At 43.8% G+C, this 1,153,433-nt stretch overlaps 4 protein-coding genes, 2 long non-coding RNA genes and 1 pseudogene across 12 annotated transcripts; 4 read left to right on the forward strand and 3 right to left on the reverse strand.

The window, feature by feature from the left end:
• Positions 1-685: 685 nt before the first annotated feature.
• Positions 686-38,344, reverse strand: DTD2 (D-aminoacyl-tRNA deacylase 2). 5 transcript variants are annotated; one of them, XM_077464819.1, is made up of 6 exons: positions 38,209-38,344; positions 22,184-22,294; positions 16,463-16,532; positions 14,793-14,954; positions 5,668-5,792; positions 686-4,046 (listed from the first exon to the last, which is right to left on the reverse strand). In XM_077464819.1, exons 1-5 carry the CDS (start codon positions 38,314-38,316, stop codon positions 5,710-5,712), a joined length of 534 nt encoding a protein of 177 aa, XP_077320945.1. In that variant the 5' UTR covers positions 38,317-38,344; the 3' UTR covers positions 686-4,046; positions 5,668-5,709. The 5 variants fall into 5 exon arrangements, with proteins under 5 accessions (XP_077320945.1, XP_077320944.1, XP_077320943.1 ...); XM_077464818.1 differs by having other exon boundaries at positions 686-4,109; XM_077464817.1 differs by having other exon boundaries at positions 686-5,792.
• On the forward strand, positions 38,306-108,288 carry NUBPL (NUBP iron-sulfur cluster assembly factor, mitochondrial). Of its 3 annotated transcripts, none has more exons than XM_077464813.1 (11): positions 38,306-38,454; positions 55,323-55,470; positions 58,258-58,292; positions 63,171-63,261; positions 63,379-63,418; positions 78,853-78,943; positions 79,037-79,130; positions 86,045-86,130; positions 100,421-100,541; positions 102,251-102,333; positions 106,674-108,288. In XM_077464813.1, exons 1-11 carry the CDS (start codon positions 38,350-38,352, stop codon positions 106,722-106,724), a joined length of 945 nt encoding a protein of 314 aa, XP_077320939.1. In that variant the 5' UTR covers positions 38,306-38,349; the 3' UTR covers positions 106,725-108,288. The 3 variants fall into 3 exon arrangements, with proteins under 3 accessions (XP_077320939.1, XP_077320937.1, XP_077320940.1); XM_077464811.1 differs by lacking the exon at positions 106,674-108,288 and adding an exon at positions 102,536-103,426; XM_077464814.1 differs by lacking the exon at positions 106,674-108,288 and adding an exon at positions 101,691-101,764.
• On the reverse strand, positions 77,127-78,858 carry LOC143943207 (uncharacterized). Its single transcript, XR_013264892.1, has 3 exons — positions 78,739-78,858; positions 78,316-78,403; positions 77,127-78,197 (listed from the first exon to the last, which is right to left on the reverse strand). It is a non-coding gene; the product is annotated as an uncharacterized LOC143943207 (long non-coding RNA).
• Positions 108,289-114,475: 6,187 nt separating the features above from the next.
• Positions 114,476-114,583, forward strand: LOC143950430 (U2 spliceosomal RNA; annotated as a pseudogene).
• A 254,216-nt stretch (positions 114,584-368,799) lies between these two features.
• Positions 368,800-465,834, forward strand: ARHGAP5 (Rho GTPase activating protein 5). The gene is made up of 7 exons (XM_077464821.1): positions 368,800-369,034; positions 399,486-403,369; positions 415,067-415,211; positions 453,182-453,259; positions 456,059-456,190; positions 461,135-461,240; positions 464,896-465,834. Exons 2-7 carry the CDS (start codon positions 399,659-399,661, stop codon positions 465,227-465,229), a joined length of 4,506 nt encoding a protein of 1,501 aa, XP_077320947.1. The 5' UTR covers positions 368,800-369,034; positions 399,486-399,658; the 3' UTR covers positions 465,230-465,834.
• LOC143943210 (uncharacterized) lies at positions 463,622-642,013 on the reverse strand. The gene is made up of 3 exons (XR_013264893.1): positions 641,896-642,013; positions 636,722-636,762; positions 463,622-464,312 (listed from the first exon to the last, which is right to left on the reverse strand). It is a non-coding gene; the product is annotated as an uncharacterized LOC143943210 (long non-coding RNA).
• Positions 518,815-946,334, forward strand: AKAP6 (A-kinase anchoring protein 6). Its single transcript, XM_077464820.1, has 14 exons — positions 518,815-518,917; positions 547,408-547,708; positions 632,095-632,346; positions 635,103-636,242; positions 717,077-717,199; positions 723,337-723,433; positions 752,928-753,082; positions 803,204-803,346; positions 807,431-807,551; positions 884,960-885,106; positions 889,033-889,248; positions 923,436-923,648; positions 930,963-933,764; positions 937,583-946,334. The coding sequence occupies exons 2-14, from the start codon at positions 547,427-547,429 to the stop codon at positions 937,619-937,621; spliced, it is 5,730 nt and encodes a 1,909-aa protein (XP_077320946.1). The 5' UTR covers positions 518,815-518,917; positions 547,408-547,426; the 3' UTR covers positions 937,622-946,334.
• Positions 946,335-1,153,433: the final 207,099 nt, after the last annotated feature.

A 1,153,433-nucleotide genomic window follows, 5' to 3' on the forward strand; every position in this document is an offset into this window, starting at 1 on the left:
TGGAAAGCGTTGTCTTACCTTACAACGCTGACAAATTCCACACAGTTAAATCATATTATAAACTTCTACGGGCGATAGGAAGATAAGCAAAGAGTTGGGTTTCGTCCGTCACACTTTAGCAGACTTTTTTTTATAATTACAGTACTGTAAAAAAAAATTTCCTACGAACTTCTCAGAGTCCGTGAAAGCCCCCCCAGAGCTTTCTCGTTCACACGGGAACAAGTGTTGCTTCTTAAAGCAGTCTTATTAAATGAACTTCTCGGAGTCCATTAAAGCCCACCCAAGGCTTCTCTACCTGTTCACACGGGAACAGGTGCTGCTTCTTAAAGCAGTCTTATTAAATGAACTTCTCAGGGTCCATTAAAGCCCACCCAAGGCTTTATCACTGTTAACTCAGAGCAGTTAAACTTATCAACGAGGTCTAAAAACAACTTCTACATAAATTACAGGTTCAAAGAACGATTTCTGAATAGATGTCACAGTGAGAGATACATTTATGAATTCAACTCACCATATAGACATATATTATAATCGATCCCGGACGAGCCCCCAAACTGAAGGAAAATGTAGATTGTCTAAAGGTGATTTCTTAACCCCTTCATGTCTGTCAAAGTGTGATGTTCAATCCCCACACAGGCCTGGGAGATTCGCCCATTGAGACAATGACACAAAACAACAAAGTCTCTCCGAGCAAATCTAATCTTTATTCTTTGGTGTGAATATTTAAAGGGGGTTTTCAGAAAGTACCACCCTTTGAACGTGTCATACAGATTATCCAATCATATACAAGTACAGCCTACAATAAAAGTGAAACTAGCAATTCCTCAAAATCATGTGCTTTCCAAGAAACGCAACAACTAAATAAGATAACAGTAACATGGGAAACGAAACTAGAGTAGCAAAACTTGAGCATACATTTTGTGAGGTGGATGTTAGAGAGAGACACAAAATGGAAACCAAATTTCTTAAAGAATGAAAGCGGTTAAGCTAAATATCCCTTCACCTTTGTGTGTTTAGCTTCCTGTTACCTGCCGTGTGCTCTTCTGTTGTTCCGTTACCGACTTTGGCGTGTCTTTGACTATCCCTGTTTGCCTGTGATCCTGACCTTTTGGCTTTGTCCCTCACCATCCCTATTCTCCTGTTGCCTACTGTGGGTGTGAGCTGGGAGACCCTGGGGGTCACGACCTGGAGCCAGTTGCAGCCAAGTCCATCCTCACCACTCGAGGCTCTGGTGAACACCTGCTGGCTCTTAGACTCCGCGCCCCAGGGAATCTTACGCTCTAACCCCGATGGGACCTGTCTCCTGTCCGCAGCAGTCAGCCGTAGGGTCCACAACCTTGCAGTGCACTACGGATCCCTACGGTGTGCATCTGTCACCTCGCCTCAAGGTGACCCGACACATACGTAGACAACAATAAACATTTGAGACAGGCTTTAACCTTTCCATATTTTACTCCCCCAAAATTTTCTGAAATGTAATCTAGTCTGCATGCAGAAAATATAGCCTCCTTATAATCTAGAGAATGATGGGCCCACCAAGACTTTCCTAAATTACTATTATCATTAGCTTGGTAATGCTGATACTGCCCAGTTATTAATATACATTGCCTGAGCCTTTTACATCAATTGCCAAATCAGCCAAGATGTCCCTAGTTACAGGCAAGCAGAAGCAGTTCTTGTTAAAGCTAAATTACATGATTGCTGGCAGCACTGCTATACAGGTCAAAGTCTCAAATTCATAAAGGTGAAATGATATGTGTCTAAGTGACACAAGTAACATAGTGCCTTTCATTCATCAGCCAAGTATTGAATTACACCTTTATTTGACATTCTGACTCATTGTCACATCGCAACACCCACACATACATGCCAAGGAAGCTGAATCAGCAGAACCCATTAAAATGTTGTATAAAGCTGCGACTATGCCACTAGATTATTAAATTCTTTGTGCAGGCCTCTTATATTTGCATTTTGTAGTTCAAATTGCACAGCATCACAGAAAATAATAATAGTAAATATAATTGCTCTGGTGCATAGTGTATACAATTTTCAAGCTACTGTATTCTAAATGCTTTGCATGCATTTACTGTAGAGCCAATGCTCTTTGTCACAGATTGGGATTCTGCTCCTACTAGAGGGCGGATTGGTTAACCAAGAGTTGGTAGCAGCAGCTGAGACTAGCCAGTAGTGCTGGCCACAGAGGAGACACAGGTGGACATGAGGAGTCTTGAGTGGGCTAGATACCTGATGGCACTAGTGGGGAGAACCCAGCATGCCCCCCCCACAAGCAAGCCTGCACCAGCCCTTAGAAGGGCCACAACGCAAAGTCTAGGGTGCCACTTTGACTTCACCAGAGCTCCTAATGGTGGAGATGGGTTTAGCTGCAGGTGGCGTCCAGGTTGTGTCCCCTTGACTCACCTGAGCAAACACTACTGGGAACTGAGAGTAAGCGTGCAGGAGAGAGTATCTAGCTGCAAGGGGAACCAGGACCTACTGGCCAGTAGTTACCACAATCTAAGTGGGCAGATGTACACAAGCACACAGAGGTAATGGGAATGGATGGAGGTGCACAGAATTACAGGAGGTCACTGGAAGCAGGCTGCAGGCAAGGATGTGTAGGGTTGCTGAAGCAGGGATGTGGACAAGAAGTACACGGAAGTTAACAAGTGGCTAAAAAAGCAGGTAATGGCAGAACACAGAGAACACTGGAAGCACACAGGAAATTAACGAGTCCCTTGCAGCAACGGGGTGAAGGAACCACATGGAAGTAGATAACACAGTCCAAAGAGGTAGGATTGCACATAAACATACAATGGCACAGGAGGAAAACAGACTGAGTGAACAGGTGCTGGTGATGAGAAGTTGGCTGGAACACAAAGATGATGAATGGAAACTGGAAGACTGAAGTACACAATGATCATAGGGCTGAATGAAGGCTAGAATATCACTGGGAACACATGGCTGAATAAACACTGAGAACATAGGAGGTCACAGAGACAACACTGGGAGACACTAATGCCACGTACACACGGTCAAAATTTCAGGCAGCAAAAGACTGATGAGAGCTTTTCATCAGAAAATGTGACCGTGTGTATGCTCCATCGGGTCATGTGTACACGGCATTAGAAGTCACAGGGAGTCTGGTTGCAAAAAAGTGCGGTTTATCATTTTTTGTTTTGGATTCATAATCTTGACATTAGAGAGTTCAGTCAACTTGTCTATTAAAATGTATTTATATTGTTCTTTGTATTTAGCATCAGCATTTACATCAAGCTCTGGGGTACTGTAGAGGAATCTTCTTGGACCTTTTCTAAAATACCGATATAAAAGACCTAAGTGACTTCAAAATCAGCAAACACCTATTAATGTACAGAAGAGGCCAGGAGGCCTGAATAAGGAAAGATAGGCCTCATGCACACAGGGCGTAAAAAAAAGCCACTTTTACAGGCGTTTGACTTTTATTTCAGCCTGTAAACACACCTCTATGGTATCCTACATGGCCATGCAGACATAGATGTATTAGAATAGGAACGTGTACAGGCTGAAAACACCACCAATGCATTCAGGAAAATAATTTTTGGGCAGAAAAAACACCAACTGTGCCTAAACACGCCTAAACACTAGGCACTTTAACAATTGAGCATTCATTCATTTTAATGGCCAGAATAAATTATTATTCTAGTCAATGGAATCAATGAACACCTAAACGTGTGCAAAACACGGATTTAGGTCATTTTTTAAGCTGTTTTTTTTCCTGCCAGGAGCAAAGGCATCCAGGGGAAATAAAAAAAAAATCCTGTGTGCATGAGGCCCTAAAAGTAACTGAAGAAGACATCACTTATAATTGTCTATTTCAGGTGCCTGTAATGTATTTTTTCAAGCACATATGACACATTTTTCATAAGATGACTGTATCCTGGCAGCAGGTATGTTGCTGTGTGTGATCCTGTAAAAGTGTCTATACAATACACACTGTTGTATGGAATTACCAGTAGAGTGTGCTGCAGCAGCATTCATGACTTCACCGTGTTCTTTGTCTTCAGACACTACAATGTAAGGAAAATGTGTAAACTGTGTTCTGGCAGTTGACTGACTGTGTGCACATGTATCTGGAATTCCCAAATGAGAGCAAAAACATTAATTTAAAGTGCAAACATGCAACTAATATTGACGCCTGATTAACTGTACTTTTATTGTCTTACTCATAAAATGCTTTAAATTAATCCACTATCATGCTATGCAATACTATGGCAAAAGCCATCACAATTTACTGCATGTGATCACTTAAAGCCAAACATACTGGCATGGGGACATTTTACCAATACCAGATATTTCCTGAAAGGGGGAGTAGTCTCTAGCACTTTCTCGTACTACAGAAACCTTATCCCTGGAGATTTCTCTGTCCAAATAAGACATTTCTACATATCCTTAGATTGAAAGCTCCTTAAGGGCAGGGACTGATGTGAATGTACAATATATATGTAAAGCGCTGCGTAAATTAACGGCACCTCTAATAAATAAATACATTTTAAAGATACTTAAAGTGGAAGTCTAGGCTATAATTATCTAATCTTAAATTTGCTCCCACCCTGCTTCTAATGCCCCATACACACTATCAGTTTGTCTGCTGAGTTTTTCCTTCAGATTTACCAAAACCATATAATATGAGGTCAAACCTTAGGAGTTTCAATGCGTATGCAATCAGGCAGGCCCTTGTACTACATGGTTTTGGTAAACCTGAAGGAAAAACTCAGCAGACAAACTGATAATGTGTATGGGGCTTAACTGCCCTGTAGAAGAAAGGTGCTTATACTTACCTATTCTCAGGGCACTCATGTGACCAGTGGCGGCTTTAAGGGAAAGGAGGGACAGCCGTCTGCAGCCTGAACATAGATTTGAAGTTATCCGCAAGGCTTGTATCTTTGTTATCTGAAAGAGGAACATCGCCCCATCACTTCAAACAACGTGCTCATTTGCCCAGCGAATCCAGCGTTGTCCGACAGCGATCCGCTATTCTACTGTCACATGCAGCCATCTTTGCCAAGAGGCTGCGGGAGCAGGGCACGTTATTTTTATTAGGCAAAAATGGTAATTCCAAATTGAAAGAAAATATAATAGAGTCAAAAAATAGCATTGTTAGTGCTTAAACTCCAAACGTTTTGCTGTCACTTTACAAAGCTATATTACAGAAAAGTGTTACAGGTAAAGTGTTACCAGCAACAGAATTATCCAAATAGCATGTCCCTTAGGCTCGGTTCACACTGATGCGACATTAGATTCAACTTGTGAGACCCCAAGTTGGATGACATGTAAATTTAAAGTTTCCTATGAGAGCAATCTTAACTGATACTACAAGTCACATCCAAGTCGTATCAAAATCGGACACCAAAGTTGCACTGAAAGTCGTGTGACTTTTTGGACTTGGTCTAGTGTGAACCGAGCCTAAATGTCCCATAGCTGCTCCTCATATCAGGGAAACAGTAAATACCTAGCCCAATGCAGTGCAAGCTGTAGGGAATTTAATGTTTTTACTGAATCAGCTGCTCTTCTGAGTAACACAAATTACAGAACAACGCACACACCAATAATTATGAAGGGAAAATGGTACATAATAATTGTTCTAAAGTATGACATATCCTTTCATACAAGAAAAACTTGATTCCTTACAGACTTGCCCTTTGTGAATCATTTCCTTCAAGAATGACAGCATCAGTTCCTGGAATGTATGTCTTCCTCCATTTTCCCTGTGTATTGACCAATCCATGGAAAGTACTGAGAGAGAATTATGTCACCTATTTTGAAATAATTAAATAACACGATCAACAAGTGTGTCCTATAGACATTTAAAGGTGCAGTACTGTACTCATATTTACATAAAGGAAAGTAATAACAGATTCTAGGGTTTCTATGCATACTTGTTCAACTAAAATATACAGTACATCCTAGACAGTGCTAATTGCATTAGTGTGTAAATAGAAAACAGCGCATGTTACAAATCTAAATATTCCTTTTTAACCACTTAAGCTCTGGAAGGTTTTACCCCCTTCATGACCACCCAAAAGTTTAACTTTCCCTTATTGGATTCCTCCCCCGCTCTGGTGCCACATTTTCCACCTTTCGGGGGGGGGGGGGGGGATTGGGTACCTGTTTTTGGCAGTTACCCTGTTCCCACTTCCGTCAGACCTCACCATGGCGAAGGTATGTCAGAAGTTCGGCCCCCCTCCTCCTTCCCCCGCTGCTGGGCCAGTAAGAGAGCGCAGACCGTTTCGCGCATGAGCAGTAGGGAATCAGCTGTGAAGCTGCAAGGCTGCACTGCCGGGTTTCCTTACTGGCAATGGCGGCGGCAGCATCCAACAGCCGATGGAAACATCGGCTGGGGTGCTGACATCGCTGGATTCCAGGACAGGAAAGTGTCCTAATATTAAAAGTCTGCAGCTACAGTATGTGTAGCTGCTGTCTTTTGATTTTTGGAGGGGGGATTCTGTTTAAATATTTTATTTTTTTTCACACAAATAGACCTTTCTTGTAATGATATTTGATCTCCACTGTTTTTGTTTTAAATATTTAGTACTTCCTGTTATAGAACATATCCATTAATAAAATAAAAATCTAACTTCCTCATAAATTTAGGCGAAAATGTACTCTGCTGCATGTCTGGTTAAAGAAAACCCCAATAAGTGCATATTAATTGGTTTGTGTGAAAGTTATAGCATCTACAACTATGGTATATATATACACTGGAATTTTTTTTTTTTTTTGTTACACTAATAATGATTGTGATCAGTGCCTCTTATGCCCCGTAGAACAAAATATTATACAATATCTTCTTTGTCTATTGTATGGATTCTGACCAAATCCTTTTGAGTGCGGAGCACCCCATTCCCTCAGTAAGTACCTTTCATTAGTGTCCACCTGTGGAGACTTCTAGTTCTCCCATGGTTCAGAGAAGCAGGATCTCCCAGTCCATGGATAGTGTAGGACCCACTAATTATGTTAATTACTTTGTCGCAGTAAGTGGGCTTAAGCACCATATAGCAATATGGTGTGAACAAATCCCCATATTTTTTGATAATGTTTTTTGAAAATGTCTAGGTGTTTTAAATAAGCCTTGCTAGAGGTAAATGTCTTTTTTGCATGTGTGCGCTGTAAAATTTTGTTCTGTTGTATGGTCTTATGGCTGCACCATCTTTAATGCATCTTTTAGGGTGTGCCCCCCAAATATCTTCTTTGTCTTATGCCCCGTACACATGATCGGATTTTCCGACAACAAATGTTGGATGTGAGCTTGTTGGCTGAAAGTCCCACCGTGTATGCTCCATCGAACATTTGTTTTCGGACTTTCCGCTAACAAATGTTGACTAGCAGGTTCTCAAATTTTCCACCAATAAAACTTTGTTGTCGGAATTGCCGATTGTGTGTACACAAGTCCGATGCACAAAAGTTCACCCATGCTCAGAATCAAGCAGAAGGAGCTGCACTGGCTATTGAACTTCCGTTTTCTCAGCTCGTCATACGTCTTGTACATCACCACGTTCCCATGTTCGTAATTGCTGGGCAACATTTGTGTGATCGTGTGTATGCAAGACAAGTTGGAGCCAACGTAGGACTGTGACACTTGATGGGAATTGACTAACTGACATTGACATCACCAGTCACACTAATACAGTGATAACTGCTAGTATAACATTTAGGGGCAATAAAAGGGGGTAACTCTGTGCCTAACAAGTGTAATGTGAAATATGTGCTACTTTTACCTACAGATGTGGCTGTTTTTTCTCCCTGCACTGCTCTCTGTGAAGAGCCCTGTTTTGTTAGTAAACACAGGGCTCTGACCTGTGATTTGCTAAGCAGATCAGCAGGTCATGGCCATAAATCATTGGTCGGGACCTGCTGACTGACTTATGCTCTACCAAATGACAACACAGATCCAGCGTGGGGTGTGCACGAGTGCACCCTGTACCCGGAAATGGCAGGTCGTGTACATGTACCTGATCTGGCGCATAGGGCCACCCATACTGTGGGTGGGCCTTAAGCTGTTAAAAAAGCAATGGCACGCAATAGGATATTCAAAGGTCTTTAAAGTTGAGTTAACACTAGAGAGTGTCCTCTTGACCTTTTTGGTAAGATCCTAGGAACGCAGAGTATTCCAAATCTCAATAGAAGATGCCCTTGCTCTGTGAACAAGTATCTTCTTGTGAATTTGGGATCCTCACCAATCCCAAGATTTCACGGGACATATTGTGAGGCTATCGCTGTGTTTTTGAGATGCTTTTCTGAACCTAATTTCTCCTAGAACAGAGGTAAACTTTACCTTTAAGGGGGTTATTGGCTGGGAGGAAGGGGTTGAGAATCTGCCCCGAAACAAAGGAAAGATTTTACTTCTCTTAAGAATGTGTTACCTACTTTTTCACTGATATTTGAAATAAATTCCTTACTGGAAAATGAGTGCGCATCCCAGTTTATCCAATTGATTTTAGAAACGGTACCCTTTTTTTGTCCGACCGACTCTGAAGCCCCATACACACTATCAGATTTTCTGCAGATTTTTTCCTTCAGATTTACCAAAACCCTATAATATGAGGTCAAACCTTAGGAGTTTCAATTTGTATGCAATCAGGCAGGCCCTTGCACTACATGGTTTTGGTAAATCTGAAGGAAAAAAAATCAGCAGAAAATCTGATAGTGTGTATGGGGATTTAGTGTTGGAAATTCAACTCCTAAGGTGGATTCTGCCCCTACAGGGACTAGCCAGACACATAACACTACCCTTGGGCAATTTTGTAACATTCAAGGGTCTGATGAATAGGTACTTTGGCTCAGACTGCAAGAAAATATATTCTTCAGGAGGATCAACATGCAGGCCAGCTATAGCTCTTATCTCGATATCTAGAGTTCTGAAATCCTGCACTTCAAATGTTGAGTCTGCTTTAAATTCTGCAGTTCTTAGGGACTATAATAATAAAACTTTGGAAATAAATTAAAATAGCTTTCAATTTTATTGTTGTAGCGTCAGTAGACCTTGTTCATCTTGCCGCAGGCATTATATGCTCTTCCGTGATGGTAGATGGCCTCTCTGGCTAAATTATTGGCCAGTGATGCTTCCATTTGGGCTGTCCTTGAATCCAAAGACTTTCTCCAAGATACTGCTAACAGTATTGCCTCTTCCCCATCTGCCAGGGTTACAGAATTTTCACTACTTGGACAATGTCCTGTTACGTCCCAGTTTCTTGTCCCTTTTCCTGTCTCACAGAGACTTAGTTTTGAGGACCCTAAAAAAGCGCAGGTTGTTTTTCAGTCTCCCATCATCTGGAGTATCATGGCATGATATGCAAGCCAGGAACTTTTTTTTTGCTTCCTAGGAAGATATGGGGGATTGTTTTGAGATTAGGGAGAGTGATGGATCCTTCCTTACTGACCCTATGATTTTCGTAGTGACATAGGCATGCCGAGACCTTCATTCGTAGATGATTCTGGCTTCAGGCGGCACTGGAGGCATTGAAGGCAGATTGACAGTAGGGGGCTCAGCCTTAGGACTTTAAAGAGGAGAGATATGTCGGTTTTTAATTTTTATGGTGGTACATTATGCAACCCTCCTGCCAAAAGTCCGTTTTTAGAAACCCCAGAGAGCAGATTTTTGCCAAGACATTGCAGCATCAGGCCAAGCTTCATATGTGACCTCATAAATTGACTTCTAAATTTTTTCAAATCCATCACAGTAAAAGTGATGCAGTCACTAGTGTCACTACCTATTATAAAATCAATAGGAATAAGTACAAGTATTAATGAAAGCTTGTCTGAACATCTGAGGGGTTGGTCTTGGTTGGAACACCTTAAAGAGGAACTGCAGTCTGCTCACATAATTTGTAATAAAAACATCTTTGCCATTCTGAAGCTTCCCTCCAACCCTTTTGCATATTATTTTATATATACTGTGATTCTGTACTTGCTAGATATGCTGCAAAAATTTCCTTCCACTGAGTCTGGCTGCATCCATTTTAACTGTGGGCAACTGAAGATGATGCCTGTTCACGTCCTGGATTTACACAGACACACCTCCAGCTCTGCAGCTTTCTTTGGCCCTCTTATGACTCACCCCCTCCCTTCCTGGCAAACTCTCATGAGCGTGGGAGCTGTGTATGATGTCTTAAGCCTAGGCTTTTTACCAGACAAGAAACAGGAAGTGGGCTGTATAAGGTATTTACTGGCAGAAAAAAAAATGTTTTACTATCCAAACAACAAGGGCAGAAGATTTAATAGATGGAAAGATAGAAACATGACTGAAGTTCCGCTTTAAGGCTTAGTTCACACTGCCGCGACTTGGGATCTGACTTGTGAGACCCCAAGTTGCGTGACATGTGAAATCCAATATTTTTCAATGAGAGCTGTTTTTATTAGCACTACTGAAGTCGCTCCAACTTCAGAAATGGTTCCTGTACTACTACTTATAGGTGACTTCTATCCAACTTCTATTCTCTTCTATTCTATACTTCTATCTAAGTAGTAATCAAGTCGCATGGCAAAGTCGTACTGCAGGTCACGGCAGTGTGAACTAAACCTAAAAGGTACAGGTGTCTGCATTGCTAACTCTTTCAGGAACTTGCTGGGCAGGTCATCCTCTGGTGGTGAAATTCCCCAGAGCGGTGTTTAAAATGATGCCTCTTTTTAAACCGATCTTTCAGCAGTGGAACAGACCCTTGGTCATGAATGCATTGGCATCTTCTCCCTTCTTTCCTACTTCCTCGTGTTCACTTTCAATTTAAACCATGCTTACAGTTGCATCCGCCCACAGGGTTTTGGAAATCCAGACCTTTTCAAACAAGAAGCCTTACTGCCAACTGTTCTCAAATAAGGTAATCGAGCTTGGAGATGGTGCTACCCTTATTCTTACCACAGTTCTCTTCTTCGGAAGCTGGCATTCTGTAAAGGCTGGACTTGGTGCAGCTGATTATCAGAGTGTCAACAGACAATTTAGAAAGTCAGATAGACTCTTTGTCCTGCTGAAGTGTCCAAAAAGAGCAGCTTCAATTTCATCAAGTATAATCTTGAGATGGATTGTGAGAGTCATCCAGTTGGCATATGCAGTTTCTGGAGTTCAAGCTCTACCTCAGAATACCAGGGCTCGTTCAACTAGAAGTATGGCAAACTCATTGGCATCTCTGGCAGGTGTGGTGTGAAAAGCATCCAGGTGCAGTATTCTCAATACATTAAAATGTCATTACAAAGTGGATGTAGCCAGCTGTCCATTGCAGTCTGTTTTTTTTCTTTGGCCTTGTCTCACGATTAAACCTTTTATGCAGCTTTGGGCAGAGGACAGGTATCCAATTTAGACAGGTACCTGATCCCACTTCTGTTCCGGTCAGCTTAGACCAGGGGTAGGCAACCTCAGCCCTCCAGCAGTTTTGAAATTAGTCCTATAAGACATTGCAAGACCCTTACAATCACAGACATGACTCCTAAAGGCACAGGCATGATGGGATTTGTTTCACCACAGCTGGAGGGCCGAGGTTGCCTATACCTGCCTCAGGCGATTGGAAGCAGAAGCTCTCCCTCCCAAAGTCTTCTGGGACACATGACAGGTTCTAGAAGACTTCTGGACCAGTCACAGAGTCCAGTCACATGCACAGTGGGCACCTGGCTGTGAAGCCGCAAGTTGTCACAGCTGGGTGCCCATAATAGTGATGCCGGTGCCACAGAGGGAGGACACAGAGGAAAACACAGTGCGAGTGCATCGCTGGATTATGGGATCATGTGACAAGTGAATGGCTGTTTATTAAAAGTCAGCAGCTACACTTTTTGTAGCTGCTGACTTTTAATGAACAAAAATATGACTGGAACTTCACTTTAAATGCAGACAGGAATTACCTATTACCCATATTTTCATCCAGACATTGCTGTAATGCACCAGTTCAGACCAATGGCTTTTGTCTGGAACCTGCTGATCTGGGAACCTCTTTTGCTTACCCATTTATAGTGCAGGAAAGGGATATTTCAATTTGTTTAACTTTGTTACAGGAGACTGACTTCCCCTGACTTCATGGTCATACCCTCTGCCACCTCGTCATCCAATGAAACTGCATCAGTTGTCAGTAAGGACACTCTCAATGGACAGGGCTTTTATTTTTAACCCTTTCGCTGCATAGCATTGCCTCCAATTTTTACATTTAGATCACAGGTGTCAAACTCAATTTCATTGCGGAAAGCATTAGCGTAATGGTTGCCCTCACAGGGCTGGTTATACCTGTAAGACTATACAAATGTATCTACTCTTTATCATATAAAATATTTGCCGCTGCATTATATTAATACTGGTTTTAGTAATAACTTAAGAAGGGCAGGTACAGACCAGCATAGAGCTCCCTCATACTCCTGCAGCAGATGATGGAAGTCTGAAAAGGAGCATTGCACACAGCTGATATCATCTACAAGAAACTTTTTTGGAGACTACTCAGAAAGAATATGGTTCTGCCATGGTGTTAGGTCTGAGCAGTCTCCAATAAAATGTCTTATGGATGATACCAGCGGTGTGCAACTCTCCTTTTCAAATGGCATAGAACTGCATTATTCTCATAATAATTCTAAGCATATGCCCAGAGTACCCTAACCCCCTTATATCAGAAATCATAAGTGGCCACCCTCCCTTATATCACAGCACACCCCACTTACTTTGTGCTGCTACCATAAATAAGCTGGGGGCAGAGCTGGGATACAGAAAGTGCAGCTAAAGTTAGCTGCTGGAGTCCGCTGAATGCAGAGACCAGGGGAGAAGGAGACAAGGGGGTGCTGCAGCAGCACAAATAGGTGCTGGATCTGTAGGAGGAGTACTGTCCACTGCCGACTGTAGAAACAAGGTGGGAGACAAGGGATAAGAGGGGTGCCAAAGCTGCAGGAGAGGTGCAAGGGCCACCTGAAATGGCCGGGCAGGCCTTTTGTTTGACACACATGATTTAAATGGTTGAAACAATTCTATTTGTCACATGCACATTATAAACTTAAAAGTATGCAGAAGAACCCCAGAGATACAGTATATTCTCTGAAAGCACAGAACCTATTAAGTTGAATGACAACTCTGCTGATTTTGCATACTCAATGGCAGTTTTGCAAATGTAAATCGCAATACAAATATACAAGCTACCTGCACTTAAAACCTTTCCTACTTCATCATTTGGCATTATGTTTAAAAAAAAAAATCCTCCAAAGTTATTCGTAGTACTCTAGTGTGTACAGTATCTAATATGTGTAGTGTAAACGTTTTTGTGTTTTTGTAAATCCTTATTGTGCACTGATATACAGTAAAGGGATTGCAAACGATCACCTTGTAAAACAACCCATTCAGTTTAAAATAAAATAGAAAGGAAAGGGAAAACTTTTTTGTACAGATATAAAAAAAAAACCACTATAAAATACCTTTTTTTTTTAAATCTTATTTATAAATGATCACATTCCCTCTGTTCCCAACTGCATGGGGGGGGGGGGGGGGGGGGACAGCAGCAAACCAAGCTTGCCAGTGAATGACTGTGTAGCGGGAGCATGGCAGGAAAAGTCTGACCATTGGAGGAGAGTACACTGCGTTCCCAACATAGCTAGAGAACTGACCAAGATGTGCTCTCCTGCTTAATGGGGTCAGTTTTTAATAGGAAAGTAGGGGGACTGGCAGGAACCCCAGGGATTTCACATAAGGGAAGCAATACAAAGAGAACAGAATACTTTCTCATACAAGTACATGGTACAGCAACCACATATCAAGAATATGAAGTGTTGGGGTAACAAACGCTTTAAAGGCATATTGCTGTATTTTTTTTGTCCTTTAATATATTTATTTTCGTCTTTTTTTTTTTTTCTTGAGGACATTTTATTACAGAATGGTGCAAGGTCCACTTTATAAACATATCAAGTGTTTTAATAAATCTCAGATGTTTCTACTGTGTGCTACCGACAGAAATTAGAGCCACTTGGGGGTTGATACAAGAGCATCCAGACTGGGAGAGGGAGGATAAGCTCTAGATACCAACCATGAGCTGGAAAAAAAAAACATACAGGAAGAAGAGCAGAGAGAATGCCAGGAGCTCCTATAGTTCTGCTGGTGCTGTGCCTTCACCAGTCCAGTTAGAAGCTGGTGGAAAGAATCAGGCTATGGAAGCAAATCAATTGCACATGTACACAGCATTAAAAGAGTTTAGTAGCTGTAGGTAATTTCCTATGATGCATTCATATTAAATTATATAATACAATAGAGTGCCCGTTTGTACCGAGTCATGTGTCCCAGTCACATCAATGCCCACCATGCACCCTGTTTAACATTGGGTCATTTGTACTGTATTTACACATATGACCCTTAGCAAATCATATTAGAGTTGTCAAGATCTGGAAGTATGAAAAGTAAATTAGTGCTTTGTTATTAACCACTGTAAATCCAGGAATTGGAGCTTAGTAGGTATCACGGATAAAGTTGTATGTTTGCTTGTACCAGATAAACTCAGAGAAAGTAATTTTTTTTTAAATATATATATATATATATATATATATATATATATATATATATATTTACTTTTACACTTAACACAGGTGGTAAGCAGAAGGAGGACTGCAACCCTTTTCCCAATGTAAGAAGAGTTTTGCCAAAAGAAGAGTTCAGAATTCCAGCAAGTGCGTGTAAGGTCCATTAGTGTCGAGCTGCAAAACTTGTCTGTTTCCGTATGTTCCATGACACAGCACGGCACCAGCTTCCACCCACCTAGGGTGAGATTCTAATTCTTGCCGACACTGAAAAATAAACTGTGTGTATAATTCCATACCAAGCTCCTTGTCTGCATTTGAATGGTACTGCATGCAACGGCCCTTTGACTTTCCTCCAAGAGTTGCCTGTGGGACAATCAGAATGTCTCCTGGAAGTTCAATGACTGACACACGCTTCCCAGTATCCGTTTCACTCAATTTTACATTCAGTACCGAGTTCACTGAAAAACAGACAAGTCTTAAACTTTACTAAAAAAAATAAACATTTTTCATATACAAGACAATGTACATGGTTCCACTCCTCAAATACCTGATGTTTTACCTTTGGCATATGTGACATGAGAGGTAGCATTATTATTATTATTATTCAGGATTTATATAGCGCCAGCAATTTACGCAGCGCTTTACAACATAAAAAGGAGACAATACAGTTACAATACAATAAAATACAAGAGGATTAAGAGGGCCTCAGAAGAGCTTACAATCTAATAATCAATTTGTCTTAAAGAAACCTGATCAGTTTAAGGCTATGCTATTTCATTTGTATATAAAAGGGACACTGATGGAAGCAGAGATTGCCAAACTCATGTACCATATACTATGTATTGGCAAGTGTCTCTTCACAAAATTAACATGCGTCATCAGCCAGTAAATGGCCGCTTCCTTCTGAGCCTTATCACATAGGTGATTTGCTGTTGGACAGGATCTTTTTCATTAAAAGTAGCCACACAGAAGAAAGCTATCTGCAATTGAAAAGGGAAATATGTCATAATTAGTTCAACCAAATATCCTAGCAATGGAATAGCCTCACTCGGTATATGAGGCTGTATGGAAGCTGAGCTCCATTATTACCCAGCGACCTCAAAGGATCCTGCTCTAGCCTATACTGACTGCGCCATGGTTTGCCATAGATGTGCTGACCAGATCCGAATGCCTCTGGCATATACAATATGTTAGCCACCAGTCCCTAAATAAAAATGGTCCGATCGTACAACTGTTCGTTTTTAGGCAATGCAGAAAGGTGGATGGAAGGCTCTGCACATATTGCCAGCATTGGTCTACTGGGGGAGGGGAGGCCTATAGTATTCAGACATGGTTTTCCAACCTCAACACACTTTGGCTGGTAGAATCTGAAGATGCCTTATATACATTAAATTGTATGTATAGCGAATTTTTTTGTTTTAGATAAAATAGGAAGTGGTTAATACATATCCGTCTATTATTTGTTGCCCACATCCCATTGGGAAGATTTCCCCTTCACTTCCCGTCCAACAAGTGTCCCTGTTGGAAGCTTTCCTCTTTTTTTTTTTCTCGTACGGTGAAAACTCTAAATTTTTGATATCCTCTCACTTTTAGTCTTTGTGACAACAGTGACTCTAACTAACTCAAAGTGAGGATATCCACAGCAGGGAAAAAAACAGTAATAGAAACATGAAAAGTTCATTTAGAACTATATAGAAACTAAAATGTGTCAACAAAAAAAAAAAACGATTTTTTGTTGACACATTTTAGTTTCTATATAGTTCTAAATGAACTTTTCATGTTTCTATTACTGTTTTTTTCCCTGCTGTGGATATCCACACTTTGAGTTAGTTAGAGTCACTGTTGTCACAAAGACTAAAAGTGAGAGGATATCAAAAATTTAGAGTTTTCACCGTACGAGACAAAAAAAATCTTTTTTTTTTTGTTTTTATTTGCTCATAAACAAAACAACTCTGGGTTTACATACCTATTTTTGGAATGACATCTTTGCTTGATCCTTTAAAAAAGCATAGGTAGATTACCATACCCCTTTGAATCTGCAAAGATAAAAGAAGAGGCTTTCTAATAATTAGCTATGCAGTCTAGTCTCATTAAAGAGAACTACAAGCACGAATACTCACCTATGCTCCAATGGTTTGGCGCTTGCAAGGTCCCTCCGCAGCTTCTCCCTGGCATCTTCTGAGTGTCAGTCTTTGGCCGTCTTGATTGGCTGGTGCAGGATGATGTTATTCATCCCAGCAAACTGCCGCTGTGCCAGATACATAAACAGAACTGTGTATGCACAGCTCAGTGTACATATTGCAGAGAACTAAGAAAAAAATGTTATGTTTATTTTACTGCAGAAGAGACATTTCATGTCTTTTCTGCAATAAAGAGCATGCCTGCTAACAAATTTGTATTTTTTGCATTAGGTTCAGCTTTAGGCCGGGTTCACACCACAGCGATGCGGGAACGCCGCAAATCCGCGGCGTTTTCCCGCATCGCACACCTCCCGCCGCCAGTTCACACTGCCCTATGCGGACGGCTGGGAGTGTCAATGATATGTTAATGACACCCCCAGATCCGTCCACATATCGCAGTGCGATCTGCAGACTCGCGCAGGAATCGGATCGCATGGTGTGAACCCCCATGCGATCCGATTCTGTTGCGGACCAAAAAAAGGGTCCCGTGCAAGTTTGCTGCAGGAGCGATGCGAATTCAGCCATACTATCTGTATGGCTGAACTCGCATTGCTACGGAGATCGGATGTGATTTGCACTGCAGTGCGGGTGCGAATCACATCCGGATCTCCCCCCGCAGCAGTATGAACCCAGCCTTAAAGACAAAAGTACATTTTAATATTTTTCTAAATCTGCAGCTTTAAAAGAATATTGTGTGATCCTACCATCAAAGTCCTTGTTCAACTACTTCATGTCAACACTCAACAGTTTTTTGCAATTGCTCTCCTATGTTGTCACCCTGTCAAAGGCACTTTCAGTGGAGACTATAAGCAGCCATGTCAATGTTCAACATTCCACTATCGGGAACTCTGACCTGGGCAATTTCATGCAGCTAATACTGGAGTAGGCACATATACAAAGTAAGTAGCCGCAAAAAGGCCACAGGAGATCAGCAGCGCTGTGATCTAAAATTATGGTGAAAACAGTATATCTAAAAACAGTTCATGGCACACAGCACTTTAGCAAACAGCAAGGAATTATATATACTTTAGAGACAGAGACTCAGATCCCCTGCTGTTGTCAGTATCACTTCTTTTTCTTTCCTACAGTTTTGATAAACAAACAATCTCCATAGTGATAACTGTCTTTCTAGCTGTTTACTGTAAAATAATGTAACTATTAAACAATACACACACACACACACACACACACACACACTAGTATGCTCTATGATACAGGAAGTTCTGCATTAGATAACAGAAGTGGACTTTCTACTTTTCCTGTACAATTGGGAATTATGAAATTATTTTTTTAAAGTGTAACTCAAGTAAAAAAAATAAAAAATGATATACTGTAGCGGCTTCAAGTTTTTTTTTTTTTTCAAATATAAATTTTTATTTATTTGGATAGATACACCGGTGGAGAGTACCCCACAATACAAACCGTAGGAATACAAAAAACAAGTAGAGCCCCCAATACAGAAAATAATGCGGTATCAAGAGCGCTTTGGCACTTGAACAGTGAAGTGAACAAGATACAATAAGCCAACAGGATATAAAGGAGATCCTTGCTTCCGCAAAGAGTAGGGACAGTGAACCTGTAAGCTCTGTGCAACGCAACAGAAGTGTGGTACAATTTCCGATCCCCCCCGACCAACCACCGGGAGGGGACCGGAGCCACCGGAGATGGATAAGGGTAGGGTTAGGAGGGTAGGAATGGGGGGTGGAGAGGAAGAGTTGGGGGAGGGAGAAGAAAGAGAATGGACAGAGAAGAAAAAGGGAAAAAAAAAAAAGGGGGGGGGGGTAGACCGACAGACACGGCGGTGGATAGGGTCATCCGTTCCACAAACGGGGACAAAGGAGAATCAGGGCCTTAGCAAAGATTGGCCTTCCGCGGAGAATATAAACAGGCACCAGCTATCCCATGTTTTTTTATATGTTTCTTGTTTGTGCTGAGCAGTAAGGATGAGGTCCTCCAACTTCCGTACGTCCTCCACCTTCCGCAGCCAGTGCGCCACTGTTGGTGGGGCACTGCGCTTCCAGTATAGGGGAATACACGCCTTAGCTGCATTGAGAAGGTGACATATAAGGGACTTCCTATACTTTTTAATGGGGACCACTGATAGATGCAGTAAAAAGAAAGCGGCATCGTCCGGGATGGGGTAGGCCGCGAACTGCTGGGTTACACGACGGACCTCCACCCAGAACGACCGCAGCCTGGAACAGGACCAGAACATATGGAGCAGGGTCCCCTTCTCCTCATTACAGCGCCAGCACCGATCCGAGGACGAAGGATAGCACCTGCTCAGCCTGGTAGGTGTTAGGTACCAACGGGTAAGGATTTTAAAATTGGTTTCCTGCATCTTGGTACAAAGAGAAGATTTGAGGGCTAGTGTAACAATACGGTTTGTTTGGGTCGGTGAGAATTTACGGTCAAGGTCCCGCTCCCAGTTAAGCAAACAAGGTAGCACAGGGGGGTTTACAGGTGAGGACAGCAGGGCATAGGTCTGGGAAAGCACATGAGTCATTGGGTCAGTCGTTGAGCACATATTCTCAAAGGTCGTCAGGGTAGGTGCGAAGTCCTGTGGATGTGGCAGTGAGTGTAGGAAATGATGTAATTGTAAAGCCGGCCAAAACAGTAGGCGGTATGTCCCTGATGCCACAGTGAGTTCCGTCAAAGAGGGCCATCTCCCCTCCGCCAGGAAACTGGCCGCAGTGTCATGGCCGGCCTCAACTAGAGATGCGTAGGTAGTATAACGCAGACCTGGTTCAAAGCTCGGATGACCTAAGATGGGGAGCAGGGGGGAGAGTTCAGAAATAAGGGCCTTCTTGGCGGCGGCACCATGACCGTGTTTCAGCGCCGTGCCAATAAGGGGGTGTAGTTTTAGGGGTGCCGGGAGTTCCCTATAGCACCACAGCGCTCCTTTCAGGGGTATGTGGGTCTGGGCCTGCTCAAGCTGCACCCAGAGTTTGGTTGTTCCATTACGCCCCCAGTCAATGATCCTCCCCAAGTGGGACGCCAAATAGTAATTACGCACATCGGGGAGCGCAAGGCCCCCCCAACGCTTGGGGAGCGTCAGCTGCGCATAGCGCAGCCTGGGTTTCTGGTGTGCCCAGACAAATTTGGTGAAAAGGGACTGTACCTGTCTAAAAAAAAGAGGAGGTATATGTATGGGCAGGGCCTGAATAAGGTAAATAAACTTGGGTAGGATGTTCATCTTTAGGAGGTTACACCTCCCAAACCAAGAGTGGAGACCTCCCCGCCATTGTTCCAGAAGTAACCGAGATCTAGTCAGTAGGGGTGGGAAGTTAAGAGCAAATGTCTGGGCAAGGTTTGCCGGGATTTTCGTACCTAAGTATGTCAGAGCCGTGTCCGTCCATTTAAAGCTAAAATTGGCCCGTAAATCAGAGAGGGTCCGAGGTGGTATTGCTACGCCCATGGCTTCGGACTTAGTAAAGTTTATTTGCAGGTGGGATATCGCCCCATAGCGCTGGAATTCTCTAAGGAGGTTCGGTAACGAGATTTTGGGATTAGTTAGGGAAAATAATCTAAGGAGGTTCGGTAACGATCGGCTTCAAGTTTTGATTCTCATTAATTACATGCTGTTTCTTTAACATTCTGTGTATTCTTAAAAAGGAGAAGTATAGCTTTTTTGGCTATACTTCTCCTAAGGATTACAGATGTGCAGTTCATTCTGCACTCCTGTGACCCATCTTCAGCCAACAGTAGGCTAATGCACACTGTCAGCTGATCGGTCAGGATCCACCCAGATGCTGCTGGATCAGGATCCACCCTCTCAGAGAGCCGCTGAGAGCCTGAGCCAGCTGCTCCCACCCATCCACAGCCTAGAGCTCCAGTGAGAGCTGGAGGGGTAGAGCAGCGAGCCATTGACTTATAGTTACCAGTTCTCTGCAGCCTGGAGTCAGAGAGCTGAGGTAACGGTGGTTTTTGATCGCTCAGTTCTCAGTCTTAGAGCCGGCGGGGGACCGATGCTGCATCCAACTAGGTTAGTATAATTGTTTTTGTGAAACCCATACTTCTCTTTAAATCCCCCTTAAATACCTTAGAATCATTTCAGAGATCCCCATCTGCATTCATTTTCTTTATGCCAGTGTTTACATTTTATTTTGCTCACTTTGGCCTGGTTCACACCTATGTAGCTTGCAGTTTGCATACTCCAGGTTCATTTTGGGTTTTTCAATACACGTTTTTGATCCATTGAAGCCTATGGAACCAAAAAACAGAAAGCACGTTCCTGGCCCTTTCCATAATATGCACAGATGTGAACTACATCCATAAGAGACCATGTTAAATGGACTGTAGTTTGTTTCTGCAAAACTGAAAATTCGCAACAAAAATGCATAGGAGCGAACCAGGCCTTAAAGCAGAACCTAAATCCTTATAACATTTTTTATTTTTTTTGTCCTTCCCTACTCTCTTCCAAAAAAAAATAAAAAATAAAAAAATAAAATGTATTAAAATGTGTACTGTCGGGTGTTTTTTTTGTGCTGCACTTCCTGGGCCAGGCCCCACTGCCTCCTGGGATTGCCAAGTCACAGAATTTTCTGCGTATCTGTACAAGTGAGTCTGGTAAATAAATTGCCCATACAACAGAACTGATAGCGCAGTCAGTCTTTGTCAGGTATTTGGCCTGCCAGAGACCAGCAGCGTATCTACCCATGCAACTGAACTTTCAAGATGATGGCGCAGGGAATGGATGTCTGTGAAGTTCCGCTTTAATATCTATAAGCAAGCATGTTTCTGCCTGCTGCCCCTTGATGCTTCAAGATTTAGCTGCAGATCAGATGCTTGATTTCTATACCAGAAACAGGTCTAATAGAATGTAATCAAGCAATTGATGGGCAGACCTCATAGCTAAACATTCCACTATCCAATGGCCAGCTCCCTCGCTGGAACATACATGTCTAAAGGGTGTGCAGGGATCTGCTCTTTCACTTTTGCAATCATCAGGAAGCTAATGCATTGTTCCCCCTGCTGCCTGTTATGAAAAGCAGGACCTACTAAAAAACAGCTACTGCAGCTACAGGGATGGACTGAGGATGTGTACACATTTTCAAATTAAGAAAAAAAAAAAAAACATTTCAAATATACTAATACAGTGTTTTGAGTAAGTGATTAATGCTCTTTATTCCAATATGATGTAATTAATGTGAATTTAGTACTCTTATTGATTCAAGTGTTGCTGTCATTTTCTATTAGAGTTAACCTGGCATCATCCTAATTGTAAAATATATATTAAAAAAACGGGTTTGTAGGAAGGAGTGATTCTGCAGCTGGTGACGGCCTTCTAAGACATTTTTTTTTATAGTCTTGAGAAAACTTCAATGTCAGGATTTTATTTCATTCTGTGACCCTTTTGGAAAGATTTTCCCTCTCTTCTCACTTTTTATGGAAATCTCCCAAACACGGACACAGATGACAATAAAAACCCAACAGAGGCCCTTATTGCTCTTAAACTAAGACATTTTATTTTTAGCTGGGCTTTAATACATACACAGGCTTCTTACCTCTGTCCATTCTGCTTCAGAGTCTTTATCTGGAGGTTTAACCTGCAGCTTAGCATGTAAACACTGTTGGAGGATAACACGGGCAGTTACCTCCCTGTCGATCGTTGCCATCTGCAACAAAACACCACATTAAAATTAGATAAAATACATTGGGCTCAATTCACAAAGCTTTGAAGTATAGATGAAGCCATTACCAGTCAACTAGATCATTTCTATCCCATTCCTTAGAATAGGTCCAAACTTTTTTTTTTCTTTTTCATTTTGAAGTGTGCAAATATATTTTATATGAGATTAATGTAGAGCAATCATGTTATGTAACGGTTCCATAGTACCTATGCTAAAATGAGCAGGGGATGGGTCCGTTCTGCAGAATGTGGCCAAGTGCAAATGCCCTAATTGTCTTGATGCCTACCACGGGGTCCTATCACCCCTTACAAACTTTGCAAACAATCTCACATTGGAATAAACTTGTATTTGGACTTAAATATTACAGTATGGAGCTTCAATTGCAAATTGACTTGTACCTATTACAACCCAAGGTGATTGTGGAAGCCCTCCATTGTGCAGAATTCTTCAGCCCAATTGTCTACAATTACACTACTGCCATATTGTTTGATGAGTACGACAATATAAAAATAAAATCTAAAGAAATCCCAAGGTGCCAGCGCACCTCCATCCACCTTCCCAAATATCATCCCCTATCTTTGTCCTTCTGTTCATGTCTATCTTCTCTAAATTAGGCCTGAAGCTCAGAAGCGTGGCCAGTAAAGAAGAGGAAAGTGGTCAGAACTCTAGAGACTGGCAAGTTTGAGGTTGAGTTTTTTTGGCAGCCACATTAGATAAAAACACCCATACGGTATCTCACAAACGTGAGTATACCCCTCAGATTTTTTCAAATATCATATCTTTTCATGTGACAACACTGAAGAAATTACACTTTGCTACAATTTAAAGTAGTGAGTATACAGCTTGTATAACAGTGTCAAGTTGCTGTCCCTTCAAAATAACTCAACACACAACAATTAATATATACATCTGAGCTTCCTCAGGTGTTTAGGTACATTGTGTTGGTAGGCTGAAAGCAATATAAAGATGTGGATAAGAAGCCACGCTGCTGCGGGCACAGTTGCGGCAACGTGGCCACAGCCATAAATGTCAAAAGAAAGCCTATCTGAAAGCCAAGAACCAGAACAGATCGTCTCTTATACATTACCCCAAACCCAAAAAAACAGAATCTGGTGTTCGATTGATCAGCACATTCTCAGGGCAACATAAACAGGTTAGGGACATTTTGACTAAATATTGGTACCTTTTGATGGGTGATGAAAAGATTTAAAAGCACCTTGAATCATATCCCGAAATCACCTTTAGGCGATCCCGGTCTCTCAGGGACAAACTTGTACATAGCCATTACACTCCTCTTAGTGCAATTCCAAGTGAATCCGGAAAGGGCACAAGACCATGTCACAAATGTAATTTTTGTAAATTTATTCGAGTTGCTTGATCTATTGTGATGCCCAATGGCCGTTTATTTAAACCAAACTTTTCTGTAACTTGTCAATCAGTGGGCAATGAATATATTATGCAATGCAAATGTAATGTGTTCTATATTGGTAAAACCAAGAGACCATTTTTTTGCCGCATTCGGGACCATGTGTCCCTAATACAGAAGAAATGAATAGAAACTCCCATTAGCCTTCACATAGGCATGTATCATAATTTTAATAGCACCAAAATGCATTTTTTTGCCCTTGAACATATTTCACCTGAAATCTGGGGAGGTGACTATGACAAATTGCTTCTGCAACTAGAGGCCAGGTGGATACATGATTTATCAGCCTTAAGACCCCTTTCACACCACACCACCCATAGCGTGGGCGGTAAAATGCCAATATTTTTAGCTGCGTTTTACCGCCGGATTTGTGGCGCATTTCGGCCGCTAGCACCCCCTGCTAGCGGCCGAGAAAGGGTTAAAACTGCCAGCAATACGCCGCAATAGCAGCGTTTTGCCAGCGGTATGACAGCACTGCCCCATTGATTTCAATGGGGAGCATCGGTGAAGGAGCGGTAAACACACCGCTCCTTCACCACTCCAAAGAAGCTGCTGGCAGGACTTTTCCCTGCTGTCCTGTTTTCACACTACATACAATGGTGCAGCTTCTTTAGGGTTTGCAGGCGCTATTTCTAATGCTAGAGGTCTGAAGTATCCCGGCCTCAACGATGCATTCAGCTTTAAATGTTTTCTCTAAATTAATTTTTCATTTATTGATATTAATACATATATATATATATATATATATATATATATATCAATATTTTTTAAAATTTTTACAGTTTCATCCCTTCGCTCCTTGGTTCTTTTTACATTGGTCCACACGGACGCCCGGGGCACCCAGCAACGTTGCGGCTAATCAACTGCTCTGCTGCTGGGAGCCCTAGCGGATTTATTTTCCATTTAGATGCGGCTGCGATTGTTGTCCCTATTACCAAAAATCTCCATCCTGCTGGCCAATCTAGTGTGTATACCCTTTTGGTATCACACCTGATGGATTCCTGCAGTTAAGATGGAACAGCCGGCTTCAGGCGTGCTTGTTGGCACGTCCCAGCATATAGATTCACTGGGTGCATGCGCCGACCGGACTATGACACGATCAGCGTCATCCCTGGGGTTCCACCCCTTGCACTCGTCAGTCCGCACCAATGGGATTTCTCATTGTCTGTCTGCAACCCGGCTGTGACACCAGACAACGCCGGGTTGGGAAGACTATACTTGTGCGGTGTTTACCGCTACCTTCTGTCGCAGGCACCAGCATCAATAGAGAGACTGCTATGTCTCTCTCCAGGCATCTGCCAGCAATACATGTCTATGCCACCAGGTAACAGACTTCCACAGCGCATTCCTTATCTTTTGAGCAAATGCATGCTGCAACTTACTTAATGGTTAATTATTTTCTTTGATTTAAACTTGTAGATGCAGGTTTTTTCCAACCATTTAAAATCCATTCAGTTTCTTGCGAGTGGCGAGTCTGATAGTTTACAGCTATGCTCATTTTTTTGCGGTGAGGAATATTTCTCTCTGGCAAATGAACCTTATGATTCTACCATTTAACCACATGTAGGTAATTATATATATATTTTTAAAAATAATACCTGTTCAAGATGTGCATTATCTTGAGTTACAGCTCCTTTCATTTGGCCACTGCTTTAATTTGGCTTTTTTCAGTGTCAGGGTGGAAAACGTCATTGATGTCTTTTTATTCTCGATGATTTTAACAGTATTATCCCAATCAAAATCTATATCAGAAATTTTTTTGGCAACATGGGTAAAATTTTGCATGGACTTTCTAAAAATGATATGTGAACACGTCTATTCAGCTAACACAATATATATGTATATGAAACTATTCTCATTATTTCTTGTGAAGTCTTATCCACATCTTTCTATTGCTTTCAGCCTACCAACACAATGTACCTAAACTCCTGAGGAAGCTCAGATGAGCGAAACATGTTGAGTGGTATATTTTGAGTGGTATTTTCTGTGTCAATCAATTGCTTTGTTATGTACAAAAAGTTATGTGGATAATTTTATTTTATTGTATTGTATTGTATATTCTCTTGTAATAAAAACTTTTTTTTATGGATATTTATTAAATATCAAAAAAAAAATGTTGACACCTTAAAAGTCCTGGAGTTTGTCCACCCCACTGTCCTTTTCTTTGTCTTTATCCATTTGGGATGTGGTGTCTAGTTTGATGTCTCTGCCCTCATTTATACACAGCCATTAATGTCTAAACCGCTGACAACAAAAGTGAGTACACCCCTAAGGCAGGCCATTCATGGGTCGAATTTCGAAAGAATATTCTTTTGAAAAACGTATCTAAGAATTTTCGTTCGCATTTCGCACCATTAGTGGGCTGCAGCAACAGCAGATTTTTCGTGCAGCAATCAAATTTGAGTAATGATTTTCTAATCACTGATGGGAGAATCGTGCGAGAAATGTAATTGAAAAAAGAAATGCGCACGTGCAAGAAAAGAAAAGGAGTTTCCCAGCCACGAAAATTATTTTCTGTAGCAACATGAGGCGATATTGAAGGCTTGGTGGCACCCTAGAATCACAAAATTTCGGATTTTCAAAAGAAGATTCTTTTGAAATTCCACCATGTATGGCCAGCAGTGGCTCATGGTGCTTAACATTTTTGGGGAGCACAAACAAACTGAAAAATCCCTATCAATTGCAGCCTCACTGTACCATCAAACGCAGCCACTGTGCCTCATAAAATGCAGCCACTGTGTCCATCAATTGCCGCCACTGTGCCCATCAATTGCCGCCACTGTGCCCCATAAAATGCAGCCACTGTGCCCATCAATTGCTCCCACTGTGCCCCATCAAACGCAACCACTGCCACAAATTGCTCCCAGTGTGTCTCCTGCCGGCCCGTCGTCTGCACTTACCTGTCTCGGTGGTACAGCACCTCAATGTCTTCTCGCGTCCTCTCTTCCTGTCCTCTGCTATGATTGGACGCCTGGCGTTCAATCACAGCACCTGTCATTTCAGGTGACGGGTAACAGATCCGAGCACCTGATTGGCAGAGAGGCGGTTTAGTGTTAGGAGACCGAATATTAATTCGCTTTTCGAACACAGCTGAGTGACCTGCGAGCACCCAGCATGGCTCTAATCAGGTGCTGCAACCCCCCCCCCACCCCGCTGCTGTAATTCAGGCGCCCTGCGCCTGAATAGGGGGTGGCAGCGACGGCCATAGATAGATTCATGCACTGCATGAAACTATCTATTGGTGCTAGAGGGGGGGGCGGCAGGAGAGAGGGGGCGGCGCCAATGCGCCCTTAACACAGGGGCCACCACTGATGGCCAGCCTTAGTGAAAATGTCCAAATTGGCCATTAGCCCTCCCTGGTGTCAAGTGACTCGTTAGTGTTACCAAGTCTCAGGTGTGAATGGGGAGCAGGTGTGTTAAATTTGGTGTCATCTCTCACACTCTCTCATACTGGTCACTGGAAGTTCAACATGGCATCTCATGGAAAAGAACTCTCGAAGGATCTGAAAAAAAGAATTGTTGCTATACATAAAGATGGCCTAGGCTATAAGAAGATTGCTAAGACCCTGAAACTAAGCTGCAGCACGGTGGCCAAGACCATACAGTTCCACTCAGAACAGGCCTCGCCATGGTCGACCAAAGAAGTTGAGTGCACGTGCTCAGCATCATATCCAGAGGTTGTCTATAGGAAATAGACGTATGAGTGCTGCCAGCATTGCTGCAGAGGTTGAAGGGGTGGGAGTCAGCCTGTCAGTGCTCAGACCATATGCCGCACACTTCATCAAATTGGTCTGCATGGCTGTCGTCCCAGAAGTAAGCCTCTTCTAAAAATTATGCTCAAAAAAGCAGACTAAGGACATGGATTACTGGGACCGTGTCCTGTGGTCTGATAAAACCAATATAAACTTATTTGGTTCAGATGGTGTTAAGCGTGTGTGGTGGCAACCAAGTGAGGAGTACAGAGATAAGTGTGTCTTGCCTACAGTCAAGCATGGTGGTGGGAGTGTTATGGTCTGGGGCTGCACGAGTGCTGCCAGGACTGGAGAGCTACAGTTCATTGAGGGAACCATGAATGGCAACATATACTGCGACATACTGAAGCAGAGCATGATCCCCTCCCTTCGGAGACTGGGCTGCAGGGCAGTATTCCAACATGATAACGACCCCAGACACACCTCTAAGATGACCACTGCCTTGCTAAAGAAGCTGAGGGTAAAGGTGATGGAGTGGCCAAGCATGTCTCCAGACCTAAACCCTACTGAGCATCTGTGGGGCATCCTCAAGTGGAAGGTGGAGGAGCGCATGGTCTGTAATATCCACCAGCTCCATGATATCTTCACGGAGGAGTGGAAGAGGACTCCAGTGGCAACATGTGAAGCTCTGGTGAACTCTATGCCCAAAAGGGTTAATTAAGGCAGTGCTGGAAAATAATGGTGGCCACACAAAATATTGACTCTTGGGGGTTGATTTACTAAAACTGGAAAGTGCATATCTGGTGCAGCTCTGCAAAGAAACCAATCAGCTTCCAGGATTTATTGCCAAAGTTAATTGAACAAGCTGAAGTGAGAAGCTGATTGGCTACCATGCAAAGCTGCACCAGATTTTGGACTTTCCAGTTTTAGTAAATCAACCCCACTAGGCCCAATTTGGACATACTTTAGTTGTCAGTGGTTTAGACATTAATGGCTGTGTGTTGAGTTATTTTGAGGGGGCAGCAAATTTTACACTGTTATACAAGTTGTACACTCACTACTTTACATTGTAGCAAAGTGTAATTTCTTCTGTGTTGTCACATGAAAAGATATAATAAAATATTTACAAAAATGTGAGGGGTGTACTCACTGTTGTGAGATTTGTATAATTAACAATAAATAAGATGAAAAAGGAGTTAACAATTCATTCGTTAACAATTCATTCATTATTATTATTATTATTATTATTATACAGAATTTATTATATTGCCAATAGCTTGCACAGTGCTTAACAATGGGCCCTACTTGTGGAGCTTACAATCTAAAGGAAGGGGGAGGTGGTACAAGAGGTAATAGCTGCGGGGGATGATCTGATGGAGGTGGCTCGGGTACAGTTCTTAGGTGGATGTGGGATAGGCTTCCCTGAATAAATGTGTTTTCAGGGCTTGCCTAAATGCAGACAGGGTGGGCGTTGACCGGACATACTGGGGCAAGGAGTTCCAGAGGATGGGAGAGGCCCTGGAGAAGTCCTAGGAGGCAAGCATGGGAGAAGGTAACAAGGGAGCTAGAGAGCAGGAGGTCTTGGGGGGAGCGGAGAGGACGATTTGGGCGATATATGCAGATGAGGTTGGTGATATAGCTTGGGGCGATGTTGTGGGTGACCTTGCATGTTGTGGTTAGTATTTTGAAGTTTATATGGTGGCAGTGGTGGAATTATAGGGGTCGCCAAGATCGCCATGGCGACCGGGCCCCTTGCTGCAGGGGGCCCGAGGGCCCCCTGTACTCTTCAATAGGAGGGGAGGCTGAGAGGAGCTCACGATCATCAGCCGAACTGAAATCGGCACTGTGCGGGAGCTCCTTACATTAGGCTTAGTGAAAGCAATGTGTGCTCTTTGTCTCCCCCTAGAGTGCAGTACCCGGCAGGAAGAGCCAAGGTAAATGTCTGCTGTTTTTTTTAATAAGCCTATCTACTGTATTTGTGTTTGTATGTGTGTGTGTGTGTGTGTGTGTGAGCATGCTTGTATGAGTGAACATGCTTGTATGTGTGTGTGTGAGCATGCTTGTATGTGTGTGTGAGCATGCTTGTGTGTGCATGTGTGTGAGCATGCTTGTGTGTGCGTGTGTGTGAGCATGCTTGTATGTGCGTGTGTGTGAGCATGCTTGTATGTGCATGTGTGTGAGCATGCTTGTATGTGCATGTGTGTGAGCATGCTTGTATGTGCATGTGTGTGAGCATGCTTGTATGTGCATGTGTGTGTGTGTGTGTGTGTGTGTGTGTGTGTGTGTGTGTGTGTGTGTGAGCATGCTTGTGTGAGCATGCTTGTATGTGCGTGTGAGCATGCTTGTGTGTGTGTGCGTGTGAGCATGCTTGTGTGTGTGTGAGCATGCTTGTATGTATGTGTGTGTGTGCGCATGCTTGTATGTGCATGTGTGTGTGAGCATGCATGTATGTGTGTGCGTGAGCATGCATGTATGTGTGTGTATGAGCATGCTTGTATGTGTGTGTGTGTGTATGAGCATGCATGTGTGTGTGAGCATGCTTGTATGTATGTGAGCATTAATGTATGTGTGTGTGTGTGTGTGTGTGAGCGAGCATGCTTGTATGTGTGGGAGCATGCATGTATGTGTGTGTGTGTGTGTGTGCATTAATGTATGTGTGTGTGTGTGAGCATGCTTGTGTGTGTCTGTGAGCATGCTTGTATGTGTGTGAGAGCATGCATGTATGTATGTGTGTGTTCATATATGTATGTGTATGTATGCATGTGTTTATCAGTGGTGGTGCATCCAAAAGGGTGCACAGGTTCCACCCCCTCTATGACCAATGGATAGATTCATGCATAGCATAGCATGAATCTATCCATGGCCACCGCTGCCACCCCCATATTTAGGTGTCTGGTCCCTTTTGGGGTGCCGGGTGCCTGAATTACAGCGACGGGGGGTGTTTTTGCAGCACCTGATTAGAGCCATGGGCTACAATAGGCTTCAAAATAGGTGAACTGCGAGCGCCATGCTTGACGCTCACAGTCTACCCAGGTGTGTTAGAAAAGTGAATTAATATTCACTTTCCTAACACTGAACCGCCTCTCCACCAATCAGGTGTGTGGGTCTTTTACCCATCACTTGATTGGCTGAAACGATAGACACAGCTATTGGACGCCCATCAGGAGGAGAGGACGGGAGATGAGGATGGCAGTAGCTGCATGGAGGACCCCGCTCATGGCCGTTACCCGCTGCCCCACCAAGACAGGGTAAGTGGCGGGCAGACAGTGAGCGGGCTGTGGGGATTCACAGTGGCAGCATTTGATGGGCACAGTGGCGGCATTTGATGGGCACAGTGGCGGCATTTGATGGGCACAGTGGCGGCATTTGATGGGCACAGTGGCGGCATTTGATGGTACAGTGGTGGCTGTAATTGATGTTTTTTAAATCGGTTCCTTTATATGCAGCCACCCACTGGGCCCTGGTGTTCCACCATCGGGCTCGGAGAAAAGAGCCCTGTCCGGAGGTCGGGGGGGGGGGGGGGCCGCCATGGTTTCCTGCATCGGGGCCCTGAAGGTTCTAGTTACGCCACTGTATGGTGGGGTAGTGGAAGCCAGTGAAGGGATTGGCAGAGAGGGGCAGCAGTCACAGATCGGTTAGTAAAGTGTATGAGTCTAGCAGCAGCATTCATAATAGACTGAAGGACGGACAACCCGATGTAATGGTAGGCCGGTGAGGAGAGTTGCAATAGTCGAGGTGGGAAATAACCAAGGAGTGAATAAGTTCTTTTGTACGGACGATACTAAGCTATAACTTCTCCACAGGATGTGGAAGCCTTACAAAAAGATCTGAACAAATTAATGGGGTGGGAACCTACATGGCAAATGAGGTTTAATGTAGAAAATGTAAAATAATGCATTTGGGCAGCAAAAATATAAATGCAATCTACTCACTAGGGGGAGAACCTCTGGGGGAATCTAGGATGGAAAAGGACCTGAGGGTCCTAGTAGATGACAAGCTCAGCATTTCATGTAATGCCAAGCTGCTGCAAGCAAAGCAAACAGAATATTGGCAAGCAGGGCTGCAACTAACAATTATTTTCATAATCGATTAGTTGGCCGATTATTGTTTCAATTAATCAATTAATAACCTTAAAAAAAAGTGTGGTGTATAATTTAGTTAATATGTAAAGTTTGAAAAAAAAGGCAATTTATTCTTAACTATCTCTATATACAGTGGTAAATAAAAATAACCAACTGTATGGTTAGGGAGTAAAATCTTTAATCCATTCTGAGAATAACCGACAGAAGAGATATACTGTATATACTGTTAGAGTTTGAATCTGGTAAATATCATCAGACGCAGAGATCTAATTTTTTTATTTAAAGCGGAGGTCCACCCTAAAGTGGACCTTCCGCTCATTGGAATCCTCCCCCCCTCCGGGCCACAATTGGCACCTTTCAGGGGGGAGGGGGGTGCAGGTACCTGTACAGTACAGGTATCTGCACCCACTTCCGGGATAGCTCTCTGCGGAAAGGGGCGTAGATTACGCCCCTTTCCGAAAGTCCCCCGCTGCCTGCTGGGAAACACACAGATCCCAGAGGCAGCGGGTCCATCCTTATTGCGCAGCGCGACTCGCGCATGCGCAGTAGGGAACCGGGAAATGAAGCCGAAAGGCTCCACTTCCTGATTCCCATACCCAAGATGGCGGCAGCAGCACCCGAGAGACGATCGAGAGATCAGCTTCGGGTGCCGACATCGCGGGCGCGCTGGACAGGTAAGTGTCACTATTTTAAAAGTCAGCAGCTGCAGTATTTGTAGCTGCTGGCTTTTCAAAAAAAAAAAAAAAAAAACGCGGACTCCCGACGGACTCCCGCTTTAAAAGAAAAAAAGTTAAAAACTGCTTTGCAGATTTACAAACAGAACTGTAAAAAAAAATATTATATGCTGGCCATACAAAAACAATGTCTTCCTTCAAAAAAAAAAAAATATATATTTTAAGAACGTTCGTTTGATTTTGTAATCATTAGTGGAGTCAAATTGACATTTGTTTTCACCCACAGCGACGGGAAAATTTTGAAATAATAGAAAACTTCTTGGTCAAAGGAATTTTCAAAGGAATCCACGTGGCCAGCATAAGGCTCGGTACACACCTATACAGTTTGCTTTTTTTCTGTTTCTGCCATGCTTTTTGCTGTGCGTTTTGATTTTTTGTGCACGTGATTTTGCTGCGATTTGCGTTTCTTGCATTTTTTTTTTTTGGCCAATATGTTGTTGGGCAGATAAAAAAAAATAAAAAAAAAAACACAAATTGCTGCAAAAACACATTACAAGCTTTTCTGCAGCTTCTCCATCGAAGTATAATGAACCAAAAAAGCAGTCTTTGAGTTGAAAAAAGTTCCTGACCCTTTCCAAATACGCAGCAACAGAAAAAAAGCATGAGTGAACTGTGCATTTCTGCAAAAAGGACCAAAAAACACACAGGTGTGAACCAGGCCTAAGACATTTAGTAACATAATGGGGTTAAATAAAAATAGCCCTTTATAGTACAAAAATAATCGCTACTGCAAGGGGTTCATTATTTTACTGTGCAATAGTAAAAGTAATATTTACAGTAGCAATTATTTTCTCTTTTTGTACTCTAAAGGGCTCATTTTAGTTTTTTTAACCCCATTGTCGATTAATCGAGAATGAAAATAGCAATCAATTAATTTCATAATCGACTAGTTGTCGATTAATCGACTAGTTGTTTCGGCCCTATAGGCATGCATTAAAAAGGGGATTAACTCCAGAGATAAAACGATAATTCTCCCACTCTACAAGACTCTGGTCTGGCTACAGCTGGAGTATGCTGTCCAGTTCTGGGAACCGGTCCTTAGGAAGGCTGTACTGGAAATGGAGCAAGTACAGAGAAGGGCAACAAAGCTAATAAAGGGTCTGGATGTTATTAGTTATGAGAAAACGTTACGAGCACTGAACTTATTCTCTCTGGAGAAGAGATGCTTGAGAGGGGATATGATTTCAATATACAAATACCGGACTGGTGATCCCACAATAGCGATAAAACTTTTTTGTGAAACAGAGTTTAATAAGACACATGGCCATTCACTAAAATTAGAAGAAAAGCGGTTTAACCATAAACTACGTAGAGGGTTCTTTACTGTAAGAGCACTTAGGATGTGGAATTCCCTTCCACAGGTGGTGGTTTCAGCTGGGAGCATCAATAGTTTCAAGAAACTATTGGATAAGCACCTGAACGACCACAACATACAGGGATATAAAATGTAATACTGACATATAATCACATACATAGGTTGGACTTGATGGATTTGTGTCTTTTTTCAACGTCGCCTACTATGTAACTATGTAAGGGCGGCACTCTCACCTAGCAGTAAAAAGAGTCGCTGGTTTGAATCCCAACCACGACACTACCTGCCTGGAGTTTGCATGTTCTCCCTGTGCCTGTGTGGGTTTCCTCCGGGTACTCTGGTTTCCTCCCACACTCCAAAGACATGCAGGTAGGTTAATTGGCTTCTGTCCCAAATTGGCCCTAGTATTGTTGGATCCTTGAGGGTAGGGACCGATGTGAGTGAGCAATGTACAGGGATAGGGACAATTGTAGACACTCACTCAGGTTGAACTAGATAGTAAGGTTGAATAAAGACACCAGTCTAACTATGTAACTAGGTAACTATGTAAGATTAGCAGATTATGGAAAAGAAAAGCAGGAGAGGTCACAGGACAAATTCAGCTGTCAGGGAGACACAAAAGAGGTAAATTTAGCTACTACTACTGTTAAATTTTATCTCCCTGATATTCTCTCCTTTCCCCCTGGGCAGTGGCAGCTATGAGCCAGAGCACTATAAAGCTTCTGTCAGCCTTTTTTTCTCTAGCGGAGGGAAGACATAACATCAAGGCTGGAAATGCACACATTTCAATTGCAGAAAGTGACATTGTTTTTGAGATGAAGGAAGAGGAGAGTTCTCACTAAGAAAGTGACTGCTCTTCAACAAAATGGCGTCCTCCAGCCAGATCAAACAGGATTGATATTAGAGGCATTTTACAGCACACACTAATTTTAGTAGCATAAATATTAATGTGGAATGTATGTTTTTTGTTAACCGCTTGCCGACCACCTCACGTCTATATACGTCGGCAGAAGGGCTCGTACAGGCAAAATAACGTACCTGTACGTTGCCCTTTAAGATAAGGTGACCAGATTTTTTAAATGAAATCCGGGGACATTTTTTTTTTTTTTTTTTACTAGCAATGGCGGCAATTATCGACTCTCTGCACGTTGCCCCCGCCGCCTGCCTCACAGCCTATCAAGTCTAAGCCCTTGTACACACGGTCGGACATTCCGACAACAAAATCCGTCAGATTTTGTCCGAAACTTGTGTTGCGTACACACGGTCGGAGAAAGTTGTCGGAAAATCCGATCGCACGTAACGTGACGATGTTATTTAGTTACGTCGGGACTACGTTCAGGCTAGTAGCCAAAAGCTTTGGTCTAGGAATTTGATCTGAGCATACGTGGCACTTTGTCCGATCGGAATTCTCTACACACAATTGGGCAAAGTCCGATTTTATCATGTTGTCGGAAAGTTTTATAGCCCAGCTCTAAAACTTTGTCCGTCGGATATTCCGGCGGAAACAGTCCGATGGAGCCCAAACACAGTCGGATTATCCGACAACACGGTGCGATCTGACATTTTCCGTCGGGATGTCCGACCGTGTGTACAAGGGCTTACTCTCCAGGCCCCGGCTACTACTGGGTGGGGAGTGGAGGAAGATCACTCGGCCAGGGAAGGGGCAAGGAGATGGGCAGGTGGCTGGCCGGGAACATGCAAGCAGGAGCGAAACCGGCATGCACCCGAAACTGAAGAAATATTCTCTCCTCTCTGGCCAGCACATGATCATCAGAAAGGGGCACAGATAATTAAAAAAATACACCTCACCCCCTAAGCTAGCAGGAGCAGCAGAGCGGGGGGGTGTAATTCAGATTTTTTTTTTAATTCTGCACTGCCTGTCTTTGAAATTGCCCCAGCCCCTGTTCAAATGCAATCCGGGGTCAAAACCGGAGACAGACTTGGTTCGGGGACAGTGTCCAGTTTCCGGGGACTGTCCCCGGAAACCGGGGATGTCTGGTCACCCTACTTTAAGAGGCAGCCAGCGGGCGCGTGCGGCAAGCTCCGTGAGTCAGGTCGTGGGTCCCGTGGACTCGATTCCCTCACGGAGAGGCTAATGTAAACAAGCATCTCCCCATTCTGCTTAGTGACAGTGTCACTGATCTCTGCTCCCTGTGATTGGGAGCAGAGATCAGTGACGTGTCACACGTAGCAACGCCCCCTCCCCCCACAGTTAGAAACACTCCCCAGGGCACACTTAACCCATACACTGCCCCCTAATGGTTAACCCCTTCACTGCCAGTGTCATTTACACAGGAATCAGTGCATTTGTATAGCACTGATTGCTGTATAAATGACAATGGTCCCAAAAATATGATAAAAATGTCCAATGTGTCCTCTATAATGTCGCAGTCATGATAAAAATCGCTGATTGCTGCCATTACTAGTAAAAAAAATAAAAAAAATAAAAATGAATTAATCAATAAAAATGCCATAAAACTATCCCCTATAACTTTTGCACAAACCAATCAATAAACGCTTATTGCGATTTTTATTACCAAAAATATGTAGAAAAATACGTATCGGCCTAAACTGAGGGAAAAAAATAGTTTTTTTATATATTTTTAGGGGATATTTATTTTAGCAAAATGTAAAAAATAATGCATTTTTTTTCAAAATTGTTGCTGTTTAAAGCGCAAAAAACACCAAAAGAAAGTTCTATTTGTGGGAAAAACTTCAAGAGAGCTATCTGCCACATGTTGCGGATTGTCACTTGCCATGTCACCTGCCACACGTTGCAGATTGTCCACCTGCCACATGTTGCGGATTGTCACTTGCCACACGTTGCGGATTGTCCACCTCTCACGTCACCTGCCACACATTGCGGATTGTCCACCTGCCACATGTTGCAGATTGTCCACTTGCAACGTCACCTGCCACATGTTGCAGATTGTCCACTTGCAACGTCACCTGCCACATGTTGCGAATTGTCACTTGCCACGTCACCTGCCGCATGTTGCGGATTGTCCACTTGCCACGTCACCTGCAGCAACAACTGTTGCCCTATTTGAGGCTCCAGCTCCTGTCAAATCAGCTCTGAGACTTGAGTCTGACGTGACTGACTGACGTCACTCGTCTGAGACTCAAGTCTCAGTGCAACTGCGAGTGCGAGTGCAACTGTTCTCTCCCTGGCCTGTTACAGTGAGTCACGTCGGCTCTGAGAGTGAGACTGGAGTCCAACGTGACTCACTAATGTCACTCATTGCTAGACGCCAAGCGGCCCAGGCGTTAGCAACGAGTGCAGGGAAGAGGCTCCACCCACCTGTTCCTTCTGGTATTAGTCGAGTCTCTCTCTCTGCGCCGCTGATCAGCTGATGTGAGAGAGACTCGGCAGACGCAGCAGCAGAGAATAGGAGACATGTCATGTCAGTCAGTGGCAGATAGTGCTACTATTTCGGGGGGGGGAGGGCAATTGCCCTGTTGCCCCCCCGGATCCGCCCCTCATACTAGAGCATACACCCATGCGAGGGCTGTGTTTACCCCCATGGGAGTGCACAGGTGTTCAGTGCATCCCCGTGCAGGCAGTCCTGTTAAAGAGGTTGTAAAGGTTTGTGTTTTTTCACCTTAATGCATCCTATGCATTGAGGTGAAAAAAGACCTGTCAGTGACCAGCCTCCCAGCCCCCCCGTTTTACTTACCTGAACCCTCGAACTTGTCCCATGGTGAAACGCTGTCTCTCTTCCCAGGGCTCTCGGCTCTTAATTGGATAGATTGATAGCAGCGCACACCATTGGCTCCCGCTGCTGTCAATCAAATACGACGCGGGGCGGGGCCGAGTCCTGCATTCGGCCTCTATGGACATTGAATGCTAATCTCGGAAGCGCACCCACAAGGTAACCCCCCGGAAGAGCACTTCTCCCAGGGGGGTTATCTGATGTGGGGAGGAGCCAAGAGAGCCGCTGAGGGACCTCAAAAGACCAGGTTCTGGGGCCACCCTGTGCAAAACGAGTTGCACAGCGGAGGTAAGTATGTGCATGTTTGTTATTTAAAAAACAACAACAAATCTTTAGTGTCACTTTAATGTCAATGCGGGATGCAGCGGCTGCATGGACACAGAGGTTGCTACCATTCAGAGCCGTGCACCCACACAGATGTCAATATGGGAGCAGCATCTGGGTCCATGCAGCCGCTGCATGCCATACAACATAAATGGGACTGCCTGCAGGAGGGGGCACGGAACCTCACACGGATTTTCCCCCTCCATGTGCCGATCTTTGTTAATCCCCCTGTCTACCTTCTATGGGCAATCATTTCCTCTGACAATCTCAGTGAACAATTGACCATCTGTAATAGAATTCCTGCCCTGCTGCCCACTACCAGTACCCCATACAAGGCATGGAAAGGAGGGAGCGCTCAGTACATAAACATAGACATTTGCCTGAAACAAGCACTCATGTTTATAGCACAGAATGATTGCACAGCAGTCAGCTCTCTCCATATCAGTAAAACCTACAGGAGCCAAATTCTAGACAATAGAAGTAATAATTATTACACGTGTCATTTGAACTGCCCCTAGAATGCATGCTCCTGCAGCCAGTGGTGGTCCAGGCGTAGTACAAGCCCTGTCCATGTATAACACAGCTGTAGCATATTTAGGTGTCTTCTGCTACTCACCGTCCATGCAAAGCTTGCCAGCACTTCCACTCTCCGCCCCCCTGATTGGACAAGAAGGAAGGAGGTTTGGAACGCATACTTCCGCCATGTAAACTCAATGGAACGCATAGTAGATTAAGAACACGTTGCTAAGAGACGGAAATGGCTGCTGTCAAAGGTCTGATACAGGGATTTGGCGTTCTGAGGTCCCGGAAGTTTCTGCAGCTAGGACGGTATGTGGCCGCCGGTGTGGCCTCCCTGTCCTCGGTAGGTAACATTCCAGCAGGCTTGTAATGGCGCCCCAGAGCTGAGCACGTTGCCAGCCGATCCTGATTGTGAAGGACAGTCCCTGGTCGGAAGATCTGTCTCTGGAAATGTCCTCTTCTCTGTGCTGACCTGCATGACATTGCATGAGAAAGTTTGCTCTCTTTGTTTTGGATGGAGTGATGATGAGCGGTTAAAGTAAAACTAAAGGCAAAGCTTTTTTATTTATTTTTTCCATTTTGGATAGCGTAAGGGAGGGTTATAACCCCTGTCAGATTTTTTTTCACCATCTGTGTCTCATTTGCAGAGATTTCCTTTTACTTCCTGTCCCATAGCCAAACAGGAAGTGAGAGGAAATCCCTGCAAATTAAGGGAATTCCTTGCCCCATCCCCCCCCCCCCCCCCCCCATTAACCAGAACTAGTGTCCTCATTGGAAGATAATAATTTTCTGGGGACAACCCAAAATTTGGGATTTTCCTTTACTTTCAATGGTAAACAGGTCAAACATAGAAAGTTTATCTCCTTAAAGTGGAGTTCCACCCAAAAATTGAACTTCTGCTTATCTGTTCCCTCCCTCCCTCCCCCCCTCCGCTGCCACATTTGGCACCTTTCTGGGGGAGTGGGTACCTGTTTTTCACTGGTACCCTGTCCCCACTTCTCTCGGATCTCCCAACGGCGGGGTACGTCAGAAGTTTGCCCCCCCCCTCCCCTGCTACCGGGCCAGTAGGAGAGCGTGGCATGCTTGGTGCATGCGCAGTATGGACCCGGCTGTGAAGCCACAATGCTTCAGTACCAGATTCCCTTTCTGGCAATGGCAGCGGCAGCACCCAAGAGCTGATGGGAACATCGTCTGTGGTGCCGACATCGCTGGATTCAAGGACAGGTAAATGTCCTAACATTAAATGCTTCCGGACCCCACGTACGTTTACTGTGGCAGGGTGGCCTGGGTGCAAAAAAAATAAAAAAATCACGTACCTGTACGTGATTTCGTACAGGCCATTTAGGGGACACATGCACCGCTCCTGCTGTGCTTGGACACAGCGGAAGCCAATCAGCAGGTCTGGCGGCCACAATGTGTTTTCCGATGTAAGCAAAGCACACCACTGATCTGTCAGAGATTGTGTTTCAGTTAAGCTTATTCACGATCTCTCTTTTCCTTCAGTGAATCTTGGATTTATTTGGATCTACAGTATTTAACGGCGTATAACACGCACTTGCCATTAGTGCAGCCTGATCCATGCTCATCTACAGCCTCGGAGGGTACAGAGAGTGGAGCTGGATGACTTCTGACAGATTACATACAGGAGAATCTCCTGTTTACTCGGTGGCCTCTTTAATACAAAGTCAAGCCTCATATGATAGACAGAACAGTCGCCCAATGTCAGCCCAGGAGATGGGATTACATTGTCCCCGTGGCACTATGGGATTCGTTGGGGACCACAAAAGAGATATATATCTTCAAATTACCAGTGGGGTCATTTGAAACCAGAACGGCCCACAGCTCGGGCTTTGGACATACCTGAACTACAGTATGTGTATCTGCTGACATTTAATTTTTGGAGGGGGAGGCCGGAACACTGCCTTAACGGGGCACAGACCACATTAATTATGGACAGGGGTTCTAATCCCTTTCCAAAACTAATAAAAAGTTTTGCCTTTTAGTTATACTTTAACAACTTCCAGCCCAAGGACTTCATATGACAGCTTTGATTTTCAGTGGAGCTACAGGCATCATTCAGATATCCTCGTTTTCAGCAGGGGATTCTGTGCATCGTAAGAATCATCATAGCGGCAGTTCTGCCTCTTAATTGTTATTACAGACGACAGGAGGGGACACCCGCCACCATCCAGTGCTTCTCTGGGCTCTCCTTTGCCATTGGGGACCAGGAGAAAGAATCGGCCACTGCCAGATGATGACCGTAGAGATGACTGATGACCGTCGGAGGCCCAGACGTGACGTTATGACGTCATGTCCGGGTTGTGGCTGGTAAGCATGAGATTGTGGATTTTTATTTATTTTTTTGATCTCATGCTTTCCAGCCTGGAGGAGAGATGTGGGGTCTTATTGAGCCCGCATCTCTCCATGAAGAGGACCTGTCACGAACCATTCTTATTACAATGTAAAAAATAATGTAAAAACAAACAAAAATAAAAAATGTAAAACGCCCCTGTCCTCAGTAGCTCGCGCTCAGAAGCGAAGGCATGCGTAAGTCCCACCCACATATGTAAACGCTATTCAAGCCACACATGTGAAGTATTGCCACGTGCATTAGAGCACGAGCAACAATTGGCACTAGACCTCCTCTGTAACTCTAAACTGGTACCCTGTAAAAAAATGTAAAGCTTTGCCTATGGAGTTTTTTAAGTACCACAAGTGTGCAAAATTTTAAAGCATGACATGTTGGGTACCTATTTACTCGGCGTAACATTATCTTTCACATTATACAAAAAAATCGGGCTAACTTTACTGTTTTGTTTTTTTAATTCATGAAACAATTATTTTAAAAAAAAAGTGTTTGAAAAATTGTTGCACAAATATGGTGCAGGATAAAAAGTTGTAACGGCCGCCATTTTATTCCCTAGGGTGTCTGCTAAAAAAACATGTATAATATTTGGGGGTTGTGAATAATTTTCTAGCAAAAAAATTATGATTTTTATATGTAGGAGAGGAGTACCAGAATAGGCCCAATATGGAAGTGGTTAAATCCTCTGTCGGTTTTTATCACTGCTTGTGTCCTTGTTAGGAAGATTCGTCCTCTCTAAAACCATGTACACAGGGTCAGATTTTCCAATGGGAATTCATGATGGACTGAAGGGGGGGTAGAGTATGCAGAGGTAGGCCAATGAGGAGGGAGTTGCAGTAATCAAGGCCAGAGATAACCAGGGAGTGAATTAAGAGCTTTCTTGTGTCATTGGTTAGATGAATGAAGTGTGCCTCAAATGAGGAGAGTGACAGAGAGGGAGGTGGGTGAAGTACTTGAAAGGTGCTATGTGGGTCCAACACCCCCTCCTTTGTGTCCACTGGGTCTGGGGGAGTGAATCCAAAGAAGACCACCGTGGGATAGAGCAGCAGAAGACACAGTATCGGATTCGTGAAGCCAGGTTTTCGGTAATCATGAGTATTATTCTTTAGTTCTGCGTTAAAATATCTTCTGCTTCTTTGTGCTGATTGTACTACATATGATCACATCTCTGTTTTCAACATGTAATCTCATAATTTGATCGATCGAAATACCATCACATTCATGAACAAAATTTTCATTTTGATTGACATTACTTGGTGATGAAATAGTAGTATACCAAGATACATTTTATATTGTTTTTTTGAGACAGCTTTATTTTAGTGTTATTTAACCCCTTCATGATGACAAAGCTTAACAACTGAACACAGTTTTGCAACTGTTAGTAAAACTTTACATATCATCGCAATTATTTAGTGTAGTCAGGAGGAATATTACCCCCCCCCCCCCCCAAAGATGACAAATCAGGCCATCATTTTTGATAAATAGTAATAAATATCTCCAGATTCTTTTTTATTATCAAAGGGAAACTTACACAAAACAGTAGAACAAAAATGTTTTTAGCTGTAGTAGGGCCCTGAGATATTGCGTATTTTGCTTTTTATCCTACCTAAAACACACTGACACTGATACTAATTTTAAAAATGTGATCCTAACCTTGACACTAACCCTGACCCAAATCAAACCCAGGGGTGGGTTCTGTGACGGAACCGATCGCACACTCCAATTGAGTGCTTCCGTCAGTATACTGCTTCCTAAGTCTGAATATAGATATCAGATATTCCAACCGCTCACAAGCACAAAACAAGACGACACTTGCTTAGCTGCTCAACATGGACTCCTTTATTAGAACCAAAATGACAAGTATTTATAATACAGTAGAAGGGGAGGTCCCCCCTCCTGATCATTTATTCTAACAATACAACCGTAGCCAGAAACAGAATTAACCTGAGCTAATTATCTAAATCAACACTCAGACTAGTTGACTGAGGGATTAGACTTTTCGGCTCCTAGCTCACTAACAATTCAATAAACATTACCATAAACATCAACACAGGGTTAATTAGCCCAAACAACAATTCGTTGAATACTATTACGAGCCAGACTAGACTCATTTACATTATACAAGCCAACAGACTGGCTGGAGTTCATGACATTAGCATCTGACAGTGTGTCCCAACAGCATGATAACACACATTATATATACAGCATTGAATCTGACTAGCACAGATTATAGTGGGGTTCTCATTCACCCTGTGCCCCTTAAAATCCAGGGCCCATAATCAGTCGGCAAGAGGCTCGCGTTCAGTCCTCTCAAAAAGCCTGTGTCCCGGCTAGGTCTGTCACAGGTTCTACAGTGACTGATTGCTGTGATAGCCTCTGATTACAATAATCAGGTGATTAGGAACTGGGCCTCCCAGTTCCCAAACATTAGTATGGAACCCAGGGCCCTGGATGAGAGCCTAGTCTCCTAGCATTTATGTGTACATTCTGTGGGAATGGGGTTAATGAACACTGGGTTTGGTTTTTTTTTTTTTTTTTTTTTTTTTTTTTACTATATAGAAGAAAAAGACAAACGTTTTAGATGTTTACCTTTACTCTGTTATCTTACATAGCAAATAAAAATTCCAGAACAGTACAAACACCCCTGAAATGACCTTTATTAAAATGTAAACAATTCAAGGTGATCCTTTTTTGGAAATAAAGCAACATGCTGGAGTTGAGGTAGCTGAAAAACATGGACCTTGGTTATGTGCACTGGATGCAGCAGCATCATAGGTCATGCACAAAGGAGAAAGTGAAGGGGTTAATGTACAGGTCACATAACTGGGAGGAGGAAGATAAAGGTTAACATGCATCGTTTCAAGCTAATAGAGTAAGGGTTTGATGTACAAGTCCCATAGATGCGGAGCAGATGTACGGGGAAGGTGAAAGGGTCCCACAATCAAACGCCCTCCTTCCCTACATCTGCCTCTGCTGCTTGTGCCCCAGAACTAATGCATGATCGTCCATCCTTCCGTTGTAAGGGGAATGGGTGGGCTCTCCAATGTAAACAGTACATGGGTTGCTGTGATTGGTTATCACATCAGTCGTATAGTACAGAGCTGCTCAGATCAATTTTGTACCCTGTATCTGTGAACCGAGCTATCTGGTGATTATTACGGGGAGGGAGGGGGTGGGAAGGATACATGCACTTATCCGCTAAAACAGGGGTAGGCAACCCCTGGTACTGGTGCCGCAAGCAGCACACAAAGCCTCTTTTGCTGGCACTCAGCAGAGCAGTGAAGGGCAGTGTCAGTGAAACATTAATGCATTCCAATTTGAGAGTTCCCCATGCTGCACCTGCACTGAGTGGGGAGGCACTGTGCCCCACACATTGTAAAAGATGGGAAACATCTTTGGGAAACAATGTTTGTTTGGTTCTCTAATGCCGCGTACACACGATCGGACTATCCAGTGGACTTAGTCCAGCGAACAACCCGCCGGACTTTACAGCAGAGGTCAGCCGGACTTTCCGAATGAGTGGACTGGCCCACACACGCCCGGACAATCCGCCGGACTTTTGAAATGAACGAACTTGCCCACACACAGCGTAAAGTCCATTCATTTTGAATGCGGCTCCAGGTAGCCAGGACTAGCGAAGGAAGTGAATGTCGCCGACTCTATCCACGAGATTGACCCCTCGCTAGCCCCGTCAACTGGTATGGATTTGAAGGGGAACCCCTACGCTGGGTCCCCCCAAAGTCCATAGCAGACCCTTATCCGAGCACACAGCCCGGCCAGTCAGCAAAGGGGGTGGGGATGAGCCATACCAGGCCGCGTGCCCTCAACATGGGGGGGTGCTTTGGGGAAAGGGGGGGCCCTGTGGCCCCCCCATCCCAAATAACCTTGTCCCCATGTTGATGAGGATAAGGGCCTCTTCCGATAATCCTGGCCATTGGTTGTCGGGGTCTGTGGGCGGGGGGCTTATCAGAGTCCAGGAGCCCCCTTTAATAATACGATGTACCCCTACCCATTCACCTGGTGTTAATAAAAAAACATAACACAAGTTTTTAAATAATTTATTAGACAGCTCTGGTGGTCTTCTCTTCTTTCGTCTTGGGGGGTCTTCTGGCCGGACTCCTCCTCTATCTTCTGCTCTTTTACTAGCGGAGGAGCCCAGCTTTCTTCTTCGTTGCCACCATCCGGGGGTCTTCTTCCAACTTCGGAGTCTTGTCCCGCTCTTCGGTTCTTCTGCCGGGCCTCCGCTATTTTCTTATAGCTCTTTTACTAGCGTTGGCCTGGTCTGTCGCCGCCGCCTTCTTCTCTTCTCTTCTTTCTCCTTGTGATGTTGACACAACACTCTCTCTGGCTGCAATGGCAGGGACGCGTTGTGCGGCGACTTATATAGGGACAAGGTGCGGGGTCACCATGATGTCACATGATGACATCACCCGGTGACGTCGCCGCACAACGCAGAAGACCCCAGAAGAGCGGGACAAGACCTCGAAGTCGGAAGAAGACCCCCAGACTGTGGCGACGGTGAAGAAGAAAGCCAGGCTCCTTCGCTAGTAAAAGAGCTATCAAAAGAGCAGAAGATAGTGGAGGAGTCTGGCGAGAAGACCCCCCAAGACGGAAGAAGAGAAGACCACCGGAGCTGTCTAATAAATTATTTTAAAAACTTGTGTTGTGTTTTTTTTATTTACACTTTTTTTCACCAGGTGAATGGGTAGGGGTCACTTATTAAAGGGGGCTCCCGGATTCCGATAAGCCCCCCCACCCGCAGACCCCGACAACTAACGGCCAGGGTTGTCGGGAAGAGGCCCTTGTCCTCACCAACTTGGGGTGGGAGGTGCAGGGCCCCCCTCTCCCCGAAGCACCCCCCCTCCATGTTGAGGGCACGTGGCCTGGTTCAGCTCAGATTGGAGGTAGGCGGGTGTAAAAGGACACAAATCTGTTTACAATTTCCGCTTCATAGAGATGAATGGAGGGTCCGATTGAGTCGGACCGATTGTGTGAAAGGGGCCTTTCACACTAATGCAGCGCAGTGTACCTGTGTCTTTCTTGTGGGTTAGCTACACTTTGCCCTAGACTTCTATTATATCCTGCAGGTGTGGTGCACTTTCTGACAGCTCGCCAAACCCGCAGGTAATAACAGAAGTTTATGCCTCAGTGCAGGTAACCTGAAGGTGCACTGCATCTGCGGATCAGTTTGAAAACAGCCCAGTAACCACTGCGCAGATATGCCCATATATACACTGCAATTTTAGTAATAAACTGACCTTTAATAACAGTCTTCCATTCAGGTATCGCTGGCTGTTGCTGTCCCTGGCAGAGTGCATTTGGTATCACTTTGCCTGTGGCAAGAGATGGCGCGATACAGGAAGCATCAGCTTATACAGCTCTGCTCCACAGCTGCTTGCTTTGCCGGCTTCAGTAACAACACAGATGCTCTGGGGTGGCGTGTCTGCAACCCATGATCTGGGCTTGCCAATCTGCCATCCCACAGAAGGAGGTCGCGAGCCACATGTAGCCCCCAGGCCACTGGTTGAGCACCCCTGGCCTAGGTCATCTTTATGTAGAGCAACAATTTATTTTTCAGAGCCTCAGAGAGTTCTTTGCCATGAGGTGCCTTGTTGAACTTCCAGTGATCAGTATGAGTGAGTGAGAGTGATGACACCAAATTTAACACACCTGCTCCCGATTCACACCTGAGACCTTGAACACTAATGAGTCACATGACAGCGGGGAGGGAAAATGGCTAATTGGGCCCAATTTGGACATTTTCACTTAGTGGTGTACTCATTTTTGTTGCCAGTGGTTTAGACATTAATGGCTGTGTGTTGAGTTATTTTGAGGGGACAGTAAATTGACACTGTTATAGAAGCTGTACACTCACTAGTTTACATTGTAGCAAAGTGTAATTTCTTCAGTGTTGTCACATGAAAAGATATAATAAAATATTTAAAAAAATTATGAGGGGCGTACTCACTTTTGTGAGATACTGTATCTCCTCTAATACTATATACAGTATATATTTCCTCTAATAGTATATACAGTATATCTCTTCTGTCTGTTATTCTGAGAGTGGATTAGAAATTTTGCTCTCTAACCATTTAGTGGTTATTGATATTTACCACTGCATAGAGATATCATGCAAGGCATTTTGCCCTGTTTGTGATGGGACAGTCTCACCACATCTGGTGTGAACCAACCCTAAGGCTAGAGCAGGCATCTTATGTCTATTCTAAGTCAGACACAGATGTGCTCATGTTAAAGACGCACACACTGTGATAGTATAGCTACTTTGTCATACCTATCATTTCCCTGGTTATTATTAGGCAGGGTTTATACCAAATAGGCTTCTGGTAACACACTACACGTTTCCGTATTGTAGATTTGCATGAAGAATCATTCTGTTTTAATCTCTTGTGCAGAAATGAAGCCCCCTTGTACACCTGGGGCCAATCACATAGGCTCCAGAAGCATAATTCAGCACTATTTTTTCTCTTGGTAAAAACTTTGGCCAGGTCAGGTTCACTTTAATTCTCTAAATGTCTCTTGCAGTAAGATCCCCCCCTGGCCAAATTCCTGTCTCTCCCCTTTCCCACCTCATTCCACCTACTGCATTCCACATAAGGATGAAAGGGGAGAACAGGAGCCCCTTCTAATGGCTTCAACATGGGAGTAAAGCTGTAAACAGGAGAGCAGGCCTTTGTGTGAGAGTCCTTTAGAAGACATTCGTAGTATGAAGGCCCTGGCATTTGACAACAACTGAAATATCTTTTTGCTGGGTTGACACTTTAAAAGAACTGGCAGTTTTCGGTACATTTGTTCCAAAAGTTTTATTATATCTCCAGCATAGATGTAAAGATACACCAGAACAATGAAAAGAATGCCACTGAGAGAATAAATGTCAAGTGAGCGCAATGCATATTTAAAAAAAGATATAACATTTCTATAGGATACCTACATACTATTTAGCTTATTCTAGCATGGCTAGCTGTAGCACCACTTCTCTTTGTTGTTTGTTTATATTTAACTAATATCTGGAAGAATCTTTAAAGCAGCGGTCTCAAATTAGTGGCCCTCCAGCTGTTGCAGAACTACAAGTCCCATGAGGCATTGCAAGGCTGACAGTTACAAGCACGAGTCCCAGAGGCAGAGGCATGATGGGACTTGTAGTTTTGCAGCAGCTGGAGGGCCGTCAGTTTGAGACCCCTGCTTTAAAGAATATGTAAGCCCAACATATCATATTCCTGACATATGACTGCCGCACCATGTATTTGTATAGGAAAGTGTCCTGTTCTCTTTGTATTGCTTCCTATGTGTGAAATCCCTGGTGTTCCTGCCAGTCTCTCCTTTTTTTTTTTTTTTTTAATTAAAAAAAAGAAGAAAAATGACCACACTAAGTGATCAGTTCTGTAGCTGTCCTGGAAACTCAGCCTGCTCTCCTCCAATGATTAGACTTGGGCCCCCCACCTCCATAGCCATTCAATGGGTTGCTCAGTTTACTGCTATATCCTCTCCCCCAGCTCTTATGCAGCTGAGAACAAAGGGAGTGTGATCACTTATAAAAAGGGGGAAAAAAAATCTATCCACAAATGTTTTGCATTAAATTTCAATTTTAACCACTTAAGCCCCGGACCAATTGTCAGCCTAAGGACCAGAGGTCTTTTTACAATTTGGCACTGCACTGATTTAACTGGTAATTGCGCGGTCATGCAATGTTGTACCCAAACAAAATTTGCGTCCTTTTCTTCCCACAAATAGAGCTTTCTTTTGATGGTATTTTATTGCCTCTGCAATTTTTATTTTTTACGATGTAAATGGAAAAAGTCTGAAAATTTTGAGAAAAAAAAAGATATTTTCTACTTTTTGTTATAAGAAAAATCGAATAAACTCAACTCAATTTTAGGAATACATTTAGGCCAAAATGTATTCAGCCACATGTCATTAAAAAAAAAAAATGTCAATAAGCGTATATTTATTGGTTTGCGCAAAAGTTATAGCGTCTACAAACTAGAGTACATTTTCTGGAATTTACACAGCTTTTAATTTATGACTGCCTATCTCATTTCTTGAGGTGCTAAAATAGCAGGGCAGTACAAACCCCCCCAAATGACCCCATTTTGGAAAGTAGACACCCCAAGGAAATTGCTGAGAGGCATGTTGAGCCCATTGAATATATATATATATTTTTTTGGCCCAAGTAATTAAATAATGACAAAAAAAAAAGTTAACAAAAAGTTGTCACAAAATGATATATTGCTCACACATGCCATAGTTATAAGTGGAATTGCACCCCAAAATATATTTTGCTGCTTCTCCTGAGTACGGGGATACCACATATGTGGGACTTTTTGGGAGTCTAACCGCGTATGGCACCCCGAAAACCAATCACTGCCTTCAGGATTTCTAAGGGTGCAAATTTTTGATTTCACTCCTCACTACCTATCACAGTTTCGAAGGCCATAAAATGCCAAAATAACACAAACCCCCCCGAATGACCCCATTTTGGAAAGTAGACACCGCAAGCTATTTACTGAGAGGCATGTTGAGTCCAAGGAATATGTTATATTTTGCCACAAGTTGCAGGAATATTACAAACTTTTTTTTTTGCACAAAGTTGTCACTAAATGATATATTGCTCACACATGCTATGGGCATATGTGAAATTATACCCCAAAATACATTCTGCTGCTTCTCCTGAGTATGAGGATATCACATGTGGGGGACTTTTTGGGAGCCTAGCTGCGTACGGGACCCCGAAAACCAAGCACCGCCTTCAGGATTTAAATATAAAACGCTACCAAAAAAAACTGTTAGCGATCGCAGGGATCAGGCCTGACTCTGCGAACGCTGCAGTTATGTGTTTAGTGTTTTGTAAGTGACAGTGATCGATCGATACTGCACTTGGGTGGGCTGGGCGGAGGGGCAAAACGCAGGTGCTAGCAGGTATCTGGGCTGATCCCGCTAACCATGCATTTTTTTTTTGTAACCCTAAACTGCTGGGGACGCTAGTATAGATCTGATCAGATCAGATATTGATCTGTTCAGATACTATACCACTACGGGAGGTGTATGCTTTGCGCGTGGGTGTTAGCGGTACTGGCACTAACCTAGCACTGCCTGGGGCGACGCAGACCCTATCTGACCCTAAAACCTAATTGATATCACCAGCCGAGTGATCAGGAGGTTAAACCTTTATTGGGTAATAAATGGTGGGTGCCCCGATGCTATAAAAAGCAAACTAACTAACCAGCGTCACCCGTAACACTTATACGGTGATCACTGGTGAAAGGGTTAACTCTAGGGGCAATCAGGGGGTTAAAACCATTATTAGGTAGTATATGAGGGTACCTAACGCTATAAAAACCTGGCGGTGAACCTAAAAAATAACTAGCTACCTAGCGGCACCAGTGACACTAATGCAGCGATCAGAAAAACGATTGCTTAGTGACACTGGCAAAAGGGGGTGAACGGGTTAACTAGGGGCAATCGGGGTTAAACCTTAATTGGGGGGTAGGGGGCTACCCTGGACCTAACACTAACTGCTCTGACACTTTTTACAGTTACAACTGACCCTAAATGCAGTGATCAGTAAATAAATGATCACTGCAATCAGTGACACTGGGGGGGGGGGGGGTGATCGGGGGGTGACTGGGGGTTAAAGTGTGCCTATGTGTATCTACATGTCAGTGTAGTGTTGGTGCACTTACTAGGATGTCTTCTCTCCTCGCCGTCCGGTCAAAAAGACCGCCCCGAGGAGAGTGACATTACTTCCTCCTGCCTGTGTTTACACTACACAGGCAGGGGAAGCTTCTCATTCGTCAGGAGCGAAAGTGGTTAAAATAGGTTGCAATTAACCATTTGTACATTAACCACTTCAATACTGGGCACTTCCACCCACCTCCTTCCCAAACCAATTTTCAGCTTTCAGCGCTGTCACACTTTGAATGAGATCCCTCCCTCCTGATTGGCTAAGACACAGCAGTGGCACCATTGGTGGCCGCTGCTGTCAGTCAAAGTTAGCCAATCAGGAGATAGAGGGGCCCCTGGCCGAACCACGGCTCTGTGTATGAAAGGACGCACAGAGCAGCCCCGATCCTCCTCTTCTCAGGTCCCTCTTTGGTGCTCCTGGCCCCTCCCTCCAGTTAAGTGGCCCCACAGTAAGCAACTTGCTATGGGTGCAACCAAGCGGAACCACAGCTCCGTGTCCATTGGCCTGCCCCCTTTCTCTCCTCATTGGAATACTGACTTTGATAGTAGTGGCTTCTGACTTTACAATCTCTTTAAGGCTTGTTGTAAACCCACTGACATAAAAAAAAACAGCATAGCATACTAGCTCATTATGAATTACTTACCTTAGACCAAAGCCTCCCGCAGCGGTCCTCATACAGCGCTCAAGCCGATGACATCTCCAGAAGTTACTTCCGGGTATCACAGGCCCCAGCGCTGTGATTGGTCAGAGCCACAATGATGTTACATGCGTGCGGGAGCCGCCTAGTAACTAACTGAAGCAATGGCACGTACGTGCAATTACTTCAGTGTGCATGTGCTGATGATGTAGGCACATACAGATACAGGGGATATCTCTTAAATAATGTGGGTTTAGTAGATATCCGGGGTAGCTACAGGTAAGCCTTATTATAGACTTACCTGTAATAAAAAGTGGTTGTAAAGGGTTTACAACCACTTTAATGCAAAGTTTCATACTATAGTGGTGAAAGTTATGTTTTTTGCTTTTCTCAGGAATCTGTAGTTTCAGATTGGGGACTGGAGCTTGAAGGTTACAAAGTGTCTTGGTTGGGACGAAGGTTGGGAAAGTTACAAAGTGTCTTGGTTGGGACGAAACCTTTAATCCTGACCCGGATTTTATTGGATGCCTGCAGCCTGTGTGAGTACACAGGTGTGTAGGGTCATTATATACTCAAGTCTGAGGATAGCTCAGGGACCCCAATTTGGAGACAGCTTCCATATTGGAGACAGGAGGTTTTGTCCCAGAAGTCAGGTCAGTTCCTATCGGGGTTTCAGGTGAACTCCTATCCAGAGGCCAGGAGTGGACCGTGCAGCGGGGTGCTGCAATTAAAGGGGGAGTGAGCTTAGAGAACCAGGAAAGCTGAGCAACACAGTCAGAGGGATTGGTAGGATGCTGACAAGGGAGCCAGGTGGCTTGGCATTTTCAGTTAACTGTTGATGTGGAAAAAACCCTGTGTAGGCAACTGATTTCTATGTGAACTGTTCCATTATGTTTAATAAAAGTGGGCTACCATGCCCTAAAATGCAAGGTGGACTATCCTAACTCAATGTAAAACGCACCTACCACATGAGCATAATCGCCCCAACAGCGCAGCTGGTAAACCAGAATGCCCACTGCCTAATTCACACACTGAAGATGACCTTTACCCAAATGGATAGTTTTCTGGGGAGAGTGGAATTGCCACTCTCTCGGAGAGTGATGGGTATAAGCTTGATTCCCCAATAGTTTTAGAGGAGCTGCAGCAAGCGGTAGCCGGCATGTCCAATCGAAAATCCCCCGGTCCAGATGGGTTACCATTGGAGACCTATAAACACTATGGGGAGGTGTTACTCCCAGAGCTTTTAAGGACATTGAACTGGGCAGCTGAGAGGGGAAGTTTGCCCTCCTCAATGTCAGAAGCTACCATAGTAGTAATGCAAAAGGAGGGGAAAGATCAGCTCGAAGCATCCTCATATAGACCAATATCATTATTGTGCTCTGACATTAAAATAGTGGCAAGGGTGCTGTCATCCAGACTGAATAAATGTATTTCAAAACTTGTTCATCCAGATCAGCCAGGGTTCATACCTAACAGGTCTACAAGTATTAATATAAGAAGGCTATATATGAACCTCCAGGTCCCGACAGAGAATATGGGCTAGAGGGCTATTTTGTCCTTAGAAACAGCTAAGGCTTTTGATAGCCTTGAGTGGGGATATCTCTGGCGGGTATTGGAGAGGCTCGGATTCTGCCCGATATTTATAGAATTGCTGAAAACACTATATAACTGCCCAAACTCCAAACTAAAAATCAGCAACGAATACTCAGAAAAGATCCCGCTCAAGAGAGGGACGAGACAGGGGCGTCCTCTATCACCCTTGTTATTTGCACTGGCAAAGGAACCCCTAGCAAGCACGGTTAGATCATCAACTGAGCTGCAGGGATTCCAAAGGAATTGTGGGTATGAAAGGATAGCACTTTATGCAGATGATGTCTTGTTCTTTTTGGGGAATACGGAATCTTCATTAATTAAAGTAATGCATATAGTGGAGGAGTTTGGTAGATACTCGGGCCTAGTTATTAACTGGGAAAAGTCATCCCTTCTACCGGTTGATCCACTCATTAATTCCATCCCTAGGGGAATATCCCTGTTAAGAGTAAGGCCCCTTTCACACTGACGTCCCGTTCAGGCCCGCCTGTCAGATTTTCAGGCGGACCTGAACGGGTGCTCCATAGAGCTCTATGGAGCGTCGGATGTCAGCGGTGACAAGTCCGCTGACATCCGACCCGCTCCGATCCAAAAAAGTGTAACGGAGGAAAAAGCTATTTTTCCATCCGTCTGCGGATCGGATCGGGTGACGACGGGCACTGCGGTCCGTCGTCATCCGATCTCCCATAGGGGAGAGCGGCGCTGTGACAGGTCCGTCCCTGCGCAGTGTGCAGAGACAGACCTGTCATCTCCCTACTCCGTCGATCCCCGCTGAGCAAACGGATATCCACGGGGTGGATCAGAACTGATCCGCCCCGTGTGAAAGGACCCTAACAGAGAAAATGAAATACCTTGGTATAGTGGTGTCACATGATCCTAATCAGTACATTACTGATAATTTAGCTCCACTTCTGTTAAAATTTAAGTGGAAATGTGACATCTGGAGCAGACTTCCTTTGTCAGTGGCAGGGTGTGCCAACTTGATTAAAATGATCTGGATGCCACAGTTGCTGTATTTGCTTCATAATTCTCCAGTTTTGATTGGGGAAAAATGGTTTAAAAAAATAGACACTTTTTAGAGAGCTAATATGGAAGAAAGGCCAGGATTAAACCAACAAAGGATCCAACAAAGGAAGGGGGATTGGCTATTCCTCAACCATACAGCTACTACTTGGCAGCTCAATTGCAGCAATTGGGGATGTCCACCCCAGGTGGGGGGGGAACGCCAGTGGTAAAATGTTACAGGGCTCCCCACATAAATACGTAGTGGAAGCGCTAGAGTCAGATTCTCTCTATAGAGAGCACCCAACACTAATGTTGGTCACTAAAATCTGACAGTTAGTCAAGAGAACGATGGGGTACAGGGGAGTTACAGAATAGTCGCCCATTTGGAACAATAAAAACCTGCAAGAACTACTCCCCCTAGAGAAGAATAAGGAATGGGAAAGACACTGAATAAACCGGTTGACTCAACTGTACGAGGGTAACACCTTAAAATCGTTTGTTGAGTTGAGACAAGAGTATGGGATATCAAATCATTTTACAGTTACTTACAGATCAGACATGCTTTGGTTAATCAGTTTAATAACTATATACCAGAATGGAGTGAGATCCCCCTTCTCCAAAAAATAATTAAGGGGGATACCACCAAGGGTCTTTGTATCAGAGGTGTACTTGCAAATGATGGGCAAATTCAACAGCAAGATAGGGTCCCTTAAGAACAAAACAAGATGGGAAGAGTATGTAGGAGTAATTACAGCAGAGCAATGGACAAGGATCTTAGAATTTGGACCGTTGGTGTCGGTGTCTCCCTCGCAAAAAGTGTCACATTTTTTCTTATTGCATAGAGCCTATTATACCCCTAAGAAACTGTATATTTTCGGCCATCGACCAGACGATAAGGGCCCTAGATGCATGGAGACGGGGATCTCGTACACATGGTATGGAGATGCCCAAAGCTGTTTTGATACTGGACAGAGATTTTAAAAATTATTAATACAACATTCAGGGTCGTGCTAGAATCAGAACCTAGAGCATGTGTTCTGGGCTACATAGGAAAAGACATTGGGGCGATGGGTTACAGCAATTACAACAGTGATTGCGAGATGCCTGTATCAGGCAAGGAAATTAATTGCACAGAACTTGCAATCACGGAACCCCCCGACCCCGGAAGAGTGGGTTAGGTCCATAAATACATTAGTATGGAAGGAAAAAGCAGCTCTAACTAGGCAAGGCAACTATAATAAGTTTTTAAGATGTGGAAACACTGGTTGCAAAGGATGAATGCCCACTTGTGAGTGATGGATAACGTGTTGTATGCAAAGCTTATTTAAAATGAGCAGCAAAATTTAGAAAATAAGAATACGACAAGAGTTTGAAATTAAAGATCAGTGTGCACAATGTAAATTTGCATCTTACACGGGAAGGGTAGGGAGGGGGGATAGAAGAGGGATAGTAAAGCAGATAAAGTTGTAAGTAATAGTAACTGCCAAAAAAAATTAAAATGTTTTGTATGTTTTTTTTTTAACATGAAAATAAAAATTATTTGGAAATCAAAAAATAAATAAAGGAAAAAAGAAAAGAAGATTCCCTTTGCCCAATCCCATTTATATTGACAAGTTTGAGTGACGTAGTACTTGGGGGATAAAGGACCTCTTGTAATACTACAGTCACCATTGTTCGAAAGCTGTAAACACATTAACTGCTTTTGTCCAAATCCTAATTACTGACCAATGTCAATATAATCTCTTCTTGTTTGTTTTTTGCAATCTGAGGCTGTAGAATAGTTCTCATGTTTATGCTAGCCTTGGGGGAATCTGGCTTTTAGTTACTGATGGTGCTCTAATATAGCCAGTATTTGTCAGGCAATGAACCTTATTTGATTTCTAGTCTATGATTTGTTATATTCTCTGATTGTAGTCTGCAAAATCTCAAGAAGAGACACTCAAGGACAGACAGACACAGGTGATGGCTCGGGGTTTGCCAAAGCAGAAGCCAATTTCTGGAGTTAAGCATATTTTGGTTGTAGCTTCGGGCAAAGGAGGTGTTGGCAAATCCACAACTGCAGGTAAATAATATATCCATATCTCTATGGAGACCTGAAATGTTTATATTTTACAGAAAGAAGACATTATTATAAATATATACTTTTTGTATTTTAATCATATTCAGAGCTAAAGCACCTATAGATCTTGGACAAGTTCACAAAGTATTGAGGATCACGTTGTAAATGTCCTATGTGTGATGTTCATAAATCCTCAGTGCACAGGATTCAGAATGGAGAGTGGGAGAAGATCAGTAATTGTGATCTCTTCTAGACTTAAAGCGGAGTTCCACCCGTTTTTTAAGTTTATTAAAAGTCAGCAGCTACAAAAAGTGTAGCTGCTGACTTTTAATAAACAGACACTTACCTGTCCCACAGTCCAGCGATGCGGCTGCCCCAAAGCCTCACTCCTCTCCGCAGCCCCGGCATTGCAAGTGTGGGCACCCAGCTGTGGCCACTTGCGGCTTCACAGCCGGGTGCACACTGCGCATTTGCAAGTTGCTCTGCACTTTGTTAGTGGCCTGGCAATCTTCTGGGACCTGTGACCTGTCCCAGAAGATTGCAGAGAGGAGGGGTTGCCTAGGCGGCAGGGAGACCAGGAAGTAGGAACTGGGTGCCTGTCAAAACTAGGTACCTGCCCCCCCCCCCCTCCAAAAAAAAAAGTTTAGTGGTAAAAATAAGTGTGAAGTGCAAGATTGCGGTGGGTGTAAAAAGATATCCTCTTGGCGACTTCAGACTGTAGGCTTGCAGTGGCTGAGTGCGGGTGTATCAAGATGGCTGTGATGGAACGTTACTTCCGTTATGCGATTTTCACGGGTCGCCTAATCTGATGGAACACGGTAAGATCTCTCTGGAATCCATAGACTGGTAAGTACCTGATTTCCAAAAGTCAGCAGCTACATTATTTGTAGCTGATGACTTTTAATTAATTAATTTATTTTTAATAAGTTCCTTTTATTAAGTATACACAAGTCAGAGGTAGAAGAATAGACTTCGGGCCATCATTTAAGATGAACTTTCAGGCCCTGTTCACATATGGGCAATTTGGAATCCAAACTACGGCAAACTGCATGATGTGCGTTTGGGTGCCATTTTGTCTTAAATAGCACACCAAATGCCGCAAAATAAAATGTGAGCATCGGGGCAAACTGCAAAAGAGCAACAGTCGCACATATGCTGCACTATGCACAACATGTGTTTCCATGTGAGAATTGCGCGAACAAAATTACGAGCAGCAATGCTACGCTGTGGTGTGAACGGGGCCTCAGGCTGGATTCGTATTGCAGTATGTGTGAAAACACCCATGCATGGATGTGAAGGGACCAATATACAATAGTTCCCTTTACCCCTCACACTAAGCTGCATTGCATACATTTGAACCAGCCATATAGGAAAGAAAGGGGTTTCTATTAGATAAGAATTTGGAGACAGCAGTGTTTTTCTGCATGATAATGGACATAAAGTGTGAATAGGGCCTAAAATAGTTCCTACCTGAGTCCTTTATTTTTCTTTTTTTTTTTACAATTTTTGATATTAAAATCACAGCTTCTCAGCCAAATGCTAAACATGCATTGCATATATCAACTTGATTACATATGTATCCGTTTAGAAATGTATTTGCATTATGTGGGTGTGAAATATTTGTCCAAGTTCTCCATTTCTTTGTGATTTTTACATTACCCTACCTTATTTTTTTTAAAGTATATGAGGAGAACGCACGTTATTTTGCATTGTTTTCCCCATACATAAAAATGGTGCGGAGCAAAGCCACTTTGTGTGTCTAAACACTATTGACCTCAATAGAAACAAATCAAAATGCATCTCAACACATGCATATGTGGACATGTCATGACACACGTAAACGATTCATGACTGCCATCGTTGCACATTATGATACGCATTGACATCTAGAACAAAGTGCATTGCACTAGGCATTAAAAAACATGTAGCAACACTTGTTAATCTGCTGTGATGTGTTTTGATGTATTTCCCTTGATTTCATTCGAAAATGCATCAGAGGGAATGGACACAGGCCAGAATTCAGTCTAACACTCACACAAGCATTTATTGCCGCATGTTCTACATACAGGCTAATGCCCCGTACCCACATTCCGATTATCGTAAGACAGATCCTTCACATTTTGTTGCATACAACTAAGATTAAATACAACAGTCCAAAATGTGTCGTACGATTCTGGAAAACTTCCGTTGTGCGTAGCTATGTGTTTTAAATGATGTCTAATACGTGTGACCCGTGTGTCCTTCTGGTTTATTTTCATGTTTCCGATCATGCATGGTGTTTGTTTAACTACTTTTATCGGATGAATACTATACTGACTACACGATTGTCGTATGATGGGCTGTCATCCGACCAAAGTTTTCCTGTTTGCCCCTTTGGATTTGGTTGGACAGACTGTCGTGATCGGCTGTTGAAAGCTGCGTACAAACGATCTGTCCGAAAGCGACTTTTGTGGTCCGATAATCGGAACGTGTGTACGGGGCATTAGGCATGCATCACACAGGTGCAACTTCTGATTCGACTTGAGTCTCAGAATTGCATGACAAGGGAAATGTCATTGTTGGTGCCCGTTCTAATCAATGCTATTCAAAACTGATTTTGAAAAAGGTTCCTGCACTACTTTGGTGCGATTTACAGTGCAACAAAGATCGCATCACATAACTGTATTGTAAAGCGCATCAAAGTTGTGTGTGCATCAAAGCCTTACTCACAAGAGTGTACACGCACCAATTGTTTACTATAGTGGTGAAGAGTTGGATGCATTCATATATTTTATTTTTTGTTTTTATCAGTTAATCTGGCATTGGGAATTGCAGCTAGTGAACATGTAAGTCAAATATTTTTATTTTTAGTTTATTATAGTATATTTGTAAAGGATTTTAAAATGAAACCCCAGGCAATACAAATTCTATGTAGCCGTGTGTGCATTTAGTTTTTTTGGATGTATTGTTTAACCAGTTGCCGACCGCCGCACGCCGATGTACGTCGGTACAATGGCACGGGCAGGCATAAGGACATACATGTACGTCCCTTGCCTCCCGCGGGTCGGGGGCCCGATCGGGCCCCCGCCCGGTGCCTGCGGCGGTCGGTATTCGTACGGGAGCGATCCCGGACGAGGGGACGGCCATTCATTCATGGCCACCCCCTCGCGATCGCTCCCGACGAATAGAAATCCCCGGTGACATCACTTCCTCTCCTGTAATGTAAACACAGGAGAGGAAGTGATGTATTCTCTCCTCCGTGTCGGTATTTTTCGTTCCGACACGGAGGAGAGCGGATCAGTAAGTTGCACCAACACTCTACACACACAGTAGAACATGCCAGGCACACTCACACCCCCCCTTTACCCCCCGATCACCCCCCCAATTACCCCTGCCCCCCAGTCACAGTGACACCAATGTCATTTTTTTTTTTTTTTTTTTGCATTGGTGTCATTTGTGACTGTAATAACTGTTAGGGCAGTTAGAGTTAGCCCCCTTTAGTTCTAATGTACCCCCCTAACCCCCCCAATAAAGGTTTAACCCCGTGATCACCCCCCGTCGCCAGTGTCACTAAGGCTGGGTTCACATTGCAGCGGTTTATGAGAACGAATGTGATTCGCACCGCACTGCAGTGCAAATCACATCCGATCTCTGTGCGATTCGAGTTCAGCCATCCGCCGCACCCGCCACACCCGCCGCACCCGCCGCAAATTCGCACGGGACCCTTTTTTTGGCCCGCAGCAGAATCGGATCGCATGGGTGTTCACACCATGCGATCCGAGTTTGCAGATCGCACTGCGATATGCGAACTGATCTGGGGGTGTCAGTAACATTTCACTGACACTCCCAGCAGTTCGCATAGGGCAGTGTGAACTGCCGCCGGGAGGCATGCGATGCGGGAACCCGCCGCGCATTCGTGGCGTTCCCGCATCGCTCCAGTGTGAACCCAGCCTAATAAGCGATCGTTTTTCTGATCGCTGTATTAGTGTCACAGGTGACGCTAGTTAGGCAGGTAGGTATTTAGGTTCGCTGCAGCTTTTTATAGCGCCAGGGACCCCCATATACTACCGCATAAAGCCCCCTAATTGCCCCCTAGTTAACCCTTTCACCAGTGATCACCATATAACTGTTACAGGTGACGCTGGTTGGTTAGTTATTTTTTTATAGTTTCAGGGCACCCGCCATTTATTACCTAGTCTCACTAGTGTACCCCTAAATTTAGGGGTGTCTACTTTCCAAAATGGGGTCATTTGGGGGGGGTTTGTGCCATCTTGGCATTTTATGGCCTTCAAAACTGTAACGCCCTTAGAAAGCCTGAAGGCGGTGCTTGGTTTTCGGGGCCCCGTACGCGGCTAGGCTCCCAAAAAGTCCCACATATGTGGTATCCTCGTACTCAGGAGAAGCAGCAGAATTTATTTTGGGGTGTCATTTCACATATGCCCATGGCATGCATGAGCAATATATCATTTAGTGACAACTTTGTTAAAAAAAAAAAAAAAAAAAAAAAAAAGTTTGTAATTTTCCCGCAACTTGTGGCAAAATATAAAATATTCCATGAACTCAACATGCCTCTCAGCAAATAGCTTGGGGTGTCTACTTTCTAAAATGGGGTCATTTGTGGGGGTTTTGTGCCATCTTGGCATTTTATGGCCTTCAAAACTGTAATAGGTAGTGAGAAGTGAACTCAAAAATTTACGCCCTTAGAAAGCCTGAAGGCGGTGCTTGGTTTTCGGGGCCCCGTACGCGGCTAGGCTCCCAAAAAGTCCCACATATGTGGTATCCCCATACTCAGGAGAAGCAGCAGAATTTATTTTGGGGTGTCATTTCACATACGCCCATAGCATGTGTGAGCAATATATCATTTAGTGACAACTTTGTGTAAAAAAAAAAAAAAAATTTTTTTTTTGTCATTATTCAATCGCTTGAGGCAAAAAAATAAAATATTCAATGGGCTCAACATGCCTCTTATCAATTTCCTTAGGGGGTCTACTTTCCAAAATGGGGTCATTTGGGGGGGTTTTGTACTGCCCTGCCATTTTAGCACCTCAAGAAATGAGATAGGCAGTCGTAAACTAAAAGCTGCGTAAATTCCAGAAAACGTACCTTAGTTTGTAGATGTGACAACTTTTGCGCAAACCAATAAATATACAATTATTGACTTTTTTTTTACCAAAGACATGTGGCTGAATACATTTTGGCCTAAATGTATGACTAAAATTGAGTTTATTGGATTTTTCTAATAACAAAAAGTAGAAAATATCATTTTTTTTCAAAATTTGCGGTCTTTTTACGTTTATATCGCAAAAAATAAAAATCGCAGAGGCAATCAAATACCATCAAAAGAAAGCTCTATTTGTGGGAAGAAAAGGACGCAAATTTTGTTTGGGTACAACATTGCATGACCGCGCAATTACCAGTTAAAGCAGCGCAGTGCCAAAGTGTAAAAAGACCTCTGGTCATTTACCAGCGAAATGGTCCGGTCTGAAAGTGGTTAAAATAAATGTGTATAGGTTAAACTTCCTTCTTTTTTTTTTAGTTTTAGTTTTAGTTTTTTGCATAGGTATCTGAAAGCATGCTACTTCAACAGGAGCTACACAGAAACTGAATTAATACAAACTCTTTGAACCTTCTGACTTAAAGTGATTTATTTTTTTTTATTTATTTTTTGTTAAAAATAACGAACATGTTATACTTACCTGCTCTGTGTAATGGTTTTGCACAGAGCAGCCCAGATCCTCCTCTTCTCGGGTCACTCGTCGGTGCTCTTAGCCCCTCCCTTCATTTGAGTACTCCCACAGCAAGCAGCTTGCTTTGGGGGCACCTGAGCCAAGCCACAGCTCCCTGTGCCCATTCAGAAACTGCGCCATGACCCGTGCCCTGCCCCCTTTGTTTCTTCATTGGCTAACTGACTTTGACAGCAGGGGGAGACAATGGCGCTGTGCTGCTGTCTAAGCCAATGGGGAGGGGAGTCCTGGGCAGCTGAGACACTGCTGCAACATCGCAGGATGGACCTCAGGCAAGTATTAGGGGGGCTGCTGCACACAGAAGAATTTTTTATCTTAACGCATAGAATGCATTAAAGCGGAGGTTCACACAAAAATTTTACCTTCGCTTTTCGGAACCCCCCCCCCCCCCCCGGTATCACATTTGACACCTTTCAGGGGGGAGGGGGGTGCAGATACCCGCACGGATCCCAGCAGATATCGGAGACCAGTTAGGACATGGACCTCCTCTTTAAGATAAAAAAAAAAACCTTCTGCCTTCACAACCACTTTAAAGTTTACTTAAAAAGAAATGGCCCACCTCTAGCACCCTAGCTTAAACAAACCTAGAGCTCCCCCATACAAATGCTTATTTTCCTCTCCATGACAGTGGTGGCCTCCTCTAATGTTCTCTTTTGGCCTAAAATCTTCTCCAGTGCTACCCGCACCATCACAGTGACTTTCCATAGACTTTAATGAAGCTGTAATATTAGTATCTGTAGTTATGAGTAAGACCCTGTTCAAGTCTACAGGGAGTCAAGGCGCAGAAGGGGCTAGCACAAGGAGCAGACCACCAATGGAGAGCTAAGTAAGCATCTAGGTGATGATGGGGTTCAAGGCAAATTTGGGTTAGGGGCAGTGGCGGCTGATGTTCAAAATTTTTTTTTTGGGGGGGGGGGGCAAACAAACTGAAAAATTCTGAAACAAAAACGTCAATTGTAGCCACTGTGCCCATCATTTGCAGCCAACAGTTCCCATCATTTGCAGCCAACTGTGCTCCATCAATTGCAGCCTTTGTGCCATAATATGCAGCCACTGTGCCTGCCATCTGCCTGGCACTTGCCCCATCATAGTGACGTGTCAGGCAGCTGGTCAGGTGGCGAGCTGTGGGACGGTAGCACGGCGATAGATGTCCTCCATGCGTGTCTTCTTCCTATGTTCCCCTGTGCCAATGGGGATCGCCTCTGCGTTCAGCCAATCAGGTGCCCAGTATTAAATTTCTGCCATTCTGTGTTAGCAAAGACTATAAGAGCCTATGGCTCTAATCGGGTGCTTCAAAAACAATCTCCCCCCCCCCCCCCGCTGCTGTAGTTTGGGCACCAGAAAAAGGGCTGGATGCCTGAATAGAGGGTGTCTACAGTGGCCGTGGATAGATTCATGCAGTGCATGAATCTATCCATAGTGCACAGAGGGGGTGGCGCCCGAGCACCCCTAATGGACACACCGCCACTGGTTAGAGAGCTAAAAAGTAGGCTAGTGGATTCTTGTTTTAAAGGGGACCTTGCAACTAAAATGCAAGGGCCACCTATTTAATGCTGGACCCATAATAATAATGACACAGTGACTTCAACCTCTCCAATGCAGGGGCTGGGTGTAACATAAGTATATTTGTTTGCCCTTTTTCACATTTTTTTTTGTAAGTGGGAAATGTAAAGATTTGATAGGGGCAGTGGTCATCTAATCTACTGAATAAACAGATGTTGCATTTTAGTACAAAGTCCGGTTTAAAAATACAAGTATACTTTTACACAAAAACCCACTGACCCCCCCAGTTCTACTTGCAGTACAGTTGTGTTCACCGTATATTATTGGCTCCATAAATGCTTTCCTGTGTTTACTGGGGATGCTGTTTTATATACTCGAATGAGAACATTCTGAGTGCTGACAGTGGATAATTTGGTGACAATTGTATATTATAATAATTCACATTTAAAAAATAAGTTATAACGTTATTATGTCTAGGTGAAGTCAGTGGGCTTGTTGGATGCTGATGTATATGGACCGTCCATTCCCCGAATGATGAATCTGAAGGGAAACCCAGAGGTGAACAGCAGTAAGAACTTTTTCTATCTGTTTCAGTTCCATTAGATGCTATAGCTTCCAAATGATGAGCTACATTTCCAAATTGCATTGGAGTATTTCTGATTGCAGTGTATTTCCTTTTTTACAGAAAATTTAATGATCCCTCTTGTCAACTATGGGATTAGATGGTAAGAAATTTGAGATGATTCCACATATCAGTGTTAGAATTTTTGTTTAAACATAATTTGTTTAAAAGCAGAGAGGAAAGCATTTGTGGAATGGATTTACTATAAAAGATTGCAACCTGATTCCTTAATCATTTCCTCAACTGCTTAGAATCAGTACTGTCATGACTACTTCTAAGCTGATGACTAATAAATTGTACTAAATGAGGATGTTGATTTCCACTTTTATGTGCCTCATTCTGTTGTAAAGTTGCTAAATCTCCCTCTGACTTCACTTATCTTAAAGCGGAACTTCAGTTATTTTTTTCCAACTTTCCATCTTTTAAATCCTCTGCCCTTGCTGTTTTAACTTATCGGATCGTAAAACATTTTTTTTTCTGCTAGTAAATACTTTCGAGGAAAAAGAAATGGTCGCACACCAGAGCCAACGGGATACTTGCTGAGTTTTTATTGTCATAAGTCAGACAATCATGCAGGGTTACAGTTGACGCGTTTCAGACGAGTGTACCATGCTTGTTCAAATATAAGCCCACTTCCTGTTTCTTGTCTGGTAAAAAGCCTAGGCTTATGATATCATGCACAATATTCAATGCCACCCTGCCATCGGGAGCGCGCCGCGCTGGTCGGGACCCCCGTGAGTCCGATCGCGGGACCCGCAGACTCGATCGTCTCACGGAGCGGCCGAATGGAGGAAATGCCGTGTAAACAGCATTTCTCCATTCTGCCTAGCAACTAATGACGCTGATCTCTGCTCCATGTGATTTGGAGCAGAGATCAGTGTACACTAAATGAAAGCCCAACCCCCCCACAGTTAGTAACACACCCCTAGGAACACTTAACCCCTACACTGCCACCCACTGGTTAACCCCTTCACTGCCAGTGTCATTTACACAGGAATCACTGCATTTATATAGCAGTGATTACTGTATAAATGACAATGGTCCCAAAAATGTGTCAAAAATGTCCGATGGGTCCCCCACAATGTCGCAGTCACAATAAAAATCGCTGATCGCCGCCATTACTAGTAAAAAAAATAATACAAAAAAATTATTAATAAAAATGCTATAAAACTATCCCTATTTTGTAAACGCTATAACTTTTGCGCAAACCAATCAATAATCGCTTATTGCGATTTTTTTTTTTTTTTTATTTTTTTTATTTTTTTTTTTTTTTACCAAAAATATGTAGAAGAATACGTATCGGCCTAAACTGAGGGAAAAAAATGTTTTTTTATATTTATATTTTTGTTTATAGCGCAAAAAATAAAAACCGCAGGGGTGATCAAATACCACCAAAAGAAAGCTCTATTTGTGGGAAAAAAAGGACGTCAATTTTGTTTGGGAGCCACGTCGCACGACCGCGCAATTGTCAGTTAAAGCGACGCAGTGCCGAATCGCAAAAAGTGTTCTGGTCTTTGACCAGCAAAATGGTCCTGTCTGCAAGTGGTTAAGGTGTTCCAACCATGACCAATCCCTTAGATGTTCAGACAAGCTTTCAGCGATACCTGTACGTATTCCTATTGATATTCTAATAGGTAGTGACACTAGTGACTGCATCACTTTTACTGTGATGGATTTGCCACAAGAAAATTTAGAAGTCAATTTATCAGGTAACATATGAAGCTTGGCCTGATGCTGCAATGTCTTGGCAAAAATCTGCTCTCTGAGATTTCTAAAAACGGAATCTTGGCAGGAGGGTTGCATAATGTACCACCATAAAAAATTAAAAACCCACAAGTTTATATTTAAATCGGGGGTGTACTACCTACTAACTTCAATTGTTTGAAAAAATATTTTGGTACTCAATATACTTCACATCAAATGCACACATACAGACCTTGTCATCTGCATACAGTATACACTTAGTTTATATAGAATTTAAGTCTCCACCCAACCCCAGATATTTAATTCTAGTTCTTTTTAATAGGCAGCTGCATATTCGAGAACTCTAAGCCCTTGTACACGCGGTCGGAGAATCCGTCGGAATGTGTCCTATCGGACCGTGTTGTCGGATAATCCGACTGTGTGTGGTATGCATCGGACTGATTCCGTCGGAATATCCGTCGGACCCAATTTTCCAACTTGTTGGAAATATTTCCCGACCAACTGGTTCCATCGGACATACTCCGATCATGTGTAGAGAATTTTGATCGGACCAAGTGCCACACATGCTCAGATCAAATTCCTACATCAAAGCTATTGGCTACTAGCATGAATGTAGTCCCATCGTAACAAAATTACGTCATCACGTTCTGAATAATCGGATTTTTCGACAACTTAGTCTGACCGTGTGTATCCGACGGATTTGGTTGTCGAAATCTCTGACCGTGTGTACAGGGGCTAAGACAACAGACTTTTTTTAACTCTTTTTTTTTTTTATTTTATTGCAAATAATGCAAAGACAGCATTACAAAAATGAATAAATAAAGTAACAGCCAACTTGAGCAGAGTAGGATACACTTGACATGGCATAAAACAACTTAGTCTCATGGCTGTATAGAACAAATAAGACATCTTAAAAAAAAAAAAACTAACATAACAGGACCCAGAATCAATGGCTACTTACATCTACATACACAGATCTACAGCTATAGCAGTTTTAAAGGGGTTGTAAAGCTTTGTTTTTTATTTTCTAAATAGGTTCCTTTAAGCTAGTGCATTGTTGGTTCACTTTCCTTTTCCTTCGATTTCCCTTCAAAATGTTTTTTTTCTTTGCCTGAATTTCTCACTTTCTTTTTCTCCTCTGCAAACTTCACACCATCGTCTGAGCGGTGTTTAGTTAGCCAGAACAGCTTACTGAGGAGGAACAGGAAGAGAGAAATTCAGACAAAGAAAACAAAGAAAAAAACATTTAGAAGAGAAATCGAAGGAAAAGGAAAGTGAACCAACAATGCACTAGCTTAAAGGAACCTATTTAGAAAATTAAAAAACAAAGCTTTACAACCCCTTTAAGTATATTGTCCTGGAAGAGAGAAAATACGGAAAGCCTGACAAATTACTTGGGCGAGGAGGAGTAGAACAGACATCCCAGATTTTCTTGTATTGCGTGGAGCATCCTTTATGCTTAAATATTAGTTTCTCATAGGGTAAAAGTCCATTCACACCTCTTGTGACTTTGAACATCAAATTTGCATGACAAATCGCACATTATTCTTTTCAATGGTACCTGTTCAACTAACTGAGACAAAGATGCAGCGACTTTGAAAAGGTGCCTGCACTACTTTTTGGTCCGACTTTGATCCATACAATGTAAAGTCAAATCAAAATCACACCAAAAGTCGCACTGGAAATTTTGCAGCTTTGGGAAAGCACTTATGTGAAAGGAGCCTCCCTCCCTTCTAGACTGTAAGCCCTACCGAGCAGGGCCCTCTGATCCCTCCTGTATTATTATTTCAGGTACTTATATGTTTACAATCTAAGGTCCCTAACACATTCATACATACACATACTAGGGCCAATTTTTAGACAGGATCCAATTAACCTACCAGCATGCATTGAATTGTATTGTAACTGTACTGTTTGCCCCCATGTTGTAAGGCAAAGCGCTTACTGTTGGCGCTATGTAAACACTGTATAATAATAATAAAACTTGGTTAAATAGTTGTATCCATTGGTGCACCGAAGGAGGAGTAGGCTGGATCCACCTGAGCACTATAGATTTACGGGTTAGAAAAAGCGTTTCTCTCAACAAAATTCTTGTACATCGCAGCCAATGCTCCTCATGGAGGATACCTAGGGGACACACCAGTAGGGTCAGGGGCACTGGTACGGACAATATTGTACAGAGGGTATCGAAAATTTGTCGCCGAAATATAGCAAACACTAGCCATAGCAAGATTTCAGGAGCAAAATCTGCTCTAGGGCGATCACACCTAGTACAGTATAAAGTATGTATACGTTGCATAGCGTGAAGCAGGGCCAGGACAAGGGGTGGGCAGGAGGGGCGGCTGCCCCTGGCGCAATGGTTTATTGCAGGGGTAGGGGGCACCCTGACCCTAACCCTAAGGGAAAGGGGGGTGCAGTTTGGCATCTTTGCTCTGGGCGCTGGGTGACCTTGTCCCTGCACTGGCGTGAAGTCTAACTGGTGTCAAATAAGATTGGTGGAACATATACAGTTGGATCAGTTTTAATGTTAAGAGCTGGAGATACAAATAAATGGGAAGAACATGCTTCTTCCCAGTCCTCATCAGAGAGATTGGATATAAGTGTTTGCCATTTAGAACGAATAGCCAATGGAATGCTATTGAGAGAGGCATATAACAAATGGGAGTTAATCTCAGACCCCCGAGACCTAAAAAAAAATACCTCTCAGCGGGTACTTGGAAAATCGACTGGCATGTGCCAAATCATACATGTAATGCATGACTAAGTTGCCAGATACCTAAATGACATTTCCTATTTCCCCTGCAACTCTGTGAAGGAATGCAGAATAATATTGTCATATACACTAACCAAGGTGAACAAATCTTTAATTTCCCAAAAGGGGCAATCTATAAACTGAAGCAAATGTGGAAACCTAGGGTTGTGCCAAAGAGGAAGATCCAAATGAATATCACCAATTGAATCTATACACTTGGCCCTACAAGACAAGCTTACTGTACCTGCACACTTGGTATCTACAGCACCTCCAGAAATCTTGAATGTAGGGAAAGTGGGATTATTGCGGTGCCAATTTAAATATAGAGTTATGACCAGTATCCCAAGAGTTTGAATATTATGCATAAAAGGATTTTTATAAATACAACAAAGCTTTATTGACAAAAACATTTTTTTTAAAAATACAATATTCTGTGCAAAGCCAATTATTTTTACAGGAACTAAATAATTGGCTTTGCACAGAATATTGTATTTTAAAAAAAAATGTTTTTTTCAATAAAGCTTTGTTGTATTTATAAAAATCCTTTTATGCATAATATTCAAACTCTTGGGATACTGGTCATTTCATGACATAACTCTATATTTAAATTGGCACTGCAATAATCCCACTTTCCCCACATTCATACTTTCTATCTATAACTAGGGATGAGGTGCCCCACCCATTAAATTCTCTCACCAAAACATTCCTTTCCAAACACCTCCAGAAATCTATTTTAACAGCTTCCATGTGACAGCCATGTACTGAATGACTGCCAGATTAAACGATTCTGCTCCTTAGATGGGATGGATTTGATTTAAATCACTAGTAAACGGGCTTGATTGAAATCGTAACTTTAAAAGAACTGTCATCTCTGTTCTGCAGCGGCTCCTCCTCTGACCTGTTGTTGACTCGCCGACAGTCCCATTAACTTTAATGGAATGGCTGATCATATGGCAGTAACACAACAAGGTGAGGGATTTGGCGGTAGCAGGTGAGTGGATGTCCGCTAACAGGCGCTGCCATGATGGATCTGACATGCAGGTGCTCTTTAACTCCTTACTGACCGCCCAGCGTCGATTGAAGGAGGCAGAATGGCACTCCTGTGCAAATGTAAACAGACAGATCTTTGTTCTGTCGGGTGAGGAGATGGATCTGTTGTTCCCACTGCTTAGGAACAACGATCAGTCCCATCCCCCCACAGTTAGAAACATTCCCTAGGACACACATTTAACCCCTTGATCGCCCCTCTAGTGTTAACCCCTTCCCTGCCAGTGACATTTATACAGTAATCAATGGCTATTTATAGCTCTGATCGCTGTATAAATGTCATTGGTCCCAAAATAGTGTCAAAAGTGTCCAATCTGTCCGCCGCAATGTCGCAGTCCTAATAAAAATTGCTGATCGCCGCCATTTATAGTAAAAAAAAAAAAAATTATAATAAAAATGCCATAAATCTATCTCCTATTTTGTAGATGCTATAACTTTTGCGCAAACCAATCAATATATGCTTATTGCGATTTTTTGGATTTTGTTTATTTTTTGTTTACCAAAAATATGTAGAAGAATACATATTCAGAATATACAGCCTCATGTTACATAACTAAGCTCAATTTCATGCTGAATAAACTAAATTATTAACGTGTCCTAAATAGAAAACTATCTTTAGATATATTTTTACTCATAAAGCATTTTATTAAAATAAATTTGATAAAAATTTAAAAAATCACATTTAAATTAAATATAAAATTTTTTTTTTTGATCATCGCTTTTAATCCTTCCTGTCCCTAGAGACTACCATGTTATCAGAGTTTTCTGCCATATTACCAGGGACTTCCACATTACCAAAGACCTCCATGATACCGGAGACTGTCATGTTACAAGGATCCACCAAGAGCATGGCTGTCCTTTTCCCCATATATACCCTGCTACTCTACTCCTGCTTTGTAAATTAAGCTGACTGATCCATTTCACATGATTGGCATGTAGAATTTATTTTCTTACATCTCTGGGTGCCTTAGGGGTTCCAAGTGGAAACAGGAAGCTAGGCATACAGGAAGCATTCAGACATGTAAGCAAATGAGTCCTATGTGCAGGTCATGAGAAGAGGAGCACTTGGTTTGATCCAGAGGCTGAAACTTGTCTATGTTGTAACAGAATTCTAGAACCACTGTTGTATTAGCAGTTTAAAGCTTAAACAAATATGTGGATGTACTCTTCATTGACACATAGATCTGAGAGTCCCAGCTGGGACGGTTTGCAGTAATAACTTTGGCTTTGTGACTTTGGGGACTTACAGGTGGTACATGTTCCTAACCCACCTCTACTGCTTTGTCCTTCATGTGTTGGACCTTCTCTAGAACTATGGTTGCTAATAGCGCATTATTGATGTCCCACGAGCTGGTTCATATGTTTTTTTTATTGTACATGCTTCTTCTTTTCAATAAACATTGATTAAAAAAAAAAAAAAATCTTAATCAAATATGCATGGTATCTGATATTTAGGTAAAATATGGTGTGTGTGGTATGTTTTTTTTTTTTTTATTTATTTTTTGTGTGTGTGGTGTTTATTTTTTTATTTATTTATTTTTTTTGTGTTTTTTTTTTTGGGTCCAAATCTTATTGATATTTCTTCAGGAAGTGATTTGAGATGAATGAGTACTTTTTAATGAGCGGTTTGAATCATACCTAGAATCTGCTAATAACAGCAACATTTTATTGATCTGTAAACCAGAAAACCCTGAATAGAAGCAGGCGCCTAATACCTGTAATTACGGTGCATGTGTCTGTATTTTAGTCACTATAGTTAGTTGAGCATAAAGAAACTATAATCTCTGCAGCTGTACTATAATCTTTGTTTTTCTGACATATTTTATCATGCAGTACAGCCTGTCTGGTTTGTCCACAGTTTGAAAGCGGAACATGACACCAAGGTGTAAATAAAAAACTTGTTTAACAGCAAATGCTAGCTGGAAAATCTTTTTAGCCCAGGTTCACATTGATGCGATTGGACATGTCAAATCACATGCTGGATCGGTGTGACGCCAACTTTGCGGCGCGGCACCAATTCCCAAAAGTAGTTTCCTTCGGGTTCCTTGAGCTGTGGCTGATGAACCACCTTTTTGATGGTGCCTACAGAGTTTAAGGTTCAGCATCACTTAGCAAAGTCAGCAGCATGACTCCAAATATCTTTTTAGCTGTCTTTAAGGGGGCAATCTGAGCACCACTTTAAGGGGGACATTGTTCCTTTTGGCAACCAGTATCAGGGGCATTGTTCCTATTGACCCCTGATAAATTGGTTTTAGTAAGGGTTCCTTGAGACCTGAAAAAATAATTTTTGGATTTCCTCTAGGGTTGAAAGGTTGAGAAAGCCTGGCTTAGACATTTCTGGAGATAGATGGTGCTCAGGTAAGTAATTAGGGTAGGTGCTGGGGAGGGGAGACTGCTACACACAAGGTTCTTTATCTTAATGCATTGAATGCATTAAAGAGGGATTTCACTGGGAAAAAAAATATTAAAAGCCAGCAGCTATAAATATTACAGCTGCTGACTTTTAATAAATGGACACTCACCTGTCCCGGAGCCCAGCGTTGTCGGCAGCCGAGACCGAACGACCGCTCGGCTCTCGGCTGCTTCCGCCGCCATTCTCGGAGAGGGAATCAGGAAGTGAAGCGTTGCGCCTTTACTTCCCGATTCCCTACTGTGCATGCGCGAGTCGCGCAGCGCAATAGGAATGGTCCGCGCTGACAGGAAGAGGCATAGACTCCCGTGGGAGTCTATGCCTGGAAGTGGGTGCAAATATCTGTCTTAGACAGGTATCTGCCCCCCCCCCCATTCCCCCTCCCCCCCCCGAAAGGTGCCAACTGTGACACCGGAGGGGGGGAGGGTTCCAATGAGCGGAAGTTCCACTTTAGGGTGGAACCCCGCTTTAAGATAAAAAACCTTCTGCTTTACAACTCCTTTAAGCTTTGACAAAAAAGCCTGGAAGCTGCTTGGTTTCTATGCATAACTGCACCAGATATTGCATGCTCCCCCTTTTTAGTAAATCAACCCCAGACTGTCAGCTCTCTAGACTGCTCCAATACACCATGACAAATGGTTGCTGGGAACCCATGATTTTAGGCCTCATGCTCTCTGCATGTTATAAAAAAGCAGTAGCATTAGCTATAGAAATCTGTAGCTGAAGAATCAGTTTTTCAGTGTTTTTGCAGTAGTGTTTTTCAGCTATTTTTTAGCTGTAGTGTTTTTTTCCTTTTTTTTACCAAAACTATACGCCCATAAAAGCTTATGGCTCAAAAATGCTGATAAACACCAAATAGCCAGTGTTACTTTTTCCAGCCAATTTGGTTTTAGTCTTTTGACTAAAATGGCATTTTATTTTTATTCATCTTCAGTTGTTTTAGTCGTATTTAGTCGACTAAATCTCCAGTACATTTTAGTTGACTAAAATAATTTTAGTAGACTAAAACTAATTTTAGTCGTCTAAAATTGAATGGGTGTAGTTAAATTGTAATGCATTATTTAAAGAGAAAGTAAACCCTGATGGGTTTACTTCCTCTTTGATTCCCTGCAAAGGTAAAGCATAATGGACTACTATGCATCGCATAGTACTTACCTGACTTACCTGACACAGGAGCCAGCGAAGTCACCGCTGTCCCCTGTAATCCGGAGCATCCATCTTCTCGGTGGGTCTCGCTGCTCCGCCGCTGACATTCGGCGAAGACGCGATGATATCACTCCCACGCATGAACACGGGAGCCGCCACTCGCGGCATATCGCCGTTGACAGCGGTGCGCTCAGTGCGTCTGCGCTCCGCTGTCTACGGCTCATGCGCAGTGGACAGCGGTGCCTGTATTTTGGCAAATATCTCCTAAACCGTGTAGGTTTAGGAGATATTTCTTGGACCTACAGGTAAGCCTTAATCTAGGCTTACCTGTAGGTCAAAGTGGTTTGTAAGGGCTTACAACCACTTTAAGCAGTTCTCTAGAATTTCCAAACTCATGATATACTACTGGAGTGAAAAATCAAATATGTTATTGTTTATGGTTTTAAGGTTTATATGTGTTGATAAAAAGGTTAATAAATTGTCATATAACACGTAGTAAAGAGGTTAATCAGTTGCAAGCTCTTTCACCTTCTTTATTTTCGCTTATACTTAAATAAATTGTAAGCTCTTCCAACTTCTGTATCCTCCATTATATCATAATAAGCTGTAAGCTCTGCCACCTTCTAAATCCTCTGTAATAGAGTTGGGGTTTTCACAACTTCCAGGATTCCCCGCATGCTTGACCTTTTGTGGTCAATGGGGATTTAATAGCCAATAATGGGGGCTTCATTATGTGCTACCCCCCTCACTATATGGCCTCATGCACAATGGACGTTTTAACAGCTGCTGTTTTTGGCGTCTGGCGGTTTTTTTTTTTCTGCAGCCAATAAACTCTCCAGCATGTTATCCTATGTGTCCAAGCACACATAGGCAGTTATCAGTAGTTTTTGGCAGGGGTCTTTTCTGGCTGGAAAAACCCCACAGAACTAGTGGGTTTCGAGAGGAGTTTTCTGGCTATAAAAATGTTCTAACTCTGAAAAAAGCTAAAAAATTAAATAAAACTTAAATGCCAAAAGAAAAAAAACGCAGCTATTCAGCGTTTATGAGCCATAAGCTTTCATGGGAGTATAATTTTTTCTATAAAACGCTGAACAACTCGTTCCACTGCTAATGCTACTGCCGTTTTTATAACGTCCAGTGTGCATGAGGCCTTAGGAGATTTTAAAATTTGACGTCACAATTAAAATGGTCTGTAGTGCATGTTAAAGCGACATAGTGCCGAATCGCAAAAAGTGCTCTGGTCTTTGGCCAGAAAAATGGTCTGGGGCTTTAAGTGGTTAAAGGGACATCGGGATGGGCAGAAAGGGGTCAAAGTGTATCTCTGGTCAAAATGTTATGTCATGTTCATTTGCACATTGTATTTCAATTATTTCTATCCTACTCTTATTAATCTGAACAATCTTGAAGTTTGTAAACTTACATTGTGAAGATCTCCACACATTCTGTTTAACATATTTACTATGCCATGTGAGTAGGCACTGCTGTGTCACACAATTCACAGAGCCTATCTTCTGAACTACAGAGGTGCTGAGGAGGAGTTTCAGGAGGTGCTGTCAGTACAGGAATCACTGCTTGCAGGCACCAATGGGATATGCAGTCATTAGATACTGACCGTAAAGAAAGAGATGGCCTAAAGACACGCAGCATTCACAGCATTAAAAGAGAAGTATGTGTTTTTTTTTTTTTTCCAGATTCATACTTGCCTAGAAGGATGTAGCATCGGTCCAATGCTGCATCTGTCCCCTGCCGCCTCTTCACTGAGAACCGATCGATTGAACACCACCAAAAGCTCGGTTCTCTCAACTCCCAGAGCAGAGAGCTACTGACTGTCAATCAGCAGCTCTCCTGCTCTGCTCCTCCATGCTCACTGGAGTGCTAAGCTGTGGAGGGGCGGGAGCGGCTGAGACAGGCATCAGTACAGGCACCTGGCAGGTCCAGACTTCCTAATTGGGGATGACGCGCTGCCTGGACGGATTCCATTGACGTCCGTGGAAAGCGGACTTCAGACCATTCGCTGAAATCGGGTTACAGGAGTGCAAAACTAATTGAGCTCCTGTGACCCATAGGAGAAGCCCAGCCTAAAAAGCTCAGTCTGGCCTTCTTTTAAAGGAGATTTTTTTAAGTGGGCATTTAGTGGTTTGTGAAAAACATCTATAAAATGAAGGCGTATGCTAGGAGTTGTAAGAGGAGGATACAAAGAGCAGTAGAGTTTACAATATACAATGGTAAAAGGGAGGATACAGAAGGTGGAAGAGCTAAAAGTCCATTGCATTATGAGGTAGAAGAACATAGGATTTAGATCTATTGGGGGTATAAGGCAGGATGCGGATGCAGAAGGTGTAAGCCCTTGTACACGCGGCCGGACGTTCCGACAACCAAATCTGTCGGATTTTGTCCAAAACTGGTGTTGCATACACACGGTTGGACAAAGTTGTCGGACAATCCCATCGTTCAGAACGTGATGACGTTATTTCGTTACGACGGGACTACGTTCAGTCTAGTAGCCAATAGCTTTGGTCTAGGAATTTGATCAGAGTATGCGTGGCACTTTGATCGGAATTCTCTACAAACGATCGGACAAAGTCCGATCGGATCATGTTGTCGGAAAATTTTATAGCCCAGCTCTAAAACTTTGTCGGTCGGATATTCCGACGGAAACAGTCCGATGGAGCCCACACATGGTCGGATTATCCAACAACATGGTCCGATCGGACATTTTCCGTCAGAATGTCCGACCGTGTGTACAAGAGTTTACAGTTTATTTGGGTTTAAGGATGGGTACAGAACATAGTAGAACGTACAAGCTTTTAGAGCAGGAGGTCCTCTAATCTAGTAGAGTATAAGAGCCCTTTCACACCGAGGGTGTTTTGCAGGCGCTATAGCGTTAGGAATAACGCCTGCAATCTGCCCTCAAACTGCTGCACCATTCATTCCAGTGTGAAAGCCCCGAGGGCTTTTACACTGGAGTGGTGCGCTGGCAGGACGTCAGGAAAAGTCCTGCCAGCAGCTTCTTTTGGAGCGGTAAAGGAGCGGTGTATTTACCGCTGCTCCCCATTGAAATCAATGGGGCAGCGCTGCATTACCGCCGGCAAAACGCCGCTATTGCGGCATATTGCAGGCGGTTTTAACCCTTTCTCGGCCGCTAGTGGCCAAAATGCTATGCAAATCCGATGGTAAAACACTGCTAAAAATAGCGCTGTTTTACCGCCGACGCTATGGGCTCGGCTGTGTGAAAGGGCTCTACGGGAGGAACGAAAATGTGTCTTTCTTGCAATGTGGATTTACTAGATGCAAACAAAACAAAACGTAGAAGATCTTTCAGTCTATTAGACTATAAAGATAATAGACTCAAGGGGTTTAGTCTATAACTCCTATGGCAGTGTCCTAAACTTAAGATACTGGGCAGAATTTATTAAAACTCTGACTCGTATAATTGCTGCCCTACTGGTGGTAGACCCTGTTAACTGTATCCTGGAGAATATTTGAGATAAATATTTCTAGATAAATATGAATCTCTGACAGTTCTAGAGCACTCTTTGCTGCATGATTGTTGGCCATCAAATGGGTCTCTACATCTGCCCGACTATAGAAGAATGGTTAAAGAGAACCAAATCGGTGTATGGAATATGAAAAACACAATTACTATCTGTAAAATGCCATGAGAAAATGTGATCGTATATATGATCCCGGCTGGATTTCTCATTGTCTTTATTTAACTGATTTGTGATTCAACGACTGTTCCATGGTTCCAGCCTTACAGGCTATTTGTTCATCTGTTCTGATTGAACTAACTAATTTTATGGGCTGTATATCCAAGTAATATAGATGATGTGACGCTGACTGATTTTTAATTTTTTTTGAGCTGAATTGAATTGTATCTTTCTCTCTTGTCTTCTTTGGCATGTTGTTGTTTTACTTTAACTATAACCACTTAAGGACCACCTCACGCCGATATATATCGGAAGAATGGTACGGCTGGGCACAAGCACGTACAAGTGCGTTGCCCTTTAAGAGCCCAGCCGTGGCTCATGTGCGCGCCGCCGGCTGCACACTTGCGAGCCGGTCCTGAGCTCCGTCTCCGCGGGACCCAATCGCCGCCAGTTTCCCGCGATCGGGTCACAGAGCTGAAGAATGGGGAGAGGTAAGTGTAAACATACCTCTCCCCGTGCTTCCTAGTGAGCTTGTCACTGATCGTCTGTTTCCTGCCATAGGGAAAGACGATCAGTGACGTCACACGCCAAGCCACGCCCCCTACAGTTAAAAAAACACACATTAGATCACACTTAACCCCTACACTGCCCCCTAGTGTTAACCCCTTCACTGCCAATGACATTTTTACAGTAATCAATGCATTTTTAATCGCACTGATCGCTGTATTAATGCCAATGGTCCCAAAAATGTGTCAAAATTGTCCAACGTATCCGCCATAATGTCGCAGTCACAATAAAAATCGCTGATCGCCACCATTACTAGTAAAAAAAAATATGAATAGAAATGGCATAGAACTATCCCCTATTCAGTCTGCAAATCAATAACCGCTTATTGCGTGTTTTTTTTTTTTTTTTTTACCAAAAATATGTAGAAGAATATGTATCGGCCTAAACTGAGGGAAACATTTTTATATATATATATTTTTTGGGGATATTTATTATAGCAAAAAGTAAAAAATATTGAATTTTTTTTCAAAATTGTCGCTCTATTTTTGTTTATAGTGCAAAAAATAAAAACCGCAGAGGTGATCAAATACCACCAAAAGAAAACTATTTGTGGGGAAAAAAAAGACGCCAATTTTGTTTGGAAGTCACGTCGCACGACCGCAGAATTGTCAGTTAAAGCGACGCAGTGCTGAATCGCAAAAAGGAGCCTGGTCCTTTAGCTGCAAAATGGTCCGGGGTTTAAGTGGTTAAAAATACACATGAATTAAAATATGATATAAAGAATTAGAAAATTGCATTTATGCTCTTAAAATAAAAAAAATATGTAACAAAGTTCCACCCAGAAATTGAATTTCGGCGGAACGGATTCCCCCCCCCCAGGTGGGAGGGGGGAGTGAATACCCTACTTGCGGGGGAAAGATCTCTGCAATCTTGCGCATCGAACTACGCAATGTCCGGCCCTCCTCCCTATAATTACCTGATTTGTGCATTGGTTTTGCACAGAGCAGCCTCTTCTCTGGTCCCTCGCCAGCACTCCTGGCTCACCCCCGTCCCCTTCTCACTGGCTGTGATTGACAGCAGTAGGAGCCAATGACTTATGCTGCTGGGTCTGAACCAATGAGGAGAGACAGCCAAGAGAGCTTTGGCTCTAATGCACAGCGCTCGATCAAGATCCAGCTCAGGGAAAGTATAAGGGGGTTCTGGACAGGAATCTGCTTGCAGAGGGTTTTTAACCCTAATACATAGAATGCATTGAGGTAAAAAATGTCTGTGTTTAGAACTACTTTAAATAAGGTGGAAGCATTTACAATCTGTTTGTTTATTGGGGAGCATACAGAAGGTGATAGAGCATACTGTCTAATGGGTATGATGGAGGATACAGATAGCACAAGAGCTTTCAATCTATTATGATACAAGGAAGAATACAGTAAATGAAAGAGCTTACTATCTAATATGATACAACACAGGATGTAGAAAGCAAATAAGCTTACATTCCATTAGGTTATAAGGAAAGGATACACAAGGTGGAAGAGTTTATAGCCAGGGTTCTGCCAGTGTGTAGTGAAGGTATCTTGGGAGAAGGTTTTCAAAGCTGTTCATTTGCTTGGTGGTCTTGATCCAGCTCTGAGTAAGGTACCCTGATGTGCGCACTCCAACCATTTCCCTACTGGTAGATTTTTGAACAAACGTTTTATATGGATATTTTATACGAACATTCAAACAAGAATTCTTACAAAAATTCTTTGTACATTTGATGACTGGACGAATGTCGTTCAGGTACATACGTTGTTAGAAATTTGGACGTTCGAGGAAACTTTTTCCATCCTGTTCCTTCTAGCTTTTTTATCAAACAGGAACGTTGATTTGACCCCACTATTGGTTAAAAAAAAATGAGAAGAACACTTTTAAAGTAAAACATTTTTAATGTTTTTCTACATTAAATTGTTTTTCTACATTTCTATGACTTTCTACTCATGTATGGCCAGTTTATGAAGTCTATATATTTTTTTTGGACTCTTCCTTCTTTTGCTGAGAGTCACTTCTCACTGTTTGTCCAATAAACATATAAATAAACCTGTTCAGTCGTAGATTAAAAAAAAAAAAAAATTCATAATCAAGTACAAATTGAAATGTTCCCACATATTTGCTAAACAGATGTACTCAGTATGAACATAGCCAAATCAAATACTGTACATAATCTGACTCACCAATGTATTTAGATGTATTCACAAGAATGATTCATTAGTGCTGTATCTAAGTATGTGTCAATGGAAGCCCAAAGCTCCACAGTCTGATGATTCCTTTGTGTGTGTCCCTGCCAGCATGTCAATGGGATTCCTGGTAGAGGAGACGGCTCCGATCGTGTGGAGAGGCTTGATGGTTATGTCTGCAATAGAGCGGTTGCTAAGGCAGGTGAGAATCAATGATCATAAAGTTTAAAGACCACCAGTTAAAGGTATCACAGGCACAATATAGCATTTCATGTATCATTTTTTCATTTTACAGGTAGACTGGGGGGAATTGGATTACCTGGTTATAGACATGCCACCTGGAACTGGGGATGTACAGCTGTCTATATCTCAGAACATCCCAATCTCTGGTATGCATCAGACAAAAGACCTTCACTGTGGTACATCATATGTATCCCATTAAATTTAAATGTAAACCCTGCTAATTAACCTAGCACTATGTATCCTTAACAATTGGCAGGTTTCTTTTTTTTTTTTTTTTTTTTTATAACCTACTGTTTTTTTACTTTTTTTTTTTTTTCCCCACTTCAATGCCGTTGTTCTTCTTCAGCCTATTTTAAGCCACTGTCCTGTCTACAGGCACACCTTTCAGCTTTTGGCTGAAGATCATTGCTTTGCATTGGCTTCCTGATAGTGGCAACTGTCTGTTGGCACAGCCACTTGGAGTCTTCTCCAGAGTTGCATATGAGAACTGAGGTCGACCATACACTGTGCGAATTTCTTATGAAATTTGCTTGATTCCCCCATCAACACAGACAGTGTTGATGCAGGAATTCTTCCACTAAACCATACTATTCACCCGATGGGGGGGGATGCTGTCCCCGCCAGGAGAAGACTATGATTATTAGTAAAGGCTATAGCAGCCACTAGCAATAATCCCAAGTAAAATCCTGCAGGCTGGTTATACTCAAGTTGCTCAATCAACTTGGATACATTTAGCCTTCCCATACATTTTGAATCTCGACCAGTCCTGCTGAACTGGAAATTTCAGTGTCTCATAGACACATTAGGACGTGAGACACGTCAGGGAAACCCTCTCTCTGACAGTTTTTTACGATACCATAGTGTCCCCATTGGAGAGTTTCCCTCTTATTCCTGTTCCAAGGAAAAAAGTACATTTTTCCTCACTTTTGGTCTTTGGGACAATGGTTACAAAGACAAATAGAGAATATTCTCTTCTGTCAATATACCCAAAAAGTAGTACATCTGATTGGCTGCAGTCCCTGTTTAGCTGACTTTTTACCATCTGGCTCCTTGGATTTCTCTGCCGTAGTTTGTTGAGTCAGGCGGTGTTTCCTCAGGACCAACCATTGCTTGAATTTTGTCCAGTTCACAGGAACTGGCTTAAAATCGAGCTGTGTATAGCAAGGCTTATAGTGTCTTGAAAAAGTTTTCATACTTCCTTGACATTTTCCACATTTTGTCATGAAATGTATTTTATTGCGATAGACCAACACAAAGTGGCACATAATTGTGAAGTTGACGGAAAATGATAAATGTTTTTCAAAATGTTTTACAAATATGTGAAAAGCGTGGCGTGCATTTGTATTCAGCCCCCTCTTTGTAGAACTACCTTTTTGCTGCAATCTTTTGGGGTATGTCTCTACCAGCTTTGCACATCTGTAGAGTGAATATATTCAGCCCCCTTTACTCTGATACCCCTAAGTAAAAGTCCACCTGTGTGTAATTTTATCTCAGTATAAATACAGCTGTGCTTTGAAGCCTTCAGAGGTTTGTTAGAGAACCTTTAGTGAACAAACCACATCATGAAAGCCAAGGAGCACACCGGACAGGGAGAAGTTTAAAACAGGGTTAGGTGTTAAAAAAACATATCCCAAGCTTTGAACCACTCAGATACATTGTGGTGGCAGGGTCATGTTCTGGGGATGCTTTTCTTCAGCAGGTCAGAGTTGATGGGAAAATGGATGGAGCATGTTAGAGTCTGCAAAAGACTTGGGACTGGGACGGAGGTTCACCTACCAGCAGGACAACGACCCTAAACCTACAGCCAGAGCTACAATGAAGTGATTTCGATCAAAGCATATTCACATGTTAGAATGGCCCAGTCAAAGTACAGAACTAAATCCAATTGAGAATCTGTGACAAGACTGAAAATTGCTTTTTACAGACACTCTCCATCCAGTCTGACAGAGCTTGAGCTATTTTGCAAAAGAATTGGCAAAAATGTCACTCTCTAGATGTACAAAGCTGGTAGAGACATACCCTTGCAGCTGTAATTGCAGTGAAAGGTGGTTCTACAAAGTATTGACTCAGGGGGGCTGAATAAAAATGCACACCACACTTTTCAGATATTTTATTTGTAAAAATGTTTAAAAAACATTTGTTTTCCTTCCACCTTACAATTATGTGCCACTTTCACCTCTATCACAGGGATATGCAATTAGCGAACCTCCAGCTGTTGCAGAACTACAAGTCCCATGAGGCATAGCAAGACTGACAGTCACAAGCATGACACCCAGAGGCAGAGGCATGATGGGACTAATTTTGCAACAGCTGGAGGTCTGCTAATTGCATATCCCTGGTCTATCACATAAAATCCCAATAATATACATTTACATTTTTTGAATACTTTTTCAAGCCACTGTAACACCTAGTAAGTGATCACCAATAACCACCAAGAACCACAAGCAGATTACTAATGCTTGGTGTGGCAGCTGCATTTGTTTTCTTTTTTTAATATTTTTTTAATCTATTTTCACCTGTTAACCCTGCAAATAACATCCTTCCTGTCCCTGGGTGGCTATGTCACTCCTCCTCTGTATCCATTCCGGCAGCCATGGCTATCTCCCTAGGCTGTTATCCTGGCATAGACTCAAAACATGACCATATCTCCATCTCCATTACATGGAGGATAGGAAATTTGGTAATTTTAGCTGAATACCTAGGATATTCTTCTGTGCAACTCAAGGGAAGAGAGCAGAATACTGCACTACTTTTGTGTATTTGTTGTAAATGTTCTTAGCTTGAGAAAATAAGAACACAAATGCACCTACCACATCGAAAAATGGTAAGCTGCAATATATAGTTCTTTTTGTTCTTGAGTTTAGTTATCCTTTAAGAAAAAAAATCAGCAACCCTTTTTTGATAGCTTTAATGAGTACAAAAGGAAAGCAAGGAACAAGATGTGTTAACAGACGTCAACAGAGAAATAGGACATTGCTTCCAAACCACTAACACTATTGATAGCGACATGGGCACCATATGGGAAGCCCACGAAGAGATCAGAGGAATACTTATTAAACACGGGGCTAGGATCAAAAGGCAATATACCATTCAATTGACTTCCCTACTACATGAGCTACCTTTTTGTAGAGAGAACTTAACACTCTCCTGCATTTTAGAGCCAAGGCAGCGATCCAGTTCTGCCGTAAACGATCATATGAGTCAGGTAACAAATGTGGTAGACTATTGGCCCAGTCCCCTCTGCTCACAAAAATTTGCATCTTACATACTTCACATTATGCCTCCCTCTGGCCATAAAACCACCCTACCTCAACATGTCACACGGGAATTCCATCTTTTCTATGAATCTCTCTATAGTTTACGTACGACAACCGCATCCCACAAGCAATTATAAGAATACATATCCTCTTCCCAAATGCCTTTACCGGATGACGTGGGTAAACTGGAGGACCCCATTACATTTTTTTCAGCTCCAACTAGCCATAGGAAATGCTAAACCAAGGAAAGCACCGGGCCCACTGGCTTCATGCTCCAATATTATAAAACCCTGATCCCTTCCCTTGGTAACCACATGGTTAAACTCTTTTAATTAGGGATGCACCGAATGGGTTTTTGGTGCCGAAACCGATACCGAAAATAAATCTTCCTTGATCCCGAAAACCGATACCGAAACAACACCGATACAGAAAGTGACTGTTTTTAAAAATATTTTTATACAGGAGATGGTCAGCGACTGGGGACTTGGTACAGGAGATGGTCAGAGACTGCAGAGATGGTAGAGGAGATGGTCAAAGACTGGAGAGATGGTACAGGAGATGGTCAAAGACTGGAGAGATGGTACAGGAGATGGTCAAAGACTGCTGAGATGGTACATAAGATGGTCAGAGACTGAGGACATAGTCCCCAGTAGTGCAGCCAGTGTTCCAGCCTGTGTCCCCAGTAGTGCAGCCAGTGTCCCCATTGCAGCCAGTGAAGGGAGAGGAGAGCCGTCGCCGCTGCCTGTTTCATTATAGTGCTGGGAACATCACAGCTTTCATTTCAATAGCTGTGTGTTCTCGGTGCATCCCTACTTTTAATGCTCTGGGCATGGGGAAACCATTTCATGAGGCTACACTCCAGGCACGCATTTCGGTAATCCCAAAAGACGGCAAAGTCCCTGCTCTCTGCGGGAGTTACAGGCCCATATCCCTACTGAATACCGACCTTAAACTTTTCACCAAAATCATTGCAACTATAATACAACACCACCTTCCTGACCTGATTCACCTAGACCAGGTTGGATTTGTCCCACTCACAGAAGCCAGAGTCCGCACGATAAAAGTCCCCAATTTATTGCATATGGCCAGCACCACTAAAACTCCATGTGTTTTTCTTTGGACAGATGCGAAATAGGCCTTTCATGTTCTTGGTATTACAACATGTGGGTCTGGGAAGCAATATGCTTAACTGTAACACATCCATCTACTCTGGCCCATCAGCTAGGGTTAGGGCCAATGGTGATTGTGAAGGGGTCCGAGAAAACTACAACGGGACTAGATGAGGGTGTCCCTTGCCGCCCCTCCACTTTGCCTTGTCTTTAGAACCTTTTCTGTGTCACGTGCAGCTCAACCCTGATATCTCTGAAGTTAGTGTGGAAAACTCGCAACAAAAAGTATCAGCGTAGGTAGATGATGTTTCACTTAAGAAACCAGTCATCTCCCTCGAAAACCTGCTACATGAATTTAAACATTTACGCCGTGCTATCCAATCTAAAAATGTATCTCACCAAATCGGAAGCAATGGGGGTCAGAATACCACAGCCACATCTTACACCTCCAAGCTTTACATTGAAATGGACGGACACCGCTTTGAAATATCTGGGCACTTTCATTCCTTCAAAGTTTTCCGAACTCCTCGACCTCAACTTCCCCCCTCTTCTAAAAACAGTCCGGACTCTTCTCGATGCATGGAACACTGGCTTCCATTTGTGGTTCAGCCGCAGTAGCATACTGAAAATGAGCATCCTCCCTAAAATTTATATCTCCTCCAGGCCTTACCTATCCATATCCCTGCAAGTTACTTTAAACTGATGCACTCACTGTTCATAGCATTCATCTGGGCCCGTTAACGACCACAGCTAAGCAGCACATTACTTTCACTGCCCAAACAACGTGGTGGCTTGGCGATGCCGGACATACACACTTACTACCATGCAACACATCTCAGTAGACTTATAGACTAGAAAAAGTATAGACTGCGCTAGGAGAAACAATGTGAAATTAACAAACTAACAAAATAGGCAGCAGCAATAAATGCGATATAGCACCTAACAGCAACAAAATATATGTAAGGCTGCGCCAATCCCTCTAACATAAGATAAAATACTAAATAAAATTAAATATATAAACAACAATACAATTGGGCAATAAGACCTCAAATGCTGTGTGAAGTGACAAAAAGAAAGAGTCCAATCTAAGAAAAGTTCATAGGTGAATCCAAATAACGGACGTAGATGTCCTCAGATGACAACACCCCAGTGGTTCAACACTTTCCAAAGCGCGTGAAGTGCCCGTCACCAAATGTTGAATGCGCTTACCAGAAAATATATGAAATGAAGCATATATAAATGGTCAGTGGACAACATCCAGGTCAGCCTTCCTCAGCTGGGTCAGCACTCCATCCCTTAGCGATCTTTCAGGATAATGATCTGTTCAGTGGTCTCGATATAAGGCACTTGCATGTGGACACAGGGTTATAGACTGGTGCCGCCATTATGACGCCAAGCTGTGGCCTCATTGGAACAGGCGCAAAGTGTTGTACACCTCAATAGAGCACCTTGATGTTATGAATCGTTGCCCACCAATGTTAAACGACACCCCCTTATTGGCCCCATTACGTCCATTTGCGCCAATCTCTTTTTATCTGACCTCTTTCTCCTCCCGGAACTCGCCTCTAGTCCCTATTTTGGGAAACCCATTGTTCACTCCTGGACTTCCCCATGCGATTTTTCAGAATCTGATCAGATCAGGCTACTTCCAAGTCTTGCACTTCTGGACCACGGGAAGATGTGTGTCCATAGCAGAACTCAGACCCTGCGGGTCCTTTGCTCTTGGGTTTCCTAAGAGCACTCCAGCTACGACACCTCTTACAATCCATACCACACCCTAGCGAATCCAGCCAACCTCTCACAACCATAGAGGAATGCTGCGCAGACTCTGGTGCACTACCACATACGCTCTCACTCACCTACAACCTGTTTGTGCCCCCGAAAGACTTCCAACCCCCGGGATTGATCGGCTGGGAACGGTTATCGATTTGTCACTTTAGCCCAAACTTTAACCCTGCTATACCCCAGCCACTCTGTGGTTCCATGTTCATGGAGTCTCCCCCATCCCCCCCCCCCCCCTCTCTCTTTGACTTTCTTTCTCTCTCTATATTGTCTTGTCTACAGTCTACATCTACTTTTTTCCTTTTCTCTCCGTTTTTATTGTGGTAAAATGAGGAAAATGGTAAGCGACGAGTCTCATGGAATCGTGATATACTCTATCATCACGTAGTCAGGTATGCTCTCATGGGGAAGTGGAATGTATACTGTACTACGTTTAGTGGAATTATGATCCAAGTTTGATGTGATAAAGACTCTGGAAAAGCACTTAATATCTGTCATCAACCTCTCCTCTCATGTAGTAATACATACTGCTGTGATATGATAGGATATGATGTACCAAATGTATTCATACATAAGTTTTTGTGTTTTTCTTTCTTATGTGGGCCCTATGGGTCTTTGTCTTTTTTGCCTAAGTTAAAAAAAAAGGAAAGCAAAATGATCATGTTCAGTATGTGTTTACTTGTTTTATCTTCAAAAATGTTGAATGGGCTTATAATGAAGCATTATCAGTGCTGCAATTATAAGTTTTTATTGCAGCAGTAGTATTTGTTTCGTTTAATAGCTTGATGGGTCTTCCCCTCCCCTAACTCGGCATGTTGGTCAGTACATGTTCTCAGCAAGAGGCAGTGGGAGCGGGGATCTCATTCCAGGCAGTGAGTGGGAGCAAAGTAACTGAATGATTCATCTTCCCAGGGGCTGTGATAGTCTCCACTCCCCAGGACATTGCACTGCTGGATGCTCGCAGAGGGGCTGAAATGTTTAAGAAAGTCAATGTTCCTGTAAGTTCACTTTTACTTCCTCATCACTACTTTTGTACCAATCCTGTTGTTGTAACGTTGATTTATGTAGATGGAGGCATCAAACCTCACAACATCGTACTTTTTTTTTTTTTTTTTTTTTTTAGCTACTCATTAAAAAAAAAAAAAATTTGTTGGGGTAAAAGTATGTAACTGAGTCACAGCAGAAAGGAACCTCTAAAATTCTAATTATATTGATGCGCTTATCAATATACCAGTAATGATAATTTTTACATTCCTTCCTGCTGAGTGAAACACTTCTAATTTTTCTTGTTGAAGTTGTGTTGCTTGGTAATATTCAATGTTTTGTTAAACTATAAGGATACATTCATTTTAACCAGGCAAGAAAAGTAATTGACCATGTCCAAAAAAACAGAGCTGCAGTCAAACTGCTTTAACGCAAAGGTAAAATACACATCTGAACTGTCTTATCTGCCAAAGGAATTGTAATTCTGTCTAGCCACTTCTGTGATTTATAAATCTTTGCCAGACGGCATAGCCAGGATGGGGACACCACTAGTCATACATTCTTAGATTTTTTTTTTTTTTTCATTCAACCTTTGGGCTGACTGAAAAAAAAAAATGAACAGACTTCTAAATTCACACTAAAAACAAAAAAGGGAAGGTACCTCTAAGTGTAGCATCTTGGACAACATTTATTGGAAAGACAAATGGCTAATCACGATGCGAGGTAAACCCAAGTATGTCGGAATGGTGAACATCCACGGGGGGGGGGAGGAATGTGGTGTCTGTTGGGGTGATATTCTCTCTCTGTACATGCTGTGCAGAGGAGGAGGGGGGCTGGATAAGGAAGCCGGACCTGTGCCAGGTCGTGGGGCACAGCATGATTCTGGATGGCGCGCAGACAGAGCAGATATCCCCCCAACAGACGCCACCCCCTTGGATGTTCCGCCGCAATTCCAACATGCCTTTTGTTTACCTCGCATCATGTGCGTGGTTAGCAATTTGTCTTTCCAATAAATGTTGTGCAAGATGCTACACATTTAGAGGTACCTGTTCTTTCTTGTTGTTTTTTAGCCATTTAAAGAGCCTGCTTCTACCCTTGGACCGGCTTTGCAATGTGGACTATCTTTTTCCATGCACTTTCATAGCAGGGACGTGCGTTGAAGTCATCTCATCTTTGGGGGGGTCCTAAGTAATTTTATAGGTAATTTACTATATTTTCAAAAACTGTACTAAACCAGCTGGCTTGACGGACATATTACTGAAGTTTGAAGTTATAACTTCCAACCAGTAATTTCACAGTAAATAGATAAATGATTATGTTATAACATATAGCATAATAAAATGTTTATTTAGCTTGATTAACCACTTGACCACTGGGCACTTAAACACCCTTAATAACCAGACCAATTTTCAGCTTTCGGTGCTCTCACATTTTGAATGACAATTACTCAGTCATGCAACACTGGACCCATATGAAATTTTTGTCCTTTTTTTCACACAAATAGCGCTTTCTTTTGGTGGTATTTAATCACCGCTGTTTTTTTTTATTTTTTGTGCTATAAAAGAAAAAAGACCAAAAATTCTGTAAAAAAAAAAAAAAAAAAAAATGAATTTTTCTTCGTTTCTGTAAAATTTAGCAGATTAGTAATTTTTCTTCATCAATTTTGCCCAAAATTTATACTACTACATATCTTTGGTAAAAATAAGTACAAATTGGTGCATGTTATTTGTTTTTTGTGAAAGTTATAGAATCCACAAGCTATGGTGCCAATATCTGAAAATGTATCACACCCGAAGGACTGACGGCCTATCTCATTTCTTGAGACCCTAACATGCCAGAGAAGTACAAATACCCCCCCAAATGACCCCTTTTTGAAAAGAAGAGATTCCAAGGTATTTAGTAAGAGGCATGGTGAGGTTTTTGAAGTTGTCATTTTTTCCTACAATTCTTTGCAAAATCAAGATTTTTTTTTTCCTTTTTATTTTTTTCACAAAATTGTCATATTATCAGGTTATTTCTCACACACAGCATATGCATACCACAAATTACACCCCAAAACACATTCTGCTATTACTCCTGAGTATGGCAATACCACATGTGTGAGACTTTTACACAGCGTGGCCACATACAGAGGCCCAACATGCAGGAAGCACCATCAGGTGTTCTGGAGCACCCAGGAGAATTCTGACACTTCTCCCCTACATGTAAAAATCAACATTTATTTGCTAGAAAATGACATAGAACCCCAAAAAATTATATATGTTTTTTTAGCAAAGACCCTAGAGAATACAATGGTGGTCGTTGCAACTTTTTATCACGCACAGTATTTGCGCAGCAATTTTTCGAAAGCGTTTAAAAAAAAAACAGTTTTGTGCTAAAAAAAAAAAAAAACAGTAAAGTTAGCCCAATGTTTTTCTATAATGTGAAAGATGAAGTTACGCCAAGTAAATAGATACCTAACATGTCACCCTTCACCCTTGCACACGCTCGTGGAATGGCACCAAAACGTCACTACTTAAAAACCCCTATAGGCGACGCTTTAATTTTTTTTTACTGGTTACATGTTTTGAGTTAGAGGAGGTCTAGGGCCAAAATTATTGCTCTCGCACATTGAGGCGCTGCGCTGGCAGGGCGTCAAAAAAAGTCCTGCAAGCAGCTTCTTTGCAGTGATTTGGATCGGTGAATACAATGCTCCTAAAGCGCCCCTTCCCATTGAAATCAATGGGAAACGCCTGAAAAGCGCTATTGGCAGCAGCGTTTTGTGGGCGCTTTTAACCCTTTATTTGGCCACTAGCAGGGGTTAAAAGCGCCCAATAATTCTCGCAAAATGCTGGTAAAGCGATGCTAGTTTAAGCGGTGCTTTACAAGCATTTTTTGGGCGCTGACATTGTGAAAGGGCTCTTAAAGCACTTGGGCTTTCACATTGGGACTGCAGATGAGGCTTCTTTCAAGCACTTTACAGGCGTTTTTTTTTTAACGCTAAAGCGCCTGAAAAACGCCCGGTGTGTAAGGGGTCTTACAAGGAATGTAAACATCCCTTGTAATAGGAATATGGCATGACAGGTCCTCTTTATAGTGAGATATGGGGTCAGTAAGACCCCACATCTCACCTCTTGGCTGGGAAGCCTGAAATAAAAAAAATAAAAATAAAAAATGGCAGGGTATTGGCAGGGTACTGGGTATTGCAGAGTATTGGCAGGGTACTGGGTATTGCAGAGTATTGGCAGGGTACTGGGTATTGCAGAGTATTGGCAGGGTACTGGGTATTGCAGAGTATTGGCAGGGTACTGGGTATTGCAGAGTATTGGCAGGGTACTGGGTATTGCAGAGTATTGGCAGGGTACTGGGTATTGCAGAGTATTGGCAGGGTACTGGGTATTGCAGAGTATTGGCTGGGTATTGGCTGGGTATTGGCAGGGTATTGGGTATTGCAAAGTATTGGCAGGGTATTGGGTATTGGCAGGGTATTGGGTATTGGCAGGGTATTGGGTATTGGCAGAGTATTGGCAGGGTATTGCAGAGTATTGGCAGGGTATTGGGTATTGCAGAGTATTGGCAGGGTATTGGGTATTGGCAGGGTATTGGGTATTGCAGAGTATTGGCAGGGTATTGAGGGGTTAAATTTCGGTGAGCAGCGATGTGGGCACTCCAGATGCAGCCCACAGCGCTGCTGACACCGATCTCTTCCCCCTCCGCTGTACCGTGATAAAAGACCGTTTACCGTGATCCGCGATGCACCGGGTCCTGTGGAGCCAAGTTGACATGTATGTATCTATTACGTTTTTGGCATGTGTATGTGCAGATATATGAAAATACTTTTTTTATCTGTGTTATATTATTTGTACAAATAAATAATGTTTACCAACCACTTTACCTCCACAAGTCAATTGACTCATTTAAAGTGCCACATCCCCCCTTGTATGGGTAAACCTTATACCCATAAACCTATGTGTTTTTTTTTTTTTTTTTTTTTTTTTTTTTCCTTGTAGTTAAGAGGTCTGGGCTGGAAGGGAGCATGTGTCTTTTAGACACATGTCCCCTTCTATGACATTGCAGTGAGAGGAGAGCCTCCAGCATTTTTATTGGACAGCTTGGACAAACGGTGCTTTACTTTATGTTGGTCCAAGGCTCCACGTTGTCCATTGAGCTCAGTGCCTCTGACAAGAAGTCAGAGGCACTGTGAGCTAATCCTCTGTCTCCTGCAAACAGAATGTGCCATTCCTGAGCGGGTAGAGGGGTCTGACCCAGTGGCCTTTTTGGAAAGTTGGCTTGAGCAGGAGTTTGGCCGTGACACCCTGCCCCCCTGCTTTGTGATAGAACGGGCTCACAGAGTCCCAGGCAGACCTCTCCCCGCAGGCAATCCGCCACGTACTATGGTTATTAGGTTGCTGAACTACAGGGACAGAGATGCTATACTGCGGGCGGCCAGAGTGAAAGGCAGCTTGAAGATCAATAATGCTGCTGTGTCACTGTATCCAGATTATTCTGTGGCTGTTCGCAACCAACGGGCGCAATTCCAGTCTGTTAAACAAAAGCTGAGAGAACATGCAGTGAAGTACTCTGATATTCCCGGCTACCATGCGCATTGTCTATCAGGAGAAGGTTCTTTTCTTCCAGTCGCCCAAGAACGTCCTTGCATGGTGGGAATCCCTACCCCAACCTCCTCAAGATCCTGCCTGAAGGATATTGGCCTGGATGGTTTTCGTTTCTATTTTCTTCTATGCCCCCCCCCCCTTTTTTTGCAACTGCCTTTGGTCAGGGAGGCGGGTCTCTGCTGCTCTTATTGAAACATGTTGGGACTGACAAGATTATTTTTTTTTATGTTGCGGGACTTTTTTTCTCCTCCATTTTTTGGATGAGTACCTGGGAGCTGCTCCAGGCAGAACGATCTTGAGCCACATTGTGGTGAAGTTGACTAGTTGCGGTTAATTGCATGGCTATCAGGCCATGCGCCCCATGCATGGCCCTAGTTTTGGGTACAAGCCCGCTCCATTTCCGTGGGAGCAGGGCAGGGTTGTTGCTGCTACTTGGCAGCTCTTTATTTGTTGTCTGTTGTATGGGTGTGGAGTGTGTGGTGTGTGGATGGATGGGAGTATGTATGTGTCACCTTGTCCCGCTGGAGGTACTGTGGCTCTGGCTGTCTGGTGAGGGACTGTTTTGGGGTTCCTGGGCGGGCAACACCCGCTTGTTCCCGTTTGTGTGCTATTCCCAACCCTCCCATGGCTGAGGTAAACATATGCTCCTGGAATGTTCGGGGGCTGAATTCTAAATTTAAGCGTGCATTGGTGTTTGAGCAGATTAAACGACTACACCCGCATATTCTTTGTCTTCAGGAGACTCATCTGGTGGGCTAAAAAATTCTTGCGTTGAAAAAGTATTGGGTGGCTCACAACTTTCACTCCACTTACTCCAACTATGCTCGTGGGGTGGCCATCTTAATACGCAAAGGGCTACAGTTTGAGTGCCATCAGGTGATCTCGGACCCCAGGGGTCAATTTTTAGTGTTACATGCCACGGTGCTGAGAACTCCTGTCATTCTGGTCACAATCTATGTTCCTCCGCCAGCCACGGCCACGGTATTCTCCGATTTGAGTACTAAGTTATCACTGTTACCTGTTTGCCCTACGTTTATTGTGGGGGATTTCAACTCAGTGTTACAGCCTGATTTGGATCGGTTGAAACCCCATGGGAACGAATCTAGATTGTTTAGTAAATGGTGTGAGGCATATGGATATGTTGATATTTGGCGTTGGAAGTTCCCGGGGGTAAAGGTATTCTCCTGTCAATCCAAAACGTATGGCTCTCTGTCCAGACTAGACTATGCACTGGCCACCGGGAGTTTCCTGACGGTGGTCAGGGCAATTAAATATATCTCTCAAACAGTGTCGGATCACTCACTACTGTCCTTCATTTAGGGTGTGGAAACTTAGCCCCTTGTGGGTGTCCACGCCGGGGATACAAGAGGCCATTCCCTCAGATATGACAGACTACTGGTCCACAAACATTGGCACCACGGCAGCGGGTCCTACCTGGGATGCCTTTAAGGCGGTATTGCGCGGTTCGTACATATCCCGTATTAAGAATCATAGACGAGCGGGGAGGGCCCAACAACTGGATCTCGAACGTTCCCTTGAGGAGGCTAAACGTAGGCATATGCTCAACCCGACGGAGACTACTTGAGGTGAACTGACGAATGCCCATAAGCTGTTGCAATTGCATCTTGTAGACACGACAAAACTACAACAACTAAACCTGACAGCAAAACTACATGAACACGGGGGTAAGAATGGGAGGCTATTAGCCTTTCTTGCTCATACGGATTATCTGGATAGTTCCATCTCTGCCATACAACTGCCCAATGGTTCTACTACTGAAGACCCGGTGGCGATAAATCAGGAATTTACCTCATACTACAGCAGACTTTATGACGATCCAGTGCCCCCATCGGAGGCTACATTTCGGGGTTTTTTCTCGTCGTTGGTGTTTCCTGGACTGGAGGAGGCCCAGCGAGACCTCCTTGAGCAGGAAATTACTCTTGAGGAGGTGGAGGCAGCGATAGGTTCCCTACCGCCATCGAAGGCTCCCGGCCTTGATGGTGTCCCTTCGGCGTGGTACCAGACCTATACTGAACTGGTGGCCCCTAAACTACTCCTCACGTACAGAGCGTCTTTGAACGTGGGATCTCTTCCTGACTCCATGAATGAAGCCCTGATAGTGGTTTTGCCCAAGCCGGGCAAAAACAAATTGCTATGTGAGTCCTACCGTTCTATCTCCCTCCTAAATCATGACGCAAAAATTTTGGCCAAGATATTGGCTCTTCGTTTGCAAAAAGTTATACTTACATTAATCTCGCCAGATCAGGCTGGGTTTATGCCCGGACGTAGCACTTTTGACAACATACGCAGATTATATCTACATATCCATAGAGCATGTAGGGATAAACATAGTAGCCTGGTATTGTCCTTAGATGTGTTAAAGGCATTTGATACGGTGCGTTGGTCATTTTTGTGGGAGACAATGGCTAACATGGGATTTGGCCCACTATTTACAAAATGGGTCCGCTTGCTATACGCTAAGCCGAGTGCGAGGGTGAGAACTAATAGAGATGTTTCGTCACCATTTCGGTTGTTTAGGGGGACTAGACAAGGGTGTCCCCTGTCCCCGTTCCTGTTCGCCATCGCCATAGAGCCCTTGGCCCTGGCGGTGCGGCAGGCTTCGGGGATAGGGGGCATCCGAGTAGGATTGCTGGAGGAAAAGATATCTTTGTATGCAGATGATGCCTTGATTTATTTAGATGGTAAGGAAAGCTCCTTCCATGGGCTCATGTGGGTGGTTGAGGAGTTTGGGGATGTGTCTGGTCTGAGGTTAGGTTGGGATAAGTCGATAGCTTTTCCCATTGGCCCTCGCTGCTCCTACGATTACTTGAATACCTCTAAACTTCAGACGTCCCAGTCTTTCAAATATCTGGGCATTCAGATACATAACGAGCTCCCCAAATATGAAGCCTTGAATATTGCCCCAATCACAAAGCAGATGGTTGACAGACTTCAAGCATGGGCAACTCTCCCTCTCAACTTAATAGGTCGTATTAACATCTTTAAAATGATATTCCTCCCAAAATTTCTATATTGTTTTCGAGCCGCCCCGGTCTATCTCCCAAAAAAGGTATTTATGAAAATAGAATCCAGTGTGTCCTCTTTTATCTGGCAAAACTCCCATCCGCGGTTTGCCAAGTCATCTTTGCAATCCTCTAAATCGAAAGGAGGCCTGGCCCACCCGAACTTAGGCAAGTATTTCCTTGCCTCCCAACTGACATATATATATGATTGGCTGCATTCCAACCCTCAGCCCCCCTCCGCCACTCTCATGTCAATCCTCCATGCCCCGTTTGACTCGATTAATGACGTACTGCACAGGGCTCTAAATTCTAAATGCTCTAGATTTTCCCCTATGGAGGTGGGTCTACTGGCCTGGAGAGAGGGAGAGAAGCTCCTTTCTATTTCTACCCCGGGCAGGTCACCACAAACCCCGCTATGGGACAATCCCAGTATACCTGAACTACAGGGGCATCCAGACTCCCAATGGTGGTCTAGGCTGCATGTTCTGCGCTTGTCCCATATCATCAGGGTAAATAAGTTTGAATCCTTTGAAAACTTACGGGGTACCTTCTCGCTAGATCATACATTTTTCTATAAGTATCTACTTCTTAGACATGCCAGTCGGGCGCAGTTTGGTTCCTTGCACATAGAGCTTCAGGAGTCCCCTATGGAGGACCTGATGTCTTACCCGGATCTTACTAAACAGGTTACAACTTTTTATGATCACCTCTCCAGGGTAGGAGCAGACCCATTTCGCAATTCATATGTGAAGTGGAAGCGTTTGATACCTGCCCTGGTAGAGGAGGGGTGGGAGGAAACTACTGAAACCTGCTTCCAGGATATTATCAGCACTTCCGACCAATATGTTCAGTTTAAGTTTATTCATCAGCTGCATTATACTCCAGCTAGACAGGCTAGAATGGGTTTGAGAACTGAGGCCTTGTGTCCTAGATGTACTCACGATAATGCTGATCTATTTCATATGTTTTGGAGTTGTCCTGGACTGGATGCGTATTGGACGGACCTGTTTACATTCTTTGATGATCATCTTGCTCTCCCGTGCCTCAAACCCCTGAGGTGGGGCTGCTGGGCATATTGAATGACTTTGTCCACAGGGCGTCAGCTCGGACTCTTCTGCGCACCATTTTATTTTATGCACGTAAAGTAATTTTATTGCACTGGAAAGAAAATGTTCCTCCCAGAATTCAAACACTGTATGGTATTATTAATGGTGAACTCCCTAAATTTAAAATAGTGTATAAACACAGAGCTTGCTTGAAAAAGTTTCATAAGGTGTGGCAACCATGGTTGGATGTCTCTGGTTCATTCTGGGGGACGGTCCTATCCTCGCAGGACCCCCTGGGGGGGCTGCGGGGGTAGGGCCGGAGGCTCGGGCTCTGTAGATGGTGGTTCCGGGCATGGGGGGGGGGGGGGGGGGAACGAAACAGGGTGGTAATCAGCTATTGTAAGACTTTCTGTGGCAGCTATTTATGTTAAATTGATACTGCATAGTGGAACGGTGACAGGTGTGAGTGTGATGGGTGTGTGTGCGGGAATGTTGGTATGTCTGTTGTTGTGTCTTTGTTTTTTGTTGGGGTTTTTCTGTGTTTAACCACTTGACCACTGGGCACTTAAACACCCTTAATAACCAGACCAATTTTCACCTTTCGGTGCTCTCGCATTTTGAATGACAATTAATCAGTCATGCAACACTGGACCTATATGACATTTTTGTTCTTTTTTTTCACACAAATAGAGCTTTCTTTTGGTGGTATTTAATCACCGCTGGGTTTTTTATTTTTTGTGCTATAAAAGAAAAAATACCGAAAATTCTGTAAAAAAAATTAATTTTTCTTTGTTTCTGTTAGAAAATTTAGCAGATTAGTAATTTTTTCTTCATAAATTTTGGCCAAAATTTATACCACTACATATCTTTGGTAAAAATAAGTACAAATTGGTGGATATTATTTGGTCTTTGTGAAAGTTATAGAGTCCACAAGCTATGGCGCCAATATCTGAAAATTGATCACACCTGAAGTACTGACGGCCTATTTCAATTCTTGAGACCCTAACATGCCAGAAAAGTACAAATACCCCCCAAATGACCCCTTTTTGGAAAGAAAACATTCCAAGGTATTTAGTAAGAGGCATGATGAGTTTTTTGAAGTTGTCATTTTTTCCCACAATTCTTTGCAAAATCAAGATTTTTTTTACTTTTTTTTTTTTTTTTTTCACAAAATTGTCATATTATCAGGTTATTTCTCACACACAGCATATGCATACCACAAATTACACCCCAAAACACATTCTGCTATTACTCCCGAGTATGGCGATACCACATGTGTGAGACTTTTACACAGTGTGGCCACATACAGAGGCCCAACATGCATGGAGCGCCATCAGGCGTTCTGGAGCACCCAGGACAATTCTGACATTTCTCTCCTACATGTAAAAATCATCATTTATTTGCTAGAAAATTACATAGAACTCCAAAACATTATATATGTTTTTTTAGCAAACACCCTGGAGAATACAATGGTGGTCTTTGCAACTTTTTATCTCGCACGGTATTTGCGCAGTAATTTTTCGAATGCTTTTTTTGGGAAAAAAAACAGTTTTGTGCTTTAAAAAAAAAAAAACACAGTAAAGTTAGCCCAATTTTTGCATAATGTGAAAGATGAAGTTACGCTGAGTAAATAGATACCTAATATGTCACTCTTCAAAATTGCACACGCTCGTGGAATGGCGCCAAACGTCGCTACTTAAAAATCCCCCATAGGCGACGATTTAATTTTTTTTTACTGGTTATATGTTTTGAGTTACAGAGGAGGTCTAGGGCTAGAATTATTGCTCTCGCTCCAACGTTCGCAGCGATACCTCACATGTGTGGTTTGAACACCGTTTTCATATGTGGGCGGGACTTACGTATGCGTTCGCTTCTGCATGCGAGCACATGGGGACAGGGACGCTTTAAAAAACATTTTTTTTTATTGTTAATTTTACTTTATTTATTTTAGTTTGACATTTTTTTCCCCAAAAATAATTTTTTGGATCACTGTTATTCCTATTACAAGGAATGTAAACATCCCTTGTAATAGGAATATGGCATGACAGGTCCTCTTTACAGTGAGATGCGGGGTCAATAAGACCCCACATCTCACCTCTAAGCTGGGAAGCCTGAAAAAAAAAAGATTCTGGCTTTGATCGTATTAGCGATTCGGTAGAAGCATCGGAGGGCGGTGGGAGGGGGGGGGGGATGTCTATGGCTGGGTATTGCAGGGTATCACCGACTATGGCTGGGTATCTCAGGGTATGGCGTTGCAGAGCATTGCAGAGCATTGCAGAGTGTTGCAGGGTATTGGCGGGTGTTGCAGGGCGTTGCAGGGCGTTGCAGAGTGTTGCAGGGCGTTGCGGAGTGTTGCAGGGTATTGGCAGGAATTGAGGGGTTAATTTTCGGTGAGCAGCGATGTGGGCACTGCAGATGCAGCCCACATCGCTGCTGACACCGATCTCTTCCCCCTCCGCTGTACCGATCGGTACAGAGAGGGGGAGGGAGGAACCGGCGTCATAACATGACGCCGGCTTGTTTACAAGTGATCACTTGTCTTTTGACGGAGCGATCACGTGGTAAACGGCCGCGATGAGCGGCCGTTTACCGTGATTCGTGATGCGCCGGGTCCACTGGACCCAGCGGTCACGGATGCTCTCGTGTGCGCGCCCCAGGGGGGCGCGCGAGAGCAGAATTCTGGGAGGCCGTTAATTAACGGCCTCTCAGAGTTAAACAACCGCCCTGAAGCCGTTAATCGGCAATGGGCGGTTGTTAAGTGGTTAAGCATATAATGGTAACAGTTTGGTTTACTCCAGGGGGGTATCTTCATCGATGCCTCTGTATTCACCTCTTGAGGGAGACTCTTTGACATGTGTACTGTTTGCTTTATATGCTTTATGTATGTTCAATTTTTTTTTTAAATAAACACCTTTTAAAAAAAAAACAGAATGTGCCAGCTTGTATTTAAACAGGCCGCGCTGTATGTAGCTTTTGACAGATGCAAGGAACCCTGTATCTCCGGAACAATAGGTGGAACCCAATTTTTGACCAGTGGTGGGAGTAGGACTTCGGCTACCACCCCCCAAATTTGGAGTCTGTGATCCCAGGTCCATGAGCTGCGACGCCTTTTTTTTTTTTTTTTTGTTCTTGGCAGGTGACTGCATGTCCCTGTTTCATAGTTGGACTCACATTATAGACTGTTTTCAGAAACATTTACTGCCTCATATCACTAGGCACAGAACAATTTTCTTTTGCTAAATTCACACTATACTGTGCAGATAGACAAATTCCCCGCTGCCACTACTGGCAACGGCTGTCAGAGTACCTGAACAGTGGCTACCTCTGATTGGATTCAGCCACTACTTGGCCAAAAATGTTCTGTACGCTTCTTTAATCTTTTGATCTAAGGATGTTACACAGGAGGGGGGCTGACAGGGTCACCTATGGAGTGAATTTTAGCACGTTCCTCAGTAACCGGCCAAAGTGCATAGTGTACTACCAGCTTTAACAATAAAGTGGCACTAAAGGGATTATTACTCACTTTTCCAATGGTCCCTTGTCAGCGCCGGCGTCTTCTCCGGTGTACCAGTCTTTGGTTGCGCAGGGTGATGTCACTCCTGTGCATGCGCAGGAGAAAAAGATTCCAGCACACAGGGACTGGCCCGCCACTGACAACAAGCAGGCAGGTAGGGGCATTTTGTTGTAGAAGAGACAGTGTATGTGTCTTCTGCAATAAAAGCCTGCCTGTCCTATTTTTGTTACAGAACTCCAGTTTTGCTTTAAGGAATACAAGGGAGTCACCTCCCCGATTGCAGAAAGAAATGTCAATACATAAACTGCTTACTCTGCTCTCTCCTGCGTCTTGGCACAGCTGCTCAGTCCTTCAGTTTTTCACTTCAGAATCCCCAGTCCCCTGTGTCAGTAATTTGGTCATCAGAGAATCTTTGCTTGTGATACAGGAAAGCTACAGTTGTGATCATAAGTTTACATACCCTTGCAGAATTTATGATTTTTTTTTGGCCATTTTTCAGAGAATATGAATAACATAAAAACATTTCTTTCACTCATGGTTAGTGTTTGGCTGAAGCCATTTATTATCAGTCAACTGTGTTTACACTTTTTAAATCATTTCATGACAACAGAAACTGCCCAAATTACCCTGATCAAAAGTTTACATACCCCAGGTTTTAATACTGTGTATTAACCCCTTTAACATCAATGACCGCTTGAAGTCTTTTGTGGTATTTGTGGATGAGGCTCTTTATCTTCTTAGATGGTAAAGCCGCCCATTCCTCTTGGCAAAATGCCTCCATTTCCTGTAAATTCTTGGGCTGTCTTTCAGGAACTGCATGTTTGAGATCTCCCCAGAGTGGCTCAATGATATTGAGGTCAGGAAACTGAGATGGCCACTCCAGAACCTTCACTATATGCTGATGTAGCCAGTGACAGGTCGACTTGGCCTTGTGTTTTGGATCATTATCATGTTGAAATGTCCAAGTATGTCCCATGCGCAGCGTCCTGGCTGATGAATGCAAATGTTCCTCCAGTATTTTTTGATAACTGCATTCATCTTACCATCAGTTTTTCCTGTGCCTTTTTGTAGGTCACACATCCCCAAAACATCAGCGATCCACCTCCTTGTTGCACAGTAGGAATGGAGTGTACCTTTTTATCATAGGCCTTATTGACTCCTCTTCAAATGTGGTGTTTGTGACCAAAAAGCAAAATTTTGGTCTCATCACTCCAAATGGCTTTGTGCCAAAAGGTTTGAGGCTTGTCTCTGTGCTGTTACTTTGTGGCATTTGCGTAGTAAAGGCTTTTTTCCTGTGACTGGACCATGCAGACCATCTTTCTTCAAGTGCCTTCTTATTGTGCATCTTAAAACGGCCACACCACATGTTTTCAGAGAGTCCTGTATTTCACCTGAAGTTATTTGTGGGTTTTTCTTTGCATGCCAAACAATTTTCCTGGCAGTTGTGGCTGAAATCTTAGTTGGTCTACCTGACCGTGGTTTGGTTTCAACAGAAACCCTTATATTCCACTTCTTGATTACAGGTTGAACACTGCTGATTGGCATTCGCAATTCCTTGGATATTTTTTTTATATCCCTTTCCTGTTTTATACAGTTCAACTACCTTTTGCCACAGATACTTTGACAATTCTTTTGCTTTCCCCATGAATTACAAGCAAACTGATCACAAGTAAGGATGTTTACCTTTTAATAACCATTCAAACCTCTTTGTGTCAACTTGTGTGCATGTTATCAGCCCAAAATCACCAGGGTATGTAAACTTTTGATCAGGGTCATTTGGGTAGTTTCTGTTGTCATTATGATTTAAAAAACAAAGTAAGAACAGTTGAGGGGGTTATACTTTGGTTTAGTGGTGATCAGTCTCTAGTTGTAATGATGTGGACTTTTTGTCTGTATAGTTGATTTAGTTTCATTGTCTAGTGGTGGCCAATCCCTAGCTGTAGTGGTGAATTCTTCCTGGCAGTAGAGTCTGGGGTCTAGTGGTGGTCAGTTGCTAGCTATAATATTTTAACAAGAGTCCACTATTTATAAGGCTTTCTTTATGTTCTAAATTAACTCCTGCATATTTAGCAATTATAAAAATTAAATATATAAATTATGGTTTTGTTGGTTTTATCTTATGACAGGTGCTAGGTCTTGTGCAGAACATGAGTGTTTTTCGATGTCCTATGTGTAATCACGAAACCCATATCTTTGGAGAAGATGGGGCACGACAACTTGCAGCTTCCATGGGACTGGATATTCTAGGTAGGGGTACTGTTGATGTGATAATCTATCATCGCACATTGTTTATGCAGAAGATGGCTGGGTAATTCTTAAAATGTAAAATTTTTGCCTGTAGCTTTTCTGACTGCACCCTTTAAAGCATGCCTGGCTTTAAATATGCCTTAAAAGAAAAGTTCACCTTTAAGGAAAAAAATAAATACATGCAAATATTTTTGCAGGAAAAAATGTGCATTTAATATTTATTCCTACATGAGCTAGCAAAGCATTGCACTCACAATCAGTGGATCACAGGTGCATTGTTAGGGCTCTTGCACATTCTCCTTCTAGCTCTCTGTCTGTACCTGTATATGGGCTTTCCGAATTTTCAGAATGCTGGAAGAAGAGTGAATGGACTACAAGCACGCTAATCAGCATGCTCATAGTCCATTGAGAATTAAAAGTCCATCTCTAACGTTGGCAGACGGGACTTGTAGATTATTCAGTCACAGATCCCTGTGAATAAATGACATAGCTGAGCGGGCAGAGCCTCGCACAACTGTGACCATTTTAAATGTGACAGCGGCTCTGGGGGAGAGGATCTCCTGCCCACTGTCACAGGGGAAGGGGGTCAGAGGAAGAGGGGGGCAGGAGCTGAAACATGCTACATATTACACCCTAAATACAGGTGTAACATATTCTAAACATTACATAGTTAGTCTGGTTGAAAAAGGACACAAGGTCATCTAGTTCAACCAATAAGGTGTATAAACCCAGATACAAAATTAAAATATTGCAGTTTACCAATCTTTAAATGTGGTGACTTCATTCGTGCTTAGGTTTTTTTGTTTTTTTTTCACCTGGTGATCAATAACGCACTTCCCATCGTAGGATGTCTACACTGGATTTAGGAACCACAATGCCACCTCTGGACAGCATCATTGTCAGTCGAGGGGGAGGGAAGTTTTAGATGCACTAGCAGATTTAGATGGACTTGATTATCACAGTAAAGCAAAATTCCAACAGTTTTTGAACCATTATGACCATTTTTTTCCTTTTGGGGTAAAGGTATTAAATACAAGCATTGTAAGCACCCCTGTCAGTGTTGCATGTCTTGTCTCTACCCTCTAACTGATATTTTTGCTGAACAGCTTGCTCTCTGTTAAAGGAATTAAAAATATACTTACTTTCCAGATTACAAGGTGAAAAAGAAAGGAAACAAAAGCTTAAAAAAATTAAACGCTTGCAGCCACCACATCTAAAAATTGGTAAGCTGCAATACATTACACCTTAGTTTTTGAGCTTTACTCTCTGTCCCCTAACCAGAGGCAAATTTTGGTTTCTGTCAGCCCTAGTATCAAATTTTTTTTGGTTTAGGATACACATAAGAGGTTTATGAAGACAAATTCCTTAACTGGCCTGGACCTGCCCTATCACAGTAGGTGTTAAAAGTATGTCATGGACTCCCATAGGCACTTTGATGAAGCTAAATATTTTGTGTATTTTCTTGCAGCCTCTGCAGGCAGGATTAACATATCAAAAAATATGTTTTGATCTAAATAAAAAGAAAAACAACTGAACTGATCAGTTATTGGTAATTGGGAGTGGAAAGGTATATATCAACAAATTGATTAGAAAATTCCTTCAAGGAAATCTTTTTTGACTTAAAATGTATGTCACACAGGGAAATAAATAACAGAAAATTGCTGCTTTACAATGACTTGCATTGATGACCTATGTTTATTTTTGCTTAGGTGACATCCCTCTCCACATTAGCATTCGGGAAACCTGTGACATGGGAAAGCCCGTAGTGGTATCTGCTCCAGAGAGCAGAGAGGTAGGTACTTATACAAAACTGTAATTGTATATTGTTGTACTGGTAAAAGTATCTCAAGAATGTGTAAGGCGCTTCTTAACGCTGAACTCCAGGAAAATTTAAAAAGGTACCCTTGCAGTGCAGCAGGAGACCACTGCTTAAATGTGCATTCCTGCATGGGTACCATTAAAATGCACTTTTACTTTATTGCTTGCTCCCGCAGGCTTTCTCTTCTCCATGCGACCAGTCTCCAGAAGCTGCTTTCTCTTCTCCATGCGACCAGTCTCCAGAAGCTGCTTCTCTTTGTCACTCCACCAGCTGATAGCACTCTGATGTCATCACGTCCAATGAAGGACCAACAGTTCTGCATTGTAAGTGAGGATGTAGAGCGCCCACCCACAACCCAGGGAGGAGGAGAGTGCTGGCTCCTAGGGAGCAATGCTAAAGATGAGTAAAAGTGCTTTTTTATGGTACTCTAGGGGAAAGAAACAAGCATTTAGCCCTTGGCAGTGTACAGGGAGCCACACTGCAAGGATATATTTTTTTAATTTTCCTGGAATTCAGCTTTAACATGGATTTTCTAATGAAAAATGAACCCCTCCCCTTTGCTAGTGATTACATGAGAGTTGCCTCCCTTAATAACTCCTTGATTTTGTGGGCCACAATATACTGTAAGGCTGGTCTTAGACTTAAAGTACTGTTTTTTAGTTTTGGATAGAGTGCAGAGGGATGAGAATGCTTGTCGGTTTTTATTGCTGCCTTTGCCCCCTTTGATGAGATTCACCCTCTCTGTTTGTCCTGTTTACCATTATCATTGAAAGTGAACGTAAAAGAAAATCCCCAAATTTGGGTTGTCCCAAGAAAAGTAATAGAGGGGAAATTTTCCAATGGGGACACTAGTTCTTGTGACCTGTGAGTCCCAGAGGAATTCCGTTCATTTGTAGAGATTCCCTCTCCCTTCTTGTTTTGGCTATGGGACAGGAAGTGAAGGAAAATCTCTGAAACGGGACACAGATGGCAAAAAAAAAAGAATCTGACGGGGGTATAACCCTTCCTCTAAAATGAAAAAAAAAAAGTTTTGGCCATAGTTCTAACTTTAAGAGAGTGATCAGATGCATGATCTGATCATCTTTGGGCAGAGTGATCAGATGCATGATCTGATCATCTTTGGGCTAAAGACTCTGAAGAGATGGTGCAGAGTACTCAGCTGAGTATACAGGTTTATGTGACTCTGGGAGAAGGGAGGATGCTGGTTAATCAGACTTTTTAACATGTTCAATTAATTATTTCCTCCATTAACAGCTAGTTTGCTAGTCTACACTAATAGTATAAATTTCACATGAGGTTTAAGCCTCATGCACACTGTAAGCTTAAAGATGTTTTTTTCTCCTACAGGTGTTTGCAGCATCAAAAAGGCGTCAAAAAGCTGTGTGCTTGTATGCAAATTCACATGCCTGAATGTGCGTTTCAGTTGCTGGAGTCAATGCAATCTATTGGTCAGAATTCTGGCCATTAGAATGCATTAACACATGAACGTGCATTAAGGCACCTAGGCAGTTTTTTTTTTTTTTTAATGCTCAAAAGCTCCTCTCCTGAACGCACACGTTTTTTGTTTTTGTTTTTCTGCCTGTGATCTCCCATGCCGCTTAACTCCTATAGTGTGCATGGACGCATAGGCTAGCATGGAGGTAAGTTTACAGGGAGAGAAAAAATAAATAAAACCTCAAATGCCTACAAAAGCAGCATTTGTGAGCTGTAGTGTCCATGAGGCCTTAGTCTTGGGTTAGCTTGTGTTTTTGTACATAAAAGCCCTTTTCCCCAGCTGCAATTGTTCACAACACAAGCTGACAGTTTCTTCTCTCTATTCCACTAAATAACAGGCTGCAGCCTAGGACTCTGTGTAAAATAAACAGCAAAGATGAGAAGACAGCACAGCAGTGTTCTATCTGACAGCTGCTGAGGAGCAAGGTGGGGGCAGTGCGGTCTCACTGTACACTGCCTGTCATGTCCCCTTTCCACCTGAGCTGTCACTCAGAAATCTCAGTTTCTCAGTGTTGGATAGTTATGTGGGTAGGCGGGTCTAGCTATTTGACAATACAGCTCACAAGCTCCAGAACAGATTTACATGGGGACAAGTAGTGCTATGTGGCGGCAGGGGTTGGCAAACTGTGGCCCTCCAGCCATTGCAGAAATACAAGGCACATCATGCCTCTGCCTCTGGAAGTCATGCTTGTAACTGTTAGTCTTGCAATGCTACATGGAACATGTAGTTCCACAACAGCTGGAATGCCACATTTACCCACCTTTGCTCTGGTTGGGGATTTAACAAACTCTTTTTTTTGTGATAGATTTCCTTTAAAGACTTATGCTCCGTACACATGGGCCAAATATTGGGCAGTATCGGCTGGTTCAATAGAAACCTGCCGACATTCAGCCCGTGTGTATGGCAGCCTTTCCAACTGAAGTCGACAGAACGTCTGATTTCTGTTTGGAGGGGCATGACCAAAACAAGGTCTGCCAATCGACATTTGATCAGTGCTCTTTGCTGAGAGTGCTGACTGGTGTGCTCTGGTGGGAAGGGGGGGGGGGGGGCAGTCCCCCTGTCAGGACACAATAGCTCAGCAGGGAGATCACTATACTAACGTAGGATTTTTAGAACAGGATCTCCTCCTGATCCTTTTTTTTTTTTTTTCCTCAGCCTGTTGGTTTGAGCGCAAAAAAGGTAATAGTGTGTACTAGGTTTATCTTCCATCTATTATGAGCATGTTTCAGGTTAAACCCATGTTTGGGGTGTAACATGAAGGATGGTCATAGTCTGCAGGCCTCCCCACAAACTGCCGTTCCATCATACAGAAGCTGGGGGTGCATCTCTTTGTTGGCTTCTGTCAAATTCTAAATTGCCTCACAGGAATTCACAGGAATCTGTAAATGGAAAAAAAACTACAAAGCAGAGGGATGCATATTTCTTAATGGAACATAAGTGTGCGGGCAGCATAGCACTTGAAGTCTATTGATGCTTCCTCTATCACTTTAACCACTACAATACAGGGCACTTTCACCCCCTTCCTTCCCAGCCCAATTTTCAGCTTTCAGTGCTCTAGCTCTTTCAGTGACAATTGCGCGGTCATGCTACACTGTACCCAAATGAAATTGTTATCATTTTGTTCGCACAAATAGAGCTTTATTTTGGTGTTATTTATTCACGACTCCGTTTTTTTTTTTTTGCGATATAAGCGCAAAAAAGCGGAAATTTGGAAAAAAAACAATATTTTATTTTTTCTATTTGAAAAGAAATCCAATAAAATCTAATTTTGTCATAAATTTAAGCCAAAATGTATTCTGCTACATGTTTTTGGTAAAAAAAATTCCGTTAAGTGTATAATAATTGGTTTGTGTGATCACGGACATATGTACGCAAATGATCATGTACATATGTGTGCAGGTGATCACGTACATATGTGTGCAGATAATCATTGGGACATGTGATTTTAGTGGGACATATGTGGGGGGCATGTTTTTATTATTAGGGACATGTGTTTTTATTATTTGGGGACATGTATGTTTTGGGGACATGTGTGTTTTGGGGACATATGTGGGGACTGTGTTTGTACTGTGTGGTGTGTTGTGTGTTTACACTACACTGATGATCAGTGAGTAAAAAGCTGTAAAAAGCAGCCCATACTCACTGATCATCAGCCGGCTGCAGCGTTCTGCTCTCCTCTCCTCAGCGGTGACTTCCGTGTGAGGAGAGGAGAGCCGATTGCCTAGCAACCTGCTATTTGTTTACATCACATGACGGCCGTGATTGGACACAGCCGTCATGTGATCAGGAGGGCCAATCACAGAGCCCTCCTGCCGATCTGAGATGTGCCGTGTCCGGGTGACACGAGCACATCGGGATCGCGCCGCTGCGCGGGCTCGCGATCCCGCTACTCCTGAAGGACGTTCCTGAACGTCCTATCAGGAGTAGACGGCTCCCACCTGGCCGTATATATGCATTGGCCGGGTGGGAAGTGGTTAACTAAAGGTCTGTACAGACCTGCAGCTGCAGAAAGAGTTCGCATTGCACCCATGATCTACTGATTGCGGCTACAATTCTTTCCAGGCTATAATGTAGAAAAAAAAATTAAATGGACTTGTACCAGACACAGCAAATCTTATTCATGAGGAATGTTTATCTGCCTAAAAATGTCAGTGTCAAAGTAGCCAAGATACATTTCTGAAAAGTGAATATATCATGCAGTGCATGCATTTGAATATTTTGGTTGGGTACTACAGCTGAGGGTAGCACTGTTGCTTGGGGAATGTGGAATGTAGATACTCTCTTTAATTTCTTATCCCCTTACCCTTTATTTCTCTAGGCAAAAGCATATTTGAGTATTGCTAAAGAAACCATGAAGAGAATTTCCTAAGATGGTGAAGCCAAATGGAGAGTAAGATAAGAAAACTATAACCCCAGTTCTACAGAACAGAAAGGACTGTTGAACACTCACTGGCGATTAGCCTGTTTGGTGGAATGGACATCGTGCAGAAAACTTGAGATGAGGATACAGGGTTGTTTCAGATGTTCAGTTGCTGTGGTGGTAGCACCTTCCTAAGTTGACAAATGTTGTTTTGTACAGAAGCAAACTTTTGACATTTGCAACTGTAGTTTTAAAGTGGTTGTAAACCGCACACATGACATATGAACAAAACATATTTGTCTGTAGCGTGTACTTGTCTCAATTAAAGTGTTTGTTACCCAAAAGAAAAAAAATGTATCCTGTTCCCTCAAAGCATATTATACAGCACAGTGCCTGTGCTGTGTAATTTAGCCCCTTCTAGCACCTAAAATACCTGGCTGATTCTGCCCTCCCCCCTGTAAACTGATCATGGTATATCACGGCTGCTGAGCCCTGACTCCGTGGTCAGTTTATGTACCTCTGTCATCCACAGCTCTCCTCTGTCCTCTCCCCCTTCCCCTCCCTGCCTGTCAGCTCTGTCCACTCCACAATCCTCCCCTCTTGCTGCTCTCATAATAAAACAACCTTTCAACAATCCCCTCCGCTATTTTCAACAATGTCCCCAGTGTATTTGTTTTTTTTTAAATGGCGCCGTGTACCTGCTTTCAGAGCACCGATCAGCGCTCACGTGTCCGGCCGCCTCACTTCTCTTCTCCTCTTCCTGTCTGACATCAGTGGGGGTTTCCCAGCCCGACCACTGGAGCTGTCAGCCTCGAAAGAGGAGAAAGGTGGCCCATCATGTGACTATAAAATAAGGCACACAGGCAGTTTAAAAAAAAAATAAAAAAATAAACTGAGGACATTATTTAACATAGCAGAGGGGATTGTTGAAAGGTTGTTTACAGCCTCTTTAGGATCACTAATTGTAATTTCTGTCTGCTGCTTTGTTCCTCTGCTATCAGCATGAATCTCTGACTCCAAGAGAAAAATGGTGAGAGACATTAGAGCTCCAGCAAATTGACAGCCTTAGCTTTGTTCCTGTGAGCTGTGCAGAGAAGAAGGGGAGGAAAGGGGGGGGGGGGTCTCTCTTCCGTCCAATCAGTTCTCAGACCCCTCCTTACTGAGCGCTGCAGAGTGTAACTTCAGCTCTTTGCCCCCTTTGTTCTGATCTCTCAGACAAGCTTATAAATTCAGCACTTTGAACGGATGTAAAGAAGAGAGATGGCAAATAGATAGATGCATCTTTTGTAAGAAGATTTGTTTAATCTATGTGTATTACCTGAGGGTAGTCCCTTCTCTGGATATATGTAAGGGTTTACAATCACTTTAACATTAGGTAAAAATGTAACATATACAGTGCCTTGATAAAGTATTCATACCCCTTGAAATTTTACACAATTTATTTATGTTACAGCCAAAAAGGTAAATGTGTTTTATGTGATAGGCCAACACAAACTGGCACATAATTGTAAAGTGGAAGTTAAATGATAAATGTTTTTTTAAATTTTGTTTACAAATAAATATGTGAAAAGTGTGGCGTGCATTTGTATTCAGCCCCCCTGAGTCAATACCTTGTAGAAACACCTTTTGCTGCAATTACAGTTGCAAGTCTTTTGGGGTATGTCTCTACCAGCTTTGAACATCTAGAGTAACATTTTGCCCATTCTTCTATGCAAAATAGCTCAATCTCTGTCAGATTGGGTTGAGAATGTCTGTGAACTGCAATTTTTAAGCCTTGTCAGATTCTCAATTGGATTTAGGTCTGGACTTTGACTGGGCCATTCTAACACATGAATATTCTTTGATCTAAACCATTCCATTGTAGCTCTGGCAATATGGAGTCTGAGTGTGACTGCTTAGATCTGTAGCTCTGGCTCTACACAGACATCCTGCAGGCATCCTGTGTCTGATCCTTTCTCAAAAGGCACCGAATCCTTCCTAAAGACGGGGCGATCCTGAGTCAGGCATAATGATAAATACCGGCCTCCCGTGCCCCAGTCAACAGCGGAACAACAGGCAAATTATCGCAGGCAAGATGGTGCTGATTCCTCAGCCAAGCCTGAAGCCACACTGCAGCCCTCTCCCATCTCAGCACAGCTCTCCACATCAGAGGTGAGTGACTCTCTGCCTGCTGTGTTCCACACTCGGGCTAACCTCCTAACTTCATTAGACTCCCCTACATCCTCTGAAGACTAATTCTCCAGACCCTCCTTCAGGGGGGCCTACTCTGGCTGAAATCATGCTAGCTATAAAAGACTACAAGGCCTCCCTTACAGTTCAGATGGAAAGCATCCATATTGATTTTTCCCTTTTGAAGCAAGATGTGCAAAACTTGAGGGAGAGAACGGGGGCGTAAGAACGTATCAACTCCCTGGAGGACACAGCGCACCCCTTGGCTGCCACTGTGCGTACGGCTACTGATGAGCCAAAATGGAGGATTTCGAGAACTACTCTCTCAGGAACAATCTCCGCTTTGTGGGGTTCCATGAGCATTCAGAGGGGTCCTGCCCTGAAAGGTTCCTTCACTCCTGGCTGCAAGATGTTTTTGGGATGGAGATATTGTCACATAACTTTGTGATTGAGCGTGCACATCGCATCCCCCCACGTTGTCCTCCCTCGGGGGGGCCCCCTCAAGATCCCTTATTGCAAAAATCCTCAATTTTCAAGACAAAGTCATCATCAAAGTCATCAAGGCCTGTGCCTTGCTAGAAAAAAAGGCCCACTCAAGTTTTAATGGTAATAATATCTCCATATATCCGGATTGCTCAGCTGAAGTTAAACGCCAGCACATATGCTTTGCTGTGGTGAAAGACCGCCTCCATGCTGAGGGCCTACCATATGTGATGTTCTTCCCTGCTTAGCTGCGGATCACCCATATGGGTAAAGCTCACTTCTGCACTTGTCCAAAGGATGCTATGGCCTGGATAGACGTTTGTTTTGGCAAACAACTTAGACAGCGCCGCAACAGATGCTGTACTCAGTAGTTTTTCTTCCTCTCTGGATTTCCAGCTGAATGGTATACAGAATTTCGACACCTCTTTAGTCCCATCTTTCTCAATACATATAATGAGCCCCTGAAAGATGGAGTGCTCCCTCCTTCTATGGGAGAGGCTTTAATTATTTTGATACTCAAACCATGGAAAGATCCGCTCAAATATGACTCTTGTAGACCTATCTCTCTCATTAATGGGGATGTTAAAATTCTTACCCATGTGATTGATTGTGTATCTAGACATTTGTAAAGCCTTCGCTAGTGTAGAGTGGCCTTATCTATTTCAGGTATTGCAACTGTATGGGTTTGGCCCTCGATTCATAGCGTGGATATGGCTACGCTACACATCACCGTTTGCCCAACTGAGAATTCACTCTCGGGTCACTGAGCCCTTTCTGATGACTAGAGGCACCTGGCAGGGGTGTCTTATCGCCCCTCTTGTTTGCTTTGGCTATGGAGCCCCTTGCTTTAAGGGTCTTCCTATAAATTACATTGAAGTGCGTATATCTCTATGCTGACAATACTCAAGTCTATCTAGCAGACCCTAATACAGCTCTTGATAATCTCTTGTCTGACGTTAACACGTTTGGCCACTATTCCGGGTGAACTGGGATAAATCTATCCTATTTCCACTAGATCAAACTATATTCTCGCTGATTAATTTGAACGCTAAACTGCAAGTCGCTACCTCTTTTAGATTTCTAGGGGTTATAGTTCAGTCACCACTATCCTTGTATGTTGCCAATAATCTACGCCCCCTACTGTTACAACTACAGACCAAACGGTGGAAAGATCTGCCCCTGGATCTCATGGGGAGGGCCAATATCCTTAAAATGATTTTCTTCCTTAAACTACTGTGTTATGGCTAATTCACCTTGAAAAAAATTCCTCACATATGGCAGGTCTGGCATTCCCTAACTTCTACCTTTACTACCTAGCATCCCAGCTGGTTACCATTCATGATTGGCCCCACCCTAACTCTGATAATGCCTGCACTACTACTAAGGGAGCCATAGCTTCCTCGCTTGAGACACTCCACAACATTATTTATAGGGGATGCACACCACCTGGACCGGGCATGTCAATACGCCAAACCTCCCTCTCCCTATTCTAAATGGTAGTTTGTGAAAATGTCCACTGATTCATGGCAGACCTCCCCCAACAGTCTCTTGTGGTTCAAGAGACTCTTGAGGGAGTTATGTTCTATACCTGTGAAAAAGGTATGTGCAAATAGATACTGTGCAAAAAGCATATAAAGTGCAATAATCCTTCAAATGTGCAAATATCTACTTGTGCAAAAAACAAACAAAGTGCAAACAATTCTTAAAATATCCGTGTATCACAGCAATAAAGTGATCTTAGTAAGGAAATAAAGTTCTGAATGTAAAATGCCAAAAGTGATAGTAATACTTCTACTACCTGACCCCATTAGATGGACATCAAAGGGAGTGATAAAAACTTTTGAGAGACCCGGACCAGACGAAACTCTCATGACAGGCACTAACCCTAGGTTTCAGAGGGCTTAAGAGAGTTGGGCCTCCTTTGATATCTCTATTACAGAGAATTGGTCTGAGTTCTCTGATACGTTCAAAACCTCTGTTAGCTCCTCGAGGGACAGGGTGCTTCAACTAAAAATCATTCACACCTCACCCCTGCTAGACTATATAAGATGGGACTATTTCCCTCTTCTGACTGCTTCCGTGGTTGCGGAGAAACTGCTGATTTTCTGCACTGCTTTTGGACTTGTCCACTGGTACATGACTTCTGGGTTGACATAGGCTCCGTCATATCTTCTGCACTGGGTTTTCCAAATATAGTGCGCCCTAAAAACTGTCTGCTGGGCATATTTGGTGACCTTGCTGTCCAGCCTCAGGCTGAGAGACTGTTTTACATCCTCTGTTTCTATGAGAGGAAGTGCCTCCTGCCGTGGAAAGGTTTGGAGACCCCAACACCGAATAATGGGACAGATGGTTGGCTAGCCCACTGACCCTCTCCCCTGTTCTACCATGACAGGGGTTCACCTTGTGAGTGTTGTATTGAACAGGAACTTCTGTTATTCCCAGGATGTTTAAAAACCATATCGCTTACTCCTCTGTTGATGTTTCTATCAACTGGTAGATGTAATATCTCGTTTATTATTGCACACAGCCTGGATTTTCATGATCTGATGGTTTAGGAGCATTCTGTTATCGGTGTTGTAGTTTTTGTTTGTGCCTTTTTCGTTTTGTCTGTTTTGTCTGTTTTATGTCGTAAAAATGCAATAAAAATATAAAAGAAAATTAAAAAAAACTTCTCCGCAACTTTATCCCTGACCTGTCTGGTGTGTTCCTTGGCCTTCATTGTGCTGTTTGTTCACTAAAGTTAACTAACAAACCTCTGAGGGCTTCACAGAACAGCTATATTTATTCTGATATTAAACTACACACTGGTGGACTCTGTTTACTAATTAGTTGACTTCTGAAGGCTATTGGTTCCACTCGATTTTAGTTAGGGGTATCGGAGTAAAGAGGGCTGAATACAAATGCATGCCACACATTTCATTTTACATATTTATTTGTAAGAAATTTTGAAAACCATATATCATTTTCCTTTAACTTCACAATTATGTGCCACTTTGTGTTGGTCTATTGCATGAAATCCCAATAAAATACATTTTATGTTTTTGGTTGTAACATGACAAAATGTGAAATATTTTAAGGAGTATGAATACTTTTTCAAGGCACTGTGTGTGTGTGTGTGTGTGTGTGTGTGTGTGTGTGTGTGTGTGTGTGTGTGTATGTATGTACATGTGTAAATATATATGACATAATTGTGAAGTGGAAGATAAATGGTTTTCAATTTTTTTTTTACAAATATCTGAAGGTGTGGCATGCATTTGTATTCAGCCCCCTTTACTCTGATGCCCCTAACTAAAATCTAGTGGAACCAATTGCCTTCAGAGGTTTGTTAGAGAACCTTCGTGAACAAATGGCATCACAAAGGCCAAGAAACACACTAGCCAGGTCAGGGGTAACGTTTTGGAGAAATTTAAAGCAAGATTAGGTTATTAAAAATTATTCCAAGCTTTGAACATCTCATGGAGCACTGTTCAATCCATCATCCGAAAATGGAAGGAGTATGGCACAACTGCAAACCTACCAATACATGGCCACCCACCTAAACTGACTGGCCGGGCAAGGAGAGCATTAATCAGAGAAGCCGCCAAGAGGCCCATGGTAACTCCTGGAGGAGCTGCAGAGATCCACAGCTCAGGTGGGAGAATCTGGTTACAGGACAACTATTAGGCTGCTTTCACACTGGGGCGGTATTCAGGCGTTACAGCGCTAAAAATAGCGCCTGTGTAGTGCCTGAAAAAAAACGGCCCCTTTCCCTCCAGTGTGAAAGGCGGAGGGCTTTCACACTGGAGCGATGCGCTGGCAAGACGGTGAAAAAAGTCCTGCTAGCCGCATCTTTGGAGCGGTGAAGGAGCGGTGTATTCACCGCTCCTATACTGCTCCTACCCATTGAAATCAATGGGACACCGCGGCAATACCGCCGGCAAAGCGCCGCTGCAGCGGCGCTTTGCGGGCGGGTTTAACCCTTTTTCGGCCGCTAGAGGGGGTTAAAACCACCCCGCTAGCGCTCGCAGACCGCCGCTAAAACGACGCCGCTCCCGCCCCAGTGTGAAAGCAGCCTTAGTTGCGCACTCCACAAATCTAGCCTTTATGGAAGAGTGGCAAGAAGAAAGCGATTGTTGAAAGAAAGCCATATGTGGTGGACACAGCAAACATGTGGAAGAAGGTGCTCTGGTCAGATGAGATCAAATTTGAACTTTTTGGCCTAAAAGCAAAATGCTGTGTATGGCAGAAAACAAACATTGCACATCATCCTGAACACACCATCTCCATCGTGAAATATGGTGGTGGCAGCATCATGTTGTGGGAATGTTTTATTCTGCAGGGACAGGGTAACTGGTTTAGAGTTGATGGGAATATGAATGGAGCCAAATACAGGCTACATTAGTAAATGTAGTGATACTACATTTTGTATAAAATTCAAGAAAAATAAAAGAAATGGCATTTTTGCTTGCAAATGATTGGATGATGGAAGTCATCAGAGCTTTACTACATTTACTAAGCTCTGGGGAAAATTAGTTCAACTGCACTTGCAAAGTTAAGTCTATTTTCCTTTAGTAAATCAACCCCTCAGAGTCTTTCTTCTGAAGACTATCCCACGCCAATTCATTTCACCCAGTGTGTGGGTAGATCTGGTTCACATCTATGCATTTTTTTGTGCATTTTCAGTTTTGCAAAAACGCACTACAGTCCATTTAATATGGTTTCCTATGGGTCACGTTCACATCTGTGTATTTTATAGAAAGGGCTAGGGACTTTTTTTCTGGTTTTTAGTTCCATAGCCTTCAATGGATTAAACATGTATTGAAAAACGCAAAATGTACCTAGAATATGCAAACTGCAACCTGCATAGGTGTGAACCATGCCTAAGAGCCTTCAAAACAGATAATCCAATTGTTAATATAGCGTGACTCACTGTTTCTATGAGGTGCTGGGATTGCATAACACAGACATTATCCAAAACCAGGATTTCCCTGTTACCGTATAAAAGATCAAATGTGCCAATGTAATATTTTCACCCTAAGTTCCTGCAATATGACATGGTAAACACTGTGAACAAAGTCACCAAGGCAGTTTTAGTGAAGGTACGAATGCTCATGTTCATCCAATACCCAATCGCTTCTCGGCCTTTTGGCTAAGATCAAGTGTAATATCTGTTCTTATCAGTTGCCAAAGGAGGCGCTGTTCCATCACTAATAGAGAGGGTTTGGTCAGCACTCTCCGATGGCGTAATTAGCATCTGGAAGGATGGTTTCAGTAGGGGGCCACGTCGTGCTGCCCGACAGTAAACTGGGGGCCGATGCATGGTCGTGTCTGAGCCGTCTGGAAGGGTGCTCCTGGTGAGGATGGGTGCTGCTGTCGGTCTGACCCAGAGGGTCGAGTACCTGGCCCTCTGGCTTGGATTGGGGTAGTTCTAGCCCCGGACAGTCTTTCAGGAATGGAACACTAGCTCCTCTTTGATGGGTGGGGAGGAGCGGTTAGTACTTCCCGAATGTAATTAGGTAGGAGTAATGGGAGCGACGGTGGAGCCTGATGGCAAAGGGCTCTCACCAAGCTTCCTGATCTTCATGCCTTCCTGCCTGGGGTGGGGGCTGCTGTGGTCTGGACCATTGGTCAGGGCGGTCTTGAAAGCCTTTGGAGTATGTGCCCCTGGAGTGGCAGTCCAGGGGTCCCTTAAGATCACTGTGAGTGAGGGTCACATTGATTTTGGGCACCACAGTCACTGCACCAATAGCACGCTTTTTTAGCACCTGCCTCTTGGGCCAGGCCTTTTGCCTGGGACCAGAGGAATTTTTGATTCCTGGCCGGAGGGCTTGGTCATTGTGTTACACAATGGCCACCTTTTCACTCGCCTCTTCACTATCCCTTCCCCACTTTATTTATTTTCGTGTGTTTTGTCTCGTCTTTGTCACTTTCACTGTTTGCTGTGATGAGTAGGGTCAAAGGTCCCAGGGCCTGTCCTGAAAGTCTGGGGAGGGGGTGGACATGGCCTCCTGGCTTAGTTTGCCCTCTCTCTTAGGGTTGGGGTCTCCCTTCGGGGGAGCCTCACCTAGTATTTGGGTGGGTCTGTTTCGGCAGACCTTCCAAAGAACGGGGTCTGCCTGGTTTCGGCCAGAAAGACCAAGTTTTAAGTGTCCTTGTCCCTGTCAGGAGCCTAACGCCCCGGGGATTCAGGACAAGGCCCTCTGATTTTAGAGGGCTTGTGTACCCGTCTGCATTTTTTTGTGTCACCTTTATGTGTGTGCACATTTTTTATTCACCGGCTTTTTGAGTGTGTTTTGCACGCCACAGACTTTCGGGGGAAAAAAACCCCAATCAGTTTAAGAGGGGTTTAGAAAAAACTGAAATTTCCTGGCCCCATTAGTTATTTGAAGTAAACAGGCCAGCATGGAAATGTTTTCTTATCAGCCACTAAGTCTTTGCTGAAGGTGCTTAGATTGCCATGATCTAAGAAAATGACTGACAATGACTTCATTTATCTGCTGCTTATTGAGTTAGCACCAAATAGTTTGGCACAGCAATTTTAAAAATAAATAAAATGCTATTTAATATTGTAATAGATCCATTCCCAAGAGAGATGGCTTTTTTAAACACACAACTTTACACAAGCCTTACTGCAGCTTTGCACAGCATTTGGTGTTAATGCTCTAATCTATATTAAAAAGCTTAGTATAGTATATTGAAACTGACAGAAAACTGTTAAGCCAAAGTCCATTAAAGCATTAAAGTAGTTGGCATTAAGGTCCGAAAACAGACTGTCTAGAATTACATTAGGAGCTAGCAGGAAATGTGGATGGCTAGTCTGTTGTTTCTTTCAGTATAGTCTTGTGTGCCTTTGTTCTATGTATAAAATATCTTAATGAGGTAAGGCCATCCAAAAGTGATTGTTAAATTATAAACAAATTTAAGAGGGCTGGATTAGATTTCTGAAAATCTCCTTCAGCTCTTTGGCAAGATCTTCCCATCATACTTCTATCACAGAGCATGCTGGATTCGATCCAGTGACCTCTGTGCCTCCTGTCTTTTGGCCTGTTGTGGTATTTGGTCTACCTCTGTTCTTGTTTGTACTGTGTCTGGTGACTCAGAATGTGTCTCCACCCTTCCCTCACTTCTGTCCAGTCTTTGTGGATTTATAAGAAAGATTTTAGGGTGTAACATGTTCCCTGTGCTGCAGCTGCCGCCCACTCCCCCCCCCCCCCAACCTTCCCATGTGGCAGCAGTACAGTGAGAAGTTCCCAGTACTAGCTGTCACTGTTGAAAACAGCCCGCACGGCTGTGTCATTCAGACATACACAACTCTGTCTAAATTACAAGCCCTGACATCCTTAGCGGCTGTTGGTTTGTAGTTCTCAAAGAACTACCACAACGCTGTGGAACACTGTAGTAGTTCATTGAGTCTTCCTGTCGGGGAGTATTGGCTTACCCATATGGAATGTACAGCCGATACACTGACAGCGTGCAGGAGACCGGCATGCAAAAAAAAAAAAAATATATATATATATATATATACACATATTTTTTTTTTTTTACCTGCAACTAAATGTGCATTTATTTTTTATTTATTTTTTAAAGTGAACTTATCCTTTAAAAAAAAACTGCTCTTTGCAATGATATTTCACAGAAAGGTCAACTTCTCTTCTGGTTGTCCCCGATGAAGCTGTTGTCTCCTTCCTCCTTTGTGTGCCTCCTGTAGCAAGCTAGATGCTAAGAAGGCACCTGTGGGTGTACGTGATCCTATTGGGTCAGAGCCAGGTTGTGTGTTCATAGACACACACAACACCAGTAAGCCAAGCCCCTCGCTCCCTCTTTAGAGGAGTTTCCAGATGACAGTAGAAGCCTTTGACTCCACTGCTGTCTTTTTCTCTTGCGAAAGGATATGAGGAAAGTGGTGTTGGAGCCAGAGACAGGACTGCATGGATAGGTAGGACAGGTAGTGGGGTGTTTTTTTACTATAAAGGAGAAGTAAAAACACATACCTCTATGCTGGAGTATCAGCGTGATGCTGTAGGTGTCCCATGTCCCACTAAGACCAAGAACTGAGTGCTCACATGATCGCTGATGGCTCCTTTTCTGCTGGCTCGGTGTGGAGAGCAATGACTTTAGCCACCGCATTCTGCTCTGCTCCTCTATTTCTCACTGGTGTACTGGGCAGGGGAGGGGACAAGAGCAGCTGTCTTTCAGCTATGCACGCATGCTAACAATCAGACATGGTTTATTGTTAGGATCCTTCCAAAGCCTGGAGCAGCTCTGCCATTTCAGCTGATAGTGGGCAATAGTCTGCTGTTAGCTGAATATGGGTTATAAGAGAGAAAAAGTAAATGTACTCCTGTGAACCCACAAGAGAAATATGGCCAAAAAAACTGCCTATTTTAATGCATAGAATACATTAAAGTGTTAGGGAAACCTCTAACACTGATCGTTTTTTTTAGCCAAGGAAGCTGCCATCTTTGTCTCTGTTTAATCTACAACTGCCATGATGCTGCAATGTGATCAGTTATGACACCAGCCATTGGATGGTTTGACAGTTTGGTTGAGAGCACAACCAATGGAAGTGTTACATTTCCGGCACGTTTTATGGATGGGTTTACTTCCGCCTTAAAGTGGATGTAGACCTGATTAATGAAATTTGACCTTGGCACAAATACCTGCAGTGTTTACGTATCTCTCTCTGAAGCACTAAGTCCTGTATCTTTATGCTGCTCCATTCTGTTATTAGTATGATAACTTCTGATAAGTTCTCCTGATAATCGAGATAAAACCAGTCTGAAATTTGTGTCGGGGTGGGTGCTATAAATAGACTAGGAGAGAGTTTGTCTTGTCACAGCACAGCTCTGTACATTTCTTCCTTCCTCTGCCTATGTGGTGGTGGTGGTGGTGGTGGGGGGCCTGCGGGTGCCTTTCCTCCAATTAATCAGCTGTCACACAGTGTATGCCAAGACTACACTCCTACTGCTGAATGAAAAAGTAAAAATTCTAACACAATGTTAGAATTCTAAAGACTCTAGAAAGCTGAAGACAGCAGTGATGCATGTAGAACTTTTATAGGGAGATTTGTTTCATCTCTGTGTATCATCTGAGGCTGTTAACTTCACTGGGTATAGGAGAGGGTTTATATCCACTTTAAGGTAAAAAAACCTTTAGACTTTAGTACCACTTTGACTCTGTAGTGATTGCTGCTATATCATTTGTCTTTATGCATGGTTTAGGCACATTATAGACTTGTACACACGATCGGAAACTACGCCAGCAAAATGCAGATTAGAGATTTTAGTCCGAAAATGCGACCGTGTGTATGCTCCATCGGGCTTTTGCTGGTGGGAATTCCGCCAGCAAAAGTCCGATGGAGCATAAATTGAGAACAGGTTCTCTATTTTTCAGTCGGAAAAAGTTCAGACTGTCCATGGCTTGAATGCTCTCTGCAAATCCTGGTTCTTTGATAGCCCCACTGGAAATGCTCACAGGTGATTCTGTATCTCCAGAACCCACTGCAGCCTGTCTTATTTGCCTCAGTTGCCCCCCTTTTTATAGCACAGATGGGCTGGCCAGAACCAATATGAACTGGAAACATTTAATTCTTTCCCTGCCTAGGTCAGCTGCTGAGTAGCTAACTGTGTACTTTTTCAACCTGCCTACATCTATCTTGGTGTTCACCTTGGCCTGATTCATCTCCTTAAAATTATATTAAAGGCAATTTTTTAAACTGAAATTAAAAAAGGTTATACTTAAAATACTTACTCTGTGCAATGATATTGCACAGAGTGGCTCCTTATCCTTACCTCCTTTTTTGGTGGTCCCCTGATGACACTGTCCATTCCTTCTTTCTCTGGGTGACCCCTTAGCAAGCCATGTGCTATTGGGGCACCTGTGTTGATACACGCCTGATTCAGGCTGTGTGCATCCATAGACACACAGCACCAGTAAGCCTCACCCCCACCCCCTTCTCACAGGAGTTTAACTGCTGCCAGCTTCTGCTGTGAGAGCAGAAAGAGGGGAGAGTGATGCTGCAGTCAGAATAGAGCTGGATTGTCGAGAGGATTCAGCTAAGTGTTTAGGGATGGGGGATTAACAGATAGTGGCATATTTTTTACCTTAATGCAGGGAAGGAATTGAGGTAAAAACAGACTTTAGAACCATTTTGACACTGACTGGTATGTCGTTTCCTTGCTACGGCTTATAAGGGGACTAGGATTGTGCAGGTGTTGGTTCTAAACTGTGCAAGTCCCCATTTCACTTCTTTTTGGATAAGACAGCTGCCCACCTGTTGTATTAACTTAACTCTGCCATTGTGTGTCATGCCACTGGCCATAGGCCAATCCACAGTATCTCTGGCCTGAGGCCTGAATTTTTGAGACCTACAGAAGATGGTCAGAGGAATTAGGGAGACTACAGTTATTCCTCCCATGGTATGTGCCACCTCACCTGGGAATTCGGCCCTGCAAAGGGCCTTTTGGATCAATACTGCAGGAGACTACATCTTGACAGCTCTGGGGTGTTTGGCTCCCATGCCCTGTCTACCCTGGGCTCCACCCATGCACTAGGTGGAAACATTCAAAAATTCCACAGTGTGAAGATGACAGGTATCAGCTGGGTTAATGGCACCTGCTAAGAGTGTGGAATGTGTGGAGTGCTCCAAATGGGAATATGTCCAAAGGAGTTGCGACCTTACGCTTTCCCTCCTCATCAGGAATCTTTCCCTATCGCCAGTACAGCCCCTAACAGGCAGGGTACTTGTTCCCTACTCTACCAACTCGCCAAAAGCATGCCAAACCTGGGAGCCAAAGCCTTAAAGTGGAGGGCCACCCTGAAAAAAAAAATACATAAAAAATTAGAAAAAAATGAAAAAAAAAAAAAAAAAAAAATTTTTTTTTTTACTTACCTGAAATGCCTGTTGCTAGGCACATAATCCAAATCTGCCTCTTCCTCCTCCGCGGAGATCTTCTCTCTTCTCTCCTCGTCGTGTTGTCTTCTGGGTAATGGGTCGCGCTGTGTTCTGGGAACTGTGTGTCCCAGAATACAGCGCGTCCCATTCACAAAGCGCTGCGCGACTCGTGCATGCGCAGTAGGAAACGGGCAGTGAAGCCGCAAGGCTCCACTGGCTGTTTCCCTTAGAAAGAATGGCGGCGCCGGGACCCGAGAGCCGAGGGACGGGTCGGCCTTGGGCGGCCGACATCGTGGGCGCCCTGGACAGGTAAGTCGGCTTATTAAGTCAGCAGCTGCAGTGTTTGCAGCTGCTGATTTTGAATTTTTTTTTTTTTTAAACGCCCCTCCTCTTTAAGTAGGCTCTGCCTGGCCCAAGAAGACGGCTGGAGTCACATGGGGTGTCAACATCCAATTGTGTGCTTCCCAAGTGATTCAGAAAACCATAGAGGAACTGTGTTCCCCTTGACTTCCTCTCCAACTGAAGTGCCGCTGTGGAAGAACACCACCTGCAGTGGGGCAAGTGGACTGTACCTGTTTCTTTTTGAGCAACTAGCTTTGTGCATTGTGATTTTGCTGCAATTGAAGCACGCTAATCGCTGGGATTCCGCGCGCGATTTGATTTGCCTAGGGGTGAATGAATGGAGCCTTAGAAATGCTTTTGAAAGCCTGCCATAGCTGTACATAACAACCCTAATGTTCTCTATTGTTTTGAAATAGTCTGGCTAAATTTATTGTATTCTAGTCCTACACCACACTCTTACTACAATGCACCCGTGTGTTAAATAACCACTTCAGCTCTCACCTCACACCTCCTATGGAATCATTTTTACATTTCTGCTATGGGTCTGTTTTTTCTGCAATAACGTTGTTATTACATATGATAATAAAGTAGTACCCCAACTTTTCTAATGGTAGTCTTCCTGACTTCAGAAGCAAAAAATCAAGCTCCCATGTTATGGTGGAGCTAGGGCCAGGTAGACATGTGAAGCAAAAGAATCAGATAGCCGCACACCAACTTGGCCACCAAGGCATAAGCACACAGAGAACTTACTTTTCCTGTCTTTAAGGCATGTCCTGTAATTGATGAGAAAGAGGACTTGCTGAGTTAATTAAAAAAATTCTGTAGGGAACTTGAAAACTGGCCAAATTTGAGACAATGTTATTGAATTAAAAGTTAAAGAGGAGCTCCAGGCTACTTCAGGAATAATTAAAAGTCAGCAGCTCTAAATACTGTAGCCGCTGACTTTTAATATTGGGACACTAACCTGTCCAGGAATCCAGCAATGTCCTTAGCTAAGCAGATTTTCAGTCGGCTATCGGGTGCTGCCACCACCATCTCCTCTTAGGGAGCCAGCAGTGAAGCCCCCATGCCAAGTGTCCCCATCCACAATGTTTCATGGTCATGGCATGTCAAGTGAATGGGGCCATGCCGCTACCACCCTGCAACTGCATGCAGTGCACATGGTTACAATGTAGTGGTGGGGGCTTTTTAGGGTTAAATCAGCCACTGAAGAGGCAACAAATTGCCTTTCAGCTGTCTGTTTGCTGCCCTTTGAAAGCTATCCACCACAGATCACTTTTCAGAGGGGTGACGAGGGCTGCTACAACAGTAAATGAGCCCCAGGGCTCGAGTCCTGCGGGAACGCATGGGAACGGCGTTCCCATACTATTTCCACAACGTGAAACGCCGTTCCCATTAGCCGCCTGAGTAGCCCGCCGCCAGTGCGTAGCCCGCCGCTCCTCTGCCGCCCGAGTGACTGGTTGCTAGGCTAGGGCCGCTCCGCGTCTAGCAACCGGTCACATGACGTCGGCCGTACACGTGGGCACGCACTGGAGTCAGTGGGCAGTGCGCATACGGCCTCCAGCGCAGCCAGCGACAGACACACGCCGCTGGGATACGGACTGTCTCCTCCCTCCCCTCTACCCAGTGCTCTCCCGAGAAGTAAACCAGGTTAGTCACTAGCACTCTGCATTACTCCGCCAATACTCTGCATTACCCAATACTCTGCATTACCCAATACTCTGCAATACCCCACCAATTACCCCACCAATACTCTGCATTACTCAATACTCTGCAATACCCCGCCAATACTCTGCATTACTCCACCAATACTCTGCATTACTCAATACTCTGCAATACCCCGCCAATACTCTGCATTACTCCACCAATACTCTGCATTACTCCGCCAATACTCTGCATTACTCCGCCAATACTCTGCATTACTCCGCCAATACTCTGCATTACTCCACCAATACTCTGCATTACTCCACCAATACTCTGCATTACTCCACCAATACTCCGCCAATACTCTGCATTACTCCACCAATACTCCGCCAATACTCTGCATTACTCCACCAATACTCCGCCAATACTCTGCATTACTCCACCAATACTCTGCATTACTCCACCAATACTCCGCCAATACTCTGCATTACTCCACCAATACTCCGCCAATACTCTGCATTACTCCACCAATACTCCGCCAATACTCTGCATTACTCCACCAATACTCTGCATTACCCAATACTCTGCAATACCCAGCCAATACTCTGCATTACTCCACCAATACTCTGTATTACTCCACCAATACTCTGCTATACCCTGCCAATACTCTGCATTACCCAATACTCTGCAATACCCTGCCAATACTCTGCATTACCCAATACTCTGCAATACCCTGCCAATACTCTGCATTACCCAATACTCTGCATTACCCCACCAATACTCTGCAATACCCTGCCAATACTCTGCATTACCCAATACTCTGCATTACCCCGCCAATACTCTGCAATACCCTGCCAATACTCTGCAATGCCCTGCCAATACTCTGCAATACCCAATACTCTGCAATACCCCGCCAATACTCTGCAATACCCTGTCAATACTCTGCAATACCCAATACTCTGCAATACCCTGCCAATACTCTGCAATACCCCACCAATACTCTGCAATACCCCACCAATACTCTGCATTACTCAATACTCTGCAATACCCCGCCAATACTCTGCATTACTCCACCAATACTCTGCATTACTCAATACTCTGCAATACCCCGCCAATACTCTGCATTACTCCACCAATACTCTGCATTACTCCGCCAATACTCTGCATTACTCCGCCAATACTCTGCATTACTCCGCCAATACTCTGCATTACTCCACCAATACTCTGCATTACTCCACCAATACTCCGCCAATACTCTGCATTACTCCACCAATACTCCGCCAATACTCTGCATTACTCCACCAATACTCCGCCAATACTCTGCATTACTCCACCAATACTCTGCATTACTCCACCAATACTCCGCCAATACTCTGCATTACTCCACCAATACTCCGCCAATACTCTGCATTACTCCACCAATACTCCGCCAATACTCTGCATTACTCCACCAATACTCTGCATTACCCAATACTCTGCAATACCCAGCCAATACTCTGCATTACTCCACCAATACTCTGTATTACTCCACCAATACTCTGCTATACCCTGCCAATACTCTGCATTACCCAATACTCTGCAATACCCTGCCAATACTCTGCATTACCCAATACTCTGCAATACCCTGCCAATACTCTGCATTACCCAATACTCTGCATTACCCCGCCAATACTCTGCATTACCCCGCCAATACTCTGCAATACCCTGCCAATACTCTGCATTACCCAATACTCTGCATTACCCCGCCAATACTCTGCAATACCCTGCCAATACTCTGCAATGCCCTGCCAATACTCTGCAATACCCAATACTCTGCAATACCCCGCCAATACTCTGCAATACCCTGTCAATACTCTGCAATACCCAATACTCTGCAATACCCTGCCAATACTCTGCAATACCCTGCCAATACTCCGCATTATCCAATACTCTGCAATACCCTGCCAATACTCTGCATTACCCAATACTCTGCAATACCCAGCCAATACTCTGCAATACCCTGCTAATACTCTGCATTACCCAATACTCTGCATTACCCAATACTCTGCAACACCCTGCCAATACTCCGCAATACCCAATACTCTGCATTACCCAATACGCTGAAATACCCTGCCAATACTCTGCAATACCCTGCCAATACTCTGCAATACCCAATACTCTGCATTACCCCGCCAATACTCTGCAATACCCTGCCAATACTCTGCAATGCCCTGCCAATACTCTGCAATACCCAATACTCTGCAATACCCCGCCAATACTCTGCAATACCCTGTCAATACTCTGCAATACCCAATACTCTGCAATACCCTGCCAATACTCTGCAATACCCTGCCAATACTCCGCATTATCCAATACTCTGCAATACCCTGCCAATACTCTGCATTACCCAATACTCTGCAATACCCAGGCAATACTCTGCAATACCCAGCCAATACTCTGCAATACCCTGCTAATACTCTGCATTACCCAATACTCTGCATTACCCAATACTCTGCAACACCCTGCCAATACTCCGCAATACCCAATACTCTGCATTACCCAATACGCTGAAATACCCTGCCAATACTCTGCAATACCCTGCCAATACTCTGCAATACCCCGCCAATACTCTGCAATACATACCCTGCCAATACTCTGCAATACATACCCTGCCAATACTCTGCAATACATACCCTGCCGATACTTACTCTGCAATACTTACCCTGCCAATACTCTGCAATACCCTGCCAATACTCTGCATTACATACCCTGCCGATACTTACTCTGCAATACTTACTCTGCAATACCCTGCCAATACTCTGCAATACATACCCCGCCGATACTCTGCAATACCCTGCCAATACTCTGCAATACATACCCTGCCGATACTTACTCTGCAATACTTACCCTGCCAAGACTCTGCAATACTTACCCTGCAATACCCAGCAATGCCCTGCCAATAATCTGCAATACCCAGCAATAATCTGCCATACTCTGCAATACATACCCTGCCAATACTCTGCAATACATACCCTGCCGATACTTACTCTGCAATACTTACCCTGCCAATACTCTGCAATACCCTGCCAATACTCTGCATTACATACCCTGCCGATACTTACTCTGCAATACTTACTCTGCAATACCCTGCCAATACTCTGCAATACATACCCCGCCGATACTCTGCAATACCCTGCCAATACTCTGCAATACATACCCTGCCGATACTTACTCTGCAATACTTACCCTGCCAAGACTCTGCAATACTTACCCTGCAATACCCAGCAATGCCCTGCCAATAATCTGCAATACCCAGCAATAATCTGCCACACCCTGCCAATACTCTGCAATACCCTGCCAATACTTATCGTACCAATATTCTGCAATACCCTGCCAATACATATTCTGCTAATACCCAGCCATACCCATCCATGCTCAGCCAAAATATTATTGGGGGAGATGACATGGATATTACAGTAGGGGAGATGTATATTGCAGTGGGGACTATATGGTGGTGACATTTTTCACAGGTTTTTGAAAATTCAATTATTATTTGCTGATCCGAAAAAAGATCCGATCTGTGACTCAGATCCAAGGAATGATCCGATCCGTGAGTTTTTTGATCCGTTGCCGATAATCTTGCACGGCAAGGGCAACGTTATTCCAGGTTGTGTGATATTTTCTAATTTGCTGTATTTGAATTTGGAACAGGGTGTATTTGTGTTAGAAATTCCCTGCAAGGGAAAGATCATCACCCATTGTGTTGATTATTCTGTTTGACAAGTTAACTTATTTTGTATTTGTAAACTGGCACTTTACAATAAATGTACTGTATTTTCTGTGAAAAATATATGCATATGAGCGTACCTTTATTTATTTTTATTTTTTTTGGTGGGGGAGTGGATCTTGGGTGGGAGTTTCCACACTTTTTTCCCCAGGACTTGACCCCTGATGAGCCCCTAATGTTACCATGACATTTTGTAATTACAAAATGCAGAACATGTGTCCTTTGCTGTAAAACAAAGACAAGAAGACATGCCGAATGTCAAAATGTTATATCGCAAATTTATAGACCACCATAAGCTTTGAGTTTAAAAAGAAATAAATGTATCCTTTAAGTGCATACTTTTTTTTTATAAAATGATCAACATAATCCACATGTAACTGAAATGAATCAATTATGCTAGCATGAAAAATTGTGTGATCACCAACCTCTGCAATGCATTGTTGATTATATTTTTTTATTCTAGAATAATAAGCTGAAATATTTATTGATTGACTTTATGGAGACTCTTCTATTTTCCCTGTTCTCTATGACTTTGTAGTCTAAAAAATGAATAGTTCTGTTGCTTGTTTAGTGTGAAATCAATATCCATCTACAGTTGTGCACAGCAGAGGTACTACAATAATATGAGGAATATCTTAGTACATTAAATTAGAATGAGAACAGTTTATAAATAGATTTTCAGTTTGCATTTGCTTAGCCTTAAAGGAGCTATGTTTTTTGGCAGAACTCAGACTGATACGCAGGGAAAAGTATATTACCATTCCCCTTTTCCATAGAACACCATACTGATCTGCACTGGCACTAATTTGTTAAGAAAAATGTGGTCCCTCTTGCACAGTGGAAGGCAGAATAAAATATTATTGGTGGTCATGGAAATGTTTCTGAAAAAAATAATTTTTTTGCACCTCTGGTAACTCTTGTATTAATAAATATATGCTATACCAAAAGTAAGATGATCTATTTTAAAGTAGAACTAAACCCACCTAGATTCCATCTTGGCATTTGCTTGATCTGCATTTGCCATGGTGCACATGTGATCAGTAATGACATTGGGTCACGTTCCAATTTAAGCACAACAAAACATGTGTAGCCCTACTCCCATAGGAACCCAGAGGATACTGTTCAGGTTTTCCCACAATCTTTGCCCCACAGTCAGGCACACAGGCTCATTCACACGTTTCTTCAATGACTAGTCAGCCAATCGTAATCATCCAACGGTATAATTAGCAGAATCGTTCTTGCCAAACCAATCTATTAACCTTCTATGAGGAGGTGAGTTGCCATCTAGATAACGATCTAGATGCGCAGTACTCAGAATGGCCAGAGATGGGTAGTGGGGTCCCCCAGGGTTCTGTGCTGGGACCAATACTATTTATTTTGTTCATAAACAACCTGGAGGATGGGGTAAACAGTTCAATTTCTGTATTTGCGGACAATACTAAGCTAAGTATTGCAGGATGTAATTACTGCAGGATGTGGAAACCTTGCAAAAAGATCTGAACAAATTAATGGGGTGGGCAACTACATGGCAAATGAGGTTTAATGTAGAAAAATTTAAAATAATGCATTTGGGTGCCAAAAAATATGAATGCAATCTGTGCACTGGGGGGAGAAACTCTGGGGGAATCTAGGATGGAAAAGGACCTGGGGGTCCTAGTAGATGATAGGCTCAGCAATGGCATGCAATGCCAAAGCTGCTGCTGACAAAGCAAACAAAATGTTGGCATGCATTAAAAAAGGGATCAACTCCACAGATAAAACTATAATTCTTCTGCTCTGCAAGACTCTGGTCCAGTTTAGAGTATGCTGTCTAGTTCTGGGCACCAGTCCTCAGGAAGGATGTACTGGAAATGGAGCGAGTACAAAGAAGGGCAACTAAGCTAATATAGGGTCTGGAGGATATTAATTATGAGGAAAGGTTGCAAGCACTGAACTTATTCTCTCTGGAGAAGAGACGCTTGAGATAGGATATTATTTCAATTTATAAATACCCTACTGGTGACCCGACAATAGGGATAAAACTTTTTCGTGGAAGGGAGTTTAACAAGACACGTGGCCAGAGGTTTACCCTTAAACTACGTAGAGGGTTCTTGTCAGGAACCATGAAACGGACAGAGACAGAAGTACAATCTAATCACACTTGTTTATTAATAAAAATAAAAAGATAAATAGGAAAAAGCGTAGTCAAGCAAGCCAGAGTCCAGTAGCCAGATCGGGTAGTCAGCCAGTCCAAAATTCATAAGCCAGATCGGGTAATCAGCCAGTCCAGACGTCAGGGATCCACAGAGAGCAACTGCAAGCAGGATGGAAGCCAGGGGGGATGTTAGCAAGCCAGTCTTGAAACAACAGAAGGAGATGGTTCCTAGAGATGTGACCAAACGTGAAGGCAAAGGAGAAATGAACTGGAAGACTTATATATAGGCAGACCAGACGAGCATCATCAGAAACAGCTGGTAACTGAGGAGAGAGAAGAGAGCTGGCAATTAGTCGACAGCTGAGTGGCCAGCCCAGAGGAGGAAGGGCTAACCCAGTCCTGACAGTTCTTTACTGTAAGAGCGGCAAGGTTGTGTAATTCCCTTCCACAGGTGGTGGTCTCAGCGGGGGGGGGGCATCGGTAGTTTCAAAAAAACGATTAGATAAGCACCTGAACGACCGCAACATACAGGGATATACAAGGTAATACTGACATATAATCACACATAGGTTGGACTTGATGGTTTGTGTCTTTTTTCAACCTCACCTGCTATGTAACATACCTAAATAATAAAATAAACACACAAGCATTATGGAAAAGTTTGGGCCGCAGCCCCTTTATTGAGTTTAAAACTATTTTAATCATGAAATGAACTTTAACCTTTAATACCAAACCTAACCGCTGTTAACCATTAACAAACCAGCATGCTTAGTCACTAAGACTCAAGCAGCAATATCTTATACCAACCAAGTAATAGTTTACTAACCACTATTCACCCACAAAGTGGGCGACATTACCCAAAAAGATGGACCTTCTATATAAAAACAGAACTGTTGTTAACCAATAACAGACCAACATGCTTAGTCACTAAGACTCAAGTAGCAATATCTTATACCAACCAAGTAACAGCGTACCAACCACTGACCACTGTGGGCAACATTACCCACATACAGGTGGACCGCCACAAGGGCAAATGACAAAGAGGAGGGAGGGTGGGAGAGCAGGTCAAACGATCCAGAAGGAAGGCTGAGGAGAACCCAGAGGTGAGTCAAGCTGACAGACCTGGGGTAAATGCTGACTCCGCCCAGTGACAGGAGAGGATAGAAGTAAAAGGTTACACTCATTTGCTAGATGTTCCCCACCAAAGGATTTGTCACCAATCTAGTGCGCAGCAGCTGAGGTAAATCTTCCTAGCAAAAGCAGATAGCTTGTCCCTTGAAACACAAAGCAGAAAGAACCAGCAAAGCAGCCATAGAGAGACATGTGCTTAACAATCATCATAGCCCTCTAATAATAGTAAAAATTATTAATAAAACCATCCATTGGAAATCTCAATTCCCCCCCCACCATGCCCTTCTGGCTTACCACTGTTAATCATGCTATTCGGTTATACAAGTTGACGCCAGAGGATGCCATAAAAAATTCTTAAAGATATGGGACTCTTGAGTTAGCTCCGAGAGTACCATCCCACCTGCCCTGTGATAATCGAATAAAGCTCCTGATAACTAATAGAATTTAATTGAACAGTGCAGAGATATAATTGAAGTGTTGTTATGTATTCATCAAATGTATACCAGTTTGCTATATTTTATAATAGAATGAGCGATGTTCGCTCCATATACATGTATGTCTAATTGTTTGTTATGTACTGAAAATAAATACAAATGTACCCTTTAAAAAAAAAAAAAAAAAAAAAAAATATATATATATATATATATATATATATATAAATATATATTTTTTTTTAACCACTTGCCGACCGCCGCACGACGATATACGTCGGCAGAATGGCACGGGCAGGCATATGGGCGTATATATAAGTCCCTGCCTTCCCGCGGGTCGGGGGCCCGATCGGGCCCCCCCCCCCCCGGTGCCTGCGGCGGTCGGCATTCGTTCGGGAGCGATCCGGGATGAGGGGGCGGCCATTCATTCATGGCCACCCCCTCGCGATCGCTCCCGACGAATAGAAATGCTCCCTGACATCACTTCCTCTCCTCACAGGAGAGGAAGTGATGTAATCTCTCCTCCGTGTCGGTATTTTTCGTTCCGGCACCGAGGAGAGAGGATCGGTGAGTTGCACCAACACACCACACGTACAGTAGAACATGCCAGGCACACTCACACCCCCCCTTTACCCCCCGATCACCCCCCCAATTATCCCTGCCCCCCCCAGTCACAGTGACACCAATTGCATTTTTTTTTTTTTTTTTTTTGCATTGGTGTCATTTGTGACTGTAATAACTGTTAGGGCAGTTAGGGTTAGCCCTCTTTAGTTCTAATGTGCCCCCCTAACCCCCCCCAATAAAGGTTTAACCCCGTGATCACCCCCCGTCGCCAGTGTCACTAAGGCTGGGTTCACATTGCAGCGGTTTATGAGAACGAATGTGATTCGCACCGCACTGCAGTGCAAATCACATCCGATCTCTGTGCGATTCGAGTTCAGCCATACAGATAGTATGGCTCAATTCGCGCCGCACCCGCCGCAAATTCGCACGGGACCCTTTTTTTGGTCCGCTGCAGAATCGGATCGCATGGGTGTTCACACCATGCGATCCGAGTTTGCAGATCGCACTGCGATATGCGAACTGATCTGGGGGTGTCATTAGCATTTCACTGACACTCCCAGCAGTTCGCATAGGGCAGTGTGAACTGCCGCCGGGAGGCATGCGATGCGGGAACCCGCCGCGGATTCGTGGCGTTCCCGCTTCGCTCCAGTGTGAACCCAGCCTAATAAGCGATCGTTTTTCTGATCGCTGTATTAGTGTCACAGGTGACGCTAGTTAGGCAGGTAGGTATTTAGGTTCGCCGCAACTTTTTATAGCGCCAGGGACCCCCATATACTACCGCATAAAGCCCCCTGATTGCCCCCTAGTTAACCCTTTCACCAGTGATCACCATATAACTGTTACAGGTGACGCTGGTTGGTTAGTTATTTTTTTATAGTTTCAGGGCACCCGCCATTTATTACCTAATAAAGGTTTAACCCCCTGATCACCCGGCGGGTGTCATTTGTGACTGTAATAACTGTTAGGGCAGTTAGGGTTAGCCCCCTTTAGTTCTAAGGTACCCCCCTAACCCCCCCAATAAAGGTTTAACCCCGTGATCACCCCCCGTCGCCAGTGTCACTAAGGCTGGGTTCACATTGCAGCGGTTTGAGAACGGATGTGATTCGCACCGCACTGCAGTGCAAATCACATCCGATCTCTGTGCGATTCGAGTTCAGCCATACAGATAGTATGGCTGAATTCGTGTCGCACCCGCCGCAAACTCGCACGGGACCCTTTTTTTGGTCTGCAGCAGAATCGGATCGCATGGGTGTTCACACCATGCGATCCGAGTTTGCAGATCGCACTGCGATATGCGAACTGATCTGGGGGTGTCATTAACATTTCACTGACACTCCCAGCAGTTCGCATAGGGCAGTGTGAACTGCCGCCGGGAGGCATGCGATGCGGGAACCCGCCGCGGATTTGTGGCGTTCCTGCATCGCTCCAGTGTGAACCCAGCCTAATAAGCGATCGTTTTTCTGATCGCTGTATTAGTGTCACAGGTGACGCTAGTTAGGCAGGTAGGTATTTAGGTTCGCCGCAGCTTTTTGTAGCGCCAGGGACCCCCATATACTACCGCATAAAGCCCCCTGATTGCCCCCTAGTTAACCCTTTCACCAGTGATCACCATATAACGGTTACAGGTGATGCTGGTTGGTTAGTTATTTTTTTATAGTTTCAGGGCACCCGCCATTTATTACCTAGTTTCACTAGTGTACCCCTAAATTTAGGGGTGTCTACTTTCCAAAATGGGGTCATTTGGGGGGCGTTTGTGCCATCTTGGCATTTTATGGCCTTCAAAACTGTAACGCCCTTAGAAAGCCTGAAGGCGGTGCTTGGTTTTCGGGGCCCGTACGCGGCTAGGCTCCCAAAAAGTCCCACATATGTGGTATCCCCGTACTCAGGAGAAGCAGCATAATTTATTTTGGGGTGTCATTTCACATATGCCCATGGCATGTGTGAGCAATATATCATTTAGTGACAACTTTGTGAAAAAAAAATAAAAAAAAATTAAAGTTTGTAATTTTCCCGCAACTTGTGGCAAAATATAAAATATTCCATGGACTCAACATGCCTCTCAGCAAATAGCTTGGGGTGTCTACTTTCTAAAATGGGGTCATTTGTGGGGGTTTTGTGCCATCTTGGCATTTTATGGAGTGAAGTCAAATATTTACGCCCTTAGAAAACCTGAAGGCGGTTCTTGGTTTTCGGGGCCCCGTACGCGGCTAGGCTCCCAAAAAATCCCACACATGTGGTATCCCCGTACTCAGGAGAAGCAGCAGAATTTATTTTGGGGTGTCATTTCACATATGCCCATAGCATGTGTGAGCAATATATCATTTAGTGACAACTTTGTGTAAAAAAAAAAAAAATATTCAATGGGCTCAACATGCCTCTTATCAATTTCCTTAGGGGGTCTACTTTCTAAAATGGGGTCATTTGGGGGGGTTTTGTACTGCCCTGCCATTTTAGCACCTCAAGAAGTGAGATAGGCAGTCGTAAACTAAAAGCTGCGTAAATTCCAGAAAACGTACCTTAGTTTGTAGATGTGCCAACTTTTGCGCATACCAATAAATATACAGTTATTGACTTTTTTTTTACCAAAGACATGTGGCTGAATACATTTTGGCCTAAATGTATGACTAAAATTGAGTTTATTGGATTTTTCTAATAACAAAAAGTAGAAAATATCATTTTTTTTCAAAATTTGCGGTCTTTTTCCATTTATATTGCAAAAAATAAAAATCGCAGAGGCAATCAAATACCATCAAAAGAAAGCTCTATTTGTGGGAAGAAAAGGACACAAATTTTGTTTGGGTACAACATTGCATGACCGCGCAATTACCAGTTAAAGCAGCGCAGTGCCAAATTGTAAAAAGACCTCTGGTCATTTACCAGCAAAATGGTCCGGTCTGAAAGTGGTTAATAAAACAAATGGGTGTTAGGGATGACTTCTCTATTTTATTCTTTAGTGGCCCTGACATTATTAAGCTAAATGATAATACAGCCGAATCATGCTTGACTCTTGGTGGAGCTACGAATGGAGGTGACTAGAATCAACTTCCACAATATGTATTCCTAAAATATTTTATTGTGCTCTTTTTTCATCTTTGTATAGCAAAAATAAGTATGTATATCCCTGGCATAGTTGCTATGTGCAGGAAGGAAAGTGTGTATACCCAGTGCTTGGAGGGATACAAAGCAGGAGTATACACCACAGGCATTTCTAAAAGAAGGTCTTAATGTAGTTCTCCAGATGGATCCAAGCTACCTATTCATAGTAACCATTCCAGATTTGCCAATGTACAAACAATATGCACATTTCTGCACATACTCTGCCATACAAAAGGGAAAAGGAGCACAATATAATATTTTAAGATTATTATTATACAGGATTTATATAACGCCAACAGTTTTCACAGTGCTTTACAACTTAAGGGTAGGCAGCAGTGGCGGCTGGTGCTAAAATTTTTTGGGGGGGGCGCAAACAAACTGAAAAATTCAGAAAAAAACCATCAATTGCAGCCTCACTTTGCCCATCAAACGCAGCCACTGTGCCCCAAATGCTGCAATTGTGCCCATTGAACTCTGCCACTGTGCCCCAAGTGCTGCCACTGTGCCCATTAAGTGTTGCCACTGTGCCCATTAATGCTGCCACTGTGCCCATTAAGTGTTGCCACTGTGCCCATTAAGTGCTGCCACTGTGCCCCAAGTGCTGCCACTGTGCCCATTAAGTGTTGCCACTATGCCCATTAAGTGTTGCCACTCCACTGTGCCCATTAAGTGCTGCCACTGTGCCCCCCGCCCGCCATCTGCCCAGCACTTACCTGGTCTCTACTGTGCAGCGGATGACGGCAGCAGGCGGCAAGTGGCGTCCGGTGTCCTCCAAAACCGACCCTGATGTCTTCTCCCCCGCTCCTCCTCTCATCTTCTGCAATGATTGGACGTCTACCAGGGCCTATGATTTCAGCCAATCAGGACAGAGAATTGTATATTTTAGAAAGGTACTTAACATAGGGTGACGCTATGAAAGCATGGATAGCAAAGTGCCAACGTCCCAGAAATAGTTTAATTCAAAATTTTAATACTAAGCAGGATGGACTTTACAGGCACACGAGTAATAGATCTAAAAAACTTTAATAATTTTTATCTTGTTTTATTGATAAAGAGTATATAAAACTGGGATACAGTTATTTCAGACATATATATGTACAGAACAAGAATAAAATTAATTATTAGTATACCCTACAGATATAGAAAATGACACCACATAATAACTAGTATAACCACATCCATAACATTGTACCATATAGGTTCTCAGATTATTGGCTGATGTAAATATCGGATAAGTTGTGGGTCTGAATCTAAGTCTGGGTATAACAATTTTTTTCTCAGAAGCTCGACATGTTGCGCGTGGAATACGCTTCCTCAGGAGCAGCAATTTTCGTCACAATAAGAGACTACTAAGCACATCAAGTGCAAAGCAGCCTGAGTGAATACACAGGAATTTCAGCATGAGAATAGATAAAAGCATAACATCAGAATGGAAAGGCTGGACTTCAAAAGAACTTCAATAAGAGAGATGTCCGTCGAAACAGATGGTATATCCTGCCAGTCCATGCCCATCTGAGTAGGATTGGCAACTGCATTTGCCAATCCTACCTGGACGATTATGGCTTACCGCTCTGCTGTGACGCTGAGATCTATTTACAAGGCACTTCATCCTTGGATTGGTTCCCCCCCCCCCAACCTGTCTCTAACACACGGGCAGGATATACCATCTGTTTTGATGGACATCTCTCTTATTGAAGTCCTTTTGAAGTCCAGCCTTTCCGTTCTGATGTTATGCTTTTATCTATTCTCATGCTGAAATTCCTGTGTATTCACTCAGGCGGCTTTGCACTTGATGTGTGTAGCACTAACCCTCAAAGGAGCTGCTGGTTAGATTGGGATTATCGTTACATTCTTTCTCCTCACTTCAAGTCTAGGGGTGTCCCATGGTAGATGGCCCAGTGACTTGAGAGACTGACGACAGATCCACTTAAATGGATTTTCGGGTACTCTTAGTGTCAAAGTCAATGTTGAAGAACTTGCTTACTTTGACTGCATCCAGAGAATAGCAATTTGCAACTGGATGTTCCCTCAAATTGGACAGTCCCTCTCTCACAAAGCCTAGCAGCCAACAAGGTGCTTACTCAGGAACAAGTCTCTGCCACAGACGTTGTTGTAGAACACACAAGAATAAGTCTCTGCCATAGACGTTGTTGTAAAACACGTAGGAAAACTAAACTTGTAGAACACTCTTGTGATACCTGGATCTTTCAGCTAGCTTGGCGATATCCACGAGAGTGGATTCTCTTGGGTACTTCAGCTCCTCCAGGCTTTTGCTAAGAAACCAACCCGTATGTGGCCTTCTTCTGAAAAGTCCTCCCCTGGATAGCATGAAGTCACTGGGTCTCTCCCAAACCGGAGACGGCACCCAAACACCTCAGAATCCTCCTTTAGTTTCCTTGCCTCGGGCTAGCCAGCCAGAAGAGACAGTGCCCCCTGTGGCCAGGCTGAAAATCTCATAGTCCAGTCAGACTGATGCTGAAGTCCAAATTTAGACAATTGTACCCAAACTAAACTGTAATTCAGGTGTAACCTTACATTTTGAAAAACACATAGTGCGTGCTCTTCAGGAGCCGGCGCTACATATGCTTTAGTAGTCTCTTATTGTCACGAAAATTGCTGATCCTGAGGAAGCGTATTCCACGCGCAACATGTCTAGCTTCTGAGAAAATATTGTTATACCCAGACTTAGATTCGGACCCACAACTTATCTGATATTTACATCAGGCAATAATCTGAAAACCTATATGGTTCAATGTTATGGATGTGGTTATACTAGTTATTATGTGGTGTCATTTTCTATATCTGTAGGGTATACTAATAATTTATTTTATTCTTGTTCTGTACATATATATATCTGAAATAACTGTATCCCAGTTTTATATACTCTTTATTAATAAAACAAGATAAAAGTTATTAAAGTTTTTTAGATCTATTACCCGTGTGCCTGTAATGTTCATCCTGCTTAGCATTCACATTTTTAATTTCAGCCAATCAGCTGACAGGTAACACAGACCTGGCAACCTGATTGACTGAGAGGCGGGTCAGTGTTAGAGAAGCAATGTATTCGCTTTACTAACACAACACTGTGTAAACAGCGAACGCACAGCAGTGCGCCCGATGTTTACCCTTTTGGAAGCCTATTAGACCCCACGGCTCTAATCAGGACGCCTATCAGAGCCGACAGCTCTAATCAGGCACTTCCAAAGAAACCCCGCCACTGTAATTCAGATGCCCGGCCCCCGACAAGGGGCCGGGCACCTGAATGGGGGGCGGCAGTGGCGACAATAGATAGATTCATGCAATGCATGAATCTATTGGTAATAGAGCGGTGCAGGAGAGGGGGGGGGGGGGCGCTCCTGCGCCCTCTAGGGTACGCACCGGCACTGGTAGGCAGTACAAATATGATACACTTTAATACAGTAGGAATAAGAGGGAAGCTCAAGAGATACAAGAGGTTATAACTGTGGGTGATGTGCTGATTGAGAAGATACATGTACAATTGTTAGGTGGGGGCCAGATAGGCTTCTCTGAAGAGATGTGTTTTCAGGGATCATCTGAAAGTTTATAAAGTAGGAGAAAATCAGACAGATTGAGGTAGAGCATTCCAGAGGATGGGAGAGGCTCTGGAGAAGTATTGAAGGCGAGCATGGGATGAGATGACAAGGGAGTTTGAGAGCAAGAGGTCTTGGAAGGAGCGAAGAGAATGATTAGGTTGCTATTTTGAGACTAGGTTAGAGATGTAGCTGGGGATCAGGTTGTGGGTGGCTTTGTAAGTTATAGTTAGTATCTTGAATTTAATTCAGTGACTGCGTGGCAGCCAATGGAGGGATTGGCAGAGAGGTATAGCAGACGCTCAGCAGTTTGTGAGGTGGATGAGCCTGGCAGCAGCGTTCATAATGGACTGAAGTGGGGATAGCCTATTTAGAGGTAAGCCAATGAGGAGGGAGATGAGCAGGGAGTGGATTAGAAGCTTTGTGGCTACATTGGTTAGGAAGGGGCGTATCTTGGAGATGTTGTGGAGATTGAGGTGGAAAATAATGGATAGCGATAGGATGTGGGCCGAAAGGTTAGTTCAGAGTCCAGGATTACACCTAGGACCTTGGCGTGGGGGGACAAGTTGATAGTTGAGCCTTTGATATTGAGAGAAAAATCAGGGGAAGCAGCACCTAAGGGAGGAAATATGATGAGCTTGGTTTTGGATAGGTTGAGTTTGAGGAAGTGATGTGACATCCAGGCTGATATGTCTGCTAGTAATTTGGTAATGCGTGAGGAGACAGATGGAGAGAGCTGGGGGGTGGAGAGATATCTTTGGGTGTCATCAGTGTACAGATGATATTTAAAGCCGTGGGAGGCAATCAACTGACCCAGGGAGGTAGTGTAGATTCAGAAAAGGAGAGGTCCAAGAACAGAACCTTGGGGGACCCCAACAGAGAAAGGAAGTGGAAAGGAGAAAGTAGAGGTGTAAATGACACTGAAGGAGCGGTGGGATAGGTAGGATGAGAACCAGCAAAGAGTACAGTCACAGAGACCAAAGGAGTGCAGTTTATTGAGGAGGAGGAGGGGGTGGCCCACTGTGTCAAAGGCAGCAGAGACATCCAGGAGAAGTAGTACAGAATAGTGTCCACTGGTTTTAGCTGTTAGTAGGTCATTTGAGAGTTTAAGGAGAGCAGTTTCCATGGAGTGTTAAGGGCAAAATCCGGACTGAAGGGGATCAAGAAGTTTATTCATGGTCAGATGGTCGCTTAGTCGGTTGTAAGCAGATGGGATGTAGGTTTGTTAAGATTGGTGGGGTCCAGTGAGGGCTTTTTAAGTATGGGGGTGACAAGCGCAAGTTTTAGAGAGTTTGGGAAGATGCCACAAGAGAGGGAGAGGTTGAAATGTGAGTTAGAGAGTGTAGAATTGAGTCAGAGGGTGAGCGTAGCATTTGCGAGGGAGCAGGATCCAGGGGGCAGGTGGTTAGATGAGTGTTAGATAAAAGTTTAGCAACCTCATTAATAGTAGCAGGGTTGAACGAGGGAAGTAATGATTGTAACTGTGGACATGGGATGTTGCATGGGGGAGGTTTTTGTACATTGGAGATCTCCTCATGAATTGTATCAATCTTAGTTTTGAAGTGATTGGCGATCTCCTGGGCAGTGAGTGAGTTGGTGGATGGAGGCAGTGGAGAACAGAGTAGAGTGTTAAAGGTAGAGAAGAGTTGATGTGGACTGGATGAGAAGGTGTTAATGAGTCTGGTAAAGTAGGTCTGTTTGGCAGTGTGAAGGCAGGAATAGTATTTTAGGAGGGCAGATTTATATTGTGTGAAGTCTTCCTAGAACTTAGTCTTATGCCACAGACGCTCAAGAGCGCGGCTACGTTTTCTGAGGCTTCTGAGGTCATCTGTTTGCCAGGGTTGAAGCAGTCGGGGCCTAATTCTGCGTGTAGTGAGGGGGGCAAGCTTGTCTAGGGTGGAAGACAGTGAGCTGTTGTAGATGAAAGTGGCTAGGTTGGGGCAGGACAGGGGTGACATTTTGTCATAGAGGTGATCAGTAGCAGAGAAGAGAAGGGTTGAAGTGGTGAAGGTTTCTATATGTAACTGTTAGGCGGTTGGAGGGAGAAGAGGTGCAAGACAGGGAGAGAGCAAAACGAATAAGGTGGTGATCAGAGAGTGGGAGAGGATTGTTGAAAAGGTTGCATGGAGTGCACAGATAGGAGAAGAAAAGGTCAAGGGTGTTGCCGTTGGAGTGAGTAGGAGCCTGTGTCCATTGCTTCAGGTCAATCAATGAGGTTAGACTGAGAAGTTTAGAAGTAATGCCCCGTACACACGAGAGGGATTAAGTCTGACAGACCTCCAAAGGAGTTCCGCCGGAGTTCCGACGGAGTTCTGGCGGACTTTTCGACCGAACGGACTTGACCACACACCATCACACCAAACTCCGACGGAGTCGAACGTGATGACGTACGACTGGATTCGACGTAGGAAGTTCCTAGACAGTAGCCAATAGCTGCCCTAGCGTCGGTTTTAGTCCGTCGGAGTAGCACACACACGAGCGGATTTTTCAAAGGGGACCGGGTCCGGCGGAGTTCCGTCGGGAAAATTTAAAGCATGCTTCATTTCTAAAGTCCGTTGCAGCCCACACACGATCGGATAGTCCGCCGGACTCAGTCCGTCGGAGTTTGGATGTCGAAAAGTCCGCTCGTGTGTACGGGGCATAATAGTAGTGTTAAGCCCCGTACACACGAGAGGACTTATGTCCGACAGACTTCCGAAGAAGTTCTGCTGGAGTTCTGCCGGAGTTCCGACAGAGTTCTGACGTACTTTTCGAATGAGCGGACTTGGCCACACACAATCACACTAAACTCCGACGGATTCTAACGTGATGACGTACGACTGGACTCGAATAAGGAAGTTCATAGCCAGTAGCCAATAGCTGCCCTAGCGTCGGTTTTAGTCCGTCGGAATAGCATACACACGAGCAAATTTTTCGAAGGGACCGGGTCCGGCGGAGTTCCGTCGGAAAAATTTGAAGCATGTTCCATATTCTAAAGTCCGTCAGACTTTGGCGAATCAAAAGTCCGTTGCAGCCCACACATGATCGAATAGCCTGACGGAATCAGTCCGTCGGACTTTGGATGTTGAAAAGTCCGCTCGTGTGTACGCGGCATTAGTGTTAACAGGGATGTTGAAGCCACTGAGCATAATTGTGGGGATTTCAGAATAGAGAAAGTAGGTTAGCCAGGCACAGAAGTCATCAAGGAAGGCTGATACTGGTCCAGGGGGCCAGTAGATGACAGCAATTCTTAGAGAAATGGGAGAGAATAGATGAATGCAATGTGCCTCTAAAGAGGAGAGTGTCAGAGAGGGAGGTGGGTGAAGTACCTGATAGGTGCTGCATGGGGCTAGAAGGATTCCCACTCCATCTCCCTTCCATCCACTTGGTCTGGGGGAGTGAGTACAGAGAAGGCCACCATGGGAGAGGGAAGCAGAAGAAGTAGTATCTGATTCATGAAGCCAGGTTTCAGTAATGGCAAGTAGGTTAAAGAGATTTGTGATAAAGAGGTTGTGGAGGGCAGTAAGTTTGTTACAGACAGAGCGTGCATGCCAAAGGGCACAGGAAAAGGTGGGGCTGGTTTTGGAAAGAAGAGGAATAGAGACCAAGTTCTGTGGGTTGTGGCTCCTGTCAGAGGGTGTAGGGGGATGGGAGCATTGGGCAAAGACAGGTGATGGTGGCCCAGATTTTGGGGATATGTCCCCAGAGGTTAGGAGAAGCAGGAGGGTGAGGGAGGTAATGTGGGAATGTGATTTATAGGAAGGGGCATGACTCAGAGTACTGGAGGTTTTATCAGTATAGGAATGTATAATGAGCAAGAGTTGGTAGGAGCAGTAGTAGGGAGAGGACAGGAGCCAGGGTGATATGTAAAAGCAGGGGGGTGGAGAAGAGGAGTGAAGGTAAGAGAGTTTGAGGAGAGAGGACACAAGTGTCAGAAGGAGTGGTAGAGAGTGCATGTTACAGAGTGCAAGGAGAGCTTAATAGAGAGACAGGGTCACCTGCAGTCTGTTAGGTGCTTTCCAGTGCAGTTTACTATATTTAGTTGCTTTGTGCACTGAAGCGCAGAGATTGAAGTGCATATCACTTGTAGAAAGAATCCCTTAGAGACAGAAGCCTCAAGGATAGAAGCCCCTGCAATGTGCTCCCCCAGCAAGTCTCTGACCCCTTAAGGATGCTCAAATTTATACCGTTACAAGGGTGGGGTGGAAGTTCATTAACCAGTTCCCGACCAGCGCACGCCGATGTACGTTGGCAGAATGGCACGGGCAGGCATTTTGGCATACAGGTACGTCCAATCTTCAATGCCGCCCTGCCATCGTGAGCGAGCCACCGGCAGCGCACTCGCATGCTGGTCGGGACCCCGTTAGTCTGGTCGCTGGTCCCGCGGACTCGATCGCCGCGGGCATACCCGCGATCGTCTCACGGGGCAGCTGAATTGAGAAATGCCCCTGTAAACAGCATTTCTCAATTCTGCCTAGCAACTAGTGACGCTGATCTCTGCTCCATGTGATTGGAGCAGAGATCAGTGTTCACTAAATGAAAGCCCAGCCCCCCACAGTTAGTAACACACCCCTAGGAACACTTAACCCCTACACTGCCACCCACTGGTTATCCCCTTCACTGCCAGTGTCATTTACACAGGAATCACTGCATTTATAAAGCAGTGATTACTGTATAAATGACAATGGTCCCAAAAATGTGTCAAAAATGTCCGATGTGTTTGCCATAATGTCGCAGTCACAATAAAAATCGCTGATCACCGCCATTACTAGTAAAAAAAAAATTATTAATAAAAATGGCATAAAACTATCCCCTATTTTGTAAACGCATTAACTTTTGCTCAAACCAATCAATAATCGCTTATTGCGATTTTTTTACCAAAAATATGTAGAAGAATACGTATCGGCCTAAACTGAGGGAAAAAAATGTTTTTTTATATATTTTTGGGGGATATTTATTATAACAAAAAGTAAAAAATAATGCGTTTTTTTCAAAATTGTCGCTCTAATTTTGTTTATAGCACAAAAAATAAAAACTGCAGGGGTGATCAAATACCACCAAAAGAAAGCTCTATTTGTGGGGAAAAAAAAATTTTGTTTGGGAGCCACCTCGCACGACCGCGCAATTGTCAGTTAAAACGACGCAGTGCCGAATCGCAAAAAGCGGTCTGGTCTTTGACCAGCAAAATGGTCCGGTCTGTAAGTGGTTAATTAATCATGGGTGAGTATAAGAATGCTTAACAATCAAAGTGGACCTTTTGCTTCTAAAGTCAGATCTCATTTTAAATAAGAAGTTCAGTTTTGGGCACCATCTTACAAAAATCATGTTGTAGAACTAGAAAAAGTGCAGGGCAAGGCGAATAAATTAATAAGTAGCATGGAGGATCTCAGCTATGAGGAAAGATTAACTGAAAATATTTTATTCTCCCTTTAGAAGAAGCTACAAGATGCTTAATAGGCCCTTATAGTAAATTTGTTGCAACAACGTTCAATTTAAAGTGACACTAAACTCTAGTTTAACCACTTGACCACTGGGCACTTAAATCCCCTTCCTAACCAGACCAATTTTCAGCTTTCAGTGCACCTCACATTTTGAATGACAATTACTTAGTCATGCAACACTGTACCCATATGACATTTTTGTCCTTATTTTCACACAAATAGAGCTTTATTTTGGTGGTATTTATTCACCCCTGGGTTCTTTATTTTTTGCGCTATAAATGAAAAAAGAATTTTGAAAAAATAAATAAAAAATGTTTTCTTTGTTTCTGTTTGCAAATTAGTAATTTTTCTTCATAAATTTTGGCCACAATTTATACTGCTACATATCTTTGTTAAAAATAACCCACATACGTGGATATTATTTGGTCTTTGTGAAAGTTATAGAGTCTACAAGCTATGGTGTCAAACACTGAAAATTTATCTCATCTGATCACACCTGATGTATTGATGGCCTATCTCATTTCTTGAGACCCTAACAAGCCGGAAAAGTATAAATACCCCCCAAATTACCTCTTTTTGAAAAGTAGATATTCCAAGGTATTTAAGAAAAAAGAAAGGACAAGGCCGCAGTAACTGAACACTATAGTTGAATCTAATTACATTTTATTTAGAAAAAACACACCATGACAAAATACTAAAAATAGCGGTCCGAGTATAACCTTCCAAAATATTAAAAAAGACAACGTTGTCATTTAAAAAGAGGGATTTCAGCTGCACACACATCCACACAATCAGACATACACACAGCTCAAAGAATGGAAGTTGATTGAAGTATTGTTGATCAATATATTGCATATACTATCGTCCTCCTTCCTAATTAACCAGTGGTTTGTGGTCACCCAAAACAGGATATATAGCTATAGTTTGATTGAAATGTGGATGTGCATGAACAAACAAGTGGGTATATCATGGGGCGTCCTAGGTCATTAGTACACAAATTCAGCTGTGGCACCTAGGATTAGGGGCTCTCATTTGTCTGTTGGAGGCAGAGATGGCTTAATTCTAAAGGTTGCAGTATCTAGTAAGCAAGGCTTACTTGACACTTAAAATGCATTTGTTTTGTTTTTTTGCACAAAGCTGTCCATTTATACAATATTTCTAACACATGGCATGTACATAGCAAAAATGACACCCCAAAATATATTCTGCTACTCCTGAGTATAGCGATACCACATGCAGGGCTAGTGCTACCACTAGGCAAACTAGGCAGCCACCTAGGGCGCCCGGCCACTAGAGTTCCTACTCTCTTTTCACTGCAGCTCCCGAATGAATGGAAGCAAACATTCATTGATGTGCACTGGTAGGCTGCATTTGATGGGCGCTGCTGAAGCTTTATTTGATGGGCGCTGGTGAGGCTGCATTTGATGGGCGCTGGTGAGGCTGCATTTGATGGGCACTGGTGAGGCTGAATTGATGGGCACTGGTGAGGCTGCATTTGATGGTTGCTGGTGAGGCTGCATTTGATGGGTGCTGGTGGACTGCATTTGATGGGCGCTTCATTAAAAAGGTGGGGTTGGCATGGGCAGGGTGAAGGGGGTGGAGTCAGGATTGGAGCCAAGAGGGGGCAGCAAAATTAGGTTTCGCCTAGGGTGTCAAAAATCTTTGTACCAGCCCTGATCACATGTGTGGGACTTTTAACCAGCCAGGCCGCATACAGAGGCCTAGCAGGTGTTCTAGGTGCATACATTTCAAACTCTAATCCTGGCCATACACATAAAGATACACTTGTTCGATATAACAATCAATGAACAATCTTTTTCATCCATTTCATCCAAAAAAACAATGTAAAAGATCCAACTGGATTCACCAAATTCATAGTTTTTGGTGTATAGAACCATTGTTTTAGAAAACATCAAGGTTGGAAATTTTGGCAATAATAAGGCCACATATTTTATATGACAATTGAAGTTTAGTAGATTACGGTTACCCTCTGTTACTCATACCTGAACCTTGCAGAGACTTTGATTTACCCAAATCGTCTAAAAGCTGAAGGTTTTTTTTTAACATGGCATGCATCTGTCTGGAGGAAGTATGGAAAATGGCATTCCAAGCCTATTATGGATATTCTGAATAATGTGTCATACTTTTTGGACTTACACCAGCCATCTTTCAACAGTTTATCAACAATGTATTTCAGGACTTGATAAGTATGTTAATATTATGCCATCTAGGTTTTTTCACTATCTCTATTTAAATACCAGAAATAAAGTAAGATGGTACTACAATATCTCAGAGCTTGAAAAGTGTGCACTGGTGAAAGGTTCTACCCCATTTCAGGGTCTTATCTATTTCTACTAAGGGCATTTCCAAAATACCATGATAAATATTGTCTCCTCTATTTCCATGAAAAAGAAAGAATTTTCCTCTTTTTTAAAACAATTCATTATTATATTATTATTATAAATGATTTATATAGTGCCAACAGTTTACAGAGCAGTTTACAATGTAGAGGTGGACAACACAATTACAGTACAGTTCAGTACAGAAGGGACAGGAGGGCTCTGCTTGTAGAACTTAAGGCTCATACACACGATCTGACTTTTTGACAACAAACATGCAAATTAGCTGTTTTAAGGCAACATCCGTTCGTGTGTACGCTCTATCGGACAAACTTTTTCAGTTTTCATCGGATGTTTGTTGGCTGTGCGAACGGACAAACTTTCCGGCAACAAAAGTCTGATGGACCAAAGTCCGATCGTGTGTACAGAAAACTATAGGACTTTTGTTCAAAGTACAAAAATGCATGCTCAGAACCAATGCAAAAGATCAGACAGCAATACAGAGGTTGGCCAAAGGTGGCAGTAAAGAGCAGAAAAACCACGTGATTTGGTGAAAGTTGGCTGAAATAGTCCCATGAATAAGTCATTGTTATGACGAAACATGTCGGGGCGTGGCTACCTAGCAAACGCTTGATGCAAACATAGGACGCTGAACACTGTAGAGTGACAATCTGAGCACAGTGGAAGTGAAAAAGAGGAGGGGTGAGAATTAATCTGGCCACTTCGCAGATCCTGGATCCACCGTGACCATACATGCTCCAGTACACAGTTTTTAAAGAGTGATGGGAGGTGTATCTTTTTGGTGTGTCACTTTTGTTTTACATGTGAGTGCATTGAAGTGAGAATTCTATAAGTGTGATTAAAGAGTTTTTAACTTTATTATGCTCGACCAAAGAAGCTGAGTGCACATGCTCACTGTCATATCCAGAGGTTGTCTTATTGAAATAGATGTATGAGTGATGCCAGCATTGCTGCAGAGGTTAAAGGGAGGTCAGCCTGTCAGTGCTCAGACCATATGCTGCACACTGCATCAAATTCCTTCATCTCAGAAGGAAGCCTCCTCTAAAGATGTTGCACAGGGGAAAGCCCGCAAACAGTTTGCTGAAGACAAGCAGACTAAGGACATGGATTAATTGAACCATGTCCTGTGGTCTGATGAGACCAAGATAAGCTTAGTTCCAGTGGTGTCAAGCGTGTGTGGCAGCAACCAGGTGAGGAGTACAAAGACAAGTGTGTCTTGCCTACAGTCAAGCATGGTGGTGGGAGTGTCATGGTCTGGGGCTGCATGAGTGCTGCCGGCACTGGAGAGCTACAGTTCATTGAGGGAACCATGAATGCCAACATGTACTGTGACATACTGAAGCAGAGCATGATCCCCTCCCTATGGAGACTGGGACACAGGGCAGTATTTCAACATGATAACGACCCCAAACACACCTCCAAGACGACCACTGCCTTGCTAAAGAAGCAGAGGGTAAAGGAAATCGACTGGCCAAGCATGTCTCCAGACCTAAATCCTATTGAGCATCTGTGGGGCATCCTCAAACGGAAAGGTGGAAGAGGGCAAGGTCTCTAACATCCACCAGCTCCATGATGATGTCATGGAGGAGTGAAAGAGGATTCCAGCGGCAACCTGTGAAGCTCTGGTGAACTCCATGCCCAAGAAGGTTACAGTAGTGCTGGAAAATAATTATGGCCAAACAAAATATTGACACTTTGGGCACAATTTGGACATTTTCACTTAGGAGCGTACTCACTTTTGTTGCCAGCGGTTTAGACATTAATGGCTGTGTGTTGAGTTATTTTGAAGGGACAGCAAATCTACACTGTTATACAAGCTGCACACTCACTACTTTACAATGTAGCAGTGTCATTTCTTCAGTGTTGTCACATGAAAAGATATAATAAAATGTTTACAAAAATGTGAGGTGTGTACTCACTTCTGTGAGATACTGTATATGTGCCCAGCTCAAATGTCATGAATCAGATTTACATCCACTTTAACCCCCCTGACGGTCTTCCCGAGTCTGGCTCGGGGTGGAATTTTTGTACCATTAGCGGTAACCCCCGAGCCAGACTCGGGACTGCATCGCTGGATCCAGGAGGAGGTTTACTTACCTTCTCCCTCGGATCCAGCGTTGTCTCCCCGCTGTACGAGCGAGCCGTGCCTCGCTCGATCTATCACGGAGCCAATCTCCGTGCCCTGCAAGCGTTGCGACGCACGGGGACGGAGATCGGCGCCAAATTTAAAAAGTGAAACACACAGTATACATACAGTATAATGTAATCTTACAGATTACATTGCTGTATGTAAATATTTCAAATCCCCTTTGTCCCTAGTGGTCTGACCAGTGCTCTGCATGCAGTTTTATATCATAAAAACTGTTCTTTATGCCTGGAAACTGGAGATTGTCCATAGCAACCAAACTGTCATTTTACATCAAAAATGGTTTTAGACCAGCTAGAAAACAGCGATAATAAATTAGAATCACTCGCAGAATTGAGCGATATCGATTTGTGGGGAGATCTGTCATCAAATACTGAAAAGTAATGACAGTGACAATTCTGCAACTGAGCAAATTTCAGTGTTTTTGATTTGATTACATTATTGAATAATTTTTATTATTGTTATATTATTATTTGGTACAATTATTTATAGTTATTTATTATATTATAATTTATGATTTCATTTTTCAAACTTTATCATACCCGGGATGTCTGCTAGACTCTGGTTTGGACAGATTTAAGAGAGTTATTCCTAAGAATTACAGGACTACAATATAAAATGCCAAATTTCCATGCAAAATAATGGTACCGCTTTTAGCACCTAAAATCCGAAATAATCGTACCGCCAGGGAGGTTAATGTGATGCATAAGTTTGACAGAACATTGTTGATACTTTTAAGACTCTATGTACTACATGATTTGGTTCTTATGTATTGTTTTCTTTTTTTAGTAGGCCATTTCCTTGCTACTAAGCTAAAGAGGTCCTGAGGAAGCAGGTTGCGTAACTCGTTGACCCCTTGGATCACACAGCAAGGATAATTGGTGGTAATTCATTAATATGGCCTACATTGCAATAGAGAATTATTATCTATGTTTTTTAAAACATTTTGTAATAAAAATAAATACTTTTTAAAATACGCTAGTGACGGTCTCTCTCTGGTACCAGTAGAGTCCACAATACGGGACGTTTTTGTAGATGGGAATATATGGATGTTGTACATTCTAGTCGATTATTTTCTATGTTTGCATTTGTTTAAATTGACCGGACTAATCTGTGCACCACATGAGCACATAATGTAGCCAGTCTGTGGGAGCCAGAATTATTATTGGTTGGTAGGGGATCAAATACTTATTTTACTCACTGAACTGCAATTCAATTTATAATTTATTTGTATATTGTGTTTTTTCTGGATTTTTGGTTGATATTATGTCTATATCATTTAAAATACACCTATGATAACAATTATAGACCCTTCATTTCGTGGACAAACTTACAAAATTTGCCGGCTATCAAATAATTATTTTCGCCACTTTAAGTACCTGCTCTGCAATGGTATTGCACAGAGCAGCCCTGAACCTCCTCTTTTGGGGTCCCCTGCCGGCACTCTTGGCTCCTCCTCTTCTTAGTGTGCCACCAAAGGAAGCTGATTCCTATGGGGGGCAAACTTGCAGGCTTGATCCTAAGCCAGGCTGAGTGCATCTGTTGACACACACAGTGCGGCTCAGCCCCGGGCACAGCGCTAGATCAAGTCAGGTTAAGTATAAACGAGGTGAGGGGGCTATACAATTACTGGAACACTTTGTACCTTAATGCAGTGTCACGTACCTTCTAGTAGCAAGCCCGGATTGTGGAGAGAGGCCTCCCTTACGACTCCCACTACTGGTTTCCTGGCAATGTAACAGGGAACACAGGAGTAAGGAGGGGTACAGGTGCCTGGCAGGATCAACAGATGGGTAGGATGGGTAGGTGAAGTTCAGTGGAGCAGGTAATCACAGTGAATGGATCAGCAGGTAGTTTATAGCAGATAACACAGTTCAATGGAGCAGGTAACTTGGTGATAAGCAGTGCAGGGAAGCAGGCAACTTGTAGCAGGTGAACAGTGCAATATACACAAGTACTTTCAGCAGATAAACAGTTCAATATGAGCAGGCACTTGCAGCAGGTGAACAGTTCAATAAGACAGGTGACTTGAAGCAGATTAACAGTGCAATATGACAAGTGGCTTGAAGCAGACAAACAGCGCAATATAAGCAGGTACTTGCAGCAGATAAGCAGTTCAATATGAGCAGGCACTTACAGCAGGTGAACAGTTCAATACAAGCAGGTTACTTGCAGCAGATGACACAGTTCAGTATAAGCAGGTTACTTGCAGCAGATGACACAGTTCAGTATAAGCAGGTTACTTGCAGCAGATGACACAGTTCAGTATAAGCAGGTTACTTGCAGCAGATGACACAGTTCAGTATAAGCAGGTTACTTGCAGCAGATGACACAGTTCAGTATAAGCAGGTTCACCTTTAGCAGACGGATGGTCAAAGCAAGCCGGATCGGATATCAGACAGAAACGAAGTACAAGGGAACAGGCAGGAGAATCGTCACAACAAGCCGGGGTCGGGTGCAGGCGGATAGCAGATGGGTCACAGGCAGGCCGGGTCAAACAGGAACAAACAATACGGATCAGGTCTCACAGGTATAACGCTGTAGAGCAGACAGCAAAGACTATTGGCAAGAGGCTAGTTTAAATAGGCCGTTTGGCGCCAACACGGACGCACGCACGCGACCGCGCACGTGCCCACGCACGCGCACCTGTGTACGAACGTAAGGGCGTTCGTACGATTGTGCGTACCCGCGACGATCGTAAATCAGAAGACCTGGAGGACAATCTCTTCATGCGATTTTCATGACATGCAGAGAATGCATTTAGGTAGAAAATTGGGGCGGTTGCCATTTTTGTTTACGTTTTCATAATTGTCTGTGCCCCTATTAGGGATATTCACCCTCTGCATATGTGTAAAGGCAAAATACATTTCCACATTTTGGGATGTCCACAGAACAGTAATAGAGAGGAATTTTTCAAATGGGGACACTAGTTCCAGTGACCCAGGGATTTCCCCTCAGTTTCTGTTTTAGCTATAGGACAGGAAGTAAAGGGAAATCTCTCTAATGGGACACAGGTGGCAGTAAAACTGTCAGGATTTAAAAACCCTGCCTTACTCTGTCCAGTAAAAAAAAAAACCCAGCCTGTGACTGGACAGTAATGTCGAGTACACACGATCGGAAATTCCGCCAGCAAAAGTCCAATGAGAGTTTTTGGTCGGAAAATGTGATCGTGTGTAAGCTCCATTGGACTTTTGCTGGCGGAATTTCAGCCAGCAAAAGATTGAGAGCATGTTCTCAATTTTTCAATTCAATTTCAATTTCAATCGCCTGTTCAAATTCCGGCGCGCAAAATTCCTACGCATGCTTGGAAACAATTCGACACATGCTGGGAAGCATTGAACTTCATTTTCTTGGATTGTTGTAGTGTCGTGCATCACCACGTTCTTGACGGTTGAAAGTTCAGAGAACATTTGTGTGTCCATGTGTATGCAAGTCAAGCTTGAGCCGAATTCTGTCGGAAAAACCATCCAAGTTTTTTCCAATGGAAAATCCGCTCGTGTGTATGGGGCATAAAGGCCCAGCAGCATGGTTATGAGTTTTTCTTTCCTCTTTTTAGTGTCCTCCTCTATTTCTCCTTCATCTAATCTCTGTATAGCACTTTGATTCTGTTGGGATATATTATAATTTTTTTGTTTTTCCCTTTGGGGTTATTATAAATTGATCATATTGAATATTATGTGATGTTCTGTTTATTGCATTAATCGTCAACTATAATATCCTGCTATGAAGACAGGAAAGTGGATTCTGAGGAAGCGAAAAATGTCAATCCACCATGATAAAAAAAGCCTCTACATGACTTCCCTAACTGGCTGTAGCTGATGGATACGGCTTTTACTGTATATGTGTTTTAATGTCTGAATATTATTATTTTTTTTAATATATATTATTTGTTGTATTGCCACTTAAAAATCCCCCCTTCTTCTTTATGGTGTTTCCCTTCCTGTTCATGTATTAAGGGATGGTGCTGTGTTCTGACATTGAGATGGTCCACCTATTAAAAACTGTGCACTCTCCTCGTCTAAAAATTTTCCAACTCCCATGTACTACAGCACAGCTGATTAGCTTGTATTGTTCCCTCTCACAGTCTGAAATTAGCTTTTCAGGAGATTACAATAAGCTGACACCAAATCAAAATCTTATACCTATACTAGCTAAATTATAATATGTATTTTCTGCAATTTTTTCATGAGCTTTTAACTGCATTCATTAAAAAGTCTTTTTCACTTGAGGACCAAGCTACTTATCTATTATCTATTTCTGAGCTTTCATAGTTATTAAGGGGGAAGCCTCCACAGTTGCCCCATGAAAAGTTCTTCAGAGATTCCCAGTGTCAGGAATAGTGATGGGTGAATGGTTCGGCCCAAGCATGAGTTAGGGCTGAACATTTGCCTGTTCGGCCGTTTGCCAAATATAAGAATTTGCAGGATGTTTGCCCTGAGGAACACCCTGCAATGCACTAAGCGCTGCACAGTGCATTCTGCTTCCTGATTGGGTAAAGCTTTGCACAATCAGGGCAAAGTGTAAGCTGGTCGCGGCGTCCTTAACAACTGATGAGTCATTAGCTGTCAATGTGTTTCCCTGCTGGCAGCTGCAAATACTACTTACTATAAAAAATTGGATTATGATCCGACCTAGGATTTTACTAAGCAATTAAAAAGTCTCATTAAAACAATACCAACCCACCTACATTCAGAACTAGGCAGACCCATCATAACAGGTATGAATACCCTTACCTAACATATCTGAGGTCTTGTAGAAAATATTTTAAACCCATTAGTCATGAATACTGCGAGTTTCCTACAAGACACAACTGGTTTTCTGAACAAGCTCAACAATATACATACAACAAATACCACCAAATACAGTTCTAGTCAATATGGATGTAGAATCATTGTACAGTAACATCCTCCACAAGGATGGGTTGGCTGCATGTCACAGACTCTTATCATCCTCACCAAATCACAAATACACTGATGAGGAACATCACAGTTCATGGAATTCTTTCTATCACACAACTACTTCACTTTCAACAATGACCTCTATCTCCAGTATATGGGTACTGCTATGGGAAGTGAAATGGCACCCCAATATGCAAACTTATGGCTGACCTGGAGGACAAATTACTAAGCAAACAACAAAAGCTATACAGATATTATCGCTAAATCAATGATATCTTAATCATATGGACAGAAGTTGAAGAAAATCTAAAGCAGTTTTACTCTTTGATCAACACTTTTCACCCATCTATCAAACTAAAAATGGATTATTCTAACACATGTCTACTTCCTAGACACCACAGTATACATCAGGGATGACACACTTCATACAGTGGTGTGAAAAAGTGTTTGCCCCCTTCCTCATTTCCTGTTCCTTTGCATGTTTGTCACACTTAAGTGTTTCGGAACATCAAACCAATTTAAACAATAGTCAAGGACAACACAAGTAAACACAAAATGCAATTTGTAAATGAAGGTGTTTATTATTAAAGGTGAAAAAAAATCCAAACCATCATGGCCCTGTGTGAAAAAGTGATTGCCCCCTAAACCTAATAACTGGTTGGGCCACCCTTAGCAACAACAACTGCAACCAAGCGTTTGCGATAACGTGCAATGAGGCTTTTACAGCGTCCTGGAGGAATTTTGGCCCACTCATCTTTGCAGAATTGTCCTAATTCAGTTACATTAGAGGGTTTTCGAGCATGAACGGCCTTTTTAAGGTCATACCACAACATCTCAATAGGATTCAGGTCAGGACTTTGGCTAGGCCACTCCAAAGTCTTCATTTTGTTTTTCTTCAGCCATTCGGTGGTGGACTTGCTGGTGTGTTTAGGATCATTGTCCTGCTGCAGAACCCAAGTTCGTTTCAGCTTGAGTACACGAACAGATGGTCGGACATTCTCCTTCAGGATCTCTTGGTAGACAGCAGAATTCATAGTTCCTTTTATCACGGCAAGTCTTCCAGGTCCTGAAGCAGCAAAACAGCCCCAGACCATCACACTACCACCACCATATTTTACTGTTGGTATAATGTTCTTTTTATGAAATGCAGTGTTCCTTCTACGCCAGATATACTTGGACACACACCTTCCAAAGAGTTCCACTTTTGTCTCATCGGTCCACAGAATGTTGTCCCAAAAGTCTTGGGGATCATCAAGATGTGTTGTGGAGAAATTGAGACGAGCTTTGATGTTCTTTTTGCTCAGCAGTGGTTTTCTCCTTGGAACTCTGCCATGCAGGCCATTTTTGCCCAGTCTTTTCCTGATGGTGGAGGCATGAACGCTGACCTTAACTGAGGCAATTGAGGCCTGCAGTTCCTTGGACGTTGTTGTGGGGTCTTTTGTGACCTCTTGGATGAGTCGTCGCTGCGCTCTTGGGGTAATTTTGGGCGGCCTGTCACTCCTGGGAAGGTTCACCACTGTTCCATGTCTTCGCCATTTGTGGATAATGGCTCTCACTGTGGTTCGCTGGATTCCCAAAACTTTGGAAATGGCTTTATAACCCTTTCCAGGCTGATAGATCTCAATTACTTTCTTTCTCAATTGTTCCCGAATTTCTTTGGGTCCTGGCATGATGTGTAGCTTTTAAGGATCTTCTGGTGGACCTTACTGTGTCAAGCAGCTCCTATTTAAGTGATGCCTTGATTGTGAACAGGTGTGGCAATAATCAGGCCTGGGTGTGGCTAGAGAAATTGAACTCAGGTGTGGACAACCACAGTTATAGTATGTTTTAACAAGGAGGGCAATCACTTTTTCACACAGGGCCATGATGGTTTGGATTTTTTTCACCTTTAATAATAAATACCTTCATTTACAAATTGCATTTTGTGTTTACTTGTGTTGTCCTTGACTATTGTTTAAATTGGTTGGATGTTCCGAAACACTTAAGTGTGACAAACATGCAAAGGAACAGGAAATGAGGAAGGGGGCAAACACTTTTTCACACCACTGTACTTCGATATACAGAAAAGCGACTGATGCAGCTATCTCTATAATTCCAACTTTCACCCCAACACACTAAACGGGCCATTATACACAGCCAGGCCATCCGATACCCCCGAATATGTTCAGATGACAGAGATAAACATCTCGGAACACTAGCAGACTCCTTCCATAAGAAGGGTTACAAAGACAAAACAATCAACAATAGCATAAACACGGCCTTGAAAACCCAAAGAGAAAATCTCCAATACAATAAGAAAAAAAACAAATAACTGCGTACCTCTAGTCACTCACCACATTCAACCCAGCACTGTCACCCTCCCCGCCCCCAGTTTTTAGATCTCCTGTTCTGTAGAGAAAGGTCCCCCAGCGGATAATGACCCCCCTGTACTACGCAGGCGCACCGCTTGCAAAGTACGAACCACAACGGAGCCGCTGAAAATAGCTGAAACACCTGTCAGTCAGCTGTACACGGCGCCTGCGTTCCAACATTGTTGTAAGAGACCACTTTGTAACAGGGCCCCTCACGGGCTCACTTTGCTCGCCACGCTCGCCTCACTTTGCTCGGCATATTTATAATCGACTCTAACTATGTCCACTTGGATGGTGAGGCTTGAACCTGGACTCAGTGTGCAGGCGACGTGTAGAGCTGATGATCAGCTGTTCATCTTCAGAGACTTTTGGCGGCTCAGTAGTCATTCGTACCCCACCGGGGGACCTTTTTCGGTAAGACATCTCCCTCTCTCTTATCTCACTAAGCTAGTTTTATCACCATTGTCATTTGTTTGTGTGTGTGTGTTTGTTTTTCTTTATTTTCCCTTTTCCTCAGAGATTGTGTTTTTTTTAACATTCTGCTAAAGCTTTTGTGAATCAGTACTGCTGGGACCTTGAAGAAGGGGACATACCCTGAAAGCTTGTCCTGAAAAATTGTATGTTAGTGCAAATAAAAAAGTATCATGGACAGCACTCTGTCTCTTGCCTACTGGATCAATTACTACAGACAAATAGTCAGATGGGCTGCACTACCTGATGCTGGAACCATAGAAATATAGAAGTGATGACAGAAAATTCTGTCTGCTCAGTTTTTTTTAATATAATGTGACGTATTTTATGAAATCCAGGTAGGCTAGGTGCACTGTACCACCCTGGTCCAAAACATGTGTGATACAATCAAAAAATAAAATCAGATCAGTCTGCCATGAACGCCACTCAGTAAAGTCATGCTGCTTTTGATCCAGAAAGTTATGTGTTTTTAGGTGACTCATGCAACACTGTACCCAAACAGAATTTTTATCATATTTTTTATCATAATTTTTTTGTGATATAAGTAAAAAAAGAGCGGAAATTTAAAAAAAAAAACACTTTTTTTTTGTTTCTATTATAAAATATTGCAAATTAGTAATTTTTGCTCATAAAGTTGGGCTAAAATTTATACTGCTACATATCTTTGGTAAAAAATAACCCCAATTAGTGGATATTATTCAGTCTGCGTAAAAGTTACAGAGTTTACAAGCTTGGTGCAAATCATTAAAAATTGATCACACCTGATGTACTGACCGCCTCATTTCTTGAGCCCCTGAAATGCCAAGACAGTAGAAATACCCCCCAAATTACCCCTTTTTGGAAAGTAGACAGTCCAAGGTATTTAGTAAGAGGAATGACGAGTTTTTTGAAGTTGTAATTTTTTCCCACAATTCTTGGCAAAATAAAGAAATTCATTTTTTTATTTATTTTTTTGCACAAAATTGTAAAAATAAGTTATTTCTCACACACAGTATGTGCATACTTAAAATTAAACCCAAAAATACATTCTGCTACTCCTCCTGAGTATGGCAATACCACATGTGTGAGACTTTTTCACAGCCTGGCCACATGCAGGGGCCCAACATGCAGAGAGCACCGTCAGGCGTTCCAGGAGCATAAGTTACTCATCAAATTTCAGTCCTATATATCACACTTTTGAAGGCCCTGGAGCACCACCAGGACAGTGGAATTGCCCACAAAACGACCCCATTTTGGAAAGCAAACTTGGGTACTCATATAGGCTGTTGACAGGTACTCAAGTACGCAGATGGGCTGGTGACATGTATTTGTGTACTCAGGTGAGCTGGTGACAGGTACTTTGATGGGCTGGTGATAGGTACTCTGATGGACTCGTGACAGGTACTCTGATGAGTTGGTGACAGGCCCTCATTATTTGGAGGGGGGGCAATTGGGCACTGTACTGTGTTTTTTTTAGCCAGGTCTCCTCCTCACACACTGAGGAGAACCCAGAAATGGCAATACAGCCGTTTGTTGTCATTTGTGACCGGGTGTGATTGGACCCAGCTGGTCACATGGTAAAGAGCCAATTTCATTGATCCTGATCGGAGAGGGGCTGCATCCAAGTGACACGCCTCCTCCCCAATCGCCACACTGAGCACCCCTGGGGCACTTGTATGAGTGACGAGATCGAGCACAGACATTTTTATTGGTTCTTTACCCTGATCGGGGGTGGGCTGTGTCCGGAGGGACATGCCTCATCACCGATCACCGCGTTGCACACCCCCAGGGGCACACAGGAGCGGCGAGACCAGGAGGATGTCATATGATACCCACCCCGAGAGACGAAGTGCTCCTGCTGGCGTCATTTTACAATGGCCCGGTATGGAACTGGTTAAAGTAAAGGTAAATTGGTACTAAATAGAGACTCCTCAACAGGAGTATAGTCCTGTATGTACAAAGAATAAACTCTCTCAAATCAAGCTAAAGGAAGTCTCCAAAACCAAGAGGCTGGCCTGGTACTCACTGTAACAGAATACATATTGGCCTAAATTGATGAAGAAATACATTTTTTAACATTTTTTTAATGGATATGTTTACAGCAGAAAGAAAAAATATTGTTTTTTTTTCAAAAAATGTATTTTTGTTTATAGTGAAAAAAATTTTTTAATGCAGAGGGGATCAAATACCACAAAAATAAATCTCTATTTGTGGGGAAAAAAAGTTTTATTTGGGTACAGCGTCGCACGACCACGCAATTGTCAGTTAAATTAATGCAGCGCCGTATCGTATAAAATGGCCTGGTCATGAAGGGGGGTAAACCTTCTGGAGGTCAATTGATTGAACTGCTCAGTACAGGTAAACAAAGAAACAATAATTTATTAGAATATCCATATTCTCTAATTCAAGAAATGACCTGCCCAACATAATCCTAAACAAGTTTGAGAGAAGGACTTAGTTACTGGCGTGGGGGCTGAGGCTGGATATAAAACAAATCTCACATGCAAATGTAAGCAATGACTAAATTATGTTTCATACTTGTAATAACAGCACCAGGTATTGCAAAGGACACTCAGATCAGTCTGTCAGTAAAAGATTTGGGCATGTGCTTTGGGTGCCATGGTCTTGCAACTCTCCTGCCAGTGCTAACTAAAATGTATTTAATGTAGTTGCAAACTTTCTCTGGTCTCAGTACACTAAAGCCTCGTACACGCGGTACGATTGTTCACAGGGGATTGTCTGTTGACAGACTGTTGTCCTAAAATCTTACCATTAGTATGCTCCTTTTGACAATTGTCCAACTACGACGGCTCCACATCAGATTTTCGTATTGCCAGTACACTGGCCGTCACACAAAAGTTGAAAGTACAAACACACATGATCGGAAGCAAGGAACGAGCCTGGAAGTGGTTGGTCTTGTAAACTAGCGTACGTAATGTAGAAATAACATTCGTGGCAAATTATGAAATTTAGAAATGCAGCGCACATTCTGTTCTTCTTTAATGGAATAATAATGAAGCTGCTTTGCTGGTGATACTGAAGGAGAACATATTATGGCAAACATATTTTAAAAGGCATTTTTTTTCTAGTGATATCGATACTATTATTATAATGTTTTTTGTTTGCTTTTTTGGGCAAGTTACTACAACACCATTATCCCATAGTTTTTAAGATCAAAGATGCAACTATGTTGGTGTCCCTTGTTAATTGTACATTGTATTTTTTTAAATGTAACTGCCTACTCACAAACTGTCATTTGAAGTAAAAAACATAGCCAAGTATTATTCTACACATTTTTATTATTGTGCAGAAAAACAATAAAACAAATTAAGTTAGACATGCTATCTGCCATGAAAATACAAAGAACTTAACCAAAAAGTGCATTCTATGCATACAAAAATATAGAAAATATAACAAATAAAATTGATATAAAAAAATAAAAAATAAAAATAGAAATGAGTAAGTGGGCAAGGGGTTAAAATCCCCAGTCCAGCGGCCTTGTTGGGAGTCTTGTGGCTGGTATTAACACAGACTGCCATGCTGCTGTAGTGGGTGGGGTGGCTGTGGAGGTGGTGGAGGTGGGGCCACAAAATCCAAAATGTTGGTTCTTTCAGAAATTTGGCCCCTCACCCCCTTGTTGAGGAGCTCCAGGATGAGTTCCTAACGCCTGCTCCTTTGCTCACCAGCCATCTGCCTTAATTTGTTTGCACATTTTTGGTGGAACGATCAAAGGACCAAATCTGAAAACGATGGTCTGATCTCAAACGCCAGATGGAGTACATACATAAGATCATAAAAAAAGTAAGCAATATTTGGATCTAAACAATATGTATATGTGTAAATTAGCTGTCTGTATATGCTCTTTCTCCAAGTAGCTCTAGAGAATTCTATATAAGCTTTTCTAAAATCTTTGTATGACTTGGGATTCCAAATATGAAGGTAAATATAAAGTATATATGAACATTCTTATTTGGTCATGTTTTTGGACATTCCTTTTTTTTTGGGGAACTTATTGTTTTTTCTTCTTTCAACATTGAGGCATCAAAAAGGAAGGCTCCAGCCAAGCCACCACAAGAGACAAAGGGAGGCTACCCTCGCTCAGGCCCCAACAGGGGAGGCAACAAGGCCATCATCTTCCCCCCAAAAATGTAAGTGCCAACTTCAAACACACTCATTTAGACACAGGGGTGTTTCTAGGTGGGCCAAAGGCTCACCTAGAATGGGCTTAGGGCAGAACTTAAGGGGTAAAGAGCACTCTGGTTGCTGCCTGGCTCATTGGTGCCCATTAATGCAGCCTTGCAAGTGTAGACATGGGTAGAGGAGAGGCCCCAGGGCTCTCAGTCACACAGATTCACGCCTGCTAGGATAGTCATCATATATCCCATAACACATAAGAGAAGAGATGGAGGGCAACTGCAGGACTTTTTCAATGTTTTCACTTGTCAAGTGTTTGCCTTCTGGAAAATGCCATCACCTTCCCTTTTCTATGCATTTTTCACAGTGAAAGAGTGCAGCATGGTGGCGTTCACTAGTCAGGAGCAAACATTGACATCAGACCAAGTGCAAGGTTGGTCAACTAATGTAGCAAAATGGATGCTAGAAACAGATGTGACTTGGGTTGGCTCAATGAATGGTGTATTGTTTTTTTTTAGAGGAACGGGAGTGTGGTCAGCTCACCCAGGATGTTTCTTTGGAGCCATGGGATCTAACTCCTGGACCCAGCACAGTCATTACCATTATGGTCGTCAAATCCCCTGACGTGAGTCACAGTGAGGGCCAAAGCGAACCAGAACAGAAAGTATTCAGGACCCCTTGTTTGTGCAAGTATTTGTCATATTTATGCAGTAGTCTTTCTCTGTCAGCTTACCTCTCCTCATGTGTTCAGACTAAGAGGCCAGCCATTTTCACCTGCCTGTTTTTATAACCTCTCCTTTAAGCATGGCACCATCCCAGGCCCTATCAGGGAACCCTATATTAACCTGTGCACTGCAAGCCAGTGGTGCTGGTCAACCATTGTGTATTCATTGTGTGTTTGGCTTCCCGTTTCCTGCTTGCCGTGTGCTCTTCGTTTGTCTCTGTTATCGACCTTGGCGTGTTCTCGACTATTCCTGTCTGCTCGTGACCCTGACCCTTTGGCGTGTCCCCGACTATCCCTGGTTGCCTGTGACCCTGAACCTTTGGCGTGTACTCTGTTGTTCCTGTCTGCTAGTCCCCTGATCTCTGCCTAATCCCTTTACTATCCTTGTTGTTCCAGCCTGCTGCTTCCTTCTCCTGTAGTCTACTGTGAGCGTGAGCTGTGAGACCCTAGGGGCCGCAACCTGGAGCCAGACTGCAGCACAGTCCATTATCACCACAAGAGGCTCTGGTGAACACCTGCTGGCTCTTAGACTCCACGCCCTGGGGAATCTATGCTCTAGCTCGGACTGGCATCTGTTAGTGATCCAGTAGACCTGCTTCTGAACCTCCCTGGGTACTATCCGCAGCAGTCAGTCCTAGGGTCCACTATCTTATCTGTGCAATTCTGACGCCTATGGAGTGCATCTGTCACCTGGTCTCAGGTGACCTGACAGTATTCTTGGAATCTTGCTTCAAATGTGTATACATTTCAAGTGTTTAGATGTCCAAACCAAACACCCACTTCACACATTACCAAAGTATGTAGTGCCTTACTATTAGTATGGATGGACAAGGAAGAGGTGGAAGGAGCTGGCAGTGTTGCTAGGTACCCAAATGTGGGAGACTAAAACACCATGGCCAAGATTATAGAGTAGTTGCAGTGTGTAAATTCCTAGTAGTGTAAATGTCTGAAGGCCAAGCAGGTTGCAAGCAACAATAGACTGGGTAGGTACGTATTTCCTGAATTTGACTAGTAACTTCACCATAACTCACTATGTAGGGCCCTTACTTTTTACTCTTCTAACTAGGTCATGATCTTCCATGATGTACTATTGACAGAAATGAGTGCAGATATGTTGCATTGTTTAAAGGACCTGGAGCAAATCAAGGAGGCTGCCACTGCTTTACAGCATAAGAGATTTTGTGAACATGCTTGCCAAATATTAAATTCCTCTTGCCTGGTCTGAAGTTTATTGTTCCACTTGTTGGCTCCTGTTTGCCCTTTTAATAAATACCATGTTTTTATGACTTAAATCGTAGATATTGATAGATATCAAGCAAGGCGCCGTCCTCCCGCCCTCACATATTGCTTGATATCTATCAATATCTACAGAATATATGAAGCTTTGTTTTACTGCTGGGAGTTTGTTTCCATCCATCCACTAGCTCCATGCTTGCATCCAGCTGAGGACTCATCTGCCTGAGGGGATATCTGTATTTTTGGTGTTGATGCACTGGATTTGATTCACTCACCGGGTGTGTTTGTGCATTTCTTATTTTACATTGTAAGTGCAACTGTATATATTGTATACTTGTTTATTTTGACAATATTACGCTATGATATATATGTTTTTTCTTTCGGGCTGATACGTTCTGTGGAATAAACTCCAACCTGTCATAACAAGCTTAGAACACTAATATTGCATACTGTGTTCTCTTGCAGACTAAAGGCCTGGGCTGGGCTAAAGCCATCTGTATATTTAGCTTACGTTCTGGTAAGCATGTTTTCCACAAGGTAGTGGTGCACTTTTTTATGATCAAGTCACTGGATGCACTTAATTTCATCTGTTCAAGCACTGTTTTGATTATTCACAATATTTTGGACTTCAAATAGCACAATATGTTGTGTGCTATATTTTGCATCCATTGTCATATTTGGACTGGTTCACCCCTTTATTCTTTGGACTGTTTCACTTATTTTTGTGATTAGCCAAGCTTTTTTTTAAATTTCACTTTAGATGTTTGTTGAGACCTTACTGAATAGTTAATAATTTCAGGCCTTAAGCAACATTTTTATCAAAATAGCGCAGCTTCTCCATTTTATAGTGAGGCTAGGTAGTTGGTAGCATTCCTCCTAAACAATTATGTAGAATACAGCAGCACAGGACCACATGGTTTATCTTGTAGAGTGCCAGGTTGATTGGAGTTAAAAACAGCCTGAAACAACTCGATAGGATGCCAAAGACTTCTGGCACGAGAGAGCCTATAATTGAACATTCTCTGCTCTGGGGTGAGGTTCCTCATAGGAAAAGGCTTCATCAGATGTTCCCCCAGAGCAAAGGCTTCATCTGCCACGAAAATTAAATTGAGGCCCTCAACATTCTCCTCAGGTTGCAAGTTTAAGGTGCCATTATGTAGCCATTTGTAGAACTCTGTCTGCATAATCACTCCTCTGTCAGAGTTGTGTCCGTTCTTCCCAACATCCAAATACAAGAACTCGTAGTTGGCAAACACTACAGCTAGCATGACTATGCTGCAAAAGCCCTTATAATTAAAATAATAGGAGCCAGAGTTAAGTTGGTACAATCCGGACATGCTTGCCATCAATAGCACCACCACAGTTGGGAAAATCTCACTGATGATGGAACTGGGCTGCAGCATCCTGCTATTGCTCTGGATTGGAAGGAAACTGTGGATTAAAAAAAGAAAACAGAAATTACTACTTCTGCACATAACATTGCAAGCAGATTTGACACAAACATGCTTAGCCAACATAAGGATACACTTAAATGAGTATTTAAAGACAAAAGTGGAAGGTCAACTGATCTGATTTCTCCCCCCCCCCCCTTTTGGTAGCCCATTAGACAAATTTTAGCGGGAGGGGGGCAAGGGAGGTAGTGGGTAGATGTTTTGGACAGGTAACCTTCTCAACTTTGATTCCCCTCCTTACTTACATTATTGGCAGCCCAGTGGACAGATAAGAAGTGTCATAATCTAAAAAGCTGGATACACACTGTCCAAATTGCAGCACATTTTGACATTATAATTTAACCAATCAATATAATAGGAGGGAGACAAAAACTTAATAAGTTTCAATTTGTAGGTAATCGGGCAGGTCCCTGCACTACATGGTTTGGTGAATTTATACAGAAATTTAAACACAAAAGAGGGATAGTGTGTATGGGGTTTCAAAGTCAGCAGATAGAGTATTTGGGTCCATTGACTTAGCATTTTTGGGGGGGAGGGTTCAAAATGAGTTTGGGCCCAAAAAAATGGCCTCTTGCACTCTGCCTGAATTTGAGGACAACAATAACATTTGTACACATTTTAGGGGTTGTTTAGGGTAAGCCCCAAAATGTAGCTGATAAAAAACATTGTTAAGTTACTAGGCTAGGTGTGTATGGGCCCAGGATAGCATGCTGGGGAGGTTAGTAAAGGAAAATATGCATGTAGACCAAAAAAGGAGCAAGAAAAGCTTACAGCATGCATGAGGACAAATTGTACATTTACAGATTATTACAATATTGATAATTATGTAATCAACAAATGAATACAATACATTAGCAAAGATAAATACATAGAATGTGATCTTAAAGGTAAAAACTTACCCGAATATAGTCCTTCTGCAGGACTTGAATGATGGCTGAGCAGGTCTCTGGAATAATGACTCCCAAAGCCTTGGGGGAGATCCCAGTAGTAAACCTAGTAATCCTGGAGCCTTCTCCCCATCGTCAAGTACTGCAAGGTGGCTATGAGCCTTTGCCCTGGAGTGATGGAAAGCCTCGTACATGTGTCCTGTTTCTTAATATAGGGGGACACCAGTGCCAAAAGTTGGTGAAAGCAGGGGTCCATCATCTGGAGATAATTTGAAAATCTTCTGCATTATTCTCCTGGAGCTCCCACGGCAAGGGCATATGACATAATTGGTCACGATTAAGCAACCAATTTTTGGTCCAAGAACTCCTTTTCCTTTTGTTCCTGGACTGGACTTGGGTCAAAGCAATAACTCCTAGCCCAATAATCACACGTTCTCTCCTTCGATTATGCAACATGGCTGGTTGATAAACGGCTGTTCAGAAACTAACTGAAAAGCGTGAATCAACACTCACCAAACTTCTACTAACATGAAATTAGCAGAAGGAGCTCAAAGGGGGGTGCTTGAGAAATGAACTTTTTCTTTACCGTCTCGTAGTACATCTAGTATGGCACTACGGTCGTGTTTTTGACTGACAATTTGTGTACCGTTAGCATGCAAGACAAGGTCCTGGCACAATGGGAGAAGTGGTAATACTCATGACAGACATTTAAACACAACAACCAAATTCATTTCACTGATTTAAGCTCACTAAATTGGAATCTGATTGGTTTAATACTCTACACATTATATTTGCTTCTTGTACTGATTTAGCACATAAGCCCACAATGAATGTATCTTTGAACTTTGCCACCAAGGACAAGACAATGTGGGACTGATTTACTAAAGGCAAATAGACTGTGCACTTTGCAAACTCAGTTGCTCCAGAGCTTAGAAAATTAGATGAAGCTCTGCCGGCACACATCATCCAATCCTGTGCAAGCAAAAATGCACTTTTGTCTGTTTCTTTGCATGTGACTGGGTATTCTTTGTAAAGTGAAACTTTTTCTCACTAGTAAATCTACCCATTCTACATTCTAGTGCTCTAACAGGGACTGATAAAGGGATTGATTTAGTAAGACTGGAGAGTGCAAAATCTCGTGCAGCTCTGCATAGAGACCAGCTTCTATTTTTTTTTTTTGTCAAAGCTTAATTGAACATCCTGAATTTAGAAGCTGATTGGCTACCATGCACAGCTGCACTAGATTTTGAACTCTCCAGTAAATTATCCCCAAAGTATTTTACACCTAGCCTCTGCAAAAAGAGCAGTATGTTTTTTTATTTCCTAAAACACTAATTACATTTCTTGTGTTGTATTAGGGGGGACTCATTTCTAAATTCTTAGCTGTTTCATGTCATCAGTCACCATATTTATTTGTGCATCAATATAAAAGTTTAAAAGAAAAAAAAATCAATGATTTTAATTACATCTAGCAGATTCATGAGACCATCAACTATGTTGGCTGCAGTGGTCACTGCTTTTTGTGCTACTATTGGTGCTTTAGCTGCTTCGGACAATAGTGGTGGAAAGACCAGGATGCAATGGGGGATGGAAAGTTTGAATCAGAAGTGCTTTGTGTGGGTTGATAACATTTGAATGTATCTAGATGTCTCCAAAAAATTTGTAATTTTGCTTTTGTATTGAGGGTCCAAACGCATGGTTACTCGGTAGTCATCTTTAAAGGTGATGATTCACATGTCATTCTACAGGCAGGTAAATATATGTAGCATGTCTCAAGATAACTGACCCAGAAGCAACATTATCAAAATCCAAGAGCAAAGTATCATCCCCATTACCATCATCACCATCATCACCCCCAGCACTTTTGAGAAATGGGGAAGAAGCCCACCCTCCAAACAGCTGGATACACAATGGTGTTCTCCTCTTCTTTCTCCTAGCCTGTGGAATGATAGGATGATTTTGGAAGCTTATTTGTCCCCCCTACATTTCTTCTTGCAGGACTAAGCCATAGTAGTCCATGATAGAAATAAAATTATACTTTGAGTGCTTTCTCTACCAGTGGGTGAGGGGGAATACCATCATTAATACTGTGTCCATGCTTACACCACTAAACCACATGGAGGGTTTTGTTCAACTTGGTGATAGGGTCTCAAATCAGCTATATTGTGAAGGTGGACTGTTCTTTCTTTGGAAGGCTTCTAGCTGAGGTGTAGGTTCTGCAGAAGTGTAAAATTAAGCCCTATATCCATAACCAATACTTTCTGCAGAATTTTATTTTGCGGAATCTGTGCACAATTAAACTTTGAACATGGGCAAAGCAACAAATATCGGTTATGGCCACCAGGGAGGGGACATGAATGACACGTTCCATGTCACTGACCATTGTGCCCATGCATAGAATACCAGTCGACACTTTACTTTTGGAGAAAGGACAAGAGATCAACAGGTATGTGCTTTTCTAAATCTGAGTGAGTGAGAGGTGACAGTGATGGACAGGTGTTCAAGAAGAAATCCCAGGACTCAGACACTTTGATGGGGAACAAAAACATATTATATATATATATATATATATATATATATATATATATATATATATATACACAGTATACAGTATCTCACACAAGTGAGTACACCCCTCAAATTTTTTTAAATAGTTTATTATATCTTTTCATGTGACAGCACCATGTAAATGATACTTTGCTACAGCTTGTATAATAGTGTAAATTTTATGTCCCCTCAAAATAACACAACACACAGCCATTATTGTCTAAACTGCTGGCAACAAAAGTGAGTACACCCCTAAGTAAAAATGTTCACTTTGGGCCCAAAGTGTCAATATTTTGTGTGACTACCATAATTTTCCAGCACTGCCTTAACCCTATTGGGCATGGAGTTCACCAGAGCTTCACAGGTTGCCACTGGAATCCTCTTCCACTCCTCCATGGCGACATCACGGAGCTGGTGGATGTTAGAGACTTTGCGCTCTTCCACCTTCCATTTAAGGATGCTCCACAGATGCTCAATAGGGTTTAGGTCTGGCGATATGCTTGGCCAGTCCATTACCTTTACCCTCAGGTTCTTTAGCAAGGTAGTGGTTGTTTTGGAGTTGAGTTTGTGGTCGTTATCATGGTGGAATACTTTCTAACTGGCCCGGCAGCGGAGGAAGGAGGCGGGGGACGTTGTTTTGTGGAAATTTTTATTAATGTATGTTGTCAGATACCCCCCAGTGTCTCTTGTGCTGTATTACACTCATGCAAGGGTATTCACACATACAGACACTGGTGGAAAACCATTGGATGCGGAAACCTTCCCATGGACACAGTGGAGCTATTTGCTGTTTTAAGGATGTTTATTTATGCCTCACCAAGTGACTGGCCACTCCATAGTGATGGCATTTAAACTCCTAAGTAAGCAGGTCTGTGTACATGGGAACCATAGTATAACCACACAAAATTATGGCATACTGGGCCATAATGTAGTATGGCTCACATCATTGGTAGCAGTGGGAATGTGCGCACGGTTGTGTTTGGAACCATGTGCTTGCCGCAAGGTTTTGTACCCGACCATCTGCACACATCACTACTGCATTTCTATTTGAATATATGCATGGGTGTCATTGGTTCTTTTGAATGAATAAAGTATCTGATTGGCTGATTCTGAAGCCAGCACGCTCTTTTGTTATCCATGTGTTTAGTATTAATAAAAGCAGCTTAGCTATTTTGTGCAGGATGATACTGAGCTCGAGGTGATACCAGCATCTGTTTATGTTACTTGGGGGGATAAACGAGCACGCTTTCCCGGCATTATTTAAGAGGGCTTTATTTGTGCTTTTAAGTGCAAAGAAATAATATATGCTTAAAGGGAGAAGCTTAGAATTTCCCTGACAGTTGTCACAGCACAGTCTCCCGGAAGTGGGCATGGGTACCTGTCAAAAACAGGTACCCATTCCCCCCTCCCTCCTGAAACTCCGCTTTAAGCACATTGTGTTTGTCTATTGTTGTAAGTTAGATGATGATCAGATCACATTTTATGGCAAATTACTGCAGAAAACCAGCTAATTCCAGGGGGTTCACATACTTTTTCATGCCATTGTACGTAAAGCTCTGTGAAAATTGTTTGCACTATAAAAATACCTGTAATAAATAGATTTTTTAATAAAGTGACTGGCAAAGATTAATTTTCCCATCCTTTTCTGTGGGTAATGTTATCTAGATCATCTCAAGCCCTTTCCAATATGAAAGTTGTTCACCCTTGGCCGATGCTATGAAGAGTGGAACCCGGCAGCTCAATGTTCAGTATACTTTACTATTAACAAGTTTCCCACCCTTTAGCATCTGTATTTTGATTGATGCAGGCACCAACCATACGTGGCAAATAAAGAGAATAAATTAATTTATATAAAGTTCAGACACCAACTTATATGTTGTCATGAAAAGGAAATTTTGCAATGTTAATAATTGTATCAGAATATTTCTCCACTAGCATGTTCCTGGTTGTACTGTAATATACAGGACACATCCTAATCTTAAGCCTGTATAGGTTTTATATGGTTGCCATAGAAACATTGTCTTGAGTAGCTAAGTCTGTGCCAAATACAAAGATATGACCACATACTGAAATATGCATTGCATGTAAAATAGATCATTGAGGCTTGCAAGTGAGTAAATCCACTATCTAGTTGTTGTTCTTTTTCAAATGCATATGATAATGTTGAAAGATCACAGCTATAGCTTTTTTGTATATACTTCATATATTAATATATCAGCTGTCTCTAGGTATTTACTGTAAAAGAATGATTATTCATATTAAGTTTTAGACCGATTATCTTAGTGGATAATTTAGTTGCACGGCCATGGAACAGAAACCAAGTACTTTTTCAGGAATTTCAAGTAGTTTCTAGCTGAGATGAGAAATATGATGCTCATAGGATGTCTGCCTGTGGTCTCTCCCATTTCAATAAGGCTGGAACTGCTCCTCCAAGAGCCTCTAGGGGACAGCTGTATGAGAACACTAAACTACCCCAACTGTTTTCTATATAATGCAAAGGAATAGCAAATCTGCTCAAAATCCTGCATCACTGAGCTTCCCGCAATACCACAGGAGTAAGTTAATCACATCTCTAATACGATATCCTATATGTGCATTCTGGTTTCAAAGTGTATTGAATAAATACTGTTACCTGAAGGTAACAATAGAGATCAGTGACCTCTTTGATGGCATACCGGGCAAACGAAAGGCATGCTAGGGTGACCTAAACTGCTTTTTGATGAAGTCAAACACACCTAATAACTGAGAACCCCAGGCAAAGTAAAAAACACATTTGTAGTAATTTGCAGTGAAAAAGATATTTACTTGTATCTGCTTTTTTATTTTGGCCATTATTTCTAATAAAAAGGAAAGCCCTTTGGTATTGTAGTAGAGTATGACCCCTTCTTCATGTTCTTTATATGAAACTAATCTATACACACTGCAGTTTCATCCCGCAGTGCTTTCGCCTCCCCACCTGAAAAAAAACTCAGATATATCCTCACCATCAGCACATGTACTGCCATATATATACATGTATAGCTCCCATTATAACAGATGCACATAAGCTACTTTAAAGTCCAACTCCAGCCAGAAATTGTTTTGATTGTTTTTGAACTGCATATACATCGATTAGCCAAACTTGAGGACCACTGGCAAGTAAATAACATTTATTATCTTGTTCCAATGGCATTTGAAAGTCAGTGGGATATATTATAATGCAAGTAAACATGTTGTCCCTGAAGTTGATGTGAAAAAATGAGTATTGCAGTTTGTTGTATATGGGGCTGCGTAGCTGTAGATCAGTCAGGGTCAGCTGTAGATCAATCAGATCTCAATCCAATCGAGCATCTGTGGGATGTCCTGGAAAAACAAGTCTGATCCATGAAGGCCCGACCTCACAAGTTACAGGACTTAAAGGATCTGCTGCTGATGACTTGGTACCAGATACTACAGCAAACCTTCAGAGGCCTAGTTATGCTCATGTCTCGATGAGTAAAGGACTGTTTTGACAGTAAAAGGGGGACCTACTCAATATTAGGTAGGTGGTCATAAAGTTAGATGTAGTGTGAAGCAGGAGAAACAAATGAGTCTGTATCAGTGGCTACTCCTAAAGCCTCACACACATGATACGAAAATCAAAAGGGAAAATTCATAAGACGAGCTGTCTGCGGATTTTCGGATCGTTAGTACGGTGCTTTTGACAGCCGATTTCACTTTTTTGTCAGACAAAAGCTGGATGTGCCGCCTATAAAATTTTTGTCAGATGTGAACTCAACGTTTGATTTTCGGATGGTCAGTACAGAAATCGTCACACAAAAGTCGAAAGTACAAACACACATGATCAGAAACAAGGAATGATTGGGAAGAGTTTGGTTTTGTAAACTACTGTTTTTTAATCTAGAATTAATATTCGTGACGCGGAAATTGATGAAATGTCGGAATGCAGTGCACAGTCTCATCTTCTTTAATGGGATAATAATGAAGCTGCTTTGCTGGTGAAACTGATGTAGTTATGCCAAATGTATTTTAAAAGGCATTTGTTTTGTAGTGATATAAATAATATTAATAATTATTAGTTGTTTGATTTTTTGGGGAGGTTACCACAACACCACTATCCCTGAGTTTTTAAGATCAAAGATACAAGTATGTTGGTGTCGCTTGTTAATTTTCCATTTCCAAATTGTCATTTGAAGAAAAACACATAGCCAAGTATTATTCTCCAATGTTTTTTTTATTGTGCAGAAAAAAAACAACAGAAATTAAATTAGAGATGCTATCTGCCATCCAAATAAAAATAAATTAAAGTGGTTGTGAACCCTCTGGGGTCACTTTTACCTACAGGTAAGCCTAGATTAAGGCTTACCTGTAGGTGCAACAAATATCTCCTAAACCTACACGGTTTAGGAGATATTTGCAAAAAACTGGCACAGATGTCTACGGGGCATCTCCGGGATAGATGGCGGCTATGGAGGAGAAGAACGAGGGCCACTTCGAGGGCTTCCATCTCAGGTAAGTTATTCATAATGAGCTAGTATGCCATGCATGCTAGCTCATTATGCCCTACAGGGTGTGTTTTTTTTTATATTTCTCTGCCTTTACTTCCTCTTTGAAAAAATTGAACTTTTAAGGGAAGGTGAAATGCCACATTTGGCATGCCATCTGGGAGGCTCTGTCTCCTATTTATTCATCTTTAGGGCCGAGAAAGGGACTGGGGAATGTGTCCTTTGTCTGTCTCAAAGGGGAGATATCAGGGGTCTGTTTAGAGTCCTCAGTCCCTTTTTCTGTCTCAAAGGGGAGATGTTAGGCGTCTGTCATCTCACCAAAGCCCCCCCAAAAAATAGAAAAAAATATTGTAAAAAAATTCTAAAAAAATAAAAAAGTGTGAAAAAAATAAAATAAAAAACTACTGACACCACTCTCCCCTGCCCTACCAACACTGTCCACTGCCCAAACTCCCTCCCCCAAAAAGCATTGTGAAAAAAAAATTAAAAACAAATTAAATTGTAAAAAAATCAATTATTAAGGAATAAAAAAAAATACTGACACCGTCCACATACCCCCACCCCCTTCCCCAGAAGGACTGCGAAAAAAAATGATTCAACCACTTAAGCCTCGGACAATTTGGCTGGCCAAAGACCAGATTGATGGTCCTTTTTTCCCCACAAATAGAGCTTTCTTTTGGTGGTATTTGATTACTTCTGTGTTTTTTCTTTTTTGCGCTATAAACAAAAAAAGAGCGTCAATTTAAAAAAAAAAGCTACATTTTTTACTTTTTGCTATAATAAATATCCCCCAAAAATATATAAAAAAACGTTTTTTTCCTTAGTTTAGGCCGATACGTATTCTTCTACATATTTTTGGCAAAAAAATCACAATAAGTGTTTATTGATTGGTTTGCGCAAAAGTTACAGTGTCTACAAAATAGGTGATAGTTTTATGGCATTTTTATTAATAATTTCTTTTTACTAGTAATGGCAGCGATCAGCGATGGTCGCGTGCAAATTTAAAGGGTAGTACCTGTACGCCCATTTGCCTGTCCTTGCCATTCTGCCGACGTAAATGTTCGTGCGGTGGTCGGCAAGTGATTAAAAAATATTTTGCCACGGGGGGTGGGGATGTTTGTGCGCGCGAAGCACCACCTCCCTGAAATTAGTTTCTGCAGGTTGGGATGTCTGGGTAACAGCACCGAGACAAAAAAAAAAAAAGAGTGACATCTATACAAATAAGATATATAGTGACAGAGACAATGAACATGAACATGCTGTATGTGAGCAGCATTCATCACAACACAATACTAGAGACAGAAGAAGGGGAAAGGACAAAGTGAAACTGCTGTTGACCTTATAGTGAAAACCCACATAGAACCCAGGGAAAAATTCCTGGAATTCCAGCTAAAGCTTCTATTGCTCACCAGATCCCGCCCTGCTTCAAGTCTGGACAAGAAAAATTCTCTAACAGGTTTAACATTGAGTTGAAAGCCAGAGGGGAGAACATGAAGGCACTTCCCTTTATATCACATTGTTAACTTCGTAACAGTTTGATATGTGCTAATAATTAGAGAACTGACCTAAAAAATAATGATCATTAAAAAGCATACATACAATATAGGGTTGGCAGTTGCAGCACAATCCCGCAATGCAAAATTACCATTCAGTGATAAAAAAAAGCCCAAAAAAAAAAACGCATTAGGAGACAGAAATCTCCTGAACGCCTGCAAGCCTCCTTTCACAATCCTCTGAAAAGTAACCCACTGCCACCAGTGTGAAAGGAGCCTAAAGCCTCAGACACACGATTCGATTGTTTTACGACCGAAAGTCAGATTTTTGTCAAAAACGAGTGTGCAGGATTTTGTCTAGCATACTAACTGCAAATTGTCATTCGAACAACACAAACGTAGTGACGTACTATGAGAGTAGTGGAAAATTAAAAAGGGACACCAACATAGTTTCATCGTAAAAACTCAGGGATAATGGTGTTGCGGTAACTTCCCCAAAAAATCAAACAACAACCATAATATTAAAGCGGGGTTCCACCCTAAAGTGGAACTTCCGCTGATCGGAACCCTCCCCCCCTCCGGTGTCACAATTGGCACCTTACAGGGGGAAGGGGGGTGGAGACACCTGTCAAAGACAGGTATTTACACCCACTTCCGGGCATAGACTCCCGTGGGAGTCTATGTCATTTCCTGTCCTGCCGCGCTGTCTGCTGGGACACACACGGGTCCCAGTGACAGCGCGGACAATTCCTATTGCGCTGCGCGACTCGAGCATGCGCAGTAGGGAACCAGGAAGTGAAGCTGATTCGCTTCACTTCCTGATTCCCTCACCTAGAATGGTGACGGTGCAGCCGAGAGCCGAGCGATCGATCGGCCTCGGCTGCCGGCATCGCTGGAACCCGGGACAGGTGAGTGTCCATTTATTAAAAGTCAGCAGCTGTAGTATTTATAGCTGCTGGCTTTTAATATTTTTTGTTTTTTAGGTGGAATCCCTCTTTAACGGCTTCAGCCCCGGAAGATTATATTGCTCAATGACCAGGCCATTTTTTGCGTTTCGGCACTGCGTTGCTTTAACTGACAATTGCACGGTTGTGCAACACTGTACTCAATCAAAATTGACATCCTCTTTTTCCCACAAATAGAGCTTTCTTTTCGTGGTATTTGATCGCCTCTGCAGTTTTTATTTTTTGCACTATAAACAAAAGAAGAAAAAAACACAATGGGGGGTTATTTACGGCAAATCCACTTTGCACGACAAGTGCATTTGGAAGTGCAGTCGCTCTAAATCTAAGGGGTAGATCTGAAATGAAGGGAAGCTCTTCTGATTTTATCATCCAATCATGTGCAAGCTAAAATACTGTTTTTTATTTTCCTTGCATGTCCCCCTCAGATCTACAGCGACTTTACTGCAAAGTGGATTTTCCTTTAGCAAATAACTCCCATGTCTTTTACTTTTTGCTATAATAAATATCCCAAATTTTTTATCAATAAAACACATTTTTTCCTCAGTTTATGCCGATATGTATTCTTCTACATATTTTTGGTAAAAAAAATTAGCAATGAGCGTGTATTGATTGGTTTGCGCAAAAGTTATAGCATCTACAAAATAGGGGATAGATTTATGGCATTTAATTTTTTTTTTTTTTTTTACTAGTAATGGCGGCAATCTGCGATTTTTATTGGGACTGCGACATTATGGCAGACACATGGGACACTTTTGACACATTTTTGAAACCAAAATCAGTATCAGATCAGTGCTATAAAAATGTGCTGATTACTGTGTAAATGTCACTGGCAGGGAAAGGGTTAACACTAAGGGGCGATCAATGGGTTAAATGTGTTCCCTATGTGTGTTTTTAACTGTGGGGGGATGGGACTGTCTAGGAGGAGAGAGAGAGAGATCGGTGTTCATACATATGAACACACGATCTGTCTCCTCTGAAAGAACCAGGATCTGTGTGTTTACACACAGATCCCGATTCTCGCTCTGTCTCGAGCGATCGTGGGAGCCCAGCGATCATCGCACCCACTGGGCACTCACATCAGCTCCGGGTGCACACCCCTAGTGGCTAAAAAAAGAAGCAATGTAAGGTAATGTCGTTTCGCCCAGCCGTGCCATTCTGTCACAGTAAAACTGTGCCAGCTGGTCTGCAAGCCGTTAATATTATTTATATCACTACAAAACAAATGCCTTTTAAAAATATAAATATAAATACATCAGTATCAAAAGCAAAGCAACTTCATTATTATCTCATTAAAGAAGATAAGAATGTGTGCTGCATTTCGACATTTCATAAATTGCTGTGTCAAAAATGTTAATTCTAGATTACAAACAGTAGTTTACAAGACCAAACTTTACCCGGTCATTCCTTGTTTCCGATCATGCGTGTTTGTACTCCACTTTTGTGTGACGATTTCTGTACTGACTATCCAAAAATCTGACGATGAGTTCACCTCCGATAAAAATTTTAAAGTCTGCACATCCAGCTTTCGTCTGAAGAAAAAGTGAAATCGTCTGTCGAAAGCACCGTACTAACGATCCGAAAATCTGCAGACAGCTCGTCTTATGAATTTTCCCTTCTGATTTTCGTATCGTGTGTATGGGCCTTTAAGGTCCTTGTAGAGAGAGCAAGCAAAATAGTTGACATAGATAGGTAGCTGCTAGAAGCCCCCAAAGTAGTGAGTAGGGTGTATCATAGAAAGCAAAGAGGTTTCATTCCTGACCTTGCCAGTTTGGGGCATCTTGGGTAGAGAGCTTTGTGTAAGTGTTATGCCCCATATACACTGTTGGACATTCTGACCACAAAATCCGTCTGATTTTGGCCGAAACTTGTGTTGCATACACACGGTCGCACAAAGTTGACGGATTATCCGATCGTTCTGAACGAGGTGACGTCAAACACGTACGTCGGGACTATAAACGGGCCAGTAGCCAATAGCTTTCGTCTCTTAGTTTATTCTGAGCATGCGTGTGCACTTTGTCCGTTGGAATTGTCTACACACGATCGGAATTTATGTGTCATGGTTATGCAATAGTTTGTCTGCTTACCTGTTTCCATGTGTTCATCCAGAGACCAGCCGACCCTTACCTGTCTGCTTTTGTAATCCATCCTCTGGCATGGCTCCACCCTAGCTCCTATTAGGGAGCTCTATATTAACCTGTGCACTGCAGGCCAACCCTGCTGATCAACCTTTGTGTGTTAGCTTCCTGTTACCTGCCGTGTGCTCTTCTGTTGTTCCGTTACCGACTTTGGCGTGTCCTTGACTATCCCTGTTTGCCTGTGATCCTGACCTTTTGTCGTGTCCCTGACTATTCCTGTCTGCTTGTGGCCCTGACCTTGGCTTTGTCCCTCACTATCCCTATCCTCCTGTTGCCTACTGTGGGTGTGAGCTGGGGGACCCTGGGGGTCGCGACCTGGAGCCAGTTGCAGCCAAGTCCATCCTAACCACTAGAGGCGCTGGTGAACACCTGCTGGCTCTTAGACTCCGCACCCCAGGGAATCTTACGCTCTAACCCCAGTGGGATCTGTCTCCCATCCGCAGCAGTCAGCCGTAGGGTCCACAACCTTGCGGTGCACTCCTGATCCCGCCTCAAGGTGACCTGACAGTTTGATCAGCCATGGACCCGGCTGACGTGCCGCTTCCTACAGTCGATCTGTTGCAGGGCTTAGTTCGCAGACTTGAGACCCAAGAATCGCATCAGACCCAGGTGATGCGATTCCTTCAAGATTTGGCTTCCCTCTTCGAGCAGCTACAGGCTTCCTTGGGAACCCCGAACCTGCAGCCTCAAGTACAGTCAGCAGCTGCACCTATCGCACCAGTCGCATCCATGCATGCATTATTACTGCCAGCTCCGTCCCCTTTCTCTGGGGACTCCAAGGCTTGCAGGGGGTTCCTTAGCCAGTGCACAATTCATTTTGAACTTCAGCCCCAAAACTTCCTGTCCAATCGGGCAAAAGTAGCATATATCATATCCCTCCTGTCCGGCGAGGCGCTAGCTTGGGCTGTCCCTCTGTGGGAACTGAATGATCCAGTGGTTTTTAGCCTATCTGATTTCTTGAAACTTTTTCGGAATATCTTCGAGGAACCGGGTCATGTCTCCTCCGCGGCTAGCTCTCTTTTACGTCTCCGTCAAGAGTCCGCGTCTGTGGGACAGTATGCTCTTCAGTTCCGTATCCTCACAGCTGAATTGAGCTGGAATAATGAGGCCCTAGTTGCAACCTTTTTACATGGCCTCTCTGATAGAGTGAAGGATGAATTAGCAGGAAGATCCCTTCCTGCTGATCTGGACAGTGTCATCACCTTGTGTAACCAGATCGATATTCGCTTTCAAGAGAGGACCTGGAAAAAAGACGCCAGCACTCCCCGTTCTTTAGGCAGCCTGAGCCCCCAGTCCCTTCTCTTCGATCCGAGGAGCACCCCCTGCCTACTGAGGAACCTATACAGCTGGGCTGGACTAAGTTATCTCCCGAAGAACATGCTAGGCGCAGAACTCTGGGCATATGCCTCTATTGTGGGGCCAAAGGTCACTTCCGTGACACTTGCTCTCTTTGTCCAGAAAAACGCTCAGGGTAATACATCTGGAAGGTGAAGTATTAGTCCCTGAAATATCACCTTCACCTTCTCGTCTTCTCCTTTCTGTGTTGCTTCATGTCGGTGCTTCCTCTCGTTCGGTCTCAGCACATCTGGATTCCGGAGCCGCTGACAATTTCATGGATTGGGAAACTGCATCCTCCATGAGACTTACCCTTTTGCCCCTTACAACGCCATTGGTGGTCTTGGCGATTGATGGCACGGTTCTCCCAGGGGGCCCTATCCGCTTACAGACTCTTCCTGTTAAGATGTCAGTAGGGACACTCCACCAGGAGTGGATATCCTTCCTTGTCTTACCTAAGGCTTCATCTCCTATCATATTAGGTCTTCCTTGGTTACGGCTCCATTCTCCACACGTTGACTGGTCTGCTGGACAGATCCTGGCTTGGGGTTCCTCCTGTTCCTCTTCCTGCCTACTCAAGGGTACCCCAAAAGAGAAACTTCCTGTTACCACCATCCCAGTATCTTCTGCTCTTCCCGCTGTATATAGCGATCTCTGGGATGCGTCCTGCAATAGTCGGACTGATGCACTCTCTAGGTCATGTGGTACTCTGGATGAGGGGCCCACCTATGAACCTGATTCGATCATTCACTCCAGTTCGCATAACCATTTACCTTTGCCTGTCCCTAATCTCCCTTGGACGCACAGCCAGGCTAACTTGTCTGCAAGTTCCACAGTTGCTATGCCCTGTGATGCGATTGAGATGGTCGCTACACCTGACAATACTATTAAGTCGGCCTCTGCACCAGTTATGCCAGTCCAGCCCATGCCCAATGAGCTTCCTGCTTCTTGCTCAGGACCTTCTGTGACCTGGTCTCACCCTACTGCTACTATGTCCATTCAAACCCGTTTAAGAGGCTCAATCCATCCTTTGGATAGAATACCTCATTCGGCCAGGTGGGGTTTTCAATCTTTTTCTCAGGGTTCTCTGCATTCTGTTTGTGTTTCAGCTATCCAGTTTGACTCTTGTGACATGTCACCTTCTAACCAACCTGACCTCAGGGATCCACTGACCTCTGCCCAGTCTGGTGGTCCTGTTATGGATGCCCAGCTCATCTTTAAGGGTCTGGGGGACCCTGCTCAGGCTCCTGATCTTCTCATGCTCTTACCCATTCCTAATAAGCCTTTAGTCCTCAAGTCCTCTCGTCCTCTCCCTACCTCGGTTCCAGTCTCTGAGGATAATCTAAAATACGAGGTTAGTCAAGTTTTGGATTCCCGGCTCCGTAAAGGCATTCTTCAGTACCTCGTACATTGGAAAGGGTTTGGCCCTGAGGAGAGGTCTTGGATCACTGCATCTGAGGTCTTTGCTCCTAGTCTGTTGAGGAGGTTCCTTTAAGCCTGGACCCAGGCGGGGGAGGGGGAGGCCTCGTAAGAGGGAGGGTACTGTCATGGTTATGCAATAGTTTGTCTGCTTACCTGTTTCCATGTGTTCATCTAGAGACCAGCCGCCCCTCACCTGTCTGCTTTTGTAATCCATCCTCTGACATGGCTCCACCCTAGCTTCTATCAGGGAGCTCTATATTAACCTGTGCACTGCAGGCCAACCCTGCTGATCAACCTTTGTGTGTTAGCTTCCTGTTACCTGCCGTGTGCTCTTCTGTTGTTCCGTTACCGACTTTGGCGTGTCCTTGACTATCCCTGTTTGCCTGTGATCCTGACCTTTTGGCATGTCACTGACTATTCCTGTCTGCTTGTGGCCCCGACCTTGGCTTTGTCCCTCACTATCCCTATCCTCCTGTTGCCTACTGTGGGTGTGAGCTGGGGGACCCTGGGGGTCGCGACCTGGAGCTAGTTGCTGCCAAGTCCATCCTCACCATTAGAGGCGCTGGTGAACACCTGCTGGCTCTTAGACTCTGCGCCCCAGGGAATCTTACGCTCTAACCACAGTGGGATCTGTCTCCCGTCTGCAGCAGTCAGCCGTAGGGTCCACAACCTTGCGGTGCACTCCTGATCCCTACGGTGTGCATCTGTCACCTCGCCTCAAGGTGACCTGACATTATGCGATCGGATTTTGTTGTTGGAAAATTTTAGATCCTGCTCTCAAACTTTGTGCGGTGGAAAATCCGATGGAAAAAGTCTGATGGAGCCCACACATGACAGAATTTTCCGACAACATGATCCGATCGTACATTTTCTGTCTGAAAATCTGATCATGTATATGGGGCATAAGTAGTAGTAAATAGTCTGCCTGGTGATCAGCTGGTTAAGGGAAGCAATGCAAGAACCACAGGGGGGGGGGGGCAAGAAAGAAGAGGCGCAAGACTTATGAGACTACTTGCATTCCCTTCCATTTACTATTTGCAACTTACTATGTGCCAGCACTATTGGAAAGACTGAAAAGATGGAAATATGTAAATTAGACAGTTTAATAAGCAGTTAAAAGGCTTTCTGTTTCGACTCTTCCTTCTCCTACCCTCTAGAAATGAACAGGTGCTGGGTGAATCTGCTATTGGGGGTCTAATGTCGTAAGGACTGAGGGCAGTATGGGATGGACAATTGGTAGTGCTGGTTAGGCCAGGCAAGGGGGACTCCCGGGAGTGCTCCTGCATTGGTGCCCAGGGCTGGCTCCCATGTCCAAAGTGCTCCAGTGAGTCTAAGGGGACCAACCTCTGCTGTGCAAGAATGGGTTAAAGAGTACAAGTGGTCCCCCACTACATGGCTGTACACACGGTGGACATGCAGCCCAGCAGGCATCTAGGCAGCTATACAACAGATAGTAAGCTCTAACTGAATTATATTTGTTTGCTAAAGCCCTGTGTATTATAAACAGTTGTTATTTTTTTCAATCAAATATTCTTTCATCCTTTACTGCATCTCGGTGTTGCTGATCTGTAGCAGCCTGTGTCTATTACATGCACTCCAGTCAGAGTTGGATAATCCACTAGACAACAGTGGATGACCAGGGGTCCCCACTACAACCTTCATGCTCCTTCAGTCAACCAGGGGGATACCATACATGTTCAAAACTGTGCATCTTTCTTTCACTTCACAGGGGGGTTGAACTTGTTGGCAATTGGTGTCTGATGGGTTGTCTTTTTAATTCCTGTTGTAATTCTCAATGCTAATAGAAGAAATGTAGGAGATGCAAAACTGTCACCTTGCCTAAGACCCCATTCTGCTGCAGGAGCACAATTGGGAGACAGGGACCGAGTGTTATCTCCCAATAACAGGAAGTGCTGAACAAGGAACTTTGTGGCAAGATCACCAGATATAAAAGCGGACCTTAAGTCATTTTTTCTTCTTTGCATCTATTAAATCTTCTGCCCTTGTTGTTTTAACTTTGGATAGTAAAGCATCTTTTTTTAGTGGAGGGAGATTTCTGCAGCATATTTGGCAAGTACAGAATCACAGTATATATAAAATAATATGCAAAGTGGTTGGAGGGAAGCTTTAGAATGGCAAAGATGTTTTTATTACAAATAATGTGAGTAGTATGCAGTTCCTCTTTAATAAAAATGCAGATAAAGCAGTGAAATCAACTGTTAAAATTATATTAACACATTAAAGCTTATATGAGAATTTAGTGATTGTGTTTCACATCCCAGATAGTAAGCAATTGTGATGCAAGTTTGAAAATTACTTGATAAGCTATTGCTAGACTTGCCAGGCTTCACAAGTTTGTTGCAAAATTGCAGCAAGTCCGCATTGCTTGACTGCAGGTCAACTTTCTTTGCAATATTCTGCAAGTTCTGGTTCAGTTATGTTGTGCAATAGTCAGCCCACCACAGGGGTCACTGTGCCTGAATTTTCATGCTGTAAACTTGCAGAGCTATTGCTGTAGACTCACCACTGCAACTTTGCTCTTGTTAGAGACTTGCCACGCAAATTTGCTACAAATTGGAAAAGTGTCAACTAGAACTTCTGTGTAACAAACTTACAATTCAACACTGCCACCAATTGTGGCAAGATATCCTTGCTATCTGGCATATACTTTAAAATAAAAACGTTTAACTATACAACCAAACTGCATAATCTAGGTTCTATCCTCGGCCCCACTCCTTTACTCCCTATGTCATAAGAAGGGCATTAAATTGATAGTAAATCCCAAATTTGTATTTATACCTACAGGTAAGTCTATAAAAAGGCTTACCTGTAGGTACAGTAAATATCTCATAAACGTGCACCTTTTAGGAGATATTTACTTTAGCAGCAGCCGGTGACGTTACCAACATATCCACACTGCATGCTGTCCATTGAAAGAGCTGTGCTGGGACCATGACTCCCGCAGTGGAGCTCGAGTCCGCAAACACAGAAGGAAGACCGGGTGAAGACAGAAGCCCTGTCAACAATGACAGTGCGCCACAGGAGGGCTTCATTTTAAGGTAAGTCTGTCATAATGTGCTAGTATGCAATGCATACTAGCACAATATGACATTATCCACTTTAACAAATGTCAAATGTTGTTGACTGACTCTCTTAAGCCTAGTTTAAATCCCCCCCCCCATTAAAGTGGGGTACCCCCTAAAAAAAAAAAAATTAAAAGTCAGCAGCTACAAATACTGCAGCTGCTGGCTTTTAATAATCGGACACTTACCTGTCCCGGGTTCCAGCGATGCGGGGGAACGAAGCCCCCCCCTCGCTCCCCGCTCCGCTCGCGGCGCCGTCATGCATACTGTGGGCACCCGGCTGTGGCTTCACAGCCGGGCACCCACTGCGCATGCGCGAGCGGCGCAGGGCGCCGTGATACGCCGTACAGTCACCTGGGACACGTGACAGGTCCCAGGTGAATGTGCGGCGCGAGGGGAAGTGATGTCACCAGCCCGGGCAATGAAGAAGGCAGACTACGAGGGACCCCCTAGCAACCGGTATTTAGAGGTGAGTAAAACATTTTTTTTTTGCCAATTATTTTTTTTTGATTTTTTTTAAGAATTTTAAGTAGTTTTATTTTTTGGGGGGCAACTCCACTTTAAGCTGCAAAGGCAGTGGAGAAGGTGTAGAAATGCTTTGCATAGCACTGTAGAAAGAAATATTCTTGCTGTCATGTTTGGCGAGCCTATTCAACTAATTGGAGGTGCTCACAATCAAGTGTGATGCACGTGGTTGGGGCATACTGCTGCAGGGGTTTAAAAGGTTAAAACAAAGTCCAATGCAGATCGCTCCTCAGAAATGAGGCCTTACGTGCATAGTTGGTGACATGCAAGAATATAAATTGTTATTTGCTATCACACCGACATGTTCTTTGGGTTCTAGATGAGCCTCCATTCACATATTAACAGAGTGTAAGTAAGAGCATATTCCTGGGTGATTTTTAAGACTTGTGTCTTTTTTCAACCTCACCTACTATGTAACTATGTAAGTGTTTTTCAGGTGTTTTATATGCCTCTTATAGACTTGTATATAGATGTATCATGCTTCAGGAGATTGTTTATTGGGCTGAGAAAGGGGATGAGAGTAGTTCCATAGAAGGAGATGAGTTCTTCAGGTGTAGAAACATGCATTTAAAGGAGCTTCCATTGAAGTCTATAGGACCAAAAACTCCTGAACACGCTAAAAAAAAAACTTTTTTGAGCATAGGGCACAGAACTTAGGGCGACTGAGCATACAAATATGAACAGGGAAATAAGAAAGACTGAGATTCTGCATGTTGAGCTTAGTTAGGATTAAGGAAATGGCAGATAAAACGTTTGACTGTGTGAATGGAGGATAGTAAAGAAAAAGTCCAGTTTCATGTGTAAGGTTAATTTAATAATAACTAGGTAAGCAATTTATTTATTTTTTTCTGTTTGTGTCTGTACTCTGCATGTATGGAGGAATTGTGGTTAGTCTTTAGCACTTCTAAGAAATGGTTTTCTTTTGTAGCTACACCCAGGCTATAGCATCCTAAAATAATTCCCAGCAAAATCTATATGAATTCATAGTCAGCCACTGCAAAGGTGCACTAATCTTAAACAATGATTTTTACACCACAGCCTTTGGCTCCATGCTTAACGAGGTGAAGATATCTTCTTGAGTTGTTGGAGGGTTAATTGGCTGTAGTCCAGCTTAGGTCAGGCAGCTGGGACTTGCATGAAGTAAACATCTCAAAGGACTATGCACAGTGGAGAATAAACCCAATGTGGAAATCGTGAGTAGAGTCACAAACAGAGAGGAAGGTTTCAGTAGGCTGCATTGGTTGGGTGAACAGAAGCTAATTTGGAGACTGGTTCAGCCGATTCAGTTATTGAGCACCTTCCTGACTTTTAGCTAAGCTTTAATGATAGCGCTATGTAAAGGGTACACTAAGATATAAAGCCACAAGTTGGAAAGCTGCATAGTAACTGGACAATAACAGAACAATGTGAAGAAATAAGAAGTCTAGTTATGCTGTTTATTAAATCCCCCAGGTTAGGTCAATCAGGTGATTTGTGGAAGAATAGCAGCTCCAGAATGGAAAAGAAGGCTGTTCTATTGGAGTGTATAGCAAGCAGGTAAGCAGCTCTAGTTTGCGGTGTCACTGGAGTTTCCTGGATGACATGTCCTAGCAGCCCTTACCTCTCATTAAAATTTTAAGGCGTTATGGGCATTTCTTTGACTCCAAGTTTGGGTAGAAACATTTTGCAACAACAGTACTGCCTGTGTAACATGAAACTGCCTAGACCCCCTGTGTCCATTGGTATGATCTCTTAGTGGTTACAGGGTGTAGCAATGTAGGGGGGGCTGTTCCAACCTGCCAGAAATGCCAGCTAAAAGCACTTGCTTATCGGAAAGTTTTTGTTATGAGGTGAAAAGTATGCTAAGGTTACCCAATGTCCTATGTTTTCCCTTCACCAGGTCCTGCGGAAAAAGTAAATCCAGGGAAGAAGAAATTATGTAAAGTATGTGCGAGAATCTACTAGAGGAGATCTGGGCACTGTCCAGGAATTAGAGGATAAGTATGTGTGAAGGGGGGTACTTTTAGGATAGGAAATGTGGGGCAAAAGGGAATGGGGGGACCCCTAGTAGTGTGGAATGTGAAAAAATATGCATCAGGTGCATGGGAAGAGCCCCCTTGGAATTTAGAGGCAGAAAATTATAGTTGAGGGTAAATTTAGTTTGAAAGTCAGAAATGCCACTTTTATTGATAAATAACATGATCAAAAGGGCAGACATAGCCCTATACAATTTAAAATGATATGTACAAAATATTTGGAGAATAGTTGCAGACAGCAAGAATTTGAATAATATACCGTATATACTCGAGTATAGGCCGACCCGAATATAAGCCGAGGCCCCCAATTTACCCCCAAAAAAACTGGCAAACTTATTGACTCGTGTATAAGCCGAGGGTGAGACATGCCTGTCCATCCCTGTGTGTGTGTCCGTCCATCCCTGTGTGTCCGTCCATCCCTGTGTGTCCGTCCATCCCTGTGTGTCCGTCCATCCCTGTGTGTCCGTCCATCCATCCCTGTGTGTGTGTGTGTCCATCCATCCATCCATCCCTGTGTGTCCATCCATCCATCCATCCCTGTGTGTGTGTGTGTCCATCCATCCATCCATCCCTGTGTGTGTGTGTGTCCATCCATCCATCCATCCCTGTGTGTGTGTGTCTCCATCCATCCATCCCTGTGTGTGTGTGTCTCCATCCATCCATCCCTGTGTGTGTGTGTATCCATCCATCCCTGTGTGTGTGTGTCCGTGTGTGTGTGTGTGTGTGTGTGTGTGTGTGTGTGTGTGTGTGTGTGTGTGTGTGTGTGTGTCCAGCCTACCTGTGTCCCGAGCCTGTGTCCCGAGCCTCCGTCCCGTGCCTTGCCTCCTTGCCTCCGTCCCGTGCCGTGCCTTGCCTCCTTGCCTCCGTCCCGTGCCGTGCCTTGCCTCCTTGCCTCTGTCCCGTGTCGTGTCTTGCCTCCGTCCCGTCCCGTGCCGTGCCTTGCCTCCGTCCCGTGCCTTGCCAGGATCGCAGCTCTTCGTCGGTGCCTCGGCGGCCATTCTAAAATTCAAAAGCCGCGCCTCCGCCTTCGCCTGTGATAGGCGGAACACTGAATTTCCCAGCAGCCTGTGTTCCGCCTATCACGGACATCGTCTCATCCTCGTCCGTAGTACGAGGATGAGCGGATGTCCGTGATAGGCGGAACACTGACTGCTGGGAAATTGAGTGTTCCGCCTATCACAGGCGGAGGCGGAGGCGGAGGCGCGGCTTTCGAATTGTAGTATGTCCGCCGTCTGTCTGCTCGATACGCTGATCGAGCAGTCAGACGGCGATGACTCGAGTATAAGCCGAGGGGGGCACTTTCAGCCTCAAAAAAGAGGCTGAAAATCTCGGCTTATACTCGAGTATATACGGTAAGCAAACCCAGTGATATCATGTATACCCATGTACTGCCAGAGTCATGCTAAGGGCAGTCCATATACAGTAGGTTTCTTGAATATCCCAACATGTTTCGGAATTATTAACGTGTATTCCTTCTTCAGTGGACAAACATAGTTTCACAATGCAATACATGGTATATAACATGCGTATGGTAATATAGTAATATATAGTATACTCATAGCTGATTGATTTACTTACATTAAACAATAAAACATAATAATATGGATAAAGTTCCTCTTAACCCAAAACTTTACCTATTGGGACTTCTCCCCTCTAAATGAACAGATCTCAACTAGCGCCAGTCTTCCCCAGTCAGCTCTTTAGAGCAGGTTGGGGGAGAACTAGCACTGGGAGACACTATGACAATACATATTAAAATACATCTTCATAAAATTTCCACAACACCCCGCACGTAGGGGCAGGATGATGTCAGCCTCCACTGTGACAACTTGTGGCATTGTGGGGGCACAGAGAAGCTCCTCCCCATAGGCCGGCCATGGAGACAGACGTAAGTAACAGTACCAGCGTGTCTACCAACCCACATAGGTGGAATCTACCCACCGGGTGGTGTATATAAGGGCTCCACAGGGAGCACACACATAGCCATTTAGAGGACAACACAAGCACAGCAGCCACTGGAATACAATTGATGTTGTACCAAAAAATATGTTAACCATAAACATAAACATAATGAAGACATAATAGACAAAAAGAACCATTGAAAAACCCTGCACATATACATGGGTTAGTCATATAGAGGCAGTGGACCATATTAGGTGATAGAGGGGTGAAAAAGGAAAGAGGGGGAGGGACAAAGTAGAAATGGTAAGTGAGAAGAGTTAGAATAAGGAGTGGAAAAATAAAACTACAAATTTAGTTCCTCCAATACAATTCCAGGAAGGAAAGGTTTGAAATGAAATGCCTCATTTAGGCCAGGGGGTAAAGTGGCCTGGAGATCAAAAACCCACCTGTTCACATTGTAATAATTACTAAGAGAGGTGATACGATCCAATGACAAAAAAGATACTTTGGGGATAGAATCAGCATGAACAAGAGCCATGTGATGGCCAATAGGCAATTCTGGGTCTCGTTTGTGTATGCTCAGAAGATGTCTGTAAATGTGTTTCCAAAACTAATTTATTGTTTTCACAAAGTAGTAACACCCGCACTCAGTAGTGTGGAATGTGGGTTAGATGTGTGAGGAAAAAAAAGTTGTTGGGAAATAGAAATCAGAGGGAGAGATTGGCCTGAATGAAGAGACTCAGGGGGTAATAGGGAAGCAGGATATGGGTTAAAGATGGGAAGTGGCTGAGGTAGAGATGGGTGGGGTGGGGGTAGGTCTCTGAGGGAGGGAGAAGCTCTGACAATCGAGGTGTATTTAGACACTGGTCAGTTCTTTGTATGCAATCTACGGGCTTTCACTGGTTGAATGCCGCAGTAGATGAATGCTGCGTTCTATCAATCAAAACTGCAAGCGAGAGAGGTTGTTTAACCAGGCATTAGAAGATGGGGGAGTTGTGCATTATTTGGCAATATGTGGCAGAATATTTGCAGAGGTGCCATTTGGTCCAGGTATGAAGGAAGTGGGTCCTATTATCCTGGACAATGTGAATCGGTTTTTCCATGTTGGCAATCATGTTTATCCGAAAAAGCCAGTCCCCAATGGTCAGGAAATATTGTGTTTTCCAATGTCACAGTATCAAGGGAGCAGGGTTTTAATAGGTGGGACAGCCAGAGTCTTATTATAATATAACATGCATGGCCAAGCTGACTTCCTTTACATAAGTAGTCAGGAGAGATTTGTGTGCAGGGCCGGATCTAGCCTGCCTAATCTGGGGGTGCAATAAAAAGTATCAGTGAGGCGAGCGATGTAAGGTCAGCAGGGCAGTGTATAGGAGGCAATAGGACAGTGTACAGGGGAACAGCAGGGCAGAGAATAGGGTCAGCAGCTTGTATGACAGTGTATAGAAGCCATTAGTTTGTAGTGCAGTGTACAGTTGATTATCAGGGCAGTGTACAGGACAGAGTCAGTAAAGCAGTGTGCAGGGGGCCAGTAGTGCAGAGAATAGGGGTCAGCAGGGCAGGGTACAGAAGTCAACAGAGCTGATGAAAGGGGTGGAGAGCAAGAGTTATCAGGGCAGAAGACAGGAGTCAGTAGGGCAGTGTACAGGGGTCAGCAGAAAAAACACAAAATGCAGTGCTCGGAAATAATGATCAAATAACGGTCAAAGTTTAAAATAAATGGTAGTGAACGTTACCAGTGACCTCAGAGTGGGTAAGGGGGAAACAATCATACGAGAGGCTTGCCTGGAGATGGTTTGAACATCAATCACCATCCAAGGAGGTGGAGGGGAGGAAAATCAGTTCCCAGATGGGAAGATACTGGCTGCTGACAAAACATGCCAGCTCCAGGTGGATGCCACAGCTCGATGGTGATCAACAAGATGGATGGATAGGCAACCTGTGTGATGTAAACGGCCCCAGAGGGAACAACCAAACCAAGCAGGGTGCGTATTCTCGGTGCGCCTATGCGCCTTCTGTGATGTCAGATGAAGGGGAAAGGTGTCCTGAAGTCAGTTGTGTAAGCGTCCACTGTTCTGTTGCTGTGACTCAGGGGTCAGCAGGACAGAGCACATTGTTCAGCAGGGCAGAGGACAGGAGTCAGTTTGGCAAAGAAGAGGGGTCACAAGGGCAGTGCAAAGAACAGGGGTCAGCAGTGCAGTGAAAAAGGGTCAGCAGTGCAGAGGACAGGGGCCAGCAGTGCAGAGGACAGGGGCCAGCAGTGCAGAGGACAAGGGTCAGCAGGATGGAGAATGAGGTGAGCAGAATGGATGATGGGGATCAGCAGGATGGAGGACGGGGTCAGCAGGATGGAGGACAGGGGACAGCAGGATGGAGGACAGCAGTCAGCAGTGCACAGGACAGCAGTCAGCAGGGCAAAGGACAGAGGTCAGCAGGGCAGAGGGCAGGGGTCAGCAGGGCTGGATGCAGGGGGTCAGTAGGGCAGGATGCAGGGGGTCAGCAGGGCAGAAGACAGGCATCAACAGGGCAGAGGACAGGGGTCAGCAGAGCAGAGGGAAGGGGTCAGCAGTGCAGGATGCCCCCCCCATTTCCCCTCTTAGCCAAAGTTTTAAAATCTCCCCACCCCCTCCTAGCACAAATCCCTCCAATCCCCCCTCCTAGCACATACCCTCCCCATTCCACCTCCTAGAGCGAATCCCCCCTTCAAATTGCCCACCCTTTCTTTTACAAATAGCCCCCATCCTCTCTCCTCCACAAATCACTCATCCCAAGTATACATTTTGTTCAAAGTACAAATACAATTACCCTACATGTAAGTTACACCCCCCCCCCCCCCAACCCACAAGTGGGAAATCCCTACAGAGAGAGTAAGCTGTGATGTGTCCCCCCCCCCCCCCCATCATAACAGGGCTCCTCTATAGGGCAGATGTTACAAGATTGCTAGATTGAACTGTACACACACGGTTTGATTAACCCCCCTCCATGTCCTTCAAGAGCTGCCAGCATCTCCTGGCAGCAGGAAATGTGAGCAGTAAACAAAGTGTGTACAGTCCATTGTCAGAACGATCCTGTGACATCTGCCCTATAGAGGAGCGCTGTTATGACAGGAGGGGGGGAGAGCATAGCACAGCTTACCTTTCCCTTGGCTCTCTCCCCTGTGCCGCTGTCACATCTCTCCAGACATTTAATGCGCAAGGCTGGTCCATCCCCCCCCCCGAGTTTGGGGAAGGAGTGAGGACTTTAGTGGCAAGGAAAAATGCCCATAGGGGGTCACAACTGAAATCTGGGGGGCATAGCCCACCCCAGCCCCCCCTAGATCCGCCCATGCTTGTATGCCAGGCTGCAAATATATTAGAGTCATATCTGGTCTGCCTGGAAACATTTTTGGCTTCATTAAAGTAATCCTGTCTAATCCTGTGAATGTACAGTTGTGCTCATAAGTTTACACACCCTGGCAGAATTTATGATTTCTTGGCCATTTTTTGGAGAATATGAATGATAACACAAAAACTTTAATTTCACTCATGGTTCGTGTTTGGCTGAAGCCATTTATTATTAAGACAACAGAAACTATTTTGGGCTGAATTCGGACCTGAAACAGATAAAAAGACACGCATTGTTTTTCTGCAAAACGACCTGCTGCAGAGATATGTTAACCAGCTCCATAGAGAGCCAGTCAAAATCTCCTGCTATTGCAAATTGGATGCCTGGAAACCGCATCCAATTCACAATGATGTGAACTCAGCCTAAAGAGGAGTTCCACCTGTACAGGGAGCCCGTGATGTCGGCACCCAAAGGTTTGGTTTGGATTGACTCGCAAGTGCTGCAAGGAACCAGGAAGTGAAGACTTCTGGCTTTACTCCTGGTTCCCTATTGTGCATGCGCGAGTCGCACTGCTGCGTTCTGAATGGTCCCTGCTGTCTTCTGGGACCTGTGTGTCTTCCGGAAGACAGCAGGGGGAGGAAGGAGAACATGGCGTAGTTCGCTGCAGAAAGTGCAGCGATCTATACCCGGAAGTGGGAGCAAATACCTGGATTTGACAGGTATCTGCTCCCCCCTCCTCCTGAAAGGTGCCAAATGTGACACCGGAGGGGGGGTGGAACTCCACTTTAAAGCCCAAGGGACACATCATACTGTAGCCATGCCCCCCATAGGGGTTGCTCAATGTTGTAGTTAGCCTGTCACCACACCTAGCACGACATCCATTTCTCAGTCAGAGACACAGATCAGTCCATAGCTTTGTTTTGTTTGTTTTTTTATTAGGGGGAAATAACATGGATGGAGATTTGGGAATTATGGGGTGCCCGCACTCTAGTATATACACCTCAATCTTCTCTCCAGCACAAACACTTGCTGCTCTCCGTTACTCCACCAGCACTTCCCTTGCTGCAGACTGTTACTCCTCCAGGCTAGCTTCAGGCAGGCCTCAATGAACTGCCTTTTGCGGGCAGGGACCTCCAGTCCCTGTGATATAGAAAAAGTTCAGGTGCTAGCTATCCTCTATTCAGCTACCACTTTTAGATAGCTCTCTTCAGGCCCTGCCAGTCAGCCTGGCTGCAAAGACCCCTTTCCACTGCCCTTCTCCACAGTCCTCTCTCCACTGGTTCTGCGCCAATCTCTCAAACTGCAATCTCCCAGTTCTCTCAGGCGTACCTACCCAGTCATTCCGACTGTGCTCACTCACCAAGGCTCCTGGCTACGACCAGTAGTCCACCTGGAGACTCTTAGAGTGTTCTCTTCTGCTGTCCTCTTCTTGTTCTTTCATGTGCCTTACTTTCCAGGATCTTGTCACTCTTCCTGGATGCACCCCAGCCCCATCCCAGGGGAACCACCCCCCCTCCAGACTGGGGATCTCCCCGTGGGCCCCCCGACAGCCTCTACATGCTCTCACTCCACTCTTCCACCTGACAACTCCTCCCCAGCTAGGCTGACCCCAGGTATTTAAAGAGGAAGTAAACCCTGATGGGTTTACTTCCTATTTTTTTCCCTGCAAAGGTAAAGCATAATGGACTACTATGCATCGCATAGTAGCTCATTATGTGTCACTTACCTGACACAGGAGCCAGCGAAGTCGCCGCTGATCCCTGTAGTCCGCCGCGTCCATCTTGCTGGTGGCGTCTCGCAGCTCCGACCAATGACAGCGGCGAAGCCGCGATGACGTCACTCCCGCGCATGCGCACGGGAGTCGCGCCTCGCAGCTCCGCCGCTGTCATACGGCGAGGCCGCGATGACGTCACTCCCGCGCATGCGCACGGGAGTCGACAAATTTGGCAAATCCATTCTTGGACTTGCCGCATTTAGTGCGCATGCGCGCCGCTGTCTACGGCGCATGCGCCGTAGACAGCGGTGCCCATTTTCGGGCAAATATCTCCTAAACCATATAGGTTTAGGAGATATTTCTTGGACCTACAGGTAAGCCTTAATCTAGGCTTACCTATAGGTCCAAGTTGTTTGGAAGGGTTTACTTCCCTTTTAAGGAGGCGTGCCCCTGCCAATCCAAGTTGGGGATTGGTCAGGGCTCCTTAAGATACCCCAGGCACCTCCACCTCTCTTCCCCTCCTCTCCTTTCAACACTTTCTAGAAGGAAGAGGGAGGTGACAGAGAAGTGATGCTGCCTGTGAGTCATCAGCTGCTAGCACTTTACTCCTAGCACCTCACTCTAGCACCTTACTAACTAGAGGGTGCTTCAATACTAACTGTAAGTTATGGCCCTTGAGCTGACCACCTCTGGGAAGGTGCAGTAGGCACCACCATGTGTCTGTACATGGTTCGAGCCATCTTCTAGAGTGCCCTGGTAGCCCCAAATCCCAGATGTGAACATTGACATAAACACCAATGCAATGTAGGGATCCTGTCAAAAACGCGTCCCTGTTCCCCCCTCCCCCCTGAAAGGTGCCAACCGGAGGGAGGAGGAAGCGTGTAAGCGGAAATTCCACTTTTGGGTAGAACGCCGCTTTAAGGCCCGCTATACATTAGTTAAAGTCATGTGACTTTCAGTGCAACTTTGGAATCCGACTTTGATGTGACATTTTCCACTAGTCATATCAAAGTCGGACCAAAGTAGTGCAGGAACCTTTTTAAAATTCAGAGTGACTTGTATCAAATCAGTTAAGATGGCTCTCATAGGAAAACATTTAATGTGATATGTCGTGCTCTCACAGTTGGATCCCACGTCGCACCAGTGTGAACCCAGCCTAACTCAAATAATGCAAGTGATGTATTAATAATTAAATAAAAACAAATATAATAAAAATGTCCATATAATAGAAAATGTTATTCCAAATAAATTGAGTCCAATGTTAAGAATCCAGTGAATCAGCTATCTACAGCTATCAATGAAACATTCGTTGTGTGAAAACCACCACTGTGACATGCTTCCGCCTCTATAGAACAGAACAGCAAATAGCTGTCAGGGCTGGCTTAGCCCTTCCTTCTCTGGGCTGGCTGCTCAGCTGTCGGCTAATTGCCAGTTCTCATCTCTCTCCAAAGTTACCAGCTGTTCCTGATCATGCTCGTCTGACCTGCCTACTTAAAGCTTTCCAGCTCACTTCACTTCTGCCTTTGCCTTGGTCACATCACTAGAAACCATCTCCTGTGGTTCTGTTTAAAGACTGGATTGCTGACATCCCTTCTGGCTCCTTATCCTGCTTGCTGTTGCCCTACTTGGATACCTGACTTCTGGCCTGGCTGACTACCCAATCTGGTTATTGAACTCTGGCCTGGCTGACTACTCTATCCGGTTACTGGACTCTGGCTATGCTTTGACTACGCTTTTTCTATTTATCTTTTTATTTTTATTAATAAACAAGTGTGATTTAATTGTACTTCTGTCTCGGTCTGATTCATGGTTTCTGACACTGCTAAATCAACAGCCAGTACTCCATGCTCCTACTACTTGACCCCTCGGCAGCCTTTGATACTGTTGACCACCAGCTCCTTCTCAATTAAAAACATTCCCTTGGCCTCCGAGAGTCTGCTCTATCCTGGTTCTCTGCCTATCTATCACAGCGCTCCTTCAGTGTAACCTACAAGTCTGTCTCCTCCTCTCCCTTGCCCCTTTCTGTGGGCGTCCCCCAAGGCTCTGTTCTTGGACCCCTTCTCTTCTCTATCTACACTTCCTCTCTTGGTCACTTGATAATTGCCCATGGCTTCCAATACCACTTATACACCGATGACACCCAAATCTGTCTACTCTTCACCTCACTCCTTCAGTCTCCTCTCACATTACTAACTTACCAACTGACATATCAGCATGGATGTCGCACCAGTTCCTTAAACTAAATCTCTCTAAAGCAGAGCTATTATTTTTCCCCCCTGCCCGTGCCCCCCTCCATGACTTTACCATCAAAATCAACAAAGCAACTATCAGTCCCTTCCCTTACGCCAGGGTACTGGGTGTAAGCCTAGACTCTGACTTGTCATTTCAGCCTCAAGTCCAATTGTTGTCAAAAGTTTGTAGAATTCACCTCCATAACATATGTAACATTCGCCCCTTTTTAACAAATGAAACCACCAAGCTCCTCATTCACTCCCTCGTTATCTCTCACCTTGACTATTGCAACTCCCTTCTCATTGGCCTGCCTCTTATAGGCTATCCCCTCTTCAAACTATCATGAATACTGCTGCCAGACTTATACACCTTACCAACCTCTCAGTGTCTGCCAACCCTCTCCTCCAATCTCTACACTGGCTCCCAATTCAATCCCAACTGAATTCAATTCAAAATACTAACCACAACATAAAAAGCCATTCGCAACTCTGTCCCGAGCTACATCACCAAACTTGTCTTCAAATATCACCAAAATCGTTCTCTCAGCTCTTCTCAAGACCTCCTACTCTCAAGCTCTCTTGTCCCCTCCTTACATGCTCATCTCCAGGATTTCTCCAGAGCCTTTCCCAACCTCTGGAATTCGCTACCTCAACCCGTCCAGCTATCTCCTACTCTCGCTACCTTCAGGCAATCTCTGAAAACTCATCTCTTCAGGAAAGCCAATCACATCTCACTAATCTTTTACCACTTCCATCAGCTCATTTCCCACAGTTACAACCTTTTGTATCACCTGTCCCACCCTATTAGATTGTAAGCTCTTCTGAGCAGGGCCCTCTTAATCCTCTTGTATTTTATTGTATTATAATTGTATTGTTTCCTTTTTTATATTGTAAAGCACTAAGTAAACTGTTGGCGCTATATAAATCCTGTATTATAATAATAATAATAATAATAAAAAAAATCAAGTCAGTATTTTAAAAAAAGCACATACTAATTATGGAAATCGTGCAAATATAAAGAGGACGTATGCTAACATCCAATAAGGGGAAACTGAAAGGCCTGGTAGAAAATTTGAAAACCTATAAACACGTGCACAGTTATTCCTGGTGCATAAATATTCTGAAAAATCGCAGGACTCATTATGAGGAGGAGTTAATTGAGGTCATACAAAAAAAGGAACTAGAAACCTGGATGACTAAGACAAGGGGGCATATTCAATTGGAAAAAGCTAAATAATAATTTCCATATAGATGATGACCCTGCAGAACCAAACAATAGTCACAATATGAATAGATCTATGCATTCCATATCTCGTGATCCATCCGATCCAAACAGCCAGGATCACCGCCCCCATCAATATAAGGCACATAATATGGGCCTGGAAATAAAAGATCTGAAAATGGACAGAACAATGGGGGACATGTTCCCAGTAAATATTTGCATCAGATTAAGAACAATAATAGAAGTAAACATAATGACAAAGAAAAAATAATTTCCACCTAGGAATAATAGAGATAGAAATTCCAATAGTTTTAACACACCAATTGAGGCGGTTCCCCATGTTTCTGGTGGTGATGCAAGCATCAGAAACTTCTGCTCAGGGAGATTTGATTAACCTGACACTAATTTATGCAGCAAAACTGTCGGAGGTGCTAACCTATTAGCTAAATACAATGTTGCAGTTTCTAATTTATTTCAGATCTTGGAGACAGATATTCCCCATTCCCATCCACCTGTAGCAATAGTTGGTATTAGTAATTACGGTAGTTTTGCCCTCCGAGAAAAAAAGAAAAAAGGAAAGTATAGAAGATCCAGAGGAGGAAGAAAGCACAGGAAGCAAACCAGGTAGCCAAATTCTACTAGAAAGATTTCCAATCTGTCTTCACATCAACTTTCTGAGGGAGAGATTAGTCTTCTTCGGAAGGGATTTAATTTTTAACCAAGTTGTAAAGTTAATGTATTTCAGCTTTTTAACGATCACCACAAATTTGTTAGAGATATTACCATGAAGCGGTTCTATTCCTTTAAAGGAAACAATAAATCTACCCTAGTTAATACATAGGAATCTACTTATGTTGTAGAGGACACTCCATTTGAGGTCCGTGAAAATTTTGAGGATGCAGAAATGTTAGAGATCTTGGAGGATCTATATGAGGAAGGGCAAATACAAGATTTTAATGAGATGGTGTCTAATCCCTACAACAATCCCATAATGCACATACATTTTAGACCAAAATCAATTTTTTATCCTCACCATGTGAAGAGTGAGTACATAAAAGCCTTTTATTCTATGGCATACACTGATTTTGTGAGACTCAATGTATACACCGCTCCTAAACAGGGCCGGACTGGGAATGAAAACCAGCCCTGGAAATTATTACATACCAGCCCCATAGCATTATTATACCAGCCCAGAAGTATAACGTCATTATTTTCTTGTTCATAAAAGAGAAAACCACACTTTTTAAAGCATATTTGAAGAGTGCATTATATATGGATAGGACACATATAAAAGCACATAGGGCTATATGTATAACCAGCTTAGTTATGTAGCATGAGGCTGTATATTCTGCAATATTTTCATTTTTGGTAAACTCATTCAATGAATCCAAGCTCTGCAAGATAACATGCACTGCATTGGTGTCACAGTAACCATGAACAAAGTTCAGGAATATTACTTATCCCATTGTTTTGCAAATCTATGTACACTAAAAACTGTATTTGCTGTATTCACTGTTTTACTAACCTGACAAGCTTATTATTCTAAATAGGAAACCTTCATTTTGTTTGCAAATATTAAAGATTCTAACTACCAGCAAGAATGAGTCCTTACATTTAAAGAGCACCTGTCATTTCAGATCCACCATGGCAGCGCCTGTTAGCGGGCATCCACTCGCCTGCTGCCCCCACGTCACCCTAACCTTGTTGTGTCACTGCCACATCACCAGCCATCCCATTAAAGTGAATGGGACTCACGGTGAGTCAACCGCGGGTCAGAAGAGGAGCCGCTGCGGGATAGAGATGACAGTTGCTCTTTAACCACATCCCACCCGGCCACTGCACACATACGGGCGGGTGGGCGCTTCCTCCTTCTAAATGGACGTTCAAGAATGTTCCTCAGAAGGAGGGGGATCACGCGTGTGCATGCCCCTGCAGCGGCGCAATCCCGATGCGCTTGTGTCAATTCGACAATCACAGCCGGCATGTGATGTAAATAGAGTCATTTGCTAGGCGATCGGCTCTCCTCAAACGGAAGCTGTCAGTGAAGAGAGGAGAGCCGATCTCTGCAGCCGGCTGGTGATCAGTGAGTATGATCTGTTTTTTTACAACTTTTTACACACTGATCACCAACCTAGTGTCCCACACATGTCCCAACACAATGTAAACACACAAAGTCCCCAAAATAATGTCCCCACACAGTAAAAACACCTATCCCTCACATATATAACAGTCAAATCACATGTCCCAATGATCATCTGCACACATCTGTACATGATCACACAAACCTACTATTATACACTTAAGAGGATTTTTTTTTTACCAAAGACATGTAGCAGAATACATTTTGGCTTACATTTATGACAAAATTAGATTTTATTTTATTTCTTTTAAAATAGAAGGAAGAAAATATTGCTTTTTTTTTCAAAATTTCCACTTTTCTTTCACTTATATTGTAAAAAATTTAAAAATGAGTCATGAATAAATACCAACAAAAGAAAGCTCTATTAGTGTGAACAGCATTGCATGACCGCGCAATTTTCATTGAAAGTGCGAGAGCGCTGCAAGTTGAAAATTGGTCTGGGAAGGAAGGGGGTGAAAGTGCCCAGTAATGCACACAAATTGCCAGCACACCATTACCCTTTACACATGTATGGTGTTAGGGTGTATCAAAATTTAAGAAGTGTTTACTCTGTCCCTTAATGCCCACCTCCTTTTTATAGGGCACACAGTGTATAGGGACATATAATGTAAAACATGGTGGTATTTCCCCACCCAGGGGAAATACAACCGGGCAGTGGCGGTGCATCCATAGAGGGTGCAGGAGCGCAGCCCCCTCTCTCTTCATTAGATAGATTCATGCATTGCATGAATCTATCATCGCCGCTGCTGCCCCCTATTCAGTTGTCCGGCCCCTTGCCAGGCATCTGAATTACAGGGGGTGTTTTTGGAAGTGCCTGATTAGAGCCGTGGGCTCTAATAGGCTTCCAAATTGGTAAACAGCGGGCACACTGCTGTGCGTTTGCTGCTTACACAGTGCTGTGTTAGGGAATCAAATAAATTGCTTCCCTAACACTGACCCGCCTCTCATCCAATCAGGTGCATCGGGTCTGGTTACCTGTCACCTGATTGGCTGAAGCGAGAGGCGCTGTGATTGAATGCCTATCAGGCGTCCAATCATAGCAGGAGCAGGAGAGGATGGGAGAAGACATTGAGGACTTGGAGGGAGCGTGGAGGACAGCGCTGACCCGAGACAGGTAAGGGGGGACACTGGCAGCATTTGATGGGGCAAACTGGTGGCAGTTGATGGTTACAGTGGCTGCGTTTGGCAGTGGCACAGTGGCTGCGCTTGATGGCACAGTGGTGGCAATTTATGGGCACAGTGAGGCTGCAATTGATGTTTTATTTTCTTTTTCAGTACTTTGCGCCCCCCCAAAAAACTGCAAAAACATATTTAAAAAAGCACTCTTTTTTTAGCTGCAAAAAACGAGAGAGAGAGAGAGAGAGAGAGACAGGGAGAGAGACGGGGAGAGAGAGAGAGAGTGGCTGCGTTTGACGGGCACGGTGGCTGCGTTTGACGGGCACGGTGGCTGCGTTTGACGGGCATGGTGGCTGCGTTTGACGGGCACAGTGGCTGCGTTTGATGGGTACAGTAGTGGCAATTTATGGGCACAGTGAGGCTGCAATTGATGTTTTATTTTATTTTTTCAGTACTTTGCGCCCCCCCAAAAAACTGCAAAAACATATTTTAAAAAGCACTCTTTTTTAGCTGCAAAAAACGAGAGAGAGAGAGAGAGAGAGAGAGAGAGACAGGGAGAGAGATGGGGAGAGAGAGAGAGAGTGGCTGCGTTTGACGGGCATGGTGGCTGCGTTTGACGGGCACGGTGGCTGCGTTTGACGGGCAGGGTGGCTGCGTTTGACGGGCAGGGTGGCTGCGTTTGACGGGCAGGGTGGCTGCGTTTGACGGGCACGGTGGCTGCGTTTGATGGGCACAGGGGCTGCATTTGACGGGCACAGTGGTGGCAATTTATGGGCACAGTGAGGCTGCAATTGATGTTTTATTTTATTTTTTCAGTACTTTGCGCCCCCCCCCCCCCCCCCCCAAAAACTGCAAAAACATATTTTAAAAAGCACTCTTTTTTAGCTGCAAAAAATTAGAGAGAGAGAGACAGGGAGAGAGACGGGGAGAGAGAGAGAGAGTGGCTGCGTTTGACGGGCACTGTGGCTGGCTTTGACGGGCGCGGTGGCTGCCTTTGATGGGCACGGTGGCTGCCTTTGACGGGTACGGTGGCTGCGTTTGATGGGCACGGTGGCTGCGTTTTTGACGGGCACGGTGGCTGCGTTTGACGGGCAAGGTGGCTGCTTTTGACGGGCACTGTGGCTGCTTTTGACGGGCACGGTGGCTGCGTTTTTGACGGGCACGGTGGCTGCGTTTGACGGCCATGGTGGCTGCTTTTGACGGGCACGGTGGCTGCTTTTGATGGGCACGGTGGCTGCGTTTGACGGGCAGGGTGGCTGCGTTTGACGGGCACGGTGGCTGCGTTTTTGACGGGCACTGTGGCTGCGTTTTTGACGGGCACGGTGGCTGCGTTTTTGACGGGCACGGTAGCTGCTTTTGATGGGCACGGTGGATGCTTTTGACGGGCACGGTGGCTGCGTTTTTGACGGGCACGGTGGCTGCGTTTGACGGCCACAGTGGCTGCTTTTGGAGGGCACGGTGGCTGCTTTTGACAGGCACGGTGGCTGCTTTTGACGGGCACGGTGGCTGCGTTTGACGGGCACGGTGGCTGCGTTTGACGGGCAGGGTGGCTGCGTTTGACGGGCAGGGTGGCTGCGTTTTTGACGGGCACGGTGGCTGCGTTTTTGACTTGCACGGTGGCTGCGTTTTTGACGGGCACGGTGGCTGCGTTTGATGGCCACAGTGGCTGCTTTTGGAGGGCACAGTGGCTGCTTTTGACGGGCACGGTGACTGCTTTTGACGGGCACGGAGGCTGCTTTTGACGGGCACGGTGGCTGCGCTTGACGGGCACGGTGGCTGCGTTTGACGGGCACGGTGGCTGCTTTTGACGGGCACTGTGGCTGCGTTTAACGGGCAGGGTGGCTGCGTTTGACGGGCAGGGTGGCTGCGTTTGACGGGCAGGGTGGTTGCGTTTGACGGGCACGGTGGCTGGGTTTGGAGGGCACGGTGGCTGGGTTTGACGGGCAGGGTGGCTGCGTTTGACGGGCACAGTGGCTGCGTTTGACGGGCACAGTGGCTGTGTTTGACGGGCACAGTGGCTGCGTTTGGCACAGTGTCTGTGTTTGATGGGTACAGTGGTGGCAATTGATATTTGTTTTTTCAGTACTTTGCACCCCCCCCCCCAAAAAAAACTGCAAAAACAAATTAAAAACTGCACTGTTTTTTTACTTGCAAAACATTAGAGAAAGAAGAGAAACAGGGGGAGAGAGAGAGAGAGAGAGAGACAGGGAGAAGGAGAGACAGGGAGAGAGATAGGTAGAGAGAGAGTGACAGAGAGAAAGAGAGAGAGTCAGAGAGACAGAGTGAGAGCTCAGGGCAGCAGGGGTACCTTCTTCTGTTGTGATCTAGGGGCGGCCGTCCTCCTATTCTCCTCGTGCAGACGGTGCAGTCTAGTGGGCGGGCCGAGTCAAAGCAGAAGAAGAAATCAGCGGTGCTGGCGCCGCACGGGCTGAAATTCAGTCAGGAGTCAGCGTCCTCATGCTCCTCCCCTCACTCTCAGGCATTTCAATGGGCGGAGCCGGGGGCGGAGCCAGATCAGAAGAGGCGGCACAGGCACACACAGGCAGTGCCAGTGCATTGCAAAGTGCGGCGGCCACCGCTGCAGTTTATTGGGCTGACGCCAGCCAGCATAGGGACAAAAGCGGCCCCAGGGCACTGAATGCAGGCGGCCTACCGGGAAATTTCCCGGTATCCCGGTAGGCCAGTCCGGCCCTGCTCCTAAAGCACCCTTATGCCGCGTACACACAATCGGAATTCCGGACAGAAAAAGACCTTTTAATCGGAAAATGCGACCGTGTGTATGCTCCATCGGAATTTAGCTGTCCGAATTTCCGCCAGCCAAAAATTGATAGCATGTTCTCAATTTTCCAGACGGAAAAACTTTCTATCGGTAATTCCGATCGTGTGTATGCAATTCAGACACACCAAAAATCACGCATGCTCAGATTCAATTACGAGACAGAAGCTATTGGCTACTGGCTATTGAACTTCCTTTTTCTAGTTACGTTGTATGTGTTGTACGTCACCGCATTATAAATGATCGGAATTTGATGTGACCGTGTGTAGGCAAGACAGCTTGAGCCGAATTCCGTCTGAATTCCGTCGGGAAAACCATCAGAGCTTTTTCCGACGAGAATTCCATTCCGATCGTGTGTACGCGGCAGTTACCCGAAGGTGAGAGATTTTGTCAATTATATCATAGAGAAACTTTTTGGATATTTACTTTGAATTCCATGAGTCCCGGGGGGCTCAATGAGGAATTGGAAGTTGGTACCATCATTTGTTTTTTTTTTTAACAACTTTTCTCCCACCCCCCTCCCCCACCCCTCCTACTGCTGTACATCTATTCATTTTAGCTGATGTTGCATTCTGCTTCATTGCGCTGTATGCAGAAAGCGTCTGGTTTGACATCATGCATATTGGTGAATATGTTATGTATTGTGCTTATGCAAATTGATAAATTACGTGGTATGCCCCATTATATACACACACAATATGTATGCATTCAATTTTTGACTGTATATAGTTCGGGGCTGGTTTGTTGTTTCATGTCAGCTGAGCAGACTGTATTCTACCTCACATTCCGATATTGATATTTAATAATCTTCTAAATAGGATTATATATATATTTATACAAATATATATATATATATATATATATATATATATACAAATATATATATACTGTATATATATATATATATATATATATATAACACATCATAATTTTTCAGCAGTTTAGCAATTGAGTTCCTTAGTATATGATAATTGATTTCATTTTATTATCTAATCACCCAAATTAAAATAATTAATATATGTGTTTTTAAAATACTGACATTGATTTAAAAAAAAAATATGGAATTATTTATTTATTTATATATTTTTATATATTTTTATATAATTTCATTTTTTCATAATATAGGTCTTTTGAAGCCATGTTATTAGTATTGATTTGGTAATGAATAAATAGAATGGAATAGACAAGGATAGATTTATATGCATATTCATATCCCTCCAGAGGTTAAAATGTATGTCCTCCTTAAAAGAGATATTTGGCAAAAAGCATTGAAGCTAAATACAATCCAACAAGGAATTCACCAAAAATAAAATGGTCAAACAAATTGCATAATAAGGATATATGAATATGAAAAAAATGTATATAGGTATATGTCTTTTATCCAATTATTTTATCCATATATGTATATATAATACATTTTTCTATATATATTTTTTATTAACATTTTTAACATAGATACAAAGTATGTGTGTTTCCGATGTAAGCCCAATGGCCTGAGAAATAAAGTTTAATACCCTGGACATTTATCAATAGCCTCGGACAACACAGGGCAGACCCGAGGAAGGAGGCTACACCCTCTGAAACGCCTTGTCAGTCTGTTCCACAGAAGCTCCCCCTGGATTACGTGGTGGAGGCTTCCACAGCCTCGTGCTGACCGGCCGGTGTTCTGTCCAATAATGTCTGCTGATCGAATAGTGTCCGCTGTGTACTGCGCAGGTGCATCGCTTGCGCAGTACGGAGCACAAGGAGGTTCGGAAAATCTCAAAAGATGAATGGCGCCTGTGCTGTGAGTCCAGGTGCAAGCCCCACCATCCAAGTGGACGGTCCCTCGCGGGCTCGCTCCGCTCGACATGCTTCGGGCATGGCCTCGCTTCGCTCAGCTCTTTTTTATTCTAACTCTATGTCCACTTGGATGGGGTAGGGCTTGAACCTGGACTCACGGCGCAGGCGCCATTCATCTTCGGATATTTTCAGAATCTGCTTGTCATGTGTACTGCGCATGTGCAGTACACAGCGGACACTATCCGACGGGGGACAGCATTTGACATCACACCGGCACCTGGAGTCAGTGAGTGGCTTGCTTGCAGCCTGTCAGCAGCTGCGTGGTAAAATATTGCTTGTGGAGGTACTCACCCATCCATCATGTGGACGATCCATCTATCTTGGTGCTCGGATGTGACCCTGTTCAGGGCCCCATTAAGGAGGATTCTAGATATTTATGTTCTATCTACACTTGTAAGTGTATTGATTTTATTCCCTTCATCAAATAAACAAACGTTATTTGCACCATGAGCCTGTGCGCTCGTATCTCCCTTTATGTTTCTACAGCTGTCAGTTCCCCGCTGATCACAGAGCTGCAAGGAGAATGGTGTGAGATAGTCTATTGATATTAACCCTTTCGCTGAAGGATTTCCTTGGACATTTCTCTGTGGACTGTTTTTTTTGTTTATTTTTTTTTTTGTTTTTTTGCTTTTTGAACTCCTTACGTTCTTTAGCGCAATCCTGTATTTTTTGTTTATTTTTTGTAAAAAGATGTCCGCTTGTCGACTTCAGACCCGAGTGCAGGTGTACCAAGATGGCCACGACGGAACGTCACTAAGGCTGCAATTTCTGATGGGTAGTGGCTCTGATAGAACACCACATCATTGTTGTCAATGGTAGGAATAGTGCCCCATCACTTGTGTCAGTGGGAGGGATAGTGCCCCATCATTACTGTCAATAGTAGGAATAGTGCCCCAGCATTGGTGTCTGTGGGAGGGATAGTGCCACATCATTATTGTCAATGGTAGGATTAGTGCCCCATCATTGGTGGCAGTGGGAAGAATAGTGACCCATCATTACTGTCAATAGTAGGAATAGTGCCCCATCATTGGTGTCAGTGGGAAGAATAGTGACCCATCATTACTGTCAATAGTAGGAATAGTGCCCCATCATTGGTGTCAGTGGGAGGAATAGTGCCCCATCATCTGTGTCAGTGGGAGGAATAGTGCCCCATCATAAGATATGGTTACCAGAGATCAGTTGTGGCAAGAAGTTTTAAGATTGTTGCAAATATGCTAGTTTTTATATAAGCATGTAAGGGTAAAAAAATCTACATCCACTATTTCATACCATTGCTTATATTCACCCTTTGTTTCATATGTCATATACTGTATAAGAGATGAAAAGCTGCCAGAAAACTGAATTACATAGTATTTAAACATAAGCAGGGAAAATTGAAACTGTGTGGGCAGGTGATAGACGTGCTGTCCAAGCCATCAAAGTATAACATTAATATGAGTACACTAAGACTGGCCGTACATTATAAATCTTTTTTTTAAATAATTTAACCAGCATGTTAAACGAAATCAAAAAAATTTCAATTCCCTCATCAACACACTTGGTGATGAGGGAATCCTCCCACAATGCTATTGTGTTGCCAGCGGGGGGCCTTCCCAATCATTAGAATACAATGATCAGTGTTGCCGTCTATAGCTGGCGGCACTGATCATTCAGGAAAAAACCCAACAGGCTTGTTGTACACGATTTGATCGATAAATAAACTTGTATACAACCAGCTAGCCCATACATGCATTGAAATTTAGTTGGTTTCTACTGAAGCTGCCAAATTTCGATCCGTGCATAGCTGACTTCACGCACACTTACGTAACTCACGTAACTCAGTAACAATAAGGCTACTTTCACACTGAGGCACTTTTCAGATATTTTAGCTCTAAAAATAGCACCCGTAAAGCGACTGAAAAGCACCTCTCATGCCATCCCAGTGTGAAAGCCAGAGGGCATTCATGCTGGGGTGTTGCGCTTGCAGGAATGAAAAAAAAGTCCTGCAAGCAGAGTCTTAGGGGCGGTGCGGGAGTGGTGTATACACCGCTCCCTAAAACGCCCCTTCCATTGAAAATCAGTGGGCAGCGCTGCTGAAGTACCTGCAAAGCGATTTGGCAGCGGGTGGAAGTTCCAAAGCTGCATACATAATAATTCCATAAATTTGGTACTCCCAGACCTTCCTTATATGCAGAGGAATATAATACTGGAGAATCTGGGGGAGAATCTGCCCAAATCTAATTTTGTTTAACCACTTTCCGACCAGCACACGCGATGTACGTCGGCAGAATGGCACGGGCAGGCATATTGGCGTACAGGTACGTCCAATGTTTAATGCCGCCCTGCCATCGCAAGCGCGCCGAACTCTGGTCGGGACCCCCGTGAGTCCGGTCACGGGTCCCGCTGACTTGATCGCTGCGTGCATACCCCGTTGTAAACAGCATCTCCCCGTTCTGCCTAGCAACAAGTGACGCTGATCTCTGCTCCATGTGATTGGAGCAGAGATCAGTGTTCACTAAAAGAAAGCCCAGCCCCCAACAGTTAGTAACACACCCCTAGTAACACTTAACCCCATCCACTGCCATCCACTGGTTAACCCTTTCACTGCCAGTGTCATTTACACAGGAATCACTGCATTTGTATAGCAGTGATTGCTGTATAAATGACAATGGTTCCAAAAATGTGTCAAAAATGTCCGATGTGTCTGCCATAATGTCGCAGTCACAATAAAAATCGCTGATCGCCGCCATTACTAGTAAAAGAAATTATTAATAAAAATGCCATAAAACTATCCCCTATTTTGTAAACGCTATAACTTTTGCGCAAACCAATCAATAATCGCTTATTGCGATTTTTTTACCAAAAATATGTAGAAGAATATGTATCGGCCTAAACTGAGGGAAAAAATGTTTTTTTATATATTTTTGGGAGATATTTATTATAACAAAAAGTAAAAAATAATGCTTTTTTTCAAAATTGTCCCTCTATTTTTGTTTATAGCGCAAAAAATAAAAAACGCAGGGGTAATCAAATACCACCAAAAGAAAGCTCTATTTGTGGGAAAAAAAGGATGCCAATTTTGTTTGGGAGCTACGTCGCACGACCGCGCAATTATCAGTTAAAACGATAAAGTGCTGAATCGCAAAAAGTGGTCTGGTCTTTGGCCAGCAAAATGGTCCAGGGCTGAAGTGGTTAAATATTTTTGGAAAGAGGTAACGAGCACCTTAAACAGGTATAAGAACCCTTTCTCACTGAGCTGCCCTGCGTGTCAGTGGTAAAGCGGCGCTATTTTTAGCACCGCTTTACTGGCATTTTAGCAGTGCTATTCGGCCGATAGCGGGGCGGTTTTAACTTCCTGCTAGCAGCTAAAAAGGGCTTAAATCCACCCTCAAAATGCTGCTGCAGCAGCACTTTGCCAGCGGTATAGCAGTGCTGCCCTTATTGTTTTCAATGGGGAGAAGCAGTGGAGGAGCAGTGTATTCACCGCTGCTCCACCATTGCAAAGAAGCTGCTGGCAGGACTTTTTGTGATGCCCTGCCAGCCCTCATGCTTTCGCACTGGGTTTGCAGCTGAGGCTTTTTTCAGGCGCTATTTTTAACGCTGTAGCGCCTGAAAAACGCCTCAGTGTGAAAGGGGTCTAAGCCCTTGTAAACACGGTTGGAGATTCCGACAACCAAATCTGTCGGAGTAATTCCAACGGATTAATTCCGGAAGAGGTCTGGAAGTGATGTTGCATACACGCGGTCGGACTAAGTTGACGGAAAATCCGATTGTACATAACGTGATGACGTTATTTTGTTACGACGGGACTACGTTCAGGCTAGTAGCCAATAGTTTTGGTCTAGGAATTTGATCTGAGCATGCGTGGCACTTTGTTCGTTGGAGTAGGCTACACATGATCGGAGTATGTCCGATAGGAGCATTTTGTCCGAAAATTTTACCGGCAAGTTGGAAAACTTGGTCCGTCGGATATTCAGACGGAAACAGTCCGATGCAGACCACACACAGTTGGAATATCCAACAAAATGGTCCGATAGGAAACATTCCGTCGAAATCTCTGGCCGCGTGTACAAGGGCTAAGAGTTTGTGGAGGATAGTAACTTTCGCTGCTGTAACCATGCCTAAGAAAGAGATATGATATGACCTCCAGAGTTTAATTGATTGTCTGAGTTTAGGAATCAAAGGTGGATAACTTTTTAAAAATAAGGAGTGAAAATCAGGTGTAAGATAAATCCCTAGATATGAAATAGATTCTTTGAAATGTTAAAGCGGAGTTCCATCCAAAAATGGAACTTCTGCTTTAAGGGAAGGTGACCCCCTGACATGGGGGTGGGGCAAAAACTCTCTTTCTAGAGGGTTTCAGCTCCCACTTCCTCCTGGCACTCCGCCACGCTGGAAGGAATACCACCTCTCCCCCATCCCTCTCGGCAATAATCTGCGACACATCACAGGTCCCAGATGATTACTTGGCCAATCACAGTGTGCAGCCGGGCACCTACAGTGACAATGCTGGTGCCACAGGAGACGCTTCCTTCCCCCACATCGCTGGGACTCCACTTTAAGGAGTCTTGTAATAGTTGAAATTGTGGATCCGGAATATTAATGGGTATCCCTATCGATTTGGCAATGTTTATAGTGAGACCTGAAAGGATAATGCCCTGTACACATGGTGGGACATACCGATGACATAATCCGTCAGATTTTTTCCGGCAGATTTTGGCCCAAACTTGTCCTGCATACACACGGTCGCACAAAGTTGTCGGAAAATCCGACCGCTCAGAACGTGGTGACGTAAACCACGTACGACGGGACTATAAAGAGGGCAGTAGCCAATAGCTTTTGTCTCATGATTTATTCTGAGCATGTGTGGCACTTTGTCCATTGGAATTGTCTATACACGATCAGAATTTAAACAATTGGATTTTGTTGTTGGAAAATTTTAGATCCTAATCTCAAACTCGGAAATTCAGACGGAAAAAGTCTGATGGAGCCCACACACGATTGGATTTTCCGACAACAAGATCCGATCGCACATTTTCCATCGGAAAGTCTGACCGTGTGTACAGGGCATTAGAGAACAACGTCTGAGTGAGTAACAAAGTATGAATACATTTACTGTATATATAAGATTTTAGCATCTGTAGTTGCATATACAGTATATGTAATCATGAAAGCAGTTATTTTTGCAAATAAAGTATACCCCTAAGTCTGGATTCACACCTATGTATTTTTTGTGTTTTTTTGCATTTTGCAGATTTGCACTACAGAACGTGTTCCATAGGAAACCATGTTAAATGGACTGTAGTGCAAATCTGCAAAATACAAAAAGCTCTAAAACTGCATAGGAGTGAATGCAGCCTTACATCTATGCAGGTTACAGTTTGCATATTCCAGGTGCATTTTCATCCACTGAAGTCTATGGAACCAAAAACCAGAAAAAAAGTCCCTGGCCCTTTCCATAAAATGCACAGATGTGAACTACATCAATGGGAAACCATGTTAAATGGACTGTAGTTTGTTTCTGCAAAACTGAAAATACGCTAAAAAATGCATAGGTGTGAACCAGGCCTTAAATGGGGGTGTTAGCTTTTTTTGTAACATTAGGTCTGCATGAATAAACCTTTGGCATGTCACAACATACAGCAAGTTTTTTTTGTTTAAACTGTACCTTTATCTTTAAAAAGCTGTCATTGAATCGAGTTCAAGAATCATCCTACACATTTCTGTCTAAATGGTATAGGACCCCCTCCTGTTTGGCACAAGTGTTTCCTGGGTTAGATTCTTAGTGTTGGAGGGGCTGTAATCAGAAGGGCGCAGTTCTTCACATATGGTGGTTGAGCCCCAAAATTCAAGGTTTTTGAGATGCTATCACATCCTGGATACAGAAGACCATTCTTAAACTGATCCAATGTACACCATTACAGTTCCTTTTCCACAACATGTCTTCCTCCTTTGAATCATATAAAAATAGTGGTACCCCTCACTTAGTGAACGCAGTGAAAAGCTTATTCCCAGGTACGGCAAGCCAGCTGTTTGCCCCATAGTCTCTGAATGGAAGAGAGAGGTAAACAACATCATGAGTACTCATATAACCCCTGACCTCATTCACTTGATAGCCTATAGATACAACTATTGATCTCCAGATTATATGTTTTGTAATCCTGTTGCTTGATATATTTGCCTTCTAGCACCCTTATTGTAGTTCTCTTCTTTTGTAAATCCTCTTTTTCTTTCCGTTTTCTTCTGGCTTTATTTTTATCTGCATTGTTCTGATTGTGCACTGCCTAAATGCCTTCATATGTTATTTGGAGCATCTGATTTTGCACTTGGAAAGGCTGCTCTTAATAACTTGTATTTTCGGATCTGCTTATCTTCTTTGCATATACAGATTATTTGTTGGTTGAGGTCAGTGCATATTTCCTGTGTCTGTTTGCTGAAACCCAATAAATATTAATTATGAAAAAAAAAAACTGTCATTGAGCTGTAGTGAAAAATACTTTGCCTGAACTGAGATGATGACATTCATCTGCTGCTGGCAAGAGAAAGAACTTCCCTGATCTCTCATCTCGGGTAAATCAGACTGCAACACTGTAACATTGTAGTAAGTTACACGCAGAAAGGTTACAGCAGGGGTGATCGTGTGTATGCAATTCCGACATGCAAAAACTCACGCATGCTCAGATTCCACTACGAGATGGAAGCTATTGGCTACTAGATATTGAACTTCCTTTTTCTAGTCCCGTTGTACGTGTTGTACGTCACCACATTCTTTTTTTTTTTGCAAATCTGTTTATTGGAATTTAGACAGTGAACAAGCAACCAAAAGCAAAACAAAACAGACAAAAACAAAAACACATACATTGGTCACGATTAGTGTTACAGGCGTGACGTGTAAAGAGTTGCAATATAAGACAGTGCGTTACATACAAAACATGTCGGAGAATTCAAGGCATCTCACCGGCCACAGAGAGCCGTCTCCCTGTGCAAAAGGACGACTCGGGACTAAACCACGCTACTCAGATATATAACATTTCCACTGGTGCATATTCCTATTTATTAACAAACGAAAATGTGTTAAGTAGGCTGTGGGTCTGAGGCCGTGGAGGCATCCGCCAGCCAGCTGGACCAGACCTTGTTATATTTTTGCGGGCAACCTCTATTAACATAGCAGTCCTTGTAGAGAGGCAGGCTTTCGTTCACCAATTTTTTCCACAGGGAGAGAGGGGGAGGAGTGGGCTTACGCCAGCTGAGCGCAATGGCCTTGCGGGCATAGAAGAGAAGTAGCCCAGCTAGGGTGCGCCGCGCCACAGTGGGAATTAGATGCTCTAGCAGGCCCAGTATGCAAGTTTCTATAGAGAGTGGGAGCGATATGGAGGTGACCTGTGTAATGACCCCTAGTATCTCCTTCCAATAGTCAACAATGGCTGGGCAGGTCCAAAAAATATGAATGAAGTCCCCCGGTATTGTCCCACAACGCCAACATCCCGGGGGGGAGGCGGGGTTCATTTTGTGCAGTCTGTATGGGGTGAAATATGCTCGGTGGGCCATCTTAAACTGTATCAGCCGATCTCTCAGGGAGACCAGGGATCTGAAGGGGAAGTCCCACATGTCATCCCAATCATCGTTATCAAAGGTGGGAATGTCTTGCACCCACTTATCTCTAAGTTTCCCCAAAGTAGGGAGGGAGGTCATTATCAAATGGGAGTAAAGTGTTGAGGTGGGCTTAGTGTCACAGCTGGACTTGAGGAGGCCCTCCAGTGCGGATTGGACAACCTGGGGGGGAGAGCTGGAGAACTGGCACCTGAAGGCATGGGAGAGTTGTAGATACCTAAAAAAATAGCTCTGCGGGACGTTGAAATCAGAAATCAACTTGGGGAGTGGAGCCAGCGATTGGTCAGAAATCACCTGGTCCACTGTTCTAATATTGAATTTAGTCCAAGCATGGGGTTCAGGCAGTTTGTAAAACTGCTCCAGGGTGGGGTTTCGCCACAAGGGGGCAGCTGGAGAAAGTGCATTGGTAGGGTATTTTTCAATTTTAAGTCCTACCCCCCATGCACGTACGTCACCACATTCTTGGCGGTCAGAATTTGGTGTGACCGTGTGTAGGCAAGACAGTTTGAGCGGAATTCCATTGGATTTCTGAAGGGAAAACCATCAGAGCTTTTTCCGACAAGAATTCCGATTGTGTGTACGCGGCATCACTCTAGGAAGTACATGGTGACCCTGGATAATGCCTGCAGAATGATAATTCTATAGAGAGGCAAATGCATTATGAGGGGGAGTACTGTGATCTCTATGAAAGGTAATACCTACATCATGGGACCGCAATGATAACAAGCCTCTGAAGCAGCCAACAGAGATTGGCAAAACTGGTCAGGTTAACAGGGTCCCTCTCTGGATAACAACCTTTAACCTCATCACACTTTCATCATACTTTGCTTAGGTTGGAATTTCCAATGAGATGGGAGGAATGCACTGGGATATTGGATCCATGGATCTGATGAGAACTGATAAATATATTGATTGTTGATTAGTTGGAACAGACTAGTCCCTTTACCAACACCCCTATTTTATTCAGCATTGTCTGAGATTGGGAGCTTGAGCAAGTCTGTACACGGAGTTTCTGGTACAGTGAGAGGGAGGCTACGGAGGACTGTGTCAATATTTCATGTTTTAAGTGATAATTTCACCACCACATTCTGTCTACACATCATCCCCTGTTTATATACCTCCTCTGGACCACTGTTATCGGTCCTATCCATATTTTTTCATATTATCTACCATTCCAAAACAACTATCCTTTATTTTCATAGTTTTCCCGTATGGAACGGGAGACTAATTGAACTCATCCCTTTGACTCTACTCTATGGAGTGACGTTATCACCATTTTCCCTTCCTTCATTTATTAGTCCAATCCAGCTACTTTAACGTCATTCACACCTTCTCAATAGGCCATTGGAGCCTGGGGATACAACTAACGTACTACACACTGTACAGTATCCCCCCATTTCTGTAGTACCGGGTGGTTACATACCAAACCTTCCAGAGATGGACCATGTTTTTATAGCTCTTATGCTATGTATGTATGATGTTTTTATGATGTTTTTTCTACATTTTTAATATCATTAAAATAGTTTTTCTTGCAATCACAGTTGTCTGGTGAGTGGCGTCATAGACATCTTCTACCAAAAGGGTTAGTTGAGCTACAAAAGGTTTTTATTTTTGAGTTTCTAGGTGTTACACTTATGCCGCGTACACGACCGCTCTTTCCGGCAGACTAGGTCCGACGGAATCAGTCTGTCGGACAATCCGATCGCGTGTGGGCTAATCCGATAATTTTCCATAAAAAAAATCTGTCAGACCTAGAAATAGAACATGTTTCAAACCTGTCCGATGGACTCAATTCCTATCGGGAAAACCGTTCGTCTGTATGCTGGTCCGACTGACCAAATACGACGCAAGGGAAGCTATTGGCTACTGGCTATTGAACTTCCTTTTTTAGTGCCGTCATACGTCATCACATTCAAAACGAATGGACTTTCGAACGGACTTAGTCTATTCGTGTGTGGCCAAGTCCGTTCGTTCGGATGTCCGTCGGAACTCCGCCAAAAAGTCAGTCGGGAAGACCGTCGGACCTAGTCTGCCGGAAAGTCCGATCGTGTGTACGTGGCATTACACATTACTTAGCATGTGTGCACATAAGAAAAAAGGCATCTGCTAATCCTTTTTCACCTGAATTGACTGACTGTGCAGCATGAAATATTTTATAAAAAATGTGATTTTAAAGCTGTCTGGATGTATTTTCACTACAGGACATCTGTTACTTTGTCCATTCAAGTTTTCTTGTATGAAAAATCCCATCCACTAATACTTAACTTTCATGTGCTACCCTGCTAGGAAAGACACCAGAAGGTATAGAAGAGCATATAATGTGATACATGCTGCCTTGATTTTCCCTAAAGTTGATTTACAGTTTGTGTTTTAATGTAATTAATAATAATAATAATAATTTTGTATTATTACATTTATTATTATAATTATTATTATTAGTAGTAGTAATAGAAGAATTTTTATTATTATTTTGTTAGTGGATTGCTGGGCACATTTTTATATCAATTTTGGTTAGGTTTTAATCTTCCTGAGACTGGAAACAAAGGCTGCTATCTTTGGACCCTGATAGGTAATTTAATACTCTAAAGCAGAGTTTGTAGATTTTTACAGACACGTACGCAGAAAACCTTGACAATCTGCACGTTGCCTTTGCCTATTTGTGCATTTTTGGATGCTGTGACAAACTCAATCAGGAAAAGGGCTTTTGGAGGGAATTGCAGGGTAGCCTCCCTACTGACTATGTACCCTGGCATGTGAGGGAGCTACGAGCATTCAGGAAGATGTCCTGTTATATAATGCAAGATGATGACATTTAATTATCACATTTAACAGTCAAGGAAGCCATGGTGGTCTCTGCCAACTTGAAACTCAGTTAACCCCTTCCCGACCAGCCACCGCAGTTGTACTGCGGCAGGTTGGCTCCCCTGGGCAAACCGGCGTAACTGTACGTCGGTTCACCTTTTGACCATTAGGGGATGATGCGGGCACCCCCGATCGCTCTACACAGAGACAGAACGGAGATCTGTCAATGTAAACAGACAGATCTCCGTGCTGTCAGGAGCGAGGAGAGCGATCTTTTGTTCATAGTAAGTATGACACCGATCGCTCTCCTCACCCAGTCAGTCCCCTCCCCCCACAGTTAGAATCACTCCCTAGGGAACACAGTTATTCCCTTGATCGCCCCCTAGTGTTAATCCCTCCCTGTTGGTGACATTTACACAGTAATCAGTGCATTTTTATAGAACTGATCTCTGTATCAATGCCAATGGTCCCGAAAATGTGTAAAAAGTGTCCAATCTGTCTGCCATAAAGTCCTAATCCCAATAAAAATCACTGATCACTGCCATTACTAGTAAAAAAAGATAATAATAATAAAAATGCCATAAATCTTTCCCCTATTTTGTCGATGCTAAAACTTTTGTGCAAACCAATCAATAAAAATAAATATTGTGTTTTTTTCAAAGTTGTCTCTCTTTTTTTGTTTATAGAGCAAAAAATCAAAAATGCAGAGGTGATCAAATACCACCAAAAGAAAACTCTATGTGTGGGGGAAAGAAAAAATTATAAAAATGTTACAGCACTGAAAGCTGAAAATTGGCCTGGGAAGCTATTATCCCCCGTTGCGAACGGTGTCCACCCTTATGCAGGCCTGGCAATTCCCCACACTCTCATGGGTAGGCAGGATCTCTGCGGCGAAGATGACCATCCTTCCTAAAGTCTTTTATTATTTTCGTACTTTGCCTGTCCGGGTACCCCCTTTTTTTCTTCGACTCCTGCAGAATAGGATCCTCCAATTTATATGGGCGTGCAAACGTCCCAGGATACCTAGAGTGACCCTTTACACCCATAGGCTCCGGGGAGGCCTGGGGGTCCCTTATATCTCTAAATACTACACAGCGGCCCAGATCGCTCTGTTGACTATGCTCCATGCAACCACGGATGTTCCTCTGTGGGTGCTCCTGGAGGTGCCTGGCTGTGACCCTTGTGCACTTCAGGCACTCCTCTGGCTCCCCAGAAATCTGCGCCCTCCCTCCCTCAGCCCCATGCTCCTACATAGTCTGCAGGTGTGGGACTTCGCTTTTCCAGCAATCTGATGTCCCCCTTTCTACCCCTACTTCCCATCACCCATAACCATCTTTTCCCCCCGGGTCTGGAGGAGCCCCAGGCATTTTCCTGGTGGTCCTCACATGGCTACCCACGAGTCCAAAATTTCCTTTCCTCACGCCTATTCCCCTCCTGGGAGAGTATCCGGGAAACAAAAGGGGCGCCGGCTAGCGAACATTATCACTTTATCCAATTAAAGCACTGGATTGCAGCGTTGCGCCGCAGGTCCACCTACCCCTTCCAAAAAACTTTTTTTGAACACTCATGCCAACACGCCCCAAGGTCCCCAGGCCTTATTTCGGCCATTTATGCCTCCCTGAATAGCCGTTCGCCATCAGCACCCCTCTCTTATATGACTCAATGGGAAAAGGACCTTCAGACCCCAGTGGACCCAGTGGACTGGAGCAGGGCCTGGAAAACAATCACCAAATGCTCGTTCAACACAAATACCCTGGAGGCTGCATATAAAGTAATGCTCCGATGGTATTGGGTACCTGCCCGCACAGCTCGGGCTTTCCCTGGGAGTACGGACAGGTGCTTCCGCAACTGTGGACAGCGAGGTGATGTTATGCATACATTGTGGGCTTGCCCAAGGCTGGTGGGGTTCTGGTCTAGGATTTTTGGTTTGCTGCAGACACTTTTCCACCTAACCATCCGAAGGGACGCTAAGCTAGCTCTCCTACATTGACCAGTACCTGGTTTGCGGGGCCCTCAACAGAAGTTGGCTACTTATCTATTTATAGCGGCCAAGCGGACCATTGCCCAAGCCTGGAAGTCCCAACGGGTAGATTTTCAAGGTATTAAAACCCGCATGACTGCAATGTTACTTCAGGAACGTATGTCCAGTATTGTTCATGATTCTCATGCTAAATTTCAAAAAATCTGGGAGCCGTGGATCTCCTATGAGTTCCCCGCGCTCCAAGCTGCATGCCTGGGCTTGGTCTGACTCCTCTTGGCGAGGCACCCACACCCGAACGTTCCCCCCCCCCTTCCTTCCCCTTCTTGTCTCTCTATCTTTTCTTCTTTTGTTCCCTATTTTTCCTCACTTTTCTTTGTAATCTCTCCCATTGCTAACGAATTCTGCTGCCCCCCGTAGGAGGGGGTGGTGGAAGAAGGGCCTGCCCTCCGGAAACGACGAGGGAACGAGTTGCCTGATTCTGGAACCAGTCTCGATACCATCCCCTACTCATATTCCCTCTTTTTTCTTCTGTTTATTATAAGTATAATGTGATGGCTGGCCCTTTGGTTTTACATTCATGCTTTGTAGCCCCTGCGAGGGCGCACAAGGAGCAGATTGTAGTCTCTTGTTTATTCCTGTTTATTCAACTTTTCAATAAAAAAATATTGAAACAGAAAATTGGCCTGGGAAGGAAGGTGGTGACAATGCCCTGTATTGAAGTTGTTGAAGTTTGCATTCTTTAGGATAATGTGATCAAGCTCTTATCTGATTTTGTGTGGTATAAATTCTGAAATAACTTACAATAAAGAGTTCCAGTTTGCACCTAAGCTAGTGTCGTCTGGTTGTTTCGTACAATTCTCAGCTATAATACCTGGTTCCAGAGTGGAGGACGCTGTATCTTGGCGGAGGCATCCAGGCGGGGTGCCAGGCAATCCATCACAGATGCACTTTGATGTTGACAGAAATAACTGATTTATTTGTTATGTTCTAATGAGATTTGTCATGCAAACATTTGTACGAAAATCTAGCATTGTATGGCCTGCTCCGGAAGATTTTACCCCCTTCATGACCAGGCTATTTTTTGCTATTTAGCACTGCGCTATTTTAACTGGTAATTACATGCACAGTCATGCAATGCTGTACCCAAACAAAGTGTATATAATTTTTTTTTACACGAATAGGGCTTTCTTTTGGTGGTATTTGATCAACACTGGGTTTTTTATTTTTTTGAGATATAAATGAAAAAAGACCGACAGTTTTAAAAAAAAAAACAATAATTTTTACTTTCTACTACAAAACATATCCAATAGCATATCCAGTAATCTAATTTCAAATGTGTTCTGCTACATGTCTTTGATTAAAAAAAATCTCAATAAATATATTGGACTGGTTTGCATGAACGTTATAGCGCCCACAAACTATGGTATATATACTGGAATTTATTTATTTATTTTCCATACTACTATTTTAATTCTAATTTTATTGTAAGATATTACAAAATTTTGATAAGTTCAAACATATACAGGTACATACAAGCATAGAAGTCATATTTGTTTTATCTCACAAGGCATAGATACCTTTTCACATATTCATTCAAAAAGGGGGGGAGAAAAAAAAAGAGGGGGGGGGGGGAGTATATCATATACTGAAACTTTGTCTGGCACCTCCGTAGGCCATAATAAAAAAATGTTAATTTTTTCACTTTCCTTCCCTTCTCCCTTCTTTCCTTTCCCCTTTCCCTCCCCTCCCCTTCCTTCCTCCCTTCATTTCCTCTCTCTCCCTCATCTTCTTCCTCCCTCCCTCCCCGTCAAGTTCTTTCTTTCCTTACCCTTTCTCCCTTTTCTTCCTTCAACTTCTTGCCACTTTCCTATACTGCCTCCAGGGGGCCCACGTCAGAAAGCACCTCTCGTGCGTATCTAATTCCTGTGCTAAAAGTATCTCCATTCTCTCTATATTATCCATTTCTAAGGCCCATTTGTTAACCGATGGGGACTGTGTTGACCGCCAGTACCACGGTATTACCATTCTCGCTGTCCAAGAAGATTCTTTTTGATGGTTTTATATGGTCCTGGTAGCATAGAGAGAAGGGTAATTTGAGGTGTATTTGGGATTAACTCCTCAGTAATTAAGGTGTACAATTGCACAATCTTTTCCCAGAAGCTGAAAATTTGGGGGCATTCCCACCAGATATGGAGCAATGAGCCTTTGTCTGTGTGGCACCACCAACATATATCTGATTTATCTGAATATATACGCTGAAGTGACACTGGGCTCCAGTACCATCTTGAGAGGAGCTTATAGTTCGTCTCTTGTGCTTTAATTGTTGGTGACAAACATTGTGTTAGGTTAAATGCCTTCTCTCATTCCCCAGCCTCAATTTGGATGTTGATCTCATTAGCCCATTTGTTTATTTATTCCGGGGGCTCAGGGTGGTTTTTGATGATAAACATCTTATATAATGTTGATAGAACATGTTTTGGTTTATGATCTTGTATCAAGAGGGTTTCAAGTTGTGTTAAGTCTCTACCCAGAGATTTACTTGAGATGATAGAAGACCAAAATTATAGTAATTGCCAATATTCCAACATTTGCATAAATGAGGGTCGCTGTGTAGGGAATAGGTTTAATAAAGACGGAACTGTTCCCTAGCGTATAATCTGGCTCAATCTATAGTGAGATTCTTTGTTCCATATGAGGAAACTTGTCCGGTTTAATGCCGGTGGGAAGTGGGGGTTGCCAAATATGGGTATCATAGGTCCTTCATAGGAGGACAGTTCTAACTGTATAGCTGTTTTAGCCCATATATTCAGAAAATGAGATGTAAGACAGGGCATAATATCTTGTAACTCTCGATGAGTATTGCTGGTAGAAAAGTCTAGCCAGGGCAGCACCTTAAGATCAAGTCGATTCAACCCTTGTTCTATTAGTACTCATTGTTTAGTGTCCGGACAATGGAACCAGTCCACCAGTCTAGTTAAGACTGCCGAAACATAATAGTAGTATAGGTCTGGAGCGCCCGCACCTCCTTTCGTTTTTGGCAGTGCTAATAATTTCTTATGTAGTCTGGGTTTCTTGTGACCCCAGATACATTTAGTAAAAGCCGATTGTAGAGTGGAATACTACTAATGCTGGTGATCAGCAACTTATAATGGGACTGTGATAGTGCGGTGGAAAACTGACGCTGGGGGAACTGACTAATTACCACTGACATCAATACAGTGATCTGTGATAATTTTATACACTGTCACTGTACTAATGACACTGGGTGGGAAAGGGTTAAAATCTAGGGCGATCAAGGGGTTAAATGCGTGGCTAACTATATGTAAATGTGTATACAGTGTGCTGCTTTTACTAATAGCTCTCTAAGTTTCTCATTCCTGCAGAGATATCATTCTCTCTGTACAGAGCTCTGGGTTGTGATTGTACACAGCCAATCAGGAGGTTTCATAGTTTCATAGTTAGTAAGGTTGAATAAAGACACCAGTCCATCCAGTTCAACCTGAGTAAAGCCGCGTACACACGGGCGGACTGTCTGGCCAACTAAGTCCGTCAGACAATCCGACAGACAGTCCGTCCTACTTTTGAATGAACGGACTTGACCACACACGATGAACAGACAGTCCGTTGAAAGCTTGCGCAATGACGTGTACAGCACGTACGACGGGACTAGAAATACGACGTCCAATACACTGCAATGCAACCTTCGGCCGTGTAAATCCTTTCTGAGCATGCGCCATACTTAGTCCGTCCAACTTGCCTACTCACTAGCGGACTGTCCGCTGAAACCAAAGTTGGACGGACAATATTACGGAAATTCCGAAAGACTTAGTCCGCCAGACAGTCCGCTGAAAAAGTCCGCTGAAGCCCACACACGAGCGGACTGTCCGCTGAAATGTGTTTCAGCAGACTAAGTTGGACAGACAGTCCGCCCGTGTGTACGCGGCCTAAGTGTCTACAATTCTCCCTATCCCTGTACATTGCACACTCACATTGGTACCTACCCTCAAGGGGCCCACAATCTAAGGTCCCCTTTCATATACTAGGGCCAATTTGGGACAGAAGCCAATTAACCTACCTGCATGTCTTTGGAGTGTGGGAGGAAGCCCACGCAGGCACAGGGAGAACATAAAAACTCCAGGCAGGTAGTGTCGTGGTTGGGATTTGAACCAACAACCCTTCTTACTGCCAGGTGAGAGTGCTAACCACTACACCACTGTGCCGCCAAAGCTTGATTCCAGCCGGTTCAAGCCATGCATCATTGGCCAGGACTTGCTGATGGGTTCCTGCTGTGTACAATAACGGGGGGCACACATGCATGTTCCCTAAACCTGAAATTAGGCAGCGACAGATAAGTCCCTTCGTCTACACTGTCCGCCCGTCTGCAGTACATTGGAGAGATTCTTCTTAGAATAGTACTGATCAATTCTCGACCTGAATATAATCAAAAAAAGCTTGAGTAATCTTCAAAAAAGGTATTAATATTATCTTATTCTATGTGTAAAGTTTGAATCTATCCCCTGGAAAGAATGCAGTGCGGTCAGCTCACATTATATATACCTAGTGTATATCTTAGGACCCCATACACCTTCATAATGGGGGCTATCATTGCTGACCTTCTGTGGAAAATGCTAAATTGCCTGGCTGTTACTGGCTTAATTACTTTCTCATTTAATGGCTTGCAAGCATTCAGTAAATAAAGTTAGAGTTATAATGTATGTCCAGATATTACCCAATTTAATCCCCAAACCTTTCTCTCCCATTAGAGTGTGTCTCATCAATATTGTTTTCCTTTAAAATTGTTCCTGCAGTAATAAAATTGTAAAACTTCCTATGAAATCATCACAACTCTTGCAAAATTCTTTCTGAGGCAAGTGCAAGAAGGTCAGTTACTTTTGATCTTTTTATGTAGGCACACCCATCAGAACCACATACCCCTGGGACCTTTCCCAACACAATGTGTAAACAGACTTTTAGGAATGAAGACAATATTGTTGCTTTGCTAGGAAAGAAATGAATGTATGCATATGGAGTGGGACAGAGAGAGGTGGGTGAAAAGTGGAGCTTTTTATTCTGGTTGGCATGTCAGTGTGGAATAAGATGTTAGCACACTGGATTTTTGACAGATCAGTAGGTATGTTTATTTATACAGCACTTTATATAGGGCTAAAACATGGAGAAATGTGCAGGTATTGCAGATACACTTTAATTTTGTTGTGTTTGTCTTTGACTGAGTTGAAACCCCTGAAGATGTGCATGCTTTTTCTGAGTTGTAACCCAAAAAAAAAAAACATTGCAGTTATTGAATTAGTATGACAGCTAGACAACGTGCATTGTCAGAAGGAAGGTCAATGATGATGAACATGTTCCCTGGGTACAGGTTTCCTTTAAAGTGTAAACCCTTACATACAGTATAATCATTGGAGTGGCTAGCCCCAGGTGATACACAGAGATGAAACAAATCCTCCTTTATTAGTTGTGCCTGTTTATCTGCAGCCCAGTGCTTACATAGTTACATAGTAGGCGAAGTTGAAAAAAGGCACAAGTCCATCAAGTCCAACCTATATGAGTGTGATTGTATGTCAGTATTACATTGTATATTCCTGTATGATGTGGTTGTTCAGGTGCTTATCTAACAGTTTTTTTTAATTATCGATGCTCCCCACTGAAACCACTGCCTGTGGAAGGAAATTCCACATCCTAACTGCTCTTACAGTAAAGAATCCTCTACGCAATTTAAAGTTAAACCCGCTTTTCTTCTAATCTTAGTGAATGGCCGCGTGTCTTATTAAATTCGCTTACGCGGAAAAGTTTTATCCCTATCGTGGGGTCACCAGTATGGTATTTGTACATTGAAATCATAGCCCCTCTTAAGCGTTTCTTCTCCAGAAAGGATGGAAAAAGGGGGCACAATATGGGTTCACTTTCTTGAGATTGCGGACTCCCCATCTCAGTTAGGTGTGATTTTATTAATATTATATGGTGCATTTAATTAGGGTTACTGTCGCTTTAAGGGAATTGAGCAGAGTATTTAGAATTAGCCAATAAGGGCATAGGGAAAATTCTGGAAGTGATATGAAAGGCTATATAAGGGACAGCAGGTGAGGGGTTTTCCCTCTTTTCCGGTGGTCAGCAAAAGAAGATTGGAGCTCCCTCCCTCCCGCCCCAGTCGCGGACACCTTTTATGTGGTTGGGTCACCCTGGATTCTGGGGGGGGGGGGGCTGTTATTTATATTTAAAGTTGTGTAACTGTTTGAGTTCTAAAAACTGAGCAGGTAGAAATCTGTTAATTTAATATATATGAAGTTATGAGTTATAGTCAAGAGTTTTGGAAAATTATTTGTTTAAAACCATTAAAGGTGTCGCAGACAATTTTTTTTGCCAAATAAGATGTTTCGCGGATTTATTTATGTTTGTACCTGGGGAAGTCTGTTGCAGAGGGGTGTGGCCTGCAATCTCATGAGTTCAGTGCTCGTAACATTTCCTCATAACTAAGGTCCTTCAGACCCTTTATTCATTTTGTTGCCCTTCTCTGGACTTTCTCCATTTCCAGTACATCCTTCCTGAGGACTGGTGCCCAGAACTGGACAGCTTCTAGGTGCAGCCGCACCAGAGTCTTGTAGAGTGGCAGAATTATCGTTTTTGCCACCCAAATGCATTATTTTACATTTTTCCACATTAAAGCGGAGGTCCACCCTAAAGTGGACCTCCGCTTATCGGAACCCTCCCCCCCTCCGGCGCCACAATTGGCACCTTTCAGGGGGGAGGGGGGTGCAGTTACCTGGATAATCCAGGTAACTGCACCCACTTCCGGGATAGCTCTCTGCGGAAAGGGGCGTATGTTACGCCCCTTTCCGCAAGTGCCCCGCTGCCTGCTGGGAAAACACACAGATCCCAGAGGCAGCGGGGACCGTCCTTATTGCGCAGCGCGGCTCGCGCATGCGCAGTAGGGAACCGGGAAATGAACCCGAAAGGCTCCATTTCCTGATTCCCATACACAAGATGGCGGCGGCAGCACCCGAGAAACGATCTACAGATCGGCTTCGGGTGCCGACATCGCGGGCGCGCTGGACAGGTAAGTGTCACTATTTTAAAAGTCAGCAGCTGCAGTATTTGTAGCTGCTGGCTTTTAAAAAAAAAAAAAACGCCGAGTCCCGGCGGACTCCCGCTTTAAACCTCATTTGCCATGTAGTTGCCCACCCCATTAATTATAATTTGTTCAGATTTTATTGCAAGGTTTCCACATCCTGCAAATAAGTTATTGCCCTGCTTAGCTTTGTATCGTCCGGAAATACAGAGATTGAACTGTTTATCCCATCCTCCAGGTTGTTTTATGAATAAATTAAATAGGATTGGTCCCAGGACAAAACCCTGGTGGACCCCACTTTCCACCCCTGCCCTTTCTGAGTACTCCCCATTTATTACTACCCTCTGAACTCGCCCCTGTAGCCAGTTTTCAATCCATGGACTCTCCCTATGGTCCATGCCAAAGGACTTTACTTTGTACAATAAACGTTTATGGGGAACTGTATCAAATGCTTTTGTAAAATCCAGATACACCACATCTATGGCCCTTCCTTTATCCAGATGACAGCTCACCTCTTCATATTGGTTTGGCAAGAACGATTCTTCATGAATCAATGCTGATTACTGCTAATGATACAGTTGTCATTACTAAAATCTTGTATATAGTCCCTTATCATCCCCTCCAAGAGCATACAATTTATGTTATGCTAAACCTTTCACCCAATTTCTAAATTGCTGCATTTGTAAATTTCAAAAGCCATTATAAAGGAATAGTAGTGGTAAAAAAAAAATCACTTGTGGGGTTAACTAATCTTTTTTTGTTTTTGGTTGAATACTTCTTTAAGAGGGCAGGGCAGGGTGTGTGTCTTATGCCTACATACTTTTAGTATCCCTCATTCCCATCTCAGGGGCGGGGATCTGACATCACATTTTGCACAGCATAGAGCAGGGAGCAGAGCTTAATCTAAGACCTGAGTGGAGGGAACTGACACCCCCCCCCCCCCCCCACGCTTTTATTGACAGCTAAGGCTACTGTGTATCTGTGTATCTACTAAGGCTACTGTGAGTTTTTCTGCACTTACAGTTGTGCTCAAAAGTTTGCACACCCTGGCTGAAATTGTGAAATTTTGGCATTATTATTGAAAATATACTGATCATTCCAAAAAAATGTTTTTTTTATTTAAGGATAGCAATCACGTGAAGCCATTTATTACCACATACTTTTTTGGACCCCTTTTAAATCATAATGAAATCACCCAAATAGCCCTTATAAAAAATGTTACATACTCTGGAATGTTTGGCCTTGGTACAGACACAGAAGGTAGCACACATAGGGTAAAATTTTAATTCTCCACATTTGTGGCTTTTTAAATCACAATTAGTTTCTGTGACAAAGGGAAAGCAACAAGGGTATAGGACTTTACATGAAGCACATGGTAGCAATTCAATAAATTGGTGGATATATAAAGTGTTTATTAAATCATATACAAGGGTTACATACATGTTGCTAATATCAGTCTAGAAACAATTAAACATGATAATAACACTGGTACCACATGACATAACATGATGAAATTACACAGTCTGTCAACTGCTTATAAGTACATACATAGATTTCAAGGTAATGCCTGCATGACCTATGGCCTCACTGGTCCTATCATAATAGTTAAAAAGAGTAAAACATGAAAATATAAGTAAAACATGGCATCTGGTATGTCTACGCGTTTCGTAGCTATTGGGCCACTCATCAGGAGAAAGCACGTGGTGTATCTGTAATTAAAAAATATATATGATCTCTAAATGGTCTAACATATAAACATGGACACTGATGGGGTAAAGAAACCCCCCCAAAAATGCATGTCTTTCTCACTAAAAACCCTATGTTGATGGGGGCGTGGCGTGGACCATCATGTGAGAGGACACATCTCTCACAGCTCCTGTGACTGATCCGTTACCAATCCTCCCCCAGCCCAGATGCTGACTTTTCCCTGCTACATGCAGCTTGCCACCGCAGGCTCTATGCACTAGAGGAATGACCCGAAAAAGAATGTGTGAAACAGCAGGTCCCGAAATCCAAGATGACACTGCCACAATCACACTGAGGGGGATGCCACGAGGCACTGACAGAATGAACAACCTGGAACCCAAATCACAAAAGCTGCCAAAGACAAAGGGTAAAGAGGTTCCCAGAGATATGGTGTATTACACCCAGAAGATGAATGAGTTCACAGGGTCTGACAAGGTTGGACACTCACTGCACACAGAGCTTAGCCTCTCTGGGACACAAGCACAGGCGGCCATCTTAGCTGCACTCAGTGGGGATGAGGAGACGGATTAGCCTGATTCTATAGCCTCAGCCCAAAACGACCCAGACACAAATGACCCAGCTCAGCCCACTTTGGCAGACATCCTCAGAGCAGTAAACATATGTAATGTGTCTGTAAACACTAAGAAATGTCGTTGCTGCGACAGGACTTACAAAAAATGCAGGAGCACACCACGGCCATGGAAAACAGAGTCAGTGAAATTGAGAATCAATTACCCACCATAGCAAGGGATACCTCAGGGATCAGGGATAACTCAGCATACCAAATGGCAAAGGAAGCTAACGATAGAGCAGAAGATTTGGGAATCGTCTCCAACGAAATAACATTTGCATAGTAGGCCTCCCTGAAAGGCAGAGACCCTACAGCATTTGTGGAAAGTCGGTTGCTTGATATATTTGGTTAGAAGGTTTTCTCTCCCTTTTTCATGGTGGAACGCGCTCATAGAGTGCCCTCACCGACCCCAACCTGGGGGGCCACCTGGACCCATGCTGGCGAAATTGCTTCACTACCATGACAGAGAATCCGTGCTGCGACAGGCAAGGGAACGGGCTAACATACAGCATAATGGCACCAAGCTGTCCTTTTATCCTGATTTCTCGGCAGAGACACAGGGCCAAATTCTCTGATGTTAAACACCGACTCTGGCTCCTACAATTGTCCTATGCTATGTTATATCCTGCTAAACTCCAGGTTAACGTGAGAGGCCAGGCTCAATTTTTTGAGTCGGTCAAGGATGCCTCCAACTGGCTGGATTTCAATGAGCAGGCACAGAAACAGCGAGGGCAAGAAGGGGAAGAGGATTGACACCTGATCCTCGGCTCTGTTCTGGAACCCAAGTTATAACCCAGCGTCATTGATTAATATAATGGCGAGGGAACTCTTTACACTTGTTCCACGGATGCGCTCTGCCTGGGGAACATAATATTTCAGCAGATCAAGATAAGAGCTACGGAAATCGAATTGTGGATTTACAATCTTTGACATCGTCGCACTCTGTCCTGTTGGTGGAGCATGACGGACAATGGCTGGGGGGGGGGGGGGGGGGCTGCACTCACATCTTAAAAGAACCATGATATTTACGTGATTCAAAAAATGTAACCCAGGGGGGTTTTGCTTTCAGGAAACCCACTTGACTGAGGAGATGGTGAGATGTCTACTAAACAAATGAGTGGGAAGGGCATATCACTCCACTCACACCTCCTATTCAAGGGGGGTGAGTGTTCTAATTAATGGGTCCTTGGACTACCAGGAGCTTAACAGTAAAGTTGACCCAGAAGGGCATTTTGTGTTTATTCACTTTCATTTGGGTGCACTGACCTGTATATTAGCTTGTGTATACATCCCTTCTTCATTTACGACAATGGTGCTTCGGCTCTTTATTTACTACTTGGGTGGCAGGCCAGATGTACCACTACTTGTAATTGGGGATTTTAATTGTTGTCTAGATCTGCCCTAGCACCTCTACCATCTCCAGGGGTACCCCCTTGGCAAGGTTGTTGCAAGAGGTGGGCTGGGTGGATATCTGGCGCCATCGTAACCCTAATGTCAAGCAATGTACCTGTTTTTCCAAGTCTCATGATAGCCTGTCCAGAATTAACCTTGAGGTGTTTGTCTTGAATTTGGAGTATAGACCCCGCAGTGTGCCTGACAATTCTCCATTGGTAGCACATATAACTCTTTCCCAGCCCATTCCACTACCTAAAGCCCAGTGGAAATTGAATGCATTTTGGCTGAAGCTGTTCCAATCTCATCATAAAATAGCGGGGAGCATGCAAGAGTTCTTCACATTTCAGGATCCAGAGTGTCAAGGCTGGACTCAGCCCTTCCTTCTCTGAACCGGGCCGCTCAGCTGTTGGCTAATTGCTAGCTCCCATCTCTCTCCACAGTTACTCAGTTGTTGATTATATCCTGCTCGTCAATCTACTTAAGCCGTCCAGTCCAGAGGAGCTCTGCCTTCACCTTAGTCAACATCACAGAGACGCTCTCCTGCATTCCTGTTTTAAAGACTTCCTTGGCTGATATCCCTTCTGGCTTCTATCCTGCTTGCTGTTTTACTACGCTCATCTCCGGCTCCCTGACATTTGCCGTGTCTATTCCGGTTCCTGATCTCTGGCTATGTTTTGACTATGTTTGTTCTATTTACTTTTATTATTAAACAAGTGTGAATTAACTGTACTTCTGTCTCGGTCAGATTTCATGGTTTCTGACAGTAGGCGAAAGCCATGAATTCAGAAGATACAGTCAATCCATTTGTTGGTAATAATTTTTCCAGATTGGATGAGCAAGATCACCGCATTGATCAGTTTGCTATGGCGCTCCTGAGTCGCACGGCTCACCTGGAATCTCCCACTGTGGCTGCTCCACCTGAGTTCCAGGCCATCCCTGCTACTGCGCCAGTCTCTGTGCAGGCACCCACCTCGAGTATTACCTCTATAAGAGGTATGTCTGGTTTGGGGGTAATCCGGTTCAATGCAGAGGGTTTCTCAACCAGGTGAGATGCTTTGAGATGCTGCCCCAGGTGTTTCCCATAGACAAAAGCAAAGTAGGTTTTGTGATATCTTTGCTTTTTCAGAGAGCCTTGGCCTGGGCAAACCCTCTATGGGTGACACAAAAACTTGTTGTTTTGAGTTACCCTGAGTTTGTGGCTTTGTTAAAAAGGGTATTTGACATTCCTGCACACTCTTCTTCTGTTTCTTAGTGCCTCATGTCCATTGAGCAGAGTACTAGAACTGTTGCCAACTACGCCATTGAATTCCACACTCTGGCAGCAGAGATTGCGTGCTACAATGAGGCCCTCATGGCTGCTTTTTCTTATGGTCTCTCACATACCATCAAGGATGAGATAGCAGCCCGAGATATACCCACTGAGCTGGAGAAGTTGACCACGTTTGCCATCCTCATTGACTCCAGACTAAGAGAAAGATACTCATTTAAGGAGCGCTTGCGGAAACCTCCTGTACGTTTGTCTCTGAGCTTTGCAGTCCCACCCATGCCTCCTTCACCTCCCATGCCTCCTGGTCCCGAGTCAGGCAGTGAAGGTGAACCCATGCACTTGGGTTTCACGCATCTCTCTGCGGATGAGAGAACCTTTAGGAGGAGGGAGAGATTGTGCCTTTATTGTAGCCAGGTAGGTCACTTTTTGAAGTCTTGTCCTACCCGTCCAGTGGACACCCAAACCTCGAGGTCCTGTCGCAGACAGACCTTAGGTGGCGTTGTTTCATCCCCAGTTATCCAGAAGGATAAGAGCCTGGTTTCAGTCACCCTCGATTCCGCTGTAGCTGCGTGACACTCCACTTGCCATTGAGGCTCTTGATGGGGGACCTCTACAGCCTGCCCATACGACTCATGAGACGGTTCCATTGCCCATGGTCGTGGTGGCTCTTCACCATGAGATAATCCAATTCCAAGTTATTTCCTCACCTAAGTTTCTGCTGGTTATTGGTTATCCTTGGTTACAGAGGCCCTCTTTTGATTTGCTCCATGCTGAGGTACTCTCCTGGTCACCACAATGCAGTGAGAGATGCTTCCAGATGGTAGCCAAGGTCCTGTGCACCTCTTCACTCTCCTGCCTGCCGGAGGAGTACCGTAATTTTAGCGATGTGTTTGACAAAGGTCAAGCCAGTGGTTTGCCTCCACACTGGCCTTATGATTCCGCAATTGACCTTCAACCTGGTGCCATACCCCCTTGTGGCCAGGTTTACCCTTTGTTAGTCTTGGAGGATAAGGCCATGGAGGAGTATGTTGCATACGCACTTTCTCAAGGTTTAAAATCCTCATCTCCTGCTGGTGTTGGTTTCTTCTTTGTGAAGAAGAAGAGTGGTGAACTGAGACCTTGTATTGATTATAGAGGGCTCATTCATTTCACGATTAAGAATGTGTATCCGATTCTGTTGATTATTTGACCGCCTCAAGGGAGCAATGATTTTCACAAAGCTTGATTTGAGAGGGGCATACAATCTTGTGAGGATTAAGGAGGGCAACGAGTGGAAAACTGTGTTTAATACCAGAAGAGGCCATTATGAGTACCTCATAATGCCTTTTGGCCTGCAGTTTTCACTGGTTAAGCTGATTGACCGGAAATTACGTAGACGCGTTTCGCCCCTCCTCCAGGGCGTTATCAAAGACATCACTTCCAGTCGACGGAATGTCTAATTTATACTGAATTTAGAAAAACTCCTCCCAGATGGTGGAGCATATTAACCAATCATGGTCAATGGATAAAGACTCACTCTTAATCCTGCTTCATCTTTGGTAACACCCTGGAGGTGGGGCAAAACATGTCAATGTAATTTGCGGGCCAATAGCTTAATTTTGTAGCTGCCTGTTCCACGTATGCTCGGAGTAAGACTCCACAACTTTCCAGCGGGCCTCCTACAACCCATACCCAATGAAGAGAGGCCCTGGACCCACCTCTCTATGGATTTCATTGTGGAGTTACCCAACTTCTAGGGCAACACAGTTATCCTTATGATGGTTGACCGATTTGCAAAGATGTGTCATTGTATTCCACTTAAGAAGTTGCCCCCTTCTAAGGAACTGGCTTCCATTTTCGCTTACATGGGCTACCCAAGGTGATTGTCTCAGACAGGAGTAGTCAGTTTACGTCCTGGTTCTGACAAGCCTTTTGAGCACATTTGAGAATTCAGGTTGCTTTCTCCTCTGTATCGTCCGCAGTATAATGGGGCCACAGAACGAGGCAATCAGTCCTTGGAGCAATTCCTACATTGCTATATTTCTGACCATCATAACAACTGGTCAGACCTATTACTATGGGCAGAGTTTGCTCACAACAGTGCCTTGAATTCTGCTTCCTGATTGTCCCCATTTATGGCGAATTATGGTGTCCAACCTTCCATGTTGCCTGACTCGTTTATTCTGCAGAATATTCCTGCGTTAGAGGAGCATCTCCGTGGTCTTCATTCCACCTGGGCACAAGTCCAGTAGGCTTTGCGACATGCTAATGATAGGTACAGACTCCATGTTGACCGCAGACACCTGCCTGGACTTTCCTACCAAGTTGGGGACAGGGTCTGGCTCTCATCTTGCAACCTCCGACTTTGTATTCCCTCACTGAAGTTCGCTTCTTGGTTTATTGGGCCTTTCCGTATCCTTCGCAGGATTAACCCAGTGGCTTACGCATTAGACCTTCCTTCTAATGTGTATTTTGAATGTATTTCATGTCTCCTTATTAAAATCTATGGTCTGCAACCTCTTTACCACCTCGGTGCCATGTCCTCACCCTGTACAGGTTGAGAACCATGAGGAGTATGAAGTACAGTCCTTTGTTGACTCCCGTAGGTTCCATGGGTGCACACAGTGCCTGGTGCATTGGAAGGGGTATGGCCCGGAGGAATGCTCTTGGGTCTCATCCTCGGATGTACATGCCACTGTCCTCCTCTGTTATTTCCATAGACGTTTTCCCTTCAAGCCTGGTGGTCCTCCGAAGGGGAGGGGTCGTTGAGGAGGGGGTACTGTCAGGGCTGGGCTCAGCCCTTCCTTCTTTGATTTGGCCGCTCAGCTGTGGCTAATTGCCAGCTCCTTTTTCTCCACAGTTACCCAGCTGTTGATGATATCCCGCTCACCAGTCCTGCCTACTTAAGCCATCCATTCCAGAGGAGCTCTGCCTTTGCCTTGGTCAACATCACAGAAACTTTCTCCTGCGATCCTGTTCAAGACTGGCTTTGCTGACATCCTTTCTGGCTCCAGATCCTGCTTGCTGTTCCACTACATTGGTCCCTGACATCTGGCTTGGCTGACTATCCGTTACGGTTACTGAACTTTGGCTATGTTTTGACTACGTTTGTTCTTTTTACTTTTATTATTAAACAAGTGTGATTTAACTGTACTTCTGTCTCGGCCTGATTTCATGGATTCTGACAGCCTGTATTTCTCCTGCGGTTACCTGTGGGTTTTACTGTGTATCCTGAGCAATTCTTCCGCCAGTTGTAGCTGCAATCTTTCTTGGGCTATCTGACCTTGGCTTGGTATCAAAAGAGCCCCTAATTTTCAACTTCTTACTTAATGATTAAACAGAACTGACTGGCATATTCAAGGCTTTGGATATCTTTTATATCCTATTTCATCTTTGTAAAGTTTCATTTCCTTGTTACATAGGTCTTTTGACTGTTTATTTCTACCTCCTCATGGCTCAGGGTCTAGCATGTTCAGTGCATCCATGTAAAAGCTAACAAACTCATTGACTATTTATACATGTAGCACTGACCCCCGAAGGAGCTGCTGTTTTTTTTTTTTTAAATCAGAAAATAACTTTTATTTCTTTTGTTGCACAGTACATGGTATAAAATAGGCGGTGTACAGAAATACAAAAAATATAAAACAAAAAACAGGAGAAACATTGGGAGTGAGCCTTAAACAGAGTATTTCCTCAATACAGTCCCTTACATTTGCACATATAGCCTCTTTTGTTACACTTACTTATTTTTCCCTTTCTCATTGTTTTTTTTTTTTTTATTATTATTATTACTCTCTCCCCTTTCTTTTGCCTTCATACCTTTATTCATCTATCCATCTACTGTGCAGCAATTCCAGAATCGTGTAACGTATACAGATAAACCATAACAAATGTCATACTGAAAAAATTATGCATACACAAGTGACCCTTGTAGTTCACTTAATTTCTTGTGTTCATATTCCATATTAAGTCAACTATAGTAACTTATTATTGTGGTGTTCCTTCTTCCATCAGCATAAATGCCAGGTTTTCTTTGGTATTTTCCTTTTGACTGTTGGTAATAGCTGGGTAACCGTGCTCTGAGTATCTATCCCAGTATCAGTCTGTCTTTAATGAGTTGGTAGGGGGTTAACCCCGGGATATCTAGCCATGCCTGCCACATTAAATACAATTTTTGTGGGACTTTCCTATGTTGGTATGTTAATTTTTCTTTAATTAATAATTTGTTTACACTCTCCACCCATTGCCCCTTGGTAGGCACTCTTGGAGTAATCCACCATTGGGCAATCAGTTTACGCGCTTCGTATAGTAATATTAGGACTGCTGTGCGTGTGTGTGAGGTCAGTGTTTCATCCTCCAGTGCACCCAGCAGACAAACGGCTGGGTCCACTGGGATAGATGTTCCATACACTGTGGATATCATGTCTAGCACCTCCCTCCAGAATCTGAAGAGCTTGGGACACTTCCACAACATGTGGAGAAGGTCGCCATGGTCTGTCTCACATTTTGGGCATAGGGGAGAGTCTCTGATGCCCCACTTATGAAGTCTCTTGGGTGTCCTATAAGCCCTGTGCAATAGGTACAAGTGTGATATTTTGTGGGACACTGATAGTGAGACTAGAGGGGCTGCCGCTAGACACTCTTCCCATTTTTCCCCCTCAATGGGGCCAATGTCAGCTTCCCACTCCTGTCTGCAGGGCAGCTTGGTAGGGTCCTGTATTCGTACAAGAAGCGCACTATAGCAACCTGAGATCATTCCCTTTTTATCCTTCTTCATAAGGATGTTTTGAATTATAGCATGATCTGCTGGTTGCAGTATAGTGGCCCTTGCCTGTGTTTGCAGGGCGTGACGTAGCTGTAGGTATTTGAAGAAATTGTTATTTGGAATCCCGAATTCCAAATAATGGATTCCAAATAATGGATTTCAGAGAACAATTTAAGTGTAGGACCAGTATACAGTTGGGAGATGTATTTAATACCTGCCCCCTCCCAGCTCTTGAAACCTTTTAGTTTCTGTAGTTCTTTGAGTTGTTTGTTGCGCCATATGGGCGTACAGTGCAGGTATCCTTTCAACCCAAGCATCTTTTTGATGTATGGCCATAGTGTGTTCAACAGTTTCACGGTAGGAGCCGTTGAATCTAGGTGTGGATAACCTGCCTCCAGCCTTGTAAGTGCAGACTCACTGTCCCCCTCTGTATCTAGTAACCTACAAATAGGGTCGGTCAGGTCTATTAGTCCCCACCCCTTAACTGTTGCAGTTGGGATGCTAAAAAGTAAGTCCTGGGGTGCGGGACAGCCACCCCCCCTTCTTCCTTATTATACTGAAGGGTTGACAACTTAATCCTAGCTGATTTTTCCGCCATATCAATTCCCTAAATTGCGACTCAATTCTTTCAAACCATCTCCTGGGGATCCACATCGGGGAGTTATGGAATATGTATAATAATTGTGGTGCCCAGACCATTTTAATTAGGTTTATTCTCCCAGCAACTGATAGAGGCAATTTTCACCATGCTGTGCATTTATCTCTAAATTTGCTAAGAAGGGGGGATAGGTTACGCTCAAGGTAGTGGGATGGGTCCGGGGTCACCTGGACACCTAGGTATTTGAATGCAGTCACTATCTGGACCATTTCCACACACTTAGGTAGCGGAACGCCTAGGGGATCTAATGGCATCAGTACCGACTTATCCCAATTGATGGCAAAGTCTGACAGCTCCCCGAATGCTTTAATAAGGTCCATGACTGCTTGCAAAGTGCCCTGCGTGTCCCCCAGATACAACAGGGTATCGTCAGCATACATGGACACCACGTCTGTGCCCATGGAGCGTTGAAACCCAATTATGTCCATGTCACCGCGTATTCTAGCCGCCAGGGGCTCCAGTGCCAGGGCAAACAGCAGGGGTGATAAAGGACACCCCTGTCTGGTGCCCCTGTACAGTGAAAATGGTTTTGACAGTTCCCCATTCACTCTAAGTCTCGCGGTGAGTTCTGCGTAAAGTAACTGAAGATGTCACCCAAACCCACACACCTCAACACTTTCCACAGGTAAGGCCACTCGACGCTGTCGAAGGCCTTAGCTGTGTCAAGGGAGAAGATTGCCCTGTTGCCAGTATTGTCCGATGGGACCTGCAGGTTTAAGAAGAGCCTTCTAATATTTTGTGCTGTGGATCTTGAAGGGGTCTTTATGCACTTTATGCACTATTTTATGTATTACCGTAGCCAGTCTGTTTGCCAGTATCCTAGCCAACAATTTAACATCAGCTGTCAGCAAAGATATGGGCCTATATGAGCCTGGGGAACTGGCCTCCTTGCCTGGCTTCAGCAAGACCACAATAATTGCCTCGTTCATGGAGCCCAGTAAGGACCCCTTTTCAAGAGCCTCAGTATAAACTTTTAAGAGGGTGGGAAGTAGAATGCCGGAGTATCTTTTATAAACTTCGGATGGTAGACCGTCCATCCCTGGTGACTTGTTATTTTGGGAGTGTGACAGGGCTATACCTAATTCCTCTTCTGTCAGTGGTGTGTTAAGCATGTCGGCATCTCCCAATGGTAAAATCAGGAGCTTGCTTTTTTCTAAAAATTCCTCAATCTCCACCTCCGTGGGCCTCACTTTAGATGTATACAGGTCCTCATAGAAATCCTTAACAATCTGAACAATGTCTGGGGTAGAGGAGTATTCGACACCCTGGTCATCACAGATAGCCGAAATGATGGCTGAGGACTGTTGTGCTTGCGCCATAACCGCCAGCACGTGTTCAGTCGCTTCGCCTTCCTCAAAATGTGTCTGTTGCAAAAAAAGCGTTTATTTTCCGCTAACTGCAATGCCAGTTGCCTAGACATTGATTGTGCCCCCAACCACGCCCCTTTTTGTGTCATCTGTGGGATTGGTTCATGGTTCATAGAAAAAGAAGGAAGCCCATAGTGTAGTATGTCTTTAAAATATATTTATTTAAGAGAAGAAAACTACTCACATGTTTCACATATCAATGGTGTGTTCACAATGCAAAAAACCTTGCACCGCCGGCCGCTGCCGTTTACTCTAGAGAGGTCACGTCCTTATAGCCACGCCTAGAGGATGGTTTCGATCCATCGACCTCTGGGTTATGGGCCCAGCACGCTTCCGGCTGTGCAAGGTTTTTTGTCGCTTTAACTGACAATTGCGTGGTGGTGTGGATGTTGTACCCAGACAAAATGTATGTCCTTTTTCCTCACAATTAGAGTTTACTTTTGGTGGTATTTGATCATCTCTGCGGTTTTTATTTTTGCACTATAAACAAAAGAAGAGTGACAATTTTGAAAACTACGTTTGCTATAATAATTATCCAAAACGAAACAAAAAAACCCCCAAAAAACTAATTTCTTCATAAGTTTAGGCTGATTATTTTTGGTAAAAAAAAAAATTCCAATAAGTGTAGATTGATTGGCTTGCGCAAAAGTTATAGCGTCTACAAATTAGGGGATAGATTTATGGCATTTTTATTATTATTATTTTTTTTACTAGTATGTCGGTGATCTGCAATTTTTATTGGGACTGCGACATTGCGACGGACACATCGGACACTTTTGACACCAGTGACATTTATACAGCACTTAGAGCTAAAAATAGCCACTGATTACTGTATAAATGTCACTGGCAGGGAAGGGGCTAATACTAGGGGCGATTAAGGGGTTAAATGTGTTCCCTATATGTTTTCTAACTGTCGGGGAATGTGACTGACTAGAGGAGGAGAGAGATTGTTGTTCCTACTTAGTAGGAACACACAATCTGTCTTCTCTTCCGACGTACGGCTACGATGGATCATGCAGGGGAGGCATCCTGCTGCAGTATAAATGTGGCGGCTGTTGGGAAGGGGTTAATTGCCATTTTAACCTGTGTGTGCCACCTTCTGTGTCTTTACCAAGGCATAGAGGATAGATTTATGGCATTTTTAAATGTGTTCCCTAGATGTGTTATAACTGTGGGGGGAATGTGGCTGACAAGAGGAGGAGAGAGATCGTTGTTGCTATTTAGTAGGAACACACAATCTGTCTCCTCTTCCCTGACAGGACCAGGATTTGTGTGTTTACGCACACACAGACCCTGGTTCTCGCTCTGTCACGAGCGATCGCGGGTGCCCGGTGGTCATCGTGCCTGCCTGGCTCCAGGGACAGGCTGCGAGGTGCGTGCCTGCTACAGCGTTTTAAAGAGCCAACATACAGCTATGATGGCTCGTGCAGGGGAGTATAAATTCAGTATAACTTCGGCAGCTGGTCGGGAAGGGGTTAATTGCCATTTTAACCTGTGTGTGCCACCTTCAGTGTCTTTACCAAGGCCAAACATTTCAGGGTATGTAAACTTTTTATCAGGGCCATTTTGGTGATTCTGTTATCATTATGATTTAAAAAGGATCCAAAAAATGATGTGATAATAAATGGTTTCAGGTGATTGCTATCGTTAAAAGACAGTTTTTATCAGTAATATTTTCAATATTAATGCCAAAATTTCACAATTTCTGCCAGGGTATGCAAACTTTTGAGCACAGCTGTATCTGATCTGCTAAGTTTTATCCTGCTTTGGATTTTTATATTTTTTTGCACTATACACACCATCTGTTTCTTTGCCAATAAAGTTTACTTGATTTATATGAACTTTATCATCGTTGACTGCATACCATCCTTTGGAACGGCGCTCCCCTATAGTTGTTTTTATTTGCTCCCCCTCACTTGGTCTTCTGAGTTTGGGAGCAGCGGCCTCAGTTTGGTTATATCCCTGTTACAAGGTTTCTTTAATTATCAAATTTTGTGCTTAGCCTTTTGTTGATTGTTGGAAGGCAACATGGTTTTTGTGTTTTAATATCAGATGTTTCAGGGCAGAAGGAACAAACTAAAAGATTCACTTTAATACTTACAATATAAGGTTTTATTTTCCTTATGGACAATTTATTACTAATGTGCATTTCTGAAAGACTTTGCCCAGCAACAAGACTTGTGGAACATTTTTGCCTGTCATTTATGAATGCAAACGTAATATAAATACAAATGCAACGGGTTGGAGGCTAAGGAAGGAATATTACCTATCCAATCCTTCAGAACAAGGTATTGAAAGAAGGAAATTATGTTTTTAATGTGTGATATGTATTGGCATAACTGAATTAATATGGTGCAGGTACCCAGGAGGCTGGCACTTAGGCACAGTAAGGTGTCTGTTGGCCAGACAAGGGAACTCCAGCTGACACATCAATGGGGTGAACATTTCCTTGTGGGGGTGGTGTCTCAATCTTAGCAGTCCTATAGAGAAGTTCTTGGTTACTGGAGATGTGGGATACCAGAGCTGGACATGGGGGAGATACACCTGAATGATGTCTCTACTGAGAGGTTGGAACCTTGCACAGGTGATGCCAGTGACTGAACACAAAAGCATACTTTGTTAGAGAAAGGGGAACCACTACAAATAGATCTAAGCTCTTCCCAAACGCTGGATACAAGGTTACAGTTTGGCTTAACCACATGGCCCTTCAGCATCTCACAGTGGTTGATAAAAACCTATTACCCTATACAGTATGTGCTGAGTATACATTGAATCAAGTGTGGTCCATGCACCAGTGTTTACTCCCAGAGATGTGCATACACAGAATGAAGTTCATTCAGGACGCTTATTTCTGAGGAGTAACCGAAAGAGGAGGGATGTATTCAGCACTATATTAGGGGGAATATGAGCTGGGATGGGTGTTATTAATGAAGTGAACATCAGTATCCTGAGGAACTCTCAGCCCTAGCTTCAGACAGTAAGCAGGACTTTGTTACTTAATTACATCCTTTATAACATTCAACAAAGTCACATAAATACCCAGGTTAACCACATTCCGCCCGCCATATAGCAAAATGATGTCTGCAAAGTGATTGCGTTATCCTGACTGGACGTGGGGGTGCGCAACACAGTGATCGTTGTTGCGGTGTGTCTAGGTAGAGTCTCTGGCTCAGTCAGTGCCATCTAACAGTGTCAATCAATGCCACTCATCAGTGTCCATCAGTGCCACCTATCAGTGTCCATCCATGCCCATCAGTGCCCACCTTTCAGTGCCCATCAGTGCCACCCATAAGTACCCATCAGTGCCGCCTATGAGTGCCCATCTGTGCTGCCTATGATTGCCCATCAGTGCCACTTATCAGTGTCCAGTGTTGCCTATCAGTGCCCATCATCAGTGCCACCTCATTGGTGCCACCTAGTTGGTGCCACCTAGTTGGTGCCACCTAGTTGGTGCCACCTCATCTGTGCCACCTTATCAGTGCCCGGCAGTGCAGCCTCATCAGTGAAGGAGAAAACATACTTATTTTCAAAATTTTATAACAGAAATGAATAAAAACATTTTTTGGTCAAAATCTTTTTTCAAAAAATAAAAACCGCATAGTTGATTAAATACCGTACCACCAAAAGAAAGCTCTAATTGTGGGAAGAAAATTATAAAAATTTAGTTTGGGTACAGCGTAGCATGACCGTGCAATTGTCATTTAAACAGCGACAATGCTGAAAGCTGAAACTTGGCTTAGGCAGTAAGAGGGGAAAGTGCCCTGTATTGAAGTGGTTAAAGTGGCTCAAGATTTTACCCACCATGTTGAGAGGTTGGTAGAGAGTGTGGCGGTACAGGGCAAAAATATGTAATGGGCTCTGGCGTGCACGCAGGGGCAGGCGGAATTATCAACCAACATCAAGCTTATTGTACAGTCTTGGTAAGAAGGGCAGTAGCCTTATGCGTTAGCATCATAGCTCAGTAAGATTCTGCCCAAACACATCACTTACACTAATCCAAAGTGGTAGTCGAATGCCTGGATGGGCTGTGCTAGTTTAGTTTATGAAAGGTGTTATGCTTCCTCATTGATCCCATATACAAAAGTGCAGACTCGTTCTGTATATTTGGTGGTATCAATGGTCTTCCTGACTGGGGATTCTACCTTGTTGCATCTGAGGCTAAATTATCCACATGTGATCAGAGAGGATGGAAGCTGGAGTTGGTTGATATTTCCCTCTGTTGAAGGCAGGACCACGATGTACTTTGTACGTAGGTCAGTACAAGGTGGTGAATGAGAAATTTTGGGAAGATGTTTCACTCTGTGTTCTGGATGGAGAGATCATTGCTTGGGAAGTAAGCACCTGGGTATTATTTGGGACATAGACAAGTTTGTTTCTTTTTCCTAAACAATACAGATTTAACGTTAGTCATGGAACTAGAGTGTTCCTTGAACCTATAATAGAGGGCATGGTCTCTGAAATCTAGGCACAGGGATGGAATTTTGTGGTTTTGTCATTGTTTCAAGTTGTGGTGTGTTGTTGGACTTGAAATTTATATAGCAAGGTCTCACATTTATCGATGCAAGTTGAGGGACAAATTGACGGTAAGGTCTCTTTGTACAAGTTAGAGGCGTTGCTGCCAATTCAGTGTCCCGAAGTATCGCTGACGTGCCAAAAGTGTGGTAGAAAGGCCATATTGAGCAAGCCTGGCCTAATCCTGACCGTATATATAATGAAGGGTTATAGGAGGTTGGAGTTGGGATGCTTAATTTGGTGGGTCGAATGTATATGAATATATTATGATAGTGGGTTTATTTATGTGCAGGTATAGTTTGACATATATGTATTAGGTTAGTAATATGGGTGAGTAAGGCCCTCAAGTTTTTGTATCTAAAAGCTGGTTGATATGTGGCTCTGAGTGTGTGTTGGTGAATGGTGAGAGAATGGACACCCCTTGCCTATATTGCACCCCATTGAGAAGATACCAAAAATTAGAAGACACAGAATTGTGCCCTGGAAGCTGTCGCTGAGGAATGGTGGTGGTGATTTACTCAGGGGCAAAGCGGCACATGTTGGGAAGCACAACATGTTAAGACTGTTCCATAGGAGCTGTTTCTAAAGAAGGATAATGTGTTGGAAGGCAGCATGGTCTTTGTGTTTTAATATCAGATGTTTCTAGAAGGTTGAAACCTGATTACACCTGATCTGGAATGCCAGCAAAGCAAGTTCAATCAGCAGGGTTTTGATAACGAAGAGTCATGCCCTCTGGCGGGGGGGGGGGGGGGGGGGGCCTGGGGATATGGGAGTAGAGCTTGGCTCCAAATCACCTGGTGTAATAAAGATTGAAGCGCCTGATTATCATGCCTGCAAACAAAGGCTTCAAAAGCCACTGCTGCCAAGATGACTGATGGACGGAGTTTCAGAGAATCAAAGACCAGCTGTCACTGAAGATTTGACCCGGGTCAAATAGCGGTGATTCGTGGACAAATGCTGTCCCTAGTGCACACTACAGCATGCTTCCTGGGGATGGACAGATATTTAGAAGGACTGCCTCTAATCGATTTTGATTTGTGGTGTCTGAATGCAGTTTAAAAGTGCTCACCGCCTTGAGGAGCTTTCTATTTTTGCCTTATGGCTCTCATGCCATCAAGCCCAGCTGAAGATACTGACCAAAGAGGACAACCTTGCATAATGTATCATGGATGTTCTTTTGTTTCATATGCTCTGCAATATTTTTCTTTTAGTGTTTTATGTTAGCATTCCTATTTTCTTGGGAAATAAATAAGACCCTTGTTTATATGAGCAGTGTGTGTATTTTTTTTTTTTCAAATAACGTTTTATTCACCATCAGTGAAAACAGAGGCATAGAAACAGTACAGTAGTGCAATAAAAGACAATCACATATAGAGCTATGCAAAAGTAAATATAGATATGTGACAGGCAGCAGCGGAGCACAGGCATGTGCAATAGAGTCCAGTATTTCGGGCGGTGGAGTGTCACAGGGCGGGAGGCACCAAAAGTCAGCCATCCACCCCATAGCCCCCACGACCCAGTACGTGCTGCCAAGTGGCCTAAACCAGACATAAAATGCATAGCAAGTGAGAATCGCTATAAAAACTGGAGAGATGAGAAAGAAAAACAGAGAAAGGGGAAAGAAAAGAAAGAGAAGAAAGTGCCAGAAATCCAGGTCGTCATACCTCACCCATTTCGCCCCTAGTCTTCCCGCAGTCGCCATCTCTCCCATATTCGGTCAAATTCCTCCAGCCTGTCCCTCAATCTGGCCGTCATCTTCTCCATTAATTCTACATCCTTAATCCTGGAGTAGAGGGCCTCCATAGATGGGGCCAGTCGACTCTTCCAGTTAAGGGCTATTAGACAGCGAGCTGCAGTAAGGATATGCCGCAGGAGCTGCCGGGACGGCTTAGCCATCCGCGGTTGGGACAGGCCAAAGAGATAGAACTTGGGCGTAAACGGGATAGGCACCTCAAATACCCGGCCAAGGAGCTGTTGGGTTGATGTCCAGAATGGGGCTATCAAAGGGCAAGCCCAATATATATGAAATAGGGTACCTCTGTCCTGTAGACAGCGCCAGCATCGATCAGAGGCAGAGGGATAGATTTTGTGGAGCACGGCTGGGGTCTGGTACCAGTGGTAGAGAGTTTTATAAAAATTTTCCTTGTAAAGAGTGCACAAGGAGGATTTGGCCGCCTGCCTCCACACCCCCTGCCAAGCTTCGAGGGGGAGTTCCTCACCCAGCTCTCTTTCCCATCTCAGCATATACTTGTGCTTGCCCTTTGTGGGAAAGTGGTGCGCGTTAAGAATGCGGTATATATCTGATATCATGCCCCGACGGTTCCGTCCCTCGAGTATGATCAGTTCAAAGGGGGTGGGCGGGGAAAATTGGAGTCTCGGAGCTATTGTTTGCGCAAAATGTCTGATCTGTAGATAACTGTAGAACGTCCGTTGGGGGAGGTCGTGTTTAGTCTGTAGGTCCGAGAAAGACAGCAGTTTTCTCGATCTGGGGTCCACTAGATGTCCCAGATGAAATAGACCCCGGGACGCCCAGGGCCAAGACATCTGGTGAGTAAGGCCGTCCGGGAGTTTAGGGTTACAAAGAAACAAGGTTAGCAAGGACGCCTCCGAGTGGAGCCTGTGTTCCCGGGAGATTTTCCTCCAGAGCTGATTAAGCTGGACCATCGGCCCCAGTAGGCGATTCGTATCAACCTGTGTTTCCGTGCCCCAGAGCAGGCTATTCGGGTGCATCGGGGCTAACCATAGCTTCTCTATCTCCGACCACTTGTTGTATGACCACTGCGTGTACCATGAGACTATAGCCCGTAACTGCGTCGCTTGGTAGTACCTAACCAGGTCGGGGAACGCCAGACCCCCGTCCGAGCGCGAGGCAATCATGACAGAGGCGGGAACCCGATGTTTTTTATAGTTCCATAGGAACTTCAATAAGTCCCTCTGGAGCATACGGAGGTGCGCGTAAGGGATCGGGATTGGGAGCGTCTGGAATAAGTAAAGAAGTTTGGGGAGGATCACCATTTTAATAGATGCGAGCCGCCCTAAGAGCGATATTTGGTGAGCCTTCCATTTATGGAGAAGTGCCCTGATCTCCCTATAGAGGGGGGGGAAGTTGGCCTGGTAGAGGGTGTGGAAGGAGGGGGTAATGAGAACCCCCAGATATTTAAGGGAGGATTTCTCCCATCTGTAGGGAAACACCGCTCGTAAGTGAGCCTCTTCCGTCGCTGGCATATTAATCGGGAGGGCCACTGATTTGGAGGCATTGATTTTGTAACCCGAGATCTCCCCGTATCGCTGCAGCTCCGCACTCAAGATGGGCAGGGATGTCCTAGGCTGAGTCAGGGTGAGGATGACATCGTCAGCGAATAAAGATATTTTAAATTCCCTATCCCGAACTAAAATGCCCCTGATATCTGGATTGCTTCTAATGGCCTCCGCCAGGGGCTCTACACAGAGAGCAAACAGCAAAGGAGAAAGGGGGCAGCCCTGGCGGGTGCCATTGGCAATAGAGAAGGTTGGAGACGCAGCATACGGAGTTTTAACTTGCGAGGTGGGGGTGGTATAGAGGTGCCGTATTGCTTGCATGAAAGGACCCTGAAATCCCATGTGGCGTAAAGTCGCCATCATGAAAGGCCAGCTCAGGCGGTCAAATGCCTTTTCTGCGTCTAAACTCAGGGCCAGGGAGGGGAGAGCAGTCTTATTAGCTACGTCTATTAGGTCGATGACTTTCCTAGTGTTATCACCCGCCTGTCTGTAAGGTACGAAGCCCACCTGATCCTTATGGATCAGAGCCGGAAGAATCGCGTTAAGGCGATTCGCTAGAATTTTTGTAAAAATTTTCAAATCTGAATTCAATAGAGCAATAGGCCTGTAGCTGGCACAGAGAGTCGGGTCCTTGTCTGGCTTCGGAATGACAGAGATAAAGGAGGCCAGCATCTCAGTCGGGACCGGGGTGCGCGCTAGGAAGGAGTTGAACATCTTGGTCATGTAGGGACTCAGGATAGGTAGGAATGTCTTATAATACTCGTATGGGAATCCGTCAGGGCCCGGGGATTTGTGAGCCGGGAGCGCTTTTACAGTCTCCAGCAGTTCCTCATCTGTAATTTGGGCGTTAAGGTCGTGAAGGTCCGAGTCCTTCAGTCGGGGCAGTGTCATGTTTTCCAGGTAACTGTTAATGCGGGCAGTCAATGCGGGGGAGGGTGGATTATGGGGTATATCCTGCTTGTTATAGAGATCAGTGTAAAAGGCCGCAAACGTGTCCGCGATGGCCTGTGGATGAGACAGAAGGTCCCCTTTATTGGTTTTGATTTGGGAAGGCGTAGAGGCTTGTGTTTGATCAGCCAGTTTCCTAGCCAGCAGGGTCTGTGCTTTATTCCCCTTATCATAATAGAGCTGTCGCAGACGGACAAGCGCCTTCTCCACTGATCCCAGAGCAAGATCCCTTAGAGTCATTCTCGTCTGTACAATTTTCTTAATCAGTGTCAGGGAAGGGGCTCCTTGGAGCTTAGCCTCGAGGGTCTTCAATCGACCTTCAGCCAGCAGCCTGGCGGCCTGTGCGTCTCTCTTCAGTGCCGAGGAGAGGGCAAGGCAGCGACCCCGTATAACGGCTTTGTGGGCAGCCCACAAGGTGGGGGGGGTAACGTCTGGAGTGTCATTTTCAGCGAAGTACAGTTGGAGTGAAGACTCCAGCTCCGCTTTGGACGGGAGATGCTGCAATAGGTAATTATTCAGACGCCAGTTGCAAGGCTTGCGAAGCGGGACCCCAATGTCTAGCGTCATGGTTATCGGGGCGTGGTCAGACCAGGAAATAGGTAGGATGTGTGCGGAGCGGACAGCCCTCAACGTGTGATTGTTTACAAAAAAGTGGTCAATGCGTGAGTGAGTGCGGTGGGGGGCCGAGTAGAACGTATATTGGCGGGCCTGGGGGTGCAGGGTTCGCCAAACGTCAAACAAGGCTCGTCTTCTGGTGATCTGGCGGAACAACTTGGAGTCCCTCAGGACTCTGGGCTGAGGCGCCTGCGGATTTCCCACATGGCGATCCTGTGGGACTGACGGAGCAAGGTTGAAGTCCCCCCCTATCACCAGAAGCTCGGAGTGTGTTTTAAAAAGGCGAGACAAAACTCCGGACAGGAAACGGTGCTGGCATGCGTTAGGGGCATAAAGGGCACACAGGGTGAGGGCCTGCGTGTGCCAGGTACCTCGGAGTATGACATAGTGGCCCTTTGGGTCTAGGTATGTCGACGTGCACGTAAAGGGGGAACCCTTCCGGACAAGTATAGCCACCCCCGCCCGCTTGCGTGTACTGAAGGCCTGAAAAACCTGGGGGAAATGTCTAGAGGCAAACTTAAAGGAATCGCCCTGGTTAAAGTGAGTTTCCTGGACCATCACTATGTCCGCCCCGGATTGCCGAAATTCCCGAAGCGCAAGATGGCGTTTTTTGTTGGAGTTTAGCCCATGGACATTGAGCGACAGTATCTTAGCCATAGTCAGGGGGGTGGTCGGGGATAGTCATACTTAGCTGAGACCTATGAAGGGACGAGTGTCCCGGGGAGAGAGGCGACCGTCGGGGAAGGACTGGCGACCAAGACGACTTCTTAGCGATATCCACACAGAGGGCGGGGTAGAGAGAAGACCTAGAAAAGAAAGAAAAGAGAGAAACATAGACAAAGAACATAACTAGCATTAGCTGTAACATACGCTAGGTCCGGGTGCCCTACAGGGACACCGAGCCTAAACGGTTCCAATAGGTCTCTTGGCCCGGAAACACCAAAAAAAGGGGGGGGGGTCCGGGCAGGTAGACACCAACAGTTAATAGTCTCTGGAGGAACCAAGGGGTGGAATGAACCACGGGGGGGATCAGTAACCTGGGAGTCGAACTGCTCTCGGACTCTACCTAGTCCAGCCCTAGGTAAAAGACAGTTCCAAGTAGAAACCTTGTAAAGCTCAGGCCCCCGGGGGAGGGAATGGGGAGCAGACCCTATGTGGGGAGAAAAAAGTGAGAGAGAGCACTCCGGGGAGGGCAAAAAAGAAAAAAGGAGGAAAGCGGGTCAAAAATAAACTGCAGGGAGTTCCACCGGCGGGGGAATCCATGTCATTTGTGCGTAGGCGATCTGCGATCCGGGTCCGGTCCTCTGTGTCTCTTGGCCGAGGGTACCTTCTGCCAGAGCACCGGCGGAGGTGGCGGGGAGGCTATCAAGTCCCAGGCCGGGAGTTTAGGGACAGGTATGCCCAGGGTGTCACAAAAGGAGTCGAGGTCCTCCGGAAATCGAAGGGAGGCCGATTTCCCTTGATGTCTGGCCGTGAGGCAGAAGGGGAAACCCCATCTGTATGGCATGTTCCTGTCTTGCAAGGTGCGGAGGAGAGGCTGCAGCATCCAACGTTTTTGGAGAGTTATCCAGGAGAGGTCCGGGTACACCTGGATCGGGGCGTTATCAAACATGAGGTTGCGAATTGATCGGGATTTGGACATAATGTCTTCCTTGAGGGGGAAGGAGTGTATCCTGCAAACAACATCTCTTGGTTTGGAAGCAGGGCCTTTAGGACGTAGGGCCCGGTGTGCTCTGTCCATCTCAATATGTTTGGCCGGGTCCTCTCCCAGCATTTCGTTAAATAGCGTTTGCAGGGAAGTCTGTAGGTCCTCGGGTCCATCCGTCTCCGGGAGTCCCCGAACACGAATGTTGTTCCTGCGACCCCTATTATCTAGGTCCTCTACATGGCGCTGCATGTCCCGCAGGAGGAGGCGGTGATCCGAGTTCTCCAGTTGGGTGCGGTGTACAGCCATTTTAGTCTCCTGAATCTCTTCCTCCGCCATCTCGACCCTTTCAGCTAGGTGTTTAAGGCCAGCATGCAGAGTCTGGATTTCAGCTCGGCAGGTGGCTTTCACGTCCGCCACCAGTTGTTTAAAGTCATCCTTAGTTGGGATAGCGGTCAAATATGCGTGCCAGGGGGGGTGTCCATCCCCATGTCGCTCCGTGGGGGATCGGGGACTCGCAGGACGTTGGGGGGGACGGTGGGGGGAGCCTCCCTGCGGGGGTCCCGAGGCCGTGGAGGGGGGCCAGGGGGACAAGGGGTGTCCGTGGTCCGGCCAGGATGTAGCATGGGGAGAGAGAGTCATAGGGTCCGGAGAGGCCCCTTGGGACCGTGGGGAGCGGGGATGGGCTGCCTGGGCATAAGAAAGACGGCCGGTGTCCTGGCCTCTGACTGCGCTGGATTCCCGGGAGCGGGGCTGTCTCTGGGCCTTGGGGGGAGCGAGTAGCCTCAGGGCATCTTGGGGCCCCACATCAGAGAGGGGGAGAGCTGCTGCTACCGCTCGGCTGGGGAGGCCATGGGGGTCTCCTGTAGCTCCTGAAGAAACGGGGGTAGAGGACCCTCTCATCTCTGGGTCCGAGGCCGTCCGCAACAGACGGGGGAATGCTTCTGAGCATTGTGTGAAGGGCAGGTGGGGCTGCAGGATGGCAGTGTAAGTCCCTGGAGAGGTGGGGGAGGAGGCGTGGGGGGGAGGCTGTTGACTCACCCCTTGTGCTGATGCAGCAAGCAGAGGCTCCTGATGGACCCTCCGGCCATCCCAGGATCCCGTGTGGCCAGGAGGGTAAAGAGGCTCCGTGTGCCTGCGCTGGGCCTCCAGGCTTGGAGGCTCCACGCCGTCCGCGCGGCCTAGGCCGGATCGCGGCCCGCTCACACCCGCGGCCTGGCTACGGCCGGAATCACACGGGGGGTGTCCCAGATCTTCCATCTCCCAAGGGGGGTCCACGGCAGACGGGTGCAGGTGCACCGCTCGGCGTTCGCCCATCAGCGGCGGCGGCGGTGGGAGGTCCTGCGGCAACGCGGTCGAGTCGTCCGGCGCCATCTTGCGGCCTTCGCCCGGCGGGAGCACGGGCGGCTGGAAATATGATTTCAGGGAGGATGACGGACCCGGGGGTGGCTGGGATGATCCCCGGGCAGACGAGGACCTGGTGGCTCGCGATCTCCCCATCGTGCGGTGCTGTAAAACCCCCGAAATAGGCCGTTGTAGCGCTGGACTGGAGGAGAGCTCTCACTCACAGCGTCCTTCCAGCTCGGCTTCCGGTCACGCCCCCCTGTGTGTGTATTTTTAATAGCTAACCTTATTATTGTACCATCACCATTAACAATATCAGAGCTTTGCTAGATTAGCTAATTATAAGAATAGACAAGTTAATACACATTTATAATAAATAGGGGAAATCCATAACTACCCAATGTTTATTTTTAAAATTTCAGATGCCTTTCAGTTTCCACTTAGATACTTTTTTAGGTTCGGATTGCAAATAGAAACATTGTGGGACAATGAACTCTGCTTCGGTTTAGGCATGTCATTGGTACCACATCTATATATACTGCAGAAATGCGTGCTTGTAACTTCCAACCTCGCTGTCAGCTTCCAGTGTTTGGCAGTTGTATAGATACAAGCCATCAGTCTCTCTTTTGTTTCTAACATGCAGACACAATGGAACTAATAATATGCTAGTTGTTTCTGCCAAGAACCATTCATCAAAGCTAAATTTCACAAGGAGGAAGAGACAACTACAAGCTCATGGGCACCGGAGGCATATCTGTCTTGGAAGTCAAAATAATATAAAAGTGACCCGCATTTTATACAGTATCTACACCATACAAATACAACCAAATGTTATAAAAGATTTAACGGTAAAGAGGAACACATACATTTTTGCCTAGGACAATTGATACTTTCAAGGAGCTGTTACTAAAAAGCAGTGGTTCACATTTTACTGTTAAAAACAAATTGCCCTAGACAGTACAGTACACTTACACTGTATATTATCAGGTATGAGTACATTTCTTAGAATCCCCTCTGCCAATTATTGATGTAGTAGTGTAGTTGCCACTAGTAACAAACATCCACCAAATCACCCTGCTGCCGCCAGACCTTCATATATCACCTCAGAGACAATGAACAGTCATTTTCTTGTTTTGTTTTTGTTTATGGGGGGGGGGGGGGGGTAGTATAACTTGGTTGGGTAAAGGGATATATGGGAGGCCTATAGATCAAATGCTTTGCCATCATATTTATAGATTAGAACTTAATTTGAGTCTGAAGTATGTATAATAGCTACAGCCTCTTCCCTGCATCACCATGCAGATTATTGCTCCCCCTCTGCCTTACTCGTGCAGACTATTGCTCCCAGGACTTCCTCATCAATGACCGTGTAAAGACGAGGACTTCACCCATGACCGTGTAAGAATGAAGTTCCCAGAGTTCCTTCCCTCCTGCACAAAACTTATCCTGAAGCACATTAATTTCCTGTCAGATCTTCTTCTATTGCTGCGTACACACAGTCGGATTTTCCGATGGAAAATGTTCGATGAGAGCTTTTTGTCAGAAATTCTGATCGTTTTAGGCTCCGTCGGACATTTTTCATCGGAATTTCTGACACAAAATTTGAGATCTGGATCTCAAATTTTCCGACAACAAAATCTGTTGGTGGAAATTCTGACGCACAAAGTTCTACACATGCTCGGAATCAAGCAGAAGAGCCGCACTGGCTATTGAACTTAAATTTTCTCAGCTTGACGTACATCACCGCGTTCTTGATGTTCGGAATTTTGGACAACATTGTGTGACTGTGTGTATGCAAGACAAGTTTGAGCCAACATCTGTCTGAAAAAATCCCATGGACATCGTGTGTACCTGGCATAAGTGCAAAAGATCCCACCCTGAAGAGTCTCTTATGCTAACTCTGATTGGTTGCTGCTACTAGGCCAGAGGTCTGCAGTACCTCTCCCTGGGGGCCTAGTAGTTTTATAGCATGTGTTTAGCGGTGGACTACTGTTCCCAGCCAGCCCAGCTTGCAAATCCTGCACCCTAGGGCCACATCAATTTGACACTATTCTCCACACTATTCCCCACAGTCTCTCCTCTGATCCAGGACTCCTCATCAATGACTGTGTAAAGGTGAAGTTCCCTCACAGACTTCCTGGCATGCCTCCACATCCAGCCCTCCACTGTGGTACACTCATGACCTTTCTCTGCCCTGAGTCCATGATGGAGAACCTAACCAGACCGTACGTTCCGACAGCTTCACCTGCCCCTCTGCTCCAGGAATTCCTCATCAATGACCGTGTAATGATGAAGACTTCACCAAGACTTCACCAATGACCGTGAAAAGGTGAAGTTCCCTCACAGTTCTCCCCGAGCATCCTCCCGTGATTGGCGCACCCCCCCCCCCCCGGATGGGGGTGCCCTCCTGCTGCTGTCTAGTATTCTCCCAGCCGACAACTCTTCCCAGTGGCCTGTTACCTCATCTTGTATAGGAGGCCGGTCCCCTGCCAATTCCAGTTGGGGATTGGTCAAGGCTCCCACATGAGCTGCCTTACACTCCAGTTCTAGGCCCTGTCCCTCTTCCAGAACATTCTCCCTGGAAGCAGGAGAGGCGCCTCAGCATTGAAGCACAGGTGGTCACACCCACTGCTACACTAACCCCTCCCTGCCCCCAGATCAAACCAAACAGGCCCAGCTTGCAGCATAGGCCTGCTTAAATTTACCTGTACTGGCTGTTCTCCTAACAAAAATCCTATGCTAGCACCTACCTGTGGTAGAGGGTGCTACATCAACCACCAATTCATGTGTTCAGGAAAGCCTATTGTGCCTGTGCCTAAACTAAGTTTTCTTTCTTCATTAACTCATCACCATATACTGTAGTTATCTTCTGTGCCACTTGCCCCTCCCTATTAGATTGCAAGCTCTCACGAGCAGGGCCCACCAAACCATCTTGTATTGAATTGTATTGTAACTGCACTGTCTACCTTTAAATTATAAGGTGTTGCACATACTGTTGGCGGTATATAAATTATGTACAATAATAATAATAATAACATCTCTTTTGGAGTATCCACAAATTTCTCACCGTGGGTTATTTTTTAGTATTAACTTATTTTTGAAAAAAATGTTTTATTTTGATTTCTTACATATAACCTATGCTTTTAATGATTTGAACACAAATCTGGAAAGGCAGCCAGATTAAAATATTGTAGGAGAAATTTATTTTTGGCAAGGGTATTGGGGCAGTTACATTGCTTTCATGTAATTGTCAGTAGGGAAAGCACTGTTGAAAAAAAAAAAAAAAGAAATAACATTTATTTTTATCTGAGTGGTTGTTTGGCATAAAGATTACAGTGTCTACTGACAATTTTGAAGGTGACTTTTTTTTTTTTTTTAAAGGTTGGTTCACCTTTACCACAAAAACTGCCTATGCAGGTAAGGCACATCCTTCATTGCTGCTAGGATGTTAGGAAGACATTCCCAGCTGATTCAAGCTCCCTTACAGTACATGTGAGCGCTCTCTCCTGTCACAGCTCTGAGCTCAGAGCTCTGAGCTCAGCAATGCTGTGGCAGAGGAGATCATGGACCACACATGGTGGGGGCGGGGGGGGGGGGGGGGTTGAAAGCTCAATCCTGTGATGGTGGGATGGGAGTGTCTTAGCAATGTCCTAGCAACAAGGAGGAAGGTACTGTATATGAATGGCCTTCACCTATAGCAAAGGTGTTATTTAACGTTGGTCAAAGTTACACAGTTTGTTTTGTCCTACAAGCGCTTCTTACCCGCATAGGCAGTTTTTTGATAAAGGTGAACTAACCCGTTAACTGAATTATCACAAGCAGTAACTTGCAGCTGATATAAATAAAAAATATGGAACCCAAGCAAGTTTTGCAGCTAAAAGTACTCATTAGTATGGATATTTTCTTTGTAGTAGGTATAAGTGGGTAAAAAAATCATTGTATATCCAGGATTAAAAAGTACAAAAACACAACGTATTGCTGATCCAATCGCTCACAATGGAAAACAGATGTACGGTAAGTGCACTATAGCTGCTGTTATAAGAATAAATCAGTAAAAAAGATGCAAAGATAAAATATAAATAAAATATCCTGGCATTAACAGCGCTTAGAAAACATATAACCAAAGATGTTAAAGTGAAAAATGTACCATACATGAACCCAACATTCATATATAATAAAGTCCCAATGAAAAGTCCATAGGAAAAATGTAGTGTTCCGTGATCCCTCAGAAATATAGGACTGCTTCAAAGACTATACAAAGACTATACACCATCACCAAAAGAATAAACCTCGTGCTCAAAGTGGTCCCCTTTAGTAATGCACTTACCCCAAATGGGTTAAAAATTTGCCTTAAAATCTCCATAGAGTACTGCATATGCCACTAATCTGGACTGGAATCCTTCCAAGGACAGCAGTCCTATCGTGGGTAAACCTGGACTCTGCTTTATATTGCGATCTGAAATCCTGTTCTTGCATATACCACAGTGATTGCTTAGGATTGCTCACCACAACAGCCATGCAAAGAAGAAGGGATTCTCATAGCATAACACCATTTTTATTTGAGACCATCTCCACAAACAATAAAAATATGCTTACATGATAAAACAAATCAAACAGCATTAGAGATATTTGCGTCAATACCGCACAGCGCTTAGTCAATTCTCACCACTTCCTAAGATGTTGTTTGGACTTGATGAGATCCAGGAAGATACACACTGAGGCTGGTAGATAGGAGAGCTGCATGGACACACCCTAAACGCGTTTCGTAATCACGTCTTCCTCAGAGGGCGTGGCCACACAGCGCAGCTCGTCCCTTAAATGCATCCAGTGAGCAGTGGTTAAACACTTACCCTACCGGAGTGTCAGGAAAAAAACAGTCAGCGTGGAAATCCTCATGCCAAGCTGAAACAAGCATCAGTCTGCAGTGTCACTAAATACACAAACTGTGTATTCTAAAAACATGTTATTCTTTTCATACTTGAGAAGTATGTCAAAAGCTTTTTGGGCTATACTTCTCTTGTGGGTCACAGGAGTGCCCTTCCGTGGAATCCCCAGAGTCCCTGTCAATCCCTCTGCTTTCCGATTAACAACTAACTACTCTAAGCAGGAGAACACATGCAGGAGAACACATGTAGGAGAACACATTGTGGTCAGTTCTCTAGCTATGCTAGGAAATCAGCCTGCTCTCCTCCAATGACCAGACTTATCCTGACATCCCCCCACCCCCCTGCACAGCCATTCCCCCCCCCCCCCCCCCCCAGCTTTTATGCAGTTTAGAACAAAAGGAATGTAATCAATGTAAAAAAAAAAGGGTAGCACTAACCCCCCCGAAGGAGCTGCTGGTTTTATTCGGGCTTACCATTACCTCACCTGCTCGCTTCTTCATCTTAGGGGGGTCCTGTGGAAAGTAGCCCAAATTACGATAAATCCGACACTTGGTACTTTTTGAAGATTTATTTGGGGATAACACCAAAGAAAGAGAAAAGACGCAGTCCTTCAATAGAGGGTTAGAGGATAAAGGGGAGTTCAGGCACCTACTAATTGCGGGTTAGAGGTATTAGTCAGATCCAGAAGACTGGATCCAGCAGTCACCGGATAGGCCCCTCTCACTTGACCTAGCAGCCGATGAAATGCTAACAAAGTCTCTGCCACAGACTTGTCAATTGAACTTGGTGGTTTTGAGAGTTTTAGGAAGAACTACCATACAGTACCAGATTCTTTCAGCCCACCCGGCGATACTGTAAGGATATTGATCCCGTTTGCATCCTTCAACTGACTTTCCAGGCTCCTCCAGAGACACCAGCCTTGCGCTCAGTCCTCCACCTGACAAGACCTGACAATCCCCTGGATTCTTCAGTTCTCTTGGCTTCTCCCCACAGGCGAGACAGCACAGGACCACCCCTGGATCAGTAGGCCCCAAGACATTCCTGGGCCTACACTCTCAGTTGCGAGGCCTCGGGCCAGCCGGCCCCCGAGGTGCAGATCCATGCGACACAGGCCCCAGGCCAGGAGGGCCATGGGGTCAGGATAGTGGACAGACAGAACAGCCCAGAAAAAATGGTGTCAGTACCTTAAATACCCTCTCCCAGAATGCACAGCAGGGTGTCTACTTCCTAATGTGTCTTTTTAGCCTTATGGACCTTGTAATATAGGCATGTTTGGTGTCTAATGTCTACTATACTAGTGCTTCCACTTTTTAGGATGGTAAAACTCCATTAAAGGAGAAGTTATGGAATGAAAGTTAGGAATTTGAGATGTATCAGAGTTCAGCTATAGGTCAATATCCCAGTTGCATACATGTGTATTCCATAAACTGCACTCCAGACAATTTACAACTTGACCACTCACAACGGGATCTAATCAGAAATTTTTGGCCACAGAATACTTTAGCTAGGTGGGGTTTATTATATCTCTGCATTCCTTCTAGCTTGGATTGCGTTTTGTCAAATGTATCACATTCCATGACAGACCAGCATAGACATGAGATTTTAATTAGACTGTTTTTGTTACTGACCCGTGAATGTTTGGGGAAATTGGGGGTGGCACTATATTTAGTACCACTTTCTCATTCTTTCTGCACAGTTTGGGATTTTTCTGAACTCCTTATCTTCACATATAACCAAGGCATTTCAGGGCATTTTAAATATCTCCTTGTTTAGGGCTGTAAAAAAGAATCCATCCTAAACACAAAATTAAATGTGTGTGCTTATAAAAGCTACACTAAAAGATGTGCCAGGTTTTAAACTACTCTCATATCCAAATAACAGTAGTAGTTTTGGGAATTGTCTTGTCCATATCCAGATAAGGTGGCTATCTTCTTTGTCCATTAAAAGTGTAAGTTATTTGTAGCTGACTCAGCTGAGCACTAACTTTACCTGCTTTTAAACTAGTTTTTATCACCTGACGTATAGTTTAAACCATTATAAATTATTTCATACTTTTAAATGCCTGCTACCTACAACACTCTCTGCTACAACTGTCACTCTGGTGCTTGAGTACTCCTTGTTCTTATGTCATTTCGGGCTAAGCAGTGCACTAGAAGCTGCCTTCACCATCCAATGTCTCTAAACATTTGACCCAGGTGGAAGAGAATATAGAAATTGAATAGCAAAATGGGAAAATGTATGCCACTAATCCAATATATATACCCAGACTTACATTTGGTCACAGCTTTGGTTCTTTTTGCTGATTGCAATTCAGATATGATGTAATTACCTTTTCAAGATGCTATTTATCAGTTAGATGTAATTCCCTATTTTAGCCATGTCAAGTCAATCCATTTGTATTAGCTGGTGATGTTGCTGGTTTTTCAGATTTTGCAGGGGAGCAATGATGTAACACAGAAAAGAAAGGGGCCTCATTCTCAGAAGCAGGATTTGTAGCGACCTGCTTAACAATAGCTGTCACCTGGACTGGCCATACAGTATACAATTTTCCTTATACTGCCTACACACGGATTCTGTCCAACAAGCATCATGTTTGTCTCTTATGTTGGTACACATGCGAGGGGCCCTATGGCTAAAGAATTGGGCAGCTGAGCTGTCATGCAAGAAGCATTTGATTGGGTTCCCGTTTAAAGGGGAACGTTTGTTTGGACAAGAATTAGACAAATTCGTCCAAAAAATTTCAGGAGGTAAATCTACTCTCCTTCCAGTCAAAAGGAGCAAGCGTCCTTCATTTAGGCGTGCTCTCTCTCCCGGAGCATCAAGCTTCAAGCAGTGGCGACGGCCTTCTCAACCCTCCTCTACAGGAAAGGCTCAGGGCCGAGCCCAGGGGCAGAAAAAGACTTGAAAGCCTGCCAAGCAGAGCCCAAAAGCTTCCTTGTGAAGGGGCGCCCCCGCTCGGCCGAGTGGAGGGAAGGCTCCTGCAGTTTGCAGGAGCCTGGCGGGAAGAGATCCGGGACAAGTGAGTGATCTCTTCGGTATCTCTGGGCTACAGGCTAGAGTTTCAGGAGATTCCACCTTCTCGTTTCCTAAGGTCAAGGATCCCCAGGGATCCAGTAAAGCAAAAACCGCTATTTCTGGCCTTAGATCACTTACTATCCCAGGGGGTGATAGTAGAAGTGGACCCAAAAGAACAGGGTTCAGGGTTTTACTCGAATCTCTTCACCGTTCCGAAGCCAACTGGAAGTGTCAGACCTATCCTAGATCTGAAGGATCTGAACCGGTTTTTACGCATCCGGTCCTTCCGAATGCAGTCAATCCACACTGTGGTCTCCTCCCTGCAAGGGGGAGAGTTTATGGCATCAATAGACATCAAGGATGCATATCTCCATGTGCCAATTTTTCCCGCACACCAAAAATTTCTAAGGTTCGCGGTAGAGCGGCGCCATTTTCAATTTGTGGCCTTGCCGTTCGGGCTTGCTACGGCCCCTCGAGTCTTCACAAAGATTCTGGACCCTCTCTTGGCAAACCTAAGAGCTCAGGGTATAGCCGTCATGGCTTATCTAGACGATTTACTTCTCATGGAGAAAACAGTAGCGTTCCTGAACCACAGCGTTACCAGAACGCTAGAACACATGGAACGTCTAGGTTGGATTATAAACCTAGAAAAGTCGTCCCTACAGCCTGCCACCAGGTTGGAACACCTAATTCTGGGCAGGAGATCATCCCCCATTCGATTGTGCATGAGACTGTTAGGAAGAATGGTCGCCTCCTTCGAGGCCGTCCCATTTGCCCAGTTCCACTCAAGGCCTCTGCAAAGATGCATCCTTGCGGCTTGGAACAGGAAGCCCCAATCCTTGGATCTTCCTATGTGTCTATCCCCAGGGACACGCAAGAGTCTCGTCTGGTGGTTACAAACCAAGAATTTGCTGAAGGGCAAAACTTTTCTTCCTCTTCCATGGAAGATTATCATGACAGATGCCAGCCTGACAGGCTGGGGAGCAGTGTTGGAGGAGATGTGCTCGCAGGGGAAATGGTCTGCGATCAAGAGGCTATTGCCCATAAATGTCTTGGAGATCCGGGCAGTTTATATGGCTCTCATAAAGTGGTCTTACAGACTACGAGGTCTCCCTGTTCGGGTTCAGTCCGACAATGCCACAGCAGTGGCTTATATCAATCCCCAGGGCGATACCAAGAGTCTGGTTGCGCAAAATGAAGTGAATCGCATACTTGTCTGGGCAGAAAAGCATGTTCCGTGTCTTTCTGCAGTCTTCATTCCAGGAGTGGAAAATTGGCAGGCGGATTTTCTGAGCCGCCAGCAGTTGTGCCCAGGAGAATGGGCTCTGCACCCCGACGTGTTCCGGAACATTTGTCACAGGTGGGGTACTCCAGACGTAGATCTGTTTGCATCCAGGTTCAACAGGAAACTGGACAATTTTGTGTCAAGGACAAGAGATGCACTTGCTCAGGGGTCAGATGCTCTCTTGTACTGTACTGATCCCAGTTCCCTGGGATCAGTACAATCTGATCTATGCCTTCCCCCCGAGCCCGCTTCTGTCTCGGTTCCTGGGAAGAGTCAAGAGGGAGACAAAATCGGTCCTTTTAGTGGCCCTGGCTTGGCCCAGGCGACCATGGTACGCAGAGATCATGAAGTTGGCAGTAGGCAGGCCATGGATCCTCCCTCTCCGGCCAGATCTGCTCTCACAGGGTCCAATTTACCATCCTGCTTTACCCATGTCTAAATTTGACGGTTTGGCTGCTGAGACCCACATTCTGAGAGACCGTGGCCTTTTCGGGGCCAGTCCTTTCTACTCTGGTCAATGCCAGAAAGCCGGCCTCCAGGCTTATTTATTACAAAATCTGGAGGGCATATGTTTCCTGGTGTGAACTCAGGAAATGGCATCCTAGAAAGTATGTCATTAGCAGGATCTTGGCCTTTCTCCAGTCAGGCCTAGAAATGAATTTGGCCATAAGCACTATCAAGGTACAGATTTCAGCCCTGTCAGTGTTTTTTCAGAAGCCACTTGCATCGCATTCCCTGGTGCGGGCTTTCATCCAGGGGGACATGCGGATAAGACCGCCAGTCAAACCTCCGGTATGCCCATGGGATCTGAATTTGGTTCTCTCGGCTTTGCAGGGGCAACCATTTGAACCTTTGCATCTGGCTTCATTAGTTCTCCTGGCTAAAAAATTGGTTTTCTTGGTAGCCATATCCACGGCTAGAAGAGTATCAGAGCTAGCAGCTCTTTCCAGCAAGGAGCCGTATCTAATTATTCATAAGGACCGGGTGGTCATGCGTCCCAACAGGTCCTTTCTACCTAAGGTGGTTTCGGGATTCCATTTGAATCAAGATGTAATCCTACCATCCTTTTTTCCGGACCCACAGTCCGCAGAAGAAGAATCTTTGCACACTTTGGATGTGGTTAGGTCAATCAGTATATATCTTCAAGCAACTGCTCGGATAAGGAAACTGATTGCTTGTTTATTTTGCCGGAAGGCCCTAGGAAGGGCCAGGCGGCGTCAAAATCCAGGGTGGATTAGACAGATTATTTCTCAGGCCTATAGTGTTAAGGGAAAAATCCCTCCTTTTCCAGTGAAAGCGCACTCTACTAGGGCTGTAAGTGCTTCTTGGGCAGTGCATCACCAGGCCTCCCTGGCTCAGATGTGTAAGGCTGCAACTTGGTCATCAGTCCACACATTCACCAGATTCTATCAGGTGGATGTCAGAGGGCAAGAAGATATCACCTTTGGGCGCAGTGTATTGCAGGCTGCAGTTTAGGTCCTCCGGTCCCTGGCGGTCTATAATTATGATCTGTGTCTCCCTCCCCTCAATCTGAGCATTGCTTTGGGACATCCCACTATGTAATGAAGCTCCTGTGTCCCGTGATGTATGATCAAGAAAATGGGATTTTTATATACAGCTTACCTGTAAAATCCTTTTCTTGAGAGTACATCACGGGACACAGGGCTCCCGCCCCTCTTGGGTTTTACCTGGTTTCTTATTGCTTTGCTACAAAACTGAGGTGCCTCCCATATGGGAGGGGTTATATAGGGGAGGAATTCTCCTTAATTGGGGTTAACCAGTGTCCAATCACCAAAGGTGCCTATATAACCCACTATGTAATGAAGCTCCTGTGTCCTGTGATGTACTCTCAAGAAAAGGATTTTACAGGTAAGCTGTATATAAAAATCCAATTTTTTTCTTCTGTAGCAAAGGTTCAAAACCATGGTTCACGGGTTTATGGTTTAATACTTTTGATATATTTGTCACTCTGGATACAATGAAGTTTTCAGTTTCATATGCTTACCAGCCAGTAGACCCTTGAGCTGTCTTCTTGCCTTTCTGCATTAATATAAGCCAGTGCTTTAATGTAAAGAGGAGGGGGTTGATGTTATTGCCACAGTGGTCCATACTAAAAAATGTGTGTAGCACCCTCCTAGTGCAGGATTTTAGGTACATTTAGTTATTGGCTCCTTCTGCAATTAAGGGAGCAGTAATTGTTTGGCCTGGTCTTTTCAGGGTTTCACATGCTAGGAGTTTGATTGCGTCCCCCTGCCTCTAAAAGAAGGGTCTAGAGCTTAGATAAGGAGAATTAAAATAACTATATTGAATATTTATCAGGGCCGAGACAATCCCTGGGAGGTTTGCCCAGATGGTGGCTGGAGAAGCTGATAAATAGTCTAGAGCCCTGTAGAGATTGCTTTCCCCAGGATGAAGAGTTCCAAGCCTCAACGGAAGGTTTGCTGTCTTCCTGGTGTCAGGGTTCGACATGTGGTAGACCGGGTTGTATTACTGGGTGGGGCTGGGCATGACCCAGCTGTCTTGGTGCATGTTGGAACCAATGACAGAATATATGGAAAGTGGAGGCTTCTTAAGAAGCAATTTAAAGAACTAATGTGTACATACGGCTGATAACAGCTGCAAATAAACTCTGCGCCACTTGCTAAAATACTTTGTGATACAAAATTATGAATAATCTATTAATCAAAACTAACTATGTGATCTCTTAAAGCTGCCCCCTAAATCAAGAAATCTATAGTGAGAAAAACTTGTTGCGCTGAAATATGGTAATAGTAGGGGCGCTAAAATATTAACCTTACCAAAAAAAAGTGAAAAAATAAATAACATAATAATCATATGTGACTGGAGTGATAAACAACCTCTCACCATACAATAATGACCAAATAACAATTGCAAAAACTAATTAATTGTATAGTCCCAATTAGATAATAAAGAACAGCATATATCCAAAGTCCATGCCGTGATTCAACTCTTCAAAGAAAATTGTGATAAACTCCATCTACATTAATTTGCCAGAATATAATGAAATCTTCTGAAAATTAGTGAAACATCCCTTCACCAAGATTTGGACACGGACAACACCCAACCGTGAAGATACAGTTGTCTTCTTAGCAGATTGTGTTGACTACTTTAATTAAAAAGATAGTCAGCTGAGCTTGTGCAGGTATATACCTGCTCACATGGAATATGATGGGTCTCTATGGAAGAACACCTTCCTCCTCATAGGCTCAGACGGGGCATAAAAAAAGGAGACCAAACGATATCCATAGCATAAAACACTGTTTTAATCAAAACAAAAATTTAAAAACATAAAGCCAAATGGCTGCTTACATTTCTCAGTGCCCGACCTGGCACTGGGGCTGCTCGCTTATCAAATCGTTTTGTGGTATGTTCGTAGTTCCTCGTTGTGTATGGAGTGCGTTCCACTGAATGAGGCCGACAACCAAGGCAACCGGTACTGTGCGTATACGAACATGACCATGTACCGCCTTGACGTACGTTTCTTTTCACGTCTTCAGGAAGCATACCTAGTTGAAGGGAAGGACATTCAAGATGATATTCTCTGAAATATTGACTGTGCCATGTGCAACACAGGAAAGGCAGGGGGTGATTAAAGAACTGAATGTATGGCTAAAGACATGATGTAAGAAGGAGCGATTTGGGTTTTTAGAGCACTGGGCTGACTTTTCATTGGAGTACAACCTATATGCTAAAGATGGTTTGCACCTAAATGGAAGGGGGTCTACTGTGCTGGGGGAGAGGTTTATGGATTGATGAGTATTTAAACTAGGATTGTGGGGGAGAGTGATTTAGATTATAATGGGTCAGACAGGCCAGACAGGGGTCAGCCACTATTGGTGGGTGGAATGGGAAAAGATGAGGGGAGAGCTATGGCATATGATATGAAGGTTCCTATGTTACAATCAACCATTGGAAATGGCACCATTTGTACTAAAATAAACAATATGCAAAATATGTTTGAAAAATGTGACAATGAATTAAGGTGTTTGTTCACCAATGCCAGAAGTCGGCAATGGAGCAAAATAGGTCAGTTGGAAGCTCTGGTCCATAAGGAGAACTATGATCTAATTTGTATTGCTGTGTCTTGGCTTCATTCTTCTCATGACTGGGCTATTAATATTCTAGACTATGCTCTCTTTCAGAAAGACGGGGTAAAACCGAGGGGGGTGGTGGTGTTTGTCTCTATGTGAAAAGTGATCTCAAAGTGAATGTGAGAGAGGACCTAGTTGGAGAGTGTGATGAGTCTGAAGCATTATGGGTGGAACTATGCGGTGCCTTGAAAAACTATCATTCATACCCATTGAAATGTTTCTCATTTTGTCATATTACAACCAAAAACGTAAATGTATTTTATTGGGATTTTATGTGATAGACCAACACAAAGTGGCACATAATTGTGAAGTGGAAAGAAAATGATAAATGGTTTTCAAACTTTTTTTACAATTAAATATCTGAAAAGTGTGACGTGCATTTGTATTCATCCCCCTATACTCTGATACCCCTAACTAAAATCTAGTGGAACCAATTGTGTTCAGAAGTCACCTAATTAGTAAATAGAGTCCACCTGTGTGTAATTTAATTTCAGTATAAATATTTCTGTTCTGTGAAGACTTCAGAGGTTTGTTAGAGAACCTTAGTGAACAAACAGCATAAGGAAGGCCAAGGAACACACCAGGCAGGTCAGGGATAAAGTTGTGGAGACGTTTAAAGCAGGGTTTGGTTATAAAAAAAAAAATATCCCAAGCTTTGAACATCTCATATTTCCATGTTCAATCCATCATCTGAACATGGAAAAAGTATGGCACAACTGTAAACCTACCAAGACACGGCCGCCCACCTAAACTGATAGGCCGGGTAAGGAGAGCATTAATCAGAGAAGCAGCCAAGAGGCCTATGGTAACTCTGGAGGAGCTGCCGAGATCCACAACTCAGGTGGGAGAATCTGTCCACAGGACAACTATTAGTCATGCACTCCACTGGCCTTCCAGCAGGACAATGACCCCAAACATACAGCCAAAGCTACAATGGAATGGTTTAGATTAAAGCATATTCATGTGTTAAAATGGCCAAGTCAAAGTCCAGACTTAAATCCAATTGAGAGTCTGTGTCGAGACCTGTAAATTGCTGTTCACAAATGCGCTCCATCCAATCTGACAGAGCTTGAGCTATTTTGCAAACAAGAATGGGCAAAAATTCACTCTCTAGATGTGCATAGCTGGTAGAGACATCCCTAAAAAGACTTACAGCTGTAATTGCAGGGAAAGGTGGTTCTACACCTACACAAATATTGATTCAGGGGGGCTGAATACAAGTGCACCCCACACTTTTCACATATTTATTTGTAAAATATTTTGAAAACCATTTATCATTTTCCTTCCACTTCACAATTATGTGCCACTTTGTGTTGGTCTATCACTTAAAATACCAATAAAATGAATTTACGTTTTTGGTTGTAACATGGCAAAATGTGGAAAAGAGGCATAAATACTTTTTCAAGGCACTGTAAATAGATGTGTGTACTACAACGGTTGTCAGTGGAGTTTGTTATAGACCTCCCAGTGTTAGTGAGGAAGTGGCTACTCAGCTCCTTGCACAGAGAAAAGTTACAAAGAATAACAGAATATGTAAAAAGAAAATAAAGAACGCAAAAAAAATAGGACAAACCACAAAAAATTATTCAAATATATTAATACTAAAAAGGTCAGGTCTGAACATGTAGGACATTTACAAAATAAACTAGAGTGGGTGCCTGGGGACAAAGAGAAGGAAAATTTATTAAATGCTTTCTTCAGTTCTGTGTATACAAAAGAGCATGGGGGAGCTAATGTCTATAATGGGGGTGGTAGTGACACAGCCCCAAATGATCCACATTGGGTCAAAAGTGATATGGCCCAGAAATATTGAGACAGAATAAAGGTGGATAAAGCACCTGGACCCGATGGCATCCACCAACGAATCCTAAAAGAATTGAGCTGTCATTTCAAGGCCATTGTTTCTAATATTTATGGACTCGTTAGTGACTGGAATGGTGCCACTGGATTGGCGCATATGTGCTGCCCATATTTAAAAAGGGATCAAAGTCTTTACCAAGTAACTATAGACCTGTTAGTTTAACTTCTATAGTCGGGAAGATATTGGAGAGTTTAATAAAAGATGACATAGACGAGTTCTTGCTGGAAAAAAAAAATCTTTTAACCACTTGCTTACTGGGCACTTAAACCTCCCTCCTGCCCAGACCAATTTTCAGCTTTCAGTGCTCTCACACTTTGAATGACAATTACTCAGTCATGCAACACTGTAACCAAATGATTTTTTTGTCCTTTTCTTAATACCAATAGAGCTTTCTTTTGGTGGTATTTGATCACCTCTCGGTTTTTTATTTTTTGCGCTATAAATGAAAAAAGACCGAAAATGTTGAAAAATAATGAATTTTTCTTTGTTTCTGTGATAAAATTTTGCAAATTAACAATTTTTCTTCATAAATTTTGGCCACAATTTATACTACTACACATCTTTGGTAAAAATAACCCAAATTATTGCATATTATATGATCTGTGTGAAATTTATAGAGTCTACAAGCTATGGTGCAAATCATAAAGATTTGCAAAAAAATCTGATGTACTAAGGCCTATCTCCATTGTTGAGGACCCTAACAAGCCAGGAAAGTACAAATGCCCCCCAAATTACCCCTTTTTGGAAAGTAGACATTCCAATGTATTTAGTAAGAGACATGGTGAGTTATTTGAAGTTGTAATTTTTTCCCACAATTCTTTGCAAAATTAAGATTTTTTTTTTCACAAAATTGTGATTGTAATAGCTTATTTCTCCCACATGGAATGTGCATACCACAAATAACACCCCAAAATACATCCTCCTACTCCTCCTGTGTATATCGATACCACATGTGTGAGACTTTTACACAGCCTGACCACATACAGAGGCCTAACATTGAAGTTGCACCTTCAGGCATTCTAGGAGCATAAATTACACATTTCGTTTCTCAATCGCCTATTACAGTTTTGAAGGCCCTGGAACACCAGGACAATGGAAACGTCCAGAAAATTACCCCATTTTGGAAAGCTAACACCACAGCGCCCCATCTATGAGGCATAATGAGTCTTTTGAATGGTTCATTTTTTTCCAGAAGTTTTTGGAAAATGTGGAAAAAAAATGAAAACGCATTTTTTTTACACAAAGTTGTCCGTTTATAAGATATTTCCAACACATAGCATTTACATAGCAAAAATAACACCACAAAATACATTCTACTACTCCTCCTGAGTATGGCAATACCACATGTGTGAGACGTTTACACAGCCTGGCCACATACAGAGGCACAACATGCAAGGAACACCGTCGGGCGTTCCAGGGACACATAGCCTGCACATACCAAGAATTACACCCCCAAATACATTATGCTGAGCAAAGGGTAAAGAAAAAATTACCTGTGGTTTTAGAAGCGCAGTTGTCCACAGGAGGATATCACTGGTCCAGACAGCAGGCAGGGACATGGTCAGCAACAGCGAACACAATTTTTCAGGCAGCAGGCAGGGATACTGTCCATATACAGACCAGGGTCAGTGCAGAGATATTGTCAGCAGTGCCAAAAATATTGGTCCTGGTAGTAGGCAGGTTCATGTGGTGTGGTCAGTGCGGCATGACGGCAGTAAGTCCTACAGGCAGCAGACAGAAGTAGAGCCTCGTTCAGGACAGAATGGGGGTAGGGGTAGAGGCTTCTCCCACCCAAATCTCTTTGAAGCCTCCGAGTCTCCAGACCCTAATCTAGGAATAAGAAAACAAAGAAAATAGTTTTCTTCATCCAGAAAAACTATACTGGAGCCCCTCACATATGTGAGACCCCGTGTTGAATCCCACTAGTCCAGTTGCAGAATACAAGATCAGTCCAAGAGGCAGGCAAATATCGTGCTCAAACAGTCCAAGGTCAGTTCCAGATCAGGCAGAGGTATGTACAGAATCGTTAGGCAAAAGCATGGTCGAATAACAGTCCAGGGTCAGTTCCAGATCAGGCAGCGGTATGTACAGAATCAGCAGGCATAAGAGTGGTCGAATAACAAGCCAGGGTCAGTTACAGAGCAGGCAGTGGCATAAGGGGTGTGAAGGTGTATGAAGGCAGGAACTGAGGATTATGTTTACCATACTTCACTAAAGATTTATTGAAGTATGGTAACGGCGAAAACAGTCACCTATGCAGAGGCCTGGTTGGGAAGGACATTGTGCACAATAATAAGGTGTGTCTTTTCTGACTCCTGCTCTGGTACACACCTTACATCTTTTTTGACGTCTTTGGCCTGTTGGTTTGGGAGGGATTTTATCGGGAAAGTGGCGCTCGGAGAGTCCACTAACAACATCTGATCGGATATTTTCTGGTGGGCCGTTCAGGAAAATAAGTGCAGTGAAAACTTCCTCCTGGTAGCCAAAGAAGCGTTTGGGGTTTTGGGTGGAGTTGCGGTAAATGACATAGGAATTGTAAATGGCCAATTGAAAAAAATAAATTGCTACTTTTTTGTACCAATGGTATGTCCGTCTTGTGGCAAGGTATGGTTCCATCATTTGGTCGTTGAAGTCGACTCCCCCCATGAACAAATTATATTCATAAATGCATTTTGTTTTTTTTACGGGGCCATTCCTTCTGGGGATTTCCACGAACGTATCATTGTGGATAGAAGACAACATATATACATCAATTCTGTCCCTCCACTTCACTGCCAGAATCTCCTTGTTTCGCAGACTTGCGGTTTCTCCTTTCACAGCTTCTTATTCACAAGACTTTGAGGAAAGCCCTTCCGATTCCTTTTTACAGTGCCACATGCTGGCGTCTTCTTCTGGTGAAGGTTGTGGAACAGGGGCAGAGATGTGTAGAAGTTGTCTACATACAGGTGGTAGCCTTTATCCAGTAGGGGGTATATGAGGTCCCAAACAACTTTCTTGCTGGATCCCAAGTAGTCCGGACAATTAGGGGGCTGCAGCTGGGTGTCCTTCCCTTCGTACACTATGAATGAATATGTGTACCCTGTGGCTTGGTCGCATAATTTGTAGACCTTGACCCCATAGAGGGCCCTTTTGCTGGGCATAAATTGCTTCATTTTAAGCCTGCCGCTAAATTTAATAAGGGACTCATCCACACATATGTGTTGGTCCGGGGTAAACAATTTGGGGAATGTTTCTGAAAAATATGAAAAGTATTGGACGAATTTTGTAAAGCCTGTCGTAATTTGGGTCATTTCGTGGAAGGCACTGGGTATTGTCGCTGAAATGTAGGAACCTCATGATCATCAGATACCTGGTTCTGGGCATTACCGCGGAGAAGAGCGGTGTGGGGTGGAGGGGGTGGGTTGACCAATAGGTACGCAATTGATTTATTTTGTTGAGTCTCATGTTAAATGTGAGGCCTAAAAAAACCTTGAACTCCTCCACTGTTAGGTCTCTCCATTCGTAGGGACGGGCATAATAAGATGTCGGATTTTGCAAAATAAATTGTTGTGCATACAGGTTGCACTGGGCCACAATTGACGACAACATATCCTCCGTAAAAATTAAATAAAAAAAATGTATTGGGGTAAAATTCTCCGTGTCCACCTGGACTCCTGGCTGGGCAGTGAAAGGGGGAACATTGGCCTCTCCTGAATTAGGAGGAAGCCACAAGGGGTTCTGAAGGGCATAGGGAAGGCCGACATGGCTCCTAACCCTTTGGGGCTGAGATGACACCCCACTGGTACTTGGCCTTTCTTGCCGAGGCACTGCAGTGCTGGTGGACGGCACTTTGGTGCTGGTGGATGGCACTGCCTCACTAGAACGCCTTCGTTTGATGGGCCGGATATCTTCCTCCTCGGATTCAGTCAGTGTTTCACTACTGAGGACTGGCTCATAATTTATGTCGGCTTCAGAATCCGAATCTGAAAGAGAATCTGAAGAAGAGAGCTCCCCGTTGCTCTCGTCGGCCGTGGAAAGAATTTGGTACGCCTCCTCGGCGGAAAAGACTCTTTTAGACATGGTTGCTGGTGTTGATGAGACTGCACAGGTGTGTTCTAAGCCTGCACTGATGGGCACTGATGAGGTGGCATTGATGTGCACTGATTGATGGCACAGATGTGCACTGATGAGGCAGCACAGATGGGCACTGATCGCACAGATGTGCACGGATGAAGCGGCACAGATGTGTACTGATGAAGCAGCACAGAGGTGGCACAGATGGGCACTGATGAGGTGGCACAGATGGGCACTGATGAGGTGGCACAGATGTGCACTGATGAGTCGGTACAGATGTGCACTGATGAGTCGGCACAGATGTGCACTGATTGTACAGATGTGCACTGTTGATGTGGCACAGATGGGCGGTGTTGAGGTGGCACAGATGGGTGCTGTTGAGGCGGCACAAATGGGAACTGATGGGTTGGCACAGATGTGCACTGATTTATTGCACAGATGTGCAGATTTATTGCACAGATGTGTACTAATGAGGTGGCAGATGGGCACAGATGGGCACTGCTGAGGAGGCACAGATGGGCACTGCTGAGGCGGCACAGATGGGCACTGCTGAGGCAGCACAGATGGGCACTGCTGAGGCAGCACCGATTGGTACAGATGGGCACCGATTGGCACTGGCGGTGCACAGATGGGCACTGGCGGTGCACAGATGATGCACAGATGGTGCACAGATGGGCACTGGCGGGGCACAGAAAGGCACTGGCGGGGTACAGATGGGCACTGGCGGGCACAGATGGCACTAAAATCAGTATTGGGCACTGTTACATACAACTCACAGAATCTCTCTCCTCACACACTGTCTCTGTGTGAGGAGACAGATTCGGCAATGGGAGATGATCTAATTTGTTTACATTTGAGATCATCTCCCATTGGTGGCGGCGATCGCGCTGTAAACGTCCGCTATGATTGGCTTGTTTACAGCGATCTGTGATTGGCTGTGTCCAGGGGACACGGCCAACACAGATTTTCCCCGATGCGCGCTCCCGGGAGCGCGCGGGGGAGCCATTAAAGGGGACGACGTCAATAGGTGTAGTCCCAGCAATCTAGATCCGCGCTGTAGCCGTCATTTGACTATAGTGCGGATCTCAGGAGGTTAAGCAACAGACAGCATGGATTCATGAAAGACAGAAGTTGTCAAACAAACCTGATTTCTTTTTATGAGAAGGTAAGTAAAACCTTGAACAGAGGATGGCTGTGGACGTGGTATACCTGGATTTTGCAAAAGCGTTTGACCATAGGCGTGCACATGGGATGGAGTACAGGCACAGGGAGGAGTACACTGTCGGCAGCTGGATTTTTTACCAACGGAACCTCCAGCACTGGCCTCTAGCGTCTGCACATACAAATCCCTTCCCGCTTTCCCTATACAACAGAGGAAGGGGTGGGGCGAAGTATTCACTTGGCCACTGTAGCCTCACACCCGCAGCATCAGCCTGACCAGCCAAGTAAGTTTAAGATTCTGCGGGGGAGAGGAGAGCTGCTGTGGGTATAGGACAGGGAAGGTTGAAGAGCTGGAACGTCAGCTGCCCTGGAAGGACAGGAGAGCTTTCTCTTGGGGAGGGTCTGTAAAGTGGCGTAGCATCCCCTAAACTTTGTACAATAGCACACGTCAGAACTCTGCACCCTGTGCATAGGGAATTCCTGAACTCTGCACCCTGCCACAGCTCACTCCTGAGCTCTGTACATAGCACACACATGATTTCTGCACCCTGTACCTGGCTCACTCCTGAACTGTGTACCCTGTGTGTAGTGCATGCCTCAACTCTGTACTCTTTGCATAGCGCACACCTGAAATTTGCATGCTGTGCATAGCGCACTCCTGAATGTTGCACTCTACATAGCCCACTTCTGAACACCTGCACCTTGTGCGTAGCTCACATCTGAACTCTGTACATAGCACATGCATGATCTCTGCACCCTGTGCATAGCTCACTCCTCAACTGCGCACCCTGTGTGTAGCGCACACCTGAACTCTACACATGACGTAGCTCACGTCTGAACTCTGTACATAGCACAAGCTTAATCTCTGCTCACTCTTGAACTGTGCACCCTGTGTGCAGCACACACCTGAACTCTGCACTCTACATAGCGTACTTCTGACAGATGGAACTTTGTACATGCACACGTGTGAACTCTGCACCCTGTACCTAGCTTACTACCAGACCCTGTACATAGCGCACACTGCTGAACACTGCACCCTGTGCGTAGCACTCACCTGAAGTCTGCACTCTGTGCTGGCGCACTCCTGAACAGTACGCTCTGCATGTAGGATTCTTCTGAAATGTAAAACAAAACAATATAAAGTTGGCGCACAAATGAATGGTCTCTTTAAGAGCGCTTGACAATCGCGTGGGATGTTCGTTTATTTAAATAAATGTCCTGTAGATGGTCTCAATGTGCGGCTGTTAACCCATTATGGACTTGGCAAAAAATGGATGCAGCAGAAAAAACGATCAAAAACAGCGCACCAAAGGGACTAGTAGATTGATGTGAAAAAGACTTTAAAATGTCATTTATTAAATGTAAAAAATGAACACAGACATCTGATCCCTGCAGGATCTAAAACACATAAAAAATATAAAAAAAATATAAAAAAACACCAATCATAAAACGGACAGATGTTTGATAATGAAAAGCTCCTCAGATCTCTCAATTATAACTTTGGAAAGGTGAAAACCAAAGACCAATGTGCACAGCTATCGAATGCCTAATGAATGCAATCAATAATCTGAAAGAACCCAGAGCGTTGTATGAAAAGTCAGTGTAAACGAATGGAACAATGTTCCTAGGGACACTCACTTCATAGGTGTTCAATGGGCTGCAGAGCTGATGAGTCAAGTCTGATGACCGAGGGGGAGGTGTTTATTTCAGCGCCATCTGAAGCGTTCGGCTTGGAGGCAGAGGTGTAATGCTGCACGCTGGGTGGTGAGGATCAAGCTTAGTCACCAGATGTTAGAAAACAGATCATTAGACAGATCCCCGTGAATATAACTATGATGAATGCATCTAATAGGAAATGTGGATTGAAACATATGGTAGACACAGTGGTGTAGCGGTTAGCACTCTCACCCAGCAGCAAGTAGGGTCGCCGGTTCGTAATCTGTCTAATGATCTGTTTTCTAACAGTTCTTTCACTGACTCAGACCCCTGTCTAATAAGGTTTTAACTGCAGGAGGTTTAGTGACATATTAGGGGTTAACCTGAGAGACTCCGACAGTTCCCGCCCCTACACACTACCCGATGCCTTTATCTTTCTGGTTGCTGTATGCCGCTCCAGCTTTGACAAAGCGCAGGAGCGCGAAACATGTAAGCAGGAGAGTCGGCATAGCAACCTTCCCCTTCACAGCCTTCCACGTGACAAGCCTCTCATGTGATTCACAGCCGCTCGGACAAGCGGCGCTGCAAGCAGTGCAGCGTTCTCTAAGCTGCCTATGTGTACATCTGATATCATCTGGTGACTAAGCTTGATCCTCACCACCCAGCGTGCAGCATTACACCTCTGCCTCCAAGCCGACCGCTTCAGATGGCGCTGAAATAAACACCTCCCCCTCGGTCATCAGACTTGACTCATCAGCTCTGCAGCCCATTGAACACCTATGAAGTGAGTGTCCCTAGGAACATTGTTCCATTCGTTTACACTGACTTTTCATACAACGCTCTGGGTTCTTTCAGATGATTGATTGCATTCATTAGGCATTCGATAGCTGTGCACATTGGTCTTTGGTTTTCACCTTTCCAAAGTTATAATTGAGAGATCTGAGGAGCTTTTCATTATCAAACATCTGTCCGTTTTATGATTGGTGTTTTTTTATATTTTTTATATTTTTTATGTGTTTTAGATCCTGCAGGGATCAGATGTCTGTGTTAATTTTTTACATTTAATAAATGATATTTTAAAGTCTTTTTCACATCAATCTACTAGTCCCTTTGGTGCGCTGTTTTTGATCGTTTTTTCTGCAGGATTCTTCTGAACCCTGCACATTGTGCATAGTGCACTGCTGGGCCCTGCACTCTTTATGAAGTGAAAGTTAACCCTCCTCATCCTGCCATACACACTTTTTGTTGCCATCTCCTTGGTAGGGGCCCCAGTGCATCGTGCATCACTTTGCCCAGGGGCCCATGGTACTTTAAAGACCACCCTGGCTCTGTGTGTAGACGAGGAGATGGGGAAGGTCTCCCACTGATGGCTTGGCTTATAAGAGAAGTGTGGAAGCACGTGTGTGTATATGTGTGTACATATATATATATATATATATATATATATATATATATATATATATAGCTATATATATATAAAAGTATATAGTATATGTGTGACAGACTCACACAGGACAGAGGCTTTTGGAGTGGACTGAATTCTAGCCCCTACCTACTGACTATGGGCCCTCACATTTGAGGGAGCTACAAGCATTTAGGAAGATATTCTATTATGTAATGCAAAAGGACATTATTAAGGAGGCCATGATGGTCTCTGCATGCTTGGGACCCATAAAGCAGATGTATGTGAAAGGAATGCTGATTAATGAGATCTGGGAAGCCCTGGGTCTCCTGTTCTCTACTAGTGTGGCTTCTAAGAGTATTTCACCCATTGTTTGTGCTTATTAACCTTGCTATTGTATGAAGGAGTTCTGTGTTGATGTTTATGATAATGTGTATTGTATAGTCAGTGAGCTAGGAGATGTGAAGTCTACCCTAAAAGGTCATATATATGTGTGTGTGTCATCTCAAAGAAATCAGTCCATGTTCAGCAACTAAAGAAGTATCGTCTTGTTTTGTGCTTGTGAGCAGTTGGAATATGTGATATCTATATTCAGACTGGGAGGAAGTGTTATATGACAAAAGCATTCAAGCGGAGTGTGGGACATTTCCTGCAGTGGAGCACTTCCTGCAGTCTGGGACATCCAAACTTACACCTGGGTCCAAGGTCTGGATAGCAGGAGAAGATAGGAGAGGTACAGATACCAGCCGCCATGGAAGAAGAATTCAGAAGAAGTTTGCGAGAGATGCATCACAGAGGACCAGTATCAGAGCAGGTCCTACTGGGATGGTTTGATTCTATCCACTGCGAACTCTGGAAGGAAGCGCTAGTTCGTGAGCAGCGACACCAGGAAAAAGTTCTCCCCTCCATCCAGGAAAGGTACTGGTCACAGTATGGATTGTGGGTGCTGTTTTTGGGAGAAAAAATGCACAAGGAGCAGACAGCTGAATTAAGCAGGCTGGTCTTGGAAGAGATGCGGCTGGATGAGAGCTACAGAGCCCTCCGGTGGCATGTATACCAAGCATGCCCTTGGATAGCGGATGACAGTCCAAATGAAGACTTTGGCTACAGCGGCCTGGAACTGTTGTATGTAAAGCTGACAGGGGACCCTAACTTTAGGCGTGATTTGGAGTAGCGGTTGGATGAAATCATGGATTTCAGAGAAGGGCTACTGAAAGTCTCAGAAGTGCACTGGGCACTGGAAGATATAGATTTTCTGGCCATTCAGGAATGGGAACTGGAGATCGTCTATAGACGGCTGCTAGACTCTGCTCAGTGCCAGGGCTGGGCTCCCTTTGCCTGGGACTATCAGGAAATACCAGTTGACAACTGTGAAATCCTGGCTGAAGAGTCGGCAATGTGGCAGAGTAACAGTGTGCTTTGCCAACCTGCCCCCACAGCTATAGATGTGAAGGTCTTATGGCGGATGCAGCAAGTGCTGACGGACCTTGATGATCGTGTTTCTGCATGGGATAATCTTGGATGGAGCAATGTGCCTGTCCAGCAGCATGCCAGAGAATCGGCAGTGGAAAATCTGGAGATTGCCATCCCCAAAGCTGAAATGCTGACAACAGGGCAGAGCTCTGCTAACCTCTGCCCAGCACCGATAGCATCTTCTGGGTTCCCTGGACAGGATCCCCAGACACCAATTGCAGAGACAGGGGATTTGATAGACTTTTCTGCTGAGGAAGAACAACCTGATGTGCCTCCAGCAGAAGAGCTGGTATCAGGGCCAAACTACACTGTGCTCTGCCCAGCACCAACAGCAGTATCTGTGGAGTTGCAAGGAACTTCCCCAGCTGAAGCACTGGTCACCAGACAGAGGGTCCAAGACCTCTGCCCCACACTTGTGGCAGTTCCGGAGACTCAGGGTGAGAAGGTGGCGATCACTTCACAGCAGCAGATACAGGGGAAGAAGGGAGAGGAGGCATTTGTTATCCCTCCCCAACAGTCAGCAAGGGTGGAGAAAGTGGTCTTTCCTCCCCAGCAAAGATCAGTGAACCTGGGAGACAGTAGCATAGACATATCGTCCCAGCAGCCAGATGAGGTAACGGAAAAGGAAGCAGCCAGCTCACCTTCCCAATGGCACCTACACAGTTTGGAAGTGGAGTAATCCAGCCTCCTGCCTCAAGGGTTAGCCGAAGTGAATGATGTGGAGTCCCCAGCAGAAGCACTGGCAACAGGGCACAGTGCTACCAAACTTTGCCCAGCACCAGCAACAACTGTGGAGTTCCAGGGAGCTGGGGAAGTCGGCCCCTCTCTCCAGCGACACGCTGATAAAGCCTTTACTCTCAGCTGAATCACTGGCAACAGGGCAGAGTGCCGCTGGCCTCTGCCTAGCACCTACAGTTTCTTCTCAGCTTCAGGGAACTGGGTCAGTTGGCCCCTCTGCCCAGCAACAGGCCAAGCCATGGAATGGTAAAGACCACCCAGCTTAAGCGCTGACAGCCGGACAGAGTCAATGACCTCTGCCCCACACCTACTGAGGTCAACCATTCCTTGCAGCCAAGAATGAAGATCATGCGGAAAAAATATGTGAGTTCACTCTGCTCGACTAATACGTTCAGACCAGGTGGAGGTCTGGGACCTTGCTACTCAACTTTTGATGGGGGAGAAATGTGACAAATTCACCCAGGACAGCGGCTTTTGGAGGGGACTGAATGCTAGCCTATAACCGACTATGGGCCCTGGCATTTGAGGGAGCTACAAGCATATAGGAAGATATTCTGTTATGTAATGCAAAAGGACATTATTAATGGTCTCTGCGTGCTTGGGACCCATATAGCAGATGTATGTGAAAGGAATGCTGATTAAAGAGATCTGGAAAGCCCTGGTTCTCCTGTTGTCCACTAGTGTGGCTTCTAAGAGTATTTCACCCATGGTTGTTTGTGCTAATTAACCCTGCTATTGTATGAAGGAGTTCTGTGTTGATGTTTATGATAATTTGTATTGTATAGTCAGTGAGCTAGGAGACATGAAGTCTACCCTAAAAGGTCATATCTCTGAGTGACCTAGTCTGGGTAAATTATTAGATAACTAGATAATGTTAATTAGGTTTCTGGTTACAGTTTTTATTGTACGTCTGCTGTATATATTTGTGTGTCATCTCAAATAAATTAGTCCATGTTCAGCAACTAAACAATTATCGTCTTGTTTTGTGCTTGTGAGAGCGGTTGTAATATATCGATATCTATATTCAGACTGGGAGGAAGGGGTATATGACGAAAGCACTCAACCACTCATACGCATGTGTGTTTGAGCTTTATGTTTCAATAGTTTTTATTGAGGTTTGTAGAAATACAAGAAACAGAAGAACAAAGCAGAAAAAAAAAAACAATAATGGCACTAAAATCAGTAGCCATACAACCCGTAGCAGGTACATTTACTGACTGACAAAGTTTAGGACTGGATACGTTACAAAGGCACAACAGTAGAGAAAATAAACATCACTCTTTGGGGACTGTCCTACCTCTAGACACCCCAATCGGGAACTCACTGTGTTCTGGACAGAGGAACAGCCCCCTAGTCATCACAGAGTTATGAGGGTAGTAGTGAAAATTTTCTCTGAGGTTATAGTTTGACGCATCAATTCTTACAAAAATCACTTAAAGAACAGATACAAAGCTCCAACCGCAGAGGGTGGAGCAAAACGTAACATCAGACAACAGATGTCTTAACTGCACCCGGGTCTGGGCGAGCAATAAATACAGTGAGCTACGGTCGCGGTAGTGGATGACAGGGAAAAAATAAAGGAGGGGGGGTTGGAAGATGGGAGAGTGAGAGATGTAGGGGTGGGGAGGAGAGCCTGTGCTTAACCTTAACTATTAGATAAGTAAGGGTTTGGAATTATTGAACCACTCTATCCACGCTTCTCACAGTTTCGCAGTTTTGGGCAGGTGTCCTTCTGCTGTGGTGTACATGCGTTCAGTGTGTTTGAGATTTAAAGTTCACACCCTAATGCAATAGGCCGCACACACCTATGTGTTTGACACAGTTCCCCAGACACGGCTCATGTGAGGTAAAGTCTACAGTCTTGGAAAGATCAATCTGTAAATTGATAGAAAACTGGCTAAAAGACAGAATTCAGAGAGTAGTGACTCTTACTCTGAAAGGTTATCATTGGTGTACCCCAAGGACCCTTACTTTTTAATATCTTTATTAATGATATAGGGTCTGGGATTAAAAGTAACATTTCTGTCTTTGCAGATGACATTAAGCTATGCAGTGGAATAACATCCTTACAGGATGTCTCCAATTTACAAGCCAACCTCAATGCACTGTCTAATTGGGCAACTAAGTGGCAAATGAGGTTTAATGTTGATAAATGTCAAGTTTTCCACTTGGGGGCTAAGAATATGCATGCATCATACATACTATGGGTAGTACAACTGGGGAATCAATGGTGGAGTAAGCGAGTAAAGCGAGTAAAGTCCTTTCTTGTATTGAGAAAGGTAAGGAATCAAGAGAGAGAGAGATAGAATTTTGCCCCTGTACAAATCATTAGTAAGACCTCATCTGGAATATGCAGTTCAGTTTTGGGCACCAGTTCTCAATAAGGATATCGGGGAAGTGGAGAAAGTGCAGAGAAGGGCAACCAAACTGATAAGAGGCATGGAGGAGCTCAACTATGAGGAAAGATTAGAGGAACTGAATCTAATCCCTCTTGAGAAGAGGAGATTAAAGCCGCGTACACACGTGGCGGACTGTCTGGCCAACTTAGTCCATCAGACAATCATTTCGAGCGCATCTCCAGGTAGGCGGGGCCCGCGAAGGAGACATCGCTGGCCCCGCCGCCTGGTATGGACTTAAAGGGGAACCCCAACGCGGAAAAAAATCGGCGTGGGGGTCCCCCCCAAGTCCACAACAGACCCTTGTCCGAGCACGCTACCCGGCCGGCCAGGAAAGGGGGGGCGAGCGAGCGCCCCCCCTCCTGAGCCATACCAGGCCGCGTGCCCTCAACATGGGGGGTGCCTTGGGGAAGGGGGGCCGCGCGGCCCCCCCACCCCAAAGCACCTTGTCCCCATGTTGATGAGGACAAGGGCCTCTTCCCGACAACCCTGGCCGTTGGTTGTCGGGGTCTGCGGGCGGGGGGCTTATCGGAATCCGGGAGCCCCCTTTAATAAGGGGGCCCCCGGATACCGGCCCCCCACCCTATGTGAATGAGTATGGGGTACAATGTACCCCTACCCATTCACCTGTGAAAAAAAGTACAAAAAAAACACAACACAGGGTTAAAATATTTTATTGCACAGCTCCGGGGGTCTTCCGTCTTCGGGGGTCTTCTCGCCGGACTCCTCCGCTATCTTCTTGTAGCTCTTTTGCTAGCGGAGGAGTCCGGCTTTCTTCCTCGCCGCCGGCCTCTTCTCCCGACTTCGGGGGTCTTGTCCCCCTCTTCGGTTCTTCTGCCGGGCCACCGCGCCTTCTTATAGCTCTTTTACAGGTGGTGGCCCGGTCTTCTGTCGCCGCCGCCTTCCGTTCTTCTTCTTCTTCTTCTTCTTCTCCAGGAGATGTTGCCTCGACGATTTCTCCGGCCGGAATGCCAGGGACGCACTGCGCGGCCACTTATATAGGGACAATGGGGCGGTGTCACATGGCTTTATGTCACATGGGTTGGTCACATGGTGACCCCGCCCCCTTACGATGTCACAGTCCCCATGTGACATCAACCCATGTGACCAACCCATGTGACATAAAGCCATGTGACACCGCCCCATTGTCCCTATATAAGTGGCCGCGCAGTGCGTCCCTGGCATTCCGGCCGGAGAGATCGTCGAGGCAACATCTCCTGGAGAAGAAGAAGAAGAAGAAGAAGAACGGAAGGCGGCGGCGACGGCGGGGACGGCGGCGACAGAAGACCGGGTCACCGCCTGTAAAAGAGCTATAAGAAGGTGCGGTGGCCCAGCAGAAGAACCGAAGAGGGGGACAAGACCCCCGAAGTCGGGAGAAGAGGCCGGCGGCGAGGAAGAAAGCCGGACTCCTCCGCTAGCAAAAGAGCTACAAGAAGATAGCGGAGGAGTCCGGCAAGAAGACCCCGAAGACGGAAGACCCCCGGAGCTGTGCAATAAAATATTTTATCCCTGTGTTGTGTTTTTTTTGTACTTTTTTTCACAGGTGAATGGGTAGGGGTACATTGTACCCCATACTCATTCACATAGGGTGGGGGGCCGGTATCCGGGGGCCCCCTTATTAAAGGGGGCTCTCGGATTCCGATAAGCCCCCCGCCCGCAGACCCCGACAACCAACGGCCAGGGTTGTCGGAAAGAGGCCCTTGTCCTCATCAACATGGGGACAAGGTGCTTTGGGGTGGGGGGGCCGCGCGCCCCCCCTTCCCCAAGGCACCCCCCCCATGTTGAGGGCATGCGGCCTGGTACGGCTCAGGAGGGGGGGCGCTCGCTCGCCCCCCTTTCCTGGCCGGCCGGGTAGCGTGCTCGGACAAGGGTCTGTTGTGGACTTGGGGGGGACCCCCACGCCGATTTTTTTCAGCGTTGGGGTTCCCCTTTAAGTCCATACCAGGCGGCGGGGCCAGCGACGTCTCCGTCGCGGGCCCCGCCTACCTGGATACCCGCTCGAAATGAGCGGACTTTTCTCCGGGCGGGAAAAGTCCGCTCATTTCAAAAGTACGGCGGACTGGCACACACACGGGCGGATTGTCTGCTGAAATGCTAGTCCGACGGACTGTATTACGGAAACTCCGAAATACTTAGTCCGCCAGACTGCACGCTGAAAAAGTCCGCTGAAGCCCACACACGAGCGGACTGTCCGCTGAAATGTGTTTCGGCGGACTAAGTAGGCCAGACAGTCCGCCCGTGTGTACGCGGCTTAAGGGGGATATGATCAACATGTACAAATACATAAGTGGTCCATATAGGGAACTTGGTGTGAGTTATTCACTTTAAGGCCATCACAGAGGACAAGGGGGCACTCTTTACGTCTAGAGGAATGGCTTCTTCACAGTAAGAGCTGTGAAATTGTGGCCTAGACTCCCTCCAGAGGTGGTTCTGGTAAGCTCAGTAGATTGTTTTTTTTTTTGTTTTCAAAAAAGTTTATTAAAGCAATAAACAGAAGACAGTGTCCTCAACAGAATAAGATGACATCCACATGGCAAAGAATTGGAATGCAAGAGTACAAAAAACTGGTAGACAAATTACACAACTTCAAGTACTATACAGTGCACGGTGACAATGATACAACTCTTACCTCATTATAAAGTTGGTGAGAGAAAAAAAAGAAAAAGCGATGTCATGGTATGCATTAATGTAATGTTTGATAAAAAAAAAAAGAACCAGGTAAGAGAAGAAAGGGGAAAATAAAAGCAAATAACCAGAGACATGAGGTGTGGTCAAGTTTGTAATCTAAATAGAAACCTGGATTCCACTTCAAGTCATATATATGAGTCGTGTCCTGCAGTGTATGAAATATCTTTTCCGTAATCATCACCTGATCTGTTCGTGAGAGAACCTGAGATAACGGGACCGCCTGGGACTTCCAATGTAATGCTATCGTCCATAGCATAGATACACAAATAGAATGCACCAGCCTGACCAGAGGTTTAGGAACATCCGGAGGGGTTTGGAAGAGAAGGCAGTGTTGATAGGTTAGGGATAATGCGCGACCAGCTAGTCTATCTAAGATTTTTAACACCTCCTGCCAGGCTGGGCGGATTCGCTCACAGTCCCAGAAGGTGTGGATGAAGGTGCCCAGATGATTGCAGCCTCTAAGCAGTTAGGGGAAGTATGAGCAAACATTTTGTGTAAACGAACCGGGGTGTAATACCATCTGGTCATAACCTTAATGGCTGTTTCCCTAATGGTTAGGGATCTGGTACACTTACACATGTTATTCCACCCTTCCTCCCAGTCTATAACATCGGTTCCCAATTCCAGTTCACTTTCCCACTGTGACCTGTATTTCAGTGTGTGAGAATCCGTCACTCCTTCCAGGGCTTTGTAAATCAGGGAAATCAGCCCCTTTTGGCGTGGATAGTTGAAGCAAAGGTCTTCAAAAAGGGTAATCTGGTCTGAGTGCTGGACCCTGTAGTGGGAGAGGAAGAAGTGACGGATTTGCAGGTATCTGTAAAGTTCGATGTCAGGGATTTGGTGTTGGGTCTGTAATGTTAAGAAAGGGATAAAAGCAGAACCCTTCACAAAATCTCTTAGTTGGGTAAGCTTGCAGTGAACCCACAATTGGAATGACTCAGGATGAAGGTATGCTGGGGGGAATCTCGGGTCGCCCAAGTAAGAGGCGCCCATAGAGCTTTCAGCGGTAAGATTGTACGTGTTTTTGTAGCGGTGCCACAACTGCAGACCATCTGCTACTATGCCATTCATTGTATTTAGTATCGTGTACGGTTGGTAAGTAGACCACATAAGCCCAGGGAGGTAAAAGGGAGTTATTGAGTCATTTTCAAATCGTACCCAGGGGACTTTTGGGTTAAGGATCGACCATTGTGCTTGCTGCGTGAATCTACATGCTAGGTAATATAACCAAATTTCGGGGACACCTAGACCACCACGCCTCATAGAACGGTATAAGACAATCTTAGCAAATCTGGGAGACTTATCATTCCAGATAAATCTATTAAAATGGGATTGGAGGTTGTTTAGAAAGGATTTAGAAAGTTTGATTGGTAGGGAGCGAAACAAATATAACAGTCTGGGGAGAATAACCATTTTGAGGGCCGTGATCCTACCTATAAAGGGGATATGCAGGGGAAGCCAGTTTTTGAGTGTTTGTTTCAATTTCAAAATCATATTAATGATAATTAACCTTAAAGAGTTCATGAAAGTCTCCGGGTAGGTTTACCCCAAGATATGACAGATGTGAAGTGGCCCATGTAAAGGAGTGATTACTTTTAATGAAGGCCAGGTCAGTAGGAGAATAGCCCACAGGGAGGGCGACTGATTTGGAAACATTGATAGAAAGCCCGGAGACCTTCGCAAAACTCGACAGCGTCCCAAAAAGGTTGGGGAGCGAGATATGGGGATTAGTTAAGAACATCAAGACGTCATCCGCATACATACAGAATTTGTACGTCGCCGTACCTTTAGTGTATCCTGTGACGTCAGGATTTCTCAAAAGGGCAATAGCGAGGGGTTCAAGAGCTAAGGCAAAAATTAAGGGGGAAAGGGGGCACCCTTGTCTTGTGCCTCTACCTATAGGGAAGAACTCGGAGCAACAACCAGGGAGTTTAATACGGGTCTTAGGCCGCGTACACACGGGCGGACTGTTCGCCCAACTTTGTCCACTGAACAGTGTTTCAGCGGACAGTCCGCTCGTGTGTGGGCTTCAGCGGACAGTTTCAGCGGACAGTCTGACGAACAAAGTTTTTCGGAATTCCCGTAAGACAGTCCGCTGAAACTTGGTTTGAGCGGACAGTCCGCTCGTGTGTAGGCTTGTTCGTCAAACTAAGTTCCGCGCATGCTCAGAAAGGATTTACACGCCGAAGGTTGCATTGCAGTGTATAGGACGTCGTTTTTCTAGTCCCGTCGTACGTGCCGTTCACGTCATCGCGCACGCTTTCAGCGGACTGTTCGTTCATCGTTTGTGGTCAAGTCCGCTCATGCAAATTTTGAGCGGACTGTTTGTCGGATTGTTTGACAAACTAAGTTGGGCGAACAGTCCGCCCGTGTGTACGCGGCCTTAGGATTGCAATAAAGAGCCTGAAAGCCTACTAGGAACTCCCCTCGAAAGCCCATACGTGGTAGAAGAGAGCCAATATAGTCCCAAGAGACACTGTCAAACGCCTTGTGTATGTCTAGGCTTAGCAAAAGGAGTTTGCGGGAAAATAGGTTAGCATCCTGAATAATATCAGTCACTAAGCGTATATTATCAGTTATTAAACGATGTGGAATGAACCCTGACTGGAAGGGGGATATCAAGGAAGGGATAAATTTGGCAAGTCTATCCGCTAAGATTCTACTAAAGATTTTTACATCATTGTTCATGACCGAAATGGGCCTATAGTTTTGGGGCAAATTGTGATTTCTATTCGGTTTCGGGATTAGGGACATGTTGGCCAACAACATTTCTTCAGGGAAGTGGTTGCCTGATAGGACTGAATTAAAGAGGTGGGCCATTCTTGGGGCTTGGAGTGCAGAGTATTTTTTGTAATACAAGGCGGAGAAGCCATCAGGGCCTGGGGCGGAACCTGTTTTAAGGGATTTCTCAGTAGATTGTTTTAAAAAAGGCCTGGATTATTTCCTAAATGTACATAATATAACTGGGTACTAACATTTAAAGGTAAAGTTGATTCAGGGAAAATCCAATTGACTCTCAGGGGTTCAGGAAGGAATTTTTTCCCCTGCTTTAGCAAATAGGAGCATGCGCTGTTGGGGTTTTTCACCTTCCTCTGGATTTTTTTGGTTGAACTAGATGGACTTGTGTCTTTTTCAACCTGACTATGTAACTATGTGTCTGGAGGAGGCTGGAAAGTGGCAGCTGTCCTGGGGACTTGTAAGTAATGACCCTAAATTGATTACTGGTGACTGGGTGCTTTTTGGATATAAGCGCTAGAGGTTGCTTGGACTAAGACTGCTCTCAGAGAGTCTCAGATACTGGCCATTCCCCATCCTCAGCAGTGTCTTGGACTGTGAGCTTAAATAAGAGTGCTCTCCTGTACTGTGCAGAGTTCCTGAGATTGCACTGGATACCAATAGCTATGCAGTGGTGTAAGGTAACCAGATGCCAGAGAGACTTGCCTCATGGTCCATAGCTGTGAGGCCCTAGACTGTCCAATATTCATCGTTTCTAAGGATTGTCCTCTCACAACCAATTGCTAACTGTTTTTGGGCTTTACTATGTCCCCAACACCTTACCTTTTACAAGTTATACCAACAATAAATCACAAAAAGACAACCTCTAGGTTGTTCATTGGAGCCAGAGTGAATGGACTGTGGGCTACTGGTGGCTTCTGCACTGTTTGGGAAAGAGCTAGTTAAATTCAGCGGCCCTCCTGGGGTAGTACTATATTTGATTGCCACTTTAAAGGGATTGCGTACCTGACAGGCATCGATCTTTAGTCAGTTGCCACAGCTTAACTTAAAGAATTACATATTACACGCATAGATGCATAATGTAGTCATCGGTTACTTTGAATAAACCAAAACAGTTTGAATTTGTGCAGAATATTGTAAAGTAGGATCTAGAAGAGAAAATGTTTCTGTTTTTGGACAGATGCTCCCCTGGGCATGTCTGAGACTAATTACCAACAAAGGGTATCCACTTGTTTAAGTGTGAAGTGTAATGACTAACTCTGTTTGCTAGACAACAGCAAGCTTGCTTTGCAGATTCATTTGTTTATACCCAACAGGGGCAATATGGCATGACAGTGCTTAATTTTACACCTGTGATAATAAGGAGGAGAGAAACTAGCATCATTTGGCTGTGTTTCTTTTGGAGATGAAGAAACCCTGTAAGATAAATCAGTGGGAGAAGAGTCATTGCTTCAGTGTATCGTCACCATCACGACTTTCAAGACTGACCCACTAGGCCATGACACACAGACATTTATAGCTCTTAGCTGAGGGTGTTGACAGTGCACCTGGATACACAATGAGTTTTTTTTATCACAGACAGTTTTGTTGGAAAGTTCCATACACTGTACTGTCACAGATCAGCTGAAGAGCTGATCTGTGTCTTATCTTTACTGCTGTAGGTCGGGCTTGGCACCTGTTATTCAGCTAGCTAGTGCTCAGCTCTAGCTGCACTCTGCAGCTATGTGTTTTGCCGGCTTCACCTGTTGCTTAATATATCATTCCTTCCTGCTACTTCCTGTCCAGCCCACCATGTGCTTCTCTATTTAAATTCCTCTCTGACCAGTTTCTGGTTGCTTGAGCAACACTTGTCTCTGAGCTCCCTTCATGTAACCTGTTTGAACCTGACCCTTTGAACTGATCTCTTGTGTACCGACTCGGCTAGTCCTCTTGATTATGTTGTCTGCTGCCTGCCCTGACCTTGGCTCGCTATCCAGCTCTCCTTTGCTTCATCCATCCATCCTTGTCTGACAGTGTCTTCTGGTACTCCCCTAGCGAGCAGAGTGAACCCGGGAGTCATGACCTGGTGTCAGCACGCAGCTAAGCACAAATTCTCGCGAGGGGGTCCCTGGCAGAATTCCGGCTGGCCCTTAGACTCCACACCCTGGGGGATCCCATGACACCTGCTCACCTGTGGGCTTACTGTAGTAGTACCGTGACATGTAGTTATTATTCAACTCGCTACTACTCCGTCTTGAACTGGCGACTTGAACTGTCACCACTGATGTCACATTTGCTTAAGGCAGTATTAAACTCAAAACCAAAAATGTAATATATTGCAGCTTACCAATCAATTGATGTGTGGAGGCTGCATTCATTTTCTTTTTTAGGCTTTCTTCCCTCTGCTTTCCTTTGGTGATCTAGCCAGTAACACAGTTAGACAGACATCACTCTCAATTTAGGAACACAGGGGGAAGATTTGGACAATAGCATCTGGGGGAGGGGAGTATTGGAAGTACTAGCAGGTTTAAGTACAGTAACAAATTGAAGCTGAACTCCAGATAACATGTAGGCAGGTTGTTTATTGCCAGTTAGTGACTGGCTTAGGCTGAGGGGGGGAAGAGTTAAGTGTGTATGCTCAGTTCCCAGGATTTTTTTAATCCAGCCTACTTACCAGTAATATAAACATGGGAGAGGGTTCGGTTCATGAGCCTTTTGGCTCGTGCTTGACTGCATTTGTTGTAAAGTCCGTTGGTTAACCAGCACCTGGAGAATGCCAAAATGGACTACTACCTTGCGGTATGCCTGGGCAGCCATTCATTTGTAGTTAGAGATAGGAAATGGACTTTGTTCATATTGGACTGCATTGCTAAAGAACTTAAAGTAAAGTTGCATCAACTGTCCTGAACCTGGTCTGAAATTATTCAAGGGATGCATGCTGGTTCCGGCGTATCAAAAGAACCAGGGTCTGTAAAGCACAAAAGGGGTATAAAGTAACACCACCACAAAAAAGATTAACTCGGCAAGACAAGGAAGATGAATGTAGTTGTTTAACAGTAACCAAGCACAGTTCAAGACACAAAGCACCCTGTTGTTAGGCGTGGTAAAGGTAACAGGTTCTTCAGGTACTGTGGGGGTTGATGTCTGGCTCCCACCCTAGCGGTCAGTTTCCAGTAGCAACCCAGAACTGAACTCACATTATGGAGATTCATGGCCAGGTCATGAGGTATGGAAAGTGAAGGAGTTAACAAATTCTTGCATGAGGTCTGCACTAGGTGCATGGCGAGATCCCATTCTGTTACTGGGAGTGAGGTAACAGAGGTACCCAGGACTGGTGGAATGGGCGAGCGCTCAGCACGTTCTTCTGAATGCAACCTACATCAAGTTACAGTGTGTAGTGACTAGAAATTACATTTTCCAGAATGGAAACTTTGGAAAAATTGAAAAGAAAATCAGTTTGAAGTAGTGTTACATATTGAAAGTCATTTTGTTACACTGGGAAGGTGAAATGCAGTTCACCTGAGCCACGGGAGAGTCCGCCGTGCTGTCAGGGCGGGCTTAGCCCTTCCTCCTCTGGGATGGCCACTCAGCTGTTGGCTAATTGGCAGCTCTCTTCTCTCTCTTCAATTACCACCTGTTCCCGATGATGCTCGTCTGGCCTGCCTATATAAAGTCTTCCAGCTCATTTCTCCTTTGCCTTCACGTTTGGTCACATCACTAGGAACCATGAATGAATGAATGAATGAAATACTTGTATAGCGCACAATGCGAACTGAATCGCCTCTAGGCACTGTGGCGAGCTTTGATCATCTGCTAAAAGAGGAAGGTCTTGAGTTTTTTCCTAAAAGCCAGGTGATTTTCTTCCAGGCGGATGTTGATTGGTGGAGCATTCCATAGCCGAGGCCCTTGGACAGCGAATCTCCGATCACCCTTGGATTTATACCGGGCTTTGGGCATGAGGAGGAGGTTTTTGTTGGCTGATCGAAGACTGCGGTTTGGTGTGTAATGATTTATTTTCTCCATTAGGTATTGCGGAGCTTCTCTATGCACGCATTTGTGGGTGAGGCAAAGGGTCTTGAACGTGATCCGATTTTTTACGGTTAGCCAATGTAAGCTCCTCAGTGAAGGAGAAATGGATTCCCAGGGTTTTTTTCCTGTTATCAGCCTTGCCGCCGTGTTTTGGATCAGTTGTAATCGTGCAAGTTGATATTGTGGTAATCCTATGTAAAGCGAGTTTGCGTAGTCCAGTCGTGAATTAATGATTGTTCCAACTACCACTGCTTTGTCATTCTTTGGGATAAAAGGGATGAGTCTGCGAAGCATGCGCAGCAGATGGTGAGATCGACTGACTACAGATCCTATTTGCGCATCCATTGACATTTGTGCGTCTAAAATAACCCCGAGACTCTTCGCTTTGGTCTTTGGGGAGATAGTCTGCCCAAAGACGGTTGGTGGAGACCAGGAGGTTTTGGTTGTGGGCTTATGATTTGGGTGTAAGATAAGAAGCTCTGTCTTTGATTGGTTCAGCTGGAGGGAGTTGGTGGTCATCCAGTCCTCTATTGATTTGAGGCAGTTTTCAAGTTGTTGTTGGTGATCTTTTTTTCCATTGATCCGGAAATAAAGTTGCGTGTCGTCAGCGTAAGAGTGGAAGCAGAGATCTGAGCATCTGATGATTTGAAGGAGTGGGCGAATGTAAATGTTGAAGAGAACGGCTGACAACGGAGAGCCTTGAGGGACTCCGCAGGTGACTGTCCGAGTTTCGGAGAGGAATTTTCCTAGTTTCACTGTCTGTGACCGATTTCCTAGGAAGGACGCGAACCATTGGAGATCTATGTCTTGGACTCCGGCTACTTCTGTGAGGCGGACGAGTAGAGTATTGTGATCTACTGTATCAAACGCTGCACTTAGGTCTAGCAGTACGAGGAGACACGGCTCTCCGTCATCTGCTGCTTCGAGGGCGTCATCCCAAATCTTGAGGAGAGCTGTTTCTGTTCCATGACCCGGGCGGAAGCCTGATTGCAGCGGGTCCAGGACCATCTCCTGCTGTTGTTTCAAGACTGGCTTGCTAATATTTTTCCTGGCTTCCATCCTGCTTGCAGTTGCTCTCCGTGGATCCCTGACGTCTGGACTGGCTGATTACCCAATCTGGTTTATGAACTTTGGACTGGCTGACTATCCGATCTGGCTACTGGACTCTGGCTTGCTTGACTACGCTTTTTCCTATTTATCTTTTTATTTTTATTAATAAACAAGTGTGATTAGATTGTACTTCTGTCTCTGTCTGTTTCATGGTTCCTGACACGTGCCCGTAAAAACCAGTGCACAAACCGACGTACACAGCTGAGCCAACTTGCCTAAGTATAACTGCTTTTGGGTTTAACACAGTTTTTTTAAGCTGGTTATATAATAGTATAATTTCATTTGACATTTTTCGATGTAAAACATTGTAAAACTCCATTTGTATATATTTTGTATGGACTACATAGAATGGGCATATATTGAATAGATTGCTCATGTTATGTGAATAATTTTATATATATATATATATATATATATATATATATATATATATATATATATATATATATATATAAGTGCTGCCCAAGTCTATTGGACTTTTTTTGTTTTAATTGTATTCTGATTCTCTTTTTTTAAAAGCTGGTTTTTAGGCAGCAGCTGTTGCCATTTTTTTGGCTGATTGATACAATTTATTTACTACTTTAAAAGCGCGTGTTTGTTTTGGGAATAGGCCTGGTTTCTCATCTACTTTATATATATATATATATATATATATATATATATATATATACAGTACAGACCAAAAGTTTGGACACACCTTCTCATTCAAAGAGTTTTCTTTATTTTCATGACTATGAAAATTGTAGATTCACACTGAAGGCATCAAAACTATGAATTAACACATGTGGAATTATATACTGACCAAAAAAGTGTGAAACAACTGAAAATATGTCTTATATTCTAGGGTCTTCAAAGTAGCCACCTTTTGCTTTGATTACTGTTTCACACACTCTTGGCATTCTGTTGATGAGCTTCAAGAGGTAGTCACCTGAAATGGCTTTCCAACAGTCTTGAAGGAGTTCCCAGAGATGCTTGGCACTTGTTGGCCCTTTTGCCTTCACTCTGCGGTCCAGCTCACCTCAAACTATCTCGATTGGGTTCAGGTCCGGTGACTGTGGAGGCCAGGTGATCTGGCGCAGCACCCCATCACTCTCCTTCTTGGTCAAATAGCCCTTACACCGCCTGGAGGTGTGTTTGGGGTCATTGTCCTGTTGAAAAATAAATGATGGTCCAACTAAACGCAAACCGGATGGAATAGTATGCCACTGCAAGATGCTGTGGTAGCCATGCTGGTTCAGTATGCCTTCAATTTTGAATAAATCCCCAACAGTGTCACCAGCAAAGCACCCCCACACCATCACACCATATATATACACCTGGGTGGGCTCATGGCACAATGCTCTGCGCTCCTAGCCACCCCCCTTTTTTGAAGCCTATTAGAGCATCTGGCTCTAATCAGGTGCTTAAAAAAAACACCCCCGCTGCTGTAATTTAGGCGCCGGGCATCCTGAAAGAGGCCGGATGCATGAATAGGGGGTGGCCGCGGTGGCCGTGGATTAGATTCATGCTAGAAGAATTTTTTCCCCATTCTTCTTTGCAAAATAGCTCAAGCTCTGTCAGATTGGATGTAGAGCGTCTGAACAGCAATTGTCAAGTTTTTCCACAGATTCTCAATTGGATTTAGGTTTAGACTTTCACTGGGCCATCCTAACATATGTTTTGATCTAAACCATTCCATTGTAGCGCTGTCCGTATGTTTAGGGCCGTTGTCCTGCTGGAAGGTGAACCTCCACCCCACTCTCAAGTCTTTTGCAGACTCTAACAGGTTTTCTTCTAAGAATGCCCTTTATTTAGCTCAATCCATCTTCCAATCAACTTTGACCAGCTTTCCTGTCCCTGCTGAAGAAAAGCATCCCCAGAACATGATGCTGCCACCACCATATTTCACGGTGGGGATGGTGTGTTCAGGATGATATGCAGTGTTACTTTTCTGCCACACATAGCGTTTTGCTTTTAGGCCAAAAAGTTAAATTTTGGTCTCATCTGACCAGAGCACCTTCTTCCACATGTTTGCATTGTCTCCCACATGGCTTCTCCCAAACTGAAACCTGGACTTCTTATGGCTTTCTTTCAACAATGGCTTTCTTCTTGGCACTCTTCCATAAAGGCCAGATTTGTGGAGTGCATGACTGATAGTTGTCCTGTGGACAGATTCTGCCACCTGAGCCATGGATCTCTGCAGCTCCTCCAGAGCTACCACAGGCCTCTTGGCTGTTTCTCTGATGAAAGCTCTCCTTGCCTGGCCTGTCAGTTTAGGTGGACAGCCAGGGGCATCTTTAATATTGATTGGACCCTGGGCAAAACTTTTCTTGGGCCCCCCCCCCCATGCAGTTTTACTCTCCACCTGCTCTGAGACATACAATAAATAGCAGCTAGACTCAAAATCAGTTTACTGAATCAGATCAGGCAGCTATTGCGATTGGTTGCCAGAGGTTACAGTGTATCATTACCGCTTACTGACTGGTTGCTAGAGGTTACAGAACACATTACAGCTCACTGATTAGTTGCTAGAGGTTACAGCACATGATTTCTGCTTGTTGAGATTACTGTGCAGTAATACTGCTCACTGATTCGTTGCTAGAGGTTACAGCACATCATCATCTCACTCCAGGGGTCATGCTATACATATGGATGCTGCCTTTATTTACATATCCATGCAGCTATTTACACATGAATGCTGCTGCTATTTACATATGAATGCCGGTTATTTACATGTAAACACAGGGTCTGCAGGTGAGTCATCTGTACACAACAATAGGGCAGAGCTGGGCAGCATTCGGACCAGCAGTTCACACTGAGATATCAGGACACAGCAAGAGACTAGGAAATTTAAACTGGAATAGTTGGCAAGTATGAGGAAGCTGCTTTGGGCCCCACAACAATGACAGGGCCCAGGGCAGCTGCCCCTTTTGCCCTGCTTTAAAAATGGCCTTGTGGACAGCCATGTCTCGGTAAGTTTGCAGTTGTGCCATACTCTTTCAATTTTTGGATGATGGATTGAACGGTGCTCCGTGAGATGTTCAAAGCTTTGGATATTTTTTTATGACTTAACCCTGCTTTAAACTTCTCCACAACTTTATCCCTGACATGTCTGGTGTGTTCCTTGGCCTTCATGGTGCTGTTTGCTCTCTAAGGTTCTCTAACAAACCTCTGAGGGCTTCACAGAAAAGCTATATTTATACAAAGATTAAATTACACACAGGTGGACTCTAGTTACTAATTAGGTCATTTCTGAAGGCAATTGGCTCTAAAAGATTTTAATTAGGGTTATCAAAATGAAAGGGGCTGAATACAAATATACACCATACTTTTCAGATATTTATTTGTAAAACAAAATTAAAACCATTTATCATTTTCCTTCCACTTTGATTATGTGCCACTTTGTGTTGATTTATCACATAAAATCACAATAAAATACATTTACGGTTTTGGTTGTAACATAAAAAAAATTGGAAAATTTCAAGGGGTAAGAATACATTTTCAAGGCACTATATACAAAAATGTTTTGCCTTTCATTTCTATTTTAAACTGAATAGGTTGTTTTACAAGGTGATTGTTTACAATCACTTTAATTGCTGCTGATGCAGATTAAATTGGTACTACTGGCACTACTTTTGTTTTCATTCTCTTTTTATTACTTTAAAAAAAACATTTATACAAATACATACATGTAAATTCTACACAAGCATAAAATTGGATATCAATCTATATATATCCAATTTGAACTTATTCATGTCTTATTCAACTTACTTTTTGCTTTCCATATCTATTTCTATCTAAAGCTTAATTTTACCCATATTGACTCACATTCATACCTCAATCATCCACATACACATTTAAACACCACTTTCACAAAATCCTACAAAAAAAAAGGGGGGAGAGGAAGGACACGGTCCCATCTATAAATATCTTTGATAGCTAATTAGGCATGACATTTTTCCTACTGTTGCCATGTTTTTGAGTTACCGTAGTTAAAATAATTCAAAATCATACATTTGCTCCATTGATTGCATGTCATTCATCTTGCATACCCATTCTATGATTGTTGGACTTTTTGCTTTTCTCCAATTTCGAGCGATTATTGTTCTAGCAGCTGTGAGCATATAGCGAATGATATCTGCTCCAATGGCTTTCAATGATCCAGGAAAAAAATTATAATATTGAGATACCTATACGTGGTTGAACCTCTTTTCCTAATACCCGCTGGTATATATTAAATATTTTAAGCTAGAAGTCAATGGACACCCATACCATATATGTATCATTGTACCTTTTTCTTTAAGACATCTCCAACATGTTTATGAATTATCTCCATTTATTTTATGTAAATCACCTGGGCTCCAATTCCATCTCATCATAATCTTATAGTTTCTTTCCTTATGTTTAGTCGCTACCAATAGATTGTGTATTACCTGAAATGCTTTCTTCTACTCTTAGAGCCAAATTGGCCTTTCTATTTTTTTTTTTCACATTTGAATGGCCTTTCTATTTTGGTTTCCCATTTTTTCATATATATTATTTCCCCCAATTGCCCCAGAAGGAAGTAGAAGCTGATAAATTGTGAGTCAGTTAATGTTCCTGTATTAGAATTTGCTCAAAATCCATTAATGGTCTAACCATTAGGGTAATTTGTAGCTTGTTTCAATATATGTATACAATTGATAATATTGTATCCATTTTTGTCTTTGTTCATAATCCAGTTCAGCTAACCAAGGAATCTTGCCATCCACTAAGGTCTGCACTATCCTTGTATTCTCTGACCTCTTCCATTTAATAAAGTGTATAGCTTCGAGTGCTGGTGGGAATTCAGGATTATAACTTTTCGGATCTATGGCAAGTAATTTAAATCCTGTAATTTAGCCATATCATTTGGGATATAAATACCCAGATATTTAATTGCTATTTCCTGCCTCACCTGGATTGTTTATTATCATTATTTGTTCATATATATATATATATATATATATTTTTTAACACTCTGGTCTGTTGTCAAATATAATTGAGCGACCCCGGAAGTGTGCTTTCAAACATATTTCGAGTTGGGGACACAGCTGGCAGAGGTTACAAGTTCAAGTATTTATAACACTTAGGTTTAATATCCAGTGTCATTTCCTTTTTTATTTAGATTTTTGCCTATGTTATAATTAGACTGTTGATGGTATTAGATGATAGTTTGCTGCAGACATGGACATGAAATTCTAATTGAAATAAGCTTATAAATGGCCAGTCCTGTGTATGTGCTGAATATATTAGCATCTCATCTATGCCAATTTCCTGTTCCGCCCACTTTTAGGGTCGACCAGGTTCAGAGTAATGTATTTATAAGAGCTGCAATGTGGGGGGACACAGTATGCCCCTGTTGATGACCGCTTGTGTCAAAACGCGTCGGACAGCATTACTTGCACCTCACATTGCTTTTTTCTATCGATTTCACTTTTTGTGATCATTTTTTATATCTGTTAAATATATATAATTTTTATAAAACCAACTGGTTTGTTTTGACCTACACCATCCGGAGCCCCTTCCTTTTTTTTTTTTTTTTTTTCCATTTTTATATGCCATCTGTTTGAGCCCTTATTCAAAACTAGAGCTTGGATACATCTGGTCCTTGAAATATCATCGACCCTTGAGTGTGGAAAACATCGGCTGGCGACCATCGGGATCACTTACTTTTATCTGAGACCAAGGACGTCCATGGGAGGACTGTATACCGAGACCCATCTCATCAGAAGTTGGAGCATAACCCCTTTGGGATTACAAGCACTTTAGACCCACTGTCGTAGGGCATGTGGGTCCAACATTTCTGGTAAAGGTATCCATCTTATATTTATAAAGTTCTGTGTCTCCAGATATTACTACAGACAAACAGATTGCTGCCGTTGGTTCCCTTGCTGCCTTGATCCAAGGTTTCCAAGAGAAAATTGGCCAGTTTTGTCTAAACACTATATGAGGACTCCTTCATAGACTGGTATACTGATAATAGTTTATTTATCAGGATCCACATCACGTTATTTCACTGCTAATATACCACTCACGTATAAGTTGTATGTGTATTTTACTGGACATTATATATTGCACATAATGTCGTTTACACTTATCTCACAATAAGTGTAAGACTTCTTTGTGGTTCAACACGGGTTGTTTAAATTTGCTCAAAAATTGTTTTGAGATTTTTTATATCCACTTCTTTAGCGCTACACTTTTTGTTTCCACGTTTATTGTAACTTTGTTTGAGTGTTACTTTGTTATATCAGAGTGGCGCATTGTTTTCCCCTTCCTTTTTGCATCATTATCATTTAAACGCATTCCGTTTTCTGAGGTAGAGTCCTGTTTATGAGAATCTTCTAATGTTGATATTTCCGTTAATAGTTGAGATATTTTCGCTGATTTCTCTGTCTTCAATCTAGCTCTGTGTTTAATGAACAATCCACACGATACACATTTTAATGTTTCCCATTGTATAGGAATTGACGTAATATCTATTTCATAAAAAATTCCTTTATCGACTCTCGTGTATCCACTTCACATATCTTATCCCTAAGCAGATTATCGATTAACCTCCAAGATCCTTGTGGTTTCCTGTATTCAGTCACTGCCAATTCCATAGTTATTGTCGCATGATCCGACCACAGGAAACTCACAATTTCAGAGGAGGGAGTCATCAACAATCCCATTTGACTGATAAAAAAATAATTCAGTCTATGGTATGTATTATATATGGTTGAGTAATATGAGTAATTTTTCTCTGTTTGATGTTGTACCCTCCATAAATCCACTAATTTGTGCTTTTCTAGTGTCTTTTTAACCGCTTGCCGCCCGCAGGCTGTCATATGACAGCCAGGATGCGTGGCTCAGCGCTCGCATCCCTGTTTCTTCGGTGGCGGCATGTCACGGAGACACCGCTCGCCACCGAGGGGGTGTACAGCCATTGGGCATGGCTGTTTACCATGTGATTGGCCATGATGAAGTCACGGCCGATCCCAGGTGGTACCGCCCCACTTTGTACGGAGCATGCACGCGATCGGGAGCGTGCTACGTGTGCACGCCGGTGGCGGCATGTTCCCGGGAACACTGTTCATCACCGACGCTTGTAAACAGCCATTGGCTGGCGGCTGTTTAAAACGTGATCAGCTGTGATCCTTTCACAGCTGATCACTAAATGTCAACAAACCGCGGTAACGAGATGTTACCGGGTTCTCCTCCTCACACACCAATCATGTGTGAGGAGGAGATTGCAGTAACATCTCGTTACCACCTACAGTGTACACCAATCACACTGATTGCACCCCCCAATAAAGTGGACCTGTTTTCACCCATCAAAGTGAAAGGTCACAGTCCATCAGAGTACCCAAGTACCTGTCACAGTCCATCAGAGTACCCGAGTACCTGTCACAATCCATATGAGTACCTGTCACAGTTCATCTGAGTACCCGAGCACCTGAGTACCCGTCACAGTCCATCAGAGTACCCGAGTACCTGTCACAGCCCATCTGCTTACCCGAGTACCTGTCACAGTCCATATGAGTACCTGTCACAGTCCATATGAGTACCCGAGTACCTGAGTACCTGTCACAGTCCATATGATTACCTGAGTACCTGTCACCACCCTTCATAATACCCCAACACCAGTCACCAGCCCATCAGAGTACCCGAGTACCTATCTGTAGCCCATGTCACCAGGCCATCAGAGTACCTGAGTACCGGTCACCAGGCCATCAGTGTACTTGAGTACCTGTCACCAGCCCATCAGAGTACCCGAGTACCTGTCACCAGCCCATCAGAGTACCCGAGTACCTGTCACCAGCCCATCAGAGTAACCGAGTACCTGTCACCAGCCCATCAGAGTAACCGAGTACCTGTCACCAGCCCATCAGAGTAACCAAGTACCTGTCACCAGCCTATCAGAGTACCCGAGCACCTGTCTGCAGCTCATCAAGTTACCTGAGTACCTGTCTCCAGCCCATCAAAGTACCCGAGTACTTATTTGCAGCCCATGCCTCATAGAATATACGTTGGGGTGTTTGCTTTCCAAAAGGATTGTGGGAAAAAATGACAAGTTAAATAAACTCACCATGCTACTTACTTAATACCTTGGAATGTATACTTTCTAAAAAGTGGTAATTTGGGGGGTATTTGTACTTTCCTGACTTGTTATAGTCTCACGAAATGAGATACACCTGATGTACTGAAGACCTGATCAGATGTGATCAATTTTCAGTGATTGGCACCATAGTTTGTAGACTCTATAACTTTCACAAAAACCAAATAATATACACTAATTTTGATTATTTTTAGCACTATAAATTTTGGCCAAAATGTATGAAGAAAAATTACTAATTAGCAAAATTTGATGACAGAAACAAAGAAAAAAGCTTTTTTTTTCACAAAATTGATGGTCTTTTTTTATTTATAGCACAAAAAAATAAAAAAAACTCACTAGTGATTAATTACCACCAAAAGAAAGCTCTATTTGTGTGAAAAAAAAGACGCAAGTTTCAAATAGGTACAGTGTTGCATGACTGAGTAATTGTCATTCAAACTGTGAGAGCGCTGAAAGCAGAAAATTGGTCTGGGCAGGAAGTGCACTGTATTGAGGTAGTTAAACTCTTTTAGTTGACCCTTATTTTTATGTAGCCAAGCTAATGCTGTATCCAATTTTGAAACCATTACAAAGTTCAAGTCTCCTCTAATAATTACCATTCCTTCTGCTTTTTCCATTGCCTTTGTAAAAGCCTGTATTCCAATCTTGATCTGATCATAATTTGGCAAATAAAAATGAACAATTGTGAAGACCTTTCCATACATTAAAATGTTTAAGACTAAAGACCTTCCATCTCTACCCTTCCAAATTTGTAAAATTTGATGAGGTAAGGTTTTATGAATTGCAATGGAAACTCCTCAAGATTTAGAGTATGGAAATGAATCATGGATCCATGTTGGGTACTGTATATTACGTATATCGGGAATGTGATCTGACCTAAAATGTGTTTCCTGAAAGAGTATAATACTAATCTTCTGTTAATGAAAAGAGTTATTATTTGCATTATTTCAGATGGAGAATTAAGACCTCATTAAAAGAGCAGATCCTTACCGTATCCATAACTGTTCCAACAAAAAAAATGTATTCATGTATACTTATCCATACAACACTCTTCCTTCCTGACTTAACTTAGGTCTATCTTACTAAGTAACTTTTCTATACTTATCAAGTTTTCTTTTAAACATTAAAGTCTATCTCTGGAATACAGGGAAGCAGGAAGATGACATTGAGGGGGGAGAGGGATAGACGAAGAGAGAAAGGGGAGAAAAAAAAAGATGGGGGAGGAGTGGAATTCTGTTTCCCCCTCCACATTGTATTATATTAAGTGCATAAAATAAACTATATGTGTTTGTTCCTAGTTTCTTTTCCATTCCCCCATGTGAAACAAATAATTCCATATGCCGCGTACACACTGTCGGAATTCCGGCCAGAAAAAGACTGATGAGAGCTTTTCATCAGAAAATGCGACCATGTGTATGCTCCATCGGAACTTAGCTGTCCGAATTCCCGCCAACCAAAAAATGATAGCATGTTCTCAATTTTCCCGACTGAAAAACTTTCTATCGGTAATTCCGATCGTGTGTATGCAATTCTCACATGCCAAAAAATCACGCATGCTCAGAATCCAGTACGAGACGGAACCGATTGGTCTGGTAAAACTAGCGTTCGTAATGGAGATAGCAGATTCGTCACACTGCAAATTTTTAAATTGTTCAATGCCGCACATTCTCTTCTTTATATAATGCTAGAAGAATGAAGTTGTTTTGCTGCTCATATTCACACAGAGTTATCACAAACTTATTTTTTTACTATTTCTAGGCATCTCCTAAATAATCTTTATTTTAATTTAAGCCAGATCTACATAATATATGTTTTTTTGTAAAGTCCTTTTTTTTCATTAATATGCATTTTTGGATTATTGTATTATTTTCTCGTGCTCTCCTTTTTATTTTTATTTTTTGATGTCACATTTCCACAGCACCATTATTATGTTGTATTTGTAAACCTGTTTGTTGTTGGTGTCCCTTGTTAATTTTGACATTGTATTTTTAAAATGTACCTGCCTACTCACCCAAAAATTTTATATTTGCTATTTGAAGAAAAACACATAAGCAAGTATTTTCTTGAAAAAAATAAATCACAATTTATTTAACATCATAAAAACAAAATAAAGATGAAGGCAACACTGGAGAAAGTGCTTGAATTTGGGAAGCCTTTGGCCCCCAAGGCACACATGAACTTTGTGGCTCAAAAACTCGGTAGCTTGAGAAGTCCATATAGAAAGGAGGTAAGTCTGGTCCAGGAATCCCAGAGAACGGGAACCGCAGCAGATGACATATGTAGCCAGGCTGTGGTACTACAACAGGCTGTGTGTTGTTCAGACCAGACTGAAGGCAGGCAATCACTTTCTTGTCTTCCGTACAGCCTTCCCTGCAGTCTTCCCTGCAGCCTTCCCTAAAGCCTGCCCAGGAGGCTGTGGCTCTGGAGGTGGACCTGTGGCAGGAGGAAGAGGAGAAGGATGGGGGAGCGCACACAGGTGGTCGTCATCAGTTATTTTGCCACTCAGCCCCTTGTGGATAGTTGTAAAAATTATTTTTTCACATTTGCGCCATTGGCCCTCCTCCATTTACTGTAAATTGGAGGCTATGTAGATGCCATAGGCCTCTACAGCATCGAGTGGGGCTTTCAGGGCGTCATTAGCCTCCTTGATGAGGGCCAGTGCTGCCTTCTCTGTTTTAGTCCCCTTCCTGGGCCTTTTGTATGGAAGGACAAGGGGAGGCACCTGAGACTGGGTGTTACTGGGCCCTGCCACCTCCTGGCTGACACCATCCCCCGCCTCCTCCTGTGTGCCACTTGCCAGAGTCTCGTCGTGGCTGAGGTCTTCCTGTGTATGAAAAAGGGACAGAGTTTTAGTTTTTTGTTCATCAAACACACACAATTTTCAGCTCATGGCTGTTGCAAATTTAATGTTACTAAATAGAAAAGACTATGATTCTGAGCCCAGCATTTTTCATTCTTACCCCAATCATTTTTGGCCACTACTGTCTATTGATATGTGAAACACTTTTTGTTAAATCATTCATTTCTTATCATTAATAACATCTAATTAACAATCATCATTTTCACATTAAAAATATGTATAAAAATCCTATAGCTGGCTCCAACTGGGCTCTTCAATCTCCTCCTGGATGGAAGGCCCAGGTTGGTCCACAGAAGCCTCAGCTGGGGTTGAGGGAAGGCTGGATGGAAGGCTGGAGGGAAGGGGTGCCGGAAGAGTTGAAAGCGATTCCCTGCCCTCAATCTGGTCATCAAGAAAGCGCATCCTGTTATAGTACCACAGACTAGGTACATACAGACCTCATGTCTGCATTGGGGGCTCGGGTCTTTACAAATTCAAGCAGATTCTCCAGCGTTGCCTTCCTAGCTGCTTTGTTGTGATATAAGGGGTTTTTCACCTCCCATAGATTTCTCATATCTCTGTATTTATCCAGGAATTCCTGGTCTTTAAATGGATACATATTCTCTGCAAGACTAAACAAAAGACAAAAACACTCATCTCAGGATAATCTTAAAAGCCAATATAGGAATCAATCTAGATTCAGTATAGTCCGCTCATGTCACCAAAGTTAAAATCTTACCTTCATTCTAACGTTCGTCGCTTCCCTTCCTCCTTCCTCTGCACACAGAACGTAGTTACGACACACACGTGTTTAAGCTTTATATACACTGCACATGCGTGCTACTCCGCCCACGTCGCCCGCCCCTGACGTTCTTCGTTCTTTCTAGAATATTCCCTGTCCCATCTCTTTCATCACAGTGGGAGAGGAACATGGCGGAGACACACCAGGTGCATAATTCCAGTAACGAGGAGGAGGAAAGCCCGGAACCAGGAACGTCCCGATCCCGGAGGAGATTTAAGGCCACAAATATGTCCTTTGCTGAGATGTTGGAGATGGTCGACATCTTGAGGAAGAACGACTATGATGGGAATTATGGTCCATACCCAAACCCAAATCTGAGAAAGGCCAAGATCATGACTAAAGTTGTGAAGAGTCTGTACAGGAATTTTGGGGTATGACGATCCAAGGATCAATTGAGGAAACGCTGGTCGGACCTCAAATTAAGGGAGCACAATCAGTATAGAAAGATCAAAAAAGTTCTTCAAAAAAGTATTTGTCGTGTGTTCCTATTATTATTAATTGCATGCTGCGCCATGTGTTTTTCTTTATGGTGTTGTACATTTACAAATGGCTACTTTCATGTTCATACGCACAGTAAGCGGTTGTAGTAAACATTGTTCGTTTCCTAAAAAATAAATACGCTGTTTTCCCAGATACCTGATTAAATACACTTGTTCATGTTGTTTTGGAATTTAATAAAAGAGGTTTAGGACATTGTTGTCTAGATGTGTTTGAACCTAGAAGGAACAGCAAACTAGATTCAGTGTAATGTATGGAGATGAAAGTCAGCAGCTGTCTACACATCTGGACTCAGGTGTACTAGTGTGGGACACCAGAACAAACAGGTACTCCATTGGATAACTGGGTACTAACATTTATAGGTAAAGTTGATCCGGGGAATATCCCTCTTGGGGGATCAGGAAGGAATGTTTTCCCCTGCTTTAGCAAATTGGATCATGCTCTGCTGGGGTTTTTTGCCTTCCTCTGGATCAACTGTGGTTATAGAATTGGGTATATGGGATTGTATGATATTATTATTATTATTATTATAATAAAAAAAAATTTTTGTGGTTGAACTGGATGGACTTGTGTCTTTTTTTCAACCTGACTAACTATGTAACTATGTAACTATGTGCTATCTGCCATCAGGGGATAGCAATGTATGCGTTTTGTGCCTGCAACCCCTTCCTCAAAACTCAAGTAGGTGAGAGGAAGGTGTTGCACCCCCAAAACACGTCCATTTGTCCCCCATGATGGGAGATAGCACATGTTGACATTAGGCATGGGATCAGAATGCAAATCCCCAGTTTGACTCACAATTTGTGTGCATCTTCAAAATTAGGCTTTTACAGGGGTGACTTCACCTCATCTGTTGAAGGCAAGATCTACACATTTTGGACAATATAATGTGTGATCTTGCCTTTTAAGTTTTTCAAAGTTGAACTTTGTAAGTTCCAGAGTTGTGTATGTTCTGTTTTGAAACATGGCTGTTTATGTAACCTTAAAACAAAAAAAAAGAAGCTAACTCAAAATGTTATATTTTTTTGCAAAAAATGTTTTACAACGCACATGTGAATGTGTACGGAGTAAAATAATTTTTACTCAACAATGTGTGGCTACTTCTTTCAATGATCAATACAATTTTTTGTGTTTAAATTGGTGTTTACAGTGTCAATGGGTTTAGATAATAATGTACAAACCACTTGGTACTGCAAGTGCACTAGGAGACAGAAAAAAGAAACACAAGCAGGAATTCAAAAATCCAGATTTTTCCAGCTTTAAATGTAAAATTTATTCAAACATGTGCTGGCAAAGCAATGGCCCCCTCCCCGAAAAATATTGCACATAATTTTGGCACACTTCACGGGCAGGACGGGCCGCTTCCAGGGACGTCATTGATTGCTGAAGTCCGGCGTCAGGCCCAACTGTGACCACATAATTTGGGTTGTTTCTTTTCATAAAGTTATGCAAGATGCAACAAGATAAAATGATGGTGTTAAGTTTGTATTCCACCATATTAATGGCCGTTTGAGCAGAATCCCAAACGCGTTCTCCACAACTCTTCTGGCTCTGGCCAGCCAGTAAATTAAAAACCCTCTTCTCAGGGGTGAGGGTCCTCTGGGGGAATGGCCTCATGACATGGTTTCCCAGACCGAAAGCCTCATCTGCTACGAAGACAAATAGCAGTCCTTCGACGTTCTCCTTCGCAATCCCAAGCCACCACTCTCGAGACGTCGGTAAAACTTGGTCCGGGTAAATACTCCTCCATCCGACATCCGCCCATTCCTCCCCACGTCCACATATATAAACTCATATGTCGCCGACACCACCGCCATAAACACAATACTATGAAACCCCTTATAGTTAAAATAGTATGACCCCAAATGGGGTGGTGGGACGATGCGGACGCGCTTACCATCGATTGCCCCTCCGCAGTTAGGAAAATCCCACCTCTGGGCAAACTGGGAGGCCACAGCCTGCCATTCCTGTGGCATTGAAGGAAACTGTGGAGTCAAACAAAAAAAATCTAATTAGTAATTTTGACAAAAACATTACAAGCAGATTATACACAAACATTGTTGGCCAACATCAGTATAACATTTATTGTAAAGAATATTTAAAGGCTAAAATATAAGGTCCACTTATCAGATTCATCACCCCCTCTGATGGCTCCTTGAAAATATTTTGGGGAGGAGGTATGTTTTGGATAGGTAACCACCCTCTCCACTACGTAATGGAGTAATAACAAAGTAATGTGTGTTACTTTGGCCAGCCCCTCCTTAATTACACTATTGACAGCCCACTGGACAGGTAATAAGAAGTGGCATCAAAACAAATTAATAAATGGATGCACATTTGTAGATTCTGCAATTACCTATAAAGATAATAATATGAGAAGATAAATGTAAACAGTAACATTTGAAAGTATTCAGGCAGGCCCTTGCACTACATGCTTTGGAGAAATTCATCCATAAATCTGACCACAAAAGAGGTAGGTATAGTGTGTATTGGGTTTGGCAAAGTCAGGAGATAGAGGATTACTATCAGCTGACTTAGCGGTTGGGGGGAGAGGGGTTCCAAATGATTTTGGGCTCCCCAAAAAAGCCTCTGGCACTCTGCATGAATTTAAGGACAACAATAACATTTGTAAACATTTTAGGGGGTCTTTAGGGTAAAGCATTACAATGGAGCTGACAAAATACATTGCTAAGTGACTAGACTAGGAGTATATGGCCTCGGATAGCATGATGGGGGGGGGGGGGGGGGGTTAGTAAAGGCAAATATGCATGAAGGACAAAAAAGGAGCATACAAAATTCCAACATCCATGAGGACAAAGAGGAAATTCCCAGCTTATTACAATTATGTTAATTATAGAATGATGAAAGAAATACAATATATTAGCAAACATTAAATACAAAGAAAGTGATGTTAAAGGAGAAAACTTACCCTCATACTGTATATGCCTTCTGCAGGACCTGAATGATGGCAGAACAGGTCTCTAGAATAATGATTCCCAGAGCCTGGGGGGAGATGCCTGTAGAGAACTTGAGGTCCTGAAGGCTTCTCCCTGTCGCCAAGTACCGCAACGTGGCAACTAGCCTCTGCTCCGGAGTGATGGCTTGCCGCATGCAGGTATCCTGCCTGCTGATATAAGGGGACAGCAAAGCCAGCAGACCTTGAAAAACGGGGTCCGTCATCCGGAGATAATTCCTGAAATCATCAGGAGTATCCTTACGGATCTCACACAGCAAAGGCATATGAGAGAACTGGTCACGCTGGAGCAACCAATTCTTGGTCCACAAACTCCTCCTCGCCCTATTCATGGACCGGGCTTGTGTCAAAGTAAGAACCCCAACACCAAGCTCCCACACAACATGAACTCTACGACGAGTACGTACACATAACATGGCTTCAAAACGGTTGGCCGGTCAGAAAGGACAACAGGAAGCACTGATAAACAGCAAGGCCTGAAAGAACGAAACGCAAATCAGCAACTAGCGGACAATAAGCACTGAAAATTAAAGCGTACTATATACCAAGATATAGTCCGCAATGAGAAACAAATGCAAACTGACTACACACATTGATAGGCAGATACGCACCGACAAGCACAAACTGTACAGCAGGAACAATCTGAAGCACAAGTCTGAAAAGCGCAAATCGTCTCTAACCAAACTTCTACTAAACACGCGATAAACACGAGATCAGCAGAAGGAGCCCAAAGAGTGCCGTACGTGGTGCTGAACTTCCCTTTTCTAGTCCCATAGTACGTTGTGGACGTCACCGCATTCTTGGCGGTCGGAATTTGGTGTGACCGTGTGTAGGCAAGACAGCTTGAGCGGAATTCCATCGGAGCTTCTTCCGACGAGAATTCCGATCATGTGTACGCGGCATTAGAGTGTGTGTGGTGTAAACTACCCGTGTAAAAATAGAGAAATGGAGAAAAAAAAGGGGTGGGGAACTCCCTCCCTTTCCCTTCCACCACCACCTTTTACTATAAGTGAAACATAGCTCCTGTATTATCAGTGATCTATAAACTATATAGATAATATCCTTATACCTATAAATGTGTATATACTTATGATCTCCTCTATTATAACCTCCTTATTAATCAAGAGTGTAAAAATGTGCACGTTGAGTCATCTGTGAGATAATATATTACAAGATATATTACAAAAAAAAAAACCTTCACTTTTCCTTTACCCTCCCCATCCATCATGCCTATACCCCTATTCCCTTAATCCTCCCATCCCTCCCCCCATCCAGAGTCCTTCCCTTTTTCCAACTGTCTCTTTTTGCATCTTCCTTCCTAGTTTTATCTCTTCCAATTGTCAAGGTGATCTGGGTCCTGAGTTTTTCTTTTTGTTTTATGAACTGATATAAATCCTGACTGTAGATATTCCTGGCCACTGAGGTAGTTCTATATCGGGAAGTTGGAAACTTTTTAAAAAATCCAGGCAAATCTTCTATACCACGAAATACAACTGTTGTTCCTTTATATTGTACCTGCAACTGAAATGGAAATTTCCATCTATACTGAATATACATTGAATGTCTCTTTTCTGCAGGAGCTCCAAGATAGGCTTCATAGCCCTTCTTAACACCAACGTGTGTCTAGATCATGGAACAACATCAACTGAGCCCCTTTGAATTTTACCGCTGTACATTGCCGAGCCGATTTCATGATTTTTTATTTTATTTGAAAATAGTGTATTCTACAGATTACATCTCTTGGTCTTGTTAGATCTGTCCTTCTGGGGCTTTCAGATCCATGAGCATGATAAATTATTATGTCATTTTTAGGGGTCATTTGTCGATGCCAGTCCAACTTATGTCTTTACTGCGGAGGAGATGGACTCTTCCTTTGTAGCTGTCCCATTAGGCCCTGCAAGCTACCTAAGTACACTCCAGCATACTTCCAGGTTTCCGGAACTTCCTCCTCCCATCTTGTCCTTCCCGTTATGCTGAAGTTGACAGCACGGAGTGTCCCTCTGCAGGCCATAGTGGACTCTGGGGCCTGCAGCTGCTTTTTGGATATAAAACTGGCCAAAGAACTTGATGCACCCCTGATCCCGAAGAAACGCAGGTTGGAGGTTCTCCTGGCCAATGGTACCTTGCCTAGTTATGGCCCCGTTACCCTAGAGACTGTTCCTCTCTTTGTTACCACGCCATCAGGAGTTCATACGCTTCGATGTCCTGAGTTCTCCCTTTCTGAGACGGAATTAGGAGTTATACATCAATATATTGATGAAAACCTAGAGAAGGACTTCATTAGGCCCTCTTCCTCTCCTGCAGGAGCTGGAATCTTTTTTGTTGAAAAAAAGACAAGTCCCTCAGGCCATGTGTGGAATACAGGGAACTTAACAAGATTACCGTAAAGAACCGGTACCCTCTCCCTCCTGTTCCAGGGCTCTTCCAGAGATTTCGTACTGCCCGGATATTCACTAAACTTAACCTACGGGGGGCCTACAATCTCATTCGCATTCGAAAGGGTGACGAATGGAAGACCGCGTTCAGAACACGCTTTGGACACTTTGAATATCTGGTAATGCCCTTTGCAATGCCCCAGCCACGTTTCAACATTTTGTAAACGCTATTTTCAGTGAATACTTAGATTTCTTCGTTATCATCTATATGGATGATATCCTCATATTTTCAACTACCCTGAAGCTTCATCGGACTGATGTAAAGACAGTACTACTCACACTGAGAAAACACAGGCTGAGGTGTAGCCAAGGACCCGCAGAAAGTGCAGGCAATCCTAGATTGGCAAACTTCATCTGACAAAAAGGGGGTACGAAGATTTGTGGGCTTTGCAAACTTTTATAGAAGGTTTATTAAGAACTTCTCTTTGATTATTTCACCTATAACCCAAATCACCTGTTTACATGCTCCATTCCTGTGGTTTCCAGAAGCCCAGTCTGCCTTCGACAAGCTGAAGTCTCTATTTACCTCTGCCCCAATTCTGCGACACCTGGATCCTGCTCTGCCCTACATCCTGGAGGTTGGCGCCTCTGAGGTAGCCACTGGAGCAGTTCTCTCTCAACGGCAGGGGCCTAAACTGCTACTGCATCCCGTGGCCTTCTCTTCACGGAAAATGAGCCAATCCGAAAGGAACTATGATGTGGGTGATCGAGAACTCTTTGCCATTAAGACTGCACTCGGAGTGGAGATATCTACTCGAAGGGGCATCTCACCCCATAATGATTTTCACAGATCACCAGAACTTAGAGTACCTCCACACCAGAAAGTGCCTAAGACCTCGGCAGGCTCGATGGGCTCTATTCTTTGCCTGATTCAATTTTCATATTACCTTCCTCCCTGGATCCAAGAATGGGAAGGCCGATGCTCTGTCCTGTGTGTTCTCTGACACTCCCGAAGTGGTGACTCCCAGCACCATTCTGTCCTCACAGAACTTTCTGATGATCCAACCCAATCTGAGCTCTTTACTCAAACAAGCTTCTTCCCACTGGTCAGAACCAGAGGCAAATAGTCAGAAATAGTCAAACTGCATGGCTTACCCAATAGCATTGTATCCGATAGAGGGGTACAATTTACCTCCAGATTCTGGAAGCAGCTCTTCAAAATGCTGTCAATTAAGATACATCTATCCTCTGCTTATCATCCCCAAAGTAGCGGTCAAACCGAAAGAACTAACCAAACTCTAGAACAATACTTACGCTGCTTTTGCTCTTTTTCCCAGTATGACTGAAACTCCTTACTCCCATGTGTGTCCCCCTTTTGGGCTAATTACGGGTTCCATCTCTCATTCCTGCCCAACGTCATTCTGGAAGCTTCAGTCCCAGCAGTTCAGGACAGGGTGAACGCTATCCAGGCCAACTATCAGACCCTCCAGGCGACTATGCAAAAGGCCCAAGAGGATTACAAGAAACAGTATGATAAGAGAAGGAAGAACCCTGTGTTTAAAATTGGAGATGGGGCATGGCTCTCTTCTGCAAATTTGAAGCTTCTTTGTCCCTCCCAGAAACTGGGACCTAGGTTTATCGGGCCATTTACAATTAGACGGGAAATTAACCCCATGGCATTTGAGCCGAGGTTGCTAAGTTCCTATAAGATACACCCTGTATTTCATGTCTCTTTGCTTAAACCTGTTATCTCTAGTCCCTTTTCAGGAAGAGAAGAAATTCCACCACTCCCGGTCTCTGTGGGAGACGAAACAGAATACGAAGTGGAAGCCATCCTGGACTGTCGGCGGAGAGGTAGGACGATTCAATTCCTTGTTAAGTGGAAAGGTTATGACATAGAAGAAAAGTCTTGGGAACCTGGCAAAGAATATTCATGCTCCCAGACTGTTACAGAGGTTCCGTGCCCGCCATCCCAAGAAATGGGCCCGATTGGGCCTCCAGAGGCTGCCCCTTGGGGAGGGCACTGTCAGGGATGCAATTGCGGAACTGGCGATCCTGCCAGGAACCATTACGGCGTGCAAATTTTTTAAGGTGCATGCACGCACACAGGTGTGCGACAACGACAGGCGCACGCAGGTGCGCATGGAAGCGCGGCAACATGCACGCTAATGCATGTGTGCACACGGGCGCGTGCAATCGCGTGTGCACGCGTGGGAGTGCGCGCGGTGATGGTAGTTGGCGCCTGCTGGTCTATTTAAGCCTGCTGCAAACTATAGGCAGGTTGCTGGATTATTGTCAGCTCCCGTGTTCCCTGTACCAGCTGCCTGTATCTGATTACCTGATTCCCGTGTCTACCTGGCTTGCCTGACTCTCCCTGCTCTCCGCCTGCACTGACCCCTGCCTTGGACCTGACTACGCACACGCCTGAAACTCCTGTACCTCCGCTTGTCCGCACGGTGTTGACCCCTGGCATGGCTTACAACTCTGCTCCTGATTCATCCTGCTGTACCTTGTATCGGATTGGATCTGCTGTGTATGACCCCTGGCCTGGCTTTACCCTGTTCCTGTTCACGATTGCCCAACCTGCCTACCTGCGCTCCCCAGCAACCCAGCGACTCAGCAACCATACCCGGCAACCCGTGCACCTTTGGGCATCGTATTCCCTGTCTCCCTCCCAGGGGTACGCTGCACTCAGCCGCAAGGGGCGCCCTCTCAGCAACCCGGCCTCCCACCAGAGACTTGATACAGCTTTGTGTGTTTAGTAGTGGCCAGGTTGTCCGTGATGCCCAAGAGGAACACAAGTGGGTCAATAGCTAGGTGTAGTCCTGCCACCGTGTTTACATCGGCTACCACTGAACTCCAATAAGTTTGAAGAACTGGGCACGACCAGACCACGTGAAAAAAGGTTCCCACCGACTGCCTGCATTTGGGGCATGTGTCCTCCACAGGGTAAATGATGGACAATCTATGCGGGGTATAGTAGACTCTATGCAGAAACTTCAGCTGCACAAATCTATCTCAGGCTGAGATCATAAGTGGGATACATTGTTGCAATCCCTCCGACCAGTCCTCCTCAGTCAAGGCTGGTATGTCCGACTGCCTATTAGTAAATAGTGGGATCATTTTAGAGAAGTCCTTACATGTGAGTCTAAAGTTGACTGAGGATAATGTACGATCTATATTAGTGGACGTGAGTAGGGATTCAACCAAATGGATGACAAGTTTTATTCCATTAGGGAATTGTGCTCGAACGGCATGCCTAAGCTGCATGTACAGGAAGAACATCCAAGGGGGAAGCTTATATTTGCGTTTTAGTTCAACAAACAGGAGAAGACATCCCTCGTTGAATATGTGGCGCAATGTCCAGAGCTCATACCTGGCCCAAACCTGAGGATCAGGGACAGATTGGAAGTGTGGCATTGTGGGGTTACCCCAAAGTGGAGTGTATGAGGAGGCAGTATGTTGATTGTTGAAGTATAGGGACACTTGTTTCCATACCTTCACCGTCGCTTTCATAGGTGTGGTGACTTGGGGGCTGTATCTCGGACCTCTGTAGATCAAATTACTCAACTCAGAATATGAGCCTAGAAGTGCTGCTTCTAAATTAACCGCTGGGTTGTTTTTGTCTTGGGTGAACCACCAGCGCACAAAGACCAATAATAAATAAAAATAAATAAAAAAAGGTGATCAGCGTAAACTATATACCATATATTACTACAAAGATGGAATATCCTTGTTTGATATGTATTCTACCTCATAGATAGTAGTGCAATAGTGCAATAAATCAATTATACCAATACTAATGGTGAGTCCTAGTGCAAATTGCTGCTGTGCATGCAAGTATTTAGCTGCTGTGCAAACTGCTACTGTGCAAACTACGCAAATAAGTTATTTTCTGTGCATGCAATTATTTAGCTGCTGTGCAAACTGCTACTGTGCAAACTACACAAATAAATTATTTTCAAAAAATGTGCAACACATTACCATAAATTCATAAACAAATAATTAATATAGTGCAAAATTGTGAGAATCATCATCAGGTGCTAAATATTAAATAATAATTGAACGAACATTAAATAGTGCAAAATGGTGCAAGATTATCATAAAGTGGCGAGTATCAAATGATCCTTTGTGTACATCTATAAGTGTGTAGGTGTACAAATACAGTCCTATTTATATTGAGTAGTGATACCCATAAAAGTTCATCCATAAACAGTAAACATGCAAACTAGTGCAAAAAGTGCTGGTGTGAAGAAATGTGACAGGCAAACTCTTCAGGTGACATCCACTGTGTACTCTTCATGTGCTCCACTCAGTGCTCTCTATGCACTTACCTCTAAATGGGTAAGAAATGCCACTCAGATTCAGCCACTTCTAATGATGAGCCCTCACTCAGATATTTCTAATGATGTGGTAACCAGGAATGATGTCCTTAAAGCGGGGTTCCACCGCCGTTTTATTTATTTTTTCTTGGGGGAAATGCCAAAGAGTACGTTTTATTCTAAGGCCGCGTACACACGCGCGGACTGTTCGCCCAACTTTGTCCGTCCAACAGTTTCGGCAAACAGTCCGCTCAAAATTAGCATGGACGGACATGGCCACACACGACGAACGAACAGTTTGCTGAAACCGTGCGCGATGACGTGAACGGCACGTACGACGGGACGAAAAATACGACGTCCTATACACTGCATTATAACTTTCGGCGTGTAAATCCTTTCTGAGCATGCGCGGAACTTAGTTTGACGAACAAGCCTACACACGGGCGGACTGTTCGCTGAAACAAGGTTTCAGCGGACAGTTTTTCGGAAATTCCGTAAAACCTTGTTCGTCAAACTGTCCGCTGAAACTGTCCGCTGAAAGCCCACACACGAGCGGACTGTCCGCCCAAACACTGTTCAGCGGACAAAGTTGGGCGAACAGTCCGCGCGTGTGTACGCGGCCTTAGTCTCCTGCTGCCGTTTTTCCGGATTGAAAATACTTTATAAAAACGTCTCCTGACGTTTTCCATCTTGCCTGTGGGCATGTGAAGCCCACAGGCATTCTCTTCCGGGACACTGTGCTGCTGATGTCCCAGCATGCAGCGCCCGTTCAATCGCCGATCTCGCGCATGAGCAGATGAAACAAATCGAGCGCTGACAACAACTCAGGGCGCCGCACAGACTCCTGGGAAATTGAAAAAATGATCTCAGGAGACAGTGCGGCCAACAGGAAGCGCAGACCTGTCGCTGAAGCCCAACCCATATCCGCAGCCGCACCGCCCCTATCCGGAGACTCCAGGACCAGGAAATTGAAAAAGAGAGAAACACAGAAGATGCCAGCAGCAAGGTAAGGGGGATATCCTGCAATTAGACCACAATACAATCCTAAGGGCATAGGAGTGGTAATTCGGGTGGAGCTCCGCTTTAAAGAGGAAGTAAAGCCTGATGAGTTTACTTCCTCTTTCATTCCCTGCAAAGGTAAAGCATAATGGACTACTATGCATCGCATAGTTGTCCATTATGTGTCACTTACCTGACACAGGAGCCAGCGAAGTCACCGCTGTCCCCTGTAGTCCGGCGCATCCATCTTCTCGGTGGGTCTCGTTGCTCCGCCGCTGTCATTCAGCGAAGACGTCACTCCCGCGCATGCGCACGGGAGCCGCCACTCGTGGCATATCGCCGTTGACCGCGCCGCGGCATGCGCCATAGACAGCGGTGCCTGTCTTTTGGCAAATATCTCCTAAACCGTGTAGGTTTAGGAGATATTTCTTGGACCTACAGGTAAGCCTTAATCTATGCTTACCTGTAGGTCAAAGTTGGTTGTAAGGGTTTACAACCACTTTAAGAGTGCTGTATTGCAATAATGGCTCCCAGTTGGTTAAATCGCCCATTCATCCATGGCAAATTAAAGCGGGGAATAAGCAGGAAGATCCCATAGCGTAATATGTCTCAAATAGGTTTATTTATGTTTAAAAAATGGCTACTTACAACAATGCTGAAAACAGCAGGCAGATCAAACAATGTGCGATGTTACAAACATCTCTATGCGTCACTTCTGGTACCGCCGCCCAGTAGTATTTCTTAAAATTTGGTAAGGAGAGGCCTCCTTCTGTGAGAGACAGCTACAAAGTGTGTTTAGCTACTCTAGGTGTTGCTCCTGCCCAGACAAAGGTGGTGATAGTTTGATCTTGTTTAACAAAAAAGGAGTTTGGAATGATGAAAGGCATATAAAAATTTAGGAAGGAAGGACATTTTGATTAGATTCACCCTTCCCACCGGAGTCAGTAGAAGTGTCTTCCACACCGAGCAGCATGGGCGTCCGCAGGTAGGGGCAAGGGGGGTCAAGTGCCCCCCCCTAGAATCAGGGATGAGATCTTAAATTCAACACAGTTCCATCCCTATCGGGTTGCGGACAGCCCACACCCATGTGCAACCCGCCAGTGGGGTGACACCATCAAGGTTCTGCCAAGCCCCCCTATCAGTGTAGCGTGACTGCAGGCTCTTTTCTGTGCTCAGTCCAGCAGAGAACTCGGCAGCGGTGCTATCAGGTTTACCCCGGTCACCCCCTCCTTTCTCCTGTCAGGGAGAAGAGACGACGGCTCTCACCAGGTTCCTCCTGCCCGCTCTGTTCCTTCCCTATTGGCCATAACTGTTCCTGCCCGCTCTGTTCCTTCCCTATTGGCCATAACTGAGGGCCAATCAAAAGAGACTAGGAGAGGAGAGAATCATAGGACATGTAGTCCCAAAGATTGGTGGCCCCATTTTCCACAGGGAGGAGGATACAGCTTGATCGAGAGATTGAAAGACTGTAGCCTGGGAAAAAAAAGCTGAGGGAGAGGGTGCTACAGGAAAAAGAACAAGGATTGTGCTGGGCAGAAGCCAGAGAGAGAGAGCCACGCTGCCCAGCGCCACCAGAGAGAGAACTACACTGCCCCATGCCACCAGGGAGAGCCATGCTGTCCAGCACCACCAGAGAGAGCCATGATGCCCAGCACCACCAGAGAGAGAAAGACTGAGCCACTGCCAGGGTACATACATGCTACACTACTGACCAGAGTCGCCCCCGTGGCGCGTGAGCGATCTTCCAGCCGGAGGGATCACTGGTGTTGTTTCGCTGGGTCTGGTAAGAGGGCCTGTTGGCCATTATCCATTACCTATCTTAGGGATTGTACTAAATCTGCAGTCTCTGACCATGATAATCTGATAATGATATTGTCGAAAAAGGGGCGGCGCATGGGTGACCCTAAAATTATGCCCCCCCTTGAAAAAAGTTCTACGGACGCCCATGCCGAGCAGCGCTGAGTAAATTGTTGCAAGATAGGGTAAATATTATCAGCCAGGTAGTTTTCCAATTTATGTTGGTATTTAAATCACAAAACGCTTTTCAGATGAAGGGGGGATCTGTGGGTGGTGGGGATCTGTCATTGAAAACAGGAGTGATTTATCCCAGTTCACCCTAATCCCTGAAAACACACCAAATTGATCAATAATGGACAGGACTGCTCCCAGTGACTGTCTGGCATCACGGAGGTATAGGAGCATATCATCCGCGTATAAAGAGACTTTTTCAGATATGGGGGGTGGGGATGAGATACCCTCAACCTCCCCCGCAGCTCTGAGAAGCACCGCCAGCGGCTCAATGGCCAGAGCGAAAAGGGCCGGGTAGAGGGGGCAGCTTTGCCTAGTGCCTTGGCGGAGGGGAAAAGAGGCGGATAGGACACCATTTGTGTGAACTCTGGCCGTAGGGGCTGAATACAGCAGGCGTAGCCATGATATGAAGTTAAGTCCTTTTCCAAATTTGCGCAGTACAAGCCAGAGATATTCCCACTCCACCGAGTCAAAGGCCTTTTACGCATCTAGGGAGGCCACCACAGCCTCCCCCCCATCAGCAGTTGGGCTCGCAATCACAGTAAAAAGTCTTCTCAGATTAATATCTGTCCCCTTGCCCGGCATGAAGCCAGTCTGATCTCTGTGTATTAGGGACAGGATAAGTGTGTTGAGGCGGGTCGCCAGAGCCTTTGCAAGAATTTTCACGTCCACATTAAGGAGCGAGATGGGCCTATATGAGGAGCAAAATTCAGGATCCTTACCAGGCTTGGGGACTACCACAATCACAGCTCTAGACATGGAGGGGGGCAAGGAGACAGAGTCAAAGGAGGCAGAAAGCACCTCAAGCAGCCTTACAGCAAGGGTTTCAGCGTGCGCCTTGTAGAATCTACAGAGAACCCATCATCCCCAGGGGCCTTCCCTGACTGGAGAGATCCAATGGCATTTTGGAGCTCTTTCAGGGTTAGCAGAGTGCCGATTCCACGACAGGCCACCTCCGATAGGGAGCGCAGCTCAATATTCTCTAAATAAGTAAGGGGCTCGTCTGCAGAGTAACCTGCCCTGGACGTGTATAAGTCCTCGTAGAATGAGGCAAAGCAATTGTTTATATCTCTGTGATCCGATAGTAATCTACCCGAGGCATCCTTAATATTGGCTATGGAGGTCGTTGCTGATTGCTCCCTGGACAACCATGCCAGTAAACGTCTGGTCCGCTCACCCTGTTTCAGCAGTTTCTTTGTAGCTGTTACCCGGAGGAGCGTCACTTCATGTATAGCACATTGCAGATGCGCTCTATGTATCTCATCCCTACTAACAGAGTACTGTGCCTCCGAGTCGGTGGCCCTCCGCTCAGCCCGAAGCATCCCAGCTAGATGCAGGGTCTGTAGCAGGCGGATTGTTAATCCAAATTCTTGCATAGCTAGCTCTGCATTCGGGACTATATGGTCATCAGAGACCCAGAAGCGAGACAGGCGCCATAGGCGTGGAGGGGGGGTGGTCTGATATACCCCTAGGCAAATTAGATATTTCCTGTACCTTGGCAAGAATGGAGCCAGTAACAAACATCAAGTCAATATGGAACATGGCCCTATAGGAAGCTGACCGACACGTGTATGCTCTTTTTCCATCTACAGACATCCATGAGATTGAATGTGAAGGCCCATTTAGAAAGGGGGGACTCCACAGCCGTGTCTGGGGTCAGCCTATCCAAGTTGGGACATGGAGGCATGTTAAAATCCCCCACCAAAATCACATTATCAGTGGAACAACCTGCTATGAATTTGGTGATTTTGTGTAGTACCAGCAGTGAGGCCGGAGGGGGTATAAAGAGCCCCGCTATTACCATAGGCACATTGGCAATGACTGCATGAAGGATCACAAACCTCCCCTCTGGGTCTAAGTGCAGGTCCAACAGTGTAAAATGAATTAACACACTCACTCCCCTAGAGTACGAGGAGAAGGTGGCGTGATAATAATGATCTACCCATGTTTTTTTTAAGCTGAGAACCCGGCTCCCAGTGAGGTGGGTCTCCTGCAATATGCAGATGTCAGGGTGGTATGATTTACTCCTGGGACCCTACGTACATATGTGCATCCCTGGATGACACCTCCCTTTACACATTCATTCCCCATGATTCCCCATGATGTAGGTCTGATGGTGGTAGAACACTTCCTATACACCGATCCACTTATCAACCCATCATAAGCCCACTTCATACTTGAGGCAACATATTTTTGCCTCCAGCATAATTACTTTGAATTTGAAGATCTACAAACCCAAGGCACTGCCATGGGGGCAAACTTCGCCCCAAACTACGCAAATCTAATTATGGGTTAATGAGAACTACACCACATCACACACACAACAATTCCTTTGCTGCCAACATAATTTTTTACGGGTGTTACATCGATGATGTAATAATCATCTGGGATGGCACCATGGAGAACCTCACTCAGTTTGTTTCCCATTGTAATCACAACAACTTGGGACTCTCTGTCAACTTCATAGCGGACCCTGATAAACTGGCCTTCTTGGATCTAGAACTCCACCACAGTGGCACACAAATAGATGCCACCAACTACGTGAAACCCACTGCAGGAAACTCATACATACACTACCAGAGTTGCCACCACTCCAGATTAAATAACAATATCCCCAAGAGCCAGTTCCACAGGATCTGACGCAATTGTACCAGAGATGAGGATTACCAGACCCAAGGCCAACTCTTAACCCAAAAATGTATCGACAAGGGATACCCCCAAGCTCTCATAGATGATGCTTTCCATCAGTATCAGGCTAAATCAACGCCAAAATCAACACCTAAACCCAACATGCCAGAAGGGCTCCAGCCAACAAGGTTTACCACCCAGTTCCATGACCACTACAGAAAAATGGAAAAAAATCTTCATCAAGAACTGGCCAATGCTGCTGGAAGATCCTTTTTTGGGTTCCATCCTAACATCCAAACCCAAAGTTTCCTACAGCAAGGCCAAAAATATCAAGAGCCAAGTAAGATCCGTAAACCCAAGCCAGGTTCCACCACACACACCCCCCTGACCCCACTAGTGGACATGTTTCAATGCAAGAATAAATGATGCATGATGTATAAATTTGTCCAGCATGGACAAAAAAAGCTTCTCTACAAAAGGAAAAACTTACCCTATAAAAGAGTTTCACAATTGCTCCAGTGATCATGTAGTATACTGTCTGACCTGTCCTTGTGGCCTCCTATATGTTGGCAGAACCAGCCGTCCCCTCCGCCAATGGTTTGGCAAGCACAGGCGGTTCATCGAACAGGGATGTGATGAGTACAGTGTGCCAAGACATTTTTTGACTGAACATCAAAAGTCCACCGAAGGCCTGAAGGTGTGGTCATAGAGGCCATCTCTGGAGGTTTGCCTGCTGTGGAGCATTTCATACGCCCATTTCTGGTTTGTTTCTCCCCCCTCCTTCCTACCTTCCCCTTACCCCTGTCTCTCCACCCCCCCCCCCCCCCCACAAACAGGTCTGTCTCTGCTCTACCGATCGGGAGTGGTATAGTAAATATATTATATTAATATTTAATATATATATATGTATATATGTATGTGTGTGTGTATGTGCAGACATATTGCATGATCCATCATTAGGTGCACCCCACTTGCTATCCACACCATGAGGGGACACATACACATATACATCCCTTATATACCAACTAGGGGGAACACAGCACCAACTTTATCTTTACTGTTCATTATTATTATTGGTGCCTTAATTGCTTTGTGATGTGGGGTCATGCATGTGCAATGTTATATTGAAGTGTGATGTACTAATTTTTGTTTCTTTTCTACACATCCAAGGTTGAGCATATTTTGCTGTTTTATATTTACTAATTGAATACCATCGTCCCCTTTTCCTGATGAACCCGTTACAGTGAAACATGTTGAAATTTCTGGACGTGGGAATACTTTGTGACTACAGTGCTCTCATTGGTCAGGGTTAGGATATGTGTGCATACTCATGACTGTGACTGTAACTGCACTCCTTACTTTTATCTTGCCTTTCTAAATAAATAATTTGTATATTTTTATATTACAACTTTGTGTCGCTCTTTATTTGATGTACCTTTAAAGTCCCAGTCCCCCAATTTCCTTGTTTCATTACTTATAGGGCTGTTGGTACCTTTGTATGCTGGGTTTTTCCTTTGGAACTGACCTCTCCCCTACTTTTGAATTTATTTTTATTATTATTATTAATAATTCTTTACACTACAGCCTGTTCCCCCTCCATCACCTCTTTATGTTTACATGCATACAACCTTCCTTTTTTTCTATTTTACTTGCAGAAGAGAGCTATGCTTCAAATATTTCCATGTGTATCATTTTTTAAAATGTTTTTCTTTTTTTGTTTCCAATTTTATTTTTATATATTTTTTTATATATACATATATTATTATCATTTTTTTCAATTATATATATATTTTTTGTCAATCTGAGACTGTTAACCCCTGCTTCACCTTGCCCCTTGCTATAATTATTGTTTACTGATTGGTCTGCTGGAAGTTCCAGTTCCACTGCCACACCCACATGCTCTCCATTGTGTATATATAGCTGTCCTCCTCTAGGGGGCAGCAGGCCAATAGAAGGAGCAGTCAGCTCTGAGCACATAGCCTTTCATCACTGCAGCCCTAAATGACAAGATTCCAGCCCTGCCTAGGTCCAATCAGACATCGGTGACATCACTTCCTGTTCCACGGTCCATGCTGGTCTGTGTGGAGCTGCTTGGTTCCTTTGTTCCTGGAAAAACACTGTGATCCATTCCAGCCAGCTGCTCAATCCTTTCCAGCTATCCAGCTAATGAGCATGCATCTTCTATGATCTTGTAAGTGGTTTTAATCTTATCCTATTAAAGTCATCATTTGAATACTACACTCAGGTCGGCGCCTCCGGCTCCCTGTTTTTTTGTAATGCCTTTTGGCCTTTGTAACACCCCTGCAGTTTTCCAAGAATTTATTAACGATGTCCTCCGAGATTTGTTGCAGTTATGTGTGGTGGTTTATCTCAATGATATCCTCATATTTTCCAAGTCCCTGGAGAGCCACCACACAGATGTCTGCCGTGTGCTTCAGAAATGAAGAGAGAACAATCTCTATTGTAAACTGGATAAGTGCGAGTTTCATCGTGAACAGGTTCAATTCCTGGGTTATGTCATTTTCACTGCTGGTTTTTCGATGGACCCAGAGAAACTTTTGGCAGTTCTACAGTGGCCCCGACCTGTGGGTTTACGACCTCTGCAGCATTTCCTGGGCTTTGCCAACTATTAACAGAAGTTTATTTGTAACTTAACTTAACGTAACTTAACTACGTTACCTTTTAACCTTGAGGTTGATACTTCTGAGACTGGTGTTGGCGCCCTTCTGTCTCAGCGTCCTAACTCTGGGTGCTGTGCATCCCTGTGGCTACTTTTCCAAGAAATTGTCACCTGCAGAGTGCAATTACTAGATTGGTGACAGAGAGCTGTTGGCGATTAGACGTGCAGAGTGAAATATTTCGTTTTGAAATTTAGTTTTCGTCCGAAAAATAAATTTATTTAGTTACTCCTGAAATTCGTTTTTATTTTGTTTTTCATTCAAAAATTGCAGTCGTCCAAAAATCCACATTTCGGTCAAATTTGTCTTTGAAGGCTTATGGTGTCTGTCGAATGTATAAAGAAGATTCAACAGAGCTGCTAAACTCTATATAGCCTATAGGTGGAGCATTTGACTCCGAAAATGTATGATTGCAGTGTCATACAGTTTCGATGCTCCGTCGAATATTATTATAAACGTGTGTGTTTTTCGTTGCTTTGTCGAATCCCCGTCGTTCATGTTGAATGAATGGTCTAAGTCTCACAGTGTCAGGTGTCATCTTTTCTCTCTGTCGAATCTTTTCTCTCTATGTCGAATATTTTATCTCTGTCGAATCTTTTCTCTATATAATCTTGAACTAATAGAGGTAAGATTAGGCACATTCGACCACAGGTTCAATAAACACAGATTGTTATTGTCAGAGTCACGTCGAATCTCCTATTCTATATCGAACTGTTGTAACAAAGAAAACGAAAATAAAGCATTTATTTATGTCGGATCTTTCATTTTTTGGATTCTGCGCTTTCGTTATCATTTTGTCAAAACGAAAATACCTGAAATTCGGACGAAAATGCATTCGGACGAAAACGAATGCACATGTCTATTGGCGATCATTTTAGCCCTGAAAGAATGGAGACATCTCCTGGAAGGTACCACTGTGCCAGTTCTCATTCTTACCGTCCATAAAAATCTCACATTCTTGTCTGAGGCTAAACGATGATGAGCTCTTTTCTTGTCAATTTTCAATTACATTGTCTCATTCTTAACGGGTACTAAGAATGTAAGGGCCTTGCCACGACAATTTTTCTTCACTTCCAAGTTGGAGTCGGTTCCGGTTCCTGTGATTCCTCCTGATCGTATTCTGGCTACGGTTTGCACCAGTCTCACTTCTTCTTTGGGTGACAAAATTATTGCTGCTCAGGACCATGCTCCTCTTGAGAAACCTTGTGACCGCTGATTTGTCCCAGAGAGTCTCTATACTGCTGTGCTCCAGACTTACCATTCCCCTGAGGCTGCTGGCCAGCCTGGGAAGAATTAACACTTTTTGGTCCAATTCCCAACAATTCTGATGGCCTAGTCTACGTTCTGATGTAACTGCCTTCGTAGCTGCCTGTTCCATGTGTGCTCACAGTAAGACTCCACGACACCTTCCAGCGGGCCTGCTACAAACCATACCCAATGGAGAGAGGCCCTGGACCCACCTGTCTATGGATTTTATTGTGGAGTTACCCAAATCCCAGGGCAACACAGTTATCCTTATGGTGGATGACCGGTTCTCAAAGATGTATCATTGTATTCCACTTAAGAAGTTGCTCACTTCTAAGGAACTGGCTTCCATTTTTGCTCAGGAGATCTTTTGCTTACATGGGCTACCCAAGGTTATTGTCTCGGACAGGGATAGTCAGTTTGTATCCCGGTTCTGGCGAGCCTTTTGTGCACAGTTGGGAATTCAGCTTGCTTTCTCCTCTGCATATTACCCGCAGTCTAATGGGGCTGCAGAACGAGCCAATAAGTCATTGGGGCAATTCCCACGTTGCTATATTTCTGACCATCATAACAGCTGGTCAGACCTATTAGCATGGGCAGAGTTTGCTCACAACAGTGCCTTGAATTCTGCTTCCCGATTGTCCCCGTTTATGGCAAATTATGGTTTCCAACCTTCCATTTTGCCTGACTTGTTTGTTCCGCAGAGTATTCCTGCATTAGAGGACCATCTCCGTGGTCTTCGTTCCACTTGGGCACAAATCCAGGAGGGTTTGCTATATGCTAATGATAGGTACAGACTCCATGCTGACCACAGACACCTGCCTGCACCTTCCTACCAAGTTGGGGACGGGGTCTGGCTGTCATCCCGCAACCTCCGACTTTGTGTTCCCTCACTGAAGTTCGCACCTCGGTTTATTTATTGGGCCTTTCTGTATTCTTCGCAGGATTAACCCATTGGCTTACGCATTAGACCTTCCTTCTAATATGTGTATTTAGAATGTATTTCATGTCTCCTTATTAAAACCTTTAGTTTGCAACCGCTTTACCACCTCGGTGCCATGTCCTCACCCTGTACAGGTTGAGAACCATGAGGCGTATGAAGTACAGTCCATTGTTGACTACCGTAGGTTCCGTGGGTGCATAGAGTACCTGGTGCAATGGAAGGGATACGGTCCGGAGGAATGCTCTTGGGTCTCATCCTCGGACGTACAGGCCCTCGTCCTCCTCCGTCATTTCCATAGACGTTTTCCCCTCAAGCCTGGTGTTCCTCCGAAGGGGAGGGGTTGTTGAGGAGGGGTACTGTCAGGGCTGGGCTCAGCCCTTCCTTCTCAGAGCTGGCCGCTCAGCTGTCGGCTAATTGCCAGCTCCTATCTCTCCACAGTTACTCAGCTGTTGATGATATCCTGCTGGTCACTCCTGCCTACTTAAGCTGTTCAGCCCAGGGGATCTCTGCCTTCGTCTTAGTCAACATCACAGAGACACTCTCCTGCATTCCTGTTAAAAGACTTGCTTGGCTGACATCCCTTCTGGCTCCAGAACCTGCTTGCTAAGATCCTACTTGCTTATTATTAAGCAAGCGTGATTTAACTGTATTTCTGTTTTGGTCTGATTTCATGGTTTCTGTCACCTCCAACACCAAGATGCTCCTCCAGCACCTTCTCCCCAGCAGCCAGCAGCCCTTAAACCAGAGCCGTAAGAGCCCGCGCAGTGACACCACAATGACCGACAATCAAACTCCGTCCATATGCTGGTCCACTTGCACGTCTATCATTGGCTATATATTGCTGGGTTTTTATTTCTCAGAGGAATGTCAGAACATGGCCATATATTTATAGCTTATCTGTTTTGGCATTTCAGTGTTCCACCTGCATTCTCCTGTGGCAAGCCACTCAACAAGCCACTCAATATGCGGCCATCTTGGTCAACAGCCCCTCCCTTTCGCTGACACCTATTTTGCTCTTGTCCTGACATTTTTGTGCAATGACATGGCACCGAAATGTCTTTTCACAATGTCACATCCACTGCAATGCTTCTTTTTTGAGAATTATTTTATTTCATGGGTGTCTGGGAAGTTAACCTGACTAGAGGCAGCCAAAGAGTTGGCTGGCAGGACTGTCTGCTAAAGTAACCAGACAGAGAGAGACATAGCCAGGGAGCTGATGTACGTCTAATGTCAGATAAATCAAGCTCAAACAAATGTTCAAGTCCATGATGGGCATGTGCGTAGAAGTGTGCTTATAATTAAGGCCCTGTGCGCATATACACAAGCACGTGCACGTACACATGAGCATTAGCATGCTACACATGCTCATTTGTGCAAGTGTGCATGTTTTCTGGACTTTGGCGTCCAGAGGCTTAATAAAAGCCATACAGGACTCTGGATCATTGCTGAGTGATCATCAACTCCTTCTGCCTATGAACTGATCCCATGTACTTTTGTATCCAGACCCGGCTTGTTGATCCTGCTTGTTCCCGAACTCATTTTGCTGGCTTGTGTGTGACCCCAACCTTGTCTTCTGCCTCCTGTTCCAGTACCTTCTCCACCTGCTTGATACTGACCTTTGCCTCTGCTTCTGGTTTCTGATTCTGCACTCCTGCCACCCATCTGTTCCGACTCCTGCCTGTCTGACCATGAACCTGAAATCTTGCATCTGTAAGCCACCAGCTTGCCTGCCGTCTATCTTGAGCTTCACTCCTGCTATCTGATCTCCTGGCCTGGATCTTCAGGCTCCTGTGACTCTATGTGCCCTGTTATAATATACCCTGTCATCATCCCCAGGGGAAGGGTGGCAGCATTGGGGCTACATGACTTCCATTTTTCCTTGATTGTTAATGCACACCTTTTCTCTTATCGATTGTGGAAACTGTGTATTACTCAAATGTCTTCTTTGTTATTTTTCTACTCTTTGTGAAAACCTTTGTAAAAAATACTGAAACAGAAAAGGAGGGTGGCAGCATAAGCGAACTTTGAATTTTCAGTTCTGCTTTATACAGGAACTCTTTATGTACTTACAGTCACATACTATAAATAGGCATATTCCTCTAAACATTTAAAGTGACAAAGAAACAAAATGAGAAATGACATTAACGATTAGCAATGAAGAAAAATAAACTATCTTACAATTAACCACCAAAACAAACATATCTGTGAAAAGTAGATATTTTTTTAAATGTAATTCCACATTAGGGCCTATTAGTGAAGCCGTGAATGTGATTTTTGTTTTCCAATATACCTTTTTTAAGTACGCACAAAGGGAGAGATCCCATCATTACAACAAAAGTATAGATGTCATTACACATTAAATGTGTTTGAGAACATTAAACATGTTGCATCAATATCACCGAATATCACCCAATATAACCGAAACTTGGCTCCAGGAATTCAACACTACCTCTCCAGCTGCCCTGTCCCACAATGGCCTCCTCTAGACTCACTCCACCAGACCCACTGGACGAAAAGCAGGTGGTGTCGGACTTCTCCTCTCCCCACAATGCACCTTCCAGGTACTTCCCACACCTCCCTCTCTTTCCCCTCTGCTCTTTCGAAATGCACTGCATTCGTCTTTTCTCTCCAGCTTGTCTGAGGGTCACAGTCATTTATCGGCCTCCTGGATCAGTGTCATGCTTTCTGGATGAATTCTCTGCATAGCTACCCTATTTTCTCTCATCTGAAGTGCCTGCCATCATCCTAGTTGACTTTAACATTCCAATTAATGTTAATACTGCTACCACTTCTAAACTACTCAACCTAACCTCCTCTTTTAACCTTACACAATGGACACAAACCACCACTCACTCCAACGGCAACACTCTTGACCTTGTATTCTCCCATCGTTGCACTCCCTGCAATCTCTTTAACACACCCTTTCCTCTCTCTAATCACAACCTTATCCATTTTACACTCTCCTTGTCTCCTACATCCCATGCTGCCAACCCACAAACCACTACCCGCAGAAACCTTCGCAACCTCAACCCTTCCCTTCTTCACTCTGCTACTGATGGCCTTTATGACAAAATCGAACCCCTGTGCTGCCCAGACCTAACCACTTCCATCTACAACACCACGTTGTCATCCTCCCTAGACATACTTGCTCCTCTTTCTACACGCAGAACCAGGCCCCATCTGCCACAACCCTGGCAAACAGACGACACCAGAAGTCTCAAGAGACACAGCTGTGCTCTTGAGCGAGCATGGCGTAAATCTAAGTCCCTGCAAGACTTTACCCTCTACAAATCTGCCCTTCTCAAATACAACTCCCCACTCCACACTGCTAAACAAACCTATTACAACACTCTCATCAAAACCCTCTCATCCCAACCTCGTCAACTCTTTTCAACCCTTAATTCCTTACTTCACCCCCCACTGCCCCCACCCATAAACTTGCTTACCACTCAACAGATTGCCAACCATTTCAATAGCAAAATCGACACAATTCGCAAGGAGATATCCAGCATTCAAATTCTTCCCCTACCCAACACATCGGGTCCAACACCACACTCAATACTCTCCTCCTTTGCCCAGTTACCACAGATGAAATTGATAAACTCCTCTCCATGGCCCACCTCACTATCTGTCCCCTGGACCCTGTGCCTTTTCAATTACTGCAACCAACTTTCCACTCTATCCTAAACTCCCTAACCCACATCTTCAACCTCACCCTCTCCTCCGGCACCTTTCCTTCCCTGCTCAAACATGCACTGGTTATCCCCATACTCAAAAAACCCTCACTAGACTCCACTTGTTTGAATAACTTAAGACCCATCTCCCTGCTCCCGTTTGCCTCCAAGCTCATCAAACGCCTTGTCCATGACTGAGTGAATCGCTACCTCACGTGCAACAATCTTCTCGACCCCCTACAGTCTGGCTTCTGCCCACAACATTCTACTGAAACTGCCCTACTAAAACTCACCAATGAACTACTAACTGCTAAAACCAATGGGCACTACTCCATACTCATACTTTTAGAGCTCTCTGCTGCCTTTGACACAGTTGACCACCTGCTCCTCCTCAGCAAATTACACCCCCTTGGCCTCCATGATTCTGCTTTATTCTGGTTCTCCTCCTACCAATCTCAGCGCACTTTCAGTGTCACGTACAACTCCATCTCCTTCACTTCACTTCCTCTTTCTATTGGGGTACCCAAAGGCTCCGTCCTTGGGCCTATCCCATTCTCAATCTATACCTCTTCCCTGGACCAGCTGATAACCTCCCATGGCTTTCTATACCACCTCTATGCCGACGATACCCAGATCTATCTCTCCACTCCTCAATTCAACCCCCCGATTTCCTCACGGATCTCAAACTTACTGAATGACATATCGATATGGATGTCACACCACTTCCTCAAACTCTATCTTTCTAAAACTGAGCTTGTTATATTTCCTCCTTCATGGTCCCTCCCGTGACTTCACCATTAATATCAACATCTCAGAAGAAGTCACGTGTTAGACACAGGACACTGGAAGTGACGCTTTTATCATCCGAGCTCACTGCTCATTTGTATACAATGCACTGTTGCTAGATTTAATTGTGAGTACCCTATTTTTTGCTTTATGTTGAATAAACTTACATCGAGTGTTAAACATACTACACCAGAGAGCCTATCCTATGTTTCTCTACTTTACCTGCTTGACACACTGGAAGCAAACCACTCTGCTGAGTACCTGTCCCTGAAAACAAGCTGTGACCCTTTAGGTGATCTACAACTGAGAAGAAAGGAGAAAGGCTCCTTCCCCTCTGCCCCAGAATGACCCACTGGCTTTACTATATGCTGCTTACCTTGCAGCTGTAAGGTAATAAGTTAGTACACCTGCGGGTGACATTTCTCACCAAAGATTCACTTAAAGACACTGTATCACCCTACTGATGCTACCCAACATCCTGTACCTTGCACTTTAACCACTTCAACCAATAAACAGCCTAAGGACCAGAGGTCTTTTTACAATTTCGCACTGCACTGCTTTACCTGGTAATTGAGCGGTCATGCAATGTTGTACCCAAACGAAATTTGCGTCCTTTTCTTCCCACAAATAGAGCTTTCTTTTGATGGTATTTGATTGCCTCTGCGATTTTTATTTTTTGCGATATAAATGGAAAAAGACCGAAAATGTTGAGAAAAAATGATATTTTCTACTTTTTGTTATAAGAAAAATCGAATAAACTCAATTTTAGTCAAACATTTAGGGCAAAATTTATTCAGCCACATGTCTTTAGTAAAAAAATGTCAATAAGCGTAGATTTATTGGTTTGCGCAAAAGTTATAGCGTCTACAAACTAGAGTACATTTTCTGAAATTTACACAGCTTTTAATCTACGACTGCCTATCTAATTTCTTGAGGTGCTAAAATGGCAGGGCAGTACAAACCCCCCCCCCCCCCCAAATGACCCCATTTTGGAAAGTAGACACCCCAAGGAAGTTGTGGAGAGGCATGTTGAGCCCATTGAATATTTTTTTTTTTGTCCCAAGTGATTGAATAATGACACAAAAAAAAATAAAAAAAGTTTACAAAAAGTTGTCACTAAAGATATATTGCTCACACATGCCATAGTTATATGTGGAATTGCACCCCAAAATATATTCTGCTGCTTCTCCTGAGTACGGGGATACCACATATGTGGGACTTTTTGGGAGCCTAGCCACGTACGGTACCCCGAAAACCAATCACTGCCTTCAGGATTTCTAAGGGTGCAAATTTTTGATTTCACTCCTCACTACCTATCACAGTTTCGAAGGCCATGAAATGCCAAAATAACACAAAACCCCCCCAAATTACCCCATTTTGGAAAGTAGACACCCCAAGCTATTTACTGAGAGGCATGTTGAGTCCATGAAATATTTTATATTTTGCCACAAGTTGCAGGAATTTTACAAAACCAAAATAAATTCTGCTGCTTCTCTCGAGTACGGGGATACCACATGTGGGGGACTTTTTGGGAGCCTAGCCACGTACGGGACCCCGAAAAATGCTACCAAAAAAACTGTTAGCGATCGCAGGGATCAGGCCTTACTCTGCGATCGCTGCAGTTATGTGTTTGGTGTTTTGTAAGTGACAGTGATCGATTGATACTGCACTTGGGTGGGCTGGGCAGAGAGGCAAAACGCAGGTGCTAGCAGGTATCTGGGCTGATCCCATTAACAATGCGTTTTTTTGGAACCCTAAACTGTTGGGGATGCTAGTATAGATCTGATCAGATCAGATATTTATCTGTTCAGATTCTATACCACTACGGGAGGTTTATGCTTTGCGTGTGGGTGTTAGCGGTACTGGCACTTACCTAGCGCTGCCTGGGGCAACGCAGACCCTGACCCTAAAACCTAATTGATATCACCCGCCGGGTGATCAGGGGGTTAAACCTTTATTGGGTAATAAATGGTGGGTGCCCTGATGCTATAAAAAGCAAACTAACCAGAGTCACCCGTAACACTTATACGGTGATCACTGGTGAAAGGGTTAACTAGGGGCAATCAGGGGGTTCAAATTTTTATTAGGTAGTATATGGGGGCCCCTGGCGCTATATAAAAACCTGACGGGGAACCTAAATAACTAACTGGCTAACCAGCGTCACCAGTGACACTTATACTGTGATCGCTGGTGAAAGGGTTAACTAGGGGCAATCAGGGGGTTAAAACCATTATTGGGTAGTATATGGGGGTACCTAACGCTATAAAAACCTGGCGGTGAACCTAAAAAAATAACTAGCTACCTAACGACACTAGTGACACTAATGCAGCGATCAGAAAAACGATCGCTTAGTGACACTGGCAAAAGGGGGTGAAAGGGTTAACTAGGGGCAATCAGGGGGTTAAAACCATTACTGGGTAGTATATCAAGGTACCTAGCGCTATAAAAACCTGGCGGTGAACCTAAAAAAATAACTAGCTACCTAGCGACACTAGCGACACTAATGCAGCAATCAGAAAAATGATCGCTTAGTGACACTGGCAAAAGGGGGTGAAAGGATTAACTAGGGGCAATCAGGGGGTTAAAACCATTATTGGGTAGTATATCGGGGTACCTAGCGCTATAAAAACCTGGCGGTGAACCTAAAAAAATAACTAGCTACCTAGCGACACTAGCGACACTAATGCAGCGATCAAAAAAATTATCGCTTAGTGACACTGGCAAAAGGGGGTGAAAGGGTTAACTCTAGGAGCAATCAGGGGGTTAAACCTTTATTGGGGGGTGATAGGGGGCTACCCTGGACCTAACACTAACTGCCCTGACAGTTTTTACTTTTACAACTGACACTGAATGCAGTGATCAGTAAATAAATGATCACTGCAATCAGTGACACTGTGACTGGGGGGGGCGATCGGGGAGCGATCGGGGGGGGTTCGGGGGGGGTTTGTGTGCCTGTGTGTACCTACATGTCAGTGTAGTGTTGGTGCACACTTACTTTCTGTCTTCTCCTCGTAGTCCGGTCAAAAAGACCGCCCCGAGGAGAATGACATCACTTCCTCCTTCCTGTGTATACAATACACAGTGGGAGGAAGCTTCTCATTGGCCAGGAGCGATCGAGAGGGGGTGGCCAGAAACCAACGGCCATCCCCTCATCACGGATCGCTCCTGCAGCGAACCGAACCGCCGTATCCAGCGGGAGGGGGTCCGATCGGACCCCCCACCCGCTGGAAGGCAGGCACGTACATGTACGTGCTTGTGCCTGCCTGTGCCATTGCGATGACGTACAATGGCAATACGGCGGTCCTTAAGTGGTTAATACTAAGTGGAATCTATACCACTTGCTGCACCTTTTCACATTTGGACATTCTGAAGCTTCATTGCTATATTTATGGCAATTTTTTCTTTCATTGTATTTATGCTAGATGTTAAGTACTCTTTATCTATTGTACTTAGCCCGTTTTCACTCCAATTCTTTCTTAATACTAAGTGGAATCTATATCACTTGTTGTACCTTTGCACATTTGGACATTTTGAAGCTTTGCCTTATTTATGGTGTGATTATTATTGGTTTATGAGTTGTAAAGGACTTTTAGCCACTTTATTTTGATCGCTTACACCTTAATTTGTTTGTTTGCACATTTGGACATTCTGAAGCTTCATTGCTATATTTATGCAATCTTTTTTCTTTTTCCATTGTATTTATGCTAGCTGCTAAGTACTCTTTATCTATTGTACTTAACCCATTTTCACTCCTATTTTGCTTTTTTGCAGATTATTGATCACGGTTTTTATTATTTTACCTATATATTTTTTTGTCCCATATCCATGTCCACGTTGTAAGTGGGTATTTATATTATCACAGTTCATATTGGAGCTCAACACCATCACTTGATTGTTTTTGCAAATATCAACAACACAACCATTGGTCCTTCAACATATGCCAGGGTCCTGGGTGTAATCCTTGACTCTGACCTCTCCTTCAGCCTCCATATTCAATCACTGGTTAAATCTTGCTGCCTTAACCTTCCGCAACATTTCCAGAATTCCACCCTTCCTGACTAATGACACCACAAAGCAATTTATTCACTCCTTGATTATTTTCCGCCTTGACTACTGCAACTCTCTCCTTAATGGCTTACTCTTAAGCAGGCTATCCCCCTTCAGTCTATTATGAATTCTGCCGCTAGACTAATACAGCTCACTAACCGATTTGTGACTGCTGCTCCTCTCTGCCAATCCCTTCACTGGCTCCCCCTACTCCATCGTGTAAAATTCAAAATGCTAACCATAACATACAAGGCCATTCACAACATCACCCCCATCTACATCACCAACCTCATCTGCAGATATCGCCCAAATCGTCCCCTCCGCTCCTCCGAGGACCTCCTGCTCTCTAGCTCCCCTGTTACCTCCTCCCATGCTCGCCTTCAAGACTTCTCCAGGGCCTCTCCCATCCTCTGGAACTCCCTGCCCCAGTGTATCCGATCAGCCCCTACCCTGTCCATCTTTAGGAGATCCCTGAAAACTCATTTATTCAGAGAAGCCTATCCCACACCCACCTAACTGTCCCTGAGCCACCCCCATCAAATCATTCTCTGCAGCTATTATCTTTTGTACCACCCCCTCCCTTTAGAATGTAAGCTCTACGAGCAGGGCCCTCCTGTACCTTTTGTACAGTACTAACTGTACTGTAATTGTGTTGTCCCCCCTATACATTGTAAAACACTGCATAAACTGTTGGCGCTATAAAAATTGTGTATTATAATAATAATAATAATAATATAATATTAATATGCATTAAACATGTTGCATCAATATCAACGCATATATGGGATATTCATGTATATCAGTTTACATGTGACTATGGTAGATGACAGGATCCTCCCCAGATCTTTTCCTTTAATGATACTAAAATAGTAAGAACAGGACTATGAAAGAGTGGAAAGGGGTAAGGAAAGAGGGGAAAAAGGAGGGAGAGAGGAGACAGCGACAGGGCGAGGGCGTGGAGGGATGTTACAGTTCCTGTTCACCAAATCACTATGTCCCCAGGAGGGATGTCCCCTCATCGGAGTAAATAAAGATGTTCTAAAGACTCCAGGTCTTTGTGTATTTCTCATGATTGTGTTCCACGGTAAGAATAAAGTCCTTCATTTTATTTATCTCTTCCACCTTTCTCAGCCAGCACCCAGTGGTTGGTGGACGCTGCTGTTTCCAGTAAAGGGGTATGCAAGCCTTAGCGGCTTTTAATAGATGTCGTACTAGTGATTTTTTTTATAGGTTTTGGCTGACATTTTTGACAAATGTAACAGGAGGAAAGATGCGTCTGCTAGGATTTTATATTCTGTAAATTTTTGTGTTATACGTCGTACGTCTTCACAGGATTTCTCCAGTTTTGGGCAGGACCAAAAAACATGTAATAGGAAGCCCTTGTCCTCCCTCCATTGCCAGCAGTGGTCTGAGGCCGCCGGGGAGCATTTGTGTAGCCTGGTGGGTGTGAAATACCATCTGGAGTAGATTTTAAAGTTTGTTTCCTGTATTTTAGTGCACATGAAGGATTTGATGGCAAAGATGATGTGTTGTTTTTGTGTTTCTGAAAATGTACGATCAAGATCAGCCTCCCATCTTTCCAGACATAAGAGATGTGGTTGTTTAGAGGGCAAATTTAGTAGGGAGTACATTTTAGAGAGCGTCTGAGATATCAGCTCAGACTCCAAGCAGTAGTCCTCAAAAGTCGTCTGTGGACGAGAAAAGGTAAGTGGGTCAGGGTTTGAATGCAGGAAATGGTGTAATTGGGCTGCCTTCCAAAATGGAAGACTGTAGTTGCCCGACATGTCAGTTAATTCCGTGAGGGATATGCATTGACTCGACGTGCCAAACCTGGAGGCCTGTTCCCATCCCAGGTCTTTCAAGCTTGCATATTCCGCGCGTTGTAGGCCTGGTGTAAAGTTTGGATGTCCTAGGATCGGATACAGGGGTGAAGTCCCCGTCGTCAGCAGTGTTTGCATGGCTACCTGAGTGCTGTGTCTTAACGTGGACCCTATCAATGGGTTGGATTTCAGTCTCGGAGGTAAAGAGTTGTAGCACCATAACACACTTTTCAGAGGGATTATAGTCTGGGATTGTGCTATTTGTGTCCATAGTTTGTGTGTTACATTCCGTGTCCAGTCTAATACCCTGCCCAGGTGAGTGGCCTGATAGTATCGTTGGATGTCTGGTACCGATAGGCCTCCGTTTTGTTTTGAAAGTGACATTTGAGTGTGACTTAACCTGGGCTTCTTTTGGGCCCACACTTGTTTGAGGAAAGAGGTAGGTATTTGTATAGGAAGGGCTTGAAACAGATAAAGGAAATTGGAAAGAATACACATTGTTACCAAATTAGATCTACCAAACGAGGAATGTAATGCCGTGTACACACGACTGGAATTTTGACAGCAAAGGTCCGACGGAATGAATCCGCCGGACAATTTGATCGTGTGTGGGCTTCATAGGGCCTTTGCTGTCTAAAAATCATACGGACTTTAGAAATAGAACATGTTTCAAATTTTTCCAGTTCCTATCGAGAAATCCATTTGTGTGTATGCTAGTCCGACGGACAAAAAACGATGATAGGGCAGCTATTGGCTACTGGCTATGAACTTCCTTATTCTAGTCCGGTCGTACGTCATCAAGTTCAAATCCGTCGGACTTTGGTGTGATTGTGTGTGTCCAAGTCCGTTCGTTTGGAAATTCCGTCGGAAGTCCAACGAAAGTCCGTCGGGAAGACCGTCGGACCTAGTCTGCCAGAAAGTCCGGTCCTGTGTATGCAACATAACCTTTTATGTCAATTTTCCAGGAGAGAGCAGGTCTTGTTTAGCAGTGGAGGGAAGTTGAGAGCATATGTACCTGATATGTCAGGAGGGATATTTGTTCCTAAATATTTAAGAGCCGAATTCGTCCATTTAAAGTGAAAGTTTGATTGAATGGTCTGTATGGAGTGAGGGTGAACAGCGACACCCATTGCTTCTGATTTAGTGAAGTTTATTTTTAAATTTGAGATGTTTCCATATATGTTGAATTCCTTCATGAGGTTAGGTAACAAGATCATGGGGTTCGTCAGGTAGAAGAGTAAATTGTCCGCATATGGAGAGACCTTACACTGGGAGTTTCCAACGAGAAGTCCCTGTATGTTGGCGTTCTAGGCTTGTGCAATTCGTTTCGTAACGAATCGAAATTTGGCCGAATTTTGCATCTTTCGGACATTCGGATGCATCCGAATGTCCGAATAAAAAAATAACAAATTACAACGAATACGAAAGAAATATAACGAATGAATTAGAATGAATTCGACATGATTCGAAATTATTTCAACCGCATTCGAAATTATTTCAACATGATTCAACATTATTTCAACTGCATTCGAAATAATTTCAACATGATTCAACATTATTTCAACCGCATTCGAAAATATTTTGTGACCCGACTTTAGGGCCATGTATCTCGGGGTCACTTGGTGCTAGACACTTCAAATTTGGATATGTAGAGCTAGTATTATTGTGTTTGCATACCAAATTTAGGGTTTCTAGCTATAAGTGACCCCGAGATATGTGGCCCCAAAATCGGGTCGCAAAATGTCATTCTCTGCTCTATTAACTAATAACATTTTGCGACCCGATTTTGGGGCCACATATCTCGGGGTCACTTATAGCTAGAAACCCCAAATTTGTTATGCAAACACAATAGTACTAGCACTACAACATATCCAAATTTGGAGTTTCTAGCACCAAGTGACTCCGAGATACATGGCCCTAAAGTCGGGTCACAAAATATTTTCGAATGTGGTTGAAATAATGTCGAATCATGTTGAAATCATTTCGAATCCGGTAGAAATATTTTCGAATTTCGTTGAAATATTTTCAAATGTGGCCGATTTTTCGAATTCGGTAGAAAACTAAACGAAATCCGAAAACGAATTTAAGGAAGTTAACGAATATAACTAAACGAAATTAATGAATTAACGAATTAAAACGAAACGAAACGAAACAAATTTTTTCCTTTTGCACATGTCTATGGCGTTCAGCCTTATTTTGCATATGGACGGTTCCCGGGGAAAGGGCAACAATGGCCACCCCTGTCTTGTGCTGTTTCCATTAGGAAAAAGTTCTGACAACAGACCATTTACCTTCACTTTTGCCATTAGGTTAGAGTAAATTCTGTGTATCCAACTAAACATCTGCTCTCCCACACCTATGTGTCGGAGAACAGAGAACATAAAGTTCCAGTTCACCCGATTAAATGCTTTATCTGCGTCTGTACTAACAAAAATGCATGGGGTCTTTTTAGTATTTGCTATGTGGACGAGGTTCAGTACCTTAATGGTTGTCATGCTTATGCAGTGATCTTCCTGTGTTTGCTTACCCCCCCTCATGTGTTCAGACTAGAGGCCAGCCACTTCCACCTGGTGGTTTTTATAACCTCTCCTCTAAGCATGGCTCCACCCCAGGCCCTATCAGGGAGCCCTATATTAACCTGTGCACTGCAGGCCATCAGGGCTGATCAACCATTGTGTATTCCTTTGTGTGTTAGCTACCGGTTTCCTGCCGTGTGCTCTGCTACTGTTTTCCGTTACCGACTTTGGCGTGTCTTGACTATCCTTGTTTGCCTGTGATCCTGACCTTTTGGCGTGTACCCAACTATTCTTGTCTGCTTGTGGCCCTGACCTTGGCTTTGTCCCTCACCATCCCTATCCTCCTGTTGCCTACTGTGGGTGTGAGCTGGGGGACACTGGGGGTCAAAGGTAATTTCCGTGACACTTGTTCTCTTCGTCCGGAAAAACGCTCAGGGCTAATACATCTGGAAGGTGGAGTATTAGACCCTGAAATATCACCTTCACCTTCTCGTCTTCTCCTTTCTGTGTTGCTTCATGTCGGTGCTTCCTCTCGTTCGGTCTCAGCACATCTGGATTCCCGAGCCGCTGCCAATTTCATGGATTGGGAAACTGCATCCTCCATGAGACTTACCCTTTTGCCCCTTACAACACCATTGGTGGTCTTGGCGATTGATGGCACGGTTCTCCCAGGGGGCCCTATCTGCTTCCAGACTATTCCTGTTAAGATGTCAGTAGGGACACTCCAGCAGGAGTGGATGTCCTTCCTTGTCTTACCTAAGGCTTCATCTCCTATCATATTAGGTCTTCCTTGGTTTCGGCTCCATTCTCCACACATTGACTGGTCTGCTGGATAGATCCTCGCTTGGGGTTCCTCCTGTTTCTCTTCCTGCCTACTCAAGGGTACCCCAAAGGAGAGACTTCCTGTTACCACCATCCCAGTATCTTCTGCTTTTCCTGCTGTATATAGCGATCCCTGAGATGCGTCCTGAAATAGTCGGACTGGTGCACTCTCTGCGTCATGTGGTACTCTGGATGAGGAGCCCACCTATGAACCTGAGTCGATCATTCACTCCAGTTCGCATAACCATTTACCTTTGCCTGTCCCTAATCTCCCTTGGACGCACAGCCATGCTAACTTGTCTGCAAGTTCCAGAGTCGCTATGCCTTGTGATGCGATTGAGATGGTCGCTACATCTGACAATACTATTCAGTCGGCCTCTGCACCACTTATGCCAGTCCAGCCCATGTCCAATGAGCTTCCTGCTTCTTGTTCAGGACCTTCTGTGACCCAGCCTCACCCTACTGTTACTATGTCCGTTCAAACCCATTTAAGAGGCTCAATCCATCCTTTGGATAGAATACCTCATTCGGCCAGGAGGGGTTTTCAATCTTTTTCTCAGGGTTCTCTGCATTCTGTTTGTGTTTCAGCTATCCAGCTTGACTCTTGCGACATGTCACCCTCTAACCAACCTGACCTCAGGGATCCACTGACCTCTGCCCAGTCTGGTGGTCCTGTTATGGATGCCCAACTCATCTTTAAGGGTGTGGGGGACCCTGCTCAGACTCCTGATCTTCTCATGCCCTTACCCATTCCTAAAAAGCCTTTAGTCCTCAAGTACTCTCGTCCTCTCCCTACCTCTGTTTCGGTCTCTGAGGATAATCTAAAATACGAGGTTAGTCAAGTTTTGGATTCCTGGCTCCGTAAAGGCATTCTTCAGTACCTCGTACTTTGGAAAGGGTTGGGCCCTGAGGAGAGGTCTTGGATCACTGCATCTGAGGCCTTTGCTCCCTGTCTGTTAAGGAGGTTCCATCTGGAGTTTCCCTTTAAGCCTGGACCCAGGTGGGGGAGGGGAGGCCTCGTAAGAGGGAGGGTACTGTCATGGTTATGCAGTGATCTTCCTGTGTTTGCTTACCTCCCCTCATGTGTTCAGACTAGAGGCCAGCCACTTCCACCTGGTGGTTTTTATAACCTCTCCTGTAAGCATGGCTCCACCCCAGGCCCTATCAGGCAGCCCTATATTAACCTGTGCACTGCAGGCCATCAGGGCTGATCAACCATTGTGTATTCCTTTGTGTGTTAGCTTCCTGTTTCCTGCCGTGTGCTCTGCTACTGTTTTGCGTTACCGACTTTGGCGTGTCTTGACTATCCTTGTTTGCCTGTGATCCTGACCTTTTGGCGTGTACCCGACTATTCTTGTCTGCTTGTGGCCCTGACCTTGGCTTTGTCCCTCACCATCCCTATCATCCTGTTGCCTACTGTGGGTGTGAGCTGGGGGACCCTGGGGGTCGGGACCTGGAGCCAGTTGCAGCCAAGTCCATCCTCACCACCAGAGGCGCTGGTGAAGACCTGCTGGCTCTTAGACTCCGCGCCCCAGGGAATCTTATGCTCTAACCCCAGTGGGATCTGTCCCCCGTCTGCAGCAGTCAGCCGTAGGGTCCACAACCTTGCGGTGCACTCCTGATCCCTACGGTGTGCATCTGTCACCTCGCCTCAAGGTGACCTGACAATGGTGTTGTCTCTTGCCTCTCTAATAGGAATAAAACTCATTTGGTCTAGATTTATTAGGGATTGGAGATGTTGTGCTAAGCGGTTGGCTAAAATTTTTGTGAACAGTTTCAGGTCAGTATTTAACAGGGAGCTGGATCTATAACTCCCACATGAACCAGGATCTTTCCCTACTTTGTGTATCAGTGTAATATGGGCTTTTAACGTGTCTCTGAGGAATAAAGCCTCTGTGCCCACTGTGTTGAAGAATGTCACCATTCGTAAGCCAATAATTGGGAGAAGAGTTTTATAATATTGGCCGGTATAGCCGTCTGGGCCTTGGGCTTTGCCTGGTTTCATGGCTCCAACAGCAAGCTGGAGCTCCTCTAAAATGATCGGGGCATCCAGGTCCCCTTGGGCTTCTAAAGGTAGAGATGGCATTTGGGAGGATAGTATGTATTCGTCAATATCCACTTGGGGTGGGTCACTGTTCGGTAAATTGTATAGAGAGTGGTAAAATTCCCTGAACTTGTGATAATTGTTTTGGGAGTGTGGCTTTTCGACGATCTGTGAGTATAATTTTGGGATGCAGGTTCGCTGATTTTTGTTCCTTAACCGCTAGCTGCCCGCCGGCTGTCATATGACGGCCAGCCGGCGTGGTTCTTGTTCTGGGAGGGTGTCATATGACAGGGGATGCGATCATGCATGCGCATCCCTGTTCCTTCGGTAGCGGTGTGTCAGGGAGACACCGCTTGCCACCGAGGGGGGTGAACAGCCATTGGGCATGGCTGTTTACCACGTGATCATCTGTGATGAAATCACGGCCAATCATAGGTGGTGCCACCCCACTTTGCACGGTTCATGTGCTCGTTCGTGAGCGCATTGGCCGGTGGCTGTTTACTATGTGATCGGCTGTGATTCTTTTCACAGCCGATCCCTAAATGTCAACAAACCACGGTAACGAGATGTTACAGGGTTCTTCTCCTCACACAACAATCGTGTCTGAGGAGGAGATTGCTGTAACATCTCGTTACCGCCTACAGTGTACACCAATCACACTGACTGCACCCCCCCCATAAAGAGGACCTGTCACCACCCATCAAAGTACCTGTCACAGTTCATCTGAGTATCTGTCACAGTCCATCAGAGTACCTGTGTACCTGTCACAGTTCATAAGAGTACCCAAGTACCTATCACAGTCCATATGAGTACCTGAGTACCTAAGTACCTGTCACAGTCCATATAAGTACCCGAGTACCTGAATAAAAAAAAGAAAAAGCACTCAAACTGCCTCATCCATAAATTATGAAGAAATAAAGAAAAATAATTCCAAAAAAGGAAAAACCTATAGTCAGACTTTAAAGGCACAACAAACAGTAAAAGTATACAAAAATATTAGCATTTATTGAAAAATACATGTAATACAAAAAAACAGGGACATGAAAGAAACATAGATAAAAATCATATATACAAAAAGCAGTCTATATATGATGTGAGCCCTAATGCGTCTATGGGTTTCATTGTACACTTCTTCAGAACAGATTTGGGGTTCAGTAGTTGTAAGTGTAGCACTAACCCCAGAAGGAGCTGCTGAATTTTTCTGGGCTTACCGATTACCTCCTCCAACTCGTGCTCGTTGTCCTTGTGTAGGGGTTCCCAAGGTTAATAACCCAGTAACTGTAGAGACCAACACTTGAATTCCTTGTTAGGATTTTTATTTTGCATAAAACAGTTGAACAAACTCAGTCTCTAAGTTGGGAATAGAGGGTAAAGTTTAGCTCAGGTGCTTGGAACTGCTGACTTCAATAAAAGTCTCTCTCTATGTACACAATCCAGGGAAAAGCGGCTCGCAACTGGATTCTTTAATGGTTGGATAAATCCTTAAGTTTTGGGTTTAGCAGCCAACAGGTAATTCTAGCTTTTCAAAGTCTCTCACACAGACTTGGTTGGAAACTTGGAAACTTAGTTACAACTGGAAGGGTAGAAGTAGGAACTTTTCTTACTGTACCAGAATCTTTCAGCCGGGCCCGGCGATACTGTAAGAATTGTGGATTCAGTCAATGTCCATGGCAGCTCAGATCCCAGGCTCTTACCGAGCAGCCAGCCTTGGGCGTGGTTCTCTTACTGAAGAGTCCTCCCCTGGTCTCGTGTAGAGTTGCTGGGCCTCTCCAAATCCGAGACGGCACCAGAACACCTTATGCCCCGTACACACGAGCGGACTTTTCAACATCCAAAGTCCGAAGGACCGAGTCCGTCAGACTATCCGATCGTGTGTGGGCTGCAACGGACTTTTGATTCGCCAAAGTCTGACGGACTTTAGAAATGAAGCATGCTTCAAATTTTCCCGACGGAACTCCGCCGGACCCAGTTCTGATGTAGAAGTCCGCTCGTCTGTATGCTGTTCCGACAGTCCTAAAACGACGCATGCTCTGAAGCAAGTACGAGACGGAAGTGCTCGGTCTTGTAAAACTCCAGTTCGTATTGGAAGTAGCACATTCGTCATGCTGCAAATTCTGTGCTCGTTTAAATGTATAGCGCATCTTCTTTATAATGCTAGAAGAACGAAGTCTTTATTTATAATGCTAGAAGAACGAAGTTGCTTTGCTGCTCATATTCACTCACAGAGTTCTCACCAAACACATTTCTGTTTTATTTCTCCTCATCTCATGAATGATCTTGTTTTTATTTTAAAGCCCCATCTCAATATATTTTTTTTTTTTTTTGAGTAATTTTTTTCCTCCATATTTTTGGTAGAATTCTTTACCATGTTTTTCTTGTGATCTCCATATTTAATTATTCTGTCAATTAAAAAAAAAAAAAAAAAAAGTTGTTAACTTGACCGAATAATTAAATATGGAGATCACAAGAAAAAAAATGTTCAAGAATTCAAAAAAAAATATTGATGAAAAAATGACTCCAAAAAAATAAAAAAAAATAAAAAAAATGTTGTTGACTAATTTTTTGCCTACATATTTTTGGTAGAATTCTTTACCATTTTTTTTTTATTGTGATCTCCATATTTAATTGTTCCGTCAAGTTAACACCAAAAACTTTTTTTTTATTTTTTTTTTTTTCATTACCACAATAACCTTTTTATTTTTATTCTGGTGACAAGTTACCACAATAACATTTTTATTTTGTTTATAACCTCAAGGAGGTTAGTGTCCCTTGTTAATTTCACATTGTCTTTTATAGACACATAGGCAATTATATTTTCAAACAAAAATATCCATTTATTCTGGTTCAACAAACAAAAAAATGAAGGCAACACTGGAGAAACTTGTGACATTTGTGTAGCCTTTTGGCCCCAGGGCAAACGTGAAACTCTGTGGAAAAGAAAATTCAAATATTACGAAATCCAATATGGTCCCAGAATCCCAGACATCAAGAGCAGCATCAGATGGTATATATGTCCCCAGGCTGTGGTACAACAGGCTGCGTCTTTTTGGTCGGACCAGAGTGAAGCCAGGTCATCACCTTCTTCTCTTCGCTCCACCCTTCACTGCACCCTTCCCTGCAGACTTCCCTGTAGCCTTCCTGGGAGGCTGTGTCTCCGGTGGTGTACTCGTGGCAGGAGGAGGAGGAGGAGGAGGAACAGGAGGAACTTGCTCCACAATATTGCTGTTGGCAGATAATTCTCCACTCAGCCCCTTCTGTAACGCCAAGAAAATTAGCCTTTCACACTGCAGACGTTGGGCCATCTCTAATTGCAGGAGACGGCTGGCGATGTAGCAGCCATAGGCCTCTTCTGCGTCAGGGGGGCTGTTTAAGACATTAGTAGCCTCTCTAATTAGGCGCAGGGATTCCTCCTGTGCTAGCGTATTTTTTTTTGCCCTTTTTGATGGAAGACGGAGGGGAGGCACTTGTGATGTTGTCAGGCTTCTACTAGGCCCGGCCACCTCCTGGCTGACAGAGGGCATGGACTCCTCCTGGCTGACAGTGGGCCCAGCCTCCTCCTGCCTGCCACTTTCCCCACCTTCCTCCTGGCTGAGCTCATCCTGTGTATAAAAAAGGGACATTGTTTTAGTTTTTTGTTCATCAATCCTAAACATTTTTCAGCTCCTGACTTCAAAATTCTGTTAATACATATAAAAGAGTATCATTATGACACTACTATTTCTTGTTCCTGCTGGTGACAAACATTTGTGGCCACTACTGTAAATTGATATGTCCAAATTTTAACTATTTTTTAACATCAATAATAGCGTACAAATTCTAATAACATCTAGTTAACATCATTAATATTATGAATATCACTATTTTTGGTAAAAAAATACCTGGCTCCAGCTGGGTGCATCCGCTTCTTCCAGGATGGAAGGCTCATCAGCCTCTGCTGAGGTTGAGGGAATGCTGCAGGGAAGGGTGGAGGGAAGGGTGGAGGGAAGAGTTGAAAGCGACTCCCTGGGTTTACACCGGTCGTCCAGGAACCGTAGCTTTTCAAAGTACCACAGCCTGGGTACATACACATCACCTGGTGCTGCTCCTGATGTTTTGGATTTTTCGATTTTCCTCTTTTCCTTTCGGTGCATATTTCGCAATATTTGAATTTTCTTCTCCACAAAGTCCACGTCTGCCTCTGGGATCCAAGTCTGCACAAATGTCAAAAATCTCTCCAGTGTTGCCCTCCTTACTGGTTTATTAAAATAATCCTTGTGCTTGGCATGCCACAGATTTGACATCTCTTTATATTTGTCTATAAATAGACTTAAAAATTCCGGATCCTTGAATTTTTGATTCATTTTTCTGAAAGACAATACACAAGCCAAAAACCATAATGTTAGCTCAGACTCTCCTAATCTTAGCCCAATATAGACTCCAGGATCTGCCACTTATTTGGGGAAATGGTTTAAACTTACCTTCGTTTTGCTTGCTCCCAACTTCCGTTCCTATTTTCGCAAACGAACATACGACATGTGATTTTTGTCGTTATATACAGTGCGTACGCGTAGAACTACGCCTGCGTTGCCCGCCCCTGACGTTCTTTTAGTCAAGTTCTTGTTTTCCCGCCCCTTTCTGCGCACTTAACGTACGTACGACATGTGCATTTTGGCGTATGATCCAGTGCGTACGCGTAGAACTACGCCTGCGTTGCCCGCCCCTGACGTTCTTTTAGTCAAGTTCTTGTTTTCCCGCCCCTTTCTGCGCACTTAACGTACGTACGACATGTGCATTTTGGCGTAAGATCCAGTGCGTACGCGTAGAACTACGCCTGCGTTGCCCGCCCCTGACGTTCTTTTAGTCAAGTTCTTGTTTTCCCGCCCCTTTCTGCGCACTTAACGTACGTACGACGTGTGCATTTTGGCGTAAGATCCAGTGCGTACGCGTAGAACTACGCCTGCGTTGCCCGCCCCTGACGTTCTTTTAGTCAAGTTCTTGTTTTCCCGCCCCTTTCTGCGCACTTAACGTACGTACGACATGTGCATTTTGGCGTAAGATCCAGTGCGTACGCGTAGAACTACGCCTGCATTGCCCGCCCCTGACGTTCTTTTAGTCAAGTTCTTGTTTTCCCGCCCCTTTCTGCGCACTTAACGTACGTACGACATGTGCATTTTGGCGTAAGATCCAGTGCGTACGCGTAGAACTACGCCTGCGTTGCCCGCCCCTGACGTTCTTTTAGTCAAGTTCTTGTTTTCCCGCCCCTTTCTGCGCACTTAACGTACGTACGACATGTGCATTTTGGCGTAAGATCCAGTGCGTACGCGTAGAACTACGCCTGCGTTGCCCGCCCCTGACATTCTTTTAGTCAAGTTCTTGTTTTCCCGCCCCTTTCTGCGCACTTAACGTACGTACGACATGTGCATTTTGGCGTAAGATCCAGTGCGTACGCGTAGAACTACGCCTGCGTTGCCCGCCCCTGACGTTCTTTTAGTCAAGTTCTTGTTTTCCCGCCCCTTTCTGCGCACTTAACGTACGTACGACATGTGCATTTTGGCGTAAGATCCAGTGTGTACGCGTAGAACTACGCCTGCGTTGCCCGCCCCTGACGTTCTTTTAGTCAAGTTCTTGTTTTCCCGCCCCTTTCTGCGCACTTAACGTACGTACGACATGTGCATTTTGGCGTAAGATCCAGTGCGTACGCGTAGAACTACGCCTGCTTTGCCCGCCCCTGACGTTCTTTTAGTCAAGTTCTTGTTTTCCCGCCCCTTTCTGCGCACTTAACGTACGTACGACATGTGCATTTTGGCGTAAGATCCAGTGCGTACGCGTAGAACTACGCCTGCTTTGCCCGCCCATGACGTTCTTTTACAAGAATATTTCCCGCCCCCTTTTCTCTACGGTGCGCAGTAGGAGAAACATGGCGGAAACACAACAGGTGCTTGATCTTAACGACTCCAGTAGTCACGAATCCCCGGAGCCACAAACGTCCCGATCCGGAAAGAGGAGATTTAAGGCCTCAAATATGGCATTTCAAGAGATGGTGGAGATGGTGGCAATCTTGCGAAGTAAGGATTATGATGGCAAGCATGGACCATACACCCATCCGAACTTGCGCAAGGCCAGAATCATGGCCAAAGTAGTTAAGACCCTGCATAATCGTTTTGGGGTACGACGGTCAAAAGACCAATTGAGGAAACGGTGGTCCGACCTTAAATTGAGGGAGCCGGATCAATACAGAAGGATCAAGAAAGTTCTGAAAAAAAGTAAGTACTTGTCGTGTGTTCCTATTTTATGATTATTGCATACAGATCCATATGCTTTACCTTTGTACAATGTAAAAAATTGCTGCTTTCATGTTGTATACAGTAAAAGAATCGTATCGTTTTAACAAACCCTCGTAAATTGTTCGTGGCAAACCTCGTTTATGATACAGGGTTTAAACAGCATTTTTTGGCTGTGTAATTTTTAGGACACAACAAATGATTAGGACATTGTGGTTTAGATGTGTTTCAAAATACAATGACTAGAAAAGAACATTCAGTGTAATTGAAGGAGAGGACACTTGGCAGCTGGGTAAAAACACATCTGCACTCATGAGCAAAGGTGTGGGACACCAGAGAACATTTATTAGGGTAAACCACACGCCACACGGGGTTCCCTGGTATACTTTGGGGGGGGGGTTGGGCATGTGTGAACCTTGGCACAAAAAGCTAATTATTTGATTTTTTGGCAAAGTGAATTGATTTATCATGTCTTCACATTTTGCATCTCTTCATAAACCGACAATTGTACAACACTTCTAATCAAGGTTTCATCTTCCTAGTTCTGGCCTTAAATATCTGTGTGCTAAAGTATACCTTTTTGTTTGTTAATTTCTCATAGGGGAGAAAAGCCTCACAAAGCAGGATCCCAGGGACCGCCACCCTTGCCAGCAGGAATGTGAGGTTAGCCCCATCCCCCCCGTGGATGTGCATGTGGAGGAAGGAGAGGTGGAAGAAGGAGAGGAGATGGGCACCCCACCAGGTGAGTGTCTGACACCACAGCTTCAGGTAATCGATGTATACCTGCATATTTCCAAACACATGTTTTTACATCTATTTTAGGTGATGTTCTGGTTGTGGAAAGGGACACATTTCCAAGCACCAGTGCCCCCCCCCGAGGATGTCGAGGAAGGAGAGGTTGAGGAAGGAGAGGTGGAGGAAGTAGGGGAGATGGGCACCCCACCAGGTGAGTGTCTGACACCCCAGCTTGTTGAAATCCATGTATGACTGCATAATTTTTGACCCAATTTTTCCCATCTATTGTAGGTGATGTTCTGTTTGTGGAAAGGGCCCCATTTTCCAGTGACAGCGCACAAAGGCTGATTGGCCAGATAATGGGCTGGAATGGGGAACTAGATGACATGCGAACTAGCCTGGATCTCATGAAGACTCAGATTGACAATATGCAGCTGGAAATGAAGAACATGATCGATATTTTGGGGAGAATATAATCCGTTTCTCCATAATATCGATCATGTTCTTCATTTCCCTTGTTTTAGTTCAAAGATTGTTACTTCCCAAATTTTTACGATTGTGGCTGATTGTTGTTATACATTTTTCATATTTTTTATAGAAAAATAAAAACCACAAAAAAAAAAAAAAATGTTTTTAAAAATGGGAAAAAAAAGGAAACGAAAAAATGTTTGGCAAAGAAAGTTAAATAAACCCAAAAAAAAAATTACATCACTAAATATTCAATGGCACATGTGAATGTGGCCAAATTAAAATTTTGAATAATCAAGAATGTGTGGCGTATTCTTTCAATGCTTAATACCAGTTTGGGAAAAGGGATTTTGTGTATCCAGTGACAATGGGCCTTATTGAATTTAATGAAAATACACTTGGCACTACAAGTGCACTAGGATAACATAGGAGACAGCACAAACCAAAAGCAAGCAAGAAAACACATTTCAGATTTGAGGTTCTTTTATTATTTTCCTCTTTTTAAAAATTAAATATTGTGTGGCATTGCAATGGCCCCCCTACCGTTAAAATAAGTCACATATCTTTGGCGAACTTCACGGGCACTTTGGGGGGCCAAGCCAGTACGGCCAGTATCCAGGCCTGTCAGTGATTCTGGACCAACTCCAGCCTCTGGCATTATTGTGGATAAATAAGTAGTTGAGTATTTATGTAAAAAATTGTGCAAAATGCAGCACGTAAGTACGACATAGTTCAGTTTGTATTCCGCTAGGTTTATAGCAGTCAGAAAAACACGGAACCGGCTGGCCATTATTCCAAATGCATTTTCCACAACTCTTCTCGCTCTGGCCAGCCGGTAGTTGAAAACCCTCCTCTCCGGGGTGAGGGCTCTTTGGGGGAATGGCCTCATGATGTGGTCGTCCAGAGCAAAAGCCTCATCAGCGATGAACACGAAGGGTAGTTCCTCCACATTCTCCGAATCAGGTGGCAATCCCAGGCCACCTATCTGTAGACGGCGGTAGAACTCCGTCTGAGCGAAGACTCCTCCATCTGACATCCGGCCATTCTTCCCCACGTCCACATACAGAAATTCATACTGTGCCGACACCACCGCCATTAACACAATACTGTGAAACCCCTTGTAATTATAAAAGTATGACCCCGAATGGGGTGGTGGCACAATGTGGACGTGCTTCCCATCTATCGCACCACCGCAGTTCGGAAAGTCCCAACGGGTGGCAAAATGGGATGCCACAGTCTGCCATTCCTGTGGCGATGAAGGAAACTGGGGAGGCAAAGCAGAAAAAAACAAAATAAGTACTTTTGCACATTAAACATTGTACATTACAACACAAACTTTATTTCACGCTTCTGCCTAGTCACATGACACCGATCGTCTGCTCCCTGTCATTGGGAGCAGTGATCAGGGTCATGTCACTGCTAGCCCATCCCCCAGACAGTTAAGAAAAACACTCACCCAGAACACACTTTAAACCATTCCTTGGCCCCCTTGTGCTTAATAAAACACCTTCACTGCATGTGACATTTTTACAGTAATCAAGACAATTTTTTACAGCATTGATCACTGTATTAATGACAATGGTCACAAAAATGTATGGAAATTGGCCAATGTGTCCGCCATAATGTGGCAGTCACCAGAAAAAAAACAAAAAAACAAAAACGGTTAGCAACGCCATTACTATTTTCAAAAATGGCAAGATTTTACAAATGCCAGCAAAATAGACCATATTTACGAAACGAGAGAACTTTTGCCCAAAACAATCAAGAAACGCTTAAATTGTGATTCATTTTAACACATTTTTGTTTACTAAAAGAATACGTATCAGCATCAAATGATGTCCAAAAAAATCATGGTGATATATTTTTGTGCCTATCTTTCTTTAGAGCGAAAAGTGAGAAAAAAATGCATATTTGGAAAAATGCATTTTGGGTTTGTTGGTGGTTAATCACCAAAAATAAAAAAGCAGAGGTGATCAAAGACAACCAAATACAAAATCTCTTTGTGCTAATAAAATGAAGATAATTTACTAGGAGGAGCCATGTTACAAGGACGCACAATTGTCAATTCAAACAACGCACTGCCAAATCACCCAAAAAAGTGATGAAGGTCAGGAAGGGGGGAAAATCATTCCAGGGTTGAAGTGTGTTAAAAATACAATATATAATTCAACATTAATTTAAGGACACACAAACTCGTTGGAATTATATTAAGTGTGGGGGGGGGGGGGGGATCCAGTTAAAGGACACACAGACCATTTGGGATACTATTAAGGGGGGGGGGATTCAGTTAAGGGGACACAGACCATTTGGAATAATCTTTAAAATGTTTGGTTTTAGGATAAAGCAATAGAATGGAGCTGACAAAAGACATTTTAAGTGACTAGACTAGGTGGATATGGGCCTACCATAGCATGTTGGTGAGGTTTAATGAAGGCAAATATGCATGAAAAACAAAAAAGGAGCATTAAAAGATTGCAGCATGCATGAGGACAAAGGGGACATTCACAGCATATTGCAATCATGGTAATTAGAGATTGAGGAAAGAAATACAAGGCATTAGCAAACATTAAAGACAATAAAATGTGATGTTAAATGCTAAATCTTACCTTAATATAGTCCTCCTGCAGGACCTGTATAATGGCAGAACAGGTCTCTGGGATAATGATCCCCAGAGCCTGGGGGGAGATGCCTGTCGAGAACTTCAGGTCCTGAAGGCTTCTCCCTGTCGCCAAGTAGCGCAACGTGGCGACGAGCCTCTGCTCCGGAGTGATGGCTTGCCGCATGCAGGTATCCTGCCTACTGATATAAGGGGTCAGCAAAGCCAGCAGACGGTGAAAAACGGGGTCCGTCATCCGGAGATAATTCCTGAAATCATCAGGATTATTCTCCCGGATCTCACGAAGCAAAGGCATGTGCGAGAACTGGTCACGCTGGAGCAACCAATTCTTCGTCCATGAACTCCTCAACACCCCGTCCACGGACTGTTCTTGGGTTGCAGAATGAACTACAACACCAAGCGCAAGCAAAGCACGAACTCGACGACGAGTACGTACACGCAACATGGCTTCAAAACGGTCGGATTGTCAGAGCGAACTTAACAGACGTCACTGAAGAACAGCAAGGCCTGTGAAGAGCGAGCTGAAAGTCAGCGAGCGCAGTTAGATCGCACTGCAAAATACAGACACGAACTGACTACACGCACTAAAAAACAGATACAAACCTCACAAGCACAAACTGAAAAGCAGTGAAAAACGTTCTGAAAAATACGAGTCTGAAAACCGCGAATCGTCTCTCACCAAACTTCTACTAACACGAGATAAACACGAAATTAGCAGAAGGAGCCCAAAGGGTGGCGCACTTGGTATTGAACTTCCGTTTTATAGTCTCGTCGGACCTGGTGTACGTCACCGCGGACCAGACGGGCGGACTTTAGTGGGATCGTGTGTAGGCAAGTCCGTTGCGTCGGAACTCTGTCGGAACTCCGGCGGAACTCCGGCGGAACTCCGTCGGAAACTCCTTCGGATTTAAGTCCGCTCGTGTGTACGGGGCATTAGAATCCTTCCAGTTACTGCACCTCGAACTAGCCAGTACTGAGGCTCGGAAATGGATGGATCCGCACCCCAGACCATGAGGGCCCCTGGGGGCTGGTCAGGAGGACCAGGACCACGATGTCAGTAACAACCTCTGGACCAGAACCCAGAACCACGTGACTTCGCACCTTAAGTACCCTTTCCCGGATTACGCAGTGAGACAACCGCGCCCACTGATTGGCTCTGATATAAAAATTGGTACCCAATGCGTCCAACCGGACTGCGTTCTATAACCTCCCACAGGTGTGCAACCCCACCTATGACCAGGCAGAACTTCTATACAGCCCAGCAAAACTGATGCCAAAGTACAATTTAACACAATTAACCCCAAAACTCACTACAGTTTTGGGCAAAAACTAAATTTGAACACATAGCGTGTACTCATTAGGAGTACCGGCGCTACACAAGGAAGAGAAAGGGGTCTCACTATCTAAAGATAAAAACACACAAAATACAATAAACATATAATAAAAAAGAAAAACACTGTTTATGTCCAGACAAAAGACTGCGGCACATGTACACAGAACAAAGCCATGGCAGGGGTAAACATATTATTACCTTGCAAAAGGAGTCACATATTAATCAATCATCGATCAAAAAAATAGTTTCCAACAAAGGAAAAAACACAGTGGCGCAATGGGGTCAGAGCAAATCACCAGGCGAAAAACACCTAGGAGCCACCTAAAAGCCAATATACAATCATAACTCAAATCAGTTACATAAAATTAATAAAAAAATAAAAAAAGGAATGAAAAATACCTTTAAACTAGTGATCACAAGTGTCTAAGTATGATATTTTTAGACAGGGGATGCTGTTTCAAAATAAATTCTCATAGGAGACAGGATATAACCATTGTTCATATCAAAAAGTGTAAAAATCCCTCAGTCAGAGGCAGCCACCAAATAAAGAGTTTGACTATACGCCAAATGTACTGAATCCACATATAAGCTGTTGTCATCCAGGATAGACTATAAAACAAACAGATATGCATATATGTAACAAATATTAAAGTGGAACTCCAAGCAAGCAAAAACAGATAATAACCTATCATTATAAATAAAAAAGACTTACTAAAGATATGGCAATATATAACGAAAATCCCCTGGGAGAGAGCAGGACACTCTTCAACTTGTGATAAACAAGTGAGGCAATTTAAAGCTCAGATTAGCACCTAAAAGATTCCTGCTACAATTATAATATGTGCCAGGAGCATCCCTGATGTCATGATGCCTAATGTCATGTGACTAGTCAGTGTTACAAGGTCTTAGGTGTGAATGGGGAGCAGGTGTGTTAAATTTGGTGTTAGCGCTCTCACTCTCTCATACTGGTCACATGGCACCTCATGGCAAAGAACTCTCTGAGGATCTGAAAAAAACCCTTACCCTTAAATTGAGCTGCAGCATGGTGGCCAAGACCACACAGGGGTTTAACAGGACAGGTTCCACTCAGAACAGGCATTGCCATGGTTGACCAAAGAAGTTGAGTGCACGTGTTCAGTGTCATAGCCAGAGGTTGTCTTTGGGAAATAGACGTATGAGTGTTGCCAGCATTGCTGCAGAGGTTGAAGGTGTGGGGGGTCAGCCTGTCAGTGCTCAGACTATACGCTGCACACTGCATCAAATTGGTCTGCGTGGCTGTTGTCCCAGAAGGAAGCCTCTTCTAAAGCTGATGCACAAGAAAGCCCGCAAACAGTTGGCTGAAGACAAGCAGACAAAGAACATTACTGTGAATCATGTCCTGTGGTCTGATGAGACCAAGATAAAATTATTTGGTTCAGATGGTGTCAAGCGACCAGGTGAGGAGTACAAAGACAAGTGTGTCCAGCCTAAAGTTAAGAATGGTGGTGGGAGTGTCATGGTCTGGGGCTGCATAAGTGCTGCCGGCATTGGGGAGCTACAGTTCACTGAAGGAACCATGAATTCCAACATGTACTGTGACATACTGAAGATGAGCATGATCTTCCCCCTTTGGAGGCTGGACCGCAGGGCAGTATTCCAACCTGATAACAACCCCAAACACACCTCCAAGATGACCACTGCCTTGCTAAAGAAGCTTAGGGTAAAGGTTATGGACTGGCCAAGCATGTCTCCAGACCTAAACTCTATTGAGCATCTGTGGGGCATCCTCAAACGGAAGGTGGGGGAGCGCAAGGTCTCTAACATCCGCCAGCTCCATGATGTCGTCATGGAGGAGTAGAAGAGGACTCCGGTGGCAACCTGCGAAGCTCTGGTGAACACCATGCCCAAATGTTTTGCTTCTCATTTTTATTTTAAACTGAATGGTTTGTTTTACAAGGTAAGAGTTCACATATACTTTAAAGCTGTCAGCATCTAGTGACTGATTTTAGGCACAGTGCTGAGATCAGAGAGCAACTGAGCATGTGCAGAGCAGGGTGAAGCGGGGCTCATTTTATTGGTTTTCATAGTGTGAGGGGTTAGCTCGGCAGCGGGTGTGTGTGACCCCCTGGATGGGTTCACAACACAAAGTCAGGCACAGCAGACAGCGGTGTAGGTTAAAAAAACAAAAGATCCGGTTTATTTATGCTACATGCAGTGATACATATAACAGCCAAACAAAATAAAACAAGAAAATAAATCCTGGTCAGCTTGACCTCTAACTACACACGTAGACTCCCTGTCTAACAACTGGGTGCAGCCTTGTGCTGTACCAGTCCCTGCCTTTGTTGTAAAGGTTTTGCCACACAGGCGTTAACTCACTGCACAGTACAGGTGACACACTCCCCAGTCTATACAACACAAAACTGGTTCCAGGATGGAGCATCTCCCTATGCATGCTGGGGTTTTTTGTAGAGGTCTTAATGAGCCCACTTACTACAGCTGGGCTCATTAACTCTTCCCCTCTAATTGTAAAAGTCTGCATAAAGCCTGAATCTAGGACACACATATTTCCCATCCTGGATACAACCAGGTGATTTTACCTGCGTGCTGCCACATACCCCCCCCCTCTTGTTTCAACCTTGGGGTTGTAACACAAGCAGCCAGACACGCATGTATCCGAGACAAAGCATCCACATTCCCCATTTTAACACCAGGGCGATGCTTAACTGTAAAGTTAAATTCCTGTAGGGCCAGGAACCACCTATTTACCCTTCTATTGGTTTTCTTGTTTTGAGCCATCCACTTTAAAGGAGCGTGATCAGTCACCAGGTCAAAGTGCCTACCTAGCAGATAGTACCGAAGGGAATCTAGAGCCCACTTCACTGCTAAACATTCCTTCTCAATCGTGGAGTAATTTACCTCATGGGACTTCAACTTCCTGCTGAGGTAAATGACTGGGTTCCGTTCCAGACCTGGGATAACACTGCTCCTAACCCAACGTCTGATGCATCAGTTTGTACCACGAAGTCCTTAGAGAAGTCTGGTGAGTACAACACTGGCTGGCTACATAAGGCTGTTTTTAAGGACTGAAATGCTTCTTCAGCCTCTGGGGACCATTTAACCATGACCGACTCTTTCCCTTTCGTCAGGTTGGTGAGGGGCACAGCCTGAGAAGCAAAATGGGGAATGAATCGTCGATAATAGCCAGCGATTCCCAGAAAGGCTCGTACCTGTTTCTTGCTGTTGGGACGTGGCCAACTCTGTATGGCCTCGACTTTATTGACTTGGGGTTTTATCACCCCCCTCCCAATAGTGTACCCAAGATATTTGGCCTCCTCCTGTCCAATGGTACACTTCTTTGGATTGGCCGTAAACCCAGCTTCCCGGATAGAGTCTAGGACTGCTTGTACTTTTGGTAAATGTGAGACCCAGTCTGTGCTATGAATAATCACATCATCCAGGTAAGCTGCAGCATATTTCTGATGGGGCCTCAGAATCTTATCCATTTTCCGCTGGAATGTTGCCGGTGCATTCTGTAACCCAAACGGCATTCTCTTATATTGGAATGCCCCATCTGGGGTTACAAACGCAGTTTTCTCCTTGGCCGACTCGGCCAGGGGAATTTGCCAATACCCTTTGGTGAGATCAAGAGTTGTCATATATCGGGCTGTTCCCAGCCGGTCAATCAACTCATCTATACGCGGCATGGGGTAGGTGTCAAATTTTGTAACTTTATTTAATTGTCGAAAATCGTTACAAAACCGCCAGCTCCCATCAGGTTTGGGCACTAGTACGATAGGACTGGACCAGTCACTCTGGGACTCCTCTATCACACCCAATTCCAGCATCCTTTGAACCTCCCCACGTATTGCCTCCCGTCGGGCCTCTGGTATTCTATAAGGTTTTAGTTTTACCCTTTCTCCTGGCGGGGAGATAATGTCATGCTCTACGCCAGATGTTTGTCCCGGCAGCTCAGAGAAAATCTCTTTGTTACGAAGTACAAACTCTTTAACCTCCTGTTGTTGGGCTTTCGATAAGGTGTCTGCTATTCCAACCTCAGGAACTAAGCAATCAGGCTGTACTTGTGACAAAGTCTCTGCGACTAGGGATTCCCTATCCCTCCAGGCTTTCAGCAGATTGACGTGATAGATCTGCTCCGGCTTTCGCCTTCCTGGCTGTCTAACCCTGTAGTTCACCTCACTAATTTTTTCAATTACTTCATATGGACCTTGCCATTTGGCCAGAAATTTGCTTTCAACCGTAGGGACTAGCACCAAGACCCTATCCCCCGGGGAAAAAGTATGTGTCTTGGCCCCACGGTTGTACACTCTCTGCTGTGTTAACTGCGCTTGGGTTAAATGTTCCTTTACAATTGGCATTACCTGTGCAATTCTATCTTGCATCAGGGCGACATGCTCAATCACACTCCTGTGAGGAGAACTCTCATTTTCCCAAGTTTCCTTGGCGATATCCAGCAGCCCTCTTGGGTGTCTCCCATAGAGCAACTCGAAGGGTGAGAAACCCGTAGAGGATTGGGGTACCTCCCTAATGGCAAACATCAGATAGGGTATTAGACAATCCCAATTCTTTCCATCTCTATCCACCACCTTCTTTAACATTTGTTTTAGGGCTTTGTTGAATCTTTCAACCAACCCATCTGTTTGGGGGTGATACACAGATGTACGCAATTGCTTCACTTTGTACAACTTGCATAATTCTTTCATAACCCGGGACATAAAGGGTGTACCTTGGTCCGTAAGCAGTTCCTTACAAATACCCACGCGGCTAAAAACAAGAGATAGCTCTTTGGCTATGGTTTTGGCCGAGGTATTTCGAAGAGTAATTGCTTCCGGATATCGGGTGGCATAGTCCAATATAACCAAAATGTACTGATGCCCCCTAGCGGACTTCATTATCGGACCTACCAAATCCATTGCGATCCTTTCAAAGGGGACCTCAATGATAGGAAGAGGTACCAGCGGGTTACGGAAATGTGGCATAGGTGCCGACTTCTGACACACAGGGCAGGAGGAACAATAATTTTCTGTTTCCTTCATGACCCCAGGCCAATAGAATCTCTGCAATACCCTCTCTCTGGTTTTTTCGGTCCCCAGATGACCTCCCAGAATGTGCCCATGGGCCAATTCTAACACCAACTTCCTGTAAGGTTTGGGCACCACAAGTTGCTCAATGGTTTCTTCTGCCCTTTGAGCCACTCGATACAGCAGGTCCCTTTCCACAGTGAAGTACGGGTAAGTGCAAGTCTTATCTGGGTTCACTAACTCGCCATCTATTTTCACCACATTTTCCCGTGCCTTTATTAGGGTGGGGTCTTTTAACTGTTCTGTGGCAAAATTTTCCCTGTGAACCTCAAGATCCGAAAACTCCACAGACGGCATGTTTTCAACTGAGGATGTTGGCTCCTCCCCAGTTTCTCGAGTTTCCCCCACCAATACCGACAAGGGAAATTCAGGAGAGTCCTCACCACCCCCAGAGGAATTCTGGTCATCTTCCTGGTTTATAGGGGCACCAGTGGGGGGCTCAGGACAATCCCAGAGTTCCCAGAATTTTGGAAAATCCCTTCCCACAATAGCATCATGTGGTAAGTGAGACACTAACCCCACCTGATGAAAGAGGTTACCTTTGGGGGTCTCAAAAAACACTGAAGTTACAGGATACTCTCGGGTGTCCCCATGCACACAAATAACAGCCACCCTGTTCTTCCCAGAGACCTCTGTAGTAACTAATTCAGCTTTTATCAATGTTACCAGGCTACCTGAATCTAGCAACACATCAACATGTCTACCATTAATACACATTTTACATAAATGTCTCTCAGGTCCCCGAATGGCAGTGCATGCAACTGTCACAAACAGCGACTGACGTCTCTCCCTTATAAAGTCACATTGCATAGGCTCATCCACAACTGGGCAATTGGCTGCAATATGTCCCTCTTGCCGGCAGCGGTAGCAAATAATCTTTTTCGCTGCCTCTTGCAGCATGGGCTTCCTGGGCTGCTCCCGCCAGACCTTAGGTAGAACTCCCACCCTCTCACTCTCTCCACCCTCACCCCTTGGAGTCATCTTACCCGCCACTGGGGATGATCTGGTCTTAGGGGGGAAAGTCCGTGAGTCCCTGGAAGATGTGGTCAGGTTCTCTGTAGCCAAGTACCTCTCAACCAGATCCACAAGTTTATCTGCATTTTCTGGGTCTCCATGGCTTACCCATTTTTGGATGGCAGTAGGAAAAGCTCTCAGGAAACGATCCATAACAACACGTTCCACAATGTTTGGTGCAGTCAAAGTCTCTGGCTGCAGCCACTTCCTGCTCAGGTGAATGAGATCATACATTTGAGACCTGGGAGGTTTTCCAACCTGAAAAGTCCAGTTATGCACACGCTGAGCCCGGACGGCCAGGGTGACACACAGCCGTGCCAATATTTCTGCTTTTAGCACCACATAGTCTTTTGCTTGGTCAGGCTCTAGGTCATAATAAGCTTTCTGCGATTCCCCAGTTAACAGAGGGGCCACCAGTCCAGCCCATTGCTCCTTAGGCCACTTTTCCCTTTCAGCAGTCCTTTCAAATGTGGTCAAAAACACCTCCGGATCATCCTCTCCAGTCATTTTTGTCAGTAAACGGCTCACACCAAAGGATGCGGTATTATTGTAACCACTTGCTTCATTGGTCTGCGGACGTTGCTGTATTAATGTCTCTATTTTCTGTTGAAAATTCTGCTCTTGCTTCTGCAACAGGTCTATGAAGCGGGCTTCAGATCGCTGCTGGGCTTGTTGCTGAGCTTCCAAACTCTGCTGGTGAGCCTTCTGCTGATTTTCCAAACTCTGCTGCAAAGTTGCATTTATCTGCTGCTGGGCTGCAAGGCTCTTTTGTAAACCTGCATTTGTTTGTTGCTGGTTTGCATTTGCTAGAGCCAGCTGTCTCAGTATCTCCTCCATGCTGGCCTTAACAAAAAAAAAAGTGCCAAAATTCTCCACCAACTGTGAGGGGTTAGCTCGGCAGCGGGTGTGTGTGACCCCCTGGATGGGTTCACAACACAAAGTCAGGCACAGCAGACAGCGGTGTAGGTTAAAAAAACAAAAGATCCGGTTTATTTATGCTACATGCAGTGATACATATAACAGCCAAACAAAATAAAACAAGAAAATAAATCCTGGTCAGCTTGACCTCTAACTACACACGTAGACTCCCTGTCTAACAACTGGGTGCAGCCTTGTGCTGTACCAGTCCCTGCCTTTGTTGTAAAGGTTTTGCCACACAGGCGTTAACTCACCGCACAGTACAGGTGACACACTCCCCAGTCTATACAACACAAAACTGGTTCCAGGATGGAGCATCTCCCTATGCTTGCTGGGGTTTTTTGTAGAGGTCTTAATGAGCCCACTTACTACAGCTGGGCTCATTAACTCTTCCCCTCTAATTGTAAAAGTCTGCATAAAGCCTGAATCTAGGACACACATATTTCCCATCCTGGATACAACCAGGTGATTTTACCTGCGTGCTGCCACAATAGCTATACCTGCAAAAGGGGCCCTCCTGGCGTAATCTATCAGGACTGTGATTGTAAAAAAAATAATTTTTTTATTAAAATAACAAACATGCCCTACTTACCTGGTCTTGCACAGAGCAGCATCGATCCTCCTCTTCTCAAGTCTCCCGCTGGTGCTCATGGCCCCTGCTCCTCTCTAGCAAGCTGCTTGCTATGTGGGCACTCATGCATGCTCTTTCCCATGCCATTCTCTGTATGCCCCTCCCCCCCCCCGTGACTGGCTGTAATTGACAGCAGCGAGGACCAATGGCTCCCACTGCTGTGTCTGAGATAATTAGGAGGGTGAGAGCCAAGAGAGCCTTGGCTCACATGCACATCGCTGGATTGAGATTGGGCTCAGGTATGTATCTGGGGGAGAGTTTTTTTTACCTTACAGTGGAGTTCCACCCATATAAAAGTCAGCAGCTACAAAAAGTGTAGCTGCTGACTTTTAATAATCGGACACTCACCTGTCCCACAGTCCAGCGATGCGGGCGAATGAAGCCCTGCTCCTTTCCCCCTCCTCTCCTCGGTGCCAGCATCGTGACTGGGGGCGCCCAGCTGTGGCTTCACAGCCGGGCATGCACTGTGCAGTCCTGAGCTGTGCTGTACGCTGTGATTGGCTGGGCAATCTTCTGGGACCTGTGATGTGTAACAGAAGATTGCATGGAGGGAGGGAGGAGAGGTGAACTTCCTTCCGGCTCCGCAGAGCCCTGGAAGGAAGTGGAAGCTGGATGCCCCTAAAAAGAGGGTATCCGCTACCCCCCCAAAAAAAAATGACATGCCAAATGTGGCATGCACGGGGGGAAAAAAGCAGAAGTTCAATTTTTGGGTGGAACTCCGCTTTGCATAGAATACACTATGGTAAAAAAAAAAAAAAAAAAAAAAACTGCCTTTACAACCAAAAAATAATGAAGTAAAGCCTCCATATAATAACTATTCATATAGAAAGTACCATCATCCAGTAATAATTCAAGGGGAAAGGAGGTAGATTGAAAATTGTAAAGGTAGGGGAGATGTGATAAAGAGCTCCCTATACCAATTCCAAATTCAATCATACCAAAAGCATGTTGGACTATACCGGTACTTGATTCGATACATAAAACTCAGAAAATATATAATAAAATAGTACAAAATTTTAATACAAGGAAAAAAAATTTTCACAAACAAAAAACAATATATTGATACAGCAAAACATATTATATTTAAAAAGCTAGTGTATCCCAGATTTCTTGTGTACAGTTACTCATAATCGAGTTCCGTTCTAGGAGTACACTTTGGAGATTCCTCGACTAGTTTCGCGGAATTTTATCCGCTTCATCTGGAGGTAGTCTAAGAATTAAAATATACATTAGAGAATTCATACCTATTCATATACTTATACAGTCATGTAGATACAGTGGTGTGAAAAAGTGTTTGCCCCCTTCCTCATTGCATGTTTGTCACACTTAAGTGTTTCGGAACAATAAACCAATTTAAACAATAGTCAAGGACAACACAAGTAAACACAAAATGCAATTTGTAAATGAAGGTGTTTATTATTATAGGTGAAAAAAAATCCAAACCATCATGGCCCTGTGTGAAAAAGTGATTGCCCCCTAAACCTAATAACTGGTTGGGCCACCCTTAGCAGCAACAACTACAACTAAGCGTTTGCGATAACGTGCAATGAGGCTTTTACAGCGTCCTGGAGAAATTTTGGCCCACTCATCTTTGCAGAATTGTCCTAATTCAGTTACATTAGAGGGTTTTCGAGCATGAACGGCCTTTTTAAGGTCATACCACAACATCTCAATAGGATTCAGGTCAGGACTTTGGCTAGGCCACTCCAAAGTCTTCATTTTGTTTTTCTTCAGCCATTCGGTGGTGGACTTGCTGGTGTGTTTAGGATCATTGTCCTGCTGCAGAACCCAAGTTCGTTTCAGCTTGAGTACACGAACAGATGGTCGGACATTCTCCTTCAGGATCTCTTGGTAGACAGCAGAATTCATAGTTCCTTTTATCACGACAAGTCTTCCAGGTCCTGAAGCAGCAAAACAGCCCCAGACCATCACACTACCACCACCATATTTTACTGTTGGTATAATGTTCTTTTTATGAAATGCAGTGTTCCTTCTACGCCAGATATACTTGGACACACACCTTCCAAAGAGTTCCGCTTTTGTCTCATCGGTCCACAGAATGTTGTCCCAAAAGTCTTGGGGATCATCAAGATGTGTTGTGGAGAAATTGAGACGAGCTTTGATGTTCTTTTTGCTCAGCAGTGGTTTTCTCCTTGGAACTCTGCCATGCAGGCCATTTTTGCCCAGTCTTTTCCTGATGGTGGAGGCATGAACGCTGACCTTAACTGAGGCAAGTGAGGCCTGCAGTTCCTTGGACGTTGTTGTGGGGTCTTTTGTGACCTCTTGGATGAGTCGTCGCTGCGCTCTTGGGGTAATTTTGGGCAGCCGGCCACTCCTGGGAAGGTTCACCACTGTTCCATGTCTTCGCCATTTGTGGATAATGGCTCTCACTGTGGTTCACTGGATTCCCAAAGCTTTGGAAATGGCTTTGTAACCCTTTCCAGACTGATAGATCTCAATTACTTTCTTTCTCAATTGTTCCTGAATTTCTTTGGGTCTCGGCATGATGTGTAGCTTTTAAGGATCTTCTGGTGGACCTTACTGTGTCAAGCAGCTCCTATTTAAGTGATGCCTTGCTTGTGAACAGGTGTGGCAATAATCAGGCCTGGGTGTGGCTAGAGAAATTGAACTCAGGTGTGGACAACCACAGTTATAGTATATTTTAACAAGGGGGGCAATCACTTTTTCACACAGGGCCATGATGGTTTGGATTTTTTTTCACCTTTAATAATAAACACCTTCATTTACAAATTGCATTTTGTGTTTACTTGTGTTGTCCTTGACTATTGTTTAAATTGGTTTGATGTTCCGAAACACTTAAGTGTGACAAACATGCAAAGGAACAGGAAATGAGGAAGGGGGCAAACACTTTTTCACACCACTGTATATATCGCAAAATAAGCAAAATCAAAAGGAATATACAATTAAATTTACAGAAAAGAAGGGATTGTAGGGGAGTTTGTTACGAAGAACAAAAGGGGGGGGGGGGAAAAAAGGAAAGCAGACGTCCGAGTCCCCTCAAATTTTCTCTCCCCGTGGTTTCTTTTTTTTTTCTTTTTTCTTTATATCCGATTTTACCATGTTCCATCATGTGCACTATATCCCCCATGCCCGCCGGGGAGAGAAAATTTGAGGGGACTCGGACGTCTGATTTCCTTTTTTTTTTTTCCCCCCTTTTGTTCTTCGTAACAAACTCCCCTACAATCCCTTCTTTTCTGTAAATTTAATTGTATATTCCTTTTGATTTTGCTTATTTTGCGATATATATCTACATGACTGTATAAGTATATGAATAGGTATGAATTCTCTAATGTATATTTTAATTCTTAGACTACCTCCAGATGAAGCGGATAAAATTCCGCGAAACTAGTCGAGGAATCTCCAAAATGTACTCCTAGAACGGAACTCGATTATGAGTAACTGTACACAAGAAATCTGGGATACACTAGCTTTTTAAATATAATATGTTTTGCTGTATCAATATATTGTTTTTTGTTTGTGAAAAAAAAATTTCCTTGTATTAAAATTTTGTACTATTTTATTATATATTTTCTGAGTTTTATGTATCGAATCAAGTACCGGTATAGTCCAACATGCTTTTGGTATGATTGAATTTGGAATTGGTATAGGGAGCTCTTTATCACATCTCCCCTACCTTTACAATTTTCAATCTACCTCCTTTCCCCTTGCCTTTACAACCACTTTCATTTTCTGACTAAAGTTCCACTTAAAAAATTAAGTTCTTCTTTATAGAAGAATTCTCACCAGCTTCCAGAATTCTGAGGTGAATTCCCCATGTATGCATGTATCACTTCCCATATTAAAGTGGAACTAAACTCTTTTAATCATCATTAACTATTTTTAGTCTTTATGCTGCTAGCGATAGTAAATAGATAAAAAAATTGTATTTTTATATACAGCTTACCTGTAAAATCCTTTTCTTGAGAGTACATCACGGGACACAGGAGCTTCATTACATAGTGGGTTATATAGGCACCTCTGGTGATTGGACACTGGTTAACCCCAATTAAGGAGAATTCCTCCCCTATATAACCCCTCCCATATGGGAGGCACCTCAGTTTTGTAGCAAAGCAATAAGAAACCAGGTAAATCCCAAGAGGGGCGGGAGCCCTGTGTCCCGTGATGTACTCTCAAGAAAGGGATTTTACAGGTAAGCTGTATATAAAAATCCAATTTTCTTGATCATACATCACGGGACACAGGAGCTTCATTACATAGTGGGATGTCCCAAAGCAATGCTCAAATTGAGGGGAGGGAGACACAGATCATAATTATAGACCGCCAGGGACCGGAGGACCTAAACTGCAGCCTGCAGTACACTGCGCCCGAAGGCGATATCCTCTTGCCCTCTGACATCCACCTGATAGAATCTGGTGAATGTGTGGACTGATGACCAAGTTGCAGCCTTACAGATCTGAGCCAGGGAGGCCTGGTGATGCACTGCCCAAGAAGCACTTACAGCCCTAGTAGAGTGCGCTTTCACTTGAAAAGGAGGACTCTTCCCCTTTACACTATAGGCCTGAGAAATAACCTGTCTAATCCACCTTGAGAGAGTGGATTTTGACGCCGCCTGGCCCTTCCTAGGGCCTTCCGGCAAAATAAATAAACAAGTTTTCCTTATCTGAGCAGTTGCCCAAAGATATATACTGATTGCTCTAACCACATCCAAAGTGTGCAAAGATTCTTCTTCTGCGGACTGTGGGTCCGGAAAAAAGGATGGTAGGATTACGTCTTGATTCAAATGGATAAAGAAATCAAAATGACTGGAGGTTGGGACTTTAAATGAAGCAGGCAGGTGTAAAACATTTACATTTATTGGAAAATCAATGGTAAGTTGCATGAGGGTAGTCATGAGTACATCAAGAAGACCAATATATTCCATTCAATGGATAAACATACAGCAATAACAATTGACCACAAAAATACAAATCACATATTACAAGTGATCATTAGGTAAGTAAAACATATGGTTGGCATAAAACATGGCATATATGGAATCCCATAACCACCTTAGGTAGAAAGGACCTGTTGGGATGCATGACCACCCGGTCCTTATGAATAATTAGATACGGCTCCTTGCTGGAAAGAGCTGCTAGCTCTGACACTCTTCTAGCCATAGATATGGCTACCAAGAAGACCAATTTTTTAGTCAGGAGAACTAATTAAGCCAGATGCAAAGGTTCAAATGCAAAGCCGAGAGAACCAAATTCAGATCCCATGGGCATACCGGAGGTTTGACTGGCGGTCTCTCATCCGCATGGCCCCCTGGATGAAAGCCTGCACCAGGGAATGCGATGCAAGTGGCTTCTGAAAAAATACAAAAAAAGGGGAAAAACCGCGCTTGTTAAATAAGAATTTACAAAATTAAGCAGCAACCCAAATGTTATACTACATTTGAATACAGGAAGAAAAAAGGAGTGGGCTGCCCTAAAAAAATAATAAAATTGATAATTATAAACGGAAAAAATCCTAAAGTGAGAAACTCTAGGAAGTTACTGCTTAGTTAATCTCAACTGTGCTAGAAAATAAAATTATATTAAATGTAAATAACGAATATACATCAATATTGCCAGTGAAGACACCATAAATAATAATAGATTATCCTAATGTGATGTGAACATTCAGCTGAAGGAAAGAAGCAATGTGACATCAAATGACCAATTGCCTTAAAAAATTAATAAAACATCAATATATGTGAAAAAAAACATTAAATATCAAAGTGTCCATAAAGTCCATAAGAAATATCTATTTTCAAAATATTCCACGGTGATATGGTGACAGCAAAAATATCCAGAACGAACGTAAACCGTGCACAACCTCCACCACAGATATTACTGCCGCTTACCGAAGGTGTATGGTTCCTTATTATAGAGAACCATGCAGAGCGGATGACTGATTCCCCCAGTCCAGGGTTTTCACAAATGGATGAAAAAGAACTCTGGAACCCGTTCGCCTCCAAGTACACTCCCTCTCACCGGTTTACATAAAAGATAATAAAACTCACAATAGTGTAAAACCCAAGTAAATTTTAATCGAACGTGAGAGACAAATGCGCACTTACAGATATAATGTCTAAAACGATCGTTCAGCAAATTCGAGCCGTCCGGTCTCGATTAGCGCCCAATACTTCCGCAAACAAACAACACGAGATGGTGGCGTCAGGACGTCGCTCCTCCTCCATAACTTCTTCTGAAAAAATACTGACAGGGCCAAAATCTGCACCTTGATAGTGCTTATGGCCAAATTCATTTCTAGGCCTGACTGGAGAAAGGCCAAGATCCTGCTAATGACATACTTTCTAGGATGCCATTTCCTGAGTTCACACCAGGAAACATATGCCCTCCAGATTTTGTAATAAATAAGCCTGGAGGCCGGCTTTCTGGCATTGACCAGAGTAGAAAGGACTGGCCCCGAAAGGCCACGATCTCTCAGAATGTGGGTCTCAGCAGCCAAACCATCAAATTCAGACTGCGTAAAGCAGGATGGTAAATTGGACCCTGTGAGAGCAGATCTGGCCGGAGAGGGAGTATCCATGGCCTGCCTACTGCCAACTTCATGATCTCTGCGTACCACGGTCGCCTGGGCCAAGCCGGGGCCACTAAAAGGACCAATTTTGTCTTCCTCTTGACTCTTCCCAGGAACCGCGACAGAAGCAGGCTCGGGGGGAAGGCATAGATCAGATTGTACTGATCCCAGGGAACTGTCAGAGCATCTGACCCCTGAGCAAGTGTATCTCTTGTCCTTGACACAAAATTGTCCAGTTTCCTGTTGAACCTGGATGCAAACAGATCTAAGTCTGGAGTACCCCACCTGTGACATATGTTCCGAAACACGTCGGGGTGCAGAGCCCATTCTTCTGGGCACAACTGCTGGCGGCTCAGAAAATCCGCCTGCCAATTTTCCACTCCTGGAATGAAGACTGCAGAAAGACACAGAACATGCTTTTCTGCCCAGACAAGTATGCGATTCACCTCTTTTTGGGCCACCAGACTCCTGGTACCTCCCTGGTGATTGATATAGGCCACTGCTGTGGCATTGTCGGACTGAACCCGAACAGGGAGACCTCGTAGTCTGTAAGACCACTTTATGAGAGCCATATAAATTGCCCGGATCTCCAGGACATTTATGGGCAATAGCTTCTCGATTGCAGACCATTTCCCCTGCGAGCACGTCTCCTCCAACACTGCTCCCCAGCCTGTCAGGCAGGCATCTGTCGTGATAATCTTCCATGGAAGAGGAAGAAAAGTTTTGCCCTTCAGCAAATTCTTGGTTTGTAACCACCAGATGAGACTCCTGCGTCTCCCTGGGGATAGACGCATAGGAAGATCCAAGGATTGGGGCTTCCTGTTCCAAGCCGCAAGGATGCATCTTTGCAGAGGCCTTGAGTGGAACTGGGCGAATGGGACGGCCTCGAAGGAGGCGACCATTTTCCCTAACAGTCTCATGCACAACCGAATGGGGGAAGATCTTCTGCCCAGATATAGGCGCACCAGATCCCCAATGGCCAAGGCCTTTGGTCTTGGAAGAAACACCTTGCCCTGAGCGGTGTCGATCATACCCAGGTATTCCAACCTGGTGGCCGGCTGTAGGGACGCCTTTTCTAGGTTTATGATCCAACCTAGGCGTTCCAGGTGTTCTAGCGTTCTGGTGACGCTGTGGTTCAGGAACGCTACTGTTTTCTCCATGAGAAGCAAATAGTCTAGATAAGCCATAACGGCTATACCCTGAGCTCTTAGGTTTGCCAAGAGAGGGTCCAGAATCTTTGTGAAGACTCGAGGGGCCGTAGCAAGCCCGAACGGCAAGGCCACAAATTGAAAATGGCGCCGCTCTACCGCGAACCTTAGAAATTTCTGGTGTGCGGGAAAAATTGGCACATGGAGATATGCATCCTTGATATCTATTGATGCCATAAACTCTCCCCCTTGCAGGGAGGAGATCACAGTGCGGATTGACTGCATTCGGAAGGACCGGATGCGTAAAAACCGGTTCAGATCTAGAAAAGGTCTGACACTTCCATTTGGCTTTGGAATGGTGAAAAGATTTGAGTAAAACCCTGAACCCTGTTCTTTTGGGTCCACTTCTACTATCACCCCCTGGGATAGTAAGTGATCTAAGGCCAGAAATAGCGTTTTTTGCTTTACTGGATCCCTGGGGATCCTTGACCTTAGAAAGCGAGAAGGTGGAATCTCCTGAAACTCTAGCCTGTAGCCCAGAGATACCGAAGAGATCACCCACTTGTCCCGTATCTCTTCCCGCCAGGCTCCTGCAAACTGCAGGAGCCTTCCCCCCACTCGGCCGAGCAGGGGCGCCCCTTCACAAGGAAGCTTGTGGGCTCTGCTTGGCAGGCTTTCGCCCCCAAGTCTTTTTCTGCCCCTGGGCCCGGCCCTGAGCCTTTCCTGTAGAGGAGGGTTGAGAAGGCCATCGCCACTGCTTAGAGCTTGATGCTCCGGGAGAGAGAGCACGCCTGAATGAAGGACGCTTGCTCCTTTTGACTGGAAGGAGAGTAGATTTACCCCCTGAAATTTTTTGGATGAATTTATCTAATTCTTCTCCAAACAAACGTTCCCCTTTAAACGGGAACCCAATCAAATGCTTTTTGCATGACAGCTCAGCTGCCCAATTCTTTAGCCATAGGGCCCTTCGCATGTGTACCAACATGAGGGACAAACGTGATGCTTTTTGGACAGAATCCAAAATCGCATCAATCATGAAACACAGAATATGAGGCATCTCTGCATACTTCTCTACTTCCTCGCTGGGAAGGAGCCCAAGCATCTGCTTAACCTGTTCCTTGAGGAACTGGCACAACCCCATGGCTGCGACTGTAGGTTGCACTACGGTGCCAGTCATGGAAAAGGAGGCTTTTAATAAGGTTTCCAGCTTCTTATCAGTTGGATCTTTAAATACCTGCGCATTATCCAAAGGACAAGTCAGGTTTTTATTCACGCAAGAAACAGCCGCATCAACAGATGGGACCCCCCACTTCTTGGTGAAACTTTCCTCCGGAGGATAATGCATAGAAAACCTTTTAGGAGGAGAAAACAGTTTATCGGGATGTCCCCAATCCTCATACAACAATTCATCCATTAAGGGATGAATTGGAAAGGAATAGGCAGTCTGTGGGGCTTTCCTGACTCCCAGGGAAGAAACAGAGGATGTAGCAACTTCAGCAGCAGGCATTCTGAATGTGGTACACACCAATTCAGTATAATACTGCACCTGTTTTCTGAGCGCCTGGGAGGAGGGGACTCTCTCCTCTTCCTCTGAATCATCCGACTGCTCAAGATCCCTGTCCCAAGATAGGGATCTCTCCTCATTTTCAGAAGAATCATCTGAGAGAGGAATTTCAGCAGAGGGAGGGGATCTTCCCCTTTTCCTGCTATCTTTCAGGGAAGCAGAAATAAAATTCATTATTCTCCCTTCAAAACCCTCCAATGTAGCCCTAAGGGAGTCCTCAGTGACATAAACCGGGGCTGGGACATTAGGAGAGGCTGCAAAACCTGACAGGGGCACTGACTCGTCTTGAGAGGCTGGCTCCAGTCTTACAGGGGGGGTGGTAACTTACAGGCACTTTTAGAACCCCTGAACCTAGGCGGTGATTTACCAGTGCCTTTGCTACCTCCCCCTGAGACCCTCTTACGAGGAGACATAGTCCTAAGCTACAAAGCAGAGGTACTAGTACAAGTGCAATCACTGTTGTGCTTAAAGTCTCACAATAAATATATATGCTTAAACTGCACAACCTGATGCTGAGTAGGTGTCTAAGGTTTGCCTGGATCCAATCCCCTGGGATGCTTACTGCCCACAGCTCCTGTGTCTCTCACTTACAGTCCCCTGACGCTCTGGGCTTTTTAAATCTGCCACCTGGCGCCTGCGCAGTACAGCGCCGTGCACACTGACGTGCACGGCTCACAACCACACTCCCCCCTCCTTCATTAGGCCGGGAACGCGCCCGGTGCGCACGCGTGCACGCGGACCGCGGGATCCAGGGGGGTAAAGGAGAACTCCACCGGAGCTGCGTGGGACCCCCAGACTACGTGGGACCCCTGTTTTACCTTGATGTGGCAGGGACTGCAGTGGAGACGTGAGACAGCTGGAGAACCAGGCTTCACTGAGCGTGTGTACTGAAAGGCATGTAAGTATGCATCAGGCTGCTCTTACTCCCTCTAGTGGTGGAAACCAGGTAAGACATACAACTACTCAAAATGAAGAAATCCATCATATAATTATATATATAGGATTAACTTCCCTTACCTGTCCTCGCCGCAGGAATTGCTGAAACAGACAAATTCCAGCCTTTACCCATCACGGCGGGCAGTGTTAGCCAACCTTCAGGTTTATCTGGGGCTCTTTCTCGGAAGAGCCTCCTACCTGGACCATGTAAAAGACTCTGCCAGAAACTTTTGTGCGCTCTGTACACCAAGTACACCAAGTCTGGTTTTCCCAGAGCCCAGTCTTTCAATAGGAGAGGACTTGCAGGCCAAACCTCGTTTCTTCGGCTGACGAGGCCCAGGTACCATACCATCTTGGGAGTCAAATATCGGCCCGAGGTATGGATCCGGTTTGTTGTAGCCCTTAGGCCCCCGCAGGGACCTGCACAGAGCTAAAGTTTTACGTGACCAACCACCATAGACACTGGCGAAAAAACTGAGGTGCCTCCCATATGGGAGGGGGTTATATAGGGGAGGAATTCTCCTTAATTGGGGTTAACCAGTGTCTAGTCACCAGAGGTGCCTATATAACCCACTATGTAATGAAGCTCCTGTGTCCCGTGATGTATGATCAAGAAAGGTATATTATGTTTACTTGTTTTCAACTGTATTTTTTACATTTCTTCAGTTGCTTCTTGGTTTCTGGTCTAGGCCAAAATTATGTCATACATCCCATGAAAACTTATGGGTATTGTTTTCTTCTTTCATCTGGAGGATGAGGAGTTTTGGCAGCTAAGCACACCCTCCTGCTGCATGCCTGAGCTAAGGACAGATGGATTCCAGGGACTAAATCCTACATGAATCATCTGCCCTTGCTCAAGTAGGCTGCAGCTAGAATTTCTAGGGGGTGTTTTTCAGAATGAATGGATTGCTGAGTTTCCTTTGAATATTTTAAAAGGATTAAATAGCATTTTCAGTTTGTGGTGCTCGGATATCATTAATTTCTGCTTTAACCAGTTCTTGCTTAGCATATAGCAATTTAATGGCCGAGCAGGACTTTTGTTGTTCTGGATGGATGTCATATGATGTTCTACTGAAACAAGCCTCGCAGATGACTGATTAGTGTACCAGCCCGCTGCCAGTACCATGTGATCGCTGTGACCAATCACAGCATATCATATGACGATTGTAAACAATGAATGGCTTCCTTTCATGGCATTCCTTGTTACAATTGTTTTGTTAGCTGCGATTGGTCACAGTGATCACTTGGTACAGACAGGGCTAATCACAGTCCAATGTGATTAGCTGTGGCCAATCACAGCTAATCACAACAAAATAAACTGAATCAACAATTTCATTCAGTAAAATGCTTGCTATTAGGAATGAAACACACGTCTATAAACAATCATAATGTGTAAAAAAAAGAGAAACACTGATCACTTCCCCAGAGTAGTACTATGTTTACTATTGTAACAACATCATATTGCTCTGGTCACAGTGTGTTGAAAAAAATATTATTAAAAAAAAGAAAATGTAATAAAAACATTTAACAAAATTAAAAAAATAATAATAATTTTTAGGATTTTTTTTTCCATACTGTCACCAGTCAGTGTCCCTGATCACTGCCACACCAGTTATATGATGACAATGTACTGCACTGTTAACAGTATAAAAAAATTTAAATACATTTCTTCATTTTCCAAAATATTATGACAAAAAAAATTACAACTTCAAAAAACTTGCCATGCCTCTTAATAAATACCTTGGACTGTCTACTTTCCAAAAGTGGGTCATTTACGGGATATCTGTACTGTCCTGACATTTTTGGGCCTCAAGAAGTGAGATAGGCCATCAGTACATTAGGACTGATCAATTTTTCAGGTATATAATATAGCTTGTGGACTCTATAACTTTGCTACAGACTAAATAATTTACTCTGATTTGGGGTTTTCCACCAAAGAAATGTAGCAGAATACATTTTGGCCTATATTTATAAAGAACAATTCTTTATTTGCAAAATGTTATAACAATAAATGTACAAAAATGTTTTTTTTTTTTTCGTTTAGCAAAAAAAATGTAATAACCCAGTGGCGATTAAATACCACCAAAAGAAAGCTCTATTTGTGTGAACATAAAGATAAAAATTTAGTTTGGGTACAGTGTTGCGTGACCACGCAATTGTCATTCAAAGTGGTTAATCTGTGGCTCCATTACGTGTTTAACCCTCCCCGCCCATCCCAGTATCCACAGTTCAGAACACCCGGGAGGCAGGAAGATTGGCGATCATGTGACCACCATCACAGTAGTCAAATAAAACGGAAGCCAGTCCTGATGGCTACCGCACTGAATCCTGGACTGAAAAGCTGTCTGCAACAGCTCCAGTCTTTGTGCTGAGAGCATGCAGTGAATGCACTACTTCTCCACACATAAACAATGGTCACCCAGCAACAAATAGGTGTGGCGAATGGATGTTAAAGCCTACCCTTTTGCTAATTTACATACATTGTATGAGCTGGGTGGTTGTAAAGGGGTTAAAATCCATTTTTTTATTCTGTTGTGCTGGCTGTAGCTCCACCCCTGTCTAAAGACCAATTTGTGGGCTACAGGCAACACTGTAGCCCCCACTCCAGCTCCTGTGCAGTTTGAGGTACGTTCCCTCCTCTCCTTTGGCAGAATAGTTTGTATAACTTCCCCAGGGGTGTTCAGACAATGCTGAGGAGGAGGTCATAAAGAATCTGTCACAGTCAGTGCTGGCATGGCTGTGGGATCAGCTGCTGCTTGTAAACATTGGGCATCCTTTTTTGCATGGATACCCTCTAGGGACCTTCTGCTGTAGTCAGTGCAGCCTATGTTTACCTGTCTCCAGTGTATGCCTGCTGCTAGAGACGAGCGCTGTCAATTAGTCCTTGTAGGTTTTCACCTCCAGGCTAACCAACGTGGCCAGACAGTGGTGGGGGGAGGAGTGCAAGCTGTGCAAACTACAATGCCCAACAACTATTAGTAACTTGTAATCAGTTTTTTTTTTTTTTTTTTTTTTACTTACCTTCTCCACTAATAAGATAATCCTCTTATTTCCCATTGTAGCATGATGACAAGGGATCATGGAGGTCATTACCCCACCAGGACCATAAGGGACCAGAGCCATTGGATTCTATGACCAGCACTGATGTGATGGATGAATGTGAAGGTGGGGGGGGGGGGGGTGGGGGTAGGGTTGCCAACTCATCTTCAGCCTCAGAAGATTTGGTTGTTCAATGACCAGGCCCTTTTTTGCGATTCGGCACTGCGTCGCTTTAACTGACAATTGCACGGCCGTGCAACAGTACCCAAATAAAATCGACATCTCTTTTATTCCACAATAAAGCTTTCTTTTGGTTGTATTTGATCGCCTCTGTGTTTTTTATTTTTTTTTGCGCTATAAACAAATGAAGAGGGACAATTTTGAAAAAAACACTATCTTTTACTTTTTGCTATAATAAATATCCCACATTTTTTAATAAAATTTTTTTTTTTTTATGTATTCTACATATTTTTGGTAAAAAAAATTGCAATAAGCATATATTGTTTGGTTTGCACAAAAGTTATAGCGTCTACAAAACAGGGGATAGATTTATGGAATTTTTATTATATATATATATATATAATTATATATATTTATTTACTAGTAATGGCAGCGATCTGCGATTTTTATTAGGACTGCGATATTGCGGCGGACAAATTGGACACTTTTGACACATTTTTTGGACCCTTGACAATTATACAGCGATCAGTGTTATAAAAATGCACTGATTACTGCATAAATGTCACTGACAGGGAAGGGGTTAACACTACGGGGCGATCAAGGGGTTAACGGTGTTCCCTGGATGTGTTCTGACTGTAGGGGGGAGGGGACTGTCTAGGAGGAGAGAGAGAGAGAGAGAGAGAGAGAGAGAGAGAGAGAGAGATCGGTGTTCATACTTAGTATGAACACACGATCCGTCTCTACTCCCCCTGCAAGTACCAGGATCTGTGTGTTTACACACACAGATCCTGGTTCTCGATCTGTCACAAACGATCACGGGAGCCCGGTGGTCATCGCGCCAGCTGGGCACTCGCATCAGCTCTGGGCACACGCTGCAGGCGTACGCACTCCTAGTGGCCAAAAGGTGAAGCGACGAAAGGTAACGTTGTTTCGCCCAGCTGTGCCATTCTGGCCGGATGGTTGGCAAGCGGTTAATTGCACAGGCTCTGTGGCTGGTTAAGGTGGTAATTAAATTCACTTAGTGCCTTATCGGCATTAAATTAGCCCTGTGTAATTTATTTCACATGCTATGAAGTTCATAGCCAGTAGCCAATAGCTGCCCTAGCGTCGTTTTTTGTCCGTCGGACTAGCATACAGACGAACTGATTTTTCGACCAGACTGGAGTCCGTCGGAAAGATTTGAAACATGTTTTATTTCTAGGTCCGTCGGACATTTGGGAAAAAAAAGTCTGCTTGAGCCCATACACGATCATAATATCCGACGGATTAATTCGTTGGACCTAGTCCGTCGAAATGTGTACGCGGCATTAGTCTTTGCAGAGAGACCCAGCCTTGTATGGATGCTGGGGATGAGGGTGACAATACTCCAGTGAATTCACTACAAGCTCTACATTGTTGTCCCCTTACTGGAGTGGGACAGAGACTTCAGCTAATATATTTTGTGAAAGAAGAAGCTTTAACCACTTATCTACCAAGGTACATTTACAAGCTCCCAACTGTCCCTGATTTGGAGCAATGTCCCTCTGTCCCTCTTTCCTCCTCATTTGTCCCTCATTTTGGTCTGATCTATATAGTTGTATATAAAATGCACTTTTTTCTTTCAAAAAGGGTTTCCCAGTGCTAAACCTTCCATCCAAATTCTAAATTGTTGCATTTGTAAATGTCAAAACCCAGTATAAAGGAATAGTAGTGATAAAAAAAAAGCACTTGGGAGTTTAACTTATTTTTTTTATGTATAATTCTCCTTTAAGGGGACGTGGCAGAGGGTGTGTCCTATGCCTACATATATTTGCTAATAGGTGTCCCTCATTCCCATCTCAAAAAGTCGGGAGGTGTGCATTTATAAATTACATTGTACACAGATGATTAAACTGCTGCTCCTGTGAGCGATCCTGGCTTTAAGACCCCTTTCACACCAGGGCGTTTTGCAGGCGCTATAGCGTTAGAAATAGCGCCTGCAAAACGCCCAAAAGAAGCTGCACCATTGTGTGTAGTGTGAAAGCCCCGAGGGCTTTCACACTACAGCGGTGCGCTGGCAGGACATCAGAAAAAAGTCCTGCCAGCAGCTTCTTTGGAGCGGTGAAGGAGCGGTGTTTACCGCTCCTCCACCGCTGCTGCCCATTGAAATCAATGGGGCAGCGCTGTAATGCCGCCGGCAAAACGCCGCTATTGCGGCGTATTGCCGGCGGTTTTAACCCTTTCGCGGCCGCTAGCGGGGGTAAAAGCGCCCCGCTAGCGGCCGAAATGCGTCGCAAATCCGGCGGTAAAACGCCGCTAAAAATGGCGGCGTTTTACCGCCGACACAAGGTGCGGTGTGGTGTGAAAGGGGTCTTAGACCCCTTTTACATTAATGCCGCGTACACGCGGTCAGATTTTCCGATGGGAAATGCTGGATGTGAGCTAGTTGTCGGAAAGTCTGACCGTGTGTATGCTCCATCGAATATTTGCTGTCTGACTTTCCGCCAACAAATTTTTGATATCTGGTTCTCAAATAAAACGTTTTTGTCGGAAAGTTCGATTGTGTGTACACAAGTCTGTCGCACAAAAGTTTGTGCATGCTCTGAATAAAGCAGAAGAGCTGCACTGGCTCTTGAACTTCCTTTTTCTTGGCTTGTCGTACGTTTTGTACGTCACCGCGTTCCCACGTTTGTAATTGTTGGCCAACATTTGTGTGATCATGTGTATGCAAGACAAGTTTGAGCCAACAACCTTCAAACAGAAATCCATGGTTTTGTTGGCAGAAAGTCCGATCGTGTATACGTGGCATAAGTCAGTTTGCAGGTGTTTTAGCACTAGAAATAGCGCCTGAAAACTGCCTCCCATGCTGCCCAAATGTGAAAGCCCCTGTGCTTTCACACTTAGGCAGTGCACTTGCGGGACGTTAAAAAAAGTCCTGCAAGCAGCATCTTTGGGGCGGTTTGGGAGCGCTGTATACAGCACTCCCAAAACACCCCTGCCCATTGCAATGAATAGGCAGCGCTTCCGAAGCGCCTGAGAAGTGCTTTGGAAGCATCGCAACCCGGGTGTTTTTAACCCCCTCTTCAGCCGCTAGTGGGGGTTAAAAGTGCCCCACTATGGGCCCGAAAAGCACAGCTTAAAGAGCGGTAAATCGCTGCTAGGATGAGCAGCGCTTTACCGCTAATGCACGGGTGGCCTTAGTGTGAAAGGGATCTCAGAGCTGGCAAAGGGCTTTCTGATAAGGCCCCATTCATGTGGCCGACTACCTCTGTGTGCTGTGCAGGGCCGTGTTTGCTGGCACGGGAATGGATGGGTTTTATGTGCACCCGGGGAGCCCCATAGATGTTTATTGGGATATGGGGCTGCACAGACACAGTCGCTGTTTCGCAATGTGACATCTGTGCAGGTATATGTCTCCTAACCCACCCTATTATTGGCAGAGGCATTATCCAAGGATCTGCAGTAAATGGACAGAACACCGGCATGAGGGTGCATGCAACACCTGTGCATCCGTGTGCTGGTAGAACACGGCCCTGCGCAACACTCAGAGCTAATTGGCCATGTGATTTGGTCCCAAAAGTGATCAGGTTGCTCTAGAGCATTACTTTTATGGGGCTCACAAAGTGCGCCCCAGCCCTTCCCCCCTGCCGCTGGTGCCAATTGTGCCCTGAACTGCAGAAAATGACTTCCCCAGTGAGTGCAGGAGAATGTTCCACAATCCCTCTTGTAACTAGTGACCCCGGGAGCGGTGTGGATTAAATTACTTCTGGGGTCACAGCCGGCATTTCTCAAGGATGCAGCTATTCAAACATGATCTGTGCAGGAATAGCTGCATTGGAGGGCAGGGGAGACGTTGGGGAAACAATAAACCCCCATTGCCTCAATAAAGAGGACCTGCCCGCTGCCCATGCTATCACATAGGGGGCCTGTTAGCAATAAAGTTAATAAAATAATAAAATAAAAAAGTGTAAAAAGAGAATTATAAATACAAATGTAAAGCACCCCAAAGTCGAGCATGTGTATGTACCATCAGTTGTGTTGGGTATCATGTGGGGTATCTTCGCGATCATTGGAAGGAGAGCAATAATTCTAGGGCCAAAGTTCACACTTAACTCTAAACTAGTAATCTGTAAAGGCGTTTAATATCTCCTATGGACAATTTTGGGTGCTGTGTTTTGTGTGCTGCAATTTCATGGGCATGCTCAATTTTACAGATTGGCTTGCTGGGTATCTATTCAGTCAATGTAAGTCCGTCTTTTATGTTACTATAAAAATTGGGTGTTGTGTCACTTAAATTCATTTGAATGTATTTTCTCCTGAAATAAATGTTTGATTAGCTGTGCAAATAAAAAATTGCCACCACCACCATGTTATTGTACAGGAAGTCTGCTGGCAGGAACTATCCACCTCTGTGGGGTTTAGTGAATACTGATGTGTGCAGTGAGGTAGGTGTTACTTTTTGGGTGTATTCTACTTGATATGGACGGCTGTGAATTTTGGAATAATGAAGCACAACGGCTCGGTGCTCTGTGAGCTACTACGATGCAGTACAGGAGGCTCATTCTACTTCCCGCTTTCTTTATTCGGAGACTAAAAAAAAAGTCAGTCAGAGGCTGCGGTCACCAGCGTTTTGCGCTAATGACTAAAAGACTACACATCCCAGAATGCCTCGGGAGCGGAGCCAGCAGAGTGGGCGGACCACGGTCCGAAAAACACGTGTTCGGGGCGGGGCTCCACAGATGATTCAGGAGGGGCGAGGTCGGGAGAGGGCTGCGGAGAGAGGCGTGTCAAGGGTACGGCCTTGGGTGTGGTCTAGCAGGGAAGGGCGGGAATACACTTGCGACGGGAATGACGTCTACTGACTGGAGGATTCTCTGGGAATGCGCGTGCACGAGTCCGCGCGAACGGGGTTTGCTTCGGGCTTGGAAGGGGGGGTGTCGCGAGCGAATGCGCGCTCCCTCAGCCGCCGCCATTACTGAATTGAGGAGAAGCTGTGGAGAGAGAGCGGCGGCGGGAGAAGGGACGAGAAGCGGAGGAGAGGGCACCGGATCCCGGGACTGACACTGACAGGGAGCGGCGGAGGCTGCTGGAAATGTGGGTCGTGTGAGGGCGGGATGTGTCCCCGAGACAGGTGAGGAGAAAGCGGGGCCCCGAGGGGAGGAGACAGGCCGAGGATGGCAGGACCTATCCGGGGGGCGGAGAGGGGCGCAGTGCCGGACTCCTCCGACCTTCATCCCAGGAGGCCACCCCCCCTCCCCCCATAGGGACACCTCCTCTCCCAACTTCATCCACCCCCAGACCCTTCTCACCCCATCCATCCCTGCATAGTCCTATGTCACCTCATCCCTCCACTCCCAACTTCATCCTTCTCCAGACCCTTCTCACCCCATCCATCGTCCTATGTCATCTGATCCCTCCCCCAATAGGAGAACTCTTCTCCCAACTTCATCCTTCTCTCCCCATCCATCCGTCCCTGCAGAGTCCAGAATTGGGGGGATTTGACCTCATCCTGATCTCAGATCTACATATACGGTTATGTCACACTTCTCCCTGACATGATCACCACATGAGGAACACTAGCAACAGGAACTTCACAACAATATTTCATGTCTGTCCCTGGATCCCCCCCCCAATCATTTCTCTCTGGGTCTGTCCGCTCCTCTGGTGGAGGATTTACATTTAAAAAAAATAAAAAATTATTGGAGAAGATCATTGGTGATGGAAATCTGGAGGGGGGAGGGGCGTAGCGTGACCCCTCGCCACCTCTGATATTTTGTGAGAGAAGATGTATACACTGAGTGGAGGAGCTGTGTGGAATTGCATGACTGGCCACATATAGTCCCAGACACCGACCAGTGGCAGCAGCCTTAGGCACGGATCAGACGCGCTGGGCCAGTCATGAGTGCCCCCCCCCAATGCGCCGGGCCAGTCACAAGTGCCCCCCACATGCTGGACCGGTCACAAGGGTTGCCTGTGACTGGTATATTCCTGTGACAGGTCCATGCATCAGAGTATTAGCGCCGGTCATGAGCCCCCCCCAATGCGCCAGACCGCTCACGAGCCCTCCCCCAATGCGCCAGACCGGTCACGAGCCCTCCCCCAATGCGCCAGACCGGTCACGAGCCCTCCCCCAATGCGCCAGACCGGTCACGGGCCCTCCCCCAATGCGCCAGACCGGTCACGAGCCCTCCCCCAATGCGCCAGACCGGTCACGAGCCCCCCCCCAATGCGCCAGACCGGTCACGAGCCCCCCCCCCCAATGCGCCAGACCGGTCACGAGCCCCCCCCCCCAATGCGCCAGACCGGTCACGAGCCCCCCCCCCAATGCGCCAGACCGGTCACGAGCCCCCCCCCCCCCAATGCGCCAGACCGGTCACGAGCCCTCCCCCAATGCGCCAGACCGGTCACGAGCCCTCCCCCAATGCGCCAGACCGGTCACGAGCCCTCCCCCAATGCGCCAGACCGGTCACGAGCCCTCCCCCAATGCGCCAGACCGGTCACGAGCCCTCCCCCAATGCGCCAGACCGGTCACGAGCCCTCCCCCAATGCGCCAGACCGGTCACGAGCCCCCCCCCAATGCGCCAGACCGGTCACGAGCCCCCCCCCAATGCGCCAGACCGGTCACGAGCCCTCCCCCAATGCGCCAGACCGGTCACGAGCCCCTCCCCCAATGCGCCAGACCGGTCACGAGCCCCTCCCCCAATGCGCCAGACCGGTCACGAGCCCCTTCCCCAATGCGCCGGACCGGTCACGAGCCCCTCCCCCAATGCGCCGGACCGGTCACGAGCCCCTCCCCCAATGCGCCGGACCGGTCACGAGCCCCTCCCCCAATGCGCCGGACCGGTCACGAGCCCCCCCTCCCCCAATGCGCCGGACCGGTCACGAGCCCCCCCTCCCCCAATGCGCCGGACCGGTCACGAGCCCCCCCTCCCCCAATGCGCCGGACCGGTCACGAGCCCCCCCTCCCCCAATGCGCCGGACCGGTCACGAGCCCCCCCTCCCCCAATGCGCCGGACCGGTCACGAGCCCCCCCTCCCCCAATGCGCCGGACCGGTCACGAGCCCCCCCTCCCCCAATGCGCCGGACCGGTCACGACCGCCCCACACGGGCTGGACCAGTCACAAGAGCTGCCTGTGACTGGTCTATTCCTGTGACAGGTCTGTGCATCAGAGTATTAGCACCAGTCACAAACGTGCCCCCCCCCCCCCCCCCCCCACACATGCACCGGACCAGTCACAAATGTCCCCCCACACGCGCCGCACCAGTCACGGAAGTTGCCCGTGACTGGTCTGTTCTTGTGACAGGTCCGTGCATCAGAGTAATAGAGCACCCAAAAGTTAGGTAGGTACCAGATTTGTAGCTGATATACTGCGGTAGGTTACAACCTCCTCTCTTGCCAGTACATTGTCATGATCACTTACTGCTGTTTAGTTGCTGTAAAATTGGTGCAGCGAGGACAGAAATAACGCACACCTTGGAGGGCATCAGTTTTAGGGATGAGACTAAACGAAAGGCTCGCTAATCCCCTTTGCTGCCAGATGGCTCAGCAACTCATTGTGCTGCAATTCATTGCGGGGTTGTCTGACAGTAAAGGAATTAAACAGAATTTAACCTTTGTTGGGTAGTAACCTTTTCCTGGCTGTATTTTACAAATGTATGCAGAGAGAGTGCAGTTTATGTAGAATGTTACATTTGCATTTTGTTTCAGCCAGAACAAACTGAAACATTCTATGTGACTTGCTGCTTTTCAGGTTTTTGTTTTTAGACAGTGATGAATCTTATAGGGAAGTCTGTTCATCTGTTAACGTTATTCCTGTGTATGTTGTTTGGTTTTTATGTTTGTTTTATGTGTTCATTTATCACATTGTTAAAGTAGACCCACACTTAATTAAAACTTGGTGAAGTTCACCTTTTGTCACTGGGTTTTGGGCTTGTGTCAGTGACATCGGTTGGAGACACTTCTCAGACCGCTGACATGTACATTTCACCTCCATGTGACCTGCATTGGACCAGCCCATAGTGGGGTTTGCCTTCCTGTAGACTAGTATGGGAATATAAAACTCATTTGATGCATGCAAAAGTCTATTGGCACTGGGCCTAAAGTGTGGCTAATGTCAATCTAAAATGAAGTAGCCGGTTTAATATATTAGGGGCCCCTACTGAGGTTAACACATTGCTGCACTTGCACTCTTACCCGAACCTGGGGGCCAGCTTTAAAAAAACTAGAAAGCCTGCACCAGACTATATGGGTAGCTGAAAGTGACATAGTTGAGCAGCAAAACTCAGGTATTCTAATTGCATAAATTACATTCAAGGGTTCAAAAGTGGCTCATGTAGTGCACCATGGTATAATGGCAGTGTCCGGTGACAGGCCTACAGGGGGCTAAATTAAAGTAATCTGCTAAAGAACTGACTTTAAAAGGAGTTAGGGCACTAAATGGGCATATAGTGCCCAATATATGGGCAGTCAAATAGAATATATGGGTAATGCCCAACTGTACCAATATATCGGCAACAAATTGGCAGTATTTACGATACACAGCTGGATAACAGCCAATTGTGACAATATCCAGGTAACAAATGCACAAATGGAACAATATACGGAAAACAAATGGACAGTTGGGACCATATGCATGCCTGTAATACATTTTTATATTTATTTAGTTCTTCTTCTATCGAAGTCAGACATAGTAGTTTGTTACTCCCACCTCCTAAGCTATGCCTAAATCATAACATAGTAGTATCAGAAACTAGTACACAAATGTATACTGTGTGTGAATGTACACTGTATATCGGGGCTTGACAAATTTGCTTTGAATCTAGGAGTCTGCTAACATTAGGAGTCAGTTTTGTTTAACAGCCTTATTTTGAACAACAAAACCCCTTCTCTTATGTGGGCTGATAAAAGCCCAGGTGCCCGGACACCTTTTCTAGTCGCCATGGGGACCTGGCGCTTGGGATTAGTCGAGAACCCTGCTGTATATAGATGGATCGTTATACACAACCAGGAGGGTGGAATAAATATGTTCTAGATCAGCCTTATTCAACAAGGGGGCCTTTTAGGTTTTTTTTTTTGTTTTTTTTTCAGGGGTGCTGTGGCAAAATACCTGTCAAATAAAAATTGTATACAAACAAGCAGGTGGATGAAACCTGCCCTCTAGTTGCACAAATCCACAGGTTTTCATTTTGCACCGATGCAACCTTTCAGCTGCCAGCGTCCTAACAACCAATGACATCACCTGTTAAGGAGGGCCCCGGATGCCTGAGGAGCATCCTTGTTTGCCCCTCCCCATCAGCACTTGGGGTCACATTAGTATTCATAGTTTTCTCTTCTCCCTCATTCACCTAGTTGGTACTAGTGTGCAAAAGTGTATTTGCTTTGGAAGAATAAATCGCCTCTAACGTTGGGTATCCTACATGTGCGGATGTTGCTGCTTCATGTAAAACTAAGGCTCCATGCACACTGGAGCTCTTTAACGGACATTTTTTTTGGAGTTTGGGTGTTTTTTTTTATTTTTTTTTAACAGCCCATGAACTCCACTCCGTTATCCTATGTGTCCATGCACACATGGACATTTTTGAACTTTTATCAGCAGTGGAGTTTATGGGCTGTTTTCTGAATGCCATAAAATCGCGTTCAGGAGTCGTTTTTCTGACCACAAAAACCACTAAACGCTGATAATCGTCGCTAAACGCTCAAAAACGCCCCACCAGCGTTTTCTAAAGTTTTTGATCCATTGAAAAAAAAGCTGAAAAACGCTAATGCAAAAACGTTAAATGTTGACTGTAAAGCTACTGGTGTTTTTATAATGTTATTTTAACGTCCTTTGTTCATGGAGCCATAGTTTAGTTTTTTACATATTTGAATGGGGTGCCTTAACTAAAAAAAAAAGTTGAGAAACAGTGTTGAGGATTCTGTGTGTTAAGACTGTGTGTTAGGATACCCAACGTTAGAGAAGCTTTATTCTTCCAAAGCAAATACACTTTTTGTTTGTCCTCTGGGGTTATGTAGTACAGATCTGTCAGTGCTCTGCATTCAGTCTTGGCTACATTACCACTGGGTTTGTGGCTCACACTCTACCCAGATCACCAGTGCCTTACCATCCTCACTTGCCACCTCCACTGCAGGCTGGATAAGCTCTGAGAATATCCTCCTTCACTGCTGGGCCTACTGTTCTGCCTCCCTGCCAGCCTGACACAGACTGGAGCAGTACCAACATCTCACACTGACCAACTGCCAACTATACACGCACAGCACCCCCTGCCAGAGAGATCTGTACACTGAACTCTGACATACACACAGCACCCTCTACAGGACAGACCAACACACTGCACTCTGACATAAATGGTCACTCGAGTTTTATTTGTTTTGTGTTTTTGATTTATTTTTATTTATTTTATTTTTTCAGGCCCCAATAGCAATCTGGCAACTGTCCAGTCCTGGCTTAATGTTTTAGCAGTAATTAAAATATACAAAGTTTTATCCCAGTGAGAGACATTGAAATGTTTTTAAGTATGAACTGCAAAATTACTGGTAAAAAATGGCTAATGCCTTATTCAGTTTAATTTATTAAAGTACTAAAGACCACATAGAATGAATGCAAGAGCCACATATTAAACAACTACCAATTTGACAGCCTTTTATAGAGGTTGATGAATTAAAATACATCTGCCATCAGATATAGTTTTACATACAGGTATACATTACGTAACACTTTTTTTTTTTTGCTCACAATTCTTCCCTTAACAATACCTTTATCTGCTTTTTCTGTCCTTGTCGGAGACCTCTTCATTAAAACTCAACTCCAGGAATTCAACCACTTTGTGAAATGTGCAGGCATAGTATGAGGGGGTGCAATGCCGCTTCCTGGACGTATCTTTTTTATTTACATCAGACAGTATTATGGAGCTCCGGGCTCTGAGAGGAGAGATGCTTGTCTTCTCACACACAACAGCTCTGCTGCCCATTACCAGAAGCCTTTGTTTTCTGAATGAGTTTACTTAAAGTGTAAGTAAACCCCCATATTGTTTTTAACCAAGGAAGCTGCCATCTTTACCTCTGTTTAATCCACAACTGCCATGATGCTGCACATGTGCTCAGTTATGACACCAGCTATTGGTTAGTTTGACAGTTTAGTTGAGAGCACAACCAATGGAAGTGTTACAATTCCGGCACGCGCCGGAAATGAAACTGTTTTATGGATGAGTTTACTTCCGCTTTAAAACTAAGCGCTTTGTGATTGGGCAGGAGAATGGGGGGCATGTTTGCAGCTAAAGGAGTGGGGACCAGTGGGTCTGGCATCAGGCCTATGAAAACATAGCAATTGCTATGTTTCTGCTGCATCATATGTAGAATAGATTTAAGTCCCACAATGTGAGATGCACCTCATGGGACTTAAAGCGGAGTTCCACTCTTTTGTAAGCTAAAAAGTGTAGCTGCTGATTTTTAATAAATACACACTCCCCTGTACCGTCCGAAGCCTCGCTCCTCTCCCCCGCCTCTCAGCAGTACAGGCATTGCAGGTGTGGGCACCTGGCTGTGACGATTGTGGCTTTACAACCAAACCAACACATCCTCACTAGTCCAGTTGGGTGTAGCTAGGGCTTTCCCCAGCCCATGTACACACAGCTATAAAAAAGCTGGAAATGCTTGTGATGTCACTGATGTGACCCCAGGTCAATGATGTCATGGTCAGGTCATTGATCTGATTGACCAGTGGCCATATCGACACTGCTCTCTCTCCACCTTTTCCAATCAGAACACTTTGCATTCCTTAAAAAATGCAATGTTATCTAAATGGTGCTGTTCCAAGCAAACAACCTCTTGTGTTCACTAAACAGGGATGCCTCTCAACATTGGACCTGGAAGCCTGTGGCAATCGTTGTAGTAGTGGTGCCTAATACAGCGATTTTTTTTTTTTTTTTTTTTTTTTTTTTTTTTTTTTGCTTCCACTAGATCTTACAGGTATGACACGTGCTGGACCAATGGTACTATGTGAAAATATGCATACCTACACTTCAGGTATAAGAGCGCTTTCACACTGTTGTGGTTAAGTGCCCCCCTGTGTTTTTCATGTGGGTTACCGGTGGTTTCCCGTGAACTTCTATTTGGTTGTTTTTGTTGTGTTTTCTGAAAGCACACCGACAGTCTTGCATGCTGCATCTTTGGTGTTTTTATCACATTACACAAAACAATCCTTCCAGAACTGATGTTCAGTTCTTGCAAGAATATTCAGATCTCAGCTTTTACCAAAGATTTGTTCTGTAACTTCACCTCTCTCCTTGCATCTCCTTTACTTTTAGCTGTAGTGAAGGATGGTTAGTCTGCAAACGGGTGATAGAAACTGAATTCCTTTTACGAAAACAACTTGGAAGGAAGTGGTGATGTACTGTACAAGCAAGTCAGCAACTTGTGCTGAATGAGTCGTACTTGATGTAAGCGTTCAGTTTTAAATCATCCATATTTAACTCTCTAAGTATAGAGGTTTTTATATACTTTTGTCACTCCCACTCAAGCAGCTTTGTCATTTTATTTACCCAGTGAATTGGTTTTGCAGTAGAAGTGAAAGTAAAGGGAATGTAGGGGAATTCCAATGCAACACGTGACTTTTATTATACTGATAAACCAGGGTATTTATTTTTCTTGGAGGCGGGGTGGATTTGATTTAAATCAAGTCAATTTGAAATCATAATTATTAAAGAGCAACTGTCCTCTCTGCCCCACAGTGGCCCCTGCTCTGACTCGCTGTTGACGCACCAACAGTCCCATTCACTTAAATGGGACTGCTAGTGATGTGGCAGCGACACAAGGTGAGGGATGTGGCAGCAGCAGGTGAGTGGATTCCCGCTAACAAGTGCTGCCATGATGGATCTCACATGACAGGTGCTCTTTAAATGTAAGGACTCATTCTTGCTGGTAGTTAGGAAACCTTCATTTTGTTTACAAATATTAAAGATTCTATTTAGAATAATTAAGCTTTCCATTTAGTAAAACAGCGATATCAGAAAGGATCGTCATACCAATTGTAGTAGATTTGAAAAACAATGGGATAAAGGAATATTCCTGAACCTTGTTTTATCTCATGGTTACTGTGAAATTGTGTGAATGCAGAGCTTGGATTCATTGAGTTTAACAAAAATGTAAATATTGCAGAATATACAACCTCATGCTACATAAATAAACTCCATTTCATGAGTAAACTAAATTATTAATGTATCTTAAATAGACAACTTTTTTTATTTAGATTTTTACTCCAGAAGCATTTTATTGAAATAAATTTGATACAAATCAAAGTCCTTTTATTATTATTATTATTTTTTTTTTTTAATATCCACCCTGCTTGGAGATGCCTTTTACCTGCCCGTCAGTTGATATAATGTAACAATATCAAATTTAAAGTGATTCTGAAACCTAAACGTTTTGTACCTCGGTGCCTTCCCTGGTCTACTCACCTGAGCCCTCGATCATTCCAGTGTCCATCTTTAGTGACACTTCCTTCTCTCACAGGCTTTGCTGAGCTAGCGTGAGCCATTGGCTCTACCTCCTCCTGCTGCCAGTTAAACCCTATTGTGGGCCCAAGCTGTGCTGTCTTTTGTTTGATGCAGGCAACACTACTGGAATTGAGCTCACAGATGTGTCACCATAGGAAGCATCTTCCTATGGTGGCACACTGAGAAGAGGAGGAACCAGGAACGCTAGAGGGGGTCCCGAGAAGAGGTTTGGGGCCACTCATTGCGCAGTGCAGGTAAGTATATCGCGTTTGTTATTTATAGTATAACTAAAGGCAAAACTTTTTAAAATGTTTTTTGGATAGAGTGGACAGCGATTAAGAACCCCCTTAGCTTTTATTGCTGTCTGTGCTCCTATTAAGGAGACAACCCCCCCCCCCCCCCCCTCTCTATTTGTCCTGTTTTTACAATTATCAATGAAAGTGTGTAAAATCCCACATTTTGGGTTGTGCCTGGAAAAGTAACAGAGGGGAAATCATTCAATGGGGGACACTGGTCCTGGGGACCCCAAGGGATTCCCATAATTTGGAGGGATTTCCTCTTGCTTCCTTTTTGGCTATGGGACAGGAAGCAAAGGGAAATCTCCAAAATGGGTCACAGATTTGGGGGGGGGGGGGGAGGGGTTATAACCCTCACCTACTCTATCCAAAATTAAGAAAGTTTTGCCTATAGACTTACTTTATAATCGCTTTGATTAAATCTATTTTTCAGGATTTCATCGTGGCCTGGCTGAATAAACCACATTCTGGCCCTTTTCAACTGTGCAGTATAAAGAGAAATTATTGTTTGAGTGTCAACTCCTCTCTGAACCTGTCTCTTCCAGTGTAAATAGTTTGTTGTGATTCTGTATTTTGCTTCTTATGCAATCAGAAATGCTGATTTTGCTGAATAAAACAACAAAACATTTCCTTGTGTGAAATTCATTAAAATAAGTAGACTTTTTGGTAAGCCTATCGTAGAGAGTTACGTCTAAAAGATTTTTGTGATGCTTTCAGTTCCTGTCCATGTTTCCGTTTGGCAGCCGCCAGGCTGTTCTTTGCAGCTGTGGCCTGATGGGAATGACAGATTGTAGTCTCCATACACAGTGATCATATCTTTTTAGGTTGCTGTTGCTGGCATCATTTTAGTCAAGACCTAACTAATCCTTATGTCTGCAGTCCAGTGCTGACCTTACTACTCAGCTGCTATGTGATCAGCAGTTTTACAATGTGTCTTCTGAAGAAGATATTGTGTCTTAACTTGAGTAGTTATAAAGCAACTACATACAAAAACAAAATCATTTGAGCATTGGTGTTCCAACAACTGGGAGTGGTTATAATAATAGTTAACACGTTTGCTTGGTTTTGTTTCATGCTGTATGATCAAATTTATTTGTTTGCATTCAGCCCAACGGGTTAAATGAAAACAATTTGACACACATGCTCTGTGTATGGGGGAATTTCTGCCACTTTATTGTATTCTGACAGGGAGAATAGGGAGTTTTATACTATAGCCAGTGGGACTGATTGTTCGGGAAAAGTCCAACAGGCTGGTTGTACACAAGTTGATTAATGGACCGACTTGTGTGCAACCAGCCTGCCCATACATGGCTCACAATTGATTTCCGATCCATGTATGGTTGGCTTTAAAGACTTCCTGTGAATTTTTATTTTCATACTTTAGCAGATCTTTTGCTGTTGACCATTCTGCACAATAACACTGATTACGTGATCAAGTTAAGTGCTTCCTTTATAGCTGGAGGGCGTATGAGAAGTGGATGTGCATACCAAGTGCTGAATAGCAAATAGCAAAACTGACAAAGGCAAAGCCTGTAGCTTTGGGTTGGTAAAGGGCTGACTGTGTGTGTATATATATATATATATATGTGTGTGTGTATGTGTGTTTTATAGCAAACTAGTAAACAAACCACATTAACCACTTGCTTACTGAGCACTTAAACCCCCCTCCTGCCCAGACCAATTTTCAGCGCTGATGCACTTTGAATGACAATTGCGCGGTCATACAACACTGTACCCAAATGAAATTTTTATATTTTTTTTTCCCACAAATAGAGCTTTCTTTTGGTGATATTTAATTCCAGCTGGGAGTTTTATTTTTTGCTAAACAAACAAAAAAAAATCATGTTTGTTATAAAATTTTGCAAACGGGTAATTTTTCTCCTTCATTGAAATGCGCTGTTGGGCACTGATAGGCTGCACTGATGGGCACAGATGAGTGGCACGGATGTGCACTGATGGGTACCACTGATAGATGGGACTGATGGGCACTGATAGGTGGCATTGCTGGGTGGCACTGATGGGCATGGATATGTGGCACTGAGCTGCAGCACTGTTTTTGTGGCAGATTGTGGGCACTGATAGGTGGCACTAATGTGTTTCACTTTTTCCCCTACTTAGGTGGCACTGGCAGGGTGCAGGTGGGCACTGATCATCTGGCCGCGATCGGGACAGATGTCCCGATCACGGCTCTGTTGCGATCACATGATCAGCTGTCATTGGCTGACAGCTGATCACGTGGTAAGGGGTCGGGATCGACCCCTTTCTCTGATCTATTATCAGCCGAGTCTCATAGACTCGCTGATCAGAGCGCGCCACGCACGCCCCTCAGGGGGCGCGCAGGCCGCTCATGTATGGGACGACGTCAATAGACGTAGTCCCGGCAAAGCAGGTCCGCACTGTAGCCGTCATTTGGCTATAGCGCGGATCTCTAGAGGTTAAAGAAAAACAAACCACATTAAAGCTTAAATGTATGTGTGGTAAATGCATATGTAGTGCAGTTTAGTTAAATAATTGTACACAAGAGATTAGACCTCATGAAACATTTTTGTTTTTGTGGAAAGTTCAGCTTTTTGTAATACTTTCTTCATCAAATAATCAAAACCCAAGCTTAAAACAGTTTAAGTCCAAAACCAAAAATGTAATATGTTACAGCTTATCATTCTGTGGTGGCTGCATTTAGGTCTCTCTCTCTCTCCCCCCCCCTTTTCTGGTAACCTGGTGATCTGGCACAGTAGCACATCCGTATTATACAGACACCACTCTGGATGTAGGAGAACAGGGGGGCAGATTTGAACAACAGCATTGTCGGCCTGAGGGAGAGTGAGTGTTAGAAGTACTAGCAGATTTAAATACACGTAAACATTGAAGCCAAACTCAAGCTTACACTTTATAAACAGGTTTTTCCTTTTTTGGATAAAAAGTTTTACATAAATAAAATCTGATTTATTCTAATAACCCCGCTGACAGTGGTAAGTGGTTTGTTTAATGCCTGTAAACTGATATGTGGTTTTCAACTCCTGTCCTCAGGACCCACTAACAGGCCATATTTTAAGTTTTACCTTGGGGATATGCATACTAGAATACTGCAGTCACTGAGCAGAAAATTACATCGCCTGGGATATTTCAGTTAACTTGCAAACCTGTCCTTTTAGTGGGTACTGAGGAAAGGAGTTGAGAACCACTGATCTAGTGGAACCAATTGCCTTCAGAATTCACCTAATTAGTAAATAGAGCCCACCTGTGTGTAATTTTATTTATTCTCTGTATAAATACCTCAGAGGTTTGTTAGAGAACCAACGGCATAAAGAAGGCCAAAGAACACACCAGACAGGTCAGGGATAAAGTTGTGGAGATATTCAAAGTTGGATTAGGTTATAAATAAAAATATCCCACACTTTGAACATCTCACTGAGCACTGTAAAATTCATCATGGCACAACTGCAAACCTACCAAGATATGGCTGTCCACCTAAACTGACAGATCAGGCAAGGAGAGCATTAACCATAGAAGCAGCCAAGAGGCCCACGGTAACTCTGAAGGAGCTGCAGAGATCCACAGCTCAGGTCCACTGTCCACTGGATAACTATTAAGGCCCATAGACACGCTTTGATTTTTGGACATCAATTATGTTACGACGACCGATAGTCTGCAAATCTTACTGTTAGTACGGTGCTTTCGATAGCCGATTTCACTCTTTCATCAGACAAAAGCTGGATGTGCAGACTATAACATTTTTGTTGGATGTGAACTCAACGTCTCATTTTCATTTCATTAGTAAGGTTTTCATAAGAGCAAGACTACGCATGCTCAAACCGAAAGAATACATACAAAACTATTCAACACTTTACGTCACTTCTAATGAATTCTGTCAAAATGAAAATTCTCATATTGTTAGTAACCTCTTCACTTTCGACATAAGAATAGCATGCCACAAAAGGCAGATGTTCTGTTGTCCGAAAAGCAAAGCTTGTGTACGAGGCTTTAGTCGTGCACTCCACATATCTGGCCTTTATGTAAGAGTGACAAGAAGAAAGCCATTGTTGAAGGAAAGCCATAAGAAGTCCCGTTTGCAGTTTGCGATAAGTTTTGTGGGGGACAAAGCAAACATGTGTAAGAAGGTGCTCTGGTCAGATGAGACCAAAATTTTACCTTTTTGGCCTAAAACAAAAACTCTATTTGTGGCGGAAAACTGACACTGCAGCATAATGTTGGGGGGGTGATGCTTTACTTCAGAGACAGGGAAGCTGGTCACAGTTGATGGGAAGATGGATGTAGCCAAGTACAGGAATCTTAAAAGAATTTTGTCTTTCAAGTCTGTAAAAGACTTGAAACTGGGGAGGAGGTTCACCTTCCACCAGGACAACAAACCGGGCAGTGCTACAATGGAATGGTTTGGATTAAAGCATATTCATGTTTTAGAATGGCCCAGTCTAAGACCAGACCTAAGTCTAATTGAAAATCTGTGGCAAGACTTGAAAATTGTTGTTTTTAGATGCACTCCATACATTCTGACAGAGCTTCAGCTGTTTTGCAAGGAAGAATGGGCAAAACTGTCATTCTCTAAATGTGCAAAGCTGGTAAAGATCTACCCAAAAAGACTTGCAGCTGTAATTGCAGTAAAAAGTGGTTCTACAAAGTATTGACTCCGAGGGGTGAATACAAATGCATGCCACACTTTTCACATTTATTTGTAAAACAATTTGAAAACCATTTATCATTTTCCTTCCACTACCCAATTATGTGGCACCTTGTGTTGGTCTATCAAATAAAATCCCAATAAAATAATTTACGCTTTTGGTTGTAACATGACAATATGTGGAAAATTTCAAGGGAGTATGAATACTTTTTCAAGGCACTGTATGTGCCAAGCTCAAATTTCATGAATCGGGTTTACATCCACTTGAAGAGTCTAAATTACATGCAAGGTGACTGGTTTCCTTTTTTTTATTAGAATTATAGTAGTAAGCTTGTTCTAAAATATTCAAACCTGAGTGTTAATGCATTTTCAGAGACAAATAGCATTTTGGAAAGAATAAGACAATACTTCTGCAGCTCTGGTAATGCTGTCCTCCAGCTTTGGGTTGTACCAGTCCTCCTGTGGTTGCTGCAGTTAAAGTGGTTGTAAAGGCAGAATTTTTTTTTTTGCGTTAAGATAAAAAGCCTTCTGTGTGCAGCAGCACTCCCCTAATACTCAATTGAGTCCCATCTCGATCCAGCGATGTTGCACAAGAGACTCAGATGTCCAGCACTCCCCTCATTGTCTGGGATAGCAGCAAAGCTCCATTGGCTCCTGTTGCTGTCACTCAGTGAGCTAATAGAGAAGGGGGGGCAGGGCAGGCAGTGGCTCCATGTCTGAATGGACATGGAGCCATGGCTCGGCTCTGGTGCCCCCATAGCAAGCTGCTTGCTAGGGGGGCCAGGAGCACTGAAGAGGAACCCGACAAGAGGAGGATCTGGGCTACTCTGTGCAAAACCACTGTACAGAGCAGTAAGTATGACGTGTTATTTTTAACAAAAAAAAAAAAAAAGACTTTAGCATCTCTAAGTTTTTTGTTTCAAGTGGAATTTGATAGTCATCTAAATTCTTTGGGAATGAGTGGGAATATAGTAATGGCAACTGTGGAAAATGCAGGTTCTCCATCTGTTTACTCTGAAGTCTGAATTCGTATGAAAAAATGTCCTTTTATCGTGTAAACATACGACCAATGTTTTCATCCGAGATTTACACATCTTTCTGAATTGAATTGAATCTTATCTGAAAAATTAGCTGATCATGTGTGAAAACAATTCATACACCTCCTAAAGTTTACCTTTTTGTGTACTACAGTGTGGACATTGGCTCTTAAAGCTGTAATAAACTGCTGCAAAAAAAACAAGAAATGCATATTGTGCTAGTAGGCATCCTCATACCAGCATACCAGTACATTATGCGAGAATTACCTTTTAGGGTGCTTTCACACTGGGGCGTTGGGGGTAAAACGGCGCTATTTTTAGTGGCGATTTACCAATGTTTTAGCGGGACTATTTGGCCGCTAGCAGGGTGTTTTTAATCCCCGCTAGCAGCCGAAAAAGGGTTAAAAAGCACGCCGGCAGTTTGGCGGCACTGCCCATTGATTTCGATGGGCAGGGGCGCTTTGAGCGGTGTGTACACCATTCCTGGAAAAAGGAAAAAATACTGTGCTCCTACCTACCTTGTGAAAAATAATCAAATGTATAGCAGCAGCTACTAAGTGTAATACACACAAAAACACAGTGAAAAAAGAAAGTGTCTGCACTGAGAAAAATACCCCCATAAATAAATAAACCAAAAAAATAAAAAATAAATGCAATCAATTCATGAGTTATTATGTTACTTAATCTAAATGAATAAGTGAACAGACAAAATGTGATCCCACAACCAATATTGAGTGAATAAATACATGTGTGGGACTTTTACACAGGCTGGCCACACAGAGAAGTCCAAATTGCAGGGAGCACCGTAAGGGGTTCTAGAAGCATAAATTACACCTCTAATTTCCTAATGACCTATTACATTTTTGAAGGCACTGGAGCACCAGGACAGTAGAATTGCCCACAAAATGACCCCATTTTGGAAAGCAAACATCCCAACGTATATTCTATGAGGCATAATGAGTCTTGAACAGTTAACTTTTTTCCACAAGTCTTCGGAAAACGTGTAAAGAAAATGAAAACATATTTTTTTTCATATTCACAGTTTATAAGATATTTCTAACTCAAAGCATGTACATAGCAAAAATTACACCCCAAAATACATTCTGCTACCCATCCTGAGTATGGCGATACCACGTGTGTGTGTGTGACTTTTACACAGCGTGTCCACATACAGAGGCCCAACATGCAGGGAGCGCCGTCAGGTGTTCTAGGAGCATAAATGACACACCTAATTTCCTAACGACGTATTACATTTGTGAAGGCCCTGGAGCACCAGGACAATGGAATTACCCATGAAATTACCCCATTTTGGAAAACAAACACCCCAAAGAATATTCTATGAAGCATTATGAGTCTTTTGAGCGGTTCATTTTTTTTCACAAGTCTTCAGAAAACACAGCTCTTCCACAATCGCCGCATTGCGGGCCCCCGCAGGAGTGGCGAAATACAGAGGCCGTCATATGACGTCCACCCAGAATGGGAGATCCCATCTGTGGCCGTCATATGATTATGGCTGGGTATTGAAGTGGTTAAACAGGATATCTTGCCCTAGAATGAATGCTCTCACTCTGATGTTCATGGCAATACCTCCACATGTGTGCTGTGATCACTATATATATATATATATATATATATATATATATATATATATATACACTGAACCAACGTGTGTGTTTGCATTTGCCCAGGGGGATGGTGGTGGTTTAAAATAACAACTTTTTTTCTTTTTATTTAAATAGTTTTTTACACTGTTTATTTTTTTTCTATTTAACTTTATTGCTATCGCAAGAGATGAACAACATCCTGTATGATAGCATAGGCCAGGGCTCGACAAAACCCAGGCGCCAGGTAGCATTTGCGACTAGAATTAGTGACCTGGGGCAGCACAGCTGGGGGTATCCTGTCTCTGTGGTTCCCCCCCCCCGCGTGATTGCGTCGGGCTGTTCCGCTGGCGGCTGGTAATTGAGGCCGTGGCTTTGGGGCCTTCTGTGGGTTCCTTCTGGAATCTGGCGGCCTCTTGCGGTGGCCGTTGGTATGACAACCAGCATTTTTCATATTGTGAAAGATAATGTTACGCCGAGTAAATTGATACCCAACGTGTCATGTTTCAAAATTGCGCCCGCTCATGGAATGGTGACAAACTTTTACCCTTTAAAATCTCCATAGGCGACGTTTAAAAAATTCTACAGGTTGCACGTTTTGCGTTAGAGGAGGTCTAGGGCTAGAATCATTGCTCTCGCTCTACTGATCACGGTGATACCTCCCATGTGTGGTTTGAACACCGCTTTCATATGCGGGCAGGACAGGGCGCATTTACATTTTTATTTTTATTTTTTATTTTTATTATTATTTTAACTTTTATTTTGATTTTTTTTTCACTGTTCTTTTAAAAAAGAATTGTCACTTTTATTCCTATTACAAGGAATGTAAAAATCCCTTGCAATAGAAAAAAGCATGACAGGTCCTCTTAAATATGATATCTGGGGTCAGAGAGACCTCAGATCTCATATTTACACTAAAATGCAATTTTTTAAAAAAATTGTAAGTTGAAAAAAATAAAATAAAAATGTCCCTCTAAGAGCTATGGGCAATGACTTGGAGATGGGGGGGGGGGGGCTCCTAACATTTTTAGCTGGCTTCTAGATTCCAAGCAAATTTATCAAGCCCTGGCATAGGCAGTGACAGGTCTGTTTTATTACTTCTAGAACAATTCCAACCTATAATATTTAAAAAAAACTTTTATCACGTCTGCACTTGTACCCATGGTCATGTGATCATCCAGCACTATGTTCTTCTCATTTACTTCCTGTGGGGGTCCTTCTTCCAGGTGCCCTCGTCACTGCCTGTGTGATCTGGACAATTATTATTGGCCACCCTGCAGAGGGGTCCTATTATTATCCTAAAGAGAAGTGACATTGGACCCTTAGAGAGAGAAGGGGACCAGATGGCGAGGCTTACAAGTGATGTTGGATTAGCGGTCCCCACAGGAGGGAATGCTGTCAGCCAGGACCTTGATGGGGTGATTCGGGTAAGTATAACCGGCTTCACCAGGTAAGCATGCTTTTAAATGAGTAGAGTGCCATAAATACTTAATACTTAAAGTAAATTATCTCCTAAAGGTGCATCGTTTAGGAGATATTTATTTATAAATTCTATAATTAAAATAAATATAATTTTATATTTATTTTAGTAGCAGCCAGTGATATTACCGACACATGCACACTATGCCCTTGATGGATGGTGTGCCATCCATTAAGAGAGCTGTGGCTTGTCCATTCCATGACTGGAGTATGTGACCCTGGAAAGCAGACCGGGTGATGATGGAAGCCCTCTCAACGGTGAAAGCGTGCTGCTGGAGGGCTTAGTTTTAAGGCAACTCTATCATTATGTGCGCATTGTGCATTGTGTGCTAGCAATGCATACTAGCATATTGATATTATCCTGCAGGGGCCCTCTTTATTTGTTGTGCTGGTTTAACTGCTTTGGTCTGATTGCGGTTTGATTCCACTATTCAAGAACCTGTGGGTAAGTCCTCCCGGTCACCATGCACCACCCACAGATCTACATTTTAAAATGGTTAACTTAAAAAAAGATATCTATATCAAATTTAAACTCGACAAGACAAAACTATATGTATGTGAGATAGAGGGATGTCAATCTATATTTATCAGGGCTTGACAAACCCCAGGTCGCAGAGTGGTGCATGGTGGCATAGGGAGGACTGGGATGACTGGATGTGATTGTGCAGTCGTAATGAAGCTCACATGTTAGAAAAAGTTTGACATACCTGCTCGAATCAATGCTGGTGTTTCTCGGCCAGGGTCTCTGACGAAGAAACATGGTACCGCCCAGGCATCCACCACATCACGCTCTCTGACGTCAGTTCCGGTATCTGCGCCATTCCAATGGCTTCTCCGGTCCACGCTACATCCTGGGGACACATGAAAATAGTGGTAATCCAGACTGGAGATCACGGGGGGGGAATAGAGACCAAGATTCTTTTACGATTAATTGTTCAGCTCTAATATATCCTATGTAAAAATTTCAATTGGACAAATTGTCCCTTGCGGAGATCATGAGTTTAGTGTATTGAACCATCACATCCTATTCCTTCTCCGAAAGGGCAGGTAATGTACATCATTTTTCCACTTCTGGAACAAAGTAGTTTTATGGCCATGGTTTGTTACACGGGTTTGACAAAAATATGGAAACCCTACATTACCTGCAGGTGTGAAAGTAACAACATTTTAGTGATGTAACATTCTTTTGCGTCCGCTGTGTGATGAGACACCTAGCTAACAGGTGGGAAGCCTCACTTTGGTCATGCGCTGCTAGTAGTACCGAGTCATGTCAGAGCTTACCGAGTTTCAAAGGGGGCAAATTGTTGTTGCCCGCCTAGCTAGTGCCTCTGTGACTGAAGTTGACAATTGGTTGTGTTGCAAGGTACTGTATCAAAGGTTATGACGGCATATACAGTTTCCGGAAAAGCGTCTGATAAACAAAACCGCGCTCAACATGTTCAACTGAACGGAAAAGAAAAATTGACATTGCGCAGGATTGTGACCTGGAATAAGAGAACTGCTGCAAAAGTAACTGCAGTGCTCAAATTCACTCTTCCAAGGAACTCCATGAGCAAAACATTCATGGGCGAGCTGCAATTACTAAGCCACTAGTGATCGATGTTCTTGCTCATAAGAGAAGAGTGTGCTACAACGCTCATAAATCGTGGCATATCGATCAAAGGAAGACGGTCTGAATGGAGCTTCACAGTGTTCCCAACCACCGGAATTTACGTGTGGCGAACACCGTCCCAAGGTTACAACCAGGACTGTCTTGTGCCAACTGTAAAACGTGGTGGTGGTGCATTCATGGTTTAAAATCGCTCTAAATTCATTTTGTTCTCCTGCCTAGGACTACATGTCCCATGAGACATTCCTCCTCACACATTCACAAGTTCTCAGGCACTTACATGCGTGGATTTTGTACTGAGCTCTACGAGTGCTACACTATTTCCTAAAATGTAAACAAATACATTTTGCAGGTCAACTAGTTGATCAGGAAAATAGTTAACAGTTATTATTATGGTCGATTAGTTGTTTCAGTCCTAGCCCAGAGAACTAGAGATGCTGGAGGTCTTTTGTTTTAAGCGTAAACTCATCCATAAAACCGTTTCATTTCCGGTACCTGCCGGAAATGTAACACTCCCATTGGTTGTGCTCTCAACCAAACTGTCACCATGACAAACTCACCATAATGGAAATCATGGCTGGTGTCATAACTGGTCACGTGTAGCATCATGGACGTTGTGGATTAAACGGGCTAAGATGGCAGCTTCCTTGGCTGACAATGATAAGGGGGGTTTACTTACACTTTTTTGAAGTCAGTATTTCAGGACCTCGGCATCACACCTATGCAATAACTTGATTTGCAAACGAGATGATTGGCCCCTCAGTTTTCAGACTGTTGAGACCTAATGCTGCTTCTAATATCTACAAACTAGACAAAGGCCCTTCGTCTTGCAAGGCAGAGATTAGAGCAAACTTCTGACTAGGGGTGCGCATCTTCACTGGTCTCACGATTCGATTCCGCGATGCATCACGATTACCGACGAGCTCCCACTTCCGTTTGGCCCGCTTAGGTGGCCCTTCCACCCTGCTATCTTCTGGGACACATCACAGTTCCCAAAAGATTGCCTGGCTATGCAGGACAGCGCAGCGAGACAAGCGCACTTGGCTTTGAAGCTGCAAGCATCATTCAGATATCCCCACTCAAAGTCCAGGACGTCACATGACATCCTTGGGCTGGAAGTGGTTAAAGAAAGCAAATACTTTCTAAGGAACCATGCCATTTGCTTCAATGTTGCACAACTGGTAACGCTTTTCTAAAGACTGCAAAGCTATACTGAAAGTGGCTGTAAACCCTTCACCCCCCAGGCAGCAGAGAGAAATGACACTCGGAGCTTTAGAGAGACCGGTACAAAGTATAGAAGGATGTGCTCCCCCCCCCCCCCCCTTCCCCATGTCAAAGGTTTACAACCACTTTAAGTGCTCAGAATGTGATATTAGTCCCATATCGGCCTTGGATGTAAACCCTCAGATATACCCAGTGAAGTGAACAGCCTCAGATGATGCACAGAGATGAAACAAATCTCCCTACATAAGTTTTACATGCAAAACTGCTGTCGACAGCTATATTCTTTAGAAAGTGCACATCGTGTTCGATATTTTTTTTTTTTTTTTTTTTTTTTTTCCTCCTGTTCTGCACTGGGTGTTAATTCTTGGCATACACTGTGTGGAGGAACGGCCCCCCCATATAGGCAGAGGAAGGAAGGATTTCGGGCTGGTTTTATCTCTGTTGTTAGAGAACTTGTCAGAAGTTCTCATGCTGATAACAGAAGAACAGAGCAGAAGAAAGACCTGGGATTTGGGGCTTTAGAGAGAGAGAGAGAGAGAGAGAGAGAGCGATAAGAAAACACTGCAGATATGTGCTATATTGGGCGGGTTCGGCCAGTTCAGTAGAAACTGGTCGACATTGGCCTGTGTGTGCAGCGGCCAAACATCAGTGAATGTGTACGAAGTGTATTGGGACTTATTTAAACAGGAGATCTACTGAACATCTTGAATTGGCGTTATATCATGATGGGGAGATCCATGAACTGTCACCTTCAATGATTGTCCGTGCCAAAGTGTGTTTGGTCAAGGTGTTTCTTTAACCTCCCTAGTGGTCTGATTTATATTTTTTAATGTCATTGCAGTACATTGTTTTCCATGGAAATTTTCTTTTGTATTGTAGGCCTGTAATTCTTAGGAATAACTCACTTAAACCTGTCCAAACAAGAGTCTAGTAGACATCCCGGTTATGATAAAGTTTGAAACACAAAATCATAAATTATATTATAAATAATATAATACAATTTAATTCAATACTATAATCAAAAAACAAAACAAAAAAACGCTGACATTTGTCCAAACGAATTACTATCACTCAATTCTGGAAGTGATTTTAATTCACTCTCGCTGTTTTCTAGCTGGTCTAAAACCGGTTTTGACCTTAAGGAACGCTTTTTGCATGCCATAGACATTCTCAAGTTTCCAGGCAGAAAAAACGGTAAAAGTGCAGGCAGGGCCCTGGACAACCTGAGGTGAAATGGTTTGATACAGTAATGTAATCCTAACAGATTACAATGTAGTGTGTGTGTGTGTGTGTGTCATGTTTTTTACTTTATTTTTTATTTTTTGAATTTTGCGGCGGTCGCGGCCGCTTGCAGAGAAGATAACCCAAATGATGGATGCCGGTGTTCCATCAGCTTAGACAACCTGTCATATCTGACGTACTGTCAGACCAGCCATATAAGCTCAGTTTATTGTTACAAATAAGTGTCAAATGCAAAACTCTGGTGGGTGTAATAAGACATCCGCTTGCCACCTTCTCACTGTATCTGTACTGTGGACGAGTGCGAGGTGTAGCAAGGTGGCAGCGACGGAACGTCACTTCCGTTACAAGATATGGCGGGTCATCTAATCTGACAGAAAAACTGCCACCGGCCAGAGGACAAAGCAGTGGGAGGACATCGGGGGTCGCAGGGACAAAGTAAGTAACACTACAGTGTAATCCCGAGTGTGGCTTCGTTTACGGCTATTGGTACTGAAAATTAACCACCAGCCACACTTGAAATTACCACCAGGAAGGTTAAGGGCAACCAAAGAGAGCTGTCAGGATGTATGCTGTTTTTAGATGATTAAAGCATTGAGTTACTTGCCACTTCAGAGTTCACTTCATCCTGTTTAATGTAAAGAGAGAAGTGTTGTACTACATACTGCGCACATGTGCTGGCACAGTAGAAAACACTGGAAGAATTACCTCTGCTGAAGAATATTTTATTTGTAGGCATTAAAGGAACTTAAAGTGATTATAAAGGTTTGTTCGTATTTTTTATAATAAACATGTTATACTTACCTGCTCTGTGCAAGAATTTGCACAGAGCAGCCGTGATCCTTCTCTTCTGGGGTGTCCCCTGGCACTCTTGTCCCCTCTTCTTCATCTGGTGCCCCCACGAGTCCCGCTTCTGTGTCCATTGACACAGACCGAAGGACTCGGCCCTGGCCCCCCCACTCTTGTGTCACTGGATTTAATTGACAGCAGTGGGTATCAATCTTTCCTATGAGGACAGAGACGGTGGCTGGAGCCACTGTGCTCGTCGCTGGAATGAACGGGTTCAGGTAAGAAAAAGGGGGGTAGCTGCAGCACAGAAGTTTTTTCACCATAATGCATAGAATGCATTAAGGTGAAAAACCTTGAGACTTTACAACCCCTTTAAAAAATCTCCCTGATAGACCTCTCTACACCAGACAATTCACATCATGTGTGTCATATCTCTATGGTTTAGGAGATATTTACAGTAAAGCCATGCGCCCATGTCTACAGCACATGCGCACTTTAGAAAGGGCAGATTGTGCCGGGACTGGTGACTCCCACACGCATGAGACTCCGGGCCAGTCATAGAGCCGGAGTTCGCAGCCCCGGAAGGAGGAGGGGTGAAGATGGACTCTTGCTGCTAGTGGGGACAGCTGTGACATCGCAGGCTTCGTTTTCAGGTAAGTGACACATAATGGGCTATTGTGCAGTTCATAGTAGCCCATTATGCTTTAAATTTGCAGGGACATAAAGAGGAAGTAAAACCCATCAGGGTTTACTTCCTCTTTAACTGGTTATAGATCCTACTACTTAATGCCAAAATCGTGCTTCTGCTGGGAGGAGATGTCCGAGAAAGTGCACCAAAGACTTTTCGGTGATTTTAACAATGGTGCCTAATCTCTAGGTTTGGTTGTTGCTCATGATTCTTGCTCCAGTGAGAATCTGCACTCCATGTGTACCAGAGCTGCATGATTAATCATTAAAGAATTGAGATTGCGATTCTACTCCCCCCCCCCCCCCCCTTCCTGATCTTAAAAAAAAGCATTTCCTCAATTCAGTGCAGAGTTCTGTGCTCAAGCTGACGGCTATCAAAAAACAGACAGCCTGCCAAGTTTCTCACAACATTGCTTAAGAGAGAGATTATAACATTTTGGTTCTTTTACAGCAAAGGGATGAACTTCTGTCTGTAAATGAGGACAGCTTAACCACTCAGACTAAACCTTTTTTGACACTTGTTGTTTATAGGGGTGCAACGGATCAAAAAACTATTGGATCATTTTTTGGATCAGCAAATAATAATTGGATTTGCAAAAACTTGTGAAAATTCCACCACCATATCGCCCCCACTTTAATATACATTGCCCCCACTGTAATATACATCGCCCGAGTATTGGCAGGGTATGGAGTGATGGCTGTGACTGAACTTGTCACAGAGTAGCGCTGTGGGCACTACAGATCCCCTCCACTGTACAGATCTGTACACAGAGGGGTGAGAGGAACCGGCGTCATCATGACGCCGGTTTGTTTACAAGTGATCGCTCCATCATTTGACGGAGCGATCACATTGTAAAGGCTGACGGGTGCACCAAGATGGCCGCCGCTTCGGAACTAGGCCAAAGCTGCGGCCTTTCCTAAGGCCGAGACCGCGGTGACGATCCGTTGCACCCCTAGTTGCTTACAAGTTAAAATCAGTATTTTTTGCTAGAAAATTACTTAGAACCCCAAACGTAATATGTTTTTATGTCACACTGTATTTGCGCAGCGGTCTTTCAAACCCAATTTTTTTGGGGGGGGAAAAATGCATTTTAACCATTTGCTTACTGGGCACTTAAACCCCCCTCCTATCCAGACCAATTTTCAGCTTTCAGCGCTGTTGCACTTTGACAATTGCGTGGTCATACAACACTGTACCCAAATGAAATTTTTATCATTCCTCCCCCCAAATAGAGCTTTCTTTTGGTGGTATTTGATCGCCTGTGCGATTTATTTATTTTTATTAAAAAGACCGCATTTTTAAACATTTTTTGTTTTAAAATGTTATAATGGGTAATTTTTGTCTGTCATTGATGTATGCTGATGAGGCGGCACTGATTACACTGATAGGCAGCACTTATAGGTGGCACTGATTGGCACCATTGGTGGGCATTGATAGGTGGTACTTTTGGGCACTGTTGGACGGTATAAATGAGGCATAATTGCCTCTTCCTCTTAGGATAAGATAAGCTGGTGATCGGCTTTTTTTTTTCTTCTCCACTGTCAGCATGAGGAGAAAAAAAAACAACCACTGAGCTTTTGTTTACATCATGTGATCAGCTGTCATTGGCTGACAGCTGATCACATGGTAAGGGGCCGGGACCAACCCCTTGCTCAGATCAGTGATCACCTGTGACTCGGTGAGCACATCGCGCTCTTGGGGGGGAGGCTGTCTTTTAAGACGGCCTCCTGGGAATTCACATGCATGCTGTGGCTGTCATTCGGCCATAGCGCGGATGTCGGTTGGTTAAAAGATAAGTGTTGTGTGTTTTACCCATCATACTTGCCTAGGTGGATGCAGCATCTGTCCCCTGGCGTTTCTGCACTGAGAATGGAGCGATTGAACACCTCCGATGGATCTGTATTCTCACCTCCCCGAGCAGAGAGTTGCTGACTGAGCAGCTGTCTCAGGCTCTCAGTGGCCTGCTGAGATAGGCATCAGTCCAGGCACCTGGCAAATCCAGGCTTCATTGTCATGATGACGCGGTGCCTAGATTTATTCCTGTGACGTCAGCAGGGAGCGGACTTCAGACCGTGCACTGCTGTAAATGGGTCACAGGAGTGCAAAAACGAATTGCAGTCCTGTGACCCATAGGAGAAGCCCAGCTAAACGAGCTTGGGCTGGACTTCTCCTTTTAATGAATAAAAAAAAAAAAAACTGTGAAGTTTAACCTTTTTTTTTTTTTTTTTTTTTTTTTTTTTTTTTTTGTATTATGTGAAAGATGTTACACCGCAATCGGGATTTTTATTCTAAGCAAAAAAAATTGTAATTCTCATTTTAGCCTGAATCATGCAGCTCTAGTGTGTACACTTATTTTCATTCTTCAAAACTCATGCTATGGGAACTCAAAGCAAATACCAACTGTGATTACAAAACTTCTTGCTATATAGTTAGTTAAACACCTCAAACTACTACTGACAGCAGCAAGACTGAACCTTCAACAGCAGAAATGGAATATACAGATGCCAAGATCCTGCACAACTACTGATGTTCATGAACTGTAACTAGTGCCTCTGAAACAATCTACAACAGTAGATGTTAGTTTCACACAAAAGATCTGCTGCAACCCCAGGCTAGTCCTGTTCTCTCTAAGGCTCCATGCACACTGAAGCTCAAAAAAGCTATTTCTGGATGCCAGATTGCTGGCAGAAAACGCTGGTTGAAAAACCTGCTTTTAACAGCGTTTTATACTAGCGTTAATGAGCGTTTTACAGCGTTAGCGTTAATGGGCGTTTTTTATAAAAATACACAGAGGACACTCCAAAAATCCCACAATGCATTGAAAAATAGAATGCCGAACACTAATGAACGAGCGTTAATGAGCGTTAATGAGCGTTTGTCGTTTTTTGCCGCTGAAAAACGGCACTTTGAACGCGAATTTCTGGCGTTCAGAAAAAAGCCCATAAACTCCACTGCTCATTAAAGCTGAAAAACGTCCATGTGTGCATGGACACATAGGCTAACATAGAGTGGAGTTTATGGGCTTTTACAAAAAACGCCCAAACGCCAATAAACTGCAGTTTATCAGCTTCAGTGTGCATGGAGCCTAAAATATACACCTAACAAGTAAAACTGTATTGTCCTTACACTTAGAAAATTGTGATGAGACCTCCAGGGACATTTATTCTACACTTCTGCAACTGCTTCTTGACCTAAACTGCAGTTTAGCGCAATAGAAAAACCCATTGGAGTCTCTTGCACCGAACATGTTCTGCAATTTATTAGGCTGGAATCTAAGTCTCCTAAGGGTAGACTTCATCTTTTGCCATAAGCCATTAAAGAGAAATTCAGAATAGCTGCCACTTTTCTGGCATTAATCCCTCTTGTTAATGTATTATGCCAAATTCATGCAGCATAAGCGTCAGTTTTTGCTTATGACAGTGACTGCTGTATCAAAATCAAGTAGTTCTAAAATGTGGCACTTTTACCATGTGCTGCAATGAATGTGCCAAATTCTAAATAAAATACTGATCATTTATATCTGACAAAAGTGGAGCTGCTTTTGGCATACAGAGAGTGAAACTGACAGATATTTTGTGAAAGTGTCCCATGTGCATTCAAAACATTTTGCAGCTTCAAATTTGACTACAAGTTCTAGATGGGTACATGAATTCGCTGCACCACTTTAGTACACACGAGAGACACTTTTACATCTGTCTGCACCAGTCCTTATGAATTCAAGAATTTAAAGGGAAGTGAATGGATGCCACCAGAGGTCATGTTCCATGATTAGAACACTGTATGCTATCCATATAGGCTTACTGTAGGTGTCGTGTTTTTTGCCTTTCAGGTCCAGCGGACAGCTTAATTTACATTTATGGATTTGATGTTGATTGTTGCAATGTATTGCCTAATCGTAGTATAGGGGTATCTAAAGATGCCAGGTGGGGAGTGTACTGCCACAGCAGCTGGTCTTTGTTGTGTTTGGTATGTTCCTCTGCCTCCCCTCTTGTTTTGGTGCCAACTAGTACAGTTTTTGGTTAGACATTCCCTGCTTCTTTCTGTTGGTCAGTTGGAAGATTCACTTTCCAAGCAGAGACCATGCTTATGAAAGTCATTCTTAAGGCCCATACACACGATCAGACTTTTTGACAACAAACATGCAAATTAGCTGTTTTGGAGCAACATCCGACCGTGTGTACGCTCCATCGGACAAACTTTTTTCTCGGTTTTCATCGGACTTTTGTTGGCTGTGCGAACGGACAAACTTTCTGGCAACAAAAGTCCGATGGAGCAAAGTCTGATCGTGTGTACAGAAAACCATAGGACTTTTGTACAAAGTACAAATAGGCATGCTCAGAACCAATGCAAAAGATCAGACAACAATACAGAAGTTGACCAAAGGTGGCGGTAAAGAGCAGAAAAACCACATGATTTGGTGAAAGTTGGCTGAAAAAGTCCTGCTGTGTGTATGCAATACAAGTTCAGGGCCGACGCCCTTTGTACAAAAATCCAAGGGAAAGTTTGTACAAAGTCCTATCGTGTGTATGAGGCTTTAGAATTCATGGCTTAGAGTTCATTCTTTGCTTTGATCTATGAACCTGTTCAGATTGCTCTCCAAAGGGATTTTAATAGGTGGTGAGAGGGTGTTTTGTTTTGCTCCTCTCCACCTGCTTTAACCCCTTAAACCCTCCATTAACAAAGCATAACTGGGCCCGCGGAAAGCAGCAGGGTATACTGTAATTCTTGCTGCAAAGCATCGTGACCATGGCTTGTGTACACCTCCGTCTGCTGCCTCTGTAGCTGAAGGAGCTATCCGTTGCAGGCCACAAAAGATATATTTATATCCAAATTACCAGGGGGGCCGTATTAAACCAGAATACGGGCCGGACTTTGGACATGCCTGCATTAAACTGATGTCTTCTCTGTTCACACTACTGCGACAAGTGTTTTTTTTTTTGTTTTTTTTCTCCTGAGATTTTCAGTGCAATTTTGTTGTGTAACTCTAACTTGGCTGCATTTTTTTTTTTGCATATTCTCTGGGGCCATGTTGATTTGTAAGTCGCACCAAGACCGCACTGCAGAGTCGCATTGATGCGAATGGACACCCTTGAATATGTGATTTTCCTTGTTATGCAATTTTGTGCGACTCAAGACGCATCAAAAATCACACCTGTGTGAACCAGCACTTAATGTATAGTAAAAGAAAAATCCATTTCTCCTTTCAGAAAAACTTTTCATTTCTGTCTGTTACTAAGTCTCCCATCCTTGGCTCCTTTCACATCAGTAGCGGATTTGTAGGGTGTGGAACTGACCCTGAAAGCAAGGACAACCCCTGTATAAAGCATTATTAAAACCCCATCTTTAAAATACAGTTCAGCTTTGGTCATCAGTGTCACGATTACGCACACCCATGGCGACTAGCTAACCACAACGTGCTTTCCGTGACGGGTATATGAGGAACTAAGGGGGAACTTTATACTGAGTATGCAAGACTGGCTGTGATGCTTTCACAGCCTGCACTACCTTTGACCACCACTAGAGGGAGACTCCAATCCAGCTAGCTGACCACACAGGCAGATACGAATCTTCCATACAATCTGGTGCACTCTAAGGGTTGGGGAGCAGTCTAGCAATTAGCACAAGCTTCTAGGGTTCCTCAAGCTATCCTGCAAGCCTGATCCCTGTTGTTAATCACGCTTTCCCACTGTACCCACAAACCAGAGACGCAATAAACAATACCCTGCAGCCACCCAACAGTTTGTCCGCAGACTGTTCTGCTGGGCCACCACGCACACGGGTCTCCATCTGGCAGATCTGTTAGCCTACAAACTGCATGCAATCTGCCAACACGCAGAGCAATCACATACCGATTGGCATGTAACTTAGACCGAGTACTTGGGCACTAACATACAACCACCTCTCCATAAATGAGTCCTAGCTTAGAACACAGAGGTCACTTATTAATTTTATCATTTAATATCCTGCAAATGGGCAGTACATAAAAGATATACAAAGAGAGGATTTACCAAACAAGATACAAAAAAAATACAGGAAGACACACAAATTGGCAATTTGCTATGAAAATAAAAAGGGATAAAAACAGAAATAAACGTTACCGAAGTCTATCCATTAGTAGAAGCATACTGGAACATGTGGGAACTCCCCAGTTTCGAACTGGCTTTGTGAAAGAATGATGTCCATATCTCAGGCTACCCAATTCATTGAAATATGGATGTGGGTTGGACTTTAGCCCTTGGCCAGTCAACCCTGGGGGATGTTGCTGTCTCAGCCCACAGGATGTTTTGTGTTCTGAAATAACCAAGCTCGAATTGGCCTAGAATAGCGCTGATTGCTGGGTCATGGATAGGATTTCCAATACCAGCTCATCAGTCTGATCGCAACAGTACCAATCCCTGCCTGCCACAATCGGGTGCCATATAATGAATTTGTGTGGTTCTTTAGGTTTCCGCATATGCTAAAAATAGTTAAATGTACCCATCACGTGTACGATCAAAAGGAATTCTTTTCAGCTCTCTGGTGCTAATATTTTATATTTTAGCTTTTATGAGAGATAAAATAGGTTCCTTAGATCTGTTGATATTAATCAAAAGTTTGCAGACCAGTTTTCTTTTGAGGCCTCAGGAAGGTGGCAATCTGTTTTACCCCCGCTAGCAGCCGAAAAAGGGATTAAAACTGCCCGCAAAGCTCCGCTGCAGCGGCACTGCCCATTGATTTCGATGGGCAGGGTCGCTTTAGGAGCGGTGTATACACCGCTCCTACAGCGCTGCAAAGATGCTGCTTGCAGAACTTTACTGTCCTGCAAGCACACCGCTCCAGTGTGAAAGCACTCTTTCTACACCATAGCATAGTGTAGCACCATATTGCTACACTTAGAGGTGGCTCTTCTCTTTTATACTCTGTAGCTCCTGCTGAATTTTTCTTCTAATCCCCTTTGTGGATGGGCATTTTATGGTTACACAACCTGGTTCAGTTTATAGCCATATTATCTCTTTATATGGGGCTATAAACTGAAAGACCTATGAATAAATGGTTGTGGAACGAATCATCCGAGTTTCCATTATTTCTTATAGGGAAATTTGCTTTGCTATACAAGTGCTTTGCATTACAAGCATGTTTACGGAACAAATTGTGCTTGCAATCCAAGGTTTTACTGTAGCTTACAATAACTTGGTTTGTCATGCCTTCAGCTTTATTCAGTTTTTCTCATTTAGCCTTTATTTGTTCCACTTGTGCGTCTCGGCAAAAAAATTAACAGAAAAGCTTTGCAGCAATATTTGTCGTATAAGAAAATTAAACTTTGTTTCATGCTACTGTTATTTATAACCTTTTAAAAGCACCTTGTCTTGGACATCTAGGTGTAAATGCTGCTAAGCGCTTTCCATTATTTCAGCTGTACTTGTTTTAAAATATTATTGTCCAATTTATGAAAAATTTAATTTTTTTTTTTTTAAACCAAAATATGACCCATTTATTTGCTTTTTCTTTTCCAGATGTGCCATTTGCGGTCATGTTTGAGGATACTTGGGTTCGATGGAGAACATGAAAAATGCAGCAAAACCTTACCTCTGTCTTTGACCATATATAAAGGCCTAATTTGAAAGTTGAGAATGAGACGTATGCCTACCTGTCTAAATGTACTCAGAAGGATGAGAGGGGAGTGATAATGGCAAAGAATAAGGAGCCGCGTCCACCATCATATACTATTAGTGTGATAGGATTGTCTGGAACTGAGAAGGATAAAGGAAACTGCGGAGTTGGGAAGTCGTGCTTATGTAACAGATATGTCCACCCAAAGGCTGATGAATATTATCATGAACACACCTCTGTTCTTAGCACAATTGATTTTGGAGGACGTGTTGTCAACAATGACCACTTTTTGTATTGGGGTGACGTAACACAGATAGGTGAAGATGGGGTTGATTGCAAACATCACATTATTGAACAGACAGAGTTCATAGATGATCAGACTTTCCTTCCGCATCGAAGTACAAATCTTCAGCCCTACATAAAGAGGGCAGCAGCTTCAAAGATTCAGTCGGCTGAGAAACTAATGTATATTTGCACAGACCAGCTTGGCCTGGAGCAGGACTTTGAGCAAAAGCAAATGCCAGAAGGAAAGCTAACTATAGATGGCTTTGTTCTATGCATTGACGTTAGCCAAGGATGCAATCGTAAATTTGATGATCAGTTAAAGTTTGTTAATAACCTCTATGCTCAAGTAGTAAAAGCAAAGAAGCCTATTATCATTGCAGCAACAAAATGCGATGAGTGTGTCGACCACTATCTGAGAGAAGTTCAGGGTTTTGCCTCCAACAAGAAAAACCTAATTGTTGTAGAAACATCGGCCAGAAACAATATTAATGTTGAGACCTGTTTCACAGCACTAATTCAAATGCTGGACAAAACTCGAGGTAAACCCAAGATAATCCCTTATCTGGAGGCATTTAAAACACACAGACAGATTGTTGCTTCTGCTACTGATAAATTTGAAAAGCTTATTGTACAAACGGTTCGTGATTACCATGCAACTTGGAAAACTGTTAGTAATAAATTAAAAAACCACTCAGATTATGAAAATTACATTAATTTAGAGGGAACAATGAAAGCTAAAAATACATTCTCCAAGCACATAGAACAGCTAAAACAGGAACACATTAGAAAAAGAAAGGAGGAATACTTAAAAACGCTACCAAGAACACTCAATACATTGCTGCCAAAACTTGAGGAGATAGAAGATTTAAACTGGGCAGAAGCTCTCCGGCTTCTAGAGAAGAGGCCTGACTTCAGCCTTTGGTTTGTAATGCTGGAAAAGACTCCCTGGGACCAGTCAGATCATATTGACAATGTAAATGACAGAAGAGTTCCATTTGATCTTCTCTGTACACTAGAGGTTGAAAAGGTCTATCAAAGCCATGTGCAAAACTTGGTTACTGAGAAGAAGAGGGTAGAAATGAAAGAGAAGTTCAAAAAAACACTTGAAAAGATACCGTTTATTTCCCCTGGTCAGCCATGGGAAGAGGTTATGTGTTTTGTTTTGGATGATGAAGCTTACAAGTTCATCAGTGAGGCAGATCGTATAGTGGTATATCGCAAGCATCAGCGGGAAATTATTGAAAAAGCCAAAGAAGAATTTCAAGAGATGCTTTTTGAGCACTCTGAGTTGTTTTATGACCTAGATCTTAATGCTACACCAAGCACTGATAAAATGTCGGAAATTAATGCAGTCCTTGGGGAAGAACCTAGATATAAAGCTTTGCAAAAGCTTGCAACTGACAGAGAATCTCTTCTTCTTAAACACATAGGATTCGTTTACCACCCTACAAAGGAAACTTGTCTTAGTGTCCAAAGCTGCATGGACATTAAAGTGGAACAGATACTCGCCAACAGTCTCTTACAATCAAATCTTGGCCGTCTGAACATGTATCAAGATGGTACCAACCTTGATAAAGTGAACCTACTAATTCTTGGGAAAGACAGCCTGCCTCAAGAGATGGCCAATGAAATAAGGACCCAGTCAACAGATGATGAGTTTGCACTAGATGGAAAAATTTATGAATTAGATTTGAGAGCCGTGGATGCTAACTCCCCCTATCTATTTAGCCAGTTATGGTCCTCTGGATTTAAGCCACATGGCTGTTTTTGTGTGTTTAGCTCTATTGAGTCACTTAATTTTATAGGTGACTGTATTGGCAAAATTAGATGTGAGGCCCAGGCAAGAAGAGATAAAGATATTGCAAACCTCCCGTTCACATTAATTTTAGCCAACCAGAGAGAGACTGTCAGCAAAAATCTGCCAATCTTGAGACATCAAGGACAGCAGCTAGCAAATAAACTGCAGTGCCATTTTGTGGATATACCTGCTGGCACATTCCCACGTAAATTTAATGAGGCTCAAATAAAACAAGCTCTTAGGGGAGTATTAGAATCTATTAAGCACAATTCGGATATCGCAAGTCCTGTTCCAGCTATTAAAGAACTTTCAGAAGCAGACTTGAGAATTGTAATGTGTGCCATGTGTGGGGATCCGTTTAGTGTGGATCTTATTCTTTCCCCTTTTTTAGAGTCCCGCACTTGCAGTGCTGCCCAGCCTGGACAAAATAATTCTCTGATGCTTGATAAAATCATTGGTGAAAAACGGAGGAGGATACAGATAACCATTTTGTCATACCATTCTTCTATTGGTATTCGAAAAGATGAACTTGTCCATGGGTACATTCTAATTTATTCAGCAAAACGAAAAGCGTCTATGGGAATGCTCCGTGCTTTTCTTTCAGAAATTCAGGACACTATTCCTGTTCAGCTAGTAGCAGTAACAGACAGCCAAGCAGACTTCTTTGAGAATGAAGCAATTAAAGAATTGATGACTGAAGGAGAGCACATTGCCACTGAAATTTCTGCAAAGTTCACAGCTTTATATTCACTGTCTCAGTATCATCGGCAGACAGAGGTTTTCACACCATTCTTTAGTGATGTTTTGGAGAAGAAAACATCTATTGAAAATTCCTATTTGGCAGAAAGCAGTAGAGAGCAAAGTCAGCCTAGTGAAGATGTGTTTCTTCATTCACCCCGTGGAAATTCGCCAGCGTACAGTTGCTACCCAGATTCTGAGGATGACTCGGAAGCCCCCCCTCCTTACAGTCCCATTGGGGATGATGTGCAACTGCTGCCAAAGTGTAATTTGGATAATGAAGGGAATGAGTATCCCACACACAGCACGCCGTTAAATTGCCATGATCATGAGCGCAGCCATAAAGTGCCTCCCCCAATCAGACCTAAGCCAGCTGGACCCAAGTCAAAGGTAAATAGGCTAGACCCAAATCTTGTGAGAACTATTGAAGCTGGTATTAGTAAAAACCCAAAGAAGCAAACTTCTCGCTTCCCTTTGGTGCACCCAGAAGATGCTGATTCATCTGAGAATTACGCAGAGCCAGTTGACACAATATTCAAATCCAAAGATTTTATTAATGACATCTACGCAGTACCTGATGACAGTCAAAATCACCTTCTAAAAATGCCCCATTTATTCCCTAATGCAAAAGGAGATGAAGAAAATGGTATCTCTGACAGACCTTTGCGGGGCCAGGGAGAAAGGAGGCCATCAAAATATAAATACAGATCAAAGACACTATTCAGCAAGACAAAATCCTATACCTATCGACGAAGCCATTCAGATGCCAGTGATGAGGAAGCTCTTACTATCAGTGGAAAGGATAGAAAGCGGAAACCAAAACACAGGCCAAGTGAAGAAGACCCTCTTCTTTCTCCAGTAGACACTTGGAAAGGGGGTATTGATAATCCAGCTATCACTTCTGATCAGGAGCAGGAAGAAAGAAAAACAAAGAAAAAGCCACCTAAAGTGAAAGAGGACAAGAAGGTGGGTGTTTTCCAATTTTGTTCAGCTTATTGTAGTGCTATGCACATATATACCTTGCTCTTTAATCTGTTTATAGTGCTTTATTCTATGTACAGGTTGCAGGAAAGAAAATTGCTTGATGATTTTTATTTTTTATTTTTTTTCCCCTCATCAGCACACTCTGTGTTGATAGGGGAATCTCCCACCGAGCTATTGTGTTCTACCTGTGGAGGGAGGGAGGCACAGGGAGCAGTCCCTGCTGGGAGAACACAATGGTTGTTTTCAATAATCACATTTAAAAATTCAGCATTGCTGAACCGGCTGAGATTCAAACCATCTATGGCCGGCTTTAGTCTAGTAGTTCTTCATCTTAAGAAGATGTGCTTTTGAATGTAGCATGTGCAGACATTGCTTGATTCCTGTGACTGCGTTTAGGAAGACCAGCTCTTTATAATTTTTACTGGTCCTTGCATGGCTTCTCATGCTTTTATTGTAAATATATCAAAACAGCATTTTTAATTATTTTTCAGGCATGATCACAGAATTGGGTGCCTCTGTTCCCTCTCACTGCTCTAATAAGGCACTGTGCACTTCTTGGACCTTCTGGCGCCAGGTTTCTGCCTACAAGGTTTGCAAGAAGCTACCTGGTCTTTGGGTCCAGCCCTTACTAAATTATACAGGATGCATGTAGCTGTGTCCTCTGATGCTAGCTTTGGGGCTTTGCTTCTTGATTTGCAGTGTCCAAACCCCTTAAAAGTGGGAACTGTACCGACATCAACATTGATTCTTTTTATTCTTCATGTTGCTTTCATTAGGAAATTATATTTACTTATTATTTACTTCTGTTTTTAATTTTGGTTTAACATTTCTTCCTGGTTTCTTGCCTAGGCAAATTATGTCATACATCCCAGGAGGGGAGGAGAGGATGTGTGTTTTTATCAGCTAGGCACTCTCGTACATAAATTTTTGAGTCAAGAGTTTTTCCTGATTCATACTTACCTAGGTGGATGCAGCATCGTTCCCCTGTCACCTCTACACCGCTGATCGCTCGTTTTTCATAGCTCCGTGAGCAGCTCTCTGCTCTGCACCCTCCCCGCTCACTGGAGAGCTGAGGTGTGGAGGGGGGCAGAATGGCCGGCTCAGACTCTCAGCGGCTCGTTGAAACGCTGAGCGGGATGTCAGTCCAGGCACATGGCGGACTTTATTATCACAATGACGTGGTGCCTGGACTGATCATGGTGAAAACGGGTCACAGGAGTACAGAACGGATTGCACTCTTGTGATCCGTAGCTTTTGGCTATACATCTCCTTTAAAAGTGGTTGTAGACTCTGTTACATCACTTTTACCTTTTTTACCATCACCTATCTTTTACAGGTGCAGTACTGTTATTACCTGCAGAAGTGCACCACACCATATGATATAATAGAAGTCTATGGCAAAGTGTAGCTAACCCACAGGAAAGACACAGGTGCACTGTGCTGCATTAGTGTGAAAGGCCCCTTTAATACAATCGGTCCAGCTCAATCGGACCCTCCATTCACCTCTATGAAATGGCAGATGTAAACAGATTTGTGTCCTTTTACACCCGCCTACCTCCAATCTGATTTGCAAAAAAAAAAAAAAAACGGAAGGGGAATAATCTCCTTCTGTCAGGGCTGATCGGAGGACCCGTAGAGTAGAGTGGGCTGTGTCCGCTCTGCATGGACCTGTCATCCGCCTGCTCTGCTCATTGTGGCCCGCGACCGGTTGTCAAGTAGCTTAAGTGGCCCTTGCTCTTCAAAAGGTTGGACACCCCTGTTTTATAGAATTAAGGTCCCTCTTATCCAATGAACCACTGGTGAAAAGTACTCCAGAGTACAACATGTCAAAATGGTATGACATGAGATTTCCTGACCAATACAGTTTTCTTTGCTCTTGCATGCCTTCCTGGGAGGCAGAATAATTGGTTAATACTGGTATAATGTTTGGCAGTGCTAGAACAATGTTTCCCCTTCTGTACTTGTATAAAGTGAAGCTGGTTCCTGTTGTACTTGAGACACAAGCTTTATCAGGCATGCCACTTCTATTTCTTCACGTTAACAAGTATAGTGTATGTCAGTGCTCCATACAAATCTTATTTATGTTAACCAAGCAGTATCTATTTCTAGTTGTAAAGCTTTTAATTTGCAGCACATTAACATGCATTCTCTTGCTTGGTTTGAACAATATCAACAAAGACTGACTCCACAGTCCCCTACCACACATCCATAGGTATGTGTATATTTCCAAGACGCCTTAAAATGTAAGCAGTGTACTTCTGTTGAACAGTGTTTCATGTAATTTTTTTTATGTTTTTTTTTTTTTTTTCAACCAGAATAAAAAAATAAAATATATAAATATCATTTTTGGAAAAATGGATTCCTAAGCTTTACTTGATCCTTTTTGGTTTTGCTAAAGAAGAAAGTCTGTATGTATTAAATTTTTTTTAAACATAATTTGTCAAGTCTTCAAATAAAAATTGATATCTTGAAATTGTAAAAATTTTTTTTAAAGGAGAGGCTTTCACTATTTAATGGGGAATTTACTGCATCCTATGCTGCACTTTGTTAAAAGTAAACTCCCACTGGGGAAACGTATTCCTAATGTCTTGGCTAAAATGATAGTGGTTCTAAAGGCTCAGCTTTTTTTCCATAAAATAATAAACATGTTATACTTGCCTGCTCTGTGCAGTGGTTTTGTACAGAGTGGTCCCGAACCTCCATTTTGTCTGCTCCTATAGCAAGCACTTGCTAGGGGTGCAGCTGTGTAGGCTTGACCCGAGACTGGCTTTGTGGGTCCATTGATATACACGGTGCAACCCGGGTCCCATTCCCCACTCTCTCCACACAGGATTTGATTGACCGCAGCAGGAGCCAATGACTCCTGCTGCTACTGCTGTGACAGTGAGGGGAGAGAGAGGGCAGTGATGCTGCTCTCGTGCACAGCGATGGATCGAAAGAGGAGACGGTAAGTAATTTGAGTGGGGGGGGGGGGTGCTGATACTGCAAAGTGTTTTGTTTTATTTTTGTTTTTTTTAGGGGTTGTAAAGGTTCAGGGTTAAAAAAAAAAAAAAAAAGTCTTACAGCTGCTGTGCAGTTGGTTTTGCACAGAGTGGCCCTGATCCTCCTCTACTGGGGTCCCTTAGCGGCGCTCCTGGTTCCTCCTCTTCTCGATTTCCCTGTCGGAGAAGTGCTCTCCTTAGAGACACCCCCTGTGGGCGTGCTCCCGTGTCCTGCTTCTGCGTCTATTGACAAAGAAAGCAGGACTTGTGCCCGCCCCCGGCGCCCGTGCCACTGGATTTGATTGACCGCAGCGGAAGCCAATGGCTGCGCTGCTATCAATCTATCCGATAAGGACACAAGACACCGGCCAGAGCTGGTGTGCTTGTTCCTGTCATGGGAAACACAGGGCTCAGGTAAGTATAACGGGGGCTCGGGGGGGGCTGCTGAATGACAGAAGGTTTTTCACCTTAATGCATAAAGGTGAAGAGCCTTGAGGGTTTACAGGTAAGGTAAAAAAGCCTTTAGAACCAGTTCAATATATTCATTTACTTTACAAAATAGGGATTCAACTTTAAAGTGTACAGTTGTAGTTGTACTTCAGTGTCCCAGCTGCACTCGGTCTCCATTTTTGCCTGATGGCTGGCTTGCTCTTCTGCCATCTTGTGCAGGGTCCCTAGAAAACTTTGCAATGCATTCTACAGAGGCTTTGCCGGCTACCTTGTGTGATTTTCACCTTAATGGTAGCTGCCTGGGGTGTTCCGAGGGTGGGAGACGCTGTAAAGGTGTCAGGATTTTTTGTCTTGCTAAGTGTGATGGGGCGGCCCCACAGACCAACCAGCCAAGAGATGAGAGGGGACAGATCATAAGCAAACCCATACATTATTGGCACAATGAATCATCCTGGATCGGGGTCTACCTAGCCACTCTGAAAGACAGTTGACACTTTGTGCAGGCATGGAAGGACCAGCTATTTCTTCATTGTTGCACTTTGCAAAGTTTTATCCCACTACAAGAACACTCTCAGGGATGCCTCGATATAGCGATGCACCCGAGATTAAAACAATATTTCACTCTGGAAGTGAATGCTTTTTTTTTCAATAGTATAATCACACTAAATTTTTTTTTTTAATTTTGAGCTAGAGCTTTGTGTTTGCAACCTGAACCTTTCTTCTTTCTTCATGTAAGCTTTTATATCTGACAACAGTTATTCAGTGAATGTGCTTGTCTAAAACAATAGCATTCTGATTGAAATTGTTTCTGACGTTGTATTTTCCTGTAGTTTCGAAAATCTGATTTGACCTAAATTTCCTATTCAAATTAAGGATGTAATTTTTTTTTTTGAATAGAAGCTAATGTGTTTAGCATTAAAGGCACGTAGCAAGTGTGTATTAGTATGTACACATATGTTAACAATGTAATGGCTGTATCCACTTATCGCATTAAATAACTGCTTCTGGAAAAGAGGTATTTTAGGTTTGGCATAAAAAAAAAAAAAAAAATCAAGAGACTTAGTTTACTTCACATCAGCAGTGTACATTTTATTGACTTTTTTTTTTTTTTTTTTTTTGCAACTCCATATGCTGAATTTTCTAATCACCTGAGATTGAAGTCCCACTCATTAACACATCAGGGTTGCGCAATATATTGTGTGTGATATATATATAAAGCTCTCTTGCGCTCTCTCTCTCTTGCGCTCTCTCTCTCTCTCTCTCATATATATATATATATATATATATATATATATATATATATATATATATATATATATATATATATATATATTCGATATATAGATATATAAATTTTTTTTTTATGTGATTGTTTTTATATAACCACCAAGCAAATAGATACATTTCTTGTTGAACTAAATATTTCAGCCCTAGGTAAAAGATTGTATTTACTTTTTGCTGCAGAAAAATACAAGTTACTGCATGCTTTTTATCTCTTCCTTTTTTTTTATGTGCTTTCCTCACAAAATATGCATATATTTGTTTTTTTGTTTTACTTGGCATTGGTGCAGAAGAGGTAATTGCTTTATTCTGACCTCTCTCTCTCGCTTGCACCGAAATGGCATATTAAAGCAGAACTTGGATCAAAGATAATCCCAGAATCTCAATTTGTTCCATAGGTATACTCTGCCTGCATTTCCTATTTGCATAGTTTAACACCCTTCTGCCTGAAATTATTATAACGGTAATTGCCTTTTTAATGAAAAAATGGCTGAAGTTTTTCTTTGCCTCCTCTCCTTTGTCACAGCCTGTCAATAAAAACATGCAGTTAAGCTGCATTTTTATCACTCTTCAAAAAACGTTCCCCCTTAAACGGCAAAAGCAGCGTGCGCATGTTGCAGCGCAGAACAGGAAAAATGGGACTGGGGGATCATTTTTGCTGTGCCATGATGCAATATGCATGCACTGCCTTTGCAGCTTAAGGGGGAACAGTTGGGAGGGTGTTAAAAATAAAAACGTGACCCAACTGTCGAGACTTCTTCTCCACAATGTAAGCCCTGATGAGGGGTAAGACAGTAAATCCCCCCCCCCCCCCCCCAACACCTTGGCTATCAACTCTCGATAGATCGTCTTACTGTGATCACTATAATTTCATATCTCACTCAATCTCTGGCTTGGTACCACGTTTTTATCAGGGCAGCATCATGGCTACTTAGTTGCAGCATGGTGGTGTCGGTTTTTAGAGGTTGAAACAGGCAGTGAGGAAGCAACATTTTCAAATGTTCTCTAAAGAGTCATCCAATGCGGAGGCTAGTGTAAACAAGCCCTGGTTGACTGCTTTGCTGGTCTGTCTCCATGCTATAAAGGGAAGTTAAAGTACTTATATATTTGTATTAAAAGTTACAGTAGTTAATGGTTTATTTATTACATAACTGGGTTAATACTGTACAAGCCTTTTTTTGATTGTGTGCACATACTAAAGTGCAAATTTCTTAACATGAAAACACACTTAAAACCCCAACGCATTAATCATTTCTGAAAGCAGAGGCCCTGTAGAATAAAATAGGGGGTAGTTCCAAGTTTGTCACCTCTGTTGGCATTTGCACCAGTCTGCATCAGCGACCCCTGGGTCCAATCTGTCATTTAAAAAGGCTGAGGTTTTCTCTGCCCCTCTTTTGCTCCCTACCCTTTAATCTAACCACATTAGCTGAAAAATGAACAGAATACTGGTCACATGGTCACATTTCGTCAACTTCAGTCACATGGAATGGTTGTAGGAGTCCCTCCAAGGGAAAAGTTCTGAAGTTTTTATTAAAACCTGTTTGGTCCCCAAACCAGATGGAGGCATCTAACCCACATTGGATGTAAAATGTCTAAAACGGATTAAGGGCCAGTTCACACCACATGCAGTCTAGTGCATTTTTTCTGCATAAAAAATGCATGGAAAAAAGTTATATGGTTTCCAATGGCATAGTTCACACCAGTGCGGTCCGTTCCAGGGCTTTTCAGTTTCAGAAAAGTAGAACATGCTGCCATTTTCTTTCACTGGACTATACTGGAATATGGGAAAAGCACTGGAACACATGAAAAATGCATCTTCCTCTTCCCCACACATCAGCCCCTTCTGTGTTTTGCTGTGGGAGACCAACACTTCTAATTTTGTAGTACTATTCGGGCTCTCCCCGTGCTCCTTCTGCAGATCCCAGGGCTTTCATTTCACAGATTACTCTGACAATCTTCTGCTGAAGGATTTTTCAGACACAGCATTGTCTGCCAGCAGCCAAGACTGTTCAGTTCCTTCAAACCTTCGGGTGGTTAATAAACTTTCCAAGGTTTGTCCTCTAGCCCTTAAACTGTCTGGATTACATGGTTTTAATCTTGCGCATAACCCAAGCCAGAATTTTTATTTTCTCTAGAAAAATGCTCAGTTTCACTCAAGACCGCTTCAGTGCAACATCGAACCTTATACACTTTGACATTCTTTTGCATTTGTCCAGCCAGACAAATCTCTCTACCATGGTAAATCTACAACTCTTCCCTGGTGTCGGGAAAGTCTTTTTCTTCCCATGCTGTGGAAGGTGGTGACAAACGAATACCAGCCTTACAGGCTGGAGGATAGTTTACAATTCCTTAGTTCAGAGGACCTTCAACTTTAGAGGAGTTTAGACTCCCCATCAATATTCTGGAAGTGAGAGCCATCAAAATTCCATTAACATCACAACACTGGACATCCTCTTCTGCAAGGTCACCCAGTCAGAGTGCAGTTGGACAATGCTACAGAAGTGGCCTACATAAACAATCGGGAACACCAGAAGTGGAGCAGCCATAAGAGCAACAAACATGATACTCTCCTGGTTGTAAAAATCACATTCACGCTATCTCTGCTATCCACATTCCTGGCATAAACAATTGCTAGTCAGACTGTCTAAGCTGCCATTTTCTATACCTAGGGCATGGTCTCTGCTCTCTGAGATCTTCTTGAATCCCTTTCACTGGAAAGACTTATTTTGCCGGGTCCAAGGAAATACTCATATTTTAGCCCTTATTCATCTCAACAAGTGTCTGACCCTGAGTACCCTTAAGGACAGGTTTATGCCATATCCATTCTTTTCAGAAACGTCTCGCTTCACAATTCTAATCCAAAACTTTTCTTCATGAAGTTGCTCACATAAATATTCCAGTTTGACCTTTTGTGTCCTCTTAGGATCTCCACCTGGTGTTCTCTGTACCTCAGAGCATCCCCTCCCCTTTGAGACGTTAAGAGAGATCAAAGATGTCACACATAGGGTTGCTTTCCTGGTGGCCATTACATCTGTTAGGTGCGTTTTCTGAGCCGTCATCCCAATCTTTTAAAGAGTCTCTTCTTGTTGTACATAAGTACAAAGTGGTCCTGAGACCAAGACCTTCGTTTCTACCCAGAGAGGTCTTTCTTCCCCTGACTTGTCCCTTGAGCACAGAGATTTTCAGAATCTTTTGATATTATGTACTGTAGATGACTTTATATTTCAAGTCGCTGCAATTGTATGTTGAAGAACATTATTCTGAAGTTGTTCGACAATTATTTAGACGCAGGCGATTGGTGAACCTCTGGCCATCTTTACCTCTGAGACACTCCAGCTCTCTAAGATGCTCTTCTTCTTATACCCAGTCATGTTACTGACCTGTTGCCAATTAAACAGTTTTCCCTCTTGAGCTTTAGTTAACATAATTTACCTTTTTAATGAAGTATGCCCCACAAATTGAAGGGCTGTTATTAGATAATAGAATGTTAGGTGGAAACTTAGTAGAATTCTGAGCTTATACTAAATATGCTTGAAAATGCTCCCTCCCCCTCCTAACACCCATACTAACTAACCTGTGTAAAAAAAAAAAAAGTCTATGTGCCTATTTTTAGGCTGCTTCAGTCCAATCATGTGATCAGCTCCCCTGTGCCAGGTAGTGCACGCTGCAGGGGAGAGGAGGGAGTGCAGACAACAGGCCATAATAAGCCTATTGTGATGCTATTGCTCAGGAATTACCATCCAAACTCTGTCCTCTCCCCTTTTTAGCTGGTGCTGGCTGACATGGAAGCTTATGTGACCAGACAGGAGCTGACTGAGAATATTCTTTTTAGGGATGCAACTAATGATTATTTTGATTTATTAGTTGGCTAATTTTATTTTGATCGGCTAATAACCTTAAAAGTGTGGTGTATAGTTTTAGTTTATATACAAAGTTAAAATATATATAAATAATATAACATTATTAGAGGTTGAATCTGATAAATATCATCGCACTCATTATCGTGACTACGACATTCTGGTGGACACATCGGACATTTTTGGGACCATTGTCATTTTATACAGCAGTCAATGCTATACAAATGCAGTGATTCCTGTGCAAATGATACTGGCAGTGAAGGAGTTAACCACTAGGGGCAGGGTAGGGGTTAAGTATGTCCTGGGGAGTGATTCTTACTGTGGCGGGGTGTGGCTACGTGTGACACGTCACTGATCTCTGCTGCTGATCACAGGGAGCAGAAATCAGTTTCTCTGTCACTAGGCAGCCTGGAACCCGCGACCCGACTAACGGAGTTTGCAGGCTGCCTCTTGGAAGGGCAGTGTACAGGTACGTTAGTTTCCCTGTACGAGCCCTTCTGCCAACATATATCGGCGTGAGGCAATTGGGCAAAGCTTTTTTTTTTTTTTTTTTTTTTTCCATGTAACAGATAATTTTAATTTATAATGCACAAACAATAAAAGAAATGTTAAACTCACCTCTGTGTTATGGTTTTGCACAGAGCAGCCCTGATTCTCCTCTCCTGGGGTCCCCCATCAAAGCTTTTGGCTCCTCCTGCCTTCCGATTGCTCGAATAGCAAGCTGCAAAGTATAGTATAGAGTGCCCCTATAGCAAGATAAAAAAAACCAAAAAAAAAACTTCTGCCTTTTAGAACCACTCGCTTCCTGCCCAGGACTACATGTCCTATGAGACATTGCTCCTCAAACAAGTTCACTTACAGCTCAGTACACCATCCATACAGTCAGTATGTGTGCTGCACTGTGTTTCCTAATATGTAAACAATTAATGCATCCTGTATGCAGACCTAATCGATTATGAAAATAGTTGACAATAATTTTCATATTCGATTAGTAATCGATTAGTTTTGGTCCTAATACTTTATTTTTATTTTGTACACAGGTTAGTATAGGTGTTAAAAAGGGGGAGGGAGTGTTTCTAAGCATAGTTAGTAAAAGCCTGGAATTCTACTTTTAAAGGGTAAGTTCACCTTTACAGAAAACACTGTAACGTGAACTTACACAGGTCCCCCTCCTTGTGCACCTCCCCCGTCCCACTGACCTGGACCACGGCAATCTCCGGTTCTGAGCCCCGTTATATCCACGCCAGGAGTCTGGGCCTTAGAAATACCCTGAGCTGAATGTTCAAAACCTCCCTTGTCAGGAGGCACGTTTTGGAGCATTCTAATTGGTCAGCGCCGTCACATGGGCGGCGCCAACCAATCAGCAGCCACATAGCCTATCCTGTCAGCTATGGGAAAAGATTGTGTGGCTGCAGAGAGGACTTCTAAGCCCTGGGCTCCTGGCGCGGATATACCGGGGCTTAGAACCGGATATTGCCATGGTCCAGGTCAGCGGTACTCAGGAAGGAGACCTGTGTAGGTTCACTTTACAGATTTTTCTGTAAAGGTGAACTTACACTTTAACAGAGAACCCTCGATGATTTTCAGGTTGATAGAGGTGATGGGTCACTTTTTCTTTTAATATTAAGATTTTCAAAAATGTACAATATACAAAAGAGATTTGTATATAAACATATATATCTATATTTATTTTGAGGGTACGGTTTACACCTTCCTTTAACCACTTCCCGACCGACGCACGCCGATGTGCGTTGGCAGAATGGCACACACAGGCAAATGGGCGTACCTGTACGTCCCTTTTAAATTTGCCGCCCTGCCATCGCGCCGCCGCCGGCGTGCTTGTGTGCCGGTCGGGATCCCCGTGAGTACGGTTGCGGGTCCCGCGGACTCTATCACCGTGGGCATACCCGCGATCGTCTCACGGGGCAGCTGAACTAGGAGATGCCGTTGTAAACAGCATCTCCCAGTTCTGCCTAGCAACAAGTGATGCTGATCTCTGCTCCATGTGATTGGAGCAGAGATCAGTGTTCACTGAAAGAAAGCCTAGCCCCCAACAGTTAGTAACAAGCCCCTAGGAACACTTAACCCCTACACTGCCCACTGGTTAACCCCTTCACTGCCAGTGTCTTTTACATTTGCATTTGTATAGCAGTGATTGCTGTATAAATGACAATGGTCCCAAAAATGTGTCAAAAATGCCCGATGTGTCCGCCATAATGTCGCAGTTGCAATATAAGTCGCTGATCGCCGCCATTACTAGTAAAAAAATGCCATAAAATTATCCCCTATTTTGTAAACGCTATAACTTTTGCGCAAATCAATCGCTTATTGCGGTTTTTTTTTTAACCAAAAATATGTAGAAGAATACGTATCGGCCTAAATTGAGGCAAAAAATGTTTTTTTAGATATTTTTGGGGGATATTTTATTATGACAAAAAGTAAAAAATAATGCGTTTTTTTTTTTTTCAAAATTGTCGCTCTATTTTTGTTTATAGCGCAAAAAATAAAAACCGAAGGGGTGATCAAATACCACCAAAAGAAAGCTCTATTTGTGGGAAAAAAAAGACGTCAATTTTGTTTGGGAGCCACCTCGCGCGACAGCGCAATTGCCAGTTAAAGTGACGCAGTGCCGAATCGCAAAAAGTGGTCTGGTCTTAAGCCAGCCAAATGGTCCGGGCTGAAGTGGTTAATCACATATCTTCCCTATCTAGGGTATAAAAAGAGTGCTCTACATAAGCTTTTAATACAATTCAGATATTATAGTTAGAATTTAAAAAATGTAAGTCTAATATTCCATTCATATAGTGGGGAGCACATCTACTTGTAAATTATTCACATTACAGCATATCTATATAGAATAGGAGGAAAGAACAAACGACAGAGGAAAAAGGGTCACTTTTTGTGGTGTCCGCATTTTGAGAAAAACCACCTGCTTTCTTGCTGAAAGGCAGAACTAGGCATCTGCATATGTCAGTTTCGTACAGGATATCCATGAATAGAAGTGTGAAATTTTCACTTCAGTTTGGATGTAAACGCCAAATATTGATAGCCATTATGAATAGGTTCAAAATGTTACATTTTTAATATTTTCATTTTATTTTGTGTGGTAGAAAAAGAAGACAAAGCCCTTTAACCCACCAACACGGCGGAACTGGGAAAGTAATTATTTTGGCAAGCCCCTTCATGAGCTGGTGACCCTAGAGAAGCCTATTCCAGTCTTTGTGAAGAAATGTGTGGACTACATTGAGGACTCAGGTATGAAGTTGTCTGTGTATAAAGCGCTAGCAAGTGTAGCGTTAGTGTTTACCAGTTCGACTTTGTAAATCTCCTGTCATAAAATCTGCTAAATGTTGTTTTTAACTTTTTGACTGATCGTGCTTATATGAATTTGTGGTAGTTGTCAGACATCTCTAAAAGTCCTTTACCTTGATTTAACGGCTAGGCAAACGGTACTGGCAAGCTTGCCAATACAAGCTGAAACTAGTTGGTATTATGAGATCAAACTACAACCCAACTCTGAGCTCTGCTTGCAGATTGTCCCTCATTGTCACTTTTTTTAAGTTTGCATAATTACCTTTTGAGAAGCCAGATATTTGACACTGCTGGTCCCTTTGCCTTTTCTCTGAGCTTGGCCATCCTCCTCAATGAAGAGTTGTGCACCAGTACACTAAGAATCAAGTGCACAGTGGTGACACAATATGTACTGGATTTTTCCAGTTTAAATGATATGCTGGGTACCATTCCCAAAAAACGTGAACATCTTGTGGCAAAAATGTACGATATGCTGCAAGAGCTGCTTTGTTTTTGTTTTTTTCCCCCCTATATACCAGTGCGGACACCTGCATGGTTTAGGTGCAGAAAAACCATAGGCTTTTTTCATATATAGTGATTGCCACCCGAGGCCTCTGCAACTGAGGCCTAATATGTATGTCATGTATGTTTAAAAGCTGTGAAGAAATTTTGGGTTTGATTCATTACAAGGACCCGTTCACGCTAGTGCAATTTCTTCAGCGTCTGCCATTTTTATTTTTTTAATCCTGCTGTCCATGACAATGGAAATCTCATTATTCTCTATGGTGCTGCTCATAGCAATCAACATGATGCAGTGCAATTTTTGAAAAAGTGCAGGTTGTTCTTCTTGTAGGTCTTCCTATTGAATTTAGTAGCAACACAGTAAAATCTGATATAAAAATGCATGTAAGAAATTTTAGGGCATTTTTTTAGGTTTTTTTGTTTTGAAGCATGAAAATGCATGTATAAATACACTGAAAAACGTATTATGCAGCAGCACTATTGTGAACCTAGGCACAAGCTATTGCACTCCTTTTTCATTTTAGAGTGGGAAGAATTTACAAAAAGTAGCACAATGACTGTTAGTGTTGCAGTCAAATCCATTTTGGCAAATAATTCCACTTTTGTAATTACTATGGAGGAAGTTGTATTGGTTTCCTTTTTGCCAGCAAGCACCTTTACATTACATGTGTGCAAAAAAGCATGGCAATGGCTATCGCTGTAGAATGCTGCATCGTGTATGCAATATTTTGCCTCAGATCCTAATCGATTAACTGTAAATATAGGGGTTGCTTTTCTAAAACTGGAGAGTGCAAAATCTGGTGCAGCTGTGCATGTTAGCCAATCGGCTTCTAATTTCTGCTTGTTAAATTAAAGGAGGAGCAGTAGGGCCAAAGTGCAAAACGAAGTGCACTCCTCTAAATTGTTTTAAGCCAATGCTCAGCTGGTCCAAGCTCTGGATCAATCCTAACTTTGGATCCTCCCAGATGCCTGGACTGGCAGTTGGGTCAGTGAGCCATTGGGCAACTGAGCCAGTTGCTCCTGCCCCCCTCCCCAGCCTAGTGCTCCAGTAAACACTGGAGGGGCAGAGCACAGAGCTGGTGACTGATAGTTGCTAGTTCTCGGCTCACTGAAGGCTGAAAACTAAGCGATCAGCGATCTTTTCTTTCTCATTTCTTGGTCTAGAGGCGGCAGGGGACAAATGAAGCATTGGATTGATGCTGCATCCACCTAGGTGAGCTGTCAGTTTGTGATTTAGCCTATTTTGCACTGCAGCAAAATGACCTCAATATTTTTTTGTAATACGACAAACCTATTTTTGTTTTTAATTTTATATTCTAAAGGGATTTTTTCCCCCTAGTTATGCATATAAAAGAGATCAGCTTGATATAAATATCAGTGTGTGCCAATGTTTATAAGCCTTGTAGCGATGTAATTGTGTGATTTTAATATGTTTACATTGGGGCAGCCATATTTGAATATTGGCGCACAAGCTTTTTTTTGCATTGCAGTGCTGCATGGTGGTTCTGATTTACCGCTTCCTATTGCAATACATGTCTGAGTCAACCACCCATGTGACTAGAGCTGCACGATTAATCGTTAAAAAAAATCGTGCTTTCATTCAACCCACTTCACGATTTGAATCCAGTATTACCATGATTCATTCATGTAAATGCAGAGACGTTCTCTGCTCGCTCACTGCTGTCAAAAGTGTTTTTATTTTTTTTTTATTTTTTTTTTATGCTGGAAAATGTTTATAAACCTTGTCTATAAACAAAGTATCTTTTGGTTCTTTTAGATCAAAGGAATGATCTTGGTCTGCAAATTAAGTTGTTGCTTACAAGTTAAAATCAGTATTGTTTGCTAGAAAATTACTTAGAACCTCCAAACTATATATATATATATATATATATAATTATATACCCTAGAGAATAAAATGGCGTTGTTACAATATTTGATGTCACTGTATTTGTGCAGCGGTCTTTCGAGCGCAATTTTTGGGGAAAAAATACACTTCAATGAATTTAAAGAAAAAAAACGAAACTAAAGTTAGCCCAATTTTTTTTTTGTATAATGTGATAGCTGATATTACGCCACGAGAATTGTGATCTTTATCCTAAGCATAACAAATTGTTATTCTCATTTTAATCCAAAATCATGCAGCTCTACATGTAAAAGATATATATATATATATATATATATATATATATATATATATATATATATATATATATATATATATATATATATATATATATATATTTTTTTTTCTCAATAGTTAATAAGCAGGGATGAGTGATTGTTTTTACTGGCTGATCCTCAAATCTGTACCCATTTATGGAAGAGCAAGTATGTAAAATGTGAAAGTCACATTACAGTTTACTTCAGGGTAGTAAAACACTGCAATAGCAAATGTGCACACTAAATGTACATTCTTCTGAGCATTCCAGCTTTATTAATTCTATTGACATGAGTCATTGTTAGTTAAGGTCATTTTGTGTATTAATGGTTTGGGTACAATGGAGAGTCGCGCTAATGCCCATCAGTTTTATAGGTTTTGTTTGCAACTGCCTCTTGTGCAAGAGATTCGTTGAAGTCGCTTTTCACCCACTTTCTTTTCTACACACCACCTGAAACTACCCACCTACTATTTTTGCTAAATGGAGACCATCTATCATCAGCACTCTGGACGTGTTGATCTAGCTGTGGCATTGCGTTGGCGACTCCGGCAGAGGAGGTGTTGATTCTGATTGGAGTTCTCTGTCTGCTTTAAAGGCTGTGTCCTTTTGCTTGTGTACCTTTTACACTATTTTCAACTGAGAGGAATGTGTTAAGGAGCTGTTGGTTCTGTGTTAAGTATCTGGTAGGCAACACAAGCTGTGCGCTTCGAGCCCAGCCACACGCTGCTCCAAACAAGCAAGAAAGGAAGCAGATGCTGTTACAATTGCCCAACCTAAATAAACAGAAGGTTCAGCTATAACAAATATTCTTTTCATTTTTCTGCTTAAGGCTACTGTGGAAAATATGGTTTTGGTATTGTGTGGTATACCTTTTAATTGCAACGATCTTTTGTTATTACTTAGTGCATTAGGCTGCATATACATTTCTCCTTTTTGTATGCCTGTGCTTTCCTCTTTTTTTTTTTATTTTTTTTTTTTTTTTTTTTGGTAAAATATGGGTTTATAACAGTTGACCAACAGTTCTGCATACATATTCAAAAAGAATACAGACAAAACATAAAAATATAAATAGGTTTGTAAGTACACCGTAGCTACATAATTGTGTGTGGTTGCATGATGGAAAAGGTAACGTTCACCTAATTTTCAGAAAGTTTTATAATTCATAAAACCCAGCTAGTTTTTTTTTTTTTTTGCGTTTTTATTTTATTTTTTTAACTAGTAATGGTGATCTGAGATTTTCATCGGGATTGCGGCAGACCGATCGGACACTTTTGACACTATTTTGGGACATTGACATTTATACAGCGATCAGTGCTATAAATAGCCATTGATTACTGTATATTGTCTCTGGCAGGGAAGGGGTTAACACTAGGGGCCGATCAAGGGGTTAAATTATGTGTCCTAGTGGGTGTTTCTGGGGGAGAAGACCGATCAAGGTACCTAAGCAGTAGGAGCAACAGATCACCCCTGGCAGAACGGAGATCTGTCTGTTTATATAGACAGATCTCTGTTCTGTCCTTCTCAGGAGCAATCACAGGCAGCTGATTGCCACCGGCCATGCGCATTGGCTCCTACGTCACATGCGCCCCCTATATACACTCCTTAAAGTGTCCATGGAACAGCTACGGCGGTTTGCGCAGGAGTGCCTTTCTGGTTAGAGCAGAACTCTGGGAAAAACGTAACATGGTAAATCACGTTTTTTTCTTCTTCTTTTTAAGAATCTTTTCGCAGCTCATTTTTCAGTTCGTTTATAGCGCTGCAAAAAAACTGTCTGGGGTTTCATAACAGTTGTGATGCATTCGAATGTGCAGCAACCTGCACCAAACATGCGCTTTGTCACACATTTAAGAAACGAGCTACAAACTTGCATCGCACCTGTGTCCCATACTACCTGTGGCATACTAATAGCAATTTGAGGTGTCATTAACAATTGATGCATTTACATCTCAATCCTGGCTAGTGTGCCATTATGGCAATGTAAGTCCGATGAATGTTTGCAGCACGTTTCCTAAATGTGTATGTGTGGACCATACCATACCATATCACTTGGTACTGCAGTACCTTATGATTTTGGTGCGGCATGTTTATTTAAGAGTAGTTTATGCACTTTTTGAGAGGTCCGGTGCAATTTGCATTATTCAAATGACTAGGTTGCAATATTGGAGCGCGTGGAAGCGCACGTGAATCACACAGAAACACAAACCATGTCCTGTTAGATTCAGGTATATGAAGTCTCTGCAGTTCTTAAGCTTGTTCAGAATAGTAGGTGTAGGCTAAAATAGAAGTACACCGTGGAAAGGAATACATGATTTAAAAGATAAATTCACCCTTTGGCAAAAAAATTATAAATGCACATAATTTTTTATTTTTTTTTGCAGGTAAAAAAAAAGTACATTTTATTTTTTATCGCAGGAGCCTGTAAAGCACTGCACCAGCGATAGGCCTATCACTGGTGCCATGCAGGTCTCCTGCAGATTTGTCAGCGTATCTACTTGCCCGTACAAGGTACGGGCAACCCAATTACTCAGACAGAAAATGAACTACCGCATCGCTCACAGTGCCATAGTAGTTCATTGAGAACTACAAGCCGACAGCCGCTAAGGCTGTTGGGACTTGTAGTTTTCCCTTTCATAGTACACTTGAGTGATGCGACCACATGGGCAAAGCCCTGCCGGTGTTCTGGCATATTCAGTCCGGCCATCATATAGCGTCCGCACCGTACTGCGCATGCGCAGTACGGGGCAGAAGAAGCTTCGTAAAATTTCCGAAGCTGAACGGTGCCTGCGCCGTAAGTGGAGGTGGTAGCCCCACCATCCAAGCGGACATAGGGTTGTGAAAATTAGATGGCCCCTCACGGGCGAGCTTCGCTCGCTGCGCTTTGGGCTCGGCCTCGCTTCGCTCTGCTCTTTTATTTTCCTACTCTATGTCCACTTGGATGGTGGGGCTAGAACCTGGACTCAGTGCGCAGGCGCCGTTCATCCTTGGCTATTTTCGGAATCTGTGTTGCTGTGTACTGCGCATGCGCAGTACACAGCGGACACTATCTGATGGGGGACCTTGTATGATAAGACACCGGCCACATTTTTTTAAAATTGTGACAGTCTGGAGACTTTTCCCCACTATCTATCAATACGGGGGAGTGGCAGCCAGTCCATTTTATAACGTTGCGCACTGAGTATGGTGAACTTATCCTTTAATTGCTGAAAGGTCGCACACCTTCTCACAACTGTGTAAAATGTATGCTTGTCTTCTTTTTCCATTGAGTCACGTCTGCTCAGGATATGCATCAAGTTGACAGTGTTTAGTTTTGTGTTAAAATGGCTACAACACTAGTGAACCCTTCAGTGTTTCTCTATAGCCCTGGTTCATACTGTGTAATTGATGAGTTAAAGGGAAAACTGCTGATTGTTTATGGCAGGGAGTAATTATCCACAGAGATCTTACTGTTTTACTGCATGCTAACATTGAATATCTCTTTGCTTTGTACGTCTCTTAGCTTATTAGTGCCTATTAGTGGGTTTGTATATTGTAAATTACTATGTATAACTCCTTGTAGATCTTTCAGAAAGTAAACAAAGGGAGAATAGTAGTGTTAAAGAGCTGTGGGAAAAGCAGGATAATATGCAAAGTAAAAAGCATAGATTCTGCTCAGCTCTTATAAAGCAGTACCCTCCACAGCTCCTCAGTTTTTGGTCTTTCCTACAATATAGAAGGAGAACTAATATGGAAGTTGTGATGGAGTCACACTTGGGTCTGTGCTGGATGGTGTGACGGCTCATCCTTCCCTCTAGTAATCTTTAAGCACCATGCACTTGAGCAGGGCAGCGTCCGCAAACCTTGGGCACTATCTGTCCTATGTGGTTTTGAGTCATTCTTCCCTCTCAGTATGCTTTATGCTTTCAGTATGTTCATGGTAGGTTCAAGTTTCTTCCAGTCTCTAGAGCCTGATTCTGAAACCGCCTCTGAAAAAGAAGTGGTGGGACTCTGGGTAGATATTTAAGACTTGAAGTGCTAGCCACTAAAGTGCAGAGGAGAGAGGGCAGGTCCTAAACCTGTGCTTCTGGTTCTCTCCCAGCATGAAGGTGTTTGAGAGCTAGAACTGGAGTATCTTTTCATGTGACAACACTGAACAAATAACACTTTGCTACAATGTAAAGTAGTGAGTGTAGAGCTTGTATAACAGTGGAAATTTGCTGTCCCTCTCAAAATAACTCAACAAACAGCCATTAATGTCTAAACCGCTGGCAACAAAAGTGAGTACACCCCTAAGTGAAAATGTCCAAATTTTGCCCAGTTAGCCATTTTCCCTCCCCGGGGTGTCATGTGACTCGTTAGTGCTGCAAGGTCTTAGGTGTGAATGGGGATTAGGTGTTAAATTTTGTTATCGCTCTCACTCTTAATGGTCACTGGAAGTTCAACATGGCACCTCAAGGCAAAGAACAGAAAAGAATTGTTGATCTACATAAAGATGCCCTAGGCTATAAGAAGATTGCCAAGACCCTGAAACTGAGCTGCAGCACAGTGGCCAAGACCATACAGCGGTTTAACAGGACAGGCTCCACTCAACAAGCCTCGCCATGGTCGACCAAAGAAGCTGAGTGCACATGCTCAGCATCATATCCAGAGCTTGTCTTTGGGAAATAGACATGAGTGCTGCCAGTATTGCTGCAGAGGTTGAAGGTGTGGGGGTGGTCAGCCTGTCAGTGCTCTGACCATATGCCGCACACTGCATCAAATTGGTAGGCATGGCTGTCATCTCAGAAGGAAGCCTCTTCTAAAGATGATGCACAAGAAAGCCCACAAACAGTTTGCTGAAGACAAGCCGACTAAGGACATGGATTACTGGAACCATGTCCTGTGGTCTGATGAGACCAAGATAAACGTATTTGGTTCAGATGGTGTTAAGCGTGTGTGGTGGCAACCCTGTGAGGAGTACAAAGACAAGTGTGTCTTGCCTACAGTCAAGCATGGTGGTGAGAGTGTCATGGTCTGGGACTGCACGAATGCTGCCTGCACTGGGGAGCTACAGTTCATTGAGGGAACCATGAATGCCAACATGTACTGACATACTATAGCAGAGACTGTGTGTCATTTCTTCAGCGTTGTCACATGAAAAGATATAATAAAATATTCACAAAAATGTGAGGGTGTACTCAATTTTGTGAGATGCTGTATATGCTTACATTTTCCCCCTTGGTTTGAGGTCCTGTCTGGGCACGTGAATGCTTGGTTGATTGTGTGTGTGTGTTTTCTTTTTATTTATTTTGTGCATCTTTTCTCTTTAGTGTATTGCAGTGTGTTTTCTGGTATATGAAGGGCTCATTTACTCTTAAAATTTAACACATTAAAGCGCCTACCATGATGATTTAAAGGCAAACGCTGAATTAAAGCGAATTGTAGCACTGCAGTTGCAGCTAAGGAGCGCTCTGATAGACTAATATGCTGGCTTTGGAGAAGCATTGAAGCAAGATGAAAGAGACAGAGGGTATAATTTTTGAAGCAAAGTAAATGCAGCAGTGTGAACAGGACTCCAGGATCACCATTTTTATTTAATGACTGGTGCTTTAATTGGCATTGAGGCTGCAATCACACCTGAGCGTAGCCTCTTTGAGCATTTTTTTTGTGCATCTGTATGCACGATTTGCATGCATTTGGCTTTTATTTCTTTAATCACTTCAGCCCTGGAAGAATTAGCTGCTCAATGACCAGGCCATTTTTTCCGATACACCACTGCGTCACTTTAACTGACAATTGCGCAGTCGTGCGATGCTGTACCCAAAAACAATTTGACGTCCTTTTTCCAAAAAAAGATTTATCTTTGGTATTTTATCATCTCTGCTGTTTTTATTTTTTGCGCTATAAAAAAGCAATTTAGAAAAAAAACACATTTTGTAATTTTTGCTTTAATAAATGGTCCCAATTTTTTCCTCAGTGTAGGCAGATATGTACTCTTCTACATATTTTTGGTAATAAAAATTTGCAAAAAGCATATATTGATTGGTTTGCGCAAAAGTTATAGCGTCTACAAAATAGGGGAATAGATTTATTGCATTTTTTTATTTTTTTTTACTAGTAATGGCGATCTGTGATTTTTTGAGACTGCAACATTATGGTGGACACATCGGACACTTTTGACACATTTTTGGGTCAATTGACTAATATACAACGATCAGTGCTATAAAAATGCACTGTTTACTGTATAAATGTCACTGGCAGGGAAGGAGATAACACTAGGGGGCGATCAGGAGGTTAACACTGTTCCTTGTGTGTGTTCTAACTGTGGGGGATGGGACTGATTATAGGAGATGAGAGATCATGGTTCCTAGCTCGTAGGAACTTACAATCTCTCTCCGATCCTCTCCGAACTGGGATGTGTGTTTACACACACACATGTCCCTGTTCTGCTCCTCGTGCCCAGCGGTCATCCCGACCGGTCACGAGCATCGGCACCCTTGCTGTGCAGTGGGCGCGCACGCGCCTGCTATCCCGCTTTAAAGGGGCCGACGTATAGCTAAGATGTTTTGCTGGATTGTGCCGACCTGCCGCGGTATAACGACAGCAGCTGGTCGGCAAGTGGTTAATTATTCATTTATTTTTTTCATTTAAGGTAAGGGGTTAGAGTTGAGGTTAGGTTAGGGTTAGGTGTTGGGGTTAGGGTATAACGTACCTTGGTTAGAGGCTGAGTTGACGAAAGGGCTTACCTTGCAGCTCTGGTCGAGCACCCCTGAATGTTGTGACAGAGGCACAAGGCTCAAAGCAGCACGGGTGCTAGTAGCTTGATAGCTGCCATAGTCGGGGACGTAGACCCTGCGCTCCCGACCCATGGCTGGGCACTTAAAGAGCCACATACAGGTACGTGATTGTGCCCAGCCATGCCATTCTGCTGACGTATATTTGCAGGAGGCGGTCCTTAAGCGGCTAAAACCTAACCCTTAAAAAATAAAACGGTGAATACCGAAACACCCCAGGTAGTTTAACCACTTGCTTACTGGGCACTTAAACCCCCCTCAGTCCCAGACCAATTTTCAGCTTTCAGCGCTGATGCACTTTGAATGACAATTGCGCGGGCATACAACACTGTACCCAAATGAAATTTTTATCATTTTTTTTCCCACAAATAGAGCTTTCTTTTGGTGGTATTTAATTACAGCTCGGAGTTTTATTTTTTGCTAAACAAACAAAAAAAATGCAAAAAAAATATATATAAAATTTTGCAAACGGGTCATTTTTCTCCTTCATTGAAGTGCGCTGATGAGGCGGCACGGATAGGCTGCACTGGTGGGCACTGATGGGCTGCACTGGTGTGCTGCACTGGTGGGCACTGATGGGCTGCACTGGTGGGCACTGATGGGCTGCACTGGTGGGCACTGATGGGCTGCACTGGTGGGCACTGATGGGCTGCACTGGTGGGCACTGATGGGCTGCACTGGTGGGCACTGATGGGCTGCACTGGTGGGCACTGATGGGCTGCACTGGTGGGCACTGATGGGCTGCACTGGTGGGCACTGATGGGCTGCATTGGTGGGCACTGATGGGCTGCATTGGTGGGCACTGATGGGCTGCATTGGTGGGCACTGATGGGCTGCATTGGTGGGCACTGATGGGCTGCATTGGTGGGCACTGATGGGCTGCATTGGTGGGCACTGATGGGCTGCATTGGTGGGCACTGATGGGCTGCATTGGTGGGCACTGATGGGCTGCATTGGTGGGCACTGATGGGCTGCATTGGTGGGCACTGATAGGCATAGTTAAGGCGGCACTAATAGGCACAGATACGGCGGCACTGGTGGGCACTGATGGGCACAGATAAGATGGCACGGATGGGCACTGATAGGTGGCACTGATAGATGGGACTGATGGGCACTGATAGGTGGCACTGATGGGCGGCACTGCTGGGCACTGGTAGATGACACTGATGGGCACGGATATGTGGCACTGGGGTGCAGCACCTTTGTTGAGGCAGATTGTGGGCACTGCTGGGTGGCACTGTGGGCACTGCTGGGTGGCACTGACGGGGAGCACTTTTTATTAATGTAGCACTGGCAGGGGGCAGGTGGGCACTAGCAGGGCTGGCCGTGATCGGGACTGATGCCACAGGCTGTCCCATGCACAAGAGGCAGAACAGGGACATGTGTGTGTGTGTAAACGCACAAATCCCTCTTCTGTTCTGTGAGGAGAGACAGACCATGAGTTCCTAATAGCTAGGAATCATGATCTGTAATTTCCTCTAGGTCAGTCCCCTCCTCCCACAGTTAGAAACACACAGGGAACACAACCCCTTGATTGCCCGCTACTGTTAACCCCTTCCCTGCCAGTCACATTTTTACAGTAATCAGTTCATTTTTTTTAAATGCCAATGGTCCCAAAAATGTGTCAAGTGTCTGTGTCCGCCACAATGTCTGTCCCGATAAAAATCCCAGATCACTGCTATAACTCCTATTCCCTATTTTGTAGACGTTCTAACTTTTGCGCAAACCAATCAATATATGCTTATTGCGATTTTTTTTATTACCTGAAATATGTAGAAGAAAAAATATATCGGCCTAAACTGAGAATAAATTGTCTTTTTATAAAAAAAAAATGGGGATTTTTATTATAGCAAAGTACAAAATATTGTGTTTGGGTTTTTTTTTTTTTTTTTTTAAATTGGCACTTTTTTGTTTATTGTGGGAAACCCCCCCCCCCCCAAAAAAAAACAAAAACGCAGAGATGATCAATCAAATACCACCAAAAGAAAGCTCTATTTGTGGGGGAAAAGGACGTCAATTTTGTTTGAGTGCAGCGCCGCACGACCGCGCAGTTGTCAATTGAAGCCATGCAGTGCTGAATCACAAAAAAATGGCCTGGTTGTTCAGCAGCCAAATCTTCCAGGGCCAAAAATAAGCTGAAATACTTAGCACCAAATGATGCAGCAGATGAGTTTTCTCTATTGGCTAATAAAACACCAAAAACGCAAGCAAATCGTGCATACAGACGCACGAAAAATGCTCAAATTAGGTTATTTATCAGTTATGTATTACAAATTGTTCATTTGTTTGATTTCTGATGATTTTTTATTTTTAATGGCTGCGCTGTTATCAATCTATCCAATCAAAAGCCAAGGCCCACGCCAGAGAGGGTGTGCGCGCCATCACCGTGGGAACAAACGGGCTCCAGGTGAGTATAGGATGCATTAAGGTGAAAAACACGAGGGTTTACAACCCCTTTAATATAACTTTTCAAAAAACCCTGTCTCGGTACATTTAATTGCAGTCCTGTTTCTTTTAACAGAATACTTGCTTTTCAAGCTGCTTTTTATTTTGCCCTCCCTGTTCTGTTGGTCCGATTTACATATTGGAAATACACAAAACACATTGTGCACAAATCATTGCAGAAGCAAACTGGTCCTGACATACTTTTGAGCATTTCAGCTCAATCTATTGTTCATGCAGTCAACCTTTTTACATGGCTGTAAAAACCGAACCTATTAATGGCTCCTCCTCTTTTCTGAGCTATAGCTTCTGGCATTGACCTTTTTATTTTCCCTTTTTTTTTTTCCTTCCTTCTTTTAAGGGATTGGGGTCCTTTTGTGTGTTTTAAAATATATCCCTCAAGTAGCCTTAAGCAAAAATTCATTAACTTCCCAGTTCATATTTTAAACTTCCTAGTAGTGTAGAATGCAGACTGATGTTATGGGGGACTAATGTAGATAAGTGTGTGCGTTTGTTTGTGTGTGTGTGTGTGTGTGTGTGTGTATATATCTTGTGAATGTAGATTAATGAATGCACATAGTCTAAATGTTTGTTAAATATTGTGTGGACGGGGGGCGTGGCCAGGATGGCACTGTGAGCGGCTGCTTTTTTAGTGAGCTCCGCTTCTGCAATAAAATCACCCGGATCCAGGACATTTATCCTCCACAATCAGCCCCTCTGGAGCCTGGGGTTGGTGTTTGTTGGCCCCGTGGCCCAGCGGGAGAAGACCGAGAGCCCGGCGCTCTCCCGACTGCTCCGCGGCCTTGCCGGTGTTTTAGGCCGAAGCCGCGGACTTTCCTGGCGGCCCTCGCCCGGGCGGCGGAGCGCGGTGCTCACGGAGGATCGCGGCGGGACCCCGAGACTGGTGGCTGCACGGAGGGTGGACCCCTGCCTGGCGGATAGTGGCGGCCCAGAAGCGGAATCCGGACCTCCGGCGGTGAGTAGGCCGCGACCGCGGCCTTTCCTGACGGCCCCCGCCCGAGCACCTGCAGTACTCCCGGAGCGGCACCCCCCGCGGCCTGTGGCGGACCCCATACGTGGTGGGGCAGAGCCTGGACATCCGGAGGCGAGTAGGCCGCGACCGGGGCCTTTCCTGACGGCCTGCGGACGGCCCGGGGGCTCCATTCTGCAAACCTCCCCCCTGCACTGAGGTGGGATCCCCTGCCTGGCCTGCACACTGCAGACTCCCCCCCCCCCCCCCCCCCGGTATACTGGGCTCTCTGGGACATTGATTGGAGGGAGTTTGGGGGGTGGCCCCCCTGACGGCCCCTGAGAGGTGAAACCGGGCGGGGGACTTTTTTAGCGCCCCAGCTGTCCTGGGGGACCCCAGCCGACGGATCAAGGGCCGCCTTGGCACAGGAACGGGCCCTTCTGCCCACACAAATCACAGCCCTCCCTTTACGGTCCGACGACACCCGGACTCTACAGCCGAGGCACCAGGGACTTGCCGGCGGACATTCTCTGAACCCACCTGGACTTGTCCTGCGCCACTCCATCTGAATGAGGCGCCGGAACTCTGGCAAGAATTTTAGTAAAGGGGGTAAGCGTCTGTCTTTTCCATCCCAGCCGGACCCCCCCCGGGAAGACTTGGTCCCCCAGGAGGAGACCCGTACCACACGAAGTGCCCATAGAGCTTCCCAGACGGCCCCCATGGATCCAGCCGAGTCCCGGCCTCCCTGGCTGGCGGAGGTCATGGCGGCCATTGCCACTTGTCAAACCACCCTAACAGCCAAAATGGAAGCCGTGCAGCTGGATATGGGTCTTATCAGACAGGACATAGACAAACTCAGATCCAGGGTTACTGAGACTGAGCAAAGGGTGAGCAATACTGAAGACACAGTGTCCGAGCATGGAGCTGCACTTCGCACCCTTCAAACTAAAGTTAAAGCCTTGGAATACAGAGCCGAAGATGCAGAGAATAGGAACCGGCGCAATAATCTCCGCATTGTCGGCCTCCCGGAGGGGGTTGAGGGGAACAACCCCACCTGCTTTGTGGAGGGCATGCTGCGGGACCTCCTCCCTGCTGCTCGTTTCTCGCCTCACTTTGCAGTGGAAAGGGCGCACCGTGTACCACCTAAACCGGGGCCTCCTGGAGCCCCCCCGCGAACCTTCATCCTCCGCCTCCTCAATTTCAGAGACCGTGATGCAGTTCTCCACGCTTCTAGAACGGTCGGCGACCTTCAATATCAGAATGCCAGACTGATGATCTTCCCTGACTACTCGGTGGAGACTCAGAAGCTCAGGAAATCCTTTGATTACGTGAAAGCGACTTTGAGAGCACGTAACATCCGCTATAGTGTTTTTTTTCCGGCCCGTCTACGAGTCCAGGATGGAGAGACGACCCGCTTCTTTAACACCCCCGGAGAGGCATCCGCCTGGATTGATTCGCTGGCGCCCGCCCGCTGATCGACTAACTACCTCTTCGGAATTGTTTACAATCCATTCTACTGTTGGGATGCCCACGACCTTTGTTGCACCTGTTGTGCCCAGTTTGCACCGATGGTGGGCTCACCTCTAACGCTGGCAGAAACCTCCCCAGTAGCGGGAGTTTAAGTTGATACCCCTGACCTGAGATACGGTCGGGAGAGGACTGTGACACGCCGCTCCTCTTTGCCCTTTCCTGCTCCCTCCTGGAGCATGGGGGCTCATACCATATGCTCCTTCTTCCCCCCTTTTTGGATCATTTTCACTGATGGGACAATCTGCAATTTTTCTTTATCCTCCCAGGTCCCTGTCCCTGTCAGCCTTCTTTATAGAGCAGGCGGTTGCCTCACGCCTAGTGAGCCGCTCACTTGGTTACCTGCACCCCCCCCAGGATGTCTGGGAGGGGTGGAACTTGCCTCCTGCACGGACCCCCAGTTGCAGCCGGCGAGCTGATGCACTTTGGGATGGATACCCTCCTCAGTTTAAGGGGGTTGGGTGGGGGGTGGGGACTGTTCCCCTAACGGGGCCAGGGACTTTTGTTTCCCTTTTTCTTTTCTCATGTATGGTTATTGGGGTTTTTTGTTTGTTCTCTGTTTAGTTTTGTTGTACTTGTTTACTAAAAATATTGATATTTCAGTGTTGCATTGTCCTCAGATATGTATGTCCCGGGTCCAGCGGTCCAATCCGGGAGCCGGGTTCCACAATGATCCTGATCCTTCCACTGCCCCCAGAAGCCATGTCCACACTTAACATTGTATCCTGGAACACCAGGGGATTGAACTCCCCGGTTAAGCGATCCCTGGTGTTCCAATTTCTTAAAAGCTATAACCCACATATATGCATACTCCAGGAGACGCACCTCATTGGAAGTAGGCTGCTTTCCCTTAAAAAACCCTGGGTGGGGTACCATTACCACTCCACCCACTCTAGTTTTGCCAGGGGGGTGAGTGTCCTAGTATTGAAGTCCCTCCCCTTTCGGCTCCTGGATCTGGCCTTGGACCCGGACGGCAGGTATGTCATTGTTCATGCGACAATTTACTCAATGACCTGGACCATTGTGGGATTGTACTTGCCCCCGCCGGCCTCATTGCTGGTGCTGAACCAAATCACTAGTAAGATGGCCGAGTTTGCCTCTGATAATGCTCTTATCCTGGGTGATTTTAATCTAGTTCCTGACCCAGACATGGACAGACTGACTCCAGGGGGACACCATGGACCTGGGCTTGCTGCCTGGGCAGACACATATGGCCTGACGGATGTCTGGAGGTGGAGACACCCCGGGTCTCGGGCATTTACATGTCACTCTGCCACCCACAAAACATTCTCCCGCATTGACTTGGTCTTTGCGCGGAGCCCAGTCCTCCCAAGGGTCGTAGATATACAAATATTGCCCAGGGGGATATCTGACCATGCACCTTTGTTCCTGACATTGGATCTTTCCCTGGGACCAGCGGTTAGACTATGGAGGCTTTCCAGGTTCTGGATCTCAGATGCCGCTGTGGACACTCATTTTAGGACCGAATTGAACAGCTATTGGGAGGAGAATGCAGGTTCGGCTGGGGTCACGGTAGTGTGGGATGCCTTTAAGGCTACCGCGAGGGGACACTATCAGACTATCATAGGCAAAATACGCAGGGAACGTAGAGCAGAGCTAAAAAAGGCAGAAGAGGAGGCGGTCCGCGCGGAGGCTCTTTTTGTCCGCACTCGGGATCCCCACCATTATCGGCAACTGCAAATCCTGACCAGGGAGGCTGTTGATCTCCGTACCTCTCTCACCCAGAAGAGAATGCTGGCTCAGTCCCAGCGGATCTTTGAGCAGGGGGAGAGGTCGGGTAGGATGCTGGCCTGGCTCTCCAGAGAACAGGCAGGGGGGCTGAGCATTTCACATATCAGGGATAACTCCGGTCAGTTGCTTCACACCCCAGATGGGATTAACAACTGTTTTGCAGAGTTTTATACATCTCTCTACACCTCTAGGTCGGATTACAGTAAGGAAGAACTAACGACTTACTTGGCCGACATAGATATACCAATCCTCACGGAAACGTACCGAAATAGGTTGGACGCCCCTATCACGGTCCTGGAGATTCTCCAGGCGCTTAAATCTATGCAGGCGGGTAAGACGCCGGGACCGGACGGAATCCCGGCGGAATTCTATAAGCACTACGCTACGGAGCTTTCTGAAAGACTCCACCATCTTTTCTCTGCGTCGTCGCATATTGATAAACTTCCCGACACCATGAGCGAGGCGATCATAGTGGTGATCCCCAAGCCGGGGAAAGACCCCACCTTGTGTTCGTCATACCGCCCTATATCACTGTTAAATGCGGACGCGAAAATCCTGGCCAAAATCCTGGCCAACAGACTAAATTTAGTCATCACGGCCCTTGTCCATAGCGACCAAACAGGTTTTATGCCGGGCAGAGGCACAGACATTAATATCAGACGCCTACTCACGCACATAGATAGAGCGGCCGGGAGGGGGACTGGTGTGGTGGCCTCACTCGACGCGGAGAAGGCTTTCGACTCTGTCGAGTGGGGTTACCTATGGGAGGTGCTCTCGCGATTCGGATTTGGCCCGGGATTTACGAATTGGATCCGCATGCTGTACCGCAGCCCCTCTGCTAGAATCCGTACCAATGGCTGTCTCTCCGGGCAGTTTCAGCTGGCACGGGGTACGAGACAGGGGTGCCCCCTCTCACCAGCCTTATTCGCCCTCGCGATGGAGCCCTTGGCTATCTTGCTGAGAGCGGATGCTGGGATAAAGGGAATACAGGTAGGGCCCATCGAGGAAAAGCTGTCCTTGTATGCAGATGACGCTCTGCTTTATTTAGCGGACGCGTCGTCTTCTTTGGGCACTGCACTGGAACTGATTAATCGATTCGGTCGGTACTCCGGTATCCGCATCAATTGGGACAAATCGGTTCTTTTCCCACTCCACTCCTCGACCCCTCGCGTGCCTCATCCGCAGCTTAAATGGGTGGACAGTTTCATGTACCTGGGGATTAGGGTCAGTGGTAGAGTTCAGAACTATCTGGAGGACAATATACAGCCACTCATGACGCAACTAGGGGCTAGGTGCGCGGCATGGCGATCTCTCCCTTTATCCCCAGTGGGCAGAGTCAATTTGTTAAAAATGATCTATCTCCCCAAGTACCTGTATTTCTTTCGTAATACCCCCATCCACATCCCCAGGACTTTTTTCAAGAGACTGGAGAGTCTGTTGATATCCTTTGTCTGGGCTGGAAGACCCCCCAGGGTAGCTAAGCAGATACTATATCTCCCACTATCGGGGGGGGGGGGCTGGCGCTCCCAAATTTTCAGATCTACTACTGGGCGGCCGTTTTGGTCACAATTCGGTGGTGGTTCTCCCAGCCCACACAAAACCCGGCGGTCACCCTGGAGGCAGCCATCCTTGGCTCCTATGCAGCTCTGAGCAACCTACCATTTCGGGGGCTTAGAGCGAGCTCCTCCATGACGGGCTTGATGCGTACCACGGTGAGGGTCTGGCGGGAGGCAAGGAGGAGCTATGGTAAGCCCAATCACATCTCCCCACATATGCCCCTATGGGGCAACCCCATGCTCCCTCACCTGAATAGTATCCCAGACCCTTCTCTGTGGGCGAAAAGAGGAATCGTTACTTTAAAGCACATAGTTCATCAGGGTAGGCTAATGACTTTCCAAGAACTGAGACGTACATATGGGCTTCCAATTTCTTTCCAGTTCAGATATTGGCAACTGAAGCACGCCTTTGGGGCTCAGTTTCCTGCCCCTCTGACTCTGGAATCGGACTCCATTGAACGCCTACTGACTTCCAGGGTGATGGGGAGAACTCTGTCGACCTTATATCTTTACCTAACGGTGGAACATGATACTAGTTTGACCAAGACCCGGGAGAAGTGGAGTTCGGACATTCCGTCCCTAGGGGAGGAGGAATGGGAGGAGTGCCTGACTTCTTACATTCCAACAATGATAGCCGCGAAAGACAGGTTTATACAATTTAAATTCCTGCATAGGGCATACTTCACCCCGCAGAGGCTGGCACGGATTTACCCCCAAAGAGACCCTAATTGTCAAAGGTGTAAGCAGGAGGAGGGCACTTTCTGGCACATGGTCTGGTCATGTCCCAAAATCCAGCCCTACTGGGAGGAAGTGGTTTCTACGCTAAATGCTGTGACCGGGTCGAACCTTCAGGTCGACCCTCAAACCCTACTATTGAGCCATTTGGCAGACGTTGAGGGGGACAGGTACTGTAAACTGTGCCTTACCTTCGCATTGTATTATGCCAGACGCGAGATTCTATTGAAATGGAAACTCGAGGACCCCCCTACCCCTGCCTTGTGGAGGAAATCAGTGAACCTGGTGCTCCCCCTGTATAAGCTGACCTATGAAAGTAGACAATGCCCGGGGAAATTAGATAAAATTTGGTCATCCTGGATAGATGCGTCCGCTGATCTTGGTTCCCCCTCCCCCTAACTTTGAGTTGAGCTGACACGGTGGTGATTCCCCCCCCCCCCCCCCCCCCCCGGCTGACCGCCCTGTCCTCTCTCTCCCGACCATTTCCTCCCTGGCCCCCCCCCTTCCGCGGGCTCGCGCAAATGTCAGGTACCTGCATGATGGCTGTGAAGTTTCGCTGGGAATGTCCTGCATTTATGATAGAGTTATGGATGCTCCTGTTATCTGTACTGCTGGATTATTGATTTAAGAATGGTTACTGGATGAAGGTGTTTTTGTTTTTTTTGTTTTCTTTTTTTCCTTTCTACAACTGTGTAATATCGGATCTACTGTACTTTGCAATGTAATGCTGATTTGTCTAATAAAATTTTCTGTTAAAAAAAAAAATATTGTGTGGACAGCTTCTTTTTTTTTTTTTTGCTTAATTGTTCATACTAAATACAAGCTTTTAGTGTTAATAAAAAGTAGTTTACACAAACCTGGTTGGCCCAGACTGCACACATTGCGTGACAAAATATTACCTTACATAAAAGCCGCGTGTCAGTCAGTACTATAGATCCTGCGTTAAATTCATCTGAACTTATTGGCAAATCTTATTTTTATAAATTCCTGGGTCTGGGTTCACACCACATATGTTGTATTTAGCATATACTGATTGTAAATAAGGTAGTAGCGTGCTGCCACCTACTAATGGAAATCGTTGACGGCTGCTGCAATCACTAAATGTGTTCCCACATCCACAGTAAATCAATATGAAAGAGTGATCACACTGCCTCAATAACAAGGTAAGGTATTGGCTGAAACGTGGCAATAAATATCTAAAAAAGACGAATTAATTGTGCTCCTTTCACCAGGTGAAGTGCAAGCTCACCTTCAGTATAGACCCCAAAAGGGTCTATTATAATGAAGGGGAGCTTGCACTTTTCCTGATGAAAGGAGCACAAGCTGGAAATAGTCACACTTTGAAGCACTTTATTGAATAGACTTTCTCAATTGCACAATTAAAAAGATTTATTATTTATATTCAATTTAATTCGGACTTTTTTTTAACTATTTATATGTATGTTCATGGATATACTGTATTTTGCACTGGTAAAATTTATTAAAAAAAATTAGTATTATATACTAAAGTGTTTCACAATTCTTTCTATGCAATAATAATGTTCTTCTGAAGCCACAGCCTTTAAAAGGAAAAACTGCCAGGAATCAAAACATTCTTGATCAGTTGAACTTAAGTATAAACATTGTAACAATTTGTCAATGGAATAGACTTTGTGTGTAAGTGAAAAAAGTTTAACCACTTAGGTGTCCGTTTATGAAGCAGTGATCAGTGGAGATCCAGAGGATCGCCGCTGATCACAGCTCATAAACAGTTTATAAACCAGAGATAATCGGGTGAGAAGTGTTTGAACTTGTTCTCCCGCCAATTATCTCCACACACTGAGAATACTCATAGAATGACACAGTAACGGCCAGTTTATGAAGCTGGGATCTCAGCGCTTCACTGGTGATCTGTGTCAGAATTCACACTCCCCGATTCACCAGCTCAGAGGTGGAGAACCGGGGAGTGAAGAGAGAATGTGGGGGGATCTGAGGAAGATAATTAACTTCCTTATGCCTCGTTCAGACCCCCCAACACTGTAACCATGTCCCCCTGTCATATTTATGTGTGTGTATATATATAGATATATAGATATATATAGAGATATATATAGAGATATATATATAGAGATATATATAGAGATATATATAGAGATATATATACAGATATATATATATATATATAGAGATATATATATATAGAGATATATATATATAGAGATATAGATATATATATATATAGAGATATATATAGATATAGATATAGAGATATAGAGATAGATATATAGATATATATATAGATTTTTTATATATATATATATATATCTATAATGTGTGTGTGTATGTGTGTGTGTGTATATATATATATATATATATATATATATATATATATATATATATATGTGTATATGTTTGTGTGTGTATATACACATGTATATATAATGTCTGTGTGTGTATACATGTATATATTATGTAGGGGGACTCTTTATTTCACTAACATTAATCACACCGTGTGTCAGTGTATTGAGCTGTGATAATTTATCACTGCTTAATAAATTGACATCTCTGTGTATCGGTGAATTTCTAGTACTGTAATCTCGTAAAGTCTCACGTGATTGCAGTATTAGGGGCCGTTCTCCAGTGTTAGAAGCGTTTGTAGATCACTTCACTCCTCCAAGGGTGAAGCATCTACTCCGCTTCATAAAGTGGCACACAGAGGAGAAAGATCTCCTATGTGAATGCCAGAGAATGAAGCAGTGAATAGATTTCACTGCTTCATAAAAGGACACATTAAACACTAAACATTTTTCTGGCATTTGTAGAATAAAATGGTGGTTGTTGCAATATTTTTTATTTTTTTTGTATAATGTGAAAGATTTTACGTCATCGTGCAGCTTAAAAATAAATGTATTATTATTATTTTTTTAGTTATTGTCATGTTTCAGTCAATGCTATTATTCGGTTGAGGTGCACTTCTTTTATATAATATTGTAATGGTTGTATGGGTTTGTTTTTTTACTGCTGAAGCCAAAATACTTTCAATATCTTTCTTTCCTAATGCACTTTGTGTGTTGTAATTTAGTGCAGCATGTTGTGCAGCTTTTAAATGTTAGCATGTTCCATTTCCACACGTGGCACACAGCGTTTGTGTGAACTGGGTTTATTGGAAACCATAGATTTTAACTTGTCATAGCCTTGAGCCTACATTGACCTACACAGCCCAAAGAACGTAGTATGAATGGGTCCTGACTTGACCTCATTCTGTTTCCTGAACTTTCCTGTTGGATCTATAATGTGAAGAGCAGTTTTACTTAACCCAGAGGGAAATTTGGCATATGGAAGGGATGGGGACAAGCATTTCCAGAATTTGAGATTAGTTTATCATTCGGCTGCTTATATCTAGTTTTAGTATGTTCTTTTCAGTCTAGTTTCAGTGGAGAACATTTTTTTTTTTTTCTTGGTGGTGGGCTCAGACTTTTGGACCCTGCTAAAAACAAAATGGCTAATCCTACAAATGGCTAATCTACAAAAGACTAGAAGAAAATGTGGCACAAAAGTGACGCAGATGCCAGCCAGACTTGACCTTCCAAAAAGAAGCAATGATTCTGGCTGCTGTAGGTAGCTACTTGCTCAAATCCACACAACAGACAGAGCAAGGCTGATACAATAGCTGTTGGTTAGATGAAAAGATTATGGTCTAGCACAGTGGTCATCAACCCTGTCCTCAGGGCCCACTAACAGGCCAGGTTTTATGTATTACCTTGGGGAGATGCAGACTAGAATACTGCAATCACTGAGCATCAAATTATATCACCTGTGATGTATTTCAGTTATCTTGCAAACCTGGCCTGTTAGTGGGCCCTGAGGACAGGGTTGATGACCACTGGTCTAGCAGATGTGGCTGCACTTTGGCTCCAAATACCAATAAAGTGCACTAAATAAGTTTTTGAGTTAGTGAGCATGGCTGTGGATGCTTTACTCTACTGTAGATTCTAGTCTAGATGTCAGGCAGAACAGGTTGCTAGGAGCATTGATAGATGCAAGTGCCGCCCTCCCATCTGTAAAGCAGCAATAGTCAAAATTTATAATTTGTGCTATGTAATATTTTAAAATACTGGAGTAACATGTTTAACCAGTAGTCGGCTGGCTGCAGTGCACTGTATCTGTGTGAGTGATGAAATGAAGGAGCATAGCTCTGTTCTTTTATCCATCGTGTCGTTTGGATCCCCAGGGTCCAATTAGCTCAGCACATTTGTCCAGTAAAATGTTTCCCATTCCTTATGCATGTGCCATGGTTACCTCTGACTGCCAGCAAAGCCCCTCATTAAATTCTTACCTGCTTTTAAGGTTTTGTTATTGTCTTGGTTGCATTTGTTATTAGATAGTTTATTATAATGATCTCTGGCAAGGGAAATAACTTGTGTTGCTGGGAGGCAGATAAGCTCAAACAACGGTTAAGGCCTTTTCTGAATTACATGGCTCCTCTAAAGCCCCATTTACACCTGAGCGTAGTGTTTTCAGGCAGAAAGTCGCACATTTTTTTTGCTGCATTTTTGCCGTGATTTTCACGCGCTTCTGCACAGGTCAAAGGGTCACCAATGTATAAAGCAGAAAAACGCCCAAATCTGCCTAAAAAAAATAAAAATAAAAAAAAGTTCCGGAACTTGTTTGAGCTTCAGGCGCTTTGAAGCTTTTGGCTTCAGGTGTTTTGGAGTGGAGATGTGAACAATCTCCTTAGAGAATAATTAATTAATTTATTTATTTTTTCCCCTCCAGCGTTTTGTAGCTTTAGGCTTCAAGCTACAAAATGCTCAGGTGCGAATGGGGCATAAAAGATGTGTTTAAGGCGCATGTGAAGTTGTGGATTTTTATTTCCCCCCCCCCCCCTTGGTTTATATTAATGTGGTTCTTAATGACTAGTAGAAAAATAAAATAAAACGTACATCTAACACAGGTTGCATGTGCTTTGGTAAATCTTTGTGTCAGGCTTTTATCTAGATTTGTATGATGTTTTCTGTGACTTGACCACACTTGCTGTGGGACAGGCCCAAGTTACCAGTTATTTTTTTGACTTATTGGTGACTGCATTTTATGGGAAAGCATATTCCTAGATTGTAAGCTCTAACGAGCAGGGCCCTCGGATTCCCCCTGTATTGAATTGTATTGTAATGTCTGCCCTAATGTTGTAAAGCACTGCGTAAACTTTCAGGACAATATAAATCCTGTATAATATCTAATCCCAAAGCCAAAAATGTCATATATTGCACCTTTTCAGTATTTAGATGTGGTGCAAGCGTTAATTTGCTTTTTTTTTTTTTCTTTTTCCCCTTTTATTTTCACCTAGCGAGCTTGCCAATAACATGCTTCCTGTCCTAGAGTAACAGCTATCATTCCACTGTGTCTATGGGAGAGCAATGGTTTTTACCCTTAGGCAGCTGTCCTGATTTGATAGTCAGGTTGAAAAAGAGACAAGTCCATCCTGTTCAACCATAAAAAAATAAAATAAAAAATTGTATAATCTAATATACCCAATTTTATACCCACAGTTGATCCAGAGGAAGGCAAAAAACCCCAGCAGAGCATGCTCAAATTTGCTACAGCAGGGGAAAAATATTCCTTCCTAATCCCCCCAAGAGGCGATCGGATTTTGCCTAGATCAACTTTACCTATAAATGTTAGTACCCAGTTATATTATGTGCATTTAGGAAGGAATCCAGGCCTTTCGTAAAGTAATCTACTGAGCTGGCCAGAACCACCTCTGGCGGGAGTCTATTCCATATTTTCACAGCTCTTACTTTGAAGAAACCTTTCCGTATTTTGAGAGGAAATCTCTTTTCCCCTAGATGTAAAGAGTGCCCCATTGTCCTCTGTGTTGACTGTAAAGAGAATAACTCAACACCAAGTTCACTATATGGACCCCTTGTATATTTAACATGTTGATCATATCCCCCTTATTCTCCTCTTCTCAAAAGTGAATAAATTCAGTTCCTCTAATCTTTCCTCATAGCTGAGCTCCTCCATACCTCTTATTATAGATGGGTTTTACATTGTATTTCACAGAAGATACAGTGCCTTGCGAAAGTATTCGGCCCCCTTGAACTTTTCAACCTTTTGCCACATTTCAGGCTTCAAACATAGAGATATAAAATTTCTATTTTTTGTGAAGAATCACCAACAAGTGGGACACAATTGTGAAGTGGAACGAAATCTATTGGATTTTTGAAACTTTTTTAACTAATAAAAAAATGAAAAGTGGGGCGTGCAAAATTATTTGGCCCCCTTGCGTTAATACTTTGTAGAGCCACCTTTTGCTGCGATTACAGCTGCAAGTCGCTTGGGGTATGTCTCTATCAGTTTTGCACATTGAGAGACTGAAATTCTTGCCCATTCTTCCTTGCAAAACAGCTCGAGCTCAGTGAGGTTGGATGGAGAGCATATGTGAACAGCAGTTTCCAGCTCTTTCCACAGATTCTCGATTGGATTCAGGTCTGGACTTTGACTTGGCCATTCTAACACCTGGATACGTTTATTTGTGAACCATTCCTTTGTAGATTTTGCTGTATGTTTGGGATCATTGTCTTGATAGAAGATAAATCTCTGTCCCAGTTTCCGGTCTTTTGCAGACTCCAACAGGTTTTCATCCAGAATGGTCCTGTATTTGGCTGCATCCATCTTCCCCTCAATTTTAACCATCTTCCCTGTCCCTGCTGAAGAAAAGCAGGCCCAAACCATGATGCTGCCACCACCATGTTTGACAGTGGGGATGGTGTATTGAGGGTGATGAGCTGTGTTGCTTTTACGCCAAACATATCGTTTTGCATTGTGGGCAAAAAGTTCGATTTTGGTTTCATCTGACCAGAGCACCTTCTTCCACATGTTTGGTGTGTCTCCCAGGTGGCTTGTGGCAAACTTTAGACAAGACTTTTTATGGATATCTTTGAGAAATGGCTTTCTTCTTGTCATTCTTCCATAAAGGCCAGATTTGTGCAGTGTACAACTGATTGTTGTCCTATGGACAGACTCTCCCACCTCAGCTGTAATTCTCTGCAGTTCATCCAGAGTGATCATGGGCCTCTTGACTGCATCTCTGATCAGTCTTCTCCTTGTCTGAGCTGAAAGTTTAGAGGGACGGCCAGGTCTTGGTAGATTTGCAGTGGTCTGATACTCCTTCCATTTCAAAATGATCGCTTGCACAGTGCTCCTTGGGATGTTTAAAGCTTGGGAAATCTTTTTGTATCCAAATCCGGCTTTAAACTTCTCCACAACAGTATTACGGACCTGCCTGGTGTGTTCCTTGGTCTTCATGATGCTCTCTGCACTTTCAACAGAACCCTGAGACTATCACAGAGCAGGTGCATTTATACAGAGACTTGATTACACACAGGTGGATTCTATTTATCACGATCAGTCATTTAGGACAACATTGGATCATTCAGAGATCCTCGCTGAACTTCTGGAGTGAGTTTGCTGCACTGAAAGTAAAGGGCCGAATAATTTTGCACGCACCACTTTTCAGTTTTTTATTTGCTAAAAAAGTTTAAAATATCCAATAGATTTTGTTCCACTTCACAATTGTGTCCCACTTGTTGGTGATTCTTCACAAAAAATTTAAATTTTATAACTTTATGTTTGAAGCCTGAAATGTGGCAAAAGGTTGAAAAGTTCCAGGGGGCCGAATACTTCCGCAAAGCACTGTAGCTGGGAAGGCTAATAAGATTGTTTGATATATTTTACTTCAGTGCACAGGACTCTGGATTTCTGTCAGGATCAACAAGTATTTTTCTGTACTGGCAGAGAATGTACTAAGAACTGGTTAGTTGCACTATATTAACCACTTCGCATCCAGGACAATTCTGACATTTCTCTCCTACATGTAAAATTCATAATTTTTTTTGCTAGAAAATTACATAGAACCCCCAAACATTATATATGTTTTTTTTTTTTTTTTTTTTTTTTTAGCAAAGACCCTAGAGAATACAATGGCGGTTGATGCAACTTTTTATCTCACACGGTATTTGCGCAGCAATTTTTCGAACGCGTTTTTTTTCTGGAAAAAAAAAAAAAACTGTTTTAGGCTTAAAAAAAAACCAGTAAAGTTAGCCCAGGTTTTTTTTACATAATGTGATAGATGAAGATACGCCGAGTAAATAGATACCCAACATGTCGCGCTTCAAAATTGCACGCGCTTGTGGAATGACGCCAAACTTTGGTATTTAAAAATCCCCATAGGCAACGCTTAAATTTTTTTTACTGGTTACATGTTTTGCGTTACAGAGGAGTTCTGTTGCTAGAATTATTGCTCTCGCTCTAACGTTTGCGGCGATACCTCACGTGTGGTTTGCACACCGTTTTCATATGTGGGCGGGACTTGCGTATGCATTTGCTTCAGTGTACGAGCTCAATGGGACAGGGGCGCTTTAATTTTATTTTTATTTTTTTTGTTAATTTTACTTTTTATTTTTTTAGTTTGACACTTAAAAAATAAAATAAAAAAATTGATTACTTTTATTCCTATTACAAGGAATGTAAACATCCCTTGTAATAGGAATATGGCACGATCGGACCTATTTACAGTGAGATATGGGGTCAATAAGACCCCATATCTCACCTCTAGGCTGGGAAGCCTAAAATAAAAAACTGATCCTGGTTTCTCAGCCAAATCGGCGCCGTTATTTTGAATGCAGAGGCCGGGCGTGACGTCATAACATCGCGCCCGGCCTCCGAACGATCATAGAGACTCCGGGGACCATCTGGTCCACCGGAAATCTCTATGGTATCATCCGGGGGCCGGCGGATCCTGTGACCGACTCACCGATGGAAGTGGTGAGTCAGTAGAAGCACCGGAGGGCGGCGGGGGGGGGGGGGGGATGTCCCCTCCCGCCGCCCGTAAGAACGATCAAGCGGCGGATCAGCCGATATGATCGTTCTTATGGTGCAGGGAATCGCTGGCTGAAAATGCCGATATCTGGATGATGTCTGTGGCCTCAGGCATCATTCAGATATAACCACCGATAGCCGAGGCTGTCCCTGGACGTCCTACCGGCGCAAAGTGGTTAAAACGGTAGTAAGCCACATAAAAATAAGTTTGTCAACTTCCCTAATCTGCTAGACAATATTAAATGGGATAAAATCCTGGGAACAAAGAGCACGTACAATAAAGGGGAGTGCTTTAAGAGCATGCTAAATAAAGGTATGGGTCAGTACATTCCGATGGGAAATAAATGTAAAATGGCAAAAAAAAAAATCTGGGGTGGCTCAACTCCAACGTAAAAATGCATATAAAGCAAAATAAAAGTGAGAGAGTGGTCTCTGCGGCAGATTCACCGCGTGATCACTTTTATCGGTGGTGGGAGAGGGCCCCCCTCCCACCGTGCTTACTGAAGCAGTCGGCGGAGGCGATCGGATCTTCAACCGTGCTGGGCATGGAGACGAATGAGGGAAAGATGGGACCCCACCCGTCTCCATAACAATGCAGGACAGAAGCAACGTCAAAACTTCCACTCATAGCTCTTAAAGGGCCGTTTTTTTTTTATTTTTATTTTTTTTATATATATATATATATATATATTTTTTTTTTTTTTTTTAGGGTAAATCTGAGATCTGAGGTCTTTTTGACCCCATATCTCATAGTTAAGAGGTCCTGTCATGCTTTTTCTTTCTACTACACGGGATGTTTACATTCCCTGTAATAGGAATAAAAGTGAAACCATTTTTTTATTTATTTTTTAAACCGTGTAAAATAAAATAAAAATAAATAATAATAAACGTGCCCCGTCCCGACAAGCTCACGTGCAGAAGTGAACGCATACGTGAGTAGCATTCGCATACGAAAACAGTGTTCAAACCACACATGTGAGGTATCGCTGTGATCGGTAGAGTGAGAGCAATAATTCTAGCCCTAGAGCTCCTCTAACTCAAAACTTGCAACCTGTAGAATTTTTTAAACGTCGTCTGTGGAGATTTTTAAGGGTAACATTTGTCACCATTCCACGAGCGGGTGCAATTTTGAAACGTGACATGTTGGGTATCAATTTTCTCGGCGTAACATTATCTTTCACAATATAAGAAAAAAATTGGGCTAACTTTACTGTTGTCTTATTTTTTTTTTTAAGTACGCTTGTAAGTCCGCTGTGCAAATACGGTTTGACAAAGTATTACGACGGCCATTTTATTTTCTAGGGTGTTTAGAAAAAAATATGTATGTTTGGGGGCTCTAATGAATTTTCTAGCAAAAAAAAAAAAAACTGTTTAACTTGTAAACAAATCTCAAAGAGGCTTTGTCCTTAAGTGGTTAAGGAACTCAGGTGATAGCCAGACCATTGTTCCTAATTTTTGTGGACCGTTTACTGACTGGAATGGTACCAGCTGATTGGAGAAAAGCCAACTTGGCACCAATATTTAAAAAATGGCCGAGATATATCCCTGGTAGCTACAGGCCATTTAGCCTAGCCTCAATAGTCTGCAAGATATTGGAGGGGATAAGGGACTATATACAAGATTTCAGTGTTGAAAAAGGTATTTACAGTAATCTGCATGGATTCATGAAGAATCGTTCTTGCCAAGACCAATCTATTAACCTTCTATGAAAAAGTGAGCTGCCATATAGATAAAGGAAACCTTGCAAAAACACCTAAACAAAAAATGGGGTGGGCAACTACATAGCCACTAAAGTTAATGTTGAAAAATGTAAGGTAATGTATTTGGGTGCTAAAAATATGAATGCAAGTTATTCACTAGGGGGAAAACCTTGGGGGAAGAGGATCTAGGATGCAAAAGGATCTGGGGGTCCTTTTTTAGATGACAGGCTCAGCAATGGCATGCAGTGCCAGGCTCCTGCAAGCAAAGCAAACAGAATATTGGCATTAAAAAGGGGATTCACTCCAGCGGTAAAATGATAATTCTCCTACTCTACAAGACTCTGGTCCAGCTGCATCTTGAGTGTGCCATCCAGTTCAGGGCACCAGTCCTCAGGAGGGATGAGCTGGAGAGAGTCCAGAGAAGAGCAACCAAGCTAATAATGGGACTGGAGGACCTCAGCTGTGAGGAAAGGCTGGAAGCATTGAACTTATTCTCTCTACAGAGGAGACGCTTGAGATGGGATATGCTATCAATGTACAAATACCATACTGGTGACCCCACAATAGGGAAAAAACTTTCCAGTAAAAGGGAATTAAAAAATTCACTAAAATTAGAAGATAAGCAGTTTAACATTAAACTGCATAGAGGGTTCTTTACTGTCAGAGCGGTAAGAATGTGGAATTCCCTTCCACAGGCAGTGGTATCAGCACGGCGCATTGACTGTTTCAAAAAACTATTAGATGGGTACCTCAGCGACCACAACATTCAGGGATATACAATGTAATACGAGCATAAACGCCCTCTCACACACATGGGTTGAACTGGATGGGCCTGTCTTTTTTTTTTTTTTTTCCACAACCTCACCAACTATGTAACAAAGCACATTATGTTGCACTCCATGTCACTTCTGTCCTCACTCAGTCTTTCTTCCAGGTTGGTGGGCTTCGGCTATATCAATGGCCAAATCGTCGATGACGTCACGCATGTACAGGAGTCGCTGTTTTACGGCACGGCTCTGAAGGAACTGCACGGGTATTCCATTCTTTCAGAGCACTGGCTGCATCTAAAGATCTCCTAAACTGCACATTTAGGAGCTGTTTACTGTACCTTATTACAGCCTTACCTATAGGCAAAAATCATACACGGGAGGTTACTCCCACTGTAAAGTGTGTAAAAATCCTATGTACTTCACTTATTTGCTCCCATTTTTCTCTATAAAATATACCATTAAAAGCTGCGTACATCATCCTGTTATTTTCAGGCATCCACAAGGCACAACTGCAGTATCGAGTCCCTCTGCCAGCAGCCTGTTAATCTTTGACTTGCTGAAATACATGAAATAAACACACTACCAAGTGTTGCTTGCTTTTAAGGTCGTATGCTTTCAGAGTGTGTGCCCAGAACACAGGAATTCTATTTAGTTTAATGAAAAACCGGTCATGAAAATGTTTGATAATCATGAGTGTTCAGATAAAAATGCATTAAAGGGTAACTCCACTTTCATGCAAAAAGTATGTCAAATGTCAAATAAATATAGCACAGACAATTGCTACACTATATACAGACTGCAGGGTTCAGAATTGCACTATATATAAAGTACAGAGTTGAAGAGTGAGCTACGTGCATGGGTGAGGGGGTGTGCTTTGTATAAAGTTCAGGATTAAGGGGTGTACTGTGTACATGCAAGTATTTACAAGTGTCCGTAGAGAGCTGCCAGTGCCGGAGGTGGCCAAACTCTAGCTGACACTGGCAGGCAGCAGTGCGGGCTCAAGGGGCAGCTGCCTTGGGCACCTCAACAATGACTGGAACCGGGTCATCTGCCCCTTTTGCATTGCGTTAAAGATGACACTGACCAGGCTACGTTTTTTGTTTTTTTATATTTATTTGGTTATGACAGCAATGAAAGAACACAATTGGTAGTGTATTTAAAGAAAGAAGTGATTAATTTCAGTTTGCAGTTATTTTAAAAAGAGAACAGGAGAAATATATGGCCATTAGGGGAGATTTTCCCTTCACTTCCGGTTCGATAGCCACAGAAGTGAAATCCCTGCTAATTACTTGTTTTACAAGAATTGGTGTCCCCATTGGAAGGTTTCCCCCTATTCCTGTACTGGAGAGGATTAATAAAAACTTGGCAGGTGTTCTAAACCCTCTCCACACCTTAAAAATTTCCTTTAGTTATACTTTACCACTGAAAAAGGTGCTTAAAAAAATGTTAGCTGGAGTTTGGCTTTGAAGAAGTTTTAAGCCCAAAAGCAAACATATTGCTTCTTACCATTTCTTAAGCCCCCATACACACTATCAGATTTTCTGCTAAATTTTGTCTTCGGATTTACCAAAACCCTCGCCCTACATTTATTCAACCCCGCTAAAACAACGGTAAAGCGCCGCTAAAAATAGCGGCCTTTGCAGCCGACGCCCGCACCGCCCCAGTGTGAAAGGGGCCTTATGGATCTTTATTGCAGCAGGAAAACACAGGTTCTGACTGGTTTATTCTAAAAATTCAAAAATCTGTATTCAACCAGACAGCCTACCAGGTTTAATATTAAAGTTTGTTGCATTTATTTTTGTTAAGCTGTACTCCTTTTGTGAAAATCCTATGGAATATGTTCTAGCCATATTCACTGATGTCTTTGTAATGGGTATAACGTACAGCTGTCTAATCACATTTTTTGTTTTTGCTCAAAAACACTTGGCATAAAAGACTGTTGAACTAAAGCTGACACTTTGGCAGGTGTTTGTGATGGCTGTGTTGGCGGCATGATGATTTGTTTGCTGGATTACCCTAAACTAGCCCAAATCTTGTTTTTTGGAGCTTTGAAATCTGTGTTCACTTAGCTGGCCATCTGCAATAAAAAGGAAGTGCTGGAAGTGATCCCCAGTGGATCAGCACTGCTTCATGTAGAAGTAAAATTCTCCCTGTGACATCTGCTCTGAGACAGGAAATAACTATGATGATTTAGCTCAACCAAGAGCTGACTGCAGAAAAATGTTGAACCAGAATGGCTACTTGTTTCCCTACCCAAATACTTTATTTCTGCGTACGTTACAGATTGTGCATTGAGGTCTTAAGATGCGTACCATTAGGGCTTGCTTTTGTTCTGTACAATAACTTGTGTTTTTTTTTTTTCTGCACCAGAAGAGGCCTCCGCAAGGTCACATAGAAAACAATTGTTTTCTATCCACCCTGTTCACACCAGATTGGAATGGAGACGTACACAAGAAATGCACTATGTCTGCAGTTTTTCTTCACTGCATTGGAGCTTATCCAAAGTCCATCTCTGCACGGCAGCTTTACTGTGGTTCTTAGAAATTATTGGAAATGTTACTCTCTGACAACTCCGTAAATAAAAAAAAATGTTAAAAAGGAAAACAAAGGTAAACCATTCCATTTCTTGTAAAAATGTAAGGTTCTGCCTGTACAGAATGTAACCAGCTCACACTAAAAGTGTTTTGGTGTACAGGATGGTGTGAACAAGTTCCTAAAGGCACCTATAAACATTTTGGAAAATAATGGCAATCTATAGGATAATTGTAGGCATTTTCTTATTGGCATACCTGCACATCCCAAAATCGCCCCCCTCCTCCCCCCAAATAAAATTTTTCGTCACAGTGGCCATTTACAAAACAGGCACATTTCTGATTCATTTTGGACTGCCTTCTGAACATTTGACAGTGCACATCATTTGAGGGTAAAGCCACTGGTGATATAGCCTTCCCAAGATGCATCTGTGAGCCCCCAGCTACATATCCAGTGCCTTACTCAACCAGAAAGTAGAAAAAAAATTTGTAGAAAAAAGCAAAATATGTTTGAATATGAGATGATTTAACCTGGATCAGCACTTTCTCAGCGCAAGTTTTGAAGGCCCTACCTGGATCGCAATGGACTGGACGTTGCAAAACCTGCTTCAGTTTTGAATTTTGGGCACTGGGCACAGCACTGTGACATTTTCCAGACCCGAGTGTTATTTATTAGCTGTGGAATGCTGTCCAACTCCAAAGGCACAGCCCTAAGGGGTCACAGTGCCTTCTGTGAATAGGCCAATTCCTGGAAACTGTGTTACTAGAACCACTGCGTGTCATTAAACATTTCTGGTTTCTGTTGGTTTATTATGAAAAGTGCCAACCCCAAGGGACAGAGTTCAGGCAGCACGTACTGGGTAGAGTGTTGTGTTTGCGCACTTCTGCTCCTGACTGCAGGTGGCATGTGGATCTATCCTTGGTTCATGCTCTGCTGCCTGCCTACAGAGACCAGGTCACCTTTTGGCCACCTGACCCTCTCCAACTACTAACAGCTAGGTTTGTTTTTATTTAAGGCCTAGCCTTGTACCCTGAGAGATTTTGCCCACTAACTGTTCTGATGCTGCCTTTTAGTGTACCCCCTGAAGAGTTTAACAAAGATGGCCTGGAATTTTGATCTCTGCTTAAGTAAGTCTTTGGCATTTTTAAAGTGTTCATTCGATTTATTGTGTGTAGCCCCCTCCTTGGGCGTCTCATGATAGAATTTCATTGGCCATATAGCAACTGTGCTGACTCTCTGCTCATTTACTAAGCTGATCTAACCAGGGTAATTGGCTCCATTCACACCTAGGTGATTTGAATCGCTGCGATTCTGCCCACAATTTCAAATTGCGTGACACGCTTGCGATGCCATTACTTTTTACTGTAATGGCACTGCAATATAGGCAGATTTGCAACTCATAGGAGCTGCCTTTGGGCGTCAGCTTTGCGATTTGCTGTGATTTCAGCGCAATTTGGGTGCCATTAAAGATGTAACGGCATTGTAAACCCCTCTCGCATTTTGCTGCAATCTGGAATCACGGCAATTCGCCTAGGTGTGAATAGAGCCTTAGCTACCTGTATAAAGCTGAGTCTCGAAGTCCTTAAGAGACAATGCCAGAAATTCCAAGCCCTTTCTATTATGCTGGCTGTTAGCAGCTGTCCTTTATGGAGAACCCTGGCAGAACCCTGACAAAATGTTAATGCTTGCCAAATAACTTGTTACCAGTTTGCCGCTTTTATTCGTAAGGCTGTGTTTATTGTTGCCATCTCCTCTACAAGGCGAGTGTCTGAGTTAACCCTAGCAGGGGCAAGGTGGTGTTGAGGCTTAGAGCTTTCTTCCTTTCTAAGGTGGTTTTGGCCTTTCAGCTAAACCACAACCTTATTCTTCCATCCCGCTGTCCGGCTTTGGTTAATCAGAAGGGGATATCCCTCCATTTTCTAGATTACGTTTGTGCTGTATGTGTCTACCTTGCAGCTACTGCTTCCAAAGGAAAGAATAAGACCCCCTTCACAATGGGGCACTTTTCAGGCATTTTAGTGCTACAAATACTGCCTGAAAAGCGCCTCTCAAACCACCCCAGTGTGAAAGTCCAAGCGTCATCTTTGTGGCAGTGCGGGAGCCGTGTATACACCACTGCCCCTGCCTATTGAAATGAATGGGCAGCGCTTGCGAATTGCTGCTACATGGGCGCTATTAACCCTTTCCTTGGCCGCTAGCGGGGGTTAAAAGCGGGCCGCTAGTGGCCAAACACTGCTATAACATCAGTAAAGCGCCGCTAAAATTAGCGATGCTTTACTAGCTATCGCTGGCACCGTCCCATTGTGAAAGGGCTTTAACTGTAATTCTTGACAGTTATCGTAGGGGAGCCTGCTTCCCATTGAACCATTTCTTGGTCACTCAGAAAGCTCATCATTCAAACGTGTGATCTTAAAGGGTAACTTCACAGAAAAATCTGTAAGGTGGGCGTAGAAATCCCCCGCAGCTTAATGTCCAAAACCTGAGGGACATTTAGGAGCATTCTTATTGGTCGGCACCATCACATGGGCGGCGCTGACCAATCAAAACCAGTGTAGCCCGTCCTGTCACCACAGGCAAAGAGTAGAGAAAGCCGAAGAGATTTCAAATCCCCAGGCCGGTACAGCAGCGATACAATCTGTCAGTGCGGTGGATTGCAGGACTCCAGGTTAGCGGGATCGGGTGCAATGGGAAGGGGGTCCAGTGTAAGTTCAACTTTACAGATTTTCTCCTGTCGTGACTTACTAGATGTGTGATTTGCTTCTTGGGCTTTTTGGCTTCACATTGCAGTTTCCCAAATTTGCACGGCTGTCTTCTGGTCACATGTTCTCTGACTTTTACCAGGTGTATGTTCAGGCCTTCTCTAATGGCATCATCTGGCATTGAGTTTGGCATTTGGTTCTTTGAGGTGTAGGTAAGTTGTTTTTTTTTTTTTTTTTTTTTTTTTGTGGGTATGTTAGTGTTTTGTTGCCATTGCCCACTTCCTCAGTTGGACTGCTGTTGAATTTCCCGGCAGACCTTCTGAATTTTGTGTCATTCAGTGAATGAGAGAGATAATGGGATTTTTCATTTTTTGAAGTCCCATCCCTCTGTGATCCTGCTCTTGGTGCTGGTTTTCTACAAAACTGAACCATTCTAGAAGTAGCATTGGGTTGGCCTGAAATATTTGTTAATGTCCAAATCCTTCTGTAGACAGCAGTATAAAATACAATCTCTGAACTCATGTGTTTCTTTAATATACTCCATGAAATTTCTTTTATGGTATGTACAAAAAATCAGGTTTTGGTCTGTAAGGTAAATATGAATTGTTGAATATAAATATCTAGGTTGTATATACACACTACTATACTACTTTGATCTCCTCCTATTCTGGCCTGTTTACCATACAGTTCAGCAAGCCGAGAATGGAGATGTATGTACTTTCTGTCTATGTAGAGGCTGTCCAGATGTAGCTAGTGTGTTTGTTTTTTTTTTTGTATTTTTTTTGGGGGGTGTGTTTTTCTGCATTTGCAGTGCAAAAAGTATGCACTGTAAATGCAGCATTGTAAAATCACTGCATATTAAATATTTTTAAAATTGAAAACATTGGGATCTTTTTTATAAATGTTTTCACACAACTTTCCCAAATAGATTCCATTCCAAGAATGTGTAAACCCTAGATGAACGTTGTGTAAATTGTGTGAAAACAGAAATACACTTCCTCATGCCTGTAATGAACAAAGGTATAGAAAAGACAAACATTTAAAAAATTGTCAAAAAGCCGGTAAAGGAAACGACAGCTGCACTCTGGGATTAGGATTCAGTACCTCAATAAGCTTTATTGTGCTTCATGCCCATGCGCCATACCCGCAAACTGCTTATGCGCTTGATGCAGAGTAATACACAATATATGGTACAACAAACAAACAAAAAAAAGTATTTAGACCCAATTGTCCTCAATGCCCTGCACTCGAAGTACATAAATGTAGTTTTTTTTTTTTTAGGTGCCCAGAGATGCGAGCCTATGACAAACTTGTTTGCATATCAATTCCTCCTTATACATTGCCTTAAATAGGAACACTTCGCACATCAAAAAAGTATTGCATTTATCTTGATGGCAATCATAATGCATAGCTTTTTCACATTGCATTTCCATCCAGGTCTGACCTATTTTGTTTGCTTTGTTGGCTTGCTTTGAACATACAGTTTTCAAAATGGTTTCCTTTTTTTTGCCCCTCCCAGTAATGAAGACATTTTCAAAATATAACTGCCTGTAATATTTCAGAAATGTTTATAGTACATGTAAAAATTCTCAGTGAACTGTGCAGAGTTTCAGATTGTTGGGAGTGTCTGTTGTGATTTACAGCTACTTGTTGTGGTTTTGTAATTAGATAGTTAATACAAATGTAGCACTGATAATTACTTAGAAATGTTAAGGGCTCACATGTTGCATATTGAGTTAAAGCGGAGGTCCATCCAAAAGCGGAAGTTGCACTTTAAGGCCTCCTCCTTGGCTCCTGTTTGTGAAACTGAGCTTTTGGTGGGGGGGTACTGGGTACCCGTTTTTGACCGGTAAGCGATCCACACTCACTTCTGTTCCGGTCGCTTTAGGCGATCGGAAGGAGAAGTTTGCCTTCCTGAAGTCTTCTGGGACACGTAACAGGTCCTAAAACTCTTCAGTCACAGAGCGTAGGGCCGCAGACACCTGGCTGTGAAGCCACAAGCTGTCAGACAGGTGCCCATAGTGAAGATGCTGGTGCCATCGAAGGACACTGTGAAGAAGGCTGTGGTGAGTGGATTGTGGGACAGGTGAATGGCTGTTAAGTAAGAAGCTACACTTTTTGTAGCTGCTGACTTTTAATAAACACAAAAATGAGTGGAACTCCACTTTAAGGCAGAAATGTGAGTGCATGCATAGTAAATAAGCATAACCATCACATATTGACCAGATATTCATAAAAACAATCATAGCAACTTGGAGATGGCATATTGCACTATCGAACAATTGTCCATAATAAAGAAATTGCTTGAAAAGCAACATGGTGGGGTAGCTTGGGAGTGGATTAAATAAAACTATCCAAAAAGAAAATGGTGCATCAAAATTGTCTCAACGCATGTTTCGTGGTTTCCTACAACATCAGGGATGAGTGAACCAATGTCTGTAAAAAAAACAAAAAAAAACAAAAAAGGGGTAAATAAACAATATGGTTCAAAGTTACACCCAAACACAAGGGGAGACTATATGTATTAAAGATTTGTCCTAGTGTCTGTGGCAGAAACACTTGATTGCAAGTTCTTTAGGCAGCAGAATTCTAGCTTAGAGGCCAACACCTCATTTTGTATATTTAATTTCCACAAAAAGGCTACAGACAGCCTTAGTAAATGTAAAGGTTTTCATCCTGCTAGTTGGTTTGAAAAGGGCACATACTGTACATTTTGGTGCTCATTGAACTGCTCCCCCTCCCCAGCAATGTCATGTGCATCCTGCTAACATACAACTGTATCAGTTCGTCTGATCCAAGTTTCTAGTTATACTCATTTTACTTTTTCCATTTGTAGTATTAATGTAGATGTCAATTTTTACCAATACGCCTATTATTATTACCTTGTTTTTCTTCTTGGAATTGGTTTGCAGTTCTTTTCTAATAGAAATGCCAGAAATGTAACTTTTCTCCCATTTGATTTCAGGACTTGGTACAGAAGGTCTGTATCGCGTGAGTGGCTACAAGACGGACCAAGATAATATTCAGAAACAATTTGATCAGGGTGAGCGATCTGTGCATGTAGAAAGCCATTGGCATTTTAAAGCATGCTTGATTTCTTTGTGTGCTTTAGATAAATGCAATATATTAAAGAGGTTGTCCACTTTTGGAAAAACCGCACCCCGCAGACACCTCATTCAAGATCAGTCATATTTTTTTATCATTCATTTTTACTGCGTATAATTGTGTTTATAAAGATGAAAAATACCATTCATTTATGGACAAGCCGTATATTCCGTTCACGTGAAGCCAAAATCGGGCATCTGGCAAACAACGCTAATAATTGGTGCCAGACTTGTAAATTTGTATTGGCTCTAATAAACCTGGATCCTAAACAAGGCTTTTGTTTGATACTCTATAAATATAAATGCCGCTGGCAGCATTCATCATGCACTGAATACAGCTATCAATTAATTTCTCAAACTTCTGCCCAGCTGATCTGCACTGCTTTGTCAAAGTTGCAACACTGGGGTTTATTTTTTTTATATTTTTTTGCTTCACTCTTAAAGTGGTTGTAATAGTCAATTTTGGCACTTTTACCTACAGGAAAGCCTATAATAAGGCTTACCTGTAGGTAAAAAAATATCTCCTAAACCTCTACGGTTTAGGAGATATTCCCCTCGCAATGCGTCGCTGACTGCAGCGGCACATGCGCACAGGGGTTTCTTGGCTGAAAGTCCGGCAGACGCTGGACCCTGCCGGAAAGAAATCTCTTGTTCGCATGCGCGGGAGTGACTATATCACAGCTCCTGGCGCTACATCAAACTTATTTCTATTCAAAATATTAAAATTAAACTTATTTTAATCACCATTTACTGGCCCTAAGGCCTAAGATATATTCAGATAGTGTTTAGTGCTTTAAATCAACTAAAGTGATTAAACTGAAAAATTCCTCACTATTTTGATCGAGGAAAATGTGATCTCAATACTTTATACCAACTGACATAACTGAGCTAAAAAATTCCTCACTATATTAACCAAATAAAATTGAGTGATATCTAAACAATTATGTAATATCATAAAACAAGAGAAAGAAAATTCCCCTATATAGGGAGTGTGACAGCTAAACCCCCAGTTTAAACAAAACCAGCTACATAAACATCCCATGTGCTAAATGTACAAAAAAACAAAAACAATCCTACACCTTCCTTGAACCGCTCATAGGCAAGGAGTATTATAATGTGAAATTTATACATGTGAAAAAAATATATATATAAAAAAATATATATGTAAAGATACCAAAAAACTTTTTTTTTGGTAATTAAAATATAAACAGGAAGAAAGTGAAAAAAGTGGTAAAAAATAAGTGAAAAAAATATATATATAGTCCACAGTAACTCTTCTATCAGGTATCCACAAAAAATATATATATATAGTCCACAGTAACTCTTCTATCAGGTATCCACAAATATGCAATTTTTCTGCTTCAGGAGACAAGAAGGTGACTTTCGTGATTATGACTGCTTATTGGTGACTTCCGTGCTCATTCCCCCTCAAGGGTCCCCACTCACCGAATCCACGCACCCCCTAAGGGGTTATACGCATGTAAGCTGTATTCCACTTTGTTGAGGATTCCACCGCTCGGCTGTATCTTCAAAACGGTTCTCCACAGATTTTTTCCGTTGTTGGAGAGGAAAAACTCTTATATCCGGTGGTAGTTCCTCAAAGGAAAAAAACCCACTCATGGTGTAGTATTTCTGGTGTACAGAACACTTGTTGTTGGGGGAAGGGGAACAGGCTAGAGCTATTCTTCTATTATACTCTTAACAGAGCTGTAAAAAATGTTTTTATATATATATATATATAGTGGGAGACCTATAGCCACTATTTAAAATAAATGCTTTATTGCAAAAGTTTAATACTAAAAATCTTCCAAACAACGAAAGATTTTATCACAGCAATTATACAAAAAACGTTTGCTGAAAAAATAGATTTTTTCACAAAAATAATTTTTTTTTTTTACAAAATACAAAAATAAAAATTATAAATATAAAAAATACAAAAAATATGAGAACTATATTTTAAATCAATCAATCATATAAAGCCTATTTTTCCGAAGTCTATATATATATATATATATATATATATATATATATATATATATATATATATATATATATATATATATATATATGTATATATATATATATATATATGTATATATATATATATATATATATATATATATATATATTGCATCCCCAGGGGAACCGCTTCCCAAGCTATTTAGGCTATTTATAGACTGAGTATAAATTATTTAAAAAAACCTAACTTAATAAATCCTTAGCGTCCTCGCGCAAAAGGAACCAAAGTAAAAAACCCCACTGGTTCGCCAGCACAAAGCAGATCCCGTTGAGCGAGCGGCGTGCGTTGCGCTAATGGCTCTCAATTTTTGCCCAATTTCTTTTCAGATGCAATTTAAAGTAATTCTGACCTTATAGCTGAAGAGTAAGCACCATTAAGTGTTGGTGAGCATTCATGTGTTGCTGTAATATGCCTATTGTATACAAGTGTTGACTTTTATAAAGGGTGGCACTGGAGTATGACCCTCATTAGGCAGTGCAGGGCCTTGTCTACTTAAAAAAAAAAAAAAAAAAAAAAAAGGTAATTGTGCAAGTCCTTCATTTGATCTCCTGCTTTGAATTCTTTGTTGTTCTTATCCCTGCTGACCTCTTGCTTGTGACTTAAAATTCATTCATCAACTGATTAGATTTTAATATTGCTTTTCTGTAGTATATGTATGCATCCTATGTTGTAATGACACTCCATTTCAGCTTAATGAAAGATGATCTCTGTTTTGCAGATAATAATTTAAGTTTGGCTTCAATGGAGGTGAATGTGAATGCAGTGGCTGGTGCTCTAAAGGCATTCTTTGCAGACCTGCCAGCACCTTTAATATCATATGTTCATCACCCAGACCTTCTGGAAGCTTCAAGTAGGTGACATTTGTTTGCAATGTCATGTGATCATTGACAGTTGTAATGTGTTCTTTAAGCATCTATTTAATCTCCTTGTATTTTTTTTTTTTTTCTTTGTGTAAATTACCTAAATACGTTTTAGTAAGTTAACGGTCAGGTTGCTTAAGAGCCGGTTCACACAGCGGGCGATGCGAGGCGACACGACTCGCCTCGCCTCGCTCTCGCAAGTCGCCCCAGTTCTGTACAATGGAACCGTTCTGAGAGGAGCGACTCGAGTCGCTCCGACTCAGAAAAAAGGTTCCTGTACTACTTTTGGGCGACCTCGGGGCGACTTGCATTGACTTCTATACAGAAGTCATCTGCAAGTCGCCGCTGAGGCCGCGGCAGGTCGCGGCGAGGCAAGTCGGAGTCGCCTCGCCTCGCTTGCAGTGTGAACCGGCCCTTATGTGTCATATCGTCGTATTGAAAGACAGAAGTCCAGAAAAAAGTGCCTTATGCTAGGTCGTATCCGTTGCTTATATTTAATTACTCTTTTCTAACCTGTGTGGGTACAGTACCTGAAGGGGTCCCAATGCAGAGACCTCTGTGGACCCTGGGAACAATTTGGCAGCGTTTAGCCATTTTCTCTGTCTTCGGCCCGGCGGCCATGTTGGTGTAGTCCCTAACGTCACGGTGGTCATTTTCCCTTAGCTGGCACGATGCTGGAGAGAGAGAGCTGTGCAGAGACAGGCTAAGCAGGTCACGTGATCTACAGAACGTCCGGGCCCCTCCTTTTCCTCCTGGAATGCATACTTAAGAGAGATGCATGGCATAGTTTTTTTCCCAACCGACGTTCTCCAGTCTGGTAGTGGTGAGTCCCTGGGGGTCCCATCTGTGTACTAGCAAAAGTTACCTTTGTAAGGGGGGGAGGGCCATAGCAAGGCACCTCCTGTAGCAAAGGTGTTTCCTTATCTGCCATATTTTGACTTGTACAAGTTTATAAGGAGTGGGGACAACCAAAGCAACCTTTTGTGGTCCCTAAATGATTTGCAGTATGTTACCCATTTGAGGAGTCACTTTAAAAAAAGTGAACCAGTCCACCAGTGGTGGACCCCCCAGTTTGCAGGTTGAATAAAGCAACCATGATTACAGTAGGGGATTCCCCGTTTTTAAAGACCCAGTCGATTGGAAAACAGGGTCTGTTTGTACTATAATGTGAACCGCATGTAATGAAACTTAACCGTAAACGTTTTTATACAAGATAATAATAAAACTTTTGTAAAAGGAAAGCAGAGTCTGTGGCGCACAGCATGTTTACTGTGGCAGGTTCGGCAATGCGACCGGTCCTGGCCTCGGCCCTGGTGTGTCAGACTTTAACCGAATGGGCCAAGTTTTTTGCGCCAAGGTCTGGGAATTGGCAGGTTCCTGCTGCTTATGTTGATGTGACGGACCAAGGGTTGCAGTTTATATGTGATGCATCCTTGGATGCGGCTCCCATTGGGGGGGGGTGGTCTAAGCGTACCTTCCTGCCACATTCTAAGAAAGGGAAGGGGCCTCATAAACGTAGGCCTTCCTTCTCAGCCCATAAGAAATTAATTTGGTCTCCCTGGACTGCAGACAAGGGAAACGGATCTCTCCAGTCTTTCTTGGGAGGTTCCAAGCAATCTTGGTCTGGTAAGCCTTAAGCTGGCTTCTCCAGTCCCGTAGACAAGACCCCTTCAGAATGAAGGTCTGTCCTCACCCATAATTGGGGTGGGGGAACATCTTCACTGGTTTCCAGCTTCGTTGGACCTCCTTTGTGAGCATCAAGGGGGTCCACAAATTGATCCTTTTGGGGGCAAAGTTTGTCCACTTCAGGGGGCCCTGTGTCGTCTTGTGCGAATATAGTTCCTGTAAAGATTCGGGTGATGTCCGAGCTACCCAAAGTCCCCTCTATCCCAGTCTAAGAAATCAAATTACCTGGGTCGAACTTTGGATTTACTACTGACCAGGGTAGTCCTTTTTTCCTACTCTCACTTCGCCTCCTTCAGCAGGTTCAGTTCAACCTGCAGTTACCAAGACTTGTGGCAATGTCACAGGTACCTCTGGTTTATGCTGCAGTCATCATAGCTTCGCTGTTGGGCCAACATCTTCCTCTTCCGCGGTGCCAGGAAGGACCAGAGGCAAAAGTCTTCGGTCATTCTGGTGGCTGTAAATGTCCCTTGGGAGCTACCTCTGAGAGGACCCGTTGTCCTAAGGGTGGGGCATTCACCCTGCTTTACAGTTGCTGGTATTGATGGCTTGGCTGTTGAAAGCCGGGTACTTAGGGAAAGAAGTTTGTCTGGATCAGTGATCCCTACTATGTTTAAGACGAGGAAGTCGACTTCTAACAAGATATACCATTGTGGAAAGCGTACATTTCTTGGTGCAACGCTCATCCTCGCTCCTTTTCTATAGCTTGGATCTTGGCCTTCCTTCAGGTGGCATAGAGCAGAGGTTGGCCTTGAGTACCATCAAGGGTCAGGTGTCTGCCTTGTCAATTTTCTTTCAGCGACCTCTAGCCACGTCCTCTTTAGTTAGTTCCTTTATTCGAGGAGTCCGGCATGTAGCTCCGCCTGTACGGTCTCTTTTGCCGCTATGGGATTTAAACTTGATACTCTCGGTTTTCCAGAAACCTTCATTCAAGAATATTCGGAAGATTCCCTTAATTACATTGTCCCAGAAAGTGGCATTGTTGGTGGCTATTACATCTGCCCGTAGGGTGTCTGAGTTGGCAGCATTATCCTGTCGTGCTACCTATTTGGTGATCCACAGAGATAAGGTGGTTCTACGTCCCTGTCCATCGTTCCTACCTAAAGTGGTCTTGGACTTCCATTTAAATTAGGACATTGTGTTGCCTGCCTTTTTGTCCCAAGCTAAATCATCCCAAGGAATTTGCTTTGCATACCTTGATACCTTGGATGTGGTTTGTGCGATTCGGGTGTATCTGGCAGCCACGGGGCTCTTTCGGAGGTCAGACTCTTTTTGTTGTTACACAAGAACCAAGGAAAGGGCTGACCGCTTCTTCGGCTACCATCTCCAAATGGATCAGACAGACGGTGACTTAGGCCTTTTCTATTAAAGGTCGGCTTCCACCTTTCCCTGGCACAGCATATTCTACTTGGGCGCTTAGTACTTCTTGGGCCTTCAGTCTTCAAGCGTTAATATCACAGGTGTGTAAGGCAGCCACTTGGTCGTTGGTGCATACCTTCACTAAATTCTATAAAGTAGATATATTGGCATTGGCAGATGCTTCTTTTGGCCTCTTGAGGGGTGTTCTTTAAATTTTTTATTTCAGATGGGGCTCCTGTGACCCGATTAAGGTGACTGTGTCCTGGTTAGGGCTCTTGTGTTTAGCCTTGGGTTATTTTCCCCACCCCTCATTTTTCTTTGCCACTGCGTTTGGACTACCCAATGGCCAAGATTAAGGAGGCGCTGTGTCCTTTGATGAACTAAGGAGAAAATTGTATTTTTGTACTCCCTGTAAAATCCATTTCTCAGCTTGTCAATGGACACAGCACCCACCCCTCTATGGAGTTTTTGATGCTTCTATTACTGCTTGCTACTAAACTGAATTACCTAGAGCTGGGAGGGGGTTATATACTAACTGAGGATGGCCCATGGGGCGTAGCCAAATTTTATGTTCTGTCTAGTCCTACTCCCGCAGAGGCAATATAACACAATGGTCAAGTTTTAAGGAGGCGCTGTGCCTGTCAAATTCTGAGAAATGGACTTTACGGGTGAGTACAAAAATACAATTTTCTTTTTGATTAAGACCTTTTTACAGGGAGTCTCATGTTGTGCCCTTGTATGTTCCCTGGTGACTTTATGAGATCTATTTTGCGTTTTTGCTAAACTTTAGAAACCATTTGGAGATCTTCCTTTACTCCCACATGTATTGTTGTATTCTTTACAGCCATTACCTCTGCTAGCTGAATGTCTAAACTGCTTTATCCTGCTTCCCCCCCCCCCCCCCCCTAAGTTAGTTTCTACCGTTTATTTCAAGGACATTTTCCATCCTTCTGGTTCCAGTTCCTGACAGGAAATATCCCTTGATTGTGTGGATGTTTGAGCTGAGAAAAATCTCACATCTATTGCTTCTTTCAGAGGGACAAATTCTTTATACCGGATTGCCCCCTGAAAGGGTTGCTTTTGATTCTTGTTCTACCATCTCTAGGTGACCGATAGACCATCGTCCACACTTATGGGCTTAAGGATCACATTCTACCCTTTTTCTGTTAATGCACATTCCTGCAGGCAGCAGTGTAACCTGGGACTCTTAAGAATTAATATGTCCATCAGTGAATTCAAAGAAAATGTTTTTTTGGTGAACGCTATCTTTTTCCCTTCGCTACCTGACGGTTCTGACAGTACAGGTACTGTGGTATTGTGCTGCAGTGCTGGTACTGGGCAGCAAATCTTGTGACCTTTTTTGTGACTCTTGCTTCATCACAAGACTCACTGCAGAGTGAGGACTTCTAAGTCTTATGCCATATGTTGCAGAGCAACAGGGAAGTTGGGATTGCTTTGTAGGATTAGTGCTAACATTTATTTTACATTTGCTTCAATGAAGTCCAGTGCATTTTTGCCAAAAAATGAAATAAAAAAAAAATTGCCATTTCACCAAAATGCATTGGAGTTAATTGGAGAATGAATTTCACTGCTCATACCTAATACTGATAAGGTCTGAGTATGCACCTAGATTTGGAAAACACCGACTGCTTCCTGGTAGGACATAAAAGCCGCCCTTCTTGGTATCATGAGGCTGCAGGTTGGATGGTAGAGTATCTTTTGAAATCTGTAACGAATATCTAGCCTGTTCTGATGTTGCTTATGGAGTATTTTTTTTTTTTTATCTCAAAAGTAATATTTCTTGTTCAAAGAGAAAGTTTATTTTATTTTTTTATTTTTTCCCAGTAGTAGACTGCATTTCTTACTACAGTTTATATACATTGTTCCTTCAGAAATCCCAGACAAGATGGAGAGACTTCATGCCTTAAAGGATATTTTACGGGCTTTCCCTCCTGTCAACTTTGAGGTCTTAAAATATATTATATCTCATCTGAACAGGTGAGTGTATGACTTTCAGATTTATACAATATTAGATGAGTGATGCAATTTAGATTCCAGATGAACCTCAGCTTTGCAATTTTACCTCCTGCCCAACTAAAGCCTACAACAGTCAGAGGGGGCCACAGCCACAATACTTCTCCATTTATGTAGTGGCATTCTGGTCAATGGGGGTCGCACTGAATTCGGGAGCCAAACGTAGTTGGGGCACATTTGTCCAAACAAAAATTGTCTTTAACCACTTCAGCCCCGATAGAATTTACCCCCTTCTTGACCAGAGCACTTTTTGCGATTCGATACTGCGTCGCTTTAACTGACAATTGCGCGGTTGTGTGACGTGGCTCCCAAACAACATTGGCGTCCTTTCCCCCCCAAAATAGATCTTTCTTTTGGTGGTATTTGATCACCTCTGTGTTTTTGTTTTTTTGTTTTGTTTTTTTGCGCTATAAACAAAAAAATAGCATCAATTTTGAAAATAACGCATTATTGATTTTTTACTATAATATCTCCCAAAAATATATAAAAAAATGTTTTTCCCTCAGTTTAGGCCGATACTTATTCTTCTACATATTTTTGGTAAAAAATAATTGCAATAACTGTTTGGTTTGCGCAAAAGTTATAGCGTCTACAAAATAGGGGCTAGTTTTATGGCATTATTTATTGATTTTTTTTTTTCTTTTTACTAGTAATGGCGGCAATCAGCAATTTTATTTTTTATCGTGACTGCGACACATCGGACAATTTTGACACATTTTTGGGACCATCGGCATTAATACAGCGATCAATGCTAAAAAAATTTTAATTACTTACTGTAAAAATGTCACTGGCAGTGAAGGGGTTAACCACTAGGTGGTGCTGTAAGGGGACAAGTGTGTCCTAGGGAGTGATTCTAACTGGGGGGAGGGGCTGTGTTGGTAACGTCACTGATCACTGCTTCCGATTACAAGGAGAGCTGATCAGTGACAGTGTCATTAGGCATAACTGGGTGATGCTTGTTTACATGAGCATCTGACCGTTCTTCCTTGCCGTGAGACTATCACAGGTATACCTGCGGACAGAGTCCCCGGGACCCGCGATCACGGTCAAGGAGCTCCCGGCGGGCGTGCGCGACCGCAAGCCGCCTCTTCAAGGGCAACGTACAGGTACATTAATCTGCCTGTACGTGCCCTTCTGCCACAGTACATCTGCATGAGGCGGTCGGGAAAGTTGAGCAAAAAAATAATCTGGAGTTTAAAAGGTGACCCTGTCACCTCCCCAATCAATACCTGATAGTGGCTGTTTAACTGTACTGTAAAAAGTGATCCACCATGTGTGTAATTTAGCTTTTTTGCAGTGTCCTATGTTGGAAGAGATTCACAATCAATTTATGCCTCACTGGCAGTTGCCACTGGAAAGGGAGGTGAGGCAAATTCTCCCAGTGGTGGCAATCAAACTTAAGATCCTGTTTTTGGGAAGATTTTCTCTGGAATCCAATCACCTTGACTGAAAATGAGGATAAATACATCCCAAACTCCTATTTTGAAAATGTTTTGGACTTTCCGTATCTAAAATGTAAGGTGATATGCTTGGAAGTCTGTATGCCTTACCACAGCTAGGAAGCAGGATTTGGTGTACTTTCCAACCTTTCCAGCTATGAATTACCAACTTTCCAGCGGTGACTTATCAGATGAAACTTGGGAAAGTTATCCTCCTCAAACTGTACTCTAAAATGATAACAGTTACCAAGGACTACAGGCAGTCCACCGGGTTACGAACTCAATAGGGGAAGTGGAATTTGTGTGTCCGAACACTGCAGTTTTAAGTGTAACGTCAGCATGTGCAGGGATGTGGGTTGTTCCGAGGCGATGGGCATGCAGTTATGTTATCTGGGGCTCTTCTGGCCATGCAGTACATGTAGTACTGCAGTGAGGGATGTGTCCGGCGCTGAAAGATAGCTGCCCAGAGGTATCCAGGGCCAGCCTGGAACACTAGCGACCGGCATTGAGGCTGTTTGTAAGTAGAAGTCGTTCGTAGCTCGGGGTCTGCCTGTATTCTGGTTTTTACTGACTGAATTTGCTTTAAATGTAAGTATGGTTTAGTTAAGGGGTGTTGCTTTGTATTTGCTATAGGAGAAGTCTGGGTTATGTAAAAATATAAAATAAACATACATGGTCACCTTCATGCTGAAGCTGTCCACCCAGTTTTTAGGATTAAACTGGTGGGGAATCACATGACCACTAATTGCTCAGTTTTCTGTTGGCTCTGAGCAGAGACTATCAGTCACCGCTGTCTGCTCCGCCCCTTCAGGGCTCACTGGAGCACCTGGTTAGTGAGGGGTACAACAAAACAAACGGACCAGCGCTCAATGGGTTGAAGAGTAAACACGCTCTCTCAGCAGACAGTTGAACATGATTAGTCCTAGTTTATTAGCACTAAGAAATTTTAGGTAGGTAAAAAAGAAATCGACAGATTACAGTTGCAGCTGTAATCTGGCATCATCTTAATGGATCCCAAGAATAGTGACAACCTGTGAAGCTCTGGTGAACATCATGCCCAAGAGGGTTAAGGCAGTGCTGGCCACACACAATATTGACACTTTGGGCCCAATTTAGACATTTTGGCTTAAGGGTGTACTCGCTTTTGTTGCCAGAGGTTTAGACATTAATGTGTTGAGATATTTTGAAGGGACAGGAAACTTGCACTGTTATGCAAGCTGTACACTCACTACTTTACTTTGTAGCAAAGTGTAATTTCCTCAGTGTTGTCACATGAAAAGATATAATAAAATAACAAAAATGTGAGGGGTCTACTCCCTTTTGTGAGATACTGTATATATTAATATCAAAGTGAGTCCATCTTTCAGTACCAGTCCATAAAGATATACATGTATAAAATCTGTGAGTTGTGTCCCATACACCAAAAACAATCCTGTGTGTATCGACCTTTGTTCACCATGGTGCCCTTCACCTCACCTAAAGGTGTCTTAACTGCTTGGGTGGACCCCACTGCTTAAAAGAGGTCAGTATGCGCCTTTGCAGTGTAAAGATGGCACTGATTCAACAGACAGATCAAATCCAGTCCACAGCTCTTCACCTATGATAAAAAAAAAATTATAGACCCTTAATTTCTGTGTGCAAAAAAAATGTGCAAACTTACAAAATCTGCAGGGGATCAAATATTTTCCCCACTATAGCTACTCCTAACAGAAAATCTGGCCCACTTTCAAGAAAATTTGGATTTAAGTAGGGTTTGAAACAGAATTGGTGGGACTTAGTATAATTTATGAATGCATTCAAGGACAACATACACACTTTTGTAGTTTTTCATGTGGCACTCAGCTTTTATGTGCTTTACCATTTGTCCCTAGGGAATGTTATCTTTGCAAGAAACTGCACAAAAAATGCTGGAAGCAGATTTTTTTTTTTTTTTTTTTAAAGCACACATACAGAAACCTAGAGATGTGAGTGTAATCTAACGTGAGGACATCGGCTTGGCTTTTGGAGTATGATAAATTTATTGGTAATTGCTAAAATGTTACAACACAGTTGTGAAACTTGCAGGATGTGATTTTTTTTTTTTTTTTTTACTTTTCAGAAAGCTATTGTGACCTATACTACACTTATAGATTTCTATTTAATGAATTGTGTTGATCATCGCAGTTTCTTTGTTTCTACAGGGTCAGTCAACACAATAAAACCAACCTTATGACTGCTGACAACCTTTCTATCTGCTTCTGGCCTACCCTTATGCGTCCAGATTTTGAAAACAAAGAGTTCTTCTCAACCACTAAGAACCACCAATCTGTCATAGAAACATTTATTCAGCAGTGCCAGTTTTTATTTTATGATGGCGATGTGGTTGAGTCTCCAAGCGTTACCAGTTCTCCGTCAGCACAGCATGGCAGTCCAGGACAACTAGCAACACCTCTAGTCCCTCTGCAGTTACCTCCTCCACTTCAGCCTCAGCTACTACAACCCACACTGCAGGCTGACCCTTTGGGCATCATATAAATGGGCACGACTGTACTTTATTACTTTATTTAATAACCCCGGGTCCTTACTGACTGACCATAACACAGGAGAAAAACCGAAGACTGCTCACCTGTAGTAATATCTTAATGACACAGATCCGATTATTTTTAGTTCTTGTTATTTTTGTTTGTATTTTTTTAAACACTTCGGACCGTCTAGATAAAGATCGATCTGTGGCAGGCCTTGTTTGTGAAATTTTGCTGCTGCATGGAACTACAAATACTATACACTTCTCCAAGTGTCAGGAAGATACTTCTCAGAAGAGTGGATAACACACAGATTAAAGAAAATGGTTCTTTTCTATAGAAAAATCTAATTAAATTTACAGAAATAAATCATTTATCAAGCATTAGTGCTTTCCCAGCCCGTCTAAAGGCTGAGATTTATTTTGGTGTCAAAGCATCTGTGGTGTGCAGACGTGGGTATGTGTGGGTGCGTGTGGGAAGCCTGGCAGTGGGGTGGGTTATGGATTACTTGTTGGCGGTGCTTGGTTCAGAGCTTATCTTGTAAATGATACAAAGTAATAATTGTATGTACATATATAAATGTTTACATATTTCAGGAATAAACATCCATCCATTGAATCAATGTTTTGTTCTGCATGAAGAAATGGGTAAACAGAAAGTCACTGATATCTACTATCATCTTCCACCTTAATTACAGAACAGCCGCTTTCCTATATAAAAGGAGTTGAATCTTCAAATTTACCTATTGATCTTAATTGTTTTGGGTAATCCTGAAATACACTGAAATGGTTCTTCATTTGAAAAAAAATATCCGATATTTATGAATATGTTGTAGGATGTGGTAACGCCTAAGCATTCCTTCTTAACCGTAACTTCATACAGCTGTGTCTGTATGTAACGGAAATATGCACTTTGACTTTTGCACATCGGCCGTGTATTGACTTTACACTATGAGCAGAGGTGGCCTAAAAAAATACATATTTTGCCATAAGACATTAAAGTGTATGTATACCCTAATGATTAACCTTTTTAGTTTCTCAGTTTTGGTCTGTTAAATTTACTATTAAAAGCATTTTATGTCTGTTCGTTGCAAAAAATACCCATCAATTCTGCCTGAAGTCCAGTAAGGTCCTGTGCACTCTGCTGCAGTGTTATCGCAGGCAAAGTTATCAGCCCTGCTCTGTCCACCTCTGTAAACTACTAAAAAACTTCCCCCATATTTTGGAGATGATGAAAGGTGAAAGGTCTTCTGTAGTCCAAACACGGTTTTTTGTCCCACGGTGACAATGCTGCTCAGACAGTACAGTGAATAAACTTTGTCACTACAGCATAAAAAGTGTGTTACTGGCAGTATTGCTAAGTGAAAATAAAGGGGAAAAAAACTATTACAGATGCTACATTGAAGTATTAGAAATGTATATGTATGATTTTTTTGTTTTTGGGTTTAGACACATTTCACGGTCTGTGCAATTCTCTAAAGGAAAGTAATTGCAGCAACAATTTTTTGATTTTTTTATTTATTTTTTCTAAAGGTAGCAGGGTACTTTTTATGGAACAATATAAGCATATTAAATTGCAAATGAGGCAGATCAGTGTAAACTCAGTCTGTATCTATGGGCAGATTGAGAACTAAAAAAGAAAATCCTTTCCCTAGACTGGATCTCACATCTGGCCAGTTTATTATGCTGGAACTTCTATTTTTGCCAGAACACTTGAAATTTATGGTACTGATTTACATTTCATTTCCATTTCTTATCAAACAGTAGAATGAACCTTGAGGCTGTAAATCTGTTGAATTCCAAAGTCCAAAGCGTAATCCTGAAATTTCTGGATGGTATAGCTGAACTTGTTTGTAAATATCCTATACATCAAAGAAATGAAATGCCTTTCACTCAGTTTTTCAGACGGATCCATACTGAACCGCAATTATGTCTATGGGTGAGCGGATGTAAATGGATGATCATCCGTTTACATCGGATTCAGGTCTGTGGTTTTTTTTTTTTTTCGTTTTTTTTTTTTTATGGAACAAAGCTGCGTCCTTTTTAGACAGATCTGAATGGATTGTAAAGGATGCCATCTGTTTACATCCATTCTGTTAAAGTCTGTTTTTTTTTTTTTTTAAGCAAGAAACCTTTTAGGTTTATACTCTTGTCACCTACGATTGGTTTTTGCAACAACTAAAAAAAAAAACTGATGCAAAAAATGGATGTAGGCTGATTAAACAGAATTAAACTGAAGACAGATGTAAAAACTGATATAACCGTGATCAAAAAAGTGACTGCATGGATGACACCTGTGTGAAAGGCTCTTTAGGCTTAGTTTCCACTAGTGCGATGTAATTTTATGGAAATTTGGCTTGGGTATACTACCATTACAACTACTACTTTTGTGGTATCAGATATTTAGCTGGGAAGTGAGGGTTAAATAAGGAAATCTCTTCCAAAATCACATCAGAATTGCATGTTTATGCAATTACTGTGCCTTTCTATTGAGGTCTATAGGGTCAAAATCACCCTGGAATTGCACAAAAGTAGTGCAGGACTAAATTTACAGGTGCCACTTAAGGCTCCACCAGGTCCTCTTATTTAGCAGCTGCTTGGAGTGCACAAAAGGACAGCGCTGACCCAGCTCTAGACATCTAATGAAAAAGGAAGAAGTCCTGGAAGTTTCACATCTCTGCAAAACCTCATAAGAAGGTGTAATGACAGCCTCAGCCTGGGCAGATATGGACTTTTCCCTTTTTCCATTAAAGTAGTGCAGGAACCATTTCCAAAATCGCTTCATATTTAGTGGAATTGATGTGAATGGCCACATTAAAAACAATGTGATTTCCATTTCCATGTGAGGCCAAGTGTACACTCTCCAGTTGTAATGTACAATACATGCCCTGAAGCGCTATATTCTTCTTGTAAGGCAATCTTATTTAGCTGTGCGGCCTGTGGGGGGTAATGGCAGTTAACAGATTTGCACTACTTTATATTACAATAGCAGCTAAAGTTGTGGGCACCTATTTTATTCTACAAAGTTCTGAAATGTGTTTTATTCCAAATGTAATGCTGAATACTGTTATATTAAAATTACTACTATATTAAATATATTCATATTTATTCAAACAGGACTGGTACATGCTTTTTTTTTTTTTTTTTTTTTTTTTACAAAAATGTATATCTTGGATAATCTTTAGAAGCAACATAAGCTTTTCACCTTTCTGGTAAAATGCACTATGTTTTTTAGTCTTCTGGTGTAATATTATCCCATCACTTATATACATTATAGATTATATACAATTATCGATTCTGAGTTCTTATTTGTTTCTTGGTCTTTCTTTCAACACCACTCTTTAGTTTTGCACAAAGGTTTTTAATTGGGTCTAGGCCTAGACTGTATTCTGGCCACTCAATAACAAGAATATGATGGAATGAAAGCCAGTCCTTTATACCAGCCTTTCTCAGGGTACCATCTGTGTTTATTGGGGAAGCCCACAACCGACAGGACTACACATGACAGCCTAACACACACATGCAGCGTCACAGAAGTGGACTTTTCTTTTCTTGCGCTACGTACAGTATTGTGAAAAAGTTTTCGGCGAATATGAAGAAATGCTGTAAAATAAGAATGCTTTCAAAAATATGTTTCAATTATTTTTATCAATTTACAAAGTGAGCAAATGGAAGACAAAAAAAAAATCTAAAACAGATCATTATTGGGTGTGTCTATCCTTTTGTCTTCAAGCCAACATGAATTCTTACACTTGCTCAAAGTCAGGAATTTTGTAGGATTAGAGTCAGGTGTATGATTAACCAGTTATACCAAGCAGATACTAATCATCAATTTCATATATAGGTTAAAACGGTCATTGACAAACTGCTGTTTAGGAGGGTCAAATCTGGGTGAGGAACAGCCAAACTCTGCTACCACAGTGAGATTGTGGAAGAAGCTTCTTGTCACAGGTCATACACCATGGTAAGACTGAAGAGACGCCTGGGTTACTTCCCTTCGACATCAAAAGATGTCAGCAGTGCCATCAGCCCAGAACTGGCAGAAATCGGTGGGACCCAGGTGCGTGCATTTACTATCTGGGCAAATCGGCCAGAGGTGGTCTTCATGGAAGGATTGTGGCCAAAAGCCATATCTGATGCGGAAACCAGGCTAAATGATTCAACTATGCATGAAAACAAAGGAACTGGGGTGCAGAAAAATGGCAGCAGATGCTCTGGACTGGAGTAAACATTTTATATTTGGCTGTAGCAGGAGGCAGTTTGTTCACCGAAGGGCTGGAGAGTGGTACAATGAGTGTCTACAGGCAACAGTGAAGCATAGTGGAGGTTCCTTACAAGATATGGGCTGCATTTCTGCCAATGGAGTTGGAGATTTGGTCAGGAACAATGGTATCCTCAATGCTGAGAAATACTGGCCGATACTTTTCCATCATGCCATACCACCAGGGAGGTGTGTGATTTGGCTCCAAGTTTATTCTGCATCAGGTTAATGACCCCAAACATGCAGCCAATGTCATTAAGCACTATCTTCAGCATAAAGCAGAGCAAGGAATCCTGGAAGTGATGGTTTGACCCACACAGAGCCCTGATCTCAACATCGAGTCTGTCTGGGATTACATGAAGAGATAGAAGGATTTGAGACCACCTACATCTACAGAAGATCTGTGGTTGGTTTTACAAGCTTGTTTGGAAAAACTTACCTGCTGAGTTCTGTGCAAGTGTACCTAGAAGAATGGCAGAATTGATGCTGTTTTGATGGCAAATTTCTCTTCGGTTCATTTACTTTCCATTTTGATTGATATAAAAAAACTATTAACGTATCTAATTTTGAAAGCATTATTCATTTACAGTATTTTATCACACTTGCCTAAAACTTTTGCACAATGATGCGGGCATGTGCTTGTGCAGGGAGCGCACATAGTCACGCACCCACCCGGACAAGAGACTGGACTGTCACTGCCAGTAGCAATTGGAAGACCTGGTTCCTGGTCACATGACCACTGTGATGTCCAATTGCTAGAGGAGAACTATGTTAAAAAAAAAAAAAAATGTTGGAAAAGATAAAATAGATCCGGGCTTGAGCGAGGTTAGGGTTTGTTTGTTTTAGGTACAAAAAAAGTTTATATTTTAGTGTGTTTGTCTTGCATATCAGCTGCCTGATCAAGGTAATCGCATTAAAATATACAGCTATATACAGTTTTAAAAAGTTAATGTTTTTTTTTTTTATCACTTTTTATATATTAAAAAAACAAATAATAAGGAGAAATCCTTTAATTAGTATCACTAAATGAAGGCCCAATGTATCCTGGAGAATAAGGCACTGTTAGCATGGGGTGCCTCCAAACATTTGCATGCTTTTAAAGGTTGTGACTAAAAAAAAAAAAGCTTAAAAAAATGCTGAGTTATCCTGCAAGCTTCACAGGAATTTCGTATCCATAATGCTATGCCATACTGCCAGGGTTGTAAAGAACTGGTTTTCATTGCATTGTTTTAAAGTTTTCTGACTGTCCAGGAAATGGCTCAGACCTAATCCTTACTGAAAATCTCTGGGTGAGACTAAAGTACGGTGGGACCAAGAAACATCTCATAGGATATATAATAAAGGGTTGATATATTAAAAAAAAAAAATTTGAGCATTGTATGCCAGAAAGGTACAAACTGTCAATGCTTCTAAAATCTATAAAACTAGATAATTACATTTTTGTACATATGTATAATTCTTGTTTTAATAGATTTGGTACTAGTATAAATCTGTATTCAGCATTGAATTTGGAACAGAATGATCTAAAACATGACAAGTTTCAGTACGTTTAAGAGTGAATATATTGGTCCAAATTAGATTTTTTTTTTTTTTTATGTCAAATTTTCAAGTGATAAGACATTTCTCAAGTAGGACACAGATCGCTAAATCACACTGCCCAAAACAAAAAAATATTTATTAGCTATAAAGTACAAGCTGAGCTTTTTGCAAAAATCTTCCAGACATCCCCCCCCCCCTTCTAAACCCCTCAATACACTCGGCTGTCCCATCCTTCTCCCTCCTAGTAGGTGCATACTACCTTTTGCCAATGACTGTAGCTTCCAATAATAGCTGCAGCCAGATAATAGTCTAGTGTTGTGATGCATGCACACGTATGTCCCTTTGACTTGAACTGGATGATGTTTCTGTTGTATGAGCACATCTCATTCAATCTATGGGACATTCGTGCACAGGCAGCCCAGCACTAACTTTTAACTGGCCAGGCTGTAAACATAGATTAGTAGTAACCTTATTTTGATCTGCTTAAAGTAGAAGTCCTGTCAAAAGCTAATTAAGCTTAAACCCACTCCCACCTTCATTCTAAGCCCATGTAATCAGGACACAGCACTGGGTTCAGTGTAGAGGAGGACAGTGGACAATGAATGACTTATATTAAGTCTATGGGTGATGTTACCACCCAGGCTCTGCAGCAGTTGTTGCTACTCTCTCCTCTCCCCTGAAGGCGGCCGCTGGGGAGATCACGTAATCAGGGCTGGTGCAAGGATTTTTTTACACCCTAGGCCAAACCTCGTTTTGCTACTCCACCCCCTTCCCTGCCCATGTATACCACCTGTTTAATGAAACGCCCATTAAAATGCAGCCCATCAAATGCAGCATACCTGTGCCCATTAATAAATGTTTGCTTCCACTCATTCGGTAGTCGGGACACAGACACAAGTCTCCGCCGCTGCTTTGCCTCTTACACTATGTGCGAATGAAGTGGATGCTGATGCTGAGATTTTGTTGCTTCAGAGAGGAGCGTAGGAACACCAGTGGCTGGGCGCCCTAGGCAGCTGCCTAGTTTGCCTAGTGGAAGCACTGGTCCTGCACGTGACTATACCGGAGCACCCTTAGGTTAGGAACGTTTCTTTCTTTCTCTGGCTCATCCATGCTCCATCTATCCCTGGCTCATCCATGTTTTTCCATGCTCCTTCTGTGCTCAGCTATGCCACAGCAGTGCTCATCCTTGCCACTACAGTACCCATCAATGTCTCACAAAAGTGTAATGGGTAGTCAAATTAGATTTGAAATGTATGTCCCTGATAGTGCTCCCTGTTGGCCCTCAGTATGTGGCCAGGCTGTGGAAAAGTCTCCCACATGTGGTATCGCCATACTCAGGAGGAGTAGCAGAATATATTTTGGGGTGTAATTTTTGCTATTTACATGCTACGTGTTAGAAATATCTTATAAATGGCCAACTTTCTGTAAAAAATTTTTTTTTTAAAAAAAGAAGCGTTTTCATTTTCTTTCCACAAACTGTGGAAAAAAATTACATGTTCAAAAGACTCATTATGCCTTATATTATATATGTTTACTTTACAAAATAGGGTAATTTTGTGGACGTTTCCATTGTCCTGGTGCTCCAGGGCCTTCAAAAGTGTAAAAGGTAGACAAAAAATGAAATGTGTAATTTATGTTCCTAGAACTCCTGATGTTGCTCCGTGCATGTTGGGCCTCTGTATTTAGCCAGGATGTGTCAAAGTCTCACACGTGTGGTATCGCCATACTCAGAGGAGTAGTAGAATGTGTTTTGGGGTATAATTTGTGGTATGCATATGCTGTGGGAGAGAAATAACCTGTTAATGACAATTCTGTGGAAAAAAGAAAAAAAATACATGTTGCAAAGAATTGTGGGAAAAAAATTACACCTTCAAAAAACTCAGAATGCCTCTTACTAAATACCTTCCTTCGAATGTCTACTTTCCAAAAAGGGGTCTTTTGAGGGGTATTTGTAATTTCCTAGCTTTTTAGTGTGTCATGAAATTAGGCCATCAGTACATCAGATGTGATCAGGTGAGATCAATTTTCAGTGAATGGCACCATAGCTTGTAGACTCTAACTCTCACACAGACCAAATATACACTGATTTGGGTTATTTTTTTTACCAAAGATATGTGGTTGTATAAATTTTGGCCAAAATTTATGAAGAGAAATTACTACGGTAATTTGCTTAATTTTATAACCAAAACAAAGAAAAATGCTTTTTTGTTCATTTTTTCGGTCTTTTTTCATTTACAGCGCAAAAAAATGAAAAACCCAGTGGTGGTCAAATACCACCAAAAGAAAGCTCTATTTGTGTGGAAAAAAAGGACAAAGAATTCATATTGGTAGCATGTTGCCTGAGTAATTGTCATTCAAATGTGAGAGCACTGAAAGCTGAAAATTGGTCTGGTTGGGAAGGGGGTTTAATCATCTGCTAAACAGTTTCTATGGTATACAGTATGATTTGCAGTCCACCCTAATATGACAAATAGTCTGAAAGTAAAGAGCTGCGACAGTTATTTGGAAAATATGTCTTACAGCAGGCCAAAAAGCAGTGTAGAAAGTATAAGGGATGTAGTTCCATACACGTATATATGTACAGTCCCCACAATATGACTGCACCCATGTACACAACAGTATGTTGCTTCTTTACAAATCCTAGTGTATGTAGGTGACTTGGAAGATCAAACCTGTAAAATGTGAATTCATTGCCCCGGGCATGATGTGGCAGTGATGTCATAAGGGGCAGTGTCAATGGATGACAGCACCTGGTGACCATGCCCCATGCCTATATAAGTCGTTGTGCACCGCGCAGGCGGCATTACATTGGGAGAGAGCGTTGTGTCAACATCGGAAGAAGACGACAGAGAAGACCGGGCCAACGCTAGCAAAAGTGGTTAAGAAGAGAAGAAGATGGCGGAGGAGCCCGGCAGAAGAGGCCGGAGAGAGCGGAGAAGTTTGAAGAGACCCCCAGAGCTGCCTAGTAAATTACTTTAAAAACCTGTCTAGTGTGTTTTTTTTTTATTGAGACTTTTTTTGCCCCCCAGGTGAATGGGTAGGGGTACGATGTACCCCATACTCATTCACATAGGGTGGGGGCTGGGATCTGGGGTCCCCGGATTCCGATAAGCCCCCCGCCCGCAGACCCCGGCAACCAATGGCCAGGGTTGTCAGGAAGAGGCTCTTGTCCTCATCAACATGGGGACAAGGTGCTTTGGGGTGGGGGGGCTGCAGGGAATGCGGGCTGGTACGGTTCAGGAGGGGGGGTGCTCACCTGTCCCCACCCCCTTCCTGACCGGCCAGGCTGTGTGCTCAGATAAGGGACTGGTATGGATTTTGGGGGGACCCCCATGCCGTTTTTCCGGTGTAGGAGGTTCCCCTTAACATACATATCAGACCGAAGGACCTGGTATGCTCCTGGAGGGGGAACCCATGCCGGTTTTCTATTTACAATTTAGCGTGGAGTTCCCCCTCCAAGATTCATACCAAACACAGTGCCTGGTATTGGCGGGGATCTGACTTGGAGTTCATTGAAGTTGGACACGTCTCTGACTTCAAGTTGCAGGGCAAAGTCGGATTCAAAGTAGGACGAGTGTCGTGTCACACCAGTGTAAACTCGACCTAAGGGACACAAGATTAACTCTGTTACATTGGATCCTTTTGCCTTCAGGAAATTGGACTTTGTAAGGCAACCTAGTATAATTACTTCCACTCTAGTCATGCTCTAGTTTTTTTTTTTTTTTTTGCTAGTATAGTATGAGAACAGACGTCTTCTTTCTTCTGACTGCACCAAACCATTTTCTATTTTTCAACATTCCTTTTTTATTCCAGCAAGTTCCTACAGTTGTTGCAGAGCCAAAAGAGAGAATTTTGCAGTTCCTGGATTGGCTAACTCTCGGCAAAACCGCAGAGTACATGGACCCCACTGTGAGGAAGGAGTGGTACTGAACTGTAATGTGTCCTTTAGGTACTGGGTTATGGTGAAGGCTTTCTCCTAGACACTTGTGTGTAACCTGTGAGTTAGTCACATAGCACTGTAAAGTTCCAGGGATGCAGTGCGCCCATCTGATGAAACCTTGTCCCTGAAGACAGTTTGGATAATGTATATGCTTTTGATCCTGCCCTTCTGTTTCAAGCATATCTGCTTAAGAACCATTGGGACTCTCAGGACTACCGCTCTGTGGTAGGTCAGGACTTTTACGTTTATGTCGGCAATCTGGTTGTGCTTTTACTTTGAACACACCATTTTTCAGTGAATAGACCCCTCTGCCTTTCTGATTTCTCCTCAGATCCTCCACCACAATCCTCTGGACATTCGCCTTGGGCCCTCTGCTGCCTTACATTGACTTGATCACAGACAGAATGAACTCTTCCTGCTCCAGTAGTGTTTTTGAGTACCCCTTGATGGAAATCCCTCACTTGCATATTTTGTATGATGGATCATCAACACAAGAACAGGGATCCTGCATGCCTTCCCAGTTTAAAATCCATTAACAGTTTTGGGATGTCTTGCAATATACAGTGGGTATATAAAGAATAACCCCCTTTAAAATAATCACATTTTGTTGCTTTGAAGCCTGAAATGAAGGAGAATTTTTGTTTTATCCAGCTGTATATACTAAGTGCAACTCATACCATTCAAGTAAAAGATATAACACCAACATGTCAGAAAAAAATAATTCAAAACTAGAATTTACTGAGTAGGAAAAAGGATCACCCTACTTGAGTGTCAGTATTTTGTTGAAACACGTTTTGCTTTAATTACAGCCTTTAGTCTGTTTTGATATTTCTCTACTAACTTTGCACATCTATACTTTGCAATATTTTCCCACTCTTCTTTGCAGAGCTCCTCAAGTTCAGTTATATCAGGTTTAGTTCCGCTTTAACAGCTTGGCTGTAAGACTTCTTTCACACTGGGGAGCTTTGCAGGCACTACAGCGCTAAAAATAGTGCTCGCTCCTCACCCTCCAGTGTGAAAGCCCATGTGCTTTCACACTGGAATGGTGCGCTGGCAGGGCAGTAAAAAAAAGTCCTGCTAGCAGCATCTTAGGAGCAGTGTGTATACTGCTCCTTCACTGCTCCTGCCCATTGAAATGAAGAATGGGGCAGCACGGCTATACAGCAGTGGTTTTAACCCTTTCTCGGCCGCTAGCAGGGGGATAAAACTGTCCCGCTAGCGGCCGAATACCACCGCTAAAACGACAGTAAAGCGGTGCTAAAAATAGTGCAGTTTTACCGCCGGCACCCGCTGCAGTGGGAAAGGGGTCTTAAAGCCTAGGTATTGAATTATACCTACCTGATTTGGTTATCTTTTCCTACACTTCTAAAAGTCTACCATCGCACCTGAAGACATGTTTTCTTCATCCAAGAAAGTACTCTGTGGGGTAAAAGGGTCCAATCTCAGCCATAACGTCTCTTCTTGAAAGATAATTGGCCTCTCACTCCTTAGTGTAAGTCTTGTACATTATCTACTGCTTTAAGATCAATAGTAAGGCAGCGGTGTGAAAGTTTCAAATCGCATGACAAGTCGCACCCTATTGTCCACATTGGAAGTGGGTCAAATCGGTTCCTGCTCTACTTTTGCAAGTTCAGGTACGACTTGCATAGACATCTGTGCATGAAGTCGCACAGATATCTTCCAAGTCACACCTGAAGTAGCACTGAAATGTGAACTTCGCTTCAAGTTAAGTAGCATGGTTTCAATCGTGACTGGGGTGTTAAAAAGCCCATAGCATTTTTCAAAACATTTTGCAAGGCACTAAAAAAATTACTAAAATACTGCCCAATTTCTTGAAGTGATGTAAGATTTTAGTAGTGAAAACCTGCGGTATTTTATCGCCCACTGTGTCTCTAATAACCAGTTACTCATCTGCTATGAGTGGGGGGGGGGGGGGGGGGGTTAGAAACCATTCAGGTCTGGTTATAGTGTCTACTGTGATGGACCGCATGGATGCTTTTGCCACACAGTGCCCCCTGCCCGCCAAACCCTTCCAGCAGCAGACCGAGAGCTACCAGCCCTTTACTCCAAGCATTGTACACACACAAGATGTTGAGGTGAAAACCAAAGGAATGACTCTTTATTAAGACTCAAACACATGCTTTATACCCCCCAGGAGGACATTGCTGTCTTTTGGACATTGGCATAACAATGTAAACGGTGAATTACCAGCTAACAACTAACAGTGATCTTAAACAGTAAGCTAATTAACAGCTAGTCACCTAGAAAAGCCTAGGTGATTTGGGTCAGTGCCCACCCAGACAGTTTGGCACCAGTTCCCAAAAAGAAGACCCAAGTCCATCCAAATCTCAGTAACCAGCTTTCACTTGTATAATCTGTCCACTGCAGAAGGGAAGCTTAATTGTCTTTATTCAGAGAATTAATTCAAGCCTCGCTCTCAGCATTTATCATTTTGTTGTCCATCAGAGAATGATCTGCTCACTCCCTGGGATCAGAATCTGAACTGAGCTCTTTACCATACTCTGACTGGTAGAAGCAGACAAAATCACCAGTCTCTTCCACGGGCCATAATCAGTGGGTAGGAGGCTAGCCCCTAGTCCTCTCCAAAAGCCGCTGTCACATTTGCCCCCCCCCCCCTCAAAAGCAGGCTACCTCCACCTGGTCTGCCCATGCTTTAGTCGGGCAGAGTGAACCCACAGAGTTGGTCCGCGCAATCTCCATACTTGGCCGCAGGAAAGAGTTGTCATTGGTAGGTGTAGGGCAGAGGTCGTGGAACCTTTGTACAGCTGCCAGCACGTCATCTGGGCAGTCTTTACCATTCCGAGGCTTGGTCTACTGTTGGAGAGAGGAGCCAACTACCCAGACTCCCTGGAGCCATGAAGATATGGTAGGTGCTAGGCAGAGGCCAGCGGCGCTCTGCCCTGTTGCCAACGCTTCAGCTGTGGACCCCACATCCACTGCTCTGGCTAATAGTTAAGGAGGGAGTACAACTGCTGCTGGGGAGGGAGGACAACCACCTCCTCTCTCTGGTCCTTGGCCTGCCATTGGGGAGGGGGAATGGCTTCCTCCCTTCCCTGCATCTCTGACTGTCACTGCAGAGTGAGGACAACCACCCCCTCTTCTTTCTTTCCCAGGATCCTGGTCTGCTGCTGGGGAAGAAGAACCGCCACCTTCACACCCTGGCCCCCCCAAATTACTGCAGGTTTGCGAAAGAGATCTTGGAACCTCTGGAGTTGATTTACTAAAGGCAAATCATCTTTGCAATGCAAGTGCAGTCAGTGTAGAATTTAGGGGGAGATCTAAAATGAGGGGAAACTCTGCTGATTTTATCCTCCAAACAAGTACAAGCAAAAATGCTCTTTTATTTCCCTTGCATGTCCCCCTCAGATCTACAACGAATGCACTTCCAAGTGCACTTGCAGTGCAAAGTGGATTTGCCTTTAGTAAATAACCCCCGGTTGCCAGTGCTTCAGCTGGGAGTTAGTTCAAGCTTGTCAGCCTGTTGCTGGGGAGAAGGGCTGCCAGCCCTTGCTCCCTGGAGCTCTGGATGTGCTGAGTGCTGGGCAGAGGTCAGTGGTGCTCTGTCCTGATGCCAGCTCTTCTGCTGAGAAGCAAAATGTAAATTTGATGGCCACTGAACAAATCCTCCAGGGCCACCGATTGTTGTAGGCAGATGTTAGCAGTGCTCTGCCAGCTCCTCTGCTGGAGGCTTACTGGGTTGTCCCTCCTCAGCAAAAAAAAGTCTATTAAATCCTAAATCTCTGGAGCTGGTGGTGGGGGATAGAGGTTCACCGTCTCCTCTCTGTGGTTCTCCAAAGGTGCTGGGCAGAGCTCAACAATGTTCTGCCCTGATGCCAGCTCTTTTACTGAAGGCTCACTCAGTTTTTCCCCCAGGCCAGAAATCTCTATTAAATCCCCAGTCTCTGGAGCTGGTGGCTGAAGATAGAGTCTCACTATCACCTGTACCTGAAACCTAGAAGATGTAATCAATGCTGGGCAGAGGCTAGCAGAGCTCTTCCCAGTTGTCAGCACTTCAGTTGGAAGCTGAGTAAATATTACATCCTCCAATGAAAAGTCAATTAAATCCATGCTTTCTGGAACCTGGCTGGGGAGTGAGGATGGCTTCCTCACCTCCCTGGTCCTTAACCAGGGGGGAGATGGCTGGAGGGATGGAGCCAGCTGCTCCATCTCCTGTACCCTCATCTGGCTACTTGACAGACGCATTCCACCATCCAAGCTCATTCTGTACAGAAACAGGTTTGTCAAGGTGAGTCAACACTTGCTGCATCCATAGCTGCCATGAAGGTGGGAAAAGTACACTGTTACTCTGCCCTATTGCCGACACTTCAGCTGAGATTTCAGAATTGTTGGCTGGTACTTTCCAATAGTCCCAGGCAAAGGGAGCCCAGCAGGCATCTGTAGGCGATCTCCAGCTTCCATTCCTGAATTGCTAGAATATCCAAATCTTCTTGTGCCCAGAGCACTTCCGAGGCGTTCACCGTTCGGTTTCTGTACTCCATGATTTCCTCCAAATGCCACTCCAGATCACTAATCAAAAACTAGGTCCCTGGACAGCTTCTCATATAAAAGCCCCATTCCACCTTAGCCAAAGCCTTCCATCAGGCTGTCCTCCGCTGTCCACGGGCACACTTGGACTACATACCAGCTGAGGTCTATGGGTCTCTGTAGCTCTCTTGTCCAGCCGCATCTCTGCCTGGACCAGCCTGCTTAACTCAGTTGTCCACTCCTTGTGCAGTTGTTCCCCCACTAACAACACCTACACTTCATACAGCTACCAGTACCTTTCCTGGATGGAGTGGAGAATTTTTCCTTGGTGGCGCTGCTCACGGTCTAGCACTTCCTTTTAGAGAACAATGGGGTGGCCCCTAAAAGTCACACATCTAGGTGTCCTGAAGAGATGAGTAGAGTGGCAACCTCAGCCTGAGAGTTGCCGGTGGATGGAATCATACCATCCCTGCAGGACTTGCACTGACACTGGTCCTCTGTGCTGCATCTGCATCTATCGCCTACCTCTCCTCTTCTGCTACTTGGTCCTCGGATCCTGGTGGTGGTATGGATGTCCCAGACTGCAGGAAGCATCCCACTGCTGCCAACCATGTGGCAGACCGCTTGGCACCCTACCTGGGTGCTTTCACCAAAATACAGCTTCCCCCACTCTGGAACCAGGTATTCTAGCTAACCTATGCACACAAGAACTAGATGACTCTAGCTTAGGTGGAAACTGGAACTGACTCTTTATTGAAATTTCACACAGAATATACAGTATCTCACAAAAGTGGGTACACCCCTTACTTTTTTTTGTAAATATTTTATTAGAAACAGGCCTTAGAATAGGCCTCACCATGGTCAACCAAAGAAGTTAAGTGCACGTGGTCAGTATCATATTCAGAGGTTGTCTGTGGGAGACGTATGAGTGCTGCCAGCATTTCTGCAGCGGTTGAAGAGTGGTGGGTTCAGCCTGTCAGTGCTCAGACCATACGCCAAACACGGCATCAAATTGGTCTGCATGGCTGTCATCCCAGAAGAAGCCTCTTGTAAAGATGATGCACAAGAAAGCCCACAAATAGTTTGTTGAAGACAAGCAGGCTAAGGACATGGATTACTGGAATCGTGTCCTATGGCTTGGTGGCATTAGATAAGACAAGGGCATTACAAGGACAAATTAGGAATAGATGGGGTGTCTCAGCCAATGGGCAGGGATTTTCTGGGTCCCTTGGCCTGTTGGGAGAACCTATTTATTTGGGTGAGGTCAGGTGATTGGGGTTCTGTGCCACCTGGATGCCTATCCAGAAGCAAGAGAGCAGCGCAGGGTTGGGACTGCGGCTTGCAGTCCAACCAAAAGTGACGGTTCTGCCAACCAGAGAACCTATAGTGGTCAAAGGTAGAGGAGAAGCTGTCACCACTAAGGGACCACCCACCTTGTTACCAGGGACCACCGTGAGTAGCTGAAGCAAGTACCAGAGAGGTATTCTCACCAACCAGGGACAGTGAAGAATTGGGAAACGTCAGCAGGTGTCAAGCCAGAGACCCAGCCAGCGGAGGTGATGCTTGCAGAGCAGTCTTGTGTGCCAAGCCAGGGACCGAGCAGGCCAGTGGGGTGATGCTTGAGGAGTATTTGTGAGTGCCAAGCTAGGGACCTAGCAGGGACGTGGGGGTGATGCTTGAGGAAGATACTCAGTTAGAAGACTGGAAGAGCTCAGGAGATCCAGAGGCAGGGGATCAGCGGGTATAGGTGATAGACTGCGAGCCCAGTTGAGTGAAGATCGAAAGGGAGATTGTGGAGGAAGTGAAAGAGTTCATTGCAACCTTTGTTAGAAACTGTTCAAGATTGTTGCCATAGGAGACACATAAAAACGTGGTGTCTAGCTGGGTGCCTTTCCCTGCTAGGCTGTTTACCTATATTAGTCTCTGAGTCTGCTAATTAACATTGCAACTACTAAAGGGTCATAACCCTCTCTCCCACAGTTCTGCTTAAGAGAAAATAAATCTCTTTGCATTAAAGAACTGTCTGGCTCCCATTAATCTACCTTAGATTGCACCCTACTATACCTAGTAACCCACTCTACACAGAAGAATGTCTGCTGTCCCTAACTCTGGAGGTCATTAAGCCTGAAGAGGCCCGGGACTTGGCTACATGAGCATCTCTGGGCCAATCTCAAATGGAAGGTGGAGGAGCGCAAGGTCTCTAACATCCACCAGCTCCGTGATGTCGTCATGGAGGAGTGGAAGAGGACTCCAATGGCAATCTGTGAAGCTCTGGTGAACTCCATGCCCAAGAGGGTTATGGCAGTGCTGGAAAATAATGGGGGGGGCCACACAAAATATTGACACTTTGGGCCCAATTTGGACATTTTTACTTAGGGGTGTACTCACTTTTGTTGCCAGCCATTAATGGCTGTGTTTTGAGTTATTTTGGGGGGACAGAAAATGTACAGTTATACAAGCTGTACACTCACTACATTACATTGCAGCAAAGTGTAATTTCTTCAGTGTTGTCACATGAAAAGATATAATAAAATATTTAGAAAAAGTGTGTGTGTTTTATACACTGATACTTCAATTTTAGCTGCCTTGGAGGGGACGGAGGGGGGCGGGACGAGCACGTCAGATTACACACAGTGAGAATCTCCTGTTTACTTGGCGGCCTCTGTAATAGGAAGTCTCGTCTCCTGGGCCATCATTGGACCAATGTTTTGTCTATCATAGAAGATTCTCACTGTATGTAATCTGTCTCTCATCCCAGCCCCTCCCTGTCACCTCTAGGCTGCAGATGGGCATCGATCAGGCCGCACTAATGGCAATGTTGAGGCTGCTGCATTGAAGGCAATGGTGAGACTGCTGCATTGATGGCAATGGTGAGGCTGCTGCATTGATGCCACTTGTGAGGCTGCATTCATGTGGACTGATGAGGCTGCGTCACTTGTGAGGCTGCAGATGGGCACTGACCCTTATTATGCTTCAAAGTTCCTTATTTAAAGTTTACGTTTTTTTTTCTTGAAACTTCCCTCCTGTGCGTGTTATATGCCGATAAATACGGTAATTATGCAACAATGTAAGATTGTAAGGTGAGTGGCCAGCTTTAAGGCTCTTTCACACTGATGGCCATGGTGTGGTAAAAACAGGTGGCTGAGCTGAGGTTTTACTGCCCCCCAGCCAACCACCAAAGTTCTTAAATTACAGCCTGACAGGGCTGTACACATGGCGAAGCCGTGATGCTTTGCTTCGTGGCCTGTGACCATTTTAACTCGAGCTGTGGAGTTTGATAGGCAGTATTGCCCGTCAAACTCACCGATTGAGATCAATGGGTCCCCACTGCAACCATGACCCAAACGTTTGGCTTGCAGTTGCAACATGTTCCTGCAATGTAAAATTGCCATTTGGCAATCAAAAAAAAGGATAACAAAAACAGGCACCTGGAAGCAGCAGTAAAGCTTCCTGAATGCCTGCCAGCTGCCGCTATACTCCCCTCTGAAAAGTGGTCCACTACTAATCGCTTTTCAGAAAGAGCCTGAGCCCCTAAGAAGTAATACTAATTGAGCCAGTGAGTCTCTGTGTTGTTTCTCAACACCATATCCTATTTAAGGAACTGAAATACAAAGAACTGTTCCCTCCTCTATGTATATTTTCAGTACTATTCACAAAAGCCAGAAAACAAGACCATCGAGACAAAGTGGGTTGTTACCAATAGGGCCCTATCAGTTTTCATCTTGTATAATCTATGAAAATGAAACAAGGAAGCTATCACAATAGGAACTGACACCGTGTTTTTTTTTTTGTTTTTTTTTTGTTTTTTCTTCATACGTAGCCCCCATTGACTAAATTTAAAGATTTCTACTACGAGTGGATTTTCTTAAAATCTCATCGTTCTTGGCCATGTCAGACAGGACATTTTTAACTTACAATTTTTGAGAAACGTAAACATGTCGGTTATAAAAAGCTCTCCTCTTGTTACTTGTCACTGTGAATGGACGGCACTGGTCCCTTGACACTCCTGAGAGCTTTCAGTCTTTGCATTGAAAGGCACCATTGTACCACACCCCTATATGTGAGATGCATCTCAATGTAGTACACTGATGTGCACACAATACCACTAATGACCCATTATACTGGATTCTCGCTCATACACATTAATCAATCCTTCATTTCATTTACATCTGGATTTGATGCACTGAGTCACATTAGAAGAAAGATCAGTATGTATTTTTAGTAAGTAACCATTTGTAGCTTTTATTATATGAATGCAATGAGCTATTTTTAGGCAACTCTTACATTTTCTATGCATCATGTTTTTCATGTCCAGTCCATGGGCGCCCACAGAACTTTTTTCAGGGGGGGGGGGGGGCATCATTTTAGGGTCACCCATGCACCGCCCCTATTGGACAATATCATTATCACATTATCATGGTCAGAGACTGCAGACATAGTTCAGTCTCTAGGATAAGTAATGGATAATGGCCAACAGGTCCTCTTACCAGACCCAGCGAAACTACAGCAGTGATCCCTCCGGTTGGATGATCGCTCAAACTGACCCGGGGGGGGGGGGGGGCGACTCTGGTCAGTAGTGCAGCATGTCTGTACCCTGGTAGTGGCTCAGTCTTTCTCTCTCTGGTGGCGCTGGGCAATGTGGCTCTCTCTCTTGTGGTGCTGGGCAGTGTGGCTCTCTTTCTTGTGGTGCTGGGCAGTGTGGCTCTCTCTATGGTGGCACTGGGCAATGTGGCTCTCTCTCTTGTGGTGCTGGGCAGTGTGGCGCTCTCTCTGGTGGCACTGGGCAGTGTGTCTCTCTCTCTGGCTTCTGCCCAGCACACTACTCATTCTTTGTCCTGTAGCACTCTCTCTCAGCTTTTTTCCAGACTGCAGTCTCTCAATCTCTCTCTTGATTGAGCTGTAGCCTCCTCCCTGTGGAAAATGGGGCCGCCAATCTTTGGGACTACATGTCCCATAATGCTCTCCTCTCCTAGTCTCCTTTGATTGCCCCTCAGTTATGGTCTATAGGGAAGGAACGGTGTGGGCAGGAATCTGGGCAGGGAACCTGGTGAGAGCTGCTGTCTTTTCTCCCTGACAGGAGAAAGAGGGGGATGAAACATCTGATAGCCCGCAGCTCGCCATTCTCCTGTCACAGCGCTGCCGAGTTCTCTGCTGGAGTGAGCAGGTAAAATAGCGCGAAGTCACACTACACTTCATGGGTGGGCTTGGCAGCACCTTGATGGTGTTACCCCACTGGCGGGTGGCAACCAGGTGCGGGCTGCCCACACCCCGATTGCAATGCAACTGTGCTGAATTTAAGATCCAATCCCTGATTCTGGGGGGGGGCACTTTTCCCCCCCTTACCCCTACCTGCGTACACCCATGGTCCAGTTCCAGATAGTTATTACTAATTCAGACAATAACATAAGTAGGCTTGCTGATACACCGCTGTATGAAAGTCAACCACAAAACAATCCACCTGCAGATTACACAGTTTTCATTAAGGGTAAGTAATGCTTACCACCCTCTGAAAAGCGATCCACAGTGGATTGCTTTTCAGGGGGTGGCATAGCAGCCTCTGGCAAGTGTTCAGGAAGCGCTCCTGATGCCTGCTTTTTTTTTTTTTAGTTTTTTTTCAAATGTCAAGCATTGCCAACTGTGCCGCAACTGCAGGCCTAACTTCTGGCTAATGGGTGTGGGGTGGCCCCATTGGCCTCAATGGGCAAGTCTGACAGGTGGTGCCACCAGTCAGACTCTGCAGCCCAAGTTAATATTGCCATGGCTGCAGCATGTGTACAGCTTTTTCCAACTCAGCCGCCTTTTTTTACTGTCCTGCAATAATTTTTTAACCAGTGTGAAAGAACCCTAAGGCTGGGTTCACAGTGTTGCGAATTGGATGTGGTTTCCCAGCATCCAAATCGCATGTCTCTATGGAGCCGGTTCACACATCTCAGGAGTGGCTCCAGTGAAAATTGCACAGGGGTCCTGTGTATCTTTGGCTCCATTTGAGGTCCAAATTCAGCCAAAAATTCGGGCTGAAATGGGACCTGAAATGGTGAATGGGGACACACCGGACCCCTGCGAGCCGGAAGCCGCAGCATGCTACAGTGTGAACTTAGCCTTGTTGTTGTTTGACAGATCCCTGTGCATAGCCTGCTGTTCACGAGAAGAGCAGTATTACATAATCCCTGTTTCTGAGGAAGAAGCACAGCCTGAAAATGTAATGAGCATACAGCATATGTAAAATCATATATTCATTTCCACATTGAACTTCAATTATTTCTACTCTACTCCTATTAATCTGAACAATTTTGAATTGCTAAAATTACTTTGTGACGATCCCCACACATTTACTTCTTTGAATTCTGTGATACCTAGTCACTAAGCACTGAGAGTAAGCACTGCTATGTCACATTGCATGGAGCCTGCCTTCTGAACTACAGAGGTGCTGAGAGGAGGAGTTTTAGTAGGCGGGGTCAGTACAGGAAGCACTGCTTGCAGGCAGCGAGGTACCATGGGATATGTAGTCACTGGAAATTGAATGTAAACAGCAGAAAATAAGCTGAAAAGCATGCAGGGAATCCAGGAAGTTGGAGACAGGGTTCACTCACAACATGAAAATAGAAATAAGTATTCGTTTTTATTGCTAGTATAATGCTGATAAAATGGAAGTGTATGCTGAGACAATAGATCTCCTTCTTTAGGTATGTTTCATCTTAGTCTGATGTGGTCATTTTACATTTTTTGTTAGTGATACATCCTTTTGACAAGCACTGTTAAAGGGGAGGGCCAGCTGGAAAAAAAATAAAAGTCAGCATCTACAAACACTGTAGCTGCTGACTTTTAATGAGGATAATTACCTGTCCTGGGTGCCCACGATGTCGGCCGCCTGAGGCCCGACCATCCCTCGGCTCTCGGGTCCCAGCGCTGCCATTCCAACTAAGGGAAACAGGCAGTGGAGCCATGCGGCTTCACTGCCCATTTCCTACTGCGCTTGCACGAGTTGCGCATCACTTTGTGAATGGGGCATGCTCGCTGTGTTCTGGGACACACACAGTTCCCAGAACACACCGCGCCTCATTCACTAGAAGATGACGTGAGGAGGAGAAGACTGAAGATCACCGTGGAATAGGAAGAGGCAGATTAGGACGATCTGCCTAGCAACAGGCATTTCTGGTAAGTTAAAAAAAAAAAAAAATTCCCTCCAATTTTTTAGGCAATTTTTTTATTTTTTTTAGAGTGGCCCTCCACTTTAAAGAAATAGTCATATTTTCCCAGCATTTTAATTAAAATGAAATGTTAGGCAGGCCATGGACATTCGATTATCTCTAGAACAGTGAGCAATCCAACCATTACTATAAATAATCACTGAAAGTGTAGATTAACCACTTCACCCCCTTCCTGCCCAAGCAAATTTTCAGGGAAGTGACCAGGATTTTTTACACATTATTATTGCTTATACCAGTGAATTTCAGTGGTACAGGCAACCGTTTTTACTGAATGCAACTGATTCATATAGTGTGTATTGTTGTGAATGCTGTGATTGGCCACAGCTAATCACATGGTACAGATGTGACCAATCACAGCTAACAAAACAATTGTAACAAGGAATGGCATGAAAGTCAGCCATCCATTGTTTACAATTGTCATGTGATCTGCTGTGATTGGTCACAGCGATCAAACAGCAGCGGGCTGGCACACTGATTAGTCATCAGCTGTCCGCTGGACACAGCCAGTGACAGATCAAGCAACATGGCCTGTTCCAGGAGGATGTCATATGATGTCCACCCGGAACGACAAGTGTCCCGTCCAGCCATCATTTGATAATAAGCTGGGCAGGAAGTGGTTGCAGTGGTTGTATACGCTCAAGGTTTTTTATCTTCATGCATTCTATGTATAATGGTAAAAAACATTCTGTATGCAGCAGCGTCCCCAGCCCTCCCTAAAACGTACCCAAGCCCCATTTCATTCCAGCGATGTGCATGAGAGCTTCAGCTCTCAACGGACTTTGGCCAAACTTGACTTGCATACACACGGTCGCACAAAGTTGTTGGAAAATCTGATAGTTCAGAATGCTGTGACGAAGAAAACTTACGACGGGACTATAAAGAGGGCAGTAGCCACTAGTTTTTGTCTGGTAATTTATTCTGGCACTTTGTCCGTCCGGAATTGTCTACACAGGATCGGAATTTAAACGATCGGATTTTGTTGTCTGAAAATTTTAGATCCTGCTCTCAAACTTTGTCAGAAATTCCGATGGAAAAAGTCAGATGGAGCCCCCACACGATCGGATTTTCCGACAACAAGATCCGATTGCAAGATCCGATTGCACAAAGTCCGACCGTGTGTACAGGGCATAACACTGCAGAGGGTATATCCAAAGGTCACCTTTTAGTCACACAATTCATTTTTTTGAGCCCAACTCCAGGCAAAATCAATTTTTCCCTGCATTCCCTTCCAATCCCTTCTAACCCATCCCTCTCTAACCAATCCCACTAACTCTTCTGTTTTTCTTACCTGTTCAAGTCAGTTATACTTGTCTGAGTCCTCCCATCTAGGTCCCTTGCTGATATCATTTTTGGCAGAGGGGGTCGCTACTACCCCAGTGATGCACATTAACCCTCACCAACGTCTGGTGTAGGTCTTCTTCTGGATCCTGAGAGCCAGAAAGCACTGACCTAACACGAGTCATGTTTGACCTCCTATATACACAGGGTCAGATGAATTTGGTAAGCGGCTTTGTGTGGAATAGATGTTGGTGTACACATTTTCATAATTCTAATTAAAGTTGGAGGTGCATTCACTTGAGTAAAGGAGAAGAGTGTCATCTAGCTCTTTTTGATGTGGGAACATTTTGGAATTTTATAAGGACTGAGAGTGGACCACTACCATCAGAATATCATGCTGATTGTATTTTTTACATCTATTATTTTTTTGAGTGATTTGTATACCAGAATTTTTTTTTTTCTTTGTTATAGTCTGTGGCTGTATATTACATTGTACATGTATATATATATATATATATATATATATATATATATATATATAAATATTACATAATTAGATAAAGTATTGAAAAATAGGATGAGGCCTAGCTGGGTAGGGGAGTTGAGTATTACAAACTGCTCTGGCAGTGTACAAATCTCTGTTTACATCTCTAGCAGTTTAAAAATTGTCATTCTATTTTATAGTTAAGTACACAATGAATAATGATTTGCAATGTCTGACATTTTACAGGGTTCATAGTCCACTAGATTTTATAGTGCCATTCTAGAGACTCCTAGAGACAGGTCAGACAGCTCCCACTCATGGTCATGTATGGGAATGTATCAGGAAATCTAATATGCCATGATTACTTAACAGACAAGTAAAACTTTGTAAGAAATGACAGGGCATGGGTGAGTTTTCCTCTTGGCAGGGCTGTGTATCTTCCTGTGAAATGTGAGTCAGGGCCCGTTCCAGGCAGTGTCTGTCTGAGTCAGGACTAACACAAAGCATAAACATCTGATCTAATAATTATGAGAGATAACAGATAACCTGCTCAGCAGTGTTTTCCCAGAACTCTCTTTGTGACAGCTTATAAGGCCTTTTTGGATCATAAAAGCAGGAATGTGTCAAATACATTGGGGTTTGCTACAGAGATTAAAGCAGAACTAAAAGCAAAAACGTATTTATTTTTTTTGGAATGGGAGGGTTATATTCCCTGTCAGTTTTTGTTTTGCCATCTGTGTCCCATTGGGAAGATTCCCCTTCACTTTCTGGCTCATAGCCAAAGCAAGAAGTGAGCAGAAATCCCAGAGTGATGGAATTCCTCTTTGTCACCAGAAATAGTGCCTTCATTGGAAGATTTCGCTTCTCTTACTGTTCTGACCTCAACCTTCAATTTGGGATTTTCCTTTACTTTCACTTTCGATGATTTTTGACTTCCAGCCCAGGCCTATTCTGGCACCCCTCTCTACATGTAAAAATCATAATTGTTTTGTTATAAAATTACGTAGAACCCCCAAACATTATATATATAGCATAGACCCTACAGAATGGCAGTCATTGCAATTTTTTATATCACATGGTATTTTTGCAGCAATTTTTCAAACGCATTTTTTTGTGCAAAGTTTCATAAATTGATAAAAAATAAAAAACTAACATGCTCCGCTTTACAATTAGGTACACTCGTGGAGTGGCACCAAACTTTGTTACCTAAAAATCTCCAAAGGCTATGCTTTAAAAAAAATTACAGGTTACCAGTTTAGAGTTACAGAAGAGGTCTTGTGCTAGAATTATTGTTCTCGATCTAATGTTCGCGGCGATACCTCACATGTGTGGTTTGAATGGCATTTACATATGTCGGGCGACCTTAAATTTTTTTTTTATTGTTTATTTTATTTTTTATTTTCCCTTTCAATTTTTTTTATTATTCCTATTACAAGGAATGTAAACATCCCTTGTAATAGGAATAGGGCATAACAGGTCCTCTTTATATAAGAGGGCCTGTCTATAAGGTGTCTATAAGTCCCCACATCTCTCCTCTATGCTGGAAAGCCAGGGATCCAAAAACAAAACAAAAAAACAATCTTAGGCTACCCCAGCTAAATAAAAAGCAGCAGTGTTTACATGTGCTGGTGCCGGAAATTATGTAATGACATCACTTCCAGCCTCCAAGGGTCGTAGAGATGTCTGGGGACCATCTGGTCCAGGGTCAGCTCTATGGTAAACCACCCCCGCTTGCGGATTCATTCTTTGCAGCTGCATGCATCATTCAGATATTTTTTTCAGCAGGCGATTCTCTGCAATGCAAAAGCCATCATGGCGGCTGTTTAGCCACTTGATTGCTGTTAAATGCAATGGGAGGGGACATCCTCCCCTTCCGCCATCCTCCAGTACTTCTCCCAGCTTGCCCGTGCAATCAGCGAGCCAGAAGAAGCACCGGAGGGAAGCGGTGGGGGGGCGTCCCCTCTCGCTGCCTGTAAAAGCAATCAAGCAGCTAAACAGCTGCTATGATGGTTTTTACATTGCAGAGAATCGCCTGCTGAAAAAAAAATATCTGAATGATGCCTGCAGTTTCTAAACATATGAAGCAGGAATATAAATTTTATTTAAACAGGAATTTTACTTACTCACGGAAGCTCCACTTTTTCTCTCTCCCCATCTCCTCTACCACTATTGGAGGCTTTTTTTTTTTTTTTTTTAGGCAGTGGGTACCTCGTTTTGACAAGTACCTGCTCCCACTTTCACTCAGATTGCTTTAGACTGACCCATGCAAAAGACTAGGTCAAGCATTGTGATGCTAAGATGGGCAAATCACTAACTATGCATGACAAATGATGAAAGATCTCCTCGTCTCGTAAAGATTGCCACAACTAGTACCAGGACAAGGTCATCCAGCACCCAGGGCAAAGATGCCAAACTGCGCCCCCTCCAGTTCATGCAAGCTTAGGGGATCCTATGCCCAAACAGTCACTCCTGTATGTCTGTGTACTCCAGTGCTGGCTTCTGAATACAGGAGCACTGCACTGGCAGGAAGGAGGAGGGGGAGAGAGAACAGATCATGCACTGCCTCCCAGCTCTCTCCTTCTCTGCTTGCAGGTCCCATCACTGGGCTGACATGAGTAGTGATGTCACTTTCACTACTCCTGTCAGCCTTGTAACAGTAGGAACTTGCCCCCATTCATACAGTAAACCATTGAGCCCAGGCCAGCAACCCTTCTGCCCACCCCTTGTCCCAGCCCTGGCCACAACCACCAGGACCTTTGACAAGTGTATCCATTTAGGCCATATGAGCTTCCTTATATCTGAATGCATAAAGACAAGTCTTGCCACTAGCTTCACCATTAAAAAAAAAAAAAAAAAATTATAACTAGTGTCTTAGCCAGCAGGGGAAGGAGATAGCTTGAGACAGTGGAAGAAATCTCTTTTTATTAAAGTGGTTCTAGCCTTAAGGTTTTTTCACTTTAATGCATTCTATGCATTAAGGTAAACAAACTTCTGTGCTGCAGCTCCCCCTAAGCCCGACTTGATCCAGCGATGTGCACAAGTGCAGCGGCTCCCGCTGTTGTCTCACTCCTCATTGGACTGATCAATAGCAGCCCGAGGCTCCCACTTCTGTCAATCTAAATCTGTGAAACAGGGGCAGGGCTGAGACCCGTTCTCTGTGTCAGCGGAGTGGAATTCGGGAGCAAGCATACACTGGTGTCCCCAGGGAAAGCGGCTTTCTGTGGGGGTACCTGCCAAAGAAGAGGGGCCTGTAGTACCGGCAGGGGACCCCAAAAGAAGAGGATCAGGGCTGTTCTGTGCAAAAGCAATGCATAGGTCAGGTATGTATAAACATGTTTTTTTATTTTAATTGAAAGCAAAAACAATGGTTTAATACTGCTTTAGCTTTCCTGGTGACTACATGGCAACATACATATGGCTATAGCATTACCCCATCAATAACTCACAGGACCAGAGATATTGATATCAGTGTTTGGACCCATAGCTAGTCACATTTATTTCTCACTACTAGATCAACCCAGCCCAGCAGACTATAAGCATGCTGTCACGATCAGGGGGCAGGCTCGAAGACCAGTTGCTATATCAGTAGTGTAACTACCACTGATCAGCAGGATAGGTACATAGGCAGTTACCCTGGTGAATGAGGTGGGCTCATCTGAAGTGTGTAATCCAAGCACTAGCTGGTTTTCACCAGAGCTCCTGATACTGGAGATAGATTTTGCTGCATGTTAGTACTAGGTTGCGGTCCTCAGGATCGCCCCATCAGGAGGTGAGCAAGCCGTGGTCCAGTAGCAGATAAGCAGCTAGGGATCAAACAGACCCGTGGTCAGTAAACAAGTCAAAAGATCAGTAACGAGTAGTTGCAGGTTGGGATCAGGCAGAAGTTGAGGAACAAGCCAAGAGTCGATAACAAGTGGTAACAAAATATGGACGGCAGAAGGGAAGACAGGAACGAGATACTGGTTGGAGAGAGCACAATAATCTGGCAAACAGGTAGTGCAGGCAGTACATGGCTTAAATCAGGATGTTCATGGGAGGAGCAAAGAGTTCAGGGTTCAAGACAAACAAGGTTCAAGACAATCATTCAAGAAGTTGTCCCAGAAACAATGCAGAATTCCAAGTAGCTCAGCAAGAGATGTTGTGTGACACAGCAGAAGTTCTGGGTTCAAATACAGGCCCTGCAACATGCATTAAGAAGGGTATTTGTTCAAGGGATAAAAAATATAATTAAAAAAATTCTTTCACTTTACAAAACTCTAGTTCGGCCACATCGCAAGTATGCTGTCCAGTTCTGGTCACCAATTCTCTGGAAGGATGTTCTTTAACTAAGACCTGAGGAGCGCAATACATCAAAATAACCACAGTTATGAGAAATTGCTACAAATATCAAACTTTTGCCAAGAGAAGAGGCTCTTAAAGTGTTAATAACAGACAGCATGGGTTAATGAAAGACAGAAGTTGTCAAACAAACCTGATTTCATTTTATGAGGAGGTAAGTAAAACCTTGGACAGAGGTTGGATGTGGACGTGGTATACTTGGATTTTGTAAAAGTGTTTGACACAGATCCCCACACAAGGCTAATGTGTAAGGTAAAGTCTACAGGTTTGGAAAGATCAAGATGTAAATGGATAGAAAACTGGCTAAAATATAGAATTCAGAGAGTAGTGGTCAATGACTCTTACTTTTTTTTTTTTTTTTTTTTTTTTTTTTTTTCCCACTTCAGAAATCATCTGCTAGAGGCTCAATCACCTTGAAGCTCATTTATGTCCCAGCATGATTCCTCATCATCGTGGCTTATAAATTATTATTTTTACTATTCTTTATTAAATTTTCCATCAAAAATTAAAAGTCTTCCTAAAATACAGCTACACCATAACAGCCTAATTTTATTATTTATCCTTTTTCCCATCTCTCCCCTACCCTCCCTTCCCCCACCCCCTCGCTCCCCTCCTCCCACCACCCCCTTCCCCCTTCACGCACAAAGGCACAAGAACAGCAATGCGCCGTCACTATAGCACCTACATCTCCCTGTACTCATTCCTTCTAATCTATAGGGTATCCCAACTCATTTATCCATGGCGTCCAAATTTCTTTCCACTCTCTAAGGTTCCCTCTCTTTACATAAAGGGTCTTCTCTTTCCATATTAGTTCATTAATACTTTGGGTCCACTCTCCCACCAAAGGGGCTCTCTCCGCTTGCCATCTTTGCGCAATCAGTCTACGCGCTTGATATAAACAGCGAACCACTGCCACCGTAGTATTTTTTCGTTCTCTCTGCTCCTGTCTACAGCCCAGCACACACAGGGTCGGGTCCATTACCAGTTCTAGCTTAAAGATCTTATTAATACTCTCCACCACGTCTCTCCAATACCGAAATAACTTCGGACAACGCCATACCATATGCAAAAGGTCTCCCTGTCCCCGGCATCTAGGGCACCTGTCGTCTATTCTCCTACCAAACAAACATAATCTCTTAGGCGTATAGTAAGCCCTGTGTATCAGCATCAGCTGTGAGATCTTTTGTGAGGGGGAGACTGACGTCACCGGTCCCAGCTCCATTATTCTCCTCCACTGCATATCTGATATTTCCCCTATATCCTCTTCCCACTTCCTCTTCAAATTCGGATGATCAATTTCCTGGTTGGGGTTCATACCTAGCTGCTTATATATTCCTGAAATACACCCACTTACCCTATCTATTGTAAGTAGGTTCGAGAGTAAAGGTGTTTTATCCCACTGTGGCGTATTTACCCCGAACTGTGCTGCTAGGGCATGTCTCACCTGTAGGTAACTAAAAAATGATTGTTGTGGTATATTATAGATCTTTTTTAGATCCGAAAATGTCCTTAAGGCCCCGCCGTCATAAAGTTGGATCAATTTAGTTATACCATTCCGTTCCCACGTTTTAACCTTATCTATTATAGATAGTTCCGGTAAGTTTTTATTATCCCAGAGAGGTGTAAATTCTGGGAGTCCTGTATAACCCATTTTTAATTTCACCACTTTCCATATCTTACCTAACATTTTGGTTACCGAGTTATTATGCTGAAAGGAGTCTGCCTCCAGGGCCTCTGTGATAAATTCATGTGGGGCTCCTATCATTCTAATCCCTCCTTTTAAATTTCTTCCCTGCTCCGAGTCGCAACCCGCCAAATGCTGCAGCTGCGCCGCCAGGTAGTAATTCCTAGGGTGTGGCACCGCCAGGCCTCCTCTATCTATTGGTAGCTGCAACGTCTGGAGTCGTATCCGGGCCGTGCCTTTCCTCCAAATAAGCTCCCGGAAAAGGGTCTCCAATTTTTTAAACCATTTTTTACATATCCATACCGGTGCGTTATGTAAAACATATAGCAGCTGTGGCATCCAAATCATCTTAATCAGGCTGCAACGCCCCATTACTGATAACGGCAGTTTACTCCAGACGTCGCACTTACGCTTACATTTATTCAAAAGTGGAATTAAATTTTTATTAATATACTGATCGGGGTTCACTGTCAAATATATACCAAGATACTTCATAGCATCTACCACCCTCACCTGTAGCCCCCCCAGCGCAGCTGCAGCATCCGGGGAGTCGACTCGGAGCAGCTCGGACTTCCCCCAGTTTATAGCCAGCCCTGAAAATTTTCCAAAACCTTCTACTAGGGTAACTGCCTGCTCCAGGGATGGACCAGTGTCCCCCAAAAAAAGTAAAACATCATCCGCGTATAATGCAATCTTTTCCTGTCTCTCTCCCCTTCTTTGAAATCCCTTAATCCCCGGATTGACCCTAATCGCTATTGCTAATGGCTCTATGGCCAGCGCAAAGAGCAGAGGAGACAAAGGGCAACCTTGCCTTGTCCCTCTGCTCATTTCAATCTTTTCAGAATATCTACCATTAACCCTTACCCTGGCACTAGGGGCATTATACATCCTTTTGACCCAGCCAATAAAGGAGGGACCCATTCCTATTTTCTCCAGCACCCGCCAAAGATACTTCCACTCTAGACTATCAAACGCCTTTGTTACATCCAAAGACATTATAGCCCTCGTCCCCATGTTCTCTGAGGGGATCTGCATATTTAAAAAAGTCCTCCTAATATTCATACTGGTGGATCTTCCCAAGATGAATCCCGTTTGGTCTGGGTGTACTAACTTAGCAATGACTTGATTCAACCTGTTTGAAAGTACCTTGGCTAAGATTTTTTCATCCGAATTCAATAACGAGATTGGCCTATATGAGGCCACTTCCAGCGGATCCTTATCCGCTTTGGGGATCACTATAATCGTTGCCTCAGTCATTGATACAGGTAGTTGTCCCCCCTCCACTATATCCGTCAGTGTCTTAAACAACTCTGGGATCAGCAATTCTCCATAGTATTTATATATTTCTACCGGGAGTCCATCCGGGCCTGGGGCCTTTTGATTAGGCATCCCAGCCACTGCCTGTTGTAATTCATTTATGGTTATCGGTGCATCTAATGCTTCCCTTTCCTCCCGAGTGAGAGTCGCCATTTCTAGGCCTTCCAGGAATCTATCCATTTCCCCTTCCTCCCCAATTCCTTGTGACCGGTACAGCTCCCTGTAAAAGTTTCCAAAGGTTTCTATTATCTCCTCTCCCCTACAATGTGATACCCCGTTTGAGGTTCTAATACTGGAAATGACTGAGGGGGGGGAATTTGTTTTAACCAGCTGTGCTAGCAATCTACCCACTCCCTCTCCTTCTCCAAAATAACGCTGTTTTAAGAATATTCGTTTACTTTCTTCTTTTTTTATAATTGCTGTTTTATAACCTTGTTGTTTATTTAACCATATTTTTTGTTTCACTGGGGTTGGATCATTTACATAGTCATTTTCTGCCTCTAATAGTTCCTTCCTAATACTCTCCTCCCACAACCTAGATTTTCGCTTCATTCTTGCTACCTGCTGGATCAGAATACCCCTAAGAAAGGCCTTTAAGGTATCCCAGATTACGCTAGTTGGTGCGGTGCCTGCATTAAGACTTATAAACTCTCGTAGTCTTAGTTTAACCTCCCCTTCATCCTTCATGAGTTCCAGCCAAAATGGACTGATCTTCCATACCACTTGAATTTTTTTCCCCCCTGTATTTAAAGCTACCCTTACCAGGGAATGGTCTGAGATCCCTCTAGGCATATATTCTATGTCTCTTATATTTCGTGCCATTTCTGCATTTCCTATAGCCATGTCTATCCTAGAAAGGGTACCATAGGATCCTGACAGGCATGAGAATTGTTTGACTCTCGGGTATCGCTCTCTCCACAGATCCATTAGCCCTATTTCCTTCAGAAAGCAGCTCAACCTGGTTTCTCCCGCATCCCGGGGGCGCACCTTGTGGGGGAACCTATCAACATTTACGTCAAGAACTTCATTGAAGTCTCCCAACGCTATAATCGGGATACCTTCTTTATCCCCAATAAATTCCATCAATTTATATACGACTTCCATTTTAAACGGTGGGGGTATATATATATTTGCCAGAATGCAATAGCTACCCTCTAGTTTACCGTACAAAAAAACATATCGACCCGACTCGTCTATACTGACCTGTCTGCAGGAGAAACTCACCCCCTCTTTTATTATTACACTCACCCCCCTAGAATAGGAGGAGTAAACTGAGTGGTACTGCTGTTGATATTTCCTATTATTTAGTTGGAGTTTAGACATATTGGTTAAGTGAGTCTCCTGCAAGCAGGCCAGACCAACGTCCAATCTCTCCAACATAGCAAAAACTGATGCCTTTTTAACCGAGGTGCCCAAGCCCCTCACATTCCAGGACCCAATATTAAGAATTTTAGCCTGTGTCATCTGCGCAATCAAGCAGTAAGATAAACAGGCTAACAAGTGGATAACACCGCGCAGCCAAATAATGCAAATATAGATAATGCTTGTAATATATAGAGCCTACCAGAGTACCAATATTCAAAAAGTGCTCCATCCCTAATTTCATCATCCATTGACTTTTCCATACTTTGTGTATTGGTGGCTTAAGATTAAATTTAACCCTTATATGTGATACCTTGTAATAATACTTAAAATTATTTATCCTGTTCTCTTGTGCTTTTATCGTGCTATATTCTAAATTTCCCTTCACGTGATTTCTTTTTTTAAACACTTTTCCCCTCCCACCCGCACCATCCCCCCCATACTCCCCTCGTCCCACAACCCACCCTACCCTCCCATTTAATACCACCCCCTCCCTCCCTTCCCTCCACCTGTCAAGGTGCTCCCCACGGGAGTTTAACGTGACCGAAACATCCATAACCCACCTATTACCCACACTCACAATCACCGCCCCGTTATCTCCCCCCCCATCCTACCATCACTTAACTTCCAAATCCGACTAAGTATTTGTCAATCAGCTTTATAACCACCCCCCTCCCTAGCTATCTACCCTCCCTTTCCCCCTGGGTATTCTGTAAGGATGCCCTATTAGCTTCCAGCCAGTGTGATGCCCCATCTGCAGAGTCAAAAATCTGTACCCCATCCGGGGTCGTCACCCGCAGTCTTGCTGGATATAAAAGAGCATACGGTACTTTATATGACTGCAGGGTGGCTTTAATTGTCCGGAATTCCGCTCTACGTCTCTGCAGTTCGGGAGAGTAATCTGGATAGAGTGAAATCCTTGAGCCTTTAAAGGAGATGTCTCCCAACTCCCTCGCCTTGCGCATTAATGTCACCTTGTCCTTGTAATTAAAGAGCTTCAGCAGCATGGGTCTGGGACGCCCTCCGGGGAGCGGGGCTCTAAAGGGAAACCGATGGGCTCGTTCTATCGAGAAAAAAGGTGAGAAACTTTCCTTTCCGAACATATCTACAAACCAAGACTCCAAAAATTTTATAGCGTCAGGGCCTTCGCTTTTCTCAGGTAGCCCCAGCATCCTGATATTATCCCTACGGGATCTATTTTCTAATTCATCCATTTTAATAGCATAGCTGTCCAATTGCTTTTTCATATTCTTAACCTCCGCCTGGGTTGGATATAAGTCATCTTCCAATTGACTTATTCTCGTTTCCAACACCGTTGTTCTTTCAACTACTTTTTGAATGTCTTGACGAACTAGTGATATTTCCTCCTTCATTCCCGTTAACTGAACTGCCAGGTCTCCCAATGACAGTTTACATGCGTTTACCGCTAATAGGACATCCTTCAGTGTTGGGGCCTCCTCCACTAGTGGACTTTCACTCACAACTGGCTCCAGATCACCTTGGATACCCCCCTGGCTCTTGTTACTTTTACTCTTACACTCCGATACTGGCGTAGCCACGGGAGCCGGGTGGCCTTGGCTTTTTCTATCAGCGGGGCCCCCATGCTGGGTTTTACTTTGTACCATCTGTCCCCCCTTAGTTGGCGTTTGGGCCGGGGTATGCACAAACCGCTCTAATTTTGCTGCGGCTGACATTGCTGCCTGATTACTTTTTTCCTTTTCTTTGGACGAGCGGAGATGTTGTGTTCCCGTACCCTCCTGGTGCGGCTGTTCCTCACCTCGACGCCTTGACATTTTGGCTTGTATATGGAGGGAGGGGGGAAGCGAGGACAAAAAAAAAAAAGAGGGGAAGCCAGAGACACTGATGCTATATACAGCAAGTACCCAAGGTAAAGCCAAAAAAAGAGACCTTAGTATAAGAACCTTCAGGCATACCTATAGTTCCATGCTGCGTAGAGGGAAAAAGGAAGGAGGGAGAGAATAAAAAATATTCTTACAGGCTGCTGCTTGCTGGAGCTTACTACCAGGATATAACCTGATTTTTTTTTTTTTTTCCTTCCCTTTTTTAATTCTTAACTGTATCGTCCGTTACTATCTTTGTAGGTCATTCGGACGAGTATACCATTAGGGAGGCGAACCGTTTAAAAAGTGTCACTGGGATATCAAACAAGTTGTGTGAGGAGTCTTGTCATCCAGAGAAATACAAACTGATAGATAGCAGTATACACATATATACCCTTACAGTTCCTTTCTTCAATGAAAGCTGTAGCCCCTAGATCCTTCACAGCTGCAAAAGAAAAGCATACAGCAAACAGAACAAAGCAGAAAAGGGTAACCTATATACCGCTGCCTCTGCTCCCATATACCAGGTGAAGTCAGCTATTATAGTCTATTACAGTCGGCTGGCCGGGCGCCTCCTGTATACCGGCCGTTTTGTTTTTCCTCGCCACAGGGGGGGCTACTCCTAGCCTATTTTCCCCCGCGGGGGGTACTCACGAATACCATGGCTGGCATGTCTCGGCGTCTCCGCTCCTGCAGTGCCTGGGGTGTCCTCGGCCGGCTTCCGTTTGCGTCCGTTTAGCTTCGGCTACTTTCGGCCAGCTTCGGCATATACCGGCATATACCGGCTCTTCAGCTCTCCTGGAGCGCTCCGGCCGAACTCCACCCCCAGGTACACATCGGATTTTCCGCCTGGCCGCCGATTATAGATCCGATGGAGGTAAGACAGCGTGGCGGCGTCTCGTTCACCTCAGCCCAGCCACATCCTCACACCGCACACCACGCCCCCCTCACATCCGGCCACTCCCCCAATGACTCTTACTTTGAATGGTCTAAGATTATCAGTGGTGTACCCCAAGGTTCAGTGTTGTGACCCTTACTTTTTAATATCGTTATAAATGATATAGGGTCTGGGATTAAAAGTAACATTTCTGTCTTTGCAGATGACACCAAGCTATGCAGTGAAATAACGTTCTTAAAGGATGTCTCCAATTTACAAGCCGACCTCAATGCACTGTCTAATTGGCCAACTAAGTGGCAGGTGAGGTTTAATGTTGATAAATTTAATGTTATGCACTTGGGGGCTAAGAATATGCATGCAACATACATACTAGGGGGAGTACAACTGGGGGAATCCATAATGGAGAAGGATCTGGGGGTTTTGTTAGATCATAAACTCAATAATGGAATGCAATGCCAAGCTGCGCTTTCCAAAGCGAGCAAAGTCCTTTCTTGTATTAAAGAGGAAGTAAACCCTGATGAGTTTACTTCCTCTTTCATTCCCTGCAAAGGCAAAGCATAATGGACTACTATGCATCGCAGTAGTCCATTATTAGTAGTCCGCCGCATCCATCTTGTTGGTGGGGTCTCGCAGCTCCGCCACTGTTATTCGGCGAAGCCGCGATGACGTCACTCCCGCGCATGCACACGGGAGCCGACGCGCGCGGCAGCTCCGTCGCTGAGAATGCCGCGCTCAGTGCACTTGCGCGCCGCTGTCTACGGTGCATGCGCCGTAGACAGCGGTGCCCGTTTTCGGGCAAATATCTCCTAAACCATATAGGTTTAGGAGATATTGCTTGGACCTACGAGTAAGCCTTAATCTAGGCTTACCTGTAGGTCAAAGTGGTTTGTAAGGGTTTACAACCACTTTAAGAGTGGTATGGACTCCAGAGAGCGAGATATTATTTTGCCCCTGTACAAATCATTAGTAAGACCTCATCTGGAATATGCAGTTCAGGTTTGGGCACCAGTTCTCAAAAAGGATATCGGGGAACTGGAGAAAGTGCAGAGAAGGGCAACCAAACTGATAAGAGGCATGGAGGAGCTCAGCTATGAGGAAAGATTAGAGGAACTGAATTTATTCTCTCTTGAGAAGAGGACATTATGGAGGGGATATGATCAACATGTATAATAAATGGTCCATATAGCCAATTTGGTGTTGAGTTATTCACTTTAAGGTCATCACAGAGGACAAGGGGGCACTCTTTACGTCTAGAGGAAAGAATATTTAATCTCCAAATACAAAAAGGTTTCTTCACAGTACACACAAGCGGATTTTCTGTCGGAAAAATCTTGGATGGTTTTTCCGATGGAATTCCACTCAAGCTTGGCTTGCATACACACGGTCACACAAAAGTTCTCTGAACTTTTGACCGTAAAGTATGCGGTGATGTACAACACTACAACAAGCCGAGAAACTGAAGTTCAATGCTGCGTCGAATTGTTTCCGAGCATGCATAGGAATTTTGCACGTCAGAATTTGTACAGACGATAAGAATTTCCGATCAGAACTTTTTCCGACCGAAAAATAGAGAACCTGCTCTCAATCTTTTGCAAGCTGGAATTCTGCCAGCAAAAGTCAGATGGAGCATACACACGGTTGGAATTTCTGACCAAAAGCTCTCATCTGACTTTTGCTGGCAGTATTTCTGATCGTGTGTATGGGGCTTAAGAGCTGTGAAAATGTGGAATAGACTCCTTCCAGAGGTGGTTCTGGCCAGCTCAGTAGATTGCTTTAAAAAAGGCCTGGATTATTTCCTAAATGTACATAATATAACTGGGTACTAACATTTATAGATAAAGTTGATCCTGGGAAAATCCGATTGCCTCTTGGGGGGATCAGGAAGGATATTTTTCCCCTGCTGTAGCAAACTGTGGGTGAAGGATATGGGATTGTATTTATTTATTTTTTGGTTGAACTAGACTTGTATCTTTTTCAACCTAACTATGTAAAATTATGTAATCCTGCACATTGTGTGAAAAGGCTGTTTGATCCTGTCTTCTCTGATACATCTCCTGATAGTACAGAGCCTTGGGAATACCCAGGACATGCTCAGTTTCATGTGTATTGCTAGAGAGTTTTTCTTTCTTTTTCTGCATGTGATCAGCACAGAGCCAATCAGCACTAGGGATGAGCTTCGTGTTCGAGTCGAATATACGTTCCACTCGAACATCGGCTGTTCGCCCATTCGGCGAATGCCGAACGTTATGGCCGTTCGCGCCAAATTCGTGTGGCGCTCACGGCCCACAATGCACTGCACCATTGCAGTGCATTGCTGGCTCATGATTGGCCAAGCATGCACTGTGACCCCGCATGCTTGGCCAATCACAGCACCAGCAGTGAGGAGAGCCACGATTGGCCACAGGCAGGATGCCTGTGGCCAATCATAGCTCAGGCTGTGTAGTGTCGGCCTTGTGTAGTGTGTTGGCGTCTGTAGGAGTTAGTGGGTGTTCTGTGTACCTTCAACACAGTATACACCGTTCGTTATCGGCCGATTTTGCGTTCTTGCTCTTCTGTAGTGGTTGTTGTCTGCGTGCCCTGACTGCAGTATACACCATTATATCCACCTATATAGATTGCTATATTTCTCTTTTTTAATAGAGCTTGCAGTCAGTTGTAGGAGATTGTGCATGCTGTCTGTGTGCCCTGACCGCAGTATACACCGTTATATCCACCTATATAGCTAGCTATATTGCTCTTTTTAAATAGAGCTTGCAGTCAGTTGTAGGAGATTGTGCGTGCTGTCTGCGTGCCCTGACCGCAGTATACACCGTTATGTTCACCTATATAGCTAGTTATCTTGCTCTTTTTAAATAGAGCTTGCAGTCAGTTGTAGGAGATTGTGCGTGCTGTCTGTGTGCCCTGACAACAGTATACACCGTTATATCCACCTATATAGCTAGCTATATTGCTCTTTTTAAAAAGAGCTTGCAGTCAGTTGTAGGAGATTGTGCGGGCTGTCTGCGTGCCCTGACCGCAGTATACACCACTATATCCACCTATATAGCTAGCTATCTTGCTCTTTTTAAATAGAGCTTGCAGTCAGTTGTAGGAGATTGTGCGTGCTGTCTGCGTGCCCTGACCACAGTATACACAGTTATATCCTCCTATATAGCTAGCTATATTGCTCTTTTTAAAAAGAGCTTGCAGTCAGTTGTAGGAGATTGTGCGTGCTGTCTGCATGCCCTGACCGCAGTATACACTGCTATATCCACCTATATAGCTAGCTATCTTGCTCTTTTTAAATAGAGCTTGCAGTCAGTTGTAGGAGATTGTGCGTGCTGTCTGCGTGCCCTGACCACAGTATACACCATTATATCCACCTATATATAGCTAGCTATATTGCTCTTTTTAAATAGGGCTTGCAGTAAGTTGTAGGAGATTGTGCATGCTGTCTGCGTGCCCTGACCGCAGTATACACTGTTATATCCACCTATATAGCTAGCTATCTTGCTCTTTTTAAATAGAGCTTGCAGTCAGTTGTAGGAGATTGTGCGTGCTGTCTGCGTGCCCTGACCACAGTATACACCATTATATATCCACCTATATAGCTAGCTATATTGCTCTTTTTTAAAAGAGCTTGCAGTCAGTTGTAGGAGATTGTGCGTGCTGTCTGCGTGCCCTGACCGCAGTATACACCGCTATATCCACCTATATAGCTAGCTATCTTGCTCTTTTTAAATAGAGCTTGCAGTCAGTTGTAGGAGATTGTGCGTGCTGTCTGCGTGCCCTGACCACAGTATACACCGTTATATATCCACCTATATAGCTAGCTATATTGCTCTTTTTTAAAAGAGCTTGCAGTCAGTTGTAGGAGATTGTGCATGCTGTCTGCGTGCCCTGACCGCAGTATACACCGCTATATCCACCTATATAGCTAGCTATCTTGCTCTTTTTAAATAGAGCTTGCAGTCAGTTGTAGGAGATTGTGCGTGCTGTCTGCGTGCCCTGACCACAGTATACACCGTTATATCCACCTATATAGCTAGCTATATTGCTCTTTTTAAAAAGAGCTTGCAGTCAGTTGTAGGAGATTGTGCGTGCTGTCTGCATGCCCTGACCGCAGTATACACCGCTATATCCACCCATATAGCAAGCTATCTTGCTCTTTTTAAATAGAGCTTGCAGTCAGTTGTAGGAGATTGTGCGTGCTGTCTGCGTGCCCTGACCGCAGTATACACCGCTATATCCACCCATATAGCAAGCTATCTTGCTCTTTTTAAATACAGCTTGCAGTCAGTTGTAGGAGATTGTGCGTGCTGTCTGCGTGCCCTGACCGCAGTATACACCGTTATATCCACCTACATAGCTAGCTATCTTGCTCTTTTCAAATAGAGCTTGCAGTCACTTGTAGGAGATTGTGCGTGCTGTCTGCGTGCCCTGACACAGTATACACCAGTATATCCACCTACATAGCTCTTCTCTAATTGAGCCATCTGCCATCTGCAGGAGTTAGTGGGTGTTGTGTGTGCCTCCAGCACAATATACACTACCCAATTGCTGGTTTTCCCACCTCCCTTCAGGCCATTACCATGTCTGGATGGCCAGCAAGGAGAGGCAAACAGGTGCGAGACAATAAAAGAGGGCAAGCAGGCTCTGTGTCTAGAGACATCAGTGCTGGTCGTGGATGGGGTGCATCGTCATCATCAGCACGTGGACATGGGACACGCTTGTCCTTCTTTTCGGCAGCTGGACATGTTGAGCCGCAACATGCCGAAGACTTGGTAGAGTGGATGACCAAGCCCTCTTCATCCTCCTCATCCTCTCTCACCCAGGCACAGGGTACTAGCAAAGCAGCTGCCAACGCATCATCTTCCCTCCTCTCAATGTCATCATCAGTGACTCCTTCCCTAGACCCACCACGTCCTCCTGAGGAGTCTCCTGAACTCTTTGAGCACAGTGTTGGGTACATGCTCCAGGAGGATGCCCAGTGTTTTGTAGGCTCTGATGATGATACTCAGCTAGAGGAAGGCAGTAGCGTGAGCGCAGAGAGAGGGGATGCTCAAGAAGGACAGCAATCTGGCAGTCATGTTCCACAAGCTGCAGAATACTGCCAGGTTTGCTCCAGCGATGAAGAGGGAGGGGATGATGAGGGCACTGATTCCACGTGGGTGCCTGGTAGGAGAGAGGAGGAGGAGGAGGCACATGTCCAACAAGGCAGGATGCCCTCCGGGGGCCAGCTTAGGTGTAGCACACCGACTGAATCACACCACAGAGCTCCGCCTGTGCAGGGCGCTGCCTCTGCGCGTTATTCTAAAAGTTCTTTGGTGTGGGCCTTTTTTGAGACAAGTGCATCAGATCACACCGCTGCTATTTGCAACATATGTCTCAAGCGTATCTCGCGTGGCCAAAACATCAGCCGCTTGGGCACCACATGCTTGACCAGACATATGTTGACCTGCCATGCAGCTCGTTGGCAAGCGTACCTCAAAGACCCACACCAAAGAACAAAGCGGACCTCTCCTTACTCTTCATCAGCTGGGATCTCCAACCCCACTAGACCTTCAGTCCTCTCTGAAACCTGCTCTGAGAGGAATGAAGGTGTAAAATTAGGTGTGTCACAGCCAAGTGCTTCCGGGCACTCTGCTAGCAGTACACCCACGTCCGATTATAGCAGGCAAATGTCCCCGCCCCAGCTGCTGGACCGCCAAAAGAAGTTGACTCCCAGTCATCCACATGCCCAGCGGTTGAATGCTAGCTTGGCTAAATTGATAGCACTTCAACTGCTGCCTTTTCAGTTGGTAGACTCAGCCCCCTTCCGTGAGTTTGTACAATGTGCGGTTCCTCAGTGGCAGGTCCCCAAACGCCACTTTTTCTCATGGAAGGCGATTCCGGCTCTCTACCGGCATGTGGAAGGCAATGTCATTGCCTCGCTGGACAGGGCGGTCAGTGGTAAGGTGCATATTACCGCTGACTCATGGTCCAGCAGGCATGGACAGAGATGTTACCTGTCTTTCACGGCCCATTGGGTCACTCTTCTGGCAGCTGGGAAGGATGCAGGACAAGGTACAGTAGTGTTGGAGGTTGTTCCGCCACCATGCCTCCAAAAGGCTACTATTGGTTGTAACACACCTCTCTCCTCCACCCCCACCTCTTCTTCTTCCTCCATGGCCTCTTCCAGTGCTCTGTGCTCCGTAGGCGTTCCAGGGGCTATGCAAGTACGCAGGCAAAATGATGCCATGCCGTGCTTGCGCTGGTTTGTTTGGGGGACAGGAGCAACACTGAGGCAGATGTTTTGTCAGCTCTGCAGGGGCAGGCCGAGAGGTGGTTGACGCCACGCCAGCTTAAGCCAGGAATGGTGGTTTGCGACAATGGCACCAACCTCCTCTCCGCCCTCCGACAGGGACAACTGAGCCATGTGCCCTGTGTAGATCACGTCCTTAACCTGGTGGTGCAGCGGTTCTTGGGCAGGTACCCGGGCTTACAGGATGTCCTGAAGCAGGCCAGGAAAGTCTGTGTGCATTTCCGCCGATCATTTAATGCCTGTACTCGGCTGGCTGAGCTCCAAAAGGAGTTGAACCTGCCCAAGAACCACCTTATATGTGACATTGGAACTCAACGTTGGCCATGCTGCAGCGGCTGCACACGCAGCAGAGGGCCATCAATGAGTACCTGTGCGACCACGGCACCAGGACAGGGTCAGGGGAGCTCAGTTTTTTTTCTCACCATGCCAGTGGGGCATGATCAGGGATGCATGCACTGTCCTGTCACCGTTTGAGGAGGCCACAAGGATGGTGAGCAGTGACAGTGCATGCATCAGTGACACTGTACCTCTTGTCCACCTCTTGGAGCATACGCTGCTTGGAATAATGGACAGGGCACTTGAGGCAGAACAGAGACAGGAAGAGGAGGACTTCCTTGCCTCTCAAGGTCCCCTTTATCCAGACAGTGTTCCTGCTGTGCCACCCATCACACAGGAAGAGGATGAGGAGGAGGAGGAGGATGATTGTGTCAGCATGGAGGTGGAGGCTGGCACTCAGCAGCAGCAGCAGTCTTGTAGGGATGATTTACAGTCCCAAGAAACCCGTGGACTTGTACGTGGCTGGGAGGAGGTAGCTGCGGGTCATGTTGTCCTTAGTGACCCAGAGGACTCTGGACCGAATGCCTCAGCTAACCTACGCTGCATGGCCTCCCTGATCCTGCAAAGCCTGCGGAAAGATCCTTGTATTCTTCGGATCAAGGAGAGGGACCATTACTGGCTGGCCACTCTCCTTGATCCACGGTACAAGGGTAAGGTTGCCGACCTTATCTTGCCATCGCAGAGGGAGCAGAGGATGAGACATCTCCGGGAGGCCTTGCAGAAAGGTCTGTGCAACGCGTTCCCAGAGACTGGGAGGTTACAAACTCCTGGTCCTGGACAACGTGTTGCTGAGGCATCGGTCAGAAGGAGCGGTGGAGAAGGTGGCCGTCTGACCGATGCGTTCAGACAATTTTTTAGTCCACAGCCCCAAGGTATGATCTGTTCCAGCAACCATCGCCAGCGTCTGATTTACATGGTGCAGGAATACCTAGGGGCAAGGTCAGACTTGGACACCTTTCCCACCGAAAATCCTCTGGCTTACTGGGTCTTGAGGATGGATCACTGGCCAGAGCTTGCACAGTATGCAATTGAGCTACTGGCCTGTCCTGCATCCAGCGTTCTTTCGGAACGCACCCTCAGTGCTGCTGGTGGCTTTGTTACCGATCACAGGGTGCGCCTGTCCACCGACTCAGTTGATCGACTGACCTTCATCAAGATGAATCAGTCTTGGATCACCCACAGCTACCAAGCACCTGAAGATAATGTAACCGAATAATTTTCTTTGAAATATCACATCCCTTCAAGACTGCCTATGCTGATGCTGAGTGACTGTCCTGTTATGTTGATTGTCTATCCTTTTCCTCCTCCGCTGATATGTTGGAAGAACATTTTTGGTTCTGGGTGATGCCACCAGCCCAATTTTTCAGCCCCTGTTCAACAGGGGCATTTAATTAAAATTTTTGATGCAATGCTTTGCAGCAGGGCTCATTCCTGCAATACAACTAGAGTATATGGGAGAGGTTGCAGTGTCGTGGCACCAGCACCAGTGCCTAAGGCCCAATTTTTCTGCCCCTGTTTAACAGGGGTGTTTAATTACAATTTTTGATGCAATGCTTTGCAGCAGGGCTCATTCCTGCACCACAACTAGAGTATATGGGGGAGGTTGCAGTGCCGTGGCACCAGCACCAGTGCCAGCAGCCCAATTTTTCAGCCCTGTTTAACAGGGGCGTTTAATTACAATTTTTGATGCAATGCTTTGCAGCAGGGCTAATTCCTGCAATAAAACTAGAGTATATGGGAGAGGTTGCAGTGTCGTGGCACCAGCACCAGTGCCTAAGGCCCAATTTTTCTGCCCCTGTTTAACAGGGGCGTTTAATTACAATTTTTGACGCAATGCTTTGCAGCAGGGCCAATTCCTGCAATAAAACTAGAGTATATGGGAGAGGTTGCAGTGTGGTGGCACCAGCACCAGTGCCTAAGGCCCAATTTTTCAGCCCCTGTTTAACAGGGGCATGTAATTACAATTCTTGATATAATAGTTCACAGGAGGGCCCGTTCCTGTGCCCACCAGAGTAACTGTGAGGACTTATAGTGTTGTGGCACCAGCACCACAACCACCAAAGGTCAATTTTTCTACCACTGTTCAACAATGGCATGTAATTACAACTCTTGATATAATCGTTCACAGCAGAGCGCTCCAGCGCCCACCAAGAGTCACTTTGAGGGCTTACAATGTTGTGGCAACACCAACACCTTGTTCCGCCATTTCTGCAGAGCATATAGGGCAGGCCCCTACTTTCAAACATCCAACTTACAAACGTCTCCTACTTGCAAACGGAAGGAGACAACAGCAAGTGAGATGAAAAAAGACGGACGGCAAAACAAATTATACAGGGGTGATAACCCTTCCCTATGTTTTACAAAAAGCTTAAAAATAGATTTTTTGACTGGAGCTACACTTTAAAAATGTACCAGTTGAAAATTACAAACAGATTCTACTTAACACAACAAACCTACACAGTCCCTGTCTTGTTTGCACCACCTGTATACTGCTGTTCTGAGTATATAGGGCCTGGGTACGGGGTTCCCCTTAATATCCGTGCAAGACCCAAAGGGGCTGGTAATGGGCAGGGGGGGCTACCCATGCCATTTTTCTCAATGATTTTCATCCATATTGCGGGAACCAGATATAACTTTAAAACCGCAAGCAGTTTTAAATGACGTTATTTCCGTTAAATGTCATTTTGTGCAGGGACTGTTCTAAACACGGGAAACACGTGGCACTTCACAGGCATACTATAGACACCCCCAGGCACGATATTTAAAGGAATATTTCACAATTTTTTTTCACTTTAATCGTCATTAAAATCAGTGCTCCCGCCAAAACTGCCATTTTTAAAAACATTTTAGGCATTGACCCATGTCCCCTGGGGCAGGAGCCAGGTCCCCAAACCCTTTTTAGGACAGTATCTTGCATATTAGCCATTAAAATTAGCACTTTTTATTTTGAATGTTCGAGTCCCATAGACTTCAATGGGGTTCTAATGTTCGTACGAACTTGCGGTCCGTTCGAAAGTTCTGGTGCGAACCGAACCGGGGGGTGTTCGGCTCATCCCTAATCAGCACTGTCCAGACAGATGGTCAGGAGTCATGCAGCCTCATAGAACAGTCAGTGGAGAATTAAAACTCCTCTTACAAGCTTTAACCGGTGCTCAGCTGGACACTGATAGAAGTCACAAGACTGTTATATACTGCTGATAAGAAAAGGTGTTCAGCAGTTTATATTTACTAGAATAACTGCATTTCCATGTTCTGTGTACTGTGGGAGACCAGATACAGTATATGCAGGGTCCTGAGTTTAGTAACACTTTAAGAGGTGATATGATAGCGATATACAATATATGATATCTTTGAATTGTGACTCTAGCATGGGGAAAAATGATTAAGGCCGCGTACACACGGGCAGATTGTCTGGCCAACTAAGTTCGTCAGACAATCCGACAGACAGTCCGTTCAAAATTTGCATGAACGGACTTGACCACACACGATGAGCAGACAGTCCGCTGAAAGCGTGCGCGATGACGTGTACAGCACGTACGACGGGACTAGAAAAACGACGTCCTATACACTGCAATGCAACCTTCGGCCGTGTAAATCCTTTCTGAGCATGCGCCATACTTAGTCCGTCCAACTTGCCTACACACGAGCGGACTGTCCGCTGAAACCAAGTTTGGACGGACAAAACCAAGTTTGAACGGACAAAATTTCGGAAATTCCGTAAGACTTTGTTCGTCAGACAGTCCGCTGAAAAAGTCCGCTGAAGCCCACACACGAGCGGATTGTCCGCTGAAACACGGTTCAGCGGACTAAGTTGGACAGACAATCCGCCCGTGTGTACGCGGCCTAAGCCTTATGCCTTGCACACATGATCGGATTTTTGTCAGGGAATTGTGTGATGACAGAATGCCTAAAATCCGACCATTAGTACGCTCCTTCAGACAATTGTCCAACTTTCCGGCAACAAATGTTAAATGGCAGGCTAGTAACTTTTTGGCGGACAATGGTCTGTTGTCAGATTTTCGTGTGGTGTGTACACAAGTCTGTCACACAAAAATCCAATGTATAAACATGCATGCTCGGAATCAGTGCTCACCAAATATGGCATTAGCAGAAGGTGCCCAAAGGGTGGAGCTCAAGAGCGTAGTACATCACTATGTTCATTTTTGTTGGCCGACAATTGTGTGCCGTTAGTATGCAAGACAAGTTCCTGGCACACGCCCTTTGGACAAAAGTCTAATGCTCTGTTGGCCAACAATCTGATCGTGTGTACGCGGCTTAGGCCGCGTACACACGGGCGGATTGTCTGCCCAACTTAGTCCACTGAACCGTGTTTCAGCGGACAATCCGCTCGTGTGTGGGCTTCAGCGGACTTTTTCAGCGGACAGTCTGACGGACTAAGTCTTTCGGAATTTCCGTAATTTTGTCCGTCCAAACTTGGTTTCAGCGGACAGTCCGCTCGTGTGTAGGCAAGTTGGACGGACTAAGTATGGCGCATGCTCAGAAAGGATTTACACGGCCGAAGGTTGCATTGCAGTGTATTGGACGTCGTATTTCTAGTCCCGTCGTACGTGCTGTATACGTCATCGCGCAAGCTTTCAGCGGACTGTCTGTTCATCGTGTGTGGTCAAGTCCGTTCATTCAAAAGTTGAACGGACTGTCTGTCGGATTGTCTGACGAACTTAGTTGGGCAGACAATCCGCCCGTGTGTACGCGGCCTTAAGGTCTCTGAAGAAGAAATGTGGCCACCCAAGTTGTACGAAAAGCAGTTCAAGCTTAAACTGTGTAAGGGATTATTTACTGTTAGAACGGTATGGATGTGGACCCCACTTCTGCAGTTAATGGTGTCAGATGGGAGTGTGGATAAATTAAAAAAACTTTTAGATGTTTAGACTGCTATGTACACTGCTATGGAAAATGGTGGTTCCATAGACACACACCCACAAACACACACACTCAGGTTGAACTGGATGGACTGGTGTCTTTATTCAATCTTACCAACTATGATTATGACTGTGACTAGCTGATGACAAGAAGATGATGAAGTATTGGAGAAAAGTTTTTGCTCTACTTTTCTCTTTAATAAACATGTGAGCATCACTCATCACTCATCACTCATTCCCTTTCAGCTAATTAAAAAAAAAGATTAGCTCATACTTACTGTACTTTTCCTTTTCTGGGACCTATTAAAGGAAAGCTAAGGTTTGGGATTAAATCAGTTCAACTCAAACCTGCAGGAAATTGTCACATGGCTACAGGCTTCTGTCCCAATCCCCACCCCGCAGCTGCACATGAAAAAGGGGTGGGGATGCTGGTGATGTACTTGACCTGTTGTTATATGACAGTTTCCTGCGGGTTTGTGGGCTCTTCCTTAGTGCCTATCCATTGCGGCATACAATGCCATTACTACTTGTTCCAACTATTTGTGGGAATTACTGACTATTAGTTTAAACACTTACACTTGCCTTGAAAAAGTATTCATACCTCTTGAAATTTTCCACATTTTGTCATGTTACAACCCTAAATGTAAATTTATTTTATTGGGATTTTATGTGATAGACCAACACTAAGTGCACATAATTGTGAAGTGGAAGGAAAATAATAAATGGTTTTCAACTTTTTTTACAAATAAATATGTGAAAAGTGTGGCGTATATTTGTATTCAGCCCCCCCCCCCCCCCGAGTCAATACTTTGTAGAACCACCTTGCAATTACAGCTGCAAGTCTTTTTGGGTATGTCTCTACCACATCTAGAAAGTGATATATTTGCCCATTCTTCTTTGCAAAATAGCTCCAGCTCTGTCAGATTGGATAGAGAGCATCTGTGAACTGCAATTTTCAAGTCTTGCCACTGATTCTCTATTGGATTTAGGTCTGAACTTTGACTGGGCCATTCTAACACATGAATATGCTTTGATATAAACCATTCCATTGTAGCTCTGGCTGTATGTTTAGGGCTTGTTGTCCTGCTGGAAGGTGAACCTCCACCCCAGTCTCTAGTCTTTTGCAGACTCTAACAGGTTTTCTTCTAAGATTGCCCTGCACATCCATCTTCCCATCAACTCTTACCAGCTTCCCTGTCCCTGCTGAAGAAGAGCATCTTCACAACATGATGCTGCCATCACCATGTTTCACGGTGGGGATGGTGTGTTCAGGGTCATGTGCAGTATTTGTTTTCTGCCACACATAGCATTTTGCTTTTAGGCCAACAAGTTCAATTTTGTTCTCATCTGACCAGAGCACCTTCTCCCACATTTTTCCTGTGTCCACTACATGGCTTCTCACAGACTGCAAATGGGACTTCCTATGGCTTTCTTTCAAAAATGGCTTTCTTCTTGCCCTCTTCCATAAAGGCCAGATTTGTGGAGAGCGTGACTAATAGTTGTCCTGTAGACAGATTCTCCCACCTGAGCTGTGGATCTCTTCAGCTCCTACAGAGTTCCCATGGGCCTCTTGGCTGCTTCTCTGATTAATGCTCTCCTTGCTCGGCCTGTCAGTTTAGGTGTAGGGATGGCCTTGCGGTTCGGCCGGCGGTCGGTTCGTGGCAAATTTTGCGTGTTTGCGATTCGCCAAACCGGCGGACTTCTGGTGCGGTTCGCGCGCGGGGGGGGGGGACATATGCGTTTGCATTGTGAAAGAACTTTGACCCATGATGACACATCCATCATGGGGTACAGTTCAGCCAATTGAGACATTTCAGCACATGGACAATTGGACATTCCCCCTACCTTATAAATAGACCTGATCTGGCGGCCATTTTACATTCTGTCTTTTGTCAGTGTAGGGAGAGGTTGCTGTGTGGAGCAGGGACAGACTGTAGTGACACAAATCACTAGCTATTAGGTCCACAAAAGTCCTTTTAAGGACTGGTATAGGTGTACAGTATATAGGGTTCTGGTGCACTGCTGCTGACTGCTGTGCTGCTGATTGCTGAGTGCACTGCTGACCGATTCTGCAGCTGTCTTTTGTCAGTGTAGGGACAGGACGCTGTGTGGAGCAGGGACAGTCAGTTTAATCACTAGCTATTACTATTAGGTCCACAAAGGTCCTTTTAAGGACTGGTATAGGTGTACAGTATATAGGGTTGTACACGTATAATATACTTTCTTTCAATATAGAAAGCCTATTATACTTGACTGCTGACTGATTCTGCAGCCCTCTTTTATCAGTGTAGGGACTGAGGGACAGTCTGCAAATCACTAGCTACTAGGTCCATAAAGGTCCTTTTAAGGACTGGTATAGGTGTACTATTTGGTGTGCAGTATATAGGGGTGTAGTACACGTATAAAATACTTGCACATATAGAAAGCATAGTATAGTGCATTTCCACTGTGCAGCATTGTGACTGCTGAGCGGTTCTGCAGCGATACTACAAAGAGTGCTGGTGTCAGTGCTCTCTATCTCTGTGCTGGTGTCCTTGCTCTCTATCACGGTGCTGGTGTGGTGTCAGTGCTCTCTATCTCGGTGCTGGTCTCAGTGCTCTCTAGCGTGGTGCTGGTGTGGTGTCAGTGCTCTCTATCTCAGTGCTGGTGTCAGTGCTCTGTATCACGGTGCTGGTGTCAGTGCTCTCTATCACGTGCTGGTGTCAGTGCTCTCTATCTCAGTGCTGGTGTGGTGTCAGTGCTCTCTATCTCGGTGCTGGTGTCAGTGCTCTCTATCACAGTGCTGGTGTGGTGTCAGTGCTCTCTATCTTGGTGCTGGTGTCAGTACTCTCTATCGCGATGCTGGTGTCAGTGCTCTCTATCTCGGTGCTGGTGTCAGTGCTCTCTATCATGGTGCTGGTGTCAGTACTCTCTATCACGATGCTGGTGTCAGTGCTCTCTATCACGGTGCTGGTGTCAGTGCTCTCTATCTCGGTGCTGGTGTCAGTGCTCTCTATCTTGGTGCTGGTGTTAGTGCTCTCTATCATGGTGCTGGTGTGGTGTCAGTGCTCTCTATCTCGGTGCTGGTGTCAGTGCTCTCTATCATGGTGCTGGTGTCAGTGCTCTCTATCACGGTGCTGGTGTGGTGTCAGTGCTCTCTATCTCGGTGCTGGTGTCAGTGCTCTCTATCACGGTGCTGGTGTGGTGTCAGTGCTCTCTATCTCAGTGCTGGTGTGGTCTCAGTGCTCTCTATCACGGTGCTGGTGTGGTGTCAGTGCTCTCTATCTCGGTGCTGGTGTCAGTGCTCTCTATCACGGTGCTGGTGTCAGTGCTCAGTCTCTATCGCGGTGCTGGTTTCAGACAGTGAGGGAGATAGCAGCGGAGAAGCCAATCAGCAGGCAGTGCCAGCACCATGGCTGAGGATCAGCACTGGACTGGCACCACCAGACCACCGCAGTGGAGCCCTGCATAGGTGGGGGTAAGGGCCGGGCAGAGGGAGGGGCTCAAGCACAGGTTGGCACACTGGGACACTGGCACAGGACTGCGCTGCCCTGACTGTGGCACTGATCATCTCCTGCACCCCCTTCATAGCCTGCCCTGACCATGCCTCTCCTCCATGGCCTTAATTGTAAAAATTTCACAGATAAAAATAGAATGCTTGTCGTTGTCGATCCCAGATTCATTTAATACTTTTGTTATGTCAGTGTCCATGTGGTGGGACTATATGTGCACAGCTAGTAAGTATTTTGTGGCTGAAAATATGACCTGTAGGTTTTTAAGGTTCGCCTGCCATTAAAGTCAATAGGGTCCGCCGCGAACTTTGCGGTTCGCGAACCTTTGGCCGCATATGCGGTTCGTGTTCGCAAAACGTTCCTTCTGAAGTTTGTCCATCACTATTTAGGTGGACAGCATATCTTGGTAGGTTTGCAGTTGTGCCATACTCTTTCCATTTTCAGATGATGGATTGAAAAGTGCTCCATGAGATGTTCAAAGCTTGGGATACTTTTTTATAACCTAACCCTGCTTTAAACTTCTCCACAACTTTATCCCTGATCTGTCTTACTTTTTGGTTGTAACATGACAAAATGTGGAAAATTTCAAGGGGTGTGAATACTTTTTCAAGGCACTGTATATAGATATTCAAAACCACTTTAACTACTTCCGGACCGCCATGTGCCGATATACATGCTAACTTTGAAGAGGAATATCGTTGTTATGGCAGCAGCTATCTGCCATAACCCCAGTACCCTCTTCTTTGGCCGGCGGTCCGGTTTCTGATAATAGTGGTCCCTGCGGTGGATCACTTTTATCAGCGGTGGGAGAGGGGCGATCGGATGTTGTCCCTTGTGTGACATGAAGACGAGTGAAGGGAAGATGGCCCACCTATCTCCATACCATTGCAGGGCTGAAGCGACGTCAAAACGTCACTTCCACCCATAGCTCTTAAAGGGCCATTTTTTATAAAAACAACTTTTAAATTACAATTTTTTTTTTTTTATTGCATTTTTGTGTAAATATGAGATCTGAGGTCTTTTTGACCCCAAATCTCATATTTAAGAGGTCCTGTCATGCTTTTTTTCTATTACAAGGGATGTATACATTCCTTGTAATAGGAATAAAAGTGACACCATTTTTTTTTAAAGAACAGTGTTAAAATAAAAAATATAAGAGAAAAAAAAAAGTGTAAGCCCCTGTACACACGGTCGGAGATTTCCACAACCAAATCCGTCGGATTCTGCCCGTCGGATTTTGTCCATCGGATCTTGTCTGAAACTGTTGCATGCACACGGTTGGACAAAGTTGGCTAAAAATCCAATCTTTCAGAACGTGATGACGTAATTTCGTTACTATGGGACTACATTCAGGCTAGTAGCCAATAGCTTTGATGTAGGAATTTGATCTGAGCATGCGTGGCACTTGGTCCGATCAAAATGCTCTACACATGATCGGATTAGGTCCGACCGGCCCAGTTGGTCGGGAAATATTTCCAACATGTTGGAAAATTGGGTCCGACGGAGTTTCGGACGGAATCAGTCCGATGCATACCACACACAGTCGGATTATCCGACGACACGGTCCGATAGGACACATTCTGACGGATTCTCCGACCGTGTGTACAAGGCTTTAGACTACTGTGCAAATACAGTGTGACAGAAAGTATTGCAACAACCACCATTTTATTCTCTAGGGTGTTAGAAAAAAAAATGTATAATGTTTGGGGTTCTAAGTAATTTTCGAGCAAAAAAAATGTTTTTAACTTGTAAACAACAAATCTCAAAAAGAGGCTCGGTCCTTAAGTGGTTAAAGTTTAATCCAGACCTGCTTTTGATTGGAAAACAGAAAATGCAATCACACTTAGAACTTCATTAATTCAGATAAGAAGCATAAAGATCTTCCATCCTGCTCCTTACAATTTTCTCATCCCTGCGGTCAAAAACAATAATCAATTTCACCCCAGTAACCATCAGAAAATTGAACAAACATTCCAAAAACACTCTGATGGTACTGAATTGCCACACTAAATTCTTTTTTTGTGTTGCACCATACACAGTACTGCAATGCAATTGATACTAGCACTGCGGTGCCATTTCTGTCTGTCTGTCAGTGGCAGATCAGGGCCAAGGGGAGGCTCCTTCTTGCCTCTGGTCACATGACATAGCCAAGAGCCATTGCATAGGGTAATTTGAGGGATGAGATCCGCACAGAAGGATTTCTATGCTCTAGTCTAGAGGGTCTGTACTAAAGGAGCAGGCTATGTACTGTAGGGATCATCTGTACTAAAGGGTTAGGCTGGGAGGAGGTTCTGTGCTTGAAGGGTCCATACCGGGATGGTCTTTATTGGGTGGATAGTCTGTACTGGGAATGGGGGAGTCTGTACTGAGGGATTAGACCAGGAAGGGAGACTGTATTGGGGTTACTGAGGACTTAGGTTGGGAGGGGGGTCTGTACTAAAAGGACTTGTACTAAGGGGTTAGGCTTGGAGGGTAGCCTGTACTGGGAGAGGTCTGTACTGAGTAGTTAGGTCGGGGGGGGGGGGGGTCTGTATTCTGGGGCTGGGAGGGGGAGCTGTACTGGGGAAGGGAAAACCTGTACTGAGTACTGAGGGATTAGGCTGGAAGGGTGGGCTGTACTGAGATGGTGGGCTGGGAGAGGGAATTCAGGGCTGCGGGGGAAGATCTCTGCACTGGGCTTGGTTGAGATCTGTTCTGTGGGGGATGTGAGCTTGATCGGGGGGGGGGGGGGGGGGGGGGGTTGTACTGGAGAACATTTTTGGTTGCATTCTGTTTAATGGCCTGTGTGTTACGTGCTTCTGACCCCTCCACTCTCTCTGTTACACTCTTCTGTGCCCTGCAATTCCTGCAATACTTACTCCTGGACCCCGCTCTCTGTACTTTACCTGCTCCTGAGCATGGCACTTTGAATGCTAGGCTTTATATGACAAACTTCTGACCACTGCACTCTAAGTACATAATATACTCCTGAAATTCTTTTTTTTGGGAAGGCTGTGTGTAGAAAGAAGTGCCAAGATTTGTATGTGTCTGTTGGACTCTTGTTTGTGGCATAATAAATAAAGCATATTGTGTGGGTACAAGGACTATGGCATATATGTGCTGTATATACAGTGGGCAAGCTTGGATGATTTTAACTATACCAATTTAAGCCCCTCCCACTGCAAATTTGCCACACCCACATTCTGGTTTTATTTTTCTATGTGCGTGTAAAAAAAATGATCAGCCCTAGGTGCCAGATATGCCTGGTACGCTACTATAGCCAACACTGCAGATTTATCCATCGGCTCTTTTAGCATGGATGGTTAAATATGTTCATTATTTTTTTTTTATTATTGTTTAGCCAGAAAAAATCTTGGTGTGTATGGCTAGCTAAGCCAATCTACTTATATCCTTATATACCTTCCCATAGACAATAGTGTCCCATATAATGGATTAGCCCCAGCAGTGTGAGTGTGCTAAACCCCACCCTTCCCAGGCTAGGGTGACCCCATTTACTACAAAAATGTTCCTTATACTGTTACTTAATATCAGGTGCAACCAGCCTAGCATAATAAAAAAAAGGTGTCATATAGTATCTCTTTATATCCAAACAAATATTTCATTGTCTGAATGTATAAAATATGCAGTATTCAGTTATAAAGACCTATATTTTAAATGAATAAAAAACAACGAAATCTCGTTGCTATTTAACATACAGCCCTAGTCTAATAAATATCGGTCCTGCCCTGACAGCTGTTATATGGTATACTCATGACTTATCACTACTACACCTATGATGTATCACAGCTACTGCTCATTTTAGGCTAAGTCATTTATTGACAGTTAAATCCCCTCCCTTTCTGATAAAGGGTTAAGCCTCTGTCTCAAGGTACATCCCATCATTTCAGTAATAACCATCCTCCCACCCTCCCTCCATCACATCCCCGGTTACTACGGCAACTGCAACCCTAATGAGCAGCATCATCTGAGTTGATGTCACAGCATCATCCAGCAGGTCACAGTACCAACCGCTCTCCGCCCAGAGCCTCAGACGCAGCGTGCGCAGTCCAAGAGAAGGTGAGTGTTCCCCTAGACTCTTGCTTGGCATTTCTAAAGATGCTGCTGAGGACAGCGAACACTTGGGAGTGTGTAATGGAGCTCCGAGACAAGTGGTACCCACCCTTATAGCCTGGGGAGGAGAGGAGGGGAGGGATGGTGCAGAAACATAAGGCCATGCTATGCAGACTACTAGACAAAGGCCTCAGTACAAAATAATAGACACATTTAAATACAAACATGTACATTGCATGCACAGGCTTGGGAAATATATAGCTTTAGTGTATCAATGTGTGTATTGAAAGACACAAATCGTCACTATCGACTGCAATGTTAGCCATATTCACAGCAGCAAACAAATATTAGTAAATTTGTGCAAATACAGGCATGGTTGTAAACATGATTGGTCTTATGTATTTATGTTATACCACATTACATTCAAATATTACAAAAAATATATTTTCCCATACACATAATAGAGGATATACATTGTCATGTAGCAGCCTGGCTTTTGTGATCATTATGCCTATTGATTTATAAAGCATTGTCGTAGAATCAATCCATATTTCCTGTATTGTGTATTGTCTGCTGTATTAGTGACGCTGTTTTTTTTATTTTTTATTATGTTATATGATACAGTAATGCTGCACTTGCTGATTTATCGTTTCAGTAAAATCTCAGGCCTAGCAATGCAGGCTGGTGAAGCTGGCCTGGTAGGGAATTGTGGTCCTGGTAGTCCGCTCGTCTTCAGGGCGTTCCCCCATGTTTGAAAGGACAGGCTTATTTTGGTTTACACCGACTATTGATCTTTTCATGCTGCACCCTCCCCACACCGAGTATGGAAACCTTTCCTTAAAGAGATGAATGGGAAGAATAGGATCCATCCCCAGGGGTCTCCCTTCTCTAGTTTCCAGATGTGTTCTACATTTCCACAGCTTAGTAACCCTTAGCAGCCCCTCTGACACTAAAAGAATGAACGTGAACTTGTGTCTGCAAAGAGTGGCCTGCTGGTGTCTCGTCATCTCATCTCATTTTGATGAACTATAAATGCCACCCTATCATCCTAGGTATAGCTAAGTTCTTCTATATTGCCTGCTAGAAAATTCTTCATGATAAAGCCTTCTGGCCCTTTGAGCAGGAAGGGTTATTCTGGACCTCCCACCTACATAGTTTAGATTACCCCTCCTGACTAGAGAGGCGGCAGGATATAGTTTAGTGACCTTGGGGACATTAATTGCTGCCAGACTTTGTGTTCTGCTCCAGGCCAGAAACATACACGTTGTTTATTTATAAATGTGCACATATTTCGGGCCTGCTACAGGCGGAAGTGAGGGGCCACAGAAGGAACTTGATTGGATGAAACACCAGTGCTGACAAGTTCAGGTTTTGTTCAGGTTTTGTTATAGTATTTGGAGGCACCGCATTAGGCATCTTAGAACAATCACATTTTTTTCTGCTAATAACTCACTAACATTGCTACTGTTATCATGGTGTTGGTACAGTAAATGATATAGTTATATAGTTATAAAAAATAATGAGAAGGTATTAGAATTTTCATGCAGTAATATTTTTTTTTAAAAATCTTTATTTGTGCTTATGTGATGTCATTAATAACACAACTGCTAATTAACCATATGTGCTGTCAGCATAAAGATATTTAGCACATTTTTAAAAATTATTATTATTATACATGATTTATATAGTGCCAACAGTTTACGCAGTGCTCTACAATGTAGAGGGGGACAGCACAGTTACAATACAGTTTAATACAGATGGGGTTGGAGGGCCCTGCTTGCTTGTAGAGCTTACATTCTAAAGGGAGGGGGTGGTGGTACACACGGTAGTAGATGCAGGGAATGATTTGATGGGGGTATATATATATATATATATATATATATATATATATATATATATATATATATATACACGCACACACACACACACACACACATATATATATATATATATGCACTCTATATATCTGTGTGTGTGTATATGTACAGGTTTGACTGAAAATAGGTATACATTACTGATCCAATCAAGCCCCATTCACACATGAGCATTTTGTATCTTGAAGTTAAAGCGGTCCTTAAGCCTTAATCAGCAGTTGCAAACACTGTAAGCTGCTGACTTTTAATAATAGGACACTTACCTTTCCAGGAATCCAGCACGGTCCTCCCCTTAGCTGGCTATTTAGCCATATTCTGGACCAGGCGCTTTTACTTTGGGAAGCGGGCTGTCACTGCTTGCGGCTAACAGCTGACTTCCCACTGCACATGTGCGAATGGTCCCGCAGCTTTTTGGGACCTGTGGCGTGTTCTAGAAGGCTGCGAGGAAGGCCAAACTTCCGCGGAAGTGGGAGCAGGTATAATGAGGGAAAAAAGTTTGATTCCCTGCTGATTTTGTATGTTTGCCTACTGACAAAGAAATGCTCAGTCTATAATTTTATTGGTAGCTTTATTTTAACAGTGGTAGACAGAATAACAACAAATAAATCCAGAAAAATGCATTTCAAAAAAGTTTGCATTTTAATGAGTGGAATAAGTATTTGACCCCTTTGCAAAACATGGCTTAGTATTTGGTGGCAAGACCCTTGTTGGCAATCACAGAGATCAGACGTTTCTTGTAGTTGACAGAGAGGAGATAAGGGCACTCTGGTGGAGGTGGATAGCTGGTCAGAGGGATGATAGTGATGCGTTGGCACTTCTGGCAGCAGTTTGGTTAGAGAAGAAGCAACTCTGAAGATATAAAAAAGGAAAAGAAAGACGCCTCTAAGTGCAGTATGCAAAATTTAATAAAGTGCACAAAGTCTTAAAAGCACTTACAAGCTCGTTGAGTGTTAAAAGACATGATAAAATCAGGAGTCCTCATCTGTGGCATGTGTCCATCCTCAGGATGGTGGTAGAGAGCAGTGTAGAGCCGTACAGCAGCTGTAAAGTGTTCTCATACGTGTTGGAGAGTCGAGGCAGCAAGGAAGCTTGTTTTCACTGCAGGACACACAAGGCTGATGGTGTCAGTGGAGAGAAGGGGGCGGTAGCGTGTTTCGGAGCATGTAGGGCTCCTTCGTCAGAGGTCTGAGATGAGGACTCCTGATTTTATCATGTCTTTTAACACTCAACGATCTTGTAAGTGCTTTTAAACCTTTGTGCACTTTATTAAATTTTGCATACTGCTCTTAGAGGCGCCCTTCTTTTCCTTTTTTATTTCTTGTAGTTGGCCACCAGGTTTGCACACATCTGAGGAGGGATTTTGTCTCACTCCACTTTGCAGATCCTCTCCAAGTCTTTAAGGTTTTGAGGCTGGCATTTGGTAACTTCAGTTTCCTCCACATATTTTCTATGAGATTAAGGTCTGGAGACTGGCTAGGTCACTCCAGGACCTTAATGTGTTTCTTCTTGAACCACTCCTTTGTTGCTTTGGCTGTGTGTTTTGGGTCATTGTCATGCTGGAATACTCATCCACGACCTATTTTCAATGCCCTGGCTGAGGGAAGGAGGTCCTCACCCAAGATTTGACGGTACATGGCCCCATCCATCGTCCCTTTGATGTGGTGAAGTTGTCCTGTCCCGTTAGCAGAAAAACATCCACAAAGCATAATGTTTCCACCTCCATGTTTGACAGTGGGAATAGTGTTCTTTGGGTCATAGGCAGCATTTCTCCTCCTCCAAACACGGCGAGCTGAGTTGATGCCAAATAGCTAGATTTTGGTCTCATCTGACAACAACACGTTCACCCAGTTCTCCTATAAATCATTCAGATGTTCATTAGCAAACTTCAGACGGACCTGTGTATATGTGCTTGCTTGAGCAGAGAAACCTTGCGGGCACTGCAGGATTTCAGTCCTTCACAGCCTAGTGTGTTACCAATTGTTTTCTTGGTGACTATGGTCCCAGCTGCGTTGAGATCATTGACAAGATTCTGTCGTGTAGTTCTGGGCTGATCCCTCACCATTCTCATGATCATTAAAACTCCACGAGGGGAGATCTTGCATGGAGCACCAGACCGAGGGAGATTGACAGTTATTTTTTGTTTCTTCAATTTTTGAATAATCGCATCGACTGTTGTCACCCTCTCACCAAGCTGCTTGGTGATGGTCTTGTAGCCCATTCCAGCCTTGTGTAGTGGACAGGTGTCATTTATGCAGGTAACAAGCAGAGATTAGGAGCACTTCCTTTCAGCGAATGCTCCTAATCCCAGCTCGTTACCAGTATAGAAGACACCTGGGAGCCAGAAATCTTGGTGATTGATAGGGGATCAAATATTTATTTCACTCATTAACCCCTTGCCGTCCACCATATAGCAAAATGACGTCGGCAAAGTGGTTGCAATATCCTTACCAGACGTCATATGACATCGCCAGGATATCAAGCCACTGTGCACCCCCGGGGGCACGCATCACGGCAATCGTTGTTGTCAGTCTGACACACTGCAACTCCAATCTAGGAAAAGAGTCTCTGACAGAGATTCTTTACCATGTGATCAGCCATGTCCAATCATGACTGATCATGATGTAAACAGGAAGAGCCATTGATCGGCTTTTCCTCACGCATGTCTGATAGAAGCCTGTAGAAGAGAGCTGATCGGCTGCTCTCCTGACAGGGGGAGGTGTCTGTGCTGATTGTTTATCAGTGCAGTCCCCCCCTCCCTTGGATGCCTGCCCAGGACCCCCAGGATGCTGCCCAAGACCACCAGGGCTACCAGGCGTGGCCACCACACTGGACCACCAGGTATGCCACCATAGACCACCAGGGAAATGCCAATCAGTGCCCTGGCAGCTGCCAATCAGTGCCATTGAAAAATGCCTGCCAGTGCCAAGTGATGCCTATCAGTGAAATCCAGTGCCAGCCATCAGTACCCATAAATGCCCATCAGTGCTGCCTTTCAGTGCCCATCAGTGCCACCTATTAGTGACCAGCAGTGTTGTCTTTCAGTGCCACCCATAAGTACCCATCAGCCTTTCAGTGCCCATCAGTGTCGCCTGTCAGTGCCCACCAGTGCCACCTATCATTGCTCATCAGTGCCACCAATCAGTGCTGCTTATCAGTGTCCATCATCAGTGCCACCTCATTGGTGCAATCTCATTGGTGCCACCTCATCCATGCCGCCTTATCAGTGCCCATCAGTGCAGCTTATCAGTGCCCATCAGTGAAGGAGAAAACTTACTTATTTACAAAATTTTATAACAAAAACAAAGAAAACTTTTTTTTCCAAAATTTTTATGTCTTTTTTTATTCATTTCGCAAAAAATAAAAACTACAGAGGTGATCAAATACCACCAAAAGAAAGCTCTAGTTGTGGGAACAAAATTATAAAAGCATGACTACACAATTGTCATTTAAAAAGTTATAGCACTGAAAGCTGAAAATTGGCTTGGGCAGGAAGGTATGAAAGTGCCCTGTATTGAAGTGGTTAAAATGCAAATCAATTTATAACTTTTCTGAAATACATTTTTCTGGATATTTTAGTTGTTATTCGCTCTCTCACTGTTAAATTAAATCTACCATTAAAATTTTAGACTGATCATTCCTTTGTCAGTGGGCAAACGTACAAAATCAGCAGGGGATCAAATACGTTTTTCCCTCTCTGTACCTGTCGAAATCAGGTACCCACTACCCCCCCATTTTTTTTTTAAAGCTCTAAATCTTTCAACAACAAAATCCTGTGTAATTAAATAGTAATTGTTCGCATATGGGCACTCAGACGCCTGACTCCCCAAAGCCACATGAGCTTCTTTTGAGATTTGGGTGTTTTGTTCCCATATGGGAACACCTGTAAACACTCAAATCGAGTGTCTTTGCTGGCGTATTTCAGGTGCTTTTTTAGCCTGTAAAAACAAATCTCCTCCCCCTTTCCATTGGCTAAAACAAAGACACCTAAAGCTTTAATACACATGTAAAATGCTTGAAATACACTTAAAAAATACGCATATGCTTTGCTCAGGGCAGCCTCGTAGCATGTTTAGTTTAATCTTATTTATTTATGTCTCACTTTCATGTATTTATTATCTCTTTTACTTTACAATTTGAGAATGATATGACCCAAATTAGGTATACTGTACTGATCAGGTCATATTTATTCTTTTAGGTACAACATCCCTAGAACCTGTCACCCACACTGTGACAACTGTTTTTTTTTTTTTTTTTTTTTTTTTTTTATTAAATCTTTTTTTTATTGAATTTTCAGTGTCATCCAAAATCGCCCACGCAGGGGCCAAACATTTCCCACACAGGGGTAAACTTCCAAATGCGGCAACAGGCCACAACAAAGCACATTACAAAACATATACCCTGCCTCTGATGCGGCAACCGACCGCAACAGGGCAAATTAACACAAACATAAACTTGCCTATCTATACCCCACTGTGGGGAGAGGATATTGTAGGATAATTCGTGCTAAGTATTAAAATGACTGGATAAAGTGTCATAGGAGCAGGTGGGTCAGCCTATAACCATACTACATCCATACCGAACTATGGGTTATTTACTACATCTGTTGCCGTTGTGTTATCATCCAGCCAGCAGTTCCACACCTTCTCAAATTTCTTTGGGCAACCCCTGTTCAAGTAGGTGGCCCTATAGAGGGGTAAGCTAGCGTTCACCAGGTTTTTCCAGAATTTAATAGAGGGGGGAGACGATTGTTTCCAGGTCATGGTGATGGCCTTGCGTGCATAGTAGAGCAACAGGGATATGAGTGTTTTCCTAGCCCTGAGGATCGACATTTGTTCCACCAGCCCCAGCAGGCAATATTTAGGATCGCAAGGAATATTAACCTCAGTGGTCTTAACTATCACCAGGAGAACCTCTTTCCAAAAGCATACAATCGCTGGGCAAGCCCAGAAAATGTGAATGAAGTCTCCCGGCTGATAGGAGCAGCGCCAGCACTCCGGGGAGTGCGTCGGCGACATCTTGTGCAGTCTGTGGGGCGTGTAGTGGACTCTGTGTACAATTTTGTATTGGACCAACTGTGACAACTGTTTAGTCTCTTATGCCCTGTACACATGATCGGAATTTTGGTCCGAAAAAGCTCTGATGGTTTTCCTGACGGAATTCCGACGGGTTTTCACTCAAGCTGTCTTGCATACACTCGATCACACCAAATTCCGACTGTCAAGAACGCAGTGACATACAACGTACGGGACTAGAAAAAGGAAGTTCAATAGCCAGTAGCCAATAGCTTCCGTCTCATAGTTGAATCTGAGCATGCGTGAGTTTTTGCGCGTCGGAATAGCATACACGCGATTGGAATTTCCGTCTGAAAAATTGAGGACCTGCTCTCAATCTTTTGTTGCCGGAAATTCGGCCTGCAAAATTCCAATGGAGCATACACAAAAGCTCTCATCTGTCTTTTGCTGGACGAAATTCTGACCACGTGTACGTGGCATTAGGTGCTTGAAATGTCTCCATCAACACTGAAACATTCTTGGAATCTTGCCCTAGACACTGTGACACACTGTAAGGCCTCATTCACAAGGGGCGATTACATGTGTGCCCCATGCAGGTTCATGTTTTGCCGGCATGAGGATTTACAGGTGTTGAGTGCATTCATGTGCCGGCATTCAATTGTTTTCTGTTGGGACACATGGCTGCATTGACACACCGCTATGTCCCAATATCACAATCCAGGTGGGTGAGGATGCATGTGGCAAAACACCCCCCAAAATAAGGCTCTGCACAGGGCATGCATGTAATCACCCCTTGTGATCTAGGCCTAAGGGTCCTGTTACAAAAGTGTCATCCGTTCAAGCCGCGTACACAGGGGCGGACTGTATGGCCAACTTAGTCCGTCAGAAAATCCGACGGACAGTCGGTCCTACTTTCGAATGAACGGACTTGACCACACACGGATGCACAAACAGTCCGTCGAAAGCTTGCGCGATGATGTGTACAGCACGTACGACGGGACTAGAAATAGGAAGTCCAATACACAGCAATGCAACCTTTCGCCGTGTAAATCCTTTCTGAGCACGCGCCATACTTAGTCCGTCGAACTAGCCTACTCACGAGCGGATTGTCCGCTGAAACCAAAGTATGACGGACAGTATTACGGAAATTCCGAAATACTTAGTCCGCCAGACTGCACGCTGAAAAAGTCAGCTGAAGCCCACACACGAGCGGACTGTCCGCTGAAATGTGTTTTGACGGACTAAGTTGGCCAGACAGTCCGCCCGTGTGTACGCGGCTTCAGTCATGTTTTTGCTAAGAGAAAATTGATTCAGTTTACATAAGTTTGTTCATCCATCTTCAGTTCAGTCCATTTGATATCATTTTGTAATTGAGTTCAGTTGACATCAGTTTATATCTATTTTTCTTTTTAGCATTCACAGACACCAAACTAGGTGGCAAAAGTATAAACAGTAAATGTTCCTAAAAATGATCATGAAAGGATTGGATGTAAACATTACATATGTTCAGATCTGTCTAAACGGAAAAGGATGCAGCCTTGTTCTGTTTAAAAAAATGGACCTGGCTGCCCACAGATGTAGAGGCATGTGAGCGGATGATCATCTGCTCACCCATAGTCATACAGTACGTTCGGGTTCTGACACAAAACTGACAGACCTAGAGTGATTGTCCATGTGAAAGAGTCCTACCACACAAATATCTTAGCATCAATGTCTATAAATGCCTAATATATACTCCTTCAATTATTCCACTGTATGGGGATTCCTCCGATTACCCTTATCCTTTACTACATCCCCAAAAAAAAGAAGTCCATAGGTGTCCGGCGGGTAAACATGGCAGCCAGGCAATGCTGCCACGTTGACCAATCCAAGACTGTGGGAAAGTTTTGTGAAGGTAACTCCGTACCAAAAAAACTAAACAAAATGAGGAGGGGCCTCATTTACAATAATGTATAATGTAGAAGTAATGTATGTCTACTTTTGGCCCATCTTGTATAAATATATATGCAGGAGGAGGGCACTGGTGAACCGTCCAGCCCCGCTGCTGACACACTTTATGAAGGGCTGACAGCTGCTGCGACTGGACAGTGCACTTGTAAAATAATGTTTAGGGCAGTTTGATCCCAGAGAAAAATGCTAGGAACACAAGAAGTCTGTTCCCCCCACCCACATCAAAATGCCAGAACTTCATACACTGGGGCTATATGGCCAGTGTGCATGGGGGCCGTAAAGGTTTCCTGTAAGTTTATCAAAAAATCATACACAATTTGTGTTCCAAATCCTGCACAAGTGTTTCACAAATCCATGTAAAAAGAAAAACCAAAATGTCTGTGCACACTGACCCTTATGCATGGTCCTTTAAAATGGCACAGGCTCATGAATTGAAAATAGCCCACATTACAATTATTTCAGCATTGCATCCACCATACCAATACTGGACACAACTCAAATCTTGCCTATATATTATGACCAGGAGTATTGGGATGTGGGTAGGAACTGGGTTACAGACCAGTGGGCTGGTCACACCAGGAAATTGCTTAGAGTTAAAGCGGGAGTAAACCCACTGATGTGTTTTTTTGTTTTTTTTTCTACCTGCAAAGGAAAAGGCATAATGAGCTAGTATGCACCGCATACTAGCTCATTATGAAATACTTACCTTAGAACGAGGCCCCGACATCTGGTCCGATCCACGCTGAGGGAGCTGACATGCTCCCTCATCGTTTCTTCCGGGTATCGTGGCTCTGGCCACTCACGCGCATGCACGCAGGAGATTTCTTCCCGGCAGCGTCCGTAGTCTGCCGGGCTTTCAGCCAGGAATCCCCTGTGCGCATGCGCCACTGCAGTCAGCGGCGCATTGCGAGGGGAATATCTCCTAAACCGTACAGGTTTAGGAGATATTTTTTTTTACCTACAGGTAAGCCTTATTATAGGCTTTCCTGTAGGTAAAAGTCCCAAAAAAGGCTATACAACCACTTAAAGCGGTATTAAACCAAAAAGCAAACATTTATTTTATTTCAGCTTAGTCATTCTAGAGCCTCATACATACGATCAGACTTTGTACATACTTTTCCATGGATTTTTGTACAAAGGGCGTTGGCCGTGAACTTGTATTGCATACACACAGCAGGACTTTTTCCGTCAACTTTCACCAAATCACGTGTTTTTTCTGCTCTTTACCGCCCCCTTTGGTCAATTTCTGTATTGTTGTCTGATCTTTTGCATTGGTTCTGAGCATGCGTGTTTGTACTTTGTACAAAAGTCCTATGGTTTTCTGTACACACAATCAAACTTTGCTCCATCGGACCTTTGTTGCTGGAAAGTTTGTCCATTTTCACAGCCAACAAAAGTCAGATGAACACCGAAAAAATTTGTCCGATGGAGCGTACACGCATGTTTGTTGTCAAAAAGGTCCAATCGTGTGTATGGGCCTTAAGACTTTCTTTTTATTTTCACCTGGGGTTCTGGCTAGTAAGTCTGTTCTTTTTCAACAGAACAAGCTGTCCTGCAGAATATATCAGTTCAGAGTGCTGCCAGACTGCCAGACTGACAATGCTGCTATCCAAAGGTGCTCCCTGTGCTCCTTCATCAAACACAAGGCCAGTGGGCTGAATCCGGCCCTCCAGACCATTCATGTGGTCCGTTCACCTCCCATGTGTCTGCGGCAACCCCCTCATCTCCACCCTCAACTTGTCTCAGCAGTCGACAACAGAGAGGACAGAACTCCTCCACCAGATTCTAAGCTTCTCTGTGCAGCCGTGGATAGGCTTGTCTCTTCCCCTCACCCCCTTCCCCATCTTAGCAGTCAGCATCAGGGAGAAGTACAGAACTCTTCCTACAGGTCTTGCACCTTTCTGTACAGCTGCAGCACCCCCTCACCTCTACCTCCCCTGATATCAGCAGACTCCAGCCTGCCTCTGAACCTGCTCCAGACCTTGCACTTTCTGCTTCCCAGCTCTGCCTCCAGCTTCTTACCAGCAGCAGCACAAGGTAAGGGGGGTGCAGACACCACAATGGATCGGTCAGCTGCAATATGTTGCATTTTTGGTTTATTACTGCTTTAATGTATCTTAAAGCAGACCTTCACTCCCAAAACTTTCCTCCGTACAATTCTTTTTACTCCACCTGCCCCCTGCATCTTTTCTCTCCTAGGCAAGAATAACGCATCCTGCTCCTGCAGCCTACTGGGATTGGGATGGGATGGTCCCCATTATATATCCCAAGAGGCTGCTGAAGCTGGAAACCACAGCAGCTGGTGAGTAGACCTGGGAGCACATCAACAGGGGCCGTCTGCAAGAACCTGAAAGAGGCAGCCAGCTCTCAATGACATAGGAAGGGAAGATGGTGGCATGGGCCTCGGCCCGTGGCAGCAGATTAGTGGATAGCAGCAGGATTCTGTTGGATTCATGGGGCAAGGTGCTTATGCGAACTGAAAATAAGCCTGCATACCATGTAAGAAAGCATAGCAGAGGGTAAAATTTCCCTTTAATCATAGCAATCAAGTCACCAAAAGACATGTCTACCCAGGCACAGGTTCCAGATATCAGTAATGTGACAGAAATGCAGCGTGAGGTCAGACTGCAGGGCTCCCTGGTAAAAGCTGCTTCTCACTACTTTTGTATAAACTCTTAAATGCATGACCAATGGCTTTCTGAGTTTATAGCCTCATGCACACTGGACATTTTGCTATCACTCCTAGGCTCCTTTCCTCCTGGCAGTCGAGTTTTGGCAGAAAAAAACGGCTGACGCTTGTAAACTTGTGTAGTGCGTTTAGGCTCATCAAGCATTATAGGCGTTAATGCATTTCATTGGCCAGAATAATAATTTATTTCGGCCATTGAAATGAATTAACACAGAGGCTCTAAATGTGCTTAGTGCTTAGAAAGGTTTAGAGATGTTTAAGCTTCATGTGCTGCTAAACGGACATTCAGAGGCAGTTGGATGCTTTTTTCAGCTACCCCTGAACTCATCCAATGTTATCTTATGTTTACATGTACACAGGTGCATTTAATGTCGTTTTTAGGCAGTTGCGTTTAAAAGGCTTTTCTTTGAACGCAAAAAAATTTGTTCAGACGCCAACGTTTCTGACATTTCAGATGCCAAAAGTGGCTAAACACGGCATAAACGAGGTACCGGCGTTTAGCCACGTTTTCGCTTACAAATATTTTTAAAGGTACCCTATTTTTGTTACATTATGAAACATAAAAATGATAGCAAATGATGAAAAAACACTATTTTTTTTTTTTTTTAACTTGTAATTGCTTGCAATGCTTCATAGACCATGTATACCCCTAATGAGCCCATGATCCAATCCAATACACCACTTGCATTAAGCAGAATTGGAATTTGGCATATATGTTGTTAGATTTGAACCAGATGACCCCGCCATTGCCACCTCATCCCTTTAAAACCAAACACATATTCATTATACAGGTTCTGTGGCTGATTAAGGTGGTAATGAAACTGCATTATCTGCATTAAATTAGCCTCAGAACCTGTGTAATTCATATGTGTTCAGGTTTAAACATGATGCCCCAACACATGATCTCATATATTACACCACCACTGACATGCTGTACATTACACCAACACTGTGACTTCATGTGTTACCCCAACAACATGATCTCACATATTAAACCAGCACTAACATGCTGTATGTTTCACCAGCACTGATACTTCACATGTTACCCTAACACCATGATCTCACATATTACATCAGCACTGAGACTCCAGGTGTCATTCCAGCACAGTAACTTAATTCATTACACAACAGTGGTAATCAGCTTTCTTGATATAGTGGTCTCAAGTGAAGCCCATGGCATCTCCAAAAGGAAGCATATAACATTGTAATGTAGCACACCCTCCAAGGAGCTGCAGTTAAACTTGTATCCCCACCTTGCACAGCCAGGCACACCACATTTTCCCAGGCACTCTTGAGACAGAGAACACTGTCACTTTTTTTTTTTTTTTTAAATAGAGGGTTATATCTTGGATAAGGATGGGAGGTTTTAGGGTGGCACAGTGGTGTAGTGGGTAGCACTCTCACCTAGCAGTAAAAAGGGTTGCTGGTTCAAATCTCAACCATGACACTACCTGCCTGGACTCCAAAGACATGCAGGTAGGTTAATTGGCCTCTGTCCAATATTGGCCCTAGTATATGAATGAGGACCTTGGATTGTGGGCTCCTTGAGAGTAGGAATGTACAGGGATAGGGACAATTGTAGACACTCACTCAGGATGGACTGGTGTCTTTATTCAACCTTACTAGCTATGTAACTATGTTATAGGACGCCTGCTGAACAGGGACAATTCTTCTTATATACAGTCTTCATTTACAGCTCCACTTCTTCCTCCAGCACACACTTGCTTGCAGAACCCAGCTGGACCACTGTTTCAAGATCTAACAGTCACTCAATCAGATTTAAGGCACTGGCCTAATACAGGCCGGAACCCGAGGCCCCTTGCTTTTGGTAGCAAAAGATTACAGTGTCCAGATTGTACTATTCAGGCACTGCCAATCCACCTGGCTGCAGTTGCCCCTTTACTAGCCATCCAGGCTAACATCTCCACCACAGTCCTCCAGACTGACACTCACCAGCCCACCCGGCTGACACTCAGGAGATCTCCCAGTAGTGCTGACCTGCTTCTGCTATCCTCTCTCATTGCTGCTCCCCAACCTCCGGGAAGGGCTTCCTTCATATGTTATAGCAAGATCCTTCTAGCACCCTAGCCCCAGCCCAAGGTCACCCCCCCCCAGACCTGGGGGCACCCCTGAGGGCCACGACAGCCTCACCAGCACTCTATCTCCATTTTTCCACCCGACTTCCCCTGCTGACATGACCAATGCCTATTTATGAGGTGGCCTGCCCCTCATAAAGCCAGCCCTTTGATGGCCCTTATAAATATTCCAAGCAGCAACGTCATCGTGTGACGAAATGCAGGGCGGGTGGCTAGGACGTGTGAGGACGTGCTCACGCAGTCACGTGGGATCTTGAGTGAATGGGTGCTCGCTTGCCGACCGGCATACATGGTGATTTTAATCTTTGTCTTGACCAACATCCCACGATTGAAATTCTCCCTGGCTTACCATCGTGTGTGCATTGCTGTGTATTCCTGACCTGCTGTTTTGCCATATGAGATCTACTTTTGGGACCCTGTCGGGTATTTTACGCGAGCTATTGACGCTTGCCATCTGGTAAGCATGCATTCTTTGTGGTGTCTGCACTTTTGGTGACGGAAGATTGCACGATTCGTTTTATGTACTAATTGGACTTTATTTGAGTTTTTTCACTTGGGACTTTGTTCACTTTATTATTATTTTCTAAATTTTTATATTTTTTTGTATATTCATATATATTTTCATATTTATTAATCTAATTAGTTCTAATATAAATTTTCACTAATTGGTACTTCATTTTCACATCTGTATTGATTAATTTCACGTGAATGTTTGATTATTTAGAGCCGGTTCACACAGGGGCGACTCGTCAGGCGACTTAGCCGCCTGACAAGTCGCGTCCCGCTCTGTGCAATGGAACCGTTCTAATCGGAGCGACTTGAGTCGCTCCGACTTAGAAAAAGGTTCCTGTACGACTTTTGAGGCGACTTGAGGCGACTTGCATTGACTTCTATACAGAAGTCGTTTTGCAAGTCGCCGCAGTGGTCGTGTCCAAGTCGCCTGAGGCAGTCGCGCTGTAAGTCGTGCTGCCTCAGTGTGAACCAGACCTGAAGAGATTCACTCATTAATTAAGGTTTCCCATTAGATGGGATAAAGTAATATTAGCGCAGCTATTCTTTTCCTTTTTTCTTGCATTTGTAACTTAGTAGCTGCTGCTTTATGTGTTAGTTTATTTTCACCAGGTAGTTAGGATCACAGTATTTTTTCCTTTTTATTAGTTTCTGGTGAAACTTTGCAGTATGCTGCCCACAAAGTCACCACTGCCCTGGTTGAGTGAGCCCTGATGCCCTCCGAATTGCCAGTTGATAGATGGAGTATGCCTTTCTTGATAGAGTTAACCAACCAGGATGCAATCAAAGTTGGTGGATGACCCTTCCTAGCCCCATGTGGGATTATGAGGAGAGTATCCAACTTCCTGAAGGAAGCTGTAGCTGCCAGATTGCTGGTAATGACTGTTTTCATTTCCAATGCATGCGGTTCACCTTGGTTGCTAGTGAAAGATGTAAGAATGATATCCTGATTGTAATGAAATGAGGATGATACTTTGGGGATGAAATGGTCTGAGGGTCTCAGTTCCACTCTATCGGGATAGAGGATTAGATATGGTTGCGTTATCATTAATGCTTGTAGTTCAGAAACTCTTCTCGCAGATGTAATGGCGATAAGGAATGTTAACTTCAAAGTCAGGTTCCATAGAGAAGTTGACTCAGCCGGGTAAAAAGCAGGGTTTGTCAGTGCATCAAGTATTATTGAGAGATCCCATGCCAGGAATGTCGGTTTTTGGGGAGGTCTGATTTTTAGGCATACCCTGATGAACTGGATTACAAGGGGGTGTAATGCCCATCTAATGCCTGTTTTAGCTGATAGGGCAGATATATGAGCTTTAAGGGTACTTGAGCTTAGTCCTTTATTAATACCTAATTGAAGGAATTCCAGAACTTGCGGGGGCTCCGGTGATATTGGATTCCAGTTACTTTGTTGGGCCACCGAACAAAACCTACTCTAAATTTGTGTGTATGTTTTGTTAGTGGTGTTCTTTCTGGCCTGTAGAAGTGCTGAAATTACTTCTTGTGAGTATCCTTGCTCTAGCAGCTGAGTCCTTTCAATTTCCATGCTGCCAAGTGTAATTTCTCTGGAGCTGGATGCAGGAATTGGCCCTGGAATAGGAGGTCTGATGTTACCGGGAGAGGCAGTGGTTGTTGCAGGTTGAGTTGCAACAGGGTTTTGAACCAAGAGCTCCTCGGCCAAAAAGAAACTATTGCTATCACCTTAACCAATGATTTCCAGAGCCTGGGTAGTAATTTTGCGATTAGGGGAATTGGTGAAAATATGTATTCCAGCTTGAAATTCCACGGGTGGATCAGGCAGTCTATTCCCTCGGCCGACGGGAAGGTTTCTCTTGACAAAAATCTCCGACATTCTGTGTTCACAGGTGTAACCGCCAAGTCAATGGTATTCCCCAAGTCTCTGTAAGGAGAGAAAAAGCCTGCTGGCTCAATGACTACTCGTTGTTCGAGAGAAGTTCCCTGCTTAGATAGTGGGCCAGCATGTTTTGTGCTGCCAAAAATACACTGCCCTCAGGTCTACCAGATGTACTTGTGCCCAGTCCAAGATGGGGCGAACTTCTTCCATTAATGTGTGACTCCTGGTACCTCCTTGCCTCTGAATATATGCCACCGCAACTCTGTTGTCCATTTGAACCAAAACGCTCAGGTATGGAGCAAAAGCCATAAGTGCTTGAAAGGCTGCTCTGAGTTCCAGTATATTCAATACTTTACCGTGAGCTCAAAAATGCCACTGACCTTGGGCTGCTTGGTTTTGGTAATGGGCTCCCCATTCCTTCTGACTGGGATCCGCAGTAACAACTTCCAGGTGTTGAGGGACTATAGGCTTGTGCCTCTTGAGGTTGCTGAAATGTGTCTACCACCACATTGATTGTTTCATGTATCTGTGGATGTAGATTGTCTGAAGCATGGATGCGCCATTACACTGCCTCAGAAAGGAATTTTGCAGCACTCTCATGTGCCACTGGGACCACTGGATCATGGGCAAAGTTTCAGACATGGACCCCAGGACTCTCATACAAACTCTGGCTGGTAAACGTGTTGCTGAGATTAGTCTTTTTATTTTCTGAATTAGAGGCATAACTTTCTCCTGAGGAAACTGTACTCTGTTTAGATTGGTGTCCAATTCCGCCCCTAGGATTACCATATTCTGTGTAGGCTGCAGTTTGTTCTTATGCCAGTTTACTAGCCAACCAAAATTTCGCAGGGTTTTCAGTAAGATCTTCCGGTGCTGGATCAAGATCTGGCGACTTTCTGCTAGAAGCAGTATGTCGTCCAGATAATGGTATATTCTTAGTCCCTTTTCACTGAGATATGCAATGATGGGTAGAAGAACTTTGGTAAAGGTCCTGGGAGCCGACTAGATGCCTTATGGTAGGCACTGGAAGTGATAGTGGTTGATTGAAAAACTGAGACATTTTTGAAAGGCAGGATGTATGGAATGTGTAGCTAGGCGTCCGACAAATCTACGGACAGCATCCAGTCTTTTATATTCACTGCTAACAGTATGGACTGGAGGCTTTCCATCTTGAAGGACTCTAACTTGATGTTTTTCTTGAGTCTCTTTGAGGCTGGGTTCACACTGCTGCGGGGGGAGATCCGGATGTGATTCGCACCCGCACTGCAGTGCAAATCACATTCGATCTCCGTAGCGATGCGAGTTCAGCCATACAGATAGTATGGCTGAATTCGCATCGCTCCTGCAGCAAACTCGCACGGGACCCTTTTTTTGGTCCGCAACAGAATCGGATCGCATGGGGGTTCACACCATGCGATCCGATTCCTGTGCGAGTCTGCAGATCGCACTGCGATATGCGGATGGATCTGGGGGTGTCATTAACATATCATTGACACTCCCAGCCGTCCGCATAGGGCAGTGTGAACTGCCGGCGGGAGGTGTGCGATGCGGGAAAACGCCGCGGATTCGCGGCGTTCCCGCATCGCTGTGGTGTGAACCCGGCCTAAGTCCAGTACTGGTCGCAAATCCCCTGTTTTCTTTTTTTTTTACAAGAAATAGGGGGGGCATAGAATCCTCTGCCTCTTTGACATAACAGAATCTCCAGGATAGCGTCCTTCTGTTTTAACTCTGCTATATATTTTAGTAGGATTTTTCTCTTGACAGGAGAAGTTGGGAGTCTGGTGGGGTGAAAGTGGTTTCTGGGAATTCTGTTTACGAACCTCCATCTGTGACTGAACTTGATTGTGGAATGGGACCAGGGGTCTTTGATATGATTCGTCCATATTTGCGTGAATTTTCTGAGTCTGGCGCCCACCTTTGGAGGATGGGTGGGCGTATCCTCAAAAGGATTTCTGCTTTTCGCCAGACGGGGTGGTCTTGGTTTTTTGCATTCTCAGGAAAGATGACTGTGTATTTCTCCAGTTGCATTTAAATTATTTTCCTGGTCTATAGGTCTTAGCTTCCTTGTATCTTTTGGGAAGGTTGCATTTGTAGGCAGGACCCTTTGAAGTCTTGGGTCTCCTGTTGGAAGGAATGGGGCCCGACTTGTCCCCTGTAACCTTGGAAATGGCTGCATCCAATTTGGCGCCGAAGAGGTTAGAGCCAGCATTAGGAATTTTGCACCAATTTGTCTTTGATGCAGCGTCAGCTATCCAACGTTCTAGCCACAAAGCTCTTCTTGCCCTCACTGAAGCTAACATTGCCCAGGCCGAGGACCTGATAATATCCACTGAGGTTTCTGCGACAAAGTTGCCTGCCAACTTTTTTTTTTTTTAACTTTATCTCTTTATTAATTTCTTTTCAATTTAAACAAATCATACATCATTTCCTTACAATTAAAAAAGGAAAGCAGAAAAAGGGTAAGAACATAAGTAAACAAAAACATAAAACCCTTCTACACCTTTCTATCCCCGACATACACCCCCTCCCCCTCTCACACTCACACCATCTTTCTCATCTCACTATTTACCTACCTAGTAACCCTTCCACTTTTAGGTATAAATACTTTTATTCATTTTCTCACACCACAACTTACAAATCTTATCAATTTTTTTTATACCTCCCTGTCTTATATATGCTACACTTTCCTTAAGGATTACCCCATTCATATTCTGCACCCACTCCCCACTGGTAGGGGATGCGAAGGACTGCCATTTCTGGGCTATAAGCTTCCTGGCTTGAAAAAGGCATCTTAATTTTGCTAATTTAGTATCTTTGGGTTCACTACCTCCATCTATCCATCCCAATACACATCCCAGGGGTTCCATCTCTACTGTCATCTCAAATACCTGAGCTATTGTTTCCACCACCTCCCTCCAGTAGCGATGTAGTTTGGGACATCTCCAGAACATGTGTATCATATCCCCCTCCGCCCTTCCACATCTAGGGCAGGAGGCGTCTTGCCTTCGGCCAAACATGAAGAGTTTCTTCGGGGTGTAGTATACCCTATACAATAAGAATAGATGGGCCAGTTTTTGAGGTGGAGAGAGGGACACCCAAGGTGCCAGCACAAGTATCCTCTCCCATTGGGCTTCCGATATACTTCCCACATCTATTTCCCATTTATTTCTATACGGTTGTCCTTGTGTTCTTACCCTAGTCCTCTTATTTAGACTTGCATAGATTTTAGATATTAAACCTTTCCCTAGTTTTGCTCGCAAAACTTCCTGGATTACTGGTGTCTCACACCACTCTATTGCAGTCACCCCAAACTGTTTCTCCAGGGCGTGTCTGACCTGCAGGTATCTAAAAAAAGACTTGTTCGGGATTGCATACTGCTCCCTTAATTGCCTGCCAACTTTAGTTCTTGAGAAGAAGTAATTATTTTCTCTTGGTCTGCTCCCTCCTGAAGTGACCTTTCTATATTAGAAGCCCAACCACTGCCGCCGTGGTGACTGCCGGTCTACAGGCTCCTCCCGCCGCGGAGTATGCTTTCATTAATTCTAGATCAATCTTCCAATCTAATACTTCCCGGAAGGAGACTGCGTCATCGATGGGTAGGGTGACATGTCTTGCCAGGCGCATTAGGGAAGCATCGACTATTGCAACATTAACTAAGGGGTTCTTTCAAGGGTTACATTTTTGTTAGCCTATTATTAAGGCTGGACTTCTTTCCGGATCTTTCCCATTCATCTTTAATGAGATCTTCTAGTTCCTCAATGAAGGGGAATGTTTCTGGATCCCTTTTTAAATTTGGAAAATATTTTTGGATTTTCTGATATGTTTCCTCAGATTCCTCCCAACCTATGGCCCCCTTGACTGACTTCACAAAAGGTTCTACCAGAGAAAAGTCAAAGCCAGCTGGCACTTCTGGATCCTCATTCTCAGAAGGGGATTCTGGTACTACAGCATGAAGGGGAGCAGCAGATGATGTGCTTGGAGCTGGTCTGTCTGGCACAGGTGTTGTATCCATTATGGATTCCCGCACTGATTCTCGAATCAGCTCGGTAACCTCTCTGGCATCAGATTCCTTTTCCCTTGTGGCCTCATTGATGCATGTGCGGCATGCCAATTTATCTGGCAAAGCGGGGGCGCCACATACCCAGCAGGTATTTGCTGCAGGTTGGCTGTGGTGGCTCAGATCGTGATGTGATGAGGGTGATCTTCTATGATGCGAGCGGCTATGTCAAGAGCGGCTGTGGCGTGAGTGAAAATGGCGTGATTGACTATGGCGTGAATGCCTATGATGAGATGTGGATTGTGATCGGCTTCTGCGGAAGCTTCTGCTTGAGGCATGGCTTGACTTGTCTTTATGTCTTGACCCTGACCTGGAAGGGCTGCCAGAAAGTGCCCTATTAGTAGCTGTGCTTTCTTTTATTTTCTCTCTTCAATATTTACCATTTATGGTGGACAGCCTCTTACCTTATTGGATGAGGGTGGGCAGTGGCCTCCATGAGCAGTGCAGATAGAAGTAGGCAGGAAGAATAATAACCCTGGAAACAATATCCAAGGATTAAGAAAAATAGGGAAGACAGCACAAAATCCCTAGCATACACAGGGAGAGAAGGACTAGTACACTTACCTGAGGGAAAAACATACAATGTCTGCATGTAATTCAGTGACCCAGAATCACTGACGGGCATTCTGGTCTTTTTAAAATCTTCGCTGCCATCGCGGCCGCACCAGCGCCATCTTGGAATAGGGCGAAAGGCTCTGAATGGCCGAATTTCCTCCATCCGCGCATGCGCAATGCAGAGAGAGAGAGGCGCGGCGGCCATGATAGTCATAGATCCGATGCTTGTGGGACTAGAGATCCCCGTAAGTAAAACAGAGAAAATAGATAAACTCTTTGTGCAGTGCAATATGAAACCGTAAAATAGAAGTAGGAGACCACTGCAATGTTAAAGCTTCTTTAAAGCTTACTTCAATGGCAGATATTCTGTTGCAGATGCCCCTGAGACCACCAGAACGGGGTTCTCTCCATAGAAGCTCCTTTAGAGACTGTACAGGTGGAACTTCCAAACAAGAGAGGCTTGAACCTGCTGGGGCGATGCGGGAAGAGGCTTGCGATGTCCATCTAATCTCGTCAGGTGAGGATAAAAAAGAGAATAGAGAGGGGGGATCTCTCTTAAATTTTATAGCTAAACCAATCCTGTCAGGTTGTGGAGGTGGAGTCACAAACGAGTATGTGTTGCCATGAAGACATCAGGAAAACAAATTTAACTAATAAAAGCCAGTCTACTGACCCAAGTAAGCACATAGGTCTGTATGAGCCCCAATACCTGCACAAAATGTGTTAAAGGGCCACAGGTTAGACACCTGTTGTAGGGTGTAATATATGAGATCACAGTACTGGTGTAAAATCTGAGATTAGAGTATTGGAGTAATGTATGAGATCACTGTGCTAATGTAATGTATAAGCTCACTAATTAAGTGTGATGAATGAAATCACAATACTGTATGAGATCATAGTATGAGTGTATTGTATGAGATCACAGTACTGGCATGATATCTGAGCTCAGGGTGTTGCTAGATCTGCAAAAAGATCTGGGCTAGAGCCTATAGCAGTGGTCACCAACCTTTTTTCAGGCCCAGAGGGGGGTACACGCTGGTGGTAAGCATTTTTTGTGGGCAAAGGCTGGTGTTGGCGTTTCAATCATCATGGCACCATGGTTGATATGGTGTCAGGGTGATCAAAGCACATTGTTTCTACACTCTAATATATAATGAAGTGGTTCAACTCACCATAATGCAGAATAAGTGGGAGCCCTGGGCATGTCACTTGCCACATCTCCTGCCACCAGATGCAGCATGTCACTTGCCACCGTCGCCTGTCACCAGATGCAGCTTTTTAACTTGCCATGTCACCTGCCACTAGATGTGGATTGTCACTTGCCATGTCACCTGCCACCAGATGTGGATTGTTACTTGCCACATTACCTGCCACCATTTGCAGGCTGTCACTTGCCATGTTACTTTCCACCATTTGCAGATTGTCACTTGCCATGTCACCTGCCACCATTTGCAGATTGTCACTTGCCACGTCACTTGTCACATCACCTGCCACCATTTGCAGATTGTCATTTGCAACGTCACCTGCCACCTGATGCGGATTGTCACTTGCCACATCACCTGCCACTAGATGTGGGTTGTCACGTGCCCACTGATGTGGATTGTCACTTGCCATGCCAGCTAGTGTCACCAAATGTGCATTGTCGCTGCATTGGCAGCACTGCTCCATTTAGTGAGGGCAGGAGAGCGGAAATGCGGGGCGGGCAGTGAGAGATGATGTAATCTCTCTGCTCCCCACTGCACCTCTGACATTGAAGAGGCCCGTGTTCTGACAAAATGATCACCCGCGTTGTGAGGGTGGAAGAGCGCTGATGCGTGTCAGGCAGTGAGAGATTATTATTATTATTAACGATTCCCTGCAGCACATCGTTCCCACATTGAAGTGGCCCGACTGTGAGGGCAGAAGAGTGGTAACGTGGAGTGGGCGGAGAGACATGATGTAATTTCTGCCCGTCCGTCCACTCATCTCTCTCCTCTCATCCACTTTTAAGGCAGCCTGCCCGCCCGCCGCAGCCGCGACCCGCGACTCGCTGGTTAGGCAGAGATCCTGCAGCAAGAGACTCTGGGCTATGGGCTCCAGATTCGGGACTTCAGCCTCAATAGTCACCCCCTGGAGACGCCTATGTCTGAGCCAAATAGGATAGTGATAATTCCGGGGATATCCTGCTGCTGCATTGAGGATAGGGAGCAGTGATAGCTGTAGTGGTACTGGGGATACTGAAGGTTTCGGATCTTGCTGTATATTAAAGCCCATATGAAGTTTCTAGGAAAACAAAATAGGCCATGTGAACATATTAGATATTTAAAACCATACGTTTTCATGCATCCTTATATATCAATTAAATTTTTCTATAAACTTCTGTTGGGTTTTAAATAGTAGTGAGAGGTTAGAATCCCTGTCAGTTTTTTTCACTTTAACTATTTTCTCCTGGTGACCACTTTGATGACTGAAAAAAAGGGAACAATTCAAAATTTGGAATTGTCAGTAGAACAACAATAGAGGAGAAAGCTTCCAGTAGCAACACCTGTTCTGGTGACAACTGTCAAAGTGGGAATTTAGCTAACTTTGGGGGAATTTCTTCTTATGTTCTCAGCTGCGCAAGACAAATCACACTGAGCTTCTCAGTGAAAGGCTGTGTGGAGGGGTGGAGGTGTCTCTGGGGGGCAAGTCGAAGCTAGAGAACTTACCACGATGTGCTCTCCTGCCTAATGTGGTCAGTTTTTATTAGGAAAGCAGGAACACCAGAGATTTCACAAATGAAGCAATACAAGGAGCACAGGATACTTTGTCATACATAGTTCAGCAGGCACATATAAGGAATATAAAATGTTACGGTAACAAACACTTTAAGTAACATCAATGATCTTATTTTATCTAGCCCTTATTCAAGAGTTGTTGTTACTAAGAAAGTGATTATGTTGTGTTGGCTTAAGAAGCGCCATCAAATTATCAGTGGCCAGGCTTGGTGAACTCCTCTTTGCTCATCCAAAATGAATGTACTCTCATTGGGGATGACCTACTAACTTCTTGAAAACTAGGACACCTGGCTTTGAGCTTTATCTGCTTTCCAGCTTTATCTGTGCGTCATAATAACTGCTTCTTGGTATGACCTCTGATGTGACAAGGATCCATATCAGCCTCTTGCCTCTTACCTCATTAGTTTGTACAATACCTTCTAGATATAAAAATAGAATTTGATGCTTCCAGATGTTGAAATATATACATTTTTCAACAGCAACCAGCAGTGAACCAAACAGCTACACATTATTACAATCATATAGCACAAACCAATACATTTGACTATCAAACATTAAGCTCCAGTAAATATGCTTAATGCAATTTGAATCATTTCTCTTTATCAAAAATCCCAGCTATACTCACCTTACCAGTGTCCCCACACAGCTCCCACCTCTGCTGAAATCTGAGGTGTCACCTGTGTTTGTGGTACCCTCCATCATTTGACAGTGCTTGAGCCTAGAGATTGGCTGCTAGAACTGAGCACTGCCAAAAGGGAAGGGATCACATGCTCCCCATACCTGGATGCACCAAGGATGGTGCTCTGTTTCTCCCGCTGACACCAAATATGGGCCTCAATTCCTTTCACTGACACCAAAAATGGGGCAATATTCCTTCCACTGACACACTATTCCTCCCACTAACATCAGTGATGGAGCACTATTCCTCCCACTGACACCCACAATGAGGCAAAGTTTCTCCCAGTGATACCAATAATACGTCACTATTCCTTGCACTGGCATTAATAGTGGGGTACTATTCCTCCAACTGACACCCACAATGGGACACAGTTTCTCCCAATGATACTAAGAATGGGACACTATTCCTTGCACTGGCACTAATAATGGGGCACTATTCCTCCCAGTGATACTAATAATGGGACACTTTTCCTTCCACTGACACCCGTGATGGAGCACTATTTCTCTCAGTGACACCTATGATGGAACACTATTCCATGCACTGACACCCATGATGGAGCACTGTTTCTCCCAGTGACGCCTATGATGGAACACTATTCCATGCACTGACACCCATGATGGAGCACTGTTTCTCCCAGTGACGCCTATGATGGAACACTATTCCATGCACTGACACCCATGATGGGCACTGTTTCTCCCAGTGACGCCTATGATGGAACACTATTCCATGCACTGACACCCATGATGGGCACTGTTTCTCCCAGTGACGCCTATGATGGAACACTATTCCATGCACTGACACCCATGATGGGCACTGTTTCTCCCAGTGACGCCTATGATGGAACACTATTCCATGCACTGACACCCATGATGGAGCACTGTTTCTCCCAGTGACGCCTATGATGCAACACTATTCCATGCACTGACACCCATGATGGGCACTGTTTCTCACAGTGACAGCTATGATGGAACACTATTCCATGCACTGACACCCGTGATGGAGCATTGTTTCTCCCAGTGACACCTATGATGGAACACTATTCCATGCACTGACACCCATGATGGAGCACTGTTTCTCCCAGTGACACCTATGATGGAACACTATTCCATGCACTGACACCCATGATGGAGCATTGTTTCTCCCAGTGACACCTATGATGGAACACTTTTCCATGCACTGACACTCATGATGGGGCACTGTTTCACTCAGTGGAGATGGGGAGTCTGCATCCAGGGCTGCTTATCAGTCACTAATTACATGTAACTGCCCAGATGTACAGCTACATACATTCAGCATTTGTCAGCCTGTGATTGATTTGTATAGGCTGCTGGCCATTGCTAAATGCAGATACATGTAAACCCCAGGCCCACATGTGTACAGCCCTCTGCAGGCATGTAAACAAGGCCTTATGCCGTGTACACACAAGCGGAATTTTAGACAGAAAAAGTCAGACGGGAGCTTTTCATCGTATATTCTGATCGTGCGTATGCCCCATCTGACTTTTTACGTTGAAAATTCTGATGGACCTAGAAAGAGAACATGTTCTAAATTTTTCCAACGGAACCAATTCCTATCGGGAAAACTGCTCATCTGTAAGCTGTTCCGACGTACCAAAAGTGACGCATTCTCTGATGCAAGTACGAGGTGGAAGCTATTGGCTACTGGCTATTCAACTTCCTTTTTCTAGTCCCTTGGTATGTGTTGTACGTCACCGCGTTCTTGACGGTCGGACTTTGGTGTGACCGTGTGTATGCAAGGCAGCTTGAGCGGAATTTTGTCAGAATTCCATCTGAGAAACCTTCAGAGTTTATTCCAACGGAAAAACCACTCGTGTGTACACGGCATAAGTGCACCTCCTGGGTCAGGTCTGAACTAACTGGAAACAGTAGACTCTTTTTAGGCAAAATTAGCTAATCTAATCGGTCCTCAGTCCACATTTCTCTTTTGATCTGCACCCTTCCAGCTATTAGACCCATCTGTCATTGATAGAACCAATTCAGTGTAGTCTCCAATCGTATGATCACCATGTCAACTTTGACAAAGGGATCACATGGCTTTACAAATCTGTATGTCAGAATAGTTTAACATTTTAGGATGGCAATCAATTACTATGCAGTTTATACAACTATTAACTAAACTAAAGATGGATTATGTTTAAAGGGACAATCTATCATAAAGTAGAATTTAGTTTACGCCAGTGTCTTGAATTATGCACTGGCGTCTTAAGCAGGCCACAGATTATACAAATTTCTTTTCTGCAACCACTGGTTACAAGAATGAAAATCGCTCGAATCCCCCATCAACAAATAATCGTATGTTAGAAATCCAACATGTTGTACTCAAGTCAAATAATGATTGACTTGTATACAATCAGCCTGCCCATAGGTGGTTTGAATCTATGGCTGGCTCAATACCTCTAAGCCACTCTAGTAATGGCATTATTCAGAAGCTTTTGAGTCTGCCAACACACCATGGCCATTATGAAGCCAAGTGAAGGGTCTCCCTCATTCCAAGTCATTCTACCATCATGTAAATAAATTGAGAATCCAGGGGAGACCTCTGATAATGGTGCACGAAGATAATTGGGTAAAGGAAAACAACTCATGCTAAAAAAAAAAATTGGGCATACACTAGAAGAATGTAGTTCAAAATGTTTTGTTTTAGGAATGTCCATTTGATTTTCTAATCTTTATTGTGGTCAAATTGATGTTCATTTTTCACTGAAGTGACAAGATTATTCAAAGGAGCTTCTTATGGTCCAGTATTCAGTCTGTACAGTAGAGCTCAAAAAGTGGGATGTAGAAGCAGTCCAAAGAGCCAGTCAGGTGTGCAGTATTGTAAGAAGTCATGGTGTTGGGAAGAGAAAGCATATTAGTGATGGCGTGACAGCTCATCAGTGTGCTGCTTCTCTTTTCATAGTCCAGTCACAAGGTGGGGATGGGAAGGGGGCCTGTAAGTGAAAGTGAAATTGTAGTAGAGAAAGATCAGGTCCCCTTCCCTGCTAGACAAGACTTTGCTATGGGACTAAATCTAAATCTCTGGACTGGATGGACAGAAATACAAATCCTTTGGCAGGTAAAACAGATGTTATAGATGTATTTATTTTGTGTATTCGGTTGTTTGCCTGGACTTCAGATTTAACCAAGAAAATAATTAGCAGCACACTGTACAAAAAGCCTAAGATACCAGCAACCGTTTTTCTACTGTGATAGGATTATTTTAAAGAGATTGTAAACTCCAACATTTTTTTTTAAAAGAATAAACATGTCATATTTACCTGCTCAGAGCAATATCTTTGCACAGAGCACCCTGAATCTCCTTTTCTCAGGTCCCCTTTTAGTGCCCCAGGTTCCTCCTGTTCTTGGTGTGTCCCCATAGCAAGCTGCTTGCTATGGGGACTAACCTGCAGGCTCTCCCCCAAGCTGCGCTGTGTGCATCTATAGACACACACAGTTTGGCTCAGCCCTGATCCCTGCTCCCTCACAGCATTTGATTGACAGCAGCAGGAGCCAATAGCTCCTGCTGCTGCCCAAGTCCCAGTGAGAAGAGGAAAAGAGGGGAGAGAAGACCTGAAGCCGGTACATCGCTGAATCGCTGACAGGCTCGGGTAAGTGTTTAGAGAGGGTGGGAGGGAAATGTTTTTTTTGTTTTTTTTCTTACCTTAATGCAGGGAATGAATTAAGATTAAAAAGCACCCGTGCTCTAAAAACACTTTAAATTGAAGTTGCCCCTTTTTATAGTTGTCCTATGTTGCCATATGCATGATCACAGTATCAACAGTAATAATGATTTAAAATGAAGTAAAGGTTAACTTTCTAAAATAACAAACATGTTATACTTACCTGCTCTGTGCAATGGTATTGCACAACAGAGCAGCCCAAGCCTCCACTTCTGGGATCCCTGCCACCACTTCCTATGGGGGTGCATTTGTAGGCTCTCTCATGAGCCAAGCTTTGTTGCTCTATAGATACACACAGTGTGGCCCAGCTCCGCCCCCTGCTCCCTCCTCACATGATTGATTGACAGAAGAAGGTCCTAATGGCTTCCATTGGCCTCAATGAGTCCTATGAAGAAAGGAAAAGAAAGCAGCACTGCTGCACTCAGACACAGAGCTCAGGATAGGACTCAGGTAAGTGTAAAAGGAGGTAAGGAGGAGATACAACCAATGGGACATTTTTTAACTTATGGCAGGGAATGCATTAGGGTAAATTCCTGCCCTTAGAACCACTTTAATTGTATCTGTTCAAAATATATGGTAAAAGTAAAGTCCACCCAGAATTAGTATTTGATATTTTCTCTGGATTACCAATGAATATAGTGGCAATCTGATATCTTCTTTGAGGTACCTAAGGTTATAGTGGCAATAAAATAGTTAAGAATAAACAGGAATTTATTGAAAAAAAAAATGAATATTGAATGACACAGCCAATATATTACCTTTTCATTTTATATTACTTCTTTTATAGGTATGGTTAACCCCACGCCATGAGTTTAATGGTGACACCCTCCAGAGCCCAAGACAGAGATATCATGGAGTCTCACGCCTCCAGCATAGGTGAAATGGAGCCCCCCATTAGTCAAGACTGTGTTCCGCGCTATGACAGGCCTCCTCCGGTCCACACTGGAGCTGATTGGAAGATTATCTTGCACCTTCCAGAAATTGATACCTGGATCCGGAGCACATCTGAGAGAGTGAGAGGCCTCACACAGTCCGTGCAAGAGGATCCCCAGAGCAAACATGTTGATGTGCACTTAATGCAGCTCAAGGTATGAACATGGCACTGAACAGCTCTCCTTCCATCTGTGATCTCTTTTACTAAGATAGAAAAATACATTTTCCTGTTACCTAAATGACAACTTAACGTGTATACAAATTCTAACAATGGACTTTTACTTGCTCTCTTATGGGCCTTTATACTTACTGCTGAAAGTGTTTTGTTATTTCTGTTTAATGAGTGCGATGGAGCAAGGGAGAGGGGAAAGTATTCTATAGTCCTAGCCTAGGTTGACACCACTGCTCCTCCATAGATACAGTACAGTGAGCTGCACATCCATTAGGGGGCGCCGCCTCCTCTCTCCAGGCCATCTCTTATATGCAATGGATAGATTCATGCATAGCATGAATCTATCCTCGGCCACCAGCGGTCTGACCCCTTTCAGGGCACCGGGCACATGAATTACAGCAGCCAGGGTTTTTTTTAAGCACCTGATTAGACAACAAAACTGTGCACCCAGCTGCTGGAGTCCCCAAATGTAAATAGACAACAAAACATAAAGCTGTTATAGCTTTTAATAAAATTTGCCATTGGTAATGCATAAGGTCAGTGTGCCCTCCTTTCCTCTTTTTATGTTGCACCTGATTAGAGCCAGAGGCTCTAATAGGCTTCAAAATAGGGTGGGCTCAGGGCGCACAGAATGCGACCGGAACCCACCCAGGTGTGTTACAACAGTGAATGAACATTCGCTGTTGTAACACTGATCCTCAATCCGACCGATCAGAAGTGGTTGTGAGGCCCGTTTTTCGATTGGCCGCAGAGGAGGAGCTGCGGCCGTCGCCGTCATGATCCGTGGAGAGCAGGAGAACGGGAGTCCCCTGCCACTGGGCAAGGGAAGCCGTCGGTGATGGGGTAAGTGGGGGGGGGGGGTTGGGGGGTGACATAATGTTAGCTGCTGCCCCCAAAAAAATTCCATCGGCAGCCACTGACAGTGAGTAAGCGTTGTCACCCTAGGACAGCAAGTGTTACTGACAAAATCGCACATATGGTGTATTTTAATACTGGGAAATATAATTTAACCAGTCCTGAAGAAAAAGAGATGTTGATATATACTATAAAATGTACCTTCCTATCTATTTACGAATGCTCAAGCAACAGTAAGGGGACACAGAGAACAATTATAGCACCTCTTTTTTGCAGAAAGGTTAGCACTTATATTGCTCTCTGTGCACTATTTGGGGTGACCCCCTCACTTTCTGTGTGACCATTTCAGAGACCAAAAGTCACAGAAAGTGTCTACAATGGGGACGCAGATAGCAATAAATCCTGACAGAGGTTCTAATACTTCTCCATTCTTTCCAAATTCAAAACTTTGGCTGGAGACAAGCTTTCATTTGTGAAACAAAAAAGCAAACTGCTCTCTGTGTACCCCATCCACAGTATCCCAGGTGTTCTCATCACTTTACTTTGATATCGCAAACTTTGAAACTTTTTTTTTACATTTCTTTGGTTGCTTTCTGGTTTATAATCTCTAGGCCAACTTATGTCATCAGTCCCAGGAGTCTTCATGGGCACTTTTTCCCTTTCATTTAGAGGAGGGTAAAAGGGTCTTTCTCAGTTAGGCACACCCTCCTGTCTGCATGACCAAGCTAAGGGCAGATGGAGTCCAATGCTACACAAAGCATATGCCTTTACTCAAGATGGCCGCAGCTAGAAATTCTAGGGGTGTTTTTTAAAGTGATTTCTCAACAAAATAAATCATGGAGACAAGGATGGATGGGTGCACTTGCTTTGACTATTACAAAGGAATTAAAAAGCGCTTTCAGTTTGTGGGGGTCAGATACAGTTGACTACTACTTTAAGCATCAGCACTGGTGGATGCAGAGTTTTTGAGACAAGGGTTCTTCTGAACTATTCGAGAAATTATCTGTGCATGAGAGGTAGTCATGTATTTCCTTCATGAACTTGCCTGCCTATCATCTTAATCCCCTTACCACCAGTTATTGCTAACAAAGCAAACAAAATATTGGCATGCATTAAAAGGGAGATTACCTCCAGGGATAAAGTGATAATTCTCTCACTCTACAAGACTCTGGTCTGGCCGCACCTGGAGTATACTGTCCAGTTCTGGACACCAATCCTCAGGAAGGATGTACTGGAAATGGAGCGAGTACAGAAAAGGGCAACAAAGCTAATAAAGGGTCTGGAGGATATTAGTTATGAGGAAAGGTTGCGAACACCAAACTTATTCTCTCTGGAGAAGAGACGCTTGAGAGGGGATATGATTTCAATATACAAATACCATACTGGTGACTAGGGATGAGACGAACACCCCCAGGTTCGGTTCGCACCAGAACTTTCGAACGGACCCCAAATTCGTACGAACTTTAGAACCCCATTGAAGTCTATGGGACTCGAACGTTCGAAATTAAAAGTGCTAATTTTAACGGCTAATATGCAAGATGCTGTCCTAAAAAGGGTTTGGGGATCTGGCTCCTGCCCCAGGGGACATGGGTCAATGCCTAAAATGTTTTTAAAAATGGCCGTTTTGGCGGGAGCACTGATTTTAATGACGATTAAAGTGAAAAAAAAAGTGAAATATTCCTTTAAATATCGTGCCTGGGGGGTGTCTGTAGTATGCCTGTGAAGTGCCACGTGTTTCCCGTGTTTAGAACAGTCCCTGCACAAAATGACATTTAACGGAAATAACGTTATTTAAAACTGCTTGCGGTTTTAATGTTATATCTGGTTCCTGCAATATGGTTGAAAATCATTGAGAAAAATGGCATGGGTAGCCCTCCCTGCCCATTACCAGCCCCTTTGGGTCTTGTACGCATATTAAGGGGAACCCTGTACCCATATTAAAAAAAGGAAATGCGTGTGGCCCCCAGGCCCTATATACTCAGAACAGCAGTATACAGGCGGTGCAAACAAGACAGGGACTGTGTAGGTTTGTTGTGTTAAGTTGAATCTGTTTGTAATTTTCAACTGGTACATTTTTAAAGTGTAACTCCAGTCAAAAAAACTATTTTTAAGCTTTTTGGAAAACATAGGGAAGGGTTATCACCCCTGTATAATTTGTTTTGTCGTCCATCTTTTTTCATCTCACTTGCTGTTGTCTCCTTCCGTTTGCAAGTAGGAGATGTTTGTAAGTTGGATGTTTGAAAGTAGGGGCCTGCCCTATATGCTCTGCAGAAATGGCGGAACAAGGTGTTGGTTTTGCCACAACATTGTAAGCCCTCAAAGTGACTCTTGGTGGGCGCTGGAGCGCCCTGCTGTGAACGATTATATCAAGAATTGTAATTACATGCCATTGTTGAACAGTGGTAGAAAAATTGACCTTTGGTGGTTGTGGTGCTGGTGCCACAACACTATAAGTCCTCACAGTTACTCTGGGTGGGCACAGGAACGGGCCCTCCTGTGAAATATTATATCAAGAATTGTAATTACATGTCCCTGTTAAACAGGGGCAGAAAAATTGGGCCTTAGGCACTGGTGCTGGTGCCACGACACTGCAACCTCTCCCATATACTCTAGTTTTATTGCAGGAATTAGCCCTGCTGCAAAGCATTGCATCAAAAATTGTAATTAAACGCCCCTGTTAAACAGGGGCAGAAAAATTGAGCCTTAGGCACTGGTGCTGGTGCCACGACACTGCAACCTCTCCCATATACTCTAGTTTTATTGCAGGAATTAGCCCTGCTGCAAAGCATTGCATCAAAAATTGTAATTAAACGCCCCTGTTAAACAGGGGCAGAAAAATTGGGCCTTAGGCACTGGTGCTGGTTAGTGATGGACGAACTTCCGACGGGACGTTTCGCGAACGCGAAACGCGAACGGACACAAACGTTCGCGAAAACGACCGTTCGCCGCGGGCTCCATTGACTTCAATGGGAGGCGAATTTCGCAAACCTTTAGGTCGAATTTGCGGCCACGGGGTAATTATTAGGGGGTAGCACGTAGTCCCACCACCTGGACAATAGCATAATATATGTATGAGGTGAATTTGGGATCGATAACTACAAGCATTTTTTTTTTATTTGGGAAATTGTTCTGACAATTCAGGACTATGGAGCTAATGAAGGCAATGGAGGAGAGGGAAGGTCAGGGACCAGGGTAGGCAAACAAGAGGGTGCAGGAGATACAGAGCACTGACAGCAGCACCGTAATACAGAGCACTGACATCAGCACCGTGACATACAGCGCTGACAGCAGCTCCGTGACATACAGCGCTGACAGCAGCTCCGTGACATACAGCGCTGACAGCAGCTCCGTGACATACAGCGCTGACAGCAGCTCCGTGACATACAGCGCTGACAGCAGCTCCGTGACATACAGCGCTGACAGCAGCACCGTGACATACAGCGCTGACAGCAGCTCCGTGACATACAGCGCTGACAGCAGCTCCGTGACATACAGCGCTGACAGCAGCTCCGTGACATACAGCACTGACAGCAGCTCCGTGACATACAGCGCTGACAGCAGCTCCGTGACATACAGCGCTGACAGCAGCACCGTGACATACAGCGCTGACAGCAGCTCCGTGACATACAGCGCTGACAGCAGCTCCGTGACATACAGCGCTGACAGCAGCTCCGTGACATACAGCGCTGACAGCAGCTCCGTGACATACAGCGCTGACAGCAGCTCCGTGACATACAGCGCTGACAGCAGCTCCGTGACATACAGCGCTGACAGCAGCTCCGTGACATACAGCGCTGACAGCAGCTCCGTGACATACAGCGCTGACAGCAGCTCCGTGACATACAGCGCTGACAGCAGCTCCGTGACATACAGCGCTGACAGCAGCTCCGTGACATACAGCGCTGACAGCAGCACCGTAAGCAGCCCCAGGAGGAAGTCAGCACAGCACAGGGATGGTGTGATCCCCTCATAATAAGAACCCCCAGGAGGAAGTCAGCACAGCACAGGGATGGTGGGAGCCCCTCATAATAAGAACACCCAGGAGGAAGTCAGCACAGCACAGGGATGGTGGGAACCCCTCATAATAAGCAGCCCCAGTAGAAATATGACACCGCTCAACCTCTTCAAAGAGGAGGGTAGGGGCATATAGTACGGTGTGCTTTTTTGGGTCAGGGAAGTGAGCCAAATGAATTAAGAAGGTCTGTGTGCTTGATTCCAAAAATTGTTTATAGACATATACATGGTCTACTGATCACATGTGTTGAATTCCTCCGAGATCCATGCCTCATTCATTTTTAGAAATGTGAGGTAGTTAACACTGTGGTGAGCTAGGCGAGTACGCTTATCGGTCACAATCCCCCCTGCTGCGCTGAACGTCCTTTCGGACAGGACACTGGATGAGGGGCAAGCCAACAGTTCGATTGCAAATTGGGCAAGCTCTGGCCAGAGGTCAAGCCTGCCCACCCAGTAGTCTAGGGGTTCATCACTCCTCAGAGCGTCCACATCGGCCGTTAACCCAATGTAGTCGGACACCTGACGGTCTAGGCGTTCCCTGATGCTGGATCCGGATGACACCTGTCGATGGGTCGGCTGAAAGAATGACCTCATATCCGAAGTCACCAACACATCTTCAAACCGGCCTCTTCTTGCAGGCGCTGTTGGATTGGTACCCGCAAATCCTTCTCTGGGAGTGGGAATTGCTCCTCTGCCAGCGCACGCAAAAGCAGAATGCAGCATTTCTCGAAGCAAGGCCTGGAAGTGCTGCATTCTGACAGCCCTCTGCGACGGCGGTAACATTTCCGCCATTTTGTGTTTGTACCGGGGGTCTAAGTACGTTGCCACCCAGTACTGGTCCTTGACCCTCATGCTTTTTATACGGGGGTCCCTATTAAAACACTGGAGCATGAAGGCCCCCATTTGCACTAAAGTGGAAGCGGTGTGGTGGCCTGGCTCCTGCTCATCATCCAGGATAATGTCGTCCTCTTCATTCTCCTCTCCCCATCCTCGCACAACAGGGATCCCAGAAAGGTTTAAAGCATGCTCTTCTTGCTCCTGCTCATCCGCCCCGGCACCATCCTCCTCTGACTCCTCATCAGACTCCTGTTGTTGACTTGTCTCAGATAGAGTAGCCCCCCCTGGGAATTCATCCAGCATTGCGACTTCCTCATCTTCCCGCTCCTGCTCCTCCACAGCCTGATCAATGACACGACGCAATGCACGCTCCAGAAAGAAGGCATAAGGTACCATGTCACTGATGGCGCCATGGCTGCGACTGACCAGTTTGGTGATCTCCTCAAATGGCCGCAGAAGTCTGCATGTGTCGCGCATGAGCAGCCACTGGCGCGGTGAAAAAAAACCCAGCTCCCCAGAACCGTTTCTTTCGCAGAGTTCATACAGGTAGACGTTAACTGCACGTTTCTGCTGGAGCAGCCTATCAAGCATATAGAAGGTTGAGTTCCATCGCGTCGGGCAATCGCAAATAAGACGTCTGACCGGCAGATGGTGTCGCCGCTGAATGTCAGCAAGGCGAGCCATGGCCGTGTAAGATCTTCTGAAATGGGCCGAGATTTTCCTTGCCTGCCGCAAGATGTCCTGGACCCCAGGGTATTTGACAAGGAATCGCTGCACGACCAAGTTTAAGACGTGTGCCATGCACGGCACGTGCGTGATTTTGCCCTGTTTCAATGCGCTAAGCAGATTGGCACCGTTGTCACACACCACTTTACCAACTGTCAAATTGAGCGGTGTTAGCCACTCATCTGCCTGTGAACGCAAAGCTGAAAGGAGTGCCGGGCCAGTGTGGCTCTTTGCTTCCAGGCACAACAGACGCAGCACGGCATGGCAACGTCTCACCTGGCATGTGGAATAGGTTCTGGGGAGCTTGGGCGGTGCAGTGGAAGAGACGCTAGCAGCGGAAAAGGAGGAGGCAGCTGAGGAGGAGAGGGAGGAGGATGGAGTAGGAGGAGGAGAAGAAGAGTCAGGCCTGCATGCAATCCGTGGCGGTAAAACCAAATCTACACGGGTGCCACGGGTTACATGCTTGACGGCCGTCAGAAGGTTCACCCAGTGGGCAGTAAAACTGATATACCTTCCCTGCCCGTGTTTGCTAGACCACGTGTCTGTGGTCAGATGTATCTTGGCACCGACACTGTGTGCCAGAGATACATTCACTTGCCGCTGAACATGGCCATATAGCTCTGGGATGCCCTTCTCTGAGAAATACTTCCTTCCTGGGACCTTCCATTGTGGTGTTCCAATGGCCACAAATTTGCGAAAGGCCTCCGAGTCCACCAGTTTATATGGCAGTAGTTGGCGGGCTATGAGTTCTGACAAGCCAGCCGCCAACCGTTGGGCAAGAGGGTTATCCGGCGTCATCATTTTTTTACGCTCAAACATTAGGCCCACGGAAGCCTGCCTTTTTGCAGAAAAATGTGAGCTTGGCGTGATGGAAGGTGGAGTGGAGGACAATTGTGAGGAGAGAGGAGAAGGAGAAGTAGAAGACGAGGCTGGACGGTGAGAGCCTGCAGTGTGGCTTTGTGTGTTCCGTTGCTCCCACTGGGCTCGGTGATGGCTGCTCATGTGCCTTCTTAAGGCGGTCGTCCCTAGGTGAGTATTGGGCTTACCGCGACTAACGCGTTGACTGCAAAGATTGCAGATGGCAACGCTATTGTCAGCAGCGGACACGTTAAAAAAAGCCCACACTGCGGAGCCATGTGCCGGTGTCCTGGGAGCGCCAGATGTGACCGTACATGGTCGATGACTCGCTCCTGATACATTTGCAGTCTGCTTTGTCCCTGCTGTGCAATGTAAGTCATTGCTGCTTCTCCTCCCTATCTGCTGGTCCATATCTCCCTCTGAACTCCCCTCCTCTTCCTCTCTTGTGGGCACCCACGTGACATCACTAGACACGTCATCATCAACGTCACCTTCCCCACCGCTATAAGTAGAGTAGGCAGCAACACCGGGGACCAACCTCCTCCTTGGGCTGATCTGGGTACTGGCGTCAGACTGCTGAGTAGCGCTTGTTGCTACCTCCTCTTCCTGATCCAATACCAAGAGTGGCTGCGCATCAGAAATGTCCTCTTGATATGGATCGGAAAATAATTCCAGTGACTCAAGCGGAAGGTATGTGGTGGTGGTGGTGGTGGTCGTGTTGTTGGTGGTAGTGTCTTTGGGGGTGCACATAGCAGAGAGTGAAGAAGAGGGTGCAGATCGAGAGGATGAGGAGGGTGCAGAAGAGTAAGGCTGAGCGAGCCACTCAACCAAGTCTGGTGCATCCTTTAAAGTAATTGAACGCACCTTCTGCAACTTCCCACTTTGGCTCAAGCCTGTTGCTCCTGCCCTACCCCTACCACCCCTGCGGAAGGGCCTGCCTCTTCCTCTGCATGTCATTTTTTAAATGACCCTGTGACAAAACTCTTAGTCCCTATACCGCTGAAGGACTGCTGCAGTATAGGTGAGCGGTCAGCAGTGGTGCACGTCAACCCTATCTATTGTGGACCTATAGCGGTCCTTACAGAACAGCAGACTGTACCGCACTCAAGCCTATGTACCGTAGCACCCTATACCAAGTTACCAGTCCTTATAAGAACTTTTGTGGACCAAGCAGGTTGTGTATTAGTGTTTAGCAGACTGTACGTCAGTCCCTATACCGCTGAAGGACTGCTGCAGTATAGGGCAGCGGTCAGCAGTGGTGCACGTCAACCCTATCTATTGTGGACCGATAGCGGTCCTTACAGAACAGCAGACTGTACCGCACTCAAGCCTATGTACCGTAGCACCCTATACCAAGTTACCAGTCCTTATAAGAACTTTTGTGGACCAAGCAGGTTGTGTATTAGTGTTTAGCAGACTGTACGTCAGTCCCTATACCGCTGAAGGACTGCTGCAGTATAGGGCAGCGGTCAGCAGTGGTGCACGTCAACCCTATCTATTGTGGACCGATAGCGGTCCTTACAGAACAGCAGACTGTACCGCACTCAAGCCTATGTACCGTAGCACCCTATACCAAGTTACCAGTCCTTATAAGAACTTTTGTGGAACAAGCAGGTTGTGTGTTAGTGATTAGCAGACTGTACGTCAGTCCCTATACCGCTGAAGGACTGCTGCAGTATAGGTGAGCGGTCAGCAGTGGTGCACGTCAACCCTATCTATTGTGGACCGATAGCGGTCCTTACAGAACAGCAGACTGTACCGCACTCAAGCCTATGTACCGTAGCACCCTATACCAAGTTACCAGTCCTTATAAGAACTTTTGTGGAACAAGCAGGTTGTGTGTTAGTGATTAGCAGACTGTACGTCAGTCCCTATACCGCTGAAGGACTGCTGCAGTATAGGTGAGCGGTCAGCAGTGGTGCACGTCAACCCTATCTATTGTGGACCGATAGCGGTCCTTACAGAACAGCAGACTGTACCGCACTCAAGCCTATGTACCGTAGCACCCTATACCAAGTTACCAGTCCTTATAAGAACTTTTGTGGACCAAGCAGGTTGTGTATTAGTGTTTAGCAGACTGTACGTCAGTCCCTATACCGCTGAAGGACTGCTGCAGTATAGGGCAGCGGTCAGCAGTGGTGCACGTCAACCCTATCTATTGTGGACCGATAGCGGTCCTTACAGAACAGCAGACTGTACCGCACTCAAGCCTATGTACCGTAGCACCCTATACCAAGTTACCAGTCCTTATAAGAACTTTTGTGGAACAAGCAGGTTGTGTGTTAGTGATTAGCAGACTGTACGTCAGTCCCTATACCGCTGAAGGACTGCTGCAGTATAGGGCAGCGGTCAGCAGTGGTGCACGTCAACCCTATCTATTGTGGACCGATAGCGGTCCTTACAGAACAGCAGACTGTACCGCACTCAAGCCTATGTACCGTAGCACCCTATACCAAGTTACCAGTCCTTATAAGAACTTTTGTGGAACAAGCAGGTTGTGTGTTAGTGATTAGCAGACTGTACGTCAGTCCCTATACCGCTGAAGGACTGCTGCAGTATAGGTGAGCGGTCAGCAGTGGTGCACGTCAACCCTATCTATTGTGGACCGATAGCGGTCCTTACAGAACAGCAGACTGTACCGCACTCAAGCCTATGTACCGTAGCACCCTATACCAAGTTACCAGTCCTTATAAGAACTTTTGTGGACCAAGCAGGTTGTGTATTAGTGTTTAGCAGACTGTACGTCAGTCCCTATACCGCTGAAGGACTGCTGCAGTATAGGGCAGCGGTCAGCAGTGGTGCACGTCAACCCTATCTATTGTGGACCGATAGCGGTCCTTACAGAACAGCAGACTGTACCGCACTCAAGCCTATGTACCGTAGCACCCTATACCAAGTTACCAGTCCTTATAAGAACTTTTGTGGAACAAGCAGGTTGTGTGTTAGTGATTAGCAGACTGTACGTCAGTCCCTATACCGCTGAAGGACTGCTGCAGTATAGGGCAGCGGTCAGCAGTGGTGCACGTCAACCCTATCTATTGTGGACCGATAGCGGTCCTTACAGAACAGCAGACTGTACCGCACTCAAGCCTATGTACCGTAGCACCCTATACCAAGTTACCAGTCCTTATAAGAACTTTTGTGGAACAAGCAGGTTGTGTGTTAGTGATTAGCAGACTGTACGTCAGTCCCTATACCGCTGAAGGACTGCTGCAGTATAGGTGAGCGGTCAGCAGTGGTGCACGTCAACCCTATCTATTGTGGACCGATAGCGGTCCTTACAGAACAGCAGACTGTACCGCACTCAAGCCTATGTACCGTAGCACCCTATACCAAGTTACCAGTCCTTATAAGAACTTTTGTGGACCAAGCAGGTTGTGTATTAGTGTTTAGCAGACTGTACGTCAGTCCCTATACCGCTGAAGGACTGCTGCAGTATAGGGCAGCGGTCAGCAGTGGTGCACGTCAACCCTATCTATTGTGGACCGATAGCGGTCCTTACAGAACAGCAGACTGTACCGCACTCAAGCCTATGTACCGTAGCACCCTATACCAAGTTACCAGTCCTTATAAGAACTTTTGTGGACCAAGCAGGTTGTGTATTAGTGTTTAGCAGACTGTACGTCAGTCCCTATACCGCTGAAGGACTGCTGCAGTATAGGGCAGCGGTCAGCAGTGGTGCACGTCAACCCTATCTATTGTGGACCGATAGCGGTCCTTACAGAACAGCAGACTGTACCGCACTCAAGCCTATGTACCGTAGCACCCTATACCAAGTTACCAGTCCTTATAAGAACTTTTGTGGAACAAGCAGGTTGTGTGTTAGTGATTAGCAGACTGTACGTCAGTCCCTATACCGCTGAAGGACTGCTGCAGTATAGGGCAGCGGTCAGCAGTGGTGCACGTCAACCCTATCTATTGTGGACCGATAGCGGTCCTTACAGAACAGCAGACTGTACCGCACTCAAGCCTATGTACCGTAGCACCCTATACCAAGTTACCAGTCCTTATAAGAACTTTTGTGGAACAAGTGAGTTGTGAATGTTTAGCAGACTGCAGCAGAAGGGCAGCAGTCAAGTATAATATCCTTTCTATATTTGGAAGAAAGAATATTATACATGTACAAGCCTATTACTGTACCACTGATACCAGTCCTGAAAAGAACCTTTGTGGAACTAATAATAACAGCAAGTCTTTAAAATTACCCTCACTGCCTGACAACACTGCTTCCTTCCTGTCCCTATACAAATTGGCAAAAAAAGAGAACGATTAGTGGTTACTGGAACAGCTCTTTTGTGGACCTTGATAGTAACAGCTAATGATGATGATGATGATGATGATGATGAAAGACTAATCTGGCTGTCCCTGTAGCATACACCGTCCTTTCCCTTTCTCTAAACTAACAAAAGACACTCAGGCTGCTGCAAGAATCAGCAGCACAGCAAACCTATCAACACCTAACACCTATACCAGTCCTGAAAAGAACTTTTGTGTACCAAATAGCTAGTGGTTTATCTCTCCCTACTCCACACAGGAACCTGTCCCTATCTTAACAGAAGAAAGAATGTAAAATGGCCACCGGATCGGGTGTATTTATAGGTTAGGGGGAATGTACAAGTGTCCATGTGCTGTCATGTCTCAATTGGCTGTCCTGTATCACATGATAAACGTGTCACCAAAGGTTAAAGTTCTTGTATACATTAAACACGTAAGTCCGCCGCGGCGAACGACGGAAAAAGGCGTTCGAACGTGCGGACCGCGAATGTCGGAAATTCGCCGCGAAACGACCGCCGGGCGAACCGTTCGGCCATCACTAGTGCTGGTGCCACGACACTGCAACCTCTCCCATATACTCTAGTTTTATTGCAGGAATTAGCCCTGCTGCAAAGCATTGCATAAAAAATTGTAATTAAACGCCCCTGTTAAACAGGGGCAGAAAAATTGGGCCTTAGGCACTGGTGCTGGTGCCACGACACTGCAACCTCTCCCATATACTCTAGTTTTATTGCAGGAATTAGCCCTGCTGCAAAGCATTGCATCAAAAACTGTAATTAAACGCCCCTGTTAAACAGGGGCAGAAAAATTGGGCTGATGGCATCACCCAGAACCAGAAATGTTCTTCCAACATATCAGCGGAGGAGGAAGAGGATAGACAATCAACATAACAGGACAGTCACTCAGCATCAGCATAGGCAGTCTTGAAGGGATGTGATATTTCAAAAAGAATTATTCGGTTACATCAGCTTCAGGTGCTTGGTAGCTGTGGGTTATCCAAGACTGATTCATCTTGATGAAGGTCAGTCAACTGATTCGGTGGACAGGCGCACCCTGTGATCGGTAACAAAGCCACCAGCAGCACTGAAGGTGCGTTCCGAAAGAACGCTGGATGCAGGACAGGCCAGTAGCTCAATTGCATACTGTGCAAGCTCTGGCCAGTGATCCATCCTCAAGACCCAGTAAGCCAGAGGATTTTCGGTGGGAAAGGTGTCCAAGTCTGACCTTGCCCCTAGGTATTCCTGCACCATGTAAATCAGACGCTGGCGATGGTTGCTGGAACCAATCATACCTTGGGGCTGCGGACTAAAAAAATGTCTGAAAGCATCAGTCAGACGGCCACCTTCTCCACCGCTCCTTCTGACCGATGCCTCAGCAACACGTTGTCCAGGACCAGGAGTTTGTAACCTCCCAGTCTCTGGGAACGCGTTGCACAGACCTTTCTGCAAGGCCTCCCGGAGATGTATCATCCTCTGCTCCCTCTGCGATGGCAAGATAAGGTTGACAACCTTACCCTTGTACCGTGGATCAAGGAGAGTGGCCAGCCAGTAATGGTCCCTCTCCTTGATCCGAAGAATACGAGGATCCTTCCGCAGGCTTTGCAGGATCAGGGAGGCCATGCAGCGTAGGTTAGCTGAGGCATTCGGTCCGGAGTCCTCTGGGTCACTAAGGACAACATGATCCGCAGCTACCTCCTCCCAGCCACGTACTTTCTTGGGACTGTAAATCATCCCTACAAGACTGCTGTTGCTGCTGATGCTGAGTACCAGCCTCCACCTCCATGCTGACACAATCATTCTCCTCCTCCTCTTCCTCCTCCTCATCCTCTTTCTGTGTGATGGGTGGCACAGCAGGAACACTATCTGGATAAAGGGGGCCTTGAGAGGCAAGGAAGTCCTCCTCTTCCTGCCTCTGTTCTGCCTCAAGTGCCCTGTCCATTATTCCATGCAGCATATGCTCCAAGAGGTGGACAAGAGGTACAGTGTCACTAATGCATGCACTGTCACTGCTCACCATCCTTGTGGCCTCCTCAAACAGTGACAGGACAGTGCATGCATCCCTGATCATGCCCCACTGGCGTGGTGAGAAAAAACCAAGCTCCCCGACCCTGTCCTGGTGCCGTAGTTGCACAGGTACTCATTGATGGCCCTCTGCTGCGTGTGCAGCCGCTGCAGCATGGCCAACGTTGAGTTCCACCTGGTGGGCATGTCACATATAAGGCGGTTCTTGGGCAGGTTCAACTCCTTTTGGAGCTCAGCCAGCCGAGCACAGGCATTAAATGATCGGCGGAAATGCACACAGACTTTCCTGGCCTGCTTCAGGACATCCTGTAAGCCCGGATACCTGCCCAAGAACCGCTGCACCACCAGGTTAAGGATGTGAGCTACACAGGGCACATGGGTCAGTTGTCCCTGTCGGAGGGCGGAGAGGAGGTTGGTGCCATTGTCGCAAACCACCATTTCTGGCTTAAGCTGGCATGGCGTCAATCACCTCTCGGCCTGCCCCTGCAGAGCTGACAAAACATCCGCCCCAGTGTGGCTCCTGTCCCCCAAACAAACCAGCACAAGCACTGCATGGCATCGTTTTGCCTGCGTAATTACGTAGCCCCTGGAACGCCTACGGAGCACCGCTGGTTCTGAGGACAGAGCACTGGAAGAGGCCATGGAGGAAGAAGAAGAGCAGGGGGTGGAGGAGAGAGGTGTGTCACAACCAATAGTAGCATTTTGGAGGCGTGGTGGCGGAACAACCTCCAACACTACTGCAGCTTGTCCTGCATCCTTCCCAGCTGCCAGAAGAGTAACCCAATGGGCTGTGAAAGACAGGTAACGTCCCTGTCCATGCCTGCTGGACCATGAGTCAGCGGTAATATGCACCTTACCGCTGACCGCCCTGTCCAGTGAGGGAAGGACATTGCCTTCCACATGCCGGTAGAGAGCCGGAGAAAAAGTGGGGTTTGGGGACCTGCCACTGAGGAACCGCACATTGTACAAACTCACGGAAGGGGGCCGAGTCTACCAACTGAAAAGGCAGCAGTTGAAGTGCTAGCAATTTAGCCAAGCTAGCATTCAACCACTGGGCATGTGGATGGCTGGGAGTGAATGTCAGGTCACCTAGAGCCCAGGTGACAGGTGCACACCGTAGGGTTGGGGGTGCACCGCAAGGCTGTGGACCCTACGGCTGACGGCTGCAGACGGGGGACAGGTCCCACTGGGGTAAGAGCGTAAGATTCCCCGGGGCGCGGAGTCTAAGAGCCAGCTGGTGTTCACCAGAGCTTCGAGTGGTGAAGATGGTCTTGGCTGCAACTGGCTCCAGGTCGCGACCCCCAGGGTCCCCCAGCTCACACCCACAGTAGGTAACAGGAGGATAGGGATGGTGAGGGACAAAGCCAAGGTCGGGGCCACAAGCAGAACAGAATAGTCGGGTACACGCCAATAGGTCAGGGTCACAGGCAAGCAGGGATGGTCAGAACACGCCAAGGTCGGTAACGGAAATCAGTAGCAGAGCAGACGACAGGAAACAGGAAGCTAATACACAAAGGTTGATCAGCAGGATAGGCTAGCAGTGCAAAGGTTAATATAGTGTAGTCTGATAGGGGCTAGGGTGGAGCCATTCCAGAGGAAGGAAATAAAAGCAGTCAGGTGAAGCTCGGCTGGTCTCTAGAAATGAACACATGCAGACAGGTAAGGAGAACAACTCTAATGCATAACCATGACAGTGAACTTCTTTCGCCGGTCCAGCAGCGGGGGCAGGGACATTTGCCTGCTATAATCGGATGTGGGTGTACTGCTAGCAGAGTGCCCGGAAGCACTTGGCTGTGACACACCTAATTGTACACTTTCATTCCTCTCAGAGCAGGTTTCAGAGAGGACTGAAGGTCTAGTGGGGTTGGAGATGCCAGCTGATGAAGAGCAAGGAGAGGTCCGCATTGTTCTTTGGTGTGGGTCTTTGAGGTACGCTTGCCAACGAGCTGCATGGCAGGTCAATATATGTCTGGTCAAGCATGTGGTGCCCAAGCGGCTGATGTTTTGGCCACGCGAGATACACTTGAGACATATGTTGCAAATAGCAGCGGTGCGATCTGATGCACTCGTCTCAAAAAATGCCCACACCAAAGAACTTTTAGAATAACGCGCAGAGGCAGCGCCCTGCACAGGTGGAGCTCTGCGGTGTGATTCAGTCGGTGTGCTGCCCCTAAGCTGGCCCCCGGAGGGCATCCTGCCTCGTTGGACATGTGCCTCCTCCTCTCTCCTACCAGGCACCCACGAGGACAGTGCCCTCATCATCCCCTCCCTCTTCATCACTGGAGCAAACCTGGCAGTATGCTGCAGCTTGTGGAACATGACTGCCAGATTGCTGTTCTTCTTGAGCATCCCCTCTCTCTGCAGTCACGCTACTGCCTTCCTCTAGCTGAGTATCATCATCAGAGCCTACAAAACACTGGACATCCTCCTGGAGCATGTACCCAACACTGTGCTCAAAGAGTTCAGGGGACTCCTCAGGAGGACGTGGTGGGTCTAGGGAAGGAGTCACTGATGATGACATTGAGAGGAGGGAAGACGATGCATTGGCAGCTGCTTTGCCAGTACCCTGAGCCTGGGTGAGAGAGTATGAGGAGGATGAAGAGGGCTTGGTCATCCACTCTACCAAGTCGTTGGCATGTTGCGGCTCAACATGTCCAGCTGCCGAAAAGAAGGACAAGCGCGTCCCATGGCCACGTGCTGATGATGACAATGCACCGCGTCCACGACCAGCACTGTTGTCTCTAGACACAGAGCCTGCTTGCCCTCTTTTATCGGCTAGCGCCTGTCTGCCTCTCCTTGCTGGCCTTCCAGACATGGTAATGGCCTGAAGGGAGTTGGGTAAAACAGCAATTGGGTAGTGTATATTGTGCTGGAGGCACACAACACCCACTAACTCCTGCAGATTCCTTTATTATAGAACACCAGCAATAAGCCCTGCAGATGGCTCTATTAGAGAACAACAATAAAGGGTAGATACAGGTGTATATTGTGCTGGAGGCACACAACACCCACTAACTCCTGCAGATGCCTTTATTATAGAACACCAGCAATAAAGGGTAAATACAGATGTATACTGTGCTGTGCTGGAGGCACACACAACTTCCAATAACTCCTGCAGATGGCAGATGGCTCAAATAGAGAAGAGCTATGTAGGTGAATATAGCGGTGTGTACTGGGTACAGAGCACGCAGACAGCACACACAAGCTCCTAACACTGACTGCAAGCTCTATTATAAAAGATAGATATATCGCTAGCTATATAGGTGAGGTGAATATAGCGGTGTATACTGCGGTCAGGGCACGCAGACAACAACCACTACAGAAGAGCAAGATCGAAAAATCGGCCGATAACGATCGGTGTGTACTGTGTTGAAGGTACACAGAACACCCACTAACTGCTTCAGATGCCAACACACTACACAAGGCTGCCGCGCTGGCGGCCTTATATAGTGTGGGGAGTGTACTACACAGCCTGAGCTATGATTGGCCACAGGCATCCAGGCAAGGTCACAGTGTCTCGTTAAAGTGATTATAAACCCTGAAATGAAAGGCAAAACATTTGTGTATAGATATAAAAAAACATTATAAATACCTTTTATAAGTTATTACATTCCCTCTGTTTTCAGCTGCATAAGAAATGAGGGAGGAGAAGCAGCAGTGACAGGCTGTGCAGGGAAGGGGGAGCTTTGCATCAGGGCAAGTCTGATCATTGGAGGAGAGCAGAGTGAGTTCCCAGCAATAGCTAGAGAACGTGACAATGCTGTGCTCTTCTGCTTAGTGTGGTCAGTTTGTAATAGGAAAGCAGAAGGACTGACAGGAACACCAGTGATTTCACATAAAGGAAGCAATACAAAGAGAACAGGAGACTTTTGTCATATAAGTACATGGTACCGCAGGCACATATCAGGGATATGAAATATTGGGTTTACATATTCTTTAATGTCAGACTGGTAATAGGTGGGCATAGAACACCAGTCTACTGGCATGTGATTATTAGTATTACTATTATACAGGATTTATATAGAGCCAACAGTTTGTGCGGCGCTTTACAACATCAGGGCAGACAGTACGGCTACAATACAATTCAGTACGATCCCTTTCTCACTGGGGCCGCGGCTGCATTCGTGGTAAAGCGCAGCTTGTTTTAGCGGTACTTTACTGCTGTTTAAGCAATGCTTTTGCGCCACTTTTCGTCCGCTAGCAGGGTGCTTTTAACCCCAAAGAAGGGGTTAAAAATTCCCGTGTTGCGGCACTTTGGAAGCGATTTTCAGGCACTTTGGAAGCGCTGCCCATTCCTTGTAATAGGCAGGGGTGTGTTGCTCCAAAGATGCTGCTTGCAGGCTTCTTCTGAACGTCCTGCCAGCCCCCCGCCCCTGAAAGCACCCATTGCAGGGAATGGGAATCAGTTTTCAGGCGCTTTTCAGGCTCTATTTACAGGCGCTAAAACACCTGAAAACTACCTCAGTGTGAAAGGGGGTCTAAAGGAGGAATCAGAGGGCCCTGATCTTTGGAACTTGCAATCTAAAAGTGATGGATTTTACAAAGTGGGGTTGTTGATTCTCCTCAGGCATTGCATATAACACAAAATTTATTGGGCAAAAAGGCTTTGCTGCAGTTTTTTCCAAAGTGAATATCTGAATTTGAACAGCGTGTACCTTCAGTTTTGAATTATCAATTAAGGCTTGGAAGAAGTGCACATTTCCTGCTCAATATATGTTTTTAAATAGGACTCCAGACTAAAGTTGCATTTTCTTTTTCTTTGTGTAGACTGTTATTAGAACCTCTGTAGGATTCTCAGTTTCTTTTTTCACTTTAACATTTGTCCAGCACCAGTTTTTAACACACCCACCTAAAACTATTGTCCCTTGTACATATTAATTGAGGATAGAGTGCCATCTAGAGATAATCATCTAGTATTGCTGAAATTTGCATTCAGTTCAAAATCTTGCAATATTACTTTTACTAGCAGTAAAGGGGAGTACAGCTATATACAGATTTAACTTTGTAATCATACACACAAAACAGGTGTAGTAAACTCTGGAGAGGTGAAGATCTAAGACACAATAGAAATACGGCACTCACTGTTGTTGGAGGGAAGTGCAAACTAGTGCTAGGAGAGGTTACCCCAGGAATTCCAACTTTGTTGTCCTTCTGCAGAATGCAGCATCTGGGTATTGGCTCACTTGTTTCAAATCTTGTTTCAAGAACAACAATAGTTAAAAATATTTAAAAATAGGTCTTAAGGCTGGATAGCATTTATGTTTTTAACTTTTTTGCTTTTGAAATAAAATAAACATTGATATGCTGCGAGTGACCATGAAGTATCTATTTTTTTTTGGAGGACACTGAGGGGGAGATCTACCAGAACAACATGGAAGAGTATAAAGATCCCAAGGGGTGCAAGTACACTTCTTTTTAAGGATATAACCTAGGAGGGCCCTATTAAAAATTAGGAAGGGTTGAAGAAAACCTCTTTGAAAAACTTGGCATCGCATTCGTTCACAATGCGTTTCATGTCTAGAGAGCAATTCATCACCCCATATGTGATGCAGGGGTTATGTACAAAGTGCAGGAGTCAAGTGTGTGTTATGTACAAAGTGTAGAGGTTAGGAGTATGTAACATACAAATGGAAGGGGTCAGGGGTGTATTATATACAGTGTTCATGGATCAGGAGTATTAACGTCTTGAGTGTAGGAATCAGGAGTGTGTATCGTACAGAACGCAGGGGTCAGGAGTGAGTAACAAAGTGCAAGAATTAGGTGTAAAAGTACAGCTCAGTGAATAAAGTACAAGGATCTGAAGCATGTAGCATACATAGTGCAGGAGTAAGGAGCATATACACCTTAGGCCGCGTACACACGCGGGGACTGTTCGGCCAACTTTGTCCGCTGAACAGTGTTTCGGCGGACAGTCCGCCCGTGTGTGGGCGTTCAGCGGACAGTTTCAGCGAACAGTCCGCTGAACAAGGTTTTTCGGAATTTCCGAAAAACTGTCCGCTGAAACCTTGTTTCAGCGAACAGTTCCCTCGTGTGTAGGCTTGTTCGACAAACTAAGTTCCGCGCATGCTCAGAAAGGCTTTACACGCCGAAAGTTATAATGCAGTGTATAGGACGTCGTATTTTTCGTCCCGTCGTACGTGCCGTTCACGTCATCGCGCACGGTTTCAGCAAACTGTTCGTACGTCGTGTGTGGCCATGTCCGTCCATGCTAATTTTGAGCGGACTGTTTGCCGAAACTGTTTGACGGACAAAGTTGGCCGAACAGTCCCCGCGTGTGTACGCGGCCTTAGTTTACAGCACCCTCTTTTATTCAATTTACCTCCATTATTAATAGCACAGTAGTATCACCTATGAGGCATATTTCATACACATGCGCACACACACACAGACTCCCCCACATACATACATCCACATATTCATGTACATGCACACACTCACACCCACATAATACACTCACATACATAGACGCACTCACACCCACATACATACACTCACATGCATAGACGCGCTCACACCCACATACATACACTCACATACATAGACGCACTCACCCCCCCACATACATTTACTCTCATACATAGACACACTCACACCTACATACAGTACATACACTCATATACATAGATGCACTCACACCCACAAACATACACTCACATACCTAGACATACTCACACCTACATACAGTACATACTCTTACATACACACACATATATACACACTAATATACAAACCAGCTGACATGGCTGGCTGTCTCCAGCCTCTCCCCTAGGTCCCTGCTCCTGATGATGTTTATGATCACCATCCTTGTGTATGTACACAATGCTGGCTGCCCAGATACAGCATGTCAGGTAGCTGTACATTGGAGAACTAGAGATGGGAGACACCCTGGGTGCCTAATGATAGCAACAACAACTACAATGGGTTGTGATCTACCCATCACATGACTAATCAACTGGTAGATCGTAATGGACCTGTTGCCAACCCCTGACATACAATATACCACCAAAATGATCAGACCATCCAGGAAGAATTTTTCAGTTTTGGTAGATGATAAAAGGTTAAACTGCTTTTAAGGTTTCCTACAATTCTTGAGACCTCCAGTGATGATATTGCTAGGTTTTAGACATCAAATGCTGGGTTCATTACAGTAGGATCCCACTCTCCTTCCTGGATTTTAACTGAATTTTTATTATAGAGATAAACACCCCCAAAGTGGATGTGGACAACTATTTTTACAATATGATAAGAGAGGAATAGGTACTGGAATTATAGCAGGGAGATCTCACCACTCACCGCCAATAGATATAACAAGTGAAAAGGTGACTGCCCAACAGACTTTGCCCATAGTATCACCTTTTGATATTATGACAGAGGCTAGTGCCGGAGTAGGGATCACAAGAAATGACTGCGCCTTACTCTGGCACTAGCTCTTTAGCAGCAACAGAAACAGTTGAACTAGTACATTATAACTAAGTATGTCTAAAGCAAAAAATTGTTTTATTTTTTATTTTTATTTTTATTTTGGATAGAGTAGGGAAGGGTTGCCAGATTTGACTTTGCTATTGTGGAGATTTATTCTCACTTGCTGTGAAGTGAAAGGAAATTTCTTTAGACAATTGACCAGATGTCCCCGTTAGAAGATCCCCCACTATTCCTGTTTCAGTGACAACTCAGATTTCTGCATTTTCTCTCATTTTGATTCCCAGTGATAGCGGGTCAACAAGACAAATAGCGAGAGTAAATTTCCCCAGTGGGAACAAAAACAGGCATTCTAAGCATTCCCCATTCCAAAAACAAAAAAACAAAAAAACAAACTGATGTTACATTACTTTCATATCAATACCTATTTTTAATATCCATAAAAATGAAAAAGTTCTAGGGAGAAAAGTTTTCCAAGTATGCTAAATTTAAAAAAGAATAACACACATTATATTTTCTAAAACTGACAATTCACTCCTCCTGGCCTACACAGAGCAGTCAACTGGTCTATGATATTTCACATAGTCTTTTAATGGCGACTCATGTGATGTCTTCCTTATCCAACTATAGAAAAAGACTGGAACATCAGATCAGGAGAGGAACAAAACTGCATTTGGAACTGTGTTTAAATTTCTAACATCCTGGGGTGAGCTAACTTTAGGCTGCACTCCAATAAGTCTTCAAAAAGTTGCGTGTTAACATTTTTAAATATAGACATACCACTTATTCTGGCTTGAGGCTGCCATTACTTTAAAACAGAAAACTCAAATAGTCATGCGACTTGCCAATATATATATATATATATATATATATATATATATATATATATATATATATATATATATATATATATACACACACACACACATATATCCACAGTGTACTCGGTCTCTGTGTTAGCTAGAAAATCATTCACCATTGGTGTCCTTGCTTTTGAAGTAGACTCTTGTATAAAATATATCTTCTCAAAGTGACTTAGTAATTAACATAAATTACTTGTGTCCGATGAGCCATCATAGAGACTGTTTTTACTGGCCACTTAGTCACTTGAAAGGGATTATCCATCCTTTCTATCTATCTTGGGAGTATATGGACTTTTAATTCTAATGAATAGAGACTATACGGGAGGTACAGAGCCCAAATGATTTAGTAAAAACAGGATTTGTAGTGCTGTGCGGGCCACACAGTGAAAACAGGGGAACCCCTGCTAAATGAATATATTCACACTCACAGTACATTATCGTTATCAGCAAGTTGTAAATAAAATAATATACAGGTGTACCTCATAAAATTAGAATATCATCAAAAAGTTATTTTATTTCAGTAATTGAATTAAAAAAAGTGAAGCTCATGTATTTTATATAGATGTGTTACACACAGCGTGATATATTTCAAGCATTTCTTTCTTTTAATTTTGATTATTATGACTTACAGCTAGTGAAAACCCACAATTCAGTATCTCAGAAAAATAGAATGTTATATAAAAACCAACAAAAAAAAAGTATTTTTATTACAGAAATGTAGGCTTATTGAAAAGTATGTCCATGTACAGTACAGTATGCACTTAATACTTGGTCGGGGCTGCTTTTGCATATATTACTGCATCAATGATGCATGGCATGGAGGCGATCAGCCTTTGGCACTGCTGAGGTGTTACAGAAGGCCAGGTGGCTTTGATAGCGGCCTTCAGCTCATCTGCATTATTGGGTCTGGTGTCTCTCATCTTCCCCTTGACAATACTCCACAGATTCTCTGTGGGGTTTAGGTCAGGCGGGTTTGCTGGCCAATCAAGCACATTGATACCATGATAAATTAACCAAACACTGGTACTTTTGGTAGTGTGGGCAGGTGCCATGTCCTGCTGGAAAATGAAATTAGCATCTTCAAAATGCTGGTCAGCGGAGGGAAGTATGAAGTGCTCTAGAATTTCCTGTGCTGACTTTGGACTTGATAAAAAACACAGTGGACCAACATCAGCAGATGACATGGCTCCTCAAATCATCACTGACTGTGGAAACTTCACACTGAACCTCATGCAACTTGGATTCTGTGCCTCTCCACTCTTCCTCCAGACCTTAATTTCCAAATTAAATGCAAAATTTTCCACAGTCCGTGATTTGGGGAGCCATGTCATCTGCTGGTGTTGGTCCACTGTGTTTTTTCAAGTCCAAAGTGAGAACAGCTCTTTACCAGGAAATTCTAGAGCACTTTAATGCATTTGGGTGGCAAAAATATGAATGCAATCTACTCACTAGTGATGGACGAACTTCCGACGGGACGTTTCGCGAACGCGAAACGCGAACGGGCACAAACGTTCGCGAAAACGACCGTTCGCCGCGGGCTCCATTGACTTCAATGGGAGGCGAATTTCGCAAACCTTTAGGTCGAATTTGCGGCCACGGGGTAATTATTAGGGGGTAGCACGTAGTCCCACCACCTGGACAATAGCATAATACATGTATGAGGTGAATTTGGGATCGATAACTACAAGCATTTTTTTTTTATTTGGGAAATTGTTCTGACAATTCAGGACTATGGAGCTAATGAAGGCAATGGAGGAGAGGGAAGGTCAGGGACCAGGGTAGGCAAACAAGAGGGTGCAGGAGATACAGAGCACTGACAGCAGCACCGTAATACAGAGCACTGACATCAGCACCGTGACATACAGCGCTGACAGCAGCTCCGTGACATACAGCGCTGACAGCAGCTCCGTGACATACAGCGCTGACAGCAGCTCCGTGACATACAGCGCTGACAGCAGCTCCGTGACATACAGCGCTGACAGCAGCTCCGTGACATACAGCGCTGACAGCAGCACCGTGACATACAGCGCTGACAGCAGCTCCGTGACATACAGCGCTGACAGCAGCTTGACAGCAGCTCCGTGACATACAGCGCTGACAGCAGCTCCGTGACATACAGCACTGACAGCAGCTCCGTGACATACAGCGCTGACAGCAGCTCCGTGACATACAGCGCTGACAGCAGCACCGTGACATACAGCGCTGACAGCAGCTCCGTGACATACAGCGCTGACAGCAGCTCCGTGACATACAGCGCTGACAGCAGCTCCGTGACATACAGCACTGACAGCAGCTCCGTGACATACAGCGCTGACAGCAGCTCCGTGACATACAGCGCTGACAGCAGCACCGTGACATACAGCGCTGACAGCAGCTCCGTGACATACAGCGCTGACAGCAGCTCCGTGACATACAGCGCTGACAGCAGCTCCGTGACATACAGCGCTGACAGCAGCTCCGTGACATACAGCGCTGACAGCAGCTCCGTGACATACAGCGCTGACAGCAGCTCCGTGACATACAGCGCTGACAGCAGCTCCGTGACATACAGCGCTGACAGCAGCACCGTAAGCAGCCCCAGGAGGAAGTCAGCACAGCACAGGGATGGTGTGATCCCCTCATAATAAGAACCCCCAGGAGGAAGTCAGCACAGCACAGGGATGGTGGGAGCCCCTCATAATAAGAACCCCCAGGAGGAAGTCAGCACAGCACAGGGATGGTGGGAGCCCCTCATAATAAGAACACCCAGGAGGAAGTCAGCACAGCACAGGGATGGTGGGAACCCCTCATAATAAGCAGCCCCAGTAGAAATATGACACCGCTCAACCTCTTCAAAGAGGAGGGTAGGGGCATATAGTACGGTGTGCTTTTTTGGGTCAGGGAAGTGAGCCAAATGAATTAAGAAGGTCTGTGTGCTTGATTCCAAAAATTGTTTATAGACATATACATGGTCTACTGATCACATGTGTTGAATTCCTCCGAGATCCATGCCTCATTCATTTTTAGAAATGTGAGGTAGTTAACACTGTCGTGAGCTAGGCGAGTACGCTTATCGGTCACAATCCCCCCTGCTGCGCTGAACGTCCTTTCGGACAGGACACTGGATGAGGGGCAAGCCAACAGTTCGATTGCAAATTGGGCAAGCTCTGGCCAGAGGTCAAGCCTGCCCACCCAGTAGTCTAGGGGTTCATCACTCCTCAGAGCGTCCACATCGGCCGTTAACCCAATGTAGTCGGACACCTGACGGTCTAGGCGTTCCCTGATGCTGGATCCGGATGACACCTGTCGATGGGTCGGCTGAAAGAATGACCTCATATCCGAAGTCACCAACACATCTTCAAACCGGCCTCTTCTTGCAGGCGCTGTTGGATTGGTACCCGCAAATCCTTCTCTGGGAGTGGGAATTGCTCCTCTGCCAGCGCACGCAAAAGCAGAATGCAGCATTTCTCGAAGCAAGGCCTGGAAGTGCTGCATTCTGACAGCCCTCTGCGACGGCGGTAACATTTCCGCCATTTTGTGTTTGTACCGGGGATCTAAGTACGTTGCCACCCAGTACTGGTCCTTGACCCTCATGCTTTTTATACGGGGGTCCCTATTAAAACACTGGAGCATGAAGGCCCCCATTTGCACTCAAGCGGAAGGTATGTGGTGGTGGTGGTGTTGTTGGTGGTAGTGTCTTTGGGGGTGCACATAGCAGAGAGTGAAGAAGAGGGTGCAGATCGAGAGGATGAGGAGGGTGCAGAAGAATAAGGCTGAGTGAGCCACTCAACCAAGTCTGGTGCGTCCTTTAAAGTAATTGAACGCACCTTCTGCAACTTCCCACTTTGGCTCAAGGCTGTTGCTCCTGCCCTACCCCTACCACCCCTGCGGAAGGGCCTGCCTCTTCCTCTGCCTGTCATTTTTTAAATCACCCTGTGACAAAACTCTTAGTCCCTATACCGCTGAAGGACTGCTGCAGTATAGGGCAGCGGTCAGCAGTAGTGCACGTCAACCCTATGTATTGTGGACCGATAGCGGTCCTTACAGAACAGCAGACTGTACTGCACTCAGGCCTATGTACCGTAGCACCCTATACCAAGTTACCAGTCCTTATAAAAACTTTTGTGGACCAAGCAGGTTGTGTGTTAGTGATTAGCAGACTGTACGTCAGTCCCTATACCAATGAAGGACTGCTGCAGTATAGGGCAGCGGTCAGCAGTAGTGCACGGCAACCCTATGTATTGTGGACCGATAGCGGTCCTTACAGAACAGCAGACTGTAACGCACTCAGGCCTATGTACCGTAGCACCCTATACCAAGTTACCAGTCCTTATAAGAACTTTTGTGGACCAAGCAGGTTGTGTGTTAGTGATTAGCAGACTGTACGTCAGTCCCTATACCAATGAAGGACTGCTGCAGTATAGGGCAGCGGTCAGCAGTAGTGCACGGCAACCCTATGTATTGTGGACCGATAGCGGTCCTTACAGAACAGCAGACTGTAACGCACTCAGGCCTATGTACCGTAGCACCCTATACCAAGTTACCAGTCCTTATAAGAACTTTTGTGGACCAAGCAGGTTGTGTGTTAGTGATTAGCAGACTGTACGTCAGTCCCTATACCAATGAAGGACTGCTGCAGTATAGGGCAGCGGTCAGCAGTAGTGCACGGCAACCCTATGTATTGTGGACCGATAGCGGTCCTTACAGAACAGCAGACTGTACTGCACTCAGGCCTATGTACCGTAGCACCCTATACCAAGTTACCAGTCCTTATAAGAACTTTTGTGGACCAAGCAGGTTGTGTGTTAGTGTTTAGCAGACTGTGCGTCAGTCCCTATACCGCTGAAGGACTGCTGCAGTATAGGGCAGCGGTCAGCAGTAGTGCACGGCAACCCTATGTATTGTGGACCGATAGCGGTCCTTACAGAACAGCAGACTGTACTGCACTCAGGCCTATGTACCGTAGCACCCTATACCAAGTTACCAGTCCTTATAAAAACTTTTGTGGACCAAGCAGGTTGTGTGTTAGTGATTAGCAGACTGTACGTCAGTCCCTATACCAATGAAGGACTGCTGCAGTATAGGGCAGCGGTCAGCAGTAGTGCACGGCAACCCTATGTATTGTGGACCGATAGCGGTCCTTACAGAACAGCAGACTGTAACGCACTCAGGCCTATGTACCGTAGCACCCTATACCAAGTTACCAGTCCTTATAAGAACTTTTGTGGACCAAGCAGGTTGTGTGTTAGTGATTAGCAGACTGTACGTCAGTCCCTATACCAATGAAGGACTGCTGCAGTATAGGGCAGCGGTCAGCAGTAGTGCACGGCAACCCTATGTATTGTGGACCGATAGCGGTCCTTACAGAACAGCAGACTGTACTGCACTCAGGCCTATGTACCGTAGCACCCTATACCAAGTTACCAGTCCTTATAAGAACTTTTGTGGACCAAGCAGGTTGTGTGTTAGTGTTTAGCAGACTGTGCGTCAGTCCCTATACCGCTGAAGGACTGCTGCAGTATAGGGCAGCGGTCAGCAGTAGTGCACGGCAACCCTATGTATTGTGGACCGATAGCGGTCCTTACAGAACAGCAGACTGTAACGCACTCAGGCCTATGTACCGTAGCACCCTATACCAAGTTACCAGTCCTTATAAGAACTTTTGTGGACCAAGCAGGTTGTGTGTTAGTGATTAGCAGACTGTACGTCAGTCCCTATACCAATGAAGGACTGCTGCAGTATAGGGCAGCGGTCAGCAGTAGTGCACGGCAACCCTATGTATTGTGGACCGATAGCGGTCCTTACAGAACAGCAGACTGTAACGCACTCAGGCCTATGTACCGTAGCACCCTATACCAAGTTACCAGTCCTTATAAGAACTTTTGTGGACCAAGCAGGTTGTGTGTTAGTGATTAGCAGACTGTACGTCAGTCCCTATACCAATGAAGGACTGCTGCAGTATAGGGCAGCGGTCAGCAGTAGTGCACGGCAACCCTATGTATTGTGGACCGATAGCGGTCCTTACAGAACAGCAGACTGTAACGCACTCAGGCCTATGTACCGTAGCACCCTATACCAAGTTACCAGTCCTTATAAGAACTTTTGTGGACCAAGCAGGTTGTGTATTAGTGTTTAGCAGACTGTGCGTCAGTCCCTATACCGCTGAAGGACTGCTGCAGTATAGGGCAGCGGTCAGCAGTAGTGCACGGCAACCCTATGTATTGTGGACCGATAGCAGTCCTTACAGAACAGCAGACTGTACTGCACTCAGGCCTATGTACCGTAGCACCCTATACCAAGTTACCAGTCCTTATAAGAACTTTTGTGGACCAAGCAGGTTGTGTGTTAGTGTTTAGCAGACTGTGCGTCAGTCCCTATACCGCTGAAGGACTGCTGCAGTATAGGGCAGCGGTCAGCAGTAGTGCACGTCAACCCTATGTATTGTGGACCGATAGCGGTCCTTACAGAACAGCAGACTGTAACGCACTCAGGCCTATGTACCGTAGCACCCTATACCAAGTTACCAGTCCTTATAAGAACTTTTGTGGACCAAGCAGGTTGTGTATTAGTGTTTAGCAGACTGTGCGTCAGTCCCTATACCGCTGAAGGACTGCTGCAGTATAGGGCAGCGGTCAGCAGTAGTGCACGGCAACCCTATCTATTGTGGACCGATAGCGGTCCTTACAGAACAGCAGACTGTACCGCACCCAAGCCTATGTACCGTAGCACCCTAGACAGACCAAGTTACCAGTCCTGATAAAGAGCTTTGTGGAACAAGTGAGTTGTGAATGATTAGCAGACTGCAGCAGAAGGGCAGCAGTCAAGTATAATATTCTTTCTATATTTGGAAGAAAGAATATTATACGTGTACAAGCCTATTACCGTACCACTGATACCAGTCCTGAAAAGAACCTTTGTGGAACTAATAGTAACAGCAAGTCTTTAAAATTATCCTCACTGCCTGACACACTGCTTCCTGCCTGTCCCTATACAAATTGGCAAAAAAGAGTAGGCTGGAACGATTAGCTGGAACAGCTCTTTTGTGGACCTGATAGTAACAGCTAATGATGATGATGATGATGATGATGAAGAAAGACTAATCTGGCTGAGCTGTCCCTAAAATAGCAGCATACAGCGCTCTGTCCCTTTATCTAAACTGACAAAAGAAACTCAGGCTGCTGACCTAACACCTATACCAGTCCTGAAAAGAACTTTTGTGTACCAAATAGCTAGCGTTTTCTCTGTCCCTACTCCACACAGGATCCTTTCCCTACAGTGACAGAAGAAAGAATGTAAAATGGCCACCGGATCGGGTGTATTTATAGGTTAGGGGGAATGTCCAAGTGTCCATGAGCTGTCATGTCTCAATTGGTTGTCCTGTAACACATGATAAACGTGTCACGAAAGGTTAAAGTTCTTGTATACATTAAACACGTAAGTCCGCCGGGGCGAACGACGGAAAAAGGCGTTCGAACCCGCGGACGGCGAAAGTCGGAAATTCGCCGCGAAACGACCGCCGGGCGAACCGTTCGGCCATCACTACTACTCACTAGGGGTAGAACCTCTGGGGGTATCTCTGGGGGAATCTCTGGGGGAAACGTGGGCTTCCATAACACCTCAGCAGTGCCTCAGGCTCAGGAATTGATGCAGTAATTCATGCAAAATTAGCCCTGACCAAGTATTGAGTGCATACTACATGAACATACTTTTCAATAAGCCAACATTTCTGTATTAAAAATCCTTTTTTTTATTGGCCTTATGTAATATTCTAATTTTCTGAGATACTGAATTTTGGGTTTTCACTAGCTGTAAGCCATAATCATGTAAATGAAAAGAAAGAAATGCTTGGAATATATCACTCTGTGTCTAATGCATCTATATAAAATATATGAGTTTCACTTTTTTAATTGAATTACTGAAATAAATGTACTTTTTGATGATATTCTAATTTTATGAGATACACCTGTATAATAGCACATAAGAATGTGGTGTACCTAATGTATTTGAAGAGCGGAGAATTTTTTTTACCATCATCTACTCTATAACATAAAATGTAAAAAAAAATATTGAAGCTGAACTCCAGATTTGTTTTTCAAATACCCATGCAGTATCCTTCCTCCCCTGTACCGCAGGGGTTATATGCTCAATAAGTCTAAGGGTAGAGGAATAGGCGTTAATACTTGCCTTATTGCTCACTCAGGCAGGCTTCCATCACACTGTAGGGTTTATTTACTAAAGACAAATCCACTTTGCACTACAGGTGTACTTGGAAGTGCAGTCTCTGTAGATCCGAGGGGGACATGCAAGCAAAATAAAAAAACAGCATTTGTGCTTGTATATGATTGGATGATAAAATCAGCAGAGCTTCCCCTCATTTCAGATCTTCCCCTCAGATCTTAAGCGACTTCACTTCCAGTTCCACTTGTAGTGCAAAGTGGATTTGCCTTTAGTAAATCAAATCTCTTCTTTTTGACACTACAGCCAGCTGATGCATTCCTACATAATCACGTACAATGCAGGACCACGAGTGAGGAACAAGGTATTACAGTTTATTACTCTGACCCTAGACTTAACGTGCAGATAACCCTTATGCAGCATACACACGATCGGATTTCTCGACGGAAAAAGACATGACGGCTTTTCAGTCGGGATTCCTCTCAAGTTTGCCTTGCATACACACAGTCATGCAAAAGTTTGCTGAAATTACGACCTTCAAGTACGTGGTGACGTACAACACAAAACGACAAGCCGAGAAAATTAAGTTCAATGCTTCCGAGCATGCGTCGACTTGTTTCTGAGGATGCGTTGGAATTTTGCACATTGAAATTGCCACAGACTATCGCACTTTCGGATAGGAACTTTTCCCGCCCGAAAAATTTAGGGCATGCGCTCAATCTTTTGCTGGCTGGAATTCCGCTAGCAAAAGACCGATGGAGCATACACACGGTTGCATTTTCCGATGGGGGCACGCATTGTGGCGATCGTTGTTGCGGGGGGGTCAGTCTGACACCCTGCAACTACGATCTCGGTAAAGTGTCTCCGACTGAGACTCTTTACCACATGATCAGCCGTGTCCAATCACGGCTGATCACAGTGTAAATAGGAAGAGTCGGTGATCAGCTTTTTCTCACTCGCATCTGTCAGCCCCCCCCGAGGATGCCCTCACTGGACCACTAGGGACGCCACAAGACTACCAGGGATGCCCAGCACCAGGTATGCCACCCTAGACCAACAGGGATGCCAGTCAGTGCCCACAATGAATGCCAATCAGTGCCCACAATGGCCATCACTGATTGGCATGCATTATTGTTTGGCACTGATTGGCATCCATCAGTACAATATAATACAATATAATGCCGCCTATCAGTGCCCATCCGTGCCACCTATCAGTGCCCATCCATGCTCATCCGTGCCACCTATCCATGCCCATCTGTGCCGCCTATCCATGGCCATCCATGCCGCCTATCCATGCCAATCCGTGCCAGCTATCAGTGCCAATTTGTGCCACCAGTGCCCATCCATGTTGCCCATCAGTGCCACCTATGAGTGCCCATCAGTGCCGCCTATCAGTGCCACATATCAGTGCACATCAATGCCACCTCATTAGTGCCACTTCATTGGTGCCACCTCATCGGTGCCCATCAGTACCGCCTTATCAGTGCCCATCAGTGCAGCCCCATCAGTGAAGGAGAAAACTTACTTATTTACAAAGTTTTGAAACTGAAACAAAAAAACATATTTTTTTTCAACATTTTCTGTCTTTTTTTATTTGTTTAGCAAAAAATAAAAACCGTAGAGGTGATCAAATACCACCAAAAGAAAGCTCTATTTGTGGGAAAAAAATGATAAAAATGTAATTTGAGTACAGTGTTGCATGACCACACAATTGTCATTCAAAGTGCGACAGAGCTGAAAGCTCAAAATTTTGTCTGGGCAGGAAGGTGTTTAAGTGCCCAGTATTGAAGTGGTTAATCAATGACTGCAGCCTTTTGAGTTTCAGAATGCTATGTACGTTTCTGCAAATGGAGTATATGTGTCTCCAGGTAGTTCAGGGTATAAGGATCTGTGGGGTGCAGATGCTAAATTATAAAAAGATAGTAATGTACATGTCATATGTTTGTGGAGGATTATCTCCATGTAAAGGGAATTTGAAGGAGTAAGGTGACTCTTGCGTTAGGGGCCAGGTCGATGGTTATGGATGACTGGGTAATTTTGGCATTTCTAGAAATACTTTATCCCGTTGCAAACAGTGATGCACCACTGTGTGATGAAGGGCACAATGACAAAGCTTACTGTAACTATTAGCTGCTGACTCAACATTAATATTTAATGCTGCACACACATTGTTTTGTAAGTCATCTAAAAGGTTGAAGTCAGCTCACAGCAATGGAAAATGCAGCATACAGCCTGAGAATATGTAATTCGGCAAGACACAATCTTAGATAATATTTTGTCAACACAGAAGCTATACAGTGGGTATAGAAAGGAATCACCCCCTTTAAAATAATCAAATGTTGTTGCTTTGCAGCCTGAAATGAAGACAGACACACTTTTTCTTTTATCCAGCTGTATTTACTCAATTCAATTTATAACATCCAAGTGAAAGTTATAACACCAACATTTCAGAAAAAAATAAAAAACAAAAACAGAATTCCTGAGTTGAAAAAATGATCATCCTCCCTCCTAAAAACTATTAAACTTACTTGTAAACTCAATCAGGTGTAGCTAATCACCTTCCCAATGGCACACAAAGCCATTTGACTTTCAACTGTGATCAGCTGTGATCATTTTAATCAGCTCAGCATGAAAAGAGCTTTCCTGGAGCATTTTATTCCCTGGTAGTGCAACTGAAGCAAACGATCAGCTATGAGTGGTAAGGCACTGTAAAAAGATCTCCGGATTAAAGTTGTGGACAGGCACAGGTCTCAAGATGAATACGAGAAAAATTCAATGGCTTTATCAATGCCTAGAAGCACAGTGAAGTCTATTATTAAGAAGTGGAAAGTATTTGGTACAACACAGACCCTCCCTGGATCAGGACGTCACTCCAAACTGGATGAAAGAGCCAGGAGGAAACTTGTCAGAGAGGCCACCAAGAGGCCTACAGCCACCCTGCAGCAGTTGCAGGAATTTATGACAAAGAGCGGTCATTATGTGCATGTGACAACAATATCACAAATTAGGAAGGTTGCAAGAAAAAAGCCACTCCTTAAGAAAGGTCACACACAGTCATGACTGAGCTTTGCCAAAACGCACCTTAAAGATTCTGAGGCCACGTGGAAAAAAGGCGTTATGGTCAGATGAGATTAAATGGAATTATTTGGCCTCAACACCAAACGATATGTCTGGCAGAAATACAGTTCAGCTCACCATCCAAATAACAACATTCCTACAGTAAAGCATGGAGGGGGTAATATCCTGTTATGGGGGTTTTCTCTGCAGCAGGGAATGGAGCACTTGTCAGGATAGAAGAAATATTGATGGGGCAAAATACTGTCAAATACATGAGGAAAATCTGCTGCCCTCTGCTATAAAGTTGTCAATGGGAAGAGCACACAGCAAAAATTACCACACAGTCATTGTCTTTGCATGGCCTGGTCAGAGGCCAGACACAAAACCCATTGAAAATCTATGAATGACTTGAAGATTTCAGTCCACAAATGGTCACCATCACATTTTTTAATTTTTTTTGAAAAATCTTTTTCTTGGTGTTAAAAACCAAGATATCCAACATACAAGAGAAAGAATGTAGGAAAGGTGGCCCACACATGGGTCACTTAAGTATACACTGTGAAAGAATCAAACCCATTAAAGTGTGTGTCACCTTTGAGTAGAAAAGGTGAGGTTCCCTTTTATTTGTGTTATCATGTTCAGCGAAATTACCAACTTTTTTTCTCCTACATGTGCCAAAATAACAAATAAAAACCCCAAGAAAAGTATATTGTGGAAAAATAATTTCTGTTTAGCAATTAAATTAAGAAGGACTACTGCACATTCAAACATAGAAAATCCTAACTATGCCATGGACAGCTCTGCTAACCATTTAGACCATACTTTCTGATATATTTTGGGACAGCCTCTGTTGGTACATGTGTCTTTGCAGAGGGGTAAGCTCTTATTCACCATCTGTTTCCAGAAAGTGCTCGTTGGTGAGACCGATTTCTTCCAGTGAAGTGTGATGGCTTTTCTAGCACAGAACAAGAGTAAATCCACCATAGTATGCCCTGCCACCGGGGAGATCATCTGCTCAGGCCCAACAGGCAAACTGACATAGAAGACTGTAAGGATCTATCACTGACCAAGCCTATGTAGGATAACACTTCCCCCCAAAACCCAGTGATAACTGGGCAGGTCCAGAAAATGTGAGTAAAGTCTCCCGGGGTTCTCTCACATCTCCAACACTCCAGAGGAAAGCTGGAGCTCATTTTATGTAACCTGTATGGAGTATAATAGGCCCAGTGGATCAGCTTAAACTGTATTAAGCGGTCTCTGAGGGATAATAAGGACCAGAATGGAAAGTCCCAGATATCATTCCGATCATTACCGTCAAGTTCTGGGACGTCTTGGAGCCAGCGGGCCCTGAGGTTCTCCATGGCTAGTAGTGAAACTCTAAGGAGATGTAAGCATATCTGGGAAGTTGTTTTTTTTGTACATTCAAACCTGAGGACATCTTCCAAAGAGACTTGTATGAGTTGGGGGTAAGAGTAGGAGAATTGGCAACTGAAGGCATGGGAGAGTTGAAGATATTGAAAGAAATATGATTCTGGAATAGTACATTTAGAACGTAGGAGAGATAGAGGAATCAGGGAGTTGTCTACTATGGGAAATTGTTTTTATATTAAATTTAGTCCATGCGTAAGGCTCTGGTAACGTGTATATGTGATCTAAATTGGGATTACACCATAGTGGAGTATTTGGGGAAAGTGCTTTTTTGGGGTACTGTTCAAGTTTCAGACCAGCTCCACAGGAGAGTGGTGGTCATAGACTGGGTTAATGCATAGGGAGCAAGGGGGCCATGGAAAAGTAAAGATTTTAAGGCCTCTAGTGACTGTACCTTGGCTGCCTCAAGCAGCACAGCAGAGTTGGTAGTATCGGGGTTCAGCCTCCACACTGCAGTAACCAATAAGTGATCAAGTAGTGTTTATAAAAGTCTGGGAATGCCAGGCCTCCCTGGGAGGCTGAGCGCATCAATGAGGTCCACCTGTATCTTGGAGTCTGAGGGCCCCAGATAAAGGAAGAAAGCAATTGGTTGGAGCAAGGGTGAAAAAGGATTTTTGAATCCACTGTGGAGAAGGTCTGAAAAGGTAGGTGAATTTCAGCAAAACCTTCATTTTGTTCAGATTGATGCGTCCTAGTAACGATAGGGGCAGGGACTCCCATACCTTCAGCTTTAGCCAAACCTCCTGGACTATTGAAGACAGATTTAGTATTAGGTAGTTTGTGGCCTGTCTAGATATTTCCACCCAAGGTACCTGAAGTGTTCTACCCATAGAAGTGAAAGATCCGGGGGAGCCCTCTCTCGAGCTGCTGGATCGATGGTAAATAAAAGAGATTTGCACTAGTTCACCTGTAGTCCCGTAATGGGGGAAAATGCATTTAAAACCTGGAGTGCACCTTCCAGCAATGGTCCTGCATCATTTTGAAAAAGCAGGAGGTCGTCCACATACAACGCCACCCTCTCCTCCAGCCAGCCAATCCACAGTCCCTTAATACGTGGGGAAGTGCAAAGAGCCTCTGCCACCAGCTCAATGGCAATGGCAAATAGAGCTGGAGAGAGAGGGCAGCCCTGTCGGGTACCCCTAGACAATGAGAAGGTTGAGAAAGCTCTCCCCCTAGCTTAATAGCTGAAGTAGGGCTTTTGTAGATGGTTTGTAGCCACTGTATGAATATTAAGGAAGAAACAATCCTACGGAGGACCTCCCATAAAAATGGCCATTCTATTGTATGAAAAGCCTTTTTGGTGTCCAGAGAAGCCACAACCCTGGAGCCTGTATTAAGGTGTTTTGAGTGAATATTGGTATGCAATCTTCTCAAGTTTATGTCCGTAGATCTATTAGCCATGAACCCAGTTTGATCAGTCTCAATAATAGTGGGCAATAGGGGTTGATGTCTCTGAAGTAATTTGTTTGGTAAGGATTTTAACCACTTCAGCCCTGGAAGATTTTACAACCTTCATGACCAGAGCACTTTTTACAATTTGGCGCTGCGTCTCTTTAACTCACAATTGGGCGGCCATACAATGCTGTACCCAAACAAAATTTGCATCCTTTTTTTTCCCACAAATAGAGCTTTCTTTTAGTGGTATTTTTTTGCGCTATAAACAAAAAAAGAGCGACAATTTTGAAAAAAACATTTTGTTTTACTTTTTGCTATAATAAATGTCCCCCAAATAGTTTTTAAAAAACACATTTCTTAATCAGTTTAGGCCAATATATATTCCTCTACATATTTTTAGTAAAAAATCGCAATAAGCGTATATTGATTGGTTTGCACAAAAGTTATAGCGTCTACAAACGATGGAAAAGATTTATGGCATTTTTTAAAAATATGTTTTACTAGTAATGGCAGTGATCTGTGATTTTTAACAGTATTGCGACGCACAGATTGGACAATTTTGACACATTTTTGGGATCACTGATATTTATACAGCGATCAGTGCTATAAATATACACTGATTACTGTGTAAATGTCACTGGTAGGGAAGGGGTTGACACTAGGGGGCGATCAAGGGGTTAAATGTGTGTTCCCTCAATGTGTTCTAATCGTATGGGGATAGGACTGACTGGGGGGAGACATATATCATTGTTCCTACTTAGTAAGAACAAACAATATGTCTCCTCTCCCCCTGACAGGGGATTTGTGTGTTTACACAAATTCCCGTGCTGACCTTCGCGCAAGCAATCACGCGTGGCTGGCAGCGATCATGCCCGCTGGCCACGCACATCTGGTCTCCCGCCATGCACCGGGTGCACGTGCACCCCCTCTGGCGGCTCCTAAAGGGAAAGACGTATTCGTACGGGGTTTTGCCAAGGAGAGCCATTGTGCCACAGCATATCTGCATGAGCCAGTCAGGAACCAGTTAAAATCTAACTTAAGGAGGGCAATAGGTCAGTAGGAGACACACGAGGTGGGATCTTTGGGCGGTTTGTGGATTAACACCACATGAGCATGGTACATAGAGGTTGGTAATTCCCCAGATTGCAGTGGGAATAAAGGGAGGCCACAATTGGTGCAAGGAGATTTCCATGAGTCCTGTAGAACTCAATGGGGAGAACCCCTGGGCTCTGGGATTTCCGGGAAGGATTTAATTGCCTCAAGAACCTCCTACGGGGTAATCGGTCTCACCAGAGTGGCTCGCTCCTCATCCGACAGCCAGCCCAGAACCAAAGGGTCAAGGTGTTCTGCCAGGTCTTTAGGATCAAAATACTGTGGCAATACGGATCTGTAAAGCAAGCTGTAAAAATTGCCAAAAGGCATCAAATATATCTGGGGAAGAGAAGACTGACCCCCTGAAGCGGTCCTAATTTCAGGGATTAGGGTCAGTGGCCGGTCATGTTGTGCTAACATTGCTAACAGGCATCCATTTCGGTCCCCCTGCTCAAAAAATCTTTGTTTATTGTTATAGAGGTCCAGTCTGGGAACCTCAGCGAGGTGGAGATGTAAGTTCCTCTTTTTAGCCTGAAGCTGGTCAAAATTAGTCTCAGAAATGTCCGCAGCGTATTCTGCGGAGCAGGAATTGACAGCCTCCTGAAGGGAGACAACTGTTGCCGCCTGGCCCTTACGAACCGCAGAGATAGAGCAAATGTATTGGTCACCATCAAATTTAACTGAACTTTGGACAGTTCTGCAAAGAGGAGTGGGCAAATATTGCAAAGTCTAGGTGTGGAAAGTTAGTAGAGACTTATTTAACAGACTAAAGAAGGCTGTAATTAAAGCAAAAGGTGGTTAAACAAAATACTGACACAAGGGGGTGATCCTTTTTCCATCTCAGTGAGTCTGTTATGTTTTTTTTTGGGGGGGGGGGGGGGGGGGTTTGTGTCATGGTGTTGTTATATTTTTCACTATGATGTTATAAGTTGTACTGAGTAAATACAGTTGGATGAAGCAAGCACTGTATTTGTCTTAATTTCAGGTTGAAATGCAACTAAATGTGATTACTTTAACCACTTGACCACTGGGCACTTAAACACCCTTAATAACCAGACCAATTTTCAGCTTTGGGTGCTCTCACATTTTGAATGACAATTACTCAGTCATGCAACACTGGAACTATATGAAATTTTTGTCCTTTTTTTCACACAAATGGAGCTTTCTTTTGGTGGTATTTAATCACCGCTGGGTTTTTTATTTTTTGTGCTATAAAAGAAAAAATACAGAAAATTCTATAAAAAAAATGAATTTTTCTTTGTTTCTGTTATAAAATTTAGCAGATTAGTAATTTTTTCTTCATAAATTTTGGCCAAAATTTATACTACTACATATCTTTGGTAAAAATAAGTACAAATTGGTGGATATTATTTGGTCTTTGTGAAAGTTATAGAGTCCACAAGCTATGGTGCCAATATCTGAAAATTGATCACACCTGAAGTACTGACGGCCTATTTGAATTCTTGAGACCCTAACATGCCAGAAAAGTACAAATACCCCCCAAATGACCCCTTTTTGGAAAGAAGACATTCCAAGGTATTTAGTAAGAGGCATGATGAGTTTTTTTGAAGTTGTCATTTTTTCCCACAATTCTTTGCAAAATCAAGATTTTTTTTACTTTTTTTTTTTTTCACAAAATTGTCATATTATCAGTTTATTTCTCACACAGCATATGCATACCACAAATTACACCCCAAAACACATTCTGCTATTACTCCCAAGTACGGCGATACCACATGTGTGAGACTTTTACACAGTGTGGCCACATACAGAGGCCCAACATGCATGGAGCGCCATCAGGCGTTCTGGAGCACCCAGGACAATTCTGACATTTCTCTCCTACATGTAAAAATCATCATTTATTTGCTAGAAAATTACATAGAATCCCAAAACATTATATATATTTTTTTAGCAAACACCCTGGAGAATACAATGGTGGTCGTTGCAACTTTTTATCTCGCACGGTATTTGCGCAGCAATTTTTCTAATGCTTTTTTTTGGAAAAAAAAACTGTTTTGTGCTTAAAAAAAAAAACACAGTAAAGTTAGCCCAATTTTTGCATAATGTGAAAGATGAAGTTACACCGAGTAAATCAATACCTAACATGTCACTCTTCAAAATTGCACAGGCTCGTGGAATGGCGCCAAACGTCGCTACTTAAAAATCCCCATAGGCGACGATTTAATTTTTTTTCACTGGTTATATGTTTTGAGTTACAGAGGAGGTCTAGGGCTAGAACTATTGCTCTCGCTCTAACGTTCGATACCTCACATGTGTGGTTTGAACACCGTTTTCATATGTGGGCGGGACTTACGTATGCGTTCGCTTCTGCATGCGAGCACATGGGGACAGGGGCGCTTTAAAAAAAAAAAAAAAATTTATTGTTCATTTTACTTTATTTATTTTAGTTTGACATTTTTTTCCCCAAAAATAAATTTTTTGATCACTTTTATTCCTATTACAAGGAATGTAAACATCCCTTGTAATAGGAATATGGCATGACAGGTCCTCTTTACAGTGAGATATGGGGTCAATAAGACCCCGCATCTCACCTCTAAGCTGGGAAGCCTGAAAAAAAAATAAAAAAATAAAAGATTCTGGATTTGATCGTATTGGCGAGTCGGTAGAAGCATCGGAGGGTGGCGGGAGGGGGGGGGGGGTGTCTATGGCTGGGTATTGCAGGGTATCACCGACTATGGCTGGGTATGGCTGGGTATCTCAGAGTATGGCTGGGTATCTCAGAGTATGGCGTTGCAGAGTATTGCGTTGCAGAGCATTGCAGGATATTGGAGGGTGTTGCAGAGCATTGCAGAGTGTTGCACGGTATTGGCGGGTGTTGCAGAGCATTGCAGAGTGTTGCAGGGTATTGGTGGATGTTGCAGAGCATTGCAGAGTGTTGCAGAGCATTGCAGAGTGTTGCAGGGTATTGCAGAGCATTGCAGAGTGTTGCAGGGTATTGGCGGGTGTTGCAGAGCGTTGCAGGGTATTGCAGAGTGTTGCAGGGTATTGCAGAGTGTTGCAGAGTGTTGCAGAGTGTTGCAGAGTGTTGCAGGGTATTGCAGTGTATTGCAGAGTATTGCAGGGTATTGCAGGGTATTGCAGAGTATTGCAGGGTATTGCAGGGTATTGCAGAGTAATGCAGAGTAATGCAGAGTAATGCAGAGTATTGCAGAGTAATGCAGAGTATTGCAGTGTAATGCAGAGTAATGCAGAGTATTGCAGAGTAATGCAGAGTATTGCAGAGTAATGCAGAGTAATGCAGAGTAATGCAGAGTATTGCAGAGTAAAGCAAGCTGTAAAAATTGCCAAAAGGCATCAAATATATCTGGGGAAGAGAAGACTGACCCCCTGAAGCGGTCCTAATTTCAGGGATTAGGGTCAGTGGCCGGTCATGTTGTGCTAACATTGCTAACAGGCATCCATTTCGGTCCCCCTGCTCAAAAAATCTTTGTTTATTGTTATAGAGGTCCAGTCTGGGAACCTCAGCGAGGTGGAGATGTAAGTTCCTCTTTTTAGCCTGAAGCTGGTCAAAATTAGTCTCAGAAATGTCCGCAGCGTATTCTGAGGAGCAGGAATTGACAGCCTCCTGAAGGGAGACAACTGTTGCCGCCTGGCCCTTACGAACCGCAGAGATAGAGCAAATGTATTGGTCACCATCAAATTTAACTGAACTTTGGACAGTTCTGCAAAGAGGAGTGGGCAAATATTGCAAAGTCTAGATGTGGAAAGTTAGTAGAGACTTATTTAACAGACTAAAGAAGGCTGTAATTAAAGCAAAAGGTGGTTAAACAAAATACTGACACAAGGGGGTGATCCTTTTTCCATCTCAGTGAGTCTGTTATGTTTTTTTTTGGGGGGGAGGGGGTTTGTGTCATGGTGTTGTTATATTTTTCACTATGATGTTATAAGTTGTACTGAGTAAATACAGTTGGATGAAGCAAGCACTGTATTTGTCTTAATTTCAGGTTGAAATGCAACTAAATGTGATTACTTTAACCACTTGACCACTGGGCACTTAAACACCCTTAATAACCAGACCAATTTTCAGCTTTGGGTGCTCTCACATTTTGAATGACAATTACTCAGTCATGCAACACTGGACCTATATGAAATTTTTGTCCTTTTTTTCACACAAATGGAGCTTTCTTTTGGTGGTATTTAATCACCGCTGGGTTTTTTATTTTTTGTGCTATAAAAGAAAAAATACAGAAAATTCTATAAAAAAAATGAATTTTTCTTTGTTTCTGTTATAAAATTTAGCAGATTAGTAATTTTTTCTTCATAAATTTTGGCCAAAATTTATACTACTACATATCTTTGGTAAAAATAAGTACAAATTGGTGGATATTATTTGGTCTTTGTGAAAGTTATAGAGTCCACAAGCTATGGTGCCAATATCTGAAAATTGATCACACCTGAAGTACTGACGGCCTATTTGAATTCTTGAGACCCTAACATGCCAGAAAAGTACAAATACCCCCCAAATGACCCCTTTTTGGAAAGAAGACGTTCCAAGGTATTTAGTAAGAGGCACGATGAGTTTTTTTGAAGTTGTCATTTTTTCCCACAATTCTTTGCAAAATCAAGATTTTTTTTACTTTTTTTTTTTTTTCACAAAATTGTCATATTATCAGTTTATTTCTCACACAGCATATGCATACCACAAATTACACCCCAAAACACATTCTGCTATTACTCCCAAGTACGGCGATACCACATGTGTGAGACTTTTACACAGTGTGGCCACATACAGAGGCCCAACATGCATGGAGCGCCATCAGGCGTTCTGGAGCACCCAGGACAATTCTGACATTTCTCTCCTACATGTAAAAATCATCATTTATTTGCTAGAAAATTACATAGAATCCCAAAACATTATATATGTTTTTTTAGCAAACACCCTGGAGAATACAATGGTGGTCGTTGCAACTTTTTATCTCGCACGGTATTTGCGCAGCAATTTTTCTAATGCTTTTTTTTGGAAAAAAAACTATTTTGTGCTTAAAAAAAAAAACACAGTAAAGTTAGCCCAATTTTTGCATAATGTGAAAGATGAAGTTACACCGAGTAAATCAATACCTAACATGTCACTCTTCAAAATTGCACAGGCTCGTGGAATGGCGCCAAACGTCGCTACTTAAAAATCCCCATAGGCGACGATTTAATTTTTTTTCACTGGTTATATGTTTTGAGTTACAGAGGAGGTCTAGGGCTAGAACTATTGCTCTCGCTCTAACGTTCGATACCTCACATGTGTGGTTTGAACACCGTTTTCATATGTGGGCGGGACTTACGTATGCGTTCGCTTCTGCATGCGAGCACATGGGGACAGGGGCGCTTTAAAAAAAAAATTTTTTTTATTGTTCATTTTACTTTATTTATTTTAGTTTGACATTTTTTTCCCCAAAAATAAATTTTTTGATCACTTTTATTCCTATTACAAGGAATGTAAACATCCCTTGTAATAGGAATATGGCATGACAGGTCCTCTTTACAGTGAGATATGGGGTCAATAAGACCCCGCATCTCACCTCTAAGCTGGGAAGCCTGAAAAAAAAATAAAAAAATAAAAGATTCTGGATTTGATTGTATTGGCGAGTCGGTAGAAGCATCGGAGGGTGGCGGGAGGGGGGGGGGGTGTCTATGGCTGGGTATTGCAGGGTATCACCGACTATGGCTGGGTATGGCTGGGTATCTCAGAGTATGGCTGGGTATCTCAGAGTATGGCGTTGCAGAGTATTGCGTTGCAGAGCATTGCAGGATATTGGAGGGTGTTGCAGAGCATTGTAGAGTGTTGCACGGTATTGGCGGGTGTTGCAGAGCATTGCAGAGTGTTGCAGGGTATTGGTGGATGTTGCAGAGCATTGCAGAGTGTTGCAGAGCATTGCAGAGTGTTGCAGGGTATTGCAGAGCATTGCAGAGTGTTGCAGGGTATTGGCGGGTGTTGCAGAGCGTTGCAGGGTATTGCAGAGTGTTGCAGGGTATTGCAGAGTGTTGCAGAGTGTTGCAGAGTGTTGCAGAGTGTTGCAGGGTATTGCAGGGTATTGCAGAGTATTGCAGAGTATTGCAGGGTATTGCAGAGTATTGCAGGGTATTGCAGAGTAATGCAGAGTAATGCAGAGTAATGCAGAGTATTGCAGAGTAATGCAGAGTATTGCAGTGTAATGCAGAGTAATGCAGAGTATTGCAGAGTATTGCAGAGTAATGCAGAGTGTTGCAGAGTGTTGCAGAGTATTGCAGAGTAATGCAGAGTAATGCAGAGTGTTGCAGGGTATTGCAGAGTAATGCAGAGTAATGGCAGGGTATTGCAGAGTATTGGCAGGGAATTGAGGGGTTAATTTTCGGTGAGCAGCGATGTGGGCACTGCAGATGCAGCCCACATCGCTGCTGACACCGATCTCTTCCCCCTCCGCTGTTCCGATCGGTACAGAGAGGGGGAGGGAGGAACCAGCGTCATAACATGACGCCGGTTTGTTTACAAGTGATCACTCCGTCAATCAGTGCCCATCTGCAGCCTCACCGTTGCCATGAATGCAGCCTCACCATTGCATGAATGCAGCCTCACCATTGCCATCAATGCAGCCTCACCATTGCTATGAATGCAACCTCACCATTGCCATGAATGCAGCCTCACTATTGACATGAATGCAGCCTCACCATTGCCATGAATGCAGCCTCACTATTGCCATGAATGCAGCCTCACTATTGACATAAATTTCAGCCTCGCCATTGCCACCAATGCAGCCTCACTGTTGCCTGAATGCACCCTCACCATTGCCATAAATGCAGCCTCACTATTGACATGAATGCAGCCTCACAAGTGCCATGAATGCTGCCTCACCATTGCCATGAATGCAGCCTCTCCATTGCCATGAATGCAGCCTTACCATTGCCATGAATGCAGCCTCACCATTGCCATGAATGCAACCTCACCATTGCCATCTTGCAGCCTTACCATTGCCATGAATGCAGCCTCACCATTGCCTTAATGCAGCCTGATCAGAGGGGACAGGGAGAGGGACGGGACGAGTGCCAATAGATTACATACAGGAGAATCTCCTGTTTACTTGGCGGCTTCTTTATTACAAAGTCCTTTCTCCTATGATAGACAGAACAGTCATCCAATGCCAGCCCAGGAGACAGGAATTCTTATTACAGAGGCCGCCAAGTAAAAAGGATATTCTCCTGTATGTAATCTGACAGCATTCGCGCCACCCCCTCCCTGTCCCCTCCAAGGCTGCCAGTACGATAAATACGGCATATATCTATGAGGGCCCCCCCAAAGAATCCGTTGAAGGCCACAAAATATATATATATATATATATATATATATATATATATATATATATACAGTGGTGTGAAAAAGTGTTTGCCCCCTTCCTCATTTCTTGTTCCTTTGCATGTTTGTCACACTTAAGTGTTTCGGAACATCAAACCAATTTAAACAATAGTCAAGGACAACACAAGTAAACACAAAATGCAATTTGTAAATGAAGGTGTTTATTATTAAAGGTGAAAAAAAATCCAAACCATCATGGCCCTGTGTGAAAAAGTGATTGCCCCCTAAACCTAATAACTGGTTGGGCCACCCTTAGCAGCAACAACTGCAACCAAGCGTTTGCGATAACGTGCAATGAGGCTTTTACAGCGTCCTGGAGGAATTTTGGCCCACTCATCTTTGCAGAATTGTCCTAATTCAGTTACATTAGAGGGTTTTCGAGCATGAACGGCCTTTTTAAGGTCATACCATAACATCTCAATAGGATTCAGGTCAGGACTTTGGCTAGGCCACTCCAAAGTCTTCATTTTGTTTTTCTTCAGCCATTCAGTGGTGGACTTGCTGGTGTGTTTAGGATCATTGTCCTGCTGCAGAACCCAAGTTCGTTTCAGCTTGAGTACACGAACAGATGGTCGGACATTCTCCTTCAGGATCTCTTGGTAGACAGCAGAATTCATAGTTCCTTTTATCACGGCAAGTCTTCCAGGTCCTGAAGCAGCAAAACAGCCCCAGACCATCACACTACCACCACCATATTTTACTGTTGGTATAATGTTCTTTTTATGATATGCAGTGTTCCTTCTACGCCAGATATACTTGGACACACACCTTCCAAAGAGTTCCACTTTTGTCTCATCGGTCCACAGAATGTTGTCCCAAAAGTCTTGGGGATCATCAAGATGTGTTGTGGAGAAATTGAGACGAGCTTTGATGTTCTTTTTGCTCAGCAGTGGTTTTCTCCTTGGAACTCTGCCATGCAGGCCATTTTTGCCCAGTCTTTTCCTGATGGTGGAGGCATGAACGCTGACCTTAACTGAGGCAAGTGAGGCCTGCAGTTCCTTGGACGTTGTTGTGGGGTCTTTTGTGACCTCTTGGATGAGTCGTCGCTGCGCTCTTGGGGTAATTTTGGTCGGCCGGCCACTCCTGGGAAGGTTCACCACTGTTCCATGTCTTCGCCATTTGTGGATAATGGCTCTCACTGTGGTTCGCTGGATTCCCAAAGCTTTGGAAATGGCTTTATAACCCTTTCCAGACTGATAGATCTCAATTACTTTCTTTCTCAAATGTTCCTGAATTTATTTGGGTCTCGGCATGATGTGTAGCTTTTAAGGATCTTCTGGTGGACCTTACTGTGTCAAGCAGCTCCTATTTAAGTGATGCCTTGATTGTGAACAGGTGTGGCAATAATCAGGCCTGGGTGTGGCTAGAGAAATTGAACTCAGGTGTGGACAACCACAGTTATAGTATGTTTTAACAAGGGGGGCAATCACTTTTTCACACAGGGCCATGATGGTTTGGATTTTTTTTCACCTTTAATAATAAACACCTTCATTTACAAATTGCATTTTGTGTTTACTTGTGTTGTCCTTGACTATTGTTTAAATTGGTTTGATGTTCCGAAACACTTAAGTGTGACAAACATGCAAAGGAACAGGAAATGAGGAAGGGGCAAACACTTTTTCACACCACTGTATATTCAAATTACCAGTGGGGCTGCAATAAAAACCAGAACGAGAACGAGAACGCTGGCCGCAATTGGCCCACAGGCCATACTTTGGACATGCCTGCTTTAACAGCTTCCCGACGGCCTCACGCAGATATACTGCGGCAGAAGGGCACGTACAGGCAGATTAACGTACCTGGACATTGCCCTTTAAGAGGCGGCTCGCCGGGGGCTCCGTGACTGCGATCGCAGGTCCCGCGGACCCGATGTCCGCCGGGATACCCACGATTGTCTCACGGTGAGGAAGAATGGGGAGATACTATGTAAACAAGCATCTCCCCGTTCTGCTTGACACTGTCACTAATCAGTTCTCCCTGTATTTGTGTTTTACCAAAAATATGTAGAAGAATACGTATCGGCCTGAACTGAGGGGAAAAAAATGTTTTTTAAAATATTTTTTGGGTATATTTATTATAATATAATAGTATAATATAATATAATAATATAATATTAATATAGTAAAAAATAATGCGTTTTTTTTTAACCACTTGCTTACTGGGCACTTAAACCCCCCTCAGTCCCAGACCAATTTTCAGCTTTCATCGCTGATGCACTTTGAATGACAATTGCGCGGGCATACAACACTGTACCCAAATGAAATTTTTATCATTTTGTTCCCACAAATAGAGCTTTCTTTTGGTGGTATTTAATTACAGCTGGGAGTTTTATTTTTTGCTAAACAAACAAAAAAAGATGCAAAAAAAAAAAAAATCATGTTTAACTACTTAGAACCCCCAAACATTTTATATTGTTTTTTTTCTAACACCCTAGAGAATAAAATGGCGGTCATTGAAATACTTTTTTTCACACCGTATTTGCGCAGCGGTCTTACAAGCGCACTTTTTTTGGAAAAAATTCACTTTTTTGAATAAAAAAACAAGACAACAGTAAAATTAGCCCAATTTTATTAAAATTGTGAAAGATAATGGTACGCCGAGTAAATTGATACCCAACATGTCACGCTTCAAAATTGCGCCCGCTCGTGGAATGGCGTCAAACTTTTAGCCTCAAAAATCTCCATAAGCGACATTTAAAAAATTCTACAGGTTGCATTTTTTGGTCTAGGGCTAGAATTATTGCTCTCGCTCTACCGGTCGCGGTGATACCTCACATGTGTGGTTTGACCACCGTTTTCATATGCGGGCGCTACTCACGTATGCGCTCGCTTCTGTGCGCAAGCTCGTCGTTTTTTTTTTCTTATTTATTTTAATTGATTTTATTTATTTTTACACTGTTTTAAAAAAAAAAAAAAAATGGATCACTTTTATTCCTATTACAAGGAATGTAAAAATCCCTTGTAATAGAAAAAAGCATGACAGGTCCTCTTAAATATGAGATCTGGGGTCAAAAAGTCCTCAGGTCTCATATTTGGGCTAAAATGCAACAAAAAAAAGAAAAAAAGAAAATCTGACATCTAAAAAAAATATACCTTTAAGAGGTATGGGCGGAAGTGACGTTTTGACGTCGCTTCCGCCCTCCTATGGTATAGAGACGAGTGGGGGCCATCTTAGCCTCACTTGTCTCTATGCCCAGCAGACGAAAGGACCCGATCGCCTCCGCCGCTACCGATGGCTCCGGTAAGCGGCGGAAGGTGCGGGAGGGGGGGTGGCACCTCTCCCGCCGCCAATAGCGGTGATCTCGCGGCGAATCCGCCGCGGAGACCACCGTTATCGTACAGCCAACCACCGCCTGAAGAGATGGATATCTCGGTTGTGGCAGCAGCTGCTGCCGTTACCGAGATATCCCTCTTCAAAAATAGGACGTACATCGTTGTGCGGCGGTTGGCAAGTGGTTAATAGTTTGTTATAAAATTTTGCAAACAGGTAATTTTTCTCCTTCATTGAAGTGCACTGATGAGGCGGCACTGATAGGCTGCACTGGTGGGCACTGATAGGCTGCATTGGTGGGCACTGATAGGCTGCATTGGTGGGCACTGATAGGCTGCACTGGTGGGCACTGATAGGCATAGTTAAGGCGGCACTAATAGGCACAGATAAGGCGGCACCGATGGGCACAGATAAGGCGGCACTGATGGGCAAAGATGGGCACAGATAAGATGGCACGGATGGGTGGCACGGATGGGTGGCACTAAGGGGCACTGATAGGTACCACTGATAGATGGGACTGATGGGCACTGATAGGTGGCACTGATAGGTGGCTCTGATAGGTGGCACTGCTGGGCACTGATGGGCGGCACTCCTGGGCACTGGTAGATGACACTGATGGGCACGGATATGTGGCACTGGGGTGCAGCACCTTTGTTGAGGCAGATTGTGGGCACTGCTGGGTGGCACTGGGGGCACTTCTGGGTGGCACTGCTAGGTGGCACTGTGGGCACTGCTGGGTGGCACTGTGGGCACTGCTGGGTGGAACTGTGGGCACTGCTGGGTGGCACTATGGGCACTGCTGGGTGGCACTGACAGGGGGCACTTATTTTTTTATCATCTTTATTGATGAGGGGGCAGGTGGGCACTGGCAGGGGGCAGGTGGGCACTGGCAGGGCTGGCCGTGATCGGGACTGATGTCCCGATCACGGCCGCCGGTGATCAGCTTTTTTTTTCTCCTCGCGCTGTCACAGCGAGGAGGAATAATAGCCGATAACTGGCTCCGTTATATATCACATGATCAGCTGTCATCTGACAGCTGATCACGTGATAAGGGGTCGGGATCGACCCCTTGCTCTGATCGGTGATCAGGCGAGTCTCATAGACTCGCCGATCACAGAGCGCGCCGCGCGCGCCCCTCAGGGGGCGCGCAGGCCGCTCGTGCACGGGACTACGTCAACCCAATGGTGGGGGTTAAGTGAATGCCTGATTTCAGTGCTATTGTGGATTAAAACAGGGATGATAACCCCCTCTACCACTAATTTGTGAGAAAATAGGGTTGCAGTGACATTTAAGCATTGAGTTAAACATCTGAAACTTAAAGAGGAAGTAAATCCTGTAAAGTAAACTTCCTCTTTTGCTCCCCTGTGTGGGCAGCATCCATCTTCTGGGCCTCTTTCTTCCGGGCCGCGAACTCCGGCTCTGTGATTCGCCGGATCCGCATGACATCATGCGCATCGGAGCAGCGACTAACGGCACAGGCTAGGGAAGAAACGGCACTTAGTTTAGTTTCTTCCCCGCGCATGTGCCGTAGGAATTTTTGGTGGACTACAAGTGAAATATCTCCTAAACGGCGCTTGTTTAGGAGATATTTCCACTATCTATAGGTAAGTCTTATTCTAGGCTTACCTATAGGTAGAAGTCCAAAAAGTAGACTAACAACCACTTTAAACAGAAAAGAAAATGACGTCTACAGTTGGGGAGGCACATCAATGTGTGTGGGGGGGGGAGGGGGGTTGCACCTAGGGCTGGATATCTAACTGTTGCCCCCCAGCCCCATATTAGAATACTGATTCAGTGTGATCAGTTTTGACAGCCTAGAACACCGGACTCTGCTTTTTGCACAGTGTAGCAAGAACACTGACTGCAACTCCTACAAGAATACAGAACAATATTGTTTGTTACATTGAATTTTGGTTAGTGCTTATATGCAAATATTCAGCTATATTCTGATATTGCTCTGCAAATTATGTTTTTAATGGATAAATGTTCTTATGGACATTTTAGTAGTTAGTATTACTATTTTAGGTATAGTGACTGTGGTATGAGTGTGATGGATGCAGTCTTTTTTTTTTTTTTTTTTTTAATGAGTTTGTGATGTTTGTAAAACCTCCCCTTTTCATATGGTGTTGAATGAATTAACGTAGTGGTTTTTTTTTGTAATAAAATTGATTTTGCGCTGATCATAGTGTTCGCTGGTGACCTTCTTTTGGAGATATCTCTTTTGTCCTATTTTTTGTTTATGCCTATTGGGTCACATGAACTGCATTCATAAGTTAATTGTGAATGAGAGAATGTGCATTATCTAAATATTATATACTGAATTTTGTGGTAGATCCTGGCATCCCTTATTATTTTTACGTATGCTTTTTATTGGTTGAACTAGATGAAATTGTGTCTTTTTTTTAACCTGACTATCTATGTACCTATGTTGATTTTGATAATGTTAATTAAAACCTGGCTCTGGTCTACTATTCTTCTCATTATGACTAAAACCCTCTGATTTCTTACACCTTCTGAATGTTAGATTAGCTACATGTTCAGTAAAACCTTCTCCCTTGGACCAAAAGGTGATACAATCTTATGAGGGCCTGGCCATGATCCTACCATCCTTAGGCATCTTTAGTAAGTTTTACTTTCCTAAAATCAAATTGTCTCCATTCATGATTAGGCTTATGTAGCGGATGACATTTGGGATCAAATGTCACACGCATTGTAAATTTAGTTTTTGCCTCAGGACCTTACAGTGATGAGGGTTAATTGTGTAGGTAAGCCTTAACACCAGTCTGGCCAGGCCATGATTGATGTTCTGCCTGGTCATGTAAGCGGTGAGGTGCACATGACAGGCTAGAACCAGACCTGGTTGGATGTTTGGGTATGGCCCTCTCGGAGCCAATCGGCGGGAGTGCCGGGCCCGCTGAGGAGTCTGGAAGGGGGTACTTAAGAGGTGTGGGTCACGTGTTTGAGGTTCCAGAGTTGTTCGAGACACAGTGTGGTTTGTTCTGGTTCCAGGACCAGGGTAGCCCCGTGAGGGGTCCCAATCACGGGGTGTTTGACATCCTGCAGCATGTTCCTGTCAGTGGCCCCTGATAGACCCGACTGGTCTGGGGTAGGGATCCATCTGTTCCCGAGTCTCGGAACCGGCTGGTCTGAGGCGCTGTAACTGAGGGAGGAGTCAGAGTGTCCGGGTGTGCTCTCAGTTTGGAGGGGCACCACAGCTCGTACAAGTGACTGGGGGAAGACTCTTCAGAGAAGGGCCGGCAAGTGGCATCCTGAGAAGTGCCTGGTTACTGAGTTGGGAAGGACATTGACGAGTCCACACTTTTCCAGTACCTCAAAGGAAGCGAGAAACGTTCCAGGTTGGAAAAAGGTTCCTGTTTATCTTCAGTTGATTGTTGAAATTTTGAGTCAACGTGCTGACTGCCATGACCTCTGGCTAGAGGTCTGTTCAGCCTTGAAGTACCCAGCTGCGAGTGGCTACTCTCTGGGTGGAAGTAGAGACTTTGTTAAACCTGCAGTTCAAGGTACCTGAGTTCTCCACCCGTGCCCTCTGTTCCCAAAGAGACTGTGTTTTGTGAAAGTTCTACTGCAAAATAAAACCCTTTGAAAAGACTTTATCTGTGTCAGTGTACAAGTCATTGGGTATAAACCCTGGGAACCCCTAGACGCAGAAGAGCAGGCCAGGAGAAGGTAACCGGTAAGCCCATTAAGTCAAGGCTGCCCTGCAACGGGTTACTACACCTATAAACAGAGTTAGGAAAGACTTGTTACAAAAATCAAATGGCTCTTATAAGTGGCAAAACAGTTATCTCGGAAGACTTTAGACTTTTCCACCTTTTCCACCGTCTAAAAGAGCACACTTTTGCCTTTTTTTTTTTGCTTTATGGAAAAGGGAACCTTGTTCTGGCACTGATTACATCAGTTTCTAGAGCATTTAGGATAAAAGGTGCAAAATACAATTATTTCTTAATTTAGTACATAGTGCTCAATGATTCTCTGAGATAGCAGTGTCCTTTGTTGTCATTTATATTACTCAGATACAGTGAACCAGGTTATGTGCTAAATTGTGTTGCAGCACCAGATTCCATCAGCAGATGGCAGGTGAAATTTGAAAAATCACAGTTCTGCCACCCAGTGAACCTGGACTGCATGAGATGATGATGCTATATGCATTTTATCGGGTTTAACTTAAATAGTAATATCCAATATACCAGTTTATAGGATAACATATGATAAAGTATACATGTCCTCGCTGTTGAAAATGTTTCCTACTTGATGATATGCCGCATTCCAGTTAGGGTGATACTTCTTTGCTTATATGTTCTACTGGAGATGTGCCCTGGTTTTATTGGTGTGATGAAGTTGTTCCCTGTTATATTTTGCTCATAAACATCATTTATTAAAATGTCCATTGTTTTGTTGTTATACATGATCATACTTCATTTGTTTCTCAAGCCCTATAGTTTTGTGAGCATGGAATAGTTTGATCTGAACAGACAGAATGAACACTCTGGTCATTCGATGAACGCATGCAGTTGAACATTGCGGTTGTCAGGGCATTAGGAGCACTCTAGGATCCAGCATCTATCAGGGCAGGAGACAGGCTCTAGGACCCAGCGTCTCCGCCAGCACATCACATGGGCCTTTATAAGGCCTTTATAAAGAAGGCAGCCCTTGGCTGAAGTTCTGTTTGATCATCAGCTTGTTACCTGTGTTCCCTTGTTCCTGTGATCCTTAGTTACTGACCTGGCTTGTTCCTGACCTGTCTCCTGTTTTCTCCAGTCTTCGACCCCGACTTGTCTTACGAATACACTCTGCCTGCTTCTGTGTTTGATCTTGGCTATCCACCTCACTTCGTCTGCTCTGTTATTCACCTTGATCCTGATCCTGGCTTGTACTTTCTATTGTTCTGACATTGTGATTCTGCAGACCTGCCACACCTCATGGGCGCCATCTGCCTGCAGCCTCTGCTCATTACATCTGCAGTATCCCTTAATCTGTAAGCAACTCTGCAGGCGACCTGTGCTACTTTGTGCCCAACTCCTCCTTTCTCACCTCCAGGGGAGTCCAGAACTTAGCTGCAAGGGAAGCCCTCTCTCCATTTGCCTCTAGCGCCTGGTACGTGATAGTGTCAAACAGCCATTATGTCTGAGGCTGAGAGAGGTGCTTCTGCGCTGGAAGCTCTGTGTCAACAAATGACTGTCCTGACACAAGCAGTCACGAATCTGCAAGATGGCTACTGCCAGCTTGAGTGGCGTCTCCATAACCTGACTGCTTCGATGACTTCTACTGAGCCAAATCCAGCCACAAGCTCCTCCTATGACAGTACCTTCCAGTTCAGGGACTGCGGCTCCACCTTCTGTGGTACTGCCTCCTCCGGAACCCAGAGTCCCCACTTCTGAGCGCTTTTCCGGGGACCAACAAAGGTTCAGGACCTTCAAGAATGCCTGCGAACTTTACTTTGCCCTGCAACTCAAGACTTTTGCACTAGAGACTGTTAAAGTGGGGTTCATTATTTCCCTCCTTTCTGATGAACCATAATCCTGGGCTCATAATCTGCTTGAATGGAAGCATGAGGTGTTAAATTCTATCACCGCATTCTTTGAAGCCATGGCAGCCATATATGATGATCCGCAGAGAACCGCCACTGCTGAATTGGTCCTTCGTTCCCTTCTGCAGGGTAGACGACCGGTGGAAGATTACATTGGAGGTTGGAATGATGCGGCTTTAAGATATCAATTCCGTCTAGGCCTGTCTGTGACCCTTAAGTATGAGCTTGCCAGGTCCAAGGCTATTGCTACACTGGAGGCTCTTATCCAAGTTTCTATCCAGTTGGATGGTCGCCTGTGGGAGCAAGTCAAGTTCAGCCAAGTAAGCCCAGGCACCTGTAGCCTTCATACCTCCAGCTTTCCGGGACTGTGTCTACTCACATCATTCTTATTACGTCTTTGCAGGTGGCTGGAAGGGAGGTCAAACTGCAGGCAATCGTTGACTCAGGAGCCTGCAGCTTCTTCCTAAATATCAATCTTGCCAAAGACTTATGGATTCCCCTCCTTCTCAAGAAACAAAGACCAAACATACACCTTGCTGATGGCACTCCACCTACCTCAGGGCCCGTTACCCAAGAGACTGTCCCCATTCTTGCAACCCCAGACATAGGTCATCAGGAGCTCCTCCACTTTGATGTAATCAGATCTCCCATATTCCCAGCCATCCTCGGAATACCTTGGCTGCAGGTCCACAACCCAGTGATCGACTGGTCCAAAGGGGAGCTCATCTTCTTGTCCAGCTACTGTCACCAAAATTGTGGCATCCTCACTCAAGTTAACGCTCTTGTGTGCCTAACCATCCAATCTTCAACATATACCAGTCAAATCGTTCCTTCTGTCTACCATGACTTCCTTGACATCTTTGACAGAAAAAAAGCCGATACTCTGCCTCCGCACTGGTCATACAATTGTCCCATCGAATTGCTCCTTGGAGTGGAGATTCCTTTTGGGTGCATCTTCCCACTGTCCGAGGTCGAGTTAGAGGCCCTTAGGCAATATATTGATGAGACCCTAGCCAAGGGTTTCATTCGTCCCTCCTCCTCACCTGCTAGACAGGCATCTTTTTTGTTGAAAAGCAGAACCACTCCCTCCAGCCATACATTGACTACAGGGAACCCAACAAACTTACTATCAAGAACAGGTACCCTCTTCTCCTCATTCCAGAGTTATTCCAGAGGTTCCGGCCATCCCAAGTGTTAACGAAGCTGGACTTGAGAGAGGCCTATAACCTGGTCCGCATTAGAGAAGGGGATGAATGGAAGACTGATTTCAGAACCCACTTCGGGCATTTTGAGTACCTCGTAATGCCCTTTGCAATGCTCCTGCAATGTTCCAACATTTTGTCTTCAGAGAGTACCTTAACCTGTTTTTGATCGTCTACCTGGATGATATCTTGATCTTCTCAGCCTCACTTGAACTCCACCGAGACCATGTCAAGAAAGTACTGAATACTCTGTGAAGTCACAGCTTGTATGCCAAAGCAGAAAAGAGCAAGTTCGAGAAGCAGTCCATCCAATTCTTGGGACTCAGACTCCACTGAGGGGATTTCCATGGATCTCCAGAAGGTCTCAGCAATCCTAGAATGGCCCACACCCTTCCGACAGAAAGGAAGTCCAAAGATTCATGGGCTTCGCCAACTTTTACTGGAGGTTTATGAAGGGCTTTTCGACCTTCATCTCTCCGATCACTCAGTTCTCCCGCCTTCATACTCGTTTCCTTTGGAACCAGGAAGCCCAGTCGGCCTTTGAACGCCTGAAAACCTTGTTTACCACTGCTCCAGTATTGCAACACCCAGACCCAGCACTCCCTTTCGTTCTTGAGGTAGACGCTTCAGAAGTGGCAACAGGAGCTGTGCTCTCCAAGCGTCTGGGCCCAAAGGCCCTGCTTCAGCCTTTTGTTCTAAAAAATGAAGTCAGGCCGAAAGGAATTATGATGTAGGTGACAGAGAACTCCTGGCAATCAAAGTAGCCTTTGAATAGTGGAGATATCTGTTGGAAGGCTCCAGTCACTCAGTCATGATCTTTACTGACCACAAAAAACAGTATTTGAGGTCTGCTAAGCATCTAAGGCTCTGGCAGGCCAGATGGGCCTTATCTTTCTCAAGGTTTAATTTTCACTTGACATACAGACATGGATCCAAGAACGGAAAGGCAGACACCCTATCCCGGATGTTCCCTGAATCTACTGAACCTGCTCCCCTGAGCACCATTCTTTCTGCCCAGAATTTTTTGTTAATTCTGCCCAGCTTGAAATCAGTTATCGAACGGGCTTCTGCATCATACCCTGAAACAGAGCACGCCTCATTAAGAAGACAGGACAGACTACCCTGGCATGAGAATAAGATTTTCATACCCCAAGAGGCAAAGCTTCAAGCTCTTAAAACATTCCATGATCACAGGTTGGGGCTCGTAAAACTAGTGAGCTCATTCAACGGTCCTTCTGGTGGCTCAACCTTGGTCAGGGCTGTAGAGCCTATGTTAGATCCTGCACTGTGTGCCTACACAGCAAAGGTGACAAGACAAAGCCCTGTGGATTATTGAGACCCTTAACTGTCCCTAAACTGTGCATGGAAGATGATCTCCATGGATTTCATTGTAGATCTTCCGCCCTCGGAGGGATTCACTACCATTGCCTGTCAAAGATGGCCCATTTCCTTCCCATGGTAGGCACACCCTCCACTGCAGAGACAGCCCACATGTTCATCAAAGAGATTGTCCGACTCCATGGTTTACCCAACAACATTGTCTCAAATTGAGGGGTACAGTTTACTTCCAGGTTTTGGAGAGCTCTCTGTAAAACCCTGAGTGTGGAACTCTGCCTTTCTTCAGCCTACCGTCCCCAAAACAATGGACAAACCAAACCCTGGAGCAGTACCTATGTTGCTTCTCAGCTTTTTTCCAAGACAATTGGTCTTCTCTGCTTCCATTGGCAGAGTTTACCTACAACAACTCATTACACTCTGCTACCAACCAGTCCCCATTCTGGGCCAACTACAGATTCCACCCTTCAGCCCTGCCAGAAACCATACCTGAATTAGCAGTACCTGCTGTGCAGGACAGACTCGCCTTTATACAACAAAACTACCAAACCCTCCAAGAATGTATACAGAAGGCAGAGTTCATCTACAAGAGGTTCTTTGACAAGAAAAGAAGGGGGAATCCATCCTTTAAGGTCGGGGACAAGGTATGGCTATGAACTGCCAACCTGAAACTGTCGTGCCCTCCGAAGAACTTGGGACCAAGATATATTGGTCCTTTTCCAATTAGGCGTGAAATAAACCCAGTGACCTTTGAATTATCTCTCCCTGATTCATGCAAGATTTACCCGGTCTTTCACGCCTCTTTCCTCAAGCCTGCCATTACCGATCCTTTCCCAGGTAGAGTGGAACCACCTCTGCCACCAGTAACTGTTGAAGGGGAAATGGAATACAAGGTGGAATCTGTTCTAGATTGCTGAAAGTGAGGTAGGCAAATCCAATACTTAGTTAAATGGAAAAGGTATCCACCCAAAGAAAGCTCCTGGGAACTGGAAGCCAGTGTACATGCCCTCAGACTCCTGCGAGAGTTTCGGGCTAAATACCCAGAAAAAATTTCCCAAATGGGCACCCGGAGGCTGCCCTTGGGTAGCGGCACTGTTTTTAGGACTCTAGGACCCAGTGTCTGTCAGGGTAGAAGACGGGCTCCGCCAGCACATCACATGGGCCTTTATAAGGAAGCCAGCCCTTGGCTGAAGAGCTGTTTGATCATCAGATTGTTACCTGTGTTCCCTTGCTCCTGTGATCCTTAGTTACCGACCCAGCTTGTTCCTAACTTGTCTACTGCTTGCTCCAGTCTTTGACTCCGGCTTGTCTTAGGGATACACTCTGCCTGCTTCTGTGTTTGATCTTGGATATCCACCTGATTTTGCCTGCTCTGTTAATCACCTGGCTCCAGATACCTGGCTTGTACTGACTATTCTTCTGACACTGTGATTCTGCAGACCTGCCACACCTCACAGGCACCATCTGCCTGCAGCCTCTGCTCATTTACATCTGCAGTATCCCTGAATCCTTCTGCAAGCAACTCTGCAGGCGACCTGTGCTACTTTGTGCCCCACTCCTCCTGTCTCACCTCCAGGGGAGTCCAGAACTTAGCTGCAAGGGAAGCCTTCTCCCCATTGGCCTCCGGAACCCGGTACGTGACAGCGGTCTCATTTATAAAGGAGTATTTCATAAGAATATGGATGGTGGATGGTGTTGTATGTTGTTATTAGTATTTTGAATTTTTTCCTTTCAGTGAGCGGAAGCCAGTGGAGGGATGGGAGTAGTGGAAATTAAAACAGAAGTAAGGTATTTTGTTTGTATCATACTTACCTAGGTAGAATCTGTTCGATGCTGCATCTGTCCCCCGACACCTCTACGCTGAGTTGTGGAGGGGCGGGGAGCGGCCATCTCAGGCACTCAGCGGCTCACTGAGAGGCTGAGATGGGTGTCAGTCCAGGCTCCTGGACTGATGTCTGCGATGTCAGCAGAGAGCGGACTTCAGTATACGCTCTGCTAAAAACAGGTCACAGGAGTGCAAAACCAATTGCACTCCAGTAATTCATAGGAGAAGCCCAGTCAATCTAGTTGAACTTCTCCTTTAAGTAACTATATGAGTCTGGCAGCAGCATTCATGATTGGGTGGGTGGGTAGGGAATAGCCTGTGTAAAGGTAGGCCAATGAGAAGGGAGTTGCAATAGTTGAGGCGAGGGATGACAAGGATGTGAATTAGTTAATTCAAATTATCATTCTTTATTATTCTGTTTGCTGCTATGCAGATGTAAATCTTTTTGGTTGCTCTCAACTAGGGATGAGCTTCGAGTTTGAGTCGAACTCATGTTCGACTTGAACATTGCCTGTTCGCCTGTTCAGCGAACGGTGAACAATTTGAGCTGTTCGTGGCAAATTCGAAAAGCCGGAACACCCTGTACAAGTCTATTGGAGAAATCTAAAGTGCTAATTTTAAAGGCTAATATGCAGGGGAGGGCTGGGCCAGGGGGCAGGGATGCAATTGCCCCCTGGGCTGCTCTGATATGCGGTGGCAAAGGCTGCTGTGTTGTCAGCTCAAAACCGCAACATGCACAGTTCTTGAGCTGCCGAGTCCAGTACTGTGAGCCAGCGATGTCTTCATGTCAGGGCTGACAGTCTGTGTTACACAGCACAGCCCCGCCCAGCCCCTCCCTACTCCACACCATTGGCTGGCAGAGGCTGGACCTGCTCTCTGCTCAATCTGAGCAGTTGGCTGGAATCCAGTGAGGCTCCTGGGAGGCTGGGACCATCCAAGTAAGTGAGCTCCTCCTCTCTGCAGCCAAAGAGTTGTTTTCTAGCAGCCTGTGCCAGTACCTTGCCCTCCTAGGGCTAGGTGGTATGATGTGGGCTCTCACTGACATGCTGCAGTTTGGCTGCAGTGCTGGTGTACTGGCAGTCATCCTGCATGTTGCCCCTGGGACATAGAGGATGCACATTTTTACTGCATGTTCTGAAAGTGCACAAAACGTCCTGCATGCTGCATGTTGCATGTTTGGCGCACTTTCAGAACATGCAGCAACAATGAGTAACCTAAAAGAAGTCTGAGGGGGTGTGACACCCGCCAGTACACCCGCACTGCAGCCAAACCGCAGCACACCAGTGTGAGCTCAAATGCTTGTATTCACTTGCAGCAGCCACTGCCACTCCTCTGAAAAGTGATCCATGCTCAGGTCACTTTTCAGAGGCATTTGACAGGCAGTGAATAGTTGATATCACATTTCATCCCTGCCTGCTTTAACCCCCCTAAATGCCAATCCCTGCAGGTAATGACACAGTTCACTTTGAACTCCACCTTATTTCCATTACTCTCTGTAGGTATTCGATGTGGTCTCACCTTTTTGTTTGCACATCTAATACCAAAGGGTACTTTCACACTGGGGTGATGTGGGCGGTAGTGGTACAGCGCTGCTCATTTTAGTGGCGCTTTATCATTGTTTTAGTGGTGCTAGCAGGGCACTTTTAACCACCACTAGTGGCCAAAGAAAGTGTTAAAAAGGGCCGTGTTGCATTCATTTCAATGGGCTGGGCACCTCTCCCAAACTGCCCCAATAATGCTGCTTGCTGGACTTTTCAGAATGTCCTTCAAGCGCACCGCCCCAGTGGGAAACCTGGGGTGGCATAAGAAGTGCTTTACAGGTGCTATTTTTTAGCACTAAAACACCTGTACAGCGCCTTCAGTGTTAAAGGACCCTAAAGAGAGTTCTGGAAATAAGGTGGAGTTCAAAGTGAATTTCTACACCTAAGTGGAGCCCCCCTTTCAGAAGATTTGAGGATATTATTAAACCCAGAGACTGGTGGACTTAGGCCACAATAGACAGATTGAAATTCTGCCGGTTCAGCAGACATTTCAATCTATCTCTGTGCAGACTGGTTGTACAGAATTTGACTCCATCAACTGACAGTACAACCAGCGTGTCTTTATGTTTTTTAGCGATCAGTGCTGGCTGCTATAGCTGCCAGCAGTGATCACTGTATTCTGATGGCTTGGAAACTTTCACCTCAGAGCACACACCCACACACGGCTCTTACGGAAGCTTGGTAATTCAAGTTCTGGGCTTCCCTAACATTACAGCCCTGTGGGGCTAAGACCAAGTCTGGGCAAGAGCTGGGATATGACATTACTTACCTCATATCCCTGCCACTCCTAAACCTGCTCCACTGCAGCACCAGGCCCACAATGCCCTTAATCTGGCCTGTGCTCCGGCATGCGCCTGCATGTGCATTTCTTACTATCCGCAATTGAGACAGGAGGAACCAGCACCCTGGTGAATCTGGTGTTCATGCCGGGGAGACAGCAGGACTTGCGTGTTTAGCCTGCTGCGCTCACTGTGACTCTCAGCTACTCTGCTTGCTTGGCTTGCCAAGTGGTGTGGTGCTCACTCACCAGAGAAGCTCCGGACTCCACAGGTAGTGCTTAGTGTGGTGGCAGTGACAGCACAGTCTTTAGTCTTCATCTTCCTGCAGTCTCATTGGTCTGTGTACTGCGTGTGGGGAAGGGGCCAGCTCTTTTACTCAGTCTATCTGGGGGCAATCATGTAGTCTCTTTCTGAGAGACTGCTCCATTCTCTGAGAGACTGCTCCACTTCACACTGCCTGTACAGAGACTGACTGCTTCACAGTGCCTGCACAGAAAGTGACTGCTCTCTCTGTGCAGGCAGTGTGAAGCGGGGTCTGTGCAGGCAGTGTGAAGCGGGGTCTGTGCAGGCAGTGTGAAGCGGGGTCTCTCTCTGTGGAGGCAGTGTGAAGCAGTCTCTCTGTGCAGGCAGTGTCAAGCAGTCTCTCTCTCTTTGGGGCAATGTGGAGCAGTCTCCCTCTCTCTCTGTACAGGGAATGTGGTGTAGATGGGTGGTGAGCTGATTCAGTGGTTCAATGGGCCACTTGACTGGACTTGCCCCCCAGGCCTAAGGCTGCCAGCCCTCCCCTGCTAATATGCAAGTTACTGTCCTAAAAAGTGTTTGGGGACTTGGGTCCTGCCCCAGGGGACATGGAGTTTTAAAAACGGCAGTTTTTTCAGGAGCAGTGATTTTAATAATGATTAAAGTGAAACAATAAAAGTGTAATATTCCTTTAAATTTCGTACCTGGGGGGTGTTTATAGTATGCCTGTGAAGGGGTGCATGTTTCCCGTGCTTAGAACTGTCCCTGCCCTTCAGGTCTGGTATGGATATTAAGGGGAACCCCGCATCAAATTAAAAAAAATTTGATGTGGGGGTCCCCCTAAAAATCGATACCAGACCCTTTATCCGAGCACGCAACCTGGCAGGCCGGAGGAAAAGAGGGGGGGACAAGAGAGCGCCCCCCCTCCTGAACCGAACCAGGCCACATGCCCTCAACATTGGGAGGATGTTTTGGGGATCTGTGACCCCTCAAAGCACCATGTCCCTATGTTGATTTGGACAAGGGCCTCATCCCCACAACCCTGGCCGGTGGTTGTGGGGGTCTGTGGGCGGGGGGCTTATCAGAATCTGGAAGCCCCCTTTAACAAGGGGACCCCCAGATCCCGCCTCCCTGTTTGAAATAGTAAGGGGGTACAAAAGTACCCCTACCATTGCACAAAGAAAGTGTAAAAATGGTTAAATAAAACAAACACACTTTTGAAAAATTCCTTTATTAAAAATAAAAAAAATAAAAAAAAGATTAAAAGAAGAAGTTAAACATTACAGACAATAACAAGATACACCAACAATATGATTCGTATGGGTCTGGACAAAAACATGTCCATGGTACAGATAAATGGAATGAAAGCATGTATAGAGACCCTACCCGGAAACCGTTATTGATAACAATCCTTGTTTGGGGGAGAAGGGGAGAAGGGAGAAAAAAATATATAGATAGATAGATACATACATATAGAATAAAATAAATAAAGCATATAAGCTAAAGAACCTTTCGTCCTCAGCTCAGCCAGGTGGATCAAAGCTGACCCCCCGCGCAGAGCTCCAGACGAAAGTATATAAAAATCTGTAGGAAAAATATTACGTAGGGTTCTTACAACAATTCAGGAACACTAGATAAGTCGAAGCCATGGTATATTAGCTAGATGTATTCCTAGGGGTGTATGGAAATATATAGAAAAGAAAAAGAATCAGGGACATATAAGAGGGGGCCTAAAGATAGGGGACGAAAATCACTCCATCATGGTCCCAGGGCGACGCTGTTCAGGCCCTGTTCAGCCCAGGAGATAAACTCAGAGGAATATCGGAACATGATGTCCAGGTGAGAGTAAACTGTTCATTTTTACCACATTCCTCTGCCAACAGACGTTCCAGGTCCCTTATGCGGTCCACCTCCGTAGCCCAGTCCCCCAGGGAAGGCATGACCGTCGATCTCCAGTGACGGGCGATCACTACCCTGGCCGCCGCCAGGAAGTGTCGTAAAATATATTTTTTAATGGATTTGAATGTACCAGGGAGTATAGATAAGAGAGCCACCTCAGGTGAGGGGTGTAGAGAGGTCGCCATCAGCTTGCAGTAAAGTTTGAATATCTGTTGCCAATACCTTTATACCGGAGGGCATTCCCACCATATGTGGAGCATGGTTCCCTGGGAGCTAAGACACCGCCAGCAGGTATCTGGTACTCCCGGGTTGAAATGGTTTACAGTCGATGGGCATCTGTACCATCTCGTTACCAGTTTAAATCCCTTATCCTGGGTCTTAGTGGCGAGGGATTTTGTACGTCATGATAAAGCATTTCTGCCAGTCAATAGGAGAGATAGGGTGTTGTAGTTCTGTCTCCCAGGCCACCGTAAATGGAGGGAGGTCAGGGGAGGAGATATTGAGCAAGAGGGAGTAAAGTTAAGATACCACATGCATTGGGGGTTCTGCCTGCAAGAGCAGTTTCTCAAACCCTGTCGGTTCAGCAAGGATATCTGGAATGGACGGGAAAGTCCGGATATAGGAGGTGGTCTGTTGTCTCTGCATCCACTGCATGGGATGTCGGGAGGTCAGCCTGGTAGGGGTATCTGTCCTTAAAGTGGGATCTGCCCGAAGGACTTGGGCAAGTCTCCTATGGTCATCTCTTTGCCATGGTCCGAATTTTGATACACCCATAGCTGGAGGAAAGGCCGGGGTCCCAAAAAAGGGAGCCATAGGCCCCATATATTTTGATAAGCCCCTTTTGGCCAGCATACGGTCCCAAATCTGGATTGTGTGACAAATTTTTTTTTTCATTTGATGCGGTGTTCCCCTTAATATCCATACCAGACCTGAAGGGTCTAGTATGGATATTTAGGGGGACCCCCACATCAATTTTTTTTAAATTTGACAGGGGGTTCCCCTTAATATCCATACCAGACCTGAAGGGCCTAGTAATTGAATTTAGGGGAACCCCCACTATTTTTTTTTATCAATGAATGAATTGTCGGCTAATACAGAGAACACTCATTGAGTGTTCTCTGTATTATGGGAGCCGACAATGGAAAGTGATTTTAAAAGACTTTTTTTCCTTGCGAAATTACACTTTGTGCAGGGACAGTTCTAAGCACGGGAAACATGCGCCCCTTCACAGGCATACTATAGACGCCCCCCAGGTACGAAATTTAAAGGAATATTATACTTTTATTTTATTGGACCCAGGTCCCCAAACACTTTTTAGGACAGTAACTTGCATATTAGCCTTTAAAATTAGCACTTTAGATTGTGAATGTACGAGTCCCATAGACTTTAATAGGGTTCTAAAGTTCACACGAAGTTTAGGTCTGTTCGCAGGTTCTGGTGCGAACCGAACAGGGGGGTGTTCGGCTCATCCTTACTCTCAACCAGCACAGATATGTTTGTGAATTGCACAATGATGGACTCAACCAACACTATCAAACAGTTGGCCTCTTAAGAGGATTTTGTTGATCCTTGTTAGGGATATGATAGTATGTGCAGTCTGAAAATATCAAGTACTGTTATTTTTGTGTGTTTATCTGACTGCTCTAAGAGTCAGATGCTGAGGCTCAACTAGACACTCAACAGCCATTTACACATGAAAAATGTAACACTTCAGACAGCTCTGTACATTAAGTAGGCCTATGCAGCTTATGTACAAAACCAAACCAAAAATATTAATTGATGTTTTGCAGTTTCTAACCAGAGTATTTTTTCCTAGAATTTAATTTGAGATAATTGTAGTACGATCATTATATGTACTTGCTTCTGTTTTTATTGGAAATAATTAATATAAAATTATCTTATATAAATAAATTGTTTTAAATATATTTTTGTACATGTTAGGGCATTGGTATAACTAATAAGTCAAGTTACAAATATCTAGTTTCATATCCAGTATTATTATTCTGGGTTTCCTAGTTATAACCTCTTTAGAATAGATAATATTAATATATAGGGTCCCCATATGCTTAAGAGATCTGTCATTAGAGGTTCTCAAGCTGGGTTGTAAGAGGGAAGTGTAACAGCTTACCCAGAAATCATATTAGTTAGTATTGATGGTAATTTGTGCTGTTCGGCTCAGGAAAGGGTAATGCCCTTTCCCAAGATGGCCGATCACAGTTCACAGTCTACCCGAGGCTCAGACCAAGGTTGTGTTAGTTTGTGTTTCCTATATATAGCGGTGAGTCAGTACGCCACCAGTGCCCCAGGACGATTTCATATTGTGACGAAACACGCGGGAAGCGTGACGTGTTGACGTCACCACATACATAATTCCCGGCTGTGTTTGAGCAGGCCAACTTTTTGTATATGGGTTTTCCTCAGCATTCGATGCAAGTACATTTTATAATAAATATATAAAGGATTTTACGCCATGGTGAGTTTTATTACCTTTACATGGGGAGTATCTATGATCCAGTACCCATAAGAGGTGGATTTCCAGTAATCTCCTGGAAGGACCAAGGCTCTGGCTGGGTTATAAACCTCAAGCGAGATTGACCTTCTGTAAAAGGAGATCAATACATTACGGTAAGCAAGCATTTTATATGGTGGAGGTCTATATCGAGGATCACACAATTTTGGTGGCTGATGGTGCACTTATCAGTGGATGGACTTTGTCACTTAATGGACTTTTCTCTCACTATATCATTTTTAATGTTTCATTTTGTCACGATAAGCACAGCTATAATTTGAATAAAAATAAACATTTGGGGGCCCCAAGGCCTGATTTGTTGGCAGAAAGAAAAGTCTGGGAGAATCCATTCCTGCAATATGCATTGGAACTGTAAGATTTGGCAGAAGAGATATATTATAGGGAAAGTGATGAAGTAAGACAGCCCAGCTGGAGTAATGCAGATGGATGGCTGAAGTAACACTTTGAAAAGGGACTGCTGTGCAACATGGGCAAGAGAAAGATAAATGCAACCCCAGGAAAGTGAAACAACTTCCCATCCAAGAACCAAATATGTGACATTCAACTGTACTGTTGTACGTGGCTTGGCTAGGAGGGCATAGTTATCACCCTTCCAGAAGTGGGAGGCTACAGGTGATACTGGGCATAAATGTCTTCCAGGGACTGAGGGCTGAGATACTGAAGGGGCACCGTGCACACTTGGGCCCACCTAACGGAATGAGGAAAGTGCTACAAACTCTGGAAGTAATAGAGGGCCCTTAGGGCATTGCCAGTGTTCCCTTTAGGACAGAGATTTTCGTACTAACTAAATAAGAATTTATACTACCCGTGAATGTCAGTTTCTAACATAAATTTCAAGGCTTAACTGTCTGCATGGAACCCTTGTCCTCAGTAGTGGCTTCATTTGATGCTAGGATACTCACAATGGCCTGCAAGGTACAGTACTAGTTAGAATCTGTAACACCAGGGCAGTTCCACATCACCGACTTCCTTGGAAAGCAGCGGCAGAATTAGTCCTAATCAGGGATGTAATTGCCCCCAACATGGACCACATAGAACACCAAGAGTTTCATAGTCGTTGCTATGTGGCAAGAGTGATTTGGATCCAGTAGTCAGCACACCCAAGATGAGAGTGGGCAAAGGAGCAAAAAGTACCACTCCCACAACTCACCACCAAAAACTGACACCCCCTTAGAAGTAGTAAGGCAGCTATTGGATGGTCAGTGGTGTTTTCTGAGAGGGCAATTACCTGATCTGGGATTGAACACAAGATACCCACAGGAGAGAGCCCTCCTATCCGGAGGAAATATTGAATCCTACCACCACACATGGGAATCCCCTGCAATGTAAGTGAATAGGGCCAGATGATGTCACTAGTTAAGGACTTGGTGGTGCCTGCATGCACCGCCGTAAATAGCAACTATTGACAGTGGAAACTTGTCATGCCTTATAAGTAAGTAATATCGCTTTTGTACATGAAAACATTTGAATGCCTTATCATCCAAGGTTTGGGCGGCCTGGACTTGTGTTTGGTGCAACCATCCCTAGAAGTTACTCCTTCTAATACACCGTGAGCAGCTCCTATTGCCTCTGATGCAGCTGGTGATCCGGCAAAACCAGTCAGACAGATCTTATTGACCGGCATGCCCTTCAACTGCCTTACCAAATATGGACCTTGAACCTATGGATTATTATATACATTGCCTCAGATGCAAACCTAAGATTTGAAGGACTGATAAGTATACCCACTATCATCTGGGATTACTTAGTAGAATTGATTGATAGCTAGATTGAGTTATGACTGTCACCCATTTAAAGATGCAATACACTGATTCAGTGTATTAAGTGTCTTGCACTTAAAGTGGTTGTTAAGCCACGGTGTCCTCTTGCTACAATCTAGTCTGTTATATCAAATGCTGTGCCCCAGTGTATGTGTTTTGTAAAAAAAAAGCCGCTGTACAGTCGAGGCCGAAATTGTTGGCACCCCTGAAATATTTCTAGAAAATCAAGTATTTCTCACAGAAAAGCATTGCAGTGACACATGTTTTGCTATACACTTGTTTATTTCCTTTGTGTGTATTGGAACAAAACAAAAAAAAGGTAGGAAAAAAACCAAATTGGACATAATGTCACACAAAATTCCAAAAAATGGGCTGGTCAAAATTCTTGGCAACCTTTCAAAATTGTGGATAAATAAGATTGTTTCAAGCATGTGATGCTTTTTTAAACTCCCCTGGGGTAAGTAACAGGTGTGGGCAATATAAAAATCACACCTGAAAGCAGATAAAATGGAGAGAAGTCTTTGCATTGTGTGTCTGTGTGTGCCACACTAAGCATGGACAACAGAAAGAGGAGAAGAGAACTGTCTGAGGACTTGAGAACCTAAATTGTGGAAAAATATCAACAATCTCAAGGTTACAAGTCCATCTCAAGAGATCTAGATTTGCCTTTGTCCACAGTGCACAACATATCAAGAAGTTTGCAACCCATGGCACTGTAGCTAATCTCTCTGGGCAACCTTATGAAAGGTTGCAATGCAGGATAGTCCGAATGGTGGATAAGCAGCCCCAAACAAGTTCCAAAGAAATTCAAGCTGTCCTGTAGGCTCAGGGAGCATCAGTGTCAGTGCGAACTATCCGTTGACATGTAAAGGAAATGAAACGCTATGGCAGGAGATCCAGGAGGACCCCTGACAGAGATATTAAAAAAGCAAGACTACAGTTTGCCAAAATGTACTTGAGTAAGCCAAAATCCTTCTGGGAAAATGTCTTGTGGACAGATGAGACTAGGGTTGCCACCTTTTCTTCAAGCCAAACCGGAACACTTTCACGGCGCACGGCAATTTTTTTGCAGTACACGCTATAGGATTGTAAAATACCTGGGTCACCTTTTGGGTTACCCAAAGAGAGTAGTAATGAGGTGCTATGGTAAACAGTGGCTGTGGCCAAATTGCATTAACAGTGGGGGGGGGGGGAACTTAAAGGGGCATGTTTAAATAAAACAAAAGCATTTGTGTACCCATAAAATATGATTTTATTAATAAAAGAAATGTCAGTTAAAATAGGAATAGTGGATGGTGTCAGTAGAACAGTGGACGGTGTCAGTAGAGCAAAGGATGGTGTCAGTAGGGCAGAGAATGGTGTCAGTAGAGCGGTGGACGGCATCAGTAGGGCAGCGGTGGACGGTGTCAGTAGGGCAGTGGTGGACAGGGTCAGTAGGGCAGCGGTGGACGGCGTCAGTAGGGCAGTAACTGCTGCAAAGATGTGTGTGTGTGAACCTGTTAGGGGGCGGAGTCTGTAATACCATGCTTTCTCCTTCAAAAGTGTCCCAGGTTGCTAGGACACCAGTCCAGTGGCCCTCCATTCACTGTCTCTGGCGGCATTGGTGCTGGCGGCTGGGTGGGAGAGAGAGAGAGAGTGCACAGATAGTGCAGTGTGACCCGGCTGCGGGACATTAGCCCTGCTAGAGTGGGGGAAGAAAGGGGGGGGGTTTGCATGCTGTCTGGGGGTAGCTGACAGAGGAGGGGTGGCTTACAGAGAAGGGGAGGTTGCTGACAGAGAGGGGACTGACAGAAGGGGAGGGTTGCAGACAAAGTGGGGGCTAACAGGAGGGGTTGCTGGTAGAGTGGGGGGCTGACAGGGGGGGTTGCTGACAGAGAGGGGGCTGGCTGACAGAGGAGGGGGTTGACAGGGGGGCTGCAGACAGAGAGGGGGGCTGACAAAGGAGAGTATAAAAGGAGTTATTCCTGCGCCTAATCAGGAAGAAATCTAGTTTTTGTACCGCTGCACACACTGAAAATGGGGTACTTGAACCCCTATTACAGGATAAAGAAGGCAAGGAGTAGTGATGCGCAGTATTAAGTTGGGAAATTTAGCCTGAAAGGCCAATAGATTCTATAAGCAACAAAGTTATTAGGTAATAAGTGTACTACTGCCCAGACTGAAAGGGTGGTGTATAAGAAACCAATGTGCGTATTTTGTGAGGGAATGGTAAGAGACCCTCACTACTATAACATAATAGTGTTTGGAATGAGCATCCAGTGAATATACAGGCATAAACGAGAAAAAATCTAATAATTAAAACTGATGATTCCCAATGCGATTTTTTAGAATTAACAAAATCGTATAAAGTGATAGTGCTGAACAATGAGTAGGTCCGTGTGAATATCTCCTACATCATAAAGTGAATTAAATAATATACATAAAGCAATCAACAAAATGTATAGTGATTATTGATGCGATATGTTAAAGTTAACAGAATCGCATAAAAAGTGCCAGTGCTAGACAGTAAATAGGTCTGTGGAAATATCTACTACACCATAAAATAAAAACAATATACATAAAACAGTCACTATCTCAATAAATCAATTATGTGCAGAGAGTGGTTGATTGTGACTGACAAAAATCGCATAAAGTGCCAGTGCCAGGAAAAGGTTATAAAATGAATACGTGTGGGTGTCTTTCTACCATATAATAAATAGTATAAGTACGGTGAAGCAAATACAATTGTGCGAAATTGGCAAAAGAAAAATAAAAGTAAAAAACGCATAAACAATATTAGTGTTAAAAAAAGGGGAAAGAGTAAAATCTCTCTAGAAATAATCAAAAAAGGTGTGCACAATAATTTAAGAGCTATATAAACTAACAGAAAAAATTATATAGATTGCACAATGACATATCAAGATGTGTCCATTCAAAGTTGTGCGACAACTGGTGGCGATTATATCAAAAATCGCATATAACAAGAAAATCGCATATCCCCTGATGAAGTCACGTGACCGTGACGAACACGTGTCGGGACGCTACCGGAAGTGACGCAATCGAGCTCGAGGCTCGTTTATACCCCACACACGAGTTCTATATGTTTGTGAGTATTTTATCCATTTTATTTGAATAAACTTCAATATTGTTCAAAATTACTACGCTATGGGGCTCCCTTCCTCCTTATTTGTTTAACCCCTCACATAATACCCAACCGCCGAGGTACCCCCCCCATGCTGAGTACTGCTGAGCGACCATTTAAGGAGACCAACACGGTGCAATAGGCAGGAGACGTCAGGATTTGGGGACACAGGAACAGGACCTCGAGGGATAAAGATTACCAGGAATCCTGAGGATATATATGTTATATGCTGTTACCTTACAGCTGTAAGGTAAGGGGACACCCATATCTCGAGTACACAGGACCACGTGGGATATATTCACCATCACCACTACCACCACCGATTACATCGCTACTCTATAGTGCACATAAATCCAAACACCAGCACCGTATGCGATTTTCTTGTTATATGCGATTTTTGATATAATCGCCACCAGTTGTCGCACAACTTTGAATGGACACATCTTGATATATGTCATTGTGCAATCTATATAATTTTTTCTGTTTGTTTATATAGCTCTTAAATTATTGTGCACACCTTTTTTGATTATTTCTAGAGAGATTTTACTCTTTCCCCTTTTTTTAACACTAATATTGTTTATGCGTTTTTTACTTTTATTTTTCTTTTGCCAATTTCGCACAATTGTATTTGCTTCACCGTACTTATACTATTTATTATATGGTAGAAAGACACCCACACGTATTCATTTTATAACCTTTTCCTGGCACTGGCACTTTATGCGATTTTTGTCAGTCACAATCAACCACTCTCTGCACATAATTGATTTATTGAGTTAGTGACTGTTTTATGTATATTGTTTTTATTTTATGGTGTAGTAGATATTTCCACAGACCTATTTACTGTCTAGCACTGGCACTTTTTATGCGATTCTGTTAACTTTAACATATCGCATCAATAATCACTATACATTTTGTTGATTGCTTTATGTATATTATTTAATTCACTTTATGATGTAGGAGATATTCACACGGACCTACTCATTGTTCAGCACTATCACTTTATACGATTTTGTTAATTCTAAAAAATCGCATTGGGAATCACCAGTTTTAATTATTAGATTTTTTCTCGTTTATGCCTGTATATTCACTGGATGCTCATTCCAAACACTATTATGTTATAGTAGTGAGGGTCTCTTACCATTCCCTCACAAAATACGCACATTGGTTTCTTATACACCACCCTTTCAGTCTGGGCAGTAGTACACTTATTACCTAATAACTTTGGTGCTTATAGAATCTATTGGCCTTTCAGGCTAAATTTCCCAACTTAGTACTGCACATCACTACTCCTTGCCTTCTTTTTTTTTGACAAAGGAGAGGGTTGCTGACAGAGAGGGGGGCTGAAAGGGGGGGTTGCTGACAGAGAGGGGGTTTTTGACAGAGAGGGGGGGTTGATGAAAGATAGGGGGGCTGACAGACGGGTGGCTGAAAGAGAGGGGGGCTGACAGGGGGGATTTCTGACAGAGAGGGGGGCTGACAGTGAGGAGGGGGGTTGCTGACAGAAAGGGGGGCTGACAGAGGGGGGTGGCTGACAGAGAGGGGTGGCTGACAGAGGGGGGTGGATGACAGAGGGGGGTGGCTGACAGAGGGGGGTGGCTGACAGAGGGGGGTGGCTAAGAGAGAAGGTGGCTGACAGGGGGGTTTGCTGACAGAGAGGGGGGCTGATAGAAGGGGGGTTGCTGGCAGAGGGGGGTTGCTTACAGAGAAGGGCGGGCTGACAGAGGGGTGTAGCTTATAGAGAGGAGCAGCTGACAGAGGAGGTGGCTTACAGAGAGGGGCTGACGGGAGGGTTGCTGACAGAGAGAGGGGATGACAGGGGGGTGGCTGACCTGACAGAAAGGGGGCTGAGAGAGAGGGGGACTGATAGAGGGGGGGTTGCTGACAGATGGGGGTGGCTTACAGAGAGGGGTGGGCTGGCGGGGGGGTTGCTGACAGGGCGGTTGCTGACAGAGAGGGGGGCTGAGAGAGAGAGAGGGACGGCTTACAGAGAAGGACGGGCTGACGGGGGGGTTGCTGACAGAGAGGGGGGCTGACAGGGGGGGTTGCTGACAGAGAGGGGTGGCTTACAGAGAAGGGTGGGCTGACAGGGGGGTTGCTGACAGACTGGGGGGCTGACGGGGGGTTGCTGACAGAGGGGGTTGCTGACGGGGGGGGCTGACAGGGGGGTTGGTGACAGAGAAGGGGCTGACAGAGGGGGTTGCTGACAGGGGGGGGTTGCTCACAGAGAGGGGGACTGATAGAGGGGGGTTGCTGACAGAGGGGGTGGCTTACATTGAAGAGTGGGCTGACGGGGGGGTTGCTAACAGAGGAGGGTGGCTTACAGAGAGGGGCTGGTTGACAGAAGGGAGCTGACAGGGGGGTTGCTGAGAGAGGGGGTGGCTTTCAGAGAAGGGCGGGCTGACTGGGGGGGTTGCTGACAGACTGGGGGGCTGACGGGGGGGGGGTTGCTGACAGAGGGGGGGTTGACAGGGGGGTTGCTTGATTGAGGGGGTTGGTGACAGAGAAGTGGCTGACATAGGGGGTTGCTGACGGGGGAGGTTGCTGAGAGAGAGGTTGCTGACAGAGGAGGGTGGCTTACAATTACATAGAGGGGCAGGTTGACAGAAGGGAGCTGACAGGGGGGTTGCTGAGAGAGGGGTGGCTGCTGACAGAGGGGGTGGCTTACAGAGAAGGGCGGGTGGAAGAACGGATGGCAGAGAGACCTCACCTCAGTCGGGAGGCGGGACTACGGGCGGCCGCGATCACCCCCGGTCCAGCCCCGCCTCCACATGTGACCGCTTACCAGCTCCACCAGGCCAATCGCAGACCCGAGCGTCGCACGCACATAACTCCTTCAGCCAGTCACAGGGAGCCCGCTGCCCAGCTCTCGCACAAGCAGTATCTGACGGTGTACATTGATGGCTGTGGGCTCGGGAATCGATGCGCCGCTCTAGATGTTGCGCCCGGGGCCACCACAGGATCGTTGAACTGTTGCTATATGTGTCCGGGTTTCAGGTGGGTTGAAACCTGGGCACATGTGTCAAAACCCGGACTGTCCGGGTCAAAACCGGACAGGTGGCGACCCTAGATGAGACAAAGATAGAGCTGTTTGGTAAAGCACATCATTCTACTGTTTACCGAAAATGGGATGAGGCCTACAAAGAAAAGAACACAGTACCTACAGTGAAATATGGTGGAGGTTCAATGATGTTTTGGGGTTGTTTTGCTGCCTCTGGCACTGGGTGCCTTGAATGTATGCAAGGCATCATGAAATCTGAGGATTACCAAAGGATTTTGGGTCGCACTGTAGAGCCCAGTGTAAGAAAGCTGGGTTTGCGTCCGAGGTCTTGAGTCTTCCAGCAGGACAATGACCCCAAACATATGTCAAAAAGCACCCAGAAATGGATGGCAACAAAGCACTGGAGAGTTCTAAAGTGGCCAGCAATGAGTCCAGATCTAAATCCCAGTGAACACCTGTGGAGAGATCTTAAAATTGCTGTTGGGAAAAGGCGCCCTTCCAATAAGAGAGACCTGGAGCAGTTTTCAAAGGAAGAGTGGTCCAAAATTCCGGGTGAGAGGTGTAAGAAGCTTATTGAGGATTATAGGAAGCGACTGATTTCAGTTATTTTTTCCAAAGGGTGTGCAACCAAATATTAAGTTAAGGGTGCCAAGAATTTTGACCGGCCCATTTTTGGAATTTTGTGTGACAATTTACTTTTTTTCCTCCTTTTTTGTTTTGTTCCAATACACACAAAGGGAATAAACATGTGCATTGCAAAACATGTGTTGCTGCAATACTTTTCTGTTAGAAATACTTGATTTTCTGGAAAAATGTCTGGGGTGCCAACAATTTCGGCCATGACTGCATATCCTCTCTTGACAGCTACAGCGTGTGGGGCTGAGAATCCCCTGCTCAGTCACCAGGAAGAGAGGAGAGAGGCAGCTGGTCACATGAGCGCCAAGCGATGCTATAAAATAAGGTATACAGCGGCTTATTTTTTACAAATCACATACACTGGGGCACAGCATTTGATAAAACAGAGGAGATTATAGCAAGACGATGCAGTTATTTACAGCAAGAGGGGAGGATTGGGAGACTGAAGGAGTTTACAGGCATTGATTGGGCTGCGGATGAAGGAAGCACGTAAACTGATCACGGTGTTAGGGCCCAGCAGCCATGATAAACCGTGGTCAGTTAACAAGTGGGAGGTCAGAAGCAGGCAGGATCAGCCAGGTGTTTTGGATGATACAAGGGGCCAAATTACACAGCACAAGCACTGTGCTGTATAACATGCTTTAAAGGAACAGGATCTATATTTTTTTTTAGGGTTACAAACACTTTAAGTTTGAGATGTGGACTGTCGATAAGCTGGTTATGCCATTAATTATAGTAGAGTGACTGTCATGGTGAAAACCATTATGTGTATGTAGCACCCTGGGGTTTAGTCACAAATTTACTTACCAGGAGTAGTTACTCTGGTCAATTGTTAGAGATCCATTGATTTCTCCCTAAACCTGACCTGGTTGTACTTTTCTCTTCTACCACTAGGTGGCCGGGTACTTGGTGGTATTAGATATGAGAAGGACAACTCAAGGTCAGGTTATGGGTATATGGGGTATCTCAGCCAATGGGCATGGGTTTTCTTGAATCCCTTGGCCTGCTGAGAGAGCCTATATATTCAGGCGGAGTCAGGTGATCTATGTTCTGTGCCACCTGGACGGCTGTTTGGGGGGACGTGTGTCGCGTTCCCCGGGCTGCTAGATCAGAGATTGGGCCTATCCCGGGGGCATCTGGCTGCTAGGCAACAAAACCCTCTTTCCCCCAAAAATATAAAAAGGACTGTTAAGAGAAATAAAACCTCTTTTACATCCAAGAAGTGTCTGGCGCCCAATAACTTTGTCCACCTTGCACCCACTATGCCTCACAACCCACAACATACAGAAAGATGTCAGCTATCTTTGACCTGGAAAGTTCTCAATAGACTGGACAAGGCCAGAGACCTTGCTACATTTGGTGCCCAACGTAGGGCTAAGGCGTTGTCCTTGCAGCAGTCACCCATAGAAACCGGCTTCAGCTCCATCGGGATTTCGTCTGTCTCCGTGGGAAGGTGGCAAGTAACATTTACCCTTCTTATAGACTGTGTTGTCGTGTGGACTATCAATGTGGGGAAGAACCACCAAGTCTCATTGCTCAGGGTAGATCAGCGTGGTATTTTGACACTTCCTGCTAGTGCTGTGAGGGTTAATACAGACTTCAAAATGGACTCCGTTACAGTTTTGGTGTGTCGCTGCAAGGAGAAGATGGGCGTCACAGTTACCAAAGAACTTTTGCACCAATCGGTTGGTAGGGGGAGGAGTTCCTACTCTACAGAGGAGGATAAGGAAGTGCTGCCACGTGTGTCCGATTTTTGGTTAGTGAAGGAGATGACGCAGTTCGTGAGTGAGATGGCAGATTGGCAAAAGTATGCTTCAGGTGTCTGTATCAGTCCAAGCGAAGGAAAAACCTGTCCTGACTGACACCGGAGTGCGGTACACACTGAAGGGCAAGCTTGCCCTGTATACAGCTATAGGTTTCGAGTAACTAGGACTGATTTGTGGAAAGTGTTCTGACCTGACCACGCAGTTGAGGCCTTGGATTGACTCTGGATGCTGTGGAGAGCATCTGTTTGAGGTCGTTCCTCCAACTCTACCTCCGCAGATCCTAAAAGTTGATGTTGTCATCCCATCTGGGAGCGACTCCCCAAGCCCATCGGTTGTTAACCAAGTCACGCAGGAAGCTGTTGCCCTTGCCTCAAGGACTACCCCAGGGCCCAGTGCACTGATCGCTCCTAGAGGCTGAGGTCGGGCCCAACTACTCACACTGATGTCTGAGCCACCCGAGAGAAAAGCACTGGGGCCGGGTAAGCTAGTGAGAAGTGAGATTGGTGTGCCTGTGGGGGAAGTGATACCAGTGGCCGTGAAAGGGGGTGTCATAGAGGTGCCAGTCAAGGTGCGATCCAAACGCAACTATATCCTGGCCAAAGAGTACTCGACCATCTCAGATTCGGACATTCCATCTGATGGGCTATTGGAACTCTTCTCTGACATTTTGCCTTACTCCGGGAAGTAGGGAAAGAGTGATGAAGAGTTAATAAGTAATGTGCAGGAGGACCAAACACCTGCTACTTCTACTGCATGTGTGCAGATTATGCTGTCAGCCAGTGCAGCTCTGCTGATTAGCATTGCCAGGTCCTTTGAAGAAGCTCAAGGGGCTCGGTGGGTCCCCAATGCCCAGCCTATTACGCCTATGCCAAACTCAAAAGCAGATTGTAATCCGGATATGGTTGCTGGGTGTTCAGTCCTGCGTGCCCCAGATGCACATGTTCTACCTGGGTACGGAGACCCTAAGACCCTACCCCGGCTGTCAAAAATACAGCGTATAATTATAAAGAGAGTGCCAGAAGACTACAGGTATTTATATCCCTACATTCCCTCTCACCTGGAAGATTAGACTTTGGAGAGAGAAATGCAAGAGGCCATATGTGAATTCCTTCAGATCCCTCTCAGGATCGACTTTCTGAAGTTCTCATGTAAGATGTCAAGAAAATACCTCTCAGTGCTAAATACCTGGGGCTACGGCCATAAAATTTATCTGGACAGCATGACCCAGTGACCCACCGCAGGCCAGACAAAAAAGATGCTAAATATTATATTGTCAATGTAAATGCCAAGGGAGAAGACGTAACACCGCCAGATCCCAGATATTATTGGTGAAGTCTCATCAAAGTATACCATTGCCTTGTGGATTACAAATATGGGTTGTGGGATGTCAAGGACGCTATGCTGAAAGCCACCTTGCACACCCATTTAAAGTGTTGTTAATGGGGAACACCCCAGAAAGCTGTATTGCCAGGACTGTGCTGGACTGAATGCTGTCGGCAGTTTAGTTGGCCAAAAACTAAAGTTGTTGGGGTGTTTCACCCTGAAGGGCTATCTATGGACTTCAGCAGATTGTTGGTTGCAAATGATGAAGAAAGTCTCTTTGTCTTCGGCTGTCATGTTGGCAGACTGAAGATACTTTTGCAAGGGGGCCTGTGTCCCGAAGTGTGGTCCCTTGCATCCTGGCCTTGCTGCTTATTGCTTGAGATGCAGTCATGCCCTTTGTGCCCGAAGTTGCCTCTGGGAGAAGAAAAGGAACTGCTGGAAATGTAGTCCATTTGAAGCAAAGTTAATGGACAGTAACATGTCATGGACACCAGGCGTGTAGCTAGTTAGAATAGGCTGTAATAGAGGAATAATTGCCTATTTTCTTCAAATATTGAACTCATATACATATATCAGGACTGTTACTGATCAAACCATTGCTGAAGTTATATGCTAATTAGGAAAGGGGGTGGCATTCTCAGTGAGAATAGGGCCTGCTTTCATGATGTAAATAATGTAGACATGTATAGGATGCCTTTACACTTTCATGCTGCCCTAGGCTGAGGATCAGTTCAAATCACTGTGTACGTATTGCACATATTGTTCTTTATAGGGTAGGAATGCTTTTGCATTGTTTGATTTCTCTCTTTCAGGTGTTGCTGTGTCGGTGCGTCTTCATTGGCTAAGGAGAGACAGGGATCTAGTTGGATAACAACACTAACCCTTTGTACATTTGTTACCACTGTATATATTAGATAGACAGTTAGGTGGCAATACTATTCCTTTACTTACCTTCAAAAATGTACATAACTATTTTTTCATATTTGAATGTAATACGTGGCTATTTTCATGTGATACCAATGTTATTCATGTGATACGCCACACATATGTTTATTTTATATTTTTATATTGTTAACTCTTTCCCTGTTTCCCCACCCATCCCAGTTTTTGCCAGGACATTTGCTCTCAGGCTTCTGCAAATTCCGACATGTAGTTTCTTGGACAAGGGGAGGATGTAGCATCCTGGGGTTTAGTCGGGGTTGCTCCTCACAAATTTACCTGCCAGGAGAAGTTACCCTGGTCAATTATTAGAGATCCATTGATTTCTCCTTTAAGCTTGACCTGGTTATACTTTTCTCTTCTACCACTAGGTGGCCGGGCACTTGGTGGTATTAGATATGAGAAGGACAACTCAAGGCCAGGTTATGGGTATATAGGGTTTTCTTGAATTCCTTGGCCTGCTGGGAGAGCCTACATATTCGGTAGAGTCAGGTGATCTATGTTGTGTGCCACCTGGACAACTGTCTGGGTGGACGTGTGTCATGTGCACCAGGCTTCTAGGCTGGAGATTGGGCCTTTCCCGGGGGCATCTGGGTGCTAGGCTGTGTGAGGGCCTATCCAGAAGTAAGAGAGCAGTGCAGGTTGATACTGCGGCTTGCAGTCCAACCAGAATTGATGGTTCTGCTGGCCGGAGAACCTGTCAGTGGTTGGAGGTAGAAGGGAAGCTGTCGCCACAAAGGGACCAACCACCTTATTACCAGGGACCACAGTGAGTAACTGAAGCAAGTCCCAGAGCAGCATTCTCACTGGATGGGCACGGTGGAGAATCGGGAAACTTCAGGCAGTTAGGGACCCAACAAGCGGAGGTGATGCTTGCAGAGCAGCCTTGTGAGTCAAGCCAGGGACCGAGCCAGTCAGAAGAGGTGAAGCTTGAGAAATATCTGGAGTGCCAAGCTAGGGACTCATCAGGGAAGCATGGGTGACGCTTGAGGGAGATACCACTGCAAAGATTGGAGGAGCTCAAGGGATTCAGAGTCAGTGAATCAGAGGGTCTAATGAAAGACCGGGAGCTCAATGTTGAAGAACTACAAGAGGCAGTTGTAGTGAAACGGTAGGAACTGTTACGTTTGAGTTAGGAACTGTTAAAGACTGTTGCCATAGGAGACAGCATTCCTGCATGTGCAGATGTGGCATCTTGCTGGGGCCTTTCCCTGCATGGCTGTCCTCCCCCTTGAAGTCTCTGAGTCTGACAATTAAATCTAACACTACTTAAGGGTGTCCTGGCCCTAACCCTCTTTCCCCCAAAAATATAAAAAGGTCTGTTAAGATAAATAAAACCTCTTTTACATCCAAGAAGTGTCTGACACCCAATAACTTTGTCCACCTTGCAACCACTATGCCTCACAATCCACCATATACAGAAGGATGTCAGCTATCTTTGGCCTGGAAAGTTCTCATTAGACTGGACAAGGCCAGAGACCTTGCTACATATACAATGGCACATCTTTGCCTTTTCTGAGACTATGGTGACTGTACTGGATTCTTACAAGACCTTTTTATCAGGGCCGGATTAAGAACATCATGGGCCTGGTGCTGAGGATTTTGGTGGGGATTTTTATAAAAATAAATAAAAATGCAAACAATTTTCGTTATAACAAATTAAATTAGACAGAGAGAGGGAGGATGAGAGAGAGAGAAAGGGGATTAGAGAGGGGTAAGGGGTAAGAGAGAGAAATGAGAGGGGATGGGAGTGACAGCAATGCAGCCCGGCCAAGGTAAGTGGCCGAAAGCACAGAACCTGGCAGGAAGACAGGGTGAAGATAGAAGCGCCCAGGAACCAATGTGCTAATGTGCTGTGCACAGGTTTGTCTACCTAAAACACATTATTAGCACTACACATTTCACCTTATACATTATGGCATAACCTACCTCAGGGCCTCTAAAAAGTAGTGTTAGCAAAGTTTACTACTGCTTTACTATCACAGGATCTCAGGAGCCTCACATGGGGCCCCCTACTGACCCCGTGGCCCTTGGGCAGTGCCCAAGTGCATAGTTGCCAACATTTCAAAAGAGATGGTTCGGTGGACGAATCCCGCACTGCCAGCCACTGTCTGATGCCCCTTATGGTGGTCATACATGTAACAATCTGACTGAACAGTCCTTCACAGAACTGGACAATATGAATGAATTATCGAAAAGACATATACTGTGTCATCGATCGATGAAACCAATCGTTTTCTCCAAGATTATTCTGATTGGTCTGGACAGAAATTCCAGTTGCAGGTCAGTAGATAGAATGTCGATCGTTGAGTGTATGGCACCACAATCAAACAATCTTTTCTATCTTTTGATCGTATTCTTCTCCTGGACAGTAAAACGATCAACAATACGATTTGTATATAAGATTGTTCTGTGTATGACCACTCCTTACTTTTAACCATAAAACAGAAAATCAAATTACTGTGTGGCTGATTATTATTATACTCCTCAAGGGACTTGCATGAAAATTTTATGAAAGTGTCTATTTTCTTGCACAATACAGACGTTTTCTTTTCTGTCCTGTAAGTCTGCCCTGAGATCAGAGGCTGATTATTATTATTTGTAGGCTGTCCCCCTGTATGATGTATTGTTCAGCTGTCACTCTGTTAGGTAAAATGTGTTCCAGCACAGGACGGGTTAAGTCTATATTTTTGCTGTAATGTGATGGTGAAGTCTGCCAGTCTGCTGCACAGCTTGGGGTTACAGGGTCTCCTCTCCCTTTTTCTCTCACATTCCCCTGGCTGAGAAGTCATCTCCTATTAATAACCCTGGGAGGGGCAGTGAGAGGATAACCTCACACAAGTCATGGCACAGACTGAGGGGCTCCTTCTAGACACAGGCAGGGCCCTCGCTCCTGGCCGTGATTGACACACCAGGTGTGGAGCTATAGATGGTTGTCAGGTAGGAAATGCATGGTTTATTTTCAGGTGCAAATTGATTCATGCTAGCATCCAGTAAGCAAGGCGAAATGTCTGTCATGTCTATAGTCTTCTTCTGACCATGTGTGCCCTCTATTGTATGAATCAACACAATGTCCACTGTGCGTACCCCTGTACTGTATGGATGTGCCCTCTATTGTATGAATCACCACATTGTCCACTGTGCGTACCCCTGTACTGTATGGATGTGCCCTCTATTGTATGAATCAGCACAATGTCCACTGTGCATACTCCTGTATTGTATGGATGTGCCCTCTATTGTATAGTTCAGCACAATGTCCACTGTGCGTACCCCTGTACTGTATGGATGTGCCCTCTATTGTATGAATCAACACAATGTCCACTGTGCGTACCCCTGTACTGTATGGATGTGCCCTCTATTGTATGAATCAGCATAATGTCCACTGTGCGTACTCCTGTATTGTATGGATGTGCCCTCTATTGTATAGTTCAGCACAATGCCCACTGTGCATACCCCTGTACTGTATGGATGTGCCCTCTATTGTATGAATCACCACAATGTCCACTGTGCGTACCCCTGTACTGTATGGATGTGCCCTCTATTGTATGAATCAGCACAATGTCCACTGTGCATACTCCTGTATTGTATGGATGTGCCCTCTATTGTATAGTTCAGCACAATGTCCACTGTGCGTACCCCTGTACTGTATGGATGTGCCCTCTATTGTATGAATCAACACAATGTCCACTGTGTGTACCTCTGTGATGTATGGATGTGCCCTCTATTGTATAATAATGTACACTGTGCATACCCCTGCACTGTATGGATGTGCCCTCTATTGTATAATAATATACACTGTGCGTACCCCTCTACTGTATGGATGTGCCCTCTATTGTATGAATCAGCACAATGAACACTGTGGGTACCCCTTTTCTGTATGGGTGTGCCCTCTATTCTATAATAATATACACTGTGAGTACCCCTGTATTGTATGAATGTGCCATCTATTGTATGAATGAAGACAATGTCCATTGTGCGTACCCCTGTATTGTATGGGTGTGCCCTCTATTGTATGAATCAACACAATGTCCACTGTGCGTACCCCTGTATTGTATGGATGTGCCCTCTATTGTATGAATCAACACAATGTCCACTGTGCGTACCCCTGTACTGTATGGATGTGCCCTCTATTGTATGAATCAACACAATGTCCACTGTGCGTACCCCTGTACTGTATGGATGCGCCCTCTATTGTATAATAATGTACATTGTGCGTACCCCTGTACTGTATAGATGTGCCCTCTATTGTATGAATCAAGACAATGTACACTGCGTGTTCCCCTGTACTGTATGGATATACCCTCTATTGTATGCGTACCTCGTACTGTGTGGATGTAATCTATAGTGTATGAATGAAGACAACGTACACTGTGCGCACCCCGTACTGTACGGATGTGCCCTTGACTGTGATTCAAAACAGTATGCTGACGATATAGACCTGTATAATTGATATAGTATGTGTTCTGTCTGTATGACCCAGAACTTTGTATATTCCTGTAATGTACATGGGTTCACATATGTACTGTATATATGGATATTCTCTGTTATACAATAAAAACAATGTACAGTGTGTATACTCATGTGCTGTACTTGAGAAACCTCTGTTATACAATAAAAACAGTGTACAGTGTGTATATATTCCTATTCTGTACATGGGTACCCTCTGTTATAAAGTAAAAATAGTGTACCATGTGTATACTTCTGTAAAGTACACAGTGCCCTTTTGTATACAATGCAAACAGTGTAGAATGTGCATACCTTCTAGACACAGGCAGGGCCCTCGCTCCTGGCCGTCATTGACACACCAGGTGTGGAGGTATAGATGGTTGTCAGGTAGGAAAGGCATGGTTTATTTTCAGGTGCCCTGTACTGTACATGTGAGTCCTCTGTTGTAGATCAGGGTGTAGTGTGTATATTCCTGTACTGTACATGTGTGTCCTCTGTTGTAGATCAGGGTGTAGTGTGTATATTCCTGTACTGTACATGTGAGTCCTCTGTTGTAGATCAGGGTGTAGTGTGTATATTCCTGTACTGTACATGTGTGTCCTCTGTTGTAGATCAGGGTGTAGTGTGTATATTCCTGTACTGTACATGTGAGTCCTCTGTTGTAGATCAGGGTGTAGTGTGTATATTCCTGTACTGTACATGTGTGTCCTCTGTTGTAGATCAGGGTGTAGTGTGTATATTCCTGTACTGTACATGTGTGTCCTCTGTTGTAGATCAGGGTGTAGTGTGTATATTCCTGTACTGTACATGTGTGTCCTCTGTTGTAGATCAGGGTGTAGTGTGTATATTCCTGTACTGTACATGTGTGTCCTCTGTTGTAGATCAGGGTATAGTGTATATATTCCCGTACTGTACATGTGTGTCCTATGTTGTAGATCAGGGTATAGTGTATATATTCCTGTACAGTACATGTGTGTCCTCTGTTGTAGATCAGGGTATAGTGTATATATTCCTGTACAGTACATATGTGTCTTCTGTTGTAGATCAGGGTATAGTGTATATACTGTATGTGTGTTTATTTTCAACTTTGGAACTGTTTTTTTATGTGTGACTATAACTTTTGGACTGTTGACTATTCTATGTGAATCAACACATTTTTTTTTGTTTTTTTTTATGTATGAAAATTGCAAACAAATAAAAACCCTTTTTTACGAAAAATAAACAAATCACCTGGAGCAGTCCCCTCTATTTTGGGATAGTATACATAAATGTTTTCTAGAAAATGAACACTCACTCACATATACACATCCTGTGTAATTATTCGCCATTGATTGTGATGTGTGAATGAAATCTGTTTTGTTGGCAGTTGAGGCTGGAAATAGAAGTGCGCTGTTTGTTGTTAGGCCGGCTCCTCGGGAGCACATAATGCAGCTCAGTATGTTTGGGAAATTTAGAAGCAAATGTCCCGACAGCTGAGAGTATAATGACAGCTGTCCTCTTGTGTCATGGAGTCAGGGACACGCACAGACATAGCCAGGACCTGCCCAGGGCTGTGCTTTCCTATTCCAGCCTACAGCCCACATGGTCAGCCGTGGACAGAACTTTACACAATAAATGACGAGCTCTTTGGGTCAGATATACATTTTATGTACAGGAGCGTGGGCTATATGTTAGGAAATAACAAAGCGCATTAATATGGATCAGCATTCCTGGTAATAAGATTTCTTTGTTCACACAACTCTCCATCAAAATATTTTTGGTGTTCGGGGACAAACGAGGTTTGAATTGCTCATTTCTGTTTGTTTTTCTCTTGTATTGTATTTTGCGTGTTTTTATTTTTATCATTTACTCTTATTTTATATATATTTGATATATATTTAGTCTTTTTTTTTTAAATAAGTGCGGCTATAAGAGAACAGTTTATTTATAATGCAACTGATGTACAAAAACAAAAGTCAGAATGCATTTTCCATTGATATGGCTACAGCAGATTCAATTCTGATTGGTTGCTGTGGGTTAGTGTGGGTATTGAAATCTATTGAGAGTTCTGTTTAATAATAACAACAACTGTACAGTAACCCATTGCAAGTAATCACACCAACATTGTCATATTTCTTTTTTGTTGAGCTTATAAAAAATAAGAAGCTCCACTTGGCATTTTTAATAATATAGTGCATTTAACAATGGCATGATGTAACCATTAGCAACCACTGAATTGTTTGCTTTAATGAGATGATATAATGAGAAGCTATGCTTAGATAAGTGAATGGAAATTTCTGATTTGCCGACAGAGGGGGTGTTAGTAGAGATAACCAAAATGATTAATATTTTATCTATGAAATGCAAATATTCAGTTTGTATCATTTTACCTTACTTTTATCATTTTTGCATTATTTTGAAAACATTTTTATTTTTCGCACAGGCTGTTGCAGTTGTCAGAGAACTAACTGTAAAATGGTGTTGTGTTGAATACAATGTTCATAAAAAGTCAGATCTAATGTACTGTAATCTCCAAATTGATCAGACTGGGCATGATCTTCTTCAGTGATTCACAAGCCACCATATATGTATGCAGATTTGTCTAGTTTGTGTAGAATCCCCAATAGATAAGTCCTGGCAACTGGGATTTTTGACATGTATGATTCTTATTGGAAATGATGAATCAGCATGCATATATGTATTAGAATCCTAGAACTGCAATGCCCTAGGAAGGATCAGATTCCCTCAATCCAACCATATCAAAGATCAGGTCACTTATCTTCATATAATACACATCACTGCTTTTTCCATCATGCATGCCCGTCAGCGTTCTTTGATTTTTTTTTTCTCTAGCTGGCCTATTTTATAATGTAACATTGATTTCTTCTGTTTTTGGCAGGAGATCTGTGAGGATATCTCAGATCACGTGGAACAAATCCATGCTTTATTGGACACAGAGTTCTCCCTGAAGCTACTATCTTATTCTGTCAATGTGATTGTGGACATACATACAGTGCAGCTCCTGTGGCATCAGCTCCGGGTGTCTGTGCTGGTCCTAAGAGAAAGGATACTACAAGGGCTGCAGGACAGCAACGGCAACTACACGCGGCAGACTGACATCCTGCAAGCGTTCACCAAGGAGGACCAAGAGGCAAGAGATTCACAAAGCTGATGTGAAGAATGTGGGGCTACATTTATCATTTATTACAACTAGAGGAAAGGAGATGGGAGATGGCACCCATAGCTTTCAGATGTCATTTTCATAGTTATAAGCAAGGCCAAGGATAAATCCAAGGAACAAAAACCAAGCTTAACTTACTGACCAGCCCACAGACAACCAAGTAAACCTGTCTAACAGTATGCGTTAAAAGCAGGGGTTTAGTCTGCACACATTTGCAAATGCATGTGTAAGCCACAGAGCCTCGTCAAGGCACCCTGGTATCTGTGGTACCTAACATTAACCTATAAGTGGCCCTACAGTGGAGGCACATGCATTTTCATGGATAGGTGAGAGCAGGTGGACTGAAGGACTTCTTAAAGGTGGGTTGTCTGCGGGCTGGTCGGTAAGTTAAGCTTTTTTTTTTCCCTAGGAATTATCCTTGGCCTTGTTTATAACTGTTGTTAGCCTTCCAATGCTTCTTACTGTGATAGCCAACTATAGATGGGGCAAGTGGCGTACCCTTTTTGTATCACTTTAATTTTCATTGTATAGATTAGATTAAATAGTAAACGTATTACTGGTACTGTAGTCTCAGCTTCTCCAGTTTTTCTTTCCTTCAGTTGTTGTAGATTTGTTGTAGTGGAATAGAGGGTCATGGGTATAAAGAACAGGAGGGTGGGAGACTTTAAACTACATTTTTGGGGGAAAAGAACTAACTGTACTTACACTCATGGGTGATATGAGAAATTGTGTAATAAAAGTCGTACTAAAGGGCAAAATCAAAAATGACATATATGATGCGGTCTGTCACTAGAATTACAAACCAGAATTTTTCATGGCATCTTTAGCTGTTGGTCCTGCTATTATTTCTCGACTTCCATTAACAGACTTAGCTATGCAGTAAAAGTGGGAGCTAGAGGTCTTATGTAACTGGTTAAAAAGTGTTAGCTGAAGTTCAGCTTTAACGTATTACTTATCATTTATGTTAAGTCATGTGAATCTTCTAGATCATCTAACACGTCCTTCTCCAGACAATGCCGCTATCCAAGGGTGACTCCGTTGCCCCTCTATAGATAGTGAAGCCACTCTAGGGCTACCTCATTTAAGGGTTGGTAAACTGCAATACATTAAATTCTGTTTTTGGGTTTAATAACACTTTAACTCTTTTAAAAGTGTTAGCTGAAGCTCAGCTTTAACGTTTTAGTCACTTATGTAGAGTCTTGTACTAGATCATCTAAGACTTCCTTGTGCAGACAGTGCTGCTGTCCAAAGGTGACTTTGTTGCCCCTCCATAGATAGAGGAGCCAATATTGGACTACCAATGCAGATACCACATTTAAAGTGGTTGTAAACCCTTACAACACACTTTGACCTACAGGTAAGCCTAGATTAAGGCTTACCTGTAGGTCCAAGAAATATCTCCTAAACCTACACGGTTTAGCAGATATTTACCGAAAGACAGGCATCGTCATTGGCGATATGCCGCGCGTGGCGGCTCTCGTGCGCATGCACGGGAGTGATGTCATCGCGGCTTCGCCAAATGACAGCGGCGGAGCGGCGAGACCCACCGAGTAGATGGATGCGCCAGACTACAGGGGACAGCGGTGACTTCGCTGGCTCCTGTGTCAGGTAAGTGACACATAATGGACTACTATGCGATGCATAATAGTCCATTATGCTTTACCTTTGCAGGGAATGAAAGAGGAAGTAAACTCATCAGGGTTTACTTCCTCTTTAAAGCAGAATTAAACCCAAAAGAAAACATTTATTCTATTACAGTTTACCAATTCTTAGATGTGATGGCTGCATTTGTTTTCTTGTTAAGGCTTGCTTTCTTTTATTTTCACCTCATCTGTTGATCTGGCCTGTTCAGTAGGGACCAGATGAAGGAATCAAGCAATTTTCTTTCCTTCAGAATGTAAATAAAGATAAGAAAATTGCATAATGTATAACCTGCCTAAGTCTGTTGCTTTTCAAAAAAACAATCTCTGTTCCAGATGTATCAGTTTGCAGGGATAAGATAAACCATTTAACACTGACAGGGTAGAGTATTCAGCTTTTATTTATTCTAGTAAAACCTATATCCCAACAGGATTCAAAAACTGCTGTAACTGAATATAAAGTGTTATCTCGAGTTTGGCTTTAATATGTTTGTGTATTAAATTTTTTTAGCACATTTAACAATACCCCCCCCCCCCCCCCAAACTGACAATGCTGTTGTCTGCCATGCTCCTGTGCTCCTTCATCCAGAATAGAGGAACTTTAATACAGGAGGTGTGTTACTGGCCAGATCACCAGGAGAAAGTAGAGGGAAAAAAAAACAAAAAAAAAAGAAAACTAAAAACTAATGCAGCCACCACACCTACCGATTGATAAGTTGCAATATTTTAAATTCTGTTTTTAGGTTTATTATCGCTTTAACTCTGGCAGAATTGCAACACATGTTGAATAGTTTTAAATCTTTACTATTACACAGATACCTCTGATGTTCATTCTGCATATTTCCCTGTCCTACCTTATTTCCCAGTCCGCAATGTTATGGCAATCCTATTTAACATGGAAATGTTTGGGGTTACAGCAAGCTCAACTGTAGAGCTTCTGAAATTCTCACATAAAAAGTAACTATATAGCAAAAATAACTGCCACTTGCAGTAGTACTACAGGGCAACACTTCTAAAAACTTGATTTTTTTAGGACTTAAATGTAGTTATTTAAAGTATTCTTTATTTATTTTTATTTTTTTACAGGATAGGCTTGATGCCCTGACAGAAGTGGATGGCTCAGGTCAGCTGACCATTCGATGCCCCCCAGATTACCTCTCACTGGACTGTGGGATCACTGCCTACGAACTGTCAGACTACAGTCCCAGGGAGGAGGACACCCCACCTCCTCCTGCTAAACCCCTGGAAGACTGGACATACAGTGCTATGCAGCAGGAGTTTCCAGATTTAGTTAAAGGTCCCGGTCTGCTAAGCGTAGTTTCTGACAAGGAAGCCTCACTGAATTCTGAAATGGAGAAAGAGTCAGCACAACACCACCTGGAGAAGACAGTGCAACAAACTCTCAAGTCTTTCCTTTCCAGTGAAAGCACCACACCAAAAAGACCTCTACAGGAGGGCAGTGATCACGGGGGAGATTCTCCCACTCGGCCTTCTCTTCCAAAACGAGCACTGTTTCTGAATGATATGACAGATTGGGTGAAGTCAGACAGTCTAAATTCTGTTGATATGAACTTGTCCCTGCCAGTTTGCTCTACATCCCCCAACAAGCACTTCAGTCTTAGCGTGACCGCCACATATTCTGCTAATATTCCATCATCTCCTAAAAGCCAAGTACCTAAAGAGGATGACATAGCACAGAATATAGAGGAGCTGACCAGTCAAGTGCATCAGTGCCTTGATGGTAGAGTATCCCCTATTAATTCTACTAACTCCCGCTGCAGTACACCAAACGAAAGTCAGCGAGACCAGCAGAATAATAGACTGTTGGACTCACCAACCCAGGAATCAGGGGAAGACCGCTGGTATGGGTCTGATGAATTCCTGGCTTTACCTTCACACTTGCACCAAACAGACCTTCTTGCCTTGCGCCTTGGTAGCCTTTCACAGTTGGTATCTCCTACACCTGGAGAGCCCCAACCATCATTCCGAGATGTGGAGGATTGGGAGATCAGTTCAGGATCAGAGGTTGGACCTAGTTCACCGCGATGTCTTTCTCCCAGTACCCCAAGTGACATAGCCTCATATACCGATGGCAGTGAACGATCAACTCCACACCTTAGTGGGTCAGCATGCACCGGAAAACAGAACAAAGCAGCACTTATACAGAGATTGATGTGGGACATCCAGAGACAGGACAATGATCGACACGTGTGGGACAGAATCCAGGTGAGTGACGCCCCAGTGAAAGAGATTTGAATAACAAATTCATGTGCTCTTTTTATATATGAACCATATGAAACTGATTATTGTTAGCAATACTTTATATTTGATAAATATTCACAAAGTCCTAACTTTTGAAAACTTAAAATGAAACTCCTGCCAAAACTTTAATTAATTTTGGATAGAGTAAGGAAAGGGGTTGGATACTTGTCAGCTTTTTGTTATCATTGTCTGACACTGTTGGGTGCTCTATCATTTCCTGTAATTACTATCACAGTGATACGAGCTGTGATAGTATTTTCGGGGACTTTGAATGTAAGGGGAAATCTTTCCAAAAAGCAGAGTATGAAAACAAATGTACCTAATAGAAATCAGCATTGATAGCAGTGCTGTAGCTTTTTACTGCTGTCTATGTCACCATTGCAGATATTTTATGTTACTTTATCTGAAAATACTAGTTTCCTTCCATTCTTTAATTCACTTACCTGTAAAAAGTGTTCAGATCATAATTCCTCCAGGTTAGTGACTAAAAAAAAAAAAACTGGAGTCACTTATTCAGCCTGACAGCCAGGAAAATAAGATTTTTATACTTACTATATAATCTGTTCCTCAGAAATCATTGCGGGATATAGGCATTCCGAACAGTTGGGTTATACTGCAGCCTACTGGAGATTCAGACAATGGCAAACAGAAACATTGTTAAGCCTGCCCCTGTGTAATCCCTCTTCTACCCAGCATGCCCCAATCTTTTGGAATAGCGGTATTAAGGGCAAGAACAAAAAAAAACAAAAAAAAACACACACACAGAGGGTTGGAACCTGTGTCCCCCAGTGGAATCCAATAAATAGATTTTATGGTAAGTGGAAGAAACGTATTTTTGTTCTTGCCCATTGAAGGACATAGGAATTCAGATACAGTTGGGGTTTCCAAAAGTTGCCTAATTGAGGGTGGGCAGCAGCCACTAACAGGTCCACATAAAGGTAATGAAACTATCTGAAACTGTCTGCAACTGCAAACAAATCAGGTCTAAATCTAAAGCAGATTAGGCAAAGCCCAGTGCAAGACAGGGGAAACTACCTTGGAACCAGAGGTTCAGCCTGTTGTACAAGACTAGGATAGACAAGATTACAGCCAGAGGGGCAACACTCCACCTGAAGAAAACTTGAGTCTGAACCAGATGTCAAACAAAAAAAAATCCACCAAAACAGTTAGAACATCACAGCTACCTGATTAGGGAAGAACAAACTCACAACATGATGTGGTGAAAGGAGAAAGGGAAACCTCTGACAAACCGATTCTACAAGAAAAACACTAGTTGGTTTACATAGATAGATAGGCCCAAGTATTACACTCTTAACCCTTATGGTAGGATGATTAGTGATTAACTAGCTGAAGTTTGCTCAGTGGTTGGCCATGTCAGCTGCCTCCCACCTGACATCCCTTTAATGCAAAATCGAAGGAGACAGGCAGCAAATTGACAGCTGCATCCAGTCGAATACAGGTGCTGTTTAAGTATTTTGACAGCTGGTGGGGCTTTCAGGGCAAAGGGTAAAAATCCACCTTGCTCACTTAAAGAGACTGATAGGTCATGTCAGGGATGTCAATTCTCTGAGAGGTAACAGATAACTCCGAAGCTCAACTTAGGCTTAGAAATTCACATTTAAAGGGCAAGTCCACATTTTTTTTTACATATTTGGGTGAAACCTTTCATGGTCCTTTAATACCATATGGAGGATGTATAAGAAAGTTATTTGCAGCTGTAGGAGCCTAATGCCGCGTACACACGGTCGAACTGTTTGACATACTTAGTCCGTCATACAATCCGACGGACAATCCGGCGTACTTTCCACTGAACGGACTTGACCACACACGGATACACAAACAGTCCGACGAAAGCTTGCGCGATGACGTACAGCACGTACGACGGGACTAGAAATAGGAAGTCCAAGACACAGCAAAGCCCTGTAAATCCTTTCTGGGCATGCGCCATTCTTAGTCCGTCGGACTAGCATACTGACGACCGTATTGTCCGCTGAAACCAAAGTACGACGGAAAGATTTTTGGAAAAACCGAAATTCTTAGTACTCCGGACTGCACGCTGAAAAAGTCAGCTGAAGCCCACACACGAGCGGATTGTCCGCTGAAATGTGTTTCAACGGACTAAGTACGTCAAACAGTTCGACTGTGTGTACGCAGCATTACAAGACCCAAGGCCTAGAACAGTTAGTCAATCCTCCAGATGCAAGGTAGAACACACTCCAATAATAAGGTCTGACTGCAGGGACTTTTAATCAGTCAGAGATGGTGATACCGACCACAGGGACAGCTTGATTTAGGGGTTGATGAGGGCCAAAGGCAGAGTCTTAGAATCCTTAAAGCTGTGGGTAGAGTGCCACAGTAGCTGAGCGCAAACAGAAAAAAAATCCTGAGGGGACATAGAGATCACTGTGGGTATGAGGGAGGACTCGGCTTCACCCATTAGAGTCGAGGAAGACATGACGATGATGACCATAAAACAATAGGGTCATCAGGTTCTGGATTTCAGATGCTGATTCCTTTTGTGGAAACCAGGTCAGTTCCCTCAAAACCACTAGGGAAGTATAGGTTAGGTCACTCTTGGCAGCTGGACTGTCCTCTCTGACTCTTAGCCAAGACATTTTTCTTCCTTGCAGCCATAGTGCAGCTAGGCCCCGTGTGAGACAAGGCCTTAGGTATTCACAAACTCAAGCAGCTGGTGCTGATGAGGATTATTGGCAGCCAGAGGTAACCAGGTCACTGTAGGCAGGCAGTGGAAACAGACACAAACTTCAGGACTAGGAACAGCAGCGGGAAGGTGCCTTCTCTAGGCTGAATTTTGGGAATGAGACTGCGCATGTGTTTCACTCCACTAAGTGGAAGACATCAGTACTCGGTTCCTCAGTCTTAATTGTTACTGTGGTAAAACTGTCAGTGGCAGGGAAGTTAAAGTAGTTCCCACTGCTTCAACCTGAATTACCTTACTCACAAAGTCAGTCTAAAGAAACAAGGTCACACCTGGGGCTGTGCTACGGCCCTGTACCTGGAAAGTGTTCCACAGCTAACTAAAGAAGTACACTCAGGTCTGAAAAGCGCCACAATACAGAATCCAGTGCTCAATGTCACATTCCAGCCTCCTCCCTCATTAACACACACCCAGCCCAGTGGGGTCCGAGTATAGCCTCCAAAGCTAATGCCAATCTAGATAGCTGCCATATAGGGACCACCTCAAGCAATGGTATAGGAAGGAATCTTGTTTGGAGTCACCAAAGAAAAGCTCCAGGAAGAAAAAATAAAGCTGCCAAGAGAAAAAAAAAAAATTAGGAAAAGGAATGGAAATTCAAAGGATGGCAGCAAAAAACTGAGGCATGCTGAGTAGAGAAGGGGTTATGTGGGGGGGGTGGCTTAGTTTGTTGGTTTGTGTTGAAACATCCTGTGGGCAGCAGTATAGCCCAGCTGTAGCGGAATTTCTGTATTCAAAAGGGGATGAGAAAGAAGTAGTATTTTCAGCAGGTAAGGTGCGCATTGGCAGCCTCTATCATTTCTCAATACAGATTTCCTTTAAGGGACTTTGCCTACATGCAAGGCAATTAAGGCATTATGGTTCTAGCAAGAGTAATCTGAAATAGTCACCTTGGTATTAATCAAGATGAACATAAAAATATGAAGGCAGTGGGTAACATTAGTGAAATATGAACCATCATGAGAAATCTTTAATGAGGAATTGTAAAATGTAGTAGCTCATCACAGCCATTAGCGTGATAGAATATGCTCACTGTTCTTATTTAATAATACATAATACAGCATATCCAGGATAATATCAAAGTAGTGTCCAGAAACCTACAATCAGAAATTTGAATGTAAACTGAGCGCTTATTGAATTCTGAACACTACTGATCATTACATTGGGGTATTTAAAAGTCTTCTCTAAATTATGAAATCTTCCTGATACCAGTATATTATATTATTATGATTCTTAGATCCAAAAAAATATCCCTTTAATGGTTGTATTGGGCTGTCAGTTTTCAAAAGACAGAAGCATAAGAACAGGAGAGCAATGGGGGGTTATTTACGAAAGGCAAATCCACTTTGTGCTATAAGTGCACTTGGAAGAGCAGTCGCTGTAAATCTGAGGGGTAGAGCTGAAATGAGGGGAAGCTCTGCTGATTTTATCATCCAATCATGTGTAAGCTAAAATGCTGTTTTTTATTGTCCTTCCATGTCCTCCTCAGATCTACCGCGACTGCACTTCCAAGTGCACTTGTAGTGCAAAGTGGATTTGCGTTTCGTAAATAACCCCCAATGCGTCCATATTATATATACCCAGTCATTTTTTTCCAAACAAGTTCATTTTTTAAAATATCATTTTAGCAATTGCTAAAACAGTGCTAGTCCTGGGACCAGTGTTGGTCATCTTACTTTAAAAAAGTAATTAGTTAAGTTACAAATTACTTCTCCCAAAAAGTAATTACGTTAGTAACTCGGTTACTACATTGGAAAAGTAATTAGTTACTCAGCAAAGTAACTGTGACAGGGGTGGCAGCAGAGGTACTTGAGGGGGTGGCAGTGGTGGTAATTGAGGGGGTGGCAGCGGTGGTAATTGAGGGGGTGGCAGCGGTGGTAATTGAGGGGGTGGCAGAGGTGGTGGTGTACAGTACTTGGGGGGTGGTGGCAGCGGTGGTGTACTTGGGGGGGGTGGCAGGCAGCGGTGGTACTTGCGGGGGTGGTAGCGGTGGTGGGACAGCATTATTCAGTGGTCCACCTTCCCCAGAACTAGGGCTTCTTCCAGGAGTCAGGGAATGGCAGCCTTCCGCACTACTTAGGTATTGAGATTACTGCTGCCTGACTTCTTTAAGCGGTGCTAGTTCTGGGACAGACATACCAGTGTTTAATTCAATAAGTCTGCTCTCTTTCAGAACTAGTACTGCTACCAGGAGCTTACAATGGCAGTCTTCAGTACTGAATGGGAGTCTCAGCTGTTACAAGCAACAGCCATTGCATACAAATAGCATAATCATTGCATAGGATGTATTTTAGCAGATACATCAATATGTACTCAGCCAGGATGGCATTTTGGTGTACAGTTGCCAAATATAATTAGGCATACTAAACCCACAACAGTAAAATCAGTCTGTATATGCAGCAAAGCAGTGGCAGCTGGTGCTTTATTTTTTAGGGGGGCAGCAAACAAACCACCCGACCCCCCCCCCCTCCATTTGGTTGGTCTGTAAAACCCTTTGCTCGGATGGTGAACAAACCTCCCCCCCCCCATCACTCGCCTGTCCACCCACCAGCCCCACACTTGCCCCATCTAGGCTTCGGCGGCTTCCTCCTGCATCTCCTCTTTGGCAGCTTTCCCCCTATTTATGCTCCCGGCCAATACTGTTGCTTCTCTTCTCAGCTAATCCGGGCTTAAGACACACTTCCTGATTGGCTGGTAGGAGAAGCAGGGAGACAATATTAATTCACTATTGTCACACAACTGGGTGGGTTTGGGGTGCAGTGCTCTGCGCCCCAAGCCCACCCTTTTTGAAGCCAATTAGAGTCTCAGGCTCTAATCATGTACTTAGAAAAAAAAAAGAAAGAGAGACACGTGCAGCGATAAACAGGCTGAGATTTATTAAAAAGGTTTAAAAAGACTTACATTAGGTTAGTGGTGTAAAGGCACATCTTAAATACAGCGTTTCATCCGTATATCCCTTGGGACACAACTCATGGGGGCTGTAGTGCAGGGATCACAGCATCTGTCCTTTAGCCCAGGGGTCATCAACCCCCGGGCCGCGGCCCACTGCCGGGCCGTGGCCTGCTTGCAGCCGGGCCGCGAAGGCTGCACTCTGATGAGCGGCGGCGGAGCAGGCAGAGAGATGACATCATCTCTCACCGCCCGCCCGCATTACCGCTGTTCCGCGCTCAGAGCGGGGCCGCTATATGGAGGCGAGCTAGCAGTGAGATGAGATCATCTCCGCCCGCCCGCATCGCCGCTCTTCCGCACTCACAGCGGGGATGCTATAACGCTGGAGTTGAGGCGGGGGAACAGAGAGATGAGCTCATCTCTCACTGCCCGCCCGCTTTACTGATACACTATTGAAGCTGAGGCAGGTGAGAACATTGCTCACTACTGGCGCCCCACTGCTGTTCTTCCTTACTATCCATTAGTGCAGGCTTGCCTCTGAACTAATGTGCACACCTGTGCTGCCACCACTGCAGTGACAACAGTCATGTGGTGGCAGGTGACAATCCACATTTGGTGGCAGGTGTCATGGCAAATGACAAGCTGCATCTGATGGCAGGCGATGCCGCAAATGACAAGCTGCATCTGATGGCAGGGGACGTGGCAAGTGACAATCCAAATCTGGTGGCAGGTGACGTGGCAAGGGACAAAATGCATCTGGTGGCAGATGACATGGCAAGTGACAAGCTGCATATAAAGGCAGGCGACATGGCAAGTGACAATCCGCAGTTGGTGGTAGGTGACGTGGCAAGGGACAAATTGCATCTGGTGACAAGTGACGTGACAAGGGACAAGCTGCATCTGGTGGCAGGTGACATGGCAAGGGACAAAAAAGCATCTGGTGCCAGACGACGTGGCAAGGGACAAAATGCTTCTGGTGACAAGCTGCATCTGAAGGCAGGCGACGTGGAAAGTGACAATCTGCATCTGGTGACAGGCGACGTGGCAAGTGACACTCTGGCACATTCTGCGTTATGGTGAGTTGAACTATTTCATTATATATTACAATGTAATAATAGAAATAATGCGCTTCAATCATCCTGACATCATATCAATGATGGTGCCGGGATGATTGAAGTGCCAACGCCAGCCATCGCCCGATAAATTGCCCGCGAAAAGCTGCATACGCCCCCCTGGGCCTTGGCACAATTTTCTTCAACTACGCTGGTCCCCGGTGCCAAAAAGGTTGGGGACCACTGCTTTAGCCGATGGTTAGTGGCTTGATCCATTCCATGACAGTTTCAGGATGGTCGGAGCGGTGCTGGTCACTGTAGTGCCCTTAGCTTAGTGTTCGGAGAGTCTGTGTCTTCCGGGAACGGGCTGGGGTAGGCGGCGCTTCGGAGCATGCGTGCTCCTTCATCAGGCTCTAGTAGTGGCCATGTTGGTTGAGGGACATATAAATACTAAGCAAGACGGGTGAGGTGGGTGGGTGGAAAACGAGAAACAATGAGATGTGTGTCACGCAAGCTGGGACGGTGCGTAGTGAACGGGGATGCGTCATACAGAGAGGAGAGTCGGTAACCATGGGGACAGAACATGCGCAGTGGCTAGCTGGGATTCTCTATAGGAACGGATAGACTGTGTAAGCGTGGCTGTGATGACGGTCATGCGCAGTGGCTACATCATCAGAAAAACGGACCAAGCTAATGGGAACAACTAAAAAGTAGGCAGAAGGGGAAAGGATGAGAACGTACTAATAAACAATCAATTGGATTGATAGATAGTGAAAATGTTAATAATAAAGAATAATAAATAAATAAGAATAAAAATAATAATAATAAAAATAATAGTTGCCTGTGTTTTAGCAAATATCTCCTAAACCGTGTAGGTTTAGGAGATATTTCTTGGACCTACAGGTAAGCCTTTATCTAGGCTTACCTGTAGGTCAGTGGTTTGTAAGGTTTTACAACCACTTTAAGAGAGGCAGCCCGCTAGTGCACTATTGCGGACCACTTTTATGGACTACTTTGATGAACTATATATACACTGCATTGTGAGCATTGTGAGCATTGATTTAATTTTATTTTGTTTTATTTGTAGGTATGTGTGGACATATATAACTCACATAAAGAGATATACACACATATTATATATATAATTTTTTATTTATTTTTTTGCTAAATTCCAGAGTGCGCCATATTACCCTCTCCTTTCGTTGTGCTATTACTCTATTAAAAAAAAAAAACACCCTCAAAGTCCATGCGTCTGGCACCCTACATGTAGATTAGGGGCTGGGCACATGGATTAGGATTACAACGCCCCTGCGCCTCTAATGGAGTGACCACCACTGCAGTAAAGCATGCTTGTTATACTCACTGTGGAACCTAAGGGACTGATCCTCCGCATTGTGTAAAAAGTCTGTTTGATTCTGTCTTCTCTGATCCTGCCCCTTTTCCACAATCCCCAATCCATCTGCTGATACCACAGAGCCCGAGGAGGCACTCTGCACATGCTCAGTTTGATGTGTATTGCTAGAGAGTTTTTTTTCTAGGAGGGTGCATGTGATCAGCACAGGGTCAATCAGCACTGTTCAGACAGAGGGTCAGGGGTCATGCAGACTCATAGGACAGTCAGAGGTGAATTAAAACTCCTCCTACAAGCTTTACCAGTGCACGGCTGGACACTGATAAAGTCACAGGACTGCTGTATACTGCTGATGAGAAAAGGTATTTATCGTTAGTATAGTTGTTTATTTATTATTACTATTTTTATTTTGGATAGAGTAAGGGAGGGTTATAACCCCTGTTAGAATTTTTTTTGCGATCTGTATCCAATTGCACAGATTTCCCTTCACTTCTTGTCCCATGGCCAAACAGGAAGTGAGAGGAAATCCCTACTAGTTAAAGTGATTGTAAAGGATCGTTTTTAATTTTTTTTAAATAAGAAACATGTCATACTTACCTCCACTGTGCAGATAGTTTTACACAGAGTGGCCCTGAACATCCATTTCTGGAGTCCCTCGGTGACTTGTTTTTAAAATGAAATCCGGGGACATATTTTTTTTTACTAGTAATGGCAGCAATCAGCGACTCGTAGCGGGATTGCGGTGGACAAAGCGGACACTAATGTTGCGTACACATGATCCGGCTTTCCGGAGTTCCGCTGAAACTGTCTTGCCTACACAAGATCGCACCAAAGTCCAACGGTCTAGAACGTGGTGACGTACAACATGTACGACGGGACTAGAAAAAGGAAGTTCAATAGCCAGTAGCCAATAGCTGCAGTCTCGTACTTGCTTCAGAGCATGCATCGTTTTTGGTCCGTCAGAACTGCTAACAACAAGTGGTTTTCCCGATAGCAATTGGTTTAGTCAAATTATTTAAAACTTGTTCTATTTCTAGGTCCATCAAAATTTTCGGGAAAAAAAACTTGTGGGAACCAGTGACACTAATATAGTGGTCAGTGCTAAAAATATGTACTGTCACTGTACTAATGACACTGGCTGGGAAGGGGATAACATCTAGGGCAATCAATGGGTTAAATGTGTGCCTAACAAATGTTTTCTCACTGTGGGGCAGGTGGTTTTACTAAGGGAAAACATAGATCCCTGTACTTGCTTTGCAGGAACACAGGATCAATGTCTTCCATACTGAAAGAATGGCGAACTGCCTTGTTTACATAGGCAGACCACTAGGAGAGTCCGCTGATTGGCTCTGATACACAGAAATGCAGGATCACGTATATAAGTGATCCTGTGCAGAGCGACCGCCCTGTAGCAGTAAATCTGCTATCAGGCGATCAGAAACTTAAAGAGGAAGTAAACCCTGATAAGTTTACTTCCTCTTTCATTCCCTGCAAAGGTAATGCATAATGGACTACTATGCATCGCATAGTAGTCCATTATGTGCCACTTACCTGACACAGGAGCCAGCGAAGTCACCGCTGTCCCCTGTAGTCCGGCGCATTCCATCTTCTCGGTGGGTCTCGCCGCTCCGCCACCGTCTTTCGGCGAAGCCGCAATGACGTCACTCCCGCGCATGCGCACAGGAGCCGCCACGCGCGGCATATCGCGTTGCCTGTCTTTGGGTAAATGTCTCCTAAGACCTGTAGGTCTTTCTTGGTCAAAGTGTGTTGTAAGGGTTTACAACCACTTTAAGATCATCATCGTTATGATAACTCACAGGCAGGGGGCACTCTATCATGGCTCTGGCTGGCTCTGTCACAGTGTGTCACATAACATGGCTGCTGGGTGCTGATTTTGTTAACTTCTGACCAATAAGTGCCTGCTGCCTGTGAGTTCTGATACCATCCATTATGCCAGAGAGACAAACACAGTGCAATGTAGTCTATTCACAGACACCCCCAAAGCACACCTGTGTTGAAGCCTTGAAGGCGCTTGCAGCCTCATGATTGGATCTGCTTCCCCTCTATTCCTACTGCTGGACATCATCAGCTGAGCTCAGCTGCCTCTCTCTGCCTGTCGCTGCCTCTGCCGGCCTCACAGCCTCTCAGGTCTCACTCTCCGGGCCCCGGCTACTACTGGGTGGGGAGCGGAGGAAAAGGACTCTGCCAGGGAAGGCAAGGAGATAAGCAGGCAGGCAGCTGCCTGGGATTTGAGCCAAGGCAGAAGAACATGTGAGCGGAGCTGAATGAGCATGTGCCGAAAACTGAAGAAATAGTCCATCCACTCTGGCCAGCACATCATCATCAGAAAGGGACACAGATAATGGAAAAAATACACCCGCCTAAGCAAGTAGGAGCAGGGGTGTGTAATTCAGAATTTGTTTATTCTGCACTGACTGTCTTTGAAAATTGCCCCAGCTCCTGTTGAAGTCAAATACGGGGACAAAACCAGGGACAGACTTGGTCCGGGGACAGTGTCCTCAATCCGGGGACTGTCCCCTGAAACCGGAGACATCTGGTCACCCTACTCTTGCGGCTCCTCCCAGCATTAGATAACCCCCTTGGAGAAGCGATCTCCTGAGGGGATTACCTTGAGGGCGCTTTCCGAGTCATAGAATGCAGGACTCGGCCTTGCCCCTCGGTGGCCGCGTCATTGGATTTGATTGACAGCAGTGGGAGGCAACGGCTGCCCTGATATCAAGCTATCCAATCTAGAGCCTGGAACGCCTGCAGAGAAGGACTGCAGGGACATGCTAACAGAAATTCGGGGCTAAGGTAAGTAAAACGGTGGGCTGGGGGGGCCAGTGACTACAATGTGTTTTTTTACAACCCCTTTAAGGGAATTCCTTGGCCCTCCCAGGTCACCAGAACTAGCGTCCCCATTGGAAGATTTCACCTCTATTACTTTTCTGGGGACAGCCCAAAATTTGGTATTTTTTTCACTTTAACTTTGAATGATAATGGTAAACAGGACAAATAGAGAGACATCTGTCCACTCATGTCCAATAACATTCAATTAATAATAATCCATTCCCATTCTTTTCCATATCAATTTAAGAAAAGATCCTTTGCCATGCTTCAACATACATTTATAAAAACTTATGAAAGTGATTCCCTCAAAAGGGGAATGACAGCATCCCTCTATATTGCAACACACGCCACTCCCTAATAGTATGGGGCTTTCCTGGCATTCACAGTTGCATGTAACCCATTAAAATGCAATCCTTTTTTCTTAAAGCGGTTGTATTCCCTTTTTTTCCCACTTTGACCTACAGGTAAGCCTATAATAAGACTTACCTGTAGGTAAAAAAAATATCTCCTAAACCTGTATGGTTTAGGAGATATTCCCCTTGCATGCAGCCGCAGCGGCGCATTTGCTCTGAGTTTCCCTGCTGAAAGGTCTGGCAGATGCCGGACCTTGCCAGAAAGAAGTCTCCCGCGCGGGAGTGACGATATCGTGCTCTGGCCACTCACAGCGCCAGAGCCGTGATACCAGAAGATACGCCGATGGAAAATGTCCACTCCCTCGGTGTGGACCAAGATCACCTGTCGACGCCTTGTTCTAAGGTAAGTATTTTATAATGAGCTAGTATGCGAAGCATACTAGCTCATTATGCCTTTTGCCTTACAGGTTTAAAAAAAAAATAAAAAATATCTGCGGGTTTACTAAATCCGCAGTAAAAACATATTACATAAAATACAAAATGTCAGCTGACAATGTTCATATATATGCCTATTGCTATAATATGTCTCTGTTGTCCTGGTATAAGAACTGTATTGGATGTTATCACAGGTAGAATACATAACAAATATAAAATTTCATTTCAACTGAATAAAGAAAATTCAATTGTAAGCAATGTACATATAGTATATGTGTATATAATGGAATTATACATGTATCATTTAAAATACAAAGTATATAATAGAAGAAATAAACTCTTAATAAATAGATGTCATACAGAGATCTTTCGTCTGTATGCTAGTCCGATGGACGAAAACCAACGCTAGGGCAGCTATTGGCTACTGGCAATGAACTTCCTTATTCTAGTCTGGTCATACGTCATCATGGTCGAATCCGTCGGAATTTGGTGTGATTGTGTGTAGACAAGTCCGATTCGACTGAAGTCCGTCAAAAAGTCAGACGGAATTCAGTCCGTCGAAAAGTCCGGGTCATGTGTACACGGCATAAAGATGGTTCCCTCCAAGCTTTTGCAATAACCTGGCATGTAGCAAGAAATATAAAGGATATTAATTTACAAAGTTTCTATTGTTCTACCAAGTCAATATAATGTGAATGGGCTGAAAAATCACACTGCACTGAATCTTACAGGAATTGAACAGGAACACGGACTGCGCAGACATAAAAAACAGGTCATACTTACCTGCTCTATGCAATGGTTTTGCACCGAGCAGCCCTAATCATCTACTTTTTGGGTCCCCCACTGGTGCTCCTGGCTCCACTTCCCTGCCTCCGATCCTAAGCTGTGCTCCTGTGAATGGTCATTGTACATGCAAAGACAGAGTGTGGCTCAGCCCTTCCCTGCTCATTGACTCACTGGATGTGATTGACATCAGCAGGAGCCAATAATCCTGCTGCTGTGTGAGCCAATGAGGAGAGAGACTGGGGAGAGCCACTGCTCTCATGCACATCACTGGATCGAGATGGGGCTCAGATATAAGCGGGGGCTGGGGGGGGGGGGGGCTTTACTCAGATGTATAAGTGCAATATAGGTATGGCATAGTCCTAACACAGCTGCAAGGCAGATGTGGTACAGATGAGGTAGAAGTACGGTATAATGTGGTATAGGGTTGGTATAGGTGCAGTTTAGATTTGGAAAAAGTGTAGTATAGAGTGCAGTATGGGTGTATGGATTGGGCAAGCTCGGTGTCCTGCTCCTAGTGGCTCAGTCCCTGCTAGCAGTATCAGCAGTGGGCAAATGTTGCAATGACCTCTTGCTGTAAAAGGGGGGCCCCCTTGATCTCTCCCCAAAAACCTCTGGTGATCAGCGGTGGGGAGCAAAGGGTCAGTGGACACTCCAATCTCCCTGCAGCAGCAGTGCAGGTGCTATGATGTGGATGGTGCTGCGCTGCCCCCAGGTGTACTCACTCATAGTTTCAGGCTCAGATCTCTTCTAGTAGGGTCTCCTGCTGGCAGGTGAATGTCCAAACAAAGGTGCTTTCTCTCTCTCACTCAGTGCCAAAAAGAACATTCCTGGGCAGTTTAATAAAAATCATCTCTCCACTCTTTCTACTCCACAGTGCCTATTGGGATATGTAGTGTATAATATCTATTCGTCCCATTATATGGCTGCCATCCCAAACTACAACTCCCAGGATTCTTAGTGCTCTGCATAGAAATCTATGGGCTTGCCTGGCTTTAGTTCTCCCCCTGCTGGCCGGAGGAGAATGGGCACAGCAAAACATCAGTATCTCAGAAGAGGGAGCGAAGAATAAAAGGCAGTGTCTCCTTCTCTATATTGCTGTAGCCCAGCACCTGGCTACAGCATCTTTAAGCAGTGGCAGCTCATCCATAATGGACGCACGGGCGCTGCCCCCCCTCAAGGCAGTCACAAAAAAACAATAAAAAAAGAGCCATTTAAAAATATAAAAATGTCCTTTACAGTGTAGTATGGGAAACTTCTCCACTGCTCCACTTTCATCGTCCACTAGTGGTGTGGTATCCTGTCCTGAGACTCCTGTCTGCCTGACCAAGACTGCTTTCACCCTGGGTAATTGATACTGACATCTAGTGGACTAAGAAAGTGGAGAAGTTTTAATTGAAAGGTGCAGTAATGCTGGTTCTCTGGTGAGTGCATCCCCATAGGGGAGTTTGTGCCGCACGTGGTGAATTTTGGTTGAAGTTTTCTACAAATCACAGCAAGGACCTTCTAATACCTCTCCCCTGCCACTACACGGCCGTGTCTTTTATTGACTTTTTATGTGAATCTGATTTCACTGGACAGGAAGCACGGCTCCAATATTCTAAAGAGGACGTTTATCATTAATCTTTATTTATATTGTCTTGATATGTTTGTTAATCTTCAAAGTAGCTGCTTAAAGGTATATTATTACCATAATATGTTTAACCGCTGGTGATTGGTCCATGTGGCGCAGAGTGGTGTTCATTAGGGCGCATTAAGAACACTGCTTTTTCTGTGTCTTTTATATGTATATACCTGGAGTTCAGGTAATTAAAGCAGAACTGCAGTCTGCTCACATATTTTGTAATAAAAACATCTTTGCCATTCTGAAGCTTCCCTCCAGCCACTTTGCATATTATTTTTTATATACTGTGATTCTGTAATTGCCAAATATGCTGCAGAAATCTCCCTCCACTGAGTCTAGCTTCAACCATTTTAACTGTGGGCAGGTGAAGCTGCTGCCTGTTCACTTCCTGGATTTACACACTCCGTCATCAGCGGCAGCGTGTGCATGCCTCGGGAAGCATGCCCGCGTCCCGTGGACTCGATGTTCGCCGGTGGCCCGCAGTCGTGGCATGGAGAGGCAGAATGGGGAGATTTCCGTGTTCTGCCTAGAAACATGATAGGGATCTACTGCTCCCTGTCATCAGGAGTAGTGATCTCTGTCATGTTCTAGTGAGCCCATTCCCCCTACAGTTAGAACACGCTAAGAGAAAACACTTAATTCCTTGATCGCCCCCCTGGTGTTTAACCCCTTCCCTGCCAGTGACAATTACATAGTAACTAGTGCATTTTTATAGCACTGAACGCTGTATAAATGTCAATGGTCCCAAAATAGTATCAAAAGTGTTCGATCTGTCCGCTGCAATGTCGCAGTCACAATAAAAATCACAGACCACCACCATTACTAATAAAAAAATTATTAATAAAAATGCCATAAACATATGCCCTATTTTGTAGACATGATAACTTTTGCGCAAACCAATCAATATATGCTTATTGCAAGTTTTTTTTTACCAAAAATATGTAGAATACATATTGGCCTAAACTGAGGAAGAAATTCGTTTTTTTATATATTTTTTGGGGATATTTATTTTAGCAAAAAAAATAAAAAATGCTTTTTTTCTAAATTGTCACTTTTTTTGTTTATAGCGCAAAAAAAAAAATCTGCTGAGGTGATGAAATACCACCAAAAGAAAGCTCTATTTGTGGGAATAAATGGACCTCAATTTTGTTTGGGTACAGCGTCGCACAACCACACAATTGTCAGTTGAAGCGACGCAGTGCCGTATCGCAAAAAAGGCCTTGGTCAGGTAGGGAGTAAATCCTTCCGGGGCTGAAGTGGTTAAAATACTGGTTGGCTTGACTGTCATGCTGATTTGTGGCTTTTCTTTTATGTATTCCATTTGACAGAGTATTTCATTTGACAGCACACAGCCGCAGGCCATTTCATTGCTTTGTGTTCAGCTTTCTGACAGCATTCTGTTTGTGATGATGACCAAGTTGTGAAATGCTCTGCCATCTTGTGGCTTGAAATATTATTACAAAAGGTAAACAAATGTATATATGCCAGATAAAGGAAATACAAAAGAAATCAGTTAACTGCGGGGTCTATTTATCATTTTTTTTTCACCCACGATTTACACAAGTTTCCCCAAAGATTCATTAATTTTTCTATTTGAATCTTATGTAAAATTTACAAATATTCAAAGAGAGCAGCGCTAAAACCACTCAACAATTGTACATCTATTATGATAATTAGAAAAAATAAATGGATATACACATGTGAAAATAAATGTGATCCACTTTCATTACAATCAAATTATGAAAATGCTAATACTAATATGAAAATAATATGTAAAATAAATAAATAAGTCAGAGGTGAAAGGTGATCTTCATTAGAAAAAAGCAGAGAGACAAATGTGGGTTCCAAAAGCATTCAGTTCACGAAAAGGACAGCAGCACCACACACCACCCTAGTGCAACAGGTGGGGGGCTTACCAGATTGGAATGACCCCCCAATCAAGAGTGGTGAAACAGCGTTTTATATATTCCACACAGAATGATCACTTCACTGTGGCAGTAATCCAGTTTAAAAACACCAAAATTATTGTCTCCACAAACTGTCACTTTCGAAATGGATCCAACTCATGAATACAACCAGATGTCAATGAACCAGCAACATAGAAGAAAACAAAGAATACCCATAGTGAAGATCAGTAGGGTACAAATTATTTATTTGGTATATGCACTTACATTTAGCAAGGGGTAAACCGGCACTCAATGAATGCAAAGAACTTCTCAATGCCACGATCCAAGATGGCTGCAGCAGTTCGCACATGCGTGGTAGCGTGTGTTCCGGCTCTGCCTTATGCATCATCAGGGGTGCAATGCTTTCTCTATTCGGTTTAGTCAGAGGCATCAATACCACCAACCAATACAAGCAGATTGCTCCCCAATGGGTTCTATATTATTATACATGTAAGCAACTTCATAATGCAACATATTAGCTTCCTGCTACTGTTTCGGGAGCCTTCAACCACCTCTCCCATATTTTATCAAATTTAGAGGGGCACCCCCTATGAGAATAGACAATTCTCTTATATGGCAACGTGTTGTTCACTTCCACTATCCAATGCGAGAACTCAGACGGGTTGGGTCTCATCTATGTCCTAGCTATAACCTTCCTAGCCAAGAAAAGTCTTGTGTAGGAATGTTCTGGTGAATTTGTTAAATTCTGGTTCTGGATCCGCTCCCCTCCTGAGGGTGAGTAAGATAAAATATTTAGGTATTTATGTCACTAGAACCCCTGAGGATTACACCAGGCTAAATATAGATCCCCTGGTGGCATCCCTTAAGGTTAGAATCAAGGCGTGGGCCAAGCTCCCTCTGGGCGTTCTGGGGCGAATAAACCTTGTAAAAATGATTATTCTTCCCGGGTTTTTATATGTGTTTTGGCACTCCCCTGTTTATTTACCTCTACGACTGTTTAAATCCATAGAAGCCCTACTCAATTCCTTTATTTGGGGCTCACAGCGACATAAATTATCGTGGCAAGCATTGAAGTGCCCTGGGGATCTGGGGGGGGCGGCCCTGCCGGACTTTGCCTTGTACTACCTGGCGGCCCAGGTGTCCCACTTTTACCACCTAGATAAACAGGACAGGGATAAGTACTTAACACTTCTTTGCCCCAGGCGTGGATACTCCATTACCCATCCCTTCCAGGTGATATTTAGAGCCTGCGCCTCAGCGGCATTTCGGGGGAACCGCAGGGGACTCCTTTATGCATATTGCAGGGTCTGGGAGGTGGTTGGTAGGAAGCTAGCTTTTCCTGAGACCCACTCCCACACCCCGCTTTGGGATAACCCCGGTTTGGACGAACTGCGTCTACTCCCGGGATACTCGATTTGGCTCATACATGGAATTAGATTCCTTTCCGATTTATATCGAGGTCGGGTCTTGAAATCGTTTCAGGAGCTCAAGGAGGAGTTTGCACTCCCGAATTCAATGCTCTACAGATACCTCCAGCTTCGCCATGCTCTCCAGACACAATTCGGGCAATCTTCGCCTGGGGTGGGCAGCCTGGCGGTGGTGGACGTGCTCTTGGGGCAAGATCCACGTAAATTGATTTCTAGTATATACAACCTTTTGATCAGACCCCCAGCGATTGTTATGACAGAGGCCCTTAGGGGGAGATGGTTGGAGGATGTTGGAGAACTTGAGGATGATGAGTGGGAGGAAGCCCTGGATGCTGGAAAAAAGGTCTCGCCTAAACTCTCGGATCGCTTCACTCACCTCAATATCTTACATAGAACCTATTTGACACCGGCACGCATTGCTAAATATAAACCAGAGTACAGTCCCCTCTGCCCCAGGTGTGGTAGTTTACAAAGCACTTTTTTTCATATCTTGTGGTCTTGCCCGGTGATCCAGTGTTTCTGGTCCCAAATTGTTGGATTTATCCATGATAAAATGGGGTCTCCTTTGACGCTGTGCCCCAAGCAGTGCCTTTTGGGAATTTTCCCTGATCCGGACTCGGACAAGTACCACAAGATTTTTTTACATGAGTCTTTGCTTCTGGCTAGGCTACTGGTGGCGAGAAGGTGGCTACAAGTCCAGCCCCCCACGTTTCAGGAATGGGTGGCTGCGATTAATCAGGTACTCCCATACAAGAAAGAACTGTATGCCCATAGGGGCTGTCATGCTAAATATGCTAAAGTCTGGGATGTATGGTTGAATGAGGCTGCTACCTGTGATGAGCCTCCCTTATAGGGATGGGTGCTCCTGTGTACTTGGCCTGGGGGGGCCGGCGCCGCGCTGTGCAATGATGATTTCACAATGCTGCTATTTGTGATCCCCTGCTGAAGTGTCTCCTGGAATTCGCCTTCTGGACTGGGTCTCATGGCTATTTATGTTTGCACTATTTTGGTTTTATATTTTATTTCTTTTAGTTCATTGCTCATTTTGATGTGCTTGGGACCTGCGCGTCCCCCCTGCCGCACACACTGCACATATTCCTACTATCCCACTGTCATGATCATTGTACTGACCAATGTCTGCATATTATCTTTTTGTTCTTCTTGTATTCTCAATAAACCACCATGCTGTTTGTAAAAAAAAATTCTGGTTCTGGAAAAAATTCCTAGTAGGCAGGCCTTAGGCTGTTCTGTTACTGGACAGCCCATGGTGTCATGCAAGAATCGTACAACCTGCGTCCAATACGCTTGTATTTTGGGGCATTGCCAGAGGAGATGGTAGAATGAGCACATAGCATGGTTGCACATTGGGCAGCCTGAGGGCTGGTCGGGCCTGTACCTGGCTATCCTGAGGGGTGTTAGATCTGATTTATATATTATGAAAATCTGAGTGAGATGATCTGAAAGCCTAGGAGAGACTAGCCTACATTCATCAAGGGCCTCACTCCATTCCTCATCCTCTATAGGTCCCAGCTCTCTCTCCCATCTAGTTTTTAATTCATAAGTTGATACAGTACCCTGTGGGAGCGTCAACATGCTGTAGAAAGGGGAGATCAGTTTTCTAGGATCTGGGCATTTAATTGCCTCCATTAAGGGATTGTTAGCTAGAGGTATGCTGTTGGCTATAGACTGGGCACGGTATGAATGGCGCAGTTGCAGGTACCTAAAGTACATTTGGTTCGGTAGTTCAAAATCAGCCCTCAACTTATCAAAGGATTTAAGTGTTCTGTATGTGGGAAAAATAAAATATGCCTTTGGAGCTGCATGTGTTACAATCTGGGATTGAATTAAATTCAGGCAGAGCAGTGTTGTGCCATAGAGGGCTGAATTCCTGACGTGTTGGCATGTTGAGCCTAGTGGAGGCTATCTCCCATATTTTTTTATACTGGTATAGCAAAGACTTCGTTCGCCCTCTCCACCCATTCCCCCCATTTTGCCCGAAACTGCAGTGAGGGGGTCTTTGGTGGATTGTATCCACCCTGGGCAAAGGAGACATAAGAATTGGAGAGTTGGGAGAGTTGAGCCGCCAGGTAGTATAGGTTAAAATCAGGCAAGGTTGTTCCTGTGAGGTCCGTGGGAGTTTTAAGTCTATGCCAGGGTAGGTTATGTCTATTTTTACCTCAGACAAAGGGCTTTAGCATGGCCATCAATCTGACATGCCTCAGTATTAAATATACCGGTGAGTGCCACAGTATGTAGAGGATTTTTGGTAGCAGGACCATTTTTATGAGATTTATCCATCCCATAACCCCCAAAGGGAGACGGGCCCAGGTTTGAGTTTTTTGCTTAAAGCGGGAGTCCACTGGGAGTTCGGCCGTTTTTTTTTTTTTAAAAGCCAGCAGCTACAAATACTGCAGCTGCTGACTTTTAAAATAAGGACACTTACCCGCCCAGCGCGCCCGCGATGTCGGCACCCGAAGCCGATCTCTCGATCGTCTCTCGGGTGCTGCTGCCACCATCTTGGGTATGGGAATCAGGAAGTGGAGCCTTTCGGCTTCATTTCCCGGTTCCCTACTGCGCATGCGTGAGTCGCGCTGCGCAATAAGGATGGACCGGCTGCCTCTGGGATCTGTGTGTTTCCCAGCAGGCAGCGGGGGACTTTCGGAAAGGGGCGTAATCTACGCCCCTTTCCGCAGAGAGCTATCCTGGAAGTGGGTGCAGATACCTGTACTGTACAGGTACCTGCACCCCCCTCCCCCCTGAAAGGTGCCAATTGTGGCGCCGAAGGGGGGGAGGATTCCAATGAGCGGAAGGTCCACTTTAGGGTGGACCTCCGCTTTAAGCATTGCATAAAGTGGAGTGACATTCAAAGCTATATAGTCGTTTGGGTCTCTAGTGGTCCGGATGCTAAGGCATTTTATACTGTCAACTCTTTGTAAGGGAAGTTCATCTCTGTCCCTAGGGGGTGGGTAGCTGTCAAGTGGGAGTATTTGGGACTTGTCCCAGTTAATGCGGAGTCCATAAAAAGTTCCAAAGCGCTCTATCAAGGACAGGACCGTAGGGAGGGAGGTCTCAGAATCATCCAGATATAATAGCGTGTCATCTGCATAAGTACTAATTGTTTCGGTTATCTCTCCCTTGCTAAGACCCACTATACCTGGATGTGAGTGTATAGCCACTGCCAGTGGCTCAGCTGCCAGGGCATAGAGCAGTGATGACAGGGGACATCCCTGTCTCATGCCCCTGGACAGGGGGAAGTGCTCAGATGGCCATCCATTAGTGATCACCTTTGCCACAGGGGCCTGATATAATAGCTGTACCCATTTTATAAACTTGGGGCCTATTCCAAATTTACCTAAGCAGGTCCAGAGGTACCCCCACTCGACTGAGTCGAATGCCTTGGCTGTGTCCGAGGCAACTATAATCCTGGACCCAGAGTTGTGGTGCATCGATTACATGTTTATAAAGAGCCTTATAGGGTTGAAGGACGTGTTCCTACCTGGCATAAAACCTGCCTGATCACATTGTATAAGGGATAGTATGACCTTGTTGAGATGATTTGCAAGTACTTTTGCTAGAATCTTAACATATACTTGCAGCAAGGAGATAGGCCGATGCGGGTCCTTGCCTGGCTTTGGAATTAACACTATGGTGGCCTCTCTCATAGAGACTGGGAGCTCGGATGTTTCAAATATAGTGTTGTAAAGTAATAATAGCTTAGGGATTAGTAAGTCCGCATAAGTGGAGTAAAATTCCACTGGTAGGCCATCCGAGCCCAGGGCCTTAGACCTAGGGAACTGTGCCAGGGCTCTAGTAATCTCATCCGCTGTAAGCGGCGCCTCTAACTCCTCAACCTGCTCTCCTGTTAACTGAGGGACAGACAGGTCGGCCAGAAAGGAGTCCACAAGAGCCGTGTTGCCCGTGTTGCCCGGGGCCTAAGTGGTGTACAGTGTAGCATAAAATTCTCTAAATTGTGCTGTTACCCTTCTAGGTTGTCTCTAGATTTCCATCAGGGGAGCGCAGGGAGACCACTACCGGAGGCCGTTCCTCGCAATGCACCAAGTACGCTAGGAGTTTTCCCGCCCTCTCCCCATGCTCAGCTTTGTTCATGAAAAAACATTTTGCATTTGGATTTTTCATGATGCAGTAGGTCAACTACCCTAGATCTTAGCTTAATAGCGGTAGCTTTTTCTAAGATGGGGTTCCTGAGGTATTCAGTCTTGGCTGTACTCAGATCCTCTGTCACCTTATCCAGAGCCTGCGTGGAGGTTCTCTTAATCTGATTAATATGCATTGTGAGAGTCATGGGAGCATGTAGTTTAAACGCCTCCCAGACTTACTGTGGTGTGGCAGTGCCCTCGTTTAAAGTCAAGTATTGTTTCCAATCTGTGACAATGTTATCATCCTCCGGGAGCAAAGTCAACCGGAAGGGGTTCAGTCTCCAGGTAGTAGGTGGTTTTTCATGGTGTAAGGAGATTATAGCCCAATAGGGGCAATGATCAGATAGTGATCCAGGGGAGAATCCCGCTCTAATCAGTCTCGGCTGGAGGGACTTAGAGATAAGGATTAAGTCTATATGAGACATGGAGTGCTAAGTAGGCATGAAGCATGAATAAGTCCTTGTCATGGGGTTTCCAATCCTCCAAGTATCCACCAGACCGAAATCCATAAGCGACCTGGCAAATCGAGTCTCCACCAAGATTGTCACGTCTGCCCGCTCCTTTTTAAGCAGTGAAAATATAGCAGACCTCTTAAGTGGGTCCCTCATGCCTCGGACGTTCCACGTTATAAATTTCAAGGAGGCCATATTGGTTGGTGGTAAATAAGGCTTGAAGCTCAACAGCCCTACAGCTTGCGCGTAGCTATTAAAAGCATGTACATACATTCTATCTGGATGGTCATTGCAATATTCATCTAGTCCCATATCACAACATCTGTGCTTGCCTTCAAGCATAAATAAGCTTACATCCCCCCTCCCTGCCCTGCATGAACCCAAACTTGTGCGGGCCTATACCCTTAATTGCCAACATGGCATGAACAGTGAGTTCTCTAGGTAAGTGACTTTCTCTGACGGCATAGGCGTTTGTTGACAGTTATTGCTAGAGTGATAAAAGAGTAAGGCAAAGTGAGTAAAGAAGAAGGTGTGTCTCAACGTTGAGGGTGTTAGGCACAACCTGTGCTAGGGTGCATATATCCAGAGGTGGTAGATGCCGGACATGCGGTGTGCTTGTTCGATAACAAATGTGGGGGAGAAGACCTCTCTTCTATATGTGTCACACAACAGCTTTTCAAGAAATGTGGGGGGGTCTCTCCCCTCCTCCCCCTCAGGCATACCAATGAACCGAAGATTAAATCTGCGCAGTCTGTTCTCAATGTCATCCTGCTTCTGCAGGATCTGGTTCACCTGTAGCTGCATGGCGTCTGTGGAATTCTGGAGAGGGGGAGTAAATCCTCCATGCTGCCGAGTTGAACCTCTGCCTCTGTGACTCTCTCCCTCAGCTTCTGAAAGTCTAGCCACACTAGGGATATATCAACCTTCACCTCCTCTATCTTAGTAGTAAGATTTGTTTGGCAAGCAGTGACTGCCACCTGACAGGCTGTGATGGCTTCTAGTACCTTGGCAGTGTCTGGTCTCAGGGATATGTCCTCCTCCGGCGGGTCACCGCCATCTTGGTCTGAGGGTCCTGTTCCAGTTGCCGGTATTTCCCCAGTTTAGCCTCTGCATCCATGCTTTTTTAGTGGGAGACATGTTCTGTATAGATTCCCCTCATTGCTGCTGCGATTGATGGGCTTTTAGCGCTGTGTGGGGTGTCAGGATCTGCGATATAGGATGTGTTACTGGCGGAGCTCAGGTCCCTAGCATCCTATCTCATGCCACTCCAGGCCACGCCCTCCTTGATGAGAATTGTTTTCTAATCATATTTTAAAGTCTAAGTTTAGTCGGACTCTTTAAAAAAAAAAAAAAAAATCAGCACAAGGGACAATCGGCCCAAGTGTCCCTTGTTCTGATGGCTGCTGCTTTGGTTGAATTCTGAAGTGCTCTGAATCCCCCTATATGGGAAGCCATTCTACAGCTTCCATGAAAGAGAAGATATCTATGAATGGAGAATAGGCAGATGGTTGAAAGGTCTGCCTTCTCCATTCATAGATCATTTTTCATTAATGGAAGCTATAGTACAGCTTCTGTGAATGGAGGGGGGGGGGGGGTGGGCATAGTCTGCACTTTTGATGAGTGCATATGACAAGTTTCTTAGGTCTGTTAACCCCTGCAGTGGCGGAATTATAGGGGTCGCATGGCGACCGGGCCCCTTACTGAAGGGGCCTATGTACTCTTCGATAGGGGGGAGGCTGAGAGAAGCTCCCCGATCATTAGCCGAACTGAAAACGGCACTGTGCAGGGAGCTCCTCACATTAGTCTAAAGTGAAAGCACAGTGTGTGCTCTTTGTCTCCTCCTACAGTGCAATACCCAGCAGGAAGAGCCAAGGTAAAGGACTGCCTTTTTTTTGATAAGACTATCTACTCCTGTATTTGTGTTTATATGTGTGTACATGCATGTGTGTGTGGGTGTGCATGTATGTGTGTGTGTGTGCATGTATGTGTGTGTGTGTGTGCGTGTGCATGTATGTGTGTGTGTGTGCGTGTGCATGTATGTGTGTGTGTGTGGGTGTGTGTGTGCATACATGTATGTGTGTGTGTGCATGTATGTGTGTGTGTGTGCATGTATATGTGTGTGTGTGTGTGTGTGTGTGTGTGTGTGCATGTATGTGGGTGTGCATGTATGTGTTTGTGTTTGTGTGCGTGCATGCATGTGTGTGTGTGCATGTATGCGTGTGTGTGTGTGTGTGTGTGTGTGTGTGTGTGTGTGTATGTATATGTGTGTGCATGCATGTAAGTGTGTGTGTGTGTGTGTGGGTGTGTATGTATGTGTGTGTGTGTCTGTGTATATGTATATGTGTGTGCATGCATTTATGTGTGTGTGTGCATGTGTGTGTGTGTGCATGTATGTGTGTGTGTGTGTGTGTGTGCATGCATGTATGTGTGTTCATATATGTATGTGTATGTATGCATGTGTGTGTGCGCATGTATGTGAGTGTGCATGTATGCATATGTATGAATGTGCATGTGTTTATCAGTGGCAGTGCGTCCAAAAGGGCACACAGGTGACACCATCTCTCTCCAGCCACCCCCTGTATGGCCAATGGATAGATTCATGCATAGCATAGCATGAATCTATCCATGGCCACCGCTGCCACCCCCATATTGAGGTGTCCGGCCCCTTTTGGGGCGCCTTAATTACAGCAGCAGGGGGTGTTTTTGAAGCACCTGATTAGCCCCATAGTCTCTAATGGGCTTAAAAATAGGTGAACTGCGAGCGCCATGCTTGACGCTCAGAGGCCACCCAGGTGTGTTAGAAAAGTGAATTAATATTCACTTTCCTAACACTGAACCGCCTCTCCACCAATCAGGTGTGCAGGTCTATTACCCATCACCTGTTTGGCTGAAACGATAGGCGCAGTTATTGGACGCCTATCAGGAGAAAAGGACGGGAGATGAGGATGGCAGGAGACACATGGAGGACTCCGCTCGTGGCCGTCACCACCAAGACAGGGTAAGTGCCGGGCAGACGGCGAGCGGGCGGTGGGGATTCACAGTGGCAGTATTTTATGGCACACTGGCAGCATTTAATGGGCACACGGCAGCATTTAATGGGCACAGTGGCAGCATTTGATATGCACAGTGGTGGAATTTGATGGGTACAGTGGTGGCATTTGATGGGCACAGTTGCGACATTTGATGGCACAGTGGCAGAGCTTGATGGGCACAGTGGCAGCATTTGATGGCACAGTGGCAGCGTTTGATGGGTACACTGGCAGCATTTGATGGGCACACTGGCAGCATTTGATGGGCACAGCGGGAGAGTTTGGGCACAGTGGTGACATTTGATGGCACAGTGGTGGTGTTTGATGGTACAGTGGCTGCAATTGATGGGCACAGTGGCTGTTATTGATGTTTTTTTTCTGAATTTTGCTTGCTCTCCACTAAAAATTTTGAGCGCCAGCTGCCACTGGATTATTTATGCGTGCATATGTGCATTTATATGTGTGTATATATATATATATATATATATATATATATATATATATATATATATATATATAGTATATGTGTGCGTATTATGTGTGTGTGTGTTTAAATATGTGTGTGTGTGTTTACATGTGTGTATGCACATTTTATGTAAACTGCTGTTCCTCCAAAAAGCGATCCATGCTCAGATCGCTTTTCAGAGACATTTGACAGCCGGTAGAGAGGCAATATGTTGCCTACTGACCACCTGTTTTAATCCCTTAAATGCATCATCACTATGCTGCAACTGCATACAATGCACACAGTTGTGGGGTGGTCGCAGTGCAGCCCTATTCACCTAGGGGTGTACTTCAAGGTTGCTCTGACTGGAAAAAGATTGTGAAACACCAACATAGAGGAACCAATCTCTCCATTTTCCTCCTGCAGCCGCTGAATGCCTGTGGGTGGGAGATGAGGAGCGGGGGAATGGAGAAATCGGTTCCTTTATATGCAGCCACTAGGGATGAGCTTCGTGTTCGAGTCGAAGGTACGTTCGACTCGAACATTGGCTGTTCGTCCGTACGGCGAAATCCGAACTCTTGGTCCGTTCGCGTCAAAATTCGTGTGGCGCGCACGGCCCACAATGCACTGCGATGGCGCAGTGCATTGCTGGCTCATGATTGGCCAAGCATGCACTGTGACCCCGCATGCTTGGCCAATCGCAGTGCCAGCAGCGAGGAGAGCCATGATTGGCCACAGGCAGGATGCCTGTGGCCAATCATAGCTCAGGCTGTGTAGTGCACGCCCCACACTATATAAGGCCGCCTTTGAGGCGGCCTCGTGTAGTGTGTTGGCATCTGAAGCAGTGGGTGTTCTGTGTACCTTCAACACAGTTACACACCGATCGTTTTTGGCTGATTTCCTATCTTGCTCTTGTGTAGTGGTTATTGTCTGTGCCCTGACCGCAGTATACACCACTATATTCACCTCACCTATATAGCTAGTGATCTATCTTTAATAATAGAGCTTGCAGTCAGTAGTGTTAGGAGATAGTGCGTGCTGTCTGCGTGCTCTGTACCCAGTACATACCGCTATAATCCACCTACATAGCTGTTCTCTATTTGAGCCCAATTGCCATCTGCAGGAGTTATTGGAACTTGTGTGTGCCTCCAGCACAGCACAGTATACATCTGTATATACCCCTTTATCTCTGCTGTTTTCTGGTTATTGTCTGCGTGCCCTGACCGCAGTATACACCGCGATATTCACCTCAGCCTAAGGCCCAATTTTTCTGCCCCTGTTTAACAGGGGCGTTTAAGTACAATTTTTGATGCAATGCTTTGCAGCAGGGCTAATTCCAGCAAAAAAACTAGAGTATATGGAAGAGGTTGCAGTGTGGTGGCACCAGCAGCAGTGCCTAAGGCCAAATTTTTCTGCCCCTGTTTAACAGGGACATGTAATTACAATTCTTGATATAATATTTCACAGGAGGGCCCCTTCCTGTGCCCACCCAAAGTAACGGTGAGGACTTATAGTGTTGTGGCACCAGCACCACAACCACCAAAGGTCAATTTTTCTACCACTGTTCAACAATGGCATGTAATTACAATTCTTGATATAATCGTTCACAGCAGGGCGCTCCAGCGCCCACCAAGAGTCACTTTGAGGGCTTACAATGTTGTGGCAAAACCAACACCTTGTTCCGCCATTTCTGCAGAGCATATAGGGCAGGCCCCTACTTTCAAACATCCAACTTACAAACATCAGACAGCAGCAAGTGAGATGAAAAAAGATGGACGACAAAACAAATTATACAGGGGTTATAACCCTTCCCTATGTTTTCCAAAAAGCTTAAAAATAGTTTTTTTGACTGGAGCTACACTTTAAAAATGTACCAGTTGAAAATTACAAACAGATTCAACTTAACACAACAAACCTACACAGTCCCTGTCTTGTTTGCACCGCCTGTATACTGCTGTTCTGAGTATATAGGGCCTGGGGGCCACACGCATTTCCTTTTTTTAATATGGGTACAGGGTTCCCCTTAATATGCGTACAAGACCCAAATAGGCTGGTAATGGGCAGGGAGGGCTACCCATACCATTTTTCTCAATGATTTTCAACCATATTGCAGGAACCAGATATAACATTAACCACCTTCAGACCGGACCATTTTGCTGGTAAAGACCAGAGGTCTTTTTACAATTTGGCACTGCGCTGCTTTAACTGGTAATTGCGCGGTCATGCAATGTTGTACCCAAACAAAATTTGCGTCCTTTTCTTCCCACAAATAGAGCTTTCTTTTGATGGTATTTGATGGCCTCTGCGATTTTTATTTTTTTCGATATAAACGTAAAAAGACCGCAAATTTTGAAAAAAAATGATATTTTCTACTTTTTGTTATTAGAAAAATCCAATAAACTCAATTTTAGTCATACATTTAGGCCAAAATGTATTCAGCCACATGTCTTTGGTAAAAAAAAAGTCAATAATTGTATATTTATTGGTTTGCGCAAAAGTTGTCACATCTACAAACTAAGGTACGTTTTCTGGAATTTACGCAGCTTTTAGTTTACGACTGCCTATCTCATTTCTTGAGGTGCTAAAATGGCAGGGCAGTACAAAACCCCCCCAAATGACCCCATTTTGGAAAGTAGACACCCTAAGGAAATTGATAAGTGGCATGTTGAGCCCATTGAATATTTTATTTTTTTGCCTCAAGCGATTGAATAATGACAAAAAATATATATATTTTTTTTTTTTACACAAAGTTGTCACTAAATGATATATTGCTCACACATGCTATGGGCATATGTGAAATGACACCCCAAAATAAATTCTGCTGCTTCTCCTGAGTACGGGGATACCACATATGTGGGACTTTTTGGGAGCCTAGCCGCGTACGGGGCCCCGAAAACCAAGCACCGCCTTCAGGCTTTCTAAGGGCGTAAATTTTTGATTTCACTTCTCACTACCTATTACAGTTTTGAAGGCCATAAAATGCCAAGATGGCACAAAACCCCCACAAATGACCCCATTTTAGAAAGTAGACACCTCAAGCTATTTGCTGAGAGGCATTTTGAATCCATAGAATATTTTATATTTTGCCACAAGTTGCGGGAAAATTACAAACTTTAATTTTTTTTAATTTTTTTTTCACAAAGTTGTCACTAAATGATATATTGCTCACACATGCTATGGGCATATGTGAAATGACACCCCAAAATAAATTCTGCTGCTTCTCCTGAGTACGGGGATACCACATATGTGGGACTTTTTGGGAGCCTAGCCACGTACGGGGCCCCGAAAACCAAGAACCGCCTTCAGGTTTTCTAAGGGCGTAAATATTTGACTTCACTCCTCACTACCTATTACAGTTTTGAAGGCCATAAAATGCCAAGATGGCACAAAACCCCCACAAATGAACCCATTTTAGAAAGTAGACACCCCAAGCTATTTGCTGAGAGGCATGTTGAGTCCATGGAATATTTTATATTTTGCCACAAGTTGCGGGAAAATTACAAACTTTTTTTTTTTTTTTTTTCACAAAGTTGTCACTAAATGATATATTGCTCACGCATGCCATGGGCATATGTGAAATGACACCCCAAAATAAATTCTGCTGCTTCTCCTGAGTATGGGGATACCACATATGTGGGACTTTTTGGGAGCCTAGCCGCGTACGGTCCCGTGCGAGTTTGCGGCGGGTGCGGTGGGTGCGACACGAATTCAGCCATACTATCTGTATGGCTGAACTCGAATCGCACAGAGATCGGATGTGATTTGCACTGCAGTGCGGTGCGAATCACATCCGTTCTCATAAACCGCTGCAATGTGAACCCAGCCTTAGTGACACTGGCGATGGGGGGTGATCACGGGGTTAAACCTTTATTGGGGGGGTTAGGGGGGTACCTTAGAACTAAAGGGGGCTAACCCTAACTGCCCTAACAGTTATTACAGTCACAAATGACACCCGCCGGGTGATCAGGGGGTTAAACCTTTATTAGGTAATAAATGGCGGGTGCCCTGAAACTATAAAAAAAGAACTAACCAACCAGCGTCACCTGTAACAGTTATATGGTGATCACTGGTGAAAGGGTTAACTAGGGGGCAATCAGGGGGCTTTATGCGGTAGTATATGGGAGTCCCTGGCGCTATAAAAAGCTGCGGCGAACCTAAATACCTACCTGCCTAACTAGCGTCACCTGTGACACTAATACAGCGATCAGAAAAATTATCGCTTATTAGGCTGGGTTCACACTGGAGCGATGCGGGAACGCCATGAATCCGCGGCGGGTTCCCGCATCGCATGCCTCCCGGCGGCAGTTCACACTGCCCTATGCGAACTGCTGGGAGTGTCAGTGAAATGTTAATGACACCCCCAGATCAGTTCGCATATCGCAGTGCGATCTGCAAACTCGGATCGCATGGTGTGAACACCCATGCGATCCGATTCTGCTGCGGGCCAAAAAAAGGGTCCCGTGCGAATTTGCGGCGGGTGTGACACAAATTCAGCCATACTATCTGTATGGCTGAACTCGAATCGCACAGAGATCGGATGTGATTTGCACTGCAGTGCGGTGCGAATCACATTCGTTCTCATAAACCGCTGCAATGTGAACCCAGCCTTAGTGACACTGGCGACGGGGGGTGATCACGGGGTGAAACCTTTATTGGGGGGGTTAGGGGGACACATTAGAACTAAAGGGGGCTAACCCTAACTGCCCTAACAGTTATTACAGTCACAAATGACACCAATGCAAAAAAAAAAAAAAAAGCAATTGGTGTCACTGTGACTGGGGGGGCAGGGGTAATTGGGGGGTGATCGGGGGGTAAAGGGGGGTTGTGAGTGTGCCTGGCATGTTCTACTGTGTAGTGTAGTGCTTGTGCAACTCACTGATGCTCTCTCCTCGGTGCCGGAACGAAAAATACCAACACGGAGGAGAGAATACATCACTTCCTCTCCTGTGTTTACATTACAGGAGAGGAAGTGATGTCACGGGACATTTTCATTCGTCGGGAGCGATCGCGAGGGGGTGGCCATGAATGAATGGCCGTCCCCTCGTCCGGGATCGCTCCCGAACGAATACCGACCGCCGGGCAGGCAAGGACGTACATGTAAGCCCTTATGCCTGCCCGTGCCATTCTGTCGACGTACATCGTCGTGCGGCGGTCGGCAAGTGGTTAAAACCGCAAGCAGTTTTAAATGGTGTTATTTACGTTTAATGTCATTTTGTGCAGGGACTGTTCTAAACATGGGAAACACATGGCACTTCACAGGCATACTACAGACACCCCCCAGGCACCATATTTAAAGGAATATTTCACTTTTTTTTTTCACTTTAATCGTCATTAAAATCAGTACTCCCGCCAAAACGGCCGTTTTTAAAACTTTTTTTTGCAGTGACCCATGTCCCCTGAGGCAGGAGTCAGGTCCTCAAACCCTTTTTAGGACAGTATCTTGCATATTAGCCGTTAAAATTAGCACTTTCCATTTCGAACGTTCGAGTCCCATAGACTTCAATGGGGTTCTAACGTTCGTAACGAACGTGGGGTCCGTTCGAAAGTTCTGGTGCGAACCGATTTCAATGGCTGGTAGGGTTGTCACTTTTTCTTTAACCCCCCTAGCGGTAATCCCGAGTCTGGCTCGGGTTGTGATTTTACTAACACAAGCGGTAACCCCCGAGCCAGACTGGGGATCGCATCGCAGGGGAGGACACAGGGAGAGTTACTCACCTTGTCCCCTGGATCCAGCAATGTCCTCTGCGCTGTGTGATCGAGCCGTCCTCCACTCGATTCACACAGTGCTGAGTCCTGCCGAGCTCCATTTTCTGCAACGTTACGGCACACGGGAGCGGAGATCGGCGCCAAATTCAAAAAAGTAAAAAGACACAAAACACACACAGCACTGTAATCTTACAGATTACAGTACTGTATAAAAAATACACACCCCATGTGTCCCTAGTGGTCTGTGCAGTGCCCTGCATGCACTTTTATATTATACTGTTTTTTCTGCCTGAAATTTTGAGATTGTCCATAGCATCCAAAAAGTGTCCCTTTTTCAGTGTTTTAGGATTTGATTACATTATTGAATAATTTATATTATTCTTTATTATATTATAAACTTTATTATACCCGGGATGTCTGCTAGACTCTGGTTTGAACAGATTTAAGAGAGTTATTCCTAAGAATTACAGGACTACAAAATAAAACGCCAAATTTCCATGCAAAATAATTGTACCGCTTTCAGCACCTAAAACCAGAATGAATCATACCGCCAGGGAGGTTAAGCCAAACCCGAACACAGTAAAAATTTTTGGTTTTAGTATAAACTATAGGATTGTAACAGACCTCGGACACTATTGGGTACTCCAAAGAGAATAGTAATGCTGGGCACATAGTGCCCCCTCACCTTCCTGTCAGGCCCCGTTCCGAGCCACATTCCTGTCTCAACAATGTGTCTGGGTTTCAGGTGGACTGGAACCCAGACACATGATTCAAAACCCGAACTGTCCGGGTGAATCCTGGAAAGGTGGCAAACCTAATGGCAGGGGCGTTCTAGCAGCGGTGTATTCACCGATCCCGCAATGCCCCAAAGATGCTGCTTGGGACTTTCTTTCCTGTCCTGCTAGTGCACTGCTCCAGTGTGAAAGCACTCGGGAGGCGTTTTTCATGTGCTTTACAGGCGCTATTTTTAGACCTTTAACGACTGAAAAACACCTCAATGTGAAAGTAGCCTAAGTGAGAATCTATACATACTTAAATAGCATAGGCAGTGGAAAAATGAATCCCGCCTCTGAGTCATTCAGATGTGTTTGGTGTCAATAAAGCTGAGAAAGAGGAAATCAAATTAAATTATATTCACAGCATATTAGTAAAATAACACATCTATTTCCAAAGAACTACTCTAAATGCACCAACTACAGACATTTTAAAATGTTCAAATGCAATACCTCATATGTAATACTAAGGGGGTTATTTATGAAAGGCAAATCCACTTTGCACTTGAAATTGCACTGAAAGTGCAGTCGGCGTAAATCTAAGGGGTAGATCTGAAATGAGTGGAAGCTCTGCTGATTTTATTATCCAATCATGTGCAAGCTAAAATGCTGTTTTTTATTTTCCTTGCATGTCCCCCTCAGATCTACAGCTACTGCACTTCCAAGTGCACCTTCAGTGCAATTTCAATTGCACTTTGCACTTGCAGTTTGCACTCGTAGTGCAAAGTGGATTTGCCTTTTGAAAGTAACCCCCTAAATGTCCTGATACAGTGGGGGTTATTTACGAAAGGCAAATCCACTTTGTTCTGAGAGTGCACTTGGAAGTGCAGTCGCTCTAAATCTAAGGGGTAGATCTGAAATGAGTGGAAGCTCTGCTGATTTTATTATCCAATCATGTGCAAGCTAAAATGCTGTTTTTTATTTTCCTTGCATGTCCCCCTCGGATCTACAGTGACTTTACTTCCAAGTGCACTTGCAGTGCAAAGTGGAGTTTCCTTTATTAAATAACCCCCAGAGAATTATGTTGAATGGGCTCATCTGACCTATGTGCAAGACAGGCCCAGATCTAGGGGTGATGGGCTTTGCCCTCCCCAGATTTTAGTTGTGCCCCCCTCAGATCTCTGAGAATAGACTCACTGATCCATGAGTCAGTCTGATAGGGACATTTGATACAAGGGGGAGACTGTAATGGGAACATTTGATGTAAGGGGGGCTCTGATGATGGGGAAAATGTATGTAAGGGGTTGCTATGATGGGGACATTTAATGTAAAAGGAAAACTCTGCTGTGGGCAAGGGTGTACTCTGAGGAGGGTGCAATTGATGTAAGATATAAGAGGGCGTTCTGATGAGGACAGCTGATGTAAAAAGGAAACTCTGATGGGAACTCCTGATGGAAGGGTGACTGATAGGGACACTTGATATACAGTAGGAAGGAACAGGTCCTGTTTAATACCTAATAATCAGCCTCATACATACTGGTATTCACTCCTGCACCGCCTCTTCACTACCTGTCAGATGTTACCTCTGGGTCATGAATTGTGGTACAGAAGCATGCTGAGTAAACTGGTTCCCCGTGTTTCCGTCACACTGCATGGTAGACTGTCAGTGACGCACACACAGTGTGGACATTATGCCTTCCTGACTTTTTTACTGAACCCTCAGATCACATGGCCCTGGTGCAAGAGCCCTAAAAGGCTTTTCCATATTCAGACAGAAAATGAAAAACCCATTCACATGTACTGCCTACTGCACTTTGAATGTCCCACCTTTTAACTGCTTTAAAGTGTATGTAAATGGTGACAATGAACTTTTCTTATTTGCTCCCTTTTGGTCTGTTAATTATGCGGTTATGTCATCGAAAGTGTTTTGATATTTCTGTTACCAGAATTCTTTTGAGATGACTTTCTGTACGTTTTACCTCTGCTGGCTGTTTTAGCTATCCCTGTGGATTATAGAACACCACCCTCATATGGGGAAGAGAAGAGAGGTATGATGTTCTGTAGTTCTAAAACACTTCCTGTCCTAGGCTAGCAGTGCTGCTCCTCAATAAATACAGCACAGGGAGTGAACTTTGCCACCCTAGGTCAGGAGGTGCATACTGAATATAGCAGGGAGTTGGCTATCTTACCTGCAGTATCAGAAGACACTCAGCAACATTGTTGCAGTGAGACTGTTTCCCTCTAGTGCCAGCTGGACTCTGTGTCATCACGTCCTCTCAGCAGAGTGATTACCACCAGGGAGCAAAGCATAAAGGGAATTATAGTTCCTGGACTCAAGTTTCACATTCAGATTGAACTGTATGGAACTGCAAGAGCCAGCATGCTCTGGAGAAGAGGAATTAAAGATTCCATCTTGCTTTGCTGATCGATTTTCAGACAGCATAAGGCGGAGGAAGAGATCAGACGTAAGGGAGAGGTACTGCCTCCTAAGCGATTTCACCATGCGATTTAGGCCTCCAACGCCGGTCAGGACATCCAGCCTGAGAGAGGGGCATCCCAGGTGCATGTCCAGGGGCATCTGCACCGACAGTGAAGCATTCCAGTGTAAGGTAACCAGTTGGGTTGCCGGGAGAGCCTGCTTGTTCTGGGACATTCGTTTGGGCCTTGACCGCAGGATTGGGTGAGGGGGCTTTTGCCCATTTGCAGGAAACAGGGACATTGCACCAGAGAAGAAGGTAAATGGACACCGTATACAGACATCTGTGCTGTTAGTCATCTTGCTGACAATTGTAATGCCACAGGGCAAAAGGATAAGGTCATTCATTTCTAGGGATACTTTATACAGACACTATTGTCCTTTGATTTTGCTGAGAAAGAATCTGTGTTCCTCACTTGATAATCCAGGTCAGTTGTGTTGTTTGGCCCTGCTATTCAGGAGTTTAAGTGCAGCAACGAACGTGGCTAGCTGAAGACACAAAGTCTTATCTTTTCTTCAACTGGACTGAAGCTACTAGTGTCATACAGACCAGCACACACATATTTGACACTCTGTATATGCAGTGGGTATGTGTGGGATAGTTTATCTAGGAAGTTAAGCCATTACATGTTGATTTCAATAAAGTGGCCTGTGGTGTCAGGGGACAGAAGAAATGATGTCCAATAGGACAAAACGCATTGGGTGACGTCCTTGGCAATCACTCTTTACCTTTTAAAGAACAAGGTAGTTTTTTATCTACAATCCTGTAAGTGTGAACCCCTCTTTTTTTAAATAAAATACCTTATAGTATTATGCTATGTGGATCCATTTGTTTTTCATGTTCAATGCCAATGGAATGACTTAACATTTGCTGCATGCCTTGGAGCTCGTTTGTCCGAAGTACAATTTTCCATCATCTATCCTTGAGGTCTACCTTCCATCCACTGCTTCACTCACAGATTACTACATTGAGGCTGAGTCCTCACTGTGCCTGTTTAACCCATGTGCTGTAAGGCAAATGTGTCCATCCCATCTGGTAAGCGTGCCAATACCAACCTTACTTTTTTTGACTGCACTTCCTGATGAAGTACTTTCTTCAAGATATATGACCTTAGACTTCATACTTATGTTGATGTTTATTTACACCGTCATGGTATATTCAGTCAAGATGGACTGATGTGCTATGTCCTTATTTTTATACCACTTAACTTAGTGGTTTATTTAAAATTTTTAATTTTTTACAATTTTTTGAGCGCTACACTATTATTTTTATATCTGTTGTATCAGTTTGTGTCTAGTAGAGTGTTGGCTGCTCACCCATTTCTCTATGCGTAATTTCTCTTCCGTTTATCGACAGAAGAGAGAGGCCTGACTTAAGAGGGTCATTACTCTGCTCTTCCCTTGCCTGCACTCATGGAGCCGACCTGAGTAAAGGAAACCAATCTGGTACAGATTGCCATATTGTGATTTATTGTTATTGAAGTATTTGCCTATGCTTTTGTGGTTATTCTCAGGTTTTGAATCCCCTGAAAGGAGCTTGAATGCTATATTGCTCTTAATCTCAGTTATTTCTCTCCAATTGCATTACTTTTATTATTATTATTATTATACAGGATTTATATTGCGCCAACAGTTTACGCAGCACTTTACAACATTAGGGCAGACATTACAATACAATACAGTTCAAGACTGGGGGAATCAGAGGGCCCTGCTCCTTAGAGCTTACAATCCAGGAGGGAGGGTCAAGTTATACAAAAGGGTAATAGCTGTGGGGGATGAGCTCATTGAGAAAATAGTGCAATTGTTAGATGCAGGCAGGATAGGCTTCTCTGAAGAGGAAAGTTTTCAGGGATCACCTAAAATTGGATACATTTGGAGACATTCTGACAGATTGGGGTAGTGAATTCCAGAGGATGGGTGAGGCTCGGGAGAAGTCCTGGAGGCGGATATGGGAGGAGGTAGGGAGCTAGAGAGCAGGAGGTCTTGGGAGGAACGAAGTGGGCGATTAGGTTGGTATTTTGAGACTAGGCTAGTGATGTAGCTGGGGGCAGAATTGTGGATGGCTTTGTAAGTAAGTGTTAGTATTTTGAATATGAATCGTTGGACAAGTGGCAGCCAACGGAGGGATTGGCAGAGAGGGGTAGGAGACACTGTGCGGTTTGTAAGGTGGATGAGTCTGGCAGCAGCATTTATGATGGACTGAAGGGGGATAGTCTATTTAAAGGTAAGCCATTGAGGAGGGAGTGGCAGTAGTCAAGGCGAGAGATAACCAGGGAGTGAATCAGGAGCTTTGTAGTTTCATTGGTTAGAAAGGGACGTAGTTTAGAGATGTTTCGGAGGTTGAGGCGGCAAGCTTTGGAAAGTGATTGGATGTGGGGCCAAAAGGAGAATCCAGGATAACACCTAGCACCCTGACGTGTCTGGATGGGTGGATGGTTGTGCCATTGCTCTTGACAGAGAAGTCAGGGGAAGAGGCACGTGGGGGAGGAAATATTATGAGTTCGGTTTTGGACAAGTTGAGTTTGAGGAAGTGGTGTGATATCCATACAGATATGTCTGTTAGGAAGTTAGTGATGCAGGAGGAGACTGATGGAGTGAGTTGAGGGGTGGACAGATAGATTTATGTGTCATCAGCGTAGAAATTATATTAAAAGCCGTGAGTGGCTATCAGCTGACCCAGGGAAGAGGTGTAGATTGAAAATAAAAGAGGTCCCTGAACAGAACCTTGGGGGACTCCGACAGAGAAGGGAAGAGGAGTGGAGGAAGTAGAATTGTAAGTGACACTGAAGGTGCATTGGGATTGGTAGGATGAGAGCCACTGAAGAGCACAGTCACGGAGACCAAGGGAGTAAAGTTTTTTGAGGAGGAGGGGGTGGTCAACCGTGTCAAAGGCAGCTGAAAGGTCCAGAAGTAGGAGTACAGAATAGTGTCTGTTGGTTTTTGCAGTTAGTAGGTCATTTATGAGTTTTAAAAGAGCAGTTTCTGTGTAGTGTTGAGGGCGAAATCCAGATTGAAGGGGATCAAGAAGGTTATTTTTAATGAGGTAGTATGGGGGTGACCAGTGCATGTTTTAGAGCATTGGGGAAAATGCCAGAGGTGAGGGAGAGATTGAAGATGTTAGTTAGAGAGTATAGGATAGAGTCAGATGGCGACCGTAGTGTTTGAGAGGGAATAGGATCCAGGGGGCAGGTGGTTAGGTGGGCATTAGAAAGGAGTTTAGCAACTTTGTCTGTAGTAGCAGTTTTGAATAAGGGGAGTGTTAAGAGTACTTGTAATGGGGTCTTAACTGGGGGAGATACCGGTAGAGTGGAGATTTCATCATGGATTGTATCAATCTTGTTTTTTTTTTTTTAACGTTTAAACAGGTAATGTTTATTGAACATTATTGCAGAGATTACAATCACAGTGGCATACACCGAACATTCAAAAGGCGTTGCGTCATAACCATAACAGTAGATAAAAGAAATTTTTCCATTACAGTAGCGATTATGTATCATAGTCAAGGAAAGTCCTAACATTGACATGTTATTTACTGTAACAGTACATCAAATTCCCTCATCACACGTGGCAACCTCCTGTAGCCATTTATCCCATATTCTATGATATTTAGCTGGGCAACCCCTATTTTTATATAAGAATTTTTTGTATGGGAGCGTAAGATTAACTTCCCGTTTCCAGTCCTCAACCCGGGGTGGAAGGGACCTCATCCACTGTCTAGCTATCACTTTTCGAACAGAAAACAAGGTTTCCTGCAGGAAAGTGCCAGTAGTTTTATCTAATACGTCAGGAAATATCCCTAGTAGACAAGGTTTGGGGTCTAGAGCCAAGGGCGAGCCCATAACATCATGTAGAAATGATACTACTTGTTTCCAAAGTTCCTGCAGTTTGGGGCAAGACCAGATAAGATGGAAGAACGTCCCAGTCTCAAGATTACACATCGGGCAAAGCACAGATTGATTCATATTATATTTGGCGGTCCAGAGTGGGGTGAGGTATGCTTTATGCACTATGTAAATCTGAGAAAGCCTGTCCTGGAGCCTAGGGGACACCAACTTGCACGTCTCCAGAGCCTCCTCCCATTCCTCGTCTGTCAGTTCACCCACATCACCCTCCCAGCGGGACTTCAGAGCATACGCTAGTCTCGCCGAGACGGGGGCCGTAAGCATACCATAAAAGCACGAGATAAGCTTTTTGGGATCAGTATCCTTCACTATGGCGACAATAGGATTGGGAGCAGGCCGAGGCAATGACTGCGGGAATTGTGTTCTAAGTGCATGTTGAACCTGTAGGTACTGAAATAGCATAGTGTTTGGAATACCATATGCCTCCTGCAGCGCCTGAAACGTTTTAATAGTACCAAGGTGAATCAGGTGATGCAGGTAGTATATTCCCCTCGATACCCATAACTGAACACTCTGGATCTTTTGAAGTTCCGGCAATTGTTTGTTATGCCAAAGTGGGGTATAGTCATTTGGTGATGCAACATTCAGTTTAGTGGATGCCAGATCCCAAATCTTTCTGTAATGAAAAAGCATGGAGTGTTTACCTGGCTCCACGATGGAGCTCCCCGCCCCCGTCGAGATAGCAGCTATTGGATCATCTGCCATTTGTGCCCATGTAGGGGAGAGAAGGGTAAGAAAACGTTGTTTATCAGTCTTGTCTACATGGAAAAGCTGAGACAGTTGTGAGGCAACATAGTAATGATTTAGATCTGGAAGAGCCATGCCCCCCATATCAGTCGGGCTTTTCAAAGCCTGCCAAGCAAGCTTGTGTCTATTATTCCCCCATACAAAGGGTCTAAGGAGACTTTCAAGGGATTTAAAGTATTTCAGCGGCAAATATACCGGGGCATGCCACAACACATACAGTATTTTAGGTAATAGGACCATTTTAATCAGATTTACGCGCCCCCAAACCCCAAGGGGGAGACGAGACCAGGCCTGAATCTTGGTACGCACCAGGGAGAATAATGGTTCTACATTCAGCGCAATGTAATCTGCTGGATTCCTAGAGACATATACCCCCAGATACTTAATAGTGCCGACTCGCTGAAGAGGCAGACTGGCCTGAGATTCTGACTGTGGAAAACTGTCAATAGGCAAAATTTGGGATTTTTCCCAATTTATACGAAGACCGGAAAAGCTACCGAACCACTCTATCTTTTGTAGGGCCTTCGCGAGGGAAGGGCCCGAGTCCGCCAGGTATAACAGCGTGTCGTCAGCATATTGACTGATTTTTTCGGTTAGTCGACCCATCGTCAGTCCCCTGATCGCTGGGTCCTCACGAATCGACACCGCTAAAGGTTCAGCAGCCAAGGCATATAGCAGCGGGGACAGTGGGCACCCCTGTCTGGTACCTCTACTAAGGCCAAACTCCCGGGAGGACCACCCATTCGCCACCACCTTAGCCGTTGGGTGATGATACAGCAGCCTCACCCACCGGATAAAGTTCGGGCCAAAGCCGTATCCCGCTAGACACCTCCACAGATACTCCCATTCCACTGAGTCAAATGCCTTAGCCGTGTCAAGTGTCACCACCACACGCTCACCCACTGCCTCATGCGTTGCCTGTAGATTTATATAGAGCCTGCGTAGATTGAACGATGTATTCCGCCCCAGCATAAAGCCCGCCTGGTCAGCCTGAATCAGGCTAAGGATCACTCCGTTCAATCTAGTAGCAAGTATTTTAGCTAAAATCTTAATATCTACCTGCAATAGGGAGATTGGGCGGTATGATTCCGGGAAACCCGGATCTTTGCCAGGTTTGGGAATCAAAACTATCGTTGCCTCCCTCATGTACGGAGGCAATGTCAGTGTATCAAAAAGACTCCCGTAGAGGGCAAGAAGCTTAGGCGCCAGCACGGCTTGGTAACGGGAATAAAATTCAATGGGAAGACCATCTGACCCCGGCGACTTGGATTTTGCAAATTCCGCAATAGCACCCACTATTTCATCGGTGGTCAGGGGGGCCTCCAGAGCCTGCACCTGTTCCTCCGTAACCTGGGGGAGGGAAACCTGAGCCAAAAAGCTGTCCATCGGAGTGGTGTCGTCGGAGACTGTAGTGGTGTATAGGTCCGCGAAAAAGTCCCGAAATCTAGCTGTCACTTCAGAAGGGTCCGTGATCATTGTATCACCCTGACCCCGCAAAGAAATAACAACCGGGGGCCTGTCTTCCCTGTGTACCAAATATGCTAGCAACTTACCAGCTCTTTCCCCGGATTCAAAGTATTTTTGTTTCATAAAAAAAAGTTTCTGTCGGGCCTTGTCTTGGTGTAGCTGAGAAACCACCCTCGACTGTAGTCTAAGTGCATCTGCGTTTGCCGTAGACGGGTCATCTATGTAGGTGCGTTCCCTGGAGCTCAAATCAGCCTCAGCCTCAATAATGACAGTGGCCGAGTCAGCTTTGAGCCTATTAATGTGGGCAGTCAGCACCGATCGAGCGTGTAATTTAAATGTATCCCACACTGCTGGAACTGAGGCCGTGTGGTCATTATCCTCAAAATTTTTTATCCACTCCGCTTCAATAGTGTCATCTTCAGGTAACAAAGTCAGCCAGAACGGATTTAGTCGCCACGTCCGCGGAGGCCTACCCAGGGGCACGTCAAGCACTACAGAGTAGGGGCTGTGGTCCGAAAGTAGTCTGGGGCAGAACAATACTTCCCTGAGTCTGGGAGTGAGTTGTTTAGATATTAGTATGAAGTCAATACGGGAGAGAGAACCATGTGTGGGTGAGAAGCATGAATACTCCTTCTTTTGAGGGAATTTGTGCCTCCAAGTGTCCACAAGGTGAATGGTGGTTATAAGCCTGGACAACCTAGTGGTCCCAGCTTGCCCCACCATCAACTCGGGGGGTTTGAGCCTATCTAGGGATGGGTTAAGCGTAGTGTTGAAATCCCCCAGCCAGATAACAGGAACCGCCGGATGTCTGGACATAAAAGACAGACCCTCAACAACCAGCGTCATGGTAAATGGAGGGGGGATATAGAAGGCCATAATAAGGTAGGGTTCCCTATACAATTTAGCATGTAGAAAAACAAACCTGCCCTGTGGGTCAGTAAGAATTTCGCAAAGTTCAAATTGGACAGACTTAGCTACAAGTACCGAAACCCCCCTTGAATGAGACGTGTAGGTGGAATGAAATGCCCACCCTATCCAAGGGCGTTTAAGGGCCATCTGCAGTCCACCCTCCACATGCGTCTCAACTAGCACCATCACTTCCGCCCTTTGCTTTTTGAGGAACGTGAAGGCTGCCGCGCGCTTAATTTTATCGCGCAGGCCCCTCACGTTCCAGGTAAGAAACCGTATAGATGCCATAAAGATTCATATAAAGCAATAGGTGCAGTCTGCTTACCCCCCAACAGCCCTCCTATACACACACCCCAACACAGCCGTGCTTGATCAAGCCCAAACAGGGGCTGTATAGGCAGTAGTGGTAAAAAACATTCAGTAAAAGTAACACTTAGTTCAGATACATACTTCGATATATTTATAGTAATCTTCTGCATAGAAACCCTAACCAAACCATCCCCCTCCCCCCACCCTACCCTGCACCAACCCCAACTTGTGCAGGTATGTTCCCTGAAAAACCAAACATGTCTGGCTGGGAAAACCAGTTTCATTAAATCAATAAAAAGGTTTAGAACAATAAGTCTGGAAGAGGGTCGCGGCCATCGGCACCAGACGGCACGGCAAAACAAAGCCCCCTGTATAACAGTACACAGTGGTGACCCGGGTAAATAGGCAAAAGTGCCGGTTGCAGTCCAGCTCCAGTGATCAGCTCCCTCTTGACAAGAAGAAGTCCCAGCAGACAATGGAGCAGTGTTCCGCTGCACCGTGCAATTAGCCGTAGGCCTAACATGTCTCCCCTTGCTCCGGGAGAAAAAGAAAGAAAAAAGGGGGAAAACCAAAATTGTTGAAATAAAGCAAACAGGTATGTATTGCAGAAAAGGTCCCCCAACAGGGACACTAAGAAAAAAGGAAAAAAGTTGATCCATGAACGTTGACACCATCAGCCGGCGCAAATGTCCCAGAATCAGAAAGTTCAGCAGATCTCAAAGTAGAAAAGGGCATAAAGGTAACATACGCCACAGATGCAAGCACCCTGGCGATAATAGAGCAGCAAGTAGAAATCAGGCGACCTGCCACAGTTCCAGAACACCAGGGGAGAGACGAAAAAACGTTTTTTGTTCCCAATGGGTCTCAGGCAGCTCCATCTTGAGGCCCTCTGCGTTCCAACCATGCTATGACTTCTCTGGGTTGTTCAAAGAAGATCGCCCGGTCTCCTGCCTCCACCCTGAGGCGTGCTGGGAATAGCATAGAGTATTTCACTTGCTGTGTACGCAGTAATCGTTTGGCCTCCATGAAACTCTGTCGGCGTTTCTGGACGTCCGCGGAAAAATCAGGGAAGATTGCAACTTTAATATTGCCCACAGGAATATTACCCTTTTCCCGAGCCATGCGGAGGGCCGCGTCTCTGTCCTTATAGTTCAGGAGTTTTGCAATAAAGGTGCGTGGAGGTGCACCCTGAGGTGGAGGCCTGGCAGGCATACGATGCACGCGTTCAACCGCCAGCATGGGGGAAAAAGACTCTCGGCCATAGGTACTTATCAGCAATTGTTCCAGAAAAGTTGTGGGGTCCTTACCTTCAGCCCCCTCCGGGGGACCAATCAATCGGATGTTGCATCTGCGTATACGATTTTCCATTTCGTCCTGTTTAGCAATCAGGAGATCTATTTGCTTCTGCATGTGGTCAGCATCACTTTGCAGTGGTGGGAGAGCGTCTTCCACATTACTGATACGGGTCTCAGTCTCCCTCACCCGGTCGCGTAGTTTCTGAAAGTCTTGCCTCAATAAAGAGATGTCAGTTTGCACTTCCTCAATTTGGGATGTAAGGGACGTGCGGCACAATGTAATGGCTTCAAGAAGCCTGTCCGTGTCTCCCGCCACACGCGGCCCTCCCGACTCCTCCGCGCCGCCATTTTCCTCCCCCTCCTCACTCACATGTCGGCGGTATTGTGACAATCGCGCCGCCGCCGATTGTCGGGATTTCGAGGGAGACATACGTGCCGGAATGGAGGGACGCCTGCCAGACGTGGTTAGGTGAGTATCGGTGCTGTGGTGTCACAGGATCAGCATGGGAGACAGGATTCCTCGGCGGAGCTCCGGAGACACGCGTCCTACTCCATGCAAGGTCAGGCCACGCCCCCCTATCAATCTTGTTTTTGAAGTGATTAGCAATCTCCTGGGCAGTGAGTGAGTCAGTGGGTGGAGGCGGTGGAGGACGAAGTAGAGAGTTGAAGGTAGAGAAAGTTTATGGGGACTGGACAAGAAGGTGTTAATAAGAGTTGTAAAATAGGTCTGCTTGGCAGTGTGGAGGAAAGAGTAGTATTTTTGGAGGGTAGATTTGTATTGGTTGAAGTCTTTGAGAGACTTGGTCTTGTGCCACAGACGTTCATGAGCACCACTACGTTTTTTGAGAATTCTAGTGTCATCTGTTTGCCAGGGTTGTAGGAGTCGAGGCCTGATTCTGCGTGTAGTGAGGGGAGTGAGCTTGTCCAGGGTGGAGGACAGGGATTTTCTGTAGATGGAAGTGACTTGGATGGGGCAGGACAGGGGAGAGATTTTGTCATAGAGGTGGTTAGCAGCAGAATAGAGGAGAGAAGAGTTGAAGTTGCGAAAGTTTCTACGGGTGATGGTTAGGCGATTGGAGGGAAAGGTGTTGGAAGACAGGGAGAGAGAGAAACTAATAAGGTGATGGTCAGAGAGAGGAAAAGGATTATTTGAGAAGTTGCATGGAGTGTAAAGGTAGGAGAATACAAGATCAAGGGTGTTGCCATCAGAGTGAGCCTGCACCCATTGCTTCAGGTCAAATGAAGAGGTTAGACTAAGAAGTTTAGAAGTAGCAGGAGTGTTTGTATTAGCAGGGATGTTGAAATCACAGAGAAGGATTGTGGGAATTTCTGAAGAGAGAAAGTAGGGTAGCCAGGCAGAAAACTCATCAAGGAAAGTCGATAATGGTCCAGGGGGCCGGTAGATCACAGCAATTCTTAGGGAAGTAGGAGAGAATAGACGTATACAGTGAGCTTCAAATGATGAGAGGGAAAGATTACTTGATTATATACTTGAATATAATCAATATATTCATTACTTGAATATATGTGGTTACTATTTGTTAGTCTTTTCCACAGAAATATTGCCGTAAACACAATTTCTGTGTTTTATCATAGCCTGTGTGTTTCTCATTGGTCCTTGCACTTCCACTATTTCCGAGTGTGCCTGAGGGGCTGAGACTCTTCTTGGAGTTGAGAGGCAGAGTGCAGAATCAAACATATCTAAGCGGCTCCTCCGAGGGTAGCGCTAAATGTGGGGGCTTGTCCGGTATAATACCGCCACTCTGCAATCAACTCCTCAAGACAGCACCCCTACAAGTGCCAAGATGGACCCCGCTGGTGTAATGAAGAAAGTGATCGAGCTTCCTGGGGAGGCCTGGACTGAAGAACAGATCAGCCAGGAGGTGAAGACATTTATTCTAGACCAGAAGGCGTGGTTAATTACTGTCAGACCAGACCAAGATGCCTCTTGCACCCATGTGCTTCTAGAATGGAAGCAGGGGATCCCTGACCATTTCCCAGGGTCTAGTGTACAGTTTGCTGACCAGGCTGAGTTTCATCTGATTCAGTCACGCACACCCTACAGGCGCCCGGCAAGTACTAGCCAAGTTAAGGTTACAAAGGAAGAAGTCCCTTCCACACAATCCTTGGCCATGATCGGGCTTGAGTTTTTTGCTGCTTTGGGAGACTTTGTGTCAAAATTGCCAAGGGACGCTTCAATGTGCTCTGAAAATGAGTACCAGAAACTCAGGCCTTTCTCTGGAAGACAACCAGTACTGACGGGAGGACAGTTTTGAAAAGTATCTGGATCAAGACAACCAAAGTTCTGGATGAGTGGTATGTCTCTGAGACCCGCAAGAAGCAAAGAATTACAGAGAGTTTAAGCCCACGTACACACGGTCGGAGATTTTGCCAACCAAATCCGTCGGATTTTGCCCGTCGGATTTAGTCCGACGGATTGTGTCCGAAACTGTTGCATACACACGGTCGGGTCAAGTTGGCAAAAAATCCGATCTTTCAGAACGTGATGACGTAATTTCGTTACGATGGGACTACATTCAGGCTAGTAGCCAATAGCTTTGATGTAGGAATTTGATCTGAGCATGCGTGGCACTTGGTCCGATGAAAATGCTCTACACATGATCGGATTAGGTCGGTCCGGCCCAGTTGGTCGGGAAATATTTCCAATATGTTGGAAAATTGGGTCGGACGGAGATTCGGACGGAATCAGTCCGATGCATACCACACACAGTCGGATTATCTGACGACACGGTCCTATAAGACTCATTCCATGTGTACAAGGGCTAAGGAGTCCTGCATCAGAAGCTATACACAATCTGAAGCTCAGCCAAAGGGATTGTGTTGCTCAGGACTACCTGAATAATTTGTAGGATGTGTTTGGGAGCAATGAAAAGGCCTCTGACCTCTTGTACCGGTTTTAGCACACTTACCAGCACAAAAGGGAGAAATTATCAAATTTTGTAAGGCATCTGGATAAGATTTTGCATCAACTCTTATTGAAGAAGGGTTTGGACCCCCGTGAAGTGCATGCAGTCCGTGCACAACAAGTCTTGTGGGGTGCCCAGCCATTGGACCCCATCACCATTCTACTAAGGACTCGGCAGGATGGTGGCATATTGAAGTATCCAGATCTGATTCGGATTGTGTGGGAGGGGGAGGTCATGTTGAAAAACAAGAAGTCAGGAGTAGATGTCGGGGTCAGATTGGCCAGTGTAGATTGTGGTAACTCTGAGGCTAGGCACCAAAGTGGACACCATCGCCACCTCCAGTTTATGCAAAGAAACAGAGTTGTCAGATCCCAGGTCTGAGATAGCCGCACTGAAGATGCAGGTATCCCTGATGGTGGAGGTGATGAACCGGCTGACAGCAACACGTACTGAGCCGTCTGATAAGGGTTCTCTGGGGTGGAATGTACCCCCAGTCTGGCCTGCTGCGCCTGGCCAAAGGACCATAAATCCAGATGTTAAAAGTGTGGAGGTTTAGGTCACTACCAGCGAGATATCCTAGTCCGCCGAGGCGGACAGAAGACTGGCGTGGACCACAGAGAAGTGACCCCAGGATGGAGAGGAGGCCTGGTACCTTTAAGAAGAACCTTCACTGATTCCGCAAGAGCACAATGGAGGACACCTGCAGTTTATGCTGTTTCAGTGAGGGATGCCTATCGGCCTCCAAAATTATGCCAGAAACGAAGGAAGCTGAAGAAAGCGCAAATCTAGTTACGCAAACCTGCTGTTCTAGATGCTCTCACCAAGCCTTCTGCCCAGTTGGTAGGCCTTTTGCCTGTAGTGCTTGTTTTGGTGGAAAGAATCTATACAAGGGCCATTCCTGATTCAGGTGCTCAGGTTACTTTGCTGACCAGAGACTTTTTACAAGAGGTATTTGTCATATATGCCCCTGCAAAAGTTGAAAGATATAGAGATCTAAGGGTATTCAGATGGAGGATTACCCTTGTAATGGCTGCCTGAGGATCAAGTTATTGTGTGATCCACTGAGGGTTGGAAAGCCTCAGAATTTTGAGACACTGGCCATTCGTGTCCTTGGCTGCCAGGGTCTACAGAAAGTTGTTGTCCAACACAGATCTGGTGAAGCGGTTGCTAGTCCCTGTTGTCCCCAGATGTGATCTCTTACCCTCAGTGTCTGCAGGAGGGCCAGAAGTGTCTCCCTCTCCTACAGTGGATGAAGAAGGCTGTACAGCAGAAGCGAAAGAGACTGATCTGCAGGAGGCAGAAGCAGTCAAACAAGAAGAAGAGGCTAGTGAGCCTACTGGAATAGAGGAAACAAAGAGTGACTCCCCATTTCTAGAGACTGGCCTGTGATGTGTTGGGTGGGAGCTCCCCTCAAGGGACTCTTGACATGTCTGACCTGTTCACCGCTGCTTTGGTGAAGGGCAGCCCTGACTCACCCCCTTAACTTTTCTTGAAATGACTGAAGCTACTAGTGCCATACTGACCCACACACACATATTCAAGGCTCTTTATATGCAGTGGGTGTGTGTGGGACAGTTTATCTAGGAAGTTAAATCATTACATATTGATTTCAATAAAATGTTTAAAGTTGGGCCTGTGGTGTCTGGGGACAGAAGAGAGAGGCCTGACATAAAAGGGTAATTCCTCTGCTCTATTCCTGCCTGGACTCATAGAGCCGACCTGAGTAAAGGAAGCCAATCTGGTACAGATTGCCATATTGTGATTTATTGTTATTATGGTTATTGAAGTGTTTGCCTCTGCTCTTGGGGTTATTCTCAGGTTTTGAATCCGCTAAAAGCAGCCTGAATAGGGTATTGAGCTATATTGGTCTTAATCTCAGTTATTGCTCTCCAATTGCATTACTTGAATATATGTTTACTGTTTGTTACTCTTTTCCACTGAAATATTGCACTTACACTATTGCCGGGTGTGCCAGAGGGGCTGAGACTGTTCTTGTGGTTTAGAGGCAGAGTACAGAACCAAACATAATTAAGCGGCTCCTCCGGGGTTATCGATACACTGGTAGTATATAATAAAGAGGAAAAAAGCCTGAAAAAGAAAACAAATTTAGCTGCCACATCTATGAACTGGTAATCTACAATATATTATTTTTGTATTCATGGTTTTAAACGGCACTTTAACGGCACTACTGAACAGTTCTGAGGTTACTAATGCTCGGAGAGCCACACAGCTTTCACTTGTTGATGCTCCCCAGCCTTGCAAGTTCGTGGCATTTCAGTTCAGGCTGCACCCTACAAGCATAGTCCAACTTCTAAGTCCCATTAACAAGCATCAGGTTTCATAGCCAGGCAATGTGCCACCAGAGAAGGCTGAGCAGATCTGAGCAATAGTGGCTGTACAACTGGCATGAAACCAGATAATGTGACAGTTTTCCATTGATCAGCGCAGGGAGGAGGGGGTGTTAATGTGAAAAGGTTCCTTGGAAAAATCACTCTAAGAAGTTTAACTACAAAATTACAGTTAGCCTACCCTCAAAAAAGCTCTGCAGATTTAGCAGCGTATAGCTGTGACCCATAACAGGGAAGGGCTGCTTATATAAGGCCAGATAGCCTGTGCAATGCAGCAGGCAGGAGATGCATATCAGATTGCAGGGAAGGGTTGGTAACAGGGATTGCACATTTCAAACAACAGAAAGCATAATGCAAATAGGCATAGATTATAACAGTAGGGCAGACAATAAGTACATTAGTTAACACAACATTTTTCTCAATAAGAAGTTGCCTGCAATAAGAGAATGTATCCTTTATTTGCCAGTAGTGTCGCTCTAAGTGTGTACCCCTCCGCTGCTCTGGCTCCTCAAATCCCTGGGAAAGTGCACAGTGGGGGGCTGACCATTTACTATATACAAATAATCCTCATCGCTCTGTCAGCCTGCAAAAAAAGTCTTTGCTTTATATACATACCAGAGTGGGTGCTTGCTTAGATTACAATAGGGACCATGCTGTGCAGAAGTACTTTGATGACTAAATTAGGTTTTCCTGTATATTTGCAACTGTGTGCAAATGGTGATCCTGTTTTGGAGAGAAGATCTTTGGATTTTTTTTTATGAGTTATCGTGATTAGATGCTAGTGAATGTTTATGCATCCAAAGAAATTAGGCCACTGCCACAAATGGCCAAATCAGGTGGCTGTAATCTCACATCAATGACCTGTCATAATTATTTCTTAAAGCTGAACTCCAGGAAACCTGAAAATTCTCCATTGCATGCAGGGATGAGCCTGAATTTCAAGGAGTAATGCCGCGTACACACGATCAGAATTCCGGCCAGAAAAAGACCAATGAGAGCTTTTCATCGGAAAATGCGACCGTGTGTATGCTCCATCGGAATTTAGCTGTCCGAATTTCCGCCAGCTAAAAATTGATAGCATGTTCTCAATTTTCCAGACGGAAAAACTTTCTATCGGTAATTCCGATCGTGTGTATGCAATTCCGACATGCAAAAAATCACGCATGCTCAGGTTCAACTACGAGACAGAAGCTATTGGCTACTGGCTATTGAACTTCCTTTTTCTAGCCACGTCGTACGTGTTGTACGTCACCGCGTTATAAATGATCGGAATTTGATGTGACCGTGTGTAGACAAGACAGCTTGAGCCGAATTCCATCGGAATTCCGTCGGGAAAACCATCAGAGCATTTTCCGACGAGAATTCCGATCGTGAGTACGCGGCATAAGAGATACGATCACCTTTTGCAGGTAAAAAAATGTGCAATTAGTATTTTTTTACTTGTAGCCTGTAAAGCATTGCACCAACAATCACCAGATTGCGAGTGCCATTCAGAATTTTTGCAAACTATGTATCTGTCTGCTGGTACCTCGTATGGGCAAGCAGATGCACACTGACAGGAAGAGACAATGAACTACCAGAGTGCTCAACAGCATCATTGGTAGTTCATTAAGAACCACAAGCTGACAGCCACAAAGACTGTCCAGAATGTAGCTTCACATTCACAGAACTCTGTTAATGAATGGTGAGACCGGCTGGGCGGAGCCCCGCATGGCTGTGTTATTTTCAAACAGCGACAGCAGGCGCCCAGAGAAGATGCCTGCTCACTGTCACTGGATAGGGGATGGGGGGCGCCGGGGGCTGCAGTTGCTGTAACATATTACATGCTGCACCCTAAATACAGGTGGAACATGTAACATGTTCCAAAAGGTGAACTTATCCTTTAACTGCTCATTAATCTAGGAGGTGAAATGGTATAACCAATTTTACCTACTAGACTGTCCCTTGACATCATCACATTCAAAGCAGAGCTATGGTCTGGAGTATAGGGCGTAAGAGGCTGCAGGAACCGTTCTAGCAGTGCAGAGGCGTTTGCAGGAGTGGAGGATTGGTGGAGTAAAGCAACTTTTTCATGCTCCCTAGACCTATTATAATATGGAGAATACAATAGTGAGAACATGCCAAGGTAGTTGCAAACACCCAAAATGGGCAGGAGCAAGGTCAGGAACTGTGAAAAGAAGATCTTGTGACCAGAGCCCAAAGAAATATGGGAAGCCAACAGAATTCACCTATATGTGAAATATCAGTCTTGGAAAGACTTATCCTGATGGCCCATTGACATCTGTGCAACTCCCTGCTTTCCTATTGAGTTTTTAGAGCATGGTTGGATTTCCTCTGTTGGGCACCAGTTACAGTAATATTTTCAAACAGGCTTGTAGTAGTGACATCTTTCTACATCGCATATACTTAAGTTAGCCATTGGTTTAATTGTATGCATTCATATATGTGAGAAATGCGTTCATGTGTATTGTTCATTTTTTGAGAATGGCAGCACATGACAAAACATTATTTTTGATAATACATGTAAAATTGCATGAAAATGCACTCAGAAGGGTAGCATTTTGATTTGTTTGTATCAAGAACATTAAACCCAAACTCACATGGTTGGATGTGTCTCTGGTTTATGATGTGTGCAATTGCACTAGGTGTTTATGCCTCTGGTTCATGTCTGCTTAAAAAATAATACATTTTTTATCTACATAGGTTATAAATGCAGTCTGCTACAATGTGTCTCCCATTGCAATTATGAGAGAAATATATTTATGTTGCTTACTTTGATCATAAATGCCACCTTGTGTGAATATGCATATTCTTTGATTAGGTGTTTGATTGATACTTTGGCGGGATGAAGTGTAAAAACCGCCCATTTCTCTTCATTAGCCTGAGTACTTAGATCTATAGCCCACTGGGTTTCATAAGCCCTTTAGGAGTTCCCTTTTAGCCAGAGTAGCGTGAATCATACTAGTAATTAAACCCTTGCGTATGTTTTAATGCTTACACAGTGCTTCATACTGTCTCAGATTTCTAAAACAAGCATTTTTTCCCCCTTGATTGGACTTTTACATGTTTTTGACTATGCAGATTGAACAAATCTTCTGTTATATTCGTATATCACATTGGAATAATTTTGTTTTATTAAAAACACAGATTTAATTAAGAAAATACTCATACCATGAAACGAGTTTAAGTCGACTTGTCTTCATGGATTTTGTATATTAACAGTACATCACATACTATTATCAGTCAAACTCATGCAAAGAAATTGTTTCCGTTTTGGGTGGAATGTAGCAAAGTTCTTGCTTAATATATTTTTATTAAAGTTTACAATACAAAACTGAAAAATGTAACTGGAAATGTAAACCATCACGTCTACATATCATGTGTAAAAGGTATCACAAATGCCATATCCCAAAAGGCAATTGGCCGAATTACTGAAACTAGAATGTATATATTAATGAATATAAACCAAGAGGACTCCTTATTAGGGAGTCAAGATACTAATAGTCAACAGGAAAATGTTATTAGCATGTTCGGCTTTACAGTATAGACATTAGGGTGTGTACCCCAAAGATTAAACACACATGCGTGTGTTTATTTTAATTTAATTTTTTTACAATTTTATTATTTTTTATAATTTTTTACATTTTTTTTTTTTTTTAAAGAGCCCCTTTCCCTACAGCCTCAGTTGCACTGGACAGTGAATGAATAGGAAGTGTTCTGTGTTGAGCGGCTTCCTGTTCATTCACAAACGGAAGCATAGTAAACACAGTTTATCAGTGGAATCTGTGCCACATGGGGTGATTAGGGTATGCCCCGACACAGTCGGCAGACCCCATGCACATGCTTATGTGTATAGGAGGGGACTAAAGAGGATTGACTACAGGCTATACCATAACATCATGTAATGTATGTTATGTTTTCAACATTTTTCCTGTAGAAAGGAAACAAAGGGCATTTAACTAAGGCACAAAGTTGTGGGGTAGAAGAAAAATAGAGTAAAATAAGGGAAAGAGGATATGGAGCAGTAAAGGAGAGGGGTGGGTAGGGGACACTACACAAAAGAGGAGGGAGAGACAGTCCCCCATTCCCAGGACCGCCGCAAAACCTCATATCAGAACCTCAGAAACACCACTCTCTGATCAGGTTGAGAATAATTTATCCATGGGGTCCATATTTTCAGAAAAGAGTTATTTTTTTCCATTCGAGAGGGTGGTCAATTTTTCATTGATCATTGTACCATTCGGGCAGGTTTTAACCTCCTGGAAGTTCATCAAGTTATCTCCAGAAGCGAGCAATAGTTGGTTTAGTAAAATTAAGCCAATCAATTTCAACATTTTACGGCATGTAGTCTAAGGCCGGCCATACACAGTTCAAATCTCTGCAGGTTCAGCAGGAACCAGCCAAGATTCAAATTGTGTATGGGCACGCTGAATGTACCAATCTGATCGCTCAATCAACTTAGGTATAACCAGCTTGCTGGATTTTGCATGCCATTATCGCCAGGGGCTTGTATACTCGCTTGCAATAATCACTGTCTTCTCTCGGTAGGGACAGCTTCCCTGCCCTCATCTGCCCTCAGAAGATGATTTCTCAGCAGGAGAGATTCCCCTGTTAGCACTGCCTGTGTTGATGGAGGAGTACCCAGGAACATATTTGTAAATCTAACAAGCAGTCAGATACCAATGCCTTAGGACTTTATAATTGCATTTCCCAAAGACAAAATATTTGGCGAGCTTGTAGCTCTGGAGGAGCAATTATATGTCTAGCCTTCCTCCAGAATAATGGCATTTAACTCCTCTTCCCAGCTTCCCAGCTATGCTTATATTTTACTATGCGACTCATTTTGGAGGAATTTGAAGAGGATTGTATGAAAGAAGTAAGGCTGTGGTAATGAGGGTCAGCGCAACAATTTCTTTCGAAACATGTAAGAACTGACAAGGTTGTTCTATGCGACAAGATAGAGCTACCGTAATGCTAAATTTGTAAATAGTAAAAGAGATCTTGTGAGGACCACTCATAGTTCGCTCTGAAGTAGTCGAATGGTTTGATACTGTTTGAAGTGAGAAAAGAATACATATTGATAAAACCTTTACTTATCCACCATCTAAATCTGGAAGAGGCTTTGATTACAGGGGGAAATAGTGGGCAGCTTTTTAGATTGAGTAATGGTAAATGAGGGGAAATGAGACATCCTGAATATTTTATAGAGTCTCAGATTTTAAGAGAATGGTCTAAGAAGGAGCTGTGTGGTGATGGGCGAATAGTGGGTGGAAGATCGCAGTATCATTACAATCAATTGCGTCGAGTAAAGCCCAATGAGGATTCCAGTAGTAGCGTGTAAAAGAATGAGTGGGGCTATTTGCACTGCTCTAAAATTATTAATTAGACAAGGAAGGAATGTAGCAAATTTCCATCCCTTAACAAGTATTCCTTGCTGTCCAGATCTATCAGAGATCCTCCCTACCTCAAAATGCCCATTACAAGTTCAAAGGACTAAAAGCAAAGCTACCAGTCTGTGAGTCTTATATTAGTGCTAAGAATACAACGAATACAATAAAATACCTGGCACTGTAGCTTTATTTTTAGTCAAGCTGTCGTTACTCCCTTGGTGGTGGTAGTGGTGATGAGAGGAGGAGTTCCTGGACAGCTGTGACTACCACACCAAAGCAGAGGAATCTGTTTGGGTGACTTTCCCCATAAATTGTGTCTCTGATCAGGCCATGGACCTCTAACTACATTAAATTTGCTTATCGAGCATGAAAATACCTCTCGATAAAAGCTCTTCCTGATTCTAAACCATGCAGTCACTGAGAAGTAATTCAGTCTGAAATTTCACAGCTACAGCAACTTGCTCTCAGGTTTCTCCATCTGCCTGACCTGCTAACCCTGGTCAATCCCCCTCCCATCTGTGATGCTGCAGTCTTTCCATCTTAATATGTTTGTAATTTACAGCAAAGTGTATCTGACAAACACTGACATGTCACTGTAACATGCTGATCAATGCTGGCTGTGTGTTTACTTGAATTATTATTTACTAAAACTGGAGAGTGCAAAATCTGGCACAGCTCTGCATAAAAACCAATCAGCTTCCAGGTTTTATTACCAAAGCTTAAAGGATATCTAAAAGTAATTATTATTTTAATTTTTTAAACAAACATGTCATACTTACCATCTCTGTGCAGTTGGTTTTGCACAGAGGGCCCCGATCCTCCTCTTTTGGGGTCCCTCAGCAGCGCTCTTCCTCTTCTCGAGTTCCCCATCAGAAAATCGCTCTCCCTCGGGCCACCGTTGTATTTCAGGATCGCCCACCCCAATTGTCATGCTACAAGAGGTACATTGACGATTTAGTAATGATCTGGGAAGGCAATTTGCCTAGCTTACAGTTATTTATGGATAAATTAAATAATAACAATAAAAATATTAAGCTCACCTGGAATATAGATCAACACCAGATTACTTTTTTAGATTTGGAAATTTTTAAGAGAGATGATTGTTTGCAAACTATAAACCATTTTAAAGCTACTGACCGCAATGCGTATATTCCATTTAACAGTTACCATCATAGGTCGTGGTTGTGCAATATCCCTAGAGGTCAATTCATCCGGCTCCGACGTAATTGCATGTCGGAGGATGAGTTTTTATCTCAATCTCAGGTTTTAGCGACCCGTTTTAGACAGAAAGGATATGCACAGTCTATGATTAATTTAGAAATCGAGAGGGTTAGGCTTACTGACAGAAGTACCATTGTGGCTGATCGGACTGTGAGTACTGAAGTCCAGGACAGTACCACTGGATTTAAAATAGTGATGGATTATAGTATCTAGTATAAGAATTTGGAGAGAAACATTGGCCGATTTTAAAGTATGATCGGATCCTTGGTCCAGCACTTCCGAATCAACCTGAGTTTATTTACCGTAAAGCACCTTCGCAACTGTAGCTTTTTATCTGGTTTTTATGCATGTGGCAGGTGTGCTGCTTGCAGGAATGCCAGTAAAAATATTAAAAAACGGAAAGATTTTATTTCAACTGTCACACACAAACAGTACCAGATTGAGGGTCTCATCATGTGTACATCAGTAGGGGTGGTGTATATGCTCGAGTGCGACTGTGGTTTACAGTATGTTGGCCGTACTTCGAGAGCACTACATGTATGGGTGGGCGAGCACATAGTAATATCAAAAGGGGAGTCAAAACTCATTGTGTATCCAGGCATTTTAGAATGTGTCACCAAAGGGACCCCAAATGTTTGAAGTTCTGGGGGATTGATAAGGTCCTTAGACATTGGAGAGGAGGTCATTACATCCGTCAGCTTAGTCGCAGGGAATCTCTTTGGATCTATGAGACCAAGGTGATGTCACCTGCAGGGATGAATGTTGACTTTGACCTCAATTGTTTTATCTCCAATAGATAGGAGGTTTTTATCTGTGTATTTTTAATTCAATTTAATTTTACTATCATGATATTTTAATATTTGTATTTTTTGTGTATTTTCAACTATTTATGGAATTGATATTTGGAGTTTTTTAATCATTAAGATGGTCGTGGTTTGATATCAATATTTTTTTTATTTTTTTACATGTTAGTTAAATTTTCAGTAGAGTGCTCCTTTAACTATGGGATGTTTTTCCCTTCTCTTTACAAGAATGGAGATGAAGGTGCACTTCTTTTACTTTATATATGCATAAGGAATTGATGGTTCCCTATATGTAATTTTAAAATTAGCAGCAGTCTTATTTATTTATTTTACTATTATGCACTTTACAAAGTGGGCTGTCTGCGTGTATCCTGCCCTGCGCTGAGGAAGTCCCGCCTACTGATGTAACGTGTACGGGGGTCAGGGGTCACTTATGACGCCACCCGCGGCCATCTTGTTGGTTTGATAACACTAGACGCTTATGCGCCGACACTTGGATCTGAGTGCAATTAAATGTAAGTGTATGTCTTCACTTTTTTTATAAACATTACAAACGGAGAGCATTAGATCGCTTTGTTCTGTTTTATACATGAGATTGAATATCTCATTGAGTGTGGATCTGAGGATGGCATCCAGAGTGGGGATTTGTCTGCCTGGTGATCTGTTTACTGCTCTGTGACCTGTCTCAGGTCGAATTTTTGAGGTGAGAGGTCATCTTTATTTGGGGTGGAGGGATCACAGTCACCGGATCTATCATTTTTTTATGTGTTTCACAGCACCAATCAGTGATTTATGCTGTCTCCACATGCACTAGCTGGGACTTTTCGGCTATATATATATATATATATATATATATATATATATATATCATGGGCATCCGCAGAACTTTTTCCAAGGGGGGGGCACCATTTTAAGGCCACTCATGCTCCGCCCCTTTTCGACAATCTCATGAAAATCTTTCCACTGGTAATACATATGTGTTATATAACAGATAATTCATCTTCACTTTGTATTGGAATTTACTCTGGCGGCTGTGTTCCATGCCCATATAGCCTAGAGAATGTACATCTTTTTACATTGCAATACATCTGTTTATATTTTGATCTCATACTGTCACTGTATAGGCTGTTTTCATCAAGATAAAAATATGGCAACAACAGATGTATTGCAATGTAGAAAGATGTACATTCTCTAGGCTATATGGGCATGGTACGCAGCCACCTGAGTAACCTTGCGGATGCCCATGCTTTCAAAAACCAGCCCTGGAAAAAATTTCATACCAGCCTTACAGCATTATTATACCAGCCCAACAGCATAACGTCATTATTTTCTTGTCCATGAAAGGGAAAACCATACATTTTAAAGCACATTTGATGAAGAGAGTATTAGATATAGATATTAAATCACATAGGGCTTTATATATATATATATATATATATATATATATATATATATATATTCAAATTCCAGTTAATAGTGGTAAGTGATCAATCATCAAGGGGGACCCCAGAAACTCAGAACGTGGGGGGGGACCACCTTCTGCAGAAAGAATACTCTAAGGTAAGGGGGGTGGGTTACTAATATAAGGAGGAAACCCTTTATATCAGTGCCCCTTACATTATCGTATTCACTCCCCCCTTACATCAGTGACCCCCCCCCCCGACTGGCCTGGCGGTGCTTTCACTGACCTCCTCTCAGGTGCACTGTGCAGGGCTCAGTCAGTCGGCTCCAGCTTGGTGGCTCTGGTTTTATCCTATAGTCTCCTGTCCACAGTCCACACAAGTCTGACTTCTCCCATGACCCCCATCCCGGCGGTGCTCCCAATCTTGACTCCTCTCTAGACTCCCTCAGAGACTGCAGACATGCTACAGGAGATGGTCAGAGACTGCAGACTTGATGCAAGAGTTCAATGCAGCCTCACCAGTGCCCATCAAATGCAGCCTCACTGTGCCCACCATGCAGCCTCACTGTGCCCACCAATGCAGCCTCACTGTGCCCACCAATGCAGCCTCATTGTGTCCATCAAATGCAGCCTCACTGTGTCCATCAAATTCAGCCTCACTGTGTCCATCAAATGCAGCTTTACTGTGCCGTGAATGCAGTCTCACTGTGCCCATCATTGCAGCCCCTTCTGTGCCCCATGTCCCAGTCTGCAGTCCCTGTCTGTGGGAAGGAGTGTTGTTGATGCTTGGTACGGTACCTTGCATGCCAGCAGGATATCCATGACAGCCAGCAGCAGGCAGGGTCTGTTCTCGTTTTGGATGGGGACGGTGCTCCTTCCAGAGGATCTGTCTGCTGTGAGATGGAGTGGTCTCTGGCCACCTGCACCTTCAGCCGTCCTCATTTTCCAGCCCCAGTCAGCCTGCCCTCTGGTCCTGGGGAAGTGGAGAGCACTGGGTGGGAGTTGGAGAGAAGGGGGAGCAAAGAGTACTGGCAGGGTTGGAGAACACATGGGTGGGGGCAAAGAGTGAGGGGGAGTGGAGATCACAGGGGTGGGGAGCGGAGAGCGCTGGGGGGGAACTTGAGAGCACTGGGGGGGCAATAAGAACAGGGGTAGAGAGCACGGTAGGCTGAGAGCACTGGGGTGGCTAAGAGTGTGGGGTGGTGAAGAGCACTGGGGGCCAGAAAAACAGGGGTGGAGAGCATGGGGCTGGAGAGTACTGGGGGGGTACAAAGAGCAGGGGGGAGTGGAGAGCAATGGGGGGAGCTTAAGAGCACCAGTGAGGGCCAGAAAGAACAGGGGTGGAAAGCACGGGGGACTGGAGAGCACTATGGGGGGTGGAGAGCACATGGGTGGGGGCAAAATGCAGGGGGAGTGGAGAGTACAGGGGTGGGGAGTGGAGAGTGCTGGGGGGAGCCAAAAAGAATAGGGGTGGAGAGCATGGAGGGTAGAGAGTACTGGGGGGGGCTGGAGAGCACCAGGGGGCAGAAAGAACAGGGGTGGGGAGAATGGGGGGCTGGAGAGCACTGGAGTGGGGGCTGGAGAGTGATGATAGGGAGAGCTGAAGAGCACTGGGGGGATAAAGAACAGGGGGGAGAGCACTGGGGGAGTGGAGAGCACTGGGGGAAAAGCACTGGGGGGGAAAGAACAGGGGGAGAGCACTGGGGGGAGAGGAGAGCACTGGGGGGGGAGGAGAGCACTAGGGGGAGAAAGAACAGTGGGGGAGAGCACTGGGGGAGAGCACTGGGGGGAGTGGAGGGCACTGGGGGGAGAACAGGGGGGAGAGCACTGGAGGGAGTGGAGAGCACTGGGGGGGAAAGAACAGGGGGGAGAGCACTGGGGGGAGAACAGGGGGGAGAGCACTGGGGAGGAGAACGGGGGGAGAGCACGGAGGGGAGAGGACTGGGGGGAGTGGAGATCACTGTGGTGGGGAGAACAGGGGGGGCACTGGGCGGAGTGGAGAGCACTGGGGGGGAACAGGGGGGGAGAGCACTGGAGGGGGGAACAGGGGGGGGGGAGAGCACTGGGATGGTGACTAGAGAAGGATGGGGAGAGCTGGAGAGCAGGGGGGCAGCAAGAACAGAGGAGGAGAAAACTGTGGGGGGGGGGGGGCAGGAGAGTGTGGTGGAGGAGAGCACTGGGGGGGGGACAAGGGGGAGAGCACTGGGGGGAGTGGAGAGCACTTGGGGGGAGTGGAGAGCACTGTGGGGGGGAGAACAGGGGGAGAGCACTGGGGGAAGTGGAGAGCACTTGGGGGGAGTGGAGAGCACTGTGGGGGGGAGAACAGGGGGAGAGCACTGGGGGGAATGGAGAGCACTGGGGGGAGAACAAGGGGGAAGCACTGGGGGGTGAACGGGGGGAGTGGCGAGCACTGGGATCATGCTAACTGATGATACCTGTGGTTTCTTGCTGTTCTTGTTGCCTAGGCATGCACAGGCACAGCACAGCAGGTAGCAGAATATACAGTAACTGGGCTTGGCAGCTCACAGAATGCCAGTGTCAGGCCAGCATATCACTCGGCTCGTCTGCAGCTTGAGTGTTGGTGGATCCACAACAACACGATGTGAGTGAGAGTGACACACCTACACTACACAGGCAGCCAATCAATGAAGAGGAGGAGTGGAAAGGCTGCCCTGCGGAGCGGTGTACACTGGACAGTGAAAACAGCCAGCAGAGAAACAGTGACAGATGTAGGAAAAAAGTCCTTGGCGGCAGCGGTTGCAGCACGGCCGCGGCGGACATTAAACACAACACACAGCCAGGTGACACAGCCAAGTAGCCAACAACACCTAATGATTCCGGGGGGGGGGGGGGGGGGGGGGCAACTGCCCCACCTTGCCCGTATTTGCGGACGCCCATGATATATATATATATATATATATATATATATATATATATATATATACGCATTTTGTAATTTAGTATGGACATTTATGAATTGCGCAGCACTGCTTTACTATATTACCATGCACATCTGCACAAGATTCTGAGTGTATCAGTTGTAGTAAATCTCCCCCCAGTGTTCCAACCTGTTAATGCACTCTCAAGTCCTGCTGAAAGACCACGTTACTGTAGGAGCCAGGGGATAAAAACATAGACACCCAGTCTAGAAAGAGTGGGCAGTGATTGATAGTCCATTACTCGCCAAAGAACAATCAGCCTAAGGTACCACAAGGGCTTAGTTTGACACAGGAAACTAAGCCCTAGACATTGGGTCCCTTGTGTTATCCATTAATCAGGCAAGACTTTAACTAGGAGGTTCCTGAAGTTTCTAATCTGAGGACCCAATAAGTTGTTTCCCCACTGGAGCCCAAGAAACTTGCACCCCTCTTCTGCTACTGCTCACCTTTTTACCCCCTCCAACCCTCTTCCACCTCTGGTCAAGTCTGCACCCTTATTCTACTAGGTTGGCGTAGCTTGTTGGAATACATGCAGCTGCAGTAGTGTGGACAGGATAATATAAGACTTTTAGTGGGCACAGGGGATGGGGGCAGAAGGGGGGTACATTAAAATATATCAGTACAAAAGCAGTTATCCTCTAGGTTTGGTGTTAAAGGTTATGTTTTAGTATTATGAGATATGTTAATTGTTACAGATTTATTATGGTAATTTATTGTGTGACTAGAAGTGTTAAGTATAGTTGAGGGGACCTTGGGTGCTAAGAAGGAAGTTTAGGTTTGCTCAGGATACTGAAATCTCTGAATCTGGGTGAGCATCCACTATGTAAAAAAAAAGGTCTGTAGAGCTTTTTTTTATTCTTCTGATTGCAGATAAAAATCTACTCAGCAGGAGAGAACCACTCACATGTGCAGAGCAGTTTCTAGTATTGTGTTTCCGCTTAGATTTCTCAGCTCCCCTCAAAGATGACTTTTAGCAGGAAAATTATCCCCACTAGGTCTTAACTTAAGGAATTAAATCAAGAAAAAAAATTAGATTAAAACGTGGAAAAAGTACTAGTTTTTAACAATTATTTTCTTTCTTTTTCACATTACTTAGTAATAGAAATGTCCTCTATTATAACACAGTACATCTCAAGAAATGCATATTGTGAAAGGGAGAAAAAGCATTGTTAACCTCTACCATAGATATAGCAATGAGGGGAAGGCACATGCTCTCCTTGCAGTTTGGTTAGAAGGCAATGCCACTTCTTAATTTGTTCACGTAACACAGGAAGATACAGATACTGTATCTTAAAGAGGAAGTAAACTCTCCCACTCTGATGCTTCTTTTCATTTAGTCCATTATAATAAGTAATTATCAAACTATAGCCACTGTAATCCAGCCCAAATCGAATATTACTTACTGTTTAAAGAAACTTTAAAAAACCTGGGGTTTGGCAGCGCCATCTTAAGTATTGTTTTCTGAGTTCACAGTGCAGTGTATTTCCACCCTTACATTGAGCACTTCCTGTACTGTTAACCAAGCCTCCTTTTCAATCCAACGTTTCTATGGCAACCCTGCTTCCCTGTTCAGAGCTGACTTTTATTTCATAGTATTTACTTGTGCCGAATATCGAGTATTTGCCTGTGTCAGTCTTATCAGCTTCAGCTGATAAGACTGCATTAATGCTGTCTGACGGCCAGGTTTACACTTCATGTGATGTCACATGGTCACATTGGTTGTAGGAGGAAGCTCTGAGTGATTATGAAGTCTCCTGGGATTTCAGTGGTGTGCCGTAGGAAGTCCTGATAACAGATAGATAAGCACATAGAGAGTGTGCCATAAATCAGGGGAGATCTGGGCATGCTCAGTGATGTGATACTAAGGAACAAAAAGGATTACAACAATACTAAGCAAGTAAGGAGATATCTACAAGCAGTGTTCATTAGGGATTTTTATGGTGATTTACATGGGACAAAGTTGTGGGGGAGAGTTTACAACCACTTTAACTTATGACCCCCTCCAAACAAACCCATATATTTAGCAACTACAATCCTTAAAGCGGAGCTTCACCCGAAAAGGGAAATTCTGCTTGTTTGCCTCCTCCGCCACATTTGAGACCTTTCGGGGGAGGGAGGGGGGAGCGGCTACCAGGTTTTAACAGGTAACAGCTCACACTTCTGGTTGGCTTTGCCACAGCTAACTCAGACGGAAGTTCAGCCCACCTCCTCCTTCCCCTGCCGCTGGGCCATTCACAAAATGTAGCTACAAGGCTTTACTGCCGGTTTCCCTTAGTCGAGTTGGTGGTGGCAGCACCCGAGAGCCTATTGAAAAATCGGCTCGAGTGAAGAAGTGAAGCGCTGGATTCGTGGACAGGTAAGTGTCCAAATATTAAGTATTTGTAACTGATGACTTTTCATTTTTTCTGAAGGGTTCTGGAGCTCTGCTTTAACTAAATAGCATTCCTTACCCAGCCAACATCCATAATGAGACTCCAATAAATAGTGTATGTTCTCCAATCATACTGACAGCAAGCTGAATATTGAGAGTGTGGTCATCCTTATCCTAAGCATACACTAAACCTATACTAGAAAGCATTGCTTCCCTTGGCTTGATGCCCCCTCATACCTCCTCTCAAAGATGTTTTGGCAACCTTTAATTCTCACCTGTAATGGTGTCCTTTAATGTGTTTTGATTTCTACTTAAATGTCCCATTTTTCATATTGGTTATCCCTAAACAGGGTAAAGACCCTTTTGAACTGTACGAATTACTGCACTTCCAAATTTACTATTACATTTTTACATTTAGACTCTAATCTCTACCAAGATATTAGTAGTTAGACTGTGTGTATTACACCACCATGAAATCATGTGATCTTTTTTGATTCATAGGCAATCAGGAAACCATCCCAGGCAAGCAACTGACCTGACTGTCAGAATAGAATTAAAGAGGAAGTAAACCCTGATGGGTTTACTTCCTCTTTGATTCCCTGCAAAGGTAAAGCATAATGGACTACTATGCATCGCATAGTAGTCCATTATGTGTCACTTACCTTACACAGGAGCCAGCGAAGACACCGCTGTCCCCTTGTGTACGAAGCCTCCATCTTCTTGGTGGGTCTCGCTGCTCCAGCGCTGTCATTCGTCGGAGCCGCGATGATGTCACTCCCGCGCATGCGCATGGGAGCCACCACTCGCGGCATATCGCCGTTGACAGCGATATGCTCAGTGCGCCTGCGCGCCGCTGTCTACGGCTCATGCACTGTAGACAGCGCTGCCTGTGTTTTGGCAAATATCTCCTAAACCGTGTAGGTTTAGGAGATATTTCTTGGACCTACAGGTAAGCCTTAATCTAGGCTTACTTGTAGGTCAAAGTGGTTTGTAAGGGTTTACAACCACTTTAAAGAGGAAGCTGTTGTCCAAATCCTGGATGCAGAAAAAGTCTTAAGCTGGGTAGAATTTCAAATTAAAATTTGTATGATAATTCTCAAAACATTTTGAGTATAGTTCGAAAAGAGTATTTTTGCTTTTAACATTCAATTTTGGAATGAATAGACTTTAAAGAACGAAAACCACATATACTAATTTTATACAGTTGAGAAGAGTTTTCCATCTTGCTCCTTAAAATTTTCTTGTCAGTGTGGTCATAAACGAAGGTCGATTTGACCTTGCTAATGATCGGAAAACAAACCAACCTTCTTTCATCATTCTTGCAATGAAAAATGTTGAACAATGTTGAACAAAAGTCAATTAGTGTATATCCAACTTTAGACAAGCTATCCTGTCTGCAGTGACAAACATGTAGGTCTCAATACCTTCTTAATATCTTTACAGTCCATTCTCAGCCCCATCAACTTTAGTTACATTTAGTGACTTTTCTTCTTTCTGGGATCCATGAAGGCACCAGTCAAGGCTGTCTGTTGCCACCTCTCTGGTTTGCCAGTTGAACTGAACCACTTACCAAACAAGTTAGCAATATTCATATCTTCACAATATTGTGAATTATGCTAATCCTTTTTTTAACTGTCCCATTTTGAAACAATGTTCTGTTTAATTTATATCCCTGATCTCAATGCCCAACCTACAGAAATACTGTATTTTAAGGGATTTAGTTTGTTACTAGAATAAAAAATGAATAGGCACATGTTGCCAAATTACATTTACTGCAGAAAAATTTCCTCTATGCTTGAAAGACAGATGTCTGAAAGCCATTAAACATATTCAGAAGTCTTACCAGGTGGCTGTATCAATTGTATAAAAATGACAATATTATCCAAGTTTCTTTATTTATTCAAGACTGGACCTTTTAAAGTACCCATCAAAGACCTAAAAACATAACACTGAAATGTATCCACAACTATAAGAGACATAGATTACCCAGACCAGTGATATATGTTTCAAATCTCCCGGGAGTCTGCTGGCACCAAATATTGCCTGATTACCAACTTAGACAGCTTTTATTATAGTCCACATTGTATTATTTTTCACAGGTGGATGGAAACTGCAAAATTATGCATGGCCTAAGTCCATCCAAACACCTTTTTCCTAAGAGCAATACAGCCCAAATTTATGATACAGCTCTGCTTGTAACTAAGATTTTTTATAAAATGCATCTAGAACTTAAAACCAGATTTAATCAATTTTTCCCTGATTTGTTTAAGACTTATTTTCTTTCTAACTCGTAGATTCCAGATAGTTTCACCCCCTCCTTGTTTCACTCTTTGACTGCTTTATGTACACCAGCCTACACTGGCAGCTTACCAGACCATGGCTTCCTGAAAGTCCCTAATTTAAAAATTCCCCAAAATCACAGGCCCAAACCCGGAACGTTCTTATCGCATTTTGCATTTTCCCGCGGACATGGTTAATGTAAGCCAGTGTACATGAAGCCTAAGACTAGCTACCCTGTTTCCCCGAAAATAAGCTCTTACCATGTAATGTGATTTCTTCTCTATCCCTCTCTCTCCCTGCCTGACAGGAATCCCCAGTTTGAACAGTGTTAAAATGCTTGTAAAATCCTATAATCCACTCTATTATAGTAGTATATAATGTACAATGTGTGTGTTTCGCCAGAGCTCTCTTCCCACAATTATATTACTCAAACGCAGACATTGTACATTATATTCTACTGTAATAGAGTGGATTATAGGATTTTGGGCAGCCCCCCCCCCGCCCAAAGACCTCCACAACCACCGGCCAGGGTTGTGGGGAGGAGGCCCTTGTCCTCATCAACATGGGGACAAGGTGCTTTGGGGAGCCCCAGTTGCCCTACAGCAACCTCCCAAGTTGAAGGCATGTGGCCTGGTATGGTTCAGGAGGGGAGGGCCGTTCACTCGCCCCCCCCTTTTCTGGTCTTCCAGGCTGCATGCTCGGATAAAGGTCTGGTATAAATTTTGGGGGGACCCCAGGCTGTTTTTAAAAAATACTTTGGCGTGTTTGTTTTCTTGATTTTTACATGATTTTTCTATTCTGTTGTTTTTGTTTACATTCTGTGGTCAGCAGGGGAACCCCGCTGACCGCAGATGAGTCACGGCTGCTAAGGGCCCCTTAACAACCACGACCTCTCCTTATCAACCAACTATTTCCTGCTATTTACTGCTTGTTAGGGATGCAGGTGGTAGTCCTTAACAAGTTAAAGTATCACAAGTAGTTAAAAAAAAGCTTTCACTACTAAAATAACGCACTTCATAAAATGGCGTATGCAGTATTATAGTAACGTTTTTTTGTATATTGCAAAAACATTTTTGAAAAACGCTCAGCGTTATTTTACCACATTTCTTAGAATGATAGTGAATGGAGCTCATTGTGCTATTTGTGGGTCACCCTGCGCTACTGGTGCATTGTAATGTGCTACCTAAGGGCTTACAATACTTTTCTGAGGAGGAGGGGGTGAAAGCTATAATGTGCTAGTGATATAATATGTTCTGAAAGGGTTATCTCCTGGCATTATACTTTCTAAATGTACCTATAATTGCTGAAATTATGAAAACATTGGAACCAATTAGCATGAGCAGAGCACGATCCCCTCCCTTTAGACACTGGGCCGCAGGGCAGTATTCCAACATGATAATTAATGACCCCAAACACACCTCCAAGACGACCACTGCCTTGATAAAGAAGCTGAGGGTAAGGGTGATGGACTGCCCAAGCATGTCTCCAGACCTAAACCTTACTGAGCATCTGTGGGACATCCTCAAATGGAAGCTGGAGGAGCACAAGGTCTCTAACATCCACCAGCTCCATGATGTCATCATGAGTGGAAGAGGACACCAGTGGCAACCTGTGAAGCTCTGGTGACCTCCATGCGCAAGAGGGTTAAGACAGTGCTGGAAAATAATGGTGGCCCTACAAAATATTGACACTTTGGGCCCAATTTGGACATTTTCACTTAGGGGTGTACTAATTCTTGTTGCCAGCGGTTTAGACATCAATGGCTGTGTGTTGAGTTATTTTGAGGGGACAGAAAATCTGTACAAGCTGTACACCCACTACTTTACATTGTAGCAAGTGTCATTTCTTCAGTGTAGTCACAAGAAAAGATTAAATATTTACAAAAATGTGAGGGGTATATATATATATATATATATATATATATATATATATATATATATATATATATATATATATAATATCAATTGTGATGTCCAATCTAATAAAGGGAACTTTCCAAGTCTTTCAATTTCGCTGTATTTTTGTAACTAAGTCTCCCAAGACTGAACCTCTGTTATAACAGACAGATTGTTAGTTCTTTACTCTCAAGGTACATTTGAAAAACAAGTTTGTTGAGCTGAAATTATTATCCAAGGGGCTATTACCAGCAGCTTTTGGAATCAATCAAGCACGCATGGGAGCATATTAGCAAAGCTTCTTAACATGGGGGTAATTAGCTTTGTTCTGCCCACAATCTCTGTTATATTTGTTGTAAGGTTCTCTAAGAAGCAGAGGCATTTCCCTAACAAAAATACATATTCATTAGATTATTTTCATTAGAAAAATGAATAGTAGTATTTGCAATTAATACTTTACTCAAATATCTAAAACTAGATCACAATTCCTTATTTTAAAGCCCAGTTACAAATGTCATGCAATAAAAAATGATTGTTTTAAAGAGAAATTACAATTATTTTGGATGGGTGGATGGATTTGAAGTATTTATTATGCTCAGTTGAAAATGTTCACATTTTCCTCTTTAAATCAGTGAACTGTAGACAGATTAGTATATCCGGGTTGCTGATTTTATATGCAGCTGTTTGGAAAGAACTTCACAGACAGAGATCCATTCCATAAACACAACTACATTCCATAGACACAGTTGCTCCAATTGTTCTCACCATCCCCAAGAGTTTTGAGATTATACCATATATGAGGTCACCTTCATCATACTTTATTATTTATTTATATTTATTTCTGCCAAATGTATGCCTTAGGCCCCATTTACACTGTGTGTACCTGAAAACGCAATTTTAGCTTGCCCTAAAAATGTGGAAAAACATGTGGCGTGTGCTTTCATTCTTAATGGCACCCCAAACGAGGTGCGACTTTGGCACGATTGTCAAAATTGTGGCAAAACACGCATTATCAAATGGGAAAAGCTCATCACCCAAAAGGTGCAGGAGCTTCTTTGGTGCTTTTGTTGCGCATAAGGCAGCCCATTCAATTGAATGGGCTGCCCTATGCATGACCCATGGCAAAAACGTACAACAAAAAAAATGTGAATGGAAATGTGCATTCCTGCTGTGTGAATTGTGAATGGTAACCGTCCTTAGTAAATATCCTTAACAAGAAGTATTCATATTATATTGGCAATTAGCTATAAACCCGAAAGCTTTTACTGAAGTGCAATATATTAGTTATATTGGTTACATTGTTGTAAAATGTATACTATTTTTCTCTGTTTTTCTTATGGCACTCTCTGTGGAAATATTCACTCAATAAATTGTATGACTATTCACTTAAATTACCTACTTATGTGCAAATGTAAACAGGGATTTTCTTTTCACATGATTGGATAATTAAAGTGAATACGAACATATGCATGTATTTTGTTAACATTCACAGATTCACAGACACATTCACAGATTCTTTAGTAAATCAACCTATGTTCCCTACCTTTGCTTTTCTTTTTGCTGTGTTTCCTATCTTAGGCCTCTTTCATGTTTTTTGCTGTACACCCTTAGAATTTACTTCTGACACTTTTCTGACAGTGACAGGGGCCCTAAGTCGGAAACTCAGGGTACTCAAACAGATATCTGAAAGTACATTGCAACTTCATTGTCTTCGCTGCCCCTTACATTAAATATACCTACTTAGGCTATTAGGCGCGATTCACATCTCTGCATGTTTCTTTTGAGGATTTCTGCAGTGCTTTTTGCTGTGGTTTCTGCATTTTTGTAACAGATTTTACTGCGATTTTGCAGCAATTTGCATTTTGGGATTTATTTTTTTACATTCACTGTATTTAGCTGGTTGCTAAGGAGTGAGTCGAGGCCGGCCCACGCGTCCTTAGCAACCGATGAGTCATCAGCTGTCAGTGGGCTTCCCCACTGACAGCTGAATGTAATATAGAAAACTGCCGGCTAAAAAAATTTACGAAAAAAACAGTGTGGGGTCCCCCCCAAAGACCATACCAGACCCTTTAGTCTGGTGTGGATTTGGAGGGGACACCCCCACGCCATTTTTTTTTAAAATAATGGTGTGGAGTTCCCCCCAAAATCCATACCAGACCCTTGCATGCAGCCCAGCAGGTCAGGAAAGGGAGGGGACGAGCAAGCCCCTTCCCACCTGAACCATACCAGACCCCATGCCCTCAACATGGGGGGTCGGTGCTTTGGGGCAGGGCCTCTTCCTGACAACCCTGGCTGTCAGGGTCTGTGGGGGTGGGCTTATTGGAATCTTGTTAAAGGGGGCTTCCAGATTATGATAAGCCCTCTGTCCCTCAGACCCGGACAACCATCGGCCAGGGTAGTCGGGAAGAGGCCCTTGTCTCCATCACCTACCCCCCTCATGTTGAGGGCATGCAGTCTGGTATGGTTCAGGAGAGGGGGGTGCTCGTTCATCCCCTCACTTTCCTGACCCTCCGGGCTACATGCTTGGGTAAGGGTCTGGTATGGATTTGGGGGGGCATCCCATGTAATTTGTTTTTTAAATTTTGCCATGGGGGTGTCCCCTCCTAATCCATATCGGACTGAAGGGTCTGGTTTGGTCTTCGGGGGGGGGGGGGGCATGCCATTTTTTTTGTGAATTTTTATAGCCGGCAATTTTTTTTTACATTCAGCTGTCAGCGTGGAAGCCTGCTGACAGCTGATGACTCATCGGTTGTTCCCAGCCTGCTCTTTAGCAACCAGCTATATACAGTGAATGTAGAAATAAAAACAAATCGCAAAGCACAAATTGCAGCAAAATCGCTGTAGAAACGCAATACTTGCATTTTGTATGTGGGTCCATTGAAGTCTATTACATGCAAAAGGCTGCACTGTGCGGGGAAAAAAGTCCCCAACCCGTTCCAGAAACGCAGAGGCACAAAAATGCATTGATGTGAACGTGTTCCATAAAAATCCATGTTAAATAAAATTAAAAAAGCATCAAAAAAACGCATTAGTGTGAATCGTGCCTAAGAAATGAGCTGATACTTGGAAATACTTTTCACTAGTTTAAATAATAATATTTTTGATTCGATCCAAATCTAAGGCTAATTTTATCTTTTTTTTTTAACTGAAAAAGAAAATCAACTGTTATTAAACAATTAAAACTCAAATTTTCTAAATGCAATTACATGGCTGAAATTGCAAATCAAAGAATGTATTTGAGTGGATGTAAGAGTGGATACAAGATACCAAATAATCTCACAACCAAAGCTGAGCCTGGAGACTCAGTGGAGGACTTGGTCACCCTCACCAACAGAGTACCGGGTCTTAAATGAGCATTTGTATATTATGCGTCACACATTTTATAGGCTTGCCCATTTCTCATATAGGATGCTGTCGTGAACTGGTGGATGGCACCATCATGCAATCTCATAGTTGCCAATATTTAAAAGAAAAAATAATGAAATGTTGACAGGCTCATCAAGCTTCAAGCTGTGATCTCCACATACAGAGCTGGAAATATGCTTTGAGGTACAGGTAAACAAAAATTGGGACTGTCCTGGCAAATCAGTTGGCAAGTATGCAATTATAAGTAATTAGAAATCTTTAACAGCACACCTTGGTATAGTATTAGTCTTATTATTTATTTATTTATTTATTTATTTATTTAAGGTACTTATATAGCGCCATTAATTTATGCAGCGCTTTACATATGTATTTTACAATGTATATCTTGTCCCTTATTCACATAAAACAACAGCCATCATAAGCCAATGGGGTTGATTTACTAAAGACAAATAGATTGTGCACCTTGTAAAATGAAGTTGCTCCAGAGCTTAGTAAATGAGGTAAACCTTCACTTTGGAAAGAATAACCAATTATGTGCAAGGAAAATTAACAAAGCAGCATTTTTGCTTGCACATGATTGGATGATGGATGTCAACAGAACTGCTCATTTACTAAGCTCTGGAGAAACTGCCCTTGCAGAGTGCACCGTCTATTTTCCTTTAGTAAATCAACCCCAATGTGTTTGGACCTCACAGGATCTCAAGTCAGACTGCAAGACTGGGGGGGTTATTTACAAAAGACAAATGCACTTGGAAGTGCAGTCGCTGTAAATCTGAGGGGTAGATCTGAAATGAGGGGAAGCTCTGCTGATTTTATCATCCAATCATGAGCAAGCTAAAATGCAATTTTTTTATTTCCTTGCATGTCCCCCTTGGATCTACAGCGACTGCACTTCCAAGTGCACTTTCAGTGCAATTTCAAGTGCACTTTGCACTTGTAGAAAATCGTAAAGCGCACAAAAACGATATACAAAATCGTTTGTTCTGTTCCCGTATGAGAAAGATTTTGGAGTTTGCCCCTTCAGGAATTTTTGTATGAAAATTCGGAATCGGCTGTCGAAAGTTGTGTACACACTATATGAAAATCGTTTGAAAATTCTTTGGATACAAATGTTCGGCCGATTTTCTTGTAGTGTGTACGAGCCTTTACATTGGTTTAAGAACTGGATAAAACGAAAGGGGGCAGATCACTTTTCAGAGGGGCAACAAGTGCTGAATTAGGCCAAACTTTCAGAAAAGGATGGAAGCAGACCTATGGATAATTTGTGCACCTGCAAAGTGAGTTGAATAAAAGAGATAACAAACAGTGGCACAGATTCATTATGTACGCGCCTCTTCCCCTGACTTCTCTGTCAAGAGTAATGGCACAACCATCCACCCATCCCCACATGTCAGGGTGCTAGGTGTTATCCTGGACTCTGAACTCTCCTTTCAGCCCCACATCCAATCACTTTCCAAAGCTTGCCGCCTCAACCTCCAAAACATCTCTAAACTACATCCCTTTAACCAATGAAACCACAAAGCTCCTGATTCACTCCTTGACTACTGCAACTCCCTCCTCATTGGCTCACCTTTAAATAGACTATCCCCCCTTCAGTCCATCATGAATGTTGCTGCCAGGCTCATCCACCTTACAAACCACACAGTGTCTGCTACCCCTCTCTGCCAATCCCTCCATTGGCTGCCACTTGTCCAACTAATTAAATTCAAAATACTAACACTTACTTACAAAGCCATCTACAACTCTGCCCCCAGCTACATCACTAGCCTAGTCTCAAAATACCAACCTAATCGCCCACTTCGTTCCTCCCAAGACCTCCTGCTCTCTAGCTCCCTCATCACCTCCTCCCATGTCCACCTCCAGGACTTCTCCCGAGCCTCGCCCATCCTCTGGAATTCCCTACCCCAATCTGTCAGAATGTCTCCAAATGTATCCACTTTTAGGCGATCCCTGAAAACTTTCCTCTTCAGAGAAACCTATCCTGCCTTCATCTAACAACTGCACTATTTTCTCCATTAGCTCATCCCCCACAGATATTACCCTTTTGTATAACTTGACCCTCCCTCCTAGATTGTAAGCTCTAACGAGAAGGGCCCTCTGATTCCCCCTGTATTGAATTGTATTGTGTTGTAATGTCTGCCCTAATGTTGGCTGCGTAAACTGTTGGCGCTATATAAATCCTGTATATTAATAATAATGTCAATTCCCAATAGAATTAGACCCCTTTAATTAAAAAAGGGCTGCTGGGTGGCAAAGTTGATAGATCTCTCCCGGCGAATGGTAGTAGCACTCATGTATAAAAACTAGAAAGTGAAGGTGTTGCTCAATGCAGCTAGTTAGAATTTAGTTTTCATTTAGTGCCAGTGGCATCTGAAATTTGGTTTGCTACAAGCAGCAGTGTGTGTATTTGTGTATATATGTGTGTGGCCCACACTTTTAGCAATCACAATCAGGAATTATGCAATTTGCAAATATAACTTTAAAGTGTGAGTATGTACACATTCCATCAACATGTATAGTATTACTTATTATAGTTGTAGTTGAATTAGGTGCATTTTAATAAAGTCAAGGGGATTATATTATAAAGGACTGCGTTGTTTTTTTGTTATGCGCCGTTTTTATATGCCTAGGCTGTTTTCAGTGATGGCTGCTAATATATTTTTATTGCCATTTCAAATCAAAGTTCAGGCTAAAAGTCCTTTTCCGCATTCACTATATAGGACATGAAGGCCTGTGCTATATTGATGGCAATTTTATAGTCAAGTAGCTTTGTTTCCGTCTGACATTTTTAAATGTAGGAAGTATCAGAAATGAAATTTGCTTCAGTAATTCTGTTCTTTCCTTATAATTACTATACTGTAATTTTCCAACCTTTGTAGTAATTGAATTTAATCTAATATAAATATGATTGGATTGGTAAGCCAGACAGCATGCGTCTAAAAGATTTTCCTTGGTCAGCTTTGTCTCACCCAGTGGATTGGTCTGTGCTACAAATAACAGGGTCTCCGAGTATTAAATTAAAGGGCAATTTCCAGCAGCTGGTGAGCTAAAAATTCAGATCAGTCCGTGAATATTACAAATGTGGGAAAATTGGGATTTTTTTTTACCTTCTAGGGACCATCTAGAAGTGTTACTTATGCCTAAGCCCTTGTACACACGGTCGGACATACCGACAACAAAACCTGTCGGATTTTTTCCGATGGATTTTGTCCGAAACTGGTGTTGCGTACACATGGTCGGACAAAGTTGTCGGAAAATCTGAACGTTCATAACATGATGCCGTTCGTTCATTGAGACGTGACTACGTTGCGGCTAGTAGCCAATAGCTTTGGTCTCGTAATTTGATCTAAGCATGCATGGCGCTTTGTCCGGTCGGAATTCTTTACAAACCATTGGACAAAGTCCAATCAGATAATGTTGTCGAAAATTTTTATATCCACTTCTCAAACTTTGTTGGTCGGACATTCCGACGGAAAAAGTCTGATGTAGCCCACACACGGTTGGATTATCCGACAACAAGGTCAGATCGGACATTTTCCGCCGGAATGTCCGACCGTGTGTACAAGGGCTAAGAAGTTCTTTGTTTTGTATCAAAGTACAGGACCTGTGCAAAGGCACTCTTGTGACTTACATCTCCCCCCTTCTTTTAGTAAATATGAATATACTAGTTGAATGTATGTATTGCAAGCAATAAAGTTACATGAAAGTACTTACCTCTTTCTTGTTCTCTGCTGCCCATCTTATAATGTCTGCAAATGCCCTGTATGAAATCTGGCACAGTTTCTTAATGTTTTTAGTTCAGCATTGCTATGAGCAATATGGGTGGCATAATGCTACCTGACACTCGCAGTTCCGAAGCCATGGAGACTTATGCCCTGTACACACGGTCGGACTTTCGGACAGAAAATGTACAATCGGAGCTTGTTTACGGAAATTCCGACCGTGTATAGGCTCCATCTGACTTTTTCCATTGGAATTTCTGACACACAAAGTTTTATGAGCAGGATCTAAAATTTTCTAACAACAAAACCCATTTGCGTAAATTCCAATCGTGTGTAGACAATTCCGACGCACAAAATGCCACGCATGCTCAATCAAGCAGAAGAGCAGCACTGGCTATTGAACTTCATTTTTCTCGGCTCGTTGTACGTGTTGTACGTCACTGCGTTCTTGAGGTTTGGAATTTCCGACCAACTTTGTGTGACCGTGTGTATGTAAGACAAGTTTGAACCAACATCCTTCGGAAAAGATCCGATGGATTTTGTTGTCGGAATGTCCGATCGTGTGTACAGGGCATTATAAACAAAAACAAGGCAAGAAAAGGATTTTCTCAATGAATTTGCGCAATTTCATCAAATGTTGCAAAATCTTGCAGTTTAGAGATTAGATCTGGCAGGCACTGGTTACATAACCTTCCCAGGGGGCATCTATGAGGACCTGGCCACATAACTAGTGCCTCAATGGTCCAATAAGTACAAACACATCAAATGTAAGTAACAGCAAAAATCTTTTATTTAACAAATAATTGCAATGTGATTTCATGTCAGAATGCAGAGCTGCATGCTGATTTTATTTTAGTGAAAGGGGAGAAAGGTCTGCTTTAAGCCCGGCTGATTTTTTTCATGTGATCAATGTCAATGGCTATGGCCACCAGCAGTGACCATTGTGTTCTGCTGGCAGAACACAATATCACTGCAGGAGAAGTTCAACACATTCAGTGTTGATGGGGGAATCAAACAAATGTATTTCCTTCCACCATGGATTGCATAGATTATGTGCAGTACAATGATGATGTCACCACTTTTACAGAGGGATAACTGGGTTTGCAGAGGCAATTGTTGCTCCATTGCAGCTATCAGGGAATATATTTAAATTCAAGTTTCTGTACCTGGAGTTCAGCTTGGTTGTAAGCGTTTTTAAAGAACAAACATACCTATACTTACCTGCTCTGTGTAATGGTTTTGCATAGAGCAGCCCCAAAACTCTTCTTCTGGGGTCCCCCGCTGACTCTCCAGGCCCCTCCTCTTTAACCGATTAAGGACCGCCTCACGCCGATGTACGTCAGCAGAATGGCATGGGTGGGCACAATCACGTACCTGTACGTTGCTCTTTAAGTGCCCAGCCGGCAGCACACTTGCGACCCGGTCCTGAGCTCTGTGACCATGGCTGTGGGACCCGCAGACCCGATCGCCGCTGGTGTCCCGTGATCGGGTAACAGACCTGAAGAACGAGGAGAGGTAAGTGTAAACAAACCTCTCCTCGTGCTTCCTACTGAGCCTGACACTGATCGTCTGTTCCCTGCCATCGGAAAGACGATCAGTGACATCAGACGCCAAGCCAAGCCCCCTAGAGTTAAAAAACACACACACACACTTAACCCCTACACTGCCCCCTAGTGGTTAACCTCTGACAGTGCCAGTGACATTTTTACAGTAATCAGTGCATTTTTAATTGCACTGATTGCTGTATTAATGCCATCAATGGTCCCAAAAATGTGTCAAAATTGTCCGACGTGTCCGCCATAATGTCACAGTCACAATAAAAATCGCTGATCACCACCATTACTAGTAAAAGAAAAAAAAATTTATAAAAATGCCATAAAACTATCCCCTATTTTGTAGACACTATAACTTTTGCGTGAACCAATCAATAAACGATTATTGTGATTTTTTTTTTACCAAAAATATGTAGAAGAATATGTATCGGCCTAAACTGAGGAAAAAAACAAGTTTTTTTATATATTTTTGGGGTATATTTATTATAGCAAAATGTAAAAAATAATGCATTTTTTTTCAAAATTTTCGCTCTTTTTTTGTTTATAGCGCAAAAAATTAAAACCGCAGGGGTGATCAAATACCACTAAAAGAAAGCTCTATTTGTGAGAAAAAAAAGGACGCCAATTTTGTTTTGGAGCCACATTGCACGACTGCGCAATTGTCAGTTAAAACGACGCAGTACCAAATCGCAACAAAGGGCTTGGTCCTTTAGCTGGAAAATGGTCCGGGGCTTAAGTGGTTAACGGGTGCCCCAATGGAAAGCTATTTTCCATGAGAGCACCCGTTTGGGCTTGCACCCGAGTCCTACTGCTGCGTCCATTGACGCAGACAGCAGGACTTGGCCCAGCCTCCTGCTCCAGTATCACAACTTTTGATTGAAAGCAGCGGAAGCCAATGGCTTCTGCTGCTATAAAACTGTCAAATGAGGAGAGCAACAGTGGATCGGGCTCAGGTAAGAAAGGGGGGGGGGGGGTTGCAACAAAGAAAGTTTTTCACTTTAATGCATAGAATGCATTAGGGTGAAAACCTTAAGGCTTTACCCCATTACAAGGGTATGTTTGTTGCATGTTTGTTGTTTCCTGGAGTGGGGCTTTAAGCTAATTTAGAAAATGAGTTCCGGGAAATATAACTGAACAGGATAGCAGGAGGTAAGTGTAAAGCGTACACTTACTTGGTGTACTAAAATATGTGCAGAGAGTTCAGCAGGACTATTAGTTCAATGATTCTGGTCTGTGTTATTTTATAAATTAATTTAATTGTGTAGCACCACTCCCCCCCCCCCCCCCCAACCGCTTGATCATTTTAGGCTCTATGTTCTCAATTCAAAGTGGTATACCGTGCTAAAGTAACTCAGTAAATAAGTATATATGATAAATGAGTGCAGCGACTAACCATGTGATATAGCCATAGCAAGAAATACTCTGTGCATAGGAAGTGTCCTTATATCTTTCAAGTGATGAGAAAAAAAGAGAAACAGTTCAAAAGATTGTGCAGAATTAATCTTCATGAAAAATATGAAGAAATTCAAAACAAAGTTGATTGGACAGGGATTCCACCACTAAAAATCATGCAGAACCTTCTGTGGCACCCCACACTCTGTGATCAGGGAGGCTTACCGGATGATAGGGACCACCTATTTATAGAATGGTCAGACAGGTAGGCAGAACAACCTCTGCAGGGTATAAATGAGGAAGCCTCTGGTGTGATCAAACTCACAGTGGGATATCCAAACCAGAAAAAACCAGGAGGTAGACCATACAAATAGAAAGCTCCAAAAGTGTAATACATATGTTTATTGTATAAAGCCAAGGCTACTTACAATAGATAAAAAGCAGTAAAGCCTAAATACAATTGTTTGCCGGCAAACATAAATTTTTTCACCCGCACTTCCAGGGTTACATGGGGTATGATGGCTTCAGTGCATAGCTCCGCCCGACATGTTTCATCATATGTGACATCTTCCTGGGGCACAAGCGATGCACTGAGCCATCGCTATAAATACTAATGTTGAAAGACCAGGCCTCGTTTTCGGACGGCGGCCATTGTGAGCAAAGTTCAAGCCTCCTTCTCATTCACCACAATGTTGGCAACCAAGCCTCGGATTCAAATATCAACTAAATAAACAGGACCTTAATGTCTTGGCTACTTATCACTTACAAGAAGTGACAAATTATGCCTGAGTTCTGTCTATAAACGTAGCGCCCATAACGGATACCAAGATAAATAAAAAGCATTAAAAAGGAAAAACGTTATAACCTTAAAAATATGACAAGGAAAGCCTTATTGCAAAGGCGAAAGGTACTCTGAGGGCCTCTAGTGGATATTTAAAAAAATGTAGAAAATGGGAAAAATGCTTATAAAAAAATAATATGTGCAAGATATAGAATGTTATAACCATAAAATCAGTAACAGTATTGCAGGTACTAAAAATAATAAAATAATAATAAAAATATTAATATGAAAGACTAATCCCCAAAAATTTACATAATTAAAGTAACAACTAAGAGGAAGCAAAAATTTAATAAAAGCACTTGATACATTTAATAAATGCATCAATCATTAACCTCCACATCTGCATTTAGACCTAATGATCTAAGACATTTAACCCTATAGATTCAACTCATTTCAAGTTTAGAGATCTCACGTCACCTAGACTCTCCCCTCGAGTGTAGTTTTAACTTATCAAGTCAGAGAAAAGAAGTACCAGCTCGATTTTTGTTATGGATTTCCAGGTAGTGTCTGGAGACTGGATGGCCTTTAAACCCTCTGTTAATGTTACCAATGTGTTCATTGAGCCTTACTTGTAAAGGGCGTATTGTGCGCCCAACCTACTGAAATCCATAGGGGCAGGTAAGCAAATATACCACATTAGGAGCAGGGCTCGTGCAAGGATTTTTAATACCCTAGGCTAAACCTAATTTTGCCACCCCCTTTGGCTCCACCCCTGACCCCATCCCCTTTGCCTTGGCCATGTATTCCCCACCTTTTTATTGAAGCTCCCATCAAATGCAGCCCACCAGCGCCCATTAAATGCAGCCTCACCAGCGCTCATCAAATGCAGCCTATCAGTGGCCACCAATGAATGTTTGCTTGCTTCCATTCATTTGGGAGTCAGGACACAAGCACAGACCTCCACCGCCGGGCACCCTAGGCAGCAGTGCGTAGTTTGCCTAGTGGTAGCACCAGCCCTGGTTAGGAGTGGAACATGTGATAAAAGTCTTGATTTGAAAGTCCTGGGATGTGCTATAACATGTGAATTTAGTGTTTTTTTTTTTATTACTTATAACGTTAATAAAACATACTGGGCATATTTTACATTTAAGAAGTTCTATGCTCTGCCGATCAACTCCAAGAACAGTCTCGACCCCTCTGGCACAACTGGTAAACAAATATTACTGTGGACACAATGGTAAAGGGACACCAGGCTGTAGCAGGTCAAAGAGTATTTTACTGAGAGACTTTGCAGTAAACAAGACAGTAATAACTTGAAACAGGTAGTTTACCTGTAGTAAACTCTGATACTAGGCAACTTAGCACAAAAGAAATATGTAATGTAATTAAATCACAGTTTAACCAACTCACAGGTCTTAAAGATGGCCTATGTGCTCAAGTATGAAAGGGAGAAAGAATTACTTCTCGTATGTCAATCTACTTCCTTAAAATCCTGAGACCACGGGCCCAGAAGATAAATGTACAGCACAATAAACAACAATATGCTTTAAACGTTACGCTTTTTAAATGAGAGCCCCCCCTTAATATGTGCCAATATTTTGCACTGAGTCCTTAGTTGAAGAAAAAAGAAATTTGGGAGTCTTTGCAGTGTAGTTATCTGGCATCTTCAGGTAGCTCAACAAGGGCCCAGAGAGATCTCTGTACAGCAACTTACAGTAGCAAGGGATAGCTTGTGTAAAATGTCTCCTGTGAAGGCTTTTATGAGGGGGTGAGATAAAGATGTCTGCATATAGTGTCTCTTTTAATGTATGGTTAGGGTGGGCTTCTGCCCGCTCACCAATCCTGGTGACACCAAGACCCAAAGAAAGGCACGTTCCGGGACAGGCTCTTGAGGGATGCCCAACTGGCAACTTGGGGCCCAAAAGACCCGGCGGCCTGTGCAGGTACCCACACAGCAGATGGCGTGTTTGCGACAGGTGATCTGCATCCAACTGTGTAGCCTGCTTCCAGGAAGGGCCACCTCCTTGCTCAGCTGCAATGTCTCTCCCAGCAGGGAAAGGGAGGAGCTCCTTCTGCCACCTCTTGGTCTCCTCAAGCTCACCTTGACAGCCTTATGTTCTCTCATGGTCTGCCCTGGGCTCCTTGTGGTCTCCTGCCCCTCGATCACACACCTCCTCCTCCTCTTTCTGTCCCCTGGGGCATACCGGGGACCCGAGTCAACCCTCTGCCTGATTGGTCCTACCACAGCCAATGAGGAAACAGGGGGGTGGATCGAGCAGCTGTCCTGTGTACAGCCTCACTCTCCTGTGGCTGCGTGAAGAGGAGAGGGAGGGGGAAGAAAAGCTTTCAGAAGCTGCAGACTGTGTCTCTGCTCCTTGTCAGTGGCAACTGGCCAAGTATGGGGGGAAATCGGCACCCGTTACAATCGCATCAATGAAGTCTATGGGGTTGCAATAGGCTGTAAGTAATTCCATTCATATAGTAACAGGGACTGGAAGTAGAAATTGCATGAACCGAAAGAATCGGGCTAATGGAAACACTGTGAAATTTACCCTTTACACTTAAAGTGGTTGTAAACCTCAAACATGAAATATGAACAAAGCATATCCCTCTATGGGGCAACTCAGTATTCCCAAGGATCTCACCAGAAGGATGACTGTAGAGAAGGGAAGACTGCAAATAGATGAATACAACTTATGTAGGAGGATTTGTTTCATCGCTGTACCTCACCTGAGGTCAGTCACTTCACTGGGTATATGTAAGGCAAGTTTTATTTTTTACATTTTTCAATAAAGTAGAGAGAGATTAGAACATCTGTCAGGTTTTTATTGCTGTCTATGTCCCCACTAGAGCGATTCATCCTCCTTATTTGTCCTCTGTATTATTGCCGAAAGGGAAAGTAAAAGACAATCCTACAATATGGGTTAGGAACAGGCAAAGAAGGGATATCTTTCAAAAGGGACACTTGTTCTGGTGACCCTGGTGACAACGTGAGAGTCCCTCACTTTAGTAGGGATTTCCTCTAACTTCCTATTTTGGCTATAAGACGAGAGGTATAGTGAAATCTCCTCAATGGGACACAAATGGCAAAAAAGAGATATAACCCTCCCTTACTCTATCCTAAAAAATAAAAATGGTTGCCTTTAGTTATATTTTAAAACTGGCAAATGGGAAATAATAATTGATGTCTATATCCTATAATGTATCCCATAACCACTATTCAGAAAGTCTTTCACTGGCCAACGCCACCAAACTATTTCAAGCTCAAATATGTTAATTTACAATGGATACTTCATCACCAGGGCTCTTTGTGCTGCCTCGTCAAATGTATTTTTATATCCATTGTTATCACCATAAAAGAACAGCAGATGGTGCTATTGTTGTATCTACAACTGACTTTCATTTTCCTCCCAGGGCTTTGTGTCCAAGCTTGACAGATTCATCCGCTGGTTACAAGATGCAATGGAAGCTACGGAGAACTGGACCCCTCCTCAGCCTGAAACAGAGGCCCTCCAGCTTTACCTCCATACACACCTGGTGAGATATGAGGAGGAAACACTACAAGTCTCTGGTCATTGTAGTCACACGCCACTGAAACTTGTCTTTCTCTTGTAAAAATAATCACATTATGGTTTTAACTGACATATTTAAAGACATACATGACAGTTATACTATAAACTATATTTATAGAAAATTTCGTATAAACTCTTCATAGAGTGAGGACACACACAAGCTACCATTCTTTTGCATATTTACAACATTTGTACACCCTTTCAACATAGACAAATCTAATCAAAATATTCCTTTTAAATTGTAATGCTGTTCTAGTACATTTGATACAGAAGAAGAGGATAAAATAAAACCCCAAATGAGAAAGCTGCCAATTTATCTTCACAGTGGGTGAGAACTATTCCTTCCTGACCCCAACATCTATAGCCCAAATCAATAACTGCACTGATGAGTGTGGCTGAGGATGTGAGCTCTTGCAAGAAATGTATGCAATCCAATTTTAAATTCGTCCATGGTGTTTTCTTTCGTTACCTGCCCTGTCATAGGATTCCAGAGTTTCACCAAGAGTGCAGCAAGAACCACTTTGTATTCTGGGGATAAATAGGTTTCTCGTGGCATCTAAATGAATTCCCCGTTATCACCATTTTAGATCCAGAGATAATGTATTTTTGAGGTGGAATCCTATTTTTCTAGTGCTTCTTGCTCAATTGGTTAGTTCTTTTAATTTATTCAATTGGCCAGGTTTGAATCCCTGCAGTTCCACTTTGCTGCAATGCACCATTTATAGTGTTATGGGCGGCCAGTGCATCTAGACCTGAAAGGCTAAAGGGCACGGGACCATGACCATTGTTGTAGTATTTAGATGGATTTAGAGATCTCTTTGCTTGTGGTGGCCTTTTGCGCCCATTGTTACAATTTAAAAATACCAAAATAAAAAAAAAAATTTTTTTTTATCTATTTCTTTTGGTGCAGCTTAGGCTCTCACCCACCATGCAGTGTCAGATGAATATAGACATTAGAGAGGAAAGCCAACACACCAACGTAGATTGCAGGTATATCTAGGTTTCCTTGAATTGGTATAACATTGACTTTTCCAGGAATACTGTGTGGCTGTAAAATATCAGTGTTTTGCCAGTGAAGTTCACCAAGTTTAGGTGCAGTCTACATTGGTGCTCAGTCCTCCCGTTATACTTGGTCCTTCGGTGCACCTTCCTTTACTACCAGGCACAGATGATGGGTGCTGGATGGATGTTGTTTGCCACTTAGGTGGATGAAGATATCTAGAACACAAATTCAACCCTTTTCTGTATCTTCTGTAATGGAAGGGAACAAAACATTATCACAGGCATCTGTCACCAAACTGGAATACCATCAGTTGGTACTTCTTGTATAAATGGTATTCATACAGTTTTGTAATAAACATTTCTGTTCTACATCCCCTAATATGTATAGTCACGATACCATGGTTTCTACAATCACAAAATTTGATGTAATGATTTTGTTGTTTACAATTATTTTTTAACAAAACCCTGCATGACTGTTTTACAGCTACATTGCCACTGTTTTATGTATTTGTCTTCCATTATGAAAATACACTGGGGGACATTTACGAAGACGAAAGCAGACAGAAACTGGAGCAGCTGTCCAAAATAACCAGTCAGCTTGCTTAGGTATGCTTTGAAAATGAAAGCTTCAAGCTGATTGGTTGTCATGCACACTTGCTTCAGATTCTGGCTGCTCCAGTTTTAGTAATTTTCCCTTATTATACTATAGACAAAAAGAGTATAGCCCTGATCGGACGAAAAAGGATCTGCGGGCTGATGAGGTTATCTTTGTCTTTTCTTCTCCTGTCTGTGCATATGCATACAGGATACCTGATAGGCCCCAAGTGCTCCACACCTTTTCCCATTCTTATGCTGCTTTGCAAACATTGATGTTTTAATTAATACATAATTGAGTGAATTGTCACTTTTTACATGTACCTTGAGTTTAGCTTACAGTATTTGTCACCGTGATATAAAAAAGCATTTGCTCCCAGTGTTGTTCAAATGCTTTCTTTCTTTATGCTTCACTCAAATTTTACATATGAAAATGGTTATGTTTGGGGAAAGGGGTTGCAGTCATGTGTCTACTCATAGAGTAGCTTCTTTTCTGAGGTTCTTTGCTGGGTCTAGCAATGACCCTCACAGCACCTAGTTTTTCATATGCAAAAGTACAATTTTGTTATTTAAATTAGATTCTTAGGCTAGAGAGGGCACATTTATGGATGCATTGCCTGATACACGGGTGGGTGCACATTGTTTTTCTTTTGCCAAAGGACTAGATTTCTACACATGGATGGAGTTTTCAATAGGATTAATTTGCATATCCCATGCACACATTCACCAGTATCACAAAAACATAAGTATTATAATGAACATATTCCCATTCATTATGTAAGACATTTGAGGTTAAATAATGACTAATTTAGCACTTTGACAAAATTATAAATGTAAGTGCATCTCACTTTCACTTTCGTATTTCCAAAAACACACAGAAGACATTTTAACACATAGGATTTCTTAAGTGCGTCTAAACCCAAAAGAAAGAATTACATTTCTTGCAGCTTACTAATCCATAAATGTGGTGGCTGAATTAGTTTTCTTCTTTTTTCAAACCCTTTTAATTTTATTTTTACCTGTTGATCCAGCCAGTACATCTGTTTTTTTTTTTCAACTTTGTTTAACAGACCAAGCTGGGCAGACAAAGCAGTTGATTTACTAAAACTGGACAGTGCAAAAGCTGGTGCAGCTATTCATAGAAACCAATCAGCTTCCAGGTTTTTTGTCAAGCAGTAACAACAGATCCAAAGGCTATAGGAAAGTTTACTCTTAAAAAAATAAGGGTAAAGCCCCCAACATCGTACTAATTGACCAGTTGCACAATAATTTAATATTATAATTTGTAAGATTCTTTTTTGCAGTGCCACACTGCATTATCATAAAATTTTACTAAAATGTTAAAACAGTGCACAAAACACTTCAAAACCACATCTCCACATCCATGTATCCCCTATTATTTGAAAAATATTCAACTTTGGGTATGTATGTGTAATGCCACGTACACATGACCGGACTTTTTGACAGCAAACGTCAGACGAAACGAGTCCGTCGGACAATTTGATTGTGTGTGGGCTCCATCGGACCTTTGCTTGCCAAAAATCTGGCGGACTTTAGAAATAGAACATGTTTTAAATTTTCCCACCGAAACTCCGCCGGACTGAGAAATCCGTTTGTGTGTATGCTAGTCTGACGGACAAAAACGGACGCTAGGGCAGCTATTGGCTACTGGCTATGAACTTCCTTATTCTAGTCCGGTCGTACGTCATCACGTTCGAATCCGTCGGACTTTGGTGTGATTGTGTGTGGCCAAGTCCGTTCATTCGGAAAGACAGTCGGACCTAGTCCCTCGAAAAATCCGGTCGTGTGTACGCGGCATTAGAAATTATTTAGAATCAATACAGCATGCAAGCACTTGAAGAGGCAATAAATAGAACAAGGCAGGTTTTAGCTTTCAATAAAAGGTGGAAATCACACAGCCATAAGAAATGGGCAGGCATTATGAAAAGAAGTGTGCAACCCTACAGCCGTAGGCTGGCCACATGTTCCAAAATCAGGACCATCCAAAAAAATTAAATAAAATGACATGCAAGCCTGAAAGGAGAGGTAGAGGTGCTGCTGCATTGAGGTAGTAGGTGGCAAGCATTACTAATGTGACCTCCTACCCCTCATCCACCTTCAGCTTCTACACCTCCTATTCCTCTTCCAACTCCATCAGTGTGTTTGTAGCAGGACAGGCTCTGGAGAGCTATAGATTTTTCACTCCACTAGTGGCTCATCATCCAGGAGGCCTGTATCATTTTGTCCCAGTTAGAAGAGGCAACCTCAATGGTGAGCTTGGACAAGGCTGAGATAAGTGACACCATGGGGTTTACCGTATTTAAAGGCAAATCCACTTTGCACTACAAATGCACTTGAAAGTGCAGTCGCTGTAAATCTGAGGGGTAGAGCTGAAATGAGTGGAAGCTCAGCTGATTTTATCATCCAATCACGTGCAAGCTCAAATGCTGTTTTTTATTTTTCTTGCGTGTCCCCCTCAGATCTACAGTGACTGCACTTCCAAGTGCACTTTCAGAGCACTTGTAGTGCAAAGTGGATTTGCCTTTCGTAAATAACCTCCCATGTGTCAGTTATGGGGTTGACAAACCATTAAACACTAATTGGAGTGCTTACAATGGTCAGCTTTTATTGGTTTAGTCTTTATCCCAACAATGTAAATAGAAATAGAGGCGCAGTGCAGTAATACCAGTATTTATTAATCAAAAGCAGTTCAAAACACAGAAAGGTAGTGTAAAACTTCTTTTGAGTGCTGCTCAAGTGCCCTCTGTGCATCCTCCAGTTGTTCTTAGTCCCTTTGGATGGTGTACCAGAGAACCAGGACATCCAGAGGTTCCATTCATACAGAAGCTCCCTATATACCTCCACCATCCCAACAATGTCATTTATTTTATACACAACAACTGATATTGGCCTGAGAGACAACCTGGTAGCACTCCTTTTACACCCGACTCCTATTCCCAAGTACCCTTTAAAAACCTTATTCTTTTAAAAAATGCAGCACACATGCTTGGAAATAAACAGCCCCACCTTCCGTTGAACCTGTGTCTGCCAAAGTCAACAAGATTCCCAGGATGGCGGATCTAAAAGCCTCTCTGAAACATACATCAGATAAACACTTGGTACTACTGGAACAAATTTACCTTTTCTGAAGATCACAAAGACTTACTATCAGAGAGCTGAGCTTCTTCTGGAGGTCAATCATCTTAGCCCCCTGACCTTCCTCTCCTCTTCTCTTCATCTATTAAATGTTGCGCTGTGATTTATTCCCATCTATCCATATCACTTTCTCTTCAGTGTATCTCTAGGGTCGACCCTCTGCCCTCACCCCATAAAAAAGAAAAAATACCTTCTAAATTGTCTGAATAAAAAATGAATTTCCCCCTTGTAGTACAGTACCCAAAAACAGTTCCTCCACTACTTATTGAAATATACCATTGTTAATTGTACACTTTTATATGATGTTTACATATACATAATAAAATGCAAACTGTTTTCTGTGCCTCTTTTTATGTGTGAAATTAAATAGAGAAAAAAAAAAAAAAAATATATATATATATATATATATAAAAAAGAAAACAAAACAAAAGAAAACTATTTTTTTTCTGTAACTGCTTAAAAAGTGTTAGCTGAAGTTAGGCTTTAGTTGTTTAGTCAATTATGTAAAGTTCATCTGATCGTACCCTCGCCAGACTGCGCTGCTGTTCAAGGGTGTCTCTGTTGCTCCTCCATAGATGGAGAAAGACAGAAATGTTACTGGCCAGATCACCAGGTAAAAATAAAGGATTGGTAAGCTCCAATATTTTAAATTTTTTTTGTTTTTTGGGTTGAAGAACACTTTTAGCCCTTGTACACACGGTCAGAGATTCCGACGGAATGTTTCCTATCGGACCGTTTTGCCGGATATTCCGACTGTGTGTGGTCTGCATCGGACTGTTTCCGTCGGAATATCCGACGGACCAACTTTTCCAACTTGCCGGTAAAATTTTCCGATAAAATGCCACGATCGGACATACTCCGATCATGTGTAGCCTACTCCGACGGACAAAGTGCCACGCATGCTCAGATCAAATTCCTAGACCAAAGCTATTGGCTACTAGCCTGATTGTAGTCCCGTCGTAACAAAATAACGTCATCACATTATGTACAATCGTATTTTGCGACAACTGAGTCCGACCGTGTGTATGCAACATCACTTCCGGACCTCTTCCAGAATTAATCCGTCGGAATTAATCCAACGGATTTGGTTGCCGGAATCTCCGACCGTGTGTACGGGGGCTTAGAAACCTAGTATTATGTCATCACAAGTCTAGTATGTGTAAGTTCTTCTCTGGAATTATTCTACTATAGTCTTCTACAGTGTACTAGAGATCAACAGAAATACGTATGCTCAGCAGATTTGCATAATTGTTTTTTTCTAAAGAAGGTTCATTCTCCTAAATATTACAAAAATAAGGTGATAACTGAAAGATGTGTTTATCATCTTGACTCATCCTTGATCTTTTGCAGAACTTCAAGCAGAGTGTGGACAGTCACTGTGCATTAAAAGATGCGGTTCTGGAAGAAGGTCAAAGACTGATGGAGGTGTTGGTATCTCACAGAGCAGGTAATGAGGAAAAGAAAAAGGAAAACATGCCCCATCTATGTTTGAAAAGAAACACGACTGCATAGTGGATTGTAGGTTATTTAGTCTGTCCTGTGCCTTATATATACACACACACACACAAATGTGCTTTTATATAAAAAGAAATAGGTAATATAAAGAACAATTATACAGGATTTGAAAGTTATAATTATTCACTGCTCATGATTGTTCAACCATGCCTATAAACATAAAGTTAAAGCTAATTGGACATGTTGGGAAGAGTGGGTGATGCATGTGCCCTGTTAGACACTCCCCTCCCCCAAATATGCAACATTTGGCATGTTATTTTTTTGGGGGTGAATGGGTACCTGGTTTTAACAGGTACCTGTTCCCACTTCCGCTCAAGCCGCTTAGGTGGCTCAAGTGGAAGTTGTCCCCTCCCTCTCCCTCCTTGCAATTTTCTTGGACACGTCACATGCAGGGCTGGTACAAGGCAGGGGCGGAAGGGGTGGATGCCCTTGGTGGTACGATTTTCTATAGGGGGGGGGGCGCAGGTAAAGTGTTCCGGCAATGTGCTTCACACCTGTGTCATTATACATACTAGCCAGTGCCGGTGTACCCGAAAAATTGTCTGTAAGTGTGCCGAGTGCGCTCCTGCATCTGGCACAACAAGCCCTGGCTTCACCTCCCTTTCCTGTCTGCTTCAATGTTCACATCCCCTACGGAGGAGCCTTGTAGTCCCGGCCATTAGTGGGAGGTCACTCACAGCCGGAGGCAGGGTGGGACGACTCAGAGGAGTGCTTAGAGCTGTGGTGGGGCTGCAACCTAGAGGAGCCAAGGAGCCTGGCTCTAGTTGGCAGATGGAAGTGGAAAGCAGTGTGGGTAGGAGGCCAACATGAGGAGGAACGTCGGAAAATGGGCATCACAGAGCAATGTGCTGTACTGTATCTGAGGTCTGTGTGTGTGTGAGGAAAGATGCTGCCAAGCTGAGGGAACAGAGAGCTGCACTGAGGACACAAGGGGAGGAATGAGAGTATTTGTAGGGAGAAAATGATTACTTCTAGGTGGGATTGATATGGGGGGGGGGGGGGTTGTATTTGTGCTGTTGTGCTAGGAAGGGAATTCTGGGGGGGGGGGGTCTGCTGGGATGGGGAATTTGAGGAGTGGCAGGATAGGATTTTTTCTAGTAGGGGTATTGGGGGGGGGGTGCTAGAAGAGGTGATGGGGGGATTTGTGCTAGGATAGGCAATATTGGGGCTGTTAGAAATGGGGATGGAGGGGATTTATGCTAGTAGGGATGATTGGGGGTATTTGTTCTAGAGGGGAAATTTGGGGGCATTTGTGCTAGGAGGGGGATTTTGGGGGGTGACAGGGCTAAGATCTGTGCTGGGAGGATGAGGATTTGTGCTAGGTAGGTGGGAGGACATGTGCTGGGAGGATGAGGATTTTTGCCAGGAGGGGGATTTGTTCTGTGGCGGTGGGGTGGGGGAAAGAGCATTTGTGCCAAGAGAGAGGTTTTGTGGCGTGGAGATGGAGGGAAGAGAATTTGTGCTAGGAGGGGGATTTGGGGGGGGGGGTTGTGCTAGAAAAGGTTATGGGGATCTGTGCTAGGATAGGACATATTGGGGCTGTTAGAAATGGGGATGGAGGGGATTTATGCTAGTAGGGATGATTGGGGGTATTTGTTCTAGAGGGGAAATTTGGGGGGCATTTGTGCTAGGAGGGGGATTTTTGGGGGGGGGGGGGTGACAGGGGTAAGATTTGTGCTGGGAGGATCAGGATTTGTGCTAGGTGGGAGGATATGTGCTGGGAGGATGAGGATTTTTGCCAGGAGGGGGGATTTGTTCTGTGGCAGTGAGGTGGGGAAAGAGCATTTGTGCCAGGAGAGAGGATTTGTGCCGTGAAGATGGAGAGAAGAGAATTTGTGCTAGGAGGGGGATTGGGGGGGGGGGGTTGTGCTAGAAAAGGTGATGGGGATTTGTGCTAGGATAGGAAATATTGGGGCTGTTAGAAATGGGGATGGGGGGGGGGGGAGAATATGTGCTAGTAAGGATGATAGGGGGTATTATTTGTGCTTAGGGCCAAGTATGCTGATTAGTGCTCAATTTAGTATTTTTTTTTTGGGGGGGGGGGGGGTTGCTAACACATGATGCTCATACATCTTGTGTATGTGTGAAGGGGAAGTGCAGTTTGGTGTCTTCGCCCTGGGCGCTAAATTACCTTGTTCCAGCACTGGTCACCTGGGCAGAAAAGGGCAACCAAACTGACAAGAGGCACAGAGGAGATCAACTATGAGGAACTGAAATTATTCTCTATCGAGAAGAGGAGATTAAGGGGGGATATGATCAACATGTACAAATACATAAGTGGTCCATATAGGGAACTTGGTGTTGAGTTATTCACTTTAAGGTCATCACAGGGGACAAGGGCGCATTCTTTACGTCTAGGGGAAAAAAGATTTCATCTCCAAATATGGAAATGTTTCTTCAAAGTAAGAGCTGTGAAAATGTGAAATAGACTTCCTCCAGAGGTGGTTCTGAAAAGTTCAGTAGATTACTTTAAAAAAGGCCTGTATATATTACATACATAATATAACTGGATACTAACATTTATAGGTAAAGTTGATCCAGGGAAAATCAAATTGCCTCTTGGGGGATCAGGAAGGAATTTTTCCCCTGCTGTAGCAAATTGGAGCGTGCTTTGCTGTTTTTTTTTTTTTGCCTTCCTCTGGATTGACTGTGGGTGAAGGATTGTGTATATGGGATTATATGATTTTATTTTTATTTTTTGGTTGAACTAGATGGACTTGTGTCTTTTTTCAGCCTGACTAACTATGTAACATGTTCCAGAAGATTGCCCGACCAATGGGGAGGTGCTGCATGACTCGTGAATTTGCAGTGAGTACCCGGCTGTGAAGCTATCACAGCTGGGTGCCCACACTTGCAATGCCGGTGCCGCAGAGAGAATGAGTGAAACTCCACTTTAATTAAAAAAAATAAGATCTGCTGTGGTATATGGAACATCCATAAATGTTAATTGTGCCTTAGCAGTACTCTGAAAAATGAATTCCTTCTGAAAAATAGCGGTGTACGTCCTGGCATCTGAAAATGCCAAGGCACTCCTGTACCTACACAGCTGTATATCTGCAGTGTGAATCTAATTCTGTGTACATGCGGTCGGATTTTCTGATGGGAAATTTTGGAGTTGAGCTTGTTGTCGGAAAGTCCAACCGTGTGTATGCTCCATCGAACATTTGCTGTCGGACTTTCCGCCAACAAATGTTTGATAGCAGGTTCTCAAATTTTCCGCCAGAAAAACGTTGCTGTCGGAATTTCCGACCGTGTGTACACAAGTTTGACAAAAGTTCACGCATGCTTGGAATCAAGCAGGAGGACCTGCACTGGCTATTGAACTTCCTTTTTCTTGGCTCGTCGTACGTCTTGTACGTCACCATGTTCCCACGTTTGTAATTGTTGGCCAACATTTGTGTGACCGTGTGTATGCAAGACAAGTTTGAGCCAACATCCTTCGAACAAAAATCCATGGTTTTGTTGGCGGAAAGTCCAATCGTGTGGACAGGGCATAAGTTACTGCTAGTCTCAACAGATTTGGAGTGAGATTTGGTGAAGTTACTATTGTGCTGCTCACTGTTTTAATTACTGGAGGAATTGACAGGAGGAAGCAAAACCCTGCCTCTACTAATATGGTTACCTTCATACAGAGACACAGTGCAGAACAAAGCATGGTAAGTCAGTAATGGGTAAAAATCAGCTGCGGGGAGACCACATTCAATACGGTTGACCAGTTCTTTGCCCTTTGACATTTTCTTTGGGCAAAGCTTTTAGAGTTATGTTTCTTATTTTTTTTTCCCCAATAATTTTTATTAAATTAAAATGTATCTAACAAACAAAAGGGAAACAACACATAAATTCTTTACAAAGGTCCAAGATTGTCCAAATATTCTAAGCATTCAGTTACATCCAATTATTATGTTTACAGTCAAGACGAACATAAAAAAGATATATTTTACAAAATATCCTGTTACCCCACACAGACACAGACTGTAACAAGAGTTGTGGAAAAATATGCTAATCATAACAAAGATAACTAGAATCTGAAGCAAAACACTGTGTTTATCAGTATTTCCTAATGGTTGAGCATTCCTTATTAATTTTAAAGTCTTTGTTTAACCACTTCCCATGAAGGTCATTTACATAATCGCCAGGAGCAGCATTGATGCAGGAGGGTGTATATATATATATATATATATATATATATATATATATGGTCTACCACATCGATGCTCATGTGCGACTTCTACAGTGTGCAGCCCTGTATTGGTGCTGCACAATATGATCACTGTGACCATTCACAGCGATCACACTTGCAAACAAAGGCTGCATTTCTGCAGCCTTTGAGCTGTTTCTTCTCACAACAATCAAACGTGAGATGAAACTGAGTGCTTACTACAGTCATTAGGAATGTAGTAAGCATTCAGAGTGTAAAAAAAATACATATATATTTGATCACCCCTTCCCCAAGCAGTACAGTATCACTGTGGTGACATTGTAGTTCTCTATCTGGTGATCAGAGACACTGACTGCTGCACTGATGACTCTGTATGCCAGTGTAACAGCCAGTGTCTCCAATCAATAGCCACAGCAGTACAATGTCACCACTAGGGATGGCCTTGCGGTTCGCCCAGCGGTCGGTTCGCGGCGAATTTTGCGTGTTCGCGATTCTCCAAACCGGCGGACTTCTGTCGCTGTTCACGCGGCGGACATATGCGTTTACATTGTGAAAGAACTTTGACCCATGATGACACATCCATCATGGGGTACAGGACAGCCAATTGAGACATTTCAGCACATGGACAATTGGACATCCCCCCTACCTTATAAATAGACCTGATCTAGCGGCCATTTTACATTCTGTCTTTTGTCAGTGTAGGGAGAGGTTGCTGTGTGGAGCAGGGACAGACTGTAGTGACACAAATCACTAGCTATTAGGTCCACAAAAGTCCTTTTAAGGACTGGTATAGGTGTACAGTATATAGGGTTCTGGTGCACTGCTGCTGACTGCTGTGCTGGTGATTGCTGAGTGCACTGCTGACCGATTCTGCAGCTGTCTTTTGTCAGTGTAGGGACAGGACGCTGTGTGGAGCAGGGACAGTCAGTTTAATCACTAGCTATTACTATTAGGTCCACAAAGGTCCTTTTAAGGACTGGTATAGGTGTACAGTATATAGGGTTCTACATGTATAATATACTTTCTTTCAAATATAGAAAGCCTATTATACTTGACTGCTGACCAATTCTGCAGCTGTCTTTTATGATGGCGTGCCACTGCCACAAGGAAGATTCAATGGGTAAGAGCTTAAAAGAATCTGAAATATCCACCTTGGACAGCCATGCGCCCGTGCCTATGCTAATGATGTATAGCTAAGTCAATGGATGCATATTTAAGAGAGAACTCTTCGGAAAGAATAAGTAAGTTAAGCCTAAGGATGTGGGAGGAATGAGGCGTACACCCAATTTATTTGAGAATTTACCCTTGACAAGTCAATAGGGCTAACCCTCCATGTCTCAAATTGTGACTCAGCGAAGGGGCCAATAATGAATCCCCAGTCCAGCTCGGTCTGCAACAGATTGTCAGTAGCCTGTTCGTCAATGGAGGCTGAGCGGGGGTTCATACACTCATGGGTGGTGTGGGGCAGGGTGATGAGCCACGTGTGGAATCCGGAGACAAACCCACTCACCAGGAATAGTGTGTATGCGGGTGACGGGTGAGAGGAAAAAAAATTCCAGCCACCGTACTTAGGCCGTCGTAGAGTGTTAGGGTGCCACCCCTCCTCAAAAATCGAACACATACCAACCACCCAGCCCCCAAGTCAAATCAAAGTGCAGATAAGGCACCAGGTGGGTTTAATTACCACCTCAATCAGCCACAGAACCCATGCAATCAATACATTCTAAACTTCAAATAGATGAAGCAGCAACCATGTATGTCATTTTCTCTTCCGCTATTTCTCATAAATCTAATATTTCTGCTCCACACTGTAACCAGATCAAGTGCAATGTCACTATGATGACATTGCACTGCTGTGACGGTGATCATATACATTGGCTGACTACTCTGATATCACTGTATATCAGTGCAGCCAGACATTGTCTCTGATTACTGCCACAACAGTACAATGTCACCAGACTAGTGCAGCCGGTGTCCCCAATCACCACGGCTCCAGTCCCAGTGTCACCATAAGGTCTCGTTCACACTAATCGTATTATCTGAAGAGTGAACCATGTTCAGATTGCATTTGAAAGGTGGTGAGGAGGCGTTGTATTGCCTTCTCTGTGCCTGCTTTAACCTCTTGGACCCTGCATAAGCAGCTCCATTCAAAGTGGCAGGGTGTATATTTGCAAAGCAAAGCATCTTGGCTGCAGCATGTGTACACCCCTGCCTCTGCATTTACACTGGGAACCAATTGGGTTAAGCTGCAAGGTTTTACCTCCCCAGCCTCATTTGTAAATGAGCCATTCACAGTGTCCTCAAACATCACCAAACCAGTCAAAGTGTCCAAAAATGTGATAGGTAGTCGGGAAATGAGATGCGTAATTTATACACCGAGAAACCTGAAGGTGCTCCTTTGATTTTGGTCCTTTCTATGTGGCTAGGCTGTGAAAAAGTCTTACAAGTGATATCACCATACTCAGGAGAAGTTGCAGAGTGTGCTGTGGGGTGTAATTCTTAAATATGCCTATGCTGTATGTTGGAAATATCTTGTTATTTAACAATTTTGTGAAAAAAATACATTTTCATTACACATATTCCAAACACTTCAGGCAAAAAAAGTCTTTAAAAGACTCACCATGCCTCAGTAATTTTAGGTGTACCTAGTTATTTCAGCTGAAAAGAGAAAAATGTCCATCAAATTCAACCTTTGCAGTAATGCCTGATCTGTGAATTGACTTTATGCCCAGGTCTGTAGACTTTTGCTGCAAAAATGCTAATCCTGGCTTCTGGATAACTTCCAGGGGCTGTGAGAGGACTCCATTATATGTCATGGGAGCAGTGCTCTGACAGGTGCTTCAGACTATAGCACATGTAACATACAGGGAACTCTCAATCGTGTTTGACAGATTGCAGGCAGTTAGGCAACGTCCCAGTATTGCATACATGTGAGAGAACCCTAATGCCCTGTACACACGGCCGGACTTTCTGGCAGAAAAGGTCAGACGGAATCATTCTGTCGAACATTCTGATCATGTGTGGGCTTCATCTAACTTTTTCTTTCTAAAATTCTGACGGACCTAGAAATAGAACATGTTTCAAATCTTTCCCCCGGAACCAGTTCCTATCGAGAAAACTGCTCGTCTGTATGCTGTTCCGACGGAAGGGCAGCTATTGGCTATTGAACTTCCTTTTTCGAGTCCCGTCGTACATCATCGCGTTCTAAACGATTGGACTTTGGTGTGATTGTGTGTAGGCAAGTCTGTAGGCTTAGTCGAAAAGTCCTTCGGAGTTCAGTCGATGAGAAGTCCGCTCGTGTGTACGCAGCATAACTGTTATGAGAGGCAACAGTCAAATAAGACAACATGGAAATAATGAGCTAATAACAAGCTTGGCCAATGAACATTATGCAGGAAGTGGTGTCAGCCTTGGGCATGAAATGGCTTATCCCTGCACTCTGCAAACGTGATTCTTAGAGCAACAGTATAATTACAGAATACATGGAGCTTAAAATGCCAGTCTAACTTGGGAATATCCCCACCCTCTCCATCTAAATATCTACAAAGATACAGCAGGGTTTTTTTTTTCTTGCGTTATACAGAAGAAATGTATGTGTAGATCAAGTTAAATATACCACGTAAGGAATAAAAATAGGCATTTAGAAAGAACATGCCCCAAGAAGTCTTTTCAGACTTTCCTCAAAAATAGCACAAAGCAAGGGAATAAAAAAAAAAAAAAAGACTCTGCCGCAAAACATTTGGGCAAAGGTTCATATATTTTTATTGCAGCTGGATCATTTGATTCCTGACAGAGATAGCTAACTCTGGCAATATTTCTAAAGCTTCCTGTAATAGCTTTTTACAGCTTGATAGCATCATATTTTAAACCATAAAGAAAGCAGCCTTGAGCTCTGCTGTTGCTGTGGAACTATAGATTCCAGAATACCTTGTTTTAGTATAATGGAAAATTCCATTGCCCAATGCAAACGTCAATCAGATTACTACCTTAGCAAATAACAAAGTGTAACTTCATCCGAAAGATATATTAAATATTACATAGTATGAAATACGGTGCCTTTGGGTCCAGGGCAGTGTCATGGATGGGATTTATGTGCTCCCTACACTATGGCTAAGCATTGGCCATACCTTTTGCCCCATCTAGGGCATAATAAGTCTTCTATTGCATGAGCAGTGTGTGTTAAACAGAGACTGCATATGAGCTTTGCTGGAACAGCCTACAGGTCTAAATATGGCCATAGATGGGTAGAATTTTGAATGAAAATTCTTATAAAAAGAATGTTCTAAGAAAGTTCTTTCCTTTTTCTAGTCATCAGTGGGTCAAGTCTATGTTAATTTTCAACTGCAGTGACAAGAAAATTCAAAGGAGCAGGATGGAAAACTTTCCTCAAACAAATTTCTTACAGTATATGTGGTTTTTGTTCTGAAAAGTCCATTCATTCCAAAATAAAATGTTAAAGCAAACAAAATCTTTCAAATGACATTCCAATGTTCTGAGAATGTTTAGCGATATTTCATACAAAATTTCCTAAGGCTTTTTCTACTCCCAATGTTAAAATAAAAAAGCGCTTATCAGATAAAAAAACGGTCGCAGGAGTCAGACAGGCTGCTTCCTGGTATTGAAGTGCGTGATGATGTCACACGCATTGGCTCCGCCCTATGCATTTTGTCACATCTGACGTTGTCTGAGTCACTATGTGGCTCTTTTGACTCTCTCCTCATTTATGGCTGAGTAATACAAGTTTAAGATGACTGCCATGAAGGTGTGATTGGACCTGGAGGAGGAGGTACACACTGTCTCAGATGGTGACAGTTTGGAGACACAAGCACATTTTGACTCTTTTTCATTACTAGAAAGAGTCCATTTGCTTTGGTAAGCGTGTTTATTTGGCACGTGGTGGTGTCATAATTTATGAAGATCTGTAAGGTGAAGTGTAAATGTAAATTTCACTGATCATTTTGGGACTGTCCCTGTTTGCTACACTTACCTGTTTGGACTTATTCATATTATGGTTTTCTCACATTTTCTATTGCCCTATCAGCGCTGTACTTTTGTTTATATTTAGTGAGCAATTTGTATCAATTGATGTGTCAGCTGCTATATTTACTTCTCTGTGCATGATTTTAGAGATTTGTTGACTGTAAGGACAGAAATGGACTATTAGGATAGGAAATCTCTCTGCAGGGGACAAAGATAAAAGGGTTAGATCTTCTGACAATGATTTTATTTATGTCTGTACCTTCTTGCCTTGATGACAACTGCACCCAAATTTCTTGTATAGGTGTCACAGGGATTGAAAATCAGGGAGAATCTTTCCAATGGGAATACAACTGTGACAGAAAACAGAGAGTGTCACCCAGGGCCGGCGCTACCTAGAGCCAAGAGCGCACATCATGCAGGGGCATGCAACACAGTCCCCCCACCTCTACTGCCCACTCACCTGGCAGCCGGCTCGCGTGCTGCACATCCCCACCATGGCCATTGTATTCTGTATATCCCATAAGAGGAGGGAGAAGGAGGTAGGCTAGGTCTGCCCCACCTCCTCCCCATGTCCCCCCTCTGCCCTCCCACAACCCCCACATGCAGCCAATCTGGGCCTGGGAAGGGGGTGTGGGCAGGAGATTTCAAAGCAGCCAGCACTCTCTGCTGTTCACAAAGCTGCTTGTTGGCTTCACTGTCTTCCCCAGCCGTGGCTGCCTTCCACACTCTACCTCTCCACTTGCCTACACCTTCAGGAGTCTCCAGCCAGGCACAGGCCCCCCATCCCCCCCCCCCCACACACACACACATGCCTTTCCTTCGTCAAGGCTTCCTCTCCATCTGGTTTGTGAGCACAATGGTACTATCTGCCACAGCACCATCCAGCTTAGCATCCAGCAATGCCTTGCTTTGCCATTCTAGTGTGGTGGCTTCTGCCTTCCATGTGCCATAGTCTCTGCCTTCCATGAGCCATAGTCTTCCTGCCTTCCAGGTGCCTTAGTGATCCTTCCTGCCTTCCAGGTGCCATAGTGATCCTTTCTGGCTTCCAAGTGCCATAGTGATTCTTTCTTCTTGCCTTTCAGGTGCCATAGTGATCCTTACTTCCTACCTTCCATGTACCATAGTAATACCCCTTCCTTTCTACCATAGTGATTCTTCCCTCTCTCTCTCCCTAAGGATTGGTTCCTACTGCAGTACTTATTCTCTGACTTCATCCCACGGTTCCTCAGGTTCTTCATAATCCTCTATTTTAAGCTTTATGTCTATTTTCAGTGTATACAAAACCAGATGTATTGGAAGGATTTTCTAAATGATTGTGTTGAGATTTATATGTATCCCTGAGACTCCACTTGTGGCACAGCAATCAAAGCATATTTTATAGGCACAAGGAAGCTCTGGTTTTAACTATGGCCCTTAAGTCCCTCCCATGATCATTCATGGCCACACCCATACCCATGCTTGCTGCAGGTCACTGTCTCCCTGAAGTGTCCCTCATTCTCAAGTCCAAATAATGAGAGGGGGCGGCAAAATGAGGTTTCGCCTAGAGTGTCAAAAATCCTTGCACCAGCCCTGGTGTCACCTGACCATTCAGATAGCAAGGGAGCATAGATAGAGCTGGGGTGAGGTCTATCAGCAGACACTGCCACTTTGCACTGAATGGGAAAAACTACAGTGGGGTTGATTTTCTAAAACCGGAGAGTGCAAAATCTGGTTCAGCTGTGCATGGTAGCCAACCAGCTTCTTACTTCAGCTTGTTCAATTAAGCTTTGAATGGTTCCTATGCAGAGCTGCACCAGATTTTACACTCCAGTTTTAGTAAATCAGCCCGTGTGTTTTTAAATAAACCTTCTTCTTTCCCAGAAGTTACTGATGCCTTAATGCTATATGAGCTCCTTCTGCTTTCCCAGCCACTAAATTAATTATATTAATTAATTTTATCAGTAAAGTTAACAGAGTGCTGCAGTAGATGATTTATAACCATTGCCTTTGTACATGAGTCGTCATAAATAAATAGGCAGCTATAGAATATTTTTTTTGTTCTGTACATTTTACAGTATAAAAGACCTCAATATGATCCTTGGTCAGCTGACCTTGATGATGTCATTTAATAAAATATAGCTAATTCTAATCACATATAGTTATATATAACTTTGTGTTATGTGTGTTCATGTGTTTACATGATAGAATAGATGTATTTCATCATTAAAATGTCTGTTACTAGCTTGATAAAGTCTGAAAAAGGTCTCCCATTAAGTACAATAATTAAACCTCACCTGTCCTACTGCGTGCTTTGATCCCCTTTGCGCTCCCTTTGCTGGCCCCTGTGTCATTACAAGATACATTCATGATGTTGGGGCTGGTGGTAGAAACCACTGAGCACAGCTGGGAACCAGGCATTTGACACTCCTTGAAATGTTTTAAAGTCTTATTAAACCAATGAAATGAAAAATTGAAACTATATGGCTCCTATAGTGTGTACTTGCCCTGATCCAAAACACCTAGTGTGAATTTTGCCCCCTCTCATTCCTCTATCTGCATGAATCACTTTTGATTGACAGTCCTGTGAGATAGTTCCGCCCCTCCAGCAAGAAACTGACAGCCACAGCTGTGCATGTTTTCCTAAGAGATTGCATGGAGGGGTGTGTCCACCTCTCCACTCAGGTCTCGGATTACACTCAGCTATCCTGCTTAATGCTGTGCAGTGTGTTTTGCGTGGGATCCCAGCCCCCTGCCTTTTGGAGCCCAGAAAGCTGTGTAAAATCTTCACTTTAGGAGGCTGTCAAGCAAAGAGGGCTGCAGATAAACAGGTACAGCTTATGTAGAAGTATTTGTTTCATCACTTTGTATCACCTGAGACTAGACACACACATCAGTGGGTATATGTAAGGGTTTACTACAACTTTAATGCTGAAGGAACTATAGTAAATGTAGCAGTTGATTAGAATGAAGATCGATGGTGTGGGCAGTGAGATGGGTGAGTATCAGGGGCATTGCTAGGTCTGCAAAAGATCTGGGGCTAGAGCCCATAGCAGCGGTCACCAACCTGGGGGGGGGGATCACGATGGCGGTAACTAATTTTTTGCGGGCAAAGGAAGGCTGGTGTTGGCGTTTCACTCATCATGGCACCATGGTTGATATGGTGTCAGGGTGATCAGAGCGCATTGTTTCTATTGTTACATTGTAATATATAATGAAGTAGTTCAACTCACCATAATGCAGAATCAGTGGGAGCCCTGGGTGTGTCACTTGCCACGTCACCTGCCGCCATTTGCAGATTGTCACTTGCCACATCACTTGCCACCATTTGTAGATTGTCACTTGCCCCCATTTGCAGATTGTCACTTGCCACATCACTTGCCACCATTTGCAGATTGTCACTTGCCACCATTTGCAGATTGTCATTTGCCATATCACTTGTCACCATTAGCAGATTGTCACTTGCCACATCACTTGCCACCATTAGTTAGCAGATTCTCACTTGCCACTATTAGCAGATTGTCACGCCAGCCAGTGCCACCAAAGGTGCATTGTCAGTGCATTGGTGGTAGGCTGGCAGCACTGGTCTATTTAGGTCTATTTAGTGAGGGTAGGAGAGCGGAGCAGTGAGAGATGATGTAATCTCCCTGCTTCCTGCCGCACCTCCGACATTTAAAAGACCCATGTTGTGAGGGCAGAAGAGCGCTGATGTGTGGCGGGCAGTGGGATATGATGTCATCTCTCAGCTCCCCACCGCACATCGCTCCCACGGTGAAGTGGTCCAGCTGTGAGGGCGGAAGAGTGTCTCTTCTCTCCTCCACCTCCAATGCCGCCCACCGCAGCCGCGACCCACCCGCTCTTCTCTCCTCCCCCTCCAATGCTGCCCTCCGCAGCCCACCCGCTCGTGTCTCCTCCACCTCCAATGCCACAGCCGCGACCCGATGAGACTCGGGGCTATGGCCTCCAGATTCGGGGCTCCAGCCTTGATAGCCACACCCTGGCAATGCCTATGGTGATTCTTTTCTTTGCTAGGAGACCTTTTTCTGACATTTTAACAACAGAGTTGCTTCTAGCTTTGTTTCAAGCTTAGATTGAAATCACGGGTAGGTATAAAATGCTACCAATTAATACAGTTATGTATTAATACACCAATTAATACAGTTATGTAATGTGACTCACAAGTACCTGGATTTGGCTTGGTGTAAATCTGCTGTAATCTCCTGCACAACAGCAATCAGCTTGGGTGAGGGAGGAACGGTACTAGGAGGCAATCATGTGTGCTGCAGTGCACTTGTACTAGCGGGGAATGTAGAGAGTACGTGTAAAACACCACCAATCACACATGCAGTTTGTCATGGTGCAAATGCCAGCAGCAGGCAATGTTGTCAACCTTCAGTATTTTTACTGGCAGCCAGTAAAAAACTGGTACTTTTCTCCTGCCATTAAATTGCCAGTAAAAAGAAAAGGTTGCCAGTAAAAAAAATATGGCTGTGATGCTTGGCTCGGAACTGTGCATGTGTAGCTCGGGTCTGGAGGCAGCTGAGACCATCCAAGTATATGCTACAGTGTGTTTGGGCAGTACCGGTGGGGGGCAGGTCATTGCTAATTGCATAGTGTACTTGTTTGTAGCCTAAATACTGAAATTTGCACTTACAACTGTAATTTTGTAACTTTTGGAAATGCCAGTAAAAACTTCTTTGCCAGTAAATTGTGAGTGTTGTGTCAGTAAATTTCAATCTGGTAGGTTGCCAACACTGGCAGTAGGATTTCACAGATTCCTGTTATTGTGTTTGACAGTTGTGAGTGGCTAGCTGGGGCCACTGAGCCAATACACTTCAGTGACAGGTTGCAGCGCACATTTGCACAGCCATTGATTACCTGCAGTGATTGCCACTGGACGCTCTTTGTGTGCATCCATAAGCAATCACCACAAGTAGTCCCTTGTTGTGTGAACAGCCATGAATAGCTGCAGGCACTGCAACCTGTCATTGAAGTGTACGGGCTTGGCAGCCACAGCTAGCCGCTTAAAACAGCAGAAGGAATGAGTAGATTCCTGTCACAGGCAACATGCAAACACTGTTAAAGTCTATAGGACACGAACATGAAAAACCAAAAGTGCTAATTTTAAAGGCTTATATGCAAGTTATTTCCATAAAAAGTGTTTGGGGACCCGGGTCCCATGGGACATGTATCAATGCAAAACAAAAGTTTTCAAAACAGATGTTTTTTTAGGAGCAGTGATTTTAATAATGCTTAAAGTGAAACAATAAAAATGAAATATTCCTTTAAAACTTGTGCCTGGGGGGTGTCTATAGTATGCCTGTAAAGTGGCACAGCTTTCCTGTGTTTAGAACAGTACCACAGCAAAATTAAATTTCTAAAGGAAAAAAATCATTTAAACCTGATCGCGGCTGTAATGAATTGTCGGGTCCCAGCAATATAGACAAAACTCATTGAAAAAAATTACATGGGCCCCCCCCCTCATCTATTATCAGGCCCTTTGGGTCTGGTATGAATATTAAGGGGAACCCCGAACCAAAATTTAAAAGAAAAAAATGCATGGGGGTCCTCCCAAAAACCATGCCAGGCCCTTCAGGTCTGGTATGGATTTTAAGGGGAACCCTGCGCCAAAATTAAAGAAAAATGGCGTAGGGGTCCCCCCAAAATCCATACCAGACCCTTATCTGACCATGCAACCTGGCAGGCCACAGGAAAAGAGGGGGGGACAAGAGTGCCCCCCTTCTGAACCATACCAGGCCATATGCCCTCAACATGGGTAGGATGCTTTGTGGTCCCTCCAAAACATCTTTCCCCATGTTGATGGGGACAAGGGCCTCATCCCCACAACCCTTGCCCGGTGGTTGTGGGGGTCTGTGAGTGGGGGGCTTATCAGAATCTGGAAGCCCCCTTTAACAAGGAAGCCCCCAGATCCTGGCCCCCCACGTGAATTGGTAATGGGTACATTGTACCCCTACCAATTCACAAAAAAAGTGTCAAAAATTGTAAAAATTTACGTTGGGCAGCGTGATATGGATTTACATCGTGGGACATTTTTATTTTTTAATTTTTTAATAAAGGACTTGTCGCAAAGTGTCTCCTGTCATTCTTACTATTTTTGACACTTGTTTCATGAATTGGTAGGGGTACAATGTACCCGTTACCAATTCAAATAGGGGGGGCCAGGATCTAAGTGTCCTCTTGTTAAAGGGGGCTTCCAGATTCCGATAAGCCCCCCGCCTGCAGACCCCCACAACTGCCGGGCAAGGGTTGCGGGGACAAGGACCTTGTCCCCATCAGCATGAGGACAAGGTGCTTTGGGAGCAACTTCAAAGCATCCTCCCTATGTTGAGGGCATGCAGCCTGGTAAGGTTCAGAAGGGGGGGCACTCTCTCGTCCCCCCTCTTTTCCTGCGGCCTGCCAGGTCGCGTGCTTGAAAAAGGGTCTGGTATTGATTTTGGGGGGACCCTACGCCATTTCTTAAAATAAAAATTTTGGCGCAGGTTCCCCTTAATATCCATACCAGACCTGAAGAGCCTGGTATGGATTTTGGGGGGACCCCCCACGCAATTTTTTTTTCATTTTGGTTCAGGGTTTCCCTTAATATTCATACCAGACCCAAAGGGCCTGGTAATGGATTGAAGGGGAGGGACATGACCCTACATGAGAGTCCACCTCATGGGTGTATATACAAACATGTTTTTTACTTTTAATACAAAATATTTTTGATCTCCTTTTTCAGATTTTGCAGGAAGATCTGGTTGACTTATTCGACCCGATACTTCCCTTCTCTTTAAAAGGGTAGAGTGTTGTATACTTATCAATTATTGGCCTTTCACTTTTTAACTGTATTTTTCATACATTTTTTATATATTTTATATTTAATATCATTATACAGTGGTTTTTAGGTTTTGGTCACACTCCTTCCCTTTCTCTATTGTTGTCCATATGTAAAATAATTGTGACCCATGTTTTATTCAGATAGCATCCCTTTTGTTCCTTACAGAGGAGTGTCTATCTGTTATTTTCCAGTTTTTTCTAAATGATCCAGTTTCTGAATATAACAATATACTTTGTGAGTTGGTTTTTAAATATATATATGATGTCACAATTTGCATTGTGTCATTGCGCCATCTGGAACGCATATTATTCATGTTCCCACTGGGTGACTACTTTCCCTTACTGGTCAGACGTGGAACGCCCATTTGCTGTGCTTTTGAGGTGCGTGACGCTGTTGCGTCACAGGGTATCTCGTGGCGCGGCGGGTGGATTACTTCCCCTTTCTGGCTAGTTTTGGAATGCACTTTATACCATATAGTGTGACCAAACCCCTGTATTTTTGAATATATTCAGGTGTTTTTAACTAGCCTGCAGGAAATGTCATTCTTTAATGTGTGTGCTGTAATTTGTTTTTGAAAGCACTTATTTGTTCTACCAAATGTACGTTTTCTAGCTACATTAAAGCTTTTTGAATTTTAAATGGAATCACGCTATATGGCCCTTTCTGTTCTCCTCTCTTATAATCACCCTTACTAAATTTATGAAACATTTATGAAATCCCATGAAATAATCCTGTAAGGACACCCTCCATCTTGGAGATTCCATGTGTCCATCTACGGTACATTTGTTGTCCATACAACGCAAGCCCGTTTGACTCATAGAACGTAGGTTCTCTTCAAACATTTTGGTAAGCCTTCTGTTTATCGGTGGTGGTTCCCCTCACTTTAGCCATACATCCATGCTCACTGTTTAGATATCAACAAGAAGTTTTTGAACTTTTTTTATTTTGTCTTTAAACCCTTTATGGACATTTAATCACCTGTATGCACGGACCATCACATATGTTTATGCTGTTTTATTCTCATTTCAACATTGAGAACATTTGGGTTCACTTCCCACATTCACTTGTATCACATTAAGTTTATTCTTTTCACAGAGTGCTACACTATTTGTTTTCCTGTGGTATTGTTCTAAACATTGGAAAACTGTGCCACTTTACAGGCATACTATAGACACCCCAAGGCACAATATTTAAAGGAATATTTCATTTTTACTTTGAGCATTATTAAAATCACTGCTCCTGAAAAAACATCAGTCCCCTGGGTCAGGACCCAGGTCCCCAAACACTTTTTTACAACAATACCTTGCATGTAAGCATTTAAAATTAGGTTTTTCATGTTAGTGTCCCATAGACTTTAACGGGGTTCCGCGGCTTTCGAAATTTGGCGCAAACACCACATAATGTTGTTGTTTGCCAAACGTCTGAACAACCAAAGTTCTGTTCGCCCATCCCTAATTATGACATATTCAGGAAATTATGCAGGCAAAACAACTTACTAAGCACGGCCTTGGCTATAAGGGCGAGAAGGGAGCATACAATTACATCGATATTCTGAAAGATGAATCACAATTACTGACTGTCAGCCATGGCTCCCAAACTTTATTAATAGAGGAAATCCATTCTGCTGATTTTTCCCTCCTTGTCTGTAATTGATGGTGAGTTTCCATTTTACTAAGAGCAACATCATATGTACATAGAAAGGTATCTGAACCTGAAAAGAGTGCATTGTGACCTGAAATATGGAAGGAAGGTGAATAACAACTCCAGTTTTTACAGCCGATGTGACAGATTCCTACCATCACTTGCAATAATCAAATCGTTTTGCGGTCCCTTTGCGAGTAATAATGAGCACTTGCAGAGGTCAAAAGTGTTCACTATCTCTTGGAAAACCTGTGTGATAGATGAGAAATCATTCCCTCTTCCCTAGGGAGTAGAGAACAATTCTTTCAACATGTGTGCTCTAATACCAAATATCAGTCCAGTTAAGGTGTCGCTAGCATTTACATAACAGTGGGAGTCGCATGCTGGTTATCTAAGTATCTAAGCTACATGAGTCTATGCACCTAGCTGCGTTCTGGCTTTAGGAAGAGGCATGCTGCAATCAACAGACGTCTTGTGGTCAGAAACAAAAAGACCAATTAAAGCTGCCCTGGGCAGAATAAAAGAGGTGCTCAATTAAAAATACAACAGTAGTACAGAAAGAGCGAATGTACAGTTTCACATGCCAACTAGATTTTATTATGCAAGTAAAAAAAACTAGACAATGCCTAGAGAAATGAAGAACTCTGGCCTGATGAATCTCTACTGTCTCACACTGATGAGGCGATGAGGATACGTTGAAATCCACAACCCTTAATTGATCTAATGGGATCAGCAATCCAGTCTGCTTAATCAGTGGGTAGTATTGGGGTGCATTTACCTAGAACAAACTGGCTGGAGAATCTCATCAAATGCATTGCTTTATAGTGCAATACATTTTGTAATCCTCTGGGAAATAATTTGCAGCACAAGTCAACAAAAAATGTTTGTAATGGCTTCAAGGATAAGCATTCATTATCTTAATTTGTTGTTCATAAAGATGTCAGTGCAGGTCTGTGGATGAAACAAAATATTTGACTTTACCATCCAATACTAACAGATTTGAAGATGGGCATGTTACAATATGGTATCCATTTGAAGTATTTTAAAATAAGCTTGCAATGTGATACAATATAGATACTACGTTATGAAGTGGCCAAGCAGCATATGCTAATGAGAACTTATTAAAGGATAACTTTGAAACCTATACCTAGACTACTTTATGCACTCTAAAGTATTTACATATTCTAAACAAGCCCACATTCATCTCTGAAGCTAGTGGCATTGTGGAGAAATTAAGCTTTAAACATCACAATACAGGCAGTGAAATCTAAGTTCTTTTTCTTTTGCTGCCCAGCCAAATAACTGTGTGAAGCAGATACCTTTTTTTTTTTACTTCTTGTCTGCGGTTACAGTTCAGATGTTCACACTGGTGTGTTATACTTTAACTCCCAGAAAGTAAATTTGTAGAGGTGAGTTTTAGTAACTAAAGGGTAAAAGTAAAAGTTTCATCCCATTGCTACGATCAGATCTCAGTGAACTGTGCTTGCATGGGGTAATCTAAACCCAAAAACAAATATGTAATATATTGAAATTTACTGGTACTTAGATTGGCATTTGTTGACTTTTGTTTTTGTCAAATTTTCATCTGATGTTCGCACCACTAACAGACATCTTTCTCCCTAGATTACAACACTTTTTTACTGTAGTGTATGTATGCAGGAGCAGCATTGTACCCCTAGGCTGCTTGATCCTAATTTGGACTATAGAATAGCTTCCTCTCTCCCCACTTTCATAACATAGGAGTAGGAGACATCTTGTACATGGTAACCTGGGCAGGGCTGTTAAGACTCCTTGATATTTCAATGCAGAACATGTATTGTGTTTTTGCAGCTCACTATAGGAAATTAGAAGCTGCCTTTTTTTTGTAAGGTCCAACAGGTATTTTTATGATTTTATCAAACAGATATAACAAATTGTATATCTAACAGACCAACACAGCAAATAAGGATGCACTCACACAGGGTGCACTCACAAGTGCGGGCACGGTTCACCCCGCTGGCCCTTATGAGTAGTGTGTGTGCTCTGAGCCATGCCATTAGAATAATTATGTACACCATGCACAGGGCCAGTTGGAAGAGGTGGTCTCAGGTGCAGTTCACTTATGGTCTGCTGCAGTTTACTTGTGGTCTGATACAGCTCACGTATGGTCTGGTACAGCTCACGTATGGTCTGGTACAGCTCAGGTATGGTCTGCTACAGCTCACGTATGGTCTGGTACAGCTCACTTATGCTCTGGTACAGCTCACTTATGGTCCGGTATAGTTCGCTTCAGTGTGAGTGGAACCTTGCCTGAGAACAGAACTCTTAATAGATGATTGGGCAGAGAAGCAGGAATCATTGTGTTCTGGTTTACTGACAGCCTGAACAAATGACAGAACTCCAATTAGAAACTAAAACAATCGATATTTAAACAGTATAAAGACACTCTGTAAACACTGATAATACCCATAACAGGTACAGTGCCTCCACATTTTGTCATGTTACAACCAAAAAATGTAAATGTATTTTATTGGGATTTTATGTGATAGACCAACACAAAGTGGCACATAATTGTGAAATGGAAGGAAAATGATAAATGGTTTTCAATTTTTTTACAAATAAATATGTGAAAAGTGTGGGGTGCATTTGTATTCAGCCCCCCTGAGCCAATAGTTTGTAGAATCACCTTTTGCTGCAATTTCAGCTGCAAGTCTTTTTGGGGATGTCTCTACCAGCTTTGTACATCTAGACAGTGACATTTTTGCCCATTCTTCTTAGCTCAAGCTCTGTCAGATTGGATGGAAAGAGTTTGTGAACAGCAATTTTCAAGTCTTGCCACAGACTCTCAATTGGATTTAGGTCTGGACTTTGACTGGGCCATTCTAAAACACAAATATGCTTTGATCTAAACTATTCCATTGTAGCTTTGGCTGTATGTTTAGGGTTGTTGTCCTGCTGGAGGGTTAAACCCCCCCCAGTCTCAAGTCTTTTGCAGACTAGCAGGTTTTCTTTTAAGATTGCCATGTATTTGACTCCATCCATCTTCACAACAAGTTCTGTTATGCATGCTTGCAAAAGTGAGCAATGGGCATGACCAGATTGTATCTAATAGTGAGAGTGGCCTAAAAGAGAATGATTAAACAGAACCGCTCCCTGACCACCTACCTCTAATTGAATACAGCAGCTATTTGGGTGAGTACACATTTTCATTGCCTCAATACTTAGCTTCATTGGGGGCCAATTTTAACTGAATATGTCAAGTTTCAAAGGCAGCTTCACCTGTCAAACTTGCCTGTTGAGCTCAATGGGACTGGGCAGCATCCACAGGACAAAAGGCTTGCGGTTGTGACACAGTATTTCAATGGAAGTTTAAACTCAAATTCAGGAGGCAGCAGTATCACTTCTTGCACTAACAGTTGGAGAGTCTTAAAGAGGAATTAAATACCAGGTGTGTGTGTTAAAGTGGATGTAAACCCACATTTTCTTTCTTTTTTTTTTTTATGTCATAATGTAGAGTATAAGATTTCATATCATTTGAGCCCAGTCTTGCCACAAAGTGTTAATCCAGCTCTGAGCAATCCTCTTTTATTGTTCAGTCAGATAAATCTTGACAAACAGAGAAAAACTTTGTCAAATCCTCCCCCCTTGCTGTGAGTGACAGGTGATTTACATATCTCACGCACTAGCCTAAGAGACATGTATTATTTTTTCATTCCCTCCCACTCCTTTCTTCTGCTGCTCTGCCAGGATTGGCTGTTCCACACCTCAGCATAATTGGGCATGCTGAAGTCATGTGGTTACTTTCCTGTCTTTTCACTGGATGTTAGAGATCATAGCAGAAGTTCAGTGTAAGAAATATACAGGAAAAATGCATATTGACTCCACCCACCGAGCTCCAGACAACAGACCCACCCACAGAATCTGCAGTTTTATGGTTCTCATAACAGACAGAGGGGAGACATTTGACAGGTAGGGATACATGCAGGAGGCATGTATATCCTTATAGATAACCCCTATGGCAGTAGTTTAGAAAGGATGACATTGGGTTTACATCCACTTTAAGCACAGAATGCAGGGTTCAGGTATGCGCTAAATACAGAGTGCAGGTTTCAAGAATGCACTGCATGCAGTGTGTATTTTTTAGAGTTGTACTGTGTACAGAGTACATGGTGCACCCTTTTCCCCTAAATTAGCCCCTCCTCCAGTACAGTGCTCTACTCCCAACTCCAAATCTCTCTCCTTGAGAGTACCTGATAGAGAACTGTGGCTGCAGATGAGCAGGATAGGTTACTCAGGAGGAGTGTATAGTGCAGTGATGGCGAACCTTGGCACCCTAGATGTTTTGGAACTACATTTCCCATGATGCTCATGCACCCTGCAGTGTAGTTGAACATCATGGGAAATGTAGTTCCAAAACATCTGGGGTGCCAAGGTTCGCCATCACTGGTATAGTGTAACTGGAGGACACGTGGGACTGTGAGCACAGGCTTCAGGAGCTGTTACCACCAGACAAACATTGGGTTCCATCTACCTATCTATGCAGAGAGGCAGCAGGCAGAACACAGTTGAGATCACTCTGCAGTCGGAGCTAGAGGAGCAGGATCCGCCTGCCTGCTCCTTCTGCCGCCGGCTCCGGCCTGCTTCTTTTTAAAAATAATCCCAACTGGATCCAAACTCTGGCTAAGTGGCTGCTGGTGCTGCATCAAACTGTCAAGGGGTTCTTTCTTACACTTGCTGAGCCAACACTAACCTGCCTGAAAAAAAGGACTGATTTTTACTGACATCAAATTTCTCAAACATACATTTACTGACAACTGTAATAATCCCTAATTTTTACAAACTGTCATAAAATTTACAGGTTTGGCAACCCTGTTATACCATAAATGTTGCTATGTACAGTACATTTGCCTTGATTGGGCACTCTGCTTCTTCAAATACATAGATTGTCACGTGATATGACTGCTCCACGTTTAGCTAGGTGATTTCCTTCCATGAGCCCTATACGGACAGGGTAATGATGCTGCTGATCTCTTTAGAACAGGAAGTGTGTTAATGGCAGGATCATTAGAGAAAAAAAAGCCTGAAGAAAGAAAATGAATGCAGCCAGCACATCTAAGGATTGATAAGCTGCAATATATTACATAGTTCATCTTGGGTGTAGACAATAAAAAGAAAAATTGTAAATATGTAAAGATCGTGGATTTTTATCAAATATGAGATAATGCCGTTTTGATCATATAAAATAACTATTAGGACAGTAACTTCTCCTACATGGGATGGATTATTCTATTAATAGTAAAAAGGGTTAATTGGTCCATGACCATCCTCTCTTCTGTTTCCATCCGCCTTACTAGAGAGGGCAGTATTTGTCATTGGCTATCTTACAGGGTTTAGATGGCACAGGCTGCCCTTTGTATGCAGTGAGACTCCCAGCTGTGACTTGTTACTAAAGCATGAAATTCTGCATGAAATAGTAATGAGGTACAGGGAAGGCACACAGTGACGATGAGTATCATACTGTGTGTCAGTAAATAACAAGCTGACTTTTGATGTATTATTAATATTTACATTAACACGGAGACCTTCGCTTACAGTGACAGAAATTGTTATATACACACATTGCTCCTTCTGTTATGCATAGCTCTATAGTCACCCACCTGCCGTATCCTAAGGCCTTTATTTTAAATAACTGTGATTTTCTCCTGGGTCATGGTCACTCTTCTGTTAGGCATTGGTGTAATCCCAGTTCAGATCATGAACACTCAGTACTCTATTATTTTTTAAATGGCATCTTCTACATAACAAAAACTATAGGCTTTTTTAAAGTATACATGCAATCATGGCAAAAGCAGACCTTCAGTCATTTTTTCAACTTTACATCTATTAAATCTTCTGCCCTTGTTGTTTTAACTTTGGATAGTAAAACATTTTTTTTCTGCCAGTAAATACCTTATACCGCCCACTTCCTGTTTTTTTGTCTAGTAACAAGCCTAGGCTTATGACATAATGCACAACTCTCTCTCAGTCTCCTGAGCGTTTGCCAGGAAGGGAGGGGGGATGAGTCATAAGAGGGCCAATGAGAGCAGCAGGGCTGCAGAGCTGGAGCTGTGCCTCTGTGTGTCTGTGTAAATCCAGGAAGTGAACAGGCAGCAGCTTCAGCTGCCCACAGTTAAAATGGCTGCAGCCAGACTTAGTGGAGGGAGATTTCTGCAGCATATTTCGCAAGTACAGAATCACAATATATATAAAATAATATGCAAAGTGGTTAGAGGGAAGCTTCAGAACGGCAAAGATGTTTTTATGACAAATTATGTGAGCAGACTGCAGTTCCTCTTTTACATCCATGAATTTGTATATACTGTAGAGCAACCAATTATGCCAATTATAATATTTTATGTTTATTTTCAACCAAGCCATCTTATTCAATCCTAGCCATATATTTTCATGCTACAGCTCCATAGCTGCTCACTTGTGCCTGCTTGCAGAATGAATTTATAAAGACTTTCTTTCCATGGTTAAAAAGAGTTGTCAAGTATTTGGAAGGAGTAAAGATTATTCTGCATTATAAGGAAAAAATTGTTCTGGTGGTAAAAATGTACTCACCCTATGTGCCAAGAGAGGAAATTGCCCTTTTTTTTTAAAGTGTTTTGCTCAAATGGTAGCTGAGCACATTGAGCACATTGAGCTTAGCATACAAACTGGTAAGCATTAGTTTGTTGTACAATATTAAGACGATTCCCCCCCAGCTGGGTTCAAGTTGGAGAAGATCAATGGGGACAAATAAAAATTATGTGATTTGGGATGACATGGGTATTTTCTGCAGGAATTGCAAGAATTATAGACATAAGAAAAGGAATGCCAGGAAGTGGGGCATATTAATTGCAGCAAGGAAGGTCATGTTTCCAGAGAATGCACCAAGGTTAAAACATACAACTTATGCCAAGAATCAGGGCATTAATATGCACAGTGCCCCCAAAGAAAAGAAGAAAAACATCAAACAGAGAATAAACCCAAAGTGGAAGAACAGAAGCGAAAATATGTCCTGGAAGGGAAAGTCGCTCCTGGAAGAGAAACTGAGGCAGACATGGAATAACCTGTGATGTTTGAGGAAGATGAGGAAGAAGAAGAGCAGAGTACAAGGAGAAAGGCAAAGATGTCTGATCATGATAAGGATGAACTAAAAACAGAAACAAAGGAAACAAAGCAATTTTTTTTAAGGAGGGTTGACTATCAATTTCTGAATTGCTGTTTATCTATTGGAGGGTGTTAAATAGGCTGTAACAGTTAGATGCCCTGGTGGTAGAGAAAAAGAGGAAATGTATTATTAAAGCATTTATTTAACATAGATAAAAAATGCAGTAGCAGAAGGGAAGATGGCTGCAGGTAGTAGTAGTACATTTTTTGAGTGTTTTTTTTTTTTTGGGGGGGGGGGGGTATTTTAGTAACCAAGTAAAAGGGAATTTTTTTCAAGAATAGGATGTGATGGTCATGGTAAAAAATAATTGATGCCAAATAATGCAAAACCTTTTCACTGATACCAATGAGTTGAGAATGCCTGATGCATAACTTGAGCAATTTTAATTAATGGTAAAAAATTACAACCTGAAACAGCTGTATGAAGTTTATATTAAATAGCTTTATAATACTAGGCTATATTTGCACTGCACTAGTGGTTCTGGATGTGCATCTGGCTGATGGGACTTAAAGGAATAATTTGCATGGCTCTGTCCACTGTCCTGAAATGAGCAATAATCCTCTAAATTTTGGCATAAGCAATAGAATGAGACATGTGAATAGCTTCTGTTCTAAGAATTCTCTGCTATGATGTATTAATGAATACAGAGCTGCAATAATCTGTGTCTCCAATATCTATCAGATGAACAATATGAACAATGAACAATATCTTACTTCTCTCAATAAAAGGTTTCACATTTCAGCAAGAGATTAAAAGAGAAGTATGACCAAAGCTTTTTTTTGCCATACTTCTCATCTGGTTCACATGGATGCACTTACTTTTGCTCCTGTGAGTCATTCCATATATCTTGACTATATTGTTGGGATCCTGACTAGCAGCTGGCTCAGCCTCTCAGCGTGCCACTGAGAGGCTGAGAGCTAGCCACTCCTGCCAACTTCCCAGCCTACCACCACTCCAGTGAGCATTGGAAGGGCAGTGCAGTGATTGATGAATAATAGTCATTGCTATCTGCTCAGAGCTGGCCAAGAACAGAGTGATCAGCAGTCGTGTGATCGCCCAGTTCTCAGACTTAGAGCCAGTGAGGATCAGCTCTCCTTAAAGTGTGTTCCCCGCTGGCTGGTCCTCGGGATCACCTATCCAGCATTGCTAATGAACAGCATTAATCATAGAGATAAACCCTCTTGTAGCTGGGTACCTGTTCAAGAATTTACAGTCACTTCTCTTGATCTCTTGAAGGTTGGAATTCCATTTATGTCAGCCTTTCTTAAATCTTTTTACCCTGAAGAAACTCATGAATAAATGTTTAGGTCCCCAGGAGCCCCTGCTTAAAATAATTGTATCTACAACTTAAAGCACATTAACCTGATTAATAAGATGTAGGTATAATAATAAACATACGAATGAGTAGAGCGGCATACCCAGAGTATTTGACACCCACATGGATAAATTTTTTAACAACCTCATGCTTTCTATGACAATATTTTTTTCAACAATATTTATGAAATTAAAATGAATCAATATAATAATGGGAAGAAAAGAAATGAAGGTAGACATACTTACTTTGATTGTCAATGTAGTGTCGCTTTACATAGATGGTCTCTAAAGAAGTGTCTCCTTACATTGGCCGTTACCGTGAAGAATCCCCTTACACTTAAGGTGAGTGGGAAGAATCCATCTCTTACAAACCGCTTAAAAGGACATTCCCGTTAGTGGTAACTTATCTGTAAAACAGGAGAAGAGGCTGTAAAGTTGCCACGCAATTTGCTCTGCAAAGTGACATTGGCCCCAACACTATGCAGGCATCATCATGTGAGAGGTCAATCCACCACTGCTCTAACAACCACTGGAGGAACCCTAGTTGTGAATGTCTGATCTAAGATATGTGGTGTGTTTCTGTAATAACTTCCTTCATGAAAGTTATGAGGCTCTGTCTTTCTACAGAGACCTACAGTGTATCAGTCAAGTGAATCCCGCTGTACGCAGGACATTATTACAGTGATATAGCAAAGAGAACAGATTGAATCCCAGCCTGCGGGTGGACAATAAACACCTGGACTTATTCTTAGTGATAGTTGTATTTTTGTCACCCGATGGGTGCTTGGAGGGAAGTCGGTCCTGACAGTTGGAAAGTGATACATAAACTCCATCTATTGCTGTAATAAAACCTGCTGTGACAATTGGTCTTATGATTTCAGTGAGTGTTATTCCAGTTCATCAGTGATTTAATGTGCTGTCCACGAGTGATGGTGTGTGGAAAATTATATTGAAGTTTATTATCTTTGATCATTTGGGGCAGTTAGAGTTGTGTCTTTTTTGTTTTATAATCTAAGTGATTCAATGATGGTATTGATTGAACCAGTTTGCTCTTTATGTAGGATTTTCTAGGATTGTGCAGAACTGATTTCATCTGTTCATTGTTTTGACTGCTGAGGGTGAAATCTGATTGGTTTTCAGATCATCATTCCTCATTACACTACATTCTTAAATGAGCCTCTAAATAAATATTTATGACCAAACAGGTCATTTATTTTTGGGTTGCACTGAACATGACAGATGAAGACTACTGGAATTGTGTGTGATTTAGAGAATGCACCCCAAAAATACACAGACAATTGACATACTTGTACAGTCCGAGTGGTCTTTATAGCATACTATCCCTAGTGATAAGGCTGTGATTACACAAAAGAAACTCTATACCCTCATTCATTGAAAAGTGAACAAGGAAAGTAAGGGGGGAGATTTGCTAAAACTGTTGCACACAGAATCTGGGACAGCTGTGCATAATAACCAATCAGCTTTTAGGTTTTATTGTCAAAGCTTAATTGAACAAGCTGAAGTTAGAAGCTGATTGGTTACTATGCACATTTGCAGCAGATTCGGAGTGCAGCAGCTTTAGTAAATCTCCCCAAAATCTCCCCCAAATTTGGTTTCCTATGATCAGTGTTCTTGTGGTTAGGAAATTTGCAAGCACAAATTTCCCCGTATTGGGGAGACTTTATCTTACTTCAGGACAGGAAATGATAGGTGCAATTTTCACTGTCACGGGAAGTCACAAAGAGTGATAATAACCTGACAAAGGTTTTAACCTGACCCATTTTATTGAAAAAGTGATTGATAATGCCCATGTCCCAAATGGAGAGATCTCCTATAACTTCCTTTCCGGACATTGAGAAAGGAAGTGGGCACACAGACTGCTAATAAAAGCACTGCAACCCTTACCCACTCTGTCCAAGATAAAAAAATATTTTTTTGTAAACAGTTGAACATAAACTGTTCCATTAAGTCCATTTGTCGCTGTATTTCCTTCCAGTCTAACTGCTCAACTATAGTAATATAAGTACCCACCAACAGATTAGAGATCATTTATGAATATGTTTTTTTTCATATGGGAATATGTTGGAGCACCTAGGGTAACCCACCAAACTACAGTGAGGTTAAGGGCTCATTCACATAGATGTTCAGCCCCATGCATGGTAAAAACTAATTTGTTTATTTTTCTGTCTAAATGCAGGCAGCCCATATAAGTGAATGGACACATATCAGCAGTATGAACTCACCTGCACAGTTGAGTTTGACAGGTATGCAGGGATGGGTGCATGGGCAAGATACATAGGCTCTGTATCAGGGCTTATGCACCTGTCCTTGTGTACATGTCAAATTCGGCTTTTCTGGTGAGCCCGTACAGCTGATGCATGTCCATTCCCTAATATGGGCTGCCTGCATGCAGCTCAGTGCTAGGACAGTAAACAAACAAAAGGCTCTTCACGCTGTATGGAGGTGAACACACATATGAATGAGCTTTGGTCTTAGGGCCATCTCTGAAATACTTACAATAATAATGGTGGTTAATTTGTAAAAATATCTAAAGGAATAATTGTCTATTGCCCTCAGAAGCCAATGACATTGGATATATGGAAGAGCATAAATAATAAGAAAATAAAAATAAAAGTGAATTTGCTTCAGGGATTGTGAAAGATAACTAGACAGCCCTTTTAAACCCCCCTTATGACTGTGATTCATTCCACTGCAGCCAGCACCAAACAGAAGTGGCACTGGCACTGGTCCTTCAGCCTCCTGCTAGTGTCTAAATAATACATACCTATTGCCATTTACCTTCAAGCGTCCAGAGGGCACTCTTTTGCTTTCCTGTGGCGGAGTTGGCAGAAAGCGATGCGGTTCTGGCTTCCTATATAAGCCAACGCATTTTGTCACAGGTAGTTATTTACAACTGATTTACAACATTCTTAATGGAGTGTGTCAGGGAAAAAGCGCCAGCTGTATGCCTCGCTAGAGGTTAAAGTGTCCTCCACCTTTGTGATGGTGCTAACAATTTTGGCGTTGCTGCAGATGCTCACTAAGTGGTCACAGCTGTTTGCAGTAAATAGCCATTCAAGGTAAACACCACTTTTTAATTGCATTTACCTTACTAAATATCCCCCATATGATCATGATATTTAGAGCCTATGAGCCTTGCAGAATGCAGCACAAGACACCAACACAAAGCATGCATATTGTATTTGACAGAAAGCAGCTCACTGCTTCAAGCCGTACCAAAGACATGTACACTGTGCCCTTTCTCGTGTACACATATTTAGTGCTTTGCTGATTTATCCTGAGTATTTTTCTTGCACTCAGCATGTTGTATCATTTTGAAACAGGTTTCCAGGAGATGGTGCAGATGATTACTGCTCAATGGAAGGAGCTACAGAAGCAGATACGGAGGCAGCACGGCTGGATCCTAAGTGCTCTTGATACTATCAAGGCAGACATACTGCAGACAGATGAGATGCCAGAGATTATGAGTGAACCACAGGTGAGACAGAGTGCAAGAGAAGGACTTAAACTGATGAGTAGTCAGGCAGGATCCAATTATTCATACGAAGTGATCAGTCTGAGTAGATGTGATCTACTAGCCGTATTTTGGTATGCATATAATTTCTATATTATATCCAAGCACACTCAATTTTATGTTTTCTTCTATTGCCTAATCTTATATATGTTCACTAAAGGCTTCCACAATGGACTATGCTGCATGAACTAAAATTAGGAATTTTGACTCTTTTACCCTATCTATTTATCTCTTGCTCTATTACTTGGGCAAAGGCAGTTTTAGTGCCCCTATTCAGTGCACACATGCCAACATCGCTTTGTTGCATGAGAAGCAGATGATACAACCCAATTAGCATTAACCCTAAAAACATAAATAATGCCATGGTCATCAGCAGGGTATATTTTTACATTAGAAACACAAAGGTGGATATGGTAAGTACAACAATCTGTGGTATAGCAAAACTATCCCAGAAAATAAAAAGAGAATATTGTATTGTATCAGAGATCTAACCCAATTCCCACTGGTTAGCCCACTGTAGTCTGCTACAGCTACCTAGATTTAATAGGGCTAGTTGGTGCCAAGGTGGCTAAAAGCACCAGACTTGGAAACTCATTGGATGTACTGATTTTCTCTCCTTTATTGGTGCCTGCAGAGTTCCAAGTCCAAAGTCAATTAGCAAAGTCGGAATATATGACACAGATTATGTTTTTAGCTTTTTGTATGAGTGGCCACCCGACCACCACTGCAAGGGTTGTATTCTTCCTACCGACCAGCAAGGAAAGGGCTTTTTTTATGTTGACCCCCAATGAAGTGGTTTTAGTAAAGATTCTCTGAGACACAAAAACAATTTTTGGGGTTCCTTTGGGGTAAAAAGGTTGAGAAAGGCTGGTTTAGATTGTATAAACTCCCTTAATCAGGCATACCCCACTTTTAAGTACACAATGGGACCAGAAAATATATGTAAAACTAAAATATACTTAAAGTGAAGCAATACCTTTTTTCATTTCTCAATGCATGTACTGCATTGCAATAGTCATTTACAAGCATAACTGATTACCTAGGCAAGCTGGCTGACCCCAAAATCGGATATGTTATAGGCCTGGATCCCCTCTCGGAGCTCCCTCAGTTTGGTCTCCATGTCACTTATGGTTCAGGAGCAGTGACTTGTCAAGCTAACCAAGATTTCCCATAGACGGCAATGTTAAAAACCAGGAGTAGTGCCATGTCAAGCTGACCAAGATTTCCCATAGAGTCCGTACTTGCGAGTGTACATAAAGTGAGGGTACACAAAGTGGGTTATGCCCATATGTATGTTTTATGAATTTTCAGAGAACAAAGGACAAAACTATTTTTATTGTTTTTATGATTTAAATTTTAGCTTGTTAAAGTGATTGTAAACGATCACCTTGTAAAACAACCCATTCAGTTTAAAATAGAAATTAAAGGCAAAATATTTGTTTATAGATATAAAAAAAACATTATACATACACTTTTGACTTTTTATAAATGATCACATCCCTCTGTTCTCAGCTGCATAAGAGCTCTGGGGGGAAGAGAAGCAGCAGCATACTGGGCTTCCAAGTGACAGCTAGAGAACTGACCACAGTTTATTCTCCTGCTTAGTGTGGTCAGTTTTTAATAGGAATGTAGAGGGACTGCCAGGGCAGGATTTCAGACAAAGTAAGCAATACGAAGAGAACGGGATACTTTCTCATAAGAGTACAGCAGGCACATATCAGGAATATGAAATGTTTGGCTTACATACACTTTCAGTACAATCTATTCACATTTGCACAATTTGTGAACCTTAGAGGGCTGCAAATACCAAAATGAGCAGGTGTCCTTTATCAGAGTATTTACATTTTCTCAACCGTTTCTGTTGTAAGATCTGTAACCCAGTGGGAGTAATGCTAAAATGGAGGTCACACATAGCGCCTTATTATTTTTGGTCTGTATGTGGTTGTTAGAGGGAACCCCAATAAAAATATTAATTTGCACAAAAATTATTGTATTTAAAAAAAAATGGCTTGGGGTAAAACAAGTGCTTAATGGAGTTCTTTTTTAAGTCACACAATAACTTACGCATGTAGAAGTGAAGGGTTAATGTTGTTTGTCCTTCACGGACTTTGCCTGTATACAATTGTGTGTACACCTTTACCCAGTAAGAACACAAATCGCTGTGTTCCATTGGTGTCACAGAGGGGCTATAAAATATTTGTTGCCCTAATAAATCATAATAATGATTCTATTCTCTGACACATTTAGTCACATGACTGCTTCTAACGAGCAGCTCGACTAATTAAGAAAAAAGGAGGTAGGGGCAAAGGCAGTGCTCATTAGTCTGTTGCTGCGGGTCTGTTAGTGGAGGGTAGCTGTGCCAGTCTAGTCTAGTTTTATTGTAGTTGGTGCAATGCAGCTCTTCTTACTGGCAAAGGGGTTAAACTTTTTACTATTTACTTACACAAACCCTTAGAGGACACCATTTTTCCTTCTTAGACATATAATATATCTCAAATATATGCTCACTGAACAGTACCGCGTCATTAAAGTTGTACAAACACACTCCGTTCTTCTCTCTCCCGACACCCATAAAGCCGTGTATCTTATTACCTTCAACATATGTTCTTGTTGTTGTTGACTGTGTGTGGTGTTTTCCCCCCATTCCTCCTCCCTTCCGTCCCTCCTAAATAATCCCCCTTAGAGCTGTAAAATATTTTGAATGCTGATTATTTTGTCCTCAGAATCATAATGCAGTAGAGTGAATGCTTTTCAAGATTTCTCTGACTGGTCCACAGATATGCATACACGAGTCCTTCCCAGACAATTCACTGCAGTCAGCGACTGCATGAGGGCCATTTAAGCTTCAGGTAGGCAGCCACTAAGCAATGTTTAGTGCTGACCATTGTTACATCTCTGGGGTGAGAGCCAGCAAAGTAATACACACAATCTCCACAAAGCGTCATTTGTACCAAGGCTGGTTCATAAAAACAGTAGGAAAGAAAACTGACGTTTTTATTCATAACAACCTTTCAAAGTCTACAACTGATATTTTTTTCTAGTGGACAGTAAGAAAAGGATGCTATGGTAAGAAAGAAAATCCTTCTTCTTCCAACACATACAGCAGGGATATGCAATTAGCGGACCTCCAGCTGTTGCAAAACTACAAGTCCCATCATGCCTCTGCCTCTGGGTGTCATGCTTGTGGCTGTCAGAGTCTTGCTATGCCTCATGGGACTTGTAGTTCTGCAACAGCTGGAGGTCCACTAATTGCATATCCTTGACATACAGTATAAATCAGCTTTATTATACATTCTTATCTTTTTGAAGCCCAACTGCAGCCAAAACATGTTTGATTTAGATTCCCTGAGGAAAGGTTAAAACCTTTGTCATGTATATATTACTGTTTGTGTCCTCATTGGGTAGACGTTTCATTATTTCCTGTTCTAATGATGGATGTCACAGGGACAGGAAGTCAGAGGACATCTCTCCAATGGAAACATGAACAAAACTAAAAACACTTTTTGAAGAATGGGAAAGAGAATGTTTATCATGTTTGTATTACTGATATTAATACCAACTGATGCTCCACCAACTGATGATATATTACTTGCTTTCACTCCCGATCACCCTGTCTATGGTAGGGAGGAGCAGAAGCTGTATGTAAACTAAGAGTTTTTCTAAAGCAGGGGTGCCCAACCAGTGGCCCGGTGGCCACATGTGGCCCGCGGAGCCCTCTGATGTGGCCCGCGATCTCCTTCTGTGGGATGGCAGATTGGCAAGCCCAGATCATGGGTTGCCAACCCACCATCCCAGAGCATCTGTGTTGTTAATGAAGCCGGCAAAGCAAGCGGCTGTGGAGCAGGGCTGTATAAGCTGATGCTTCCTGTATAGCGCCGTCTCTTGCCACATGCAGAGTGATACCAAATGCACTCTGACTGGGACAGCAACAGCAGGCGATACCTGAATGGAAGACTGTTATTAAAGGTCAGTTTATTACTAAAATTACAGTGTATATATGGGCATATCTTCACAGTGGTTACTGGGCTGCTTTCAAGCTGACCCGCAGGTGCAGTGCACCTTCAGGTTACCTGCACTGAGGCATAGACTTCTTTTATTACCTGCGGGTTTGGTGAGCTTTCAGAAAGTGCACCACATCTGCAGGATATAATAGACGTTTCTGGCAAAGTGTAGCTAACCTGCCGGAAAGACACAGGTGCACTGCGCTGCATTAGCGTGAAAGGCTCCTTTCACACAATCGTTCCGACCCAATCGGACCTTCCTTTCACCTCTATGACACGGCAGATGTAAACAGATTTGTGTCCATTTACACCCGCCTACCTCCAATCTAATTCGGTTAAAAAAACAAAAAACAGAAGGGATCATTCCCCTTCTGTCTGGGTGGATCAAATCAGAGGACCCATAGAGTAGAGTGGACTGTGTCCATGCCCACTCTGCATGGACCTATCATCCGTCTGTCACGTACCTAGTGGTGAGCCCGGAATGCAGAAGGAGACCTCTCTTGCGTCCCCGACTCACGGCCCCTGGTGATGGTGACAGGAGGCACGGGAGTCAACGGTAGCACGAGTGCCTGGCAGGATCAACAGCCGGAGGATGGATCAGGCTGACTTCAGGAACGGTAGCTGGACAAGCAGGCCCCAGTGGCAGCGGACAGGAACCAGTAGACAGCAGGAGACCAACAGGAACAGGTGGATCACTCAGGGACAGGCACGCAGAAGAGTCAGGCAAGCCGGGTCAAACAAGACAGTCAGTACAGGAGCAGATGCAGCAGGCAGAGGCAGGAACGTGGAACAGGCCGGGTCGGTAATGGATGAGCATGGATGGACCAGAGGATGAGACAGGTGCAGAGTCGTAGACAAGCCGGAGGTCAGAGGCAGGCAGAAGGCAGGGAAGGTCACAGGTCAGGCCGGGTCAATACACAAACAGATCAGATTCAGGTAATAGTCTCAGGAACGCTGTAGATCAAGCAGCAAGATCTGAAGGGAGAACTGAGTTTAAATAGCCCGCCCGGCGCCGGTAACCGTGCGCGCGCACGCGAATGCGCACGCCCGCACGCGAACGCGCGCGACCACGATCGCGCGCAACCGCGAACACGAGCACCAGGCACCCGCAGGCACGCACAGACAGGTGACGGACCACTGTCCCCAGCAAGCCTTTCCTGACATTGCCCCCTCCCAAGGGGCAGCCTCTGGATGCCCAACCGGGCCATTTTCTCAGGATGGGATCTCTTGAAGGCTTGTATCAGATGCTTGGCATGTATGTTGCTTTCAGGCTCCCATGAATTTTCCTCGGAACCGTACCCCTTCCATTTAATGAGAAATTGGACACAGTTATTTCTCTTCCTGCAATCCATTATTGCCTCCACTTCGAACTTCTCTTCATCATTGACCAAAATAGGAGCAGGGGGATCTGTGGCTCGTCGTGGGAAAGGATTAGAGATGGCGGGTTTCAGAAGAGAAACATGAAAAACGGGGTGTACCCGAAGTGATTCTGGCAGTTCCAGTTCGTAGGCCACCTCATTGATTCTCCTCTTGACTGTGAAGGGACCCAGAAACTTAGGGCCCAATTTCTTTGAAGGGCAAGCGAGTCGGAGAATAACTGTAGACAGCCAAACCTGGTCTCCAGGTTTCATAATCAGTTCCCCCGTCTGTTTTTATCAAAAGTCTCTTTATTTAGCGCTTGTGCTCTGGTCATGGTTTCCTGCAACAGTTTAATGTTGGTACTGAAAAAATCCACAGTCTTGAGAACAGCTGGCACAGAACATTCAGGAACAGAGTTAGGTAGAAATGATGGGTGATAACATTCAGGAACAGAGTTAGGTAGAAATGATGGGTGGTAACCATAATTGGCAAAAAACGGGGTCTGCTTGATGGTAGAATGGATGGAATTATTATAAGCAAACTCGGCCAGTGGCAACAGAGAGAACCAGTCATCCTGAGAAAAGGAGGAAAAGCAGCGAAGATACTGTTCAAGAGTCTGGTTAGTTCTCTCTGTCTGCCCATTTGTCTGAGGGTGGTATGCAGAATAAAAAGATAGCTCGATGCCAAGAGAACTGCATAGTGCTTTCCAGAAACGAGAGGTAAACTGCACCCCCCTATCTGATATGATGTTGGCTGGAACTCCATGAAGTCTGATGACTTCCCTGATAAAAATTTGTGCAGTTTCCGGTGCCGATGGTGTTCCTTTCAAGGGGATGAAGTGTGCCATCTTGGACAGCCGATCCACTACCACAAAGATGGTCGTATGGCCTTCTGAAGGGGGGAGTTCAACAATAAAGTCCACGGAGATTCATTTCCAGGGTCTCTCTGGAGCAGGTAGAGGTTTGAGCAGGCCCCAAGCCCTGGCCTTATTTCCCTTGTTGCGATTACAGATGGTACAAGACTCCACGTATCTTTTGCAGTCCTTTGCAACCAGAACGTGCGTTGCACGAGGTCAGACGTCTTGGAGACACCGAAGTGGCCGGCTAGTACATGGTCGTGGCAGAGCTCGAGTATGGTGGCCGAAGATTTTCTGGAATGAGGATTTTGTCCTCAAGCCAGAACAGACCGTCTTTCGCAAGCAGCCTTGCTTTTGCAGGAGGGGGGTTCTTCACTGGAAGCTTGCTTAATCCGACTTAAAAGATCTTCCTGAAGAAGGAGAAAGTTTTCCGCCGACAGAATAGTATCCGGAGAGGTAGGTACTTTGGGATCATTGAACATGCAGGACAATGCGTCCGGTTTGGTATTTTTCGAACCCGGTCTGTAGGTGACATGGAAGGCAAATCTGGAAAAGAACAGCGCCCACCTGGCTTGACTCGGCTTCAACCTTCTAGCAGATTTCAGGTACTCCAGGTTTTTGTGATCCGTATAGATCAGGATCGGGTGAGCTGCTCCTTCCAGAAGGTACCGCCACTCCTCCGAAGCCGCTTTTATTGCTAATAGTTCTCTGTCTCCCACATCATAGTTTCTTTCAGGAGCAGAAAGCTTGCGTGAAAAGAAGCCAACAGGGAACAGAATAGACTTGGGACCTTGTCGTTGTGAGAGTACTGCCCCAACGGCGACTTCGGATGCATCAACCTCCAGAACAAACGGGAGAGCCGGGTCAGGGTGTTTCAGTACAGAAGCGGAGGTAAAAAGTCTCTTAAGGTTGTCAAAAGCAGTTTGGGCTTCGGGAGTCCAATGAAATCGAACTCCCTGCTTGGTCAGCTGGGTAATAGGTGAGATGATGGCTGAGAATCCTTTAATAAATTTCCGATAAAAGTTCGAAAAGCCCACAAACCGCTGAACCCCCTTTTTGTCCACAGGAGCAGGCCACTCAAGGATAGCGGAAATTTTTTGAGGGTCCATTTTAATGCCCTCAACAGAAATGATTAGTCCCAGAAACTGTATGCTCTGTTGTTCAAATTCACATTTCTCAGGTTTTGCATAAAGGCCATGCTGACGGAGTCGCTCTAACACACACTTGACATGTTGACGATGGCTACTGATGGAGGCAGAAAAGATCAAAATGTCATCCAGGTAGATGATGACGAATAGGTCCAGGAAGTCTCTGAAGATGTCATTTATAAAATGCTGGAAGGTGGCAGGGGCATTGCAGAGCCCAAAAGGCATAACTAGGTATTCGAAATGTCCGAATCGGGTGTGAAAAGCTGTCTTCCATTCGTCACCCTCCCTTATGCGGACCAGATTATAGGCCCCCCGTAGGTCTAATTTAGTAAAAATGACTGCTGCCCCCAGTCTCTGGAAAAGTTCCGGCACCAAAGGGAGAGGATATCGGTTTTTAATGGTCACCTTGTTTAGTTCCTGGCAATCGACATATGGCTGAAGGGTATGGTCCTTCTTTTCCACAAAGAAAATGCCAGCTCCTGCAGGGGATGTGGAAGAGGGGATGAATCCTTTCTTAAGATTTTCGTCGATATAGTCCTTAAGTGCTGCCAGTTCCAGTTCCGTTAAAGGAAAAATTCTTCCAAATGGTACTTCAGCCCCAGGGAGGAGCTTGATAGGACAGTCATAGACCCGGTGAGGGGGAAGAGTCTCTGCACCTTTCTTGCTGAAGACATCCATGAAGTCGTGGTATGCCTCAGGTAGAGCTTCCGTATACAGGCACATCAGAGCTGTGGGCTGGTTGGAAGTCCTTGGTAGACAATGTTGGAAGCAATAAGGTGAAGGAAAGGTAACATCTCTGGTAGTCCAGTCAATGCAAGGGTTGTGGGCCTGGAGCCAGGGCATTCCCAGGATAACTGGAAACAAGGGTGAAGTGATGATGTCAAGACATAAAAGTTCATGGTGAAGATTGGATATGCTGGCAGAGATGGGGATGGTTTCCTGGGTGACAGGACCAGACCGGATGGCAGATCCATCGGCAAGATGTATCAGTAGTCCTTGGGTCTTGGAGCGTAGTATTGTTTCGCTGCAAAAGCAGAGTCCATAAAGCAGCTGCATGCTCCCGAGTCAACGATAGCGGGAACCTGGATGTTCTTTCCGGGGAGCTGCAACAAAACGGAACGAGCAAGATGAGGGGAAGCATTGGTGATTGCAAGGACTTGATCAGCAGAAGGAGGAAGCCACTTACGGATCTTGGTTGGGCAGGACCTCACGTAGTGCCCAAGCTCCCCACAATACATGCACAGATCATTCATGCGGCGACGCTGACGTTCTTCAGGTGTGAGCGTTGGTCGTAACAAACCCAGCTGCATAGGCTCCGGCACATCAGTAGTAGGAGTAGACTGAGCTGGTGGCATAGTACTTGAGTAACTGGGCACTCTCGGCAACATCCAGGTGGGCCTTGACGGACCTGCGGCTCTCTCCGAACTGCGTTCACGTAGGCGCCTGTCAATCTGTATGGATAGATTAATTAATTCATCCAGAGTCTGAGGAACCCCTAAACAGGCGAGTTCATCTTTAAGGGGATCAGACAGACCCAACCGGAACTGGTAGCGGAGAGCAGCATCATTCCAATTGGTGTCTGCACTCCAACGCCTGAACTCTGCAACATAGTCCTCTGCGGCCCTGCGACCCTGCTGTAATGCACGGAGAGCGGCTTTGGCTGTTGCTGAGAGCTGATGGTCCTCATAGATTCGGGCCATCGCGTCAAAAAAGGTGGTCAGGTTAGAAAGTTCATCAGCCTTTTGTTCAAGAAGGCGATGTGCCCATATCTGGGGTTCGTTCTGGAGCAAGGAGATCACAAAGCCCACTTTGGTGGCTTCAAAGAAAATGTCTGTGGCTGAAGAGCAAAGTATAGCTCGCAGGAGTTGCGAAAGGCCCTGAATTTGCTGCGTTCACCAGAAAATCTTTCAGGCGTGGGCACTCGAGGTTCAGGGGGTAACATCACCACTGCTGGTGGAGCAGGCATGCTGGCAGAGGCAGATAGTGACCCCTGGGTAGTTGCTGGCGGAGAGAGGGCTTGAACACGTTCCTCCAAACGGGAATAGCTTTCTTGAAGACCTTTAACTGCCTGGGTCAAATCCGCCAAATGCAAACACAGTTCATCCAAAGAAGAGGCTCCCTGCCCGGGCTCGGTCATGGCTGCTTGATACTGTCACGTACCTAGTGGTGAGCCCAGAATGCAGAAGAAGACCTCTCTTGCGTCCCCGACTCACGGCCCCTGGTGATGGTGACAGGAGGCACGGGAGTCAAAGGTAGCACGAGTGCCTGGCAGGATCAACAGCCGGAGGATGGATCAGGCTGACTTCAGAAACGGTAGCTGGACAAGCAGGCCCCAGTGGCAGCGGACAGGAACCAGTAGACAGCAGGAGACCAACAGGAACAGGTGGATCACTCAGGGACAGGCACGCAGAAGAGTCAGGCAAGCCGGGTCAAACCAGACAGTCAGTACAGGAACAGATGCAGCAGGCAGAGGCAGGAACGTGGAACAGGCCGGGTCAGTAACGGATGAGCACGGATGTACCAGAAGATGAGACAGGTGCAGAGTCGTAGACAAGCCGGAGGTCAGAGGCAGGCAGAAGGCAGGGAAGGTCACAGGTCAGGCCGGGTCAATACACAAACAGATCAGATTCAGGTAATAGTCTCAGGAACGCTGTAGATCAAGCAGCAAGATCTGAAGGGAGAACTGAGTTTAAATAGCCCGCCCGGCGCCGGTAACCGTGCGCGCGCGCACACGCGAACACGCGCACCAAGCACCCGCAGGCGTGCACAGACAGGTGACGGACCACTGTCCCCAGCAAGCCTTTCCTGACACCGTCTGCTCTTTCATTGTGGCCCGCGACCAGTTACCAAGTCACTTAAGTGGCCCTCACTCTTCAAAAGGTTGGGCACCCCTGTTCTAAAGCATAAAGTGGTTGTAACCCTAAAAAAAAAAAATCCTGTTCCCTCATAGCAGGTTAGACAGTGCTTGTGCTGTCTAACCTGTCTCTCTGTAAGCTGTAAAAAATCTGGTTGATCCTGCCAGTTCCTGTGTACCACTGTGTGTACTGACCACAGTAATCATGGCTGCTGAGCCATGAGATTGGTGAACTATAGATACTGTTGTATGAGGATGATTTGGATTTTGTGGGATTTTCAGAGACCTGGTTCAACAGCTCTCATGATTGGCTGGCATCCATTCAAGGGTATACCCTTTATCGCAAGGATAGAGAGGGTAAAAAAGGGGGAGGGGTATGCCTGTATAGCAAGAATAATGTACAAGTGAATGTTAGAGATGACATCACTAAGGGAGCTAGGGAGGAGGTGGAATCCTTATGAGTAGAGCGCCAAATGGATGAAGCTAATGGGAAAATAATACTGGGAGTATGCTATAGGAGGGGGAGACGGATCTCCTATCAAAATTTGGATTAGCAGCAAGAATGGGAAGTGTTATCATAATGAGGGTTTTTAATTATCCAGACATAGACTGGGCGGAGGGAACCACGCATTCGTCTACGGCTCGCCAGTTCCTAAATGTCTTGCAGGACAATTTCATGGTTCAGATGGTAGACACACCAACTAGAAATAAAACGTTAATGGATCTACTGATTATCAACATTACAGACCTGATCACGGATGTGGAAATACGGGGCAATTTAGGAAACAATGATCACAGGTCAATTGGCTTCAGTATAATTCACACAAATAGGAAACATAAGGGGAATACAAAGACACTGAATTTCAAAAGAGCCAACTTCCCTAAACTATGAACCTTGCTAGAAGGCACAAATTGAGATAAAATCTTAGGAACAAAGAACACGGAGGAGAGATGGGTTTGCTTTAAGTGCATATTAAATAAGGGCATTAGCCAATGCTTCCCATTGGGTAATATATTTAAAAGAGCAAACAAAAGTCCTGAATGGCTTAACTCCAATGTAAAACTACATATAAAAGCAAAGGAGAAGGCCTTCAAAAAATACAAGGTTGAGGGATCATCATCATCATTCAGACTTTATAAGTAATGCAACAAGAAATGTAAGGGTGCAATTAGGGGGGCTAAGCTAGAACATGAAAGACACATAGCGGAGGAAAGCAAAAAAAATCCCAAGAAATTCTTTAAGTATGTAAACAGTAAAAGAGGGAGGTCATCTGGTTACAAAGGATGAGGAGATTGCAAAGGTATTGCATTTTTTCTTCTCCTCAGTTTTCACTAGGGAATCGGGGGGCTTCAGTAACAAAAACGGCAGTGTTTATCATCATGACACAACACAGGAAGCACCTCCATGGTTAACAGAGGGCAGAATTAAAATTAGACTTGGGAAACTTAACATTAATAAGTCACCGGGACCAGATGACTTGCACCCAAGGGTACTTAGGGAATTCAGTCAAGTAATTGCCAGACCATTGTTCCTAATTTTTACTGATAGTCTACTGACTGGTATGGTACCAGCTGAGCAAAGCCAATGTAGCACCAATATTTAAAAAGGGCCAAAAATATATGCCTGGGAATTACAGACCAGTTAGCCTAACATCAATAGTAAGCAAACTCTTGGAGAATATGATAAGAGATTATATACATGATTTTAGTAATGAGAATGGTATCATTAGCTGTAATCAGAATGGATTCATGAAGAATCGTTCTGGCCAAACCAATCTATTAACCTTCTATGAGGACGTGAGTTGCCATCTAGATAAAGGAAGGCCCATAAGTGTGGTGTATCTAGATTTTGCAAAAGCATTTGGCACAGTTCCCCATAAACGCTTAGGCCGCGTACACACGCGCGGACTGTTCGCCCAACTTTGTCCGTCCAACAGTTTCGGCAAACAGTCCGCTCAAACTTAGCATGGACGGACATGGCCACACACGACGGACGAACAGTTTGCTGAAACCGTGCGCGATGACGTGAACGGCACGTACGACGGGACGAAAAATACGACGTCCTATACACTGCATTATAGCTTTCGGCGTGAAAATCCTTTCTGAGCATGCGCGCAACTTTGTTTGACGAACAAGCCTACACACGGGCGGACTGTTCGCTCAAACAAGGTTTCAGCGGACAGTTTTTCGGAATTTCCGAAAAATCTTGTCCGTCCAACTGTCCGCTGAAACTGTCCGCTGAAAGCCCACACACGAGCGGACTGTCCGCCCAAACACTGTTCAGCGGACAAAGTTGGGCGAACAGTCCGCCCGTGTGTACGCGGCCTTACTGTACAAAATAAGGTCCGCTGGCATGGACCATAGGGTGAGTACATTGTTTGAAAACTGGCTGCAAGGGCAAGTTCAGAGGGTGGTGACAAATGGGGAGTACTTGGAATGGTCAGGGTTGGGTAGTGGGGCCCTCCAGGGTTCTGTGCTGGGACCAATCCGATTTATTTTGTTCATAAATGACCTGGAGGATGGGGTAAACAGTTCAATCTCTGTATTTGCAGAAGATACTAAGCTAAGCAGGGCAATAACTTCTCCACAGGATGTGGAAACCTTGCAAAAAGATCTGAACAAATTAATGGGGTGGGTAACTACATGGCAGATGAGGTTTAATGTGGAAAAATTTAAAATAATGCATTTGGGTGGCAAAAATATGAATGCAATCTATACACTGGGGGGCGAACCTCTGGGGGAACCTAGGATGGAAAAGGATCTGGAGGTCCTAGTAACTGATAGGCTCAGCAATGGCATGCGATGCCAAGCTGCTGCTAACAAAGCAAACAGAATATTGGCATCCATTAAGAAGGGGATCAACTCCAGAAATAAAATGATAATTCTCCCACTGTACAAGCCTCTGGTCCGGCCGTGCCTAGAGTATGCTGTTCAGTTCTGGGCACCAGTCCTCAGGAAGGATGTACTGGAAATAGAGCGAGTACAAAGAAAGGCAACAAAGCTAATAAAGGGTCTGGAGGATGTTAGTTATGATGAAAGGTGGTGACCACTGAACTTATTCTCTATAGATAAGAGACGCTTGAGAGGGGACATGATTTCAATTTACAAATACCGTACTGGTGACCCCACAATAGGGATAAAACGTTTTTGTGGAGTTTAACAAGACATGTGGCCACTCATTAAAATTAGAAGAAAAGAGGTTTACCCTTAAGCTACGTAGAGGGTTCTTTACTGTGGCAAGGATGTGTAATTCCCTTCCAGGCGGTGGGGATACCCGCAATCATCTTATGTAAACAAGCATTTTCCCGTTCTGCCTAGTGACACTGTCACTGATCACAGCTCCCTGTAATCGGGAGCAGTGATCAGTGATGTGTCGCATGTAGCCCATTCCCCCCACAGTTAGAATCACTCCCTAGGACACACTTAACCCCTACAGCACCACCTAATGTTAACACCTTCACTACCAGTCACATTTACACAGTAATCAGTGCATTTTTAATCCGACCAATCGCTGTATAAATGTGAATGGTCCCAAAATAGTGGCAAAAGTGTCCGATGTGTCCGCCATAATGTCGCAGGCATTATAAAAATCGCTGATCGCTGCCATTACTTGTAAAAAAAAATGATTAATAAAAATGTCATAAAACGATCCCCTTTTTGTAGACGATATAACTTTTGCGCAAACCAATCAATAAACGCTTATTGCACTTTTTTTTACCTGCCTAAACTGAGGGACAAAAATCTTTTTTTTATATATTTTTGGGGATATTTATTATAGCAAAAAGTAAAAAATAATCAGTTTTTTTCAAAATTGTCGCACTTTTTTTGTTTATAGTGCAAAAAATAAAAACGCAGAGGTGATCAAAAAGAAACCAAAAGAAAACTCTATTTGTGGGGGAAAAAGGACGTAAATTTTGTTTTGGGAGCCACGTCACACGACTGCGCAGTTATCAGTTACTGCAGTGTGGGTAAACTGCAACACATCAGTGTGAAAGCGGCCCTATACTATATTGCCCAATGCTTCACACTGACCTGAAAATCTCTTATTTTCTGCTGTTGGCACCACTCTGGAGACCAATAACTGGGATAAGAGGTGGAATGCAGTTGGTATCACTCCGCATGGGACAGGAGTCAGCACTACAGGCTTATGCGGCTCTTGCTCCCTGCTACAGCTTCAACTTTACAAGTAGTCCTTCTGCATTGCACTCTGATGCTCTGGGATGGCGAATCAGCAAGCCCAAACCGCGATCTACCAGTCACTTGTCTGCGATCTACAGGTTGCACACCTCCAAACCAGAGAAAACATTGACTCTAAACAAGCTTCTACCAGTTATTAAATATAATGCAATTGGTCACCTATTTTTCAGCCTGGACTGTGAATTTTCGAAACAGTGCATTTTATAAAGACACTTGATTTTCATGGCATAACTGATAATTGGTCCCACATTTTGGAAATCTCGGTAATGGCAGAGGGTTTGTGAAGTTTTACTTGCAGCTAATTATGGAACCACACCGACTCCATTTATATACCTGTGTTTTGAACAGATTACCAAGAATTAATGTGCCCGTTGAAAATGTGTGAATAATGTTGCCAAGAAAGTGGCTTTGAGCTTTTCTGAGAAAAGCTATTTTTTTTAAAGACAGCAGTGAAGATATACAACAGAATACACGATATCTCAAGAAAGCATTCACTACATGACATGTGGCCCTTGGTGGATGAGTGTGAGAAATGTCTTAGGACATAACTGCAAATTAACAATTTGACAATAATCGGACCAGATTGGACCATTATTTTTTATTTTTTATTTACCTTCCTGTGGATCAACTAATGGGTATAACATTGTATATATGGAGGTTTTCTATGTATTTACTTTTTGTAGTGGTTGAACAAGATGGTCTTTTCTCAACCTTTCTACTACAGTATGTAACTATGTAACCGTTCACATTAGAGATGAACTTATCAGGTTCAACTTTAAAACTCTGGAGTTGATTTACTGGAGAGTGCAAAATCTGGTGCAGCTTTACATAGAAACAATCAGCTTCCAGGTTTTTTGTTAAAGCTTAATTGAACAAGTTGAGGTTAGAAGCTGATTGGCTACAAAGCACAGCTGCACGAGATTTTACACTTTGCAGTTTTAGTAAATCAACCCCTTTGTGTGTCACCCTTTTGGCTATATGACATTTTGGGACCTATTAGCAGATAATACACAGGGTAATCCTCCTATGCATTATAATACACTAAACAGTTCTTAGTGAACTAAGGAGCATCAATATTGGACTGCCAGTCACTATAAAGCCTATTCTTGTTCCAACTGGATCGCCACAGTTGTAGGCTTGGTGTGTGGTGCAGTGTCTTTTGACATGAGAATTCATAGTGAACTGGATCCACCCATCCAGCTAGGATGGCATTGTAATACAATTTCAAGGGCCTGTTCCCCCAAAACGAATTTCTTTGTAATTACTGGAGAGCCTAATGCCCTGTACACACGGTCAAAAATTCCGACGGAAAAGGTCCGATCGGATTATATTGTCAGAAAATCCGATCGTGTGTGGGCTCTATCTGACTTTTTCTGTCAGAAATTCCGACGGAAAAAATGTGAGAGCAGGATCTAAAATTTTCTGCCAAAAAAATCCGATCTGACTTTTTCCGATCGTTTGTAGAAAATTCCGACAGGCAAAGTGCCACACATGCTCAGATCAAATTACGAGACCAAAGCTATTGGCTACTAGCCTCTATGTAGTCCCGTCATACGCAACGAACGTCACCTCGTTCCGAACTATCGGATTTTCGGACAACTTTGTCTGATTGTGTGTATGCAACACCAGTTTCGGACAAAATCCGTCTGTAAAAATCAGACGGATTTTGTGGTCGGAATGTCCTACCATGTGTATGGGGCACTACTCTCGAGTTCTGTATCTAATCTATTCCAAAATTCTGAAAAGTGATGTATGGAAAAAAAGTATTGTATTCCAATAACTCCACTGATTTATTATGTGTAATCATAATGTATGATTCTTTTTTCAAATGCCATACTTACTTGCAGCCAAAGATGTCCAAATGACAGTGGGAGGACTTGGGACACACTATAACACTGACAGGCAGATTTGCGCAAGTGCACCAACAGTTATTTCCTGGTGTATCTGAGATGCGTGCGTCCTCTTGAGTTGGACTACTACTGGGCAGATATATTACCACTGCTTGGCATTTCAGTGCACAGAGGCAAAATGCACAGAGGCAAGTTAGCAGGTCTCTGAACTTATGGCAGAATTACCAGTTGATTTGTAGTCAGAGGTGGCTCTAGGCTTTTTGAGGCCTTATGCCGCGTACACACGACTGGACTTTTCGAGGGACTAGGTCCGACGGTCTTTCTGACTGACTTTCGGTGGACTTCCAATGGACTTTCCGAATGAACGGACTTGGCCACACACAATCACTCCTAAGTCCAACGGATTCAAATGTGATGACGTACGACCAGACTAGAATAAGGAAGTTCATAGCCAGTAGCCAATAGCTGCCCTAGCGTTGTTTTTTGTCCATCGGACTAGCATACACACAAACTGATTTCTCGGTCCGGTGGAGTTCCGGTGGGAAAATTTAAAACATGTTCTATTTCTAAAGTCCGCCGGATTTTTGGCAAGCAAAGGTCCGATGGAGCCCACACACAATCGAATTGTCAGACGGACTCGTTACGTCAGACCTTTGCTGTCAAAGAGTCTGGTCGTGTGTACGTGGCATTAGGTAAAACTTAGACATGAGACCCCACTCATGCCCATCAGCTACGCAGCAGGCCTTTCCAGCTTTCAGATCCTCGTGCGGTAGATGGGAGGGGTGACATGCGCTGATGCAACGTCACTCCTTATTGACTGATGGGCGGAGTTCCAGAAGTCCTAGGTTACACAAGAGGTGAGTGTGACATGGCTCTTAACGCTGCCTGTCCACAGTAGTATTAGCATGTCCTGTCACCTCTAAAATAAAGTCACAATGCAAATAAGCTGTTTGGTCGCCACAAGGCCTGATTAAATGAGACAGAGTTCTGTCCCTCAAAACTGGGGTAATGTGTGTAGCACTACACTGAAGGAGCTGCTTGGTCATACCCTCAGCCCCTCTGACACACCTGGTTAATTGAATCATTACAGACACACATAGCAACACCAGCATATGGTACCTTTCACCTTACTGTAGGATCTAGGCAATAAAGGAACACATACCTGTTTAGTGGTAGACACTATTTGACTATCATTAAGAACTTGCATAAATGACAATTAAAGTGCAGTTCACTAAGCAGAGTAGAACTACCCTCAGGTAATAAAGGTAAACAAATATATCTATATAAGCAGCTCTATATCAATAGCAGAAAAATCAATACGAAAATATGTAAATCAATATTTAGCAGCGCAACTGTACTCTAAACGTGTCTAAAGGATTAGAAGTTTCCTAATGGTTTTTCAGTGCACTGGAACAAATGAGAGAAGGTGGGGTACTCCTTTAAATAGCAACAACAAACTGGGCCCTGTAAGGATGTTTTGTCTACTTGGGAGAAGGTTCATTTTGCCAACCCCCGCCCCCTCCCCCCACCGTCAGGGCCAACTTTAATATTGATTGGACCCCGGGCAAACATTTTCTTGCCCCCCCTTCCTTTCTCAGACATACATACAAATAGCAGGTAGATTCAAAATCAGTGAACTGCAGCAGATCACGTTACGTAGCACTTGCCAGAGGTTACAGCTGATCATTACCACTCACTGACTAGTTGCTAGAGGTTACAGCACATCATTACAACTCACTGGTTGCTAGAGATTACAGCACATCATTACAACTCACTAATTGGTTGCTGGGGGTTACAACACATCATTACCACTCACTGATTAGTTGCTAGAGATTACAGCAGATCACTGCTGTTCACTGATTGGTTTCTACAGCTTACTGCTCATCATTACCACTTACTGAGCAGTGGAGCTACCCCAAATAATTGAGCAAGTAAAGTGGCACATTAATACACATACTACAGGAGAGAATCAGAGACTTCAGACATGATACAGGAGAGGGTCAGAGACTACAGAATTTCTCCTGCTCTCCTGTTGGCGTTATTGATATACCATTGATAGGCCTTTTTTGGAAGAAAAAAAAAGGGGGGGGCGGGGTAAAGAAAAATTAGAAATAAATCAACTCATACTACAGGAGATGGTCAGAGATTGCAGACATGATACAGGAGAGGGTCAGAGACTACAGGCATGCTACAGGAGAGGGTCAGAGACTGCGGAAATACTAAAGGAGCTGGTCAGAGACTGTGGACATACTACACAAGCTGGTCAGAGACTGTGGGCATACTACAGGAACTGGTCAGAGACTGCAGACATAGTACAAGAGATTGTCAGAGACCACAAACATATTACAGGAGATGGTCAGAGACGGCAGACATAGTACAGGAGATGGTCAGAGACTGCAGAAATCCTACAGGAGATGGTCAGAGACTGCAGGCATACTACAGGAGACAGTCAGAGACTGTAGGCATACTACAGGAGATGGTCAGGGACTGCAGACATACTACAGGAGATTGACAGAGATGGCAAATATATTACAGGAGATGGTCAGAGACTGCAGACATAGTACAGGAGATGGTCAGAGACTGCAGAAATCGTAGCAAATTAAATAGTAAAAAGGTCAGGTCTGAGCATGTAGACCAGTGATTCTCAACTAGGGTTCCTCCAGAGGTTGCTAGGGGTTTCTTCAGCATTGGGCAATTTCTGCCTCTCAGATAAGTTCCCACTGACACTATTGATCTTTTTAGCTATCTGTAAGGAGGTAATTCTTCCCAATGACCACAAGTATAAGGACCATTCCTCTCAGTGACCATCACACTAATGTATCATGAGTTGTAGAGTTCTGTTTTTTAGCAGGGGTTCCTCAAGACTGGAGAACTATTTCAAGGGTTCCTCTGTGTTGAAAAGGTTGAGAAAGGCTGATGTAAACCCTTTACAAAATAATCTAGAGTGGGTGACTGGGTACAAAAAGAAGGCAAATTTATGAAATAGTAAAAAGGGGGAACTCTGTGCTATAAGTGAGCTATACAAAAAAAATCTACCAAAAAGCTGCTCCCCTCAAAGTACTCCCATGGGGAAACTTTGAACTGGTGGAGGGTGTATAGGAATAAGGGGGCGCTAATATGACAATACATATTATGAATAGAATATCCTATGCATCAATAAACAGCCAGTAATGTGATCATAACAGATGTATGTACACACCTGCCTACAATCACAGTAAGTCCAACCACATGTTAGCTAATAGTGTGAGACTCACTGGTCTGTTACCCCATCATATGCAACAACATAGGTGAACACTTAAACAAATGTAAAGTGCAAATGTGCTTCATATACCAGCTAAGAATGTCCATAAGTGAAAAATTCTGAACTATTAAACCATCACTACTTGTCAGAAGAGAGATTCTGGATGACAGCAACACTCGGTGAGTAAAGGTAAGTAAACTACTTACCAGACTACCATAACCCCTTTACTGAAAATATAGGTCAGGTAGTATTTGTCAAGGGTCTGGGATCTGTGTTGATCTGGGATCTTCTGACAAGTGGTGATGGTTTATCAGTTCAGAATTTCTCACTTATGGACATTATCTTTGCACATTCTTAGCTGGTATATGAAGCACATTTGCACTTTACATTGTTTAAGTGTTCATCTAAGTTGTTGCATCTATGTTGTTGCCCGTGTGTCACGGGCTCCCGCGATCGCTTGTGACACACCGAGAACCGGGATCTGTGTGTGTAAACACACAGTTTCCGGTTCTCTGAGGGGAGAAGAGATTGATCGTTTACTCATACTAAGTATGAACAGCGATCTGTCATCTACCCTAGACAGTCCCATTCCCCCTTTAGTTAGAACACAGAGAGGGAACACAGTTAACCCCTTGATCGCCCCCTAGTGTTTAACCCCTTCCCTGCCAGTGACATTTTTACAGTAATCAGTGCATTTTTATAGCACTGATCACTGATCACCAATGGTCCCAAAAATGTGTCAAAAGTGTCCAACATGTCCGCCATAATGTCGCAGTCCCAATAAAAATCACAGATCGCCACCATTACTAGTAAAAAACAAATAATAATAAAAATGCTATAAATCTATCCCCTATTTTGTAGACTCTATAACGGGCAAACCAACTAATATACGCTTATTGAGATTTTTATTAACAAAACTATGTAGTAGAATACATATCGGCCTAAACTGAGAAAAAAAATAGCTTTTTTAAAAAATGGGGATATTTATTATAGCAAAAACTACAAAATATTGTGTTTTTTTTTTTTAAATTGTCGCTATTTTTTGTTTATAACTCAAAAAATAAACTGCAGAGCTGATCAAATACCACCAAAAGAAAGCTCTATTTGTGGGGAAAAAAAAGACATCAATTTTGTTTGGGTGCAGCGCTGCGTGACTGCGCACTTGGCAGTTAAAACGGCGCAGTGTCGAATTGCAAAAAATGGCCTGGTCATTCCGCAGCCAAATCTTCCAGGGCTGAAGCGGTTAACCTTAAACTGCGTAGAGGGTTCTTTACTGTAAGAGCAGTAAGGATGTGGAATTCCCTTCCACAGGTGGTGGTTTCAGCGGGAAGCATCGATAGTTTCAGAAAACGATTAGATAAGCACATGAACGACCACAACATACAGGAATATACCATGTAATACTGACATATAATCTCACACATAGGTTGGGCTTGTGTATTTTTTCAACCTCACCTACTATGTATGTAACTATGTATGTAACCAAAATGTGTTGTTCTCCTTTTGCTCAATCTAAATTAAGAATTAAAAAAAAAAAGCAAAAGAGTATTAAGCTGATCTTTTTTTTATTCTCATAAGTGACAAGAGATAAGACACATTATAACACTGCAGAGGGTGCTTACAACTGTTTTTCAACAGTTTTCATCAGTTAGAGGGCAATGGGGTATACATTATAATATTATTGATCTGGGGAAGGTCACTCGAAACCTAGACAAGGCATCTGCCAATTTATATTCATAATGTGGGGAAATTCTTTCCTGATCCAGTTGAAGGTAGTCGTGTTAAGTCCCTGAATCAATAACTTTATTGGTGAACTCTAATAATAACCGGTATTACCATTTCTGATAATGATGTCATGCATGTTTTAAAGTAACTGATAGTGTTGACCATCAAAATCCAGCTTGGCAAAGATTTTCACTCATTACCCCCATGTAATGTTCACTATCCTATTGAACTGTAATGTGTATAAACATATTAATATGTCACTGTGGTGCCTGTTTTACATGTTAAACAAGTCCAATTTTTCAGCTGTCCAACATAGCTTTACCATACTTTTGATGAATAGTGATATTGGCTTCCTAATTGTTTCACTAGGGTGAAAGCTACTTCATATATTCAGCCTGTAAGCCCATTAGGGGCAGTGACAGCATACACACCTTTCTAATAATACCCACGATTTTATTTGTCTTCAAATCAACAGCCTGGCATCGAGTACTGATATTCAGCTTTCTGCACATTAGGTTTCTGAAATTCTTTTTCCCCAAATATCCCATTTCTTGCATCCTTAGAACAAATTATTACAGCTGTCTAGGTGCCAAACCTTTTATTTGTCTCTGCTTAAGGTGGTAGTAAAATCTTGTTCATTATTTTAAAAAAATGGTCCCCTGTGCAGGTTTAGGTCATATTGCACTAGTATGAACTGCATACTAGTACATTATGACAGACTTAACTGCAGATGGAGCCCTCCAGCACTATGTTGTCACAGCTCTCTCTGGTCTCTGGCAGCTTCCATCTTTGTCCGGTCTTCCTTCCAGGTTCCCTATTTGCAGTGACTTGAATGGCCAGGAGTCACATCGCCGCAGCACAGAGAGCAGACAGTAAATGTGGTCGGAGCCGCACATGTTCGGCTCAGATCACATTACCCGCTGACAGACAGGGGAACATTTATGATAGGGGAGACCTCTAGGGTCTCTTTTGTTATAAAAACCCTGCCTGTCAGTGGATTTTAGATTTTAGGACTTTACTACCACTTTAGCTACCTTTTTGTTTCCTAGAATGCCTATATCCTATAATAAATGAATCTACCTATTTGTAGTTTTAGTCGAAATGAACTCTCCTGCCTATATGAACATTTAATTCCAAGTGGTTAAACAAGATAATAAGAATAACAATTATATATATATATATATATATATATATATATATATATATATATATATATACCTATCATTTTTCTTTATGTTTCACAGAAGCTATCATCCTTGGGAAAATTTGAGCCTAGCTTACCAACAAACATTTGAGGGCATTGTTTGTCTCCCCGTATGTATTTACTGTAATGTAATCTACTATGCTTAAATAGGAAGTAAACCCTGATGAGTTTACTTCCTCTTTCATTCCCTGCAAAGGCAAAGCATAATGGACTACTATGCATCACATAGTAGTCCATTATGTGTCACTTACCTGACACAGGAGCCAGCGAAGTCACCGCTGTCTCCTGTAGTCCGGCGCATCCATCTTCTCGGTGGGGTCTCGCCGATAGTGGTGATCTCGCGGCGAATCCTCCGCCGAGACCACCGTTATCGTACAGACGACCGGCGCCTGAAGAGATGGATATCTCGGTTGTGGCAGCAGCTGCTACCGTTACTGAGATATCCCTCTTCAAAAATAGGATGTACATCGTTGTAGCTGGTCGTTAAGTGCTTAATCTAGGCTTACCTGTAGGTCAAAGTGTGTTGTAAGGGTTTACAACCACTTTAACTAGTTGCTGACCACCGGCTGTCAAATGACGGCCAGGCGGCGCACCTATTGTGGCGGGAGGCCGTCATATGACGGCCTCCTGTTTAAACAGGGAATGCGCGCGATCGTGCGCGCGCATCCCTGTTTCTTCGGTGGCGGCGTGTCACGGAGACACCACTCGCCACCGAAGGGGGTGTACAGCCATTGGTTATGGCTGTTTACCATGTGATCGGCCGTGATGAAGTCACGGCCGATCACAGATGGTCATACCCCGACTGTGCACGGCACATGCGCGTGATCGTGAGCACGCTGCGCGTGCACGTCGGGGGCGGCATGTTCCCCGGGAACACTGCTCGTCACCGACGCTGGTAAACAGCCATTGGCCGGCTATTTACCCATGTGATCAGCTGTGATCCTTTCACAGCCGATCACTAAAATGTAAACAAACCGCGGTAACGAGATGTTACCGGGTTCTCCTCCTCACACACCGATCGTGTGTGAGGAGGAGATTGCGGTAACATCTCATTACCGCCTACAGTACACATCAAGCACACTGATTGCCCCCCCCCCCAATAAAGAGGACCTGTCACCACCCCTCATAGTACCTGTCAATCACAGTCCATCAGAGTATCTGTCACAGTCCATCAGAGTATTTGAGTACCTGCCACAGTTCATCAGAGTATTTGAGTACCTGTCACAGCCCATCAGAGTACCCGAGTACCTGTCACAGTTCATCTGAGTACCTGAGTACCTGTCCCAGCCCATCAGAGTACCCGAGTACCTGTCCCAGTTCATCTGAGTACCCGAGTACCTGTCCCAGCCCATCAGAGTACCCGAGTACCTGTCCCAGCCCATCAGAATACCCGAGTACCTGTCCCAGCCCATCAGAGTACCCGAGTACCTGTCCCAGCCCATAAGAGTACCCGAGTACCTGTCACGGCCCATCAGAGTACCCGAGTACCTGTCACGGCCCATCAGAGTACCCGAGTACCTGTCACGGCCCATCAGAGTACCCGAGTACCTGTTACGGCCCATCAGAGTACCCGAGTATCTGTCACAGCCCATCAGAGTACTCGAGTATCTGTCACAGCCCATCAAAGTACCCGAGTACCTGTCACGGTTCATCCGAGTACCCGAGTACCTGTCCCAGCCCATCTGAGTACCCGAGTACCTGTCACAGCCCATCTGAGTACCCGAGTACCTGTCACAGCCCATCTGAGTACCTGAGTACCTGTCCCAGTCCATCTGAGTACCCGAGTACCTGTCACAGTTCATCTGAGTACCTGAGTACCATCTGAGTACCCGAGTACCTGTCACAGCCCATCTGAGTACCTGAGTACCTGTCCCAGTCCATCTGAGTACCCGAGTACCTGTCACAGTTCATCTGAGTACCTGAGTACCTGTCACAGTTCATCTGAGTACCCAAGTACCTGTCACAGTCCATATGAGTACCTGTCACCGCCCTTCAGAGTACCCAAATACCAGTCACCAAGCCATCAGAGTACCTGTCACCAGGCCATCAGAGTACCAGAGTACCTGTCACCAGGCCATCAGAGTACCAGAGTACCTATCTCCAGCCCATCAGAGTACCCGAGTACCTATTTGCAGCCCATGTCTCATAGAATATACGTTGGGGTGTTTGCTTTCCAAAATGGGGTCATTTTTTGGGTAATTTCACTGTCCTGGTGTTCCAGGACCTTCAAAAGTGTGATAGGTAGAAATGAAATGAGATGTGTCATTTATGCTCCTAGAACGCCTGAACGTACTACTTCAATGTTCGGCCTCTCTATGTGGCCAGGCTGTGTAAAAGTCCTACACATGTGGTATCGCCATACTCGGGAGGAGTAGCAGAATGTATTTTGGGGTGTATTTTTTGCTATATACATGCTATGTGTTAGAAATATCTTATAAATGGACAATTTACATCTCATTACCGCCTACAGTACACATCAAGCACACTGATTGCCCCCCCCCCCAATAAAGAGGACCTGTCACCACCCCTCATAGTACCTGTCAATCACAGTCCATCAGAGTATCTGTCACAGTCCATCAGAGTATTTGAGTACCTGCCACAGTTCATCAGAGTATTTGAGTACCTGTCACAGCCCATCAGAGTACCCGAGTACCTGTCACAGTTCATCTGAGTACCTGAGTACCTGTCCCAGCCCATCAGAGTACCCGAGTACCTGTCCCAGCCCATCAGAGTACCCGAGTACCTGTCCCAGCCCATCAGAATACCCGAGTACCTGTCCCAGCCCATCAGAGTACCCGAGTACCTGTCCCAGCCCATAAGAGTACCCGAGTACCTGTCACGGCCCATCAGAGTACCCGAGTACCTGTCACGGCCCATCAGAGTACCCGAGTACCTGTCACGGCCCATCAGAGTACCCGAGTACCTGTTACGGCCCATCAGAGTACCCGAGTATCTGTCACAGCCCATCAGAGTACTCGAGTATCTGTCACAGCCCATCAAAGTACCCGAGTACCTGTCACGGTTCATCCGAGTACCCGAGTACCTGTCCCAGCCCATCTGAGTACCCGAGTACCTGTCACAGCCCATCTGAGTACCCGAGTACCTGTCACAGCCCATCTGAGTACCTGAGTACCTGTCCCAGTCCATCTGAGTACCCGAGTACCTGTCACAGTTCATCTGAGTACCTGAGTACCTGTCACAGTTCATCTGAGTACCCAAGTACCTGTCACAGTCCATATGAGTACCTGTCACCGCCCTTCAGAGTACCCAAATACCAGTCACCAAGCCATCAGAGTACCTGTCACCAGGCCATCAGAGTACCAGAGTACCTGTCACCAGGCCATCAGAGTACCAGAGTACCTATCTCCAGCCCATCAGAGTACCCGAGTACCTATTTGCAGCCCATGTCTCATAGAATATACGTTGGGGTGTTTGCTTTCCAAAATGGGGTCATTTTTTGGGTAATTTCACTGTCCTGGTGTTCCAGGACCTTCAAAAGTGTGATAGGTAGAAATGAAATGAGATGTGTCATTTATGCTCCTAGAACGCCTGAACGTACTACTTCAATGTTCGGCCTCTCTATGTGGCCAGGCTGTGTAAAAGTCCTACACATGTGGTATCGCCATACTCGGGAGGAGTAGCAGAATGTATTTTGGGGTGTATTTTTTGCTATATACATGCTATGTGTTAGAAATATCTTATAAATTGACAATTTTGTGTAAAAAAAAATGCGTTTAAATTTTTTTCCACATATTCCAAAAACTTCTGGAAAAAAATTAACCGTTCAAAAGACTCATTATGCCTCACAGATTATACGTTGGGGTGTTTGCTTTCCAAAATGGGGTCATTTTATGGGAAATTCCATTGTCCTGGTACTCCAGGGCCTTCAAAAGTGTAATAGGTGGTTGAGAAATGAGATGCATAATTTTTGCTCGTAGAACGTCTGAAGGTACTACATCAATGTTGGTGCTCTGTATGTGGCCATGCTGTGTAAAAGTCTCACACATGTGGTATCGCCGTACTCAGGAAGAGTAGCAGAATGTATTTTGGGGTGTAATTTGTTGTATGCATATGCTGTGTGTGAGAAATAACCTGATAATATGACAATTTTGTAAAAAAAAATAATAATAAAAAAAATCTTAATTTTGCAAAGAATTGTGGGAAAAAATGACAACTTAAAAAAACTCACCATGCTACTTACTTAATACCTTGGAATGTCTACTTTGTAAAAAGGGGTCATTTGGGGGGTATTTGTACTTTCCTGACTTGTTAGTGTCTCAAGAAATGAGATACACCTGATGTACTGAAGGCCTTATCAGAAGTGATCAATTTTCAGTGATTGGCACCATAGTTTGTAGACTCTATAACTTTCACAAAGACCAAATAATATACACTAATGTGGGTTATTTTTACCAAAGATAGTTAGCAGTATAAATTTTGGCCAAAATTTATGAAGAAAAATTACTAATTAGCAAACATTTATGACAGAAACAAAGAAAAAGGCATTTTTTCACAAAATTTACGTTTTATTTTATTTATAGCACAAAAAATAAAAAAACCCACTAGTGATTAAATACCACTAAAAGAAAGCTCTATTTGTGTGGAAAAAAGGACGCAAGTTTCATATGGGTACAGTGTTGGATGACTGAGTAATTGTCATTCAAACTGTGAGCACGCTGAAAGCTGAAAATTGGTCTGATCAGGAAGTAAGTAAGTGCACTGTATTGAGGTGGTTAAAGTATATTTTCACTTTTGCAGTCATATTTGAGAAATCATCTTATGTTTATGTGTTTACATAGCATACCTACAGAAAAATCTAAAAATCTAATTTCTTACTGTTAAATGTTATTTGGGAGAAAATATCATGGCTTACTGCAAGCATTTCTTAAGAAGGCCGTGATCTAACCCAGTAGAAAATCAGCGGACTGGCTAAATCCAGTTCTCATTACCATACAATGATTTTAAATGTTTAGAGTAGAACTTCAAGCGATTGTAAAGGTATTTTTTTTATTTTTTTTAAAATAACAAACATGTTATACTTACCTCCACTGTGCAGATCGTTTTGCACAGAGTGACCCCGAACCTGCTCTTCTGGGGTCCCTTGGCGGCTGTCTCTGCTTCTCCCCACAAGTACTTCTCACGTGCTGGGGGCGCCGGCATTGTCAGATGTTTTTTCACCTTAATGCATAGAATGCATTAAGGTGAAAAAACATTTACCTTTACAACCCCTTTCACCATAAAATGTTCTTAAAGTTCTGCTGATCCTCCTTTTCTCCCTGACAGGTGCCCACCCGCCCCCAGCAGAATTTCTCCTCCCGTTCTTTGCCTGCCACCTCCTGGGATACGTCACAGGTCCCAGGAGGCTGCAAGTCCATTTACAGGGTGCAGTGCAGCCCGTGACCATGCAGTGAGGACTTGGTATGAAACTGCAAGGAATCAGCCAAACAGTACCTGGATACAGTAAGATGCAGCCATTGTTCAAGTATTTTGAGAGCTGGCCCCCGTGCAATGACCACAGCAGGGAATTTACATTGTGGATGGAGAAATCTTAAAGGCTGAGTGGAAAAAATCTATACGTTTATGGCTGGCTTTAACCTTGGAGCAGTCTTTTGTACACTATACATCTGTATAACTATATACTGTATAAGACGCAGAAATTGGATAGCATGTACTCTCTACTGCTCCCAACATAGAATCACATGGGCAGCACAGTGGCTTTGTGGTTAGCAGTCCTGTGCTACAACACTGGGGTCCTCAGGAAACATAGAAATATAGAAAAGTGACAGCAAAAAAAAAAGACCAGGCAGTCCATCGAGTCTGCCCATTTTTTTTTAGATCTGTGTTTGTCCCAAGCATGTTTGAAGCCATTTACTGTTGACTGGCTCACTACCTCTGCTGGAAGTTTATTCCAAGCATCAACGTTTTGAACTTTCCTCCAGTTATTTTGAGATCCCGGTGTTCTTGATTTTGGTTTTTATATTGAAAAAACTGAACCCTATTCACTTCCTTGATGAATTTAAAGGTTCCAATCATGTCTCCCCTTTCCCCTTCTTTCCTTTTGACTGTACATATTAAATTCCTGAAGTCATTTATCTTATCAATATCTTTTTGTAAGTGAGATCTCCAGAATTGGACATAATGGGAGTTATTTACTAAAGTTGGAGCGTGAAAAATCTGGTGCAACTCTGCACAGAAACCAATCAGCTTCTAGGTTTTATTATCAAAGTTAGAAGCTGATTGGCTACCATGCACAGCTGCACCAGAATCTGAGTGCTCCAGTTTTAGTAAATCTCCCCCAGTATTCTAAGGCCGGCCATATACAGTTAGAATATCGGCCAGTTCCGAGTTCCGGCCATTTCCGAGACGTGAAACCATTGATCAACTTGGGTACAACCAACCTGCCGGATTCACTTGCAATTATCACAAACAGCTGCTATAAGTGCTAGCGATAATTAGCGTCTTCTCTCTGTGAGGACAGCTTCCCTTGTCCGCCGCCCCCTTCCCGGTGGGAGAAGACAGTTGCTGATTCCCCTGTCAGCACTGTCCGTGTTGATGGGGGAATCGTGCAAATTTCTTTCCTGCAACTCGTGGTTTGCACTGTGTATGGCAAACTTACATGGGGTCTCCCTAAAGATCTATATAGGGGAATTAGGACCTCCTTCCTCCTGCTGGTGATCCCTCTAGTGATGCATCCTAGTATTCTATTTGCTTTTCCCACTGCCTGGTCACACTGTTTTTCTCATTTTGCAATCATCTGAAATAAGTACCCCCACATCTTTTTCCTGTAGTGCTAACCAACACTGTATCCCCAATGTTGTACTTTCTCAGTGGATTATTTTCCCAAGTGCATTATTTTACATTTAGAAACATTGAACTGCAGTTTCCACTGCTTTGACAAATCTTCCAGCAATGCCAAATCATGCTCCATGTTACAGACACCTCCAGGAACATCAACCCTATTGCACACCTTTGTATCATCAGCAAAAAGGCATACATTTCCAACAAACCTTTAGTTATATCACTTACATATAAATTAAATAGAACAGGACCCAGTACAGAGCCTTGTGGTACACCACTAGTGACTGGTCTCTGTGAACCCCATCTATAACCACACTCTTGTATCTATACTTTAGCCAACTGCATATCCACTGGACCGCCTAAGGGTTAAGTCCTAGCTTGTACAACTTTTGTATTAGATCATTGTTTGGAACTGTATTAAATGCCTTGCTGAAATCAAGATATGCTATGTCCACAGCACCACCCTGGTCCAAAACATTGGTAATATAGTCAAAGAATACAATCAGATTAGTGTGACATGATCTGCCCTCTGTAAAACCATGCTGCTTTGGTTTCAGCAAGTTGTGTATTTTTAAGCGATCCTTCTTTTCAGGAGTGATTCCATTAACTTGACCAATACAAATGTTAAACTCACTGACCTGTAAATGCAAGCTTCTATCTTACTGCTCTTCTTGTGTATAGGTACAATATTAGCTGTCCGTCAGTCATGAGGAACTTCTCCTGTTAGAAGAGATTTATTAAAAATACCCATTAATGGTCCAACAATTATACAATACTTCAAAATTCTCCTAGAACTCTGGGATGAAAACCATCAGGGCCTATTTCTACTAGAACCAATATGATTCCCCAACTTGTTATTGTTAGTACAATTTATTTCTGAGAAGACTGGACAGAAGTAATTGTTTACCATATCCAGGTCTCCCTCAGCATATGTATTGTAGCCAGGTTTAACCACTTGCCGACCGCCGCACGACGATGTACGGCCATTTTTTGAAGAGGGATATCTCGGTAACGGCAGCAGCTGCTGCCACAACCGAGGTGTCCATCTCTTCAGGCGGCGGTCGGCTGTACGATAACGGTGGTCTCCGTGGCGGATTCGCCGCGAGATCACCGCTATCGGCGGCGGGAGAGGTGCCACCCCCCCTCCCGCCGCCCTCCCGCACCTTCCGCCGCTTACCGGAGCCGTCGGTAGCAGGGGAGGCGATCGGGTCCTTCTGTCGGCTGGGCATAGAGACAAGTGAGGCTAAGATGGCCCCCACTCGTCTCTATACCATAGGAGGGCGGAAGCGACGTCAAAACGTCACTTCCGCCCATACCTCTTAAAGGTATATTTTTTTTTTTAAATGTCAGATTTTCTTTTTTTTTTTTTTTTTTTTTTTTTGTTGCATTTTAGCCCAAATATGAGATCTGAGGACCTTTGGACCCCAGATCTCATATTTAAGAGGACCTGTCATGCTTTTTTCTATTACAAGGAATGTTTACATTCCTTGTAATAGGAATAAAAGTGATCCATTTTATTATTTTTTTTTAAAAAAGTGTAAAAATAAATAAAATAAATTAAAATAAATAAGAAAAAAAAATAAAAAATTTAAAAACACCCCATTACGACGAGCTTGCGCACAGAAGCGAGCGCATACGTGAGTAGCGCCCGCATATGAAAACGGTGGTCAAACCACATATGTGAGGTATCGCCGCGATCGGTAGAGCGAGAGCAATAATTCTAGCCCTAGACCTCCTCTGTAACGCAAAAAATGCAACCTGTAGAATTTTTTAAATGTCGCTTATGGAGATTTTTGAGGCTAAAAGTTTGACGCCATTCCACGAACGGGCGCAATTTTGAAGCGTGACATGTTGGGTATCAATTTACTCGGCATACCATTATCTTTCACAGTATAAAAAAAAATTGGGCTAATTTTACTGTTGTCTTATTTTTTTATTCAAAAAAGTGAATTTTTTCCAAAAAAAGTGCGCTTCTAAGACCGCTGCGCAAATACGGTGTGAAAAAAAGTATTTCAATGACCGCCATTTTATTCTCTAGGGTGTTAGAAAAAAAACAATATAAAATATTTGGGGGTTCTAAGTAATTTTCTAGCAAAAAAAACTGTTTTAAACATGGAAACACCAAGTCCGAAAAAGAGGCCTGGTCCTTAAGTGGTTAATTTTACTGATACCATTGTAGTTTTTCCTTCTATCACTAATGTACCTAAAAAAGGTTTTATCCCTTTTCTTAATAGATTTAGCAATTTACTCCTATTTCTGTGCTTTGGCAGTACTAATAATGTGTTTGGCCTCCTTTGTCTATTTTTATACTCTTCTTTGTCAGCTACACCTTCTGTTTCCTTGAATCTTCTATATGCTGATTTTTCTTCTCCTTTACTAACCTGCTTACCTCTATAGGGAACAATATTGTTTTTTTACCGTTTATTATATCTAACTTGCCTGACATATAATCTGGTTGCCTTCAGAATGGTAGACTTTGACAGTGCCCGCTGATTACTTACTCCTGTCGTTTTAATCCAACCTTTCAATTCATCTTTTGAAATCTAGAACTTTTTTTTGTATTTGATTGTTCAGTTATTGTTTTAATATCAAACCAAAGACATTGGTGATCGCTAGAGCCCATATTTTCTCCCACCTCAACATCAGACAGTTAATCTCCATTTGTCAGTACTAGGTCTAGAATATGATCGCCTCAGGTTGGGCTTTTTACTGTTTTAGGGAAACCCCATTCAGTGCTTCCATTACATCTCTTCTTCTGCTTGGAATACCTGCTTGAAGTTTGCATGTTCTCCTTGTGCTTGCATGGGTTTCCTCTGGGAACTTTGGTTTCCTCCCACATGCCAAAGACATGCTGAGAGGTTAATTGGTTCCTGTCTAAATTTGTCCTAGTATGTGTATGTATGCATGTGAATTAGGGTCCTTAGATTGTAAGCTCCTTGAGGACAGAGGCTGACGTGCATGTACAACATGTAAAGCATTGCATAAATTGTCAGTGCTATATAAGTACTTGTAATAAATAAATAATCACAGAGCACAGGATTTATACTTCTTGTCACTCCAGGCCAGTTGCCTTGTGCATCACAGTAATGACTTGGGGGTTTATTTACTAAAGGCAAATCCACTTTGCATTACAAGTGCACTGCAAGTGCAAAGTGCATTTGCCTTTAGTAAATTAACCCCATATGGTTCAACAGGAGGAACCACTGAGCACAGTAAAGGACCAGAAGATTGACACTTCTGGATGTGCTGGTTTATGAAAATACTTTCAGGGATGTTTCTCCTCATTAGAGTGGCATTCAGTAGTAAATACGATAGGAGAGGCAATCATTTACTTTTTTTCTTGCAGAGAGAACTGTGGTTGGCATTTCTATTTAATTGAAAGGGTCAATTTAAAGCCTGCTAAAGGGTTCTGGGGCTGAAAGACACACTTTACCCCTCTATGTCATTACATTTAGAACCAAATACCACTTCAGCAGGACTGCAGTGGTATGGCGGCAATCTGGAATGTTTTATTATACAAGGGAAAGTGTTACTGATAGTTAGCAATATTATTTGTGGGTGGGTGCAACCCCTGGTCTTGTTGGGTCATGGCCTGTGAGCTGCCAGAAAAACTGTAAGTGAAATACAGAGCACACTGGCATAGTATAAGAAAGTGATGGCGAACCTTAGCACCCCAGATGTTTTGGAACTATATTTGCCATGATGCTCAACTACACTGCAGAATGCATGAGCATCATGGAAAATGTAGTTCCAAAACATCTGGGGTGCCAAGGTTCGCCATCACTGGTATAAGATCTTTAAAAAAATCTTTTAATTTGTTAAAATAAATATATTGTACTCACAAAAAAGTGCTATAAAGACATCCTGACATAATTTCTCACATAATTTCAATAGGGAACGTCTTATCCATCCATTAGTACTTAATTGGAGACCAACCTCTAATATAATAACCAACACATTTTAAGCACCTCTTTATCAGAGCCAACTTCTAGGGTAAACTGTAACTTCAGCTGGATTACAGTTATATGGTTGCAATCTGGAATCTTTTACTATACATTTGAATGCGTTAATGGTAGTGCAGCCCCCTGGTAGCCTTGCCACCTTGCGTCTTGGCAACTGCAAGCTCTAAAAAAAAGTAAATGAAACAGAAAGCTCACTGGCACAATTTAACATCCTCTAAAAATCTTTTAATTGGTTAAAATAAATATATTATACTCACAAAAGCAGTATAAAGACATGACATAAGTTTCATAAAGCACACTCATCTGTTCATTAGTGCTCCATTTGAAGACCGACCTCTAATATACTGGCCAACACATTTCATGGCAGCACCTCTTTATCAGACCAAACTGTCCCTTTGGAGGGAATCTGGAATCTTTCTGATCATTGGAAGTTTATCAATAATTATGGTCTTTGAAGTTTTATTTGGTTTACTCATCATTCCTGAACTACTCTTAAAACAGCAGCTCAAATATTGCTCACACGTCTCTGAAATTCAGTAAGAATCAACAGCTGTGATGCAAACTAACTAAAATATTGTTTCCTTTTCCTGCAGCAAGCAGCAAATTTCTCTTCCAGAAATAGTCAGTTTAATTACACTTAAAATAACATTTTTTTAATTAAACACTCAGGTAAGCAGAAATTGATTTGAACTAGAAAAAAATAAAACAATTAGACATCAAAAACCATCCCAAACCGATTTGCAGTGAGGAATGACGAGAGTGGCGGGATGGGATAGAAATGGCAAGATGGTATCATGCTTTCTAACACACACACTCCCACCCCCTCTTGTCGGAAAGTCTCCCACATTCAGCACTCCATTTCCCTTTTTTATTATTCATCTTGGGGAATCTGGATGAGAAGACAGAGTCAATACTTCCAGCATTTTAATTAAAACCGTTAGCGGAATAAATCCATTTCATTATCAGTTAATGAAATACAAGGTCATTTTACCACGTGTGATGACTGGTGAGGGTGGAAGGGGGAATAACCCTTCGACTGCTGGACAGGGCTTGAAACACAACTTATTTCCAAGCAAAGTGTTATACAGTGTCACTGACCATCCCATTGGATAAGGAACGCCTAATCTGTGAACTCATATACAGATTCATTAACCAGATTGTATTCATATTTCAGTTCTCAGCTGTCACTGTAATTAATGAACACAGCAACATTTAAACACAAAATAGGTATAGGAAGTTAGCCAAGTGAAGAGCAGTTTGTAAATACTGTATCATAATATAATTGTCGTCAGTACTACCCTTAAATCTGTCTTCCTTCTAATTACTACTGTTAGTATTGTTTTAAAGAAAATATAGATTTCCAAAAACAATTAAAAGAAATGCGGGCCACAGCAGGTATCGGGGTTGCTCCTGAATGATTTGGCTTCATCTGATTTGGAAAAAAGGGCAGCTATTTTCATACAGCGGGGGAACCCATTATTTATATATAAAAACACCTGTCCACAGAATCACTTTCTTCTGTTGAAACCCACCATTCATGGGCAAGACCAAAGAGATGTCAAAGGATGCCAGGGACAAGATTATAGACCTAATCTAATGCTTAGGAAACATTTCAAGGATATACCTTCTGATAGTGAATCCACAGTGTGCCATAATGTTCAAGATGAGACTACCTCCTTCTGATTTGATCATCTTGTAGCAAGGTCTGCATTGGAGAATCTGCAAGCAGAATCTAACATTAATATGAAGGATAAATATTTTTACCCTGGTCAACCAGAAGTGACATTGTGGATTATTTTCAGAATATTGTATTGGTTAAATTGCATGAATCATGTCAGCAACATAACATTAGAAAAAAATGTTTTTTACCAAGAAAGAAACCATAGCCCTAAATGTTTTGAAAAGGAGATCTGGCCTAGTGATTGGCCAGGCAGATAAGGGGGGTACTGTAGCGATCCTAGATACTGCTAGAAATAAACAGGAAGCACTGAGGCAGTTGGTTGATTACACTACATATCGCCCTCTTAGCTCTGATCCCACAGCAACCATTCAACAAAAATTATTACACTTATTAGATAAAGGTAAGGAGATGGGTGTTTTAGATCAAAAAACTGTAGATTATCTTATGGTCACACATCCCATAACTCAGTTTTTTTTCACCATCTCCCCAAAATACACAAGCAAGACACTCCAGTGAAAGGCCACCCTATAGTTGCTGGTAGAGGATCAGTACTGGAGAAAATGGGAGAATGGGTTGATCAGTTTCTTGAACCACTTGTTGTTTACCTTGGTTTATAAAAGATACTGGACATTTGTTAGCCCACATGCAGGAAATATTTTGGTCCACAGAATGTACCTGGATCACTATAGATGTCAGATTTTTATATTCTTGCATTCTCCACTTTCTAGGACTGTTAGCCATCAAACACCATCTTTCATGTTACAGTGTTTATAATTACAATGTACGGGAGTACATGTGTAGAGCAGTAGAATTCCTCTTGACTCATAATTTTTTTATGTTTGATGAACAATACTATATTCAGAGTCAAGGTGCATCCATGGGGGCAACATTTTCTCCCTCTCTGGTGAATCTCTATATGGGCTGGTGGAAAGAATTCATTTTATTTGCCCACAGCAATCCATTTAAAAACATAGCCCTTGTACACACGAACGGACATTCCAACCACAAAATCCGTCAGATATTTCTTGCACCTTAATCTAGGCTTACCTGTAGGTAAAAGTGGTCTGTAAGGCTATACAACCACTTTAAGGGGGGTTGTAATTTCTGTAGTAGAAGGGCCCCCAGTCTAGGTAATATGCTGTCACCTAGTTTGTTTTGCTCTCAGAAGCCAAACAAACCACAGACTTGGCTTTTCACTATAGGATCCTACATGTGTGGCCATAATATCTGCAGGCAGTTCCATAGACATAAACAAAATACCTCAGTTTTTTTTCCTTTTCTACTAAGAAAACATATACAATCAAACAGTATATTAATTGTAATTCTAAATCAGTGGTTTATGTAATTTAATGTAGTGCCTGCAACCTGCAATATGTTGGATGTACTAGTTAAAATCTCGGAATATACAAATGACACTACCAATGCTAATGCCAAAAAAAATTCAAATGTGTCAAAACATTTCCGAGAAGTACACCATGGCAATCTTGACACCTTTTATTTCTTTTATTTCTTTGGTGCTGAACAGGTTAAAAAACTCCCAAGAGGAGGTGACACTCAACCTACTGTAATTAATCACAAAAAAATTCTTGGCAAGATATAAATATGGAAGTATTTGACCAGATTTTTATGTGCACAAGGTCACGATCTAGAACTAGGTAACCTACTAGATTGTGGGAGGAACCTGATGCACTTGGAGGAAATTAGAGAAAATACAAACTCCATGCAGAGTTTATGAAAATTTCAACTAGCTATTTCAAGTCATGGCAATTTAAAGAAACAGCGGGGTTTGTAGCATATTTCCTGTTTCTTGTCTGATAAAAAGCCTAGGCTTATGGCATCATGCACAGCTCTCTCACTCTTGTGAGAGTTTGGCAGGAAGGGAGGGGAGGTGAGTCATAAGAGGGCCAGTGAGAGCTGCAGGGCTGCAGAGCTGGAGGTGTGTCTCTGTATGTCTGTGTAAATCCAGGAAGTGAACAGGCAGCAGTTTCAGCTTCCCACAGTTAAAGTGGTTACAGCCAGACTCTGTGGAATGAGATTTTTGCAGCTTATTTGTCAAGTACAGAATGACAGCTTATATAAAATAATATGCAAACTGATTGGAGGGAAGCTTCAGAATGACAAAGATGTTTTTATTGCAAATTATGTGAGCAGACTGCAGTTCCTCTTTAATGTGGTTGTAAACCTCAGACACGGTATATGAACAAAGCATATCCCTCTAGAATGTGTGATTGGAAGGGATCTCCAGCTGATTGACAGCCTCAGCTCTGTTCCTGTGCACTGTGTGAGAAGGGGTGGGTCCCTTCCTTCCAATCAGCTCTCTGAGCTCTCCTCACTGAGCTCTGCAGAGTGACTTCCAGTCTCCACCCCTGCTTTCTGATTTCTCAGACAAGCTTTGAAATTCAGCACTTTGAACAGATATAGAGAAGAGAATACTGCAGATAAACAGGTACAACGTATGTAGGAGGATTTGTTTAATATCTGTATATCACCTGAGACCAGTCACCTAACTGGGTTATAAGGAAGGGTTCACAAACATTTTAATCACCAGTAATAATATATCTTAGTAATACACCATGGTTTACATCTATGCTAGTTATTTTGAATTGTTTTTGAACTGTTACTGTGGTCAAAGTGAACAACTAGTGATCACCTAACAAATATGCACTGCTATGTAAAAGTATAAAATGAGATAAATCCTTCTGATTGGAATCACTCCATTCACAAATTGAAATATATGGGGGGGGGGGGGGGGGTGTTTAGATCTCTAAATGTAATTCATGAATAGTTTACAGTTGTCCGAAATACCAAACACACAGAATTATTTTATATTTTTGCCTGCTTTTCTTTAAGACCATTGGGAGTCAGTGGGGACCATGTTGTCTCTGTATCCATTTTCAACAATGCATCATCCTGAGTGATGTGTATAGCACTGATTGGAAAGCTCCGATTGGTTCATGTTGACACTTTTGTTCTCAATTTAGATTTTTGTATAAGTCCTCATGCACATGGATGGTAAGAAGCTAAAAATATGCCTAGCATAAAATTATCGCTGTCTTCCCAAGTCTAAGGAGCTACCTAATGCTGGGAACAGTCGGCCATAGACATAAATAGCTGTACATGGCAATAGACAATAAGAAAACGTCCAGGTATTTTATAAGACTGGTGATGATGATGATGATGATGAATAACAGTCTGCTGAACGGGGTATGGGGACACATTGGCCCATATAATGGGGTCTGTAGTTGTAGAAGAGTTGAGAAACCCTCAGAGACTAGTGATAACTCACTATGGCTCCAGGGGAGGGATGAGCATAACTTTAGAAGTTGTCATACTGATGGACTATAAGGGATGGTTCGAAGGCTACTGAGGGCAAAACAAAGCACATAAATCAATTTAAAGCTTTGGCATTTTTGTGTTCTTTGAAACCTACATTAAACAAACCAACATTTTCCCCTTTTAAATAAAAAAATAAAATAGTATGTGAGAGTGATTAGACAGGTAATATATGTATAGAATGGAAGTCTACGACTTCTAATACCCAAGGCCTATTGATAGTTATCCATTAATGCCCCAAGCCAACTGTAGTGGCCATTGTTGATAAGCTTTGGGCTGTCCTTATGAGTTTGCTTTTGGCATCAGTTTAAACCACTTCTGGGATCATTCAAAATTTATTGACACATGCATTAGACCTGCAATTGACCTCCTTCTGACTCGACCTGGTTCCAGCTGCTTTTGTATCTCCATAGACCTATATGTGGGGAAAAAGCAGTTCTGATACAAACCAAAGCCCGTTGACACTGGCCCTAATCATATTTTACACTTTTGTAAATGCGCATTGGACTTTGGAATTGAGAATGCAATAAAAGTATATGTTAGAAGACTGTCACTTAATGTAAATAATAAGCTTTATCCATGGTTAGTATATTTTGACATATCCACATATAATTATGAAGTGAATGTGATTTATAAAACCTAGATAGACATTGTTCTGATTTTTCCTAATGTTCTCTGGTAGTAGGAAAATCCATTTTTTTCTAATGTTGTCTAATGCTTTGCTAATTAAAGTGTGCATGTTAATTAAAGCAGAGGCTAATGTTAATTACCTATATTAATGGGATCCTACTTTGCACCTGCCTAAAACACTGCCTTCATTTTTCAAAATATCTCAATTAAAGCATAATTTCTTTTTTTCTTTTCACATTTTGTTTGAATTTGAGATAAGACAGATAATAATTGATGGTAGATAGGACATATTAACCTTCTAATACCCACAGTCATAAGCTGCTGAATAACAAGTTAAACATTAACAGTTATTCAACCATGTCTTTAGAATATTATCTAGGTTTACATTGAATAGAGAATATATATATTTTCTATATATTGTCCTCTTATGTGGGCAGGCATAGAATGTAAATAAATTGCAGTATTTAAATTCCCACACGTGATACAGACACATTTTAACAAACCCTCACATCTTATCCTCATATCTTACCTATCCATACTAAAAATGGACAAGTGCCAAAGTATTCCTATTTTGACTCATCACTTCTCGAAATACAAACAATGAAAGAAGTGAAATTTCAGAATTAACAAGGTAAAAGAAAAACTCAAGGCTAAATGCCCCAAAAAGCCAAACAGAATCTATAGGACATTGGGCTCCAATCACAGAATCAACTAACATGAGATATTTGGGTGTCAGGACACATTTTGCCTAAATATCATTTGGTAAGGTTGAATAAAGACACTAGTTCATCCAGTTCAACCTGTGTAGGTGTGTGTCATTGTCTATAATCATTTCCCATATCCCTATATGTTATGTTCACTAAGATGCATGCAATCCTAAAACTGTTAATTTACTAGACTATTTTGCAGTATGAAAACGCCCAGTAAATACATAAAAGGCATTAAAATACATTCACAGAAGGAAATACTTAAACGCATGCAGAGATTAAGTAGTGGTCCAGGCACTCGGTATGTGTGGAATGTGTACTAGTTGTTAAGGAGCGGACGGGCGGCCACTGCATCCTTAGCAACCGATGAGTCATCAGCTGAAGGTAAAAAAGAACAATTGGTAGTAATTAAAAAATTTGAAAATAACATGTGGGGCCCCCCCCCCCTCGGCCGCCGCATCCTTAGCAACCGATGAGTCATCAACTGAAGATAAAAAAAAACAATTGGTAGTAATTAAAAAATGTGGAAAAACCATGTGGGGCCCCCCCAAATCCTTACCAGGCCCTTCGGGGGGTCAGGTCAGGAAAGGGAGGGGACAAATCAGGGCCTCCCCTCTCCTGAACTATGCCAGGCCACAGGCCCTGCCCCCCAAAGCACCTTGTCCCCATGTTGATGGGCACAAGGACCTCTTTCCCACAACCCTGGCTGGTTGTTGTGGGGGTCTGCAGGTAAGCCCTGTGCCCACACACCCTCACAACCACTGGCCAGGGTTGTGGGGAAGAAACACTAATGAAACACCCCCCTAGTATGGTTCAGGAGGGGAGGCGCTCACTTGCCCCCTCCCTTTCCTGGCTTGCCGGCTGCATGCTTGGATAAGGGTCGGGTATGATTTTGGGGGGACCCACGCCTTTTAAAAAAGCGGTTCCCCACAAAAATCATACCAGGCCCTTTGGCATGCATTGGGGGGGTGGGGGGGGCATGTAATTTTTTTATCGCAGGCAATTATTTTTTTACATTTAGCTGTCGGCGGGGAATCCCACTGATAGCTGATGACTCATCGGTTGTTAAGGAAGTAGAGGCTGCCCCCTTCTTAACAACCATGTTTTTTAAGTGGTTGTTAAGGATGTGGGTGGCCTCCAACTCCCTAACAATGACTATTTATTAATGTTAATAAATATGCTAGCTAGTGCCAGATGTTCAATTATCGCATGTTTTCACTACTAAAGTACCACAAGACTTCATAAAAAAATGTGTGGTATTTTAATAGCATTTTTTGTAAATGCCAAAACACTTTAAAAAAAAAAAAAAAACTTTTTTAAGGGGAAACATACCACTTTGTGAATGAAACCCATTGTTTATTTGGGGATTTTGACTGTACTATCCACTTTCAATGTGCATTCTGATTGTGTTGTTACTATACAAGGAGCATATAAAACATCTAAAACAAGTATGACTATTGTGCCTTTGCACACTATTAGTATTTTCAGTCTAATTTATAATTTACCTGCCTCTGCCCACTGTACTGAAATGAAGATCAATCCTCTTACTTTGGGTATATGTAATGGAATGAGACATGTGAAAATCTTCTGTTTCAAGAAGGCTTTAGCACTGTTCAGAGTTGAGGGCTTTTTGATTCCTTTTTTGTCCCTCTCACCGTAACCTGAATGTTTATACTATAACACTGGGTCCCCAAGCCCTACTCTGTAGAAGCCTTAGTTTCCATACACTTCACTAATGATGGCCAAATAGCCTGAACCAGTATGCAGTTTGGAACATATGGTTCAATAATATTAAAGAGGAAGTAAAGTTGTTTTGTAATAAAATGGCTGAAAGGCAGGGTATTTATCATAGAAGAGACCCTATTGGTCTCTTGTGCCATAAATACATCCTTCTGCCTGTCAGCTGTCATGTTCACTGAGCCGCGCCTGCCCCTAATCGGCCCCCCGATCCATCCCACGATGATGTGACTTCCATGCACATTTGTGTGAGTGGCATCACTGTGGCCTGGCCTATCAAATGGCCGAAGGCACGGGACCCAAAAGGAAGACCAGGTAAAGATGGAAGTGCCGGGGGGTCCGCTGGATCGTCCCAGCACTGTGCTGGAGGACACCATATGACAGCACTTTACATCATATAATATTGGCATTTTTAACTGAATGCTCTTTTCGTTTTTTTTTTATTCTTTTTCGAACCTCAGTGATGTGATTTATTTTTCCAGTTTCTTTCAGCCACTTCTTTTCTACATGAATGTACCCTGGCACTTGCCAGACTTCCCGACTTCCTGATAGTGACAGCAATGAACCATATCTAAGCAATGTGTGTCATTATTTTCCAATATTATGAACACTTTTGCACAACTTATTGCTTGCCATTTTATTTATATTATTCACCCTGGAGGAAATTACAATAATTCTGTCTTAACCACTTGCCAGTTGTCAGTTAAAATTGCCATTGCCGTATCACAAAAAATGGCCTGGTCATGAAGGGGGTAAATCTTCCATAGGGCAAGTGGTTAATGCTTTTTTCATAACTGTTGTGTGATGCAATGTAGAATTTCCCCCAGTCACAAATATACATTCAAGACATATTAAGGTGGTATATTCTGGTGTCCATAAAAGACTCAAAGCAGCACAGTATAATTTTATATTTATATGTACTTAAAGTACTGCAAGACAAAGGCATAATGAGCTAGTATGCATAGCATACTAGCTCATTATGTAATACAAACCTGAGATTGAAGCCCTCACTGCAGTGCCCGTACACCGCTCCGGTGGTCGACATCACTCCCGGGGGTATCACAGCCCCGGAACTGTGATTGGCTAGAGCCATGATGACGTCACTCCCGCGCATGCGTGCGGTAATGGCACACTCACTGAAGCAACGTCACGTACGTGCCATTGCTTCAGTCTGTGTCAGTGTGCATGTGCCGATGACTTTGGCACATGCAAATACAGGGGATATCTCCTAAACCGTGTAGGTTTAGGAGATATCCTGGGTAGCTACAGGTAAGCCTTATTATAGGGTTACCTGTAGAACAAAGTGGTCTGTAAGGGTTTACAGCCACTTTAAGAAGCTACATTGCTGTTCTGATTGTGCATGTCTTTCATATCTTCATCTTACACTAAAAAAGAAACTACTGTATTGATCAGTTGAGTCTTTCCCAGCCAAGTTTCTGTTGAACACTAGGGTTCCTCCAGAGATTGCAAGGGGTACCTTGAGTGATGAGCAATACGTTGTCTCTTCCTACACTGATCATCAATATAAGGGAAACATTTTCTACTAACCACTAATGTAGAGGGGCAAAATCTTTAGTCTTTATTGTTTTAGCTAGTATTATTTTTAAGTAATTTCAGGATTATTACGGACAATAGTTTTGATGTATAGAGCCCTCAAGACTCAAATACTATAAGTACACCACGTTCTTTCTGATAATGTTAGATTAGCATGAGCTGTGGATGAATTCACTTTAGCAGTAGACATGTGCATTCGTTTTCGTCCGAATGCATTTTCGTCCGAATTTCAGCTATTTTCGTTTTCGTTTTGACAAACGATAATGAAAGCACAGAATCCGAAAAACGAAAGATCCGACATAAATAAATGCTTTATTTTCGTTTTCCTTGTTACAACAGTAACAACAGTGACAATAACAATCTGTGTCTATAGAACCTGTGGTCGAATATGCCTAACCTTACCTCTATTAGTCCAAGATTATATAGAGAAAATATTCGACAGAGAAAAAAGATTTGACAAAGACAAAAGATTCTGCAAGTTACTGTCCTAAAAAGTGTTTGGGGACCCGGGTCCTGCCCCAGGGGACATGTATCAATGCAAAAAAAAGTTTTAAAAACTGGAGTTTTTTCGGGAGCAGTGATTTTAATAATGATCAAAGTGAAACAATAAAAGTGTAATATTCCTTTAAATTTCGTATGGGGGAGGGGGTGTCTATAGTATGCCTGTGAAGGGGGCGCATGTTTCTGGTGCTTAGAACTGTCCCTGCACAAAGTGTCATTTATGCAGGAAAAAAAGTCCTTTAAAATCACAGCTATTATGAATTGTCGGCTCCGTAATACAGAGAACACTCATTGAAAGTCATTGATAAAAAAAAAAAAAAAAAAAAAAAGCGTGGGGGTCCCCCAAATTCAATTACCAGGCCCTTCAGGTCTGGTATGGATATTAAGGGGAACCCTGCGTCAAATTTTAAAAAGAAATGGACGTGGGGTTCCCCCTAAATATCCATACCAGACCCTTTATCCGAGCACGCAACCTGGTAGGCCGCAGGAAAAGAGGGGGGGACGAGAGAGCAGCCCCCCTTCCTCCTGAACCGTACCAGGCCACATGCCCTCAACATTGGGAGGATGCTTTGGGGGTCTGTGACCCCTCAAAGCACCATGTCCCCATGTTGATGGGAACAAGGGCCTCATCCCCACAACCCTGGCCGGTGGTTGTGGGGGTCTGCGGGCGGGGGGCTTATCAGAATCTGGAAGCCCCCTTTAACAAGAGGACCCCCAGATCCCACCCCCCCTATTTGAAATGGTAAGGGGGTACAAAAGTACCCCTTACATTTCACAAAGAAAGTGTAAAAAATTGTTAAATAAGACAAACACACTTTTGAAAAATTCCTTTATTAAAAATAAAAAAAAATAAAAAAAAAGATTCCAGCGGTGGTAATCCACTCTTGCTATCCAGCGACGGACGATCATCTCTCCGGGGTCCAGCGATGGCTCATTTGAATCAGCGCAGCGAATCCATCCATCTTCTGTCTCCACGGAGGAGACACTGCGTGGATTCCGGCGGCCTGACGTTTGTTATATGCGAAGGGCGGGGCCACCTGTCACCTGACCCCGCCCCCCTCTGACGCAAGGGGAAACCCAGGCTTCCCCGTGACGTATGGGTGACCCCGCCCCACTCTGATGTAACGGAAACCTGCCTGTGTTACATCAGAGGGGTGCGGAGTCACCCATACGTCACGGGGAACCCCGGGTATCCCCTTGCATCAGAGGGGCGGGGTCAGGTGACGGGTGGCCCCGCCCTCCGCATATAACAAATGTCAGGCCGCCGGAATCCCTGCAGTGTCTCCTCCGTGGAGACAGAAGATGGATGGATTCGCTGCGCTGATTCAGATGAGCTATCGCTGGATCCCGGAGAGATGATCGTCCGTCGCTGGATAGCAAGAGTGGATTACCACCGCTGGAATCTTTTTTTTTATTTTTTTTTATTTTTAATAAAGGAATTTTTCAAAAGTGTGTTTGTCTTATTTAACAATTTTTTACACTTTCTTTGTGAAATGTAAGGGGTACTTTTGTACCCCCTTACCATTTCAAACAGGGGGGGGCCGGGATCTGGGGGTCCCCTTGTTAAAAGGGGCTTCCAGATTCTGATAAGCCCCCCGCCCGCAGACCCCCACAACCACCGGCCAGGGTTCTGGGGATGAGGCCCTTCTCCGCATCAACATGGGGACAAGGTGCTTTGAGGGGTCACAGACCCCCAAAGCATCCTCCCAATGTTGAGGGCATGTGGCCTGGTACGGTTCAGGAGGGAGGGGGGCGCTCTCTCATCCCCCCCTCTTTTCCTGCGGCCTGCCAGGTTGTGTGCTCGGATAAAGGGTCTGGTATGGATTTTTAGGGGGACCCCCACAGCAATTTTTTTTTTATTTGACGCGGGGTTCCCCTTAATATCCATACCAGACCTGAAGGGCCTGGTAATTGAATTTTGGGGACCCCCACGCTTTTTTTTTTTTTTTTTATCAATGACTTTCAATGAGTGTTCTCTGTATTACAGAGCCGACAATTCATAATAGCTGCGAGTGATTTTAAAGGACTTTTTTTCCTGCATAAATGACACTTTGTGCAGGCACAGTTCTAAGCACCAGAAACATGCGCCCCTTCACAGGCATACTATACACACCCCCCAGCTACGAAATTTAAAGGAATATTACACTTTTATCGTTTCACTTTAATCATTATTAAAATAACTGCTCCCGAAAAAACGTCAGTTTTTAAAACTTTTTTTTGCATTGATACATGTCCCCTGGGGCAGGACCCGGGTGCCCCAACCCTTTTTTAGGACAGTAACTTGCAAATTAGCCTTTAAAATTAGCACTTTCGATTTTGAACGTTGGAGTCCCATAGACTTTAATAGGGTTCTAAAGTTCACACAAAGTATGCTATATACTAGCTCCGTCGAATCTTCTTTATACATTCGACAGACACCATAAGCCTTCAAAGACAGATTGGACCGTAGACCGTGGATGTTCGGATGAATGCAATTTTTGAATGAAAAACGAAATAAATAAAAACGAATTTCGGGAGTAACTAAATAAATAAATTTTTCGGACGAAAACGAAATTCCGAAACGAAATATTTTACTCTGCATATGTCTATTTAGCAGAGGTTTCCTCAGACCTGACAGTTATTTTAAAGGTTCTTCCAAGGGAAAAAAAAGATTGAGAGAGACTGTATTAGCTCCTTATTTTTGTTCATAGTGGAGTTCTCCTTTAAATGAAAGAATTTAAAGACAAATATTAGGTCTGTGCTTTCTTTATTCACCTCCATAATTGAATTTCTTCTGCCTCGCCCCCAGCTGTTCAATGTGCAGAAATAAAAAATATTTCCTCCTGCATCGACCACAAATCTTATACTTCCCTTCTCCAGGAGGATGAGAAATTTAATATAACAAAAGGCATATTCCGTGCCGGCTCTGTTATGTGTTGGGCCTCAGTATCTAAGCAAATGTAAATAGCGTTTTATTTAAAACATCTGTCCGCAGTGGGATAGATGAATGCGCGTGTCTGCTGTCCAGCTGTTGACTTTTAATGCTCCGAATAATAATAAAATAAAAGCCCCACAGAAATCCTCAAATCCCCAGGACAGGAATGCAATGCTCAGGATCCAACCAGCGGGTGATCAAGTCTTGGATTTTATCTTTTCCAGTGCCGTAACTTTGTGTTTCTACTCCGGAAAAGACAGATTTTAGGTTTAAATGAGGCCAATGAACATCGACGAGTTCATTTGTAAAATGCAGCATTTTATATAAGAACTACTAATATTTTTGTTAGAACGTAATTATGTTATATATATATATATATATATATATACATATATACTGAATGACGTCTAATTTTCTCACACACTCTATACCATAAACGTTTTTTTTTTTTTTTTTATAAAGTAGTTGTTTTCATCCTTGTTGCATGCCAGTGCTGCAGATCTCCTGCACCCCATTGTAGCCTATAGTTGCCTACATGCACTCTAGTGGTGGCTGAATATCATTTGTCAGGGCAGGTTTCCTGATGATGACAACAATGACCCACGCCTATGCAATATGCAGTAATAAGCAAACCTCCATCAATAGCAAATGTAATTTATTGAGAAAGTCAGTGAACCTCTGTGACAGACATGTTAAGAAGATGGTGAAGTCAAGTATTCTTATCAGGTGTTCCATTCAATTCCAGATATATTCTTTATTTATGTATTTTGTTCAGAACTAAATTAAGGAAAAATATGAAAATATTTTTTTTACCATATTAATCAAGTAAATATTAAATATTGCATGTAAATATTTCGTATTTGTCCCTTTCAGCCTGAAGGTTGGGAGTGTTTCAAGTACTCAAGAGTTCCTAAAAGTTAATCACTTAAGGTCCAACCTATAGCAGTTTTACTGCTACAGGGTGGCACCCCTGTGCAGGTAAGGGGTGCGCATGTGTGCCGGCGGCGGCTCGCTCCCGCTGTGATAACACACAGGAGCCCAGCGGTGGGTACTACAGACTCTGTGTCCATCGACACCCACCGATCATCAAGCTTAGAGGCAAAACAGCGGTCTGCTTACAAGGCAGATCGCTATTCTGACAGGAGGGAAGGCACGGATCCTGTATTCCTGCAAAGCAGGATGCAGGGACCCAGGATTCATGTTTTCCCCTAGTAAAAGCACCCCCCACAGTTTAGAAAAACACAAATCCTTCGATCACCTTTGATGTTAACCCCTTCTCAGTCAGTGTCATTAGTACCATGCATATTTTTTAGCACTGATCACTGTATTAGTGTCACTGGTCCCCAAAAAGTGTCAAAAGTGTCAGTTTGTGCCAAAATGTCTGCCTCAAAATCACAATCCCACTATAAGTTGCTGATTGCTGCCATTGCTAGCAAAAAAAAAATATCCCATACTTTTTGCGAAAACCAATCAATATTTGCTTATTGGGATTTATTTTTACCAAAAATATGTAGCAGAATACATATTGGCCTACATTTATGAAGACACTTGATTTATACATTTTTTTAATTGGATAGGTTTTATAGTAGAAAGTTAAAAATATTGTTTTTTTTTCAAAATTGTCGGCCTTTTGTTTTGTTTATAGCACAAAAAATTAAAAACACAGGTGATCAAATACCATCAAAAGAAAGCTTTATTTGTGGGGAAGAAATTACATCCATTTTATTTGGGTACAGTGTCGCACGACCACGAATTGTCAATTAAAGTAATGCAGTGCCGTATCGCAAAAAAATGGCCTGGTCATGAAAAGGTGTAAATCTTCTGGAGTTCAAGTGGTTAATTTTGTAGTATGCTGAATAACAGGATCTCAGATTGCACACACACACAACTGAATGGGTAAACTTAATTAACTTAATTAATTCAATTCTACTGTTGAGTGCAGTAATTTACACGCATATATGTGTATTTTTAAGTACATACCAGCGTTTTTGCATAAATTGCAACACTGGCAGCTAGAATAGCATGGAGAAGAATTTTACATTCATACGCATATGCATGATTGCGAGCATGTACATATTTATAAAACATAACTTTTTATTTTATCAGGATCTTTCTAGCAGCAAGATCCTGCATATAAACATCAGTAAATTGTTATGTCTGTGTGCAAGAGCCAATGCGCAAAACTCTTCTATATCCTCTTCTATCTGCCAGTGTTGCAATTTTACATATACATGTGTATATAAACAAAGTATAAAACCTGCACATTTGTTTGTTCCCTCCTTGAAAACCAAATGCAAGAAAGTCTCAGACAATCCTCAGCAAAATTTTTATATGTCATTCGGAGGAAGTTTGTAAATAGGTGATGATTAAGCCCAGGTGGGCAGAGTGACATGCATCAGGGTGTGTGGTTTGGTGGAGATATGTAGGCTGAGGCTGCTGTTTATCCTTTACTCACCTGGGCTTTTTGGGAGTAGTAGCGATCCTTTCCTCTTTACCCCTTGGATTAGTATCAGGACAATCCAGCACCCCATGTTCTGGGACTCTGGTATATGCTTTCACCTCTACTTTGAGCAGCGCCATAAGCAATCAAACAGATCTCATTCAAGTGACATTATGTGCCCAAAGGCACTTCACTAATCAAGAGGTCAGTTTTCAAGCCGAACTGATAGATAAGTAGTCATAGCAGAACCTTAGACATGCTCCAGCAATTGTATATTCATCTGGGAACTGTGGATTTGTACAGCTTCAATATAAAGCTATTTATTTATTTTTTAAATATGGAACCCAATGATACATAAAAAAAAGAAAGAAAAGAAATAGCACCGGCTGATTACAGGTGGCAAATCTACCTTCTATATGCAGTACCGTTTATCTACAAATAAATATAGTTATTTACAAGCATAATTGTAGATGCATGAGTAATGACAAACATTGAGGGATGAAAAGGAGGGTCAGGGATACTCAGATGTGGAGGCGGAAAGAATGAAAGAATTTAGATACATATAGACAGGGCTCAAAAATAAGTGAACTTTACAACTTGCCTTTTTTGCCAATGACAACGCATTGATTTTAAATCGACTTTTCTGCATTTGGGCACTAGATGGAGCTAAATATTATAGGAAATTTTATATTTAGCTCCATCTAGTGGCCAAATACGATATTTTCTGTTTAACATCAATGACTTACAATCAAAAAGCTAAGGATGTAGCCTAACAACAATTGCTTTGTTTTTTTTTTGCATAGAACAAATGTGTATTTACATGCAGTTTCACTGGGTTATTGGCTACGCAAAGTCTTTAAAAATCAACCACTTAAACTAGCAGATTTGTAGAATGCATCTGTTATGCTGACATAATATTTTTAAAGTATCATTTGTGAAAAATCTGCTTACTTTGAAAATAAATGCTACAGTAAAAGCAGTAAGTGCAATATCATTAGGTGATTTGTCTATGGAATACAAACCTTTAGAAATGTTATATACAATTGAAAACAAAATGAAAACATTAAAACTATCAACCAATAAGGGGCACTGTGCAAGATGTGGACGTTTCTCATCTCTTTTATTGCAATTTGCTTAATTGTATTATGTTTACTTGCAGTTTATAATAAACAAATTGGCACTTGCATACTTCTTATGTTAGTGGATAATAGAAGGGGTTTTGTTGATAGCAGCAGATAAACAGATGATCACTATAGGTTTATTATGTAGCAAGAGCATATAGATTCTATGGCTGTTCTGCTTACTTTGAACTTCCTTCTTTATTTTGATTCCTCTGATGTTCAAGGTTCTTTCTCCCTTACTGTATGCTCTGTCTTTCCTCTGTACCCTTCAGGTAAATGGTGACTCTTCCACTTCTATACAAGCTCAGAGAGAAGCTTTAACCAAGATGTCATTGCAGCTGAGCAGCACAGAGTATTCCGAGATTACCCATCACACTGACCCGGTTCCTTTGAAAAGTAGCATGAGATGTGACAGGTGAGGATATTTCTATGTATTTTCAGTTCAGTGCATGCAAGGAAATGTTCCCGGAATATAGATGACCAGCACACGGCACTGTAGAAATATGTTACCCATCTGAGATGAAGAAACTTTTCATTCCAGAAAAGTGTAATAAACTGTGCAGACGAAACATGTTCAGTGCTGTTTATACAAAATGTTTATTTGCGTCTTTAGGAGTCTTTGTAAGTTTTTATTTTGCAAGTAGCATGCTTTGTCTAATAAAAAATCTTTTTAAATTGGTGTGCAATTATTATAATCAGATTACATTACATCCCTTTAAATAGTTGCAATATATATCATATTGCAACTGTTGAATTCTCTGGTGTAAAATAAACACAAGGGTCAATTCACTAAAGCATGGCACGTGGAAAATATTTTTACCTTGCATCAGTTACTAATCTTTCCTAGCAAAAATGATGTTTTTGGTATATTTATCATCCCCTAAGCCAGTGATGTTTTGGAACTACATTTCCCATGATGCCCAACTTCAGTGCAGAGTGCATGAGCATCATGGGAAATGTAGTTCCAAAACACCTTGGGTGCCAAGGTTTGCCATCACTGTCCTAGGCAAAACAACCAAACAACTGCAGTGCAGAAGGGCACTCACTGCAGGGCTAAAGTTTTTTTTTTCATTCCCAATGTTTAACTTTAAGAATGAGTCTGGCACCCAGTTGATGCAGTCTGGCCAGGTTTTTAATTTCTGCTGTCTGTTCTTTTTTTTTTTTTTTTTTTTGTGGAATAATGTCCTTTGTACTGTGTAGTTCATCCATTTCAGTTCTGTACCCACAGTACCCAGCTGCTAGCAGAGGGGGGTAACAGTTTTCCCCTTGCTTCTCATCATTGGTTCCAGGTGTACTGATGCAGAATAGGCAAATTGTCCCTTTCAACCTCTTTCCACCGCCAGCGCCAATGTGCCTTGTTATGGCTATGTGGTCTTATCTTGTTAGTGTGATATAAAGGCAGTAAAGAGTTAGTCTCCTTATAATATCATTTAAAAAAAAAATTGGTAACATTCAGTTCACAAAAATTAGTGCAATAATAATGAGGTTTTGTAAGATGTTTGTTAGGGGAGAAGATAACCAGAAATGAAATACTGGAGGAATAGGAGAAATAAAGGCTTTCAATGCTGTTTCATGAGCAAAAATAATAATAGGTTATTATTCTAGCCAATGGAATTAATGCCCAAGTACTTGACGCGCCTAAATGCATTAAGACACGTGTACATGTGTTAAGCATTTTTTCTTCCAAAACACTGCAGCCAGGAGGAAAGGCATTTAGGAGAGATGAACAAATGCCTAGTGTGCATAAGGCCTGAATCACACACAGCATGAAAAGAATTATGCAATATAGAGTTATTGTTGCACAAAATCTTTCTTAAGACACTGCAGATGTAAGATTCTGCCATCCTTATGTATAAATTACCATGTAGGAATCTATTACACTGAACTTTTTAAAGTCTGTAGTGCATGTGTCATGATAGCAAATTCCAGAAGTGGCCAATAAGGTGGCCAGGAGCACAGCGCCCATGCTGTATGCCAGTAAAGGGCTGTATACTGTTATGGAACTGGCACAGCAGGCTGGTACCTGGAGCAGGCAGGATGGGTAGGCAGGTACAGCAAGCAGGAACTGGATCAGCAGATTGGAACCAGGAACATGTTGGATCAGCAACCAGGCACAGGCAGGCTGAAACTGGATCAGCCGACTGGAACCAGGAATAAGCTGGATCAGCAAACAGACACAGCAGGCTGGAACTGGATCAGCAGACTGGAACCAGGAACAAGCTGGATAGGCAAACAGGCACAGTAGGCTGGAACCAGGAACAAGCTGGATAGGCAAACAGGCACAGTAGGCTGGAACTGGATCAGCAGACTGGAACCAGGAACAAGCTGGATATTGACTTAGGGAAGTCAGGCAAGCCGGGTCGTTTATCAGGTGGGCAGCAGAAGGGTCAGAGAAGCAGGCAGAAGAGTAGTCAGACAGGCCCGGGGTCAGATGTAGGTAGATAGCAGGGATGGTCACAGGCAAGCCAGATAAACACAGGTACAGATTTCAGATAAGCAAGGAACACATAGAACGCTGTAGAGCAGACAGCAACGTTCACCTGTGTCAGTCAGGTTTAAATATCCGGCCTGGCACTAATGGGCATCTGCGAGCACTTTCCTGTACATTCGGCACTGGCACCTGCGATTGCACACCAGCAGTTCTAGATCATCTGTTGCTGGTAGGATCTTCCTGACATATACACTTCTGAGTTACTCAGGAGAGTATCGTAGAGTATTTTAGAGGGTGTATTGGGAAGTATATTGGGAAGTTGAAGTATGTCACAGTTTCTTTTCTCGGGAATACTATTGCTGAGTGCCCTGTGGTGGAGTTCCTGGGTCTTAACACATGCTGTTGCCATTACAAGGGGTTCCTGCTCACCATTTTGGATTTTTTAGTTGTTTTAACCACTTCCCGACCGGCGCACAACGATGTACATTGGCAGAATGGCACGGACAGGCAAATTGGCATACAGGTACGTCCATATAAAATTGCCGCCGTGCCATCACATGTGCGCTGTCGGTGGTGCGCACGAGTCAGGACCCCCGTGAGTCCGACCCTGGTCCCATGGACTCGATTGCCGCGGGGATACCCGCGATCGTCTCACGGGGAGGGAGAACAGGGAGATGCCGATGTAAACAGCATCTCCCCGTTCTGCCTAGCAACGAGTGACACTGATCTCTGCTCCCTGTGATTGGAGCAGAGATCAGTGATCTGTAAATCGCAGCCATGCCCCCCACAGTTAGAAACACGCCCCTAGGACACACTTAACCCCTACACTGCCACCTCCTGGTTAACCCCTTCACTGCCAGTGTCATTTACATAGGAATCAGTGCATTTGTATAGCACTGATTGCTGTATAAATGACAATGGTCCCAAAAATGTTTCAAAAATGTCCGATGTGTCCGCCATAATGTCGCAGTCACAATAAAAATCGCTGATCGCTGCCATAACTAGTAAAAAAAAAATTATTAATAAAAATGCCATAAAACTATCCCCTATTTTGTAAACGCTATAACTTTTGCTCCAACCAATCAATAATCACTTATTGCGATTTTTTTTACTAAAAATATGCCAAAGAATACGTATCAACCTAAACTGAGGAAAACAATTTTTTTAAATATATTTTTTGGGGATGGTTATTATAGCAAAAAGTAAAAAATAATGCGTTTTTTTTCCAAATTGTTGCTCTTCTTTTGGTTATAGCGCAAAAAATAAACACAGCAGAGGTGTTCAAATACCACCAAAAGAAAGCTCTATTTGTGGGGGAAAAAGGACGTCAATTTTGTTTGGGAGCCACGTCGCACGACCGCGCAATTGACAAAAAGTGCTCTGATCTTAAGCCAGCAAAATGGTCCGGGGCTTAAGTGGTTATATTATGTAAGATGCTACAGGAGATGGTGGAACACAAAAAAATTAGGCAGAATTGCATGAATGCACATAATGCAGTCAGGAATATATGACAGGGAGCTCTCATTACTGTAGTATCCAAGACATTTCAGAAGCTAGGGAGTGACTTCTATGGCATCCTCTAGATCAGGGATCTCCAAACTATGGCCCTCCAGCTGTTGTGGGCTATAGTTTGGAGACCCCTGCTCTAGATTAATTAAAGCAGAACCAAAATCATCTTTTCCTTTTCAGCTAAGGAAGCTGCCATCTTAGCCTCTGTTTGATTTGCAACTGCCATGGTGCTGCACATGTTATCAATTATGACAACAGCCATTTGATGGTTTGACAGTTTGGTTGGAGACACCAGCAAATGTAACAGTTAGCATTCCTGCAATGTAACTGTTTTTGAAACCATTAAATTGATGAGTTTAGTTCCGCTTAAGGACATCTTTATGCAAACATGAAAAGAAAACTATTAACCTAATTGCCCTGTTAGAAAGATGGTGTGATAAGTAAGTGCTGTGCCTGTTTAGGCCTAGCTTTTTATATATAGTTGCATTTACATAACAAGTCTACTTTGAAGAATAACTTTGTAAATGCATTTTATTGATATGACCTTTTTATCCTACAGTGTCCAGGAAGTGGAATCGGAATGTATGGAGTTCTGGGACTGGCTGCTGGACATGGAAGCCACAGTGCAGAACAGCCTTGGGTTGCTGGTGTCTGAGGAGCAGCATCTACAGATGTGCAAGGTTGATTCTTATTTACTTAATTGTCAGCCATGCTTGTAAACTATAATAATATTGGCCAACCTGTGATAATATACAGTACTTGCTGGGGAACTAAATGCCCTTCAAGCCCTTAAACTCTTATGCCCCATACACATGGTCGGAAATTCAGACGGAAAAAGTCAGATCGGATTATGTTGTCGGAAAATCTGATCGTGTGTGGGCTCTGTCGGACTTTTTCTGTCGGAATTTCTGACAGAAAAAGTTTGAGAGCTGGATCTAAAATTTTCCGACAACAAAATCCGATCGGACTTTTTCCGATTGTGTGTAGTAAATTCCGACGCACAAAGTGCCACGTATGCTCAGAAAAAATTTGGAGACGAAAGCTATTGGCTACTGGCCTCTACGTAGTCCCATCATACGTGTATAACGTCACCTTGTTCTGAATGATCAGATTTTCCGACAACTTTGTGCGACCGTGTGTATGCAAGACAAATTTCGTCCAAAATCCGTCGGAAACAATCCGACGGATTTTGTGGTCGGAATGTCCGACCGTCAGGGTTGCCAACCGCAGTTTGAAAAAATCTGTGATTTTTTTACAACTGCCAGTAAATATGATGGGCTGATAATTTGATGCTGTGTTGACTTTTTAAGTGTAAATCAAGCAAATTATATTGTTATAGGTATTGTCAGTGTTTCCATATAATGTTTATACTGTTAAAATACTCACTGTGTTAGTTTTCAGTAGGAGTTCTGTCATTTCTCAGGTTGCCAGTAAAAAATTTGCACTGCCAGTAAATTTCCCATGTTTTGTCAGTAAAAAAATGGTGCAGGAGGTTGGCAACCCTGCCGACCGTGTGTATGGGGTATTATTCTGGCACAATTTATAGAATTAAGACCTCCATTGGAGCTTAAAGAGTAGCTTTATTTGCCTGGAGCAGCAACACAGTAATGAGATCATCATCACGCTTTGCTCTCGAGACCTGTCAGTAAGTTCACTTCACAGTTCATTAAAACATATGCACTATAGGAACACCGGCCTGGCTCTCCCCATCCCAGTCAAAGTGCTACTGTGCAGGGGAACACAAAATTCTGGTATCAAAAAAAATAAATAATAATAAGTACACTAGTCACTTGAAAATATATTCGGGCATCCAAAAAAAAAAAATTCAGGTACCAAAAAAAATAATATATTCTGGTATCAAAAAAGAAAAATTCTGGTATTAAAAAAAATAAGTACACTAGTCACTTGAAAATATATTTGCAAATTTCAATTAGTACATAACTGTGTTAATTGATGTTATTATATCTGCCTGTGAACTTTGAATGACAGTTGTGTGTTTTGCTATGACAGGTGTGACGGTAAAATATTTTTAAATTTGGAACAGCCTAGATGAGAGTACTAATAATCATGACATAGGAGACAGAGGAGTGCATTTTCATCTCCATTTCAATTAAATTGCATGGAAGGTTCTAGGAATGCATCTTTTAAAAACCTTCTATGATGCGGTTCACCTTCAGCTTTTAGAAGGTGCACCTTCTATAGAGATGAATGGTAGTGCATAACCATTCTGATGACAAATCCACCCAGTTGTAGATTTCTCTTCCTTTTGTATTTTTAATTTGATGTGATGGCGAAAGCAGAATGAAGAGGGCGACTCCACAACAAGGTGAGGCAGGGACGGTGATATTGGTTCTCTCCTTGGAGCCCCAGAGCCATGAGAATAATCATTGAAGCTAGAGCTCTGCAGAGATCTGACACGCCCCCTGTCAGTCACAGCTCTCCAATCAAAACAGCTCATGCTCCCTGCTGATTGGAGGGCTATACCTGTAACTCCGCAGGGGCATGTCAGATCTCAGAAGAGAGACCACTGTATTCAAACAGGCTCATTCCCTACAGCATGCTGGCAAGGGACAGCCTTTTCTATTCAAGATGTGGTTTTTATAGAACATAAACTGTAAAACATTTTACATCTTTTGTTTTGATGTACATGGAATATATTTAGCTGGTACAAAATGAAAGTTTGAGCTGTAAACATTTACATTATTATTGTAACAGGTTTATTAAATAGCACCGTGTCCAAAATTCCAGGACAAAGGACAAAAAAACTTTACCCTAAAAACAGGTTTATTGCAACACTCCTTCAAATTGGGATTAAAACATATTCACCGATTTTTCTTATACACAAGTCGGTTTACCGTTACAACACACCATAGGGGATCTGAGAGGAACCATATCTCACAAGCAGTTATATTTCAGTAAGGATAGCTTGGAATCTATTAAACCCCCAGTAGTTCAGTGTAATACACAGCAAGCATTACTACTGTGCCACACCGCTGGTGCATGAAAGTAGGCATATTTTAGAAGCAGTTATAGCTTGAAAACAGTAACAGCTGTGTAGGGAAATCTAAGAAGCGGCAATACCTCATAGGGTTGCTTTATCTTTGAAGCAGTAATATCTCAGTAGGGATACCTAACAAGCACTCATTTCTGTGGCTCACTATCTTATAAACAGTGGAATGGTGTTCACTGTTTTCATATGAGGTTGCATGATCAATGCAGGATGAGTGGGGGAAATATCTCAAATTAAAGTACAAGTAAACAATGATGCAGGCCATAGCAGCCAGCCCAATATTTTGCTTTTGAGTAAGAAAATTATTGAAATAAAGGTTTTGGCTATCACAATATAATGATGGGTAAGTGCCTAAGGTAGGACAAAAAAAAGGGGGCTGCAAAAAGCATTGTTTTAGGTTCTCTATTGCAGAAAAATATTTAGTGTATTTAGTATATTTATATTATATTTAGTATATGTATATTATGTATGTATGTATTATATATATTTATACAAATTCCTTATTTTGCTATCATTTATCTTTCTCTCTATATTTATATTCAGACAAAAGTAGCCAAAATATCAGTGATAAGGATTGAGACAAACTACCATACTGCCTGGGGTGCTTTTTTTTTATAATGAAAGAGGGCTCAGGTAAAATGGAAAGTTTTAATAAATAAAAGCGCAATTCTTTACTTACAGTTAGGCTTCATGTACACTGCTGATGCTAAACGGACGTTTTGGAGTAGTTGGGCTTTTTTTTTTCAGCTGCCCCTGAACTCTCCTCTGTTATCTTCTCAGTGGGTCGTTTATAGTTGTCTCTAGGCAGTTGAATTTACTGACAGTCACAGGATGCACTTCAGACCACCACTGTGGTAGGTGCATAGGATGAGGGGGTGCCCTCCTTTTTATTCTGGAAGCCTGGCATGTGTAGTTTTAAATTTCTACTTCTTTACTACTCTCTTTACTTTTACTTCTACACTCCAGTAGTACAAGTACTTTATGCAGCTGGCATTGCAACAGTATTTACTGTGTGCCGTGATGGTGCTTTTTCACCTTCCATCAAATCCCCTATGGAGTGGAAGCTGGGAGTACGGTACTGCAACACAATGGGGTTGATTTACTAAAAATGGAGATGCGCAATCTGGTGCACCGCTGCATAGAAACCAGTCATCTTGAAGGTCAATCACGTTATGGACCGACTATACAGGAGAAAACATCCAATTAGTTTTGCACCACATCCCAAATTTGAAATGATTCAAGGATTTTTGTCAAAGCTTAATTTAAAAAGCTGAAGGTAGAAGCTGATTGGCTACCATGCACAGCTGCAATAGATTTTACACTCTCCACTTTTAGTAAATCAATTCCAATGCATGCATTGCAGGCACTTTGGGAAACATGGCTGAGATACCTTTGCCCATGCATCTTTTCGTCTGCTTCCCCCAACCTTCACTCTTAGTGGAAGCACCAATGGCTCCCTGTAAAGATCCCAGAGGCATTCCTCCCTGCTGCTACCTAAAGTGATTTGGTCACAGAAGGTCTATCCTGTCCTGTTCCTGCATCTGTGTTTCATGAGCACCTCATTGGTTTAGCTTACTTCTAGCAGTATGGTGGATCAGAAGCACAAGAGCTCCAGTCCTGCAGGCCTGTCCAGCTCTCTATCTAATAACAGCTACTGGGTGACTTGCTGTGTTCTTCCTTTGGACCTGACCCCAACAGCCTGGATTACTTTTGCCTACTTGTCAACACGTTCCTCGCAGTCTTCTTTGCCACCATGTGGTGTGGCTCGTTCTTCTGCATTTTCCAGGGAGGAATTTTCTGCAGCTACTGTGTGTCAGAATTTATGCAAAGGATCACTTCCATTATTGCTGAATCAGAAAACAGGTTTTGCAAGTGAATTTCTACACCTTCTCCTTTGATATTACTGTAGCTGCAGCTGCAAATGATGAGCCTAATCTATCGCCTTTGGATGATCTAGTGCCTAGGGAGGTTCTCTACATTGATATAACTCATAGACACAAATTGTAGGTTCACCTTTTCAGGAGAAATTAAAAGGTGACCCTACACCCTCCCCACCCCCGGTCTCTACTGTACTTACCTTTGTGGGTGATGAGCTATCACTGCCTACGCAGCCAGTGTAGTGGTCCAGGCATTTGAAATCTTCTCCTTTTTATTTCTGTAGGCCTGGACAGATCAAAGTGATTCTGATTGGTCAGTGCTGTCACATGGCTGTTTTGACTGCTTTGACGATCAGAATCTCTGTGATCTTTTCCAGAAGCCCTACAAAAGGAAGAGGACAAACAGTGGGGATTTCAAACTGACTGCATGAACGCTGACAGCTCATAACCCACAGAGGTAGGTACAGCGGGCATCAGAAGGATGTAGGGTGTTCACCTTTTAATTTTTTTATGAAAATATGAAATTACCCTTTAACCACTTCAGCCCCTGACCATTTTGCTGGCCAAAGACCAGACCACTTTTTGCGATTCGGCACTGCATCGCGATGTGGCTCCCAAACAAAATTGACGTCCTTTTTTTCCCACAAATAGAGCTTTCTTTTGGTGGTATTTGATCACCTCTGCGGTTTCTATTTGTTGCGCTATAAACAATTTTGAAAAAACAAATTATTTTTAACTTTTTGTTATAATAAATATCCCCCAAAAATATATATAAAAAAAATGTTTCCCTCAGTTTAGGCCGATATGTATTCTTCTACATATTTTTGGTAAAAAAATTGCAATAAGCAATTATTGATTGGTTTGCGCAAAAGTTATAGTGTTTACAAAATAGGGGATAGTTTTATGGCATTTTTATTAATAATTTTTTTTTTACTAGTAATGGCGGCGATCAGCGATTTTTTATTGTTACTGCGACATTATGGCGGACACATCGGACATTTTTGACACATTTTTGGGACCATTGTCATTTATACAGCAATCACTGCTATACAAATGCAGTGATTCCTGTGTAAATGACACTGGCAGTGAAGGGGTTAACCAGTGGGTGGCAGTGTAGGGGTTAAGTGTTCCTAGGGGTGTGTTACTAACTGTGGGGGGCTGGGATTTCATTTAGTGAACACTGATCTCTGCTCCAATCATATGGAGCAGAGATCAGCGTCACTTGTTGCTAGGCAGAATGGGGAGATGCTGTTTACAACGGCATCTCTCCGTTCAGCCGCCCCGTGAGACAATCGCGGGTATGCCTGCGGCGATCGAGTCGGTGGAACCCGTGACTGGACTCATGGGGGTCCCAACCAGCACGCGAGTGTGCCGCCGCGGCGCGCTCGCGATGGCAGGGGGCATTAAAGATTGGACGTACCTGTACACCAATATGCCTGCCCGTGCCATTCTGCCGACATACATTGGCGTGCGCTGGTCGGGAACTGGTTAAGGATACTATCATGGTCTTTATTGATGTGATACATACATGATTAGAAATGGAACAACCAGCTTTCTCTGAGTTTACAAGTCTGCGCTCCCTTAAAAGTACCCAACCTGTCAAAAACTTCCTAGCACACTTGTTATTACAGCCAGTAAAGGAGGCATTTGTCAAGAAATGGTCCCTCACCTTTGGTAGATCTGGCCATTTCTTTCCTTAACAAAGCCCTGACTGTCCCTGTTGAGGATATTCTAGTGTTTAAAGCAGAATTTCACTCTCTCAATCAACATTGACTACTTTTAATCCTTATGCTTCTAGCATTAGTAAAAAAAAATGTATATCATATTTACTTGTTTTAAACTTTTTTTTTACTTTTCATTAGTTACTTCCTGGTTTCCGGGCCTAGGCAAATGATGGAATACATCCCAGGAGTCTATAGGAGGGGAGGGTGGGTTTTATTAGCTAAGCACACCCTCCTGCATACGTGCCTGAGCTAAGGGGCAGATGGGTTCCGGAAGTAAATGCTACACGAATCATCTGCCCTTATTAAAGATGGCCACGGCCAGAAATGCTAGAGGGGTGTTTTTCAAAGTGATTTCTCTGGTGAGTTTGCTTTGAATATTAAAAATGAATTAAATTTTGGTTTGTTGTGCTAAGATGCAGTGTAGTTCCACAGTGTAGACCTATTTGATAAAAGACTGAAAATCCAGAGATTTTATATTAATTGCCCATGGGACTTTATTGAGGAACATTTACGCAACACAATACATAAAAAACTTTTTTGAATATCAACTGAAAGAAATTCTCTTTAAAATTACATGTAATCTGTTTTTAATTATAAATATTCACAAGTATAAAAAGAGAACAAGTATTCTATCTTGTTCCTTGAATGTAATGGTTACCTCTTGGTGCCTGTACAATTTGTATTTACCTGATATACCTCAATAAAACTTTTGTAAACAAAAAAAAAAAAAAATAGAACATGCACAGTCAACAAAACACAAATGTTACAAAATTAAATGAAAAGATGGAATGCATCATAAATCTTAACTTGTTTCACGAACCTTAATTCACTTCATCAGGAGTAGATGCTACTGACAGGGTGGCTATAAGATAAAAAATAACAAGAATTCTATATTAATTCAGGCATAAATTCATCTGCGATGTTGGGTGCGTGTGCCATTAGATGACGTCATCAAATGGGACATGGCTTAGTGCCATTTTGTCCCTCTAATGACAGGTTATCGGTGTCCATATGGCACCTTTTTAAATGGCATTGGGAGCGCTCCAAGGAATAAAATGGCGGTTACAGACAAGAGGTAGCTCTCTTTCTGGTTGGGATGCTGTTTTTTGCAACATCCAAAATCACAGAGCCTCCACTTTAATATGCAAGATTTTGTTGGTTTTGTATACATGCCTGGATTTTTTATTTTTTTTTGTTCTTGGGTGATGGGTGTTTCATGGTGGTGTTGGTATCACATCTATATCTACTTGCCCTGCACCTTTGTTGCAACTCTGTCATCAACTAGCTGTCTAGATTACTGGTGCAGTTTATAGTAAAAATACTTGTTGCTTACCTTTTTTTTTTAACCTACTGTATATCATTTATATTACATTAGACCAGGGGTTTCCAAACTTTCTAAACAAAGGGCCAATTTACTGTTTTTCAAACTTTAGGGGGCAGACTGTGGCCATTGTGTGTAGAAAATGTGCCAGCAGCAGTGGGAGTTAACAATGCCCCATCTTTGGTGTCAGTAAGAAAAAAGTAGTTTTATTGTTGGTGTAATTGGGAGGATTGTGCCCCATCATTGGTGTCATTGGGAGGAACTGTGCCCTATTGGGGTCATTGGTAGAAATTGTGTCCCAATGTTGGTGTCATTGGGGGCCCCATTGTTGGTGACATTGTGAGGAACTGTGCCCTGTTGGGGTCATTGGTAGAAATTGTGTCCCAATGTTGGTGTCATTGGGTGTCCCAATGTTGGTGTCATTGGGGGCCCCATTGTTGGTGTCATTGCGAGGAACTGTGCCCTATTGGGGTCACTGGTAGAAATTGTGTCCCGATGTTGGTGTCATTGGGGGCCCCATTGTTGGTGTCATTGGGAGGAACTGTGCCCTATTGGGGTCATTGGTAGAAATTATGTCCCGATGTTGGTGTCATTGGGCCCCATTGTTGATGTTATTGGGAGGAACTGTGCCCCATCCTTGGGGGGGTCACTAGGAGGAATTGTGCCACGCCGTTGGTGTCATTGGTAGGAGTTGAGTCCCATTGTTGGTATCATCATTGGATAAAACAGTGCCACAAGGGCCAGATAAAAGCAAGCAAAGGGCCACATCTGGCCCCTGGCCCAGTGTTTGGAGACCACTGCATTAGACTATAGTTTTTTTTTATACTTTTTTGCACTCTCTTTTCTTTGGGCACCTCATGGAATCCCCATGGATTATTTATTGAATTACTTATTTACACTTATATTTTTAGTTTATTGATTATTATATATATTTGTGTGGACATTATTGGCCTCATTGTGGGCTTCAATTAATTTGAATGTCCCTCTGTGCTTGTCTATCATTCTGTTGCTTTGCTAAGCCATTTTTCCCACAGCTCTTGGGACAGACACCCTTAGTGGTTACCATCCAAAAAGTTATATAGCTTTTTCATTTCATGGGTAGCATGACCCATCCACCCGTTTTGGCTTTAGTTGCATTTTAACAGATGAAATATAGAAAAATATATTTAGCATGTTTAAAAAAGAGCTAGCAAAATGCAAGGTCCATTGGTAAATGTTGGTAACCATTTAAAAGAGTAACCAAAACCGCAAAATGTGAGGTCAGGCACCGATGTTGGATGAGAAGGCCTGGCTCGCAGTCTTCGATCGAATTCTTCCCAAAGGTTATCTATTGGGTTGAGATCAGGACTCTGTGCAGGCTAGTCAAGTTCCTCCACCTCATAGTTGCTCATCTATGTCTTTATGGACCTTACTTTGTACAGTGGTGAGCAGTCATGTTGGAGCAGAGGGGGCCATCCCCAAACTTTTCCCATAAAGTTGGTAGCATGAAATTGTCCAAAATGTCTTGGTATTCTGACACCTTAAGAGTTTGCTTTCCTAGAACTAAGGGGCCAAGCCCAACCCCCCTCCGCCAAATCATTTGGACCAAAGCAAGGTCCATAAAGACATGGATGGGCGAGTTTGGAGTAGAGGAATTTGACTGGCCTGCACGTGAACCTGATATAACACCTTTGGGATGAATTATAGCGAAGACAGTGAGCCAGGCCTTCTAGTCCAATATCAGTGCCTGACCTCACAAATCCGCTTCTGGAAGAATGGCCAAATTCCCATAGACCCACTTCTAAACCTCATGGACAGCCTTCCCAGAAGAGTTGAAGCTGTTATGGCTGCAAAGGGTGGGCCAACTGAATATTGAACCCTATGCACTAAGATGTCATTAAAGTTCATGTGCTTGTGAAGGCAGGTGTCCCAATACTTTTGACAATATAGTGTATAATAATGAAGGATAGCTATTGATATATATTTCATTTCATGCTGATCCCTTTTACATTTTGTTTCCAAAAATTTTTGAAAGGTCTGTTTCATTCCCTTTAAGGTACTGGTTGCCACTTCTGTGATAATAATGTAACATAAGTAAAAATCACCTTTAAAGCAGTCGGCATGCGCATGTGCCCAGTACAGAACAGACTCCAAATATGACCCTGATTAGTGCACACCGCATTATTCTACTGTGTTACAGAAAAAGAGAATTGTCTCATTTTTAGCTTTTGAAAACACGGATATGCCTGTCTAATATGGTCTGTAAAATGCAAAGTGTAGACTTGTTCCTTGCTTTTGCCTTCAGTTCAAAACAGTTTTAAAAACTGTCATCAGAAAACCCTCATTGCAACTTACGCTTCTGTTAATATCTTTCTAGTTTTTTTAAAGAGACTCTTTTCCACTTTGTTTTCACACTTTTCTGCCTTTGTGAAAACATATTGCTCTTTTATTTCCATACTTGTGAATCCCTGTATCACGTGTTACTTTACAGACAATCACACCAAACAGTTCATTTCCATTTAGAGTTTATATTCATGTTGTAAAGCGCTGCACAAACTGTTTTGCGCTATATAAATCCTGTATAAATATAATAATATACGAATTCTTCTGCTTTACTAGTTTCCGCTCAGTTCAAACTCTGAAAGCCCAAGTCACATGACATTTCAAATTAAATGTTTCCCTAGAAGAGCCATCTTAACTGATACTACAGAAGTCGCTCCAACTTTAGAAAAGGTTTCTGCGACTTGGGTGTGATTTCAGCCCTTGTACAGGCTCTTAAATAGCATCCAAGTCAGATCAAGTCAGAAGGAAGTCACAGGGCAAAGTAGCAGGCAAAGTTATATAACTTTGCTGTAGCAGCAGTGGGAACTGAGCCTTAGACAGAAGCTATTTAACCCAATAGTAACACAGTTTTGTTCTATGCAATCCAAAATACTTGGAACAAAATAATGTAAGCATGCATAGACTATAGCGTATAACCGCACTTTGACTGAGTTTGGGCTGTAAGACCACAGTCTCTACCCACTACATCACTAAGCTGATTCTGAGCCTGCACCTTCAATGGACCTTATGTGAAGAGATCTCAGCACAGCCCTTCTACATGTACTCCAGATTATCTGACATGAAACCTGTGTGGGTGAAAATGTTAAAGCTGTCATTTATTTTACTGCCTAGCAATGCACTAAGCTTTTTCAAAAGTCAATACCTTAGAAATGTATTTTTAAGGTGCCAGGACATAACACAAAGAATGGTTAAAATACAATTTTATACATATACGGATATCACATTATTCGGTTATGAACTGAAAACTGTTTTGAAATGAATGCTTTGGAGAGGTCCAGATAGGGAGATATTGATCTTGACGCGTTTCGCAGGATCACCCCGAATCCTCAGGAGGAACGGAGGAGAACCTTAGAGCACTGCAAAAGCATAACATATTAAATAACAGAGTGAAATAAGCACATATCAAAAATATATAAAGCATATCATATTGCAAGGTAGATTTGCCCACCATCCATACGCCCAGAGGGTCCTGAACCAAGGAAAAACCCGGGAGCTCCCAAATCCTCCCCCCCCCCCCAAAAAAAATAGGCTGGCTTTTTTTAGCTTCCAGTGCCCTAGGATCAATCTGTCACTACCAAAATTCCCAAACCTCATCTCCCTATTCATTCTCTTGGACTAGGCTTCCACAACTAGTGAGGTTATACCGAGGTTGTTAACATTGCACTGCACATGTGCAGTATGAGAAGTTGTGGACAGCACAGTGGCTAAGTGGTTTGAATCCCAACCTTAGCACCACCTGCCCTGGCCCTAGTATGTGTGTTAGGAACTTTAAATTGTAAGGTACTTTAAATGGTAAGCTCCTTGAGGGCAGGGACTGATGTGGATGTATACTATATGTGTAAAGCACTGCATAAATTGATAGTGCTATATAAGTACCTGTAATGAATTTTAGTAAACACAATATAATACACTATTGTTTTGGTAAAATATAAAAGTTGACGTTACGGCGAGTAAATGGATGCCTAACAAGCAATGGTTTAAAATTGTACAAACCCATGGAATGGTGACAAACTAAGGTAGTTAAAAATCTCCATAGGCAGTGCTTTAAAAGCCTTTACAGGTTATCAATTTAGAGTAACACAGGAGGTCTGGTGCTAGAATTATTGTGCTCATCCTGACGTTTGCAGCGATAAATCACATGCGTGTGGTGTGATCACTGTTTACATGTTTGTAGCTCTGGAAAGCTTTTTCACCCCACTAGTGGCTTATCATCTATAGGCGACTAAAATGGTGAGCTGGGAGGAGGCAGAGATCAAGAAAGAGACACAATCTCTCTTGTATACATATACATAGCTTGTGGTGCCACTCCAAGGAGGAATAGATTTCTGCCTTAGATCCTCAGGGTTCATATGCTGATCCAGCAATAAGAGCAATGAAAGCGTGGGGATCGCCCCTAGTGGGTGGAGCAAAACATGCCAGGGGGAGTGGCTTAACAGAGACCTGCAGACTAAAGCTGCCTTTAACTTTGGATTACACGGGCTGTTTGGGTTAAGTGGCAATCCCCGCACCACTCTCTTTTGTTCCTTCTAGAGCACTACTGCCTGGTTTAATTGATGTGATTACTCAGAAAAAAAAATCACTGCAACCGCTCCCATATTAAACACACAGTTCCTGGTCTGGGTGGTCCCACGTTGACAGTCCTACCCGCCATCATTTTCATTAAGGTACTTCCACACTGGGGCAGGGGTCTGTTAGCGGTAAAGCAGCGCTAGTTTAGCGGAGCTTTACCGTTGTTTTAGCAGAGCTTTTCGGCCGCTAGCGGGGCACCAAAGAAAGGGTTAAACGCGACCGTGTGGCACAAAGTGGCTTTGGCAGCACTGCCCATTCATTTTAATGGGCAGGGCGTTTTGGGAGCAGTGTATACACTGCTCCCAAACCACCCCAAAGATGCTGTTTGCAGGATTTTTTTTTCCCACCCCGCAAGTGCACTGCCCAGTGTGAAAGCCCTCGGACTTTAACACTTGGGAGGCATGAGAGGCGCTTTACAGGCGCTATTTTTAGTGCTAAAACGCCTGAAAATCACCTCAGTATGAAAGGAGTCTAATATTTTTATTATTTACACTTGTTTTTCCAGGTTACAGAAACATAGGCAAGGGCAGCAAATTAAATATTGTAAACATCCACAATTTAAAGTTGTACTGTTTTTGTAGACATTTGCAGAGAAATGTCATAACCTCAGAAAGCAGGAGAATAGTGCCCCTGAATTATATATGGTGAATAAAAAGCCCCATGGCCTGAGTGGTCCCATGGTAACATGTATCTACACATCACAATTTTTTCAAATGTATTTTCATTTTTGTCACACAGAGCAGCTGGGCACAGTGTAGTCCGTGAGTGGGGAAGTGCACACTCTGCTGTTAGGGGAACAGATGCGTCGGCCTGAATTGAAAAGACTGCAAGTAGCATGACTATTATTATTATTATTATACAGGATTTATATAGCGCCAACAGTTTGTGCAGCGCTTTACAACATGACTACCAAACAAGCTTAGATATACTGTAAGTGTTGATATGTTTTGTTTTGAACGCTAGAGTTTTAAAAAAAATATTTTTTATTAAAATTTTCTTGTACAAAATAGGTACGACAAGAACAACACTGAAACAAATCAGTGAATAAACTCTTGTTGCCCATGCAGGGGTCATATATTCAAAACACATGGTACAAATGCTGTTAGCAGGAGCAACACCAAGGTGACAATAGTATGACTGTGGAAAAAACATATAAGTGGGACTATGGACTTTTTAGGCACTGTACCAAACAATACTTTCATATAAAAGTTAAATTTATTAATAAAAAAGGATTTTTAACAATGCTTCAAAATGTTTTTTCACAAACCGATAATCATATCCAACTATAATACAGTACAAGCTAACGCCCCTGTATCCTAACCAGATTTCATATACAAACTGAAAGCATATATTAATGTAAATACTCCATAGTTGAGTCAGGAGATCCAGTATAAAGGTACAGTAGGTTTACAGGATTGGCGAAGGAGTCACAATGTTCAAGCAGTTTAGCTCAACATGTTTCGCGTATTGATACGCTTCCTCTGGAGCTTATGATTTTTGACTAGCAGAAAATAGAAAAAACAACATCAGACAAAATATATACCTATATATACAGTACATGTATTTATACATATAAATATAACGTGATCAATATAGATCTATAAATACATAATCGAATCATGTCATAGAGTCCTGAACAGTAGGGGGCCCATCAGGCAGAATTCGAGCAGGAGGGGGGAATTTAGGCACTAATATAATATAATAAACATAGGTAGGTAAAAATAGTATGACTGTGTGACCTTCACTGACAGGTTCCAATACCTAACATAGGGAAATAAAAACTGACCCAGTTTGTCGCACGTATTTGGCAGGACATCTCCTGTTCGCTTAAGTATCTTTATATAATGGGAGATTGTTGGTGATCAATTGTTTCCAGAAGAAAATGGAAGAGAAGCCTGTTTCTTCCAATGCAAGAAAAGCCATCATCAGGCTAATAAGGGTTTTTTCCACCCTGGTATGAAGAAAATTCTCAACAAGGCCCAATTGACAAATTTCAGTGGCTTGAGGGACTGGCGCTGATGTAAAGTATTGATGCTGGTTAGCACGTCTGACCAAAACCTTGTGATCTCAGAGCATGACCAAAAAATGTGGGAACAACCTCACCTCCAACACTCCACGGAATGGGAGGGATTCATTACGTGGAGCCTAGAAGGGGTGAAAGAGGCTCTCTGCACTCATTTAAACTGGATTACATGTGCAGTGCTTTTTTTCTGCATCAAAAACACTTGGAAAGTAGGTTATATGGGTCTCATTGCATATTTTCACACCAGTGCAGTTTCCAGTGTGTTTCAGTTCTGGAAAAAAAAATGCAACATGCTGCTTCTATAAAAGACTATATGGAAAGTAGGTCAGTTTAGAACTAATCTGGTGATTTTCAGGTCACGTGTGATTTATGCCCAACTTTCAATGTCAGCAGATATATGCTTGAAAATGGCACAGTCAATGTGGTTTACTTACATCTCTTTGTGTTTGCAGTCTTTATGTGTCCACTTCTAGTGTCTACTACATAAAATGGAAATAGAAGAGCAATAAATGGCCATCAATGTGTGCAGCCTGCTCAGTTACAGATCTAAGTTCCTTGAGCAGACATGGGTGGCATCATCTGTAATAGTTTGGCCAGTCTATTTAGCACTGTATTGGTGGAAGCAGATGAAGTGCTGCCTACTGTATGTTACCCACCATTGTGGCTACTCATGTTGCCACTGTGTTTCACGAAGTGTCCAGTTATCAGTCCTGTAAGCCATGTCAGCTACAATGATATTAAGGTAGAAGAGCTCCCCAACTCCAGTGTATTCTACCAATTTTATTACTTTAGAATGAAAAAAATTATTTGTACACCCGTATATCCTTTATAGACATAGCGTCTGGTGTTGAAAGGGTGTGAAGAGTTTGGGCCAAAGCGGAGACAGATATGTTTTACCATGACAAGTACTAAGGGTGGGAACATAAGGAAGAGAGAGTGGGGGGTGTCTTCCATCCGAAATACCAACCTTCCATAAATCAAGCTCATTTAGGCAATTTTTATGGATGTAAATCTATAAACTGTCATGTCGGAATCACTGAGAACATATGGTGTATTTCACCGACCAGATTGCTACTCATAAAATCTAAAATTGATAACCAGTAAGAAAAAATACAGAAGAAAAAAAAAACACTTTTAATTCTGTCAAATTTCCCTGGCTCTGATCTTTCCCTTCTCTGTCAGGTTCCTTTCCTCTTATTTATTTTAATATAATATTTACAAGGTGACCCTTTTCATATCTTCTTAACGCTAGATATTGTCATATACTATTATAGGTTTTACAACAACAACAAAGGTCTGATTACCTATGAGCTAATGCGTTAAGGACATTACTATATTATTGGTGGTTATTTGGGGTAGCAATGTCTGAATAAAGACTGGATAAGGTTTATGGTAATATACTTTCAATAGTATTGGGACACCTGCCTTTACACGCTCAGGAACATTAGTGGCATCCCAGTCTTAGTTCGTAATTCGTAGGATTCAATATTGAGTTGGCCCACCCTTTGCAGCTATAACAGCTTCAACTCTTCTGGGAAGGCTGTCCACAAGGTTTAGGAGTGTGTCTATGGGAATGTTTGACCATTCTTCCAGAAGTGCATTTGTGAGGTCAGGCACTGATGTTGGACAAGAAGGCCTGGCTCACAGTCTCCGCTGTAATTCATCCCAAAGATATTCTGTCGGGTTGAGGTCAGTAATCTGTAAAGGCCAGTCAAGTTCCTCCTCTCCAAGCTCGCCCACCATGTCTTTATGGACCTTGCTTTGTTTGCTGGTACTCAGTCATGTTGGAACAGGAAGTGGCCAACCTTAAACTGTTCCCACAAAGTTGGGAGCATGAAATTGTCCAAAATGTCTTGCTATGCTGATGCCTTACTTTCAATGGAACTAAGGGGCCAAGCCCAATTCCTGAAAAACAACCCCACACCATAATCCCCCACCCCCCCAACCAAATTATTTGGACCAGTACACAAAGAGTTAAAGCTGTTAAAGCTGCACAGGGGGAGCCAACTCAATATTGAATCCTATGGACTAAGACTGGAGATTCCATTAAAGTTAATGTGCATGTAAGGGCAGGCAACCCAATACTTTTGACAATATAGTGTATAAAGCGAATGCTGTCCACACATTTTATCTGCTAAAGCAGATGTGTATGTTTTTAGTACAAACCTTTACTGAAAAAAATATTAGTGACCTGAAACAAGCATGCAGATCATGAGTTGGGACTTAACTGGCTGCATGCTTATTCTGTGTCAGTGGCTATGAAAAAAACATCCCCCCTTCATCTTTCTTATATGGCAGGAAGGTATTTTAAAGTTCACAGATGATAGATGGGGAGGCAAATACCTTTGCAGTGTAGGGAAATTTAATAGGACCCTGGATTTCTTGCAGGATCAACAGGAATTTTTATGTGCTTGCAGAAAATGAATGCAGACACCACATCTAAGCCCTTGTACACACGGTCAGACATTCCGACAACAAAATCCGTCAGATTTTGTCCGGCGGATTTTGCCCGAAACTTGTGTTTTGCATACACACGGTCGGACAAAGTTGTCGGAAAATCCGATCGTTCATAACGTGATGACATTATTTCGTTACCATGGGACTACGTTCAGGCTAGTAGCCAATAGCTTTGGTCTAGGAATTTGATCTGAGCATGCGTGGTACTTTGTCCGATCGGAATTCTCTACAAACCATGTTGTCGGAAAATTTTATAGCCCAGCTCTAAAACTTTGTCGGTCGGATATTCCGACGGAAACAGTCCAATGGAGCCCACACACGGTCGGATTATCCGACAACACGGTCCGATCGGACATTTTCAGATGGAATGATCCGACCGTGTGTGCAAGGGCTTAGAACTGGTAAAATGCAATATATTAAATTTTATTCATGTGTTTAGAGTTACAATTTTAGCGTCATAGAGAAATATTTTGCTACAAGCATCTGATATCATGTCCATTCATTTCCATTGGAAAACGAATAACCAATCTAGAATAGGGGATAAAAGTTCATTTTAATACAGCATAAGGAGACCCTATTTTTTACAAAGTAATATACATTTTGTATATACTACGAATGTAAAACTATTATATAGTAGTAGTTGCTTCTTTAAGTAAATCAAAATGTATTTTATTTTAGCATCCCTAAAGTAAATTAACTGAATTGTAGCACAATTTAGGCAACCTTCCTAGTGAGCAAATTGATTATTTCCCTTAGAAATAACCTTTCATGTGAATTTAAGACTCTTATTCAGAGACTGTGAAAAATGCAGGTCAGAAGGACAGAAAGTACAGTATTTATCCTAGAATGTCCCGGTGCTGGAATGTGCACTTTTGGCAGTGCAGGATGAGCAGTGTATGGGTGAGAGTACCCACATGCTGGGCTGATTAGCATGGTTCTCAGACAGACTGCTCTGGCCTCTTGCCCGCAGGAAGTCTCTCCCCACTGTCACCTCTTTATGTTTGGCACAGATCATCCCTATCCTCTTATAGGGTCAGATGGCCACAATACCAAATGCTTTGCGGGGTTGGCACCTGTACGCAGTTCCTGATTTGTATCATGAACCTTTTACTAGGCTGCTACGATAATTTTCATCATTTTTGCATCCTTTTCTCTATATATATTAAGCAGGGCCCGTGGCCCCATACAGTTGTAACGGCAGTGCCCCCCTGATGGTGGCCCTGAGCAGGGGTACCTTTGTGCTGAGGGACTGCAAGTTCCAGCTTGTCCCAGCAGGCAGAGGTATGCAGGGACTTGAATTTTATCAACAGTTGAAAGCCTGCTGATTGCCTACGACTCTTATATAGTGAAAGTGCATTGTATGTGGGGGATAAATATATTTTTTGGAGGTTGGATTTTTAAACAAAAATGTAATACATGACCAGATGTGTTTATTATATTCAGACACTTTGTAATAGTATGCACAGGAAAATGCTAAAGCTGATTCTGATCCACCATATCTTATGGTGAGAGAAGCAAAAAATTCTATGCAAAGGGGTGGCCACACACTGGTTTTGCAAGCAGTTCACAAAACTCATGCCCCCCCGTCTACCTGTGTGAAAAGGCTTTGTATACTGCTAGATGAGTGTGCTGGTGAGTTGTGCAGCCCGATTCCTAGTGATTGGATCACTGAGGCCCCTTTCACACTGCGCCGCCTTACCATTGTTTTATCAGCGCTATTCGGTCGCTAGTGGGGTGGTTGTAACCCCCCCCCCCGCTAGCGGCCGAAAAGGCGTTAAATCAACCCGTAAAACGCAGCCGGAGCGGCGTTTTGCCGGCGTTATTGCAGCGCTGCCCCATTGATTTCAATGGGGAGCAGCGGGGGAGGAGCTGTGGAGGAGGGGTGAGTTCACCGCTCCTTCACCGCTCTGAAGAAGCTGCTGGCAGGACTTTTTCTGATGCCCTGCCAGCGAACCGCTCCAGTGTGAAAGCCCGAGGGCTTTCACACTGGAGCGAATGGAGCAGCTGTTTTAGCGTTTTGCAGGCGCCATTTTCAACGCTATAACGCCTGCAAAATGCTCTCGGTTTGAAGGGGGCCTAAAGGAAAATAGGCTGTACACTTTGCAAGTGCAGTTGCTTCAGAGCTTAGTAAATAAGGGGACACTCTGCTGACTTTTGTCATCCAATCGTGTGCAAGCAAAAATACTGTATTTTTTTATTCCCTTTAATGCGATTGGGTATTTTTTGTAGTGTGAAGCTTTACCTCTTTTAGAAAGCTCTGGGGCAATTGCACTTGCAAAGTGTACAGTCTATTTGCCTTTAGTAAAGCAACTCCGTAGTGTAGCTGTACAGTGTTAAAATAGGAAGCAGAATATATAGAGCCCCATATTTTAGTATGACAGAACCACAATACACTCCCTTGAAATATTACTATTCTATACTACTGCTAATGTTCTGTAGCTCTTTATTTATTTTGTCTGAAGCAGGGCTAAAAGCCCCAATCTGCCCTGTTAGCTCCCATTTTCCTTCTCGGTTACCGTGTAAGTGCCAGTGATATCATAATATTGGCTAATAAACTACAGCAAATTCTAGGGATTGTTTTTACTCAGTGAATTACCATGAGCTCCCAGTAAATATTGACATCACAGGCGAGAGATGATGTAATCCATTCAGAGTAACGCCAATTAGTGATGACACAGTGGCTGCAGAGGCCCCCCTATCTCTTGTGTGAATGAGAGGTTTGGAAGCATTTCCCAGTGTAGCTGCTCTGAATGGGACACAAGGGCACAAAAGGGACTCTGTGTACAGCAAGGAGACCCTCCCCAGTGTCACCACAGCAACCAGAACGCACACAGAACTTCCTTCAAAAACTGCTTCCATCCATCATGGGCTCCGGAAGATGCAGAGACAATCCAAGGCAGTAAGCCTGAGCCTAGGGAGATACAGTCCATTATTATCCAGGGCCCTTCCTAAACGAACACTAAATAATGCCATTCACAACCTAATCCACTGCGTAGAACTGTGCTGCTAACTTCTGCCTTAATAATGTATATTCAGGGTGCAAGATTCTGGTTTATTTTCGTTTTATTTTATTTTTTTCCTACGTGTATTGTATTACATGAATAGAAGATTACCTGAATTACCACAACTTAAAGGTAAACTCCAGGAAAGCGCTTGCAGTGTGGCTATCCCCTTTATGTCTGGGGAAAGGTAAGAGAACTTTTACTTACCTGATCCTCTGTTTGCCCAGCAGATGGCGCTCCCATTCTGCTTTGGCAGAGGACTATCTGTCGGCATCTTCACATCCAGTGCAGAACTAAAGACCCTGCATTGGTCTTAATGACCTCAGGGGACTTTAGACTACTGGAGTGCAGGGCAGAAGAGAATGCAGAGACTGGTCTAACAGCCCAGAGGAATTTGTAGGAGGACAGATAAGAAAACTGCTTTTCCCAGTCCCCCTAGACATCAATGAACAGTTAACCCTTGTAGTGCATGCATAACCCCACTGCAAGGTAGGACTTTTAGTTTTCTAATGCCGCGTACACACGATCGGACTTTCCGGCAGACTTGGTCCGGCGGACCGGAATCCATCGGACAATTCGATGTGTGGACTCCAGTGGACTTTTTTTCCCGAAAGTCCGGCGGACCTAGAAATAATCAAATCTATCCGACTCAAGTCCGATGGACTAAAAATCAGGAAAACCGTTCGTCTGTGTGCTAGTCCGATGGACCAAATACAACCCAAGGGCAGCTATTGGCTACTGGCTATTTAACTTCCTTGTTTAGTCCCGTTTACGTCATCATGTTCAAAACAAATGGACTTTCGAATGGACTTAGTCTAGTCGCGTGTGGCCAAATCCGTTTCGTTCAGAAAGTTCGTCAGACCTCCGCAGAAAGTCAGTCGGGAAGACCGTCGGACCTAGTCTGCTGGAATGTCTGATCGTGTGTACGTGGCATAAGAGTTCAGCTTTAGGCTTCATTCACATGGGCATGTGGATTTGTATGCCCATATGATGGACTGTCTTCAGCAGGTGTTCTGTGCAGGATGTGTAGGCAGCTTATTGACATCAATGGTAGACTGCACACACCTCCATGTCACCCTGGAGTGCACATTAGTGTGGGTCTGATGCATGGATCAGGACACAGATCGACTGTGTTTTAATCCATGCATCAGACCCACATGGATGTACACTCTGGGATGCACGTGGAGGTCCGGGCAGCTGCCTGCCAGTCATTGATTTCATAATGCAGCCTGCACACCCTATGCACAGAACACCTATTCATCCTGGGTGACTGAAGATGGCTCTTCACATGGGCATAAGAATCAGCACGCTCATGTGAATGAGGCTTTCATTTGTCTACATATAAATGTTGAATGTTTAGCCTGCATTTCATCCACTGTTCATGACTACCATCTTTCTAAATTCCTTTAGTATCTGATAATCTCATTTACCGAATGTCCCAGAATCATAGCCAAAAAAAGGCAAGGGAATGCATTCGGGGGTTCAGGTACTGAATCCACTACAGTCTTAGCCACTGAGGTATAGAAATTAAGTTGTAAACCTAAAAATGTGTTGTAAACAGAGGTGAATCCACCTTTCAGGTTTTTCTGATTTGGTATAATGGCAATATTTTCACTAAACCATTAGCAGGTCGCGGTGATGCTGTTGGCTGAACTTCCATACATGAAGTGATATTTAAAGTGCCAGAACTGATGCAGATGTATATTACATAGGAATTACTTTCACTGTCTCTTGAGGAAGTCTAAATGAGGGGTTTTTCATAGTTAGTGAGAGTCCCCACAGCAGCTTCAGTATTAAACTGACCACCACCAGCAATTGCAGTATTAAACACGGGCAGTTTTTTCGACAAAAATTACAAAATCTAAAAATAAATCCTAGTTCTGTGTTAAGCCGCGTACACACGGGGCGGACTGTCTGGCCAACTTAGTCCGTCAGACAATCCGTCAGACAGTCCGTCATACTTTCGAATGAACGGACTTGACCACACACACCACTTTTTGAGCGGACTAATACGGCGTACTAAGTCCGCCATACTATCCGCCCTACTATGGGTCCCCCCCAAGTCCACAACAGACCCTTGTCCGAGCACGCTACCCGGCCGGCCAGGAAAGGGGGGCGAGCGAGCGCCCCCCCCCTCCTGAGCCGTACCAGGCCGCGTGCCCTCAACATGGGGGGGTGCCTTGGGGAAGGGGGGGCCGCGCGCCCCCCCCCACCCCAAAGCACCTTGTCCCCCATGTTGATGAGGACAAGGGCCTCTTCCCGACAACCCTGGCCGTTGGTTGTCGGGGTCTGCGGGCGGGGGGCTTATCGGAATCTGGGAGCCCCCTTTAATAAGGGAGCCCCCGGATACCGGCCCCCCACCCTATGTGAATGAGTATACTGCCCCCTTACGATGTCATAGTCCCCATGTGACATCAACCCATGTGACCAACCCATGTGACATAAAGCCATGTGACACCGCCCCATTGTCCCTATATAAGTGGCCGCGCAGTGCGTCCCTGGCATTCCGGCCGGAGAGATCGTCGAGGCAACATCTCCTGGAGAAGAAGAAGAAGAAGAAGAACGGAAGGCGGCGGCGGCGACGGTGGCGACAGAAGACCGGGCCACCGCCTGTAAAAGAGCTATAAGAAGGCGCGGTGGCCCGGCAGAAGAACCGAAGAGGGGGACAAGACCCCCGAAGTCGGGAGAAGAGACCGGCGGCGAGGAAGAAAGCCGGACTAGCAAAAGAGCTACAAGAAGATAGCGGAGGAGTCCGGCGAGAAGACCCCCGAAGACGGAAGACCCCCGGAGCTGTGCAATAAAGTATTTTATCTCGTGTGTTGTGTTTTTTTTGTACTTTTATTTTACAGGTGAATGGGTAGGGGTACATTGTACCCCATACTCATTCACATAGGGTGGGGGGCCGGTATCCGGGGGCCCCCTTATTAAAGGGGGCTCCCGGATTCCGATAAGCCCCCCCGCCCGCAGACCCCGACAACCAACGGCCAGGGTTGTCGGGAAGAGGCCCTTGTCCTCATCAACATGGGGACAAGGTGCTTTGGGGTGGGGGGGCCGCGCGGCCCCCCCTTCCCCAAGGCACCCCCCATGTTGAGGGCACGCGGCCTGGTACGGCTCAGGAGGGGGGGGCGCTCGCTCGCCCCCCTTTCCTGGCCGGCCGGGTAGCGTGCTCGGACAAGGGTCTGTTGTGGACTTGGGGGGGACCCCCACGCCGATTTTTTTCGGCGTTGGGGTTCCCCTTTAAGTCCATACCAGGCGACGGGGCCAGCGACGTCTCCTTCGCGGGCCCCGCCTACCTGGAGACGCGCTCGAAATGAGCGGACTTTTCTCCGGGCGGGAAAAGTCCGCTCATTTCAAAAGTACGGCGGACTGGCACACACACGGGCGGATTGTCCGCCGAAATGCGAGTCCGACGGACAGTATTACGGAAATTCCGAAATACTTAGTCCGCCAGACTGCACGCTGAAAAAGTCCGCTGAAGCCCACACACGAGCGGACTGTCCGCTGAAATGTGTTTCGGCGGACTAAGTAGGCCAGACAGTCCGCCCGTGTGTACGCGGCTTTAAGCTGGGTTCACACTGCTGCAGTAACGAGATCAGATGTGATTCGCACCGCACTGCACTGCAAATCACATCCGATCTCTGTGCGATGCGAGTTCAGCCATACAGATAGTATGGCTGAATTCGCATTGCATCCAGCCCAAACTCGCACAGGACCTTTTTTTGGTCCGCAGCAGAATCGGATCGCATGGGTGTTCAGACCATGCGATCCAATTCCTGTCCGAGTTTGCAGATCACACTGCGATATGCGAACTGATCTGGGGGTGTCATTAACGTTTCACTGACACTCCCAGCAGTTCGCATAGGGCAGTGTGAACTTCCACTGGGAGGCATGTGATGCGGGAACCCGCAGCGGATTCGCAGCATTCCCGCCTTAAAGTATTATACTCACATTGCTGCCCTCACTGTCTCTTTCTCTGTAGGCCAGCATAGCCTGATCCCTGAACTCAGGATGATATCATAGGAAACAATACTTTTGAACACACAGCTAACACCTGTAATCCCATAGAGGAATACAGCTACTGGCCTTTGTAGTGCCTTCCCAACACTTAAAGTGATTGTAAATGATCACCTTGTAAAACAACCTCTGTTCTCAGCTGCATAAGAGCTGGGAGGAGGAGAAGCAACAGCACACTGAGCTTCCCAGTGAATGGCTGTGCAGCAAGGGCGTGTCAGGGCAAGTCTGATCATTGGAAGCGAGCATAGCTAGAGAACTGACCATGATTTGTTCTTCTGCTTAGTGTGGTTAGTTTTTAAGAGGAAAACAAGGAGACTAGCAGTAACACCAGAGATTCCACACAAAGGAAGCAATACAAAAAGAGCAGGATACTTTCTCATACAAGTACATGGTACAGCAGACACATATTAGGAATATGAAGTGTCGGGGTAACAAACGATTTAAGACAGAGTAATATTCTGCAATTTTGAAATCTAGAGCTTTCATTAAATTAATACTTGGGGATCTATAGGATGGCAATGCGCTGTCCCTGCATTGTACTCTCGTGCTTTCACCAGGGCTTACATTGGAGCCTATAAGTGGCCATGTCAACACACATTACATAGGCATGGTCCATTCTTATTATCATCATCAGGAAGCCTATCCTGAGAAATGTCATGAAGGCATCCCAGCATTGTACACACAAAAGAAGTGAGTGCAAAGAGTATGCACTGAGATGCAACAAAGTATGAAAAAAAATGGTGATTGTTTATGCTACTTAGTTCTTTATTAAATGAAATGTCATTGAATTTTGGTTCATATCTACCGTATATACTCGAGTATAGGCCGACCCGAATATAAGCCGAGGCCCCCAATTTACCCCCAAAAAAACTGGCAAACTTATTGACTCGTGTATAAGCCGAGGGTGAGACATGCCTGTCCATCCCTGTGTGTGTGTCCGTCCATCCCTGTGTGTCCGTCCATCCCTGTGTGTCCGTCCATCCCTGTGTGTCCGTCCATCCATCCCTGTGTGTGTGTGTGTCCATCCATCCATCCATCCCTGTGTGTGTGTGTCTCCATCCATCCATCCATCCATCCCTGTGTGTGTGTGTCTCCATCCATCCATCCATCCATCCCTGTGTGTGTGTGTCTCCATCCATCCCTGTGTGTGTGTGTGTATCCATCCATCCCTGTGTGTGTGTGTGTCTCCATCCATCCATCCATCCGTGTGTGTGTGTCTCCATCCGTGTGTGTGTGTGTGTGTGTGTGTGTGTGTGTGTGTGTGTGTGTGTCCAGCCTACCTGCACCTACACCCGCAGCAGATCGCAAAACGCAGTGCGGAAATGAATAGGGTTTGCAGTGTTAGCTGCATGGCAATATAGTGTGAACCAGGGCTGAGGACCCATTCACTTTGGCAGGGAAAAGGGAATAGTTGAGTCGCAGATTTATTCCCGCTGGCCACCCACACAGAGAAGACCATCCAGCAGCCACTTTGCGTCATAGCCACGACAAAAATCCCATCATGTTTAGTGGGCAGTACAGGTGTGTGTGTGTGTGTGTGTGTGTGTGTGTGTGTGTGTGTGTGTGTGTGTGTGTGTGTGTGTGTCCAGCCTACCTGTGTCCCGAGCCTTTGTCCCGAGCCTCCGTCCCGTGTCGTGCCTTGCCTTCGTCCCGTCCCGTGCCGTGCCTTGCCTTGCCTCCGTCCCGTGCCCTCTTCGTCGGCGGCCATTGTAAAATTCAAAAGCCGCGCCTCCTCCTTCGCCTGTGATAGGCGGAACACTGAATTTCCCAGCAGCCTGTGTTCCGCCTATCACGGACGTCGTATCATCCTCGTCCGTAGTACGAGGATGAGACGATGCCCGTGATAGGCGGAACACAGGCTGCTGGGAAATTCAGTGTTCCGCCTATCACAGGCGAAGGCGGAGCCGGAGGCGCGGCTTTTGAATCATAGAATGGCCGCTGTCTGTCTGCTCGACACGCTGATCGAGCGGGCAGACAGCGATGACTCGAGTATAAGCCGAGGGGGGCACTTTCAGCCTCAAAAAAGAGGCTGAAAATCTCGGCTTATACTCGAGTATATACGGTACTATAATGGTTCTATGATTTGACAAAATGAATATAAATAGGTTCTAACTTAATTACATATATAAATTCAGGGCTTTTTTTCAGCTGGAACTTGGTGGAACTCAGTTCCACCACCTCTGGCTCAGGCCCTCTGCTCACTACTATCACTTGTAAACACAGAAGTTCGGCTTCTGTGTTTACCAGTGATGGTTTGTCTCCCAACGGCTCCCACAGATCTGATATCCTGAGCAGCTCCCACTGAGTGCAGGATGGTAACAAAGGAGATGCAGGTGCCTGGGGTGCATTGAGGATGCTGACACCCCCACTAGATGATCTCCCTGCAAGTGAGAGAGGAGGAGTCGCCTACAGTGTGCGAGGAGGTACTCTGCTGGGTGCTTCAGCTTAATACAGCAACAAAATTAAGTTATGTGGAAGATGGTGGATCTTTTAAGGGTGGGGGAAATGGGCAAAGTGAGGGGGGAGTTGCATGCAGAGGTCAGAGCTGAAGAGGGGTGAAAGTGATACGTGGATGGGGGATGCAGAGGTAAGCAGCTGTGGACGAAGCCTAAACTCTGCACTGTGTGCATCCCTAAACTCTGTACTATGTACCAAGCGCACCCTGAAACTCTGCATGTAGTGCATCCCTAAACTTTGTACTATGTACCAATCCCCCCCAAACTCTGCACATAGCGAAACCCGAATCTCTGTACTACGTACCAAGCCCCCCCCCCCTCGAAACTCTGCACATAGCGAACCCCTAATCTCTGTACTATGTACCAAGCGCACCCCGGAACTCTGCATGTAGTGCATCTCTAAACTTTGTACTATGTACCAAGTGCAACCCGGAAATATGCACATAGCGAACCCCTAAACTCTGTACTATGTACCAAGTACACCCCAGAACTCTGCATGTAGCGCATCCCTAAACTTTGTACTATGTACCAAGTGCACCCCGGAACTCTGTACATAGCGAACCCCTAAACTCAGTACTATGTACCAAACGCACCCCGGAACTTTGCATGTAACGCACCCCTGGAGGGAGTGGGTTGTGACTGAGTTCCTGCACCTATTTTCTGAGAATAAAAGCCCTGTATAAATTACATATATTACATTTACAAAATAGTAATATAATATTGTTTGTGCAATTCAACTTTTAAAATGCATACAACATGTTGTCAAATGAGGATAGAGCGAAGAATAAGGGATAATGACAAGGTGTATCTAAGTGTATATTGTTAAAATGATAGTTCAGTGTGTTCTAACACATTATGTATATTTATAACTTGCTGTGTAACAGAAGAAATATTGGAGGCACTTTCAAAACACATATAGCTTGTAACAGGTTAGATAGGCTAGATGCATTAAATGATAGATCTCCTAGAGTTCGTAATCGAAATGCTATTAATATCCATCATTTTTATAACCTTGACATAAGACCATTTGGCCGTCAGGTTGCTGTACCTGCATGTCTACAAACTGACACTAGGTGGTGTCCTGAGCTATCATCCTCTTTCCAGTGCTGGAGATGATGTGTTATACACTTCAGTTTCTCATCATCATGATGCCATTAATCTGTGTTTATGTGGTTATTGGTAACCAATTTAGATTTTATTGTTGCACTAATTGACATTGCCAATCAAAAAGCCCAACGTTCCAAGGAAACTGTAGCTCTCCAAGCAACAGAAGGGTTAATAAAAGAAAGATTTGTTTGCTGTGAGCTTAGTGTAAATGATGATTACCTACAATTAGGGGCAATACCAGAGCAGGAGCTTTGCCTCGGCTAACGAGCCCCCTCTATCCTAATTATCTGCTATTGGCTTTATCTGGCTTGTTATGTGTGCTGGTTTTGTAGCTAGGAGACTAGTGTGATCAGCCATATATATTGTGATTATTAGAAGGTGGAGGGGTGATGGCTCTGGCACACACACCAGGAGAAGGGCACATAATGTAGCACAGCTTGACATTTTTTAGTTAGTAAATCAAATATTGTGTCTCTGCAAAGCTGAAATGTGTGCAGTGTGGCAAAACAGATTTCTTTCCAGTTCTCTGCTACTTATATTTCGGCTGTGTGAGTAGTAATGTAAGTGTTTCTGTAAGTTGACAACTTCTATTTATTAGTTATACACCCCGAGAAGTTCATTATTAATGTTTTGTATGTACTGTATATACAATAATGTGCGCAAGTTATGGGCAGGTGTGAAAAGATGCTGTAAATGAGGATGCGTCTAGAAATATAAGTATCAATAGTTTATTTGTATCAGTTAACAAAATGGAAAGTAAATAAACGGAAGAGAAATCCAAATCATATTAATATTTGGTGTGACTACCCTTTGCCTTAAAAACGGCATAAATTATGCTAGGTACACTTGCACAAATTTTTTGAAAGAACTCCGTAGGTAGGTTGTTCCAAACATCTTGGGGAATTAACTACAGATCTTCTGTGGATGTAGGTTTCCTCAAATCCTTCTGTCTCTTCATGTAATCCCAGACAGACTCAATGATGTTGAGATCAGGGCTCTGTGGGGGCCAAACCATCACTTCCAGGACACCTTGTTCTTCTTTATGCTAAAGATGGCCCTTAAAGCGAAGTTCCATCCAAAAGTGGAACTTCCGCTTATCTTATTTCTCCCCCCTCCGGTGCCACATTTGGCTGCTTTCGGGGGAAGGGGGGAGCGGGTACCTGTTTTTGACCCGGTATGTCAGAAGCCCCCCCCCCCCCCAATGCTGGGTGATTCAGAAAGCTCAGTGCGCTTTGCACATGTGCAGTAGGGACACAGCTGTGGGTTCCTTTATCAGCAGTGGCAGCGGCAGCACCCGACAGCCGATGCAAACATCAGCTGGGGTGTAGACATTGCTGGATTCAAGGACAGGTAAGTGTCCTAATATTAAAAGTCCGCAGCTGCAGTATGTGTAGCTGCTGACTTAAATTTGGGGGGCCAGTCACATGCCTCCCTAATGGTATTGCATGCTGGATAAATATCTGCCTGTATTTGATGCTGTTTTGAAGCCAAAGGGTGGTCACACCAAATATTGATTAGATTTATTTTTTTCTTCTGCTTGCTTATTTTTGAAAGCATTATTACTTTACAGCATTTCTTCACACCTGAATAATATTGTGCAGAGTATTGCAATAAGCGCTGGAAGCTTCTTAAATTCAGTAATACGACTTCACTTTCATGGAGAAATATATTATATGTTGCAGCATGGAGATACATGAACAGGAACAAGGAGCATACAAGTACATACACTGAACAGACAGAACCCCCTGTGATGACATTACCATAGAATAACACACTATAACACTGCAGTGCCACCTGCTGGATACATAGGTATAATGCATACAGTATTGTCAGTTTATTAGAAACTATGCTGTTGTACTTCCAACACCTAAAACATTTGCACAGCACTGTGTGCGTATGCATATATATTATATATAAATACTATATATATGTATAATATTAATGCTACACAGGATTCACAGTATATAGTTCCAACAGTCTGCGCAGCGATTTACAATAGGAAGAGAGACAGTGCAGTTACAATGCAAATCAATATAAGAGGGTTAGGAGCAGTGGTGGCTGGTGGTATATTTTTTGGGGGGGTCGGCAATCCACCGACCACCACTCCCCCTCCCCTAATCGGTCGGGTGAGTCACAGAAGCCCACACTTTTTTGATGCCAATTAGGGCCTCAGACTCTAATCATGTGCTTAAAAAAAAAAAAACAATTGGAATCCATGCATCCAGCACCCTGCATGTGGATTAGGGGCCAGGCAATGGATTAGAGGGGCCTTTGCCCCATATGGACAGGATGCCACTGATTAGGAGGATCCTACTCAGGAGAGCTTGATATGATTATCATAAATTTGTATTGTCTTAACCTAAATTACTTATTTTATAATATATGGGGTAAAGCTGCCAAGGATACACATGATGTTTTTTTTTAAAGAAATGCTTGTAGTGAGAGGGTCCTTGTAAGTCATGCGTACGTGGTACATAGAGCAATGTAAGTTGTCCACATTTACCCTTTCAATATGTGCAGTGCTGCTCTAAGTTTGTGCCTAATGGTAGCCATGCATGCCATAATGAAGAAAGAATTTCAGATCAATCTCTAGGAATAATCAATCTATAGTTGACATCCCATTCGATCGACATGCAACACATGGCATTTGATGGATAGTTAAGATATGATCATAAGATATTAATCATGTAATCTCATAATCTGATTGCTTGAAATACAATCCCGTTAATAAACAAAGTAATTCTGTGCTCCCAATTGATGTAAAACAATCAATATTGTGACTCCCTGGATGATTGACCCAGTTTGATCCAATCCAGTCTAAATTTAGTTCAAATCAATCAAAAGTGAAATTGTTGCTATCCAATTAGTTACAAATTCAACATTTTGATCAAATTGCACATTGAATGAAAATAAATGAATCAAATCGTGCGTGGCTACCATTAGGGCTTGTTTGCACCAGTATCACCCTAATTTAAGAGGGAAGTTTCAGGGGAAAAAAAATTGTGTGCCCATCTGCAGCTGTTGTGTGCCCATCTGCAGCTGTTGTGTGCCCATCTGTAGCTGTTGTGTGACCACCTGCAGCCTGTTGTGTGCCCACTTGCAGCCTGTTCTGTGCCCATCTCAATGCAGCTCACCATATCTCGGATGAAATCACCGAGCCGTTATCTGTTTCCTCGCTCTCAGTCAGCAGTCACATATACAGTCCCGCCTCTGCCATCGGCATTGGACCAGCTTCTGTGACAGACAAAAAGATGGTCCAATGCCGGTGGCGGAGCCGAGACTGTGTGTCAAAGAGCCGAGTGTATAGGAGATGACGGCTCGGTGATTTACAACCACACTCAACCCCCTCGTTCCCCTCCAGGGTACACTGTCGGCGTAAAACACACCCCCGTGATTTTCCCCCTATTTTCAGGGGAAAAAAGTGCGTGTTATACGCCGATAAATGCGGTACTTGTTTGTGAATAAAAACCTGAGAGTTCTCATCTCTGCTCATATCTACCAGACAGGCCTGTCTTACTAAAAACAATGCACTCACCATATCTTGTCTCTGTAAATGAGAAGAAAAAAAAGTGATCGCAGGGAATTACAGATCTCCCTCTAATGGCCAATTGACAAATGTTGTTATCCAATGTTTTTATTTTTTGTATTTTTTTTGGGTATATGAGGATAATTATTGGATCTGATTAAAGGACTTAGGCCTGATTCACACCTATGCATTTTTAGTGTTTTTTTGCATTTTACAGATTTGCACTACAGAACGTGGTCCATAGGATTTAACGTGGTTTCCTATGGACCACGTTCTGTAGTGCAAATCTGTAAAATGCAAAAAAACACAAAAAATGCATAGGTGTGAATTAGGCTTAAGTCCTTTAATCAGATCAAATAATTATCATCATCATATACCAAAAAAAAAAAAAAACAATAATAATCATAATATTGGCATTTTTGATATTTACAGCCATAGAAATTCTGATATTTTTGATATTTATTATTAATGTTATTATTATACAGGATTTATATAGTGCCAACAGTTCGCACATCACTTATAAAATAGAGGGAGACAGTGCAGTTACAATATAACAGAGATCAGAGGTTCGTGCTTGTTAGGACAATCTCAATGTGGGGATCCAGTGGAACAAAAGGTAATATTAACCACTTCCCACCCAGCCACTGCATATGTACGGCCAGGTGGGCACTCTCTCCTTCTGAGGGGACATTCAGGAGCGTCCCTCCGAAGGAAGGAGATTGCGCTTGCCCGCACAGCGGCGCGATCCCGATGCGCTCGTGTTACCCGGACACGGCGCATCTCAGATCGGCAGGAGGGCTCTGTGATTGGCCCTCCTGATCACATGACAGCCATGTCCAATCACAGCCGTCATGTGATGTAAACAGAGAGCTGGTTCCTAGGCTAGGCGATTGTGAGCCGGTTGCTCACAGATTAGTTGTCGGTGAGGAGAGGAGAGCGGATCGCTGCAGCGGGCTAGTGATCAGTGTGTATGAGCTGTTTTTTACAGCTTTTTACAAACTGATCACCAACATATTAGCACACAGTGTAAAACACAATGTCCCAAAGCACATGTCCCCAAAAACACCTGTTCCCACATATGTCAGTAAAATCACATGTTCCAATGATTATCTACACAAATATGACTGTGATCACCTGCGCACATCTGTACATGATCATTTGCGTACATCTGTCCGTGATCACACAAACCAATTATACACTTAATGGGATTTTTTTTTTTACCAAAGACATGTAGCAGAATAAATTTTGGCTTAAATTCATGACAAAATGTGATTTTATTGGATTTCTTTTAAAATAGAATAAAGTAAATATTGTTATTTTTTTCCAAATTTCCGCTCTTTTTTCGCTTATATCACAAAAAAATAAAAAAGAGTCATGAATAAAGACCACCAAAAGAAAGCTCTATATGCACAAACAAAAAATAATAATTGAAAGCATAGCTGGTACTGCAGTTCTCAGTGGAGTATCTATGAATATAGGCTGCGGCATCCACATAGGACAATACTTCCCAACCCCAGTACTCAGGTACCTCCAGCAGGTCATGTTTTCGGGATTTCCTTCACCTTGCACAGGTGCTTTAAATCAATGTTAATGGCTTGATGTTTAGGACAGCTGTTTTATCTAAGGGTAATTCTAATAACATGGCCTGTTTGGGTGAAATGAGGCTGAGAGACACTGAATTAGGAGATCAATTGTCACAATGGTGGGCTGTTTTACACACTGCATCTGAGAGTAGTAAAAGCAAGAACTTACAGTGGTTCTACTGGCTTAAAGTGGAACTACACTACATTAATTTTTTATATTCAAAGCAAACCCACCGACTCATCCATGTCTGCATGCTTTATTTTGCTTAGAAATCACTTTGAAAACCACCCTCTAGCATTTCTGGCCATGGTTATGTTGAGTAAAGGCAGATGATTCATGTAGCATTTACTTCCTGGAATCCATCTGCTCATAGCTCAGGCATGCATGCAGAAAAGTGTACATAGTTAGTAAGGTTGAATAAAGACACCAGTCCATCCAGTTCAACCTGAGTGTCTACAATTGTCCCCATCACTTTACATTGCACACTCACATCAGTCCCTACCCTCAAGGAGCGCACAATCCAAGGTCCCCATTCATATACTATGGCCAATTTTGGACAGAAGCCAATTAACCTACCTGCATGTCTTTGGAGGGTGGGAGGAAACTGGAGTACCCAGAGGAAACCCACGCAGGCACAGGGTGAACATGCAAACTCCAGGCAGGTAGTGTCGTGGTTGGGATAACTAGCGACCCTTCTTACTGCTAGGATGAGAGTGCTAACCACTACACAACTGTTGATAAAACACCTCCTCCCATGAATACTCCTGGGATGTATGGCATCATTTGCCTAGGTATGGAAACCAGAAAGTCACTGAAGAAATGTAAAAAAAAAGTTTAAAACAAGTTAATATAATGTACCTTCCTATCTATTTACTAATGCAAGCAGCATAAGCATTACAAAAAGTCGATGTTGACTAAGAGCGCAACATTCCACTTTAAGGTTTGCATTCTTTGCATTAAAGTAAAAAACCTTCCAGTATCACCTCTCCCCCCCCCCCCCCCCCCCCAAATACTTACCTGGTTGCTTTTGTGATCCAACACTATGCCCCAGAGCTACATCACTGCTCATTCTCCTCACAGGCACAGAGGCACCAGCTCTTGCTGTTGTCAGTCAAATCCTGTGAGAAGGGGGCAGGGCCAAGCTATGCTGTGTGTGTCTATGGACACACATAGCCCGGCTCACAAGCCTATACATCTGCCTCCATAGCAAACAGCTTACTATGAGCAGATACAGAAGAGGGGGAACCCCAGAGAAATAGGTTCTGTGCCGCTCTGTGCAATACCATTGTTGTATAACATGTTTATTATTTTAATAAAAAATTATTTGCCTTTAATATAGCTTTTTAATGTAGGCCTGAGTATACACGTGAGTAAATGCCTTTTCTAAAACTGTTCCTGTGCAGCAATCAATTCCTATGTCCTACAGTGAGTAACAAACTGTTACCGACATACACATACCTGCCTTTATCAGCCTGTGCTGGGCTGTGGGTTTTAGCAACGGCTCCCTTCCCCAGTAGAACTTTTCATTTTGTTGTAAATGTTGGAGATGTTCATAGTGATGAAGAGAGAAGACCTTGTGGTGTAGCCTTTAGAAGAGCTGACAGATCTGGAGCGATGACAAGAGTCCCCTAATGATTTGAAGGGACAGGGAGTCACAGCAAAGGCCTTCTGTTCTCTGGGATCTAGCTACAATGACGATGGCTGCAACACCTGCTCCTATTCAGGGCCAGATTTCATTTATTTGCCCCCCATAGGATACTTTTACTGTGCTTCTATTGTCACCAGAGATCTTTATGGGCACAGTCTCATGTACCTCCTAGTAAATAAACAGGTATCTCATAACGTAAAACCTTTATTTCTTGCTGATTTATCTGTGCAGGTTGGGATAACACAGTGTGTAATTGTGTTGTCCTAAGAGGTGGACAAACCACAAATGCTGCTCCTGTCCACTGTCCCTACAACTACTTAGAAATGCAATCAGTACATAAAGGCAATAAAACTAGGCTAGCAAGCAAATAAGTTTTACTTACAGTCTCTTATTTGTAATGCATGTCTCTTGATGCAAACTAAGCCTAACATTCTATTTAGAGTCTTTGACTTGCCGTAGTGTCTAGCTCACCATTAAATATCTATTTCTCTATTTCATTTTCTGTCACACTCATTTCTAGTGTCTTTCTTACTCCCTCTCCCTTCTTTCATTCTGTCCCACGGCAGGGGGCTTTAAAGACAACACAATTTTTTTTCTTTTTTGGCTGTGAGTTCCCCAGAAATGTAATTATGCTCTAAAATGTGGTTAGCATTGCAGTAAATATCGCACAGAGCTTCCAAATTACATTTGGGGTGTAAAGGGGATTGAATTTCATCGCAAGTTGACACTCAATTACAATTTCCATATATCTTGCATGTGGGGGGGCCGGGAGACTTAACCCTTTCACTGCTCAGAAGCTTTTAACGGCAGGGGATTTAATAGAAGCCTAGAAAACATTTGTACATGATGTTCTATTAAAAGCGTAAGACAAATGTTATGTTTGGCCATTAAAATGAGAAGAAAATCGCATATGAGATTACTTAATAGGCAGTGCAAAGGGCAGCAATGCTGCCGCAGTCGGGGCAATGAAAGATGGTCACTGATCGGTCCTTATCGGTCACTGCACTTTACATAATTACATAGTTATGCAGGTTGAAAAAAGACCCAGGTTCATCCAGTTCAACCACTAAAAAAAATAATAAATAAATATATAGAATACCTCCATATACAGAATCCTATACCCACAGTTGATCCAGAGGAAGGCAAAAAAAATTATTTTTTTTTCTTTTCGCAGTACTTAAGCTTCTAGATACTAAAACACTGAAAACACATTTTATAAATGACTGTTTTATGTTTTGCTGTATGTGATTGGATGCCTACAGTGAATTTTAGGTAGCTAATGCTCATCAGTTGAATATCTAGCTCACGCCTAAGGTCATAAGGAGCTATTGACGGGAATTTCATCTGTTTTCAAGGCTGTACATTAATAAATATATATGCTACAACAGCTTTCCCAAATACCCAGCATCCTTTACTGTTTAGTTAAATGACAACAAACAGTCTAAAAGAAACAAAAAATAGAAACAGCAAGACTTATTGAATAAGGCAGTGTAGAGGACAGTGATGGTGTGCAAAGTGCAGTAAGCCATAGTAAGCAATCAGATTTTCACTTTCATCAGTTTGTTAGTCAGAACAATGAAAGATGATTGCTTGCTACGGTTTGCTGCTCTTTGCATATTGCTCTTAGTCTTGTTAAAAAAGCCCAAGTGACTTCAGTTATCTCAGTGCTTTAAAGACATGTGTTTTGTTTGCCTTTATGGTTTAAAATGTTGGATCATGTTTCCAGAGCCTGGGTTTTTTTATCCCCTGTCCTCATCTACATTGATTCTAGTTTCAGCTATAATTTCTTCCCAAACCAAAACATGACATTATGGTTTCTTATCCATGTAGTATACTGTAGGCAGGGGCGGACTGACCATTGGGCCACTCGGGCACTGCCCGAGGGCCCCATGCCGCTAGGAGGCCCCATCAGGGTTGCCAGCCTCAGTAAAACCAGGGACAGTATGTAAAAATTTGTGTTTTTTTTTTTTTACATCTGTCTCTGAAATGTCTGTTACCGACATCCTTTTGGTCTAGATTATAGCTGACCCACCTCTCCAGTACCTTCTCAGCCAATAGAACATGTCTGTGTATACTATGTGGTTGTATACTGTGTGTGTGTTTGTGTATACTGTGTGGCCCCATAATCTCTGATTGCCTGGGGGCCCCATAGTCTCCTATTGCCCGGGGGGCCCATGAGTTGTCAGTCCGCCCCTGACTGTAGGTGGCATTCATAGGGGCATGAAATTTAGATTGCAGTGGTCTGCAACAGTGATGTCTGCACTGATCCTCAAGGGTTGCCAATAGTGCATGCTTTTCAGTTTTCGTCACAGATTTACAGGGTCGATATTGAGTGTTGTTCTTTAACATAGGTTGCTAATATATGTAACTGGGTTCCAAGTAAGGAACATGTGCACTGTTGTCAGTCTTTGAGGAATGAAGTTGGGCACTAGTAGTATACAGCTCTTAACTGATTCTAACATCAAGAACTGGGGAAATAAGCATCATTCAAATGCTAATGTGTAATAAAGTGGCCTGTTCCACTACTAACAGGTGTTGATCTGTGCTAGAGCATGCCTGGTTTATTAAGGAACTTCAACTGTGTTACAAGTACCACACACTGTCAATGTGAACCACGATAACAAAAATTAACAGAAAGTCTTCAGCTCAGTGGCCAACCCATTAGACACACACCTTTCTGTTTCAATTGTTTTCATTACATTTTTTTGTTGTTCAAATGAATGATGTGGAAACCTTGCAAGAAGATCTGAACAAATTAATGGAATGGGCAACTACATGGCAAATGAGGTTTAATCTAGAAAAATGTAAATGAATGCATTTGGGTGGCAAAAATATGAATGCAATCTACTCACTAGGGGGTGAACCTCTGGGGGAATCTAAGATAGAAAAGGACCTGGGGGTCCTAGTAGATGACAGGCTCAGCAATGGCATGCAATACCAAGCTGCTACTAACAAAGCAAACAGAATATAGGCATGCATTAAAAAGGGGAATAACTCAAGAAATAAAATGATAATTCTCCCGCTCTACAACACTTTGGTCCGGCCTCACCTGGAGTATGCTGTCCAGTTCTGGGCACCGGTCCTCAGGAAGGATGGGCTGGAAATGGAGCGAGTACAAAGAAGAAGAACAAAGCTAATAAAAGGTCTGGAGGATATTGGTTATAAGGAAAGGTTGCAAACACTGACCTTATTCTCTCTGGAAATTAGACGCTTGAGAGGGGATGCGATTTCAATTTACAAATACCATAATGGTGACCCCACAATAGGATTAAAACTTATTTGCAGAAGGGAGTTTAACCTCCCTGGCAGTATGATTAGTTCTAGTTTTAGGTGCTGAAAGTGGTACAATTATTTTGCATGGAAATTTGGCGTTTTAGATTGTAGTCCTGTAATTCTTAGGAATAACTCTCTTAAATCTGTTCAAACCAGAGTCTAGCAGACATCCCGGGTATGATAACGTTTATAATATAATAAATAATAATACAAATTATTCAATACTGTAATCAAATCCTAAAACACTGAAAAAGGGACACTTTCTGGTTGCTATGGACAATCTCCAAATTCCAGGCAGAAAAAACAGTATAATATAAAAGTGCATGCAGGGCACTGCACAGACCACTAGGGACAAAGGGGGTCTGTAATTTTTTTATACAGTACTGTAATCTGTAAGATTGCAGTACTGTGTGTGTTTTGTGTGTTTTTACTTTTTTGAATTTGGCGGCATTCGGGCACTGTGTGAATCGAGCGGAGGACAGCTCGATCACACAGCACTCAGGACATCGCTGGATCCTGGGGACAAGGTAAGTAGCTCTCCCTGTGTCCTCCCTGTATCCAGCGATGTGATCCCGAGTCTGGCTCGGGGTTACCGCTCATGGAACTAAAATCCCAACCCGAGCCAGACTCGGGATCACCGCCAGGGAGGTTAATAAGACACGTGGCCACTCATTAAAATTAGAAGAAAAGAGGTTTAACCTTAAACTGCATGGAGGGTTCTTTACTGTAAGAGTGGCAAGGATGTGGAATTCCCTTCCACAGGCGGTGGTCTCTGCGGTACCATCCAAGAGGTCCAGTATAGTTGCATACAATAAGAACACCACAGACACACACCTTTCTAATTCGTTTCAACTGCTTAGGGCTTACTCGCAGAGTTTAGGCCCTAAGTGGTTGAAACTCGCTAGAGAGATGTGTCTGATGGGTGGTAGACTGAGCTGAAGCCTTTAAGCGGATTTTTGTTATCATGGTTAACATTAACCGTGTGTGATACTTGTAAAACAAATTGGAGTTCTGATTGTAACGCATATCATCTAGATCAGCCTTTCTCAACATTTGAAGATGGAGTCCTTAAAATAACTTTTTGGTTTCTCTGAACCTGTGCTAGTAATGACTATATCTACCGCTCATTGTACATTAGCATGAACAGTAGGCTGTTATATAAGAATAAATAAAAAAATAAGCAATGTAAAATACTTAAGCCCCATACACACTATCAGATTTTCTGCTGATTTTTTCCTTCAGATTTACCAAAACCATGTAATATGAGGTCAAACCTTAGGAGTTTCAATTTGTATGCAATCAGGCAGGCCCTTGCATGACATGGTTTTGGTAAATCTGAAGACAAAAATTAGCAGAAAAACTGATGGTGTGCATGGGGCTTTAGTGTAATTGACACCTAGGGCTGCTCTATACAACAACATTATTTACAGTAATAATAATGAAATGAAACCAGCAAAACTAATAATGGCCAGAAAAGAATTACAGACAGAGAAGATGTATAATTTCCTCACAATTGTGGTCAGTGAAAAAGTTATCCCTTATATTGGGAACGCTCCAAACATTGGTGGTCAGTGGAGAAGGGCATTCTTACATTGGTGGACAGTAAAGATGTGTGCCCTAACATTGATGGTCAGAAAGAAAAAAAATGTTTTCAAAATGTTTCGTAGATGGTAAGTAATAAAAAAATCCATAACCTCCAACCAAATTTAGAAAGTGACAGCAAGACCACTGTGGAATTTTTTAGGAAAGCAAACTCTGTAGACAAATTCTTCCGCATTAATGTTTTCTCATATACAGCACACTTTGCCCCGTCACACAATATAATATTGTTTTCTTATTTTGGAGCCTTGTGGGAGATAATGAAGGATATGTGCATAGAGTTGGTCTCCTCTCCCAAAGTTTAAATGGATTTTTATTCACACCCTCGGAGGGAATAGAAAGAGCATTTCATCTATTTATAGTCTCTCAGACATGAGAACAATCCTGCCCCTTTTCCCCAGCCGCCCCCTCCCTCAGTCCAGGCTGCCGGAGGGATTCTGGGGTTAAGTTCGCTGCCCACTGCGGTGATGTAACTCCAGCTTTGTGTCATTTATATTCAGCCCAAAGAAAACAATTTTCCTGAATAGACAGGCGGACAATAATATTGTTCAGGGTTGATTTTACTTTGGACGTGATCCAAACTGCTCCCAGGCAGCTCAGACTGAGCTCGTTCTCTCAGCACATATCAGGGCTGTGGCTCACATCACCTCTGGCCTGTCACTGTTCTCACTCACCCTCTCTGTGTGCACTCATCCATCTGCCCTCCATCCACTTATTACTCATTTCCCCTACTCCCTGCCTCTATGTATTCTATCAATCATAGTGTGCCTCTGCATTCTTCTACAATGTGCTCCCTCTGCTCTTCTTTCTCTATTCCTTCTCATTCAACAATCTCAAGTTTATTTTCTTTCATCTACTCTCTTTTGCTTCATTATTTGCCCTTTTCATCCTTTCTTTCGGTTTCATTGTCCGCAGCTTTCTAGCCTCTTTATAACATACCCTTCTGTACATATAGTCATTGTAAACTTCCCAAAGTTTATTTAGTTTAGCATTGCTTTGTACAACTGTTCTTCCCTTCCAAACCTGGTTCACACACATTCATTGTAGGCATCCAATCACAAATTTTATCAGGGGTATTATGAGATGTCATTCTACCTCTATTCTCATGATTCACGTGCGTTGACTTTGAAGATGTTTGTTCACTTTATGGACAGGTGTATACTTTCAGAAGCTTATGCTATTGGCTTTCAAATACATGTTCATAAGTTAGTTCTAACAGTATTCATAAACTCACAGTAGAACCAAACCCATTGATTTAATGGTTTCCCAAAACAGTCTCCTCTGGAAGAAAAGTTCAGGTTCCCTTTTTTCTCCTGACAGCTTGTTGTACCCCCAATATAAGATTAGTAAAGGGGTAGGGCAAGTTATTTTTTCATACGAACATGTACACTTTGAAGATAGGAATGTCTAAAGATAGGAAGTTATAAATGCTTTTTCATTGTTTTTCATATTTGCATTCTTCAGCTCGAAATACTAAAGTTGCTTTACCTTCTATTTATGAGCATTCTTTCAAAAAACTTTATGCATACATATCTTCTAATGCAAGAATATATGAAACACATTAATATCTAAAGTAGGGTAAAGTAAACACTCCAACCCAGTTAGCTCTCCTTCAATTCACATGGTCATTTGGTCAAAATCATGAACATTTTTTCTAAGCGGTTTAGGTACATAATAATCATAAAAGAAAAAAGTAGAATACCACGCTAAAAAACTAATAATTTCTAAATAATCAAAATATAGCTGCAGCCCAACTTGTTAGCCCTTGTACACACGGTCGGACATTCCCACAACAAAATCCATCGGATTTTGTCCGAAACTTGTGTTGCATACACACGATCGGACAAAGCTATCGGAAAATCCGATCATAAGTAACGTGATGATGTTATTTCATTACCACGGGACTACGTTCAGGCTAGTAGCCAATAGCTTTGGTCTAGGAATTTGATCTGAGCATGCATGGCACTTTATCCATTCGGAATTCTCTACATACAATCGGACAAAGACCAATTGGATCATGTTGTCAGAAAGTTTTACAGCCCAGCTCTAAAACTTTGTCCGTCGGATATTCCGACGGAAACAGTCCGATGGAGCCCACACACAGACATTTTCCGTCGGAATGTCCGACCGTGTGTACAAGGGCTTAGATACATACAAACAAAGTGAACAAAAATAAAATAAAAAGCTGTGCATTAAAATTACACTAAAACAGAGTGACACAAAATAAAATTAATATAGCACCAAATAATCATTAATAAATAAGTGAATATTATGATTATGTATATTCCGTGGTAAAAAAAAAAACAGTCCTCAATTCTAGGAAAAGATGGAGGATGCTATCTAAGTCCAGTGAAATATGTGAAAGTGATAACTTAATAAAATTCTTCTGTGCAGACAAAACACCAATGCATGTGAACATCCACACAACGTATGCGCTTACCAGAAGGCAAACAGTGAAAAGCCTTGCATTGTAAGATCAGCATCCGGACACCAACCCGACAATGGCAGGAGTTGGCTGTGAGTGCACTGAGACCAAGCCAAGAGATCGCAATTCGATCGGCAGATCAGCACCCAACGATCACAATCTCAGTGGAAAAAGAGAGCTCACCATAGTGTGAATCAATAAAAACGATTTATTATAGCAAAAAGTATTGTACTTACATCAGTAAAACCAATAAAAGCTCATATGAGGAATGCCGGCCGGCTTTCAAACACCCGTCCTAGACAGCGATGACGTCAGCACGTCTCCCTCACAGCTTTTTTCTATTTTTATTCACATAATAATCATACTCTAGCTCCCCTTCCCAGAGGAACTGTAGAGTTGTATTCATAGCAAGCATTCAGTGATCAGGTGTACCCTTCTCTACACTTCTTTTCTGATTCAGTAATTTAAGGTATCCTTTGACCTGGGCCAATTTTATTTACCTGTTTTCTATTGGCTGGCATATATTATACAGGGGTACATCAAGGTTATAAAGAATTTCAGAGTATAAAAAAATGGTGCTTGGCAGTTTGTTGTCCATAACTGCTTAAACAAAATGTATAGATGTTAGCTAAGGCTTAGGCATTCCAGTGTATCCATATTCTAAGGCATCACAGTATGCTTAAATGTGTATCAGTTGTGTAGCAAAAAAAAAACAAAAAAAAAAACACACTATTATCCTTTCTTTTAACAGAAACACTGAATTGTGACTGTGTAATTGTGTCCCAAGATTTGATATCTTGAGAAATAAAAACAGCTGTAACAAGAGGTTGTGTTCCATAGCTGCATGATGACAGGGTCAGGGCAAATAGAAACATTTTATATTGTTTTTTTTTTTTTTTTTTTTTTTTTTATTGTGATTGATTCGGGAAGAGTGCAGAGACACCAGCAGGAGAGGAAACAAGCCTAGGGAATTTGGTTATAATAGTTGCTGGACTATCACATTCCTACCAAAGAGTACAAACACTTAAGAATTTGTTTATTACTTGGATGTATATTCGGGATAAAATAGATTAGCCAATTAACATAAAAAATATATAAATGAATGCTTGCCAGCATGTTCCTGTTTTCCTTAAAATTACTGTATATTTTATTCTAAGATGGGAAAGTCTAAATATTTGTTCTGAACACTGGATATTAATAACAGTCATTTAAATCATAGTAATAAAAAGAATCACAATTATTATGATAACAATGATAAACTCTAGATATCAATAGCAGTTTCTTAAATAATAGTAGTAGTAATGATAACAATATATAATAAACAGTTGATATCAGTAACAGTCATTTAAATAATAGTAGTAATAACAATAACAATGATGATAAACACTAGAAATCAATAACAGTCATTTAAATAATAGTAGGAATAATCATATTAATCACTGGATGTATCAATAGCAATCATTTTAATAATAGCAGTAGCAATAAAAAAAGAAGATGAAGGCAAGGATGATGAATGTTGGAGATCAATGTAAGGAAAAGTTATACAGTATACACCATCCTTGACCAACGCAGCTTAATTGTTATACGCACTTTGCTAGCTTTCCCTTGCATCGAGGCCTGATTTTTCTGGGTAGTGAGCAGCATGTGACCTCTTTCCCTGTGACAGTGCTCAAGTCTAGAAGTCAATAGCTAGGCCTGAGCACTGTCACACGAACAAGGGAGTCATTAGCCACTTCCCTTAGCGTTCAACATTAGCCAACACTGGAGATCTTAGTCCTGTGACAGTGTCTCTTTAATAATAGTAGTAATAACATAAGGTTTAACATAGGATGTAATAACTGTGCTGATAATATTAATATTGTGGTAGTAGTAGTAGAAATAATAACATTTTATGTACACTTTCCTCTGTTCCTTATTGACAAAATTTCCCATGCCAAAGGCTCCTTTCTTTGATTCCCTTAAAGCGGGAGTTCCGCCGTTTTTTTTTCTTCTAAAAGCCAGCAGCTACAAATACTGCAGCTGCTGACTTTTAAAATAAGGACACTTACCCGCCCAGTGCGCCCGCGATGTCGGCACCCGAAGCCGATCTCTCGATCGTCTCTCGGGTGCTGCCGCTGCCATCTTGGGTATGGGAATCAGGAAGTGGAGCCTTGCGGCTTCATTTCCCGGTTCCCTACTGCGCATGCGCGAGTCACGCTGCGCAATAAGGATGGTCCCCGCTGTCTCTGGGATCTGTGTGTTTCCCAGCAGGCATCGGGGGACCTTCGGAAAGGGGCATAGATTCTGTGGAAAGGGGCGTATATTCTGCAGATATCTATGCCGGAAGTGGGTGCAGATACATGTACTGTACAGGTACCTGCACCTCCCCCCCCCCCTGAAAGGTGCCAATTGTGGCGCCGGAGGGGGGGAGGGTTCCAATGAGCGGAAGCTCCACTTTAGGGTGGAGCTCCGCTTTAACAGTTTGTTATATTTTGAATATTAATTTCCAAGAACCGACCTTTTCTTAATGTTTTGTGAGTTTTGAAATTAGTGTATGATTTTTATTTCCCCAAGTGTCTTGTACTGGTCAAACAGAAGAAAGCTTAAATTGTAAACTATACAGAGGGTGGCCGGAATGTGAGACTTAGAGAACCTGAGCTTCAATCCGGCTTATTGTCTTGCACCCATGGAGGGATCCTTCTCTCCTTCCCCAGCTTTAGAAAACATCACCCTGGGCTCCAAGAAGCTCCCCCGCGGTCTTCTGGCAAGCTCCACTCCTCCCGTGCTCCAGCGAGCAATCCCCACCTCTCTCCCTCGGTGGCAGCCATCTTGGACATGAGGCAGCAGGTTCCTACTATGTCAGTCAGCACACAGACAGCCTCAGAGCCTGGGAACATGGTTGGACCCACCACAGCTGACATTGTGGAGACCATCAGAGCATGTAAAGATAATCTGACCACTAAGATCGAGTTTCTGGCAACAGATATCAGTCTGATTCGCCATGACATGGACAAATTCAGATGCAGGGTATCAGAGGCTGAAGACCGTATATCCCAGCTTGAAGATTCCATCAGATCAGACTCTTGTGAGCTCCATGCTTTACAACTACAAGTGAAGGCACTGCAGAAAAAGGCAATAGACACAGAAAATTGCCTCAGAGGCAACATGTGTATCCTGGGCTTACCAGAAATGGTGGACGGCCCTAGACTGCTGAGTTTGCAGAGACATTCCTTACCCAGCCTTTGGACCTTCCCACCATGCCGCACAACTTCATTGTGGAAAGGGCTCACAGGGTTCCTCTGACACTTTCAGTTCCTGGTGCACCTCCAAGACCCTTCCTGCTCCGGCTACTCAAATATCATGATCAATACCGGATCCTGGCAGCTACCCGTGTGAAACAAGATCTGCGCTACAAAAATTTGAAAATCCTTCTCTTCCCTGACTACTTACTTGAGATCCAACAACCACGTCGCTCCTTTACTGAGGTTCGCAAGCAACTCTGGGAGCCAGGTCTAAAATTCAACCTCCTGTATCTAAGCAAGGGTGGTGGTAGATATCAACAGGATCAAATTTTCTAAGGCGGTGGTGTCCTTTCTGGATGGTTGTTGAGAAATGGGTTCCGCATAGTCTTCTGTTATTCTGACTTCTCTGCACCTAAATATCATAGCCTTGGGCCAGGTTCTCAGCCTCAGCCTATATGGTCTGCAGTCCTTTACCACCACCAAGCCCCACGGAGGGTCTTTCATCCTCCAGACTTTAATCACGCATGGTCTGACTATCCTCATGGATCCAAGATTGAGCCCAACAAAAGGAGTGAGGTTGCTTCTTCTGCCTTCTGCGGCCCTGAGACTGGAAGGTTTTGTTTGTGGTGTATGTATGTTAGTACTAATTTGAAAATCCAATAAAAAGAGTTTAAAAAAAAAACATTGTAAACTACACTCATCTCTGATCCATTTGGAATGACTCTGATCTCCTTCTCCAGAAGTCTATGTTTGAAATTCCTGATGGCCGGGTGCAGTTTCCTGATGTCAAGTGCACTTGTCCCTATTAGATAAGGAAGCATTTGGCTGCCTTTTATTAATTATAGCAGTGTTTCTGTGCTATGTTTCCTTATCAACCAATGATGTCACTGGTTGTTAGGATGCCAGGAGCTGGCCCACATGGTGTTGAAGACTGTAATGCTGCAAATAAAAGCCTGTGGCTTTGGGAGAGTTTTACTAAAACTGGTGCACACAGAATCTGGTGCAGCTGTGCATAGTAACCAATCAGCTTCTAAATTTATCTTGTTCAAGTAAACTTTGACAATACAACCTAGAAGCTGATTGGTTACTATGCACAGCTGTACCTGATTCTGTGTGCAACATTTTTAGTAAATCTTCCCCACCGTGTATCAGAAAAGCAGGCCTGATCCACTCATTCGATTTTTTGACAATTATTCAACAATTTGTGGCAATTTTTGGACATTTTGCCAAGGCACCCCTGGAGGACCCAGTAGGCACCATGGTTGAAAAGTGCTGAGTTATAGGATCAATTATTGCCAACAAAGCATTTCTAATTACTACAAGACAATACTGAACTCATTAATTAACTGCAATGCAGTATTTCCTATCCTTCCCAACCCCAGTTACTGGCCAGGAGGATTCTTGTCCAGTCTTGTCTAGTTCTGAATTATTTTGCTTCCAAACATTGGATTGCTACACCATTCTGCACCGAAGCAGCTTGCTTGCTTGAAACATTCCTATATGTGTTTCTGCACCTTACACTTACATTTAATGTAGGTCATCAATGTAATCAAATGTAATCTTCTGAGTTCATTCTCTACTTATATTGCCTATTAGTGTTACCATACGATGATCTCACACAGTGCCGAACAAGAGGCACAGTAATCACGAATGTATTTTCTATCACACCTAATAATCATGCCATCAACTTTGTTAGGAAATTACTATGCATAGTGGCCTTCTACAAAAGATGTTTCACATTGGTTAGTGGAAAGATGTCTAATATTGACACTTGCCTGTGTATGTTCCTGGAAAATTAGGCTTTCAAATTCTGAGCTAGGTTCAAATCGTAGTGAGAGAACTTTTTGAAAAGTATCTGAATGTCAAATATATCATAGCTGTAAAGTATAATAGAAACACACAGGCTTACTAATAAAGTCCTTTGTTGGCAAACTGTTTATTCATTACAGGTACCTATACAGCGCCGTCAATTTACTCAACGCTTTATATAGTACTATGTAATGTATATATAGTACATTCACATCAGTCCCGAGGAGCTTACAATCTAAGGTCCCTAACTCACATTCATACATACACATACTAGGGTCAATTTAGACAGGAGCCAATGAACCTACCAGCATATCTTTGGAGTGTGGAAGGAAACCAAAGTACCCAGAGGAAACCCAGGCAGCAGAAGGAGAACATGCAAAATCCAGACAGGTATTTCTGTGATTGGCATTCAAACCAATAGCCCTAATGCTGCTAGGTGGAAGTGTTAACCACTTAGCCGCTGTGCTTATTCCATAAAATTCCAAGAACAGTGAATGAAACATTTTTCATATGGTTTTATTTGGCATATTTCAAACTTGATTTTGATTTTTTTTTTAAAAGCTAAAATACTTCAGGATGATTGTTACATTTCTTGTAAATATTTTAGTTATTGACAAATAATTTTTCATTTAGATTTTTTGTTTGCAGCTGTTTTACAGACAAATGTAAAAAAATATATATTTTACATAGTTTCACAGTTAGTCTGGTTGAAAAAAAAAAGACCATCCAGTTCAACCAATAGAAGGGAAAAAATATACAATCCTATATATACAATCCTATACTTACAGTTTGGTCCAGAGGAAGGCAATAAAACCCCAATAAAGCATGATTTAATTTGCTCCAGCGGGGGAACAACATTGTTCCATATTCTGATGTTCCCTGGATTAACTTTACCTATAAATATTAGTATCCAGTTATATTATATATTTATTAAAAACATCTTAACCAGTTGCCGACCGCCGCACGCCGATGTACGTCGGTAGAATGGCACGGGCAGGCATAAGGACATACATGTACGTCCCTTGCCTCCCGCGGGTCGGGGGCCCGATCGGGCCCCCGCCCGGTGCCTGCGGCGGTCGGTTTTCGTCCGGGAGCGTTCCGGGACGAGGGGGCGGCCATTCATTCATGGCCACCCCCTCGCGATCGCTCCCGACGAATAGAAATCCCCGGTGACATCACTTCCTCTCCTGTAATGTAAACACAGGAGAGGAAGTGATGTATTCTCTCCTCCGTGTCGGTATTTTTCGTTCCGACACGGAGGAGAGCGGATCGGTGAGTTGCACCAACACTCTACACACACAGTAGAACATGCCAGGCACACTCACACCCCCCCTTTACCCCCCGATCACCCCCCCAATTACCCCTGCCCCCCAGTCACAGTGACACCAATGTCATTTTTTTTTTTTTTTTTGCATTGGTGTCATTTGTGACTGTAATAACTGTTAGGGCAGTTAGAGTTAGCCCCCTTTAGTTCTAATGTACCCCCCTAACCCCCCCAATAAAGGTTTAACCCCGTGATCACCCCCCGTCGCCAGTGTCACTAAGGCTGGGTTCACATTGCAGCGGTTTATGAGAACGAATGTGATTCGCACCGCACTGCAGTGCAAATCACATCCGATCTCTGTGCGATTCGAGTTCAGCCATTCGCCGCACCCGCCGCACCCGCCACACCCGCCGCACCCGCCGCAAATTCGCACGGGACCCTTTTTTTGGCCCGCAGCAGAATCGGATCGCATGGGTGTTCACACCATGCGATCCGAGTTTGCAGATCGCACTGCGATATGCGAACTGATCTGGGGGTGTCAGTAACATTTCACTGACACTCCCAGCAGTTCGCATAGGGCAGTGTGAACTGCCGCCGGGAGTCCGCATCGCTCCAGTTTGAACCCAGCCTAATAAGCGATCATTTTTCTGATCGCTGTATTAGTGTCACAGGTGACGCTAGTTAGGCAGGTAGGTATTTAGGTTCGCCGCAGCTTTTTATAGCGCCAGGGACCCCCATATACTACCGCATAAAGCCCCCTGATTGCCCCCTAGTTAACCCTTTCACCAGTGATCACCATATAACTGTTACAGGTGACGCTGGTTGGTTAGTTATTTTTTTATAGTTTCAGGGCACCCGCCATTTATTACCTAATAAAGGTTTAACCCCCTGATCACCCGGCGGGTGTCATTTGTGACTAATAACTGTTAGGGCAGTTAGGGTTAGCCCCCTTTAGTTCTAAGGTACCCCCCTAACCCCCCCAATAAAGGTTTAACCCCGTGATCACCCCCCGTCGCCAGTGTCACTAAGGCTGGGTTCACATTGCAGCGGTTTATGAGAACGGATGTGATTCGCACCGCACTGCAGTGCAAATCACATCCGATCTCTGTGCGATTCGAGTTCAGCCATTCGCCGCACCCGCCGCAAATTCGCACGGGACCCTTTTTTTGGCCCGCAGCAGAATCGGATCGCATGGGTGTTTACACCATGCGATCCGAGTTTGCAGATCGCACTGCGATATGCGAACTGATCTGGGGGTGTCAGTAACATTTCACTGACACTCCCAGCAGTTCGCATAGGGCAGTGTGAACTGCCGCCGGGAGGCATGCGATGCGGGAACCCGCCGCGCATTCGTGGCGTTCCCGCATCGCTCCAGTGTGAACCCAGCCTAATAAGCGATCGTTTTTCTGATCGCTGTATTAGTGTCACAGGTGACGCTAGTTAGGCAGGTAGGTATTTAGGTTCGCTGCAGCTTTTTATAGCGCCAGGGACCCCCATATACTACCGCATAAAGCCCCCTAATTGCCCCCTAGTTAACCCTTTCACCAGTGATCACCATATAACTGTTACAGGTGACGCTGGTTGGTTAGTTATTTTTTATAGTTTCAGGGCACCCGCCATTTATTACCTAGTCTCACTAGTGTACCCCTAAATTTAGGGGTGTCTACTTTCCAAAATGGGGTCATTTGGGGGGGGTTTGTGCCATCTTGGCATTTTATGGCCTTCAAAACTGTAACGCCCTTAGAAAGCCTGAAGGCGGTGCTTGGTTTTCGGGGCCCCGTACGCGGCTAGGCTCCCAAAAAGTCCCACATATGTGGTATCCCCGTACTCAGGAGAAGCAGCAGAATTTATTTTGGGGTGTCATTTCACATATGCCCATGGCATGCGTGAGCAATATATCATTTAGTGACAACTTTGTGAAAAAAAAAAAAAAGTTTGTAATTTTCCCGCAACTTGTGGCAAAATATAAAATATTCCATGGACTCAACATGCCTCTCAGCAAATAGCTTGGGGTGTCTACTTTCTAAAATGGGGTCATTTGTGGGGGTTTTGTGCCATCTTGGCATTTTATGGCCTTCAAAACTGTAATAGGTAGTGAGAAGTGAACTCAAAAATTTACGCCCTTAGAAAGCCTGAAGGCGGTGCTTGGTTTTCGGGGCCCCGTACGCGGCTAGGCTCCCAAAAAGTCCCACATATGTGGTATCCCCGTACTCAGGAGAAGCAGCAGAATTTATTTTGGGGTGTCATTTCACATATGCCCATGGCATGCATGAGCAATATATCATTTAGTGACAACTTTGTTAAAAAAAAAAAAAAAAAAAAAAAGTTTGTAATTTTCCCGCAACTTGTGGCAAAATATAAAATATTCCATGGACTCAACATGCCTCTCAGCAAATAGCTTGGGGTGTCTACTTTCTAAAATGGGGTCATTTGTGGGGGTTTTGTGCCATCTTGGCATTTTATGGCCTTCAAAACTGTAATAGGTAGTGAGAAGTGAACTCAAAAATTTACGCCCTTAGAAAGCCTGAAGGCGGTGCTTGGTTTTCGGGGCCCCGTACGCGGCTAGGCTCCCAAAAAGTCCCACATATGTGGTATCCCCATACTCAGGAGAAGCAGCAGAATTTATTTTGGGGTGTCATTTCACATACGCCCATAGCATGTGTGAGCAATATATCATTTAGTGACAACTTTGTGTAAAAAAAAAAAAAATTTTTTTTTTTGTCATTATTCAATCGCTTGAGGCAAAAAAATAAAATATTCAATGGGCTCAACATGCCTCTTATCAATTTCCTTAGGGGGTCTACTTTCCAAAATGGGGTCATTTGGGGGGGTTTTGTACTGCCCTGCCATTTTAGCACCTCAAGAAATGAGATAGGCAGTCGTAAACTAAAAGCTGCGTAAATTCCAGAAAACGTACCTTAGTTTGTAGATGTGACAACTTTTGCGCAAACCAATAAATATACAATTATTGACTTTTTTTTTACCAAAGACATGTGGCTGAATACATTTTGGCCTAAATGTATGACTAAAATTGAGTTTATTGGATTTTTCTAATAACAAAAAGTAGAAAATATCATTTTTTTTCAAAATTTGCGGTCTTTTTCCATTTATATCGCAAAAAATAAAAATCGCAGAGGCAATCAAATACCATCAAAAGAAAGCTCTATTTGTGGGAAGAAAAGGACGCAAATTTTGTTTGGGTACAACATTGCATGACCGCGCAATTACCAGTTAAAGCAGCGCAGTGCCAAAGTGTAAAAAGACCTCTGGTCATTTACCAGCAAAATGGTCCGGTCTGAAAGTGGTTAAAGTACTTGAAATCTGCCTTTATAATCATAATAGCTAACTACAGGCATACCCCACTTTTAAGTACACAATGGGGTTTATTTACTAAAGCTGGAAAGTGCAAAATAAGGCTCACTTCTGCATAGAAACCAATGAGCTTCTAACCCCAGCTTGTTCAATTAAGCTTTGGTAATAAAACCTGGAAGCTCATTGGTTTCTATGCAGAAGCATTAAATAGCGTTGTCAGTCTAACCATGTGGACTTGCTTACAGAATGGTGAGTGGAGTCATGATCTCATCAGTGTTCTGCTGCTTCTTCATTATCCAATCAGCTGGAAGTGGGGAAGTGACAAATTAAGCAAAACTTTAGCTGACATTTCAGTGCAGTCAACCATCAGACATTAGATGACCCATCACTATTAGCGAGTTGAGAAAGGTGTGTTAAGTTGTACACATGGAGGGTGCTTGCATTAAAACAGTATGATGGAAGGAGATTATATGCAACACAAAACGGAGACCCTGAAATTATGATTTTTGACTGGAGTTTCACATTATGTACATCCTAACTAATTTTAGTTTAACTATGAAGTACAGTAAACTACTTAAGACCTTGATGGTGTTTTGCTGACAATTGCCAGCAGCTTGCTCTCTAATATGAAGTATTGAATTCAGGGTTTTGGAATATTATGTGGGACAGGGTTAATCTTCTGAAGATTTGGCTCCTTCTGCTGTAGAAGCAACAGAGTGAATCTTTCCCTAGCTACGATAGAATGGAGCACCCAGCTTCGTTGTCTTGCCTAATTAATGAGGATAATGTGCTCGGCTGCTAATGAGTTTATTAGCAAACAATATGCCCGGAACCGACTTAAGCAGCTCAGAGTTTTAAAGGATGGCTTAACACCTCTTCCCTTCCTGATGAGCTGCACCGAACACAGTGAGACATGAGGATAGACAAGGGTATGTGGGCGATGAAAACAAAGGTGTAAGAAGGACGGCATGTACTAAATTCAACAGCTTGTAAGTGACAAAGTAAAATATTTGGAATTGTTAAATGATTGTGGAGACAGTAATTGGATGTGAAAAATGAGATGTTGGTAAAAAAAATAAGAAATTTCACTTAGGAAAATGAGGTATTAGACAATGCAGTGAAAGTTTATAATACGTGGATACGAAATAAAGAAAAATTCAAGCCCCTTTCACACAGGGTGAATTCCCTTCCAATCAGCAGAGGGTCGGCTCACAGATCCTTTGCTGAGCAGAGCAGAGCTGGCAAATGACATCCCTGTGTGCTCAGCGGACATGGACAGGGCCTGCTCTGCTCTATGGATGTCCAGGAGTGAACGGACTCCACTCTCCAGTTACACCCGACTACCTCTGATCCACTCCACCTAAATGGAAGAGGACAAAGTCCCCTTACTCTTTTTTAGCAGAAAATCGATTGGACCCAGAGGTAGGTGGGTGTAAACAGGCACAATTCAGTTTACACCCTCCTTCTATAGTGATGCATGTATATTTCAATCAGGTCACCTGTAAAACTGACAGGTGGACCTAATTGGAATGCCCGCATGATAGGGGCTTTAAAAAAGAGTGGGGCAGTGTGGCAAAAGGCAAGGCTAATAAAAGGTGCAATGTACTTTATCTAATCTATATATTATATTTTGCTATGAAGGACCCAAGGAAAAAAAGCCAAGCACTTGACACCAATCTAATTTACCCTGCTCCTAATGCATCAAAAAGCTCATGGCAATGGACCAAACCAACAAACATAAATTAGATAAAAAGAGAGAAGATTTCAATAATAATGATGATAAAAGAAAGCAATGACAGCCATACACTACATATGATCCTGAGGTGAATAGATTAATTAAATGAGGATCTAGCACCAACATGAAAGAAAATGATGTGGGTAGCCCAAAAACAAATCTGCAATATTCTAATTATGAGGGTGCTCTCTTGATTTAATGTAAAACAAAAGGAAAGACAAGAGCGCAAAGAGCATTTATTTCATGTATAAAGTTGCACTCACAAAAAATTGCCATGTGCTGAGCTTAAGAGTCTGGGTCACCTGGAAGCCGGGAATGATGAAGTGTGAACCCGGACCCCTGCCTTGGCCACTGACAAGGGTATGAGAGCACACATGTGATGGAATAAAACCTCTGTCACTGAAGGAACACAGTCACTGATGCACAACCCCAGAAAAGGAGGCCGCCCGGTGTAACCAATGTTCACATGCACAGTAGGTTGATACAGGAATGCATTTCCAGGCTTCAAGCTTCTTCCTCACAGTGTGTTCTCTTCCAGATTTAGGGCCCTATTTGTGTGACAAGCCCTGTCCATCACCGTATTGTCTTCCCCATTTACACTCATTGAAGAACTTTGAGATTTTCAAAACATTCCACAGTCCCACAACTTAAAGAATGCAACTTTCATTTTTATTAAAAGTAAATCTGGCTTTACTGCACTATGAGATTTTTCCCTGCTTATCCCTCACATGGGATCCCATGGAGAGTGATCTTATCATGGCATAAGGGCTGGTTCTCAGTAGTCTATTGCAGTCTACTGAGAAAGCATATTGTCCCAATTTGATCTTGTATGGGAGCTTCTTACTTGGAGATGGATTTTATGCTTTTTTGATCCCTGTAATTCTGGATCAATACTGTTTTGGTAAGCGGCCACCCTTTTTTTTGAAGGAGCATGTCTGAGCACTTCATCACTTTTAGAGAAACTTTTTTCAGAACTGAGCACTTTTATCACCAATACCAATATTAGGACTGGGACTTTTTAAATAGGAGACTCATTATAATGTTTTTTTTGATTATTGATATAACTGTATTTATTTGTATACTTTCAATTAATTTACTGCTTGATTTGCACTATTGCTTTTATTTGCATGTTTTGCTTTTATGGTTAGTTCAGGATTGATTTGATTTTTTATTATATAATTTAAAAGGACAGCACACTATTTTTTGTTTTAGATTTGGTATTGGCCCAGTGTCTGAGTTACCGTATATAAGTTGCAGCAGTCCAGCATACATTTACTTCGAGCTAAGCGTAAGAATTTCCCTTAATATTACAGCTATTTATTTATGTAAAACCTTTATCCCTAAAAGAAAAAAAAACTGCTGCTATAACCGCTTAAAAAGTATGAGCTGAATATGCACCAGGTTGTCTGTGGTGTCCTTCTTCAAGGGTGTAGGCCCTCAAATACAGGAGGTGTTGCATAATTACATAGTAGGTGAGGTTGAAAAAAGACTCAAGTCCCTTAAGTCCAACCTATGTTTGTAATTATATTTCAGTATTACCTTGTAAATCTCTGTATGTTGTTCAGGTGATTAATGCTCCCCGCTGAGACCACCACATGTGGAAGGGAATTCCACATCCTTGCCGCTCTTACAGTAAAGAACACTCTACGTAGTTTAAGGTTAAACCTCTTTTCTTCTAATTTTAATGAGTGGCCACGAGTCTTGTTATACTTCCTTCCGTGAAAAAGTTTTATCCCTATTGTGGGCTCACCAGTATGGTATTTGTAAATTGAAATCATATCCCCTCTCAAGCATCTCTTCTGCAGAGAGAATAAGTTCAGTGCTCGCAACCTTTCCTCAAAATATCCTCCAGACCCTTTATTAGCTTTGTTGCCCTTCTTTGTACTCGCTCCATTTCCAGTACATCCTTCCTGAGGACTGGTGCCCAGAACTGGACAGCATACTCCAGGTGAGGCCGGACCAGAGTCTTGTAGAGTGGGAGAATTATCGCTTTATCTCTGGAATTAATCCCCTTTTTAATGCATGCCAATATTCTGTTTGCTTTGTTAGCAGCAGCTTGACATTGCATGCCATTGCTGAGCCCGTCATCTACTAGGACCCCCAGGTCCTTTTTCATCCTAGATTCCCCCAAAGGTACTCCACCCAGTGTATAGATTGCATTCATATTTTTGCCACCCAAATGCATTATTTACATTTTTCTACATTGGTGTGTTTCTGGCCAGATCACCAGGTGAAAACAGATGGAAAAAGCCTAAAAAAGAAAACGAATGCAGCTACTACATCTAATAATTGGTAAGCTGCAATATGTGAAATTTTAGGTTTTGGGTTTATTACTGCTTTAAATGTATGCATGAATAATTGCAAATCCATGTTACCTTCCACATTATCCATAATTCATGTCATCCACATGCCATTGAGTCTAGTCTGTTCTTCAGCATTAGTAGGAGGTTATGAAGGGGTGCTACCATCTGAAGGAAGTGATGTAATCATGTTCTCTGTAGGCGCATTTTTTTATGGCATGGGTGTGCAATAGGGCATAGCTATCCCCACCCTATCCTCCCTCTCTTCTGCTCTTTTTTGTGTAGCTGCCAACAAATGAGAAGGGAAAACGCAGGACAAGAATAGGAAGATCCACATTGATTTGTGCAGTAATGGTCTCAGTCGCTTATACCAATGAAGTAACATGACATACTAAGTGGGAGAGAGATGTGGAAAGCCTATGACCTCTAGGCTGTGTAGCCTGCAGAGCTGAAGCAAACAGGTCATAGCGAATCCCAGGGAATTTTCCCTTAGCTAATGAATGAGGTGAAGCCTACTTCCATAATCCAATCATGTACAAACAAAAAAGCTGTTTTTTTATCTTCCTGGCACATTATTGGGTATTCTTTGAAAAGTGAAATTTCACCATTTACTAAGCTCTGGGGAAGACTCTGTTGCAGGGTGCAAAGTCCCTTGCAAAGTGAACAGCCTACCGTATATACTCGAGTATAAGCCGAGATTTTCAGCCTCTTTTTTGAGGCTGAAAGTGCCCCCCTCGGCTTATACTCGAGTCATCGCTGTCTGCCCGCTCGATCAGCGTGTCGAGCAGACAGACAGCGGCCATTCTATTCAAAAGCCGCGCCTCCGGCTCCGCCTTCGCCTGTGATAGGCGGAACACTGAATTTCCCAGCAGCCTGTGTTCCGCCTATCACGGACATCGTATCATCCTCGTACTACGGACGAGGATGATACGACGTCTGTGATAGGCGGAACACAGGCTGCTGGGAAATTCAGTGTTCCGCCTATCACAGGCGAAGGCGGCGGCGCAGCTTTTGAATTTTACAATGGCCGCCGACGAAGAGGGCACGGGACGGAGGCAAGGCAAGGCACGGCACGGCACGGGACGGGACGGGACGGGACGGGACGGGGGCAAGGCAAGGCACGACACGGGACGGATGCAAGGCAAGGCACGGCACGGGACGGAGGCAAGGAGGCAAGGCACGGGACGGAGGCTCGGGACAAAGGTAGGCTGGACACACACACACACACACACACACACACACACACACACACACACACACACACACACACACACACACACACACGGATGGATGGAGACACACACAGGGATGGATGGATGGATGGAGACACACACACACAGGGATGGATGGATGGATGGATGGAGACACACACACACAGGGATGGATGGATGGATGGATGGAGACACACACACACAGGGATGGATGGATGGATGGACACACACACACACAGGGATGGATGGACGGACACACAGGGATGGACGGACACACAGGGATGGACGGACACACAGGGATGGACGGACACACAGGGATGGACGGACACACACACAGGGATGGACAGGCATGTCTCACCCTCGGCTTATACACGAGTCAATAAGTTTGCCAGTTTTTTTGGGGGTAAATTGGGGGCCTCGGCTTATATTCGGGTCGGCCTATACTCGAGTATATACGGTAATTACCTTAAGTAAATCAACCTTATTGCAAGAGTATATGCATGTACTGTTTTCAACCTGTAATTTCAAAGCGTTTGCATAAAAAATAATTAAAATCCGCTTTAAATATGCAGTTGTTAATTAATTACTGTACCTAACAATGAATGCTGCAAATTTGCATTGCTTTTAACTATACTGGAAGCCATCCACCAGTAGAAATTGTACTGGAACAATCCTATCTGATATATACATTCAGAGCAGCTTCCTAATTCAGGTAGTACAAAGGAAATTGTTCCTCAGTCATTTAATATCCCTATTTACTGAGAGACCCTGTTGCGGCTGTTTGCTTGTGAAAAGTGAATGATAGTAAATATAGTGTATCTGTGCTCATTTTTAGTAAACGCTCGTGTGCAAGGGAAATTTATGAATACGATTTTTGCTAGCAAGTTTGCTGATTGAAGTGAACACAGCTTTTTTTTTTTTTTTTTTACTGAACATAGTGATCATTCACTCTGTAAAGTGTGCCTCCTCAATTTCTTTAGTAAATCAACCTTAGTGGGTTTACCAGTGCTGATCTCAGGAAACATTAAAGTAATTAAAATATTAGTGTGCAGTATAAAAAGAACAAATCCTAACAAGCAGTGAACTATTAGTTTCAGGTATAATTAATTTTCAATTACTAAAAATATAAAAAAAATGATTCTATTATTGCCACGATTTTGAGAGTTTAGGAGGTTCTTCTGCCCCCCCCCCCCCCAAATAAATAAAGGGACACTTACCTGTTCAGTGATCCAGCACTATCCTCACCTGGGCCGGTTCTTCGCTAGTCTTTGGGTCCCTGATGCCCCCATGCTAACTGTGGGAAGCTGGCTGTGACTCCTTAAGACTTCACAGCCAACTCCCTACTGCACAGGCACAAGCTATACTGCACCCTTTGGTCCTGTACAGGGCTTTTTCCAGTGACACGGGAGCCGGGGGATGAGTCCTGCTGTCTGTGTCAATGGGTGGAGCAGCAGGACTCGGGAGCGCACCCACACAAGTGCCCCGGGGGATGCGTGTCTCCATGGGGGCACTCGAGAAAAGGAGGAGAAGGAGCACCGCTGGGGGAGCCCAGAAGAGGAGAATGCATAGTAGCCCATTATGCTTTACCTTTGCAGGGAATCAAAGAGGAAGTAAACCCATCAGGGTTTACTTCCTCATTAAATATGTCAGTGCATGTGAACATGTATTGTGTAAACAATGTATTGGGGAGGTTTCCCTGGTTGATGATGAAAATGTACTAGTTTAACCACTTCCCACCCGGCCAATGCATATGTATGGCCGGGTGGGAGCCGTCTACTTCTGATAGGACGTTCAGGAACGTCCATCAGAAGGAGCGGGATCGCGCGCGCGCGTGCCCGCGCAGCGGCGCGATCCCGATGTGCTCGTGTCACCCGGACACGGCACATCTCAGATCGGCAGGAGGGCTCTGTGATTGGCCCTCCTGATCACATGACGGCCGTGTCCAATCACGACCGTCATGTGATGTAAACAAACAGCCGGTTGCTAGGCAATCGGCTCTCCTCTCCTCACACGGAAGTCATCGCTGAGGAGAGGAGAGCAGAACGCTGCAGCCGGCTGATGATCAGTGAGTATGAGCTGTTTTTTTTTCAGCTTTTTACTCACTGATCATCAGTCTAGTGTAAACACACACACAACACAGTGTAAACACAATGTCCCCACACATGTCCCCAAAACACACATGTCCCCAAATAATAAAAACACATGTCCCTAATAATAAAACCATGTCCCCCACATATGTCCCACTAAAATCACATGTCCCAATGATTATCTGCACACATATGTACGTGATCACCTGCACACATATGTACATGATCATTTGCGTACATCTGTCCGTGATCACACAAACCAATTATTATACACTTAACAGATTTTTTTTTACCAAAAACATGTAGCAGAATACATTTTGGCTTAAATTTATGACAAAATTTGATTTTATTGGATTTCTTTTAAAATAGAAAAAAGAAAATATTGTTTTTTTTCCAAATTTCCGCTTTTTTTGCGCTTATATCGCAAAAAATAAAAAACGGAGTCGTGAATAAATAACACCAAAATAAAGCTCTATTTGTGCGAACAAAATGATAACAATTTCATTTGGGTACAGTGTAGCATGACCGCGCAATTGTCACTGAAAGCACTAGAGCGATGAAAGCTGAAAATTGGGCTGGGAAGGAAGGGGGCGAAAGTGCCCTGTACTGTAGTGGTTAAAAAAAAAAAAACTTTCAGCATTGAATACTACATCCCTTTTTGGAAACAGATATCTGAATATAGGGGTTGATTTACTAAAGTCAATTAGGCTGTGTACTTTCCAAAAAACAGTTGCACTGTGCAAGTGCAGTTGTACCAGAGCTTAGTAAATTAGATAAAGCTTCACTTTGCAAAGAATACCCAATCACGTGCAAGGAAAATAAAAAGAGAGTGCATTTTTGATTGCACATGAATGGATAATGGAAGTGTCTGCTCATTTACTAAGTTCTGGAGCAACTGCTCTTGCAGAGTGCAACTGTACTTTGTAAAGTGCACAGTGTATATGCCTTTAGTAAATCACCCCCATAGTGCACATGAATCAATGCTGCAAGGCCATTTGTCTTCTTCCTTTACGTGAATACCACAAATTTCATATAAAGCTGAATTCCTGCTAAATACACAGATAAAATACACATAAGGGGACTGTTTTGTCTGCCAAAAGATTTACAGGGGGTATAGTATAGAAAAGAATCACATTTTGTTGCTTTGCAGCCTGAAATGAAGACCAAAGGGGTTATTTAGGAAAGGCAGATCCACTTTACACTACAAGTGCAGTCGCTGTAGATCCGAAGGGGACATGCAAGGAAAAAAAAATAGCATTTTAGCTTGCACATGATTGGATGATAAAATCAGCAGAGCTTCCCCTCATTTCAGATCTACCCCTCAGATCTACAGCCACTGCACTTTCAAGTGCATTTTCAGTCCTGGCCAATCAGGAAGCGGATTTTGACACCCATCAGCTGACTATTGGATGCCTAGGAGAAGGGGAGGGGCCACACGCTGGAAGCCGCCAATGAAGGAGAGGACACGGAGCCACTGGCCGCCACCCGCCTAGATTGGGAAAAGTGCAGGACCATCTGGAAACAGCGGGGGGGGGGAGGAGGAGGTGCTGCTGCCCACTTGGCGTGGGGGAGTGGTTGTTTGCCACCCCCCCAAAAAAAACACTGGGTAACACGCATTTCCCACAATGTAACAGTGTGAATAAGGGCCTAACACCCCCTGAGCTCTGATGATACCAAGCCAAACTCAGGTTGTTATGTTGCTTACATATAAAAAATAAATGTTAGCACCGCAAACGAACAAACACTATACTATTAATTTTCAATATTCATAGCAGACTCACCCATCCATCCATGGCCCCATGCTTTATGTGGTTGAGAAATCACTTTGGAGCCCCCCCCCCCCCCCCAAGCATTTCTGACTGCAGCCATCTTGAGTAAGGGTAGATGAATTATGTAGCATTTACTTACTGGGATTAATCTGCCCTTAACTCAGGCATGCAGGTAGAAGGTTTTGCTTAGCTGAGAAAACCCCCCCTCCCCTCCTGAAGTCTCCTGGGATGTATGATATAATTTGTCTACCCTTGGAAACCAGGAAGTAACTATACAAGTAATATACAGTAATATACTTTCCAATCCATTTACTAATACTAGAATTATAAGGATTAAAAATGACGGAGAGACTTAAGTTCCGATTTAAAGATGTAAAAGGGAATACAGAGCTTTGTGTCAGCTACTGTATATATTTGCCTGGAGTTCATCTATAAGGACAATACATATATATTGTATGTGTGTGTGTGTATATGTATATGTGTATATATATATATATATAGGTTTAGAGAAGGAGAAAACATAATAAAGCATTATTTTTGAGAGCAATCAGCAAAAGTTTCACTGCTACAAGCTGACATAAAATAAACATGTACTGGTGTTACGTTGAGTTTTCTAAGAAGGATTTCCATTGTTTTGGGGTTAGTTCCACTTCAAGGACTAATCCAGAAACATATTGATTTTTCCACTTTCTCTAAGGTGTCAAGGCATTCTAATCGGCCAAGGTAGAAGCTGAGTAAAAGTAGCATTTCTGGGCTGATCTTTTACATTATGTGGTAGTCCTATTTGGGTGAGCTTAGACTAAGTTTTTTTTCCATCTCTCATGTATTAAAAAAAGACCATACAATTTTATTAAAAATTCTTTAGATGGATATTTAAAAGAGATCAGCTTGGTGTAAATAATCCTATTATTGTAAGTTTGAGGTTTTAAATTTGTGTTTCTCTGTGTAATTCTTCAGTATTTATGTATATGGGTACAGCCAAGTTTGCATATTAAATATGCAGGTTCTGCTACACAATGGTTGTGCTTTTCTGTCCCTTCTCAGAGTGTAAAGCTGCCCATAGATGGATCGAAATTTGTCCACTTCAGCAGAAAACTGAATAATCTATGGCCAGCCTAATGCCCTGTACACACTTTCAGACTTTCCAACAAGAAAATCCGTCCGATTTTTTCAGACGGATTTTGGCCCAAACTTGTCTTGCATACACACGGTCGCACAAAGTTGTCAGAAAATCCAATCGTTCAGAACGAGGTGACGTACAACACGTACGACGGGACTATAAAGAGGGCACTAGCCAATTGCTTTAGTCTCGTAATTTATTCTGAGCATGCATGGCACTTTGTCCGTTGGAATTGTCTAAGGGTAGCACAGTGGTGTAGTGGTTAGCACTTTCACCTAGCAGCAATAGTGTTGCTGGTTCAAATTCTGACCACAACACTATCTGCCTGGAGTTTGCATGTTCTCCCTGTGCCTGCGTGGGTTTTCTCCGGGTACTCCGGTTTCCTCCCACACTCCAAAGACATGCTGGTAGGTTAATTAGACCCTGTCCAAAAAAACTGGCCATAATATGTGTATGTCAATGTTGTAAGTGTGTCAGGACCCTACAGGTTAAAGGGCCGCATAAAAGCTGCAGATGGATACCGATGGCAAGAAAGCACCCTGAGGCGATTCAGTTCACATAGGTAGCGCTATACAAGTCACTCATTCATTCATTCACACACGATCGGAATTTAAACGATCGGATTTTGTTGTTGGAAAATTTTAGATTCAGCTCTCAAACTTTGTGTGTCGGAAATTCCAACGGAAGAAGTTCGATGGAGCCCACACACGATCGGATTTTCCGAAAACACAATCCGATCGCACATTTTCCATCGGAAAGTCTGACTGTGTGTACAGGGCATTAGTCTACATGTCAGCCATTAAAGAAAATGCATTGCCTGAGCAAGACAGAGTAACTGCACTAAGCCACTGAAACCTCCCTAGTGGTCAATCAAATTTTTTACATAGTACAATTCATAACTACAACATATAACAATTTATGGATCATTAATCTGTTTTGAAAACATTTTTTCATTTTTTGTGAGGCTGGGGAAGATGTTACTTTTCAATAAGAAATTAGAAAAATGTTAACGTTTTATATTTAACATTGTATCAAATTTTCTTGAAAGGTGTATAAATAGGATTTCTTTAGAAGTTCGTGACTTTGGGATGCAAGAAAAACAGCCTCAGTCCCCCATCCATTTTCCTTTTTTGGTGGCCCTACAGCAATCACCCATTTTCCTCTTTCACTGAATTTCTGGTGTCTGGAAAGACTTAATACAGATAAACCCTTGCAGAAGTTGGTAATTAAAATAACTGGATGTTGATAACCAAGGTTGGCCCAGTGTTTATTAATGATGCCCCTATCCTGGGCCTCACTAACAATGACTGGGCAGCATAAGGGTTAACAGACATGTAAAAAAAAAAAAGTGTTCTTATGCGACAAAACCCTGCAGCAACCTTTGCAGGCAACCAGAGCGATGCTCGAAAATTTCTGTGACTGATTCAAGATTTTTCCCTCCCGCTTTGCATCAATGAAAAAGATTGCAAAGGGTTCGGTGCCACAAAGTACCAATGTGAGATTTTAGATTTATATGGCCAATCTAAGATGGGATGAAATACAAGAAAGTGAAACTGTAGGTAGTAGTAGGGAGTCCAAATGGAGAAAAGAACAATAGATTATCAGGACGGGCAGACCAATGTATTGGTAAGACAGAAGAGAAAGGGCTAAGATTCTAGAGTCAGGATTGTGTCCCCTTTTAATCTAATCAGCCTGCCTGTGCTGGCATTATCCTGTGCAGATTCCTTTGCAGTGTGTGACTGTGTGTGTGCGCGCAGATGAGCCGTGGTGCGGAGATGCAGAGACATAAAGGCCCTTTGTTGCCTGTTGAATAGAATTAGACATGGGCTTTAAGAGAACCCACCACGGAGGGAGCACTGCAAGCGCCATCATCAGCCACCATTATGAGCCCAAGAGACACAGCAGCCTATCCTGCAATGAATATGTTTGACTCTGCTATTTTGAAGAAAGCAATCTCTGTGAAAGGAAACAGAAGCTTTGATTGCAAGCTTTTAGACTTGGACATTGCCGATCATTTTTCTATATGACATACAGTAAAAAATAAAATATATTGGCAGGGATGTGCATTTATTATTATTATTATTATTCTTTAAGTAAAATATTATTATTAATATTAATAGTTATGATTATATGGCACATCTTAGCAAATCGCTACAGCGAATCCTATGTTCATTCATATATTACATCTTTCATTATGAGCTAAAAAATTTTGCCCACTGCAAAATTTTTATCTGATTAAAATGCACAAACGATTGGTGATAACAACAATAATGTGCATAAACACATGCAATGACAAACAAAAGATGAATTTGCTATATTTTTGGAGAATGGATATAGTCAGTTGGGTGTGCTATAGAGTGTGAGAGTGTGGCAGCACACTATGACACATGGGTATTACATGCACATGATAAACCCTTTATAATTCTATTCTTCAAAAGCTTCACCGGTACTTTCTGTCACTGTCTCGCCAGGCATAGAAGAGGTTAAGTGCTTAGTTTCCTTTTCCAAAAGGATTACAATGAAGCACGGGGTGAGGGGTCTCAGTTGCTTTTCTCAGCTCTAACCCTACAGCCACCCCATGAAAAATAACTCATAATGAATGTCTTAATTCCTTCACCAGGCTCTCCTAGTGGCATTGGTCTCCCCCTTCTCTCTGCCTGGCTCTCCCACCCTCTCCTTCTGCCTACCCTCAGCTTTATGTAACTTTTCTCTTCTTTAACCCTCCTGCCATTGTAAGGAAGGACTCTGTATTGAAAATCTTTCAGAGAGAAAAGTTCCCTTTTTCTCTCTTTTGTATTGGTCAGAGGTTGATTTTCAGTTCCTCCACGAAGAAGACTTAGAAGATCACATACTGAGGAAAGGGAAGTCATTGTAAAAAAAAAAAAAAAAAACAAGTTACATTTGTATGAAGATATACACAATACTAATCCCCAAAGGGATGATGGAATTTAATTCAAGTTGGGGAATGTTACATAATACATAATGAGTCAGGTTGAAAAAAGACACATGGCTAAGTTCAACCAAAAGACAAAAATAAATTAACAAAATAAAAAGCCTTTGACTCCTTAAAGCCCTAAACAGTTGTTACAGAGGAAGACAAAAAAAAATGATAAAGCATGGTCCAATTTATTCAAACAGGGAAAAAATTCCTTTCCAACCCCCTAAGGTCATCAGATATTCCCTGAATCAACAATCGGTGTTATTTCTTCTAAATATTAGTAGCCATTTATATTCTGTGCATTTAGAAACACAACCATTTATTTTTAAAGCAATAAACTAAGATGGTTAGAATTATCTCCTGTTAAAGACTATTAGTCCCCAATTTCACAGCTGTTACTGTAAAGGAGCCTTTCTGTATGCAGAGGTTAAATCTCTTTCCCTCTAGGTGTAAAGAGTTCCTTGTCTTATGCAAAGACCTTAAAGTTAAACCATAGATGCACGTTTAGGCAAAATGCACTTATTATTTTTTGCCACTTTGCCATGATATTTTTATCCCTCATCCTCCACAGATGTATACGTACTGAGATCTGACCACCACAGCCTCTGTTGTTTGTTTACATCCAGCCGTGAAAGGCTCTCTTTGCCACGCCAGCCAATTACAGCCCCATAGACTTCTGTGGGGGTGTCTCCTGGCCAGGTGACAGAGGAAGATGATTTCCATGGACGTTCATACCCCTTATTCATGTTGGTGCCCATCTTTGAACTCTCTCCAGTTCAACCTTATCCATTTTTGTGAACTGCCACCCAACACTCAACTGTATATTCAAGATGTGATCTTATGCTTTGTATAGAGGCAGAATTAGGTGTGTGTCTCTCTCTCTCACTCTCTCATTTATGTAATTCAGGAAAGTATCTTCCTTGCTGTAAAACAGCCTTTCTCAACCTTTTCAACACAAAGGAACCCTTGAAATAACTTTTCCGTCTCAGGGAACCCCTTCTAAAAATTGCTATGTTTACAACTTATGTTGGTCAGTGTGATGGTCAGTGGGAAGAATGCTCCTCACACTTGTGGTCATTGGGAAGAGTTACCCCCTTACTGATAGCTAAAAAGATCAGTGGGGTCAGTGCAGAGAAGTACCAAGGTCATTTGGCACCCGTGGATCCTATATCTATATCCTATATCTGGCACCCCCCCCTGACAAAATTGCGGCATGCCAATGTTGTCATTCAAAAAGGAGCAGGAGCTTCTTTTGAGGGACCGTGTTGCGTGTTATGATTTGCCACAACTGCAGCGAGATTTATTGGGGTGCCATTAAGAAGGTTAGGGTAGTATAGTGGCAGGTTAGGGCTGTATAGGGTATTATAGTGCCAGGTCTGGGTAGTATAGGGTATTATAGTGGCAGTTCTGGGTAGTATAAGATATTTTAGTGGCAGGCTAGGGCTGTATAGGGTAGTATAGTGGCAGGTTAGAGCAATATAGGGTATTATAGTGGCAGGTCTGGGTAGTATAAGGTATTATAGTGGCAGGCTAGGGCTGTATAGGGTTTTATAGTAACAGGTTAGGGCTGTATACAGTGACAATGTGCTCAGTCACTTACAGCATGCCTGGAGATACGGACACCTGGGGCTTCTGTGTGCTCTCCTTCTTCAGCTGCAGGATCAGCCAGTCAATGAGTCTGTGGGATTAGTGGGGGAGGCGTTCCACTCTGCACCCCCCCAATGTGCGTCACCCAGGCACTGCACCCCCCGTTATGCCACTCGGTCAGTGGGAGCTTGTCTGAGCGACAGAAATTGCTCATTGCTCAAGGAACCCCTAGCAACCTCTGGGGGAACCCTAGAGTTCCACGGAACACTGGTTGGGAAACCCTGCTCTAGAAGCTGCAGATTGGCATTGCTTGCTATGATTTAGTCTGTGATCAACCAGGACACCAGGATGATTCTCCACCAATGTCCAGCTTTACTTCACCTCTCAGCCACAGTCAGATGTTGGGTGTAAAAAATCAGTAGCAAAATTGTAGCAAATTTGAAGAGTAAGAGTAAAGCCTAGTACACACAATGAGATTGTCGGACGAACTATCTCTGCTTTTTTTGTTTTTTTTGCATGCTAGTCTCCATATGGAAAACAAATAGGTTACTAAAGTATGAAAATTCTCGTACGACAGAATAAAAATGTGAAAGTGATATAAAGTGTTTGTATAATATTTTCAGGTGAAAATTGTACTGATTAACCACCTCGCGCCCGCCCTATAGCCGAATGACGGCCGTAGAGCAGGCGCGTTCGTCCGGGTGGTCGTCCCTGGACGGCCTGATGTTTACTTCCGCAATGCGCGCCGCCGCGGGCGCGCATCGTGGAAGTTCTGTGTTCGCCGTGTCCCCCGGGGACAGGCAAACACAGATCGCTGTAAACGGCCAATCACAGCGGCCGTTTACAGCGTGATCGGCGTGTCCAATGGGAGATGATCTCATATGTAAACATATGAGATCATCTCTCAGCGCCGCTCTCCCTCCTCGCACAGACAGTGTGAGAGGGGAGAGATGAACGGCTGCAGCGGCAGCCGTTCTGCCTGTAGTAAGGAAAAAAAAAAAAAGTAAAAAAATAAAATAAAAAGTGCCATCCTCCCCCAGCAGTGCCATCCGCCCCAGCAGTGCCATCTGCCCCAGTGCCATCCGCCCCAGTGCCATCTGCCCCAGTGCCATCTGCCCCAGTGCCATCCACCCCAGTGCCATCCACCCCAGTTCCATCCACCCCAGTGCTACCTGCCCCCAGTGCCATCCACCCCAGTGCTACCTGCCCCCAGTGCCATCCATCCCAGTGCTACCTGCCCCCAGTGCCATCCACCCCAGTGCTACCTGCCCCCAGTGCCACCTGCCCCCAGTGCCACCTGTCGTCAGTGCCACCTGTCCTCAGTGCCATGTGTCATCAGTGCCACATAGTGCCATCTGTCATCAGTGCCACGTATCAGTGCCATTTGTCATCAGTGCCACCTGTCAGTGTCACGTGCCATCTGTTGTCAGTGTCACGTGTCATCAATGCCACTTATCAGTGCCATCTGTCATCAGTGTCACGCGTCATCGGTGCCATGTATTAGTGGCATCTGTCATCGGTGGCACGTATTAGTGCCACGTATTAGTGCCATCTGTCATCAGTGCCACGTATTAGTGCCACGTGTCTTCAGTGCCATGTATAAGTGCCACGTGTCATCAGTGCCACGTATAAGTGCCACGTGTCATCAGTGCCACATATTAGTGCCATCTGTCATCAGTGCCACATATTAGTGCCATCTGTCATCAGTGCCACGTATAAGTGTCATCATTGCCACGTATCAGTGCCATCTGTCATCAGTGTCACGTGTCATTGTCCTGGTGCTTCAAAAGTGTAATAAATAGTCAACAAGTTAGATGTGTAATTTATGTTCCTAGAACACATGATGGCGCTACCTGCATGTTGGGCCTCTCTATGTGGCCAGGCTGTGAAAAAGTCACACACATGTGGTATTGTAATACTCAGGAGGAGTAGCAGAATTTTTTGGGGGTGTCATTTGTGGTATACACATGCCACGTGAGAGAAATAACCTATTACAATGACAATTTTGTGGAGAAAAAAAAAATGAAAAATCTTAATTTTGCAAAGAATTGTGGGAAAAAAATGACAACATCAAAAAGCTCACTATGCCTCTTACTAAATACCTTGGAATGTCTACTTTCCAAAAAGGGGTCATTTGGGGGGTATTTGTACTTTCCTGACTTGTTCGGGTCACAAGAAGCGAGATAGTCCACCAGTACATCAGATGTGATCAATTTTGTGCGATTCGCACCACACCTTGTAGACTCTCTAACTTTCACAAAGACCAAATAATATCCACTAATTTGGGTTATTTTTACCAAAGATATGTAGCAGTATAAATTGTGGCCAAAATTTATGAAGAAAAATTAATAATTTGCATAATTCTGTCACAGAAACAAAGAAATATGCGTTTTTTTTCAAAATTTTCAGTCTTTTTTCATTTATAGCGCAAAAAATAAAAACCCCAGAGGTGATCAAATACCACCAAAAGAAAGCTCTATTTGTGGGAAAAAAAGGACACAAAATTCATTTGGGTACAGTGTTGCATGACTGAGTAATTGTCATTCAAAGTGTGAGAGCACCGAAAGCTGAAAATTAGTCTGGGCAGAATGGTGTTTAAGTGCCCAGTAAGCAAGTGGTTAAACAAAAATCATACAATCTGGTATCGTACATGAACATTTTTCATGTTTGTCTCTTGTTTGTGTACTAACGATAATTCGATAACAGTATTTTTGTACGATATTCTGATCATGAGTACGAGGTGGGGGGGGGGGGGGTTAGACACAAATAGTCACCTATCTGCTCAACTGCTTGTGGGTAAGTTCAACTTTAGCACTTTCAGAACCCAGTGTCCTGTGTCCCCTCTGCATGGGTGCTCGAGACATCCATTTATTTGATCTTGTCAGAAACCATGAATTAGACAGAAGTACAGTTAAATCACACTTGTTTAACATTAATAAAAAAAGGTAAACAGAGTAAACGTAGTCAAAACATAGCCAGAGTTCAGGAACCAGAATGGATAGTCAGACAAGCCAAAACGTCAGGGAGCCAGAAATGAGCGTAGTAGAACAGCAAGCAGGATCTGGAGCCAGAAGGAATGTCGGCCAAACAAGTCATTAACAGGAACATAGGAGAGTGTCTCTAGAAATGTGACCAAGGCGAAGGCAGAAATCATCTGGGCTGGACGGCAGGATTGGTGAGCAGGATATCATCAACAGGTGAGTCACCGTGGAGAGATAGGAGCTGGCAATTAGCCGACAGCTGAGCGGCCAGCTTAGAGAAGGAAGGGCTGAGCCAAACCCTGACAGATCTCTAATAATATCTATAAAAATGTTTCTATGTGTGATACCCTTTTCAACCAATTTTGATCATTTTTAAAATAAAGTAATTAAGCTCCGCAGGAGCTTGAGAACAAGGGAATACACCAAGTTCTTAAAGCCTGTGAGCTCTGGAGCCAGCATGTAACAATATGCTGGGGTTCTGGTGGGCACTACCAGTTATTGGAGATTGGCAGTTATGGACTCACACTTGTAAATGTATGCCTGGGCAGCCATCTCTGTTAGTTAGTTTAGGGTCTGGGCTTTGTTGTATCTGCAGCTGCGTACCCATGGGGGGTGGGCTGCCCCAGTTGCCACACATTTGGGGGATGTCAGGCCAGCTATCAGGGACTGTATAATAGGTCAAAGAAACTCATTGACCTTTTATACACACACACACTAATTACAAGCAAACTGAACACAGGTGAGGATGGTTACACGCCTGTCTATATAAGGTCCCCCAGCTAACAGTGCATGTCAGAGCACAAACCAAGCCATGAAGTCCAAGAAATTGACTGTAGCCTTCCGAGACAGGATTGTATCAAGGCATGGATCTGGGGAAGGGTACAGAAAAATGTCTGCAGCATTGAAGGTCCTGATGAGCACAGTGGCCTCCGTCATCTGTAAATGGAAGAAGTTTGTAACCACCAGGACTCTTCCTAGAGCAGGCCGCTTGGCCAAACTGAGCGATTGGGGGAGAAGGGCCTTAGACAGGGAGGTGACCAAGAACCCGATGATCACTCTGACAGAGCTCCAAAGAGGAAGCTTCCAGAAGAACAACCTTCTCTGCAGCACTCCACCAGTCAAGCCCATATGGTAAAGTGGCCAGACGGAAGCCACCCCTCAGTAAAAGGCACATGAGAGCCTGCCTGGAGTTTGCCTAAAGGCACCTGAAGGACTCCCAGACCATGAGAAACACAATTCTCTGGTCTGATGAAACAAAGATTGAACTCTTTGGCCTAAATGGCAAGTGTCATGCCTGGAGGAAACCAGGCACCTTTTATCACCTGGCCAATACAATCACTACAGTGAAACATGGTGGTGGCAGCATCATGCTGTGGGGATGTTTTTCAGCAGCAGGAACTAGGAGTCTAGTCAGGATCGAAGGAAAGATGAATGCAGCAATGTACAGAGACACCCCTGATGTAAATTTGCTCCAGTGTGCTCTGGACCACAGACTGGGTTGAAGGTTCATCTTCCAACAGAAAATTACCCTAAGCATACAGCCAAGATAACAAAGGAGTGGCTAAGGGACAACTCTGTGAATGTCCTTGAGTGGCCCAACCAGAGCCCAGACTTGAACCCAATTGAACATCTCTGGAGAGATCTGTAAATGGCTGTGCATCAACTCTCCCCATCCAACCTGATGGATCTTGAGAGGTCCTGCAAAGAAGAATGGGAGAAACTGCCCAAAAATAGGTGTGCCAAGCTTGTAGCACCATACTTTACTTGAGGCTGTAATTGGTGCCAAATGTGCTTTAACAAAGTATTGAGCAAAGACTGTGAATACTTATCTACATTTTTACATGTTTTATTTTTAATAAATTTGCAAAGATGTCAAACAAACTTCTTTCACGTTGTCATTATGGGGTATTGTTTGTAGAATTTTGAAAAAATAACGAATTTAAAGGGATTGTAAAGTAAATTTTTTTTTTTTTTAAATAACAAACATGTTATACTTACCTCCACTGTGCAGCTCATTTTGCACAGAGTGTCCCCGAACCTGCTCTTCTGGGGTCCCTCGGCGGCTGTCTCTGCTTCCTCCCGCAGGTACTTCTCACGTTCATGCGAGCTCCCTCGCATGGTGAGAAGCACCTGCGGGCGCGCTCCCGTGATACAGCCGGCGGCTATAGCCACTCGCTGTATCACACAGCCCCGCCCCCCGGTGCTCCGCATCAGTGGATGTGATTGACAGCAGCGCGAGCCAATGGCTGCGCTGCTTTCCATCCATCCACTCCAGCCAATCAGCGGCCAGGCTGAGTGGCGAGGAAGGACGTCGGGGCGAGCGTGGGATTTTCGAGGGGTGAGGTAAGTAAAACGGGGGACTGGGGGCGCCGGCACTGTCAGATGTTTTTTCACCTTAATGCATAGAATGCATTAAGGTGAAAAAACATTTACCTTTACAACCCCTTTAATCCATTTTAGTATAAGGATGTAAAATAACAAAATGTGGAAAAAGTGGAGCGCTGTGAATACGTCCCAGATGCACTGTATAATATGTACATCAACAGACACCTCCTTCATACACGAGGGTCGATGGAAAAAGCTAAAATACATAGCTTCAATATATAACACAATATGAGCAACACTACTATGTTTACTTATGTGCTGTGCTTTTTTCAGAGGCTTAATATGCTGTTTTGCCTAAGTGAAGGGCTGTGTATGCCACATGTCATTGTTACCAGGCTAGTAAGGAAATTAGGTTCCATACTTTGCTGTGGGATATAAATAAACTTGTGCAAAATATCTATGATATATTTTAATCTGATAGCCAGTATTTTTACCATAATGTATGGTATGGAAGTGTAAATAGCAGAATTACTTCCAGGATATTTCAGATATTTCTTTATCAGTCCGCTTCGGCACCTGTTTCCTGGGCTCCAGAGAGTGAGAATGATGCTCAAGGTAGTGAGAATAATTTCATAAAGATAACTTCCACAACCCACAGAAATGGTGTGGAGTGTTTTCAGGCAATTTGCCGGAAGCATAAAGCTGAGAAGAATTTCTAAGTTTTTTATTTTTTTTAGATTTGTCCAGACAATGATTGTTTTTCTCACATGGACTTGTTTTGCAAACACATGAAGGTACCATGTCAAAAGGCAAAAAAAAATAAAAAATGCAGTAACGTGTCCCTAATACACTGAAATTAGTAGCCCATGTTAAAGGTTAGGCTTAACTTTTTCCAGAAAGTAGCCGTAGCACCCCTCTGACACCCCAAAGGCAGGCTAGCACTTTCAGAGTCAGGGGCGGGCTAGAATTTCACCCCAGGGCTGAGTCCATGGTTACAGTGTGAGGCTCAAGAAAGGATATTGGGCACCAGTCACTTTTATCTTTTTAAAGTTTTATTGCAGAATAGTTAAGGAGGTGAGGGTTTAGGGGTCCCAAATACCATAGCAGATCACCTACAGACTCCAGATCCAGATCAATGTCCAGCTTTACAGTGTCAGAACCTTTAAGCCGACCAGGCAACACTGTAAGCACATTCCCAAATTTTAGTGTGTTCTCCAAGTGAGTCACCAAGCTCTTCTGAGGGTCCAGCCTTCTTCCCTGCTCTCTCCGGCAAAGGGTTTCCCCCGGGTCTCCTTCTTGGCACAGCTTCCTTCTGACCCGACAAAACAACTTCAGGAATACTTCAGCACACATTAAGCCCCAAACCAGGTAATTGGGCCTAACAGCAGAGCTCTATCCAGCAGCAGTACAATAATAGTTAAAGTCAGCACTGTCTAAATACAATAAGTAGCTGTTTGCAATAAGTGTAGATAAACAACACACAAATTAGATTAAGTGACATATTCAATGTCCATAGAAAAACATGTGACTCTTGAAAACTGTGACTCATATATCAAAGTGTCACAACCACAAATGTAAAGCCCCGTACACATGAGAGGACTTATGTCCGACAGACTTCCGAAGGAGTTCCGTCGGAGTTCTGCCGGAGTTCCGACGGAGTTCTGACGGACTTTTCGGCTGAGCGGACTTGGCCACACACAATCACACTAAACTCCGACGGATTCGAACGTGATGACGTACGACTGGATTTGAATAAGGAAGTTCATAGCCAGTAGCCAATAGCTGCCCTAGCGTCGGTTTTAGTCCATCGGAATAGCATACACACGAGCAAATTTTTCGAAGGGACCGGGTCCGGCGGAGTTCCTTCGGAAAAATTTGAAGCATGTTCCATATTCTAAAGTCCTTCGGACTTTGGCGAGTCAAAAGTCCGTTGCAGCCCACACACGATCGAATAGTCTGACGGAATCAGTCCGTCGGACTTTGGATGTTGAAAAGTCCGCTCGTGTGTACGGGGCTTAAGTGTTTCTCAGCACATTTAAATATAAACAGTCCAAAGGTGTGCCACTCCTGCCTTCACCCAGCGATTGAACACCCTCCATGTTGATCCTCCACCATATAGTCAAATTTCAATATCACCACAAGTATATGCTAATGTTAGAACAGCAAAAAGCATGTGTTTTATCTATGGTATCTAGCCTGAGACTTCTCCCTCCACAAATAGTAAGATAGGCCTGTTCTTTTCCATTCCACCAGGGGTTAGCATCCGTGTAAGCATCCACATGGTGTCACCAGCCATAAAAAATGCTCATAGTGTGTTTTACTTATAAAAACATTCACCATAAAAACAATAAAACAAATGCTGCTAAGAGGCCATCAAACCTGCATAGAATGGCAACACAACCTCAAGCCCTTTACAGTAATGCCCAATGCCGTTTTACACAACCATGCTTTCCCAGGAGCTTCTGTTTGTATTGTTTACAGCGCCCATTGTTACGTAGCCTATTCCCGAACCTCCGTTTGAGTGCCATTTTGTAATGGACCAACCAACAACAAACAGTCGCCATTTTATAAAACGATCAGGAAGTCATCCAGTTACATAAAATAGAAAGATCATATATTGGCGCTTCCTGCTGAGGCTCCATTTTCATTGTAGCCTGAAAAAAGGAAACTATTCCTTCCTACTGTAAGTCTAATAATAGACAATGTATGTGTAAAAATAAGGATTTAAATATGGAGCGACATAAATTCCTCTAATGGGTAAGAATATGAACCAACATGACTACTGTATATTAAAAAAAATATATATATATATATTTATATATATATATATATATATTTTTTTTTTTTTCTATAATAAAAATGTATAAAACTATAAATGATTATTTATGTTGTAGTCTGGCAAGGCTACATATTACAATCCAAAAAATTACGGTAGATAACATTTCTCCACAACAAAATGGAGCCAAAACCGGAAATTACATTCAATACCTACTGAGGCCTACTGAGACTGTATATACTATTTTCTGGAGAAAGTAAACTTTAAAATTAATTTACTAGGTACCAGCCAGTATATTAATATTTGTCTCATTGAGGGCTGTATTTGCCATAATGTGCACAATTGCCGTAGGTCAGTACCTGGAGAAGTAGGGTTTATGGGGTGTGCAAATGAACTGTAGGGGTGCAGGGGATGTTGAGTCCGAAGGCTCTTTCTATTTCAGGAAACATGAAACCACCTTTCATTTAGTTTGTTGGATGGCCTGTGGAAGGAGCTCTATATATATACAGGACACAGTATTCTGCTAAATATGGACTGTCCATTTGAAGGCCAACTGGCTGAATTCTCCCACCCCCATAAGGTGTAATGACAGTTTGCACTACTGTCATATGACCAGTCATGGAGAAGGTTGAACAATTGAGTGGACAGTAAAGTGGAAAGTGAGCTGCTTGAAAAAATAGTGAGAATGTGATCCCACACTTCAAATACCCAGTCATGTAGAGGGGAGGCTTCATCTTCATGTGATTGGATAATGAAAATGAACACAGGTTCACTTCTCCTTACCCTTTCGTATTGTGATTATTAGATCAACGTCTGGTTGAGTGCAGCTGAAGGAGACTGTGGAGTAATTGCTTCAAGATTAATATCACAAAATTAAAACTGCAGAGCTGCTGGAAAAAACTAAAATCTCCCAACAATCTCTTCAATTCATGATTGATTGCACTGGCCTATTCAAGGCAGCATAAGTCATTAATCGTGGAAACTTTCCATGATGCAACTAAAATTGCAACATTATATGACAGAACTACAAGATTAGTACATTGTTGGAAAAGAAAACTATCATTTTTTTAACTACAACCAGAGTTGGTCCAAGCAGCTTGGTCTTTCTTTGTTACATGAATGAATTTAAGCCATTTTTTACATTTCTGTCGAAATCTAGACATAAAACCACAAGGATCAACCTTAAAGATCCAAAAATCAAGGATTTCCTGGTAGTAATGCATGCATTTAGCTATTTATCATAGGCCCTTAATCAATCTGGCTTCTATCATGGACCCTTATTGTACCTGGTTTCTCTTACTAGACAACATGTCTATAGCTAGAGGTATTTCTGCAAAATTCTTCAAACATTGTGATTTACTAAATATCATATTGATCCACTGGTTTAATGTGTGTCCTATGTATTATTATACATACAGATAGTGCTTTTTGCACCTACTGTAAGGCTGTACTGTAAAGTAACATGTTTGTTCATGGTGTAGTTTTCTTGCCTGCTTTGTTAAAAAACTAAGAAGCAAACACATTTTCTTATTTTGTAAAAAAACTAGAATAACCCATGGGAATTTTTATTAATGCATACACATCTAGCAACAATATTTGGACCCTAGATTCACCTGTGTTTTTGCTGCCATTACCCCTGCACATCATGGAAGTTATAAACTTTACCAGTGTAGGTACAAAGGGCTTAATCAGACAAATGCAAATGGAATTTCCAGGCTTAAAATTACCCTAAGGTTCAAGGCAATCTACTACCAACGGTCTCAAATGTTTATGTTTTTTTATAGAAAACGCATTTGGGTTGCATGTTTGATGGTTTTTGTAGCATAAGCTAGTTGAAAGTGTTTTACTTTAGATTCATTTTTTTGTTGAAATCACAAAGTGTTGGCAAACATAAAGTCATTCAACTAAATTAGTGTAGATTTTTCTGGTTTCGGTTGATTTTATCAGTAACTTGCCACTTTATAGATTGAGTGACTGAATTGAGGTGATCAGTGTTACTATATTGCTTGGTTTTGTGGTTGAAATTGCCTGAAAGTTGCCACTCGTATGGCTAGCTTTAGGGTTTGTACACATGTTAGCTTTTAAAGTGGAAATTCACCCTTAACAACTTGATAAAAATAATGTTGCCTAGCAAAAAAACATACATTCCAGATTAATAATTATGATGTCAGTGTGTGCTGTAAATTGCCTCCAGCATTGCTCCTGTTTCTTCTTGCCAAGGCTGCCATTTTGCTGAAGCCCAGAGACCTTGAACAGCAGTAAATCTTTAGGCTGTCAGCAGATCGGCCTCTACAAATTTGACACATTGCCTAAAAATAGAGATCAACTGGGCATGTGCAGAATGGGGTGAGACAGTATATTACTGGATTTTAAACAATATAGGCAAGTATTTGTAATGTTTTACAAAGCTATACCTGGAAAAGGGCCTGAAGTGATCTAACAGGACTTAATTTTCTGACTAAAGTTCCACTTTAAGTGATAAGAACGCACAATAATTTATCAAAAAAATTCATAATGTGGCTGTTTTAATTTTACAAACTTTTAATCAAAAATGTGAAAAAAATTGATATAGCTTTGTTGTTAACACACATTGGCCTACATTTATGGCCAGATTAAGCTGAAGGTATAGAATCAGACAGGACTGCCTTTATTCTATAATACAATGAAACCTTTTCTTTGAGCAGACATGGTAAATAATTTACCCAAATAATGTATCAGTTTTAGCAACTGATGATACCCTCATGAACTTGATTACTGGCTGGCTGTATGAAGGCTATGGTGTCCATATGGCCTTCAAGGTTTTTAAATGGCTATGTCAGTTTAAGGATTAGTAGAATGCCTTATCCCTCCCCCAGCACCACCCCCTTTGCTGTACTTTGCCTTATCCTTTCCAAAATTACGTCTCTATAGCAACGATGAACTTCTTTTTCAACGTCTTTTGAGGTTATTGTGCTGATGTTTTTTCTTTGGATGGGGCAAAGGAAGAATGGGGGATTTATCCCCACCCCCCAGCCAAACATTCCCATGTACACTTTTGTTCAGAGACATGTCTGAGTCAGAATTTCAGATTAATACACCTCTAAAACAATTCATGAGTATTTCACCCTTGTGTGCAATACATAACATATATATAGCTCTGCTTATAGACGATATGATTTATTCCTTCATGTCCTTCGTATTCTGGCACTGCACCACTCCACGGGGGACAGCTTTTATGTTGCATGTTGGCATATTTGTATTTACACAGTGCCAACCGTGAATACAGCATTTGTACAAAAGGATGGATAGGAACACACAGACAAATACTGAGGGAGGTGTAAAACAACATTAAACAGCCAGACTCTGCAGTTGTCTCTAAACAGAAATAAAAGATGTGTGGAATAAGCTTTTCATTCTATACAAAGTTAAGTTCCTATTTCTGACTGCTCTCTGTGTGATCCTCACACAACAATAAAGTCCGGAAACAGTCCTTAAAAGTGAAAAAAATAAATAAATACATTTTGGACGCTATGACCTTAAAATGGAACTCCAGCAGATAGCTAAATATAAATGTAAAAGGCAAATATGCTAACAGGTCTACCTGCAAAATAATTTGCAATTCTTTTCAGCTACTATTTTGATCCATACACCTCTACTGCACCAAAGGCAGGAAATACATCATTGTGCTGGTTAGGCAATGCAGATCATTGCGCCACCTCTCCACCATCAGCTATGAATGGAATAGTAAATCAGAATAATCTGCTCTGTCCAGCAACTTGGTAGGTGACACAAGAAAGTCCAATCCTGAACCAGGAATCACTAAATCCAACTGCATATGCAATGTGATGGAGATGTATGAATAACAAGCATTTTTGATTAAAATTGTGAATCCTTTTGCAGGTAAAAAATCTGTTGACAAAACAAAATTTCCAGTATGCTGGAACATTTCTATTCATGGTGTAGAAAAGAGGCTTTTGTAGCAATGTAAATTCATATCTGTGTCTATTCATTCTACAGAGGTGCAGCGTGGAGATATCACTGAGGGAAGACAGGATGCACGCTTTACTTCGTCAACTGGCGACCTTGAGGAAGGAAGGTGATGTGCTACCCATTAACATCCAAGACAAGGAAGAGATGATTCAGGAGAAGTGGGACATGCTCAAGGTGAGCTTAATCTGGTTAAAGAGGTCTAATTATAAGCATTTGAACCAAAGTATTATTCTGACAGGATAATAGTGAAAGACAGATTGTACATGTCATAGATGTCAACTTGACATACATCTACCTGCTCGCTATTTCACCATTAAATACTTAAAAAATATACTAATAAAACAACATTAGAGGTTTGGGGGAGTCTTGGACTGTTCTGTCTGAAGCATATTCTAATAATTTCAGCAAAGTATCTGGTAATAGTCCAGCAATAGGTGTTTCCAATACCCTACCCTACACTACCCAGAGATACAACAGTAGGTTGTCCCTGTCATTTAATTAAAACAAACCATTACTAAAGACAAGGGTGCAAAACATTTTGTTGTTTTCAAAATTGGCATTTCAAGTGTGTCTAGGTTAATAGCTATCAGTTCATTACAGAAGGAAAACCTTTAGATATTATTAACTTCTGGAAATTTTATTTTTGTAAAGAAAACCTCCAATGAAAGGAACACTAATACCCTATACACACGGTCAGATTTTCCAACAGAAAAGGTCCGATCGGATTATGTTGTCGGAAAATCCGATCATGTGTGGGCTCTATCGGAAATCCCGGCGGAAAAAGTTTGAGAGCTGGATCTTGTTTTGGAATGTCCAACCATGTGTGCAAGGCATTAGGCTTTCATTGCTGGCATGCATTTGAAGACTCTAGTTACCTTGCTGCCATGATGGCCTTCTTGCTTTAGTTCTTTAAAGAAGAATTCCAAGTATAGAAAATTGTATACGTAGTTATATTGGTCCAGCTTGGACCAATGTAAATATGTATGTACCATACCTGGCTGATAACCCTGGTAGCTTGAGACCACTGAAGTAGACACTGCTACTCCAGTTATCCGCTCTTTCTTGCAGGTCCCATGCTGAGCAGTCACACTCTCCATCTCATGCTTTAGAATGCTTTTCATTCATTGAGAAAATGCAGAGCATTCTCTGAATGGTGCCTGTGCGGAGCAAACGGCCTCCTTTGTTCAGAAAGCAGTAGGCCAGCTGCTCAGCAAGTCACCTGGAAGCAAGTGGAGATCACTAAAGTAGCACTATCTACTTCAGTGATTTCCAGCTCCAGGGGTATCAGCCAGGAATAGTATATACATATATACATTGGTTTAGGCTGGACCAATGTAGCGATGTATAAAATATTCATACCTGGAATTCCTCTTTAGGTGACTGACATTGAAAACAAGTATGCAGTTATGGAGACGTGGCACTTCCTGATTAGTGTACTCCTTCCATGTATTTGAATCAGAAATTGCTGAGGCCCCTGGATCATCATAACAGCCAAGTGACTTGCATTTTATATAGGAGGATTTTCAAAGCATTTCACTATGTGAACCAGCTGAATTGGAAAAGGTATCACTATAATAAGTGATATATTATTGTTGCATGCTCTTGTAGTGCACATGTCATGTTAAGAGAGCACTGCAAGACTTTTTTGTGTGTTTTATTTTTTATAAAGAAACTAAAGCTGCCCCCTCTTAAGGTGAGGATACCAAAAATATACAGAAACACCATACCTGTACAAGAAGGCATTAGGTAGTCACCTTTCCAGGTACCCATGCTACTGAACACTGTTTACAAGTGCTTGCCCCTGAAAACCATCACTTCCACACTTCCATGTGATATAGATCCCCTGTGCTCCTTGCAACTTTTACTGGTTTTTCCCTCTGACCTCATGACACTACTTTAAGTTACAGTGATGTGAGGTCATAGGGAAAAACCAGGGGGCTGGGTTAGGAACCCAGGAGATGGACACTTGCAAAAGTGTCAGTTTCTCAGCATACTTTGGGGAAAGATTTCCAAGCAGTGGATCAGTGTTTGATGCTGCAGGACAGGGGCAGCCCGTCCATTAGGGGCGCTGCCACCCTATTCACAGCCAACCCATCTATCCATGCATCCGACCCCTTTCAGGACGGCAGATGCGTGAATTCCAATGGGGGGCTCTAATAGGTTTCAAAATAGGGTGGGCTCCGGGCGCAGAGCATTGCCCTACAAGCCCACCCAGGTGTGTTACAATAGCAAATGAATATTTGCTATTGAAACACCGATCCTCCTCCCGGCCAATCAGGAACCCATTTCCTGATTGGCCAAAAAGTAGTGTCCCGATTGGCCGCCAAGTAGAAGAGAGGAGACGAAAACTGCGGAGAGCAGAGGAAGGGGAAGCTGCCGCTGTGATGATGGCAGAGAACAGGGGAAGGGGAAGCCGCCGCTGCCTAATACCATCGGAGAACAGAGGAAGCCACAGTGATGCCCTCAGAGAGCAGGCAGGGGAAGTCAATGATGAAGCCAGGGAGAAGCACTGCCCTCCGATTGATGGGGTAAGTGTTCTGGACCCGACCGGCTGGGATGGGAATGGTGGTGGCACTTTTTGCCACCCCCCCAAAAAAAAAAAATCAAGCACTTTAGCTTGCATTTAAATCGAAAAATAAAGCAAGGTAGTTTCTTATAATCCAGCATTCCACCAACATCCCAAGTATCAATAGCAATAGAAGAACAGAAACCCCCATGGGACTTTTTAGGCAGAATTAGATATACAAGTATAAAAAAAAAAAGAAAAGAAAATTGTTGAAACATGAGTATAACACATTGAAGCCACAGACCTCTATCAACAAAGCAGTTAGCACTTTCATCTTGTGTTTTGGCATAGCTACATCCCTTGTACCTTGTAAAATGCCACTCCATCAAATAAACGTTTTGCTTTTTGTATGAAACCGGTCCTAATTTTATGGCGTTATTGTAGCTGTGTTATTATTGTAGTCATTTAACTAATCCACGAAGCCTTTACATACCTCCGTTTATGCTAGATCCTGCTGTTTTTAAATTCGAATGTGTTCAATTATTCCACATTACCCATCATTATTAAAGCTCCTGAAGAAGCGATATGAGCGCGCAACATATAGAGTGAATTAATATTCGAACAGCACTATACCGTCTACTTGTCTTTAAACCATATTCCTGGATTCATACTTACTATGGAATGATACCTACTCATTCTCTTGTCTGCTTGTAGATATAATTGGTTCTATTAGTAGCCGTAACATTATTATGTATTGTATTATCAATGTGGATTTTTAGAGATCATATATTTATATGTGTTCATATTAAAATAAACTATTTTTGTATAAAATTATCTGTTGACTGTGCCTAAAAAGTCCAAGTCCCACTCTCTCTTGCTATTCCATTATTGTAGCTTAGGTCAGTGTTTCTCAACCAGGGTGGCATGGCACCCTGGTATGCTGCCTGGTTTTCTTGTGGTGCTCGAAGCCCATGTCCCAATTTGCCCTACATGTTGTGTTGTGAATTTCCATGCTGCATCCAGGCCAGCCGCCAGCACCATAACAACCAATGATGCTCTAGGGCTAGGACGCATGCGATCATTCATTGCCAGGGTGATGGTGACTGGTTCCTGCGCACAATGGCAACACATGACTCTGATCCAGGGCAGGCAGCATGCAGGTCTTCCCCCGTCATTCAGGAGAAGGCGGAAGTCCACCCCCTTTAGACCTCCTCCCTCCCTCTGTGCCACGGCTGGAATCAAAAAGTAGGACTCTAATGTAAAGTGGGGACCACTGTGATGGTGGGGCTGTGTGATTGACAGGCTCTGTGATGAGGGTGTTGGTGTGACTTGTAAGATAAGGGGTTCTTATGTATAGGGCGGCCTCTGATGTGAAGAAGGGCTTTTGATGTAAAGTTAATTTCATCTAAGTAGCTGTGTGCATTCTCCCAGGCTTAGGTTCCCCATTGACAAATAACATTTACATTTTCTAAAATTTTAAATTGATGTTTAAAAGATGTTGCTAGATTTTGCATACTTTTAAAGGGTGCCACTACTGAAAAAAGGTTGAGGAACGCTGGTTTAGGTCTCACATGTCTGCTACTCTCTTCCACAGAGGTCTCTTTCTGAAGCTTTATCATACTCTTCACCTCGTCCTGTGCTCTCTCCTGGGAGTGGAAGTCTAGTGCAGCAACTTGATCAGCGAGTAAAAGAACTAAAGTCTTGGTTGAGAGATACTGAACTAGCCCTGTATAACTCTAGTCTGAGGGTGGACAAAGAAGACAATGGAGGTAGTAAAGAACATCTACAAAGAGAACTTCAACAATTCCAGGTAGCTATCACTGTTTATTTTGCTTTTTCTTCTCCTGGCTAATGATACATATGTCTGTGTATGGCTAAACTTCAGTTTTTCCATTGATTATATGAATCTTTTTTAGGTCAAAATACTTTTTGTGGTACCCTCCCTTTCTCATAACACATCTAAACTTTTATTGATATAGTTATTAGTTGTATTTTTTCTTTGTACACCAAACTACAGGATAATGGCTTATTTAGACATGATGCTTAAATAGAAACCATTGTGACAGCTTTGGTTATTGCTTCCAAATATGTATCATGTCTATGGAACCTAAAAGCAAACCTTAGCATTTTTGTTCACTAGACTGAAAATACATCATGTCCCTGCTTTATGTGTTATAAAGATTTTTACTTTCAAAAGGTTTACATCACTTTAAAAAAAAAAAACCTCATAGCTATTGATAAACAAACTCAAGATCCAAAGTGGATCAAGCCAGCTTGCAAGGATAAGCAAATATATGTAAACATTTTTATGGATCATGGGTACTGTACAAATTAGCACATCAGAAATCTTTGACCCCTAAAGGTGCCACAGAGCCTTTGTTTAGGACCACAAGAAGATGTATGCAAAGAAAAAAAGTTTCCTCTGTATTAGGTGTTATACCAAGGTGCTTTTGTATATGGCATTATTTAGAGGATTATGTGATTTTCGATCAGCTGGCATCAGGTTAGCTATAACGATGAGAGGTACTGCGGGAAGTCGAAAGCATCCATGTCCTGTTTTCTTAGTTGTAGCAGTGTTTCTCACTAACAGATGTGACCACTGCCATGCCATGTGGCTGCCCTTCTAGGTCTTAGGTGCACACAATTCATCAAAGAGGTAATTCAGCTGTCAGGAAAGAGTAATGGCGTTCTAACACCCAAATCTGTGGTCCTAAGCACTGCTATGTTACCACTGCTTTGCTCTGGAGGTGAGGCTGGAGAATTTACACCGAGAAGGATAGCTCTAGAGCAGGGGTACCCAACCAGTGGCCCACGGAGCCCTCTGATGTGACCTCCTCCTCGGCGATGGCGAATTGGCCAGAGTATCAGTGTTGTGAATGAAGCCGGCGGAGGAAGCAAGGGGCTGCAGAGCTGCATAAGCCTATTCTTCCTGTATAGCTCCAACTTCTGTCACAGGTGCAGTGATACCAAATGCACTCTGCCTGGGACAGCAACAGCTGGAAATACCTGAATGGAAGACTGACATTAAAGGTAATTTTATTATTGTAGCTTATGTCAGTGTTTCTCAACCAGGGTGGCATGCCACCCTGGTATGTTGTGTGTTTTTCTTGTGGTGCTCGAAGCCCATGTCCCAATATGGGCATATCTGTTCTGCAGTGGTTACTGGGCTGCTTTCAAACTGGAACCTGCACTGAGCCATAGACTTTTATTATTACCTGTGGGTTTAGTGCACTTTCAGAAAGTGCACCACACCTGCAGGATATAATAGAAGTTTAGGGCAAAGTGCATCTAACCCACAGGAAAGCCACAGGTGCACTGCACTGTACCCTCCGTGTGAGTAAACCACCCCGCATCTGTGTGAAAGCAGCCTTAGGCACCATTGACATGATTGGTCTGACCCAATCATCTCTATGTAGCCACAGATGTAAATAGACTTGTGGCTGTTTACACCCACCTACCTCCAATCCGATCTGCTAAAAAAGACAGAAGGGGGGGGGCGTGGCCTGGCAAGCAATGGAGTAAGACGTGTTGTGAGTGAGCTCCCGTCCGCCGTTCATCCTGCTTTCACCCTGAGCTTATAATTCCAGCCAAAAGTTGCAGTCTGACTGCTCACATCCTGGCAGAGCACCGAGGACAGATGTCACCCTCCAAAAGGAACCAGGGAGCCGCAGACAAGCTGGCGCAATTCCGCCGCTCGGGAATGGACCGGCAGGCCGAAGATGGCGCGAGCACGTGTGCGGATGCAGAGCGCCAGGCCTCGGATACCACCAAAGTGCTGGATGCCATAGCGGGTCTCCAGGGGACACTGACGGCCAAAATCGACGACGTTAAAACTGACATCTCCCTGCTGAGGCAGGATATGTCCAAGCTCCGGGACAGGGTCACCGAGGCGGAAACGAGGATAGGGGCGGCCGAGGATGTTCTGCACCCGCTGAGACATGCTGAGGAGGAAATGCAAAGACAAATCCACCAGCTACATTCCCACCAGGACGATATGGAGAACCGATTGAGGAGGTGCAATCTTCGGTTCATCGGTCTCCCTGAGAAGTTGGAGGGAACGAATCCGCCCGAATACCTGGAATCCCTTCTTATCAACACGTACGGACGAGCAGAGTTTTCGGTAATGTTTGCAGTGGAACGAGCGCATCGTATTCCTACGAAGCCTGGGCCTCCTGGAGCGCCACCCTGCACGTTCATTGCGAAGTTTCTGAATTTTCGTGACCGCGGCAAGATTTTGAGGCTCTCCAGGGAAAAAGGCAACATCCAAGTGGAGAACTCCAGAGTGGCGGTGTTCCCAGATTTCTCCGGGGAAGTACAAAGGAAAAGATCCCTCTTTCAAGAAGTTAAGCGACGTCTTCACACGCAGCATCTCAAATATGCCATGTTGTTTCCGGCAAGGTTGCGGGTTGAGGAGGATGGCCGTGCCCAATTTTTTGACGACCCAGCGGCCGTGACGGCCTGGTTAGACCAACGAGGCAGGCCGGTCTAGTGTCAGCGGCATCGGAGGTTCTGTGAGTATCCTTGCACCCGGTTTGACTATGCCCTATACAGTACTGCTCCTTCTCCACTGCAGTTTGCAGAACAACAACCCCTTTACAAATATGGAGCCAGACTTACCCTGTGTTAACTTTGGGGGGAAATCGCACAACCTGAGCCCCATGTCGCTATTACTTGCCTAAACTATCTCGAGGAAACAGGGGGGGATATGGGGCGGATGACCCCCCACGGCTATTCTTTCCCTACACTCAGACATATTGTGCCACTGTTCCTGGGGTATTTTTTGGTTGGCTAGAGGAGTGTAAAAGACCTGACTTGGTATATACTGTCTTTACTGAGGGCATGCAATATACTCAGTTCCTATGTTACTGTATTGTGGACAATTATGGGGGAAGGGGTCATACCGGGGTGGGTGAAATGGTTGGACTCACGTTACCGACACAACTGATGTTTTGCTAGGCGGGGGAGCTCACACATGGGGGGGTTCCCAGATTTACTGGTCCCTGCTACACGTTGGAACTTCGCTGGTTGACAGCGTGAAGAGTTGCCCCCTGTGGACTGTTCTCAACTAGCTGCACTATGTATAACACTGTTCAATATAATGTGCCTCCAGTTGCGTCCATGCACTGGATGTTTAGCGTTGAGACGTTGGTTTGGGTTGCTATGCTTTCACCATGTTGGGGCGGTGTAAAGCTGGGTGGGGGGAGTTGGGTTGAATTGTTTGATGTTTATTTGCAAGGGAAATACCTATTAATTGCATACAGACTGCGGTATGGGGAGCCGGGGGCAGGGGGGGTGGGGTGGGGTGTGTACGGCCGGAGAGAGGCAAGCGTTTGGCGGCACTCTCGGGCTGGCCACACCGGAGCCGCACCTGCCCCTCGTTTATACGTTGGACAGAGCTATGGCAACGTTGAAGTTTATGACCTGGAATGTTAGGGGGATGTGTAACAAAATTAAAAGGACTGCTGTTCTGAACTTCCTCAAGTCACAGAGGGCCGATGTAATAGTTCTAGTGGAGACACATATAACTGGCCACCTTCAGGCGGCATTAAGACGGCCCTGGGTGGGATGGGTGTTTCATAGCACTCACACGAGCCAATCCCGGGGGGTCTCGGTGTTGGTGGCTAAAAAGGCCCCTTTTGAGCTGATAGCGCTGGAGACAGATCAACAGGGCAGGTTTGTGTTTCTGCACGCCCTCCTCGGGGGCAGCCCGTTCCTCCTTTTGGCATGTTACGTTCCTCCCCCGTTTACGTTTGAGGTGATTACCAAGGGCTTGGCGTACATGGCTCAGAACCCCTCGGTACCGGCGGTGTGGATGGGGGATTTTAACATGACCATGCATCTGGGGATGGACAGGTCGGGGGCGGGGACACAGCAATCTGACGGACGTACCTTGACCCGTTTTGGCAAACTGATGTCGGAATTTGCACTTTCGGATGCTTGGCGTCACCAACACCCAACTACTAGAGCATACACTTGCCATTCCACGAGTCATGGTACGCTGTCCCGGATAGACCTTATTCTGCTGTCGAATATTTTACTGCCCAGGGTGGGGGGTTCGGGGATGGCACCGCGGGTCCTCTCGGATCACTCCCCATGCTGGGTGACTATTGTTCTCCCGGGATCGGCACCTAGGCGGGTGTGGCGGCTTAATCCTTTCTGGTTATCTAGCCTACTGGATATAGAGGCCATTGCAGGAGAGCTTAGCCATGTACTGGACGAGACTGAAGTTGCTTACACTGACCCGACGAAATGGGATGGGTTTAAGGACCTTGCTCGAGAGTTACTGTCCAGAAAAATTGATCGCTTAAAACACTCCTCGGGCCTAGCTGTGCAGTTATCCGCGACCAAATTACAAGAGATGGAACAAGCGTACACTGCTGACCCCAGTGCGGATAGGCTACGACAGGTTAACTTACAGTCTAGACTTGTATCTCAGCTCCACATGGAGAAGGCTAAACAACACATATTTTTCAGCAGACAGAAGGTATTTGAACACGGGGAGAGGGCCGGAAGGCTCCTGGCATACCTCTCGAACCTGAATGACAGGCCCCCGGTGGTGGTGTCCCTACGGACTCCGCAGGGTGCGGAGGTTACGGACCCCGCCTTGGTGGCTGAAATGTTCAGGACTTTCTACCAGGAGTTATATCGCTCCCACCTTACATACACGAGGCAGGACATACAAACGGAATTACACACAATACATTTCCCGAGGCTTAATGCTGATCAAGTTAGGATGCTAGAAGCCCCTATTTCTAGTGAGGAGGTAGCGGAGGCAGTTTCTCAACTGGCTAAGTCTAAGGCCCCGGGTCTAGATGGACTGCCTCTAGAATTCTACTCCACTTTTTCCGAAGTTCTTGTCCCCTCTCTGACCAAATTGTACCATAACATATTTAGCGAGGAGATCCTCCCCCCGTCCATGCAGGAAGCACAAATTATAGTACTCCCCAAGCCAGGGAAGGATCCAAGGTACCCAGACTCCTACAGACCTATATCCCTGTTGCAAGTGGATGTCAAGATCTGGGCAAAGATCTTGGCCACTAGGCTGAATCAAGTCATACTGGCTCTGGTTCACCCCGACCAGACCGGATTTATGCCGGGGAAGAATACGGCTATGAACATACGGCGGCTGTTTATGAACCTACAAGCACGCCATGACAACGCGGGCACACGGGTCGTCGTAGCGTTAGATACCGCGAAAGCGTTCGACTCAGTAGAATGGCCATACCTATGGGAATGCCTTGGTAGCTTTGGATTCGGACCCAACTTCCAGAAATGGATACGTATCCTATACCAGTCACCTAAGGCTAGGATTTTTGTCAACGGGTGGATGTCGGAACAGTTCCCATTGGAGAGGGGAACTAGGCAGGGATGTCCCCTGTCCCCTCTCCTGTATGCCCTGGCGGCGGAACCTCTGGCCTTGGCTATTAGGGCATCTCCGGATGTAGAGGGCCTACGGGTTGGCAATATGCTGGACAAAATAGGTCTATATGCGGATGACACGCTCTTGTACTTGGCTGATCAGGGTCCATCTCTTCGGGCAGCACTGAACATCATAGAGCGTTTGGGTAATTGCTCGGGGCTACGCATAAATTGGGATAAGTCTCAGGTTCTCCCTATTGACCAGTTTCCACCACCACAGACCATCCCAGAACTCCCCCTGCAAAGGGTGAGGGAGATTAGATACTTGGGGGTGCAGGTCACAAGAGACCTGGGGGATTACTACACACTTAACATAGAACCCCTATTTTTGCTGCTCAAACTCAAGACACAGGCCTGGGCCAAATTACCTTTGGGGGTCATGGGCAGGATTAACCTAGTGAAAATGATACTATTGCCCAAAATTCTATACATGGTCTGGCATGCCCCGCTGCATCTCCCCATTAGATTGTTTAAAAAACTGGAGAGCATTCTCAATACTTTTGTATGGGGTCATAGCAGGCATAAGTTGGCTTGGCAAACGCTTAAAAATCCCGTGGACATGGGGGGAGCCTCGCTTCCGGACTTACAAGAATATTACCTTGCAGCACAGTTGTCCCATCTGCACTATTTTAACACGGCGGAGGCCTCTAGATATCGAGCCCTGGTGGGAGGCGACCCGGGTGATCCTACGCTGACCCCATTGCAGGTCATCTTCAGAGGCGGACAGGGACAAAGGCGGCCATGTAGATATAATGATGGCATGCTGGACCATCATCGAAAAACATGGGAAGCGGCCTTACGGAAACTGAATATAGGGCACATCCATTCACATACACCACTCTGGGCTAACATCCATTTGGTGGAGCTGCAAAAGCTCCCTGATGCAGGAATCTGGGCATCGTACGGGGTGGTACATTTATATCAGGTGATGACGGAGTCGGGACCGAAGTCATTTCGATCTCTTCAGGAGGAATTTGCACTACCACGGCGCCTACAATTCGGTTACCTCCAGTTGCGACATGCGTTGAAGGCACAGTTCCGTGATACGGAGCTGTCCCTTCCTCGCCCCCCGCTCCTCAGCATACTCTTAGATACTGACTCCAAAAAATTGATTTCCAATCTCTACTCCACACTTCACCTCCCCAAGACAGTAGCAGTAATCCAAAAAGCCAAAACAAACTGGGAACCAGACATGGGGGTCATTACCGACACTGATTGGGATGAAATCCTGGAGAGTGTCCCGAAGATGGCCCACAAGCTTTCAGATAGACTGACGCAACTGTACATTATTCACAGATCATACCTTACGCCACAAAGACTTGCTAAATTCAGACCGGACCGCTCTCCCAGTTGTCCGGCCTGTGGTCACAGTCCCGGTACGTTCTATCATCAAATCTGGGAGTGTGATCGTCTGCAATCGTACTGGCTACAGGTTGTTCAATTTTTACACGATGTCATGGGCTCTCCGGTGACACTGGACCCAAGACTATGTATCTTGGGGCTACTGCCAGACGTAGATATCGACAAGTACCAGGCAACATTTATACATGAAACCCTGTTTGTAGCGAGAAAGGCGGTGGCCCGTATGTGGATGAGGAGTTCCCCTCCCACTATTGGCGACTGGAAAAGGGATGTCAATTCCATGCTGCCGTTTAAAAAATTGCTATATCAACACAGGGGATGTTTGCAAAAGTTTTCCAAAATATGGGACAGATGGCTGGGCGATGGGGAAACCTGCATGTGAACTAGTGTGTACTCTAGGATGAATGTAGGGACTCACTATAGCAACGGCAGACTGAATCGGTAGTGAGACACAGAGTAATAAATATGGGGGAGCTGAGGAAACTAACTTTGTGCAGGGGGAGGGGGGGGGAGGGGGGGGGGTGGGGGGTATGGTACGACAAATGTATTGTATACGGGTGAAACACGGTATGCTGTGTTAGTTGTGTACCCTGAGGAATCTGTACCATCTGATAGGCCTGTACTGCTATGCTACCACCCTGTTCCATGAGATTGTTTTACTGAATGCTGAATATGTTTGTGACCGCATGTTTTTAATAAAGTTGGTTTTCCCAAAAAAAAAAAAAAAAAAAAAGACAGAAGGGAGGATTCATCCCCTTCCATCTGGCCAGATCGGATTGGAGGGCCCATAGAGGAGAGCGGGCTGTGTCCATGTCTGCTCTGCATATGCATAATGGACATGGGTCTGTCACCTGCCCACTCTACTCGTTGTGACCGGTGACCGGTTACCAAGTCGCTTAAGTGGCCTTCACTGTTTAAAAGGTTGGGTACTCCTGCTTTAGAGTTTCAGAGAGGACCAGGTAAGTACTTATTTTCAAGATTAACTTCACAAGTTTCAAGATATATTGTTAAGATACATCTTAGGGAACTGTTAAGTTATGTTATAGCGCTAGGGCTTATTTTATTTTTAAGTGCTAAGATAAGGGCTAAACTTAATTTAAAGGTTAAGTGTTAGGGTCAGGTTAGATAAAATAAGTGTGTCTCCCGTGCTACCAATCAAGTGTTTACAATAATGCTGAAAGGAGTTGCTACTACCATCCAGTAGTGTTCCTACACTATGTAAGTGATTAAGTGATAATGTGATGTTGTGTGTGCTATCCGCCATATACAAATTCAAGAAATAATGAAGTTAAAATAATTAACGATGATAAACCACAACTCTGCAAACTAAGCACACCAATAACCGGAGGTGGCCTAGAAATAATATCACAAAATGAATTGCCCTTATATAACAGTGAATGTTAAACTTGTTATCAGTGTGATACTGTGAAAACAGACATTAATACTCAACAAGTAAAAGTATATGTACCATATGTACCAGTGATAGTGACTTCACACACTAATATTAAATAAAAAGTGACAAAAAGTCTTTAAAGTATTTTCAGTGACTATATGTCATCCAACACAGAACCAGTTCCCAAGTTGCCTTATTAACTTTCAAACAACTTATGCCATCTCTGTGCCCAGAGAACTATCACCTCACAATAGATGTAATATCGCTTTATTAAAGTGTAATATGACAATAGTTAATCCTCCCCCCTCTCCCCCCACAGTGCTCACATCTTATAAATCTTCTTTTTACATTAAAATACTGCCACTATATACCTTTTTGGCTGATCTGTACACCACGGCCACGTGGTAAACTGCAAGGTTTACAGGGTGCCGAGTGTTCAGGTTGGAGGAGATTTACACTATAGCCTGTGTCCTCGTGCAGTTATGGGAGACTTATCATCTATCAATCAAGATGTGACATCCCACCCACTGTATTCTTTTTGAGTTACTGGGCATAGAGGAGGAGGGAGGGACTGGGCTGTCATTTAGGATCTGTATACATGCTTAAATGTGTGATGTCAATATTATGTGACCTGCAAAGCTCAGCTCAACAAGGAAATATTCTCTCCAGGAATAGAGACCAAACTGAGCAGGTGCAGGGGGACCACTCTGACTGTGTATTATCTGGCCTTGCCAGTAGGAGAATCACCAAAACTGGAACAGGCAGATGCAGAAAAATCTTGTTGAAGATGTTCAGTTTGCAAGTAATGGGATTCACTCATTTACTAATTCACTAATAACACTGCAAGTCATTACTGAATCCTACCGTCTCTTACTAAACACACCACTCATTGCTAGCATAAAAGTATAATTTCTTCATCCCCCATGGCTCCATTCAGTGCTTAGAGCAAAAGGTAAAGAGTAGCACATGCATTGTTATTCCATGTTACAGCCCTGGGTCGGTAATTGCTTTTAAACAAGGAGTTCAGTGACTTTCCTTCCCTACTGGTGAATGGTGATGGAGAGAAAGGAAGGTAAGTTGCTTAGAAGGGCTAAGTTAATGTAACCTTCATATGCATATCCCAGATTTACCTAAAGCTGAACTTGGCAGTGGTGCAACTGTTACTGGGTTTTGCTGCTACATAGAGATTTATAAGCTGTGGCAGGCATGCATAGCAAGGAACCCCTCCCTGTGCCTGTATACCAGAAGATCACAGGATGGTAGAAGTCGAATTAAGCTATAAGATATCACTGGCATAGCACAAGTACATTTTTTTCCATAAACATGTGAGCAACATAAGCACAATTCTTGAATATTTCAATCTTTAGGCAAGCAAGAGATCCTAATATAGCACAATACACCAGTTATATGGACTGATTTCTTGATAAATATGAAAAGTGCAAGAATCAAGTGTTAACAGGAAAGGATAATGTCTAGAATGCTGGCTAACCTATCCACCTATCCACAAAACTATGTTTAAATGTGTAAATAATAGCATTTACTAAATTTCCCTCAATGCCTTTTGCTCAGTATTATCTGGGGCATACCAAGGATGTGATGGGTGCGATAGCACACTACCAGCTGCCTACAGGTTTTTCTTACTGGCATTGCTTTATCTAAAAGCAGTGCACATGGTAGCAAACTTTTCAGTATATGGACTAGCCATATAGGACAGATTGGGATTTCTACCTGGAATACATTTTCATACAACAAAATGCATGAGTTTTGCTGCATAAAAATTGACAAATGTAAACAGGCCCTTATTGTTTCCTAGAGTTACTCTCTTAAAAGCATATAAGCTGTTTAAAGAGGGATTTCACTGTGAAAAAAAATATATTAAAAGCCAGCAGCTACAAATACTGCAGCTGCTGACTTTTAATAAATGAACACTCACCTGTCCCAGGATCCAGCGATGTCGGCAGCCGAGGCCGATCGCTCGCTCGGCTCTCAGCTGCTGCCGCCACCATTCTAGGTGAGGGAATCAGGAAGTGAAGCGTTGCGGTTTCACTTCCCAGTTCCCTACTGCGCATGCGTGAGTCGCGCAGCGCAATAGGAATTGTCCACGCTGTCTCTGGGACCCATGTGTGTCCCAACAGACAGTGCGCAGGGACAGGAAGAGGCATAGACTCCCGTGGGAGTCTATGCCCGGAAGTGGGTGTAAATACCTGTCTTTGGCAGGTATCTGCACCCACCTCCCCCTTAAAAGGTGCCAATTGTGACACCAGAGGGAGGGAGGGTTCCGATGAGCGGAAGTTCCACTTTAGGGTGGAACCCCGCTTTAAAGTGTATGTAAAGCCAAACCTCTTTTTAAGCTTTGGCTAGAGTAGGAAATGGTTAATACCCCGTCAGGAGTTTTGTTTTGTCTGTTCATGAATTATTGGGTAGATTTCCCTTCACTTCCTGTCCCAAAGATACAGCAGGAAGCAATGCCCGGTACACACCACCAGTTTTCCCATCGGAATAAACTCTGAAGGTTTTTCCGACGGAGTTTCAACGGAATTCCGCTGAAACTGTCTTGCATACACAAGGTCACACCAAAGTCTGATTGTCAAGAACGCGGTGACGTACAGCACGTACGACGGGACTAGAAGAAGGAAGTTCAATAGCCAGTAGCCAATAGCTTCCGCCTCTTACTTGCTTCAGAGCATGCGTAGTTTTTGGTCCCTTAGAACAGCATACAGCCGAGCGGTTTTCCTGATAGGAATTGGTTCCCTCGCAAATATTTAGAACATGTTCTATTTCTAGGTCCCTCAGAATTTTCGGGAAAAAAAAGTCAGATGAGGCATACACACGATCAGAATATACGATGAAAATCTTCTGTCTGACTTTTCTGTCGCTCATTCCGCTCATGTGTACACGGCATAAGAGAAGATCACTCCAAAGTTATGAAACATCCTCACTTAGACAGTTGTCACCAGAGTGAATGTTCCCATTGGAAACTTTCCCTTCACCATCTATTCCTGTGACAAGTGAAAATGTTGGATTTCCCACCAATTTGTGTACCAAAGACAGTGATCACCAGGAGCAATATTGAAGTTGAATGACAATGACAGACAGAAAATGAAAACTGGCAGGGGTTCAATTTTTTCACATTTTATCGGAACTGAAAACAAATGGCATACACATTAACCACATATTACATTCTACTGTTCTGAAAATTATATAGTTTGTATAATGATTCAATGTACGACCGCAACATACAGGGATATACAATGTAATACTGACATCTAATCACACACATAGGTTGGACTTGATGGACTTGTGTCTTTTTTCAACCTCACCTACTATGTAACTATGTAATGTGAACTAAATTGCCAAGAAGTTAATAGCAATATCTTTAACAAAACATTACATGCTTAAAACATTATTTTAGAACAAAAATAGAGTAGTAAAATGGTATCAATATATTTTCAGATTTAAATGTTAATCAACATAGATAAAACAAATAATGTCCATTGTAAAAATAATTGGGGAGAATGCCTTTTTGTTCTATCTTTTTATTTGTCTCTGAAGCTGATTGCTGTTCCCCTTCCACCTCCTACGAGCCCAAGTGTCAGGTTAAGTGATGTTGACAGGCACGATAGGAGATCAATATTCTCACTATAATTAGTAATAAAGCCTTGGTGGTGAGGTCAGGGGGGCACTGAGCCCCGTATTAGCCGAACACCCTGCCAGCTCCATGCATTGAGCAGTATGCCTATAGCATCAAAATGCTTGCTACAGATTTTTCTTCTTTACTCTTGTTCAGCAGTACCACTGTGTAAAAGCAATGCAAAGGGACAGCATTGAATTTATGGCTTAAATTGAGTTACATCCACTGAGTTTACATTTATTTGATTTAAAATTAAGCAGTCAGATTTACTCACTGTAGCAAATCATTTTCTTTTGATTTATTTGCCAGTAAAACAAAGTTTTTTCCTGTGTGCTGTATTTTAGGTCAGCCGTAGCTGACCTGCGGTTTGAAGCAGTTCTTCAAGTGGTGAAATGCACTTCTTAGGATGCTTTTCACTTTGACAAATAGAACTTTTAGTAACGATGCAGTCAGACTATTTTCTTTCTTAAAGTGTATTTCTACTTTTGCAACCAAATTGGGATAACACCTAATTTATATGTGTTACATGTCCCCATTCACATGTGTACTGTAACCTTACAAAAAAAAAAAAATTGCAGCTTACCATTTTTAGATGCTCTTTTCTGGAAAACCCAACACTGAAAAATTCTACTAATGCCATGTACACACGATCAGACTATCCAGCGGACTTTGCAGTGGAGGTCCGCCGGACTTTCCAAACGAGCGGACCTGCCCACACACGCCCACACATGAACAGACTTTTCGGGCGGACTAGGTCCAGCAGACAATCTGCCAGACTTTTGGCGTAAGTCCGCCGGATTTTCCAAATGAATAGACTTGCCCACACACGGAGTAAAGTCCGTTAATTTTGAATGTGACTTGAGGTACGACGGAACTAGCGAAGGAAATCAATGTCGTCGCAAGGTGCTTTGGGGTGGGGGGCCGCAGGGCCCCCTTCCCCAAAGCACCCCCCCATGTTGAGGGCACACGGCCTAGTATGGTTCAGGAGGAGGGGCGCTCGCTCATCCCCACCCCCTGTCCTGACCTGCGGGGTTGCGTGCTCGGATAAGGGTCTGGTATGGACTTTGGGGGGACCCCCATGCCATTTTTTGGCATAGGGGTTCCCCTTTAAATCCATACCAGGCGACGGGGCTAGCAAGGTGTCAATCTCGCCGATAGAGGCCGCGACATTGATTTCCTTCGGACAAGGGCCTCTTCCCGACAACCCTGGCCGTTGGTTGTCGGGGTCTGCGGGTGGGGGGCTTAATGGAATCCGAGAGCCCTCTTTAATAAGGGGGCCCCCAGATTTTGGCCCCCACCCTATGTGAATGAGTATGGGGTATGATATAAAAAAAAACACACAACACAGGTTTTTAAAGTAGTTTATTAGTCAGCTCCAGGGGTCTTCTTCCGACTTCAAGGATCTTGTCGCTGGGCTCCTCCGCTATCTTCTGCTCTTTTGCCAGCGGAGGAGCCCAGCTTTCTCCTTCGTTGTCGCCGCCGTCTGGGGGTCTCCTTCCGACTTTGGGGGTCTTCTTCTGACTTCTCCTTGCTCTTCTGTTCTTCTGCTGGGCTCCTGCGCTATCTTCTTCCAGCTCTTTTACTAGCGTTGGCCCGATCTTCTCATTCGCCGTCGCTGCCGCCTTCCTCTTCCTTCTTCTCTTCTTCTCTTCCGATGTTGACACAATGCTCTCTCCGGCTGCAATGCCAGGGACACTTTGCGCGGCGACTTATATAGGCATAAGGGGCGGGGTCACTCGGTGATGTCACATGGTGACCCCACCCCTTATGACAGTTAGGGACTGTGACATCATAAGTTTAGTAGCTAAGTCATTTAGTAGCTAAGCTTCTTCATGTAATGTTATTCCAAGGGAGCTCAACCAGTCCAAAGCCTTTTCTATTGCAACAGATAACACTTGTTCAGATATGTTTGCGATCACTCATGACACTTTCTCCATTTTTAGGTATGCTGTGTGAATGGGAACACATAGTGGTGATTTCTCCAATCTGATCTTATACGTTTAAATACACTTTAAGGGTATGTTCATGTGAATACTAGATACAGAGGAGTTTCCTATGCCTATACTACTCCCCATTACTCCTGTACACTAGAGACTAGTGTAGTAGCTGGCATTTGTAGTTGTGGGTTTATGTTTGTGAGAACGACAGTGCTGCTTTCCATTACGTAGAGGGCTGCAGATGTTTTGACTGGCAGCATTTAGAGGAGGCAGGGGTGTATGTTGTGTGGGTTCTGTGTGTACTGTCTGTATGTCAGTAAGAACTAATTAAGTATTCGTCTTCTTGCTATCAGCGTGGCCAGGCAGCGCTGAAGGGGGGAGTTTGCTGTCCGACCACCATGCTCAGCAATCACTGCACAGATTTGAACAGAACCAAGTGCACAGAGTCCCCTGTGGGATTCAACAAGGTTTATAAACTTCTAGTAATACTTCTTTAAGAGAAGGATGCTCATACCAAGATAGGACTGGTCAAGAATCAGGGTACCATTTCCCAAAAAAATTGCATATTCCAAAGAAGGCTATATACATATACAGTATCTTTCAAAAGTGAGTACACCCCTCACATTTTTGTAAATATTTTATTATAGATTTTCATGTGACAACACCAAAGAAATGACACTTTGCTACAATGTAAAGTAGTGAGTGTACAGCTTTTATAACAGAGTAAATTTGCTATTTTGTGTGGCCACCATTATTTTCCAGCACTGCCTTAACCCTCTTGGCATGGAGTTCACCAGAGCTTCACAGGTTGCCACTGGAGTCCTCTTCCACTCCTCCATGATGATATCACAGAGCTGGTGGATATTGGAGACCTTGACCTTCCATTTGAGGATGCCCCACAGATGCTCAATAGGGTTTAGGTCTGGAGACATGCTTGGCCAGTCCATTACCTTTAGGCCCCTTTCACACGGACGGATAGAATTGTGCTTTTTGCTGCAGATTTTCTAGTTTTCTACTGCAGCTAAAAGCACACAATGCTTTCCTATGGCCCCATTCACACACAGCGTTTAGCTGCGATTTCATTACATGCGGTTCGGTGCGAATAGAAAAAATAGAATTGAATGCATCCAGATGCGATGTAATCGCAGTCTTTTGTGTCAACTGCGGATAGCAGCGTGAGAAGGGATTCAAGGGACCAAAAAAATAAATAAAAAAAAGGGTTGCTATGGGAACGACTATATTAGATAACTACAGTGAACGCAACTGCACAGAAATGCACATAAACGCAGGTAATTGCACTGTACAAATTCAGCTGATTGTTGTGCCTGGAGTCTTGAATTTCACAGAAAAAAATAAATATGCTAAACTGCGTCAGAACAGCCGTCCGTGTGAAAGGGGCCTTACCCTCAGCTTCTTTAGCAAGGCAGTGGTCGTCTTGGAGGTGTGTCTCTGAAGGGAGGGGATCATGCTCTGCTTCAGTATGTCACAGTACATGTTGGCATTCATGGTTCCCTCAATCAACTGTAGCTCCCAGGTGCCGGCTGCACTCATGCAGTCCCAGACCATGACACTCCCACTACCATGCTGTAGGCAAGACACACTTGCCTTTGTACTCCTCACCTGGTTGCCGCCACACACGCTTGACACCATCTAAACCAAATACGTTTATCTTGGTCTCATCAGACCACATGACATGGTTCCTGTAATCCATGTCCTTAGTCTGCTTGTCTTCAGCAAACTGTTTGCAGGCTTTCTTGTGCATCATCTTCCTTCTGTTACTACAGCCATGCAGACAGTATGTGGCGTATGGTCTGAGCACTGACAGGCTGACCCTCCACACCTTTAACCTCTCTGCTGGCAGCACTCATATGTCTATTTCCCAAAAACAACCTCTAGATATGACTCTGAGCACTCAACTTCTTTGGTCGAGCATGATGAGGCCTGTTGTGAGTGGAACCTGTTCTGTTAAACCGCTGTATGGTCTTGGCCACGATGCTGCAGCTCAGTTTCAGGGCCTTGGCAATCTTCTTATAGTCCAGGCCATCTTCATGTACATCAACTATTTTTTTTTTTTTTTTAGATCCTCAGAGTTCTTTGCTACGAGGTGCCACGTTGAACTTCCAGTGACCAGTATGAGTGAGAGCGATAACACCAAATTTAACACACCTGCTCCCCAGTCACACCTGAGACCTTGTAACACTAACGAATCACAGGACACAGTGGAGGGAAAATGACTAATTGGGCCCAATTTAGACATTTTCACTTAGGGGTGTACTCACTTTTTTTTGCCAGTGGTTGAAACATTAATGGCTGTGCATTGAGTTATTTTGAGGGGACAGCAAATTTACACTGTTTTTTTTTTTTTTTTGCAAATATAAGTTTATTCAAGAAATTTTCACACACAAAAAGGGGTAGAGCCCCCGAATAAAAAAATAACAACAGCAATGTGCAGCACATTAACAGGAATACGACTCCCAGCTGATATAATACATCGTAAATAGTAAGGCGACTGTACCATAAACATCCCCTCTGCCGGCTCCAGCAGAGGGGGTTAAAGATACATCAGAGCCAGTCAATATCTCAGCTTCTAAGTCCATAGGCCAGGATCATGGCCATAGTAAGCAGTTAGCAGGTCGTAATAATACAAAAAAAAAAAGAGAAGTAGGTCAACAATTAGCGCACCCTCGAGAGAGAAAAAAAAGGGGGGGTGGAAATTATAATACAGAAAAGAAGGGAAAAAAAGAAGGGGGGTGGAATAAAAGAGAGAAGCAGTAAGAAGGAAGGTGAAGGAGTGCAAGAGGAGGGGGATAAAGGAAGGAGGGCAAGGGAAAGATTAGGGAAGGGAGTGGAGGTGATTCGGAGTTCCCAACCGTAGCGTCTCTCACCGCCCAAGGAGGGCTCTGCCTTCTGTCGAATACACAAACGTGTTCCAAAGGGACCAGGTCTTTCGGTAAATTTCCTGCCTATCCTGGGCAGTCATTATCAGATCTTCCAGTTTGTTAATTTCTTCCACCCGCCGTAGCCACATTGCCACGGAAGGAGGAGTTTGTTGCTTCCAGAGTAAAGGGATGCAAGATTTGGCCGCATTGGTGAGATGACGCAGTAATGACCGCGCATATCTCTTGGGGGGTATGTCTGACATATGTAAGAGGAAGAAGGCTGGGTCATTCGGAATTTGCCACTCCGTAAATTGTTGGGCAATGTTTCGGACTGCCGTCCAAAAGTCCAAGAGCTTGGGGCAGGACCAAAAGACATGGATGATCGTACCTCTACCCTCCCCGCAGCGCCAGCAACATGCGGATGCGTCAGGGAAGATACGGTGAAGGCGACTAGGGGTCAGGTACCATCTCGTGAGGATTTTATAATTCAACTCCTGTGTCTTGGTGCATATAGAGGACTTCAGGGTGAACCGCAGAGTCTGTGCAATCTGCGCAGGCGTGAAGGTGCAACCCAGGTCTCCCTCCCATTTCGCAAGACTGGCGATACGGTGCATTGGTGGTGGCGTATTAAGTTGTGCGTACATCTCAGAAAGAAGTCGGGAGATAGGTTCCGTATCCGAAAAATGTTTCTCAAACTCGGTCAATGGTCTAGAGTGGGCCGCGGGGTTCGGGATGGACTAGAGAAAATGATGTAAACGCACGGCGTCCCAAAAATTTAAACCATAAGGACCTCTGAGATCCATAAGGTCACTGATGGAAACCCAGCCGTCACGACCTACAAACTGAGAGGCCCTAGTAAGGTCAGAGTCCCGCAATCGACGAAACTGCATCGCCGGTAAACCCGGCTGGAATCTAGGGTTGCCGACTATTGGTGTCTGCGGTGACGACCCGTCTGTCAGGGAGTGGTGGAATGCCGCCTTCTCACTCTGATAGAGGGTGTTGCTTATAAGCGGGTGGTTTTTCACTTCCCTCGGAAGTTCTGTCCTGCACCAGAGAGCGGACTTCAACGGGACCGGGCACTGGTGCTGCTCTATCTGGGCCCACGATTTGGTGGGGAGGTTGCGAGCCCAATCAATCACCCTACTCAGATGAGAGGCATTGTAGTACTGCTTAATATCTGGTAGCGCCACACCTCCGTGCCGCTTAGGAAGGGATAGTTGGGAGCGTGGTATCCGAGGCTGCTTCTGTGCCCAGACAAAGCGGGTAAACAGAGCCTGTACCTGTTTAAAATAAACAGAGGGAATCCTGATCGGTAGAGTCTGAAATAAATACAGATATTTTGGCAAGATGCACATTTTTAGTAAGTTACATCTACCGAACCAGGAATGCGTCCCTTTGTGCCATGAGTCCAGGAGCAGCCGCGTCTTAGCAAGCAAGGGGGGGAAATTACATGCGTATAGGTCCGCAAGGTCCGGAGGGATGTAAGTGCCTAGGTACGTCAGGGCGGTCGTCGTCCATTTGAATTGGAAACTGGATTGCAAAGCAGGGAGCAACCGTGGCGGTATCAGTATCCCCATGGCTTCCGATTTGGTGAAATTGATCTTAAGGTTAGACAATCTCCCATAAACCTCAAACTCCTTGAGCAGGTTAGGTAAGGAAATGGCAGGGTTAGTTAAAGTAAAGAGCATATCGTCAGCATAGGCCGATATTTTGTGTTGCACACCCCCCACCGCTACTCCCCGGATATCTGAGTTCAGTCTCACCGTCGCTAGAAAAGGTTCAAGAGTCAATGCGAACAGAAGAGGAGATAACGGGCAACCCTGGCGCGTCCCATTAGTTACCGGGAAAGGAGTGGACAACGTCCCATTAACCTTAACTTGCGCAGTCGGTCTGGAATACACCCCTGATATACGTGCTATCATCCGGTCCCACAATCCCACGTGTCTAAGCACAGCAAACATAAATGGCCAGTTTACGCGATCGAAAGCCTTTTCGGCATCTGTGTTCAACAGTACACATGGAAGTCCCGCTTTTCGCACCACGTGAATCAGGTTAAGCACCTTTGTGGTACCATCTCTGGCCTCACGGGTGGGAATGAATCCAACCTGATCTAGATGAATTAGCCGCTGGAGATGACCCGCTAGCCTGGCAGCCAGGATCTTGGTGTAAATCTTCAGATCCACATTGAGGAGTGAGATAGGTCGGTAGCTACCGCAGGCTGTCGGGTCCTTCCCTTCCTTATGGATCACCGAGATGTGAGCGTTCAAGGAATCGTTAGCGAACTCCCCACCCTCCCCTATTGCATTAAATAGTGCCAACATGGGTTGCCCCAGTAGGTCTAGTAGACGTTTATAATATTGCAATGTATACCCGTCTGGGCCCGGGGCCTTCCCCGGCTTCATTGTCCCGATCGCTTTATGAATTTCCGTCAAAGTAATGGGGGATTCTAGCTCCTCCCTCTCCGTCGGAGATAAGGAGGGAATTTGGGACTTTGCCAAGTAGTCGGTCAGGGCGGTTGGGGGTGGGGGGCGTGCCTGCAAATTGTATAGGTCCGAATAGAAATTCCTGAACTCACGAGTTATATGCATGGGTAATTGGGCCTTCCGACCCCCGGGCGCCACGACAAGGGGAACATATGTCTGAAGCTTACGTTCTCTGACCAGTCTCGCCAGTAGTTTCCCACATTTGTCGCCGGATTCATAAGTCTTCCCGCGACAAAATTGAATGGCAGCCTTAGCCCTATATTGAAGAAGGTCTGTAATCTGTTTCCTGACTGCCTGCATGTCATTTTCCGAGGATTGCGAGGGAGCATGTTTATGCCTGGCCTCTAGAGCACGTAGCTGTTCCAGAAGCCGGTTTAGCTGTGCGGTGCGTTCCCGCTTAATCCGGGCACCATGCTGTATGAGGACCCCCCGTATCACTGCTTTGTGGGCCTCCCACAGAACCCCCGGGGGACAGTCTGGGAGGTCATTTTCCTGCAAATAACAACGTAGGGTCTTGGTGACATCATCCAAGACTTCCGGGGTCTGGAGGAGGCTCTCGTTCAGCCGCCAAAACCTATGCGTCTGGGGGGAAACGTCAGACAGTCTATATGTAAGGACGATCGGCGCATGATCCGACCACGTCCTATCTCCTATTGAAGTGCCTTCAACCGCGTGTAATTGGGAGTGGGGGACCAGGAAGTAGTCAATTCTGGTATAAAGTTTGTGCATGGGGGAATAAAATGTGTAATCTCGTTCTCCCGAGTGCTGGAGTCTCCAGACATCTATAAGTTGTGAGTCATGCAGAGTCTTCGTGATGCGTTTAATCTGAGCTATCGGCATGGAGGTCCGTCCAGAGGACGTGTCCACCGAGGGGATCAGCGGGGTATTAAAATCTCCTCCTAGTAACAATTGTCCAACTTTAAATTCCTGTAGTTTTTCCATGGTCCTCTCTAGAAAAGTGGCTTGGAGTTTGTTAGGGGCGTAGATGGCCGCCAGAGTCACCTGTGCCTGGCCAAGAAACCCCTTCAGAAACACATATCTGCCTGAAGGGTCTAACAAGGATCCCTGGCAACGCCACGGGAGTTTACTAGAGAGGAGTATGGAGACCCCTTTGGATTTAGCTAGTGGGTTGGTTGAATGATACGTCCATTGGTAGTGTCTATTGCGTAGATATGGCAGTGCATTTGGTTTAAAATGTGTCTCCTGGATAAAGGCAATGTCCGCATGCAATCTTTTCAGATCAGCCAAAAGCATGCGGCGCTTCTCAGGCGTGTTTAGGCCCTTCGCATTTAGCGACAGCACATTTACCCGTGGTACCGACATGTGTAGCTCTGGGGGAACTCCGAATCAGATGGATGGAAGGGAGGGGGCGGACTGGGTAGGGAATAAGGAGCGGGTGGGGGGGGGACACTGGGCCTGGAAGACGGGGACGGTAAGAAGGGAGGTAGGGAGGGTGTAGGAAGGGTCAAAGGAGGGGTGGGGGGAGGGGCGGGTGGGGAGTGGGACGGGGAAAGGAGGGATGGGTCGAGGACCCGGAAAGAGGGGTGTAGCGGGGAAAAAGCAGAAAGAAGAAAGAGAAAGACAAGAGACCGACAGCCGGTCCTGTTATGGAAAAGGAGAGAACAAAAACAGAGAGGAAGTGAGCGGAGAGGAGAAAAGAAGGAGAACACAAAAAACGGAGAGCACGGGAGTGAGCCTAATGCCCTTGCCTCCCTACAACACAAGTAAGAGCATATAAACACCCAGGGGAAACTAGTCGTCACCCCTAGGACAATATGCCGGCCTATTGGTGGGGACGAGGCTGACAAGGAAACCAATTAGACAGCTCCATTGGTCCGCCTCCCACCTCTCGTAGGTCACATATGCACCAAATGTAACACCTCAAAACCAAACAAAATTCTAGGAAATAAATAATCAAACTACAAAACCCCACCCTGGGTAAATTAGGTAAATAAAGTAAGCAGCTTATACTAATAAGCAGCAACCCAGATAATCTAGCGGACAGAGCACACCGTATCCGGTTAGGGCAACCCTAAGCCCCCTCCCGTGTACACATAACCATGCCCCCCCCCCCTCCCCCAAGCAACAAACGTCACCCACTGGGACGTCCAATCTGGACTGTCCACTCTCACACAGCCCAAAAGATATGGTCAAAGATAACTTAACATACAATACAACATAATAACCAGATAACAAAATGTAAGGGCATTGCTGTAAGGGAAAGGAAAAACATCCCACCTCTCCCCTCATGGATAACAGAACGAGCAGGATCCACAGTTCTGCATCATATGCAAAGGCTGGCATACGTCCGAACGTCTTCCCCGCTCGGAGCAGTTCACCGGTTCATCCGGTCGAAGGGACCCTTCGGTAGTGCCCGTTCGTAAGGTTTAAACGTTCCCACTACCTGTGATAGATGAACCGTTCGGTGTTACAGTAGTGGAAAGAGAACAGAAAAGTCAGTCCGTTCGACACAGGCGCACCGTTTACCACAGCGAAGTCTAGCAAACAAGCCGGGTTGTAAGGACACGCGGGGATAGTCCGTCGAGCGTGGCACGACGGCGGCAAGTCATGACCCATTCAACGATCCGCTGCCTTGAGGTGAGCCGTCACAAGAGGTATAGACTCCCGGTCATGTAGGTAGTAGAGGGGCTCCGTGAATGGCACTTAGACACGGAGGAGAAGGCAGGATAGCAACAGGGAGTCAGCAAGGGGGGGGGGGCACCAACCGCCCAGGTCGCGGCTCTAATTCAGTACATCTGTTCCTCGCATTTGACCGCGATGGCGGCGACAACTGCAATGGTGGGGGGGGGAGGGGGGACAACGGGCAGGGGACCCAAAGAAAGGAAAGTTACCTCAGAGCTCACGGGAGTCCGTTCCTGAAGGCGCCCTGGGTCTACGACGTTGCCGCTGCTGTCTGGGCTGCAGGTCCCCCCTCCTTCCCCGGTTCAGGTCCGGACCCTGCGGACGGGGTAGAGACGCCAGCCAGTTCGGGACAGCAATAGGCTCCACATCTAGGAAGCCAAACAGAGCGGGGAGGGAGTTCACGTCCCGAAGGGTGAAGACCCGTTGGTCCTTGCGAAACGTGACCGACAGCGGATAGCCCCATCGGTACGTAGCTCCACATCGCCTTGCCAGGTCCAGCAGGGGCTTCAGTAGGGCACGTCGCTGGAGGGTGGCACGGGATATGTCCGGCAGGATCCTCACCTCAGCGCCATCAAATTCCAGAGCGGGGGCCTCCCAGGACTTCCGCAGAACTTCCTCCTTGAGGCCATAGTGGTGCAGCCGACACACAACGTCCCGTGGCCTGGTCAGATCAGCGGACCGGGGGCCCAGAGCACGGTGCACCCTATCAAACTCCAGGCGGGGGGGTAAATCCACCCCCGGGATGCTGCGGAAAATTGCAGTGACGGTGTCCGCCAGGTCCTCCGATCCCGTTGCCTCAGGTAGCCCCCGCAACCGCAGATTGTTCCTGCAGCTGCGGTCTTCCATCTCCTCCAATCGCAGCTGCTGAGAGAGAAGCAAGTCCCCGTGCGCTGCCTGTGAGGCCTCCATGGCCTCTACTCTCTTCTCCAGTGCCGACAGGGAGTGTTCCCCGCCAGTGACCCTGTTTGCCAAGTCCTTTACTTCTCCTCGGACAAGCGCCATCTCCGTGCGGTGAGTCTCTGCCACCTTGTCAATCAAGGCGGTGATGTCGGCTCTCGTGGGGAGAGCTTGTAGGAGCAGACGGAGGTCCGGTTCCATCGGTTGTGTCGGTCGAGGAGTCTCCATGACTTCCAGCGTAGCACTATGGAGTGGTTGAGGCGTCCCCAGGGGAGGGGTGGGTAAAGAAGCCTGAGAAGCCTCCGAATCCAGCTCTAGCGAGGAGCAGGTAGCCCGGTCAGCTTCCACGTGGGTGCGCTCCGGCGCCATATTGGGGCCCGGGGAACGGTGCTGAGGGAGCTGAAAAAGCCTCCCGATATCACACGAATGCGATGCAGGAGTAGATGGTCGGGTAAGTTTGCGGTTCCTGTGTGTGGTCTTTTTCTTAGAGGTGGGCATAGTGCGGTCTATCTGCACAATTTGTCCGTCGAGGTGGGAGACGGCCGGGAGCTCAAGCAATGCACGTCTCTATCCGTCCATGTCCAGGCCACGCCCCAAATTTACACTGTTATACAAGCTGTACACTCACTAGTTTACATTGTAGCAAAGTGTAATTTCTTCAGTGTTACATAAAAGATATAATAAAATATTTACAAAAATGTGAGGGGTGTACTCACTTTTGTGAGATACTGTAAATCTAGTTGGTACTTTCAGGGTACCAAAGAACATTAGTAAACAGTGGCGGCCCATCCATAGAGGGTGCAGGGGCGTCGCCTCCCCTATCCATGCGTCCGGCCCCCTGATCTACATATCAGTGGCATCGGCCATGGATTCCAATGCAACGGGGTGTTTTTTGAAGCACCTGATTAACAGACTTCTAATAGGCTTCAAAAAAGGGTGAGCTCACAGCGCAGAGCATTGTGCTCAGAGCCCACACAGTTGTGTCACCATAGCGAATGAATTTTTGCTATTATCACACTAAAGTTCCTCCCCACCAAGCAGGAGACAGATCTGTCAGACCTGTTTCCTGATTGGCCAAAGCCTCAGGTGATTCGATGCCTGGCGCTTTGGTGGAAGGCACACAGCGGAGGAGGCTGGAGGAGCGGATACTGGAGCCGCCGCGGCGGCTGCCCGCACTCCCTCCAGGAGAGGACACCACAGCCCCGCCACATGAGTGGGTAAGTGCCCGCACAGGGGGGTGCTGTGCCTTGCCGCCTGGGGTGGGCTTTGTTTGTTTGCCGCCGCCCCCCCCCCAAAGTAGAATCCACCAGCCACCACTGTAAGTAAATAGTCTAAATAGACTAAATTGAAAAAAATCAATTGTTTAGTTGTTTACTATGTTCTTTGGCACCCTGAAAGTTCCAAATAGACTTTTAAGTCCATAACCTACTTTGAAAGAAAGAAGGTTATAACTCATATGTCCAATGACAGCACTCAAGTACAAATGGTACTGTTGTCTTTGCGTAATGTCTTTACGTAATGTCTTTACGTAATGTCTTTGTGTAATGTTGGTCATAGCTGTTCTTGTAGGGAACTAAGTATGGCCATAGACACAAGGGGCTGATCACACATGCAGGTTTGATCCAACCACCCTCCAGCATTATTATGAACTACTCCATCCATAAACACAAATGCCCAACTAAGTTGAATGTCTTCGCTTATGCAATAAAGCAGAGAAAGAGTACCTAGATACTGCAGAGGCCAGCTTACCAGGTGGTACAGTAATGCCAGGAACAGCTTTTCTAACCTCTTCAGCCAATTGCTCCACTTAAAAGGGGGCAGCGAGCATCCATCATAGGCATTGATATTTGATCTCATGAAAAACAGTGGGAACTAGTGACTATCATTTTCAATATCTATTATTATTATTATTATTATTATTATTGTTATTATGTGCTGTCATGTTGATGTTGTCTTCTGATGACCACATGGATACCAAAATCATCTGTCTTCTTTGTGGAAGTTAGGTCTTTGCAATAGCATTTTCCTAATTTCTGTGACTGTAGCCATCCAGCTTATTGCTGTTTTTCCTTTTCATCCTTTCAATTAAACTTTTCCAAGCACAACTGTATTTTCTAGAGGACTTCTAGTACAGTTTTTAAAAGGTTGGGCTTGATGTGTTAAAGGCTCTATTAGTTTATGGATATCTAATGTCTATGGATACCCTAATTAATGAATCACCATACTGCATATGATACCATATATTCCCACCCCACTTGTGTAATAGCACATGTGAAGTGATAGTTTCCTCATGGGAATGGAATGAATGGCATGTTTCAGAGATTTTTTATTAAGTGGGAACATTTTCTTTTGACCCCACAATCACTGACTATACTTCTCATTTATTCAACAGTCTGGTGTAGCGCTACCCCCATAGGAGCTGCTGGATAGGATGGGTCCTCCATTCTTTGCCTGAACCTTCTCAAGAAACTCAGCCCCTCAGACAAACCAGGTTGAGTGTACAAACATACAATATTACAGTTATTCACTGAAAGTAATACTTAGTACCCAATAGTAGTGTTATATCAAATAAAAAAGGCACCAGACCAGGTAGTAAAGGCAAACTTAATATATTGTCACCCAATATGTTTGATAACTAGGCAAGCATAAAATGGATTAACAATGGTAACAACACAATTTAACCGCTTGCTGACCAGTGCGTGGTGATATACGTTGGCGCAATTGCACGGCTGCGCAAATTGGCGTACAGGTACGTCCCCTTTAAGACATGGCATTGTGGGCGCACGCCTGCCGCGTACTCTGTGACCGTGCCTGCAGGTCTTGCTAACTCGTTGTCCGCCCGTGGCCAGCGATCATGTCAGAACGTGTAAACAAGGCATTTCCCCATTCTGCCTAGTGACAAGACAGAGATCTACTGCTCCCTGTCATCGGGAGCAGTGATCGCTGTCATGTCAGTGGTAGCTCATCCCCCCCACAGTTAGAATCACTCCCTGGGACACACTTAACCCCTTGATTGCACCCTAGTGTTTAACCCCTTCCCTGCCATTGTTATTTATACAGTAATCAGTGCTTTTTTACAGAACTGATTGCTGTATAAATGACAATGGTCCCAAAATAGTGTCAAAAACGTCCGATGTGTCCGCCATAATATCGCAGACATGATAAAAATCGCAGATCACCACCATTACTAATAAAAAAAATTATAATAAAAATGTCATAAATCTATCCCCTATTTTGTGGACGCTATAACTTTTGTGTAAACCAATCTATATAGGCTTATTGTGATTTTTTTCTTTACCAAAACATATGTAGATGAATACATATCGGCCTAAACTGAGAAATAAATTAGTTTTTTTAGGGATATTTGTTATAGCAAAAAGTCAAAATTGTCGCTCTTTTTTTGTTTATAGCACATAAAATAAAAAACACAGAGGTGATCAAATACCGCCAAAAGAAAGCTTTTTTATTTGTGGGAAAAAAAAGCATGTCAATTTTGTTTGGGTGCAACGTCGCAGGACTGCGCAATTGTCAGTTAAAGCGACGCAACTGTGTCGTATCGCAAAAAGTCCTCTGGTCAGGAAGGGGGGTAAATTCTTCCAGGGCTGAAGTGGTTAACATGCAACGTTATAAAACAGTAAGGACTAGGCATAAGATGACATTGGGTGCCCAGATCAGCCTAAACAATAGCAAGGCCACCTCAAGTGCAGTAGTGAGCAGGAGTAAATGTGGCAGATTCCAGACACCCTCTCTGGGTATATCCACCAGAGAGCTGCTTCCTCGCTGCTGCAACAGAGGAACAAGGTATTATAGCTGGGAATTGCACCCAAGAGCTATACGACAGCAGCTTAGGGGCATACAGGAACAACCTTTATTGAAAATTAAACACATAATTTATAACACACAAAATCAAATAAGAGCTTGATGATATTATCCCAAACAATGCCCACCCAAGACAACTCGGCACCTACATAGGAGTACAAGGAACAGAGACACCCATACAGTATACTATCAGTTATTTAGGGATGTTTCCAAGGTAGTGGCGGCAATCTGGGGTACCATTCGATAGCTCCAAGCCCCAAGATGATACAGTCCAAAAAAACAATGTGCTCCAAGTCAGAGACCGGAGCAACAACTGGTCAAAGTTACCCAGGAGCAGTCCCTACTGTAGCCGGATGAGAGTTCCACAGCCATGGCTACTAAATCCTGGTAAGATGGTGTGGTACAAACACGAGGGAACTCTCCTTCAAAGGAATTAATCATAACAAATAACAGGTGGGTGTCCAAAGAGAGAGGTCTCCCTAGTCCTGGGCCTATAGTCGGTGGGAAGGAGGCTGGCCCCCAGACCCCTCCGGGATCCCAAGTCACGTGGTTAATCTCCTGAAGTGCTGGAACTATACTGCCAGAGTGCATGTATGCGGCAATGCTAGTCCTAGACAGAATGGGTATGCACTGTCCAGATGAAAAAAAGGATGGTAGTGAGGGGGCAGGGAACAAAGGGGGCTTGCAGAATAATTATTATGGGATTGACAGTCCTTTGAGATGTCTTTCTGCCGGCTAGCGCTGGGGCCCTTTAGGAGCATGTTTGCACATAACAACAGTCCCAGTTAACCTGCATGTGGTATATATGTGCAGTCTAAGTTTGGAATATGTGTGATATATAATTCAGTATGGGTGTGGTATGGATTGGGTACACTTGGTGTCCTGCTCTCAGTGGCTCAGTCCCTGCTAGCAGTATCGGTAAAAGGCTGTAGAAAAGGGGACCCTCGGTCTCTCCTCGAAAGCCTTCTGTGATCAGTGGTGGGAAGCAGAGGGTGAGTGGTTGCTCCAGTCTCCCTGCTGCAGCGGTGCAGGTGCTGAGATGTGGGCAGTGCTGCACTGCCCCCAGGTGTCTTTGTTCCCAGTCTCTTTGCTGGTATGGTCTCCTGCTGGCAGGCAAATATCCAGACAGAGGTGCTCTCTCTCTAACTCTCTTGGTTGGTGCCAAGAGGAAGAGCTTTTCTGGGCAGTTTAATAAAAATCATCTCTCCACTCCTCCAACTGCAAAGAGCCTATTGGGATTTGTATTGTAAGGAGTCAATTCGTACTATTATATGGCTGCCATCCCTAACTGCCACTCTGAGGATTCTTGACACTCTGCATAGAAGTCTATGGGATTGCTTGGCTTTAGCTTTGCCCATACTGGCTTCTGAGGAGGATGGTGCACTATAACATCAGTATTTCAGTAGAGGGCGAGAGGAATAAAGGGTAATGTCTCCTTCTCCATATTGCTGTAGCCCAGCACATGGCTACATTAGAATTGATCACGTTGCTGGAAAACACCCTAGGGTATGGACAATAAATATGTTAAACAATGCCAGGGTAATGTTATGCAAGCTGGGCTTAATCCAGTCTTTAAAAAGCCCATGGACAATGTTGCCATGTTAAAACAAATTCATACATGATGAGAAATAGCAGTAAAGAAGCATTTACCAGTATTTACATCTCTCATATTTTTAACACGCAAGTCTCATTGGCAGTTATTTCATCCTCCCTCTGTGTGTTTATGACAATTCTGAACACAAATTTCAATAGTGATATTGATATATTTCCATGTAATTCAATGATATAGTGTACCAATGAGAAGGTGCGGTAATCTGTTTCTAAACCTCCGGTTTATGGTCCACATAACTGATCTATGAATCACTTTTTATAGTTGGAAGGGATCTCTATAGCTGACTTATTGTGCCATAATACCTTTTTTTCTGCAGAATCATGCTTGGCACTGACACAATGGCATTATGTGCTATCTATGCTGCTTCTGGATCCCTGCCCTTCCTTCATCCTCTCTGCTAGTTACCGGCCTGATGTATAGACTGATTTGGGTCCTTCTCCCCTGTGAGCTGTGATTAGGGCCTTGCCATGTGCTTCATTATCAGCGAACACTTAAATAGCGCCATTCAAAAGGCCATATTTCTGCCTTCCTCGTTGGGCCAGGGATGATACATGGCGATAATTGGCAGAGAGAGATGGCTCTCAGTGGCCTTTTAATCGCTCTATTTGTCAGACTCTGTGTCTGTGAGAGACGAATCATATTGATGGCCCTTCTCGGTTTTCTAGTCACTGACACTTAACCTGTTCATAACCACATTTCCCAGCCTACTTTCCCTAAAATTTTGATTATATTTATATATTAAGGATTTTCCAGAAGTTTCAAATTAGCAGTAAGAAAGCAGTAAGATAATGGAATCACATTTAAACTAGCTATTAACATTAATTATTAAATAATGACATTATGCACAGTTCCATCACTTTTATCTGTCCTTCAATTGGAGGAACCAATTTAGAAGTTGAAACCCTCTCTCTCTTTTTACTCCAAAGTTTTCACATTCTTGATTTACCGTATATATACAGCGGGTAAAATAAATATTGAACATGTCACCATATTTCTAGGTAAATATATTTCTAAGACTCCATTCACACAGGGGCAACACGACTTGTAGGCGACTTGAGTCAGGCAACTTGGACACGACTTGAGTTAAGATCACAGCGCGACTTGGGACGACTTCAAAACGACTTGTGATGACTTCAAGCGCGACTTGGGACGACTTACAAGTCGCCCCAGGCCAGGCGACTTTTGCCGTGGCCAAGCAGAGAATGAGCTCAAGGGGGAACTCCACGCCAAATTTCTGAAAAAAATTTGGCGTGGGTTCCCCCTCCGAGAGCATACCAGGCCCTTAGGTCTGGTATGGATTCCAAGGGGAACCCCCTACGCCGAAAAAACGGCGTGGGGGTCCCCCCCAGATCCACACCAGACCCTTATCCGAGCACGCTACCCGGCCGGCCAGGAAAGGGGGTGGGGACGAGCGGGCGGCCCCCCCCTCCTGAGCCGTACCAGGCCGCGTGCCCTCAACATGGGGGGGTGCCTTGGGGGAGGGAGGGCGTGCGCCCCCCCACCCCAAAGCACCTTGTCCCCATGTCGATGAGGACAAGGGCCTCTTCCCGACAACCCTGGCCGTTGGTTGTCGGGGTCTGCGGGCGGGGGGCTTATCGGAATCCGGGAGCCCCCTTTAATAAGGGGGCCCCCGGATACCGGCCCCCCACCCTATGTGAATGAGTATGGGGTACAATGTACCCCTACCCATTCACCTGTGAAATAAAGTACAAAAAAAAACACAACACAGGGAAAAAATATTTTATTGCACAGCTCCGGGGGTCTTCTGTCTTCGGGGGTCTTCTCGTCGGACTCCTCCGCTATCTTCTTGTAGCTCTTTTGCTCCTCCCCGCCGCCGGCATCTTCTCCCGACTTCGGGGGTCTTGTCCCCCTCTTCGGTTCTTCTGCCGGGCCACCGCGCCTTCTTATAGCTCTTTTAGAGGCGGTGGCCCGGTCTTCTGTCGCCGCCGTCGCCGCCGCCGCCTTCCGTTCTTCTCCTTCTTCTTCTCCTGGAGATGTTGACTCGACGAGCTCTCCGGCCACAATGCCAGAGCCGCGCTGTGCGGCCACTTATATAGGGACAATGGGGCGGTGTCACATGGGTTGATGTCACATGGGTTGGTCACATGGGTTGATGTCACATGGTAAGGGGGCGGGGGGTCACCATGTGACATCAACCCATGTGACCAACCCATGTGACATCAACCCATGTGACACCGCCCCATTGTCCCTATATAAGTGGCAGCGGAGCGCGTCCCTGGCATTGTGGCCGGAGAGCTCGTCGAGTCAACATCTCCAGAAGAAGGAGAAGAACAGAAGGCGGCGGCGGCGGCGACGGCAGCGACAGAAGACCGGGCCACCGCCTCTAAAAGAGCTATAAGAAGGCGCGGTGGCCCGGCAGAAGAACCGAAGAGGGGGACAAGACCCCCGAAGTTGGGAGAAGAGGCCGGCGGCGGGGAGGAAGAAAGCCGGACTCCTCCGCTAGCAAAAGAGCTACAAGAAGATAGCGGAGGAGTCCGACGAGAAGACCCCCGAAGACGGAAGACCCCCGGAGCTGTGCAATAAAATATTTTTTCCCTGTGTTGTGTTTTTTTTGTACTTTATTTCACAGGTGAATGGGTAGGGGTACATTGTACCCCATACTCATTCACATAGGGTGGGGGGCCGGTATCCGGGGGCCCCCTTATTAAAGGGGGCTCCCGGATTCCGATAAGCCCCCCGCCCGCAGACCCCGACAACCAACGGCCAGGGTTGTCGGGAAGAGGCCCTTGTCCTCATCGATATGGGGACAAGGTGCTTTGGGGTGGGGGGGCACACGCCCTCCCTCCCCCAAGGCACCCCCCCATGTTGAGGGCACGCGGCCTGGTACGGCTCAGGAGGGGGGGGCCGCCCGCTCGTCCCCACCCCCTTTCCTGGCCGGCCGGGTAGCGTGCTCGGATAAGGGTCTGGTGTGGATCTGGGGGGGACCCCCACGCCGTTTTTTCGGCGTAGGGGGTTCCCCTTGGAATCCATACCAGACCTAAGGGCCTGGTATGCTCTCGGAGGGGGAACCCACGCCAATTTTTTTTCAGAAATTTGGCGTGGAGTGCCCTCTTGAGAGCTGATAATTCTGTCAGAGTCGCCTCCGTATAGACGGAGATCCGACTTGGAGGCGATCTCCATTGAAATCAGTGGGTACCGGTCGCCTACAAGTCGGATAGAAGTAGTACAGGAACCTTTTCTGAAGTCGGAGCGACTTTAGTAGTGTGCATTAAGACGGCTCTCATTCACTTACATTGCTTTTTAAATGTTGTCCGACCTGAGGCGACCTGAGGCGACTAGGGGCGACCTGAAGTCGGATCAGGAGTTGCCCCTGTGTGAATGGACTCTAAAGGTGCTATTGACATGAAATTTTCACTTCATGTCGGTAACAACCTATGCAAGTCATGCATACAAAGAAACCAAAACAAATAAGTTAAGAAATGAAGTTATGTGTTATAAAATGTAGTGGTATTGAACACGCTAACTGAAACGTATTTAATACTTCATGCAAAATCCTTTGTTGGTAATGACAGTTTAAAAACAACTCCTGTATGGAGAAACTAGTTGCATGCATTGCTCAGGTGTGATTTTGACCCATTCTTTCACACAGTCTTCAAATCTTGAAGGTTCTGTGAATCTCTTCTATGAATTCTGATCTTTAGTTCTTTCCATTGATTTTCTATTGGATTCAAGTCAGGTGATTGGCTGAGCCATTGTGGCAGCTTTATTTTCTTTCTTTTAAACCAATTGAGAGTTTCCTTGGCTTTGTGTTTGGGATCATTGTCTTGCAGAAATGTCCACTCTTGTTTCATCTTCATCATCCCGGTGGATGGCAGCAGATTTTTATCGAGAATGTCTTGATACATTGTTGTATTCATCCTTCCTTCAATGCATGAAGTTTGCCAATACCGTATGCAGTACTGGCACACCATGATGCTTCCACACTTCACTGTTGGTATGGAGTTTTTGGGGTGATGTGCAGTGCCATTTGACCTCCAAACATGGTGTGTATTATGGCATCCAAACAGTTTAATTTTGATCTTATCTGTCCCAGTATTTCACAGGCTTGTCTAAATGTTTTGTAGCAAACTTTAAATGTCACAATGTTAATAGGGTCATGAGGATAAGGCTGTGGCAAGGCCTGACTGGCTGCGTCAGAGGCTCAATCGACTGCACTTGAGAATTACTCTGACGCAGCCGGCCTTGTCTGGCGAAACCGGTCAGGCTTTGCCACAGTCTTATCCTCATGACCCTATTGACCTTCTGATGACATCCACTTGTCAGTGCTTTTGAATGCACCCTGAAATGGAACACTGATGCTGCACCATCAAGGAGTTGACCACATTTCTGGATCTGATAAGTATACACCCCAAGAACTTGGGAACTATGCAATATTTTATATACAAACCTTTGGATTACAGATGGTCCCTAGGGGAACGGGACTATCAGTTTGCTTTTTGCAGCCATATGCTACAATGTGAGGGAGGCCATACAGGAGTGGATATGCCACGGAGTGTCTTTAGTGGCTCTACATTGTGTGTACACAACCATCCTGTTTGACATACTCCTCTAGACTATTGGAAACGTTTTCCCCTTCTTGGGTCATCCAAACACCATCAGAACATTGTCAGCACAATTTGTGTATATGTGGCCAGTAACCCTTATCACCATTGAATCCAACTATGCAGCAGACTGACATGCACATTTTATTCCATGAGTTATAAGTTTATATACAGTATATTGGCCTTCATTGATGCACAAGCTATTCATTCTTAAGAGGTTTTGTGGACTGAAGGGTAGAACCCTCAACACTAGATTTATTATTACACAATTGCCACATGCTGCTGTTATCTTGGTCTTATTCATGGGTCTGCAAGAGGTGAACTCTGCTTGTTTTTATAAGGCCGCGTACACACGGGCGGACTGTTCGCCCAACTTTGTTCGTCAAACAGTTTGAGCGGACAGTCCGCTCAAAATTAGCATGGACGGACTTGACCACACACGACGAACGAACAGTCCGCTGAAACTTGCGCGATGACGTGAACGGCACGTACGACGGGACGAGAAATACGACGTCCAATACACTGCAATGCAACCTTCGCCGTGTAAATCCTTTCTGAGCATGCGCGGAACTTAGTTTGACGAACAAGCCTACACACGGGCGGACTGTCCGCTCAAACCAAGTTTCAGCGGACAGTTTTACGGGATTTCCGAAAAACTTTGTTCGTCAGACTGTCCGCTGAAACTGTCCGCTGAAGCCCACACACGAGCGGACTGTCCGCTGAAACACTGTTCAGCGGACAAAGTTGGGCGAACAGTCCGCCCGTGTGTACGCGGCCTTAGTGTTTGTGTCTGTTTGTCATTGTATTAAACATACATTTGTGGTTTATCCAATAAAATTGTTTGCTATCTTTGATGTATGCAGTGGGCTATTTCTGTTTTTATGCTTCTGGGCTGGTTGAGACAGGTTTTTTTATTCTCAGTTCTAATTATGCATTTACCGAAGGCTCGCACTCCGTTCATTTTCCCCACTTACAAAGTTTGACAAATCTCAATAATTCAACTAAGTTTGTTTTCTTTTGAACTTTTTTGATCATTATAATTTTATGTTAGGCATGTCCTTGAGTGCCCTTTCATTTTGTAGTATATCAATTCCTTTTTCTACCTGCTGCATATACTCTTTAAATGTCAGTTTTGTCTAATCATGTAATTGCCATGTCTGATTGATATTTTGACTCAAAGACACTATACCCATATTTATCAGAATTTTACACCATGTTGCTTTTCACCTCTGTTGAAATTACCATTTTCTAAATATGAGCAGAGATTTACATCTGCATACCTTTTCATATGCATTCATATGCTTCTTGATAGAACCTTTTTCCGTGATTAGCCCAAGTAATTGTTCATCTTTTCCCACAGAGTCTCTGCTCTGAGCTCCGGCTTCGTAGGCGTGGAGTGACATCAGTCCTGCGTTTGTGTCACCATCTTCTAAATGTCCAGGACCAGTCTCCACACCATGATCCTCCCAACCTGCAGCTCTTAAGTGTCAATCTGGAGAGGAGATGGGAAGCCATAGTGATGCAGAGTACACAGTGGCAAAAGCGTCTGCAAAGAGAACTGGGTGAAGAGCAGGTGAGAATTTCCTAATGTTCATAAAGAATTTAATACGTGCATATTTTCAGTGGTCAGGAAAATGTTCATCATTTGGAGTTTTGTTGAAGAAAGCAAAAAATGGCTATTAACAGGTAAATCTTTAGGTGTTTCCTTACTAAAGAAGTTAGACTTGCTTGGTACCCTATCGTGCGTCTTTCTCCCACAAAATGCCAAATCATACACCTTTTCCCAACCTTTAATTATATGCATGTACAAAAATGTTACATTTACAACACTGGTATTATAAGCAGAATGTCTACAGATAAGGTGCTGTGGACAGGTCAGATTTATTGAATGCCTCCTCTCATCTGGCAGCTTTGGAATCATGGAGGTGTACAGAAGCATAGTTTAAAGTGTTTGTAAAGTCAGAAGGTTTTTTATCGTAATGCATTTTATGCATTAAGATAAAAAGCCTTCTGTGTGTGTAGCAGCCCCCCTCAGCCCCCCTAATACTTACCAGAGCCCCATCTCTGCCTAGCAATATCCACAAGTTCCTCTGCCATTCTGGACTCTACTCCTGATTTTCTCGGAGACACAGCAGCGGCGCATTGGCTACCGTTTCTCTCAATCAAAGTCAATTAGTCAATCAGGAGAGAGAGGCCAAATCGGGGCTCTGTGTCTGAATGGACATAGGGAGTTGTGACTCAGCTCAGGTGCTCCTGTTTTGTGAAAATCGCCGACCCATCAGATTAGGTAACAGAAGTGACGCTCCTTAAGCTGAATACTTACTGCGCATGCATAGCAGGTTTGCAAATCTGACAGAGCAGCTGCAGTCAGAAGGCGACAGTGGACATCTTACTACTCCCACAATTGAATTTCACAGTCATTTTAGCAATAAACCGAGCTGATATAAATAAATATAGTATATTGACATCTGTGATGTCTGCTGGTTTTAATTTTACATTTTGAAAGAAGCTGGACAACAGCAGTAGGAAGTTGGCGGAGGCCATCTTGGTACATCCCTCACTGGTCAACGCTAAACCTTTACGCTTTGAAAATGTAACATGAAAACAGCATTGCAGATCTGAATATACTATGTTTATTTATATATGCGCCAACTTTATTTGTACTGTGAAATTCAAGACGTAGTTGGGTGTAGTAAGATGTCCACTAGCGTCTTATGACTGCAGGTGTTCTGTCAGATTAGCAAACCTGCGCATGCACAGTAAGTATTCAACTGATGGAACGTCGCTTCCATTACCCAATGTGACAGGTCGCTGATTATGACAGAATACCCCAATAGCAAGCTGCTTGCTGTGAGGGCACTCAATAGGAGGGAGGGGCCAGGAGAGCAAAAGAGGGACCCGAGAAGAGGAGGATCCAGGCTGCTCTGTGCATAACCAACTGCATAGAGCAGGTAAGTATGACATGTTTGTTATTTTTTGAGAAAAAAAAAAGAGACTACAATCACTTTAAAGCAAGATTATTACAAAGATCTGGCAGTTGGAGTACACATACCTCTTGTATTTAGACACATTTGCTAATCCTGGAGTTCTGCTGTAATCATTTTGAATGTGAAAAGCAACATCAGATTTTGTCAATCTTAAATTAACCTCTTGCCGACCCGCTGCCATCATTATACTGTGACAGGTCGGCTCCCCTGCGCAAACAGCCGTAGGTGTACCGTTGGTCTTTGCATAGGAGATAGCGGCCATGCGCCCACCACATGCTGCGGAAGTGTGCCCATGGGTCTGGTGGTCTTGATGTCTGCTGGCAACCCGCATTTTTCCAGATGATATGTAAGAGATCTGTTCCCAGTGATCGTGAACAGCGATCTCTGTCATGTTCCTGGTAGCCCATCCCCCTACAATTAGAACACACCCAGGGAACCCACTTTATCGCCCCCCCCCCCCCCCCCAGTGTTCACCCCTTCGCTGCCAGTGTAATTTTTACATTGATCAGTGCATTTTTATAGCACTTATCAATGTAATAATGTTACTGGTCCCCAAAAAGTGTAATTTGGGGTCAGATTTGTCTGCCACAATGTCGCAGTCCCGCTAAAAATCGCAGATCGCCGCCATTACCAGTTAAACAATTTTAAAAAGTCCCTAAACCTATCTCATAGTTTGTAGCTGCATTAACTTTTATGCAAACCAATCAATATACGCCAATTTTTTTTACCATATATTTATATGTGTGTGTGTGTGTGTGTGTGTGTGTGTGTGTGTGTGTGTGTGTGTGTGTGTGTGTGTGTGTGTGTGTGTGTGTGTGTGTGTGTGTGTTATAGCAGAAAATAAAATATTTTTTTTTTTTTCAAAATTGTCTTGTTTATAGTGCAAAAAATAAAAACTGCAAAGGTGATCAAATACCACCAAAAGAAAGCTCTATTTTTAGCAAAAAAGGATGTAAATTTTTTAGGTGCACATTTGTCAGTTAAAGCGACGCAGTGCCGTATCGCAAAAAAATGGCCTGGTCATTAAGGAGGCAAATCCTTCTGGGGCTAAATTGATTAAAGGAGAATTCCACCTTTTGTGGACATACCTTGATTTACATTTACTATCCCTTACCTCTGCTTCCCTTCGGAAAGGCCCAAATCCTGTGCAAGATGCATGTTGAAAGATTTCTTTAGTTGTAATATACCGGCCAACACACACTATGGGCAGCATTGTTAGGAGGTAGAAGTGTGAGGCACAGTCTTGGCAGAACGTGATGCCTGAAGGTGTTTAGTATGAGACATTGAAGCTAGATTTTAAAAATGAAAATAAGTCATATTTATATCTATAAGTTATCTAGCCCACTTTATGCGCGTGAAATGGCGACAAACTGCAGTACCTAAAATTTATCATAGGTGACACTTTAAAAGCCTTTAAAAGTTATCATTGTAGAGTTAACAATGAATTATGGACCTAGACATAGAATTATTTTTTCTCTCTGACATTTGCCACAAAACCTTGCATGTGTGGTGCAATCACTGTTTATATGTCCTATGTGTTCATTTGCATTTACAAATCAGACTAAAAACCCTAAAAGCTGCTGTGTTTTAACACTAAACAGTGTTCAAACTACCTCTATACAAATACACACAGCACTCATGTGTAACCTATAATTAGTGTGCATCAAACACTCTAAATTTATATTCCAAGTAAATTAATAATTTTAACGTCCTATCATGCAATGCCACAATTGTAACAAAGTGTTTCACACATAAAGTGCTTAAATAAACAAAGTGTCCAGTATTAAATGATTAAATGAATCAAGAAAGTGCTTTGTGTTGTGTCTCTTTCCTTAATGCAATAATTGTCCACACAGAATTCTCTGTGTTCCACCTCACCTCTGTGCCTCCACCATCACTCACAGAAAACTCACCGAATTTCCATGACCCCTCATATCCCGTGGGTCATGTAGCGCTTTGCCCCAAGGGGAGAAGTAACCAGGACTAATTCCGCCGTTTTACTCCTTTGGTATCCTCACCACGTAACACAAAATGCCACGGGGAAAGAAATGCCTAGATAGCATAAAATCTTTAGTAAAACTTCAGCCAGTAAAAACCATATACAAATACAGTCACATTATAAAGTGCATTCAGCCATGCACCAGGGACATAAGCCTATACACATCCGGAGGCTGGCGTTCTGTCAGAATCGGTGACCCGTCAGATTAGCTAACAGAAGTGACATTCTGTCAGCTGCCCATGCGTCCACCGCTACCAGGTTTGCTCATCTGACAGAACACCTGCAGTCAGAAGAAGGCAATAGCGAACCTCTTACTATATCCAGCTATTTCTTGAGTTTCAGAGTTATTTCAGTGTTATTTAGTCACCTCTGTTACCTAATCTGATGGGTTGCTGATTCTGACGGAACACCAGCTCCACCAATTGTAGTGTAGGCTCATCTCCCTCCCTCTGAATTTTCAGGTATACCTTGTCACTTCTGGGCCTTCTAAATTAGATGACATCACTTCCTGGAGCTCTGTTCTGACGCAGTTTGACGTTATGACATCCTCAGCAGGCTTTTGTCATTTAACTTTATTAAGGGGCTAAGAAATTATTCTCACTAAAGTAAAAGTGATCTGGTAGCTGCAGAGCCACCCAGATCACTTTTATTGAACAACTGATCGCCTGCTATAAAGAAATGACACCACTCGCAGTCAGGACGTATTTGTACATTTAGTGACCAGCAAGTGGTTAAAGTGGACTTATAGTTTTGCATGGAAAATTTCCTTCTAACAATACACCATACACTGTAGGCCAGATCCAAAAAGATTCCAAAAGGGAAATGAAAAAGCACAGGCAAAAAAAGACATCCTGGTAACAGAATGTATTGTGCGAACAATGTTGAATCTGTGCAGTGTGGTCCCAGATTACAGTGTGCTTCAAAATACCAAATAACGGTGCTCTTGTGCCTCCTGCGCACTAAGGAATGGAAGGACACTACATTACCTTAAAGCGGTATTAAAACCCCCAAAAATGTAATTTACTGTAGCTTACAAACATACTAAATGTGCTGGCTGCTTTAGTTTTATTTTTGTAGGTGTTTTACCTTTTGTTTCACCTGTTGATCCAGCCAGAAAGTATGTTATTTTTCCCTGTCCTAAGATTGACAATGCTGCTGTACAAAGATATCTCCATAACTCCTCCATCCACAGTAAAGACACCCTAATGCCGGATACACACGTAGCAGACTATCCGGCGGACTTAGTCTGGCGGACTTTCTGCCGGACTATCCGCCGGACTTTCTGAACGAGCTACCTGCCCACACACGGTACTTTTGCTGCGGACTAAGTACGGTGGACTAAGTCAACCGTACTTTTGAAATGAATGGACTCTCCCACACACACGGAGGAAAGTCCGCTCATTTTGAGCGCGGCTTCAGGTAGCCGGGACCAGCGAAGGAGGCGTCGCTGGCCCCGTCACCTGGTATGGACTTAAAGGGGAATCCCCACGCTGAAAAATCGGCGTGGGGGTCCCCCCCTAGGTCCATATCAGACCCTTATCTGAGCACGCTACCCGGCCGGCCAGGAAAGGGGGTAAGGACGAGCGTGCGCCCCCCCTCCTGAGCCGTACCAGGCCACGTGCCCTCAACATGGGGGGTGCCTTGGGGAAGGGGGGGCGCATGGGCCCCCCCACCCCAAAGCACCTTGTCCCCATGTTGATGAGGACAAGGGCCTCTTCCTGACAACCCTGGCCGTTGGTTGTCAGGGTCTTCGGACGGGGGGCTTATCGGAATCCGTGAGCTGTGCAATAAACTATTTTAACCCTTGTGTGTTGTGTTTTTTTTTTTACTTTTTTTCACAGGTGAATGGGTAGGGGTACATTGTACCCCATTGTACCCCATACTCATTCACATAGGGTGGGGGGCCAGGATCCGGGGGCCCCCTTATTAAAGGGGGCTCATTTATTCCGATAAGCCCCCCGCCCGCAGACCCCGACAACCAACGGCCAGGGTTGTCGGGCCCTTGTCCTCATCAACATGGGGAGAAGGTGCATTGGGGTGGGGGCTCAGGAGGGGGCGCGCTCGCTCATCCCCACCCCCTTTCCTGGCCGGCCGGGTAGCGTGCTCGGATAAGGGTCTGATATGGACCTGGGGGGGCGCATTTTTCAGCGTAGGGATTCCCCTTTAAGTCCATACCAGGTGACGGGGCCAGCGACGCCTCCTTCTCCGGGCGGGAAAAGTCCATTCATTTCAAAAGTACGGCGGACTGGCACACACACGGCCGTACTGCAAAATGCGAGTCTGGCGGACTTTTGGGTAAAAAAAGTCTGCCAGAGCCTACACAGGGGCAGATTGTCCGGCGGACTTTTCCACCGGATTGTTTGATCGTGTGTACGCGGCATAAGGCCGCGTACACACGCGGGGACTGTTCACCCAACTTTGTCCGTCAAACAGTTTCGGCAAACAGTCCGCTCAAAATTAGCATGGACGGACATGCCCACACACGACGAACGAACAGTTTGCTGAAACCGTGCGCGATGACGTGAACGGCACGTACGACGGGACGAAAAATACGACGTCCTATACACTGCATTATAACTTTCGGCGTGTAAATCCTTTCTGAGCATGCGCGGAACTTAGTTTGACGAACAAGCCTACACACGGGCGGACTGTTCGCTCAAACAAGGTTTCAGCGGACAGTTTTACGGAATTTCCGAAAAACCTTGTTCGTCAAACTGTCCGCTGAAACTGTCCGCTGAAAGCCCACACACGAGCGGACTGTCCGCCCAAACACTGTTCAGCGGACAAAGTTGGGCGAACAGTCCGCACGTGTGTACGCGGCCTTAGACAGGAAGTGTGCTACTGGCTAGATAATCCAGTGAAATGGTTTAGAAAAAGAAAACTAAAGCATCCACTGCATTTAAGGATTGGTAAACAGCAAATAATATGAGCACCAATATTGCTCACTAAGGAATAAACATTCAATGGGCCAAAAAGGCAACATACTGTATGTACAAGAATTTATTATGAGAACTCCAAGCATCAGTCCATGAAATCGTGTACAGTACATGCACATGCTGTGGCTATAGTGGGCAAATCTACACATGCTATGATACCCCCTATATAGCATGCATTAAGGCACTAAACAACTACTGTAAATAATTTCAATATGCACTTCATGCATTTTATTTTTACATGAGATGTGCATGTAAATAGCTAAGTGTTTACCTATACCCAAAAGCATTGTAGGAAAATATCATTTTACTTTAGCCACATGTCCAGATGCCAGAGATTATACTCCATATCAAAACTGACTCTTTTTTTTTTTTTTTTGGTAAATTTGTATACAGTACATATATTGTAACCTTTATACCAGTAACCATGCACAATGCAAGTGCATAAAAAATGTGAGTATATGATTTGGCTGGCTGTGCACAATCGACGCACTGGAATATATGCATAAACTTCAGAAATCAGGCCTCCTGAGGAAGAGTTGAGCTGCAATGTGTAGTTACTATCTCAAATACTTTCATAAATTATGTTAGCTGTAAAATGCCTACAGAAAGGTAAACTCTGTGATAAATTGTGGGGATTGACTGTGAAATCAAGGATTGAAAAGCTATACCATATTGTTTGGATGGAGAAATTAAAATAATATTGATTATTTGACCTTTAAATTGTGACCTTTTACAGCTAGAAGTTTCATGTTTTGCTTGATATGTGTATTGGACAAGAAAATGAAAGGGATTAGTAGTGGTTGTTATTATGTATAAATGCAGCTGTGTATACTGTAATATATGTGGTTTGATTTACTCCATTTTATGTACATGTTTAATGTTTTACATTCATATCTGAATTGATTATACTGTATCTGTTATGTGAGTTGTGCTTATTTGCTGACCATGTATTTTTCCTGGTTTAGGAGATGGATCAATTGGTAGACCCAGACTGGGCTGATTTGAACAATGCTGGAGGGGAGGAAGCATTAGAATGGGATGAGACTGACATTACTACAGAGCCTGTTTGTGGCACCAAGGAGAATAAGCAGTTCATTGCAGACATGTTTGTTTCAGATGGAAGATGCTGCTCAAGGCCAGCTGTTTCCGATGACACTCACCAGCACAGTCCTTGCCAGACTCCTGTATATCAAGTTTACAGTTTGCACAACATGGAACGCTTTCAAACAAACATAGATTTGTCACCAAAAGAAACCAAGAAATTGGATTCTCTAGGACCCCTTCCATTCTCCCTTCTTCAAGGCTGCAGCTTTTTGTCTCTGCCAGATTTAGCTAATGGATCCCCACAAACTCATCACCTTACAAAAATGCAAATGGATTCTAGTGGTCACTCTGAGAGTGAGAGTGGCATTGCAAGTGGAGAAGGTGTAACTGCTGCCAATTCAGAAGGTTGTCTATCTGTGGATGGAGAAGGGCCACAAGGGTGCCAGGATCAAAATGATGATGTATGTCAAATTGGCAGTAAAAATGTTGGACTTGTACAAGTTCCTAGGTCTAAGCCTCAAAGTCCACTCATGTTTCAAAACACTTCCCAAATACAATCTAACCGACCCAAAACAATGACTCTGGAAAGAACACAGAGGATGGTACCAAATTTATGTTTCCAAAGGACCCCAGGTCAGATTAGTGTGAACAGGACTATGCTTCAAGCTAGCTCTGCAGACCATAGCCCTGAGGACAAGGTGGACTTTCAGGACCTGATTGAAGTCTTAAGTATAGAAAACTCACTGTCTAGCTCTTCATCCCTAGAATCACTCTCAGTCCCTGGTGAGGCTCCGGAGTCCTCAATACTCAAACGTAGTGTGTCTCTGGAGAGCTGGCCAGCTTCATATAAGAGTAATGAAGATCTTTTCAGTCAGCAAGGTTCAGCTGATATTACCCCAGGGAGTGATCCAGGGGAAGAGTTAAGTAAACGTACTTTAGACTTGCTGAAGAGGCTGGAGGATATTGAGTGTCCATCTGAACAGAAAATGAAGCGCAGTTTCTCTGATGACATTACCCTTAGATGTAGTTCTCGAAAGCCTTCTTTATCTGGTCTCCACCTATCACAAGACAAGGAATCACCAGCGAATGATATTGGTTCTGAGTTGACTGAACTGAGTAGCAGTGATGAGCTATCACTCAGATCTGAAGATATGGTTGCACTAAAAGGGCGGTTAGGGTTACTGAACTCTAATGCCAGTTTCCGCAAACATCTTAGTCGTTCATTAGGAGGAGAAGGGGAAGCCAACTTAAGCATGATTGTTAATGTTTCATGTACTTCAGCCTGCACTGATGAAGAAGATGATAGTGACTTGTTATCAAGTTCCACCCTCACATTAACCGAAGAAGAAGAAGAGGAAGAAGAAGAAGAAATTGAAGAACCAAATTCCAGTATGGGAAGTGCGGACGAGGCTGGAGATGGTTCAGAACTACCTTTAGGTTCAGATTTTATCAGAAGAGAGTTGCAGGCATGGATTAGACCCTCATTCCTTCTTCCCAGAGAAAGAAGAAAAATGAATAGGGTGCTACAGGATATGGCTGGTACTTCAAAGTCTGAAAAAATATTGCACAATTATGTACATAAACATAAGGAGAATAATGGAAATGATAAAGATTTAACCATGGGTCCAACAACATCAAGAGAGGAAAAAAGTCTAAATAATTCAGGTTTTCTGGTAGATGATGTTGAAAATGGAAATGTTGACAGTAGAGTAGACACCCTAAAGGACAATGTGTTTAAGAGAAATCTTCCTGAAAGGAAAATAAAAACAGGACCATACCCATCAATATCAATAACAAAAACAGAAAAACTACATCCTCCCTGCATGCCTGCCTTGGCATATCATAAGCCCCGTGAGCTAGGACCATCCTCAAATGGTAAGAGCAACTTACGTGTTACTTGTGATGCAGTGGCAGATGTGGAAATGATAGATAATAGTTTATTGGTGCCAGAAAAAAACCAAGAAGCATCTTCCAGTACAGTTTTAGAATTAGCAAAAGAATCTTCATGTTCTTGTCATAGTTCAGCACATGAAACTTCTAGTAGTCCAGATTGCACTGTACAGGAATTTGTAAAAGAAATTTTGGATATGACGTCTAATGCACTTCATAGATCATCACCACAGGACGGAACTGGAGCGCAAATTCGAGAGAAGGTGCTAGAGTATTCTCGTAGACAGCTGGAAAGAGGGGACTTCTACTCTTACTTATCTCTTTCCTCTCATGACAGTGATTGTGGGGAGCTGAATGGATTTGCCACTACCACACAGGTGCCAACAGAAGGTTACACAGAGCAAGAAATTGAGGACATGTTTGAAGCTTGCACAGATGAAAAGAAAGAAGATTCAGTCAAAGAGCAGGTGTCTCAAGATGTAAGTTGGCCATCTAAGTTGTCTGTTAGACAGCCTGCAGTTACAGCACCATCAGTTAAATGCCTTCCTAATTCTACTGGCATCAAGAATCCTCAGAATAAAGTTCCAACCTCAGGGCCGCAAGCAGCCTCTAGATTATCTTCCCAGAAACTTCAGGATTATCCGACAGCCGCTACAAAAGGTGCAGGCAAAACCTCCAGCAAAAAGCTGCCCTTCACAAGAGAAACACGCCCTGAACCAAAAGGAAAAAGTTCTGTAAAGCCGACAGTCTCCAGCCTTCCTATCCTGCACAAAAGGGTCCGAGACCCAAGGCCATCAGCAGCAGGAAGCTCTAACCTGGGAACAGGGCAAAAGGTATGTGTATTGTATAAGTACCTTACTTAAAACTTGAAATACTTTTAATGTAAACACAGTAAGTGTAATTAAAAAGTAAACACAGGTGTAGAACATTATATGTGTTATTCAGCATTATTAAAAAATAATTCTAGGTATGGGTACAGTATGTTTTACATACAGTAGTTACATAGTAAACACAGTTGATTGATAATAAATGGCTTCAGCCAAACACTAACCATGAGTGAAAGAAAAGATTTTTTGTTATCATTCATATTCTCTGGAAAATAGCCAAGAAATCATAAATTCTGCCAGGTATGTAAACTTATGAGCACAACTGTACCATACCTGGCCAATGCCCCTAGAAGCTGGAAATTACTAATTCGGTGATCGCCACTTGCTTCTGGGTCCCATGCTGAGTGGATGCACCTCAGCTACTCAGTATGGACGCCATTTAGAGAATACAAAAAGACACAAGAAGGCACAATCTGAGTGCAGCAAATGAAATAATTTATTTATAAAAAAGCAAACTGGCCAGTCACGTATATTAGGATAGAAAAGCACATATTAAAAGCTCTGTCTGTGGCTCTCATCAGTGGAATCCCGGGCAGCACTGCAATGGTCCAAGGAAAATAGTGTAGCAATCACCAGTAGGAAGGCATTTACAAGCCCAGAGGACAATCTGACCCCATGGGAGCTGAGCTGTGGACACCCAAAGCTGGGAGGTATGGCTACATGCTGCGAGGTGGTAACAGCTTTTTCTAAAGCATGAAAGCTAGCTGTGCCAATTTCCATGGACCAAATAACTACCCTGTATAACATAAACAATTTCTGTGCAACAAGAAATTAGGATGATGCTTTCTACTTTCATTGATTAACACTATCACTGTCCGTGTCACCTTAGTCAGGTGTGATGTAGGATGTTTCACTTCACACTTTGAACATTTAGCACCTGTTTATTCTTTTATTACACCATCTAGTACAGTCTTGTATTTTACAGGAGAAGTTTGAGCTTATAAGGTTATTAGGCATTATTAGCTACAGCTTTATGCTTTCAAATGGCTACATAACTTTTTATAGACTCTTGATATCTTAAAGTAATATGTTAGTGGTGTTGTTATTCATATTCATTTATTATATAATGTGTAAAAATATACTAAACATGGTAAGATACATACTGTACACGATACAAATTTTCTTGGTTTCCTTTTTTAACCACTTCCCGACCAGCGCACGACGATGTACGTCGACAGAATGGCACGGGCAGGCATATTGGCGTACATGTACGTCCAATATTCGTTGCCGCCGTGCCATCGGGAGCGTGCCACCGGCGGCGCGCTCCCGTGCTGGTCGGGACCCCCGTGAGTCCGGTCGCGGGACCCGCGGACTCGATCGCCGCAGGCATCCCCGCGATCGTCTCACGGAGCGGCCGAATGGAGGAAATGCTGTATAAACAACATTTTTCCATTCTGCCTAGCAACTAGTGACGCTGATCTCTGCTCCATGTGATTGGAGCAGAGATCAGTGTACACTAAATGAAAGCCCAACCCCCCCACAGTTAGTAACACACCCCTAGGAACACTTAACCCCTACACTGCCACCCACTGGTTAACCCTTTCACTGCCAGTGTCATTTACACAGGAATCACTGCATTTATATAGCAGTGATTACTGTATAAATGACAATGGTCCCAAAAATGTGTCAAAAATGTCCAATGGGTCCCCCCCAATGTCGCAGTCACAATAAAAATCGCAGATCGCCGCCATTACTAGTAAAAAAATAATAATAAAAAATTATTAATAAAAATGCTATAAAACTATCCCTATTTTGTAAACGCTATAACTTTTGCGCAAACCAATCAATAATCGCTTGTTGCGATTTTTTTTACCAAAAATATGTAGAAGAATACGTATCGGCCTAAACTGAGGGAAAAAAATGTTTTTTTATATATTTTTGGGGGATATTTATTATTACAAAAAGTAAAAAATAATGCGTTTTTTTCAAAATTATCGCTCTATTTTTGTTTATAGCGCAAAAAAGAAAAACCGCAGGGGTGATCAAATACCACCAAAAGAAAGCTCTATTTGTGGGAAAAAAGGACGTTAATTTTGTTTGGGAGCCACGTCGCACGACCACGCAATTGTCAGTTAAAGCGACGCAGTGCCGAATCGCAAAAAGTGGTCTGGTCTTTGACCAGCAAATTGGTCCGGTCTGAAAGTGGTTAAAGTGCAACCAGAACCTTACATTTGTTGAGAAAGTGTTATTACCTCTGTGAGTTTCCTATCTCAAAGATCACAGAGGAAATGTGGAGAATCTCCTAATAGTGTAAACATCCATAGAAACATGATGAAGGTGTTAATCCTTCCTTACTTTACCTTGTTAATTTCGTCAATGAAAACATTTACGTCGACTAAAGTAATACTATTTTAGTTGACTAAAATATGGCTAAAGCTAAAACAATTAAGATGACTAAAATACGACAAAAACTAAAATGGTATTTTAGTCAAAAGACTAAAATTCGACTAAAACTAAAAAAGGCATTTTAGTCAAAAGTGTACGACTAAAGCTAAATTGAAATTTGATATCAAAATTAACACTGGTCTGTAGTGAATTTTCAAACCTAAATACCATACAGGCATACCCCACTTTTAAGTACACAATGGGGTTTATTTACTAAAGCTGGAAAGTGCAAAATCAGGCTCACTTCTGCATAGAAACCAATGAGCTTCCAGGTATTATTACCAAAGCTTAACCGGTTCCCGACCCGCGCATGCCGATGTACGTCGGCAGAATGGCACGGGCAGGCATATTGGCATACAGGTACGTCCAATCTTCAATGCCGCCGTGCCGGTCGGGACCCCCGTGAGTCCGGTCGTGGGTCCCGTAGACTTGATCGCCGCGGGCATACCTGCGATCGTCTCACGGAACGGCTGAATGGAGAAATGCCGTTGTAAACAGCATTTCCCCATTTTGCCTAGCAACTAGTGACGCTGATCTCTGCTCCATCTGATTGGAGCAGAGATCAGTGTTCAATAAATGAAAGCCCAACCCCCCACAGTTAGTAACACACCCATAGGAACACTTAACCCCTACACTGCCACCCACTGGTTAACCCCTTCACTGCCAGTGTCATTTACACAGGAATCACTGCATTTATATAGCAGTGATTGCTGTATAACTGACAATGGTGCCAAAAATGTGTCAAAAATGTTCGATGTGTCCGCCATAATGTCGCAGTCACAATAAAAATCGCTGATCGCCGCAATTACTAGTAAAAAAATAAAAAATTATTAATAAAAATGCCATAAAACTATCCGTATTTTGTAAACGCTATAACTTTTGTGCAAACCAATCAATAATCGCTTATTATGCCTGTAGAGAACATATTTGATTTTTCACACCAGCAGTATATGAGTTTGGAAATTGTAGAGAAATGCTTAAATAATGCATTACAATTTAACTACACCCATTAGATTTTAGATGACTAAAATGAGTTGTAGTCGACTAAAATGATTTTAGTCCACTAACATGTACTGGAGATTTAGTCGACTAAATATGACTAAAACTAAATCAATTGCAGAAAACTAAAATGAAGCTAAAACTAAAATGCCATTTTAGTCAAAAGACTAAGAATAAAACTAAATCGAAATGTGCTGCCAAAATTAACACTGCCACCCAGGAAATTAAAGTAAATCTCCCCAACAGTGAAACAAACAGCAATCAAAAACTTGACAGAGGTTTTAAACCTTCTCCGCTCTATTCAAAACTAAAATAAATGGTATTGTTGGTGTTCAATATTAACCAGAGTCCTGGAGATGATACATTTCTTTCTTTTACAGAGACCATTAGGCGGCTCCAAGACCCACAAGGACCTGTGATTCTCCACTTTTAACAAGGGTACCTCCGCTACTGGGGTGATGGTGACTTGTGCTATGCACTGATCTTCTGTCTATGCTTCCTCTCACACAGCTTTTTGGGTTTGCATCAATTGGCTTTCTGTGAGAAAACTGAAGACCCTCTGACTTCTTCGGTGTAGAACAGGGTATAGATAATAAGGTGCCCTAAAGCGATGTGTATCACCCTCAAAGACCAACTGTGCATTTCTTGGAAGTAAAATATTTACATTTTGCTATGTGAGCAAGCCTGTATTGCTCCAGGGTTATGTAAAGATTATGTGTGAGCCAATAGAAGAAGATGTTCTGTTAACAATGGATAAAGAAAGGGGATTGTTGCGGGTTCTACGGGTGCCCATTTGAGAGACTTGAGGAAGGATTTGATGGTATGTGTGGAACTACAAAGGGTAGGCTAGTATGATCAACGAGTCGGTAAGATAGAATTGGAGGCAAGATAATGGCTAAGATTTAGAATGTAAGTTATGTTAAAGTTTTGAAAGTGTAAAGGTTAATATGAAGGATGAACTGGAAATCAGGTTCTATGTTGGATTAACTACTTTTTGTTATAAATTGAACTGGTCATGCAGTATTAAGCTTTGTTTATCAGGAGGTACATCTTATTCAGTAAAGACGATTACTATTGATAATGAGGGAATATTTGCAACCTTAAGTTAAAGAATATAATCCATCAGAGACGCCTGAAAGGGTCTGTTGTAATATTACATTATGTGAGAGTCTTTGAATTAAAATAATGTAGACATGATTCAATAAAGGTAGACCAAAAAGCATTGATAATGTGCAACGTGCTAAGATAAATAGGAACCAACCAGAATTCATTTCTATATGCTGACTACAGAAAACGTAAGCCTAGTTGGTTGCTATGAGTTGTGCATGTTGTGCATCCTCCTTGTTTTCTGAATCACCACATTGCATAGGCCAGAGTGTTTGTTAAACCATTTAAATGCCAAATAAGTCAAAGCAAACTTCTCAGTTCACATTTTTGTTATGTTTTCTTTAATGCTGCACATTTACAAGATTATCCTTTTTTTTATATGTATCAATATTATAGCTACATTATTCATTCCCAATTGATTAGTGAATGACTATGACTGTGGCAGGGACACAACTCTCCAAAATATTAATAAATAATATCTCTGCATCAATTCTCAACCTTCTCCTCAGGTATTACCAGCAGGTCATGTTTCTCAGTCCTGTCCGTACAGTCCTGTGTACAGACATAAGGGACAACTGCTGGTTGAATGAATTTTGTGATTTTACTTGAGTAAGGTGTTTCTTTTATCAATGGATTTAGGTACAAAAAGGAGAGGAAGAAAAAAAACAAGTGTGCCTGTACAGATTAAAATAAATAAAGCACTTTCCTAATTGTCACGTGTCCTTTCTTCCCCAGTTTATACAAAAGGTCCCATAAGTTTAGCAGTGATTCACTCAGCTATGGACTCTACAATTCTGCAGCAAAGCAATTTAATATGAAAGTTGAGCATTGTACAGTACAGAGGATAGTGATCTTAAAAAGGTCCCTTAATCCGTTTTATTTGGGTTTCCAGATTGTACTTCATTCAGTCTGATTAGTTCTGTTAAAAAAATTAAGAAAAAAAGTATTTTCACAATAGATGTTTCATTAATAAAATAAGATAGCTTGTTCTGTTAAGAGATCCATTCTAAATTCAGGAGGTCTGGGTGGGCATTCATCCATCACAGCAATGCTACCTATAGATAAAATGTGTCAAGCTTCATAGAATCAGCTTCCATCACACCCTATCTGTATAAAATTATTAATTGGATTTTAACAGCAGGTAAAATTGTTTGTATTGGTAGGCGCGTTTCAAAGTAAAACATTTGGTTATTGATTAAACATACCGGGGGGAATTTAAAAAAAAGCTGCTGCTGCACCACCTTTCTGATGTTAATCCCTCTTGTTAATATATTGCACCAGATTCATGAAGCATTTGTGGCACTTTTGGTACTGCCAGCGAGTTAGTTCTAAAATACACATTGTGTTGCATTGAATGGGCTTAATGTAAAAGCGGAGCTAATAAGACCACCTCTCTTTTGACGTGCAGAGAAAACAGACAGATATTGCAAAAGTGTCTCTCATGCATTCTAAAAGAGGTGCGGTATGAGAAAAATTCAAGTACAAGTTCAAGACAGGTTTATGAATTTGGAGCATTCTTTACCACTTTTAGAATGCATGAGAGACACTTTCATAAAATCTGCCTGGGTCAGTCTTCATGAATTCCAGATACAGTGTATTATACCAACAATTCTGCAAACTTAGGCCTGGTTTATCTGGTCCTGGCTCATTTTATCCAAGGCAGGTGTATAGCATGAACAACCCTGCTTGGTAATGTGGCCAGTCACGCAATCAAAAAAATGTAAAGAGTTGTTCATTATTAAAACATCTTCCTATAAGCCTAGTTTTACTTCTTACAAGGGGTCAAGAAGATATTGTGAGCTTTAGATTTTCTATACAGTGACATTTCTGTTATAAAAGTGAAATGCATTTGCTAAATATGTTTACAGCTGCTTCCTGCCTACAAAAAGCTTAAAATAACTTACTTAAACATGAGCATTTAACTAAACATTTAACACACTCTACTGCCTAGGTAGACGTTGGCATTCCACCATCACTAGCTGCATATGAACTGAAGCTGTCCACAAGGGTATTCACATTTCTTCAATTGCTGTTAAATGGTAATATGTGGCAAGTTTTAGATTTAGTGGAAAATACAAGAGACTGTACAATATCTTCACCTATACAAAATAACAATGACAGATGTGGGTTACATTATAGAACTTATAAAAACAGGATATGACTGATGATACCTGTGCTATAAGAGCTACCTGTGCTATCAGAGGAAGTCTTAGCACTTCATGTGGTCACATCATCTCCTTTAATATAATGATGACACAATAAACACAATACAGAGACATCATCAGTCATTACTAAACCTTAAGAATTGAAAATGTGCATTTCTTTAAAATGGCTATTGATAAATGTGACCACTAGAATCTACTGTGTATTTCCATACTAAGGGACTTTCTGTGAAAATTAGGCAAAGTTAAGCATCGGGTTCACCAGCATCATCTGACCACTTCCAAATTTAGCATAGATGCATTTCCAGCAGAGACTACCATTCCTTTATTGGATAAGGACATGTTTTTAAAGCAGGACAAAAGGCAGTTGGGATGTGCAAACTGGAGTCGCCCAGGAGAACCAGTAAGAAATTATCTAAATCTTAATTCTATAAAGTAAAATGTTTGTTGGCTCTAGATGTCTACATTTTGCGTTTCTTTGGTGCTCTTTACAGTGCCTTACCAAATATGCCTGATTAACTTATACACCACACAGAGCAATCATATCGTAGTATTTTGCAGTATATTTCACTCTCTGTAGCTACATTTTATAGGCAAATTTGGGTTCACACTGGAGTCAAACCAGGAATATGCTTGTGCAAGATCTGATTACAGTTGAGGATTTTGTTTCATGATTTCTTTCTGTAATGATTTGCACTATACTACAGCTGCTGGAAATGTTTAATAGATGATGATAAGGGAATAGTGACATCACTTAGATGCTATAGTGTGAAGGAGACACCTTTTTTTCAAGGTAACAGTTAGTGCTCATTTACACTTGCTTTGGCTTCAACACACATTAACGTCTAGTTTACACTTGCTTCAAAACAAGGCTTTCGGACACAATTTGTTAAGCTCTCTGAACGCCAGTCAAAGCTCCTGTCACTAAATAAAATGGTTAGCTTACAGTCCTGTTTACATCTTGCTTTTGCTTTGCTTTGTTTCAGCTTCGCTTTACAAAATGTAGCTTTAGGGCTGCTTCAAAGTATCTTCAAAGCCTCCATAGAAGTCTATGGCAAAAGTCGCTTGAAGCCACACTAAAGCCCCACCGAAGCCTCATCAAAGCACCACAAAGCCTCACCAAAGGCTCATCAAAGCCTCATCAAGGCTTCAAGCAAAAGCAAGGTGTAAACAGGACTGTAAGCCAACCATTTTATTTAGTGACAGTAGCTTTGACTGGTGTTCAGAGAGCTTTAACAAAGTGTGTCTGAAGCCATGTTTTGAAGCAAGTGTAAACTAGCCCTTACATTAACACCTGACAAATTCTTCTCATAAGGTTCTCATAAATTCCTCTCAAAGAAGGTTTAGAGGTTTTTCATTTAAATTTACACTTGGGTATTTATAGTGGCAGGGGGATAGGACCATCCAGGCGAAGTATGTAGAACTAAGTGTACTCCGAAAGCTGTCCTCTACTAGTTTGCAGCAGACAGTGCTTTTAGTACATTAAGTACTGTATTTATTGGCGTATAACACTTACTTTTTCACCATGAAAATCGGGTGCAAATATCGTGTGCATGTTATACGCCAATACTTACATTTTAGCTGCCTTATTTAAAATTTAAGTTTTTTCCTGAAAGTAAATTGGTATATAAAGTGTAGCGCTACACTTTATATACCAATTTACTTTTAGAAACAAATGCATCTGTTTGTTGTGTTGGCTGCTCGACTTTGCTCATTTGAAATCTTTTAGGCAGCGCAATGTTCTTTTGAGTGTAAGTTTTTTCCTGAAACTTCCCTCTTAAAATGAATGTGCGTGCTATACACCTGTGCGTGTTATACGCCGATAAATACGGTATTAAAGACACAGCCTGCTGAACTAAAAAGCATATTTGTGGCATGGATTAATGAGAGAAAGATTCCGATACTAATCCTTTCACCCCTGAACTCCATAGTAAGCTACTTGATTTCTGGATACACAAGTTAACTACTAACACTTAACTTATTTGTGCCAGTATATATAGTATATTAATGTTTCTATTTTCTAGTTTTAGCTTATAACCTTATTTTTATAAGATTGCATATTCATTTTCCATAATTAGACGCAACAAGCTAATAATAAGAAAATTTGAGGGCATGTTGCAAAGCTTTTTGTTTCAGCTTTGATCAAAGGTTGGATTTAGCCCTCTTAGCTAGTAGGCAGGGCTGAATATAACGTTATGCACTGTAGAGCTGCAGCATTGAGGGAAAGAAGGGACTTTTAAATACATTTTCCTTGCCATCAGCAATGCAAAATTCATTAAAATCAATTCATAAAGAAAATGTCACAGTATGAGAGCACAATCAGAGATGGAGAACACACTATATTAAATGGGATGTGACTAATGGCTAGGGTAGGTCTGCCGTAAGTATTGGGGGCTTGGGGCACCAAAAGCTGTCTGACAACAATATGAAGCACTGTTATCTCTCGCATAAATGATAGGCTTTTAATTTTAAATAAGTCTCGTGGAAAAGCCTAAATAGTCTTTGTTGAATGTCAAATTTTGCTATAGGAAATATGAATGGTTCTAGGATTTCTATGTTATTTAAAATTACAATGGGCAGAAAAAGTAGGTTCTTACAAGTGGCATAACAAAAGACATGTTTAAATGGGCCAGGGTACAATGTTAACCATGTTTTCCCTTTATGACTGTGCTGTTACAGTGGATAATAGATCACTTACAGTACAGTACATAGATGCTGCTTTGCAAATAATATTTTTTCTGTATTAGTTCTGCCATTGGGTCCTTGCCTAAGTGTTCTTGGTTTTGCCAAATTATATCAAATTTTATAATAACTTCTGAACTTTACTAGCATTTTTTAAATGATACTATACATGTATGGCTATTATGTTTTTATACTAAGGTTTCCTCTGACTCTTACCATTATATACTCTAATTTTAATGGCCTTAAAAAAATAAATTTTCCACGAATTATCTAGTAGATATGAATGTGTGCTCAAGTGGAGATCTTAAACACATTTACTAGAAATGTTCAACTTTTGTCTTTAAAATTGTAAAACATTTTTTGTTGTATATGGATATAATTAATAATTTAAAAAATTAATTAATAATAAAATAAAAATAAAATTGTCAGAAATATTTTAATCCAACAACAGCAAATATTCCCACTAAATAGACCGCCCATAAAGCATTCAAAACAGTTCAGAACATAATGATAATATAGTTCATGAAACATATAACCTTGTATGATATTGCAATAGATTTAGGAGCTAATTAAAAAATGCCATATTGCTGCCATACTCCTGCTTTAAAAAAGACAACAAATGGCACACATTTATAAGGCACAGCCATGTTCAGGAGTCTGAAGCTGGTAGAGCACTAATAAATGAAGGAGAATGTGAGCAAAAATATAGTGTGTCAATGTAGAGAGAACACTGTGCAATATTGTAGGATCTACACTGTGGCCTGCATTTTGTGCGTTGCCTAATAGAATATGATAGGTAGTGGATAGTTAATATCAATTCTCCATTATAAAGTAGTCCCTTTACAGATTATTTACAGAAGCGTGAATTTATTGCATGGTCCACCAACCTGCGTTCTCTTAACGTGTCCAATCATTATTTTTGTTTTTATTTTTTATTCCATAAAATCATGCCTTTTAAGTAAAATGCCAGAAAGGCTGTAGTCAACAAATCAACATAACAAAAAAATGTTTTATTCTTTCTAAGATGACATTGTAACTCGCAATCCATATCGAAAAACCATTTTCCTAGTCCACTAGTAAATAGAACTGTGACAACATCAGTATCTAGGTAATTGTTCCACTTGAATTTCATTTCTTAAATGCCCAGATTTCAGACGAACTATGTAGAGGTAAACTTCATTTGGCTGCAGTTTTAAAAAAATCACACATTAGCCTTCTTTTTGTTATGGATCTTAAAAATGGGACTCTTATTCCTTGACAAGTCTCTCTAAAGTTCATTTCACAGGACTTCACTGCTTTCTCTTTGGCTGTGTCTACTTTCCATTAACTAAGATTGCCAACAATGTGCCAAGGCAACCAATAATTAATTATTGAAAAGATATAAAATAGAATCTATAGATTTGTAGAGGGTTGTTATTTTCAGTACTACTAAATATTTGTATTTCTTTTTAAAAAGAAACATATGTATATGTTTAATATTTTCCACTTGAAGTCAGCAGGTAGTGCTCCAAGTAAGTCTATAAAGCAGCCTTAGTCATAAAGTGGACATTTTATGTTAAAGTGGAGGTTCACACAAAAATGGAACCTCCGCTTTTCGGACCCCCCCCCCGCTCCGGTGTCTCATTTGGCACCTTTTAGGGGGAGGGGGTGCAGTTACTTGTATAATACAGGTATTTTTACTCACTTCCAGGCAGAGACTACACCCCCCCCCCCCCCGCTGTCTGCTGGGAAACACACGGATCCCAGAGACAGCAGGGACATCCAGATTGCACAGCGCAACTTGCGCATTAGCAGTAGGGAACCGGGAAGTGAAGGTGCAAGGCTTTATTTCCTGATTCCCTTACCGAAGATGGCTGTGTGAGCACCCGAGAGCTGAGCCACAGATTGGCTTCGAGTGCCAACATCGTGGGCGCCCTGGACAGGTAAGTGTCCATATTTTAAAAGTCAGCAGCTGCAGTATTTGTAGCTGCTGACTTTTTAAAAAAAAATTACAGCGGACCTCCACTTTAAGCAGAATGAGTAAGGACACATCCCTTTCCTTCTGCTAGCATATACATAATAGTCTGCATTAGTGGATTAATACTGTCTGCCAGAAAACAGTGCTAATCTTTCAAGCATTAGAAAGTTTGTATACTCCCTTTAGGCTAGGTTCATGTGAAAACCGACATCCAATACACATTACAGGAGATTGTGACTGACTCTTAATGGGGCTCATCTCCAGGGCGGCTGCGGAGCACATTGCACAGGGGTTCTGTGCATCTTTGGCTTTGTTTCAGGTCCAAATTCAGGCAAAAATTTGAGCCTGATTCATCCCTGAAACGGAGAACAGAGATGCATCGGACCCCTACTGTTAGCCACATCTGTATTAGGTATGGACCAAGCCTTAATAAACATTTGTTTAAACAAAAGTTTTATACAAATAATTCAACAGTACTATAACAATTTCAAAAATAAATTAAGATAAAATTGTCCAAAACACGCTATAATTGTTCTTGAAGTGTGCCATAGAAATAGCAGCAATGCACAAATAGCAGTGTAAAGAGACAGTTAATCCATAAGCAAAAGTAATGTGCAGCTGGTTGGAGTTTACATTTGCTCCCATGGCCCATGGTTCTACAATGACAAACTTGTTTGATGATGGCATAGTAAAAGTCTACAATGTCAATCCTGTAAAAGATGAAGCTTCTAGTGGTCTCCAAACATAGCCTATGTGAACCTATGGGCTAGGATACAGAAACAGTTGAGAATTACATGTCTAATTAGTATTTAGCCCAGTACTTTATCATTCTTCTATTATATACTTCTTAGTTTGTATGTATCTTCTGATTTAGGTTATTTAAACAAAATGCTTAGAAGTAAAATAACAGACACCTGAAATCGTCTAAGTGACAGATGAGCTATATTCAGAGGAAATGGTGCCTTGCCATATGTCTTATTCATTAAAAAAAAATTTGAAAAAGATCCTTGAATGGAAGTGGAGTATGAAGAGGAAATGTGGAGGAGAAATCAGTAGATAATCCTGGGTGGAAGGTGGGGAATGTGTGAATATTCTCTGTATATACATGGATGTATTATATCAGTGGCAGAAGCTTAAATGTCTGTTGTGTGGTCATGTGGGGGATATTGGCCTTAAATGAATTAATATGCATGGGAACTTAAATAAAAAATGCTAATAAAATCACTTATCTTTGGTCCGACTCATTTTTTTAGGGAATGTACCGGTGCTTATTTTTTTGTGTGTATAGGCAACAATTTTTTTTGACGGTTAACTAATGATCCAACTGAAAGAAAATTTGTGCATTTTACTCACATGTATATACAGTGAACTTATTTAATAAGCTAAAATACAGTGCAATGACTGCGTGCAAAGTACATACATTGAAATCACTCTACAGTATTTAGATCAGTCAAACACAGTTTATGAATGGGTGTTTACTGGCTTTGCACATAATTGTTGTTCTGTCCTACTGAATATGCATTTATTATGTTACATAGTTACATACAGGACTTATGTTCTCTGAGGAAAAAATCCCTGGTTATATAATCAGATTGGGGAAAAAGTCACAAGTCCATTAAGTTCCACTAATAAAAAAAATTTGAAAACCTGCATATACATTACCTTATACCGACAGTTAAGCCAGAGAAAGAAAAAAACATCCATAAAAAGCATGGTCCAATTTGGGGGAAAAAATTCCTTCCTAAATTCAAACTGGTGGCCCTCCAGCTGTTTAGTCCGCTGACACATTACAAGGCTGAAAGTTACAAGCATGCCTCCTATAGGCAGGGGCATGATGGGACTTATATTTCCTTAACAGCTGGAAGTCCGTCGGTTTGACACCCCTAAGGCATCCAGATATTCCCTAGATCAACAAACGCTGTATATTACATTACTTATTAACGTTAATAGATTATTTTATTCTGTGTAGTTATGCACACATCCAGTGCTTTCTTAAAGTGCCATTAACCGCTTGCTGACCACCCTATAGCAGTTTTACGCAGGATCACACACATATATATATATATATATATATATCCATATCTATCTATCTATCTATCTATCTATCTATCTATCTATCTATCTATCTATCTATATATATATATATATATATATATATATATATATATACAGTGCCTTGCGAAAGTATTCGGCCCCCTTGAACTTTTCAACCTTTTGCCACATTTCAGGCTTCAAACATAAAGATATAAAATTTAATTTTTTTGTAAAGAATCACCAACAAGTGGGACACAATTGTGAAGTGGAACGAAATCTATTGGATAATTTAAACTTTTTTAGCAAATAAAAAACTGAAAAGTGGTGCGTGCAAAATTATTCGGCCCCTTTATTTTCAGTGCAGCAAACTCACTCCAGAAGTTCAGCGAGGATCTCTGAATGATCCAATGTTGTCCTAAATGACTCATGGTGATAAATAGAATCCACCTGTGTGTAATCAAGTCTCTGTATAAATGCACCTGCTCTGTGATAGTCTCAGGGTTCTGTTGAAAGCGCAGAGAGCATCATGAAGACCAAGGAACACACCAGGCAGGTCCGTAATACTGTTGTGGAGAAGTTTAAAGCCGGATTTGGATACAAAAAGATTTCCCAAGCTTTAAACATCCCAAGGAGCACTGTGCAAGCGATCATTTTGAAATGGAAGAAGTATCAGACCACTGCAAATCTACCAAGACCTGGCCGTCCCTCTAAACTTTCAACTCAGACAAGGAGAAGACTGATCAGAGATGCAGCCAAGAGGCCTATGATCACTCTGGATGAACTGCAGAGAACTACAGCTGAGGTGGGAGAGTCTGTCCATAGGACAACAATCAGTCGTACACTGCACAAATCTGGCCTTTATGGAAGAGTGGCAAGAAGAAAGCCATTTCTCAAATATATCCATAAAAAGTCTTGTCTAAAGTTTGCCACAAGCCACCTGGGAGACACACCAAACATGTGGAAGAAGGTGCTATGGTCAGATGAAACCAAAATCGAACTTTTTGCCCACAATGCAAAACGATATGTTTGGCGTAAAAGCAACACAGCTCATCACCCTCAACACACCATCCCCAATGTCAAACATGGTGGTGGCAGCATCATGGTTTGGGCCTGCTTTTCTTCAGCAGGGACAGGGAAGATGGTTAAAATTGAGGGGAAGATGGATACAGCCAAATACAGGACCATTCTGGATGAAAACCTGTTGGAGTCTGCAAAAGACCTGAAACTGGGACGGAAATTTATCTTCCAACAAGACAATGATCCCAAACATACAGCAAAATCTACAAAGGAATGGTTCACAAATAAACGTATCCAGGTGTTAGAATGGCCAAGTCAAAGTCCAGACCTGAATCCAATCGAGAATCTGTGGAAAGAGCTGAAAACTGCTGTTCACAAACCTCACTGAGCTCGAGCTGTTTTGCAAGGAAGAATGGGCAAGAATTTCAGTCTCTCGATGTGCAAAACTGATAGAGACATACCCCAAGCGACTTGCAGCTGTAATCGCAGCAAAAGGTGGCTCTACAAAGTATTAACGCAAGGGGGCCGAATAATTTTGCACGCCCCACTTTTCATTTTTTTATTAGTTAAAAAAGTTTCAAAAATCCAATAGATTTCGTTCCACTTCACAATTGTGTCCCACTTGTTGGTGATTCTTCACAAAAAATAAAAATTTTATATCTTTATGTTTGAAGCCTGAAATGTGGCAAAAGGTTGAAAAGTTCAAGGGGGCCGAATACTTTCGCAAGGTACTGTGTATATATATATATATATATATATATATATATATATATATATATATATATATATATATGTGTGTGTGTGTGATTCTGCACTTCCTCCTGCAGGGGGCATGCACATGCCACCAGTGGGCCGCTTTTGCTGTGATAATTCACAGCAGAAACCGATTTGCAGGTGCCGGGCACTCAATGTCCTCTGGCATCTGCCGATCGTTGGTAAACTACACTGAACTGGGATCTTCCTGTGCAAACAAAGATACAAATAAAACCTTTAAAAAAATCAGTTCTACACTACCTCATCAGTGCTGCCAATTCTTGCATCTCATTAAAGTGGAAAGACCCACAACCTCCCTCTATTTCATTGTGGGTCTTTAAAGTCGCAGAAATACACCCTGTTCCAAATTATTATGCAAATTCTATTTCCGTGTCACAAAGATTAAATATTTTGTTTTTCAGTTTAACTTGTGGATGGCATTGTGTCTCAGGGCTCTTTTGATTACTGAAAACAATCTCGGACACCTGTGATAATTAGATTGCCAGGTGAGCCCAATTAAAGGAAAAACTACTAAAGGAAGGTGTTCCACATTATTAAGCAAAGCACCATTTTCAAGCAATACGGGGAAGAAAAAGGATCTCTCTGCTGCTGCCGAAAAGAGTGAAATAGTTGACGAGGTATGAAAACATTAGATATTTCACAATAATGTAAGCGTTATCATCGAACTTGTGGCTGATTCAGAGCACAGACGGGTTTCATGCAGATAAAGGCACATTGAGGAAGCTTTCTGCCAGATCCATGCATTGTGTCAAGAGAGCAGCTGGTAAAATACCATTACATAGCAGTAAACAGATATTTGAAGTTGCTGGTACCTCTAAAGTCCCATGGACATCAAGGTGTAGAGTCCTCCAGAGTCTTGCAACTGTGCATAAACCTTCCATTCGGCCACCACTAACCAATGCTCACAAGCAGAAATGGCTGCATTGGGCAGAAAAATACATGAAGACTAATTTTCAAACAGTCCTGTTCACCGATGAGTGCGGTGCAACCCTGGATGGTCTAGATAGATGGAGTAGTGGATGATTGGTGGACGGCCACCCTGTTCCAACAAGGCTGCGATGTCAGCAAGGCGGTGGTAGAGTCATGTTTTGGGCCGGAATCATGGGAAGAGAGCTGGTCGGCCCCTTTAGGGTCTCAGAATGTGTAAAGACCTCTGCAAAGTATGTGGAGTTCCTGACTGACCACTTCCTTCCCTGGTACAGAAAGAAGAACTATGCTTTGCGTAATAAAATCAACTTCATGCTGCAAAGAATACCTCTGCATCAATGGCTGCTATGGGGATAAAAGGAGAGAAAGTCGTGGTGTGGCTTCCATCCTATCCTGAACTCAATCCTATTGAGAACCTTTGGAGCATACTCAAGCAAAAGATCTATGAGGGTGGGAGGCAGTTTACATCCAAACAGCAGCTCTGGGAGACTAGTCTGACATCTTGCAAACAAATTCAAGCAGAAATTGTCCAAAAACTCACAATTTCAATGGATGCAAGACTTGTGAAGCTGCTATCAAATATGTTCAAATGTAACGTGACCTGTTAAAATGTTTAAAAAGTTAAAATGTTGTTAAAAGTTTGATTGAGATAGCTTTTGATTTTAGTAAATATGCTGCAAACACAACAAATTACAATTTTCAGTTCTTTACAACCTATAAAGTGTTTTGAAACTTACTGTGCGTAATAATTTGGAACAGTGCATTGTAAGTTTTTTATTTTGAAAAAAAAAAAATACTTTTATCATTAGGAGGTTTGTTCAATAAAATTTGAATTGTACTCTTAATAGGTGATAACATGAGAATTATGCTGACTGTTGTTTACATCAATTATTTATGTAAATGAAAAAATATCATTGGCATAATAATTTGGAACAGGGTGTAAATGACATGGAGGACCTTGTTCTTTCCTCTCACGATCAACATGAGGTCTACACCAAAACATGGTTCCACTGAAATGCTTTCAAATATTCTGACAAAGGAAAGGCTCTCTTTGGACCCAATCCAGAAGGTATAATTATTACCATTCCAGATGTTTAGTAACCTCCTCCCCCACTTCCTATACCTCCACGTTCCCATTTCCCCACCCCTCCTGTCCCTTTTCTTTTTTTTATCCCTCCTCTCATTCCTCCCCTTCATTTTTTTTCCACGGAAATAGAGGAAATACAAAGAAATGAGAATTCAGCAGTGGCAGCTGGTGCTAAATATTTCGGGGGTGGGGGCAAGGAAAACTAAGGGCACCCCCAGATGGAAGGCAAGGCGGCGATCCGCGCAAGCACCCTGCCCCCCCCCAGAGATGGAAGTACACACACACACACACACACACACACACACACATATATATATATATATATATATATATAGGGGTGGACTGAACGGTTGGTCGGTTCGGTCGTGGTCCGAGGTCCCGGCCGCAGAAGGGAGCCTGGAACTCCAGCTCAGAGACAAAAAATTTGCGGGTCGCCCACGGTGACCATTTATTTCGGGTCCAGCCGGGCCCCAGTGCCCAAGCCTATTGAGGACCAGGCCACACAGCAGAAGGTAAGTGGTGACGGCTTCCTGGACAGGATTAACACAGGTTGCTGCTCACCTACCGCTGGGCAGCCATGCTTGTGTCTACTCTGAAATTGATGGCTGCAGGGCTGAGCTGTGTGTCTCTCACACACAGCTCAGCCTCAGAGCACACCAGCCCTGACACCCACCTCCTCTCTCTGCATGGACACGAGAGGGGAGAGAGAGCTCATCTGCACCTCTTCCTCCTGCCCTCTCCTCCTGGGTCTGCCCCACCCACACTCCCCAGGTATGTGTGGATGGGAAGTTTGAAGCCAGAAGAGAAAATCTGCAGACACCCTGTGCCTGAGCCTCCATCCTGGGGTGAGTAAGCTCACATCTCTCCTGCCGCCCACTGTATAAATCTAATTTAAGGTGTACTCTGTGCGGACTCCAATGCAAGGGGGCTCTGTGCGGACTTAGATGCAAGGGGGGCTCTGTATGGACACTGATGCAAGGGGGGCTCTGTGTGGACTCTGATGGGAGTGGGGGGTGCCAGATATAGAATCCAAATGCTTTGGGTATGCCCCCTACAGTAGGCCCAGTGTTTGCTGTGGAGGACGCTCCGCCACCCAGTTGCTGCAGTGATTGTTGATGTCAGTCTCCATGTAGATGTGTGCAGTGTATGCAGACAGAGGAAAGAGTGAAGAAGGTGAGTGGTGAGTTATGGGGGAGTGAGCGGTGAGTGATCGGGGGGTCATAGGATAATGTACAGATCGCTCGATTTCTTTCCAGACTGTGCTTGATCGCTCTTTGCAGGAGGTATCAGTTGGCGAGTATCCACCCCTCCCCCATACTATCAATGCATAGAATGATAGAATGCACCCCACAATCATACACAGGAACCCCAATTACTACATATACTGCTCCCCTCTCCAGCTGTACATGGATACTTTAACTGAATATCGGGGGGATGAAATGACGGCTCAGGCTGTCATTGTTAAGGAGTGGGTAATGTGCAGGGTTCAGGAGTATGGGGGGAGAGTCATGGCACAAGGAAGTGAAGTGAAGACCAGAGTGAATGATGGTGTTCACTGAACACTCTGTTAGAAAGAGGCTCCCTCCAAGTCCTATTATACTCCTTTGTAGTCTCTAATGGGGCATGGAGGGGACACTTTCTAACAGACTCTGTTGTACTTTGTGCAAAATGTGGGGGCTAAGTCAAGGGGTAGGTCATGGGTGGGCCTGACAAAGGGGCCCTTGCTTTATTTGGTCCGGGGGCCCTGAGTGTTGTCATTCCTCCCTGTGTATATATATAATTTTTTTCCCAATTTATGTCCAATTTATGTCCGTGGGTATGATGGGCTATTTTCTATGCTCCCCCTGTGTATCCATAGGAAGTCAGTCACTCACTCACCAGGCTCACGATCTCCCGACTTTTCTGAGATCTCTATGAGCAGCAGCTCCCGGCCCTCGTACCCTCCTATTGTATAGATCTGGCTGATGGAGGGACATTGCAGCCACATGGCCACCAGCGCCTCTTGTAGTTCTGGGTAGCGGTGATACTTGAAGGGGATGCCCCAGTTTCCGGCTCAGCCTGCTCCTCCTGTCTTCGGAAGATGAGCAGCAACCGATAAGCAGAAAAGGAGCCCGCAGGTGGCCAGCCACAGAGAACCCCATCTGAGACTACCTGGCCACTACCTGGCCAATTGGGTCTCCCCAGTACCCGCTTTGCTTCCTGATTGGCCAGGAGGAAAATCAGAATCAGGAAGACAATAGCGAATATTCGTTCACTATTGTCTTACAAGTGGGTGTTCTTGTGGGAGCAGTGGAATTAATGTCCGGCACCCTACATATAGATTAGGGGCCGGGCACATGGATTGGAGGGGGGGCTTTACCTTTTGCTTTACCTTTTTTGCAACGCATGCAACTCGTTATTCTTTTGTATGCTCTGGAGAACTCTACCACCACAGTTTATCTGTTCATATAATTAATCTTGACCCACGGCTGATTTGTGTGTTTCTGCATACTGTATATTGCCACAACTATATTATTGTTCTCCCTATTGCACATTTTACCCTATGTTTTATTACTACAGACACGTACACAGATCTATGTTGCTATGTATTTTTGCACTACCAGTTTTATGGTAGTGAACTCCAAATTCTTTTCCTAAAATTTTTTGAAAAAACTATATATACCTGGAAACTACAGGCCAGTCAGTGTAAAACCAATAGTATATAAACTATTGGAGTAAATGATAAGGGCCTAAATCCAAGAATTTGTTGATGAAAACAGTATCATTAGTAGTAATCACTGATCAGCATGGATTTATAAAAAAATCGTTCTTCCCAGACCAATCTGTTATTCTTCTACGAGGAAGTGAGCTGCCATCTAGATAAAGGAAGGCTTGTGGAAGTGGTTTATCTGGATTTTGAAAAAGCATTCGATACAGTTCCCCATAATCACATGTAAACTTCAGACATGAAATACAAACAAAGCACATCCCTCTCTAGTGTGTACTTTTGTCTGCTTCTTTGTTCCTCTGCTAACAGCATAAATCACTTCTGACAAGTTTTCCTGATACCAAGAAAAAAAATTGTGATAGGAGAGGGACCTCCAGCTGATTGGCCGCCTCACCTCTGTTCCTGTGTGCTGTGTAAAGGGGGTGTGTCCCTTCCCTCCAATCAGCTGTCAGAGCTCTCCTCACTGAGCTATGCAGAGTGTAATTTCAGCTCTTCACCCCCATTTTTTCTAAAAGTTCAGACAAGCTTTATAAATGTTGGTCTTTGAAAGGAGGACTAATGGTGACCTACAGAGTTAGGGACAGCTGACATCCTTCTGTGCAGAGTGGGTTTCAAGGCATGGTGGGTCTAGTGCAAGGCAAATTGATGGGCACCAGAAACTTATTGAATGCAAAGAGATTTATTGTCTCTTAAACAGAACTGTAGGAGATAGCCCACCCATTGCAAATGCTCCTGAGTTGCATGTCTCACCTGGAATCTCCCACTGTGTCTGCTCTGGTACAACCTGTGTTGCAGGCCATCCCTGCTGCTGCTCCAGCCTCTGTGCAGGCACCCACCTTGAGTATTACCTCTATAAGAGATATGTCTGTTTCGGCTCCACTTCCCCAGCGATTTGGGGACAATCCAGTCCAATGCAGAGGGTTTCTCAACCAGGTTGAGATATACTTTGAGATGCTGTCCCAGGTGTTTCCCACGGATAGAAGCAAAGTAGGTTTCATGATATCTTTGCTTTCTGAGAGAGCCCTGGCCTGGGCAAACCCTCTATGGGAGGCACAAAAACCTGTTGTCTTGAGTTTCCCTGAGTTTGTGGCTTCTTTTAAAGGGTATTTGATGTTCCTGCGTGCTTCTGCTGCCAAGTGACTCATGTCCATCAAACAGAGTACGAGAACTGTTGCCGATTACACCATTGAATTCCATACTCTGACAGCAGGGGTTGCGTGGAAAAATGAGGCCCCGTGGCTGCTTTTTCTCGTGGTCTCTCGGATACCAAGGATGAGATAGCAGCCCGAGATATACCCACTGAGCTGGAGAAGTTGATTACGTTTGCCATTCTCATTGACTACATACTCTCTTTTAGGAGCGCTTGCGGAAGCCTCCTATACATTTGTCTCTGAGCTTTGCCTTGCCTCCCTCCCTCAACTCCCATGCCTCCTGGTACAGAGTCGGTCAGTGAAGATGAACCCATGCACTTCGGCTTCACACGTCTCTCTGAAGTCTTGTCCTACCTGTCCAGGGAATGCTCGAACCTTGAGGTCCTGTCATGGACAGACCTTAGGTGGTGTTATTTCATCCCCAATTATCCTGAAGGATAAGCCCCTGGTTTTGGTTACCCTTTCTTGGCTCTAATCAACTCTGGGGCTGCAGGCCTGTTCATTGATGCTGCCTTTGTATCGAAGCACTCAATTCTGCAGCTGCATGACACTCCACTTGCCATTGAGGCTCTTGACAGTAGACCTCTACAGCCTGCCCATGTGACTCATGAGACGGTTCCATTGTCCATAGCCGTTGGGGCTCTTCACCATGAGATAATCCAATTCCACATTATTTCCTCACCTAAGTTTCCACTGGTTATTGCTTATCCTTGGTTACAGAGGCACAATCCCTATTTGATTGGCTCCGTGCTGATGTTCTCTCCTGGTCACCACAATGCAGTAAGACATGCTTCCAGAGGGTAGCCATGGTCCTGTGCACCTCTTCACTCTCCTCCCTGAGGAGTGCTGCGATTTTAGCGATGTCTGTGACAAAGGTCAAGCCAGTAGTTTTCCTCTACATTGGCCATATGATTGTGCATTTGACCTTCAACCTGGTGCCATACCACCTCGTGGCCGGGTTTACCCTTTGTAGGTCTTGGAGGATAAGGCCATGGAGGAGTATGTTGCAGTGCACTTTCTCAAGGTTTCATCCGCAAATCCTTGTCTCCTGCTGGTGCTGGTTTCTTCTTTGTGAAGAAGAAGAGTGGTGAACTGAGACCTTGTATTGATTATAGCGGTCTCAATTGCTTCACGATTAGGAATGCCTATCCGATTCCGTTGATAACAGAGTTATTTGACTGCCTTAAGGGAGCAATACAAAGCTTGATTTGAGAGGGGCATACAATCTTGTGAGGATTAAGGAGGGCGATGAGTGGCAAACTGCGTTTAATGAACAGAACATTATGAGTACCTTGTAATGCCTTTTGGCTTTTGTAATGCCCCAGCAGTTTTAAAGGAATTTATTAACAAAGTTAAATTTATGGGCTATCATTTCCACTGATGGTTTTTCGATGAACCCAGAGAAACTTTTGGCAGTCCTACAGTGGCCCCGATGCATGGGTTTACGTCCTCTGTAGCATTTCCATTTGCCTTGTAAACTATTATCCGAAGTTTATTCGTAACTTCTCCTCTCTGGTCAAGACCCTAACTGATATGACCAGAAAGGACGATAGCCCACATAGTTGGTCTCCGCAGTCTATTAAGGCCTTTGAGAGTCTCAAGGCTGCCCTTGTTTCTGCTCCTGTGTTGGCACATCCTGATCCTATGTTACCTTTTATCTTTGAGGTTGATGTTTCTGAGACTAGTGTTGGCACCCTTCTGTCTCAACGTCCTACCTCTGAGAGCACTATGCATCCTTCTGGCTACTTTTCCAAGAAATTGTGACCTGCGGAGTGCAATTACGAGATTGGTGGCAGGGAGCTGTTGGCGATCATTTTAGCCCTGAAAGAATGGAGACATCTCCTCGAAGGTATCACCAGTTCTCATTCTTACTGACCATAAGAAATTCACATTCTTGTCTGAGGCTAAATGCCTCTCTCCCAAAAGGGCACGATGGGCTCTTTTCTTGTCAAGTTTCAATTACATTGTCTCATTCTTACCCGGTACTAAGAATGTAAGGGCTGACACCTTGTCACAACAATTTTCCTCCACTTGCAAGTTGGAGTCAGTTCCAGTTCCTGTGATTCCTCCTGATCATATTCTGGCTACAGTTCGCACCAGTGTCACTTCTCCTTTGGGTGACAAAATTCTTTCTGCTCAGGTCCATGCACCTCCTGAGAAACCTTGTAACCGCTGCTTTGCCCAGAGAGTCTCCGTACTGCCGTGTTCCAGACTTACCATTCTCCCAAGGCAGCTGGCCACCCTGGGAGGACTAGTTTGGGCCATTTCCCAACAATTCTGGTGGCCTAGTCTATGTGCTGATGTAACTGCCTTCGTAGCTGCCTGTTCCATGTGTGCTCAGAGTAAGACTCCACAACACCTTCCAGTGGGCCTCCTACAACCCAAACCCAATGGACAGAGGCCCTGGACCCATGTGCTGCTAGGGTGTTGAGTATTTGATGTTATCAAGTAGCATATTGTTAGACTTTTGAAGAAGAAATAATAACATTTTGTTCTATTATTTTTTTTATGGAATAGGCCCCAAAACAAGGTCAACCTCAGGTTAAACAATTTTTTTTTTTTCACTCAAAAAAGAACATATTGAATTTTTATAAACCTTGTTAGAGATCTACAAACAAGCTTACTTACAGAGCTGAAGACAGAAATGATTACATAGTTACATAGTTGAGTTCTCGTATCCTTTCCTCATAACTAAGGTCCTCCAGTCTCTTTATTCGTTTTGTTGCGCGTCACTGGACTCTCTCCAGTTCCAGTACATCCTTCCAAAGGACTGGTGCCCAGAACTGAACGGTATACTCCAGGTGCGGCCGGACCAGACTCTTGTAGAGTGGGAGAATTATCATTTTATCTCTGGAGTTAATCCCCTTTTTAAAGAATGTCAATATTCGGTTTGCTTTGCTTGCAGCAGCTTGGCATTGCATGCCATTGCTGAGCCTGTCATCTAATAGGACCCCCAAGTCCTTTTCCATCCTAGATTCCCCAGAGGTTCTCCCCCTAGTGAATAGATTGTATTTATATTTTTGCCACCCAAATGCATTATTTTACATTTTTCTACATTAAACCTAATTTGCCATTTAGTTGTCCATCCCATTAATTTGTTCAGATCTTCTTGCAAGGTTTCCACATCCTGCAGAGAAGTTATTGCCCTGCTTAGCTTAGTATTGTCCGCAAATACAGAGATTTAACTGTTTATCCCATCCTCCAGGTTGTTTATGAAATAGATTAAATAGTATTGGTCCCAGCACAGAACCCTGGGGGACCGCATTTTCCACCCTGTATCATTCCCATTTGAGTACTCCCCATTTGTCACTACCCTCTGAACTCACCCCTGTAGCCAGTTTTCAATCCATGTACTCACCCTATGGTCCATGCCAACAGACCTTACTTTGTACAGTAAACATTTACGGGAAACTGTATCAAATGCTTTTGCAAAATCCAGATCACGTCTACGGCCCTTCCTTTATCTAGATGGCAGCTCACCTCCTCATAGAAGGTTAATAGATTGGTTTGGCAAGAATGATTCTTCATGAATGCATGCTGATTACTGATAATGATACCGTTGTCATTACTAAAATCTTGTATATCCACTTCCCGCCCAAGGATATCATATGACGTCCTGGAATTTAAGTAGGAATATCTGAATGATGCCAGCAGCCACAGGCATCATTCAGATATCCTTGTTTTCAGCCAGCAATTCTGTGCACCATAAGAATGATCATAGCGGCAGTTCGCTGCTTGATCGTTCTTACAGGCGACGGGAGGGGACATCCCCCCTCCTGCCGCCATCCGGTGCTTCTCCGGATTCTCCCGTGCCATCGGGGACCCGGAGAAAGAATCGTCCGGCGCCGGATGATAACGATAGAGATTTCCGGTGACCAGATGCTCACCAGTCATCTCTATGACCGTCGGGGCCCAGGCGCCATGTTATGATATCACTCCCGGGTTCCCGGAAGCAAACAAAGCCACAATTGCGGCTGTCAGCATGGGGTCGGTGACATTTTTTTCACGATCTCATGCTTTCCAGCTTGGAGGAGAGATGTGGGGTCTTCTTGACTCCACATCTCTCCATAAAGAGGACCTGTCATGAATGATTCCTATTACAAGGGATGTTTACATTCCTTGTAGTAGGAATAAAAGTGATCAAAAAAATAAAATAAAAAAATTAAGTAAAATAAAAAATTAAATAAAATAAATTGTTTTTTAAAACGCCCCTGTCCCCGGTAGCTCGTGCTCAGAAGCGAACGCACATGTTAGTCCCGCCCATTTGCGTTAGAGTGCAAGCAGCAATTCTAGCTCTAGACCTCCTCTATAACTCTCAATATGTAACCTGTAAAAATATTTAAAGTGTCGCCTATGGAGATTTTTAAGTACTGAAGTTTGGCGTCATTCCATGCCTGTGCGCAATTTTAAAGTGTGACATGTTAGGTATCTATTTACTCAGCGTAACACCATCCTTCACATTATACAAAAGAAATTGGGCTAACTTTACTGTTTTGTTATTTTTTAAATCATGAAACTTTTTTTTCCCCCAAAAAAATGCGTTAGAAAAATTGTTGCGCAAATACTGTGGGAGATAAAAAGTTGCAATGACCACCATTTTATTCCCTATGGTGTCTGCTAAAAATATATATAATGTTTGGGGGTTCTGAGTAATTTTCTAGCAAACAAATTATGATTTTTACGTGTAGGAGAGGAGTGCCAGAATGGGCCGGTATTGAAGGGGTTAAAGTCCCTTATCATCCCCTCCAAGAGCTTGCATACTATTGATGTTAGGCTAACTGGTCTGTAATTCCCAGGGATGTATCTTGGCCCTTTTTTAAATATTAGTGCTACATTGGCTTTCCTCCAATCAGCTGGTACCATTCCAGTCAGTGACAATGATCTGGCAATTACTTGACTGAGTTCCTTAAGGACCCTCGGGTGTAAGCCATCTGGTCCTGGTGACTTATTAATGTTAGTTTTTCAAGACTATTTCTAATTGTGTCCTCTGTTAGCCATGAGGATGCTTCCTGTGACGTGTCATGAGGATAAACAATGGTTTATAATTTACTCACAGACCTGAGGTAATAAACAAACTGGCCTGATGTTTACATGAAGGTGGGGTGAGAAGGCCCCAGGTGGATTCAAATAAACCTATGACTCCAATTGTCTGCAAAGCTGGTTAATAAGTAACTGCCATTGTCTCGGCTTTGAAACAAATTACGGAACGTTAGACCACTAATACAAAGAAGTATTTATTTTTTTCCTCTCTCTTGTCACAAACATATATATATATATATATATATATATATATATATATATATATAGTTGTGCCTGTGATCGGGAGCGGTGATCAGTGTTGTGTCACGCGTAGTCCATTCCCTCCTACAGTTAGAACACATCCCTAGGACACACTTAACCCCTGCAGCACCCCCTACATTGCCAGTCACATTTACACAGTAATCAATAGAGTTGAGCGGACACCTGGATGTTCGGGTTGGACGGGTTCGGCCGAACTTCGCAAAAAAGTTTGAGTTCGGGACCCGAACCCGAACCCCATTGAAGTCAATGGGGACCCGAACTTTTGAGGACTAAAATGGCTCTAAAAAGGTAATGGAAAGGGCTAGAGGGCTGCAAATGGCAGCAAAATGTTGTTAAGAGCATTGCAAGTGCTCTGCAAACAAATGTGGATAGGGAAATAACTTAACCACTTCCCACCCGGCCAATGCACATATATGGCCGGGTGGGAGCCGTCTACTTCTGATAGGACGTTCAGGAACGTCCTTCAGAAGGAGCGGGATCGCGCGCGCGTGTGCCTGCGCAACGGCGCGAACCCGATGTGCTCGTGTCACCCGGACACGGCGCATCTCAGATCGGCAGGAGGGCTCTGTGATTGGCCCTCCTGATCACATGACGGCTGTGTCCAATCACGGCCGTCATGTGATGTAAACAAACAGCCGGTTGCTAGGCAATCGGCCCCTCCTCTCCTCACACAGAAGTCATCGCTGAGGAGAGGAGAGCAGATCGCTGCAGCCGGCTGATGATCAGTGAGTATGAGCTCTTTTTTAAAGCTTTTTACAGCTTTGTACTCACTGATCACCAGTCTAGTGTAAACACACAACACACCACACAGTATAAACACAGTCCCCACATATGTCCCCAAAACACACATGTCCCCAAAACATACATGTCCCCAAATAATAAAAACACATGTCCCTAATAATAAAAACATATCCCCCACATATGTCCCACTAAAATCACATGTCCCAATGATTATCTGCAGACATATGTACGTGATCACCTGCACACATATGTACATGATCATTTGCGTACATATGTCCGTGATCACACAAACCAATTATTATACACTTAACAGAATTTTTTTTACCAAAAACATGTAGCAGAATACATTTTGGCTTAAATTTATGACAAAATTTGATTTTATTGGATTTTATTGGATTTCTTTTAAAATAGAAAAAAGAAAATATTGTTTTTTTTTCCAAATTTCCGCTTTTTTTGCGCTTATATCGCAAAAAATAAAAAACAGAGTCGTGAATAAATACCACCAAAATAAAGCTCTATTTGTGCGAACAAATTGATAAAAATTTCATTTGGGTACAGTGTAGAACGACCGCGCAATTGTCATTGAAAGTGCGAGAGCGATGAAAGCTGAAAATTGGGCTGGGAAGGAAGGGGGCGAAAGTGCCCTGTATTGAAGTGGTTAAGATAACATAAAATACTTTAAAATTAACCAAGTTAAATCTGAGATACTCAATATCAATACGGGCAAAGTGGAAAAGAGCTGGCTTCAAAAAAAATTTGGGTTTCCTTGGCGGAAGGAATTAAATTACCTGGGAATAAAACTTACAACCTCAGTAGGGAAATAGAAATAGACCACTGACCTGGATGGGACGTATTAATACACTTAAGATGTTCATTGTACCAAAGATTTTATATAAATTCCAGATGATCCCCATAGAGATACCGAAGTACTATTTTACGAAGATTAAGACACTGTTAGGGGGATTCATATGGAATAAAAAAAAAACTAGAGTCTCCTTCACTACCCTGAAACGAAGCAAAAGTCAAGGGGGATTAGCTGTACCTGATATACAAAAGTATTATAACCCTATCGTGTTGTCGAGATTAATAGAGTGGGTAAGGGAAAATAATAAGGAAAAAAGATGGGTAAATATAGAAAATGTTTTGAGTAAAACACAGTTGAATAAGATAGTATGGAATCCACCTAAACACAGGACACTTGATGCAGGCACAAATATTTTGACACGTAATACACTTAGGATTTGGGATAGGGTATATAAGCAATTGAATAGTCAATATAATTCTCCACTTATAGAGTTAAAAGAAAATGAATATTTCCCTCCAGGGCTAAAAATTAATAGCGGGAATTGGTTGAAAAAAGAGAAGGCACAGGTTCGGGACCTTATAAAAGGAGGAAAGATTTTGTCACTACATGAGTTAAAACACAAAGGGGATTTAGGAAGAATAGATGAGTGGCGGTACCTCCAGTTGGCCCACTTTGTGAGAAGCCTACCACAACCACTAAAAACGGAAGAGGAGTGGTCACCCCTGGAGAAGCTTTGTTTAGCAGATAATTCCAAGGGGATAATCTCTAAGTTGTATAGGCTGCTAACCGAGAAAGGGGAGCTGGAGAGCCCGCCTTATATACAGAAGTGGGAAATGGAAGTGGGTACACAATGTGATAAAAGCACCCAGGGAAAATTTTTTAAACTTATACATAGATCAGCAGCCGATAGCATAACAGCAGAAATTAATTACAAATGTATTTCTAGATGGTACGCTACCCCAGACAAAATTTACTAATTTCAACCAAGTAAGTCAAGGGATTGTTGGAGAGGATGCGGGGAATTGGGAACAATGACCCACCTGTGGTGGAATTGTCCTAAAATAAATAAATACTGGAAAAGGATCCTACATTATATAAAAGAAATTACAAATATTACAATTTCAGAGGACCCATGGGTAGTATTATTTCATGGTACTGGAGAGGAAATGAAAAAGTATCAGGAATCATTGGTCCCGCATCTTCTAAATGCAGCCAAAAGATTGATACCAAAAAATTGGCAAAAAGAGGAAAGTCCAGCAATATGGGAATGGATTGATACAGTGGAAGAGACTTACCGTATGACTAGGCGAAGGGAAAGCCATGATGATAAGGGAATGTTAGTAGTAGATATATGGCAAGAGTGGAAAAAATTTAAAAAATCATGGAGCTACGCCGAGCATATAAGAATATGAGAAGGTTTAAACCTCCACGCATAGTTAGGTAGAGGGGGGGATGGAGGGGAGGCGGGGGGGGGGGGGGGGGGCGCAAGGGAGATGAGAGAGGGAGAAATTTGTAGGGGTTGATTTGATATTTTTTCTTTTTTTTGTGTATTCTATTCCCTGCATTATACTTGCCTTTAAAATAAAAAAAAAAAGATAACATAAAATACATAAAAATAAAAAGTAATATGCTGGAGGCCCCCCTTCTCAGAAAGAAGAGGTACAGGAAGTCATTAAGAACCTCAAATCAGGTTCTGCTCAAGGCCCCGATGGTCTCCCTAAAAGACATTTTCCACCACCCTGACTCCACATTTGCCAAAAAATTTTAATGACACAGGGAACCCCATTTGATCCTCACCTAAACACAGCCTACATTGCAGTAATTCCTGAAACCGGATAAAAACCCGTAAGAAGTCAGTAATTATAGACCCATCTCCATCATCAATAGCGACTTAAAAATCCTTGCCAAACTCCTTGCAAATCGTCTAGCTTCCTTCATTAACCGATATTTTCATTAAGATCAAGTGGGGTTCATCCCAGGCAGACAGGGCCCTGATCATATCAGACGAGCCATAGACATAGTCTCCGTCCTCCAGACAAACTGGCCAGGAGGTCCAAAACAATCAGGCAGGCTTTTATCACTGGACCTTCAAAAGGCCTTTGATTCGGTCTCTTGGCCATACATCTTTACAATCCTTGAACACTGGGGCTTTGGCAATAAGTTCATGGGCCTGATCCGAGCTCTTTATTCAAATCCTAAAGCCTATATTAGGCTTCAAGGCCACTACTCCAAACCAATACATATAGCCAAAGGCACCAGAAAAAGGCTGTCCTTTATCTCCGCTAATCTTTGCAATAGCAATTGAGACACCAACATACAAGGAGTTCAATGTGGCTCTCAGGTTCAAAAATGTGGCCTGTTTGCAGATGACAAACACTGATGCCTAGTCACGGATTCCTATCTTAGGGAAAAAACACATGGTCATTTCCGTCCCTCTTCTTACATTCACTCCTAGAGGTCAGTGGTTAAGTTCTTCCTCTCGGACATAGGCAGCTCCCATTGGGGGTGTCCAGGGAGGAGGTACACCTCAGACCATTAACAGGAATACCAACTCTCTTGTTGTGCTGCCTGGAACCTTTCTATATTTTGACTGAATCGATATTCTGAATGTCACTTTTAAATGTATTATTCTTGTGATACAAAATAAAATACGTTGAAATTAAAAAAATACCTAGGAGGACGAGGTCCATATGGAGTAGGAGATTGAGATGTAGGTGGAAGCGGCAGTGGAAGAGTACGAGGTAGCCAACACTGGTTTTTGTTTTTAATTTATTTTTATTTTTTAAATTAGGGTACACCCCAAAAGAGTGAGAAAGATCAAAAATACAGCAATGGCTGGGTAAGGCCGGTGATGTGTAGAATTCTGTCCTGTACTGCACTTGCGCAGTACGGAGGACAAGAGGATTCCGAAAATCTCAGAAGACGAACAGCGCCTTTGCCATGAGTCTAGGTTCAAGCCCTACCATCCAAGTGAACATAGCGTTAGAACGTTACTATGTGGTACCGTATGTCCACGTGGATGGTGGGGCTTGAACCTGCACTCACTGCGCAGGCGCCGTTCATCTTTGGAGATTTTCGGAATCTCCTTGTCCTCTGTACTGCGCAAGTGCTGCGCCTGCGCAGTACGGGGCAGACACTATCCGATGGGCGGACAGTTTTTGTCAGAACACCAGTATACATGTCTATTCTGCACAAGATAAAGACAAGTCCTGTGGGATCCATGCCTGGTTCATTTTAATGAACGTGAGCTTGTCCACATTGGCTCTGGACAGGCGGCTGCGCTTATCTGTGATACCGCCCCCTGCCGTACTAAATACACGTTCAGATAATACACTGGCTGCAGGGCAGGCCAGCACCTCCAATGTGTAAAGGGCAAGCTTGGGCCATGTGCCCAATTTGGAGACCCAGAAGTTGAAGGGGACAGACCCGACATTCAGTACGTGTGGGCATGTGCACACATACTGCTCCACCATGTTGGTGAAATGCTGCCTCTTGCTAAGACGTTCCATCTCAGCTGGTGGTGTTGGTTGTTGTGGCATGCTGACAAAGCTTTTCCACATTTCGGCCATGCTAACCCTGCCTTCTGAGGTGCTGGCAACCTCTTCCTCCTCCTCTGTCTTTGCCTTGTGCGTCCACCGTGCCCCCGCTGTCAGATGGGAATGCCATCAGCAGCGTATCTATCAGCGTGTGCTTGTACTAGCGCATCTTACGATCACGCTCCAGTGAGGGAATTAAGGGTGGTACGTTGTCCTTGTAATGGGGGGGATCCAGCAGCCTGGCCACCCAGTAATCAGCACCAGTTAGAATGTGGGCAACTCAGCGGTTGTTGCAGAGATACTGCAGCATGTAATCGCTCATGTGTGCCAGGCTGCTCATTGGCAACAAAAAGCTGTCCTCTGTGGGAGGTGTATCGTCTGTATCCTCTGTATCCCCCCAGCCACGCACCAATGATGGCCATGAGCTGGTCTGGGTTTCATGCTGCTGTGAACATGGTTCCTCATCCTCCACCTCATTATCCTCCAGAACTGTGCCCTTGCTGGACAATTGTGTACCTGCCATTTTTTGGTGCAGGAACCCACCCTCTGAGCCACTTGTGAATGACTGCCCTGAAAGCCTTGGAAATTATCCCTCTTCTTCCTCCTCCTCCTTCTCCTGTGCCACATCCTCTTCCATCATCGCCTGAAGCGTTTTTTCAAGGAGGCATAGAACTGGGATAGTAACCCTGAAACGGCATCATCAGCACTGGTCATGTTGGTGGAGTACTCAAAACAGCGCAACAAGGCACACAGGTCTCGCATGGAGGCCCAGTTATTGGTGGTGAAGTGGTGCTTTTCCACAGAGTGACTCAAGTGTACGTGCTGCAGCTGAAACTCCACTATCACCTGCTGCTGTTCGCACAGTCTGGCCAGCATGTGCAAGCTGGAGTTCCACCTTGTGGGCACGTCACATATGAGGCGGTGAGCGGGAAGGCCGAAGTTACGCTGCAGTGCTGACAGACAAGCAGCAGCAGGTTGAGAACACCGAAAGTGCGCACAGACGGCCTGCACTTTCTGCAGAAGATCTGGCATATGGGGGTAATTTTTAAGGAACCTCTGGACCACCAAGTTCAGCATATGTGCCAGGGATGTGCGTTAAACCAGCTAGGCCCAGAGCTGCTATGAGATTTCGCCTATTATTGCACACCACCAGGCCGGGCTTGTGGCTCACTGTACCAACCATTCATCGGTCTGTTGTTACATGTCCCTCCAGAACTCCTGCACGGTGTGGGCTTTTTCCCCCAAACAGGAAAGTTATAAAACTGCCTGCTGTCGTTTACCCCTGGCTGTGCTGAAGTTGATGGTGAAGGTGTTATGCTGACAGGATGAGGAGGTGGTAGAGGATGAGAAAGCGGAGTAGGAGGAGTTAGCAACAGGAGGCAAATTGAAGCGCCCTGCAATCCTCGGTGGTGGAAGGACATGCACCAAACTGCTATCCGCCTCAGGCCCAGCCGTCACTGCATTTACCCAGTGTGCTGTTAGGGAGATATAACATCCCTGACCGTGCTTACTGGTCCAGGTATTCATAGTTAGTTGGACCTTGCCACAGATGGTGTTGCGCAGTGCACCCACACCTGTCCCCCACTTGGTTGTACAGGGAAGGGATGGCTTGCCTGGAAAAGTAGTGGTGGCTGGGCACGACGTACAGTGGGACAGCCTATGCCACCAGACTTTTAAAACTCTGCGTCTCCACCAGACGGAATGACAGCATTTCAAAGGCCAGGAATTTTGAAATGCTGGCATTCAGGGCCAGGGATCGTGGGTGGGTAGGGGGGTACTTCCTCTTCCGCTCCAGTGTTTGGGAGATAGAGAGCTGAACGCTTCCATAGGACATTGTGGAGATGGTTGGTGACCCAGGTGGTAGTGTTGCCACTGTCACTACAGAGGTGGATGAAGAGGCCAAGACTGCAGCAGAAGAGGAAGCAGGAGCCAGAGACCTTTCTTGGTTTTTGAGGTGTCTACTCTACTGCAGCTTGTGCTTTGCACTTAGATGCCTGGTCATACAGGTTGTGCTCAGGTTGAGAGCGTTTATGCTTTGCTTCAAGCTCTGATTGCACAGCGTGCAAACCACTTGTGTCTTGTCATCAGCACATTGTCTGAAGAACTGCCATGCTAGGGAACTCCTTGGACCTGGCTTTGGTGTGCTCGGTCCCTTGCTGCGTTGGGCAGTAGCAGGCGTACTGTCTAGGGGACGGGTGCTCTGCCTTTGCACCCTGCTCCCTCTTCTGCTGTGCTGATGGCTATGTGCGACAACCGCCTCTTCCTCCGAACTACACAGGTCACCTGCATGATGTTGATTCCATGTTTGGTCGAGGATCTCATCGTCCTCCACATCATCTTCCACCCAGTCTTCACCCCTGCCCTCCCTGCCAGTCTGCACAATTGCGAAAGCAGCAGCAGTTGGCACCTGTGTTTCATCATCATCCGAGATGTGCTGCGATGGTCCTTCCATGTACTCATCTTGAAACATAAGTGGTTGGGTATCAGCAGTGATGTAAGTAACTCCGTTAAAATAAACAGAGTTACTTAACGCAGTTATTTTAGAGGGTAACGAGTAATCTAACTGATTACTCTTCCCCTCATGGTAACTCAGTACCCAATACTTGGGCAGCGTTACCGCAATTACATCTACTGCCCGGGAGGCCCACCGTGGTCGCACTGCCTGGCCGTTCGTTCCGCCGCTGGGAGGGGGCTTTTGCCCGCTGGGCTGAGAAGAGGCTGAGACTCAGACAGACTGTCTGGACCGCCCCGCCTATCCAGAAAGAGAGGATGTAGGGAGGCGGGAGGGACACTGAAAAATTAAGTCAGCTGACCAGCTGACACCAATCGAGTGAAGGGGAGGGTCTATCTCTCTCCCCATGAGGAAAGGCATCCCTGGAGGCATTTAAGTAAGTGACTGTCTGACAATCCCAAGTCCTCCACAGCCTCTGCTTCTTACTGAGCCCATCCCTACCCACCCACCATCACTTCTACAACAGAGGTGATGGGGGGGATACGGTAGGGATAAGATCAGTGGTGGTGGGGGATTGGATCAGTAAGAGGCAGAGGTGGTGGTGGGAGAGGATGGCACCACCACCGCTGCCACCCCCCCAATTACCCCCGCTGCCTGCCACCCCCCAAGTACCACCGCTGCCACCCCCCCAAGTACTGTACACCACCACCACTGCCACCCCAATACACAACCACCACTGCCACCCCCCCCAAGTACCACCTCTGCCACCCCTCAAGTACCACCGCTGCCACCCCCTCAAGTACCACCACTGCCACCCCAGTCACAGTTACTTTGCTGAGTAACTAATTACTTTTCCAATGTAGTAACTGAGTTACTAACGCAATTACTTTTTGGGAGAAGTCATTTGTAACTTAACTAATTACTTTTTTAAAGTAAGATGACCAACACTGGGTATCAGTGCACACAATCTCTTCCACTTCTGGGGCAGGGCTAGGTGGATGGCCCTGGGAAACCCTGCTAACGGAGTCATCAAAAAGCAGGAGAGACTGCTGCATGATTTGGGGCTCAGACTGCTTGGCTGATTTGCAAGGGGTGAGGGGAAAGACTGATGGACATCGGCTGCAGGTGCCAACTCTGATCTTTCAGCAGGAGACTGGGTGGGAGACAATGTGAAGGAACTGGAGGCACTGTCAGCAAACCAATCTACCATCGCCTGTACTTGTCCTGGCCTCAACATTTGTAGAGCCGCATTAGGCCCGACCAAATACCCCTGCAGGCTCTGTCGCCTACTCGCACCTGAGGAAGGTGTTTCACTTGTGTGTGAAGCTGGCACAGCTCAACCACGTCCTCTCCCTGGAACAGGAGCTCCACCAGCAGCACCACGACTGGAGCCACGTCCCTTCTTTGACGTTCCCCTCATATTTCTCAAATTTAAGATCTTGTCCTAAATGTTTTTTGACTAGCACAATAGAAGAACAGTATCTAAAGTGTGTATCTCACACGTACAGATGTGCAGGAAACACTGTAAAAAAAATTTTTTTGCCCTAAATCATTATTTTTTTGAATAGCAGAATTGAAGAACAGTATCTAAAGTGTGTATTTCACGCATACAGATATGCAGGAAACACTGTAAAATATTTTTATCTGCCCTAAATGGATGTTTTTAGAATAGCAGAATAGAGCAACAGTATCTAAAGTGTGTATCTCACACGTACAGATATGCAGAAAATGCTCTTCAAAAAAAATTTTTTGCCCTACATTTTTTTTTTGGAATAGCAGAATAGAAGAACAGTATCTAAAGTGTGTATCTCACACGTACAGATGTGCAGGAAACACTGTAAAATATTTTTTTTAGCCCTAAATGGATGTTTTTAGAATAGCAGAATAGAGCAACAGTATCGAAAGGGTGTATCTCACACATACAGATATGCAGAAAATGCTATTCAAACTTTTTTTTGCCCTAAATTATTCTTTTTTTTGAATAGCAGAATAGAAGAACAGTATCTAAAGTGTGTATTTCACACGTACAGATATGCAGGAAACACTGTAAAATATATATTTTGCCCTAAATGGGTGTTTTTAGAATAGCAGAATAGAGCAACAGTATTGAAAGGGTGTATCTCACACGTACAGATATAAAGAAAACATACCAAAATTTTTTTTTTTGCCCTAAATTATTATTTTTTTGAATAGCAGAATTGAAGAACAGTATCTAAAGTGTGTATTTCACGCATACAGATATGCAGAAAACACTGTAAAATATTTGTATCTGCCCTAAATGGATGTTTTTAGAATAGCAGAATAGAGCAACAGTATCTAAAGTGTGTATCTCACACGTACAGATATGCAGAAAATGCTCTTCAAAAAAATTTTTTTGCCCTACATTTTTTTTGGGGAATAGCAGAATAGAAGAACAGTATCTAAAGTGTGTATTTCACATGTACAGATATGCAGGAAACACTGTAAAATATATTTTTTGCCCAAAATGGGTGTTTTTAGAATAGCATAGAATAGCAGAATAAAGCAACAGTATTGAAAGGGTGTATCTCACATGTACAGATATACAGAAAATGCTATTCAAAAAAAATGTTTTTGCCCTAAATTATTATTATTTTTTGACTAGCACAATAGAAGAACAGTATCTAAAGTGTGTATCTCACACATACAGATATGAAGGAAACACTGTAAAATATTTTTTTGGGCCCTAAATGAATGTTTTTAGAATAGCAGAATGGAGCAACAGTATCTAAAGGGTGTATCTCACACGTACAGATATGCAGAAAATGCTCTTCAAAAAATTTTTTTTGCCCTACATTTTTTTTTTGGGGAATAGCAGAATAGAAGAACAGTATCTAAAGTGTGTATTTCACATGTACAGATATGCAGGAAACACTGTCAAATATATTTTTTGCCCTAAATGGGTGTTTTTAGAATAGCAGAATAAAGCAACAGTATTGAAAGGGTGTATCTCACATGTACAGATATACAGAAAATGCTATTCCAAAAAAATGTTTTTGCCCTAAATTATTATTATTTTTTGACTAGCACAATAGAAGAACAGTATCTAAAGTGTGTATCTCACACATACAGATATGCAGGAAACACTGTAAAATATTTTTTTTGGCCCTAAATGAATGTTTTTAGAATAGCAGAATGGAGCAACAGTATCTAAAGGGTGTATCTCACACGTACGGATATGCAGAAAATGCTATTCAAACATTTTTTTTTGCCCTAAATTATAATTTTTTTTGAATAGCACAATAGAAGAACAGTATCCAAAGTGTGTATCTCACACATACAGATATGCAGGAAACACTGTAAAATGTATTTTTTGGCCCTAAATGGGTGTTTTTAGAATAGCAGAATAGAGCAACAGTATTGAAAGGGTGTATCTCACATGTACAGATATGCAGAAAACATACCAAACATTTTTTTTGCTCTAAATTATAATTTTTTTGAATAGCAGAATTGAAGAACAGTATCTAAAGTGTGTATCTCACGCATACAGATATGCAGGAAACACTGTAAAATATTTGTATCTGCCCTAAATGGGTGTTTTTAGAATAGCAGAATAGAGCAACAGTATCTAAAGCGTGTATCTCACACGTACAGATATGAAGAAAATGCTCTTCAAAAAAAAAATTTTTTGCCCTAAATTATTTTTTTTGAATAGCAAAATAGAAGAACAGTATCTAAAGTGTGTATCTCACATGTACAGATATGCAGGAAACACTGTAAAATATATTTTTTGCCCTAAATGGGTGTTTTTAGAATAGCAGAATAGAGCAACAGTATTGAAAGGGTGTATCTCACACGTACAGATATGCAGGAAACACTGTAAAATATTTGTATCTGCCCTAAATGGGTGCTTTTAGAATAGCAGAATAGAGCAACAGTATCTAAAGCGTATATCTCACACGTACAGATATGCAGAAAATGCTCTTCAAAAAAAAAATTTTTTGCCCTAAATTCGTTTTTTTTTTTTGAATAGCAGAATAGAAGAACAGTATCTAAAGTGTGTATCTCACATGTACAGATATGCAGGAAACACTGTAAAATATATTTTTTGCCCTAAATGGGTGTTTTTAGAATAGCAGAATAGAGCAACAGTATCTAAAAGGTGTATCTCACAGTAACATATGCAGTGCTGGTGCACTGAGCTTGCATAACATGCCCGCCGACGCCAACCTAACTAACAGATGGATAAAAGTTATGTTTTCTCTGGCACTGGGCTCAGGGCAGGGTAAAAAGATGCACCCACACAAGAAAATCAAGGTAGATCGCTGAGTAATTAGATTGCTGAGTTTTTAGATTTCTGAATCAGGACTCCTATGTAATTCTCTCCCGCAAAGCAGCAGCAGCAATCTTTCTCTACACTATCTAAAGCAGAGGGACATACTGTGCTATGTGCCTCTAGCTTATATAGAGGCTTGGTTTACATGTTGCACTGGCCAATCACAGTAATGCCATTAGTAGGCATGGCTGTGATGGCTTCTAAGGGCACACGAGTTAAACGAATGTTGATTGGCTGCCCTGCAGCTATTTAAAAAGCGCCATTACATTACCGAACACCGAAATCGAACCCAAACATACAGTAAATTGTTCGGGTTCGCTCTACTCTAGTAATCAGTGCATTTTTAATCGCACTGATCACTGTATAAATGTGAATAGTCCCAAAATAGTGCCAAAAGTGTCTGATCTGTCCGCCATAATGTTGCAGTCATGATAAAAATCGCAGATCGCTGCCATTACTAGTAAAAAAAATATATAAATAAAAATGCCATAAAACTATCCCCTATTTTGTAGACGCTATATCTTTTGCGCAAACCAATCAATAAACACTTATTGTGATTTTTTTTTTACCAAAAATATGTAGAAGAATACCTATCGGCCTAAACTGAGGAAAAAAATTGTTTTATTTTATATATTTTTGGGGATATTTATTATAGCAAAAAATATTGCGTTTTTTAAAAAATTCTCACTCTTTTTTTGTTTATAGCGTAAAAAATAAAAACCGCAGAGGTGATCAAATACCACCAAAAGAAAGCTCTATTTGTGGGGAAAAAAGTAAGTCAATTTTGTTTGGGAGCCACTTCGCACGGTCGCGCAATTGTCAGTTAAATCGACGCAGCGTCAATTGACAAAAAAAGCTCTGGTCTTTGGCCAGCCAAATGGTACTGGGCTGAAGTGGTTAAGAAACACAATACGACGATACTTGAACACAAAAGAGCTGCATGGTCAAGTTGCCAGAAAGAAGCTTTTACTGTACAAGTTCCATAATAAAAAACTGGTAACAATAGGCCCAATAACACCTTGACATACCTCATTGGCTTTTTTGTGGCATTGATGTAGTAAAGGCTTCCTTCTGGCAGTTCAACCATGCAGCTCTTTTTTTGTTCAAGTATAGTTGAATTGTGCTCCTTAAAAACAACCCCATCATCTTTTTGGCGAGTAGCCTGTATTTCTCCTGCAGTTACCTGTGGGTTTTTCTTTGTATCCTGAGCAATTCTTCTGCCAGTTGTGGCTGCAATCTATTTTGGTCTACCTAACCTTGGCTTGGTATCAAAAGAGCCCCTAATTTTCCACTTCTTAATAAGTGATTAAACAGTACTGACTGGCATATTCAAAGCTTTGGATATCTTTTTATATCCTTTTCCATCTTTGTAAAGTTTAATTAGCTTGTTACGCAGGTCTTTTGACTGTTCTTTTCTACCTCCTCATGGCTCAGTGTCTAGCCTGCTTAGTGTATCCATGTGAGAGCTAACAAACTCATTGACTATTTATACACAGACACTAAGCCCTTGTACACACGGTCAGACATTCCGATCACCAAATCCGTCGGATAATTTCCGACGGATTTAGTCCAGAACTGGTTTTAACAGGAGGGTGGTTGGTGTCGCACTATACTAATACAGAACACTGGTCAGGAAGGGGTTCTAAGCCCTAACTTCCTGGCTCATAGATTTTTTATTCTTTTTAGTCCGGGAACTGGTGTTGCATACACATGTTCCGGACAAAGTTGAAGGAATTTCCGGTCGACAAGAACGCAGTGACGTAAGCCGCATACGATGGGGCTAGAAAAGGGACGTTCAGCACCATGTGCGGCACCCTTTGGGCTCCTTCTGCTGATCTCGTGTTTATCGCGTGTTAGTAGAAGTTTAGTTAGAGACGATTCGCGCTTTTCAGATTTGTGCCTTAGATCGTTACTGCTCTTCAGTTTGTGCTTGTCGGTGCGTATCTACTTATCAGTGCGTGTAGTCAGTTCGCATTTGTTGGTCATTGCGGACTATATCTTGGTATAGTACGCTTTGATTGTCAGTGCTTATTATCTGCTCGTTTCTGGTTTTCAGTTCGTTCTTTCAGGCCTTGCTGTTTATCGGTGCTTTCTGTTAGTCGGTTCTGACCAGCCGACCGCTTTGAAGCCATGTTTCGTGTACGTACTCGTCATAGAGTTCGTGCTGTGCAGGGGCTTGGTGTTGGGCTTTTAGCTTTGACACAAGCCCAGTCCATGAACAGGGCAAGGAGGAGTTAATGGATCAAGAATTGGTTGCTCCAACGTGACCAATTCTCGCACATGCCTTTGCTTCGTGAGATCTGGGAGAATAATCCTGATGATTTCAGGAATTATCTCCGGATGACGGACCCCTTTTTTCACCGTCTCCTGGCTTTGCTGTCCCCTTATATCAGCAGGCAGGATACCTGCATACGGCAAGCCATCACTCCGAAGCAGAGGCTCATAGCCACGTTGCGGTACTTGGCGACAGGGAGACGTCTTTAAGACCTCAAGTTCTCAACAGGTATCTCCCCCCAGGCTCTGGGAATCATTATTCCAGAGATCTGTTCTGACATCATACAGGTCCTGCAGAAGGACTATATTAAGGTAAGTTTTCTCCTTTAACATCACATTCTATGTATTTAATGTTTGCTAATTTATTGTATTTCTTTCCTCATTTCCTCATTACCATGATTGCAATATGCTGTAATTGATATGCTGTGCCCCTTTGTCCTCATGCATGCTGGAAGCTTTTAAAGTTCCTTTTTTGTCCTTCATGCATATTTGCCTTCACTAACCTCCCCAGCATGCTCTTCTGGGCCCATAAACCTATAGCCTAGTCACTTAGCAATGTATTTGGTCAGCTCCATAGTATTGCTTTCCCCTAAACACCCCCTAAAATGTGTACAAATGTTATGTGTGTGCTTAGATTCATGCAGAGTGCCAGAGGTTTTTTTTGGTGGGCCAAACTCATTAGGAACCCCCCTCCCCCCAACTGCTAGGTCAGTTGATAGAAATCCTCTATATGCTGACTTTGCCAAACCCAATACACACTATACCTACCTCTTTTGTGGTCAGATTTATGGATGAATTCACCAAAGCATGTAGTGCAAGGGCCTGCCTCAATACTTTCAAATGCTACTGTTTTAAGTTTTTTTCCCTCCTATTATTATCTTGATAGTTAATAGCAGAATGTAAAAATGTGCTTCCATTTGTTCATTATTTTTAGTTTTTTTTTGTATTATGATACTTCTTGCCTGTCTGGTGGGCTGCCAATAGTGTAAGTAAGGAGGGTCTGGCCAAAGTATCACACATTATTTATGCATTCAGCTCTCAATGAAGTGGAGAGGGTTATCTGTCCAAAACACCACCCCCCAAGTTTTTGCAATGGGTCATCAGATGAGGGCGGGGGGGGGGGGGGTGGAGGGTGAGGAATCAGATAAAGGGACCTTATATTTTTGGCTTTAAATACTAATTTCCAAAAATGTTATACTGATCTTGGCCAAAAATGTTTGTGTCTAATCTGCTTGCAATGTTGAAGTGCAAAATTACTATTTTTTTTCTTGTTTGACTCCACAGTTTCCTTCAAAGCCACAGGAATGGCAGACTGTGGCCTCCCAATTTGCCACCTATTGGGACTTTCCCAATGTAGAGGTGCAATTGATGGGAAACACGTCCGCATCATCCCACCCCCAACTCAGGGTCCTACTATTATAATTACAAGGGGTATAATAGTATTGTGATGTTGGCGGTGGTGTCAGCTACCTACGTCCTGTATGTGGACGTGGGGAAAAATGGCTGGATGTCAGATGGTGGAATGATCGCGCAGACGGAGCTCTACTGGTGTCTCCTAAGTGGCAGTCTGGGCTTGCCACCTCCAGAGTAGAATGTGGAAGGACTCCCTTTTGTCTTTGTCGCTGATGAAGCGTTTGCTCTGGGAAACCTTCTGATGCGGCCTTTCCCGATGAGGACCCTCACCCCGGACCAGAGATTCTTTAAATTCCAGCTGGCCAGAGCCAGAAGAGCAGTGGAGAACACTTTTGGTATAATGGCCAGCCGGTTCCACCTATTTTTGACTCCAATCCACATGGCGGAATATAAACTCAATCATATTGTGCTTTCGTGCTGCATTCTGCACAATTTTTTGAAGAATCACTCGCCCAACTATGTGGTCTCAGTTTTGCTTGATGCAGACTTACCAGAAAATGCCAACCTGATGGCCCTTGAAGCTGGCCATCCTGGCATGCCCCCCAAAGCGCCCGCAAAGTCAGAACAAGATATATGGAGTACTTTGGGGGTAGGGGGGCCATTGATATGCCAGACAATGTCCGAGAGTAATTTTTTTAATACATTTTTCTTTCAAACTGCAATAATATTTGTTTTCATTTACCGCTTGGGTTTGTTTTATTAAGGTGTCTCCTAGCTTTTTTTTTGGGGGGGGGGGGGGGGTTGGGCCTTTTTCTTTAACAGTGCAAACCCAATTTCTGGGCGAGATGAGGTGACAGTCTCTTCTTCAGATAATATTATTATTATGTTGTGGGTCTTCTACAAATTGTTGGTAATGCTACACATTGTTGTTAATGTATGTAGTGCATTACTGACAAAAATATTGCTAATTTTCAGCACCATGACAGAAATGTGTGGAGTCATGAAAATGGCGTGATTGAGGCAAATTAAAAAGCAATGTGGGTGTTATTTACTAAAGGCAAATCCAATATGCCCTACAAGTGCACTGCAAAAGTGCACCTGAAACTGCACTTGGAGTGCAAAGTGGATTTGCCTTTAGTAAATAACACCCATTGTCACAGAAAACAACAACTTTACTACAAATACTGCTTTTGTGCATTGAAAAAGGAAGCCACACATTGTTGATAATTAAACTTTTTACTCAAAGCACATTCACATGTGCGTTTATAAAAGGGTTTTACAGCAAACCAACATATTTGGTGTATATAACATTATTTTTGGTAACATTAATATAACTTGGCGTTTTTGTGTAAACAGGCATGTATCAAAGCATAACATACAGAACACAGGAACTTACAAAGTTCAACTTTGAAAAGTGAAGACAATATTAGACATGCGTATGTACAAACTGTGTTGATATTGCCTTCATCGCATGGGGTGTAACCCCTGTAAAATCCAAATTTGGAAGATACACACAAATTGTGAATCAAACTGGCCATTTTCCTCCTGATCCCATGCCTAATGTCAACATGTGCTATCTCCCATCATGGGGGATCAATATACGTGTTTTGGGGGTGCAACCCCTTCATCTCAGCCACTTTAGTAGCAAGGAAGGGGTTGCACCCACAAAACGCATACATTGATCCCCCATGATGGGAGATAGCACATGTTGACACACTGTATTCATCTTCCAAATTTGGCTTTTCTAAAAATATAAAAGTGTTTTTTAAAAATTAAAATGGATACTAGCTAGTTTTGGGTGTTTCAGATTCTCCCTAAAACATCAATGATGTTCATTTTTTGTTGAACATCATTGATGTTTTTCTTGATATTATCTAAATCGCGATTGCACCCTATTATCTCGCCGATGATGATCTGGGCACTTTCACTGGTAAAATGCGATTCCTCTTCCACAACATCCACATCACCTAAAAATAAACCAAAAAAAAGCACAGTGTATTATAAATATTCAGGCATACATTGATCAGCTTACCTGAAGCTGTGGTCTCAGACACTCACCTGTTGTGGTGCCAATTTCGCCAATTTCTACAATCTCTCCTTCCTCCTCTGCTTCTGGTGTTAGTATTTCCCCTTCTTTGGGAGGTGTGGGGTCCCTGGTGTCCTCAGATGTCCCGAGTCTTCTCTCCCCTATGAGAATGTAAAAAAGGAATACTTAGCACACAGATATTTGAGGGCAGAGAAATATAGAACATTGCTTGGAAGTGTCATACAATTGTGTTTTTTGAGTTAAAAGCTGAAAACATTATTTTTGACACTTTCTAAAGCTGGAATACTTACCTGTTGTGTGAACAAATGTAGTCAAGTGGAACTTGCCAAAACATCGTCTTTGGAGTGGGCTAACGGACGATCTTTATTACGAACGATTGAACCCATGAACATGAAAGTGGCCATTTTAAACTGTGCAACATTAAATCATAGCACATGGAGCAGTATGCAAGCAATAATAATAATATGAACACACGACAACTACTTACTTTTTTGAAGAACTCGCTTGATCCTTCTGTACTGATCGTGCTCCCTCAGTTTCATGTCTGACCAGCGTTTCTTCTGAAGACTTTTCACAACTTTAGTCATGATCTTGGCCTTTCAAACATTTGGGTTTGGGTAAGGTCCATACTTCCCATCATAGTCATTGCTCTTCAATGTGTCCACCATCTCCAACATCTCTCCAAAAGACATATTTGAGGCCTTAAATCTCCTCCTCCGGGATCGGGATGTTTCTGGCTCCGGCTTTCCTTGTCCTCTCCCTCCTCTTCATTACTAGTATTCTTTGTGCACACCTGCTGTGTCTCTGCCATGTGCTCTCCCTACTTGCGCCGAAAGAGAAGGGGCGGGGAATAGACTAGAAAGAATGTCAGGGACGGGTGTAGTTTCACGCATGCGTACTGTATATAAACCGCAACACGTGTGTGTCGTACGTACGATCTGTGAGCAGAGGGAGGAGCTGACGCACTGATCATTCAAACAAAGGTACAATTTTAACTGTCCAAAATTGGCCCTAGTATATGAATCAGGACCTTGGATTGTGGGCTCCTTGAGGGTAGGGACCAATGAGAGTGTGCAATGTACAGGGATAGGGACAATTGTAGACACTCACTCAGGTTGAACTGGATGGACTGGTGTCTTTATTCAACCTTACTAACTATGTAACTATGTAACTTGGTACATCACTAGCCAATACTGCTTCTAGATTGAGGCCTGTATTGGGACAAGATTAGGAGAGTTTAGCCTGACAGGGTTTGTCTTGTGTTGTGTCTTGCAGATAATAATATGGATGGGTTTAATGACCACAGCTTTCTCCCCCTGTTCATCGACAAGTACAAGGAGCTTCCCTGTCTGTGGCAAGCTAAACATCCCCACTACAGCAACAAATTAAAGAGGCAGGCAGTGACGGAGAAACTGCTGGAGTTTGTGAAGCCGGTGGTCCCCAGGGCAGACATCACCTATTTAAAAACTAAAATTGGTGGCCTGTGGAGTACATATCTGAGAGAGCGCAAGAAGGTGCTCCATGAAAACTGGAGCTGCAGCAGATGACGTTTATGTCCCCAGGCTGTGGTACTACGAGAGGATGCATTTTCTGTCAGACCAGGCTGAGGTCAGGGAATCCCTCTCTACTCTTCCTTCCACGCATCCTTCTACACTACATTCCACCCCTGCTGAGTCTTCTGACGCTCCCAACCTGGGCCTTTCAGTCAGGAAGGTGTGGAGGAGCCCAGCTTGAGCCAGGTATAGTATTGTTCTACATATTTTTGGAGTCAAAATGAATGATGTTAACTTGATTACTAATTGCTGATTTTAGAAAGTGTTTTACATATCAATAGACAGTAGTGGGCAAACTATTTGGTCCAAGAATGAAAAATGCTGGGCTCAGAGTGATAGTCTTTTCTATTAAAAATTTGAAACAGTCAAGAGCTGAAAATTGTGTGTGTGTTTGATGAACCAAAAACTAAAACTATGTCCCTTTTTCATATACAGGAAGACCTCAGCCAGGAAGGAGGGTGTGGAATGCGGCAGCAAGGAGATGGCTGTGGAATGTGGCAGCCAGGAGGAGGCAGGGGTAAGTAGCAGCCAAGAGGTGGGCAGGCCTAGGAGCCTGACTCAATCCCAAGTCCCTCCCCTCCGCCTTCCACCCAAAAGGGCCAGAAAGGGGGGGAATGTGGAGGAGTCAGCGCTCAAGCTAATTGGGGAGGCTTCTGCGGCCTTCAAAGCCACCCCCACATATCAAGAGGCCTTTGCTGCCTTGGCTACATGCAAACTGCAGAAAATGGCGGAGGGGCAACACCTCATGTGTGAGGAGCTAATTATACAAACTCTAAATAAGGGGTTGAAGGGCCAAATTACACAAACAACACACTTATGTGATTTGGACCATGCTCCTCCTCCTCCTCCTTCTGCCACACCTCCAGCACCACAGCCACAGACTGGAAGGAAGCGTGGAAGGAAGACCAGAGATTGATGACCTGGGTTCAGTCTGGTCTGACAGAAGATGCGGGCTCTTGTATGACCACAGCCTGGGGACATAGATATCATCTGCTGCTGTTCCGGGTTTCTTGGACTTCAGGACCAGACTGCTCTCCCTTAGATAGGTACTCCTCAGGCCACCAATTTTTGCGTTTAAATAGTTGATGTGTGCCTCGGGGGCCAAAGGCTTCGCTAATTTCCCCAGTTTCTCCAGCGCTACCTCCCTCTTTATTTGTGTATGACACCTAAATAAAGTTTTTTTTTTGGTTCAAAAAATACTTGCCTATGTGTTTTACTTCAAAAAGGACAGTTTATTTGTGAGTAGGTCAGTACATTTCAAAAATACAAAGTCAAATTAATAACAAGGGGCCCCAACACCAAACAACCTCCTTGAGATTAAAAAATAAAACAATAAAATAAAAAGATAATAATGGTGTTGTGGTAAGTTGACACACAAAACACACCAAAAAAATTACGAAGATGAGCAAAATGTCAAAAAAAGAGATCTTGATTAAAAAACCAACCACAAAATTTAAACAAAACAAAAAAAAAAATGATTGGGGAGATGTGACGAATTAAAATATTGTATTCATGAAATGAGGAAAAAGAATAAATAAATACGTTGTGGAGAAGTGTGTGTGAATATGAGCAGCAAAACACCTTCATTCTTGTAGCATTGTAAAGAAAAAGAGAATGCGCTGCATTAAACAATTTTTAACATTGCAGCGTGACGAATGTGCTATATTGATTACGAGCGGTAGTTTTACCTGAGTGAACGCTTCCGTCTCAGAATTTATTCTGAGCATGCGTGGCACTTTGTCCGTCGGACTAGGCTACACACGATCGGAATTGATGCGCATTGGATCATGTTGTTGGAAAATTTTATATCCAGCTCTCAAACTGCTGAAAGCAGCTCAGTAACCACTGTGAGGGGGTTAGCTCGGCAGCGGGTGTGTGTGACCCCCTGGATGGGTTCACAACACAAAGTCAGGCACAGCAGACCTCTCATTTTCCCAAGTTTCCTTGGCGATATCCAGCAGCCCTCTTGGGTGTCTCCCATAGAGCAACTCGAAGGGTGAGAAACCCGTAGAGGATTGGGGTACCTCCCTAATGGCAAACATCAGATAGGGTATTAGACAATCCCAATTCTTTCCATCTCTATCCACCACCTTCTTTAACATTTGTTTTAGGGTTTTGTTGAATCTTTCAACCAACCCATCTGTTTGGGGGTGATACACAGATGTACGCAATTGCTTCACTTTGTACAACTTGCATAATTCTTTCATAACCCGGGACATAAAGGGTGTACCTTGGTCCGTAAGCAGTTCCTTACAAATACCCACGCGGCTAAAAACAAGAGAAAGCTCTTTGGCTATGGTTTTGGCCGAGGTATTTCGAAGAGGAATTGCTTCCGGATAACGGGTAGCATAGTCCAATATAACCAAAATGTACTGATGCCCCCTAGCAGACTTCATTATCGGACCTACCAAATCCATTGCGATCCTCTCAAAGGGGACCTCAATGATAGGAAGGGGTACCAACGGGTTACGGAAATGTGGCATAGGTGCCGACTTCTGACACACAGGGCAGGAGGAACAATAATTTTCTGTTTCCTTCATGACCCCAGGCCAATAGAATCTCTGCAGTACCCTCTCTCTGTTTTTTTCGGTCCCCAGATGACCTCCCAGAATGTGCCCATGGGCCAATTCTAACACCAACTTCCTGTAAGGTTTGGGCACTACAAGTTGCTCAATGGTTTCTTCTGCCCTTTGAGCCACTCGATACAGCAGGTCCCTTTCCATAGTGAAGTAAGGATAAGGGCAAGTCTTATCTGGGTTCACTAACTCGCCATCTATTTTCACCACATTTTCCCGGGCCTTTATTAGGGTGGGGTCTTTTAACTGTTCTGTGGCAAAATTTTCCCTGTGAACCTCAAGATCCGAAAACTCCACAGACGGCATGTTTTCAACTGAGGATGTTGGCTCCTCCCCAGTTTCTCGAGTTTCCCCCGCCAATACCGACAAGGGAAATTCAGGAGAGTCCTCACCACCCCCAGAGGAATTCTGGTCATCTTCCTGGTTTATAGGGGCACCAGTGGGGGGCTCAGGACAATCCCAGAGTTCCCAGAATTTTGGAAAATCCCTTCCCACAATAGCATCATGTGGTAAGTGAGACACTAACCCCACCTGATGAGAGAGGTTACCTTTGGGGGTCTCAAAAAACACTGAAGTTACAGGATACTCTCGGGTGTCTCCATGCACACAAATAACAGCCACCCTGTTCTTCCCAGAGACCTCTGTAGTAACTAATTCAGCTTTTATCAATGTTACCAGGCTACCTGAATCTAGCAACACATCAACAGGTCTACCATTAATACACATTTTACATAAATGTTTCTCAGGTCCCCGAATGGCAGTGCATGCAACTGTCGCAAACAGCGACTGACGTCTCTCCCTTATAAAGTCACATTGCATAGGCTCATCCACAACTGGGCAATTGGCTGCAATATGTCCCTCTTGCCGGCAGCGGTAGCAAATAATCTTTTTTGCTGCCTCTTGCAGCATGGGCTTCCTGGGCTGCTCCCGCCAGACCTTAGGTAGAACTCCCACCCTCTCACTCTCTCCACCCTCACCCCTTGGAGTCATCTTACCCGCCACTGGGGATGATCTGGTCTTAGGGGGGAAAGTCCGTGAGTCCCTGGAAGAGGTGGTCAGGTTCTCTGTAGCCAAGTACCTCTCAACCAGATCCACAAGTTTATCTGCATTTTCTGGGTCTCCATGGCTTACCCATCTTTGGATGGCAGTAGGAAGAGCTCTCAGGAAACGATCCATAACAACACGTTCCACAATGTTTGGTGCGGTCAAAGTCTCTGGCTGCAGCCACTTCCTGCTCAGGTGAATGAGATCATACATTTGAGACCTGGGGGGTTTTCCCACCTGAAAAGTCCAATTATGCACACGCTGAGCCCGGACGGCCAGGGTGACACCCAGCCGTGCCAATATTTCTGCTTTTAGCACCACATAGTCTTTTGCTTGGTCAGGCTCTAGGTCATAATAAGCTTTCTGCGATTCCCCAGTTAACAGAGGGGCCACCAGTCCAGCCCATTGCTCCTTAGGCCACTTTTCCCTTTCAGCAGTCCTTTCAAATGTGGTCAAAAACACCTCCGGATCATCCTCTCCAGTCATTTTTGTCAATAAACGGCTCACACCAAAGGATGCGGTATTATTGTAACCACTTGCTTCATTGGTCTGCGGATGTTGCTGTATTAATGTCTCTATTTTCTGTTGAAAATTCTGCTCTTGCTTCTGCAACAGGTCTATGAAGCAGGCTTCAGATCGCTGCTGGGCTTGTTGCTGAGCTTCCAAACTCTGCTGCAAAGTTGCATTTGTCTGCTGCTGAGCTTCCAGACTCCGCTGCAAAGTTGCATTTGTCTGCTGCTGATTTGCATTTGCCTGCTGCTGGGCTTGTTGCTGAGCTGCAAGGCTCTTTTGTAAACCCGCATTTGTTTGCTGCTGATTTGCATTTGCCTGCTGCTGATTTGCATTTGCTAGAGTCAGCTGTCTCAGTATCTCCTCCATGCTGGCCTTTAAAAAAAAATTGAAAAAAAACTGCCCGCATTCTCCACCAACTGTGAGGGGGTTAGCTCGGCAGCGGGTGTGTGTGACCCCCTGGATGGGTTCACAACACAAAGTCAGGCACAGCAGACAGCGGTGTAAGTTCAAAAAAACAAAAGATCCGGTTTATTTATGCTACATGCAGTGATACACATAACAGCCAAACAAAAATAAAACAAGAAAATAAATCCTGGTCAGCTTGACCTCTAACTACACACGTAGACTCCCTGTCTAACAACTGGGTGCAGCCTTGTGCTGCCCCAGTCCTTGTCTCTATTGTAGGGGTTTGCCACACAGGCATTAACTCACCGCACAGAACAGATCTCACACTCCCCAGTCTATACACACAAAACTGGTTCCAGGATGGAGCATCTCCCTAAGCATGCTGGGGTTTTTTGTAGAGGTCTTAATGAGCCCACCTACTTCAGCTGGGCTCATTAACTCTTCCCCTCTAATTGTAAAAGTCTGCATAAAGCCTGAATCTAGGACACACATATTTACCATCCTGGATACAACCAGGTGACTTTACCTGCCTGCTGCCACACCACTGAAGAACAGATATGCCCAGATATACATTGTGATTTTAGTAATAAACTTACCTATAATAACAGTCTTCCATTCAGGCATCTCTGGCTGTTGCTGTCCCAGGCAGAGTGCATTTGGTATCACAGGAAGCAGTGCCTTATGCCTCTCTGCTTTGCCTTGCATCCCCTACCATCGCCTTCATTCACAACACGGATGCTCTGAGATTGCCAATCAGTCATCCCAGAGCAGGAGGTCGCAGGCCACATCAGAGGGCTCCGCGGGCAACATGTGGCCCCCGGCCACTGGTTGGGCACCCCTGGTGTAGTGTTTAGATAAACGAATAACATGTTTTTTTTTTATATGTGAATGTTATTTCTGTTAATATAATAATAAATAAATAAAAAAAGAGAACCATATAATCATAGAAAAAATACTGCAGAACAAATAAATCAACAGTGTAAATAATAACCACAGTGTGTGGTAAAGTGCAAAGTGCAAAATAGATAATGTGAAAACACAACAATAATTCTTCTGTAGGAAAAAAAAAGTGTACTGCTAAGGGTAGCAGTGCACATGCAAATAAATAAATACATGAACAAAAATAGATCAATAGTGTAAACAATATCCACAACCGGTTATAAAGTGACTGATTTCAAAGTACAAAGTGCAAAATAAATGATGTTGAAACACTAGAATATTTCTTCTGTAAATACGATGAGTGCAAATATAAATGGGCAAAATGCAAAATTAACTGTGCAAAAACCAGTCTCTCAGTGCAGAGTGGAAATAAGTTAGTGCAAAACGGCAATACAGTCCTTTCTTCTGTGTGCAAAGGACATCAAGGTGCAAACACAAGGTGCCAAGGAATAGTAAACTCCTCTTCGTGCAAAAACGCACACTGGTAGCAATCAGTGAGGCAGCAATGAGTTCCCATCACAGCAGCTAGAGAACTGGCCACTCTCCTGCTTAGTGTGGTCAGTTTTTAATTGGAGAGCAGGAACACCATGAATTTCACATAAAGGAAGCAATACAAAAAGAACAGGATACTTTCTCATACAAGTACATGATAAAGTAGGTACATATCAGGAATATGAAGTGTTGGGGTAACAAACACTTTAATTGGTGCCTAATTAGTGTTGTATTTATAAAGGGTAGCAACTCTGTAGAGTTTGCTTATTTGTATTGTAGCAGGACAAAAGTGCATAGTTTGAAAAGCAGTAGTTTGTTTATCATGGTACTTTCTGGAAGCTGGTATGCTATCCCGTTTTCATGCAGATTTCTAGTCTATGTGATGACATTACTTGTCTAAATTTCTTGGTTTGTGCCCTGCAGTCTGAGATCAGGATGCTGTCTAATGCCGTGTACACACGATCAAACAATCGGGTGGAAAAGTCCGGCAAACTCAAGTCCGCCGGAAAATCCCCCCGTGTGTAGCCTCCGGCAGACTTTTTTGACCCGAAAGTACGGGGGACTTAGAAAGTAGTTTTGCACTCCAATCTTCCCGGCGGACAATCCGGCCGTGCGTATGCCAGTCCGCCGTACTTTTGAAATGAACGGACTTTTCCTGCAGGAGAAAAGTCCGCTCATTTCGAGCGGGTCTCCAGGTAGGCGTGGCCCGCGAAGGAGACGTCGCTGGCCCCGCCACCTGGTATGGACTTAAAGGGGAACCCCAACGCCGAAAAAAACGGCGTGGGGGTTCCCCCCAGGTCCACATCAGACCCTTGTCTGAGCACGCTACCCGGCTGGCCAGGAAAGGGTGGGACGAGCGAGCGCCCCCCCCCCTCCTGAGCCGTACCAGGCCGCATGCCCTCAACATGGGGGGTGCCTTGGGGAAGGGGGGCCGCGCGCCCCCCCCACCCCAAAGCACCTTGCCCCCATGTTGATGAGGACAAGGGCCTCTTCCCGACAACCCTGGCCGTTGGTTGTCAGGGTCTGCAGGCGGGGGGGCTTATCGGAATCCAGGAGCCCCCTTTAATAAGCCATTAAGGGACCATCCACCTTGCTACCAGAGATCACTGTGAGTAAGCTGACGCTAGTACCAGAGCAGGCTTGTCGCCAGCCGGGGGCAGTGAAGAAGTGGAAAAACTTCCAAGTGCCAAGTCAGGGACTCAGCGGGACAGCAGAGGTGACGCATGTGGAGTGCCTAGCCAGGGACCTAATGTGTCAGCAGGGGTGAAGCTTGTAGAGTATCTCTGAGTGCCAAGCCCGGGACCCAGCAGTGAAGCAGGGGGTGACGTTTGAGGAAGATACTGAGTGCTACAGTGAAAGAGCTCAGGGGATCCAGTGTCTAGTGGATCTGAAGTCTAGTGAGAGATACGGGGAGCTTGTTGAGTGAAGACCCATAGTGAGTGAGTGTGGGATAAAGAGAACTGTTCGTATTGCAGATAGTTGAATACTTTTACTGTTAGTAACAGCTACATTGTTGCCATAGGAGACAGCGGTCCTAGCTATACAGAAGTGGTGTCCGTCTGGAGGCCTTAACCTGTATAGCTGTCTACCAATAGGAGTCTCAGAGTCTGCTAATTATATTTGCATCTACCTAAGGGTGTCCTGGCTGTAACCCTCTCTCCCACAGTTCTGTTTAAGAGACATTACATCTCATTCAAAAAGTGTCTGGCGCCCACCTGTTCATCTTGCACACTCATCATGCCTTGTAACCCACTCTACACTGAGGGATGTCAGCTCTCCCTAATTCTGGAGGTAACTATTAGGCCTAAAGAGGCCCGGGACTTTGCTACACAATTCAATTAGTAGCTCTTCTGAACTTAGAATTTGTCCTCTGGGGGCGAGGGGTATTTTTCCCAGAGTTGAATCTTGAAGCAAGATTGGTCAATGCTTTCTCAAGATGCCTTTAATTGCCCAAATTATTGTAACCAGTGATAAATGTAGTTGAGAAATCACCAGAGGTTTTCATTGTCTTACGTACCTTATCTACAGTATATTCTCATATCTATTAAATGCCTCCTGTATATGCTCCCTATCAGACGCCTTGTCAAGAAACTTTTTTAGAAGGATTTGACCCTGTTCTTGTGTCAGGGCTGGCTTAGCCCTTCCTTCTCTGGGCTGGCTGCTCAGCTGTCAGCTAATTGCCAGCTTCCATCTCTCTCCACAGTTACCAGCTGTTCCTTATCCAGCTAGTCTGACCTGCCTACTTAAATCTGTCCAGCTCACTTCATATCTGCCTTCGCCTTGGTCACATCACAAGAAACCATCTCCTGCGGTTCTGTTCAAAGACTAGATTGCTGACATCCCTTCTGGCTCCTTATCCTGCTTGCTGCAGCTCTACTTGGATCCCTGACTTCTGGCCTGCCTGATTACCCGATCTGATTATTGAACTCTGGACTCGCTGACTACTCGATCCGGTTACTGGACTCTGGCTATGCTTTAACTACGCTTTCTCTACTTTTTATTTTTATTTAATATACAAGTGTGATTTAATTGTACTTCTGTCTCGGTCTGATTCATGGTTTCTGACATCTTGGTAGTCTATTCTGTGGGTATAATTTCTCCTAAGTCTGTTATATTGGCTGTATGGCATGTTATGCAACACTTTTTATCTGTGTTTTAATAAAACATATTTTTTATATTACTTTTTGAGATCACTGTGCCTTACTTGCACCTTAAAAACCCCATAAAACCTCCCTATATCTATTTATGTTATAAGTTCATCAATATACCTACCATATTAGATAAGATGTTTACTGAAAGGGTTGGCACTCCAGATAAACAGTTTCTCCCAGAATCCCATAAACAGGTTTGTGAGTGTATCTTACTTTGCTTTTGTTTTTATATTAAAATGATACTGCACTAGTAGCTTGTGTGCTCTCCCTTTCTCCTATCTGTTTTCAGCTTCCGATGTCCCACTAGTGCAAAGAGCAGCATGGCATTTCCAGGATCCTGTTTCCCTTTTCTATTACTATTGTGAATAGTCTATGAACTGTGGACTCGTTTTGCAGGTTATGCTTAGGACTAGCACAACACTATTCAATTGTATTTGTTAAAATAAAAAAAAAGAACTAATCCAGAAAAATGGTGAAAGGTCTAGAGGATAAAAATATCTAACTTAATATGTACAGTTTGGAGGAAAGATGGGAAAGGGGAGACATTATCGAAACCTTTAAATACAGCATACTGAATAGGGTTCAGGAAGGCAGTATTTTCAATATGAAACCAAAATCAAGAACATGGGGAAGTGACCTCAAACTATCTGGAGGAAAGTGCAAAACGAATCCGAGAAAGTATTATTTTACTGAAAGAGTAGTTGATGCCTGGAATAAACTTCCAGCAGAGTTAGTGAGGCAGTCAACAGTAAATGGGTTTAAACGTGCTTGGGGCAAACACAGATTTATACTTAGAAAAAAGAGTTAACAAAAAAAAAACATGTAGGAGAAAAGGGGGGAGGGGGGTCAGACTCATTGGACTACTTGGTCTTTTTTCTGCCGTCACTATACTATGTTTCTAAGAAAATATGATCATTGGCCCTTCCATGCTAGTAAATACAAGGGGTATGCCCATCTGTAGGCAATGTCTGCTTCTTGTACAGCTTGCGTCAGGAGATGAAGTACTCCTCATTTTGCCAGGGTCTGCATGGAGAGGTCTGGGTAAAGTGTAATTTTGGCACCACAGAAATCCATTGTCCTTTTTTCTCGCACCTTTTGGAGTATGGCCTTCTTTTGCTTGAAAAAATGTACACGGCAGTGACATTTTGGAACTGAGATATCCCAGTGTTCAGTGGACTCTGGCGATGTCGACCGGCTAGGTCGCTGGGTTGCTCAGCAGGGTGTTGACAATGCGTTGGACAGCGAGTAAGAAATCCTCCTGTCCTGTTGCTTCTGGGAGTCCCCAAATCATGCACACGGGATCACAGTGCATGACCCCAAGGGCCCTGATCACAAAAGCAGAGGAAGAAAAAACAGGGCCCAGTAAGAAGTTGTGGCACACATATAGCCTGATCGGGGGAAGCTACTCTGCCCCCCAGAAAGACAGCAAAAGTAAAAAACCTCTATCTGTGTACAGCAGCTTTGTTATGTATGCTCAAACTGCATTTCATAATGATCATGTTTTTTTCTGATATGAACCTTCCTACAAGTTTTGTGCAACATTTCAGCAGCATGTTTTTGCAGTTATGTGAGCCCAATGTGAAATAGCTTATGAAGTCATGTCATTAGGATTCAGCATACTCCAACCTTGTGACAAACCTGTGAAACTTTTTCTTGCTGAGAGGCACTTCTAGGTGCAAAAAAAATCTATTGCAAATAAAGTAAAATAGCAAAAAGGAAAAAAACAAAACATTTTGGATTGTTTACATTTTACTATGCAAAACAACAAGAGAGCTGACATTTTATCAAAACAAGTCAGTAGATTTCAAGTGTTTCAAGTAGATTTCCTTGTTTCAAATTACTCTACAGTGTAAAGATGTCAAATGAGCTCTCCAGTGGGAGACATAAAGAAGAATGCAAAATTATTACTAAAATTTGCACTGTGTGCACTTCCAGTTCAATGGGTCCTTTTCATTGAGTGGATTATTGGATCTTCGAGATGGAACCCATCATGCTGGTTAACAAAATTGTGCAGGGCACATGCAGCCTTAACTACAGTTGCTTTCTGCATGTTCATGATGACTGGAGTGTGCAGAAAATGGCACTTATTGGAAAAGATGCCAAAAGCATACCCCACAACTCTTTGTGCATCAATCAGATTATAGTTGAAAACCCTCTTCTATAAATTCAGATGGTGATTAGGATATGGCCAAGACAAAGACTTGTTCCCGGAAGCAAAGAATTCACATTTTCGGCCACCAAATGGGCAAAAATTTTTTTTTTTAGAATTAAAGTATTTGCTGTCACTTGACATAGGCTTGATGATCCGTATATGTTTCCTATCTATTGCTCCCACATAACTGGAGAAATTGAAGTACTCTTGGAAAAAACATGCTATATTTGACCATTCTTCTTATACAACCACATCATACATCATGTCCCATATGACAAAGCAGGCGTCTTGAATAATATAACTTGTCGTTGATTTGCAGAATAGCCAAAGCGTGGCCAATTGCTAGGTATCTAAAGCTGGCCATACACAGATCAGTATTTTTTTGTTTAGCCAGTGGGTTGAACTGAAAAAAACTGACCAGATTCTTCTACCCCCACATTCGATGTAGATGTGGAAATCCACCTGCTGTATCATTGTATTCTGACAGTGGAGAGACAAAATACACCGATCAGCACTGCAACCTATTGCCTGCAGCACTGGTCGACTGAAATTAACCCAACAGGGTGGTTAAACATAATTTGATTGGTAGATCAACTTCTGTTCAACCACAGTGGCCACACATGGATCAAAATTTGGCCAAGCCCTGCTGAACCAAATTTTGGTCTATGTATGGCCAGCTTAACAGAAAAAGAAAAAAACACGTATTCTGTAATATGTTTTGCAGTCAAGAGTCTAGACACAAAATGGTAAAATCTCAAGGATGTATATATCAGACACATAAGGAAAATGTGTCAGCACTATAGTGGAACTAATGACAGGCGTGTGCCAGGCTGACAGCTGTCCCCACCTCTCTCCTTTCCACTGCAAACACGCCTCCTCAATATCGCCCAACTGCCAAAAGAGGAGTTACTGAAAACATCAACACCATGATCAATGCCTCTTCACAGCAGGAGCTTAGGAAGGACCAACAGACACAGGGAGGAGACAGAGGGTTGGCAGGCTGGCAGGCAATATATAGAGGCCTGGATCTGGTATCAATTGCAAAAAATGGTGCAGTTGATATGCTGACCAAGGACTCAAGGGAGGTTGTATGAGGAAGCAGATGTCCTGTGAAGTCATCCAGCCTTGCTGGGTTGCGTAATGCATACATCTAGATCTACTGGTCTCTACTAGGCTCCATACAGTACCTTGCAAAATTATTCACCCCCTTGACTTTTTACCTATTTTGTTACATTACAGCCTTTAGTTCAATGTTTTTTGAATCTGAATTATATATGATGGATCAGAACACAATAGTCTAAGTTGGTGAAGTAAAATTAGAAAAATATATGCATAAAACTGTTTTTTAGAAATAAAAAACTGATAATTGGCATGTTGGTATGTATTCACCCCCTTTGTTATGAAGCCCATAAAAGCTCTGCTGCAACCAATTACCTTCAGAAGTCACATAATTAGTGAAATGATGTCCACCTGTGTGCAACCTAAGTGTCACATGATCTGTCATTACATATACACACCTTTTTGCACTCCATCTGCTCAGCTGGTGGGGAGGAACATGACTAGTTAATGTTAACAGGAGTAAGTTCTTATCTTTATTCAGCAGTACTCACAATCTAATCTGAGTTCCGACCTCCACTTCTATACAGAAACACCAGGGAATGTAATTGCAGGGAACCCCAGCACAAGGATTACTCTACCGGGACTATCGGATTATTTTCCGGCTCAGGTGGAGTAATCCTTGTGCCCTGGTCCTGGCAATTACATTACCCAGGGTATCAGTATAGGAGTGGACATCAGGACTCAGATTAGATTGTCGGAACTGCTGAATAATATACTCATATTCCATCACCAGCTGAGCAGATGAAGCAGAGAAACCACAGTGCAGTCTGAATCATGTGTCCTGGTACCAGGCGGAAGGATACCCGGACACATGATTCAAATCCCGTACTGTCCTTGTGAATCCTGTACAGGTGGCAAACCTAATCAGAAGTTTGTTAGGCATTGCTAGTTTAAGACTGGTTCATTTTAATGAAAGTGAGTACATCCAGATTGTTAGAGGACAGGTGCATATGCCTTTCCATAACAAAACCTCCTGATGTACTAAAAGCCCCCTTTAGATACTGGTTTGCCCTGCACACTGGTTGCAGGGTAAGCCAAAAGCTACCTTGCATACTGTGCAAGGTCAAGCCAGTGGTCCAGCCTGAACACCCAATAGTTCATGGGATTCTTACTTTGAAGAGTGTCTGCATCAGCACTAGACCCGAGCCAGAATATGGTTCAGAGGCTGCCTGTGAGTGCTATCTGCAGCCAGACCATACAGCTGTACTTTGAGCCTTTCACTGCCACTGATTTAAGGCATACATGGGTGACAGCACTGACCCATAAACAGACTATAGAACCCGGGAGTTTGTTTACAATCTCACATTTACCTGTCAGCTTTTGAGTAGATATGATTAACTTGTACATGCACAGTATCATAGCTTGACACATTTGGTATCTATTTATCTCTAGTAACTACATCTTTTATATTGTATTAAAAGATTTAGTAATATATTGCGTTTGTGTGTACTAAAATTAACTTGAATTTATTCTTTTTAACGTTGAACAACGGTTTTTATTAAGCGAACAGTGCATGATTATGTTTATGTTTACATGTCATATGTGCAAGATAACTATTACATACGAGACAACATATTCTTGTGGGTACAGTGTAGGTTACAAATTGCTTCGCTATGATAAAACATTCCTGAGGGTACAGACATTATTCACTTTATAATTAGGATATTTAGTAAAACATGCTTCTGGGTATTTATTTCGGTTAGCCATACTATTTTCATATGCAGGTTTCTGAGTCTTGTAGCCAGCAGTCCCAAATTTTGTTGTAGTTGGCTGGGCATCCTCTATTAATATACACACATTTCTTGTACGGTAAGGCATTGTTTACTTCAACCTTCCACTCAGTGGCGGTTGGTGAAGTTTTAAGAATGGGGGGGCGCTAGACCACACCCACCCTTTTGACCCACCCCACTTCTCATAAGCCCCACCCATTATAGAATCCACCAACTCCGTCCCCTGTAGTACATCATATACAAGGCTCTACATTATACACAGGGCTCTATACTTCATATACCAGGCTCTACATTATAGACAGGGCTCTGTACATCATATACCAGGCTCTACATTATACACCAGGTTCTAATGACACATCAATATGTCTGACAGCCCAGCCACACTCCTCGTTCACTAGAGAAAAAAAAACAGGAAACACAAAAAAGGTGCTCGGGAAACAGCAATAGGCAGAGGTCACCACAGACAATGAAGTACAAGAAAGCCTAATAAAATAAAACAAATACAGTCATCACATTTAGTGACTGCAATAATGCAGAAGGATGGTGGGATGGATCAGGGACAGAGGAATGGGTGGGTGGGATGGATCAGGGACAGAGGGATGGATGGGTGGGATGGATCGGGGACAGAGGGATGGATGGGTGGGATGGATCAGGGACAGAAGGATGGTGGGATGGATCAGGGACAGAGATATGGTTGGTGGGATGGATCAGGGACAGAGAGATGGTGGGTGGGATGGACCAGGGACAGAGAGATGGTAGGTGGGATGGATCAGGGACAGAAGGATAGTGGGATGGATCAGGGACAGAGAGATGGTAGGTGGGATGGATCAGGGACAGAAGGATGGTGGGTGGGTGGGATGGATCAGGGACAGAGAGGTGGTGGGTGGGATGGATCAGGAACAGAAGGATGGTGGGTGGGTGGGATGGATCAGGGACAGAGAGCTGGTGGGTGGGATGAATCAGGGACAGAGGGATGGTGGGTGGGATAGATCAGGGATCAGGGACAGAGAGCTGGTGGGTGGGATGAATCAGGGACAGAGGGATGGTGGGTGGGTGGGATGGATCAGGGATCAGGGACAGAGAGATGGTGGGTGGGATGAATCAGGGACAGAGGGATGGGTGGGTGGGATGGATCAGAAACAGAAGGATGGTGGGTGGGTGGGATGGATCAGGGATCAGGGACAGAGAGCTGGTGGGTGGGATGAATCAGGGACAGAGGGATGAGATCAGGGACAGAGAGCTGGTGGGTGGGATGAATCAGGGACAGAGGGATGGTGGGTGGGAGGGATCAGGGACAGAGAGCTGGTGGGTGGGATGAATCAGGGACAGAGGGATGGTGGGTGGGTGGGTGGGATGGATCAGGGATCAGGGACAGAGAGCTGGTGGGTGGGATGAATCAGGGACAGAGGGATGGTGGGTGGGTGGGATGGATCAGGGACAGAGAGATGGTGGGTGGGATGAATCAGGGACAGAGGGATGGGTGGGTGGGGGAGGCTTCAGATGGGCTGTGTGTTTCACAAGAGCCTACACTGACACTGCCAAACCGAGATACAGGAACACCAGTGGAGATAATAGAAGCACTGACGATCAGCACTTGATAAACACACAGCCCGTGTGAAACCTCCCCCTCCATCTATCCTGTAGAAATAAGGAGACCAGCCTTGTGTGATCGTCAGTGATTCTAATATCTCCACTGGTGTTGCTGTACCTCATTTGGCTGTCAGTGGAATCATTGAGCTCTGCCCGCCTCCTGTGGATTTCCAGCATCTACCTTGTTGTTGTTTCATAGCGGCAAGTGCAGGAGTTCACTCCTCCGCTCCTCTGCTCCTCCGCTCTGCGCACTGGTCTGACACAGGGGAAAACTGGAAGTGACAGACTAACTAGTCTGTCACTCAAAGCACATAGCATAGTAAACCTATGGGCGCCGGGCGGATGCAGATCGGCACTTTTCATTGCACCACAAGGCGGGTTAAAACCCCGCAAATGAAGCGCCGCGTCTGCAATCTTGTGATTACATTGACGTGACGCTTCACATAGTGCACTGTGTCCAGCGCTGCACTGTGTCCGGCGCTCGTACACAGTGCACTTAAGGACTTTTTTTAAATTTTTTTTTTTTAAAGGGCCATTTGAAAAAAAATATATATTTTTTTTTTCAATTTTTTTTTTGGTGACTTCCTGGAGGGGGGGGGGGGGGCGGCGCCCGGGCGCCCCCTATGGGCGGGCCGCCACTGCTTCCACTCCACAAACATGGGTGGTGAAGATCTCATCCATGTTAACTATGATTTTCCTGCCCAAGAACAATGTTTCATGGAGAAATATCTTTGTGAATTTATCAATGGTGTAGGGAAATATCCATAATATCCATAATAGACACTGTTTCAGGTCCAGTGCTAGAGGTGAACCCATGGTGTCATGTAGGGAGGTTATGATTTGTATTTTGGGGCATGACCACATTAGGTGGAAGAACGTACCTGCCTCTTGTCCACACATCAGACACAATGTGGACTGGCTACATTTATATCTAGCTATTCTGATGGGTGTGAGATATGCCTTGTGGAGAATGTAGATTTGAGACAGTCTGTCTTAGAGCTTAGGGGATACTGCCTTGCAGTTTCCCCCAACTCTTCATCCTCCATTGATCCTACCTCCCTCTCCCAGTGGAGCTTCAGGTTACACAAGTTTGGTACAGACAGGAGTGTAAATCATACTATAGAAGGTCGAGATCAGTTTGTGGGGGTCTGTGCTCTTAATTACTGCCATAATAACATTGGGGGTGGGGTGTTGGAGGAATTGCGGGAGTTGAGATTGGGCCACGTATCGAATCTGTAGGAATCTAAAGAACATGTTGTTCTGGAGTGTAAATTCTTCTCTAAGTGTGTTGAAGGTCTTCAGATTTCCATTTGTCAGTAGGTGGTGTATATAATATATTCACTGAGTGGTCCAGGCCCCTGTGTCTTGTATTTTAAGGAACTCAGGAAGAGTCTTGTTATGCCATAGTGGTGTATAATCATTATATTGTGTTATATCGCTGATATATTGGGTCCTTAGTGCGCTGGGCCCACTTCGGACAAAGTAGGGTGATGAATCTTCTGCTGTCTATCTTGTCTAAGTGGAATAGTTGGGAAAACTATGATGCAACGTGGTATAAGTTGAAATCGGGTAAAGCTGTGCCTCCAAGATTAGTTGGGTTTTATAAGTGTTTGCCATGCCAGTTTGTGTCTGCTAGGAGGGCCTCTAGGGATTTGAAGTGTTTTAGGTGTAAGTATATTGGGGTGTGCCATTGAATATATAGAATTTTGGGTAAAAGGAGAATTTTTATTAGATTTATGCGGCCCCATACCCCTAAGGGGAGACAGGCCCAGGCTCATATTTGGTTTTAATAGGGGAGAAAAGAGGCTCGATGTTGAGGGAAGTGTAATCCTCACGGGATCTGGATATGTGTATCCCTAAATATTTGATAATGTTGACCCGCTGTAGTGGGAGCTTGGCCTAGGACTCGGAGGGTGGGAAACTATCTAAGATTTGGGATTTTTCCCAATTCATTTTTAGTCCTGAGAATGTTCCAAATTGTTCAATCGTCTGGAGTACGTTGTGGAGAGATGCACCCGAGTCAATCAGATACAACAATGTATCATTCGGATACATACTGATTTTTTTCTGTTAGGGATCCCAGTCTCAACCCCCTGATCTCTGGATTTGCTCGGATTGACACTGCCAGGGGGTTATAAAGTAATGGGGATAGGGGGCAGCCTTGTCTAATGCCTCTACTGAGGTCAAACACTCGAGACAGATACCCATTAGCCACCACTTTAGCTGTAGGCATTGTATACAGCAGCTGGATCCATTTGATGAATTTGGGACCAAAACCATATCCTTCCAAGCATCTCCAGAGAAACCTCGACTCCACAGAGTCAAATGCTTTTGCTGTGTCTAAAGTCACCACAACCTGTGACCCAACATTGGCGTGTGTGGCTTGCAGATTAATGTATAGTTTCCTGAGGTTAAATTAGGTATTACGGCTGGGCATGAAACCTGCTTGATCGGCATTTATGAGGGACAGTGTGACCTGATGACATTGAATAGACAGTACTTTAGATAATATTTTGATATCCACTTGTAATAGGGAAATGGGGCGGGAAGATTCTGGATAACCCGGGTCCTTTCCTGGTTTGGACAATTGTTGCCTCTGTCATAGAAAGGGGTAGTGTGAAAGACTCGAAAGGTAGTTGTATAAGATGAGTCATTTGGGGGTAAGTATCTCATTGACTTGAGAATAAAACTCAATAGGGAGGACATCTGAACCTGGGGATTTGGATTTAGCATAACTGGCAATTGCAGTCACTATTTCGTCAGTGGTGAGAGGCTCCTCTACGAGGTCAACCTGGTCACTTGTCAATTGAGGAAGAGTGACACCCTCAAAGAAGAGGAACATTGGTTCTATTGCAGTAGGGGCTGGTATTTACAAGTCAGCAAAGAAGTCCCTGAACATGGATGTTACTCTGGGTGGGTCCATAATTTTCTGGCCTTCAGGACCATGTAGCGTGATGACAATTGAGGGTTTGTCTTCGCTAAGTACTAGGTGTGTCAACAGTTTGCCAGCCTTTTCCCCATGTTTGAACATTTTTTGTTTAGAGAAAAATATTTTTTGTCTTGCCTTCTCAAACTGTAGCTGGGTTACCACTCTAGTTTTTAGTTTAAGTAGGTTTGCCTTTCCTGGAGTTGGATTAGTAGCATAGTCCTGTTCAGTGGAGGACAGATCCGCGACCACCTTATCAAAGGCACCAACAGAGTCCGCCTTAATTCTATTGATGTGTGAAATTAGAGATGTGCGGGGAAACAGTTTAAAGAAGTCCCAGACTGCTGAAGGGGAAGCACAGTCATCATTCACTGCAAAGTATAATTTTCATTTGTTTGCAAACTCATTGTCCTCTGGTAGTAGCGAGAGCCAGAAAGGGTTTAAACGCCATGAACGTGGTGGTTTGTCAATGGGGACACTCAAGGTAATCCAATAGGGGCTATGGTTTGATAGTAACCTGGGGCAAAATGCTGCTTCTAGGAGCTGTGGTATCAGTCTGTGGGATAAGAGGATGAAATCTATGCAGGATCTATGGAGTTATGAGTGGATGAGAAGCAAGCATAGGACTGTGTTGGTGGGAACCTATGTCTCCATCTGTCTATCAAGTGAAAGGCAGAAATTAGTTTGGAGAATTTAGTTTCACTGGCATTTCCAGCAGTGGACGGTGCTGATTGGAGCCTGTCCAGGGCTGGATTTAGTATGGTATTGAAATCTCCCAGCCAAACTGCTTGTATTGTGGGGTGGCGGGCCATGAACAAAGTCCCTCCATAATTGTGGAGGCGTTAAATGGGGGGGGGGGGGGACATAAAAGGCTAGAATGGGGAAAGGTTCTCCATAAAGCTTGGCAAATAGGAATACGTATCGTCCCTGTGGGCCAGTGGACTCCTCACACAGTTCAAAATGTACTGATTTAGCTATCAGGATTGAGACTCCCCTAGCATGGGATGTGTGGGCAGAGTGGAATGCCCATCCAAACCATGGATGGCGGAGTGCCAACTGAAGTCTCCCCTCAAAATGCATCTTAACCAAGACCACCACATCTGCATTCTGTTTTTTGACGAATGCGAAGGCTGCCGTGCGCTTAATTTTCTCGCACAGGCCCCTCCCATTCCAAGTGAGAAATAAGAATATCTCAAAATAACATAACCCAGTCATACCAAATATTTGTCATTCTGTAAACGGGACATTTAGATCCCTAAGGCTTGAGCATGTCAATAGAAGTAATATACTAAGCAAAGCATTTAAAGGCCTACATAAGTACAGACATCGCTGTGTTACCTGCATCTGGAGCATGTCATGCATATTTGAATTCAGTAAAAATGTAGATAAAACAACCCCTCCCCCCACCATGCCCTACACCCTTCCCAACTGGTGTGGGCATAATCCCTTAATATATTGTAAGTGTTAACTGGGAAAAACACTATCATCCATAACATGAGAAACAAGTAGGGCTGGTGAAGTCTCTGGGACCTAAGGAAGAACTGGGTCATCTTCTATAGTGGGAAAACAGCATAAAGTAAAGTTATACAATCCCTGTTTCATTTGCTGAGAATGATAATCGAGCCCCAGCAGTAGCTCCAGCAAGCATGGTAGTGATACCCAGGAGTAAGTGGGGCAAAGTCACACTGCATGTTTCATGTGGCTTGTATGTCTGCTGTATCTCCAGATCCCCTGTGATCAATATAATGTAAGGAAGTATGTAAAACTCCAGTGGGGCAGTGGCCAAAAATAACTTAACTCTCGTAGATAAACTATCCGAAGTTCTGGCATTCATTCGCGATTGTGTGTAGCTGGGATTGTGGCAATGTGGTTATCTATGATGCGTGTCAGAATGTGCTCCGCACCCTGGTAGGTGTGAGTCCAAATAATATTCTTTATAATATCAAGAGCCAGGGTGGCTATGTAACACTGAAGGGGAGTAGTGCAATGTGATTTTGTGAACATAAAAGTCAGTATATCATACCCGGGGTGCAATCATTCGGCTCTCACAGGGGCTACTCTTGCCATTTGGCTGCATCCCGTTCCTTATAATTCAGAAACTTGGCTATGAATGTGCGGGGGGGAGCTCCCTGGGGGGGGTATGGCCAGCATGCGGTGTGCCCTCTCAACTGTGAACATGGGGGAGAAAGCTTCCCTACCATATGCAGTAGTAAGCAGTTGTTCCAAATACATAGTTGGGTCCTTACCTTCAGCCCCCTCAGCGAGTCCGATAAAACGGAGATTGCACCTCCTTAGCCTGTTCTCCATGTCATCTTGTTTGGTGAGAAATTGGTGTATCTGCTGCAGCATGTGGTCTGAGCCTGTCTACAGTGGTGGGATGGTGTCTTCCACTGTACTCAGCCGGGTCACCGTAGTCTTAACCCGGTCGCAGAGTTTCTGGAAATCTTTCCTGATGAAGGAGATGTCCTTGACCTCCTCGATTTGAGCTGTCAGGGAGGTCTGGCATAGCGTGATCACCTCCAGCAGTCTGTCAGTGTCTCCCACCGTCTTCTCGGCATCGCCATTTTCCTCCAGTTCTTCTCTGTCTTGTCAACGGAACTGTTCAAATTTCGCCATGGCAGCTTTCTGAGCCTTTGTCTGAGACATAATGAGAGGAGTCTGGAGTGTTGGTCCAGGTAAGTGAAGGTCCAAAAGATTGCCAGTGAGCTGCAGGATTCGTTGGGTAACTGGATCAACGAATGGAGCGGTGTCAGGCCACGCCCCAACTTGAATTTATTCTTTATTGGAAATATGGGTTTGATAAACAGTTGCACTACTATTATAAGGCATAATAAATTGGAACTACCACCATTTTATTCTCAAAAATCTATGATTTCAGAAAATATATAATGTTTTGTGAATTTAAAGTCCGCTTAACTCCTTCTCTATTAGATTTTAGACGATCCCAGAAAAACCTTCTCTTCAGAGAAGCCTATCCACACCTAACAACTGTATTTTCATTCCCCCCCCCCAGTTTATTACTTTTTGTTTCCACTTGACCCTCTCTTCTAGATTTTAAGCTCTAATGAGCAGGGCCCTCTTATCCTGTCACAGTCCCTAGCGTGCCCTGCAGACGCCCAGGCATCGTCATGCCCCAAGTGGCTCAAGGAGGTACTGAACTCATGACGACCTGTTTAGTGCTCCTGTTACTTTGCCTCTGAGCCACTCCTCGGTTAATTCTGCCTGCCTAATCCCTGTTCTGTACAGTTTGTTGATCATCAAACAAAAATATAAAAAGTCCAAAATGCAGCGCTTCAAATTGTAATTAATCATATGGCAGTTCTGTCATTGAAGAGATAGGGAATATGAAAGACCTTTCACCAGCTATGAAACAGTACACCACACCCAAGTAAATCCTATCTGCTTACCAGAGAGTAATGGTAAAAAAAGCATGTAATCATAAATCACAGAGGGTCAAGGTGTCACACTCCAAATACTGCAAATTGATCACAGAGAATCCATAACCCAGACCACATATAGCCACCAGCTCATCAAATTCTAAAACAGGGATGCATATGATATATGATATATGACATATGCTCATCAATGAGAAGTTACCCAAATGGAAAGAAAAAAAGGCAGCAATAGTGAAGCCCGTAAGGTATAAAAACAATAATTTATTGTAGTCAACTTACAGATAGTAGAAAAATACAGGCATCATGATGTGTAGTAGAAAATCAGCCTGACATGTTTCATTCCATAGGATATCATCAGAGGCATCTCAATATTTTATTGGGATTTTATGTGATAGAACAACACAAAGTGGCACATTATTGTGAAGCGGAAGGAAAATTATAAATGCTTTTCAAAATTGTTTACAAATAAATATCTGAAAAGTGTAGCGTGCATTTATATTCAGCCCCCTTTACTCTTGTCATGGTTATGCAGTGATCTTCCTGTGTTTGCTTACCTCCCCTCATGTGTTCAGACTAAGAGGCTAGCCACTTCCACCTGGTGGTTTTTATAACCTCTCCTCTAAGCATGGCTCCACCCCAGGCCCTATCAGGGAGCCCTATATTAACCTGTGCACTGCAGGCCATCAGTGCTGATCAACCATCGTGTATACCTTTGTGTGTTAGCTTCCTGTTTCCTGCCGTGTGCTCTTCTACTGTTTTCCGTTACCGACTTTGGCGTGTCTTCGACTATCCCTGTTTGCCTGTGATCCTGACCTTTTGGCGTGTCCCTGATTTTTCTTGTCTGCTTGTGGCCCCGACCTTGGCTTTGTCCCTCACCATCCCTATCCTCCTATTGCCTACTGTGGGTGTGAGCTGGGGGACCCTGGGGGTCGCGACCTGGAGCCAGTTGCAGCCAAGTCCATCCTCACCACTAGAGGCGCTGGTGAACACCTGCTGGCTCTTAGACTCCGCGCCCCAGGGAATCTTACGCTCTAACCCCAGTGGGATCTGTCCCCCGTCTGCAGCAGTCAGCCGTAGGGTCCACAACCTTGCGGTGCACTCCTGATCCCTACGGCGTGCATCTGTCTCCTCGCCTCAAGGTGATCTGACAGTTTGATCAGCCATGGACCCGGCTGACGTGCCGCTTCCTGCAGTCGATCCGTTGCAGGGCTTAGTTCGCAGACTTGAGACCCAAGAATCGCATCAGACCCATGCAATTCCTTCAGGATTTGGCATCCCGTTTTGAACAGGCTCAGGCCTCATTAGGACCCCCAGTTCAACAACCACAACCGCTATCTGCTGCTGCACCTATCGCATCAGTCGCAGCCACACATTCATTACAACTACCAGCTCCGGTCCGTTTCTCTGGGGACTCCAAGGCTTGCAGGGGGTTCCTTAGCCAGTGCACAATTCATTTTGAACTTCAGCCCCAAAACTTCCTGTCCGATTGGGCAAAAGTCGCATATATCATATCCCTCCTGTCTGGCGAGGCTTTAGCTTGGGCCGCCCCTCTGTGGGAACTGAATGATCCAGTGATTTCTAGCCTGTCTGATTTCTTGAAACTTTTTCGGAATATCTTTGAGGAACCGAGTCGTGTCTCCTCAGCAGCTAGCGCTCTTTTACGTCTCCGTCAAGAGTCCGCTTCTGTGGGACAGTATGCTCTTCAGTTCCGTATCCTCACAGCTGAATTGAGCTGGAATAATGAGGCCCTAGTTGCAACCTTTTTACACGGCCTCTCTGATAGAGTGAAGGATGAATTAGCAGGAAGATCCCTTCCTGCTGATCTGGACAGTGTCATCACCTTGTGTAACCAGATCAATATTCGCTTTCAGGAGAGGGCCCTGGAAAAAAGACACCAGCACTCCCCGTTCTTTAGGCAGCCTGAACCCCCAGTCCCTTCTCTTTGATCCGAGGAGCGCCCCCTGCCTACTGAGGAACCTATGCAGTTGGGCTGGACTAAATTATCTCCCGAAGAACGTGCTAGGCGCAGAACTCTGGGCCTATGCCTCTATTGTGGGGCCAAAGGTCATTTCCTTGACACTTGTTCTCTTCGTCCGGAAAAACGCTCAGGGCTAATACATCTGGAAGGTGGAGTATTAAGCCGCGTACACACGGGCGGATTGTATGGCCTACTTAGTCCGTCATACAATCCGACGGACAGTCCGTCATACTTTCCACTGAACGGACTTGACCACACACGGATAGCCAAACAGTCCGACGAAAGCTTGCGCGATGACGTACAGCACGTACGACGGGACTAGAAATAGGAAGTGCAAGACACAGCAAAGCACCCTTTGGGCTCCTTCTGCTGACTTTGCGTTAGTAGAAGTTTGGTTAGAGACGATTCGCGCTTTTCAGACTTCAGCTTAATTTGTCCGTTTTCTGCGGCGCAGTCTACCTGTGAGGTTTGTATCTGTCTTTCGGTACTCGTGGATCAGTTGGTACCTGTTGTTAGGCGCTTCTGGTCCGCTCATTTCTGGGTTTCAGGTCGTTCTTCATAGGTCTGGCTGTTCTTCAGTGCGTTCAGTTAAGCTTGTTTGACCAGCCGACCGTTTCAAAGCCATGGAGAGTGGACGTACTCGGGAACGAGTTCGTGCTATATTGGGGCTTGGTGTTGGGGTTAATACTTTGACCCGAGCCCAGTCTGTGAACAGGGTGAGGAGGAGTTCATGGACAAAGAATTGGTTGCGCCAGCGTGACCAATTCTCGCATATGCCTTTACTCCGTGAGATCCGTGAGAATAATCCTGATGATTTCAGGAATTATCTCAGGATGACGGACCCCGTTTTTCACCGTCTGCTGGCTTTGCTGACCCCTTATATCAGCAGGCAGGATACCTGCATGCGGCAAGCCATCACTCCGGAGCAGAGGCTCATCGCCACGTTGCGCTACTTGGCGACAGGGAGAAGCCTTCAGGACCTCAAGTTCTCTACAGGCATCTCCCCCCAGGCTCTGGGGATCATTATTCCAGAGACCTGTTCTGCCATTATTCGGGTCCTGCAGAAGGAATATATGAAGGTAAGTTTGTTCTTTTAATATTGCATTATATGCATTGTATGTTTGTATTAATTTCATCATGACTTTTAATATCCATGACAGGAATATGCTGTGAATGTCCCCTTTATATGAATGCATGCAATTTTTTTTTTTTTATGTATTTTTTTTTTTGTCATTTTTTTATAGCTTTTACCTTTTTGTGTCCCACGTGCATATTTGCTTTCACTAACATCCCCAGCATGCAATCCTGGGCCCCTATACACCCACAGCCGAGACTGTTTTTCTCTAATTCATATTGTCAGCTCCATTGTACTGTTTTACTGCCCCCCCACCCTTTGTATACTCTTTGTATACACCCTTTGTGTGTATGTGTATATATATATGTATATATATATATATATATATAGGGATTGTATACTCATTAATTAGGCCCCCACCCCACTCAAATTGGTTGCAGGGATTGTATTCGCTGCCCGTTGGGACTTTCCCAACTGTGGAGGGGCGATCGACGGGAAACATGTGAGGATTGTGCCCCCACCCCATTCGGGGTCCTACTATTGGAATTATAAGGGGTTCCATAGTGTGGTGTTAATGGCGGTGGTGTCAGCACAATGTGACTTTCTGTATGTGGATGTGGGGAAGAACGGCCGGATGTCTGACGGAGGAGTGTTTAGGCAGACCGAGTTCTGCCACCGTCTCATCACTGGTGGCCTGGACTTGCCACCAGATGCCGATAATGTGGAGGGTCTACCTTTTGTTTTTATTGCTGATGAAGCGTTCGGTCTCAGTGACCATTTGATGAAACCCTTCCCCCAAAGGACCCTCACCCCGGAGAGGAGTGTTTTTAATTACCGGCTGGCCAGAGCAAGAAGGGTTGTGGAGAATGCCTTTGGTATTATGGCCACCCGGTTCCGTCTGTTGATGACAGCAATAAACTTGGCAGAGTACAAACTGAACTATGTAATTCTTTGCTGCTGCATTTTGCACAATTTTTTACGCAAACTTTCTGGAAACCAGTACCTGCAACCAATTGGGCCTGAGGCCGGACTAATATTACCTGAACTCACAGGGCTGGATCATGCCCATCCTGGCTTAGCCCCCCAAACAGCACGTGAGGTGCGTGACCGGTATGTCACCTATTTTAATGGTAGGGGGGGCTATTCCAATGCCAGCTGACCAATAAAAATTTATTTTTGTTTAAATATGTATTGTCTGATCAAATTTTTACGTTTGGTTCTTGTTTGCTTTTCACGGTGCTTGTCTCCTACATTCTCCTAATTCAGGGATATGCAATTGGCCGACCTCCAGCTGGTGCAAAACTACAAGTCAATCATGCCTCTGGGTCTCATGCTTGTGGCTGTCAGTCTTGCTATGCTTCATGGGACTTGTAGTTCTGCAACAGCTGGATTTCCACTAATTGCATATTCCTGTCCTAGTGCATTTGTATTGCAAAGTGGTTTTTGCCAATAGTAAATAAGGCCCTTTGTGACAGACAACACAAAATGACTTCCCAAACTGGTATTGAGTATTGAAAGAAGTAGACACACACACACACACACACACACACACACACATCTTTTTTTTTTATTTTTAATAGTGCACATTCCAACCAGTGCCTCTTTTTTAGATATTTTTCTTTTTGTTTTGTTTTGTTTTTGTAAACATATAAATAGATATATAGATATATATATATAATAAAATAAAAAAAATACATAAAATCGAATGCACACCAAAAATTGGTAATGTCAACATGTGCTATCTACCATCATGAGTGATCAATGGACGTGTTTGGTGGGTGCAATCCCTTCCTCTCACATACTAGAATGAGGAAGGGTTTGCAAACACAAAATGCGTCCATTGCGATCCTCTGATGGCACATAGCACACCGTGTGCATCTTCAAAATTTGGCCTCGAAAAACAATGTTATAAAAACATTAAAAACTTTTTTACAAGGAAATGAAGAACATGATCTTTCGTTTTAGGGAAAAGGGGCTTAGATTCTCCCTAAAACATCGATCATGTTCTTCATTTCCTGCCTCATAGTGTCCAGTTCTCGTTGCATGTTTTGCATCTTGTTCTGCATTTCATCAATCTTGCCATTCCAGGCCATGATCTGACCAATCAGTCTCTGGGCACTGTCAGAGGAAAATGGCTCCGCGGCTTGTCCCTCCACAACCAGATCATCACCTAAAAACATGTGTAGATAAAAAAATTAGTTAAAATATACAGCCATTAATTGTTTACCTTAAGCTGGGTTGTCAGACACTCACTTTGTGGGGTGTGTATCTCCACCACCTCTTCCTCCTCCACATCTAGCCCTGGGCTGGGCTGCTCCATCTCGGACACTGGGCTGGGCTGCTCCAGCTCGGACACTGGGCTGGGCTGCTCCAGCTCGGACACTGGGCTGGGCTGCTCCAGCTCGGACACTGGGCTTGGGCTAACTGCCCAATCAGGCTGGTGAGGTCGGGGGGTCCTGGGCTGCTTCGCCTCTTGTCTGAGTCTTTGTTCCCCTATGAGAATGAAAAAAAAAAAAAAAAAAAAAAAAAAAAAAAAAAGGTATACTTTTAAGCATAGTGATATTTGAGTTCAGAAATTGGAATATGAAACATTGGTTTGAAGTGGTGTACAATTATTAGCTGGTTATTACAAGATCCTAGTTTAATACATCATTAAAATGACATTTTTTGAGTTAGGCTGTGTTCAGACTGCTGCGATGTGCGAACGCTGCAAATCTACTGTGGTTTCACGCATCGCATGCCTCCCGGAGGCAGTTCACACTGCCCTATGTGACCTGCTGGGAGTGTCAGTGTAAAGTTTTATTGACACCTCCAAATTAGTTCTCATATCACAGTGCAATCTTTAAACTCGGACAGGAATCGGACCACATGGTGTGAACACCCATGTGATCCGATTCTGCTGTGGACTAAAAAAAGGACCATGTACAAGTTTGGGCCGGATGCGATGCGAATTCAGCCATACTATATATATGGCTGAAATTGCATCAAACAGAGATCACATGTGATTTGCACTGCAGTGCGGTGCAAATCACATTCGATCTCGTACATTGCAGCAATGTGAACCTAGCCTTTAACCAAACTGCAGCTATAAAGACATGTACACAAAGATATCCTAAACTGAGTGTGACAATTCAGTTTATCATGAACAATACAAAAAAAAAAATTAATAACTAATTAAAATCTAATCCAACAGCAGATAAATTTACACCATATACAAATTCATGCTATTTACGTCCACATATACGAACGAGCATATTCGCTCATTACATGGACTATCAACCACACGAACGATCAAATTCGCCAGATTTACAAATATATCGTATACCTATACGAACGATTATGTCCGACCGTCACGATAAGCGCAGAGTACTCACTTTTTTTCCAGGGCCTTTTTGATTCTCCTGTATTGGTCCGGCTCCCTGGATTTGATGTCGGACCATCGTTTTCGGAGCTGATCTTTGGCTCTTCGGACCCCAAATTTTCTTTCCAAAGTGCTCACAACTATATTCATGATGCCATTTTTCCTGATATTGGGTTTGGGATACGGGCCATTTTCCCCATCGTAATCCTCCCTTCTCAGTATATCCACCATCTCCACCATCTCTTCAAAGGCCATGTTTGTGGCCTTATACCTCTTCCTTGCTCCGGAAGCATGGGGTTCAGGGCTTTCCTCCGCGCTGCTCACTGAAATTCCGTCCGCCATTTTCATCTATCAATCTCCCACAGCGGAACAAGTGTAAAAGGGGCGGGGAAATACGGTCACACGAAACGTCAGGGGCGGGCAACGTGGGCGACGCAGGCGGAGCTTGAACGCATGCGCTGTATATAAAGCGTTACCGCGAGGCCGTACGTTTGTCCGAACGGAAGCAGCGAGTGATACACGCGACGGTAAGATGGTTATCTTTTTATTTCAAGGGTTTTAGGCCTGAGTTAGGAATGTATATTGTGGGATTTCACCTTGTGGATGGTTAGTTGATTTTTATGTGGGTTGGTGGTTGAATGGGGTTGGTGTTTTGTGTGGTAGTGTGGGGGTGGGTGTATGGGGGGGTAGTGTGTGTGGGGGTGGGTGTATGGGGGGGGTAGTGTGTGTGTGGGGGGGGGGTAGTGTGTGTGTGGGGGTAGTGTGTGTGGTAGTGTGTGTGTGGGTGGGGGTGGCTGTGTGTGTGGGGGTGGGTGTATGGGGGGTAGTGTGTGTGGTAGTGTGTGTGGGGGTGGGGGTGGCTGTGTGGGGGGGGTAGTGTGTGTGTGTGTGTGTGTGGGGGTAGTGTGGGTGTAGTGTGTGTCTCGCCTACATTGTCACAATATAAATAGTGTGCATTTGGTCTGACATTAGTATTTATGTTTTTTTTGTTTTTTTCAGAAATCAAAATGCAAAAGTACACTCCAGACCCCTTTAAGGAGGAGGCCTTCCTCTCCACATTTATAGATATGTTAGAGATGCACAGGAGCCTGTGGGATTCCAAGCACCCACTATATTCCAGCCGTCCTGGCCGGAGGAAGACACTGGGGACAATTTTGACGTTTGTGAAAACCCGACTCCCCCAGGCAGACCTTAACTTTGTGAACTCCAAAATTCAGAACCTGCGTAACATGTATAGGCGGGAGCGCAAAAAGGTCCTAGACTCCCAAACATCAGGAGCAGCAGCAGATCAGATATATGTACCTAGGCTGTGGTATTACGACAGGCTGCGTTTTCTGGATGACATGTCAGAAGCCAGGCAGTCACTTTCCACTCTTCCGTCTACCCTTCCCTCCACCCTTCCCTCCACCTCAGGTGAGCCACCCCAGGAAGATCCAGACCCTTCCTTGCTGGACGAAGTAGATGCGCCCAGCTGGAGCCAGGTATATTTTAGTTTCTAAAGTTAGGATTGCTCAAATATTAATGATGTAAAGTTCAATGTTTGAATTGCTTCCAAATCTAGGATTTCATCACAAATTAAATTAGATATAAGGATACAGTAGTTTCCACAAATGTGGCTCAAATCTTGGTGAACTGATGGAAAAATGATGGTGTCAAAATGATAGCCTTTTGTATTTCAAGATAAATGTATTTGCAAGTGAGAACTGTAAAATTGTCAGTGATTGATGATTTCAAAATATAGACATATTTAGATGGGGTGTGGCCGGATTGAGATGGGCGTGAGCGAGTGAGAAGGAGTGTGAGTGTTTCCCAGCTCCCTACCTCCGCCCTGCGATGAGAGGAACGTAATCTGTTGGTGGCTACAGCTGCTGTTTCCTGACTCCCTCTATCGGAGCTCCGTAACGAACGCCCGACCCAGAGCGTGCACTCCCATGACTGCCGCCCAGCACTGACGGAGATTGGCGAAAGTATCCGAGGAGGGCTCCGCGGAAGGCTTCGCTATCGCGAGAACCCGGTCGGAGATCCGAAGATAGACGAACCCTCGGACGCCGCACGAGGACACGCGGAGAGAGCCCTACGATCGTTTCGGACGGACGCAAACCTCCCGGAGACATTTGCCTGCTTCATTGAGGATAAATCCTGGTCGTGGTGTGGTGAGAAACGCTATATAACCTAGCGGGACGGAAGATAGAATCTGTGTGGTGGAGACTGTGGCTTGCTTGGCAATAGATAGTGGAGAGGTGTACTGGTTACCCCTGCTTGGTTGGAATGTTTGCTTCTCCCTATCTGCTTTGCTTTTGATAACCGCTGGCTGAAGCGAGCTCACCCCACAAACACAATTAACGTGGGACTCCCGCACTGTGCGTCTGGTGAATTGGCTGCCCCCCCCCTCCAGGCTCTTTTGAATCAAAAACTGGGTCTTTCGGTGGGGAGATTTGATTTAAGCGATTTAAATTGCTATATTACTATCCTCTGTTGGCTTAGTGACTTTTCCACGTGGACCTTACCATGCTTAGCAAAAGAGCGGTAGAGGATATATCCCATGGAGAGGGGAACCAAAAAATGCGTGCTGCCAAAGAAAAATTAAATCAAGCCTCAGTGGCTTCGAAACTTGAGCGTTTTGCACATGCAACCTCCCCAGTTAGGAAAGTCCAACACCATCCGCCAGGCCAATCTAAGATGCAGGGGTCATTGGGGGACAGAAGGAGTGCAGGTCACCCTCCATTGGATCCTGGTACCCCATTGCCAGGAGGTGGGGTGGGTGAGCTATCCCAGGAGAAAAGCAGGACGGCCCGAAAACCCGGGGGGGTGGTGAACCGACTTTACGAGAGATACTGCTGGCGGTTAATGATTGTAAGAATTCTATTTCTGGGCTGGACAGCCAATTGAGAAATATTCAAAATGAACTGCATGCTATGAGCCAACTATTAAGTAACACCATTGATAGAATAGACGCTCTAGAGGGAAGGTTAAGTACGGTGGAAGACGAAGTATCCCCCCTGCAGGAAAAATTAGCTACACTTCAGAAACAAATTGTCGCACAGGCATCCAAAATTGATGACATGGACAACAAGAACCGCAGGAATAATGTGCGACTAATTGGCCTGCCAGAGGGAAGCGAGGGTCCTGACCCCATCATTTTTTTGGAAAACTGGTTCAAGGAATTACTGGGAGATGTCTCCTTCTCCTCGCCCTCTAGCATCGAAAGAGCCTACAGAGTTCCTCCTAGATCTCACTTATCAGAGGGACGCTGCAGGCCAATGATATTGAAATTTATCAATTATAATGATCGTAGGATTTTGATGCGGAGGGTTAGGGGATTGGGAGACATCTTCTATAAGGGGATTAGGGTGTCATTTTATCCAGATTTTTCACCAGACTTGCAGAGACAGAGAGCGGAGTTTATTCCTGTCAAACGCACCCTGCAAAAGCATAAGATAATGTATGCCCTATTGTATCCAGCCCGACTTCGAGTGTCTGCTTTGGGCTCAACAATTTTTTTTAACTCCCCGCAGGAGGTCCTGAATTGGTTGGAGGATCACAAGGAGGCCCTTTAATGATGCCTAGAGTCGGCCTGTACTAGCCCCCTTTTTTTTTTTTTTTTTTTTTTTTTTGTGTGTTATTAATCTTTAATAGGGGGGTAGACGTAGATGGTTACAATGCATAGTCTATGATTGGGGTAAATGAATCACGGGCAACTGAATACTATGGGGGGATTCATATTGTGTATTAACAAATACCTATAGGAGAGGTGGGAAGATGGGGGTGTGGGGGTAGGGAGGGTTGTAAGGGGGAATGTAAACCTTTGTATGCATATTACTGGAAATAACCTTGCTTATGTATTTATCTCGGTGTAGGACTGGGGAGCTCTAATGTTACAGTTCGTTGCTTGGGTGAGATGGGAAAAATGATACAATAAATTGATTAGGAATGGGGTAAAACACGATGGATTATAGAGTACAGTGATATCACAAGGTGAATTAATAGTCTATACAATTTCACATTAGAAGTGGTAAATGAGGTTTTATGGATGAGTTGGGTGGATGGGACTTGAGGGAGGGACTTAAAATTTTTTTTTTTTTTTTTTTTTTTTTTGGTGGCAGAGGGATACAACGATTAGACTAGTGATTAGGGTTAATGCACTATGAGTAATTGAACACTATAGGGTGACCTATACTGTGAACAAGATATGGTTATAGGAGCGGTGGGAAGGTGGGGGTGAGGGGGTTGGGGGGGGGGTTGGATGGGAGAATGTAAACTTGTGTATGTATATTATCGTAAATAATTTTATTTGTGAACCCATCTTGGTGAAGGAATGGGGAGTTATAATGTTGCTGCTCGCTGCTCGGGCGAGGTGGGTAAAATGATATAACAAATTGACTAAAGTTGGGGTATAGTATTATAGACCACAGAACACTGCGATGCCGTATGGGGAAAAAAATAGTCTACACACTAGTAGTGGTAATGAGGTTTTTTTTTAGTTGAGTTGGGTGAGTGTAAGGGCTTACCTAGATTGGAGTCCATGTTGCAGAGATGTAGGCTCACGCTTGCAAATAAACACAGCCCACAGTAACAAACAGATAAGCTACCTGGGCTGTGAATCTGTGCACGGGGGCTTGACAGGAATTTGCCAAAGGATTGTCCAGGTAAAGCCGTAGTCAGGGATTCCAGAAGACAGAATAAACAATATACAAGCCAGGGTCGGTAGCCGGGGTCAGTCTTGGAACACAGGAACACAGGAACACAGGAACACAGGAACACAGGAACACAGGAACACAGGAACACAGGAACACAGGAACACAGGAACACAGGAACACAGGAACACAGGAACACAGGAACCTTTGGCAACAAGAGACAATGAACTGACCAAGCCCTCAGAGTGAGGCAGTGTTTTATACCTTAGCTGATTAGGTAACCTGCCACAGCTGATCCAAGAGTGACAGGTACAAACAGAATTGCCCACAGTACTTATGCAAAACTAGACATGGCTGGAAAGCAGGCAGAATAGAACTGAGGTGTGGCTCAGAGGTAAGGTAACGGGAACAACTACTGGCAGTCATGAGTTCAATACCACCCAGAGCCACTTGAGGCGTGACTACACCTGGCTGTCCAAAATACACGGTAGAGACCGTGACAGTTCCCTCCCCTTAGGAATGCCCTCAGAGCATGGAACATCCTATTTCTTTTGGGCTTTCTTAGTTTTAGAAGTTCCAGTTGGGTAGACTTTCGTCGCTCGCAAGGCTCTTTCGAAAATCTTCAGGTCCTGCTTACGGACTATGGTGCCATTTGAGGCATACGTACAGTCAGGAGATAGCGGGATCACCGGCACAGGAACTTCAAGCGGGGACACCGGCACAGGAACTTCAAGCGGGGACACCGGCACAGGAACTGCAACTGGGGACACCGGCACAGGAACTGCAACTGGGGACACCGGCACAGGAACTGCAACTGGGGACACCGACACTTCAGCTGGGGAAACAGGCACCGACACTTCGAGCTGGATAGCAGGCAGAGATTCAGGGACAGCAGGAAGGATCCTAGAAGTACCCACTTGGAGAACCTTAGACCGAGGTGGGCGAATTGGACAGAGAGATATAAGATGCCCTCTCCCCCCACAGTAAAAACAAAGACCACAGTCTCTCCTCCGCTCTCTTTCACCTTGGGATAGCTTGGGCCGGATGGCCCCTATCTCCATGGGTTCTACGTCTCCCAGGGAAGGTGTGCGTGTGACCTTAGGAGCGTCTAGGCTTTGTGGGGTAAGGACTTCAGCTTCATGACTTGGAACATACTGTGATGGCATGGAGTCGTATCTGTACCGGGTACTCCTGTCCTTGGATGCCCGCAGGCCACGTGAGCAAAGAGTAGACTTGGGAACTCTGGTCTTAGAAACACGAATGTAAGAGTCCAGGGCAAACATGAATGCCTCCCAGCTATCCAAGACTGGACTCCTTTCCTGTAAAAGGTGATGAGCCCATGTTTTGCATTGTCCAGTGAGCAGGTTGATGGAAGCACGAATCTTAATAAAGTCAGTGGCATGGGTCCTAGGCTTAAGGGCAAACAACAGCTCACAATCCATCTTAAAACAAAAGAAGGATGCACGATTACCATCAAACTTCTCAGGCATCAAAACAAACGGTTCTGGACATGCAGGTTCCAGGGTTGGGTGTACTGTGCCTCTAAACAAACGGACTTCTTGCTGCAGCTCAGCAATGGTCTGGCCCAAGCTGGAGACTTGTAGAGCAAGGGAGGTGAGCATCCTGTACATCTCTGCGGACTCCCTGTTGGTCAGTTCATTATGTAAGGGCTTACCTAGATTGGAGTCCATGTTGCAGAGATGTAGGCTCACCCTTGCAAATAAACACAGCCCACAGTAACAAACAGATAAGCTACCTGGGCTGTGAATCTGTGCACGGGGGCTTGACAGGAATTTGCCAAAGGATTGTCCAGGTAAAGCCGTAGTCAGGGATTCCAGAAGACAGAATAAACGATATACAAGCCAGGGTCGGTAGCCGGGTCAGTCTTGGAACACAGGAACACAGGAACACAGGAACACAGGAACACAGGAACACAGGAACACAGGAACACAGGAACACAGGAACACAGGAACACAGGAACACAGGAACCTTTGGCAACAAGAGACAATGAACTGACCAAGCCCTCAGAGTGAGGCAGTGTTTTATACCCTAGCTGATTAGGTAACCTGCCACAGCTGATCCAAGAGTGACAGGTACAAACAGAATTGCCCACAGTACTTATGCAAAACTAGACATGGCTGGAAAGCAGGCAAAATAGAACTGAGGTGTGGCTCAGAGGTAAGGTAACGGGAACAACTGCTGGCAGTCATGAGTTCAATACCACCCAGAGCCACTTGAGGCGTGACTACACCTGGCTGTCCAAAATACACGGTAGGGACCGTGACAGTGAGTGGGATTTGGGGGGGAGGGTCGGGGCGAGGGGATATATATATATATGTACATATATATATAATTTATATATATATTTTTTTTGAAGGTAAGCAACGTTGTATAACAATAACACTGCGACTGCTGAGTTTTTGAAGCCACAGAGGTATTTTCCCTCCCCCCTCTTTTCCTTTTTTTTTTTTTTGTAGGGCATGATTGGTGTTATGGAGGGATTATGATCCCACCTTAGAAGTATATTGAAGGGGTGCGACAAGATCATGTGGGGGGAGGGTGAGTTCGGACACTTTTTGAATGGGGTATGATTATACCGGCTACAATTGAGACCCCTAAGGGTGGCTCTGATGGGCAGGGTCGGGTGGGGGGAGGGAGGGAGGGGAGTCTTCGAACACGTGCTGCGAGGAACGGGGCGGTAATGGGGGACAGGTTGAGATGGGGAGAGGCGACGGGGAGAGGAAGCGGTTCCCTCCCCCCTTATCCTCTCCCCTCCATGGGTATATCAATCATTGGAGCTGATGGGTAGGAGGAATATTATTGGAGCCGATGGGTAGGTGGAATATAACTTCGTGGAACGTGAGGGGCTTGGGAGACCCTAAGAAGCGGGGGTCTGTGATGTTGGAGATGGAAGGAAGGGGACCCGGTCTTCTTTTTTTGCAGGAAACCCATCTAACCCCAACCACGGCCCTTTTGCTTCATGACCGGAAATTCCAGGCATATTATCATTCCTTTTACTCATCGTATTCCCGCGGCGTGAGTGTGTTAGTATGGAAGGGTACAGAATTTTTATGTAAAGAGTCCCAGATAGATGAGGAGGGGAGATTCGTTTTCTTGCACTGCCTGGTGGCTGGGCAAGAATACGTTTTAGCGAATATCTATATACCCCCTCCTTTTAAATTAGAGGTCATGGATAAATTTCTCATGTTCAGTTTGGGTAAAATGGGCGTCCCGTGCATAATTGCCGGTGATTTTAATGAAATTATAGATAAGCGCTTGGATAGATTCCCTTGTCCAACTGGGAATAGAACAGGCCGATTATATGAACTTCTACTGGAAGTTGGTTTAAGAGATATCTGGCGCATGCGACATCCTCAGGATAGACAGTATTCCTGTTTTTCTAGTACCCACCAGACGCTATCGAGAATAGATATGGGTTTTGGGAACAATGAGGCAGTTGGAGTGGTGGCAGATATAGAATACGGGGTACGTGGGATCTCAGACCATTCCCCTTTGGTTATAACTTTGAACACGGGAGAGTGCGCCCCACTGAGAGAGTGGAGAATAAACCCGCTTGGTTGGAACTGATTGATAGACCTAACCTCTTAGGGGATCAAATAGGGGAATTTCTCCAGACTAACAGAGGGACAGCGGCACCTGGAATGGTTTGGGATTCCCTAAAAGCCTTTCTTAGAGGAATACTCATACAGAAAATTGCAATAACAAAACGGGAATCTCGAGACCAAGAGGGGAAAATTCGAAAGGATGTTATCCAGGCTGAGAGAGAGTTTGTGGAAGATCCATCGCCGGGGAAACAACAGATTTGGGAGGATAACCAACAGATATACAAAATGGCACTTCTAAAAAGGGTAGAAAACCAACGTATTTTCCAACGTCAATATTATTTTGGCAAAGGGGAGAAGGTGGGTCGAGTTCTTTCCTTACTGGTTCAAACCAATGGCCCCCCCATAGGAATACAGGCAATTAAAACACAGAAGGGCGACCTTGTCTCTAGGCCCCCCGAGGTTATGAAGGTACTGGGTGATTATTATAGAACCTTATATAAATCAACTATACAGAATTGCGAAGGCTTGACCACTAATTTTTTGCATCAAACAGCTATTCCTGTGCTTTCAGACCAGGATAAATTGAATCTAGACTTACCACTTACTTTGGAAGAACTAAAATGCGCGATGAACAGTATGCCCAATTATAAATCTCCTGGCCCTGATGGGCTTCCAGTGGAAATTTATAAACGATATAGCGAACAGCTGATGCCGGCACTACTGGAAACGCTAAACCATGCATTGGAGGCGGGGGAGCTCCCCGCTTCAATGCTGGAGGCTAATATCATTTTAATTCTTAAAGAAGGGAAGGACCAACAAGAGGTCTCGTCGTATCGGCCGATATCTCTGTTATGTTCAGATATAAAAATCCTAGCCAAGGCCCTAGCAATTCGGTTAAATAGCTACATTCACAAATTAATACATCCAGACCAGTCCGGGTTTATCCCGGGCAGAACAACTAATACTAATATTAGGAGGGTCTTTCTAAATTTACAAATACCTAGAGATAATGACAACCCAGGTGCCATATTAGCTTTAGATGCTACTAAGGATTTCGACAGCCTGGAGTGGGACTATCTCTGGGGCGTACTGGAACGCTTCGGCTTTGGCCCCCTATTTATCCTATTTATCCAGTGGGTAAAACTACTATATAGGGGACCCAGGGCTAAGATTAAAATGGGGACCCTATTTTCTGATATGTTTTATCTAGAAAGGGGTACGAGGCAGGGATGCCCGCTGTCTCCCCTCTTGTTCGTGCTGGCTATGGAACCCCTGGCTGTGATGGCGAGATCACGCTTGGACATCCAGGGATTCCGGCGCGGACTGGAGGAGGAGAAGTTGGCTTTATTCGCAGACAATATCTTGTTTTTTATTGGCGATGTGCGCTCCACTTTGAACAGTATAGTACGGCTGATGGAGGAATTTGGGCAACAATCAGGTTTGGTCATTAATTGGAGTAAATCAGCCCTTATGCCACTGTCGGAGTCTGAAGATCAAACATCGCCTATAGTTGTGGGACTAGAAGTGGTACCTAAGCTGATTTGGATTCCTAGAGACGTAGACCGGTATGTCGAGGAGAATCTGGTACCATTACTGGCAAAGCTGAAGCAGAAGGTCAATAGTTGGTGTCGCCTTCCCCTGTCTGTGGCGGTTCGCTGCAATTTAGTAAAAATGATTTGGCAGCCACAGATCTTATACATCCTCCACAACTCCCCAGTCTGGATTAACCAGAAATGGTTTAACAGACTGGAGGGATTAATTCGAGAATTAATATGGAAAAAGAGACAGCCCCGGATTCGGCTGCGGACGCTGCAGCTCCCTGTGGAAAAGGGAGGAGTAGCGATACCACATCCAAGAACATACTTTTTATCAGCCCAGCTCCAGCATTTAACTGGGGCTGGACTGGAGGGGGGGGGGGTTGCCCGAATCACAAATTGATGATTAATAATGCATACCATAAAACCCTAGCTGAAGTTCTGGAGGCCAACTCATTTGCTTATAAATGCCCTACTAATGTTTTGGCGAGGAAAGTATGGCAGATAGCTAAGCAACTCTTGGGCTATGAGGGGGTAACTGAGTACACCCCCCTATGGAACAATGGAGAATTGGCCGAATTAAATAGTATAGATCGGTCCCTGGAGTGGGAGAGAAGGGGGATTAGGAGACTGGTGCATCTCTACCAGGGGAACACTATGAAATCTTTTGAAAATCTTCGCCAGGAGTTCGGTATTTCCAATAAAACATTCTATATATATTTGCAAGTGAGGCATGGGATACAGGCACAGTACGGCACACTCGTTATCGAGAGGACGAAGAATCCTCTGTTTCAGGGATTCCTCGAGCAAAGACAAACAAAGGGCCAGATTTCTAGCTTATATACAAAACTTAAAGACAAAGTTCTGAAAGGAGAGGGACCGGATAAGAGCAGGAGGGGATGGGAGGATGACCTGGGATTAATTGAGCAGGAACAATGGGATGAGATCCTAGCACAGGGGAACCTGGTGTCCATCTCCCCATCGCAGCGCATGTCCCACAAGCTCTTTCTATATAGGGCATACTACACCCCTAAAAAAATGTGGAGGATAAGTAGAAAGTCTAACGGTGAGTGCCCTAGATGTGGAGCACCAGGGGACCTGCTTCATATGGTATGGAAAGGCCCAAAATTATACCGGTACTGGATAGAAATTGTACATAGAATTAATAGGATCTTTAATACCACCTTGGAACCTGAAGCTAGGACTTGTCTATTAGGGATTATGGAAAGGGATAGAATCTCCGCTGTAATAAAAATATCTATATTAAGATGCCTGTATCAGGCTAGACGCCTAATCGCGATGAACTGGCAGGCAAAAAACCCTCCAGTACTGCAAGCATGGATAAATGCCATAAATTCTATAATTTGGTGCGAACGGGCAATGTATATTAGACAAAATAACTTTAAAAAATTCAAGTTGCTATGGAATCCATGTTTGAGAGACATTGGTTACCCCCTAGATGAGATAGCGGAGGATAGGATTTAGGGTGCACCCATTCGGCTCAGGCCTGGCGTGGTCTAGGAGTCTCCTGGAAGCTCCTTATTTCTGTCCCTGAAGGGATTTGCCACTCCGTTACCGGCTAGCCGAATGGGCTTGACTGGATTTAGCAGCGCGTGTTCGAAGAACAGGGATAAGGGGGGGGGGGAGGGGATAGCTTGGCAGGTGTGTTAGGGATAACTAGATCGTTAGGTATGGTTGCGCCTTTGGCGCTAAGCAATATTTTTGAAGTAAAAATTTGTATTTTTGGTTGAAATGAACATCTGCTTTATATATTGAAAATTATGTCTTATGCATGTATAAACCAAATTTCTTTTTCAATAAAAAACAATTAAATTAAAAAAAAATATAGACATATTTTATTTATTTATTTCTTTATTTTTTACACAGGATGAGCTCACCCAGGAGGAGGCCGGGACCAGTGGTATGGAGGAGGAGGCCGGGACCAGCCACACGCAGGAGCTAGCTGGGCCCAGCAGGAGTCGAACCGAAAGTCAGGTCCCTCCCCTCCGCCTAGCCAGCAAAAGGCCCAGGAGGATGACGCAGACAGAGGAGGAGTCATTGGCGCTTATACGCCAAGCCACCCAAGTGCTGAGTAAACCCCCCAATCCTGAGGAGGCCTACGCTACATATTTGGCAAGCAAGTTGCTTGAAATGGAGAAGGGACAGCGCAACTTGTGCGAAGCCATTTTTTTTTACACTATTCAACGGGGTCTGAAGGGTGAGCTAACATCAACCACCAGACTGTACAACACAGACCCTACTGCTCCTCCTCCTCCTCCTCCTCCTCCTCCTCCTCCTCCTACCACAAGTCCACCACCAGAGGCACAGCCTCCAACGAAACGTGGAGGGAAGGCTAGACGGAAGAGTCGGAAGTGACTGCCTGGCTTCAGTCTGCTCTGACAGAAGACGCAGGCTGTTGTAGTACCACAGTCTGGGGACATAGATCTCATCTGCTGCTGTTCCTGGTCTGTGGGATTCTAGGACCATGTTCTGCTCCCTATTTTCATGTTACACAGGATCTGAATTTTGGTGGCCACTCACTTGATGTGTGCCTGGGGGAAAAAAGGCTTCACAAACTTCAAAATTGTCTCCAGTGTTGCCTCCCTCTTGATTTTGTTTTGTACAGACTAAAAATAAATATTTATTATTTCCAAAAATATTGTAATTTTTATTTTTTTTTGGCTTAAAAAACAGAGTTTATTTGTGAGTAGGCAGGTACATGTCAAAAGAATATGGGGGTTATTTACAAAACACACGTTCATGTTAATATAAATATGCTAACTTCAAGTGCAATTTTTAAAGCACTGCAAGTGCACTTGGAAGTGCAGTCGCTGTAAATTTGAGGCTAACATTTGAAATGAGGGGAAGCTCTGCTGATTTTGAACATTCAATCATGTGTAAGCTAAAATGCTGGTTTGGGTATCTATCTATCTATCTATCTATCTATCTATCTATCTATCTATCTATCTATCTATCTATCTATCTATCTATCTATCTCTACTTACATAATCTGCTTGGCCAAAAAAAACGCAAGTCCATCTTGTTTAAACACCCCCCCCCCCCCCCAAAAAAAAAATAAATAAATAATTTTAAACTGACAATAGTAGTTCCAAAAATATATAGTAATAGATAAATTATAAAATTTTATATATATATATATATATATATATATATATATATATATATATATATATTTTTTTTTTTTTTTATTTTTATTTTTTTTTCTCAAATTGGAATATTAATCATAGGATGAGGATGAATAAAAACATTTGTGATAACTCTGTGTGAATATAAGCAGCAAAGCTACTTCACTTTTCTTGCATTATGAAGAAGAAAAGAATGGGCTATATTAAAAAAACACAAAATTAGCAGCATGACGAATATGCTAGCTTCAATACGAACACTAGTTTTACAAGACCGAGCGCTTCCGCCCTGTAAATCCTTTCTGGGCATGCGTCATTCTTAGTCCGTCCGACTAGTCTACTGACGAGCGGATTGTCTGCTGAAACCAAAGTATGACGGACAGAATTTCGAAAATTCCGAAATACTTAGTCCGCCAGACTGCACACTGAAAAAGTCCGCTGAAGCCCACACACGAGCGGACTGTCCGCTGAATTGTGTTTAGACGGACTAAGTAGGCCATACAATCCGCCCGTGTGTACGCGGCTTTAGACCCTGAAATATCACCTTCACCTTCTCGTCTTCTCCTTTCTGTGTTGCTTCATGACGGTGCTTCCTCTCGTTTGGTCTCAGCACATCTGGATTCCGGAGCCGCTGCCAATTTCATGGATTGGGAAACTGCATCCTGCATGAGATTTACCCTTTTGCCCCTTACAACGCCACTGGTGGTCTTGGCGATTGATGGCACGGTTCTCCCAGGGGGCCCTATCCGCTTTCAGACTATTCCTGTTAAGATGTCAGTAGGGAAACTCCACCAGGAGTGGATATCCTTCCTTGTCTTACCTAAGGCTTCATCTCCTATCATATTAGGTCTTCCTTGGTTACGGCTCCATTCTCCACACGTTGACTGGTCTGCTGGACAGATCCTGGCTTGGAGTTCCTCCTGTTCCTCTTCCTGCCTACTCAAGGGTACCCCAAAGGAGAGACTTCCTGTTACCACCATCCCAGTATCTTCTGCTCTTCCCGCTGTTTATAGCGATCTCTGGGATGCGTCCTGCATTAGTCGGACTGGTGCACTCTCTAGGTCATGGGGTACTCTGAATGAGGGGTCCACCTATGAACCTGAGTCGATCATTCACTCCAGTTCGCATAACCATTTACCTTTGTCTGTCCCTAATCTCCCTTGGATGCACAGCCAGGCTAACTTGTCTGCAAGTTCCACAGTTGCTATGCCCTGTGATGCGATTGAGATGGTCGCTACACCTGACAATACTATTCAGTCAACCTCTGCACCAGTTATGCCAGTCCCGCCCATGCCCAATGAGCTTCCTGCTTCTTGTTCAGCACCTTCGGTGACCTGGCCTCATCCTACTGCTATGTCCATTCAAACCCAGTTAAGAGGCTTTGGATAGAATACCTCATTCGGCCAGGAGGGGTTTTCAGTCTTTTTCTCAGGGCTCTCTGCATTCTGTTTGTGTTGCAGATATCCAGCTTGACTCTTGTGACATGTCACTTTCTAACCAACCTGACCTCAGGGATCCACTGACCTCTGCCCAGTCTGGTGGTCCTGTTATGAATGCCCAGCTCATCTTTAAGGGTGTGGGGGACCCTGCTCAGACTCCTGATCTTCTCATGCCCTTACCCATTCCTAAAAAGCCTTTAGTCCACAAGTCCTCTCGTCCTCTCCCTACCTCTGTTTCGGTCTCTGAAGATAACCTAAAATACGAGGTTAGTCAAGTTTTGGATTCCTGGCTCCGTAAAGGCATTCTTCAGTACCTCGTACTTTGGAAAGGGTTGGGCCCTGAGGTCACTGCATCTTGGATCACTGCATCTGAGGTCTTTGCTCCCTGTCTGTTAAGGAGGTTCCATCTGGAGTTTCCCTTTAAGCCTGGACCCAGGCGGGGGAGGAGGAGGCCTCGTAAGAGGGAGGGTACTGTCATGGTTATGCAGTGATCTTCCTGTGTTTGCTTACCTCCCCTCATGTGTTCAGACTAAGAGGCCAGCCACTTCCACCTGGTGGTTTTTATAACCTCTCATCTAAGCATGGCTCCACCCCAGGCCCTATCAGGGAGCCCTATATTAACCTGTGCACTGCAGGCCATCAGTGCTGATCAACCATTGTGTATACCTTTGTGTGTTAGCTTCCTGTTTCCTGCCGCGTGCTCTTCTACTGTTTTCCGTTACCGACTTTGGCGTGTCTTCGACTATCCCTGTTTGCCTGTGATCCTGACCTTTTGTCATGTCCCCGACTATTCTTGTCTGCTTGTGGCCCCGACCTTGGCTTTGTCCCTCACCATCCCTATCCTCCTGTTGCCTACTGTGGGTGTGAGCTGGGGGACCCTGGGGGTCGCGACCTGGAGCCAGTTGCAGCCAAGTCCATCCTCACCACTAGAGGCGCTGGTGAACACCTGCTCTTAGACTCCGCGCCCCAGGGAATCTTACGATCTAACCCCAGTGAGATCTGTCCCCCGTCTGCAGCAGTCAGCCGTAGGGTCCACAACCTTGTGGTGCACTCCTGATCCTTATGGTGTGCATCTGTCACCTCGCCTCAAGGTGACCTGACAACTCTGATGCCCTTAACTTAAATGATTGGAACCAATTGCCTTCAGAAGTCACCTAACTTGTAAATTGAGTCCATCTGTGTGTAATTTATTCTCAGTATAAACACAGCTGTTCTGTGAAGCCCTCAGAGGTTTGTTAGATAACCTTAGTGAACAAACAGCTTCATTAAGGCCAAGGAACACACCAGACAGGTCAGGGATAAAGTTGTGGAGAAGTTTAAAGCAGATTAGGTTATAAAAAAGTATGCCAAGCTTTGAACATCTCATGGAGCACTGTTCAATCCATCATCTAAACATGGAAAGAGTATGGCACAACTGCAAACCTAACAAGACAAGACCATCCACCTAAGCTGACAGGCTGGGCAAGGAGAGCATTAAGCAGAGAAGCAGTCAATAGGCCCATGGTAACTCTGGAGGAGCTGAAGAGATCCACAGCTCAGGTGGGAGAATCTGTCCACAGGACAACTATTATGCTGCGTGCACACGATCGGAATTTCAGCCAGCATAAGACTGATGAGAGCTTTTCATTGGAAAATGTGACTGTGTGTATGCTCCATCGAAATTTAACTGGCCGAATTCCCGCTAGCAAAAATTTGAGAGCATGTTCTCAATTTTCCAGACGGAAAAACTTTCTATTGGAAATTCCAATCGTGTGTATGCAATTCCGACACGCAAAAACTCACACATGCTCAGATTCAACTACAAGATGGAAGCTATTGGCTACTGGGTATTGAACTTCCTTTTTCTAGTCCTGTTCTAGTGTGCGTCACTGGGTTTTTGACGGTGTGACCGTGTGTATGCAAGACAGCTTGAGCGAAATCCCATTGGAATTCCGTCTGGAAAACCATCAGAGCTTTTTCCGACCAAAATTCCGATCGTGTGTACGCCACTCCACAAATTAGGCCTTTTTGGAAGAGTGGCAAGAAGAAAGGCATTGTTGAAAGAAAGGCATAAGAAGTCAAGTTTGCAGTCTGTTAGAAGCCATGTGGGGGACACAGCAAACATGTGGAAGCAGGTGGTTTGGTCAGATGAGACCAAAATTGAACTTTTTGGCCTAAAAGCAAAACGCTATGTGTGGCGGAAAACTAACACTGCACATCACCCTGAACACACCAGCCCCACTGTGAAACATGGTGGTGGCAGCTTCATGTTGTGGGGTATGCTTTTCTTCAGCAGGGACAGGACAGGGAAGCTGGTCAGAGTTGATGGGAAGATGGATGGAGCCAAGTACAGGACAATCTTAGAAGAAAACCTTTTAGAGCTCACCTTCCAGCAGGACAACAACCCTAATCATACAGCCAGAGCTATAATGGAATGGTTTAGATCAGGAGTCTCTAAACTGTGGCCCTGCAGTTGTTCAGGAACTACAATTCCCATCATGCTTAGTCATGTCTGTGAATGTCAGAGTTTTAAAATGCTTCATGGGACGTGTACAGTTGGAGGGCCCTAGTTTGGAGATCCCTAACTTAGATAAAAGCACATTTATGTGTTAAAATGGTCAAAGTCCAGACCTTAATCCAATAGGAAATCTATGGCAAGACTTGAAAATTGCTGTTTACTGACGCTCTCCATCCAATCTGACAGAGTGTAAGCTATTTTGTAAAGACAAATGGGTTCTACAAAGTATTGACTCAGGGGGGCTGAATTCAAATGCACTCCAGACTTTTCAGATCTTTATTTGTAATCACATTTGAAAACCATTTATAATTTTCCTTCCACTTCACAATTATGTGCCACTTTGTGTTGGTCTATCACATACAATCCCAATAAAATACATTTACGTTTTTGGTTGTAAAATGACAAAATGTGGAAAATTTCAAGGAGTATGGATACTTTTGCTATGTCTAGTCCTGATCTGGGAATTCGGTATTATTTGCAAATGTGGGAAATTTGGATTCCTCCACAGCAGGGTGCGGGGAACGTAAACACCATACTCAATATACCTCAAGGAGGCTTGTTTCCAGATCATCAGGTTGATATGCATAGGAGTGGTGATAGTTGTGTTGGACTTCGGACTCTGAAAGGGCAAGTTGCTCAATTCTGCCTAGGATCCCAAAACCCAGCTTCCAATGTGACCACTGTGTTGCTACAGGAACTGGTAAACCACCAGTACACCATTATCAGGACTGCCCAGTAGTATTTCATAAGAGCCACATTTTGAGCTCCCTCTGGGATAGTGGCAGTAGATCATCCATTTTACTCTCTTATGGGAGATCCAATAGTGGTCCCTCTATTTGATGACCCTGATCCTGGGGTCCTTGCACAGGGTTTGAATAAAAAGGACCTTATTCACCATAAATTGCCTGCAGCAGAGGACACACAACGACAATCTCAACAATCTCAACTCACCCACGTACAACTTCCAGGGTTACATAGTTTGTCAGGTTGAAAAAAGACACAAGTCCATCCAGTTCAACCTTAAAAACAATAAATAAATAAAATAAAAAATATCGTACAATCCAATATACCCAATTGTATATCCACAGTTGAACCAGAGGAAGCCAGAACCACCTCTAGCTGGAGTTTATTCCACATTTTCACAGCTCTTACTGTGAAGAAACCTTTCCATATTTAGAGATGAAATATAATTTCCTCCAGATATGAAGAGTGCCCCCGTGTCCTCTGTGTTGACCGTTAAGTGAATAACTCAACATCAAGTTCACTATATGGACCCCTTATATATTTGAACATGTTGATCAGATCCCCCCCCCCTTATTCTCCTCTTCTCAAGAGTGAATAAATTCAGTTCCTCTAATCTTTATTCATAGCTGAGCTCCTCCATGCCTCTTATCAGTTTGGTTGCCCTTCTCTGCACTTTCTCCAGTTCTCCCGTTTCCTTTTTGAGAACTGGTGGCCAAAACTGAACTGCGTATTCCAGATGAGGTCATACTAATGATTTGAACAGGGGCAAAATTATATCTCTCTCTCTGGAGTCCATACCTCTTGTCAATATCGAGGTAAGGAGGCCGAGATGCTGAGAGGGCTCCCCTTGCGGCCGAGTGCAGTACAACCCTGAAGGTGACACAGGGAGGCAGTGCCCACAGTAGCACAGGTTGCCGGGTAGCAGCAGCAGGTGGAAAGCTGAGTAGACAGTCTCTGGAGGCAACTGTGCAAGGAAGTCCAAGGCAGGGTCAGGGTCAAGCCGAAGGTCAAACACGGGAGATCAATCCGGAGGTGAGAGCAATGGATCCTGAGCTGGAGACCAGGAAACGGGAGCCAAGCCAAGCCGAGGTCGGGTGCCGGGAGCAGACAAGGAGTATCAGGGACAAGCCAGAAGTCGGAGCCAGGAGAGTAGCAGAAGCAGGTCAAACAAGCCGGGTCGGTAAACAGGAGATCAGACAGCAGGGATAACAGGCACAGGTACTCAGGAGAAGCTGACGATAAACCAGCAATGCGGCACTGTCAGGTGAACGTTTAAATAGGCACGGCGCTTGGGTTACGTCGTGAGCGCGCCATCGCGTTCGTACGCCTACGACGTGTAACGTTATGCGTTCGTCCTACCCCGCGTACTCGCACTTGAACAGAAGCTACATCAGGCGTTCGTCTGGGAATCACATTGCGTCTTCGTGAGCGCTGACGCGCGTTAACACGATCGTATGTTCCGAGGTAACGCCTATTTCCCTGACAGTGCCCCCCCCAAGGGGCAGCCTCCGGATGCCTAAACGAGCCCATTTTTCGGGATGAAGACTACGAAACCTGTGTATGAGCCTAGGTGCATGTACAAAACTTGCAGGTTCCCAAGAATTCTCTTCAGCAGAATACCCCTTCCATTTAATTAGAAATTGGATTGTCCTACCTCTCCGACGACAGTCAAGGATAGATTCGACTTCAAATTCGGTTTCGTCACCAACCTGAACCGGAGGCGGGGGCACTTCTTCTCTTCCTGAAAAAGGACTGGAGATGACACGTTTGAGAAGAGAGACATGGAAAACGGGATGAATTCTGAAAGATTTAGGTAAAGCAAGTTCAAATGCTACAGGGTTAATTTCACGTCTGATCTCAAAAGGGCCCAGGAACTTGGGTCCCAACTTCCGAGATGGACATGACAATTTTAGATTCACTGCAGAGAGCCACACTTTGTCCCCTATCTTAAAGGCAGGGTTAATTCTCTTCTTCTTATCATAATGTTTCTTGTATTCCTCCTGAGCCTTCTTCATAGTATCCTGGAGCATCTGATAGTTAGCTTGGATAAGGTTTACTCTGTCCTGAACTGCTGGGACCGTGGATTCAGGAATGGTATTGGGTAAAAATGAAGGGTGGAACCCGTAATTTGCCCAAAAGGGTGATTGGTTGGTAGAGGCGTGTACTGAGTTGTTGTACGCGAATTCCGCACAGGGAAGCAAGGAAACCCAATCATCCTGGGAAAAGGAACAGAAGCATCGTAGATATTGTTCAAGCGTCTGATTGGTCCTTTCCGTTTGTCCATTACTCTGTGGATGGTAGGCCGAGGATAGACATATTCTAATTGACAACAACTTACAGAGCTCCTTCCAGAACCTGGAGGTAAATTGTACCCCTCTATCTGATACAATGCTGTCGGGTACACCATGTAATCAGACAATTTCCCTAATGAAGATTTTTGCGGTATCCAAGGCGGAGGGGGTCCCTTTCATCGGCAAAAAGTGCGCCATCTTAGATAAACGGTCCACCACCACCAAGATGGTAGTGTACTCTTCAGAAGGGGGCAACTCCACAATGAAGTCCAAAGAGATTTCCTTCCAAGGTTGTTCTGGGACTGGTAGCGGCCTTAGCAGGCCCCAGGATCTAGCATTAGACCCCTTGTTTCGTTGGCAGGTTGTACAGGAGTCAACGTACTTTTTACAGTCAGATCTTAGGGTAGGCCACCATAAGGACCGCTGCACAAGGTCAATCGTCTTCCGAACTCCGAAGTGGCCGGCTAGCTGATGGTCGTGGAAGGTCCTTAATACGGGTAACCTGGCTTGCTGAGGAACAAAAATTTTATTCTGATGCCATAGAAGCCCTTCTTGGCTTCTCAGGGAAGAAGCTTCTATTTCTGTACACTGGCTAGAGGCCTGGACTAACGAGGCTCTTAGATCCGGTTGGATTAATAGGAAATTCTGAGGAGACAGGATAGTACTGGGTGTAATTTTTTCTGAGGAATCTGGGAACATCCGGGACAAGGCATCTGCCTTGCCATTTTTTGATCCTGGACGATAGGTCACATGGAAATTGAACCTCGAGAAGAATAAGGCCCATCGGGCTTGTCGGGGTCTTAGACGTTTGGCCGTGCGGAGATATTCTAAGTTTTTATGATCAGTGAAAACCAGAATGGGGTGAGCGGCACCTTCCAAGAGGTACCTCCACTCTTCAAGGGCGGTCTTGATCGCCAGAAGCTCCCGGTCACCTACATCGTAGTTCCTTTCTGGGGAGCTCATCTTCCGTGAAAAGAAAGCTACGGGGTGCAATAATGCCTTGGGACCTTGACGCTGGGATAGAATTGCCCCTGTGGCCACCTCTGAGGCATCAACCTCCAGTACGTAGGGTAAGGCAGGGTCTGGATGCTGCAGGATAGGTGCGGTAGTGAAGAGGGTTTTGAGCTGGTCAAAGGCGGACTGTGCTGCTGGGGACCAGAGGAACTTGGTATGCTGACGAGTGGTCTGCGTGATGGGTGCTACGATGGTGGAGAAGTTCCTTATGAATCTTCGGTAGAAGTTTGCAAACCCGATAAACCTCTGAACGCCCTTCTTGTCGGAAGGAGCGGGCCAGTCTAGGATGGATTTCACTTTCTGGGGGTCCATGGCGATTCCACCTGTGGTGATGATGAGTCCCAGGAATTGAATGGATTCTTTTTCAAAGTCACACTTCTCGGCTTTAACGAATAGTCCATGGGTCCTGAGAATACCTAGCACTTTCTTAACATGTATTCTATGGAGTTCCAGAGTGGTCGAGAAGATAAGAATGTCGTCCAAGTAGGCGACGACGAAGTGGTCCAAGTACTCCCGGAAAATGTCATTAATAAAGTGCTGGAAAGTTGCTGGGGCATTGCACAATCCGAAGGGCATGACTAAATATTCGAAATGCCCAAATCTTGTTCTGAATGCCGTCTTCCACTCGTCCCCCTCCCGAATACGGACAAGGTTGTAGGCTCCACGTAGATCAAGTTTGGTAAAAACGCGGGAAGTGTGGAACCTTTGGAAAAGTTCTGGGATGAGCGGAAGTGGGTAGCGGTTCTTGAGGGTGATATTATTTAATTCCCTGTAGTCCACACATGGTCTTAAAGTCTTGTCTTTTTTTTCTACGAAAAAGATGCCTGCACCAGCAGGGGATGAGGAAGGACGGATGAATCCCTTTGCCAGATTCTCGTCTATATACTGTCTCAAGGCCCCAAGTTCAGTCTCAGAAAGAGGGAAAATCCGGCCGAAGGGAATGGGAGCTCCTGGCAATAATTCGATGGGGCAATCATAGGGACGATGCGGGGGTAAGATGTCCGCCTTTTTCTTGTCGAACACATCTCTGAATTCCTGGTAAGCTGCTGGTATGTTGGGAGCAGGACTGGGTACGGGTTGAACGGTCAAACAGCTGGACAAGTTCCTTGACTCGGGATCCAGGCAGTATTGTTGGCAGTAGGCAGAAGTGAAGGTTATTTCTTTCTTGAACCAATCAATCCGAGGGTTGTGTGCCTGAAGCCACGGGATTCCTAGGATGACAGGAAACATGGGAGAACACAGGACGTCAAATTTAAGAAACTCCCGATGCCCTGAACCTGTGGTCGTTAGAATGGGTCTTGTTTCCCTGGTGACATGGCCAGAGCTAGGTAGGGAGCCATCGGCCAGACGGACAGTCAGTCTTTGTTTCTTTAAGAGAAGCGGGAGAGCAAGACTTTCAGCCAAGGATAAATCCAAAAAGCAGCTGCAGGCCCCAGAGTCAAGTATTGCCTGTAAGTGGACCTCCTGACCTGCCACCATCAGTGTGACAGGAAGGGTGATGTGGGCTGAAGCGGGCTTCGTTACTTGGAGGTGAAATGGAGCACAGAGGGTCGGTTTACTTGGTCTTGTGGGACAGTTGTTAATACGATGTCCTGACTCCCCACAATAGAAGCAGAGGTGTGCCTGACGGCGGTGAAGCCTTTCCTCAATGGTCAAGGGGGAGCGGAACAGGCCATTCGGAACAGAGGTTGCCACCGGGCAGACCGGGGATGGAGCCTGGATAGGATTAAGAGTCCAAGTGCGTTCAGACTGGCGTTCACGTAGGCGCCTATCAAGCTGAATGGTAAGTTGGATAAGTTCCTCAAGTGTTGAGGGAACCTCCAATCTGGCTAGCTCATCCTTGAGGGCTTCGGACAACCCCATCCGGTATTGATATTTTAGAGCTGCCTCATTCCAGCCAGCATCTGTAGACCAAGTACGGAACTCCACTGTATAGTCCTCTGCAGGCCGCTCACCCTGGCGAAGGGAGTACAAGGTTGCTTCGGCTGTAGCTGTCCGAAAGGGATCATCATATAAGCGAGCCATGGCTTGAAAAAACTGATCCAGAGTACTAATGAAGGAGCTGCGTTGCTCCAGTAGGCCGTGAGCCCATGTCTGGGGATCGTCCCTTAGTAGTGAGATGGTAAAACCCACCTTGGTCACTTCAGAAGAAAAAGTCTGAGGCTGCAGGGAGAAGTACAAATAGCATGAGTTCCTGAAGGACCTAAATTTTCGTCGGTTCCCATGAAAATACTCTGGTGCAGGGACTCGTGGCTCTGGAGAGGTTGAGATTATAGTGGTAGAACCTTGGCCAGAGAGGATAGGTGACTCAGGAGGGTGCTGCAGACGTTCCTCCAGCCGGAGATATTTCTCTTGGAGTCCCTGAATCGCTGGGGTAAGGGCCATGACTTCCCGTAGGATGGCCTCTATCGGGGAGTTACCTCTGTCGGCCTCTGACATTTGGCTGGTTTATACTGTCAATATCGAGGTAAGGAGGCCGAGATGCTGAGAGGGCTCCCCTTGCGGCCGAGTGCAGTACAACCCTGAAGGTGACACAGGGATGCAGTGCCCACAGTAGCACAGGTTGCCGGGTAGCAGCAGCAGGTGGAAAGCTGAGTAGACAGTCTCTGGAGGCAACTGTGCAAGGAAGTCCAAGGCAGGGTCAGGGTCAAGCCGAAGGTCAAACACGGGAGATCAATCCGGAGGTGAGAGCAATGGATCCTGAGCTGGAGACCAGGAAACGGGAGCCAAGCCAAGCCGAGGTCGGGTGCCGGGAGCAGACAAGGAGTATCAGGGACAAGCCAGAAGTCGGAGCCAGGAGAGTAGCAGAAGCAGGTCAAACAAGCCGGGTCGGTAAACAGGAGATCAGACAGCAGGGATAACAGGCACAGGTACTCAGGAGAAGCTGACGATAAACCAGCAATGCGGCACTGTCAGGTGAACGTTTAAATAGGCACAGCGCTTGGGTTACGTCGTGAGCGCGCCATCGCGTTCGTACGCCTACGACGTGTAACGTTATGCGTTCGTCCTACCCCGCGTACTCGCACTTGAACAGAAGCTACATCAGGCGTTTGTCTGGGAATCACATTGCGTCTTCGTGAGCGCTGACGCGCGTTAACACGATCGTATGTTCCGAGGTAACGCCTATTTCCCTGACACCTCTCTTAATACAAGAAAGACTTTGCTCGCTTTGGAAACCGCAGCTTGGCATTGCATGCTATTATTATAATTTCTCAACATTAAACCTCATCTTCCACATAGTAGTCCAATTAGACAGTGCATTGAGGTTGGCTTGTAAATTGGAGACATCCTGTAAGGACGTTATTCCAAATGTTACTTTTGATCCCAGACCCAATATAATTTATAAAGATATTAAAAAGTAAGGGTCCCAGCACTGAACCTTGGGGTACAACACTGATAACCTTAGACCATTCAGAGTAAGAATCATTAACCTACTACAAACTGATATTTCCAAGCCTGTAGACTTTACCTTACATATGAGCCATGTGTGGGGAACTGTGTCGAAAGCTTTTGCAAAATCCAAGTATACCACTTCCACAGCCACCGCTCTGTCCAAGGTTTTACTTACCTCTTCATAAAAAGAAATCTGGTTTGTCTGTATTTTGTGAATCCATGCTGTCTGTTGCTTAAAATGTTTTTTTTTTCCAGAACTCATCTATGTCTTTTATTAAACGCTCCAGTATCTTCCCGACTATAGAAGTTAAACGAACAGGTCTATAGTTACTTGGTAAAGACTTTGATCCCTTTTTAAATATAGGCACCACGTTCGTCCTGCGCTAATCCAGTGGTAATATTCCTGTCATTAATCAGTCCCTAAAAATTAGATACAATAGTTATATAGTTACATAGTAGGTGAGGTTGAAAAAGACACAAGTCCATCAAGTCCAACCTATGTAAGTGATTATATGTTAGTATTACATTTTATATCCCTGTATGTTGCAGTCGTTCAGGTAGTTATCTAATAGTTTCTTGAAACTATCGATACCCCCCGCTGAGACCACCGCCTGTGGAAGGGAATTCCACATCCTTTGCTGCTCTTACAGTAAAGAACCCTCTACGTAGTTTAAGGTTAAACCTCTTTTCTTCTAATTTTAATGAGTGGCCACGAGTATTGTTAAACTCCCTTTTGCGAAAAAGTTTTATCCCTATTGTGGGGTCACCAGTATGGTATTTGTATATTGAAATCAAATCCTCTCTCAAGCGTCTCTTCTCCAGAGAGAATAAGTTCAGTGCTCGCAACCTTTCCTCATATCTAATATCCTCCAGACCCTTTATTATCTTTGTTGCCCTTCTTTGTACTCGCTCCATTTCCAGTACATCCTTCCTGAGGACTGGTGCCCAGAACTGGAGCGCATACTCCAGGTGCGGCCGGACCAAAGTCTTATAGAGTGGGAGAATTATCGTTTTATCTCTGGAGGTGATCCCCTTTTTAATGCAAGCCAATATTCTGTTTGCTTTGTTAGCAGCAGCTTGGCATTGCCTGCCATTACTGAGCCTATCATCTACTAGGACCCCAAGGCCCTTTTCCATCCTGGATTCCCCCAGAGGTTCTCCCCCCAGCATATAGATTGTATTCATATTTTTACAATGGCATTTAAATTACAGAGCTCAATTCTTTTAGGATCCATGGGTAGATGCCATCAGGTCCAGGTGCTTTATCCACCTTTATTCTGTCTAAATATTTCTGGACCATATCACTTTTGAGCCATTGTGGATCATACGGGGCTGTGTCAATACCACCCCCATTATGGACATGAGCTTCCCCATGCTCTTTTGTATACACAGAGCTGAAGAAAGCATTTAATAAATTAGCCTTTTCTTTGTCCCCAGTCATCCACTCTAGATTATTTTGTAAAGGGCCTACATGCTCAGACCTGACCTTTTTACTATTAATATATTTTAAGAATTTTTGGGGTCTGTCCTACTATCTTTTGCAATCTGTCGTTCGTTTTGAATTTTTGCATCCTTGATTTCCTTTTTACATATTCTGTTAAATTCTTTGTAACATTTAAACGACACTAGTGTTCCTTCATTTTTATATTTTTTTAAAAGCTCTTTTCTTATTGTTTACAGCTTTTTTAACTTTGACTGCGAGCCACATAGGTTTTGTTTTTATCCTTTTAAACTTATTGTCCATGGGAATATACTTTGCTGTGAGGTCCCAAACAGTCTTTTTGAAAAATTCCCATTTCTCTTCCATTTCTGTTCTGTGTTTATTGATGCAAATATTCCCTCCCATTCTAAATCCTCGAGAGCAGCCCTCATCCTTGGAAAATGTGCTCTCTTGAAGTTAGGTGTTTTTAGCTTTCCCGTATGTATTTCTTGCTTACAGCTAACATCAAATGAAATCATGTAATGATCACTGCTACCCAGGTGTTCCTTTATCTGGATATTAGTAATAAGCTCTGCATGGTTTGAAATTACCAGGTCCAACAGAGCTTTATTTCTAGTTGGGGCCTCAATAAACTGGACCATAAAATTGTCCTGTAATAGGATTATAATTAAACTTTAACTGTTCCAGCAGTGCCATTACTCCAGTCAATTTCTGGGTAGTTAAAATCCCCCATTATTATCACCTTCCTAGCCCTTGCAGCCCTTTTCATCTGTGCGAGGAGCTGAGTCTCCACCTCCTCGTTAACATTGGGTGGTCTATAACAAACTCCAATGATTAACTTTGAACTACACCCAGCTATATGCAGTTCCACCCATAATGCTTCAGACTCATCACACTCTCCATCAACCAGGTCCTCTTTCACACTTTGAGATCACTTCTCACATAGAGACAGACCCTGCCACCTTTCCTTTTTACCCTGTCTCCCTGAAAGCGTGCATAGCCAGTAATATTAATAGCCCAGTCATGTGAGGATTGAAGCAAAGTTTCAGCAATAGCGATTACATCATAGCTCTCCTCATGCTTCCAACTCACCTATTTTGCTTGGCAGACTTCTGCCACTGGTGTACAAACACTTTAATGCATTATTACATTTTGCTCTGGTGTTTTTCATATAATTTTTAGTATTACAAATAGAAATATAGTTCCAATGGCTGTTTGCAACAGGGAAAATTTCTTGTCACCTGCCATAGCCCTCCCCCCATCTATCCCCATTCCACCCTCCATTAATGTCTGACCCTTAACTGACCTGTCTGCCCGATGTAATTCTTGTTCACTCTCCCCCCTTAATTCTAGTTTAAATACTCCTCCAGCCTTCCCATAAACCTCTCCCCCAGCACAGCAGACCCCTTTCCATTCAAGTGCAAACTGTCTTTAGCATATAGGTTGCACCCCATATGCTAAAGACAGTTTCCACTTGAATGGAAGGGGGTCTGCTGTGCTGGGGGAGATGTTTATGGGAAGTCTGGAGGAGTATTTAAACTAGGATTGAGGGGGGAGAGTGAACAAGAATTACACGGGCAGACAGGTCAGTTAAGGGTCAGACATTAATGAAGGGTGGAATAGGGATAGATGAGTGGAGGGTTATGGCAGGTGACAGGGTTTGGGAGGGGTAAAACACCCCCCCTGAAGTCTAGCACCCCAATTCTCTTCCTTCTGCTGCTTCTGTCTCACAGGGATGAAGGAAATGGGCAAAGTATCCTACTGACCCTGAGCTAGCAGCAAGTCCTCCTCTTTCTCCTTTCGTTGTGCCTCCCATGCCCAGTCTATCAGGCCACGTAGTGTGTGCTCCAGCAGGAACATGAGGAGGATTGTAACATTAATCTCCACCAGATTGTTGTTCAACATTTTGGTTACCTCCTCAAAAGGCGCTAAAATTCTATGTTCATCCTGAATAGTGATCCATTAAAGCAGTGAAAATAACCCCAGCTCTCCAGAGCCCATACCATAACTCACTGATGGCACACTGCTGGTGTTGTAGCCTTTGCCGCATTTCTAACATTGAGTTTTATGGCATTGGGGTGCCACAGATGCATTGGTTGGAAGGCAGCATATGTTGGTCACCTAAAGTAGCCACAAACATTTGTGGCTTGACAACAGACCTTTAGGAAGCCAAGGTACTTAAAGAGGAAGTAAACCCTCTGGAAAAAAAATAAAGTAAAAACCCTGCAAGACAAAGGCATAATGAGCTAGTATGCATAGCATACAAGCTCATTATAAATTACTTATCTGAGATCGAAGCCCCCGCAGCGGTCCTCATTTCCCCTCCTCCGTCGCCGCCATATCTCCCGGAGTGACTTCCGGGTATCATGGCTCTGGCCGGAGCCACGGTGACGTCACTCCCACGATAGCACGCGGGAGCTGTCACTAACGGAATGATCGCCGTTAGAAATGGCATGCTCAGTGCGCCTGCACGCCGTTGTCTATGGTGCATGTGCTGTAGACATTGGTGCCTGTCTTTTGCAAATATATCCTAAACCGTGTAGGTTTAGGAGATATTTCTTACACCTACAGCACTTACTTGTAGGTAAAAGTGGTCTGTAAGGGTTTACAACCACTTTAATGATAAACCACTCCACCACCAGATTGAGGATGTGTGCAAGTGTAACTTATCCCAGGTGATGGTCACCCAGCAGGTTACTGCTGTTGTCACATACAACCTTGAGTGGCTGAAATGGCATGTGGTCAGCTACCTCCCTGCTCGAACTTGCAGAACACTCACATATAAGCTGCAACAGAACACAATTACAGAGAATTCGGTCTGCTGAATTCCTGCACTCATTGGCCAGGAGCGCAAAACCTCGAATGCACGCATTTCTCCTCAAGCTCATGGTAGCAGCATACTAGACCCTTGTCCCTAATCATAAGCAGTGCTATCACCCATACCTACTTGGCAGCAGTAAACTTCCGCCTATATGTTTTGCAGATGAGGAGAAAGGGATGAGTTTTGTACTCTAAATCAAGAACACTACTCCTCAAAGATGCAGTATAGGTAAGCATTGTCACTATAGAACAGGAAGTATGTTACTTGAAAGATCACCAGGTGAAAATAAAAAAAACAAATGTAGCCAAAACATCTTATTGCTAGTAACATGTAATATTTTCTTGTTATGTTTTTTGTTCTTTTGCCACTGTTATTTCATATGAATGTTGAATTTGGTTTCCATGCCTTGTGCTCATGATAACTTGTGTAGAACTGGAGTGGATTAAGAGAACACCTATTTTGCAGGATCCCCACATTGTAATAAATGCACAGCTTCTCCAAAATTCTATGGATTGGACACCTTCAACACTGAATACAGTACCATGCAGAGATGCCCACTACTCCCAATTTTATTTGTTCTGCAATTAGAACATTTGGCCATTTTCCTGGAACGAAATAAAGATTTAAGTGGAGTGCACCTTATAGACTGTAGTATTGCTATTTGCTATCAAAGCCTTTGCACTTAAAGAACTTTGCTCATTTTAATGTCCCTTTTCCCACAAATCTATCTCAATATTGAAAAAAAAAAACACCTTGAAAAAACTAGAGTGTCCAGCCTAAACTGTCATATTGATGGCATGTTGTTATCTGAGAGGACTTCACCACATTGTTCCCAGGGACAGCTGCCTATGCCTAAGATATCTCAGGGATGCTGCCAATAGTAATCACTATATGTCTTCTCTGGTTGATGAAAGAGCCAGATAATTCCTAATGAGCGAATTACCAATCCGCTACAATTATAGTGAGTGCCAAACATTATTGGACTAATTATCATACAGGTTCACTACACTTTATACCTGACTGTAAGTGGGTCATAGAATATTGTATTTTGGTTACATTGATGTGACTTATGGAACTATGAAGTTTTATATACAAGACAGGCAATGGGTCCAATGAATCATAATATATTATCAAGTGTGGTACATATTAGTATGACAAACTCACCATGACATACTGATTTATGAATATGAACGAACTGAACTGAATACGTTTGGGATGAACAATAGATCTGCATTAGACTGTGATTAAGGAGTAAAGTGTTTGACTATTTATGTGGTGCTATATGCCATGTTACTATATGCCATGTTAAGTGACAACAGTGGAAAATGTGACTGACAGTGGTCAATACATAGGGATGTGCAAACAGTGGAGTATTTTAACATATCAGGGGATACATGAATTCCATGCTCTGAATATTGATTGGTTGCTATGAGTAACAGGATTTAAAAAGACAAGAAAAAGTGTATAGTGGTAGAACATGAATGACCATAGCAAATAAACAGCTTTTGGGAGAGCCTTCTTTTAATTTAAATAAATGATATTGATCCATTTATAGTAACATGATGGCAATCCACATTTTAGTCGTTTTAGACCCACTAAAATTTAGATTTTTTTTAAAAATATGCATTGACTCATTTTCTGTGGTAGTAAAAAAAGGAGACTTGTAACTTCATCACTTCATCACTTGACTAAACAAAGCAAGTTGCTTGGCTGTCTCCAGCTTCCATACTTTCCAAGGCACTGATGCAGAGCAATCATGCAAATCAGGGATGTCTTAATGAAATCAAACTTTTTGTGGGTCATTGGCTCACAAAGTACCAAAGCCATTGGATTCACATGATAGCTAGGCAACTCAAGGGCTACACTTTCACAATATAGGTTTCTTTAACGGTACCTTGTATATCAATCACAATGAAGGGCTTGTAACATCTGTGTGCTCTCTGACACACTAACAACGATCCAACATAACTTGGCTTTTGATCGAGTCTCCAGCTTCCCTTACTAAGGAGTTCATCTTACATCTACTTATGAATTCCTTTACAAAGGAAACTACCTGTTACTCTTCCAGCATTTGCAGGGTCTCCCTACAACATTTTTTTATCTACTGGCTCGGAAAAATAAATGCTATACAAATGACATACTTTTCCACTCTATTATATTATATTCTACTTCTCCCTATCCATATACCAAGCCACATTATGCATCACAATCAAAAGAAAATACTAAAATATATCTGGAGCCTCAACCAACCCAGAACAAATAGAACTACTTCATATGGGGAAAAACAAAACTTTGGTTTTGGAGTACAAATACTGTATAGTTGCTAAAATACTGTAATATTACTCTGCTACTCAATATACAATAACTCTTTTTTGTGAATTATTCTTTGTAGGATGGCCTGTCAGCCAGTAAAGATCTTGACCCTGATGATGCTCTCTACTTCTGTAAAACCCATGCTGTTATCACTAATAGCATCACATCTCCAAACATTTGGCATTACATTTATTACTCACAGAACCTGACATCCCCATTTAGTAGGTCTAGTTGGCTACCCACTCAGCACTATATTGAATCACCAAAGGTTTTTTACACCTATACAACCTATAGTCCTTCCAGCAATTACAGAAATACTGCATTCCTAGTGAAGACATCTTCCAATACATTAAAATTAAAAATATGTTTTGTCTCTTATTTTTTAAATTAACACATTTTGAACACACATGTCTCAGTGATCCACATACACCAGAACTTATCACACCCCTACCTTCTCCTCTTTTTTTCTTGATCATAAGTGATAAACTACTATATAGTCTTAAAAGGTAAAGAAAGCCCACTTATAGGTTCCCTTAAATTCCTTTCTCCCTTTTCTACCTTTTCTGTTCTTATTCCCAGATTACCATAATGCTTTTATATGTTCTTATTTTTTATGGTGCTGAAATACACTCTTGACATACTGTAGGTGTCAGAGGGGACAGATTTCTGATTTTCAGAGTCACATTGCAGCAGCAGACAGGAGTTCTGTAAGTATTCCTAATACAGATTCTATTCCCGCCTTATATTTGCTGAGCACCAACTGGAGACAGGGTCTCTTTAACCATCATTTTCAACAATACTACTACCTCAAAACTTATCTTGACTAATGTTAGAATTTCTTGGGGATCCTTATAAAAAAAAGTAATAGCTATTTTCCAGCAGTATCATATCTCAAGTTTTTATGTTTATTTGTGTTGTAATTGTTCCCCTTTCAATTGCCTCTGCTTGCATTTTTTTAAGTTTTTCAGATTTTTTTTTAATTGAAAATAAAACCTTAGTAACCTTAAAAGTGGAAACATTTTCACCAATTATTATAGGCAGCCTGTGGCAACAAATAATTAATTCATTTATTAGGGAATTTCTAAATGGTAAAAATGTATGCAACTTCCAGGCTGAAGCCCATATTCTAGGCCTATCATTTTAAATGAATATGTTTAACTACTGCTTATATTGGTACAAAAATTACTCCAGGGAAGACTCCATATATTTCAAATATTTGATTGGTGAACTATGTAGTAGACCTTGTACAACTTTTGGGTCCTACAATTAAAGTATGCATAAACCCAAATTCTAGAACCTCTTATAAGCTTGCTGATGTAATTTTAAATATGCAGTGTTTGTACCAAGCATTTTCTGTTACTTTCTGTTTTGGGTGACAACACCCTTGACCTGTCTCTCAAATGTACTCTTTTATTATCACCCTGTCACACAGGCTTTCAGTAGAAGTGGCTCTTTCAACATACATTGCGCAGGTATGATCCACTGCTGTCATCCTCGATGAACCCATCCTGAGAAATGCCATACAGCCATCATTGGAGTGCATGTATGCAGATAATGGTTAACTGCAAATGGGCTGCAGGAATCAGCAGCACTGAGCTGCAAAAAAAGGATTAAAATAGGTGAAAACAAGTATTAAAAAAAAAATAGATTCTGCTGAGAAGTGTTAAGGTAGATCATTTTTGGAAGTAGGTTTGCCTGGTTAACTAAAACCTAGATCCTAACAAACCCTATATGAAATGCTGAAAAGGATCAGAACAAATGGTGTCAGAACCTAACGCTACATAATATTCAGGAGCTTCTGAATTCATCAAGCAAAGGGCTAATTAGCATGCACAAGGATTAAAATGGAGAATAGATCACTGGCTGGAGCAGCTGCATAATGAAACCATTTGGAAACCATGTGACTTAGAGCTGTCGAAGTCTGAAATTCGTAGCTCAAAACACACCCAATAAAGATTTCTCAAAATTCATAATGTTCATAAATAATCAACTAATTAATGCATGTCAAATCATAAGCAAAGCCTGTCTAATATTTCGACAAACTTTTATTTTGCAACATAATTCTAGATGTCATGTAAATGTACCAAAATGGGAGATCGTGCATCCTGGGCCTCAGGGGTTAATGCATGCCGAAGTGCTTGGCAACACACTGCAAACTATTTCATGGCTCCCCCTCCCTATATCCCTCTGGCAGTACCAGAGTTAAAAAAAATGAACATCTTGCTCACCTCAGGGGTAAGAAAAATCTATTAAAAGAAAATAAAAACAGCCATTTCCAATCCCCCCCTTTCTCTCCCCGCATCCTCCTTACTATCTGAAACTTTGTGATTCCGCAGGGATTTTATCAGCAGGAATTGATCTGCTTGTGGATTCCTGGGGCTCTTTTGAGGTCTGAATTATACCAGTATTGACAAAGCCTGAAAAAGATAAATAATTTAAGACATACATCTTGTATCACATTCAGTGCACGCTTTGTCCGGGCTCTGTTCTATCAGTCTTAACCTTTACCTTCACTCTTTGGCTCTAAACAAATTAGGACACATTATTTAGCTGCAGAATTTAAAAGCAGACGTGTTTGCTACGGTTGTCTGGCCGCACTTCCTGGCCAAGTGCAAAGTGTCAGGTGTATTATGGGAAAGGCTAACATCATTTGCAGTCCCTATCAAGCCTTGTAAATATTTCCTCTTACCCAAATGTCACCTCAACTGGACATCATTAGAGTATTTCCTTCTACTCTTTCATTTCATGTTCCAAACTAGGCATCTTGCGTTCCCTGGAAAGACCTTATGCTTAGCATTAGTACCTACTGTATATTGCTTCACTATATGGACAGCAACATAGCAGGGTACCCAACAAACTCTGAGTGGAAAGTCATGTCACATGACACTAAATCCTTTTTTAATTTGATAATTTTTCCAGACAGCATGGTGTCATTTACCTGAGACTGGTGTGAAGAAGGCACCTGTTCTATACTGTTGTTTCATTGAATGTGGGAAAGGCAACACCGGATACCAAAGTGGTAAAACAAGACCTAGTCAGCACATACAAAAGTCAAGTCAGGCCAGCAGAAAATACAGAGTACAGAATCAGCATACAAGCATGTTTATTTAGCAGGTCAGTCAGAGACTTTAGGGTGAGCAAGTGTGAGGTGAAAAAAAAAGTAAGACATACAGGGACAGTGACTGGGAATGTAGAGTATACCAGGTACAAAATGATGGGCTGCCAGCAAAGATCCACAAGTAACCAGAGTTAAAATTAAGGTCAGGACAGGACTCATGTTGAAGTGTTGTTGCATTACCTGTGCTGGATAGTTGGGTGTGTAATAAATCTCACACTCTGTCCAGTGCATGTGGGTATTCCTTACTATAGCCATGACATTGCATCTGATTTCTTATTCACAGGTTGATACATTACAACTTGGGTCTTGGGACTAACTGTGGCATGAAAGATACCATGAAACAAAAAAATAAAGTGAGTGTCATGTACCTGTATGCTCTCTCAGTTTGATGCATTACCTTGGACTCACTAGTCCCACCTGCTGCCAGCTGTGGACAATCTACAATCAAAGCAGCCCATAAATACCAGCACTTCCTATCACTCAGTGCCGTTTGTGTGGACTAGCTCCCTGGGTATTGTGACTGCTTTGTGACTCTGAATACCATATATTAACTTCTGCCTGAATTCCTGGTGACTCTCTAGCCTGCTGATTTTGTACTTCACTGCCAGCTCGTGTATGACCTTTGCCTGCCTGACCACTCTCTGGAATTTGATCGTGTACCACTTTGCCTGATCTGTTGCCAACCTGATCTGCCTGACTACGTTTTTGCCTGAATCCTCAGTACAAAAGCTCCACTTCGGACATTACCTATTACAGGTACCTTACATTACAAATGGGCCACAATGGCAGTAGACCCTGCTGAGATTGTTAAGGCAATTTCACATCAGGGACAATTGGAGCTCATGAACAACATCTTTCTTCCCTGGACGCCAAGTTAGATGAACTTTGTATTATGCTTAAATCCTGCTTGCCTGGTACTTCTGCAATGGTCCAGACTCCTGCTCCAATCTAACATACCTCTTCTGTACCACCCAAACTTCCCCTGCCTGAAAAATTTGGTGGTGATACTGAGGACTGCAGAGGCTTCAGAGTACTAACTTTTGGACATACAACAAGGTACCGGGTCTGTGGCACAATATGCTATTGAGTTCCGTACCCCGGCTGCTGAGACTAATTGGGACTCAAGGGCATTACGTGCAGCCTTCCGAAAAGCTCTTACAGATCGCATTAAGAACGAATTAGTCTATAAGAATCCCCTACAAGACCTTGAGAAATTCATGGAGTTGTGTGTTCATCTGGATGTCCGGTATCATGAAAGGTGCCAAGAGAGACTTATGCCCCATACACATGGTCGGATTTTCCGATGGAAAATGTGCGATCGGATCATGTAGTCGGAAAATCCGACCACGTGTGGGCTCCATCTGACTTTTTCCGTCTGATTTTCCGACGCACAAAGTTTGAGAGCAGATCTAAAATTTTCCAAAAACAAAATCCAGGCGCATAAATTCCGATCGTGTGTAGACAATTCCGATGGACAAAGTGGCACACATGCTAAGAATAAACTAAGAGACGAAAGCTATTGGCTGCTGTCCCATTTATAGTCCCGATGTATGTGTTTGACGTCACCTCGTTCAGAACGATCGGATTTTCTGACATCTTTGTGCGACCGTGTTTGTACGCAACACAAGTTTTGACCAAAATCCGCCAGAAAAAATACGACGGATTTTGTGGTCGGAATGTCCGACCGTGTGTATGGGGCTTTAGAACTTGCAAGTTTCCTAGGCCAGTTTACTGTTTGGCCCCTAACTTCCAAGCATCATCTCAGCCAGAGCCTGAAATCTCAGTTGAACCCCAGGCACCTGTGTAAACCATGGAAGAAACCGTCTCCACCTAACTGAGTCGGTGAAACAAAGGAGGTGTGCATTGGGCCTATGCCTGTACTGTGAACTTAAAGCACATTTGTTATCTGTCTGCCCATCCCATCCAGTAAAAGGCAGGGTCTAACCAGTGTTGGTGGAGCTGAGTTAGACCTTACAGGTTTTATCCTTCAAGACCAAGATTACCGTTCCCACAATTATCCATTTACCCTCTAAACTTGTCTCCTGTGAGGCTTTTGTGGATTGTGGAGTCGCTGGCATATTCTTGGACTACACTTTTGCTAAAGAAAATAACATCCCATTTGTTCCAAAGTCTAGACCCCTGAACATCACCACCCTGAATGGACAACCCTTGGGAGATTCTCCACAAACAGGAAGTTATCTTGTCTCTTATTGATTCTCCATTTCTGCCCGTTATCCTTGGTTAACCATGGTTACAACAACATAACCCTTCTTTTGATTGGGAAAATGGAGAACTAACCTCTTGGGAGTCGTTCTGTCATCTAAACTGTTTTTCTCTACCCAAAAGACTTTCTGGTTGTCTGTTGACTTCCATGGTCATCCCACTTACCTTGCCTCGTGAATACCGTGAGTTTGCAGAAGTATTTTGCAAGCAAAAGGCAGAGGTTTTACCTCCACATCATTCTTTTGACTGCGCAATTCATTTGATTCCTGGAGCACCTCTTCCCAAAGGAAGGACATATCCCCTGTCTTTGCTGGAACAAAAATCCATGGAGGAATACATAAAAGACAACTTGGAAAGAGGTTTTATACTACCCTCTTCTTCTCCAACAGGGGCAGGTTTTTTCTTTGTTGAAAAAAAAGATGGGGGTCTTCAACCATGCATATACTATCGAAAGTTAAATCAAATCACTGTAAAAGACTCCTACCCTTTGCCTCTCGTTCTTGAACTGTTTGATGTACTTAAGGTAGCTGTTATCATCTCTAAGCTGAGCCTACAAGGGGCTTATAATCTGATTCGAATTGAAGACAGGGACGAGTGGAACACAGCATTCAACACTCATAATGGACATTTTGAATATCTGGTTATGCCAATTGGGTTGTGTAACGCCCCTGCTGTCTTCCATCGTTTCATGAATGACATTTTTCACGATTTCAGCAGTTTTGTGATCATCTACTTGGACGACATTTTAATCTATTCCAGGACTCATCTAGAGCACATCCCACATGTAAAGCAGGTATTACAATGACTGAGAGAAAAACATCTTTAAGCGAAGATTGAGAAATGCAGTTTCCATCAAAGCCGTATTTTTTTCCTTGGATATATTATAAGTGCTGTCGGTTTCCAAATGGACCCTCAAAAACTTTCCGCTGTCTTGCAATGGCCCCAACTGACCACTTTAAGAGAGCTCCAAAGTTTTCTAGGGTTCACAAATTACTACACACGCTTCATCAAAGGTGTTGCCTCCATTACTGCTATGACTAAGAAAGGTACAAATTGCAAGCTGTAGCCCTCAGAAGCGGAATCGGATTTCAAGCAATTAAAAGACATGTTCAGCAAGGCTCAAATTCTTCAGCATCCAAATCCCGATCTCCAGTATATAGATGAGGTTGATGCCTCTGAGGTAGGAGCAGGTGCCGTGCTGTCCCAGAGACAGCCTAAGTCTGGTAGAATCCATCCAGTAGTATTTTTTTCTAGAAAGTTTTCTCCAGCGGAGATGAATTATGATGTTGGAAATCGAGAACTACTGGCTATCAAATTGGCATTGTCTGAATGGCGACATCTACTGGAAGGGACTCCCAAGCCTTTTTCTTGCTGTATCTTCAGACTGCAAGATGTTTGAACTCACGTCAGGCTCGATTGGCTCTGTTTTTCTCCCGTTTTAATTTTGTTCTTTCTTATGTTCCTGGGCATAATATCAAGAAAGCCGATGCTCTTTCCAGACAGTTTGCTACCACTGAAGAAGATCAACATACCCAGCAGTATATAATGCCACCTCACAAAATTGTCACACAGATCTCTATGGCTCTTTCCTAACAGTTACAAGAACCCCAAAATTGTGTTCCCCAAGGCTTGAAGATAACACCAGGTCGCCTGTTTGTAGCCCCTAGCTTAAAAAAAACTGTACTCCTCTGGGCACATGATGGTGTGTTATCCGGTCATCCTGGTGTCACCATCACTCTTAAGACCTTGCAGCATCATGTCTGGTGCCCTCATATGAAAAGGGATGTTACCGACTATGTGGCTGCCTGTCCAACTTGTGCTGCTAATAAAGTACCCAGCACATTGCCTACTGGACTGTTACAACCACTTCCGGCACCTCACCAGCCTTGGACCCATTTCACCATGGACTTCATTACGGACTTACCCAAGTCTGAGGGCATGACTGCTATATGGGTCATAGTGGATCGCTTTTCCAAAATGTCTCATTTTGTGCCGCTCCCGGGATTACCTACAGCGGAAGCACTGTCTATCCTCTTCCTTTCCCATATTGTGAGATATCATGGCATACCTACCAATGTCGTCTCAGACCACGGATCCCAGTTTGTTTCCCGATTCTGGAGAGCGTTCTGCAAGAAACTGGGAGGAACGCTCTCACTCTCTACCTCACATCACCCTCAAACAGATGGTCAAACCAAATGCATGAACAAGACCCTGGACGTTATGTCAATGCAACAAAAATAACTGCAAACAATCCAAACGTGATAAGAGCGAATGGTGCAAAAAAGAAAGTGAAATGTGAGAAAGTGAAACAAACAGGTACAAACAGATCTCTATCTTGAGCATTCATCGATACAACACAGTTTTTTACACTATAGATCATTCTTTTACCTCCTGCATGATCACCAAGGAAATATATGATTTTGTTCAAACCAGACATCCTAAAGTGGCTACATTTTATCTAAAATTCATAAGAATTCTCCCAAACCACCCGGTCACCCCATTGTCTCCGGCAATGGGGCTATATCCGAAAATCTCAGCCGTGTTATTGATGCTCATCTTCAGCCATATGTCCTTTCCCAGCCATCCTATGTCAGAGACACAATACAATTTTTACAGAAGATCGATGATCTCACCGTATCGGACCATGCTATCCTCGTCACTATTGACGTAGAGGCCTTGTACAGCAGCATCCCCCACGATCTGGGGTTGGCTTCTGTGCAAGAAATTCTCCAACAAGGTCCACACTATGACCCAGCACTCAAAAGCTTTATCCTGACTGGCTTGCGGTACATATTGTATCACAATTTTTTCAGCTTCAACAACTCCACTACCTCCAGGTGCAGGGCATAGCTATGGGGACATGCTGTGCCCCATCCTATGCCAATCTGTACCTGGGGGAGTGGGAAGAGTCCCTCCTGGGTGACGAAGGCCTCGTTGAGTACACTGGCCACATTGCTAAGTGACCACGGTACATCAACAACGTCTTCATCATCAGGGAGGGACCCAAGGCCAAATTGATTGAATTTTTCAATTTGATAAATGTAAATGACAATGGATTGAAATTCACTATGACCTATAATCATGAAAGTGTCACCTTTCTAGACTTTTTGGTTAAAACTATTTCTGCAAGTAGGTCCAAGTTTCCACCCCTTGCCACTCAAAAACTGTATCCCTTACGGACAATATTTGCGACTTCATCGCAGTTGCTCAAATGATGCCCTTTTCAAAGAAGAGGCCGAACTTCTTAAAAATCGCCTTCTGGCATGTGGATATAGTAGATCTTGCTTAAAGAAAGCATACAATCAAACAATAATACAATCTCGGTCAACCTTGCTATACAAATCCTGGACTCATGATCACAGTAATTCCAATCTCACCCGCATTATTATGTGTTTTTCATGCCAGCATGGGCTATTAGAAACATCTTGCAAAGGCATTGGAGTATTACATTACATTGGAGTAACGGATGACCCCAAATTAAAATCCTTTGTTCCTAAACAACCATCAATAACCTTCAGGAGAGCAACCTCTCTTAAAAAAATTCTTGTTCAAAGTGAATTTAAAAATGAACAAATAAGATGTCATACCCCTGGCTCTTTCCCCTGCGGGCACTGCTCGCACTGCTCGCTGATAAGGAAGGAAAAAATGTTTGGTCTTCCTAATGGAAAAACCTTCAAGTCCTCGCACTTCGTGAATTGTCAGACCTTACGTGGTCTACTTCATGGAGTGCAAATGTGGTGCCTATTACATTGGCAAAACTAAACAAGAGTTTTGGCAACGAATATCCAAACATATATACAGCATGGAAGTCGGCAACCGATATCTTCCTGTAGGGAGACATGTGGTTTTTGAACTTAATTATAGGGTGCCTAAACTTTCTTTTACAGCACTTTATAAAATGCAAATACCAGATAGAGGAGGCGACTGGAACAAGGTCAAACCTGATGGGAATCGGCTTTGCCACTGCGTCTCTTCCTGGCAGGGGGAGGCCAGCGTAGGCCCCTGCACTTCCTATACACATTCACTAGGTGGCTGGACCACAGTGGATAAGGTATCCCCTGACAGCGGCGTCCTGGATCACTTCCGAGCACCATGGCTGTGCCCGTGCATGCGTGCATCGTTGTGCATGCGCGCGTCATTGTGCTCATCCCAGATTACTTTTAGGCGCTGTGGCTGTGCCCGCACATTCACTTTAAGGTATCCTACTGTAGTAAAAAAAAAGGACAGCGTTCAGACCACCTAGGACAAATATTTATTTTATTTTGTCCTACCTCTGTTGGATGTTACATAAGTTTGCCCATGAACAAAAGATGCTTGGGCTACAAAAAGTCCATGGCGGGAGTTTACTATATAGAAATTATAGTTTTATATATAAATAACCATTGAAACAATGAAGCAATACTCTTGAGGTGAATCATTTTATTTATAAAGGATTTTTATGAAGAATAGGTTGCCAACCCTAAAAGAGTTAATATCATAGGCTGAATTCTCAATTTTTGTAAGAATTTCCTCTCATATACTTCACAGGGATTGTACTGAGGAAGTTTTTACAGAAAGCTTGACTTTAACAAAAAGATTTTACCACATCTGCCCTTACTTTCGTTCTCTGCGGTACTCACACATTCAATGAGCATCCTTGTATCACTTCAGAACCCTCATTTCCTCAGAAGACCTTTTTCTCCCCCATAGTCAGCCATGACCGTAAGGCATGTGATGTGAGCTGTGTTCCAATTTTTGGTACCAATCTTCCCTGGACCCACATCTCTCACTCAGGTCCACTCTCTCTCTCTCATGTTGCCTCCCAGAGGCACCCACCAATCAATGGCAGATCACAGTGGATTCCAGAACTTTTAATAAACATTTTGCCTTTTATTTTAATAAGTAGTTAACCTTTTCCTTGTAACCTCGTTACCTTTTTACATTACTTTCAAACCTGTCCCAAAAGCAAGAACCAAACTCATCATACAAAAGAGTTGACAAGTAAAAAGGCTTAAACATAAATAAATAATAAAAATGCACTGTAAGGCCGCGTACACACGCGGGGACTGTTCGCCCAACTTTGTCCGTCAAACAGTTTCGGCAAACAGTCCGCTCAAACTTAGCATGGACGGACATGGCCACACACGACGGACGAACAGTTTGCTGAAACCGTGCGCGATGACGTGAACGGCACGTACGACGGGGCGAAAAATACGACGTCCTATACACTGCATTATAACTTTCGGCGTGAAAATCCTTTCTGAGCATGCGCGCAACTTTGTTTGACGAACAAGCCTACACACGAGCGGACTGTTCGCTGAAACAAGGTTTCAGCGGACAGTTTTTCGGAAATTCCGAAAAACCTTGTCCGTCAAACTGTCCGCTGAAACTGTCCGCTGAAAGCCTACACACGAGCGGACTGTCCGCCCAAACACTGTTCAGCGGACAAAGTTGGGCGAACAGTCCGCCCGTGTGTACGCGGCCTAAAAGAAAACATTGACATTTTCCTGTGTAGATTATTTGTTACCGTTTCAGGGTATATTACAAGTTCAAATGCTAGGCTATGCATTCTTAAGTTAAATAAAAGAGGTTACCCCTTTTGCAATGGAAGGACAGCTTAAATAATACAAATATGCATCTCCCGCAAATGCTCTTCTTTTATGTCAATAAGGCTATTTAAACCTGGAGGAACTCTTGTAACTTGGAAGACATAAATTGATCAAATCCTATCTTTACATAGAATCACATAAAATAGAGCTGGCCTACAATGTTTTGATCTGATCTGGGGTCCCTGGTTGGCATCTACATCTACAGTTGCTTACCTCTAATGTTCAGAATAATTATGCCTTCTGTCTCTTCTGATACACATTAAATTGTTTTTCATTCAACACTGTATTTGCAGACCTGTACGTACAACATACCGCTGTATAAATGTCCCTTCTGAAAAATAATGAGAGATAATAAATGCAATAAATCAAAAATGTAATAAAAAGCATAGAAAATAATAAAAGATAAATTGCATTAAATTACATGTTTTTAAATTACGGTTTTCCTATAATTCCTGCAAACAAAACAACCCTTGCAAATGTACTATATGCTTGGACATTTTCCAAATTTCAGATATGTGGCATTGTTCTAACCAGGGCAATCTAATGCTGGTCACTTGTCAGTTGACACTAATGTATTCAGACAATACCAGCACCATCTTGTATGCTATTGATGACTGACTGTATTAATGACACTTTAAAGTGAAGGGATTTCAAGGCACCACAGCACACATGCCTCAGTTTTGTAAGGTCAAAGGCAGATAATTCTGTGATTCTCTCATGACAAATCCCAGCAATTGCTTAGCATATTCTCATGTAGCCTTTACACTTACAGCGATTGCTCCCAGAATTTAATCTCGTAAAAGACACCATGAAAATGAAGGACTTAAGCTCACTTTTCTAAACATAAAATTAGGAAAGAAAAAAAAATGATGCCTTCCTGTTTATTTTCTAGCTTAATTAAAAATGTATTTCAAAATAAGAGCATTAAAACAAGATATACAATTACTACTATCCAGAAACATGAAATATCAAAACAGCAATTTTAACATCCTAATGGGGTTATTTAAAACCAAATCTTTTTCTGTTTTTGTTTTGGATACTTTTAGAAAAATTGTAATGTTTTTATTTCTATCTGTGACCCCTTTGGGGGAAAATTCTTTCTTTCTCTGTTACTGTCACATCCACACCAAATGGAAGGAAAAGTACAGATACCAATAACAACATTGTGGTAGATTATAAACTTTCCTAATTTTACAAAAAAAAAAACAAGTGTAACTGTCCTTTCTTGAGTCACAGTTTTATATCTAAAATGCTTTTTATTGGCTAATGGATGAGGGTGCTGGTGACTGGGCCCTCTGACAATACTCTTTTTCTTTTGTTTTTATGTAGCACCCTCCTACATAGGTGCTAGTATAAGTAGGTCAATTTTGTTATTTTTGGGCTCTGCTGTAAGCAGTGGAGCTGGTTTGTTTATTTTGGTCTGCTCTGGGCTCTGCAGCTGCATGCTTGCCTTTCTCTCACTGTTTTTCCAGAAATCTCTTGAACATAGTGGGTGGAGAGGGTAGAGAAAGGGCTGATCTGGTATATGGCCTCAGCCAATCCCTGGTCGGAGAATGATCAGCAGAAGGCTGAGAGAGATTAGCAGGGTCCCTTCCCTGCTGGAGAGTGACCCAGCCTGGAAGTGTAGTTAAACCTTCCAAGTCTCTGAGAAGTTGAAAGTAGTTATGGATGATTTTTGCTTACCAAGTAGCTGAAGGATCACTCCCAAGTCGCAGAAACAACCAGGTAATGTCCAAGAAGGATCTTATCAGAAGGATCTGGGTGCAGTGTCATCTGAAACTTGAAGGAGGCATCCAGATAGCCAATGACACAGTGAGTAGGCCTGAGAGAAACCCTGGGAGAGAGATTGTTGCCATTGTGCCTCTTTTTTGCTAGAGGAATTATTTCAGACCTGCTAGCCAGAGCAGTTTCAATAGTGGGAGCCCTCTGTGGTGAACTGTTTGCTATTTCCTGTACAGTTTGTTAACTGTTTCCTCCTTCAAGGTTTTTAGTTCTGGGTATCCTATGGGGATCATTTACTATAGCGCTGCAGCCCTAATTAGCATGAATTACCGCAAATGAGATAAAATGGTATTCACTATAGTGCTGGTAAAAATACACTCCAAAAATAATAGTGCACAAGGAAATAATGTTTAGAGCTTGACATAATTGCCTAAATAGTATTGAAATTAAACTGTGTGAAAAAGTGATTTCTACACTGAAATAGCTTTAAAAGTCTGAGAAGAGATAAATTCCCTGTTTTTGTACAACTAGGTGCCAACACAACTGAGCATGATCAGACCTGCAAATAGCTCTCATTTTAGCTCCAGGGTATTTTTTTACAGGGCGCTATAGTAAATACCATAATGAGCGCTGTGTTAAAGAGCTTTTTTGGGAGTAAAAATTGGCTCTATTATAGTCCAATGCAAGTTTTATCCATTGATTCTAATGGTACAATTATAACTTTCCCAAAAAATCCTTTTAATGTTGTAGTTTCTCTGAAATACATTTTCCTTTGCAACATTGTTGCTTCTACTTAAACTATTTTGTTTTTAAGAATGCTAGAATGTGAAATGTTTTGCTATTTTGGTACAATTTTTTTTTCTCTGTCACTTACACTTGTTACACTCCATCTCAGAACAATCTTTACCCAAACTGACACAGGTGTCTTTACAGTCCACAAACAATACCATTAATGATGCAAATTTAAAATGAGTCACAATTTTTTTGTGCTTTTTATTATTTCCAAATAATCATAATTTGAGCCCAAAAATGTGATATGTGTACCAACATCAGGAATCAAAATGTAATTCCCAAAAATTTGAGGGTAATATCACTATTCTACACTCACCCACAAAGAACCACCAAATATCACAGAATAAATCAAGAAGAATAACTCTTGAGTAATGTAATTCCATCACCTGTATGTCCAAAGAAATGCAGTATTTATGTGTATTTATGTATAGGAGGTTTTCACATGTGACAGCTCCGTGGCTTAGAGGTTAGAACTTCTACTTAGCATCCCTGAGTGTCTGGGTTTGAATCCCAAACATTCTGCTTCATGTAGAGAAGTTGTCTCATCTCCCAGGTCCTAAAACTATGTCTAAAAGTAGTATTTATGTGTAGGAGGGTTCCACCACCATTGTAAATCTTGCCAGATACACTATCTAGCCAAAAGTATTGGAACGCCTGCCTTTACAAACACATGAACTTTAATGGCAGCCCAGTCTTAGTCCATAGGGTTAAAATTGATTTGGCCCACCCTTTGCAGCTAGAACAGCTTCTGGGGAGGCTAAGAAGGCTGTCTACAAGGTTTAGTGTGTCTACGGGAATGTTTGACCATTCTTCCAGAAGTGCATTTGTGAGGCCAGATACTGATGTTGGATGAGAAGGTCTGCCTTGCAGTCTCTGCTCTAATTCAGCCAAAAGGTGTTCTATCGAGTTGAGGTTGGGACTCTGTGCAGGCCAGTCAAGTTCCTCCATGAGCAGTCATGTTGGAAGGGGTCACCCTCCAAACTGATCTTACAAAGTTGGGAGCATGCAATTGTCCAAAATGTCTTGGCATGCTGATACCTTTAGAGTTCCATTCACTGGAACTAAGAGGCCATGCCAACCTCTGAAAAACAACCCCACATCATAACCCCCCCTCCACCAAATGATTTGGACCAGCACACAAAGCAAGGTCCATAAAGACATTGATGAGTGAGTTTGGGGTGGAGAAACTTGACTGGCCTGCACAGAGTCCTGACCTCAACACAACAGAACACCTTGGGGATGAATTAGAGCAGAGACTTCTCATCCAACATCAGTGCCTGACCTCACAAATGCGCTTCTGGAAGAATGGTCAAACATTCCCATAGACACACTCCTAAACCTTGTGGGCAGCCTTCCTAGAAGAGTTGAAGCTGTTATAGCTGAAAAGGGTGGGCCAAATTAATTTTGAATTCTATGGAATAAGACTGGGAAGCCATTACAGTTCATGTGCATTTAAAGGCAGGCGTCCCAATACTTAGGCCAATATATTATATATTGCTTGTGACACTGAGCATGGCTATGGACTTAGGGCTGGTTCACACCGCAGAGATGCAGACATGTGTGAGGCTGCCTGCTGGCTAAGTGGGTAGCAATTTTGTCTAGCAGAACTGGCTGCTGGTTCAATTTCCCCAACATGTTAATGCTTGTGTTGAAGTTTATATGCCTGTCACATCTCCCTGTGTGGGTTTCTCACCACAATCCAAATACATGCTGGCATTTGATTTGTCTCCCTGTCAAAATAGTTTCTAATGTAAGAAAGTTAGTTTTGGACTTTAGATTGAAAGCTCATTGTAGCCAGGCACTGATGTTAATGTTTTTTTAGCACTTATCATGCCCAGGGACTTGGACATTTAAAATTGTAGGGTTTACACTGCACATATGCTTGGAAAACTGTTGCTTTGCTTATGTGCATGCAAACGAACTTCAATCTTTGGCCTGTAGTTGGAGATTTGATGCACATAGCCAAGGGCTAACACAGTTGCAAATAGTATTATGGGTTCCAGCTCATCAGGTGCAATCACTTTAGACATACATGAAGATACAGATTGAAAGATACTTGGGGGCGTGTACTTCTATCGGGCGTGTGTCAGTGTGGTAACAATACAACCTATCTTATATAAAGGGCTGCAGTAGGCCTTTTTAGTTTGGCCTGAGAAGGCCAGGATTTTTACTGTGTCTTGTGGGGGAGAAGGAATGATATTGTGCATATTGATAAATGCCCAACTAGGGCTGTTTGCTGAAATTCTTGTGCATTTTCAGAAGTGGGTTCATGTGACCATGCTGTCAATGTTGTGTGTGTATTGTTCCTGTCTAACCGTGCAAATATGGTTTGGGAGCATGTGCTGACCATCTACTCTTTGATCTCATTGCTTAATCATGTACACAGAAATGCAGCTTCCAGCAGAACACCCTCACCAATGTATGTGTGTGTGTGGAATGTGGGCTGGTGGTGGGTGTTATATTTTGAATATGTGCCTTTTTTATTATATTATGTTGGAATGCTTTGTAAGAATAATGACTGTTAAGTATGTTTCTATAATCTTGCAGATAAAAATGTGATGTGTTGCCCGTTGTACAGTGAAAGGAAAGCTGTGTCCACTTTATGGTTTAGACAAATTTTAAATTGTAAGCTCCTATGAGCAGGCCTCTTAAAAACCCAATTGCTAACTGTTTTGCTAAATGTAGCACCATATATCATGTAGATTTTTTTTTTAAACTAGTAAATTAATATACATGATTTTGTTTCTGCTGGCAAAATAAAAGTACAATATTGAGCTTCATTCAAAGTCCCAAAACTCCCTGTTTACTTGAATCTAATTACGGGATGGAGGCACATATCCATGCTTCATGTAAAGTCCCAAAAAACCCCCCTCTACTCTACTGGCATATATATATCGGGATGGAAGCATTTGGATATTTGGGCTGGTAGTGTTCCCCTACCCCCCCAGTGTGAGGTTTATCTTAACATTTACTGCTGATATTTCCTGTAGTTCTATTTTTCTATCTTTATGTTTTTTATGTTTTCATAAGTTTTTATTTAATTTTGTAGACTGCCAGCATTTCTCCGACACTGTACGGGTGCCCCACATGGATGCTCCGCTACCTAGGCCCATTGTTTGCTCACTGGCCGGCCGGTGTTGTTCTGTGGTGGTCGACCGGGTGTTTAGGCACTGCTGGGCTCTTCTGTTTCCCCCAGGGAACTGCGATGCGCTAGTGGTCCCTCCCCTCCTCCCCCTTCACTTGTTACTGGGAGGTTTGGGAGGATTCCCCTTGGTGCATCGGCGCCACGCCTCCTGCGTCATGCGCATGACGTCACACTGGCGTCATTGCGCCGACGACTAGGTATTTTCCTTCTCCGTGTTTCCATAGGGAGGGCACGGCACGCCTGTCTCTGGTTGATAAACCAGGCCAGGTCTGGTCCCTCCCCTTGCATCTCACGTGCGTGGCGTTGGCGGCATACTTAAACCCCATTCGGAGCCAGCGGTAAGTCACGGCTGGTCTCTGCATGGGGTCTATACACACCAGCCCTCTGGTCTGCTGGTGCTGTCCTTTAGGCGATATGCAGGTAAACATACTCTCTATTTCTCTTCTTTGATTCATCTCACTGTTTCTTTAGTAACCTCACCACTTCCCCTAGCTTTCACTATAACACACACACACAGCACTTTCTCAATCTCTTTCACCTACCTTAACCGATGCACTCATACTTTCATAGACTTAGTCATGATCATTACTTTCTCTCCTCAATTGCATACCACACTAGGTTATATTTATTTTACCACACTCACCACGTAGTACTTTTTACTTTTTGCTCACTTATTTTTATGTATTCTTTGGGGCTCAACTCTCAATCTTTTTGTCACTACACAATCTCTTACAGCACACCTATGTTTCACATTCTGTCCTCTGATATTCTTACCTCAACTACCATTTCACTTCCCACTTTATGGTACACTTTCCCACGCTGGTGCATTTTTCAGGTTTGCCTGACATCGCATCCATCTTTATGTCGCCTCAGTTCCCATGGAGGGAACTTGTCCCTGGTCCGCTCAGCATCCACCGCCATGCACTGCACTTGCCGTCCTGACCGGTGAGCTTGCTTGGCTTAAACCATATATATATACAATTATGAAATTTCCATTAATACAAGTATTATATTATTTATACATTTTTTATCTCATAGGAATTCTGTGGTAGCATCAGCTCCTGATGAGTGGGAAGTTACCCACGAAACGCGTCGAGCTTTTGATTTTGATGTTCCAGCTACATTTTTTACGGATTTATATTCATTTTATTATAGATTGTATACTTAATCAAATAATAACTGTTTTTAGTGGATGCTTATCTACCATGTGGGCCTACTTGTCAATGCCGGGCTGGCAGTCTTGGGCAATACCATGCCACTTCACTTATTTATTTTTTGCATCTATTATTGTGAAATATTGTTATGTGGATACTATACATTGTGTTTTTATTACATTTATGTTGATATATATTATGAATATGTTCTATTTCTAAAATTTATGGTCTTCCACTGAACAAACAATTAATAAACATCTAAATATGGTTAAAACTCACCTCCACTATCCAGGTGCTTCATTCAAAGTCCCAAAACTCCCTGTTTACTTGAATCTAATTATGGGATGGAGGCACATATCCATGCTTCATGTAAAGTCCCAAAAAACCCCCCTCTACTCTACTGACAATATTGAGCTTGTTTGTTGTGTTTTTTTTTCTTCTCTTCTTTTTAATTAGTTTTGGGGGTGGTGGTTTTGGGGAAGTGCAATATCTTTCTTTTATATCTTATAATTTCTATATGTATTTGTGTACCAAAAAATGAATCTCTTCAGCACACCTGTAAGTAAATGATAAAGGTGGAATCTTTATATATAACAGCTGTGGAGAATTGCAGGTAATGAATTCAGCTGGTGAATAGGCAGTGCTGTATGTGTCAGCCCTGGTTCACATTGGTGCAATTTGACATGCAATTTGACATGTCAAATCAGTGGCAATTGCACCATTCTAATTGGTCTGGAGCCCCAATTTCCAAAAGCATTTTCTCTACTAATTTTTGGTGACTTTGAGGTGCGATTTTTTTATTGACATCAGTGCAGAAACCTGTAAAGATGTCTCTGAAAATTCCCCCACAGTCGGGACTGACATGCAGGAATGAAATCATGTGAGTTCAGCTGAACTCACACGATTTCCTCCCACTGTCTGTGTGAACCAGGGCTCAAACTGGGCCTTTGTAATTCATCTTCTGCTATACTAGGAACACCATTTCTTATCAAACTCCCTTAAGTTTACAGATTCACATATCTGAAAATAAAATTGTGGCTGTGATCAATTATTCGCAGCTGCAAACAAAAGAGCGTGGTTTCACCTTTTGACCTGGAAATGAGTCATTGTAATCACCCAGAAGTTCCTGTGCTGGTTAGGATCTCCATCTAGGTGGACATGGCGAGGACCGAGGTCCCTCTTTAACAAAGAGGAGGTGCTGTTCATTTGCCAGTTAAGTGTAGGATATGTACTTGTGCTTACTCAATGTGCGGGTGGATGTGATAGTTAAATTTGGTGTGGGTGAGGTTCATTGATTTGTTTGGCATCACCACACATTTGCTTCTGGCCCATGTGCACACATTACTTCCTGCATTTGTTCTGCTGATGTTAATCAGTAAGGACTATGCAAATATAAATGAAAGCTCCTTTCTATTAAAATATATACGACTTGTTTCACAGTTGGGCGACTTTTTCCAGCAAATTTGGACCTCCGAGATGCATGACAAGTTGTACCCCATGATTCTCAATGATAACCGGTCGTATCTGTGCTACTTCAAGTTGCAACAACTTCAAAGTAGTCCCTGTACTGCTTTGGTGTGATTTTCATGTGACTTGAGGTACATAGGGCACAATATTACACAGGCATTTCCAGAAGTTGGGACCAAGTTGCAGGAAAATAGTGTGACTTTCAGGTCGCAGCAGTGTGAAAGAGATTCCTGGATAATGCCTTTGAATTAGGCCATATTCTCACTCTTGCATCCTGCGAGTGGGTCAAATTCATCCCTGCACTACTTTGATTTTGATGCGACTTGAGGTCCATATACCACACAGGCGTTACACAGGCATTGGTCGCATAAGTGCAAATGGGGCCTAATTCAAAGGTGTTATGAATCTCATTAGGTTCCTTTCACACTTGCCCGACTTTTTATACAACTTAAGGTCCATAAGGCCCCTTTCACACTTATGCATCCTAAAGTCCCCCAATTTTGCAGTGCTTTTTGCTGCAAATTTGATGTGATTTGAAGCAATGCCAGTGTAATCTTGAGGTCTATGGTAGACATGGGCGCCGTCAATAAATTTGTTTTGTTCTGTTCCGTTTAGATTCGTAATAAAAATTAATTCGTACTTCGTATTTCGTGTCCGAAATTCCGTTCTGTTTCGTACGAAATACGAATTGTCGTTATATTCATTAACGTGTACGAATGTTCTTTACGATGAATTTAAAAGCAAAAATATACCTCAATATGACAGTCGATGCTGATGGAAGTTTGGCTTTTATCCGAAATACGAAATTCCATTGAAGAATTTCCTATCCGAAATACGAAGTTTCATTAGATGAGAAGCGGATTGTCTGCCATGCACCGCTGGTCCAGTTTGCGCCTGCTCCTCCTGGGGCTGCTTATTATGAGGGGCTCCCACCATCCCTGTGCTATGCTGACTTCCTCCTGGGGCTGCTTATTATGAGGGGCTCCCACCATCCCTGTGCTATGCTGATTTCTTCCAGGTGCTGTACCTCTGCTGTGCATATTATGAGGGGCTCCCACCATCCCTGTGCTGTGCTGACTTCCTCCTGGGGCTGCTTATTATGAGGGGCTCCCACCATCCCTGTCAGCGTCCCAGAACGGCAGCTCACACGTGCCCACGGGGGCGCACAGCACGGCGACCACAGCTGCGCCCTGTTGCTAGGATGCAAGGCAACCCCAATCTCTGTAAAGAGCCAAATCCGCAGCTCTTTAACCATCCAATCACAGCCGGTCACATGTAAACACCAAGATGCTGGTAATCGTCGCTCCTCGCTTCACACTGACAGAGTGTGTGGCGAGGAGAGTTAATCAGCGGCATCTCCTCACACTCCTCTAAACATGTAATCAGGGCACTGATCATCAGTGCCCTGATTACAAGAGCGACACCAATGCCACAAATCAGTGCCAGCGATGAGTGCCCACCAGTGCCAGCAATCAGTGCCCACCACTGCCACAGTCAGTGACCACCACTGCCCACAAGTGCCACCAATCAGTGTCTATTAGTGATGCCAGTCTGTGATGGCTATCAGTCCCGCCTATCAGTGCTGCCCATCAATGCCCATCACTGCTGCCCATCAATGCCCATCAGTGTCACCCATCAGTTCCACCCATCAATACCCATCAGTACCCACCAGTACCACCTATCCGTGCTGCCTATCAGTTCCTACCAGTGTCGCCAATTAGTGCCACCTATTAGTGCCCATCAGTGCGACCGAACAATGCCCATCAGTGCTGCCTATCAGTGCTCATCAGTGCCACACATTGGTGCCACCTATCAGTGCCCATAACTGCGGCATATTAGTGCCTCCTCAACAGTGCCACCTAATTAGTGTCCATAAGTGCTGCCTCATCAGTGCTCATAAGTGCTACCTCATCAGTGCCCACCAGTTCAGCCTATCAGTGCCCATCAGTGCAGCTTCATCATCAAAAGCCCCGGGTCTCGGGTGGGCACGGTTCTATTATTAGCCCCGCCGCTGAGTGGGGACCGATCTGACCCGAGCACAGCTGAGTGTAATAGCAGGTCCCGCCTTCTGGAGCCTGCAGTGCCTGATGAACGTCCCACTGGTCCAATGCGGGGACTGTGGGACGTGTGACGACCATCATAGGTGCTGCAGGCTCCAGAAGGCAGGAATTACAATGTGGCCGCCGTGCCACTTTGAGTAGATCCAGACCCCACTCTGCGCTTGGGCGGGCGGCTTTCTTCTCCTCATCATTGCCCTGGCTGCCTGGAGTCTACTCTACTGTGTGAATGTGCGCTGCTGAGCTGCAGGAGTAGGTCGTGCCACCTAAAGTCTGGTCAGGTAGGCCAATGTGTGTCAGGTAGATCACTGTAAGTCCGGTAGGTCAGTGTGTGTCAGGTAGGTCAGTGTAGGTCAGGTAGGTCAGTGTATGTCAGTGTATGTCAGGTAGGTCAGTGTCAGGTAGGTCAGTGTGGATCAGTGACTGACCAATTGATACATGTGCCCTGGGGCAGGATCCAGGTCCCCATACACTTTTTATGGCAAAGAACTTGCATATAAGCCTTCAACGATTTGGATTTTGCAGTATTGAGCCCCATTGACTTCCACTATTCCTGCATATGTGATCTGACAAGCATGTTTGCTGGTAATAGCACTGCTTTCCATTTTCATTAGCGCCCATTTTCTGAGAGTTGAAGTCTTAATTGGCCTTAATTGGGTGCTATTTTCTGAGACTGCAGGATAATCTTTCGGTGCTATAGTAGATGATCCCCTATCTGCCTGATGACTGTGTGAAAGACTGAGTGAAACTTTGTGCACCTGTCTGAAAATAATCTGTGACTTGTCAGTATTACATTGTATATCCCTGTATGTTGTGGTCGTTAAGGTGCTTATCTAATAGTTTTTTGAAACTATCGATGTTCCCTGCTGAGCCCACCGCCTGTGGAAGGGAATTCTACATCCTTGCCGTTCTTGCAGTAATGAACCCTCTATGCAGTCTAAGGTCTTAATGAGTGGCCACGTGTCTTATTAAACTCCCTTCCACAGAAAAGTTTTATCCCTATTGTGGGGTCACCAGTATGGCATTTGTAAATTAAAATCATATCCCTTCTCAAACGTCTCTTCTCCAGAGAGAATAAGTTCAGTGCTAGTAACCTTTCTTCATAACTAATATCCTTCAGACCCTTTATTAGCTTTATTACCCTTCTCTGTGCTTGCTCCATTTCTTGTACATCCTTCCTGAGGACTGGTGCCCAGAACTGGACTCTCTCCAGGTGAGGCCAGACCAGAGTCTTGTAGAGTGGGAGAATTAGCACTTTATCTCTTCAGTTATCCCCCTTTTTAATGCATGCCAATACTCTGCTTTGTTAGCATGCCATTGCTGAGCCTATCATATACTAGGACCCCCAGGTCCTTTTCCATCCTTGATTCCCCCAAAAGTTCTCCCCCCAGTGAGTAGATTTCATTCATATTTTTGCCCCCCAAATGCATTATTTTACATTTTCCACATTAAACCTCATTTGCCATGTAGCTGCCCATCCCATTAATTTGTTCAGATCTTCTTGCAAGGTTTCCGCATCCTGCGAAGAAGTTATTGCCCTGCTTAGCTTAGTATATTGGGACTAGTCAGGAGGTCTGCACCCCATTTATTTCACTTTTATTTTTAGTTTTGTATGCTCTGCCGGTATGGTATAATAGTCAATAATATACTCTTCATAAGGTAATAATATCTCAACCTGGTTTTATATTATGCTGACCTAGTAGTAACATGGCAAACCGTTCTAAGCCATAATGCATGTCTGCATTGCTTGTTTGTTATGGAAACTTCAATAAAAGTTGATTTAAAAAAAACTGTGCATTTCTATGTCTCCACAGGAGAGATTTTGAATCATGTGTAATACTCATGGTAAATGTACATCTCATAGTACCAGAAGATAGCCCCTCAGGGCAATATCTGGCAGCTAGTAAGAAGGTACTGAAGGGAAGATTTTAACAAGAAGCAGCAGCCTGCAGGTATTAGGATGCACATCATAATACTAAATCTCAGCTTTAATGTAGTTATCTTTCATAAGAAGAGCAAGATTTGAAGCTGCCTAAAGAATGCTAGTTATGGACATTCAACTAATTACATATCCTTAAAAAACAGTAAATATGCCTGACTAAGCCTGGAAGGATAAATTGCTTTAGAAGGGTGGTCCTCAACTTGAGGCATCCAGGATGTGCTGCCTGGTTAAATAAAGTTCGCCAGAAGAAGTGACGTTGCTGGTGTGTGGCTCATTGTTTGGTATTAAGTAGTAAATAAGATTTAAAGTGATTCCTGACTGACCTCTGTAGCTGCAGACACAGTGGAACAATTTATCCTCAAAATTAATAAGTGAAGTTGTATGTCAGGCCTTAGCACTCTACTCTCTCCCATCCTACTGTGCTTGTACTTTGTGTTTACTTGAGATTAGAAGGTTAGCAGAGGGAATAGAACAACATACTGATAAAAAACAAAAGGGAAAACAATTTTTCTCAGGATTTTCTGGGTGAATTATTCCATGGTGTCTGCAGCTACAGAGATGGGTGAGGATTTATTTCAAAGCAATTGTGTTACTCAAAGCATTTGTTAACCCAAAACTTCATATTCCTGATATGTGCCTGCTGTACCATGTACTTGTATGGGAAAGTAGCCTGTTCTCCTTTGTGTGAAATGAAATCCCTTGTGTACCTGCCAGTCCCTTTGCTTTCCATTTGGTTAAATGATCTGTCCAACATGATTCTAAAGAACTGTTGAAGAACTGTTGAAGAAAAATGCAGTTACTATTGGGGTATGGACTGGGTACAAAAAAATCTCCCGGCCAAAGATGAGCAAATTTTAAAATATGTTTCATACTTGGCATGATGGCAACAATTACTGCAAAGGACAACTTGGGCACCCGGTGGAGGAATCTGGGTATGTGCCCTGATTGCCACTGGGGTCTAGCTAAGACCCTGATGTCACCTTGTAATCGTACAGTAAAAATGTAAACAAAGCCATTTAGATATATTCAATTACAAAAAGTGCAAAATGCATCTATGAAAAGTATCATATCTCCTTTTTTTGTTAACCAATTCAATGAATAACCTTACTTGTAGTAAACTGATGTTTTGTTAAAATTAGACAATATTGCTTAACACTGACATTTCCTCTGTCACTAAAAATCACATCAGCATGCACCTCAACAGTACATGCTGATCTGAAATCATCTTAAATTTTGTTAGTTATAACAAACATTTTACAGCTTTTACTTACAGTTACTCCAGTTTGAAGCTTCCTATTGAAGCTTTTTCCAAAACGTTACCATTTTACCAAAATATACCTACAAATTAAATACAAATGATAGACATATTAGCTAATTTTCCTCTGACATGTCAAAGACTGTGGGAGTCACGCTGTGTAGAAAGTCTTACACATTAAAGACGCTTTCACTTAATGAATTATTCTGTAACTCAAGTTCAAAACCTTGGACAGTTCACAGAGGGAGCAGATGGTACAAAGCCAACAGTGAGGATCAGTATCATAGCATACTAAGCAAATATCATGTCAGCTGTTAGCTGTTTATTGCAGTTTGGGTAATGAAAGATATATTCTGATTGGTTCTATGAATTTATTTTGCACCTCATATACACTGCTGCTGGTAAACGGACGTTTACCAGTAACTCTCCTCTATGTTATCTTATCAATACTATTGATGTACACAGGGTCGTTTATAGTCATTTTTAGTCAGTTGAGTTTATAGGCTTTTTTTGGAACACAAAAAATGGGTTGAGAAGCTGAGTTTAGAGGCATTTCAAGCGCTAAATGCTTCTAAATGCGGCTAAACACGGTAACTCACGTTTAGCTGCGTTTCGTTTACAGATGTTTTTCATTTTTGGCTATTTTAAAAAAAGAAAAGTTTTTTTTATTTATTTTTTTAAAACGCTTCTAAAGGCAAACACTAAACGCGGTATGTAAACATGGCAAAACTGACATTTTAAACATGGATTACTATCTGTCAAGTTAAATCATTCAAGAGAGGTTGTAAAAACGTCCTGTGTCACCTTATTTTCACATTCTTGGAAGGGCTCAAACATTGCAGATAATCAGCACTGTGTCCAGTTAAAACTTTTGTTTACACTAAAAGTGTTGGAACTTATGATAAAGTTTGCTTCTAACACAGAGTGCTACCTTATCACTCGTTTTGAAGGTAGTAGTATCCAAACCCTATTTATTTGATTCTAGATAAAGATCAATTCGATTTAAAGATAGATTGTTTTACTTGCCCAGATAAACGTCAAAAGAAGCTTACTTTTATTGCCCCTCTCAAGAAAGAGATTTTCCATTGTCTTTGTAAAGATATTTATATTATACATCTGTTAGATTTGCTGTTGAACAAAAAAAAAGAAAGACAAAATTATGTTTCTAACAGAAGTACAACAATGAAGCAGTCAATTTTAAAGGCCAAGATGTGGAAAGCCACTGCACCAGAGGAGGTCAATGAGCACTTGTGGAGGAACTTTTCCACTTAGGGTAGTTTAGGGAGATAAGGAGAAAGACTTTATATAACTGGTGAACTTGTTATTGTGGGCACATTTGTTTAATCAGCCTTATCTTTTTCCCACACTATATGTTGATTTTCAGATAATGCTGATGTCATCGGCCACCATTTTGGATGATTTTGGCAACAGGGTTAAGTTAGGCAGACCAGGACAAAATCTCACTTTACAGTATGTGTAAAAAAGATATAGCATTTATATTTTGCCGATTTATTAAGTGCTAGGTTCATTAGAATATTGATCTTTAAAAAAAAAGGTGTAGTTACCTTTTAGGTCTTTGTAATCCCAGTGTTTATAGATACCACCACTAAGCTTTTTCAGAAAACCTGGAAACGGATTGGTTTCTATACAGAGCTGCACCAGATTGTGCATTCTCCAGTTTTAGTAAATCCCCCCTATTTGTTAACATGAACTTGTGAAATCAGAAAAACAAAACAAGAGAGAATAAGGTCCCTATTAAAAAGATTTCAAAACTAGGGTAGTAAAAATATCTATGCCACATACCAAAATAGAAAAAAACCTAATGCTTTAAATGTTATAGGTGAAAAAAAATAAGTGACGCGATGCATAAAAGTACTGGAGGAGCATGTATACCAATGAAATGCACATTGTTGCACTTATTTGTTGTATTCACTTTTTTATCAATAAACCTTTGTAAAAGAAAAAGAAAAAAATATTACCAAATAAAATAATGTGTTAGAAGATGAACTCATGATCTTCCCCACCAATTGGTATGTAAAAGACTTTGTGCTGATGTGAATGTAAAATTTATGATTAAAGTATGATATAATCAATAGTCTAAATGGTTCTTAAAGTTGCGGAGATATAAGCCAGAAATAGAACTCTCATGGAAAATATATATATATTTACTTCAATCTATAGAAAGAAAATAAAAGAGAAAGAATTGCTGCAAACTGTTGAAAACACTAATCCCAAATGAGCCTCAAGGGTTAAAGCCTTGCTTAGTTAAAGCCTAATGATAAAACCATGGGCACATGGGCCCCAGGAATTACTGGTATCTTTTGACTTGACATACATTTTCAAAGAAATACAAAAAACTTACAACGAATAATAGATGGCACATTCGCCATTTGCAAAAACTACATCTGCACATGGAGATTCACAGTCCTAAAAAGTTAATTCCATAGGTGATTAAGGACACAAACTGTCCCAAAGACTCATGGAATCAATTGTGCATTGTAATATGCATAATTAATTGCAAATGATCCCCCTATTAAATCCACAATAGATTCAAATATCAGGCGCACATACATGCAGTATGTCTCCAGACTAGGGATGAGCCGAACACCCCCCGGTTCGGTTCGCACCAGAACTTTCGAACGGACCCCAAATTCGAACGAACTTTAGAACCCCATTGACGTCTATGGGACTCGAACGTTCGAAATTAAAAGTGCTAATTTTAACGGCTAATATGCAAGATACTGTCCTAAAAAGGGTTTGGGGACCTGGCTCTTGCCCCAGGGGACATGGGTCAATGCCTAAAATGTTTTTAAAAATGGCCGTTTTGGCGGGAGCACTGATTTTAATGATGATTAAAGTGAAAAAAAAAGTGAAATATGGTGCCTGGGGGGTGTCTGTTGTATGCCTGTGAAGTGCCACGTGTTTCCCGTGTTTAGAACAGTCCCTGCACAAAATGACATTAAACAGAAATAACATCATTGAAAACTGCTTGCGGTTTTAATGTTATATCTGGTTCCTGCAATATGGTTGAAAACCATTGAGAAAAATGGCATGGGTAGCCCTCCCTTCACATTACCAGCCCCTTTGGGTCTTGTATGCATATCAAGGGGAACCCTGTACCCATATTAAAAAAGGAAATGCGTGTGGCCCCCAGGCCATATATACTCAGAACAGCAGTATACAGGCGGTGCAAACAAGACAGGGACTGTGTAGGTTTGTTGTGTTAAGTTGAATCTGTTCGTAATTTTCAACTGGTACATTTTTAAAGTGTAGCTCCAGTCAAAAAAACTATTTTTAAGCTTTTTTGGAAAACATAGGGAAGGGTTATCACCCCTGTATAATTTGTTTTGTCGTCCATCTTTTTTCATCTCACTTGCTGTTGTCTCCTTCCGTTTGCAAGTAGGAGATGTTTGTAAGTTGGATGTTTGAAAGTAGGGGCCTGCCCTATATGCTCTGCAGAAATGGCGGAACAAGGTGTTGGTTTGCCACAACATTGTAAGCCCTCAAAGTGACTCTTGCTGGGCGCTGGAGCGCCCTGCTGTGAATGATTATATCAAGAATTGTAATTACATGCCATAGTTGAACAGTGGTAGAAAAATTGACCTTTGGTGGTTGTGGTGCTGGTGCCACAACACTATAAGTCCTCACAGTTACTCTGGGTGGGCACAGGAACGGGCCCTCCTGTGAAATATTATATCAAGAATTGGAATTACATGTCCCTGTTAAACAGGGGCAGAAAAATTGGGCCTTAGGCACTGGTGCTGGTGCCATGACACTGCAACCTCTCCCATATACTCTAGTTTTATTGCAGGAATTAGCCCTGCTGCAAAGCATTGCATCAAAAATTGTACTTAAACGCCCCTGTTAAACAGGGGCAGAAAAATTGGGCCTTAGGCACTGGTGCTGGTGCCACGACACTGCAACCTCTCCCATATACTCTAGTTTTATTGCAGGAATTAGCCCTGCTGCAAAGTATTGCATCAAAAATTGTACTTAAACGCCCCTGTTAAACAGGGGCAGAAAAATTGGGCCTTAGGCACTGGTGCTGGTGCCACCACACTGCAACCTCTCCCATATACTCTAGTTTTATTGCAGGAATTAGCCCTGCTGCAAAGCATTGCATCAAAAATTGTACTTAAACGCCCCTGTTAAACAGGGGCAGAAAAATTGGGCCTTAGGCACTGGTGCTGGTGCCACCACACTGCAACCTCTCCCATATACTCTAGTTTTATTGCAGGAATTAGCCCTGCTGCAAAGCATTGCATCAAAAATTGTACTTAAATGCCCCTGGTAAACAGGGGCAGAAAAATTGGGCCTTAGGCACTGGTGCTGGTGCCACCACACTGCAACCTCTCCCATATACTCTATTTTATTGCAGGAATTAGCCCTGCTGCAAAGCATTGCATCAAAAATTGTACTTAAACGCCCCTGTTAAACAGGGGCAGAAAAATTGGGCTAATGGCATCACCCAGAACCAGAAATGTTCTTCCAACATATCAGCGGAGGAGGAAGAGTATAGACAATCAACATAACAGGACAGTCACTCAGCATCAGCATAGACAGTCTTGAAGGGATGTGATATTTCAAAAAAAGTTATTCGGTTAAATCAGCTTCAGGTGCTTGGTAGCTGTGGGTGATCCAAGACTGATTCATCTTGATGAAGGTCAGTCGATCAACTGATTCGGTGGACAGGCGCACCCTGTGATCGGTAACAAAGCCACCAGCAGCACTGAAGGTGCGTTCCGAAAGAACGCTGGATGCAGGACAGGCCAGTAGCTCAATTGCATACTGTGCAAGCTCTGGCCAGTGATCCATCCTCAAGACCCAGTAAGCCAGAGGATTTTCGGTGGGAAAGGTGTCCAAGTCTGACCTTGCCCCTAGGTATTCCTGCACCATGTAAATCAGATGCTGGCGATGGGTGCTGGAACCGATCATACCTTGGGGCTGCGGACTAAAAAATTGTCTGAAAGCATCAGTCAGACGGCCACCTTCTCCACCGCTCCTTCTGACCGATGCCTCAGCAACACGTTGTCCAGGACCAGGAGTTTGTAACCTCCCAGTCTCTGGGAACGCGTTGCACAGACCTTTCTGCAAGGCCTCCCGGGGATGTCTCATCCTCTGCTCCCTCTGCGATGGCAAGATAAGGTCGGCAACCTTACCCTTGTACCGTGGATCAAGGAGAGTGGCCAGCCAGTAATGGTCCCTCTCCTTGATCCGAAGAATACGCGGATCCTTCCGCATGCTTTGCAGGATCAGGGAGGCCATGCAGTGTAGGTTAGCTGAGGCATTCGGTCCGGAGTCCTCTGAGTCACTAAGGACAACATGATCCGCAGCTACCTCCTCCCAGCCACGTACAAGTCCACGTGTTTCTTGGGACTGTAAATCATCCCTACAAGACTGCTGCTGCTGCTGCTGAGTGCCAGCCTCCACCTCCATGCTGACACAATCATCCTCCTCCTCCTCTTCCTCCTCCTCATCCTCTTCCTGTGTGATGGGTGGCACAGCAGGAACACTGTCTGGATAAAGGGGGCCTTGAGAGGCAAGGAAGTCCTCCTCTTCCTGCCTCTGTTCTGCCTCAAGTGCCCTGTCCATTATTCCATGCAGCGTATGCTCCAAGAGGTGGACAAGAGGTACAGTGTCACTGATGCATGCACTGTCACTGCTCACCATCCTGGTGGCCTCCTCAAACGGTGACAGGACAGTGCATGCATCCCTGATCATGCCCCACTGGCGTGGTGAGAAAAAACCGAGCTCCCCTGACCCTGTCCTGGTGCCGTAGTCGCACAGGTACTCATTGATGGCCCTCTACTGCATGTGCAGCAGCTGCAGCATGGCCAACGTTGAGTTCCACCTGGTGGGCATGTCACATATAAGGCGGTTCTTGGGCAGGTTCAACTCCTTTTGGAGCTCAGCCAGCCGAGCACAGGCATTAAATGATCGGCGGAAATGCACACAAACTTTCCTGGCCTGCTTCAGGACATCCTGTAAGCCAGGGTACCTGCCCAAGAACCGCTGCACCACCAGGTTAAGGACGTGAGCTACACAGGGCACATGGGTCAGTTGTCCCTGACGGAGGGCGGAGAGGAGGTTGGTGCCATTGTCACATACCACCATTCCTGGCTTAAGCTGGCGTGGCGTCAACCACCTCTCGGGCTGCCCCTGCAGAGCTGACAAAACATCCGCCCCAGTGTGGCTCCTGTCCCCCAAACAAACCAGCGCAAGCACGGCATGGCATCGTTTTGCCTGCGTACTTGCATAGCCCCTGGAACGCCTACGGAGCACCGCTGGTTCTGAGGACAGAGCACTGGAAGAGGCCATGGAGGAAGAAGAAGAGGAGGGGGTGGAAGAGAGAGGTGTGTCACAACCAATAGTAGCATTTTGGAGGCGTGGTGGCGGAACAACCTCCAACACTACTGCACCTTGTCCTGCATCCTTCCCAGCTGCCAGAAGAGTGACCCAATGGGCCGTGAAAGACAGGTAACGTCCCTGTCCATGCCTGCTGGACCATGAGTCAGCGGTAATATGCACCTTACCGCTGACCGCCCTGTCCAGCGAGGCAAGGACATTGCCTTCCACATGCCGGTAGAGAGCCGGAATCGCCTTCCGTGAAAAAAAGTGGCGTTTGGGGACCTGCCACTGAGGAACCGCACATTGTACAAACTCACGGAAGGGGGCCGAGTCTACAAACTGAAAAGGCAGCAGTTGAAGTGCTAGCAATTTAGCCAAGCTAGCATTCAACCGCTGGGCATGTGGATGGCTGGGAGTGAACTTCTTTCGCCGGTCCAGCAGCTGGGGCAGGGACATTTGCCTGCTATAATCGGACGTGGGTGTACCGCTTGCAGAGTTCCCGGAAGCACTTGGCTGTGACACACCTAATTCTACACCTTCATTCCTCTCAGAGCAGGTTTCAGAGAGGACTGAAGGTCTAGTGGGGTTGGAGATGCCAGCTGATGAGGAGCAAGGAGAGGTCCGCTTTGTTCTTTGGTGTGGGTCTTTGAGGTACGCTTGCCAACGAGCTGCATGGCAGGTCAACATATGTCTGGTCAAGCATGTGGTGCCCAAGCGGCTGATGTTTTGGCCACGCGAGATACGCTTGAGACATATGTTGCAAATAGCAGCGGTGCGATCTGATGCACTCATCTCAAAAAAGGCCCACACCAAAGAACTTTTAGAATAACGCACAGATTTTGCCCAGACCACTCAGCTAACCTGAGGGTCCTATATCAGGACAAAAATTTTATGTTATTTATAATTTTAAATTAATTTTTGTATTTTTCCTTCTTCCTTTTAGGGAGGGGAGGGAAGGGAAGGGGAAGGAAAAGAAAGGGAAAAGTCAGGGAAATGGGACTATAGTCCTGGTGGGATAGGGGCAGTTTGGGAGGCTGGTTCCGGGAGTACTGTATGTATTGTCTACTTATTGTGTATGCAGGTTGCCCTCTGGACCCTAGGAACCATCTGGGGCTTCAATTTTGCATTTTTCTTCCCCTTGTATTTTATTTTGTATATTTTTACCTTTCCTCCCCCCTCGTCCCCACCCCCCCCTCCCCTTATCCATGGCCCCTCCCTGTTTCCCCATCAATTCCCCTACTCCCCTTACCCTGCTCTTCTATTTCCCCCATTCCTGCTTCCCCTCTTGCTCCCCTTCCCCCCTCTCCACTTAACTCCCTCCCTTCCCTTGCCTCTCCCTCCCTCTTATACCCTTTTTGACTCCAGGGGGCCTGGCGGTGAACCAACGCGGGGGTCACGTTTGGGGACCGTGGTTGCGTCCTCTCCTCGGGCGCTCCCTGCGGGGTGGCGCCCGGTGGGGAGAACCTATAGTCCCGGGGCCAGTTCTAATCACTGCCACGCGGTAGCGGTTCTACGAGATGGGCCTGGCTCGTCTCATCTGTTTTTGGTTTAGTTCTCGTAGCGCTGTGCAGGGGCGGTAATAGGATAATAAGGTAGTAATGCTCTAGAAAATTGAAGTATTATTGTTCCTACTGTTGTTATGTTTTACTATTCGTTAGCCTTGTGGTTGGTGGTGCAGCCACCTATATTAGTGTCCGGTAACAGGATGCTAAGCCCACCCATTGTGGTGTTTATGTGTGTCACATGTCTATTCAATGTTTCCTCTTCTCTTTCTTCCTCTTCTCCTCTGTGTTCTCCTCCCTCCCGCTCCCCTACTCGGGCTCGGACTGCCTCGCCATGGGATCAGGGTAAGTACGTACCTTGCTGGCTGCGATATCATTGTATGTACCTTCCTTTACCCCCCAGATGGCTCAAAATGTGTTGAAAATATTCTCGCAGAACATACATGGGTTCAATTCCCCCAATAAGAGATCGAAGGTCTTCCGCCATTTAAAATCACAATCTATTGATGTGGTGTGTCTGCAGGAGACCAGGTTCTCCCAATCCTCATCCCCCAAATATTTGTCCCCCCATTATCCAATGTTTTTTACGGCCTCCGCCTCTGAGAAGCAAAGAGGGGTGCTGATGGCCTTTTCGGCGTAACCTCCATTTTATCTGTTCTAAAGAAATAGCAGACCCTACGGGTAGATATTTGATCCTACAGGGCACCCTGTGGGACCAGGAGGTCACTTTGGTTGGATACTACGCTCCTAATTCATTTCAGCAGAAGTTTTTCTCCCACCTACTCCAAGTGATCACCAGGCACCAAAAAGGCCTTCTGATTATGATGGGAGACTCCAACTCTGTTTTTAACTCCTCTTTGGACAGGCGTAGTCTCAGGGAAGTGCCTCCGTCCCGTGATGCCTCTCAGGAACAACTATTGCATGATCTTTTCCAATCTTATTGTCTCGGGATTTTACCTTTTTCTCTAACCCCCATCAGAGTTTTTGTAGGATAGACCACGTGTTTCTGCAACTTAGCTCCCTGCCATTGGTACAAAAGATCACTATTGCCACCTCTCCATGGTCCGACCACGATCCCCTGATCTTTGGAATCACTTTGACGGGATTCTCCCGCCCGGCCTACATTTGGCGGATTAACGAATCCCTCCTGAGTACGAAAGCTACATCCTCCTAGATAGAAACTCATATTCAAACTTATTTTGCGGAAAATGTGGGCTCAGTCGGCTCTCCCGTCGCCTTGTGGGAAGCCCACAAGGCGACGGTCAGGGGACATTTGATCCAGATCGCTTCCCGTACAAAACGGGCCAGGGAGCAGCGGATACGGGAATTGACCTCCTTATTAGGGGCGGCGGACGCGACATGGAAGGCGCACGCTACGGTAACCCATAGGCGGACACGTGACAAATTGGCCACTGAGTTGGACCTGCTCGCCTCTGCTCAGGCGGAAAAGGCCCTGCGTTGGTCCAAATATAAGTTTTATAGTTGCTCGAACAAACTTGGTCCTATGTTGGCTAGGAAACTTAATTCGGTGGGACGCCCGGGCAGGCCGGTTCGACTACAGGTGACAGGAGGGGGATTTACGTCAAATCCATCTAAAGTAGTGGTAGGCTTTGCCTCCTTCCTCTCATCCCTATATAAGATATATATAGACCGGCAGCCTTCGACCGAGACAGGGCTGAGAGATTCTTCCAATCGATTGACCTTCCTACATTGTCCTTGGCGGCACGAGATAATTTGAATGCTTCTATAACGGAAATGGAGGTCGCCCAAGCCCTAAAGTCCCTTAAGCCTTCCAAGGCTCCGGGTCCGGACGGCTTCACCGGTCTATATTATAAGACATTTGCACCCCTGCTCACGCCCCATCTCACATCTTATTTCAACGCCTGGCGGGACGGTGCGAGACCCTCGCCGGACTCGCTGAAAGCCCATATCTCTATGATACCTAAGTCGCCTGAGGAGGCCACGGACCCACAGTCCTTTCGTCCCATCTCCCTGTTGAATGTTGACCTGAAGGTACCGGGCAAGGTCCTAAGTGCGCGGGTCAACAGATATCTTCAGGCCCTCATTCACAGGGATCAGGTGGGCTTTGTGCCCGGTCGCCAGGCGGGAGATAATATCCGCAAGGTGGTCCATCTCCTCCATATACTTAATCAGCGCAAAATACCAGGACTCTTGCTTTCCCTAGACATATATAAAGCGTTTGATTCGCTCTCGTGGGATTACCTTTATTTTGTTCTAACCAAATGGGGATTAGGTCCACATTTCCTGCGATGGATCCAAGCCCTATATTCCGCACCGTCCGCATCAGTAAAATACGCGGGCTTCCTTTCTGACCCTTTCCCGATACTCCGGGGAACTAGACAGGGCTGCCCCCTGTCCCCGGCACTGTTTATCCTGGCCTTGGAGCCGCTGGCGGCGGCGATCAGGGCCAATAGTGATATCTTGGGAATTCCTTACGCGGGCACTCAATACAAAGTGAACCTATTTGCGGACGACGCCCTCTTGACCATTTCAAACCCGCTCATCTCCCTGCCCAACCTGCAACTTGTATTAGATCAATTTTCAGCCTTCTCAGGTCTTCAAATTAACCCCTCCAAAACCACAGCGCTGAATGTTAACCTCCCTCTGGAACTGGTACAGCGACTTCAGGACCATTTTCCTTATCGTTGGGCATCTCACTCGATTGACTATTTAGGTGTCAAATTGACTCCAGCTTACTCCTCCCTATTCTCTGCCAATTATTATCCCCTGTTACGCATGGTGTCCACCCTTATGCAAGCCTGGCAATTTCCCTCACTCTCCTGGGTAGGGAGGATCTCGGCGGCAAAGATGACGATACTTCCCAAAGTCCTTTATTATTTTCGCACTCTGCCTGTCTGGGTACCTGCTTTTTTCCTGCGACTCCTGCAGAATAGGATCCTCCAATTTATATGGGCGCGCAAACGCCCTAGGGTACCTAGAGCGACCCTTTATACCCACAGGCTCCGGGGAGGCCTGGGGGTCCCCAATATCTCTAAATACTACGTAGCAGCCCAGATCTCCCCATTGACCATGCTTTATGCAACCACGGATGTTCCTCTGTGGGTGCTCCTAGAGGTACCTGGTTCTGACCCGTGTTCACTTCAGGCACTCCTCTGGCTCCCCAGGAATCTACGCCCTCCCTCTCTAAGCCCCATGCTGCTTCATGGTCTGCAGGTGTGGGACTCAGTTCGATCGGTTAACAATTTGATGTCCCCCTTCCTATCCCTACTCCCCATCACCCATAACCCTCTTTTCCTTCCCGGTCATGTGGAGCCCCAGGCATTCTCCTGGTGGTCTTCGCATGGCTACCCACAAGTCCAAAATTTTCTATCTTCACGTTCATTCCCCTCCTGGGAGAGTATTAGGGAAGCGCAGGGCGCGCCGGTCACGGAGCATTATCACTTTATCCAATTAAAGCACTGGATTGTAGCATTGCGCCGCACGTCCACCTATCCCTTCCAAAAAACTTTTTTTGAACATACATGCCATCACTCCCCAGGGTCCCCGGGCCTCATCTCGGCCATTTATGCCTCCCTGAATGGTCGCCCGCCATCGGCACCCCTCTCTTATATGACTCAATGGGAAAAGGACCTTCAGGCCCCAGTAGACCCAGAGGATTGGAACAGAGCCTGGCACACGGTCGCCAAATGCTCGTTCAACACAAATACCTTAGAGGCCGCATATAAAGTAATGTTCCGATGGTATTGGGTACCTGCCCGCACGGCTCGGCCATTCCCTGGGAGTACTGACAGATGCTTCCGCAACTGTGGTCAGCGAGGTGATGTCATGCACACATGGTGGTCTTGCCCAAGGTTGGTGGGGTTCTGGTCTAGGATCTTTGGTTTACTGCAGACACTCTTTCATCTAACGATTCGAAGGGACGCTAGGCTAGCTCTCCTACATTGCCCGGTTCCTGGCCTGCGCGGCCCTCAACAGAAGCTGGCTACCTATCTGTTTATAGCGGCCAAGCGGACCATTGCCCAAGCCTGGAAGTCACAACGGGTAGATTTTCAAGGGGTTAAGACACGCATGACTGCTATGTTACTTCAGAACGTATGTCCAGTATTGTTCATGATTCTCATGCAAAATTTCTAAGGATCTGGGAGCCGTGGATCTCTTATGAGTTCCCCACGCTCCAGGCGGCATGCCTGGGCGTGGTCTGAATTCTCCTGGCGGGGCGTCCAAGCCCGAGCTTTCCCCCCTTCCTTTTCTCCCCCCCCCCTTTTTTTTCTCCCTACCCTTCTTTCTTCTGTTCCCTATCTCTCTTCTCTCTCATTAGTAATCTCTCCCATTGCTAATTAAAAACTGCTTCCTCCCATGGACGGGGGTGGCAGGAGCAGGGCTTACTCGCAGAACATGATTAAGGAACGAGTTGTTTGACACTGAATCAGTCTAGATCCCACCTTTTGCTCATCTCCCTTCCTTATCCTGAGTTTATTAGAAATATATTGTGATGGTTAGCCCTTTGGATTATATTCATGATTAGTGGCCCCTGCGAGGGCTCACAAGGAGTTGATTGTACTCTTTTGTTTATTACTGTTTATTCAAAAATTCACAATAAACATATTGAAACAGAATAACGCGCAGAGGCAGCGCCCTGCACAGGCGGAGCTCTGCGGTGTGATTCAGTCGGTGTGCTGCCCCTAAGCTGGCCCCCGGAGGGCATCCTGCCTCGTTGGACATGTGCCTCCTCCTCCTCCTCCTCCTCTCTCCTACCAGGCACCCACGTGGAGTCAGTGCCCTCATCATCCCCTCCCTCTTCATCGCTGTAGCAAACCTGGCAGTATGCTGCAGCTTGTGGAATATGACTGCCAGATTGCTGTCCTTCTTGAGACTGGGTGAGAGAGGATGAGGAGGATGAAGAGGGCTTAGTCATCCACTCTACCAAGTCGTTGGCATGTTGCGGTTCAACATGTCCAGCTGCCGAAAAGAAGGACAAGCGTGTCCCATGGCCACCTGCTGATGACAATGCACCGCGTCCACGACCAGCACTGTTGTCTCTAGACACAGAGCCTGCTTGCCCTCTTTTATCGGCTCGCGCCTGTCTGCCTCTCCTTGCTGGCCTTCCAGACATGGTAATGGCCTGAAGGGAGATGGGTAAAACAGCAGTGTAATGGAGACACACAACACCCACTAAGCCCTGCAGATGGCTCTATTAGAGAACAGCAATAAACGGTAGATACAGGTGTATATTGTGCTGGAGTCACACAACACCAACTAACTCCTGCAGATGCCTTTATTATAGAACACCAGAGATAAAGGGGTATACTGTAATTGAGTCACACAACACCCACTAAGCCCTGCAGATGGCTCTATTAGAGAACAGCAATAAAGGGTAGATACAGGTGTATATTGTGCTGGAGGCACAAAAAACCCACTAACTCCTGCAGATGCCTTTTTTATAGAACACCAGAGATAAAGAGGTATATACAGATGTATACTGTGCTGTGCTGGAGGCACACACAACTTCCAATAACTCCTGCAGATGGCAAGTGGGCTCAAATAGAGAAGAGCTATGTAGGTGGATATAGCGGTGTGTACTGGGTACAGAGCACGCAGACAGCACGCACAAGCTCCTAACATTACTGACTGCAAGCTCTATTATAAAAGATAGATCACTAGCTATATAGGTGAGGTGAATATAGCGGTGTATACTGCGGTCAGGGCACACAGACAACAACCACTACACAACAGCAAGATCGAAAATCGGCCGAAAACGATCGGTGTGTACTGTGTTGAAGGTATACAGAACACCCACTAACTGCTTCAGATGCCAACACACTACACTAGGCCACCGCGCTGGCGGCCTTATATAGTGTGGGGCATGTACTACACAGCCTGAGCTATGATTGGCCACAGGCATCCTGCCTGTGGCCAATCATGGCTCTCCTCGCTGCTGGCGCTGTGATTGGCCAAGCATGCGGGGTCACAGTGCATGCTTGGCCAATCATGAGCCAGCAATGCACTGCGATGACGCAGTGCATTGTGGGCCGAGAGCGCCACATGAATTTGGCGCGAACGGACCATAACGTTCGGAATTCGCCGAACGGGCGAACAGCCGATGTTCGAGTCGAACGTATGTTCGACTCGAACACGAAGCTCATCCCTGCTCCAGACCAGTTGATGATAAAATAAGTTAGCCAGTAATTCTCAAATATACAAAATACTGAATAAGGAAGAGCTAGTCCATAGAAATAAATATATTATATGAAAATTCAAATGTCAATATAGCCTAAATAGAGATCTGAGACAGATTACAGCTATTACTAAAGTATATTGAAAGACAAAACTTTGCATTTTAAATGAGTACAAAGCCTTGATGTCCAACCTGCAGGCTCTTACCATCTCCTGTATCATGCCCATAGTCTTTGACTGTATCCTTTTGTGTGTCTGATATCCCTGATAATAAACATTCACAGACTTTTACATGTGGCCCTTTAATGATTACAGGGGCTGCACTTGGAGCTCCCCATATCAAGAAAGCTGACCACCACTGGTGTAGAAGATATTAGGCAGAGAAAAACTCTCCAAAGTGATTATTTGCCCACTTGTTCTTGTGACAACTCAAAATGTAGAATTTTCTGTCACTTTCAGTGGCGGATAGAGAAAATAAATCCCCCTAACAAGAACACAGACACTAATAGAATCCTCCAGAACAAAATTGTCCTGATCTCCATCTGGGACTTCTGCAATAGCTCTTCTCGCTGTGCCCCCTGAGATGTTCGGCAGCTCCCTGTTTGATACCTTGAACAATCCTGCCTTGAACTCTGTTCCTCCAATCAACTTCTTGATTGAATCCAAGTCTCTGCACTTCCCGTTTGCCAGAGTATTAGGTTCTCTCCAGGCAATATTTTGCTTCTTGCGTATCTTCAGCAGTCCTTATCTTAGCTACCATTTGTTACCAACCATTGACTTGTTTCTTGACTATGCTTCTGCTTGATCCCAACCTGCAATCACTTGTTACTGACCTTTGACTTGTTTACTGACTATGCTTCTGCTTGATCCCTACCAAGTGGACAATCCTGAGGACTGCAAACTGGTATTAACACTGAGTAAAACCCATCTCCACTACCAGGCACTCTGGTGAAGATTGATTAGTGCTTAGATCCTGCATCTCAGGTGAGCCTGTGTCATCTGCCAGAGTGATCTGCTTGTGTGCTTATCCTTGTGGTCAGTGTGAACCTTTCTGCTGTTATAGCTACTGGTCTCTGAGCCTGACCCCTAACCATGACAAAAATACTCAAAGAGGTGCTTGGAACTTCTAGACTTGCAAGTTTGGTCAGATGAAGGAAAACGTCAAACAAGCTCAATAGCTCTGTTGAGGAGGCTCAAAGTTGCCCCCAATGGGCACCCAACAGTAGCTCAAAAATAGAAATACAAAAAGGAACACCAGACAAAAATTGGATGAAACAGTCAAAAATAATTTAAATTTGTTGTTTAATATGACTTATTATCCAACAATTAAGATTATCTTGAACTCCATTATCCAAATTTGGTCTGGCACCCCTTACTGTATTTCTATGGTTTAAATAAAAAAAAAATACTCACTGGGGTCCTAACCCCTCATCCCTCTATCCAAAGCTATAAAAAAATTGTACTCGTACATAGGATGTCTTTTTTACTAGGACAGCATAATATACATGGAGTTTGCATGGCGCAGAAAAACAATAGAATAGAAAAACAATAGCATAGAATATATAACCATCTTTCAAAATTAGAATTTCAAATAGAATGAAATTGAATTTGGAAAGAAAAGACTAGAATAGAATAGAAAAGAATAGAATAGAAAATAATAGAAAATAAGAGAATAGAAAAGAACAGAATAGTAAAATCAATAGAATAGAATAAAATAAGATAGAAAGAATATAACGGTTATATTCTTTCTATGTTATGTTATTCTATATTAATTGTTTTTCTATTCTATTTTCTTATTTTCTATTCTATTCTTTTCTATTCTTATATTTTATTCAAATTCATTCTATTCAAAATGTGATATCGTATTTACTCTATTCGAAATTCAAAATTCGGAAAACGGTCATATGCTTTCTATTTTATTTTATTCTATTCTATTGCTCCTCCATTCTATTCACTTATTTTCTACTGTAATCTTTTCTTTTTACATAGTTAGTTAGGTTGAAAAAAGAGACAAGTCCATCTAGTTCAACCAAAAAGATTGGTTCTTTTATTGTCTATTCTTTTCTACTCAAATTCATTCTATTCAAATTTCAAATTTCTGAAAATGGTTAGGTTATATTTTTTCTATTTTATTCTATTCTTTTCTATTCTATTGTTTTTTCGATTCTATTGTTTTTCTATTATATTATTTTCTATTATTTTGGATTCCATTGTCTGCATACGGCACTGGTGGTACACTGTGACAGATGTTGATGAGGCACTGGTGGTACACTGTGACAGATGTTGATGGCACACTGGTACACTGTGACAGATGTACAGTGGTGTGAAAAAGTGTTTGCCCCCTTCCTCATTTCCTGTTCCTTTGCATGTTTGTCACACTTAAGTGTTTCGGAACATCAAACCAATTTAAACAATAGTCAAGGACAACACAAGTAAACACAAAATGCAATTTGTAAATGAAGGTGTTTATTATTAAAGGTGAAAAAAAATCCAAACCATCATGGCCCTGTGTGAAAAAGTGATTGCCCCCCCTTGTTAAAACATACTATAACTGTGGTTGTCCACACCTGAGTTCAATTTCTCTAACCACACCCAGGCCTGATTATTGCCACACCTGTTCACAATCAAGGCATCACTTAAATAGGAGCTGCTTGACACAGTAAGGTCCACCAGAAGATCCTTAAAAGCTACACATCATGGCGAGACCCAAAGAAATTCAGGAACAATTGAGAAAGAAAGTAATTGAGATCTATCAGTCTGGAAAGGGTTATAAAGCCATTTCCAAAGCTTTGGGAATCCAGCGAACCACAGTGAGAGCCATTATCCACAAATGGCGAAGACATGGAACAGTGGTGAACCTTCCCAGGAGTGGCCGGCCGCCCAAAATTACCCCAAGAGCGCAGCGACGACTCATCCAAGAGGTCACAAAAGACCCCACAACAACGTCCAAGGAACTGCAGGCCTCACTTGCCTCAGTTAAGGTCAGCGTTCATGCCTCCACCATCAGGAAAAGACTGGGCAAAAATGGCCTGCATGGCAGAGTTCCAAGGAGAAAACCACTGCTGAGCAAAAAGAACATCAAAGCTTGTCTCAATTTCTCCACAACACATCTTGATGATCCCCAAGACTTTTGGGACAACATTCTGTGGACCGATTAGACAAAAGTGGAACTCTTTGGAAGGTGTGTGTCCAAGTATATCTGGCGTAGAAGGAACACTGCATTTCATAAAAAGAACATTATACCAACAGTAAAATATGGTGGTGGTAGTGTGATGGTCTGGGGCTGTTTTGCTGCTTCAGGACCTGGAAGACTTGCCGTGATAAAAGGAACTGTGAATTCTGCTGTCTACCAAGAGATCCTGAAGGAGAATGTCCGACCATCTGTTTGTGTACTCAAGCTGAAACGAACTTGGGTTCTGCAGCAGGACAATGATCCTAAACACACCAGCAAGTCCACCACCGAATGGCTGAAGAAAAACAAAATGAAGACTTTGGAGTGGCCTAGCCAAAGTCCTGACCTGAATCCTATTGAGATGTTGTGGTATGACCTTAAAAAGGCCGTTCATGCTCTAAAACTCTCTAATGTAACTGAATTAGGACAATTCTGCAAAGATGAGTGGGCCAAAATTCCTCCAGGAAGCTGTAAAAGCCTCATTGCACGTTATCGCAAACGCTTGGTTGCAGTTGTTGCTGCTAAGGGTGGCCCAACCAGTTATTAGGTTTAGGGGGCAATCACTTTTTCACACAGGGCCATGATGGTTTGGATTTTTTTTCACCTTTAATAATAAACACCTTCATTTACAAATTGCATTTTGTGTTTACTTGTGTTGTCCTTGACTATTGTTTAAATTGGTTTGATGTTCCGAAACACTTAAGTGTGACAAACATGCAAAGGAACAGGAAATGAGGAAGGGGGCAAACACTTTTTCACACCACTGTAGATAGGGCACTGGTACACTGCAACAGATGTTGATGGGGCACTGGTGCACTGTGACAGATGTGCATGTGGTACTAGTTGTAGCCTGTAACAGATGCTGATAAAACAATAGTACACAGTGACAGATGTTGATGTGCACTGTACACTGTGACAGATGTAGATGGGGCACTGGTACACTGCTACGGATATTGATGGTGCACTGGTGCACTGTGGCAGATGTGCATGGGGCACTGGTGGTACCCTGTGACAGATGTTGATGGGAGAATGGTACACTGTAACAGATGTGCATGGGGCATAAATGTTATATTCTTTCTATTTTATTCTATTTCTTTTCTGTTCTATTACTTTCAGGTCTATTATTTTGTATTATTTTCTATTCTATTCTTTTCTATTCTAGTCTAATCTTTTCTATTCAAATTCATTCTATTTAAAATTTGAATTTCAGCAGATAGTTATATTACCATCATAAAAAATTAGAATTTTGAATAGAATGAATTTTAGTAGAAAAGATTAGAATACAAAAGTATAGAATACAAAATAAGAGAATAGTATAGAAACAAATAGAGAAAAAATATAACAGAATAGAATAAAATAGAAAGAATATATAACCATCTTCTGAAATTTGAATTTTGAATAGAATAAATTTGAATTTGAATAGAAAAGATTAGAATAGGATAGAAAAGAATAGAAAAAAAAATAAGAGACTATAATAAAAAATCACTAGAATAAAATAAAATATTATATTCTATATGGATTGTTTTTCAATTATTTTTCTATTATATTTTCTATTCTCCTATTTTCTATTATTTTCTATTCACATTCATTCTATTCAAAATTCGGATTTCTAAAGATGGTTAAATTCTTAAAATGTTATTCTATCCTATTGTTTTTTATTCTATTCTATTCTCTTATTTTCTATTCTATATTTTTCTATTATTTTGGATTCTATTATTTTGGATTCTATTCTAATCTATTCTATTCAAATTCAAATTTAGAAGACGGTCATATTCTATTTTATTTTAGTCTATTCAATTCTATTCTATTCTTTACTAGACTACTTTATTTATTTCTGTTCTTGTTCATTAGTGGGAATGCTTCAGCAGTCCCACTATTGATAGTCATTTTTATTAGTGGGACTGCTTCAGTGAATGAGAGCATGCTTCAAACCCTTAAAATCTTCTTCTGCTCCCAAAAGTTTCAGCTCCTTCATACTTTCACCTACAGATGCCAAACAAACTTTAAAATGTTCAGAAAATACTTTTGGCTGGTTGAGCTTCCAAATGACAAGAGTTCTACACTTTCTTCCATTGACTGTCCTGTATAAAATTCTTCACATTTCCCAGCGAAACGCACAGCCAACTTCTTTTTAAATCGCTGACATGTCCACATTTTGAAGTTTATCAACATGAATTTTATACCGATACGTTCACAAAGGCCGTGTGTCTCTAACGGTGAAGTCGCTGTTTCCATAGCTTGCACTGTTGTGGATTTATTAAGGCTTGTTTGAAGGATTCTCTCACACTGTCTCTCACTCATTAGGTGTGGGGATTAATGATCAAAAAGCTTTTCAAAAAACTTTTAATTATTCCACATCTTTCATACATTAGTGGTGTTGTTAAACTTTTTTTTATGAAATTCCTTTTTATTTTAAAACCATTCCTACTTTTCCAACTATTCTCACTTCTTCAACTTTTTCTTACGGATTTAAGCTATGTATCCAGTTAGCTTTAGCAATTCAGCTATTCAGCATTCCCACACATTTTCTCCAGGAAATGCATTTTCTAGTTTGCTTTAAAATGAAAAATGGACCGAACTGGAAGGACTAAGGCTCCTTTCACACTAGCGATCCATTCAGGTCCACCTGTGAGTTTTTCAGGCGGACCTGAACGGATGCTCCATAGAGCTCTATGGAGCATCCGTTCAGGTCCGCCTGCAAAGCACCTGTAAAGCGCCTCTCCTGTCACTCCAATGTGAAAGCCCAAGGGCGTGCGCTGGCAGTACAAAGTCCTACTAGCAGCTTCTTTGAGGCGCTTTAGGAGCCGTGTATATACCACTTCTAAAGCGCCCCTGCACGTTGAAATCAAGCGGCGCTTTTAACCCTTTTTCAGCCACTAGCTGGTGTTAAAAGCACCCTGTTAGCTGCCAAAAAGCACCGCTAAAATTACGGTAAAGCTCCGTTAAAAATAGAAGGGCTTTACTGACGATGCCCGGGTGCTGTGAGTATGAAAGTACCCTTAATTATTGAATATTTAGGTATGCAGGGACAGAAATACCAGTTGTGCAGACTCTGCAGTTCCACAGAGGCCCTCTGCTACTTATTGAGGTCCATGTTATGTCAAAGATGTGGGTCAGATGGGTTGTTGGACCCCTGTCCACTGTTACAAAGATTTGAAGGCTGCTCACATCTATGAATCTGTCAATCAATAAACAGTGATTAAATTGTTTTACTTGGCCAGTAATTAGGGAGTAATTGCACTTTTGTTGAGAAAAATACAATCCCCTCTTGGTGTTCAATGTACATTGCAAGGCTTTTTACAAGCTTTGTTAAGAAATAATTGTTTGTTGCACTATATCCTATAGTCAGCTGGTGAACTCTTTGTGTTCTGATGAGGAACGTTACAGTGTCTACAAAGAAGTAGCTAATCCTTAGGGCTGGTTCACACTAAGAATCTCACAGGAATGTGCTGTGTTTTTTGTGCAATTCACATGCGATTCAGTGTAGTGAGATTTGAGCTCATTGATTTTGAATGGGCTCAAATCACACTGTACCGCACCAAAAGTAGTGCATGCACTACTTTTGGAAATGCACTGAAACAAGATCGCATGGTACTTCTGTGCGATCTGGAACAGGCAAACGCACTACATTTGCAACCTGCATTTGGGGTGTCAATATATATTTTTTTAAATCAGTTTTTATTGAAAACTTTTATGACAAACGCATAGGACTTCAAGTTTGGAAGCTTTGTACAATGATATGGATATGCAAAGTCATCAATGTGTGGTGTATATAACACTGTGTAATAAATTAATATACAAAAAAGTTTCTTGTAATCATTTTTCATTATTACATACATCTTAAACAATGTCAGTTATTAGGAGCAGATAACAATTTAGGCATACCTCTAGATATATGTTAACCAATCTATATGCATTTCACGTCTTTTATGTTGCTATCCATGTTCCCGGGGGCAAAAATTAAAAGTTAAAAGAAAAAAGTAAGCCCAGGGAGCAAGAACAGAGTATCTTAAACCCTTTGTATATTAGCATCACAAAAATAAAAATTAAACCCAACAAAAATCATATATCTAAAGTAACCACTGCATGTGACTTTTACCTGAGTATATATTTCTAGTCCTATAGGACCTTGGGTCCATCATTAATAGTCTGATAGTCAGTTAGTGTGAGCCTTATCAAACATGTTAGAATACTGTAAGGTAAAAGAATTACTTCCTCCTACAATTCTGTTTTGTACCAGTTGTAATGAGGCCAATCCAGGAGTATCTAACCAGACATCCCAGATGCGTACAAATTTAAATGGGCTTCCCCTATGCGCATAAGTTAGTTTTTCTCGTATGAGGACTGCATTAACCCATTCCTTGTGCTGCGGTGGTATAGTGAGAGTCATTTTTGTACTACAAGTTTTCACTTTACATTAACACCCACTGCAGATTGCAACTGCAGTGCAATTTGAACGCAGTGCAAAAATCCTGCACGGAACACAGGTTTCCCGCACAAGTTCTGGTGCAAACGGGCCCTTATGCCGCGTACACACGACAGGACTTAGGTCCGACAGACTTTCGACGGAGTTCTGACAGAGTTCTGACGGACTTTCCGAATGAACGGACTTGGCCACACACAATCACACCAAAGTCCGACAGATTCGAACGTGATGACGTACGACTGGACTAGAATAAGGAAGTTCATAGCCAGTAGCCAATAGCTGCCCTAGCGTCGGTTTTTGTCCGTCGGACTAGCATACACATGAGCGGATTTCTCAGTAGGAACTGGGTCCGGTGGAGTTCTGGCGGAAAAAATTTGAAACATGTTCCATTTCTAAAGTCTGTCAGACTTTTGCAAATCAAAAGTCCGCTGCAGCCCACACACGATCGAATGGTCTGCTGGAATCATTCCGTCAGACTTTTGATGTTGAAAAGTCCGGTTGTGTGTACGCAGCATTAGAGAGTATCTCACCAAAACTAAAATTTCTATTGAAAATGATGCTGTAAAGTTGACTTGTTTCTTAGTGACTTCTATCTTCTGAGAAAACCAGTGGGCCAATCACCAACAGTGTACAGAACACATCCAGGTTGCTATATTGCTTTGAATTTTACTGAAAAGAACAGCAGCTGCAGATTGAGCAGGAAAGGTAATCTTTAATAACAATAAATTACAGGATGACTTATGTAGCAATTGTATATGATCTATATATATATATATATTTTTATTATTTGCTATATTTTTTTCACTAAAGAGGAGTGACCCTTTAAATTCGGGGCTTGAATGTTGGTCTTGCTCAGGTCCCCCTGCACCACCGTAGCCGTGGACAGATTTATTCATATTCTAGGAAAGAAAATTATTTGATTTAGTGACCATATTGTTACATGTAATCACTTAATTCTTTGCAGAAAAAAAAGCATCTTGCTTAACCGGACTTCAGGTCTTTCCACACAAGTAGCTTTGTGCATACAGTGGAACTCGGAAACCTGCAACTGACCTTATACATTTTACAGTCAATTTATTTGCTGATCGGTCCAAAAACAATTACTGCACGCCAGCTGAATCTGATTGGCTCAGGAAAGGCTATCATCTAACAGAGGCATACTGGCCACTGTGAAAATAGATTCAGCAGAACATGAATTTTAGATATTTTGTAGCAACAATAGAAACATGCTGCTGATCCCAGTAATAATCGACTCGCCGCAATTCATTTTTCATTAACTGAGAATAATATTCTAGAATCTGCCTTTTAGTTCTTAGTTATTTATGTGATTGCATCATGTCTATACTCCTCTTCATTTCTACACATTTGTAAAGTCATCTGATGATATACACTATGTGGAAACTGAAAGAATGCCCTGCACGCTACATACTGACATCCTGCTACAATTCTGATCCTGACATAATATTTCCTGTGAAATGGATATGTTATTTAACCCAATCATGACCACCGGTCTTTAAAGTAAAATGCTGGTCAGGCTACGGACTTTAAAATATTGATATGTTGTTAATAAGCAGTTAAAATGCTGTAAAACAAACCCTTCCTGATTTCTTTAGCTGCAGACAATATGGAGCAATTCTTCCTTAAATTTATAGTAATGATGCAATGCGGTCCTTCAAGTTAAGATTTGAAGTCTGGCAGGTTAGACAGGCAGGTGAGCTGATCTGCTTGAAAGAAAGGTACTAGGTGGGGGTGATTTACGACAGCTGCGCGCCATCTGTAGAGGCGCACGGCAAGGAGCAACGCACATTTCCATATTTACAAAATGGTGCTCCAGTAACGGAGCGCAAATCCCCCGTTTACTATAGTGATCTCGGCACACGGGAGAATGCAATCTGTGTGCCACTATAGACATGGCGAACAGCATCTCCAATTCAATACTGACAGAAGATGGAGGTGCGAATATTATGGGGTGATGTGAGAAAGTTTAGTAACAACTGCCCAAGTAACAAATATGCCCAAAATAGAATGAGAAAGTAACTTTTTCACATTTGTAACACATGTATTTTCTCTTTGTATTTTGTTTGTTATGTCTTTGCAAATCAGATGTGTTTTAGAGCAAGTATTTTTTACTTTTGTTTATTTTATTATTTTTTTTGGGGGGGGGTATTTTTCCCTGAAATATTTTTGATGTTGTCAATGTTTGTTGTTTGTAGGTTGTTAGTTTCACTTTGATTTAATTGTCTGTGCTGCATTATTTTGCAAAACCTTCCTCAAGATGTTGTGACTAATGAATGTTTAGAACCTGAAGAGACTGTCCGTTTGTGGGTGGAGTTCTTTTAACTCCTGTTAATTTCCTCTGCAAAATGGTCAGACATCAAAATCATATTCTGTTAGTGTCTCAAATTAAAATACATGTGTTTTTTAAAGTCCTGCTTTGTTGACCAATAATATGTGCAGCAAATTTTAAAAACATATGTTTTAAGTGTTTTGTTAATAATTTGTTTTGCAGATGCATGCTCAATCCAAGTTTTTTACATTTTACAACCCCCCCTCCCCCCCCCCAAACAATTTCCATGCAACCGATTTCCCAGCTGCAGCTTAACTAGGCTGATTGGCATGGCAAAACAAAAAAGGTGTGATTGACGTAAAAGCTACTTTCCTAGTGCCTTCATGGCAGCATATGCATGGATTTTGTGTATGCTGCCATGGATGGGTACCAGGAAATTAAAATTTACAGAGAGGTAAGTATTCAATTTTCCATTTTAGCACAGTGGTTATCAGCCTCAGTTCCCCAGACAGGACAGGTTTTGGGAATTTAACTTGGCTAAAATAGCTGTCCAAAATGCCAAGCCATTGACTCTGATTTAAAGCACCTGTGCAAGATGAAGGAAAACCTGCAAACATGGCCTGTTGGGGGCACTTGAGGACAGGGTTGAAAACGACTGATTTAGAGCACTGAGCTAAAATCTAGCTCAAGACAATCCTATTCTAATTGTGGGCATTTGAGGGAAACCAAGTGACTGTTAGGCCGCGTACACACGGGCGGATTGTATGGCCTACTTAGTCCGTCTTACAATCCGACGGACAGTCCATCATACTTTCGAATGAACGGACTTGACCACACACGGATGCACAAACAGTCCGTCGAAAGCTTGCGCGATGACGTGTACAGCGCGTACGACGGGACTAGAAATAGGAAGTCCAATACACAGCAATGCAACCTTCCGCCGTGTAAATCCTTTCTGAGCATGCACCATTCTTAGTCCGTCGAACTAGCCTTCTCCCGAGCGGATTGTCCGCTGAAACCAAAGTATGACGGACAGTATTACGGAAATTCCGAAATACTTAGTACGCCAGACTGCACGCTGAAAAAGTCAGCTGAAGCCCACACACGAGCGGACTGTCCGCTGAAATGTGTTTCGGCGGACTAAGTAGGCCATACAATCCGCCTGTGTGTACGCGGCTTTAGAACCCCTGCTTGTGTTTTTTAGGTTGGGCTTTGTGTCCCTTTTCTGAAAATTGGCTTCACTTCCTGTCACAGGAAGTGAGGGTAAAACCCTACCAATGTCTTTCCTTGGGGACACACAGGTCAATCTAACTAGTGTCCCCATTAGAAAAATTGCACTCTAGCACTTTGTTGTGTACACCCCAAATTATTACGTATTTTGGGGTTTATTAAAGGCAAATCCACTCTGCAATACAAGTGTACTCGCTGTAAATCTGAGGGAAAGCACTGGTGATTTTATCATCCAATCAAGTAGAAGCAAAGATGCTGTTTTTTATTTTCCTTGCATGTCCCCTCGGATCTCCAGCAACTGCACTTTCAAGTGCACTTGTAGTGCAAAGTGGATTTGCCTTTAGTAAATAAAAACCAAAGTCCAAGATACCAAATAATTTGGTGTGTACACAGAAAATGCTAGAGTGCAATTTACCTAATGGGGAAACTATTTAGCTGGACCTGTGTGTCTCCAAGGAAAGACATTGGTAGGGTTTTACCCGCACTTCCTGTTTGGCTGTGTGACAGGAAGTGAATAATTTTGAAGGATAAACTGGCAAAATTCTTTCTTTTTTCTTCATCCTATCAGGGGTGCAGACATCCACAAAAATTGACAAGGCTTCTAATCCCTCTGCACTCTATCCCCAAGTAAAAATAAGAAAGGATTTAAAGCGGAGTTCTGCTTAAAAAATAAAAAAATTCAAGTCAGCAGCTACAAATACTTCAGCTGCTGACTTTTAATAATCAGACACCCACTGTGCATGCACTAGCCGCGCCATGCGCCGTGACTGGCCGGACAATCATCTGGGACCTGTGACGTGTCCCAGATGTTTACCGAGAGAGAGGGGGGAGAGGTGATCTTCCTTCCGGTGCTGCGGTGCGCCGGGAGGAAGTGGGAGCTGGGACCATCTAAAAAGAGGGTATCCGCTCCCCCCCCAAAAAAATACATGCCAAATGTAGCATGTCAGGGTGTCACCTCCCTAAAAGCAGAAGTACCATTTTTGGGTGGAACTCCGCTTTAATTTAGTTGAACTTTTCAAAGAAACATTCCTAAGTTCAAACGGCCCATTTAGACCTTGTTTAACCACTTCCCGCCCAGTCAATAGCAAATTGACGTCCGGGAAGAGGTTCTGTTATCCTTACTGGGCATCATATGACGTCCTTCAGAATAACATGCTGGGATCGGTGGAGCGTTGTGTGTCAGTCAGACACACCGCTACACTGATCTCGGGAAAGAGCCTCTGGCGGAAGCTCTTTACCATGTGATCAGCGGTGTCCAATCATGGCTGATCACGATGTAAACAGGAAAAGCCTGTAATCGGCATTTCCTCACTCGCGTCTGACAGACGCAAGTAGAGGAGAGCCGATCGGTGGCTCTCCTGACAGGGGGAGTTTGCGCTTATTATTTATCAGCACAGCCTCCCCTCAGATGCCCACACTAGACCACCAGGGAAGCCACCTGGACCACCAGGGAAGTGGGCAACATGTGGATGGCCAGGTATGTACCCCATGGCCATCCACATGTGCAAATGATGCCCAATCTGTGCCAGTCACTGACTGGCACCATCATGTACCAAAATAAAAACAGTGATACCCAGCAATGCCACCCATCAGTGTCCAGCAGTGCCACCTATCAGTGCTCATCTGTGCCCACCTATCAGTGCCCATCTGTGCCACCTATCGGTGCCACCCATAAGTACCCATCAGTGCCACCCAAAAGTATCCATCAGTGCCGCCTATGAGCGCCCATCAGTGCCACCTAAGAGTGCCCATCAGGGCTACAATGAGTGTCCATCAGTGCTACATACCAGTGCCACCTATCAGTGCCCATGAGTGCCACCTATCAGTGCCCATCAGTGCCGCCTATCAGTGTCCATCATCAGTGCCCATCAATGCCACCTCATCAGTACCACCTCATTGGTGCCACCTCATCGGTGCCCATTAGTGCCCGTCATTGCAGCCATATCAGTGCCCATCATTGAAGAAGAAAACTTACTTATTTACAAAAAAAATTAACAGAAACAAAGAAAAACTTGTTTTTTTTCAAAATTTTCGGTCTTTTTTTATTTGTTGCACAAAAAATAAAAATCGCAGATGTGATAAAATGCCACCAAAAGAAAGCTTTATTTGTGGGAACAAAATGATAAAAAATTTGTTTGGGTAAAGTTTTGTGTGAGCGCGCAATTGTCATTCAAATTGCTACAGAGCTGAAAGCTGAAAATTGGCTCGGGCATGAAGGTGTCTAAGTGCCTGGTATTGAAGTGGTTAATAGAAAACACCAGTTGCATTTCACTATAAACACTTGTTAGTCCAGTCCTGGAAATCTGCATCTGCTTTACTATTAATTTCCATAAAAATTGGGTTCCTGCAGCTAGATGCGCCAAATGCATCTAGATGCGCGACTGCTGTGTATGTGAGATGCGCAACTGCTTTGTGAGAGGAGGTGTGTACCCATGGTACATATCTGGTTCCCAGAAGCAGTGGCCAGCACACAGGAATAACATCACACCCCTCCAAGAAGTTGCTTGTACTTCTGCTAATTTCTTCCAACCACCATGCCCTGCTCTGAGGAACAGATGATCCTTTTTTGAAAATCAAGATAATTTATTTTTTATTTTTACATGGGATGGTGTTTGTGTGGGTCATGTGTGTATGTCTAAATGATTTTGCCTCAAAACAGACACCTTCTTCCTGTGTACAGATTCACTTCCGGGTCAATGCTTCCTGCTTCATTGTGTGTGTATATGTAGCACCCTTTACCTAAAGGTAGGTGCTAGAGTGGGATTTTTCTAAACACAGGGCTCAGATGCAGTTAAATTTAACCAGGTCAGTGTTTCATTTCAGGCCTGGTTGTTTTGATTCGGGACTGGGAGTGTCGTGTAGTGGGTATTGTGGTCACCTGTACTCTGGCCCAGAGATGCCGCCTCTGTTTTCAGATGGATAGTCCTGGAAGAGAGGTTGGCTTGAGACCTGAGTGGCAGGCAGCACACGTGAGGAGCCCTGACCAATTATCTTTCGGTATTGGCAGGGGGCAGGCCTCCCAAATAAGCTGGGGTCACATGCTTCCAGGGAGGAGTTTTTGGAAAGTAGGAACAGACAATGGAGTACTAGGTTGCTGTTCTGGGCACCCCCACATGGGGATGTGCCAGCACGAAGGAGGGATGAAGGAACTGATAGGAGGGAGCTTAAGTTAAAGATCTTCATCCTCAAGAAAGTATCAAGCTGCTGTGACCAGGGAACACAGGACTTGCATGCTGGAGGAGATCAGGAAAGAAGAAGTAGCCATTAAGCAGAGGCGAGTAAGCAGCATTCTGTGACTGGGGACACAGAACTATTATCCTCCTACAGAAAGGTCAGTGTAGAATGCTGTGGCCGGGGAACACAGTGTTGATAGTTCTGGACTGGCTGAAAGCAGTGGTCCACTCACTGCCATGTGTCAGGTCATCGTGTGGAGATATCAAGTCATCTCCAGCCTGGTTAGCACAATGGTAGTGCCTTCCAAAGGCTGTGTGGCTGTCTGATTCTCTGGGCCATCAGGGAAAAGCAGTGTGTGATTCATATGGACAATCCCATCATAGTCAACAGGGATGAATTATATGAGTGATTCCTGTTTGTTCAAATGGAAGGAAGAAATAGAAAGTTTTGCGGAAGGATTTGTACAAGAAAGTAGAAATAATAGTCTGCAGAAGAGTTGTTCAAGTGGAAGCAGGGCTCAAGTCCTGCGGGAACACGTGAGAACGGCGTCCCTGCACTTTTTTCACAGCAGGAATGCCATTCCCTTTGCAGGACTAGAGCCACCCGAGCCGATCCTTCACTAAGCGCCGATGCCCAGCATCACTGCATAGTGAAGGATAGCATCCAGGGGTGGGCTGGGCCGGGGAGCAGAGTGGAAATCTCCCACCCCAGGCCACCTACCTTACGGCCGCAACGCTGTCTGTTACTTTATTCTTCCCAGGCTGTGATGTGTGACTTTGTTATACAGTACTAACCGACGACTGGCTGGCTGCTGCTGCGCTGCACTCTGGGAGTTGTAGTATGGCCTCACTGAAAATCCTGGCGGTGGGGGGAATTCAGCAGTGCAGCAGACTACAACTCCCACCTCCCAGGAGCCTCAGGGGCGGCCGGTATGTCACACGTGACCTGAGCAGTTGTGGGCTGGGACCGGGCACTGGCTTGAGGAGTGGCAGAGAAGAGAAGAAGTGACTGAGATTTATCACCCCTCCGAAGAGGCCATGCAAGGAAAGTAAGTACCTAACTTTAACACAGACCCAGACCCTGTCACACCCCCTGCTGACCCCCCCACCACATTCCATGGACACTGATCAGGCTGCACTGATGATGGGCACTGGTGAGGTCGCACTAATCAGGCTACACTGGTGATGGGCATTGGTGAGGGGGCACTGATTAGGCTACACTTATGGGCACTGTCTGCATGGGTGAGGTGGCACTGATCAGATGGCACTGATGGGCACTGTCTGCACTGGTGAGATGGCACTGATCAGATGGCACAGATGAGCACTGGTGAGGTGGCACTGATCAGGCTGCACTGATGGACACTGTCTGCACTGGTGAGGAGGCACTGATCAGATGGCACAGATGAGAACTGGTGAGGTGGCACTGATCAGGCTGCACTGATGGACACTGTCTGCACTGGGGAGGGGGCACTGATCAGGCAGTACTGATGGACACTGTCTGCATGGGTGAGGCAGCACTGATCAGGCTGCACTGATGGGCACTGGTGAGGCAGCACTGATCAGGCTGTAATGATGATGGGCACTGGTGAGGCGGCACTGATCAGGCTGCACTGATGGGCACTGTTTGCACTGGTGAGGCAGCACTGATCGGGCTGCACTGGTGGGCACTGTGCATGGGTGTTTTCTGTTTTTCTGTATCTTCTGTGAAATATATATGCATATGAGCATTTTTTGGAGTTTTTTGGTGGGGGAGTGGATCTTGGGTGGGAGTTCCCACACTTTTTTCCCCAGGACTTGACCCCTGAGTGGAAGAGACTGGGATGCAAGCTGTGTATTCAGTCTTTCTTTGCAAGGCTACAGCCACCGAATAAATATTTCTAATGTGCAATGTGCTAAACACTATGGGCATCTTATGTCACCTATTTCTCAAGTTCAAGTAACATCCCACAATAAAAGCAACAACATTGTGAAATTGACTGTTCTTGAGTTATTTGATTGGGAGGATGATGGCAGCAGGGTGATTGGTAGATTACTAAGAAACCAAATCAGCAGCCCTTATGAGGGTACTGCTACATATATATAGATATATCTATATAACTATATAGATATATCTATAGATGTAAGTAGGGATGAGCTTCGTGTTCGAGTCAAACATACGTTTGACTCGAACATCGGCTGTTTGTCCGTTCGGCGAATACCGAACGTTATGGGCCGTTCGCGCCAAATTCGTGTGGCGCTCACAGCCCACAATGCACTGCGCCATCGAGGAGAGCCATGATTGGCCACAGGCAGGATGCCTGTGGCCAATCATAGCTCAGGCTGTGTAGTACACGCCCCACACTATATAAGGCCGCCAGCGCGGCGGCCTTGTGTAGTGTGTTGGCGTCTGTAGGAGTTAGTGGGTGTTCTGTGTACCTTCAACACAGTATACACCGTCCATTATCGGCCGATTTTGCGTTCTTGCTCTTCTGTAGTGGTTGTTGTCTGCAGTATACACCATTATATCCACCTATATAGATAGCTATCTTGCTCTTTTTAAATAGAGCTTGCAGTCAGTTGTAGGAGATTGTGCGTGCTGTCTGCGTGCCCTGACCGCAGAATACACCGTTATATCCACCTATATAGCTAGCTATCTTGCTCTTTTTAAATAGAGCTTGCAGTCAGTTGTAGGAGATTGTGTGTGCTGTCTGCGTGCCCTGACCGCAGAATAAACCTTTATATCCACCTATATAGCTAGCTATCTTGCTCTTTTTAAATAGAGCTTGCAGTCAGTTGTAGGAGATTGTGCGTGCTGTCTGCGTGCCCTGACCGCAGAATACACCGTTATATCCACCTATATAGCTAGCTATCTTGCTCTTTTTAAATAGAGCTTGCAGTCAGTTGTAGGAGATTGTGCGTGCTGTCTGTGTGCCCTGACCGCAGAATACACCGTTATATCCACCTATATAGCTCTTCTCTAATTGAGCCATCTTGCTCTTTTTAAATAGAGCTTGCAGTCAGTTGTAGGAGATTGTGCGTGCTGTCTGCGTGCTATGAACCCAGTATCCACCGCTATATCCACCTATATAGCTAACTATCTTGCTCTTTTTAAATAGAGCTTGCAGTCGGTTGTAGGAGATTGTGCGTGCTGTCTGCGTGCCCTGAACCCAGTATACACCATTATATTCACCTACATAGCTCTTCTCTAATTGAGCCATCTGCAAGAGTTAGTGGATGTTGTGTGTGCCTCCAGTACAATATACACTACCCAATTGCTGGTTTTCCCAATTTCCTTCAGGCCATTACCATGTCTGGAAGGTCAGCAAGGTGAGGCAGACAGCAGGCGCGAGACGATAAAAGAGGGCAAGCAGGCTCTGTGTCTAGAGACAACAGTGCTGGTCGTGGACGCGGTGCATCGTCATCATCAGCATGTGGCCATGGGACACGCTTGTCCTTCTTTTCGGCAGCTGGACATGTTGAGCCGCAACATGCCGAAGACTTGGTAGAGTGGATGACCAAGCCCTCTTCATCCTCCTCATACTCTCTCACCCAGGCTCAGGGTACTAGCAAAGCAGCTGCCAATGCACCGTCTTCCCTCCTCTCAATGTAATCATCAGTGACTCCTTCCCTAGACCCACCACGTTCTCCTGAGGAGTCTCCTGAACTCTTTGAGCACAGTGTTGGGTACATGCTCTAGGAGGATGCCCAGTGTTTTGTAGGCTCTGATGATGATACTCAGCTAGTGGAAGGCAGTAGCGTGAGCGCAGAGAGAGGGGATGCTCAAGAAGGACAGCAATCTGGCAGTCATGTTCCACAAGCTGCAGCATACTGCCAGGTTTGCTACAGCGATGAAGAGGAATGGGATGATGAGGGCACTGACTCCACGTGGGTGCCTGGTAGGAGAGAGGAGGAGGAGGCACATGTCCAACGAGACAGGATGCCCTCCGGGGGCCAGCTTAGGGGCAGCACACCGACTGAATCACACCGCAGAGCTCCGCCTGTGCAGGGCGCTGCCTCTGCGCGTTATTCTAAAAGTTCTTTGGTGCGGGCCTTTTTTGAGACGAGTGCATTAGATCGCACCGCTGCTATTTGCAACATATGTCTCAAGCGTATCTCGCGTGGCCAAAACATCAGCTGCTTGGGCACCACATGCTTGACCAGACATATGTTGACCTGCCATGCAGCTCATTGGCAAGTGTACCTCAAAGACCCACACCAAAGAACAAAGCGGACCTCTCCTTGCTCCTCATCAGCTGGGATCTCCAACCCCACTAGACCTTCAGTCCTCTCTGAAACCTGCTCTGAGAGGAATGAAGGTGTAGAATTAGGTGTGTCACAGCCAAGTGCTTCCGGGCACTCTGCTAGCAGTACACCCATGTCTGATTATAGCAGGCAAATGTCCCTGCCCCAGCTGCTGGACCGGCGAAAGAAGTTCACTCCCAGCCATCCACATGCCCAGCGGTTGAATGCTAGCTTGGCTAAATTGCTAGCACTTCAACTGCTGCCTTTTCAGTTGGTAGACTCGGCCCTCTTCCGTGAGTTTGTACAATGTGCGGTTCCTCAGTGGCAGGTCCCCAAACGCCACTTTTTCTCACAGAAGGCGATTCCGGCTCTCTACCGGCATGTGGAAGGCAATGTCCTTGCCTCGCTGGACAGGGCGGTCAGTGGTAAGGTGCATATTACCGCTGACTCATGGTCCAGCAGGCATGGACAGGGATGTTACCTGTCTTTCACGGCCCATTGGGTCACTCTTCTGGCAGCTGGGAAGGATGCAGGACAAGGTGTAGTAGTGTTGGAGGTTGTTCCGCCACCACGCCTCCAAAATGCTACTAGTTGTGACACACCTCTCTCCTCCACCCCCTCCTCTTCTTCTTCCTCCATGGCCTCTTCCAGTGCTCTGTCCTCAGAACCAGCGGTGCTCCGTAGGCGTTCCAGGGGCTATGCAAGTACGCAGGCAAAACTATGCCATGCCGTGCTTGCGCTGGTTTGTTTGGGGGACAGGAGCCACACTGGGGCGGATGTTTTGTCAGCTCTGCAGGGGCAGGCTGAGAGGTGGTTGACGCCACGCCAGCTTAAGCCAGGAATGATGGTTTGCGACAATGGCACCAACCTCCTCTCCGCCCTCCGACAGGGACAACTGACCCATGTGCCCTGTGTAGCTCACGTCCTTAACCTGGTGGTGCAGCGGTTCTTGGGCAGGTACCCAGGCTTACAGGATGTCCTGAAACAGGCCAGGAAAGTCTGTGTGCATTTCCACCGATCATTTAATGCCTGTGCTCGGCTGGCTGAGCTCCAAAAGGAGTTGAACCTGCCCAAGAACCGCCTTATATGTGACATTCCCACCAGGTGAAACTCAACGTTGGCCATGCTGCAGCTGCTGCACACGCAGCAGAGGGCCATCAATGAGTACCTGTGCGACTACGACACCAGGACAGGGTCAGGGGAGCTCGGTTTTTTCTCACCACGCCAGTAGGGCATGATCAGGGATGCATGCACTGTCCTGTCACCATTTGAGGAGGCCACAAGGATGGTGAGCAGTGACAGTGCATGCATCAGTGACACTGTACCTCTTGTCCACCTCTTGGAGCATACGCTCCGTGGAATAATGGACAGGGCACTTGAGGCAGAACATAGGCAGGAAGAGGAGGACTTCCTTGCCTCTCGAGGCCCCCTTTATCCAGACAGTGTTCCTGCTGTGCCACCCATCACACAGGAAGAGGATGAGGAGGAGGAAGAGGAGGAGGAGGATGATTGTGTCAGCATGGAGGTGGAGGCTGGCACTCAGCATCAGCAGCAGCAGCAGTCTTGTAGGGATGATTTACAGTCCCAAGAAACCCGTGGACTTGTACGTGGCTGGGAGGAGGTAGCTGCGGATCATGTTGTCCTTAGTGACCCAGAGGACTCCGGAGCGAATGCCTCAGCTAACCTACGCTGCATGGCCTCCCTGATCCTGCAAAGCCTGCGGAAGGATCCTCGTATTCTTCGGATCAAGGAGAGGGACCATTACTGGCTGGCCACTCTCCTTGATCCACGGTACAAGGGTAAGGTTGCCAACCTTATCTTGCCATCGCAGAGGGAGCAGAGGATGAGACATCTCCGGGAGGCCTTGCAGAAAGGTCTGTGCAACGCGTTCCCAGAGACTGGGAGGTTACAAACTCCTGGTCCTGGACAACGTGTTGCTGAGGCATCGGTCAGAAGGAGCGGTGGAGAAGGTGGCCGTCTGACTGATGCTTTCAGACAATTTTTTAGTCCGCAGCCCCAAGGTATGATCAGTTCCAGCAACCATGGCCAGCGTCTGATTTACATGGTGCAGGAATACCTAGGGGCAAGGTCAGACTTGGACACCTTTCCCACCGAAAATCCTCTGGCCTACTGGGTCTTGAGGATGGATCACTGGCCAGAGCTTGCACAGTATGCAATTGAGCTACTGGCCTGTCCTGCATCCAGCGTTCTTTCGGAACGCACCTTCAGTGCTGCTGGTGGCTTTGTTACCGATCACAGGGTGCGCCTGTCCACCGAATCAGTTGATCGACTGACCTTCATCAAGATGAATCAGTCTTGGATCACCCACAGCTACCAAGCACCTGAAGCTGATGTAACCGAATATTTTTTTTTGAAATATCACATCCCTTCAAGACTGCCTATGCTGATGCTGAGTGACTGTCCTGTTATGTTGATTGTCTATCCTCTTCCTCCTCCGCTGATATGTTGGAAGAACATTTTTGGTTCTGGGTGATGCCATCAGCCCAATTTTTCAGCCCCTGTTTAACAGGGGTGTTTAATTGCAATTTTTGATGCAATGCTTTGCAGCAGGGCTAATTCCTGCAATAAAAATAGAGTATATGGGAGAGGTTGCAGTGTCGTGGCACCAGCACCAGTGCCTAAGGCCCATTTTTCTGCCCCTGTTTAACAGGGGCGTTTAATTACAATGTTTGATGCAATGCTTTGCAGCAGGGCTCATTCCTGCACCACAACTAGAGTATATGGGAGAGGTTGCAGTGTTGTGGCACCAGCACCAGTGCCTAAGGCCCAATTTTTCTGCCCCTGTTTACCAGGGGCATGTAATTACAATTCTTTTTTTTTTAAATCAAATAAGTTTTTATTGCAAAACACATATGGTACAAACCAAACATAGGAGTAAAGTACAGTCGTACAGCAGCATTGGTTTTTACATCCAAAGGTATACAGGAAACACAAAGTACAAATAAGCTCGGTTTGTAGACCGCTGAGACATGGAAAATGTCAATGAAACTAAAAAAAAAGTAAGAAAAAGGAACCAAGAATAAAAACAAAAGTAACATTCTCTCAGAGACCACACCGCACCAGGAGACAACCACATAAGTACCAGAATTATGTACTGCGTCCAGCATCCCTCCACCCAGTCCTACTGGTGTCTCCCTACACCCCCTACAAATACCGGGTGAGGGAGAGACATAGAATTAGCCCCTTACCGGGATCACAAGTGTTTATATACCTCCATGCACATGTCCTTGGACCTTCAGTCAACCCTGTAAAAGTCTGTCCTGTGCATCTGTCGGTGCATTTCTGTGTTGGTATGTTATCTTTTCCCTGATCAGCATCTGGTTCACCTGTTCCGTCCATTGCTGCCTGGTGGGAACCCTGTGTGTTATCCACAATCGCGCTATTAATTTCCTGGCTACGTATAGCAGCCTAATAATGGCCGTATGAACCGAGGGCGTCAACGATTCTTCATCCAGGGCCCCCAACAGGCAGACCAACAGACACCGCGGAATACCAACAGAGAACACAGAGGATATAGTGTCAAGGATTCCATCCCAATACCGTTTGAGTTTCGGGCACCTCCAGAACATATGCATGAGATCCCCATGGTCCCGCATACATTTAGGGCAAAGGGGAGACCCCCTAACACCCCAACTGTGCAGTTTAACTGGTGTCCTATAAGTCCTATGTAGTAAGTATAGATGGGAGAGCCTATGGGAGGCCGACACCGACACCAACGGAGCGGAGGATAAACAAAGGTTCCAGGTCTCCGCGTCCAAGGGCCCCAGGTCTGCCTCCCATTTCTGCCGACATGGAAGACGTGCCGGGTCCTGCACTGCGTCAAGAAGCATAGCATATCCCCTAGAAATCATACCTTTACGTTCAGTCTGCATGAATATCCCCTGTACCACAGGATGGTCCGTTAGGGAAAGCTGCACACTTCGTGCCTGTGTCTGTAGCGCATGACGTAACTGTAAGTATTTAAAAAAATCCCTACGTGGGATGTTAAACTCAGCCTGTAGTTCCATGAAGGACTTCAGTACCCTTCCACTATACAGCTGCGAGAGGTACCGGAGGCCGCTCCTACTCCAGTTACCAAATCCCTTGAGCTTAAAAAGCTCACCATAATTAGCATTCTGCCAAATAGGGGTGAGGGCAAGGAAGCCATGTATTCGTAATATTTGTTTAACATGGGACCATAGGGTATTCAGCAGCATAATAGTCGGGGAACTCCTGTCCATATGAGGGAAGCCTGCCTCCAACCTGGATAATGCTATGTCCTGGGCGACAGTGTCATCCAGTATCCTACGTATCGGGTCCAGGGGATCATCTAACCCCCAACCACCCAGGTGCTGGAGCTGCGAAGCCAAAAAATACATCCTAGCATGTGGTAGTGCCAACCCCCCTTCGTCCTTATTATATTGCAGGGTAAGTAAACTAAGCCTGGCCGTCTTTCTACACCATATTAATTCCCTAAACTGAGAGTCAATTTTATCGAACCAACGTTTCGGGATCCAGGTCAGGGAGTTATGACAAATGTAGAGCAACTGCGGGGCCCATACCATTTTAATGAGGTTCACCCTTCCCACTACCGATAGTGGTAGTTTGCACCAGATCTTACACTTATCCCTGAACTTAAGTAACAATGGCAGAAGATTCAGATTGGCATAGTCCGTCACCTCGGGTGATATCTGCACCCCCAGGTATTTAAAGGACGCAACCGTCTGGATCATGTTTGCACAAGGGGGTAGAGGTGCCGTTAGAGGGGACAAGGGCAGTAGTACAGACTTGTCCCAGTTAATCTTAAAACCGGATAATGTACCAAATAGGGTAATCAAGTGCATAGTGGCTGTGAGGGAGCCCTGTGTGTCCCCCAGGTATATAAGCGTGTCATCCGCGTATAGTGATACCACATCCATTCCAGTGGGCCTGCAGAATCCAACAATGTCCGGAGCCGATCTCATTCTGGCTGCTAGTGGTTCAAGCGCCATGGCAAAGAGCAGGGGCGACAAAGGGCACCCCTGTCTCGTGCCTCTATACAGCACGAATGGGTCGGAGAGCTCCGCATTAGCTCTAATTCTAGCCGTAGGCTTGGCATATAATAGTTGGACCCAGCTAATAAATGTACTGCCCAGCCCCATCCGCTCCATCACTTTCCACAGATAAGGCCACTCAACACTATCGAAGGCCTTAGCCGCATCCAGCGAGAGGACGGCCTGATTACCGGGGTTATCCACAGGGACCTGTAGGTTTAGGAATAAACGGCGAATATTTAGGGCAGTGGAACGCGAGGGAATAAATCCTGACTGATCCCTATGGATCAGTTTGTGTATTACCAGGGACAATCTCGTCGCCAAGACCCGAGCCAATAGCTTAACGTCTGTCGTGAGTAAGGAGATGGGCCTATATGCATCCGGTGATGTCGCTACCTTACCCGGCTTTAGAAGTACAATTATGATTGCTTCGTTCATAGAAGCAGGCAGGACCCCTGTCTCTAGGGCGTTGTTGAACACTTTCAAAAGGGTGGGCAAAAGAACACCGGCATAACGCTTGTATACCTCGGATGGGAGGCCATCTGCCCCCGGAGCTTTGTTATTATGGGAGTGTTCCAGTGCAGAGGCCAATTCATCCTCCGTTATGGGGGCGTTCAACAGCTCCCCATCCGATGCAGACAGGCATGGGATATCACAACCATTCAAAAAGTCCACAATCTCCCCGTCACCGGGCTGCACCTTGGAGGAGTACAAGTCTGCATAAAAGGACCGAAATATCTGTAAGATCCCAGGGGTGTCCGAGTGGGTCACCCCCTGCGAATCGCACAGTGATTGAACCATAGGAGCGGAACCCTTAGCCCTCGCCAGCAGAGCCAGCATATGGCCCGTCGATTCCCCCTCTTCAAAGTGCGTTTGTTGTAGGAAAAATCGTTTATTTTCTGCCAGTTGTAAAGTCACCTGTCTAGACATAGATTGCGCCTCCAACCAAGACCTCTTAGTGTCCTCCGAAGGGTTGTCAACATAGGCCTGCTCTGACTCTCTAAGTGCTCTACCGACCTCCATTTCCCAAGCTTTAGTATTCCGTTTTATACCATTTATAGCGGTGATAAATTGCCCCCTAAGGAAGGCCTTAGCTGCATCCCAGACTACGTCTATAGAGGCCGAGCCTAAATTGTCCTGCAGGAAAAGTTTAAGGGCACTTGCTATGGGGTCAGGCTGCGGGAAAAGTGCAAGCCAAAAGGGGTTAAGCTTCCAACTCCTAGGTGCGAGGTCAGTAGATAGGGACATCTCAATCCACAAAGAGGAGTGGTCGGATACATGTCTAACCCCATATCCAGAGTCACTAATTAGGGGAAGAAGGGCGGAGTTCCCCAGTCCCAAGTCTATTCTGGACAAGCTCCCAAACGCTGGAGAGCAACAGGAGTACAAACGGGTGTGGGGGTGGGCTCTCCGCCAGACATCTACCAGCCCAAGTTCAGCTAATAGAGCTGCAAAAGGAGTATCGCCATTAGGGCGGGAGGGGACCACAGGAGGAGTTGGAATCTTATCCCACAGGCCATTAACATAGTTATTAAAGTCACCCATCGCCAGCAGGGGTATGCCAGGGAACTGCGCCATGAACCCAGCTAGGCGCCTAAGAATCTCCGCCGAGTACGGCGGCGGGATATAAACGTTAGCGATAATGCAATGTACAGTAGCAATCTTACACAACAAGAAAATGTACCTCCCCCCTGGGTCAATAACCTGTTGGGAGCAAGAGAAATGGGTATGTTGTCTAATTAGGATACTCACTCCCCTTGCGTAAGCAGAGTATGTAGAATGGAATTGCTGGGTATACAGTCTAGACCCAAGGCTATGAGTACCAGCAGGAGCAAAATGTGTCTCCTGCAGACACACAATACCAGCCTTCATATCCTTAAGGTGCCGCAACACCGCCAGCCTCTTCACCAGACTGCCCAGCCCCCTGACATTCCAAGAAAGAAATCTAACCTTAGCCATCAGGAATACAAAATAGAAGTGTAGATAGGAGTGACCATATTAACATTCGTAAACAACCAGGGAGGAAAAATGCAGTTAACACATATATATCAGCAACAAGCGACTGAGAAGTCGCATCACCTGAGATGCCCCAAAAATGGGGAGAAAAAAGTCCGGCATGAGCCGTAGCAGCTAGGAAGAGGCGCCCAGACGGGTGCAGACAGGCCGGGAAATAGTCCTTGTCCGTTGCGATCCTGAGAGAAAGAAAATTAAGCAAAAGGAAAAAGAAAAGAAAAACAGTTAAACAGCAAAAAACCGTGGTATCTTCTGTATTAAAGCCCTCGGGGCTCCCACACGGGAAAGATAGCAGTCTAATAGTCCCCATCCAAAACTCGGGGGTTGGGGGAAGGCCATGGAAACACCCATAGAAGACTCTTCTAGATGACAAACAGGGTTTCACATGTGCAGGCATCCTGTAGCTCTAATGGGGTTGCAATGGAACCAAAAACCTCTGCCTTCCGCCGGACCTGCAAAAGTGGAAATCCAGTCATCCTGCCTGAAAGTGCCGTTATCGTGGAGGAGATCTTTGAAGCTTGGCGGCTTTGAGTGCGTTGTGCTCCTGGTCAAGCCAATGTGCTGCTGCCGCAGGGCGATCAAAAAAGTGCGTGGAGCCCAGGGCCGTAACCCTGAGCCTGGCCGGATATAGCATACCATATTGAACGTTAAGGTCCCGAAGGCATCTCTTAACTTCAAGAAATGTTGCACGCTTTTTCTGGAGCTCTGCTGAAAAGTCCGGAAATAACGAAATCCTGGAATTCTCAATCTCCATCTTGTCTGACAACCCCTGCGCTTTAGAGAGAATGGTATCCCTGTCTCTATAGTTGAGGAGTTTAAACAAGAATGGCCTGGGGCGATTGCCCGGAGTTAGGGGGCGAGACGGCACCCGGTGGGCGCGTTCTACAGCAAAAAGCGGTGACAAGGATTCTTTACCAAAGGTGGCAATCAACCAATTTTCAATAAAGTCAACCGGGTTTTTACCCTCAACACGTTCCGGAATCCCCAAAGCGCGAATATTATTGCGTCTCATGCGATTTTCCATCTCATCAAGTCGCATAGCGTGCTGTTCAGTAAGATGGCAATTATATTTCAGATCCCTTTGCATGGGGGCCAGATCATCTTCTACTGTACTCAGTCTGCCTTCCAAGGCAGCTGTTCTCTCCCTGAGCTTTTGCATGTCATGGCGGACAAAAGTTATTTCAGCTTTAACCCCTTTAATGTCCTCTGAGAGGGCTGCAATAGAGTGGTTACAGGAGGTGACAGCAGCAAATATGTCCCTTAGGGTAGGCTCACTTTCCAGTACTGGAGAGGGGATGGCCTGTGCCTCAGGCCTAGCACTGTCCCTGGGTGTACTCACTGTGTGCCATGCTGCGGACAATCCATCTTCATCCTCCAAGGGGACTGTGCCATCTGCCTCAGGAGAACCTCCAGGGGTAGCTTGAGGAGAGGGCTGGCCAGCCAGGGCATCCTTGTACGATTTACCACCATAGAGGAGCTTTTGTGCCGCTTCCTTGTACTGGTCTCTGGCTGCATGCCGCGCGCCGGCGCCATCTTGGCCTGGGGGGTCCGTCAGCCCCTTCCCTCCGGTGTGGCGTCTGGACATCACAGCGGGGGTCCCGAGATATACCGGGGGCAGGTCCGGGATGCTTCTCCTAGCGTGGCAGGAGGTAAGGGCCCCGAAAACAGCGTTTCAGAGCAGACTGTAAGGATGTAAGCACGGATGGCCGGCGGAGCTCAAGGCATGCACGTCTTCCTACATCAGCCGCTAAGCCACGCCCCCCGTAATTACAATTCTTGATATAATAGTTCACAGGAGGGCCCGTTCCTGTGCCCACCCAGAGTAACTGTGAGGACTTATAGTGTTGTGGCACCAGCACCACAACCACCAAAGGTCAATTTTTCTACCACTGTTCAACAATGGCATGTAATTACAATTCTTGATATAATCATTCACAGCAGGGCGCTCCAGCGCCCACCAAGAGTCACTTTGAGGGCTTACAATGTTGTGGCAACACCAACACCTTGTTCCGCCATTTCTGCAGAGCATATAGGGCAGGCCCCTACTTTCAAACATCCAACTTACAAACGTCTCCTACTTGCAAATGGAAGGCGACAACAGCAAGTGAGATAAAAAAAAACGGACAGCAAAACAAATTATACAGGGGTGATAACCCTTCCCTATGTTTTCCAAAAAGCTTAAAAATAGATTTTTTGACTGGAGCTACACTTTAAAAATGTACCAGTTGAAAATTACAAACAGATTCTACTTAACACAACAAACCTACACAGTCCCTGTCTTATTTGCACCGCCTGTATACTGCTGTTCTGAGTATATAGGGCCTGGGTACGGGGTTCCCCTTAATATCCGTACAAGACCCAAAGGGGCTGGTAATGGGCGGGGGGCTACCCATGCCATTTTTCTTAATGATTTTCATCCATATTGCCGGAACCAGATATAACATTAAAACCGCAAGCAGTTTTAAATGACGTTATTTCCGTTAAATGTCATTTTGTGCAGGGACTGTTCTAAACACGGGAAACACGTGGCACTTCACAGGCATACTATAGACACCCCCAGGCACGATATTTAAATGAATATTATACTTATATATACTTTTTTTTCACTTTAATCGCCATTAAAATCAGTGCTCCCGCCAAAACGGCTATTTTTAAAAACATTTTAGGCATTGAGCCATGTCCCCTGGGGCAGGAGCCAGGTCCCCAAACCCTTTTTAGGACAGTATCTTGCATATTAGCCGTTAAAATTAGCACTTTTTATTTCGAACATTAGAGTCCCATAGACTTCAATGGGGTTCTAATGTTTGTACGAATTTTCGGTCCGTTCGAAAGTTCTGGTGCGAACCGAACCGGGGGGGGGGGTGTTCAGCTCATCCCTAGATGTAAGTTATTGTGTCCACCAGCAGAGAGAAGTTGGGTAGATGCCACACTCCCAATTCTGGAGGCATAATAATGGTCTCACATAGGGGTCATCAAACTCCTGCCCTCCAGCTGGTCAAGAACTACAATTCCCATCATGCCTAGTCATGTCTGTGAATGTCAGAGTTTTACATTGCCTCATGGGATGTGTAGTTCTGCAACAGCTGGAGAGCCGTAGTTTGAAGATTCCTGATCACCCCAACATGTCTTGAAAAAAGGTGTTTTTTCGTGTGCCTTGTATAATGCCCAAGAAATATCGTTTGGAAAATACATTCCAAATTTGGCATTTAAGATGGTCATGCACTATGCAGTCTGATTGGCCAATCTGTGTACAATTCGATATTTAGGCAAAATAGATAATAGGAAGACGCACTTAATTCAAATTATAGGAAATCAAACAGGCTCTTGCACTAAATCTAATTTATTTAAGATATAACTGATTGCAGTGTATGGTCACCTTTAAAGATCAAGATTTGGAAATATAAATTTATTGCGTTTAGAAACACTTCTCTGCATTAGTCCCGCATCTTTTAAACGCAGCAAAAAGATTTATACCTAAGAACTGGCAAAAAGAGGAAAGCCCACCAATCTGGGAATGGATCGATGCTGTAGAAGAAACGTATCAAATGGTCAGACGTAGGGACAGATATGACGATAAGGATCTGTCGATAGATAACTGGCAGAAGTGGAAAAAGTAAAAAAAAAAACCTGGAGCTTCGCAAAGCAGGTCAGAATATAAAGGGATAATGGGAGGCGGTTTGATTTTTGGGTCTTTTCTTTTGTTTTTTTTTTGGTTTTCCTTTTTTCTTTTCCCCGCATAGGAAATAAAAGAGGGGAGGGGTGCGAGGTGGGGGGGATAAAACAATTTAAAGAAGAGGCGAGATAGTTGTTTGGTCCAACTATCGGGGATAGTATGGAATAGATGGGTTTTTCTTCTTTTTATGATTGAATAAAGTTTATTCTTTGTAATGCTAATATAAAAAGATGGGCTACAATGATGTGAAGATGAGGAAAACTAAATGAACGCTAAGTTGATTGGAGCCTCGCAGATAAATTCGCTGATGTAGCAAAAAAAAAAAGAAAGATGGCGGGTGATCTTAGCGTGTCTGAGGTGACAGAGGCTCTGAAAATACTGATCACCCCGAGAGGTGAGCACAGGCGGGGAGACTCCACCACTAGTTCCCAGCATGGCATGCTGGGCCTTCTAGTCCGTTATAATTACTCTGATAACAGTACACAGTGCTACCTGCAGGTGGGCAGAGGCTGGCAATGAGAGGGTGACTGGGGGAGGTTTAGTAGTGCTGGTGCGACTGTGCATGGTAGCCAATCAGCTTCTAGCTTCAGCTTCTTCAGTTAAGTTAACAATAAAACCTGGCCGTTGATTGGTTATTATGCATAGCTGCACCGGTATTGGTGAATGTCCCCGTATGTATGAAGTGTGAGTTCTGGGTCTAGACCGGGGGTCTCCAGACTGGGGCCTGGGGGGATGCGGCCCTTTGCTTGTTTTTTTCTGGTCCTTGGGGAATTATTCACCCCCCCACACTGTCAGCATCAGTGGGGCATGGTGCCTGCCATTGGCTCTGACAACAGGCACTGTTCCTCCTACTGACACCGGTGATGGGGCACTGTTCTCTCCACCGACACCGACGGTGGGGCACTGTTCCTCCCACTGGCGCCGGTGATGGGGCACTGTTCTCTCCGCCGGCGCCGATGGTGGGGCACTGTTCCTCCCACTGGCGCCAGCGGTGGGACACTGTTCCTCCCGCTGGCACCATCGATGGGGCACTGTTCTCTCTGCCGACGCCGACGGTGGGGCACTGTTCCTCCCACTGACGCCGGTGGTGGGACACTTTTCCTCCCACTGACACCGACGGTGGGGCACTGTTCCTCCCGCTGGCGCCGGCGGTGGGGCACTGTTCCTCCCACTGACACCGGCGGTGGGCCACTGCTCCTCCCGCTGGCGCCGGCGGTGGGCCACTGTTCCTCCCGCTGGCGCCGGCGGTGGGCCACTGTTCCTCCCGCTGACGCCGGCGGTGGGCCACTGTTCCTCCCGCTGGCGCCGGCGGTGGGCCACTGTTCCTCCCGCTGGCGCCGGCGGTGGGACACTGTTCCTCCCACTGGCGCCGACGGTGGGGCGCTGTTCCTCCCGCTGACGCCGGCGATGGGCCACTGTTCGTCCCACTGGCGCCAGCGATGGGCCACTGTTCCTACCACTGACACCGGCGGTGGGCCACTGTTCCTCCCGCTGGCACCGGCGGTGGGCCACTGTTCCTTCCGCTGGCGCCGGCGGTGGGCCACTGTTCCTGCCACTGACGCCGACGGTGGGCCACTGTTCCTGCCACTGGCGCCGGTGATGGGGCACTATTCCTCCCCCTAAGAAAAAAAGGACGCCAGGACATTTTCTACTCCTGCTGGCCACAGTCCAGCTCCCCTAAAGTTTGAAGGACAGTAAACTGGCCCTTTGTTTAAAAAGTTTGAGGACCCCTGATCTAGAGGAAGCCAGGCTCAGGGGAATTTCATGGAATTAAAGGAAATATGTCATGAGAGGAATACATGGGCTGCTGGTTGTGAGTTCCTTCTGAAATTGCTACTGGCCTGGCTATCATGTGCAATCTGCGTTCCATATCTGCCATACGTTTGTTACTTTAATTATACTTCATAAGTAAAGAATAAACTTTATTTGATTTGTTATTATTTAAAAAAAAAAAAAGGAGGAAAAAAAAAAAAAAAAGAAACACTTCTCTGTTATTTGTAATGTATTGAAAGATTTGGGTAAAAAAGAAAAAAACGAATTTCAAAGATATATTAGAAGTGATAGGAATAAGATTAGCATAAAAAGGGTTAATTAACTGAGAACACCTACTAATTGCCTAACAAGACACATCTATGAGATGAAATTAATCAATTGTATTGGGCGTGCGCTATTATCAATGAGAAAACTGCAGTTACCCTAGCGACAGTTGCAGTTTACATATGTGTGTATTTCTTATTGCTATTTGAGCTTCAATGTGCGCCAGTTCGCACTTTTGATTAATTACTTTTCCAGCGCCCCAATTCAATAAACTGGTGCAGTGCATTCTTCTTAGTTAATCACCCCCAGTGTTTGCAGCTGCAGAGGTCAAGGAGGGCTTTTTAAACCTTATTTACCACCTTCATGCACACTAGAAAGCTTAAAACTGCTTTAGAAATGTTTTTGCGTTTTTTGGTGGTGTTTAGCAGTGTTTAGCCTAGTGTGTAAGCTACGTTCAATAGCTTCAGCTTTAACCAATTCAGCCCCGGAAAGATTTGCACAAATAGAGCTTTCTTTTGGTGGTATTTGATCACCTCTGTGGTTTTTAATTTTTGCTCTATAAAGAAAAAAAGACGATCGTTTTGAAAAAAAAAAAACAATTGTTTTTACTTTCTGCTACATATCCCCAAAAATATATAAAAAAACTAATTTATTCATGAGTCAATGAACAAGGAGGATGTATGGGATTTTTTAGGTGCAGAATAAATTGCAAAAATATCAAATACAATGTTTAAAAGTTTTTATTTTGAAACCCAAAATAAAATTAATTAGGTTGGAAGATATAGCAATAAGCAAGTACAATGTAACACAATGTTAACAAGACAGCATATGAGGTGGGCTTTTAAACATTATATTTGATATTTTTTCAATTTATTCTGCACCTAAAAAATCCCATACGTCCTCCTTGTTCATTGACTAAATTCAGGGATGTGGTGTCTAAATTAAACTGATAGGTCCATGACCAAAACTCCTCTTCTAATTTATTCATCAGTTTAGGCCGATATATACTGTTCTACATATTTTTGGTAAAAGAAATTGCAATAGGTGTATATTGATTGGTTAGCGCAAAAGTTAACTTGTCTACAAACCTCCCCATGTGATCAGCTGTCAGCCAATGACAGCTGATCACTTGATGTAAACAGATCAGTAATCGGTGGTAATCACTGGCTTCTGTGAAAGGGACATCGATCCTGAAGAGGAAGCGTTACAGTCACCTCATCTGTGCCCACCAGAGCCGCCTGCCAGTTGCATCTGCCAGTGCCACCAGTGCATATCAGTGCGACCAATCAGTGCTACCTATCAATACCAACAGTGCCACCTATCAATGCCCACCAGCGGTGCCAATCAGTGCCTCATCATCAGTGCCATCTATCAGTGCTGCCTATCAGTGTCACCTACCAGTGCCCTTCAGTGTCCATCACTGCCACCCATCATTGCCACCCATCAGTGCCACCTCTGTGTCCACCAGTGCTGCCTCATCAGTGCCCACCAGTGCCACCTATCAGTGTCCATCAGTGCTGCCTTATCGGTGCCCATCAGTGCAGCCTCATCAGCGTACATCAATGAAGGAGAAAAATTACCTGTTTGCAAAGTTTTATAACAAAATATAAAACAGTTTTGTTTGTTTTTTCAACATTTTCGGTCTTTTTTAGTTTTTTAAACAAAAAATAAAAAACCCAGCAGTGATTAAATAGCAACAAAGGGAAGCTCTATTTGTGGGGAAAAAATGTATAAAATTGTAATTTGGGTACACAATGTTGCATGACCGCTCAGTTGCCATTTAAAGTGTAACAGCGCTGACAGCTGAAAATTGGCCTGGGCAGTAAACAAGTGGTTAAAGTCTGGGAGGGGTCTTACCAGGTTTTTTTAGAAAAATTTTGACAGTGTGAGGAGTGAAGAGATTTTTACCTCACCACAGGATGGTGTCCCTGCATCTTGGGGGATGCCAGGGAAGGATCACTGGAGGCTTTAGGCCTAACGGGACTATGAACAGCATGCCCTTTAAAAACTGAGTGACACAACAGCACCCGCCTAGAACTGTATGAGAAGTATCTAAAGTCCCACCATTGTAGGCTTCCCGGCTCGCTCCTTAAAAACCAGCTATTCTTCACACAGAATTGGAATCATTCGATCAATTTTAGATCGATCTGAATTTGAATTGTTATGAAATTTTGGAATTCATTATAAAATAATAAACTTAACGAAATTAAATGTAACAAAACTAAACAAATTCCGGAATGAATCAAGAAAACAAAATTAGTGAAACAACAAATCTATCCAAAACGAAACAAATTTTTCTGTTCTGCACATGTCTATGCAGCTCAGTATAAGAATTTTGGCAAGGCAGAGATAATTGAACTCCTGCGCTTGCACAGGAGAGGCATCATCCTAGCTCAGCAAATGGAAATGGCTGGGGATTGATACCTGGAAGCCACTGGATTGAAAATCTCAGTAGCTGGCATGGAGCTTCAGGGGGCATCACAGAGCTGGAGAACAGGTGAGGATAGTTCCCCTTTAACCATTACACTTATTTTCTCTGACTGAAAAGAGAAGTAAAATACTTAGTAGTGTGCTAGAAATGAGATTTGAGTCTATTAGCTTGTAGGATCAGGGTCTCAAATTCCCATGAATGAAAAATAAAATGTAAAAAAGAGTTAGAGAATAAAATGAAAGTTAATAAAAGACCTGTGTGTGAGGGGCCAGTCATAAATAATTGTGTTTTTATTTATGAAGACATTCCTGTGACACTTTTAACTGAGTGTATTTATATAGCCATAAAAACACTCGGTTACGTTCTATTCGCTCATGTGGTTATATGGATGCTTTGTACTTTTCCTATGTCTTTTCCGCTATACTATGGACACACTGTGTACCAGACCATTTACTCTTGCTCAATAAAAAGCTTGAACAAGAAATACACTCGGTAACAAGTGTCACAGAAATGTGCTGATATAAATAAAAACACAGTTATTTATGAATGGTTCCTCTCACATATATACACTGTATAAATATAGCGATATCAAGGAAAAAAGAGGGAAATGGACCCGATGTGAGGAGAAGCCTGAGGGTTCCTGCTACCTCTGTCACCAGTTGGCCAGCCTTGTAAAATTTAGAAATATATATATATATATATATATATATATATATATACTTTTTATAGGTGCTGCTAAGCGGTGGCAGAGGAAGCAGAGGACATAACCCTTGGTACTATCTTACATCATGGCCAATTCCCTCTTCTCTCCTTTGAAGTGGAGAAGCAAGGAGAGAGAAATTGTGCAAGGGCTAGGGGTCGTGAGGTGGTAGTCATATCCGCCATGTTTCCCTCCTCGTTCAAGGGTCACATGAGAGGCCTACCCTAGGTTGGGTTCTTCTGGGCTAGACACTTTAGGTAGAGTCACTGCGTTACACATGGGGTACCTTTATTGGAACAGAGGACTGAACTGGAATAAATTTGTACTAAGCATCACCACGGTTAGTTTAGGAGGGACACGCAGAGTCAACACCCTCTCCACCTGTCCAGTGTATCACCTCCCCATGCATGCACTTCACTAAACTCTTCCATACCTGAGTACAGGCTGAAGTCCCTGATGGTGCAGATCTGCTCCCATTGCTAGGGGAGACTGATCGCTGCAGAAGTAGTGCCAACAACATCCCACTAGCTGCAAGAGGTTATTTTACCTGTCACATTACGACAATGTGCTCTTACGACAAGCTGCTAGAGAAACCTTTGATACCCTTGGTAATTAGTCTTCATACTGTATTGTAACTCTTGTATGGTTATTTTCATCCTCAATGTGTTTAGTGACCTGAGACGGTTACTTGCATTACACACCCTCAGTAACTTCAGACCAGGCAAGGGCACAGTTTCAAAAGCTTTACTTAAATATTGCGGCATTATGACATTCATAAGGTAACAGTACAACATATAGGACAGTCTTTTCCTACATTCCTAGTCCCTAAACTCAGGCTTCTGGCTGCCCCAGCATACCTGCATAGGATGAGAGTCCATTCTTAGTACAGTCCATAATAGGGTTTTTCAAGGAGCACTGCAGCAGTCTCTCCTAACAGCGGGATTTCCAATCCTGGCATGGTACGGGTGATCCAGGTACTGGAGATGTGAAGCTAGTGGGTGCAAACCCCCTGTTCCTTTTATAATACACAGAACCAGTGGGTTGGGCCCAGCAAAGCCCACAAGAAGAAAACCCAGGAACATAACTATCCATACCTGTCCCAACTGGCGCAGCACTAACCCCCTACCTACCTACAATTGCACCTTAATAAACTGGTTGTCTGCATTACTGTCATAGAGGGACAGTCATACCGGAACAGAAAGGGCCTTCCCTAAACTGTTGTCCTGAGTTTGGAAGCTCACAATTGTCCGACGTGACTTTGTGTGCTGTAGTAGTACAGTACTCTTCACTGGCAACACCCGATCTCAATCATTTGGAGGAGTGTCCATATCTTTTCGAAAAGTGTATTTCTCCCCATAGAAGTTTAATTTAATGGAAAAGTATAGTACCTAGTTTGAGTTATGAATACAATGACTGAAGTCTGACTAATCCACTTTCTTTTTTCGGGCTTTGCGACTCAGAAAGTAGCAAAGCCTTGGGGTTAGCATGACAGACAGGCAACTAGCATTGTTTTTTTCCAGAATTAGAGATTGGTTTTGCATTCCCCATATGAGCTTCAGGAGAGGTTCCTTTAAAGTGGGCACTGCATGAAGATGCAAGGCCTGCTTACCTTGCAGTTCCCTCCACTTGCCTAAAATTTTTTAAACTCTAAACAAAAAAGCAGAAAATACTTACAGTACATCCCAGTTTCTGGATGCCACGACTAGGCGAGGGTGATGTCACTGGACATTCTCTTGGGATCCTGGGAAAGGTGACAGCCCCAAATCTGGTGAGCCAGTGCTCCAACACATCGTGGCGCACCTTATAATGAGATTTGGGATCCTCAGCTTTTCTAAGATCCTGAGGTGAAGCCCAGGGGTGTCACTAACACCTACAGGAAGGGTTTAGGTTAAAGTGGTTCTAAAGGCAGAAGCCCCTCCCCAGCCCCTCTTATACTTAGCTGAGCACCATCCAGCATTGTGCTTGAGAGCAACAGCTCTCCCGATTCTCTCTCTCCTTATTGGCTCACATGACAGCGGGAGCCATTGGCTTCTGCTGCTGTCAATTACAGCCAGTGAGCCAATGAGGAGAGCGCGGGGGGCAGGGCCGAGCAGCACTCTGTGTGGCTCTGGAGTGAGCTTGCTCGAGTGCCCCTATAGCAGGAGGCTTTCCACTGAGCTGCAATGAGAAGCAGAGAACATCCTCTCCACTCCTCATCACAGCTTCATAAACCTTTGTACTATGGAGATAAACTGAGATATTCTCTATGGCGGCTTATCTCTTGTTCATAAACCTATACCTCCGTGTACCACTCACACATTTGCCCTGTTACCTCTTCAGGGCAAATGTTCTGGAATGTTCTAATTCCTATACTATGACGATTATTCCAAACTGTGGATGATTGTAACCTGATTACTAGTCGTTCAGTAAAGGTAAAGCTTCCTGGCCTTATTACTGTCTCAGTAGAATAAAGGACTGCTTTACTAAAGGTGGAGAACTAAATTCAATTAGGAGTTGAGTGGAGTAACTGTAAAGTGTTTCGTGCAAACCTGGCCACAGAGCAGGTGGAGGTTGGAGGAACAGAGTCACTCTTCTGGTGGTGAGAAATGACCCCCTCATGTAACATGCCTCTGGTGACTTGAGCCCCTGTGTAACATGGGCCCAGAGTGTTCAGACTGACTTTGGGAGCTCTGAAGTGAACCATGATTAATTAATGGACCCATGCAAGGAGATACTCTGGACATTAGAGGGTAAAGAACTGTGACCAGGAGGATGAGTGGCCCATGGTCTGCATCTGTGTATTTTGTTAAAGTGTGAGCTTGGCAACGGAAACAATCAAGTGTCTGAAGCTCTCCCTGCTAAGTGTGATGCTCTGCTGCATGTGCCTGCCACGTGCATGGTATGGAGTGACCTGCCTAATAAAAGTTGTCCCTTCAAACTCATTTTTAACGAATTTTAACAAATTAATAAATTTGAAAATATCTGAATTAACTAAAAACCCATTTAACAAATTTTCTGAATATTCTTAAATTCAAATATTCGAAAATTCCAAATTTACAAATTTTCACATTTCTGAATTTCCAATATTCAAAAGTTGAAAAATTAGAAAAATCCAGAAATTCGGGAATTTGAAAATCATAAAATTTGGAAATTGGAAAATCTGAAAATTCCAAAATCCGAAAATTTGGGAAATTCAGATAACTAAAATTAGAAAATCTGGAAATTTGAAAATTTGAACATTTGAAAATTCAAAGAAACGAAAATTCAAAAGCACAAAGATCCAAATTTTAAAATCTGAAATAATAACTAATAATAACTTAACTATTACTAACTTTTAAATTTTAGGTATTGGAATTTCCTTTCAAATTTGGCTGTTAGTGAATGTAATGAATACGACTTTATCTGAAGTTACGAATTTTCTGAAATAACACATGCCATATCCAAACAAATGGAATGTAATGAATTAATAATAATAAATAACAATTATAAGTTCCGTTCCACTTTGTTAGACGTGGCAGTCGTTATTTCGGATAATTAGTAATTTCAGATAAAGTTGTATTCTTTATTTTCACTAACAACCAAATTTGAAAGGAAATTCCAATACCTATAATTGAATAGTTAGATATTATTGGTTAATTAGTTATTATTTAGAATTTTCTGGATTTCAGATTTTCTTATTTTCGAATTTCCAAATTGTAGAATTTCCGGATTTTCAATGATAATAAAAACTTTTTATTATTAATTATTAATTTGTTCCGTTCCATTTGATTAGATGTGGCAGTCATTATTTCGGATAATTTGTAATTACAGATAAAGTTGTATTCTTTATTTTCACTAAGCCAAATTTGAAAGGAAATTCCAATACCAATAATTGAATAGTTAGTTATTATTGGTTAATTAGTTATTATTTAGAATTTTCTGGATTTCAGATTTTCTTATTTTCAAATTTCCAAATGTTTGAATTTCCGGATTTTCGAATTTTTGAACTTACACATTTTTGCTTTTCTGGATTTCGGATTTTTGAATTTCTAACATTTTGAATTTTCGATTTTCGATTTGATGAAATTTTGAATTTACGGATTTCGGATTTTCGAATTAACTAATTTACGGATTATGGATTTCTGAATTTTCGAATTTTGAATTTTCAAATGTGAAAATTTTATGAATTTAAAAAATTTACAAATTCCGAACATAATGAATGACCCGAAAAATGAGTTACCTTTTAATAGGTGCCAGATTAAAAATCTTGGTAATTAAAGCAGAGAGTGAATAATTCAGGATCATACCATCCACCCCACATATGTGGAGCTCTCTGGAATCTGCATGCTATGCATTAGAATGCTGATTTAGCTATGTGTATTTTCTGTTTTGAACAAAGCTGCAAAATTTACTGGATAGCTTTAGCAGTCTTTGTATGTCAAAGAAACATTTGTCTGTAACAAGAGCTTTATAAGTAATGACACAACATGAACCATGTCATAACTTTTAAGAATTGCTATTAATTACGTCATCATATGTCATTATAGAGAATGTTTTGCTCATTTATTTTTTTCAAATCTAAATTTGAATGTACACTCTTCTAATAGAATGGAGAAAACAGAGACAAAACTCGTATTGTGTAGCACCACATCCCAAAAACAAATGGCCTCTGAATTGCTGAATGTACAATTATTTTTGCAATAGTCTTCTATTAACCACTTCCAGACCGCCCACCGTCGTTATACATCGGCTGTTTGAAGAGGAATATCTTTGTCAGGGCAGAATCTAGCTGCCATAAGCCCAGTATCTTCTTGTTTGGTCGGCGGTCCGCTTCAAGATAAAAGTGGTCTCTGTGGCGATTTCGCCGCGAGATCACTTTTATCTGTGGCGGGAGAGGGGCCCCCCTCCCGCCACGCTCCGGTGCCCTAGGCGATCGGGTCCTTCTTTTTTAATATTGTCTTTACATGTTTGTTCATTTTATTTGAAGTGGCTGCTTGAAGGTATATTATTAGCATACTATTTTTAACCTTAGGTGATTGGTCCAAGTGACGCGGAGTGGTGTTCATTGGGGCGCATTAAGAACACTCCTTTTTTTTATTGATATAATAGAATACAAAAGAATATAAGTTTAAAAAAATAGAATAGAAAGAATATAACCATTTTCCAAAATTCAAATAGAATCAATTCAAATTTGAACATAATATAAAAGAATAGATTAGAATAGAATAGAAAATAACAGAATAGTAAATAAAAAAACACAGAATAGAACAGAAAGAATATGACCATCTTTCTGTTCTGATCTATTATTTTCTATTCTATTCATATTTGAATTGATTGTATTTGAATTTTGGGAAATGGTTGTATTCTTTCTATTCTATTCTATGCTATTGTTTTTTTTAATACTTTTCTTTTTCTGTTTTTTTATTCTATTCTATTATTTTCTATTTGATTCTTTTCTATTCTATTATTTTCTATTAAAATGTATTCTAATAAAAATTAGAATTTCAGAAAAGGGGGTTATATTCTTCTATTCTATTCTACACTATTATGTTTTTTTTTCTATACTATTCTGTTATTTTCTATTCTATTCTAATCTATTCTTTTCTATTCCATTCAAATTTGAATAGATTCTATTTCAATTTTGGGAAATAGTGATATTCATTCTATTCAATTTTTTTTTAATTATATTGTTTTATATTCTATTATATCAATAAAAAAAAAAGGAGTGTTCTTAATGCGCCCCAATGAACACCACTCCGTGTCACTTGGACCAATCACCTAAGGTTAAAAATAGTATGCTAATAATATACCTTCAAGCAGCCACTTCAAATAAAATCAACAAACATGTAAAGACAATATTAAAAAGGTTACAAATAAAAGTCCTCTTTTAAAATATTGTAGCAGCGTTTTCTGTCCACATTCAAGTGAAAAACAGATTTTCATTTAAAGTCAATAAAAGAAAAACTGTGTAGTAGCAGGGGAGAGATATATAAAGGTCTTTGCTGCCAGATTTCACCACATGCGGCACAAACTCCCCTATGGGGATGCACTCACCAGAGAACCAGCAATAATGCACCTTTAGAATCAAAACTTCTCCACTGCTCCACTTTGAGCATCCACTAAATGTCTGTATCATTTGCAAAGGGGGTCCAGTATATCCAGTCCTGAGGTGTGGTGGATGCATTTGTTTTCTTTTGTTTAAGCCAAGAACATTTTCATCAAGTAAAGAAAATATCCAGGGATATTGCCAACAATGCTGTGCCCTTCCTGTGATCTGCTCTCTGTGCCTCTCACATGTCTCCAGAGATCTGGGGAGAGGGGTGCAGGGTCTGCCGTGTACTGGGGAGGTCTGTAGTGTACACTGAGCCCTGCAGACATGTGAGAGACACAGAGAGTAGATTACAGGAAGTGACAAGGGCACAGCATTGTTGGCAATATCACTGGATATTTTCTTTACTTTTGTGAAATCTGGGTGGAAGCGTTCTTTAAAAGAGGACGTTTATTTGTAACCTTTTTAATATTGTCTTTACATGTTTTTATATTCTATTATAGTCGATTCTATTCTTTTTTTTCTATTCTATTCTATTCTTTTCTTATATATTCAAATGTAAAAAGATAGTACCATATACCAGAAAAGGTAATCTATGACCACACAGCCACAGATTACCACTGGTACACTGGTAAGCAGCGCTATATAACAGTGCAACCTTGCTGTAAAGACAATCAAATCATAAAATGTTCAAATTATAAAATGTGTATAAATGTGTATGACCGTTACATATATCATACACTGTACAATCACATACGATATTATTATACAGTCCGGGTGAGAATATTTAAACTCTCCCCTTTATTACTCTTCTCCCAAAATCAAACACAATGTCACTGCGGGAGGCACTGCACCAATGTCGCCTGTATGTACAAGCCACAATTCATTCCAGGAGAGTAAAGTCCCACATTTCAAACGAATAGTCTCTTTTGTGTTGGAACAGATTAATCACCGCCACCGTCAGCTCTGTGTACACAAAAGAGCATGGGGGAGCTCATGTCCATAATGGGGGTGGTAGTGACACAGCCCCAAATGATCCACAATGGCTCAAAAGGGATATGGTCCAGAAATACTTAGACAGAATAAAGGTGGATAAAGCACCTGGACCTGATGGCATCCACCCACGGATCCTAAAAGAATTGAGCTCTGTAATTTCAGAGCCATTGTATCTAATTTTTAGGGACTCATTAATGACGGGAATAGTCCCACTGGATTGGCGCAGGGCGAACGTGGTGCCTATATTTAAAAAGGGATCAAAGTCTTTACCAAGTAACTATAGACCTGTTAGCTTAACTTCTATAGCTGGGAAGATACTGGAGCGTTTAATAAAAGACCACATCGACGAGTTCTTGCTGAACAATAACTCTTTAAGCAACAGACAGCATGGATTCATGAAAGACAGAAGTTGTCAGACAAATCTGATTTCTTTTTATGAGGAGGTAAGTAAAACCTTGGACAGAGGGGTGGCGGTGGACGTGGTATACTTGGATATTGCAAAAGCATTCGATACAGTTCCGCACACACGGCTCATGTGTAAGGTAAAGTCTACAGGTTTGGAAATATCAGTTTGTAAATGGATAGAAAATTGGCTAGAAGACAGAATTCAAAGAGTCGTGGTTAATGACTCTTACTCTGAATGGTCTAAGGTTATCAGTGGTGTACCCCAAGGTTCAGTGTTGGGACCCTTACTTTTTAACATCTTTATAAATGATATTGGGTCTGGCATCAAAAGTAATATTTCTGTCTTTGCAGATGACACCAAGATATGCAGTGGAATAACGTCTTTACAGGATGTCTCCAATTTACAAGCCGACCTCAATACACTGTCTAATTGGGCGACTATGTGGCAGATGAGGTTTAATGTTGATAAATGTAAAGTTATGCACTTGGGGCCTAAGAATATGCATGCATCATACATGCTAGGGGGAGTACAACTGGGGGAATCCATAGTGGAGAAGGATCTGGGGGTTTTGGTAGACCATAAGCTCAATAACAACATGCAATGCCAAGCTGCTGTTTGCAAAGCGAGCAAAGTCCTTTCTTGTATTAAGAGAGGTATGGACTCCAGAGAAAGAGATATAATTTTGCCCCTGTTCAAATCATTAGTAAGACCTCACCTGGAATATGCCGTTCAGTTTTGGGCACCAGTTCTCAAAAAGGATATCGGGGAACTGGAGAAAGTGCAGAGAAGGGCAACCAAACTGATAAGAGGCATGGAGGAACTCAGCTATGAGGAGAGATTAGAGGAACTAAATTTATTCACTCTTGAGAAGAGGAGATTAAGGGGGGATATGATTAACATGTTCAAATATATTAGGGGTCCATATAGTGAACTTGGTGTTGAGTTGTTCTCTGTACGGTCAACCCAGAGGACACGGGGGCACTCTTTACGTCTAGAGGAAAAGAGATTTCAGCTTCAAGTACAGAAAGGTTTCTTCACAGTTAGAGCAGTGAAAATGTGGAATAGACTCCCACCAGAGGTGGTTCTGGCCAGTTCAGTAGATTGCTTTAAGAAAGGCTTGGATACTTTCCTGATGGTACATAATATAACTAGGTACTAACATAGGTAAAGTTGATCCAGGGAAAATCCGATCGCCTATTGGGGGATCAGGAAGGAATTTTTTTCCCCTGCTGTAGTAAATTGGAGCATGCTCTGCTGGGGTTTTTTTTCGCCTTCCTCTGGATCAATTGTGGGCATAAAATTGGGTATCTGGATTGTACGATTATTTTTTATTTTATTTATTTGTTTTTAAGGTTGAACTGGATGGACTTGTGTCTTTTTTCAACCTGGCTAACTATGTAACTATGTAACCGTTCATCTTATCACACCTCCACACGTGGTTTCCACAAACGGGGGTTCTTAGTGACAGGTGGAAAGAAATCCCCTTTTGGTCAAACTCTTACCGGAATATATAGGTCTAATCAGCACGTCACATATACCCAGCGAGATCCTTTCTTTACATCATCCTCCCTTAGATCATGGTTATGTCTGTTACTTCAACAGTTCCAATGATTGTAACGTGAATGGGAAATCAAAAGATATATATAGTGTGATACCGTAAAACACTCTGATTTATTTAAATACAACAAAGAATACACTCACAAACAAAAATTCAAAGTCAGGCAAATTCAGATTATCATCACAGCATAATCGACTGGATCACCTTCCCCTGGACAGCATCGGGCATACAATCGAATGTGTACCTCTAACCTTCTTATTATGGTGCGTCCTTGTATCGTTACCCTGACGCGTTTCGTCCGTTAATGGACATCATCTGAGGGTGCCGATACATCTACTTCCTTCCTATATATACCCTGTGTCATCTAAATAATTTGACACAGCGTATTGGCTCAATTATGTGGTAATTTCCCGCTTACCTTTTCGGAACATACAGCGTCGCCATCTTAGTGACATCACCAAATGGCGACGCGCGTTCACGTGGCAAAACAAAGCATCCGCGCATGCGCCACTCTGCGGATCAGAGGGAGTGCCCTTCCGTCCATTCTTTAATGTGACTACAGCGCATGCGCGCGCTTCGTTCAGCGCCATATTGAGTTGCTAACATTAAGTCTGAGGGAGATGTACTTCCGCCCATAGTTCCCATGAGCTCGCAACCACCAACGCGCATGCGCGTTGGTGATAAGGATACCCATAGCAAACTACGATTGGCGTGGAAATGATACTGCAAATAGCAGCTGTAACCCCCCTCTGTGCAATGTATACAATGAATTCACACAAAATCAACATTACACTATATCGAAAACGGCTACATATTTTCACTCCCATCCACATCATATTGCAATGCTAGCGCACTGTATATTCTACTCAAACATTAATAATAATAAAAAATAAATAAAAATCAAATCACTGACAATAGTACTTCTCAGAGCGTCTACGACTCTCCATAAAAAGTTTACACTATGGAACATTAACTATTACCAAGTCCAGAATATAGGTCCCATATAAATAAAAAAATGCAAACTGGAAAAATATATAAAATCCAGAAAGCTAGCTAAATATGTATACCTCTATAAGTATATATTAACAAACCCTCCCTTATTCTTACTAAGTACTCGTGCTAGAACAACACCTAAAATCCCATTAATTATACTTATAGGAGACTCATTATACATATGTAAAATCCTAAGTGTATGAAAATAAAAAATTATTTATAGGAAATATGTTAGACATTGTATATGTAAATATAAAAATGGAAAATCCATATATAATTACGAAAAATAATAAAATGAAATGAAGTAAAATAAAATAAAAAAAAAATGAAATGGACAATCCATAGTACATCTAAAAGACCACACATGAAAACATACGGAAAATGACCCCCCAAAAGAGTCTGGATAGAAAGTCAATAATTGCTAATGAAACAATTTACATCTAGTTCAATATTCAATCCTTTTGGCGATAAAGTATTCATAGAGTATATCCATTGTGATTCTCTCTTTGAAATCTCCCTAACCATATTTGAACCCCTCCAACTTGGTGAAACTTTATCTACTCCCCAAAATTTTAACAAAGAGGGGTCTTGGTTATGGTATTTCTTAAAATGAAGGGAAACATTGTGATCTTTGTATCCTATTTCTATATTATACTGATGTTCAGATACCCTCTTTTTTAAGGTGCGTTTAGTTCTGCCTACATACATGAGATTACATGGGCATTGTAACACGTACACTACATGTGTCGTGTTACAAGAAATAAATTCCTTAATCCCAAACGTACGATTATTACCTGATGAAGTGAACTCGGTCAGTCCTCTGATTGGATGTGTTGTCTTAGCACATGTGGAACACCTTCTACAAGCAAAGAAACCCTCTTGTTCCCAAAACGGGACTGGGCGTTTAGGAGGGTTCAGAACTTTTTTTACCAATTTATCACCCAAGTTAGGAGCTTTCCTATACACGAAAGATGGATTCACTGGCAGAACCTGGTTTAAATTCTTATCAAGATGCAAAATATGCCAGTGATCCTTAAAAACTTTCTCTACATCCTTATACTGGTGATGGAAGTCTGAGAAGAAACTCCACTCCTGTTTGGATCCCTCTATTTTTGGTTTGTCAATCAGACATTCGGTCCTAGTTAGATTACCCACTTCTAAAATTGTTTTATTAAGCATCCCTTCATCATAACCTTTCTCTAAAAAACGATTCTTAATCACCTCTGATTGTACTAAAAAATCTTCATTCTCTGTACAGTTTCTGCGTATCCTCATTATTTGCCCTTTGGGGATGTTTCTTAACCATCGGGGATGATGGCCACTCGAAATCGGTAAAAAACTATTACGATCAGTCGGTTTAAAATACACCTTTGTTACTAACCTTTGATCACGCCTCATTATTTCCACATCCAGAAAATGAATAGTGTCTTTACTGAATTCATATTCTAAACGAATATTGTTAGTGTTAGTGTTCAGGTGTCTCATAAAATCATGTAGTGAGGTCTCTGTGCCTTCCCACACCATAAGCAGATCGTCAATGTACCTCTTATAAAATTTTATGGAGCTATTCTGATTGGAAAATACTGCCTTATCTTCCCATTCTGCCATGAATAAATTCGCTATGCTCGGCGCAAATTTGGCGCCCATGGCTACACCCCTTTTCTGAGCATAAAAACTTTGATTGTACCAAAAATAACTGTGGGATAAGCAGAAATCTAAAGATTGACCCAAAAAAACTTTCTGCTCATGAGGTAAATCCTCTCTTTGACTTAATGCCCAATTAAGGGCTAGGAGAGCATCGTCGTGTTGGATTACGCTATAAAGGGAGGAAACATCTGCTGTTACCAAAAAAATCTCCTGGGTGTCAGCCAGCATAATTTGATCAATTAGTTGTAATAGATTCTTTGTATCTTTCAAATAAGCTCTTGTATTCTGCACACTTGTTTGCAAGAAACGATCTAAGTATTGGCCTAATCTAGCCGTTACTGAATCAATACAATTCACGATTGGTCTTGCAGAAGGTACTGTAGGATCCTTATGAATTTTTGGCAATGTGTAAATGATGGGTACTTTGCAAAAACTAGGAACTAAATAACGACTCTCTTTTTTGTTTAAAATTTTGTTTCTGGAGCCTATAGAAACCAGTTTCTCTAGATTTCGATGATGTGCCGTTGTCGGATCACCACTCAGTTTGACATAAGTGTCCTTATCGGATAACATGATTTGTAATTGGTCCTCATAAAATGATTTATCTAAAATTACCACTCCTCCACCTTTGTCTGCTGGTCTCACTATAATCTCTTTCTTCTCTTCCAGTGATTTAATCCCATCCCTGATATAAAATGGATTAATATTTTTCTTGGGTACTATAGCTTCCAGATCCCTAATCACTAAATTTTTAAAAACCTCTATGTGGTGGTTAGTGGAGATAGCAGGGTTGAACAGTGATCGATTTTTCAGACCACTGTCCAACCCTATCACACCACCCTCACTTTTATTTTCTTGTACGCGATTCATATTTAAAAAATATTTTTTCATATTCACCTTCCGTATGTACTTATGAATGTCCATATACACATTAAATTTATTGATGGGCTTTTTTGGGGCACACTTAAGACCTAATTGTAAGATATTAGATTCTTGCAAATTTAATGTTACCTTACTCAAATTGTAGATTCCGGTTGGTCGTGATCCCTTCTTCTTTTTTTGTTGAATTCGTTTGCCTGCTCTACATCCCCTTCTTTTAAACCGGGAGGGAGTGATATTTTTACTGGTGTCTTTTTTCGGGGTGTTGATTGCCATATTCCCACTCTTTGGGATAAATTTGGGGGGATCGCTGGTTGCAATGGATCCACCTGATTCTGTGTTGGATTGCTCCAACCTTGATACCCCGGTGGAAACCAGGGTCTTTGGATATAGTTGTTCCTTCCTCTTTGGACCCTTCCTCGCGGTTTCCATCTCCCTCTCCACCCGCCTCTCCCTAAAAAAGGACGGGGGGAACTATGATAATGACCACCAATATCTCTCAGAGCATCAAACCGATTATTCATCGGAATGTTATGATGTTGTTGAGGAGCTATATAAATATCATTTGCCTGACCCCAGGTATCATTTCTTTTGAAACCATTTCCTCTCTTGTCTTTTCTGATTCCCCCCGGTGCTGTCTGGGAATTTTTTCCCAATTCACCCCGAGATGTTGACTGATGTGTCTGTTGGGAATTATTCTCTGAGGTATGTCTTCTGGGGGGCTGAGGAGGAATGGTCAAGGTTGCCCCGTTCTCCTCTGCTCTACTAGTTAGTCTATTTTGCCACATATAAATGCTTTCATTTCTGAAATCGTTGAGATCTCTGTGAAATTTTTTTACTTTCTTTTTTTGGGTGTCTTTATCTATCTTCTCCAATTTTTTATTGATATGTGTGTTAAATTCAACCCATTGTTGTGTTCCTTTTATGCTCTCAACTTCTTTCGAGAGATCATCAATCAATTTCTTTAATTTGTTCATCTTTCTTTCCTTTCTTCTTAATACCAACTGTTGTAACTTAAAACCTACCCCATTAAAAAAATCAAGCCATTCCCTCATAGATTCCTCATCGTCTAAACCATCCTGTGGAGCTACTTCCCACCGTAAGCTCCGGACTATGATTTTTTCTTTTAGATAATGTTCCATAGTGCATATATCCCACCAAGTGCGAACTTGTTTCTCTAGGGCATAGCCCAATTTAGATAGACTCTCTTTATAGTCATCTTTCACCTCTAATACTATATTAGTAGAGAATAGAGATCCTATATCTATCTGCCTGCTTCCAAGAAATTCCACAGCCTCCATAGCTGCCTGTTACCTCAAAACTAATAATCCTCACAATGTTTATACTCTCGTGCCCCAAATCCAAAAAATGTATAAACACAAGCGCTTAGTAGGCAGCAGTGGAAATCACAAACAAATCTGCAGCTGCTCAAACTTACTATTCATATGAGTAGTATTCTAAAACTGAAAAAAGATAGTACCATATACCAGAAAAGGTAATCTATGACCACACAGCCACAGATTACCACTGGTACACTGGTAAGCAGCGCTATATAACAGTGCAACCTTGCTGTAAAGACAATCAAATCATAAAATGTTCAAATTATAAAATGTGTATAAATGTGTATGACCGTTACATATATCATACACTGTACAATCACATACGATATTATTATACAGTCCGGGTGAGAATATTTAAACTCTCCCCTTTATTACTCTTCTCCCAAAATCAAACACAATGTCACTGCGGGAGGCACTGCACCAATGTCGCCTGTATGTACAAGCCACAATTCATTCCAGGAGAGTAAAGTCCCACATTTCAAACGAATAGTCTCTTTTGTGTTGGAACAGATTAATCACCGCCACCGTTCATCTTATCACACCTCCACACGTGGTTTCCACAAACGGGGGTTCTTAGTGACAGGTGGAAAGAAATCCCCTTTTGGTCAAACTCTTACCGGAATATATAGGTCTAATCAGCACGTCACATATACCCAGCGAGATCCTTTCTTTACATCATCCTCCCTTAGATCATGGTTATGTCTGTTACTTCAACAGTTCCAATGATTGTAACGTGAATGGGAAATCAAAAGATATATATAGTGTGATACCGTAAAACACTCTGATTTATTTAAATACAACAAAGAATACACTCACAAACAAAAATTCAAAGTCAGGCAAATTCAGATTATCATCACAGCATAATCGACTGGATCACCTTCCCCTGGACAGCATCGGGCATACAATCGAATGTGTACCTCTAACCTTCTTATTATGGTGCGTCCTTGTATCGTTACCCTGACGCGTTTCGTCCGTTAATGGACATCATCTGAGGGTGCCGATACATCTACTTCCTTCCTATATATACCCTGTGTCATCTAAATAATTTGACACAGCGTATTGGGCGGAAGTACATCTCCCTCAGACTTAATGTTAGCAACTCAATATGGCGCTGAACGAAGCGCGCGCATGCGCTGTAGTCACATTAAAGAATGGACGGAAGGGCACTCCCTCTGATCCGCAGAGTGGCGCATGCGCGGGAGCTTTGTTTTGCCACGTGAACGCGCGTCGCCATTTGGTGATGTCACTAAGATGGCGACGCTGTATGTTCCGAAAAGGTAAGCGGGAAATTACCACATAATTGAGCCAATACGCTGTGTCAAATTATTTAGATGACACAGGGTATATATAGGAAGGAAGTAGATGTATCGGCACCCTCAGATGATGTCCATTAACGGACGAAACGCGTCAGGGTAACGATACAAGGACGCACCATAATAAGAAGGTTAGAGGTACACATTCGATTGTATGCCCGATGCTGTCCAGGGGAAGGTGATCCAGTCGATTATGCTGTGATGATAATCTGAATTTGCCTGACTTTGAATTTTTGTTTGTGAGTGTATTCTTTGTTGTATTTAAATAAATCAGAGTGTTTTACGGTATCACACTATATATATCTTTTGATTTCCCATTCACGTTACAATCATTGGAACTGTTGAAGTAACAGACATAACCATGATCTAAGGGAGGATGATGTAAAGAAAGGATCTCGCTGGGTATATGTGACGTGCTGATTAGACCTATATATTCCGGTAAGAGTTTGACCAAAAGGGGATTTCTTTCCACCTGTCACTAAGAACCCCCGTTTGTGGAAACCACGTGTGGAGGTGTGATAAGATGAACGGTGGTGGTGATTAATCTGTTCCAACACAAAAGAGACTATTCGTTTGAAATGTGGGACTTTACTCTCCTGGAATGAATTGTGGCTTGTACATACAGGCGACATTGGTGCAGTGCCTCCCGCAGTGACATTGTGTTTGATTTTGGGAGAAGAGTAATAAAGGGGAGAGTTTAAATATTCTCACCCGGACTGTATAATAATATCGTATGTGATTGTACAGTGTATGATATATGTAACGGTCATACACATTTATACACATTTTATAATTTGAACATTTTATGATTTGATTGTCTTTACAGCAAGGTTGCACTGTTATATAGCGCTGCTTACCAGTGTACCAGTGGTAATCTGTGGCTGTGTGGTCATAGATTACCTTTTCTGGTATATGGTACTATCTTTTTTCAGTTTTAGAATACTACTCATATGAATAGTAAGTTTGAGCAGCTGCAGATTTGTTTGTGATTTCCACTGCTGCCTACTAAGCGCTTGTGTTTATACATTTTTTGGATTTGGGGCACGAGAGTATAAACATTGTGAGGATATATTCAAATGTATTCTGTTTGAAATTCGATTTTCAGAAGATGGTTATATGCTTTCTATTTTATTCTATTATTTATTTATTTATTCTATTCTATTCCTTTATTTTCTATTCTATTTTATTCTCTTTGGAAATTGGAAAACAAATTGAAAACTATTCGAATTTAAAAACTATTCCAATTTGAAAACTATTCGAAATTGTTTTGAAAACGATTTGAAGAGATTCTAAATTCGAATTTCATCCGAATTATTTTTTCGTTATTTCATATTTGGTTTATATTCAGTACTATTGTAATTCGAAAATTTGGATACATCAATTTCAGTTTGGCACAAAATAAACTGTAAGTTAAGGATTACATTCCCATAGACCAGACAGGATATGTGATATGTCCTGTTCAGATAATCCTTGGTAGAGATAGTGAAAAGCATGTCGATACCCTCATATATAAAGTGAGCCTTGGTTCCTCAAGATGCCGATCTCAGTTGCCAGAACATTCCCCACTTAGAGAGTGGATAAGATGTCCCATGGAGTGCCAATAGGATCTCCTGAGGAAGCTGTTTGCAAAACTTGTAGTGATCTATTGGTGCTGGCACTTTGATTAAGTCCGCTGAACTTTAATAGAAGACTATTGCAAAAACAATTGGACACTCATCAATTCAGCGGCTACCCGTACGGGTATCTCTGTTTACCTACATCTGTATATGGGAAAGTCTTACTTTTATACCTATGTACCAGTCTTCATGACATGTTTTTATTCTATTTTTTGATATTTTTCATGTTGTTTAATTACATTTTGTGTACTTTCTTCCCAATTGGGATTATAGTGGTAGGCGTTAAAATCTGTCTTTCAATTCCACTTTTTCCAACATAATGACCCAAATCCATACAAACGTTATAGCTGAACTCCAGGACAAGTAACAGTCCTGCCTTGCGGTGGAGCTACACCTGCCCTGCAATGGTTAATTGCTGGTTTATATCTAGGGGGCACAGGTAAAGCATTTCTACTTACCTGACCCTTCGCTCCCTCGCATCTTCTCCCCTGCACTCGGGTGGTCGGATGCTCCTGATGTTACCAAAGCTGAGACAGGTCCCATAGCTCTGCATTGGATGGGAGGACACCGTCCACCACAGGAATATAAGGGAAGTGCTGTTTGCTCAGAGAGTGGAGGATCAGGTAAGTAAAACCGCTTTTACCATCCTCTAGACATAAACAAGCAGTTAACCCTTGCAGTGCAGGGGCAGGCTACAAAGATAGAAAAACTTAGTATGCGTTTTATACTGTAAAGTCTGATCAGACTAACGTATACAATTCACAACCTGATTGAACAATCAATCTCTGTTTATTTTTTTTTTAGATTTCATAAAACTATGCAATATGAGGGACTAGATAAAATAATGATTCAATGTCTAACCAGGTAAGTAGGCCAATATACTACAAAGATATTTGTAGATCTTTAGAAGATTGTACAACCAGAGTGCAATGTATGGTCAGCTTTACATCAATTCATGAATTAGACTTTACACTAATAAAAACAGGCTAATACTAGAAGGTTGAACTTGATAGATATCCGTATTTGAGATAAAAAAATGCTTGTATTAACAGTTCAATATACAGAAATAACGGGTGTCACTTTAGCCTATGTCTATTCACCTAGTGATTCTGAGCAATTTTCATATATATTTAATGTATTTTTTTACAGCCAAATAGGCACAGGCACTCTCAAATGTGCTAGCATCATACATTATAGCAATTTATTTCTGCCATCAAGATCCCGGAGCTGAGATGTACCAACCCAACTATCACACAGCTTTTGTGCTGGAGGTAAGACAGCTGTGCGGCAGGTACATACACTGATATGTCATATGAAATGTAAATTGCAAATTACTAGTAATGTGCCTTTGTTAGCAGAATCACCATGCCTCCTGCCTGGCATCCACACAGGAAATATAGAGGATTAAGGAAACAGTGGAGCTGATTTAGTAATGGAATTGAGGCTGTTCACTTAGCTAAGTGAATGTTCAGTTTTCAACGTAAATATTCATAAATAAGGTGAAGCTGTGTTCACTTTAAATATGCAATAACAGGTCTGAGAGGAGGGTGCAGTGGGGGGTGCACATGAAAAACTGCAACGGGGCAGCTGCCCCTCCTGTCCCCCTCTCCCAGCACTGCAATAGTGTATTACAAATTAATATTGTTTTACTTTATTTACAATCATTCTGAGCCAGTCAGCAAAGTTTCAAAGACAATGCCACTACCTGGGCTGCCTGTCTACAGAAATGGTGTAAAATGTATAACTGACAACGCTACTGCCCACTTCCCTGCCCAGTGTCACCGCCTAGTTTCCCTTCTCACTGGGAGGGTCCAGAATTTGTGAAATACAATGCTGCAGCACCACTGCCCGCATTCTCCACCCACAGGGAGGTCCTGGCAGGAAATCAGAGTAGGATCAGAGCCCCTAGATCTGTAAACCGCATGGCTCTGTGTTTACAAGCAGTGCTGTGTATCCTCTTTCCCATCCCTTCAGAACATCTTTCCCATTTCCTCGCTCCCACTGCTCTCACTATGTTTCCTCTACTCCACCAGCGCACCTGAGCCTTATCACATTCCCTATCGATTTGCAGGGCATCTCCACCTTCTGCCATACTGCAATTTCCCCTTATGTCACCCCCATCCTTCCCTTCCAATAGAACCCCACCCCCACTCTGTTACCACTTTGCCCCCCCTCCTCTCATCCCAGACACCTCTTACCATTGAGGGACATGGGGAGAAATGGAAGACCTTGGCCTGGCACTGATTATTTTCAATACAATTTTTTTTATTTTATCATCATTATTTTTTATTTCATCAAATACAGTCTACTTCTGTCAAAAACTGAACTCCAGGCAGACATAAAAGACACAAATGAATGCTGCCCTGTAATCATCATATCCTATCCTATACTTATTATAAGAGAAGAATACAGGAAGTAAATAGAGCTTCAGTCTCCCTTAGTTTCAGCCTGATGCAGAGATTACATGTTGAAAATAATAATATAGAAGATACAATCATACAAGGGCGGAGTGATAAATGGCAGGGCTGTATTCAAATAAAGCAAACCCTAAAAAGCAAAATAAATAAAGAATACATATGGATGATGGACATTGGAAGGGTTCCCTGGTATTAGGGTGTAATTGGGTGTGTTTGGCTTTGTCATCCTTTGAACCAGGAAGTGTGCACCACCTTCCCCTTCCCCCCAGGAACATTGTGTGCACAGTGCCCTCAGAGGCTGGAGGACTTACTGACCATAGAGCATTGTTGCTTAGTACAAAGCTGTCAGTACACCCTGGAAACTGAGGAAACACCTGGTTTTGAAGGTTCTCTCCTAAGTCTCCAGGTGGTTGAAGCAAATCCTTGGAGTCTGCAGGAGACGATGTACACTTACAGCCCACACAGAGGAGGTGATGTCATCAGGGGGAGGAGGAGGTGGGTGGAGCAATACACTGAGTGGGCAGAGAACTCCAGGCTCAGCCTCTCCTTCTCTTACCATGCCACTGCAATGGTGAGAAGTGGAAAACAGAGAAGTAGGTTAGCAGAAAGGTGCAGCATCTGAGGTGCAATGTCAGGGGTGCTGGAAGACAGGTAGGTTTAGAGTCAGGGGTGCAGGGGGGTGCAGTGGTAAGAGTGTCGGTAGACAGGTAGGTTCAGAGTCAAGAGTGCAGGGGGTGCAGTGGTAAGAATGTTAGAAGACAGGTAGGTTTAGAGTCAGCCGGTGGGTGCAGGGGGTGGGCAGTGGTAAGAGCGTCTGGAGACCAGTAGGTTCAGAGTCAAGGGTGTAGGGGGTGCAGTGGTAAGAGTGTCCAGAGACAGTTGGGTTCAGAGTCAAGGGAGCAGGGGGGCAGTGGTAAAAATCATCTGTAACTGAGCGCCACCTGGTATGGGGTAGGTTCCCGGGCCACATCACCCACTGACCTAAGGTAAATGCAAGGATGTTTAGTTACTATTGGGAGGGAGACATTATAGTTAAATCTGAAGTGTAGTATTTTTTTGGGGATACAGCACCAAACACATTAGTTATGTGTAACGGCATGTATCCCTTTACTTTCAGGCAGGTGTTTCTAGTAGAATCTTCTCTTCAGGGCCTCCTTCATAGCTGCCTGAGCAGCTATCTTCCACGCTGTAGAGTCATCAGCAGCCGCTGCTACTGTGAAGAGTTGTGCCACTCGCCGGCCCCCTTCTGTCCTCTCCAGTATTCAGAGAGCTTGTATTAATATTCTCCCACAATGCAATGCATTCTGTGAAGGGGCATTGGTGGTCCTGTCATTCACCTACTCCTTTTCCATTCAAAGAAATCAATGTACCTGAATTTGCCTTGGCCCCTATTCAGCAGAGCTCAGAGAGGAGGAGGCAATATACAAAGAGCTGTAATGCAATTGAAATGCTGATAGAGGGAGACAGCAGAGTGACCACGACTCTGTACTTTGTCTCCTTTTATTGCCCAGTCTCAAGGTGGGGTGGAGAAAAGACTTGTAAGTGAAAATGTAAGTGCTGCAAAAAAAGATCAGGCCCCCTGCCCTGCTAGACCTGGCTATGCTGATGTTCTTAGCTGTGTAAATCTCAACGCTAGACGTACAGAAATATAAATGCCTTTATATGCATTTCATCTGTGTATTTAGCTGTTTGCCTAGAATTTTGCTTTAAATAGGACCCGTCACACAACACATTACATCTAAACAGACATTAGCCTCAATTTATTAAGATAATACTCCAGGATAAGGATCTTTAATTTAAAAAAAGTGACAGTTATTTTCAGCTAAGCTCAAAGAGATATGAAAATTACAGTCATAATGGACAAAATAAAAATCTCTATGCGTGTGTTAACCTTTGTGAACTGAGCTTACATTGTATAATTAAACACAATTGTGCTGAAATCTATATTTTTCTTTATTTCATGAAATTGCCACTATCTAGGGAGCAATTACACTCGCCAATGTTCAAGAGAGTGGGGGCAACCTAATAACTGAAAAATGAAGACGGAAGGTGTGTGGCCTGATTCATTACTCACCATAAAAAACTTTATTCCAAACAAATTGGTATGTACAAGGAAAATACTACGCATTCATGAAGAAATAGAGAACAGTGATCTGATCTCATTTGATGAAATAGTATGAATTGATGCTCATACAAGGGATGAATGAATAAATGGCTAAAGCGTTTCGAGGGGTTTCTTCTTCATCAGAGTCTTAGCCCTTGTACACATGGTCGTGGAATCCGTCGGAATGTGTCCTATCGGACCGTGTCCTTCGGATAATCCGACTGTGTGTGGTATGCATCGGACTGATTCCGTCGGAATATCCGTCGGACCCAATTTTCCAACATGTTGGAAATATTTCCCGACCAACTGGGCCGATTGGACATACTACGATCATGTGTAGAGAATTTTGATCGGACCAAGTGCCACGCATGCTCAGATCAAATTCCTACATCAAAGCTATTGGCTACTAGCCTGAATGTAGTCCCATCGTAACGAAATTACGTCATCACGTTCTGAAAGATCGGATTTTTTCGCCAACTTTGTCCGACCGTGTGTATGCAACAGTTTTGGACAAGATCCGACGGACAAGATCCGACGGGCAAAATCCAACGGATTTGGTTGTGGAAATCTCCGACCGTGTGTACAGGGGCTTAGACAGCCAAAACTGATCTGTAAGTTGTAGTGTGTCTATATAGAGAGAAACGACTGGATGGGAGGTATAGTGCATGATGAATGGTACATTCTTTGAGGTGGATTATAGATGGAGTCTCCTTTTTATTGTGGTAGTGTTTCCTTCCACATCGCAACGCTCTCAGCACCACAAGGGGATATATATGCACACACACATGTATGATGTCGTCTATTGGTGATTACTGTACTGGATAGGTACAGGACACTATACAGCACCAGACGGCATCACGTCAGTGTGACCACAGGGATATCCAAGTAAAAATTTTTCCATCCAGCCATGGACCACAGGCTATAACATCCAGACCAGCAATTGGGACTTGAAGACCAACAGTAATTACAAATAGATGACGTCATACATATATATACATACATATATATATATATATATATATATATATATATATATATATATATATATATATATATCCCCTTATGGTGCTGAGAGCGCTGTGATGTGGAAAGAAACACTACCACAATCAAGGAGAATCCACCTATAAGAATGTATCATTCATCATGTACTATACCTCCCATCCAGTCGTTTCTCTCTATACAGACACACTACAACCTACAGACCAGTTTTGGCTGTCTAAGGCTCTGATGAAGAGGAAAAACCATCGAAACGTGTTAGCCATTTATTCAATAATCCCTTGTATGGGCATCAATTCATACTATTTTATCAAATGAGATTACTGTTATCTATTTATTCATGAATACGTAGTATTTTCCTTGTACATACCAATTTGTTTGGAATAAACTTTTTTATCTTGATTATTGCATAAGGTCACACGCCTTCCTTCTTCCTTTTTCATATATAGCCTCTTGGACCTCCCCTATTCAGCCTAGGCAGCAGGGTATGCTTGATCACTATATATTTATATTTACATCATCAGGTAATACTACTTTTCACTAAGGCCCTCCGCACCAGGGCAGGAGAATATCTTTTCTGCTTAAACCTAACCTAATAACTGACATAGTACATGCTCAGTGAGCTTTTACACTGTTTGCCCAGGCAGGCATTTCCAAACCTGCACCAATTTTTTCCAGCTATTAAAAGTCACACACAATTTAGTGTAACTGCTCTTCCCGCCACATTTCATGAGCAAATGATGGGGCAATGTCTAGCTGATTGTATTTACTATTGTAAAAAAATAATGAAAAAAATAAAGGTGTAAAAATAAATAAAAAAAATGATAAAAAGAAAAACTACTGACGCTGTCCACTACCCTACTGACACCAATCTCCACTGGTTTGCTGATATACACAAATGTGTTTGTGCTCTCAGGTTCACACCCTAATGCAATAGACTTCACACACCAATGGTGCCACAATATAGTGGCTCAATTTATGAAGCCACAAGGTTGAGTACCATGAAACAATGCAAGGCTTTTTATCTTTTGAAGAGGTGTTTCTGTATGCTGCTTATTACACTATTAACAATATAATAAATCTAATGACTAATAAATATAGCTAGCTTTTTTCTATATGCATACAGTGATTTGTCTGCATAAAACAGAATATCTAAGCGGGGTTGCAAAATTATCTTCTCATTTTTCCCAGACTGCTAATCATAAGACCATCAACAAGCCACAGATGCTATCAAGGGGGAATAACAAGGATTGACACTGGGAGAAAAAGGCGTCAATTTCTGTATGCGCACTTATTTAGCGTATTATATAAATAAATGTCATTTGAACAAAATATCACCTGATGACAATTCATGAATTTGTTGTATAATAGTGCTGTCCATCCATACTCATTCACCTCTCCTTTCCGTCCTGAAAGTGCTGCTCCTTGTTGTCCACCACCCCCTTACTACAGTATTTATGACACTGTGCTGTACATTGTAGAACACGTTTTATCTTAGAATATTGGTGCAAATGTGTGAGTTTTTTGCTGCACACTATAGGACATTAATAGAAAGAAACTGTCCCATACCACTTTTAAAGTATATGGCGCTGCTGGCACAGCAACACATAGTTCTTGTGTAATGGCACTTTTCATTTGGGGCATGGCAAATGCACAGATAAGCCCCATACACACAATCAGATTTTCTGCTGATTGTTTCTTTCAGATTTACCAAAACCATATAATATGAGGTCAAACCTTAGGAGTTTCCATTTCTATGCAATCAGGCAGGCCCTTGTACTACATGGGTTTGGTAAATCTGAAGACAAAAAACAGCAGAAAATCTGTGTATATCTGTGTGTATGGGGCTTTATTAATACTAAAATAATTACTTATTTCCCTTTGTAACCCCGACCCCCAATGTTTGTGCAACTTACACAACTAATGCCTGGTACACAACCCAGCAAACACCAAAAAAACTGTCAGCTGCAGTCATGATCCGATGTTAGTACAATGATCTCTCCCACTGAGATGTTTTGCTCTCAGGCAGGAGCCGGTTGGCTGCTGGTTTTCCAGCATGCTCGTCCGACAGAAGCCAGTCAAACGGGCGGCTTTTGTTGGATTGGCGGCCATACACACAGGCCAAATGTCAGACGTTTTTTATTGAAGCGGCCGATGTCGCCCCAGATTCGGCAGATGTGTACCGGGCTTAAGATTTGTACATCAATTACAGCGTCCTTTTATACGTAATGTGTATCTAAATCCAAGAACAAAAACTGATAGTTTGCAGCTTACCTTTACACAGATGTGGTGGCTGTATTCGTTTTCTTTTTTAACCCTTTGTTTCTTCTTTTTTTCACCTGGTGATCCTGCAATTAACATGCTTCTTGTCCTAGGACAGTGATGGTGAACCTTGGCTCCCCAGATGTTTTGGGACTACATCTCCCATAATGCTCAGCTACACTGCAGAGTGCATGGGCATCAAGGGAAATCTGGGGTACTATGGTTCACCATCACTAGGATGATAACTGCACTGAGCATTGTTGTCACCCTTGGACAGGGAGTGTGTTAGAACCCCATAATACTGTGTTAGGACTACATACGCTCACATCCCTCTCTTATCCATAATAGGAATGGGGGCTGTTTTGTAGTCTGTGGAGATTGCAGGGAACACTGCTAACTATCTGCAGACAGTTTTTAGCTTTTTTCAGATTTCTGGCTAGAACATCCTTTTTTTTTTTTTTAGAACTTGTCAAACAGGTATAATAAAATAATTCCATTTGTATGACCAAGGCGGCAAATAGGAGAATTTTATTGTTAGCGTTAATAAATGAGAAACGATAAAAAAAAAAAAAATGAAATTCAACAATATATAACTCACAATTAATGTAACTTTTTTAATTTTTATTTAATTCAGTCTAATTTGATGTACGCTTCGCAACCTTCCTGTTGTCACTGTGCACCTGAAAACGCTGTTTGATCCACTTTGGTTATTATTGAAATTTTTGTTAATGTATTACGGAAAAATCAATAAAAATCTATTGAAACAAATTTTTTTTTTAAATTAACGTTTGTTAAAAAGATTGTTTGGTTTAAATATAATAGGGCTAATAGAACCATGATGTTGAAAATGACTACCTCCCAATAAAATTAGAATCATGGTGTATTACTATAGCATAGCCATTTCATATTCATATATTTATATTTATAATAAATGCTTAGCCGGTGATTTTATAACTAGCAAATAGTTATTTTTTTATTCATTAGAAAATTTCACTGAAACTCCAGTTTTTAGAAACATGAAGATATAAGCGGGTTTCAGGTGATTTTCTCAGTAATAAAATTCCTGGTAGTAAATGTATTCTGCAATTAGGATTTCGCATATGCAGTACCATTAACCCCTTGTGACATCTGAACAGATTTGCAACGCCTCCAGTAATGTGTCCCAGTGAAACAGTCTGTACATGTATTTCTTGCATTTAAATAACCTGAGGCATCCTCCTGCACAATCATAATCATTTGCACATGCCTGACAGCATTTAATATGTGTAGGTTTTTTTGTTTTGTTTTTGATACTGTGACAATATCAATGTCAGCTGTAGTCACTGTGAAAAGGCTGAGGTCCAGTGATCATCTTCCATAGCCTTTCACTTCTATCAGTAGATGGTGTATTGTTGACAGGGCTGAGAACTTGCCACGGTGCTCATCCTTGCCAAAAGGCATAAATGCATCTGCACCCCACAGCATCTTCTGAATTAAAAAAGCTTCCTGATTGGAATTTTGAGAGTTGTAAAGCATATTTAAAGCATATCCAAAACAACTATTAAATATTCAGCAGCTTTCCAATCCTTAGATGGGGTGGCTGCGTTCATTTTTTTTTATCTTTATTTTTCACCTGGTGATCTGGCCAGTAACACACTTTCTGTAATAGTGTGGCTCCTCTATATCTCCTCTATATCTGAAGGAGCAATGGAGACACCCTTGGGCAGCGCCACTGCATGGAGAGGGTAGTGTTACATGGATTAGTAGGTTTAGACCTACCTAAGGGTAAAACAAACATAAATGCCTAAGCACAATTTTGCAACTTTGACATCTGTTAGTAAAAATGTACATCACAACTGCTGCGTGCATCCAGATGGATTATACTTTGTTTTTTCCAGGACAAATTGGGCTTTTGTTTGGTGGTACAGGCATACCACACTTAGAAGTACACAATGGGGTTTATTTACTAAAGCTGGAAAGTGCAAAATCAGGCTCTCTTCTGCATAGAAACCAATGAGCTTCCAGGTTTTATTACCAAAGCTTAATTGAACAAGCTGGGGTTAGAAGCTCATTGGTTTCTATAAAGAAGTGAGCCTGATTTTGCACTTTCCAGCTTTAGTAAATAAACCCCAAGTTGCAGCGGAATGTGTCACCAAGTTAGAGCAGAATGTGTCACCAAGTTGCAGCAGCCTCACATCAAACCCCCCCTTACTTACCTTGCAGTGTGTTGTCCTCTCCAGCGATGTCTCCTCATACTTCCTGGTTCCTCTCTCCTGGGCGCAATTAGAGAGAGAAAACAGGAAGTGACATCATCTCAGATGTCAATCAAACCACCCGGCCGTAGTAATATATACTACGAACGGGCGGAAGCTGCTCGGCGCTTCACAAAGCTCCACAAGGCGTGCTAAATGCCCACAAATGAAGCGCCACGTCTGCAATCTCGTGATTGCATAGACGTGGCGCTTCCCATAGGTGCAATGTGTCCAGCGTCGGACTGTGTCCAGCATCCAAACACAGTGCACTTAAGGACTTTTTTTTTTTAACCACTTCAGCCCCGGAACTATTTTCAGCCTAAGGACCAGAGGTATTTTTATAATTTCGCACTGCACTCCTTTAACTGGTAATTACGCAGTCATGCAATGTTGTACCCAAACGAAATTTGCGTCCTTTTCTTCCCACAAATAGAGCTTTCTTTTGATGGTATTTGATTGCCTCTGCGATTTTTATTTTTTGCGATATAAATGGAAAAAGACCGAAAATTTTGAGAAAAAAAGATTTTCTACTTTTTGTTATAAGACAAATCGAATAAACTCAATTTTAGTCATACATTTAGGGCAAAATTTATTCAGCCACATGTCTTTAGTAAAAAAAATGTCAATAAGCGTATATTTATTGGTTTGCGCAAAAGTTATAGCGTCTACAAACTAGAGTACATTTTCTGGAATTTACACAGCTTTTCATTTATGACTGCCTATCTCATTTCTTGAGGTGCTAAAATGTCAGGGCAGTACAAACCCCCCCAAATGACCCCATTTTGGAAAGTAGACACCCCAAGGAAATTGCTGAGGGGCATGTTGAGCCCATTGAATATTTTTTTTTTTGTCCCAAGTGATTGAATAATGACACAAAAAAAAAAAAGTTTTCACTAAATGATATATTGCTCACACATGCCATAGTTATATGTTGAATTGCACCCCAAAATATATTCTGCTGCTTCTCCTGAGTACGGAGATACCACATATGTGGGACTTTTTGGGAGTCTAGCCGCGTACGGCACCCCGAAAACCAATCACTGCCTTCAGGATTTCTAAGGCCGCGTACACACGGGCGGATTGTCTGCCCAACTTAGTCCGCTGAACCGTGTTTCAGCGGACAATCCGCTCGTGTGTGGGCTTCAGCAGACTTTTTCAGCGGACAGTCTGACGGACTAAGTCTTTCTGAATTTCCGTAATTTTGTCCGTCCAAACTTGGTTTTGTCCATCCAAACTTGGTTTCAGCGGACAGTCCGCTCGTGTGTAGGCAAGTTGGACGGACTAAGTATGGCGCATGCTCAGAAAGGATTTACACGGCCGAAGGTTGCATTGCAGTGTTTTGGACGTCGTATTTCTAGTCCCGTCGTACGTGCTGTATACGTCATCGCGCAAGCTTTCAGCGGACTGTCTGTTCATCGTGTGTGGTCAAGTCCGTTCATTCAAAAGTTGAACGGACTGTCTGTCGGATTGTCTGACGAACTTAGTTGGGCAGACAATCCGCCCGTGTGTACGCGGCCTAAGGGTGCAGATTTTTGATTTCACTCCTCACTACCTATCACAGTTTCGAAGGCCATAAAATGTCGAAATAGCACAAAACCCCCCCAAATGACCCCATTTTGGAAAGTAGACACCCCGAGCTATTTACTGAGAGGCATGTTGAGTCCATGAAATATTTTATATTTTGCCACAAGTTGCAGGAATATTACAATTTTATTTATTTTTTTGCACAAAGTTGTCACTAAATGATATATTGCTCACACATGCTATGGGCATAAGTGAAATTACACCCCAAAATAAATTCTGCTGCTTCTCCCGAGTACGGGGATACCACATGTGGGGAACTTTTTGTGAGCCTAGCCACGTACGGGATCCCGAAAACCAAGCACTGCCTTCCGGATTTAAATATAAAACGCTACCAAAAAAAACTGTTAGCGATCGCAGGGATCAGGCCTGACTCTGCGATCGCTGCAGTTATGTGTTTAGTGTTTTGTAAGTGACAGTGATCGATCGATACTGCACTTGGGTGGGCTGGGTGGAGGGACAAAACGTATCTGGGCTGATCCTGCTAACAATGCGTTTTTTTGGAACCCTAAACTACTGGGGACGCTAGTATAGATCTGATCACATCAGATATTGATCTGTTCAGATTCTATACCACTACGGAAGGTTTATGCTTTGCGCGTGGGTGTTAGCGGTACTGGCACTAACCTAGCGCTGCCTGGGGCGACGCAGACCCTGACCCTAAAACCTAATTGATATCACCCGCCGGGTGATCAGGGGGTTAAACCTTTATTGGGTAATAAATGGTGGGTGCCCTGATGCTATAAAAAGCAAACTAACTAACCAGAGTCACCCGTAACACTTATATGGTGATCACTGGTGAAAGGGTTAACTAGGGGCAATCAGGGGGTTCAAATTTTTATTAGGTAGTATATGGGGGTCCCTGTCGCTATATAAAAACCTGACGGGGAACCTAAATAACTAACTGGCTAACCAGCGTCACCAGTGACACTTATACTGTGATCGCTGGTGAAAAGGTTAACTAGGGGCAATCAGGGGGTTAAAACCATTATTGGGTAGTATATGGGGTATAAAAAAATAACTAGCTACCTAGCGACACTAGTGACACTAATGCAGCGATCAGAAATATGATCGCTTAGTGACACTGGCAAAAGGGGGTGAAAGGGTTAACTCTAAGGGCAATCAGGGGGTTAAACCTTTATTGGGGGGTGGTAGGGGGCTACCCTGGACCTAACACCAACTGCCCTGACAGTTTTTACTGTCACAACTGACACTGAATGCAGTGATCAGTAAATAAATGATCACTGCAATCAGTGACACTGTGACTGGGAGGGGGAGGGGGTGCGGGGGCGATCGGGGGGGTGATCGGGGGGGGGTTTGTGTGCCTATGTGTGCCTACATGTCAGTGTAGTGTTTGGTGCACTTACTTTCAGTGTTCTCCTCGTAGTCCGGTCAAAAAGACCGCCCCGAGGAGAATGAAATCCCTTCCTCCCTGCCTGTGTTTACTATACACAGCGGGAGGAAGCTTCTCATTTGCCAGGAGCGATCGAGAGGGGATGGCCAGAAACCAACGGCCATCCCCTCATCCTGGATCGCTCCTGAAGCGAAACGGACCGCCGCATCCAGCGGAAGGGGTCCGATCGGACCCCCCACCCGCTGGAAGGCAAGCACGTACATGCCATTGGGATGACGTACATTGGCGGTCCTTAAGTGGTTAAAAGGGCCAGCTTTAAAAAAAAAATGTTTTTTGTTTTTTAACATATATATATATTTTTTTTAATCGCCTGGGCCGCCCCTGGTAAGAAGCTCATTGGTTCCTATGCAGAAGTGAGCCTGATTTTGCACTTTCCAGCATTAGCAAATAAACCCCATTGTGTACTTAAAAGTGGGATATGCCTGTAAATGGTAACAGAAATCTCCTGATTTTTTATTTATTTTTTTTGTTATCAAAAGAAAACTGGCTAAAAAAAGTAAAAAAAAAAAAACATATTTTGTTAATGTAGCTGTATATTTATTGCTACTATCCTAATTTACCACTAAACAACAACCCAAAGTAAATTCTGCTCCTGACAATTGCAGCGATACCACATATGTGTATGTTAGTTTTTGTTTGTACCCATAATACAGCCAAGAAACAATGGTGCAAATTTAGTTTTTTTATCCTGCCTAAAACACATTGACACTAATGCCGCGTACACATGACCGGGCTTTCTGGCAGACTAGGTCCGACGGGAGCATGCTGTGCAGTGCACTCCCAGCACAAAGGGAGATATGCATATATGCAGCCCCATGGAAAATAAGCCCACTTCCATAAGGCCGTATATATGTGTGCGGTTGGCCTGACGGGGTTAAAGCAGAACTAAACCCCCCAGTATGCTCACCTGCACCCTCAAGTGATGCAATGACCAAATCCAGACTACATCTACAGAGAGTAGAGCTGTGAGAGGAGCCCAGCAAGATCACTTTTATCGTGGGCAGGAGAGGGCCCCCAAAGATGGCCTTCATTCGGCTCCACACCATTGGATCACAGAAGCGACGTCAAACGTCACTTCCGCCCAATGATCTTAAAGGGGAAATTTTTATTTTTATGCAAAAAAAATTACATTTAATTTCTTTTATTATTAGTTTTATTGCATTTTAGTGTAAATGTTAGATGAGTTCTTTTTGACCCCAGATCTCACATTTAAGAGGTCCTGTAATTTTTCATTTACAAGGGATGTTTACATAGGAATAAAAGTGCTACAACAATTTTTATTTTTTTAAAAGGACAGTGTCAAAATAAAAAGTAAAACAAATCAGATATCAAATAAATAAATCATAAAAAAATAATTAGATCGCCCCATCCCGCCAAACTAGTATGCAGTCGTGCCCCCATATGAAAACGGTGTGTACAAACCACACATATGATGTATCGCTGCTATCATTAGAGCGAGAGCAATAATTCTAGCACTAGATTTCCTCTGTAACTCAAAACTGGTAACCTGCAGACATTTTTAAACATTTTTAAACGTCACCTTTGGAGATTTTTAAGGGTAAAACCACCTTAAAAATCTCCTTGTCACCATTCCTCGAGCGTTGCATTTTTGAAGTGTGACATGTTGGGTGTCAATTTACTCGGCTTAACATTATCTTTCACAATATAAAAAAATATATATTTTATTTAAAAAAGTGTAGTTTTTTTTTTTTTTATAAATTGTGCTTGTAAGACCGCTGTGCAAATACAGTGTGACATAAAGCATTGCAATGATCGCCATTTTATTCTCTAGGTTGTCTGAAAAAAATATATATACGGTTTGGGTGTTCTAAGTAATTTTCTAGCAAAAAAAAAAAAAAAAAACAACAAGTCTGAAAAATAGGCCTGGTCCTTAAGTGGTTAATACATTTCCATTGCTCTCCAAATTTCTCCATTTAGCGTATCTACCTGTAATACGCAACTACTTCCCAGGAGAGATGCTTGTGACAGTTCTACCAGAGTTGTGACAGATTCACAAACTCCTTACCGACCCTTACAGGAATCTGTGCCACCATTTGTCGCACTACTGCGTAGACAGATTGCTAAAGAGTATCTATGACACTCTTTATGAATTCTGGAGGTATGCTAGATGTGGGTATTGTTTTTTGTTAAAGGCTTAGCAAGTCATTTCGATTGTGTTAAAGTACTAAAGGCTTAGTGCTTGGGCTGGGCTTAGTGTTTCATGGCTGCCAATCACTTTTTAAAGGGGTTGTAAACCCTCGTGTTTTTTCACCTTAATGCATCCTATGCATTAAGGTGAAAAAACACCTGGCAGTCACCGACCCCTCAGCCCCCCGTTTTACTTACCTGAGCCCATTCATCTCCTCGGCGGAGGTGCACTGTCCCTCTCTCCACTGCAGTGGCGTCACTAGGGTTGGTGTCACCTGGTGTGGTAAAACATGGTGTCACCCCCCCCATGCCTAGGCTGTCCGCACCCTGCAGGCACACAGTCACGGGGCGCACCCAAAACCCGCCCCTGTAAATGATAGTATAGGGTGGTATAGTGACAGTATAGTGACAGGTTAGGGTAGTATAGAGTGGTATAGTGGCAGGTTGGGGTGGTATGGGGTAGGTTGGATTGGTATATTAGCAGGTTGGGCTGGTACAGGGCAGTTTGGGGGTGGTATAGGGCAGGTTGAGTTGGTACAGGGCAGGTTGGGGCGGTACAGGACAGGTTGGGGTGGCACAGGGCAGTTTGGGGTGGCACAGGGCAGGTTTGGGGGTGGTACAAGGCAGGTAGGGATGTGTGACAGTGTGCTGTGCAGTAACTTATAGCATATCTCTGATTACCTCATGCTTGCAGATGAAGGCTCAGGCGGGTGGGTGGGGCTGCTGTGTTCTCAGCTCTATCTCCTTCAGCTGTGGGATCGGCATGAAGGGGTCTGTGGGAGGAGTGGAGGAGGCAGCCACACCCCCAGCTCCGCCCACCTAATCCGGCTGCCACGGGAGATATTAGAGATCCTGGCCTGAGTGGCAGCTGGGGAGTGTTATAGGCAGCCTCCCCCTGTCCCCCGAATGGCTGAATGCCCTGCTGGCACCACTCCAAGTTATAGCGTTTAGTGGTGGCCCCGGTGTCACCCCTCTGGTGGGGCCATAGCAACGCCACTGCTCCACTGAGTCCCGGTGTTCTGGCATATTCAGTCCGGCCATCATATAGCGTCCGCCCCGTACTGTGCAGTACGGGGCAGAAGAAGCTTCAGAAAATTTCCAAAGCTGAACGGCGCCTGCGCCGTGAGTGGAGGTGGTAGCCCTACCATGCAAGTGGACATAGGGTTGTGAAAATTAGACAGCCCCTCGCGGGCGAGCTTCACTCGCCATGCTTCGGGCTCGGCCTCGCTGCGCTCAGCTCTTTTTTATTCCTACTCTATGTCCACTTGGATGGTGGGGCTAGAACCTGGACTCACGGCGCAGGCGCCGTTCATCCTCGGCTATTTTCGGAATCTGTGTTGCTGTGTACTGTGCATGCGCAGTACACAGCGGACGCTATCTGATGGGGGACCTTATATGATAAGACACCGGCTCTTGATTAGGTAGATTGATAGTAGCACAGCCATTGGCTCCCGCTGCTGTCAATCAGATTCAATGACGTGACCGCCGGGAGGTGGGGCCATGCCTGGCATTCATACCTGTGGACACAAATTCCAGATTCGGGAGCATGCCTGCAAGGTAACCCCCTCAGGAGAGCGCTTCACCTAGGGCAGTGATGGCGAGCCTTGGCACTCCAGATGTTTTGGAACTACATTTCCCATGATGCTCAACTACACTGCAGAGTGCCTGAGCATCATGGGAAATCTAGTTCCAAAACATCTGGAGTGCCAAGGTTCACCATCACTGACCTAGGGGGTTATCTGATGTGAGGAGGAGCAGTGAGAGCCACCGGGGGACCCCAGAAGAGGATATTCAGAGCCACTGTGTGCAAAACGAGCTGCACAGTGGAGGTAAGTATGATATGTTTGTTATTTGAAAAAAAACGATCCTTTACAATCACTTTAAATTTAGCTGATCACCCTTGCATTGAATGGAGGGTATGAGCTTCTACTGCCATAGGCAATGCACAGGTAGGTATATAGGTAGACTGCCAGCTACTCCAAGTGCACCTGCTGTGTGTTACAATTCCAGTTCATGGTCAGAAATCATTAAAGAGATACTAAAGATAAAATCAAAATTGACATCTATGATGCAATCTGTCAGTAGCATTAACACAGGGAATGTTATTTTTGTCTAAAAGATAGAAAGAAGGAGCTGTTATAAGGGCAAATTCACACCATGCATCTGCTAAATTGCAGAGCAGCCGTAGCGATTCTGTGCTCTGGTCACTCTGTGTTGCTGGCTGCTAGAGGGTATTGTAGTGCATGGTTAAGCGTATCACACTGCTTGCTTCCTTTTTTTAGCTTTATTTGAAGTGTACAAAATCTACACTTCATTCCCTGCTGCTGCTCTGCCCAACATTGCACTGCGATTCAGGATGGTGCACTGTGATACAATGTATTTTATTGCAGCACGCTGCAGCGCAGCACTAGGCTGTGATGAAGTGAATGGGACACATAGGAAATAGTTGTTTCCTGTGTGTCCATGCAGTGACAGGCATTTTACCATGTGGTAAAACATCTGTCGTCACATATAGTGTAGCCAATGTAATATGATACAAACTTGTAACAAAGTTTTAGGCTCCATTCACATTTGTGCGACTTTGACTGACAAGTCGTTCTCCATATTTTCCAATGATAACCATTCATATATGTGTGACTTAAAGTTGCAGCGACTTCAAAGTATTTGTAATCATAAATGGCGCCCGTTGCACATTGGTATACTTTTCATGAGAGTGTGTATAGGTGTGAACGATCTGTCTATAAGTATATTGATCCTAGATTGTTAATATTTAACACTAACTAGTAGAACGTAGCAGCGCACAAGTGCACACACTGTTTATTTGACTTCAAAGTAGTTCATGCACTACTGACTTTCATGCAACTTGAGGGCCATAGACTTCAATGTTAATCCTCAAAAGTTACATAAAAGTCTTACCTAAATGTTATACAACATTTGTCAATTATCACTGGACAAAGCCAAAGTCGTAATCAAGTTGCACCCATCCAAAGTTGCATCAAAGTTACTCCAAAGTTGCACTCCAAAGTCGGTGCAACTTTGGAGTAGTACAAATGTGTTATTATTATTATATAGAGCCTTAAGCCTCGTACACACAATCAGATTTTACGCAGACAAAACCTCAGACTTTTGTCCAAAGGAGTGTGCCTGGATTTTGTCTTGCATAGAAACTGCAAGGAATTGTCAGCCAACAAACACGAATGTAGTGATGTACTACGTGGTTTTTCAGCTCTTTAGTGCCAGCCTTTGGGCTCCTTCTATTATTTTCATGTTAGTAGAAGTCTGGTGAGTGTTGATTCACGCGTTTCATTTTTTTCATTTAGCGCTTTTCAGCTTGTGGTTTTCAGTTTGTTTCTGAACGGCCGTTCATCAACCAGGCATATTGCAGAATCAGAGGAGATAATGTGTTATTTATTATTGGCCTTGAAGTTATTGTTTTGACCCAAGCCCACTCCAGGAATAGGAGGAGGAGGATTTCTTGGACCAAAAATTGGTTGCTTTATTAATCGTGACCAATTATGTCATATGCCTTTGCTGCGGGAGCTCCAGGAGAATAATCTGAATTATTTTCAGATTTTCTTTCGGATTTTTGAAATTATCTCCGGATGATGGACCCCTGCTTTAACCAACTCTTGGCATTGTTGACCCCCTACATTAAGAAGCAGCACTCATGCACGAGGCTTTTATTTTATTTTTTGCTTGAATAATAATGATTTGATTTGTTATATTTTCTATATTTTTGAATGAATAGAATGCACTGTTTGGTTAAGTTCAATTGACAAATAGCATGTCTAATTGTTTTTTGATTTCTTTATTTTTTATTTTTTATGCACAATAAAAAAAAATGTGGAGAATAATACTTGGCTATGTGTTTTACTTCAAATGACAGTTTGGGAGTAGGCAGTTACATTTACAGTATAAAAATACAATGTAAAATTGACAAGGGACACCAACATAGTTGTATCTTTAACCACTACAGATCCGCGCTATTGCCAAATGACGGCATTAGCGCGGACCTACATTTCCGGGACTACGTCTATTGACGTGGTCCCGGTTACGAGCGGCCTGCGCGCCCCCTGAGGGGCGCGCGCGGCGCGCTCTGTGATCGGCGAGTCCGTGAGACTCGCCTGATCACCGATCCGTGTAAGGGGTCGATCCCGACCCCTTATCACGTGATCAGCTGTCAGCCAATGACAGCTGATCATGTGATAGAACGGAGCCGGTAATCGACTATTATTCCTCCTCGCGCTGACAGCGCGAGGAGAGAAAAAAAAAGCCGATCGCCGGCGGCCGTGATCGGGACATCAGTCCCGATCACGGCCATCAATACAAGGGACCACCTGCCACCTGCCTGTGCCCACCTGCCTCCCGCAGTGCCATCCTGAAATAAAATAAAAGCAAAAGTAAGTGCCCCCCGTCAGTGCCCCCCGTCAGTGCCCATAGTGCCCACAGTGCCACCCACAGTGCCACCCACAGTGCCACCCACAGTGCCACCCACAGTGCCACCCAATCTGCCTCAAAGGTGCTGCACCCCAGTGCCGCCCATCTGTGCCCAGCAGTGCCGCCCATCAGTGCCCAGCAGTGCCACCTATCAGAGCCACCTATCAGTGCCACCTATCAGTGCCCATCAGTCCCATCTATCTGTGGTACCTATCAGTGCCCATCCGTGCCACCCATCCGTGCCACTTATCCGTGCCACCCATCCGTGCCATCTTATCTGTGCCCATCTTTGCCCATCAGTGCCGCCTTATCTGTGCCCATCGGTGCCGCCTTATCTGTGCCTATTAGTGCCGCCTTAACTATGCCTATCAGTGCCCACCGGTGCAGCCCATCAGTGCCCACCAATGCAGCCCATCAGTGCCCACCAATGCAGCCCATCAGTGCCCACCAATGCAGCCCATCAGTGCCGCCTAATCAGCGCACTTCAATGAAGGAGAAAAATGACCCGTTTGCAAAATTTTATAACAAACTATTAAAACATGATTTTTTTTTTTTTTTTTTTGCATCTTTTTTTGTTTGTTTAGCAAAAAATAAAACTCCGAGCTGTAACTAAATACCACCAAAAGAAAGCTCTATTTGTGGGAAAAAAATGATAAAAATTTCATTTGGGTACAGTGTTGTATGACCGCGTAATTGTCACTCAAAGTGCATCAGCGCTGAAAGCTGAAAATTGGTCTGGGACTGAGGGGGGTTTAAGTGCCCAGTAAGCAAGTGGTTAATCTTAAAAGCTACGAGATAATGGTGTTGTGGTAACTTGCCCAAATAAAAATAAAAAAAGCATAATATTAATATTCTTGATATCACTAGAAAAAAAGCAATTGAAAATTTGTTTGCAATAACTTCATCTGTATCACCAGCAAAGCATCTTCCTTATCCCATTAGGCCCCTTTCACACTGTGGCGGTACGGGCACCGGCGGTAAAACAGCGCTGCTTTACTGTCGTTTTAGCAGCGGTATTCGGTTGCTAACGGGGCGGTTTTACCCCCCTGCTAGTGGCCAAGAAAGGGTAAAAACCACCGCAAAGCACTGCTGTGCTCCGTAAGCTGTCATCATGCTAAGCACAAGACAGTATGTAGGCTTATAGTCTAGGTCAAAAGCCTTGACCTCATGTTTTTTATAGTTTTCTTGTAGGTTCACCCTATGCCGTAGATGGGCACAGCAGCCTATTTACTTGAATGGGCTGCTGTACCTACAGAAAATGGAAAGAAAAGGCCTTTGAACCTTTTCCAAAATCGCAGCCACATGGAAACCGCATATTGCTGTGCAGGTCCCAGCACAAAAAAAGCGTTGCAGTTTCCGGTGAGTGTGGGTTCCATTAGGATTAATGGCACACCCACACATCTACTAAACAGCAGCGCATTTTTGCTGTGGGTTCAAGAAGGAGTTTAAATTCCAATCGTGTGTGGACAATTCCGACAGACAAAGTGCCACACATGCTCAGAATAAATTAAAAGACCACAGCTATTGGCTACTGGCCCGTTTATAGTCCCGACATATGTGTTGTACGTCACCTCGTTAGGAACGATCGGATTTTCCGACAACTTTGTGTGACCATGTGTATGCAAGACAAGTTTGCCACAAAATCTGTCTGAAAAAATCAGATGGATTTTGTTGTCGGAATGTCTGACCGTGTGTACAGGGCATTAGAGTGGTTCACTGATGGAGGTCTGTGTCGCACTCTGCAGGCTGTGTGTTCTGGGCTGGTTAGGGATCCTCTGTGCACAGTGTTGGAGGATACTCAGTTGGTTCACATATATATGTATTTATGAATTTGTTTATGAAAAAAGGTAGTATTAGTGAATCTTAAGAACACTAGTTTGACAGGCCATAAGGAGACCAGTTTTGGCTGATAAGCAACAAACAGAGCAGCAAGGCAACTGGAAATTCATTAGCAGAAGTAGGGCTCAAGTCCTGCGGGAATGCATGGGAACGGAGTTCCTGTACTTTTTCCACAACGGGAACTCAGTTCCCATTAGCAGCCGTGTCCTGCAAGAATTTGAAGTATGCGAAGTGTGTGGCAGGTGCTACACCAGCAGCCGCCAACACAGCTCGCAATAGGAAGTGTAGCACACAAGGGGTGGACTGACCATTCAGGCATTGCCAGTAGGGGGCCCCATAACAGCTTCCTCTTCGATCTACCTGTCAATCATAGCTAGCTGACGGGTAGATCAGGTCCCTGCTGTATTTAGTCAGACCTATCGTGATGCGCTCCTCCCGCCAGCCCCTCCTGATTTTCTGTCTCCTCATCTATCCCCCCCCCTCAGTCCCCTGCATACTTGCTCTGTGTGTCCCACTGAATTCCCCCCTCCTCTATCTTCAGTGTCATATGATGAGAGAACCCAGAAGAGGAGCACAGCTATTCTGCTCACAGGACATGCAGGGAGAGAGGTGAGCTGAGGGAGGAACATCAGTTTTTGGGTGGTAAGCTGAGCACAATACCTGGCAAAGTTTAATACCAGAAGGGAAGTTTATATGGAAATATGTGCAGGGTTGGAATAGCAGCGAGTGTGTGTCTGAGCCCTGCAGAGTTTGCAGCCCCCCAAGCTAACATACATCTCCTAAGCAGGGACACATCACTATCTCCCAAAGCATTCTGTCCAGATAATGTGCAGTTCATTTATGACCTTTCCATTTAACCCTGTGTTATCCAAACTCTGTTCAATGAAAAGTGTAAACTCACCACATAAACACTCTATACACAAATACACTATATACAAAATAACATTCCCAAATAAAGATCAGAACATGATGTTCACATTTGCATGGAAGCACAATTGAATGAATGCTGATTATTCAGAGAATTACCGTGTTTATTGAGGATTGTTTTTTTTTTTTTTTTTTATGTATCAACAGTTACGCTTCATGCAAACAATACGAAAATTGGATGAAAAATACCACTTGAAGTGTTCGTGCATATAAGCTCATCATTTTTTATTTTTTTTGGTGGGGGAGTGGATCTTGGGTGGGAGTTCCCACATTTTTTTCCCCAGGACTTGACACCTGAGAAGATGTATTTCATTCAGAACCTAAGTACATCTTTTTTACAGGTATTGCTTTTCATTTGAACTCATCTGTGATTATTCCTGTACAGAATGCATTGGCTTTTCATTTTTACTGCATTGGCTTTGCCAGGAAGAGTATTAATAATTAAAGGAGAACTACGTGCAAAACATTTTTTTTAAAGGTAAAGTTATAACCTCAGTCTGATGTTTCTTTGCTAATCTGTGTCCTATTGGGGAGATTTCCTTTCACTTCCTGCCCAATAGCCAAAACAGGAAGTGAAGAGGAAATTCCTGCAAATTAGAGGAATCCTATGGGGGGCCTCCAAAGTTACCAGAACTAATGCCTCCATTGGAAGATTTTCACTCTTTTTTACTTTTCTGGGGGCAACCCAGAAAAGTAAAGGCTAAGCAGGGCAGGGCCAAGGCTAAGCAGGGCAATAACTTCTCCGCAGGATGTGGAAACCATGCAAAAAGATTTGAACAAATTATTGGGGTGGGCAACTACATGGCAAATGAGGTTTAATGTGGAAAAATGTAAAATAATGCATTTGGGTGGCAAAAATATGAAAGCAATCTATACACTGGGGGAGAACCTCTGGGGGAATCTAGGACGGAAAAGAACCTGGGGGTCCTAGTAGATGATAGGCTCAGCAATGGCATGCAATGTCAAGCTGCTGCTAACAAAGAAAATAGTAAAGGGCTGCGTAAACTGTCAGCGCTATATAAATCCTGTATAATAATAATAATAAAACAGAATATAGGCATGCATTAAAAAAGGGATCAACTTCAGAGATAAAATGATAATTCTCCCACTCTACAAGACTGTGGTCCAGCCGCACCTGGAATATGCTGTCCAGTTCTGGGCACCGGTCTGGGTACCAGGAAGGATGTACTGGAAATGGAGAGAGTACAAAGAAGGGCAACAAAGCTAATAAAGGGTCTGGAGGATATTAGTTATGAGGAAAGGTTGAGAGCACTGAACTTATTCTCTCTGCAGAAGAGATGCTTTAGAGGGAATATGATTTCAATATACAAATACTATACTGGTGACCCCACAATAGGGATAAAACTTTTTCGCGGAAGGGAGTTTAAAAGACTCATGGCCACTCATTAAAATTAGAAGAAAAAAGGTTTAACCTTAAACTATGCAGAGGGTTCTTTACTGTAAGAGCAGTAAGGATGTGGAATTTCCTTCCACAGGTGGTGGTCTCAGCGGGGGGGGCATCAATAGTTTAAAAAAAACTATTAGATAAGCACAACCACAACATACAGGGATATACAATGTAATACTGACATGTAATCACACACACAGGTTGGACTTGATGGATTTGTGTCTTTTTTCCCATGTCACCTACTATGTAACTATGTAACCCAAAATGTGGGATTTTCCTTCACTTTCAATGATAATGGTAAACAGGACAAATAGAGAGGGTGAATCTTCCTAACAGGGACACAGACAGCAATAACAACCTGATAGGGGTTCAAATCTGTCTCCCCTCTATCCAAAACCAAAAGTTTTGCAATTAGTTATAATTTAAGATGGAGAAAACATAATGACCCCCATGTAAAAGAGAAGGCCCAGATGTTTGCATTGGTGAAGACTGTGCAGAGTGCAGGCTGTGTGTATATATACAGATGGAGGGTTGTTGTGCTAATACATACAGTACCCACCAACTGTCCCAGGTTCGCCTGGACTGTCCTGTGATTTCAACCAAATCCCAGCATCTTGTGAATCCAGGCCCAGACTGCAGTACCGGAAAATTTTCCAGCACTTGGCTCCACTAATTTGCCTGGTAGGGGCATGATAAAACGCAACCACCCTGCATCTCTTGCGGGGTGCCAGGAGTCTCAGATACAGTGATCTCCCCTTCTGAGAGGCAGCCAGTGAGGAGAGAACCTGTCTGCCTGTCACAATAATTTACTTAGAAAAATTGACCCTAGGCACCTCCTTGGCCCTGGAGATGTGGTGTGTACACTGGCCAAGAGGGGAAGCCAGGGAGTAGGGATGCCCCCCTGCATCAGCCACACTAATCTGAGGTCTGTAATTAGTTTAATAGGGAAAATAGGGAATTGCAAAGGGGGAATACAATGACCTGGGGGGGGGGGGGGGCGGGTATAGGTAACAAGCATTTACACTGGAAGGAGTGATTTGGGTGAGGAGTGGTATAATGTGCTGGGGGTGCGTTGGAAAGGAGGGAGAAGACTTGTACTATAAGGGGGTTTTTTCGTTGGGGGAGGGGGGATTTGGGAGGAAGGATTTGTGCTAGGAGGGGAGATTTATGCTGGTGATAGATGATTGGTGCTGGAGAGGGATGGGGGGGGGAGAATTTGTGTCAGGATGTGGAGGATATGCTGGGAGGGGGGTTTGGAGGAGAGCACTTTTGTGCAAGGGGGGGGGGGGGTTGTGCTGGGAGGGGGAATATGGGGTGATTGGGAAGAAGAAGGATTTGTGCCTGGGAAAGACCTAGCTCAAGCAGTATATCTAGTGCGCATCTTGTTGCTATGCTGAGTCTTGTCAGGTATATATGACCTGTACCACGAAACTGTGCCAGCCGTTCAGGTGGCATAAAACCCCGATCATCTGACTCAACCCAAACAAATAGGCTCTCCCAGTAGGCAAAGGGACTTAAACAAACCCCTGCCAATTGGCTGTGACACCCTATTCATTCATAATCTGTCCTTTCTATGCCCTTGTCTTACCCAATGTCAGCAGCTACCATGCCACCTAGTGACAGAGGAGAGAAGTGCAGCAATTCCAGAATTAGGGGGAAATCAATTGATCTCCTAACAATTGGCCAAGGCAACTATTGCCTGGCAACTAAATTTTTTAGCATCCCTGCCTAAATTTCAGGGTGCTACACAAGATTGATGATCATTAGCGCCTGCTTGGAATAATTGGTTAATCATACACCTGACTCTAATGCTACAAAATCCCAGACTTTGTGCAAGTGTACAAAGTGTGCAAGTGTAAGAATTGATGCTGGTGTGAGCCCAAAGGGTAGTCACATCAAATATTGATTTGATTTCGATTTTTCCTCTGTTTACTCACTTTGCATTTTGTAAATTGATAAACATTAACAATAAAATATATTTTTTGAAAGCATTCTTATTTTACACCTTTTCTTCACACCTGCCTAAAACCTTTGCACAGTGCTGTACTGTGAGGTGTTTATATATTTTATATAGATGGAGGGATATGCAGTGTGTATACATTGTATATA

The sequence above is a fragment of the Lithobates pipiens genome, unplaced genomic scaffold, assembly GCF_037356315.1.
Source record: "Lithobates pipiens isolate NorthernLeopardFrog02 unplaced genomic scaffold, aLitPip1_a1.2 Scaffold_30, whole genome shotgun sequence".
Lineage (NCBI taxonomy): Eukaryota > Metazoa > Chordata > Amphibia > Anura > Ranidae > Lithobates > Lithobates pipiens.

What these genes read in the sequence shown, in the direction of transcription:
- AKAP6 (XM_077464820.1), top strand. Translation starts at nt 547,427, where the DNA reads ATGAGTTTAATGGTGACACCCTCCAGAGCCCAAGACAGAGATATCATG. An exon ending in TGCACTTAATGCAGCTCAAG is followed by an intron (nt 547,709 to 632,094) that starts GTATGAACATGG and finishes TGTTTTTGGCAG; the next exon opens with GAGATCTGTGAGGATATCTC. An exon ending in ACGTGTGGGACAGAATCCAG is followed by an intron (nt 636,243 to 717,076) that starts GTGAGTGACGCC and finishes TTTTCCTCCCAG; the next exon opens with GGCTTTGTGTCCAAGCTTGA.
- NUBPL (XM_077464811.1), top strand. Translation starts at nt 38,350, where the DNA reads ATGGCTGCTGTCAAAGGTCTGATACAGGGATTTGGCGTTCTGAGGTCC. An exon ending in AAACCCAGAGGTGAACAGCA is followed by an intron (nt 63,262 to 63,378) that starts GTAAGAACTTTT and finishes CCTTTTTTACAG; the next exon opens with AAAATTTAATGATCCCTCTT. An exon ending in TCAGAACATCCCAATCTCTG is followed by an intron (nt 79,131 to 86,044) that starts GTATGCATCAGA and finishes TCATCTTCCCAG; the next exon opens with GGGCTGTGATAGTCTCCACT.
- DTD2 (XM_077464815.1), bottom strand. Translation starts at nt 38,316, where the DNA reads ATGCGTTCCATTGAGTTTACATGGCGGAAGTATGCGTTCCAAACCTCC. An exon ending in CTGAAGCAGAATGGACAGAG is followed by an intron (nt 16,533 to 22,183) that starts GTAAGAAGCCTG and finishes TTATCTTTGCAG; the next exon opens with ATTCAAAGGGGTATGGTAAT. An exon ending in AGATGTCATTCCAAAAATAG is followed by an intron (nt 14,955 to 16,462) that starts GTATGTAAACCC and finishes TCTGTTTTTCAG; the next exon opens with TGAACTCGGTACTGAATGTA.
- ARHGAP5 (XM_077464821.1), top strand. Translation starts at nt 399,659, where the DNA reads ATGGCAAAGAATAAGGAGCCGCGTCCACCATCATATACTATTAGTGTG. An exon ending in AAGTGAAAGAGGACAAGAAG is followed by an intron (nt 403,370 to 415,066) that starts GTGGGTGTTTTC and finishes TTTGTGTGGTAG; the next exon opens with AAAAAGAAGACAAAGCCCTT. An exon ending in TCAGAAACAATTTGATCAGG is followed by an intron (nt 453,260 to 456,058) that starts GTGAGCGATCTG and finishes TCTGTTTTGCAG; the next exon opens with ATAATAATTTAAGTTTGGCT.